Raw genomic sequence first — 1,153,433 nt, forward strand, 5'->3', positions numbered from 1 at the left:
CAGCATCTCTACTGGTAAATTAAATGTGTCTGGAAACATTTGGTGGCATTGAGGCCAACTGGCTCAGAGTGGCATATGTATATGCTAGTGAGATCTCTTGGCCTCCATATCAGAGTAGCTGCAATACAAACTGCCTATGTCCAAATGCAGAAACCACAACCATGAGGTTTTTGGGATAGAGTTCACTGGCACAGGCTGAAAGAATGCCAAGAGCTATTCAAACCAGTTTTACAGAAAAGCTGATCTCATTCTAATGCATAGGAATGTTCCCAACTGTTTAGTTTACCAGTCTGTACATTGTCATTATCTCTGAAATGTGGAGAAAGTGTGAAGATACAGTGAAGTGGCTCTGTGCTGTCATACCTGTAGCAGCTCATAGAAGGTGGGAATAAATTTCATAACCTCACTAATCCTAATCATAACCTCACTAATCCACTAATACTACTTAATTTAAATCCTAAAAATTTCCATGCAGGATCTGATCCAAAGCCCAACATAGTGAATAGAAAGATGAAGATGTATATATACATGTATGTATATACATATTTACAAACATATGAATATATGTAAACTATATGCATTTTTAATAAACAGGAATGACATCATCCATAGTTCTTATCTCCCTAAATCTGAGATCAAATCTGAGTAGAACCAGGAGAACTGTACAATATGTTTCTACACAGCAAGAGGCAGAGCTGAAAGGTTTCAGCTTCTGCTGGTTTTTTTTTTTGTTTTTTTTTTTCTGTTTTTGGTAATGGCATTGATTTTCAACTTATTAACCCCAGCTGCCTTGTCTTCCTTTAATCTTGATACAACAAAAGCTGTTTGGGAGCTCAGAACCAGGCATGGACACACCATTTTTTAATGACTTTGTGTGGGAAAACTGTCTGCCCATAACTGTCAGTGCTGCAAACACGCCTTTAAAATCCTGTAAGCCAGAGAGCCTCAGGCAGGTTTTTGCAGCTGTGCTATCTCTTCTCATTGTTTCTGTGACACTGAGACTGCCTGACCCACTGCATTTTGCTGCCAGGGTTGATTCTGCAATATATATATGCTAGGCAAAGCAGGTGGTTGCCTAGAGCAAGAAGATATTAAAAGCAGCAGTGATTGTTTCATTGTGTAAATGGTTTCAAGAGACTGTTTCAGGTTTCTTATGATTTCAACAGTACCAGAACAAGGCACTGGCCCTTTGGGTTCAGAAGGCAAGATAGAAGTTTGACTCAGAAGGTTTGAGGCTAGAACAAGGCACTTATTTCCAATTGTCTGCTGAGACCTTTCTCACCTCCAAGGACTTTTACAGACTGGCACTTTATGTGCCTCACAAATTCCCACTCATGCAACTTTAAAGTAAATAGCATTCAAAAGTGGAAAGTTTTCCAGAGAACAGTGCTTCAAAATCCTGCAACTGTGGAAAATATTAAATTTACTAGATTTTCCTACTTAATTATTCTGTTCCCTGACCTGTCCAAGATACTTCCATTACTGTCGTTGTTGTTGTGTTTTGTTTTGTTTTTGTTTTTGTTTTCTTCTTGTCCAAGTTCGTCCCCATGGTTCTGAAGTTTTCAAGTAAGTATTTAGCTGGCTTATTATTTATCTGTTTTACAACAATATGCTCTTTCTGACAGGTCCAGCTCTCCCATGTACCTACTAAGAGTGAGAGATATGGTTCCCATATATAGTATCTACAGAAAATCTCACTGGAGTTTATCACTTACAGTCCAGTCTGAAGGCAGTTTTCTTTTCCTATCATCTTTAGCTTTTGGCCATTAAGCTCAGATCCTATTTCTGCCAATATAATATATATATATATATATATTTTTTTTTTGCTATAGCTCTTTGGGAGGATTTAACTCATCTTCCAAAGTCAGTTCTATGTTTCTTCCCTATGGTACTTCTGAAGCTGGATGTTATAACTTGGATATACTAAATCATATTGTGTTTTCTTGTGATGCTGTGAGTGAAAAGAGATGTTTCCAATGCTTTCAGACTTTTTTGTCTCCTTCTTCCCATAGTAACTGGTGGATGAAGTGAATGTTATTTTGCTGTCTGTAATTCCAGTATAAGTTATTTTAAAAGTTCACAGTTCTACCTAGCAGATGCTTTGAAGAATTTCAAAGCACATTGTTAATCTGGGAAGATCCCATTGACTTTCCCATTGACATTGATTGGTTCAGAGGTGGAGTAAGAGGCACTTTGCATTATAGTTGACTTAGATCTAGGTTAAAGACAGTAAACAAAGTTATATAACCCTTCAGTATTAACAAAATGTATGCAGTGTAGTTTAAAACAACAAAAAAAATATATCGTTCATAATATTTGTTAAATGTTAGATGATTTGTTAAATGCTTAATAATCAGTTTTAAGAACCTGAAACTTCACGTTCAGAATTAGATGTGATTGTAACTGAAATGAGTGTAAACAAGGTATGCTCTTTCATATTTTCTTTAACATCTCTCATAGTATTGCATTACCAGGTTACAGATGTTTAGAACATCTAATCACTGAGGCTTCCTTTAGTTCTTTAATTTAAAAAGAAAACAAAAAAAAAGGCCCTTAAGCAAACAGAGAAAAGTAATTAAAGGTTGGTAATTAATTTTTTAATGGTTTTCTAAGTGTGTAAGTGGCCTTATTAAGGAGCAACCAGTAGAGCTGTGAACTGATCCATCCATCCATCCTAGTGCTGAGATGCTAAGCCTTCAGAGGACAATTTCCATTTCAACATTGTTGAACAGATTTGAATTCTCATTGTTTTGGCAGAAAGAACCAGGTAACTGAGTTTATGCCAAGTTCCCCTATAACACCTCACCAAGTGTGAAAAGCTCACTTTTTCTCTCCTCTGCTGCTATCAGTTTCTGGCAGCATATGGGGGTGCCTTGTCTAAGCACAGATTTGTATCTATTTCACCCCAAGTTTGACAAAACAGCATTAAAAAAAATCTATGCCGTATAAAGGTAAGTTACATAAAAGCTGCTGCATTCCTTTTGATAATATTTTAACTATTAATAGAAAGTCCTTTTTTTTTGTTTTGTTTACATTAAATGGAGTTGAGGCTGAATCTCCAGTTAGTCATGTCAGGGCACTGCAGAATCCAAGCTGTTCATTCATTAAAGAGTTCATTCAGGATTGGTTATCTCCTACTGAGTTCTTTTATCAAAGGGTTATAAGGAGTTGACAGTTATTCAGGCCTCTGTAATATCAAACTCAAAAGCTTTGTTTTGTGTTGTTTGTTTTTTTTTTCCCCCTCCAGATGTGGTCTTGAACTGCACTTATATATGTTTAAAACAGCCTTGTAAGAAAGGGTTACCATTGACAATTCTGAGTCAAATCTGAACCTTAACACCAGAAGTTCAAGTGGTTAATGCTGGGTTTGTTTGACTATGTTAGGATTTTGTTTGCAACTTTAACACACGGGGTATTTCACTTACAGGCGAAAGGGAAGATCGGATTTCAGTTCATAGCAAAAAGTGTTTTGAATCAACTATTTAAATGTTTTAGGAAAAGCGCTAAGTGCTTAACTGAGAATAACTAGTTGGGACTAGTTGAGATAGCTGAACTAATCAAGAATGCTTTTGGCAGACATGCAAATGTGCAGATGGCTCCTGAGACAGGAAATAAAGAATTGTTCTGTTTCATTTATTTGTTAGTGTTTTGGCACTGGTCAGTTGGGTTTCACTGGAAAATGAAAGATTATTTTTTCATTTGCCCATGTTGCTTGTGGGGGAAAAATATAGAATTAATTTGTAAGCCAGCTGCATTGCTGAATCTTGTAATACCACCTCTGAGACATTACTGTGATATATACAATAGTTTAGATAGAATCCCAAGTTCCTGTCAATATTTTATTATCAGTTATAGTTAATGAAGCTGTTTAGGTACATCTGTTTCCTGTATACACATGTGAGTGAAACGTTTTGGGGAAAAAGAAACCTGCTTATATTGCTAGTTTCTAAACATCAAAAACAAAAGAGAGACACAATTAATTTGTAATTTCATTATCTCTAACAGACTTTAAAAAGCAGGACACCAAACCTAGTGATAAAGACTCTAATGGAGACTTTTGATTTCCCATCGTCAGATCTTTGTGGTTTTCAGAAAGATGTTTTGATTTAAAGCAGACATTCTTCCTGTTTTTTCTTCTTCAGTCTTGAAAGTCCAGATACAGATAATTACAAGAACTCCAAGGAAGTCTATCCTCTGGAGAAATGCTGAAGAAAATATTTTGAATTGCACTTAAAACCTGAAGTTAATGTGATACACTTAAATTCATATAAGTATGGATTCAATATGGGATATTTAATTATTGCCCTTTAGCTCCACTAGTAATGATATGAGCGGAGATCTCGGTAGGAAGATAAATACTCTATGAGATATAAGAAGGTCAAGAATTGTTATTTTTCCACTGATAAAACCTTTCTTGGCAGAAATCTTCCAGATTTTATTTAAAAGAGGAAAAAAAAAAAAAACTTTTAAAACTTACGTTTATGAGTACTTAGGCATTTTTTTTAACCATTAAATCCTTTTGACATATAGCAGTCATTATATATTTGCATCTGTCTATCTTGAAAGATTTTTTTTTTCTAATAGAAGATACTTAGAAGTTTCACATTTATCATATTTTTCAATAATCACTTGAGAACTTCTTAAGAGTAAACAATGATCTTAAACTGCCTTGCCAAAAATGTAAATGATCTAGAATGCCTAATGCACCCAAGATTTTTGCATATTTTCAGCTCTGCATTTGGGACCTCTAGGCAATGCTGTTTCAGATTAGGACAAACCATGAATTTCTCAACCATTTCACTTAAGAGAGGGCTTTATCCTTCTGATATTCATGGCAGAAAACCTGGAAATTTGTCCTACCCTACTCTGTCCAAATGCAGCAACCCTATCTTCATTAGCGTCTGACAGATTTAAAAGTAGTAGATGGTATCCTATGCAGAAAATAAAATACTCTAGGTAAAATAAACACACAAAAACTTTGTGTTTAATACCCCTGCCTGTCCAGCTCTTGCCTGAGTCTTACACAAGAAGCAACCTCCCTGGTAACATGGCAGACTTAGAAAAGGGAAATTATGGCATTTTGAAAGGTAAGAATGACATAATTTCCATTCTGTAAGAACCAGTAGAAATATTAATGCTATATTCTTGGAAATACTCTTTCTTCTATATAGACCATTTTATATGGTAAAACAACCTAAGAGCAGGTAAGGCATAGAAGATTCAGCTTACCAGAACTCCCAGTCTCTCTCAAAGAGATCTTAAATGGTTCCTATAAGCTGAAGTATAATATCTGAAAAGTCTACTTCCTGGAAGAAGAGGATATTAAACTATGGTAAAAGCCTTAACATAGTTAAGTAACTGTGTAACATTACAAAATACTCCCAACAAGCCTTCTGGCTCATTTGTTACTGAACTTCTAGAAACATGAATTTCTATTACCAGACCGTATTCTGGAAGACATTTGCATCTCACATGAATGAAAAAAACAGGTACTTCTCAATCAGGTAACACTCTGACATATCAGTAGATCAGGTTTTGCCTTCTTTTAAAAGCCAAATAATCATTGAAGAAACACAATCATAGCATTCATGAAGAGGAAAAGAGAAAGCAAATGGATATAAAATTGACATATTATTCTTTGTTCCAGTCTTTGGAGACTGCCATGCTCCACATTTGTTTCTTCTCCATGGTTTTATCATGATGGTTCTTCTCTGCTATGGCTTATAGGGCTCTAGGTTCTTTTAAATTCTTCCATTTTGTGTTTCTATTCCTACTTACTTGTTTTACATGATTTTTTTCAAAAGAAAAACAGGGGAAAAAAGTACCAAAAAAAAAAAAAAAAAAGTGTGTGTGTTTGTATCTGTACATGTATGTATATTTAAATATACTATCATTCTGGGAAAAAAAAAAAAAGGTCACATTATAAATAGCATTCTTTGACTTACACAGATACAGATAAGCAGTATGTCATCCTAGAACATCCTTACTTTCTGGTTCTGATTACACCTTCTTAACCTAGTCTATACCTATGCACTAGAGTGCAATAATTCATGAAATATTATGGGCCATGGATATTTCAAGCTGGCCTCTCAAGTGACAGCATAACTCTTTCATAATCTCCAGGTCCAGTCTTCAACAGAGAATGTAAATCCTTGTCTACTTTCCGTCCCTGATGAATTTAAAGAGTGCAGCAGTATTTTCTCTACCCATTCATTGCACAACAAGGTTCCCTACATTTCTTTAAATCTGTCCTCCCTGCATGGACTGCCTCTGAGATGTCTAATATATGGGCTGGTGTGTGTGTGTGTTAAGAAAGAGCATCTATTGAAAAGCATCAGATGACAGTTTTCCATTTCTGTTTACTTTAACTTATTTTTTCAAGGATGTCTTGTAGGGATTGTGCTTCAGGTATCGCTTCAGGTATCATTTGAATTTTAACGTTATGAGCTGTTTAGCACTGTAACTGTTTTGTGCCCCACTTGAAGTGGCCTGGCAGGACCATTCAAAGGTAATTGAATTCCATGGTGCACTTTAAAATTACATTCGTAAACACTGTACAACATATAGTGCTTTAAGATTTACCTGTCAATTCATCTTTCCTTTCTTTCAGAAAGAAATTGGATTTATCTCATGGTGTGGCCATAACAAAATGCTTTTTTTTTTTTTTTTTTTTTCTTTTATTTCCCATGAGTTTGCTAGAAGCTGTATTGGCAGGAAATTATGACACCTACTTAGACTGATTTCAGAAGGTAAAAAAGTATATATGGGCCTGATTCTGTATTCCTCAGCAAGTACTGGGTGTTTGAGGTCTTCACTGAATATAGGGCTGGAACCTCACTGTTCCTGGGCTTTCTGCAATTTACAGCTTGTTTTTCTTAGCAGAGTTTAAATTATGTTAGTCTCCTGGCTCTTATTAAGATCTGCTGGTTCAAGTTCACTCTTGTGGTAACTTTTTCAACTACAGTGAATTTATCCTATTGGTTAACACAATTACAAGAAGAAATACTATTTATGTCTTTGGTGCTTCTATGCTTTCTCATTTTTCTTTCACCAATACTGTCCGCAGAAAATGACTGTTCTTAAAAAGGTTGGTGACCATGACTACTGTTTTTTTGTTTTTGTTTTTCTTAATTATTATTATTATTATTCAATTGTCTCAAGATAATATATGACCTTTAACCTTTACTGAGGAATTTCCCCATATGTCTGCTTAAAGAATTTTCTTAGATGATTCCCTGTGGATTTCATTCCATGTTTTGTGGAAGTGAATTATGATTGGATTAGAAAGGCGTAAATCTTCCTGAGTTTTCAGGAGATGATTTCCTGGATTTCCAAAGTTAGCAATATGTCATTCTATCTTCACCCATGCCATGGGCCTTCTATCCCTGTTCCAGGTGGAATTGCTTTCAATCTGCCTGATTGAAATTAATTTGCTCTACATTGGAGTTCTTAAATTTTAGCAATCAAAAGCAACTGAGACCATGCAAACATAAGCAAATGGCTTTTGAAGACAACAGCTAAAGTGATTCAGAAAGCCTACTGCTGAGGAAACAATCAAGCTAATCTTCTGTCTGTAGAAGACAGCTCTCCAGCAGGTGAGATCTATTTGGTACAAGAGAAACATTCAAAGAGCTAAAACTATATAAACAATTGACAACAAAATGACATACTATATTTTTTTCTTACTCTATGAAAGGCTTACAAGGTATTGCATATTGCTAGTTTTTAACAGCTGGCTATAAAGACAAATATGTATTCTTCAGAATTCACAATTCACTTAAGACTATTACCACATTTATGTTTCTGTTGAGAAACATTTTAATGTGAAAAGCACAGTGGAATGTTAGTCTAAACAAAATTAAAAATTTCAATTAATATTCTCATAAGTTTTTCAGCATTACATCTACACAGATTCCAATTTTTTGTGTCTCTGTCAATATGATGAAAAGCAAGATTGATTGTGTATGGGTGGTCATGTCTGTATGTAAGAATCTGATATGCCAGGTACTTAAAGGGGAAGGAAACAAGCAATAGAGATGTTGGATTTGTACTATATGTGCTTCCTACTTAGAGGAAGTAGAATATTGGAACTGCTTCCTAAGTACACCATATAACCATATATTTTTGCATGAGGGTCTCTCAAGGAGCACCAAGCATCCAGTAGTACTCTATTACAAGTGCTACTTTTTCACTAAGAAGGGAATTGGGTTCCTGATCACTTTTGGTTATTGAATGCTGGCACTTGGCACAAGTCTAACTGACAATTCAGAGTATTTGTAGCAGACGCTACTTATATCAACCACTGTAATTTTTAATATTATCTTATGTGTCAGTTTGTGTCCCTTCCTGTGCCATCTCAATAAGTGATAAAGAGCACTTCCTTCCCAGGGAAACTCTCAGATGGGGCTCCACAGGCTGCCTTCTGTTTTCTCATCTTCATACATGAGCCTGCTAGGGAGGACTGTCAGCAGGGGAAAATTTGTTGACTTGGTTATAGTGGTATAATCAGATCAGTTGTAATTACACCACTTTGGCCAGTATAACTCCTCCTTTGGATATATTTAGTATGAAATATAGACATCTTTTTCTCCATATACAGCTTTCAAAGTGACATAAGCTAAACCAGAGATAAGCACTCATATTACTTATTTGAGTACCCAAGTAGAGAGTTATATTTATAACCCAATTATAACAGTTATAATTAAGCCACTAAAATGATACTGATAAATTTCCCAATGTAGACAAGCCCTGAATTAGGAGGTATGACCTGAAAGGTATTCAGCTGGCTAATGCCACCCAGCTTTAAAACAACACTGTGTCCAATTCAGCCAGTAGCATTTTGTGCCTAGTTCAGTGTGCGGTAAGCCGGAGGTCAGAGGGAGACCTATACCAGCTGCAACCTGTTCCTAATATAACTGAAAATATAGCTGTAGCATGGGGGAAGAAACAGGTCACGTGGCCAGTCTGGTGTTTCCCACCTTTTTTAAAGATGCTTGGTCAGGATTCCTCTTAGGGTCAGATTTTTGTCTGCCAAAGAGATTAACTGTTTCCTTCTAATCTGGATCAGTAGCCTTTGCCACTTCCAGCCAAGGCTGCTGCAAGTGCACCTTCTTTGATTAGACCATAACTCCAGCACAGCAGACTGGTAAAAAAAGGCTGTCATCTACTTAACAGATGATGTTGTAAGAGTACAAGGTCCTGCTGCTTTGTCATTTACAGGTATTAGCTCCCAGACTGAATTTAAGACACTAGTTTTTATTTAGAGAGCTCCAAGCAGCGTTGGACTCTCCTAGATGAGCGAATGACTTTTCAGTATGATACTTTTAAAGTTACAATGAGGAAAGGTATTCCATTTCACTTTGAAGAAAGGAGGCAGGTGTCTAAGTTCTTTGTTAACGTCATCCCTTACTAAGGAAGGTTTAGGGTGCTGCTCTTCAAAGCATGTTGCAAAATACATCCTTTTCTATGAATTTTGGAGCATGTGTGTTCTGATGGAAATTGGAGCTCTCTAATGAGTAGGAGAGGGGGGATTTTTGCATGGGGTTAATCCTGGTGGTTGTTAAGGAATGTTGGGGATATTCAGATCTTGTTTGGGTAGTTTGAAAGGTATAGAAAGGTACTGGGTATGTGTTCATTCTTCATTGTGGCAATTTCTATAAATATTTAAATGTATATTGTCAGCTGTACTGATACTCTTTGACTTCAGAGTTGATTGTATTTTAGTAGTAGGTAGAATATTCTAATGAACTGTATATAGAGATTATATACACCTAGAAAGCTAACTGTTATGGGAAACACCCTTTAATTTTTGAAAAGTATTTCATAGTTACAAATCAATCTGAGTTCAGAAATAAGCACAGTAATAAGCATGGAAAAATAGCTGGAGGACATGTGTATTTTGGAACTCTAACCCCAGTTTTCTAATACTAGATTTTGGCCAGTTATGGAATATCAATAGAGCTTTGCAGTTTTCAGGGAAAAAAAAAAAAAAAGGTGAATACATTTTCTAAATCATTGAACACATTCAGAAGAGAAAGGCATCTAATCACATTTCAGCTAGTGCTGCAGACAGTAAGTAATGAATTGGAGAAATCAGATAAAAATGCTAGCAACATTCATGGGTAACATCTAGAGCTGATAAATCAGGCCCATATCTTCTGCTGCTTCAAACACAGGAGAAGTGCACAGTTGACAAATTACAGAGACTGATGCTAATGCTTTAATTAACTCCCTCTCACTTCTCTCATAACACTTGAAATGAGAAATGCCTGGTAGTTGACGATCAGTGCCTGAGTGCCATTTCTACAATGAGAAATTTTCCACTGCTGTCAGCCCCGCATGTGATGCACAACCAGACTCGGTAGTGTTCTGAGGGGTAATGCATTTTATTTCATTCTGCAGTTGCAATTTGAGTTACTTTCTCACACTTTCATCTTTCCTCACTTATTTGTGGGGACTAATTCTAACTTTGCACAGGCAAATCTCCAGCTGAAGGTAAGAGAAATCTGGCTGATGCAAGACAATCATGGAGTTAGTCTTATAGCTTTGTAAAGTGCTTCAGGATCCTTTGGGATAAGGTACGCTATATCATTTTCACTTATTATGTTTTAAACAATAATCTAAAATTGCCTACTTAGGCTTTAGGCACACAGCATCAGGACTTCTTGAACCCAATTTGAAGGCACATGTAAAATCAGCAGCTTTGAGGAAGTTCTCCTGAGCTGCTACAGCTTGAAGAGCTTCTTTAGGAAGTGTGTACTACCAGGCTGTTTTTTGTTGTTGTTTATTTATTTATTTATTTCAAACTCTGCAACTCTAGTAATATGGTTTGAAATGAAAATAAAATACAGAAGCTTAGTTAACTTATGTCACTTCCTGAGCTGTGTTTAACACACAGACTGAGTCCTGAACTGATTTGGTCATTTTGATGATTGGCCAATTATGTATAATGAACTGTACGCTTTGGCTTTTTATTTCCTGTTTGGCTCTGAAGAACAATTACAATACCTCAATGAGAAAATGTTGTAGACTTTTTAAATGTCACAGCATATTAAATATGCTTGGATTTTGGCAGTTGTCCCTATCCATTACTCTTAAAAAAAATATTTGTGCATATTACAGATAAAAGACAGTAGAGCTTGAGGAAAGACTGCTCGCCATAGAAGTAACACTGATGACAGTTGTACAACACTACAGATAGCTGTTAATTTGTATTAAGCTGTGGTCAGCATTTTTGAACAGAAAGTTTTACTATAGTTTTGTTGTAACCTTTTTCCCTCCATGGAAAATATTATTTCCTTAGGGGATAAAAAGCAATTTTTCCTTAATATTCCCTCCCAGTTGTTACTTTAAAAGGATGTTATGAAACAAAATGAACAGTTTCTCTTCCACTAAAAGTGGCATTTTGAATTTTATGTCAAAATGTTTATGAGAATGGAAATTTTATCCTTTTGTTTACTACCTATTCTTTTTTTTTTTTTTCCCTCTGAACTGAACATTGTAAAACACCATAAAATTTTAAGTGTTTATAAATAGCACCACGTTTGAATAAGGAAATATAAATCATATCTTATCTGATTACCGACTTCGGGAAAAGCAGATGAAGAATGAGATACTTTCTGCAAAAAACATGTTGTTTCTATTCAAGACGTTTTCACCTTCATATTGCAGTATAACAGTCAGTGGCCTTGATCCAACATGCACTAAACAAGAGGGTTTGTTCATGCACATCTCCATCAGCGTTGATAGAACAGCTTTTTTGCTAAAAAGTTAAGCATGTGCATGTCTGCTGGAGTAGGGCCTAACTTAGCAAGAGACTTTCCCCCCTTGGAGCACAGTGCTTCACAAACCCAGTTTGATGATTATATACACAATGTGTTCCAGAGCCATGCTCAGTGTCTGATGCATCATTTGACTTCGATATGTGCTCGTTTTGGATTCTTTGCAAAATGTGGATTTGAATACAAATGAGTCTGGACACAAGCGAACAGAGGGACCTCCTTCTGTCTTAAACTATTAAATGCCTAAACATCTACAAATAAACAAGCAAACAAATAACCTGACTCTAACTGTCCTGAGCTGTAACAGACATGTGGTTTTATTTTTTTCTCATGTATGTAATTGAACACAACAAATAAGCCCACAATAAATTACAATGGAGCTTCAGCATTAACATCTGTTTGCTCCATGTTGAATGGAGGCAAAAAAAGTCCACTTTTAAATCAGTTTCTCTTCCACCGTCTGTTCCCTATAGGGGAAGCAAGTGAGTATGAACCATGCCTTGCCCATCATCATGTTGATTCAGGTAGGAAACAAAATGCTGGTGCTGGGAGCGTGCTTTCAGCTAATCTGCTCAAACAGACACCCCCATGGCCCCTACATCTGATCTTGAATCACAGATCAAAGGAAAATGCAGGCTGGTAATCTCAAAGCACACAGCTTCCAGACCATGGAAGCAAAGAACTGCACCTGTGCTGCCACCATTAAGGGACTCTGCGACAAATCCTGTTGTGACACCACAGCAGGATAGGTAAAAGCCACACACTGTGTTTGACTTGTAGCTGCCAATGTGGACCTTACAAAGCCTGTTCACTTTTCCTTTTCATCTTTATGCTAGTCTGGAGGTCTCCATTATAGCGTCATGTAGTAGGGTAATCTTATGAGAGCAGTGGCTTGAATGCTTTTTGCTAGGAGACAAGAATTTTTGAGGAAATGCACATTTAAGTCATACAAGTGACAGGCATTGAAAGCAGAAGATTTTCCATTCAGCAAAGTGAGGGAGAAGCTCCTTTCCATTCCAAGGCCTGATGCACTATTTAAACCTTGTGTTTGGATCAAAACCCCGGCAAACTATAGGTAAGTGGCAAAACACTCAATAATCAGGATTAGGTAATAAAAATGAAATAGTTTATGGGATCTTTGCAGGTCCTGGGCATGGAGACAAATTTCTCTCATAATTTCCATTGAATTAAGGTATCTGGGGAAAGAGGCAGAGTGCCTGAGTGATGATAAAAGTGCAGAGAAAGATGTAAATGGTGGCCTGAGAGGAATCAAGTGCATCTGCATTGTCACATGGCACTTGCAGCAGGCACAGTGGTAAAACCCATCCTCAGAAACTGGAGATTTTGGCCACAAAAACTCAGCACGCTGTAGGAAGAAGGTACAGGCTTACCTTGCTATGACCTCCATCAGGTTGCAAGAAGAGGTAGCCTGAAGCAGAGCTGAGGAGGAAGAGAAAGCAGAGTTAGCTGCACTGGGGCTTTCCCACCCTCTTACGCCTAGCCAGTATGGCATGACTGCTTAGGTTGGCAATGTTGGGAGGGTGGGGAGGAACCCTGCAGAGAGGAAAAGGTTAGGCATCTACCCTCTGCCACAGAGAGGGCAGAAGATGCTGGGGGAAGGCTGAAGCAAGGACAAGCACACCTTTTGGTTCTTTGGTCAAAGCCCTTTCAGCTTTGCATGAGGCACAAGGAGGAATGGTGGTTGAGCCATGCTCAGCCCTGCAGTTCAGCAAATGAAGTCATTGTCTGCTGCTTTGGGGAAACTCTTTCATGTTTGAGAGGCTTTGTTTGTGTCATGACAGGTATTTTCTGTAACACCAAAGATGGAGAAGAACTATTAGAGATGAAGCAGGTTGCAAAAAGGAAACCTAATGCTGGAACTTGTGGTGGTGGACTCCATCTCAGAGATGCTTCATCAGAAGCACTTAAGGAAAGAGTTTGGTGGGGTTCAGTCCTTTCAGAAAAGAAATGCTTAAAGATAGTTCTTGGAGTAATTGCTATGCTGTAGTGACTGATTAATGATGGAAACAGATAGGCTTTTGTTCTAGGTGGTTTGTGACAGATAATACTGAAATGATTAATGAGTTACTGGAGAACAAATATAGACCTAACTATTAATCTGTATGGCATTCATGAACTGCATGAGCATAGGTATTCAGCTGGAGAAAAACTCAGAAGTCAGAGCTTTGAAAAGCTTAAACACATAAAAATGTTGCACTGTTTTGTGCCTCCAGGAAGCATAGTAATGTAAAACATCCACCACATGTTTAAGTTGTGTAGGATTATTTATATATATATGTGTGTGTGTGTATTTATAGGGATAAAGAAAGAGAAATAAAATGATGTGATATTAGTATTTTAAAGCTGTTTGCAGATATTCTGTCACAGCTTTAAATGTCTAGAATGAGAGAAATGAACAGCCAATATTATCCCAATTTTTACTTTAAAGTAAATCAGGTTCTCAGATATCATGGTGGTCAAAAAAAATGAAATAATCTACAAGAATTAAGGGAGGAACTGGATCATGAAAGCCAAAACATTGAGGTCTTAAAATAAACTTAAGATAATTAAGAAGATAATGCTCAAGATGTACAAAGGAAGGCTGATTAGCATAGATGAGAACATCAGTGAACAAGCAGAGGAATAAATCTAACATAGCTGCTCAGATCAGATCAGAACACATTTAAAAGATGAAAGACAACATAAGGAGCAATTTCTCATTTAGACTGGAGAGGAAGGCCTCCAGCTGATGTGTTCCTTCTATAAATGGCTTTTGGCCAAGACACAAAGCTTTGTCCACAAGAAATGTGGTAGTTGTTTTACTTTTATCCTGAAAATCTGTGGAAAGACCATGACAGGAATTCCATTATGAAAAAAAGACCCAAAATGATGAATAAAACAATCAGCAATTACGCTTAAAATCAGAAAAGCTAGTAGACTGGGGAGAGAACAAAGTTCTGACTGGTAGCTTGTGTACATGTGAAGTAACTATTCCCCTTACCTCACAGTGGTTTTGGAGGGAAAAGCCCCATTGATATTTAATTATTTATCGTATTGGACGGCCTTCACCTGATTTAAACTGTGAAAACATTATTAAAGTGCAGATTGCCAGCTGTTGATTAATTATTGTGATAAGGGTTTAAGAGTGAGAGTAAGTCCCTGGATGATGAGCCATTCTGTGGAAAACTGAAATATATCATCTCTGCCCTGAAAGACAAAAACCAGAAGGGTAGAGGGCGTGCACACACTGCAAGCAAATATATGTGATGCAGATAAAGTTAGCTACAAAAACTGGTAACTGGTTTGTTTGCTTGTTTTTAAATCAGGAATAGATGTTTAAAGGCAGGGAATAGAAAGAAGAAAGACCTGAACTTGTCATCTGTAGCTTACCCAGGTTAAGTAATTAGACATCTTTTTATCCCAAGAGAAATTAATAAGACTATATATATATATATATATATATAAAATCTAATTTGGCTAATGTTCTATTATCATTGGTGAGAATAATTCTGAGCTGACATTACTATACAGTGGCCTTACCAGCCCAACATGTCTCAAAGCACAAAGGGTTGGATATTTTCTGTCAGGCACAGGCAGTCATGGCTGTTGCTATTTTTGTGCGGACTCCCCTCTAATCACTCAACACATTTTAAAACAAGATATAATGATAGACTATGTTGCCAAGACAGAAAAATCAACAAAGTATCCAAGGGAATACGGAAAAAAAAAAAAAAAAAAAAAAAAAAGTTCAAAATATAGTATGGAAAAAGAAATATAACAGACAAAAATTTTTCGATAAAGTTGTTTCTATAAACTTGGCAATGTCTCTGCTATAAGTAAATATGACTGCCTGTCTTGCCTTCCGTTCAATATGTCCAAAATCAGGAGGGGAAATACAAGGAAGTCTGCTCTCTTGGTATTGCCATCTGAGTTTTCAGGCCTAATCTGTTCTGAAATGAAAATTAGCTCAAATAGTTGGATTCCACCAGGAAATTCAAAATGGAGAATTTCCTTTATAAATGTAGATAAGAAGGAGACAACTCTTTGGATGTCCTAGACAGTGATTTCCATTAGAAAACAAAATATTTTCCCACCAGTTAAACAATGCTATCTCTGAATTTCAGATATTATCCTACACATGACTTAGGATAGAAGTCCCAAACTCCAGTTCCTACTTATGAAGTTTTTGTGGGTTTGTATTGGCATTTTTAATGGTAACAATTGAATCAGCTTACATGGAACCCTACGACTGAGTTTCATCAGCTTTAGCACTTCTAAATCAATCACGAGAAGCTGTAAAAACACTTTGATTTAAATGAGTAAGGAAACACCACAGTTTAGCACTCCCATCCTCAGCAGTAGAAGTCCCAATCCAAAACAAACTGACATAACTAGAACAACTTGTATTTCTGATATCAACGGATTTTGGTTGCAACCACAAATCATGGTGAATTAGGAATAATCTAGCTAAGCTTCTCTTGTAAATGCTCCCTTTACATCTCCATTTTGTTTGGGGGTTGGTTTTTTTTTAATTGTTTTTGGTAAATGGTATTATTTACGAAACCTAAAACACTTTCTGGCAAATATAGGACAAATAAATTCCTATTTAATTAGGGCATTGTAATGGGAAAAACTAGCAGGTCTCCTTCTGAATCAATTACTCCATTTATCCAGCAATGAAGAAGGATAAACTTTGTCAGCTGAAATATGTGACTTTCTGGAAATAGATCATTGGTAATTAGTAAAACTAAAACTATATTGTTTATTTTTGAAAAACATGCACTACATTTACATCTGCAAGCCCTGTTCTCAGCAGGAGAGAGTCTGTAACATGACACAGTTAGTGCACTGAGTTTGACATCCCAACACATAGATAAAGTGAGGAGTTTAACTCTGGGAAAGGTCTAGCCCAATCCCTTGGGCAGATCACCCATCATCAGCTGGAGCACTTCACCGCGGCTTCTGAAATGCATCTTCCAGTTCAGCTTCATCCCAATCATGGGTTGATGCACAGCTTCACGGAGTGAATCACAGCCCAGTAAGGGGAAAAGAGCTGCTTTAACTGGTATGTACCTGATCCCCTCAAAATACTAATGTAGGAGCACACAAAACAGCTATTTTTTCCTGATTATTTTCCTGACATTCCATAATAGTTTCTGAACTGAAAAATATATTTGTATCCACAAATAAATTTTATGCAAAATGAAACAAAAAAGTGTGGCCAACAAAACTTACTAGAAGATTCATACTAAGTCAACAAGAAAGTTCAATTTTACACGAGCTATTAAAACTTACATATCCTACGGTTTTGCATGATAGAATCAGATGTGTTTTGCTTCAAACACGTCTGATTTACTGATGTCAACTAGTACAAGTCATTTACTTGATTGTATCTCAGACTGGATTTTTCATACAATGTTGATGTCAGATGCTATTCTAGGTACTCAAAAAATCTCCATGTCAGCAAAATACATTAACATATTCATCTTGAAATTGGTCAAATTGACTTTTTAGAATTGCATAAATGTATCAGGTGAATTATGCTTTTTTCACTGCTTTGCTGATGCAGGAGTAAAGTTTTGGTGGATTTCCTGGGTTGTGTAATTAACACCCTTGCCTGCTGCACAAATGGCAATGGCCACATGCTCATCTCTGAGTATTCATTACAAACCAAACAAACAAACAAAAAACACTTTTCTGGTATATCATTGAAGCAGATAAGCTTTTGGTCTTTTTGTTTTGTTTCTAGGCAGATGAGACTAATGGCATTCAAATCCATAAACTAATATAAAGAAATAATTGTAGTGATTATCACATAATCAATCTTGAAAACAAGCTTTTGGATAGGAGGCTGAGATGACAATTTCAATAATTTACATTTTCCTGTTATTTTCAGTTGGAGAGGACTTTAGAGCTTTGAGACAACTACTTAAAGGATCAGGGGCACGGGTTGTGTTTGCCTCTGTCCTTCTGATAGGGGGGATCAATGCTGACAAGCGGTCTCACCACATTAACATGTGGCTTTGGGACAGGTGCAACTGACAGAACTTCGGGTTTTTTGATCATGGGAAGGTCTACGTGACATCAGGCCTGCTGTCACCAGATGGGATGCGCTTCTCTCAGAGAGAGGTAAGGATTTTGGCTCAGGAGTTGGCAGGGCTGATAGATATGGCTTTAAACTAGAGTTGAAGGAGGTAGAGGATAAAACCAGGCACGCTGGTGATGAGCTAAGGGATGGTGTGCTAGAATCAGAGGGACTGTGTGCCGGTGAGGTCCTTCGGTCAGCTCCACAAGGTGCTGTGTGTAGGGAAGTGCATTTGAAGTGCTTCTACACAAACACATGCAGTATGAGGAATAAAATGGATGAGCTAGAAGTCTTGGCACAGCTACATCATCAGCATAAGCGAAACCTAGTGGGATGAGTCCTGTGGCTGGTGTGCTGCAATAGATGGTTACAGGCTCTTCAGGAGGGACAGGCAGGGTAGGCGAGGTGGCGGGATGGCAATGTATGTGAAGCATGGGCTGGACTGAGTGGAGCTTCAAGTTGGGGATGGCAAAGTTGAGTGCCTCTGGGTAAGGATTAAGGGACGAACAAATAAAGGGGATGTTGTAGTGGGAATCTATTACAGACCACCCAGCCAGGACGACTTATTCTTTGCAGAACTAAGAGATGTCTCGAGGTCAACTCCCCTTGTCCTTATGGGGGATTTCAACTTGCCAAACGTCAACTGGGATCACCACATGGCTGACACGAGCAAGTCCGGGAGGTTCATAAAGCACCTAGATGATAACTTCTTGGCACAGGTGCTAAGGGAGCCAACTAGGAAAGGTGCCCTCCTTGATCTGTTGCTGGAGAACAGAGAGGGTCTTGTGGGAGACGTGGCAGTTGGCGGCTGTCTTGATCATAGTGACCATGAAGTGGTTGAGTTTAGAATTTATGGTGACAGAAGGAAAACTACCACCAAAACTTCAGCCCTGGATATGGGGAGAGCTCAGGTTGCTCAGGGAACTAGTCAGCAAGGTTCCCTGGGAAGCTGCTTTTGAAGGCATTGGCATCCATCAGTGCTGGTCAGTCTTTAAGCACTGCCTCCTAAAAGCACAAGCTTTTTGACGATTCCAAAATATTGGAAGTCAGGCAGGTGGGGCAGAAGGCCAGCCTGGCTGACCAGGGATCTTCTACTGGAGCTTAGGTGAAAAACAAAAGTATACGGCTGCTGGAAGGAGGGTCAGGTGACGAGGAAGGAATACAGGGATGCTGTTTGTGTTTGTAGGGAGAAAACTTGTGGGGCCAAAGCCCAGCTAAAATTCAAGCTGTCCATGTCTGTGAGAGACAATAAAAACGTGTTTTTTTTTTAAGATATGTGAACAGAAAAAGGAGAACCAAAGAAAACATAGGTCCACTACTTGATGGGGAAGGTCTCCTCACAGACAATGACATAGGCAAAGTGGAGACAATAATGCCTTCTTTGCCTCTGTCTTCAACACTGATGATGGGCTTCAGGACCCTGGGTGCCCTGAGCTGTAGGACCATGACGGTGGGAACGACAAACTCCGAACCAAACCTGAACGTGTGCGGGATTTGCTGCTCCATCTGGATCCATACAAGTCCATAGGTCCGGATAGGATCCATCCCAGGGTGCTTAAAGAGCTGGCTGATGTCATCACGGGACCTCTCTCAATTATTTTTCAATGATCTTGGGAATCTGGAGAGGTCCTAGTAGACTGGAAGATGGCGAATGTGCCAGTTTTCAAGAAGGGTAAGAAAGAAGACCCTAGCAATTACAGGCCTGTCAGTCTCACGTCAGTGCCTGGTAAAATTATGGAGAAGATGATCCTTGAAGTTACTGAAGCGCACCTGGGGGACAAGGGGACAATGCAGTCATTGGTCCCAGCCAACATGGGTTCATGAGGGGTATGTCCTGCCTAACAAATTTGATTTCCTTTTATGATAAGATCACCCATCTAGTCGATCAAGGGAAACCAGCTCATGTGATCTTTCTGGACTTCAGCAAGGCTTTTGACACGGTTTCCCATAGGATCCTACTGGACAAAATGTCCAGCATACAACTTAACAAAAACATCATACGATGGGTGAGCAATTGGCTGATAGGCAGGGCTCAAAGGGTTGTGGTTGATGGGGCCACATCTGGTTGGTGGAATGTCACTAGTGGGGTCCCTCAAGGCTCCATTTTAGGGCCAGTCCTCTTCAATGTTTTTATAAATGATTTGGATGTAGGACTAGAAGGAGTTCTGAGCAAATTTGCTGACGACACCAAACTTGAAGGAGTTGTGGACTCAGCTGAGGGTGGAAAGGCCTTGCAGAGAGATCTGGACAGATTGGAGAGCTGGGCGATCACCAACCACATGAAGTTTAACAAAAGCAAGTACTGGGTCCTGCACCTGGGACGGGGCAACTCTGGCTTTACGTACAGACTGGGTGATGAGATGCTGGAGAGCAGCCCCGCAGAGAGGGATATGTGGGTTGTGGTTGACAGCAAGTTGAATATGAGCCAGCAGTGTGCCCTGGCAGCCAGGAAGGCCAACCGTGTCCTGGGGTGCATCAAGCACGGCATCGCTAGTCCGTCGAGGGAGGTGATTGTCCCACTGTGCTCTGCGCTGGTCTGGCCTCACCTCGAGTACTGTGTGCAGTTCTGGGACATTAAACTGTTGGAGAGTGTCCAGAGGAGGGTGACGAAGATGGCGAAGGGCCTGGAGGGGAAGATGTATGAGGAGCAGCTGAGACCACTGGACCTGTTCAGCCTGGAGAAGAGGAGGCTGAGGGGGGACCTCATTGCTGTCTACAACTTCCTTGCGAGGGGGAGTGGAGAGGTAGGTGACCTATTCTCTGTAAACACCAGTGATAAGACCCACAGGAAGGGTGTTAAGCTGAGGCAGGGGAAGTTTAGGCTGGACATCAGGAAGAGGTTCTTCACCGAGAGGGTGGTTGCACACTGGAACAGGCTCCCCAGGGACATAGTCACTGCACCGAGCCTGTCTGAATTTAAGAAGCGATTGGACTGTGCACTTAGTCACATGGTCTAAACTTTTGGGCAGTGTGGTTCCAGAAGTTGGACTTGATGATCCTTATGGGTCCCTTCTAACTCAGGATATTCTATGATTCTATGATTTTGCTACTATAAAAATGGGTCTTAATTTTAGTATTTTTTTAAATTATTATTTTTAGTTATACTTATCTTAAATTGCCCTTAGGAATAAATTTATATTCTACACCAAAGTTAAAAGAAAATTTGATATATATAATTTTTGGTTTTAAACTAAATAATTTCAGCTATTTTTTTTAATTGATAATATTTGCATTGCAGACAGAACTGTCTCATTTATTGTATTTTAAATATACATGTTTTCCCTTTTACAGCATGTAATTTATGTCTGAATACTTAAGAAAATCAAACCCCACTGTGAAAAACATGCCATAATACTTTATATAGACTATAATACAAATATGCAAACAATGCAGTAGAAACAGAGCTCCATAGGAAAGATCATTACAGATCCTCAGTATGAAATAAGATATTTCAGTAAAAACAGAAAATAACCAAATAACTGAAAGGTTGTGTTTTGTTTGTTTGTTTGTTTGTGTTGTTTCTGCCTTTTTTTTTCCTTCCTTTTTTTTTTTTTTTTTTTTTTTTTTTTTTTTTTTTTTCCCTCTCAGCTTTCCCTCTTCACTTCCTTCTGGTTTATATCCTGAATCTATTTCCTGAAAAATGGCATTGCCTGAGAAATACAGCTGCCTATCAGAATAAGACACACTTATCATCACTTTTCTTTTGTTTTCCAGAATGAAAGCAATTTTGCAACTGTGTGTATAAAGTGTGTACTTGGAGGAAAGTACATACTGGTCCTTTTTTTAGGACTGCACCTTTGCTTTTGCTTGCAGAGGCAGTAGGATGGGTAACCCCTGAAATCTCTGTGTTGGTCCTCCACTTGCCCAGATCATGAAATCTTAACATGTTCCATAGATCCCTGCCTGACCCATGTGCCCAGGCTTTGTCCCAAGTAAACCAGACTGTTCCCACATCTGGAGTGGGGGCACAGCCAGGAACACACTCAAGGTCAGGACTCTCTCAGTCCACTCTGCCAGAAACCAGAGAGTATTTTGACCCAAATGCTGCTCAGGCCAACAGATAGACCCCAGACTTCAGTGCAATTTAGGTCTGAATCCAAAGTATGGAGCTCAGATTTGGTTACTGAAGTTATTATACTTTGAATACTTATGCTAAGTATTCAAAGTATGGCAAGCATTGATATTTGACCTTTAATCAGTTTGGGCTGTAAATGCATTTATTGTGTGATCATGGAAGAGAAACATAAGCTGATCAGGTCACATAATGTCTTAATTTACATGTATTTTGCAGGGTTGCAGAAACAAATCCTATTTCACTAGCTTGAGTGCTTTTTAATTCTTCGAATTATATCCTAAAAATCTTTTAAAAATGTTACTAGAAAAGGCATAGCAAGTCCCAGGTACGTACCCGTGAACCTGGTCATATCCACTATCACCACGGCAATATTATTACAAAATATCTCTAGACTTTAGTAATGCTGTTCAGAATAAACATGAGTATATTCTTTACATTGTTAACTGTGTCATATCTGCTCTTCCCCCCAGGTCTTCCACTAAATAGCTACAGAAGAGAAGAATAATCTCCTGTACCAACTTTCCTTTGGGGATTTTTTATCTGTATTTTAGTTTGGCACACAGTACTGGTCTACTGGGCACCTTGATCTCGACTCATGGGTGTAAAATAAATTGGGTACACACAGAAAGTATTTCATAGGGTGGAAGATGAGTGCCTTATTTGTCATAAAGCCTGGGTAAGGACCCACCCACCGCTGGGACACAAAGTGCAACTATGAGGCTTCTGCAGACCTCACAGGTACTGGGGACAAAAATCAGAAATACTTAAAGTCAGATGTCCCTCCTTAAAAGTGAGATTTAAAGGAGTATTCACTCTGCTTGCTTATTTCAGACTCAGTCTTGACTAGATCTTGTGATTCATTTCAATATCTAAATTGATTTTTAAAATACCATGTTAAAAATATTTTAATTCTGCCAAATGTAGGGGGAAATACTTGCTAGATTAGTGCCTTTAACCGCTTCATATGCTTGCTGCAACTTGAAACAAGAAAATTAAATGGCTAAAATTCCAGTACGCAGTATACACCTATATCTTGTTATGCAAAGTCACCCTCAGGTAATACGTATGCCCATATAAAATAATAAAAGTTAAGGCAAAAAGGAAAGGAGTATATAAAATAGCAACAGCATGTGATATCAATTATGTTACAGCCAAAAATAATACTTCTTGGCATGTTATGGTTAAACTATGTTCTGTTAATTTTACTTGGATATATGCAGTTTTCAATGTACACTTAGAAATATTTCTATTTGAGAACTATTAGGAAAATATTTTGAAATTACAATGTTTGAGCATGTGGAATGAGTTACCTCCCACAATTATGTGAACTACTGTATTGCAGAGCTACATTAGCTTCCCTGTAACTAATGAACCATGTCATTAATTACAGACATCCAAAAGGGAGAAAAAAAAAAAAAGATTCCAAGGCAAGCCAAGTATTTACTATAAATAAAAGGGTCAAGAACTACAAAGTAGCCATTTCATTCTAAACCAATTGTGTTTAATTTTTACCTTCTTTCTCCTCAAATTTAATTTGGAGCATATTAACTTGATTTTATATGTCAAATCTGACAGCTGTAGGTGTACCCCCAATGAGACTTCCATATGGAACTAGGACCATGGGAAGATTTTCAGTAAAAGTGTTAACTATTTTAAGGATGTGTTTATTGAGCTCATGTGACTTCTTCTCAGGATAGAGAAGTCCTACGAGGAGCGGTTGAGGGAGCTGGGTTTGTTCAGCCTGGAGAAAAGGAGGCTCTTTATAAGTACCTTAAAGGGGGCTGTAGAGAGGTGAGGGTTGGTCTGTTCTCCCACATGCCTGGTGACAGGACGAGGGGGAATGGGCTAAAGTTGCGCTAGGGGTGTTTTAGGTTGGATATTAGGAAGAACTTCTTTACTGAGAGGGTTGTTAGGCATTGGAACAGGCTGCCCATGGAAGTGGTGGAGTCACCATCCCTGGAGGTCTTTAAAAGATGTTTAGATGTTGAACTTAGTGATATGGTTTAGAGGAGGACTTGTTAGTGTTATGTCAGAGGTTGGACTCGATGATCTTGAGACCTCTTCCAACCTAGACAATTCTGTGATAGGTTTCCCTTGGATATAGCTAAGAAACACATTTTTGCAGGTTCCCCTTTGATTGTCTCATGGGCAAAACTGCTTTCAAATTTTCACTCCTGCATCAGACCAGTGTCCTGTGGTTGGAGGGCAGAGGCCAGGTTCTGCACCAGGGGCAGCTGTCAGAGTTCATGCACCAGAGCAGTGGCAGGGGTGTGGCAGGAATAAAGGAGTGGCCTTTATTCCTATTTCTCCTCACCTGCTGAAGCAAATGGGGCACAGTGGGTGCCACCAACTTTCTGACATCTGTGTGTGTTCCTTGGCTTTTGGTAGGAGCTGGGTCCCACAAGGCTTTTTCAGCTTGAACCACTGTTGTAATGTTAAGGTATGGCAAGACGCAGTGCAAATCCTAGAAATTCACGTAGAGCTAAAAGTCATCTGCTGCTAATGGGTTTGATTTATGGTGTTGGGACAGAGAATGCCCAGAAAGCTCTCTTTGGTGCATTCAAGATGTCTCGGTGCTGGTTGCTGCAACTGTTTAAAACCATCAGACACATGCTGCCTGCAGGAAACATAGCACAAATGTTTGCTTCCTTCCTTATTTCAGGCAGTCGCTCTGCTCCTCTCCTATGTCCTGGCTGAGAGGCATAGTGGGACAAATGATTGTCATTTGCTTATATACCTTTCTGTGGAGGAGAGTTTGCCTGTCAGACAGCTAAGGGCAACTCTCACTGATCACTCCATCCTGTGAGGAGAGCAAGAGCTGTCTGTGGTGAAGGCACCCCATGTTTGTGCTGTGAGAACCCCACCTCATTCCCAAGGCCAAGCTCTCTTCATTGCCATCATATAAATACTTTGCTTGCATATTTGCTATTTTGTCTCAGGTTAATTTTGCTTGGTTTGGGAGATTTTTTTTATTTTTATCAGGTGATATGGAGTCCTGAAAAATGTAATAGTGTTTGTTCTGTGAATTCATTATAATGGCTTGCCTAAGTCATATTGTGTTACATCATTGCAAGTTGCATTATTGAATATTTTGTATTCAGAAAACTTGTCTCTCTACTTTCTTCTTTTTCCTCTTTGAACCACATCATTTCTTTTCCAAAACTCAGATGTGAGGGTAGACAGATACACTGACAATATAGATAGCAAGAAAGAAATTTCCTCAATGAAACAACTGCATAAAAGGTCCCTAACCATCCACCCCTGTGTTTGTAACCTAAGCGTTGGGCATAATGAAGATAACAGCAGAACATAAGTAGTTTATATAAATGTATTGCCAAGGACAAAGGCAGACAAAATTTTAACATATTACTGTTATCAGGAAGCCAGGAAGTGCCATGGTTCAACAATGTTCCATATTCTTTTCAGTTAGTTTCAATTATGTTCACTGTGATTTGAAAAAAAGTGAAAATAACAAGAGGAATGGAGTGGAAGCAAACAGCTCAAGTAGGCTTTACTGGAATGTGGGAAAGTTGCTAAAAGTCATATTAAAATCAACAGAAGAATCCAATGCATGTCTTGATGAAGGAGGCTGTGTTTAAGTAAAGGGTCAGCCATTAAAAAAATATATATATATATTTGGGCAATAAGAAAAATTACAAATCCTTTCATCAGGAGGTTGGGACTGATTGCATGAGGGTGTACAGGCTTAAAAGTGGCAACTTGTACAGCTGAACATTTCTTTCACAATGAAATCCTGGCTACATTCATATCAATGGCAAAATTCCCATCCACTTCAATGGAGCCAGGATTTCATGTATATCTGTGTTTTTTTTTTTTTTTTTTTGTTTTGTTTTGTTTTGTTTTGTTTTGTTTTGTTTTTGTTTGTTTTTTCCATTCTTGCTTGATATTTCTATCACAACTATCTGGCAGGGTATTGTGTGTACAGGTCACAGTTGCAGCTTTTTATTCATATGCATCAGGGTTACTGTCTGTTTTCTGGAAGAAAAAAAAAATGAAAAAGTGTTATGCATTTTTCTAGTTCTATATCATTCACTTCGTTGCTTAAAGTAAAGGGAAAATAGTTGTCTGCTGCATCTGGTAGGAGGAGGACAAAAATGCAAGTAAAAGGGCAAAATGCTGGCTGTGTGCAATTCTTAACTCCGAGGCTTTTAAAGAGCTCTTATTCTCAGCTCTACATGTATTAAGTTTCGGATATGGGTGTCACAGGATTTAAGTAGGGGCAGAATTACTTCAGTGCTGTCTCCTCTTAAAAATGCTTCCTGAATATGGAAAAGCATTGCATGGGCAGGAAGGAAGGTGACTTTCATCAAACAAATCTGTCATGCTGAGGCTATTTAACTCATCAAACAAACCCTGGCATTTCTGCCTCTGAATATAAGCATTAACCTAGAAAAATGAGAGAGATTAATGAAAATTCAAATTGAGAGAATGAAAATAAGAGATAAACTACTACTTTGCAGATGAATGGATTTTTAAAAAAATCTTAAATACACAGAGCTTGTCAAAATGCACCAAGTGCCCTGGTAAGTGAGAAATTACACAGAGAAGATAATAAATGTGAATAGGGAGCTTTGTGTTCCTGCAGTGCACTGTTTGTACACTACAGAGCTTTAGAAGAATTGTAATTCTACACTCACTGTTGCTTATCTTGAGGAAAGCGCATGCAGTCTGCAAGTAGCTATTGCTATTTTGTTTTTTAGAACCCATCTGTGAGCACATGGACATAACAAACCACAATGTTTCACATCCATAATGGGGAGGGCTTTGAAAATTAAGGGAACTTTCAGACAAGTGAAAATCCTGTAGGTAAATAAAACTAGAAAAGAGGCAATACATAAAATGACTTTAGTTTATGGATGGTATCTTGCTAAGTAGAAACAATGCCCATGATAGATAGAATATACATGGTAGTACTTGTATATATATATATGACCAAGGAATATGCCAATAGTGACTGAATCCCACATAAGCAAATGATAGTCACATAGTATTGATCTCCAGAAAGATTTCAGCTCCAGACGAGATACAGAGTGAATCGAAGAAAAGAGCAGTAAATAAGAATACATTCACAGTTCTTCTAACTCATTTTCTAGGCTCTTTTCACTCCTTGTTGCTATTATCCTGGCCAAATGAAGTTAATCAGAAACATTACTGTGTCATTAACTTACTGGACAGCTGAGCTGATCAAATGTATTTGACATTTAAATTAAATACGCCTATAAGTTTTCAGTTTGGTCATAGATAAATCTTGTACAGTTCATGGTACAGAATATACACAGTCCTTCCCTTCTGGTGTAGTGTGTGAGCATAGTATTTGGTATGCAAGTACTGTTGGAAATGTTAGTGAATACATCATTACTGTTCAGTACTGCAGTGGTCATTTCTGAAAGCTGTATCAGCAAATTTTTCTGCTAGCAGTCTCTTTCTGCAGAATATTAATAGAGATTTAGCACACTTGGGAAGTGCAAACAGCAGGGTTGATGAGCCTGGGATCAGTGCCAGGTTAATGGAGCTACACAGCTTTTGTACCAGCCAGCTACAAGCTTAGAAAGCAGCTATGGGCGAATACATACCTCCATGTAAAATGTACTTGAACAGGGCCAAGACACCCAGGCAAACATCATAATTACTGATAGAGAAAGAAGCCAAACATATCAATGCTCTTCTCAGCTGGCCATTGGAAGAGAGAAATATTTTCTGACTGGAAAAATTCATCCTGTATTTCCCTTTTCCAATTCTTCCAGGTTTCTTTCTCCTGATTTCATTGTCTTTCTTGAAGAGATATTGATTGGTGTCTTTCTCATTGCTAATAAGAACATTAGGACTGGCACATGCACTAATTCATTGGTTTTGCTGTTTTATATATACTAGTAATGATGAGAACCCATGGCACATGCCAAAACAAAACAAAACAAAAACCAACCAACCAAACAAACAAACAAAAAGGAAAGAAAGAAAGATTTAAGTAATGAGAAGTGGTTGAGGAAAATCGGGTTCTTCTCACTAGAGGGGAGTGATCTAACTGATACTTTTCCTCATGTACAGACTGATAAAATTGACCTAGACAAACTTTTCCTATTGGCAAAAACACAAAACCAGGATGACATAATGCACAATCTAGAAAATTAGGAGCAGATAGGAACTTAACATGAGACTTCTGTATTTCATCCAAAGGGAAATACACATATTGAACAGATTATCAGACAGGTCCACTAAGAGTGGCAAAATCAACTCATTCAAGAGATAGTTATAGAAAGTGTAAACAGAAATGATTGAAGGGCATAGGAAAAAGCAGTATCTTCAAATGGACAAAAAGGCAAAAGATTTCTTTCAGTTTCCATGTACCTTGAATTTCTTCATTTAGTTAAATGTACAGAAGTAGGAAGTTATATACTGAGATATTCCAAGTATAGCATCCTAACACTGAAATGCGCTGTCTTGCTCCTATTATATGTTGACCTTAAATGTATATTGAATGAGAATCATATGGTCCATTTGTGGGAAAAATGCAACTTTAAATTTGAACAAAACAGTAGTTCTAACCACTTTCAGATGACAGCGTTTCTTCTTTCCCTGTCTTTCTTCAAACTCAAAACTATTGAGGTGTAACAAGTACCTTTAAAAGTACTGTAAACCTGGCTCATGAAAACTGGTAATAAAATCCTTAACATTTTAATATCACAAGATTATAGTTTTGAACTTTTAATCAGCAAGATTGCCTCTTGAAGTATCTCACAGCATCATCTGGGCAGTTTTGCTTACCCATGCTGAGAAGCCATCATCCTAAATGTTTGACATGATAGTGTTTAGCCTCTGAACTGAATAACACAAGTTAAATGATGGCAGCAATCTAATCTAAGACTCATTATATTGGTTGGTGAGGAGTAAGTTTCATTTGATTTTCCACAGAATATAAGGAAACTTGAAGGATACAAATGGATACCTATGATTTCTGTTGCTGAGTTGAGATCTTGTACTACTTTGTGAAGGTACTTATCTGCATTTCTGTCTACTATCAGGAGTCCCTGAAAAGGAGAACTGTTAAGTTTGTCTTTTGAACAAGGACCACTGGATATTCATTAGTTAGGGTAAGACTAGGGGTAGGGAGAAGGCCAGCCAGCTCCTGAGACACAGGCCAGCAGATAGACAAGTCCCTTTTTGGAAAGGAACAGCAGAATACCTGTGTGAAGCATACCTGCCAGAGGTAAGAAAGGAAGGGGCACAACTGTTGCCTGTTCAGACCCAAAGAAGTAGTTTAGAGACTGCCCAACAGGGCAGTCTTACCAGGGTTATTCCTATTCTAACATCTCTGAGTTTACTGGACATGAGGGACTAAATCTACAAGGAGAAGTGTACGCTTACCTGCCTCACTGGCTGAATTAGGGCCGAAGTATATGAAGCAGTAGGATATGCAGGGAAGCAGTAGGATATGCAGGAAAGGCTATTTCTTGCCTTTTTTCTAATAGCTACTTGTAGATTATGTTCGTTAATCCCTGAAATTAACTGCAGAGAAGAAAAAGAGGTCATACCTATGAGAAGAAAATATTTATCCTTCATATTCTAAGCATTAAAGCTTTCTGAAAAGGAATTCTGTTTTTCTGCTGTTCTAGCAGATCATTTGAAACTGAGGAGCTGTATTAAGCTGTAATTAAGCTGTAATTCATGTGTATTTGTGGGACAAAGAACAAGAGGAGGAGCTGAGAGCATGGAAAAGCATTATGGAGGCCTTCTTGCCTGAAACATTTAAAAATGAAATATCTGAAGCTTTTAGAAATGTAGTGTAGAAAGTGTAGAAGATCAACACTCAACTAAAAGATAAAGCTGATTGCCTAGGAGTCATTTTTGAGTTGTGAAGTTTTGTCATTCTCTGTTCCTTCATAGAGGAATTGGCTGATTTGTTCCCAAGCAAATCACCGTGTCCTTGTTCCTACAGCAAGCTCCAAGCAAGAAATGAGAGGAAAATGAGGTCAACCAAAGCTCTTACAGGTCATGACTCACTGAAGGAACCAGTTCAGTTGGTTCCTGGGGTAAGTGATCAGTGGAGAGCAGGACTCTTAAGTCGGGCTTTGAGTATGCAGCTTTGCCAAAACTGATAAAAATTGACACCCCCCCCCCCCCTTTTTTTTTTTTTAACGTTCTTATTATAGAAGGGGAAGCTGAAATAGACAGGGTATCTACTTAATATGCTGCAGTGGAGTCAGTCTATTGAGACAGGCCTGTGCAGCCTGCAGGACCTATTGGGCTAGGCCGCAGCAGGTCAGAAGCTAGTGGGCTTTGGAGGTGAAGTCTCATTAGGAGGCAATGAAGATAAACTTATGTAAATTTCAAAAATAATCATTTAGAAGTTCTGGTGTCTTTTATAACTACATATTCAGACTATGGACATTTTTCATTATAGTTATATATCTAAGAGTGACAAGTAAAGCTTGTTATTTAGCCTCATCTACTGTGTCTTGCCATGTCTCATCAATGCATCCCTTCCAACAATGAGGGAACTTTGTTTTCACCTTAAGCACGTGTTTTCTTCTTTCAGCACCTAAGCTCACCTTTTGACTTCAGTTTGAAATTCTGGCCCTGTTGAAATTGGTGGAAGTTTTGGCACAGATTTCAATAGAGCAAGCATTTTGTTCCAGGTGCTTTGCTCAATACAACATATAAAATTACAAACCATAGGCCTTTCCTCTTTCTCAACGTCTCAGTCATCCTCGGTATCACTAAGTGATAAACACAAAAATCTTGAGGAAAAAAAATGGCATCTTAAAAAGGACCCTACATGAATGATTAAAACACATTTTAATATATATAATAGGTACACTTATGCACACACATACGTAACATGTCAATGGGATCAAAGCTTTTCTCCAGCACTTTAATAGGTGGCATGCACCCTAACTTATCTGCTAGAATCAAAACATTCATGCACGTGCAGGTGCTGGTAGTTGCTTTTTCATACTGTTGGCACAAGGCCACATTGTAGAGCTGTGCACTTTTTTTTTTTCTTTTTTTTCTTTTTAATTACAAGCCCATGTTTTCTCAGGTGTTCATTTATCTCTGTGAAGAAGTTTCTCATGCCTGTAACCTCAGGTTTAGTATTCTAATAGGAAGAGGTGCTCTTGCTGCATATAAACAGGTCGTAGTCTGTGTTAGATGCAAGAATATGACCGTAGAAATATTTTTATGTTATTTGAAAAGATTATTTGCCAATATAGGGATTATTCACATGGAATAGCAACAGTTAGCATTTGGAACAGACTAACAGAAGATTCGGTAGGTTTTCTACCATTGTGAGTTTTACTGTCAAAGTTGGATAGCTTTCTAAAATAAGTTTATGTTCAACCTCCATGAGTCGGGTCTAGAAGCATGAACCAGTGTGTGAAATGTATACTTACAAAATTATAATGAAAATTAGTGTAATGGCACTTTTGGGTTTTAAATATCCATGAGCCCGTGATTGTTTTGGCAACAGGAATTTACCATGAACAAAGTAAATGAAGATGGAAGGCAACTAAAGCTTATCTTCTTCAAAAATAACAACAAAATGCTTTGAATAGCTAATGTGTTTCTTTAGGTGTATATTACATTCCATGGAATTAATATCACAGAATCACAGAATGATTGAGGTTGGAAGGAACCTCCAGAGACCATCTACTCCAACCCCCCCCCCACTCAAGCAAGGTTACCTGGAGCATGGTACACAGGATCACATCCAGGTGAGCCTTAAAATATAACGCAATCCTTATAATATAAGCCCTTTGCTCAGGTGGGACAGCCTGCTAATTCAATATTAAGTTTTAAAATTACAGAGTGGATTGATTGGAGAATTTCCCAGGATTTAAAAGAGTTCTGAGTTTATACTAAATATCTTTCAGGCAACTTAGGAAGTAACTGTTCTTGCCCCATTACAACAATTGTGATTTTTCTGAAGGCAATATGGTCAGTTCCTATTTTCCTTAATACTCTGCATTTTGACATCAATGCAACTACCAGTCAAATTTCTGTTTTTTCCATTTTGTTTTTCTGCAGTTGTCTACTTCAAGGGTTGATTCCTTCTCCTTTGCAGTCTGCAGAGTTTTATTGTTGCCTCTCAGAGACTACGGACAGGGCTCTGTCTTTTAAGTTGTGCACTTATTTGATCCAAAGAGCTGGCTCTTGTTATCTAGACTGAAAGTCACTTTCTCATCCATTAGTCGGTGCATGTTAAAGATCAAAAGTTTGCGGGATTTGTTGACGATTCTAATCTCACAACATTTTTCTTTATTTACTGTTCTAAGAGATTCTGTATTTAGAAATCCGAAAAAAATGTTTTCAATGTCAACATCTAATTATGTCCCATAAATAAAAAAATCTGGAGCCACTTAAAATAGTTACAGAGACTTCCCCATGGAATGTCAGATGGAATAGTCTGTAGTTTCCTGGTATTAATCTGTGCTTTTATTTTACATTGTGGTATTAAATTGTCACTTGTTTTTTCTAGTCTTTTGGGACCACTGTTCAAATATATAAGATTATAAAATAAAATATATCTTTAAATAATGCTAAAACTTTTCTAATTTTGGCTCACTTTTATGGCTACTCTGAATGATGTGCTGTTTTCAGATCTTATCAGGATCAAAACCTTTAGCTCCTACTTATTTCGGAATTTCCTGAGTAAGCCCGAAAATAAAATAAAAAATAATAATAATAAAAAAGAAAAAGTTAAAATTATATTCTTCCAGTTACTGAAGGAAGACCTATGACAGAAGCTGGCTTTTGGGAAGTCAGCATGTAGGTACCCAAGAATAACCCAGTGTTTTGCAGACAAGTTAATGTCTCACTTGTCCAATGCACGATGGAGCAGTAGGAGCCATCAGAAATATTATGAGAATCAGCTCACATGGGCAGTGCAGGAGCTGCCTCGGTCAGTGCTTGTTCTGCACCTACAAATGTCCTCAAATGACATATGTAGCTCTGTTTCTGCCTTTGCTGAATCCTGGCATCATACTATTAATCACAGAAACACTGCTACATCATCTGACAGCAAGTGGTACCACAAGCACAGATAGATACTAAAGATATTGTTTTCCAAAGCCATGCTGCAACAGACATTGTATTGCCAGCGGATGACACGTTACGTTACTGTACAGAGCCATACAGAACTGCAGCCCACTGCACGCAGTGGCATTGCAGCCTCCTGCTGAGGGTACACCTCCAGATACTGCGTGAGTTGGTTTGATGGATACCCACAGCAGCTCTGCAAATGAAATCTAAATCAAAATAGGTGATTGCTCTCAACTGGCTGTTTAAAATCTTCCCTTGTAAATAGCAGTGCTTTCCTAAAAACCACTGTCATACTCTCAGAGCAGCAGTGACATTGTCATGACACCCAGCCAGGCAGATTTAAGACCACCTGGGTCACATTGCTGTGTTCGTTGCTCATCATAAAAGGTAGAAGCCATCACATTTCCCAGAGGAGTGGTCCTCCAGTAATTTCTTTTTCCTTCTGTTTTCAAGTTATTGTTTGTATTATCATTAACACCTCCACTCCTGTTTCAAAGGACTTAGTAGATGTAGATTAGTAGATTCTTAGAAGATTCTACAATTTCTGCTACAGATTACTTTGGTCAAAGTACATTTTCTCTCAGTAAGCTCTTTTGATAAAGCTGGGTGAATAATATCTGAGAGAGGGGTTGAATAACACTGTTGGTTTATTTTGGTATTTGCAACCATTTCATTTGCTTTCTTGAAACTTTCATAAATGAAATTTTAAATTGGTATTATTTATAGGCATAGAGATAGGAAGAATAAAGGCTCTAGCTCTACAGGTGTACAGTTCTGGGCACCACAGTACAAAAAGGACATTAAACTACTGGATAGTGTCTAGAGAAGGGCTACAAAAATGGTGAAGGGCCTAGAGGGGAAGATGTATGAGCTGAGGTCATACATCTGAGGCTAAGGTCACTTAGCCTGTTCAGCCTGGAAGAGAGGAGGCTGACGGGAGGCCTCATCACAGCCTACAGCTTCCTCTTGAGGGGGAGTGGAAGGGCAGGCACCGAGCTGTTATCTTTAGTGACCAGTGATGGGACTCAAGGGAATAGTGTCAAGCTGCGAGAGGGGAGGTTCAGGCTGGATATCAGGAAGAGGTTCTTTGCTGTTATGCACTGGAACAGGCTCCCCAGGGATGTTGTCACTGCACCAAGCCTGTTGGAGTTTAAGACGTGTTTGGACTGTGCTCTTAGTCATAGGGTCTGAATTTTGGGTAGACTTGTGTGGTGCTAGGAGTTGTATTCAATGATCCTTATGGGTCCCTTCCAACTTGGGATATTCTATGATTCTATGATACATATGTACATGCACAATATTTAAACTGCAATTATGTGTTCATGTTGGAGAGCATATCCAAATTAGGTACTCTATACTCTGGGAATGGAGTGATAGCATAGGGCTCAGGTGGACTGTAATTATCACACAAAATTAGTCTGAAATATTGACTACTGCCAATGGCTTTTCAGCAATCCTTAAGGTTGAGGTAGTTTCATGGAGTCAACAAAAAAGAATTTTGAATTAATCCATTTGTAAAAAATGCTAAAGGTGGCTTGGAAATGGTTCACTATCAAAAAAAAAAAAAGAGGCTGTGACTGTCACAGGAAATAGCAGACATGAATAACTAGCCAAGATCTAGTTTCAATGTCTCACAAATTCTGATACACAAAAACTTAATTTGTACAGAAGAATTTGCATATAACCCCCTTTGAATTTTACCTTAATATTTTTTTTAAGGAATGACCATAACTTTGTTTTTTTTTTTCAGGTTGTACCTTTCTAACACACTGATTTTCTCACTGATGTGTGCCCCTCCCCAGTAAAAACCACAAAGCAAGCAGAGTAGATTTCAAAATGCATGCCCTCCTAAGCTCTTTCCTAGGAATTTTGCTGAGCTTAAATGTTTTCACTATGTGTGAGAAAGTAAATACACATGTAACAGAGTTCTTCCTTCTCTGGGTAAGAATGTTATATAATGTAAGAAATATTCTTGGCATGATAATTAAAAAGAAATAACACATTTGAATAGTACTAGCCCACAAAATGTAGGGCTTACAGCTGGCAAGCCATATAATTTTATTCAAAGATAATTTTTTTCCACTATGCTAGGAGTTATATGGGTGATATGCCAGGAGCCTTTGGCTTTTGTTAGTTTTTGTAGTAACAGTAATACAACTGAAACCATAAAATTTTATTTTACATATTAATTTTACAGAAGTCATTTTCTTCTCATTTCAACTGTACAGTATTGAGTTAAGTCCATACATACGGAATCCAGAACTGTTTCATTTTCATAATTTTTCTACAGGATTTCTTCTAACAGCCACAGAATATTAGAGGTTATATATTTATAGGTTCTGTCTTTCTCATTTTGTGCTGTAATAAAGCTCACGTGATCCAGGCTCTTGGACTCCTCCCAGCATGTCTGCAATCAGTGTGACCTTCCCAGAGATGTGGCTCTGAGCACTGAACCATCTACTACTTTTAGGGGTAATTTGCACTTTAATTAAAGGTCCATAGGAAGGTGTACTTGTAGCATCCTGCAGGTCAAGTATGGGGTCCTGGGGACAATGTGAAGCTCTGAAAACAAATGCGACTTTTTTTCACTCTTGTTTTTTTTTTTTTTTTTCTTCTGAAGGAGTTGATTTGTACAGTGATCTCAACTCTGGGATATGGGTAAACAGTATTATTTTGCCTTAAACAGCTATATTCCTTGAGTGAATGGTCAGTACTGAGGACCTTTTGCATGGGAACCTGTTGAGAAGATGGAGCAGTACCACTGCCAGGAAGAGCCAAGGATGTGCTGTCCTCTTTCTTCTTTTTTCCTTCAGTGTGTTCTCATGTCCCCCCCAGTGCTGGTGTAAATACAATACCCCCATCCCTCCCCAGGAAAACACGTCTGTGGCATCTGTAGCTGTATGCTTGCTTACTGCCAAGTGAGAAAAAATGAGTGGTTCTTGGGCCTGCTGTCCTCTTCTCTAACCAGGTCCCAACTAGGCCCAGCAGCACAACTGCAGGCCAAGGGCCAGGAGCTGTGCTGCCAGTGGGTACGCTGCAGAGTGGTTGCTGCATCACCTTGTGGTGGGGAAATCTCCGTGTTTACCTTCAGTAGGATGATTTGATCCACAGCCCGGGTGCTGTGGCTGGGTGGCTGGCAAGGGCATTCCTTGCATGCTTCTGAGGAAATGTTTGAAGGGAGGGAGAGAGGAAGAGTGAGTGGCAACACCTGCCAGCAGCAGGAGGGGCTTGAAGCTCCTACCTGTTAGAAAGGCAAGGGCTTTTCCTACATTATATTGTCATTATCTATTCCTCCAACATGCTTTATTGTGATTAAAGAGGAAGGCCTCTCTAAAAGAGGAATGCCAACATTATACCTTCCTCATGAGGTAAAAATCAGAAAAAATATCTTCCCTGCTCCATTTTAAAACAATGTAAAGCACTGCTAAAGGTGCCAGAAATACGGGGAAAGAGGAGGGAGAAAGCATAGGCTGCACTGTGCCATCTTTCTCCTCCTCCACCCTTCAGTGGCTGCATAAAATAAAAGCCCTTCCCTGTGAGCAAGGTGAGCCAGGCCCACACCAGCCAGTTCAGGGGCTGGGGCCTTTCAGGCTGAGGAAATCTGGGGATGGACAGTCTGTGAGAGCACCAAGGGAGTCTCTCAAGCTGTACTCACATGAAGGACTATTGCATTCCTGGGTGTGTTTGCTTGGGCAAGACTGGTAGAGGTACTGATTGCCATTTCAAGGTTGCAGTGTATTCAAGAGGGTTTGCCTTTGGCATTGTGATGGCCAGAGTCTTTTGGAGCCTGATCGTGCACTAAAGAACATGTCGTGAAACCACAAAACATAGTTTCGCTGTGTGGCGATAATCTGCAGGGAGCCTGGATAGCTGTAATGCTACATTGCTGCTTCCTCCGTGTCTGCCTTTGCATTAACTCTTCAATTTGCTTGCTTTGGCTTCCCTGACTGTTAAATGCACACATGCAGGGTCACTTCGACATACAAGAAAATCAGCTGCTGCAGTCGGCTGCTCCTCAGCCTCCAAGCACTAGAGCTGGAGGTAAGTGCCTCCCTCCCCTGTGCCAGTGACCAGAATGGGGGATCAGGGTAATGCACAAGGGATTTTCACCCAAATAAAATTCACTATTAAATTTACAAAGACTACCTTTAGCTGTTATCAAAGGACAAATGGTTTTGAAAGGAGCTCTGTCTACCACTCCTGCCTTTGCTTTGCCAACCCCACTAAGCATGGGGAAGCAGTCTTTTTAGCCCCTTTTTACAGTTTTCTGCTTTCTGATCTCCTCTTGTAACAACGCAGAAGTTTTGACATTTTTGGTAGGGATATTCCATTCCCATTTTCTCTAGTGCTTCTCTACTTTGATCATTTAGATTTAAAGATACTGGTCAAAAGCTGGTAGCTGTGTCGTGGTTCCGCTCGAGTGGGCAGCCAAGCTCCACCACAGCCGCCCTCTCACTCCCCCTCCTCAAAGAGGAACGGGGAGAAAATACGATGAAAACCCACTAAAAGCTGGAATATCCCAGACCTCCCTTTGGGCAGGGATTGCCGTCATCTCTCCCCACAAATCAGGCCAGTGTTCGCAAGACTGCAGAAGCACCGCTTCCTCCCCCATGCACAATGCAGTCACAAAGTGTGGTCTCTCAGGCCTGAGCGATGCAAAATGTTTTTACAGACCTGGGAACTGTTGGAATTTATGGGTAGGTGAGGAAACTTTGAATGTTTTTTGCTAGATCTAATTTTTTGTTGGCATTTACTGCTGCTTTTATTTAAGCAAATGTGTTTTAAATATATGATATTTCTTGCTGGTTGCAACTGGTAAAAACAAACAAAATAACACTTGGTAAAATAGACTGTTATTTTAAATATATTTTTTATGAATGGCTATTATCAAAAGCAAATAAACTGAAAAAAAAAAAAAAGCCATGTCTTTCTATACTGAAACAAACTTCGGATTTATCCTGTTTGTGACTTTAAAATTAAACTGTAGAAACAGGCAAACAAGAATGAAATATGAATAGCAAAAAGAAAAGAGGCAAAATGTCTGATAGAGAGTACAACAGATGCCATCCTATGTAACTTGCTGCATCAATTTGACTCATAAAATGGTAACTGGCCTTACAGCTTGGTAAACTGCAGAAATAGATGCAGATTGGGGGGGGGGGGAGGTGGGAATCAGAGTGGCTATGTCTCTACATATAACAGAAAACATTTGGCTTGGCTGGAGTGTCAGTTTAATGTTTAAGCAGTTCTTACTTTTTTCAAGGTGGTTTATGCATCATTAATAAGGACTGAACTATAGTTAGCTCAGTCACACAGAAGCTGCTCCCATGATCTGAGTATCTTGCACTATGCTAACTGTAGAAATCAGAATAAATATATGATGTTTATAATTCATACTAAAAGTGAATAATGCTGGATTGTCAAATCTCAATTAACCGTGGTTGCTTATTTGGTCTAAGGATTATCTTTGCCATGGACCCTGAGCGCTTTAACCTGGCAGATTGCTTAAAGGAGATAAAGCATTGTGCAATGGGGCTCTTCTGTCCCCGGGAACAGCTCGGGTCTGGGAACAGCTGGGGGGCAGAGCTCCAGCATGCCGCAGGGGTGTTCAGCCCATGGACCATGCTCCTTCAGCAGGGGGCATTTTCTCTGCGCTGGCACCCCACTCCTGACCCCAGCACCTCTGAGCCTCCCGGCCCGCAGGAGGCTGGCTGGGTCAGACCTGTGGCTGCTCTGGCATCTCCTGCCGGGGCCCTTTGCCTGTAGAGGCTCCCAGCCCAGCCTTGGTGGGGACCAACTCCCAGCTTGCTCTTGCTGAGCAGCTCGTGAGTCCCTGCATTGCCTTCATTTTCCAGCAGAGCTTTGAGTTTAATGAGTTGGTTTTTTAAGTATTGGTATATCCAGGGCATGTCCTGGCTCCTTGCAGGCACTCTTTCTTTGCAATTTTGGGTTGGATTCTTTGCATTTTTACTCCTGAGAAGTTTCTTTCTTAAGGACAAAATAATGATTTGTAATTATTGTTCTATTACTAGAGAAAGAAATAATGTAGCTCATCAGTAGGTGATTACCAGCCAGGTGGTTATCATCGTTGTCTTGAGTGTTCTTTTGGTAAGGATGATAATTCCCTGGCAGAGCTAGATGAGCCCCTTCAGGTGACGTGTAGATAACGGTATAGCCCACTGGGAGGCATTGTGATGTTTTTATTCCCATAGCAGTGACCTCAGTTGTACTAGGAAGGATTGCATTTAAATATAAAATAAATGTTCAAATATGTATTAGAAGTTCATATCATAGTATATGTGAGACAAAAGATTTTATCTTGTAAATAAAAACTTGAATTAGAAGTTAAAAATGGCTACTATAAAATAACATCCAACTGTAATTGTTTTTCTCCAGATAATGTGGATGCCTTAAGACTGATTAAAAACACAAGCAAACAAAAAAAACTTTAAAAGCCTTTTTGAGAATTATGTGGCTGGATTTAATACTAAATTATGTTCCTGCAAAAGGGAGGGATTAAGCAGGCTCAGTTCTGATGACTCTATTTCTATCTCTAATGATATCTTCCAGAGTATCTTGCTGAAGATGCTATAAATGTGAGTACAGAAAAACTGAGCTTTTCAATCAATTTATTTATTTATTATTTGTTTGTTTATTTTTACAAAGGCAGATCTTTTCCTTAAGCATAAATAATCTTTTTTTTTTTTTTTTTTTTTGAGATAAAGGCTATATTGATACCAGACCAACCAGACCAATGGCTAGAATTTCCTGTTGAAAAGGAATCCTTGTAAATACTGTTTCTCTTAAGACAAACATTCATGACTTCCAATGAAAATTTCTCTGATTATTCCATTTAAAGAACAAATCATAGTAATTAGCATCTTTCAAAACTTCACACAAAGTTAATATTGCATAATGTTTAAAATAAAAAGTTATAAGACTACTTTGTATTTAAATATTTTGGAGTTTTTATGCTTAAGGAGGTGTAAGTCCCTTCAAGATTTTTGAAATTATTCATGCACCTAAATCTCATTTAATTAAATGGAACTTAAATATAAATAAATATAAATATAAACACAGTGCGTTCTATTAATTATTGTTACTTTAAATCTGAGTTTCTTAAGCTTTTTTTAAATTTCTTCAACTTTTTCTTTAACAGGAAAAAGGAAAAAATATATGCAAGTGATCATATTCCTCAAAGAGCATGTGCGTGAAAACATATTCACTAGTTAAAGTTCTGTTACAAGAAAGTCAGAAGTCTTGCATGTTATCAGCATGAATAATGTACAAGAATGTCTTAATAAGAATAGTACTTTCAGGAGATTATTTTCAACCAGCTTTGATCTCTGAACTACACATAAAGATATACATATTAATTTTGTTTAATCTGAATCGTTCTGATTTGTTTGTTTGAGGATGCTAGGCTTAATACAAAGTGCTTTAAGATATTCTTTGCCTTTTTTTTATGACAAGTAACATAAAAAATAAAAGATTTCCCTATATAACAGTAGCCGCTGGTGTCCTGTGTCAAGGTATTAACCTTTTTAACCCTGTCAGTTGACCGGGGCCAGGAAATATAGACTAGTCTTTTACTGCTCTTCTGTGTGTCACAACTTTATTACACATCACATTTTTACTCTTAGAAGTGTCTATAGTACTAAAAAAAATAGTCTTGTAAAGAGAATGCAGCGTTACATGGCTAAAAAGGTATGTAGGACCGAATACCATATATTTTATCAAAGCAATGTCCTTCATCCAAAATGCATTATTGTTGCTCTGTAAAATCTTAACATCAAAGAAAGACTCAGGGCTCTGTTTCATGTTTTGTAAAGGTGATCTCTGAGTGTTTCTAGTGGAATTATTCAATAGTTTGCTCTATATCATTTTGCTAATGACAGGGAAGCTGTCTCATGCCTTTAGTGGTATCTGTACAAAGTTGGCTCGTCTTTCAAGTTAAAATAAAGCCTTATATAGTTGATTAGCAATAAATATTTCAACTGCTATTAACGAAATACTAGTTCCTACAGGCGATAGTATTGTCCATTACTTATACATACAAACCTGTTCTCAGAGAGTTTGTGCACATCCTCCACTTAGAAGAATAATGAAAATTATATGGGCGCTTAAAATCTCTTCACAGTAAGATGGCATCATATTACTAGGAGAATCAAAGACGCCCTTTAATTTATAGAAGAGCATTGCTTTACCACTTAATTATAAATCTACAGAGACTTGCACATAATTTTCAGTAATCCAGATAGCAGCCCCTAGTAGAAGAATGTGACCTTCCAGTAAATATCATTTTGATAAATATATGGCAGCTTTGGGCATTACAAGGGAAGCTGCATCTGATTCTCTTCTCATTCCTGGGGTCATATGCAATAGCCTGGCTTCTTGCTGCTCACCATTATGTCCTTCTCTTCCAGATGGTCACCCATAATTTACCATTCATGTTTGTACAAAAGGTTCACCTCCAAGGACTATTTCTTGTGGCAACCAGGGCAGCAAGTGTGCAAAGTGGCTGGGAGCGTCTTCAAACCATAGGGTACCCAGCTGCCAGGGGCAGGAGTGTTACAGGAATGTGCATCCTTTCTCCTGTTTCTGCCCCAACTTCAGAGTGGAGGCAGGTGGCCCCAGCTGTCACCTTTGGCAGAGGGAGCTGCCTTGCTGCCTGCGCCCCCTGCCTCCACTTCTCTGGTGTCCCCTTTGCTTGCTCACAACTCCGCCACTAGTCTGCTCTCCTGGAGCAGAGACGCGCATGTTTGAACCATTTCAGATGCAGAGTTTATGCCCTTTGGTGGCTGAACTTGCCCAGCCCTCAGGGCAGCAGATGGGCTCCAAGGTCACAGCCCAACCACTGTTACCTTTTTGCTGCTTTCTGTGCATGTGTGTGGTGTGCGTGTGCTTCCTTAGGTTCCTGCCTCAGCAGCCTCCTTTGATTGAACTCCTGGCCTTCAAGGAGGGTAATATCACACAGATAACCTGAGCAAACTCTGACATTTATTTCCCATAACTCTGTCATTCTCCATGCAGGGTATTGCTTTGGGCAAACTTAAATATGATCTGGGGAATGTTCCAATGAGTCTTCATCGCAACTAGATGGAATTTGGTCCACAGCATCACCTTATTTCTCCTTAGCAGTTTTGGTCCTTTAGAAAGAGCACCAAAGGCTGTGACAACACTCCCTGTGAGGAGTTTTTTGCCTTTTTTCAACTTTTTCCCAAACCCTCCATGTGCCTCTGGCTGCCTTTGGTAGACGGCTTTTTGGGAGACGGATGTTTTGGGGATGAATTCAGTCAGGAGAGCAGTAAAAAATAAGCTGAGGGGAAGTTTTCCCATTTGGTGAGATGATGCAACACTGCAATAATTTGGAAATAGATGGACTGAACAGCCTTTAATTTGACTGATATATAAGTGAAATAGACAAAATAAAGAAGAATATACTTTAAAGAATAATCCTACCTCAGACTTTTCATCTGAAACTAGTTTGAGCTGGTCAATAGTCACATTTTCCATATCTTAAGCTAATCAGTATTTGCAGTTTCCAGTCTCTCTCTCTTCTCTCTCTCTCTCTCTTTTTTTTTATTTTAATACTCTGTATTGAAAATTTTCAATTTTTAACAAATGTTAACTCATTCTGATCTGCAATAAAAATGATTTTTTTTTGAAAATTTTCACAAAATCAAAATTCTGTGGAAAAAATGTTTTCCCATCATTTTTATTGCAGAATTATAAAATGTGTTCTCAACTCTTAGACATATGTATAATTCTGCAACATATTCATTGTTATAATCCAGTTTTGTTCCTCAGGAGTTTGTGATATGTCAATAATAGTAGTCATCTGGTAATTAATATGTGATATGTTCGTTTTTGATTAAAGAGAAGTGTTCATCTAATTAAAAAGACCTTCTCCTCTTTTCATCATCTTAACCACCACTGACAGCACTTCACAGCACCATAAGAAACTTTATAGTGATTGGGATGTCTGTATGGTCCAGAGTGATGCTGAGAAGTTAATTAGATGTCCTAAACTCAACAGAGCTGTGCTGGTAAAGGTAGAGAGTACTAAATGTGGCACCAGATAATGGATTTGCTCCACTTTACCATCTTTTTGGACCCTTTAAAAGGCTCCCGAAGAGACTACTGGAATTTAGCTTCATATTTCTCTTTTCATTCTTGACATTTATGCAACATATTTCAACTGAGGAGCTAAGGAGGAGCAAGCTGTAGCAATTATTTGGGGTCATGTTAGCATCAGTAGTGTTGCACTCTATGTACTTCTGCTGACTTGCCAAAAACTAAAAACTGAGAAATTATCATTACACATATCTCTGCCAGAAAATTCGAGATTATAATTATTATTTTTTAATCACAGAATCACAGAATTTCTAGGTTGGAAGAGACCTCAAGATCATTGAGTCCAACCTCTGACCTAATGCTAGCAGTCCCCACTAAACCATATCCCTAAGCTCTACATCTAAACGTCTTTTAAAGACTTCCAGGGATGGTGACTCCACCACTTCCCTGGGCAGCCTGTTCCAATGCCTCACAACCCTTTCAGTGAAGAAGTTCTTCCTAACATCTAACCTAAAACACCCCTGGCTCAACTTAAGCCCATTCCCCCTTGTCCTGTCACCAGGCACATGGGAGAACAGACCAACCCCCACCTCGCTACAGCCTCCCTTGAGGTACCTATAGAGAGCGATAAGGTCGCCCCTTGAGCCTCCTCTTCTCCAGGCTGAACAAGCCCAGCTCCCTCAGCCGCTCCTCATAGGACTTGTTCTCCAGGCCCCTCACCAGCTTCGTCGCCCTTCTCTGCACCCGCTCAAGCACCTCCATGTCCTTCTTGTAGCGAGGGGCCCAAAACTGAACACAGTACTCGAGGTGCGGCCTCACCAGAGCCAAGTACAGGGGGACGATCACCTCCCTAGCCCTGCTGGTCACACTGTTCCTGATACAAGCCAGGATGCCGTTGGCCTTCTTGGCCACCTGAGCACACTGCTGGCTCATATTCAGCCGACTATCCACCATCACTCCCAGGTCCTTCTCTGCCAGGCAGCTTTCCAACCACTCATTCCCCAGCCTGTAGCTCTGCTTGGGGTTATTGCGCCCCAGGTGCAGGACCCGGCACTTGGCCTTGTTGAACTTCATGCAGTTGACCTCAGCCCATCGGTGCAGCCTATCCAGATCCTCCTGCAGAGCCTTCCTACCCTCGAGCAGATCGACACACGCACCTAACTTGGTGTCACCTGCAAAATTACTGAGGGTGCACTCAATGCCCTCGTCCAGATCATCGACGAAGATATTAAAGAGGACCGGCCCCAGCACCGAGCCCTGGGGGACGCCACTAGTGACTGGCCTCCAACTGGACTTGGCTCCATTTACCACGACTCTTTGGGCCCGGCTATCCAGCCAGTTTCTAACCCAACAAAGCGTACGCCAGTCCAAGCCAAGAGCAGCCAGTTTCTTGAGGAGAATGCTGTGGGAGACGGTGTCAAAAGCCTTGCTGAAGTCAAGGTAGACCACATCCACAGCCTTTCCCTCGTCCACCCAGCGCGTCACTTTGTCATAGAAGGAGATCAAGTTCGTCAAGCAGGACCTGCCTTTCATAAACCCATGCTGACTGGGCCTGATCGCCTGCTTGCCCTGCAAGTAATATTTGGAAGTTACAAATATCCCAGTAAAAATGTGTTCCTTTCAAAATATATTTCTCAATAAATTTTCATAGAAACATGCAAGTTTTCCAAACAATTTTATGAAGGACTATTTGACTAAAATCTCCTGAGCATCTCCATACAGTCCATGTTTAGTCCAGATCACAGAATAGTTTGGGTTGGAAAGCACCTTAAATATTATAGAATTCCAACCCCCTACCATGGGCAGGGACAAGAAAGGCCTTACCTGGTCTATCTCCAAATGGAAATATATATAGCTATTGAAATATATATCTACATATATTTATATAGATAAATGTGGAGATATATGTACAGAGATAGACCAGGTACATCTCAGATAGAGATGTACTTTAACTAAAATTTCTGACCTAAGGAATGTTCCTTATTCATTAATTTGATGGGAAGAACAATTTTTAAGCCTTCTTTTTTTTTTTTTTTCTGTATGACAGAGCTCATTTATATAGGGAATATGTTTTACATCTTCACTTTGTTTTAAATTCTTTTTTTTTTTTTTTTTTTTTTTTAAGCATTATACTTGCTATATAATATATACTGCCCTGTTTTAGTATGATTATCAGTTTTACCCATAACAAAAATGGCATTTCCTGTTCTGCATTTGTAGCTGAAATATTTTTTTTTCAAGTTCCAAATTTTACTGTCATTTTTAAACCAAATGAGTATTGCGGGAAGGGTAATTAAAACTGCAAGACATCTGGTTCCAGCAGCCTGTTGAGATACATTTCATGCAAAGCATGCCCCTGCTTTGCCTGGCCCTGCCTTTCTCTCCCTCCCTTTCCCTATTTGTCTTATGTCTTTTTCCAGCACAACAAATACAATTACTTTATAGCAAATATCACACATGATTTCTCTCTTTCTCTCTTTCTCTCTCTCCTTCTCTCTTTCTTTCTCTCTTTTGTGAAGTTTTGGCATATTTTTATAATTCTCATTGCTGAAACAAGTGAGAGTTTGGAATTTGTTTTTAGATTCTAGTCTATATACAATTAAATGCAATCAACTTCCATTAATAAGGTTTTGGTCACTTAGTTCAAAATGCTGAAACAACACAGCCTGTTTTAGGTTTTTGTTGTGTTTTTTTTTTTTTTTTTTTTTTTTTTTGTTTTTTTTCAAGACACTAATATGGTGTTCATTATCAAAGGACAAAGGGCACTCTGAATTGTAATAAGGACTTTCTGGTTTTAAATTCCATTACTTGCATTAAAACCACTTACTGCCACTAAGAAAAATGAGTATAACTTCATGCATTTTGTGGCAAATAGGCAGTCTTTTGATATCTTATAGCAGAATGTTTCAGTTAATAGGCCCCTACTTGAAAGTACCCTTTCACACCAATGGTTGCAAGTGCATTCTGCATTTTTATGTAAGCCTGACATCCATGAAAAGACAACCAAGATCTGTTTCTTATTGTGCATTAAAGAGGATTCTTTGGAAATTGCTGAATAACTTAGCATATGTTCTGTATCGTTTTTACTGATGACAAGAGAGATGTCATCTCTGGTGCATCTGTATAAAGTATCCTCTTGGATGACTTCTGTACATTACAATCTGATTTACTTCTTCAAATAGGAAACTGTGTTTCAAAAGCCCTGTTAATTGGCAAACACCAAAATATTTCACTTATTTGCAAGTAGCAAAAATAGAGCATGCTGACTCTTGGGAATCAGTGTAACAAGCATTCCATTAAGAGAGGGGAAAGAAAAAAAAAAAAAAAAAAAAAGTATCCTTGCAGTTAATTCAAGAGCAGGGCTATTTTTTTCAACACAAATATGTCATATCATTTTAGCCATTCAGGTCTTTGCCTTTGTGTGTTTAATGAGCACAGCTGTACTAAGTTGGTTTATCTTCCAGGCAAGGTCAGGACAGCTGGTCAGCTCTGGAGACAGACTTTTATTATATTTTGGTGTTTAGATTCATTTTATTCTGTTTATCACTTTTGTACTTGGAACAAGAAAGAGGTCCTTTCCAAATAAAACCCTTTTGAAACAAGATGTAGGCTACCTCTCCTGATGGCCGGGGCCACCACCTCAGCAGGCTTCATCTGGAGGAGTTATCAAGTGTGATGGAGCCATCCTTCCCTTGGCTGCGCTGCATCGGTCCAGGTGGGTGCTGGGGCAGCTTGGAGACACATGAGGTGTCTGTCCAGTGGACATGGCTATGTGAATAGCACTTGCAGGACCAAGGCTGGAGGTTTTAGCCACTGATCTCCATTGCAGAGAAAACAGTAAGTCTACCATGCAAACATGGCCCAATGGTGCTTGAGGCAGAATTAATGAATGCTCCAGCTGCCTGCTGGTGCGGTTAGTGTGGCAGCTTAATTTTTATTTTATTTTTTTTTTTAAAGGGGGTGGGAGGGGAGTTACTCCACAAAATGAAGCTGAATGTTTTTTGAACAATACAAATTTCCTGTAGACATTTCACTTCTTTGAAAACAAAAGAGCAGAGGAATAGGGTAGAAAGGAAGGAAGGGACAATGGTAGGGAGAGCAAACCGGGTGCCAGCAGGGGTGAGTACAGCTGTGTCTTGTCCCACACTTCTTGTGAGACCAATTCAGCAAGAAACCTGGGTTTTAAAAGGACACAGAAGGGACAATTGGGTAGTGGATAGTGGTAAGAAGCAACCTGCCATGGCTGAGAAAATGTTCTGTACCAAAAATGAAGTAATTTTCACCACATTTTACTCAATACTGTTAGCCAAGGATGCTGAGGTAACATATTTGTGTTGTTTTAAAGCCTTTAAATATTTGGGCTGCCCATTTACATTGGATCTCAGTGGAGTCCCTTTCCTTCTAAATCCACAAGGCTCAGTTTTATGGTATCCCTGTTGCATGTGAGGGTGTGCGGGGAGGTGGGGGTTGCTGGAGGCTGCTTTAACACGAGTCATAAATGAGCCTCTTTTTACTGTGGCTTGGGCTCGTGCCACAAAAATTCATCTTTGGGAAAGCTGCTCAGGATTCGTCACATTACTGTGACTGCAGCTTGGTAATTATTATTCCTAGATTGGGTGTTTTTTTTAAACCCTGAGGGTTTTGATTTAGCATGTTGTGTCAGGTCATTAATAGATACCTAGATTGTTATAAATACAGTGAGTCAGCAGTGGTCTTCAAATCTGGATCAAAACCTACCTGTAATTTGTCCTCCTGATACCCACAGATTTTGTGATCTCATCACTACTGCCTGCTATAGATGGCCAAGAAATTGGTAACCTGTAATTGTAAAATTCTCTTGAAAGGAGCAAAGGTTCAGTGGGATGTGAAGAACCTTATCCTCATTGCTGTCTTCACAGCTTATTCCACCCAATACAAAATGTAAAAGCTAGGAAAATATCACCATTTAAAACTATAAGGACCGTCTCATTTACTTCTTACTATATATATATATATATATATAAATAATGTATTTTTTTTTTTCAATAATGGCAGTTCAAGCATCAACCTGACTTACATTGTCATCATGAACATGTCATCAGAAACATTTCTTTAAGTGACTGCCAATCACTAATTGCATCTCCTGTACGTCTCCATAGACATTACACATAGATATATTGGTATATAATATTGTGTTTTTTGTTTGTATAAACATACTGCTAATACTGTATTTCTCCAATTGAGATATCCATAAATCTAGATCTCCAGAGATAGTTTTTAATGACTTAAACATTACACCAAACAAGAGATTCCAAGGGGACATGATCAGGATGTAATAATGGGCCAATGTCAAAAAGGATTTATGATTATTACTCATATGACTCAACCATATGCTCCAACTACTGCTGTAATCTTGCTAGTCTTGGTCTGACATCTGTAGTGATAATGAGTAAAATTGAATTACGCCACAGAAAAAAAATCAAGACACTTAAAAAATAACTAGTGGGCTGCCAGAAGAAATATTGACCTCCTCTGTGGGGTCAAGAGATGGTTTTAAAATATGCTGGATGCTCCTGACAAAGTTGAAGCACTCGGAGGATCTGGCAACCAGCTGTTCTATCTTTGTTAGAGAAGAACTTAAGTATAATTGAATTCCTAAACCATATGTATTTATCACTGCAGTTAAATAGCATGCATGATCCTATCAAGTTGACTTTAAAAAAAAAGGAAGTTACCTATTTTGTTTTATATAGTAGGACATCTGGTGTCTGTTCTAAACAATGCAAGGTTGGGGAAAGTTCTTGAATAACATGTATTTTCAGGATTACCTGAGCAGTCATACTACCTGTCTGTCTTTTTAGGTTAAGCATTAATTTTCCAAGTGACTGTGGTGTAAAGACAGATATTTCTGTTCTGTTTCCCCCTAATGGTCTTGGGTCTGTCTTGGTCTCTTACGGAGCAAGCCTCAACTCTCTCTGCAGCTGGAGCTGGCACTGGCTGGGAAACAGCAGCTTATCTATGCCATTTCCAGGTTTCTCTGTTCAGTGGGAGGTTAGTAAACATGCAAATACCTCCTGTACCAGTGTGCAGATATGAGAACTTCTTTTTGCTTCTGGATGAACATATAGTGTTGTGCAGAGTAAATTTGTGAGCATAGACTTCATTAGTTTCTGTCAAAACCCATCAATCTTCCATTACTGACCACAGCACTCAGGTGGAGGTGAAAACTCAATTGTTTCTCACTGAGAAAACTCAGGTGAAATGGCCTGATGTCAGCCCTTCTAATCCTGCAGTGGTGGTTAGCAAAAGGGCAGCAAGCAGAAGTCAAAGGAGCTCATGCATAAAGTGGGCTAAGTCACAAACCACCAAAGTTGCTGTAAAATTGTGGCCAAACATAGCAGTAAAGGACAAATATTTAGGCAATGTCAGTCAGTCAACTAATGTATGTATCAGCATATTAGCAAGGAAATCCCCAGAACCTCTGTGGGAGGTTTTCCTTTTGATCTGCCACTGCCTGCCAGGCTGCTGGCATCACTGCTGCAGACACCAGGCAGGCGTGAGCAGCTCCTCTGGGATTTGAACAAGTTGCTCCTTAAGGCAAACATCCACTTCATTAATTCAAAGGCATGCTGAGCAACTGGCAGCAGGTGAGAAGCAAAAGACAGGGAACCAGACTAGATGAGCATGTCGAACATTTGTTGGTAGTGAGGCAATCTTCTCTGCCTGCTAGATTCTGGTGCCTCTCCTCATCCTCCTGAGTTCCTCAGCCAAAAGACAAGTTCAACATCTGCAAAGCCTGCAGGAACACAAGAACTGGTAGATTTGAGATGTTGTCTTAAGCACCTGATATCCTCCATCTATCTTCCTTATTTTTAATTATTTCTAAGCTATAGGGTGACCTAATCAAACAAGCTCCTGTCTGATGTCAAGGCTCTTGTTTTGCTTTAATCTCTTCACATTTCTATATACTTTCTTTTTCCTCTGGAACTATCAAAGTATTTTCTTTAACAAGCACATCAACAAAAAACGTCTGCATTCTTGAATTCTAAGTCACACATAAACCTTAAAGATGCTATTTGCTCAGTGTTGACAGAATCAGTCATCTGCCCTAATTTACCTTCATCTTATGTTTTTATTGGAGCTGTGAGAGCATGCATAAACTCACCAGGGGGGACGCGTGTTACAGGGCTCTTTTCTTAAACTCTCTAAGCTCTAATAAGAACATACTGGCTAAAACACTGTCCTATATTGGGAAACTAATACCTCTCTGTCCTGTGTTCCTTCAGTGCTAGCACAAACCTCTCAGAGAATATTCGCTCCCTTAAAGACATCACAGCAGGAGTGAAGGAACAGGCTTTGAGGACTGGTCTCAAAGAATCGTCTCTTGTCTATTGACATTCTTCTGCTCAGTCCTACCTAAAAGCTTAGCAATGCTTTATCTGTAATTCAGGTGTCTAGTCTGGTATCCCAAGACTAACTCAGTTATTTTTCAGGTATACATGGGGAATGGTTGGTGCCTCTAACTTGCATTAATGAGCCTTTAAAAGTAAGTAAAATGCTAGCCTATTGTCTATAAGCTCACATTTTCTAAACAATATTTCCATATCCACTGAGTAATTTTTAATGGTCAACCAGTTGACCAACATTAGATATGGATGTATACAACCACATGCATAAAAACCAAAGACAGACAATATGAGCACAACAGTAGAAGGGTTATTGTTGTAGGTGATTGGGGTGCTTCACATTTAATTTATAGAAATCACTTAGATTAGAGAAAGGTGTTACTTGATCTTCCATTTTTTTTCCGCAAATGCTGCCAAATAGTTTTCTAAATCAGTCCCAAATGTGGCCAGGTCTATGTATTGGGCTGGTGTGAGTACAGTAGTGGTTTTGTTCCTTCTTGCTACTATTTATTCTCTTCCCTGTGCTTGCTACCAGACTTTGGGGTGAGAACATGGAGCCCCAGAATATCACATGCATTAGACAAAACAAAACTCCAATGTGCACTAGTTGTAATAACCTGCAATGTCTCCCCTGTCATCCTAAATTACTGGAAAATGTTGGGCTTCAGCCCTGCACACCTACATGCCTGGTGCAGGGTCAGGCACAGCTCCTCCTTGCTGAAGTATGCTTGCATTGCTTTCTGCTTGCCTCCGAGTTCATGGGCATTGTGCTTAGGCTGGTCACCTCGGGGGTGTGGGGAAGGGGGTCTTCCTGCATTATGTGGCTTCTCAGAATTGTTTTGGGGTCTGCTGGCTCTCCCCGGTAGAACTGGGGAGATTTATCGCAGCCAGGAAGCAAGTTAGGTTCATGAGACTCCCCAGCACCTGGCTGGTGCCTTCAGGAATTGCATAAATCAGCCTCCCCATTTGGATTCAGGGGGGGAATCTTTCCTTCCATGTCAAGGTTGGCAAGTCTGCACATTGGGGAGCTCTGCTTTCTCTTAAAAATTATAAGAATAATCTTCTATGACAGCATAGGTAACCATTTCTAAAGCAATCCTGGACGTTTGTTAGTAAACTCTTCTATCAGGGGACATAGGTCTTTGGTCAGTAATGTCAGTAACTGCTTGCTTTGTTAATGAAGTTCATTATAATTGGGCTTTTACCGTACTACTTGGGCTTTCTTAGAGGAAGTTGAGAAACCACTGCAGCCACAGTAGGTGGGCTGTGTAGAGAAACACTCGCTGGGCTCTTTTGTGCTAGATATTTTTTTCTGCAGTCTCAGGTGACTGGACTTTAAGACCTAACGTGCTGCTTCAGCCTGATGTTCTTATAGTCCTAAAATAAGCCAGGTCCACTGAAACAGTTTGTCATAGTGCTTTGAAAATTCATCTCAATCAGGTAAAAGCAGGTTAGAAAGCTGTTAAAATGTGCAGAAAGAGCTAACAGCCAAGTGACCATGAGTACTTGAAGGCAGTAGACTCTTTCTTTGTCTCAGGTGGGTCCAGAAGATGACATTTTCCAGAGCTGCATGGTGAGAGAATCCACACCTACCACTTTAAAGCACAAAGTCAGGCCTCTGTGCTTTAAAGAGTGTTGAGACACATCTATAATGTCTTGATGTTCTCATTGGCACAGGTAGAAGACAAAGATTTAAAACTGATTTTTCAGGTAAATCAATGGGAATATGGAAAAAAGTGGTAAAATAGATGTTTTCCCATAAATCAGTGAACTGTAATACAGCCTAGGTATTTTTCTCTCTTACCCCTGCAAATACTGCATCCATCAGAGGACTGAGCCCCCATATAGCTCATATATGCATAGTAGCATATGCTTCTTGCATGTGATATTTTTAATCACTGATACTTTGTGCTCTATTTCACTTATTGTTGACTTGCATCTAGTTTGGTTGATTGTTTTTTAGGAAGGTTTTAGGAAGGTTAATGATGGAAAGGAGTTTGATTATTTTCAGTTTGCTCATGCCTTTCACATACTTTTTCTTCTCTTTACCTGTAAAAGAAAACAGCAAGCATGGCAGAATCCCATATGTATGACCTGGTGCTGTGCCAGCAAAACCCCACCCATCCAGCAAATCAGATTTTTTTACAGTACTTTCCTGAAATATGAGTTTATGAATTTTGAGAAAACGTTGTTGGAAGAGCTCTAAGGGTTTGAAAGGGCTTGCTTTGTTTTTATTTGGTTTGCACAATGCAATTCTTGCTTGCAGCAATATTATTTAGTGATGATCATGGCAGGAGTAATTCCTAGAGTCAGACAGACTCTTGCTATTGAAGTTCTGTTTAATCTTGCACTTACTTTTAAACCTTTTTTAAAAGAGCATCAGAGGGGCACTAAGTGCTCAGAACAGCTGGAAAGGCAAAGCTCGGGGCATCACATGCATTTCTATTCCACTTACAGGTGTGTGCTGACTAGCATGACTAAGGGTAAGGATATAAGTGGAAAAGAACATGTGCCATTCTCTTCCCATGTGTACTCATTGTAAGGTACAGATAAGCCTAAGAGGATGGCCGATTTTTTACAGTAATTTTTGCTTAGTTCACTTCTCAAAGTTTGTGTAGAGATCATGCATCTAAATGAGCAATAAGGATGAAGACAGTTGGAGAATCAGACAAGAAAGTCATATCATGTCCAGTAGGACCATGTGACTACAAAGAAGCAAAGTGGCTGTAGAAGTGGAAAATAGGGATACAGTAATTTGCACTATGGATAGATTAGTGAAGATAGACACATGGAGGGATTAGGGTTAAGAAATAGCCAACACTTCTCTGTACATGATGAAAACATAGCATTTGAATGTTGTGTGGTGGAGAATGAAAGATCAAATTACCAAAAGGACTGAATTTCAAAATGTGTTGAAGCCAATGGCTATTGGTACCATTGCTTCCTTTTGACGATATGTACATTCCATGTTGAAGAAGGTGGATCATGGGTTATTTTTCAATTATACCAGAGTGTTTTGTTAGTCAGATGGTTCTAGCAAGTATATAGGAAAACACATAGCTTAACAGCTACAATGGGTTGTATAAAAGAGATCCTCTTTTATAGTTTGTCATGCAGAAAGACTATCTAGTAAGTAATCGAGTCATGGCTGTCTGAATGGAAAAGAACAACTCAGCAACAGGCCCAGGGTTCTTCATCCTCAGCCTTACTGTCATCTTCTGCAGTACCAGCCTTCCCTGAGACTTTTATGTTGGAAATAGGCCTTATCCACTGTCCAGGTAAGTACTTGATACAAACACCAACAAGTTAATGGTGAAAACCTGCTCTTTCCTCACACCCTATAGTAACACATTAGAAGAGCTGTGCAGGCAAGGTACACTGATAAGCGCTTTGCCATACAGGGTAAAATACAATAATGAGAAAAGAGAGTGGCAATATCCAAGCTACCTTCACCATCAACACAAACATGGGTCACATGCGGAACAGTGGGCCAGACTGTCCTCAAGAGACAAGGGGCTGGACCCTTGTCTCAGATTGGAGCAGAAAGAGACGTCTGCCCCCGACACCCACAGTGCCACCTACCCCCACAGTGTCCCTGGGAAATAGATTTGAGGCTTTCAGGGAGGTTGCGAAAGAGGCTGAGGGTCTGGACAGTAGTCCGAACCTGGGAGGCAACCCTGAGAAGAGAGTCAAGACTGGGGGAAGTGCAGAACATAAGGATCAGGGCCGGATGGAGTACCGCATTGTAGCCAGTGCCACAAAAAAAAGAGTGGAGAGTCCTGGTGACTGGGGACTCCTTGCTGAGGGGCATTGAGGCTCTCATTTGTCACCCAGATAACTTATCCAGAGAGGTGTGCTGTCTTCCTAGGGCACATGTCAGAGACGTTAGGAAGGCTCTGCTGCGACTCATTAAACCGGAGGACTACTATCCTCTTGTAGTCATTCAGGTTGGATCCCGGGAGGCCACTATTAGAAAAATTAAGAATATTAAAAAGGACTTTGCATCCCTGTGGAGGATGTTGAGGGGACTGGGGGTGCAGGCAGTGTTCTCCTCTGTCCTCCCACTGGGTGACTGGGATGCAGATAGAAGGAGCAGAACAGGACAGGTAAATGATTGGCTGAGGGGGTGGTGTCTGGACCAGGGATTTGAGTATTTTGATCTTGGGCCATCCTTTGAGAAGCCGGGTATGTGGGCTACGGACAGACACCAACTGAGCAAGTGGGGCGCAAGTGTGTTGGGGAGCAATCTCTCTGAGCTGATTACCAGGGCTTTAAACTAGGTTTGATGGGGAAAGGGAGGGGAGCTAAAAGTGACAGAGAAGGGCTGGGGGAAGTCGTCACTGCTGTCACTGTTGAAGACAGGGAAAAACTTCTGAGCTCTCCCATAGGATTGTCTGAGGGCTCCTCAGAGAAGGTAGCATTTCTGATCCCCCATCCAGTATCTTCTTCTTGCATCCCCCCAGGAGTAACTGCACCTGCTACTTCCCTAAAGTGCCTGTACACCAATGCACGGAGTATGGGAAATAAACAGGATGAGCTCTAGATCTGTGTTCGGTCACAGGGCCATGATTTCATTGCAGTCACAGAGACGTGGTGGGACAGCTCGCATGACTGGAACGCAGTCATGGAGGGCTATGTCCTCTTTAGGAAAGACAGGGTGGGGAAGTGAGGGGGTGGGGTTGCCCTTTATGTGAGGGAGCAATTAGAGTGTACCCAGCTCCACCTGGGAGAGGGTGATGGACAAGTGGAGAGCTTGTGGGTAACAATTAAGGGGTGGGCTGGTATGGGAGACACGGTGGTGGGGGTCTACTACAGGTCTCCAGATCAGGAGGAGGAAGTTGATGAGGCCTTCTACGAGCAGCTGCTAGTAGCCTCACGATCACGAGTGCTGGTCCTCATGGGGGACTTCAATTACCCAGACATCTGCTGGGTAAGCAACTCGGCCAGGCACAAGCAGTCCAAACGGTTCCTACAATGTGTTGAGGACAATTTTCTGACGCAGTTGGTGGAAAAGCCGACGAGGCATGGGGTGCTCCTGGACCTCGTTCTTACCAACAGGGATGGCCTTGTTAGGGATGTGAAGGTTGGGGGCAGCTTGTGATGCAGCAACCATGAGATGGTGGAGTTCCAGATGGAACTAGGCAAAGGAAGTAAGGCTAAAAGCAGGATTGCTACCCTGGACTTCCGAAGAGCCAACTTCGACCTCTTCATGGAACATGCTTGGGAGTATCTCATGGGACAGGTCCCTAGAAGGCAAGGGTGCATGTGAGAGCTGGGCTACATTTAAGCAGCACTTCTTCCATGCTCAGGGTTGGTACATCCCAAGGAATAGGAAATCGGGGACGGGGGCAGGAAACCCGCATGGATGAGCAAGGAGCTCATCAATAAGATCAAAAGGAAGAGGATGGTCTATGAAATGTGGAAAAAGAGCCTGTCCTCTTGGGAGGGGTATAGATGTGTTGCCAGGGCCTGCAGGGACATGACGAGGAAGGCTAAAGCCCACCTAGAGATGAGGCTTGCGAAAGAGATAAAGGATAATAAGAAGGGTTTTTTCAAGTATGTAAACAGCAAGAGGAAGACTAGGGATAATGTGGGTCCCTTGCTGAATGAGGGGGGTGTCCTGGTCACAGGAGATGCTGAGAAGGCAGAGATACTGAATGCTTTCTTTGCTTCAGTCTTTGCTTCAAGGACACTCCCCCGGGACTCCTCACCCCTGACAATAGGACAAAGGGTCTGGGAAATGGAGGGCTCCCCCATGGTGGATGTGGGATTGGTTTGGGAGCGTCTGAGTGGGCTCAATGCACACAAATCCATGGGTCCCAATGGGATGCATCTGTGTGTGCTAAGAGAGCTGGCAGATGTGATCACCAAACCGCTCTCTATCATCTTTGAAAGGTCCTGGAGAACGGGTGAGGTGCCTCAAGACTGGAGGATAGCCAATGTCACTCTGGTCTTCAAGAAGGGCAGGAAGGAGGATGCAGGAAACTACAGGCCAGTCAGTCTCACCTCTGTCCCTAGAAAGGTATTGGAGCAGCTTGTTCTGGATGCCATCTCCAAGCAATTGGAAGAGAAGAAGGTTATGAGGAGTAGTCAGCATGGATTCACCAAGGGGAAGTCCATCCTTGTTGCCTTCTATGATGGCATCACCAGCTGGGTAGATGGAGGGAGAGAGGTGGATGTCATCTACCTTGACTTTAGCTAGTCTTTCAATACTGTCTCCCATGACATCCTACTAGCAAAGCTGAGAAAGTGTGGGATAGAGGAGTGGACGGCAAGGTGGGTTGAGAACTGGCTGACTGGCTGAGCTCAGAGGGTAGTTATCGGAGTAGCAGAGTCTGGATGGAGACCTGTGACCAGCGGTGTTCCCCAGGGGTCGGTGCTGGGTCCGGTCTTGTTCAACATCTTCATTGATGACCTTGATGAGGGAATAGTGTCTGCCCTCAGCAAGTACGCTGATGACACAAAGCTGGGAGGAGTGGATGACGCACCAGAAGGCTGTGCTGCCATTCAGTGAGACCTGGACCGGCTGGAGAGATGGGCAGGAAGAAACCAAATGAGATTTAATAAGAGCAAGTGTAGAGTCCTGCACCTGGGAAGGAACAACCCAAAGTATCAGTACAGGCTGGGGGACAACCTGCTGGAGAGGAGCTCTGAGGAGAAGGACCTGGGGGTCCTGGTGGATGACAGGTTGACCATGAGCCAGCACTGTGCCTTTGTGGCCAAGAGGGCTAACGGGATCCTGGCATGCATTAAAAGGAGCTTGGCCAGCAGGTCAAGGGAGGTGATCCTCCACCTCTAATCTGCCCTTGTCAGGCCTCACCTGGAGTCCTGTGACTGTGTCCAGTTCTGGGCTCCCCAGTACAGGAAAGACAGGGATCTCCTGGAAAGAGTCCAGTGGAGGGCCATAAAGATGATACGGGGCCTGGAGCATCTTCCCTATGAAGAAAGGCTGAGAGACCTGGGTCTGTTCAGCCTGGAGAAGGGAAGACTGAGAGGGGATCTCCTCAGTGTATATAAATATCTGAGGGGTGGGGGACAGAAGGATGTAGCCAACCTCTTCTCAGTGGTTTGTGGGACAAGGGGCAAGGGCTGCAAGTTAGAGCACAGGAAGTTCCACACTGACATGTGAAAGAACTTCTTCACGGTGAGGGTGACAGAGCATTGGAACAGGCTGCCTAGGGAGGTTGTGGAGTCTCCTTCTCTGGAGATATTCAAGGCCTGGGCAGCCTGCTCTGAGGAACCTGCTTTGACAGGGGGTTTGGACCTGATGATCTTTCGAGGTCCCTTCCAACCCCTACAGTTCTGTGATTCTGTGATAACTGTAGGAAATGTACCCAAGTGTATCGGATCCTCAGCAAATGTAAGCCAGCATAGCTTTCTTTACTCAGAAACCTTATTCAGATTTACAGGGATCTGGCTCTCCCCCCTAAAAATAAATGAGTAAATAAATAAATCGACCAACAACACAACACCAAAACATTAGGCCACATTATAGGTTTATCTTAAGATATTAACCAGCTCTAAGGTGCTTTGCTGGGCATGAAAGTGTGTAGGAATGCTCGAGTGTTCTCAAAGACAATGGCAAAAAGAAATCGCATGACTTAAAAGTGTATTTGCACACTGTTAACAAAAGTCTTTTGGTAGACTGCAACCTGTATTGCTGCTAATGTACCAAAGCTGTCTATCTAGGAGCACAGTGTCCAAAATTAAACCAGGGAAATTTCCTTCTAATAGTCACAGTGTGAGAATAATCGCTGCCACCTTTGTATCATAGGGATTTCATATCTTTCAACAGACTTTTCTATCATCCTTGCAGTAGTGGTTTGTGAAATGAATGAAGTCCCATAAGTGAAAACATAAGTAGAGTAAGTGACCTTCATACATAGAGGTATGAAATAACAAATCAAGCATCACAACAAGCCAGCAGCTCAGTGTGCAAAGATGGAGGCAGACAAAATAAATTAAACTGATTTTGATATCTGCTGTATTCCCCAGTATCTCAGAGGCTCTGAAAAGTTGTGCAGGTATTTTTTGTTCTATTTTTCAGTTGCTTGTACTCAGATTTTTAAAAACCCAGAATCTGCTTAATGGATATTTTCTCAGCCATTTAATGATAAATTGAGGGAAGAACTACTATAAATTCAGTAACTAATTGGGCTGGTAATTTAATCATAAATTAGATGTCAATTTAAGTTTTTTATTATTATTTTCAATAATAATATTTACTTTGTTTTGTGCTCTTTAATTTGGATTAAAACCACTGCTTTAAACCACCATCTTAAAACTCAGAAGAAAAAAAAAAACTTATAAAAGGAAGTAGCTGAATGCTAGTTTCAGGATGTTTTTATTAGAATACTTTTAGAAAAAATGGTTCGTGAAATATTGTTCTTGTATCTCAGTTTTCCTTACTACTGAGGAAAATCAGAAGCAGAAAAGGAGGTGGTTTCTGGTCACACCACAAGTCTAGAGAATTAGGGCTCGGTCTCTGCTTACTGTTTAAACTACTAAAATGTGTAGGCTCATCGCTCAGTTCAGCGGTGTTGCTTTGAGTAGCTGGAAGCCATGCCAACCCATTCACCCAGCCTGCTTCTAACCGATGTACAAGCCCATAACCTGCCTTTCCCTACCTGTCACCTCATTCCCAACAGGAAGGAGATGCCGCATCCTTGTGTAAGCAGAATACAGCCAATGTAGAATGTTGTGCCAGAAGAGATTTCTTTATTACAGAGATTCATATGTTTTATAATGGTAACCGAAATGATTTTCCATGCAAATTGTAGCTGTGACACATGGAGCTCAAGAGATTTACACCAGGAAAGAATTTGAACAATACATGTAGAATAGAAAATCAGAAAAAAAAAAAAAAAAAAGTGTTTTTCATTTTTTGGATTCTTTTAGATTGAATGTTACTAGTTTATATGCTGAATTCCCTGAGTTTCTGGGAGTTTGCATGCCTCTTCTGGGGGAAGGGGTCCCAGCAGAGGCATAAACTCAGATGCACTATTTGGTACCTGGTCCTATGTTTTCATCTATCTGATTTCATGTATGACATTTAGCTAACTTAATACTCAGCTACGTGACCAGCTGTCTGTGCATGCAGCACTTTTTCTTTCCACGTTTATCTGTGCTTTTTATACACTTTCATTGTGTGGAGGACTTAAAATAAAGTTATAAAAAGCACTACTGTTGCATAAATATGACAAAGCTCTGAAACAGAGGAAAAACTAGGTTGTTGCCCTAACCATTCAACCAGCTGAAATGTTTTCTCCCTTTAATCAAATGTCGCTGTGTCATTAGCACACTTAAGCAAACAGCTTAATAGGTGGCTTAGTCCTAAGGTGTACAGCCCAGTATCAGAAGAATCCTGCTTTGTAGTCTCTGTCACGAGAAGCAAAGGGTAGGTCATGCTCTAGAAGCTGTTTACAGAAACTGATTGGGGCGTGACGTGAAGCAAAGGTTGGTTTTCAGCTCTGTGAGCCTCTCGGCTTAGTCGCCTGTTGTTTCTGTGTTGCCCAGGGCTCTGCTCTGCTGGAGACAACATGAGTGTCCTCTGGTGGCTGACAGCCCGCTGCAAGTCCCTTGGGCACTGTGAGCTGCTGAACCAAAATATCCCTTAGTTTTATTTTTTGTAAATCAGATAGTCTTTCTTGCCATGCATGGCTTCAGTATCTCATTTTCTTTGCAAGTATCCTTCTTAAATGCCCTGCCATGACTGAAAACACTGCAAGGTGCTGTGAAGCCTTGCCTCCCTCCCAGCTCCATGCCATGGCCCTACTGTTGTAGTGCTCCTACCGCTGTCTGGGCCAGGGGGACAGGAAGAGTTAAATGACTTTTGCCATGAGATTTTCGTAACGATAGGCTGTGTCTATGAAGGCTTATAACTCAGCTTGCATGCACCCACATCACACAGTACTGTGGGAGCTGCTTTTGCCACAAGAGCTAAGATTATGTAGCAGTTTCTGTCCCAGCCTCGTGATTCCACACATGCACATTTCCAAAATACTCTGTTCTCGGGGATGAATGTTTTTTTTATGGACTTGTTCTGTGCCAGAATATTCTGCAAAATCTGTTGAGCTTTTTGGGGGTTACGAGAGGATAGCAATAATTCCCGTCTTATCAGTCAAAACATTCCAACCACCATTTATTTCAGCAAGAAACAAATAAAACTACTGCGTGTCCCACAGTGTGTCTCTTCACACACCTTCTCTTCTATAGTCATTCTCCTCTTTCCAGACAGCATTGCTTTCACTTTCCCCACTGAAATAATGAAAACTATCTCTGCTCTCTTTTCCTTCCAACAGATCTGCTCTTCCTTTTCCTAGAAAATCCTTGCTTCTTGTTTTCCCCTCAATCTTTATACCGGCTGCTCCCCTGCTTGGACAGTAGCTGTTACTTCTCCTGGGGAGAAGATCCCATAGTTGCACCATCCATTGCTAAGACCACAAATGAGTGGAATTTGGCCCCATAATGACCACTTGGACAGGACCTTAGGCTCAGGGTTCACAGGAGTGCCCTGCGAGTATTTCAATACAAAAAAAAAAAAACAGTGTTTTATTTTATCCTATACCATCTTAAAGCAAAGGGCTGGATTACCTAGGGACAATATTTGAGCCGCAGTGGTCCCATGGTTTCCACAACAAGTTGGCTGGAATACCCCTGAGGACTGCACCTGTACTGGTTTTTATTTTCCATCATGAGCATGATATTGCCATTCAATTAAGTCAAACTCACCTTCTTCACTCTGCCTGTCACTTGAAGGAACAGAGCTTACCCATCCAGAGCTCAAAGCAGAATCTGGCCTGTTACTTTTTGGTATCTTTCTCTGTTTGTAAGTTCTGTCCTCTGTACTTGAGCCTGAATGAAGTGGCGGCATCTGACATTTTAAGCCAAGCTCTTTGTAGCATCTCAGAATTAAACACTGTTTCTTGCTTGGTTTATCTTTACTATCAACTGTGGTGGATCTACGAGCTCCAAGTCCTTTCAGAAAACATGACTGACAGCAATCATTATATAAAAAAAACTGAAGAAACCATGCTTTGATGGATTTTCTGTTAGGATTCATAATAGCATGGATTTATAAGAGAGAAAGTAGGTGCTTTGGAAAACAAGATCGTAAAATGCTAATTTCAGTGACACAGTGGTGGACTGAGTAAATATAGAAAGGATTTATTTTGAAGTTCTTTAGTGTTGTTGGCACTGGTAGCAAATTGCTGGGCAACATTATGTCGCCAAAATCCAGGAAATAGCACAAACACTGAACCACTGTATTTTCAGTGACAATAATGAGAGAAGCTTTGGTATTGGTTGGCATCCCCACAAAAGGCACATGTTGGCATGTTCAGGAATGTAAATGATAGATTTGCTGCTTGAAGTTCATAATTATTTTATCAAACCCAGACTGCAGAACCTGGAGGGACATTGTGTATCCTTAAAGGCAGAGAAAAAGGGAGAGAGCAAGCAAGAAAAAGAAGTCATACTTTGCAAATGACGGAAGGTATCAGTCCCCTGGGTGTGCCTACCACATATTTGTGATTGCTGCAGAATTTGTGGGTGATCTTTTCTGCTTTTCTACCACATCATCATATCTTTAAGTAGCCCTGCAGAAAACAAGTTGCCAACAATCTCTTTTATGTGCTGATGGAAGTCAGATCAATTATTTCCATTTCCTTTCACGGAAGAAAGTAAATCTACAGATCAGGACAGGAAACCACTCATTTGGTAAACTATTTCTACACTACTGTACATACACACACACACATACACACACACACACACACACACACACACACACAACCTCCCCCTTCTTTCCTGCAAACAGACACACACATAACTAAAAACCCTCTCTTTTCTAGACACACAGAGAAGCACATTATTTTCAGCTCACATTTCACGTTTAGATTACTATTACAGAATTACAAGAAGAATTATTTTGTTTCCATTTTTTGGAAGAAAAAGAAAAAAGAAAAGATAATGAACATTCCATTTTCAGAAATAAATCTCCCAGCACTGTATGTTCTGGCTTGTAACAGGCTGAGCAACAGAGGTCTGCTACTTTCCCAGCCTGGGCTTTGCTGCCGACTCAACTTTCAATTTAGTCCAAGCGTGATGGAAAAAGAAAAAAAAAAAAAAAAAAAGTATTTCAAAAGCAGTAATTGTGTGTTTCTGGGGAGAGAGAACAAATTACTAAATCAAATTAGCATTACATTTCATTCCTAGACCCTAGGAGATTCAAGGATTTACATAAGATACTTTCTGAAATTATGTTGTTAGTGTAAACATTAAGATTCTGTACAAAATCCCCAAGAAGTGATGTGTCCTTAACTGATGTCATCATAAAATACATTAAAAAATTACAAAGTAAGAAATGCTTTAACAGCACTCTATCTACACAACCATAGTATTTTTTAAAATAAAAATGTAGGCTTTTAATATTTTCTGTAGGATTTGATACCATTATTCCATTCACTGTGTGTGCTAGGAATACTTGCACTGTTTTTTTTCTGCAGTATCGCTTATCTTTCTTTTCTCTCCTCATGGACAAAAATGTTTGACTCGTGGCTGTAGAAGATTATGTCCAGGCCCCACACAAGACTGTGGAAGTTACCACAGATTTCTAGGCAGGCGTCATTTGATTCGAAAAGCTAAAAAAAAAAGAAAAAGCTCAGCGTTACTCCATTTCCCACCCATTTTTTTTCCTCTAGTGACCTCCTCCTTCTTTGCATCACCAAATTCTTTGTGATTCTAACTCACTTTATTATTTTTTTGCAAAACTGAAGTAGAGCAAAGTTTCCATGTAGGGCACTGCAGCTCATTGCATGAGTGCTTCTGCCCTGCCTGTGCTCCTGCTCCATCCCTGTACCACAAGGCTTCTTCCAGATCAAGTTTTAAAATTCATTCTAGTAAAAACAGTGGTGCAATGATTAAAATAAAAATAATAATTAAAAAGGCTTCCATGTCTAGGGCATGTGCAACCAATAATTAGTCATTTGAAAATTAATCAAGGGTATAATGTATAGAGTTTTATTGTAAATGTTACGAGTTTCAGGTCCTCCAATGAACTGCAAATGGTGACAGGAGACATGAAGTTAAATTGTATTTATGTCTCAAGATCTATAAAGTAGAGTTAGTATTACTGTATTTGTCAAGACATCTGAGGAGCTAAACCACAAGAGCAAAAAGAAAAATGGAACTTATGTTTATTTATTTATTTATTTAATTTAAAGATGACTTCGACAGCTCTAGAAAACAAGGACAACAGTAAAACATATATATGTCAAAAAAGCTTCATAACTGTAAAAAATATTTTGTGTTGTTTTTTAAAGTAGGACTAAACATTTCTATTTACCCTAGGACTCTATGTGTTTTCTGTGTTTCAGACAATAAATGCTCCCCACATATTTATGTAATTATATATAATGTATTCAGGAAAACTAATTACTGAAGCAATTTATGTTTGGAAAGTTATCTCTAAAGCCAGAATGGTAGAAACATTTTTATAATGAGAATTCACATCCCACACATAATTTCTTTTATTTAATCTACCTATTTATAGAAACCTATTATATATATATGTAAGGTGGAATAAATTCAACAGCTGAAAAGTGTAAGAAAAATATACAAGTTGTGTCATAAATGGCTAAAATACTGGTATTTTTATACTCCTTTATTAAAATTAATTATGAAGCTAAACATTGAGTTCATATCAGATACATATGCTATCACTCTCAATGCATCCTTCCTCTACTTCACAAAGAGACATTTATATTACTGTAATATTGGGAAAAAATGAGCAATGACCCCTTCTTCTTATCTTTTTTTTTTTTTTTTTTTTTTTTTTTGATAAGGAATGTGGACTTTACATTTAAATTTCCTGTTTTCTGTTTATTTGCTGGCACCAAAACCACCTATGTGATTTACATTTTTTTTATTTTTTTTTTTTATTTTTTTTTTGTGCTCAGTGCTTGTCTAAAACAGAATAAGTAACTCTCTTTTTGGCCCTCAGTTGCAAACCTCTAAAACTGATAACAGCTTTTATATAAATTCTGTGATTAAAAAAGATGTGAACACGCTTTACAGTTCTGAGAACTTTTTACATATATATAAATTATTAAAAACAAGCAGGATCACTCAGGAAAGTCTTCACTCACTGATCTGCAAGGATCAGCCAGAGAGGGGAAGAAATATGTAGAATATCTAATTATATTCAAATTATATTCATATGAAAAACATAACCCACACAGAATTTTTTTCTCTGTATCACAAAAAGCTTCATTTCCTGCTAAAGTTTCTGGGTGTGCTGCTTAGCTGCTGGTCTTTCTCAAAGGCTGCAATTTTGAATGAGGCAGATCCATTATCCAAATACATATGCTCTCTGCAGCTGCAAATCCAGCAAAATCAAGGGGAGACATCCCAAGGGGAAATCACACATGAAGATCAGGCAAACCAGCTGCACACAGGCACAGCTTCAATGAGACCAAATGAGCCACATCACTTCGCACCAGGAGAAAAGCTGTACTGATGTTGTTTTTAACTGATATTTTAAAATTGGCGCAATCTCTCTCTACAGATGAGTCTCAGTATTTGAAACAGGTAAAACATGTACGTGTCAATAGGTCCATCACTAGCAATATGTTATATTGTGTCACAAGGTGTGTTGAAGAAAATCCCACTAATATAACTAGGAGTCATGAACTAATACAAAGAGAGAGAATTTGTTTTATTTATGAGAATTTACCTATGCTCCAAAAATGTGTTGCCATCTCAAAGCTTTCTTTTTTTCTTTCTTGTCAGAGACGCTTTCTATTTTCTTTCAACTTTTCCTCATACTGCATGCAAACACTTTAAGTCCTTGTGCACAGTCATAATTTCAAGTGCAATTTGGATTTTTAATACATTTTTGCTTATTTTCAGGAACTATGGAGAGAAAGACAGTATGAGCAATGGGTGCTGCTGTAGATGATCTGTACCTGAGCTGTCCAACCAAAACCACACATACCTTCATCACTTTTGTTACAAAATGCAATCAATGCAGCAGGTATGGGTTTATCCATACATACATATCGATACTCTCCAGTTTATATGACATATTTGTGGTATAATTTTTTTTTTTCTGATATCATAATTGTGACTCTGTGAGCTTCCCAATCCTGCAGTTGGAAAGTCCGTACAATTTCTTCCTGATTTCCTGAAGAGAGCTTGTGTACACCAGCAGTCTGTGTTTGAGGAATTAAGAAAATGTAATTACATGCTTAGATATCTTATGCTTCTAAATTGCTTGCTGATAAGTAGCTGCCAAATTTTAGCCCTGTATTCTTGGTTGTCTCCAGCACTGGGAGCTTTGTGGGTGTCAGAGGGACTTTTGGCACATTCCCAGAAAGGTGCCAGCTGTGCTTGAGCCAGATGTGCTTCTCACGTCTGCCTCTGTATCAAACTGCATGTGTCTTTGGAAACTGAATTTGTTGACAGTGAATATGTGCCTTAATTTGTACTTCAGCAGCTTCAGTTAAATTATAGCTCCTCTTTTACTAGCTGTATTTATTCTGCAATATAGGATGAAATTAGTTCTTCAAAAGTTGCTTCTTGGTTAGAGTTCATGTGCAATCATTACCAAAGTTTTTGTGTTAAAAGATCTTTCTTGACTGGCACATACAGAACACAAAATATTTAAGCTTGGTGCATTTATGTCAGACATTCACATAGTAATTCCTTCATATCTCTGTATATTTGTGTACAATGTAAATAGCACATATTTTCCAAACAGCACTTATGCTTCAAGCCTAAATCTCCATTTATCCAACAAATAAATTACTCCAACCCTTTAACCCAGAAAGCTAAACACTTGGTTGAAGTGGTGAACCCCTAAGTTAATGATATGGTCTATGCTGACATCACTGGATATGACAGTAATTCCACAGCATAAAACACAGCCAATATAATATCAACATGCCAAGACTTAAGATAAAGTTTAAACTGAACCCCTTTCTGTAAAAACAAAACAAAACAAAACAAAACAAAAAAAACAAACACTGTTTTCACGGTTCAAGTAGTTTGCAAAATTTGCTTATATAAACAGAAATGTCTTTTTTTTTTTTTTTTTTTTTTTTTTTTTTTTAGGAGAAAATGTACAAGACCTACACTGAAAACTTACACTGGTTATTTATTTTTTTAATGACATATGTTTCAATAAGAAATCTATTTAATCATTTTAATTACTCTTATTTGACTTTTACACTGTATTACTGATTATACCTTTTTAACACTGTTACAGAATACAATGACAAATGGCATTCAAAATAGACTGTTTCAGTGGCTTTAAGTGACAATATTTTGTAGCTTTTGGTTTAATGTTAATATTAACATTTCAGTTAATTTTTCTGCCTCGCAATACTTCATTTTTGATTCCAGAATAACTATTGAGTGGGAAATTCTGATTTCTGATCAGGAGGAAATTCTTTGTAAATCTGAGGAATTTGGAATTTATATATTTTTATATCCTTTCTCTGTGCCTCAGTTTCCCCTTTTGTAAAAAGGAAAAAGATGGTCCTTCCATTGTGAAATACTTTGAGATTGACTTACAAAAATTATTTATGTAAAAATATTTTGTTTTGCTTATCATGTTCTTATTCTATTTCAGCAAGCCCTCTGTGGACCAGATTCTCAGTAGCATGATGCTACCCAAAAGCTGACTCACCCACTGTACCTCTAACCTTCCTCCTGCCTAAAAAGTCTTTCAATCATGCCACCTCATCACAGCAGCTCCTACCCACTGTCTGCTGTGATTTTTCCCATTCCCTTCCCTAAGGCAGGATGCGAGTAGCAGCCCAGTGAAGACCCTGAGATTTCTGGTGCTGCCTTACCTGAGCCATGGGGCTGCTGCACTGGGTGACTGCAGCAGTCTGGTGTAGACAGTTTCAGCTCATCCCCAGCTTTGGCCTCTCTGCCTCAAGCTGGTGTTCACTGCAGCCATGGCAAGTGAGTAGCAAAAGTTGTCTACAAGCTTGCAGGTCTGATTCCCTCTTTTGAAGAAAGACCAGAAAAAAAGGAAGTCTTGAATATCACGATTGCTTGTTTTTTAATGTTTCAGTCACTAACTTGACATGTTATGTTCTAAAACTAGATCATGACCCTGCAGTGGCCACATCATTATTACCACACCCAAGATAATGGAGACATCACCCAGATCTCATCTGGGTCCTGTCCTGTCATCCAGGCAACAGCTGTCCTGAATTAAACTCATAAACAGTCACTCTGGTAAGGCAGAATATTGTTCAGATCAGAAAATGTGTAAGGAAAATATTGCTGTATAAATACATTTTTTGAAAAGTTAATATTTCTGTATGAAATTAGTTTAATGCAGTTTAATAACACCAAACAAATATGTTGGAATATATTTGCATATAGTTATTAGCATTCAGTTAGGTTCATGTAACTCTAGGAGATACTCTTCAAAATGAGCCTGGCAATACAGAGCATTTGCTTTCTATACTCTTCTACATTCTGCCATCACACATCTATGCTGCAATTTGCCATGTAAAATATTTGCATTATTGCCTTAACTACTATGTGCTTTAATTTAGAGTGGGATGTGACAGGGACTTCGAGGGAGGAGGAGAGAGAAGGGTTTCCAGCTGCACATGTATCATGCTTGCACCCACCTGACAGCTTCTCCAGACAGGGTTGTATGTCCCCTCATCAGTTGGAGCAAGAGGCAGGGCATGCAGCTGGCTTTGTTGTTTCCCAAATGCTATTGCAGAGTGAACCATGGGGCACATCAGGATCATGGGGTGTGTTTTGAAACAAAATGGCTCTTGGCTGTGCAAAATAGAAGTAGCTATTAGTAACAAAATTGTGGGTATCATGCAGCACACATAAACTCATTTACTTAAGCAAAAGCAAAACCATGCAGATGCACCTGAGGTTACCTTTTGAACTCTGAAATACACAGCAGAAACTAGCAGCGCAGTATGCTGATCTAATTGTGCATACACAATGGAAAATGCTTTGCTTAAATAAGCTCTGTAGATAAATTGGGTGTTATCAAATGAATAAGTTTATACAATCAAAAAGCACAGGAGATCTTGTCTATCCTTTTACTCCAGAAGATAGTTTTGAACAGCAATAAGCAAACCCAACTATACATTGCCAAGAGTATCTCACAGGTAACATCCAGAAACCTGGGAAAACAGGATGTGTGAGAGGCATTTAAGAATACTATAAGGTTGCTGTTAAAGATAAAAAAAATAGCAAAATTGCTGTTCAAGTCATATTTAAATTCTACTCCCCATTCTACTCCCCGCTGCTTTCCATTATGTTTGAAAACCCAGTAACAGTTCAGCAGCCTGTCAACAAAACAAAACAAAACAAAACAAAACAAAACAAACAAACAAAAAAAACTTTCTGTAAGTGGGAGGGCTGACAAAATTACAGCAGCTGGGTATCTATTCCTCTGAACTTCACTGTGCAGAGCTACAGTGGATCTTTCTGCAGAAAGCTAATCAAGGTGGAAAATAAAACTTGGTTTCATTAACAGTCTCTGTCACTGAAGAGTCAAATAATTTTTCACTCTTCAGTTGCATTCAACTACAGAGATATTACTAGTAGTAGTTTTTTTCTGTGACAGAGAGCTTTAACAGTGTTTTTTCTTTTTTAGCACTTTGCTTATTGTGCATTCCTGTTGCAGCCATTGCTGGTTGCAGATTAACACCTGTTACTGTTTTTACAGAAAATGATGAATGGTGCCATTACTGGCACAGCTTTGTGTGAGCAAAATTAAACTTGTGCATTTTAACTTTTGTAGTTACAGTAATTACCACAATTACTTTCAAATTATAGTTTGCATGGACCCTGCACCAAAGCTGAAAAACTGTGAACAACCATCTACCCACATTCTTGAAGAGGGATGTAAGCAAAATGCAAACTGTGGGCTTGCTCCATGCCTCCCTTGAGTCAAGAAAAAGCTATAAGGCACCCGACTAGTTTTGCCCTCAGCTAGCCATGTTCATAATACTCCTCTCTAAGACATGTATAAGGAACTCATATTTCAGTTTATAGCTATATTTGATTCAAATATGAAATGTGTAATTCCAAAGCTTGAGTCAAATCACAAGTGCTTATCTGGATTTTTGAAACCTGACCTATGTGACTGAACTAATGGGCATAGTTGTACTTTGGAGTTAACTACAAACATCAGTTGTACCAGCCATTATAGTTCATCTACCAGTCATTATAGTTCATCTCACCTGGTGTTGACTGTTGAATGTCTGAGCAATCTAGGCTGCTCATCATGGTTTCCTTGGCAGTTCCTGGGGATCACTCCACCAAAGACAAATGAGTGGTATTAACGAGAACAGTTGCCCTCCAGAAGTGTCTATTTCTGTCTTTTGACTATAGAGGGAGCCAAGACAACTGACTTGGACTAGAAGCTCAGCTTTTACTTAGACATCTAGCTGAGCAGAAGGAAAACTGCCAACACCAGGTAGTCAGATACTGCCCTTCATCCGGTTAAGCAGCTGTCATACAGTTGCATTTTCTTCTAGGTAAAAGAAGATGTTAAAACAGGGCTGTTTCTGAATGCAAATCTTCTGTGTTTGTTTTTTTTTTTTTTTTTTTTTTTTTTTAAATTTTTTTTTGTTTGTTTGTGTGTGAGTGTGTGTTTTTTGATCAGGCCAAGTTTCCTACAGTGAGATGTACAAAAATCATAGCCCATACTTTCTGAAAGGTGATAATTGAAAATGTAGTTATTAAGAGATCTAATAATCTTTTAGATTGTTAAACTTATGGCTAATGAAAACATTAATGACCTATTTATCTGTTTTTTTGTTTCCTGGAGCTAACCATGAAACTAGTCATCCTTTCCTTTTTTTTTGTGGTGAGAACAGAAAAAGTATCTTTGTGATTTAATCTGATATACAATTTTCTCTAAAATACTTTGCATAAAAATTGGTCTTACAGAGAAATGTATTTTCAAAACAAAACAAAATAAAAACACTATTCATATATCATGTTTCTTGGAATTAATCATCTCCATTCATACAAACCAACCATCATATCTTTCTGTTGACAGCACTGTGTTTTCTTTTCTTTTTCTTTTTTTTCCTAGTACATTTGTAGCATGTGGATCAAAGGTTTGTGGATTCTTGTCTTTTCTTGAACCCAGAAGCAAAGTAGCAACACAGTCAAGTTTTGAAAGTTTGCAAATCATTAAGAAACAAAGCAGACAAAACATATAGTGTTCCCAAGAGACATGAGACATGAAAGCATCTGTGTTGTGATCTACATACACAAATCTGTTGGGACTAGACTTAGTTGTTCAGTAGGACTTGGAATGCACTATGATTCAGATCTTCTGATGTAACTTTAAGGAATCAGTCTATATATTTTGTCTCAAATCCTTCAAATTCTGTGTTTGTAATGGAGTCCACTACTCTGGACTGAATTTCGGATTTTAGGAAACTCTGATCTCCATACAGATTTCAAGTACATGTCTCATAATACATGTTGTCCTTGAAAGCAAACTCTGTAGATGTTTCCTAGTCTTTGGTTTCTTTACAAACCTGATAAGAAAATCTATCGCTATTGAAGTTAGTGAGGCTTTGTCACTACCTTCAGGATTTCATCCCTGTTTCTTGCTGTTGTTTTCTTGCTGTGGTTCCCTGGTGACAGTTTATCAGAGGACTCCTTTTCTGCTTGGTTCACCTGACCATGTTTAGCCAGACTCCACACAGTCAGCAAGGTCAGTATCAGGCAGGAAAATGGCAAGTGCTAGCACTTACAGGTATTACTGTCATTCACCCGACTTTTCATAAATGGTTTTACTCAGTGCTACTGCTTTATTAGGGCTATATGTGGTTCCAAGTCAAATGCCTTATATAAGTTATACATCTGTGTTGTTACCTTCATCAGTTTGTTTGACAATACTTATTTTTCCATAAAGTCTTCTTGTCTGGCACCAATTATACCGTCATCCTTTAATTTTCTACTAATTGAATCCCTTATCAGCTTTTCCATTACTTTGCTAAGGACTGTTGCCAGACTCACTAACCTGTAATTACTGTGATCATTCTGCTTCCTCTTTTGGCTTTTGGCAATGTTGCGTATTTCTATTGTTCTCTGGTAACCTTTGGATTTAGTGCATGAGCTGTCTGATTTAAAACATAATCATCTCTAATAAAACAATTTTAACAGTGACTTTCCTGAAATATGCAATGCAATATCCTACAAATGTACCTTTTTTTTCTTCAAATACTAAATAATATTGTGCCTGCATGCATGTATATACCATATATATTATTTATGTTTTATCTATAATATTAATAAGAATGTTGATTTAAGCAATCCAGTAATATGTTCATACCATTTTAAGTAATTGTAGGTAAGCAGATATAGTCCCCAAACATGTTCTTATTTTTCTTAGCAATTAATATTTCCTTAGCTTTCTTTATGATATTTCTGTGTTTTTGTTTGTTTTTTTTTTTTTCTTTTTTTCTTTTTCTAATTTAAACAGATCACTGTCTAATTTGATATATTTTCATATATACAAGCAAGAGGAGGTTAGAGAAGGTTTTCTGTTATGCAGCTAAGTTGTGTTATGTTTTCGTGTTTTCTGTCAAAAAAAAAAAAGAAGAGAGAGAGAGAGACGGAGAGAGACATAATAACAAACACTGTTCAGATGTAATCAAATGATATGAAAAGATGCCCTGATTGAGTTTAGTCCTTTCAGTGCTGAATGGTGTTATTTTACAACCCAGCACATTCATTCTATTATGTCCCAGTAAATAACAAGATACCTTCAGCTCAGGCTCCTCTTTGTTTCCTTTTCCATTGTCCTTTTTTGTTGTTGTTGTTGTTGTTGTTTTTTCCCTTTGTTTAAACATGAGTTATTTAGAAATTCTACTCATTCTCTTAAACTCATTCACTCTTCCTTCAAATGGTGAGTATACTTATGTTACTTATGTTACAGTCTATACGAGCAGAGCAGTTTGAAGTTTACCAGTGACATTTTGACAGCTGAAGCCTGCATTTTCAATTTACTGGGTTCTGTATCTCTCCTGTTTACTGTTGCTTCAAAAGAGAATGATATTTTATAAACACCTAGTAATTTTGTTAAAATAAGGAGCTGGACTTTTAACAAGAGAGCACTTTTTTAAGGTTTGGCATTCAGATATAAAACAGATGTTTATTGTACTTTTTAAATGTCCAGGAGATCTTGTCAAAAGTGTCTGGCATGTACAGTTATTTTTATGTTATATGGAAGTGTATATTATTCTTTGTTTTAATGTATTAACTCACGTATATTATTTCATAAATGAATTTTGTTTTCTTATTATGGAATAATACTTTTGGTAACTGCCTACAGCTCTGCATATAAATGTGCTCTACAAAGGTGTTTGGGTTAAAGATGTCTGGCTGCAGCTTTATTAAACAAACTGTTAATTAATCTCAAGTATTTTCTAGCATGCAAAAGACCTTCCCTTTGTAGACATTATGGGTTTATCTATGGAATCTCTTCTCCAGTCATTTGGGCTTTCTTACCTCTGGTATGCCAAACCCATTTCAGTTGTTTCCCCATACAGAACACAGGGTGTAATAATGCAACTGCAGCCAAGAACTGAAATCTTGATATGCAGCTTTGCATTGCCAAATCACATTAGCAGTCTGGATGGGACTATGGTCCTTCCACTGTGGAATACAGTTCTCACTTTTAAAATTGCATCAAAGAAAAACAAAATAGGATCAGCTTGTTAATGGTGTTTTTTCTTGAGACATCAGTCCTTTCCAGGTATTATTCTTAAAAGAGAACCTTCTTTGTTTAGAAAGTAATGCTCCAGGAATAGTGGCCATTCTGACTAAACTGTTCACACTAGATTCTGCAGAGTCCACCAGTTCCTGAGCTCTTGGCTAAGTTCTTACCCCTGAATAAGGAATGACAAAAACAGGAAGGCTTAGTTCTTAAAACCTCTCAGACAACGGAGTTTAGCTAACTATGTTGTATGCCAGTCTCAATCTTAGATTCTGCCATTGTTTGTGTTAATTTAAATCTAGGGCAAAACTGTTGCCTTCAATAATTACAATGAAAGAAAAATCTGAATTTTGACCTATTTTTCTTTATGACACTATTTCCATTCTCTTTTATCTTATTTCTTTTGTCTTAGTCTAGGCCCTCTCCTTTTCCATCAGCCAGCTAGTCACCTCTGCAGTTTCTTTCCTTTATTTTTCAGTTTTTGTTTTCCTCTGATCTCTTCCTCATTCTTCTACTGAAAATACATAGTTTTAGCAAATAATGGTAAAAAAGTAAAAAAGTATTTTATATTTTAGAAGTATATTTTATATACTTCCCTCTGTGTAGTCTGATTTAAAAAACAAAACAAACAAACAAACAAAAAAAAGCAGCTAATTATGAAGTGGTTAATAGAGCAAAAGTGACAATTATAAATAAACCTAAATTTAGAATTACAACTTTAAAGTCAAAGCCTGCTGAAGACCATGAGAGTATGTATTTTCACCAACTTCAAAAGGATCTGAAGCACACCCAATCTTACCTTGCTATTTAGCACAACTTTAGGTTAGGACTGTATTAACAACCTAGGGAAACTGCCTTGAAGTTTAAACTGGCCTTTATTTTCAAAGGAAATGCTTGACAAATTTTGCCAGACTCTTGGGCTTTTAATTAAAACACTGGAAATTTTCAAAGTGACAACTACTTTAAGTCTTCTTTTACTTCTTTTTCTTTTGGGTGGATCAAGTAAAGTAACCAAAAAAAGAACATCTTTGCTTGGTGTTTTTTTCTTTCATTCAGATGCCCATCCAGACTCCATTTACTGAGAGGAAAAAAATTTTACTTTGACCTTCTTGATACCTTATGCAGAAACAAAATTATTGGGGATTTATCCATGTTTGTGTGTTATTCCACTGAGAATGTCTGCTGTCTTTAACCAAACCAACCAACCAACCAAAAAAAAAACATTACCAGTCATATTTCTTCCTGTGATGACCTTGTGTATAGAAAATATATGTACAGAAATATGTTCAGAACAGTACCTTTAACTGAATGCAAGATCAGTCTGTAATTACAGTATTTAAAACTTATTTATTGAAAAATTGTTCATTCTAATCCTCTATAGAGATTTCAGGGCTAAATACGTTCCATTTGTTGTGCCATGTGTATGATGGTTTCCTGCTTGCACAAAACATCTATTTTATTTTTTTAATTTATTTTACTTTGGGCTTTGTTCTCCAGAGCAGTAGCCATTTTTTCAATGTTTCAAAGGGAGTGGGCATTGTGAAAAAACATAGTCTTGAAAGCAATGTCATATGGTGCTACTGCCAAAGCACAACATGTGTCTGAGGATCCAGAAGTTACCAAATGACACAAATCACACTGGCCATGCTTTCTCTAGCATAAACAGATCTCCTGTCTGAAGTTATGTCTATATGCATTATGTATGTGTACATGCTATTCTTTAAAAAAGCTGTGGTATGGTGGGCCTCCTAGGGAGCCATGGGGAGTTTTGGCCTCCAGCTCCTTCCTCCTTTAGCAGTCAGCGTGGGATGGTGGCACATATCTTTGAAGTTTGTTGTAAGATGTGTATATGAATCTTGTATATAGAAATGCATGTAAATATTGTAAGATTTCTATGCAATAAAAAGTACTGGTATATATACATATATTTATGCATATTTTAACATTTTTTTTCTATCATAGGTCTGATTTTTCAATCATTTTCACTGTTCAGATTTCCTTTATCCCATGTACATATTCACTATTTTCCTGAACCAGGAAGCCAAAAGCAAAATTGAGAATAAATTGTTTTCTCATCTGAGTTTACAGCATCTGGTAATATGTAGGTTTCTTCTCCAGATAAACTGTACAAAAAATTAGCACTATGCCAAAATCCCTAGAGCGCCTGTTAAATACTTAACAAAAGACTTGTTTTCACAAAGGAATATCACCCCTAATTGTCAAATCCATTCCAAACAAAACTAGGAGAAGATGAGTGGGTAATATTTTCAATCAGCAGTCAGGCCTTTAAAAACTTAATTGTGGGCAGTTAGAGCTAATGCTGCATTTTTGTCCTATCAGTCACCATTTCATAGATTTCATTATTTTCCCAGGTTTCTTTCTTTCAATACTTTAAAGGTAATTTTTGACATGTGGGGAAGATGTATGTGACAGGACAGTGTTTGGAAAGAGAACTGCTGAGCTGATTTCCTCGCAGTGAGGGTGGTATGTAGAAGTGCAGGCCACCCTGTCAGCTCGGGTTGGGAGGCAGGAGCTGGGATGCTGCAGCCTACCTGCGGGGAAGGCCTAGGCCTGGAACCCCAGGTTACATGGGGGCTTATGGAGTAACATCTGTTGAGAAAGAACTGAGTTTCTCCTCCATTTCTCACTGTCCTACAAGGATAACATCTAGTGGACTCTGTCTTGGCTCTTTTTTTTACTTTGTTTTGTAATCCCTTTGAGGGCTGTTCTCCACCCTCTTTTCTTTCTCCAGTACTGTGTTTGTTAGAGGTGGTGTTGTCTTCCTCCAAGGTCTTTACACTTTTAGCTAGAATTAATGACATTTGAGTCAGACAGCAAAAAGAAAACTGGATCTTTCCAGTTTGGAGACTAACTTTGTTGGCTTTGTAGAAGGACCAGCCCTGGAAATGGTTGAAATAAAGGGAAGTTGAACACTCATCTCTGCCCATATATATTAAAGGCTTTATTTTCAAAGAGGTCTCTGTTTTAGGAAAAAAGAAAAGCCACAGGATACACTTATGAGGAAAATAATTTCTACAGCCATGCCAGATACTCAGCTCTTTCCTCTGGCCCGGCACTGAGAAGCAATCCTTGAGCTGCCTGCAGAGGACATCTGGTGATCCTGTGGTATAGGGGAGTCATCATGTTGCTTAGCCACTTTAGAACATCTGCTCTTTTTAGATTTTGGAGAGTGATGGGACACAGCCAGAATTTGCAGTATTTTAAAATAGATCTGTCAGCAGAATAGTCCCTGAGGAGTTTTATCCCTGCTGGTGTAATTTCAGGTTCATTCTCTCTTTGCTGTTTCCACATCAACCAGAAAAGACCCGGTACATCTCCAGAACAGAAATCAGAGAGGTATTTTAAAGCAGTTTTTGCCACATCTGTGGACTCTTCCCAAAAAGTAGGTTTCCAAACAGGAGAGATCTGTTCTGAACACTGAATATAAGTTTTTACTGGAAATATCTTAGCCACTAATAAAGACAAGAAGTGCATAGCTTTGTAGAGTCAGCATGAATCAGGAGTTAGGGATCATATTAAGTTGTTGAGAGTACAAGGCAATCAGTACAGCTCTGAACTTCCCTGAACATGTCCTTGATGTGACACCCTAAGTGCCTGCTGCAGTGGTGATGTTTCTGTATGACAAGAATGCTGAGGCTCCAACAGTCAGCACTACCTACCATTTCATCCTCCCCTTGTACCACCTCCCACTCCGCTATACTTGGATTCAAAACATGAAGAAAAAATGGTAGAGTAAATCATTCAGACATCTATCCTGATGGTAAGAGCAACTCCAAGAGGTAGATCTGCTTAAAACATATGGGTCGATCATGGATTAGTAACCTTCTCCCACACTCTGCTGCCTATTTTTTTGGTAAAAAGACAGCCCAACCTGCATCAAGTAAATAAGATTAAAAAATAATAATAATAAGATAAACTAATATGATACGAGCTCAAAGAGGATGGTATATAAATTTCCATCTTCTCCCAATCTACTCTCTGTAGCTGAATGCATCATTACGTAGCTTGTGTCAGATTTCCAACACTTTATTCCATTTTATAAAACAAGTTTCCGAAATGCTTAAAATGTTGTATGTTTATCTGTATTGATCCACTGAAAAGTCTGACATTTTTGATTTCTAGATTTCTAGATAAACACACACAGAATATACACTGTAATTTCTGTATGGACAAGATGGACTGGGACCTGTGGAATTAATTTTATCATCCTTCTTAGCAGAAAGCTGAGCTGGTATGTACTAAATTATTTTTATTCTTCTTTAAATACACACTTCTTTCATATTTTTAGGTAGAAAGCTACAGGAAAACTAAACTCATATTTATAGTCTAGAATGCCAACAGCAAAGACCTAGGAAAATCTTTAGGAAGATTGTGTTTAATGTATAAACTATCATGAATGGTACAGAAATTTTTAATCGTGTCCTGAACAGATACAAAATATGTGTTTGGTGTTTTATTTGTTTGTTTGTTTGTTTTTAAGTCATTATGCAAATGAGTGACTTATTCCAGTTAGGTATCAAGATGTTGGCTGTCGTATGTTTGGGTTAGTGAAAGACATTAAAACTGTGAGGAGTATCAGTGTTTATGTAAACATGAATTCTTCTTCAAGCATCTTGAGCAGTGAGAGCTAAACTGACTTGTGAAATAAGCAGGTATAAACTCTATTGCCTTCAAAAAAGATTTGCATGGTTTATGCTGCCACTAATTTCAGTGCAGTCAGTTAATTGAATAGATCTTATCTTCTGAAATCATCTTTGAGATTTAAGCCTCTTCTGCAGTTTTTTTAGACATGTTTCTAGTTTTCATGTTTCTAGTCAACTTACTGTGTATGTATAAATCCAGAAATAAATATTGTTCACAGTTCACTGCTTAGTGCAAAATTACTTTTTTTCTCTTGAAAACAGAGGCAGCATTTTATGACTTCCGTGGTCACCGATAGGTATGAGGGTGAATAGGTAGATTTCAGTTTCAGATTCTGCACAAAAGAGAAGTAGTAACCTCTAAGATACCCAAACACCCTCAGGGAAAATGGCAATGCCAATGCCAGGAAATTTTTCTTTAGGGTGCCCTTAACTTTATTAAAAATCTCTTTGTGTCTTCATGAAGGGAGCTAAGATGCTGATTGTTATTCTTTGTCTGCTCCTCAGTTGTTCATTCCCATTTATCTTCCACATAGCATTAGCCAGTACATGAAGCAAAGCACCCTTCTAGTACTCTCCATATGCTTGACACATCATGAAAAGCCACCCATGCTTCTGAGAGATGCTCCTGACTTCTGTAACAGTTCAGGGCAGGGAATGGAACAAAAGGGTTTGAATCAGGCAAATTAAGAATGATCTCTAAGATAAACATGTATTATTCAGTAACCTTATTTAAATTCCAGGAAGTCTGAAGTCCATGCCTCTTGCTTTGTATTGCCCAAAGCCTGCTCTTTGTCTCCTGTCAAATTTTCAGTGTATGACTGGAGGTGACTGACTTTTCTATTCATTACCAGGCATAACTATTTTCTCACTCTTCAGCAATGCCTTCAGAAGTTTGTCTCAGTTAAGCTTTGTGACTTCTGGCATGAATTCTACCAGATCTGAGGCGAAGGAGGAGGATGTTGCACATTTTCTCTAAGACAACTCAGGTCACTCTTCTATTCGTGCCCCACTCTACTGTCCCTGTCTAAAGTGACTGGAAAACTTTACCTCTTGCACCTGACTTTCCATAGCCTCAGTGATACCTTAATAGACTAATTACTTCTGACCTTTTTTATTTTAATCTTTTCACATGTACTGTCTTCCAGTTTAACAAAGGAAAAAGAATGGGAATAAAAACAAACTGCCTTCAATCTTTCTGCTGGGATTGAAGATGGGTGAACTTTGAATTTCATATAGCAGTGGCATGGGAAGGGTGCAGGAAGCATGCAGATTTCATAACATTCTGCAGTTATTTTCTTTAGTGAAGCTCACCTTCTACAAGGCTCAGTGAGTGGAGTAGGGGAACAGTTGTTTACCCTTTGTTCTTTACATTCATAATAGAAAAAGATGCAATTTTGAGCTCTGTCAAACATAGGCAATCCATCTCATGCAAGGTCTTGAAATATGGCATTGTTCCAATTTGGAACAAAGCTCCAAAATTTGCAAATGTTCACTGAAGGAAATTGTTAGAGGAAAAAGAAAAAAATTGTTAGAGGAAAAAGAAACCCAGGATAACCCTGGGTTATCCAAATCATTTTAATTTGTCAAAAGTGAAGTGTTGTATTTTGGCTTTGATTACTTTGTCTTTTTGATATGAGGTATCTAACCTGATACAAAATTAAATACCTCCTTCAAAAGCTATTTTTTAAAAGCCAACCTTTAAGTCCAACAATACCGAAAAGGACCATCTGCTAGGTATACCACTTTGGAAGTAGGTACCACATTTTTCACAGATGCATACAAAAATTGTTGAAAAGTGCATTTCATCCATTTATTCATTTGTAATTGCTTGTTTAGATTTGTTTGCAACCATTTATTCAACCATGTTGAGTAAGTCACTCATCATAGTAATGCCAAGATGCAAGGGAGTCCACCTAGCATACACAGAACTTTCTCCTCTAAGTTCATCACACTAGGGGCCCAGCGGCCCCTGTGGGAGCCCATGGAGATGTGTGAGATATCATGGTATAGGCTGAGCATCTGCCTCTGGCTGAGTGCAGTCACCTGTTGCACAGGTCACAACCCTTTTTAGCTGGAAGATGAGCTGTCCTGGCAGACAACATTAACAAATGTCCCTTTTAATTTAAGTAAAGATGGACTGCATTTTGAGTTTCCATAACCTTGAAAGACACTTCTGTGAATTACCCTTGATCTGGAACTAACAGGACCAACATCAGTAGGTGTGCCCAGATCATACAGATGGATTTAATGTATCCTACAATAGCCATTGGACATAATGAAATATTTAATGGCTGCATTATCTCTTTTATTATTATTATTATTTCCTATACCTGGCCATATATGAAAGCAACCAGGGAGTGTAACTGGGAATAGATGTTTTGAAATGATTGAAGCCAACATTGAGAAAAGGACTGTCCTGCCATGTCTCCTTTCATCAGCTGCCAAGGTGTTGATCCTGTGGGGCTAGTTTGTTTTTGTTTGTTTAGTAATCAAGAGGTGGCCGTTTTAGTCATTCTTTAATCATCAGGGCATAACATGTTCACATGTGGCCATGATGCATAACTCCATCACAATTCTTTCCTACTGACTATAAAAGGCCTGACTGCAGCAGAACCTAGGAGGGCACGTTCACTCCTTGTTTCATGCTGCACTCGCAACTTGATCACTGCAGTTTTGTCACCGGTATAGAATTATGCATGTGCTCAAAACACCAAAATTTCTCAGAATAATTTGTTGGTAGAGAGTAGACCTCTAAAACATACAACATTAGTTTAGAGAGGTGATCAATTTCTGTCATTCATTTATGTCCTTATTGAGTATTGATGCAGTGAAACCTGGTCACAAAGAGCTATCATTAACTAGTGCACATTTATTTGCTTAAGCAGTCTAATAATCAATCATCAGATTTCTCCACTTGTTTCATGGCATTGTATTTCATCACTTGGTAGGGTATGAAATTTCATTCTTTACATAAGTTTGTTAATGGAATATTTATTTGAAGAGATTTTAATATAAATAAAGATTGTCTACATATATTTTTTTAAAAAGATTTATTTTTATTCCAACTGTTTGCTTTCCTATGAAAACTCCAGAAGTGTAAATGGCATGAAAATGGAATTATCCATCAAAAAGAAAGGGTGATCTCTCCAAGTCAGGTATGTGAGTTTGGGTGGGGTACAGCAAATGGCTTGATGTGTTTGGGGGATTTCACTCCCTGTTCTTCTCCCACTACTGTAGATCATTTATCCTTTCAGAAAGCAAAGGAAGGCTGGTATAACTTAGGAATGGTTATGTAAAAGCTTATATTCACTGCATAAAAGTCTTTCAAATTAATACAAGCATTAAATTGCCAGAGTTTTTTTCCATATACTGCAAATATTAAACATGACATGCCTGCTAGGGTTGGTATAAAGTTTTGTCAACATTTTTGGCATACAAGTTCTCAGCCTGGGGTCAATATTTTCTTGACCAAATTTTGTTGTTTCAGTTCCCTTTTTACACTCAAACATTATAGCTCAAATATTAAAAAAAAAAAAAAAAAAAAAAAAAAAAAAAGAGAGAAAGAAAGAAAGAAAGAAAAAGAAAAAAAAAAGAAAGGAAGAAAGGAAGAAAAAAAGGAAGAAAAAAGGAAGTAAGAAAGAGAGAAAGAGAGAGAGGAAGAAAGAGAGAAAGAAAAAGAAAGAGAGAGAGAAAGAAAGAGAAAGAAAGAGAGAGAGAAAGAGAGAAAGAAAAAGAAAGAAGGAAGGAAGGAAGGAAGGAAGGAAGGAAGGAAGGAAGGAAGGAAGGAAGGAAGGAAGGAAGGAAGAAAAAGAAAGAAAGAAAGAAAGAAAGAAAGAAAGAAAGAAAGAAAGAAAGAAAGAAAGAAAGAAAGAAAGAAAGAAAGAAAGAAAGAAAGAAAAAGAAAGAAAGAGAAAGAAAGAAAATAAAAAGAAATTTGGCAGGCTATTAGTCCATAATGTGGTCTAATGCCTTTGGGTATTTTTTTTTTAAATGTAAATCATTGAGATATTTAAGGTTTGAGGTTTAAGAACTGTGCACACACTTTAACAACTTCTTTTAAAAATATTTAGTATGCATATTTACTACATATGTATCTCATAAGGTCTAGAGATTAAACTGGAGATTACTTGCTAATATATGCAAACTGCTGTCCATGAATAAACATCCTCATGAACTGCTATTGAAAGTTTCTTATTTAAAAAATGTTGTTTAAAACTACAATAAAAGTGAAGGGACGTAAGATGGGGGAAGGAAAAAACAATGTTTAAGCAACTGTAATGGTTTAACTTGGCCACAGAAAATAAAGATGTTCTTTTTTTTTTTTTTTTTTCTCCTGGGATCTCATCCAAAGCCCACTGAGGTCAAAAGAAGGCTTTCCACCTATTCCCATGTGCACTGAATCCAGTTTCTGCTCTGTTGCTCCATTTCTGGGGTATGCTGATGTGCTACAGCAGTAGCCCACATAACACAGTAGCCTACCCATATGCCATATGCATTACATAGGTTTTGAGGTAAGTTACTGGTGGCAAAGGAACTCTCCTCTCAAGCTTCATTCCTGTCTCTGTAAATTTGAATCAGATTTCCACTTTTGCCTTGACATATCAGTGCTTACAAGTTATTAATTCACATAGTCCTCACTTAGTAAAATATGGGAGGAATATTGTTGAATCCTGCAAGGCTACAAATGTTCTACCAGGTACACGCACATAACAGTGCTACATACTACACAGCATCCATTGGCCTGAGAGTTGTCCTAGGTATAACTTCATTACGAAGTTGATCGTAACATCAGCCTGGGAACACATTTTGTATTTTTTTTAGTTAGGAATGACAGGATTTGTGCAGTCAATGAACTCTGGCACAATAGTATACAATGCTCTTAAGAATGCAATTCCTACAGTTTGTAGACAATCTGTTCCTTATGGTGATTTCTGGGAGCTTGTAAACTCTCACTAAGATGCTGGCAACATCCACCAAACATCTCAGACACATTGTCTTTCTGAACCTGAACTTTTTAAATAGTGGTTAAACATGTTGTCTGCTTTAGTTTCCTGTCTATCTTCATCATAAGCCAGCACCTGTTTCCAATAAATTATACACAGAACTGTATCAGCAACACCTTGGCAGCAGCTGCCACCCTGAAAAGCAGAATGCCCTTGAGGACAATACACCTGTGAACACATACAGTGTTTATTTAGCTGAAAGCCAAAACTTTAAGTTACATAAAGCAATTATCTAAAGCCTAATGTATGCCCAGTATTAACACAAAATAACCTTGTTCTTAAAAACCAATAAAAATCTATTTAAAGGATTTTTTTTCCAAATCCCAGGGAAACATGTACTAGCACTGTGGATCTGCTATTAGCCTAGGACTTAAAAATCTGATGTGGGAAGACGTGTGGGGGAGGCTGTGTGCGCAGAGTAACAAAGTAATAGGGCACAGATTTGGAATTCATTATACACTGAGATGAGAGAAAGAGCCAAGCAGTTTTCAGAGAGGCTGTCAAACTAATTTTTTTTTCACTTTAGTTCTGCATTATAAAGTAGCATTTTGTTGCTGAAGCATAGAACTATCGTGTTTAAGATGGTGTTTGATCTTTCCATCACTATGAGACGGTAGGAAAAAATGGTCCTGGGAAAAAGGTTTTATTATTACTAAAGCAAACCTTTCATATCCAGTTCACTACCAGCACTGCCCTTTTATGTAACAGTGAGCCTATCTTAGCAATGCTAAGTTACTTGTTTGCAGCAGATCACAGGATAACCAAATGAAAAAAAAAAAAATCCGTATTAAAATAGAACAGAAATCTGAGGTAAGTTCTCAAGTTTTGGTAAAGCAAGAAGTAGCACAAGGAACACTGTAGTTCCAGTAATTTGCAAAATACATTTTCAGTTCAATATGTATATATGTATGATTGTTTGGCACATGAACCTTATAAATAACTTAAAGGGAAAGATATTTTCTACTTAGTGTTTCCAAAATTAACACTAAATATGGAATATACATATATGTGTGTATGTGTATGTATATATTCCTGTATAAACATTCATGAAATGCTTACATTTTTTAACTCATAATTCACAATACTTTAATTCCCTATCTGATGCTTCCTGATGCTATTTAAAGTGATCATCTTAAGTGCTCTTAAGTGAAAATGTGCTTTAATACTTCTGTTTGGCCAGACCTGAAAGCTGTGGAAGGACTTGCTAATGACTATTACAGCTTTCTTAGGTGTTGCTTTTTTAAACACTTAAAATGTTGAATGCAAATACATGTGGAGTGAAGATGCCAGAATGTAGATATTCTCCCATTGATAATTTTGTACAATTAGATCCAATGGGTTATATTAGGTTTTGTGAAGTGCAAAATAAAATTCTAAGAGAATAACATTAACATAACTTCTTGATACATGCTTTGTCTTTCAAATGTGATTCCAAATGTAGTTAATTAAAGTAACTTATATTGTTTCATATTTTATTATTGGATAATTTAAACTTTAACAGCTTAACTTTTTTTTTTTTTTTTTTTTTTTTTTTTTTTTACCTAGCTGAATATATCTAACTGCTCTATTTTAATCTCTGAATGAGACTGGTACGTTTCAGAGACCCAAGCTAAAACATATGGAGTAAGTAAGTCAATGATTCCATTTCTAAACCTCCAAATGACTGTTCTGATTACTCATGCAAACCTATATTTTTACCAGGTTTCCTTAAGAGTTTAATACAAGTAAAATTAATAAGAGTATGTTTTCTTCTCATCACGCACATGCCAATATGATAGAATGATTGTCACCATATACAGATACAAACCTGCTTCTTTGGTTTCAGTTTTCTTGGCTGTGTTTGATTGTAATTGAATATAAATGCTAGAAGCACCCAGCTAAGATTCCAACTAAAAGGAAATTCAGTGACAGCCATGGAAGAAAAAACAAACAAACAAACAACAACAACAACAACAAAACTATTTTCCCCTGGAGTGTTTAGCTTTTATTAAATGTCAACAAATCTAAAAAAATGCTTTGCTCATCTATGGTGTGTATGGGAAATAAGTCACAAGCACAAGTTACTGAAGATAATGTTTGCTTTGTTTTATATAAACAGGATTCAGAGAACTGAAATCTCTCACAAGCATTTAAAACCTACCCCTTGTTTTCCTTTAACATTTGTCAGATCTCCCACTGGTGATCAAAGAATGCCAAGCTGCGGTATAGCATGGGGTCTGAAAGCAGACCTACTTTTGTGATTGTTTGCTACCCTCTGTGATAAGTTTATCCATCAGTTTCTTTCCTGTTGACTTTCATGTGTGCTATTAACCCAGGAGGTTATATTTTCTCAAACAGAAAATGGAATTACAAGTGGAAGATGCTGCTGCCTTGAAAGTCTGCTGCTGTGCTGCCCATTGGAGACTTGCCTTGGGCACAAGGACCACAGCCACAAAAATAGCTTGATGCTGGGAGCCCCACTTTGCTGTGGCATAAGCTGGGTTCCTGCTGACTCCACATCTGTCTTTGAGTGGGTTTTGCTGAGGCTGAGATGTTAAAGTGGAAGTAAATGCTGTACATAAGGGAAACATGTCAAAGGAGAGCGCACATCAACCATGCTTCATCTCACACAGTATTTCATAGGGTTAAGGGGGGTGATGAAATTGTAGGGCTATGTGAGTCAGTTTAGTCTCACCCAAGGGATCCCAGGTTTGGTTCAGTTTGGTGAAGAGGACTGCTAAGGCTTTATACACCCGGGTTGGCTTAGGAAGTGACTGACAGAACAAACTATTGCTAGGATATGGCATTGCAGCCTATACGTCCAGGATGGAGGTGCTAAAATAACCAAAGGAGGAAGGTAGAACTGTGGACCACTGCTCCACTGTCAACAACAACCTTGCTGCAGTGTGGTCTCTTCTATACATTAGCAGTCATCACTGGTTTCTCATGGAATAATGTTTTGGCCAGGTAGATATAAGGTTTGGCTTTGGTCTCCAGTCAGATGGTACCCAAAAATAAGTATCATATGACACCCGTCCCTTATTAAAAAGCCAAACAGAAGAAAGCACAGTTGCAAAGTAGTTTGGGCACCATAAACAAACCACCACCAGAAAAGCCAGGTATGTATCAGATCGTTTTTTTAGAGAACATTTTTTCTAAGGCATAATGAGGTGGGAAGAGAGCCATTGGTAGAAGATTTTCCCTTACTGCAATGCCTCTTTTATTATTTTCATTAAATTTCTTTCACTCCTGCTAATACACAGAACAATAAAATAAAGCAACCTGAAAGTTCACAGTATGCAAGATTCATCTTGCAACCACAGAATTTGTGTAACCCATTTTAAACTGATGTTTGCTTGTTTAAGAATGCACACCTGCACATTACCACTTGTGGTAAATAAGTTTATTAGCCAAGGAATGTCTGAATATTTTCTGGAAATCCCATGTAAATGCAGTTATGTTTTCTGTTAAGATCCCCCTTTGGTAAGGAAAAAAAAAAATATATATATATATATATATTGCAGGAAAGATGCAGGTAAAGAGATTCATTGAGATTAAAAATGTCATAGTCCTGATGATTCAGTGCGTCTTTCCATGTAGAATTTAAGCATTTTGTTTCATATTATATTTATGTCAGGTCAAGTGCTCCAGCCAGAGACTGAGACTTTATTAGTGCCTCATTTGTATTTGTTTTTACTTTGAATTAAAACCTAAAGGTGGTGACAGAATAAATTCTTATGCTTAGCATCCGATTAATAATTGAGAGGCACTCAACTTTACTAATCATCCATTTGAAGATAATTTCCTTATATGAACAGATTGTTCCACTTAGGACTTTTTTTTTTATTATTTTTTTTAAGAGCAGAAGGGAAAGAAAGTGAGAGGAGTCCAAGTAGCAAAGGGAGAAGGAGCAAAGTGGGAAGCTTTGATCATTTCACCAAGAGGCTGAGGCAGTTCAAAATGAAAGAATCTCTCACCACCTTTAAAAAAAAAAAAAATGAAAAGAAAAAAAAAAAAAGAAATGAAAAAAAAAAAAAAGAGGTGGTGGGGGGAAACAGAGAAAGCAGTGTGACAGCTGACAGAACATGAAGCAGGAGCCAAAGCCTCACAGTAAGGGCTGTTCTCAGGCTCCAAAGGAGACGCTCTTTGCAAGGCAGCAAGGAAACAAAAGAGAAGTAGCACCTTTGGTTCCTTAATAGACTCCCTAAAACCAACAAAATGCCAAGAGAAGTGAAGAAATCACAGAAAGAAAAATGCATTCAGGTGACTTTTCATTTTGCCTTGTTCATTACATCTCCTGTGCTATCTAGGTTATAAAATAATTGTGCCACAATGACACTGAACAGCCTGGAGCTACGGAGAAGCCTGTGTCAAAGCTGCTGGGCAATCTGCAAGAGGAGCACCAGCCCCAATGACTTCAGCAGCAGGTCTGAGAATTTCCATTACCACAATGGCCATGGCCTGTGTGCATGCTGGGGTTTGGAGAAGCTGGAGCCCACTTTGGGTCAGGTGAACTTGAGACAAAAGGAGTCTATCAGCAGGTGGTTCACAATTCATGTGGGGCCTACTAAAGCTGCGTCTGTTTTAAAATAAGCAGAAAGATAATGAATATAGTATATGGTTGTAATTTTGTCATAGCCAATTTGATTGGAACTTTTATGCAGACCAATGAAATGAGTAGGACTTTCTGCTGACCGATGTGCTATTACACTTGAGGCAGGATAGTCCTCAAATCTCCTATCCTTATACAGCCTAATATACAGCCAAGCACATTCATATGCAGGCATTGTTCCTGACAGTATGTATTTAAACACAAGCAATCTGTGATTTGCCAAAGAAAATTAAAATAAGAGACATGAGTCCTTCTTAATTTGAAGAAAGTTTTGTTTGTTTGTTTTTGCAAAATAATAATTCCTATAATGTTGTACTTAGTATGCTTTTATTTTAGTTTTAATAGGCATAACGTGATGGAAACCTCTACTATCATAATTTATTCTTAAAGAACTGCAGTTTATAAGTAATTATAAACAGTATATGAATTCAATGCCTGAATTACTGCCATCTTTTCTTTTTTTTCTCACTAGCAACGTCAGTCACTATTAGATATTTGAATGACAGAAACAGAACCACACCTACCCAGTGTAATTTATTTTGATTTTCAACAAGATGTCCTCTGTGATTCTGGAAAAAAAAAATCCTTGAAAAATCCACATCAATCCTTCATCTCTCCTCTCCTCTGAGAAATGTGTATTTATATTATCCTTGAGCCAAGAATGGATCATCATTCACATATGCAAATGAAACATTAAATTGCTTCTAGAGTTTGCCCATTCTTACTCTATTCTATTACTTCACTTGTGCAGCATTATACATTAAACCAGTTACTGTGCTGAATATAATAGGATTACCTGGAACTTTAGATAGCAGGTAGTGCTATTAGACTGGGTGAGCATTGCTGTTGGTGGTTTTTGTTTCTTTGTTTTTTTGTAATCTGCTAATTATTTTTTTTTTAAAGAAATTGTACAAGTGGAGTTTTGGGCAAGCTATAGCAAGATACTGGTCTTCTGAATCCTTCTGGAAATACTACTTACAAATATAACAGTCCTTTTCTTCGTCTCATTCACTGTCGACAGTCAAAGAGAATGGTATTTCACGTTAATTTAGTTGTACATGTTTGTTATTTCAACTAAAATTCTCAAAGCATCAAAAGGCTTGTTTATATGAGGTATTTGAAGAAAGCAGACACACGCACACCAGATCAAAGGTACAGAATACAGTCTGATTAAACTAATTTTTTAAAAAATGCATCTAAATAAATTCTCTTTGATTCAGAGAACATGAAAACCAAACTACCTTTGAACAAAAAGTTCCAATGAAATCCAATATTTTTTATAATTTAAGAAATTCATTTTTTTTAATGTTTGTTTTCAATGTTTTTAATGTTTCTTTGCTTTTGCTTTTTTATACATCAGTTAGACTGAGACAGAGCTTTGTATTAAATATATATAAGGTCAAAGCCTAAAGTAGAGCCATTAGTAATGTCTGTAGAACATTTGAGTTTTCTTTGAATTTCATGCCACATGAACATGTTCATGCCACATGAACATGTTCTAACATTTCATGTTAGATCAAACATGTTTGGAAAAGTCTTAGCAAGCAGCAACATTTTCAGTTGTTTACTAAAAATAAACAGAGACCAAACTTTTGAAAAGTACACTTTAAGTATATTTATATAAATTCCTGTTAATAAATTTGATCAGTTCTTTTCAGTATTTATCCTGTTTAGTTATCACATAACTGGTCTCACTCAATGCCACCCTGGCAGTTTCACAAGGAGTAACACTTCCCTGATATCCAGGCCACGTGAAACACTATGGAAAAGTTTAGGGGCATGTATACAGACTGTGACTCATGGAATAGGTTAGATACAACTTGTGGCTGCATCCTGGTTTAGGTAGAATTATAGTATTTACTCATTGTGTAATACAACTGAAAATTTTTGTTAGCTCCATCCCTACCTCTTCATTAGTTTGGATGATTTGGTAACCAACCAACATGCTGCTATAGTTTCTTAGCCTATTTTAATTGAGAAAAATAAAGAAACATATCTCTGAAGATCTGAAGGTTTAGGATTTTTCTCATTTACATTGGCAATTTCTAAAGCTAATGGCATACATCTGAAAGTAACCAGTCCTAGCAAGCTTTCTTGATGAGCTCTGCCAACAGCAGCATACTCTTGGTCACAGTTTCAATAGCCTGCAGGTGGGAGAATCTCCAATAATATCTAGTTTCTAATCAGGATTTAGAATCAATCTGGAAAGTAAGTGCTGCCCTCTTAGTTTATCGTTTTTCCCTTTTCCTACAAGCAATTGTCTGCAAACTGTTTTTCTCTTCATCAGCATAGGTTTTCTGACTACCTGGTTTTGTTTGATTTCTTTCTCTCTCTCTATCTCTCTCTCTCTCTTTTTTTTTTTTTTTTTTTTTTTTTTTTTTATTACCATTCAGTTGTCATCTTTCTCAATTCCACAACTTCTAGACCTTCATCTTCAAACCATCCTTCAGAAGCTCCTGAATTCTCTTATGCCAAACAGATGAGCCTTCCTTATGGAATTTGTACATTCCTGAATCTAACTCTTGCCAATGAAAGCCCCTTCTGTAGAAATTCTGCTTCTCTACAATGAGAAGTTTGGTGCCTCTTGGAAGTACTACAAAGTCACTAGCTCCATATATTTTCTGTCTTTCTATGGATGCACAAATCGTGTTTTGAAAGCTATTTGGCAAGAGCCAAGACTACAAAAAACTTTCCCAGTAGCAAGTAAACTTTACCAGTGATGATCAGGTGCCGGGTCCTGCACCTGGGGCGCAATAACCCCAAGCAGAGCTACAGGCTGGGAGAGGAATGGTTGGAAAGCTGCCAGGCAGAGAAGGACCTGGGAGTGATGGTGGACAGTCGGCTGAATATGAGCCAGCAGTGTGCTCAGGTGGCCAAGAAGGCCAACGGCATCCTGGCTTGTATTAGGAACAGCGTGACCAGCAGGGCTAGGGAGGTGATCGTCCCCCTGTACTCAGCTCTGGTGAGGCCGCACCTCGAGTACTGTGTTCAGTTTTGGGCCCCTCGCTACAAGAAGGACATCGAGGTGCTTGAGCGGGTGCAGAGAAGGGCGACGAAGCTGGTGAGGGGCCTGGAGAACAAGTCCTACGAGGAGCGGCTGAGGGAGCTGGGCTTGTTCAGCCTGGAGAAGAGGAGGCTCAGGGGCGACCTTATCGCTCTCTATGGGTACCTCAAGGGAGGCTGTAGCGAGGTGGGGGTTGGCCTGTTCTCCCACGTGCCTGGTGACAGGACGAGGGGGAATGGGCTTAAGTTGAGCCAGGGGAGTTTTAGGCTAGATGTTAGGAAGAACTTCTTCACTGAAAGGGTTGTGAGGCACTGGAACAGGCTGCCCAGGGAAGTGGTGGAGTCACCATCCTTGGAAGTCTTCAAAAGACGTTTAGATGTAGAGCTTAGGGATATGGTTTAGTGGAGGGCTGTTAGCGTTAGGTTGGAGGTTGGACTCGATGACCTTGAGGTCTCTTCCAACCTAGAAAAATTCTGTGATTCTGTGATCATAAAGACATCGTAACTATAACCTGCATGAAGGCTATAAGCCTTCAGCAATGGCAAACACACAAAAAAAATGCAGTAATAGTATTGGTGTAAATGGGTATTGGTGGCTGCTAATGTATTGCCTGGCATAAAGACAGAAATAAGAAAATGCCTGTTTAAAAGTGTATTTTACCTATTTGATAGATACATAATGACAGCCATCTTGACCAGCAGTTGCCTGGTTCTTGCCCATTTGCAGGATATTGATGCAAATATAGGCTCTGGTACTGTGATTATAATAAACAAAGTAATAAAGTCTCATCAAGCTATTGAGTGCTAAGGGACTGAAGAAGCTATCAGACATTCTCATGTGTTGTCTGTGCCGTAATTGTTTCCAGTGGTCAGCAAAAACAAAAACAAAACAAAACAAAAACAAAAACAAACAAACAAACAAACAACAACAACAACAACAAAACAGAACCATAAGGTTTTAAAGATTAGGCTTCATGTCTCCTGCATAGTCTAATACATGATATAGCCCTTTCCTGGAACTCTGTATGCACTGAAAGAGAATGATGAAGCAGAAGAATGGGCACTATGCCATTGCATCAGATGAAAGGGACGTTGGTGGATATTTGCCATGGGAATACTTGACTGTTAAGCACTTGATCTACTGTCTGTTAGCTCATGGGAATGGAACTAGTAAACTTGGGAAACCTCAAATAAATTCCCATTGTATATGTAATATAATCCAAAGCAGAATCTTCTTGGGAACAATTGCTGGAAGCCATGCTTGTTCCGTGGAAGAAGAGAAAATTTTCTACAATCCATTTCAGGACAGATATTTATGCTGAAAACTTTTACGCAGTAGTTATGAGATGGGAGGTCTGTCATTAGTGAAATTTCCATTTTGGCATCAGCCTACTATGATACTACAAAGATTAGTTTTTTGAAAAGGCTGCTTCTGCCACCCTTGCAATGACTTGAGGAACCTTTAGAATTACGTAGGTAATAAATAGCTGTTTCAGAAGAATGAGCTCATCTTTGTACTCTACTCACCATTAACATGGTTTCTGTTATGAACCAGGTGAGCTAAACATTTACCTTAATATTTTCTCTAATTTATGAAACGAATATGTAATAAAGGCAAAAAGTCATTTTTGCATACAAACAATTTCACTGACATATAAAACAATCCAATGGCTTTGTCACTGTGTGTTTGGAGATGAAACTAATTTTAAATTCTTCCTTAGCCCTGTGGTGTAACTGAAGTAACCTGAAGCCTGAAGTAACTAGGAAAATAAAACTAACATTCACATTTTTAAGGAAAAGGTACAGCATTGAAGAGGCTTTCAGGGTAGGGCATAACTGCATTATCTGAGCGTTCCCTAGGCTCCCAACCTTAGATACTATCACGCTGGGGAAACTTGGTGTGCTAGCTCTAAGGAACAGCATGGAGCATAGAGTGGAGTGGAGACACCATGGCTAGGCTCTGTAACAGGTGGGGCCTCGATCGTTCTTGTGCACAAAGCTGCACTTTTTGCCACCCCGAGCCAAAGACCTGTCATGTTTTGACAAATGCTGTACCTTAGTGTACTTTTTGCTCATTATAATATCATTATAATACCAAAACACACCTCCATCCCCAAAGCTACCTGCCACCAAGGTGCGACCACCCCTCACTGAGCATGCACCCTGAATTTCTCGGAGCCTATTACTTTAAACGGAGACGGGAAAACTTTACACCAATCATAACTAAGATATGCTTGACTAGAGCCACTCAAGCTCCACCTAAAAGATAGAAAATAATATAAATTGGCCTAAGAGAGAGGCGATGTTAGGGAAGATACCACTGTCAGGGGAGATACCATCCTGAGGAAATACAACATCCTTAGGACCCCCTGACTCCTGGGATCAGTCAATGGGCTGAGCCTCTCTTCCCCCCCCATTGGGATGCCTTTGGGTGAGATCTGAATACTTGCTTATAAATCTCTATAGAGTCTTCGATCCTTTTAACGCGTTTATTTCTAGGCTGCGCACCTGTAACACCTGTAACACCTATAACATCTGTAACACCTGTAACACCTATAACACCTGTGTATTCCATGCATACTAGCTTGCTTTTGCAGACAGCCACTATCGCTGGCAATCCAAAAGAACCTGATTATCTGTTGCTGTAATAAACCATACTTGATTGCATTGTGATAGCTCTCATTAAGTGCAACTAGGGTGAGGGTGGTTATCCGTGATAGTTCAGTGTTCTGAATCCAACCAGACCCCCAGATGGTTAATGCGTTTTTGGTGAATGTCTGAACGGACCCCCAGACCGTTAATGCGTTGATGGTGAATGTCTGACTGGACCCCCAGACGGTTAATGTGTTTTTGGTGAATGTCGGACTGGTTCAGTACCCTGAATCCGACCGGGCCCGTAACGGTTAATCAGCTACACCCCTTAATGCGACAAGCCAAAAACTGCTAAGATTTTAAATCAATCATTTGCAGATACCTCATACTGAATAAGTCATGCGTTCTATCTGGCTTCCCTACAGGGGTTTTAGTCGTTATTTAATAGAAACCATTGAGCCATTGGAATCAGAATACACAACTAACATATTAACAAGCCCAGAAGAGAAGAACTGAAATCAATAAATCATCTAAAGATTTTCTCTTTTAACTACCACACCCCAAACAATGAACCAGCACAGACTAATAAATGACATATCAAATATACCTACTTTATAAGGTACATATACATACTAAAACACTATGGCATTAGAGCCGGGGACATGAAATACAATGAAATCTTTTGATATCTTCTGATAGAAAGCAAATTTACTAGTGTCAATTTAATGACAGTTAATACGTTCTTTTTTCTGCCTTGCCAATTGTCTTCTTCTCCAACCCATGAAAGCGTGTTTCTTTATCCATTGTCTCAATCATAATGTCTTTATTCAAATTTTGTCTCAAAACATTTTTCTTGCCTTCTTCTCTTACTTTCATGAGACATAGCCAGAGAATAATGCATCTCAGGTGCCACAGAATGCATTCCACCAGAAGAATGCTCCCAAATTTGACCCAGGGAACAAGATATACCCCACAGTATATAAAAACCTTAATATTAAGTTGCCAGAAGGGTATCTGGTAAGCTTTAAATTAAACATCTTTTGAGTCAAGTCTAGCTACTCTGTTACTCCATAACCTTCCCATGGCCCATTACATATATGGTACTTGATAAAAAAAAATAATAATAATAAAATCAGCATCTGTTGGAAAGACAAGTCTTTTCACAATAACACCAAGGTGCAGGTGAAACTTGGTTTTCCTTTTTAAACCCTGCCTAGTTTTTACTCCCATCTTTGTCTATGTTCTTCTCCTCCTCCCCCTCTGTTTCTGTCTATATTTCTGAATGGAATTAAATTAAATTAAATTAATTACAAAAGAAAGGGGGAAAAGACATACACAGGCATGTCTTCTCAGGTGTTTTTTTTAAACTCTCATGGCTCTAGTAAAAATACTATGTAACTAGGCATTGCAAACCAGGATTAGTTTTGCTGTAAAAACATCACATGCATGTTCTTAGACATGAGTCCTCTGTGCAAGATCTTTTCACACGTGCAAAAACAGCTGACATTTCATCACTTTCATGCAGGGATAAATAAAAGAATCGTGGAAGAGAAATCCACTGCTGCTCTTGTCTATTTGTCTAGTTACAGATGCTGCTTCTTTAGCATCAGGACTGTGCATGTTGATATTAATTATGAAAGTCAGTTTCATATATACTGTCTACTGCAAGTGCCTGATACTGCAGTTTAAATTATTTCAGTGTGCCCTGAAGTTGTCACAAACTCCTTACAATATAAGGAAAAAAAAAAATAAAAATAAAAAAGGAAAAAAAAAAAAAAACACTAAAAAACTAATTCCCTGGACCAATGTCCTGCTGAACCTAATAGAAGTATGATCCTGTTTCAGTCAGAGGTTGAAGGCACCTCTGGAGGTCACCTAGTCCAACTCCACGCTCTGCCCATACAGGTCCTCCTAGAGCCAGTTGCTGAGGACTATGTCCAGGTGGCTTTTTAATATCTCCAAGGATGGAGGCTCTAGATAGAGGTTCTGGGCAACCAGTTTCTTTGCTCTATGACCCTCACAGTAAAGTGTTTCCTTATATTCAGCTGGAACCTCCTGTGTTTCAGTTTATGTCTACTATCTCTCGTCCTGTCACTGGGCAACACTGAAAAGAGCCATACTTTTTCAGACATTTATATATGTTGTTAAGATCTCCCCTGAGCCTTTTCCTCTCTGAGCTAAACAGTTCCCAGCTCTCTCAGTCTTTCCTCATTTGAGTTGCTCCAGTCCCTTAATTACCTTTGTGGCCCTTCATTGGACTCCCTCCAGTATGTTCATCATTATTTGTAAATAAGCGAGGGTTTAAAGCAAAGTAGAACCTATGTTAAACATGCTTTAATTAGGCAGCAACATGGTTGGTGAAACAGAAAATATGAAAACACTAGAAAAAAATCTGAGCAAATAGATAAAAAAGAGCTAGGAAAAGGGACTGAGCAAGAGCTGTTTACAGGTAACGTGTATGTGTGGTAGCATATATCTGTGTGTCTGTCTGTGTGCATGCCTAAAGATACTGGCCTGCTACTGCTAAGGCACTGTAACCTGATGCAAACTGTTTCATATATTAAAAAGCTACATTAGTAAAAAGATCTTTTCAGAAATAGACAGACATGGTATCTATGCCAAAAAAATGACATTATGAAGGGATTAACTGTTTAAGTGGTCAAATTAAACCAGACAGAAATAGTTAGCTTCCCCTGGCCTGTAGCTCCTCTGCATGAGGTAGCATGCCTCGAGCTGCCACTACCTCATTGCTACTAAGGTGAGGAGACAGTAACATTAGGAATTGGGACTTTTCCCAGTCTCTCACTGTCTGGCCTTATGCCTTGCAATTTTATCTGTGCTAGGGCAGGATCTCCCAATTTTCCTGTGCCTAAACCTGTGCCACAGCAGAGAACTTTCTTGGTGTAGCTATTTCTAGTGAACTCTCCTAGCACTTGGTGTAGACATGTCTATTCTGGCAAAACTGCACTTTTTCTGTGTCATATGCATGAAATAAGCTACCCTGGTGAATGCACAGTGCTATCATAACTAAGTCCACAGCAGGGACTTCAGCTGACACAAGAAGGGATACCCTTTGATGTTATGCTTAGTAGTGGTAGCATGACCTAAGGCCAGGACTGAGACCTATAACCTGAATATTGCTCTTCTTATTAGCAGTCTTATCTAGTTTAGGGCACTGGCTTGATACTTGCTTCAAGGGATTAGGAACAGCAACATGCATACGGGAGAAAAACCCAGTGCATGCAGAGGTGCTCCGCCTAGACCAAGGGCTATTCTGACACAACTACAGTGTTTCTGGCACTCAGCTTTGCTCCTTCAGAGCAAGCTCAGCTATCTTTGGACTAAGACCAATAGGTTTCTTAAATAAAAGAGTACTAGCTGGTGTTAGAGAGTGTCAGTTTTCTTGTCAGTTGTCTAGGAAGGAAGAAAGGAAAGAAGGAAGGATCACCTCATGTCACCAAAACATTTCTGATGCACTGGGTATGATCCTGGTGTCCCGTATTACAAAAACAGTAGAACCAGAAAAGATACAGAGGAGAGTACAATATACAAGTTAGCCCTGCAGAGCAGCAGACACAGGAGGCTGCACAATCCCTTCACTATGAGAGATATCAGAGACAGAATTCAGCTCTTGATGGACCTCTGGTCAGCCTCCACCTGTTGGGGTTTTTAACATGTTATTGCTTCATGGAGTTAAACCACCATGGCCTTGGAAGAAAACCTACTGAACAGGCCAAGTAGGGAGAAGAAAAGCAAGAAGAAGCATCAACAATCTCTGAAAGAGCCAGTCAACACAGCTGGAAAAAATGCTCTGGATAAATAGCTGCAGCAAGCAGGAGTGGTGAGGTGCAGTTAGATTAAACTACAGCAGTGCTGAGCAGCTGTCAAAAACATGCTTACACAAACGGTATCTTCAGCACTACTTGCAAAGCTACTAGTGTCAGTGAAGCTGACTTTATCTAAAATAATTATGCGTTTTTCTACTTTAAATTGTCTTCTGGATTTACAAAAATAGCAGCAGCTCCAATCTTCTCACGTATCTGTTTGGAAGTCAGCTAGACATGCAGAAAGATTCACACCAGCAGCCCCTGGAGCAGCATGCCCAGGCCAGTGAGCTTCGTGAATGCAGCAGCTGCAGGGCATAAAGTGATCCAGGGGCTGCCCAAGGTGTCAGATGACCAAAGTCCTACTATTGCAAATTGCTGAAAAAATGCTGAGAGCAGTACATTGTATTAGTTGTGCTACATTTCTCATTTATGGTGTCATGTCTGACTGTCACTGAAGCTTTGATCAGAAAGGGACCTGGCAAGGAACCGTTCTAACTACTCTGCATCTTTCTTTCCACGAGCAACCTCAGCATGCTGAATATCTCCCTGTGCAGGTTGCCTGTTTGCCACATGTTATCCTTATATATACAGACATATGTACATGCCGATTAATAAGTTAATTTAGCACAAGAATTTGATGGTGAGACAGAAGACCCCAAGAGAAAAGTTCTTTCCTGTTGAGATAAAGCAGCAACTCTGTTAGCTTAAGCCAGCACAGATTTTTTTTAAAGTTACCCAGAATTGCTTAGATTGAAATTTTTCTGAACATCTATGCATTTGAAAAAGACTAAACTATTTGAAAGGAGCTATTAGCATGCATGCTTTAACTTCACTTCTTTTTCATGTTTGGCTCTTAGAGAAAAAATACCAGATTTTGATATGAACATCTGTTTCATGTTTTTCTAAATGTGAGCTTAGTATGAAAATTAACCCCTGAATTTTTGGTTTGAGTAGCCTTCTAGCTGCTCAGTATTCAGGAGCCTTGTCTTCCTAGTATTACTACGGACCCAGTTCAGTCTATGGCTGATTTGTACTCTGGAAATAACTGGTCAACACTGGATGTGTTCAAATACTAAATGAAGACAGTATTCACATAGTCACCATTAGCAGTTGTCATTTCTTTTTGCTGAGGCACGCCAGCAGCTGTAAGTCAGCTTTCAGTCTCATGCAACCTCACTCAAGTTATATCCCAAGAAAATGTAGGGAGATAACACTCATATTTTCTCCTCTTAGAAATGTGTTTTAGTTACTAAAAGGCCAGCAGATGTTTAGCAATGCAGAAAGTGCACTATAGAGTGCAGGTCTGAGCTTAATTTAGAGGGGAGATTCTTCTCCCTCAATAGAGGACAAAGGCTTTAAACACTAACATATTTTTACCTATCAAAACAGAAGTGATTTGGTTCCCTGTCAGTTTAGCTGAATGTAGTGACAACTGGCAAACCTCCCCAAATGCAGGAGTTCTTTTCAGCATGAGTGAGCACCCAAAACATCAGAGGATTTTTCTGAGTTACCCAAACTCCCAAGCCAAGAGGTATCCCAAGCTCAGGGAAAACACAAACCATCTTGCTTTTTGACAGTTTGGCAAGACCTGTCACAGTTAAAGAGGGACTATCTGAGGAAGGAGAATGGATCTAAATAAAAACAAGCCTTTTATGCATTCTGAAGTTTTCACAATGCTTGCCCTTGACCTGGGGGAGTTTCACTTCAACTACAAGTCATGTCTTGCCAGTTTAGTTACCTGTGAGCATAACGAGGTTCTGCATCAGCTTATGGAAATGGTGGGTATTCTGGTTTATATATATGTGAAGAAACAACTCTTTCTTTCACCAAAGTGAGAAAAATTTGCACATTTGCACTGAGAATTTAAAAACTCCAGCAGTAAAATCTTTCAGAGCTAACAAGATGCTGTCAATTTCCCCTTCAAATGTATAGATGATGTGCAGAGTTGTGTTGTTTTTAGTTTGTTTGTTTTTAATAGCTGCTTGTGTTTGTATTTACATGCTAGCATTGTATTTATGAGGCCGTCAGTGACATCAAGTGGCCGTCAGTGACATCAAGTGGCCAACTAGATTAAACCTAGACTTTTTTTATAGACATCGGCCATCTGCCTACTGCTTTCCTTAGTTAAAAAAAAATAAATAAAAAATCAATAAAAATGATAAGTACGCAGTTGGCTTGGTCAGCTTAATCCTCTCCCAATTCTGACAAGAATCTCCCTGGAGAAAAGACTGAGGGATTGAGACCTCGTGTTATTCTTTCCCTTTGAACTGGCAATACCCAGATGTTTTATGGAAGGCACAAGAATGTGGTTTGGACTCTGCCTTCTGTGCCAGTATCACTGAGGTGAGTCAAAACTGATGCTGTAATCTCAGTTTTTGAATTGGTGCAAAACCATAATTAGATTTATTTTTTTTTAATTCTGATGCAAGCAGACATGACTCTCCATATGTGTGCGCCCTGTTTTCCCTCTTTCATTGTTGAGAACTTATTTTTACTAATTTATTTTAAATGTGCTTCTCTAAAAGGAGTTAGTAGGAAAAGCAAGGGAGATAAATACAAATATTTATGCCACCCAAATCATACATGTAGATAAAAATGAAAAGTGAAGCAATCTGGAATAGGTAAAACTCAGTACTACAAAAATTTTAGTTAGACTGTAGCTTACAGAGGTGTGAAAACAAAATGAGGTGTGAAAACAAAGTTAGGTGTGGTAACAAATTACCAAAGTTGAATTTTAAGGTTGCATGCAATGAGTTACCATGTTCTTAACTCTGTTAAAATCCTTCATTGGGTACAAGGAAGCATTCTGGAGAAGGTGGTTGACAATGGCCAACCCCCAGTTGCTGCATTGCAAGTGTTGGCTGCATGGCAGCCCAGGGGAGCCGTATCAGGCCATCTCAGCACAGCCCTTGTTGCAGGAGGTGAAAGTGTGCTATCTGTCCCTGCTATCTGTCCCTGTGTGCTATCCTGCTATCTGTCCCTGTGGCAGAGTGCTGGGCTCAGCCAACTCTTGTGCACAGGTACATAAGCTATATGTGGTGAAGGTGATGGGGTGATATATTTGCCCTCATATAGTTAGGCCATACAAAGTAAAAATATGTATATTTTTGCTTGTAAAAGAAATCTTTAAATAGAAAGGATATGAAAATAATAGACATTAGGGACCAAAACATTTTGTGCATAATTCCCAGGGCATAGCAACTTCAGTCTTTGATTTAGTGCTACAAAGCGCAGGCGATAGCACTGATAGTTGCTATCATTATAATCTAACAGCAGTAGTATTCCCTGCACTACTACCACTTCTGTTTTGTGGTGCCTCTCATCTTTTACTAGAGAGTAAATTTTCCTGTGACCTGTGCCAATGAAGCATTATGTCCGCACTTTGCAAGACATTGAAGAGCTAAATGCAGTGCATTGGAAAAGGTGACTCATGCCATCTATTACCATTGTCATGATTAATGACAAAAAATTATTATTTTTCCCCCATTATCCTTTCTCCATAGCTGGCACAAACTAAAGAAACACTGCTGCTTATGAAAAATAGTTGTGGTCATCAGAAACAAGAAGAAAAAATAATAAATTCCAGAACTCCGGTTTAGAATAAAGTGTTTTACCAGCAGGACACATAGTATAAGTATGGAGTAGCAGTGAACAAGGACTAAATGTCTGTTGTTTGTTAACCCACCAGATAATGAATTATCAGTACTTCATGGATTATAGCATGTAAAATGGAATCTATGCTCGTGTATACTACTGATGAGGGACAAAGCATCAATGAAACTGAGACTTATTCCATATACACTAATACAGCCAGAACTGCCCCTTCAATTACAGTATTTTATATTCCTTTATATACATAAATAGTATACATTTACCTGGTCAAAAGAGGCCAAAACCAAATTCTGGTCTTCATAAGCTTACATATTTGAAGGACTATAAATAGACTTTAAACTAAAAGGTAATGGATGTCTACTAAGCTTTCTTGTTCTTGACAAGTACTTACAGAGCAGGCAGCTGCAGAAAATAAGCCATCTCTTCATTGCAGGCAGAAATTTTTCATTATCTCTTGGTACAAGCACAGGTCCACTTTTGCCCCAACAAATTTTTCAGTAGCCAGCAGCCACTTAAACACCAGCCTTGTGCACTTGGCCACAAGAGAGCAATGGACATACAAGTACTTATAGAGAATTACACACATGCTCATATATATAACTGTGTATGTGCATTTCCCTTCAAGCACTTTTCCAGAAACAGCACTTTAGGGATTCTGAGGAAGGTGTCATTACAAATATCAGCGCTCAGATTCAGACCATGAATTTTCTACATGGTTTACATTTTCTTCAGTGTAAGACCAGCTGTTCCCTCTGCTTTCATAGCAAAGAGAAAAGGCAAATCTTGCAGAACTTCTGCAAATGAAATAAATGAAAAAAGTCGTTGTGGATCATTTCTGTAGTAATTCTGCCTGAAAGCCAATAATGCATGTAGAAACTAGCAATTATATGTGCAAAGCATTGTTACTGGCAAGCAGCACTGCAATGAAAGGCCATGCAGTTGGTATTGTGGTTACTGACATTTTGCTCTGTTCTGCTCCATGATTTCCTTTCTGTGTACCATGTAAAGATATTTTGATGATGTTTCACCACTTTAATATAAAAATATCATTTTCTATGAGGCAGAAAATTAAAATCCAATGTAGACACCCAAAGGCACTTATTTATGCAGTTATTTATATGGTCGTGTAGGAGACCAGGCATAGATAAGCCAATAGTGCCATTTGGGCAGGATGGTTGAGCTCAAGATCTTCAGCTCATCAGCTGCACATTCAGCTCATTGACTGGAGCTCTTGCCATGTTTGCTTTGCACTCTGCTGTTAACAAAGTATTTAAAAATCCCACTCATGCCTTTGAAAATATCCCACTGTGTGCAGGTGGTGTGTGGGGATGCTTATGAAGCTGGTCAGCAAGATCTGCCCCTCGTGCTTGGTCTGCCAGCATCCTACTCGAAAGCATCCTGAAGGTCTGAATCCAGGCAGGGCAAGGTTAGAACCATGGACATTGCTGGCTTAAGTGAGAGACCTCCAGCTTCAGGCCATTGCAAGAGACTATGGGTGTCATTGCTGGGATATGTGGTTTACAGCAATGAGAAGCACTTGCGCAGCTGGATCAGAAACCATGCACAAACCACCCGCTGACGTTGGCCCGACATTTGGCAGAAATGTCTAAAAAAAGAAGAAATACTGAAAAAACCACATCTGTTTCTGTGTCTGTGTCTAGGGGAAGTTCAATCTCAGTCGAGAGAATGGCAACATCCAAGCAGTCACTGTGAAGGAAGCTTCTAAGTAGAAACTTATGGAAAGAAGACATTTGTATTCTCCTCTATGCTTCCAGATGCAAAAGATGGGCAATAGCTTCTCACAGGGGTGGAGGAAGATACAGCTGTCAGTGTGCACTTCTGCCTTTTCAGGCTTCTTCACTCATTTTGGAGCATTTGCTAACTTTTGCAGGAAAATGGAGCATATTAGCACTGTGGAAATATATTACTTTTAAAAGCTCTCCATTGTGCTTCTAATGATGGGGTTCAAGGCTGCTGAGATCTTTCTTGATGTTGTGGGACCTATTTCATTAGCATTTCTTGGCTCCACAGACAGCTGATCACAGCACTGGCAGCATTATGTTTAAGGTTTGTCTCAGCTTTGGTCTAGGTTAAAGCAATTATGGAATTAATTATTGGCTGCACAGCTGTTCTTCCCCGCTCCCTGTCAAAAGTCAGCTTAGCATACATTCTTCCCTGTGCAAAAGGCTAGTGACACAAAACAAATCTAGTGTGCTTAGTGCAGTATAGAAATAGCAATTCCCATCATATAGCCAAACCAGTGGATTACAAACAAATGCTTGCCAGGAGCACTGCCATGCATCTGGCATGCCTGTCTGCACAGCCTTTGGACAGGTGTTGTGAACACGCCTCTGGGATCTGTAACACTCCCTTTGAAAAGAATATATAAAAGCCAGAGATATGATTTGACCTTTAAAAGCATTTTCTCCCTGCTTGGACTTCCAAATCCTCCACCAATTATGCTGACCCCATTTCGTGAGATGTAGTGGAATTGTTTTTCAAGTGCATTTTTTTTGGTACTGATTGTCCCTTACATGGTTCTGTGCATTTCAGCATGCCCACATATGTTTGGTGCATTTACTTTAGTGACATGAGCACCTTTTTTCTGTAAGAGCTACAGGTAAAATCACCAATATTCAGCTCATCCAGACTAATCTGGACACACCAATGTCATCTACCTGGACTTCTGTAAGGCCTTTGACACAGTCCCATGTGACATCCTTATCTCAACATTGGTGAGATATGGATTTGAAGTGTGGCCTATTTGGTGGATAAGGAATTGGCTGGATAGCTGCAGCCAGAGAGCTGTGGTCAACAGCTCTAGGTCCAGGTGGAGGCTGGTGACTAGTGGTTTCCATCTTGGGCCTGGTGCTGATCTTTATCAATGACATAGACAGTGGGATTGAGTGTACCCTCAGCAAATTTGCAGACTATACCATGCCAAGTGGTACAGATGATATAACAAAAGGAAGGGAGGAGCTATCATATGCTTCAGGTTATATGGAAACTGCAGAGAGGAGAGAGGGGCCAACATGCTTTTTTTTTTTTAATGCTAAGAATGCTCAAAAGTGCTGAATGACTTTGGTGCTCTAAAAGAAATTCAGGATCTGGGAGGAGGGACAACAGGCAGCTGCAAAGAATAAACAAATGGGGCTGAATTTAAAGCTGCAGCTTAACCAAATGTCATCAACAAGTGCTGCACTTTAGCCCTTTAGCCTGGTGGCTCACCAAAGACACCCTCTCATGCAATGGTCCCAGCCATATCTCAACAGTAAAGCATATATCCTCCCAGTGTGCTGTGTGCTATTATCACCACTTGTAACTGCAGATTACGAGGTGTGATGGGGAGGAGGGGGCAGACTTTCACAGCTACAGCTAATTCTCCATTGCTGTGTTTGCAATTTGCAATTCATTGGATTACATAACTCACCTGACTGGTGACCAGAAACAATAACATGTTGCTTCAGAAACTAACCTCCCTGAGACTTCAAATAGTTGAATAGTGAACCCTTGCAATGAATACTATTCAAAAAGCAAAAAAATATATTGAAGAAACTGGCAAGTGATTTTGAACAAATAGACTAACTTAAACAAAACAAAACAAAACAAAACAACAAAAAAAAGTGTGAACAATGAAAAACAATTTGTTAATTGTAGTTTAATGTAAGAGCCCTAACCACTGCAGAAACGAACCCATTCACACCCTGACTATCCCACTCATGATAGCTTAACTCAACAGCTAGCAGAATTGTTGGTTGGTTGGTTGGTTTTTCTTTTGAAGATTATTTTCATCTAGAAGATATATTAGGTACATCTATATTAGGTATGGGTATTTCTGAAACAAGAGGATATAGGGATCTTTTGGACCAAGATATTTGTTTTCTAACGAAGTGTGTTGTAGTGTTATCCTCGTTCTCCTTTGTAAGCAAATCTGAATCAGCCTTGTAATATCTGTGAAATTGTGCTTCCATGTCTAGCTCTCACATCATCTCTAGCTTTCAGTGACTTTCAATAAATTGTCCAATGGCTCTCTGCCAATCTGAAAATCTCTATAAATGTAAAGCAACTCTCTGGGGGTCATTTTAGAAGCACAAATGCTTTTGGTTCATTAATAGACATGGCAGAATTAAAATAATAATAATAATAATAAAAGATATTTATTTATACAACATGAATAGGCAAAACACTGCATATCATGCTGTTGGTATTTTAATTCCCAAACTGCAGCTTATCAGAGCTTTTTCACCTCCTACAGTGAAGCCTGACCATTGCAGAAGTAGCAAGAAATAAATTATATTTTTCTAAAATGGCATGAAAATTATCAATACCTGAAAGATCAAATTTCACCCCTCTGGTACATATAAATCTGAAAAAAACTGGGTGGTTTCAGCTGAGTCATTTCCAGTTTGTGTCAATGTATCCAACAGTGAAATTTTGCTTCTTGGTGATATTCATCGACTCCATTTTCTCTCTGTGCTGGTCATTTTGGTCAGGCTGACACGGCTTTCTCATTCGCTCAGGATCTGAGTTAGTTCTGAGCAATGGAGAGAGCAGCCATTAGAAACCTCTAGAAATACCCATGTCCATACCTTGGCCAAACACCCAACTGAAGATCTGCTTCAGGCTGCACCTAGCACTGGCTCCACGAGAAATGGTTTCAACCAATCAACCATGAACACTGTTGGAGGGTATCTAAATGTACTTGGAATATTTCTCAGTCACAGAGAGGAGATCTGGAAACACAAATGCAGATATTCCGTCCTACTCTAATCGACAGTAAGTGATGCCTTAAGACTAGGTTGTAAACTCTAACATATAAGTCCTCATGTGGGCCTTGAAATTATGTTATCTGTCTGCACAACAAGAAACTGAGATGCCTTTCCAGGAATGCATTTTCTGTATCATCTTTTCTGATAATACCAATTAAGGATATGTTAGGAAATCATGATTGCTAAAGGTAGATTCATTAAAATTTGTTAACTGCCACAAAGGAGAAGACTTAATTATGTTTCTACTTCCCCACTGAACTCTGTTATTACGAGGAAAAGACATACGAAGCACAACTGATGACTAACCCTTGGACCCTGTTAAGAGTTTCTAACTCCCTTACATTGGCATTTACTCAATGAAATAAAGATGTAAGTATCTCCAGGGGATATAGAAAACAGTGGGTTATTAAATAAATTTAAAACAAAATAAATTAATTGGTCTGGTGAATATGAGAAGTGCCTAGACCATGTACTGTCCAGCTCAGAAGTGGGGGAACTTTGTTCAGCTGAATTTACTCTCCAATATGTCACTACTTAGGAACTAACATGGGACTAACTAGAGAAGAAAGCAGTGGGAACAGTTTAAAGATGGTGCCCAAAGGCACGTAGTAATTCTGCCACAGCAGCAGAAATTAAGCTTTTCCATGTATATTGAAAACCAAACCCTACCCAAACTCCACAAAGGAGAATGACTATCAAGGTGATGATCACTGAGGAGAATCACCTCAGTGGTGATTTTTTTTATTTTGCACTCCAAAATGACTGCAAAGGCACTAATTATAATAAAATAAATGTCAGTTGTGCAGTTGTGCTTGCCACACCATACGGGCTTGCACATGCATCTTAAAAGTCACATAATTATAACCTTCCAAGATTACTAGATTAGATTAGCAACAATACAGCTGCAAAACAAAGTAGACAAGAATTTAATTACCATGCTAATTTTTTCTCGGTATGAGGAATAATGACTATACTCCTATAATTACTTTCTTTACACATTAAACCTTGCTAATACTGCCATTTAAGTTAATAAAGTACCTACTTACTTAAAAAGATTAAAACTGTATTGCAGTTGTGAAGTATCATGCTGAAGCAGTGAGTGAGTATTTTGCAGTTCTGAGATCCTAAAAATGCAAAATCTTTCAACTTTTTCAGGGGAAATATAACCTGGAACTGCTAAGCACTAGGGAAAATACAAATGTGTTTTTCCAAAACATGTCCTCTCTTGAGGACAAATCTAATAATTGATTTGTTTTGGTTGATGAAATAATTTCATGAAAAATCTTGGGATTTTTCTCCTTCCTAAAATTAGCGTTTGAAAGAAGTCTTTCTAATGAAAGGAAAGAAGGCCCAACTGGGACATTCTCCCAGAAAATGCTCAAATTGGGCCCAAACTCCTGAAGTTTGACAGCTGTGCACAATCAAAAAAATGAAAAGCAGAACTAGCCACCGACACCTGTGTGATTTCTGTCAGACTCACTTTTACACTGAAACCCTACAGCTATCACTTCCACCTTCAGTATCATGTCATCAAAGTTAAAAAGTACAAGAGTGTCTGTGCCAGATCTGCAGCCGGGTAGATGTAGGACACCTGCTATTATTATACAGCAATATAAAATTCATGCTATAATACTTCCTGGACCTCTGGTAGCAGCTTGTGGGTATATCCAGCAAGGTGACAGCTCCTTGTCAGAACAGTAGGGGTTTTGAGTTGCTCCTGTCCAGGGAAGTTCATTGCACCAGTGCCAGAGGACTGGAGGCTGGTGCAGAAGGTCTTGAAATCCTCTGACAGTGGTGGTGGAGCCAAATTTGTCTTCTTCTTTTTGGAGATCAATTTTCATGCCTCTTGTCCAGTTTATCATGATCTTAGATAGCAACAACTACCAGTTCTTCCATCTGGGAATATCCACTGTAGCTGATATTGGTTTACTTAGCAGAAAAGAAATGCGTAATATGAGCCTTCAGGAAACAAACTCTGCCCTCAGATGTTCATGGACAAGTTCTGTTGACCTTGGGGCATAATTTCACCTTATAATTTTTTTTTATCTGCAGTGTAATGTTTCTCTATAAACGGTTCAGGATTGCTAGAGCAAATGTAAAGTACTATTTCTGAACAGTAAAGCTGTTTTCCCCCAAAAAGTAGAATATGCTTCCATTTTTGGCAAGAAACTTACTCTCTACCCTGGGATAGCTTGAGTTAGTAAAAGGAACAAAACCAAGTATGAACTGAATAGGAAAGAAATAAATCTCTCCTCCTGCTTGTGAACAGAAGACCTGTTCATTTGCGCATGCTGTGTAAAACTCGCCATAGAGTCCTTTGTGTCATCAGCATGAAAAGAGTCCTTTACCCAGGCGGGAGATTAGGGTGGCCAGCAGGAATCCCTGCACCCAAAATTCAGATCAGAATGGGCAAGTTCATGGGAAGTTGGGATTTTAAAGGGATTGTTCTGACAGTGCCAAAAAAGCGACGGGAAAAACAGCCAACCCCACCAGCCCATCCAAATTTCTGTTTTCTCTCTCTGCAAAGGTATGCTGAGGGGCCAGAGCACACGGAGCTGGATGTGCCCACCTCAGAGAGTGCTGTGCAGGAGCAACTCATAAATAAGGGATTGGGCACAGTAGACACCCCAACCACTGCCACTCTCCCTTTGTACTGATAAACTCTTAGGGATCAGTACTGATTTTAAAAGCCAGCAAGGAGGCAGGAACAGCAGCTGAGAAATACGGACTCCTGCAGCACAATCAATGCATCAATCTTCCTTACACCAGCATTTTATCTTGGCTCCCGGAGCCATGGGCAGCTCCAGAAGGGATAAGGGTGCACGGGAGCAGCACTGACTGCAGCGGGGCTGGGGCATGGTGGGATGGGGGTAGCTGCCACTCCCCTCCTGTGCCGGCCATTGTGCGGCCCCTGTGCCACCAGGGGACCGCTCAATTCATCTCATGAGAAAAGAGATTGCAGCCCTATAAAAAGTGGGGATTCAAAGCCTTTCTGCAGGATTAGTCCATTAGAAGCAAAAAGGAGAAAAGGGTGTTTTGTTGCTCGGTAAAATATAAGTGATTATGGGATTTAAAGGGGGGGGGTGGGTAGGGGGCGGGGGGAAATCGTCTGTGTGTAGTGGGGAACAATGGGCACTCTGACAGTCTGCCTAAGTCTTCGTCCTGCCCATATGTCCATCCTCTCTGAGAGACCTCCTCCTGCCTCTCCTAAGGGAAATGGTGTGTGTGCGAGATGTAGATTTGGTTTGGAGAGGATCTTTTTAGGGAGGGGAAAGGTGTTGCTAAGATTTCATCAAAAAAAAATGGGGAAAAAAATGTCCCTGAATGATTTTTTTTTTTTTTTGTATCCTTTTAATTTCCTCCCATATCTGAATATCTCCCTGTCAGTTATTTCTCCCATTAATAGTCTAAGTGCCCCCAACAGCTAATCTCCCCTTTGGGAGAAAAGCACAAGACTGTGGATTGCAATACACAACACTCTCCACATCACCTTAGAAACAAAGGACATTTTTGTATTTATTTATTTTTAATAACGTATACATACACATCTGCTAAATTACAGAGGAATTTTTAAAAATTGTCAATGTCTTGGGATGTGTTTCCAGTTTGATGACAAATTTAAATCATTTCCAAAGAGCTAGATTTTTTCCAAGGGTTTGAGACTAGTATGCACTTACTACAAGAACCCATTCCCTATCTGATATCTAAAAGCTGGTGGAGAGCAGAGTGTGAGCACCTCTGTTTTAATGCAGCGTACAACCCTAAGTGCAGCTAGTGGTTCCTGATGGCCCCATAGTAACTAAGGGTAAAAGGCTTTTCAAATTTCAGATCACGCAGTCCTTATGTCAAACTATTCAGTGCAGACCTTACGGCCCAACTTTCAAATAGATTCTGATCTTTGTTTAGAAACCATCTGACTAAAGAAAATCAGCGAACTGTTTCATCTCTTTTCTTCTTTTTTTTTTTTTTTCTTTTTTTTTTTATTTCACTCCATCCCAAAAATATGTTTTGAGATCAGCATTCCACTTTTCAGACCTTTTGTCAAATGTGATAAAGGACTTTTAAATATCCAGTGCATGTTCGTTACACATAATGAAGTCTGTGCAATCCCGTGCTTGTAGCACTAAAATCCCATGTTCCTTCCCCTTACAGATGGTGTGGTAATTATAATTAACTCTCTGAAAATAGCTCAGGGTGTGGAAAAGATACATATTTGCACACAGACTAGCCCACCCTTTTACAGATTTTCAAATGTAACTGGTTTTTGATTGTATGGTCACATTAAAATTCCCCTTTTGCAACACTTTATGCAAAAAACAAACACCTGGATTCAGAGTTTCCTAAAGGAGTCATCTGAAAATAGGTACTTTCTGCCAAAATGTCATGAAGATTTATGTGCTTACATTCATGGATTAAATTGAGGACAGGTGGGAGAACATTCAAGTATGAGAAGGAATGATAGCAAATTTATGTGTAAAAACAGGGGGCAGGGGAGGGTAGTTAATACACGATTTCTAGTGGTTTAGATAAAACGTGCATAGATTTTGTGAAAGGGAAGGTACAGTGCCTGAGAAGCAATCCTGCAGCAGTGAAATAGCTATCTGTCTGTAAGACTGCCTTGTGTCTAAATGTGGCGCTGAATAGCATTGGGGTGCCACACAGTGCATCAGAGCAGATGTTTATGGGGGGGACCGCAGTGCACCAGCATGGCATAAGCAGGCACAGCAACACTGATTCTTGTTTTCTTCCCTGGCCAGGAGAATTGTCCCTGTCCCAAGCACACCCCTTGTCATCACAAACCAGGGGACAGCGATAGCTGGACAACAGCATTGGTCACTAAACCCCTGTGTAGCACCTTATGTCAGGGAGAGAGGGGACTCAAGCCAAACAAGAGGAATTTAAAGAAATGAGGACACAAAGATGTATGCAAAAACTTAGTTTTATATCTGCTTTGTGTTTCAAACACTTGTTTTTTTTTTTTAACACCTACTTAATCTAAAAATGTGACCATCTAAAGACTGGCCTGCTATACATGGATGCTGGAGTCTGACCAATGCCCTCTTACCTGGAATTGTGGGGTGGGATTTTCCATTAAAAGTCCTGCTATGTTCTGACCCTTCAAAGGACTAAATGTTACACTGAAGCAAACTGTAATAATGCTCAACTGTCAGCCAAGACAGCTGTAGCTTTAGCCACTGTAATATACCATCCAATATACTATCAGCATCCATAGCTGATACATCATAGATCAAACTGTTCAGTGGGCACTCAATTCCATTTGGCTTAAAATTAATATTATTACAGTCCATGTACCAAAAGCTGGCTGTGTATACACTCTGGTTCCTTTAAAACAGAGGTACAATGAGGGTCAACACATTCCCAGCTTTTACATCACACACACACAAAAAAATTGCACCGAGGCAAATTGGAACTGAAGCACATTGACAACCTCCCCACCACATGCTCCGAGTAGGAAATGACTGTAGAGATAGGCAGGCTAGTGTTTCGCAGGAGTTCTGTGTTTTAAGTAAATAAATACTTAGTTAGGAACAGTCATGAAGGTTAAAGGATGTCTTTAAAGAGAAAACAATGATTCATGGTCTCTTTGTTAAGTTTATTTAGTAGAGGGATGAGAGAAAGTCTTTGATTGGGTTGTAAGGTGCTAACAGTCTCACCAGATAAATGTTAGCTTCACAAGTCTCAATGCCAGAAGAAACTGTATATGGCTAAGAGCTGACACAAAAATCTTTCCAAGAAAAACACGTTATTCTGCACACAAAAATGGGATATTATATCTCAGTATAATATTAACATATTATTCTTTTTCTAGCCTTCGGGACAGCACAGTATTATGGGTCTATATTAACCCTCCCATGCATAAAATTATTTTTAAGTTTATTAAGTGGAAACTATCAACCTGTGCTTCATAATTTAAAATTTATTTTTATTCGCTGTTGCTTATAATTGCTCTTTAGAAATGTGAACCTGAAATTGGCTTTCTCTCTAAAAGTATCTTCCTATATCAAACATGTAAAGATTTATAAACATAGGCCACTTTCATGAATTCTGAGCCACTGGAATTGCTGTTTTGTCCATACCTGAATTAAATTATTTTCACAGGCACAATGACTTCAGGCATAAGCCTTAAAGTAATATTTTTGCAAGCAACAAGTTTAACATCAATTACCATTAACAGCAATGCATCCAGTGAGCATTTTGTAGTTAATATAACGTTAATATAACACACATAAGTAATGTTCCAACACAACATTTTTGACCAGTTGGTTGCCCTTTCCCTGCAGAGTTGATTGCTGTCCATGCTCAGGCTCAGGAATACCTTAGTCCACAACCTCCTCAGACAGCAGGGCAATGCCGGGCTTTCTGGACCTGTATGTTGTTGCTGAAGGTTGAAAGGAGGGTTGTTTTTAAAACCACGTCTGGGCAATTCCAGTACAAGCAAAACATCTAGGAGGTAATCCCTTAGATAACACAGGGTTTCCTGCCTAAGTATCACCGATTTAACACAGCCTGAGATGTTATAGCTCTGTTGTTTGCAAGCTCTTTGAAAAGTGGCAGATTCAAAGCATTCTGTCTCCCCAACAGGATGTTATATTTCTTAATCTATTTACATGTTGGGATCATTTTCACCTGCACAATCAAACTGAAACCAGTGGAAATAGGCAAATGAAAGCAAATGTAAAGTGAGGTCATTGTTCCCTTTTTCTCAAAGATAAGAGGCTTTCACACAGCAATGCCCTCTGGGAAACAATCCATATTAGACCAAATTAATCCCAGTGGTAATGTTGATTTTTAGCAACTGTGCTACACCATGTGCTACATTTAATCCCACTGTTCTTTTTTGTTTGCACTAATAAGCCACATTATGTCACTCAGTCTACATGCAGAAGTATCATTGCTGTTATTTAATTACTTTGTTTTTGTAAGAAAAACTACCAGATTCAGTTGCATATAACTAGTAAATGTGGCCAAATCAAAGTTGTGCACTCCAACCCAAATATTTTTTACTTTGTTTCTGCACATATAATTGCATGTAATTTATAGTTGTGTACAGAATTTTTATGATAAAACCTCATTAATCATAAATTCATCAATGCAGCAAAAATACATCCAAGCAAACGTAGTATAACATTACAAACATAAGACATGTTGCAGGATGGAAAGAGGCCAGGATCCCCATCTTCATCTATCCCCTAATGTTACATAAATGACTAAGTCATCATATCAGTGGTTTTCACATGGAAATATAAACACCACTGAAATTCCATACGCTATAAATGGCTATGACTCTGGAGTGTTCAGAATTACCAAGAGCACCATAAGAGTAGTGTACATAGCAGCCATGCAAGAAGAATAGCCAGTGGTGCTGGCAGTGTGATACAGTAGATACGGGGCACACATAGCTGCCCAGACTTCCAGCACATTACCACCTCCCCTTGAACACAGGTTGCTTCAGATCTCTTGGTTCCATCCAGCTCCTAAAGTGGACTTTCTTATGCTTTTGTCAGGCTGGATACTTAGCTCTGAAGGCCCAGTGTGTGTGTGTACTGTTCCTGGGAGAATAGGGTCTTAAACTTCATTGGGCACCTCAAGTCCGCATCTAGCACTAATTAAAATGAACCTTTCTTGCAGAGTGCTTTGGACCCTGCTTCATGCTCTTCTGCAGTGGTGAAGAACTGAAATCAGCAGAGCTGTTCCTACTCTATAGAAGCATCCAGGTGAGAAGAAACATTGTTCTTTCTGTGCTTCTGCACTTATACCAAAGCCCGGCTATATTCCAATCTGATCACAGTCTTTGAATCAGCTCAAGGTCTTTATAACTTCTGCGTCTCAAGAAGACAATTCACAGACAATAGGTGGTTGTGAACTGCAGTTCAGGCGAGACATGCCTCCACTTTCAAGGCAGAAATCCATTGTGTGTCAATGACACTGTTGGCTCAAATATCTTATTTACATTCTGTTTTTTAATGTCTTGCAGTTAGGAATCAGACAAGCTGTTTTGTAGGTGGTTTAAATTATATCCTGTGTGTGAGCTGCACGCTGAGGAGAGTTTGCTGATCTAACAGATGATAAAAGACCGAGCAATCACCCACTGTCCAATATCCAAATCTTTACCCTGGCAAACCTTATGCTGATTTTTCACAGGAGTTTTGCCTGAGTAACAGCTGTAGGATTTGGCCCATTTTGACCATACCAATGATTAACAGTCCAGCATCAGGACCTTGCCCCATGGGTCCACTTCAGGTATTTAAAATTGATCCTTGTTACAGCAATAGCCAAAAATCTGAGCATGGTCTAGTCTTTTTAACTTCAAGTCTCTCTGTGATTTCGATATTCTCATTTACCATTTAACAGAGAGCTAATAGGTGGTTTTGGATATATTTGGTTACCTAAAAATGCAGACAGATGTCTTGTGGGATTTTCAGGAGTGCCTGTCTTACTAAAATCAATGAGAATTAAGTCCTAAATGTCTTTAGTGATTCATACCAAAGAGACAGATGAAAACAATCACATTAGACAGCTATGACAAGCAGGAGATTTACTCTGCCACACATATGCCAAATTATTACTCTGGTCCTTGCACTTGGCTTCTCCTAAGATTGTCATCCTCCTTTCACTTCATTTCATGTTTAAAATAGGAAGCTCAAAGATCAGATCTGGTCTTTCAATCTGCATGTACCTTGGTCTTAATCCTGACCAAGATGGAATTACGGACCTGAAACGGTTTAATTCAATTAAGTGGTAAAATCTGGAAATTGTTGTGGCTACCACTTTCCATTTTTGTTTTTAATTTCATATTTGGAATAGAAATGCTCAGAAAAGGGCTTTCTCATTTTTTAAAGGGGGTGGGGGGAAGAGGAGGTAAAAGTTAAACAACAATGCTAAGACAAGCTCCTAAATGGTATCAACAAGCTGTGGGGCAGCCCTGGGGCCTGAACTCATCACCATGAGGGTAGCAGCATGGGAAGTGTTTTGGGGCACACTTCCCCGTGAGTCTGTACTCTCAAAACATATTTTGGTTAGCAGGAACAATGGGAATATTTACAGCCTGATCCAAAGTAAAATGAGACATCATGTGCAGAAAAGATTAAAATGATAAATTTGAGGCAATTGCAGGAGATACAGATGTTCTTTATGTTACTTTTTCATAATTCCAAAATAACCCCTCAAAGAAGGCAAATTTCAGTTTCCTTCAGCACCTGATAATAGGTTTGAGATGCACATTGTAACCCTTATTCCTCTTTCCTGTATCTTGTTGGACTTTGGCTTTTGGTGGAGAGATTTCCATAGCTAATTTCTGAAAGTCCCCATAGTATCTCATCAGATTTAGGCACAATTTAAATAAGTTCTGCAGAGAAGGTCCTAGTTTGTTTCACCTCTTGGTCCCATCACCTTCCTATAGAACCAGTAAATAGCAGAGGATAGAATGCCTGGGATTCCTCTTCATTCTCAATACAACACCACTGCGCCTGTGAATAGCCACAGAAGGGTGCGAGGAAAGGTTCCAGCAAGCCAGCACTCACTGTCAAGGGAGAAGAGGGAGCTGGTAGGTCCCAGGCACGAAGCCCACCTGAACAGGGCACAGGAAAGGGCAGCAGGCAGCAAACCCTGGGCAGGTTTCACCCTGGGAGCATTGCTGCAGTTCATGGACTGGCAGTGGAAGTGCAGCTCCTGCACGGCTATTCTTATTAGTAAATATTAATCAAGTATAATACTATATTAATACTATATATTAACCAAGTATAATAATAACAAGTATAACAAGTATTATGTTTGGTTAATATTTTCATCCTTATAGGCAAAAAGTGACTTTTGTTGTTGTTTTGTTTTGTATGAAGAACACACGAAAGCTCACTGGTGGTGTATTGATCTGAATGATATTTTCAATTTGGATGGATTAAACACCATTATTTTCCTGCCCAAGACCTTGGACAGGTTAACCAGGCACATCTCAGCAAGACCCACACCATGCCAGTCCCAGTCAGCCACATGGGACCTAGAGCATAGAGAGAGGCAGCTCTAACTGTAGAAGGAAGAGTTTCTTCTTCTAGAAGTATTATCTTCACCTTCACGCCTCACATCCTCATGTCCTCAGCAGCAAAAGATATAATTCTTCATGGCCATGCTCTTCCCACATCCTCCTGCCCTTCAGTACCACCTCCTCCCTGTGCCCCAGGCTGAACGGGTGAACTGGCAGACAGGCTTCCTAGTGGGTGTTTTTTCTCCCGTGCCCTCCCACTCATGTTCATTTGTCTTGGTGTTTCTCACAGATAGTTACAATAAGACAACAAATGTTTTTTCCACTTTAAAAAAAAAAATCACTCTCCATTTTTGCTTTTTAAGTGAAATTTATATATCTTGAGAAGTGTATTCAGCACATTATGTTCAACTTCAGTAAAATCATTTTAGTTTCTCTCACCTGTTTTTTTTTTTTTTAATGAATCACCTGATTTTTTTTAATGAAATCTCTCGGGGATGGAAATGTTCCCTCTGCAACCCAGGAAAGAATAAGAATCTTTTCCACAATGTCTTAGGTGGAAAAGTCTATTTAATATTAGTGAATGAACATAGCAATATTTTCAACAATATCCTCGATCATCGCTTTCTGATTGGCTAATATATTGTTTTGCATATTTGTTTCACAGTTATAGCTTTTTTTGTTTTTTTTTTTGTTTTTTTTTTTTGTCCATCATCTAGCTTACTAGATCTTGATGGAACAGTTTCAGGAAGCCTATAGCTATGCTCCCTCCTGCTTGCACTGACTGCTTTGAGCAACAGGATATCTATTCCACACTAATATAAGAAAAATAAGAACAAATTTTCACTGCAAGACTTTCCCTTTTTAATTCATTCAAATGCTCTGGGAGGAAGGATGAAAATGGCTTTTGAACTATAAAAGAATGTGATAGTTGGTTCTTCTCTCGTGTTTGTCATGACCCTTTCGCAGCAAGCTAGAAACATCAATGTCATAATGTGTTGGCAATGCACTCATCTTTACTAGTATCATATGAATGTCTGCTCATGTTAACTTACAAACTGTGGTTTGAACAGCTACAAAAGCATATTAGGTAACAGTAAAAAATTGCTAATGCAGTTAGACTTTCATGTTCCCCATACTAATAAAGGAATAATATGTTTTATCCTGTAGAGACTGTACCCATGTCAGTGCACACTAGACAAAAGAAGTTATGGTCTCAGGTGCTTTCACCACATCTGCGTATTTTATGTTTTAGATATTCCTTCAGCTCCATTAAAATCCTTTGCAATACACGTAGTTCATGGCCACAGTGTTTGTTGCAGTGCAGATGTAAAATATATCTTACATAGCTCATTACTTTGCCTAATAGCATCACATTTTTTCATTTGTATTCAATTAGGCCCATTTTATTGAAATGGAGAACCTGGAGAAACCTCCAGGTTCAGCTACTGTAAGGAAATACTATTGCATATTCCTATTAATTATTGTTCACTTTAAGGATAAAGTGAGTAGGAATTTGTTTCTAAAGCATTTTCATCAACATACTGTCAGCTAACTGATGACACCTTTTAATTGCATGGGCTTTTTTTCTGGAGATTTATTCTTAAATCTCTTGATAATCCCAGCAAAATCTTGATGTCAAATAATGGACCACTCCCCTTACAGTGCAAATACATCAAGTAAAGAGAAGGATATAAATGGTTCCTTTCCTTCCCCCTCCCCCTCGGTTTAAGCATAAAATTGTAAATGGGCAGAGAATTTAGGAAACACCAGACTACAAACACAGAAACTCCAGGAGAAAGAGCCTGGGTTAAACGTCTTCCTCTGAAAGGAAAAAAAAAAAAAAAATCAACTGTAAATCCATGGCATGCAATTTCATCTTTTAGGAATTTTATTCAGACTCACAAATGAATACATATTATTCAGCTTTTGTCCACAAGTGAAAAACGAAGGCCACCTATGTCTGCAAGAGTTCAAAACAGGAAAGAGAGAGAAGCAAAGACTAATCTGAATTTGCTTGAATTTTGAGTTCAATTTAGATGTTAGGTGGCTTAGCTATTTGAAGCATAATTGCAGTTGTGAATATTTCAGGGTTGCTCAGTGAAATTTAATAAATAAATAAGTACTTGGGTGTGAACACGTGGTTGATCTGGGCATTCGGCAAAGCGCCGTCTCCTAAAGACCTGCGGAGGCTTTGTGCACATTTTTTTCTGATTGAATGCTCTTCTCCCAGTCAGTCAGAAAGCGGTATGAGTTGCCAGAAATCATTCATCAGCCCCTTGCAGAAAAGGCTGTCAACTAAGGCTACAGGCCTAGCGCCAGGCTGTCAAGCTGTGGGCTTGCAGCCAGTCTGTCATGGTTTGAGGCTGGTAGCCAAGCAGTAACTTTGATGTTTAAGGGGTTAGCCAACTGGTATGCGAGGGTGGCCTATCAGCTCAGAAATAATATACCGCACTCAAAGGTCATGAGTTCTGAAACTAATCTGGCTGTTATAATATTTCTAATAAAAACTGAGGTAGACATTTTATATTGTAAAAAGTGTTCAAATTATTTCAGTATTTGTTTTGATTAAAATTTCCATTACACGTGCTTTTCATTATGCAACTCAATTAGTATATAAAAGATTTTCTGTTTAAAATGTTCAAATGAGCATAATTGTTCAATTTGGACAGATTACAATGCTTTTATTTAATTAACACTGCAATAAATACTTCATTTTGTAATGAACCCCATACTTTTGAGCCATTAACCATTCAATAAATTTACAGTATGGAAGGTTCTTTATGGGGAAGAAGATAAATAAAGCTATTTAAATGAATGTGCAACAGCTATGATGCTAAGCAGGAAATTATAGCCTTTTGCTTCCCATCCACTAAAGTTGTACCTCAATTGCAAACATATGGGAATGTAATAAACACTATACATTTCAATTACTATTTTGAACATGAGTTACACAACACTTTTGCAAATTTGCTACATAGAAATGCAGTCTGCATTCATGGCATCTTACCAGAAAAGGAAGATGAAATAAATGTTCATCTGCCTTTTGCCTTCCCCTTCTCCCACAGCATCTTTGGTTATGCAAACCTGTCATGCAATTTCCAGACTTAGATCCAGATCGCATGAAGGGATGATTCCTTTTCCCTTCTTCATGAAGGGAAAAGGAATCAAAAAATTCCTGGGTACTCAGTAGGTTATAATTTACCACAGTAATATTGTAAAGGAAAAGCCCCTGGTAGCAGTGCAGCATGATGCACTCCTACACACACTTAACAAATGGAATAATGGAGAGTACAGACACTAATAAAATAAAAGGAATATAGTGCTAACTATTTATAGCATTCCAGTTGCATCATGTATTAAGATCATTTTGTTCAGAAGATGACAACATGTATGTCTAAATCTATAAACCAAAAGAGTCTCTTTCTGACAGAAGAAGCAGTGTTCAGAGCCAGGAAGAAGGCAAAGCCTGAAATTCCCACAAGTGATATGAGCCTGCAGTGCCTGATGTGACTGCAAGGTGCCAAATCAAAACAAAATAAAACAAAACAAGTACTGGGAGCTCCCACCACTTGCAGGAGCTGTTTAGCATTGCTTCATCCCAGACTGCTCAGGAACAGCCATGGGACCAAAGTGCCCATCCCAAGCACTACTGTCAGGTTGACAGTCCACTTGCACCCATATGTGTCGTGGTAAAGGTGATCTTCCGTCAACATTCTATTTCTTTTCATGGTTATATGCAAGGCCATAAAATAGGTGGGCAAAGCTATTTCAAATTTACACGGAGGCTCAGCCAAAAATGCTCATAAAACACTCATTTGCCAAAAAATGGCAACACAACCAGTAACGAAATCTCCTTTGTGAACTTAACTGGGCAAAAGGCTTCTTTGTAAAACTATGACATCATCAATTCAAAAAAATTTATTGTGTTGTTGGCCAAATTAATATCCTTAGTCAATATTAAACATCCTTTGTCTAATCCAGATGTTACAACCTAGAACCTTTCAGTCAAAACAAAATACTTTGGGAATGTATTAGACTTTTTTTTTCTTCACACTTCTAAAAACAGCCTTCTTCTTCTGTCCTGAAATGCTTTCAGAAGTTGCACTGTATTTACAATATCAATTATTTGCAATAATTATGAAATTAAAATAAGCTATACAACCATGCATTTAGGCATTCCTTGTGAACTGCAACCATTGGACGAACAAGTTGAAAAACATTACTGTATGCTGTATTTCTCAACTGCTATTTGAAGATTTTTTCCTAATCTGAAAATGACATATAAACAGCACAGACGTAAAAGAAAATAAGATGTAGATTTAGAGAACACTTTAAACTGTAAGTGAAAAGGAAGAAAATACTACTGAAGCTTGACTTAATAGCAAGCTTTTTTCTAAGAGCATTTAAAATTCTTAAGTATACCTTAAAACAAGTAAACATTGGATTTTTCTCAGAAAGTCTAGCCACCTGTTTTTGTATAATTTCTGGAAAGGAAAAAAGAGATAGACTCCTGTTGTGCAAAAATAAATTGTGCAGTTTGTGGTGACTTTATTAAGGATGAGTAAATTTTAAAGTGAGCAGTGAGACATAAATGTTTAGCACAAGAGACTCTTTCTTACGGAAGATTTGAATAAGGACATGCCTGTTTTAAACTGTAGAAAATTAACAAGAAAAATTAACAATTTAAACAAGTAGAAAATTAGCAAAATATTTTGAAATATTAGCTGCATAGTCTGGTCAATTAAAGTGTTAAAATCAGATTAAAAACACAACAAGCCTTGTCCCGTCTTATATAAGCTTCTTAGTTCCTGTCCCTGGCACATCAGTAAATATTAATTCATTTACTTTTATAATTTATTAATATAATTTACAAAATTAAATATTAATATAAATTATTTTATAAATTTATTAATTTAATTTATTTACTTAGAGCATCTTAAGTAATAAAATTGTTGAATGATCAGAGTGTGTTTTGTTTTGCAGCTTATTCAGTATATATTCAGTATATTCAGTATAGTTTGGTTTATAAACCAAATACACTACTTCACTATTTCATGAAATGTTGTAGGATCATGGTACATCTCTGAAGTGTCAGTGAAAAACATGGTCATGAATGGTAATTTTTTGAGCAAGCTGTCATAACTGCAGTAGAAAGGGCTTTATTTTATTTTGTTTTGTTTTGTTTTCCATTGTAGCAGTCTGAAACTTTGCCATTAAGATGCTTCTAAGTTACATGGTAGTCTTGTACTTTATTATGTAGATCAGAAGTTGAAATATCACACATCTCATATGCAACACACTTGGCAACCGGCACAATCTCTTCTAAGATCTTTATCTCTAGACCAGTGTTTTTTTGAAGCCATAAACACCTGGAAATTGTGCACTATTCTTGTTGAAATCAAACATTTGAGTCCTTATTTGATCTCCCAGGGAACATTCCCATTGCTTTTTTCCTCTGTGTAGGTGTCACAGGATTTGATAGCTTCTTTTTTTAGGTGACTGGGAACCCAATAGACAAGGATAAATTAGTTTTTTTGTTTTGTTTTGCTCTGTTTTTGTTTGTTTGTTTGTGTGTTTGTTTTTTGTTTTTGTTTTTGTTTTTTTTTTTTAACTAAATAATAAAATGTTTAAGAGACAGGAGGAGGTTTTATATTGAGATAACCCTGTTATAAGAGGAAAGCTGGTTTCATTTTACATTTGCCCTTCCCAGGACCAAAGTGCCTGGAGCCATCCAGGATTCACCTGTCCTAGAAAGCTGTGGAGCTGTATGAAATCCAAACTATTAAATATGCTTCCTGTTGTAGATGAAACTTTTGCATAGCATCATGTTTTGTCTTTGACTGGCTAAGGAAAAGAAATGTATAAAAGAAGAAGGTGTACAATGATTTCAAGACACCATTACATGTTCTGACAGTATCAGGGTTTGGGACTTCCTAAGGTGTTTCTAAGGAAATAACAGTCAATACGGTCACAAAATTGAGATGTGAATAGTGTTGTGTTATTTAAAAAACAAAACAAAACAAAGCAAAACAAAACAACGAAAGAAAAAAAAAAAAAACAACTATGCTTCATTTGAACACAGCAAGATTTGACCTTGGCCTGATCTTTAAAGACGGAAATTTCCATAGCCAGCAGTGTAAACAGATCTGCACTGAAAGCTCCTGTTTGTGGCCGCAGCTCAGCTTTAAAGGGAAGAGATTTAAACATCACTATATCATTGTGATTTTCCATTTTATCTGTTACTATCACCAAATGATCTTCCCTTCATAAGGAATTGCATTTAGGATTTTTTTTTTTTACTTTGTCAAAAAAAAAAAAAAAAAAGTGTGATATTTTACATCCCTGATTTATCTCTATAGCTATGGGATAAAGTTCCCCACCGCTGGGTGAGCTGACTGGCCTCAAGGGTAAAATCCTCTTCCCATCAAAATTCCCTAATAACATTTTACTTGATCCTTTTCTCTCAGAGAGATTCCTTCTATATCTCAGGAAGCAACTGAAAAACACAGTTTGAGTACAATATCATGAAAAAAGAAGTATGAACTGGATATTAAAAAAACAAATCTTCCATTTTTATGTTAAACACTTCAATATAATATTGAAAAAATTAAGTTGTGTCGTTCCTCAACCCTCCTTCCCCCTCAAAAAAAATGTTTCCTTCCCTTACTGCTTTCATTTTTATTCTCATTTTCCATTAATGTTTCCCTCACAAAAAGAACAATTCTGACTAAGCCTATTTTACTGAATGTTCAAAAGTAAAATTTCCTTGGCATTTTTGTGTCTTCAGGATGTGGGCCCTTGCACAGAGCAGGATTCACTGGAGGCACTGACCCATTGAGCATTGCATAAACAGAAAAGACCAAACAGGCTACTTCTCATACCTGTTTATCTTTGTGCCCTAAATGCCAGAAGCTGTTTCATATGTCTTAATCGTAAGGCTGTAAATAGGGTACACCACATTCCAAAATGGAAGCTCTGAAAAAATACATATATATATTTTTTTTAAACAGGTTACTCCACACCATTAAACTGTCTGAAGGGCTGTATTTCTTAATTTTTTCTTTTTGCACTATCCCTGACAAAATATTTAAGTCTTCAAACTCATTCAGAGGATATATATAGTCATGATGAGGGATAACAAGTTTCATGTGGGCATATGAATATACAGAAGAAAAAAATAAAAGAAAAAAAAATAGCAAGTGAGATTGACTATATGCTGGTGAAACATCATATATGTATTTACTTTCATGAGTTCAGGTTGCCTAGCTAATTTATGAGCAGCTGACTGAAATAAAGCCATAAGAGAGTTCAACTAAGTGGTCATCCCAGGTAAGTTTTAAAAAAACACACTACTACCCTCACATTTAACCGCTGGTGATGTTGTCTGTCATGTTGGACCATGTATATTACCTGTGCAACAAGGAACAAGGGGAACTTTATGCTCTTCAAGGGGTCTAAAATGTACATTTAGAGGTATTAGTAAGCAGTTGTGCTGCAGGAATCTTCGTTGCTGGCTGTCTTGTTCTGGTCTGGGAATTGTCAATCTCTCTACAGCATGTGAGAATAACATGTTGGGATGCCACAAGTATGTGGGTAACGTTTATGTAACCTTCAGCTTTTGTGGGAAAATAAAAGCCTTTGTTACTTGGATATGACTCTGTACCAGATGGTATGAATAAATGTTTGCAATGCCAGTGTTGTTCAGCTTGGCTGATCGATTCTGTCATACTCCCAAGGAGGCAGAGAGGGCTTAAATAACTGATTCAGGATGTAGAAAATATTTTCCTTTTCCTGTTGCAGTGGTATTATGTATAAGTGATGCCAGTCTGATTGCCAGCTTCTTACTTCATGGGATGCCTGAATTATGTAAATATTGACCAGTTTTTTAGGAAAATTCTCACAGTTCATTGCCAGATCTTTCACATATTTTTAATTCCCGAAGATGCTTTAGGCACAATCATCACTATCTTTTTCTTTTAAGTATTATTTTTTTTCTTGGACTAACCAGAGCTGATGCAAAACCTGTGACCAGTTCTTGATCAAATTCTCTTTCAACTCCAGCCTGGTCAGCAAATATACTCTTATGGCAGAATAATTTGGCAAACCTTTCTTTGGCCAGTACTAGCCTGATGACAGCAATCATCTTATTTCTTATTCGTGGAATATAGTGCCTAGCACACTGGCCTTAAGCTGACTCAGGGCTTTTAGGTGCTCACTATGAATAAAAACAACAAAGTGATTCATTTACAGAGTTGGCATAACATCTTCTCTCTTTCTTTAAATGTTCTCATTTTCTTTTTGGAATCCAAGGTGGTAGATGTGTCTCACAAACACAAGCTTCAGAGCTTTCTTTTGAAGCGTTCGACACCCTCTACCCTGCATCTCCAAAAGACTTCAGTCATTAATGCTGGATTACGTACCAAGCTCTAGGTGGACCCTGCTAAATATTCACTACAGAACCCAAGTTGCTTTTCATAAACAAAATTAACTGGGAAAAAAAAATCACTAATATTTCATAATTACCAAAATCATGTGCTACTTCAACTTCTGTGCTACATGCAAAAATAAGCTGAAACAGCTCATTGTGGTATCAGGTGGGAAAAGGAACTTCCTCCATGTTTCTGATGTGAAACCTTTTCTTAATTTTTTTTATTTTCTTTGCAATGTCATGTAAACAGCTTTATGTTGGTTTTGTTCTTCAAATTTCTGGCGTATTTTAACCTATCTTCTCCATTTATGCTGCATTGTGTCATTTAGAAAGCTGTGAAACCTCCAAGGGTTCTTGCAGCCCTTTTTATCCTTACTGCAGTTCTCTGCTCATGCAGAGAATGCCTCAATGTTTTTATCAGACCATAGCGAAGTCTCAAGATAATCTTTCTCCATGTCTCAAAGCAGGGGAGATAGATACATAAATATTTAAATATTGATGTCCACAAACCTATTATTGCAAGGAAAAAAACACCTCTGGGACAAATTCACATGTGAATAATTTCATTGCAACCAATAGAGCAAAGCTGTGTTTACAATATTGTAGAGAGAATTTCCCTTATCACTTTCCTACCTGATTTATAACAGATGAGTTATAGTTGGGATAGATATGTTATGAACACAGAACTGTCATCACACCACTCTGGACCACATTTTAACCCATACATGTGGCATACACCTGTGCTTTTTCTGACAATGCACTTGATTTGTGGTGTGGGAAACTCACAGGTTCAAAGCTAATCTAGTGTCTTTGTTTTCTCTTATGAGATCTTTTTAAGCTTTCCTCTGCAATTCTTACAGAGCTTCTGGGGTAGCTGTATTTTTAGTTCCACCTCCTTTAAGAATATGGAATTTATTTTCACTAATACAGAGTTAAGTACTAAGAAAAGAAGGACCCGTTGCAGAGCACAAAGGATTATGATGTGTCACAGCAATGTTGTTGTTCAAATACTCTGCTCTATATATTTTCTCTCAAATCCAATAATGTTCAGAAAGAAATCAATTTCATTAAATTAAAAAAAAAAAAAAAAAGCCAGATAGTCAAACCCCACACCTGGAAGTGCAGCTTCTTCACTATTTCACTTCTATAAACGTAATCACTGTCTCATTTGTATTTGCCCTACAGCCAACCCTGGCATATCCATGTGATGAGCACTGTGGAGACATACAACTACATTTACTTATTCCAAAGAACAATCTCCTACCTCTTCTCACAGGCCAGGTTGCTTATGGACCTAAACAGGGCCATCCACCTCTCTTCTCTTGTGCTTCCCTCATCCTCCATCCACCCTCTGGTCCTTGCCCTAGGTCCATGCCAGGCCCAGGTAGTGGGGCTACCTTATTTTTCAGAGCAAACTGGAAAAGGTTTGCTTTGAATGATTTAATAATTTAGATTTATTTTAAAAGAATGTGGAAGGAAAATGCACAAGACAAGACTTTTCAATATTAAAAAAAAATATAACACACCTTAGGTTATGAAATAGAAGAAACAGCTGAGACCCTGAACTAATTCTACATTTTGGGCCATCTCCTACAGGACAAGGCTATCTCATACATGAGATCCCATGAATGTGTATTTTGATGGGTACTCAATAAGAAACAAACCTTATATTTCTTGTTAATATAACTGACATAGCCAAAATAAATTACCCACAACTGCTAACTAGTTAAGTGCTTTACAGTAGGTGGGAAAACTGTTTGTGAAAACAAAAGCTCCATTAAGAATCTTGTTCTAATAATCTGATCTGATTTCTTGCAAAAAGATATTTACATTCATAGGCTACACTTAGTATAGTTGGGTATTACACCAGTTGCATTGTATTTTACAACATTAAGCCATGGCGACTAGCAAACAAGTTTGTCATGCCTCCAATATACAGGGGTTGAAGAGTGAAAAGTCCTGCAATAATTTTGTACCTAATTATATATGTTTTTGACAATATATATATATATATATATTAATGGCTACTCATATATTAAGCCAAGCTAGAGTGCTGTGTTCAAGGCAGCTGTTGCATCCTAAACCCAGTGATAACAGAAGTTGGCTATCCGGACTTTTACAGGCAGAATGGCCACATCCTATATATGCAGTATACTAGCCTCTTTGTAATTTAATACTGGCATCTTTGACAAGGTAGCTGCATTCTGTCTCACAGCATGTTGTATATTTTAAATGCTGTTGTACAACTGCTGGCCAGACCACACAGTATAAAGTAATGGCTGAACAAAAAAGAGATTCAGTACTAACAGGCAAACCACAAAAGTTTTGGCTGAGCATTCAAAACTGCTAATGCTTATCAGGACCTCCTGAGAGCCCCCTTCTTTCCTGCAGCCCAGAAACCTCCACCGCCAAGTGTCCTGATCCTCATTAGCTTCACATCACTGTCATTTGCTAGTTTCTCTGCAGCAGCAGCCTCCGCAAGCTGCTTGGCACTTCCCAAACACAGTAAGTAACATGTTTTGCTATTGCTTTCTTCCCCCCCCCGCTTTTTTTTTTTTTTGGGAAGGGGGGAAAGGACGTTGGAGGATTGGAGGAGGGCAGAAGGTGTGAGCAGTGTTGGAAAACGTATTGAATTAGCTCAATTTCTGTGAAGCAATGTGGTGCCCTTTGCTGAGAGCTGGAGTGTGGCCTACCCAGCCCTTCAGGGGTCCTTTTGTTCTTTGTCACACCATCAGGCCTCCAGCCCTGCCAGCGTAGGCCAAAGCACAGAAGCAGCCCCGTTAAGTTCAAAGAGATGTATTTTGGAAGTTCTGCTTGAGAGCTTACATCTTAGAGGGGACATGGACTTGATGCCAGTGTGCATCAAAGCATAGTGCAGGATGATTTGAATATAGTTGTTTCCATAAATGCCTACACCAAGTGTTTACCTCACAGCAGCCCCTCAAGCTTTTTTTTCCCTTCCCTGCTCCTCTCAGGTTGCATATTTCAGAGCTGGCCCACAGCTGCCATTCATAGCACAGCTGTCAAAAATGCTGCTAAAGACTCCACGCATATTTCTTGACAGAAATACCATCACCAATCTTTTTCTCTGTCAATAAGCATCACTGGAAGATCACTTGTGTTGTTTTTTTGTTTTGTTTTGTTTTTGTTTTTGTTTTTCATTTTGTGAGAAATGGCCTGGGACCATCAGGAGGCACCATAGAATCATGCATTTATCTGAAAAGCACAATTACCCTTCCAAAGCACAGAAATTCAAGGAAATCAATACAGATTCTATCACAGGAGAAACATTTTCTTCACTAATTCTCTTCTTCTTTCCTTTCTCTTCCTCCATATCCAGCTGTTCTTATTCCCCTATTGTTATTCACCCATTTAGCTTGCTGTGACAGCCTGGCCTGCTTCCTGCCCCTGCTTCCTGCGGAGACATTACAAGTTATGAGTTACATCTGCAATCCCAAGACCAGTTTCTGAATGGCCAGTCAGGTATGATGGCATATGCATGCCCAGCAGAAAGATTAGCAAGAATAATTTCTGTACAGATCATTAAGAATCACCGCTTCACAGAAAAAACCCTAATCTGTTTTAGCAAATCTGTGACCTGCCAGTGCCCTGGGGAATATCTGTTAGGTGTCACAAACACTCAGATAAAAGAGCTTGATAACATGATTTCACTCTCTCAGAGCATAACAACATGATGTTATCCCTTGGCTCTTATCTACAGTGCTAAAAAGGGGGAATGTGTATTGGGTTGGGTTTTGTTGTTATTTGCTTGTATTTAACAATAGCAAACATGGCTTCTGGCTTCCTTGGGGGTAGTATATTAAATGTGATTATTTTTTTCCCCTAAATAGATTCAGCTATGAATTTATTTTCTCCCCACCCTGCTTGAACCATAATTTGATGCTAATATTAGTTACACCTTGGGGTTGCTACAAATCAGATATGCTGACCTGGGGATTTTCTTCTTGTTTTGTGCCAAGAGTTAGAAAAAATCATTAGCGTATGATGTAGCACAAAGAAAATCCTGATTCCCAGGCTTTTCATAACATGCAATGTCTTACAGACATAATCTTGAAGGAGATGACAAAATAGTACAGGCCCAGTAGTTGCGGTGCTACTCCTTACCAAAGGGCAGCAGTGAAGATCACAGAAGAAAGAACCAGTTGTCAGAGGTATCATTTGAAAATTCTCATGACCCACCCAGACACGTCTCCATGGAAAATACAGTGACACAAGTACCTGCAAAATGGCTCTGATTAAGAAAAAAGCGCTTGTTGGCCGTTGAAAAAATAAATAATCCTCTAGTTTAGAAAAGAATTTGAGTCCAAATAATAATTATCTAAGGAAAAATAGCCTACAATCAAGTACACACTCCACTACCATTTCATTTCTCACTTTTATAAGTAAACATTTTTTTTTCTATCCTCTGTTGGGGAAGAAGAACATAATGTACAAATTAGTCTTTAAAAAATGTATTTTAAAATTACCCAAATCATCTCACCTGCTGCATTATTAACAAATTGAACTCATAGGTATTTCTTACCAGGTGAGTTAAGAAAGAAGAAAAAAAATACCCTACCTGAAAATGTGCTATTAGAGGTTGGATATTACTTCTGTAAGACTATGATCCTGCACTAACTGCTATCAGTGGACATGATAGTTTGGCCTGGGATTACACTCTGACTAGCTTATTTTTTAATTACATATTGCTGTATATATACTTCATATCAGCTCCATTGCTTACTGGACATACTTCCCTCACTTGCACCCCTCTGCTGTACAACTGTGGTGGAGAGTAACATGGTCTTTAGTCAGCGTTTCACCAAAATTCTGTTCTACTGGAGTTAAAATTGTGTTCAAAGTGGCCAGTGAAGTTTCACGAGCAAGAAATCAGACACTGTGCTTTCTAACTCATCTCTCAGAACCATCAAAAACTTCCCTCAATGCTTTTAGATTAGCAGAGTAAAAGGGCTAAGGAATGCCTGGATTTGGAGGCTAAGCTACTTCACCAAGAAGTCCTCTCCAAGCACTTTGGCTTAATAGCTGGACAACGTAAAAGTGGTTTATACATACAGTGGATTATATACATTCTTTGTCTGGCTAAATCCTTTGCTTTTAAGTTTGTTAATCCTGGTATCTTGGGGTTCTGACGCACAAGTCAGATAATTATCTTAGGACATCTGTAGTGATTCCTGCTCCTTGGTGCCAGGACCACCCGCCTCCTGGAGATCTCCCTGCAGCCCCACCTTGTTCCCATGGCAATGTGATTCATTGCCTCACAGGCCAGCTGTCAGTGTCTTGCATCTTTGAGTAAGGAGGACTTTTAAGCAAGGAACGTCAAAAAGCCATGACACCTCCAGCACAGTGCTCATCTGCAATGTGGTCAATATAGACTTGTATTCTCTGACACTTTAAAAAGAAGATAAATTCAGAAAATGGTAGAAGGACCTCTCCTTACGCCCTTCCCAGAGGCTTCATCAACACCTTTTTTGCCCTGCTCTATGTGAGGCTATCTATCTTCTGACCTGATGATGGTGCCACGCCCCCACATGTCCTTTGAGGTCATTTTGAACAGCTGTTTGCCTAGTGTGGGTCTGGCCACATTCAGAAGAAAATGTTTAAGTGCTCAGAGATATTTACAGCTAGAAACATACTCAATGTAGGAGCTCAACCAAACTGAAGTAGAAGCCATGGGGGAAATTTTCAGGATCTGCATTCTAATTTTACATGCCCAAGTCCCTGTAGGGAGCTTTACACACCAATTAGTTACCATTCTAGTTGTAATGAGGAAGGAAACAACAACTATGAAAAAACAAAGTTTGCTGAAACATGTACGTCTGGCACAGAGTTTGAAAGACTGTGGTAAGCAACATAAGCAACAGGAGTAGAATTTCCTTTTTTACAGATGTAGACTTTGGGTTCATATGAAATGTAATTCTATTTTCATTAAGATGGAAGCAAATGTAACTTTGTGTTTTGTAGCTGATAGTGGACAATCCACTGGTTGTGAAGAGATGGGCAAATAACAAATTGGTATGAAACTGTCTCTGGCACCACTCCGACCAGGCTGTATCAAGCTATTCATTCCAAAAAAAAAAAAAATGGGGGGAGCAGTGACCTCTCTGAAAACCTTCTCTAAAAGCTGCCAGTGTTGATTTTGATCCCATGGGATAATAGAAAAAAATATGTAATTTATACAAGCCTTCCTGTTATTTTTGATTGGTACCAGAGTGAGTAATAATACAAAGACTTCCATGATCCTGTCTGGAACAAACCATCCCTATCACTGATTCTTTACCTAAGAAAATCAATTAGTACTTCACATAGTATCTAGAGCTTTTTTAATCTTCAGTTTTTGACTGCAAACTTTCTTTCAGCTTTTCACATCATGGCTTTCTGTCACCTGTCAAAGCAATATTGTTTATATTGTTTAACAGATTGTGTGTTTGTTTTTCTTTTGTTGTTGTTGTTGTTGTTTTTGTTTTTTTTTTTAATCCTCCAAGCATTCTTCACAATATTTTACCATCTGGCCATTGTGGCCTGTTTTTCTGTACGTCTTCTGTTTCTGATTTAACAATTTCAGTTTGTGGTTTAGAAGCTCTTGTCTGTGACCTCTGTATCTTGAATATTCTCTGTGACTCACCTTCATCATTGCTGTCTTCTAATGTCTCTCCCTTATTCTGATCTCCACTCGTTATACCTGACTAAAGAGATTTGTTTATTTTGGCCTTAGTCTTTGGCCTAGTTCTTCTGATCTTGTCTTTATTTAATCCTTAAGCCTCTTAACACCTCAGTTAAGATACATTTTTCTTCTTGCGCTCACTCCTCTTCCTAAATGAATTCTCAACTACCATAGCACTTGCTTAATACTTAGATCTTACCCTTTCTTCAACACTAAGCCTTCAAAATCTGTTACTGGTGTCAGTAATGTAGTGTTCAAGCTGCAGGGGAAAGACAGAGCTCAGCTAAACCAGGAATCCTGTAATATTTTCATTGCTCACAAGCTAGAAACATAAGCTTCATCTGTGAGATGGAAATTTCACCAACATAAATTTTGCAGCAGACAAAAGGATATACAAGGCTACCTTTGGTTTAACCTCCTTTGCATCAATAACACTACATCCAGGTTTCCCTCTATTGCTTTTGAAGAGGCAACACTGTAGTAGGCACAACTAACTTCTCCTATTGCAGAACTCTGCAGACTGCTGGCCACCTTGGGTAGACTTTCCTGTTCCAAAAGGGATGAGTGATCCCTAATCTATTTTTTCATTATTCCTGGTGCAGGATTAAATTCATACAGGTTGTACATACATCTGCTGGAGTGCAAGAAACAGTGACTGAACTAACTTATGCATTGACTCACTGATTTATCCAACTTCTTCCACAAGACTAGTGCTCAAGACTTACCAAGGCAACCGGCTCCAGGGCAGACACGTTCTGCAGCAGAGCAGGGGATCAGGACAGGCAGGGCTTTTTTTCCAGCATCAAGGCCACCTGAGGCAGCCAAGGGAGCCACCAGGGCCCAACAGCCCTCGCGAGGGAGGCATAGGCGAAGCCAGCAGTGTCAGTGGCAGTCATTTAAATCGGGCACCACTGCCATGCCCTACCTATCTGGGGCACTGTTGAGGACTGCATTTGCTATGAAGTTAAAATACACAGACCCAGACCTTAGCTACAACTGGGCAAAGGGACAATGTAAAGAAGTGTGTGGATAATTTTATTCTTCAGTCATCTGTGGTTTGGTAATGGTGATGTAAAATCAATGATAAATCACATCTGCAAAATTATCAACTAGGCTCTCTCTTGACTGCTGTGATTTTGGAGTCAGGCAACATAAATCCCTTCATTACTTCGGCACAGACATAATATCTTTAGATAGAAAAGGACAAAACTTCTCCTGAAAAGCTCCCATTTCATACTTCACTTGGCACTTGAATTCTTTGTGAAAATGTGTTACTGAAACAGGTGTGTACAGCTTAATACTGCTTGGCTTTATCATACAGTATGAAATACACATAAGAAGCATAGGTCCTGCTAGTCTCTTCTAGCATTATTGTTTTATAGCAACCTGCTGGCAAATTTCAGAACTTCTACTTTGACTTAGGCTTTCCCCCAAGTAAGAACAATGATGCACTGATGCTTGTCTTTGGACTTCGGGGAATTTCCTGGAAATAAATATAGGAACACTTAACTACTCTGGCTTTGAGAAAGAAGATCCTCAACTTCTGTGTAGCTTTTCTAGAAGAGCTGCTGAAAAGGGGTATGGTTTCTTCTTTGCAACAACTGCTTCATAACTTTACAAATATTATCTCTGTTCTCATCTCCTTATTAGGTAATTTTTATATTTTTTTCAGACACGATAAACTTACCCTGTTTCTGAGAGCAACAAAAACAAAAACAAGGCACATAGCTTTTAGTTCAAATGAGACATATTTCAGAACATAAAAGCAAATATTTTCTTCAAAAAGATAATTTGTTATTTAAACAAATATAATTACAGGCAATCTGGTGAAATAACACTCATAGACCCAATTAATGTATAAGAGACTAAGAGGTTAAAAAAAAAAAAAAAAAAAAAAAAACTAGACACTACCTACAACTTTTCTCGAGTGTTTCTGTGCAATTTATTTGTTCTAATTTATCTATTACTCAAATTTTAGCAGTGAACAAACTAATGATCCTTTAAATTTTCAGCTAGAAGCTTGAAGAAATCTTTCTATACAAAATACAGACCAAGTTTGGATTGTAGTGAGTTCTCTTCCTTGGAATAATACAGTAAAAATAATAATAAAAAAAAAATGCAGAATGCCACTAGGAACATCATTGGGCATGTTAATTTGTGTATACTTCATTATAGCCAGCTAAAAGGAAAAGCTTTACTAAAGTGAAAGACGGAGAAATAGCCCTTATCTGTATTTGTAATAGACAAATAAATGTACCAGTTTGTAGTAACAGATTCCTCCTTCCAGAGAGCATTGAGCTTTTGTGAACTGTTCAAGCACTCATTAGCTGTTGACATTCTTTGGAAATGAATAATTTATTTGAATTTGTGAGAGTAGCACATGATCTAATAGAATAAACAAGTCATTGTCATCTGCAGGTAGTATGCCAGATATATGACTTAAGCCTTGGTGGAAGGAAAAGTACTGTTTGCATAGAATACTCATTTAGAGCTAATGTTCGGAAAGCTCTGTTGACAGCTCTTGTCCTCTGCAGGGAGATATGAATTGTCACCTGCTGTCTGCTCCCACCTGCTGTTGAGGTCTCTCATAAACTTAAAGACAACCCTTGGCTAGTCTAAAATAAAAAAATAAAAATAAGAAATAAGCATTCTCTATATAACTATTCTACACCAGTCATTTGAAGCATAACTCAGCTTTTTTTTTTTTTTTTTTTTTAATCTTTTGTGAAAATAAATACAAGGGGAGTGATTTGCAATCGCTGCCTTCTGCTCTATCCAGACTGAGGACAAGGCTTGTACACAACATCCTATCCCCAGAAAGCCCTCCTGTCACAGCAGACAAAGGGCTCCAACTGGCACGTTCAGCACTTGGTATCCCACTCAACAGGCAGCCACTCCTAAATTTTCAATCCTTATCTCCAGAGACAACTGACTAGTCCTATGGAACTGAGTACAACTTGGCATAGATATATTTAATACCATCACAGAAAACTGCATCAACTCCCTCAAGCACATTATGTTTACTCAAATACTTCATATTTACCACACTGAAGGTTTTTGTTTTGCCCAAAGGACATTCACAGAGAACCACCAGAAGGAATATTTTTTTTTAAGTTCATGGATTTGTAATAAAATTGCAGCTTTCACTGACTGTTATGCCATGGGAACTGATAAAATACACATCAATTAAATGGAGTTGCTATCTGTCAAGCCAAAACAAAAACAGCAACAAAAAACATCGAACCAACCCTACCCCCCACCACAAAAACAAAACAAAACAAAAAAAAGCGCAAAAAAAGCATTAGCTTTTAAATGTTCAAAGCACCAGCTTATGGAACAGGAACTAATTAGGCATGCACTAATGAGGCATGATCTTATAAAACAAGAATTAATGAAACTTCAAAAAGCCACCTTCACCTTTTGAAGTACAAAACTGGTGAAAATAGCTCCAGATAATTTCCTAATTGCTCAGAGTCAAGTCCCAGTTTAGGCTCCAGGACTGGCCAAAAAAATCAGTCACCACCACCCCTCCCATAGCCAGTCAAGGCAGTCAATGACCACTCTGCACTAACTGACTAACTTCTGATAGTGGCATTTAGGGACTTGCTCCCCAACATTTACATTTACATAATACGGACAACCTCCAACAGGAAGTGAGCAACACCATCACCTTGCCAAGAGGAAACAGCTCAGGGCTAAATTGCATAAAGCTGTTCAGTCCTGTACAGGCTGCAGGAGACTGTTTAGAAGTTAACAGAAGACAAATTCCTGGTCTTGGCCGCTGGTTCTTTACAGCTTCACTATCTGGAACTTTATAAGTGAGTGTTTAGGAGTCTCTCTAGCTAATGCACCAAGGGAGTGACAAAACCAGGGGCTAGGATATCTAACTCTTGCTGCTTCCCTCCCCACCTAATGAAGAGTTAGTTAATACAAAGCAGGACAGCTACAAAATGAAAATCAGGGACACATCCAGAAATAAAGCTAAGGATGCTTGCCAGATATACAGAAAACTGCCTAGTAGGTCCTGGTTCTCAATCAAGGCCAAGCAAGGACAGCTTTGGTATCTAGCACCTGGACCATCAGGTTACAGAGATCATCACTTACATTCTACATCAGCAAAATATCTTACTAGGCTAGAGAAACTGAGAGAAACTGAAAAAACAGCCATCTGGGAATTTTTCAGAGCTTACCATTGCAAGATGGTAAATACCATTGCAAGATGATCAAAAAAACTGGGGGGGGGTGAGACTACCTGGGGCAGAGATTTTGTGATACCTTTCCAATAAGTTCAGCTCAAGACCTATCTCATTTGAACTTTCAAAGCTTCAGTAACAACTAATAAACCATTATTTGCAGCCACCTAGACCCTTGTAATATGCAATTAATCCAAAAGGTGGTGTTGTGGATCCTTTACATTGATTACAAATTGTGCTTCACAAGAATTAGTCACTAACTAGCCTGTAGGACAATGGGAGGAACACACAAAAAAAAAAAAAAAAAAAAAAAAAAAAAAAAAAAAAAAAGTCTTATGCAAAAGTAAGCAAAATACAACTGGAAAATGACACATTTTGACATTCTAGTTTATCTTCCAAATACTTCCAAGTCACTAACATGAAAAATAATTCAATACCATTCAATACATTTCCTTAACCCAGAGTTCAGATTATTGACTTTAATTGGAAAGACACTAAATTCTCATGTCAGGCATAAACTTTATAGGAACCATGGATTCTCACCAAATTCACAAATATCTCTACAAATACGAGCACTTTGCACACTACCAGTATTTAACATGTGCATTGAGCAAGAACCTCAAAGTTTAACATATTAAATGCACTTTATTGTCCCTACTCACTGTAGGAGCACAAAAAATGACATTCCTAACCCCTGATCTGAAGCTTATTATTTAAATACGTGTCAGGTGACCATGTGTAAAGCACAAAAGGCATTGTGATTTCACTATGGCTTCACTTCACACAGCAACAGAAAATGGTTCTGTGCAACAACAAAGTTCACATGTCCCTAAGAAAATCTGTATACTGGATTTTATAGAGAGAAATCATTTTCATGATTCTGTAGTTTCACCCACCCCAAACATAGATTCAGAATATTCCACTGTTGACCTACTCTGCTGTATTTTGCCACCAACTTTACTTTTTTTCCTGAGGGTACTGCCGCCTCCCCACCTTTTGGTCTATGCCCATTGTATATTGTAAAGATTTTGACCACACTTGAAACACCTGGAATATTAGCCTCTCCCAGATCAGTCTGTTCAACAGCTCTGGTTTTGACCTGATTTGTTAGTGGTTGTCCCTTTCATTTTTACTACATTTTCAGTGAAGAAAACGAAAACTGGCATACAAATTATCACTGTCACACATATACTGAAAGCCAGACAAGGATATGGGATGTAGATTTAAAGACCCTTTCTTTGGTTTAAAAATTGGAGGTTAATTTTCATTACAACTTTTATGAAAAGTTTGCTCAGCTTTTTCATAGATACACTTTTACCTTTTTTTTTTTTTTTTTTTTTCCAATGGAAAAATATTTTCCAAAGACATTTGGATATGTTTTAAACAGTCACAAAATATGTGGGATCATACCCTCAGATGGTGTAAACTGAAGACAATCTGTTTCTTTCAGAGCTAGTTTTGTGCAACATTTATTTTATTTTATTTTATTTTATTTTATTTTATTTTATTTTATTTTATTTTATTTTATTTTATTTTTTTTTTTTTCCCCTAGTTGTGGCTCAAAAACTATCTGGAAAACAACCATGCTGGAAATGTTTACATGCCTGTCTGGTCTTCTATCCTTTTTTGTTTATATCTCAAGTATTTTGGACCAGATATGTTATTAATTCAGTGGAAATTTTACCCTGGTTACTCACAAGTTGCTATAGAGCAATTTGATTCAATTTAAGGGCATGGAAAGATTGTGTTTACTGATGCACAAAGAAACAGCAGTCATAAACTCTGAACTTTGACACTGCAGATGCACAGGAATGCTGCATAGCACCCTGTCAGCATTGCACCGTACTTTCATACCTCCCCTTTCACAGTTTAGCAGTGAGATTCAAGATTCCTACAATTCCCAAAGTACCCAAGTCTTCTAGACTGAGGCCAAAATCAAGTTACCACAGTAAATGTCAATGGATTAATGAAGCTTTTCAAACTGTATTTATAGACCAGAAGAAGGCTTTGCTCTGTTTTTCCCTCTTTGAAGCTTCGAAACATATACTTTTTTAAACAAGATCATTATCTTCTAATTAGAGAAGAAAAGAAAAAAAAAAAAAATGAAAGAAAAAAAAAAAAAAAAAACAAAAGGCTAAAAGGCTTTCTGGTCCTAAAACCTATGGTGTGCAAAATAAACACAAAAGCTTTTTTTCTTTCATGTTTTCCAGACCAGACATCTTTACACTCCTGGGAAGCTCCTACCTCCTGTTCCTATCAAAGGAAGACAGTGAGGAGGGGGATAGGGGAAGCTGTGTCTCAAAATTGGTTTATTGGGGGATCAATTGTAGACTCCATGATTCTGTTTCTCCTTTACACAGACACCAGGACTCATGGTTTCCTCCCTCCCACAGAAACCAACCTCCCTTGTCCTCCCCACCACTTCTGTGGCTATCAGGAGCTCTCAGCTACAGAGAAGCTGTAACAGGAGCAGAGATCTAATCTCTGATACAGCCCAGCAAGGTAGGAAAATAACTGTCCTAAACAGCTAATTCAAGCAGAAGACATTCTCCCAGCTCACGCTGAAAACAACTGTGCCACCACCTACTCTTTAAAGGCTGGCAAAAGTCACTTCCTTTGCCATTTTAATGAACAATGTTAATATCTCAATATTGAAATCGGAAATTATCTTGAGATATATACTTTAAAATTATATGACACAGAAGTTGAGAGAATATTCCACAGACAACATATTCCACATGGTAGGGTGAACATGTGAATCCCCACTCCCACAATGTTACTGAATAATGTTTCATGCACTGTAATTGCTTATAAGCAATAAGAATACAGTGAAAGTACGTTGAGTATTTTTGGCTGTACATTAATGAGAAATAGCAGGTGGAAATAGGGAGAGAAGTACCAGTTCACCATAAACCACCAGAGGTCCACAGACCACAGAGACCTTCTGTCAGGAGGGATTAATTCCATAAAGCTGAACTAACTCCTGGTATTCAGTATAGCCAGACTGACACACTCAGAAATTATGCATCAGACCAACAAAGGATTGGATTTAAGAAAAGTATGACTGTTTTGTTTGCTTTCTGGATGTTCAGCCTGTAGAGATGACATTTCCAAGCTTCTATGCATAATCACAAGGTCTAGAAACCCACTACTTAAAAAATGGAAATGGAGATTTGTACATGCTTCTAGGACTAAGGTGTGAAGAAACCCCCTAAACCTTGTAAGAGATGTGATAAAGTCGTCATAGTTGGCAGTGCTGTGGGTATCATATAGATTGGCCTTGTCTGGGGGTAAAAATATCCAGCTGCTGACCTTACAAAATATTCCTGTTGTCTACTAGCAATATCACTCAGTCACAAACAGTTGCTACACCACCTCTCCACAACATTTCTGAATGCAGAAATGTTCAAAATTTGTTCCACAGTAAATTGAGCTCAACCCTGAACAGGCTGATTAGCCAACAAGCTAACGTCAATAGCTTTGCACAGTTTGGTTGGCCCCAGGAGTGTCAAATATACCATAGCAAATAGAAATCTGAGAAATTCTAATTCTATAAGGAAAGGAAAGGAAAGGAAAGGAAAGGAAAGGAAAGGAAAGGAAAGGAAAGGAAAGGAAAGGAAAGGAAAGGAAAGGAAAGGAAAGGAAAGGAAAGGAAAGGAAAGGAAAGGAAAGGAAAGGAAAGGAAAGGAAAGGAAAGGAAAGGAAAGGAAAGGAAAGGAAAGGAAAGGAAAGGAAAGGAAAGGAAAGGAAAGGAAAGGAAAGGAAAGGACAAGAGGAGAGGAGGGAAGGGAAGGGAAGGGAAGGGAAGGGAAGGGAAGGGAAGGGAAGGGAAGGGAAGGGAAGGGAAGGGAAGGGAAGGGAAGGGAAGGGAAGGGAAGGGAAGGGAAGGGAAGGGAAGGGAAGGGAAGGGAAGGGAAGGGAAGGGAAGGGAAGGGAAGGGAAGGGAAGGGAAGGGAAGGGAAGGGAAGGGAAGGGAAGGGAAGGGACGGGACGGGAAGAGAAGAGAAGAGAAGAGAAGAGAAGAGAAGAGAAGAGAAGAGAAGAGAAGAGAAGAGAAGAGAAGAGAAGAGAAGAGAAGAGAAGAGAAGAGAAGAGAAGAGAAGAGAAGAGAAGAGAAGAGAAGAGAAGAGAAGAGAAGAGAAGAGAAGAGAAGAGAAGAGAAGAGAAGTTAATTTTCTCAACATCTAATTGAATTCTGTAATAGTTTCACTGAGAAGTTGTGTGCTGGTTTGAACTCAACATTTAATGAAGACTTATTTTTTAAAAAAATTTATTTATTTATTTGCATAAAAAAAATTACTTCCCCACATTCCCCAAAGTATCAAAAGAAATTCAATGTTAGATTTATAATTAATGTGGTTTGGATTTAGAAAAAAAAATACAGCAAAGAACATTTCTATAAATCATGTCCATGATTGAAAAAATATGGTCACAACTGAAGACAAAACTGCTTCATTTTGCATCTGTTTCACATATATAAATGTGTCAGGTTTACATAAAACACACTGATAAAGATGAGGAATAAGGGAAGAAAATGATAAAAATAGCCTAGGTTGTATTGGTAACACATCTTTTATTATAACTATCCCTTATACTTTTGTGATCAAATTCATTACTTTTCTCGACTGCTTTAGTCACTTCAGCTATTAAAAAGTTAAAAGAAAGATAACTTTTATGGAATTAAGCTCTTAATTCAACCCTCAAAAAAAAAAAGCTGTCATGCATAATGTGTGCCATTACCTTATTTTCTTCTGACCACTTCAGAGATAACAGCCCTAAATTAGTTCATCAGAAGTGATTTCTTTCTGCTAATACCAAACATGGTCTAAAGGATAGCTTTGATTTTATGGCCAGGCACCCGCCTACAGTAAACCACCCCAATTCTGTCAGTGTCCACAGAGCAATGCCAGGCTGCACCAGAGAACATTTACCTAGTGCTCCCCTAATCCAGCAGAAGTAAAGTAAAGCAGTTTGCCAACACAACCACTTATCACACATCATGTCCTACTTGTAGTATTACTCCACAGCGTAACATATGTCTTCCAAATAAATAACTCAGCTGCCTAGCTGGCCAAAAATCTGCTATTAATAAAAAAGGAATACTAATATGTTTCTGCTAATATTTTTAATTAAAATATACGTCTTTAATATATTTGACTTCTTTTTACCACAGAATTTTGGCATGAAATATCTGAGAGAACAAGAGTATAGAACTAAAATTAATTAAGTATTTAACCTACCACCATCTTGATGGGAAAGCATATGTAGTAAATTATTCAAACAGAGGTGAGTAACGTGCTATGTATTTTTTTTCTCCTAAAAAGAGTGTAGCTGGGGTGTCTAATGCAAACTGTGTCTTCTCCTTCACACGTAAAACAACTTTAAAGTTGTTTTGATGCTCCTTCCATTTATAGTGGCATCTCCTTCAGTTTATTCAGAACGTAAGCACGTAACTGCTCTGTGTGCTTAAAGTAAAATATGCACTTTTAATCATCTATAGCTTAACAGCAATACATTATATAGGGGGAAAAAAGTAAGACGTTTCTGCCAATAAATTCCCATCTCTCAGGTAAAGGATACTTCTTTTTGTAACATTTCACAGAATCACAGAATTGTAGGGGTTGGAAGGGACCTCGAAAGATCATCAGGTCCAACCCCCCTGCCAAAGCAGGTTCCCTAGAGCAGGTTGCCCAGGTAGGTGTCCAGATGGACCTTGAATATCTCCAGAGAAGGAGACTCCACAACCTCTCTGGGCAACCTGTTCCAGTGCTCTGTCACCCTTACCATGAAGGTCTTTTGCATATTGGTGCGGAACTTCTTGAGATCCATTTTTTGGCCATTGCCCCTTGTCCTGTCCCAACAAAGCACTGAAAAGAGGTTGTCCAAATCCCTCTGTCTCCCACACTTAAGGTATTTGTAAACATCAATAAGACCCCCTCTCAGTCTTCTTTTCTCAAGGCCGAACAGACCGAGGTCTCTCAGCCTTTCCTCATAGGGAAGATGCTCCACGCCGTATCATCTTTGTGGCCCTCCACTGGACTCTTTAGAGGTGAAAAGAGTTTTCCACTGACTTACAAATTATCAGGAAAAAAAAAAAAATCTTTAAGATTCTTTATGAAATTATAGTTAGAAAATTAAACAATTACTCAGTTTTCATGTGTTTCAATTAGGCAAATTCATATATAATTTGCAAGCCAAGGATCTAACTGACCTGCCACTGTGTACATAATAGGATTTATCTACTCATAACTTTGGCCAGCCACTGCCCTCTGTCTGTGTTATAGATACAGTGCCACAGCCTTTCCTTCCAGATGCTCACCCACCACTGCCTACATACACAGGTCGGCCATGGGGCCTTTGCTTCCATTCAGGAGGCAGCAGGACACCCACAAACAAAGTTGGCTATGGGGAAGAAAGGCCCAGTGGTGGCCCAGTGGCTAGGGCACAGGATTCAGCCCTTAACTCTCAACTCCCCCACCCAGCCTCAAGCATCTGCTGATGCTGCCATGTGGCAGGCCTCACTGTTCCTTCATGCTTTCTCTGTTTTATTTGGAATTTACTTACTTGCTATGAGAAAGGAAACCTCTGAACTAAGGCAAATCGCATTTTCAGGGGCACACAATGAGAGAAGCATGCAATTTGTACCAACAAAATGGAAACTCAAGTTTGCTTCCCTGTGGCTGCACCAATCCTCCACAATCAGGCCTCAACATGGCTGGCCAGCTGGCGCTGGGCCTGCACTACAGCCTTCATGCTTAGCTCCCTGATCTCACTGCCTTTCTGCTACCACCAAGCACAAACTTGTGGTAACACCATGGCCACTTGTGAAATGCTCCCCAAACATCCTGATTTCCATCTCAAAGGGCTTTCAAAGCCCCATTCCTGCCCCACCACAGACCCAGTGTGGATAGACCATGACTGGCATCCACCAGAGGCTGTGCTGTCCACAAAATGCTCAAGAGCCTGCATCAGGGGACATCTGTGCCACTTTCCACTCTCCAGGGCCAGGAAACAGCAAACCAAGAGCTAAAATTCTGCTGCCCTTGCCAGCATAGGCCACCTCCTGCACAGTTCCATGTGGCCCCACTGGCACAGCCCAGGCCCCATCTCACAAACTGGAAAGCCACACAAAAGAAGGAAGGGAAGGAAGAAGAAGGAGGGACATAGAAAAAAGGCAAAGGTCAGAATAAATATAAATAAAAGAGTGAAGCAACAGAAACTTGAGAGTGAATCAGACAAATCTGACATCAAGACACGCACTGGAACAAAAGAGCTTGCATGCACATGGGCTGGTGCATATTTCAAGAGAATCCTGGCTCCATCCCCCAACCCTAGGCAGCCCTGCCTTCTGTGTATACAGACTTGTTGTGACTTCAGCTTGCACAGACAGCACAGAGCAAGGAAGCAAGCAAGGAAGGGCATGAGGATCCCTTGCTGCTAGATAAATATGCATAAACACAACAAACAAATGGTCCAATTATGATATGTTTCCCATAAGGTGAATAACTTGTATGAGAAAGCCTTGAGACTACCTTATGAAAATACTTCTGATTTGGCTTTTATATTCCAAACTCTTGCATTAGCCAGCCTCCTAAACAGCAGGTACGCCAAATTTCTTTTTACTGAACTAAAAAAAAAAAAAAAAAAAAAAAAAGATTGTGTGCTGCTATCTCCAGCTCCTAACAATATATTATGCAAAACCTGAAAATTAACTGTGAAAAGTATTCTTTATTGAGGAGGCACCTGGACAGAAACTTTGATTTCTGACTGTTTCTGCAAAGAATAAACTACTGCAGGAACATTACCAGATGGATATCTTCTGGCTCTATGAATTTGGTCTGTGCTGATTTAACTCCATAAACAGAATGTAAGAACAGCCATACTGGTCCAGACTGGGGTGCATCTAACCTGTAACCAGACTGCAGAAGTCTCTTGGCTGGCACATAGGGAATAATATGACCACCAAGGCAAGGGTATTGAATGCTCCCTGGGACCATTCCTCTGATCTCTAACTCTGCTGATTTCCCAGCCGCAGTGTGATTTGCTCAGTAATGCTCAAGAGTTTCTCTCATGAGCCATTCTCCAGTCTGGACTGGAGCCTGTGTGAATGCCCAATACCCTAAACATCTGTCTTCCAGAGGTTCTTTGGCCCATCACATATTGAAACTGGACTTTTGGACCCAGCCCCTACAGCCATCACCTTGAAACCCTCATTCTCCTGTTAGAGACAGGCAAGAATCAATTCCAGCCTACCTACTCACAATGTGCTATACTTAAAAGAGAAGTAAGCAATAAGGCACAGTGCTTTTAAGAGGTGAGGACAGTTGAAGAGAAAGGCAATTAGGAGGCAATAGCACTATTTGGGAGCTATTGAAACACTTTGATTTCTCCACATTAAACCAGCAAAACTCAGATGTCTCCAAGTTCACTGGGATGTGTGTTCAAATTGACCTTTTATTGCATATGGTCAAGTGCTGTGAAAAATGCCACCACTTAGCATCTGTCTGTTATCTCAACCACAGTCAGGGAAATTCTCCCCTTCAAAGAGAACCATAAAAACAGATAACAGAGACAGGGACTTCTGTGCCATCAGCATTTCAAACTCCACATCCCCTCAGGAACAGAGGGCTTTTTTTTGTAAGGGGAAAAAAGGGTTGTTTGCCAGGGCAACATGATCAGTGGTTGTAGTTTCTCACCCACCAATGTTATGCAACACAGTAGAAGAAATGCCTCTGGGCTCTCCACCTGGAAAATGCAGCACCAAACCAGTGTGGGTACAATTCTTGGAGTACTAATATGACAGGTGGCATTGGTAAATCACCAAACACATGAGCTTATGGTTTTTCACATACATTTGCAGCGCAAAGACCATTTTGTACCCAACTCTCACATGATCTCATTTCTGTGTCCTTTATATCGAGGAGCACTGTAAGAACAGTGAAAGATCCATAGTCAAAACTTCTGCTGTATACTGAATGCCAAAGTAGATGCTGCTGTATGTGGGTGGGAGGGGGAAGGAGTCTGCCAGTATAGCACATTTCATTCAGGGAACTGGTATAAACTACATACAGACAAAACACTAGCTTGCCAGTATAAGCTGTGGCTACAGTAGGAAAGTTTGCCAGAATAGCAATCTGCCAAATCTTTTCTATCGTAGAGAATCCATGCTATGCCACAGATAAATGTTGCTTCAGACATTAACTCTCACTAGTCTCACTGCACTGCACGTAGATGCACTGCACTGGTAGATGCTACCTCTCCCAGAGGAAGGTGCAAAGTGAAGACTTTGTAGTCCAGGTTATACACTTAAATGCTCATGGTTACATAAAGTTTATACCCTTGAATGCCATGAGACAGATGCATGAGCACACATCCACCACCACATACAGAAAGAGAAGACCTGACTTTACTGCACTGAAGAAGGAAGAGAACTTCTGTGTCATTTACTTAGTTGGAATAGTCACTGATATCCTGTATTCATCAAGTATCAGTATCAACTGCGTTCATCAAGTTATCTTCTATCATAAAACATTAAGGAAAAAGATTTTACTCACAAGTGAAAGGATGAGACAACAGCTTGACAATTAGTTGGAATAAGAACATGTTATAATAGGAAAAAAATCACCTGCTGTGGCAATACCATTTTATGGTGTTTCTCACATGCTTGTGCAGGACCTGTTTGTGCTCCACCTGCAGCCATCTTTCCTGCACTTCTCTCTAGTGTCAAAGCAATGATGGCCACAGTCCTTCAAAGACTTACACATTTTACAGCCTAAAAGTAGACACAGAAAAGCCAGAATGTCTGACATGGTAGATATCACAGCCACAGAAGCAGGATTATCAGTCTAGCATGGCAAACAAAAGTTTTTTTTTGTTTGTTTTGTTTGTTTGTTTGTTTGTTTTTTAAAGATGGCTCTCCAAGTTAATATCAAGAACTTGCTAGGAGAATATATGTAGTAACATGATCATATCTGAAAACACAACAAAAATATTTTAAAAGATCTTGATGTTTCCACAACATTCATCATAGCCCGAGAAAATCATTTTTATTGTTCAAGGTAATTGGTTTACCTCAGCATCTAAAAGCAGATAGAAGGGATAAAGATACCAGTCAGTCATTTAGCAAAGTAGAGTGTTGAACAAATGGCTTTTTCTGTGCAGTTGTCTGTTTTTTTTAAATGGAATTTCCCTTGCATTCACAAAATGCAAGACATGCAAATGAATGACATGCAACAAACATTTTAAACATTAAAGTTTACAGTATAGGAAATGATACCATTGAAATAACCAGAAATACCCTCACTTTACAAAATTTTGGAGGTGATGCCCCCAAGGTAATCCAACAGTAGTTTATGCTTTTTGCCATGGTGCAAAAAAAGTGTTTCTCATACACTTTTAAATTCCAATCCCCCTTCCTATTTTTTTAAGATTTTTTTTTTTAATTCCTATTTGCAGGTAGGTGCTCTGTTTACTATTTAGTTTAGTTTCTTCCCATATAATCCCATCTTTTATTAAACTAATTTCTGAGAAAAATGAGGTCTCTGGCTTTTCCTGCATTCTCAGGCTGGCTGGAAATTTGTCCTCACTGTTAAAGGTGAGATGACAGTTTATTAAGCATTAAGCTACAGGCTAATGAGTTCTTGCCAAAGCCTGTCAGAATTAATTCATTTCCCAATAAAGTGAAATGAAGGGCTGAGTGGATCGATAACATTGCCTTCAATCAGTGCTCCTCCTCAATGAATGCAAGAAAGCACTTCACTAATATTCTGCTGTATTTGCAGTGACTGAAGTCTCAAGTTACCCAGCCTCTCTTCTGGCTGCTTTCACAAAAGAGGTTTGCCAGGAAGGGTGAGGAAATTCAGGCAAAGTAAATAATAATGTTATGTTATTAACTAATTTCTTATTCTCGTCCAACTTTTTTCCCCATATTGCCCACATCTGCCAGCACTCAGATTTCACATCTCCTTCAGATTTCTGGAAGAAATATTTCAGTTTCTCGTAATAAACAGACTTTGGCTATCTTAGCACCACTGCATGGGATATGACTTCAGAGATAGCCCCACAGATTTCTGGGAGGGAACCAGAGAAAGAACACTATGGAGAAGGGGTTCAGTTCAGTGGAAACACATGCTCCTGGACTACACACCCCTTCCTGTGAGCCAAGGTGTTAGTGCATTGCCACCAGGTTGTCTAGACTAGTTAATTTGAAACACTGTTTATTATTATTATTTTTTCACATCTCTTTCTGTTATTTCTGAGCTATGGAGTCAGTTCCTTGTGACTCGTCCTTCTGCATGCTCCTGCTCCATCTCCTCACAATTAAGGAAAATAAATAAATTCCCTCTATGCCCCAGCCACCTTTCCTGGGGATAGGTTGACCTAACTCACACATAAGCTCTGGAAATGCAAAAGGCTCTGGGTCCCCTTTAACATAGCCACTGACTGATTTAAGAGGTGATTCTTATTTATTATACATTATGGTAATTCATTTTTCATTGTTTGGAAGATTCAAGGGGCTTTGTGTTACCTTTAAAGAAAGTGCTGACAAGCTACCACAAGTGTAAGGAGAGAGGCCACACAAGAGGAGGAAAGGAAAACCAGTGCTAATGGCTGCTCGAATGTAGCTGATGTTCTTCATTCAGCCTGTATTTACTTAGGAATTCAAGGAATATTACAGTTGTGGCAACTGGCTGGGGGCTACTTTGTTTTATAACTTGGTTCCCTTATTCGCATCAAGTGGTCAAAGCCAATCAATGTCCTGGTTTGGGATGCAGGACACCAAGGTGCAGAGTCACTGAGGAAGGTAATGAACACTCTCCTTTACTCCAGCACTCAGCACATAGCAATCACTGGCCACTGCATGAATGTTGCACTGCATTATGATGTGCTAGGCACTGCCTTTTTTTTTGCTCAGGCTCCTAGACCACTGCATTTGGCTCTGCACAGAAACAAGTTAGCTTTCTCTTTGGACTCGGACATACAAAGCCAAGGCAGTTTTCCTTTCCTGTGTTCACTTACTTGGTATTTCTTGTGCCTGGTTACTTTTAGACAGCCCAAATTGATTGTATTTCTAGGATCAAGAATGTAAAATGTTGATAAAAATCCCATCTCGGAGTATCTTCGCAAGCAAACTCCCTGAGAGATAACAGTTGGTCTGTTAACAGCTGAGCCAGTAAAGCCTGCTTGCCTAAGAATTTGTTCCTGATACTGAGCTGCTGCATGGATGCACTGTTATCTGTAGTAAGGGATCAACATTCACTACGACCTGCCCTTTAGTAGAGACACAAGTTTGATCCCTTTTCTCTGCTGGGTTATTTTTATAAATCAAATGAAAATAGCATCTATTTTAGAATTTGCCCCTTCTGCGAAGTTTAGTTTAAATGTCTTTGGAACAGAGAGGAGGAAAACTGACAGTCAAATATGACCAGAAAAAAATAAATCCCCTTTTAGAAAAAAACAAGTTCTGTGTAGAGCAAAGGTTGGGAACTCTACTCAATTGTATTTCATGTAAGACAACTGGAATCTTTTCTGGGGACTATGTAAGTATTTAGCATATTAATAACCCATTCAAGGCATTTATAGAATTCACTAGGAAAAAAGTATTTTTGAAAGTCTTATTAATAGCAAAATTACACCTGATACACTGCAAAGTGGATATAAATAGGAGTTATATTCTTGAATTTCTTTTATAGTATTTCTATATATCATCAGTATTTGCTAATTCTAGCTAATTCTGAGACATTTTTCTTTCATTTAATTATAAATTTGGTAGACATAACATTATAGAAAAAAGTCTTCAAATCCCAGGCCCCATGTTTTCCTATGCTCAATCTTAATATACACACACATGCATATTGTACACAACTTCAAGCTGAGCTATAACAAACTGATCATAGAAAGTAATACAAAAGGAGAAAAACAGCACATGTTGAAAAGGATAAATACATCATAACTTTAAAGACACCATCTTAATAGTTAGTGGGAGATGGATGGAGGGAAGAAAAGGGAAGATGCAGAGGACCGAGACACAGTTTTAGAATTTTTACAAACACCATTGTATGGATCAGTCTGAAATAAATAGGCTGAATCTAACATATTCAATCAGCAAGAAAGATTTCCATGTTCAGAGCACTCTCTTGATGTCTGTGTTTACAGCCAAAGCTATTTTATTTTATTTTTTTAATCCTGTGGGTTTTGCAATTTCAAATCAGAAATCTGCAACTTAGTTTTAAGCCTGTCAGATGTAAATTATTGGACTAAGTAACAGAGCTCCCTCTAATGGTGCTTCTATAGTTATACCAAGTTATAATACATTATTACAAGTTGTTCTTTGTACTTCTTGTTAATAAAGTTGCATCAAGCTCAGGACTGCCTTTGTTGTGCATATTTGTGTTTATTCGTTCCCATCCAGTACAACATCTTCTCTGTCTGAGAAAATAGCAGTTTATTGCAGTAGAATCTGAATATCAAAGGGAGCTTGTGCAGAAGAGGATCATTACTACATATTAAGCGACCAAAAAAAGGAGCAGAAGCACTAGCATCTAGGTATAGTTTCATAAAGCTTTTTTTTTTTTTTTTTTTTTTTTTTTTTCCCTGTTTGTAAGTATTGGTTACTTTCTCAAAACAAAACAACCATGCATTAACAAATAGAGTAATACTTCCCCTGCATTCTTCATTCTTGGAATTTCTTTATTGCTTGCTTTCTTACCCTGGCATCCCATCATGGGAGAGGTTACTGCTACCATTGGGATACAGCCAGGCATAAAACTGTTGAGGTGGCTTGCAGACAACATAGACTCAAAGAGAAAAAAGTGAGGAAAGAAGTGTAAGCACTTGACAAACCTTAAGTAAGATAATGTGAAAACTTGCTGATACAGAACATTTGTTTGTTCACTTGCTTTTCATCTAGAACCTGGTCAAAGCCAGACTTATTTCATATCATTCTCCCTGCTCCACCCTGTTTGTTCCAAGTTCAAGTGAAACAAGATGCAAAGGCAAACCACTCCTAATTTTGATCCAGAAAAACAAAAACTACAATCAAGGTTCTGTTTGTTTGCTTGACCCCCAAACCACTCTGATTTTGCCCCGCGGTACTTTGAATATTTCCAGTTTGACCACAAGTAGAAGTACACTGCATTGCCTCATCTTTCCCTTCATTTGTGCACATCACAGAGCTAAGTAAATCAGCAAAATTACCACTGCTCAGTGAAGGAATAAGCGTAGCATGGGAGAGATATTGCCAATATGAAATAAGAGGTATTGACATGGCTATGCAAAGAAGTCAGTACCTCTTTAATGTATAAGCATGAAACACATGCACACATTTTAAACAAAAGAATTGGACAGCAGCTTTAGTATGTAGTGTTGAAAGAAGAATAGAGGAAGGACAATCTTTCCAGAAAATATAAACAAATAAATAAATAAATAAAGAGACTGAACGGAACAGAAGCTACTGGAAAGAAACCCAGTTTCGCAAAACCATAACTGTGCACAGCTATGTTTACATGTATTTTGTACTTTATAAAAAATAAAACACATCCTTGGCTAAGTATCTTGGTCTGTCTCCCAAGGGAGAGAAATAATTTCTTGTGGTCAGGCATAAAGGAAAGCAGCGATTCATTATTATTACTTCTCTAGAGCTGTATTTTACATACAAAAGGCAAGAATATGGAGAGGGCACTTATTTTAACATTCCCAGGCACTTAATTGCTAGCACAGCTTTAAATAACTGGTTGTCCTTCTTCATAGCACCTGCCTGTGAAAGGGCTGGTCAGTATTCAGGTTGGGTTTTTTTGTTTGTTTGTTTTGTTTTTAAGTTGATAGTGTTGAAAATCCATCTCCTCCAAGAACCATCACACAAGCTCAAAAAGTTGGAAATGAACAGTTAACAGAGGTACCACTCAGCAGCTGGAGCACTGCAGGGGGACAGGTTGCAAGTCTCTTTTAGGTCACAGTAGTGGGTGGCGGTGGCAGTAGCTTATTTGATCCTGAGCTACCATCTTATTTTAGTTGACAAAATGCCTCGTCGTGGTTTTAAAATTACAGAACGAACTTAATTGAACTGTAAAACATTAAACAACACTAGGAAAGATGATATCCTTGTGGGAAAAAAGAATAAATCAAGTGCCTTAGTGACTTGGAAAAAATAAATATAAACTGGCTGTAAAAATAAATCAACACTTTCCAGTCCTACCCACTGTCTTTTAGTAGAAACAGCAAGGTGAGCTTGCCTTTTAAGAGAAAATTTTCTTCAAGAAAAAGGAAAGAAAAACCTGACAAATAGATACAAGTCCTGGAAAATGAAACATCACCTCCTTTCTCTCTTTTTAATCTTAAATTATATTTTTATGTCACTCTGCCATGCTAAGAGCTACACAATCCAAAGAGTTTACTGTGTTTCTTCAGCTTCAGAAAACACAAACTGTGGAATATTGCAACATTACCATTCTAATAAATCAAAAGTTTGGAATGTATGCGTAAGTGGAAAGGCAGAAAGAGGCTTTTCTGACATGTACCATCGCATGACTGAAGAACTTTATAGAAAGTACAAGTGAAGAAAAAAAAATAAAAATAAACAAACAAACAAACAAACAAACAAAAAAAAGAGAGCAAAGGAACAAAACGAGAAACCAGAAGGAGAAAAAATGGTGGCAGGGAAACAAATTCAAAACCATATCCAACATTAATTTTTCAAAAAATAAAAACTGTCATGAATGATAAAGATGTCTTGTATGGAAATTGAAAGAAAAAAGAATCAGATGAAACCTTCTACAAATAAAAAATGTGTTTCTACCAGCTGTCACAAAAATATTGCACAATGACTGGCACAGAAAACCAATCCTCAGCTGCCTTTTTTTTTTTTTTTTTTTTTTTTTGAATGCATAATCAATCTATCAGAAAAGCTGGAAAAAGAATTTACCACATTAGATTTAACTTTCAAACAAGCAAAAGCCCGAGTCTTCTCTCACTCTGTGAATTACAAAACTACTGAAGATGATGCAATTGATTCCATGAGGTGATTAACTGGGTGCCCGACTTCAAGTTGCAGTGGGTCATTGGAATTCTCTGAGTTGGGGCTGCAGTAAAAATCAGGGACAACCTTATTATCTTCTGTATAAGAAACTGTCAGTAAGCAATGAAAGTCCTTGGTCTTTAGAGAACTCTTGGATCTGAGTAAATCACCAAGACTGACCAGGAATGTGAGGACAAAGACTGTCAAAGAGATACCCGGACTATGTAACACCTTACAAACAAGGAGAGCAATTTTAAAACCTGTATGGTATTTGACTGGCAGCCAATGCATTTTCAAAATAAATCAAATGTGCTCCTGTCGTCTCCTTTTCATAAGAAACCTGGCAGCCACATTCTGTGCTAGCTGGAGTTTATGTAAAGTCCCTGGTTCCCTTAACATAGAGAAAACCCAGCCTACACTACAAGTATTTTCACTGTTCCTCTGAACCAGAAGTGCATCCTCAAACAGCACTCTGCTTTCCTGTGATTTTTCATCATACTGCATTCATGAGGAGACTTTAAAAGGTTAGATTGCACCAATGAGGAAAAAAAGAAAATTAATTTATTTGCAGACTGTGATCTCAGGAGTCATTCTGCATGTATATTTGCATGCTAACAGAGATTTATGATTTTCAGAAACAAAATCAACGGACCTCATTAAAATTCTGAGTGATTTTTTAGATTAATTTGACATCACTACTTTTTTTTTTTAATGTGGTAGTATCTTTTTCCATGCCCAATGTATTAATATTCACTATACCAGAAAAAAATATTTTGGTTTCAGTTTACTTCTGAGTGATAACTGAGTATTTTGCAAAGATTAAGCAGAGCAGATACTGGCATCAAGAGGAGATAGAAGGGTGGAAGGTAGTGCTAATCATTGAAAGAGAGGGAAATGATAAATATGTATGGGTCTTGTGCTATAAATCTACCTTTAGAAAAGAGTGAAACAGGAAGAAATAGAAGATGAAGAGCCTCACCACAATGATACAAGAGAACCTGTAGCAACCAAATCTGTAACTGGGCAAAAACAGTTACACTGCTTTATACCAGCTAACAGAAACAACTTATGTCAGATTATACTTTTTCTTTCTTTACATCCATTTATATATATAAATAAAAGGCTGAATTCTTAATAATGGACTCTTGAAAGTAATTCAGAGACTCCATTAGAAGCAGCCTGAATGATACAGCAGAATTTTAGGACAGAGAAAAAACGCAATGGATGTAACATGTTGTCTGATATTTTCAGATAGGTGCTGAATATAACATCAGATATCTCACATGAAAGAGTAGTTTAGATGAGTAAGGATATGAAAAATGAAAACTGACCACAGGGATGGAAGAATAAATGTAGTTACAAACAAATCTCTGGGTTTCAAGGGGGCACACCACAAGTGACTGCTGGATGAACACTAGAACCAATTTTAATATTTTTATTAATAATCTCTAAGAGGGATCACACAGCACCTTAATTAAATATGCACAGCACATTAATTAGTAAGTACTACAAACATCAGGAATGACCCAGAGACATTTAAAACCCCAGAGAGGAAAAAACAAATGAAGTACTACCCAGACAAAAACATGCTAACATCCTGAGGAAAAGGGCATTTAAGTTCTGCCCTGAACTTGGAGTTCTAGTAGCCTTTCCAATAAATGCCAAAATAAAATTAACTCTGCAACACTTGCTTTATATAATGCTACACAGGGCAAACCCATCTAAAATATTTTGTGTGCCTCATTTTAAAGGGGAAAAGGTATTCAAACTTCACTGAGGCAGTGCTAACTCTTCACAATAATGCTTCAAGGGAAGAATGCCACATTTGGCTAGGATTTATCTAGATAACCAGATGAATTATTATGCTTTTTCCTCTCTAATCCCTATAGTTTATATTTTCCCCCCTCTTTTAACCAGCAGAATCCTCCCTTCTGGTTCCAAAAATGAATTCTAATTAAAAAAGAGAGTGAAATGCAGTCTGATTACTATGTTTTACAAGTTATTTGTCTAAATTATGTGGCCTATGTATGAATAATTGCTTTTTATCATTCAGCTTGCTCTCTATAAAGATAGCTGAAAACTAATTAGAAATTGTTCTGTTGTTAGCCAATGCTGTCTTTGATCACTCCTTGCTTTTAAAATTTGTGCCTGTGCCCGTACTGCATTCCCAAGATGCTTTCATTTAGATAGAATTAGATCATGTCACAGGAGAGGAGTGCTGGGAGGGTGAGTAAAATCAGTGCAAAAAAAAAAAAAAAAGGGTTCTTAAAAAGAAAGGCACAACCCTTCAGTTATTTAGGAGGCTTTTAGGACATAAGGGGAACTGGTATAATCCTTCCAACATGCTTATGATCAAACCCACAATGTGGCAGCCAAATATCCAGCACTCATTTCTTCAATAGATCCTTGTTAATTCACTTAACTCAAATGTTGAAGTTATGTTTGGGAAGCCCCACTCAAAATTTACATGGCCAACTGACTCAGAAACATTTCCCTGCTTCCATTAACTCTTTTTATATCTTCCTTTCAAAGCTTCATCACTCACGGAAAATGAGCCATTAGTGGCAGGCTCTGATTTTGACAGAAACACCATGGGAAAGGTGATTCACACACAGAGAACTGTTAATGTTGCACTCTCCAAAGGCTCCTGTGGATACTCCTGTATTCAATATCGAAGTAAGCAAAGAAGCTATCAGTACAGTCTCCACACCATTGGCCATTTGATACCTGATTATGCAGCAAGCTTGCAAGCACGTTTGCTGAATAGACTTTAAAATACCTTATATGGCTCGGTGCTCTCATAACCCCCCATTATATGGGACCTGGAACATCTCTTTTGGAATTCATCTCTGCTTCTCTCAATGTAAGTCTAATTGTCTTCAACCTGGGTAGAACATATTGATCCCATTTGATTCTACAGTACATCTACTTCAAAGAGGCTTCACCATTATAGCTTTTATTAGGAAAAAGCTTCACTACAAAGGGCAGCCCTTCTGCCTGCCCAGCATTTACCAATACTTATCTTCAGAGAAAATGAGCTCATTAGCAATGTGCTATGCAGAACTCTCAAAGCAGGGAAACTGCATAACAAATGACAACTCCCCCTACCTTAGAAAGCAAAATGTCCTATAGCAGCAATGGACAAATTTGACATTACAGGAATGTTCCTGCCTACACCCCATTGGTAAAGGAGGTCTGCACTGCATTTGAAGTTTATTCTAGAGAGTAAATAGCAAGTGCTTCTTTTGCATTCATCTAGCAGAATTAGCAACGTGGCTAGAAATTGCTCTGCTGGGAAAACCTTTACATTTTATGTTCCACATCTTCTTGAGAATTGTTAGCACCTCTGTTCAAATCTTATCAGCCAGCTTTGCTAGCTATCTGTTTCATCACTCCAGTTAACAAAGAGAGAAAAGAGCATTTATCTTTGTCTTCTTCAGGGGCTGAACAAGGTGAGAGGAGTGGCAGATAACACTAGATGTGTTACAGGAATTTTTAGGCCCTGCAGTTGTGCACACTATGCCCTGCAGCTCAGGTTTTGAGTTCCTGGTGCTCCCCAGTCTCTGAGGTCTTCTACAACACCAAGCCAGGAGGATGGTAAGCAAAGATGTATATTTCACATAGTGTGAGCAGCCCCTCTGATTTTTTTGACAGAAACATGCTTACCTCCTTAAGAAGTCAAGACCCAAGCTTTTATTATTAGTGTCTGTACTGGACTGGATCAGTGATTCACCTGGCTCTGACATCCTGCCTCTGACAGCAGCCCTTAGCAGACAAGGAGAGATGGACAATAAGAATGGAGATACATTTATAGATGCACGCAGTGGAACTCACTCCAGCATCTGCCCTCCTGGCTTCCAGTCATCAGGAGGCATAGGGACATCCAAGGCTGCACCTGGAGCATAGGTTTTAACAGTCCCTGAAAGACTCAGCCCCTATTAAAGTGTCTAATTGTTTGTTTTGTTTTGTTTTGTTTGTTTGTTTTTGTTTTTGTTTTTACCTAGCATGCTTTCAAAAACATAGACCCATGCTTCACTTCTTCCCCTCAATCAGGGGAAGGAGGCAGTCAGACGTGCAGCTGCTGTTCGCTGGCCACTTTGCTGTGTCTCCCATGGAAAGGCCTCATGATTGCTGAGGTGACACTTGAGAAAGGGGTACACAGGACTTCTGTTTTCATCCCATTTAAAAACAAACTTCCAACCCACCCAAGCAGTCCAGCCGCCTGCACGGGGAATTGTGTCCACTCTTGCAAGCCCTGTGTGGGAGCTTAGAATGTTGGATGTGAAACAAGCAGTGCTGCAGAGCAGGCTCTGGGACATGAAAGACAAGACTCCTCACAGACTGTCTCTGCTATTGAAAATAAAGCGGAGTCTTTTTCTAAGAGATTAGAAGGTGCTGAAAACAAGTTTGCTGGTCTGCAAATTAGCTGTGCTGGATATGTTGGCATGTTTAATATGCTGCTCAAGGAAAATAAAGTGCTACAATACAAGATAGACAAAGTAGATAATGAGGCCAGAAACGGAAATTCTAAGAATAGTTCTACACATCTAAGAAAACCAAAGCAGGGAAGGGGGTGTTTGCTCTGCACAGAGGATCTGTACTACCAGGGGAGGAGCAGGTGCTGATGGCTTTGACCTCTGCCAGAGGAGCACCACCAAAAGCAATGTGTTCTGCTGGGGTCTGGCTCCCAGCACAGGGGCCCTTCCATGCCAATGGGCAGCTCCCAGAGACTGGGCTCTCAAAGCTGGCTCAAGCTGGCAAATTATCTCCCCCAGACACTCACCACTTCTGCTCCCATGGTGAAGCACAGCTTTTTGACCTTGGCTTCCCTAAGGGTTGTACATAAACGGCTGCCGTGGTGCAGCTGCTCACCCTAGAGACAGGAAGGGAAATGCCCCAGGGGCTGCTGTGCTTCATGCCTGAGGGGGAAGCACCCACAAAGTGACCAGGGATCCCCAAAGCCTCCCTTACTTGCCCTGGTGCTTTATCCAGCTGCCTGTCCTTCCTGCTAAACACAGCACCCACTTGTGTGTTTCACATACAACTGTCCTGTTCCACTCGCATCAACTGTTCACACTAGCTCAGCTGGACCAGTCCTCTTCTCAGAATGTTTCTCTTTCAGACAAACATTGTATCAATCAGATGATAATAACCTAAAGTAGGCAGAAATTCTAAAAAATCTGTTTTCTTTTATATTCAGTACAATAGCATGTTCCCCTTACGTCAGCCTGCCTGTTTTTCCCCCAAGTGCAATACCTATTGAGCGCAGTAATTTCAAGTCTGAGGGAATTATTCTAACTCAGGGGGAGCTCTGTCTATTTGCATGTGGGAGTAAGTATGCACAAATTTCTACCTTGTTTTTTTTTTTGTTTGTTTGTTTTTTTTTCCCTTCTAGTTTGTTGCTTCTTCCTTTCTCTACCCCCAACAGTATGATTAAGATCTAGTTCAGAAAGAATCTTGAGCATCTCCTGCTCCAGAACACCAGTGAAGCAGCTGTTTAATAGGTCCACATGGCTTCTGAATAGAGGCCAGCTGAAATGCATGTTAAGTCTTTCCAAATCAGGGTGTTAAACTTACCACACACCACTGTGCAAAGCCTTAGCTCATCAGCTTGTTGGAATAGGGACCGCTCACCTTTCCGCAATACTAAGAGCATTGTGCTGCTAATCCTGCCTCGTTCTAATGTTGCATAAACAAAGACCATTTGGTTTCTGCTGAACAAGAACAGTTTGGATGCGTACAGCAGCTGCTCCACACTTACAGCTCAAGTTCATCTTGTTCAGGTACAAGTCACACTCAAGGTTTGTTCCCATTCCCATGCACATGCTCATCCCTTCTGCTGCTGAACGCTGCTGCAGCAACAAACAGCTCTTGCACAAAAGCAAAGCTAAAGGTCACACTGCTTCTTCATTGCTAGGGCACAGCTACTCCACTTTGTCTGCTAAGAGAGAAGTCCCAGTCTTTGCTAAATCTGGATTACTTAGAGCTCAGTACAGAGGCATCAAGCAGGGGCATCAACTTGCACACCTGGCCCTACAGGCTGAGCCCTGGGCACAGCAGCTCACATGCACCAGTGCCAGGCTTGGGGACTTTGGTGATGTTCTGTAAAGTTTAGGAATTGCTTGGGGGGGGGAGGGGTTGGGGGGGAGGGGGGGGAGAGGAGGGAAGGGATAACCAAAACTCAGAAACATCGACTTTGATGTTGCATGCTTTCCCCCTGTCATTCAAACACATGTTTTTTTTGTTTAAGGACGATTAATATATTTTTAATTATCCCCCTCCCCCCCCCGAGCTGAAGGGAAGCCTGCACTATATATTAAAAGAGGCTAGAAAAAAACACCCCAAAATCTAAGATGGCATAAGTGTGTAGCCTGTATGTGATGTTTATTATGATTTTTTCCTTGTCTTCTCATTTTTCATGGTTTCTTTTTGCATTTGTCACTGTCCTGTTTGAGGCATCTTGTCTTTACTTCCACATTAGCCCAAGTCCCAAGGAGAATTCAACCCAAAAGGCCCTTGGAGGAAGTTTTAACAAGCACAGAACTAAGCCAGGCTCCATGCAGAACTCTGTAATACACACAGTCAGTTTTCTTGCCACTGCAGCTCAACCTGCCAAAAATCTGGGTTTGATAGTGCAGGTTGGAGGGTGTTTGTCAGGTGCCCAGCTTAGGGTACTGCCTGCCTGTGGGAGATCCTGGGCTGCTGCTCTGGCAGTAGAAAAGGGAGATTAATCCTGAGCCCAGGCAGATCCAGCATGTCTTACTGGAGGCAGGGAGTCATTATCTCATGAAGAGATAATAGCAGGGGTAACCGCAGGTGATGGCTGCGTGTGGCATGAGGGGGACGGGGAGGGAACAGCAGGAGGGAAATGTTTTTCTGCAAACATTCAGATGTAAGCAGTTCCTTGAATCTGATCCACAGGACTCATTAAACACTGGAATGGGGCAGGTCCGGCTTGACAGGGACAGCTAAATTGTGCCTGGGCTTACAGGTCAAGGGCCTGAAAGTCCAAGAGAAGGAGTACTCCATGTGCGTATGGCACAAGTTGTAACATCTAGCCAAAAGTATCCCAGGATGTACTCAGATTCACTCATTTCTATTTCTGTCATTTTCACCTTGCAGATAAGGTATGAAAACCTCATTATATTCCAATTCCTAAGTTTTATGGCTGTGACGATATATTCAGAAAGACTGCTTCTGCTACTATTAGTACCTGCTGGCACTCAGTGAGGTTCATTTAGGAACAATCTATTACCGAAAAGGAAAGGTCCAAGTTTCAAGGACAGATTATTTCAACCACAGTGTGCCATTCTGCACAGAGAGGAAAGCAGCACCTTTACTCTCCCAGCACCTTTCAGAGCCACTCAGGGGGGAAGCAGCAGCCCACGGGCAGGTATATTGAATTTCCAGATGGGAAAGTAATGGCAGAAAAGTCAGGCCACAACAAGATCACATTCTGAACAAGTCCAGAAGAAAACAATATTTCACTCTAGTATGAAGAGCTGTTAAAAAAGAATATAGATCCTACACTGTCCCTTTACAGTTATCCAGAGGGATCATAAGAACATTTAAGAAAGCACGTGCTGTGTAATATTATTTGCATATATAGTATTATTCCTATTTGCATTTATAAAACAGAGATACAGAAATAACTAATACATTCTTGAAGAAAAAAAATACAAACATAGGCAAAATAGAAAGCAGAAGATTATTCTAAATTCCAGGTAATGATCCATATACCCCTTTTTCCTTTCTTTGATTTTAAAACTCTAGAAATTCAAATGTATGCTTCAGTAACAATTTAACAATATTACAGTTTACATCACTATCCAAGTACCTTTGATGGTTCTCTTTAAAATATTTCTCATTGAGTTTACTTTTTAAAATGCATTCAAGTATAAATATTTCAGAAGAAAAGGGAAAAATGCTAATGGAGTAAGAGGAGGAAAAAAATCAAGTAATGTTGACTGACACATAAAAAGTAGGCTTTGTTAATGTTACATTCATTACCTTAGAAAATGTTTTAGAGGAAGTGTAGTAAACCCACCACAGATGTGATAAAGTTTAAAACCTCTTTTAAAGCAAATCTGTCCATTTAAAATAACCCAAAAGGCATGTGCAACATTTCTCAACAATTCTCCAAATAAATAGCTAATGAAACAGACTTAGTATTAAACCAAAGCTTTTTGTAAATTCTACGCAAATACAGTCCTGTTAATCAAGATGAAAATCACAAAATCCTCATTTCCCCTTCATCTCCAAGAGATATTAAAAAGCACTTAGAAGCTAATTTGAAACGTCAGCCCCTTTGCTGTAGCACTGTGCTACCTACCACAACACCATATGGAGCCACACAGGAGAATATAAGCACGGCATTGCCATTAGAGCACTAAGGGATTTATTCAAATATATATATATATATATATATATATATATATATATATATATATATATATTAAAGTACATGCATCTAAGGAAGAAAATGTTACTACTTTAACCACTGTTTCATGTTTTCTTTCTTTTTTTCTTTTTTTTTTTTTTTTTTTTAAAGCATCTTTAGACGAACCAGGATTAAATATTTGCATTAGGCGTACCTATAAATGCCATCAAACAGCTGGGTCCTATCAACCCAAACATCACAAATGGCTTGCAAGATTCTGATTACTACATGCATATTAAATCAGCATTAACATTTTTTCCTAAAGAATATATGCCAGAGCAGGAGAGTTAAATGAGAGTTTAAAAATAAAGAATTAAGGCAGCCACTTCATCATGATAGCATGTTGTATTTCATTCTTCTCCAAAGTGTGTCCGAGTCCTGCAATTTTCATTTAGGACTTCTACCATTCTCCATATATTTAATCAATATTTTAAAGCAGCTGAGTTAAAAGAAGTATATATATATAAATATTGTTAACAGTAGACACCCAGAAGAAAAATAACCACTTCTGCTACATAAGAAAATGTTTTGCTATTGCTTTTTAAGAAAAAGGTATAACCTGACCAGTACATACTACTCTCACATGTGAGGTCTGTAAGAGAATGTAAGAAGGCTGAAATGGTATAGCTGAAGGGAAAAACAGCCCTGGGACCCAAACCTGAAAACATTTTTTCCCATGATTAACTAGTCTGCCATGAGGAATCTCATTTGAATCATTAGGAGTACTCAAAGTTAAATACATATGTAAGTATTTACAGGTTTGGACTTTGAAGCAGCAAAGAAACTCTGTCCCTAATTTTCTTTGTTCTCAGCTGTGCTAATTCCCATCTCTACAGGAAGGATTTCTTCAGGGAAAAGAACAGTCATTGGCTAGCAGCCTCTCCTGGGCACCCAGAATTTCAATTCAGATTTTTAATTAGAAGAAAAAGTTACCTCTCTCCCAACAAAATCAGTATAACAAGAACATGTGTACAGATTGCTGCCCATAAAACAACTATATATAACATTAAATATTTACATATCTTCTTGTGTTAGCTTGGCAAGAATTAAATTTGCTACTCATGAGTACTGCTGACATTCCAAGTTCATGCCAAGAAATGTATTTACTGCCACATACTGCCATCTTTTATATAACATAACATGTGTGTGTTTATATACATATATGCACACAGCCAGAAAGTGCTGTGCACCATAATAATAATAAATCAAGTGAAAATACTATTTAACCTCACACACCAAATTCACTAATAAACATAAGCAAGGTACAGATAAAAACTATGCCCAATATTCGTCATGATGTAATCACTATTCTCAAACTGAGAAAATTAACATACTAGACAAACTAACGTGAAGTAGACTAACTTGACCAAATCACTCAGTCCCTCCTGCAGGATCTGGCCGAGGCTCAGCATTCCTCAGGACTAGGTCTCCCTGGCCCCAAGAGCTGGGGGCTCTTGCCCTGCTGTCGCTGCTGCTGCTGCGCGCTGCTCCCTGTTCTGCCTTGGAGTTTGACCTAATTTTAACTCAGTTTGGGAAATCACAATCACTCTTTGCATCTGCCTTTGCAGACACAAGGCAGCTTCATCTTCAGGAAGAAAATGAAGGCTAATCAGAAAATTCTTATGATATTACAGAATGACACAGATAAAAGAAATATGGGGAGCAACCAGCAACTCCTATAGTAGGAACTCAATATTCAGCAGTCTGACACAGGATTTATAAGAAGCATCCATCTACATAATAAGGGAAGCACTTTGTGGATTTCATTTTATTTATCTGTCTTAACATCCGAGTAGTTTATCAGCTCCTCAGAGATATTAGGATCATATTTACTGATGTTTCTCTTCCATCAAGTTGCACAGGAGCTGGTTTAAGCAGCCGCTGGAGAAGCTTTACCCAACAATTCAGGGTCCTTGGGCTCTACAGAGACACCAAAGCATTGCTCAAGCCATGCTGACCTTTGCAGCAGGATAAATAGCAAAGGGGAAGGGATGCGTCCCTCCCCGATGGCCCAAGCATCCCTTGAGCACAGCCAGGGCTGGCTGCTGATGTGGGCAGAGGAGCAGGAACCCCAAACCCATCCAGCCTTCTGACCTGTGCTGTCTCCCAGGAGCACACACTAGCACTGCAGGAAGGGATGCAAAAGAGCTGCAGCAAGCAGCTACAGAGAAATCTTCTTGTGAGAACAAATGCTTCCAAACACTTAGTCTACCATCTGAGTATCAGCACTTGCATCCGTTTGAAAATTTTAAGTGGATTTGGCTATATTTTCATATATGATAAAATTTAACTGTGATAGCTGTCTTTAAGATGTGCTTTTTGTATGAATAAGTTTGAGACAAGGTGTGGTCATTTGGGGGGATTTAATTAATAACTCCTGGGAAATTCTCACTTGAAAACTTAGAAAATTGCTGAGTGTGCAGGTGACTGTCACCAACAGAACAGCAAGAGAATCACCAAAACCATCTGTGAAGTTTGAAAAAAAAAAGTCTTCCCCCACCGAGTTTCAAGCTGATGAATGACATGTGAGTGTGCCCTTCAACAAACAACCAAAGGTCTCCTGATTAAATAATGAGCTATTGCCTGCATCAGAAAAAAAGCGTGTAAACAAATACAGAAGAACAGAGAGCTAAACTGAGGAGATAAAGCAGTTTCAGTAAAGACCAAGAGTTTCTCCAGAGCATGAGCAAGCTGAGCCCATGTCACCAGCTTGGTTGGCACTGACTGAGGCCATTACTTATTAAAATTGGTTGAATTTAGCTCCTTCCATCTCCTGGAGTGCTTTTTTTCTTCCTCCAAGTAGCAGTGGAAAGTAGAGGGGTGGAACTTGTTGATACGGTGTTGGCATTAATTTTTGGTCTCTTTCTTCAAACAAAAGATGTACACCCAGTTATCAAAATAAAGTGAACATTGTTTAATGCTACTTGTCTGACTTTCCCTCGCCCTTTACCTTGCCTAGGTGTATAGATCTGAGCCAACAGGATGTAAAATGTTACCCAACCAGAACTACCTACAATGCAAATATTTGATCCCCATGTTGCCTCTTCTTGTTTCTGAAGTCCTTTTTATAAATGTTCCTTTTACCTTAGTCCTCCTTTAAGTCATTTTCAAAAGAATGACAAACTCCTATCAAACACATGGTGTCAGAAAGCAAAACTCCAGGACAGTTCTCCTTCCTCTCTTTCAAAGAACAGCAGGAAACTGTGGGTCCTAGAGAGGGTGACTGATGTGCAGATACGCTGTGCACAACTGGGAACCCCTTCTCTGTTGAGCAAGAATAACTGAAGCTGCTGCAATGGTATCAACAGCATTGTATGCAACATTACTGTAAAACACATAGCTATAATATTGACATGTGATTAGGAGTTTCCATGCTGTTATTTTCATATTGTCCAACCAGAAATACATCAATATATATTATCTAAAAGCTTAGAATCCTTATGAATATCTCTAGTTGGGAAAACAAACACTTCCCCCAACCCAACCCCCTTGACCCTTCTATTTCCTATTCCTGCAATGCAATAAAAATGCTTGCAAAAGTTTTGGACAGTTTCCTATCTTTTCTCCTTCTTGAGGAGAAAAGTAAATGCTCCTCAGATTCCTTGTAACAGGGAGAGGTTTAAAATAATTTCTAAAACATTTTATAGCATCTTAAAATATTCTCTTTTATCTTTTATATTTTTCTTACAGTGTCTGTAGATTATGGGCTGAGTTTAAAAAACCCTTGGGTGCTAGTTTTGGAGTTGAGAGTATGCATATGGTGCACACATTTCCAACTAAGTGATGACTTCCATGAGACGTAGTACTATATGTGGGTGGGATGCTGGCAAGTTACAGATTTTAATGTACAATTCAAATAAGGGCATGAAAATCCAAGTTTTGCAATAAAAGAAACATGTTGAAATTCAATGGGAGAAATTTGAAGTTATTTATTCTCTGCCTTCAAAAGAGCTGAGATTTTTGGTTGTGTCCTGAGGCTGTACAAAATGGCTACATGGAAAATCTGTCTCCAAGAAAATCTGCTTGGGACGGCAGGCATTAGGCTGTTTTTGTGATGTCATCTAGAGTATTGTTTCACAGAAAATATGGAATTGATTGCATTTTGCTAACTGAAGTGGAAACAAAAAGATTTCTCATGCTCAGTTGTAATCACTTCAAAATTAGGTTTAATGCATCTTTCTGCCCTCAACAGAGACCTCATTAGCCGTGAGCAACTTCAGCAACCCCTATGGATGCGTACTGATACCACAATGCCCTGTAAGAAGCAGGCTCTTGATGTCAATAGCTGTGGCTGCCTTAGGATGTGTACAGCATGGTCCTTTATGCTGGAGTAGTGACACTATAAAAATTCTTTGCCCAAGGCACTCACATAATTAGGGATGGCTCTGATCATTAGTACCAGAGAAGCAGTTATATTGTTTTGCAATTTATACAGTACCAGCAAAATTCTCAGCTCTGTTCAGTACATAGTTTTCATTTGTTTCCTTCCCCAAGGAAAGTATAGATTGACAACACCACAAAATGTACTGAAACATTGTGTTCCCAGTATGTTATAACATGCTCTGCTCTTTGTTGTGTAGACACTATTACTAAATTATGTTATAATACATTATAGCCCTACATCAATAAAATATTTTTAGGTCTTTAAATATGCTGACAGCATAGTACATGACAGATAACCATCAGATTCTTAAAAGTCTAGCATCACATTTGTACGGATTCAAGTAATTTACCAAAAAAAAAAAAAAAGTCTTAAAGGAAAGATTTGTTACAAAGAAAGTACCTAGAGAAAGAAAAATTGTGTGCCTGTTTACTACAAAAATGGGAAGATATTCTAGCAAATGGAAGGTGTGGGTGCTGACAGCACAAGGCACAGGAACGATAGTTGGGAGAAGGATGAAAAGTTTGAGGGATGTGGTATCAGGAAAGAACAAGAGGTTATGTAAAACTAATGAGACACGCAGAGCCCTAAAACCACACACTATACCCAGGGATCAAATCCTACAATCATCCCCATGTCATTTAAGAAAATCATTTTTTCTCATCAGATCTAAGACATACAATACCGTAGGAAATTTAAAAATAAAATAAAATAAAATAAAATAAAATAAAATAAAATACAATACAATAAAATAAAATACAATAAAATAAAATAAAATACAATAAAATAAAATAAAATACAATAAAATAAAATAAAATAAAATAAAATAAAATAAAATAAAATAAAATAAAATAAAATAAAATAAAAAAAAAATAAAGCTTGGCACATCATCGAAGTCTGTTATGAAGATAAAGAAAAGCACCTCCACCCTAAACTGAGGCTTCCACAGACTTATACATGGCAGGGGAAAAAGTATGCTCCCTTCACAGACTATTCCTACCAGTGGAAGGAAAAAGTAGATGGGAGATACACAGAGCTGCCAGCTCTTCCCATTCTATCTAAACAAAGGTGAAGTTCATCCAGGACACTACTTTTACAAATGCCCTTGAAACCTGTGAAACCAAGTCCCTCCCTTCAAAAAGCTGGCACCTTTGGAACCTTAAGCCCAATCCACTGCTGGCTCACAAGGGCTCTACCTGCCTGTAACCTACCTGGGCTTCAGTGCCTCTCCAAACAACCGTGAGCCCACGCTCATGTACTGCCAGCTCCCCAGACCAATGGGGAACGACTGCAGACTTGAAAGACACGCTGCTTAAAAGGCTCTCTCATGTTTCAGCTGACCATGTGTTTTCTCTTAGTACCCTGCGAGTTCAAATACCTTCGTATAACAGAAGTCAGATTGAAAAGGCATTGTGCATAAAATAATTCTTATCCGCATGGGTACAAGCCTTTGTGCTTTTTAAAAGCATATACGAGCGAGCAGTGCACTATTAATGCTACTTGGTGCAGAGATCGCATCTTGTTCAAATTCAGTGATAAAAAAACAGTTTGTAAAGGTTTTCTTTTAAACCTGATCTGTAGCAGCACAGAAATATTTAACAACATCCACATCATTCTTGGGTAACTATCTTTTGAGAAAGACCAGATTCCTCTCCTTGCATGTAACACTGCTAACTCAAGCTCATGTGCCAACTGCAGGGTCAAGCTCATGGTAATTACAGAGTTTGCAACAGCATCATGCTAAAGTCTATCCCAGATCATACAGCTGTTGTTTTTTTATTATTATTTATTTTTTAAAATAACGGTAGTTCTTCATATTGACAGATACGAGTGTGCCTGTGGGAAGAAATCCAAAATGTACCAACAAGCTGTTCAGTGAGCACTCCCCAGTTCAGACAAAGCATTATCTCCAATTTTTTTTACTTAAAACTATAGATTTTAGAACAAATTCAAGTCACTTAGAATGCCACTGAAGTAAAACTTGAATGCAGGATGAGTATTCACTATCACAAAATAAGGTGGAATCAACTATGCTCAGAAACTGGGACATCTTGAGGACACCAGCTTAAGAAAGAACTTAAATTGTGAGGCCCATATTTTTCTATAGCTTGGTTTCAATTCATTGTCTATGAGCAAACATTTCAGCAGCATTCTTCAAAACCTTTGCATTTATACTGCAAACTTTGGCACTTGTCCATAGACATCATTTAGGACAATATGATGGACTCTGCACATTTGATCTCACCATCTACTTTACAAGCTAAGCCAGTGCTCACTAGTTGGCATGGGAGTTAGGAAGCAGCTGAGAGGTGTCTTGATTGATGGTGTTAGGTACTAACACATGGAAAAAATAATCTCTTGGTGGTGACTTTCCAGCCTTGCAGATATATAGACTAAATTTGGACAAATTTAAACCTGAAATCAGATGCAAATTTCTAGCTGGCCCCAGCACAGCCTACCTTGCTTTCAGGGCTCAGGAGAGCCTTTTGGTGCCATGCTACGCAGCTCTGTCCTCACCCAGCTCCCAGACACAGACAAGTACACCATGCTGCAGCAGCTGGCATCAACCAACGCTCCTGCGGAGGGTGGCACTGGAACTCCTTATCTTCTACCTTAATCAGCCAGTGTGGAGCACCTCACGCAACAACTGTATTATTATGGGTACTGAACTCATTCTCTGGGTTGTTCTGGGCAGGCTCTGGGACCCAATGCTCTCTTATGGACTTCAGGTAACCAGGAATGATTTTAAAACATGGGTTAACATACTGAATCCTGTTGTCATGAAAATGTTTATTGCTACAGAAAAAAAAAACTAGGGTTGGGAGAATATTTAGGGTAACCATTTCTATGTCAGAAACTACTTCACAAAAGCCATTTTCATTTGGTAAAGATGAACATACCATTTTAAATAAAATATTCCTAAGACTAGGAATATTGCTTGTATTTGAGCCAGAAACAGTCAGCTGTAAGTTGCTTACTAACATATACCTTTACTACTACGTTGACTCAGCCATCCATATGCCTTTTTTCCTTGTTCCCCGCTTTACACCACCTGTCACAGAAAGCTGAGACTGGCAGCCTGTAAGAAGCACAGTGGCTGGAAGAGCCAGAGGTATAGTCCTGAATTCATATACTACATTCCTTCAGCCCACCAATCTGCCGTCTACTTGGGGAAATACAGGCCGTGTCCCTGGGAGGGACTTCAAAATGACTGGGGACAAGGACTAGACAGTGCCAGAGCAGTCGTGATGGAGACCGTCTTTCCTTAAGAAAATCTACAAGCCTCATGCATTGGTTTGCGTTTGCAGTCTTTCTGGAGCATGTGTTCTGACTTGCTATGGGTTATGAACATGCATCATGGAAATGAACTAAGCACCTAAACCCAGCACCACTCAGTTAATTAATTCTTTGCTGTTAGCAGTGCTATAACTGCATGAATTTCATGAGAATTATCAAGATTTGCTTGCATTAATGAGCTTTTACATCTCCCAGGTGATAGCAGAGGCTATGCCACAGGGACCTGTGCTCTGCTGCAGCTTCTGCCACCAATCCCCAAGGGGCTACAGGAACCCCAGCACCAGAGCACAGGGTTCTGACCTCCCACCTCCAGCACCTAGCCCCCCACTGCTGCGACTGGCTGCATGTTGTGGAGAGGGATTACTTGTGTCTCAGAGCAGGGAGAGGGAAGGCGACCCTCTGGCCTACTGATTAAACGGACTAGAACTGAACTTGCAACAAAAATAAACACAGCAAGTAACACTTCAGCAACAGCAAAATCAGCAACACTTGTGTGACTTATGGAAGACAAAAATCAAATTAATTCAAGATGATCTTCACAATTACGTTAGCAAGTTCAATAGAGCATCAAAGATGACAGCTGTAACTTTCTGTGGCAAGGAGCCCACAGAAGGCAGTGACAGAGCTCCTCCATGCTTCAGCAGTGACAGAGCTGAGCCCCTCTTCCCTCCCATTCCTCAGGCATTACTTACCTGAGTACCATGAAGATCTTCATCAACCAGTATTGAGACAAAAAAAGTTAGGGTGGCAATGACAGAACTGCAATGTGTTTGACACCATTAGGTGAGACTTCTCCCATTTTCAGTCTATGATTTGTACCCCTCCAGATGCCCATTTCGCTCCCGTGCAAACTTCTACATCCACACAGGAGATGTACCACCTTCTTCATCCCCACTCAAACACTGACAACAGTGGTGCCCAAATCCTTAGCGGTGGGCCCAGGGTGCAGACAGCAAAACTCAGGACATAATCCTGTGAGAAGAGATGGTTTTTGCTGGCTGTCTTCATGGCTGTACATTGTTAAAAGAAATGATCTTGCTTGCTTTTATAAATTTCAACTGCAACAACATTTTGCATTAAATCATTTACCTCCAAACACCAGATTTGCCTCAATTACTGAGTTAAGTTTATCAATTTTCATGAGCAAGGAGGAGAGTAGGGCCCACAGCAATTTATAGATGAACACCAGAACAAATACATGGCTTATACCCTTGAAAGGTCAGTATTACCTTTGCTATGAACTACATAAGATTTAACCAAGTGGTACAGGCCATGTTTTGGGACAGACTTCTGTCGATCTAAGATGAGTTCTGCATATTCTGTTAGTTTGCTCATTTGCAAACATCTGTAGCTTAACACACTGATCTTCCACTAAAAACAAAACAAAACAGAACAACAACAACAAAAAAAAAAAAACACACACACACAAAAATGGAGTTAGTTGCATTTGTTTTCCATATATGGGAATAACTATCTCTAAACAAAGTTAATTCTTGAGTCCAAGTGGGATTGAAGATGCTTTTCAGATAAGAAGTGGTAAAATAAAATCACAACAGATCACAGAAAATGATATTGTTATTCCCTTCCTGCAGCATTCATCTAATTTTATGTTTCACATTGGGGCAGTTTGGCCTTTTCAGAAGACCAGAAAGATGGCAGACAAACAGAATTTGAGCAGCGGTTAGACTGCACTCACGTAACCCAGCAATCATAATTCTGGGGAGAAAATGATTTCCTGTCAGAAATATGGACTGACACAGCCAAGAAAGTATCTCCAAAGCTACAAACCTATCACCATTAGACTTGTGATGAGAAGAAAAAACAGAATTATACCACTTAGTAAAAGAACAGAAAAACCATGGATGAAATGTCATGCAGAGAGGAAGAAAAGATGACATAGCCATGAAGTCAGCTTGAGTTCTGAATAATTTGTTTTTAAATTGCAATTCTAAAAATAAATAAATAAATAAATAAAAATCAGAGGGGTAAGATGAATAGGTAAAAACACAGTTGCATTTACAGCCTACCCACTGTGACATTTTCTTTCCAGATAACTGGCAAGATTCTGCACTAGCTATGAAGCCATGTCTTAACAGTCTTGGGGATTTACCCATCTCTCCATCTTTTGTACCAGAACTATCAAGTGGGATGAACAACATGCAAATAATGTGAAAACAAGTTCTTGGCTAACTATTTGAACCACCCCAGCTGCAATTTGGTGTTCAAAGCTGGCACCAGGATTACAGCCTTTTCTTAACCAATAAAGGAATGTTTGAGAGGTGCCTTTCCTTGAGCTTTTTCAAAAGTATTCACCTAACAAAATTATTTCCCCAGTAGGGAGGAGAGATGAGATGTTCTGCTCTTTCAGCACCAAAAGTAGGAAAAGGGATGAAACACTGCATGGTGTGATTTCCTGATCATACTACTTGTAACCTGTAGCCTTCTGGCCCATTTCATCTGCTTTTCTGCAGTTTCAATTGCTGAGCTCAAAGCAGATACATGCTAGAAATAGATGGCTGGTTCATAGCAACATTATCTCATGCAGCATCAGAAATTTTCACATGTGAAAAGCTTGTCCAGGTTGTTTTTGTTGTTGTTGTTGTTTGTTTTTAAAAAACACCAGTGACTATAGCAGATAAAGCATTACCACTAGTGAGTGCATCAGCAGACATATTATTTCAACCTCCCAGCAAAAAACAGACTGGAAATTCAAATATCAACTGCCACATGTCACTTGTGTTATGCCATGAAACAAAAACCCAAAACAAATTGATTTTTTTTTCCATAGAGCCCCAGAACATAAAACTTATCAATGAGAAACACAGTAGGAGCTGAATCTAACTGTAAATTCTGACATATCTCCACTAATAATGATTAATGACTAAGAAACAGAAAGGAGAGACTGCATACACAAATGCCAACCTGAGCTGACACTAAGACACAGAGCTATTTTAAATATTTTTCCTTCTAATTACATATTTCTTACTACTGTAAAATACCCAATATACAGAAACAGATTGGCTCTATTGCTTGTCTCAAAATCAGAAGGTAGTCAAATAAGCTCCGAAAGTCTAATTCAAACACCACTAGTAAAACAGCACTGCTGTTCCTTCCACCAAAAATCCAAATAAAGCTCATTTACTTCTCTTCTGAGTGTGTGACAGGGCTCTTACCACCAAAAAGTAATTTTACAGTAATATATGAACACAGATACCAAAGGCCCAAATCCACCATCCGTGCTACAACCTCCAGTTTTTTGCTTGCATTTCAGTGGGAGCAGAAATGCAGTCTTCCTGTAGGGAAGACTGTGGCCCCAGAAGCTCAGCTTTTTCACCATTATGGAGGTGATCTCCAAAAGAGTGAGTAACTCCAGAGCATGCTAATAAAAAGTACTTAGGATCTGCCACTCTGTTCACTACTTTCCTAGGATCAAAATTACTTTTTCTGGGCACAACACCTCTTTTAAGGGAAAACTTCACAACTAATGTGTGGGCCTTCACTTTCTACATGGCCTGAGTTTCACCATTTACATGACAGGTGGAAATGAGGTTTGTATTACAGAGGGCATGTCTGTAGACAGCTAAGTTTGCAGCAGTAAAGTCTGTCAGAGTTCTGGGGGTCCACACAGCAGCAGGTGTGGTTTCACCACCATAACAGCAGCAGCAGGTAAATGCTTGTGGTATAAAAAGTAGCAGTGCCGTCAGTGTGATGCCCCTCTCCACACAGCATTACCTCCACCCTCCCACAGGACAACATCTGTGTTGAGGTTTGGGGGCCTAGGCCATGCCAGGGGTCCCAGCCACAAGGGGGTTCAGCAAGGCCACATCTGGCACAAAGCAGGTGACAAGTGACAGAGAACAAACCCCATCCCTTAACACCACTGACCCCTCATCCAACATTTTAGTAGCGTGTTGATATTTGGGGGTATCAAGGTGCCCTCCTTGCTGCCAATTGTCATGGAAGACTGCAACAGCATCCTCCGTCACTGGTTCGATGCCATCTGGAAGCAGGGTGTTAGCGGTATTTGTGCTATGCTCCCAGCAGGAAGCTATTTGCTGGTAGAAACCATAACTGCACTGCTGGAGATGAAAACACACAAAAAAAGTGTCCATGACTGGCAACTTTTATTTTGCAACACATGTCAAACTCTTGTGTGTGATGTGGCACAACTGACTATCACATGATGTAAGTGCAACAGCAGATATTTTAACATACAATACAATTGTTTGGGAGAAGTTAACGCAACTCCCTGCTGTGAGACACAAAGTGATGGCCAAGTCCTGACAAGTACTCTAAGTCCGCTCAAACCAGTGCTGCAAGCTGAAAGGCTTTCTCGTGGGGCAGGACGTACTGGGCAGAAAATTCCAGAAGCAAATGGCAAGTGGAAATCCTTCAAGCACACAGAAATATTGACCAGACAGGAAGCAGAATTACTAGCTTGGGTTGGGCCTCCTCAGAGCAATGAAGCAATTCCCTTAGAAATGCCTGAACATATAGTGTTCAGAGCCTGCACTTACAGCAGATTAGCCATGCTGTCATCTTATGTGAATACCAGTCTTTGCTTGGGAAAATGAAATAAGACCACACCAAAATTACTCCAGCAAAGCATTCTCAATGGGTACTCATAACCTCAGGGATGCCGTTTTAACAGCAGAAGGAACCAGCAAAATACAGGCTGGTTTACCAGTGGTGTTTTACTGAAGAACAAAACACAGTTTACAGAAGTAAGACACAGCAAGGAAACATGTTGTTCAGCCCCATGAATGATGGTGCAGCTCTTCAAGACAAGCAAGTCCTTCTTCATCCCTTCTAACACAGACCTTAGGAAAAAAGCACATCTGACATGAGTGAGTCATCTTCTCATTCAGACATGAATTCAGTTTATCCTTGTTGGAAGGATGACCTAACCCCTACCTTCTCCAGACTTTCTCGGCAGGGATCCAGGCACAGGGGTAGAGAGGGGCTCAGCAACAGAAGTGAAAAGAGGAAGGCAAAACATATACAAATGCATGGAAAAGTGATAATTCTGGAGCTTTCCTCCAGGAAACCATGTGCCATTGCATGGCAACAAAAGTAACCCACGGGTTCCCTCTCTGCTCTGGCTCTCTGTGAGGAGCCACTTTAAAGCTTTTAGAACATTTGCAGAGTTTGAGAGAAATGGTTTTTGTTTAACTTTAGCTACTTCAGAAATGCCTGGGGCCTGAAGAAACATATTTTTGGATTGCTCTTAAAGAACAGTCTGAACTTTGAAGCTCAGGGAATTTTTTTCAGATCAAATGTTAAATTAATAAACACCAAAATGACAAATCAGTCTGAGTACTGGGGAAAAAATTAATCACTAAAAAAATCTTCTTGGATTAATTAATTGTGGCACATTGTTACTTATTCTAATATTTTGATGGTCTTGGAATGTCAGTTCCTGTGAACTACATTGCATAGCGTGCTTTTGCCCTAACTCATTTGGTACAAGTGCTTATTTTTCCCCCTACAAAATAAAAAAGGCCCATCAACACGATTGAAGAAGCTTCAGTTTGGGTAACAATGAGATCATAACTAGTTTACGTATGGATACTTTAAGTTTAAGAAATGTGCATATAAATTCAAAGCATCTGGAATCTAAATCACTTCTTTGTACACAGCTGCTTTATAGCAGAAGTTTCATCCACTGTGTTGAATTGACTCTTCACTTTCTTGTTAATTGAGGTGCTTGACTGGAGTGCCCCACGTGACTCATTTATTCCTCACTGCATTGCAAGAGATGGCTGGATAAGGAAATCTTGACTTCATGGGAAGTCCTGGGTCAGTCAGCTGCCCAGCGAGCTACACACAGACTATTAACTACAGATGCATGGCTGCAGAATTATCTACAAAAACATATAAACAGGAACTGTATCGTGCCAGTATTGCCACATACACATTTTTGTACACTCGTCTTTATTTTCCTCACCCCATTTTCGGAAGCAAAGACATGATTCATTCTTAATGGGTGCCCTATTAAGCACTTAAACAGCAATAACATAAAAACAACCTTCCCCCATAAGTAATGGTAAACAATGAAAAAAAAAAACAACTCACCACTGTAGTTCCATAACATCCTAGGGAAGTACAAAGGGGGGACCTAAACAGCACACTCTTCTGTAGATTTTGGGGATACATTTTTCAGGAATCTGATAACTGTGAACTTTGGAAGCCCGGAAGTATACCTACCAAGGACCTTTGGAACAAGTTTGAAAGACAGACACATGCAGAGAGTGCAGAGGGAGAGAGGGACAGAAAGGGGGGGGGGAGGAGGGAAAGAAAGAGGGGAAGGGAAGAGATGGGAACACAGATTCCAGTGTTCCAGTCTATTGTTACTAAAGGAAGCCAAACTAATAGTACTGGGACACCCCTACTGTGGGATGGAGCTGAGATAGGAGAGTTCCTGCTGATTTTATCCCTTTGGAATCCTGCACCAGCATTACCACCCCAAAAACCTCAGTCCCATAAGAAGGACAGATCCTGAGCTGGCACTGATGGACAGTGTGCTTTGATTAACACCACAAGCTCCTGACCCAGAACATCAGCACCCTGAGGAGGATTCCAGCAAACATCTGTTACCATTAAAGATCTCTGGTTGAGATCTACACCAAGAAAGGCCAGGACTGAGGGATTGCATAGTTCCTCTGAGGCTTAAAGAGCACACAGAATTGAGTGTTAGCAGAGCAACATTTAAGAAACTCAGCTTTAGAATCAGAAATGAGGAATGTGAAGCTATTGATTTAGTGGTTTCTCTAATGCTTCTCTATTTAACATTTGCAAATTTAATATTTAAATATGGAAGCCTTACAAAAATTATATCTTGAGAAACAGCTTCTGTACTTCTCATAATAAACAGTATTTCCAAAAATACATAGTACATGTAACAGAGGTTTACAGCTGGGATCCTACATTACTTCTTAGAGCCACTTATCTAAGATGGAGTATCTGTAAAAAGCCTCTCTGTTTGCAATTTACAAAGGTGTCCTGGAACATTTTATAATCATGTAGCAGATCAGCATAGCCTTAGGATCTCAACCTATAATAAAAGTACAGTAGGATCATGACAGAGGGAAAGAGCTGGCTACCATTTGACACTGATTTTTTATTCCTTCCAGAAGATCATCTAAGAATGGAGGATGATATCTTCAGTTCTTCATGAGAGAAAGGTGAAGAAAACACGTCTTTTCCTAACCTTACTCACCTAGGATTTTAAAAGATAAAGTCAAGCTAGCACCTCACATAAATTTTTAAGCTTTGCCACCCTTAGTATAACTAAGTAGTTAATCTGAACTTGGCAACAGATCTTGTACAGTAAGGTCCACAAGCCAGAGATCTTTCAAGATCTCTACTTTCAAAAGTCAAGCGTTAAAGTAGTAAAGCCATAGTAACTTAAAGTATTCAAAATATACACCACCAAGGTGGACAATCAGATATGAGAGATGACAGTCTACACAAGGCATAAATGTTTCCACATATTCTCTAACCACAGACAGCATCAGAAACTAAGTTACAAATTAAAGCAGATTCTGTGATAAAAATGCCCTCCAGAAAAGGCATATACCACCCCCTCAAAAAGAACGTGATGTGTTATCCACTGAATCTTCCACAATGACTAATCTGTCATTTCAGCCAGCCAAATCCTGAAGACGTTTGAATCTTAACAAGGTAACAACAAAATCCACTAGAATGTAAGAACAAGGCACATATTCAGTTCCTATTACATCTGGCCTCTTTAAGTTACTCTGCTTTTAATCCGCTGTAATAGAGACCTTACATTTGAGTTAAGATCTTGGAACTTGACATGTTCATATAGAAATATATATTGCATGCAAATGGCATTACAAAGGCAACACCAGTAGATCAGGCCTTGTGCTTAGTATGAATGAATTATGCCCTCCATTATAGCAGACCTCCTGTCATCCTTTTCCAAAGCATGTGTCATGCAGGATCTAGATGCACTTCCTTGTTACAGGAGACAAAATCAGGGTGAAAAAAAGACTTTACCTCACATTGCCTAGGCTGCGTACAGCATTTCTCACTGCCTTTTACACCGAAGTGTTGTAGCACCCCCCATAAGCTTTGTCAGTCATTCAGATTCCCACATATACCAGAATAGATAGACAAAAACATAAGTAATTACGTATAATGCAACACAAATCATGACACACAATACTTCTGAAAAGATTAAAAAACCAAAAAAGTATCATGTATTTATGTATTTTCAGGTACAAGCACATCACCATGCATACAGAGGATTGCTGGTATTTGTAACTATCCAGTATTCCTCATAATGCCTATAACTACCCGGGAATTGTTCTCACACTACTATTATTAGCATTTGTCTCATTGTACATATATAAATCAAATGGCACTGTGGCCTAAAAACAGACATATTGTCTTTGACAGAAGTAACCATTTGCCTGCTTAAGAGCTGTAGCAACACTAACTTTTAAAGTATTGATTTGACACATCTTGCATTATTCATTTACTTTATAGTGTTTTTGGAGATGTTTCTTTGGCTATGGTTTTACTTTCAGTTCATTAAATCTTCAGACTTGATTCACATACAGGCTGTTTACCCACAAATGTACTACATGAGATAAGCATATCACAAGGGAATACTTCTGTCTAGAAATAGGCAAACCTGCAGTTTTCTATGACTATCACGTAACTCCAACAATGTCTGCTAACAATGCATTTGTCCACCATAACTTGGTCTTTTCTTCTGATGTTCACTAGTTCACATCTTGCTGAGTAACAACTCTCTTTATGCCGTGAAGCCTATCACCAAAGAAAAACACAAAAACATAGCTGAAGAGTATTTTACAGCATTAGTGCTCTGAATTGCCCTGCTCCAAGCAATGGTCAGTTCCAGTTTGCTTAGAGATTACTCTTTACTACTCTAAGGTTGCTGATTTACAAAGAAAAGAGGTACTTGAGAAGTCCTTTAAAAAAAAAAAAAAAAAAAAAGAAACGCCTACTAAGCATCAGATCTTCTGAAATCAATAGCCAAGGAAAACAAATCCCAGGCCTTACTTAAGAAAAGTTGTGTAAAGATTGCAGTTCTTTTATGAAGAACAACAGGAAAACCTCCCAGGAGCTGGGCTTGTTTCCCTTATAGAAGAGGCAGCAGGCAGCAGCCAATCCTTTAACACCTGGCAAGGTGCAGCTGCTGCACTGCTATTGGCCAGGGGATCAGAGGGCACTGGGACTGGTGCTGCATTCTGCAAGGTGCCCTCTCAATGCCAGCTGGCACTGGGACCCAGGGGTCACCGGAGGAACTGCACAGAGGTCATCATCTTGTGTTCCTTCACACAGGCTATGCTGCCCGGAGAAGGACTTTCAAAAAGTAATTATTAAAAAAAAAAAAATGAAAAAAGAAAGAAATTGTGGAATGGGCTGCTTTATAAAAACAAAACCAAAAAAGAACTGTGAGACACACTATAAACTCTACGCTTTGGTTTGCATTTTTTGAATTCCTTGCAACGGATCTGGAATAAATCAGCAATGGGTCAAACCAGTTCAGAAAGTGTTTGAATAGCTGCCTATGGAGTGTTCAGGGGTCCTCCGTCAGCTGAGTATTTTGACTGCTGCTGTTCAATTACCATTTGAGAAAGCAGGAGTGCTGGGAAAGACAACACAATGTAAACCAACATTGGCTATAAAAGCATACAGTGTACCAATATTCACACTGCACATCCTGTGTTTTAGAGCCATTACCAAAAGCAACTTTGCATCACACCACTCAGCAATGTTCCTAGTTAGCGATGTTCAATATAGTCACAGATACAAGGTCCTTAAAAAAACATGAGAGCCCAAACTACCTGATTGTATATCTATAATAGAAACACTAATTGACAACAAATTATTATTTTACGCTTATAAATTGTATAATGACAAACATACCACAAGCATTCTCGGCTTTCCGTCTGCACTGGAAATCAACCGGGAACTTAGGCAGTATGGCATAGAAACATCACTACGAATATACTGTATTACTGCTTTTGCAGCTGCAGTCCTAGAATATGTTTCACAATAATTCGGTTACCCATGTTTAAATAACCAGCCAGCAGAAGAAAGGCTGATATATTTCATATGCATTCTGCTTGAGCAGGGGGGCCTTCACGTCTGGTCGAAAAATGTCAGGCTCATATGACACCACCAAAGTCAGGAGAGATGCCTAACCATAACTAAAAGCAGAATTTGGCCAACACAATTGGAAAGTACCAGCAGAGTATATACAAATGCACACACGCAACTTCATATAATAGCAGCAAATAAGAGACTGATTTTTATAATCACACCTTTTAAAAAAACAAAGTTCCACGTACAAACCCTTCACTGCACTGCTCCATGGTTAGTTTCTCCCACTGCAACATCAACAGATACACATGAGCCTTTAGTAGGAGAGAATGTTTTAATGTTTTTCCTCCCCTCCCCTCCTCTGGATCTTAAACACAGTTTGAATAATGAAAGAGCAGATCTGGACTGCCTTCCAAACTTTTATTTTTCCCCTTTCTTCTTACAGTTTCCTCTAGAAAATAGTTCAGAAGGAGGAAAAAAAAAAAAAAAAAAAAAAAAAGTGCCCTTCCTGATTCAGCAAAAGCACTCTTTTACAAAGAACATCTTAGGGGGTTAGAAATTATTTCTCAAGAATCCTTACCCAAAAGGAAAGCAGTCTTTCTGCCAGCTTCAGTACCAATTTCTACAAGTTCTGTATCGTCTTTGTCAGGTCATGAAACATGTCCTTAAGAAAAGGAAGGGGTTTGGTGCTCTTTTCTGCGTGTGGTGCCTGACTTGAGGCTGCCGTTCACTTCTTCATGTTCACTCCCTGTCCCTGGTTTTCTTCCTGCTAACAGCTGTGGCTTCAACATTTTGCAAAGACAGGGTGAGTATTGGTATTGGCAAATCCATAACTGGACACAAAGGTTTGAGAAGATCACTAAAAATACAAGATTCAAAACCAGGGGTAACAGCATGTGTAACAAAATTAAACAGATTAACTTTGCTGCAAATTAAAAACAATTTTCTTGTATCTGAGCCCATAGTGACTATTTTGCATACAGATATTTACTGCTGCCAATAAAGAAATTTTTGGTAACTTTTCTGTTATTGGGAAGAGCTTGAATACATGTACAATCCAGTCCAAAAAAAATGCTGACTTTCCTAAATAGGGGCTGTGTTTTTGCAATAAGGAATACTGGTCAATATACAAGTGATGGAAAACTGAACCAGATGTCAGTAATAGGACCACAGAATGTTGCATTTGCCCAGAATAGCTATTTTAAACACACGATGTTGGTCTACTGGTTTGTGGGATAATACATTCTTGGCAGCCAGAAGGAGCTTCGATATGTTAGAAGGTTAGAGGAAAAAAAAAAAAAAAAAAAAAAAAAAAAAAAAAAAAAAGGAAAAGAGGAAAAGGAAAAAGAGATAGAGAAAATGAAGAAAAGCAGCAGAAAAGTGGTAGAAAAGGCCACTAATTCAAGATGCTCTCTACAGCAGAAAGAATAAATAAATACAGATTTATTTAGGAAATCACTTCATAGAAAAAGTCAATCTCAGAACAGAAGGCTTGGTTTTTAATATTAATTTTAGTTTTGTTTTACTTCCTTGCTACCAATACTTTGAATTTTTTAGAGACTTGCCCACATACTCCATTTCTGAGCAAGAAGTCTGAGGACAAACAAGTGAGCTTCCCCTCTGTCAGCCTCTGTGCATCAGGCTGGGGGAACCTCACCCCCAGGAACCACACACACAGCCCAAACCAGACAAAACCCAGTCCTGAAATATTCGTCTTGGAAACCACAGGAGGATCCTGCTGCCACCACCGGGATTACGTGAAGAAGGTGTCTGCAGCATCAGGTCATGATGCCCCAGAGTTGCTACAGCAAGCCCTGGAAGCCATTTACACACAAGCAGCATTAACCCCAGTCCCCACCAACTGCCAACAAATCCCTTAACCCATTCCTAAAATGCTTTCTAGTTCACATTCACATGGATTTGGGCTGGGATTTTTTTTCTTGTTGTTGTTGTGTTTTTTTTTTTCTTCCCCTCTACTTAAAAAGTATTTACATCTGTATTCCTTCTTAATACAGAAATAAATTTTTGAGATGTACTTTGTATGTTTGGCAATCACTTCCCTGTTTTACCATGTAGTAAATTTAAAAATCAACTCTCTTCATTGTTTTAACAAATCCTTCTCTGAAAGATAATTAAAACCACTTCCCAATATACAACCAATGTTTTATTTTATAGTCTATCTTCCATTATGGCATAATCCTTTCTTTAAAAAAAAATACCAGTGAAATATACAAATCACGCAAGACAGAAATATGTACATTAAATGTACAGAACAGAGGAAAGGACATAGAAGATTTACATATCTGAATGACAAGTAAAATATTTTACATTAAATAGTGTTTTAATAGCTAGGATCATGAGATTCAGTTCTGCTCAGATAAAAGTCACTAAAAAGGAACAAGAGAGAGGTAATTCAGTAAATGAAAAAAATGATCATGGTTTTCATATAATAAAAACCAAAAGTGACATATTCAATGAATTAGTGCTTTATTTATCTTACTTTAAAGATATTCTTTGCAAACATCTGAAGATGAGGGGTAAATATGTCCTTGTACAATAAATTAAGAGCAATAAAGCGCCATTTAAGAAACTGATAAATGATCAAGATGAACTTAATGATAGAGCTTATAGGCTTGTGAAGAGTTAAGGCTTTAGTACAACTAGGCTAAAGTGAAAGATTTTCCTTACTTGGTATTTGCAATACCAATTTCTTGAACTTGTTGGATGGAACTGAGCTGGAAGGAGGCCTCTGAACCAATAAGGAAATCATGTGTAAATACATATTGTTCAACAAATAATTCCCATTTCAAAAACTAAAAACCAAGGACAAAATGCAGCACATTTTGGAGTTTTGTCTCCTTTCAGTAACTAATGATGCCCCTACAGTGTAAGTGGAATAGAAGTATCTCCAGACCAATATTAATGCAAGTGCGAGGTGCTGCCTCTAACAACAGCCCAAGAAAGTCCTGTAGCTGGGAAAAGGCTTACTTCTGTGATTCTTCATGATAATCCTTAAATTTTTCAAATTATAAAGGTTCTTAAAAATAATAATAATTAAAAAAAAAAAAAAAAAGATTCATTGACAAGCCTGAAGAGATCTGGAAAAGAAAATGGGGGATGAACTGCCCCTGTAATTTAGAAGTTTTATTATTTCTTAAATCATTAAAATATATATGTACAAAAAGCTTTGAAATATCAGACACCAGCAGACCAGTTTTCCCATATATATGTAACTGCTCGTGTATAGTCTGAACAGTTGTAGTATATATCTGCAATATATTATCTAAAGCATGTGTATTAAAGACATAGGATGATAAATTTGGTATTGTTGCAACATTTCATTGAACTATAATAGCCGGTTAATGTTATTACAGTATGAAACTATTGTCTCTTTAAGTGAAAGCGTTCCCAAAATCTGCAAAAAAATAGTAAAAATCAATCATTCCAAGAGTGGATATCTAATGATTTATTTTCTCTCATAAAATTAGAGAAGTTATTTGTCAAGCTGTGTTTCGAAAGATAGATGGCTATTACACCATTTTTTAGGCATTTTCAAATTTGGGGAATTCTGTTTTCAAAGGGCTTTCCAGGCTAGGAGACTGCAACTTTGCAAGCTTGCATCTTCCACTGCCTGCAAGCACACAGCCACCCTCCCACCAGGCTGCGGTGCCCCACACAACCGGCACCTTGTTGGCTCTCGATACACTGCTCTGTGAGATGAGATACTCGAATGCCAGAATTAGCTAATAAGGTCAAGTTCTCCCTTGTGGAGTATTTATGCTATTCATCAAGGCAGACTTTTTGTGTCTTTTTGGATTTTTGGTCTCAGTAGGTTCTGGAGCCAAATTCAGTGAGTCAAGAATAGCGCAGTTGAAGCCTTTATGATCCTTTGCTCTTTACCCTCCAATGACATCACATACTTAAGTGGGCACATTCAGATATGCAACTGACTGCACTTCATGATAAATATACCACTCCTTATTTACAGAGCCCTGATTGTACTGAACAGCTCTATATACCCTATTTTTGATAACTACTAGTGTCTGAATGGACAGGTCTGTATGTTCCTCACATCCATTAGGATTGTTCTAACATCCCAAGCACATTACATGGTTGCTCTGCCTACTGCACATGTATTATATCCCATGGGACTAAATTGGGATATGTTGGATTTTCCCCTCAAACTACTCTATAATTTTAAAGAAAAGTCAACTTTTTTGCTTCACTTTGTAAAATAAATATCCTCAGGTTCTCCCCCATTATTGCCTTATTGCCAAAAACATAAGCCACACACAGTTCTGGGATGGACACAGAGAGGGTTCCAGGCACTCTTTGCAACCTTTGCATTTCTTTTTTTTTTTTTTTTTTTTTTTTTTTTTAATTTTTCCTTCCCCCTGCCCTTTTTTTTTTTTCTTTTCTTTTTTTTCTTTTCCTTAAAAGAAGACAACAACTCGTGGGACTCTATAAATAAAGTGGAGATAGTCCTCTGGAAGGTGAGAGGGGCCTGCACCCCTTGTGGGCAGGTGGCCACAGTTCCTCCTACCTCATCCGTCTCCTATTTGCACACAAACTGGTCCACAATCTCTGTGCATAACTTGCATTTAACGTAGCAGCACCAGTGGAACTTGCAATGGCAGCGCTCTCGCTGTACCGTCTTGAACTGGTCGTACCCCCGGCCGCAGCACATGAGTTCACAGCCATCCATGCCCTCCGAGGTCTTATTGCAAAGGCGGCCCTGGGTACCCAGGGACCCGGTGCTCTCGTTGCGCACACAGTAGTCAGGGCTGGGATCGATATAGACAAGGTCATGAATAGTGGGTGCGTTGAAGCGGCTGTTCACCTGCACTAGCTTGCCCCGGCTGTTGAGTTTCATGGCAGCAGCACTATCGTATTTCTCCTTCAGGGCATCGCCTACCTTGCGGAAATCGGCAAGCTGCAGCCAACAGGTCTTCAGGCTACAGGAGCCTGAGACACCATGGCATTTACAGGCCACGTCAGCCAGGTTGTACACAGTCTGGAAAAGGCAGGGCGAGAAAGGAGAAAAGATGGTGAAAGATTAGCATAACTGTGACAGCATTTATACCCCTCATTTCTCTGTCCCCTTCCCCCTTCTCCTAGCATCCTCCTCCCTCCTGCAATACAGCAGGAGGGCAGAGCGCAAGCTCACCCCACGCACCCTTGTTAACCCAGACGAGGGGGCAAGGGAGAGGGGAGAGATTTTGCCAGCCTCTCCCCACCGCACAAACAGCCATAGCAGCACACACACAGACCAGACAGAAGCATCAGTCATGCTGCATTCAAATTTTAGGAATTTGCTCTGATGCCAGCAAAGATTTTGCTGTTTCATTGAGAAATGTAAAACATCCCTTTATTTTCCTATCTGAATTACTCTCTCTATTGATCTCAGCTTGAGGCTTCAATTAGGGAAAGAATTAAGGTTCCTCTTGTTCCTGGCTCAGCTGCAGCTGATTGTCTACTCTTGGCTCAGTATTCTCCTCCTACCCCAAATACTGCTCTGCAACAGAGACTTCATCCAAGAAGAAAACCCCAAACACCTATGGGTGGAAGACAGAGCAACACAGCAATATCCTCTTTACTAAGCTTTGGCAGGGAAATATCACTCATTTGCCCTGTACAAATAGAAATGAGAATCAGTATTGACAGTGCCCCAAAAATCCTTGGATCTGACACATTAGATGATACTGTAGACAACTTCCACCCAGCAGTTACAGAAAGTCTCAGCACTGCCAAATGGCACTGCAAAGATGAGGCTGAGGAAGGAAAAAGCTGCTAGTCTCCATAAGCAACCGTGAAAGTGTCGTTTTTCTTCTCACTAATGGTAAATTGGCCTGTCCACTGCTTTCAGACATCCTCCTTTCACATTTAAATACTATTAATCTTCAATTATCTTTCATCCTTCTTCACCTTAAAACACAAGTGTAAAGTGTCCAGCCGACTATTTCTGGCATGTCAAGCTCTAGCAAAATAATGATTTTGGCTCTTCATATTCAGACTACTAAAAAAAATAAAAGTTTACACCCCTTCATTTAAGGCATTCTTCAGATTAAAGAAACCATAAAGACATGTTTAACTATAGAAGATGATGTTTTCTAATAATATGGAGGAGCTTTTTGCATCCTCTTAAAGCAGGAAAAAAAAGAAAAAAAAAAAAAAGTGGGAACAATCCTACAGCACTATTCCAGACAGTGAAGCTCAGTGTATCTCTCTTCCCTCTAGCACACACGGTGCCAGCTGGAAACACAAACTAATAAAATTGTACAGAAAATGTGCAGTGTGCTAGGCACTTCTACTGAACTAGCATGGAGGAAAACACAACCCACTCCAGTCCCGGTCCTTCCATGGGAAAGGCAACCAAGAGCAACACAAATCCATACACTCTTCACCCACCTATACCTGTGTTTTCTATTTTGTTGTCTTGCCTATCAAAACAGAGACAAGCTTGGTGGCAGATGACCTCCCAGGCTTTCCCCAAAGGGAGGGATGTGTGGGGGCAGAGGGACTTACTCTCCTCCCAGCCTCGTTGTTGTGCAGGTTCATCATGATCCGGGCACTCTCGTAGGATCCTCTCTGGTAAACTCTCTCCCGCTCCCGGGCATCAACGAACTCCTTGGCGAAGCGGTATCCATACTCGATGTTGTCCCCACAGCCACCCCACAGCCAGTCCCGAGGCAGGTCCTTGGGCCGCGCAGCCCGGCTGCAGCCACAGGAGGAGAGCTCACCCTCCCTGCAGGCGCGGCTCATGGCATTGACCACCCCAGCCGCGCTCACCGCGTAGGTGAACGCTGTCTCCCGGCTGCCTGCACAGAAAGATGAACAGTATTACGGGAGGACCTTCATTCACCACCCCAGCCCACCCAGGGGACCGAGCCCTCCAAGAGCCTCCAAAACTCATTCTCCTACTGAAGGGCAGAGTAACCCTGAACAGTGCTCCTCCAAAAATCTCTACTCCAAAAACAACCCCACCAAATGAACCCCACCCTCAATCCCACAGGAGCACATGAGGTATTTATGAAGAGCAGTTGCATCTCATTGGTACTGGGAAAGGCATGGAGCTGGGAGGAGGGATGTGGCAGGGCAGTGGCCCCAAACAGGCCACCAGCCGGGCCATAGCAGCCCTGCCTGCTGGGGCGGGGAGGAGGGAAGCAGGCTCACTGCCCTTCAGAAAAGAGAGATGGTAAACACAACTTTTAAAAGGTCTGGTTCTTAAATTACTACTTCTCAAAGATGATTTATGCACCTCTCCCCCTTGCTCCAATTTATGTAAAGTTATAGCATTTTACAAAGCCACCTGATATCAAAAGAAATGCACAGCAGAATTACATGTTACTTCTCACTCCGCAGACAAGCCACTTCTCTAGGAGGCTAACGAACCTAACAAACAACATAAGCTGCTCAGTGCCCAGCACTCCAGCTCCTGTCGATGTGGCAGGTAGGTGAATCTATGGACAATTGTTTCTACCAATTACAGAGAAGAAAAAACCCATGGCACAAGCAGGCCTTGAAAGTTTTATTCTGTATCTGGTGCCCTTAAATGCCTTTAAAACCCCAAGTTTCAAATCTGAGGAAGAAAAAGTTACAATCACAACAATGCTAGACTTGGTTAAGTAGCACCCTCTCGATGGTATCTAAAAACACCCTTACATAGAGCCTGAATTTCCCTCTTTTCCAAGAATGCCACAAGTTTTGAATGAAAGTAGAAGGGCTTTCAGAAACAAACCAAAATAACAAATAAACAACAACAAAAAACAACACCCTGCAAAACTTGTACCAGAGACCCCACTTGCAGTTTGATTTTCATCTTAAGATACAGCATCCCACTGGATCTTTTCCAATAAAGATTCCCAGAATGACTAAGAATAGACTAACTATAATCTTGTTATTTTCAATTTATATGAGTTAAATTCTATTCCTAATCCTTACTCTCATCAATAGATCGAGCTAATTTCCAATCTTGATTTTACAAGTTTCTCAGGGAACAGCATGGGCCTTCGTAAAATTAGGGCTCTAAGAGGCCGCATTTTGGACATATCCTGTGTATTTAGGCAACGATATTTTGAGGCAGAAGCTGTTTGTGCAAGGCCTACCATAACAGGCCAAATCTAATAGGAGGTTTTGAGCACTTTTGGAACATAAATAATTCACAGTCCGGTCCATATTTAACATCAGGATGACACTACACTCGGAGCAGCTTTGTTAATATAACAGCTGTCATCCACTGGATTAATTCTAGTAATAGATGCTGGTTTTAAATGGGAAAAATCAGAAGTCTCATGTTGGGAAAGATCACATTTAAGGAAGATGAGAAGCACTTTGCCCCCTGCTTACAATGCTCCATTCTCCCTGACACCTGCTTGAGGAAGTACGTACAAGAGTTACGGATATAAAGGGTTACACAAGCAGCCTTTTCGGTTAAAAAGACTTGGCTTTATGCGTTGACTTATGCCTTGTATTTAAAGCAAACTATAGCGGAGGGAACCTCATACAGATTTGAATGTTCCCGTTTGTTCTGTAACACACATTTCTGGATTAATTCCTTAAGCAAAATTTCCACTAGATTTAGAGGAAAGAAACGTGGTCTGCTTCGGACCACAGGACTCGCCTCTGCCATTCCATTTTATTCTTTTTCATGTTTAGTTAGCTTGTGCTTTCACATGGTTAACTATGCTGTTTATTGCAGGATTTAAACCCATAAAGCTAACTTTTTTTTTTTTTTTAGTATTATTAATATGAATTATTATCTCAGAGTGTATTTTAAAGAACTTCTTCTTAGTGGGACAGAGAAGAAAATGCTGGGGTACAGAAAAGAGAGTTGCCCCGCGAGGTCCTTCCGTGAGCATTTAAGCAAATTATAAAATAACATTAAGTGCTGAAGCAGACATCAAGCCCCCACAGGCTGCAAGTCATCACTGCCTGAAGTCATCGACCCCAGCAATGAATGAAGGGTGATGGTTCCACATGGACAAGTCACTCAAAAATAAATAAATAATTAAAAATGTAAAGTCTTTAGGCACAACTGTGCTTTCCTTCACTGTCTGATCTGTCTTTTCCCACAGCCCAGCATTTCCCTCCATTGTAGCCATGGCAAGGAAACACACGTTCCAAACACGTTTGAGTCCCTTCTCTCCCATATACAAAACATAGAAATGGAGCTGTTCGACATCCATAGGAAGTAGGAAGCCACCCACAGAGCAAGGAGCTGAGCCTTACACTTGATATGAATAGTTCTGCAATAACATAACTTTTTTTTTTTTTTTTTTTTATACCTGAACATAAGATACAAAATGTTCTTTGTTCTGTATTTTAAGAGCATTCAGCATCAGGCAGCAGGCATGAATAGCCTGGACCCCAACTCCAGCAAGCTGCTGGGGGAGGATCCAGTTATTTTACTTCACATTAGCACTTTGCTGTTTGAAAGCCCAAGCGCTGCCAGCTCCGGGCCTGCCACAGAGCCAGGAGATGGCGCAAGGCAGGGAAGGCAGTGAGGACCACAGCCTGACCTGGGAACCATCAGCAAAGAACAAAAGCCCTGAAACTCTGCAGTTCAATAAGCCACAGAGCAAGATTCCAAACCCAGTGCTGGGTTTATTTGTACAGCTTTAGCTAACTTTGCCAGATAAATCCTGGAAGAAAGACTGTCCATTTATGTGCTGCAGTAATTACTGTGCTGTCAGTCAGTGCTTTGCTTAGGCACTCTTCTGTGCACTACCAGCAAAAGGCGTTAGCTTGGATGACAAAATCCTCCCAAACTACGCACATTCAGTCCTCGGCTACAATCTTCTCACATTGGTGAGAGTAAGGAAATGCTGACAGCCTTCAACAAGTCAGCATAAGGCAGGCTGAAGTTAAATTGGATCAGGCTCTAAAAGTACTCATTTTTCCTTCCATTCAGAGGACAAGCAGCTGGTCATTACTGAAAGGTCAGCATGGAATAATACAACTGGTACCGACAACACCTTTCTCGTTCTCAATGAATCCACTCTTTAGGAACTTTAACTCTTTAATACGGCTATTAACCTTGCTTCCATCTGCAATTAGAATAAGTGGCTTAATTACATGATAAATTGCTGTGTAGACATCAGCTAACGCAGTCATATTCAGGAGAAGGGTGCGGCAAAGTTATTTAACTTGAAAGAAACCAACTTTAAATAGATCAGTCATACTTGGGGAGGGCAGAAACTTCTATTCTGGAGACAGACACCACAACTCACGGGCCTGATCCTGTACATTTCTTCATACCAGTAGTACCCTCGAGCTAATTTTCACTTGCTTGAATAATAAATAAGGGATGAAAGGTGAAGGCACAAATTTCAAACAGATTATTTTGCTGGCATTTGTTAGATTATTAGAATAGAAAGGTCTACAGAAAGAGTTTTCTTTTATGTTTCATATGCTAGTAGACATAGGGCAAAAAGTAAACTCTACAGAGGGATGTTAATACTGTGCTTGGAAAAAGCCTAAGGAAGATTGTTTGTCTGAAACCAGCTGTTTCAATTAGATACTTTTATGCAATAGATTTTATTTGGAGATTGTCAGACAAATAAAAACAAACTCCTTTTTACAAACACTGAGAACAAATATGAATTGATGGTATTCCTTCAAGTTTTACTGGAGTTCATGCATTTACTGATAAACCTAGCTTGGATTTGATTTTAAAACCCTCCTTTGTAAAGCAGGCCAAAAAAAAAAAAAAGCTGAAATAAAAACTTTTCTTTACATCTCCAGGTAAAAAGCAATGCTGAGTTTGTCAGTCACTGATCACTAACAAAGAAGTTCAAAATTGTCACACAGAGAAACAAAGCTTTTCCAGTTGCTTCCACAGTATCAGCAATCCAACCTGGGAAAGTCAGAGGAAGGTTTCACCATGGACCCAGTTCAGTAGCACTAGTTAAAATTTTGCCAAGGACTTTAAAATACAAGGTCCTTAAATGATAGGAAAAGCAGGCAGCACGTGAACACTGGAGAAGCACATTTCAAAGACAACCTGATAGGGAAAGGATTGGGTGCCCACCAAATTGCGATAAGATGTTAAACAGGAATTTGTCTCTCCTACCAGCTACATGATTACATCAAATGCAAGTTGCAAGGACAATCACATGTTTTGCCCTGATAGAACTGATTTCATAGAGATTACCCTGTCATGCTATTTTTAACACAAACCTAGCTTCCTCAGAAATAGAAAAAGTTACCATACCTGGAAATAAGCAAGAAGGAATTGCCTATAAACACTAACAGACAGAGCAGCAATTTTCAGTTAACTTCCAGACCAAGAGCAATTTATTATGCAGCCGCTAACTTTGGAACTAGACAGGGACATCTTTAATTTTACAAGACGCTGCTGTTTTTAATTCTCTTAGATTGCCTTTATTTTGTCTCAGGTTTTCTAAAAGGAGATGCCAGGGACACATTTTCCTTTCTAGTGTATTCCCATATGCAGATGTATATTCCTACTTTGTTTTCCAATAGACATGGCTGGACAGTGGTGGGAAATCACCTCCAGCTAAAAATAATTCAACTCCTTTGCCAACTTTTAAAAACACTTGATTGTATACAGTATGCAGTAAGAACCTGGCAAGAGCTTCAAGTGCAGAACATTATGTGCCATACATATCCTTAGACAAGAGTTTAATCATAAAGATGTTGCTTCCTACCTATCTGCATGACTCTGCCAAAAACAGAGTTGTTGTCCACAGTGCTGCAATTCCATCTTCTATGTCTGAACTGATACTGGCATTCCTTAATACCGGTCTTCGCACCCTCTCCAATGAACTGCATGTGGTCCTGATACAACTGGCAGAGTTTCTTCTGTCCTTGGGAAAGCCCTGCTAGCTGGCTACACAGTGGCTGGGCTCCTATTATGTATACCTCTGACATCTGAACAGGGTTCATGGGGTTCATAGGGTTCATCCCTAAAGACCTGCATAAAGAAAGATTTCTATTAATAAAGAGAAGACCGAAAAAAAAAAAAAGTCTATAAATCCCAAACAGAACTGTATTGTATATAAGCATTAAACCTCCTGTTTTTGCTATCAAGATGGAGAAAAAAATAACAAACAAAACAAAAAAAATATGAAACTTATTTTAAAGATAGCACAGAAGTTATTATATCCCATCCATATGGTTATCACCATACATTAGGGACTGAAGTACAACACAAATTTGGAAGACTTGTACTAGGCAATCTTTCTCTAGCTCAAATGGACGTAGTAAAAATAACAGAAGCCACAAACAACAGCAAGGCCAGAAAATACATAGAGCAAAAACAAAAAAAGCCCCCCATACCCACTCTATATTAACACACATTTTAGATTTAGATCTGGATTTTCAATCTGTTCTATCGTAAACAAACAGGGAAACCTTTAACATGCTAGAAGTTGGAAACTTGCTATAGACTGCTTCCAGCTTCTTCCAAATGACACAGAAAAACAGAGGCAAGTATAAACATCATAAACAAAATCAACTTTGTTTTCTTAATTCTTAAAGTACTTTTCACGCAATATTTCAGTTAGAAAGCGGCCATTAATCTCAACAGGATCAATTGAAACAGCAGAGAAACACTTATTTCAAGAACTCCCCACATCGTACACTGTAGAGAAACAGATAATTTGGCAAAACAGAAACAAAAATGTACTTTTTTGGTAACAAAATATATGTATAAGCATTTAAGCGTTAAGCTTATTGGAAAACTTCAAACCTAAATTTTAATCTAATAGAGGTTTTCAGTGGTAATTCCATATTTTCTTTTATATATTAAAAAAAAAAAAAAAACAAAAACAAAAAACAAAACTAATCTACAGGAGTTGAAATGACTCCTTTAAAAGAATGCAATTCTAGAAATTTAAAGATGGTCAAACCCAAAGAGAATCTACTTAAAACCATTCTAAAAACTGAGTTTTACAACACGAGATCCTACACAATTCTGCTTGCTCCAGGAACACATTCATTTTACTACACAACATATTACAGCTAAAACATGACTCCCCTGCTGACTCCTTCATGTGCTGCTCCCCCAGAAACAAAGCACATATGAAGTAAATAGACATTTAATCAAGCAAAACTTGACTCCCCCTTTTAAAATCAAGTCAATACAAGATGCTTACCACCAAGAGCTGGCTTCTATTACAACCTGGGTAAAAGAGGAGAAAACGGCCAGAGCCACTATGAGGTACTGAGAAGCCATTGTACTGCCAACTGTCCCCAAAGCACCTCCTTGAATTAATACTGCAGTGGATTTCTAGAGGGGGGAGAAAAAGGATCAGATTGTTTATTGCTTCTCAGACCATTTTCAAGCATTCAAGTTTAAACAACGGAAGTATCCGGGCCCCTTTTAACTTGACGCTGACTCGCCCGCCCTTCTCCCCGCCGCGGTTTCGGTGCCAGACGCGGGCAGGTCGCGGCTGCCGCTCCAGCGGGCAGAACCCACCCCCGGCCCCCCACCCCCGGGCAGAACCCACCCACGCCCCCCCAAGCCCGGACACCGCCTTCCCGGGGCGGCCGCACGGCGACCCGCACGGCGACCAGCGCCGCCTGGCCCTTGCCCCACCGCCCCCCGCACCCTGTCCGGGACGAGACGGGGCCACGGGAGGTTCCGGGGATCCCGTCCCTGCTCCCCCCACTGTCCGAGTACCGGGCATTACGCTCCGGAGTCAGCATCCGAGCGGGACGGGGGAAGCCGGTCCCCGCAGCCCCCGCTCGGCGCTGGAGCCGCGGTGACAGCCCCGACGGCAGCACCCGGACCGGTCGGGGTCGGCGCTGGCCGGGGGGGGGAGGAGGGGAGCGCAAGAGCCCCAAGCGGTGGCCCCACGGCGAGCAGGAGGCCGGCTAGGGAGCCAAACGCTTCCCCCGACAGGTCCTGCGATCTCCGCCTGCGTCCTCACACGGGACTCTTTAACTCACTAACCAGTGCCATTCAGGTTTTTTTTTTATTTCCCCTCCCCTTGGAAGTGAGGAGAAAAAAAAAAAAAAAAAAAAAAAAAAAGACATTTCGACACTTGGGGGCTCCCTATTCATTCTCAAAAAGCCCTTAATGCCGAACCCAAGGTGTTCTTAATTCTAATTTCTTTCTGTTTGCGAAGGGTCTGGAGGAGAAGACTGGGGCTGCCACGGAACCTGCCCGAACATGCGTGGGGAAGGGCAGCTGGCAGCACGCGTAGCCCTAGGCGAAGCCTCGTCGGCCCTGGCCACCCCCTGAGGGGGCTGCACAGTCCGGGACGGGAGAGGAGGAGGCGGGCCAGCTCCTCGGTCCCCGCGGCAGGGCCCAGGGTCCGGCAGCAGGAGCCCGACGGTGCCGGGAGAAGTGCGAGAGCCGGGGCTGGGCAAGGTGTGGCTGGAGCTCGCTGCGGCACCAAGGTGTGGTGGTGCTTTGGGGGTTTTCTCGGTTTGCTTTGCTGTTTTTGAACCAGGAGCTTTGCAGCTAACACCACAGAAGTACCATGGTTCGGAGACCCCCAGCTCGGTGCCTGCGGGGAGCAGCGGGGCCGGGACGTTGGGGTCAAAGCCTCGCTGCCTCGGCCCTCCCCTTCTAAGGGAGGCGGGTGTCCCCTTGGACCCTGCCGCAGCCCCGAGCCCCCAGCCCCGGCCCGGCAGCCCCAGGGGAGCCCTGGCACCCCGCTCCCAACAGGGGGCGGCCTCGACCGCCGGAGCCCCGGGAGGCGTCGGGGCCGGGAGGCTGCTGCCCCTCCGACGGCACCTCCCGGCCCGCAGAGGGGCCGCTGTCGCCCTCCTCGTCCTCCCGAGGCGGCGAGGCCAGGCGGGGGAAGGCACCTGCGCCCGGGGGCCCGGCCCCTCCGGCTGACAAGCTGCCGTCAAAAACAAAAAAGGAAAAAACAAACAAACAAACAAACAAACAAACTTGGGGAGGGGAATTCGCCGGCAGTACTGGCTATCAGGAGCGTGAGGCACCGTTTATAACTTTGTAGGGCCGCCGAGATTGGTTTTGGGTATTTAATGCACCCCATGCGGAGCCCTTGCTCTTTGCTGAGATGAAAAGGGAGGCTTTTACACATCCTGCAGCCGCGGGCTCGCCTGTGATCCTGTTTTACACGGGGTGTCTGGAAAGCCTGCGAAGGCATCTGGTTTTCTGGGAGCACTACCTGCGGGAAGGCGGCATCCAGAGCCCCGGCTCCGGGGGGCTGTAAACCGCGGGCCGCCTCCGCGGGGAAGCCCCCGGCTCCCAGCCCGGCTCCCGGCCGTGGCTCCCCGGGGCCGACCGCGCACCTCCGGCCCGGGTGGGAGCCTCGTTTCCCGGCCCCGCTGAACTCTCCGTGACCCTCCGAGCGCAACCGATTTAGCATCCAACCGACAATTAAAAACAAACAAACAACAAAAAGCCAACAGGCTTTCCAACATGGAGTCCTCGCAGCGCCGAGGGGACCCGAGGAGCCTCGCTCCTCCGCTCTGACCCAGGCGGGACCCTCTGCAGATGCAGAGTGATAATCTCCAGAAATTTAGAATAAAATTAAAAGGGGGGAAAGGAAGGGGGGTGACTCCGGGTCCTCCGCTGGCCCCCAGCCAGCTCTCCTTAAAGGTACAGGCCACCATTAGCGCCGACGTTGAGCTCCTCCATAGCGATCCTCCTCGGGAAAGTTTGGGAAGTTTGGAAAGATGTCTTTAACTCGCCTTGGGAGCCGCTGCCAGAGAGATGCACCGGGACGCGGCGGGCAGAGCCAGCCCAGCAAGTGTCCTTGCGGCGGGCAGCTTCTCTTCGGGGGGAAAATTGAAAACAGAAGGAAAAATAAAAAAAAAATAAAAAAAAAAGCGGAGGGGGGGGGGAATCAAGGAGCTTTTTTCCAGGCGGGGTGCAACGGGTGAGCGCGCAAAGGTGGGAGCTCCCGGCGGCGGCTCGGGGGGCGCGAGGGAGGGGGGGCGCCCCGCGGCCGGAGCCCTGCACCCCGCGGAGGTGCCGCCCGCCCTGCGCGCCCCCCGTGGGTGCGGGGGCTCTCGGCCCCGCACGGACTCACCTCCATCGCCGCAGGATCACCGAGAGAGAGCAGCCAAGTAATCCAAGCAGAGCACGGGGGGAAAGGGCGAGGCAAAAGTAAAATCCTGGCTCGCAGGAGCCGGGCGGTATCCTCCCTCCCAGGCAGCGGACGGCGGCGGCGGCTGCCGGGGCAGCGCGGGGACCGCGGAGCTGGCGGGGGGCAGCGGAGCGGCCGGGCTGTCCGGCGCAGGCTGAGCGTGTCCGACTGCGGAGCGGGGCACCAGTGCAGCCTTCTTTCCAAGGTCCATCAGCAATCGCAGTAATTAGAGCTTTCCACCACCAGAAGAAGGAGGAAAAAAAAATAAAAGCCAAAAAAAAAAAAGCCAACCCAACACACGCACACAGCGCCCGTGGGCGTGATTGCGCGGAAGCAAATAAAAAATCTTCACAAGCAGCAGCGAAAGCGCCGCGGGCGACAATCCGTCCCACCAGCCCAGGTGGTGCCGCCGCGGGGCTCCCCGAGCTCCCACCCGGCCCCCGGCGGCGCGCACCCTGCGTGGCCCCGCGCGGACCGGGCGAGGGGGGACGAGCGGAGCCGAGCGGGCGCAGGGCTCCCCCCCCCCGGCTGCCCCCCCTTCGCTTTGCTTAAGAGTTGGGAGCTGCGGAGCTGGGCGTCCGCGGCTGCAGAGCCATCCTCGGGCTGGCTCCCTCCATTTTACGCACAGAAGGAAAAGGAAAAAAAAAAAAAGTAAAAAAAAAAAAAAAAAAGAGCTCAACTTAAAAAAAGTTTCTGCACAACCAAGGAAGGGGGAGGGGGACCCTTGTGCACGCGTGTGTCTGTCTTAGGGGGCAACTGATCCTGCAAGGCGAGTAGGGGCCGGGGGAGGGGGGAAGTCCGGGACTTCAGGAGCTGCGGCTCCCCCAATCCATCGCGGGCAGAAGCCCCCAGCACCGGGCAGAGAGAGACGCGGGGCAGCGAGGGTGGCCCGTCCTCCTCGGCTCTGCTCCCCGCCCGCTGCAGCCGGGCCGACTCCCCCGGGCCTCTCCTCTCCTCCACCCCGCTGCTTAAAACTGTTAAAAAAAAAAAAAAAAAAGTTGGAGAGCCAACGGCAGCCGAAAAACTTCCAGCGGAGCGCATGCGCTCGGAGGCGACCTATTGCAGCCAGGGCTGGATTTTAAAGCTGTATGGCAGCGAGTGGGATCCCACTGCAGGCCCGGGGCGAGCGGGGGGCGACGGGCTGCTGCGACCGCTTCGAGGCTCGGGGGGGGGGTGCTCCCGGCCCCGCCAGGTCCTGCTGGTCCCCGTCCGGCCTCCCCGCGGCAGCGGTACTCCCTGCGGCCGCCCCGCCGCTTATCCGGGGGGGGGGGAGACACGCACGCACACACCCACACACCCACCCACCCCAGGACGGAGATGTGCCTGATGGCCACCGCGGAGGCTCCCCCCGCCGCGCAATGTGCAGCGCACATGGTCGAGCCGGAGGGGGCTGCACCGGCATTCCTGGCGAGCGGCTCGCTTGACAAGCCTTGTTTATAGCCTGCTCCGAGACACGAGAGGCGGGTGCCGTTCCCCAAACGCTGGGGGACGGAGCGGGCTCGACAGCTTGGGTTCCTCCTTCTTCAGCGTTTTTGTTTGTTTGTTTGTTTGTTTCCGCCGTAAATTTGGCAGGTTGTTGACAAAGCTGTTTGGGTTAAATCACGTAAGCCCCAATGCGCGCTCCGGCCGAGGAAGGGCTTCGCGGCCCCTTTGTATTTCAGAGTGCTTTCACCGCTCTGCAGTCCCCAGCCAGGGGTTTTTTATGGCACCTCTCCCATCACCCCGCACCCCGTATCCAGCTCTGAGCTGGTCCCTCGTCGGGGGACTGCGGGGGAAGGGGAGGAGGGGGGCGCGTTATCAAAGCGGCGCTGGGAAACCCAAACGGGCTGCGAAAGCAGCTCCGTTATCAATAAACGCGTTCCCTTCTTCAAAGCTATCCCGGCGCAAAATAAAATCCCTTCTGGAGCCCAGCGGGGAAGGCACATCCCAGCCGGTCCCCCCCGACGCTGCGCTGCCCTCCAGGTAAGCTGCCGCTCCGGGCGCCGCTGTGCGCCCTCCCCGCGGCTACCAGCCGGGGACACCCCTCCTCGCCGAGCCCCCGATCCCTACTGGCCACCCCCCTCATCCCCGCCGCCTTGCCTGGGGCGCCGAGCCCCGACGGCGCCCCCCGGAAGCGCCTTGCCGGAGGGGATCCCCGGAAGGGTGTCGGGGGGCTCCCCCGGGATGGGATCGAGTGCCCCCGGGGGTTGCTCGGGCCGCGGGCGCGCAGGCACGGAGCGGGACGGGGGGCGAGGTGCCCCCCCGGCACCTGCCCGCCGCCACCGGGCCCGCGGCCGCCGTCGGAGCGCTGCCGGCGGCTGTCTTCGCTCCCTGCTCCCGGAACTGCCTCCCCTTTAGGCGGCTTCGCGGCCCGGGCTGAGGTCCGCTGCGGCCGCCGAGGAATTTATAAAAGGTGTAGCACCAGCTCCCCGGGCCGGGAGGTGTGTGCTGGGGTGTTGGGGGGGTGGGTGTTTTAGGAAAGAAAATGGGTTGCGCGCTCCTTTTAGGAAGACCAACCTTAGTTTTGTGCCTAGTAAATAATATTTTATTGCCTCTGGTTTACTGTGGCATTTCAATTATCCCCTTCAGGAGTCTGCAAACTGCGCGGGTTAAAGGTCATTTCTCAAATCACTAGAATTAGTAAAGAATAGTAGAAAACTGTAAAAAGGGGAGGAGCCGCGCCGTAAAACAAGCAAGATCGCCTGAAATAAACTAATAAAGAGCCCCGAGCTGTTTGCCTCTCGCATCTGCCCTCCTGAGCACTGTTTCCCACCATGCCTCGGCACAGTGCCGTCGGGCAGGGCTGCAAAAAAAATTTAAAAAAGTAAAAAAGACAAAGCCCGCACCGGCTCTGCACCCTAGCAGGATTCCCCAAGTCGTTGCTCTCAAAAAGAAAAGCAAAGAGGGAATTTATAAATCACGGGTGATTTTTTAAGCCATGGAGCATGGAAGTGGAAATAAAGGGCAGAAATCCAAACATCCTGCAAGGCTTTAAGAATTTTAATTTCTCCTTGCTATTTAAAACAGCTGGGTGAAGCTAGAGGGGGCAGAGGGAGAAGTATTGACAACGTTACAGGCATTCGTGCTGCCATAGCCTTTGTTTTGCAGGTTTGCTGGTGCTGGAGCTTTTAGGTTAACTGGACAGTGTTCTGGTGTGCTTTACTGCTAACATCCAAGAGTTTTCACGAAGAAAGAAGAAAAAAAAAATAATGTAGTAGGAAGTGCAGTGATACCACTGAAGGTCCAAATAGCAGAACCCCGAAAGAATAACATTGCAGGCTTTTAGGGATGAAGGTCTGCTCTGGCGCTGGTAGCTCAGCAATTCTCTATAAGACAGAAGATTATTTCTGGCATTTCAGATATGTTTCTGCCATTCTTTTCTGCAGAGTAATGCATTTTAACAAAGGACTAGTCACATTGGAATATTGTATGCATGTGTTCATTTTAATGTTCAGTGCTGCTGTGTGATTTATATCTTTACATCTGACTGGATACTTGCCATTGGCCAAGGTGTAAAGGCACATTTTTCCATCACAAAGAACCCATTTGGGTAGCAGAGCTTTCTAGGGAAGAAGGTAAATTGCTGTATGTCTTTTTTGTTCATCATAGCATTTGAATCCATAATAATAGGAATTATTATATGTGTCACACTGAAACCTTGTGAAGGCATAACCCATCTGCGGCTGCTTCAGTATTACTATGTATAGTCCATCCCTGTATATGTTTTTGGGGGTGAGAGCCATGCATAGCACCGTAATGACCATTTGGCAAAGCAAACGTGTCATGTTGCTTTGAACACGTAACCTGCACCCTGTCCACCAGCACACCTGCCCAACGGATGTCTTTTGTATTTTAAGCTTCAAGAGACTTATATGTAATTGTCTTGAAACCATATGCATTTTCCTAAGGCTACATGTATTTTCTTTCCTAAAACATGCTATTGCTTTTCTCTACAGACCACCCTGTCATCCAAAAGAGGGCTAAACTACAAAAGAAATGCCAAAGATGATTTTATGCCAAATCTTGCAATAATTATTATGTTCCTATATCCTCAGCCACTAGAATCAAGAAATAGCATGAGAAACTCCCTCTCTTTTTAAATAACTGTTTTATATTTCTAGCTCACATGACTGCTGAATAAACTTTGACAAGTTAAAAGACTAGAAGACAAAAGAAACAGTTTGTATGTCTTCCCCCCATCCCCTGCCACTGCCCCAAATTCACAATGTTGAAAGAAGCCAGGACATCTGGGAACAGCAGTAACCACTAAAGAGGAAGAAACACAGAGTCTAGTCCAGCATTTGTCTTTACCAGATGGAGACCTATGTTACATACAGTGAGATGCAAGTAAGAGGCAGCAGGCAACAAAGGAAAATGTAACAAAGTCACACAGATTCTCAAAGTCACACAGTATTTACACTGATCTACAAACCTGTGAAGTCTGTGGAAAGGCATACACCATTTTATATGTGCATTAATGATAACTATACCAATTTGCCATTACTACTAATGAACTACATAACAAATATACCCTCAAGACACTCAGCATTTGTTTGCATTATCACCTGGAGAAAAACAGTTGCAGGTTCTTTTTTTTTTTTTTTTTTTTTTTTTTCCAAATCATTTGTGCAAAATGGATGAGTTCTTTTCATTCCCTCCTCTCCTGAGGTCTGCTGAACCTTGCTGCCAGTGCTGAAATTGCTGCACAGGTACAATGTGTGGGTGAGTTTAGTCATGGAGGAAAATAAAGGTACAAGAGAATCTTCATGAAGATGAGAACTGACTCCAAAAGCTGTTGAAGCGGGATGTAAGGTGGATGCTGCATCTAGTGGGGCACAGGGAGCTACTGAGGTGAGGTCAGGCCATGTGGCAGATGACCAAAACCATCCTAACAATCTACACATCATCGCCCCTCAGTGTCAACTGTTGGTGTTCATAAGGAACCAGTGCCATGGGCAGCTGCATAACCCAGCCCTGGCGTGGGCACACCAAACTAACGGTGCAGGTGCTGACACCAATGCAGGTGTCCAAAGGAGGTGCTCAAGGTGGCCATGACACCTCTACAGCTGACAGGAAATGGGAAAGCTGCCTAGGCCTTGGTTTTCTGTATTAATATAGACCACAAAACAGAAGCTTCTGGCATTTTTCTCTAGAATTTGTTGTTGAAGGTAATCATCAAAGAGCTAACTTGTGCCCCAGGAGCATTTGTGGCCTTCTCCATCCTGCCTCTCTTCTGGCAGACATCCTTCTTGCACCTGGTGCCTTGGCTCACAAGCCGTGGCTCTTTATCTCAGTGACACCCCTCCCATCCACATCTCGGCCATGCCCCTCCTGCCACCATATGTCATTGGAATGTTTCAAGTAGCGAGTCTGGTTTACTTAAAGAATAGTGCTTTTAAAGGAATAATACTTTGCTTTGTTTCCATTAAGACCTTAAAAAAAAACGTTTATGGGAGGAAAAATAAACAATCCCACCACCACTCCTTAACAACAGAGTACTTTCCCTCTCCTAAAGCTACCAGTGCCTTCTTTCAATGAGGCCGAAAGCACCTCCCAGTAACTCTGGAGGGCTCTTACAGGTTTCTTCTGAGTGGCATGAACCTTCGTTTCCCCAGTACACACACAAAGGCACACACAGGGTTCATTTTCCAGAGATGACCAGGCAAGGAGCTTTGTTGTGCTGACCACGGACCAGCACAGTCTTCTGGCTGTTCCTCAGAGAGCTGCAGATTAGCTGACGAATCCAAGCAAGGCGATAGCCACAGAGAGTCCACACAGGAGACAACAGGGAAAGGACAGGACAAGGCCCTTTTCCACAATATACCCGCATCACCCGCCTGTCACAGAGTTGCTCTTGCACTCAGGTCTTTGCCTTGGGGCTTCAGGTTCCCAGCTGCAGCAGCAGTGAGGTGGCTGAAGCACTGGCTGTAAGGCTGAGGGAGAACCCTGGGGTGTCCCTGCGCTGCACCAGCCAGCCGCATGCTCCAGTTACATGGCTAACGCACCCTGGAGGGCCTGAGCTGAGGTCTGGGGCCACATCCACCATGCCTCTTGGGCCATGCAGGATTGTACTCCTACCTTAGTGAAGTTTTGAATTTCGTGTTCAGTCTAGCGGGTTTTCCTGGTGCTGCTGTGAGTTCTGGACAATGCTTATGACCCACAGGTAGCAAGGGCTCTCAGGAGATTTTTACTGGTGGCAAATTAGCAAACCATGAGCAAGCAGGAAGAGAGGAAAGGACACCACAGAGAATCCATGAGCATGGACCAGTGTGACAGCCACTCCTGACACAGTCACAGCCTGGGGCTGCAGCCGCTCCTGAACTACTTACCTCAGGAAGGATTAGCAGAGCAGGCCCAAGTTTATAATTGCAGCAATATTAGATCTCCAAAGTCTATGGCTCAAAGAGGAATGTAGGTGGATGCTGTGTGATGCTCTGACCTGAAATATCTCTAAGCACTTTTTAAAATATGTGCACACATACGTACCGTCAGCAAGGTGTGTTTAAGAGGTTAGTGCTTATGTGACACTTATCTTAAAGACTGCTTTAGATAATTCATAATTTCCTTAGAACTAAAGATATGTCATAACAGCTAAGCCAATGTCTATTTGTCTGTGACTGCTGAAAGGCAATACAATTCTGAGCACAGCTATCAATCTATGCACCCCAAGCAACATATCCGATAAATGTAACCATATCTTTCAAGCTCCATAACAGTCTGTGAACTGACCATGTTTCTTACCAGTTTATTTGTAATATAGCATTGTAATATAGCAGCTCATTTTATGAAGACATTTAAAGTCTAGATCATGACTTGTTGCCTTGGTGGTACTATTGCCTCTATATTTTCATGGAATGATTAATGTCCCATTTCATCCCTACAGTATTTTCCTTGATCTAAATGAAAATTGTGAAAAATTTTGAAAACAACACTGATGGTGTGAATGTTTGACCACAGTGGATAACACAAGGCTAAACTGATAGTACAGCTATGGGACCAGGCTGAGCAGTGTGTCAGTCATCTATTCGCAGAACAGATATAGTGGCTGTGTGTGTACACTTTGCACTTAAAGGCAAGTGCTTCCCCTGCTAAAATCACTAACCCAGGCTTAAGAAGTTGGAAATTCATTTTCCATGGGCTGCCTCTCATTCTCTTCTGCTGTTTAAGAGCCTGAAGACTGTCACTTTTTTCAGGACCAAAAAAAAAAAAAAAGTGCTTAAGGTATAGTCATGAAAGAAGCAATGACCATTGCGCTTGAAAGCGTGTTGTGGTTGCGGGCTGGACCTGCCAATGAAGTAGATGAGGGCTGCTGGAGTTTGGTATAAAAGTCCATACAGTGTGTATGTGTGCCTCTTTTTCTTCTTTCAAAGGCAGAGAAAGGCAACCCAAGCAGCTTATTGTACTACTGCAGCTCATAATCTCACGGCAATGTTCTTCTATTCTTTATAATGTTACAGAACACTGGAAGCCTTTTTGTCAAGTAGCAGTATTTTTGCTTCTGGGAGATCATGACATGTACTCATTTGTGCCCAGTGTGTTTCTTTGAAGAGCTGTAGTAATTGCCCAGCCCTACCTCATTGGCATCTGTCCTGGTCACAGCATTTCTTCCATCCAAGCAGTCAGTAGTAACCTATAGTTCAAAGCATAGTGGTGACTCCATGATATCACTTTTAACAAAGCAGCCAAGCAAAGGAACAGCAACAGAAGGAGCCACTTAATTGCTCAGTAATAGTCATCACACTTTAGTTTATCTAATTGTCTTTATTATGGGTTGCCAATTTAGCAACTTTATTTAAGCAGCTGATTTGCTAATATTTTCATAAATCACTTTCTTTCTAGAATATGAGTCACAGAGTAGTTTAACCAGAGCAGAGGTAGAGGTACCGACCTACAGCTTGCAGTGAACTCCACTGGAAAACAGAATCTCATTCATTTCTGCAAGGCTTTATGCAGAATATTTGTTGTGTTTTCTTGATCAGCTACATGTATTTATATGGAAAGATAGAAATGAAATGCCAGAGGCTAACACTCTACCTGTTTTTCAAGCAAAAGTGCATTTCTGTGCATTTCCATCAACTCTGACTATTTATTTATTTATTTATGTGACAGCACTAGTGTGAGAGCTGAATTATCGTGAGTTGGATATTATGAGGACATCAAAAGGATATTTTCTATTTATTTCCATAGAAGCTGGTAGCATTTCTTCCCTATTCTGAAACACCAACTTGTGTTCCCTAGAAAAATATTCCCAAGTTTTTCAGCATTTTGTTGTACCTCCCTTCTTTACCAAAAAAATGATTTAGTCCCAACATGATTCTCTAGGTATGAAAAAAGGTGTATAGAAACACATTTTAAAAAACACTTCAATGTGTGGCAGAGCAGGGCTTTGTGTCACTAAGTAGAAAGGGTTATCTCTTCAAAATATTGGACTTCATGCTTGCCATTTGTACTGGAATGGATATTGACAGTCCTGTCCCCGAGACCAGAATAGTTTTGGGGAGAGCATTCCTTGTCTGAAATACAGCTTGAGCAGCATTTTATTATACTGTGACCCTGTAAGTGTACAATCAGTAGGGCCTCCTGTGTTTTTTTTCAGCTGATTATGGAACACAGAGCAGAATATAGCCAGTGACCTCTGTAAATGATCACATATTTGACTTTTGGATAAGAAGTCATCTAGTCATAAATGATTTATCTAAAAGATTCTACCTGATCTGACACTAAGCTTCTCTCAGCTGCATTAGCAAAGCATGTAACAATTTATAAATTTCACATACTGTACTACTTTAGAAAATATATTTACATTTTATATTCTTTACATATATCTGGAATGGATTTTGAAAGCTAATTCAAAGTGAAATCAGATTTTTAAAATATTTGTTAAAAAGACCTTCCTAAAAATGTGGTATTCATTTTAAGTTGATATCCTGTATTTAATAAGAATTGTTAATGTTGTCTATATAGCATAATTACAAAATTGTATTTAGATGCAGCACTAGAAGGAAGCATCCTTTTCATCTTAATTCCTGTGGTGCAAGTAGGATGTGCATAACATCAAAACTATCATCTCTTCAACTGCCATTTTGTTTATAGCATCGTTTAAGGAAGCAGCTTTCACATGTTAGATATGCAAATAGGAAGAAATTTAGCAAAATAAAAACATCTGACATTTTTAATTTGTCCCATTCCCCTGGAGCTTGACCTTCATGAAAGTACTAGGCTAGCACCCATCAAGGCACTGTTCATTTCATATGAATTACTCAATTCAAGTATCTGACTTGTTTTATTTCCAGACTGCAGTTCACTATCTCTGTTGCTGAGTAATCAAAATTCATCTCAGAATTAGCTATGGTGTCAAGGTCCAACAGATCAGTTTCAGAAAATGCCTCTTCATCCCAATTTCTCACTAATCACCCTCAGTTTTACAATCATGCAAGGTCAAACATGTCACAATTTGTATTTGGAATTTTAAAAGTGAGAGTGAAAAATAATCATTGAGTCAAACTGATTAGAAAAGCGAACTCTAAGGAATTGGCACTTCTAAACAACCTATTTTCAAATTTCCTGGTTTGCCCGATTCACTGGAGCACTACTGATGGCAACTTAATTTGTATTAGGAAAACTTCATGAGGTTTTCTATATATTCAGCCCCTATCCTGCAAGATGCTGATTATATTCAAAACCCGCAGAAAATAAAAGGAGGAGTGCATCTTCACACAACACTGTACAGCGTAAGACCCATGAATAATTCATGTCTGAAAACTGTCTCATTTCAAACAGTCTTACCTTAGGTGCCTCCTGCCATGTCATGCAAAGTCCTCTGCACACCCCAGAGAAGATGGCAAAGCAGCTGAAGAATCACAGGATTCCTTCAAAAAGATGTTTTCAAAGACTGCATATGGCACTTTGCATGAGGTATTTTAACGCTAAAAATGTGCAAAGCACTACGGAAAAGTAGAAAAATCAGTCCTGTGTGCCCCTGTGACTGAAAGAGAACAGACAGAGTAGCAGCGAAGCATAAACATTTTAACCAAATCATTCCTTGTGAGGATGTATGTAGAGAACAGATGTAGACAAAGATTGTTATGAAAAGGTATCAGTAAGATTGTGAGCATTCACATTACTGTAAAAAGGATTTATGATTTATTTCAGGACCTATGTCCTATAAAAATTTGTCCACATGAATAATTGCATTTTTCTTCTATAAGCTATCTGGCTAGCTATAGCCAAATGCCAGGCACTGATATCCCTTATTCACTTGAGGGGGACAATACTTTGTGAGTAATTCCTCCTGACTTCAGCAGCATCATTCAGGGAAACAAGCTGTTGCTGCTCTCTGATTTTATATTCTTAACCTGTTTCAAAAACGCTAGTCACATTAGTAAACAGATCTCTGTATTATAGTGCAGTAATTACATTGAGTGCAATATGCTTCACATAAGAAATAGTGTGAGATATTTCAATTAAATTAGATGTAAATTGCAATAACTGCTGGTAATCTGGAAGAAAAAAATAAGAATATCTGCACAATACTCAGGTCTGAAGAAGAGGCTTCCACCAAAATATTCATGTTTTTGTAAAGAACAAGAACAAATTCCTTATCACTTGAGATGGACGGGTCCTTTCCTGCAGTTTTCAGACCTTGATGCTTTATTAACCAAACTCCTTGTTTCAGACTTGAGCTCATGTTCACTGAGGAAGTACAAGTGGTAATTATGCAAGTCTTTCCTTACCTGTCATAGGCAACATTCACAAGGGAGATTTACAACCTTCAACTTTCAGATACGGAGATTGGTTGTTTAATTTCAGTGAGAATAACTCTGACAAGGTGATTGTCATTGGAATTAGAACAAATCCTCTAGAAACTGGCTACCTGGACAGCCCTGGGAGTTTGGCTTTTTTTTTTTTTTTTTTTTTTTTTTTTTTTTTTTTTCCTTCTTTTTCCTTTAGCAACCCCCAGCTAAAAGATTGGTCAGAAGTTACTTTGTTTTAGAAAACGGACTCAGATATAATTCATTTTACTCCCTGAAACAATAGCAAATTTATCTATAGCAATAGCAAACTAACCTATAGACTGAATGGTAGGTACTCCATTGTAACATGCCACGAGATAAGTGAATGAAAAGTAGAGCCACTATAAATGAGAGCCTATGTTAAGGGTAGGTAAGAGTGCTGACCTAGAAACACAGTCAGGACAACTATAAACAAAACAGATTGTAAATGACTTCATCAGTGAAACCTAAGATATACTTTCTTATCACAAGGCATTCAAAAAGTCAGACAGTTGGTTCATCTGAATTACATTTAGCTCTAATTTTGACAGATAGAGGAAATGGTTTGGCCACACATTCCTGTAAACATACGCATATGCTCCAGAAAGAAGAAAGTGGGGTACAATCAGAAACCCACTGTAAGTCAATAGTCTTTCAGTTCACTTCAGTAACCTTTGGGTTAGTCCCTTAATGCACACTCTTATCATGACTGACAACAATCCTGCCTTCACACGTTTGATTGACCTCAGAGTAGAGGAGGTTCAGAGGGCAGGAGAGCTATGCATGAGGAATATGGCTGGTCTGTAATGACTGCTTCTGTGACCCTTAGTGGACTGCAATAAGGATATTTTTATTAAAACAAAACAAAACAACTGTTAAGAGCTTCAGGGCAGATTTGTGTTCTCTTTTGGCCTGTGTTAACCTCTAACCAAAATCTGCCCATTAAAAAAAAAAATGTACTTCAGCTGTTTTTCTTTATTTTTAGAAGTTTAAAATGAAATATAAAGCCCATAATAAAATGCATATGAGGACACATATCAATAGGCTTGAGAACTATGTTAAGAACTACTCAGCCATATAGGTCTTCATTAGCAAGGGTTTTCTCCTTGTGAAATTCAGAAAATATTCTCTAGTATGCATGTTGTTGTTCATAATATCATTACAATATTACTTATTTCTATGGTAACCAAGACAGCAAATATGGCAATATTAGACAACAAGGATTAAAAAAAAAAAAAAAGAAAAAAAAAGCCATATTGCAAAAGAAGTCAACTAAGAGCCAAACCAGAGGTGTTTAGATGATGGTGTAATTTGCTATAATAACTTTTGCTGCATATTTGGCAAGCCCTGGATAACTCATTTATGAGGAATGCATTTGTCCAAAATACATTCAAATAAAAAGTAGTTACCATGCTACATTATCATGCCTTCTGCACAGATATTTCCTTTCTATAGATTTTCCCACGACAAGAACGCTTCTCACTGAACTCAGGTTAACTGTAGATTGCTGGTTATTTCTCATGTGCAGCCTTTTCAAAGTTCCAAAGGTGATGCGGAGCCACACATCATCAGTCCTTTGCTATCTGGAGCTATATAACTTCCTCATGTAGCCTCCCACTCACCTCTCCACTGTCTGCTCCATCTGGAGGGAGCTGGCTGCTCTCCTCTGGCCCCAGCTCCCCGAGCGCAAGGCAGCCGGCAGCTGCCAGAACATCTGCTGTCTCCTGGCCTCACTCGGGTGACTACCCAAAGCATGGCCTTCTAAAGTTGGACACCTGCCTCCACTTGAAACTGGATGAGTTCAAAGTTCTTGGATTTATCCTGAGACTTATAGTGACATGGGAATATATGGTATTGCTATCTGTAATGCACAATCAAGTGCACATTTCAAAGGGATACATGTGTTGTCATTAGGATGCACTGGTGTTTTGCCTGCTCTTCCGCTGCGTCAGTGGTCATCTGTTTTTAGAATAGTCTCATTCTGAAGGCAGGGTCATTTTGAAGAGCAAGAAGTGGAAGAAATATAAAACCAAACAAAGTAAGTCCTTAATTCTTTAACTGTGTCCATCAAAGGTGAGATTCTTGGCCAGGCTACTGCTACATCAGTGCCTCTAGGCTGTACAAAATCTGCAGAGTGTATCACAGGCTACTTACTCCTTGTGAAGGCAGAGGTTGGCTCCTGTATGAAAAGATGCTTTTTCAAAAGAGGCATCTTGTTTGAAAAGGTAAGGAGATGAAATAATGTTATTCTACATGTAATCTTCCAGGAGGAAAATGTGTGCAGCAGCCCCCACATCAGCTGTCCTTTACATATATGGGTCAAATCCTGCCCTGGCAATGTGCAGGGCTCGCCACCAGCATCATACTGGGAAATCTATTGGTTACTTAGAGCTGACTTAGCTTTATTTAGAATGATTTAATTCTCTAGTTATTAAAAGTTTCATGTTTTAGAGACGCAATATCTGTTCCTTCTGACAAGTTTCAGCACAGGTCAGGATGCAGTGTGCATAATTAGTGCCATTATTTAGTTGGATCAAATCCTGGACCTGAAGCACTGTGTGAATGCAGGATGCAGAAGGTGTTCTACAATTGGCTTTACCTGGATGATGCTGACACAGAGCTGCCTGGGGATCTCGGAGTGTGTCTGAACAGACATCTTGGCTTGAAATGCAAACCCACACACAGCTTCATACCCTGAACATCCCCCCATTGCTTATGTGTTTCCTTGCTCGAACCTCAAGTTTCTTTGGCTTAAGTCTGGACTGAACAAACAGGAGGAAACCTCTCTTAGGAGGAAACCTCAAGATCACAAGAGGTTGACTGAGGCTCGCTCCAATAGGGCTGGAGGAGCTCTTGGCTGCACGAACTTAGACTTCAACCTGAGGTGTGCCACCGAGGGCTACAGTTCCTGCAGCCAGAGCTGCCCTCCAGGAAGTTTCCCTCCCCTCATGGCCACCACAAACATGCTGGCCCTGCCCTCCTCCTGGGGCCCTTGGAGCCCCTTTCTGCAGAGGAAGGAAGACACTCCTTGCTGACAACAATTTTACAGAAAAAGGGTATCAAGAGCCTTCCACAGTTTCCCCAGATCTACTGCCTTCCTCCTGAACAGCCTCTACACAATGCACAGGCACATACTGTGTCCTTCACGGCACAGGGAGGAAGAGCTGCCATTACCACAGGCAGTGATGAAGTGTGGTGGAGAACAAAACCGTGTGTTTCCAGTGGAGTGGGACAAAAAGTCCCAGTATGGGCACTGTCTGAAAACAGAACAAGAAAATCCTGAAAAATAGCTGCAGGTCTAGAAAGAAGATAGAAGTTATTTCTATAGTATTAACTATAAAATAAGTATGCATAAGTAAAATACATGAAAAAAATATATTTAGCTGTAGTTAAAAGTATAATATCCTATATTATTACATAGTACTCTCTTACCAAGAAAATTAATTTATAGGCAAAGAATCAGAGCTTAAAACTAAGAGACTGTGTTTTTAAATAACCTAAGTAAAATGCACACTTACTTACCTTTTATTCTCCTGCTGTGTGTGCCCTGAGCTGGCCCAAGGAGTTCTATGAGGTAAGAAATTCCTGCTCAACAAAAGTTCCTTTTCTAAAAAAAGTGAACATAATGGAAACGGGGAACCACTTACCAGGCAGCTGAAAAAGGAGCTGACTGTGCAGAGAATTTCACACCTTATGGCTTTTGGTCAGTAAAGTACATAAACAAAATGCAATTTTCTATGCAATTACAGAGGGTCACACAAGAATATTATGCTTTAGAAACCCACTCAAAAAAGCACCTATTGCTCATTAAGAGCCCAATCCAGAAAATGGTTACTCACTTTAGTAAAGTCGCTCGTAAGCATTTCTGGGAGCAGGGCCTAGGAGACATTTTCCTTTTTATGCTTTCTTAAACAGTTTATGTGATAGTAACAACAGGAAGATAAATTACTTTGAATGGTAGCAATTAGAGAAATAAGGAGTGTGATAGATTTACCATGTGGAAAACATCTTCTTACAGTCATTAAACTTAGTTTTAATGACACAACACTGATTTCAGAAAGAAACAAGTTTATTTGATGAATATAAACAAGCTGATCAACACTAAATACTTCCCGTACACATGATAACAATGTTATGAACTCTAAATACCTTGGTACTTTACACTTCTATTAGACATTAAATTACAATGACTGTCTAATACATGCCCACTGGTAATTTCTAGGAATTCCTTAGTTTCATATCAATGTCCTTAACCACATATCAATATCACAATCCAGAACATGCCACTCACTTGAAAAAAGTATTACAAGAAGCACTATCAAATGAGGATCTAAGGTAAATAGGGAATACTGACCCATTGCTGCAGAACATCACATTCAAACATCACCCTACACACACACACACAAAAAAAAAAAAAAAAAAAAAAAAAAAAAAAAAAACCACAATGCAGATATAGATTGTGTCAACACATCTGAGGTCTTTTCATAAACACTGTTTAAAAAGTAAATTGAAACTCACTTTCAAATGAAAGTCAATGTACAGGTACGTGCATACTGGATACACAAAGTTCATTAAATACAAAATTCATACTGTACATTTAAATGAAAGAAAGAATGCGCAGTACAAGACTGATCTCACATTAAAATAATCATAACCATTAACCAAAAGTTGGCTTGTTTCTTTACACTTAGAGGGGGCAAAAAACTACCAAACGTTGCTCAAATAAAATAATTTCCCAACATCACAGTGTTTATTGTAAACCCCGAGATCATATTTTAGTACATGAAAATATTTTCATTTAGTACATAAAAAGATAATCACATGAAATGAAAAAAAAAAAAAAAAAAGTAGAGGGAGAGAGAAGTAAAGAAAATAAAAGACAGAAGCAACATTACAGAGTTTTCCTATCTAGGGACTAAATTGTAGGCCCTGATAAAAGTTTAGATCAATACTCCAACATGATTGGAGCAAAAATGCCCCTAAAATAATATCTATGACAAAATTGGCACATAAATATCTAACTATACAGCTTTGTATCTGTGACCCTATTTCCCCCTAGTTTATTTCCTACTTCAAGTATTCAGTTGCAGAATTAAGGTTAAGACCTGATTGTAAGAGACACAGACGATTGTCCCCTACTGTGACAACGGATTTGTCACGAGAAAGTTTTGTTGTCTGAGTTTCCAAGTGCAACATTTGTCATATGTGCTAAATATACTCCCAAAAGCTTTGCTGTTTCAAAAACAAAGATCTAAAATGCCATTGATAGTTAAAGGACAAACTTTTTAAACATGAATGAAATTTGGATTATCTATGCTATACTAATTCTATCCATTTTCTATCTATGGAAAATGGTAGCATCCAGCAGGACTACTGCTCAAATAAATTGCTCTTTGATTGCACCAAGAATAGGGTACAAATAAATAAAATATCATCTCTAGACAATCAATTTAAAGGGCTATATGTATGGCTCATGTAGGATGTTTAGGGTTAATTGCACCACAGGTTCAAAAAATATTTCTTTCTAAATTCAGTGCAAGACTTCAGGAGTATCCATTTAGATTTTTCTTTTTTTTACAGCAGCAAAGAAAAAAGTAATAAGGATTAAGGCCACCCATGCTTAAATTTATTGTTTGTCCTTTAAAAATGAAGATATTCTGTTCCCACTCCCATCAGCGTGGAGGCATTTCTTCCATGGACAAAAAGATGCCTCAGTAAAACAACCAAGCATTTGCACATTTGCCAGATGGAGTCATAAGGATCCTCTCCTCGAGAAGTGGTAGAAATTTAACTAGCAGTTAATAATTTCTCACTGAATGTAATGACTTCATATTTTTATTTTTTCATGTGCATGTGCTTGAGGATTATTATACTAGATATATTTTGTTGATACAAACAGCCTCTAAGTGCTATTTGATCATTGGTATTTTCTTCTGTAACATCTAAGAGTCATTGGGATCCATGTTGGAGTCTGTTTTTCAATGCAGAAAACGATAACAAACAGTTCCTCATTTACAGGAGACCTAGTGCATATACTGTATTCACAGCAATTTTTATTTTTATTTTTATTTTTATTTTTATTTTTATTTTTATTTTTATTTTTATTTTTATTTTTATTTTTATTTGAGTCCCAGCTTTTATTGTTGAAGATCTATATGCATTTGGATGGTAAAAGGTTGACACATCCTTGTGTATATGTCCGTACATACACATACATATGTATTTATATGTGTCTCAAGCTTTTACTATCCAGGAATAGATACATCTTGTTTATAATCATATATTTATGATCAAATTAGATGTCCTATGCATTGTCAGAGACACACACCATATTTCCATAAAGCTAATCTTTGCCATCAGTTATTAGTACCAAAAATTGATTTCATTTCCAACCTGGCCCAGAGCTTAATACCAGTTATACTATCAATGTGTTTTTTTAATATTGGTGGTGGTTTGTGGTTTGGGTTTTATTTTTTGACTATAATTATTTTATCAGTAGATATGAGAAAACAGAGGAGGGTAAAGGCTTGGGTTTTATTTTTTGAGAAAGCCCACATCTAACTGGGGGTAAGATTAATGCTAACACCCTTATATCACATTTTACTAATACCTCTTTGATAATCTAGTGCAATAGAAGTTTTAGAAAAATCAGCAAATGCAGATACCATACCTAAACGAATCTGAATTACTTATTAAAATCAATGTCAATTTACCAATAATGAGTTAAATAACCTGTTTAACTGAACTTCATTAAACAATAGTATTCTGAACAGAAGGTTTGTTTGTGAAAACAATAACTTGCAAGACCCATTGAAGATATAAATAAAGCTCTTGTAATTTCTGCTTGAGTCTCCTTCATTTTTTTCCAAAGTATCTAATTTCCTAGTAGACTGCAAGAAATAATGGAGAAGATGCCAATTAATGCATCATTTCATTAGATATCAACCTTAGCATTCATTTTATGCATCTGTGATCTTCTCCAGGATATCATGGTCATGTTTGGAGATCCAATGCAATAGATTATCATTGTTACGTTCCAGTGATACGTTTTTTCTTCCTGTTTCACTAGTTCCTCTGACAACTGTAACAAGAGAACAAAATATTCTAGTTAATAAAATGTTTCAGGCATATGCAACATCTTAGTTCTCATCTAATCAAGCTTCTCATAGACATCAGCAGATATATTGCTTTTCTAGGGATTAAGGATTAGGCAAAGATTTAAATTCAATTTGAACGCATTTGATATGCTGGCAATTTGATAAGCTGGCAATACACTGGCAGTACACTGAAAGGGTGGCAATTAGTTTTACAGATGATTTGTGTCACAAGATTTCCCCTAAATGGGAATGATTTTAAATTCCAAAGATGTTAAATTGTGTTGTGTTTGTGATTTTGCAAATGGGGAGTTTTCTGTTCTCTACAGGCACAGTAGCTTTGAATTGGAAGTGCTATTAAAACAAAATAAATAAATGCTTTATTTGGAAACCAAAGGAATTGTCCTTTTATTTCTGTTCTGTTCCATGGCAGGTGGAATGTGCAGTGCCCCTAGTGACTCTCCAAAAATGGAGGTACTGGAAGCAACATTTCATTGTTGTATTTTAAGTATTTCAAACTAAAGTCCACTTTAATTTTCAAGACAATGGAGGAAGGTTTTATGGATACAAGTACCTCAGATTTATAAAAATTGAAATATTCCACAGTGAGCATTTCAGCCATGCAGTCACTTGTGAATGGTTGTTGCTCTCCATGGCTTAGCTGGTACTTCTGAAATCTAGGGGACTGCTAAAGCTAACTTGTCAGTCAGTGGAAAGTGTCTTCCTGCTGTCCATGGGCTTTGGAAGAGGCTTTGTCTGATTGCAAGCAACTTCATTGGGAGGCCTGAATGATTTGTATTGTTCCAATAGTTCTGTTGCAAACAGCACAGTACTCTTGAACAGAGTGCAGTGAATTAGTCTTATTCATGTTATCTGTATATCAGATGAGTGGGAGGAATGAAATGATTCCTTTGCAGGGCAGTTGTTCATTTATCTACTTACTTTGTTCCTGGAGAAGTGAAAATGTGTTATGTATGGGATCCTTCATTACTGAGCTTGCATTTATTTAACTAGAGAGTTTTCCAAAATATCCATCTTTAATAAAAAAGTAACTGCTGCAGAAGTTTTACATTTTTGGATACAGCTGAAAAAATGTTGTTGTGTACAATTATTTGACTAAAATGCCTCTTTAAATTCTAGAAGCTAACATTTATCAGAGTAATTATGCTATGAGTAAAGTGCAATACTTTGCGTAGAACACAAACTTACAAATGATTTTAAATCCCTATTTTCAAGTTCATGTCTGTGTGGTAACTACATATAATGGTTTATATAATACAAACTTAGGTGAATAATTTTACTTCTCCAATGGGAGGTTGGTACAATTTTTCTGGTTAAAACACTTTGGGACTAATCCAAAGCCCACTGAAATGTGGAAAGGTTTCCATTGATTTTAACAGGCTTTGGATTTGGCCCTTGAATGAAGAAAAAATGACTTCTGCAGAGCTGGAAAGCCAGGGAGTTCCTAAAGTAGATCATGTTACTAGTTCTGGCACATAAAATCTTTGCGAACTTTTTATGAAAACTGTAAGTTAGAGCATGCGTTACGTTTCGTGAACTGTGCATAGCTACCATTCTTTTGTGTGCCGAGTATTTCCTAATCATCATTCAAAGAGATATATAGGCATAGGAAGCACCCATATAAATTAAGGAGGAGAGTACATTCCAGAAACCTTAGCATAAAAATGTCCATATTTTTTTAACAATTTCACTAAAATATGATCACAGCAAATCTTCAATACACTTGATATTTTACAAGCTGAAGTTCCTTTGCAATTAACACTCATTTATGCACTCAAAAAGAAGAACTCAGAATAAAGAATCTGATCTGAGCAGGAGCAGACAATCACAAAACACAACCTCTCTTCAGCTTGCTCCCCAAATTTTCATTGGGGTTTTAGTACATAATGAAATTCCCAAATAAACTCCACCCACTTAATCAACCCACCCATTCATCAGGAAACCGTACATGTATTGGGACTGTAACAAAAACTGGCTCACCACAGGTAGGAAATGCAAAGTATTTCTCAAGTAAGTCAAATAAATATATAAAAGGATATTGCTGTCAAATACCAACTGAGGTTGAGTAAATTAAATTTATATTTGTTTCTTAAATGCTGTACTTGGTATAGGTCACTGAACCTCTGAAACAGAAATAAAAATTGGTAACATATATTGGGCCTGAGATCCAGCACTGCTGCAACTGAAATTAATGTCTTACGAGTTTGGTACCTCTGATGTTAGATACCAGTCAATGAAAATATCAGAAGGATGTGAAGATATAAAAGTGTAGTATCCCAAAAATATTTGTTCGTGTTGTTTTTCCTTTGGATAAAGACACCTGCCAGATTACTACTTTTTACCTCCAATCCTTTCCTCTCAGCAGTGATTTGCAGGAATGAGCTGGGAGAGGGTGGGTAAACACAAAGGGGTTAAAGGGGAAACTGTTTAATAACAGTAGTAAAATGCAGGCTATTTTTGACATCTGGGTTAATGTCCATTATGCTCCATATGCTTTCCAAATGTTTGCAACAAGCACCCAGATACAAAAACAGATACCCATTCACATAGGCTTAAATTGCCCTCTCCTAACCTGTTACACATGGTACCTACATAAAAGGCCAACGACTGATATGGTAATTAGCAAGTCAGAAAGAGAGGGAATGGCCAGTTTATTGTAGGGAATTTGTATCTGACCAAATGTTAGTAGAGAAGGATATCATTAATGGAATCCTGTTAGGGCTATTTCTACTCCTTAAGGTATAACAAGAGATGCACTGTAATGTGACATCTTTTAAAAAGCTGTCAGGATTAATTCCTTAGTTTCCTTCTCTGCACTAATTCATCATTACTGCCATCAGACTACTAAAAAATGATGTGAAATAATTTCATTTTCTAGAAACAAGTAACTAGAATAAAAAATAGTAATGCACAAACAAGGATATAACACAAAGTTTTTCTCAAGTGACCTCCTGGAACTCAGCTGTGCCTCTTGCAACAACAAAATCTAAATGACATTAATTAAAAAAGAAAAAATAAATTATATTAATTAAAAAGAAAAAAAAGAAAAAAGAACAAAGAAAAAAAAAAGAGAGCATTCTCAATTTTTAGTTTTGCTCATCCAAACCCATGAAAAGAATGACACAATTAACTAAGACAAAGCCCTGGCACAGCACTATGCTGAATTCTGACCCTGCCACTAGCTTTTTTTGTGAGTAAGGGAAAAGCCACATCATTTTTCTGTGCTTAGCTTGCTCTTTGCTATAGCAGGGATAACATCAGGGTCCTCTCAGGAATTTGCAAGTCTTAATGTTTGTAATGTGCCTTAATAGTCTTGGATGAGTGCTAAGTATTATTATTTTTCAGTTTCTGCATTTGATTAAATCTGAAATAACATAGTAAAAAATAAATTAATATATTAAGTTACAAGTAAAAAACAAGCATGTGGCTTGTTCAGCTACTTGTAACACTTTTAATACAAACACATATTGCAGAGTAGGTGATTCCCAAGGTATGTAATGACATGTACCATGTGGGCATAACTTAACAACTGCAGGATCCCCCCAGATGTTTGATTCAGCCAAAAAATCTGCTCATGGCTTCTGTGTGAGCCCAGAGCTTGGACCAGTGGGAGCACTGCAGGCTGCTTTTCCCCTGCCTCTGAAGTGCAGATGCAAATGTGATCACAGTCCAGGTATTTGCCACTCAGCACAAGAAACAATATTGGGTAGCACAGATTTGCTGGAGTGCTCTCCCCTGTTACACTTCCCTTAGCATAAGATACAACAATGGCATATGAACTTCTCTGTCCCAACAAAAAATACAGGTTTTGCTACTTCCACCTGGCCCAATTCTTGTGGAAAGAACAAAAAACAACCTCTCACTTTCTAATGAATACAGTATCCTGCTAAAGTCTGCCATATCAATGTGGAAATCTTCAGCAGGGAAGGCCAACAAGAGAAATAATTAAGACATAAAGTTGTATTCAACCCGCGTGGAAAACTTTCAATGCCAAGATGCCAAAGACACCTAAGACACTTGTTGAGCTAAGTGAAAAGGTAAAATCTAGTTTAGATTTATAGCATTCCTTCAGTGTCCCTCTAGGAGTTTGGCTTTTTGCCAGTGTTCCTTGTTAAAAATTTGTTAAATGTGTTTGGCATTAATGCAAACACAAAGTGCTCATTTGTTACAAATTCTATTGGAATGCATTCATTTAAGGCAATGAAGTAGTTACCAGAAAAGAAAAAATGTTCATTAAGTACATTTTAAAAATACAATGATGTATGCGGTGCATAACTATGGCGCCCCAGTGCCTATATAAATATCTGACAGAATAACCACAAGTTGTGTTTGGTTTGAAATTGGAATCTTTTAAACATAACCAATAGAACAAAACCTGGTTTTGTTTGTTGTCAAAACTGATGTTAGTCTTTCTTGTTTAGAACTAGTTAAAATAACCAAAGTTTAGGCATACAATTTCTTACATCTCAAATCAATAAAGCACACAGGTTAAAGTAATGCTAAAGGAAGTTTCCTGATTCAAATAGTAAGTGCAGCACTGCACATTATCTGGAGAACACTGAACACAGAAAGTAAACACCCTGCTTGGAGGAGAACAAATTTTAGTCATTCTTAAAAACTCCACTTGAGGAAATGTTACCTGGGAGATCTGCAGCTGTCTGGCACCAATCAGTTATACCTGGGCAAAAGGTGTTCTGCACTGCTCCAAGCCAATGGGGCACATCACACAATAAACAGCTCAAATCTAGTTTATAAAACCCTAACAAAAAAGCCTATCTTCTGTAGCGATATGAAAAATCTCCAATTATAATCATTCTTGATTCTGAATAAGCAATCCAGAGGAGTATTTTTTAGAGGCTTGAAAATATCATTTAAGTTAAATTGTAAAAGTAGAACCTTTTCTCATCTTACTTCATCAGTGATTTATAGTTACTTATAATAAAGCTTAAAAATGGTAAATATGAGAATAAAATATATTTAATAATAATTAAAAAAAATCCAGAAACTGCGTGACTTAATTAAATATTGAAAGGGTCACATGAAACATCAGTACAAACAGTTATTTTTAAAGACAAAATGAACTCCATTCCAATTCTGGCTAAGAAATTATTTATCCCATTTGTTGCTATTTATGTTTTAAATTCATTATACAGTAAACTTCAGAAGGATATACAGCTGGTGGTAGAATCACTGCATGAATGTGATGAACTTTCCATATTGCTGTAATGCCAGAACTGTTAATCTGAGTTAGGGATAAAAGCAGATACCATTGGGATGAATAAAATCAAATGGATCCAAGTCCTTTAGAGAGTTAGTGTCCTTGAAAACTACGGTAAGTTTATATAATAAAATTAGATTAAGTTTGTGAACTTTAAGACTACTTGGATGAGGATGCTATCTCTACTGGGAGTGTTTATAAATCAAAATAAGACAAGTGGAAAATGAATTGAAATACAGATATTTTTTTTTTAATAATAAACTTTTCCTTTTAATACAGTACATCTAGTCCAAATCACAGCTTTTCAGAAATATGAAAAATCTTAGCACGTATTCTTCAATCTTCCACTTTAATGCAGAATTAAAAAAAAAAAATAATAAAAAAAAATAACATGAAATGTGAAGGATGGCATCATCCCAGTACTCTTTGATGGTCTGAGCTGGAGTGTATTGAAGATGATGGAAAAATTTATATTGACTCCAGTGGACCCAAGAGCTGCTCACAGAGGCAGCAGCATAGGGCATGGAGCTCTTTGTCAGGACTTTTATGACTTCCTTAAGATGCAGCACATGAGAGCATTAAGACTTTTTTTCTTTTAATTTAAGTCAAACAGAAGTGACAAATAAAGAAGAGTTCTCGGGCAAAGCAGTTCAAACAACAAGAGTTCCCAATGTGATCCTAAAAACTGTCAATAGCAGAGATTACTTAATGAAATCTGAAGGAGCCTTTTTCATCCTTGCTGATGTGGAATGCCATTTATTCTCATGCTAGGGACTAATTAGGGGCCTTTTTTGAAGATCAAGGTTTTGCGATCTCTGCTTCTTAATAACATGGTTTGCCTGTCTGCCACCTGGGACAAGGCAAGGCACTCTCTAACTCCCAAACAGCAGGCACTGCCTCAGGCCATTGCAAGTGCAGGCAGGAAACTGATTCTGTGCTTTCAGTCATTTAACCCGTTCACTGCCAGCCCTACACAAGCCCACTCGAAGTCCTTAATAGGCAGTGACCAATCCCACAGGAAAGCACGAGCTTAATATAATCAAAGACTCGTGCAGCTGGAACTCTGATATTAACAGCAAAATTAATCTACCAGTACAGTGATAAAGATGACATCACAAATCATCCTTTACTGATAGACTGGATTGAATGCATGTGGTAGCACTTGCTGCAAATCCACATACCACTCGCTGTGCTTCAAGCAGAGAGACAGTTCATATTTCTGGTGACTGGGAAAAGAAGTGGTTAAATAAAAGCTGTGTCAAGCCCCCAATCTAATAAGTCATCTTATTAGGAAGTTGTGATGCCCTGTTTGCCCTAGCCTGTGGCTTGTCTGCTCCACTGAAAGGTCTCCTGCTGGGACCTTTGTGGCATTATATGAGGTAGAGAAGGCTGCTACAATATATGAGCCTTGGTTTTGAGCAGCCAAAACAGCAGGAGAACTAAGCTGCAAAGAATTAAACATGTAACAACTTTGTAAAAGCACAGACAGTGATTGAGGTTGGCCCTTTTGCTGTTGACACATTCTGGCCCCTGCAGGTTGTGGTCACTAAACCCATTAGATTTGCAGTGTGGCAACATGTAGTTTAGCAAGTTCAATGTGTTTCTGTTTTATTTCTAAATACTGGACGCAAGCTGGCAGTGATAGGAGAGGGGAATATGGCACCAGAAATATGTCATAAACACAGTCGTCATTGTCAGAGATGTAAAATTACTTTTCAAACTATTTTTGGCAGATGGAGGTTGGGTGTATTTTTACATTTTGTTAACTGAAATTTAATTGCAGATTGCTGCATGTTTTGTTTAATATGAGAAAAAAAAAAAAAAGAAAAAAAGAAAGAAAAAAAAAAGAAATCTTGAGATGCTATTTTATCTTTAAAGAGGAAATTTTCACCAGATAGATAAATCTCTGTTGCTAGAAATTCATTGCAAAATGAAAACAACAGCAAAAATGAACCCACAAAATATTCAGCTGGGATAAGTTTCACTTACAAGCAACCACTTAATTAAACCATCACTTCCCAATTCTGATTTTTTTTTCCTTTCTTTAAGATAAAACATTAATTTAAATCAGAGTTTAAAAAACAACAACAACAAACACATCAGACTGTGAAATGAACACTAGAGATGAATGAAATTAATGAGCAGGGATACAATGGATTCAACAAGGGTAGATTTAAGACATAAAACCTACTATGAGTTACAAATGAGAAGAATGCCCCTTTCTATCTGTCTAAGGACTACATGCCTTTAGGGACTGGTGTAAGTTTGCATTACACTTTGATTAAGATGCTCATGATCCCCAAGACCTGCAGGTTCTGCTTGCCTTTCAAAACTGCACTGCAGCCTCTTGTTTAGTAAATTCCCACAGACTGATTACTTCCCAGAGTTACCAGTCTGTAGATATGGAGCAAGAGATCAGTTAGTTGAATATTTGTGCTTCTGAAAGATGTCTCTGCCCTCATTCCCAAACGAGCTAAAGCTTTGGTGCATGTAACAGGTTAAACATGCAGTGAATGACAAAGAGAGGTCATGAGGCTGAAGGAGGGAAGGGGTTGGCTACTTCTTTCCATTCAGATACATTTCCGTGGTGAAGACTCCCCTGTCTCTTCCTAGGTGAGGCAAGAGGATTCTTGCTCAGTTGTGGTCAGCCCTGCAGGGTGCCCAGCTCACTGCTGCTGGCAGTGCAGCCAAGGGCTCAGCAAGTTCAGACTTGCTGATTCACAGAAATAACTGGCCACTTCTTTTGGAGGGACAAAAGTGATGTTAAAGGCAAAGCACATTCTTATTTTGACCACCAGGGATGAAGGAATGTTCCTTTTCTGTTCTCTGAAGTTTGCCTGAGCTAAGCAAGGTCATAGCTGTGGCTTTTATCTGGATGAGGGGAATTTCTAGAATATGTAGGATTTAATTTCTTAAAAGGCTGTCATCTTTTTAGGTTTGCTGATAGTTTGGGACTAGAAGGACATTCTTAAAATCTCACACATATTTGCCTGGTGGTAGGAAGCATAACTTGGTTTTCACCTCATGCATTCTACAGGAGTCAGTCAATATTTAACAGTTGAAACTGGCTGACTGTTGCTCTTGGATAACCCTAGTTACTGTGGCTGTCACCATGCTCTGTTATTAGAAGCATATTGGTTACAAGATGTTGTACCAGGGTAAACAGTAATAAATTTGGTGGTTGTGGTGAGGAAGTTTAATCCAAAAACATTCCAGCCAACAAGCAGGAGTACAAGGGCTGTACTCCTTTCCTGGAGTACCCAAGGGCTGGACGGAGTCCTGAGGAAGAGAGGTGGTAAAGGTTGAGTGCAGGTCTGAGGTACTTCGTGTGTGGGCTTTTTTCTTCCCTTAGGAAAAGACCGGATTCTTGGCTAGAGAGGACAAGTCTTGTTGGAAGCACTGGGCATAGCATGATGTCCTCAGGGCAAATGACTCCAGAAAACTGGCAGAAGTTTGCTTGGGATTATCTTTCTCTTAAGCAAATAATAATAAGAAAATTAATAAAGATGCATCTAATGGTTCGCATCTGCTTTTCCAATCACACTAGATTGCTTATCTTCTAAAGCTGAGAATAAACTAATGAGCTTCAAAACTAATTTGCTATGTGGATCGGAATATTTGTACCAACAGTTATATGTCCCTCTTGGTACTTCATAATTTAGGTAAACTATGAACATGCTTTTTCATTAGTTTGCTCTGCTAGTTAATAGCTCTGTCCTCTTTAAATACCTCTGTCCTCAGTTAAATACCAATTTATCTGTGGAGCACATTGTGAGGTATACCTGTTGTTTTACTAATAAAAATAGAGAAATCAATATGCCAAAGGATAGCTCTGACTATTGTTATATATCAAAAGTCTTTTTTTGCAGTTGATGAGATATATTTTCATCTTCTCCAAAGAATCCTATTTTATATGGTTTATGATAGGAACATACTTATAAATTTGAAGTGTGATACTTACAGTTGCATCTTTTAATGTCAAGAAGAGATCCAGCCAAGGAGTGCACTGGTTGGTTTGGTCTATTTGAAGCGAGACCAATGCTGGATCCACTTAAAACTCCTAGAACTGCTAAAGCATTACAATGACTGTGTGTGGCAGCGTGAACATGACCATACATGCTCGACAGCTACTTATTTTTTAAATACCCATCCAGACAACATGCAGCATTTTGAAATCTAGCTTGTGTGGTCTAATTATGCAATCATTTTTATACTTTAGGCCCCAATATTATGAGCGTCTCCACAGTTATGGGTCTGCCCACGCATTTCTCAATGCATGATAGGGCAGACTTAGGGACCAGTTCTGGTAAGCATATAAACATACATTTCAATTGTTACTTAAGTGAGACTTAAATGTGCACATAACACTAAGAACATGCGTCTGTCTTGAATGGGACCTTTCAGGGTATTCTTTTACTAAGGGTATGCATACAATATGCCATTCAGATTGAAGACCCACAGTCATCTGCATACCAATAATAAACACTATTGCATAAAGGGAAATTATAAAATAGCAATAAGGAAAATCTTGCTTCCTCAAATCTCTGAACACCATCTTTTTAACCATTTATGAACTTAACAGAAAGTATGTAAAAGTTAGCAAGATCAGAGGCTTAGTCTGCAAGATTTCCAAATGAGATAATCATGCAAGTGTCAAATGACAGGTAAACACATACGAACAAAAATATGAACTTCATTACAAAATCTTGTAAAATGACAAGAACAATAATTCCTACTTGATACATTTTTTTGTAAATTTGATGTATTGTAATTAAACTAACAACATTATTTTAGCAATACAAGACCAGTAAATTGATGAGCACAAATAATCTATCATTGATCACAATTTACACCAATTCATGCTTTTTTTCTAGAGAACATTTTCTCCATGCCCATTTTTTTCCCTTCTCAATCTCTCCTTCCAACTGTGCACAGACCTTCTCTATTTATTTATTTATTTTGCCATCTCCATTTCTGTGTTTGCTTAAGCTTTATGTCTCTGTTGCCAATCTGACCAACTCATGCTAAGATGTGGTATTAGACCATAGCTAGTGATTGTGTGTTATCATCACCATCTACTTTACCTGCATATTGCAGTTCTGCCTGTTGGAACAAGATAAAACATAAGAAGAGTAATTCAAAAGCATTTTTGAGGTCAAAAATTTGCTAATTAGAAACAGCAAAACAAAACCAGCAGATACTCTTGTAGAGCATGCACAAATGTGTCAAACCCACTGAGAAAAAAGTAAAGACTAGAATGGAACTTAGCCCATAAAAATGGCTTGGAAAAAAAGAATACTGATGGCAGTCCAAACTTTGTTCATTATTCCATTAATTTTAGAGAGAGCGGCAACAGAACTAGTACTTTAGAACAAATTTTTTTTTTCATTGAAACAAATATATTACAAAAAAAGACAACATATTTTCAGGACTAGTTTCAAGAAACTTTATTCCTACGGACCCTTCAATTCAAGAATGAAAAACCAAATTTAGAACACATCCTAATTTCTCATTAAGTATTCTAAATAAAAATAAAATTATAGAGCCTATTTCATTCTAATCTGGATATATATTTTTTTCACACTTGCGTGCCTTTCCTCATTTTCTACTTGAATTTAAAGACATAACACAGATCACCATTGCTACGGCCACTGGTACAGGCCATCACCTCCACCTTCATATTTATACACTTTGGATAAGAAGCACAGTGGCCTGTATAAAGAACATTAGAGCTGTACACAAAGATGTCAGAAAACCTGCAAAAAGCATAACTAGATCATGATTTGTCTTCATACTTCAATTTAGCTTAGTGTATTGCAAGGGCTAGAATATAAAATATGAGGATTAGGCCAAAGAAAGGTAGTTCTGTTGTTGGTGGGTTTTTTGTTTGTTTGTTTTTTTTTGTTTGTTTGTTTTTGGTCAAAGCTACTTGGGCTTTCGAACAAGCCACTTCTTGTAATATATACCTTAATTGTAGTTTATCAATCGCTTTATTGACAAAAACAATTGATTGAACCAAGAACAGCTTCTGTAGCAGAACTCAACAATTAAAAGTCATCTGAAAACAAAACTACACAAAAAAATCAGTAATATTCTCATGCCACTGAATCACAGACATGGGATATAAAAAGGGAGAGAGGAGGAGGAGGGTCACCAGTGCCTTTTGAAGGAGTTTTTTCTAACAATATTTTGGGGTTTTTACTTCCACTTATTAAATGAAACTTTATTTTTAATTCCCAAGTTACGTGTCTTCCAACACTAGTCACTGACATAATAATGAGCACAAATTGCTTTGCAGGCTTACAGAAAATGCAGCTTGTTCCAACAGTATTTTCTAATTCATCTCTCTTCAAAAGTTCAGAGTATGGATCGGGAGCAGCACACACCTGCTCCTGTCCATACACAGAAGAAGAAATGGCCTTTCCTCCCCCCTCTAGGGAGAACCTCCTCCAGGCTCCTGCAGTTCATGGGTCTCTGGGAGTTCAGGGCTCTCCACTAAATTTGGAATACTGCATGTAACAGCCATCAATAGATCAATGTCATCCACAAACTAGTTAGCACTCTTCTAATTTCATTTATACTTGTAGTCTCTGCAATTCGCATGGGAAGCCTGGGCAACAGTTACATGGTATTGGAGTAAGCATTGCCAGCTCATTTCAGTAAGTGCCTGTATTGTAAGAAAATTTACCAATTATTTCATATTCATACCTTCTAGGCTATTCAAGATTTTAGAGACCTCTCATTATTTTGTCTTTTTTTTTTTTTTTTTTTTTTTTTCCTAGCTGATATTATAACAGTCTCTCTTCATAGAATGGCTTGGGTTGGAAGGGACCTCAAAGATCACATAGTTTTAATCCCCCTCTTTCATGTAGAAATAATTTCACATCTGTCATTCTCATCATCCTTTTTTCTACCTTTTCCTTCGTATTCTTTATGACTGGCTTACCAGAACATATAGAATAACAAAGATGTGGGTAAACCTTGAACTGGTACAGGGGTTAAAAATGGCTTTGTGATTAGATTACTATTTCTTTTCTATATATTTATAATATTGTTTACCATTTTGACTACTGCTGCAAATAAAGCAAAGTTTTGGAGAGCTATGTACAACAATTCCAACATCTCCTTCCTGAACAGTAATGGCTAATTTACATCCTGACATTAGGTATGTAGTGTTACAGTTGTTTTTTTCCCATATGCTTCATTTTACATTTATCTAAAGGAAATTTCAGCTGCTGTTTTACTGCCTAGTCCCTCTATACTGTCACTAAGTCATTACAACCTAGATTTTGATTTTTCAGAATTCATTCAATCCTGCAGAGGGATAGAAAAAGATTTCAAAACCATTTTGTGGGAAATTCTCATGAAATATATTTTGTTTCTTAAAAGAATGAGCTGAAACCTGCAGGGCATCTGGGGTTGAGGGGAGGCAACAGACATATTTCTATTCTGTGCGTAATTCAGCAGAGTGCTGATTCACGCTTATGGAACCCCTTTTTTCTGCTGTTATTGTTACCTGACAAAATGTCATCATTTTTCAGTATTATGCCATTATCAGCCTGTACTGGGATCCTGTAAAACAGCTGAGAGAAAAAAAGGTCTCTTTTTGCATATTTATGCCATCCTGCTCGGAGCACTTTCGATGGCCCCAGTAAATCTCTTTGCCAAATTTCAATCGACTCTCGTGGTGTTCCAGCTGTTAGATAAACTTCCAAGGATATTTTTGTGACAGGTACAAACCTAGACAGGAAATCTCAAGAAGAAATCCTAAATTAATTATATGTCAACATTCAAGCCACAAGAAGGAGCAATTGTCATAAATTTTTGAAAGTTAGAATCCAATTTTAGTTGTAAGTGCAATAAAGTTCACTGACTCCGTTGTGAATCAAAGCCAATAAAATAATATGTCACATTCTTTAACAGTTCACTTTGGTTAAACTCAGAAGGGAAGAAGCTAAGATTAGTGAACTGTATATTTAAATCACGTAAAAAGACTACAGACACAAACCAATACCACGCCGTGGATTTACAAATTACATTTCAGTGTTGCTTAATCTTATCTCACTTTTTTTGAAAACATATACAAACTATAAACTAAATTTGTGCTTAATGAAAACATCTCCACGACCTGAAAATTTGACCATGATACCAACAAAATTTTTCTGCAGCACCACACACCACGTATCTCAGCTGTCTTTCTCTATATACACACACACTGGGCACTGTGCGTTTGGTTTGCTTTATGAATGCTATTAATGTCAAGTAAGCAAGGGGTTAAGAGGGCAAACAGAGGGTGAGAGTGTTGAAACAGTACTTGCCACAGAGGGCTGCCCATGCTTCTCTGGTTTTAGCATTGCTGCAATTTTCTTGACAGCTTTTCTCAGATTTTCTGATTCTCTCTGTGACATGTCCTCGCAGAAACTGAGCACGGCAACCTGAACATGTAGGTAGATCTGAGTGCTCTGCAGTGGCCAAAGGCTGTGCAGGTAGCACAGCCCCCCTGCCCCACCTCCCCCAGTTTGCCAAACGTATTTCTGAGGCAATGCTGAGCATGATCAAGCTGGCTGTGCTCCTGATCATCCTGCCAGGCCTGTCAGTTGTGCTCAGCTGGGAGCAGGGCTCTGATCCACTCCTGGCTGAAAAAGAGAAACCATACACATCATGTCAGGTACCCTGCAGCAACCCCATGCTCTGGCCTGGTAGGGGGCCCTTTCCAAACCCGCCTGCCTAAATACAAAAGGGAGAATATTGAGATACCTGTTGTCTCAGCACAGAGGGTAATGTGTCATGGGGGTAGGGAAGAGAGGAGGGAGAGGACATACGTGAAGCTCTGTGAGCTGCATTTCTCAACACAGCTTTGTGGCATATACAGGAGATATTTGTGGTCCTCACTCCAGCACCAGGTCTGTGACAAGCCCTGCCAGACAGCAGAGCAGCACAGTACCGCTCCAAATCCTGCAGTGTGGACAGAGACCTTGGGACATTGCCTGCCAGGTAGGGTGCCACGGTGAGGAACTGACCACTGACCACAGCCCTCACTCCTGCACTTTGCAGAGCTCTGCACCATCAGCTAGAGACTACATAGCCCAGCCACCATGCCCAGGCAAGGAGATGCAGTCACCTTGCCCCCGCAGAGGTCATGCACAGGGGAGCAGGCTAGCTAAAGTGTGTCACGGCAGGAAGAGGCACAGCTCGAGAGGGAGGGAAACGTAGCTCAGACTATTGACAGGAGAGGCTAGAAAACAGTCATCTTGCACAATGGGCATGAGTCCACAGTGGAATATTCCATTTATAAACAATATCCTTTTATAAAATGCAGGTAACATTCCCCTTCCTTTACTGAGTGCTTTTTCCTCACAGATGAAAGACATTAAAAGGAGCCATCCAAAGCCCACGGAAGACAGAGTCTTTCAAATTACTTAGTGGAGCAGTGTCAAAATAGTCCCAGGAAGAGAACACTCAGAGACCCATCTGTAGGCAAAACCTGGCCCTCAGCAAAAATATAAATATGCCCGAAATCTAGTGAGGCACCAGCAAGGAACATGCTGCACTTAGCTGATCACCTTGGTTCTATGTCTCTGAAATACCGTGGATAAATAACTATTTATGTCACCCTGGGAGAACAGGAATGTATGATATGGTTGTGTAACCACCTGGACTTTTACACATAAAAAGTGTTTTCACTACTTATGGAAAGCCAGACATGTAAATTACGCTACATTTAGCAGGAAAAAATACATGCCAAAGACCATGCCTAGGAGCAGAACTCAGGAAGAAAGGGGGTATGGTCATGCCCGTTTTGCAGTGTTTTCTTTTACAAGCCTGTTTTACTGCTGAGGTGGTGGAGACTAGTGTTATTGCTTCCTCAGAAAGCCATTTTCACAGATTTGACTATTGGTCATGAAAAACTTACAAGGTCAGACAATCATGCAATATTTTAACAAATTCAGGGTTTAAATGTGTTCCCAAGATTTTGATTATGTCACTTTCAAAGACAGGAAATAATCCCCTTTACAAATGTGTATCGTCTGGGAAACCAGAATGGTACAGAAGCAAATCTGGAGATCTGAGTTTGATTCCCTTGAGAGTTTACACAAATTGGTTCTCAAAGGATTTATCTACTGTTAGCATTTCCATGTGGACAGATAAAGCTGGCATTAACAGCAAAACTACATCTGTGTATTTACTATGGGGAAAAATAATAATAAAATTAAAAAAAAAAAAAGAAAAAAAAAAGAAAAAAAGGCTTAGTTTGTTTTCTTGGTGCTGAAGACTTCATTTTGCAAGAACAAGGAGACACACAGCCACAGCATCCTTCACCATTAGAGGTCCCCTCGAGGCCGACTGTTAGCAATCTGTGTATTTATCAAAATGTGGACACTGGAGTGGCTTGAAGTAGTTTCACTTCCTCTTAAATGATAATAAATTGGCAGCGTGAGTGTTGACTGCCTGAAATGCAACTTCATTACTTCAGAGGTTAATGGAGCAACCTCTCTCTGTTGATCTTCCTGTCACCATTGGCTACAAAAGACTCTCTGACACAGTGCAGTTTTCAGGAGAGGCACAAGTATAACAGAGATTAACCACATCAAAAAGAATACTGTCCCGCTCCATTATATTCTGCAAAGCTGGTGTACAGCAAATCACAAGGGCCAGCAGTGTGATTTGGCTTGCCTGAAAACAAAATTTGCGTTAAAAGAGGTGATGATGTTACATTACTGAGACAAATACCTTTCTATCTTAAAAAGAAAATAAGCAAAAGAGAAAAGGAGATTTAAAAAAGAAAGAGAGAAAGGATATAAAAAGAGAAATTAGAAGGAAAAAAAAAAAAGTTGAGACTAAACAAAATGTGAATACTTTAATTATGATGTAAAGTATTAGGAGCTACTGACCTTGAGCTGTTTTACACTAGTTCTATAGAATCCCTCTTGTATTTCTTAAAGAAAGCTCCACAGAGATTTAGCCAAACTACTATTCTTTTGAAGGTTGAATTCATGCTTTTGCAGGAGATGAAGACTGACAGAGAAAGAGTAGGAGGTGGCCACTGAGATTCAAAGAGGATTACATTTAATGCTGGTTAAGTGAATAACCCACTGAATGAAATATATTCATTCAGGAAAATAGGTCTCTTCTTGTTACATGTTACTGCTCTGAAATGCCTGGAAGGTGTGATAATTTTCAATAATTCATAACTCCTGTTGATCACTACCAACATGTGGAATGAACATATGTCCCTCACTACTCTGAACAGAAAACACTGTGCAAGGAAGTAGAATATTGTGCCCATCCTATACACAAATAATTGGAAGTCACTTCCAAGAAGGGAGATTAATCCTGTCCTAAAGATAGTATTCCCATTGTCAAAAATGCTAATGTAAATTCACAAAACTACAAATTAGTTATCTTTTTGTGAATATGTGGGTGAAATAAAATTTCTTCTTAGAATTATTTCATTTTGTTCAATATTTCTTTTCTCTTCAATAGATTAACAGGCTAGTAATGCATAACTAAAAGTACTTCAGATGCACAATTACAGCACTGTAAATGCATGCACATACCAAATAATTACATATGTAGTTGTGCAAACTATTCAGGTGTGTTTCAGGTCACTTTTATCCACCCTCCACTTCCCATCTCTCCTAGTATTTTGGGGTGGTGTTCAGCAAGTCTGACAACATGTCTACAGCAAACATATCAAATTCCTTTGTTGAACTCTTATCTTTTGGAAGTTTCAATTAGAAGTGAATACTTTCGAGCACGAAACACATAAACCTGAATGAAAACATCCTCTTCCTACACAGAGTAGAAGGTACCTGGACTTATTAGAAGGCAATATGGAAAACAAAAAAGGTTTTGCTGCTATCTCATAAGAGAAGAAAGCTCCTGGAAATCATGGGGGTAAAGAAGATTGGGTTTTCTTGCTGGGAAATTAAACTGGGTGTGAGAGTCTAGGATGAAACTACTCTCTGAATGCCAGAGCAATGGTCACCTTCTCAGCCAGTTATTTATGTGGTGTGAACTACAGGACAGGCATTTAGTGTTCAGCTCTGATTCTGTCCCTTTGAAACCTCGGGCAAGTTGCTTTGTCTCTCTGCATTTAGATTTCTTCAACTGTAAAAAACAAAAGAGAAGATGCGAAACCCAGAGAAGTCCCTTACAACCTATGGATTAAAGTGGAGTATAAATGTTGAGTATTTTTCTGTACTACTATGCCAGTAGTAATTCAATTTCTTTAGGCTAAAAAACATATGCAGTGTTATCTGAATTCAGGTTGATACAGGAACTGCAGAGTGAATAGCAGTCCTGAGTGAAAATTTTGAAAAAAAAAAAAAAAAAAAAAAAAAAAAAAAAAAAGTTTTACTTTCACAAAGTATTCAGTCTTTCTCCAATTTAAGATCAAAACATTGGGCCACCAATTTGAAGTTTGCAATAGCTGCTACACAGCTGTAGAAATATAATCTTTTAATTAATGATTTAAGAAAAGAATTGAAGAAAAAATATGTAGTTCAATAGTAGCTTAACATTACGAATATCAGAGATTTGAGAACATCTCTTCCATAAACATAAAAAATTCAAAATAGATGATTAAGATGACTGCCACAGGTTCTAAAAGTCACCATTTATAATACCTCAAAAAGTCATTGCCCCACTGGAAAAAATAAGAGAAAATATAAATTGCATAAAATTATGAAGTGAATATGAGGTGTAAAAGAACTCTTAAACTCCACCTCCACACTGAGTATCAGAATGTAAGCAACATGTTCTTCAAAGCTACATTGCTACAGACAGTAACAACCATATTTCTCTGTAGACTCTCCTTCTTTGAAGAAAAACTGATTTTAAAATATAGTTAAATATATTTTAGATAACAACTACTGTTCACTGCATTTTAATGCTATGTATAGTTTTAAAAAAATCTATGATAGATAAAATGATGCCAAATATTTTTCAAATTTCACTATAAGGAAATATTCTGGATCTTTAAAAGACTTTGTATCCCAAACTTTTTTTTTTTATTATTATTAAAAAAATCCTCAATTCTATCCTAATCAGAATTTTTAACAGCTAAGAGCAGAAATCTTTGAGGCAAACCCATACTAATACATTTTTTAATTATATGCAGACTTTAGAAGGATTTCCTTTGCATAAAGCACATTTTTTTTGATCTTTATCTCCATTTGCATGATAGTATTCAACGGTGTGAAGTGTTACTGTCATTAGTAAGTAAAAGAGCTATCACGTATAATAAACTCAAAGATCATCCATCAGAAATGAAAGAAAACAAAGATCACACAAGCATAATATAACCCTTTTTCTGATGGATGAAATCTTTCATATGAGATATAGTTCTGGCAAAACAGAATTTTTCTATTCACCTTTTCCCTATTGAAAAGTAATGCTCTCTTTATCTAACCTTTTCTAAACCACCATTGAAAATTGTATTTTCTGATTCAAACAAAACATTGTTTTTCTTTCTGCCTTGTATGGCTAATAAGAAAGTCTTGAGGTAAATCTCCCTACAGCTGCTTTCAGTTCATTTTAAGTCAATGAAACCTATATAATCCTGTAATACAGTCAATTGTTTCTTTTCTACTAGGCCTAAAGGGCTGCAAGCTTAGAAAGGGAAGAATTACAGTTTTGCTTTTAAGCACCTATTAATATTTTGCCCCTCCAGCAGTTCTTTTTTCCCCCTTTGAAGCCTTTTTCCCACTAAATTAATGTTTAACAATTAAATCAAGCTGAAGGAGATCTTAAAAGATCTAGACAATTACTGATTGGGTAGAAGAACAGGCCTTTAATTTAAATGGGAAACATCTCTGAAATGATGGTATGAGACCCCACAACTAATTACATAATTTTCTGCATCTGAGAAAACATAAGCTGAGAGAATGCAAATAGAGCTACACATGTAATACTGGGAAGAAAAGCTGGAACTTTAACATCTGCCTATTATCTTTGAAAATAGAGCAAATTGTAGAGAAACAAGCTTTGTGCTACTAGATATACAAAGCAACAGTGCAACTTTACAAACAAGAAGAAAATCCAAGGGATGGCGTCTCCTTTTCAGGCAAAACATTATCAATACCCTGAGAATGGCAATACTAACTCTTCATGTAAACATCATAAACAGGCCTAAGAGCCCTTACAAAACTGTGTATTCTTTGTAAACATATTACATTTTTGTATTCTTGTAAGACAGAAGTGTTCTTAGTTTCCTGCTTTCTCCCTTAGTAATGTGTATATTAGCCTAAAAATACATCCACAGCTGAGTACTAAGATACAATAATGGAATTTTTCTGTTAGGCCTGAGTAAATAGAGATTGCCTGGAATGAAAATCCTTAACTTGAACCCAAAAGGTGGTTAGAGGTCACCTCTGTTAACACATCCTCTGAGCAACAGGTTAGAGCATTGCCTGCCCCTTGCTCCAGACAGTCCTTTAGGAACTGAGACCCACACTGCTCCATAAAGTTGTGTCTCTCCAGATCTCACAAATACCTCAACACATGCTTAAGTCCCCAGATGCTGTTCTTTTTCCCTCCTCACCCAAGAAAACCTCATCTGCTCCAAGCAGCATGACTAGCCTTGGTTCTAAAAAGAGTCAGACTGAACTAAAGCCAGAGAGAGATTGGAGCAAATGTGCATTACCAAGACCTAATTAACAGAGTCAATGACTTTATCCTGCTTCCAGTGTAGTTGCAGAAGCAGCTGAGGGCACAGGCTAAAATGTCCAAGAAAATTATGGATTGTACCAACTGAAACCAAATAGGCCCCTAGTGTGAAGCCTCAAAAAATGGACCCACACCTTTTGAGTTTGTCCATCATACAAGTATTAGGGATAGATTCTGAATGAATAAGACACCTAATTTCCCGATAAGCCCTCTAAAGTATTTTGAAAGGAACCTATTTCCCACTGATTCCAAATATGTAAGGAAACAGCAGTTTTCAGGAGATATTTTATGTTGCTTCCAGTTCAAACATTGAAAGTTGAAATCTCAGGGAACTTTTGTGTGCTGTTTCAATGGTCACCAAACTGTAACTCTTTCTCAAACGTTTCAGGAATTACACATTGTTCTCCTGTGAGATTTCTGGTACTTCCTAATACAAGGCAAGCCACAGACTAATGAATTTTAAATATATATATATATATATATATAAAATCCCAACAGATTTTCACAATTCAAATATTTGTCTAATATTTCAGATGGAGTTTTCTTTACTTCAACAGTTTTACTTATCCCCAGATAATGGGGATAAGTAAATGTTCTGGAGAACAAGTCCTACGAGGAGCGGCTGAGGGAGCTGGGCTTGTTCAGCCTGGAGAAGAGGAGGCTCGGGGGCAACGTTATCGCTCTCTATAGGTACCTCAAGGGAGGCTGTAGCGAGGTGGGGGTTGGTCTGTTCTCCCATGTGCCTGGTGACAGGATGAGGGGGAATGGGCTTAAGTTGCGCCAGGGGAGTTTTAGGTTAGATGTTAGGAAGAACTTCTTTACTGAAAGGGTTGTGAGGCATTGGAACAGGCTGCCCAGGGAAGTGGTGGAGTCACCATCCCTGGAAGTCTTCAAAAGACGTTTAGATGTAGAGCTTAGGGATATGGTTTAGTGGGGACTGCTAGCGTTAGGTCAGAGGTTGGACTCGATGATCTTGAGGTCTCTTCCAACCTAGAAATTCTGTGATTCTGTGATTCTGTGATAGAATCAAAGCATGATGTGAGGAAAAAGTGAGCTATCGAATCATTTTGAAACACCAAGCATTTCAGCTCACCGTGATCTGTTACATAACTGCAATGCGAAGTAAAAATTATTATGTTTTTGGCTAGAAATCTGAGTTCCATTTTCACAAAAAAAGTTGAGATGACAAACAGACTGCTATGAAGGACAACATTCAGCCAAACAAATACACTCTAGCACTTCCAGGAATTAAGGCTGTCATTCCCATAATAACAAAAAGCATGACTGACAAAAGGAGGTCATGCTTTCTCCTGTTTTTGATATATATATATATATATATATATAAATATAAATATATATAAATATATATAAATATATATATATAAAATCTGGTGTATCTTTAAATGTTTCATTTTACCCTATACATTAACAGCATATTTCCCAATACAGACTGCAACTGATTCATGAACGTGTGTGTAGCTGAGGCACATGCACTAAAAAGTCATTAATGCCTTCTTTTTGCCCCCAGTAAGAACAAATACATAACAACCTCACATTTGCGTAATCTGCACAACAAGTAAAAAAATCAACAACACTAGGAATGACTTGTATCTCATGCAACTCCCCCTCCCCTCCCCGAGACATTCTATAGGAGCACTTCATTTCTGCTCCTAATTAATTAAATTCCTAGAGGAAATACACAGGCTGAGGACCAACGTAACCACCAGCTCCTTGCCAATGGCTGAGCACAGGCTCTGCGCACGTTTTATTTCTACTTTGTCCTCTCTGAGTATCTTCTGCATGTGGGTGGGTGGGACAGATGACAACCTCTAGGGCAGCGTCTGAGCAGCAAAAAAAAAGCCCCAGTGCAGCTCAGGGACTCCTACAACAGCTGGCATCAGTCTGCTCCAGGATGTGTTGGCGGTAGCTCTTAAATGACAAATCTGAGGTGTGGCTGTAAGTGCACAAGTCTTGCTGAGCAACCAGCACTGACTCTGACAGTCTTACCTGCTGCCACTCTTTTTTCTCCTCTGAGTCATCTTGAGTGCCATCAGAAGCAGCTGTCCTACACGTCCAGTAAAAAGCTGGAGCTCAGCCCATCCCAGAGACCTCCAGCTCCTTCTGAGGTGTTGGTGGCCCTGTGCAACCAGACCGCTTGAGAGCTGCTCCCTCACCCGAGCACAACATGCACCAGGGCACACAGCACAGCTGCCTGCAGAGCTGCAGGAAGCAGCAGCCGTGGCCAGCTGGTGACTCATGGCACACCATGGACACATGGGACAGATGTTGCTAGGAAGAAAGATGCCTGCTTGCAGAGCCTAGGACAGTCCATGATGAACCAAAAAAAAGTCTGATCCCACTGAGCACAAAAGCCTGATCCCACTGAGCAGCTATGCATTAGCTATCAGCTCCTGTTACAGCAACTAGGTATGCAAACTGTCCCCACTCTTTCTCCACTCTTTCTCACACTTTTCACACACAAAGTAAATGTGATGAGGACACTGTCTTCTGACACCTTTTGTTTGAGAAATACTACAGAACAAGCAGAGATGTTGCTAACACTTCAAAAATGTGCTGAGCTGGGCGGCAAGTTTACTAAAGATTGCCTGTGAAGGGAGAACCACCCTCCTGGGGCAATCTGGAAAGCTCAGTATTAAACCCTTTTTAAAAGCTGTGAAAATAGGGTGTGTCAAGAAGACAGATGAGACAAAAAGTAGGAGAGAGATGAACAAAGGCACAGGCTTCAGGCCAAAGAATGAACTTTCCTTACTGTGTAATGGCAAAGGTGGAGGGGAGTTGACTGGCAGCAAACAACAGGCTGCAAGTTTCTGAAGAGGGACAGTGCCCCTCTCTGAAGGCTGTGCTTCTAACCCAGGAAGAATATGGTGCAAGAAGGACACAAAGACATTTCTTTCCTTTGGATTCAGTATGTTTCTTGCAATGTCAAAGTTCAGAGTGAGAACTTCTATCTCAGGCTGAAGAAGTACAGTGCAAAACTTTGGTCTTCAGGAGGGCATGGGGATATTCCCAGTGACTGGCATAAACTAAGCAACAGAGAGCAAGTCTGAGAAATTATGAGAGCTTGTCTTGAGAAAGCACATAGGAGCAGAGAGCCAAAGGCAGCCCTGGGTTCTGCTCAAAGTCAGGAAGATTGAGAGAGCACAGCTCCACTGTGATGGGACCTAAAGCCAGAGCTTGGTGAGCATCCAGCCAGGGGAGCCTGTCCAGAGCTGTGACACCTAGTAACAAATAAATAGCAAACAAAGATATACCGGTGACAACGATCAGCTTTAGAAGTTAACAGAAGAAGCCTGGAAAGTGTAAAACCTATTTGTGTTGATAGGCAAAAGCGGTGAAACTAATGCTAGAGTAATGCTGTGACATGTAGAGTTTTGCACAGAGGAATTTGAAGACCAGAAAACAAGGAAGATGAATTGTTATTTAAATTTCCAGATTTGGATCCTTCCCATAAGCCTGATAATGAAAATTAATAATACAGATTCATGACATTTGTAATAAAAAGAAAGAGGCCAATATTATATTCTCAACAAAAATTAGCTAACGGGTGTGGGGAGGTTTAAACTATCACCATTCAGAGCCGTGATGATGAGTGAAAAGTGACACAGGAAATTCAGGGACTGTTTTTAATCACCCTTGCATGGCTGTTAAAGGCACAATAAAATGGCAACAGGACATTATAAATAGAGCATGTAAAAGAGCCTTCTGTGACAGGGAGAACTGTTACAGACTCCCTTATTAGACAGGTTGGCTTAAGCATTCACTCCATCACCTTCCTCAGTTGGTCAAACGCTTTGTCCCATTTGAAAGATAACTGAGTTTGTTCAGCTTGGTTTTGCCTACCCTTGGTTTAATATAAAAAAGGGCAAGTTATTAGTTTAAAAAGCAAACCAAAGAACAACACAAATGTGTTAAAAAATTTTCTGTTTCCCAGAAAGGATGCGAGCTTGTTTTAAAATCTTCACACATATTAAAATACAATATAAACAATCTGAAATACTTCAGGAAAAAAAAAAAAAAGAAAAAAAGAAAAAAACTGTAGAAAATAAACCTTTCTTCCCACAAAGATGCTGGGAGAAGATGGAGCTTTCTGGTGATTTCAGAACAGAAAATCAGAACTGAATCTTGCTCATCTGTCTGCAAATCAGTTCACAAACAGCATTGCACAGCATTGTCTTTTGGCCTAATTTTGAAATATCTTGGTATCAGTAATTCCCACCAAAGTCAAGAACATACAACTGGTGAAAGAAATCTGAATATTTATGTCATTTATCAGGAATAAATGATAATCAGTCCACTTAGTCCTGAAATGTAGCATGCAGGCATATTAAATTCTAGACGCTACTCACAATTTGTGGTTTCAACAAAGACCAAGATCATAAAAAAAAAAAAAATCAGGACAAATATTTCCAGTTTTTGAATAATTCAGTTTGTATCCTTATTTCACTGCTAGTTATGAAACATGATATTGACCATAAAATCAACGGTCATTCAGAGTGAGCAATGAAAGTTTAAAAATTTGCTTCCAGCATTTCTTTCTTTTTGCTTCTACATCACAGATGTTCACACATTTATTTCAGGTGTATTGAAGGTAGGTAGAGGAAAAGAAAATGGAGTCTCCTTCTAATGACTTGTTAGCAACCCTTTGTAATCATACTACATACAATGTGAAATTCATAAAAAGGAATATGGGTGCTCATGTCACTGAAATTTCTTATTCATCCTCCCTTTCCCCAAATGCGTTGTGTGTTCAGCTAATTTCATTTCTAATCCTCAGAAACATTTAAATTAAAGAAAATAATGTCCTTAAAGAGAAAGATGATTTCCCTTAAGGTGAGGCAAAACTGAAGTATTCTACAGAAATAGCATCTGTAGCACACAAAGACAAAGTGCTGGGCATTCTTACTTATATTCTTCTCCCAAAACAGAGCAGAATATCAATAATTAAGAACAAGCAATGTTTTGAGGGAGTCATCACAGAATCACAGAATTTCTAGGTTGGAAGAGACCTCAAGATCATCGAGTCCAACCTCTGACCTAACACTAACAGTCTTCCACTAAACCATATCGCTAAGTTCAACATCTAAACGTCTTTTAAAGACCTCCAGGGATGGTGACTCCACCACTTCCCTGGGCAGCCCATTCCAATGCCTAACAACCCTTTTGGTAAAGAAGTTCTTCCTAACATCTAACCTAAAACTCCCCTGGCGCAACTTAAGCCCATTCCCCCTTGTCCTGTCACCAGGCACATGGGAGAATAGACCAACCCCCACCTCGCTACAGCCTCCCTTGAGGTACCTATAGAGAGCGATAAGGTCGCCCCTGAGCCTCCTCTTCTCCAGGCTGAACAAGCCCAGCTCCCTCAATTGCTCCTCGTAGGACTTGTTCTCCAGACCCCTCACCAGCTTCGTCGCCCTTCTCTGGACTCACTTGAGCACCTCGATGTCCTTCTTGTAGCGAGGGGCCCAAAACTGAACACAGTACTCGAGACGCGGCCTCACCAGAGCCAAGTACAGGGGGACAATCACTTCCCTAGACATGCTGGTCACACTGCTTCTTATACAAGCCAGGATGCCGTTGGCCTTCTTGGCCACCTGAGCACACTGCTGGCTCATATTCAGCCAACTATCCACCAATACTCCCAGGTCCTTCTCCACCAGGAAGCTTTCCTCTCCCAGTCTGTAGCTCTGCTTGGGGTTATTGCGCCCCAGGTGCAGGACCCGGCACTTGGCCTTGTTGAGCTTCATGCAGTTGACCTCAGCCCATCAGTCCAGCCTATCCAGATCCTCCTGCAGAGCCTTTCTACCCTTGAGCAGATTGACACACGCACATCCAACAGAATAAGAAAAATAAGTTGAATAACAAACAGCACACTAGAATGTTGAGAGGGAAATCAAACAGTAAATAAATAAATATTAAGTTTAAGCATACACTTAATATATATTGGCATTCTTCACTCATACTTGACTCCATTATGACACAGATTACCTTTCCTTTACCCTTCCCACTCTGGAAATGTAATTAATGGTATGGATGAGAGATGCCCACCAGGCACAATGAGACATGCAAAGGATGTACAGGAGAAATACTCCACTCTTTGTAGTAAATCATCCCAGTTTCTGTAAACAAACGAGAGGACAAATAAGAAGTTCACATACAAGCCAATCACACTGCACTTCTGCAAACAGACGTGCCGCACCAGGAGGCAATCGTCTGTGGAGGAGACCAAACCTTCAATATATGTAATTTCCTAAGATGAAAAAGAAACAAGTAGCAATGAGTCTTACTATTATTTTTTTTTTTTCAAGCTCAGCAGTTTTGTTCTATTGCAAACTACTTCATTCTCATTGTTTAGGGTAGCTGCAGACATGCTTTAAAATGATGCTACTACTTCCATACCTTTTCCATTTTACTGTATTCAACTGTTGTTAAAGGTATTCTTAAAGGAAAAGAATTTGAAAGTCTTTACCCTCGCAAAGTACCTCCTTATATAAAAGCTGTCTCTGAAATAATTAAGATTGCTCAATGCAAACCTAGCAAAGGATTGCATAACTCCAAGAAATAACACCTCCCCCCAGACATAAGGACATGGCAAATGACAGGATGTTAAAAGCAAAAGGAGGGAGACACCTGCAAATTAATTCTATCATCTGCTCACCCACTCATGTCACATGGGACTGAAGAATGAGGGACCTCATCTCAGTGGGGTGGTAAAGGGATCAGAGAGAAGAACAAAGAAGCAGCTGATCAAAAACAGTTGCAATTGAGAATTGGAAGGGAAAAACAGAAGGAAAAATTAAAAGCTGAATTTAAATAAAGACATGGAGAAATGCCAAGATAGAAGAGATAAAACACCCTGGGCAATTGAAGAGAGGAGACTGCATTAGAAGAAAAACAGAGTTTAACGCAGTGTGTTAAACAAAGGCAGACTGTGTGATTTGTACATGAGGGTCCCACTGTGTCGAGGTACGTTCAAAGAGGGCTGATGGATGTCACTGCCATTTCTGAACCTGCACAGAAACCTCCCCAGTTCTGGAAGAGGAAGAAGGCAGGTACAGGCATGAGTGATAGCCACCATCCTTGCTGAACTCCACTGGAAGTCTGCCAAAAAGTGAACGCAGTTGAGGATTAATTAAACCATGAGCAAATTACCATTGCTGAGCAAATCCAAATCCTTCCCTCTTCTCTGTGCTTGAGAAACTGAAAGGGGGAAGACTGAAGGACAGAAACCCTGATCACCCTGAAGACAGCTTTGTGGCTCCAGATGATCCCCTGTGAGCTCTGCAGAGCTCACTACTCATTTCACAATGGAAAACCACTCCTGCTGCATTACAAGCAAAATCACAAATAAATAAATAAAATAAATAAATAAATAAGAGAAGTAACCTACAAGGAAAATTTCCATATTTCTTGTGGGCTTTTAAGTGTTAAGTGCTGCTTTTAAGTGTTAAGAGCTGCTGTAGGAGTCAGCAGCTCTTAACACTGAGACAGAAATATTTGGTTCTAAAGTCTGCAAAGTTCACCTGATAATGTGCCTTTAACGGAAAAGGGCTGTGTCTGTGGGAATATACCCTTTAAAAAGTATTTGCATTCTTGTAAATGCACATTTGCCTTACCTCCTCGGGAGAAGGTACACATATCAGGGTAAAATGATAGCTTGGTTGTTCAAGCATCTACATGGTTTTAATAAGTAGCTACTTAAATGGTGCAAAATATTGTGTAAGACCCAAGGGCTACAGTAATTTACGGACCTTCCAATTACAGAAAGTATTCATGTCCTTTTTGCATTGCACTTGGACTCTTTCTTATATTGCTAACTCCATATCCTTTCCCACTGCTTCCTGACAGAGGTTGGGTGATCATGGGAATTGACAGAAAGATCCATTACCCTCCCACATCAAACAAAAGGGTCTATTTAGACTATTTAAAACCCAGGCAAATAAAATGTAGAGAAATATCGAAAATCTTTTGTGGAAAAGTTCTTTACATAATTTTTATTTTTCTAGAACAGTGGAAAATGGAACCTGAGATAAAATGGGGCCTACAGCTAGAGGTATACCCCTAGTTAAAAGTCAAAATCCTGGCCTTTCAAGTATTTGTCAATAACTACTACAAATGTTTATGAGAGGGAAAATAGAATTTCTCATCTAATTCAAGCCACGCCAAAAACATATTTGTGTTGTCTGCCATGATACAGAAACTGTATCAACCACAGCCTGATCACATTAAAATTTTAATTACAAAATCCTATGAAATTATGAACAAAGATTTTGGATTTTTCTTCACAAAGTCCAACTTAAGACACACATTACCGTGTCTCTTGCTGTTTATGGGAGGGGATTCATTAAAATACTTCCAAAATGTAAGTTCTATATCTTTCATATAATATTTGCAAGATCTGCTCTAAGTGTGTGTTTATCAGTGCTGGCAATATTACAACAGAATTGGAAAAGAAAAAAGCCAGAAGTAATCTCTGTCCAATTAATAAAAATCTTTTCAACTATCAGGACAAGCTAAAAATACATTGCTTGGATGAGGAAGGATAGCTTTGAGGTAAAAATAGCAGAAGCAACGAATATTTAAGACAAAACAAAAAATCCCAAATCCAAAATTTTTAAGAAACTGTGCAGAGCTCTAATATTTATAACCTCCTTTCCCAAGCAGAGCTTCAAAACACAGAGGACATGAAACTGATAACAAAGGAAAGGCGCCAAGCATGTACAAAATAGAAAGAATTTCTTCATGCCTTCTGTGAACATGGAAGTCCTCCCTCTGAAGCAATTTATCTTGGTTGATGAGGGATAAGTGGGTGTGCCCAAGACAAAACTTGTCAGACAAAGACATGTTTGTTTACTTATTATTTATCTTAAAGTCAGCAGTACAATACATTGCCATGCTTATGTGAGCCTTTTCAGATTTTCACTGTTCAGTGGGACTGAGAGGGAGAGGAATATTTATTCCAAAGGGAGGACAGATCTGTAACTATTGATATCATAAATTTGTATTATAAGTAGTATTTGAAATGGCCATACAAGCATACTGGAAAACATTCTAGGCAGATAAGACAAATAAATACTGAGGAAAAAAAAAAAAACAAAAAAAAACAGAAAAGAGGTGAAGGAGGCATTCTACCTCTTACACCAGAATAATGGCACTCTCACTGCCAGAACTGTTAGACTACATAGCCTCACTCCCTGCTTTGCAGTTCTGCCCCAAATGCCCAAATGTAGGTTCTTAATTTAACATAAATTAGTCACTTAGAACACAGTCCAGTTAAAAATTCAGGCCTAACTTGAAGACAAACTTTCTTATTTTATATTTTTAATTCTGGTCTTGCATACACTGACAATCTGTTGTTGTGACAATCTGAAAGCTAGTTATTATCCAAAATTAAGAGATTCAGGAGCATGACAGCAGCAAACACTGCTTAGGGAGAAGTTATTACTGGTAGGAAAATGTAATGGATAAACTAACATATTTTTATTTTCTATTGTCCACAGCTCCAAATGGACAACAATTGACCTTGAAAGCTGCATTCCTAGCAAGATTAAACAGAGTACAGTGAACTTTGTTTAGAACAAGGTTAAAGATTTCTGGAAGACAGAGATTTGATGCTTTGCTTCAAAGATAAGTATGGAAATTTATTTTGGCAAAACAAAACAATATCAAGTGAAAGAAAGAATATCAGAAAAAAAATGGTCTTGGATCTCTGCTAATCAACACTGCTTTTTTTGAAAATGACAGTCCAGGAATTCCATCATCAGGAATTCTTTGTAGATTAATTACATGTTAAAATGTAATTACATGCTAAATGTTCAACTCAATTTATTCATGCCACACATTCGAATTATTCATGCGTTATATCTGATATTATTTATATTTTTAACTGTAGCTTGTTTTAAAATGCAATGGGCATGGAATTAATGCAGTGGATATACAGTCTTCATTCCATTTTACATATTCACAATTTCAATGTAAAACTTTTTCACCTGGGGAAGTTTTGAAATTCTGAAGTGTTGCTACATCATGCTGGGTTAGGTTCTGCATTGAATATTCATTTGATTGATTGACAAGAAAAAAATATTGCTGTGTTAATCCTTTTTCTTGATTAAACTTGATTAATTTTAGTTACATTTATAATCTTATTAATCTCTTGGAATTACCAGTTCTAGGCTACGTAAGCTAAAATGTTTTATCTGATGTAATCACTTGATGAAAACAAAGGGCTGAATGATTACTATGGAAAATGAGTGTTCAGTACCTCAGGGGATGAGAGGCTATCAAGGGGATAGCAAGATGCTGCTTTTTATCCAAATCTTAATAGTTACATAATATTTACTGTTACCCACCCATATACTAAAAAACACGTAATACAGATGGTATTCCTAATGAATATGACTCACTGTTAGAACAGCCCACAGTGATTTTATTTACAAAAATAAACTGAAGAAAGAAGATACCAATTTCACTTACATATCTCTTAATCAAGATCTAGAGTTTGCTTTAGGCCATGTGAGTTTTAGAAGACTTGTACATTATTAGTGTATGCCACATTAGCATATAGCATATTAGTGTATGCCACATCCTACCAAACTCAGAATTTTAGTCATGTTATTTTTGACAGAATGTTGGTTTTGTGTGTTTGTGTGTTTTATTGTTGTTGGTGGTGGTTGTTTTAAAGAAAATCTCAAAGAGGGAAAACCTGGAACTCTGTGGTAATATATGGCACTTGATAGCTTGCCAATGCCCCATGTGTTACTCCAGGTGCTATTGTGTTAGAGGGATTGGGCAGATGTGATGCCAGCACAAATTTGCTATGTCCTGATGCCTGAGTGAGAATCTATAGAGAGGAGTGAAATAATGCCTTTTCACAGCAAGATGTAGCAAGAAGCTTCTGCACAAAAATGATGCTATAAGGAATGTATCATTTTCTCTTCAATCTCACGAGTTTCAGAAGAAACAACAGCACCAAATATTCCAGTCTTTTTCTTACAATCCCTTTGATTGTGCATCCAATCAGCTAATTTTACAAAAGATTCAAATTAACTAAGATCATTATAAGAAGCTTTTCTATTTTCAGTGGTAGATCAATAGCAGAACATTCAAAGTGAAATGCATACTCTCATGAAATGACATATGACATTTATGTTTTAAGCAGAGAGTGACTAAATGTCACAAACTAAATGTAATTAAGCAGCCAACCCCAGCAGCAGCCAGGTCAAAGTGAAATCTTGAACAGTCTGCACAGCAACAAGTTGTAATTCTCTATAGGTTTCAGTCCTGAAGTAGAGAAATCCTGGAAAATGACAATGTTTCACAAGATTCAAATAAAATGCAAAGCATTCATAAATATGGGTTTAGGCTCCTTAAAATATAATGCTGTAAATCTTATTACAGACTTCAGATGTAATTTTTCTGCTGTTTGTCTCATAACACTGTACCTCTTAACTTTATATGGTTACAAAGGGTATTAATTTTGCTTTAGTCCTTTGTTTTCTATCACTATTAAAGACCAGACTTGTTTGTTCATTTTCTTTCAAGTACTTCTGCTTCTTATACTGTAAGATCATACAGATGTAATATAGAAAATCAATGTAAAAACCTAGATGGTTCAGGTAAAGTCCAAAAATGTGGACAATTTTAAAACAATCTGAAGCTTCTGAGATCATCCGTTCCTCTGATATTCCCTCTTGCATTTTGCTCCCTCTGTAATTTCTTTTTATTTCAATCTAAGAGAAATCTTTCCCTTCTCTTAACTTCATATGCTTTCCTCTCTGATTCCATTTTTCCCTTTCCCGCATATCACAGCTTTCCAGTCTATCGTCTTCAAAGGTCATCTTCTTGACAAGGAACTACATCTCTAGAGATGACCACCAGATCCTCCTATCAGCTGAAGGGGCAGAGCCCTCTGTTTATAAACAGTTTTACTGGTATGAAGAACGTGTGGGTGTATGCAGATTTCCCACATAACAAACCTAGAAGATCAGGTAATAGAAATACTTTCTCTTGAACACAGCATCACTTAATAGGGCTCAGAGTATAGGTTTATACATTTTATATGTATATATAAAGATTTTGGAAAGTCACTTGACACTTAATTATACATATATATATATAACACATAAATAGTAATTCAAATGATGCTGTGTTGCTAGAACCTAACCTGTGCTGTGATCCCAAATCTAACAGCATTATGAAAAAAATACCAGGTTATCTAATACATTAATAACAAAAACAAGAGTAAACAGTCTCATAATTAATCCTCATAAATGAGTAAATTAAAAATGTGAAATTCAACCAAAATACGAATTTTGGTACTCTATTCTCATGCAGAAACTAAGAAGAGATCCATAACAGAAGCAGGAGATATATAATTTGCCTTCACAATATTCCTTTACATTAGCTAATTATAATTCTATTTAAAAGAAGGAATATTGCTTAAATAAGATTTTTCATGAAAACAGTTCCTTTCATTGTATTTTTCAGACAATACAGGGCCCTCTGACCTGTAATTTCCTGGACTACAGTTTATGTACATATTAATGAAGACATAATAACTCTGACTTCTAATGGGAAAAAATTTTCCTCAACTTAATAAAACAAAAGTTGGTAACTTTTCCCATATAGCTTCAATACTAGAAAGTTTCCTTTATATGTATATATATATATATTTATATATATATATATATATTATGTCTCATACAGTTGTGTAATGCAGGATGAAATAAGTTCAAGGATTAATATAGCTCTTTAAGTAGACCTTCATATATTCTTTCTGGTTTCATCTTTCCTTCCCCTCTGAATATATACTATTCTAAGGAGCATACAACTATGCTTATATATGCACTTGGTACTAATAAGTTTAAAGTAGGAAATGATGGTGATGTGATAGCAAATGAATGTTGGCAAGATGTCAAATGTCCGGTGTAAAATTTTATGAGCATGCACATTCCAATGCAATGTGGACACAAGCCATCCACTGTAGTTCGTTTTGGCAGAAATATTGCGAAAATATAATTTTGGCATATATTACAGTTCACTTACGGATGCTTAAAAACACATTTATCAACCTCCCAAGAAAGGTCAAAGAAACACATGGGTACACCATATACAACAGGAACTGATGTATCAGAAAAGACTAGTTGAAAACTGACAAAGATAGATGTATCAAAGCTATTACATAAGTTTCTTAGTGCTGACTGGGCCAAATGAGAATACAAATCTGACAGTAGAGAAAATGTAAGTGAGCATGGCTATGCTGATTTCAGTGGGACTATAGCTATTTAATCCACGTGGCTATCAGGCAAATAACTTGTAAAAGGATTAAAGTCTTCTCTACAAACATTAAATGTAAGAGATTTGATGCTTTTTGATGGTACTTAAGTCAGCCATGGTTATAATCATATTTTTTCATGGAATAACCCAGTGGTTTAATCTGGCCAATAAAAAGATTGAGATTGCAGTTGGTTGTATGTGTTGGATTATGGGCAGAAAGTGGAAATTTGTTCCTGTAGTGGAAGAGCTATTTCTTAACAAAGATGAGACAGAGAAATTGTGAAGAGACTGACAGAATGAAATATACATAGTGGCTGTACAGCAGCATTGCACATGGGCACAAGCAGCAGTAACAACAACACAAACTTTGGGGCAGGACAGAGCAGCTGTGATTTTCAGAATCCACCAAACAGAAAACTACATTTATGTGATGTCTGAATGAGAGTAATTGATGCCAGAGGGGTTTCTCAGTGTGTACAGCAGCACCCAGCTCTCAGCTCAACAAGTGTCAAGAGGTGCTGTGCTGATACAGCATTTTCTGCCAGCAGGTTGGTGTGTGGTCAGGCACTTCTGAACCTCTGTCAACCAAATCTCTTTGCACCAGTGACTTGATTACAGAATGACACTCAAATATGCCTTTAAAATATCTTTATAAATCCACTAGAGCCTACTATATATAATATAGGCAAAACACAGTAAATACATAATAGCAGAAGAAAAGCAAGTGTACCACAGTGTTGAAAATTTTGTTAAAATCACTTGAGCTGATATGTTTTGAAAATAAGACATCTTTACATTACCCGATTTCAGTGTTCATTGGAAATTAGAATTGGGATGTAAATATTCAGTATTATAATAATTCTTATTTAAACAATCAATTCAAGTTCAGTAATGAAAGCATGACTTTGCTAAACTGAGAATAATCCTGTCATATGCAGTATTTCTTCATCTCTTCAAAAGCACATTCATTAATTAGTTTGCAAAAGATGCCTAGCACCTGGATTAATTGCCCTCTTGTGAGGGCAAAAATCATATCACACATGCAGAGAGCATATGATATCTGCCACTAGTGAATCCTTAATACTAGGCAAAATCAAACACCCAACATCCTCCACTCCTCCACTGATCTTTGTGTGGCCAGCATTATCTCTCCAAGAGTAGGAATGATCAGCTCACAAAAAATGGTAAAAGCAAAGACCCTTAACACTTCTTTGGACTGGAGAAGCCACAAGAAGTTAATGAAACATCCTACTGGATCATAAACCCAAAATATCTCTATCATAAACATTTGCTTGTCCATAAGATTATCCTCAGGCAGAAGTTAATAAAGAAGACCTCTAAGTGTGGAGAGGAAATACTAAAGTAACACTGATTGTCAAAGGTGCCCTGGGAATGCTGCCCAAGACACTCAAGAACCACCTCAATGACTTTTTCATTAGTCTCCAGAGTTTCCAAAAGTCTAGACTTACTATCTTGAAAATGTCAGTATCAGACAAATTTACGGTGAGAAGCAAAGTTCATGAGATAACTAGGGTGGGGAAAAGGGGATGTTGGGGGAGAGGGAGAGAGAGATAGTAAGTCTAGACTTTATTTAAATATATCTTCCATTTTGTGACATCATCTTGACTTCTAAGCATCTGGTTGATCTTGAGCTCATGAAGAAATAAATTCAGTTCATAGACAATGACATCAGTTCATTTGGTTATGATACAGATTAATAAAAATCAACATTGATTTTATCCAATTAGACTAGCTAAAGACCAAGGATTCATCATGATGCACATACAGCTAAGTCCTACCTCAAAAAAACCTTATCAATTCAAAGTTGCAAACAAAGAATTTAAGATGGGGACATTCAGAATTGAATATGATGATAAACTAATATAGCTTTCTCCTGTTGTTCCTTCAGTGAAAGTTTTACACTTGGAACTAAAAATAAGGTAGGTGACAGTCCTGCACAAAGCCTCCTTCCATTCTTACCATTCTTCAGTCCCTAATTCATGGTTGTATTAAACTTTAACTATATTGTACATGCTGGTTCTTATGCAGCCTGAAAGCCATCTCCTGATGAACAGGGTGACCAAAATGAGCTTTAAAACCTGTCTGATTAAACAAAGGACAAAGGTAGACATGACATTAAAAGACCAAAAAGTCCTCTTCGATTATAATTAACTAATCAGCATCTGGAAAAGGCATTGGGAAGCATAATGTGATAAAGCTCAAAAGTTAATATGTTTGCAGAAGAATAATCCTTATGCTTTAGACGGGAAATACTCAGCTCAGAATAAAGTTTAATGAGGGCAAAATAAAGCCTAGGCATGTGGAAATGCTCCTCTTTGAGGATATTCTTTATACCAATTACTCTTCAAAGGTATTGCATTAATGTTTTTGGCAAGAGATTACAATTAAATCAGATGAATTGTTTCCAATGTTTTTGCATCTAATGTGTTCAAAAATGTTCTTTTGCTCATATTATTAATCTGTCATGCTTGTATTTTATTTTGGCAATTTATATAGATACTGATTTCAATTATATTAAGAATTTAAAAATGTCTCAGCCTATCGGTCCACTTTGTGACAGGTCAATTAATTGTTTTGTTCTTGTTTTGTGGTTGTTTTGTTTGTTTGTTCAAGACTATTGCATGGTGAGAAAAAAAAAATGTCAATAAGTTCCTAGTTCTTTCTTATTTCTTACAGAGAGACGTATTTTCTTATTTTTGTTATTGCACATTTTCCCCTTAAGGATTAACCAGTATCTTGAATTATACGTATACATTCTCTTTTAATTTCATTCCAAAAACTCCTTTGCTTTGTTGTGCTTCTGGTATTAGCACAGTAAAAAACAAATACAATGCAGTAATTCCCTAGTAAACTTAAATGATAGGACAAAAAGGAGACCATTTTCTGAGTAGCAACAGCACAATGTAGAGGCATATATGAGCTGGGATATTTGTCAGTGGGATTATACATTTAATTTACCACATATGCCCTTGAAAATTTCACCTTTTTTTTTTTTCTGCACAAATGTAAATAATAGCAATAAACCATTTTATTTTCTCTAGATAAAGTCATCCATTTTCTCAGAACATCTACTTAATCTGGTGATAAAGATTACCTTGAAAAGATCTGATCTGGAAGATGAAATGCACATCAAAGTAATGATATGTCTCAGTGTTCTTAAGTATCAAGAGCAATGATCGGTATCTCCTATCGCATGCATTCATATAAATGGCAGGCTTTGGATTCCTCTGTCTTACACCTTTTCATATACTACTCATACCATTTTTTGAGGCTTTGCAAGACTCAGGAATTCAGCCTGTTTTCTGACTGGTATTCATGGACTCCTGATTTTGTCCCCAAAATGTTTCCATACTCAGTAGAGCTAGCTAAAAGGTCTTGCAAACCACTTTTGGGTCATAGAAAGCAATCTGAGGATGGAAGTGGTAGTTGTGGGCAGTTAGGAAGTTAGGAACTGGATACTTATTCAAAGCCTTTTTTTTTTTTTTTTTTTTTTTTTTTAATATTTTCCAGAAGAGGTGGAAAAAAATCTTTTTGTTTTTAAGGATGCCAAGCAAGGGACAGCATAGGCATGGAGAAAGCAGCCTCTGACCAGAGGTGCTGATGTAGTGATCCCTGCATCTCAGCTACCTTATGGTTTAGCTCAGGAAGATGTTTGTCCCTTCCAGATTATCAAGACTTTGAATGAAATAACAGCCTTAAAGAAGCAGGTTGATTTGGTTATTTTTTAGGAAAAAAAAAAAAAAAAAGTTTATAGTAAGAATAAGTTACCACTTTAAACGTCATTTTAAAAACACTAAGGTGAACAGATAGGACCTTCTTATTAATCCAAGATTTCTTTTTTTTTTTTTTTCTAGACATGAACATTAACTAACCAATATATTTAGAAAATAGCAATATGAAAGGCATTTTACTGGCAGATCAGAATTACTGCACCAGCACCTTGCTGGATTCAGCCTAATGGTCTTCCCTGGCTAGATCCAAGCTTCTCTGAACCACAGTTCTCTCATTTTTGTGTTTCCTCAATTCACTATTTTAACCTTTTTCTAAGTTCATACTTTCATTGCTTTGGCCTCTTAGTAACAGTATTACACGTTATTTTTTTATGTATTATAATTGCTTTATATTTTTGGAGATTTGCTAAAACAAAGAGGGACAAGATCACCATGATAACAGAAAACACCTTCCCTTTGCTTCCTAGACTATTATGAAGGATTTAGATATAGGTTTATGTATATAATTAGCATTTTATTCCTGGATATAATTTCTGTTATGCTGTTCTCCCTGCAATAATACAAAAATAAAATAGATGTCCCATAACAACCACCAATAGAAAGGAAAAATTTTGGTTCTCTTTTGTATAACAATATATTAAATTAGGACAACAAGATGGATTTGAGTGCAAACAATGTAGCTGTTCTACTCAAACACCACCATAAATCTGACATAGCTTAAGTGCTTTGTTCAGAATTAGTATAAGGAGCCATTAAGTGCTTTGTTCAGAATTAGTATAAGGAGCCATTACCGTAATTTGCCTACCCTCTTTTTCCATCACACTGTTCCAGCACTGAAGACCCATCACTCATTCCCATGCTTTGAAGTGCATCCTCAGCCATTTAGCTTTTTCACTTACACGATTTGTATGGATGCTATTTTTTTTAAGCCACTTGAATGATCACATGTGCTAGTCCAAAAAATACGAGTGGAGGCAGCATTTTTGCAGCAAGGTGTCTTAGCTTGCTGCTTGCAGTTATGGAGCATTCCAGGCAGCATGTGGAGCATTCAGCAACTAGCATGCAGCCTTTTATGGTGAGATACAGGCCTACTAATAATGTAAGCAGTAAAAAATGACAACGCAGAATGCCTTTTATAATGCGGTTAATTCACTGCAGCCTACAAAGCACATGGACATGAAAAAAAAAAAAAAAAGAAAAAAAAAGAAAAATTATATGTTGCATATACTACTAACAGTTTTTGTATTAAATACAATAACATCATTGGAAAATAGATATTCTAGTTTTAAATAAGTCTAGACATTTCAACACAAAGGTCTTCCAGTAGTATTGCCACTAATTGAGAAGAAAAGTTTGTTGGGGTGAAAGCTTATCCTTAATTTTTGTGAAATGATCTTAAGTCATATCATTAATGCTTGTTCCTGCTCTTCATCTTTCTTTCAATATAGTCTTTTGGACATTACTATAGTTCTTTGGTTCTACCTAAAGCAGAGTCAAACAACATTCCTGTTTAATCACTGCAGCCCCCATGTCCCTAATATCAATTCCTGGGATCTGGAGTAACCAGAAGCTGGATCTCTGCGACTCACATTTTGCTCATAGGTTAAGGCTTTTGGGATGCAAAATATTTCAAATACTAATCCTAAATTTGATTTTCAGGATACCCAAAAACGTTGTGTTCAAAGCCTATTATCCTATTATAGAAAAGGGAGGGAAGCATATAAAAATATTTTTTTTTATTATTTTTATTTTTTTTTCTGAAAGCAGCCTCTCTTATGCAAGTATAATTTCAAAATAGCAGTTGAATTGCAAGTAAAATTTCTGTTCCTTGCACTTCTAAGTGGAATTGACTGAGGATACCAAAAAAAAAAAAAAAAAAAAAAAAAAGTACCTGCTTACTCTCTAGGTGAAAAGACTATTTAAAGTGTATGCTTACAATTATGGTAATGCTTAGAAAGTTCAGTTATGAAAACGTGTGATTTTTTGCATTCACATCATATTGCTTCTTCTCTTTTCACAAAATCTCATAAGTATAGTGAAGACAGATCAAGTTGCACAGAGAAAATTATCCTAAGGAAAAAAAAAAGCATAATTCCCTTCCACCCCTACTCTTCCTGCTTTTCTCATACATTCACAAGAGAAAGACTGGGGAAACATCAGCTGTACAAAGAAAGAAATTAGTTCCAAACATGAGCCTTCATACTATGAGTAGCTATGAGTAGACTACGTTTTAGAAATGGAGCTTTGTATTTGCCTTTGCTTTTGTCAGTAAAAATATAGCCCTATCCAAATTCACAGAAATTGTAAAACACACTGTAATTAATCTTTAACTTTTATTCATCTTCTGAATTTTGATTTCATATGCAGAAGAATAAAGATTACCTGTCAAAATAAAATGCTACAAGAATGAAATATACAGCATGTACTGTGGGAAAGTACTTGGTTTACTTGTGGATGCAGCAGCTGGTGTGCGCTACTGAAAAGTGATTAATTTAATCACCCGGAAAAATAAAAGAGTTTATGGCATATTTCAAGCAAAGACATCTTGAGTTTTTCACATGTTTAGCATTCAGTATTTAATTTAATATTCATAAGCCTCCACTGAAAATTAGCATTTCCTGTATTAGAAAAGGTTAAAATTTAACTTTCCTTCCCATTCAATGTAATATACTATTACACAGCAAGGAAATCAAGACAACTTCTAAAATCCAGCTTCAAGTATCCACACATTCCACGTTAAGCTGCAATGCTTAATTTAATATCTGTACAGCTCTGGTAAACATTTTAAACAATAGACTATGTAGCCTAAGGACAAAGCCACAGTATTGAGAAGGTGGTATAATAGGTTTGAAGGATGACTGTACACTTGAGATGAGGCAGAAAAACCAAAGGCAAGGAAATATTTACTACAATTGCCAGAAAATAATGTAGTAACTATGTGAGCACACCCTCTGGCACTCTCTTCTGTCAGGACAGGAGAGAAGTCTACAGTACTGTCATAGTCCACAGGCTACAAATGTTCCCAATGTAGCTTTGTATTCAAAGCTTTTTGACAAAAAAGGTCAACAGCTGTGGTTCACTGAAAGTCTGTGGGCAATAATTCTATGTTTTAATGACATAAATGACAATAGTTTTTCAACAAGAGAAAGAACAGAGAGAGAAGAGAGACAGCAAAAAAACGGAAAATAAAATCAGTCTTACTTCATTTCCTTTCTACATTACTAGTTGGAATAAAATGTAAAATATCATTCCAAATTCCCTCAAGTGCTTCAAATCATTTCTCAAAATGAAAGGCGTTAATTACCTGCAGCAGTTATGTTCATATAATGTAGCTGAAGATTTCACTTAGCCTGTCTTAATGTCTTCATAGCTGTTATTGGTTTTCTATTTGGGGAGTGAAGGAAGGGCATGAATATTATTAAGAGAATCAATCCCAAATTTGCAAACAAAATCTCATCAAGAACTGAAGGAAATAATATCATTAATATTATACTTCTAGATACATTTAAAAATGCTGTTGCTAAATACTGGCACTAATACTAAAAAATAAATAAAAATCTGCAAATATAGCAGACATGACAATGCAAACAGCATCCAGCACAACCAGGAACAACGTACAAAGCAGTGTCTGGGGAAAACAAATGTTTCCTAGATGATATTAACATTACCATTTAGGATGAGCCAAAACATATCCTTCTTCAGGTTCAACTAACCAGCTTGGGAAAATGTAACATCAAAATATTTACTAGATCCAGATGTTAAGAACCTTAAAAAAAAATAAAAAAATCTAATCTTTCCTTCTACACTTATTCTACTGTTCTTCCACCATTCCCTTCATGATGTGCTTGTGATTTTTCGCAGGACCTCAAAAGCTTCAGCTCAGCTAGGGAACCAATGGAATAACTTTCAGCTCTCTTGTTCTCCGTAATCTCTTTTATCCCCCAGAACACGCCTTCCACCACTTACCATGCATGTTACTTGAGTGATCGTTTTCTCTTTCAGTGACTACCAGCAGACAGAGTACCTAAGTTTTGTCTACTATGATCCCTAAGACCTAAATTTTGTGGTCCTAGTGCAGATTTTCCTCTTCCTGTTCTCAGATTTGTAATGAAATCAACAATAATGAAGGGTCTGCTCACAGAATCAGTTCCACACATACTTGTCTTTCGGAGGTGAATAATCCTGCTGATTTCAAAAGAATGACAAATGTGCATGAAGTTCAACATAAGTGTAACTGATTGCAGGCTCGTGGCCTGGATGCTGATCTATGGATTTGGCTCCAGCAGCACAACCTTATGCAGCTTGTGCTGATAAGTCTTATTTTAATATTAGTAAAGGGGATATGGCACAGAATGTGTCTGTTAAAAGGTTTAAAATACATGTGTATTTTATTTAAGTAACATTGAATTTCTGGGCAACCTCCCTAAATTCCTTCAGTTTGCTGAACAATTAGAATCAGCTTTGGCATTCTTGTGTAATGACGCAGCGGAGAATTAAATGACAGACCATATGTATATGAAATGTATGTAAATTAATACAAACATGCAGTAAAACTAGGCATATTATAAAAGGAAAAAATGCAGAAGTATATACTCTATAGTGCACACACGGTTCAACATTGTGATAGAAAACCTGCTGTGCTTGTCAATGAATTCATCCTATTTCTATATAGAATAAACAAATGCTTAAAACTTTTCAAAAACATTTCTTAAAAGAAAGTGCACATCTGTTCACCAAATCTGACCTGAATTTGCACACAGCGTTGCACCTTTCAAAACATTCTTTTGGAAACAAATTTGGATTTTTCAACAAAAATGTTCCTAATTATCCTTGTATAAAGATAATTTTTATATACTGTAAGACGCTAAAGCTGAAACAAGTAACATATACTGAATCCTGAAAAAAAGGAAGCAGAGCTCTCTCTTAGCTGAGTGCCCAGCCACTTCTCTACAAGAGTTTGAAAGCCACACACACACACAGATGCCAGATGCAGTCAGGGGCAGTACTTAGGTACAAGATCTTAGGTGCGGTGTTACCCACATACAACTCTTCACTTACGGTATGCCACAAATATTTTAACACCCATAGCAAAATGTCATGCTGCTTACAAAGCAATCTCTTAGAAGTACAGGCAAACCAGATGATTTGCTTTCCGTCATTTCACTGATGTTATTTTCTTGACACTCACGTGGGCCACTTGACCTGAGGGTGGTGTGATCGCAGTAAGGAGAGCATGTCACGCAGACCTGCCTCCTGCCAAGGGGTTACCAGTAGGGAAACACATCTTGCATTTTCATCCTTCTGCTCCACGTGCTAAGGCCAGCTATTGCAACCGCCTTGTTTTTCATGAACACAACACACAATTTGAAAAAAAGCCTACACTTGCAGCGATGCTGATAGTTCTCAGAAAGACAGGCAGACCTGTCTTGTGTAGCTGAACTGCACTGAGCAGCTGTTACCATAGAGCAGCAGCCACTGCTGGGTGACACCTCAGAGCAGGACTGCCTGGGCTCCAGCCACTCCGGACCAGCATAAGCAGTGCTGCATTCCTGCTCCCCTGGAAGCTGCCATTTGGAAGTCACATCAATGTTCCTGAAACTGGCACAATGCCATCTTTTGTACGGGTGAATGTCTTGAGACATAAGAATGAAACAACTGTACTTGCAATCCCATATCATAGTCACATATTATCTTTTTAAAATAAATTAATGAAAGCTCTGCTTTCACAAAAAGTGAATTTTGAAGTAAATCAGGCGTTTTACGCAGAGCTGGAAAAAATGTGAAAGTTAACCTACACTCGGAGAGAAACCACTAATCTGGAAGAAGAAAAGAGCTCAGCAGACTTTGGAAACATTTTCCAAAATACTTTGGGCCAAAATTTCCACAGGCTTTCTGAACCACGATTATAACATTCATGCATGCATGATGAGTTATTACAGATTTCCATCACATGACTAGCCTAAGTCATTAACTTCCTTAATTTGTTACATATCATAACAAGGAGAAAGTGAAAATCATTTGTAATGACCACCAATGAAGAAGATTTGTCAAATACGCATCAGAATAGGAAACATGAACAATACATGGACTGAGAACCTCTCTCTCAAAATGCAGTGCTAAAATAAAAAACAAACAAACAAAAACTCTTCAAAAGCAACACTGATTTATCGTTAAAGAAAATGGAAATGTTAAAATGGAAGTCCATCCATCTGATTTATACATCAATTAGGAAGTGAAAAGATCAGTACAATCCATGATCCAAGCACCCGTGAAATGAACTTTTGTTCACATTTCTTTAGAAACTATACAGTTGTTATTACATCAACATTAATTTAAAATTATCTTTGCAACAGTAGAAACTCCTATCAAAAATAGCCAGATACGAGCATTGGTTGAACCCTTTAGCAAAAGCAGCCATCCTATTTGGAGAGAATTCACTATCACTGTGGCCAATCCTAACCAAGGAATATTTCCATTAGGTTTTGTTTAGCAGTAACTAAGCTAATCTCAAATTCATTTGTATTTGTTCTTTGCATATCTTAAATTTCCCCATGTACTGGCCCAAGCTCTCATTTGTTACTGCAGTTTGCTACTGGTCTCAAAATCAGAACAGATTTCTTGAATTAGTGAAGCTCTCAGGAAACTGGACAGCTTCCAGGACACAAGATGTGAACTGGACCCTCTGATCTGTAGGCAGAAGTTCAATACTTTTAAAAGAAAGTGCTTTTGGTAGGAATTCAGTAGGAACTGAAACCTGCACATACTGCACACAACTCTCTCCACACCCCCAACGACCCCAAAAAATTCCAAACCTAAAATCAGACAAAGTAACAGATATTAACAAGAGGAAGGGAAAACAATATGAAAGCAATGGCTTCTGTACTTCTGTCTATTTGTTCTCAATTGCAGAGAGACTGGAAAATCTAGCTGGCATCTGAAGATGATCTGGAATATAAAGAATATTTAATACTCAACCTGATTCTTTCTTCAGAGATTTTTATATCCATTCAAATGAAAGGTGAACTGTAGGACTAAAAGAAAGATACCACACTCCTACACAAGCCATAATACTAAGAATTTCATGTTTTTGCCAATAATGATTTAGTAGGTCATATATATAGCAGTCTTTTTTTTTTTTTTTTTTTTTTTTTTTCTGAAAGAAATTTCTGTTTGTGTGCATGGATTGGCAATGATGAAATTAACAGTAGTTGTAGTTCTTATGGTAAAAATATTTAGTTTATCAAAATGTTAGAGAAAATTAGCAATTTTTCTGCTATTTCTTGGAAAATATTTTTCCAAGAAAACTCTAAACAAAAATATAGTTCTTTTCTATGCTTATAAAAAATTCACATGGCTTTTAAGCATAGAGTTTCATTCTTCAACAAGATGCTATAAATATACAAATGATCACTAAAGAAAAAAATCCACTAATAGCAGATCTTTTCATGACAGATAAATGTCACTGCAGATTTATCAGTTTAATTATGGCATCCAAGAATGTCTATGCAGCTGTTTTTGTTATTAACTATGTATCCTGTGGTAGTGCTAACTTAAAAGCTTTCAAAAGAATGCCATTTAGCTAACTGCTGTTTACTAACTGTTCAGCAGCTTGGATTTACATAGCATAGCAGACCTATTACTGTATTTGACAGAATGCTTATTGGAAGTCGTACATGACTGAGCTTTGATATGTATGCTACACACTTTTATCCAGAAAGAAAGAATGCAACCCATGCACCAGTTAATTTCCTGTATTCTATTATTTATTCTCTTAACAGTTAGTTTCATATTTTTTTAGGTAATACAAATCATTACTAACTGATTAATGATGAGCTAAAAAATATTTTGCCAGCTTCAAGAAAATTAAGACTTGCCATTAGGTATTTCCAGATCTTCTGTTTCCAAAGTGAGGGTATAAAACAGAAATACAGAACATAAATTGAAAACAGGTAACAAATACTTTTGTTGTGAACAACACAAAAGCAGGGAAGGACGGATTTGTGATTGAAATTGTTTCAGTGCTTCAGTAATTCATTCCTCATTTAGAAAAGATTCTAAGCTGTCTTTAGATGATTCAAATATTATTTTTTAAAGATATTTCTAAGTCATGTTGTAAATTGATTTAATTATTAACTAAGTAATTTGGCAGCCTCAGCCAACTTCAATTCATAATAATTTTTCTGTTGAAAGGAAGAAGAATGAGTGTATTCTGAATTACTCCCAAATCTTAAAATACTCATGGGCTAAATAGAAAATTGACAATAGACACAAATAAATGAATTTCAAGCATGGGCATTCTGTATCAAATAAATTTATAATATGTCAAATTATATGTCAATTACATGTCAAATATTTTATTGCTGAGAGTCTAACTGATGAAACATATACTGTAGAAAGCCATTTAAAATTCCATTCTTTTGTTTGTTTGTAATGAGATGATATTCAGTTCCAGGATCTAGTAGATGCAAGATTTCAGTGGGTAGAAAAATTCCTATATGGGTGTCTACGTAGAAATGTTCTTTACAGGAATAGCAATAATAAGGGGAAATGTTGAAGTTCTGACTTGCATAAATAAGAAAAAGCAAAAACAGAGAAAGTGAATGCTATAGATAGATACAGAAGAAAAATACAATCAACCCTCACTAGGAGAAAAAGAAATACTAATTGTACTAAGAAATCTGAATATCCCATAAAAATCAATACAGGGAGAGGACAGTTTTGGACTAGGCTTCTGGAAACCTAGTCCAAAAATCAATAAACCAACAGCTGTTACCCTAGTAATGGCCATTACAGTTATTTCCTGTCCAGAGCTGTACAGTAGGGAAACAAATTACTAGATCAGGGTGAAAAATGCTGCTAAATTACTAATTCTAGTGGAGTTTTTTTTTGTGTGTGTTGTGTGTGTTTGTTTGTTTGTTTCCTATTTATTATTTGCATTAAAATACTGCAAGGGGCTGTAAACAGGACTAGAACATAGAAACAAGTTTAGACAGCTCTTTGCATAGTGCTCACACTTGCTTAGTATATATAAAATAAATAACATACATATATGTATAAACATAGAAATGCAAACATAGAAATACTAATCATCCTTGTCTAGTACACATACAAACATACGGACCTTACTTAAAAAACATTCTTCTACATTATCAGGATAATAAATAAATAAATAAATAAATATTTATGTAGAATAAAAAGATATGATATTCTGGTCCATAAATAAGCTGAGTAAAAACTTTCCTTTTATATAAAAATATATATAAAAAAAACCTGTCCTGGTTTCAGTTAAAACAGAGTTAATTTTCTTCCTAGTAGCTGGTAGAATTCTATGTTTTGGCTTAGGATGAGAAGAGTGCTGGTAACACACCAATGTTTTAATTGTTGCAGAGCAGTGCTTATACTAAGCCAAGGACATCTCAGCTTCTTGCTCTGTCCCGCCAGCAGGCAGGCTGGGGGTGCAGCAAGAGCTGGGAGGGGACAGACACAGGGGACAGCTGACCCAAACTAGCCAAAGGGGTATTCCATACCATCTGACGTCATGCTAAACAATATATAGTAGTGGCTAGCTGGGAGAGGGGGGCCGGACTGCTTGGGGTTAGGCTGGGCATCGGTCAGCGGGTGGTGAGCAATTGCATTATGCATCACTTGTTTGTACACATTATTATTAGTAGTACTACTATCATCATTGTATTATTATTATTATTATTATTATTATTATTATTATTATTATTATTATTATTATTATTATTATTATTATTTTCCTATCTTATTAAACTGTCTTTATCTCAACTCACGGGCTTCATTTTCCATTTCTCTCCCCCGTCCCAGAGAGGGAGGGGGGAGGGTGAGCGAACGGCTGTGTGGTGTTTAGCTGCCGGCCGGGTTAAACCACAACAAACCCTCAACTTAGCTTATAAATATTTGAGATCTGCTATTTTTGTAAGCAAAAATCATGGTATAATCAGAAAGAGATGTCATGCACATTTTACTATAGTTAATTATTATCCTCCATATAATTTTCATACATAAGGTGTATATTTGCATATATACAAAAAATCAATCCCTATTCATTTATTAACATTCTAATCAGCATTTTGAAAATGGGATAAAACGATAAAACATGGGACCTTTTTTTTTTTTTTTTTTCCTCCTACTCTCATCTCCATGGCTCTGCAGCAAGTAACTTATCAAGGTTTTGGTGTAAATGGGTATCCTCTCTGTGGGATTTTTGATTATACTTCCTGTTAAAAGACATGAAGACATGAAGATGTGGTTTCACAACAGATTAGTTCAGGTAACTAGGCAAGTGAAAATATCCTACGGTTTCTGCCGAGAATTACAGATTATTATGTTACATTGTGTCAAATCCAGCACAGATATTCTTAGTCTAGAGACACGCCCTGTAGATCACTTTGCAGTTTGCAGATCTTCAATCTGAACCTGAGGGAAGGCAGAAAGATAAATCTAATACATCCTAGTTCTATGTCAAGAGTTCTGTTAATTAGGTCACATCTATCACTATCTCTTTAATTGGCATTTTTCTAGCATCAGTAAGGGACACCTAATGTTTAGGTGCCTGATGCTGCATCAAAAGGCCAGCTGAAACACAGAACAGCTCTGTTCTAATAGGACACAGTATGTGTTATCAGTAGAATTAGTTCTTGTTTTTAAAAAAAAGACACGAAGCCCTGAAGAACCTACAGTGTTGGAAGTGAAAAAAACTTCAGGGGAAGAAGAGAAGCAGAAAAATGCTATAGACTTTCTAAAAAACACAAATGCTCCCTACCTAAGAGGGCATTGCACCATCAGAATAAGGAGAATGAAAGAGTACACATTTCCAAGTACCACTTGAAAAAGTCAGATGAATGATTCTGAAACATGACGATGAAAGCAAAGAAATTGTGCAGAAGATTTTTTTTCCATTTATCTGTAATCTTCACACCTATGTTATGAGTACGGGGCAAATATTTAAGAAACTCCTCTGTGCAAAGTATGAGGCTATGATTATAATACTCATATTACCACATGGCAGTCCCAGCTAAGCTGCCACATGAGAGGAGACTTGGAGACAGAATGCATAAATACAGGAGGAGATACCAAGGAGATTCAAAACTATGCATAATGTAGTGCATGACATAAGAGAAATGTATTTGAGAGGTCAGTTTTAGAGATAGGGCCTGGAAGCTTTTTATATCGATGGGGTTGGAAGCACATATGCTGCAGTGCAGTACTTCGCTGGCAGCTGATGAGAATGACTTGGGTAAGATGCCAACTCTTGGTCTTCCATATGTTCCCAGACAAAATATTCCCAGATATGAAAAAATACCTGCAGCCATTCTTTTCCTATTTTGACATGCATACTGTAGGACTTTCAGAGATGCCATATACCCAAGGCTTCCATGGGATTTCTGTAGGGCTGCGGTTTCTTGGTTGTAAAAGGACAAGGGAAATAAATGTAAAACACCTTGAGATTTGTTTCCTGCTTTATATATCTGTTTTTTTTTTTTTCAAAGTTGTTCTTAGTCCTGTAGTATTTGCCTCCTGCTTCTTTTTCACCCTGAAGAATCATATCTACTGGAAGAACTTGGCAATATTCTCAATCATTATTTCAAAAAGCCCCACAGAGTTTAAAACAATATGCTTGAACTAGGTACTAATGCATTTATTTATGCATTCCTTCCTTCCTTTCAAGCAAAATCTGATTTGGCCCTACATCTGTGTACCCTTTAAAGATAAACAGGGCATTATTTAAGGAAAAAAAAAAAATAAATAAAATAAATAAAGCTATTTAGGTATAAGCCAACTGCAGCTTGGTGAATATGACAGCCATTCTTATTTACACCCAAATAAATCCAGACTGTATTTACCCAGTACAGCTTTAAAGGTTTTCTGACATTCTGAGTTAAATAGATTCTGCTAATTGTTTAGCAGAGAGGAGAAACATTTAGGTTTTTTAATTCTACTTTATGCTAAACAGCATTAACTTACTGTCTGTGATTGGTGTATCTGTAATTCAAGATTAAATATTCTTAGATATTTCTATTGAGAGAATGTTTTAAATAACTTTACCTACCACTACATTTTTATTCATCAGCAAAATGCTAGCTATTAGAAGCTCATGATGCAGCCAGTAGAACTGCTTGCCTGGAAATCTAGGTATCTGGTTAACAGAGAAATAGAGAACAAGTGCAGGAATGAGAAGATTTAAGTTGCTTATCTAGAATTGGATATATTTCAACTAAAGGGATGTTTAATAGTATCTCAGGCTTTGACTTATTTTACACTGAGTGGATTCTGTCTGCATCAAAGACGTCTGCTAAAGAGTAAGAAAAGAAAAAGATTCATTTCTAAAACAAAACAAAAATTTTGGGCTGAAAAAATAGCTTTCCACTATTAAGAGCAGGTGACAGTAAGATATCTCTCAAGGGCAAAAAATTTAGGCTTACATAGAACTAAACAACTCTGTTAGGATGAAAGTTGGGCATTCCTCAGTGCTGAGATACAATGAAAACATCATTGCTTTTACTCAGTTTTGAAATTAACTAACAATATTACAAGAACCATTTAACATTTATCACCATTTCTGCAAGTTACTTTTAGACAAGGGAAATAGGTATATAAAGCAAAAATTACTGCATATAGTAAAAGAAAGTGCAAAAATTTCTTCAGACAAATGTACATTTAAGAATGATGCCTCTTTGCAATAAACTGTCAGCAATAATGGGTTCCCATAAATGGGAAATGGTATTTAAAAAAAGAGGAACAGATTATTACCAACTCTGGTGACAGAAACTACATACTTTCCCTGACTCTGCTGAGCTCAGAGTCCATCATATTGAGCACTTGCATGGACCAAATGACAGGAAATTGGAAGGTCAGAACAGAACTATGAAAACTGCTGTAACACAACTGTTATAAAATTACTGTGCCTCTTGGAAAAGTGAAAAAAAAAAAGTGGGAAAAATAAAATAAAAATAAAATAAAATAAAATAAAATAAAATAAAATAAAATAAAATGGCTGGTGATAGACTACATAACCTAGGAAAGCCAGGGGTTAAGTTTTAAAGAGAAGAGTCTGAAGAACCTGCATGTTACTAATGAGGAAAAAAAAGAAGGGAAAAGAGAGAGGCTTAAAAAATAATCAAATGAAGCTGGTATCTGAAAACCTGGAAGGAATATTGCAGCTGGAAAAGAGTGTAGAGGGAAAGGAGAACAGAACAGAAAGACCACAGAAGAGAATGAAGAGGCAGTAGAAGCCACAAGAAAGGAGAGACTGATATGCAGGATGAAAAACATTAAAAGAGCAAATATGGCAAAATAGAGAGAAGACATTTCCTTGAATTAGCTAGCCAAAGCTGAATACTAGGCAGAGCCATACAAGTGCTGAGATATTACAGAATCACAGAATCACAGAATTTTCTAGGTTGGAAGAGACCTCAAGGTCATCGAGTCCAACCTCCAACCTAACGCTAACAGCCCTCCACTAAACCATATCCCTAAGCTCTACATCTAAACATCTTTTGAAGACTTCCAAGGATGGTGACTCCACCACTTCCCTGGGCAGCCTGTTCCAGTGCCTCACAACCCTTTCAGTGAAGAAGTTCTTCCTAACATCTAGCCTAAAACTCCCCTGGCTCAACTTAAACCCATTATTACTAACTGCAATACTGCAACACTTAGAAAAATTCTGTTAACCTGAGGTGTATTATCTTTGACAGTAGTGGTTGGCAGAAAATGAACTCTAAGTGCTCAAGAAAACAGCTGGGAGACAAATTTAGGGAGATACCACAGTTCAGGATTTCTAAGATGACAAGAACATAGAAATGATGAAAAGGTCAATACAGTTATTGTTTGTCCTTTAAGGACTGGAACAGGAAGCTTCTGTACTTCCAAAGTATGTAAGAACATGTCTTACAAATCCTACAGGTACTAAACGGCATTAAATTTAGTTAAAACATATAAAAACAGGTTTAGAAACACATGCTAGCTCTCAATTATTTTCTTAACAGCCTATACAAAGCATTTCTAAAAGAGAAATTCCATGTGCCTGTTTTACAAAACAGCATTTCTAGAAGAGAAGCTTGCTCTCATTGAAATATGTTTAAATACTTGTGTTCAGATAATGAATTCATCTGCCTGTTCTAAACATTCATTATTTTATATTCTGCATCTGTATGAAAAACAAATTTGCACAGGTTTATCACTATACTATTTCATTAGCACACAAAGCTGAAACTGTTGGAAACATGCCTTATGCGATAAAAACCTATTTATGATCCATGACTGGACACAACATGCCTTAGAAACTGTTAATATCCTAATCAAATACTTTTGCAGATTTGTTGGCCAAGAACTAATAAAGTACTTACCTGTAATAGTTAGGTAAAAGAATGGTACTATCAGGTAAAATATATTTTTATATATACTTTGGATATTTTATTCACTCAGTAGCCAGCTTCCACAGGTTTCACAAAAAGAAATAAGTCACATAACTTAGATATTTGTCTGCAAATAACACTGGTGAAGTAACTCTGCAACATCTGGTTTCCTTTTCTGTTTGCTATCTGAGCGAGTTTTTGTTGTTGTTGTTGTTGTTTGTTTGTTTTTTTGTTTTCCTGAATATAATTAATCCTTTTAAAATGGGAATAAAGCAAGTTATTGTCTTCTGGGAACTAATGAAATATATTACAGACAAAGGGACTGTACCTCATTCTGCACAGCAAAGTTAAGATGCCCACAAAGAGAAAAAGATCCTATGTTTATACCAAATGGTACTTGCAGCTCAAGGGTCTAGATTCACTGAAGAAATTTAGTAGAAGGAAGTAGTCAAAGTAACTGCATAGCTGACGTAGAAAATTTCAGAAGGAAAGTTAGAAGAGATGGGATATGAAAGCACAGGGAGACATGACAGGACACTTTCCTTTTGTCTTGATTTTCCATACTGAAGGCTCTGCGTCAACAGAGACTGAATTTGTGGGCTGCTAGAGATAAAGTGAAGGTAAAAATAAAAATAAAACAGTGTGACTGCTGCTTCATAGAAAGCCATTGCTTTCTATGAACAAAATGGAAACAGCACAAAAGTCAATAATAACCATTGAAGCTTGTTGATAGTACTGTTCTACCCTGCTGTTCTGACAAGGACAGATTAAACTGTTTTATGTTCTCTCACATCTTTTTGTATTTGATCTATAAAACCAAAAGTAAAATGAGAAACATTACTAAACTTAGATAAAGCAGTCTTTACCACCAATCCAGTTTAGGCACTTGATCTACACATAAAAAAATCAATTAAAATAAAAAGTGGATTTTTGTCTCCCCTTTAAAACTACTTATTTCACCTCATCAAATTCAACAAAGGAGATTCATATTGGTCAGTTAATTATGTCTCTTGTAATGTGTAATAAAATATTCTTTATCTACTTTCCCTTCTATTTTGAGGTTTAGTATGATCTTCCTTTGTAAATAGTGAAGTGTTATAGTTGTATCTGTCCTTCTCTTTTATAATTAAGGCTTATTTTATATTTCAACAATGTATTAGCTGCAAATGGATACAGACTTGACAGGAGTTGGTCTAACCCACTGGCTACCTACACAAGCTATAGTTTGAACCACAGACTCCAAAACATAACAAAGAGCTTGTCTTTTTTCAAGAAAGCCTCAGCAGAACTGTGCCTTGAGATGCAACGTTAAGTATCCCTCAGCACCTCAGACTGTACAATACATACGGAACAAGGATGAGTAATATATATATGACAGTCACACATTCATAACATTATAAAGCACAAATGACCAGTATTAAATGTATTCAGTTTAATACAATTTTTTGTTTACACCACTTTTGATTGACCCTTTTTGAAAAGAATTGGATCTAGATCTGCTGCATATTTACACATACTGTGCACTTAATATGCATGGATCAAATTAAAACCATGAATTTGCATTATAGTTGACTGGCAATAAAGATAAAATTAATGAAATACTCTTCATTATTATAAATTATTAATTATAAAATTAATGAAGTGCCATGTTATGCTGCTTCCAAAAATCGGTTTGCTAAAAAGAAATCTTCCTGAAGAAAATTCAGTTGCATACTTTGGATTATGCCTCATTTTTCTGCATCAATTTGTTACAGAACTATTTTTCAGATTATCCCTGCTTTTGTTTCGTTTGGTGTTTGTTTTTAAGCACAGTCATAAATGTATTTCCAATTCATGCTACTTCCAGTTAGGTATAAAATGACTGTACTTCCAAGAAAGAAAATTACCAGGGAATCTGTTCTGCATTTGTAGGCAAGAGTGAGGCAATTTGAATGGGGAAGAAGAACTAAATTAGCCCCAGATATGGAGGCTGAATACTAGTCATGTGTTTCTGAAGTGAGTATCTGCAAACCCTTTCCTTACAGTCTGAACTTTACACATATAAATACACCAATATAGGTATAATCCAGTAAAAAGTTTGCTGCCCTACAGCAAGCACAAGGATATGCAATTTTTTTGGCAAAACGCTTTTTTTTTTCTCTCTTACAAAGGGACCACTGGTCAATGAATAAAATATTTTTACCTTCCCCCACAACCACCAGTTCAGAATGAAAGCCTATTCCATGTTTAAGATTCTATATTTACTTAGTTTAAATATTTATGGATGAGATGTATATACAATATTGAATAAAACAGAAACCAGATTCATTCCTTAATGAGCGAGAAAGAATAGACTTCATATGGGGCAAAAAGTAGTGCTAGAAATTGTCACTACTTCTTTAAAGTCAGCAACCACAAGAAAAGTTAAGTCTTCTTAACTACTGTAGAGAATAACTAAACCAAAAGAAAGTGTTATTAGTTTTTCTTCTATATTATCAGATTTTTATGATAAATGTTTTTATGTTTAAAAATGTGTTTAAATTTATTCAGCTGTTCTCATAGTTTCACATTTCACTGGGCTGCTACACCACATTATGTTCCCATATGACTGGATTAAATCTATCTAACAGACAAGTCATTAGTCTAGCATCTGAATACTTGTTCAGATCTTCATCAGGTATTGACAAGCTGCAAAAGTCATACTGACGTTCTGTTTTTTAAACAGGATATTGATGGTACTTGTCAGATCAACACTTTAAAGACTTCCTCCAAAGATACTGATAAACTGAAAATGGTGTTAAAACCAGTTGTTGGGAGACTGGACAGCCCAAGGGAGTGGTAATGGGAAACAGAGACTTTAGGTCATCAATTTAAATTCAGCTCAGGATGATTGTGACCAACATTCTCATGTGATGAATGTTAGCCTGTGTAAAGAAATAGACACAATAAATATTGGTGGACACATTACCAAGGTAACCAGTCCCTTTCAGTAATCTCAGAAGAATACCTACACACTGACAGGGCACAAAGCAATCCCGAATCCTGTAGTTTCATGGAATTCATCATCGACTGCATATTGCAAAACAACATGCCAACTACAATCAATTTACTTATGACAGGTTTTGGGTTAGAAGCATCTTCAGCAGTGATAACTACAGAGTTCACTTTCTTATAATAAAGTATAAGGTACAAAAATAGAGAGATACAAAACCATACAGAAAAACGCCATTAAGTTCATTGTTGCACTACTGCTAGGCAGGTTTGGTTGAACTGTTAAAATGTGGAAAAACAGAGAAAAACCTGAGACAGCCAACAGGAATAACCAGAGGCATGGAAAAACAGATCTATATGGAGTCTTAGATTGAGATTTAGTTTAGAGTCCAGATTAATAAATGTTGCCTGGTATGAATATATAAAATAATGATTATTACAGGCATTTCTTCAGAGCCTGAGGCTTATGATTAAAGCTGTTCACAAATGTTCTTTGCTAGCCTAGAAGAGATTTCAGAAAGGTCTTGTTAGTATTAGGGCAAATCCTTTCACAATTGCTACAAAAGCAGAGACACCCAACCTATTACAGACAATAGTCGAGTGGTAATGACAGTTGCCTTGGATGCATTAGATATTCAGCTGGGTTTAAGTCTCTATTCAGCTGGACTCAGAAAAGGAAATTGAGCCAAAGTCACGTGTCTTAAAGGATAACGCCCTAACTACTAGGCTGTGAGTATTGTAATGCAGATTTCTCTCAAGGTTTCTTGTTGAGCCATTTCATTTTAAATAAATTAGTTATTGGCTATTTGGAATTAAAGCTTCTTAAAGGAAGTTTCTTTAAACTACCCTTAATATGACAGAGATTTTCAGGACTGATCAAGCAACAATTTCTATCAAAAACTCTGTTAAACAGAAAAATTTCCAATCAGCTTCACTACTGGCAAGAGCAAATGCAAATACGTATCAGACATTTGTGAACACTCCCTTTTTTCTTTGTCACAAGACTAAAGACAGGACAGTGAGACCAGGCCATGAAACCTCTTTCTGTTCAACACATCAAGTGATTTAAGGCTGGAGAATCATTGCTACTCACCAATGAATCTCATATAAAATGAAAGGAACAAAATATGCAAATAAATTAAAAGCCTTTTCATTTAAAATTGATCAAGTGAAAACATTAACACATTCATATTAATTTTCTTGTGCTAAGCAATGATGCAGTAGATAATTTTCATGCCTCAGAAGATAAGGCCTTTAATTTGAACTCTAACTAAAATGAGTCATCTTTACTGTGATTTCCTTTTACACATCCTATCTGTAATCTTGAAAATATGCCATTCCCAAACTGCTAATCTTCATGTGACTTCAACTGCAAGTCTCTCTTTCATTTCTAGAGTTTAATTTACATTCAACTATTACCTTTTAGCTCTATCAAAATGCTTGTTTATCAAAACTTAATTATCATACTCCTTTATGCAGGGCTTCCCAAAATGCACCAATTCAAATCAGCTGGTATGTGATACAGTTTATCCTTACATATAGAAACTTTATTCATCTGCAAAGACCTCTACTCATCCCCAAACTTTACCACACTATCAATTCATAGACTAAAAATACAAAAATCCGTTCTGTTTCTAACAGTTTTCTCTGCGCTTCTACTTAATTTTCCTGTTTTCATTCAGTCCTCTCTACCCTTGTTCTGTCATTACATGGGCCGTTAGTGTTTTTTTTTTGTTTTGTTTTGTTTTGTTTTGTTTTGTTTTTTTTAAGCGATTCATCCCACATTCATAACAGTGATATCTGTTAATTTCCACCTTTTACATACTGGCATCTCCTCTAGAGAGATCAGTCAACACTGTACTAAAGAAGTAGACTACATCAGTAGGTCCCCATGCGCTATAAAATCATTAATATGATGTTAGTTTACAATCATTTTAATTTCCATTTACGGTGAAAGGGGGGATAGTTTGAAATTATGTTATGCTGTAAATGCTCTTCTAAACATAGATTATGAGACAATGAGTGTCCTGTCTTAGTGAACACCTTCTTCGGGATACAGATTATACCCTTTTTACTTGTGCTGAGTGCTGTCCTACTCTAACAAAGGCTCCACTGCAATGAAAACAGACACTAGTGGATGCAGAAGATGAGTAGTCTTTAAAAACAACAGCCTTCCATGAATACAAGTTTCCATTCTCACCACCAATGTACCATATTACAAAGCAGCAATAGTTCACAATGTAAAGTACTTGGATACCAAACTAGGTGATGCATCTACTGCCAGAAAAGTAATGGGCAATGAATCACATTATTCCTCCAATGTTTTAAAAGGTAGAAACAATAATAAAAGAACTGCCAAGCAAATCCATGGTTCTAATTTTATACTGTCTGTAGCTCTTTAGACTAAAAATAATTCACAGATGTCATTTTTGCAATTAGCATTCCTGTTAAAAAGAAAGCCAGACTCATCCTAGTTGATTTTAGGCATTGACTTACCAGAATAATTCCACAGAGGAAGATAAATGTACTTGCATTAATAAGGATCTGCACTGCAAGCCATTTTCAAAATATACATCTTGAAAAAGGTAAAATTATAACCTAGGAATTAAGTCAGAAATTTTGACAAACATTTGTTTTATAAATGCAATGATATTAATTTAGTTGAATACTCCTGAGTTCAGATTAATATATGCTGCTCTGAAGAACTCCATCAAAAATATTACCACATTTTAAGTAATTTTTTTAGAGCTTCAAAACAGACTCTTCCTACTGTTCATATATGTCCAAGCCTTTTTTAATCATAAATTCTTCCTATCATTTAATTATAAAAGCTTCTGTAAAGTTAATTTATGTTTGAAAAATAGATTCATAAAATTCCTCAGTTCTAGATTCAAAGGAGCTGTTAAATTAAAATAACAACAATCCTAAGGATAAGGGAATTCAAAATGGAACAACAGCAGAATTCAGGCACCTCCAGCCATAATGGTAAATTGTGAAGGCCCCTTTCTTAGCCTGGAGACATCTGCTCTCCAAAAACACTACAGTTTTCTATGGTTAGACCAGAAAGAGGATCTGCGTCTGTGCATGGCCAGAGTTTACCTACCTGAACAGAAGCAAACACCTCACTGCACATCTTACGCCTAACCCTGACTGGGATCTAGAAACAAAACTCATCCCCCTATGTGGGTTGAGGAGTTGGATCCAACAGGTATTCTCAGAGCCAGCCTAATGGTCACCAGCCAGGCAGGTTTCCTCCAGAATTCTTCAGGTACTACTTCTTTCTAAAGTGGTATATGAGCAGCAGCCATTGCTAGCCTAGCAGCATGACTACTCAACCCAAAAGGAAAATCCCCAGGTTAATTCCTTCTTCAGTCCAAGACTGAAAGCAATGTCTTTTAGCAGAATGTTCTAATCATTAGGCTACAGGCCACGTTAAATGCTGGGATGAGGGTAAGGATATATTAAAGCTCTCCTGTAGAAGTTGTATTATTGTACAGAAAAAAAAAATTCAAGATTCATTGGACCAGAGAAAGAACACAAGAGGGAGCAAGAGTCTGTAGCCTAGTGATTTGGGCACTCAGCTGGAAAAAAAAGAGTCCTGGGTTCCTGGCCTTTGCTCCATAGAAGGCTCATGCAATTTATCTAATAGCCTTTCCATAATACAAATCCTGCCTTGAATCCAGCTAAGTTTTCCTTCTTGATCCAAGCTTATAAAAAAAAATTTGGGTAACAGTAACATTTATCAGTTTGAATTTCTTTTTGAATGAAAGACGTCGACATGTCTTTTGTATGCTTTTAATGCTAAATTGAAAATGAAGATCAATAAAACTGAAACGTGCCAAAAACCTAAAGCTTACTTCATATTAATTTTATGGCATACTTATATATATATAATATCATAACTTAATTGAAAGCAGGTTGAAAATAATATAAAAATTCAAGTCCATTTATTTACCTGTGTCAGTAATGCTGCTTTGAATCACTAGGTTGGAACTTTTTTATCTCGTCTTTCTCAGGATGTGGTAGCATTTGATCTTTAAGAAGTTATAGCAATAGTAGTAGAACTCTAATATCTTAATTCTTCTCAGTTTCAGTTTCTGATTCTCTCTTAATAGTATTTTCATTTTCTGGTTCTCATTTCCCAGCACAACAGTGCAATGTCATGCAGGAGACTGCTTAAATCTAAGCTAGTTTACCCTGAAATTCCCACTCCAACAATTTCATGGACATATTTCTGTTTTTGCTAAACATTCTTTTTATAATAGCTTCATTTTGGGCCTAAGCCTACATAGCAGCATCTCTTTAAATAATATTCCACACCTTGAAACATATTACAAAAACTGTTATATCAAGGCAAGTTATGCAACAACTCTCTATGGTTTTAGCATTTTTACTCTATCATGCCATATGTGAGACTGCAGCCTCCACAACAAAACCCTTACACACTGAAGTCATTATCTCAGTGAAGGCTGCAACTGGCATTTAAAACTTATTGATGGCCTGGGTATTGGTGGCTCAGTAGGCAGCACTCTTGCCGGAGGCCCAGGAGGTCAGCGGTTCACATCTTGCTCAAAGAACAAGTTGGACATAGTCCAGGATTGTGTGTGGGCTGTGCTATACTCCTAAAGGGGCAGTCCTTAGGACAGTAAGTGAAACCCTGTCTGTTTTGTGGATATCAAAGTCCTCTTGGAAATGGAAGAGGAAGAAAGAGCAAGTTTAACTTGTCTGAAGCTAGTTAATGGAAATAAGCACACTCGCTGAGGACCTGAATATAAGTGTTCGTGCTAAATACAGAACGCTACAACTACAGTACACTGAACAGTTTTGAACAAGACATTTTAGTTTTTGTGGTAAGCATATGTTCAAGAGACAGGTACAGACTGCCACACATGCTCAGTATTAGCTAACTTGCTAAGAGTAGAATGACAATAGATTCAGTTTCACACCACAGAACTAAGAAAAATGCATGTATAATTTTTGTAAGTGAGGAGTTTAAAAAAAAAAAAAAAGTTTTAATGCTGTTAACACTTCAGAGTATAACTACTGCAAAAAAAAATTTCAGCCACAGTCAGCATTAACAACATATATAGAGAATATAAATGGAGATTCAACCTGCTCTGGTGTTAAACTTTGATACTTGAATGTCCCAGATGTCTCTCTCCTCCTCTTCTTTATAGACAGGTAAAGATGGATCTCTTGAAGGAACTGGGAATCACACTCTAGGCAAAGGTTGGACAGGTGATCAATGTACAGCATGAGATTTTGCCGTGGCTATGTGCCTCCAACAGTGACTGGATCATCTGGTTTAGAAAAACAATTCAAATTGTAATATTTTCTAAAGAACTTAATTAGGGAAAAATAGTTAAAGGGAAAACAAATTATTTTCATAACACAAAATGTATCATAACTTCATCCTACAATGATGTAGCTCATTAACAAAAAATAATATATTTTTATTTAACATTTAGTTCATTAACTTTTTAATTCCTTAGAAGTTAACCTTAAGAAAATTACAACCCATTTCCACCAGCAGAATGTGTTCAACAGTTTCCCATGAGATATTAAGTTATTCTTGTAAGTTTTTTTTTGTTTGTTTGTTTGTTTGTCTTTGTGTGTGTGTCTAACACAACCACACGAAGTGCAAAGGCCAAGCCTGGCCCACTACTTAAACAGGCTTTGGAGCAAATCTTAGTTTATTAGTCAAGTGGGATTCTAATCTGTAGTGCACTTCAGGTTGGTATTCACAGATGTTAATGTTTGTTAACAAAGATTCATCTTCTAACACTCCCTGCACTGTCATTAGATTGAAAGAGAATTTTCTAAATGACCATTCATAGAACCTGGAGTGAAAATTTTCGTCTAGCAATTATGAACACTGTCTTGTACATAGCTTTTTTTTTTTTTTTTTCCTCTCACTGTCACAGAAAAGCTAATAATGCCATCATTCCCAAAAATATCCGGTAGTAAAATGGACACTTAAGTTTAACTTTGGTGAAATCAACCTGTATTTAAGCAAGCGTCCACACATATTAAAACAGATCAAAAGCATCATGACATCTTCAGGCTTTCATATAATTAATGTGCCAGTATTAAGCTTCTTAAACAAAACAGGTTAACTGATAGTATTATTTCTAGTTTAGAAACAGAGGAACACATAGCACAAAACCAGTGCAAATTTGCAAATAATTATGAGTTCATTTTGTTGCTGAAATTTGAAAATAAGATATTTCAAGGAATGAAGGATGTCCTATTAATCTGTGACAACAAATTTGTTTGGTTTTTTTCTCTCCTCAGTAAGAAATAAATTAGCTTTTTTTTCTTTTTTTTTTTCCTCAATAAAAATATCCTTGTGAATACATAAGCACTCCTGGTAATCATGTAATTACCTTACCCAATCAGATTAAATTGCTGTCAGTTGAGTTCCCACTGTTGATTAACTTTCATGTACTTTAAACTTAAATGAAGTCTTTGGTAGTCACTTAGTCATTTACAAAGGTGTCTCTATGATTCAAAAAAGTATAACAGCAATATATTATTTGCTATAATCATCATATATCCAAGGTCAAGGATATATGCCACACAGTGGACCACTTTTCTAAAATCCTGAAGAAATGCAGAATTAAACCGTGTTGCTTGTTTTGGTGTTTCTTGTCATGACTTCTAAACGTAATACTAACCTTTGAACCCCACACATTAAACGCCATAATTATGTAATTAAAACTAATTATGCATTTAACATACATATTTTTGTCCTACAACAGGCAGGTCAATTACCTCACTCATTGACCTTGGAAGCTTTCACAATTTAAACAAAACAATGAGGCTTTCAATTAATTTTAAAGTACAAACAGAAAAGAAGCAGCAGAACCACAAAAGTCTGAAGACTTGAAGCTAATATTGACTAGATGGATCACTTACAAATCTCTTCATTTTGTATTACATAAAATAACCCCTCCCCCCTCCCCCCCCCCGCTAAAAACTCTTATCCTTCTTATATCTTTTGATCATTACAAACGTTAACATTTTTTTAAACAAATCATACACACATTACACGCCAAAAAAAAAAAAAAAAAAAAAAAAAAAAAAAGCGAGCTAAGTGTCCATGGATTACTTTTTTCTTTGTCCCACTCATTTTCTTCAATATGGTTTCCTTTGCTTCCTCCTACATTTCTTTACTTCTCTCCCATTTCACCTTCACTTTTAGAACTCTTTTTCTTTCCCCCTTTTTCTTTATCATCTTCTCTGGCCCACTGCTAGCTGTAAAATTTGTTTGTAGTTTAGAAAACTGCTGCAGCCCTTATATTTTCCAATTTCTGCTTGCTTTCCTAAACCCATTCAAGAGATGGTGTTTCTCAACAGCTCCTGATGATGAAAATCCAGCACACAGAGAATTCTGAACTGCAGAAAGCCACGGCTAAAACAAACATGGTACATGCTCTAAAAACTGTTCCAAATTTTCCGGTGCTGGAAATTTGGTACAAGTGAAAAACACTATATGAAATTATAGAAATGTATTTTACCTGGATAATGCCTTCATTCTCTTCATACACTCAGGTAAGCTATATATACTGCACCACTTTTATTTTTTAATTTTACAAGAGACTAATGCAATATTATGTTTTGGACAAGGAACTTTTTTCTTTTCATAGGGTAAATAATTCAACCATTTTTTTTCAACCACTTTTTTCAGTAAATCAAATCCCATTCACTAAAGAACAATTCTTAAAGCAATTATATGCCTATGTGTTCTACCTTAAAAAGGATCACATTCTGCTACTCTGTTTATTCAATTGCTATCTTAGACACAAATAATTCCACTGAAGTTAATAGGCTTTGCTGTGAAGTAAAGTGACAGAAACTGTATGTATAGGTATACTATTCAAGTATTTTTTATTTTTTTTTCTCTATATCTCTCTTTATGTGGATATCAAAAAATAGTTACTGGCAAAATATCAGTCTACATAAATCTTAGCTGACTTCTTGAAAGTAATGGAAAGGTATCTACAGTGCACTTTGTGTTCTGGTGTCATTTCTAACACCATTTTGGGAGTCCTTTAGGTTCTCTGCTTTAATTAGGCCTGACTTACACAGGCAGCTCAAAAAGACATCAGTAAACCTTTGACAAGGAAACAAGGAATGCTGAACTCTGAATGAGGAACAGCAAAGGAACAATTTAAGATGGTAGCAGGCCTTATTGTAACATTAAACCTCAAATTGGATCTGATTTATAAAAAGTAAACCAATATATTGAAACATTGCCCCAAATTCTAGACAAATTTGAAAGAAAACAATACAGTGCATGTGTAGAAATTTTATCTTAGGGAGCAGAGAAGAGTATTCCTTATACTCTCATTTAACAAAAAGATTCCTTATGTTTTGAATAGAATATTAAAATTCTAATTCAGCTCACAGAGCATCTCAAACAGAGCAACAAAAGAATGTGTGAAAGAGTCCAAATATGGTGCTATTGAAACAGAGTGGATGAGAGGAACTGGGATGGAATCCTACAAGTGGCTAAACAGCAGCAGGAGATCACCTTCACAAACAGCAGGATGCTATTCTTTCCAGCCATGAGTGACATAATACAAGAGATTGAGATTGTATTGAGCTGATAAATGTACACATTAAATAAAGGCCTTGCTATAGAACTTTCAAACTCAGCAATCATTTAGGTAAATCCTGTAGCCCCAATTTACCATGAAGAGCATTTTGTCTCATATGAACATGCCATGTTAATCATGTAAAACAGAATCCTTTATAACATAAAGGCAATAATTTTTAAGAGTCTAAATGTAGAAAACACAAGAGTATTTGCTTAAGGATTCAGAAAATGAATAAAGCCAAAAACTTTTGGACTTTTGCATCTTTTACACATCTTTACACTTTTTTTTTTTAATCACATTTTTTAAAATAACTTTTACACGTCTTTACACATCTTCAATTCTGTCCTGAACAATTCTGCGCATATTAGGCTAAATATACATAAAATTATTAGCCCGAATATCTGAGATATCTATATCAGTACTGTTACTGAACTGTGCTATCTAACAGTACTGTTACTGTTCAGTAATTGCTACTGCTTGATCTGTTAATGATATGTCATAACCCTACTAGGTGTAACCCCAGTAGTGTAACCCTACTGGTTATTCATAAGTTCTGTAATATAGCAGTACTATTAGAGAACCTTTAAGGTTGTGAAGGGCCCAGTTGCATTTGTAAAGAGACACTGAGATATCAAGATAAGGTGCACTTAATGAAAATAAAGGATTAATAGGTCATTTTAGTTTCTAAATTTAATGGAATTTTATGAAATCAGATTTCATCTAAGCATCTATTTTCCACTTACATTACTTCCCAGATCTCTCCACCCCCCACCCTTTTTTTCTAACCTCGCCAACTGCTAATTCTATTTGATACTCAGATTAATTGCGGTATGTATGATGATAAGTAGCTGTTTTGAATTTACTTCTTCATAAGGGATGGCTTTATTTTTTCTGGAAACTCACAGATATTTGGTTAAATCTCATTAGTTATCCAGTTGACTCTTTTCATTCAGAAATTAGTTTGAGAGTTTGTGGCACCTTTAAGAACATAAGCTATTATGATTAAGGAGGCAGGCCAACAAGAAGCGCAAAAGCATAGACTTGCCATTCCATGACCTGAGCAACCAAATAAGAACATCGTGACACCTGCAGGAGACACATGAAGATTATTTCCCGAGCCCTTCCTCGGCACATGACCAGAAGTTCACCTATGCAATCACAAAACAGGCATTTCCCATCACATGACTGAGTGAAGGAACATGACGGATGATGTCTGTATTTCGATACTTCAATGGACATGTGAATAGATTTATGATCATTTATTCTGGAAAGAGACCAGATTACAAACCAGGTAAAGTTCTTGCTAGCTTCAATCTATGGATCATGTCACAAGTTGGCCATCTGTGCTGTTAATATGTATGATTTCTGGAGATCTTCCATAAAACTGTATAATGAGGAATTTGAAATGATGTAGAGATAGCCACAGCATTCAGAAATTGTAGCCCTAGTCCCCCGTTCAACTGAAAAACAACAGAACAATGCTGTTTTTCTATTACCTGCAGTATTGTATAGTTACTGAAATATGTAATTGCCTTGTTTTCATCACCGCAGGGAGTGTGACTTATTTACATGTACGGCTGTATTGCACATTTATAGCATGTTTGGTACAGAGCAGAGCAGCTCTGTAAAAGATGATTAAGACATTATGCTGAACTAAAAATTGGATGCTTTGTGAATATCTGTGTTTTGGCCTTTCCCCAAGAGTTTTCCCCCCACAAACTGAGAGATGACAGCTGGAGCAGACTAACTTTCTGTACACAAGAGAATTATTTTCTTTCCTTTTGAAGGTATTACTTGCATATTATTACATTTACATAAAGTATCCTTATTCTTTCCCATATATAGTAAATTCCACTTCAATATGTGACTGTTGTATAGCCATTTCCTCTCCCTCAATTACAAAATAGAATTATCCTCACTGTCATTCAAGCCATTCCCCCACCCCCATCCCAATTACAAAGAATTAATGCAAATCTATTTTTGTCTGGTCTGTTTTATGCTGACAGCAATTAATTCTAAAGCCTACAATATAAAGACATACAAGTATCACATACGTTTTTGATCTACAAACAAGTTATCCAATTATTTTAGGTAAACTTTATGATCACAACCATCTTTACCAACTCTGATATGATGGCTTAGTTTCTTCTTAATGTCTTAAGACTCATATATATTGCTATGGGAAATACACTCTTGCGTGTTCCTCATGTTTTACTTCCTGATCTTGAAATAATGTAATCAATGTGCACATTTTGTTTACACTTATTAGTAAAAAGACACTAAAAGCATGCTGGGAAATAATATTCCATGCCTTGGGACTCAAACAAGTTCTCTTTATAAATAGAGCTTGTGTAAATCACAGACAAAGTTCACAAATTTCATGGATTAGTCATGGTGAAAATATCAGATTTCATGGTTTATAACAGATTAAGAGGAAAATCATATTAGAATCTTGATTATCCAAATTCTGCATGTTTTTGAAGAATAAAACAAAAAGGTGATAGTTCCTGACTCCATTCACTTTTTTACACTTGTACTGTGTCACATGTACAGTGTAGGTCTTTCTCATCAGCCTAGCTACATTGGGCAAGACACACTAGAACCAAAACATAAGGAGTTACAGGGGTTGTACTACATTTGAGTTACTTCAATGCATTTTTCTATCAAGTTATCCTAATGTGAAAATGTTTTGTTACTTTGAAAGACTTTAACTAGAGGAAGAAGCAGATTTTCAACGAAAGTTGCTATTTTCAGAATTATTTATATTTGGTACATGTTATTAAAAATTTACAAAGAATCTACTAAAGAAGTTCCACTTTAACAGAATATTTTGGTATTCTAGTAAAAATATAAAATTAATACCAGTGAAAAACAACATTTGGAGTAAAGAGAAACTATTGTTTTTCATGTAAAGCCTCATGGCTTTTAGTAATTTGTGATGATGTAATTTAAAGTGAGGTCTTATTTAAAAGAGAGGTTACATATAAGCATGTGATTTAAAGAGACTTGTTGACGATATAACTACTTGGCTTGATGCCTACATCTCTTCTAGTTAGTTGCATAGACCACTTGTCATCTTTGCATATGAAGACAGCCAATTTGTCAAACATTTGCTTTAATTCTTTTTCTTTGTCTTCTTTACAATATCCTTCATATACATCCTGGTCATCAATATCATATATCTGACTGAAAGATGGAAATTCATTTGTGTCTCTGTCTTATTTCCTTTGCATGCAATCCTCCTGGGTCTTATAGGATGTACTTAATAAGAATCACATTATTCTGCTAAAGGAAGTCCTTGAGCAGGCTTTGAGAAGCAGTATGGCAAATTAGTTTCAGAACATGGAAGGTCAGGTTGGAAATAAAAGCTGCAGTTATATGCAGTATTTTCTGCACTCTAGAAAGTAACAAAAAGAGGTCTAATTTTTAAGATAGGATTTGTTTGATGTTTTTCCCTTAGAAAGCTGGAATAATTTATCCACAAACAATAGTGTCCTGGACATCAGCTGAAACAAATTAAAATTAGCTTTTAGTTAAATTCACATTTTGAATATATGAGCAATTGCACTTCTGTTCCAAGTGTATTTAAAAGCTTTTGTTTCCACAAACTCAGATCATTATTTGTAACAAATTCTATACCATTTACATTTAAAAATCTGAGTTTGCAACATAAATAGCCCTTTAGATGGTTGAAAATGCCAGGTTTATAGCTGTCCTTGCAACCTTAATTCTGCCCCCTGGTGTCTATAAATTTATGGTTATTTCTAACTAATTACACATTATATTTCACTCTAGGATCTCAGTGTCATTCTGTTCATAGGCTAAAGGTTTCTTACAGAGTGAAGCTGCCTTTCAATAATGCCAGTGTTTTTAAAATGCTGCCTTTCTAACCATCTACCTGAAACTACATACTAATTGCTTCTTGGGTTTCTCTGTACTGCTCATCACCACATCTAGATATCTCTAGAACACTAACAAACTGCTTTCTGCATCTCTGTGATATAAAAGAACATTATTATCTGTGTAGGAAAAGATGGTGCACAGACACTGGGCACAGTTTCAAAAGCCTTTGCTTGTCTCAGATGTCTTGGTCATTTGCTCTAAAGCATTTGGCATACTCATGTAAAGTTCTTTGTTTTTTTATAGTCCTTTCCATTTTTAAAATAGTTAGACTATATAGACTTCAACAAGTTATCGTTGACACATCTCTATAAAATAAGATCATACGTTCAATTTTCTTCATTTTTTAGATGTTAAAAAGTGACTTTTGCCTAGCACAGAGTACTAGTACTACTACCACCTAAAACTCAACCACTCAGTGCTTCAGCACTGTTTTTGTCCCTGATGACTTACTACAATAGCAGCAGTATTTTCATTGTTTTAAGATACTGTGAACGTTCTATAGAGTTGAGACAGGTCACAACTGAAATGGAAGAAAAAAAAAAAAAAAAACACCACAAAAAGCACCAGAGGTATGCACAATATCTGTGTCTTGGTCTATACAATTTCTTAGCACATAAGAAAACCACAGCAAGTTAATGGATAGGACTAAGTTGACCAATAATATTAGCACTTGTCTCTCCACAGTCAATTGTCAAATTTACTATGCAACTCATTAATATATTTAATATAAAAGAAAGTAAGCTCTGAACAGCCATGAGGTGCTACAGAAAAGGTAGTGATTGGCTGTGTAATTGAAGAACACTGTAAAATGTGCCCAAAAGTGCAACAAGATGAAAATGATACCAGCTACTTTAAATCTGCAACTTCTCAACTTCCAGAGTTTTGATTCACATTGTAATGCCCATTTAATGAAGCCATTCTGTTGACTTTCAACATAAATTTGGTGGACTACCACACAAAAGTTACAGACAAGTTTAATGACGACTCATTAGGATCAGAAGTCTGAGCTCTTACCAGTCACAGGTGAAGTACTATTTTGAATACCATTTAAAATAAAACTGTGGTTACTGATGATCACTTCCAATTATAGCGTAGTACATTGAATGAAAAAGCTGCTAGATTTTATACCTGAGCTAATGGAACCCTTTTATTTTGTTTATTAAGTCACATTGGAGCATAAGTTCACCAATTCTTTTCTGAACAAAATCTGAGTGCCCTCTCTGAAGTGGCTAAAGAATTTACAAATAATGAAAACAGGGCTTTTGATTTTTTTAAACCTATGAGCTTTTCTCCCTTTTTTGAAATGGACCTGATCCAAAACTCAGCTGTAATTATAAGGAGCTTTTTTATTGATTTCACAGGTGACACAACTTGGAGGAGTTTAAGCAATGCATATGGGCAGGTTAAAAATATCAGTTCTACTATTTGTTTATACCATCTGGTTTTTAATCACACAGACCTCAATAGATTTCTCATTTTCTGTTCTAGCATCAGTAAATTAAAATCAGCTACAAAACTTAATTAAATATGTTTCTTTGTAGAAGCAATGTATGCATCATTAAAGCCAAATAATACCCATACTCGTCTATCAATATTTTTTTTTCCTTTGGTAAGAGCAGATTAAAACTGAAATACCATTAAAACTCCAATATATTTTCCAGTAGTGAACTTATGTGTCTTGTGTCTTACTTCTTTCTTCTTGGTGATGATAAATGATTAAATTAGAATCAGTCAACAATTATTAGAATCTCAACAATTTGGGCTGTAAGTACTGCAAAATAGCTGTTTGATTTACTATTGAAACTGAAATGAGAAAAAAAAAAATCCACAAAATTACCTTTACTATTCTTTAGGAAAAATGGAATTCAAAGTTTCGACTAATTTAGGTCAAAACTTTGACATAATAATCTCTCTCCCACTTTCTCATGTACTGAAAGAAATAAGCAATCCACATTTGTAAAGTGTTTTAATGACCTCAGATGAAAATGACAGAAATGCAAAACAAGTATAATTGTGGTTATTATGATGAAAATGTCTAGTTCTACTCACTACGTTCATTGCCTTAAGTAACACAGTGGGTAGCCTGTTATTACTAACAGAATAAACTTTTTCATCAAACACTCTTTATAAAAATATTTCTCTGGAAATGTAACACAGCATGTAGCAAGACTACTACGGTTTTCCATCAACTATGAGTGCATGCAGCATAGGTACTGTATTTAGATAATTTTACTTGAGCTTTTTGGCAATAGTTCCTCTTAAGGAAACCTACATTAACCTAAAATTTAGAGTCTGTTATCCCCAGGCCAGCTTCATTGGAATTTTTAATATGGCACTGTCTATTCAACAGTTATGTGTAAATTGCCAATAAACTGGCCAGAAAAGAGCTGAAAGGCTAATTGCCTTTTAACTCCACTGTGATGATAAAGTCATGTAGAAAGAAAGGAAAAACTCCCACTGCTTTAACAAGTTTATCTGACTGCCACTTTAACATTCTCTGTCTGCATGCACTTTAGTGCATTCACCAATAAAAGGATAAAAGCATTCAAAATCCTATACACTCAGTAACTAAGAAAGTCCAGATTCAAAACGTCTGCTTTGCTGGAATCAACCTATTAGATCAGCTAACTTTTTGCGCAGTACTTGATTTCAACTATACAGTATATAGCATGAAAAATTTGCCCTTTGATGCAGATTATAAATCCTTAGGAACCTGGAGTGAATAAAAGAAAAAAAAAAAAAAAAGAAAGAAAAAAAGAAAAAAAAGATGCCATTTTATAATTATAATAAGAAGAAGAAGCAGAAAATACTTCTCATAGATGAAGGATAAAACAGTGCTATTTAATTCAGTGGTCAAATTCCCATTAACTTCGACAGGGCTTGCCTCTCAAAATAAAATGCAATACTGAAAAATACAGCATCATTTAATTGTTAAATGCTGGATGACCATACAATTTCAATTTTCAATTACACTCAATTCTTTCAGCCACATTTTATATTCTTTTCTTCTACATTTCCCTCTTCAAAAATCCAGTTTTATAAATACATTTTTAATCTTATTGTGAAGATAGTTTATATCACATATAAACTTAATTGTTTTACTAGAAGATCTAGAGATTTTCTCTGTTTACTGCACTTTTAACATAGTGTTACTGAATATTAATGTATAGTCAAAGTGCATCAAAATGCATCAAAGAATAACAGTTACAGAAGTCAATACTTCTAGACATGAGGCATATTTTCCTTGGCCAGGTGAGTGATAAGCATTCTTGTTCTACTTGATTCCACCAAAGGAAATGGTTATTAAAAAGACATTCAATGGAATAACTGAAAGGAAAAAACTACTGGTCTCTTCATTTTTTTTGGTAATCCCGTATTTTCACTTTGACTAGAGAAAGAACACATTCAGCTCTGATACTGAATTGACCTGTTACACTTTACAAAATAAAAGAAGCAGTATAGGCATTGTGATTGCCAGCTTCAAACCACTGAGTGTTGTTTTTCTATTTAAAATCTCCTTGTTTTTCTTACTGTAACCTGGAAAGAGTACAAAATCTGAAATCCAAAGGAATTTCTGTAGAAAAGAATGCTGTTCACACCAAAAGTTCCTCAAGTACTCACCAAAGCAAATGTTATATCTTATTACAGTAAAATTTAAAAGCAGATCAAACTAAAAATGAAGTGTCCTTCAAAACAGACTTATGTGCATCAGAGCCTATGCATTAATGTATTTATTTCCATACAGTTATGTGTTTCTCTTCTCCATCACTTCATAATTTGTTCCAGATTTTATTATTTCTTTCATATTTGAAGACACATTGTTCCACATTCGGGTGATGAAAGACTGAACTGGATGGAAATACACTGAAACATTTGAAAGAGAATGAAAACAAAAATCAAGTTAAATTTTCAATTTATTAGGTAGTAACAAAACTCAGGAAAACGTGCTCCATGAGACCCAAAATATTCACTTTCACAGTACAAATAAACATCTTTGCCATCCTTCCAAATGTATAATGCCAATACTAGAGGGAAGTAATGAATTTATCCATAACAATGCATCAACTTACATGTAAGGTTGTCACTACAGCAGTTTAGGGTTATCCTTAAAGCTTTGTTACCAGGTTTGAAGGCAGAGTAAACTAAAAGATCAAGCTAATCTAGGATAAACTTCTTTTCCACAGTTCAAAAGTATTGGCCTTTCCGCAGGTTCAATAACAGGTTTCTTTGAAGATGTGCCCCAAAGTTCATTAAAAAAATTTCACTGACTTGAACTGATTTCAACATTAAAAAGGTAATGCAAGAATTTCATTGCCAGAAAGAATCTGACAGATTGACTTTGAAGCTTTTTTAGGTGGTATTAGATTATTCTTCATACTTCCACTAAAAGTGTAATTTATTTAAACATACCTTTATGTTTAAATACTTTAAATACCTAAACATACCTTTACGTTCTTCTTTCTAGAATATCCAAACTCAGCATTAATTATTTTATTGCATTCATTGAATGTCCTTAAGAATATTTCTAGGTTGTAGTAGACATAGTGAACTGTCAGTTATCACTTATGAAGCATCATACCTGTGTGTAGAACTTTGAAAAGAAATATAATGGCAAGAGTAACTGCAGGTTTAGGAATTTAAAATTTGGAAAGATTTACATCATCATTCAGATTAAGAGTATAACCTCATCTTAATAGTAGGTGCTCCATAGCCTGTGTCAACAGTAATTTGAAGAGAAAAACAATTCAAGATTTTCTCTGTTGGTACGACAATCTTGGGAATGGGACTTTCATTAATAAACTTCCTAAAAGGGAGGTTCTACATAGAGAACAGAACTATACGTACTTCCAAGATTTGTTACAAAGTAGGTTGCAATGTATTATAAATACATACTTTTTATTATGTAACGCTGTGCTAATGACATGAAAAAAATAAAAAACAGAAGAAGTTGACAGAAAATTTCCAAAATCAATCAAATGTAAATACATCAGCATCAGTTTTCAGAACCACCTTTCCCGAAACACAAGCTATATTTCCCAGTTACTATAGACTTCTGACTTCACTTGAGTACCAAGCTCACAAAATGAAATGCTTGAATTTCATTCAATTTCAACTTTACTCTAAATACTACTTTACTAACTAAACACTGTCAAATAAAAAACCCACCACGGGAGTCTGACAGCTATTATTTTGTACACACTGCTTATGAACAGAATTTGCCTTCTTGGAAAATAAATGCTATATATTTATGTCTAAATTCCTGAATTAGGTCAATTAAATAGTTGTACTGGCTCAAAAAAACCCTGTATATGTCAAATATTCTAACAGTACTCTATTCCAACATTAAATTATTCTTTATAACTTATATTCTCATAGAGGTACATGGAACTTTATGAGGTCCTACACAGAAATCCTAAACAGAAAACTATCACATGGAGGTGTAATTAATCACATCATCCACATTTTTGATATATTCGTTGTTACTTTTTTCTCTTAAAAGCATGCAGTTTTCTCTATAAGCTTATTTTATTTACTTCACCTTTCTTGAGTTAAAGCTTTTATCTTTTAGATGACAAAAAAAAAAAAAAAAAGTAATCACAGAACTACCTGCCAATGTTGACATATTTAGGCCCTGTAGCAGCTGTTGGGCTATGTAACCCACTCAAGGAAATTCTGTTTTATCAGAATAGTGGAACTTGTTACAAAATAGTTGTTAAAAAATGACAAGATGATTGATATGTATGCAGGTATATATACTGAAGATAAAATAATGAAATCACATTACAGGTTTTGTCACTTTGCAAATCTGCTGGGAGCAAGAAACAACCAAACACTTCACTGATTAAAAAGATATAGAGAAGCTGATCCTTCTTTCTGTCACCTAGTTTAATGCTAACTGCTTAATATGATTAAAGAATACACATGCATCAACAATTATTATTTTTTTAAATTTACACAATGGCTTTCCAGAAATTTGTCTATTTGTATACAATCTCCTTAATACATGAATAGCAAACACACACAATGTATAGCAATATTACCGGCTTACAAGTTTGAACAAGCAAAACATAAAAGTTTCCACACTTTCAGAATTCTGGACTCTCCTCAGTTACTACCTCTACAGATTTTCCTCAGCCAGCTCCAATTTCCCCCCCCCCCAGCTTCTATATTCAATCATTCCCATACCTTTACTCCAACCTGCACTGTGCCCTCCAAACCCTTCACAAGTTAGCAGTCCTAGTCTTCCTCCTTGTCTTCTGAACCACCAACCATTATTGCTCACCTGTCTGCACAGCTACCTCAGCTCTACCTTACTCCTGCAGCTGCTTTACCCTCCTTTTTTTTCTTCTTTTTTTTTCCCCCTATTGAGATATATTCTTAAACACTTTTCCTCCAGTCTCAAGGATCTTCATGAGTCTCTGGATTCCATTACTGCCCTCAAAAAAACTTCCTCGGAAAATCCCCTCTGTGATAGCAGATGACACAGAAGAAATGGGAGAGACAACCTCTCAGCTGTAGCTCTGGACCTAGCACAAGAGAAGCAGTCCCAAACTGAAAATTTAAGTCCTTAAACTTGGACCTGATCATGCAGAGGAAATCCTAGCTGCTAAAACCCTATAGTCTAACACAAAGTGGGATTCTTCTAAAAGCCAATAAATTAAACAAATTTGAACAAACATTTATTTGGACAACAAAAAGTACATCCACAAAAAGTGCTATCCAACTGCTAAAATGCAGAACACCTCTTCAAGCAAAGGAAACAGTAAACCTTTCCAAAGACATTTCCACTCCATACCGTTTATTTTTTTAACCTCTATCCTCTGTCTTGAAAATAGCTGAGCCTTTTCTGCTAGCACATGGAAGCATTTGTGCAATCTGTCTTGAGACAGATACCTTGCTTGGCAAGTGTCCCAAATCCCATAAAATTATCAACTAAATGAAAGGTCAGACAATCTTTAAAACGAGAAAGGATACCATGCAGGAATGTAAATAGGGAATATATGATGCAGAGAGATAAATCTATATTACCATTTAATTGTAATAACCTATTTATTTTGTTTCACTTTGTTATCAGAGCCAGAAAGAGAATTCTGAAGTGCTGTAATTATAAAATAAAAAGATTCAGACGTTCTTTGTTGATAAGTATCCAAGACAGCTGAAAAAAAAAAAGTATTAAAAAAGAAAAGCAAACATCAGAAGTTAATTTATTACTAAATAAGTTATTTTTATCAAAAATAGTATGGTTATAATTTTTAACATTGATATAATGATATTAATCAATATGTCAGTATTGTCAGTCAGTATTGACATATTGATCTATTACTATTGCTATATATTTGATATGTTGATATAAATGTTCATATATTGATATAATTCAGGGGGGATTCTTCTAAGGACCACCAAAAATCTCTAGCATGATGGGAATAAAATATTATTGTATAAATATTATATTTAATAGAAGGAAAAAAAGTTTAAAACATTTTAAAGCTATATAACTGCCAGAGAGAATGCTGCTATTTAGATCTGATTAAATATATTTAAAGTTATTTTAAGAATTACATAAAACTGATATATATATTTTACTTTTAAATGTTTGTAAATTATTACTGTATCTGTGCATTCATTCAGTCTATCTGTTCTGTAGCCTTTATTCATAACTTATAAAATATCTTTCCTTAGCCTACCAACTGCCTCAGTTCTCAAATCACAATGCAAATCGTAATACGTTATACAAATAAGCCTATGCAGAAACTAGTAAACAGGATATGTAAATAATTCAAAATGAAGCTAGGATTGTAATTTGTCACAAAACAGGTCAATATAAATAAATACAATTTGTGAACAGTTTGTAGCATCTCTATAGTTCAGTTTCTCGAAATAGAAATAAAATATTTCCTACTTACAAGCTATTTTGTGAACTTTCAATTTATTGGAAGAGTGTAGGTTATTAACATTAATTAACACCAGATACTAACTATGATTAAAGTTGCAATTAAAGGCCTATCAGAGGAACATAGAACATAAACTAAAAAGAATGGGCTTCTTGAACACTCGTGCTTCAACAGTGAAGGTAAAGCTTGCTTTTATAATTTGAAGCTATGGTAATGGTTGAATTTCAACTGACATTGATGGATTGGAGATCACACTTTCAAACCTAGCTGGATGAATTCTAGTTTTCATAGGTGTGATATCACTATCAGTATTGCTACCACAAGCAAATAATTGACAAGTGACATCACACTCAAACTGTAAGATTTTGAGTCTATGGGCTGCCATGCATTTAATACCATAGTGTACCATGAGAGCTCTTAAAGCGTATCCCTTTAGTATTTTTCTTCTATTAACTGTACTAGCAGTAATTCCTATTCCGCATATGGGAAATGCCTGCTTGTACCAGTAATACCATGTCTAACTGTAAAATAAATAAATAAACAAAAGGAAACAATCCTACCTACACTCCATAAATATATAAAGCTCTTAGGCATATAAAAGTGAGACCCTGAGATTCCTAGTTTATACCAGATATATCTCTGCTAGAGTATTTTGTTTACTTCTGCATGCATTCCACCAATAATTTGATTCAGGTTAATCCTGTCTAAAATTAAAATAAAGGTCACCTGCTATTAGTTAGTTTATTGAATGCAAATGCTTACTATAGCAGGAGAAAAAACAAGTAGAATAAGTGACAGCAGTCAGAGCCATTTGAAATATAAAAGTCTTTGTCAGTTTTGGACAAAAGTAAAATATAAGCATTTTAAAATCATATCTATTTGCTTACAAAATCGCTGTCTGCGATGTATGTTGAACTTAGAAAGTTCATTGCCTGAATTTTTTAGGGCAAGAACCATTCACAAGAATGCAAACACATTCATCTTCCCTAAGATCTTGCAAATGACCATTCTGTTGTTAAGATACTGTACTTACCTTCTATGGGAATGCTATGAAAATGCTACCTTATTAAATTAATGCCTCACATAAAATTATTGGTTCACAAAGATGATGGTGAATGGAGGACCACCTTACATTTTCCCTTTAGTCCATTACTTTTTACATCAGAATTCCATTTTTTATATAGGCATAAGATATTTGTGCCTTTTTTTTCAATGCATAAAGTGAAATGACAATTGTTTTTTGTTTGTTTGTTTGTTTGTTTTCGTTTTTTCCTCTTTCAAAGGTAATTATTCATTTTAATCTATTCTTTTACATTTTAATGTCAGAATAGAGTCTGACCCCAGCAAAATCCAGGATACCCTGTCCTACTAAAATTCTGTATTATTTAAATACTTCAAAGGTGCATCGTTACTTCTACAAAAGTTACCTGTAAATAATAATAACTTCAAGAATTCCATAACTGTAGATATTATGTTTAGAATTGTAAAGAACTTTTTCTTTTCCTCTTCAGTGAACATGAGAACTGTATGCATCTGAAAACATTTTATTTATTAATATTTAGTCAATCCGTTTTTTGTATACAAAGACACAGAAATGTACTGTTCAGTGGAGACATCTAAAAATGAAAGGCAGCAAAGTATAAACCAGCGTCAAATTCTTTCTCAGCATTAATTCTACCCTTTTTTCCTCTACCATGCATTCTTGCCCCTTCTAAAAAGTCCTTGAAGTTTAGCAGCTTGAAATCATATGCCTGTCTGTTAAGCTGCTAGGTATGTGGAAACAAAATTTTTAGGAGACCCATAAAATCAAACAAGATCAGACTAAATAATCTGCTGCTGATCTGAACTGATACATTACTGCTAGTCACTAAGCCAGTCACTTTAGGTCCTGAAAAAACTGAAGGGGCAGTGAACCATAATACGCAACTCCATTGAAAGCTAGTTAAGCACATTATCAGACAGAAAAAGCATTTTAGACCCCCTTGGCTGTCAAGCTGGAAAAGTGATAATTGCCTCTTTAGCACTAGTAAAGACCAAATGAAGTTACAGTGTGAAAGCTCTTTCATTAGGCTAAGTAATCACCTAGTGGCTACAAACGTATTCAACTATTTTTTAACTCTGAGATAGAAATTATGCCACAAAATTGGTAAAGAGGCCTACCAGAATAGAAGGCTGCAATTCATTTTCCCCACAGCAACGCCAGTGCATATACCTCCTCTTATATGCCAGGTATCTGAGATCAGATCAAAACATGGGTGTTGGGCTTCTCCTTCCTTTCCTTTTGTGAAGATGGCATCTGAGAAATGGCTTTATTTATCTCCCATTATAGAGCTGCAACTGAGCAACTGTTCTTTTTTTGACTCCTTTGCTTTTTCTCCTATATCACACACATGGTCTGTTTTCTTAGGTTTATATCTTCAAGAAGGGACAGAAGAAGTGTTTCCAAATCTTTACAGATCGCATGCTTATTCTGAATAAAATCATTTAAAAAAAAAAAAAAAAAGTACGAAAAGGGGTATCAAAAATAAATACTGAGTAAGTATTTGTGCATGAGCTTCCAGAGGAAAGCCTCGATTTTGGAGGACACCAATGTACAAGTGGTGAGCAAGTTAAATCTTCCTTACTTTATGTGAAATTCTTAACACATTTCCAGATCCTTTGCTTTGTATAACTTCCATCATGAATAAAGCCAGGAGAAAACAACTGAAAAAGCCAAAGCCCCTCTATGATACTGTTCATAATGAATTCTCAAATGATACCTTCAACAGATCCAGAATTTTTGGTTTATCTGGAACACACACAGCATCTTAAGCTAAAGATTCAGAATAACAGAGAATCCACCACAATTTCTTGATGTTTGTCTTCCTTTTTACAAATTTCTCACCTGTCTTGTGATTTATTTATTTTCTGCAAAATATATGCTATAATTAGTTTGATCATTAGTTTTCAGTCATCCTAAATGGATGCCATGACTCATTCCAAGATCCAGATATTTGTTTTCCGTGTCTACTTTCTCCTGAACTTTACCTCCCAGCATGCTGTAACTATTTTGCTCTGAATGTCCTTGCCTAATTTTTCAGCTCATCACATACCATCAAATATGTTGGTATGTGACATCATATGACATACCAAAAAATTAAAGATGGAAGCAAAAACATGTTTTAAAAACTGTATTCATATGCAGGTATGGGACAAAAAATATTAGTATCTTGAAGTGATAAAAACTGACAAAGCAAATGATAAAAAATAGCATCTTCTATATTACATAGCTCAGAACAACCAAAGTGTTTCTGTACTCTGCTTTTTGACCTATACGCTTACTTGAGAAGAGACAAAAATAAGAGACATAAGGCAACAAAAAAGAGACAGACGAAATACAAAAATAATGATCTGTTTTGTGTCTTTGTTTTAAATCATGAGCGGACAAAACTAGACAAAAGGGATTCAAGAATTATTTCAAATAAAAGAAAACCCTGACTTACTCCCTAATTTCCAGCTGCTGTGTTGCAGATGACCAGGATAAACACAAGAAGAAATAATTTAAGAGAGAAAGAAGGGTGGGGGGACAAAAGGGGAGAAAGAGGAAAGAGCATGGATGTTTGAATGATTTGATGAAATACTAGAAAACATTAAACTTTTAAAAAAATTGCCTGCTGAAAATGGATCATCTATTAATAAATTAATACTCAATTACAGCAATACTTATAGTGTACTGAAGACTGTATCTTACTACACAGTAAAATAGAAGTCATTGGCATTATAACAGTACAAGATTAAGGCTGTGGGTTAAAGGTATAGCTACAACAATTTTGAATCACACTCCTAATTATGAATCTTGCAAGCTGGCATCTCCTAGTATTGAAATATTCACCTTTGATATTAATATCCTAGCTTCTTTATAGATTCCATTTAATTACCAACATTTGAAAAATATTTTGGCTTTATATGAAACAAATCTTGTTTATTGTTATTCCAACTGATATATCAACTCTGTCCTCAAAGGCTCCAAACACCTTTGTCTATGAACAAAATAATCATCTTTCAAGTCTGTGATTCTTTGAATGTTTATCGTCTACATCAAGGAAAATAAATAAATAACCCAACTTTGAACTTCTATGCTTAAGACCTTTAAGAAGCAAACAAAAACATTTAACTGAGGTATGGAATGATAAGAAGCCGAAGTTTGTTATAGAGAACGATGCTGCATGCTCAAAACAATGAAATTGAGAGCTACTGGCCTATACACAATAATATTTATGCTTTTTAATTCTCCCTAAGCACATAAAACATCTTATAAATCCATATGATGCACATTAGATGGATGTCTTTATATCTTTTTCACATTTTGTGTTTGATCATCTTCTTGGAATAATTTTATTTATTTATTTATTTATTTATTTATTTAAGAAGGTGAAAGGCAAAGCAACAATGATCACAAAGCAAATGATCAGGTAAGATCTGTGGAATACTCACACACTGACCTTCTCAATCACTTGTACTCTGCCATGCCTGATTAGCTCCCTAAACTGTCAGAGCCATTATCATCAGTTATGAGACATTCACAGTAACAAATAAAAACATAGAAAAACTCTTTTCCACTCTTAAATTCCTGAAGCTTTTCCCACATCAAATACTTCATGAGATGGTACTAGAGGAGAGGCAAAGTTTTCCAGGACTCAATAACAAGACCAGTAATGTAAACTTGCATGCTTACATTGCTCTGCTATGATTACAGTTTGCAGTTGACCAAACATTTAGTGTACTGACAACATACAAACAACAGATCTTAATGTGAACAAGAAAAACAAAGAAACTATCTTTCAGAGACAGAAAAATCTTAACAGCAAAGCTACCTATCAATCCTAGCAACACTTTCAGAAATCATGCCATTTCTTCACCTACAGACAGGAAGTAAAGTATATCAGATAGTAATGGCTTCTGGAAGAGGTGTTCAGGTTAAGACTTTATTTCTCCCGAGCAGTCAGAATTAACGGTAACCAGAAGAGAAAGTGGAAAAACACTCAGTTCAGAGCAAGAAGATGCAATGGCTGTCGAGAGTGATCATCCAGCTTTCCTAGCTCTCCAAAGCATGTCACAATCATATCAAATAGTAAGGCAAGGCCTCCCTGGTCCCCCAAACAGACCCATGCAAGAATCCCAAGAATGCTATTCACTGAATAAAAACCTTTTTTTAAAACATAATTTTAATCTGTTATGATCAAATAAATATTAATAATAAATATTAAAACCAACAGTAACAAAACCAAAAACACAACAAATAAAAGTAAAAAGGCAAATACAGTCCTTATTTGAATTAGTATTTATAAGCTTAGCTCATCATTTGCACCTCTTTTGTCAGACAGCAGTTTTAATAGCTTTTGAAGACCATTATTAGTGATTTAACAGGTAACACGGTGGTGAATTTATAGATTTGGATATTGAGTTTCTCCACACCTGAAGGGAACGTGAGAGAAAGTGTGAAGTTATTGCAGGAACAAATGCAATAAAGGTTGGACTTCCTGATGCAGCCAAGGAGGGAATGACACCATGTCCTGGAATATTGCGCCTAAATGGCAGAGAGCCAATCTCTTATTAAAGATGTCAAATCCAAAATTAGACAGCCCTAAAATATTCCAATTTACCACATACATTTCTGAGCACCTAAAAGACAAAGTTTACTGACCAGCTTTCATCCTAAAATCTGGAACTGTATTTTTTCTCCTGCATTAACAGCAGATACTCCACAGAAAGCAAGCTGGTACATAATAAGATAAAAAATAAGGAATGTTCCTTGATAACAAAATTACAGCAGCACTTTGATGCACAATGAATTCCCAAAGATCTAAGGACTAATATTTAGGAATCTCATTAGGTTAAAAGCATTCATAAAAAATATTCATAATACATTTGATACTAACTTTGTCAGATACTCACAGCCAAAACTGGCATGCATATAGCCTTCATGTGCATAACACAACTGAATCACATATCCTCAGGCACTACAGCATTAAGTTTCCTAAAGTCCAGCTTCCTATGAAAATCTACTACACAAGTTAATAGAAGGGATTTAGGCAATGTATTACCAAAACTGATAGTTCAGAAGACTTATTAGACAATAGACCTGTGAGAGCATCAGAACAATCTCCAAAATACAAGCACGTGCATGTGAACATGTACACACTAGAAAAGAAGAAAGGATGTTTCAGTGGGTGGTGCTTTGAGTAGAGGGATTCCCCACACATGACAAAGGACAAAGGAGTAGCAAAAACATCACAGAACTGACATGGAGGAGAAAGTAGAGCACAGCTAGATAAACTCCACTATTGTGACCTGGATAGCTATGTGGCTGAATGCTACCAAAAACCAGGTAGAACATCAAGAAAATACCAAATTTTTCCTTTATTTCTTCTTTGCTCAGGAAAACAAATAAACTAAAACAAACAGACAAAACCCACAACTAGTTGTGTATATTATAACACAGTTATTTAGGTCTGTATCAAAGACACGTCACTGTAAATTTTCTCTTTTCCTGGCAGAAGAGGCATAAGGTCCCAAACATTGATAAAGTGTGAGTTTAAAAGTGGTAGGACCATTGTGTTGAACAGCTTCAATATTCACAGCATCCCACCTTGATGGAGGTAGAAAAGCCATTGAAATTGGAAAAGATTAGATCACTCATTAAATGTTCTAGTAATAGACATACCTTTGAACAAAAAGGACAGCTATATGTACTTCTATGAAACTGCGTGCACAACTGGGAACATTTGCTTCATATAAAAACATATTTTATTTGTATTTCATTTAAGAGATGTTTTATTGCAACTTTATTCCTACTTCAGTAGGTGCATTTATTCAATTCTTGCCTTGATTAAAAAAACAATAAGGTGACAGACTTAAAATTGCTCAGCATTCATTTAAAAATATGCAGTAGTTTTTAGTAATATTTTTAAATGCATGACTTCTTCCTTACACAAATGCAAGTACAAGCTTTCCCCAGACACATGACAGTAACTAGATCTGCCAAGTCTCATGCGCTAAACATGAAATTCATTCTTTTGGCCTCATCTCATGCTCTCCTGCTGCAAGACCTCAGACATTTACAGCATGGTGCTGCTTCCTCTCTCCAGTTCTATAAACTCATGTGCCACATGCAACTGACTGGTTAATCGACTGTATGTACCCAGTGTGACTTAGCTGGCAGTGGGGGAGTGACTTGCAAAGGCAAGTCACTGCATCTGAAAAAGTGTGCCACAAGGTCTGCATGCATTAGGATGTCTCCATCATGTGAGCGAACACACATCTCCATCACTTACACAGCTCATGTGTTGGGATTCCAATAAACTGAAAAGGCTGGAGTGCATAGGAGGGATTGACATGTGGAAAATCAGATATGGAGGGGAAACACTTCTTTTATGATGCACAAAAAAACACTGGTGTGGTCAACAGATGGAATGTAGCCAGATCCTCATTACAGCAATGCTATTGACATTGCCACAATTAAGGTAAGAGTCACTGTTTCCACTGTAAACTCCTGTTTGCAAGACCTTATAAATTGGCCGTAAAACTTCACTTCAGGCAGAACCTTAACACACAAGGTCTCAGCATTAAAGTATGTTTCACATATATTAAAAAATAATAATAATAATAATGGTGCACCTTTCAGATTGCATAGTAGCTCAAAACAGGTTTCCTATTCTTGTTCTGGTATTCTCCGCACTCATTGCACTCAGAAAAACCTTTGTGTCTATTGAGTAAGTAGAATGATGGAATTTTCCATCCTAATTACAAGTTTCCACAGTTGGTACCAGTTTCATTTCTTATTTTATTATCACATTAATAAGCTAAGTTTTTGGAAAACCGGTTATCATCTTTTGAAACAGCATTGTTAATTCAAAACACCTCCTATGTATTCATTAAACAATCAAAATACAGCTTCATATTATAAAGCACCCTGGTTGTAAAGGATGTATTACAGTTTTTAGTCTTTTCTGCACACAAACATACACACACACACACAGAAACTGCAATGTAAATCAAATTCAGCCAGCTAATGCAGTGCATATCCTGTGTCTCTGAAGTAAAAGGGATTTTTTTTCCTTGCATTTCAACAGGAGCAGACCCAAGCTTTCAAAATACATGGGTACATAGCACTATAATTACTTCTTATTTATAGGGTGCTGACAGTAGGCTCAGTGCTGTACAAACAAAAGAAGACATGGTCCCTGCCCCTTGGGACTTACAATCTGAAAGCACAACAATTGAGACACATAAAACACCAAGTGGTGATCCAGTACACAGTGGAACACTGACATGTTTGTTTTCCCATAAATAAATCACTGCTTGGGAGTAGAGCTTAAAAGGGGTAGATAGTCTTCAATTTATGTTTTAAGAGAGGATTTGAAAGAATATATATTTGTATCACTCAGTTTTCCCAATGCTTGACCAAAAGGGACTATTGGAAAAAACAATCTATAAAATGTAAGGTCTTCATAGCCAATTATTACTTGTTATAGAAAAACAGTTTACATTCCCTTTAGAAGGAACTGAAATGACACCATGTCTGTATTTCTCAACTACTACAAGGCACACATCTTTCTACTTCTCCATTCAACATCACTGTGTGTATATACATACCCATAACAGCATAACTAACCATGGTTAGTACTCTGGTGAAATTACCTACAGCATGACAGGTTACTGCACTTTCCAGTACAGCATGTGCAACACAGCGTGCATGCACAACTAGGATGGAGATATAAAAGTTTTCATTTTTAAGAGCAAATACAAGTGTAGCTGGGTTTTCTATGCTCAGGAAAGGCACTGGTCTAAGTGCTCTGATGCCCTATAATACTCTAAAATGGAGTCCACTTTAGCAGACCTCCAGGGAAAAGAGAATATTTTATTTTGTTCCCTTCCTGACCTTTAGCTGGATGCTTTCCCAAAAGACATTGTGTCAAACTTACCCTCTTTTGCAGAGCAAGTACCAGTAGTTTTACACTGAATTTAATCAGATCAGCTACAATGCAAACATTAGAACCAACTACTCCTTTCTCCTAATTTCATCTCCTCTGAGTAGAGACAGCTACACAATGTGCTCTGTATATCTTACAACTGCCAAACAAAGTTAGGAAAAATGCTGAAAACAGGAAGAGAATTTGGCACACACAACACTTAATCCCAACAGAAGTGCAAATGTTAATGCTTTTGAAGCACTCCCAACTTGTGTATATAACAAAATCTAGGCAAAACTTTGTACAGGCTTGATCCTGCAGCTAGTAAGCTCTACAGTACAAGTAGCTGAGACAAAGGCTTTGCATTCTTCACATAAACTTATGACCTACGCTTCAGGGTTGAATACAGTATTTAAATTAATCTAGCCTTGATTTTTTATCATGCTGGGCCAATGACTTTTTTTTTTATATTCTTTAAATAAACATTTACAGTGTTAACCTAATAGACATTACACATCTTCACAAAATTATAGAGTGGTTCGCAGTTTTGTTTCTTTGGTTGTTTTCTATAGTGACAAGGATCACAATTAGAAGGTCTAAAATTTGACCTATCCTGGCAGAGACTCTCCTTTCCATTTATTTTATTTTCTAACCTCCTCACTGCTTTAATTAAATTAATTAAAGGCAAGCAATATTAATAACAAAATAATTAATATATAGACCATATGAAATGATGTACAGGAACTAACAATAATATAATAACATGAAGTAATGCATAAGTTTTTCATTTACTGCCATTTCCAAGTAATTTGTACCTTTCCAATAAATTATTTAATTAAGAGAAATTTCAGATTCCAAAAGCAGCAATTCCTGGTCCTGGAGGGACCAGGAAGAGTACTGTCACAGGTATGAAAGAGAAACACACCTGTCAGCACAGAGACCCACAATCTACCTGAACATATCCTGGTAGAAAGAAGCTCTGGCAAGGGAGGCAGTAACATTGACACCAAGGGTTGCCTTCCAGAATGAAGACATTTTACTTTGGTCCTAAGTTAGGAGAACCCAGCTATGTCAGCATCAGCACATTACAGATGCATGAGTTATTATGGTTCCCTGAGCCTAAATGAAGAGAGCTCTACAGAAACATGACAGTCTGGTACTCAGAGATTTGTTTGATGTTTTGGCAGTTACTGACTAAAACTGGATGGAAAGGTTTTTTACCAGTAGCTTTTACCATGTTGTAATGTTGTTACCATGCTGATTTTAGAAGGCACACTGGAAAATATAGGGGAAAAACAGGACGAAGAATCGACTTTTTTTTTTTTTTTTTTTTTTTTTTTAATACCAATCACCACAGTGAAGTAGAATTTGTGATGCCAACACCTTGAAACTAAATATGTAGAAGAAAATGTAAGTGAACACTGTCATTTCATCCACAATTTAACACACGTTCCTGAGAGTTCAACCTCTTCTATCCCTCTATATTAGGATTAGATTCACTTAGGCTACTTAAGACATCCTTGCACTGTTACTACATTCAGAGGCAATGAAGAGCGTTATTAACACACTGAGTGGAGGTGAATGTAGATGTGTCTGGAAGTATAAACTAGCATAATGGACATCATCAAGGTAACAAGGAGGTTTAAGTCAACCCAGACAGGACTTAACTACAACCTCTCAAGACTTAACTACAACCCATCCACAAATAGGTGTTTATAAAGTAGGTACAGATTGAATCATAGAATCATTGACTTAATCTTGAAATATCACAGCATCCTTAAACCACTTAAAGGGGCCAGCAAAATAGCAAAGAAAGAAATAAAACATATGTGGTGTGATAGTAGATATAGGAAATTGTTTGTGCTGTAAGTATATTTGATATGGTTGTGTGCACACTTAAGTTCATAGCCAGTTCCAACGCATGCTTTTCTTGCTGACAACTGACACCTCTATGTAGAATCTGCCTTCTCATGCTTCCAGCACCAGTATATTACAGATGCTCAATACTTTCTGGTGGTGTTTCCTACAGTGATTTCTTTTTTTACATTTTTTTTTTTCTCTGTTGCATTCCACATTTTTTTAACTTCCAGTTAAAAAAATATTGTCCTTCTTACATACAATATGCGTATATACATATATATGTATATATATATATATTTTTTTTTTTTTTTTAAATTTAAGCATTGAATAAAGATTCATTAATAAGCAAACAGTGCCTCAACCAAACCACTTAAGAAAATTGATTTGCTCTTTCTCTTGTAAGGACACATGGAATAATCTGATGCAAAATGCATGTCTACAGACTTGTTAACAAGTACCATGAGTTGAGTGTGGTGCTCACTCTTTAACATATCTCAACAAAGTAACTTAATCATAATTTTCAAGACTATTTTTAAAGTTTTGAAATCTGTTTTAAGTTCTTCATATTAGAAGGAAAGAATCATATAAAAAAAAAACAACTATGCAAAATGAATTTTATTCTAAAACACTTTTTTTTCATTATACATGAGACATATAAAATTTAGTTGAAAAATTAAATGCTTCCCAATTTGCCTTATCTCAGGAGTCCTCCTTTTCTGTTCCATTTTAGGGGATTGTATAACAAGCCAGAGTTTGTTGTGACTTCTATTGTTTTTATTAAGCACTGGAGAAACCAAGTTTTAAAGTGTAGGTCACCTTTTGATATGTAAACTACAGCAGGCTAAAGGCTGCCACTTTTAAATATCTTTTTTGTTTAAATTTTCAATCCTTTTTTTTCTACAGCTGGTATTGCCTATTATAAAAAACTAATTATTTTCCCATCAACATTGACTTCATTCATTGTCTTGCTCTGTTTTTACTGAAAAGCCCATATATATTTACGATTGTTGAGGTCTGAAAGATGCAGATCAACTAATTCACTTATGTATTTAAAACAATGCATATCTAAATCTAAATGTTTATTTAAATATTAAAATATTTAATGTATTTCTAGGCAAACACATTTGTTGCAAGTGAGTAATTTGCAACTGAAAAAAATATTTTATTAATGCCGAATGGAAAGCAAGCAACTTAGCTACCTGCAACAGGATAAAAAATTTTACACGACTCCCCTTTTTGCTCCTCCATGGGGTTGGCTCAGTCACAGGGAAAGGAGGAATCTTGTCTTTTCTTTGATAAAAGGCTATTGCTGATGCCCTTCTGATACCCAGGAAATATCATGTCTAATGAATAGGCACTTTGTTACAGAAGTTCAACGTCTGGTTAGAAATTACTTTTCAAGTGCTACATATAAGACACGACATCTGAAATCCATCCAAAAAGAGAATAGTCTGTATGATTTATGGCCTGCAATGATGGGAAAACTCCATTTTCATTACACTGAATCAGTAAAGATATTACAGGGCAAGTTTCTATTTGACCTTTAAAGAACTGGTTATGTAGGTAAAATAACCTCACATTAGTGGACTGCTTAAAGGTGGGAAAAAATCACACAGTGGTCAAACACATGAACAGATTAGTATTCCAAACTCTGGATTATTTTTTGTTTTGTTTTTACAAGATCTTTCCAAAACAGCAGAAACGTGCGGCAACCACAAATATAGCAAATGATGCCAATGGATATCATTTTACAATGTCTTCAGTTTATCTGCTCTCCTGTAAATGGAATCATAGCATCACAGAACATCCCAAGTCAGAAGGGACCCATAAAGATCTTCAAGTCCAACTCCTGGCACCACACAGGTCTACCCAAGAGTAGAAGGTTATCCCATATCACATTCTTGAGTGACAGAAATCACAGTGATGCCATTAACAAAGAAATACAGTACCTTTTTTTAGAAGGAAATTGATCAAATCTGTTATGTGATGCCAGATGTAGATATTGTTGAACAGGAATGTTTGCCCAAATACTTGAATTGAATGAGACAACCTGCCTTACTACGCCCCCTCTCACCTCACAAACTCAGCCATACAGTTCTTCTCATTGGACTTTTCTGGCATTACTATTCATTTGGCTTAGTGGTGAGCTAGATAAGCTCACTGATTCAACCTTTTTTTTTTTTTTGGGGGGGGGGGGGGGGGGGGTGGGGGGGGGGAGATGGGTAAGAGCTAGTGTCCAACCAGATCTGTAAGCTGAACATGAGTACTAATAACGTCCAAGAGATCACACAGCCAGAAGTCAAGGAAAGGTTGGGACCATCCTTTACTTGCAGCACCATAACACATAGATCAGACTTGGGGCGATGATTTAAAGAAAAATCACCTTGGATATTTTGTACTTTCCACATACACTGTTCTATCTCTGCTTTTTCATGCATCATCACTGTCTTATGAGTTATATTTTAAGTTACTCATATCATATGGCTATAAAATAATAAAATAAGATTAATTAGAATGACTTACTCCACTATTAAACATCTTCACAATAAAACAATTTTGCAAGTATATTTAATTTCCATTTAATGAAGCTAGGAAATGGATAAGCCAAAGGAATTTAAAGCCATTCTCCTTTAGGAAACCAATTCAAACTCGTCCAAGTTAATCATTATTGGAAAACTACTATAATAAAATAGTGTTATAGCTGGCTAACATTAAATTAGTTGCTCTCATATGAGTTCTTAACAGACAGTTAAAAGTACTGTATAGTTGACCAGTACAATGTTACTGGTAATGTAAACGGAAAAATCAAGGCAGAGAAGACAGGATTTCCAAATACAGAGAAGAGGTCCTTTAATAAGGTTCCCCAACTTCTCTAATAAATTCACATATTAAAGTGTATTGGCACTGGTGGAGTCACCGAGAAGGTATGATTCTTTCTCAGTAGTTTGATCTCTTATGGAAGAAGGACATACAATTGATCTCCAGATATGCAGGTAAGTTTGAATCTTAAATTCTCTGTTCCTGAATGACTGATGATGAATTAAAGGCTCCTTGATAGAAGTCCCCTGAAGTAAGTCCCTTTTATAGAAGCCCTCCTGCTGAGAAGGATCATTTACATAGAACTTATGATGCCAGTAACTAGTTTATTAAAAATCTCCACAACACCTCTGCTTCATCCTTTCTTGCATGATAATCTATCTTGCAAATAGTGAAATACATACTTTATTCATATTTCTGTACCACCTGTTTGTATAATGTTTCCATGTATATCACTGAGTATATATTCTGAGGTCTTGGTGAAAAAAAAAATATATATATATATATATATATGTCTCATTCCAAAAAAGGGCCTGAGTAGTTTGATTTAATTTTGACATTCTTGCTTTGAGCAGGAATTTCATCTTAAGTAAAAATTTAGTCAAGATAAAATATAATGGAAAATGTAACTAAAATATGAATTTCTAAGCTTTATTTAAAATTTATACTTAAGCCTGACTTCTGTCACAAGGGGACCAAGCATCATAATTATACAGAGTCAAGATTGGCTCAGAAAGTATTTATTTCCTTTTGTACATCAAAAATCATGCTTTTGCAAACGATCTGAACTGCCACTTGATTGTGAAGTGCCCCAGACACAAAAATGGTTTATATACAACTGCCTATACTCAAGGAACATAAACCAGCAGTAATATTTTTGGTGTTACATTTTATGTACACATGCACTCTTAGAGCTGCTTGCTACACATGTGTATATGTTAGCTTTTTCCATTAAGCTGAGTGACTCATTTTCTGTAGTACCACCTGAACCATACCTATTAAAAATCATCACTTCCATGTTACATTATTCCAGCTAAAATTCCCATACAAGATGTAATCTCTACAAGCCACTTGAAATCATCTCTAACATAAGTAAAAGTCTGCACTTTTCCACAGGAATGAATTAATATAAGAATGTCTCGGATGTCTAATCTGTTCACATGAGAACCTGTCAATGGAGTACTCACTCACACTGTATGATCAAACCATCTTCATAATCTGTCATTAGAAGGAAGAGTGATTTATTCAATTTCAGATTATTTTAAGCTTACAGTATTTTTTCTTTCACATTTTCATATGTTTACATGGGAACTCCAACAACAAAATGCATTAAAAATATTTAAATTGTGTTAATTCTTCTTTTAAATATTCAAAGACAGATCTGGAAATACATGTGATCTTCGTGAGTTCTTGGACTATATGCCCAATTAATTATTGAGAGTAATATAGAAAATGTTCTATTTCCAAGAACTTTAAATCAGAAATTTAGCATTTTTTGAAATTAAAAGTTATATTAAAATTAAATTAAGTTGAAATTAATATATATATGTATATATAAATTAAAGCATACTGACTCCAGACAAAAGTACAATGGTGAGTTTTAAGAGAAACTCATATATCAATTGAATAAATTATTTAAAGTACACACTAGTTGTGTTCAACATGAAACAGAGCTAATCAAATGACGAATCACATCTTTAATCACTAAAAGCTAATGTTTCCAAGAAAAAAAACAAAAACAAAAACAAAAACAAAAAAAAAACGTCTACAGCACAAAGTAGCCAACAATATTATTTTATGATGTCTTATGCAATAGATTTTTTAAATTTTACTTCAGAAAATCTTTTCCACTGACTTCCCCCTGACCCCCATTACTATTCTTTAAAGATAAAACATTCATACTTCAAAAACTACCTCCCAGGAAGCAGAGACCTCTGTCTTATCTCCCTATACGAACCAGTAGAGATTACTATTTTAGAATGAAAGAGAGACAAGCCAGTGGCTTAAAAAAGAAATTAAAAAAATAATAATAATAACAATAAATAAAAAAGCCTTCTAGACTAGGAAATAAATACAAGCTAATTCCAAAAGCTTTGTCAACCACTTGATAAATCATCTTCAGAAACAATATTAGGGCATGCGATGGTAGTTTATCTTTGTAATATCTGTCATCCAGAGGAGTATCTATCTACCCTTTAAATGATGTAGATTTGAATAAAGACACTTCAAGGCACACCTCAATTTGAGTAAAATCAGACAAAGTCAAATAAAACTAGGAATGTTACTGAATAGTTTAGGAAAAAATTAAAGCATACTGACTCAGACTAACACAATGGAGAGTTTTAGGACAGGCAGAATATCAAGAAAATGATGACCTAAGTTAGATATGAAAGTAAAGAACCCTACCTTCCAGAAAAATGTCATGATAATTTGAAAAGAAGCTGAAAATGGTGATATCACTAATATGGCAGCAAAAAGACTACCTTTTTTGTTCTTGCTTTAGTCAGAAGTAGTGCTGTACTAATAATTTTACACTGAGTAAAGCAATATGTTAGAATAAAAAAGTGCTGGCTTAAGTTCCTCAGAAGTAAGAAGAGGATAGAAGTAACCAGGATATGTCTCTCTCAGTTCAAGTTTTTTTTGCACTGTTTAGAGAAGTATGCAACCTTGGTGTTGTTTAACCATCACTTACCCTATAGAAGCAGCAACGTTTGACTGGCTAGGAAATATTAAACCTTTCTCCTTATCTATGACTATTCTAGCCAGTGCAATGCAGGCTTTGTGTCCTCTAGAACGGACAGATGTAACCTGGAAGTAATGTAGAAATGTTACACTTACTGTCTGTCATGGAGCGGACTGCCCTGGGCCCTTAAACACTGGCACAAAGGTATATCTAGGTACTGTAATATGGTATCTTTCAGCAGTATTAAATTATACCTGAATGGTTGACTATCAACACTAGAAGCAACAGCACCTGTTGAATGCCTCAGGAAAACCTGTACCTCTAGAGTGTTACACCATTTCATCTCCATAAAGTATGAAAACCTGCATTAAACTCTGAATAGTTCTGTCACTCCTTTTCTGAGAGAGAGAGAGGGAGGCCTGACAAGATAATTGTCTAAAATGGTCTAAATCTGTGTATAACTTTGTTGTTGTTGTTGTTTTATATTAAACAAAGATTAGAACAGCAAAATAAGTAACTTAGGAGAAAACCTATGAATAGTCAAGACTTATCATTATTACTGAGTCCCAACTTGTGAGAATTAACAACAAAAATTACACAAAATCCTGTCCTAGTAAGAAGCTGGAAATTAATAACATGCTGAAAGAAAGAGCTGTTAATCTTCACAACACTAGGGTGAATCTGTGGTCATTAGTTTAGGTAGTACAAAAAGCATAGAGTAATCATATTTCCTTGCTCTAAGGATCTTACTGAAATGTCAGCTTCTATTTCAGTAGGACTGATCCTATCAGAACAGTGCACACCAATCCATGGCAGAGGTTACTTGGGAAATTGGGGTCCAGGCAGTACTTAAAGTCATGTTACCTGTGCCATACAAAGAGGGACCAGTGCACAGTCTGCACTGTCTGTGCAGCTATATCTGTTCTTAACATACATCAGGATGCTATTTCTAACCTTTAAAATCAACAGTATATCACTTTCCTCAAGGGATGCCTGTATTAACTTACCAATGATACATAAGGTTTCTTGTGTTCTGACTCACATCTGCCTCTAAGTCTTTTATCAGTCACTCCTCCATACTGTGCACTTTGATAAATCATCAAAAATCCCCGATTTGTGTTCCAAATGAAGTACCATGCTGTTCAAAAATTATGCTCAAAGATGATCCTACCAACTTGAACATATGCCATTTCAATTCTGTCAACATTTATTTTCATAGTTTAAGTCACGAATATTTTTAACCATGAAAAAAGCAACTAGGAGAAAAGCAAATGAATGTGATATCAATGCCACTGAGAATACACACACACACACACACACATATATACATATATTATTTACAGCATGGAAAATAAAAAACAGAGAACAGTTGAAGGGTCAGTCTTACAATTCACAATAAGGCAAAATGATTAGCAGATTTAAATCAAAATATGCAGTTGATGGGCTGGATCCAAAAATCAGGTGAAAATTTTGCAAACTGTTTTCAGAAATTCAGATGGATTGAACTGAAGTCCTACCAGAAAATGCTACTCAGCTACAAATACGCCCAGAAACAGTACGTGAAAGTAGACCCTTTCAAGACTTCTGTCACACTTATGAAAAACACAGGGGCACAGTGCTAAACTGGGTAGTACTGTCAAACCTCAATACACAACATCCAAACTGGGGTCTAACATTGGCTGAAATTTGGAAATATAAAACAAAAACAAAAACAGTTAATTCTTCAAACAGGCTCTGAATGTTAACATTCAATAATTATGTGAATTATTTTCTAGATTAAAATATGACAAAAGTGTTTTGTTTTGTTTTCTAACTACTGGAATACAAATTAAATGTAATTAAACATCACTACACTTTTTTCTATCATATTTTTCTATCATATAATGGATTTATGGTACTCAACATAGCAATCCCCATTCAATGTCTTTATTCTTATTTCATTAAATTACAATTTCAAATAAAAACTATTTATTGTTTAGAAGAATGCCATGAAGATTCAAGCTGCAATAGCTGCTTTTTGTTAAAGAAAACAAAAAGGAGTTCTTGCCCCATCTCAGACCACACACCCCCAGTAAATAAATTTAAAAAATTATATTTTTATACTCATGGCAAGTTGCTAAAGCATAAGTTGACCCTCTTGAGAGACTGACAGAACTGTTTTAGTCACTGTCACTGTTTGAAAACCTGAATGAAAAGCAGGGAGGCTAAAAATGTCTTGGTTTACATTTACTAATATGAGAAGTAATTACTAGTATTTACTAGTAAGAAAAGAGAAAGAGTGATAATGAATACAAGGAATGTAGCTGTGCCAAAATACTTCAGTGTCTGTTTAAAAACAATGAAGGGAAAAAAAATAAATCTGAAAATTCCCTTTGCAAACAAAGCTGTTCAAATTTCTTTTCATCCAGCTAATTGGTTGGAACTTACAGTGAACCCTCTTTCAGAAACAAATTCAAGTTTAACTAAATTTTTGAGGATTTTAAATAAAGCAAAATTCCTTTTTACCCTCTAAATTTACTGTAAACTCTTCTTTCCTAGAATGATCTTACAGTGTTTCACCAAACCCTTCTCAAGATTTTCCAACTAAAGGGGCTCAAGTTCACCCCTTCCTCCTCCCTTTTCATTCTTCCTAAAGCCTCTTTATGCTATAAAGTTCTCTAAAGATAGCAGGGTCTCTGAATCTCAGAACAGAACGGACCAAAGAAGCTAGACTAGTTTACTTCAGATTTGTAATTTGGTCCTCTGCAGCTTGTCACATAGCAGTTTGCAAGTAGCTAAAATAGACATGTTCCAGTTAAGTGTCATACTGGAGTACTCAAAGTGCCCTAACTCATCAAAACAAAAAGCTCATAGCTTAAAAAAGTAGCTTAGTAGAAACAAACATCAACACAGAGGACAGGCTCCTAGTATTATTATCACTACTAGTTAGTACTAGCAACTTTATTGCTACTATTCTCATGAATCGTCATATCTACCTTGTGCAAAGCACCAAGACCAGGAAAGGTCTGTCCAAATGGATATTAGCAGAGACCGGAACAATTGGGTAAAGAAATTTTCTACTTATGAGTATATTCTGCAATGCAAACTTTTCATAATAGTTCTGCATGCAGTCTTTTTGCCTACTGCATTGTTAATCGGTACTTTCAGATAAGTAGATGGTATACTTAAATTCTCTCCATTAGTGTTTTTTTCAAAAAAATAATACTGGTGGTAAAGCACAATCCTCTTATTTCTGAATGAGCTTTAATTAAATTAACTCCTATTTGTATTTTTGAAAGCTATGCTAAATATATTACTTATGACACATTTGGATCAAAGCCAATGAAGAACTCTTTATTCAAACTCCCACCATTTAAATGATTCCATAAAATGAGCACACTTTAAATTACTTTCCATTCAGTTTTGTGAGCACTAAGTAACACAGTGCATAAAGTTTATAGAAATACCATTCTATAAGAGAAAAGTTTGAGTTTTGAGATTAATTTATCCCAGACTACAGAATATACATGAGTTAATGGTTCTGAGATCTAATAATGTTCTTGGGGTAATGGTCAAAACTATGTATATGTACACCAACAGGCAACAGTTATTTTCTGACAACATAGACGTCAGGTAGTTCATGAAGATGCATAATCCAGCTCCCTACAAAAGACAGAAAGTGTTTGAGTATACTGTAAATGTAAAATACCAAATATATTTAGCATCTTACATGCAATAATGAAACAGATTGAGGAGATTAGCTAGAGCCAATTGAAAAACAGTTTGAATCTCTGAGCTTCAACTGCAACTCAACACTAGGTTTCATTATTTTGAAAATGTTTTGATGTTCATTGAACTAGAACTGAAACACAATCTCAATCATAGTCAAATCCAGTCTAGAGATTAGCTGAGAAATTTACTGGTTCAATTCCCTAGCAATAAAATTTAGCAATGACACATATTTTTAAGTTACTTAAAAGCTGAGAGATTAGAGTTGTCAATCTCTATTGTTTGGTAATATATCTTACCAGACCCATTTATTCCTGATGTAATTTAAGTGGCATCCTATGGATTTAAGCAGACATAAGAGCTGGAGCTGTCTTTTTAGAAGAATGCCATTCTTCATTGTACATAATCAAAAATCAAATGAGATCAGAAGAAACCAGATCTGAGCATTTCTTTAGCCCTATTTATACTTTGAAAATCTTCAGTACCTGACAAAGCACTTGGGATCATTTCACAAACAATTATTTGCCCATCGTAGCTCACACCATTTTAAAAATAAAGCTTAATGTACATTTTCATGTTGCTTATCTTCATTAGTAATTTGTATCCGTAAGGATTACTTTTCACTGTGCAGAATACAGAAGCAGAGTTACTATAAGTGATTGTTAATTATAAGTACCACAAAGTACAAAATAGTCTGTGAAAGAAGGCCTACTTGGCATCAACTGTGAAAATTGAACCAAGGTATTTGAGGACTAATTTGCTGCTGAATGTGGTCTTATAAGAGCAGCTTTGGAAATAATGCTGAAAGAAACTACTGCTGTCCAGCCACAACTCACTTCAAAAAAAATAATATAAATAAATAAACATATATATATATATATAAAATAATGATAAGTCATCAAAAAGGCAAACCATAATCATAAGGAATGACAAGAAAAAATCATTCAGAACTACAATGAAGTACCTTTAATGATGTCTGAAAAGCTCCTTTCATGAGCTTTTTAATTTAAAAAGTTATGAGTGCATTTTGACTCAAGAAGCAGAGATACACACGAACACACACAAAGTGAAACATTTCTTTAGGTAGATTTACACATATCTTTTAAGATTATAACTCGAATTACAAAGCTCAATTTCACTGTTCCTTCTACTAGCCATATTACAAAGATGAGCAAACTGGGAGATAAAGCTGCTTTAGAAGTGATGTTTATCTGACTTTAACACATCTTTCTGCATGTTTCAATCAAAGAACAGCTGCTGTCATACTACTGAGAAAATACTGATAGCAGGATGCTTAGCCAGCTCTAAAAACTGCTAGCACAGGAGCCTTGTTGTGGAAATAACTCACCTGCAGTTAAAGTTCACATACAGGAAAGCTTGCAACTGAAGTGAAAGGATGGATTTAGCAATAACATTATTTCAAAGTCTTCTTCTCCTTTACTAGAAGTAACAGCTGTGAGGCAAAACAAGGCCTCAACTAGAGGACTGCACATTTATATATCACCTCCATGAGAGGAACTCCCTGGACTTCCTACCTTAAGCAAGGACTTTCTGTAGCTTTATATTTAGTACTGATGAGAAGTGAGTACAAGTTTGGTAAACATGAAACTTCAACTACTTCTATTCAGTTTTCATATCAATAAGATTTGTGTACTCTTTAAAACATTATAATAAGTTTTAATACATGCAATACAAAAGTCTTCAAACATAATATAAATATTACAACTAAGAAATGAACTAGTTCAAGGAGGATGAGTATCATTCTGCTCTAAAAGGAAGGTAGGGAAAAAGAAAAGTGAAAATTCTTCTAGGATTTCACATCAATGCTATTGCTTGCAGGAAATACCTGCTTATACACAAAATCTCTAAAGATTTAAACAACAAACCACAAGGACCAACGTACTCACCTTCAACCTAAAATAACTTTTACTGTATATTGACCTTACTCACACAGTTGTTTCTTTGCCGTGATAAATAAAACAAAATATTAAGCATACTTCATGCATAACTTTTGTTAACATAAGAAATTCCCATGAAGAAATGTGTGTAAGGAATACCTCAGACCTGGATGTACTCACTTTGCCAGTTGCTAACCACTTTGGTAAGTAAAACTTCCTGCCAATATGAACAACTAGATCCTTTGGGAAGGAAAACTGGCATGCTCCACCTCATCAAGCTGGCCCTCATACCACACAGCTAGTTAAAGAGACATTAACTAACACATACTCCAGCACACGTGTTCTACTCATACTGTCGATGGCAAGCAAACCAAGGCACTATTCCTGAGTATGTTCTTTATAACATATTCCTTTTTTCACAGACTCATAGAGATTTTTGAACGCTACTGCTCTATCTGATCGCACACAATAATAAACACTAGTTGACTGCACCTACAACAAAGACACAAACCATATAGCTAAATATGCAAATTACTTGGGTTGGGTAAATGCCAAATGGATTTACATTCATGTGGGTTCAGTTCAGGTATGAGTGATTGGAATGACTGACTCTGAAAGCTTCCAGTCACTCTCTGAGTAAACAGGGATGAATAAAAAAACTCTGGCACAACTACTCAATCTCCTGACCCTGGCAAGAAAGTCAAACCAATTGACCAAAGGAATTTAGATTCAAACTTCCTCGAACATGCCAGAACGATGAAATACTACATTAAAAAAAAATCTTATTTGCTAAACAATGATCTATGTCATTTATTCTTTCAACCTCAAACATTGATACATTTATGTTTCAGTGCATGGTATGACATATTTGCATTTTTAGGCTTGCAGTGTTCTTGAAAACATAAAAATAAACCAACAAAATGTATAGTAAGCCAATTCATGAGTTTTCTTTGAAGTTGTTGTAAATATGAATGGCAAATTAACATTTTATTATAGAAAAGGGAAATTATACTAGGAGCCATTTCATATTCTTTATAATGTTTTAAATAAGCAGACTGATTAGTTGACTAATTTCTCATGATGACACTGTAAGCATCCTGATTTTTTATTTTTGTAATTATATTTTTTTTTTAGCTCAATCTTTGTACAGTAATCTATTGAGTGCTAGATAACCTAGCCAGATTCCTACCTGGAAACTCAATAAACAGCACTGTCCTAACCACAAAACCAAAATAGCTGAGTTTATACTTTTAAGGCTTCTGTGCAACAGGCCTTCTTTTTACTAAGTGGCAAATGTTTGGGAAAACACTACAGGCCTGGATCTGGAATTTGGTAGGACTGGTTTCTGTCCTGACATAAAGGAAGCTTAAATCTGGTGAATCAATTCCTCTTACATTTTTTTCAGCTTTGGGAGTTCTTTGATGGTATACTGGCATTTTGGTCATATTGTTTACCATGATACATCTTGTACACCACAGTAATGCAAATATACAGTTTTAAGAAAAACAAAAGAAAAGGGAAATTTACTAGTTTTAAATGACAGAAATGCAGCCATCAAAAGGTTCATTATTTCATGGCATCTCTAAAGATGTGATTCATTGATTTGTTGTCAATGACATTTTGTAAAAAGAACAAAAAGGTAATAAATGTAAGTGCAGTGAGTCAGTAATTTAGAGAAAACAACATTTTAAAATACATGCGCAAACCTTTGCTGATGCTTGACTGACATTTGATTCACTTTTGTAGTCTGCATGTACATACCGAGTTTTGTCTTCCAAAAAGAGTGCATAAAAGGATTTGGCAATTTAAAATCTTGGTGCGCTATATCATACTGCATTCCAGATTTATGTCAATATTTTTTATGACATGCTGATTTTGTTTTAAAATGGAATTCTTTTTCCTAAATCTGCAAAACTGTTGATTATTGACTAAAGCACATAGATGTTCACATAATAAAGTTATTTAAACTATGTGCACGCCCTATAGATTAATAAATGCCAAATTCTCCCATTGTTTCCAAATTTTTGTCCTGTTTTGGGTATCATACATGCTGTACTATACAATATGACATTGCCTCTGCCAGAAATTGCTGAAGTGAGAACAAGAGTTTAAGACTCATTTCAGCAGTTGCCTTGGAAATTGGCAATAGGGGGTCCAGAATTCTTACTCTGCTACACAACATAAGACTGTAATCATTCCTGATTTCATAGGAGTAAATTTATATCGTACACTCTATATTAAAAGATTCTCTTAAAAATTTCTGCATATTCTACAGCAAAGTAGACAAACAGGAATTACGATGCATCTGTTTGGAGGGAAAACAATAAAATGGATTTTTACAAATAATGTATTTTTACAAATACATTTGGAGCGGAATTAAGATTCTTCCAATTACCAGTCCTTAACCATCTTTTAGTCTGGACAGACTAGTAAAGGATAGTGGCTGTTAAAATTCTGCTCTATTCTTTGCCAACTGGAAAACAGAAGACAGTATTATTAAGCTTGAAAACTTTTTTTTTTTTTTTTTTTAAATCTAACAATTTATTACTTAATAAAAGTAAAAGTGTGCTACTTTTACTTGCCTGCAGAAATAAACCACAGAACATGGCTCCGCTATTGGGGAAATTGAAACTAATTAATATTAGAAAGGTCACATTCTTGTGTTCTCTATAATGATCAGGAAAGCAAGTAAGGAGAAGCAAAAAGATCACCTATTTTAGACATATTTACTCAAGCTAAAAACTAGATACCAGATGGGATTTTTAAAAACTAGATACCAGATGGGATTTTAACTTGGAAAAAATTACTTGGACATAGGGCAGGATATTATGATCTATCAGCAAAGACACAGTAAAGGAATTGTGTTTGCAGGTGATTTTATCCGAAGATTAAGGAACAAACTACAGTCCATCCTGCTGCTAAAACTTGGGAGGTTGCTCCTTCAGCTCCTTCCTGATCTCACCTGCCTGTAAACACATTCACATGGTCAATGAGTCTCTCTCTCTCTCTCTCTCTTTCTCTCTCAATCTCATAAAAAATTACAAGTTTGAAGAACTCTTTTTGTCAACTTTCAGGCTCAAAAAGCCAATTCCAAATTTCACAACCAATCACAACCAATCTCTTCCTTCTAACTGACATATCACCAACACAAAACTTTTTCCTTCCTTATTACTAACACTGGACATGACATTAAGTTTTAATGTCTTTAATGACTTAATTACATTAAATTTTAGGAGAGGTAACATCACCAGCTACCAGAATCTACTGCTCACTTTGTCACTCACCATATGTTGGCCCATGTTATTAAATTAGCCACCCACACATACAAGGGGACAAAACATACACTTAATATCATACTGTAATATTATATATGTAATATTATGTACTTGTACACATCCCAAATAAAAAAAGCACCAATTGCAACAATATACTTGGAAATGAAACCAGCCTTTTGTATGATCCCACTTCCTGTAAGTGGTTTAAAACTAATTTTTTCCATTTTACTCCAGTATTTCAAAGCACCATCTGGGAAAAATATGCTTTTAATATCACCCAGTGATTTATTTATTGCTTGCAACAATATTTTGCAACAAAAATACGCATGCAACAACTTCATTCAAAACTGTTGCAAAGACTTTCAGAAAAGTACTTGCAAAAGACAATTTGTTTTCTAAGAAAGACAGCAACCATTTTGAGACAACTTGCATTTTGAACGACATGCCTAAGTTTCAACAGCAGTTTCCAGGAAACATTTACATTTGAAAAATCCCTACTTTGACCTCTTTTTCCCCAGTTTGCTTGCTGGTAGATAGGATAGTACATGACAAATGAACCTAATTTAGTCGGCAGAATGCCAGATTGCCTGTTAAAAAAGAGCACCTGATTGTACATTAGGTGAGAGGTCAGTGACATAGAACACCAGCAGGTGTAATAACAACTGCAGGCTTTTTGTAAAGGAAATGCAAACAAGAATTTACCCTGAGGACATTGCGGATAGTGCCTGTCTGCTGAGGTACTAAGTGACTGGCAGTAGGATCTCACATCAAGATACTTGATGGGCTTTGTTAACCTATATCATGACAGAACTTTGAGCAGTATGTTACGGAAGATGGAGTCTTTAGCTAATATCATCATAAATAAATACATAAATAATCAGTGAAGAAGAAAGTGGCTTTTCTACTATTAAAAAAGCCTCAAAATTCAGACAATAAATTGTACTGCACCTCAGCACCTGTTTCCTCCTCGCTAGAAAGCCTTTATTCATCTGTCATCATTAAAAAACACTAGTGTTGGAACTACCTGATCATTAATCATTGAAACATTTGCCAAGAGAATATTAGGTTCTTGCAAGCTCTGCACACTCTACCCACTCCTTGTAGGAAAAAATAATGTAGAAAATGAGTAAGTAAAAATCATTTTAAAACAGTGTTATTTCATCTCACTAAGTTACATTAAATTGCCAAACATCTCACCTGCAGATTTGGAGGTTTTATATTCCAACTACTGGTTTCTGTTCTAAGAAAAAGTAACTGGCTGATAAACAAGATCTTTCCTAAACTGAACCTTGCTAAAATTGCATTCTAACACCAGTAACAAAGCACATGATTTATAGCAACCACAGTGCAGTATCATAAAAGACAACTCCAAGGACAATATCCACTACAGTTTTTAAAGATATCAAGTTTTTATTTTCTCGATGCCAAATGAACATTTGATTTCTGCAATGTTTACTGACATCTCTTTTGGTTATTATTATTTTTTTTATATATATATATTTCATGTTGCTTTAGAATCAATGTATTTTTGTATGTTTTGAAACTTCAACCATGATATTAAAAACGATGTGCAACATGGGCAACAAATACTTTAATTATTTTTATGAAGCTCCTAGGAAACTGCATGTGTCATATGTATACATACACAAAATAATCCTCACAAAACAAAATTGCTTACTTACAGATCTCTATTTTCTGAAACAGACTGTTCTGAATGATAATATGTGGCTGATCCTGATTGATGGGACAGAAATAGCTCAATTATCTTTCACACAGAAATGCTTTTGTTAAAAATAATTTTGAGTAAATGTTTTCTTAAGATTATGTATTGGAAGTCCTAAGTGAGGCTACTCATTAAAAAGAGACCCACTGATAAGATCGTACTAATAGCTTAATAATAAGAGATGCTTTAGATTTAGGTCATGAAAATGAGAACCATATAGCTGCCATCCTCTCCACTTTTAAAGTTCTTGTGTGAAATTTTGTCCTTAAAGGAGTCAATGGGCAGATCACGTAACTTCATAAATCTGAACCCAGTATTTGAAATAATTCTAACTGTAGTTAATTAAATAAAGTTTGCTTTGAGCATGTTGAGCAGATACTTAGTTTTGTCCAATCTGCCTGTTTAGGAGAGAATATACTTATGTGTTAATCACCTGCTGGGTGGTGGTGGGGAATCTATCCTTTGATCAAAGGGAGACATACTGGTTTTACTTTACATCCTGTCTCTCTACCTCTCAACTGGCCCATAGCTGGAGGGATTCATTTCAGGATTTTTCTTTATTCCCAGTATTCTGTTACTTGCTGCATACCACCACCCAAGGCACTACGGCTAAAACCAAGCACTCTTTGTGGTACACCCATATGACAAATATGACAAAATGAAAACTATTTAAGCTAAACCTGTAAGACCAAGTTTGCTGTAATCCTGCAACACATGCAGCTTTTGAACACTTCAAGATCAGATCAAAGTTTGACAGACAGAGTCAAGGAGAGAATCGGTACATCTAAACCTATCAATCCTCAAGAGAAAACAGTACACTGGTAAAAGTAAAGCTGACTATTCATTTTGTCTTGGTGCTAACAGCAGTTAACTATGCCTAGAGAGCTCATGTTTTTTTCCCTGCATTTTTTTCCTCGAAGGCAGGGTTCTCACTCAGCTTGCCATAAAATAAATTCTGCTTTCAAGAAGGAAAGAAAGGAGATTTTTTTTTTTTTTTCCTAAGTCTTATACTGAAGGACCATTTCTAGGTAAATCTTTTCCAAGCTTTCCTCTATATCTGTATATAGAGGATGACTGTATCTGCAGAAGATTCACATACTATTTTATTAATTTACATTTGCTTCTATAAAACCTGAAGACAAGGTGCTCTGAGACACTGTAAGGGACATAGTAGTCTTTACATCTTCTAATTAAAAAATTAGAGAACTTAAGAAACAGTTAAAAGGCATGTAAAAAAAAAGAAAAAAAAACTCTTACAATCAGTTGCTGGCTTGTTTTTGGTTGACAGGTTCAATTCTAAAACTATTCCTACTAGCAGGGTTTTTTTGAGCTTTTATCATTTTTTTTTAAATGAATGTCAACTCAAGTTCCAAGTATTTTCCCGTCTATTAATTATGCACAAGAAATACATTACAAGTCTCAAAATAAATTGATTTGTAACATTCAAACTGTAAAACAGCCCTATTGCACAGCAGTTGATGATAAGATGATTTCTTATTAAAGTTTCTGCCACTGACTTTAGAAATTAAGCAAATTTACAACTCAGGAAAAGATCTAGAAGATTAATAAAAACCATCATGTAAAAGATGGAAAAACAAAACAAACAAACAAACAAAAAAAAACACTGAATGTACTTCAATAAAGGAATCTGGAAGAAAACAGCAAAGAGATTTGAAGCAGTTTTTTATGTTTTTAAAAGGCTGACCTACCACAGGTAAATATTTCACAAAGGAGTACTGCAGGATCTATGCAAATTTCTCAACAATTTTGTAATCCTCAGAAAGGGTAAGAGTAAGGGTAAGTTAAATAGTGTGGTTTTTCATTAAATCTAACCATGGATTTAAATAATAAAATTTAAGTCAGCATAGAGTTGGCAGAAAAGAAAATTTAGAGTCAGGAAAAAATTCTTTTAGTAGCATGATATTGAAGGGAATTGCAACACTGGAAAAGGAGCTATTGTAAAAAAAAAAAAAAAAAAAAAAAAAAAAGCTTTACAAAAGAAGTAAAGCTTTTCACCTTTACATTTAGTTTGCTCCACAATCAATCCAGTTAGGAGAGAATAATCACTTACACACACATACAAAAGCAATCTCAGAACACTTTCCACCTAAAAGGCTTGAATACAATTCAGTCAGAACACTGTTATTACTTACACAGGTATAAATTCCTATGGGGTACAGAACCAACGTAGAGTCAGACGTAAAGCTTTTGCCATAATTAAAATCATTCTAGGTTATATAATTCCTAAATCATTAAAAATTTGCCTCAGTGTTTACATTTGACCCTATCCACATTCTTAGAACTAAAATGAACACTCATGAAAAACTCATGCAGGATCCAGGTCAACAGATGTAAAACACAACACAAAGAATGTGTGCTTCTTTGATGGCTCCAACAAATAAAGATTTAGGCATCAATTGCATTAGGGAACAGTAGTAATTCTTAAATACTTATAGATAGAATTTAAGTTTTCTTATAAAAAGATTTCTGTGTTTGAAATTTATCACCTAACACATTTCAAGGTCCTAGAATGATGTGTGGCAAAATCAATCATGTTTTTAATTTATCAGTCCATCCTTACCTTATTGCAGAATCTATCCAAACTTTTTTTTTTTTTTTTTTTTTTTTGAAGAAGAAGAACTGGAGAACTCATAGAACTGGTTTTCCAGAACTTACAGTTCTTATATAAAATGGAAAGTATTATATATTACTGACCTTCATGCTTGCATCTGGCAAAAATACCTGCTATACTAACAAAGAGGTTCTGATTAGTTAAGTGAGAAGACTGCACTGGCTTCGTTTAAATTGCTTTAATAACCTGATTATATAAATTGGTGCAGGAGCCTTTAAGATAAAGTAATTTCAGTAAGGGTGTTTTTATTTTACCTTATGGACACCATTTTCTTCTAGATTGGGCTTTTCTGCTTGAAGATGCTACTGCCACTAGCTGTTCTTCACTAACCATCAACTGGATGTTACCACACACTTTCCAACTGAAAGAACCATGTCAAAGTACCCTCTAGTCCACACCATGTAATGATAAACAGGCTTGCTCACACCCATTCATCACTACTTAAGTTAAACTGGCTCAGTTTGCTTGAAGTTGATATGGGACTGATGGGAGTGATTTCTTCTGTTGATGGATCTGGGAGGGTAACAATCTATATCAGAAAAAAATGTAACAAACACACAAAGGTGGATGGTAATAACATCATCAGCTGGCATAGCTGTTTGTGGAGTGCTCTGCCCAAATTCTGCCCATGGCCTAAGGTTGTGGACAGATACCCTCAGCTATATCTGGGTGTGCCAATGAAAGAGATTCCAGATGCCTAGCACTTTCCCTTCCAAGTTTGCTACTCCTTCAAATCTTTCAGTAAAGCTGTTCAAGTGAATAGCTTACTCATTTTAGTCAAAAAGATCTGAGTTTAAACAACAACAAATGCATATGGATACATAATCAGTGTGGGACAATGTAGCAGAATTGGGATTATTAACAGGCAAGCATTCCTTAATTATTTCTAATCCATTACATAAACATTTGCTGCTATCACTCAAGTACACAAATAGCTCAGTGTTATCTAAGTGATGTTCTCAAGACACTTGATACTGAACTTACTTAAATTACATGAATAAATACTTTCCCTAGACTTCTGTATTACACTATTAAAGAACAATTTAGTGGCTCCAGCCACTGATTCATTGTTTAAATTCAAGCCTCTGAACAATCCAATATGGCTCAATACTTTTTCTTTGACAGAAAAATGGAATGGCTATGGAGGCAGCATGCACTTCCTGAAACAGCCAAATGTTTGGGGTGTTTTTTATTGTCAGTTTCATTGCTTCTATACCTGACTTGGCTCAATTCACCACACCCAGATGAAGTTGTAGGGATGTTTCTTTTACTGCATGTGTGTGATCTGAAAATCTGCATTAGAAACCACAGTCTACAACCAATCTGCATTAGAAAACACAGCCAGAATAACGTGAAGTATAAGGGACAGGGTAGTGTCTCAAAACTGGCTCCAGACCCTGTGGCTATGATAGCAGTCATCACCTATCAAAGCTTTAACTTGAGAAAATCAACAGATGTGTACAATGACAACTGGTATTTCATTGATGTTAAGTAGGTCAGTACTATAAGTATTGTAACTACTAAATAGCTATATGATTTTTTATTAAAAATAAATACTAAATTGTTATACATTATTTTTGTACTGTATTGACACATTTCCTCTTGTATTTTTCATAAACTTTCCAGTGTAACTTATATAAATATGATGATTATTCAAATTTTACAGTTTCTTGCTTTTGCTGTTGTTTGTTCATTTGCTGTTGTTTGTTCGTTTGTTTTTTTTTCATGTGTTCATTTACTTTAGTATTCAATTATAAAAGTTTACTTTTAAAAGCTTAAGTCATATGATTTTTCATGAGGTCTTTAATTGACATTTCTGCTTCCAGACAGAAACATCTTCCAACAGGAATGCTGTGCAGACAGTCCCACATTCACTTATTCTAATATTTACAAAAATCTGCTCAAAGCTCACAAGCTTTAAGACAAGTAACAGCAATTTCACATGTTCACACAAGTATTTGTAGAAGTGCAATCCATAATTTCTCTGCATAGTACATTTTCACTACTTTTTTACATTTCAGCTTATCTTTAGATACCAAACCATGTCTAGATTATTTGATTATATTTCAGCATGAAGTCATTGATTATCAACTGTTTACAACAACTATAATTTCTGAAACAAAGTTTAGCCGTAAAAATACATTCTGCCTTCTCTCACTTTCTGCAGTGTTAAAAATTGCTCAAAAATGTTATTTGTTTTCATTATAGAAGAGCAAAAAAGAGCAAGACTGCTGATTGCAGGTCCTGTAGTTGTTGTCTTTAGGACCACTACATCAAAAGCGTTGACATTCGGTTCATCAGCTACATTTTCAGACTGTTTGCACACTTTCTGCACCTGCAGTGAAGAAGCTGAGGCCAAAGTTCAGACAGAATAGCCTGACTCACACAGCTAACACACAAATGACAGACAAAAAAATATTGAATTTATATAATAAAGTTCTATAGCTAGGTATGGGGATGATTTGGTGTCTCATAAATACCAAGGATAAGATAAATACCTGTCAGAGCAAAGTAAAAGACAGTTAGTTTGTGCAAATACCTTTGAGAATGCATATATATATATATATATATATATGCGCACAGATGTTTTTCTACTAAAACCATGAACAAATCACAAGAAACTGCTCTAACAATCTGAATGAAAATTTAATAGTACTGAAATAAATAACAAGACTAATTGAATTCAGTGGGCCCAGTGTCTCAGGTGCTGGCCTTAATTTTGTAATGTATTTGGCCAAAGCAGAGTTGTAACAAAGTTTTTGTTGTTGTTTTTCAAAAGAACAGTATTGATCATCTTCACTGATCTTCCATTCAGTAGGAAGCACAGAAGTTTTACACTGGTCAAGCACGTCATATATTTATTTCCACTATATAATTAATAAAGACTAACAAAACAGGTACAGCTAAATAAATTATGTACTTCTACTGTAAACCCTCTGTCTTCAACTGTGGGTAGTTAGTACCTGAAGGTACTAGCAGTAGTATTAAGAAAAAAATAAAATGTAACTTTTTAATGAATATACAATTTCTGAATTAAAGTGACAACTTTAAACATCTTACATTATGAATAAAATTATTTTAACAAGAAAGAAGAAGAGTAGTCACAGATCTGTCCATCGTTTGCAAAACAAACATTCCTAGGAGGTTCCTCCTTTTGTTTAGTAAAAACCAAGCTGCAGTAACACAAGAATTATGTTCATAAAAAATCACAAATCCAAAATGCCCTTGGGCTCCAGTCAGTGTAGCAACACCCATTTAGGTAATTAAGCATACAGCTAGTATTTTCGATGAGAGAATTGAAATGAACACTGTAAACAGTCATGCTCCCTATTTTTCCATTGCTTTGCATGCTACTGAGACTCATTCCAAAGCTATTTTCCAAAACAGGCTTAACAGAATATCCAAACATTAAAAAGAAAAAAATAATCTTTACTGAACAAGATGTAAATATAAAGCAGAACAATAGCTGAAAGTTAATGTCTTTAAACATATCCTTCTATAGCAACATCAAATCAAATGATCAAATGCTGTTATGCTTCATACTGCTATTAGCAAGGACATTGTAAGAGAAAGCTGTTTCATCACATCTCAAGAAAGACAAAGTGAGGCACCACATTTGTTTTAAAACAGCTTTCTCCTTATTTTCCCTGTAAACACATACAAAAAACATTCAATAGCTAGAAATGAACAGTAAACATTTGCCTGAGAAATAATTGAGAAGCTTTACTTGTCCACCCATTCTGTACAGAGTTTCTACTTTAAAGGTTTTTACTTTTTTACTGAATGCGACTGCTGCCAAAGAGTGACTCCGTCATGACTACTTGGCAAAGTTTTAAAATTACAGACTACTTTTTTCAGCTCATAAATCCAAATTAAAAAAAAAAAAAAAAAAAGCTTTATGATTCTAGTTTCAAAAACATTAGCCTTCACTTGCCGTCAGACGCAATCTTTAGACCCTTTTTGCTTCAGGTGTGAAGGTATCCCTATTTTAAGGATATAACAAACAATCAACTTGTCTGAACACTCCTAAACATCTTTTAAAGCATAACTCACTTCATATCTGACAATAAAGTCTACAGTACTGAACAAACAAAGTACTGTAAAAACAGTTTTCACGTGGACTTGTATTACAGACACACATGGACAATTTGTGGCAAAGTCCTAATTGTTTTTGCCATGTCTGTAGGAAGAAGAATGAAAAAAACAAGCACTTTCCTTCTACCTGCTCACCTCAGCTGTGCCATCAATCTCATTTTCTGAAAGTCACATGGATTCAGTTGCCCATGACACACTACTATATAAGCTTATTTTTTTTTTTTTAAGTTATCATTGCCTACTGATTTTCTTTTGTTTCCTTCGTAAAGGTGAGAGAAGGGATCCTGTTTCTAACAAGCCCCAACCTGTGCATCTACGTGTGGTACCAGATCTCTGGCTGATGAGATTTCCCCAAACACCTAGTCTGCCCCTTAATGAGCAACATTACAACCTTACAACAACCTCTTTACAACCTTACAACACATCCTGTCATTCTACAGTTCCACCATCATTTCATGCCATTTTTCTGTAGTATCTGAGCACTGAAGTGGTAAAGTTTAAAACAGTTTTTGTGATTTTTAGCTTTTAATTTTTCTTAAATATAATTAGAGGACCAGCCTTTATTATCATCACCCAGGTGGAGTACTACTTGATGGCCTTGGAAAAAACTTTTGACTGCATGAGACTATCTGCATAGTACATAGTACCTAAAAGAACATTAATAAGACTATAAAGCCAGGACAGAATTAGATTTGAAACCAAACAAGTTCAGAAGCTAAACATTTTGGTATTTTAAGTGTTCTTTGGATTCAAATTCTGAGAGCAGAAGATGCCCTTTGGCTGCAGTACAATACACAAATTGAGAGTGGTCTACTTCTCAAATTTGTTATATTCAAAACTCACAACAAACTCAAAAGAGATCATTTATTTTGTTCCCAAATTAAAAAAAATAATAATAATAATAATTCTCAAACTAAAATTCTATCCCAAATCTGGTATAGGTTCAGTACTTCAATATCAGTGACAGACAAAATGTGAAATTCGAAAGCCATCTCTTACACTGCTCATTTCTTACAAACTGCAGGTCCAAAGCAGTGACACCATTGAAGCGTATGTCTCACAACTGGTTGCCTCGTGTTTAAAAGGCACAAGTTCTGACTGAAGCTCTTCCCCTGACCGGGTTTTATACTACAACCCAGCACTTGGATTCTACAGTCTCTGTGTGTTTAAAATTCAGCTTTTCTCATATTTGGACACATCAATGTTTCATCTGGCTAGCACCTGCTTTTCCTTAAAGTTTCTAGGACCTTAATTATGCTTTAGGCTTTTAACCATTAAAAAAAAATCAATTGAAATGAAACAAAATTTCTTATGTTAAAAGTAATCAATAGTGGCTTGCAGTCTACACAGGCTTAAGGGTACAGGGAAAACTGCCTATATTTTTTTTTCTCCACACCTATCAGGCTGCTTTGAATTCAGTACTGTTCATGCTAATATTGTGCACAGAGAAAAGAACTGAACTTTGCCAATACCAGACACAAACAGCACTTCAAATTGAGTGGCTTATCACTGAGAAAAAGGCTCATCTAAGCTTATCCTTGGCCAATTACATGGAGTTAATGGAATCAATGTTTCACGCAACTATATATTTCTTGTTTTCAGAAACAACATGATAAACAATTAGACTCTTAAGAAGAATTAGATTGACATTTCAGAGAACCACTTAGGCTAGTTGCCAACCCACAGTATATCTGGTAAATGGAAAATGCCTTCTTTAATCACAAAGGATTTTCACAGAGAGTCTTTGTAGTTAAATTTTTCTGAAATTTTTCAATAGGTGAAGGTGCGAAGAAAATTAACAGTTACTTCTACCACACCCTACCTGAAGACACTTCCAGAAATGTTTGATGTTATTTCTGTATCAAAACATGTAAATTAAGTAACATGAAGGGAAAATTTGCATTTTACAACTTTACATTTTACATTTTTAAAATGATGTATCTATTCCATTCATAACTACAGAAGTAAATTTTTAAATAAAAATAAATTCATCCATGAACAAACAACCAAAATCTGAAAATATTAAGAAGCAGAATCTCATGCCTGCTTTAAAAAGATACTTTGATTGTATAATGACAAATTATAAAATAGGGTAGTGTTCAAAAAATATGAATAGCAAATATTTACAGTTCTCTGACAGCAAGACACTGAAAAAGCTAAATGTAAACAACCTACTGAATTAAAAACAACAACAACACACCCGTCATGAATTTACAAGGCAAGAAAAGTCAATCAGTACACTGAGCCAACACAATGTTATTTCCCTCACTGAGCAAAGATGCTCAGAGAAGAAAACATAGTGTGTTGGCCAAAGGAAGATCATCTGCAGCAGGAGTATAACTGGCCTTCAAGAGCTAGGAGTGTTTTCAGAAAACCCTCTGAAAGGAGAATGAATTTGCTGAGTCTGATCTGAAATGGTTAAAGTTCATTTCCTGAGAATCCCATAAAAATTCCTGATAATTCAATAGCAAATCATTCTCTTGCTTGCCCACCTTAAATAACAAAACTTTATTTCACAATGTTGCATTGAAAATAAATTTGTTAAATCTTAAAAGTTTTTAGAGGTTACTGTGAGAATAGATGAAGAATAATATCCAAAGTCTGCAGAGGCTCTATGCATTCCTTTAACAAGCAGCGCAAAGCTTGCCTAAAGTCCCTAACAAGGAAGGATACCATTTTTTAATTTCCCCCCCACACACACACAAAAAAATGAAAGTAGACTAGACTAGACTACAGAACAGTTCAGTTGAAAGGGACCCTCAAAGATCACCAGATCCAACTGCTGGGCCACTTCAGAACTAACTAAAAATAAATGCACAACTTCTCATCTTCAGCAAAAGAGACAGAGGAATTCACAGCTGAGCTGCAGAATACTCACTGTATGTAAATCTCCCTCTATTGCTATTATAACACTTTAAACCTTGTGAATATATTTTCACAATATAAAATGCATAGAATTAATTACCTGGCACCACTTAGAGGCAGAGAACGGAGAGGGTACTGGCTTTGTTCCAGGGCTCTTTTGGCCTGAGAAGTGAGCTGAGTACTCACTTAAGTATCAAAATATAACCGTGTCTGATACAGCCATCAGCATAGTTAATTTGAATATAATTAAAAAGAGTCATACTAGGTAAAGATGTGATTTAGAATCATCTCCAAAACACATTAAGTTCATGTCTGTGCTTCTCTCTCTCTCTTTTGTTTTAGTATATCACATCACAAAAATTTCTATATGTTTCCACTGTCATGCTCTAGTGTGCTTTTTTTCCAGCTAGTAAAATATTCTTGAATGATCAAAATTTTGTTATCGGATATACAAGTATGAATTCAGAGTGAGTGATTAATTAATTATTATGGTGATTTTTGAGATTTTCATCAAATTACTATTAAATGAGTAACGCCTGTACTCATTACTACTACAAGAATTCCAGGATAATACTATCTTTTTAAATTTTTACAATGCAAGGTCATGATCATAGTTAACTGAAACATTCATTTTGATGTCAACTTTCATATATTGTAGCTTCTAATAAGAAAAATATTCTGACTTTTCACTCGGTAGATAAAGAATCTCAGAGAGAAACCACTTCAAAACCATAATGTTTATTTTACACTACTGTAGCTAAAATTATTTTTTTTTTGCCTCTTGATAGTTTTAAAAATCATTTTACACTTTGTACACTTTTTTTTAAACAAAATAAATGTGGTTTTGAGACTCCAATAGAACATGAATATACTTTTGTTCATAAACAAACATCTTGACACACTCTGTGTCATAATGGAACTGCTGCATTCATAGTATATATAATTTGAAATGTGTGACTAAAATTATAGTAAAAAAGGGAACTATAAAGAAGGTGAATGAGTTATTTCTAGAAATCCACATTCTTTTGATTCAAATATTTCAAAAATTAAATCATTGTTAAAATTGTGTTTTCCTCTCCCACATAAATAAAATATATCGCTCGTGTTCCAAAACTAAATGTCGGGAACCATTCCTTTCAGTCTATAATTATAGCATTGTAAAATGTATCCTAAAAAGAATATCACATAGCAAGTTGTGACAACAGACTTTGTAGAAAGCAAACAAATGATAAAAAATGTGTATTTTACAAAGACCGTAGAATCTGCAAGATTCAACTTTATCAGTCTTTTGATTGTCAATGTCAGTTGCAAGTGGAAAAATAAAATAATCTAATTATCCAGAGCTACAATTCCTTTACCATATCAAAGCTCTAGTCTATGTGGCAGAAAGTATTATAGAGTTATTGTACAATCGAGTCATTTTTAACTCCTGCTGTGCTCAAGCATCAAAAAGCGGGAATAAAGAACTGGAAAGCAGTTTGTGTCATAACTTGGACTCCTAAAGAATACTCCTGAGAACTAAATCCAGTTTTCCTCTGGCTGAATACAAGAGCCAAGAAACTCAGTTCTACCTGAGCAGCCCCCACTGCTGAGCTAGATGCAAACTACTATGCTCACAGAGCCAAATCAAGCTGTTCGCTATAAAGCTTGTGCAAAATAGAAACGTTTATCCATTCATTTCAGCTTTGCTGAATTCAAAGATGTACTTTGAATGCAAAGATGCACTCAACAGATTTTAACAGAGAACATGAGGAAATTCAGTATATCTGTTTTCAGAAAGGCTTATAAATTATTTATTTCCAAATGGGGAAGGAGGTCTATGCCGTGAATTTTCACCTTGTGATAGCCATTAACACACTGAGTGATGGCTGTTCCACCTCCAAGGACAGGTCTACCCATGAGCGCAGTCCAGAGGACCGGCTGCTTTCTACAAGCTACTGATTACACGACCTCTGCAGTGCTCCCTCACTTAAAAAGAAACAGCAAAAAAAGGTATTTGTCGAGTGTCTGGTATATAATGATACCAGATAAATTATGCTGGCATTTGAACAAAAGAGTCAGAAAGGAATGTCTGTTTTTAAATTAGAAATATATTTAGGCTTGGAAAATACACAAAAATTTGCTCTCCACATCCAAACAGAAGAATGATGCTGACAAACAACTGAAAATTACATTGCTTTTAAATAACACCATAAACTGCCATTAAAATATCATGCAGCTGCAGTTAACAGAACTTGCTAATTACTTAAAACACAACACTAAGAAAACCCACAAACCTTTTTTACATTTTTATGTGAAAAATAATTCCAGATTCTTTTTAAGGCTGCTTATTTTCAGAAAAGAAGAAAGTAACTAAAAAAAGTTAGAATGAGTCACATCCGTCTGTACTATTTCCACATGCAACACGTGTGTCCAGACTCAGAGGTTATCTATACATACAGCCTATATGAGTATGACATTTAAAGCCAAATCAGAAAGTGTGTGTGTGTGTGTGTGTGTATATATGTATATATATATAAAGGTTTATAACAATACTCCGATAAACCAAGCTTGCTTTCTTTTAAACGTTAATGGTATCGCAATTGTCATTATTTTATTTCCCAGTTGTGGGATCTTAAACTTCCCCATGACAGAAATCTTCAACAGCTTAATTTTTTTAAACAAAATGCAAATTATTTGTCATGGATATCAATAATTTTGCATCATCTTGCAACTATGCTAAACAGCAGGTATATGAAAGGTTTTTTTAAAAATAAAAATGTTACAAATAAGAACAAAAAATGATTTTGGAGATTTTATTCTAGTCTAGAATGACTTGCCTGAAACATGGCTTATAACATCACTGGAAACAAAACACATCACACAGTCTTCAGCTTGGGGTGTCAGAGGCCAAAGTGATATAAAGAGTAAAGTTAATAACTTTAATAAATTTAACAGCTTTAATAACACATCAGCGCTATTAATATTCACTTATGTGAGTAGATTTTTCTCCTCTGAACAATCCCACTATAGCAAATAGAATTGTGCCAGTAAAAGATAGTGGCGTGAGCAACATTGTCTGAGTGAAGCACCAGTGATGTGTTTACACTGTCATTAACAATGTTAAGAGACCAGAGTAATCATGAGCTGCCTGAGATTACCTAGAGCATCAAAGGCAAGCACCAAAAAAAGTGGATAAACACTGATCAGTAACTGACACAAATGGACAACAGAGTATTTACTCATAATTGAAAGAGACTTAAACAAAATAAGCTGAACTTTTGTATCACAGCCAAATTAATCCATGGATGCTAGTCATCCACAGAAAGGTTATACTTTCCTTATTAAGCATTATCTCTTATCTTAAAATTTAAAAAAAAATATTTTAGCTTAATATTTTTTCCATGCATACTATAAACTACATTCCAGTAAAACTGTATCCATAATCTGTGTCAAATCTTCTTAAGTATCAACCTTTCATATTAATTCTGCAAAGATATTACAGTTTTCTTTCTACAGGATTTTTGAGATGATAGAGAAGTTTAATGCTAGTTTAAAGCAAATCTTATCTCCTGATCACAAGGAATTGTTACGAACAGAAACAAATACACTTTTTTTAAACTTTCAGACCTACCTACATCTTTATCCACAGTAGGGTATGATAAAAATCAAGCTTTAGACCATTGAACAGTCACACATAGTTTCTCATTGTTAATTGCATAGGTAAAAAACACTTTCACATGGTTCACAAACACACCTTTTAAGAAACATACAGCTCCATGCAGTTTAAAATAAAACAATACAAATTAGACTGCAATTCAAAAGATAGAAAAGAGAGTTTCTCACCCCTCAAAATAAAACTGGAACTTTGGTTTATAGGAACGGCTATGCCCATATACCCTCCTCATCATCCTGTGTGCCAGACATTAGGAGATGCACAGAGAAGATGTTAGCATTGGAATGAAAAAAGAAAAGGTTAGTTACTTTGGTGAATATAAAATACACCTTTCTTGCCTGTTAAAAACATGATTTTTTTTAATATAAGCCAGCAAAAGCAAATGAACAAGTTTGTGTTACCTACACAAAAATCTGCATCTATAGCAACCAAAAACCAACAATGCTGTAAATATTTTTCCCACCCAGTTAAAACAGTATGTAGGAAGTAGATTATAAGATTAAATATTAAAATATTAGTTTTTAATTGCATGAAATTCAAACCAACACTGGCAGCAGAAACAGATTAAAATTTATAAGTAAACAAAGAAGTAATTACTATAATCAAATTGTCTTACATTTTGTTAGGTTAAATGACAAAGATACTGCTGAAGAATCAGAAAAATCTGTTGTTAGTGAAGTAAACTTTTCTAATAAGCTATCAATTAAATCTATCTTTTAAGTGAATGTTAAACACTACACATTGTCAGATTCTGTCCTTTATTCCATTTTTGAATCATTAAGATCACTTATTTATTTGCAATTTTTATGTTAAATAACATTAATGGCAATACAAAAATCTTAACAATTTTATGGAATTGTTTTTTAAAAGGGATTATATTACTGTAGATATGCTCAAGGGGAGAAGAGCATTTTTTAAATTCATTATAAACTTGAAGTTAAAGAGAACAAAATGTAAAACTTGAACTAAATCAAGAGAATGAAATGTCCTTCACTGGGTATGTTTACTGAAGATTACACTTTTTATAATGATGCTTTATCTATGTACACACAGATGTCAATGCATATAACTATATAATTCTAGCGTGCCAAATTCTGATGCAATATCAAGCTTCTAGAACAGAGGTGCACAGCATGTGCACTCAGCAGCTCATAATCAAGTAAAACTTATCATTTTAGATATCCTCAGAAATCACTCATTAATATTTTAGAAACATAAAAAATGACATTCTGTAGTTTCAAAACTCTGAGAGCTAGCTGGTGTAACATACTGCTGGCACTTAATTAAATCTAAAAAGCAAATAAAATGAGTAGTAATTAATTATGATTGAAACAGACAGGAATTTTAGCTTGAAAATATACACTGCCAGTATCACTACTGTTCCTAGTCCATTCTTGGAATAAAAAAGAGCTCCCAGATGTCAACTGTTATTAAAAACCAGATGTTAAGATAGATGTCTTGCATATTGCTGAATTAAGTAAAGAAATCTGACAGTCCACTATAAACTTAGATATCATTTAACATGGAAGAAATGTGGGTTAATTTTTTACAGTTAACTTTGAACACATCTTAGTTATATGGTCTGCACACTACAACGCAAAGTAAAGCAAAGCAAAGTAAGCCCTGAATATTCTTACTTATTTTTGGAAAAAAAGGGACAGATTATGTTAAACTTCCAATGAGCTGGATTCTCCTCACTGAAAATATGAGTCCTTCCTCATGAATTCTGCAGGACTAACTGTTATTCAGACCTACTAATGTTAATTGAATTAACTTTGAAGTTCACAGGGGTTTTTCCAGAGTAAAGGTTGAAGAAAGACTGAAGGATTTCTTTTCCACTGAGCAGTTTGATCCTATTTCACTAACAAAATGCATTAGGTTAATCTTTGGTGATACCTTTAAAAATACCAGGAATCAACAAAAATGGGCAACTCAGTTAGAAGGGCTCATTTGGAAACATACCATGTTCATCTCTTTTGCTGTTTACTATATTACAATTCTTAAAATAGCCAAGTATTCATTTTCACTTCAGTTATCTGTGTGATCTCTCTTTTTGTCAGGGTTCTAGAAGAGTTGACAGATCAAGCCTTGTCAAATACTTTTAGAGTATTACATGAAATTACAGACTATATAGTTTGACATTGATCCTCACATACAATAAGGAATAAATTAAAAGCTAGAATGCAGTTAATGTTCATCAACATTATTTTATTGAGTACTGGTCCTGTCAAAATAACTTTCTACCTTCTTTAATTATGCAAAGAGTTTTTTTGATATTATTTTTTTTTTTAAATAATATGTTGAGATTTCTGTAAAGCATTTTATTATTTTCCCCAATATATTTTGTCAGTAAAATTAGCTCTGTGTAGAATGAGTGTTACTGGAGAAGGACAGGGACCCGCAGATACCTATTCTCATCCCAAATTTATTTATTTCAGAACCCCTGATCTGATACAGAAAAGCAGAAAGTTTTGTTTGTTTGTTTGTTTGTTTTTCTGCTAGAGAAAAGAAGAGACCTATAGTACATAAACTGGAAATGTGGTAAATATTTTTCAATAGCACATCAATTCTGGATCATGAAGCTTTTATATCAAGACTGAGATAATTCATAAAAGATATGATTAGCAGTATTCAAAATAATTCCCCACAAATTACAGATTTAATGATGAAATTATTGAATGGTCTGGACCAGATTATGATCATGACTCACTTCATCTTTAACATATAAAATTAACAAAAATCCTGTTCCATCCTTTTTTTCACACATCTGTTTTAGTGATAATTTCTGCACCCTGATCTTATTCTGTACACAAAGAGCTTATTACAAATTTTACAATTTTAATGATTCGTAAATTCATTTAAAAAAAAAAACACTGTGATCTGTTTTGACAGACAACCAAACAGAAAAAAAACACTCACTTGATTTAAAATTCTTAATACTAAAAGCAACCCAAGACCAATCTCAACATAGTGTCAGGTTTTAAAAACTTTTATCTACGTAACATTCTCTCTTGATTTATACCTACCCCTGAAAACTTGCTCTTACCTCATCTGCAATTTCACATCCTAATTATTTATAGATGACAAATAGCATTTTAAGACTTCCACTAACCTATGTAGATGTCACCAACCTACCAACCCCATCAATAAAGTCTACCCTTTCATAACCTAACGCGTCATATTGTCTAGTTAATTATGTCACATATTGGTGCCATGTAATGCACTGACCTAAAAATACGTGATGCTTCATTATAGTTGAGGTAAAAAAAAAAAAAAAACTCCTACAGCTCCTACTCCTGTCAGCCTTCATTTTCATTAAAAAAAAAAAAAAAAAAAAAAAAAAAAAGGATAAAGCAGAGCACCATAATTTCATGCTGTCACTTTTTTAATATAACAGAATGCACAAATATAAGATCTTCATGGAATATTAAACAAACTCTTTGATCGCTTACTATTGCCATTATGCAGAGGGGTTGTGCTCAAGCCTGCACCACTTCCTTCCAGTGCATCGGATGGAAGTTATAAGACTCAACTATCCTTGTCATTCTTCTGCCCGTTACAGTTTCAGGAGTGAATGTTTAATGGCATAAATCATTTTAGTGCTACAGACTTTACAGATTTTGCTGTACGGACAAACACAAGTACCTAAAGGCTCTGGATAAAAGTCACATAAGAAGTAAGATTGTAGACTGTTTTAATAAACAATCTATTATATCAAGAAGCTACGGTTTGGTACCTCAGCAGAAACAGATGATGTAGAAGAATAAAAAATTATTCACTGATGTTCTGAAACAAATTATATTCATTACCTATTTTTGCAGTCTTGACGCACTGTGAAGCAAAATAAAAGCTGCAGTTATGCCTTATCATTTATTAACATTGGATCAGAGGTTTCCAGCAGAATGCTTAGTCTTTCATATCAGTGTGTATCCTATAGAATCATTAATCTATGGCTATTTCAAACAATAAACTATGAACTATGATCAAGCATTTTTTGATTAATGTTTGTGTACATTAACTGCTTTTTAAACTTGGATCTTTCATTGGTTTATAGGGTCAAGAATAGCAGCTCAATGTCAGAAACTGCAAAGCAAAATCTGAATTAAAGACATTCAAAAAGGGAAGAAAAGTCAAGAAACACCATTTGAATTGATAATTATTGTAAAATTATTATGAATTCAAAATATTTATGATATTGATTGCCTTGTATTTTTAGAACTGACATGCAAGCCTTTAATTTAGACTTAATTTAGACTCTCAAATACTATGAAAACCACTCCAAATGAACTATTTATAGATTATTTTGAACTATTTATGAACTATTTATAGATTATTAATTGTGATTGATTGTGATGATTTTGTGCATTCCTTTTGCTAGTCTTTTCTGTGTGCTACTTACCGTATTTGCTCAGCATCTTAAAAAGAAATATCTCCTGTCACTACATAGGATTTACTGTTCTTATCCAATTGCTACAAAAACATAAAATCAAAAATTCAACTGCCTTCAAAATCACAAGATGAGGAACTTAGAAAACAGTGTTTTGAAAACACTATACAAAGGTGTTGAGAGCTTGTATACAGATGTCTTTTCTTTTAATACAGAAGTGTAGCTCAACACAAGTTTTGCAGGTATCTTTCTCAGCCTTCAGTTCTTTATGGTTCCTCAGTTTCAGTAGTAAATTTGCCACACTGGCCTTTAGATAAAATGGGATACATTATACATCAGGTTAAAAACAAAGGATTACTGTAATTATCATCTACATGGTAATTAGATCATGTAGCTAATTAGATCGTGTAGATAACAAATTGTAATATATCAGATACCAGAAATTATATTCCTATTCATAACTACTCTGCACATAGCATACCCTTTATTACCAGTGAATGCAAAATAGTTGCAAGAAGTTATATTTAGTGTTGTGTTGCAATAAAAACAGATCTACAGAGAAATACAACTGGTACTGAAAGTGGTATCTCTACAATATATGTATCTTGGGGGGGTATTCTGGATTAATTTTGCTCCAAGACTGAATTCCCATTAGCATTGAACTGTGGTGGGCGACCTCCTGAAATGCATCTTTCAGATAAACTTCTTCAAAAAGGAATTCATTGTGTCCACTCCAAAACTGCTTCTGGTTAAAAACCACAGTGCAGTAAGTAGGAATAATCAAGAGTTTTCTTCAAAATATGTAATCTTGATCATAACTAGAACTCTAATGTATACGTACTCCAAGACTGCAAAATTCTGTATTACTATGAGGCCCACTGGTATAAAATTTGGTTATCTGATGTGAAGAAGACAGTGAATTTTACTCAAGAAGCAGACGGAAAATACGTCAATGAAATTGAAGTACTGCACATCCCCTCACATTTATGGCATGCAAATATATTTATAAAATCAGTTATTTAAATAAATTTAAAAAAAATCAAAAATCCTAATTTCCTTTTATACAAAAACTTTTGCAACACAGGCAACATTTAAAACTTTATGAGTTAAGCTTTGCTGGCTCTCTTCCCACAAACAGAAGACCCTTCCTGACAAGGCTCATCATTTTTCCCTTTCATATGCCAGCATGCTAAGAATTAATGTCTTAACTTGAGTTGAATAAATCCAGTGATAACCTGCTCATCTCTTGAACTAACTTTCTGATGATAGATTTATCCTACTCTTCTTATTATTTGTGGCTATTAATGGGTCATTAAGCATGTAACTGCTGGCTCTGGACTGTGAAACTGTCCTACTTACAGCAAACAATTACATTTCCAGATATTAATTTCCATTTGTTTTCCAGAATTTGATTTCCAGAAATTTGATTTCCAGAAATCTACCTGCTAAGTAATAATATTTCTTTCAATTCAAGAACTTACCCTAAAATCAGAATCTTTTAGAGCTTAGAAAGACTTTCATCTGCTACTCAATTTCTTGGAAACATACAGGAGCAATCACAGCTGAGGACTAATCTCATAAACTGTCCATATATGGAACAACTGACTACAGAAGAGTTTTATGCATGAATGATTTGAAGCAGTGAGCCTGTAAGTGGAAAGGAGAAAGTCTAACAGTGGATTCATTCAAATGAATGGGCAGAATTTTCGAAGCTCTGTATTTTATGTTTCATTCATATATTCAAACAGTTGAATAAATATTAAAAATTGCTTCAGTAATACGGATTTATGTCACAGGCCTGTTTTCAAACCTAACCATAACAGAAGTGGTCACAACTGCATCATCCTGGTCACTGGTGCATCATCTAGTTATGAAAATGACCATAAAGTCTATCTCACCATTTGTTCCAATTGTATATAGTTAAGTTACAGTCAAACATAAATACTGGTGATGAAGGTAGGCAGAAGGTGGTTTCTTTACAACACCCAGACTAGCATTAACATGAATAAGATGTTTCACCAGATACTGATACATTTTAAAGCTTTAGCACTAGATGAAGCAGAAACTCAATGCTTCTTACAAGAAGTGGTCCATGAAATCAGATTTGCAATGCAAAAATTTATGGTCCCGTTTGTAGTGAAAGCCTGTGACATGTTATCTCACTTAAGTAACCAGTGCTAGATATGCAACTCTTGTTACCAAGTTACTGTCTCCCAGAAATGGATTTCTGGCTCTCTCATTTGGTGTAAAAAACCTATTTTAGATTATGATGGTGGCAGCTAATTTTTCTAGTAAAAAATATAAGATAAATGTAAACCTCTGTATAAGTGTTGTATATTCTAACATGCACATTCAGGGGAAGTGAGGGGGAGAAGTGTCTATAGCTAAACATGATCTCAAAAAATTCTTCCATATGTGGAAAAGACTGCAAAGTTAACATATAAATATATATGTATATATATATAAATATACATACTGAGCAGTATGTATACATTATATCACATTAAACTTCAAAACATAAAACAAATTAATTTCTGTAAGCAAAGGAGAGGTATAACTTTTCAATGTACAAAATCCACCTCCTGGAGGTATCATAGACAGCAAAACCTGCATTCTACTTGTTACTTTTAATACTAGTTTAGCTGGCCTCTTAGTCAAATTATGAATTTAATATAATTAAAAGGTATTAGAAAATTCATCTGGATACAATATAATTACAATTAAGAGGTAGAAAAAAAAAAAAAAGTATTCATAAATATTACACATTTCTATTGGTTTTTATATAAATAACATAAGAAACTTTGAACATGAAGTTTGTAACTGTAAATGGTAATATACCAAACCTAAGGACTAGAGAAGCCCTGAAAGACAAATTCCAACTTGGAGCAGACTCTCAAATTTCAAGGCTCTTTCTTTTTCTCCATCACAGGTATGATGCAATCTACAAAGAAATTTATGTCTGAAACCACTCTCATTATCCTTAAAATCTGGGCTGCAAGTTTCTATGGAAAAACACTGATTTTCTTTTTAGGTTAAAGTAGATAGAAATACTTTGCTAGATATCAGAGGCAAAAATCTTGTATCTATTAGAATGACCATATGATAAGACTTATTGGTTCTGGGAAATTCTAAACAAAAACAACATCCTAATTAGAAGAAAAGCATTTTCCATTTAGGAACGTGTTTATAATAAACAATATAGCTATGATAACTGCATACAATTTAATAGGAGAACTGACTTTTAAAGTGTGACCAGGATATAAATAGGATTTTATTGCATTCACTTCAACATGTCTCAACACTCTGTGATGTGAATCACAAGTTTTTTGTTCCAGAGGGAGAATATGCATAGCAAAGATGAAAAATTAGAGGAAATACTTAAAAATGTGAGAGTATTTATGTGACTAATTTGCACAGTACTTCTTAGATCTGTAAGTAGCAATTAATTCAGCACAATGCTAGTTATTTACAGTGGATATGCCTGGGATTGTTTATACTGAATGTACCAAGAAGCAAACCTTGCCCTGCCCAGATTCCTAAATTAAATAAATCCATGTGACTCCAATGAGCTTAGTGCAGGCTCAGCACTGTACTAATACAATTGTGTGCTTCCTCGAAGCTTGAGACACCAGCAGAACAAGCTCATGTACGTTCAGTGAACAGACAAGAGCAAGCCCACACCTGCCCAAATACAAGGTATAAACATACAGAATAAAGAAACACAGAATATTAAACAAAATCTGGGTCAGGGAAGGAGCCAATAATTCTGATTTACTGCATTAAACAGCTATATCATATCACTTCTTTTATACACTATAACACTGGTACTTTAGGGTTTTCCCCTTAGTTTTGTTTCTTTTCCAAACAACTGAAAGACAAAGTTTTAATGTTGCAGAAATGTCCCTAGGATGACATTTCAGTTTTCCATACACACTGATCTTCTGCTGAGATTGGACTTTCTATTCATGGTCTAAGGAAATGTGAAGAATTTCACAGTTTTCAAATAATCATGGTCATTTGAATAAGCAAAAATAACCTAAATAACCTTTCTTTGTTGTTCTGTTTGCTCACCTTCTAAAGTTGTGGGCTTTGTGTTTTGTTCTGTTTTTGTTTTAAAGACAAATCCTTTTCAATATTCCTGGGGCCTATTCAGGAGTCTTAAGGTTGGCAACATTCCAGTATTGCCACAGAATATAAGGCATTGTGTTAATAGCCAGGTCTGCCAAAATAAACAAAGTAGCATGTACTCTTTTTCTTTAAAATTATATATGGATCAATACAGTGATTTGCCAATCAGGATCCAGACACTAAAATAACAATCATTGTTCAACTGTCCTATGGCTCTGATTTCAAAGTCATCCACCTCAAACAGAAACTCATCTGAATTGTAGTGTTTTTTACATTTTTTCTTTCAGCAACTTCAAGAATATTTAGCAGTTCCAGCTGATGAGCTGTTTCCAAGATCAGTCACCACTTTACAAATCAATAAACACTGTCTAACAGCACAAGGTCTTCTAAAACTTGCAAAAAGAAGTGGTATACTACTATTTTATAACAGTTATACTGTTAAGTTTCATGCATCACTGCATTCAATTTCTTTTTTCAAATTAACAAGAAAAGATTTTAAAAACTATGTGGATTTAATACTAAGGCAGATATCAGATAGACAGTTCTTTAAAAACAAGTTGACTTCCTTACTGGAGAATGTTATTAACAGAAACTTCATGGATACACACTGTTGCATCACTGTCTTAGTGAGGAGGACTTTTCCTTTTGATAAAAGGATAGTTCAGAAACCTTGAACAATATTTTTTGGCCTCTTTGCTGAGATTTCAGAAAAAACAGAATAATAGAAATTATGATTGTGAGTTTGTAATTATCTACTTCTAACCACCACTGCCTTGTATAAGTGCCGTCAAAAATGGATTAAAAAGATGTAAAAGGACAGGCTACATGCATACACCACCACATGACATTCCATCCTCAATTACAGCTTTTAAGAACAGGGCCAACTTTCTGGAAAACAGAGAGATCTTACAGTTTTATAGCACAGCTTATGATATTGATACTTTCTCAAAATCTAAATCCTTTTTATGACAATATCATATGTCATCATAAAATAAATTTGTAGCCTTGGTGATCATGAAGTGAAGCATACAACTTTGACTCAACAACAGCTTTGGAATTCATGAAATGAGAAACACCTTGCATTTTATGTCTCTCAAAATCTCCAGTTCTTTAAGCAGTAAGAAGATTTGATAGTTCATATAGTCATCAGGATTGGCAATGAAGTCCTAAAGTATGAAAATTCTTTGGATGTCTTACCTTCAGTCTTCCACTGTGTGGACACAGAATCAAATTCTTCATATGTCCTCTCAAATATATAACTTCATAGTAAGAATACTGTCAAACTAACTGAAGTATAGCCTAGAAACATAAATGTCCCAGCTTACCTACATAACTTCTTCTAATTCCCTTTTTTATAGAGAGATCCTGTTTTTAATTTAAATAATTAAGTACATTTTGTACCACGTAGTCCACAAACAGCAACTTGAACTCAGGACCTTTTAACCACACAGAAGAGATGTCATGAATCTTAACAATAAAGACCTGGGTGATAGCAAAAGAATGCTGTTTTTTTATGTGGAGACCATTCTAGAGCTGGAGATCTGTCATACGTGACAATAATTTAAAGAATGTTTCAGAGATACCAAGAAATGTAAAATGCCAAGGGAAATTAATAGTAAGTGAATATGAGTGACTGTGGTTTATCAGCCTCCAAGTCAGAATACTATACAAATTTGGAAGGGCAGAAAGTAGTCTGAGATTACAAAACCAAAAGGGAATGAGATGTCTCAATTTGACCAGGCTTGTGGTTTCTGAGACAGCATTCTCTATTTGTTACAATTCTGAAAGTAAAAGACAAGACAAAAGGAGTGCAGTACAGAAAGGCACCTTTAGTAGTAAATAATATTGTGCCTATTTCTATCAACTTTATTCAGTAACATCACTTCGCTTCAAGAGCATGTTTACTTGTGTGATACAGACAGGCACTTCCTCCACAATATTTTCAATACAAGGAGGAAAACTGAAGGATGACATTGGCAAAAGGGGCCCAGGGAAAAAGTTATTGAGGAAAAAGGGTAAGCTTTTAGAAGTGAGAAGTAAAGAGAGCTGGGAAGTTAAACAGTAAGCTTTGTGATGTCATCTAGGCTATTGGGCAGGATGGTTTCTAAATCTAGAAGTTCAAATTTATCTAGATATGCTTTTTGTCTGTTCCAGATGCAAAAATACAGATTACATTACTGTAATGCACTCTACAACATGCTACATATTGCAACCCCTTGAAAACTGAAGCTAGCACAGAATGTTTATTAAATTAAGCTCATATTCTTGCTAAGAACACTACACCCACACTCCAGGATATCCGCTGACTGCCAAAATATTTTCAGGTGAAATTTAAGAAAGTTTGCCAACTCTCAAACCCAAACTGAAGAGAATAAATTTAAATTTGTAGTGCGAAACTGCAAAATTTTATTTTTTTTACTGTTTCTTACATTTTTAGTTGTGTTTTTTTTTTTTTTTTTTTTTTAATCCTTTTTTAAAGACTGGTAAAATGGTTAAAATTGCAGTGTTACTGATACAGCAGCACTCACTTCATGGAAATTTGTTTATATCAAGTAAAAATCAGATGTACCAACATAACAAGGGAACACATTGTGAGTCCCTGTAACGTGACTATATGTATGGGCAGAGGAGAGTTAGAATCATCCTACTGCTTATAAAGTTTTCATATCTTCCCCAGACTTAAGGTCCAGAGGCAAAATAGATTTCCAACTTATATCTCTCTCTAAACAGCATTGTGAAAAAAGAGGGGATAGAGGCAAGAAGTGGTTGAAAACCTGGTTTTGTTCCCTAGCAGCAGACAGAAGACATAAAAATCGCATAAAAAGAGAAAAAGCTTGTTACATCTATTATATCTGAAAACAGTGCACAACCAATTCCTTCAAGAGAATTTGGAGACCCTATTTCTAATTCTAGAACTATGATGCTGCATGATGCCCACAGATGAATATGAAATTGAATAACAATTATAATGAAAACACGATCATAAAAACAAAATATCAATAGCTGAACCAAATAGCACACACAAAAAGTATTCCTTTTTCCAGTAGGTTATAGATATATTATTTATAGATATTTATTTTTATATTTTATTTTTATATATTTATTTTTTATTTATAAATAATTTTCTTCCAAGAGACTGCTGATGCACCACCCTCTTTAAAGGGGGTACAGAGTCACAGCGCTTTACATCAGTAAGTGCAAAACATCTTCTTCTTCCTTAAAAGTATGTATTAAAATACACACGCACATACTTTTACCACCATATCTCATAGCATACAAGTATTTCTTTACATCAATGTAGAACGCTAAGTTAGAAAATCCAATATTATTCACAGAAATGGGAAATATTTCAACATTAACCTTGCATGTTCAACTGCCTCTTCCTTCTCTGGGATTTCTGAGAAAACTTTCAAAAACCTTCCCTAACATGCACAAAATTAAATAGCATTTATGTTACAACACCACATCATTTTTTCCTTACAAAATAAAAAATGTCCTGTGATCATTTGCAAGTTTATTATTTTCCCAATTTGCTCTGTGGTTTCACACCATCAGCAGTGGGTTGAACCACAGTCACCAAAAACCACATATCTAGAATCTGCGTTTAATACACTATTGAATGGAAAATACAGGTTTGTGTGGCACATGGCAATCAAATTGCTGTTAAAAAAAAAAAAAAGTGCTGTATGGAATGCTAAATAATACAACACAGTAAATAATAATAATAACAACAATAATTATTATTATCGTTATATTTATTGTTATTAAATTATTGTTATATATTGTTATTTAATTATATAATAATAATTATTATTATAATAATTATTATAATTATAATTATAGACTAACTTCATTATAATTATTATTATAGAAAAACATAAGCTAAAGCAATTACTTGAGATCACTCATTTTTATACTTTGCTGTTCTCAGAAAGACTATGCAGCCAGGATTTTGCTATGAAACTTGTATTTGTTTGCCTTACAATTAAATATTTGCTAGGTTAATCCACTGTTCACAGTCTGGAAAATTAATAATGGCAGTACTTCAGGAGAACATCTCATCCAAGCTCATTGCACCAATACAAGAATAAGTAAAGCTGTTATCATGTGCAACAGATATTTGTCTAACCCGTTCCTCAAAATTTTCAAGAAAGTAGTTTCTATTACATCCACATTAAAGAACGTTCATGTTTCTTTCAATTTACAGATTTGTTACACACATAGTTAAAAAGATGTGTTGTTTTGTTTTGTTTGTTTTTTGTTTTGTTTGTTTTTTAAATGGCTAACCTAGTTATTCTTGGTAAGAATTAAATTTACCACTCCTAGTCTTTCTACAGTGGGCACTGGAACACAATCGATCATCGTCTTCTTTACAACAACATTTTACTTATTAGAAGACTTACAACTCGCCCTTAATACTTTCTAGACTAAACAAACCCAGTTCTTTAAGCTTTCCTCATAGGTCATGTTTTCTAAAACTCCTATCATTCTTATTGCTCTCCTTTTGTCCCTTTCCAATTTGTCTATCTTAAAGCACGGTGTTCACAACTGTATACAGATTTTCAGATGAGGTCTCACCAGTGCTCAAAAGAACAGAATAATTACTTCCTGCTTCTTTTCCAGCATTACATCCCATTACAGAATTAGATCTAACTTCATTGCAATGGTATTCCATTGTTGGCATATACTGCTTTCAATCCAGATTATATTTCTTTTGCCACTCTATTGACTCAGTACATGTGAAGTTTCTCTTCTAAATGGACTTCTTTTTACTGAACTTCAGCTTACTCATTTCAGACTTTCTCTCCAGTTTATTAAGACTTGAGCTTTTTATTGAGACTGGAGCAGTTTATTGAGCAAGTTATCTGCTCTTACTATACCTGCAGTTTATTGCAGCTTCGTTCATTACCAACAATAAATGTGTTAATCACTGAAATAATTTCTAAAAAAATACTCCACAAAAGTGGATAAAGGACAGACTTCTTAGCATCCTGCTGCAAATATCCCTGCTGTCTGACAATGAGTAACTGACATTTTTTACATAGCATGCTATTTATATCAGTTGTGCAACCATTCCATGCTGATTTCATGCATAATTCAATTAAAATTATTTATTGTTATAGCTTTTATTATTGTAATGCATTTTACTCGCCTAGTTATTACAAATATATGATAGTACAGTGTCAAAGCCTTATAAATTTAAAGTATTTCACAGCTACTATTTTCTTCTTTAACCACAAAGCCAGTTAACCATATGAAAGGAAATTAGATTTGCCTGGCATACTTCTTCCTTGACAAATACAGACTAAAGTTATAATGGCCATGCTATACAAGGGCCACCTAGACCTGCATCCTGTTTTAGACTGTGGTCCAAAACTGTCACCTAGAAAAGAGTGCAAGAACAAAATGAATGCGTAGAGATACATCATTTCATACCTTCAAGAATGCAACTTAAGACTAGCTTATCTGTTTTATTATAGTAATCAACTATCAGGTTGATTTATGTGATTAGGAAATGATCAGGTAACTTTTAGGAAAAATAACAGCAAAGCAAGCATAACATGATTTGATAAACATTAGGATAGATATATATATAGAGAGAGAGGTAGATAACATCATGCAGTCTGATACAGACACCAAGTTATTGAAAATTAACAGTAAAGAGACTACTGGGTTTCTATTGACTCACTGATAAATAATTTATTCCATAATTTTTTCAGTATCCAAAATAAAGTGATTAATCAATCTCCATATGTTTTACTTGTAAAGTACTGTTTGCCTTTATCCTCCTAGGGTCCCTTTTGTACAACATAAGAGTTGTTGAATACAATCATAGATAGTTCAGAGACTACTTCAGCTAATATTTTATATTCTCTACAACAAAATATATTGGTTTAACCCAATGGGAATGCGACTATTTTATTTACAGATTGTTTAATCCCTCATTTTTCCCTGAAAAGTGTGCCTTGTTGTATAACTGCACTAAATAGCAAAGTTACTATTAATTTTATTAAAGATTTTTAGTTTTGTTGTTGTTGTTGTTTTTATAAAACTAAGACTTAAATTTAAAAGGTCCAGAACACACAAGCATAAACAACTTGTGTCCTTTTTTTTCAAGAAAGGTTGCCCTTTTTGCTATATTTATAGTTTTTTTTTCTTGCTGCTTTTCATTCTTTTGCTAGTTATTATTATTAGTTATTTGCATATTAGTATTTTTGATTGCATCCCTATCTGCCTTTTATACCTTTTTTATACTTGTCTACTTTATTTTTAATCATGCACCCATTTCCATCATTCATAATTTTTATTTTTTTTATCCATTCTTGAAGAAGTTTTGATACAGATTTTTCTTTTTTTTTTTTTTTTTTTTTTTAATGTTTCTTATCTGTTCTTTTCTCTGAATAACCTGCTATTGTGCATTAAAAAGAGTCTCTTTCACTAAATGTTAGCTTGTAACACAGAGGTAGGTCTTTCTTTCTTTTTTTTTTTTTTTTTCCCCCCCATACATCTTGCCTTCATTCTGTTCTGTTCATTCTGTTTCTTGCAAAAACGCAAAACATTTTTTTATTTCATGGTCATTTTTAGAATATTTTGCCTTATCTTATATATAGTCAGCCAACTTATGTCTGTTAATCAGAATGAGAACTACAACTAGATAGTACTTGTTGTCCTTAATATTCTTTGAAAGTTTTCTTTCTGAAAGTTCTTAACATGTTCCAAGAACACGTTAAGTTGTCTAGGTTTTGTGTTATTTCAGTTTTTATGTTTTTGTTTGTTTGTTTGTTTTTCAGTTGGTATTCAATAAATTGATCTTTCTTGTACATACCAGTTCCTGCTGCTAGCAGAGCTCTAGTGGTCATCCTAAAAAAGCTTAATTTGTCTATTTGTCTCCTATTCCAGACCAAGTAGTATATCACACTTCTCAGTTGTAACTTCACCACCGTTTGTTTTTTTCCTTTTATTTCAGCCCGCGCATTATGAACTTATGAATTAATTTAACAGCACAAAAGGATTTTTTATAGAAAAAAAAATATATTTTTTTATTTTTCCCCAGGGTTCCCTATCTGGAAAAGAGTTATTTGCTTCTAAAGATTGTTTTTTCCAACTCCAGCTATATCCATATATGAATACCTTTCTTCCTTGTCCTATTCTGACTGAGTTCCTCCCCAGACTTGTACAGTTTTCAACTCTCACCCATTGCTAAAGAGAGTAAAGTCAAGAAAAGAAGTCTATCTTAAAGTTTGAATGTCATCTTCAGGAGTGCATCCATCCATAACTGACAAGCTCACTGTACAAAGGAATTTAAAATTTGAAATGGAATAGTGTCACCTATTAGCAGCTGGAAACATCTGACATACTGGCAGCATGGCTTACATGTGTATTTTAATTTCAAAATAGATGTTTGTTTCTTTAAATTTCATCTCCTAGGGCTAGTTTATTTCATTTGTATTCCCTGTAGTGTGGCTTTTTTTTACATACATACACACATTCATGTACACACACATTATTCTATACTATAACAAATTGTTGAGCATCTGGTGCAGATACTTAATAAAGGACCATAAAAACATGGCTGCTGGCAGAAGGTGATTTGAAGGAACAGATTAAGTTGCCACTAGAATATGAAATACTATTTTGGTGTGGATATACACAAATATAATGTGTAATACATGATGAATAAATAATTCAATTGTTTTCAATACTATAATGTTATGATAACTTAATGTAACTATTAACTATACTATTATAATAATAAATATAGCAATACATAATTGTTAATAACAGCAATAATACCATTATTATCAATATTATAAGTATAAAATTAAAATAGACACATTGTTTTTGGTGGATCTGGTCTTCCAAAATTAAGAGGTCTAGCATTTTCTGTTCAGAAACATCTGTTTCAAACCCATCTAAAAATAAAATAGAGGTTGCACACTGGACATGTAGCAAAATTCTTCCTACCAAAGGAACAGCAACATTATGTGAAAAACCATGCTGCATTATTAAAAAGGACAGTTGCAATGCTAATAAACCACAGAACATCATGACCTCTTAATTCCAAAAATGTAATGTATAACTGTTATTACTTTAAAACTGTGACGATCAACTTGTTTTAATAGTTCTGCATTTTACTTTTCACTTAACTTTCACTAACGTTCTAAACTACAACCACTAAAAACAAATGAGTTTTGTAAAAAAAAATAAATAAAAAATATGTTTTAGATGTTTAAAATTTGCATTTATTTGTATACAAATATTGAAATTTACAAAATCAAAACAGTGTTGGGCTTAGGGATTGTTTTTCTACTGGGGAAAAAGGTTCCTAGTTCCCATTGTTCCATTCCCAATTGAACAATGCCACCATTCTCAATCAACAGACATTAGAAGAGCATTTTATTAGACAGCCCTGTAACACAGGACCCTAAAAAGGATAATATTATAAAAAGAAGAATATTGAATCATTATGCATTTTTAAACTAAAACATCTTGAAATTTTGTTTATCATGCCTAGTTAAAAATGTATCACTTGATTTTAAACTATACCTGATATTTGATAGCTTCAACAGAAAAATACATTCACAGTTTAGAACTAGGGGGTTACAAATTGGCAGAGGGAAAACCTGCATAATTTTAAGATACTAATGATTTATACATTTACTTTAAATAAATAAATAAATAAATAATCCCCAAAGTGAATACTTCTGAAATCACTCTAGTTATGAGAATTTCCATTGCTTTTCTACTCTAAAAGTTGAATTATGAAATGCTGAAAATAGCTGTGAAACTTTAAAAAAAGATAGAGAAGAGAAATATAAGGCACCAGACAAAAAGTCAAAATGTTTAGATTCTTTCAGGCATGGAAATAAATACCAGAGCTATTAATTTCTGTTCAAAGAACATATTGCTCATTATTTCTTTGGAATATTTGCTTCACATTGAAATACCAAAATAGTAAAAGTGTAAAACTGAAGTTGAGAAAAGGCAACTGACCTGATCTGGAGAAGGTCTGTGGTTGGAGTGTTGTGGCCTCCCAGGCGATCGGTGATGGTGGTGGTGGTGATGGTGGTGGTAGTGGTGATGGTCGTCATCATAGTTATCTGCCATCAGTTTCATTCTGTTTTGTGTCTATTTAGGATGTAAAGTGAGACAATTTATTACATGCTGGAATATATTAATTCAATACTTGTTTTGGCAAGATCTTAGCTCTTCCTTCACTCTTTTTTTTGGTAGCTGCAAGGACCTAACAATAGAAGTCAGGCCTGCTGGCTCATGAAGAAAAGGAAACAGGAATAGAAAAAGACAACAAAGCATGTGAACACATCTGTCTCAGTTTTCACGTATATAGAATTGCACAAAGAAGTTGGGAAAGGATATGATCAAGGATGTTGTGTTTGAAGGGCGTCAACAAAGACATTCAACTTCTCTAAATTTAATATTTTAGAACATTTGTCTTTTTTTTTCTTCAACCTATTACTATGTCTCACTAATTAACTTGCAAAAATTCACCAATAGAAATATTATGTGTTCTTGAAATATTTACAGTTATCTACTGCAAGTCAACAACAATAATGAGTAGTTATGCTAAAAGCTAAATATTAGCTATATTTTTAGTTGTATGCCAGGATCACCCTGTTAAACAGTAAATTAAAATAATCTTGAGTCTAATTCATGCAGACACAGATGCTTAGACAAATAAGTGATTATGGGACCAAATTAAAGTAAGTCTTAGATATAAATCTTTAAAACAAGATTAAGTAGATGGCTGAAAGGAAGATCGCAGTCTAAAGACACTTAATGTCACCTTCAAAAAACTAATCTTAATCCTGACACAATTTTTCTGTAGGGGAAAGGTTGCACTTGAAGAAGCATTATCTACTTTGTGTCAATTCTCTATGAGGACACCACTTGACTAGGTCATGCACAAACGTCTACTTTGCACATAGACACTTTGGAGGACATTAAAGATAAGAGTCTGAAGTCAATTGCAAGAAGTCACAGTTCTACCCACACTCCAAGGTGACAGGATGCATATTAACTCCAATGAGGATGCTGTCAAAACACATTACCCCAGGATTTTCTCCAAACTAATCAGTTCCAAAGGTCCAAATTAAACAGATGAATTTAAACACGAGTCATTTATTTGGTTATATTCCTATGCTAGCAGGTCTTACTGTATTCCACCTGAAAATGTCCATGGGATAGTATGTGGTAAATTTACTTCCTAAATGGATTATCCTATGAGAAAAATTGCATACCATATCTCCGTTTAGAAAATTTCACTGATTTAATAAATTAATAAATAGAAAATGTAAAAACTAAAATATTGCCATTAAATTCCCTCATTTTAATGAATTTGCTGAAGTAGAAAAGATTTCTGAAAGAAAAAAAAAAAAAAGAGAGAGAGAGAGAAAACTAAATATTATTACAAAATATTTCAAAATAACAGAATCTAATGTGAGGAAAACTATGAGCCCAGGGTTAAAAAAAAATCCTAAGCTTATTAATTATTGCTAATTATTAATTAATTAGCAATTAATTTTATTTTGAACTACCATAATGCTTCTCAAGCACCTCACATTGCCACTATTAGGGAGACAAACTACTTTATAGGAAGGCACTTGCACTCAGTTCAAGTTAAGATTAGAAAAAAAAAATCATAAGGCATTCATAATAACAAGATAGAGGAACAGTCGCAGATGGTATGTGTGCATGCTTTAGCCACTGTTAGACTCTTTATGGGCATCCCTATAGCAATAGAAGAGCATCTTCTCAGTGGGTTACAGAATACATGTAGCTCAAGTAGTAGATTCTTTCAAACAGGAATTGCGCTGGCACTATATGGTGTTTTTTCATGTCTTTTAACACTATTTTCTGCACAGTTGTGATCATTCCATTTTCTCCATCATGGATAAGAGAGGAGCATAGACCTGTATTAATTTCAGTTATGAATTTCTACTGATTTTACAAAAAATTAAAAAATAAATCAATGTGATTCATAGTTAGCCTGTTTGTCTTCACGTTCAAAGAGGATTGCTTTTTGAACAAGAGTGGAAAAGATGGAGAACTAATAGACAAATAATAACCCACTTACTGTAAACACTGTAATACCCTGCCTCTTTGGGGAAGCTCCTAAGATTTTATTAGTTTATTTTCTTATCAATGAACAGCCTTAAATTTCCTACCTTTCAACTGTATTCCATAAAAGAATGCAAAAGTTAAACAAGATGATATATGCAATCCTAAAAGTGTCCCCTGTAATGAGGTGTTGGAGATTAGACGTGTCATGGGATAAGAACTGTAAACGAATGATGTCATCTTTCTAATTTTGTGCTGAAATATAAATAAACCACTTCTAATGTTTCCTCCTTTTGGATGCCAGATTGCAGTAAAATCTGCACAAAGAAACTGTTAATGCTGCAGTAGGGTTCTTTTAGTTGTCCTGTTCTGGAAGCAAAACGTATAAGAAATAGGAAATTAGGATTTCCTTTCAATTGATACGATCATCAAACCATCCAAACATTTACATAATATTTTATTGTTATTGTTCATTCCTTAAAATTATACTAAATATTTTTAATAGCTTTTTCTTTTTATTAGTTAGTGCTTCACAATGACAACTAATAGGATTTTGAGTTTCTGCTTCTCTTCAATTTAGCTGCTGTCAAAGAGAGATGCTCACTTCAACAGTGAACTCCGTTTTCCAGATATGCTTAGCTTTCACTTTAGCAGTACAAAACATGGTATGATTTAAAATTTTAAAAGCAGGACTTTTAAGGATAAGCAGGAGGATTTCTGAAGGAGGAACAAAACTAAAGCCATCCAGAAAATTAAACAGAGGAAAAATATAATCCTTTTCAGCTCCTTCTAAACAAAATGCTGAAATGTTACTTCCATACACTTCCCTTGCTAACTCTTTTAATTCTTAGTAGGCATTGAAATGCCATGTATATTATTGTTTGAGGGAGAAACTAATTAACCACACTGGAACTCATTCAAGACCCAAAGGCTTTACACACCCCACACACACATACAAGCACACACACCAACACGTAGAAAAGGATTTTATTGGCCATGTTTTAGGACATTGGCTTATCAGACAAACAGGAACTGCCTCTGCTCAGGGTTTCATGTCAACACATTTGAATATCATTCCAGTTCTGACTTGGGGGAAAAGTACCACCTACTGACTTGGCAATGCCAGAATTTCCTGCACCATCTTCAGCATGCCTGAAAATTTCCTGTTTGAAAATACATGAGACTTTTTCTTATATTATTTTCAAAAGCACTGCAGATTCCTAAATATGGCCTTTTATGATGATCTGGAAACTCAGCCCTGGAACGTGCAATTCATAAAAATTTGAATAATGCTGGCACATACATTAATATGTATCTAATCTGCATCATCTACTACTTTGCAAGAATAACCACAAATCAAAAATAGTTCCTTTATATAGTTCAAAATTTTACTCACATTTTCCTCTAAAAATCTAATCCCTACAAGTAGTTATTACAGAGCTTGAAAATGATTTTTTTTTGTGGAGGAATGGTTAAGTGAAGTAGGTCATGTGAATGTTGAGCAACTAGGAGGTCGCGAGCTAACAAAGTATCGAACGCAGCTCATATGAGTCTGAGAAAGTGCGTAAATGAGTCTGAGAAAGTACGTAAAATCTGGGAGGTTTCAGGGAGGTTTCAGGTACAAGGACATGATATCTGTTGGTATGCTGGGAAAGTACTAACTGTGTTATTTTGGTGGGAAACTAGCTGATAGAATAGAGAAATGCACTAACCAATCATGAGCTTAGCTTTTGCAATATGTATGAGCTAATTATATTGAATTAGATAAAAGACGACTGAGCTATCCAATAAATTGAAGTTCACTGATCACTCATATTGAGCGTCTGTGTCTTCCTTCCGTCGACAACAAATGTCCTCGCAACATTTTTTTTCTTTTTTTTTTTTTTTTTTAAATTGAAGTTTGAAATCAAATTAGAGGGCTGATTGCAACCCCTTCCTGGTGGTCTGGATAGCCCCTTGCTCAGAATTTAATACTTTTTAGGTGAAAACCACCCTCAATTCAAAGGCGGTGTTAAAAGTAGGCACCTTCCTGATGTACATGTTAAGGTACATTTTTTAAGGTACATATCTTTTTGCCACATTTGTTTCATGAGCTTGCTCAAAATCAATTTTTGTTTTCATTTTTTTAGGTAACAGTGTTCACTACGGAATGAATAACATCAGTGACTTAGGGAGGAATTAGCTTTTAAGTTCTCTGCTGCTTCCACTACTACATAGCAGACCTTCTCAAATAATTAAACATTTCTGCCTTTGCAGTGGTCAAAAATACATCTGCTTCCCAATCAGGTCATTATAAAACCCATCATCAGAGTATACTCAGATACTAACATGGATATTTTCAAATGGATAATTACTGGATCTCTTCTGTTTATTTAAGAACCTCCTAATTCACAGTCTAGTGTAACTTCGTCAAGTCCCTAACAGACTCTTCAGTGCAACATTTAAAAGCATCAAGCACAAGCAGCTGGAAGAGCAGCTGCATTAGCCTGTGTAAAGTATGATTCCTGTGTGCCTCCACCCCAAAATCTCCAGCCAGCTCCTGATTAAGAAATGTTGTCAGTCCCGTATATAATAGGAAAGACCTAGAAGAAAAAAGAAAAACAGAAAGAAAAAAAAAAAAAAAAAGGAAGAAAAAGGAAGAAAAACAAAAAAAAGCTGCCATGGCACATTCTTTTTCCCAATGATGAGACCAAGTCTGTCCTGTGTACACTTAACAGGAGGTCATCCAAAACAAAGTTATGTTATTCTTGAGGAAAATATATATACTCTATTCAAGTTGAACAAATTAAATATTCTTTTACTTTCTTCCTGTTGTGTTTGCACTGGTATATTACAGCTGAAACAGAAGTTACAGGTTTGATGAAGATGTATCTGGAGAGCTACCCTAGCCTGCATGAGACTTATGAATCAGGCCTTTAAGCCTAAAATATTGTGAAATCTCCATATGCACCACTACTTAAAATTATGGAATATTCTGTGAATAAATCATTCTTACAATTTCAATTGCAAATCCACTGACTCACATCAGACTAAAGGTAACACTACTATACAGCTTCCTGAAACCTCTCTATCAATTTCTGTGTCAAACAGAATTTTGGAGAATATGTATTTGCAAAATTTTGGTGACCTATACATAGCACCATTGTTTGTTTCCATTTATGATAATCATTGATCTTTTTTTCTATAGTATTCTTCTTTTTCTAATATTGTCCTGTGCATATCGGATCTAACCAAGTCAGCATAAGATCACATCTGCCGATTTCCTACAGTGGAGGTCATTCTTTACCAGTAATATTTCTAGAGACAAACATGAACCAAGATGCTACTATCTTTCAGACATTATGAAATCCTAAGTAAGTGTTGACTCAGAACATCATTACACACCACATCTTCTTTCATACTCATTGTCATCTTTTCTCCAAAATATAGCAGATTGATTTGTTTTGCAATCTACTTTGAAGATATGGACTACTTTAAACAAAGGGAGAGAATAAATTTCAAGTTCAGCAGCAAAGACAGAAGTGACATGTTGGAAGTCACGGACTTTTATTTTGAAAAATTACATTTCCTCCTCAGTGACTTCAGCAATCATGTTCTGTGACCACAATACAGAGATATGTACTCAGTTAGTCCTATTGTCCAGTGTATTATTGCTTTAGTTTTAGATATATGTTTTTATGTGTGCCGATGTATATAAATACACACACACATTTATATATGAATTTATGTACATATCATCAATTCCTTTATCCAGGAAAGACAGCAAAGCCTTTAGACCACAAATGCTTAGGCAATTTCTTGTTTTTAACTTATTCTGGCAAAATGAAACCAGTTTCACTAGTGGCTGAAGGAATGATGAACTGCAGCATAGGCCTGAAATTAGAAGTGGGTGTGTCACTCAGAGCAGTCCAAAAAGGTATAAGTGATCCATTTGACTTGCAAAGGAGATGGGCTGTCAGTGGTCTCAAGTATTTTCTCAAGGCTGTGGTTTCCAAACCTCTCTTCTATTTCATTCCTTTTTAATTCTGCCAGTGGAAGTGCATTGTATTCTAACTCAGACATTGGCAGAAGAATCCTAAATTCTATCCTTAGCATGAATCTGAAATAATTTAGTTTCAATTTAGCATACCAGTTTGAATTTGCAAATTCTAACAGTTTGGGATACATTTCCTTTATGGAACATATTTGATACAAAAATAACTAAAAGACAAGGAACATGAAGCTCTGTTACTTTTGCCTGTCATTTTTCAGCGTGTTTCAACTTGGTTTTGGGCTCTTACCTCAAGTTAGGTAAGCTACAAATTTTAATTTCCTGTTTTGATCATTCATCATATGCTGAGAAGCGGTATCTCTGACAGCAAAATTATCATACCCAGTTGTTTATGTTTTGTTTGTTTGTTTTTGAAAATGTCTGGTGAACACCAGGCCCACACCTGAGACAGAACAAGTTTTAATTTGGCTTTATATTAGGAAAGAAGAAAAAAAAAAAAATAAACTTGTAAAACGCAACAATTCATTAACTGCATCTCTTACAGACTCTGTATAGCCTTATTAGTTTTATCCTGAAAGACTTCCACATTTTTTTTTGCTTTAAATTTATTGACTGCATTCAGTAAATGCTACATCCATTTTGAAATAAAGGAAAGATAGAGGAATTAAAAGTGGTTTAAAGCTAGGAGAACAGGTATATTAACACTTAGGGCTTGAAACACTTGTCTTTGATCATTCAGTATCACTATTTGCTAAGCTGTCAAGGTTATGAATGGTATGTGTAACTGAATTTTTAACCCACTTAACAAGGAATTTATGATCAAGCTCTGTATGAATACTGACAGATATTTCTTGTCCTTCTAAAATTCTGTAGAGTTTAAGTAAGGATCTACAGAAGTGGAATGAAAGTCTTTGATTGACTAGTAACAGACTCTCAATAGCTTAACAACAATCTGTAACTGTAAAACTATAATATTAAAACTGTCTTTAAAAAAATATTTTAGCAAGGTGGCAATAGGCAACTATGCTTTGATCTGTCATCTGGATCAAGTTAACAATGAAACTCATGAATGAGGTTAAAACGAGGAAAAATAGTAAGATTTTTTCCTCTGGGATATAGGTGTAATGCCATTCAACAGCTATTACTTTCCTTTGGATTTTCTTTTCAATCTCTCTTCACTAAAAGGAATTTGAAACATTTCTAGAATATTCCCTTTTAATAGGGTAGGATTTTTCCCTATACAATATGGGAAGAAGGTACACATAAGGCCTGCAAGCTATACTGGACAGGTCCTGGAGTGCAATAAAAGCATGAAAATTAAAATCTAGAGACTCACCTTCTAGCTTAGAATCTGCAATGGCCTCTTGTTTATCATCTTCAACATCACAGAACCTCTATGTCTTGCAATCTCACTATTGAAAATAATACTCCCACAAAATACTTTGACATCTTCTTGTGGCAGATGTTTAGTTCTATTTTTCCTGATTTTTTTTTTTTTTACAAATAAATGATTTAATTTGAGCTTTTTTTTTTCATTTTAGAAAAATCATTAGCATGTATTATTATATTATGTATTATATATTAGCATTCATTAGCATTTCAGAAAATACTAATATAATCTTAAAAACAAACAAACAAAAAACACCTTGAAATCCAGAAGGTAAGAGTCTAAAAAGCTGTGTACGTAAGACTATATAATTCATCGAGTTTATCCAGAAGTTACATAAACCTACTGGAATTCATTTGGATTGCATGAAAGCATGTGCAACTGTAATTGTTTTTTTCAGTTTGAATCCAGTGCTTCGGGCATGAATTCTGTTAGCTGAGGGTTAACAAAACATTTGCTAAATAATCCAGTTCTGTATTTATTCTCTATAATAAATAAAATTAGTATTCATGTCAGAACAGTATTTTTGCACATTCTTTGAAATCTGTTATTTGAAGACAAGTGACGAATTTCTAATTATTCCTACTGCTGCACAGCACAGAGATTGTTAACAGCCGCAGAATACAATTTGTAGCTGTTTTGTTATTTGATATCTTACCTATACTTAAATATTGGACAACAAATGCTGTACTTGGCCTCAAATACCTTTAAAGTTCACCATATCACATTTGTCACTCAGTTTGTTAAAGCACTCTCAGTTTGCATGAAATGAAGACTTTACAAAAGCAGTATATATCTTTCATTAAATAATAAAAAATATTCTAAAAGTGGATTTATATGCTTATGTAACAGAGGAAGACAGTCTTGAAAAGTAGCTACGAAGGGCTTCTCAGAAGTGATTGCTGTGTTTCGAAGTAACCACCATGATGACTTATAATAACCATGAAGTCATAGGTTGCATCAAAGAACAATGAAACCATCACAGACCACATTGAAAATTAAAAGTATATGCCATGTAAGCCTGTATTTCTAAAGCCTAAGTCTAACAACTTATTATTATACTCTTCAGCAACTTTCCATTTGTATCATCTGTGTTGTCTCATCACTTTACGTATTTTTCCAAGATCAAAAAAAAAATTCAAATTCCAACTTTGGAGCCTTTAAAAAACATGCTCAACATCACTGTCATTTCAGTCCACCCTCTCTGAGCATTTTGGACATGGTAGGGATACATGCATTCTGCCTAAGTGATTTGATACTAAACCAAACAGTAAGCCTAATTTGATAACTAGAAAGAAGATTTAAGAGAGATTCCATCGCAAAGTTTCAGTCCAAACTTCTTTTGCTTAACCTCCTTGATATGTGCAAGCTGAGTCACTAGTTACATAGCTGATGCAAATAAATAAATAAATAAATAAATAAATATGAAATAAAGTAAAATAAGTAAAATAAACCCAATATCATTATTTTAAAAGAGCCAAACCTTGATTCTGTGCTCAATTCATTTTAATGGTAGCACATTTATTGAATTAACACAATTCAATGAGATAAACCATTAAAATATATCATCCAACTTTTTCTTTCTTTTGACAGAAGGACTTCTGACCTTTTTCCACAAGTTAAAAGATCTGTCAGTTGGCCATTGCTCTGAAGGACTTCTTGCCAATTCTATAGCTATATAAAAAAACTTGGACTTCAATTTGTGTTAAGTATTCAACCTCTGGAATACTTCATGCTAATTATTCAGGCTACCTCTAACAGCATAACACTAGCACCATACTGTTAATCTCATGCAAAATAAGTTACGCTGTCTTAATAATTACAAATATATGATAATGTTCAAGGTTGGTTTTGTTTTGTTGTTGGTGGTTTTTTTTTTGCTTATACAGTGAGTTTTTATATACTAAATTATGAATATGTTTGCAAGCACACAACAGTAACTAAAAGATAATGAGAACGTAACAGTATGGTAACTAAGAACTCCAGATGTTAAAAAAAACTATCATAATCATAACCATATGATTATTAGAATGCATCACTATGGATTAGAGCTATGTTTTACTGAGTGTTTTAATTATGCATTTTCTTTTTATAACATCCCTGTAATATAATCTATCCTCATATTCCTACTCTTAGCTCTATTTGGACAAGGGTTTTGCTGCTTTGTTTCCCCCCTCAGTTTTAGAATACAATTATTTTTTTTCCCTATTAAAATTCCAAATGGGCTAATAAGCATGTGTGGTATTTTTTTTTCCATGATATAGTGTGTGGAAAGGGAGGGACAGAATGCATGCTGGTTAAAAGTATGCATGATAGTGTGCTGTAGAAAAGTTTGGCTACTAAACTCTTCTTTTCCTTTTTTTTTTTTTTTTGACCTCATTAATGCTACAACCATTGCATATGAAGTAAAGAACAATGATGCCCTTACACTAGAAAAGATCTTTTTTTCCCTTCATTTTCCCATCTATATCTAGTCATATAGTAAATTTAATTCATGTGATGAAAAATCTTACCATTCTTATCATTTGTGACATGCATGCAAACAAAACATCTGTTCTCACTCCCTGTCTGCCTTTAGACCCTGTTTGTCTCCAGTTTCACAGTATAAAAAGTAGTTTCAGAAGAAGTACTAAAAAGTTTCCAAGTTTTCAAGAAATCCAACCTTCCTCCTAGGTGAAATGCAATGCTGGTCAAATTAGATTCTCTGACTCCTGCGAGGTAATATTATCAGAGATAAAAATGTTGTTAAATATTTCATTTGTAATGAAGCAAAAAATACATGAAGACTAGAAACTGTCAAAAACAATTGTTTTTTTTCCAAAAAGTGACACCAAATAAGTTTTTCAGATTAACTACTTTAATTATTTTTCTGAAGGTATCTTAAGGTATGTCATAAAACAGAAGTAAACCAATGTGATACAGAAAGAACAGTGGAGAAAGTGTTAGGCTAAATGAAGCCTGAGTAGCATAGAAGAAATAAATGGTCATGAAAGAGACAAAAAGCAAAGAATACCTTATATTTATCTGCCTGGGAGCAAATATGATAAAAACAACCTATGTATTTAAAGTTGAGAGAAATAATAAGTGAAAAGCAGTTTCCAATATAGATCTTGGCAAAGACATTGATCTGATAATTTGTTGTTGAATGTGAACATGAAAGTTCTACATATATTTCATTCTTTTCAATTAGAGTACTATTTAACTGATATTAACAACAATTAGACTTACTGCTTTGCAAGATTACAGGATTTATCTTATCCTGAAAGATAAGAAGTCAGAGCAAATAATAAGTCCCCCTCTTCATGAGCTGAAGGATAATAGTCTTCTCACAAACAGCGGCAGGGATATTAGATGCTTGGCACACTGAGAACAGGCATAAGCAGATGCTTATATGAAGTACTAAGACCAAATTTCTGCTTTCACTTGTAATTGAAGTTATGTTGATGTCAACATGGTTCTCCTGATTTCTCTGTAGTGGTCCCTGCATTTAGAGTTTGTGTTTTTCAAGCCTTTTTAAGTTTTATGAATTAAAAGTATGGCTTGAAGCACAGGAAATATCTTGTGCAATACAGCATACTAAGTAACGTGTAGGCTAGAGTCACGCTAAAAGTATTTGTCAGAGACCTGCTACTAAACCTGGTAATTACATAAAAGTATGTAAAAATGCAGACACAAAGAAGTGGGTTAAAAAGCATAATTAAGGCTCTGAAATAGCAGCTGCCTGAGGACATCCCAGGCCAGGTCCCAGTAAATACAGAACAACATAAGAAGGTAGAGCTCTCTGGCTGGAGGGATTTTTTTGTTTGGTTGGTTTTGGTGTTGTTGTTTTAGAACAGGAAATAACCCATTGAAAACATTCTTGCCCAGAGAGGTTTTGGAGTCTCCTTTGGAGACATTCAGAATCACCTGGACACGATCCTGTACAACATACTTGGCAGGAGGGTTGGACTACATGATCTCCAGAGATCCTTTCCAACCTCAACCATTCTGGATTCTGTGATACTTCCATATAATGATTATTTAACACCAGACGTCAATCAGAAATTTCAGTAACAAAGCAGGATCTTTGAAACTGCAATTGTATGGTTAGTAGCACTAATTGTCTTCAAGGTCTGCATAGTTCCTTTCAGTTGTAATTTTTGCAATTTCATTACCAAGTCCAGCTTTCTCATTTGTACTTTTGTATCATATACAAAAACTAGATGAAATTGCTACATTTCTTCCATTGTATGCAATAAAAAGATAAATAAAAAATTCAACACATTGATATAATTGTACAAAATATCTGATTTTCCTAGTATGAAAATTCAATGTAAAAAATATTTGAATATTTGCTCTTACCTGTCAAAATGAAACAAACAGCTTAGATAGCATAAAACTCCTGCAACTAAAGATATCAGACTACTCTGCTGTTCACTGTGAGGTGCAGACAAAGCTTGACAAAGACCAATATTATGACAGGAAACAGAAGAGGGAAACAAAGGCTCAGTGGTCAAATATGTCTGTAGTACCCACACGAATGGCTTCAAACACAAATTCTATGTTTCTGTGAAGTAACATTTAGTCTCAACAGTACAACAAATCTGCCTCTAAAGAGCTGTGTATTTAATAACAATTATAGAATGGCCTGGGTTGAAAGGGGCCTTAAAGATCATCTAACTCCAACCCTCTGCCATAGGCAGGGTGCCACCCACTAGATCAGGTAGCCAAGAGCCTCATCGAACCTGGTCTGGAACATCTCCAGGGATGGGGCATCCACAAGTTTTTTTTTGGCAACCTATTCCAGTGCCTCGCCACCCTTACAGTAAAGAATTTCATCCTAATATCTGATCTAAATCTATCCTCTGATAGTTTAAGACCATTCCCCCTTGTCTTATCATTATCTACCTGAGTAAAGAGTCCTTCTCCATTCTTTTTATAAGACTCCTTTAAGCACTGAAAGGCCACAAAGAGGTCTCCCCAGAGCCTTCTCTTCTCCAGGCTGAACAGCCCCAGTTCTCTCAGCCTTTCTTCACAGGAGACGTGCTCCAGCTCTCTGATCATCTTTGTGGCCCACCTCTGGGCTTGCTTGACAACAGATCTGTATCTTTTCTTGTGCCCCCAGACCTGGATGCAGTATTCCAGGTGGGGTCTCACAAGGGCAGAATATAGGGGGACAATCACCTCCCTTGACCTGCTGGTTACACCTCTTCTGAGCCAGGATGCAGTTGGGGTGTTCTGGGCTGCAAGTGTGTACTGCTGACTGCTGTCGAGCCTTTCATCCAACAGAACCCCCCAAAATAATAATAATAGTACCAGCAGCAAAAAAAAAAAAAAAAAAAAAAAATAGTAGTGGTAATAAAAGTAGTATTCTGTACTCCTAAAGCATTTCCTGTGACATTTAGAAAATAAAATAAAATAAAAAAAAAAAAAAAAAAAACACACACAAAACAATACAGTCTGACATCAGAAACAATAGTGATTGGAACTGACTCAAAACCTGAACAGTACCACAGATCATGAGGTCTACAGATGGTGATGTCTACAGACACTGTAAGAAAGCATTGCAAAACTTGTTTACTTGTTTGTTCCCAAACTTGTTAAATATTAGAAGGCTTAAACATTTTGAACAGCCAGAATAATCACAACTGCAACATCTAATCCTATTCTTGTTTCTTATAATGTACTATAAAAACAATTTTAATACTATAAAATATACAATACAACACATCACTCTAAATTGCTCTAACAGAGCAATGTAGCTTGGAGAATTTGGTTATTCTTGAGTGCGTGCTTGATGTCACCACGACAATATCACATTAGCACTGTTTCTAATGTACTTAACCAGAACAGTATATGTAATGCAACATGCTGCTTTCAATTCCATTTTTCTCATTTGCTGTTGAAAGCTTTCTTTGAAGTATTTGCATGTGAATTAGTAAGAAATATTTTGATGTATTGCATGCATGAGGAAATATTGGTAGTGGTTAATTCATTGAGAAACTGTGGTTACATGGATTTTTAAAATTCCTTGTTTGTTTCTCACCCTTTTTGTTTCATTAGCAATATGTTCATGTGATGAAATATAGAGTAGTGAACTAATAGACTAGAGAACACTGCCAAACACCAGCTTTGCCTCTGGCCAGAATATTCCGTACACCTGCAGTCTTGAAAATGCTGGAATGGATTCTAATTTCATCTTTTGAGAAGAAAAATAAAATGCTCTCAAGGAGTTAGAAGACCTTGCATTTTGGCAAACTCCACTTAAATTTTTGGCTCTATACCCAAAAGTGAAAAGAGGCAACTGGGAAATGTCCTTGCAGTATCCAAGTTCAGAATGAATCAGTAACATAGCAGCATATTATGCTCCTACCAAAATCTCTTGAGATGTTCTAAAAATTGACTTTAAGCTAATTATTTCATGAAGGATTGCATCACTACCCAAATTTATCTAAAAATAGCTGTCTCAAAATTCTCCAGAGGAATCTTGGACAGGGTGATTATAAATACTGTGTAATCACTCAGCCAAGCCCTTGTGGTTATCTTGTTTAATACTGTATTTCTGAAAGATCTTTTAAGCCTACTAAAAATTTCTATGGCTCTCTAAATACAGTATTTGGTGTATGAATCAATTCCAGTGTTTCCGTTTTCCTGTGAGTGTATTACTTTGCTTCACCTTTTACGTGAATGTTTTGCATCACAGAAGTCAGTAGTTTTAAAACTAGAAGTTTTACAGGTGGATACACTGTGCTACAGTAAGTTTTTTAGGTTATCAAATTATATTGTGAAGAAACTTGTAAAAGTAAGCCAGTATTTGAGATAAAACCAATGAATTTATTCCACCTTAGAAGTAACGAGTCTTTCTTAAACTCACACAGTCATAATCCATGACAAGAATGCTCAATTTATCCACATAAATAATATTTTGGTCTTTCTATACATCTGTAGTCTTATATTTAAAGTAAATCCATCTGTGATGTTCTCATTCCCGTATAAAGGCAGTATGTCTAATTTTTTAAGATACTTCTTTTCATTTTTAATTGTTAAAAATTATTACCTATCACACCAAAATCATTGTCTTGTAGTTTACAATCTACTTGAACACCCCAAAGGCCAGAAAAATTAGAATAGAAAAAATAATATTCTAACAAAGTGCCATTTCTAGTTGAAGAAAGGCATTCAACTGCATATCTGGTACTAAGAGCATTATTTAAGTCACAAACTATTTAAAAAGAGGAAAAAAATGAAATTTGCAATTGATATATATTTTTAAAAACTTCCTTTTTTTGAACACATTCTATTTCTGGTTTTATTCTATTTTAGTTTGGATTCATATTAGGATGTCCACCGTCAGTCTTCAGGCACTGTCAAGTGATCAAAATCAGTACATTTATCAATAAGAAAAATAAATAAATAAATAATGTTAAACACAGAGAAAAATACATTTATAGAATCAAACTATTAAAGAATTAGAAATGATATTCTATTTTGTCAGATATTGTCTTTTTTTTTTCCTCCAGGAAATAATTTCACACAGAAGTTTTCATACACATTGCCTGTGGCATAATTTTAATACTTTCCTGAAGCCACCCTGTAGAAACAAGAAGCTTCCAGGTGAAACACAAAATACACCAGGAGGGTGATGTTAATACAGCAGAGTGATTAGAGAAGTTTATCACAGTGCAAGGCTGTGTTAAATACAAATAAATTTGCATTTAGGCAATTCAGTCTCAGAGAAAGCTTGTGACGTATTACAGGGCAGCAACAGAATCTGTTTTTCTGGCTTTAATCCAGTAACGATAAAATTCTGTGAGGAACCTTAAGACACAGTGGGTTACTCCACTGTGTTTAATAGAATTGAATCTCCAAGACATCTACCGCATACTGTGCCCTCTTTAAATATGCAAGTTGTGATGCCTGCAATGTCCTAAAGTGGTGGGATTCACCACAGCTCCTGTAGAGCTTTCCGAGTAACAGTAGACAAATTTGCTAACATTTTGATGTTTGCTCCTTCTAGGTGAGCACCTATAAATGATACACAGTATAATAATTCCAACTTCCTCATCAGTGTTAAGTGAAAGAGCGGTGCTTGGCTTTCTCCTGCAAACAGAAGCATTGAGAATTATTCACATTTTTTGTCTGAAAAAAAAAAAAAAATCTGACTCCAGGAAACTTATTTTCATCAACATAATATTCCCAAGGAAGATAGTCCTCTTTTCACTCCTCAAAGAGGGCATTCCTGTGCACTTCACGTACACAATAAGAAAGCTTGGATTCTGATAAAATTCTCAAACACACCTCTCCTTCCCTCTCTCATGAAACAGTCTTTGGAGCTCTTTCAGAAAAAGGTCTTCTGTACTTCTGCATATCAACAGCAGAGGAGTTTCCAGGCTATGGTAATACTACCATAGAGCTTCTAAAGACACACTGAGGTCATCCCTTCAACAAACACCTAAGACTCGGAGCATTTCTAGATATTATCCCTTGTGATGATTCATACTACTGCATCATTTGAAATGTCTAGACTTAAGGATTTGGAGTTTATCAAGTATGTGACAAAATCTGTGATGCCACTGAAAGAGACAGCAGCAGAAACAGAGACTCAAAAGAGTTTCTAAGACAAAAGAAAACTCCCCAAATTGCAAAGAAAATAATAAAATTAACCAAACTGTCAGATACATGATGATACAGCAGGAGAGTTGATGTTTCCACTTATTTAGCCCAAAGTAATTCACCAGTCTATAAAGATCATGAAGTAAAACTTGACTGAAATAATATTTTCTATTGCAAATGGTAAAGCTGATCCTCACTGAAACTTAATTTCAAATTATCGTTTCTTTGCTAAAATTGCAACTCCCTGAAAAACAAGATATTCTTGGGAGAGATGCAGGACATAAAGATGACAGAAGATGTAATTAGAATGTCAATTGCAGCATGACCAAATTCATTTTGTAGTATAGAAAGGAAAATGTTACAAGGTTTTCTAAAGAAACTCTAGCACATTTGTTCAATAGATTTATTGACATCCACAACCATGTATGTATATTTCCACTCAGGGTGACATTATGTTACAAGCAAATTTGTAACTTAAGTTAGCACTCTAAAATAATTTAAAGTGATTTCCCAATATAGCACTCTAAAATAATTTAAAGTGATTTCCCAATAGCTCGTCTACATGATTTAAGACAATCTGTATTAGCTGCTGCTTGCCACTGTAACAACTGCTGTTCTGTTTTAACTCTAATACAGCAGTGAAGTGGAAGTCTGGTTCTGAAGAGAACAAATCTCAGCAAAATTTTGAGAACATTAGAAAGAAGTTGCAGAGGATTGTAAAATTAAGACAGCAAAGCAGACAGAGAGAAACATCTTTCTCCTGAAACACAGTAGAAAATATTATTACATTTAATGAAATATCTTAAAATTGGCGTACCTGGAAGAGTAGCACTTTTGGAGCAATATGTAACAGATATATCAGTATTTTTTTTTTATGTTCAGGAAATTCATAATTTGATGTGCAAATCAAAAATGGGATTTTCTGTAGTAAATATCAATATCAATAGTAAATGTATGAATTGCAGATACTAAAGAAATTTGAAGGGGGAAGGAAGTAGTCCGTCTGCCACTCTTATCAGCTGATGCCTTTGTGGAAGAGGAAAATCCTACTCTTACTGCAGCTTTGCTAACAAGACTTTTTTAGCCACAATGCTTCATATGCAGCCTAGGTTTACCTTCACTAATTGAAAGACAGGGAACTTCTGTGAGGAGCAACATGAAAAGGAGAAACTTAAAGAGAAATTCCTTGGATACTTTGAGGTCTGCATTTCTTATCCTTTGCCCTGCTGCCTTGATAAGTTCTCAGCCTCCTGTATGTATGAATAGATAGATTCCTGCTTGACTGGATAGGTAGATTCATCACAAATGCATTTGGTATTATGGACATACACGAAGGGAATATAGATTTTTTTTTCACTACCCACCATTTTACTTGGCCTCTCTAAGCAAAAGTTCCCCCTACAGTTTAGAACAGGTGTAGATTTGAGGGCCTTATGTTTAGGATTATCTAGTGAGGCATCTCCTAATAATTATAAATATCTCCCATGACCACAACAGGCTGGAAAAAGGTAGGGTTTTCTGTGTTGTTTTTTTTTTTCTATTTTTCTTTCAGTAGTACAACAGCTTTGGAAATAGGTGAGAGAACAAATATGGCCATAAAAAAATAAAATAAAATTTAATCTGGCAGTTGATCATTCACTAGAGTTCTAGTTCTTCAACAAAAGAGAATCAGAAATAGACTAGGAATTGCCATTTCTCAAATAAACTTTTCACTGAGAAATAGGGTGGATATATCACACAGGATGAAATCTGCCACTTTTCCCCACAGCACAGTCACAGCAAGGAAAAAGACATTTTCTTGGATACACATGTGAAATCTGTGGGGCTTGACAGTGGTTCTCCCCAAAGGGATTAAAGAAGTATGAATGATCTCTACAACCTCTATTATCAGATAATTCGTAAGTGTAATAAAGTGGTGACCTAGATAAACCACATTCCTATTCCTGATGTCTCTCTTCTCTCTCTCTCTTTTTTTTTTTTTTTTTTTTTTAAATGTGTGGTGTCTTAGATAAAAGAGATTATTTTGGCATCAATTTAATCTACTTAAATAGCTTTACTGAAGATCTTTATCATTATAAATAATGGAGGTATTTGAAGTATTTGGTTACAATTCGAAATGAAGTTACCCAACACAATGCCTCTCTAGCAAACCTCTTCTGCAATTCCTATAGTTTGGTCAAAGAAAGTCATGAATTTTATGAACACTTCTCAGCAATACCATAAGGATTTTTAAAAAAAGTAAAATAGCAACACACAGTCTTCCCACACATCTCATGAACATTTAAAAAAATATCTGACAGGTATCATGGAAAATGGCAAAGTAGAATATTTGCTTACTCATCAGTAATGAAGTTATTTGGAATCTAACATCTTCTGCTAAACTGATGAAATATCTCCTGGACAGCTGACTGATCTGGGACATAAGTGCATCATGGCTGAAACATAGGTACTTGGCTGAAATGTCTGTAATGAAGTCAGTATCATAAGGGGATGATAAATTCATGTTCAAGGGCTGTTTCCTATTTTTATAGACCTGTGGGAAAAAACTACGATGATTATAGGTATGATGTCAGAGATATCGGGAAGTTAGCGTAGCAGGAAAGGTTTTCCCTGACTTTCTGTTACTGAGTCCATGAAGTTCTGCAGGATGTAATGTATGATTCAGAAAGGATCATAACATTGACTATGCAGTCAACTATACATTATTATGGCTATACATTAATGTGGCATGCTCATTTGTGAAATGGCATGCTGCCTGACAGCAGTGTGGTTAACTTGAGAGGCTAAGGAAAACAATGATTTTGCTGATGGTATTCTCTCCTCCTCCTCCAGCAATACATTCTCTAATGTCACACAAAGGAAAACAACCAATACAAAACCTTTAGAAAAGTTCTTAAAACATATTTCTCACCCTTTTCACATATTCTGAAAGAGAAAATGCATCTAACAACATTCACAACACACAAAACCAGTCTTTAGTACCTAGGTCATCTCATCTGAACATCCTTTGTCCTGCTGCTTGTCCTACTGTACCTACAGTACCTCTACTTACAATGAGTATTTGTTTTTAAAAAACAGGGTAAGTAGCCACTGCACATGGTGCAGTTTTAAACATCTTAATTAGACAGATAAGAGATGTATGTCCTGTGTTTTACATGTGTACTGTGTCTAGTACGGTTATTTTCTTCATTAATAAAACAGAACACAAATTAAATTTGCTCATGTCTAGTGTGTAACTACACGATTTTTTATTAAAAACTCAAATGACTTACAGCATTAAAGATGGGGGGATTTTTACTTCTAGAATTTATTTTAAGGATAATCATGATTTCCAGATAACCTCTCAGAAAGCCAGAAGCCTTCTGAAAACACAATTATTTTACAAGAGATAAGCAAATAACAGCAGAAAAAAGGTTAGGAAAAGTCAACAGGGGACAGATCTTGCTTTACTGTGAAGAGCATCTGCTCTCCTCTGTCACACATAATGATGACAGTTGGAAGCTATATGAGAAGGGAAAACAGGAAGTGTACTGGGCTGCATATAACATGAGCCAAACATGCAGCTAAATACTTAGCAACCAAAGAGAAGCAATACTGAAACATGTACATTGAACACCTCCTACTTTTCACAGCTGCTGTCACATATCAGACCTGGCTTGAAGACTTTCAATACAAGATTGGAATAATCTTGAACATATGAAAATAGAACAAATAGAATAGAACAAACAGAATAGAACAGAACAAATGAAAATAATGCCACTTTTCAGTTGCTATAAAAGCATGCAAATGTCTACCCACCTGCTGTTTTAACTGATGTACTAATCTGTCCTTCTCTCTTTTAAGAGCCATTACTTCCTCTTGAGTCTTCTTTTTCTTTGAAGCGGACAGTTCAAGCAAGGCAATATTTGCATCTTTTTCACTAATTGCAGCAAGCAGGGCTTCCTGTCTGATAAAATAAAATATTCTTAATATTATATAGCATATATAATATTAATATATGCTATTTTTATATTCTTAATAAAACAGAACAAAAATACTAAGTGAGATGTTTCTTTTAACCAATGGAAAAACAATCAAGTAATTTCAAACACTCTTTAGATAGCAAATATTTCTTAAAGCATTTATCTTAGTGTTTATCATTACTATAACATGATAATTAATAATACTTCCGTTAATTAACTTGTTCTTATTTTTTTTTTAATTTATGTTCCTGAATTATAGAATATCTTACATAAATCTTATGAATTATTCCAATCATAAAGACTGAATCATAAAAAGGAAAGTGATATAAATAAAGCTTATTTTTATTTTGTCTTGTATATTCAGTACCCTAGAGGCCTCAGTACAGAAATCTCTGGATATCTTCCTCACATTTACATAAACGTTTTCCTATGAATTTATGGTTATTCATTGTGTCACCATGAAACTATAATTCTCAAAGTAAATATAACATCTAGAAAAACAGTACCTTGATCTAACAGTTCACAAAGAATCTTTTCCTTTGGAATTTTGACCTCAATCACCACAGAGCAAACAGAAACTTACAGCACTCAGAAACATATAGAATTACACAGAAGCCAGCAGGGTCACATCGTAAATAGTTTGTGAGGACATATGACAGAAGTAATTTTTACAACATGCTGTTAGGAAGCACAGATCCTGGAGTATCTTACTATTTCTTATACTCTAAAATGCTCATGTTGGTAATGACATGATCTGTCCCTTATTTTCTCAAATAAACGAAATATACTCACTTTCTGCAATGTATTCAATGACAGATTATGACTTATCAGACAAGAAGATAATAGGTTTTACTACATAATATGTTATGACCTATGCCTTTTTCCAGAACTACATAAGATCAATCATTAAAAAATAAACATGGATAAATGAGACATGAATTAACCTTAGGCTCCAACTGCTAATAAATGTATACATTTATTATACATAACTTCATATAGCCAAGGTGAGCTAAAACTTTGGAATTCTTGCAGTCCTTCTGCTTGCCAGCAACAATGTCAAGAAAGCTATTTCACTTTTATATCAAAGTTCCTAATGTATTAATGTAAATATTTAAAGGACAATATTTCTGATGGAGTCAAAGGAAAACAACCCATCTATTTTACTCTCAAAGTTATGAGATATGGATCAGTTTTAGATAAACTGTTGCATTTTATTCATAAACTTAAATACTCTCATTTATTATTCTGTCTTCTTCATTCTAATCACAGTTAAATGATGTTTAAAAGAGGATGCCTTGAGCCTCCAACGGTTCTGATTTAAATAATACCTATTTATTAGTCTAATTAACAGGTATTAAAGAAAAAAAAAAGATGGAGTCATAAGTCTATAATGCTAATCTGAAATGAAACATTTTAGGAAACATATTGTTTCCTAAACAATATGTTTTTATATTGTTGATAAACAATATTTTAGGAAACATATTGTTTCCTAAAAGCCTCAAAATAACAAATAAAACATGCTGCATGGTTATTGGTACCATGCTGTAATATTATTCATGTTTTGTGCTCAAATAAGATGTCAATTCCATAATATTTTCATTAAAATCTTAATTTTTAATGCACTGAAATAAAAGAAAGCTGATTCACTACTGTTCTCAACTATTCCTCTCCTCTTACATGAAGCAGAGAATTTTTGTAATGTATAAAATCTAAAAATGCCCTCTTCTTAGCATCTGGCTCAAACAGAAAGAAAAATGTAACACAAATTAACTTTTTTCTCTGCAGTATTTTATATAAAAATGTTTATACTTTTCTGTTTTAGAAATGTGCCCAGCCTCAGAAGATGTCTTTTTTTTGGGGAAGTGGTGGTGGTGGTAGTAGTTACAACATAAGCTCTCTGACAAAAGGGGGTTGGCAATAGGTTTTCTATGACTTTAAAGCCAAAGAGATAGCACATATTTAGTACATATTAAAATCACAAATAAAGATCATTCAGATGTTTTGACAGTGCTCTAACAGGTTGCATCAACAAACAGTTTATTTATTTATGTATTTTAGTCTTGCATCAAACAACAATTTTATTGCTGTTTGGAACATCTTTTTTTTTTTTTTTTTTTTTTTCGAAAAAAGTTTTTCACATCATTTTTCTGTTTTTCTGGATGTGTAGAACTAAGATTTGTCCTGTCTGAAATTGACACTAGCAGGACTAAGTCCTAATCTTTAATTCTTGGTAATTATTGCTGTAAAGTAGGTACCTCTGATAAAGTAAACTGCAAAATATAAATTGGTTTATTTCATAATTATCAGTCTCAAGATATACCTATTTTATATCTGAAGATAAATATTGATATAACCATTACAAACCCAACACACGTAGGATGAAAGTAAGTAAAAGAAAAGTTACATTACAGAAAATCCAAGGTTTTTAAGTTATTCACAGATCAATCCTAAATTATGTAGGCATGCCTGCTTATCTAATTTCCTGGTAAATACTTGCCATCTACAAGGTTTCTAATGATATTTATTTGATTGTTTAACACCAATTTTAGTCCTGCTGTAAAACGTCACAAACAGAATAAAATTTCTAAGTCAGCTTGAAAACTAAATGAAGGTGTACTGAATTTTTACTTCTCCAAAGTTTAGAGTATTTCAAAAACTGTTTTTGAAAACAAAAGCCTGACTAGTGAGAAAGAAGAGTCAGAATTACTGATGCATTCAATATCATTTCAATATCATATCTGATAATGTGATGCACTCAGGTCCATCTTTTTTGTATCGCTGACCAAAATAGCCATATGTTCTTGTAATCAAAACAGTGCAAGTGTGCAACTCTATGCAACTCTTCTGTCAATGCTAGCCCTGCTTTAAAGGAACAGATGAGTTAAAACCTTCCATGGAAGAGAAGAGTAAGACAGTCTACTCTGAAGAATTTGCACTCTGGATTCTGCAGCTCCCAAAGACATAAGCTTTTGGAGACCCTGGTGTGCTTCTTCTCAACCGATGGCATTGAGGTGTTATGAAAGCCAAGCAGAGGTAATGACAATATTTTTCTAAGACGGTATTTTTTTGAAACATAACAAAATCTTTCTCCTCAATTGCCTTGTGGTTGATGGGATAATTCCCAAAGAGCATGCAACTACTTTTCCCTTTGCAAAATATTGCAGTTTACTTCTATGTAACCAAACACTTAAGTCTACAAAACAACAGTTCATACCAAATGCAGGAAATAATGATTCATAACCATGTGAAGTAGCTGCCCTGATAAATAAATAAATAACTCTGTAAATGCTCCACTGAGGTGGTCTAAGATTTGAACCCAACCCCCAGCATATACAGACATTTGAATAAGCCCTCCATAACTTTGTAGTATTATTATCATTATATTTTAATTCTTATCTTTATGGTAAATGCATGTGGAGCTCAGAGCCCATAAAACCACAAACATTTGGAGAAGATTGCACAAGAACACAAGAATGGAGATTTGTACTTGAGTTGTTCCACTGTAATGTGGAATGATGAATACATGTACACAGACAGGCAGGTGAATCCAAACTCATACTGCCCATACGCTTGAAGCCTCCTAAATGTGAGTCAGCTTCAGTTCAGAAGCTGTAAAGGCTCATTTGTTTAAGAGACAAAGCGTTTAACTTGGGCATAATGCCACGCAACACGCTGATGGCTTCCAGACTGGGACTGGCTCACATACAGCCCGCTCAGAGTGTGGGCAAAGCAAACTTGCACCTTTCTGCACAGACATACTCCTGGAGCACGTTGGCACTTTATCTGTGTCTATTATCATGGATAATTTTAACAGTAATAATCTCAAATATATAATCCAGTGGCATTTAACCAGGCATCCGGGTTAACAAGAGTGGGACTGACTGTATATTTTACCAATAGATGCTTGTTGGTTGCTTAAATCTTTAGTAATTAAATTCTTCAATATGGAGGAAAGACAGAGATGCAGCAGTTTGTATTATTAATATACAGAGTACAAAATAGAGGCACAGGTTGTGACTGGGCATATAAACCAACTGAAGTAGCATTTAATTCTGTATCGCCTAGCTTACTACCAGAGCTCCTGGTAGTTCTACTCTCCTAAAGTTCTACATTATCATTTCTCTTTTACTATTGTCACACACAGGTTTACCCATGGCTGTGAAAGCTACTGTGTTGACTGTCATCATCCTTGAGATTTACTATAGAGGAATAAAATCTGATGAACAGAAGAAATTTACCTTAGCTACCCAGTGATTTTACTAAAAAGATCAATATTACTATTTTTGCAGGAAACATTTGAAAGAGGATTATCTGACCTCTAGGAACAAGGCTAAGATGCCAGCAAAAAAGCTGGTAATAATGACTTCCTCAGTAATAAGCATGAAGCAAACTTCATTCAAGTAAACAGGTGACAAGGTCTTCATCTAAATCTCTCAGGTGAGTAACACACTTCCACTTTACCGCTAGAAACTGAAAATCATCGTGCATTTCTGTGCCAAAATTTTTTAAAATCAGGAGCTGAACTGGCACCAAAAACAACATACAGTCTCATATGCTCTCCAGCTAGCATGCTTAAGAGTGTAAGCATAATTTATAATTCCTAATTATCTACTGTGTCAGGGAAAAAAATGACTATCCAAATACAGTTCTATAGAGGTGTTATCACTATTCGCAGCCAAAATGTCTCCTTATTGTTTAATAAATTATGATAATAAAATACATTCTAAAATAATTTATTAAAGCACTGAATTAAATGACATTTTTAAACAGTAATATTTATAAAGAGTAATACTTTTTGCTATTAGCAGTTTTTCATCTCTCTTCTGGCAAATTAATTTGTTATACAAATACCAGGATAGTACTTTTAACACCAAAAAAAAAAAAAAAAATCATTCTAGCTGAATATGGTAAAACTAGGTAAACTCTCAGATTAATAAAATACATGTTAAAACAAACAGCATTTGCTCTGCATTGATAATTAATCTGTACATTTTCCTTTGACTTACATTCTCAGGATTTCCCATCTAAATATGCTGCACTATAATTTGGGTGTTCACTACAAGAAGGAAAGGGAGAACTCTTCCCTGAAAAAGCAAAACTCTAAAAATGAAAATGATCTCTAAGCAAAGTCTTACTGCATTCTTCTCTACAGCAAACTCTAGCTAGTCTCCTCAATAAAAAGTGAATATAAAAGTCTCTTGATGGTAATAGTTGCTGCTGTGAGATCAGGGTTTAAGGTACTAAAGATTCCAGTGACAAGTTCCAAGGAACTTGCATAAATATCTTAATATAATTCATGTAATTTCATACTAAAACACAGAAGTAAAGTGGAAGGGTATAGTCCCATTCTAAAAGTCAAGAATTCATTTGTTCAAGCAAGCAGGATTCCATGTAAAACAATTTGCAATTCCACTGTGTGATTTTTTTTATTAACTACATGGGTGATGGACTAGAAAATACGCTTGCTTACTACATTTCAGTACTACATTGAGACTGGGAGGATCTTCAAGTGCCATGAAGACAGGAATAAAAAGGTCTTGACAAATGGAAGAAGCAGTCTGGAAAACTAAGGAGGAACTCCTTATTAATGATCTGTTGTGAAAGAGGCAAACATCATACTGGGAAGTATGATGAACGGAAAGAGATTGCAAGACAGAAGTGATAATTTGGCCTGTGTGACTTCAGGAGAATCTCAGCTGAAATACCAAATCCAGTCTGGATATGATTTCTCCAAGAAAAATGCATTGACTGTTCAGGGGACAGCAACAAAAGTGGTCAAAGAAACAGCTGACAAGGAAACATTGAATTAACTACAGTAAATGGTCTATGAGAGGCAATACGATAATGAGAACATTACATGCTCTACTAGAGGGAAAAAGAACATGTTTTCCATGTCCACTGCACACAGAACAAAAGGTAAAGTGCCAACATTTAATAGTAATGGCAAGTTAAGTATTAGTAGAAATTAAGTACTGGAAGAAATTGCTGAAGAAAGATGGTTTCTACCAGTGTAAGTCTTTCTGATCAAGTTGGTTAAAAGTCTGTTAGAAATGAGTCAGATATAGTTGATCTTGCCCCAAAACATGATCTTTCCAGCAATCTATTTATTCAATGATTCAGTGGTTTAAACTGATTTATTCTGTGTCTCATTTTAAGATGGCAGTTCCTTGGAGTTAACACCCATGCTTTACCTACTTATACCACATATCTGCTAGCCTTCCTATGACTGGAAAGAAAAACCTTTTACATTTACATTTCTACATCTGTACTAAGAAAGAACAATACAAAACTTCAGAATGATCAAGTTTCTGTGAAAATTACCAATTACAGAAAAAAAAGAAAAAAGACTGTATTGCATAGGTAATCAATAATAATGAAATACAGAATACCTTTCCTTGGAGGATCTACCGATTATTAATTTGATAAAAGACCTACCTTTTAGACAAATAAAAATACAAAATGTATAAGTATTTTAGCAGTCACTGCAAGTAGCGTGAAAACCTAATCTGAATTACCATACCTAGAACTGGAGAAAGCAGATGATAACACAGCAACTTAACTATAAATGTATCCAAACACAGGAAAAGTGCAACCTTATAGATCTCTAGCAATACAGAATATGCATTTGTGAAAGCATCTGTCTTGGAGTGAAAAAAATTACTTAATATGAAAAGGAAGCTTTAGCATACTATAAGAGAAGATAAGATAATGCGAGAAGAAATAAATCCACGAAAGACTCTGTTGAATGCCAAACTGAAAAAGTATATTGTATACAGTATTTTATCAAACTGCAGCCTAAACAAATGTCAAATGGAATAATTTCTTTAACAAATATGGGCAACAACTGAGAAAAAAGGGTTGTTCACTAGCATATATTTAGTCAAGATTAACTATGGATAAAAGAATGTACTAAGAACAGATTTAATAACCCTAAACTGTCATTCAGCTTGTAGGAGGTATTCAAGATACAGCTAATAAAACACAAAAAATGGTTCTAACCACCCACAAAAAAAAATTCTCAGTAGTATAAAACACTGAAGGATGACCGCTAAGATAAATGCTTTCTTTTGAGAGCTGCCTTGCAGTTAACCTTCTTAAAGAGTCTCCCAGAAACCTCTAATCATAATACATTGCATTGCCACTTATCACAGTCAATTTAGAAGTGAACTCTGTAAACACTCCTGGCTTTACTCCCCACCTCTGTTAGTCTAAGAATAATTTTCTGAGCTTTAATAAAAGAACTCGTGACAACTTTTGGGGAGGTGGGGTGAGTTCTCAGGAACAGTCCAATTGTAATCTAACAATTCCTAGATTAAGATTTATAGGAACAAAGTCTTCCAACAAAAACTTCACTGCCTTCACTACTTAAACTGTTCTCCACAAAATACAGAAATGCAATTTTAAAAGTCACCATTAAAGTTAAATCAAGTCAGAAACGTTTGAACTAATGATACACAGTAGAGTACTCAGCCAGCTTCTTACATGCTAATCATACTGAAAGAGAAAAACAAACAAACAAACAAACAAAAACAACACAGCTCAATCAACTTTTTCCCTTTAATTATTGTTTTCTTTCCCTCATGACCCCCAGTATTCAACCTTAGGTTCAGTAGGAGGTGACTAGAGATAGACAGTGATGAGAGATCCTGTTTGAAACAGCTTCTCTCTGTTACTCCTAAAGCAAATAGTTGTTTTGTTAAAACATGTCGTTAATCCCTTATGGATGTGCATGCATCTTAGAAAATAAATTTCGGAACATTTTTAGTATTTTAAAGCTTTTTCTTTAGAAACAAAATGTACTGATCACGAGTATGAAATTTAAAACCTGCATATTCAATACTGCAGTTTTAAGTCTAAGCTACTTGTGTGACACATTTAACTTCAGTCACTACTGATCTTAGGCAATTATCCTGGAATTGTATTTCTGAAACGGACAAAATTTATCTCTCCAATTTCATGACTGTATATGCTTTGCAAAAGACACAATTTATAGGTTAATTCCTTTGAATGAACAATTATTTTGCACTCTTTTCAAAGAGCAATCCCTTCTGAAATAGTTTCAGAAGGAAAAAGCAGCATGAAACAGCACTTCAGTTTGGTTTAGTGCCTTTATGTAAAGCAGAGAGAACCAGATGCTCCACAGCCCAAACACAGCAAGAAGTAGAGAGGACTGCTCCATTAATTATGGGACAGAAACATCAGAGCCCTGGTCTTACCCATACACCAAGCACTTTTCCCTCTATTGAGGGAACCTCAATATATCAAACCTTGAATTTTCCAGCTGATGAAGCCACCTTCTGGAGGCAGGTGTGAGAGACAGTCTTCAGATAATATGAAGCCTCTATATTACACCTGTGTTAGACCTGCAATATAGTCTCTATATTACACCTGTGTTAGATGTATATCTTCATTAGGCTAGAATCAAGGAGAACCAGGAAGAAGCAGTTCTCCTTAATGTGAAATCTTAGAGCAAATGGAAAGAAGGAAAAAGAAGGAAAAGGACCTGATCCTGAATAATCACAAAGGTGTTTCCTGAAAAGACAACTTTCATATCCATTCCCTGCCTTCAAACCACCTCCAGCCCCTCCACCCCTTCTCCCCCCCTCCTCCCCTTTTTAAAGTTTCCCTTCTCAAAGCCTCAGTTTGGTCTTTCTTCCATGTTTCAATATTCCCATAACCAGACCTACATCCTCCAGTAACAGTAAGTGCATTGTCTCAGATTGGCAATTTTTAAATATTCTTCTTTCTTCTCTTATCAGCAATTGCAAACGTGCATATAGTTGGTGGGTTTTTGTTTGTTAATCAAACAAAAATAATTCAATATAAAGGTGTATGTTCAGAGAGGTTTTAAAGACAAAGAAGGAAATTCACACTCATCCTTTGTCCAGTAAGATGTAGGCACTCAATTGCCCTTTGAATTCTCTGAAGTTTTTGAAGTCCCATAACATTGCACTTCTGATATCCTGATGATTTATGTTTTAGAAATGACAGGTAAGTAAAACAGATCCATTCAGAAAAGAAACACATCGGTGAAACCAATTACATCATAGTTTCACTGATGTAATTACATCAATAAATGTGATTCAGTAACCAGTCTATTATTATTTCATTCAAAGTGACAGCATTGCCCATGTGTGAGGAGATATAACAAGATTCAGACTGCATGTGAAATGTAAAGAGAAAAAAAAAAAAAAAGAATTCACAGTGCTGCAAAATACATCTGAAGAATGATGATGACTATTTCTGGTGATTATTTCTGATGATGATAATTATTTCTGGGTTTTTAATAGAATTGACTCCCTATTGTTCATTTGGCTTTATATGATTCTCTATAGGAATGAAAACAACATTTGGTTAAAATGGCCATAATGCAGTATAGTGCAGAGGTGGGTACTGATGGGAACAAGAACAATGGCAGCTGGATGTATGGGGTTGGGTTACACCAGACCACTGGATCCACCTAAGTTAAACAGGAAAACAAAACTATAGGTAATCTGTCGTTGTCAGCCACCTTATCCTTCAACACTAGTTTTTGTGTTTATAGAAGACAAAGATAAAAGTACTTTGCAGGAAGAATGGTTTGATCTCTAGAGTACAAATCTCAGTAACATCTTACAACTACCAAAGAAATGTTTAAGCTTGGAAAACATTATTAAAAGCTGCAACTGTTTTCATGAAATTGCAGGGAATTCAAAATATTTGAGTCACAAAGGAATATAAAATTGAGATGGAGAGACAAAATTAAAAATTAACTTATATTAATTGTATTCTGTTAATTCTAAATTGACAAAATATTCTGAATAGTCATTCATCACAAATTAAATGACAGTTACGCTAATGAATGAGCAGGGCTTTGTTTCAAATTACAGTAAGTACTGATCAACAAAATGATCCTTTGTCAAACAGATAATGCAAGTTAAAAGACACCATAATCTTCTATTTCATTACGTAACATTAGAAACTTAAGGAAAAAATTGGTCTGCTTTTTAAAAAATTGACTTAATTTCCTCCCTCTGTTTTCCATGTTACAAGCAGCTGCCCTTTGAATAAAATAGAAAAATATAACAAAACTCATAAAATCAAATGTAGAGCACATTAAAATTTACATTAAACCACATGAGGAATAATTAGTTCTATTTTGAAACAATATTTAGAAATCAATATTAATAGGCATAATGCCTATTAATAGGCATAATTTATGCCTTGAGCTTTATTGTATATTAGAAAGCAATTTCAAGAATGAAATACATAGGATTAACAAAATGCACTCTCATGCCAGTGCATAATTCATATTTGATATATGATATATTGTCATATAATCTGCAAGCTAGCTACAAATATCACAGAATCACAGAATCATCTAGGTTGGAAGAGACCTCCAAGATCACCTAGTCCAGCCTCTCACCTTACACTAACAAGTCCTCCACTAAACCATATCACTAAGCTCTACAACTAAATGTCTTTTATATCTCAATTCTATGTTAAGCCTTTAACTAAGAAACTCCTGAGAATTTTGAAATCCACCTTTCCCCACCAGGCTGTCAGATTTAATATTTTAGTTATTTTAATCTAGCCTGTGAAGTCAGAATTATCATTACCATTACTAAGGTGAGACACGCATTACTTATTGCTGTTACATAGCTTACTTTGATAGATAAAAGAAATTCTACAGATTATTACAACTCAACATTTTTATTTTTTGATTTGATAAGGCAATGTTAAGGCACAAAATAATCTTAAACATAACTGTTGTGTACATATCATTTCTGAGGATTTAATTATATTGGAAACCATTGGATATGTATTTATGGTCACACTACACAAAATCAAGTATTAATATCACTAATTATTGGTGTAAACACAAACATTTTGGTAGTTTAAAAGTCTCTAAAAACCTTTTTTTAAGAGAACATTTATTCAAACACTGCCTCTAGGATTCTACTTCAGTGAAAAAAAAAAAAAAACAAAAACCACTTGATTTTTAACAAAATACTGCAACCCCAAACCATAGCATATAACAACAGTATAACAGTTACATCAGTAACTATAAAATAGAAAAGTACCAGTAAAGACAATGAAATCGTAGAATATACATAGGCCAAACATACTGTAGAAGGAAGAATAGAGGGAATTAGATGACAGCTCACAAACATTTCTTTAATTAGTATCTTAAAAGATTGGGAATGAAAGAGATAGGATACCACAAGATGTTATTTAATTATATGACTTCCCTGCTAATGGAGCTATTCACAAGCACCGCCAGGAGCATGAATACCATCATATGATTCAACTTTACATAAAGAAGTTTGTTCATTGATCTTCTTTGGTGGGTTAACTATTCAAAATTTGTTTCAGACTAAGGGCACATCTGTACAGCCGTATTGCTCTAAGATGATTCATACTGACTTCCAGTGAAGACAGTTCATACTGACTTTCTCAAAGCAGACAGAAGAGGCATGAGGTCCATCACTGAACAGTATCAAAGAGAAAGTCTATTGCCAAACAGCAATAAATCAATGCAATAGAAATAACTGTAGTTAAATATTTTAGGATAGTTCCGTAACAAATTTTAGCTTGCTTAGGGGCTTGATAAACAGTCAACTTCTTACATATCATATTAGACTAACATGACTAATGGATAATGTTCTGTATTGATCTGAATAATATTTCTGACAGTTTTTGGAAGACTTCTAAACTGAAGGACTTTTACTGAGGGCAAAAAAGCATCTGCTTTTGAGCTAAGATTGAGTTAGTTCAAGTTTTACTTCCTAAGTGTATGACTAAGTGATTTCATCCATATGAATATGTTCAATTACCAAGAGTAAGTTTCATGATACTTTTTAACGTTATTACAATCAGTGATAGAATTGAAATACTCTACATGGCATTAACTATTAATTGGGCAGGTCAACCAAACTGCTTCTCTTTCCTTGCCAACATTGGTATTTAACTATCAGCACTTTCCTTACTTAGATCTCTCCCTTATCAGCTAGGTGTATGTCAGAAAGTATCTGTCCTATTTGGGTATTCTCAGGGATGTGTTAAAAATAACTGAGGTGAATCTTCCTGGAGAGAGGGGATACTAGACCTTTCCTGAAGAAGCTACTAAGCCAGCAAATTGAGGCATAGAAAGTTGCAGCAGAATGCTGGGAGTCAGGATCTCATACGGACACCCAGATTACAAGCACATGTGGCAGGGGACAGGTTAACAGGAGACAAAAAAAATACTTTTGAGGTACTGGTGGGAACTGGATAGAGCTTGCTGACATTCAGTCACTGAGTTATCTGTAAAAGGGGCACATTTGCAGGGAGAGAATTATATAGGTCTGATTTCTGATATTATAGAGGGTTGTATATAAATAAATTTCTGATGAGACATTCCTAGTTGTTTTTCATTAATATTTAAAAAAAAAAAAAAAAAAAAAAAAGCAAGGTTCTTTTTTTTCTCCCTCTTCAGTGCCTTTTGCTCATTTTGAGGAGCTGTAAAGGGCCAAATAGAAACATTGATCTAAGTCAAAATTATGACCAAGCTGTGGCTTTGTCACAAGACATTAGACTGTCAGACACTTATGCCTGTAGTCATTCAGTCATGTCTCCATCAACCATCTCCATCTGAGATCCATCCAGATGGCACACAGCTGAGTTTACTCATGAGTTGGACAAATATATGTTGTCATATGCAATCTTCACAGTGATAGTGTAGTAACAGGATTGTGTATAGTGGTCTTGTATATATTTTCACATCTTTTCTCCCTAGTGAAGAATGCACTGTTTTTCTCCTTACTCTTTCTGCTTTTATAGTCCTGAAAACTACAAGAGTTAGAAATTTTTGCCTCCCACCTCAAAGTAGCTGCAAGATTTGCCAAGCCTGAGTGTCCCACTACTCTCTGAATCTCATTAACTGGCAGGATATAGATGACTTTTCTGTTAGGGAAAAAAATAAAATAAAAAAAAAATACAGCAAGTCTAGAGTCTAATTTAGGCTTTAAATAATAATAATGAAAAAAAGTAATTGGAAAAGCTATCAACAAACCAGTAATACTTTCAGATGAACAACTTCAAAATACTATCTAGTTGTTATTTTTCAACCTTTCAATGCCTCAGTCTTAGAAAAATGTGCAGATCTCTTGCAGAATGCTAGGTAAAGAAGTGTTTATAGTTTTATTAAAATTTAAGAAGTCTCTAAGAAGTCAACAAAAACTACAGAAGGATTAGAATTTGCTAGCCGAGAAATTTAAACCTGTACTAGACATTACAAGAACAACACAAAATCAGATGATAAATTATTAAATGAAAGAAAATCAAAATGGATTAGTATTAGAAACTCTTAGACCAGGATGGATGACACTTTTTGACGGTATTATATTATAGTACTCTTGAATCTTAACACAGGTATAAATGCAGTTGTTTAAAAGAATGGTATAATGGAAACGTAAAAGCACAACAGAGGAACATCATGCAGAATGCAATTAATTTCAATTTTCAGTTTTCTTTTTCAGAGCTGGCATTCAGCAGCTATGACAAAATTTATTCCCACAAATTTAAATTCAAGCAATAAATAAATAAATAAGGTAATGCAGATTTGCTGGTTATATTTCGACACTGAAAACTGGAAAATATTCAGACAGTAAATTCATACAATCATATTTCCCTAGGGATGGTCCCAGAAGAGGTATGTTTACCAGAACTTTTAAATTAATAAAGGCTGCTGAATTTCTTTCGTGTTCCATATCCTACAGCATAGACTGCAACTATAAAAAATAAATAAATAAATCAATGGTACTTTTTGACAAATAATAACCAGCTAATTTGAACAGAAAAGTTGCTTAGAACCAGAGGACACTTTCTATAGTTGATTGTATTTATTTATTTATTAACTATGTACAAAACTGTAGACTTACCATAACCTTCGACGAGCTCATTAATCCAAGACAACAGATATATAAGATGTCTCTAAATAGAATTTGGGTATTACCTGAATCAACAGCACATCTGGAAAGAATCGTGACAGAAAGATCCTAAGTAGTTGCTATGGAAAATTCTCTCTCAAATTGCTATCCGGGTGGCCTTGTGACTCATAGAAATAATACAATCCATTTTAGGATGAACCACCACTAAAAGGAGGAGTGTTAGTAGAAGCAAAGGCTGTTGTTATGAGAAATGAAATGAAAGCTGTTAATTTCTACAATGTGCTGAGATTCTGTACAGGTGGTGAGAAATAATAGCATCTTAGCAGCTTAGAGAAGCCAGAACTAACCAAATCAAAGTTTAGACAATTATACACAGAAGTAGCTGTAGGATTTTTTTTTCCTGTTGTGCCAAAGAGTACTAGTTAATCAGTATAGATTAACTATGTAGGCAGCTATGATGTCGAAACCACTGACCAAGACAAAAGAAAATGCACAATCTAATGAACAAAAAAGATTTGAAGTTTTCCAGGAATTATTTCAAAGCATATAAGATCCACATTAGCTGATTAGAACACTATTCCCACAAATAAGGAAATAATGCAAAACCTTGAAAATGTTTGCTGAAAGAGAATGTAACATTATCTTTTCTAGAATAGAAGATTAAACACAACCAAAATTTCAGGTCAGTATCAGGTGCTAAAATAGTTTATTCCTTTCTGATTCCATTCTTCCAAAGAGAGAAAGATATATAGGCTATTATTAATTACCAAAAAAAAAAAAAAAAAAAAAAAATTCAATAATAGTAACCCATGTTTAGGTTTAAAAACAACAGATTTGTTTTTAAAAAGTAGAAAACGCTATGTAAAAATAAGTACAGTACTGTAACAATGAAAAACTACATTCAAGTAGTAAAAACCTGGAAAAAACATAATTGTTTTGGCTGGTCTGTTCATGTTTAAAACTGAATACTGCTAACGATTCCATAGTTAAGATTGACTTAAGGTTATCCTTAAGGCAGAGAATCATATTATTTAAGTACAAAAGAACAAAGTATATTTCTCCCCAAATTACTTCCATGCTTCTGAACATTAGTGGAAGTTACTTTGTAATGAACAATTACTAACAGCTACAATTGTTTGGGAGGAACAGAGTGCATATGATGTTTATAAAGGCCAACATATTCAGTTCACATTTACAGGAAGCAGACTAGCTTGAAGCAAGAGAGCTGAAAAACAAGGAATTTAACATATCAGTGCTGACTATGTAAGTGAAAAGTAAAGTATAGTGTATGGAAACTTAAATTCACATATGTTGACAAAATCTCCAAAATAAATAATTTATGTTTTCTAAGTCACTGTCTCAGCCACTTATATTTTAACAGGAAAATCATGTGTTCTACCCTGCAATTAATACACTGTATAAGACGGATGTACTTCATAATAAAAGGAGAAACTGCTAATTGATATATACTCTTTTTTTCAACAGATAGAATAACTATTATTGGTTATAACTACATCCTGTGATGTTAGCCTGTGATTTTTTGTTAGACCTGTAATACTAAATGAACAGTAATGTTTGAAGCCTTTCCATCCTATCACCTGCAGCACTAGTTATCAACCTTTCTGAAGCTAAAAATCTCTTAAGAAGTAATGCCTCACTGAGTGATTCACATCAATATTTCTCGCGTTCACAACCCTAGGCTGTTGCTGCCTGTCTTTCCTAGTGACTAGTGCTGCCACTTCTATGCAACCCCAGCACCTACAGCTCTTCAGCATCCTGCAGTTGTGCCAGCATTGCCACTAAGCCAGGTAGCTGTCTAACCTGGATAACTCTGGCCCATGCTCTCCAGCATCTCCCGTTCCAGACAGCTGATACACAGATGGACAGACTAGACAAACATAAAACCTACCTGGCAGAGTGTAGCTGTGCAGTTTACTCTGAGTAATGACTTGTCACTAAGTGTATGTCACTATCTGGTAACTAAGCATCAGGTAGTCAAAGTACAATTGACTGAATAAATCAAAGCAACATCAGTATCAGCTGAGAACAGTTACCAGAGTCCCATACTGTACCTAAAAGTGAACAATTCTCTGAGCTGAGATGGATAAAGCCCCAACTGTGCCCCAGCCTCCTTTCAGGAAACAGCTTAAATTCCTCACAGAACCAAGGCATATGCTTGTATTCATTATTGTGCTTATGTTGAGAGACGCCTTAGTTTTTCAAGTGACAGAACAGTCTCACCAATTATGCCTTTTTCGAATTCAGCAAAGAAAGGTTTACTAAAAAGGACTGCTGCACTGTACTGGTGATATGTTAAAGGTGTTGATAATATTTTCTGTTTAAAAAGCCATGGCCTCCATTTTCTAAAGACGGATCTAACAGTAATCATCTTAAAATAATTTATTCCAGCAGTGAAACCTCAGCTGCTACCAGAGGGAAAGAAGCAAATGTATGTCAGCTACCTAAAGAAAAATAGCATTAACCAATATTTACTACCTCATAGGTCAATTTTTAGTGATCTTGATGGTGAACTACTCAAACTGTTATTAAACACAGAAATACAAAAACACCAAATTACAAATTATTTCATAATGTCCATGTGATAATGCGAGCCTACGTGTTCTGAGAAGAGATGTAACTTCTTTAACTTATTGAATAAAGAGGAACGAAGTCATCAAAAAACTTCCAAAATACCCCACAGTTCCCTTTGCACAGAAACTAAAATGATGAGAGTTCTACAAAGGTCTGTGGAACTCTTTGAAATAAAGTAAATATTGCTTATCCCCATCAGCTAAGACCACTTTTAGGAAACCTTAACAACAAAAATATTTTAAGTAATTCTCATCAGTCATAGGTTGTGCCATAATCCAACACAAGGTCACAACTTCCAGGTATTGCATAACTGTATGATAACGAAGATAAACATAATTGTAGCTCTCAGAATTCAGACAAAGTCAACATCCTCTAATTAAGCAGAATGCCCACAATAATGCATGAAATAAAAGAGCTTTCTGGCAGGATTTAGGGAAATTTAGGGCTCATGCATGAAAAATGGAAGTCCCCTGCTTGGTGTACCACTGGCCCATAGACCTGAGATAAAATTCTTCTGCATCTTCTCTAGACCTGACCATTGTAATAATGAGCTAAATCTAGTACACCAGAGCTTGTGGTAAGGATTAAGTTTCATACTGCTCCTGCCAGGAATCACAGAAAAATTAACAGAATGCATCTTTGGAGTATAATAAAAGAGAGAGATTGAGAATTCCAGGCCTGATCTTTTCCCATTCAATATAGACAGGCAACGGTATAGCTAACCAAACCACAGCAACCCTCTAGTGTAAACAAAATCCAGCTGCTAGATACGGTCCAGGTCTAATTCCAAAAAGGGACCCCAAGGAGTCCTCGTAAGGTCACCATGTGGTATTAATTGGACTAATGTGCCTCTCCAAACGCCTTTTTTTGTCAAAGACTCTTGGTTCCCAGTGCTGCATCTAGACTACACAGCTGGTGCACATTATTCTTCAACTCATCCAGATTGGTGGCCTGGTTTTTACTAGGTCATAGGATCAGAGGGCACAGCAGCTCTCTTCTATCTTATATTCTAGAGTTTTTCTCCTATGAAAGTTAAGTTTAAAGGCAAGTTGATGGGATTACACACAAATCTCATCCTGCTGGAGTTACAAGCTATTCTTGGTTCTCATACCTTCAGCAATGTTCATTGACAAGTCTCCCTTTGAGAAGTGCTCTGAAGAAATGAAATGTTTTGAGATGCCAAAGGGAAAGACCTTATGTGTTCAGTTCACTCTGGTTCTGGCTTTGTCCATTCCTTACAGACTTACTATAGAAAGTATACCTCATATGAAACAGAACAGACAGGCTGTGTCCCCAACAACAGACTCATCTACAAAGAAGGCCACACTCTAGACAAGGTCATTTCAAGTGAAAAATTTATAGTGCTTACTCTAATAAAGACATCTGACTGCATAAAATTAAGGGATTGTGGAGATTTTAGAAATGGAATGGGATGGATATCAGGGTTGGTGCTTAGGTGTGAATCAGTGAAGTCCTGAGAACGTCAAGGAGCTGTTTCACTGTAGCGTCATTAAGTGCATCTTCTTCTAGAGCCTCTCACAACCATTTTCTTAAGCACAGTTGGATGATATAGGACTAATTATATATCGGTATAACTAGAATTTCTGTATTACATTCATCAAGAAAAAATGAGCTCCATGGTTAAAGGAAGAAATCACCATTACAGCTAATAAATACAACCGTTTATACAATAATTTTACTACATATATAACAAATTGATATTTTTCAGCCCAACTCACAGTACTTTTACCTTGCAAATATTAATATTCCCATTGTACTTTCACTAGGAAATGTTTAGACACTGTATCTCAATTGATTAAAAAAAAAACCAACACGTGTTAAGAGATTACAGTGACTCAGACATGGGTTCCTTTCTCTGACAGAGTAGATTTGGCCAAATGTGTTTGGTGTTAATCAGTTTTATTGCATCTTACATCTTAAAATATTTAAAACCTTTGAAAAACAAAGTCAAAACATTTATTAGCATGAACCTGATAAAAATTATACTTAAAATGTTAATTACTTCCCAAACCAAGGACTCACATAAGCTCCAAATTTACACTTCTCCACTAACTAGAAATGATGAGACTCACAGCTGCAGTAGTGAAGATATTATTGCTTCTGTAAACTCTAAGCTCAAGTATAAAGTAGATACGTAATCTTCAACTCCCAAAACACTCCAATTTGGCCACTAAAGATGCTGTTTTACATTTCCAAACATTTACCCCTGTCACTACTTTTTATACTTCAGTTCTCAGGTTGTAAGTATTTGTTACTTGCAAAGCAACTCCTTTTGAACACAGAATCACGGGAGGCATTTGTTACTAACTGCTAATGCAGCCTGCCAAACAAAAACTCCCTGCTGGTGACATGACCACCTAGTGACCTCTAAAAATGTTTTAACAATGTGAAAAATATCTCCCTCTTGTAGGAAACAGCAATTTTTTAAATTAAATGTACATTGAATGTTCGCTTACATACAGATAAATGGTATTCAGAGTCACCTTCTCTGTTTCCAATTTCAATCTCTTGAAACCCAGCCCAAACCTAAATAAATAAACGTTGATACTAAGAGGAAACTAAGAGCTCAAGAGCCTTGTGATTTCACAAACAGCTTTTTTCCATTTTCTAACATCTAAACTTTGAGCCAGACATAGAACAGGTAATGAAAAGAAACAAGTTTGGCAGCCCCTATGTGGGTCTAAGTTGAAAATATGTCAGGCAAAAATAAGTGGCTATAATATGGCAGATTTAAAGTCTTTAAAAGTTTGCAGCTTGCTAGACTGATTTTTTTAGCATGTAAAATTTGTAATTGAAACACTATAACTGTGTTGAAAAGTGACTGTTACGTAATGCCACCATCATCAAACTTTTAAACATCATTTTACCATTATCTATCCCTTATGTGTAATCGTATCACAAAGAGAAAAATAGATTAGAATATATAATGAATAACTTACGCTTAAATATGCTATTTTACTTTAATAGGGTTTGAGAAACGTTTTTTTCAAGTTACTAGGACATTGATAGCTTTCAAGTAAATAGTTTCTAAATCATTATAAATCATCTGTTTACTTGTACTTATCTGAAAGACACTGGATTCAGAAAGAGTATTAAACTTTTTAATAAAATAGAACAGCTTCTGGAATATTTCAAGTTAATTTGTAATTGCTTCAGATCAATTCATAACAAACAAGTTTGGCAATCTTGCTCCATCAACTTTTCCTATTTTTAATAAGAGTAATAAAGTAGTTAGGGTAACAAGTCTCGAATAAAATAGTTAAGGTAAAAACATCCTACCCAGAAATATTTGGTCTTCTGCTACAGTCCTAAAGCAGATTAAAATAGGCTTAGCAGGCTAATGCTACAAGACTGACAGAAGTCATGGATCCTTCCATGTCATTTACATGACTGAACATAACTTTAAGAATGCCATATAAATTAAAGGACTTCAGGTTTATTAAAAGAAAACATTATGTTCTTTTCCTATATTTAGGCTTTAAATGAAAAGTCATAAAAGCTGAGAGTTTAGAGCTGAATAGTTGAAAAACTGACACTGCATGAAATCCAAAGGAACTGCCCAGGGGTTCTGAATATATTGAGTAAACTCCATGTTACATCAACATGATACATTAATGCACTATGTCATGTATTTTTTTTAAATATAGCTTTCAAAAACATTCTACTGTGCAATCTAGAAGTCCCCTCCATCCTTAAGCAGGGATAATTCTATTTCTGGAGTCAAGAGAACACTTTTCCAAGTACTACAATGGGCACAAAACTTTTTTATCCAGATAATATTCTATTTCAGCACATAGAAATCAGCAATGTATGCAGATTTTATATACTTGTGGTGTGTGTAGCTACAAAAAAAAAAAAAAAAAAAAAAAAAAAAAAAAAAGTAAACATTTACATCTTTAGTTTACTAAAACATTTTACGTCTTGACTCTTCCCCTGTTCCAAAGCAAAAAGTGTTGTTTACACCCACCTCCTGTAATTGCAGCAACTTCCAAAAAGTAAAAGCACATAATGAAAGTTCCAACTAACAGAACAAAATACTCTTCAAAAAAATAAGACCCACAGCACTGAATTATTTCTCATCTTTCAACCTGAACAAATATTACTGTTATCTGGGTAGACTTACAATGGATCTCAGATCTGTCTAGAAGCAACATGGAGAAAGGTGTTTTTCATTCAGAGGCACTCTTTCAGACAATATACAATATAGACATCTGATATGGATAGTAAGATAAATATACCTCATCTCCTTTACATCTGATGCAAGGTAGACTTGTAAAAACACAATCACATTAACTGATTTAAAAATATACATATATATAAATCTCTGTATTGCAATACTTTTATCCCAAAGTAGAACCTACTGACTTATGTGAAGCAATACCCTAGTATGAGAACATATTCTCAGAGCCAGTTTTTCACCTGTAATTTAAGAGTGCTTTTATATGTGAGGTACCAAGGTTTACATAAGATTCCTTAAATAAGATCTCCAGCTGGTACACATTTTGTACAATTCCACTAAAATCAAAGGGACTGTCCTAGTTCAAACTTAGTGGTCTGCTACATAAACCTTACACTGAGCCAAAGTACCTTACATTAAAAGTTGTTATGATACTATGATTGTTGTGCTTGTACTTACTGATGCAAAACAAAGTTTAAAATGAAGTAGCAAGCTTTAATGTTTTTGTATACTTAATATGTTTTCTCACATATTTTTCTCTACACAGTTTCGTTATAGCTTTGGTAACAAACTGGGGCAAGTCATCTCTGAAACTCCATCTCCAATTAATGGTATTTCTGACTTTGTCTAATACATTATTAGGTTTTATTCATCCTGCCACAGCTACTGCACAGGAAGAACTACTCACAGTTTTCTTTCTTCTTCTTTCCTCACAACAGTGGGAGACATGCCAGCTGGGACATTTTAAGTCTCTTTCATTAAAAAAAGGTTAAGGTCAAAATAAGAATGATAAACATGGTAGTTCATCTTCTCAAAACTCAAGATGAAAGACTAAACAGAAAAGAATATTTTAACCTCACTAACTGTAATTTTTTTTCTTATAGCATAATTAGAAGCAAAAATGACTTGGAAAAAACATTTTTGCTATAAATTCTTTTGTCTTTAAATGCATTCAGTAGTTAACAACTATGTAAGTCTATGGTTTATTATATGTTTTCAATTATCTAAATGACTGACACTTTCAAGTTTTATGGAGGATTATGAAGAGTAACACACTCAAAGAGAAAAGAAATACATTTTCCTATTGTAAGAGAAAAGAAAAAAAAAAAGTTGAAAAGAGAACTCACTTTGTGTTTTGGTTAAATGAGGGGTCCTTTGTCTAAAAATTTCTAAAAGCTATGTCTAAGAGTTTCTTGCCTGTAGGAATACATTAGAATACGGTAAATCCCTACATTTTGGTTTCTCATACTACAATACTTTGCTACAAGAACATACATTGAAATATGTTTCACTCACTTTCTTACAGAAAATAAAAAAAAGAAAACTGCCCAAAGGTTATCAGACAAATGGGGACAATAGATTAACTTCCAAAGAACTACATTCTGTTTCTTGTAAAAGAAAAGTAAATTTATAGCACATCAAGCTTTTATTCCCAAGTGAATATAATAACTGGAATGCAAAAGTCTAAAAGTAGTAACAAGTAGAGCTGGTCAAAGCATTTGTAATGAAACTTGAAGCTAGGCAAAGAGATTTGAGAGGTTAAAGGGAGATAGGGTGGGAAGATAGCAAATCAGACCTGTGCTCCCTCAAAAGCATAAGAAAAATCTTCAGTACAGTGAAAGCAGTATAGGTTGCATAAATCTGAAGTGACAGAGCCTTTTGGACTATGGTGTTATTTAAAGTGGGAGGATAGATGGGGGGTTGGTGGGGACCTATGGAGCACTACATGGGAGCTGCTTTCTACCCAGTCTTATGGACTAAAGTGAGAGGTGAAATATTAAATGGACCATATTAAATTAAATTTACCTCAAGGGCTATAAATTACCCATGCAGAGATAATGAGAACAAAAGGCTCAGCTAGCTATTTCAAAAAATATGCTACAAAAAGTCCCCTCCAGTTAAGCCAAGAAAAATTTTTAGTATTCCTTTAAGTCATTAAAAAATAAATAAAAAATCTAAGTTTTACTATGTCTAGTAATTATTCTTAATGGATAACATACGTCACATAGCATCACAGCGTAAAATGGCCACAAACAGCTGAGATACAATTTATCAATTTATTAAAGGAAGAGGGGAAGGTTTCTAGTTAGTACAGTTACAAAGAAAAGGCATCTCAAAATGGAGCCATGTGTGAACAACCAATAGCATAACTCCATTTGCATACCATATATGCAATGATTGGCATGATTGGCACTGTAGAGGGTGTAAACTTAGGTAAGAGTTTAGTCTAAAGCATCCTTTTGAGTTAATTAATGCAATGTGCTCAACATGAAGCAACTCTAGGGCTGATTCAAGGGGAAATGTGAGCTAATGCAAAGGGCAGCAATCCATTTAGTAAGTCATATATTTTAGACAGAGAACTTAACACCAATACTGCATGACCTGCACTGGCTGCCTGCCAACTACAGGGTGAAACTGGAAGTGTTACTTTTGATCTACAGTCTTAAATGGCTTGGCATCTGCCTACTTGAAAGATTCCCTCTTATCCTTTCTTTGTGCTGGGCAGCATAGAGACACAGCACAAGAGTCTTCCCTATGGAAGTATGAGTGTATGGAGAAGGGAGGGAGGAAAGAGGAACATGGGTAAGGAAAGGAGAAAAAGTTCTAACTGTCCTCTTATTTGTCGGGAAAAAAAAAAAAAAAAGGAAAAAAAAACCACATTATTCTTGATGTGAAACAGTCCGTGAGGTTATGCTCTAAGAACTGTCTTTTTACTTGAGTGCCTGAAGAGGGTATGCTTTCCTATTTGTGACTGTTTGATGAACACACTAACTGTACAGGAAAAATTTCAGTCTTTGACTTCATGAATGGTGAAGTGATTCTGAGGGTTTTTCTACCCCCTGGCTTCACTTCTGGAGTTTCCTTAAAGAATGGTTAAAAAAAAAAAAAAGCATTTGGAGTGGTACATGATTCTTTTTTAAGGCATCACTACACAGCTAAGTAATGAAAATAAAATACTAATAAGGCTTTATGTTTTCACATGATATCCTAAATCTATAGAGAAAGGCAAATGGATGTTATTAAAACTCCACATTTTTATCAGTGCTTCTAAGAGACTAAAGTATCAAAGTACACCTTATTCTCAGTTGATAAAAGTCTCTGCTTTCAATGAATTTACACTTACTCTGAATTTACCGCTGTTTTAAGTTGAAGCATTGCACTTACTGTAAAGACAGACATTAATATATAAAATAAATTATATAGCAACAATTTCCAGAGAAATACCTTCTCCACAACAGCAATAAAAAGGATTTAAAGATTTTGTAACTGAATGTTTGGAATGGTAAATGAATAGAACGTTGACTTTATGACTTTATAAAAGACACTTTCACCACATATCACATAATGCTTTTGTACACTTGGCAACCAGCTCTTTAGCACATAAGTAGTTAGAAGGTACTGAATGAGGATAAGGAAAAGTAGCCATAAAACTGAGTTGTTATTCAATATATTATTACACTATTTTTACATATACCCTGAAGGAAATGAGAGCAGAAACATGCTATACTGTTAATACATGGTTCAGCTATGAGACTACTGTATTCAAACAATAGATAGTCTGGGAGATATCCTGTCAGATATCCATATTAAATACTCATCTGTGATTTAATCTAGTTAGCCACAGGGTGTCAACCATGGCCCACACAGAGATAGGCTCATTGAATTTGTATTTGAAAGTTTAAAAAATAAATCTTAAATAAAACACTCTAGAAATAACAGTTCGAATAATTTGGCATGTACAATAAACATATAGAATGATTTATAATGGCAGGAGACTGAAGCACAGAGTAGAAGTTGTGGAGATACCTAATCTTGTTACTTAAGGGAGTAGTAAAATTGAATCCAATTCTTCTGCTTACAGTCAATGGTACTGGGTGCATGACTCAGACAAATAGTGTATAGAAAACAGGGAGAAAGTAAGATTAGGATAAATTAAAAAAAAAAAAAAAAAAAAAATCGGGCATTTTCTTCATCTAGATATACTACTGTTCTTCAAATTCTTTCCATAAAGACAACATGAATACAACTTAATTTTTCAAAGCACATGTTACTGTATAGTACAATTGTTGCATAACATATTCAGCTGATTAATCAGTAATGAAAAATCATCCAAAATAGAAGTTCCATCTTACTGATCTCATTCACATAAGATGGCAGTGCAAAATAGCTACATTTAGTTGAATGAGCTAAACATAGCTGTTGCACTCCAAAGCCACTAAATCTTCAGGTTTACTTTATACGCACAACCTTTTTCCGAATCTATGGAGTCTGTGATACACGTTAAGCATGTGTAATGTGGCAATAAAGTACATATTGCAAAACCTATTTTAATAATAGTAAACAGGCTGAAATTAAGAAAAACAACAACAAAAGACATCACTATTACAAAAGCTAGATCAACATCAGTTCCACTTCAAGTGAATATTTTTAAATTGGTAATTCCAGTAGAAATTAGGCATCACAGAACTGCTGTTATTTCTGTTTTGTGACCTTATTGGTTCAGAAACTGTTTGGTATCAGACAAGTGTACTACTGCAGTTATGGTAGTAATTGACATTTTTTTTAAGTAACTGGGAACCAAAAGAAAAAGAAATGATTTTACGTACAAGTGATCAGAGAACAAGGAAGCTAAACAGTCCTGAAAATTTTCTCGAAATTATCACCCAGCTCTTTCTCAGCTTATCTCAAAGTTGGTTTTTGTTTGTTTTTTACAAAAAAAAAAAAAAAAAAAAAAATTAGAAATAAAGGATGAAACTGAGTTTACTAAAATCTTTTAAATAAAAATGACAAAAATGCAAGTCAAGAACAACAATGGCCAACATTTATGTTTCCCAGACTACAGCTTTACTCATTAGCCCCAATGTCCTAACACCAAATGTAAGAAATTTTGTAATCTACTGCAAGCCTTCCAATATGTGCAGATCCTACCAAAGTTCACTGTAAAGGATAGATTACTAAAGGGAAGAACCGCTGTTAAAGAGATGGATTCTAGTTCCAAAAATCTTGCTTATACAAATAGGTCCATTTTTAGTGCCACCTTCTGAAAGCTCTTATTTTTATTTACTTCTGATGTATTCATTAAAAGCTAGTTTAAAAAAAAAAAAAAAAAAAAAAAAAGTGAATGGTGATGAACAACTACTTCAATATTGGAAGATTAATCTCTAACATCTATATAAAAAGCATGCTAAAGATACCAGATATGAAAAAAAATGTTTGCACACATAATAACTTGCATACTATTTCCTGGAGTCATGGAATATTTGAATGAATATATCCATCTGAAAGCTAAAAATTATAACAATGACTTCATAGTGCTTTATCAGTAAAATAAGAGCACTGTAATAACAGCCATGCTATTCTGTGCACTAATTAAACATTTTAGGGAAATAGAATATTATTGTAGGGAAATAGAATTATAGGACAATAGAATAGGGAAAATAATTTACATTATTATGAGGAAATAATTTACTTTATTAGGAGGAAATCTGAAGTGTTTCACAGCTTTAAGTATTTCAAAGTTTTCTGCATCTTTAGATGTTGGCAGATCATTAAAAAGGACAGATTTCTGTTGGACTCCATTTGGTGCTGTAAACAATATTCACACCAGAAAAAAATATAATAAGAATAATAAAAAAGAAATCTAAAAAAATATATCAAGAAAAAAATAAATGACAAAAGAAATGACAGAAAAGAGCAGAAGAACAGCTAGAACAGCTAGATCACTTGTAATCCTTCATACTTCCAGTGGCAAATCTCACATCAGCAGGCACACATGGCACTTTTCTCTTTCCCATGTTGGATATTAATTCAGAATGACATAACCATGTATCCATCAGAACTGTCTGTCAGTGCTGTCTACAGCAGATAGGCCCGCAATCAGTTTAAAAACTCTGGGGAGACACCAACTGAATTATTGTTCCAAAATAAAGTCATGGTAATAATGAGGTGGTTTCAAAGAAGTGGTAAAAACACAAATTTGACATTGGTGATGCTTGGCTGTACTCTAAAAACCAATGTACCTAAAGCAAACCAATTTTATATTAAAAATAAATAGTAGCTTTTGATTTTGGTGCCAAAATTTGAGTTCAGGGAGTCTTGGATTTATTGCTACCTTAGATCAATTATACTGCACTACTTTTCACCTGGATTTCACTTCAAGTCTTTCTTAAAAGCACAACATAAATCTATAATGCAAGCAAATTTAGAACCTTCTTTAGGTTACAGTAATTCATTTCACCTTGATATAGTTTTCATGTCTAGCAAGCCTTTACACTGACCATTAATTCTGAACTGGAATAACACAGTTGCTTATTTGAAAGTGTCATCTTGCTATTCTCCTCAAGCAACTGTAGTTTATGCAAAACTTTCCAGTGAGAATGATTATCCAGTCTATATGTCAGAGATCATTACTTCTCCACTAAAAGAATTTATAGAGAAGCAGTGAATCAATTTTAAGATCTTCTGCTAACAGAGAGTGTTCTGCTTGACCTTGCTCTTTGCTCTATCATGTTTACATTTTCTACTACACTATGTCTCTAATCCCCAAAGTGTCCCTAAGGGAACTTTACTGTTTCTTAAGTCATGCTGGACTGCTGAACTTTGCAAAACAGGGCCAGAGAATAAGAAATGTATGTGAACTAACCAAAAATTTTCAACCATGATTATCTCCCAACTAATTATTAACTGTTTTTCTGTTTGTTTCTTCAAAAGATTTAAAATTATGATACTTGTTTATTTTGTATTCTCCTCTAATCAAAATCTTAATTTTCCAAAAATGTTATCTAATTACTATTTATTTATTAATTATTCACGATTTTGTTTACTAGTAGAGAATTATGGCATCAAATTAATTTAATTTGTAGAAGTAACCTTCTACATGTTACTTCTAGAAGTAACACTTCTAGAAGTGTTCAGCTGCAGCTCCCAGCTTTTAGAACACAGTTGTGATTATCTGGGCTGCTAAGTACTAAGAATTCCACTAAACTCCTAAAATAAAGTTTAGGAGACAGAATACTTTCCACTAATATTTAGCTACCTTGTATACGTATGTTAAAATGTTCCCATGTGAAGGAATGCTTAATGCAGTTTCGTTACTAATCTCTTAGTGTACTAGAAGAAAATCTTGTTGATGCCACTGAAGATTAAATATATATGTGTGTGGTAATCATAAATATACTTCCACAGAGGATGGAAGTATACCACTTAACTGTGATATTGTTGCACAAGTTAACACTACTTAGAGAATCTGAAATTGTATAAGTCCTTCTATATTCTTACATTCTTGCCCACATATGCAAAAGAAATCTAGGGTATCAGAAACAATTATTGTCAATAGGTAATGCATTAAGCACACTTGAAGTTAGATGATGAAAACAGGAAGATAATTCACTACCTCTTACAGCGCAGACATGGAATACTAGAGCTGAGGTAATGAATCTTTGTCAACTGGAAGCAGGGCACAGCTTTCAGAGAAAGCTGAACAAGTGAAAGAGAGTTGGCATACACAGTGAAAGAGAGTTGGCATGTGTCTGTGGACAAAATGACTGAAAATTGTCATACTTCTTTCATCTCCTTACCTGCTCTCAGCCTTCTTACACCTTTCTCCAGTTTTACATTCTCATATCCAGTACTAATGATTCTAGTAGCAACATGTCAAACAGTATAATCTAGTTGTCAGAACACCAAGCATAAGAGCATATGACCTCTGTCCTAGATGATACAAATGACTTTGGAAAACTTACAGAACAGCATCTCAGCTGTTCACAAACTATAGAAACCAGGATGCTTTCAAAAGCAACGTTGTCTTCAGCTCTACTGCCAAACATTCCTGAGAGTTTGGGTGATGAAGAGACTTCTGCTTCAGAGAAAAGAACAAAAGGTTACCTACATTCATGTATCTCTCTTTCGTACCTAGTGATACATCTCACATAGGAACTTGCTTCTGACAGGTGAGGATAAGAATTATGAAAGCTAGTGGTGATAGTATTTCTAGATTATCAGATGAAAGTTTCCCATCACCAACCCAGTTATTTTAGAAAATTATACTGAGCTGTTGCCTGATTGTGTAGATATGTACACAATTATTTAAATCTGGCTTGTCTCTTTCTGTGTCACTTCTAATCTACAAAATAGGAATCACATTAGGTGTGTTGCAAGAGTAACTACATCAATGTTGTCATGATACTTGGATGTAATATCAATTGGGAGATATATGTGCATAAATTAGAGACATTATGCAATTTAAAATTACCTCTTTTTTTTTCTTTTTTTTCTTTTTTTTTTTTTTTTCCCTGAAGAAATATACCTTCATTCCTTCTAAGTCTGAAATATCCTGAGTAAAAATTTCTACAAGTAGACTGAGTAAACTTAAGACTTTGGTCAGCAATTTTTTCATGTTTGTGTGTTGTACTATTATTCCTAGACCTGAAGGTTTCACCTGACAGGCAACATCTTCCCCTTAGAAGTCAGCATTTGCTCCTAGTACAATGAGACCAGAAATACTAGATCTTAACACAACATGTTATGCAACTACAGAAATTTAATTTTGCTTAAAGAAGTTAGGAAACCTTCTGGCTTTCACAAACTCCTGTGTTGTAGGACTGATTACAATTTAAGGCCTTCCAATTTCAAGGGATGCAAAAGCATCCAACATGAAAGCTCTTCCTTGTTTAGAGTTCTAGCTTAACCATTTTATTTTTTATAACATCTGGCATACACAGAATGAGCAATGGTATGTTACAGTAACTTTTGTCAAAAGGCACGTAAAATCAGCATATATATATGTATATACACAGATACAGAACATTCAGCTATATTCTGATATGAGAGAAGGTGATGGGTTTGGGCAGCTATAGTTGGAGACTGGATGTTGTTTTAAAAGATAGATTAATCCCCAGTGCCATTCTACTGATCTACCACGAAAAAAAAAAAAAAAAAAAAAAAAGGCAGGGATTAATCAGGCCCAGGACACTAACTGTAAGAGTAAAATTATTTTGTAGCTGCTTTTCTATGTGGATTTATTGTCCCTTACTGTGCATATGTATATCATCAACAAATAATGTCTGTGTTCACCTAGCAAAAGAACTTTCTTCTTAAAAAAGCTATATATTTTAAGTCTACACTCTGCACTTGCAACATTTATATCATCTTTGACAGAGAATTCAAAGCTTCCTCTATTAGTCTCATGAAATATCACTGAACTTTGGCCTTCTAAGAATCATATTAAGAATCATTTGCTGTATTACACAGGGAAACACATAATTATGTTTACATTTCTTATTTGTGAGCATCCATAAGCTCTGAGTCTGCAAGTGCATATGTCTGCATATGTACTTGACAAAAGTCAATGGAAGCATTTGAATTCTAAAAATTAAGCAATCCTTAAACATCAGCAGGAGTGGACGACATTTTGGTTCCACTGAATATAGAACAAATATTTCTTGAATGAAGTGTAAAATCAAGCCCTAAGAAAATTTGCAATAACAAAAACAAACTGGGGGGGGGGGGGGGGAAGTTGCTATAACAACAACAAAAAACAGAATCTATAACAACAACAAATACAGATAGCATATTTAAATGATTGCATATCTTGCACTTTTGAGCTTCGAAATCTAATGAAACCATTATCACAATGACAGAGTAATTCAAAGACCAGCTAAACTAACAAGAATGTTGCCATATTTGTCCAAGTAAGTTTATTATATTTACTTTTCCTCTCATGTTTTGTAGTTACACACAGAAAAAAAAATGAATTTCATCTTTCCTATTTCAATTAAAATAAGGATTTGGGATTCAGGAACCCAGTCATGAAGAACAGTATGTATCTAGCAAATTGCTTCCTAAAGGGTACTGAATTAGTGGTACAGATTAGGTACAGATAGCTGAACTCCTAGAGATGGTTATGTTTTGAAACAAGTAAAGCATTGTGTTAATGTATGCCAACAGAAGATGAAGAGCCATGGACTTAATCTATTTTTCTGAAACTATGACAGGGTAATTAATTCATACTGCACCAACTATTGACATCTTAAGACTTCATAAATGGCTGCATTATTCTACTGAGAACAAATTTTGCATTAATGGCATATCCAGATCGTTACTTTTCTTCTTAAGGCAATGGAAGGAACTTACTTTACCTCTCTTACTGCTATCAATGACCACCCAGTATGAACGCTAGATGCACAGAAACATTTCATCATTCAGTGTTTTCTGTCTTAAAAAATCCTCACTAGTTGCCTGAAAAATTCACCTGTGAAACTACAATTCAGAAATGAAAATATTATGTAGATATGAACTATCAATTAACTGAAATCCCAAGTTCATCAACTTTTTAGTCATTGGTAATAATGTCAATACTTCCTAGGGTTCCAGCTGGAGAACAGATATGAAGATATTCTTGATATTCCCAGACATCATTGTGCAAGCTCTCATACAGTACAGAATACTGGCTTGTGAGAAGCAATGTTGCTTTCGAAGTGATGCATCCATGTTTCTTAAAGAGAAGGGGAAGAAACCCCTTCACATGTTACTCAGACCAGTCTGAGAAGATTCTAGCTGAATCAAAAAATCCATTAACCACATGTTCTCCAGAAATTCTAACAATAAAATGAAGACACTTCTGTTTTCCAGAGAGCTGCATTAAAAAGTTGCATTTTCTTTGTTTCTTCTTGCCTGCTCACAAAACACATTTTTATTTATTTATTTATTTATTTTTAATACATTATCATCCCTATATTAGGATTAAAAACACTTAAAAGGGGAATACAGAAACTAACAAGGCTGGAATACTAATGAAAGCCATTCAAAAGTAAAAGTAATTTCACATTATTCTTTTTGTCTTTTTGGTGTACTGGATCCAAAACAGAAGTCACTGCAACCATCCCTTGAGCACTTGTTCTCCAGATACACTTTTTTCTTAGCTTTTCCAAAATTCCAATGTCATACAATATAGATAAACATACCAATATAAAGGTGAAATTGACTTTGTAAACCAAGACCAATGTGTAAAGCAGTTGAAAAATTAGACAATGGTAAGAATGGCAGTGAAGTCTATCTTGTTTCACATTATGTCTGCTGGCTCAAAGGGCTTGTATACAGCCATGACCTAACACAAATTAAGTAAAAGTCCTCCAAAGTAGGAGGACTGTGGCCACATCAGCACAACACTGCATCCCAGCTAACAAGACATGACGAGATTAATTGTTTCAGATAGTGATGTATTGCTACAGTTGAACTGTTCCTGGAATTCAAAGATCAAAGATTCCTCTACAGGAACAGGAAGATCATCGTCAGTTAATAACAGTATTTCTGGCATGGCACGTAACAGCATATCATGAACACACACAAAAAACATCACCGTCCTGCTAACCTTTATAATAATCTTCCATTAAAATTGAGATACCATTTGTAAAAATAACTCCTTTCCATCTTCAACGGAGAAAAAATTCTGCACCGGTATCTATACAACATTTCACAGGAAAAGAGTGGTCTGAAATATTCATTAGAATACCATTCGTCTTAAAAGGAGGAGAAAAATAAAAACAAAACAACAACACAACCCCAACTACAGAGAAAACCATTTAAAACCCCAAAGGAGAATTCTTATTCTGTATAGAATGGAATTTATTCTACAAAATAAAGTATTTTATGATACCCTGTAGCATTCACCTGACTTTCTATCAATTGCCCCAGAATGCATTGGAGTGTTTCCAAGTTGTCTTTTGACAGTCACTTAGAAGGAACTACATGCACAAAACACATCTCCAGTCAGATCTGCCACAGTTCTATATTTACAAGGAGATCCCTACTTTCAAGGCTGCTCATCTGTGGTATGGACAGGGAAGTAGCCAGATTTTCCAAGAAACTGTGCAGCCAAAATGTACCTACAATGACTCCTTAAAATAAGCTTCCCCACACAGTGGTTCACTAGTGCTTTTGCTAGCACTTCTGGAGCAGCACACCGTATCAGAAAGGTGGGACCGTGACAAGACAACACAAGAATACAAATTATCTCTACGAACTCTTTTGAATTGAAAGTTGCCTTTGGATGGTTCCTTGGTTTGGGTTTGTTTTGTGGTTTTTATTGTTACTGTGTTTCTTCATTTGTTTATTCCTGCCATCTTTGACAAGATTACAGGAATTGTTATCACCTCACTTAAAACTTTAATAAATATAAAGGATTACAATTTCCTCCGCTAAAAGTTCAGGCTTTTTAAATTTTTATTTTAATCATCTAATATACATCTCCAAGAAAGCAACAATTAGTTTCAGAAGAGCACTGAAACAGAAGGGACCTAAAACAACATGTTTGCCCTTGATTTTCTTTATAAATCTAAAACTTAAAACTAAATGCGGAAAAGCTAAATGATGCACAAAATGTAAAAGTCAAAAAGAATTTATAGACAAAGTACATCAGTTTAGCTTTAACCTTTCTGTTTAAAGTAAAGATCAAACTGCTGAAAACCTTTTGCTTTGTGAATCATTGAGATTGAAGGTTTTAGAAATATATAAGTGCGATTTAAACTCATAACTGGACTTGAGAGCCCTTCATATGCTGCACAGGTTGGTTCGCTAAATCTCATTTTTAATATCTGAAAAACGAACAGAGGTATGGATGCCAACTGGCAGTATGTTTTCGATAATGTTTTTTGCACTGAACATGAGAGCTGCATGACAGCAATACTGTGATAATTTTTATTTATGTTTTTGATTTGCCAAGTAACATATAATAAAAGTAATGTGGTAACTTCTTCAATTTATAAGTTTGTACTTACCATTTATTAAGTTTTCTAAACCAGTTAAAGAGTGACAAGACACTAGAAAAAAACAGGGATGTGGTTTGGCTTTTTTTTTTTTTAATGTCATGTTACAACCACTATTAGTACTCATAGTGCTGCACTTTCTCTCTAGACCCTCACCCACGATTGTGTATCTTATATATCCATGCACATGGAAGACATAAAAATATATGTCAAACAAAATAAAGCAAGTTATTAAGTCAAAATAGACCCTAAATCTTAGTGGAAGTCAACAGATAAACATACTATAGGTCTAGTATACCCTACGTACACAATGCATAATTCAGAGCTGAACTAAGTTTATAACTTATTGCAATATTTCTTACTCTGAGAGAGGTCTGGTATATTAAGGCTTTGTTCAGTTACTAATTCAGCAAAACACACGAGAAACTTCTTTTTCTTTCTTATACATTTTTTTAAGCCAGTACATTGACATCTCTCTCATGATAGGCATGCTTGGGAACAAAAAATCTGGTCTGAATCAGACTACAATTAAACATAAGAAAATATTGGTAAATTATTTTTTACTCAGTGCTCTCACTGCCACATTCATACATATACTGCTTTATGTAAACTGATTGTTAGGGAAGACTTTCCTTACCATTGGCTCACTCAGGCATCCATCCTTATGGCCACTGCAATATAAATTCTGCTTCCCAATAGCACAGAATGAATGTAAAATAATTTGTAAAATAGTTGAAAAGAATTTAAATTAAAAACACAGTAGATTTATAGGAATGTTTATCATTATCAACATTAAAAAATTAATAATCTTCATGACAATTCACAATATATTGAAATACAGAGATTATCACTAATAATATCTATCTTCTGATTCATAATGGTCAAATCTGCACACCAAACCTAACCATCCTGTGCTCTCATATCTGTCACTTTGCAATGCTGAGAAGGAAGAGTAACTCAATTTGAATGCAGAGCATAAGGCATTCCTTTTACTGCCAGCTGAAAGAAATATGCTTATAAAAGCAGACACATTCATCTCCAGAGCATACAATACAGATCCTTCATGCAGAACATAAGGAGACTACCAAGATGTTAGGAGCCCATGCAGGAACAGTAGTATGCAGAAATCAAAGAAGATATAAGGCAGCAGGCATGGAAGCATAAGACCACAATTGCTACACTACACCCATCTCCTGAATGAGCTAGGATCAAGCACTCCTGAACAGCTCGACAGCTTTCTTTTGTCCAGCCAATACCCATGGTTCAGTTAGTTCAGGAACCTGCACCACAGAAGTTTTCTCTACAAGTTAGGAACTGGTTATGACAAACCATCATGTGGCAGTCCTCATGGAAAGGCTGTATATCAATTTAAAAAGAAATTTAATTTTTACTTTTTTTAAAAAATCATAAGATAGATTCACATGAGGAGCAATAACCTTACTTAAGGGTCTTTATTGATGGCAGTAAGAGACCAGCAGTACATTAAGAGATTGTAGTGAAACAGCTGCAATACATATTCACTCAACTGCTAACATGCCACAGCATCAGTCCGGAGTATTTATTATAACCCAGAAAGAAAACTGAATGATGGACAAAATGATGGTTTGTTATTTACAAATAAAGAATCACTGCTGTGAACAACAATAGTTTGAAGATATTTTTCATAAAAATAAGCAAGTATGTGGGAACAACGCTACTGCCAGTACCCACCAATTCTTTTCCAGCATCTCAGTACTAACTTTTTTTCCTTCACTATCTCCTCACTGTTTCAGCTACGTAAGTTATTCTGTTTTTCACACAACTCACCAAGCATTTCCCCATCCTAACTTTTCACTTTCTTAATTTTCTAAGATTCTTAATTCCTTAACTTTTTCTCAACATTAACTCTACTTCACAAATAAATTCTAAATTTCTTTATTTACAATATCTACAAAATTTCTCTTTAGTAGATATTATTATACACACCATTATTGCTTCCTCGATTAATTATCACGTCACAGTACTGCACCAGTTTGTTCCAGACACTTAATTTGAACAGCAGCAGTATTCTAACTTGAGTCATTATATGCCTTGCATATTTCCCTATTTCTTCCAGTCTGCTTTCCAGAGCACTGCCCATTAGCACAGCAGTTGATTAGGATGATGTACACATGTTGCAAATCACCTTTTATAACCTAAATTATAGGATTTATGATTAAAAAAAAAAAATCCTTGAACATCATTTGCAGTTTTTAACATCTGAAATTTGGGAAATAGGGGACAATTTCTGATCAAACATCTTTTAGGTCATAATTTATTCCTGCAATACCAAAATTATTATCCTATTTTATACTGCAGTTAAAAGAATTTACATTGAAAGAATAGAAGTACTAGTCTTCCTTTCTTTAGAGTCAAATTTCTTAATAAAAATTCCATGTTAAAAGAAAAAAGAAAGAAATGTACCACTTGCAGGGCAAACCCAGGATATGACAAATTATGGGACAATACTTAATTTCATGCCAATGTCCAAATAGCATATTTTCAATGACAGGCTTGTCATCATTATTAAGAACTTCCCCTGTCTCCAAGTGATGAAGAAACACATTACAGACAAACACATTAATCTTTCCACACAGTACAATGTAAATCCTTAATTACAACCTCATGGTTTCCCCCACAAACACACAACATACCACAGACCTAAACCATACTTATGTCAACCCTGAATATCTGTTGATGTTCTTAAGATTGCAGCTGAGGCTTTGTGTTGAACTATGAGGGTGATCATTACACTGAATGCAGTAAGTTTTGTTTTGTTTTGTTTTGTTTTGTTTTGTTTTTTTAATAAAGTTTAGAAAAAGAACCCAGGAACTCAAATCTGTTCTTACCGATTTGGGGCTGTAGGTTTGCACACACATACAGACTCCTCATGCAGGGATTTTTCCAGTAATGGGACTAAACCCTTTTCTTTCTTTCCTTTTTTTTTTTTTTTTTAATTAAAGACAGAACTCAATACAGAGGTGCAGTGCAGTACAGCTATAAAAAATAAAAAACACTACAAACTGATAATAAAAACACATTCAAATGCCATGATCACGTGTATTGTAAGTAGAACTCAATATTCCTCTATTTTCCCATTACCTTACTGCATTAGGAGCTTAGACAAAAAATGACATTTGATCCAGATTAAAAATAAATAAATAAATAAATATATATATATATATATATATATTTCTGAGAGATTAAAAAAAATAAAGTAACTGAAGGATTAGGGTTAAGTGTTTTAATTTCTTTTCTTTCAAACTACTGGCACAAGGATTGAAACCACTCACAGGCCTCCATAAACATTGAGTGATATTTCTTTTTCTTCCCAGAAGAACATTACTGTAGTGGTTTTAGAAGAAGATGCTGACTGTCAGCCAACAGGTTACATCACTTTCCTTACAGGTGAAGGATGTGGATTCAACCACAACCGATCAGTTGAAATGAAGTCTGTACCCCTTGTGTTCTGGTAGTGTGAGAACCTATGAGTTACTGTTCTTTCCGTTACAATGAGTGAATTGAGTGGGGGAAAAAAAAATGACTGGAAACAAAAAAAAAGAAAAAAAAAAAACTTGCTTGTTTTGAGATGAAAGAAACCTCCTTCTCTCATCACTAGACAAACTGAAAAATAATTATACAGCTATTGATGTGGAAGCTTATTTGATTAGGAAAATGTGGTCACATACCAGTAAAAGCATCAAAAACATTAAAATCGTTTTGATTCCTGCCTGTAACTGAATTTGCTTGCACTTTACAACTCATTTTCCCTTGCAGCAAGCCTGTATTGGCCTTCTGCTGCTGAAAAATTGCAGGTCATCACTCCATTTGACCTCCATCCTGTATTATTACAATGCTACGATTAAGGATTACTGTTGAGATCACTAAGACATGTCAGTCAATGTACTTCAATATTGGAAGCAAAGATTCCCATGGCTTTGTTCACAAAATTGTATCTTAATAAATGGGACAATAGGCGAGGATCGGATAACAAAATTCATCTGCGCAATGTTCAATAGATGTAATAAGATATGCCTTTCATATACAAAATTATAACAGAGAGAACTCAGGAGCATTATTTATTTCTACTTGAGTGGAATACATGCAGCTTGGCTTTTTCTGCCAATCTTCTATGGTCGTAATATAACCAGAAGGTACACTGCAAACACAAAAGCTTCTCAGTCAGAATGACAGAACAGAAAAGAAATGTTGATTTCTTAAATACCAAACACAGATAAACACAGTCTCTTCTATTACTTTTCAGATTTCAAAGAAAAGTTGTAGATTGCACTACAGCAAACCCAACTGCCTGTTTTATGTAAGCATGCATATGAAAGGCAAAATGTGCTTCCTTATTTACTTTTCTGAAATATTCTAGAATATTCTAAAGGGACATTGAAAAAAACATGCTGTCTGCACTGGTATGCTGAAATTTCATGGTTCATCAAGAAAATTTCCAGAGAACAAACTTTCAGAACTACAATAATACATACATAAATGTATAAATAAATACATTTTCAACAAAGCAATTCAAAAAAAAAAATGGGAAAGTAAAGACCTGCTTCTGTCTTGCTCAGAACTTTTAACTGTGCCTTTCAGCAAAAGCATCATGCTCAGCATCCTACAGGATAATCTGAAGATCAGCCTCTATGTGATGAAACTATGCTATCAGGTTCTGGTGATTTTTACAGGGCTTTAGTAAAGACAAAGATCAAAAGAAATGTTTGTCTCTGGTCCTCTGTAGATTTACATCAGTTCAACTGCCAATATTTCTTAATTCACAATGAAACTGTGCAGGGCACCATTCATAAATATTTATCCAAAAAGTTAGACAACTGAATTTTAGTAGTGTGACAAGCTATAAACTAACTGAAAGACTATTTGTTCTTCCAGGGAACAGATGTCAATGTACACAACTTCCTTCTCACATAGGTGATCTACAGCATATCGGTTGCATTTTCTCTTGGTAGCTTATTACTAAATTGAATAGCGATTATTTAGATTACTAAAAGTGTTGGAATTCAGATTGTGCGGTAGACCCATAATCCTGTATTGTTACAGGATAGACCTCAATCTCTTCTTGAATGTGAAAATTAGATGTGGTGAGTAATTTACGGAATGTAAGATTGCTTTATAGAGCTATTTATCCATTATAAGAAGTTATTTTCAGTGATTATATTAAGTGAAACAAAATTCCAAAAGAAATGTGAATGATTCATATGCTACAATAGTTTATTTACTTAAATATTATGTAAGCATCGTGCATTCAATAAAACCTGTATGTTATTACCATTCATTTCCTTTGTTACATGGAATATCTATGCTTTGGCTCTCAGTTTACATGTATACTAAATTCAAATGTGAGTAATTCCACCTTAAGAAAAATGTCTCTAATAGACTTCATAGATGTGATGTGTAAATGGTATTAAAAAGGTCAAAGAGACCAAAGTCTGGCTTTCATGAGGTCTCACAGCTACAAGGCGTTTGTCTTTGTTGTTGGTGCCAGTTAAGGCATGTCTGGTTTATTTGATCCCCAGATTAATACAAAGAAGATATCTGAACTGTGAAAAAAAATACACAACAGGAAGCTTAAATGCAGCCATATGGACCATCTGATTCTTTCAACCTCTTAACAGATGAGGGTTGAAATAACTTCCTTTGCTTATTAGCTAATTAAATCGTCGTAACAGTGTATAAAATGGCTATAATAAAACTGAGTTTAACCATAACCTCCAGCCATGTTCCATTAAGTCTCACATTCTAGGTCATCTAAATATACAGTATGCAACATGTTGCTAAATGAAGTATAAATATATATTTTCTCAACTTAAAACCATCTCATTTTAAAACTAATACAGCTCACAAAAAGACAATACAAAAAGTACTTTAAAGCATATGCTCATATACACTTAAGATTTTTTTTACCAAGATGAAATAATTAGCTAATTCATGCAAATAGTCATTTATGTCCTAGCTGTTACTAAACACCCTATTAAACATTCTAGAAATGATTATATGATAATATCTAACTAAAAGAGGTTTAGAGGTTTGTTTATTTGTTGTTTTTGTTTTTTTTTTTTTTTGAACACAAGGAATACTTTGGAATCAGTCATAAAAGAGTTGAAATCTTTTTTAAAAATATTGTGCTTTAATGTTGTGCATTATATGCCTCGTATATATATATATTCTCTTCCTCTCCACAATTTCTGCTTTGTATGTTGTTTAATAATTTATTTTATTAAAGTCTAATGCCTTTTTATGATGCATAGCTAAATGAATGCATAAAAATGGGTATCAGTGATTCCAATGGATACATATCACTAGGACAGCAGTCCCTTTTTCAGTTCCTTCTATGCCAAGATCAGATGAATTGTAATTAATTCAGCTGAAAGGACTCTACAAAATACATTCTCTGAACTAGAGCAAAGCCCACAACTCTTTCCAGAATGACTGAAAGGTCCTTTATATCCTGTTATCTCCAAATGATAACTGTACCTTTCAATGTATATTTATTTCTCCTAGATAGGACTAGCTAAAGTACATTTCCACAACATATGACTTCCATTAGAAGATGTGATGAATGACCCTCTCTCAACAGACCAAGGAAGAGCTCATCCGTGTATACCGAAGTAACATGACTACAATGAATATATTCCTTACATGTCACCATATATTATCTATCTGACAGGCACTGTAATTTTGCTAGGAGATACCATACTCCCTGAATAAAAGTAAAAACAACCCCCATTCTGCACATTCACAGATGGTATTTCTTTTAATTGACACTTTGAAACCACTCTTCCTTAGAATTTGAAATAATTATAATTCACATGATAATGCTGCCAAAAACTGTTAGTGATATCCTGTTTTCTTTAATTAAAGACAAAACTGCCAGTGACTTCAAAGTCTGACTTCCACACTGTCACTTTAAAAGCAACATGAGAAGAATGCAGTATTTAGTTGCCTATGAAGCAGTAATAAACTGGAAGCAGAAATTATCCTTCCAATTGAATATACTGAGTACATAATTTAACCTCAGCTACAAAAGGGGATATTCACTGAGGTGTGAAAAACCAGTGCCAGCTACCCTGGCTAACTTCAGTTTGCACTAACTTGCCTTGACAAAGTTGCCAGTAAAAAACTATAGGGAAGTGTTCTCATATTTATTGCATGTTAGTAAGTTAGGATATTCTGGTATGCAGGTTTGAGTGACAGATGAGGCAGAGTTGATGTATTGTTAAAGATTTTGTACCAAAGAAGGGTTTAATGCCTCGTCCAGCTGTATGGAAGACACAGTATACATAATGCCCCTGGAGTAAAACGGAAGCAAGATTCATGATCCAGAGAGAGAGTTTTTATTGCCTTTTAAACCCTATGCAGATTGCTTTCATCAGTACACTCCCCAACGTCCTGAGATACAATGCTTCTACAGAGTCCCACCAGGGACAGCTTTCACGTAAGCTGTTTTTTTGAAGGTGCCTTATGCTGGCACCTTCAGTGTTGCTAACTTAGGGAAGTGAGATGGTGTCTTCTTCTTTACTCTCTCCTGGAGAGTTATAGCAACTACACCATCATTTATTTTTCAATTTATGAATTCACATTCCCAAATTTCTCAAATACCACAGACATTGAACCCACATTCTTTTAAGATATAATGTGCTGGAAAGACATTATTTCATTAATTTCGGTTAAATAAGTTTCTCATATTTAGATGTTTAGGATAAAGAATGCATAATCTAATATTGTCAGAAAAATACATTAAGATATACTCTAGAAAATGCTTATTGCTACAGATTTCTATGGCAAAAGGACAACATATACGAGAGGACAATATAAATTACAAAAATATAAGGAATAGATTACCAGCTTAATGTCTTTTTTATTGAATTGCACGAGTTTACTACAGAGAAAGAAAAATCCTCCTTCAACAGGACAGAAGTTGGACATGCTCTTCTCAGATTAAGTTCATAGCTGCGAAAGGTACTGCAAGTCTGAGAATCATGAACTTTAGCATCTTAATAAAGTACTTAAATACAGGATCAAAATTAAATTTTTAGGAGGAGTAATTTCCTATTTACAAATAATACATTTCAATAAGCTGAATATACTTACTGCACTAGTTATTTGCTATATCTAAAATACAGCTTTAGGTTTTCAAGCCCCACTGAAAACATTTGGAGGCTTTCCCAGTACACTTCCCAGTACACAAGTTTCTTTAGCATTTCAAAATTCACAAGAGTAAACATTAATGATTTCAAGAGAAAACACATTCAACCCCTAACTTTTAATAATTTTTCTGTTTTTCAGGTGGTCCAAAACATTTTGTAAGTTAGCAATATGAAAACAGAAATCATATGTTTCAATTTTTGGTTCACGAACCCCTTCAACGCTACTGTTCTATTTGGATTTTTTGAATGAATAGGTTTTTAGATGATGTGGTATTACCTTCTCCAAAAGTCATAGTTTCTAATTCATTCTCATTTTACCTTTACTTTCACATTTCACAAAGAGATAGCTCATCTTCAACTAAATAATAGTCATGAAACTTCTGATACCTGTTTAGTTTGCTAAGGCCACGGAAATAAAAACAGTTACTTCTGTGTCTGTTTCTTGTATTTACACATATATATTTTAGAAATATATAATCACATAAAGACTGCAAAAACAGATAATAATTTAGACTGGTCACATATAGGAGAGCACTTAAAATTTTTACGTTTTTTTGAAAGTTGAGAAGTGAGATAAGCAATGATTACAAATTTTTCTCAGAAATTGCCAGAAATAAAAACAGAACTCTCCCTACACTGTAGCCATGGTACTATCCTGTTTCTCTTCATCTCCATATCACACAATATGATATACTTGAAAAAAATATTAATAGAGCAGCATGAAGACTAGTGGCTGGTGGAGCAGTAATATGCCAGTTTCAATCAAATAAGTCATGGGAAAACATCAATTACAGCACAAGCTCCTACATTACTTTTGAAAAACTACCCACGTGGGTAAATGAGTTCATATCCACACACACTAGCAAAAATCAGAGAAAGAAAATATTAAGGGTCCACACTGTAGGAAAAGATCCTGATTTAAAGCAGTAGTCAAAACAATTTAGTTTGCCAAAGATATCGGTTTGAGAATCACAGAATGCTGGAATGCATAACATTCATAACTGTTCATAGAAGTTTACCTGCCAGGGATATCTTCTGCTGAGAGTATTTCAAATATTATACTAGAGCAGACCATAAGGATGTTCATAATGTTGTGGTGTTGGTTTTGTTCTAGAAGATTACACAAGCCACTCTAGAACTGCTAGAATGTGTAGTGATGATTAAAGCAAACAAATTATTTTCCCAGCTTAAACCTGTCTTTTATTTCCAATCACTATATGGGTGACTTTTTGCGTACTGCTGTTCATCCAAGCTGAAAGACAGCTGGTATTCTAAACTAGCAGATTGCTAATGTCTATCTATGTATTTAGTCTGTCCTATTATCTATATATTTTCTATTAAGAATATCCAGCTTTTCTTAGATAAAGAAACAACAGTTACCATGAGTTGTATATAACCACATGTAATCAAAGGAACTTAGTTTCCATAGTGAAGAGCAATGAAGAAACTTCTTTAACAAGAATTTACTTTCTGTTGCATCAGTTGTCTCTTGAAACACAAGGTCAAAAACAAGTTATTTGGCTTGTGCACAATATAGCAAGTGACACTATAACAGAATTTAAAAATAATAAATAAATAAATAAATAAATAAAATGCTACAAATCAGAAGTAAACATGTAATGTGACCAGTAAAAAATAGTTAAACTTCTTTATGATGAGGAGTTTCTACTCCCCGTAGGTTTGTAATCCCTTCATAGATTAGGAAATTCCACAAGATTAAGCTACTATAGTAGCCCTCCAACTACCACTTTTCTGAACTTTAACAGCCTCCAAGGAATTACTACTTTCTATTACTACCTATTTGAGATTGGACTTCATCCTCTACACGCTCTTCATTCTGGTTTATAAACTCTGCAAGATTCAGTACAGTAACTCTCTAACTCCTGATTTCTCTGACTTTAACATTTATAACTACCTTATGCATATTGCAAATAGAGCTTTCAGTACACAGACTTTAACGCTCATTTTGGCTCACAGCAATGCATAATAACTTAAAAATGAACAACCAATTCCTCCCCTTTGACCTACATATTATAGATGAATCCCTATTCCCTGCCAACTTCACCACTGTCCTTACATAGAATCATAAAATCATTTAGGTTGGAAAAGACCTTCAAGATCATCAAGACCTTCAAAACCATCAAGATCATCAACCTAACCTAACAAGTCCCATCACTAAATCATGCACCTTAGTGCCATGTCCACACATCTCTTAAATACCTCCAAGGGTAGGGACTCCATCACTTCCATAGGCAGCCTATTCCAATGCTTAACCTGAAAATCCTGCAAAATGGAGCTGCCTAACTCTAAATTTTAACTGCATACCTCCCCTCATGGGATCATGTGAGGAAATCTCCCTATTGCCCCAGATTTCACAGTAAAACCACATATGTAATTGAAAATCTGTTTGTATCAAAATGGTTTGGTTTAGAAAAAATCTTTAAGCATTATTAAAGAATTTAACATAACTTTGATCATTCTGACAGAACCAGGGTAGGAAGCAAATACAAACACCAACAGATTAAAGGGGAGCGATCACCGCTGGTAAAGCAGAAACATGCAGTGTTGAACTAGAGGAGGTAACTTCATAACCAGACTCAGCTGCAGCCTGAACAGGGAGTTCAAATGGAGGGACAAAGACATGCATGGAAGCTAAATGACTCATGGAAATCATACCAACATTTCCTCTCTATCCACTAAGATCACAGAATAGAAGTTTAATGCAAGACATTGACTAGTGAGTTTTCAGACTAACTAAAAAATACAGCCCAATTCAAAACAAAACAACCCACCACCACAGTTAGAATAAGCCATTTATATATATGTGTGTGTATATATATATATATATATCTGTGTGTGTGTGTGTATATATATACATAGTCAGTGTAAAGACGTAAAACTATTAGTGAGTGTCCAAAGGAGGGCGTCTGGAGGGGAAGACATATGAGAAGCGGCTGAGATCCCTTGCTCAGCTCAAAGCAGAGCAGGCTGAGGGAAGGCCTCATGGTGGCCTGCAGCTTCCTCACAAGGGTAGCAGAGGGGCAGGTGCTGAACTCTGCTCTCTGGGGACAGCAACAGGGCCTGAGGGAATGGCATGAATGTGACAGGAGGGTCAGGCTGGGTGTTAGAAAAAGGTTCTGCACTCAGAGGGTGGTCAGGCACTGGGGCAGGCTCCCCAGGGCAGTGGTCATGGCCCCAAGACTGACAGAGTTCAAGAAGTGTTTGGACAATGCTCTCAGAGAGAGGATCTAATTTTTAGGTGGCCCAGTGTGGAGCCAGGAGTTGGACTCAATGATCCTTGTGGGTTCCTTCCAACTCAGGATATTCTGTGATTCTACCCCTCCATTATATCAGTTTTATCATCATAATATTTCAGTTCTATTACTGTGTTATTACAAGGCTGTGCTTTTAACAAGTTGGAATTCATTCTGGGACAAATGCATAAAGAAATAGTAATAAAAAAGCTATGTTGTAGCCAGGGGGAGATTCCCAGTGCTGAAATAAGTCTTCAGGAAATCAATAAGAACATTTTAAGCTGCAGTGACTTACTGCGACAGCATGTGAGCATGAGGATAAAACAAACTTTATATTACTTGAATGAATTCTTGCTTCAATCTTATTGGAGATATATAGGAGGAAAAAAAAAAAAAAGAAAAAAAAAAAAGAAAAAAGAAGAAAAAAAAAAAAAAAGAATATTGGAAGTTTCAATCATCCAGACAAGCAATTCACTTATTAGGTTACTCTTTACTGAGGTATCACGCCCCCAGGGCAAACCAAAACCACTCTCTAGTAACAAGTACCTTTTACTGCCAATCACCCAACACAGAGTTTAAACAACTCTGCAGTAGATTATAATGTAAACATCATCAGCAGCATCAAGTTTATCATATAGCACAAGTTACAGAATCCTCCTAAAAATAATTAGTGAAACCACATTTCTGATACAAAACCATAAACCGTTTATTGTGATACAAGAAAGTAGCATAAATTTCTTTGAGTTGAAAAATCTTTTAGCCCTGTTTTAACAAAATTAGAATCATAGAATCATAGAATATCCTGAGTTGGAAGGGACCCTTAAGGATCATCAAGTCCAACTCTTGACACCGCACAGGTCTACCCAAAAGTTCAGACCATGTGACTAAGTGCACAGTCCAATCTCTTCTTAAATTCAGACAGGCTCAGTGCAGTGACCACTTCCCTGAGGAGCCTGTTCCAGTGTGCAACCACCCTCTCTGTGAAGAACCCCTTCCTGATGTCAAGCCTAAATTTCCCCTGCCTCAGCTTAACCAGGTTCCCGCGGGTCCTGTCACTGGTGTTAATGGAGAAAAGGTCTCCTGCCTCTCAACACCCCCTTACAAGGAAGTTGTAGACTGTGATGAGGTCTCCCCTCAGCCTCCTCTTCTCCAGGCTGAACAGGCCCAGTGACCTCAGCCGTTCTTTGTACGTCTTCCCCTCCAGGCCTTTCACCATCTTTGTAGCCCTCCTCGGCACACTCTCCAACAGTTTCATGTCCTTTTTATACTGTGGTGCCCAGAACTGCACACAGTACTCGAGGTGAGGCCGCACCAGCGCAGAGTAGAGTGGGACAATCATCTCCCTTGACCTACTAGCGATGCCGTGCTTGATGCACCCCAGGACACGGTTGGCCCTCCTGGCTGCCAGGGCACACTGCTGGCTCATATTCAACTTGCTGTCTACCACGACCCCCAGATCCCTCTCTTCTAGGCTGCTCTCCAGCGTCTCATCGCCCAGTCTGTACGTGCAGCCAGGGTTTCCCCGTCCCAGGTGCAGGACCCGGCACTTGCTTTTGTTAAACTTCATGCGGTTGGTGATCGCCCAGCTCTCCAACCTATCCAGATCCCTCTGCAAGGCCTTTCCACCCTCATTCGAGTCCACAACTCCTCCAAGTTTGGTGTCATCAGCAAACTTGCTCAAAATACCTTCTATTCCTACATCCAGATCGTTTATAAAAATATTGAAAAGTACCGGCCCTAAAATGGAGCCTTGAGGGACCCCACTGGTGACCGCCCGCCAGCCTGATGCAGCCCCATTTATCATAACCCTTTGGGCCCTGCCCGTTAGCCAATTGCTCACCCATCGTATGATGTTTTTATTTAGCTGTATGGTGGACATTTTGTCCAGTAGGATCCTATGGGAAACCGTGTCAAAAGCCTTGCTGAAGTCCAAAAAAATCACATCAGCTGGTTTCCCTTGGTCCACCATACGGGTGATCTTATCATAAAAGGAAATCAGGTTAGTTAGGCAGGACCTACCCTTCACAAACCCATGCTGGCTGGGACCAATGACTGCTTTGTCCCCCAGGTGCGCCTCAATAAGTTCGAGAACCATCTTCTCCATGATTTTACCAGGCACTGACATGAGACTGACAGGCCTGTAATTGCTAGGGTCTTCTTTCTGACCCTTCTTGAAAATCGGCACAACATTTGCCAGCTTCCAGTCTACCGGGACCTCTCCAAATTCCCAGGATCGTTGAAAAATAATTGAGAGAGGTTCCGCGATGATGTCCGCCAGCTCTTTCAGCACCCGGGGATGAATCCCATCCGGACCCATGGACTTGTAGGGATCCAGGTGGAGTAGCAAATCCCGCACACGTTCAGGGTCGGTTGGGAGTTTGTCATCCCCACCATCCCAGTCCTGCAGCTCAGGGCACCCTGGGTCCCGAAGCCCATCATCGGCATTGAAGACAGAGGCAAAGAAGGCGTTAAGCGTCTCTGCTTTGCCTATGTCATTGTCTGTGAGGAGACCTTCCCTATCAAGGAGCGGCCCTATGTATTCTTTAGTTCTCCTTTTTCCATTCACATATCTAAAAAAACCCTTTTTATTTTCTCTCACAGACACAGCCAGCTTCAACTCTAGGTGTGCTTTGGCCACACGATTTTTCTCCCTACAAACACGAACAGCATCCCTGTATTCTTTCCATGACACCTGGCCCTCCTTCCAGTAGCGAAACACTCTGTTTCCGCCTAATCTCCATTAGAATGTTCCTGGTCAGCCATGCCGGCCTCCTGCCCCGCCTGCCTGACTTGCGATATTTAGGAATTGCCTGATCTTGTGCTTCTAGGAGGCATCGCTTAAAGAATGACCAGCACTGGTGGACATCGAGGCCTTCAAGAGCAGTTTCCCAGGGGACCTTGCTGACTAGTTCCCTGAGCAGCCTGAAGTCCGCTTTCCCCATATCTAGGGATGAAGTTTTGGTGGCACTTTTCCTTCTGTCACCGTAAATTTTGAACTCAACCACTTCATGGTCGCTATGACCAAGGCGGCCACCAATCACCACATCTCCCACCAGACCCTCTCTGTTTTCTAGCAACAGGTCTAGGAGGGCACCTTTCCTAGTTGGCTCCGTTAGCACCTGCACCAAGAAGTTATCATCTAGGTGCTTCATGAACCTCCTGGACTTGCTCGTGTCAGCCGTGTGGCACTCCCAGTTAACGTCTGGCAAGTTGAAGTCCCCCATAAGGACAAGGGGAGTTAATCTCGAGGCCTCTCTTAGTTCTGTAAAGAATAATTTATCGGCGCTATCGTCCTGGCCAGGCAGTCTGTAATAGACTCCCACAACGACATCCCCTTTATTCGTTCGTCCCTTGATCCTTACCCAGAGGCTCTCAACTTTGCCATTGCCGACCTGAAGTTCAACACAGTCCAGCCCCTGCTTCACATACATCGCCACCCCACCACCTCGCCTACCCTGCCTGTCCCTCCTGAAGAGCCTGTAACCATCTATCGCAACACCCCAGTCACAGGACTCATCCCACCAGGTTTCACTTATGCCGATGATGTCGTAGTTGTGGGACTGGGCCAGGACTTCTAGCTCATCCATTTTATTCCTCATACTGCGTGCGTTCGTGTAGAAGCACTTCAGGTGCGTCTCCTTACACTCAGCACCTTGTGGATCTGACCGAAGGACCTCACTGGCACACAGCCCCTCTGATTCTAGCGTACCATCCCTTAGGTCTTCACCGGCGTGCCTGGTTTTAGCCCCTTCCCCCTTCGACTCTAGTTTAAAGCCCTATCTATCAATCCTGCCAACTCCTGACCAAAGATCCTTACCCCTCTCCGAGAGAGGCGCATCCCATCCGGTGCCATCAGGCCCGGTGTAGCATAGACCTTCCCGTGATCAAAGAACCCAAAGTTCTGCCGGTCACACCAGTCTCGAAGCCACGAGTTTATGTGAACAGCACGCCTTTCAGCTTCGATACCCCCTATCGGAAGGACAGAGGCAAACACAACCTGTGCCCCTGATCCTCTAAGTAGTCGCCCCAAATCCCTAAAGTCTCTTTTGATCGCCTTCGGACTTCTCGTTGCTACTTCATCGCTACCAGCCTGAAAGACCAGTAGCGAGTAGTAGTCAGTGGGCCGTACCAGGCGCTTGACTTCCTTGGCAAAGTCTCTCACCTGAGCCCCAGGGACACCATAGCTCTAAATGCACTAAATTGACACCATAGCTCTAAATGCACTATGATCTGTGCAGTGCTGGACCCCAAGGGTGCAAATATGCTGAACAACTGCATTTCCATCACATCAGCTGATTATAATATATTGCACATCCTCCCATTTTAAGCTACCTGTGGGGTAACAGAATTGTAGAAATGCAGAGAACAGAAATATCATAGGAATAGTATGGTGAGATAATATCTGATTCAGAATACCTTGCCAAAATAAATATGCTTCTTAGGGAGAAAAAAAGAAAAAAAAAAAAAAAAAAAAAAGGTGAGAAAATTCTTGATCTGCTAAGTACTCTAAAACTTCATCTACTGTCTCCTGAAACAGAAACCCAAGTCTGATAAAGAATTGCAACAGGCCATACTGTTATTAGGTAAAATGGCTTCAAATCTCTGCTCATAAACACAAGTTTTGACATCATATATAACTCCATTTACTGGCAGGACTTACTAAGCATGATACTTCTAAAAGTCAGCAATTTACACCACTAAGGTACTCTGCTATATCTATAAATCTCTCTCCCTTTAGCAACTTAGCACTGCATTTCTGTAATACATAACTTACCTTTTTAAAGGTAAAATTTAAGGGAGATTCTACTCCTTTAGTATGTATAGATTGAGTGGACATATGTGCAGACTTTCCACATGGTGTTTATAGCACTGTCTATGGCATTTTTGTGATACATGTTAAACATGCTGCTAACCATTTCCCAAGCTGAACACTTAGACACTTACACCAAACTATGTCCACAGTCACTACAGCATATACCTTTTCAAGTTCAAGCTAGCCTTTCCTTTCACTCTCCTGTCTGCTTCCACCTTGTATCTTTGTGGCCCCAGCTGATAACAAGTTTCTTCCAGTCATGAGTCAGAAACTAAACAAACATGTTGACACAATCTAGACCAGAATTGACTGAGTATAAGACATAGTACCAAGATGACAATCATAAAAAAATAGGATTAGAATCTTTATAAATCTCTACCAATCTAGGTGCTTCCTTTTTTGAGGTCCCAGCTGTTCCTAGAACTGTGTGTATTTTTCTTCAAGAAATTTCAGACTAAACTTATTAATAAACCGTGAATTTGAAATCTTCAGAAATTTGTAGAAAACGGGGAATAGAACTCAAACATCTTAAATTTTATCCCAGCATCATAAATACCGTGCCAAGTTTTTGCTGTTCTTTTCCAGTCATTTACCTTGGCCTAAACTTATACGATTAGATATATACTCCAACTATAGATATTATTGAAGTTAGAAGATCATATCCAAACATTACAAATTTTTGGCCGTGGCTAGTGAATGTAACACATAACTTCCCAAACTAAGCATTTTGTTTTTTAATTTTTATTACACTCATGTTACCATTTACAGCTATTTCTGAATACAATGTAATTTCTTTCCAGTATTACTGTGAAATACAGATATAGAATAAATTTGATACAACAAAACCTATATTCAATGTTTCCTTTATAATGAAAATACATGCTTCATAGTTACGGTGTATGGTAAAATTCATACACCGTGAAACCAAATAAGTGTAGATCTTCATGTTTGAAAGTTACAGCAGAGAGGGCGCAAGCATATACACAAGGACCTGTTATTGGCATTATATTTCAGCGCACTATATTTTTCTCACTTTATATTTGTTTTCCATGTTGACTTTTTTTTTTTTTTTTTTTATTTGTTTGGTATATTGAACCCTGGCTTAGAATAAATGGATTCAAATAAACACAATGCAGTGCCAGAATTGCCACAGGCACATACTTTTCTTTCAGTGGTCCTGGGAAGTGGTTTGTTAAGCTATTGTTCTCAATTAAAAACTCATGTGTTTGTTCAGTGCAATATGGGTCGCTGCTTTGAGTGAAAGATTTCCTTGACATGGCAAAACCTCTAATTGTAACAAGTCTATGCCAAGTATGTTTAACCAGATGCAGCCCCGGGTTTGATTAGCAGCCACTGGATTCCATGTACAATCAGATAATGATGGTTTTGCTTCTCTCTGCTGAGCAAACATCTCAGCTTTTAATCACGTATGTATGTGTATCTATATATGTAAGTATGTATATGTGTGTATATATCTAAAAACCTCTATATGTATAATTAAGAGCAGCACAACTAGTTTAAAACTATAGTTCATCTCAACTTATTTGACCTTTGACTGTTTAATCTTAGGAGGACCTGTGCAATACTAACTAAAAATAAATGGAGTAAAATATTTATTTTGGCAGATACCATATAGATAGAGTAAAGAGACATATGGTGCACGGAAACTTTTTACTGCACATGTAGAGTGCAGAAAAGGCTCTGGAATACATTTTTGTTTTCCCACTTGTGGTATAGCATCTATTGGATAATGATGATATTAGAACTGCAAAGACACGTGCCATTTTGGAACAACATTCCAATACTCCTTAACTATGCCTGAGGGAAGGTGGTGAAGGTTGGTGTTTATTTTATATAAGCATGAATATGAGTTAAGTTTGCTAATACGACTGCAAGAATGTTTTGGCCTTTTCCTATTTGAATTTATTTTTGTTTCATTTGCATATATTCAATAAGGACTATTAGTGGAAGTTAATAAAACAAAATTCTATCAATTTATTTAAGCCTGAACTTCCTAATTCCAGAAATGAATTTTAATTACCCAAAACAATCTCTCACATAAAGTAGGAAATAAATGTCCTCCTTCTACATAGTCTATGGACAAACCTCTTTAATTTTATCCTGTTCTGCTCTGGGTTCTTTTGTCCAAAGCACAGAACTGAACTCAAAAGAAAAAGGTGAAAAGGATGAAAAGTAATGTGCAGTCAAGTTCAGCTGAGGATAAATGTAAATAAATTTTAAACAATCAAAATGAAGGCTATGCTCAAGGGTACTGGGGAGAAATTCTCCTGTGCCTTCAGTGTTTATCTTCTATAAAAAACACCAACACATATTCTGCAGTATTTTCAATGGCATATTTCCCTCTACAATCACACATGAAAGCACATTTATTTACTTCTATACAAGCAAACAAAGCATGTGTGCAAATTAGTTTCGCGAAGTACATAGAAATGAAATCATTATAGAAACTGATTATAACACTACATGAACAGTTGATAATGATTTTTTTTTTATACTTGCTGAAACTAATAGAAATTTAATCATAATTTCAAAGATTCTGTATGTAAATGCACTGGCTTCTGTCATTGCTTTTCATAAACAGCTGAGAGAGATGCAGGGAAGTTACTTGCATGTACTTCATTTTAGAATCTTTAGACCAAAGCTGGTTCTAATACACGGTATATTTTTTTTTCTATTATTATAATACTAATGCTTGAGAATGTAAAGAAAAAAACAAAACTTAAGGTACTGTAAAGCTTACAGTATTGGACTACTAAAAATATTTGCCTTTAATAACAAACAGAAAATAGCACAGAAAACATTGCTAATGTTCATCACTTAAGCTTTTCCTATTCTATTTTCATGGTGCCGCACTCTAGACTGAAGTTACACACAATGTTAAATACATTTTAAGAGTAACAGCATCTCATCATATGCCTCTCAACGATTTTTTATCATGTAGATAAGCAGCTACTGCATGGTTGAAAAGCACCCAAAAATCAATGCACTGTTTTTTTTTTTTTTTTTTTTTTTATCTTCTTCACCTAAACTTCTTTCCTTTGTAAAGTAGAAGATTTGAGGGTAGGGAGAAGGAATTGTACTGCTTTGTAACTATATTATACTACTGACACTGTGTTACACCACTTCTGTTGTCATGTTACATCACAGCCCCATGGATATCTATTAATTCTTCCTTCCCAGCTCTGTTTGCTTGATTTGCATAGCTGTGTTGAATAATATTTCCACTGTGTGCTCTTTATTTCCTAACATGCAGTAAACAAACTGTTGTGAATTAGGTCGTACTTTGTTTAATTTAGTAGCACATCATTTAAAATATGTACACTATTACCAAGTAAATGCTGACTATATATAGCTTGCAGATTTCACCTGATTCTAAAAGAAACTCTCACGTTTTATGAAGAAAGAATATTAGTGTCCATAGGTAACTCGGGAGAACAGCAACCCTCTGCCTGCCCACCCAGCCCTGCCCCCCTAGTGAGGCATGACACCAGGCCACAACTGCAAGATAAATTAATGTACTCTCTTCTCCTTGCCACTGAAACCTTATTGCTTCTAGTAGGTTAGTTATTTTATCTACAGCAAGTGTTTCTAAAATGTTTTCATCAACACAGACATATTTTATAGCTGTGATAAAGCTGGGAAAAAGCATTGCAGAATTACACCTGCAAAATAAAAAATAAAAAATGAAGCTTTTGCATTTTCAGGAGATTAATTAAAGCAGCACGGTGGGAAACAGAGCAGTTGAACACAGGATCTAGGATGGAGAACAGGAGAGCATATATATTCTGACTTCCTAATCCCCAGCTGTGTGCACCTCTCAGTACAACTGTAAGACAATATGCAAAAATGATGAATTCCCACAGAAGAAAATGGGTAGGTTTCTAACACTGCACAGCCTCAACGGCTCTACCAGTTGTGGAAAGCTGGTGAAGAGCACTAATTAATACTGTGGAGCCACTCATCCTCTGGCATCACTGCCTATATCCCTCAAGAACAGTTTTCTTAATGCAGTTCTGGATGCCAGGGGAACCATCAGCAAATGCTTCTGCCTGGGAAAGGAAACAGCCTTACACTGTACCCAGAGGATAAAGAAACTTTGGCTTTGTTAAATCGTGTATGTGTCTGTATAAGAGAATTCCAGTCAACAGACCTCCACTGAGAAAGTCCTGCCACCAGATGTTTAAATCAAGGGATTGTGCTAATGCACCAGCTGATCTCAATTGCTGGGGTGGTAGTGGAGGCACTTTTGGCTCTCTTTGAATTGAGCTGTTGTCTCTCTAGGTGGGGCTGTCATTTTAATAACAGATCATTGTATTTCCCAGTAGGAGGCCCACTGTCATGGTCCAAAGTAGGATGGGGAGAATTAAGCTCCTGTTATATTTTGTTGTTATGTCATATCTTACAAATAGCATTGTTTTACTCTGCAGTCCATGGAGAGATTTCGTGCCTAGGACTTATTTGGAAGAAATAGAATTTTCAGATTTGCTTACAAAGAAGACTTAGCTTATAAGCCTATGCACACAAAATATACAGAATTTAGGAACACTGCCAGAGATCTGACATACAACCAAAAAAAATCATAGTGTGTGTGGTCTACTGAATTGAATAAGCTCTGGTAGCCAGGAACAATTCAGTTCCTTCCCACTCAGCTATACTATGTGGCTAAATACAACATTTCATTTACAAAGCAGTTCTAACCCAAGCATCACATACGTTATGTATTACCTCACAGAGTTAAAAGTCTAATTTATCTAAATGACTGCCAATGAGATGATCAGAGATGTATATTTGCACTCCCAAACCCTAGATGCATACGGGACTCTTTCTGGGGAAATGTACAAACTGTGTACTCCGCATCTCAGTAGTCTACCTGGTAGAGCTACAGGCTCCTCCGTATGTGAGCTCTGTCAGTGGTTACTGCCTATATAAGAATACATATACATTTCCATTGATCCTAGCATACTCCCCATTGGAGTGCTTAGCCCTGCTTTTGGCACACCAGGTGCTCTCCTTTGGTGCGAGGACTGAATACAACTTAAACTTCAAAGCAATATTTATTTAAGGAATCTGTAAGTCTACAGCCTGAAGTAGAGAAAAATGAAGGTACCATCTAATTCTCACACTGAAAAAAGAACTTCAGTAAAAAGTTTCACATACAGAAAAGTAGCTTTATATCTTATTTATCTGTTAAAGAGAAAAAACACAGAAGCAGTACCTCTCTACCACACCAGAATGCTTGAAGAATACATCATTATTATTCATCTAAGAATTATCATAATACTACTTTGTAAATAGGTAGGTGATTTTGCCTCAGATACAATGTGGTTCAGTCCCCACAGATAACTATTTTTAAATATAACCTTAGTTTCAATTCATGACATTTTTCAGGCATTTATAATGTTAACAAGTATTTTCAAATCAGATATTTTGCCTCTGTTAACACCTCTTTATGACTCAGATACATTATTGAACCTGTCAGGTAACTCATTTATCATATATCATAAATAATGCCTCTACATTTGGAATACACTACATGTAAATTACAGGAAAAAAAAAATCATGACAGAAACTAGGAACTGAATAAAATTATACTATAAGGCAATCAAAAACACAAAAAGCATAACTATTCTCACAGGCAAACTGTTTTCAAACAGCAACTAAGGAAGAAAAAATAAATGCATTAAGCTATTAAACATTAATGACCTGTGCATTGTCTTTATATAATAACAAAACCAGGTTCATTCCATATTTGTCAAATATTCTTCATATATATGTTTTTTAGCATGCAAGTCAAATGTCAATGGAATAAAATGAATGTATTATTTACATCTCTCAGCAAACACTATTCACAGATTAAAATAAAGTATAACTTGTCCAATAGGACTTAATCCATTAAAGACATAGGAAACTAGCTTAATTTGTCAGAATGGCAGCCTTTAGCTCTTGAAGGTTATGCAAATACGGCAGATGAATGAGAAAGTGCAGGCCATCCCCACTGTGACACTGCTGTGTCAAGCATAAATAAACTCTTTATGAAACTGGCAGCTAACTAATTTGTTGTGAGAAGGCAGGTAAGGAAACAAATACTTTTATCCCTTAAATAGGAATAACTTAAGTAATTTTATGCATGATGTTAATGTTTGTGAAATTATACAAGTACTTTTTGCCCTACATTTCTAATACATTTCTTAGTCTCTGAGGCTCCCTAAAGGGAGGAAAGGCTCAGAATCCCTTGACACACTATCTGTGTGAAATAGGTATGTCAACTGGTAATTACAGACCTATAGGAAGCACTTAAATATAGGCTGAGTATAAATTTAGATAGATTAATAATAATAATAATTTAGATTGATAAATAATACTACTAATGAATAATATTTTTGACACGGAAAACCTTTGATTTTAAAAGTATGTGATTTTCCTGACTCCATCAGGTTAATAACTGTTTTTTAAAGCAGTAATTCCTGAGCCTGTGAGGCAGTAGAAAGGGGGTTAAAGGATGTTTCATGTCATGAATATAAACTCTACGTGTGTGCATGTCTGTATCTACACAGAGAGATAAACAAATTGACAAAGACCTTGCAAAACTTGATGAACAAAGTTCTGAGGTGAATCATACAGGTTTACAAGTCAGTATCTCACTGTAATAACTTCAAAAGTTCATTGTTGCTCTCTATTGCTATTGTTATCTGGATCTTTCATGCATAGAGGCCCTTTCTTTACACAAGTGTGTATAAATATTTAGCCAAAGAACTTGTGAAAGGGCAGAGTATATCACCTTGGAAAAGAAACACCAATGTCTTCATAAGAGCTGCTGATAAGCACAGTGTAGGTCATTTAAAAGACGTACGGGAATATGTTACCTATTTGACTACTACTCATGAGGAAGGAGGAGAGAAAGAAACACCCACATCAATTCAAATAATAGTGTAACAGTCTGATGACCCAGAAATAATGGAGATTACATTGTACAGGAGTAAAATCATAATTATGCAGCATTAGGGAAACAGTCAAACATAGATTTCTGAACTCTAAACAAATGTGCAACCTGTTTTTAAAATTCTGTCTTTCATCATGATGCATGGAATAGTTTTTATTCCAATTGAAAAGAAAAAAAAAAGTCACTTAACTCACCATACATTTCCAAAAGCTGGCTACTAATGGCTTTGAGGTAATTGCTATATATTAGGCAGCATACACAGACAGAAGGTCAATGAGAAGATAAATTGTGAGAGAGTGCTTGAAGCAAGCTCCTAGCCTTCACTGGGCAATTTCAGAAGGACGACAGATGGAAGGAAGTTGTTTACATCCTCTGTTCTTGCAGTGCTAGATTGCTGAACTCTAGAGGACTGAACCCCCACACTGACAAACATTATCAGTTCAAGTTATCCTTACACTTGAACAACCCCTAGTGTAGCTCTTGACTAGTGACCTCTTCTCTCCTTTCCTGCTGTCCGTCTCACTTTTTTTTCTTTTTTTTTTTTGAATTTTCCTCAACTACATGAAACAGAATCTTCCTAAGGCTGAACTTTTTTTTTTTTTTTTTTTCCCCCCTGCTAATTCTACATTGTCTTGCTATTCTCTGCTCTGAAAAATGGCATTTTCTTCACCCCAAACTTTTAACTTTGTTTATCCTTCAACATTACTCATACAATATACAGCACATTAACTTTTCCTGTACTGTCAGGATTGCCCATCTTTGGATCATTTTACCCCAGATTGCACAAAACATGAGAAATTCCTACTAAATCCCTAATAACTAAGAAGGAACAGAATATCACATACAATCTACTATCACTGCTGCTCCTGATGGGCTACAGCGTGAATAAATCATAAGCCATGCAAGGTGGTTCTTCTCTACCACAGAAAAACACTTATCAAACAATGTATATAACAATATACATTAAAATATTTAAATACTGTGTTTGCCAAAGTAGTCCAAAGACGACTCTTCCTTTTAGGTATTCATTCTACTATTCTTCCCCCTACTTCCCTTCAACTCCACCCCCCCACCTCCAGAGAACTCAGTCCACACATTCCTGTTAACAACTTCTTAAAAGGTAGAAAAAGATGTGCAGCCATGGGAAATGCTTCTCTGAAGTTTCACTAATGAGGAAGCAGATCTTAAGGCTCTTGCTGCTATTGGGCTCATTTGTATTTTTTATGAGCTGATGTACTAGTCGGTAGAGAAGAGACAGACTCTCTACTGGCAGATTAACCAGCCCTTTAAGGGTGCCTGCTATTAATTTTGGTTATTCATCTGTACATCTGTCTCTGCCCAACTGTGACATGACTATTGCTCCTTGCAGCTCATTTAATTTAACCAGAAGCTTTTTTTCCACTGAAATCTGTCATTTTGTTTGGTTCTCTTACAAGAGCTTGAAGGTCAGATCTTTCATTTCTGCTGGTGGGGACAAAAAGATTTCTGATACTAAAAAAATTAACTTCATAGTTACTGACCACATGTTTACTTACCACATGTTAGTTAGACACGATGGTTACTAACCACAGTCAGTACCCCCTACTATTTTCCTTAAGACCACATGCTTTGGTAATCCCAGAGTTTCCTAGCTGCAACTCTAATGGAGCCAGTCATATTGGGAAAAAAAAAAATAATCTCTGAATGGAATACATTTTAAATCCTCTGTAGTCTTAAAATTTCATAGGCGATTTCTCTGATCTTCCAGTGGAAGAAAGGCTAACATACAAACAACAGATACTGTGTTCTTAACTAGATAACAATGCCCTTTGCTTTGCCAAAGCTTGCCCCTCTTCCATACCTTCATTGCAAAAGAATAAGGCAAATGATCTATTTCTTTAATACGACAGTAAGTTCCTAAATCACTCATTTAGGAAATCAGAGGAATTTTCTCAAGCTGTCCACAGATCTGGCAAATAGGAGTCCAGAATATGCTGATGTTTACCTCAGTGCTTGAGCTGCTGTAAACTCTTGCCTATACAAACAAAAGACTGCTAATACACTGTGTATCATCCATGCTTGCCCTTTATGAGACCCCGATGTGACCACTTTGTGGTTCACCTGGTTTACTAGCAAGTATTGTAGAGCTGGGATTAGATCACAACAATTAAATTCTGTTTGCATTTGCTTTTAGAGGAATTTCAGTTTAAAACTACTTATGTGGACAAACATTTCCCACCTAAGAACATGCTGTGTATCATTCACTGATGCTCAAACTAGAATTGCAAAAGTCCAAAAGAATCACTGGGTACATAAATCATTTTTTTCTTAGGCAAGATGTCTACTCTAAACATGAATCTTTTCTCTGGTGTTACATCACTGTTCATCTACCCTGTCAATGTTCTTATTGGTCTGAGGGTTAACCATCTGAAGGAATATTACTGAAGACCTTCTTCCTCTTGTAGCTTTGCCAGATTTGCAACAATACAGGATTCTCCAAATCAGGCTATTTTCCTTATACCCTCTTTAAAGAAAAGTCCTGCTTCCTTTTTGATGCCATAATAACCTAAGAACATATCCAGTGCAACATTTTCTCCATGGATTACCATTTATCTATTTTTCAATAATATTTTCAACTCTGTAAAATTACTACGAAATACAAAATTATAAAGACCAGTCTCAATTACCTGTTTTACCACCTGAATTACAACTGGACATATGTGAAATTACAAAAATAAATACACAACAGTCTTGAAGTTCTAATTCTTTGACATATCAGTACATATTTATGCTAAAATTACAAAGCCTATTTTTTCTGAAAACAGAACAATTTTATGCATGATATGAGATGTGATTTGCTCTTGGAAGAAGAGAATGAAAAGAAAAATGTTAGATTTCTTTGCTGTAGGGAATGAAAAGGACTGAAAAGGAAGAGAAATTACTACAGTAACTCAGAAGGTAGCTACAAATTTAAAAAAAAAAATAGTAACAGGGTAACTTGGGAAAAAATGAACAGAAGTAGGAACATAAATTCAAAGTGACTTCTGCATCACCAGGTCTATGGTACATAAAGGGATTTTACATCTGAATGTCTCTGGAAACCACAAAGGGTAAATTAAACCACAAATTAATTCCTAAGTCATAAATTTGACCATTGAATGTATACCTTTTTGTATGACAAAAATCAGTGATTTCTTGTGGAAGAAATTAGTTCTTCATAATGTCCCACTTGCTACTTGACAAAAAGGCCCAGAAAACAAACATGGATCCTTCCCTTTGAAGGGCATATTAATCTTCTGCCTTACAGAGACTTACAGAGACTGCAGAGAATGCATTAAAAGGAGAATATTCACATATTTGAAGATGCTGAACCAAGCTTTCTGCTGTGTGGCTCCAGAGAGCCACAAATTGCATAAATGGGCTATGCAGTGTCTATGTACTTCAAACAAGACTACTGTTCAAAGGATATTTGTTATACTGATTTTTTCATTCCTATGTTAAGCAGACTTTTTTTTTAACCTCTTCAAACTCTGGAGGTCTTCCCTGAACCAAAACACGTGACTAAATGTATCCCTTTACAATGGCAGAATTAACATCTGAAATTATTCCAAGAAAGCCTCAACTAGCATACTATCACAGGGACCCTCCTACCTTCAAACAAGGCAAAGAACATTCTGGAGGCTCATAGGAATTGTTCTGGCTATCCTGTGTTTTATTGATCACAGTTGCTACAAAATCTGTTTGAAAATGCTAACAAGATGCCTAAACTATGCCAACCCAAGAGGTGTTTGTCTCAATTCTGCAGTAAAGTAACTTTAAAACAGGGGAGGGTATCCTTAACTTCAGAGATTACTCTGTATTAAAGGGCCAACAAAGTGTCTTAATTACTTAATCTGATTTTATAACTAAGGGTGCCCCAGCATTAGAAATCTCCTCTTACTAGAATGTTGTTTAATTTATATTTATGAGAAATGAGTCACAAACATTAAAAAAAAAAAAAAAAGAAAAAAAAAAAGAAAAAAAAGATAATTTAAAAGAAAAACATCAGTTTCAGGCAATGAAATATGGCAATCATTAATTATATGTATTTAAGGTTTGGGGAAAAAAATAACAAATAAAAAAAAAAGTACTATAGACCCCTGTTCATAACCCCTGTGGTAAGTATGCATGGTCTTCACAAAATTTGTTACAGTCTCATTAGTGACTTTTACAAATGAATGCAGTGGCTTTACGCCTGTCTTAGGTTACTGCTTTGACTTGGGCTGATAACAATCCCTAAACTATATATTCAGAAATCTAAAATTACAAAAGCAATGAGATTCATTTTCTGACCAAACAAAACCACTTTTGAAATATATTATGGACATATATCAACAGCCTACATTTTCGATTCTATGAAGAATTTTTAAATCTTAGAGTATATTTTTCATTAAAACAGCTTTAGTTCACAAACCAGAAATGACCATATGAAGGAAGTTAGTGCAAAGGTAAAAGATAACACATATTTCTATTGAGGAAAAAGTCAGAAATATTGGTGTAACTGAATATTTACAGGTGTAACTGAAAATTAAAACCTATATTGAAGGAATTTAACTTCATAGAATTAACATAGTCCAAACAGCAACAAGATTTTAGACTTCACTACTTGCTGTACAAAATTAAATAAAAACAATAATTTTTGCATTTATAATGTTATTTAAAGATAAGGTGTTTTCTAAAGATTTATAGGCTTTAAGCCTTAAAAATAAATAAATAAACTTCAAAAACTCAGATAAAAATACTTCTGCTGTCAAGAACAAGGAATTTTTTTTCCTTCTTCATATGCTGGTTATGAGTCCACAAGCATTTTGTCAATAATTATCCTAACAGTAAAATCATTTAAAAAAATTTAGTGAATACCACCTGCAATGAAGTATAGAATGAGTGCCGTAAATCTGCTAAATAAGAAAAAGGAAATTAGGGGTGGGATGGCTGCTGGGAGAAGTACCATTTAAATTAGCATTTTATTAATTAATTTTATTTTAAAACAAATCTGAAGCACAGTGCATTATCTGTGTTCTAATATTTTCCATACAAAAATTAAGTCACTGTAACATTGGTTTTTGACAGGTAAGCCTATAACAATCTAAAAGGTAGCAAAGGAAAGACTGTAGTCTGCAATAAAACATGAGCTTGTGAAATGATTACCTCCTTTAACTGGGGTTATTATACCTTTCTTTAGAGTTATAAATCATACTTTAAACTAATAGAATTTTAGATTTGCTCAACACATTTGAACAACTTGTTCTCAGATTGTTTTATATTGGTACCTACCTTTCTGCTTTGGTTTTCCACAGCACCACTGAACCATTTGAGAGGTAAATGATCAACATTTATTCTAATCAGCAAAACTCTACCCTCTACTCCACGTTCATTTTACGTTGGGTTGCTTAGATGCCCACATCAAAGGTCATAATAGACAGTTAGCATGCACACTTTCCCAAAACATGTGAAAATGTTGAATGTTCTCCATCAGACTCCTGAGCAACTCAGAAGAAGCTCAAAGTATTCTGAAATTTCTATTCGCAGACCTGCCTTCCCAAAAGGAATGAGCACTGTGAAAAACAGCTATAGTTCTAGCTAAGTTTAAAAATAGTGAGGGGAAAAAAAAAAAAAAAAGAAAAAAAGAAAAAAAAAAGCACGGTTCCCCAGGGATCTACTTCTCTAGCAGTGGGAATCAGCCTGCATTACTTTACAGCAGTATGTTCTGCATGTTTAGGTCTTTAGTATATAAAGTCACTTCATCAACCCAATTATTTATTATTTTTTTTTCCATTTTTTTCCCCCAAAGTAACTCTAAACTACTTTAAAACACCTTCATTACAGAAACGATTCAACCAGCACCGCTGCAACCATGGAAATGTAAAAGCTGTTAAAAATGTATTAAATGCTGTCCATGCCACAAGGGTACTAGTGTAAAATGACCTTAAGTTTAAAGACTCCCTATGAAGGCTGAACAGTAATCTGCTCTGCTTCTCCTAATGAATAACAAATGGGCCTTCACAATTCATTTAGTTCAATACAAGCTGCCATTACAACCCTTTTTTTTTTTAAAAAAAAAACTTTGTGGTAATGTATCATCTTGCCTGACTCTATATCATCTTTTTGAAGGTCACCAAAGGTATGCAACTCCACTCTTAATAATGAAAAAAAGGAGGAAAGAAAAAGAGGTGTGACAAATTTTGAGAAAGCACCGGCCAGGCCATTCCAACATACTGTATCACACAGTGAGGTTTGTTCTTTCTACACAAAAATGCTTCCTGTTTTGTAAGGACAGCTAGAAAATCACCGACGGCTTCAAAAAATTTTTTTCCATTAATAACTAAAATACAATATATAGGAATTTTAAGAATTCCTTGTGTTTCTGTTTTCTTATCGTTGATTTTTTTATATTCCCTAATATATAATCTGAACTTGAGCATTCAAAAAGGAATTAAAAGACCACAAATATTTATTTCACAGGTATTTAGAAACATGTATTATGTTGCTATGGACAATTAGCCTTTTATCCAATTTTACTTGGTAGTTTAACTCACCCACTCTAAGGTTTTAATTATCTCCTCAGTCTGCATGCTTAGGCCTCAATCCATGCGGTTGGAAATCTGCCTCAGTGATGTTATAACCTTGTTAATGTAACAAAAGAGGAGTTTACTTAAAACTGTACTGACTGTGGACTTAAGCCAAATTTACTTGAAAGAGGAAAGAGACTGTCAAAAATCCTACAATAAACACAGAAATGCAGTTCTTTCATAACCTTCACCTTAATTCATAGAGACAAGCAATTTACATGTAAGTGGATTCATATGGCCTGTGAGGGGCCTTCTCTCTGGAGCTGGACTATTCTTTGTACCCTACCCCCAGCTTTAACATAAAAACCTCCAATAGCTCACTTTACAGAAATGGAAGAGTATCTACAATCTTTTTTTAATCACAATAAAACATAATTAAGATAAATATTTGTAAAGCTAGTCAGTATCAATAAAGGCAGCATAATTTCACAAAGCGGATTTCAAGTAAGTTCAGCTAGTCCTTTCTCAAATACATATTTTAAATTCAATAAAGCTTTTATTTGAAGAGTGTAAAGTTGCACTTCTAATGAGGTAATAGTTACATTAGCCTTAAGTGGAAGTTGCCTGTCATATACTGATATCACCCATTCATTTAGTTGCTAAATTACAATAGGGATTTCCTAAATTCATCTGTTAATTAGATTCATTTTTAGTCTAGATACTAACAAAAACCTACATTAGACTAAACAAAACATCACTACATTGAAGTGTTGAAGGGAGATCTCTCTAAGAGAAAAAAAATATATATATAAAGTATATTTCTTAATACAACTGTGGAAATACTGTGGGAAGTTTTCATCCTGATTGAATCCTTTGACTTTCTTTTTTTTCTTTTAGAGAGGGAGATCTGATGGGAGGAGCACTGGTGGTAGCAGGATGGTGCTCATGTATATGTAGCCACAAAAGCACTATATATTGGTTTTGTTTCACCAGCTTTGTTTCAGTTCTTGACATTTGAATTGATAAGCAGGGGGAGTAAGCACCCAAAACAAAACTGGAAAGCTTCTTTCATATACACTAGATCTGCAAGTATTTTTAAATGGGTAGAAGGTATTTTCTTTAAACTCATGAATGTCAGAATATATTCCACTCTGTTAAGAGGGTATTAGGTTGCCAGATGTCAGATGATGATCTACCAGACTTCTTGGGTTTCTATTCTTTAAGAATCACATAATAATCTCTTCTTTGATGCTACTGAATCTCACAATAGTCCCAGCACCAGCTCCTGCTCTACCCCCAGACTTGAACCACTTACTTTTTATTTACAGACCACACAGAAAACTAAAAAGAGATCAGTTTCTCAAGATAGTCATGAGAGACCTGGATGAGGTTGTACAGTTAACAAAAATACCCAGAAGTTATCAAACACTGTAGTTCCCCTGAGTAGCGATGAGATGGTTTGGAACTTTTAAAGCACCGTTTTTTTAAAGTTCAGATCCTTCTTCCTATTACCTGTATAACTCCTTTCCTAATTAGTGTTTGAGACCCAGTTCACCAGAAGATGCAGACAGCTGAACACAGCTACCCTGAAGTCCCCTCCCTACTGCTGCTAACCGATGCAATAAGGTCTCAGGCTCACACCTGGCTGCATTTTCTCCAAAACTCTTCCAGTCAGTAAGGTTGAAAAGCAGTTGAAAGTATCTATGCTAGCTTTGATTCTGTGTTCCACACAGAGGTGATGAATTATTTCAGCTGTCCTATGAACTCTACCTTTGACATTTTCTCCTCAGTTTACTCATTTTCTCCTCTGTTTGCTAACTTGAAAGATGGCTCAGAGAAGTTAAAAGTACAGAAGAACACAGTAGTAAATGCAATGACTGTCTCCGATCAATCTACATCTTCCCTCCCACCTAGAAGATGAGAACCATGCAACTTAGTCTTTAAAAGAATACAAGGTGAGTTTTCTGGGATGTAAAAAAGAAGAACCATTGGTAACTAAAATGATAGTAGCAATACAATGATCCTCAGATGACTGCATAGCCTAATTTTAGTCAGAGTCAAATGCAAAAAAATATAAACTACACGTTTGAGGTAGCAGTGGTTAGAAACTGGGAAGCGTGTAACCACAAAAAGGGTATTTTTACATTTCTAACATAAGCTAGTGAATCACAGTTTCCCAGTACTTTATAGATATTTACAAAACTAAAGCTGGATTTTTATTTATTTATTTATTTATTTATTTATTTATTTTTGAGAGAAATTCAGAATCATATTATATACTCTTTCACTTCCATTCCCCAATATACCTTTACATACTAAAATACAACATCATAAGTGTAGTACTTCTATTAGAATTATGCAAGTTCCTCCACAAATGCAACAGTACTACTTAGCAACAATTGTAAATCTTACCACTAACATTATTTGCATAGATTTGTGCTGTCACCAAGCTTTTGTTTCACCTTGAAAAGTTTATCTAGTCCATTGAAGCTACTTTACACTAAGGAAGCAAGCCAAGGTGTCCTTTTAAGGTGATGTTTATCCTGAACACATCAGTTTGACTATAAGACATAGCACAGACTTATATATGTACCATCTTATATGTATACCTACTTAAATAGGACTTCTCTTTACTAACATCCACTGGCACACTGCACAACAGTGTGGACATAGCCAAGTTTGTTCATAATCAGACAAAATTGAGACAAGTTCATCCTAATTTCCATTGACATTAAGTCATTATCTGGCAGCCTCTGTAAACAGCAACCCAGCACTGAAAGGAAAGGTGTCATTCATTAGAAATTCAGTATTTTCACACATATGTGTGTGCTATGCTGTATGCCATATTTCACCAATTATATTTGAAAAAGAGCCCTCCTTTTACTATGATATTTCTACACTCATACTGTTCAGATAGAGTTGGCAGTAAATAAAATGATACATGTTCTTTTTGCTATCTTGTTTGTTACTGTAATGCTTAATGGCCTGGCACTCTATATAAGACCTGGCACTCTACTAATAAGGAGTACTGAACAGTCTCGTCAGGCTTACGTTCAATATTGGAAAGTTATACATGCTTCAGTGGGAGGGCATAAACACCACCAGAACAATAATGTGACATTCTCACTTTGATTTCAAATCTGGTGTGAGTGTGTTTCACTCCCCAAAAGAAATGCTTAGATTGATTTCAAGATGAAGACTTCCATGACAATAGAGAAGGTTTCACTATACCAGTTAGATAAAGGAGTAAATCTGACTTATGCCTCAACATGAAGAAAGACTGCCACGTAAGCCCACTCCTTACTAAACATGATACACTTATGAATGCCTCAGACACTAGAAGGAAAACTTCAAGCACATCTTGCACCTTATTAGCCACCAGAGAACCTAAATCTGAAAAAACAAAGCAATAGGAAATATAATTTATTTTTCCACAATACACAGAGAAGTACTTGTTTTGCTGAGAGCATGGAGAGGTTGAAGGAATGAGGAAGCACAAGGAGACAGCAGTGAATTTACTTCATAGAGCATAAGGAGTAATGGGAAGGCAGGGAAGGTTAACCATTTTTTTTCCCTTCTGCCATTAAGAAAGCTGTTTTGCTTGATTGCTTTTGATTCTGTTCTCTACTGACTTTATAAAACCTTTTTTCTTTTACCAGAAAACACTGCCATAAACATTTCTAAGCACATAGTATATTTTTATACAGTATTAAACAATAGTCCAGTAATTTAGTTTAAATGACACAAACCTTTAAATTTCTTTGGTTCTCCATTTTCATAAATGGAGAGTTTATATTAACTAAGTATTGCCCCATCAGGGAGACCTTCAGCTTATAATTCCCACCACTTTACTGAATGTCATGAGATAGGTCTCAAGCATGCAAGATTTGCTACTGGAAAAAGGAAAAAAGAGACCCATCATATTTTGAGGTCTAAAATGCAGAAACATCTGCTAGAATCATATTCAGTTGGCTGAGGTTAGGAATATGGGAGCCTGCAGTTGATCAACACTGCCCTAGGTGTCATGGAGGCCAGTGGGAATAACACTAAGAGGGTTTCAGTAGACAAGGGTGTAATTCAGTTAGCATAAAAAAAATCCATGGAACATAAGCCTAATTTTTTTTTTTTTTTTCTCCTTTCAGCCTCCTACTCCTTGCTTTTGAGCCACCTGTTCCCTGTTCTTTTGAGTATATTGTCAGAGGCAGAGGCCTTCACTTTCCCATGCTGGCTGAACTTCAAAACAAATACCATCCTATTTCATCATTTTTATCATTAGTAACTTTTAATGTACTAAAAGCACATTTAGATAGCTTTAAAACAAACCATATAGACATTTGCCAATATCAGTAATTATAGATTAGTGGTTTTTTGTTTGTTTGTTTTGTTTTGTTTTCTACAACACTGTTTTGGTAAAATGATTTTCTTGCTTTATATTGCCTTACATTAAAAAAAAAAAAAACAAAAACAAAAACAAAAAAACTTGTGCAATTGAAACCTGAAAAAAGCGTAATTCTTAGTAAATAGCACACACAATTTTTGTCCATGTAAATAGTTAACATACATAAACTCACCAGTAAATTAACTTCTGATAAAAATTGTAAGTTTACTCATTGGCCTGAATTTTCCAAGTCCAGACCAAAATTTTCATTCTTTAGTTTTGTACAGCTCTCTCCTTTTACCGTTATCCATATTGCACTTCATACTAAATCCTATTCCCTTCTTACTCTTATATACTATCCTTCTCACCATTGTCTGAACACTACCTCACATGAATTTAGAATACTGTGAATGAAGATATAACCACGGGTTATACTGCTTTATTTTAAGCCCTAGCACATTTATAAAGTCAAAACCAGAGTGGTTTAGTTTAAAGAGGCAGATTAAAAAAAAAAAAAAAAAAAAAAAACACAATTTAAAAAGACAAGCAAAATCAATAATTTTGTAGTTGTTTCTTCAAACGTCTATTTGCATGACAAAAGAAAAAACAAAAAGACTCTACTCCTGAAAGTCCTGCTAGCAGCTTGTGATGCCTGCAAACCTGAATGGCTGTGAATCCTGTCTGACTTCTAAGAGGTCCAGACCCCAGAGAGTGTAAGTATCATACCACACTCTTACAACCTGCACTTTAAAACAATCATTTTGTCAATTGTATCATCTTGTAAATACACTTATTCCCTATAGGTCAACAGAAGCTAAAGGTTATTCAAACTGTGGTCTTTATTATTTCCAGAGAGCAGTAGTTGATTTAATATAATGGGTTCTCAAAAAATGATTTAAAAACACCTGACCATTAACTATGCATACATGCATGGTCATTGTGTTACAGTACAAAGGATCAATGTGGAAGAAAAGAGCTTATACTACAGAGAGAAAATAAATATTAGGAACATAGTTCAAGAACAATAGCCGAAGAGTAAAAGGAAGTATACCTCTTGTCCATGAATTTGTCTAAGCCCTTTTTGAACCACCTGATGCCATCTGCCTTCTGGGGAAGCAAGTTCCTGAAGGTCTCCAACCAATGACCCTGTAAAGCAGGACTTCTCTCTCTTTTGAATCAATCACTGATTAACTTCAACAAGTGCCTGGTATTCCTCATTCTGGGGGATCTGTCAAACAACAGTTCCACATTCAGCCTCTGCCTGCCTTTGTGATTCCGTAAACTTCAAACATATCCTACCCCTGCACTCCCCAGAGTGAAGAGTCTTTAAGTCCCTGCTCATAAAGCAGCTGCAGGATCCCCTTGATCTCTTTACCACTCAAGTTCTGGGAAAGCTGTAGAAGAAGAAAAGCCCTAGAAAGTATTTTCGAACTTCCAACTGAAAATGTTTGCTGGAACACCACTGCCCAGCTCCATACTGCTATTCTTCTACTGAGGCAAGGTACCAGAGGGAGTAGAGAATTAATGGCAACAAAGTCAGAAATAAAAGTCTGCTACTAGAATACAGGGGTACAACTACCATCAAAGTCCCTTGCTGCTTAGCAGATGCTTCTAAACCTTAGATCATAGGAATCTAGATGATCATTTTTACAGCTACAGAGACTGAAGCTTAAATTCCTATCGTTTCTTGAGAATGTCACTCATTGAAATGTGTAATTAATCCAAAATAATTGTGAGGAAAACAGGTCAAGACTCAGACATTTTTTAGATCAGAAAATTAAGCACGTTTTCATAACCATCTATGTGTTATCCTGAATATGTTTGAACCACTCTTTCTGGTTCATATTCAGGCAATGCTTTCATGACATAAAAAGCACTACTGCTATTCCACAACAGAAAGGAGGACATCACTTTCCTGGGTGGGAAATGCATTTAAAGCGTTACTGTGCTCTCCTACTGTCTGAAGAGGACAGGAAACATGGGAGAGGCTCCAGCTTGGATACACACACAAAAAAAAGCAGGCAAAATGCAGCCCTTCATAGCCATGTAGGCAAGAAAGCCTAAATTGATCTTACTACCTTCAACAGCAGGTGTAAATCTACCTTGAAAATAAAATATGACCTTAAGAAAAAAATGAAGAAATGACACTTGCTTCCCATGCTGATAAAGTTTCAAGTATCACATACCAGATAAAATAAAATCAAAATATTTTATAGTTTAGTCTGAACCTATGACTCTCAAGTGAACAGAAATTTGGTGACACTTGTGTATTTAAAAATAGAAATATTTTGCCAAGTAAACAGTTCAATCATTCTGTTCTCACAGAGAGAAACATTTTATTGTTTTGTACCCCTTCATTGTTTACAAAAGAAAAACATCTCTTAATTTTAGTCAAGAAAGCTTCTGTTCCAGAGAACAAAGCCTTCATTTGGGTTTCTCTAATCTTTATGGTGTTTGCAAGTTGGTGTCAAAAATGTTAGTCAAGGCATGCTGTGTTACAGGTCTATGGGGCAAAAGCAGTCACAAGAGACTTTCCACCCAAGTTAGGAGACCATATTACCATTCTAACTACTTCCTATGGAAGTCACAGTTGTATCAACATCCTGCTGTTTTGTTTGTATTTAACTTGGGATATGACTCTGTACACTCTCAGCATGAATCCTACAATTAAATGAAAGCAGTCCACAGGTTACTAAAAAACAGTCTAGTGTTCTACATTCAAAATGGAACATTTTTTTGAGACAATCAACTTGCTACCAAATCACTGAACACATTTATGGTATACTATTCTAAAGTTGAAACAAGCCAAAATAATAATTCTAACAACAACAACAAAAAAGTAACCTAGTTTCTGAAAAATATTTTTTCTCCACAGCTATTTATACACTAGTCTGTTATCTAACTTATTAAGTAAAAATATGGTTTTTTAAATAATTCATGTGAGAGAAATTATCATAACTTTCTCCAAATATAGACTGTAATAGTCTAAGAAATCTGACTCCGGTATATTTGCTCAAAATTCAATTCAAAGAGTATTTTTTAGTGTCATGTATCCACTATTATTAATTTAGCCTAGAACTATCTGCAAGGTAGGTGGTGACTTATTTTAGGATAGTTCTTCAATACAACAGCATTAAAAAAAAAAAAAAAAAGCATAAGCAAAGCAATTTTGCCGACTTTTTTTTTTTTTTTCAGTAAAAACACCTCCGTTTCTAGTGTAGGCAAGAGAAGGTTATCTACCTCCTTGCTTTTCTTACCTAAAAGAAAAAAAGAAAACAAAAAAAGACTGCACAACTAGTAACACAGAAAGCAGACAGCGTCTGTAGAGAAGCTATCCTTTTAAGTGCTTCTAAAGAGGGAGTTCCAAGCAATTTCAAAGCATAGTTCCAAACTTATATCACCTTGACAATTTCTCCCCCCTTGCTACATGATTTTCTTCATCTTTGCTGCTATGGAAGATCCCAAAAAAAAAAAAAAAGATAACTTAATGACTCTATGCAAGAAGAGACCCTACATTTTCACCAGGGATTTTCCATTTGAGTCTCAGGCTTCTGGCCTATGTACGCACTGAACAGGTGAATTGCCTACACAATGACTCCAAATGTTCCACATGTGCTGGATTTACCACTCACACAGTGACTTCAGAAGAGGTTTTGGCCATAGCTGTACCCACAGTGATGAGGAAGAAATCACTGTCCTATGGGTTACTGAACCTCTTAGACTGAAGTAGGACATAATTAGGCAAAAACTCACTGAGTTCCTTTCCCTTCCCAAGTACCAGTCTGAGATGGTAATGGATGGAAACAGTAATAGGAGAAGGTAAGGCAGGGGCATGAGCTGATTCATCCAGGTGCTGGAAGCATGTCTATGTTCCATGAACATGCCAGAGCTGCAGCTCCTGCTGTGCTTCTACACAGATGTGAAATTGCCACCTTCTACTTTGAGTAAAATTTATAGATGGAAAAGTGGGAGGATGTCTAGGGAGAACCAGATGAACGGTAAACTTCACTGTACTTCTGCTACTAATATTCCATAAAATATTTTTACTTTCTTACGAACTATGACTACCTAGTTTTGCATATTACAGTCTTCCCCTTAGGCTGTGATCTCTGACTTCCAGAATTCATTCAATGTCCCTCTTCATCCCTGTGATGTCTGCAAAAAGCTTACTTGAAGCCATTTTTATGCATCCATGGTACAATTTCCTGCACTAAAAGGGAGGAAGGGACCAGTCAGACAAAGTCACAGACAATCTTGCTTTGATTCACTTCCCTGCAACAAGTTTCCTACTTGCTCTGTGCAGCTGCTCCTAACCAGTTCCTTAAACCAAAGTGACTCAGAGTATGGTCTTGCATCCAAGATTGGCACCTAGTGGCAAATGCCAATGCTCAGTCCTTTTTTGGCAGATCAGCCGAACAACCAGCCCAGGAGGTAAAAGTGTAGTCTGGGTTCAGCACTTCTGCAAAGAGTGGCAGCTGGTAGGACTGAATGCATGGTGGAAAAAACATGTTATCCTCTTCTTCCTACAAATATTTCATCCTTGACTATACACAGGTGTTGTTAAACAAATAAAGTAAACATAAGAAAAAACAGAGATAAGCAATATTCATTTATTATTTTCAGTTGAAAAAAAAAAAAAGAAGATGAACATTCTTAAACAAAGGAAGGAATGTTTAATTTTATACTGACACCGTAAGAAAATTTACTGCAAAATCTAATTTAAGAATTAAAGTTTGTTTTTTTTGTTTATTTTTTGTTTGTTTGTTTGTTTGTTTTTGACAGCACAGCAACATTTGATTTTTGTTATTGAATTAAAGGACTAGTAGCTGGTTATTTTATTAGGAGATCTTTAATGCTGCATTTGAAGTAACCTGATTTATTCCACAATAGGGAATACATGTATATATGTATTTTTCTTCTGAAAATTCGTAGTGAATTTCAGGGCAAAGTTGCTTCCAACAAAACTGGTTTAGCAATACTCACAGGTGGCAGCATGAACTTCATCAAAGGCAAGGAGATTGCTCCACCTTTCAGACTCTTGGCAAGAATTTCATTCAGGTTGCTCTGAAAGCTTCAGTGTAGTAAGTTGATTGCTAAAGGAAATGCTCAGTAATTACAGTCAGAGCTCATAAATTAAGAATTTACTGGTCTTCAAGACAAAACATGAAGTTCATTTTTTTTGCAAATATTTGGAGATTAAGCTTTGGAGATTACTGCTAAGTGTACCTTTTTTGTCACATGTAACTAAGTTACTGAAGGATCATTGAATGAATGCAAAACCACAAAGATATCTTCTTTTTCTAAATCTTCAATTTAAACATATTGCTAATTGAAGTGTAGAAAGTGAATTTAAGGGATTTTTAACCAAGAAAACCCCAAGTTTTTGTAACAAAGTTGGTGATTTTTATTTTAATATGTGTTAATATCCGTGTTTGCAGACAGAAGATGAAATGTATATAATGTAGAAGCAGTATTAAACTTCCTTCTATGACCATTGGCTCTCCAGGTCAAACTTTATTATCTTTCAAAGGGAAAACAATTTTCACTATTTATAAAAAGATTACCTATTCCATATAGTGAGATCCACATTCCGTAAGTAAGTATTTTTATATAAAAATACTCATCCATCTATACAGCTATCTAATTTTGTTACGGGTGGGTTTCAGAGTTTTGGAAGGATCCATCATACAGGAAAGGACCCTCTATATGAAAGCATTTTGTATGCTCTGTGGTCATGAAAGCATGTTCAACAAATATGGCACTTTTGAAACATCTGATAAAAGAAAAAACCCACCTCATAACACATTACAAGTTTTTACCTTCCAGCTCTTTGTATTATGAAATGAATAGGCTTTCCTAGAAAACTTCTCAGTAGGCTCTGTTCCTTCTTGCAGACACTCAGAAAACAAAAACATCTTGGAAAGAGTAGTTTGCATATATATATTTCTAACAACCAATTTTTAATTTCAGGCCAACTAAAACATTTCTACTGATGATAAACCTTTTTTTTTAAAAGCATCAAAATGGCTTTTGACATACTACACAACAGATTTTTTTTTAAAGAAACAATCAGTTATTAAGATATAAGCTCATTGATTTTATTTTGCTTGGAGGTAGAACAAGCATAAATTATTAAGACAATTAGGTAACATGATGGATTTGAACACATGGTGCATTTTGCTGTTAACATGAACGCATAACTTCCATTAATGTCATTATGAGTTATGCATATACTGTGCAAAAAATAAAAATAAAATATGACCATAAGAAAAATGTTTCCTCCAGGACTAAAATAGTAATATTTTTATAGACATTGGGGGTGGGCTTGGGGGGGGGGGGGGGGGTGAATCTTATATTTAGAAAGTACAATACAAATGCAAATCTTTCTCCAAACTTTAACACTTAGAAATTCTTTAGAGTAAATCTCATGTTTTCACGTATTTGCATCAAGACAGGAGGAACTTCATGTTTATCTCCTTCCATCCAACTACCTTTCCTTCAGTGTACTTATGTAGTTCCCCATTCAAAAAGACAAACCAGATAATGAATAACATTAAGCTGCTATCCACTTTTATTCTAAACTTCCTTAAATTACTGAATTTATATAGGGACATGTAATGACAACTGAAGAAATTACATAAAACTGACAACCAATTGCAGCCAGTAAATTAAAATGGATCTTGGCAATGTCAGCCAGATGGGCCTAGAACGCAGAGTTATGTTTGGAACTTGAACATAATATAAGCATAGGAAATCATCGTGAATGTTCTTAAACACACACTGCATGCCTATTTAACTGGAAGCTAGCAGCCAAGAACTGTAATCACCGAGTATTAAATACTAAAATGATAAATAAAAGTTATGGTCAATGCTGCCAATTAATAAATTATCCTAAAATAAAGTAAAAGGAAGTAAAAATGATTATGTGAATTTGTCATTATTCTCATTATTTGTGCTCTCTGTTCAGTAATATTTTGCCATGTGATTTAATATGTATTGTTTTGTTCTCAAGAAACAGTCCAATGCATTACACAGAAAATAAATGACTACTTGAAAAATGGTTGTTCTGAACATCTAGGTTATTGTAAATTGTGAATCAGTATTTACATATTAAGAAAAAGCATATAATATTCAATACATCACATAATACTGCAATGCGTATGTGTTTCCAGTTTTCTGTATAGATATACACCTCATTAAAGTCAAAAGCAGAAGTTTTTTCTAATTTTACTGGGAACACTCATGGTTACATCACAGTGTTTCTTCACCTATGTTACACAGCAGCCATTATTAAAATCTACTTTTATAAAACTGTAGAAGCATATGTGGTCATTTGCCATTTTGTATTTTTTATAGCACTATTTCTATGATTATGTACCTCCCTTTAAAATGTAAGGATAATTATAACAACTTAGCTAAAGCTAAATACTTCTTAAATGGTTTTGTTTTTCTTTTTCTCTCGCAATAAAATAGTTTGGAAATTATAACTGAGGATTTTATTTCTTGAACATTAATTATACACTTACCAACCTAGACTAGTCATAATAGCATCAGCCCTTTCTGGCAAATGCCATTTTTAAACACATTTTAGAGCCTTAATATGCTGTAATTACAGATACTTTCCTTTATCACGTGTAGAAAGTTAGATTTAATTACAGGTCTATCTTCCTTTGCCAGTTCTGTACACATATACGGAAATAATGTGAACACAGATCTGTATTTGTATCTGTTGTTGTTTTTAACCCATTAAATTCAATAAACTTTGCACCACTCACAAAGTTTATAAACATCTCTCTTTGCATTTGACACTAACAGGAACTCCAACACACAATTGTCACTGAAATACAGGGACTTAAATCCTCTGTTTTTCATGGAAGTTACACTGCACTGGTATTTTACTTGCATGTAACAAAGGACAGCTTTCAAAAAAAAAATCTCATATCAATTGTTAAGTAATGAAATTACTTCTAAAATTAACACTCTTGCTTTATACCTTTCAAAAGGAATTTAGGTCCTACAACTATTGGAAAACCTTATATATAGACAAAAAATAGCTGGAAAAAAAAAATCCTGAGAAAAAAAAAAAAATCTAGAAATAGAGAAACTGAATGCACTTACTTCATTTCTAGAATTTCTTCAAGCTGTTTTCTCCGCTCTATTCTTAGGTTAGCCAGATGTGCTTCCTTCTCAGCCAAAGACTGCTGTGTTGAGGCAAGACGAGCTTTGGTAGAATCTAATTCTTGTCTAGTCTTTTCCAATGCATTCATCAGTTCTTCTACCTAAAAGAAGGAGAACTTTTTAAGCTCTATAGTAAGCTTAATGAGTAAATCTTAAATCTATGTAAATACAGAAGAAAAAAAAATCCACACACAACAGGAATTATTTTAAGTAAAAGGCTGTTCAAATCCATTCCTATTTTAAAAACTAACAAAATTAAATACAAGTAATAATAATAATAACATCGTAATAAGTAACATTTATACAAACCAGAACAAATACAAATTGCCAGAAATTTATTTAACCTGGAACACTGCCACGCAGAGACACAATTTACAAATATTTTCTGCACCATTTATATTTTTATAATTCAGGGTGTTGGTAACCCATCACAATAGTAATTTCAGAAATTTTACATGCAGATAATAGATATGTACTTTAATATAAAAACTTAGCATGGTCATCCACATATTTTTCATCAGAAAATGCACATCCTTCTGCACTGGAACAGATTGCCTATGGAAGCTGTAGACTCTCCAAATCTTGACTGAATGAAACCTAGAGAATCTGATCATACTTTGAAGTTATCCCTGCTTCGAGAAGACATTTAGATTGCATCACCTCCAGTGGTCCCTTCTAACCCAAATTATTCCCTGGTTCTGAACTTTAAATGTCTGTCATTGCTCTAATAGCAACCAAGTTACTTTCCTCATGACAACTATGAGAATCTCTGAAATATGGAATATGGGAAAGTCATGTGATCCCACTGTTTCTTTAGCATTGGTAAACATAACTGAATTTATGGTAAATTACTTGCAGGAATTCAGAAAAACTTCCTGTTTTCAGAAAACAATATTTAGAAGTAAAAAAGTGTTTGCTATGCTGTATTAAATTATTTGAAGAACAAGCTGTAGAGCAGAGACAACTACATATGTCACCTGTCTAGAAGCAGAAAAATCACAGAACCAATGGGAGAGAAATAGTTTCTGGTAAACAGGACACTTTAGTATGCTTTCCCACTACTCGTAACAAATGTTCAAATGATAGTTCTTCTTGAAGAGCTGCAAATAAACAACAGACTTCATTTACTTGTATAAGGTACAGTGATTTAAGTAATGAATACTGTATTTCCTGTGTTTTCTTTTTTTTACCTCCTTTGCCCAAATATTAACATTTTATAAATTAGCCAACACTTCAGGAAGAACATCTAAATAAAAAGAAATAGGAGAGAGGAAGAAAACTGGAACATACCCAGTTGTTCATGTTATACAAGTCATTGTAAAATGTTCATTTCTGCTGGTGTATTGAAAAGTCTAACAAAACTCAGCTGTGATCATATAATCTCTGTGTCTACAGGGAAAGTAAGATGTTTTCCCCCAAGCCGATGCTTAATTGTTGTTTGTTGTTGTTATCTAAGATCTACGAACATGCAATCAGTGTCTATAAACCACTTATTTTTGTTTCAAGCTGAACACTCGTGGCTTTGTTTGCCTCCCATATAACAAGTTCAACAACACAAAATTAATAGTATCACTTCCACGAAATGAGAGATTATAATGAGCAGAACACGCACCCTGTTTGAATATGATTTACAAATTGCTTATCCCTTCTACACAAGCTGCATCTGCATCTTTACAAACACTGTAAAAAGATCAATGGAATACTAGGACACATCTGATAACCTTCAGTGCCTAACAATTTGTATTTCATAAAAGCAGAATCAGGATTGTCAATAGTATTGAAACTTCTGATGTTAAACCTTCCGCTCAGACAGTGAACAAAGAAATATGAAGGAGTGCTATCCCATGCAGTACAGCCTGTGCAGGTGCAAAATTCCAGTAAAACAGACCCTAAAGAAAGATAAAGGTTTTAGATATCTTTGGAAAATGACAAAATATCTACTGAACTTTCACAGTATAAGAGAAAACATACTTTAGGGAAATTAAAAAAAGAAAAATGAAAAAAAAAAAAAAAGCTCAGTTCACACTTGGAAAAAGGAGAAAAACATGGGAAAATAATAATAATAATAATAATAGCAATAATGAAGGCAGGTTCCTGTTCAGGTTGGTAGGCGAGCGCTGTCCCTGCCCACCTCACCTTCCCATCTACCCTTATGTAACAGGTACTAGGCTCTACAACACCATAGTCAGAACAATGAAGTAGATGAAAGCCCGTCCCAGTTGGGGAGGGTACCTAAGGCAAGGCAACCTACACTCTGCATTGCTACATTGTCTGTCAGGAAAGACAGAAGGGTTACTGTCATGGGGTACTCCCTTTTGAAAGGGACAGAGGGATATGCCAACTGGACCCAACTGACAGGGAAGACTGTTGTCTCCCTGGGGCTCAGGTGAGAGACTTAGCTGAGAAAGTCAAGCGCCTGGTATGGCCCACCGGCTACTACCCACAACTGGTCTTTCAGGCTGGTAATGATGAGGTAGCAACAAGAAGTCCAAGAGCAATCAAAAGGGACTTCAGGGTTTTGGGACGACTACTTAAAGGATCAGGGGCATGGGTTGTGTTTGCCTCTGTCCTTCCGATAGGGGAGACTGATGCTGACAAGCGGGCTCACCACATTAACACGTGGCTTCGGGACTGGTGCAACCAACAGAACTTCGGGTTTTTCAATCGCGGGAAGGTCTACATGACATCAGGCCTGCTGTCACCAGATGGGATGTGCCTCTCTCAGAGAGGGGTAAGGATTTTGGCTCAGAAGTTGGCAGGGCTGATAGATAGAGGTTTAAACTAGAGTTGAAGGGGGAAGAGGATAAAACCAGGCACGTTGGTGATGAGCTAAGGGATGGTGCGCTAGAATCAGAGGGACTGTGCGCCGGTGAGGTCCTTCGGTCAGATCCACAAGGTGCTGTGTGTAGGGAAGTGCATTTGAAGTGCTTCTACACAAACACACACAGTATGAGGAATAAAATGGATGAGCTAGAAGTCTTGGCCCAGTCTCACAGCTACATCATCAGCATAAGTGAAACCTGGTGGGATGAGTCCTGTGGCTGGTGTGCTGCAATAGATGGTTACAGGCTCTTCAGGAGGGACAGGCAGGGTAGGCGAGGTGGCGGGATGGCAATGTATGTGAAGCATGGGCTGGACTGTGTGGAACTTCAAGTTGGGGATGGCGAAGTTGAGTGCCTCTGGGTAAGGATTAAGGGATGAACAAATAAAGGGGATGTCGTTGTGGGAATCTATTACAGACCACCCGGTCAGGACAACAATGCCGATGAATTATTCTTTGCAGAACTAGGAGATGCCTCGAGGTCAACTTCCCTTGTCCTTATGGGATATTTCAACTTGCCAGACGTCATCTGGGATCACCACACTGCTGACACGAGCAAGTCCGGGAGGTTCATAAAGCACCTAGATGATAACTTCTTGGCACAGGTGCTAAGGGAGCCAACTAGGTAAGGTACCCTCCTTGATCCGTTGCTGGAAAACAGAAACGGTCTTGTGGGAGACGTGGCAATTGGCGGCCATCTCGGTCGTAGTGACCATGAAGTGGTTGAGTTTAGAATTTATGGTGACAGAAGGAAAACTGCCACCAAAACTTCAGCCCTGGATATGGGGAAAGCAGACTTCAGGCTGCTCAGAGAACTAGTCAACGAGGTCCCCTGGGAAGCTGCTTTGAAGGCACTGGCGTCCATCAGTGCGGGTCAATCTTTAAGCACTGCCTCCCAAAAGCACAAGATCAGGCAATTCCAAAATATCAGAAGGCAGGCAGGTGGGGCAGAAGGCTGGCCTGACTGACTAGGGATCTTCTATTGGAGCTTAGATGGAAAAAGAAAGTATGGCTGCTGGAAGAAGGGTCAGGTGACGAGGAAGGAATACAGGGATACTGTTTGTGTTTATAGGGAGAAAATTTGTGGGGTCAAAGCCCAACTAGAGTTGAAGCTAGCCATGTCTGTGGGAGACAACAAAACAGGTTTTTTTAGATATGTTAACAGAAAAAAGGAGAACCAAAAAAAAAACATAGGTCCGATACTTGACGGGGAAGGTCTCCTCACAGACAATGACATCGGAAAAGCATTTAATGCCTTCTTCACCTCTGTCTTCAATGCTGATGATGGGCTTCAGGACCCAGGGTGCCCTGAGCTGGAGGACCATAATGGTGGGAAAGACAAACTCCCAATCAACTGTGAACGTGTGAGGGAATTGCTGCTCCACATGGATCCATACAAGTCCATGGGTCCAGATGGGGTTCACCCCAGGGTGCTTAAAGAGCTGGCTGATGTCATCACGGGACCTCTCTCAATTATTTTTCAATGATCTTGGGAATCTGGAGAGGTCTCAGTAGACTGGAAGATGGCGAATGTGCCAGTTTTCAAGAAGGGTAAGAAAGAAGACCCTAGCAATTACAGGCCTGTCAGTCTCACGTCAGTGCCTGGTAAAATTATGGAGAAGATGATCCTTGAAGTTACTGAAGCGCACCTGGGGGACAAAGCAGTCATTGGTCCCAGCCAACATGGGTTCATGAGGGGTAGGTCCTGCCTAACAAATTTGATTTCCTTTTATGATAAGATCACCCATCTAGTTGACCAAGGGAAACCAGCTGATGTGATCTTTTTGGACTTCAGCAAGGCTTTTGACACAGTTTCCCATAGGATCCTACCGGACAAAATGTCCAGCATACAACTTAACAAAAACATCATACGATGGGTGAGCAATTGGCTGACGGGCAGGGCTCAAAGGCCTGTGGTTAATGGGGCCACATCTGGCTGGCAGACGGTCACTAGTGGGGTCCCTCAAGGCTCCATTTTAGGGCCAGTCCTCTTCAATGTCTTTATAAATGATTTGGATGTAGGACTAGAAAGTGTTCTGAGCAAATTTGCCAACGACACCAAACTTGGAGGAGTTGTGGACTCAGATGAGGGTGGAAAGGCCTTGCAGAGAGATCTGGACAGATTGGAGAGCTGGGCGATCACCAACCGCATGAAATTTAACAAAGGCAAGTGCCAGGTCCTGCACGTGGAACAGGGCAACTCTGGCTATACGTACAGACTGGGTGATGAGATGCTGGAGAGCAGCCCCGCAGAGAGGGATCTGGGGGTTGTGGTTGACAGCAAGTTGAATATGAGCCTGCAGTGTGCCCTGGCAGCTAGGAGGGCCAACCGTATCCTGGGGTGCATCAAGCACGGCATTGCTACTCAGTCGAGGAAGGTGATTGCTCTGCGGTGGTGCGGCCTCACTTCGAGTACTGTGTGCAGTTCTGGGCACCACAGTACAAGAAGGATGTTAAACTGTTGGAGAGTGTCCAGAGGAGGGCAACAAAGACCGTGAAGGGCCTAGAGAGGAAGACTTATGAGAAGCAGCTGCGGGCACTGGGCCTGTTCAGCCTGGAGGAGGCTGAGGGGGGACCTCATCACAGTTGACAACTTCCTTGCGAAGGGGAGCAGAGAGGCAGATGACCTGTTCTCTGTAAACACCAGTGATAGGACCCACAGGAAGGGTGTTAAGCAGAGGCAGGGGAAGTTTAGGCTAGACATCAGGAAGGGGTTCTTCACCGAGAGGGTGGTTGCACACTGGAACAGGCTCCCCAGTGAAGTAGTCACTGCAACAAGCCTGTCTGAATTTAAGAAGTGATTGGACTGTGCACTTAGTCACATGGTCTAAACTTTTGGGCAGACCTGCGTGGTGCCAGGATTTGGACTTGATGATCCTTATGGGTCCCTTCCAACTCAGGATATTCTATGATTCTATGAATAATAAAAAACAGCAGATAGAAATTTCTTAAAAATATATTCAGTTTATAGTATATAATAACTGATACTTCATTTCCTATTTTAGTACAGGAACACAAATCAGTACTGTCTCCAAGAAGGATAAGTCTCAACTACTAATAGTGTTATCCGTGTGGTTTTTAAAACACGCAGTTTCTGCTGAACTTATCATTGCTTATCTGCTGCTCCAGGCTGATAGTTAATTTTGGGTAGCATACAGTAACGGAGGTGAGTAACAGTAGTGAGGATTCAAAACTGCAAAGTCATTGATTCATATAGCTTCAAGACAGTGCCTTTAAACACCAAGTCAGTCTACACTTGGAGATGCAAGTGTAAAATGGCAAAACAGTACCAGTTCCATATCTCTAGTACAACTGCCCTCCTTTTCTTACAGATTCAGCTGAGTTTATTCTTCAACCTGTTGACTGACTGAATGTTCACCTAATTTCTGATATATCACACCAGCTGTATTTTAAAATATTTAAGGAAATTAAAGACTTCAGAAAAACAAAGCTGTGGATTTGTTTATGTATACTAATAACATACTCATACATTACCAGAGAAAAGAGATCAAAGTTTGAAAGAAAAAAAATAAATTAAAATAGAAATATGAAAACGTTTTCAAACCACAAATCATTAACACATGAAGACTTGAAAGTTATACTTCCATTTACACTTTCAACACAGTATTTGCCAGCTAGTTCTTCCTCCAGTTTTTGAATATGAACCAATTTCTGAGACGTGTTTTCTTAGCTTGCTGTCTCACCAAAATCTAGATTAGAATTGAAATGGCAGATATTTGTAGAAGAAAATGATTTTTCAATTTTTTCTTTAAACAGGTATTTTATTATGAAAACAAAATATGTGTCGATGTAGTACACACAATCATCTTCATATAATTATACAGCTATAGCACATACCACAATGGATAATTAAACACCGATGGTAGTTTTATCTAGATATAAAAGTCTAGTTGGAAAAAAAAAAAAGGCAGTGTAAAACAAACCAAATTCTTAATGTAAGCACATATTTTCTTCTTTGATAATATTAAGGGTGAACATTGATTTACAAAATCACAGAATCACAGAATTTCTAGGTTGGAAGAGACCTCAAGATCATCAAGTCCAACCTCTGACCTAACACTAACAGTCCTCCACTAAACCATATCCCTAAGCTCTACATCTAAACGTCTTTTAAAGACCTCCAGGGATGGTGACTCCACCACTTCCCTGGGCAGCCCATTCCAATGCCTAAACTGAACTTCTTTCGGTAAAGAAGTTCTTCCTAAGATCCAACCTAAAACTCCCCTGGCGCAACTTTAGCCCATTCCCCCTCGTCCTGTCACCAGGCACGTGGGGGAACAGACCAACCCCCACCTCGCTACAGCCTCCTTTAAGGTACCTGTAGAGAGCAATAAGGTTGCCCCTGAGCCTCCTTTTCTCCAGGCTGAACAAGCCCAGTTCCCTCAGCCACTCCTTGTAGGACTTGTTCTCCAGACCCCTCACCAGCTTTGTTGCCCTTCTCTGGACTCGCTCAAGCACCTCCATGTCCTTCTTGTAGTGAGGGGCCCAAAACTGAACACAGTACTCAAGGTGTGGCCTCACCAGAGCCAAGTACAGGGGGACAATCGCTTCCCTAGCCCTGCTGGCCACACTGTTTCTTATACAAGCCAGGATGCTGTTGGCCTTCTTGGCCACCTGAGCACACTGCTGGCTCATATTCAGCCAACTATCCACCAATACTCCTAGGCCCTTCTCCGCCAGACAGCTTTCCAAGCATTCCTCTCCCAGTCTGTAGCTCTGCTTGGGGTTATTGCGCCCCAGGTGCAGGACCCAGCACTTGGCCTTGTTGAACTTCATGCAGTTGACATCAGCCCATCGGTGCAGCCTGTCCAGATCCTCCTGCAGAGCCTTCCTACCCTCGAGCAGATTGACACACGCACCTAACTTGGTGTCATCTGCGAACTTACTGAGGGTGCACTCAATGCCCTCGTCCAGATCATCGATGAAGATATTAAAGAGGACCAGCCCCAGCACCGAGCCCTGGGGAACACCACTAGTGACCGGTCTCCAACTGGACTTGACTCCATTCACCACGACTCTTTGGGCGCGGCTATCCAGCCAGTTTTTAACCCAACGAAGTGTACACCAGTCCAAGCCAAGAGCAGCCAGTTTCTTGAGGAGAATGCTGTGGGAAATGGTGTCAAAAGCCTTGCTGAAGTCAAGGTAGACCATATCCACAGCCTTTCCCACATCCACCCAGCACGTCACTTTGTCATAGAAGGAGATCAGGTTCATCAAGCAGGATCTGCCTTCCATAAACCCATAAAGAGATTTACTATCTCTTCATATGACTTGGAGGAACAGAGACGAATCCAGTACTACAAGGGTAAAATTTTAGCGTTCTGACCTATGGCAAAGTGCTTCTTTCTAGTGAATTTAGTTGCACTGCATCTACAAAATTATGTGCACCCATGAATCCTTTCCTCTCCAAAATGCCTCCAGAATTGTTTTTTCTGCTTGTTTTGGTTTCTCCACTGTCCAGATATTGAACCGAGTCCCCTGTTGACGTATCAGTTTCACATATTAACATACTTTTCTCAACGTTGTCTGAGAGATCAAGATAAACTGTATCGGTTACTATATTTGTTACCTGTATTACCTCATCCAGGCATTTTCCTTCAAAATTAAGGCATCTATTCTACCTAAATTAACACACAGGCCTCCTTACGACGTTTATTTCTACGAAAGTACAGAAAAGCGTCTCAGCTTAATTGCTGTGGATTAGCACCATGTTCCAGATGCACACAGCATCTCCAAGACCTTCAGGTGTTGCTGTCCCCAGGCGGCCCTGCTGGTGGTGCCCTTCTGCAGCATCTGTCTCTGCCTTGCAGCAAGACCTTTCGGGCAGCTGTCAGGAACACCTCCGACCTCCTGTCGGGCTGCTCCTCACCCAGCCGGCCTGAGAGCCTGCTCATTTTTCCCCACCGTATCTGATAGTTTAACTGCTTCTGGGCACAAACCTTGTCATTTTAGATATCAGCTTAAGAACAAATAAGAATTCATGTTTTAAAAGAGTTTACTGTGAGAGCCTTGATGAATACAAAGTTCTTCGCTATTGAATGCTCTATGCCCTGAATAAAATTGTAGGGATTTTTTATTATTTTTTAATTATTATTATTATTTTTTGTGCAAGACAATGGCTTCTTTTTATCCTTTGCACTTTCAAATAAAAGCCATTTTACTTTCAGAAAGCTTGACATCAGCACCTCAAGGGTTTTAATAAAATCAGTACCATAATTTGTTTACATTTCAGAATGGCAGAAAACCAGCAAACCAAACTATTACAATTCTTTCTTAATTTTGAGTCTATTTTAAATGAACGCTTTCTACTTCTTCTGCAGTTTCACATCTTCAAGTCCCATCAGTACACACTAAGATCACTTTCACACCAAGATAGTAAAAGAAAAAGAAATTAACGTGGCTAAAGTATACATCTGCATTACCAGATTCTGTAAATTAAAGAAGGTTAGAGTTCAAATGAATGACAGTTTATTAAAAATGCCTTGGAGCATTCTTAATTCCAGATTGGATTCAGCTCAGCACAACTCATGTTAACATAATACTGTTCCAGTTTGTGGGAATAAGGAGGGGGAGGGACAACTGCATGTTTTCTCAGTTCAAGTATAGTGTATTTCTGCAGAATGACAAAAAGTTGTCAGCTTGGCAGCAATCAAGGTTAGCATTGTTAGCATTAGGACCTTCAAAAGGTGGGCACTTCATTTTAACAATTATATTAGTTACAAATACAGGAGTTTGGGATTTCCCTTACTGATTTGTTCACGTATCAATAGCTATACAAATCTGGATGCCTACTTTAATTTAAAACCTAACCTCATGTTAGCACACATTGATTATTTATTAATTTTACAGAGTAAAATTCACATTCGTATCTCCTACTATTTAGTTCTAGCTTCATCACTTTTCTTTAATGCAACAATATTAACTATTATGGATAATTAAGAAAAAAAAAAAGTAACGAATTCATCCAGTATGAATTTATGTGAGTTCCATTTTTATAATAAGAATTCAGTGAAAAAAAAAAAAAAAAAGGAAAAAAAAAAAAAAAAAGATGTTTTCAAAGGTCCTTCCTTTTTCCATTTGCTAAGGAAATGCCTTATGATTTTTTTTTCCTCTAAGTTACCCACTGCATAAACTTCAGTTAGATTAGAGTTTAGATTAGATTCCTTAAAGTTTCTTTCATACGAAATTATTCTGTCACTGAACTTAAAGGAAATAGGTAACATGGTAATATAGTCACAGTGATGTGGGAAAACAGATAAAAACCTGGATTTGTACACATAAGTAGCTACGTACCAGCTCTTGTGACTCAGGCAGTGGACTTCAGCTTTTTGCACGAATGGCTTGCCTGTGCTTCACATAGTGAAGGATGTGTGCTAGCCATCCTGCTCAGAACCTCTCTATTTCATGGCCAACTCAATTGCAGACACATAGATTCAATACAAGTCATGTGGACTTGCTGCTCTTGTCCTGCTATGTGGTTTGAAAATACCTTGTTTCTTTGTGTTCCTAATCAGAATTTCTCCAGTGTACAACAGTCTAACTAGTTTCATTACAAAGGTGCTTTTTCACAACAGACATAATTAAGTGTCATGCAGTTTTGCAAGACGTGGAAATAAGTTCTCTATCATGTTCCCTTCTGCTTTCTTCTCTTCCCATTTGTTATCCATAGTGAAATTCCTTACCTCAGACTTTTTCTATCACGGTTTTTAAACCCAGAAAACAGGTCTAACAAAAACAATATAGTTAGGGAGACTGATGTTCCTGAACTTTTTCTTTCAAATCAAGAAATAAGTCACATATTGGAGTCTCACAATTTTGGATATTGACAGAAAAGAAGAAAGAAATCATACTCATGAAAAAAAACATTTTGATGAAGGATTTGACAGGAAAGTAAGTACAAGTTTTATGAAATTTAGGATAATAGTTCATTTTCATTCCCTGTTTTTTGTTTTGTTTTTATCATAAGTAGAGTCCTATGCAGTGGGAGTATGACAAATTACCGGATGTGCTGAAAAAGCAAACCTCTTTATATGCTTTGCCATCTCCATAGGAACAGAATAGCAAAATTATCAAGTGGGATGCCATGCTGCCATATTTGAAATCAGAATCTTACTGAGATTACTACATAAAGTAGCATTTAAAATACTTTAATCCTTTTGCTAAATCCAATGTTAACAATATATGAGGCTTACTTTTCTGAGATAAGGAAGAGACAGTATAGAAAAATTTCTCACCTAGACTTGGTAGGGACCACAGTCAGGGGAAGAAGGTACCTTAGTTCCCTTAGTTTTTCTTTACTGGCAGTCCCATGGTGGCTATCAGTCATGTTCACTGATATCAGTGCAGAACTATGATAGAGATATATTTCCACCCCTGCATAAAATATTCTAGAATTAAGTGGATTCCCCTAGATTAAAAGAAATACATATCCTAAGTAAAAAAAAAAAAAAATTAATAGTGTTGCAGTCTTTACTATGTTAATGTGAGATTCTGCAAGACAGTTCTGGGATATGTATTGAAATGATTAACTTTCTCGATACTGCCAGTAAGAATGTCCATCATTTCTTATTCTAAACATCATTAGTTTTTTATTCTAAACCTCAGTTGTTCACAAGGACCATGTAGGATAACAATATATTTCTTGGATTCATTATCTGATCTTCTGATTAAGATAATGATTTCACCATTATGATTTCAACATAATGATTTTCACCATTTCAATTAGGAAAAAAAAAAAAAAAAAACATAAAATATTTTGAAAATATTTGTAATTATCAGATAAATATAATATCAATTATAAGAGATGAATATTAAAAAAAAAAAAAAAAAAACATAACCAAAAGCAAAGAGAATTGTATATACATATAATTGCATATATATTATTTAAATTAATGTTATTTATACCATCATTTTCATTTGATTTAATCTTTGTGCTCTAGTGTTATGTTTCTTCAAGTGCAACCACAGCAGCAAAATGTGAATGTGACCTCCTGCAGAACTGAAAAGAATGGGCAAAGTTGCAGGATACCCCTTGCAGATGAGGCTGGAACAATGTATCCCAAATGAGAGGTTCTCCATTAGTAGCAAAATACAATTATATGCTGGAGTAGTTACTATAACATTCAGATTTTGCTACACTATATAATCAGAAGTAAACCCCACACCATGTCAATAAAGATACAGTATCCAAAGTGCTGCATGAATCAGTCAAAAAATGTTCTTTGTACAACATAAACTTCACACTGACAAGGCCTAACTCACCATCAGCCTCATTCAACTTTAGAAGTCATCCAGACATGCACTGTAATGGAAACAAGACCAGGCACCTGAGCAATTGTGCAACTCCATTTCTTACAAAAACAGGAGCATCTTTTTGATTTGAAAAACAGTATCATACAATATCCCAAATTGGAAGGGACCCATAAGGATAACTGAGTCCGACTCCAATACCACACAGGTCTACCCAAAAATTCAGAACACATGATTAACAGCACAGGCCAAATGCTTCTTAAACTCCAACAGGCTTGGTACTCTGACTATGCCCCCCAGGAGCCTGTTCCAGTGCATGACAACCCTCTCAGTTGTCGTGGTTTAACCCGGCCGGCAGCTAAACACCACGCAGCCGTTCACTCACCCTCCCCCTCCCTCTCTGGGACAGGGGAGAGAAATGGAAAGTGAAGCCTGTGAGTTGAGATAAATACAGTTTAATAAGACAGGAAAATAATAATCATAATCATAATACAATTATGATAATAGTACTACTACTAATAATATGTACAAACAAGTGATGCACAATGCAATTGCTCACCACCCGCTGACTGATGCCCAGCCTAACCCCGAGCAGTCCGGCCCCCTCCCCCGGCTAGCCACCCCTATATATTGTTTAGCACGACGTCAGATGGTATGGAATACTCCTTTGGCTAGTTTGGGTCACCTGTCCTGGGTCTGTCCCCTCCCAGCTCTTATTGCACCCCCAGCCTGCCTGTTGGCAGGACAGAGCGAAAGGCTGAGATGTCCTTGGCTTGGTATAAGCACTGCTCTGCAACAATTAAAACATCGGGGTGTTATCAGCACTCTTCTCATCCCAAGCCAAAACACAGCATTCCACCAGCTATTAGGAAGAAAATCAACTCTATTCTAACTGAAACCAGGACATCAGTGAAGAGCCTCTTCCTGATATCCAGCCTGAACCTCTCCTGTTGCAGCTTGACACCATTCCCTCAGGTCTTATCGCTGGTCACTAAAGAGAACAGATTAGTGTCTGCCCCTCTGCTCCCCCTTGTGAGGAAGCTGTAGCCTGTGATGAGGGCACCCCTCAGCCTCTTCTCCAGGCTGAACAGGCCCAGTGACCTCAGCTGCTCCTCATACATCCTCCCCTCTAGGCCCTTGACCATTTTTTGTGCCCTTCTCTGGACACTCTCTAATAGTTTCACATCCTTTTTGTACTGTGGTGCCCAGAACTGCACACAGTACTCAAGGTGAGGCCACACCACTGCAGAGTAGAGTGGGACAATCGCTTCCCTTGACCAACTAGCAATGCTCTGCTTGATACACCCCAGGATATGGTTGGCCCTCCTGGCTGCCAGCAGGGCACACTGCTGTCTCATATTCATATTTCATGGGCATATCTAACTAGTTTCTTCTCTCTCACCAAGCTTCATTTGAACAATTCTGTTTTAAATGGCTGGTGGCTTCAGTTCTGCTCAAACTTACACTTGTTTGATACCATGTGACCCTAATTACAAAAGTCACATTAATGGTGCTTTATAGTTGTGCAAACGAACAGATTCAAATGTTATGTATTGAAAAATTACAGAGGTCAACATAGTGTCTCCAGAAGTATTAAATATATATATAGGTAATTGAATTAGCTATTGAACGTGTTCAATACGGACACTCAGTTATCCAACAGGATATTGTATGTGGAAGACAACTCTTATAGACTAAAAACAATTACGCTGTGTGATTTCAGTGTTGAGTCTTTTTAGATAAAACATGCAAGTAGAGCAGAGCAACTCTTTAGCTGGTGTTAAAGTACAGCGCTGTCAGACTGGCCTCTCTGGTTAATGTCAATAGCACTGCGTATAAAAGGTGACTAAAGTGTGTACAAATGTTGATCTTTGGAGAAGGCATGCCTAGAATCATACACACATCTAGTATTTCATCCACCAGGTCAACTTCAGGGAGAGAGGGCAAATTGGGAGTCTTCTTGCCAGAAGTTGATTCTTAGCACACTTGTTAGATTACACTGCAGAAAGCTACTTCCCTCATGCTTTTAATCCATAATCCTAATATATTATTAGAGTTAGAAATGCTTCTCCCTTAGAGCATTTCCAAAGGCAGCAGGGATTCACATGGCATGTGTAAAGTCTTACTGCAAACAGTTTATGCACATAAGAGAGTTTCTCCACACACTACAGCGTGGTTACATTTTGTAAGAAAGCATGCAAGAGTTAAAGTGAAAATGTTATAGTATGAAAATGCTTGGATAATTTCACATGAGAAATCTCAGAAAATAAGGTTTCCTATCCACTTTTAGTACAAGATAAGTAACATTAATATGCAGCAAGAGAAATAAAAAGATTGTGCACTTGGTAACAGGGTATAGCTTCTGTACCAAGGAAATTTGATACCATCTTTAGTACAGAGACATTTAACATAGAGTTCATGTGAGCACTAAATGCCCGAGCAAGCTGTATCTGCACTCTTCTTTTAATGCAGATAATCTTTTCCTGTTTACTTAATTCTATGGCATTTTTACTATAAACTTATTTATGCAATATTTTATAGGCTTGGCACACCTACAAAGGTCACAGTGACTTGGATATGCTACATGCTTTAAACCTAAAATGAAGTGATTGCTATTGTATATAATGCAATATTCCCTACATAAATAACTTTAAGCAAAGTCACGGGATAGTTATACAATAATGAGACAAGTTCTCTCTCTGGCACACCCATTTGCAAATCACTCTTCTCAAGAAAAAAATAATACTTGGTATAGTAATCAGTCGTTTAGTTACATCCTCATTCAAATTTATCTACAGCCATGAGAGAAGTACAGAAGAACTCAGGGAATAGGACTCATGGAATAGGATTATAAATGATTCACTAATTTAATTATTTTAGTCACAATATGCACATTATCAACACAAATTTACCAGTATGGGCTCTGTCTCTATATGTCAAATACATTTCACCTAAGACCTAAATATGTATCTGTTGTATCTCATTTCACGTACTTTTCTCTGTTGGCAAGAAAAAAGGTTCCACAGAAAGTAATCTTTCTAGAAAAAAAAAAAAAGAAAAGAAAAGAAAAAAAAAAAGTAGAAAAAACAAACAAACAAAACAAAACAAACAAACATCATAAAATAAAAACTGCTCTGGAGGGTCAGCTCAGGAAGAGACTAGTCAATAGGGTCAAAACTGAAGTGCTTATGATTCTGTCCGGGATAGGATAGACCATAGGACAATGTGAGGAAGCCTTCAGTGGACAACAAAACGTCTGGGAGAACAAAATTTTCTGGAGAACAAGTCCTACGAGGAGCAGCTGAGGGAGCTGGGCTTGTTCAGCCTGGAGAAAAGGAGGCTCAGGGGCGACCTTATCGCTCTCTACAGGTTCCTTAAAGGAGGCTGTAGTGAGGTGGGGGTTGGTCTGTTCCCCCACGTGCCTGGTGACAGGACGAGGGGGAATGGGCTAAAGTTGCGCCAGGGGAGTTTTAGGTTGGATCTTAGGAAGAACTTCTTTACTGAAAGGGTTGTTAGACATTGGAACAGGCTGCCCAGGGAAGTGGTGGAGTCACCATCCCTGGAGGTCTTTAAAAGACGTTTAGATGTAGAGCTTAGGGATATGGTTTAGTGGGGACTGTTAGTGTTAGGTCAGAGGTTGGACTCGATGATCTTGAGGTCTCTTCCAACCTAGAAATTCTGTGATTCTATGATTACACAGAAGGGAGAAGAAAATCAGGTCGGGGAGAGAACACTGGCAAGGGCAGGAAGGTAGCCCAAGGAATACTGCCCTTTAGAAACTGCAAACTTCTCCTCAATCATTATCTGAAGAAAGGAAGGAAAAGCAAAGGGACTTCATAACAGTGGTTTTACTCCATGCTAGCTCCTGAAAAGAGTTCATCTCCATCTGTTGATTAAAGACAGCAGTAGCTAACAATAAATAAAATTATTGGAAACAACAAAGATGCTGAATCACAGAACTTGCTCCTTTCTGACTTACTGGAAAGCTTTCACAGACTATCACTGAACCAAAACAAGGTTTCATGAACATACCCAGATGACGAAAAAGCTGGCACACGTTATTGCATCACCTACAAAGAAAGCAAGGATTTAAATCCTGCCATATCAGTTTGTGAGACATTGGCCCAGGTATAAAGATGCAAATGCTGTAAGTCAACGTTCTAGCACTAAGCCTTTCCATTTTTGGAAAGTTTGAGTTTTCCCTCATGCCATTAATGATACACCAACAAAATACACATTTGGCAATGCATTTCTGCTGACCACTACGTTCTGTTTTGCTAGACTGAATAAAAGGGGAGGACGGGAAGACTATCATACCTACTCATCTTGCCAATTTAATAATTCACCAGGTACTAGGAAATAATAGTAAAAAGTCCATTCTAGACCCTTCTGGCTTTTGAGGGAGTAAATATCACTGCACTGCCTCTAGCAAATTCACAGAATTTGCTGAACCAACTCTTCCAATTCATTTTCCCAACATGCAATTCATCTTCCCAACATGCTGGTTAGGTCATACTAGAATTTTTCTCCTTATTACTCTTGGAGTTCCAAATTCTGCTCAGTAGTCACTCAACTAAATGGTACTTATGGTCTTTCCCATTTTATCTTCTCAGCCCAAAGATGTGGCAGCTGAAATACATGTAGTCTAACAAATCTTCCCTGCAGAAGGTGATTCATTTCCCAACTATTATCTCCTAGCCTCTTTGTAGGCAAACAATTGGACTAAGGCAGCTTTTCTCATGTAATGATTACAAGCAGTTTTTGGCGTCTATTAGAATAGATACTGAAGAAATATTGAAGAATAACAGTTGTCTATATACATGTAGAACTTTCATGCTTCTTAAATTGCATTATATTAACAGGAACCCTTGTGAAAGGCAGTCTCATTAGGTACAAGAATTTTATTTACAGGTATGAAGAAAGTTTCAGTATGGATAAAGTAATAGTCAGTTTCAAATATGAAAACTAAGAGAAGCTGCACTCTTGACCTGACCTGGGCAATGATAATAATAGTCCTGTGAAATTTCATAAAGATTTTACTACCGTTAACTACTTTTGTATGGACATTAGATAAAACAGCAATGGACGTTTATATAAAATCCTAAGTTTTATACAGTTATAAATACTTTTTTTTTTTTTTAGGCAAAATATGTTAGGCAGATTTTGATGAGAACAATAAGGTTTTTTTATCAGATGAAAAAAGAAAAGTAGTGACAAGGTCTGTGATTAACATGAGCTGACTTTTGTTCCTCAACTGAATGTTTGTTTTCCTTCTTATTTTCTCAAGCCCCTTACACCACATGAGGCAAAAAGCAGGAGACTATAAACAGTAAACATACAGATAAGCAAGCTGATATTATTCATTCTGTTTCCAGGCAAAATATATCGTCATTAAAAAGACAAGCTAATTCACAGGATTTACAAAACTTACAGTAGGGAAGCTTAAACTGACCTTGATGTATGTAAACTAGATCAGTGGGAACTGCATTTTGGATCTGCTTAACCATTCATATAAACTACGACCCCTTGCCACAGTTCATATTCTGTATAGTAATCCTCATCAATGTGAGGTTGTTCCATTAGGACACATCTTTTATTAAGACTTTCGTCCCAAGGCAGATTTGGTTTCAGAGGACAGAGATGACTGTCCATATTACATTGTACATTTGATATTGTATCAAATACATCATCGTATTTTTCAAGATCTAGAGCCTTTATCCAAGGAACACAATTCTATGAGCCATGATACATTAAAACTATATTAGAGTGCATTTATGAACATGCATATTTACACAGAACGTTATAAACCAATGTGTTTATTTTTTGCAACTTTGTCCGACAAACAAACTTCACCACAGTAATTGCTGCTGTACACTAGTTAAGTTCTTTAAAGAATAAAATTTGTATTTTACCTGTGCAGGTAAAATTTGCAAATCTAAAAAAAAATGTCAGAAGTATCATGTAATAACTGAGCCATTATGCACTCACTATGAATTAAGTAAGCATTTTTTTTTTTAAAGCAGAAGAGCATTTCAACGTATTCCAAGGCTCTTGATACTGAAACATGATTCTTTAATGATTAAATTATACGTACTGTTCCAGATGGACTATTCAGTCCATTAGCTCCAGTACATCTTACAGGAAATGAAACTTCTCAAGCATCTGATCTGTATCTGATCTGAGCAAAAACCTTAATGACATATTGACATGTTTTAAGAGATCTCACCTCCAAAATATTAAGGCAAGTAAAACTTACTGTTTCTTCCACAGCAAGTAGAAACACCAAGAATATAACTGTTGTGCTTACAACATGCAAAGCCATAGTTAGAAAACTGCCTAGGACTGTTAGAATTATGACTCCTGTGTTAAGTATACAGGACTTTAAAAAGTAAGCTATATAGTTATTTAGTTATTTTATTCTTCATATGTAAATATTACTTGAAATGTTTGGGAAAGAGGATAGTCTAAATAAAATATACTTCTAGTGGAAATAACATTTGCTTCATTTAGTCCTCAAGCACTGCTGATGGCAGAATGAGATTGGAATGTGCAGATAATTATCTTTGAGGTTAGTCAACAGCTAGAAGTCCCTCATAATATCACCTTGAAGATCAAGCCAAGACATTGCAGTCTGAATCAAGATTTATTTATTAAAGGATTTAGCACTTTTAGATCCAACATTGTCTGGAAGACCAATTTCCATTCCCAAATATCTAATTTCTCCAGTTTCTTTCTGCATACATAAGACCGTCACAATCATTTCAGTGCACATATGCACATAAAGGACTTCTAAACTCCTTCCCCTCACTAAGACAAATTCCACAGGAAACACCTCTACAAAACAAAATCTCCACTGAGACTGTAGGAGATTTCCACAGTTCTCATCTATTTCACCAACACAACTTAGATAACTGCAGGCATTTATAATTGAAAGTTGGATTTTTCTTGATTGCTATGAGGAATACTGAGACAACTAGTGTTTCAAGATTAGTAGAAAAAAATTAAATTAAATCATTAGTACATTAAATATTTTTATCTGTCATTTTTCTTGAGCTAACAAAGACAAAAGACAGAACAATTAGACCACAAATGTAAGCACTGGTATATCAGATGTGCTTCAAATATTTCCTTATGTAGGGAGAGAGCTAGACAGGTAAAACAAGGTTTGTGTTTTTTTTCCCTTGCAAAAGCTCTGTTCAAAACAAGTAAAGAAAATTGTTATTTAAAACTATATCTCAACAATTCTCTGTTGTAAATTGTCTTTTTTCAGTCTGGGGTCTTTTTTGTGCTGGTGCCACTTATCCAAAATCTACTGTACATGACATAAGATCAAAATAATGGCTTATAATACAACATCTGTTCCATAAATTCATGTGATAGTGTAATATTAAAGAGGCTTTCTATAAATGAACAGAAAAGAAATATAGCCTTTCTACATATAATGGATTTGGTCAACAAAAAAACTAAACATTCACAGCATGATCCTGGTTATCCAAACTTCTCTGCTGTATCTAATGAACTGTTAACGTGTCTTCCTGTGACAGTGACTCCTAGCGATACAAACTTTGAGTCATCCAGACAAATTTAGTGTCATACAGGTTGAATAACTGGTATCCTACTGTAGACATTATGAATATAGTGCCTCTTATAGTACTTCATGTAATGTTATACAACATTCCACCTCGAGAAGAGGGAAAATTAGCCATTACAAGAGTAACCCTCATTATTATAAATCTAAGGTATATGGTAATATGGTAATAAAAATAATAAAAACTATTAATCTACTTTTCTCTTGTACTACTACATAAGCAAAAATACGTCATATTCAAAAACCCTGAATTACTGGTAAAGAACATTAAAATATAAAAGAAATTATATATAAAAGAAAAAAAGAATATCTGCTTTTCCAAGATAGTATCGGTAGTATCTGTCTCTCCTTTACTTAAGTAGAGTTAGCAGTTAAACTGCCAAAAAGAGGCCCAGAGGATTTCCCAAAATGAGTAACATAAGTTTCCTAGACTTTGGAAAGAAGATTCAAGCTCCTTATCCTAAAGGACAGCAACCTCCCTCCCTGCCACTGCTCCCCCCTTTCTCCAAATAGTTTTTCAAAGAACAGAAAAAAAATAAAAAAAATGTCCATTATATCCTCCGTCAAGAGGATATATTCTGCTCCCACTTACTGCCATTGGCAGGGTAGAAACAGTATCGTTAGTACTGAGAGCAATCCACTATTATTTTAACTCAGAGTTGCATTTATAAACTAAAACCATGCTAATATTCCCAGTAAAGGCTTATAAGTTAGAAGCCTACATGGTCCCAAATTCACTGTAATATCTCAAATAAGAGTCTTGAAAAAACAAAGAACTGAACCAAAGGTAAGAGCATTGCTGTCTTTAACAGCAAAGTCAACTCAGAAATAAACACAACTGTTCATGAGAAAGATATTAGAAGCAGTAAATTTTCTGGTGATGAGTGGTTTTAGGTGTATAATTTATGTGTGCAAACACTCACTGGTGGTATGACCAGAAACACAGATACCATGGAATGCAAAAGAAGAAAAAGTAGGATAAAGTAGATGTGGATATATGCTCTACTAGACTGATAAATATAACTAGCAAACTTATTTGAAAGACCAGATTGTGACATATTTTCACAAAAGCAAAAACAAAAACAAACATTGTTGATTCAAGAATGAAAGTTGGCAGGAAGCTGCCATTAGGTTCTCTATAGTTTACACTATATTTTTTTTCTTCCAGACACTGCCAGTGGGAGGTTTTATAGGATAATGATATACTGATAAACTTATGACAAGCATGTCCAAACAAAGTAAAACATATTTTTCACAAAACAGTAAACTCTGATAGCTTAAATCGATGGAGCCAGAGGTAGTCTGAAGAATAATTATGGCAGAATTGTTAACTTGTAAAACCCGTTTAAGGTATGTAAGTATTCTTGACTTTTTTTCCCTTTTTCCAGAAAATATTGTTATAGCAGGGAGTTACTTAAAAAAAAAAAAAAAAAATTGAAATAGGAAAGGAGTTAGTCATACAAAAATGCTGAATAGTAATATGTTTAACAGCTTGATGACAGCAAAAAATAGACAAATATCACAACTGGCATCAATTAAAAAAAGTTTCTGGCATATTAAACAGAATTTTAAATGACCAAGTAGGCATATAACTTGATCAGTCTTTTATTCTTAAAAGTTGTATTTTCTAAGTTGTACTTAGAGTTTGTCAGCAAAATAGTACGCAAGGGTTTGAGTATATTTAAAGGAGTTGTGTAATGTAAATGGAGACTATGACAGTCATGAGTTCTGTCGCTTCAGCAACTTCTATCATACAACAGTACAATTAATTCCTGAAGTACCAAAACCCTCTAAAATATGTAAAGCCCTTTTCACATCTTAGAGCAAGTTCAGCTAATTAAGCATTTATAGAATAATAATGTAAAAAAATATAAAATAAAATAACAAAGAACCAAAACTATATATTTTTTAAATAATAAGGGCATTTAAGATTAAAATATTGTCAACAGAAGTTTTTTGTTTCTTTATTTGTTTTTAATTCTTTTCTTCATATTAAAATACGGTCTTGACCCCAAAAAATTTCTCAATTTGAACCTGCTAGAGCTGCAGAGGTCATTTAGGTAAAAAGGTAAAATTTACCTAATCTTACCTCCTGACACTTTCAGACAGGGAAGATGAAGTATGAAACCTTTCTCTGGCTATACATATCTGTACCATAGTCTGAGTTATTAACTACCATCTGAGCACTGGCGTATGATAGAAAGGTAAGTGCTTCAGTGTGGCCAGCAGGTCTAGGGAAGCGATTGTCCCCCTGTACTTGGCTCTGGTGAGGCCACACCTCAAGTACTGTGTTCAGTTTTGGGCCCCTCACTACAAGAAGGACATCGAGGTGCTTGAGCGAGTCCAAAGAAGGGCAACAAAGCTGGTGAGGGGTCTGGAGAACAAGTCCTATGAGGAGTGGCTGAGGGAACTGGGCTTGTTCAGCCTGGAGAAAAGGAGGCTCAGGGGCAACCTTATCGCTCTCTACAGGTTCCTTAAAGGAGGCTGTAGCAAGGTGGGGGTTGGTCTGTTCTCCCATGTGCCTGGTGACAGGACAAGGGGGAATGGGCTAAAGTTGCACCAGGGGAGTTTTAGGTTGAATCTTAGGAAGAACTTCTTTACTGAAAGAAGTTCGGTTTAGGCATTGGAATGGGCTGCCCAGGGAAGTGGTGGAGTCACCATCCCTGGAGGTCTTTAAAAGACGTTTAGATGTAGAGCTTAGGGATATGGTTTAGTGGAGGACTGGTTAGTGTTAGGTCAGAGGTTGGACTCAATGATCTTGAGGTCTCTTCCAATCTAGAAATTCTGTGATTCTGTGTGCTGAGTATGTGCAGTATGATTTTTCTCCTAATATGTGGAGTTCTTTAATCTCCCCTAAAGGGAGTTTGAGTAATCTAAAAGGGAGATCAAATAAAAATAAGTATCTTTAATCTCCCTTAGAGGGAGATTAAATAGGACATAGGGACCAACACATAGCTTTCCCAGTAGAAATGCAATTGAATTGTCAGAAGGTTGTCTTGAGAGGGCAAAATTAATCTCCTAGCACCTTTACATTGCACATCTAGTCACAAGTAGGTATTTATTTTCTTCCATGATCCCAACTAAGGACAAAATGAACAGGTTCAGCCTTACCCAGTGTCGTGGTTTAACCCGGCCGGCAGCTAAACACCACGCAGCCGTTCACTCACCCTCCCCCCTCCCTCTCTGGGACGGGGGAGAGAAATGGAAAGTGAAGCCCGTGAGTTGAGATAAAGACAGTTTAATAAGACATGAAAATAATAATAACAAAATAATAATAACAATAATAATAATAATAATAATACTACAATGGTGATAATAGGAAAGTAATAATAATATGTACAAACAAGTGATGCACAATGCAATTGCTCACCACCCGCTGACCGATGCCCAGCCTAACCCCGAGCAGTCTGGCCCCCTCCCCCCGGCTAGCCACCCCTATATATTGTTTAGCATGACGTCAGATGGTCTGGAATACCCCTTTGGCTAGTTTGGGTCACCTGTCCTGGGTCTGTCCCCTCCCAGCTCTTACTGCACCCCCAGCCTGCCTGTTGGCAGGACAGAGCGAAAGGCTGAGATGTCCTTGGCTTGGTATAAGCACTGCTCTGCAACAATTAAAACATCGGGGTGTTATCAGCACTCTTCTCATCCTAAGCCAAAACACAGCATTCCACCAGCTACTAGGAAGAAAATTAATTCTGTTCTAACTGAAACCAGGACACCCAGACACAACAGGTCTGCTGTCTTCCACCTGGTTCATAATTGCTTTCAGAAATAAGGCTAACGAGAAGCTAGAATATGGGACAGACTACTAATCTAAATGTGATAGATGTAAAATAGTACCAGGATCAGAGATTATTTGAGCAAATTAACTATACTTTTCAGCTACTCTTTTCATACAAAGTCCTGACTATACTGATGGCCTGGCACTTGCATTCCAAGTGTATCATTCAAAGTTTAGTCCATAAATTCTCTGGTCATTTTTCTGTTGTTGCTGAAGTACTTCTTTAAATACATGTTGACTAATTCACGGTTTCATACATCAAGTAGACTATTTTTTATATACAGACTTAAATCTGGCTTTAAAAACTGTACGATTAATTGTAAAAACAGTTTAAAGTTATGATTGGCTGATAAAGTGAAACTCTACTCCATTTCACTTGGATTAGTGTGCAGCTGCAAGATATAAATTCTGTGTGAGAAACAGTACATTTTTTACTGCTCTTTGAATTATCATGTTTTTGCAAAGTGAAAGACAACTGGTTTCATATGCAGGTAAAAAATATTGGCATAAAGAATGTTATTTGATTTTAACTGAGTCATGTTGCCAGAATGCATGAAACAGCTGCAAGAGCTGAGTATCTGCCTGAGGCTACAACTATATTTCCCTCATCCTTTACCACCTGTCTGTGCTAAAGTTACTGGATGCTGGTAGATACCAAACCCCACTGGGATCTTTTAACTATCACAACTTTGAAATGCTTTCTCTACTATTAAGACTATTGAATCTTAATATTCATGCATTTTGTATCAGATGAGATAGCATCATCCCTTTCATTGCAACTCTTTTTTGAAGGAATATCTTTATTAAATAAATAATAGGCTCACATACAAGCAAAATGACTAAAACTATACAGAAATAGTGAGGCTAAACTCTTAGTTAACTTAGTTAATTAGGTTTACTCTCTGTGACACACCTGTAAATTTACTGAATGATTATGCCAAGATGTCCGAAAGACTGATGCTCTTCTGCATCACTTTACATTTGAGTAGCAGTGACCACATAGCTAGGACAAGTAGCACTAAGGGAAAAAAGGCTTATCTAGGTAGTAAATTTGGTCTTAAGAATAAAAACAGCTGATGAAATTTCAGCACCATTGAAAACAGAGGTGCTTTTGAGAAATCTTGGAGAATAGCTGTGACACCAAAAAACTATGTAATGACAAATGTAATTTTGATCTTAACAGAAAAAAAGACTGGAGAATTAGAGGTAAATCAGCTTTGATTCTGAGACCTACTGGAACAAGTAATCTGCTTCAGACTATTTGTAAACATCTAGAAGAATCAATGACTTCCGAAGTTACATCAAACTATTTTTTTTTCCCTATGACAGAGTAATTGGCTTTGTTGAAGGACAAGAGTAGCAGCCATATTTGGTAACAAATCTCAAGATATTCATATAAGCAAGCTAAAGAAAAATATGATTCAAATGAAATAACAAAACACAGATGACAGACTAGTTGGGAAACTAAACTGTGCCACCAACAGTTCCCTCTAACACTAGAAGGATGTTTTAACAACAGGATTTTCCAGGGCCATGTGATATTCAATTATTTTATTAATAACCCCAAATATTAAAACTATAAATTTGTAGATGGCATTAGTATGTAAAGCAGAAATGTAATTTTAAGACATCTTGCCAAACTTGAGAACAGGACTGGAAAATTGATTGAATCGATTCTGTGAAGTACTTGATTCTGTGAAGTACTTGGATATCTAAGTTGTATTTAAGACAGCAGCGTAAAAGGAATTAGGCTCATCATGTATTAAGGAAGCGTGTTTTGCTAGGTTCTCATTGAGGTGTTGCAATCATTAGTTTCATTTTACTTAAGATTACTGCATCTAGTGTATTGTTCAAGCTACCAAAATAAAGATTTTATCTAATTTTATTGTAACAGTTTTTGTTGTAACAGTGCAACTGATATTTGCCAGTGAAAAACAAAGCAAGAAAATACCTTTTTTTTTTTTTTTTTTTTTTTTGTGGCAAGCTGTGCAGGAGTGCTGATACCTGGTGCGGTGGTGCGGCGTTCTGCTTGCACCTTCATTCAGGTTCCAAAATCACGCCACCATATCACCCACTAAGACTAAACAAACCTGAATTGACAGAACGTGTTGGTACCAATCAGGATTTTATGTCACATTGCATTTTTCATCCTGCTCTACCCACCTTAAAGTTGGACTTATCAGTGAACTACGCTTATATTGCATTCTCTCCATGTTTAACGTGTCTAAGTGCTACAAATTAACAGCTAACATTTATGACTACTGGTTTTAAATAATCCCTTATAAAAAAGCAACCTAAATTGTTTCGTGTGCTTATTAATTTAGGTTGGTGGAAGACTGGTATCATCAGACTAAAGAAGCAAAAATAGTCCTGTAGAACAGGTTCTGAGTTCTCTCCTTCTCCCTCAGCAGAAAAAAAATATAATACATAAATAGGGAAAAAAGGATGATCATACAGAATTCATCAACTCCACAACTCTAGGAAGAGAAACAAGTGGTTAAGAAGTTGTCTTTTTCTACTTAAGAAGAGGATCATGATGTTAAGGCGACAAGTCAACAGTGTCATGTTGTTGTAAAAGATACACTATAGAAAGATGTATGTATAGGCGTAATCCTATTTTCTTTGGTGCTGGCAAGATCTCAGCAGGAAAACTGGATCCAATTGTATCCACACAGACATGAACAAACTGGAAAGGCTACAAAGAAAAGCAACAAGGATAATAAGAAAAACAGAAAACATAACCTCTGTGGTACCATTGAAAGAGTTAGGGTCTATCAACGTCAAGAACAGAAAACTGAGGAACATGATATTCCTTTTCAGATACAGGCTATCACAAAGCAGAAGGAAAAAAAAAATAAAATTCATTGTGTCCAATGTGTATAATACAAGAAATACTGAAATTACAGAAAGTGTGAATGAAAAGACCTTTTAATAACTATAGACAACTGAGTCATGAACAAAGGTCAAAGAACAGGCTAGAAAAACTTCTCTCAGAATAACAGTGATATAACAGATTCTCACTTAGTACTATGGATGCACTAGAAGATACCTTCACATTCCTTCCAGCCCAATTTCTCTGTGGTATTTTTGTAATACATACAAAACTTGTTTATCTTATTTTCTAGCATAAAACACATGGAAGAACTGTTAGACAAAACATTCCAGACTTGCCAGAAATTATTTGAAAAGAGCCTACTCTCCTGTGTAAGAAAGACAAGCTTCTTAAAAACTATCTGCAGATAGAAAGGGCAGACTCAGCAGGACTTTTCATCTTCTAAAATATACTATTGAAAAAGTAGTGGGAGAACATAAATACTGTAGAGAAGATGAACTGGGAACTACTGTTCAATATCTCTCACAGCTGAAAACCTATGGGCGTGGTTAAGCAACAAGCTTAAAAAAATACAGAAAAACTTTTAAAACGACATGTTAAGTTGCACAGTTGTGGGATAATTCTCAGCTCCAAAATAAGTGCCAAAATGTTTTAAACAATAGCAAAAAAGAAGTCCCTAAAACCATCAACTGTTAAAACCTGACACAGAATATTAAGGGGAAAAAAAAAAAAAAAAAAAAAAAAAAAAAAAAAAAAAAAAAAAAAAAAAAAAAAAAAAAAAAAAAAGCTTTACGTATTCTTATTTTGTCATGCCATTATTTATTTATTTCATTATTCATTTATTTTTTCCACCTCATCTTTTTCTGTTGACTAGGACAATAAAAATTGAGTAGCTGGCTGTCTTTAAATAATCTATTCTTTGAGTTCTTTGTCACAAATATTAACACATTTCAGGTACATGGAAGAAGGTAAGGACTGATGTCAAAGCTGAACAATTCCTTCTTTGAATATGCTATTACCAACAATTCATTCTCAATTCATCAGGAAGGCATGGTTTTTATAATAATACTCACAGAGGGTAGCTGCAATGTGGAATTCTAAAACTAATTCCAAAGCCACAGAGATCAACCACAAAAACTGCAAACCCATTAATTAAAGCTATTGCTGTGTGCGACTCACAGCCGAATATTCATTCTGGGCAAATATCTAAAAACTGCAGAGGTACGTCATAGGTTCCACTAATTCAGCCTCAGAACATTTGTAATGTAATGTATAACTTTGCCTTACATAGAACCAAATAAAAGAAAATCTCAGGGTGAAAAGCATTTACAGAAATACAGAAACATTCATGTTCAGAAGTAAATTCTCAGTTCTTTTGCATAGAGTGAAGAAATCATTCTTGGCCAGACAACTAACTAGTTCTTAATCAGCTGAAGATTCCAAAACAGAAAAAGAAGTGTAAATTGAATTCCTCTATGATTCTGTTTAAAATCAAGAAAGTTTATCAAAGAGTTAATGGTAGTAACTAGAAAAAAAAAGTACTAAAAGCACTTGGCTGTTTCATGAAAATAAAATAAATATTTAGGAAAGAACAAAATATATTATAAATTAAAAAGAACTTGCAAGTATTATGAAGAGCAAAATGGTTATTACTGAACACCAAAAGGCACAACAGGAGCCGGAAGTTTATTATATCCCCACTAAACTGAAGAAGAATGACGTTTCCTACCCTTCAGAAAGACTTCACTTCTCAGTGGCCAATTTTGTCTATAAATCAAGTTGTTTATAGGAATGTTTATTAGTTGCTTAAATACAGCTGTGTGTAGATAGATAAGAACTGACAGGTATTTTTGGTCCTCTGGTATACAGTAATGTATATAGAAGTGCTTACTGTAAATCACAATGTGCTGCACAACGCATACACATTTTTCCTTGACAACACTGTAATTTAAAATGTATATATACCATAGCATTACATTCACAGTGACTTACTGAAGTGTAATTATCATAGAAAAGATCATATGAAAATCTCAAGAAACCATTAGTCTCTGAAGTCACTGCACCTCTGTTGAGATGGCTGATGAAACATAGTCACTTGTGCTGCCATTTTGTTTTTTTTGTTTCTTCCCGTGCAAAGACACTAGCCGGCTGGAAAATGGGCCTCAACACCTAGAGGTTATTCTGGGCTTTTATGAGGAAAAACTGACATATCACCATGGTGTTTTCATGCTCAGGATATGCTGTTGTAGCATGATGCGGAAAAAAAGAAGAAAAAAAAGAAAGGAAGAAAATAATACAAATTATTATCCAGGTACAAAAGTTTAAGGCCTTCCTTTGAAATTAAAAAACAAAAACAAACAAAAAAAAACCTCTCTATACAAAATGGTCTTTCACAGACTTACTAAGATCCAAGCATTATATTATTTTTTATTATTATTATTTTTAACAGTTCCATATATTATAAAGCATACTTTTATGTATTTCTATAGTATTTTAGAAAGTATAGAACTAGCTAGTGTTAAGCAAAACAATGTGAATCAGGGTCTCAGGCATGTTTTACTGCTATGCTATTACCTAAATAATTGAGCAACTGACCCTGTAACTCTGCATAGCACATGCTCCTTAAAATATTACTCACGTATTGAATGACTCTCAAAGTTCTGAGACATGGTAGTACCACGTGCATCCACTTTACTTTTACAGCCAAAGAGCATTGGTCACTATGTACTCCAGCCATTTTTTGTTTTTTTATATATTTTCAGTTTTTGCCCCAAAATTTTACTGCCTTCAACCAGAAATGTTATGGTTCATCAGAAAGAAGCTTTTCACCTTTTCAGTCAATTGCTCCCCTAAATTTCACTAAAACATTGATTCCACCCTTCTAAAAGCCTGTGACAAAATTCTCAACAGCTCCATTAGTGCAGATTCCAACTAACAGTTATATTAAGCTTATCAGTCCTTCCTCAAGTTACATGAAATATTCAAGATCATAGATTTCTGTTTATTTCTGCTCAGCATACCTCAAGCACCAAAGAAAGCAGTGAGATGTCCTTCCATTTTAATTGCTTTGGATCAAACTTATTTCAATTAAGTCTAAATTGATGATTGCTAAGGGTAACAGATGCTTAGTTCTTTAGCTGTGAGTTTCCTTGATTCATTTTGTTTCTTTTTTTAACCTGTCTTTGAACAGATACTTGTTAAGATTTATACCTGCTTATCTTTTTTTATTCTAAGCCATATTTTGGCTGTATATGAAATGTGTTGCCAGACTGTGACTCTTCAGCCACATGCCTAGCGGATAAGTTAAATAAAGTTCCCATGATAGGGTTTCATTACACAACTGATAACAGTGCTTTACAGTAGGGATACAGCTGGGTAATCTGAATCCACAGCTAAGGACAGAAAAGAACCAGCTAAAATCATGAGATTGATTTATATGTCAGCTCTATGGCTAGCTCAGACTCACCCACAGACCCCCTAGAGACAGAGTTATTTCGTACTTGGTAAACAGTCCCAAGAGCCTTTCCTTCTACCTCCCTACATTTGATTTTCCAAGGTATAAGCCTTGTGGCTCCCATCCATAAAATTTTTGGACAATAGACTGTAACATTAAAGGAATCTGACCAGCTCTGGTATGTGTTCTCACCCACCCTACAGCCAAACATGTATCCTTCTCACATTTCTAACCTAGTATTGTAGCTTTAACTACTAAGTACAATGAGCAAAAGGAATATATAACAGCTTCCATCCAACTTCCTTCATTCGTATCTCAAATGATAAGTTCATATGAATTATGGAAATCCTGATTCTTGATGTCATTCCTGATTCCTCTATTAGCTGCTAACTTTCTCAGACAAGTACACTGGACAGAATTAAGCCCACGATCAAAAAGGTACAGATTTCTATTGGTGCTTTAAGTCATGCTTTCAGGAAGAAGATGTTATTTTCATCATTTGCAGTATTTCTGTAAGCTAAAAAATAATTAGATTTAAACAGTTGTATGTTGATAGCCTAACTTTTCATATACAATCCATGCATTTCTAGCATTCGATAGCTCTTCAGAAATTTTATCCCAGTTTCCTCAAGACTACAATGCTAAGTGCTTGACCCTACTTTACTATACAGTTTTCAGTGAAAAACCTCACTAGCTCCCTTTTTACTTAACAAAACTGTTAGAAGTGCTACTTTAAGAGTACAGAAGCCTTTCATACATTTGTGAATCTACATACAGACTTCATATGTAGAACCTTCTCTTGGTTGCTTGTCCTTGGAGAAGAGGATGTTGAGAAGCACATAAAACAATGGTTCAATCTTAGTTTTTTGAAGAAAATCATGTAGCATTTTCATGAAAAGAAGTAACAACACATTCCACGTGTAACAAGCTTTATCCCATTACCCAGCTGAATCCCTACTGCTCCACAGAGATCACTTGCTGAAAAACTTATCCAGTCTTCACTTACAAAATTGAACAGAGATAGAGCAAAGGAAACATACCTTCAGCTTTTTTTTTAATGTAAGTTACAGTGGAAACTTAAGGGGAGGTGGGGCAGGAGCACCTTGCACACAGTCCAAGTATATATCAACGATTGACTACATACATGAAATCCAAGTAAAAACAGTCTACGCTAACCTACAAAGAAAGTTCATCCACAGAAGAGATACATGTAGCATGAAATAGTCTCTGTCCCTAATCTGTTTCAGCTATTGATTTACCATGGGAAGGGGACAAATAAGAGCTAAAGCACTGCATTCCAATGCACTTGGGATATAGAGTTCTTTCTTTCAAAACAAGTAGAAAAGGAGAAATGAAGTTGCTTATGCAGTATTCATAAAGTAACAAAATCTGTTTCCTCCTCATCCCCTCAATTCCCAACTTCAAGCTTTTCATGAAGCTTTATTTTCTAGTTCCTCCCCTAGTCACCATAAGTTCCTATCTCCATAGTCTACTGTGAGCACTGCTTTTCCATTTTCTTTTTGATGAACTAAAGGCAAATGATTGCTCCATAATAGATCTCAAAGATGAATTACGAACCTAATACAAATTCCTACTTCTGCAATGGCACAACAAATTTAAATTTTAGGGTAAGAATATAAGAACTTTGTCATTATGTGATAGCAAGTGTCATTATGAGATAAGTAAGTCTAGAAAACTAAACAGTTTTCAAATAAACACTTGACAGATTATCTAAGAATATGTTAGTCCAGTCTACAAATCCAATGTTAAATTAAAACTATCATGACACTGCATATATAAATGTGATATTGTCAGGACTTCAATTATTCTGTCCAGATAACATCTTTCTGATACACACTATAAAACTCTGGAACACTAGGTTTTCAAACTGAACCTAAAACTCAGCTCTTTTGAGCTGTAATATTTGGCTAAGGTTAGATGTGAAGTTTTCAAAACTCTGTAATTTAAAAACTATCCCTCTCTATCTCACTTTTTTTTTTTTTTTTTTAATGACAGCATGAGTGTAACCAGGAAAATTTTTAGGCCAAAGAGAAGCTTAAAGCATAATCATTTTTGTAACCCTATAAACAAGGCCACAAACATGGCCCTGTAATAATGTGAATAGTATGTTTTTGATTTGACCATACAATGTAAGAAAAAAATAATGGAAAAGGAACTCAATAGTCTTAACTTCCCAAATCCCATATGGTATGTTTATCATTTACCATATGTACAGTATCTGACATGCATACAAAGACTATGGATTTGAGACACTTTCTCGGACCAGCAGCTTGAACATATCGTATCCCTCAGTTTCATGAGATCCAAATGAGATGCAGAAAACGCACCGTTTACTGTACAGCCACAGCTGTCTCCGTGGAAAACAGTATTTACATTACCAGAATCTAAGAGATACTTGTTAATAAGTGGTAGAAAGAAGCTGAACTATATCTTTTTCTTAAACTGTTTAGTGCTTCAGATGCCTTATGTCATTTTGCCAAATTTCTAACTAACATCACTTCCAATGAAGACACAAAATAAAATATTTCAGAAATGGGCACAAAGATACCTCATCATTTCAGGTGGTATCCATAACCTTTTTGTTGTAATCCAAAAATGAGAGATGATCTTTGAGCTCTCATTTCTCATCTATTTACACACGTACAGTACAGCGACTTTTACTGAGTATATAGACTCCCATCCATTAACAGTCAGAAATAGAAAAGCATTTCTGGCAAAAACTGCAAAGAAACAAAGAAAAGGGAAAACCATCATGATAATTAGAGTTGTGTGAAACTTGGCCGTTATGGTATGCATGGTTCATCCAAACCTTTTCTTTGGCTTTGGTTCATATCCCAAATGTTGCTTTGACTTCTGGGCTTAAAGGAAGCCAAAAACTCCTAGTGAAACCTTGCCAAATCCAACATATTTTTGCAGGTTTATGGTCAAAACCATGCAAACCCACAGAGTTACTCCTACCATCATAAATCAGCCTGAGTTTGCCAAAATGTTCTTTACTGTTCAGCATAAGCTTTTTCACTATACTCATCCACGTATTAAGCTTTTTGCCATCAGTCCTGCATTTAGTAATACGATTACATAGCTTCATGCCTTACTGGCTTTCTTATTCTGTGACGTGTTCTCTCATCCCCGCTTTTGTGTTTTTGTTTGTTTTGTTGTTTGTTTGTTTTTGACTTTACCGTTTTTCTTTTTTTCTACTATACAGTTTCTTACACATTTGCAGGGATGCACAATCAAAGAAACGCTCCTTGATCTCAGAGAGGATGATGCTGAATTTCACCCTCATTCTCACTTTTCATTTCCCAGTCTCAGACCCATCTAAATAAAATTTTGCTGAAGTTTTACTCTTATCCCAGGTTTGACTTTCAAAATAATATTTTTTTTGCCACTGAGTGGCATCTTCAACCAGAAAGTTTTATCAAAGCCCTGGGCCTAAAACACTAAGATGATTGAAGACAGAACTACAACCCTGGCCTAAGTGCAAAATAAGAAACCAATAGAGAGAACAGACAGCAAATGTTTAAAAGGTCTTAAAGTTTAAAAATTACCAATGCTGTGGTATTCTGAAACAGTTATAATCACCTACTAACTGACAGCTTCAGACTCAAGTTTATCACACTCACTTGGTTGACCTGATCACTAACGAGCAGAAGAATAAATGATACTAAATATTTTGTGTCCAGATGGAATTCAAAAATGGAGCCATGAGAGCTTAGAAATAGTAAAAAATGTAAGAGCACTCCTAAATTACAGCTTGCATAGAGCAACTGTCAGCATACATGGAAGGGCACTACCATAGCTGAAAACTCTATGACATTATTTCTGCCCTGCTCAGATTCAGCTTCAGTCAAGACCATTTTTCTCGAAGCCATTGCTTACATGTTTGTTTTGTGTTTGTTTGTTTGTTTGTTTCCTTCAAGTGTTTGTTTCCTTCAAGGCACATGAACAGAAATGCATTTTATGCATATTTACAAGGGAAAAATTTGGATTACCTAGTCTAGTATTCGAACAGTGGCCAATAGCAGATGGTTAGAGAAAATAGGCAAGTATCCAGTGATACTCCTTTTAAACATGCTCCCAACTCCACCAATTTGTAGATTAGTGGTTTCATTGGCCTTAAGTGGGTATTTGTATTTTGTAATTCCATGAGTTTTCTGGCAACCTTCTTACCATTTAAAAACTTGGCATCCACTTTATTATGTAGCATCTTCACAGACCACACAGCAGTAAGTGAAGATATACTCAGTTTTGGCCTGAGCTCTCCTTCTGCTGCTTTCAGCTGATGCCCTACTTCTCACTTTGAAAAAGACAGTGATCACTCTTACTCGCTTTCTTTTCACCTTCTTCATGAACTCATGATTCTACAGATCTCTTATTCTCCCATCTTTTTACACTGAAAAGAGTCCTAGTCTATTTTAATATTTCTCATATAAAAGGTATTCCAGTATTGATTGTGCCCTTTCTGTACCTTTCTTGTTCTCTTGCATCATTTTTTCAGTTTGGCGAACAACACAACACACAATATTCAAGATGTAAGAGATGGTGAATTTATACAGTGTCATTATGAAGATCTGTCACATTTCTATTACTTACTTAGTATTTCCCAAGATTCCATTTCCTTTTTTATTTTTGTTATCATTCCAACATTTTCGCAAAATCATGCATTACTGCAACAAGCTCTTTAACTACAACTCAGTTCAAAGCCCATAGCTGAGTAAATAATTCTATGATTTCCCACCCCTCATGTTTAAAACTTCTTATCACAATAATTTCAAGTTGTTTTTATCACACAGAAACAACTCAGTATCAAAATCTCAGTGTCAAATTATCCTTTTTTACAGCCAGGCCTCATTTTTGCTGCCTTGAATAACTTAGTGTCATCAAAGTGTGTCATGAAACTATTCTGTCTCTTCCAGGCATTTTATAAACACAACGGACAGTCACCACACAGATGTCTTATGGGACTTTTGAAAGATGTCATGACTTGCGAACTCATGAAGAACAACGAATTTGTAAAAGCCACTTAGCCTCCTCACCATGATACTACATTTATCTATGTGCCCACTAACTCTATTTTTTCAAAACAATTTATCTTGATTTGTCCAATACAGGTGTCATAGGTATTGGTAGTTTTCCAAAGCTTATCAGGAACACGTTTTGAAAACAGAGGTCATATTAGACAGTTTCCAGTCCTCTGGTAAAAAGGAAAAATTAAGGAAGTTATATACCAGTGTTTTGAATTCACGTATTTCACCTCAAATTTCTTAAGAACTTAAGAACAAAAACTATTTGGTCCTGACAGCAACTTGGTCTGACCACAGGCTCACCCTGCTTGAACAAGAGGTTGAATTTGATGACCTACTGAGGTCCTTTTCAACCTGAATTATTCTCTGATCCAGTGATTCTATGATGACACAATTATCAAAATTAACAATAAAAAAAGCCCATAAAATTTTAATTTTAAAATTTTTAATGCCCATAAAAAAGGGTTCCAGAAGAAGAAACTCCCCAAGGTCCTTTACTGTAAATACACGAGAAATAAATTGCTTTCAGTTTTTGACCTCATGACTTTATTTTCTGAAAGTACACTTTATATGTCTTGATTATCTTTGGCTATATAGTTTTTCTGGTAGGCTTTTGGCTTCTGACACATTGGAAAATTACTAGTATGAACGCGTTTCATGACTTACTTCTTATTGTGCTTCATGCATTTCATGGTCTGTCTATTTGTTTCACTTCCAGGTTTTATGATTCTATTTTCCTTAACTGGACAAATTTCAGTTTCTTTAAGGATGAGTTTGGGGTTTTGTTTTATTTTAGGAGGAGGTTGATTTTTTGTTTCTTTTGACAGTTTCCTTTATCCTACTGTTTAATTACACTGCTGTCCATTTGGTCTTTCTAAAGCAATTTTTGATAGTTGGTATTGTGGTGGTTTTACCATGCTAGGCAGCTAAATACCACAACTGCTCTCTCACTCCCCCTCCTTAGATGAGGAGGGGAAGAAGTAAAGTAAAGAACAACTCACGGGTTGAGATAAGGATAATTTAATTAAAGGGAAATAATAATAATAATTAATGAAAGATTATTATTAACTAAACAATGTAACAAAAGGGGGAAAAAAAAGGAAAGGGGGAAAGGGAAAAAAAGGGAGGAGAATGAACAAACAAAACAAATAAAGGCTATGTGGAAATGCAGAGGAAAGAAATTACTCTACTTCCCACAAATGAGTGATGCTTGACCACATCCTTGAAGCAGGGCCCCAACGCACGTAGCTGGTGTTTGGGAGGAGGACCGATGTTTTCATAACGAGAGCCCACCCCTCCCCTCTTCTTCCTGTTTCACCTTTTATTGCTGAGTGTGACATCATATGGTATGGAATATCCCTTTGGTTGGTTTAGGTCAGCTGCCCTGGTGATGATTCTCTTCTCACTTTTTTGTCCACTCCCTAGGAGGGTTAGAGAGACTCCTGATGCTGTGCCAGCACTGCTCAGCAGCAGACACAACACTGGTGTGATACCATTGCTGTTCTAGCTACAAGTGCAGAGCACACCACTGTATGGGCTGCTGCAGGGAAAGTTAACATCCCAGCCAGACCCAGTACAGGTATCCATTTCCTCTGTCTCTGCAATATGATAATTTTCTTATAGTAGCCTCCATAATGGCTCTAAAGCTTTTACTCCTTTGACTGTTCCTTTTCATTTCTTTTTAACCAACTTCCTTCATGCAGTTGTTGTTGTTTGTTTTTTTTATTTAAATATAGATTCAATATGTTTCTTTGTTCTGGTAGCTGCAGAATGTGTAGCGAATCTAGATAAAATGCCAGCTGCTACACTGTCATTCTTAGTTCCCAATTTTTACATCAGGTTTCAGGTTCGCTTTATTTATTTGGCACAGGCTAATATTCAGCTTTTTTGTTTAAAAATATGAAACCAGCACAGAGTGGGTAGTATTAACACTGAATATCAGCAGTAGTTACCACAGCTGTACCACATTTGACAACATAATTTGTATTTTGCTTCCTTTCCAGCTTTACATTGTAAATCATGAAACTTCATTCACACCTACAAGAAAGAGAACTTCAAAGGTTCTCTGAATGGGATATATGTCAAGGATGTTTCAGTGGTTTATGAAGAATGAGAACGTATTGACTGTTAATACCTATGGATGCACCAAGACAAAATTCCTTAGGTAGTCAATACTAGGAAATCAACACACAAATAGGAAGACATGATGCTCCCAACATACATATTTAGATCATTTTAAAGATATGAACAATAAATAAAAGTTTTAGTGCCAATGTTAATTAAGTTGATGAAAAATTATGTGGCTGAGGAAGCGTAGAGAAATAAATACAACTTCCGTATTATTTTTGTTAAGAGCTAAATACTGCCATGTCTCTCTCAATGACACAGAAGCATGAAAAAGCTCTCGACAAATACAGCAAATCAGAATAAAAATAAAATATTGCATTAAATTTTAGATTTATATGCTTTCAATATTGCAATAAATTTTCAGATTGCAGAAAAAATTAATAGCAATATATATATACTGAATGTCACTGAGGCTAAAAGCCTCAGAAACTTCATGTTGTCTTGAGCAAATTCCATTTGTCGATATTTCTACTGTCAATTTTCCCAAAAGGTACACTTTCCAGGATGGACAAAAAAAAAAAAAAAAAAAAAAAAAAAAAAAAAAAAAAAAAAGAGAGAGAGAAAGAGAGAGAGAGAACATTTTCTCATAATTGGTAACTTCTACATGAATGAAAGTAGTCTGAATAGTTTATACAAGATAACATGACATTCACGATTCATAGTAGTATGTACAAGCTCATAGATTCAAATTATAGACCTAGTTTCCTAGTTTGATACAGAATTTGTTCAGTTATGACATTAAAGAGAGTGAAAAAGTTCTTTTTTATTCCTCAACATATATTCAATGCTAAACATCTACAATTTTCATGAAAATATTGAGTTATATCACATCATCCTAATATTCTGAAAAACACTTAAAATAACATCTTCTGTTACTAACTCACTGAATTTATTATCAGTTATGCTTTCCTTTAAAGCACAAGTGCTATAGTTACATTCTGCTTGTTTTACTGACTTTCAATCACTATATTAAATATCTGGCCAGCTGTTTTTTACTCAATAAATAGTCTTAAGAACAATAAATTTGAAAACAACAACCACAGCAACAACAAGAAACAAACAAACAAAAAAGAACAATCACATAGCCTATCAAAGACACCAGACCACCAGACTTCCCAGAACCTTGCTAGAAGAGTTCATGCTTGCTTTATCCATATCTGGGTTAGGAAAAAAAAAAAAAAAAAAAAAAAAAAAAAAAAGCTCATTGCACATGTAGCATAAGTTTTGAAGGAAAATTTAATACATGTGCATCAAACCATGTAATTACAGCATTACAACTGGATTAGTAAATATATCACTACAGAAAGGAGCACTTCTTTAAAAATTGACACCTTCACCTTTCTAGAGAGACTTAGGTAACCAGCTGAGAAGCATTTTTATATACTAGAATTTAATTATATATATGTATCAATTTAAACTAAACCATATATCCATTTAAACTACTTATTAATTACTCAGAAATTTCAAGTAGAAATATTAATCTGATAGCTCTTCATTGTAAAAGATAGGAACAATAAATATAGCATATTGCAATACAATTATTTAAAATGCTTTAATTAAATGATTCAACTATTTTAAAAATAAAGTGTTGTTTTTATATAAAACTCATGTTTCCTTTTGTGATCTTGAAGCTTATGCTTTGTATTTGAGTCACGCTTTCAGCTGAGATGTACCTCAACTTGGGGTGTGGTACAGTCTACAGTGGAGTGGAGGCAGAGAAAAGAGGCTCCAGGGAGTCTTAGTTTTTCAGCACTTCTTAGCGAATGAAGGATTCCTATTTTTGTTCTCCCTTTCAAAGTTTTCTGTGTGAAATAACTTGGTCAAACCAACAGTAATGTCAAGGAAACAATTTGCATAATGCACCGTATCTATGTCACAACTATGCTGTAGGCTTACCTATCTCCATCTGTTACCTGGATGGAGGTTGGCCCTCAGCTGTGGGTATCTCATAGCCTGGGTGGAGCTTGTGAGTACACAGCAGCCCATCACCCCCAGTTCTGCCTCTGGCCCTGTCTCCTCCTCTTGACTGGGCTCCCTGATGGCCTCTTTATCTGGCTCATCACTAGCCATGCCCAAGACTTTGGAGGGAGCCTGTTGCCAGCACCCTACTCTGCCTGCTATGTTGACATCCTGTGGGACTTTGCCTGCCCATAAGGGTGCACAGGGGTCCCTGTGGTTCTGGTCCCTGAGGGAACAGGCTGCCCGTTCTGCAGCTGGGTGGTGAGCCCCTGCCTGCTGCAGCTCTATGTCATGTAGCCCACCCACATTCCTCCTCCTGAGGGCCTGGGCTCTGACCTCCCCATGGCCAACTCCTGCCTAGCCCCAGGCTGCTCCTCAGGGAGCCCCCTCAGTGGACAGGTGTTTTTTGTTGTTGTTTTGTTTGTTTGTTTGTTTGTTGTTGTTTTGGTTTGGTTTGTTTTTTTTGGGGGGTGAGAGGGGCAGGGGAGGAACGATCTCAAACACCTCACTTGCCTCAAACAGCAACCCCCTCCCTGCCCCACCCCTTGCCAGGATGCTCCATGTCCACATGCCACTTCTCCTTGTCCCTGTAACAGCCCACTGATATCCCACGTGAATAAGTCACTTCAGGGCCATTTCCCTCCAAACCAGGACCTCCATGTGGTAGGAGAATACAGATGGCCCAGGAGGGTTCCTGGAGGCATCAACAGGCCTTAACAGCTCTGACTGGCATTACCTGGAGTCTTCTGCCACCACAGGTCCCAGAGCTCCACCTCAACTCAGTCCCAGGCTCACAGCACCAGCAATGACCAAAGAGTGCCTGTGCCCACTTCTACCCCAGCCCAGCCACCTGAAGTCCCTCTAACTTCAGCTGCAGCTTATCTCGTTACCACCATCAGCAGTATTAGTACCCAACTGTTTGTGTACAGTGCCCGCTTCCACTATTATGATCACAGGAGTACTATTTCACAATAATTCAGCATTAGGAAGTTGCATTAATATTCTTCAAATGTCTCCAGAGGTATTTTATAATGTCTGGGCTTTTCAAAATACCACAGCTAAGTGAATGGGGAAAACAACATTAGCAGGGTAATGCAGAAGAACAATTATATGATACTTTCTTTATTACTTCTGAAAATTTTTCAGGATTTAAGCTAGCTTCACCTGTCTACTAGGTAGTTCAGTAAGTGCTTTAATTTATTAGTACTTTATACACATTTGAATTAGGTAGGAAGAGAATGTACCTTGCAGTTGACAACTGGAATACAGCATCTTGAAACAATACTCAAGTATTGAGTTTAGTTAATAATTCACATTTTTTCCACAATTAATTTAGGATACCTTTACCCAAACAACTGAATCTGAGCAATATTTTTCAAAAGTGAGAAAACTGCTGGCATGGAAATTTCTAATCTTTTGCTGGTTCACCAAAATAACAGGTCACCTGAGTATTCTGTAACACATTATCTCTGAATTCTTAATGGACATTTTTTGTTAATACAACACAATCCACAGTACTACATTCTTCATGGGCCTTAGGGAATATACAAGACTGACAGATGGCACAAGGATTTTATTTTTATCTATTTACTGCTCCCTCAGTTGTTTAAGACAGGAGAATGTCAGTCTCTTTCCTCTGGTGAGGGCCTCATCTGCTTTCACAATACAGTGAGTTGTTGATCCATATTCATATTGTAGATATGATTGAACAGACTTCATAACTAGATGAAATAAGGTTGGCATTGCTTTTGTGATTTGTACTCTTTTTTTTTTTCTTTTTTTTTTTACACCATATAGACTAGACTGCTCATGTTTCTACACATCAACTCGAATCTGTAGTCTACAAATATTCACAGTAAAGCTTTCTAGGTAGGAAAATATTAGGTGAGATTTCATACACTAATTCTCTAGTATTGTTGTGGTATGCTTATTTCACATTTAGAGAAAAGGAAAAAAAAAAAAAAAACTGAAAGTTTAAGATACTAGTTCATAACATTAATTATTTTAGCTTTTGCCTGTTTCATAAGAAAAAGGTGAAAAAAGCCATTATGCACAAAAGATCAGTCCCAGTGCTGAAAACATGAGAAGCGGATAGCAGGCATTTAACAGTCTTTTCTAATACGTTTATGAAGAAACATAATGATACTTGTTAGCACTTGGCAACCAAGTGATCTCACAAAAGAACACCCAAACAGAAAAGCCAGTCTTGACAAACCCTGCAGTTGACTGTGAAAGGACTTTCTCACAAATTACAGTTCCCATCAACAGATCAGATGTAAATGATGAATGACAATGGATTGTTTCCATTTGTACTTGAGATCTGCTTTCTCAATGACCTTCTAAGTTTATTTTTTTGTCTGTGCAGGGTTGGGTTTTTTAATTATTTTTCTCTTCATGTAAGAAATCTTTGACAAGGCAGTGGCAAAATTCCCATTAACTTTGCTAGAGCCAGGAATTTACCACATACGCAGGAAAACTCAAAATTCTTTATTCAAAATGAAGGTACTGCAGCACTCATGTGGCACACTGTTCACATTGTTATAATATCCCTTTGAAGTTTAAAAAAAAAAGTTGAGGGGGAGGAGGGAAGGAAGAGATCACATACACCTGGATTTTATCTTTGCCATAGTTTCTAGATAGATAAATTATGGAAGTTCTCAATATGACAAAGCTATGTGACAGCTAACAAGTAGGTGTAAAATGCTCCTTTCAATATGTCAATATACAGCTGAGAAAAGAAATATGACTGATACCAAATAATATTGCTTAAGAAAAGCTCCACGCCACTAAAGAACAAATGCATTTGGAGAAGTATTTCTAATCAATATTACTAAAATATCCACAGAAATATGAAGAACTACTCAAAATGTTTTTTTTTTAGAAGGCTAATCTCTTTGATAAAGAATCCAGCTGGATTGCTTATCTCCACATGACAAATTCTCCATACCCTTTGTAACACAGATTTCTGTTTTCTGTGCATAATTCTGTTTTTTCAGATTCAAAGTTAACATTTTTGTAGTTCCTCTACACCACATCAGTGTTATCCATTTAGTTCATTTTTCCCTATCAACAATTATGACATGTTACAGAAAAAATAAAAATGAAAATAAAAAAATAAATAAAAACCTCTCTTTGTATAACTTAGTGAAAACATTGGGACTCCTAAAGTACCCATAACCTGTAAGGCTTATCCCAAGGTATTTCTAGGGAAGGAGTCTTTTACAGATACAGAAAGCTGAACAGACTCCATCCCCTGCTATACCACCGCAAAAGAGAGAGAGAAAGAAATAGAAATCAATAACATACAATTAGAAGGACAGGATCAAAGAAATGCTTGCTAAGGCAGTAGGGACCCTAACTGTAACTTGAAAGAACAGAGAAACACCAGCCTTCTATAAAATGTAATGTACTATACTCCAGTCTTGTTTGTTGTTCAATTATCTGATTATCTTGATAATCCCTGTCAAAATATATATACACCCAAAGCCATAGTAAAAGAAAACTGAACTGCAAATGGCAGTACTCTTGTTTTTCTTCATATCTAGCCATTATAGACTATCCACAGGGAAGTAAGAGACTAGTAAAATTGCCTTGCTTCAAATTAGTTAACATGGTATGCAGTCTTCCTTATCTTTTACATGCTAAAGACTGATTCTATGATCAGATATACTATGATGCTCTTACTGTACCAAGAATTCTATTACATTCATCTGCACTAGGTACCTCAATCATTAGGAAACATGGTATCCTGAGTAACACCACTTCAAAATCTTATAGATTAACAGTTCAGTCCAATAGATGGAGTACTGGATTGAGTAAGACTAAGTCTCTGTTCCTTAATGGTGCCATTGGCAATCAGGAACACCTTCCATAATTCTTTTTTATTTCTTATGCCTTGTTTTCTTTAAATAAATATAATCAAGTATTTCTACTTTGTAAAATACTTTGAAACCTATTAATACAACATATTATAGAAAAGGTGTCATTTCTTAACTAAGAACTGAAGTTTGTTTTTTTTTGTTTGTTTGGTTGGTTTTGTTCTGTTGTTTGGTTTTGTTTTTAATTTAAGACACATTTGGATACTATCTGGCAGTCTGCGTACTGTTTTAACTTGCATGTATTACAAAGGAAAGCAAAGAACCCGAAATAATAACAATTTACTCTCATACTTCCATGATTAAGAAGTAAATATCTGAATACAGCTTTGCTCTAAGTGACTAGAAATTTCAGAAATCTGATCACTTTATGTTTTGTTTTGTTTTGTTTTAACTTAAAGGTGAAGTACTTTCTCCTTCAACTCCAAGATTATGAGATTTGAAAATCAATTCCTTTTTCCCCATACGTATCTATTTCACCAGGATTAATTTTGCCAGCTAAATTCTGCTCAACTAAAACTAAACAACTCAAAAAAAAGGGATTGGGAAAGTATAACAGTGAGATTTGGTCCCCAAAATCTTCTATTGAAATCTATCCCATGAAAGCTCCTCGAAATAAACATGATTTTACAATAAGCAAATTAAAGAAATCTTTCTAAGGCACCAAAGTTCTAGACAAAATTAGGTAAAGAAGCACCTTCAACTCCCTTCACTTTCCAGTATGTAACACTAGGTAGTCTGTAAGTAATACTGTAGAAGACTATTATAGAACACTTTTCATGAGAAATTAGTGATATATATCTGGCATATTAGCAACCAGAATAATTCTACTTAGGCTCACCTCAAATAGAACTTCGTCACTGACCAGATGTATTAGTAATAGACTTGCATGCTATTCAAAATGATCTATAGAGTGACAAACAGCAGCAATAGCTAGCACAGGTTACTAACAAGTAGATGGAAGAACAAATTACGAAATTAGCTGAGAGCTCAGTTTGATGCAGACCACAAGGAAGGTTTTGAAAACCTTTTTACTTTTTTCATGCAGGCTATCAAATTTTTGATTAAAAAGTGTTCTAAGCATATTAATGAGCTACAAATATAACAAACTATCTAGAGATATTATTCTTTCATTTGGGAAAAATGAAAGTTTTAGGTAACATTTTAAGCAATGCCTAAATTGGAAAATCTATGCTCATACATATTTTCATTGTGCTACTTTTATATTACAGGGTTAAACTCTCCTATATTCATCTTATATTGAAGAGAGCTATACAAATAGGGTCAGTCATTTTATTGCAATTTCACTTTGCAGAATTTCAATCTAAATCATTGTTTTTGTCATTGATTATAATTTATGTAATATAGGGTGTTTAGATACATAAGTTAGTAAAATATTAGACAAGGTATAAGTTAATGTTGAAGTTAAAAATGAACTATACATGAATTGCTATATTGGACAGTCATGTGCTGAAATACTAACATCTATTATAATGAGGTTATTGATGTAGAGTTGACGTATGACTTGATTTGCAGATGCCCTACTAACTAACCTTTTGCAACTATATCTCAGTGTAAACCTGTGGTAATTATTGCTGGGAAGGGAGAGGTGATTTAACTGAAATGTTTCTTTTGATGCATGTTGAATGTGATTGCCCCCTGGGGCCTACAGGAGTCCCACATGTGAGTTATTACACAAATTGGGGGGGGGGAATCACATTAAATTTTTCCTGTTTCCTATTGTTGCACGTTTGTTTTTTCAAATAGGATCTTTTTCTTCCAGTGTCTCTTCACATATGCCCTCTCCAAATAACAAATGATTTATTAAAGCACATAGTAGCAATAAGTGTTGCTTAATCTAAACATGAAAAGCTTGTCAATAATTGCAGTTCACAAGTTTCTAAATATACTAGAACATACAAATATAAGTTTGTTTGCAAATCAAGATGTCCAGGTTTTATTCTTGGGTACTGAATTCATTGAATTAATGTCATTTAGACAACACTGAAAAATGTGTTTCTTACTAAACTGTAAAAACTAAGATCAGAAAGTTAATGTTATTTGCACAGGTACTTATAATACAATACTCTAGGCTTCTAGAAAAAAGGAAGGACTTGACAAGTACATACAACAGTTCTGATAATGTTTTACCTACCAAACATTTTTTATATTATGGGTGGTTAAAAAAATGTAGCACAGAACACAGTCACTTCTGCCAGACTACCAATTATGACAAAGAAAAAAAGATTTGAGAGACTGTGAGTCTTGTAAAAAAATGATCTTCGTATGATATTTTCACGGATTGTCTGTAGGGACATTTTATAACAAGAGCAGTTTTGGATTCTGGGGATTACACTGCACAACGAAAACAAATGTCAGAGTAAATCCCCAAAGAAAAAACACTTCTGCTATTGATCCTCAGACCTACCAATCAACCTTCTTGCCCTCTGTAGACTCTCAAATACTTTTCTTCATCTGAAACCTTTTAGAAATTTTTTTCAACATAATCTTAAACTACTGGCTGAAGTTCAACATACATTTCAGCAACACATATGGAATTTATCCACAACTTATGGAACTTCCACAGGCCAAGGAAAGAGAATTCCTGAATGTCCATCCACATTTAAAATCTGAACTTATATTTATATTGTTAGAAATCTAAATATAAATACACTAGCTGTGTCTTCAATAGTCTTATGTCTGTCTTGATTAGTCTGATTTCTGCTTCTAATCAAGTAATTGTTTGTTTCTCTGTTTTTGTTTTGTTTGTTTTTAATATATTGCACTATATCATCACAGGCTTATTTGTTCTTACTATTACCCCCTACCTCAAAGATTTTTTACAGATTGGTTATCAATGCATTACAGAAAAAAAAAAAAAAAAAAAAAAAAACAGTTTTGTTACATCCTACTTTTTCAGAACGACTATTAAAAATTTATGTTGTGCTACATGAAAATGACTGCTTTAAAAGGCATTGCAATTCCTGACTTTTCCCAGATATTCACCAGGAAGAAAAAATAAATTCCCTGATCTGTGTGAAATTTATGTTATACATTTTTCTGAAGGCTGAACGTTTTTGAGGTTTTACTTATTAGCTATACTCTCTGTCTTGGCAAAATCCAGCTATAACTAGAGAAGCAGAGAAACACCAAAGGAAGTACCCATTAATATATCACTAATACACATAATTGTCATCTACTGTACTAGATTCTCTCGTTTGCTAGTACATAACTCTTGCTTCATAAGGATAAAGCTATTTGATATGTATATAATGCTGATTTTCTTACAAATTGGTCAAGCTTCAATTTAACCACTCAAAAAGAAGAAACTTTCCAGTCCTCAAGGAACATAAAATTTGAAAACAGAGACAAGCGAGAACATATTTTGGTTTTCAAGCAATAAATAGAAAAGAGTTCTGTTGATGTGCTACAGAAAATTAACATAAAACATTGACCTCTGTATTTCATAATATGTTAGTTCATTAATGTAACAGACTACATATGGAGATTTAGCCAAAAATACCAAGGATTGCGCACTTAGAACTGACTCACTTGTTCAAAAAGTATTTGCAACAGCTTGAACAAATGTATCCAGTCCAAAAAAATATATATATATATCTGATGGCAGGCATTTTAGCAAGAGGCAACACCTTTACAACATTCACAAGCCATATCAAATTATTTCCCTTGCTTGTAGACTTGCTTGTAGACTTAAGTCTACAAGCCTGTATCTCACCTGTATGTTCTAAAGGATACATTGTTCAGAACACAGAGAAAAAAAAATCAAGAGCAATCACCTATTTCCCATTACGCCTGGCTCACAGCTGAATGAGAAGTAGGGAACAACTGTACTCAGAGCTAGTACACCCACATGCACGCTACAGAGAACAGAAAAGAATGGCGTAAGAGGCAAAATCCCAGTCTTATCTCTATCTTTCCCCACCATAATGAGCAGCCTTCTTGAGACAGAAACATACAGGACCCTCTAAACACAGCATTTCTAAAACCATACAGAGAGGGATAAGCCCAACTTCAGATACATGCTTAAACTAGAATTCACTTCTAATTCAATAGCTCATGATTTTAACCTCTTAAAAGGTTGGGCCTTTTCATTACGTATGTATTTCAGCACTAATAGATACAAAGCTGTGTATTTATGCAATGAATTCTCTCCTGCCTTATGTCAGCTATATACACTAATACCTGTCTGCATAACAGTCACAACTGTTTCCTCTGTCTCTAAACTGATTACACTGTTCTGTTCATTTTTATTTGCAAGGATTCATCTCATTTCCTAGCTTCCTCTTTTTATTAATATTAGAGTTCAGAAGTCTTTGAGACAATGCAGTAGTAAATACACTGCAATAAGAGAAAAATCATAACAAATGAATGTCAGGTGTATCACTTGTTTAGGCCATGCTTTTATTTTAAGAGACACAGACATAGCTTATGGCAGTGTGCAAGGTCTTATGTATATTTTGCATTTGTAGAACTATTATGGAGATGAAAATTGTATGCTGAAGAATGGAGTGAAAAATAGACAAATCCAAGCTTAAGGATTCACGCTGAATACATGTGAAATCTCTTGGGAGTTATTTTTTTTATAAAATACCATAGATATTGACATGGCAATAATCAGACAGCAATAATACCACCTACCCTGTCTTCCTGTCTTTTTTTAGTAAGACTTTCTCTTAATTGTGCTTTATATATCATCTAAGAATAAATTTCTACCCTAAGAGATACAATTGCCTCAGGATGCCTTTTGCCTCAGGATGTCCAGCAGCAAACCAAGGCACAAGTGCTGGACTCAGTTTATAAGAGCTAGATGTTTGCACCTGGAAAATGTAATGTGTACACACCCTGTTTCACAGTACTTCAGGATCAGAGCATTGGTAAAGCTGCCTGTATATATTTGAAATCAATGAGAACTACACATTCTTACTCAAAAATATATATTTTTTTAGTGAAAAAGCTCTTTCCAGAATGTAGAATGCTGTCCAGAGAAAATCCAAGTTATCTGAAAGAAGATTTTGACAAATGATTTTGCTGGGTCCTGCACCTGGGACGGGGCAACCCTGGCTATACGTACAAACTGGGTAATGAGATGCTGGAGAGCAGCCCCGCAGAGAGGGATCTGGGGGTTGTGGTTGACAGCAAGTTGAATATGAGCCTGCAGTGTGCCCTGGCAGCTAGGAGGGCCAACCGTATCCTGGGGTGTATCAAGCAGAGCATCGCTAGTTGGTCGAGGGAGGTGATTGCCCCGCTCTACTCTGCGCTGGTGCAGCCTCACCTCGAGTACTGTGTGCAGTTCTGGGCACCACAGTACAAGAAGGATGTTAAACTGTTGGAGAGTGTCCAGAGGAGGGCAACAAAGACCGTGAAGGGCCTAGAGAGGAAGACTTATGAGGAGCAGCTGAGGTCGCTGGCCCTGTTCAGCCTGGAGGAGGCTGAGGGGGGACCTCATCACAGTTGACAACTTCCTCATGAGGGGGAGTGGAGAGACAGGTGACCTATACTCTGTAAACACCAGTGATAGGACCCACAGGAAGGGTGTTAAGCAGAGGCAGGGGAAGTTTAGGCTGGACATCAGGAAGGGGTTCTTCACCGAGAGGGTGGTTGCACACTGGAACAGGCTCCCCAGTGAAGTAGTCACTGCAACAAGCCTGTCTGAATTTAAGAAGCGATTGGACTGTGCACTTAGTCACATGGTCTAAACTTTTGGGCAGACCTGTGTGGTGCCAGGAGTTGGACTTGATGATCCTTATGGGTCCCTTCCAACTTGGGATATTCTATGATTCTAAATAATCCAAGTGTTTAAAACATTAGGAGAATCAAAGATTTCTAACAGATAAACCAGAGAAAAGGTAAGAACAATAGAAGCTCTGTAGAACAGTGCAGAGTATTAAACTTTTTAGCTTTCTTTTCGAACTTATTCCTGCACCTCCCTTGTGACATGTACACATGGGAGAGTTTGCATAAAGTTTCCATACAGGAGTGTTTCTATACCTGATATAGATATAATACCATGCCATTCAATTCACTTATTAAATCAATAAATTTATGAAAAGTATAATCAGACAGAAGTATCTATTTAGTTTGCCTTGAGGTTTTTGTTGTTTTATTTGCTATTACAGTAAGTTTGAAAATCATAATCAAACCCAAACATTCTCAAGTTATCAATGTTATCCAAGTTTTTTCCTTCTCAATTCTATAGATTTAACAATGTTACTGGAATGAACTTTTTCCGTGCAAGAACCAGGAAAATATATCTCAGGAAGCAACTATGTTTCACATGTTATAACATTTCAGGGTCCTGAGAGGAGATTTGTTTAAGGAATTGTATACAGCATTATTACATTACCCCTAAGTTTCTTAACTCTGCATTTCTCTTAAAAAAAAAAAAAAAATCATTTTAAGACTCACAAAAAAAAAAAAAAAAAAAAAGAAAAAAGAAAAAATTAAGGCATGTTAGATACACTGTTCTCAAAAAGCTTCATGATAAAGTGTTCAAGAATCAGCTCTCTTGCAGTGGTGCTTTACGTAATATATGACCATCACATCTGGCAAGATATGCACAGGTCTGCCCTTGATTTGTGGAAGGAAAAAGCAGAAAACCTCACAACTATTCTCCATTCCCAAGAATTAATCTCAAGTCTGGCTTCCTGATGTTTTCAATTTTCAAGTGATCCAAATAACCCCCTCAAAACCACACCTGAAACATCACTCACAATTATAGCTGATAGCTGAGAGAGAGCAAAGTGTTTTCCCTCCCCAGACATGCAAGGACACTCTCTGTCACAGCAGAAGATCTGGAGTGCTCTGACATGTGGCCATCAGAGACAACCTTGTCCTACAAGGGTTGATGCTAGGATATGAACAAGCTTTGAAAAGCTTTTATCTGAAAACAGAGCGTAAAGTGTTATAAATATGCATGATGCTACAAGCCTTAAGAACTACTATATACTAAATGAAGCTTCAAAAGAGACTTCCTAACTTCCTCAAACCTACCAGAAAGCAAGCAGACAGCTGAATGGGTAAAGCTTCAGCCCCTGCGTAAGCTGTGCAAAATGGATGGCACTTCAACTGAAATATTCAGTTTGGCCCAAATGTCTCCCTGAATGGCACACAAACAATTATCATAGATTTCCTATTACATCTCTTCCAGTGCTTCTGCAAAAGGGATTGAGACTTGGCTGAGTAAATGTAATTTGTCTAGTTTAATTGTTCTTCAGCACTCAGCTGAGCTTATCACAGTTAACCAGCAGGGAATACAATTATTCCATCAGGCCAGAGAATTTTAGTATACACATTAGCAGCTCAATACATCATTCACAGATGTAACAAGTACACTACAGACGTGAGGACTGTGTGTTATACATATAAAAACTGGTAGAAGATGTTTTGGTTTTTGTTTTCTTCTAATGAAGCAGTAATGAGGAAACGTGGTCAGAACCTAAGGGTTCACTAAGCAATAATTCAGTATTAGAATACCAATACCAATTAATTAGAATGCCAATTAATTTTATTTTTGACTAGTAGATGGATAGTGCTCCTAGAAACCAGTTTGGTTTTCGAAGTATAAATCTCATTTCATGCGTCTCCCCACAAATCTTGCCTCATTTAAATTCTTAGGTCATGTTACAACTTATTTTAATTAATAACTCTACATATTATTTATAAACTGAAGTTTAATATCAATTGTGATCAAGTATTCTGCTCTGTCAAGTTATTTATTTAGTCAACTCTTATATCTTGAATTTAATTCTGTATATGTTCACATCAGTAGAATAATTTCAGTTTATAGTCTGCCAACTGAGGAAAGTACTGTATCCTTGATAAGAAAACGCATTTACCTATCATGTACTGCATTATCACATACTGCATCATATGCATCCTTTTGAACACACGCCTAAAAACTTCTAACCTAGAACACTCACAAATCTTCACACTGAGCCTTGCAGAAAGCAGATGTGTTCCAGCCCTGCAACCAGGTGTTTGCACCTAAATGTTACAGGAGTATATGTTTATCTTATGCCAAATGCACTAAATAGCTTTATTGTGACCAAGTATAAAAGCCTCAAATGAAAATCAACCTGAAATGACAAGCTATACAGGCCAATTAAAATCAAAAATGCATCCACCAGTGCTTTTGGTCAAATTTTTTAAAAGGAGAAACTTGTACTTTAAGATATATTATATATGCAGTTATAAGTATAATATATATATAAATATATATATATTTATATATACACTTATACATACATACATATATATATATAATGCAGTTCTAGGTATTTTATGGCTTAATTTGTAAAGGCAAACAAGCCATTCTCATTCAGGTGAATTTGCCTACACCATGAGCCATGCAGTGACAGCCAGCCTAATTCACTAAAGAAGCAAGGTGACAGAGAACGTACAAACATGTTCCCCTGCCACGAACACAATGGTCACCATTAAGGAAGGCAGGGGAAGTAATAAGCCAAGGAAATACGGGAATGTTTTAGACACGGGAAATATAATAACCAGTTGAGAGCAACAGTTTTACTTATGCCAGGAAAGGCAGGACTGGCTGTTCCAGCATGTCAGCAGTGCAAACAACCAACGCTCACTTCCCTGTGTTCCTTCTCAGAGCTACTGGAGGGAAGGGAATGAAAAGCACCTACTAATAGGCAGAAACAGTTGGGATCATCTCCTTTTCACTTTTTCAGAAGCTTAGCAAGTGTAGGATGAGCCACAACACATAAATACTTACATTACTGAAAGCAATTTCTTAAAGTATACAACATGAAACTATTAACATTTTAAGGCATAGTAACTGAGAAATGAGAATAATTAGTTAACTGGTTTTCATGAACTGTTCTTAGTAGGCAAATGCTTTATAGCTAGTGAATGGCACAGAGGACCTATATGACAGACAAGCTTTTTCTTTATAAATTTAGGCTGTTCAGCTATGCTGCTTCCATTTGGTAGACCTGTTCCCATTACATGACTTGAAAGTTCCAACTTTAGCAGTTAATCTAAGACTCTAGGAATGACTTCTATCCTCTAGTGATCACACTGCTCTGACAGATTTCCAAAATATGAAAAAACAATAAAGCTATAAGATATCCTTTTTACTGTTTCTCATTAACTACAAGTAGCTGCTCAACACTGAAATTTGTTTGTTTTTTTTTTTTGATATATCACATTATCAAACCAAATACTTCACGAGGTGTTATTACTACTATAATGTGCAGTAGAATGTACGGTTATACAATCAGTATGTAAGCCTAAGGTTATAAACTACACAAAACATTACACAGATGCATAAATAACATATATTTGCTGAACTTGATTCTGACACAGCTTCAACAAAAAACAAGCCTGAAGACAGGCATAGTGTTAATTTCTCCATTTTGTATACAGGAATGCATGAGAAATACAATACTGTATGAAGCAAGCGAGGGTCAAACTCCATCTATCAGAAATTTTCCAGAAAACTATTATATTAACCAGATCAAACCAAAAATGACATATTGCACTGTAAATTAGGCTTACCTATAAACTCAGGGTACAGAGACATCAGTGTTGCTGACAGAACTCAGTACTTCTCTTCATAGTTTTTCACAGTCAGCTCTCAGAGAACAGTTTTTAAGTCAAGCATCAAACTTGTGTTGTGGTCTTTAATACAAATTCCCTAGAATTCCCTGGTAAGCAACGTATCATTTAACCAGATCAGCTAGTTATTGTTCAAATCTCAACACTTGAATTCTAATAATTTACTGTAGAAATTCTCCTAGAACAAGGTTCAAAGTCTACCTTGGAAAAAGAAGAGATATAGGAAAACTTTTTTATTTATATATATAACATTTAGAAAAAAAAGTTCCTGTTCTAGTAATGAGAAGAGATCTGTCAGATGAGACACTGATAGCTCTCTCCAGTGCTTCTCTATGTTTCACACAGACTCAGTGATCCTTATGGGTTCCTTCCAACTCAGGATACTCCATGATTCTATCATTCATTTAAGTACGTAAAATAAAACTAATCTTTAGTGAAGATTCTAAATTCATCATTATCCTGTCTGACGATTTATACTCACCCTTTTACCCAACTACATATGCATATATAGAGAGCTAATAAGAGCAAATCACACTTGTTAAATGATCAGAGTATGCAACTAGATGATGATATCTCTGCTGATAGAGAAATGCAGACGCTGGAATTTAACATGAACAGCTACCTCTAGAAACACAGAACAGGAAGGAGCTTGTGTGTCTCAAACATTATTGCCTTCCAACTCCACACTGCAAAACATGGCAGAATTTCTGTTATACAGTTTAATGCTCTTGAAAATAATAAGCTGTATTTTACAGACCTAATCGCCTGGGTATGTAAATGTTCAACCCATTAAAAAAAAAGTGTAGTGTTTGATACAGAAACTAGCTGAACACTCATAACCACACTATATAAGCTCATCATGCTGTATGGATATAAAATTGAATAGCACAGAAACAAAATACAGAAAGAATCCTTTTATTTTCTGACTGTCCTCAAAACAAGCTAGAATTACTTACTTTCTTGCTTATAAACTAAGGAAAAAAAAAAAAAAGACCTTATGAAAAGAAGGTTTCAAATTCTATTTCTGTTTTTTTCCTCACCCTAAAAAATAAATATTTCATAGGTGCAACTGAAGTCATTAGAGCATTGTCTGATAGTAGAGGAGAAACCCATCTCTTTGCAGAAAGATAATTGTTATACATCCATGAAGAAACAGAAGCATGCTTCCTTTGATGATTCTAAAACACAATTAAAAAATAGTAATTATTAAAAGACTAAAAACTCACCTGTAAATGTTGAGAGTTGTCTGTCATATTGTCCTCTCGTCTACGAACTTCTTCCAGCAGCTGTGCATTCTTTTTTTTCTCCATTTGTTGATTGTGCTTCAGATTAGCAGCCTTCTTGTTTTGGTCCTTCATATGTCTAAGAATTATATGCACATACACAATAGCATTAATGACTGCAATGACATCTTTTTCTCTATAAATCTGCCTATGACTATGACATAGGACATTGATTCACCAACTTATACAACTATTCCTAGTATCAGATTTAAACAATTAAACTTTACCTTTTTTCCAACTAGCATAATAAAACAGCTTTTATGCCATCAGATTACACAAGGGTAAAGCAATTATTCTGTCCTACAAGATTTTTCCTTTTCAGTTTTTAATTATCTGCTCACAAATACTTATAAATGTCCTGATCACTATGCAGAAAAACTGCTGTAACAGGAGATTGATTATCCAACAATTCTTTCTTTTTGCTTTTCAACTTTTTTTTAATAATGTGACTTTTGATAATGTGACAAAAGATCAACAAGTAAATTTGTAAGTAAATTTAACGAAAATGAAACAATCTTTCCCACCATTATATATTTTCTGTTCCTAAGACTGTCCTTGAGTAAATAATATTTATTTAAAATTTAATTATATTTTACCGTGGAACTTACTAAGTTAATAGAAGCTTTTCTGATATGTAGCAAACATCTTTTTAAGAAAGGAGGAAAGCTAATTTTCCCTGGCAGGAACTGGAAAAAAAAAAAAAATCCTTGCAGTAATGCTTTTTACCTGCTTGGATTCCTAGATATTATTTTCTTGACTTCCTTTGACTTTGAGGAATTTGCTCCCTTTTATCTATATAAAAATAAAGTCATGTGCAAATTCCTAATGAGATCTACTCACTAATCCTATTTTGGCAAATGAAGAGGATATTATTCAATGCCCAGAAGGATAAGGGAAAACATCTCTGTTGCCTCCACATTAGAGCTTTCAGGGAAAGACAAAGTTATAGAATACTTTCAATGATTTCACTATATTAAAGAAACTAGGTAATTTTATACTGACTTCTACCACTGGTTCTTTCTAAATTACTTATTTATACTGAAAAAAAAATACAATCTCTAATTAGTAAATATTGCAAGGGTATAACAATTCTTTGAAGACATTTCATTTAAAAATTTGTAGGTAAAGCACGTAACAGAAAAGACAATTTATTTCTATTACTAAAAAAAAAAAAGAAAAAAAAGTAACTTCAAGTTGCTTAAGAAAATAAGTGGGTACAAGTAATTCAAATTAATATATATATATTTTTTTGCTGTTTTAAATGGTTTAATAGATTTCAATCAAGACTGACATGGAAACCATATCATAATGCAGTATGGGATACAAAGACCAAAATCAGCTTCATGTAGTGTTTGTTAAATTATGTAACCTTTAAGTGAACTCCATACAGGTTGCAATGTGAACAAAGAATCTGAAAGTCCAATTTTTTCTCCTAAGAAAATTCCAGAAAAACTGGAATGTGGCCTTAACACGGCCACATACTGGAGCACAGAATACTATCAGTTCTCCCCATTTACTATAAATACACTATAGTTTATTTATTATATAAATATTATTTTATTATATATTATAGTAAACTATACTATAGTTTACTACAGTTTCCCCAAAACTACAGTTTTTATTACTTTTTTACTTGTGGCATCTTAAACTACACGATGTAACAAAAGTCATAGAAACATTTATACGTGCCTAAAGACATTATATAAAATTTGATTGTCTATCAGAAAACTTCATATAGAGAATGTAGTGGTATAGAAATGTAGCTTTTCACTGAGACCTCCAGAATGGAAGGCAATGGTTTAACAGACCATGAATTAATAACACACCATTAAAGACAACAAAATTACAAAATAAGGAACAGAATATAAGAAGGCATTCAGAATATAAAGCTATAAATACACTCTTCAATTTCCCAACTCTTTCCTTCTTTGAAAGTTTCAGCCCTAACCAAGGGGAAAAAATCACTTTGTTATTTTTTGAGTATGATGCAGATATTAAACTACAAAATTATTTTTATTTAATCTTAAATTCCTCCAAAAATGGACTACAAATTTAGTTCACCTTCCTGTAACTATTTATCTGTTGGAAAATGTAAAATATGCACAGAAAACAGATCAACACAGACTGGACAACACTGATTAACGAAAAAAAATTAAATTAAAAGAATCTCCAGCAAGCTTACAGATCATTTTTAAAAGAGACAAGTATGAATTCCTCTATTTGAAACACAGATTTATACTATAGCTGTGTTACAGTGTTTGCATCAGTCTCTTAAGACACAAGAAGAAAATTAGCATGATTGTTTTTCTATGCTGCAAACTATACAGAATCACAGAATCACAGAATTTCTAGGTTGGAAGAGACCTCAAGATCATCAAGTCCAACCTCTGACCTAACACTAACAGTCCCCACTAAACCATATCCCTAAGCTCTACATCTAAACGTCTTTTAAAGACCTCCAGGGATGGTGACTCCACCACTTCCCTGGGCAGCCTGTTCCAAGGCTGGCCGTGCTCAAGCACCTCGATGTCCTTCTTGTAGCGAGGGGCCCAAAACTGAACACAGTACTCGAGGTGCGGCCTCACCAGAGCCAAGTACAGGGGGACAATCACCTCCCTAGACCTGCTGGTCACACTGTTTCTTATACAAGTCAGGATGCTGTTGGCCTTCTTGGCCACCTGAGCACACTGCTGGCTCATATTCAGCCAACTATCAACCATCACTCCCAGGTCCTTCTCTGCCTGGCAGCTCTCCAACCACTCATCTCCCAGCCTGTAGCTCTGCTTGGGGTTATTGCATCCCAGGTGGAGGACCCGGCACTTGGCCTTGTTGAACCTCATACAGTTGACCTCAGCCCACCAGTCCAGCCTATCCAGATCCTCCTGCAGAGCCTTCTTACCCTCAAGCAGATTGACACACACACCTAACTTGGTGTCATCTGCAGACTTACTGAGGGTGCACTCAATGCCCTCATCCAGATCATTGATGAAGATATTAAAGAGACTCTCCCATTTAGACATATCTTTAGCAAAATGACAAGACTCCTAAGGAAAAAATACCTTTTCTCAGCTAGAAGAGACCACCAGTACAGCTTACAATAGTCTCTTTCTAGACCTCTGTCCTCATGTTTAAATCCCCAAATCAAGTTCACTTGAGAACAAAATATATATTACATGATGGTCAGAAGATATTTAAGTAAAACCTATCCCAGTAGGCCCACAAGGATAATATAAATCACCAGTACATTTTCACAGCATTTTAAGAAAGGTTAATTTCCTGAAAAACACAACACTCCCAACACAGCAAACCAAGCAAGCAAAATGATAGTGCTAAAAACAGCAGGGATATTTCTGTTTGAGTTACACTGACAGATTAAAAAAAAAAAAAAAAAAAAAAAAAAAAAAAAAAAAACTACTACCAGAAATTGCATGGTTCAGTTGCAACTTGTTTTTATGATTTCAGAAATATAATGGGTTTAGATATCAAATTATGTGTTATTCACTACAATTCCTTAAGAATTTTAGCATGACACCCTTCTGCTTTGTAACTATTCAAATAAGCATTTTGGATGCACTGTGCAAGTCCAAGTAAAAATGGGCCCATGTAGCATAATTGCAGGAACAGACCTAATCTGCATAAAGTGAATATAAGAAAAAATGTCTTTTTCAGAACTTTATATATACATGTGGCATTTGGTGGAAATTTTTGCTGTGTAATATGACTTTATGCTGTTAGAATATAGACTGATTTCAAAAGTAATGCTGAATAAATTATAATTTATATTTAATCTCTGTAAGAAGTTGAATTTTATGTCTATGCTAACTGTTTCTTTCATCACCCTTCCCTCTCAAAACTTCCCATTTTGGCATCTGTTTAATGCCATACCAAAACACAGAACATGGTAAAGCTGCAAAGAAAAACATCTGGTGCCTGTGATATGCAAAATCCTGCGGAGAAGGAAATAAAAGAAAGCTGTGTCATAATCTCTTTCTTCCACAACTGACTAGATGCCCATGGAAACTAAAGAAAATGCTACAGTTAAAAAGCCTAGCTGAGCAATTCTCTCTTAGGCCTGCATTAAATGTACAGGAGGAGTTCAACACAGGGAATAAATACAAATCATTCCCTCTGGATTTTAACTACATGTATACTTTGCCTTTAGATGCCACAAGGGCCAGTGGGATTGGCCTGTGGATGTGGTAGGCCAAGGAGTGTAGAGCATGGGGCACAGGAAATTCCCCTTCCATCTTTCTTACCTAATTAGGATTTTTATTTTTTTTAAATATGAATTCATGTTTGGGTCTTTCTCAAACATAGAAACTGCTTTAGTAGGTACTCATTCAACTCTTACATCCTGCTTTCTTTGTTGTTTGACAGCACTTCATTGTTGTCTGCTGTGGTTTAGCCGGGCCGGCAGCTAAACACCACGCAGCCGTTTGCTCACCCTCCCCCCTCCCTCTCTGGGATGGGGGAGAGGATGGGAAAGTGAAGCCCGTGAGTTGAGATAAAGACAGTTTATTAAGACAGGAAATATATAACAATAATGATGATAATAGTACTACTAATAATAATGTGTATGAAACAGGTGACACACAATGCAATTGCTCACCACCCACTGACCGATGCCTAGCCTAACCCCGGCAGTCCGCCCCCCCCCACCCCAGCTAGCCACCCCTATATATTGTTTAGCATGATGTCAGATGGTATGGAATACCCCTTTGGCCAGTTTGGGTCAGCTGTCCTGGGTCTGTCCCCTCCCAGCTCTTGCTGCACCCCCAGCCTGCCCACTGGCAGGATGGAGTGAGAAGCTGAAAAGTCCTTGGTTTGGTGTAAGCACTGCTCTGCAACAATTAAAACATCAGCATGTTATCAGCACTCTTCTCATCCTAATCCAAAACATAGCACCCTACCAGCTACTGGGAAGAAAATTAACTCTGTCCTAACTGAAACCAGGACATTGTCACACAACAATTATTTCCAGGATGGTCCTTCTTGGTGAATGAGCTAAACTCAATGGCAAGAAAACGTACTCAGGTTGTACAATCATAGAATGGTCTGAGTTACAAGGAACCTTAAAGCTCATCTAGTTCCAATACCCCCGCCATGGGCAGGGACACCTTCCACAAGAGCAGGTTGCTCAAAGCTCCATCCAGACTGGCCTTGAATGCTTCCCAGGGATGCGGCATCCCAACCCAGATGATCTCCTTTATGAGATCATAGACAAATGACTTTAGGGTAGCCATGAGTTTAAACACAGTTTCTTTTTTAATATAATATTTGGGAACTAGTCATTATAGAAACATAAATAAAATTACTAAGACACCCTTCCCATTCTAACTCTATCAAAATACATTTTTATTGGCTTTTAATAGAATCTAGCTACATTGACATGCATCAGTGCAAGCAAAAATACATACAAATAAATGGCCACTGAATCTAGTTTGCTGGAACTGGAAGTTATGCTACTGCCTCTTTCATGTTAGAAATGATCAAAGTACTCCTTCAGATTCCAGGTCCTACATGATACACAATATCTGTCAGCCTTGACAACAAAATCTAGTAGAAAAGGGGCAATTTCACTCTATCTGCTTCTACCTTAATTAGAATAAACTAAAATATATACATCTCTGGCCATTGTAAAAAATTTCAGGAAATAGTTTAAGTTTACTAGATTGCAGTATTTTTAACATTGAATATATATACATTTTTTTGTTCCCCCCTCCCCCCCCTTTTTTTTTTTCCTTCAGGAGAGTTCTGAAGAATCAAAACAGCATAGCACTTAGTTCTTGCTAGTGTGAATATCACTAATTGTAATGACTGCATTTAAACAAGTTTTTTCTGTCTCTTGTATAATAAGATACAAAATGATCTCACAGGTCAGTCTACAGTGCACTTAATTACTTTAGTACAGGTTTTAAAAACAAATACTGACATTTAGTTTCTACATGTATTCAAGTATCTTTAGATTTCATTGTACAGTAGTGCATAACTGTTGTCTACTCTCCAACGCTTTCATCATGATTATAGAAAGTCATGCTATTTCATTAAATTCCCATTTTAAATTAGCCACCTGAGTACCTTGGCCAAAAAGTATGCAATGTCAGCCAAAATCAAGTGTTAAATGCTTAGTGTAGCTTTCACTGTATTTCATAAAGATTTTTTTTTTTCCAAAGCATCCAAAAATTGCAGACACGTGAAATACCCCTAAGAGCAAAACCTATAGCATTTTCTAAAGGAACATGTCTCTGTAATAACTGTCATAATATTAAACAGCATTACAATGGGACCAGCTGTCTGAAAGACAACCAAAAATTTCTCCAGTATGCCAGAAACCTGTACACTTCACCATTCATTTTACAAGAAAGCATGCAGTCTTCTATTGTTGGGATAATACACATAGAAAATGAGGTAAATAGTGTTTTCTTCTTTATGATTTTTATGGAATAAAAATGAAAAAAAAAAAAATACAGACTATAACAAACTCAAAGAAATAACGAAAAAGTTTCAGGAAAAAAAAAATATTAAATATAGCAATTTAGTCAAAAGACGATTTCCACAAAACATGAAAGCCTCAAAAATCTGTGTTAAAATTTAAGACGCTACATAAATTACAGCCAAATATTTCAACTGTTATTCTAGGTACGCATAGAAAGAATCTTACAGCCAATGCTTGAAAACATTTTTATTTTTAAAAGATCATATTTCTCCTTTATAAATATTCTGCACCTTCACATAGGATTCATGTATGTTAACTATAAATTGCATCTTAACACTTTAGGCAGTCTGGATCTCAGCAGCTATGCAGAAGACCTGATACTGTAAATCCTATCCATTTGAATGTCTGTTCTGAACTACGTTACTTCAGTAAGGCTCAACAAATATTTCCAACAGTTTTGTTCTCACTGCCTTAAAAATTGAGAGTACATACAGATTCCCATTTGATTTATTGAGTAAAGACCAAAACGGCAGCATGGGAGTTTGTTTTAAGACTTCTTTACAATTCAGATCCAGCTCAACTGAAATACATCAGACAGAACTTCCACTAAGATATGAGCAGTGTTAAGTATTGTTTCTGATATTCTCATAGAATGCAAACGCATTTGCTACTACCAATCTATAAGCCTGAAAAAACAAGGCTGGGTTAGACTCTAGCAAACCATAAAGATAACAAGAGACATCAAGGGAGGTACTGACAGACACATTCCTGGCACAAATGTGCAAGGACACTGCTTATTCACTTACACCCCATAGATAGATTTCTCTGGGGAAAATAGGTTCCACCATAATTAGAAAACCTATATGCATGACAGGCTTAAGTTTTGATATGACAAAGAAAACAAAACATGCCTCAAATAACCAGCATTTTTCTTAAAGAAAAACTTGATTGGTAAATTTATTAAGTTAGAATCTAGTCATCTTAAGATCAGATGACTTAAGATCATATTAGATAACTGCTAATAAAAAATAATAATACTTTCCTGCGCTGACATTTACAGTTATAAAAAGTTTCAGGTTGTTCTTTTAAATCCAGATTCAACAAGCTAAAGGATTATTAGTATCCAAAACATCATTTTTTTTTTTTTTTCCCTTAGGCTTAACCTTCCTTTTCTATTTTTTTGTTAAAAATTGTCACGACAATCGAAAATTAAAGAATACTTTGAAGGCAAAACCAAAAGCAATCATTCCAGCCATGCAGAAGTTAATTATTTTAACTCAACCAAAACATCCAAGAGAACTGAGCTTCAAAATAACTTTTATTCTTTCTCCTTTGATGGTTTAAAAAAAAATGGTACTGGGCCCGACATTCTTTTCTTATGATGTAGATGATGCTCAGAAGCTAGATTGCTTATACATTCCAGGCCAAATCATTCATCTACTTTTATGCCCTGATATAAAATGGCAGACAGTGATGATCATAGCCAAAGGCAGAATATATGGTAAAATTTATTAACATATAAAATAATGAAATTTCATAATAATTTTTGCCTTTTTCTTTGTGTAGAGGAACCTACTCTGACTGCAAAACTGCAAAGCCAGCTCACGATTTACACAATGATTACACTCCACCCACAAAACAAGCAACATATGTAGAATGGAGCCTAAGAAAGCCACAAAACTATAAGCAATCAATTTACCACTTCTAATACATTACCCCCTCCAGAGTAATTATTTCATTTGGGGTTTGTGTCTTTGGTTATTCCAACAGTATGATGACAAAACTGCTACAAAAATCTATTATTTTGTTTAAAATGGTGCCAGAATTTGTAATACTTTCAGCATCTTCATTCCATAACACTGTGCAATGCACCTGAGTTCTGAGAATGTAAGTAGGCACACAATTGCCTGCCTCAGGGAGTACATGGCTCATACTGATTCATCTGTAACTACAGTATAACATTAGTGTAAATCAGCTCCATTTTCTATATCAAAGCTAGTATAACAGCACACCAGTGCTGGACTGCCTACTGCCAAGAAGGATGACAGAAGACCTTGAGACCTTCCCTTACATGGTAAGCTTATGACAGTAAAATTTTGGTGGCTGGAGAAAAAAACAAAATCTGGAGAAAGAGGATACTCTCTGGTTAATTTTGGCCAAACTGACTTTTTTTTTTTTTTTCCAGTAACAAAGACCATTTTTCTGTACACCTTTATCACAAGTTAATTTTGTCTTCTCTTACTGAAGAATGTTTAGTCTTCTTTCTATCATTCACCTAAAATGGAGACTATGGCAAACTCCATGTCACAGTTCCTACTTGATCTATGCACTACAAGAGCTGAGAAGCAACCTCCCTGTCTTCTCTGCATTCATGTAAAGGACTGGAATCAAAATGACTGGTACAAGCATTGAACAAAAAAAATCATCTAAAACACTACTTTTAAAATCTCCAAATAATTTGATTCCCATATTCCTTAATTCTCCAGCTGAATGTAAGAATGCTGCAACACCCAGAATATATCATCAAGGTAATAAATAAATAAATAAATAAATAAATAAATAATAATAATAATAATCTTTTCCTTTCCTTTAGATCTCATGGTTTCAAATGTTTGAGGCCTTGTTTAAGATTTCCTAATTCTCAGATTATTATGACAGTGCTTCAGTATGACAACTATTTTGCTTCTAAAAGCACCACATGGCTGCCTTGACAGAACCAACAACTTTGCCTGCTAGAAATAAAGCAAGTGCCACAGAAGTCACTGAAACATTTGTCACCTCAAAGACAAAAATGTGAGAGGAAGGGTTTACCTAACACACAATCTGGGAACTTTTCCAAAATCTCTGTTTAAGAAGTGTTTAGTCTGACACAGTTCCCTCCAAAGCCCTGGACAGATGCTAGAAATACTCACATGAGGATAATGCATGAATGAAAAAGACCTACTAAAATCCTGTTTCCAAACTATGGTTCATATCACTTTGTTTCAACACATATATGCACTGGAACCACTGAAACTTCAATACAGTGTATTGTACTACTGTCTCAGCACATTCTTATTGGATGACACTTTATATGAACACATGTGAAATCCATACCGGAAGACTCATTTGTCACACATCTCTTGTGAAAACAAGGATTGTTCTGCAGTTGCTTATGTTATTTTAAAATAAAATAAAATAAAATAAAATAAAATAAAATAAAATAAAATAAAATAAAATAAAATAAAATAAAATAAAATAAAATAAAATAAAATAAACAAATAAAATAATACTGATGACAAGACACTAATAAGGATAGTTGATCTGATTTAAATGGCAATTGCTTGCTCAGCTATTTTACTAATAAGTGATAACTGTAACCTGTAACCAAATATAGTTGCTGCCTGATATTTGACCAAGGAGTTGTAGTGCTCCTACTGTTTCATCAGGTTCTTTCCTGCTGTTCAACAGGGAAGCTTTTTTTTTTTATTAAATAAGTAAATAAAGTCCACAACATGTCCAGCATGAAAGCAATCAGGATTGAGCCTCCTCTGCTGCACTCCACATCTTACTGCAATTTCCTTCTGAATCAAATCTTTCTACTGAAACTCCTGGCTTAACCTGTCAGGTCTCAGGATCAATCCAACCTATATCATTCAAACTTTCTGTACTTTTGCAGTAACCTCTTCAGAAGTCTAAATAAGTCAGGCATACACTGTACAATTTCTTGTTTTGACATACTAGCTTTCCCACATTGTAATTCAGATCAGAGCATTTCAATCTAGTCACAACCACGTTGTCTATTCACATTGCTTCTGCATTATGTAAGTAAACAATGTGAGTAGAAAAGGAAGCTCCATCAGCAGCCCAATTACTAAATTTAGCTCCCCTGTCTCTTTTCAATCACAGCTTTTCAAGTGTAAGCTCTACTATCTCACAATGATTCTTCACATACATCACATCTCTCCACAACACACAGGGAATCCTGACAGCATTGTACCCAGGCAGTCTCTGAGCTCCCCAAGAAAGTGGTCTATGGCTGCTTTATTCAAAAGTTAAAGAAATATGTTCTGTGGATCTTCACCCTGGCAAAAAAAAAACTTAGTGTAAGCAGAAGGTCTAGAGAATCATAAGAAAGACTGCTCTGTCTTGAAATCCATAATCACAAAACAGAAAGAGTAACAGTTCCTTATGTTCTTTATTCCCCAACACAGAATTTTTTTGTCAGGTCCAACCCAATCCAAAGTGGCTATTTTTCCTTCAGAGATGTAAATTCCTCCTTATGCTGCATATCTACATATTTCCAAAGAGTATTTACACCAAATTGAACTGAAAAAAGCACATTACTGAAAAAAATTACAAAATATCCTTCCTTGTTTACATAATTCATTATAATTTATCTCAGAAATGATGTTAACCTCTGCAGTCCTTTAAGGATACTGGGATGGCATTAGTAAAGAATCAAGCAAATTAAGAAGGGAGAGGGATAAAAATGAACACTGCATTATCCTGTCACCAGGCCAATGTATCTTTTTATTCTTTTTCTCTAGTAATTCCTCTTATTTCATATTATATGGTTATTTTATATTGTTCTTTTAAAGGGAAGAGGTCCAAATAAATAAACTTTCTAGTTTATGTCTTAAATAAAATTAAATGCAAATACATACAAATTCAAAAGAACATGTAATCAGATAAACATCTATCACATCTTCATGTCTTTCAAAAGGTTTAAATGTTAAAATGCCCACAATGTTAAAATGTTGGTTCTATATACACAGCAAACGTTTCTCACTAAGAACAACCAATCTCTCAGAAGAGTAATGTATATTCCAGATTCTCTCAGTTTTCATTAGTACACTATCTCAATTTCTCCAGGGAAATTATCTTTGAACAACATATCACTCTGCCCTTGGAACCATCAAAATGACATTTGACAAAACTGTGGAAGGCTTGTAAGTTAAATTTAAAACTCTGTTAAACCTTGCTTTGCACATTACATGGAGCTTTAGCCTTCCACAGAAACAGTTAGGAAGGCCAACAACAGAAGCTGGTGGGAAAATTTCCAGAACTACACCATCTCCTGTTTATCTACAGGTAGAAAAGTTTGGGAAGCATATAATCTATCATAAACTAAACCAAAAAAAATGTTACTGACTAGTGTGCTCTTCTTATTATATAAGTAGATTGATATAAATCATATATATATATTATTTTTATGTCAATGTATTTTTCTTGTTTGCCAATGGTATCAATAGCTCATTGTGTTATAAAAGCACTATAGCATTTTTCTAATCATTCTAATCATGAATAAAATGACAGCTAAGAACATATTGATTAGAAGAAATTAAAGAAATTAAAGAAACAGTTCTGTTTCTTAAATTAAGTTTTGATCTTAATGATGTTTCAAGCTGCAAAAACTTAACACTTCACTGAAATACTACAATAAACTCTAATCATACACTACAAGTTATCTAGGACTCCAGGGATGAAAGTTGGCAGGGTTATGAGGACAGTTTGCTTCAGCTGGTGTTTTAGGTCAATAAAACATAACAGAAATTGCACCTCCAACTGCTGAACAAATGTTTCTGCATACCAATCATTGAATTCCAGTGAAATCAACCATAATGACAACTGCATAGCATAATATAGAATCATAGAATCATAGAATATCCTGAGTTGGAAGGGACCCTTAAGGATCATCAAGTCCAACTCTTGACACCGCACAGGTCTACCCAAAAGTTCAGACCATATCTTTCTTTAAGCTCTCTCTGGCTAGGGAGATTTTCAATAAACGTTGAATATGATAGAAATTGTAGATATGAAACTCTGATAGAAATGTCAGAGCAATCACATTCAGACAGTAACTCCACCATAGCTAGATCCAGAGTAAATGCATTTAATTACTTTCCGGCAGAAATAAAGATGCTTGAAATAAATGGTTTCAATATTTTTTATAATTCAGGTGTAATAACATTGTATTCAAGCACATTAAAACATGCTTGTAGTAGACAAACAATAAAAAGAAAGTGTTCATGTGATTCATTATTGCAATTGATAAGACTCAAATTTCAGAAACAAAAATTTCTGTTGCTGGAAATTAAGTTTTGATTGCGTTGTATATTAAAGCACATCAGGAAAAAAAAGCCTTGTCTCATCAATGTTTTAGTGGTGAGACATTTTTTGCCGTATGGTCTGAAGGCATTCACATCAGAAACTCCTCTGACATGCTTGAATTGTAAAACATGAACTGTACTTGGTTTTGAGATCAAGATACGAAATCTCTCCCAAACCAGTGAGCTCTGCTCACTGCTATTCTCAGTTTTACATGAACTGAGAATAATGCCACTCAAAAAGTAGGCATTCCAATAAAAAGTCTGAAAACTTCAGGGCTGAGCACATTATAAAGGTATATTGGAGATTTGCCATGATTCCAGCCATATGCGCTGCATGGCAACATGATACATGGAATCATTTCTGCAAATGCAAAACCTTGGATACCTGAAATCTGCCTAGACAGCCGTTGCAGCATACACCCTCCTTTACATTCTAATCCAACTGGTCTGTGAAAAAGTAAACAAATTCTACCTTGATAATGATTGAAAACCAGGCCTGTTTCTGCCTAAAGCAAAGCAACTTCAGCACAGGAAATGAAATTTAGTTGCACCTTAGCCATGTCACATTTTGATATTAATAAAATCTTAGACCATTAACATGTATTGTGGTAAATAATTTCTCAATTTATACTAAGTAAAACAAGAAAGAAAACATAAATTTTCTTTTCACTCTTTAGATCTCAGCTAAGAGAACAAAAAAAAATAACTTCAGCCTCTCTGATTTACTGTTTGATGAAATCTCATTATCTCAAATGTTTGAGGCCTGGTTTAATATTTCTTAATACTCAGATTATTATTACAGTGCTTCAGTGTGACAACTATTTTGCTTCCAAAAGCACCACAAGAGTGTATGGTTGCCTTGACAGAACAAGCAACTGTGCTTGGTAGAAACGAAGCACATGCCACAAAGGTCCCTGAAACATTTCTCATCTCTCTATTTGAAAACCAAATACACCTGCATTTTAATAGTGAGAGAGAGAGAAAGGTCGGTTCTAATAGACTAGATCTCAGGTCTCCTGATAGCTCTTGCAACACTGTTCAATTTAGTAAGCAACATTTTAGGGGTTCACTATACCGCAGCAAAACTCTGTATAACTTGGGGAAAAACAAAACAAAACAAAACAAACAGACAAATGAACAACAACAACAACAGCAAAAAAAGTAAAGCTGAAGATTTCATTCACAAGATTGAAGCCAACAGAAAGACTCCCCAGGAGCAGAGGACCTGTTTGGGCTATGAGAACCAAATAATTTAAACATTACTCAAAAACAGTGCAGAAGCACACTTGCAAAATTAATCTAAAACCTCAGAGAAACAAAAATGTGTATCTGATTAGATTATGCTACATACAAATCCAGCATACAAAGTATATACTCACATACACCTCCCTTCAAGTTTAATCTGGTTCATAATCTGGCCAACACAAATTGCTAAAAGATTCTGAACTAGTAGCTGAAGCACTCCAACCTGTCCTATTATGTTTGCAATAATAGTAAAACTGGTAACAGTAAAGTATAAGTCTCTAATTGTAAGCATATATCTCTCTGTATATTCTTGTTATTGCTCACTTCATTATTCCCTGAGTTGGGCTGTCTACCAAAAATTTATTCCCGGGTGTTGAACTCCTAAAACAGAAAGAAAGAAACAAAAGAAACGAAAGAAGGAAAGAAACAAAAGAAGGAAAGAAAGGAAAGAAAGGAAAGAAAGGAAAAACTAATGACAAAAACAACATGTAAGTTTAATATGTTGCTAACAAGTATTTTTTTCTTACAAACTTTTGACAAAAGCATTCATTCACCATGAAGTTTCTGATCTAGAAATGGTATGACCAAAAGCTTCACAACAGAATCAAGCATGAAGGGAAAAAAGGGGGGGGGGAACGTCAAACAGAAGTTACTGATATGGAATTAAAATGACCAAATAAATTAAGCATCAATGAAAACCTTGGTCATGGGAGGACCAATTAAATAGGAAAATACTGACCTGGAAGTCAAGCTGGTTGGAGTAGGGATGAAAGCAGCAGTTTGGAGAAAAACAGACAGGGAGAGAGACAGCAAAAGAGAATTAAGGGAGGAACACATTAGTTCTTTAACAATATAACAAGTAGATGTTATCAGTAAATTTTATTCAGAAACTAAAAACAGAAAACAAAACAAAAAAAAAAAAGAGAGAGAGAAAGAAAAGGAAAAGGACTGCAAAAAGAAAAATAAAATTTCTGCACCAAGCATATCCTTGCTGTACACTGAACACAATGGATATTTTAAAATCAACGGCACCTTGTCATTATGGACTGTTTAACGCCATTCGTATTTATAGCCATTTTAATGTATACACATACATTATACACATGGAACAAACAGATTAGCTGTTTACTGGTAGTGTTTGCTGCCACATAAACCATGTCATATCAAACTCCATACCATGAAGTCTTTTTGAGGCCACCAGGGGTTTGAACACTTACATTCACCAAGTTTCTCTTGAAAGACAAAACAGTGAAACAATTTGGCAGCTTGTTAAAGACGTTATTTAGAAGTTCGCCCCTCTCCACCATCCCCAGGAAAGAGTCTTTTAAAGCTGACAGATTTTTTTTTTTTTTCTGGTCTGAAGAATAAGACTAATTCTTCATATTCTACATTACTGCAAATATCCTGGTGCTTGATTACGTATTTTTCAAAAATATCCACCATTATTTCAATTAAGTATGAAAAAAAAAAAAAACCTTGCCTTATACCAAGCTAGACTAACCCTTGGAGATGTCACTGGTGCACAATTTTTCACTATACATGAAAAGTACTTTTTTCTTTAAGCATGAAAATACTTTCTTTGAACCCTTTTTTTACATGCTGATGTTTTCAAGTTTCTGCTATGAATTTTCAGTGCCGAGTGAACTTACTATTTTCATCAGAATTCAAACGCAAAGGAATTCAGAATAAATTAATTGTAGTGTGAATATCCCAAAGCCTTAAATGCACATCTACAGTGCTATTACCCAAAACTTATGAACACACATGCTAAATAACTATACAGACATACTGAAAAATGTGATCTTGACCATGGAATCTATTCAATAAAAACCTGAAAGGCCCTAAACAAAGATGTTCTGCTTCAAAGAATCAGGATGTTCCCATTTACAGTGCAAAATGCACAATCTATGGCAATGCCTACGAGCAAGAACTAGACCAAGGGCTTTTTCATCACCTGTTTGAAAGAGAACTACTGCAAAAAACGTAATTCAGGCCATGTACTAATGGGGTCATTTTTTCTCACCTCTCTCTCTGCTTACTATTCAGCCATCTAGTCTGTGCTAGATGACGCATCCCTGACACTGTCTACAAAATTACACTGCATTTTAAAACCAAACTGCTTTGTCTCATAGATAAAACCGTATTTCTAAATTAACTTACTTAAATTAATATACACATTAGTATAGGCTTTGCTAAGAAGCTACACTCAATCAAGCAAATGACTGACCAGCTAATGCGATGCTGGAGAAAAACACATCAAGCTTTTGCATTCTACTCTATATATTTTCTCATCCTCCATCATCAAGCTCCAGCATTTCACTCTTAAACCAGCAATAGTCTGATTATCTGTTACCAGACAGGTTCATTCAGAGCCAATTCTCTCTGAGGAAGCAGGTAACACGTTAGTCCTTCCCTAACTCTTACTTTCAGCCTTTGCCCAAGCTCTTTCTCCATCCCTGAGGGTAACTAAAATTAAAAGGCCACTGCATCCTGAGCTGAGTCTTGCAGTTAGATAGGCAGTCTGGCCTGTCTATCAAGGGTGCTCAAAGCAATTGACAACAAGGGATACTTAAATATGACTCTGCATGAGAAAGTAATTACTAATCTAGTTCTTTTCCTCTAAAGAGACTACTTTCCTGCATGGAACTTATCGTTCCACGTAATGCTCTTTAAAACAGAGTCCAGAGAACAGCCTAGAATGTTGTTTAACAGCATCAGAATCCAAGAGCAAAGGCAGCCTCTCCAGTCTTTTTCCACATAAAATGTCCTGTTTTCTCCCAGTCCTTCAGATTTAATCCAAAGGCACAATGAAGGCAATGGGGTATCTGCATTTCTTGCATTCTGAGAGCACTTCGTTATTGTCCTCAACCCCTAGGAAATCACTTTTAATATAAGGAATGTGTTTGCATAGATATCTCTACAATGCTAAGTAAGGTAAAGTTAACACAAATACCATGCACTTGGGTTGCTAACAGCGTACTGTACTTGTAAGAGCAAAAGACTATGAGAAATAACCTGGTTCTGAGGCCTGAACTCGTCCATGCAGGTGCAGTCAGCCATGTCATAATTAGATTCATGAATCTGTCAAGCCACACCTTAGAAGTAGTTAGGTTTCTCATTCCCTTTTTTTTCATTTAGCAAGCTGTTTCAGAGCCTTCCTTCCTGTGAAAATTAGAAAGCTTTCTATCTTTTCTTTCCCTTTTCAGACTAAATTTATTAACGGATGGCTCATATCCATTGAATTAGGTGCTAACACTCTTCTTTTACTTAAATCACCCTTCTTCCACTGCAGGGCTTACTCATTCTCATATTCACAGGGAACACACATCTCTGCTGAGCCTGTTTTGCTAGGGAAATTAACCAGTACTTAAGTTTAGACTCCTCTGACACCAGTACTCCATTTGCCTAATTATCATACCAGCCCTCTCTGCACCTGTTTCTGGTTTCTACTCAACTTCCTTGAATATGACTGTTGAGAAGTATACAGCAGTGTTCCATGTGGGGTCTTGCAACTGCTTGATGACATTACTACTTTCCTATCATTACAGTAACATTTATTCTGACATATCAGGATTCACTCCTTGTTATTTAGATGGCCCATAACAACACTGCCATAAGCAAATCTATCTACTCTCTCTTTTCCTCAATTGTAACAAGGATTATCCTTAGTGTACAGCTGGCAATTTTACTGGTCCTAACTTCATAGTCATGCATTTTAAACTATTATATATCATTTACATTAATTATTTAAAATCCCCAGCATACTTCACAAATAACAATACTTTTCATTCTAATACTGCTAATAAAAGCATTAAACAACATACTCAATCCATCCTGACAGTTTTCTCAGCTGCAATATCTCCATTTGGCTAGGCCCTTCACGTTAAAATTTAAGTTGATTGCTATCTTGCCCAGTTGTACTTACATTATCAAAAAAAAAAAAAAAAAAAAAAAAAAGAGGAGATACCACATTTCTTAACCAGTAAAACCAAAGAAAGTTTACTAGAAATGCAGCATGCCATGATATATTGCATTTTATTTTAACTTGGTCTCATTATAAACAGATAAATCATGAAAGATATAATAGAAATTATCAAACAGCATTAGTAGAAAAGGACAAAGTGGTTCTCCTATGTAGTAGTAACAAGGAGTTATAAAATACAAAATACTTTTGTACATATGTAATAACAAGAAACAGACCTACATGTTTGCATATATGAGGAACAATATGAATCATGAATCTTAAGTGATGAAACTCAGTAGTGTGATCGTTTCTGAGGCAAGAAAATCATATTAAAATCAAAAAGAATGATCATTCAGATAAAATCTTCTTCGGTGTTATTAATGTTCATCTGCCAAATAGTATGCAACTCTAAATTTAATTCCTCATATCTAGAAACAGATATTTCTGCCTTTGAGTATTTCAAACTCAATTATATATTCAGCTTTTCTGTGTAAAAGTAATTCATGATCTTGTTTTCATTTTTAATTGATTTTGAAGATGATAACATTATTGCAAATATGTATTTTCTTTTCAGATTAACTGATTTTATACAAGGTCACCACATGATGCTGATCAATTTATACATGAATATATGAAATATCATGAAGATATCATAGTTTGCAGTACTCTTAAATATAGCTCTTTTAGGAATTTGTTTATAAATGTTGAGAATTTATGTTTATAAATGTTGAGAATTTATGTTGTTGCAATTATCTTGAAATGTAAAAATGATGGCAGAGCAGTGAACATAGATCCCATCAAGCTATTAACCAACAAATATGTTACAAAAGAACATTCATTTTCCTACAAAACACCAGACAAGCCTTGCATCTGTTACAAGATATGTTGAAGATATGCTGTTTCTGAGCAGAAAAAAAATAGAATGGGAGAAAGAAAGGAGAGAAAATAGCAATACAAAGCACATTATATGAATTCAAAAAGAGCAGGACAAGAAGGAAAGAACATTTTCAAATTTGCTTCTGTTAAAGTTGCAGTCATTTTCACAATGCCTTAACCCCATAAAGTGGATAAACTGAGCTTTGACTCCACCTCTTCCCTTCAATAATGAGCCAATCAAGTAGTCATTAAAATCAGAAAAAGCAGTAGCACATCATAAAATGTTACAGTAATTTACACTCCACCTAACCCCCTAGAAAGGGGAATTTCAACATCAAAGTTCCCTGCCTAGGGACACCAACAGGTGGCACAGTTATATAAAGATTTAGATTTTTGGCCAATATTTTTCGAAAATGAGGAAGAGGGAGGGAAAACAAATTTTAGAGAAACCCAAGGTGAGCCTGATTAATAGGAAGAGTTAGATACTCACTGTCTAAAAATATTTCCCTATTACAATATTATGTTGCTGACAGTTTGCTAGGCTTGCTGTACCAAACAACCACTTTGTGTCTGTCTCTTGGACATCTTGGAGGTCTCTTCCAACCTAGATGATTCTGTGATTCTGTGATGTGATGAGAAAAGTAATCACTAAGTTTGTCCTCATGTAAACAGATTACATGTCAAGTACAAATCTTTATTTATCACTTTAAATTTGAGGTCTCTATTCTCATGGCACATTGATTGATAACTACATACCATTCCTTATTATTATTAAATCAAACCTGTGCCAAATGTCTTCAGAAAAAGGTAGGTTTTGGCAACAGAACTGTGGAGGTTGATAAGTCATCATCAATAGGAGACATTCTACAAAGCTTCCTTTCCAAGGTGATTGTTTTGCTCCCCCTAAGGTAACCAATATTTCTGACAGATCTTCCTGTTTCATGGTAATTCTCCCTAACAGGACATAGCAGTGCTATGTCTTGATGGGAACTATAACAATAAACAGAAGATCTCTTAAATCTCAATTTTGGCACAATGAAACATCTTTTCTTCCAACTTGATCACTAGAAAACAGTATGTAAAACATTTGAAAAAGTAAAATTCATTTACATAAGAGTGCTTAGGAGTACAGAAAGAGAACAAAATTCAGAAACACAGAAATTTCTCATCAAACAAATGGCAACTTTATCTCAGATTATTTAATTACAAAAAAGGACATGAGACAAATTGACCCCCAAACCATTCTATCTCCATTAAGGAAAGACCATACAACCTTCCCACAATTAAGAAAAAAAAAAAAAAAAAAGTCAACATCAGAAAACACTCATCTGAAGAAGGCAACCATTTCTCAGAAAACCACTAAGAAATACTGACAGCACAAGACCAGAAATACTTACCAATGCTTTTCAGGACCTCTTAGAACTAGTGATCCTGTTTGCATTGAAGAAACATATATGGGGACAGCTTTGATTTACCTGTTACTAGAAAGACAAGGCTGTTGCCTTAACAGGAGGGCTGTCACTGTAAATTGTATATGGCTTTTCCTATGTATGTTCCTTTTATGGAGACAGGAGATGTGATTCTTAAGTATCAATCTTTTTCACTTCTGATACAATTTTGCAAAACATCACAAATGTCCTGTTAAAAACATATACATGTATTCTACCCTTAACTTCTCTTCTCTTTAGTGAAGATCAAGTAAATAAAAATGCCACTTAATAGAAAACAAATAATACAAAAATTACCTTTCTAACTCAGCAATTTTCTTATCTTTGTCATTCTTCTCATTCTCTACTTCCTTGAGTATTTCTAGAAGTCTGTCAACCTCGGCCTGCGCTTTGCCACATTCTTCTCTATAGTATGATGCCTCTTTGTCAAGCTGTTTCATTCTGTCTGCAAATTCCGGGTTCATCCGTGCCTCCTCTTCAGCCTCATGAGCCTTAAGAATCAATAATAATAATAATAATAATAATAATAATAATAACGACAGTAATTTATATAGCTTTAAGAGCTTTGCTTCTTCAATCTTGGAGTTAAAATTTTCATTAAAAAGGATTATAGGTATTTCTGTCAGATAATATTTTTCTACAGAAGTTTTATAAAAGGAATTCAAGTACCCTCACAGTCTAAAATTACTTTCAAATGCTATTTTACCAAAGCTTCATCCTGAAGTGGGAGGGCATTTATTAAACAAAAAGAGTGGTGTTTGGTTGGTTGTTTTTTTTTGTTTTGTTTTGTTTCTTATTAACATGACCACGGTTTAAGGCTGTTGTTTTGTTGTTTTAATTTTAAAAAAATCACCTTGTAACTCATTTAATTCACTTCATGCTTCTTAAGTCTTTCAAATGTATAGACACACTCTCTCCATACACGTATGCTTTTTTCATGAGCATACACATATAGACACAGATATATATATTGTAATCTGTATCACCAGATGTTTCAAATACAGCTTGATACTAAGAATATGAAAGTAAGAAATTGTTTATATGCACTGCTGTTTTCAAAAGAAAAACCAATGAACTAAAAAGTTTCTTTCAGCAGACATTTTACCAAATAATCCTTTTTATTTTTATCTTTTTTAATTTTATTTATTTATTTATTCCATTCTCATGAATACTTAGCCTGAAACGTCAGAAAACAAGCTCATTAGTGACAATGGCACAAACCTGGCAAACACATGCATGGATGGGTGGCACTTTCACAGACAAGAACAAACGCAATGAACACAACAACAGTGCCGAGCCCAATCTTACTCCCATCAAATCTAATGGCAAAAACCCAATTAACATCAATGGGAACATGATCAGGCATCAAGTGCTTCAAACTGTTAGCTGGTATAATCACACACAGATGGAAACAACAATGCACTGCAATGCTTCGCCTACCCCTTGCTTCCCATTATTCCTAATTGGCATCTTGAAAGAGCAGGCAAGGAAAAAACAAGTAGTTTAATGCAGTGCACATTAAACATAGAAAATTCAGATAACATGTTCTTAGTATAAAAAAAAAATTTACAGAAATTCAGGATATTTAGAACTGAAAGTCCTCCAACTATCCTATTATGCAGAAGAAACTTGGGATTATCTTCTTAATTTCAGGGAATAGACGATGCAAGCAAGCAATGGAAGAAATGCTGATCAAAATGAAACATGCATGTTTTGGAAAGAATTAATATAAAATACAGCTATTAGAAGGTTCATATTCTTTGCAATGGTAAAATTTTCTGTATAAATAAAGAACAAGTCTGGGTTTAGTATAAATACAACAATAAAAAATGAGATTACTGGAAAGAAAATTAGGAATTTTGTTCGTAACATATCATTTAAGCATGAGGATAGTAAGAAAAAGATAGAAGATTTCATGTTTTATTTATCCCATTGTGAGATTTTTAATCAGAAGGAATATTTAGTTACCAATACAGGAGAAGCCATAACAGGAATTGCCGTAACAGGAGAAGCCTACAAAACTTACGAGCCTTGCTTTTCAAATATTCCAATGTTGCTCTTCAAATGTTCTATTTGGGATGCTCAAGCCCTTATACAGGAGTTTCCTAACAGTGCTCATTTCAAGGTAATACCCACAGAGATGTTAGCAAGAGATTCATTTTCATCCTCCTACATCTCCCTGCTTTAATATTAAAGTTTGATTTATTTTATGCTGAGTTTTAGCTGTGTCAAGAAATTTACTTTCAGCTAGCTATGTAATTTTTTAATTAAAAGCAATATGCAGACTGCCAATTATTTGAGACACTGGGTACCACTTCCAATCTGCACACTACTTCCATTTTCCACCAGTTCTATTAAGAAATTAGACAATATTTTACCTCTCCAAAATGAGAACTAAGTGTTCTTTCACAACGAATAAACAAGTGAAGGAGAAAAATAATTCCAAATGTTGGTAAATGTAAATTCACTCAAAAAAAGTAGAAAAAAAAAACCACTCCTCTCTTTAAAATACTAGCAAACCTATGCAAAAAGCATTTTGTTCCGTATTGCTCTTCAGATTCCTCCTCATCTCTTAAGGGTATGAACAGAATTTCAGTTCCACTCTAAAGCTGTCACCATTTCATATTCTTCCCTGTCACTTTCCCTTTCTGTTCCTTTCAATGCATAAGATGCTTATTTGCCAACTTTGGTTCCATAATTTCATAAACAGGCAGAACACCCACCTTTCTGCATCTAGCCTGCCTTTGCAGCTCCAAAATGCACTGAACAAATCATCTACTGAACAGCTCATAACTAAAATGTAACCTGAAACAATAGATATAAATTATATTCTCCAGTTTAGCCCTATAATCCTTGCATAACAACATGCTAAGGAAATTGATGTTAAATTGCAAAAGTATTTTCAGTTCTGATTTCTCTGGTGTTTATAACATTCCATATTTGTGGGATGTGTTTTTGGAAACTTCCCTACCACAAACTTGGCCATTTCCCTATAGTTCTCAAAATGAAATAGAACCTATAAAATATGATTTACTCCAAATGATTTAGTATCCAACCTCAACAGGGGTTTGACATGCAGCACAATTATCCATAATGTCATATATAAATCAGCATAAGCATTCGTTACAGAGGGAAGAATAAGATTATTCAGAAAGAGAGAGAGAAATCATTTTAGCATTAAAAATGACCAAGTTGGTTGCACTTCCTATAGAGTATTTTTGGACTATTTACACAAACAAGAGTTTGTTTGCATAAAGGAGGCAGGAATCAGACTTCTACGGAGGTATTGCCTTAAAGGAGGAGGAAAACAAAGTTAGTAAAAATATGGATAGCAAGAACATGAAACATTTTTTTTAAAGGAGCTTTCCCTTGAAGGAAACCCTCATGTTGCTGACAAAGCTGCTGGTACTATAATTGACCAGACAACAAAATAAAATCCATTTGACAGTGCCAAGGTAAAGATATATTTTATTTGCAAGATGTGTTTGGATTTGTATGAGTCACTTTTTTTTTTTTTTTTTTTTTTTTTTAATAATTCTTATATGAAGATCACGGATGATTTGTTTCCAGATGGAACTGGACTTGTGAGGTCAAACAGGAGGCCCAACATAGCCTACTGGTGCAGCTCAACTGACATTGTCCCTACTTCCAACCAGGCAGGCTAAATGTGGGAGAAAGGCTTGGATCACTCCTAATCAGAAGCTGTATGGTTAATCGCATGCATCAGAAAGTCCTCATCACTTGCAGTTCTCCTCTCTTACACCTATCCTATTTCTATTTCCATCCTCCTTTTTCTTCCCACGTTCTCTGTTTTCCTAGGGAGAATACATTTTCTATTTTTATGAGGAAGAGTACCTTGTATCATGAGTACCTTTCTGCAGCCAGGTAGTTGATCTATTAATCTGTATTTTTAATGCTTACATGTGTGTGCAGATTAGACATAGGAAACACAATCCAAAATTTCAATTTTCACACTGGTCTTATGGTCTTTCGTCTGTTATCTTGTGACTACATTGCATATTACATATTATTTTCCAATTGTTTTATATTTTTTATATTTATATTTTCCAATTCAATAAAAATAGCATATTTCTAGGAATTTCACTAATTCTTACAGTACGTATATATCTGTTCCGATATTTTCCTAAGTACTACAAATATTGTAGAATTAAAGTAATAATTGGAGAGCTGCCAGGCAGAGAAGGACCTGGGAGTGATGGTGGATAGTCGGCTGAATATGAGCCAGCAGTGTGCTCAGGTGGCCAAGAAGGCCAACGGCATCCTGGCTTGTATCAGGAACAGTGTGACCAGCAGGGCTAGGAAGGTGATTGTCCCCCTGTACTCGGCTCTGGTGAGGCCGCACCTCGAGTACTGTGTTCAGTTTTGGGCCCCTCACTACAAGAAGGACATGGAGGTGCTTGAGCGAGTCCAGAGAAGGGCGACGAAGCTGGTGAGGGGCCTGGAGAACAAGTCCTACGAGGAGCGGCTGAGGGAGCTGGGCTTGTTCAGCCTGGAGAAGAGGAGGCTCAGGGGCAACCTTATCGCTCTCTATAGGTACCTTAAAGGAGGCTGTAGCGAGGTGGGGGTTGGTCTGTTCTCCCACGTGCCTGGTGACAGGACGAGGGGGAATGGGCTTAAGTTGAGCCAGGGGAGTTTTAGGTTAGATGTTAGGAAGAACTTCTTCACTGAAAGGGTTGTGAGGCATTGGAACAGGCTGCCCAGGGAAGTGGTGGAGTCACCATCCCTGGAGGTCTTTAAAAGACGTTTAGATGTAGAGCTTAGGGATATGGTTTAGTGGGGACTGCTAGCGTTAGGTCAGAGGTTGGACTCGATGATCTTGAGGTCTCTTCCAACCTAGAAATTCTGTGTGATTCTGTGTAATATGTCCTCATGTAAACAGCAAATTTCCTACACGAAAACAATAATAGTATGGCACAAACGTATAACATGAATTACTTAGTGAGTTAAAATTCTATGGTACAATCATGCATGCATTATTCTACATAACAGAAATGGATGGATAGATACAGTATTTCATTTTAAAAGCTTCAGACACATACACAGAAATCATTTGAGTGTTAAATAAATTTAAATGAAATGACTGAATTTACATGCAAGAAATTACTTTGTAAGATCCTTCAAATCTTATTATTTTCAGTAATAGACTAATAAAAAAGCCACTATTTTTGTAGTCTGCTTAAAAATCAAGTTATTTATTTACTTATTTAACATCAGGGGCTGCTGTAAGCAATTTAAAGTAAATTCTACAAGTGTCTTAAATTTGAATCTGACATTGCTCTCATGAAGCTTATGGAAAATAAGTCTTTACTATTGAGGAAAAGATATGTGTCATTACATTTTCATTACAGGACAAAAACAATCATGTAACTTGTAGTCAACTTTGCACAAGAAATCATTGGGTATTTAAAATGTTCAACTTTCAAAGCAAACATGAATAAAAATGCACCCAATTTTGTTCACATCTTATTTACACAGGCAAATACATTGTGAAATCTTTGCACCTCTTACACATATTCTCCACTTCAGTACCCTAATGGTATAAGTGGTATAACGCATATAAGAACAAAACATTTCCGTCCATTGCTGAATTTTAAAAACATTGGATTCAGCATTGAAAGAAAGTCTTAGAGCCAATACTTTTCTGACATGGTAGAAAACACTAATTCCACAAAAACAAAAAAAAATATATATGTTATTACTGTATAGGCTAAAGAGGTACACTCAGAGATTGACTGTTATTTCTGACACATTTAAACAAAGGAGCATTAAAAGTTCAGTAGACTGCAATCCATTTTTATGGCTCTTAAACAAAAATAATAATAAAAATAAAATTAAAAAAAGCATTCTGTTAAATTATGAAGCATAATGTACAAACAAGTTGTTTCAGGATCTGCTATTAATGCCATATCAAAAAAAAAAAAAAAAAAAGGTGAAAACTTGGACTTGTGGAATTCAAAAAAAACGTTGTCATCAATTTCAGGGAAGTCACAACCTCAATTTCAAGGTGGTTTGGGGAAAGGAGATCGTTCTCAAAAAAAAAAAATCTTTCAATAAAAAAAAATATTTTTTAATAAAAGTTTATTGAAGAAAACCAGTTTTGAGGAGGATACACTACAATTACTGTCTGGTTCCAAAGGAAAAGGATCTTGCATCCATTATTTCAGAACAGACATGTTTGTATTTCAGAAAGTTAAGCATGAAAAGCAGGGGAAGAAAAAAAAAAAAGTAAACTGTCTGACTTTGGAATATCACAGACAAATAGACTAGGAATGAACAAACAAATTCCATATAGCAAAGTAACTAATACTGAAATAATGACTGGAAAGCATTTATGAAAATCAAGAGAAAACTAACACAAAATAGACTCCAGTCTGAAGAGACGTGCACAGTAGGAGTGCAAATGATATGAATAGGAATGTAACTACCACAAAGGTGATATGTGATACAGAATAAAAAAGTTTTTATAGTCCAAAGGGGAAAGGCCTGACTAGCAGCATGCTAGATAGTAGAAGCAATAATATCAGACCTTATGCTACTTAAAAATGATTCATGACTGGATTCAAAATACAGTTAACCAATAATTTCAAAAGTAAATATGGCATATTTCTTGCGACTCTCTTTTCCTATGCACAAATCATGACATATCTACTACATGACTAGACTTAGCTATAGGAGACTCCAAAGCTGGAATCCTTGTCCACCACTATTAATGGCGAAATTCTGATTTACTTTGGTGAAGGCAATACTTACCCTAATGCACATTATCATATTACTTAATAAAACCTATATATTCCTACATATATATATAGGCATATATTCCTATATATAGGAATATATACTCCTCCTATATATACTGTGCCAATTACATGATAATTCCAGGTATGATTACCGTGTAAACTTTAGTTTGTAAATTGCCATTACAATCCAGTTGCATCATTATTTCTGTCCTGCGATGCTCACAGCACATGTTAAATACAGCTCAGCAAAAAAAAAAGTGTTCTCTACAAAGAAAATGTTTATTACTGCTCTTAAAAAAGAAAAAGGTACACACTTAAGTCAAAAGGGTCGATACTGTGCGATTAAAGCAGACATTAGCAAGAATAATAATACTAAACAAGTCAAAGTAATAATACTTGACTTTTTCAAAACTGCTGCTTGTATTCATCATTATATATTTCAGTATTTTCTTGGATTAAAAACTATCTTTTGATATTCTTAATGTATATAAGTTGAATGTGAACTGAATGTCACTTTTACATGAGTAAAGTTGATAAGAATTATTTTAGCGTTATGGCTTTTTGAAAATATTACCAGTCACATCCTAGATACTATTGTTCACCTAATCAATTCAGTCACTTATTATAAAATGAGTAAATTAAAAGTTATTTGTTTGAAGGATCAAATAAAGTACTCCACAAGAAGGAATCAAAAAGCTAAGCAAAAAAAAAAAAAAAAAAAAAAAAGGCATGCTTCTCTAATGGAGAAGTTGAGGACCTAAAGGCTAGGATACTTGTGTTTTTAAAAGAAATATAATATGTAGTTTAATACATTTCATATTCTTAAAATGGCCTTGAAGTCCACAAAGTTTATTTATCTGGATATAATGGATACAGCATAGTGAGCATCAGAAGTATTCTGCAAAGCTCCACAGAGGAAGAGCACAACAAGAGATAATGGATCCTCATGCTTTTGTATGTTACAGAAGGCATTTTTAAAAAGAACTTACTGGATTGTACATCTGATTGAACAACTGTTCAGCTTGCTACATTGCAAAGTTGGAAGGGAGTGAAGCAGAGACAGGAAAAGAAGGAAAGATCCATGAAAACAGCATTAGCTCAACAAAACCAGTGCATTTGCACAGAAGAACTTGTCATTAAAAAAAAATAAAATAGAAATTTAAGAGTCTAAACATTCCTTGGTGAAAGTGAGAGGCACAAGGGAAACATAAATGTTGACTTTGGCTCCTAAAAAAGAATAGCTGGAGTAAGATATTTAACGTTTGTGTTACTTTCCCTTTCTCAAGTTAAATTACCCATGAAATAAAGAAAGGGGTCCACTTTTGATGATACATTAAGCGCTGCTCTTAAGCAATGAATCATGAGAAGTGCTTTTGGCTGAGGCTGCAATTTATCACCAAATTTTCAAAGATGGTAATAATAAAAGATTAATTAAATTCTATCATTAAATTTATTACTTTTCTTTTGTTTAACACAAGACTGAATTTTCTATGCACAATGACTTTTGCACAGTACAGCTTGGCAAAAAGTCCTTTAGTGACTGCAAATATGTCAGTAAGCAAGTAAATTTAAAATAATGACAAACAAAAGGAGGAAATTCTGAAGTGGATAATCATATTTTATATACACACACACAAAATACTTAGCTACTTATTAAGGTAATCCCTACTGTTCTTTCACTAATAACAATACAAGATAAGTCAACAAGAAGTCTATGAACTTATGGCACAAAGTATCAAACATTCTCCTAGTTTTTATTTTTTCATTTGTAACTTCATGAATTTCAATGCTTCATCTTTATCACAAAAAGTTTAATAAGCATGTCTATGGTTTTAAATATTATTTTGCGTACCAAAATATAGTATAATAATATGAATAATTACTCTTTATGAACATCTTACTTGTTACTTTAAATTTGTCCACTCTTTAAAATTAATAGTGATTTTAAAATCAGCATGTTTCCTTTTAATGAAATGCAAACAATTCAGCTGAGTAATACTGAAAAATATTTCTATCTAATCAGATTTGATCAAAAGCCTCTTAATTGTCAAAAAATGAATATTATTCTCTCCAACAACAACAAAAAAAGGAAAGTGTGTAAACTAGGAAATATAAACTTAAAAAAAAAAATAGTTGTTTATACTTGCCCCTTGCACACATTTTCTTTCAGTCACGGCATTTATTACCGTTAGTACTCATGGAAGACAGCAAATCCTAGCAACTGTGCACAGATTATATTCGTATTTATTAGCATAACTTGGTACAACATAAATCAAAATTTAGCTATGATCATTTTAAAATACCATAATGAAAAAGTGTCTTCTCTATGTTATTTTATAGAGAGGAGTCATATATAAGCTGCACTCAAATTTCTCAAAACAAGAGACAGCCTTTGGAGTCAATTTGAAAAAGATACGTTGTTCAATTCCTCCAAGCTTCTGTAGTGGGTAATGTTCATACATGTGAACATATGCATAAGCACTCATAAGCACACTTACGAGCCATGCATGTTAATTTACTCTGAATTACGTTGATGCTGCCTCCTACTCTAACGCAGACATATACAAGAATAACCCAGTTTTCTATTTCAGTTAGTTTACTAAGGAGTGAAAACACGGTGAAGGTAGATTTCTGGGGACCCATTACTTTTAACGCAGGATATTTACAGGTCTGAACATAAAGTATTTTATTAGAGAAAATGTGACTTGAAAATTACTGTTTGGAGTCTACTATCATTAACAGTCACTGTTTCTGTTCAAAAACCAGAAACTTCTTCTGCCCACAAAGAAGGTTGTAACTACATTTTATTGTGGAAATACCTGGTCTCCTAAAAATGTTGGGTGAGTTTCCATGGGGGCTTTATGCTGTATTTATGATATAATAAAACTATTATGTTTTCAACTTTCATTTAATAATTCTTTGTATTTATACACAAGGAACATACTCCTTTTCTATATGAAAGACATCCCAGACACTCTTTGACTTTTATAAGTGCTTATTTTTCTATGACCATAAGATGTGTTTATATGTGCAGCCGTGGAAGATTGACTTAGGATTTCAAGTCCTTATGATTATTTTGATTTTTAAGTGATCTGTGCTTTATGCTTTTTGTTTGTTTGTTTCACTAATTTGTGGTTTTTTTTTCATTGCAGACAAATAAGATATTTCAGATTGTAAAGAAGTACATTTTGTAGCAAAGTGCAATGTAAGCGGAAATATTTTCAAACTAAAGAAAAAAAAAAAGGACTTCCAGTGAAACAGCTTATTTGGATATTTTAATTCACTTACAAGCTACGCAACTTATAAAGGAGCTGTATTTTAATTAAAAGCTTTTGTATATGTTAATTTGAAAACATTCCTTTCTTTCATCTCCACAACTAAACATATAATACTGGCAGCTAACTGCACATATTCTTTCTGAATTAAAAAATAATAGAATTCTAAGATTTTCATTCTAGTATCCTCCTTTACACTTCGCAGTAACTTCTTCACACGTTAAGGGTATTGAAACTCTGCTTAAACATGGAGCAGGATACTACTCAACCTGTGTAAAAAAAAAAGTCAGAATATTATCCTAACAGTGGTAACATTCATAGAACATATGAACACTTTTCTAGAAAATGAAACATGTTTGCCCTACACTTACTCACGAATTACAGAAGGCAAACAGTCTGAACCCATCAAATGTGTAATGACATTGGCATTTGAACAATGAGAGCAGACATAACCAGGTGACACAGAAACAAGTCAAAGAAATAATGTATGGTAGAAAAGGCATCCACAAACTTGCAAATCATTTAAGCAAAAAATATATTAATGCATCAATTTAAATAAAACCATGTTATAAAAAATAGAATTTGCATATTTTCCTTTAAATGTTTTCTTCCACTACTTGGTAAATTATTGAATTGCTAGCTGAGGTAAGCTTTCTGTTTGTTTGTTTAATTATCACAAACATACATTCATCAACAAAGAAAAAAAAAAAAAAAAAAAAAAAAGCAGAAATAAAACCCAACTAGAAATTCCATTTTAGAAGCAGACTTCTTTTTCATTAGAAGGTTCTGCTTTCACTTTTTTCCTCATACTATGAGCATTTCCATCTACTTCTAATAAAGGTATAAATTCATTCACATAAAAATTGATGGTTTGATAATTTCTCCCTGCCTTTCTACTTTCCCTCTAGTGTCCTGTTCCCAGTTCATTTATTTGAATCAGCTTCTCAGAATTCCCTCATATAGGTAATCAAGATAATTTTGGAGGCTTCTAATGGCTTTGGTACAAGCCTCTTAAGAAAATTTTAGAAGTATTTGATGCAAGCATCAGCAAACACCATTGGTAGATTTTAGATTTACTCTAGAAGAGTAAACAAGTTCATCTTTTCAACATGAGAGCTTTGGGTGTGGTCCTTTTTTATTTTTTCTCCCTGATTATTGCTGGGTTTTGTTTGTTTTTTAAGATGGAACTTACCTTTTTCAACTGTGCTTCCAACTTACTACACTCTTCTTTCTTTTGTTCTATGGCTATTTCTAAAGACTTAAGTTTGGAGTCTCTTTTCAGCCCTGCTGATGCCAATGAAGATGCATGTTCTTTGAGATCGATTAAACTAGACTGAAAAATGACCAAGAGCAAAAGGTTAATTCCTAGTCACCACGACACTAACTTATTGCCAATTTAGTAATCACTTGGATCCTGTTCCCCCTCCCCTTCCCCAAAAAGAGCTGACACAAAGATAAGCATGTTTAGCCAAAGACAGCATTTTGAGAATACAACCAAAAGGAATCACAGGAGCTTGCATGCAGTGAAACACTGAAACATTCATAATACAGACAAGTTGACATTATTTTCTGGAGGTACAATTACTTTGAAGTCTGTTAATCTGACTGACAAGTGAAAACAGGAGCAACAATTAAATATTTGAGCCTTGTGGAGGCTTATGTAGAGGAAAAAGTAGCAAAGACGATACACAACTATGCAAAAAGTAAGGCAATATTTTATGTACAAAAGTGAGGACTGTGAAGAATGCCTAAGAAAACAGAAGTTCAATAAAAGCTGACCACTGAAGTGGCAGAGCTTCACTACTTTAAATGGTTCAAGAGTAATCCTAATGCACTTTCTTTCATCATCATGACATAGAACATAGATTTTACTGTGAAGACTGACCTCTTTTTCTGTCAGCTCAGCTTGTAAAGCATTAACTTTCTCCTTCAGGTCTTTGTTTTCTTTTTTATAAGATTCGATTTCTTCAAGTCTTTCTCTGTCATCTCGCTCCCTTTGCTCCTTCAAGCGCTCTATTATTCTTTCCTAACAAGGGAAAGGATTGCAAAATGCAAAAGTTGGGAATCATTCTAAGAAAAGCAAGAATAAAATTTCTTTACATTAAGTAGCACTTAGAAAATCAACCTTCAGAAGCAGAGGATGACTGATAAGTTAATGATATTAAAGTCAGTGGAAGAGTTCCCCTGCTTTCTGTAGCATCAGATCAAGGTTTTAAATACTTGATGAGTGTACCATAGTACAGAAGCTTCATTTAATATCTATATTGCTATGAATATGATTAGTCTTGTGATAAATATGGAAAGTTATTCATCCTAGTAATGCATTTGCTGATGCAGAAAGACACAGAAAAGATACTCTGATACGACTTATATTATCCAAAGGAAGATTCTTCTCCATCTAATTAATAGTGACCCTACACATATTTAAACTCAACCATGTTTTTCGATATTTTGATGACTTCTTTTGACTATTATAAGGATTGCTAGAAATCATCAGTCAGGGACTGGGTGTTTAATTCAAAAGGTAAATGCAAAAATCACATACAGTAGTATGGTTTTGTTAAGCCTTGACTACATTCTTCAAAATCACATTCTACCAATAACTCAAAGAATGCAAATACTAGACAGAATAATATTTAGGGTAAAATAAAATAACCACTGGAAGTAAATTTGAATTGGTAATAGGTCAATTTAAGCAGAGTTATCAGTGGAACTACTAGAGTAATCTTGGAAGTGGTTATCAGGGAATCAAGAAAAGCAACATAATTTAGGAAAGTTAAATGAACATGGGACAAAACCACATCCTGACTGAAGTTCTACATTACCAGTGGCAAGGCTCAGGTAGAGCCATTAGCATTCTCATGGATCCTATTCAAATCATTTTGTACTTATGCTGGAAACCTCCAAGGAGGAGCATAAGAATAGGATCAATGTTTAAAATAATATTTCACATAACCATAAAGTCTGATGGAAGCTTAATATTATTAGAAAAAAGAGAAAAATATCTTATGCTAATTCCCTCTGTCCATCACTCCTTATACTGTGTATATATATATATACATACACACACATATATACATACTGCACATATATACACTTCATTTTACTGCCAGTACAGTACACATATGCACACAAGGTTTTTCTTTACCCGTATCAATGTACTCTCAGCTGTGGTTATTATACCTCAGCAATCATTACAATGCAAGCAATATTTCAGCAGCTGCACATCTCATTTTGATTTCCAATTCGCTTAGTCAATTTAATGAAAGAAAACAAAATTATTTATGAAAGTTAGCTTAAGTAGTAACAGCACTTTTAAAAAGCATCTATTGTGTGGACTATCCTGGTTATTCATTCATTTTGTCCATATGTTAGGTACAACGTTCCTCTGAACTCTAGAGGGTCTTCTGAAGATTGCTTCTGAAATTTCCAAAGCTCAACACACATCTTGCAAAAAGCCAACTGTCAATATTTATATGTTTCTTTTAAATTAAAAAAAAAAAAAAAAAAAAAAAAAAGCCTAAACTCAAGGCTGTGTTTTTCATGCCAGCAGCCACCAACTTCAGAGGTATTCAGAGTTGCATTGGACAAGATCTCGAACAAACTGCTATATTTGACCCTGCTCTTTGAGCAGGTTTGGACTAGATAATGTGCAGAGGTCTTTTCCAGTCACCATGGTTTTGTGGAAAAGGCAGAAATATTTTCAAGATTCTGCACCTCAAGCATAGTTCGTTTCCCTTCTGCTCATTCTCCCTCTCCCTATTTTCACAATTCAACCCAATGCAACACTGACCACATCAGCAATCCTGCTGACAGCAGTCCAGTGCCTCTGCTTGTTGTCTGCTCCTCCTTTTGTATTGAATAGGTCTTAGTTACTAGAAAACACTGCATTTTCAGAAGACTGGGAAGTTTTCTGTAAATGTTCCCTTATATTTTCCACTTCTGTAGACCTACCTTTCACCAAGCATCCATTTACTCATTTTCCTATCATTTAAACATCGTATTTGTGGTATGGATTGGTATGTGGTATCATATTTGTTAAGTTTAAAACTAATAATCAGTTTCTGTGGATTTATGAATTGAACAAGTATTTTATTACTTTAAATTACTGAATTAAAATTTGGTTACACAGAAAACAATTTGACTTTACGGGGACAATATTTAAATGCCAATTCAGGAAATAAAAACATTCTACTTCTCATAGAGATCTAAACTTATTTGGAATGTCTCCAGTGTTTGCTGTTGTTTATTAGAAAGGTAACTGCAGACCCCTCTGTATTTTCAATTAAGCATACTAGACTTTTAAGTTCAATTTTAATTTTTATAGCTCTTTACTTTTATTTTAAAATAAAAGTATTAAATAAATAAAAGTATAAAATTTAATTAAAATTAAATTAATAAATTAAAAATAATTAAATTAATAAAAGTATAAAATAAAAAAATAAACTTTCTTTTGTGTTATGTCTATATAGTAAACAATTTATTATGCAACATAGATTATGTAATGTGAGCTGTTAAAATATCAAAAGCAGATGTGGAGTATTAATGGAGTACACAGATGCTTGCTAAATCAGTAATCTATTACTGTATGTGAAGCTAGACTTAAATGCAAAATGTGTTATATTTCAAATATTTTCCTTATAGAGCCAATTCAAACATTTATGTTCCTATGATAAATGATTTTTTTTTCTTCTGGTTATATAATATTGGCTTCCAGCTGTAACACTTTGTTTTAACCAATACTTGGAATAAAAAAACAACATTACACAACATTTTATAATGTTAAATATTATTAGGAGTTCTTAAACAATCAGATGAAGGTCTTTACTAAACAATTATGTTTGAGTTTGCAAATATATGTATTTGGAATCTCTTAGATATTGACATACAATCACCACTATATTGACTTATCTTGTATTAAGAATATGGCATAGTTATTATTTGCTACTGAATTCCTGAGGAAAACACCTTTCAAAAAGCTGGAAGTTCACACAGCTACTTTCATTCTGTGTCTAGTATTCCAGTGGCAACAGGGACTCCTTTCGTGAGCTTTAGCTATTGAATACGCCTATTACAGTATTAGTGTGACTGTAAGAATCTTCACATAAAACAGTAAAGACTACCACATATACTCATAGCCCTATTCATTTCATTCAGAAATATAAATTGATGGCATACTACATTCCACTTCATTCACATGGTACAAAAACTAAAAAAAAAAAAAAAAAAAAAAAAAAAAGATTTGAATGATATAGCCAAAACCATCTGGCTCTGTGTAATTAAACATTTCAAAGGCAGTATCAACTTGCTTGCACAGAGATACCTAAAACTATGAAGGTGAATGATGCCAGACTTCATACAGACCTCTGACTCATACATACCTGGCAGGACTTCACGTAGAAATATGTTCACGTAGAATGAAGGCAGTTGCACAGCAACATTGTTGAGTATTACACAAATGACAAACCAGCAAATGTAATTTTACTTTTAGCTGGCCTTTGCACTATATGATATGAAATATATGTATATATATATACGTATGGGATATTTAATAAGTCAGAGATATTCCTAAGAAGAAATGATATAACTCCTTAATACCTTAAATATTAATGTTAAAATTACAATCTCCACTAAGTGGAATAGCTGTTCAGAATATATGTAGTTATTTTTATACTTAGTTCAACACTGGTTCCGTCCTAAAGATTTACTTAGCTAAGTGATATTTTCTGCTATAACAAATTAAACATACTATCATTTAATTTTATTAATAAAACAGTATAAATTTTTCCCTCAGTCAATCACAAAAGAAGACTAATTTGCCTGTCAGCTGCATAGGGCTAAATGTCAAAAACATGTTAAAAGGCCCTAATATACCATGTTTTACTTGATTAACAGCTAGCTTACAGAAATCCCAACAATGTGTTCTTGTTTCAGTCTTATTTGCATTGGCGAGCTTTCCTATGCACTAATCTAGGACCTCACAGGCCTAATCTATTTGCACTTTATCACAGAAGCGGGAACTGAATTGCCACAGCTTATAGCTCTATTATCAGGCATACTCAATTGCTTATCTGCTGTATGCTGCTACAGTAGGGCCAACTTTATAAATATCAGCTTCATGAAAGCAACCTCTTGAGCTGCTTTGGACCAGTGCAAGAGCTGAGATATTCTTTGAAAAGTTTCTTGTTAAAACATCAAGGGAGCTGATAGCAGTTTTGCATATTCTGATGTTAAAACTTTTTTTAATAGGAGTAAACTTATTTTTGGTTTATTGCAATGTAACCTCCATCATTGTTAAGAATTTTCAGCACCTAGTAGAGTGCCTGTGCTTACAGGTAAGGAATTGAATGAGCACATTTTTCAGTTTGGTTCTAAAATGTGCTCAACAGTGACTGAAGTTCTGTTGGTTCATTTCTGATTCCTGACAAGGAAACAAATGATATCAGCAATATTGCCTGGAAAATAAAAAGATTAAAATGGGTCCATTACTGTAAATTTTGATGGTTTTCGTATGTCGATAGTTATTACTCATTTAGTGTTATTAAGCCACCTAATCACTAAATCTGAAAGAAAAAGAAAATCCAAGAAAATCCAAGAAAAAACTTGGAATAATCTACTTCTCATGAAGAATTAGGAGCCCTATTTTCTAATTCAGAGCCTAAATCTCAGTCTGAGTATTTTCAAAAGCAACACAAGAAAAATATAAATTCTCAAACATTTCAGTTTGCGAACTTTTAAAAAGAGCTTTGTAACAATCTCATTATATGATTCTGTTGTAATATTTATCTCTTCCCATAGTAACTAAGAAAAGCAACTAAATTTAATTTTCATGAATTGTGGTTAATTGAACTGGTATAAATAATTTTCATCACTATTTTAAAAGAGCTTCCCATGATGCTTTTGGCTTTGTATTTTTCAAATAAAATTCTAACAACTTGTGAATTGATAAAGAATTAAGGTAAAGCCAAAAACCGTGCTTAACATCAGAGATGATGTAGCTGAGTGGGAGAAGCATAAGCTCATATGGTATTTAAACTATAAATAATAAGGGGTATATAAATTTGTCAACCATTGCATTGCCATGGAAATCGGGTATTCTTGAATGAAAGCAGCATCTCGTTTGACAGCATTACAAATTTAAATTGATAAAAGTATTTACATTTGTCAAATTAATTTATTACTAAGAAATTACCACTAAATGTTTTTGTCCCATTTTGGCAGAAACCTATTCCACATTTCTACCAGTAGTGCCAGTGGAAAAAGTTAATAACCTGATGAAGTCTGACAGTCTGAAGAACTGTACTGCAGACAAATAGGGATAAGAAAAATCTGTCAATGATAGCAGCTAGGATAAATTGGAAAACTGGACACAATTAGAAATGAGACACCTGTGTAAAGAGAAACTGCCAAGGTATATAGCTGCCAGAAGACACAAGAAAGCTAAGCATAATGGTTCATTTGGAACTTCTTGAAGACATGTATTGGCTTCTTTCAATGTGTAAGTACCTAACAAAAAGATGTCTCAGAGAGTACGTTTAAGACTGAAAAATCTACCCTTGAAAGTGTGGCCTTCATTAAACTTACAAGCTTACAATAACACTTCATAAGTGATTGAAACAGTCATCAGACAGCACAGCACAATTCAGCTTCGTGCCATTACTCAAAAGCATTGTCTTGAAACAGATACCATTGTCCTCATCAGCTGCACAAAGACAGAAGTTTCTGTGGCACAGGGAAACAATCCATAGTATTCATTGAACATGCACCATGGAGCAGCCTGCAAATACTGCAGGAAAGATGACATTCTCAGCTGATATTATTTAAGCAAGTGACTACTCTGTACAGAATTCAGCCTTAGGGACTCCATGCGAGTTCTAATCAATTCCACTTGGAAAAACCACTAATCACGCTGATTCTTTAAAAGTGTCAGGTCATATGTATCCATGTAATTCCAAATGAGGGAGACTTGAGTTGCAAAAACAAAACAAACAAAAAAATCATTTCAGAGAAGGATTTGGATCTAGAATCCAAAGTTCATCTAGCTTTTGTAAAACATTAAAACTAGCATCATTTAACAGATTTAGAATATTTACTACAGCAATCTGAAATAAAGCTTGTCACAGAATTTCCATAACATCAGGATCTCAAGTGTCACATTTTGAGTTTTAACATATGGAAAGAAACTCAATAGCACAATTTTTTAACAAGCTCTGGGACAAGTCCTCATTGCTATATTGAGGAATAATGCATCTTGGGTTTAGTGAAATTTTAGCTTGTATGTCTGAGATTAATAGAATATTTTAGTTTTAAACTTTCATATTTATTTCAACAGATTTTAGAATGGTACTAATATAAAAAGGCATGAGAACAGTTCATTGCCACAACTCACTAGTTTGCATTTTCAGTTTTAACGCAGTATTTCTTAACTTTTTCTATTTCTGGTAGTGAGAAGTAGACTATACATGATCTATTCAACTGCATTGTCTCCTGCAGCTGAGTCAGAATATGGGGTACAAGACAACTTTGGCTTTTGATTATGTACTCCATGCTTAATTGCACAGGAGAACTGTCAAGTTTCACTCTACTTTCTGTACTAACACCAATAGCACAGTGGTTAAAGGACTGTTTTAAACTCTTCACTGCCTCCCTGGGGGTACTGGGAAAGTGACAACTTCAGCTAATTCAAAGATTATAGTTTACTTGTAGAAAAACAGATTAATAAGTAACTTATTTTTTAATGATATGCTGTGAGATTGGTGAACAGTGTCCAAATTAGCAGTGAGAGACATTAACGATATGCACATACTTACTTTCCTGCATAAACTCTGTAAGTTTACTGAAAAAGTTATCCATATAAAGTAACGGAAATAATGCCAAGCATGTTCCCCCACCCCCCCCCACCTCACCCCATTGACCAAATATTAGGTGATTAAATGTACAAAGAAATCAAAAATTTAACATTAGCAATTTAGGTAATAGTGCCAACACCACAGTAACATTTTAAATGCACATAGAGCCATAAATGCCTTCATCAGATTAGGCACTGCAGAACATCACTTAACATTTTAATTAGTTGTGTTCATCTGTGTATACTGAAGTGATTTATATTGAAATCTGTTAGGCACAAAAAGTGAGTATTTATACTAATTATTTTTTTTTTGGCACAAATTCATTCAGATTATGCTCCTATTCAAAGTTAACTGGTAGAAAAATCCGGAAATTGCTAAAATTAGTGGGAATGTTGCCACTACATTAAATAGGCCAGATTTATCTCTCCAACTTAGGAATTTTCAAATTAAAAGTATGTTGTTTTTTAAGGTGGAAAAGAAATACAATTCTCCAGTTTGTCTGTTTGGTTTCTCCTATAATTTAAGTGTAGTAAGCCGATAGAGCTGAGAACAAGCCGAAGTAACAGTTGGTATTGTCGATGATGGCTCTTCAGTTTGGCTCTGTTTAACAGGCAAAAGAACAAGATAATCAAGATCACAAAGCCATTAAAATACCCCAAACTCTCCCTTCTTTCAGTCAGGTGTCCATGTCTTTCTATTCATGCGGGGAACAACCACTACCAACCTTCTACTAAGGCAAAAATCTTCCCATGTTCTGAGCTGATCACTTCATCCTCATTTAAAAGGACATCCATCGGTACCTCAGAATCCTGTTTCAGTTCATCAGCCAGGAAACACTCTTTGCCCATTGTGCCAGAACAGAGCCACCTGCTTTCCTGGCAAGGCTCATAGGTTTTGTTGCAGATGCCGGACCAACTTAAAAAGACATTTTCTGGACATGCTTCACCCACAGGAGCAGCACATAATGCTGTTGCACAAGAAAATATTACCTTTTCTGATAGTGCTTCTTCTAAGGTTGCTAGTGCTGTGTCTGTGTTACTAGAATCCGTCTGCAATGACTTCACTCTGTCTTTTAGATTAGTTAGTTGTTTGTCTTTGTCCCTAAGTTGCTCCTGTAGATTTTCAATCTGAAAATAAAACCAGATCATAATATTCATCAACCTTGTCTTAGCATTTAAACAACGACTTGGGTGATAGGATCAACTGAATGTATACACATTGTACATAAAATACACATGCCACAATATACTACTAGGTTTCTACACAATGTAATGTGAACAGTTTTTAACTTCTGTCTTCTCTTGTTTTCCTTTGCCACAAAATCATAGAATCATATGAGCTGGAAGAAACCTTAAAGACCACCTAGTTCCAACCGCCCCGTGCCCTGGGCAGGGACACCTAGGCTGCCCAGGACCTCATCTAATCTGGCCTCGAACACCTCCAGGGATGGGGCATCCACAGCTTCTCTGGGCAGCCTGTGCAGCTTCTCTGGGCAGCCTCACCACCCACTGCATGAGAATTTCCTTCTGACATCTAATCTACATCTTCCCTTTTAGTTCAAAACCATTCTCCCTTGCCCTATCATTATCTGCCCTTATTTTCTTTAATGGTATTTTCTATTAAATGAAATAAAATCTCAGTGCAGTCAGCTATTATACTATTTAAATATTTTCTGATATTAATCATTTTAGTTAAAAGTACTGCATTATCTCAGTAATTCAAAGTATGCATGGAATGGCCCCTTTAGATAATTCTAGTTACAATAAAGACAAAGAAAGAGAGAGGCAAAGCAAGTTCAGTGAGCCACAAAGTGAGAAAGAGGAAAGATGATAACCTACTTCTCTAACAACCTCTTCCTCCATGATGCCCTGCTGTAAAAGAAACTCATCTGGACAGAGATCTGATAGTACCAGTTGATAGTTACCGAGAGTTACATAAAAACAAACAAACAAAAAACTCCTGCCCTTTCACTCTTACTTGAGGTACAGAGCAGTTTAGATGGGAAAGTGTTATTAGAAGCTGGGGAGTAGTGTAGATGCTGAACATCTTCACACTCATCAGATACCAAGACTGAACCTCTGGGCACAAGAAGGTCCAACTAAGGAAGGCACCAAAAATGGTACCCAATGTATTTTAGACATTTTAATAAAATCCTTATTTTTCCATAATACATTCTAGATAAGCCAAGCAATCATTGCAGGCTTCCTGTCCCTGATAGTACCTATGCACTTATAACTTGTGCATAAAGTTGACCACATATTGACTGTTTCACAGAAGCAGAGAATATCGGAGTTAGAAGGGACGCACAAGGATCGAGTCCAGCACCTGGGTCCCAAAATCTGTTAAAGGGTTTAAATACAGAGACTTTAAATTCTAGGGAACAGCATAACTGAAAATAAATGACTGTCTTCATTCTTATAAGCAGTGTATAATATTCTTACAGTAATACTAATCACCCAGTCTTAAAGAATAAGAAAAAAAAACTGTTCAGCAAATTCAAATTTCCTATGTCCTAAAGATGCCAAAGATTAGATAAAAACCATAATTTCTTAATGTACAGTTATTACGGAGGAGGAAAAAAAAAAAAAAAAAAGATAAAACTGAAAAAAAGCCAGATATACTCAATTTATTCTTACAGAAAAAACAGACATTACATAAAATACTATGAAGCCACATTAAGTTTGCTGTTCCTTTCATCAAAAAATGTAATGTTTCTCATAGCCAGCATCATTTACATATAAAGCAATTCAGACTTTAACTTAGGCAGGATCCTTCATAATTATTTTTAAACCAGATTTAAATACTCTGTTACAAACCTAAAGATGAATTCTATGCATGAGCGGCTCCATAGAATTCAACAATTACAATCATAAAAAACAATTTGGTTCCCAATGTGCAAAAAAATAATAATAATAAAAATAAATAATCTATCACTGTAATCAGAACCATTTTAATTTGGGTTTTACTTTGGTAAAATTCTCCACCTCTTTTCCAGTGTTATACATGTGCAGGAAAAAAAAGGCTGAACTTAAGTTTTATCATATAGACCAATAATTAACAAATTATAAAATCCAGAGTACAGCTTTGTGCATTTTATAAAGTTCAAAAAAATGTAAATTTAAAGAGAAATCAAGGGAAAATAAAATAAAATATATAAATATAAGTATATACATATATATAATAAAATATAAAATATATATTAAAATAAAATTTGAGAGTCTATTTGAAGGAGCACTTTTCAATTGGAAAGTCTTTATGTCAGTGTGATAAATTTAAATATTTTGTTTTTATTATTAATATTTACATACATGGCTTGGTACATCAAATTACTACTATGGACAAAAAAATCCACTTGTTCTGTAAGCTATAAAACACTAAGGTATATATAAAAAGGTTTTGGTGAAGACCTGGCACAGAATAGTTCTTGTAAATGATCTCTAGTAATATTTTTCTTCCTGTGTATGTTTTATACAGATACAGAAATAAGATACATGTGTTAATGAGTTAAGAACTTTTTATTTTATGGCATGTGTATTAGTCACATCTAAAATTACATTAGCTGGCATTCAGCAGACTGCACACTGTTTCTTTCTTTACTTTCTTACAAGTATTGACGATTCTAACAACTGCCTCATGACACCCAGTGGAATATCTAAGCAATTGCACTCTTCAACTTAACCAAAATAAAATCTCGAGCGAAGAGGAAATAACACAGGAGAGTGAATATTGATTACGTGTTCTTTGAAACAAAGTTAAGATCTGGTCCTTTATTATCATCAGCTTGACCTACCAATTCTAGGCACCCTAAATTAAAGTACTTATTTCCTATGCACAGTGCTTATCTGAATTCCACAGCATTTACATGATTTCCTTCCTCTTAAAACTAATTTAAAATATGATCCAACTCTTAACCAAGAAAACATGTTCTAAAATTATTCAGCATCTACAAAATTCTTTCCTCAGAGGTAAAGAGAATAGGCAGCAAATTAAAAACATCCCCATTGAATCACAACTGCTTTAAAAGAAGTCATTTGATGCATAGTCTAGAGATAAAAACAAGAGGAAAGGATCTGATTATTCTTCTTTTTGTGCTATATAAATCCAAAGAAAATGCATTGATGGGAACAGGACCACATTGTGAAAAGAGAATCAGTACCACAGAGTTTTTGTTTGTTGGGATGGGCACAGGATTAGTAAAGATCTGCTAACGCAGGCCAAATTTTATGATAGTTAATCACAAAGTTCTCAAAAAGATTAGAAAAGCCAGAGATTGAGCAGTCTCTGATGCTAAAATCTTGGAACACAAAATATGATTGAGTTCTCTCCCTCTCCCCCTACCCCCACCCTACCACCTTTTTTTTTTTCTTAAACCCAGAAGGAACAAAATAAACCCTCTGGTAAACAATATCATCTAATATACATTGGGCACAGGCATAAGAATATGATTTTATTGCTGATTTATAGTTTTTGAGCATTCATGTTATGACAAGGACTGTTATGTCTTCCTTAATCCTCAACCATTTATATTCTTACCTGATATGAAATGAGTTCCTATGTAGTTCCTATGTAGTTTTGTCAACATGTAATTTTTACCTTTGTAAACTGCTGTGTCACTGTACCATGAGCTACGTGAAAAGGCATTGCACTCCACTCTTTCTGTACTTCACGAAGTGCATATATTCCCAGATAGACATTATTTCTATTTGGAAAAACAACATCCTTACAGATAAATGTCTTTCCTATGGGACACTCTGTCAATAAACAAGTACTAATCTTGCCACTTTTGGGTGACAGTCTCAGGAATGCTTCTTAAATGCTCAAGGGATTAAATTAAATCTCATGCGCAGACAGGCTTCAGAACTCTACAGTAAACCAAGTACTTGAAAGAAAATTACTTTCATTATCCAGATTAAGGTACTGCACACTGGAATATGCAAGAAAATTAAATAATCTAAGAAAGTGTCCAAAGATATAACAACTTGCCTTTAGGGATATGCATTACAATGTAGGACTTTAAAACATAACAAAATATATCAGAGACTTCCTGGGCCCAGCTAGTGAAATTGTAAAGCTATATACTTACACTTACCTTCACATATTTTTTTCTCTCTTGAAAATGTCTGAATTTTCAATAACTTAGACAACAAATACTTTGCAACACTGACATTTTAACTCTGGCATTTTTAATTCTAAAACTCATTTTGCTAAATTCTAAATTTCTCTGGACAGAACTCTGTGAAGTTTGTTTCATATTACAAGAAACATCACATCTATTCCAGTGAAGTAGATCAATAAAATCAGTTCCATTTAAAATTGAAACATGGGGAATGAAACTAAACTTTTGCATATATCATTTCCATTACTTACAAAAAAAAACCAAAACATATTATTTTACGAAAATAAATTCTATTGAGTAATTTCCAAATCATTAACAATGTATGATAAACAGTCAATGGAATTACAAGAAAAACAATGTTTTAATAAACAAAAGCATTCATCCAACACGAGCAGTATTATTTTAGTATATATAGTATTACAGTAGTATTACAGTATTATTTAGTATAATAGTATGTATTTTCAGATGGTAGCTGCTCCCTCCTGGACATACATAACAGAAGACAAAACAAACCCATAGCTATTAATCTAAACTAAAAATGATTAGAAATATGCAAATACTCTAAATGTCTACTTACATGTTTTGTTTTTTTTATTGGTATGACTCATGGCAAATGTTCTGTTTCATAATGCAAATACTTCTTGTCAGATACATTTCAGTATATTCCAGAATGTAAAACTGGCTTTGGTAGAGACTCAGTACAAGAAATGCATCTAAAGACATCCTAATACCTCCACTTATTTTTGTGTGCATTTCTCCGTGCATTTCCAATGAAACACACATCTTTAGCCTGAATGACCAGTTAGAATGAAAAAAAAAAAAAATCCCTACCATACCAATAAAAACACTACTACTGAAAGCACAAAAGACGTGAATAGTTCTTGGAAAGCACTATATATTTGCTGTCTGAAATTTTTACCCAATGATGTGTAGTTATTAAATACCATGTTAGTCAGAGTATTTCAAAAACTACATTAACAAGTTCAAAAGCAACTATTTGAATTTTCACCCTGGGCAGGGGTGTGTGTGGGATCTTTGGTTCCATAGTTTTCCACTGACATTCATGATATGACCCAAACATATTTATTCATTTTCAGTACAATTTCAATTAATAAAATGAGCTTATTAAGGAGACATCTTTGCTTCAGCAGTTTGACAATGCAGAACTGTCAAAAAGAGATGGCCCAAAAGTGCTTCCGTATTGCTACCTTCCACTTGGGTTTTTCCTTTTAAATAGGTAAACAGACAGTAGACAGATAATCACAGAATCACAGAATTTCTAGGTTGGAAGAGACCTCAAGATCATTGAGTCCAACCTCTGACCTAACACTAACAGTCCCCACTAAACCATATCCCTAAGCTCTACATCTAAACATCTTTTAAAGACTTCCAGGGATGGTGACTCCACCACTTCCCTGGGCAGCCTGTTCCAATGTCTAACAACCCTTTTGGTAAAGAAGTTCTTCCTAACATCCAGCCTAAAACTCCCCTGGCGCAACTTAAACCCATTCCCCCTCATCCTGTCACCACTCACGTGGGAGAACAGACCAACCCCCACCTCGCTACAGCCTCCTTTAAGGTATCTGTAGAGAGCAATAAGGTCACCCCTGAGCCTCCTCTTCTCCAGGCTGAACAAGCCCAGCTCCCTCAGCCGCTCCTCGTAGGACTTGTTCTCCAGGCCCCTCACCAGCTTCGTCGCCCTTCTCTGGACCCGCTCAAGCACCTCCATGTCCTTCTTGTAGTGAGGGGCCCAAAACTGAACACAGTACTCGAGGTGTGGCCTCACCAGAGCCGAGTACAGGGGGACGATCACCTTCCTAGCCCTGCTGGTCACACTGTTAGATTAATAGATAAGCAAATCATTGTTCCTTGCCAAAGATACTTAATGTAACCAGCTCTATCTAAGGTATGCAGGTTTGTATGAAAAAAGACGTGGCTAATTTATCATAATCTACAATTTAGTTATGCAGAAAACTACTTGTAAAATTTAGATTTCCTGTGATTTAAGATTAAGATGGAGAATTTTCATCTCCACAGGACAGTGATACAGATTTATTCTGAAATATACAATCTGAAATATAAAACATTTTCAATCTTCTTACATACTGTGAAATTAATACTGTTATATCCATTTGAGTCATAGTTTTCATCTTTGTCACTTTGCATTTGATGGATATAATCAGATTAAAAAATTTAGAAATATTCATTCTTAGAGGACTTGATTTTATATAGAAAATAGGTCAAGTATGGTCATATAAAGGATATTTTAATATATTTTAATGTTACCTCTTTTTCATAATCCTGAATTATTAGTTGAAAAGTACTTCACACTTAAAAGTTTTTGAAAGTCAGATGGAAATAATAGCCCGATTAGTATATCAGGTGTGCTTGTTTAGCAAATCATGTTAAGGCTTTAGAGTTGTTAAGAATGGCTAATTGTCATTCTGTTCATTGTTTTAGTAAGGATAAAAAGACAATAATAGACACAAAAACATAAAATATGCTCCCTCAAAATATTTAAGTTGGGAATAAGATGAATTATAGGGTGATATAAGTAATATTTTTAATGAGGAGGTATTCTTTGTACTTACACATTTGCAGGTAAGATCCATACTTTTGGCTACATTTGGGCACTTTATTTGTCAGAGTGCTGGCAGGCTGCGTATTTGTGAGGCAGAAATGCTCCTTTACTGTACTGACTGGGTAGACCAATAGTTTTAAGGACTGACAGCTTCATCCAGCCATCAGATCATTTTCTCACTTCTTTTTGGTAAGATGTACTCTCCTCTTTTAATGTTTAATAAGTATTTGGAGAATTTTATTTCAAAATTCAAAATACGTGTAGGTTCCGAACATTAAAATGAATGTTATATTGAGAAGTTATAATATAATATAAAAATCCTTAAAACATTTTTAAAAAAAGTTTTGCTGCTTGCAACTTTACTAAAGTACAAATTTTGCACTAATCTTTGTTTTTACCAAGGTAATTAGAAAAAGGCTTGCTAAGCTTATCATTACATGCTAAAATACTCTTAGATTTCATCAGCAGCTTCAATAACTATCAAAATTCTTGATTATTTCTCAATAGAATAAAGCTTCCTTTTACTGTCTTCCAAATTTATATTCTCCAAATTGGAGTAACAGTCCCATCGTGATAACTTCAGATTACAAAATGTCACACGGATCAATAGTATCTTTTAGCTTTATATTTCTTCTTTATTTTGTCCCACAAGATATTTCCTTAAACATCAGAGATCTTAGCCCAAAGACCAGTTCAGTCCAACATTCTCAATATGATAGCGAATAACTAAATCAGACACAGCAATGGTATTTCTTGTAAAGCTGTCCATAAATTTTATGTTACCTTTTAGCATACATTACCTCATCTGATACAGAAATGTAGAAAGAAGAGGGAAAGGAAAAAAAAAAAAAAAAAAAAAAAAGAACCCAGTCAAGTTTCCAGATAATCACTTCAGGTGGTAAGTTTGGAGGAAAGTAGCACATTTGTAGCCTTGCTTAGACTGGCACCCAAGGAGAAAGTCTCCAAATCAATGGGTTTGTATGGTTTTCATGACTGATTGATCAGTTTGAATCCACTTCCTTGGATTCAGTTTCCTTCCAATTTCCTTCCTTGGATTCAGATTCCTTCCAATTCAGTTTGAATCCACTTCCACTTCCTTAACACTACCTTCAGGACTACAGCTCAAAGTAGCAAAGCACAGCTGCACAGTGACCATCCCAAAGAAGCTAATGAATCACATGCTGCTTCAGCCATCAGCTCTCACAGTAACCTGATGACAAGAGCAATAGAGAAGTGGCATGATCTGGTAATTACCCTGGTGCTACCTTCCCCACTCGCACAATTCAGGCAGGAACGTAAATAAATAATACTTCAGAATTTTGCTCTGCTTCACAAGCTTAAACTGAAAAGATGCAAAACCATTATAAGAAACCAGAAAACAATAATAACAGAATATTTCTTCCTGAAGTACACTTTTTTCCCTCCAAAGTGCTGATATTTCTACACAACATATTTTCTGCATCTTCAAGCTCATCGTTTTTTCCATTGATTAGATTAACATTGTGGTTTGAAAATTAATTATGGTTATTCATTACATGTATTTTTACAACATCAAATACTTGTTTAAACCACATTTATGTTAGTAAGAACCACATAGTGCCCATTTTATCTAATGTCACCTTCCCTTTTGCTTCGTCTGAAGCTGCCAATTTTCATGCCACCTTGACTTTAACAAAGCATAAAGTGCTTTGGGCCAGGAACAGTATTTAAGCAAAATAAGGCTTCAAATTTTAATTTGTGTCTTCCTAGAAACATTGCAATATAAAATCATTCCGAAAATAAAGCTAAATCATTTGTGACATGACATTTTTCTTTGTGAAATCAATTCACCTTTGTTTTTCTCTAAATGTTGTTAGATCTTATTGTACCATTTATTGTATTAATGCATATAGTACCTTTTTAAAACATTTTTGTATGAAAAGCTCCAATAAAATAATGCAAGCCAATAACTTAGATTTCTCTAGCTAGACACACCTTTCTCTATACTTCCAAAATACTAAACTTATACAAAATTGACAATGCCAACCAAGAACTCATGGAGAAACTACACCCCATGGGTTTATGCTGTCTCTTGCAATAAACACTGACGTGTTAAGTCAGCCAAGTTTACCATGTCATAGAGAAGAATATCAAGTCTTGGGATGACATACTATCGATTTTGTTAGGCAAGGCTCCATGTAAAGGCAGTTGTGAAAGACTGCATGTGAATTTGATGTCTGCCTTGCTCAGTGGTTAGAATAAATTCTTTACAAATAAGTATTGTGAATAAGCTGAAACTCTGAGCTAAAGTGAAGAATGCTCACTTGGCGCTCATGACCGCTTCCAGCACTATCCAAGATTTTATGAAAGTATTCATTCATATTTTTTTCTCCAATTTCTTGTTAACCTGCAAAAACTGACACTAACATACTAAATAAAGGATTCAGATGCAAACTGCAAATTAACCTACATAAAAAGTTAATAGAAACACAAATTGATATAATCAAGGCACATATTACTTATTTGCACTGGGCATGAAATAATACCGAAAAGAAGGCAAATCAGTTTTTGTTTGTTCACAAGCAACAACAATGAAGCTGTGTACAATTACAGTAGCATCAACAGGACATCAGATAAGATTATCATCTGCATGCACTGATGAAGAAATATGCAATGCAGTGTGCATGGCTAATTCCTTATGATGTTGAATATGAAACAAAAATTGAAAGCAATGATTTAAATACCTTCTTTTACAAATACAAGTGCTATACAGCATATATACAAGGTCAGTATTAGACCCATGTTCCTCTGTATTTAAAACTAACATTTCAGCAATCCCAGATCAGATCTTTCCGGAGCTTGTTCCTTTATCTATTTGCTTTTGTTTAATTTGTTCTCATAATAATACATTTCTTTTTTTCTTCTGGCAATTAGAGTTTTTTTCTTTTTGCAGCAGAGGGTGGAAAAAAATGGTGACTAATATCTGTTTCAGGTCTGTGGATCAGTAATCTACAATTTTTGTCTATAAATGTAGATTATCCAGAACTTTATCATGGACAGCTTAATTACATGTATGCCTATTACATGGCTTCTTATCGTGACAGACAATACAGAGTATATTGAACAAATAATAATGAACATATATCAAGCTGTTAGTTCCTAACAAGCAGAACAAACCAAATTAAAATACCTTTTGGAAAGGGGATTTCTTAGTAAAATTATTTTTAGTAAAATTATATGTTTAGGAGGGTACTCAAAAATTATTCACACATTAGCCAGAATTTTCCAAGTAGGTAAAAACAGAATTTCTTTCTTGTTATTATATTATTAGTACTCCATAGGTCCTTAGAGACCTTTAATCCCATAGTTTAACTTCCAGAGAATTCTTCCAGGACTTCTCATGTGAGTGACCCAGGTCTGTTCCTTCCCATTTTGGTAGCAATTGGAATTGACTATTCATTTTTTCTATTCACCCCAGACAGCACCCTTTACCCTCTTCCCCTATGACACTCTCAAATGGCTAAAATTTTCATATACAATTTTTTCTACTCTTAAATATAAGTAATTGTCTTTTAAGAGGATTTAAAAAAAAAAAAAAAGCATCAATGAAGTCTGGACAATGATTTCTAACAGCTTTTACCATCCACCAATGAAAAAAAAATAAAAATAACTGATGTGGTGAAACAGAAGAACTCATTCATTTACAAGTGTTTTGTGAGGTTTGCTTACACCAAATCTGTGTGCTAAGGAGCAACTGATCAAGAAACACAGGGATATTTTGTGGTCTAGAAGACATTCTTGCTACTAAGCAGTTTAGTCCGATACATTGACTTCATCAGTCCATCCATCTAATAGTCCACTCGTAACAATCACCAATCACAGTATGGTTGTAAAGTGCAAAGAAAAGGAATATGATTAATGAAGACGTGAAAGTTAGATTGCTAGCAAGCTTCTGAACTGATGTAACACAGTAATTACACTTTCCTGAAATAGCCTGAAGAAAGCAAGCAGTCCAATAGTAGAATCAAGAAATGTATTTGCCTAATGGGTATATATTTCCCATGTCATAATATGCTCTTTATGATTAAGTTCCTCAATCTGTTGACCAGATGTAATATCAACCAAATACTAGTAAAATAATTAAAATAGTACAGAGGCATATAACATCATTACAATATACAGTTAAAAAAAAAAAATCCACAGGACTGGAAGTTTACCTAATTAAAAAAGAAAAATATATATGTCCTTTAATTTGGGAGAGAAAAGAAGGAATAAAGAAGGAAAAGAATCTATGAACTGTTGATCACTAGGAGAAAATGTATATCATTTACTCGGTTTATGCGGCCGTGCTGTCTGGACAGTATCTCTAACAAAGGATTATTACATGTGAACACAAAAAAAAAGTTTTTATTCTGTAATCAGAAACATCAGCCTATCTCATGTAGATATGAATATAGAAACCGACAGCATCCTACTGCTGGAACAGAAGAACATCCTACACCAAGGAACCGAAGCAAAATTGGTAGAACATACTCAGTGCAACTGTAATTGGGGGGTCAAAGAATGAAAATATTTTCCTCCAATACAAATGTTTTTAGTATTATTATTGCACAATCACTGCAGGAAATACTTCATCCTCTTTACTTACTGTGTGATTCTAGATCTCTCCCATAATACAGGATTCAAATGTACTGGTACAGGAAGGATTCAGAGAAAACAAGCCTTAGGAACAAAGTAGCTGATTTTTCATGTAGAGAAAAGAAATCCCCCCTAGGGGTGCTTATGGAAGAGATCTGCCCTCAAGTCAGCTGATACTTTTACGGGGCTATAAAAGCTGGTCAGTGGGCAAACTGCGCCAAGAGAGGAGAAGGCTGTCACACAAAAAGGAGTTCCTGGACTCAAAGCTTGGCTTCTGTTGCCAGACTCCAGCTGAGAAAGAGCTGGAACTTAATGCTAAAATTAACCTTCACCAGGAAGCTGGCCAAAGGAAGCCTGGACTGATAATATCCACTTGTGTATCTGGAAATACTCAGTCTCTGTCTCCTCTTCAGGGACCAATAAATTCTCAGAACAAAACAGCTTGACTCTTGGACTCTTCCAAGCAGGACTCAGAGTCTTGTCAGACAACCATTGAAAAGTTTTTGTTCTCATTATATGTATTTATTGTGATATAATTCAAAATGTAATAGGTATTTTCCGGATAGTAAAGATAATAATACAAAATGGACTAACACATAATTTCAGTTACGATACACAAAGAGGTGGACACTCATTCTTAACAATATAATGCTTCTTATAACAACCATTCGTGGCCAGATTTTCGGGTTGGGTTGGGTATGAATTCCTATATCTCACATTTTACATGCTACAGGGTAATGGCCAACTGTAGATTTTTTATTTATTAATTTTAAGCATAGTCTATTATTTATCTTTTGAAGTCTACCCAATTGCGCATTCAGACCGCCTGAAAATATTACAGGTATTATTTCTCCAACCTAGAAAAATAAGACCTTTCTGATCAATCATATATTCCAGGTATTTGAAGATGTATATTTTGTCAGGTTTTTGTCAATTTTGTCAGTTTTGCATTATTTGGTGTAGCTGCATATAAAATAGGACATGTTCGTTTATGTAAGGATTTTTCAAGAAGATTTTGCATGGAAAACTTACATCATGCAAAATGCAAACTATAGAAGCTGGCTTGAATATGCTTTACCATAAAATTGAATGTAGAAAGAAAGCTGCTTTGGCGCACTCTTAGTTTTAGTACAAATTCTTTAAGATGATATAAATCAAAAGCTATATCACTGTTAGTCTTGCCATTCCTATAATATCTGTATCAATTGGGAAGACTTGGGGGGGCCTCTGCCCAGATTAAAAAATTACAGTTCTCATACAGTTAATGGAAGAGAGAGGCAGCAGGTAAGTTGTATAGACAACTTCCCTGTTGGGCAACAGGGAATACTGAAAAGGGAAGCTACAAAGGAAAAAGTAACAATAGCTACTCCAAGAGGAAGCTGCAGAAAGAGAACAAGAGCCAGTCAGATGATAGTATGGATATATTTCAGAGTGAATACATCACAGATGCATATGCTGTGTGCATAATTTTGAAACACACAAATATATGAATTGAAATATATATAAAATAAAACAATAACATGAGCTTTAAAATAGAAGACCAATCTGTTCTGAAAACAGATTTAGGTTTTGCTTTCCCAAGTATAACAACAATGAAACTAAGAGGCTTTCTACCTAATTTTAAATAAAAGTATTTCACTTTACAACTTGTTATTAAATTCTACACAGTTATTGAAGAACAGCGTAGTATTGATACATTAACACAAAGCATTTATCAATGGAAAAAAGGGACTAAAACAGAAAAAAAGAGTCTTCATCAGCAAATGACTAAATAGTTCAGAAAAACCAACAGAAGGAATGATTTACAATAACCATCCTGAGTTACGATTTTACATACTTATGAAAGGAAAACACAGACATCCATATAAAGCTTTTTTTTTCCCCCCCCACTAAAGAGACATTATCTAGAGTTCTCCTAAATAACAGCTAGAAACCTGGCAAACTGTACTGCATTTCAAAGTGAAAAGGTTGAGTAAGTTGTAAGGTAGGGAGGCAAGAAGCCTTTTTTAGAGTACCATGCATAAGCTTTAATCCCTGGAGAAAATGCATTTCTTTCCTTCACTGTAAGAATCTCTGTTGGATCCTGTTTGTGGCCAGTGAAATGGACTATGATACCCTAAGATCCTTTCCTGAACTATGGCCTATATTACCTAACATCAAAAAACCTATGGTAACTGGATTTCCCTTGCCATTTGAAGACTATCTACTCACTTAACAGATCTCTTTGGCAATCTGATTTCATGCTACTTACAAGTTTTACACTGTTCAAATATAATTGCTCCTCTTTTATAATATTGATAACCTCAGAATATTAGAATAAAAAACTAAGCATGATTAATTTTAGCCAGATACCTTTCATTGTCAAGTATCTTTTTTTTTTTTTGTCATATCCCTTCACATTTACATCATTATTCTTAAAATGAGATGTCAGAAATCTAACAGTTTTTCAAATATGATAACCAAACAGCAATCTAAAGAGAGTTTATTATCCTATGTTCTGATACCCAGTTTTTCTACAGACTGCATTGGCAATTTTTTCTACCACATCCCACTGCAAATACTCTTCTAACATGGTATTTACCATTCATTCAGCCTCCTGGAATTAACACACTTCAAATTTTGTTTTCTGGATAGTCACCATTTCCTTTCACCATTTGCAGTTATACATTTTTTTTCTAATATTGAAGAATATTTTCTAAATTAAAATACTGAGGAGGAATATCTCTGAGATGAAAATCTGTCTTCTCACTCCTAGCAAATCCTCCTAATCTTCACTGCAGTTGCCCATTTATAATTTTTCATACTTCTTCAATCAACTCCTTCAATCAACTTCTTCAAGCAGTATTTGGAAACTATCTGATTACCTGCAGGACTTTTCACTTTTAATCTTTTTCTCTTATGTTCATTCTTTTCATTTTTACTGCAGAAATATAGTTTGTAATAAAATACATGTACCTCTAATCTTGACAGTCACTGTTCTGCTATCATTCCTGCTAGGTGAACAATCCAACTAAAGAATTGTCACCAAATTTAAACTATACCATGATCAAGAAATCTTCCAATTTTTCAGTTCTATTTTTCATATACTCTTTATTTATGTACATACGTAAAACAATACTTTTAGAATTTCTGTATTGGCTTTGCTAACATCTCTATATTTTTCTATTCATGTTTAGGGTTACCATTTAAATCATGAGGCTGAGTGAAAGAAAATACTTTTATTTTCTTTCCTGCTAAGTTTAAAAAAAATGTATTTAACATGTCTTGTAAGGTTTGAACTCAATACAACTCTCATCTAAGTAATTCTTATAGTTCTGATTCCAACAGAAAGCTATGAAAGATACAAAAGTTTAAGCAAAGCACAATAAATGCACATATAAACATCACACTGTTCTACAGGCCAGTGTAATTCAGACCACATACAACTGGAAGTATAGCAAATGTCTAACATTTACTGCAGCATACCAATTTTGTTAAAGGTCTCTGGCCATAAATTACATTTTAATAGTGATTATATATCTCCTTATGGTAATTGTATAATAACATTTTGTTTTTACATAAAACTAAATTATGACATTAAACATATTTGGTATAATAACTAGGTATACACACAAATAATTTGCTGAGAGAAGATATGTATATGTTCCAGAACATACAGAAATCTCAGTATTCTTCCTTTAATCCAAAGAGTTTCAGATAAATGCACTGTTCATAATTCTAAATTTAGAAGTGATTGGAAAGAACTTATGAATCACAGGCATTTCACACCTGAAGGAAAAGAAAAGGTACAACAAGTACAGTGCTTTAAAACCTCTGTCATTTTAATTACATACCTCTCCCTATATCCTTAGAAGTTATTTCAGGGTTTTCTAACATTCTATTTCCCAGTTTTCCTGTAAAAATATCCTAAATAAAGGATCTAGCACATCACAACCATACAGCACAGCAACAATGACAGAGGAAAAATCTTAAAACTTCAGACTTCCTTACTCTCAGCCTAAGGAGTAAGAGGGCAGACAAATTGAAGGGGGAAAAGGCAAGAACTAAAAATGGTAAATATTAATTAAAAAAAAAAAAAAAAAAGCAAAAAAAACCTTTACATTGAAAGTGAAAAGAAATGAAGGTCTGCCCCCTAGCTGCTATAAACAATAGCTATATGTCTTAAATACAGCTGTATTGATTTGCACTAGAACATTCCTGCCCTCAGAAATTGCATTCAAAAGCTTGCAACAGAGAATCCAGTTTCACATGGAACTATTTTATGTGAGTTTGTTTAAGTGCCAGAGGTTTAAAAACAAACAAACAAAAATAATAATAATTAAAAAAAAAAAAAAAAAAAAAAAAAACACTTAAGCAGTGAGGCAGGAGTTAATCAGAAATAATAAAACCCTTTCCATTGGAAAGTTACCTTATAGCTCAACTGGTTATGGAAGGCATCCATGTTCATATATAAGGGACAATGTAATGACTTTATGTGAAAGAAAAGTTTAGCAGAAGGGTAACATTGCTCCCTTCCCCCTTCTTTTAAAGACGTCTTTTCTTAATCATTTTAAATTAGCATATGGTACATAGGTTTATATCAAGAGTTGAAATGCTCAAAATGTTGTTCATCAGGGAACTAAGATTCTTGTTACTATGAGATGTAATTTAATATTTGCACTTATAGCAGCACAAAAGACAATGCACATATTGAGTTTCACTATTAGTTACTGCAGGCCAGACAGACTTTCTATGTATAAACTATCAAAGCACCACTAAACTTAAACTGAAATGTTAAACGCAGCAACTTAGATGCCTTTAATCAACATCTGCTGAACAGTTTAGATTTTCTATAGCAGCAATGGTAACACAGCTATGCTTTAATATAATTAAATATCTGAATAGGAAGTAGAAATAATCTGAAGTAGTTCTGTGTTTAAGATGGCTTCTTTTGGTATGAAAGTTACCATTACCCCCTCCCCCCACCCTTTTTAAACATCTTTCATTGAATTTCCTTTTCCATATATCTAATAATAATAATAATAATAATAAAAATAATAATAATAAGGTTGGTTTGTATGTTTAACACAGCCTGATTCAGATATTATCAACAGTTTGTTGTGTTTTTTTTTCTTTGTAAGCAGTGAAATGATTATATAATAAACCTATGTCACAAAAATGATTTTTCCCAACTCAGTTTTTCATTAGGAAATTCTGTGATTCTGTGATTCTGTGTGAATGCTTGGGATTTATTAATTTCTGTACCCCTCATTATTTATTCAACTTCCTTCTTCTTTTTTCTTTTTTTTAATTATTTTATTGTAAAACTCTTGATGAAAAGATCCATGGAGGACTCTCATTGCCCCTTTGGCAATTATAGGAGAATTAATTTTAATATCCTTAATTTGTAGGTCATCTGCTATTGCAAGGTCTGTGACATTGACCTCATACTACACTAAAACTGATAGAGTATTTTGTAATATTTTAGTTCTGTAGGATATTTCTTCATTTAATATGCCATAAGTTTAAAACTTTATCTTAAAGAATTACATAGGAAGGTGGGAAGTTTCAGCAACTGCCAGATGCGGTTGCCTCTCCCACAGCGCTAAGCCCTTGTAGTTCCATGTTTACTACTGTTACTACTTGAAGCATGCACTCTCCTCAGTGTGCGGGTTTGCAAGACACTAAATAAAACCTTCAGAAAAATGGTGTGTTAGGATTTTTCACTTAAGAACAGTTTGAAGTACTGTAGATTACGGTTATATCAAAATGTATTACATTGACTATCTTTGTAGTTTTGCAAGCACTAGAGTTATCACAGGAGTTCATTTTTGCCAGGCTTTCTCCTCAAGAACATGCATTTAACTTTCACTATAAAAATCTTTCAGAACACTTGAGCAATCCATATTGCTCACTACCAGTCTGACAACACTTCAATTTTCAGTGTCTACCATTCAGAAAATGACACATACTAGTAATGGTCCAGACTTTATGAACGGCTGAATGATGGCCAGCTTAATGTCAAAAAACTCTGACACAAGGAAGAGTGTATTCCAGAACTAAGCATATAGGAAGTTTATTTTCTACTTCTCTATTCAGATAATTTTAATGTTAACATTAATACAAAAAGTTAATCACGTAGTCCATGGACAGTACTGCAATCCATGTTTCAAGACATAGGCTGAATTGTATTTTACCTAAAACAACCATTTACAAAATTACTATCAAAAAGTGCTAACAGTGAAATTCGCTGCACACATGAAATATCATGAAAGAAATCACGTTTTGTAAATTTAACACTATTTACCAGAGTAGCTCCCAGGGCTTATTCACTTGGATGATCTCTCTTGCAACTAAATTAGCAAACTCCTGTTTTGTATTACCTTCCTATGTAGCCTAGATTTTTATACTTTGAAGTTCTTCACATTTGTATGACTGTTCACTGTCACGTCCACCTCATGACATGCAAAAAGTTCCAAGCTCTCAAAAGTCATGGATTTTATTTTTTTTTAATAAACATTTGAATCAAGCTATTTATAGCTCCCTTGACAGCCATAACAAAAATCCAGACTTAACCATAGATTAATATTTTGGGATCGGTCACAGCAGGTATTTCACTTGAATTTGAAATCAACTTTTGCATACTCTCAGTCCCATCTATCAGCAAACAGCTGCTTTAAGACAAATAGTTTAAAAAATTGTATGGTCCTTCAACAGCTTCTCACCCTCACTCAAGTTCAGCAACAAGCACTACAGAACACCACGTAGAAGTTCCTTTGGTATACAATCACTTTAGCATGGGATTAAACAGAGCAATAGGGACTCTCAGCCTGTCTGGGATCATGAAGGAAGATTTCTGCTGTCAAATCAAGGCATCTCTTGTGCAGTAAATATAATGGGGTCTGATATTTTTTTTTCCCCCAGATACATAAAGTTTACACTGGCATAATTACCTTTAGTAGATTTATTGCAGATTTATATCTAAGTAAATGGCAAATAGAACAATATTTCTTCCACATATAAAAGACTAAACAATTTTATGCCATTTTTCTTTTTACTTTCCAAGAACTGCTTTACTCCATTCTCTTTATTTCACTTTGATCTTAGCACTGTGCCTGGTTGAGCATTAAAAATTAAAGTCAGGTGTCCTAGAAGGAAGTAAGTTAGATTCGGATTCCATTCTGAAGTTGAATTTATTCTACTCATATTCAAACATACCATTGCTGATTCTACCACCAAGAAATACATACTACTTGGCAACAAAAAAAAATTATCAAAGCAATCTGACCAAATTGGCACTACTAGCCCTGGCTACATCTGGTAACAATAATATGAAGGCAGAAGTATGAAGATAACAATTCTCATTTATCGTTACCATTAAACTTATCTGCATGTGTACTCTTAAGTCTTTGAACTTCATGCTTTCATAAAGCCAATAAGAGCTCCACTCAAAGGTGAGGGGTGATGTTTTTCCAAAAGTAATAAAGTATCAAATTCAGTAAGGTATTAGAGTCTCTAGTCTCAGCTTTTTCAGCCAGAGGAACAGCTATTGAATACCACCAGGAAAGCATGACTGCCGACATCAAGGAGCTCTAACAATGCAGAAATTAAGGTGTTTGGTTGTATTCCAACAAAAGAATAGGAATTTTATATACTACAAAATTGGAAAAAACAACCACTTTTTTATATTAGGAAATGACTCTTTTTATTTCCAGATATAACAAATATAGATATATATATATATGTATATAAGGTTAAGCTACAGATAACTATAATTGCGAGGAGGTGAGCAAGAGGAGCAGAATTTACTTTCTTTTTTTCAAATGGTCAGGATGGTTTATCACATTAATAAGTTATTAAACAAGGATACTGTTAAGACTATTTCATGCATCAGACTGACAAAAACATAAATCATACATAAATCATACTCTAAATCATACATAAAATGCATCACTTTCAGATCACTCAAGATTTAAAAATGTGTTCTTGTAGCTTTTAATGTAAATAACTAACAAGCTGATGAACTTATTTTCCTACAAAGTATTGCATAAAAATGACTTGCAATTTTCTAGAAATTGTTAGCTTAAAATATGCTAGAGATGAATAAGTAACATTATTAAAAATGTGGTCACAACATGCTTGCAATAGTGTACTATAACCATGATACAGGGTTGTACTGACCATTTATTTAGATTCAAAACTTGTATGTTGCACATAGGCAATGCTAGTAAAAGTTGAACTGTCCAGTATTTAGTTTTTATATGACAAATCCCAGTATCAATGGCATATTAGTACTAATGTAAATACTAATGTAATTTTTTTTCTCGGTTTTGTAAACATCATCCCCTTTTTACCTGAGAAGGAAGAAATCACAGCTTTGAAATAATTCTAACAATAACAAACTAGTAGTTTCACCAGTTGCTCCCTCTATGGATGTAGCAGCAAGAAGTTATGTACATTTCCAAATATAACATCCTGATAGGATGCAGTTCCCAGCTGCACAAATGATTATGTTGAAGGTAAAAATTTACGCATCCCAAAAGAAAATGATATGAGTGAAACATCCCTACCAACATTGGTATAATCACAGTTATGCTGTGTAACAAACTGTGATGTATGGAGTAAAAAAACAGTTGCTTTCAAGTATTACTTGGCAACATATTCCCAGCTTGTCACTTTATATATTCTGAAGCTAGAGCTATGGATTTAACATGCATGTATTTATTCTACCACAGAATAGGTCTAAAATGGTAATCTAATCCAGCAGGTCTAAAATTTGGACTGTGGTAGTACTTCCTATATCCAGTTACAACACGCACAGAGAAATGGCAGCTGCAGCCTGTTCCTACAGCGTCTTCTGTGTCAGAGAAGGTGAGAAGCCATCCAGTCTCCTTCCTCCCTACTACAAATCACTCACCTGCAGCTTGGAGTTTGAAAGAGCATACAGATATGGCATCCAAGCCTTTGGGGTTTGTGCAAAACTTTGCTTCAAAAAGTAGCCCTATGGAACATCTCATTTTATGTCACTTAAAGGGGACTTATACAAAAGATGGAGAGCGACTCTTTGCTCAACCAGATAATGACAGAACAAGGGGGAATGGTCTTAAACTAAAAGAGGATAGATTTAGATTAGAGCTTAGGAGGAAATTCTTCACTCAGGGGGGTGAGGCACTGGAACGGGTTGCCCAGAGAGGTTGTGAATGCCCCATCCCTGGAGGTGTTCAAGGCCAGGTTGTATGAGGCCCTGGGCAACCTGATCTAGTGGGTGATGTCCCTGCCTATGGCAGGGGGGGTGGAACTAGATGATCTTTAAGGTCCCTTCCAACCCAGGCCATTCTGTGATTCTATGAAAATTGTCAAAGATTCTCAAGGTAAACAGCTTGCAGGTATAAAACCCAGCTGAATCTATCACATCGAGATAGCTAGGAAACAGGCTGCCATGCAACGACGCAGCTCCAGAAGCCATGAATCGTGTGAATACACACTCAGGGTGGAAAGACAACTGGTCTACATTATCCCAAGGGTGTTTGCTGGCTTATTGCACAGTTCACTCTCTTACCACAACAAAATAGCAAGGGAACCAGGTTACAAGGAAAGGAAGGAACTGACCCAAATTTTCTACGCACTAAAACTACTCTGTTTTCTTTCTGAAGAACTGAATAGAGTGCTGCAGACCAGGAGGCCCAGAGAGGAGCATGCTTCCTAACCATGGAGTTAACACTCCTCAGTCAGCTGATAAGAATCTAGAAAAAGTCCTGACTGCACTGGGAATACACCTCACAACAGAAAAGACACTGGTTGTTGGTACGTCTATCTTTGCATGTTCAAAAAAACAAGGGTTTTTAAAAAGGAAGAGGAGAATGTACTTAAGAAGGGTTTTTTTTTGTTTGTTTTTTGTTTTGTTTTCTTCCAGGCCCCTACAGAACATAACTACTTTTAAAAATCGAGACACACTCAAGACCAAAGGAAGATATAAAACTAATCAATGGTTAAGTCTTACACATAACGCTTATTTTACTTCCTGCATTTTAAGAAACAAGTATTTCCATTTAGCTCCTACAGCAATTCATGAGACAGTGTATATCCCTAGAATCTCAGCACCTTTTTTTTTTCTTTTTTTTTTTTTTTTTTAAAAAACTCACACAGAGATACAGAATACAGTAAAAACAATGAAGACATCATCCATTAGGAGCAAGTGTCAATTGCTTTGCTAAGGGAATTTAAATAATAAATAAATTAAACAGTCTCAAAAGACTTCACCTTGTTCAGGAACTGAATTTATTTTTAGTGTTTTGTATAACATTCATTTTAAATCACCATATAGTATTAGAATCAATAACTGCTAAGGATCAGGACAATCAGGTGGAGCCTTAAATATTTTCTTATTAATTAGACACAGGTCCTTACCATATTAAATTCACCACAGGATTTGCCCCATACCAATTTGCACCCCCCAAAAAAAAATAAAAATAAAATAAAATAAAATAAAAATAAACCAGCATTTAAAACACCTCATTTAATTTTTTCTTAAAGATGTAATATTTACCACTGATTTTTCAATTTCTATTTTGTTAAAACTGTCATCCAATAAATGCCTAAAGATACTTAGATACTTCAGGTGAAAATTGCAAGATAAAGTTTCTCCAGGAAACAAACAAACAAACAACAAAAAAAAAAAGCTCTTTTTAAGAAATTATTAGAAATTGTATAATTTAAGAAATTATATAATTCATCTCAGTCTTAATAGTGACCTTATTAGCTTTTAGGATCTTTGTCTTTTCTGTTGTAAATTTAATCTAACAAACAGTTGTGAAAACTGGTTATTTCATGATTTGAAGGGGAAGCTGGGAACTGGTGGCCTTTTGGAGAGGCATAGATTAAAAATCTGAGGCCAACAACAAAACCCTGACTTCACTGAAAGTAGGATTCACCCTCAGCAGACAGCATGGCACCCAAACATGTTAGAAAACAGTGGGATCTCTGTCTAATGTAAATTTTTCTCAGTTTTTTTTTTTTTCTTTTTTAATTCCAATCAGTAGACTTCTATTATATTTCTTGGCAAGCTATTTCACAGACAAAAATATTTCTTCTCTTAATGAAGTCTGATTCTTTCTTATTCATTTTAACATATATAAATTGGCAACCTTTTCCTAAATAATTCCTTTGAGTTCTTCTGCAACTTCCAAATATGACAACTTCTGCTTTCTTCATGTCCAGTCACACTAGATGGAAATTAGCTCTTTCACACTTCAAAAGAAATTTCCTACAACTCAACTGAAAAGCAAATATTACTCTTCAGTCAGTTTAAAATTCCCAGCATGCAAGCTACTGGCTTTCTCAGCATGAACAAACTTACAATCTTATTTAAAGATAACTTTGTTAATTAGTATTGACATTTCAGAGCCCAATGGCAGCTTCCTTCCTCACCAATAGCACTGGTGTCACACTAGCTGTATGAAACCCTTATGTAAGTATCTCATTAATCTCAGCTCTACTTTGCAAATGCCATACTGCTTTTGAGAGCATTTCCATATGTTACATATAATCCGAGTCTTGAACCATTCAATGCCATTCATACGAACATGTGAAGAACGCTCTCAAAGTCACACAGCATAGCTTGATCAGAACAGAAGGAATACCTTCTGTTATTTATTCTTAAGGGTTCATCTTCAAAATTCTAAATGCATGTGATCTTCACATGAACATTTACTTCTTGCCAAAATGTGACTTCTTGATCTTTCATTTACATACTGTATTTCATCATATTTTAGATCTCTTACACAAGATGCCTTTTTGTTTATATAACTACACTTAGAAATCCAATGCACTAATTAGCAATATATGTAGCTATGGTGTTATAGCACTGTGCTAAAAATTGCACAAATGTAAGTATACAAAAAAGCATCACTTCAAAGCGCTTAAGACTTTTATGTATTCTTGATTTGCCTAAAGGAATCATTTACCTTGGTAGAAATGAAATCGTTCGAGTGAGCTGGGATGCTGCTGAACTCCTGTGAGATGGCTATGTTGTTTTCATAACAAGAATGGTTCTACATTAATTTAGAGCTGAGATTACCATTGTTTTACATACTGGACTTGAATAAGATTCCTTCTCCCTGCTTGATAATAACCAGACAAGTATAAGAAAATTTGATCCAATCAGACATCTATCATTGAAAGGAATGTGGCAGGATATAAATGCTGCAGCAAGTGTTCTGTAATCTGTTGGTGACATTTTGTTGAATACAGAACAGAAAAAAAAAAATGAAAGGGAGTTTTAATGTTCATTCATTGAAAAAGATGGTTAAAATTTGAAGATGGAAATCAAGGATGTGTAAGAACATTCTATGATTTAAAGATTGTTAAGAAAAGGAGGAGGAATTTATTTTATTTTTATTAACATTTTAAGAAGTGATACATTTAACTAAGAGTTCATTCAAAATTTCTCAGGAGCCTTCTGAGAAATACAGACTAGCTAGCTTAATTTCACTTTTTAGAAAAATACTAGAAATAACGTAAAATTACTTTTATGAAGGAAAAGATACAGCACCACAGAAGAAAACAAATAAACACTAGAAGGATGAACATTGCTATGCACACATTTATCAAGATGTAATATATTCGATTAATTATCAAATTACTCAAATTTCTATCACTAACATAGTATCAGACCTTGCAGACATACAAGATGATGTGTATGTGATGCCTGGCTTTTATGGGACCTTTGATAGGCTTGCATAAGATATTCTCGCAAATCAACTGAGAAAATGTAGTCAAGATGAAACAATGGTAAAATAAAACTAATTAACAAGTGGAAAACCTAATGAAAACTATTGTCAGAGATAAGCTTTCAGTGAGACCCTGTCTGCCTTGGGTAAATGAAAAGTGCATTGAGTCCAGTTATTGATTTAGTATTTTATTTTAGTATATCCATTACTGATTTAGTATTCATTTCATTAGAAGGGTGGATGATGAAACAGTGTTTATTAAATATGCAGATTAGAAAGCTAAGAAACACTGTAAAATAGATAATATGCATCTAGCAGGAATTAAATTTGTATACTGGATCCTATTGGATGAAGGAGTAGAACATTAAACTTAATATCACTTCTAACATTATTTCTGTGAATCCCACAAGCCAGATTCTGGCAAACATAAATATCTTAACACTCAAACCCAATCCTTCAACTCGAGAACTCATGTTAAAATTGTTTTAAGAAAGGTCACTTTGTCAGTGGTAAATTCAGAAACAGCATGAGTTTTGCTCATCCAGGAAAATTCTTGCAGTTTTGCTTTTGTAGAGAAAAGGATTTTCTCTCTTTGTGGCCTATTTTTTTTTTCAATTAATAATTAGTACTTTTTTAGTGGAAGTGTAACAAAACAGAAAAAAAAGTTCAGTTTTCCACAGATGGCATACAAAGGTAGCCAAACAGTTACATTTAACTTTGGGGATTTTAAAATACAGTTAGGATTTTCAAACATGCAAACAAACCAGCTCCTTTGTTACCTCTTCAGAAATGTGTATTATTGTTACATGAGCTGTATTAGCTTGACCAACTGCAGTTTGGCTCTGTTTATTGGAAAACTGCATACACCTTGCTTCTTCTAATATTTTCTGACAAGTAAATGAAGGCCGTCCTGAAGAATAGATGCTTCCCCTTTGTTTTGGGAATAATTTCTGTAAACTGTAAAACGTTTTTGTAGTTTCTGCTACTGCTATTGAAATCTAGCGACTCTTCTGAATTCTTCCAGACATCTGGTACCAAATATTTTCAGCCATTTCATGAATTTTACAGCTGTCATTAATAAAGAGGAGACATGCTTAGACATGGTTAGTATGAGCAGATCTCTATGAGGAGATACAGTCAGTATTTCTTCACTTCCTTCAGGGTCCATGATTTACAATATACACAATGATTCTGATATTCAAAATCCATTTACAGAACTGGCATTAGATAAAACAGCTTGTAGATTTCATAATCTCATGGAACTTCATTTGAGAAAATCAATGATTTTCCCTACAAAGGTGATTACTTTCAAAGAGCTCAGTATTCAGAAGGGTACAATCCAGTTATTCTCCTTTCGAAGAGAAGATTTTAAAAAGCAAGTCATCGGGGGAAAACTAAAAATGCCAGGCTTCTAGCTTTACTAGTGAATAGTAAATTAATTTCAAAAGATTCAACCACAGACTGGAAAACCTTATAATGATCATGGATTTCAAGGTCCACTAACTTATCTAAACTCATTATAGTCCTCATTTTAGGCCAGATGAATATTCAGGTTCAGCTTCACTAAGCAAACTTTTATTAGGTCACATTTTTGCAGTGACCTTAAAAGTGTAATGTGTTAAAAAGAAATGACAGTTTAAAGAAAATGAAAATGATCTCCGTCTCTGATCTTAATGATGTTCTCAGTTACTCAGTATACAGGTGACGAGCATCCAAAGAGATGCACTGGTTTGATTCGAGTTTTTTTTTTAATATTATTTATTCACCCAGCTTCAGTGTGTACCACCTCCAAAGTTTAAGGGGATCAAAGCTGCACTCTGTACAGTGATTCTGTAACATTCTGTTACAGAATCACTGCATATCCATTTTTATGAGAATGCATTGGGATCAATAACAACACCCTGGATGAACATTAACTGATTAAACTACGAAAAAGTCAAATGTTGTTTCTGTCAGCAAGGTACTTTCTACATGCTAAGAGCAAATGAAGGAAATTGCTCTCTCTCCTGGACCATTCTGGTTTTAAAAGTTTCAATGTAAGTGGTGTTCTCAGCCAGAATTCCTGTGTCAAGTGATAATACTGATGCAAATTTCTAAATACAAGATTAAAAATAATTTGTTTCTATTAGTACACTCCCAAGCTGACAATATGTAAATTTACTATTTTTGGAAGACAGTTAACAGTAAGACATAAATTAAAATGTGTTGTACAATTTATTGTATCACAAACTGGACAATATCACAGTGTGCGCAGTCCAGCCATTCCAAGTACAAATTCCAATTATTACATTAGAGCTAAGACTTCATGACATTTCCTACAAATGCTAATTAGTTGGTAGATTAGGGCCCTCAGTCATGTAGCACTTCATCAATCACAAAGCTTAAACTATTAAGATGGAAACTGTAACATTTTACACAAAAAGTTGTGTTGCAATTCAAATTAGAATATTATATTGGACCCCTTTACATGGTGCGCTTTTGTAATAACCCCCACAAAAGAATTTCCACAAGGTGTTGTCCTAATGTGATCCAGCTCTACATCCTCCATTCTGTTCTTGTCTCAACAGCTACTGTTTTCAACACAAATAAACGTCTGTGTGCACACACGTATTTAAATATCTCCAAATTCCTAGAGGACAAAACACACCAGTTATAGTCACTGTATGAAAGAGAAAATTTGGGAGCAAAAATGGGTATGAAAGAATTGGCATCCAGTTCAGCACTTTTGCCCCTCAATCTACACCTCAGCCGTATTCATAGAACTTGTACGTTCTGGTAAGAAATACATAAAGAATTCTGAGGTCTGCCCCTCTGCATGCTAAACTGACAGATATGAGGTGTAAGACTAGCTTTGCCAGGTTAAACAAGGCTATTAAAACAGCATACCCAACTTTACTGGCACTAAAATGAAACAGTGGTGCCAAAGATTCTAAAAGAAAGAAATATTAAGTAATATTGCACCTCTGACATTGACATAAGTTTATTATTACTCTATGCCAATCTACCTTGATCCAAATCCTCTAAATGCTTGCTGTTCCAGGGTTGGGCCTCCTTTAAGCCTACAAATTATACTAAACACAGTGGTGTTTGTTTTTTTTTTTTTTTTAATTTGGTTAAAAAATACACCAAAATCACTGCATGGAAGGACAATGCATAATTAGCTCGCCCATTACTCTTTCCTGCAACAAGTTGCCTTATGTATGCTCCCATGCTATCCTATAGGACTCATAAGGGCTGGTTTCTTGCCAATGCTTTTGTTTCCTTCACATCTTAGGGAGCCTTCCTCAGAAGGTATCCTATCCTGTAAGTAAAACAGCTATCCAAAAAGAAGAAGAAACAATACCATCTTTCAGGTAAGCTTTCCTAGTTTTGATTTGGTCTCTTTTGTATTTTTCACCATGTCAGATAACAGTAATGTATACAAGAGAAAAAATATAGAATGAAACAATGCATCTTTTTAAGTTACATATTTCTTTCTACTCAGTTTCAGGTTATTACTGACATAAATAATTTATATACAAATATATATATATATACACAAATATATATATACAAATTCTTCCTTCCTCAATTACTTCAATACAACCATTAAAATAAATATTATTTTAGGCTGAGTGAAACACTTCAGGCTGAGTGAAGAGAGATGTAGCCATCTATCCTGCATCAACAAATGAAGGCAGCAAAATAACTGGTTATTCACATGTTCTTAAAACAAAAGTAAAAATACACAGATAAAATTTGGCCCTGCATAGAAAAAAACAAATGGAGACATATTATAATATTAAAGAATGAAGAATCTAATGCCCAGGAGGAACCTAAAAACTAGAAGCAATTCTTTTCACTTTCAAAAGGGCTTTCGTAAGACTAATGTATCGACTGGTGCAATGACCTATTGGAAGGTATATAAAGAAATTACAATCCACTAGAGGGCCCAACTGTTTCAGCTCCTAGTATAGGACGGTCCACATCGCTTTCCACCAACTGCAATTTGCATATGAGGACAGATTAATTACTAAATGTTCCACACACAAATGTCTGGCTGCCATCATTTCATGTGAAAACAGTAATGGAAGACGTGGCCAAAAGGTCAGAAGATGAGCAAAAATTGGAGAAATGGAAGAGACACAAGCAATCCAGCAAGACACAAAGGATTCTTATTGAGATTCATGTAAAAGATAAAGTGACTGCAATCCATAGATAGTATATATTTTTCCAACAAAATATACTCATATATGGTTGTCATTAGAAAGGTAAGCTGTCAAGACTGGGAAGAGAAGAGGACCTCAGAGGACATCAGAGAACCTTATTCTTAAAACGCAGCATCCACTACTAGACTACTTGAGTATCTGTGCAAAATGACCGCTCAAAAATATTACAAAAGAATACTATAGCACCAGGACTTACTACTGTACACACTCCAACATATTTTTGAAATAACACAACTAAATGAACAATCTATGGCCAAAAAGGAGCTGTGCTCCTTTAGCCTTTGATAGAACATAAAGACTATGAAATATGAATGCCCTGCGTTGCATTAGTTCACATAGTGAGCGTGAACACATCTAGCATTCTTTAATATCAAGGCACTAATGCCTTGACACACTAGAGAGAACACTAGAAACTAGAACACTTGAAAACACTAGAGAGAGAGAAACTACAGAATATTTCCCTTCTATATGCAAGCATTATAGTGCTGGGATGAAGTTGTACCTACTGCCAAGAATGGTGGAATGCTCAAGAAGGATAACCACGAGAAATCGTGCTCTTGTTAAGCATTGCCAAAATGGGATTGAATAGCTAAGCAAATAGATTTTTACTTTTTTTCAGCTTTATTTCAAAGCCTGATTTGCACTGGTGACATACAGAATTTACTATTTTGTGTTTGTACACTAGACACATGAAAAATAAACAATGAAAACATGCTTTAAATTAAAAAAAATATAGAGTATGGAACTGTAAACAAGAGTGACTAGAGCAGGGCAATGTTTATATCAATTTTTTCTCTACTTAAATCACTTGCAAGTGAATTTATCCCCTAACATATTGGAAATAACGCACAAGCAAAATAATGGCCCAAAGCTGAAAATGTGACCTAAAAATATTTTTTCCAATACGGTATTATTTTCATATTGAAATTAAATGGTGTAATAATGACCTGATAATATTATTTTGGGGTATGCTAACACCTATATATTGTGATAATGTTATTCAAAGTATTGCAGAGAAACAAATTTACATGTAAGTACAACATGATAAATAATGTCAAAGTATGCAAATTAACTTTTTTTTTGTAATCAATGATTCATTCTTCTACAAGCATATGCACTATTTAGCCAATAGCAAATAAAATAAAATTGAACTTCCACAGCTCCCTGATGAAGCATATTTACCAGGATAAAAACCTCTGAAATATTCAGATGCCAATCCCAATCTTAAAGAATAATTTACTGCTGTCATTTTGCACTTAGTTATTAGCAGGATTTATCACGTGGTAGACCAGAGCTCACTAGGTCATAATGTGTTTAATCCAGCGTTTAGTGAGCAGAGATAGCATAATTTGAGAGTGATTATTTTCATTACGAAGTCAGATGCAAAAGCAACAAGACCATTTGCAAGCCATAATAAAATAGCCATGATGTGTTAAAAACAGAAAAAAGCACCGTGTTGCATATTACTAGCCATGGCAGACAATGACTACAGCTCTGTGATAGATTATTATTCATCACACAATTTTTATCACTGAATCCAAATCCCTCCTCCTGATCTAAATACAAGACCAATTGTAAATTCTTGGTTTGATTAAAAAACACAAACCATTAGAAAAGATGCATTATTTTCTGCAAAATTCTGAAGTGATGTCCAAAATTAAACAGCATTCAGCACAACAAAAAAAAGGCTTAATATTTGCTATTTTTCATATCATCAGCATTGCTAAAAATGCAAATATTCAGAAGGAGATTCCAGAACAAGATTAAATTGGATGGGTACCTAAGACCTTCTCTGTTTCTGAAAAATAAGGACTTGGCTTTATTAAACTCATGTATTTAGCCAAACAGACAAAAGTATGGATAAAGAATGTGAACCTTATGTGAGTCATGGAGGAAAACCACCGTAACATTGTAGAATAGTATATCATCATCATTGCTAATAAAGAAAAGTTTGGATTACTGGAGAGAGCCTCCATTCTCAATGTCTATAGCTTATCATGCATAGGAAAAGCAGAAAATTTACTTAAATTTAGTTTCCTTTTCCACTTCCTTCCCTCCCTCTCCACCAAAATGTCTTTAAAGAAAAATGCAGTATACTAATCTTTTAGTAGTCCCACACATTTTATTTGAATTATCTGGAAAGAATAGTATTCGGTGTTAGTAAGGATAACAGAATCCCTCACAGTGAGGAGTAGGTTTTGTCAGAATTGTTAGGACTTCCATTTAACTCCAAGAATTCTGTGAAAACTGCAGAATGTAATATTTTTGTAATACAATTAAAATATAACACTGTAGAAACAATCCCATGGAAGATAACACATTTATATTACAGAACTACTTAACTGTTACAGACGTACTCCACACTTTTTTTTAATATTTTAAAGGTAATGTGCTCTAAGAAGTGCATTTCCTTTATATGTGTCTCAGAAATTTTACAACATATCCTTTCATCAATGATCCTACCTTTTTTTGAAGGACATTAATTTTCCTTTCTTTTACTTCCAACATGTCTTTCATATCTCGAATCTCTCCAGCTAGGGTTCCCTTCTCTTCTGTGAGGTCTTGAAGTTGTTTTGTTTTCTTATTGAGAAACGTTTCTTTTTCTTCCAATCGTAACCGCAAGGCATCAACCTACAGTAAGTAAATGAAACGCATTTAGGTGTTAGTAAGGATGAACAACATATTTTATTTATTTTACTTACTTTTTGTGTCACCTAGGAAACTTTTTTTTTTTTTTTAAGGTAGATTTTCCACCTGTATCTCGGACCAAAGGGACACTTCTAGTTGTTAAAATGTAATTAAAAATAAAGCAGTTTTAGCACCAAAGCATAAACAGAATAAAGTAGAAGAGTCAAAGTTTTAAGCATGACACTAAGAGAGTCCGATCTTGACATATGTATATATGACACACACACACATACACACAAAAATGACCTATTAAATATATAATTCATTGAAAATAGTGCTCTGTATCTTGTTTTCAGTTTAACTGTTAAAGCCATGAGGTGGCTCAATACTACAGTCAGTACACAGATTTGGACATATATCAGAAACAGAACTATTTAACAAAGATACAGCAAATGGTAAATGATAAGGCTTTCCACTTTTCTCCAGAGTATCTCTCATAAGTCTCTTAATAAATGGATCTTATTGTACTTTTCTATAGTAAGCACAATTTTCTATTGCATATAACAATGAATATTTCAAAGATTTTCATACACAGAAGTGTCTTAACAGAGAACCTCACCTAACTCTTCTGCATTACATGACTGCTTTCTATCTGCCTTTAGAAACTCTACAAAGTTCCAAAAGAAAAAGAAAACTCACAAGTTGAACAAGCATTCTAATGGCCCAGATAGTATATGTAATATCCCTTGTTTTCTCATTTCCTGCTATATAAATGCTCAGGGACACAACTTTATCATTCTCTTAATGCAATTTCAACAGTTCTCAAATTGAGGTCAGGCAAATAGTTGCTGGTGTCTGAAAAAAAATCCATAGATCACTTGATGCTGACTACTATTTCCATATAGTTGTTTCTGTAAGCAGCTCTACGGCTAACAGCAATTAAAAAGCCTTGACACTCATAAAAGCCGTTAGAAATAAGGAATAAAAATAGTTGACTCTCCTCCACAACAAACAAGAGGAGACGGAGAGTAGCATAATTATCAAAGAAAAAAAGCAAGGAATGTAGGTAAATCTAAATAACAGGACACCTGTTCAAGGAACTGGAAAAGGACAGGGCCAAAGCAGTAGGGATAAGGATCCAGGAGCACAAGAATTGAAATGACAAATAGGTGCCAAAACAAAGACAGGAAAGTTTAATTTTCTCAAGTAAATTTAACAACCCTACTTCACAGATGCAAATCCCTTGTGCCTTTTTAGTACTGTCTTTCTACGTAACCAGTGCCTAGAGTAGTTATCATAGAGTAAGTTATAATCCCAAATGGAAAAATGTGCTATTTTGCACACTGTGAAGAGGAGAGGAAGTGGTCACTGTCAAGATGCTCACTGATACAATCTTTGAGAACATCTAACACATTAGTCCAAATATTAGCTGTCAAGTTTCAAGAAAGTTTCAGTCAGAGATTTTGTCACAGTTTCCTTAAATTAAAATATCATAACGGAATTCCATGCTAGTAAAGCACATACTTGAATGCTTAAAAAGATGTGACAGTGCAGTGAAAGCAAAACCACAAGGTGAAACTGCAGCAGAAAAGCAGAGCTAGAAAATGAGATTTTGTAAGTTTAAATGGTGCAGCTTTTTATATAGTAGAGAAGAATAAAATGAATAGGGATTAACACTGTCTTAATTCAAGAATCTAAAGATCCAGACTTGAGCTGACAGTAGAACATAGAGGATCCAAAATATGACGCATGTAATCTATACTGACCTTGGTAATTAGTAAAATGAGAAGCTCTACATTTCACTGAAATGGAAAGAACACCTAATATTATTACTCAAAGAATTCTTTAGAAAGTATGTGCAAAGGCAAGCTAAATTACACTGACAAATAACGTAGAATTGTAAACAAAAGAGAACCAAAATTAAACTGAATTGGAATATCTCTCAAGTCATCGTGTTCCCCCTCCCCTGCCACTAGCATATTTTAGGCTAAACAAAGATATTGAAGCATATTTTAAGCTAAATTCACTAATGCCAAGAATTACCTACCACCTAAATTCTACTATTAATACTTTTGATATAAAAGGCATTTTTGTAATGAAAAAGTAGACATCTCTATTCATTACACCTAAAGAGTATGTTTAGGTTTAACAATTGGTACCATAAGAGTTGCACCTTACATGCATTGGTCCCTTCAATGAGCACTTCAACTAGATCATACCTGCTTGCACATACTTTTTCAGACAACACACTGTAGAACACTGGATGGGGAAACTTTGGAGGAGAAAAAGAAATCATTATGTAAGAAGTTTTGAAAGACCAAGAGAGGTTTTATTGTTGTTGTTGTTATGTGATCCTCATTATTGAAAACTGTTTTGTAAATAAAATAATTAATTCAAGAAAATACGGTATACCCAGTAAGGTTAGGATAATTTAGCAAATAATTGCATATGCAATCTGACAGATTTAAACAGAACAACAAAACAAATCCATTCGTAGCATTAAGCACTCTGGATTCCATTTTGCATTCCTTGTGCAGCCTCTAACTCCCAAATTCAAGGCTAGGTTACAGAGACTTTATTCTTAGTGAAGTATTTCAGTTTTCCAGAAGACTGGTTAACACATTGAAACTTCCAGTCCAGGAGAGGATACTAAAAATACTGCTAGAGACCTACTTCCGTATTTGCACTTTGGCTCCACCCAGAGCAAGAAAGCCACTATGCAGCTCAGAAAGCACTGGAGGGCAGCATGGGAATGGAGAACATTAGCAAGGTTTACAAGCCTTTACCACAGCACCATCATTTTATGAAAAGTAGAGAAGTAAGATAAAAACAGTGCAATCATTTCTCATCACAAAAGACAGTTCTTGAATAGTGGCCATTTGGCTAATACTGTTTTCATCTACAGCACTGATACCAGGAGGTGTTCACATTAAGTGGATTCATACAGGCTTGTTCTGGCTGCTAGGTACACTATTGAGAAGACAAGTCTGGACTGAAAATATATGATGTGGCAGTCTAAAATAATTCACCATCTAGCCAGAGCTGCAGGAAGTCAGGCAAGTGAGAAATCTTAGATTCACTAATCCAAATTTCAAACATACAGATGTCAGAAAATAAAGAATTAGGCTTTAAAATTTACATTACCTAAAAATTCACAAAGTTTATTCATAGTAAAAAGCTAGATGGAAGTAGCCAAAAGGATATAGATGTTAGTTTTTCATCTTTAGGTTGTACAGTTAGAACTGTTCAAGTCACATACAGTAAGCACTATTTTTTCTAGTTAATCAAGATACCTCAGGGGAGCCAGGAGAGGTTCAGTTTGGAAATTAGGAGAAATTTCTTCTCAGAAGGAGTAGTCAGGCGTTGGAATGGGTTGCCCACAGAGGTAGTGGCATCACCATCCCTGGGGGTGTTTAAGGAAAGTTTGGAACTGGTGCTAAGGGACATGGTTTAGTGGTTGACATTGGTAGTAGGATGATTTAACAAGATGATCTTGGGGGGCCTTTTCCAACCTTCTATGATTCTATGAACAGAATATGTTTACGTACAAAATAATCAACAGATATCTGATTTATTTTTATTTATATTCTGAGTTTTGTAATGCTAAATTTATTCTGAGCAGAAGTCTTTGCAATGCCACTTTAAAACGTGGTTTGGGACTAATTTAGATGACCTGTTGGATCTCGAAATGCATGTTCTTCCTGCTCTTAAAATGGCTCATTGCTTTTCTATATATATATATATATATATTTTCTATATATATATTCTCTACTGTATTTAGTTTATTTTTATAATAGGGTCTTGCAGTTAGTAAGCAGCATGCAGTATTAGATTCAAACATAATTCTTTGACTATGAAAAATGGTTACAGCAGCTAACAGTGAAAGACCTCATCTGAAACTCATCACTTTTTTTTTTTTTTTAATTTAATCACTTATTTGCTGCATGTCTTTAAGCAATCTTTTAAGTCAAATCACAAAAAACTCACTTGCACCTTTAAGTTGCAGATCAGAAGCTCAGCATAGCATTGAAGCAGGAGCTCCAAAATAGGAGGAAAAACTGCAGGTTTCATTTGCCAACTGCCACTAAGCATCTGTTTTATATTTTAAATTAAAGGTTGTTGAAGGTGATCAGAACCACTGGTAAACAAAGCACTGACACTGTTTCCCTGGGGACTGGGATAACACAGTAGGTTAAACCCATGCAAGATACAGTTCTGTTCTGTGTGGCTGAATGGCACTTCCCAAGCCAAAAGCCTTTTCCTCTGTGTGCATCCATTCCCCACCCTGAGGGCTTAGCAGACACTTCTTGGTGCTCTTCACACATTTATTCACAACACATCCTGTCACAACTGCTCACAAAATTAAACTCAGAAATCGGGATTTTAGCCATCAAAACATGGGAGCCCCATAAGGAGGGGTGAGAGGATAAAAAAACAGATTGTTCTGTTTTTTGGGAAGCCCATGTCAAAAACCTGATTATGGGAAAGGGGAGCAGAGCCCCATCCACTCCAATTCACAGAATCACAGAATTTCTAGGCTGGAAGAGACCTCAAGGTCATCGAGTCCAACCTCTGACCTAACACTAACAGTCCCCACTAAACCATATCCCTAAGCTCTACATCTAAACGTCTTTTAAAGACTTCCAGGGATGGTGACTCCACCACTTCCCTGGGCAGCCTGTTCCAATGTCTAACAACCCTTTCGGTAAAGAAGTTCTTCCTAACATCTAACCTAAAACTCCCCTGGCGCAACTTTAGCCCATTCCCCCTCGTCCTGTCACCAGGCACGTGGGAGAATAGACCAACCCCCACCTCGCTACAGCCTCCTTTAAGGTATCTGTAGAGAGCAATAAGGTCACCCCTGAGCCTCCTTTTCTCCAGGCTGAACAAGCCCAGCTCCCTCAGCCGCTCCTCGTAGGACTTGTTCTCCAGGCCCCTCACCAGCTTCGTCACCCTTCTCTGGACCTGCTCAAGCACCTCCATGTCCTTCTTGTAGTGAGGGGCCCAAAACTGAACACAATACTCGAGGTGCGGCCTCACCAGAGCCGAGTACAGGGGGGCGATCACCTCCCTAGCCCTGCTGGTCACACTGTTCCTGATAGAAGCCAGGATGCTGTTGGCCTTTTTGGCCACCTGAGCACACTGCTGGCTCATATTCAGCCGACTATCAACCATCACTCCCAGGTCCTTCTCTGCCTGGCAGCTCTCCAACCACTCATCTCCCAGCCTGTAGCTCTTCTTGGGGTTATTGCGCCCCAGGTGCAGGACCCAGCACTTGGCCTTGTTGAACTTCATGCAGTTGACCTCAGCCCATCAGTGAAGCCTATCCAGATCCTCCTGCAGAGCCTTCCTACCCTCAAGCAGATCAACACACGTGCATAGCTTGGTGTCATCTGCGAACTTACTGAGGGTGCACTCAATGCCCTCGTCCAGATCATCGATGAAGATATTAAAGAGGACCGGCCCAAGCACCAAGCCCTGGGGAACACCACTAGTGACTGGCCTCCAACTGGACTTGACTCCATTCACCACGACTCTTTGGGCCCAGCTATCCAGCCAGTTTCTAACCCAACGAAGCGTGCGCCAGTCCAAGCCAAGAGCAGCCAGTTTCTTGAGGAGAATGCTGTGGGAAACGGTGTCAAAAGCCTTGCTGAAGTTAAGGTAGACCATATCCACAGCCTTTCCCTCATCCACCCAGCGCGTCACTTTGTCACAGAAGGAGATCAGGTTCATCAAGCAGGACCTGCCTTTCATAAACCCATGCTGACTGGGCCTGATCACATGCTTGCCCTGCAAGTGCTGCGTGATGACTCTCAAGAGGATCTGCTCCATGAGCTTCCCTGGTACTGAGGTCAAACTGACAGGCCTATAGTTTCCCAGGTCTGCCCTCCGGCCCTTCTTGTAGATGGGCGTCACGTCTGCTAGCCGCCAGTCAACTGGGAAATTCCTTGGGCCTGATTCTGCCTTACACAGCTGTAATTAAACAGCACATGACTGGACCTTCCTGCATTTCCTTTCACCACTAGCCAGCTCGTAACATGACAGAAGTTATTTCTATTCCCTAAACAGAAGTGAATTTAACCCTGAGGGAGGAGAGACGGTTCTTGGTGGTTTTCCTTATTACCAAACAGAAATGTATACTGGACTCCACGATCTCCATCTTTTCTTTACCTGGTTAGCTTTCTTGCCAGCCATACAAAAGCCTTTACGTTAGCACATGGGTTGTGCCACAGAGGATCAGACACCTAGTGCTTCAGTGTTGTCTGGACCAAAGCTAAATGCAGAAATGGACTTTTTTCACATTTACACCATAAATAGATTACTGCACACACATTTATGTAAGTAGTTTACACCTCTGATCAGTTCTTTCAGGTCAATGATATTTATTTATTTTTTAATTCTGAATGAATTAAAATGAATAAATACTCGTGTCATTAAGGTGAATTGAACTCTTCCATAAGGAGTTGCTCACACTTAAGATTTGCATACATGCAGATGTAAGAGGTAAAATCCTGCCTGGAACCACAATTTTCACAAGAGATTGTTGTTACTATAAAGCAATGACAGTTTTCATTTAATAATTCATTAATTAAATTAATTTGAAGCCTTAATAGCTTCAAATAAAACTTAAAACTGCATTCACACCTTTGGTTGCACCAAGGAAAATGTTCTAAAAGAGCTGAAACAAAGACTCTCAATCCCAGAAACCCTGCTTCAAACAGGAACAGTGCAAGTGCTGGGAAGGAAAGAGTATGAGAGAGCAACCACAGCCTGAGGTGGCAGATCCTCCACTCCAGTCCTAGCATTTCCTGCTCCCACTCCTCTCTCTGTCAGCTTAGAGCTTCTGACTGCTGCAGAAACACTGTTCACCATGATGTCATCTCCAAGCCACAGAAAAATGCAATGTCACACTTGGAAGATTGTCTTATTTCCCAGCCCTTTCAAATGAACCACAGATCAGAAAATGCTCAGTCTTCTGTTCCAGTTGGAGTTTGACTTCCAAAGAATTAGGAGAAAATTCCTTCCTAAAGGAATTTCCCCCTCCTGGTGAAACAGAAATGTTTCTCAGATATGATGAGAGGCTACTGACCTGGGTTGCTGACACAGCATTTTACGTTTCAATCTGGATCACAGAGATTCAGACAAATCTTTTGTAAATCATACATTTTCCTACCTTTTTTGCTGTTGTTTTTAAGACTGTATCCTATTTGATGCTCCCTCTTTTCCCCTCTTTCAAAAAATATTTGTTGAATATTTTTTGTTGAGAGTTGAAAAAAAAAAAAAAATCAACTCTCTCCCAGCCAAAAACTACCAAAAGCCAAGTCCATGTGAGAGCTCAAATTAAAACCTCTTATGGCTGGGCTTCCTAATCATAGAGGTCTTTTCCAACCCAAATGATTCCATGATTGTAACATCAGAAAAGGAGAATATTCTGCTCACAGCATGGTTTTCTGTGTCATTCTTTTCTTCTTGCAAGTACAGGGTACAGCACTATCTCCAGTCTGTCTTCCCAGAAGCTACTTGTTGTGGAGCTAAAATTAGATTCTGTCCTGACACCAGTGTTGGGAAGAAAAAAAAAAAAAAATCTACCAAGTACAACTATACTTTCCTACTCACCATCAACCAGTGGTCAGATGTCTTGAAACTGATACAGCAGAACACCAACCCAAAAAGGCCACACCTAGACAATGAAGCCCAGGTATTTTGATAGAATAGGTTTATCTTCTCCCAAACTAGCGCACACAGTGAGGAGCCATTCTGAAATCAGTGCTCTACTCACGTTTTCAGAAAACCAGAAATTTGACCCAGTGCCAGCCTGGGAGAGTGAGTAGGCAACTCATACTGTGTGTGGTCTTAGGTGTACAGATTTATTTTCTATTCACAGGAATGCAATGTGGGGGTTTACAAGAACATTAGTTATGTCAGTCATTTTCTGCTTCCCTACATTCTCCTTTCTGTCTCCAGTAATCATGAACCCAGACTTTCACATTTCTCATAATGTGAAATAAAACTACCTCAGCTCGAACTGCATGCAACCTTTAGCTACATAGTATCTCTTTGGTGCTAAGCATGTGACATCATTTCATAAGCCAAATACAAACCTCCAGATGGTGTAAAATCAAAAATCTGTTAAGTCAGCTCTCCTCATCTTGTGGAAGACAAGAAGCAAAATATACTACTTTGTTTACAGCTAGGATGGATTTGCCAATATTAGAAATTATCTTTTCCCTGAAAATGGTACAGTGAAATCACATCTCCCAAAAATAATGAGGCAATGAATATTCTAAACAGAGTGTGCCAGTACACTGTGAGGAATGTCTGCCACTTTGTTACTCCTCCTTATACATCTATGGCATTTTAAACAATCTGAAAGGAAATTAAATATAGGTCATTTTATAACATCATATATATATATATATAATTATATTTGAAAGGATGAGGATTTTTGGTACACAAAAACGCTCTGGCTTTTCACTCAACGCTATGTAATTTTAAGAGTCCTTGACTTATTTTTCCCAAGCTCTGGCAGCACATTTACTAGTAAAACTTGGCAATCTGAAAATACCATCATTTTCCAGGAAAATAAAGCCAAACCAGACCTGATAGCTAGCACATAAACCATTTCAAAGACCTCTGTCCAAGTAAATTGCTTGTCAATTTAGTCTAAGTTGTTTTTCCTCAGCAACTACCTATTTCAGCAACTCTGTTGCTTGCTCTGGAAATATACAACACTTTACAAAACTCCAAAATTGGGTTATCCTAAGGAGAAGTTCATATAAGTGGCAAAAATTGCTAAATTCAAAGTCAAACTTTATAAATCTTCACGTCATCACCTGCCACTCATGACCAGCTCCAGTAGTGACGTTTATTTCTTGAAGTCCCTTACTGTTAACTGTTTAACTTATATGCCATAGTATATATATATATCATTTATTAAAGTGGTTTTGGTGTTATGGAGCTCCACGTGAAAGTAAAATGGGAAGAAGCACTACTGTGTTTGACTGTTAAGAATTACTTATTGTACCAGCATAAATTAATACATTTAAAGCAAAGTATTTTTTAATTTTTTTTTTTTTTTTAAGTAATTCTGACATTACTAGTCAAGCATTAAATATACGGTAGTACCATCCCTTGGGTAACAGAAGGCAAAGTAGCACCCATTGTCTTTCTCCCTCCTAATCCCACTTCTGTTCCAGCACACATTGCAGTCAGTATGTGCCACTGCATCCAGGAACCAGTTTTCTGACCTTTTGTACTATTCTTCTCTCCCTTCCTGATGACCACTACAGGCTCCACAAGGTTGCTGACACTTTCCTGTACTACTACTTGTTACCTTAGTGTATTATGCAGCCTTTTTCTTTTTTTTCCCTTCCTCCATCCTTTGGAACCATTTGTTAATCAAAGAACCAAACAAAGATCTTCGTGCCTGTATTTATTCATCCATATTTACATATGACATTAAGAACTGGCAAAAGGACAGGGATGTAAAGCAGCTGAGTACCTTCCCGCTGATCCAAATAGAGAGTGAGCAACATAAGAGGGTGTGAGCAACACAAGAAAATGATGCCTGTTCACATCAGAACAAAATCATGCTATCTCATACCACTATCCCTATAGAACCACCATCACAAGCTCTTTCAATCCCTAGATGAAAAGTAGAACCACATGATGGCACAATGCATCCAATGCACTTACTCTACTTACACCTCAAAAGATGGCATCTATATGTTCCACAAAGATCCCAGCCTCTCTCCCCAACAGCTTAGCCCACCAGCGTGTACTAATCAACCCTGATTTTTCTTTCATTCTTTCTTTTTCCACAAGTCCAGATTATACACTCTTTTAAAAGAGAAAAGCAGTATTACTGATTCGACAAACCACACTAGAAAATGTCTTAGCTGAAACAGATTGCAGCTGAGAAACAAAATGGTTCCCACGGGCAGTTCAAAATTCATCCTTTTGAACCATCATAGCCACAAAGATTTCTGATTGATTTCTGGTATCAACACAGCCAACTGCCTACCAGTTGTTTTATTCAAGAAAATCTTTGCCTACTCCTACCACTAAAATTAGGTAGTTTAAAGTGGCTGGTCAAAAGTTCAGAATTTAATATTCAGTTCAGCTCCAGCAAATTTTGGAAAACACATGGGAATTGTAACTCATGTGCTAATACTTAAAGTTTTTGTTAATAAAACTTCCAACACTAACCTTACCTCACTGATTTTTATGCTTACTATAAAATGATAGCTGTCATATTTTTGAATTAGTGCAAAAGGAAATCAGTCATTCCAGAGTAAATGTTATTTAGCAACATAATGATAGTTATAAATTCAAAATACTTAAAACCAATTTACAAAACTATCAATCCTAGTAGCTTTTAACTTTTGAAATTTCTGTCCCCAGTAACATTCACATTTTATTATACTTTAGCAGATTAATAGAATCACAGAATCACAGAATTTTCTAGGTTGGAAGAGACCTCAAGATCATCGAGTCCAACCTCTGACCTAACGCTAACAGTCCCCACTAAACCATTTCCCTAAGCTCTACATCTAAACGTCTTTTGAAGACTTCCAGGGATGGTGACTCCACCACTTCCCTGGGCAGCCTGTTCCAATGCCTCACAACCCTTTCAGTGAAGAAGTTCTTCCTAACATCTAACCTAAAACTCCCCTGGCGCAACTTAAGTCCATTCCCCCTCGTCCTGTCACCAGGCACGTGGGAGAACAGGCCAACCCCCACCTCGCTACAGCCTCCTTTAAGGTATCTGTAGAGAGACATAAGGTCGCCCCTGAGCCTCCTCTTCTCCAGGCTGAACAAGCCCAGCTCCCTCAGCCGCTCCTCGTAGGACTTGTTCTCCAGGCCCCTCACCAGCTTCGTCGCCCTTCTCTGTACCCGCTCAAGCACCTCCATGTCCTTCTTGTAGCGAGGGGCCCAAAACTGAACACAGTACTCGAGGTGCGGCCTCACCAGAGCTGAGTACAGGGGGGTGATCACCTCCCTAGCCCTGCTGGTCACACTGTTCCTGATACAAGCCAGGATGCCGTTGGCCTTCTTGGCCACCTGAGCGCACTGCTGGCTCATATTCAGCCAACTATCCACCATCACTCCCAGGTCCTTCTCTGCCTGGCAGCTCTCCAACCACTCATCTCCCAGCCTGTAGCTCTTCTTGGGGTTATTGCGCCCCAGGTGCAGGACCAGGCACTTGGCCTTGTTGAACTTCATGCAGTTGACCTCAGCCCATCGGTGCAGCCTATCCAGATCCTCCTGCAGAGCTTTCCTACCCTCAAGCAGATCGACACACACACCTAACTTGGTGTCATCTGCGAACTTACTGAGGGTGCACTCGATGCCCTCGTCCAGATCATCGATGAAGATATTAAAGAGGACCGGCCCCAGCACCAAGCCCTGGGGGACGCCACTAGTGACTGGCCTCCAACTGGACTTGGCTCCATTCACCACGACTCTTTGGGCCCGGCTATCCAGTCAGTTTCTAACCCAACGAAGCGTGCGCCAGTCCAAGCCAAGAGCAGCCAGTTTCTTGAGGAGAATGCTGTGGGAGACCGTGTCAAAAGCCTTGCTGAAGTCAAGGTAGACCACATCCACAGAAAGTGAATTAAAAGGCCACTTTTTTTAAGTCATGCCAATGCACTTAACTGCTTCATGAAAAAAAAAAGTGTTTAACTCCAAGATAATATAAAAACCATCAGTAAATAGTCATTAGCTCCATACACAATGAAAACAGAATTTTTATACAAACTGTTTTTCTCAGTTTAATTTTTTCTTAATACAGGAGCCAATTATTACAAATAGTTGACATAACAATGGGAGCAATTTTTGTAAAGCACATTTAAGTTTGTAATCTGCTCAGCACATTCAAACAAAGGAGCTGTCTGTAGGTAAACCTCTCCAACCAAACTAGAGAGTCTCTTACATTGGCAGGGATGAGCTGTACCCTTGACCCCACTCCCTCTCCCATCTCGTAGATTCACCCTGTTCTGGGACTGGAACACCTGTTGATGTCACCCACTTGTTTATCACATACTCCTTCATCAGCAGGTCCACCTGGAATCAGCTTGACTACAGGCTTATCTTCCAGAATTTACGGCCAGCTCATAAACACAGCGATATAAAACAGATTGGACAGTATTTTTCATTTATTCATAAATAAAGGGAACAGAGAAGAAGGGTAAAATAATAAGCTAAACATGCATTGTTTACTTTAAATTTAACAGTGTTTTCTTCAAGAAGTATGCCGTGTTGGGTATTTTATCTCTCCTGCCCACATTCTTTCAGAGACCAATGTATTGCCTTTTCTCTGGAAACTGCTCCATTTCTCTCAAGAGTGAGTAAGTTTCTAACCACTTTGAACCTCTTTGATTAAAAAAAATCACTTCTAAATCTTCCCAAATATAAAACCTGAGAAGTTCTTTCTCTCCCAATAAACCAGGCTGCACAATCTCCTTTGGCAGCAATAAACTTCATTTGGTTTGATAACCAAATGTTAAATGTCAAATGTCTTGAGTACCAGCAAGTGAAGTGTTACAGCTCTGCTTAGCTCACTTGTTTTCAACCCAAACCTTTAGTTCTCTGTGCCCTTCTAGAACCCAGAATTTTCTCCATAGCACTGGCTTTCAGGGCAAATAAGCCAGGACAACAGCCTTACTTCAACCCACCACCACCACCTCCAAAAAACAAAACAAAACAAAACTACTGCTGCTCGTTTCAGTCTTCTTCAGTGGCTTCTAGAGTCTTCCAGAGTTCTCTGAAATAGTGGTTCCTGTTTGTGAGTGCTGCTATTTCAAAGAGAAATAACACTTAGGACTTTCTGATTTGGGGGAGGATATTTTGTTGGTTTTTAATAAATGACCTCAGGTGTTTCAAATGAAGAGGCACCATCTCAGCATTACACAGCTAATTTGTATTTAAGCTTTCTAGGTAATTCTGCTGATGTACCCACATCTAGTGATGCACACAGCAGGGAGCAGCATGCTCATGCCACCTGCAACTCTGCCAGACCAGTTGGAAGTTCTACACTTTCCTTACAAGGGGGATCTGCAGCAATGCACAGAGAACTGTCCCCTAGGAGATAAGAGTGAATCTCTCATATCTAGGGCTCTTACAACATGAGTCAGATGCAAGAGAAAGTGTCTGATAAAGATCTAATAAAAATTTATTGTATACATGATCTGTGCATGCACAGCAACCCAGATGACATGCTGGATTTGCTGCATAAACTCGTGTAGTGTATCTTACACAAGTTGATGCACAACAAAGCTCACACCCATTGTCTAGTTCATACACAGTAGATTTGATACATCTGAGATGTACCAGACTTCTCTTAATTTGGATACTGGGATGTGTGAGATTTAGCTAAGAGATTATCAAGGTCCCCTGAGCTATTGAGATTATTTAAATCTGGACAACTGATCCACAAGTATATGATAGAACATCAGTGTTAGCATCAATCTATCCTTAAAACTTCAATTTCTGAGGAGCAGAGCAGAGTTTTTGTTTTGTTTTCACCAGCAGAAGAACAGTTGTGAGAAATACAAGATAATTGCTTCACATAAGAACATTGTTTTACTACATTAGATGGAGAAAAAGATTATGTAGAATGTTTGGCATTCCAGTAGTAATGTTCTGAAGAGAAAAGTTGTCACATAAATTAGTAGATCCATTTTATCTATTTCTGCAACTTGTCCATAAAAGAAGTACTTTTCAAGGTTCAAAAAAAAAAAAAAAAAAAAAAAAAAAAAAAAAAAAAAACCTTACAGAAGATTCAATTTGCCAATATCTGGCATATTCTTGATATTTACATATTTCTCCTAGAGCTGGTAGTATTCAGACCCTTCTACAACAAGGTTTAAAGAAAAATAATGAAAATAGTACTACAAACCCTACCTGGCTCAATTCTTACCTAAATATTAAATATAAAAAGATACATATGCTAGTATGCAAGTTACAAATTCCTTGTTCTACTAGGCCAAGGATACAAATTTTCTGGAATTCAGAAGTCAGGTCTTCCAAAACAAAAAATGAGAGAAAATTAAGAGACTAGATAATTAAATTACTTCTTCCTAGAAATAAAACTGGAAGTTACGCAGATACAGATTACCTCAGGATAAATCTTTAATTCCTTACTCAGAACTGAACCATACATTCAAAAATGTTTGATAGAAGTAATTATTAACGAGTGATATCAAAAGCGATTAAAAAATGATTGGAAGTTCCCTAAATGGAGCCTAAAAAGACTACTTTGGCATGCAGTAAGGTACATTCTTGGTAAAAGAATCTACTCGACATTAATAAGATTTAAAAAATGACAGAGGTCTCCTAGCAAGAACATTCCAAGCTATTCAGGGCATAATAATAGCAAAGTTTGCATACCATTCTCAGAGACAATATCTTCTTTAAATGGGAAGCCTGGTTTGAGCAAAGGCAACATGCATTCTGTCTACAGCAAATTCTTATGCTTCCTGCAAGTGGTAGGTTGATTTAAGTGACAACTCAATAAATACAGGTCTCAAATCAATCAAAGATAAAAATTGGTATTGATCCTGCTATAAGGATAATAGGATCCTGTAAGGACCTTTTTTATTATTATTTTTAAAGAGGTTTATTTTTGACCTAACTAGATGAAAATAACCATTTTTGCTAGAATTTAATAGCATCAGCTACTGATACTATCACTGATTAATTCTAAGTGATTAAACCCCAAAAGAACCATGAAAAGTTTCCAGTGATATAAATGACCTAAACAAACATTCCAAACTCAATTACCAATGATGTTAGCATCTTGAAGATTAACACATTACTTAAGAGAAATGGAAAAGTGCTTAATACGTTCAGCTCACAAAGTCTGCTTTGACTGAAGGAGGAGCAAAAATTGAGATTCTTTTTTGGGAGTAGGTAAAGCTTGAACTTTAGAAGAAAATTTAAGTCCAAGATTGTAAAGCAAAAAATAAAAATAAAAATCAGACTCAAAGGACAGCAATTTAAAAAAATCTGATACTAGGTGAAAGAGGAAAAAAAGCTAATTATATATATTTTAGCTAGGACTGGTGAATTGTTTAGGCCTCTTTAATGAATTAATTAAAAACTGTTTGTCAGCATCACCTCAGTGTGATATCTGCACAAGTTATTGCATCTCACGTGAATGGTAGCGTCAGCTACTCTACCTTAAAGATAACATAGAAGAACAGAAGCTCACTTAATAGCTCTCTTGTGAAAAACAGCTCTATGTCAAGAATAAAGAATACCAAAGAACTGACATTCTTGTATGACCTGATACAAGAGGAAAATGCTATGACTATAATAACAACCTATTATTCAAAATGAAGGATTCTGACCAAAACACAACTCAAAGCAATATGTGGCTGACCTGTGGATGACAATTACTTGATTTTTAGCCAAAATTCAACTTGAAAAAACAGAAAAGTCATCAGTGACTTCAGATGGTTTTATCAACAAATGTCTGACAGAGGAGCTAGTCTAGTCTTTTAAGAGATCAGGCACAAGCAGTTCTCTCAAGTTCTCCTATCAGTGCCTTACCCAGAAAAAAAGTTAAATTACCTACTAATAGCAGCAGCATCATGTTTGTTATCTAATCTGTGGGACTTTCCGAAGTACTAGAAATGGTATTATCTTTTCATCTTTATTAGTACAGATGAAGCCCTTACTAGTACCCTGGACAAATAACTTCACTAGGCTAGTTTGCAAGTGTCTTGAAAAGAAGATTAAAAACATACTGTGAGTCATGGGATAACTATTTATTTTTCTTAAAATCTCAATTCTGATATACTAAGTGGTGAAACTCTTTAAAAAAAAAAAAAAAAATCTGGTCTTTACAATCATAGAGAACAAGAAACCAGATCTACAAATCCCTACAGAAGACAAATTATATAAAAATATTTCAGATTACATTTAAAATGTTCTGATTTTTGGACACAACAAAAGATGCAAGATTTAAAATGTGAGGGCTGAGTAGCTTTCAGATTTATGGAAACTAATAGTTAATCAGTGTTATTCCGAGCCCCTGAAAAAATTGTTCTGTGAAATGATGTGTCACATTGAATAATAATTTCCAGAATTAAATTAAAGATATCTTACAGGTAGAAGGTGGTCCATCAGCTGAAAATCATAAGGTGTGGAAATACTGCTAAGCTATTTTATTAATAACAACAAAAAAAAAAAAAAAAAAAAAAAAAGCAGGTTGGAGTCTAACTGAAACAAAAAGTGCAGCCATTTTTCCTGTCATACAAATTGCAAATATATTTACTTCAGGTGCTGGAAACAGACTCCCAAACTACTTTCCAGAGACTGTGCTAGATTGAAAGGTGAAATCTGGACATAGAGAGACTACTTAGACCAAGAAAGGCTGTCTAAAACTCTGTATCTCAAGAAAGGACTATAGTCTATTGTTACCGAATTAATTAGTTTAAGTAGCTATTGTCACAAACTGATAACTCCTTTTATATGTCATCTTTGCAGTAACATTCTTGAGGCATTTTAGGTGGAACTGGAGAAGGTCTTCAAAACATCAGTTATCACATGAAGTGGATCTTCAACTCAGAATCTAAGTGTTGGAAATTTTTCAGATAATTAATGACATTCAACAGTACTAGGAAATGTGTAAGATTGAAATTAGGGACATAAAAGCAATAATTTTCTCCGTTGTAAAGTACAGTGCTTATAATGCAGGTTACATGGTAAATTAAAAACTAAAACTTATGCAGAGATGAAGTCAGACATGAATAAGTTTCAGTTGCAGGTTTTCTAGCATACTAGCAGAGGCTAGTTTGCTAAGTATTTAAACTGAATCCAGTCAGCTAGATTATTGCTCTTTACAGATACCTTAAAGGAGGCTGTAGTGAGATGGGGGTTGGCCTGTTCTCCCACGTGCCTGGTGACAGGATGAGGGGGAATGGGCTAAAGTTGTGCCAGGGGAGTTTTAGGTTAGAAGTTAGGAAGAACTTCTTTACCAAAAGGGTTGTTAGACATTGGAACAGGCTGCCCAGGGAAGTGGTGGAGTCACCATCCCTGGAAGTCTTTAAAAGACGTTTAGATGTAGAGCTTAGGGATATGGTTTAGTGGGGACTGTTAGCTGTGAGGTTGGACTCGATGATCTTGAGGTCTCTTCCAACATAGAAATTCTGTGATTTCAAGATCTGATCTTGCATTTACTTCTCAGCTGGTAGTTACGGGTTTACTAGTTTACCACAATCATATTCCAGCTGGGAGACACTATCTCAGGACAGAATAGCAACTGAAGGAGAAAGATAAAGGGAAACTGGTATGTGCTGCTTTCTTAACAGCATTGACACTAAACAACATGAAGTTAGATATGAACACAAGCTATCATAAAAGTGCTTTTACACAGTCAAATGTTTAAGAGGTATTTTCAGAAAAAGAACCAGAATGAAATAACTCTCAAATTAATGTCAGAGAAAGCCCTACAACATACAAGAGCCAACAGCGACAGCCAAGACACAGTGACTAAATAAACAGAGAAAGATAATCCTCATACACCAGTTTTCAATGAGAATAAAAGCCAACTCTGATTCTTCAAAGTACAAGAAACTCAAGAACTCTCGGAACTGTTAACCATAAATTCCAGTTTGCCAACATATTCCTTCCTTCTCCAAAATGTCCAAGACAATACTGGGTACCATGTGAATTTTCTAACATTTCAAAAAGAGAAACCTCATGAACTATACATCCATGCTTGATCCTGTGCTGCATTAGAACCTGTATGGAAAAATCATTAAACCACAATAACCTACACTGGAACAGCTTGAAAGAAATTTTTCCTTCTCCCTTTCTCAGTCCCTTGAAGGAACCCAGGGTCTTACAAAGATCATAATCAGAAACAAAAATGTGGCTAATATATATCTAATATGACACATCAACAAATTCTAGACTTGTAAAACATGACCCTCTAAATCCTACAGAGGTATCCTAGATTTTGATAAACTTGATTCAATCAATGTACTATTCACTCTAAGGAAAAATACCTGGGTGAAACAAAGCATACAATTATGTAAGGGTTTCCATTTTCCATTTCTATTTTCCATTACTTTCTGTAGAAGTAATTAGTGTCCTCGTTATATACAAATTTTCTAACTTGAAGTCAGAAAATAAATCTAGCTTTGATAACACCTCAACTAAGCAAGATGGTTTTCCTTTCCATAATATAAAGATAAGCACTATATATACCTCACAAAGGTACAGTGAGGTTTCAACATTTTGTTAAAATCTCTGAAAAGTGCCTTACAGAAGGCCTGAGGAGGAGGTACACAAAAATGTGTATTATGCCAAAAAGGAAAAAAAAAAAAAAAAAAAAAAAAAAGATTAAGTAGATGCGGCAGTGGAATATTGAATCAGACAGCGCAGGAACACTTTTTCCGCCATTTCTGGAAGTACCACAGTTCTTCAGAAGGAGAACCTCTTCCAAAAATTCCCAAGATCCAGAATCCCATAATGGCAGTTCTCCCACTAAAGCTTGTAGAGTATTTTCAAGGCTTCTGATAGAGACTATTACACTTTACTACAATAGGTTAGAAGGAAAAATGAAACAAGATGCGCAGCATCTTATAAGCAGATATACTTCAGAACAATTTCTGCTAGCCTTATTGTAAGCAGTACATAAAAATCTGATTATTATCCCTAGAAAGTTAAATCCCTACTCTGGTAGACTGTGAAAAGTTTTCCATATTTTAAAGCTTGAAGAAAAAGCTTAGCCAAGAAATTTTAAGAAGATGTTTCAAATAATTATTTTATCATGGTCTTTCAAAATCAAGCCTTCTCTTCACTTGGTTTACTATAAAAGGTGAACTTGGTAAAAGTTTGTACAGAAATTATGACCATTCTTGGTCATGTAAACTCAGATAGATTGCATTTTTCATGGAGGGAAGAAGAAAGAATCATTCTACAGATTTTTCCATACAAAACCCTGGAAAATTGTTGGAACTCTGGACTATGACATGTAAGTAATAAATAAACAAGCAAACAAAATAAATGATGAAGTAACATACATAAGCTGCAGGATGCTAAACTCAGACTGACACACCTACATTGTCTCATTCATCCCTCAGCTTAACAAATATAGCATAACTGTCCCTTAACAAATATAGCATAACTGAAAGAAAGAGGGATGTCACCAGTTAACAGCACTGATAAACAAAACAGGATGGCTTAAAAGACCCCTGAAAAATCAAACCACTATTAAATGATTCAATCGAGCCAAACCTTTTTAATATTTAGTTTTTCCATTTTCTTGATCAATCCTACAACCTTCCTAACTCTTCCACCTCACCTACTCTGAACTGATATTTCTTTGATCTGTGTGATCAGAGCCATTAACTGCATTCCATGTGAGATTTCATGAAGTGGATTAAGACATTCCCCATCTCTACCAGAAGTCTCTCTTCTGATACATTCCAGGATTAGATTTTCCGCAGCCACATTTTTTGTGTGACTAACATCCTCCTGATTTGCTGTTACTACCTTCACCTCAACATTTACATTGTAGAAGTTTTAGTTTATAATTCTTAGGGGCATAACCCTGAATTCTGTACTACATCTCATCTCTTTTTGTATCACTCCAGAATTCAAGATCATCCAAATCTCCTCAGATCACTAGTGGCTCCAGCCTGTTTATCTCTGATAACTCAACTCATGAGTATGCTTCCAAACCTTGGCAAGCTATGTAATAAAAATATTAAGTGAGCTACACTGCAATATCAGGTCTTGAGAGGCTTCCACTGTAATTTCTACCAAACTGGGCTTTTCCTTCCATACTATCTAAACTGTTAGTCTATTATTATTTGCCAATATTTCATCCGGTTCTTGGATGAACCTCAATTTTCACTCACTCAGTAACTTCCATAATGATATGGCATCAAAAGCCTTACTAACATACAGCCTTGCAGCTAGATAAAGCATAGCATATTTTCTTTGTCTACAGGATGAGCACTCCTATCAAAGAAAGATACTGTTTTAGTCTAATTTGACAGATTTCATAACCAAAAAGGGTGCACAATAGCCCTCTGGAAAAAAAAAATAAATAAATGAAAAGGTTTTTATGAGAGAGAGAATTATTATTATTTTTATTCCAAATTCAAACAAAGATATTCAGAATATGTTTTTACTTTAGTTACAAATAGATTTTTACTATTTTATTTTTTTAAGCTTGCTATCCAATCTGGGAATATATGTGGTATAATTCTATTTTAAATCTTATGCTAGTACTGAAGCTGCAAACTTTGAGTTACTGTTTTGTTCCACAGTGAGTATCACTAGAATTCCTGCTTTTTGAATAGAATATGTTCAAAAGACTTTTATTAAAAATTTTTGTACTTGTAAGTATGTCTTTGAAATACTTCTAGAATTAAGTCTTCTAGGATTTTAACCCTTTGTACTGAGGTCATCCTTAAATATGAAGATATAAGTGACTACAAAAAAGATTTTGCTAATATGCCATAGAAAGTTATATACCTCACTGCAAGATGTATTTTTAAAAATTTAATGCTTATTATTTTAGTCTATAGATTTATTAGTTATATATGTGTATATATATATATATAGTATTTATATGTATATATACACACATCTGTATGTGTAAACAAATATTACTGCTGAAAAAAATCAGAGCATACATAATTAAACACAGAAGTACAAGCTTTGCGAAAACAGATTTACGTCAGGGAAATGAAACCTGAGTATGAAAATTCATTTCCCAATCTCTGACAGTTGACATTAACATGGAGCCTTATAAATCTGCCTTTTAAGAAATTTCTGAAAATAAATATATAAATAAAACAAGTATCATTCCTCATCTGTTTTTCTTTTCCTGGAAAGCATTTTGAAAGTAATCTTTTTTTTTTTTCCAGACAGATTATTCTGCACATGGGTGAAATTCTGCTCCTTTTCCCAATCTCCTTAAAAGACTGAGAAACTAAAGACACGTTTCAAGAAACAGGAAAATGCCAGCACACAGAAGGAATCTTAATGTAAAGTCAGACATAGATTAAATACACAGGATCCTGTACTACACTAATGTAATTATATTTACCAGTACATACATAGGCATATCACAATACTATCACGAACAGAAGCAAAAAATAATCAAACAAAAGAATCACCACCTTTCCAACCCTCAAAGTAAAAGAGGATATGTTAAAGAACTGCTAATATTTCTCTCTGTGGCTATCATAAACCTAGTGGCTTTCCCTAAATAGCCTCATGTAGTGACACAGATTTCACACATTTCAAGTAAATGGCAAAATGCATAAGCACTTTGGTTTAAAATGTTTCAGAGGAATTAATTTCCAATAACTCCTTTAGTAAGGAAGTAAAGAGCTAGTAGTTATAAAATAAAACCAACCTTTTACAATTTTCTTAAATGTCAATCTACCTTAAGGCTACGTTACAAAAGCACATCCAGGGATGCACAGGTGTACCAGCCTCTTCAATTTTCACCTTTTTATAATAAACTTTTTTTTTTTTTAGGCTTATCATTGCTGAAAATTAAATATAGCATGGGAAATTCAGCCTTTGTTCTTCCTTCCTGCATGTGTTATTAACTCAGTTACAATTCTGCAGCCTGCAAGTTGGCTTTCACAGATGCAATTAAGTGCCCTTGTAACTGAAACTTCCTAAACCCTTCTATTATTGATGCAAGAAGAAATATAACCCTCTCCCCTCATTCATCACTGAATTGCAAGATCTAACTAGAGTAAAGAAAATTAAAATTTTATTTGCTGGATGTTGTATATAGATGTGATTTTTCAATATTAGAAAAAAAATAAACCTGAGGAGAACAAGTAGTTTTTTTCATAGTAATAAAGTAGTTCCCATACTTTGTGTTTGTTGGTTTTTTTTTTAGCATATATGTAAGTTTTATATATAGATAGACACACAAATAAATATACTAGTTATTTCCATTTGCAGACATTTGCCCTGAAACTTTACCATTTGTTACACCTTCAGATGTCTATATTTCCATTTTGAACATCTTAATTACAAGAGTCTGTTCCAATATAAATGGGCATCATTATCCTAGGAACACATAAGTAAAAATTAACCTAAAAAGTAAAAGGTTTTGATCTTAATGTATGCATCCCTGATCAAAACACTTAAAAGTGCCCAAATGGATGGAGTTCTGGTAATCTCATTCTTTAATATAATCTATTACTTGGCATAAATAAAAAGGCTCTTCTTCAGCACAATTGCTGGTTACAATTAGTGACAGTAAAGGATGTATGTGTTATATACATATTTTTCCTGTGAAAAAGATAACATTAAGCAGACAGAGAATACAAAGAAGCACTTAAATAGACTCAAGGTCACATGTTATATAAATCATTAAGCCACTACAAATTAAAAGGCTTTGAAACAAAGACAGGATTCTGAGTTCGCAAGCAGTAGTCCTACAAAACAGAAATTCAGGTGGTAAATGGACATCATGTCTCAAAGCTCAATATACAGAACACAGCCCTTAAATAAACCTCTCCATGGTCAAGATTTCAAAACTGGGCTGCAATCCACAACACTAGCCTAAAATTTTCCCTATTTATTAAAAAAAAAAAAAAAAATTACATAACTTCATGATTTCTCTTTCAACCATGTCACTGCTCAGCAACACAACCGTACATCCCATGAAAAATTCTAGTCTCTTTCAGCTTTTAATAGCAGATACCTGATTATACCACTATAACAAATATCTTTGAACTGTTTAACTTACTAACAAAGTTAAAAGCAAAAATACCCAAATCCTAAATATGTAATTCATAAAGAAGCATATTTTCCTTAATTAATTTTCTCAAAGTTTACAATATCTGTACTAATTCTCTGTAACTAGATATGTTCTGGATCCATTCTCAGAGAATCTGTGTAGAATAAACATTTGAAACATCTTAAAGACTAAGTAAAACCATCTTTCTACTACGCTGCAAGGCAAATGATTTTTGAATGTTTTGCATTTTTATGCTAAGTAGCGCAGCTGCAATTCATAAAAAGCAATCAAGCTAATTTAAGTCAATCATGTCCAGGAGGTTCTCATCACTTGTATAAAAATGCTCTCACTCATTTTAAGGCTCTACCACAGCAAGAAGCTTTTTTTTTTTTTTTCTCCTCTAAATATTTGTAGGTTAAGTTCAGTCTGTATCTTACAGAACAAAGAAAATGAAATGTAAATCTTATGGAGTTTTACATTATCAAACTTATATGTCTCATCTGAGCAAAAACTTTGGTTGATAGTACCAATTTAACACAAATAGGATTTATTCCAATATAGTAACACTACTTTTAGTGTACATTGAGGCATCAGGTCAAAGGTAAAGTAAACTTCTTGCACTCAAAAGGCACAACTGTTACCCTCTAACGCATAATCTGGATTATATTACTGGGATCATAACATATGTTTTGAATTTATTATTTTGATTTATCAATATGGCATCACAGCTGCCATCATGAGTTCCCTCTCAGCTGCTACGTTTGACATTTTAAATGATGATGGTTTTTATTTTAAAATTTTGCATTAACCGTTGCCACTACATTTTAGACCCTTAAAACTATTATATCCATACAAGAACCCTTTTCCCTTAGATTGGAGAAATCCAACATAATGGATCTGAATTCAGTTGTGATTCTTTGCCATGTGGCCAACTCCCATGGACACGTGACTGTAGACACTTCTCAGCCAACTCAAAAATAATGAAAGAAATAGAGCCTCTGAACTTCAAAGTATGCTCTGCCTTTATTTCTGTTCCTTATGAGATAGTTATGGGGCTCAGTACAGTGACTGGAGATGGAAGCAGGGAACGATATAACCAAGCCCTTCATGAAGAGATGAAGCCAGGCAGCACCAGGTTGACTTAAATTACTGTCATGGCTTCTTTTCAAGTTCAGTTGCTTGTCAAAACCATTTGTGCAGTGTTCCTACAGAAGCAAATAGGGAAAATGCAAAAAATATTGAAAAAATCCATCTACCAATAGTCCTGTAACTGACTAGGGTAAGGTTTGAAAAACAGTCTGGTCTTCAAATCTTAAAAACTGTATCTGTCTCAGTGGAGGAAGATAAGATTTAAATCCCTGAAACCATTTTCCTGTCATTTTTGGTCTACTGTCAAGACAAAGCTTTTTGTCCAATAGGAAGGATTTCCTTATTATTACAGATTACTATGTGGTTTTCAAGTACACTGAACTATTAAATAACTCATCAAATAATAATATAAGTTTTTCATCAAATGGCTTATCTTGGAATTGTAAAAGGATAATAATAATCCCTTGGAATTATGAGCAAATAATAATAATCAGAATTAATAACACATTGTAACTCAGAACTCATGTTCTAGAAATGCTTCTCTTGCAACAGTAACTACCCGAAGCCTAAACGAGCGCGAGCTACGAGATGTGCGAAAAGATTTTGGTCGCTGTATAGGTGAGCAGCTTGTCACCTGGCTGCTCCGGTGCTGGGACTCTGGAGCCAATTATGTGGAATTAGACGGCAGGGAAGCCAAGCGGCTGGGATCCCTTGCTCGAGACGCCGGCATTGACAAAGCAATTGTAGATGGAGCACGACCCACCAGCCTCTGGAGGCGTCTCCTCTCAGCTGTGAGGGAAAGGTATCCCTTCAAGGAAGATATTTTATGTCTACCAGGCAAGTGGACCACTATGGAGAAGGGAATCCAGTACCTGAGGGAATTAGCCGTACGGGAAGTGATTTATGAGGATCCAGACCTCAAACAAACATCCACAGATCCAGATGAAGTCAAGTGTACACGACCCATGTGGCGGAAGTTTGTACGGAGTGCACCATCATCATATGCCAGCTCATTGGCAATAATGGCCTGGAAAGAGGATGAGGAACCCACAGTGGGTGAAGCGGCTAAACAACTCCGGCAGTACGAAGAAAGTCTCTCCTCTTCCTTACAGGCCTGCGTCTCAGCTGTGGAGAAACTTTCTGAAAAGGTTCACCAACTTGAAGAGAATCTATTGTCCTCCCCACCTGAACCAACCAGTGCCCACCGACCAAAGGAGAACACTTGGGAGAAACTTTCTGAAAAGGTTCACCAACTTGAAGAGAGATTATTCTCCTTCGCACCTGTACAAAGCAGTGTCTCAGCTGTCAGGGGTAGGCGTTCACCCACACAAGGAAGACGATATGGTGGGTACTCACCCCGTGCCACCCTGTGGTTTTACTTACGAGACCATGGAGAGGACATGAGAAAGTGGGATGGAAAATCTACCGCGTATTGTGGGGAAGCATCGGAGATGGAAGGCTGCTGTATGGAGTCCTACGCGACGAGTTGCAGAAGCTGCTGAGGGAGAAGGTGAATCGAGTCAGTTTGCAGAAGTGAAAGCCATTCAGCTGGCTTTAGACATTGCTGAACGAGAAAAATGGCCAGTTCTCTATCTCTACACCGATTCATGGATGGTAGCAAATGCCCTGTGGGGATGGTTACAGCAATGGAAGCAAAACAACTGGCAGCGTAGGGGCAAACCTATCTGGGCTGCTGCATTGTGGCAAGATATTGCTGCTCGGGTAGAGAACCTGGCTGTGAAAGTACGCCACGTAGATGCTCATGTGCCCAAGAATCGGGCTACTGAAGAACATCAAAACAACCAGCAGGTGGATCAGGCTGCTAAGATTGAAGTAGCTCAGGTGGACCTGGATTGGCAGCATAAAGGTGAATTATTTATAGCCCGATGGGCCCATGACACCTCAGGCCATCAAGGTAGAGATGCAACATACAGATGGGCTCGTGATCGAGGGGTGGACTTGACCATGGACGCTATAGCACAGGTTATTCATGACTGTGAAACATGTGCTGCAATCAAGCAAGCCAAACGGTCAAAGCCTCTTTGGTATGGAGGACGATGGCTGAAATATAAATATGGAGAGGCCTGGCAGATTGATTACATCACACTCCCTCAAACTCGCAATGGCAAGCGCCACGTACTTACAATGGTGGAAGCAACCACCGGATGGCTGGAAACATATCCTGTGCCTCATGCTACCGCCCGGAACACCATCCTGGGCCTTGAAAAGCAAGTCCTATGGCGACATGGCACCCCAGAAAGAATAGAATCAGACAATGGGACTCACTTCCGAAACAACCTTATAGACACTTGGGCCAAAGAACATGGTATTGAATGGGTGTATCACATCCCCTATCATGCACCAGCCTCCGGGAAAGTTGAACGATACAATGGCCTGTTAAAGACTACCTTGAAAGCAATGGGCGCTGGGACGTTCAAAAACTGGGATATGCATTTGGCAAAGGCCACCTGGTTAGTCAATACTAGGGGATCTACCAACCGAGCTGGACCTGCCCAATCAAACCTGTTACGTACTGTAGATGGGGATAAAGTTCCTGTAGTGCATGTAAAAAATATGCTGGGTAAAACAGTCTGGGCTACTCCTGCCTCAGGAAAAGGCAAACCTATTCGTGGAATTGTTTTCGCTCAGGGACCTGGATATACTTGGTGGGTGATGCAAAAGAACGGAGAGGTCCGGTGTGTACCTCAAGGAGATTTAATACTGGGTGAGAATAGCCCATGAACTGAATTGCACCATGTTAAATAGTATATTATACTGTATGTTATCACTACCATGATTACTATAGGTGACTAATTAGAATGTATGGAAAAGAGTGTAACCTGAGCATGACATAAATGGTATGGAATAAGGGGTGGATAGATGTCCTGGTTTCAGTTAGCACAGAATTAATTTTCTTCCTAGTAGCTGGTGGAATGCTGTGTTTTGGCTTAGAATGAGAAGAGTGCTGATAACACCCCGATGCTTTAATTGTTGCAGAGCAGTGCTTATACTAAGCCAAGGACATCTCAGCCTTTGCTCTGTCCTGCCAACGGGCAGGCTGGGGGGTGCAGTAAGAGCTGGGAGGGGACAGACCCAGGACAGGTGACCCAAACTAGCCAAAGGGGTATTCCATACCATCTGACGTCATGCTAAACAATATATAGGGGTGGCTAGCCGGGGGGAGGGGGCCGGACTGCTCGGGGTTAGGCTGGGCATCGGTCAGCGGGTGGTGAGCAATTGCATTGTGCATCACTTGTTTGTACATACTATTATTACTTTCGTATTATCACCATTGTATCATCATTATTATTATTGTTATTATTATTTTGTTTTTTTTTTTTTTTCCTGTCTTATTAAACTGTCTTTATCTCAACTCACGGGCTTCACTTTCCATTTCTCTCCCCCGTCCCAGAGAGGGAGGGGGGAGGGTGAGCGAACGGCTGCGTGGTGTTTAGCTGCCGGTCGGGTTAAACCACGACAGTCTTTTTTTTGTGTTTTGAACACAATCTCTCACAATGGCAAAACCAGTGCAATACAAAAACCATCTATATAACAGGAGGAGAACCTATGTTGGGGTTGTGGAGCCTGCCTCTGGGACTTGTGATATCACATCTGGAGCTCTGCATCCAGTTTGGACTGCCCATTATAAAACAAGACATTGAAATACCAGCATGAGCTGAGGCCTCACCTGGATGGCTCATGGGACTGGGGCACAAAAAGTACCAGGTCAAGCCCCAGGTCTTTGCACCCTGAAGAAAAGGACAAAGGAAAATCTCACTGCTGTCTTCAATTACTTAGAGGAAAGGGTAAGAACATAGAACCAGGCTCTTCTCAAGGATGCACTGGGAAGGAATGAGACAACCGGAACATGGAAATTCCACTGTGACAGGGAAAAAACTATTTTAACCACAAGCTTGATGCCTAGAGAGGGCATGGAATCTCCATCCGTGATATTCAAAACTTAAAAGGAGCAAACCAGGCTTGGTCTGAACAAAAGCCTAGGCTAAACAACCCTCAGCGCTCCCTCCCAAGGTACATGATTCTATGAATCACCTGAAATTAAGCCTCAGGGTTTCAGGCTCACATATGTCCTACACTAAAACCACAGGCATGCTCACACTACACTCAGCACCACACCACACAAGAAGTTCCCACTGGGAGCAGAAGCAGCTGCCAACAGACCCTTCCTGAGGTCCTCCCCAAAGTCACAGAGGCAGACACGCAGCAACTAGGCTGCACAGACTGTATGTGGGAAAAGTGCCTAAAATCCCAGCTGTCCTGTGATTTTGTTCATGAGGTAAGTGGTGAGAATTTATTGTATAACTGTTCTTTAACTATCCTTTCCATGATGAATTTGAACACAGAAGGCCTTTCAAGGTCCCTGCTTGCCTAAGAAGCATTAGAACTTTACAAATCTGAAAAATTTAAATAGAGAGCTTGCCAGTAGCTAAAAAAGAAAAATACTTTAACAAAAATGATTAAGAATTATGCAACCCAACATGAACAATGGAGAATGTCAGGTTTCAAATAAAAGTTATCAGCAACACATCAAATAGACAACTTTTCTTGGAGACAATCAGTCCAGAATGTTGCAAAAGCCTAAACAAAATAAAAGACAGACTTCAGTTATAGACACATCTAAAATACAACCCCTCCCCACCCTCCCTCCAGAATTAGCATGTGATATGTTCAGTAATTTTTCATATTGGTATATGATAGTATATTGATATATACTATCACTGTATTTCCAGCTGATGTCCCTAGAAATTCTAGAAAACAGTTAAAAAAAAGAGGACACCTGTTAATGAGCCCACATATTGAGAGTGTACTTAAAACACGTTTAAAGCATCAGACATTTTAAGTGGCCATGCAATCTGAAAGTTTCAGACTTCTACAAAACCAGACCTGTACACAGGGAAAACTAGGATAATCTTGTCCTTTCTCATGCTATCATGCTAAATTGTATTCAGTCATTACTATTCATGTGCTTTGTTAGCCGACTATAAGCATTTTTCTCTCGTTAATTAACATATTCATTACAGTAATAACAGATTGATAAAATTCTAAAACAGATCAACCTTTTTCCAACTGAAGATTTAGTTCTGTTGAATATTTTGCCCAAGCCTTCCTTTCAACATTATAGTTTATCTAACTCACGTTTTTAAACATAGTTTACAGAATCACAGAATAGTGACCTCTGTCACTGTCAAAGACCCCTGGAGATCAACTAGTCCAATGCTCCTAGCCAAACCACTGCCACCTAGAGCAGGTTGCTCCCAGCTAGTTGCTCTGAATAAGTCCAAGAATGGAGACTCCACAGCCCTTCTGGGCAACCCTCAGCATAAAAAAGAAATTGTTGGTGTTTTTTTGTTTTGTTTTGTTTTGTTTTTTGTTTGTTTGTTTGTTTTATAATGTTTAAATAGAATTTCCTGTATTTAAATTTGCATTCATTTGTTCTCTCCTTTTAGTGGGTAACACTGAGTCTGGGTCCATCTTCCTGACACCATCCCATCAAGAATTTATCATATCCCGCCTTCTCTTCTTGACGTTATCCAGCTCCATCAGCCTCTCCTTACATGACAGATGCTTCAAACTCTTAATCGTCTTCATGGCCCTGCGTTGGACTTGCTCCAGTATGTCCGTATCATTCTCATATTCAGGAGGCCAGAAACGGACAGAATTCTCCAGATGTTGTCTCACTGGTGCTGAGTAGAGAGGAAGGATCAACTCCCATGGCCTGCTAGCTATGTTTTGTCTAACGCAACCCAGAGTGCTGTTGGCTTTCTTTACTACAAGCACCCATTGCTGGCTCATGTTAACTTTGAGTCCATTGAACCCCCAAGGTCCTTTTCTTTGCCAAGTTGCTTTCCAGACTGTTCTCCCTGACTGTGTGCTAATGCATGGGGTTACTTCTTCCCAGGTACAAGAATTTCTACTTCCTTGTGCTGAACTTCATGAGATTCCCATTAGCTCAGCTCAGGGGTCCCTCTGAATGGCAGCACACCCACATGGGTCTAGCAGCTGCTTCCCTTCATTTTGTATCATCTTCAGGCTTGTTGAGTTTGCATTCTGCCCCATCACCAAGGTTGTTAATGAGGGTGTTAAATAGTACTGGACCCATTCCTACCCATCAGGGGCCCAGATTTTCCCTACTCTTTTGTTGTTTGCTGATGCACCTAGAAAAACATTTTATCTTGCCCTTCAATGTCCCTTGCTATAATTAAAGTCCAGATGTGCTCTGGCTTTTTTTACCCCTATACCAGCTCAAACAACGTCTCTATATACTTCACAGGTCAATTGTCCCTGCTCCCATCTTCTGTATCATTCCTTCTTATTTAGCTTGATAATTAGAAGAGCAGAAGAGCTGATTTCAATTATGCAAAAATAATCATTTATTTAAAAAAAAAAAAAAAAAAAAGCCATATTGTACCAAAGCATTCTTATAACAGTTCCTGAAAGCATTCATTGTCCAGGAAGAAAATGCATAAGTTATGCTTATCCTCTCTCTAGGTATGCAACAGACCTCTTCAAAATTTATGACAGAAGATGACAGCATAGTCAGCTAGCTCACTGCCAAGCCACTAGTATACAGAATCATGCTGGAAGAGAAAAAGATGACAGAGGCATTGGCAATGAAGACAGGCCTAAACTTTTGTGTGGGTCATAGATCAACATAGCTGCAGGACTGGGCAACAACCATGAGTTACCAATGTATATGAGTCTAGGTCAAGTCTGGCAAAGATTTCCCGATTTAAACTTAGTTTATTTGGTCCAATGGCACTGCTCCTAGAAACAGAAGAGGGCAGGTTGACCACACGTGTCTGTCTGTATTTGTGACCTGACACTTGGCAGGATAAACTTCATTATGTTTATGGTTATGCTTAGGAAAACTACTCTCAATTATTTCCAGTCTGTTGCAAACATAAACCTACAAGCTATATTAAATATGTACTATTGTATTTACCACAACTTTATGAAATCATGCATAAAATCCTAAAATGGGATAAAAGAAAGGCAACTTCTCAACATTTTTTGTTTTCAATTTCTGGCAACATTTCAAAATAAACAAGGAAGCAAACCAATCCTTATATTGAAAGGTCAGCCAGGACCTTATTTTCAGGATAAATAAAGCCAGCTTAAAAAAATATTCAGATGCACATTCAGAGTGTCATATTCAGAGAAACACAATTTTATCTTGTATCGGCTATGGCTGCAGAAAAACGAAATAGCTCCTCAATAGAATATCTTGGTAAGTATCCATACATGTTAATGAAGAAAACTGATTTTTTTCCAGCCAGAGTAAAATTTACAGTTGCCTCAAAAAATGAAATAAATTGTAATGAAAAAGATAATTTTATTCCAATTCAAATAATACAGACCTGATTAGGCATTGAAGAGAATTTTGGATACAATCTTATTTTCTTACCCTCTAATCTCAAGAACTTTACTGCTTCTGTTATAAAGGGGAAAAGTTTAGTTTTAATCATTTGAAGATAGAAGAGAATGCTGAAGTATAGCAATATGCAAAATAAATGTTCTGTTTGAAATTCAGTGTAATGCATGGTCCAGTAAAAGACTGTGCACTATGTTATGTCCTGAAATGTGTAAAGGAAACATAAAGCATAGTCTGGAGATCAAATATATCCAAGGACTTTTTCCTCCACAGTTTCATTCCTTGTCCTGTAAGGACATTTTGTCATTATTTTCACATGATTTTGCTGTGTATCTAAATTTAAAGATGAAGACGAACCTCCACACAAATCTTTATACTAGTAATCTATCTCCCATGCAAGCCCTGTGGGAACCACAGAATCACTTGTGTTAGACTGAATATAGCAAGCAGGCATCAGGAACACTTTGTGGAAATACAAAGAAAAACAATCTTAGTAATTTCTATTAGTACTGGTAGCAATTTCTACCAGTACTAATACTGGTAAAGAAATTTTCTCCTTACTTCTTTATTATTTATCCTAAGTTTAAAGACAATATTAGTGCCCTCAGCAATGAATATTTCTAGTGCAGTGTTCCTCCAAATTTACTATTGAAAAATACTAACAATGTCTTATAGAAGAAGTAACCTTCTCCTGTCTTATTGCAAATGTTTTAAATTCAACCACAGACAACAGACATGCTTGGGAAATAGAAAAATACTATTTATGCAATGGATTATGAATACATAGAAATGGAGAGAGATATAATATACTACTTTTCATTTCTACTAGGTATTATTGGAAAACAGCTATAATATTTATGAATAGCAGTATAATCAATTCCAGAATCCAGTGTTGCTCTGATGGTATTCAGAACAATGAGTAAATGACACAGTATAAAAGTAATTAAACTAATAAAAAGTATTTTAAGTATTTTCTTGGCACTTTGACAGTTCAAACAGTTTAAAAGGGAAAATAAGAATGCAGCAAACATGATCCAGAACTGTTTTTATTTACAAGCTCCTCAGTCCTTCCCACCCAATACCAATCTTGTGCCTGAATTCACAATGTAGGGCAGCTGGAAGAAAGTAATATTTAAAGATAAGGAACAGCTGTTATGCTTGTCTGACCTGAGGAAGAATTTGAAGGACAAAAGCAGAAGGACATGAGAAAGAAAATAATCCTCATAAATCCAGTATTTGCAGAATAGTTTGAACCTATTTCTAGCCAGTTCTGGTAATAGTATCTGACATGCACCTTGCTTGCATCAAACATACTTCCAACTACAAGAAGTAGAAGGGAAGCTAGTAAAGGCAACAATCATTCACAGTCCATATATGAATAGCTATAAAAACGGCCTGTTTTAAAGGAAAATCATTACTGACCTTCAGAAACAATATCAAGAACACATATTACAAGATGTCAGAATTAAGGTTTGCCTCTGCAAATCTAGTTTCACCCCTTATGTTAAGCTAGACAGCCACAGAATTCCTGCAGAAACAGAAACCAAAACATTCTCATCCATTTTATTCAATCTTCTGATCTCCTTTCCAATCCAACTTTACACTAGTACCAACATTTTCAAACTTCTCAAATACTTGCCTTCTAACTCCCTGATTTTATCACGTTGCAGGTTATTGCTACAATACTTAAGTACATTTTTAAACATAGCACAACTCACAGCCTTAAAGGACATTTAAGCAGCTCTCTCCACCAGCCCTGATGTTCTTGTCCCAGAGCTCTTCAGCAGTAATATCTTCTGTCATCCATGCTCTTTTTTTCATTCATGTACATTTGATTCTGTAGAACTTTGATTCTTGACTTTCTTCAAGTTTTAGAGTATTTATACCGGGGAAAGTCTACCATTTACCTTCTTATTCCTTCATCAAATGCATCAGAAATATTTATTTGCATTTTTAAAAAACTATTTTTCCCACTTCCCTAAATCATTTTCTTCTAGCATAGTATTGTTTGCACCTTCTGTAAAAACTCAGAAAACTATCACTGAAAATATTCGCAGTTACTATTAAGAATATTTCAAAACAGAGAGACAGGTCTGAGGCAAAGAATATACAGTGTAAATTCATCAGGATGCATGTAGACTCCTTAAAAAAATAACAGCTGTTGGAATACATACAGGTGGCAAAAGTATGGTTATATAAAAACAAGAAACCTACAATATATGGTATTTGTAATAGCATCAGCAAATCTTGACATGCTCATGACTTTATATCCCAACATTTCCTTCTGAAAAATATGGAAAGGAACATTGAGGAAAAGATATAAATTATGCAAGTAAATTGATCTATGTGAAAAATTGTACACATTCAACACAAGTGCAGAGGGAGCAATTCAAAGACTTTCTTCTTTATATTTCACAGAACAGATAATTAAAAGCAATTGTGCAGATTCAAGTTACTTAGTGGCACAAAATGGTGTATCTTTAAAAAAAAAGTATTACTACATTAGTAATTATTGCATAGAAATAATGCAACTCTTGCTATAGCAGTGAAAAGGTAGATGATTCTGCAGGGGAACTGCAAATGCAAAGGATTTGTGGGAAGAGCAAAAATTTAAATTACAATGCCACAACATTAAAATTATCACTGGAAAAGAATCAAAGAATCAAACAAATTGGAAGTGACATCTCCCACTGATGCAACAATGCATCAAGTGCAACGGTCAGCTGACTCAAGAGTTCACAAATATTGTTACCAATTGACCATTGACCAAAGAGCTAAAACGAACATTTTTCAAAGGAAAGAGATGATTTCACAACTTTGTTACAATTGCTTTTTATGTAGTCAAGTCCAACAAATGCTAATTAGCATTCTGCTTTTAAGAACATCTTGCATTTTAATTAAATTCCCAGCCTTCTTATTAACTACAGCTCTATTAAGAAATTGCTCTAAGGATGCTCTAATATTCTTATTTAACTAGGTGCTATCATGCATAGTAGTTGTTTAGTCCAGCTTCTTTTCAGGTGCGAGACTGCTATTTTCATGGCTCACCATGCAAAACAGCAACTTCTCCATGCAACAACTGGAAACTACAATGATTACTTCCACACGTCTGTGCCAGCCAGTCCACAAGGATTTTTAGTTATTGAAGCCTTAAGGCTACACAACCTAACTACCGTGACTACAGGAGATCTGTAAAGTACCAAATCTACTTCAGAAAGAAATTTTTTGCCACACATGTATTATCCTCGACTTGTATAATTGAAACAATGCATTTATGTCTTGATTTCTGTCTTCCAGTTTATAAAATGGAAAAAAAAAAAAAAGGTTTCACTTTAATGGAGACTAAAAATGGAAGCAAAAAAAAAAATTGAATTCCATTAAGTTTACCACACCAGCTAGTTGAAAATACACCAAATAGGAATTGAATCAAATTATTCAGGAGAAAGTACAACTGCTGTTTTTTTTTGTTGTTGTTTGTTTTTCAGAAAATATTTTGCAAATACCTTTTACATATAACAATGACAAATCTTTAAAAAGTTCTCATTCTTAGTCTGCATTACTTGATGATTTTAAGAGTGGAAAGTACTAGCGAAATGTGAAGTATTATGTAATCATTTTACGCCATCACTTGGGACATTAAGTGTGTAATTTCTGTTTGCCTTAGTTGATCTTATTTAGCAGTTTTCCTAAATACTAGCTGTGACACCATTGATCTTTCACAGACTTAGATTCTTACTTTCATTTTCCACAATGATACCAAGACTCAGGGATTTCTTTCCTTTTAAACGTTAAAAATAAAAAAATAAAAAAGTCACTAGTAAGAAGGTATTATTTAAAATTGTGTCAAGAAAAGAATCCAGTCATTTGAGGTCAACTGTCAGTAAGAGCATCTCTATTCAAATGAGCCCTACCTTCTTTTATGAATCACTGCTTGTGCTGCAAGCATGATTTTTCTTCTGCAGGGACAGAGGACAGACAGAGAATGCATCTTTGCACCCAGCACAGGCTTGAGTTATGGGGTTAAAAGCAATACAGGTTGTGAGCTCAGAACTCTGTTACCTATGTTAGGAAGAGCAAATCTCTTCAGTGAAGAAGAATGTTCCCAAACTGAATCACTGATACAACAGAGGCAGTTTGCAGTCTCTGGCATTTAGCCCCAGCACACAGTACGCCACACTACATCACCACTTTGTATTCTTAACTTTACTTCTACACTTTACTTCTACATGCTTTTGCATCTCCTGCACCTCTGAAGTGGAACCTTCTGATTTTACTCCTAATCACATTGCTAGGACAATTACTTTGTTTCAAAGTTCTATTCAAACCTCTATTTAAATATAGCAGATTGCAAACCTAAGCTCTCTTTTAGTTCAACTCTTTCAATTTATTGCCTTGCCACTATGCTCTTCTCTCACATTCTAAGCTGTCACAGGAGCCCACAGAATGTGAAAACTGCATAAAAAGTGAAAATACTGGCAAATGCCACTTGAGATAAAATGTAATCTGAAATACACAACACTCCGTCAAGAAAGCTGTGAACAGCTGCAATGACAGAGAGAGTAAATGGTACATAAGCCTCCAGAACAGTGCTTTTTACAGCAGTTGATCTTTCCTTTGCATGAAAGACAAATTTACCAGAACAATACAGTGGCAGTACAACAAAGAGACCATGCTGAATTATCTGGCACAGCCTGATTTGAGACAAGAAAAATCACAAAACAATAGAAAAATACAATTTCAAAGTAAAACTGTTGGAAAAATACAAGCACAAGAGTGAAATAACCTTAGCTATACCATTATTATTGCAAAATTAAAAACGGATTTACATTTCAAGTGATATCAAATATCAGCATTGTAACAAAGTAAAACAAAGGGATTGCAGCTTTGCTCCAAGTATTTTGTGCTGTCCGCATTTATTTGCTCTTTTTGCAAAGAACTGCCAAGAAGTCAATCATTTCACAGCCTTTCTCTATAAAGATTTGTTTAAAAGAAAAATAAAACAGATTGCAGTAAATATCTACCATAATCACCTTTCCTCTTATTTTTTATTGTTTTCTGTATAAATACTGTATGCTCAGACTTAACCTATCTTTGTCCATTGGTAAGACTATGCTTAGTTTACAAGATTTCTTTGTAGACATTTACAGGTGTCAGTTCATTAACCTTCACACAGCACACCTACCAGCTTATGCACAGGTTATCTAAAGTAATGATACACTAAAGTGCTACGTTTGTGTCACAATTGGATATGAAATTAATGTTTTTCTCCACTGAGCTACAATGCTGAATGTATTTGCATCAACTTACATCTTTCTTTTTTTCCTGATAAGAGCAGCAGTTAAGTACCAATTGCTGATAAAAGGCAAATATAGTATAAAACTGTACTATCTTCTTCTTCTTGAAGTATACAAATAATAGCCTCATGTCTCTAAAGCAAAAAGGATTTTTGCTGTTGAATCTCTTTCCCACTTCAGTAGCAGCAAAAGGCTTCATTTTAAAAGTTAACATATATAGCTTTTCCACAATGGTGAAGAAAATCTCCGCAAGTCTAATATTCTTCCTTTTCTCAATTCTCTGTTGAATACAGTGACATTTTCAGTGTTCTGTAGCTGAAGTAGCCCAACCTTGGCTCATTTTTATCCGACCTCAGGGTTTTCACATCATTAATAAAGACAGAATCAAAACAAAGGCTATATACATTAGGGTAGAAAAAGTTTGCATAGTTTGGAACTATTACCATATATACACATAAAATGGAACAAAATGAAACACACGTAGCAGAGGTGAACCTTCTAAGGACTGACTCCAAACTTTTCTCCTAATGGCAATAAACCACTTTCAGACCTCCCAACTCTGGCCACCATGATAGTTATTGCTTTACAGGATTATATCTTTTTTTTTTTTTTTCAGCTGTCAATAAAAACTTCAAATGATAGCTTTTTAACTCAAATAAAACTATAAAAAAAACACTGACATCACTAAGATAATAGAAACACCGAACAAAAAGCACATCTTATTTCGATCTACATTCAGCTTATTTACTGTTGGTTTTAAATTTTCTCTCAACATGTGACAAAACACCATTGTATCTGAAATGCCATTGCCCAAATATCATTATCTATACTCAAAAATATCAAGATGTCCCCTTATTTCTGATGGTGTATTATAGTAAATATATGTAGATCAACGTAGTAAATAGCTATACTAGTCATGCTAGTAGTTGACATTCTGCAGAGCCTAAGGATCATTATATCTCTGCTTGCACTTCATCTCTCACTGTTGAAACAAACTCATTATAAGCTCAAGTTTAAACTATACTTGAAGTAATTTTCTGAGTCAATTTAGCTGCCATCATGAAAATTCCAGACTTGAAACAATAAAACAAATGTATTTTACTGAATAACAAACACTGATAAAATTCAACAACAACAAAAATAGAACTAATGAACTTCCAGGGACACTCGAACTGCACGTAATAATAATATATACCAACAGATTTCTAAGTGATATGCCTATGCTGCCTTTCACAGGCACCTAGACAGGCTGGAGAAAAGGGCTGATAAGAACCTCACGCAGTTCAGCAAACAAAAATGCCAAGTCCTGCACCTTGGGAGGAAAAAAAACATGCACCAGGATGTGCTGGTTCTACTTCCACCGAAAGTAGCCTTGCAGAAAAGGGGCTCGGGGTCCTGCTGGACTGACACTTGACCAGGAGCCAGTAATGGTTCGCCTCCTAGTGAAGCCACCCCTGGAGTATTGTGTGGAGTATTGTGGCCAGTTCTGGGCTTCTCAGTACCAGAACAAAACAAAACAAAACACAGATAGGGACATATTGGATACAGTTCAGCAAGGGGCCACAAAAGGATTAAGGGATTAATTAAGGGATTCAAGCGACTCATATGAGAGTTCTGGGGCTGTTTTGCCTACAGAAGAGAAAGCTCAGGGGAGATCTTATCAATGTGTACAAATACCTGAAGGGAGAATATAAAGAGGATGAAGCCATGCTCTTTTCTGCAGTATCCAGTGCCAAGACAAAAAGCTGTAAGCACACTGAACCACAAGGGGTTCTTCTGAATACAAGGAAATACTTTTTTTTAGAGTGGCTGAGTACTGAAACAGGTTGCCCAGAGAGGTTGTAGAGTCTCCATCCTTGGAGATACTCAAAAGCCACCTGGACACAGTCCTGGGGACCACAGGTAGCCCTGCCTGAGCAGGAGGATTGGGCAAATATGACCTCCAGTCACATGTTATTGCATCATATGCAGTTACTGTATCCAAAATCTGAAGGTAGCCTTACAGTACCATTATTAAGCTAAATAATAAATGCTTATTATAAAGTAAATAGGAACCCATTGAAGATTTATTTTAATACAGGATTTACTGATTTAATTACTACAAGGTGATTACAAAGTAATCCTGATTAGGCAGGGAGCCAACACTTCATCTACCAATACTTTAGCTCAGGATTAGAACTGACCCTCGATGGTTACTTTTACCTCTGAAAAGAAACCCTTCAAGGCAGATCATGACCTTGGTTTAGGACAGCATAAAATTCTACAGTGATAATTAACAAAATTCTGCAAATAGAAGACTTAGGCATGCAGAAAGAAAGGAGTGTGGCTTAATACAGGCCAAAACATTATTAACTTTACTCATCTGGGATCTACAAACAATAGCTTGCACAGTACAGAATTCCTGCCATAATGGTTTCCACCTGCTGGAGGGCTGCCACTCACCTCCACACCTCCCTGCACTGCTGTCTCATCTGCTGCTGGAACACATTGTCCTCCCTTTAGATAAGTAAGACCTGATGACTAGAGACACAAGATTCAGTTGCTCTAAGCAGACACAATCTTTTCCTAATTCTACATTGCAGAGAGCTAAACCTGCTATGCCCAGAGTCAGTGCTGGGTTACCACCATAAAACATTCTAGGTACTAGTTTACTCAACTTCAAACCTAGGTCTCAGAGAGTGCTCAGATTGTAAAATAGTATTTTTATTCTTCATCTACTTACACACAGCCAAATGTAGCATTTTCCACAAAGATTCACAAGAAAGATAAACATTCCCTCTACTCCACCAGAATTCTCCAAACTAAAGATTACATGGAAATGTAGAAGCTCCTTTTGAAAGATAGGATATTTATAGGTACTGAAGAAAACCCACTCTTGAGTTATATGAAGCTGATAGTTGTGAAATGGTTACCAAAAAGACTGACCATAAAACTAACAGCAGGTATAAAAAGGAGTTTGGAAAAGTTTTACTAGATCTACACCATTCTGAAATATCCTGTCTTGCTACATCACATTTAATTTGCACAGGATGCTCTCGGAGTTGTAATTCTAGATCATTTCTGTTTCTCATGGTAAAATTATTAATTTTCATATGTTTCACAATACAACTCAGTAACAGGAAAATGCAGTCTGAAGGCATGAATTTGCTAACTGTAATGAACAAAGGAAAAAAATATATATAATTTTTATTGCAAGATGTTGGCCCACTGACCAGTCAAAAGATATGAAAGGCAACAGAAAGATAAGCAGGCAACAGAAATAAGGGAAGAAAGTAGGAATTTCAGCACCAAACAAGAAAAAGTGCAAGCAGCTCAAAGAGCCTGTTTTCAACCATCTCTTAGCTAATACTGTGCCTCAAATTTTGGGCATCCAGTGAATGGGCTATGGCCCTATGAAATAATTTTTAGTGAGGTGCCTTCTTAAGTTTATATTAAGGGTGTGGTCTTTCTCTTTTCATCTATATGGTGATAAGCAGGGACTTTGGCTACAGGAGCAGATGCAGCCATCTACAAATTCAGGCTGTTGTCCACCTTTTGTGCTGCTCAGGGCTCCAGCACATGTCTATACGATGCCCATAGTTTAACAGAATCTCTCTCCAATAAACCACATAACCAGTCTGGAAGTTGTAAAGCAATAGTTTGTGGGGAAAAGACATTCTGGCAATCACTTTTAACCAGAACTCCCTAAGGACACAGAGGGATGGTAAAGAATGTGCCAAAACCCTGAGCACCTTCAAAATATGCAATTAATACATCGTTAGAATATACACATCAGCCTTAAAAAAATCTTTATTTTCTAATCTATGGAATTACTTGAACACAGATTTCTCTTTTTTTTTTCATGATTTTCAGAGAAAGAAAATAACATTCTTACACAGTTATATAGCAACTTATAACAAATCCTCTGTTTGGTTATCTGAGCCTATTTCTTACAGCTGGCCGAAGGCTACTGTAAGACTGTTCCAAGAAATAAGACAAGCAGTTTTAAGGAGCTGTTCATTCATTCATACTACTACTTCAAATTCAGAGTAGGTAGATACTAACAATTGGCCCTTTCTCCAGTTCATAGATTTTAAAGAATAAGTAAGTAAATAAATAAATAAAGACACCTTCTATGTAATCTATACCAGAACCTTTCATCCTTATGCAATTTCTATTGCATAAATCATTAAGCAATAAAAATACACTGAATAACTTGTATTTATTTAAAGGAAGTCTACTAGGAAGGTAAGCAGTTGTGATTTGAAGACTTATGAAGTTACTGAATCATCCACTTCCCTTACTACTGTTTCCACAATTAACCACCTCCTTCTCTACCCTCAAACCCTATAAAAATCTTTATTGTAACATATTGCTGGAGACTATTGACTTAATCAGAGAGGTTAAACTAAAGCTGAGAATTCCCAGTCTAATGGTTTCACCACATTCTTCCCCTGTGCAGCCATCTTAAGTGGGAATGTTTTGTGTCTCTCTGCCTAGTCTTGCATAAATTCTGCCTTGCCATTTTTCAGCTGCCTCTTGTAATATCCCACAGACACGTGTTCAAATCCGTTTATATTTTTCATATATTCACCGCAGCCCTTTCTGCCATTTTTACTGCAAGCATTTCATATGGGATAGGGTTTTCACTTTTTCTTTTGTTTTCGCCGAAGGTGCAAGTAAAAATTACTGTATTTCTCCAGGCTCTTCCTACAGTCCAAGGAGAGAGACTGACACTTTTAGGGAGATTTATTCACAAGTGTTTGAATAACTAGTTCAAATTAGATTGCTAACTAGGTTAAATAAGTAGTTCATATTAAATGGCTAGTTAGATTAATTAAATTAAGGATTATACTACTGTGCACTCTTTATTCAAAGTCCATTCTTACAACGCTAATTCAATCTGTTCAATAGAGGTGAAAATCAGGCTATCCACAAATCTTCTGCAAGTCCCAGCATTACTTAATTCCAGAAACCCCTCTTCATTTTTAGCCTCCTGTTTAAACTTATAGCTGAAAAGCTTTGCAGCCTGAGACATACCTACACCAACTCTGAAGCCTTAAAGTAATAAACAAAGGTGCTATTCTTTCTTGGGAATTCATGCCTTGAGAAACCCATGGATATGAGTGTGCCTTATTTCTACCAGTATAATTTAAAATAAAGAACTTTTTCAAGAGATTTGAGACTCAATATATATCCATCAAAGTACATAAAAGTAATAAAACATTCAGTGCAACCAACTTAAATGGATTAAAAAAATGAGATGCAATTACTATTGCCCAAAGTATAAACATCATTGAAGTGTGTCAAATCAGGTAAACTGCTGACATAACTTAAAGTTTAATACAGGTCATTTAAAGTCTCTGCCTCATAGGTAAAGGCTGCACATGAGAGCACACACTGTAATGCTATCTTTCCAAAAATAAAGAGAAGTTTTGAGGCAAGTGAAGTTATTTCCCATTTTAAATCTGCAATTAGATTTAAATCATTTGGTAAATCATTTCAAATAAGGCCTACATCTGTACACATATAAAACAAGTTCCAATTCAAGTCATATGTTGCTCGTAATGCATCTTGAAATGCATCATATCCCAAAATGAAGTCTGCTATTAACCCATTATTGAAAGGTGTTCATTTTCATGTCATCTCCCAAGGGAAAAAAAAAAAAAAAAGTTACATTAATGTGTTTGACACCTCTGCCAAAATCCCCTTTTACATGAACACAATTTCAGCAAATTTTAACTAAAATTACTTCCCATAAGAGGTGGACATCATCCCTACTTTTCCCAATTTCCTTTTAAAAATCTTAAAAAGAGAAAAGAACCTCAAAAAACTGTTGGATGATAAAATCATTAGTAAAACCTACTCACAAAGCAGAAGACAGAAAACACCTAGACCTCTACGGGGTATGTAAAATAGTTTGCAGTGTTTCAGTTTCATCAATCTATGAGGTACTGTAATTACTAAATTCTAACAAGAAAATATATGAAATACAAAAAAATTCTGATGATTCAGTCACAGAAGTTCAGGCTCAATTGATTTAAAGAGACAGTCTTAACTATCTAGAACCAAGATATACTGTGAGGACATTTATGAGATTTTTGGCTTGCATTGGAGATAAGATAAGCCTATCTTATCTCCAATGACCACACAGTTTATAGTGTTATTTCATTCAGAAGTAAAACAAGGCTTGTCATCAGAATTATTTGGATTATACAGAAATAAAGGTTAATTAAAGAAAATAATCATAACCAGGACCTTATACCTTACACTGATTGGAAACTACTATCTTTCACATCCTATATCTTGACAGATTTTTTTTCCTTAAAACCTGGAACAATCTCATACTATTTGTATAAAACATCATAATCATTTATAACATAAGTAACATATTAGACAAAACTAATGGAGTTCATTCTCTGCCATTGTATAGTATTTCTCGTATGAAGCTATTTTTCTAATCACTCTAGCGTTACTTTTTTGTTTAGTTTCCCCCAAAAGATTAACAACAAGCAAGCCCAATACAAATAATTATCTCCTGCACACCAACTGGCAGTTACAGATCATTTAAGTTCAATTGCTTTATGTAATATGTTGAAGCTAAACTGCCTTCTTATGCAGGAAACAGGAACAAGAGCATGGATACATGTCAGAAGCCAACTGGTTCTCCACTAGAACTACGCAATCCCAGCAACCCATCATTGAGCGCATTGTAAATTGAGCTCTTTTTACTACTGTCCATCTGCCAGCACTGAGATTGTACTGTCTTGAATAATACTTGTCTAATAAAGACTTAGGAAATCAAACTAGTGGAGAGCCACTGGCATTCATCACTATTGTCAGCAGCATGACAGGTACTACAAACCCTGCAAAACAGATTTGCACAGCTAAAGATTTAAAATATGCAGTCTCCAGTACTCAAAAGCTAGACTGAAATCTGCCAGTGTTGCTAGCATTTTTACCGTTGTTCTCATTACGCTTACTTTAATGTTTTATATACATATATGCACATATATAGATGTTTGCTGGCCGGCCTTTTAAACAGAATCCCACGATTTCACCTGTATCTTCCAAATGTACAGACAGACAGTAAGACACAGCACACATGGATAATGAGAAACTCAGAAATATTTATTTCCTGCTTCCATGAGAATGATGAGCTTAAGCGAACTCCTTTTTTCTCCTAACACTTTGTTAGCCAGAAATCTGAGGCATCCTGTGAGACTCCCATTTACCAGAAATAATATAATTCTCTGAATAGAAAATATTTGCACATTATTTCACAGATATTTGTGTTTTCTTGAAAAGGATACACACACTAAAAATAAAGTGAAAAAGCTATAACAAAAAGCAATCTAAATAGTATTGTGTGCTCCAAGTCTATTAAGGTTTTATTTGGTTGGTTGGTGGTTTTTTTCCCTTAAAAATAAAATAAATAAATAAATAAATAAATAGACAACCATTTTAACCCTGGATTTATGGATTTACACATTCCATTAAGTGTAACAACCATCTCAATCTCATATTCCATTACACATACTTTTATGATCTGATTTTGTGGATAGATAGCAAACTAATGCACTGGCCTGGTTTAAAGACCAAATTCACAGTTTTTAAATAAATTAGAAATTAAATTGCATTAGAAAGGATTCACCACAGATTAGTATCAGGTACCCTTGAACAGACCCTTCAAAATACATCAGTAGCTTCACTCTTCACAGTAGAAATACACTGTAGAAAAATATCACACAGAGCAAGCAAAACTCAGTAAACGTAAAAAACAAACAAACAAACAAAAAGGAATGAAATCACAACAATCAAGTCATTAGGGCTCAGCCCACCTTCCTCCACCCTAAAGTTGAAGACAAAGAGAATTAGACAAAACTACGCTCTTAAAATGCACTCAAAGGTACTTGTTCAATTGTAGAATGAGATCTGGTGCGTTACCAAAATATATATATCAAATAGACTGACATTTAAAGGCTTTAAAATTATTTCACTATTCTTAAACAAATTATCCTCTACATAGGCTTGCAACAAACACATCATCCGTTTGAAACACATAATTAACTAAACATTTATATTGCATTTTATGATTAGAAGATACCATACCTCTGTCTGAAGTATGGCAGCTCTCTGTTCTTTGGCAGTAAGTGACTCTTTAAGCACTTCAATGTGTTGCTTGCAGTCTGAATTCTGATTGCTAAGGGTTTCAAGCTTAGTTTGTAAGGCAAGAAGTTCTGATTCTTTTTTTGAGAGTTCTTGTTTCAGTTGGTCAATCTGTAATGGGGCAAATAAAAGGTTAGATCATTAATTGCATTTTCAATTCATAGTTGCACCTGAAACCCGAACGGTGAGAAAGACCAGAATATAATACAACTCAGACACCTCCTGTAAATTCTAGAAGAGAATTAAGATGTGAACTTTTAACAGTCAAAACTTCCAGTGAGTTTCATGTATTTTCAAGGAACCTGTTTTTGATTGTCCTGCTCTTGTCAAAGTTAAAAAAGGAAACTCTTAAAGCTTAAACATGATGATTTGGCCTATAAATTCACCACAGACCTCACTTAACTTCAAAGGACTTTATCGTCTGTGAGGCAAGTCTGGCAGGACAGAAAATATGCATAGGAAAAAAAGTTTTCATAGAAGTATAAAGTCAATCCAATAGCCTATTCCTTCCAACTGTGATTCTTGTGACATAAGTTATCATTGGTCCAAGTGAATCAAGGATTTTAGGAGCCCTATGAGGCAAAGCAGGCATCTTAGTAAGGAGCGGAAAGCAGGGAAATAGAACGTTAGCCTTACTTTTCTTGCAAATTTGTTGCTCTCCCACTATCCCCACCTCCTTTTTTTACTCTCTGGCATGGAATCCTCAGGCACTAGGAAAGTCAAGCCAAAGAGATTATCTTAAGAAAGGTCTGGGGAAAATGTGGAAAAAGAGTTCCACAGAGTGAAAGCTCTATGGTATTTTTAAAAGCATATCCCTAGGGGAAATAGCAGAAACCCATTCACTAAGGAGGAGCTTCTGAATTCTGCAGGAGGTTCATCAGTAAATGACATGGAATTGTGATTATTCTTCCCTTTCTACAATGCTGAGTGGAAAGGGTGGCCACAGAATGTGAAAGTGTGGTGGATTTAGAAAATGAAATCCAAGCAAAGCACTGGACAATATACAGAGCAATGCTAAAGGATGGTGAATTAGGTGACATGTAACTGTTCTTTTTAAAGTTCTGTGAAATAACACTGGTCACCAGAAGAGTTCAGATGTGTCATCTCATGAAGATTATTTGAAATAAAACTCCTCAGTGCATCTGCATAATTCAGAGAAACCACGTTTACTTGGAAAGTTTTCTTGTTGACTGTAAGGCCTAAACAGCTTTCTTGAAAATTCAAGTTTCAGTTCTGCAATTACCAATGAAATCATAGACCAGCATTCTCTTCCTTCATTTCCATCCCAACAGACATTGAGATGCGTAAGTCTAGAAGGGCTAGATAGAACATTAATCAAAAGTCTGCAAGAAAAAATGAATGAATATATATATTCATACGTAATTATGTATATCCACAGGTTGAGCCTACTCAACCACATCCTAAATATCCACATGCTAAAATATTTCACAGATTCCATACTGTATAGCAGAGTCACCAGAAATATATTTCTGGTGAGCAAACTATTTCTAGTTTGTTCAAAATTGCATTTTTCTACATTGTTTCCTTAAAAATTCACTAAATTATTTCTTTCAATGATGTGCAAAACAATACATGTATTTCTTATTTCCCTCTGTAAGTCTCAGTATGTCTGCCTACCTGGCTAACATATTTGGCCAGCCACCCCTGAGCTACCATATAAAATCAAGAATCTATACTAGCACTATAAGCAATCACCTTCACAATCTGAAAATATCAAAATAAGAAAAGGAGCATACAAAAAAAAAAAAAAAAAAAAAAAGTAAAGAAAATGTAAAAAGTGCCGTTAAGAAACTGCTAGAGAAGAATTTCTCTTGAAAGCAAACCACCTTCTTCCATTCCTTGCCAGAACATGTAAGCAGGTATGGAAACTGAGACAGAAACGTATATGAAATGAACAACGGAAAAATTTGTCTACAATATATAAAGACAAAAATTAGATCTGCAAACAATCTGAATTACATCACATGCTTTATATGAGACCCATGTGAACATCGCAGACACTTCTAAAAACTCACTTTTTTCCATGACACAACCCACACCCTGAGAAAGAAACAACATCCCACCCCTTCCTCCACCTACCCCACGCCCCCTCTCCCCCAAAAAAGAAGGTTGATTTTCACTGCAGGTATTTTCTTTGTGTTTCAGAAATAGAATCTGTTCCTTCGTTCTGACTACAGCACATACAAATTGCCAGAAGTTTAAAAATGTGTTATAGCTCTCAAAAAATAAAATCTGTTCAATAATTATGCTTTTGGCTGGTGTTTTATTAAAATAAAGTATAGGGATGAAAATGTAATGAAACTTCAATTTAAAAAAAATAAAGTATCAAAAATAACAAAGGCATAACAACAAACCATGTTACTTTTAAAAATGAAATTTTTACTCCTGGGTATATTTGCTTTCTAAAAGTTCTGCATAAGCTATTAGTGTGTAAAAAAATGCAACAGGGCCTGAAATAATGTTGTCTCAAGCAGATGTGCATACATTTTCACTTTGCTATATTTTAAGTGGTGCAGAAGACCAAGAGTCACGACCTTGTGACCTCAGTACAAAAAAAAAAAAAAAGAAAAAAAAAAAGGCAAGAACATTTTTGTACTTTATTAAGACTACAATGAAGATAACATAAAACTCTAAGTGCTATGGCATTCATCGAACTCTCTCCCCTGATTATGACCTTCCCATTTCATGCATGTAATTTGCCTGTCACCGCTTTTTCAACATTGCCCAAAATGATCTTGTTTCATCTCCTTAGCTGAAACCCCAGTTCCTTTGTCTTCTCAATGATTATCACTTCCTTCAATTTCAGTTTCTCGTATACTAGCATTTCAAGAAAACAATTATGATTTTCCTTACATTATTATTTTTACATACAAAAATCTTACCTGACATTACAGGGAGAAAGAAAACACATAATAAATAAATAAATAAATAGATAGATAGATAGATAGATAGATAAATAAATAAATAAAATCTGAACTTTTTCCCTGAATACTGCGTAAGTTAAAATTAATGGGCTAAAAATTTAAGTCAATAATTCCATTAAATGAAACTATGCTGATTTATCTATCATAATAACTTAGTCTTATAGGACAAGTGATAACTGGTTTTTCAATTGAAGAAATTAAGTGAAGGAAGAACAGCAATGCAAGTGAGTTTGCTGCACAGAGTAGACTAAAAGTCTATCTGTAGGTTCTACAGTCTATATTGTGCTTTTTTCTTTTTTTTTTTTTTTTTTTTTTTTTTTTTGAAAGGTTTTATAACATATCCAGACCTATCCACAAGAAATGCTGCTGTTTTTTTCTTGTATATTCTTTTACAGGATCACCTAGAATTTGCATGCTTCCTTCAAATAGTGTAAAGATCTGTTACTCATGGATGTTAATTACAGAGAGCATTGTTATAGTTCACTTCAACTTAATCAATTCTTAAAATTCAACTTAACTCTAATTTGCTGAAGTGATACTGAACGATCACTAGGTTTTCACACTCATTCTTGTAGATAACATGAGGGCTCTAATACTCAAAAGAACTACTTGAATTCTAGAGTGAAAACTCTCACCTGTAAAATGCAGCAGTATTCTTTCAAGTATCTGGCTGCTAACCAAAGAACAAAACCCAAACAGGGGAAGGAAGCATTGCAAAGCAGAAGTTAATTTTTTTTAAATGCATATCAATCCACATGCTTTCTTCAAGTTCTGATTAAGGATATTTGAAGTTTCATATCTCTTAGTCATGAAAAATTCAAGACTTGTTTTGACAACTTCCATATCACGTGAGCGATAACAATTTTTGTACTTTCAAATAGAGACCAAGAAGAGATACCATGAAGTTTTCTCATTTCTATAATTCTCCATTTCACAGCAAGTCAAAATTAAAGGCTATATGATTGTTAGCAGTGAATATTATTAAAAATTAAAAAAGGAACTCTTTCCAACATTCTCTGCATGCATGTGCAATAAATAATATTCTAAGTTGGCCTCCATTTAATGCCTTCCCTTTTACTTAAATCAAGAACAGATATATTTCAAGAATAAACATGAAGTATTAAGAGCTTTATAGCACCTAAGCTTGTTAACTGTGAGAAGAGTATTATTCTATTCTTTGCCATCAATCAGGACTTAAGTATCAGAATTTATCAACAATCTCTGGTTCCACAGATCAAGTACAGTTAAGGCCAGTTTGCTGACAGCTACATAAATATTTTTCCACATTGAAAGGTTCTGAGATAAAAATAATATCTTCTGCTACAAATCTTAATTTTAAGCAGAAAGAAAGGACTGGTGAAAGAAAACAGACAACATTTCATCAGAATGTGATATTTATCAAAGACCAGAAGTATTGTGAAAAAACAATGGCATGTTTACTAGTCTTCTAATTCATCTGCTTTCTGTATCACAGAAATACAATGAACCTCTTCCTCTCAAACACCTTAGAATATAGTTAACAAAATATTAGGCTTTATGCAATATTTTTAAGCAATAGATTTGGCTTTAGGGTATTAGTTTTGTTGTAAATTACTATAACTGGATTGCTTAAAATTTAACCATGTTTAAATGGGCAAAACAATTTTCTTGACAATAATACCTCTTAAGAGCAAGTATCTTGTCAAGAAGATAAGAAGGGTCTACTACACACACAATAAAAACCTATGAAAATAAGAGAAGTCAAATTCTCTGGAAGGTGCTGTCTGTTTCATTCTCTGACCATAGACAAGCTGCATACTTTCCCAGAATGTTAGTCTGCCCAACTCCAAAAGGTTGACAATGCTATTTATCTACCTGTTATTGCAAACTTTGTACTTTAACTGCAATATTGCTGAGTATCATTAATGTCAAGAGAAAGTGGTAGAAGCCACTTATCTCCTCCTCTTTTGCTTACGTGGCCACTAGAGAGGTAACAGCAGATCCTTCTCCAATTTTTCAGAGCTGCAAGTATACATTTCAGAAAAAAATGGATCAATCCATTTCAAGTCCCTAGAAAAAAAAACAAAAAAGTCCCATACAAAACTAAAAAAAAAAAAAAAAAAAAAAGAGCCTAAATATTATACAAAACTAAAAAAAAAAAAAAATAATAACTAGGATGAAAAGACTTAAGTGTGAGATTCATTAATAATCTTGACTACTAAAGGTTTTTGCCCAGATTTTATTCTTCCATTATGGTCACATTTTAATATTACTGCAAAAAATGAGATAGCTGTTTTTTCCACTTCATGCTGTTGCTGCATTTTTCTCCCCATGTTAGTTTATCTTACAAGTTAAAAAAAAATTATTTCCAAAACCTGAATTTTAAATGAGAATGGTAGCATCAACTTCAGTCTCTGTATTTTTTTATTTCATTTTATATTTTAAACAAGTACCTAAAGTTATTATTTTATAATTTCATGAACAAAATGTTCAAGGTGAGTAGCTGGGAATAAACCACTACAAAAATGTAATATATAATGTAAATATATATTTAATAGACTTTTAAGGTAATTTCAAAAAAAAAAACATTAGAAAAGTAGTATTAGAACTCAAGAAAAGACTATTTGGAGAGAAGTCATCTTTACCTAGAGAGCCATCAGGCAGGTTGAAATTAAAGGAGGTAAAAAAGTCCATCCAGAACAACAATTTAGGCATCAAGATTTACTTGTGATGAAATTTAAAATAATGAACAAGAAATTCTGCTTAGCAAGCCTGATACCAAGAAAATGTGTACTACACATTTATTATCTGCTTGCAGTCTACTTGGTTATCTATGTACAATGATTTGAAATGAAGAGGACACTGTCATTACAAAGTAATTAAATTGCAAGTCATTAAAATGCTAAAAACTTAAAATTTGGCATCAGCAGTCCTTACTGTAAAACTACTATGAAAACAAGAAAAGAAAAAGGCACAACTAAAACTGTGCCAAAATGTTGCAAATCAAAATGATGAGATAATTCATTCAACATTAGAACACCGAACAGAAGAAAGAGAAAAGGGAACATTATATGAAGACTAAGGATTGCAGTTGTCTCCACAGAAGTATTGGAATATGCACTTTCTTACCTCTCTGAAGTCAAAATATAAATGAATTCTTATTTAATCAAAATGCTTCACTTCTCTATAGCTAGTGAGTACCACATAGCAGAGGTTTACCGATGAAAGATATGCAGAGAGCTACTTCTGTTGAAAAAGGTCTAGTTAAAACTTGTGTTCACATTATTTAAACACCGTTAAGATATTAATAGACCTTACCTTATTTTTCATGAACTTTGAGTGACTCTTGTAAACTTCTATTTGTTTTATTTCTTCTTCTCGGTCTTCTGTATTCAGAACTCCATTTGTCTTTAACATCTGTATTTCATCTTCAAGATCTCTTATATTGCGCTCAAGTGAAGCTATTTTTGTATCCTGAATTATATAAAAAAGAGTATTGAAAAAGTATATGAAACTTGTATATTAAGGCATAAAAATGTTTCTGTACCTGCAGAAACATCAAATAATAAGACAGCAAAAATAGGTAGTAAAAATACAGATGGCATATACACCATCATAAACCAAGAGTAATTCTATTGATATCGATTTAAAGAAACAGATTTTAGATCTCTTTAACCAGCACCAAAAAAAAAAAAAAAAAAAATGCAATGCTATGTTCTATAGCATTATATAGAGAGAACATTTTCTGGTCAAAATCCTCTCTATGTTCCTACATGGTTAGGAATGAAGGGAGAAGGAGAGATGCTCTATTTGATAACATACTTTGATTGCTCTCCTAACCACTTAGGTCTGGCTATTATTCCAAGCTCTTAATAACAAAGGATAAGTTCAGCCTAGAGAGACCAGTCCATCATCCCTTGAAGAAGACAAGCCACTTCATTATGTGACTGCCTAAGGCAGTTTCCAATTTTGATTGGAGTTTATGCTTCTGTCTGCTGTCAGGGGAAAGAAAGGTTGTTTCCTCACATGCTTTTTCTCCAGCCACATCATTAAGAGGAGATTTAGCACTTTTTATTATGAGTTCCAAAAAAATAAACAAACCCACAAATACACAACCACTCAAAACTTTTGTATCACAGACAATAGCTGCAATTTGTGCCAGCACAGCACTGACAATATCCAGTGGGTTTTTTTCCCCTTGTTGCCAGCCATTTTGAAATTGAATATACCTCTTCAGTGAGATTTAGAAAGATTTTTTTAAAAAACATGATTACACCAAGCAGAAGCAGAAGAGGACTGTGTCAGGGTTTACTTGCAAGAACTTAACCCATACAAATCCAGAAGACTTGAGAGATAGCATCCAGTGATTTTAAGACAACTGGCTGATGTCCTCACAAGGATGCTGTCTACCGTCTTTGAAAAATCATGAAAACTGGGGGAAATTCCTGACAACAAGAGGAAGAAAAATGTTGCACAGGCTCATATCCTGAGAAGCATTCTTGGACAAGATTCATCATAAAGGAGAAGGTAATTGGGACAGTCAGTATGGATTTACCAAACGTAAATCATGCCTGACCAACCAAATTGCTGTTTTAGACAAAATTTTTAAGTTTGTGGATGTGGATGAAGAATTAATAGTGAATGCCATTTACATCAGCTTTAGCAAGGCATTGAACAGTTTCACAGAACATTCTTATATTCAGGTCAAGATGTTATGGTCTGGACAGGTGATCAAATAGCAAGATGAAAAAAAAAGGTTGTATGATCAGGCTTAGAGGGTATTGTTCAATAGGTTCTATTCTACCTGGAAGCCAGTAACAAGAACACCATGGGGTCAAATTGGGACCTGTCCCATTAAGTATCTTTAACAGTGACCTGAAAGAGGTGACAAAGCACTTGCTCACAAGCCCTGTGGATGACACCAAGCTGGGAGACCGGTGAATATGCTCAATGGCAGGGCTGCCACCCAAAGGGACCTATAGAACCTATAAAGGTTGGATGGGTGGACAACCAGGAACCTTAGAAAATCAAAGAAAAACAAATGCAAAGTCCTGTGCCTGGCAAGGAAGAACCCCTTGCAGCTGTACTCGCCAGGGACTGACTGCCCTGGGAGCAGTTCTGCTGGAAAGGATTGGAGGATGCTGGTGGACACAGCAAGCCTAAGGAGCCAGCAATGTATGCTGGCAGCAAAGGCAGAAAGCAGCATCCTGGGCTGCATTAATATGAGCACAGACACTAAGTAGATCAAGGAAAGACACATTTATTGGACTGTGCTTACAGTACTGCATCCAGTTTTATGCCATGCAGTACAAGACATTGATAAACTTGAGTAAGCTCAGCAGGGGGCCAAGGGGGTTGGAGTACTTGCCCTCAAAGAAGAGGCTGAGGAAACTGGGATTGTTCAGCCTGGAGAAGAGAAGGCTTCGAGGCAGGCGTAAAAACAGCCATCCAGTACAAGTATTACATTTTGAGAATAAGCATTTGAACAGTTTGCCCAGTGAAGCGTAGTCCATCCCTGGAGGTTTTCAAGATATGACATGATAAAACCCTGAGCATCTCTCTTCACCTGGTCATGAGACAATTCTCAAATAGATATGAATTTCAAGGTGACAGAAAGAATTTTTAACCAAATTAAAAAAAAAAATGTTTAAAAAAATCTAATTCCATTTATGCATATATTAAAAAAAAAAAAAAAAAAAAGTAAATCCTACATCACAGAAAATATCAGAAAATCACTATACTATGGCTATAGCAAGCAGGAAAACACAAACCTCATTTAAAATGGATGAAAATTAGCATCAGGGTGAAAGCATGTTTCTTCACTGAAAGACCAAACATTCATTAAACAGTTTTGTTCCATCAAACAATCAGAGCCACAGTAACAAGTTTCTACTGATAGAGGTATGGGTGTAACAGTCCAATCATACACAGAGAATGGCTCTAAAATAAGCAACAGGGTAAGCACTTACTTACAACCATATAAAGTGGTCAAGAAATTTTTTCACACATCAGAATCCTGATAAATATGCTTAGCCAGCTCCTTCCCAGATAATTCAGAAGTCCAGAGCACAAAATAACACTTTAAAAAAAAATCAGTCATAAGATGATGTGAGTGGGGAATAATACTTGTCAGATTTTGCATACTGCTAACATTGAAGAAACAGGAAAATATACATCTAGCTTGCTGCTGAATTCAGTCACTTGCAGCACACTTTGATATACTACTTTTCACTAGCAGATATGTTTCTGAGTTGTAAAACTATGCATATACACCATGCATCCTGTATGAAAAGCTTAAGTGTGCTTTTAATCCAGACAAGAGCTCAGTTTATCTGAAAAGATTTAAAACTTTTTGAGACAAAGGAATTTCAAATAGAAGTTGAGGAGAGCTATCTTCCATGACAGCAAAAATACTTCAGGTTTATAGAGATAAAAATAATGCACTTTGAAGGGGATGATCAAACCCCTTCATCTGTTTTTACAAGATTCCAAATCAACTGCATCCCTTTTTGGAAAAGGACCTACAGTCAAAAAAATAAAAAAATGTCAGAACACAAAGGAAGCAAAAATAATTGTTGGAATATAAAACCTACTGCTCCTTATCTTTTACCTCACTAGCTGTTTGTTTTCTGGAAAATAACTGATACTGAAAATGTTGATGATGATCTTAATCAGCAGTTCATATTTTTATTTTTTGAAGGACATGTTCAAAGAGAAAGTATTCTTACCAAAAATTATTTAAAAACACCAAGGAGCTGACCAGGGATGCAAGGAATAAATACAAATAAATGAATAAAACACACAAAGTTCTGGAAGATTTCCAATCATTTTTAAAGTAATATGCATGTATCTAATGTAATAATGGTGTTGTTTGTTTGCTTGAATGATAAATTTTCAAGTTCTTATTTTAACATACAGGCAAAATGCAACTTTAATTAGTAGCTTTAGCATTAATAACATTTCCAATAGGATTAGAGTACAAACGTTTCCTAAAATGTTTATTAATATTTGTCCAAGCAATCAGTGTTACTTATGCCATAGAGCAAAGGCCATATGAGTAATCACACACACACACACACACACACACACATAAAAAAAAAAGTAATCTCTCTATTGAAAGCAAACAGCTTTCACATGAGAGAAAACAGACTTTTCTTTTTTCACAGGATAACTGTTCTATTCACAGAACATTTTATAAAAATTATAAAAAAGTAAAGTAAAAGTTTAGGCTGGAAAGAAAATAAAATGCAAGAACACTTATTACACTTTATCATTTGGATAAACTGCATGAAAAGAAAATTACTGAAAAAGAAAAAATTAAAAGCTATCAGGCTGAGGTAGAACAATAAATACAGTGATTGTTGAAGCTCTCACAGACACTGCAATCAAACCAGGTTCTGCCATCAGACATCTTTTTAGAAGCTTTCTATTTCTGCTACTGAAGATAAAAGCAATATTGAAGTTTCATTGCCCTTTAGAATGATTTTGCCCTAAGTAAATTAATACTTACTTACATGACTTGTTATGACATATCATCTGGGAGTAGTCTTCATCAAATCTCTCCAGGTAAGTCTTTAAGAGTCTATTTTCTATTGTTTGATTTTTTTTCTTATATACCATATTTACATTTTACACATTTGCAAATATAATATGGCAGAAATAATTCAAAACACATTAGCCTGTTTCACTCTTTTGAAGGTTTATTCATCAGAGAATAACATTTAAGCTTTATGAAAAATATAAAACAAAGTAAATAAAATGCTTCCAAAATTTATCACAAGTTTGAGTTCTCAAAGGACACGTTTATTTTCAATCAGATCTCTGTGTACTGTGATTAGAGCTGTGTACACTAGTTTTCCTATCTCCAGAAAAAAAAAAAAACTGGCACTGTCAGTTCAGTATTAACTTCTTATTGGAACATAATCTAGAAATTGAGAGAAAAAAAATGAAAACTAAAATCTGTTTTAGAATCAAAACCATCAGTGATAAGTCCGGAGAGGAGCCAGACTTCACCTTCACTGGCTGTTCAAGGTGTCAAAGGTACCGCTTCCTACGTATGAACAATACAGGACTGATAATTCTGCAAATACACCAGACAGGCAGCTGGATTGCCCAGCAAACCTGTAAGTTTCCTGTCTGGACAGCTACTAGAAAGCAAGGAAGGTGGTAGCTCAAACTTAATACAGACAGCCTGGAGCTCCCATTGGGTACTGTGACGGGTGGATTTGGGTTGGCTTACAGGATAGGTAGAATGTCTCATAACTTTGCTTTCACTGAAAGTTTTGACAGAGTAGGCACATTCCCATAAACTCTTCTGATTCTGCTGAATCAGCATTTTCCCACAGAAAATTTCAGTTGGAAGCTTTTCAACCAGCTCTTGTTGTGGCACGGGGTCTGGCAATCCTTCAGAAACTGAAATAGGAACAGATGCTTTATTTCCTTCAAACCTCTAAGACTTATCTTCATTAGCAGCATTCACTAAGTGGGTCTGTGTAGAATCACTAAGAAGATTCCTTTGCAGCCCTATGAAGGAAGAAGCTTAGTATTAAGTAGTACTAATAAACATCTTCTGCATTCTACAACAATGCAGCTTTTCTGCAGTTTTCGTGTCAGGCCTTTCGTGTATATCTCTGGTAAAAGACACAAGGTTATATAGCAGGATTTACTATATAGATCAGGGTACTCACTCTATCTGTCCCCTCCTTCCTGCAATAACCAATACTTCTACATCTTCTGTGTTATTAGAACAATGTTGCAGACATTCTGTGAGAGGGCAGGGCTGTTGACTCCTTGGCCTAGCACAAATTCACCTCTTTGGAACATGAAACTCAACAAGTAATTGTCCTGATGCTAATGAAGAAAATAACATTTCACAATACAAAGGAGAGCAACCCAACAAATGAGTTTCTACGGTAAAGTTTCAAGAATCTGGAAATAAGATCTTATATTTCCAGCCCCTACCAAAAAAATAAATAAATAGTAAGGCAAAAAATATATACTGTATCAGTCTTTCATCCTCTGAAACGATGAGTAAGAAAAAAAAAATTGCTACTCTTATATAATTTCAAATACATTTGGTACATTTAATAAACTATGCCTATGAAAAATTTTGCTTGTAGAGCATTCCACAAGCAATCAGCAACAAATATTTGAAATTTCACATTTAATAAAACTTGTATGTCAGTGTGCAAATACACAAATACTATACACAACTAGTCTTACCATAAATTTTTCCAATTTAATGCAGTGAATATTGAGGTTTATTTCTGAAGACAAGGGGAAGTGAAATCTCATGCAATCTTAAAAATAGGAGTATATTGCACTGCAAACACACACACACTTTTGCAGAACCAAACCCATACCTGAAATATCAAAGCTGGATCAATACATAAAGATGGCTCTTTCTGCAAGTAAGGTAAACCACAGATATTTTCATTTACAGCTTACCAGCTTAAGACTTCTTAATTCATGTTGTTAAACGATATAAATTTCAGGATAGTCAATGCTGTACAGTTAGGATGAGCTTTATGTTATCAGTAGGCAACTCATTCTGATTTTTGCTCTCAATATCACTGGTTTAAGTCTGGAACTGTGAACAAGATGAGTAAATTTTGACCTAGTGGTAAACAATTTGGATGTAAGTTGTAAGCGAAGATATCAGTGACCTGGCATCTGCCTGCAAACAAAACTCAAGGAAGTATGCATGGGTGCAATGTCAATTTGTCAATTAAAGGAATGCATTTCAATACATTGGCTTTATTTTGTGCTTTAGCAGACAAAGATTTAGGCATGAGAAAAAAAAAAAAAAGTTACTTGTTCCGGTGAAAAAAAAAATATATATATTCTGGCTTTCTATTCAACACAAATCATAAAATTACATGAAAGCTGTTAGATATTTATTTACACCTTATATTAGTGTGCATTTGCTACCTCTAGCTTCCACATGCTGTATTTTGTATTTTTGTATTTATTTTCAGGACTTGAGAGGCCTCTTTTATATGAAGATACCTCATGTAGGTTATCTACAGACTATAATCTCTTTTCTATCTACGGAGCTCTAACTTTATCTCTTTGATATACACAAAAAAACTAAACTCCTAAAGTTATTCATTATAATGCATGCTTGATAAACTTTTTTAAACATTCTAATGACTTTTGTCTGAACACTACCCAGTTTATCAACATGGTTTTTTTTAATCCATTGACATTAAAAGAAAACACGGCCTTCCAGTAACTGTTGTACATGTGCCAAACGTAAGTTCTCCTTTACACTCCTAATTAAGGTCTTAAAGATAGAGGTAGGGTGGCATTTCATCTTGTCATTTTATAGAAATTTTGTATAAAATACAACAACTATCACTGAGTATCTAACAGGGACTCATCTTACTTCAAAATTCTGTTAAACACTTCAATCAACAAATATTATTCTCTGAGCTTTATAAACAACTAAACCAGGTCTTGCTTACATGCCTAATTATCAGTAAAATTTCCTGTAACATAATTCCAGTGTCATTCTGTAAACATGGAAGATTCAGGACAGAGCGCCTGCTAGAGACTCTCCATGAGAGAACAGAGCTTTAGGCAACTGTTGAATAATTTCTTCTTTAAAGGAAGTTTATGCTGTGAACTTGACAAATAAAGGAACTGGCTAACCCAACAACAATCTCCATAAATATGAGTTATTTATATGAAAAGTATTCTGAAAAATTCTTACAAGGGGAAATACAACCGTCAGCTACTGAGATGCTGCAAAAGAGGAAGGGACAGTGTTTTCCAACCCATCAAACCCACAGCACTAGAGTCAGGAAACATTCTGCCCCTACCTTTAATTTGCCTATTCTTTTACCCTTGCTCTCTGCCTTAGTTACAGATCACTGGAATTACTCATTGTGGAAAGTACAAGAAGAATCCACTGACTCTATATGTCTTTATAACACTGCAATGAGAGGAAAACCATTCAGAATGTCTTTTTGAACTCATTCCTATTCAAGAAATGCTATGCATCAATTAAAGCACCCAGGCTTCCATTTCATATTCAATGTGTAGCTGACTCAATTCATTCAAACAGAATGGCTGTGGGACCTTCCTTTCCAGCATACTTGAAGGGTTAAAAGTTTTTATTTTTAGCCAAATCTCTAATGTCTCTTCAGAATCTTCCTACCCAAGAGAGATGGAAGCCAAGAGAAACAGGCATGTGTCCTTGGACAAGAGGTACGACAGATGGGGAAAGGGATAGGAAGTATTCAGCAGTGGCAAAGCCAGAAGAAGACCATGGGAAAGAATAGAAGTAGTTTGTGAGTAGGGAAAACTGCCTCCTGGTAGAGCCTGGGGAGCCAGGGATGGGACTGTGACAAAAACTAGTGTGAAGGGGAAGTGAAATGCACTGAGTGTGATAAAGAGAAATGTCTACCTGCTTGGAGCCTTGGCAAGGTGGGGGGAGGGTATGGGATCAGCTTGCCATATTAGAGGGCAATCCTCCCCCTCCTTCTATCCTCAACATTGCAGGGAAATTATTGCTTCAATGCTCGATCATTTAAAACAAATGTTTCACTTTTTTTTTTTTTTTTTCAAAACAAATGTGTCCTGGATTAAGAGAATTTAAATTTGCAAATTTTCCAAAGCTGGGATTTCTAATGAAAACTGCTGATTAATCATGTAGATTTCAACATCTTCTTTTCAATATTAGACCTACTTTAGAAAGGGCAACCTCAAAGCAGTGCTCAGAGCAAAAGACAGACCTGTGTGCCTTGGAGCTGAGGGGCAGCTCCACCTCTGAATGCTCCAGCAACATGATTACAGCCTCTCCCATGACAAATGAAAGCCCTGGTTATTACAAAGATCAGATTTTTTATAAACAGAAGATGACACTATTCCCAGCTCTCCTGGGACACAAAGACTGTCTTCCTGAACAGACACTGTAAGAGTAGCTCTAACTATACATTTACATTTTTGTATTTTCTGTATGTGTCCCCACCCCATCCCATACTCCCTCGTTCTTTTCAAAGAATTCTAGTACACAAAGAGGAATTGGGAATTATTTTGTAAACATAACTTTTTTTTTCTTGTTACATTTTGTTGATAACCCACATGGAAGACCATAAACTATTCTAAGCACACTATTTCAGTATCACAAAAATATTAAATTTGTTATACTGAATATTAATAGGAAGGAAAAAAAAAAAAAAAAAACAGGTTTCTCAGCTAGTGTCCTACTTTGCCAAAATACACGTTTAAATTTCATACAGACTTCTGAACTGGAATAAATAGTGAAATTCCAAGGAAAATGCACATAAGATTATGGAATATTGAAATTGAAGTATCTTCTCTGCTGTTCATATAATCCAAACTAATTATTATCCATTAATAGGCAGATACTGCATTTAGGAATTTACTGCTGCTGTTGTCACTGTGTGTTAACTGCAACCTTCAGACATACTGAACTCATTTGCTCATAACAGAAGTCACTGGCAAAATGAGACCTTTAATTTGCACTTCTTTCAAGACTGAAATGAAAGACCACCATTAATGTATTTGAGGCAGCATCACAGATTATCCTGAGCATGGTATTTTTCTTAAAGACAGATTCCAGATTCATAGCATTATGTGAAAATATCTTTTTAAATTAGCTTTTTTTTTTTCTTTCATTATTGTGGGAAGAAAAGCCACAACATTTCAGTAATATTATATATCAAGAAGAATAAACTGTGTTTAGGACTAAGATAGGTGTTTCATCACATTTTGTCATACCACTACTGATACAAAAAATATGTTCCTTAAGTTGGATGTAAAACAGTGACCAAATAACCACCAACGGAAGTATTGTTAGCCCTCCTGAAACTTTTGTTTGTTTGGTCTCAGGTTTGGGGGTTTAGTTTTCCTGAGGCATAGGGGGAGTTGGTTTGTGGTATTTGAGTCTTTTAAAAAGTAACATTTAATTCTCATTACTCAGCAATGCTGTGCTTGTTTTTTAATCAAGTCTTACCAAGAAAACAAAATAAGGATGGTGGAGATTTTTAACACTCATTTTAAACAACATAGTGTTTCACTAAGCTCTAGAGAACTCACACATTTGTAGAGTGAAGACAAGGTTGTCTGCTTACAAAAGTAAAATAAAGCTGCAAGTGACTTTTACTGACAAATAGAAAATAGGCTATACAAAATCCAGTTAATAGCTGATAAAAGCCCTTCCCCACCAACAAATGCTTCTACTCTAGTTTGACAGTAGTTACCATGATCAGTCTTGGCAAACCACAAATAGTTTTCAAAAAGAGAAGTAGTACTTCTTTAATGCAGGAACATGAGTAATATTCAGCTCAGTGCTGAACAATCAGTAAATTATCAGTACAGATAAGAATAGCTGCTATTTGTGATGTCAACTTATAGTGTTCTGTGAGTACTCTGTTATGGCTTAGATCTGCCTTCATTTACACAGATTTCTTACTATAATTCTACAGATTTTCATGATGATGCTTCTTGTTATATCAATTTCATATTCCAAAACCATGCACACATTATTTTTACTTACAAATAAAGCTCTTATGCTTTTCTGTATAATTTCTGCATTATTTCATTATTAAAACACTTGAGAGCCAGTCCTTTATACTACAGAATAAATGGGCCAGACTTGGAAATAAGGAAAAACAATAGGAGAAATTGCTATGTAAATGTTTTCTGAATAGCACTACTCCAAATTTGTCTGAAATACACAACTGACATGTATATGTCTAAGATACGAAATCTAGTATGCCAGTTTGTTCATTTACAAGAGTTTTGATTAATTTGTAATGAACTCGACTTTTTATAGAAACAAGTGAAGAGAAAGACAAATATTTATCAAGTGTCTTTAAAAGAAACACATTTCTGCCTTCAGAAAGGCAGCTTTATAAGTTTACCAAGTATATGTTTTATATGTATGAAATTACAGGCCTTCAGATTTCATCTCTTTTCATCCCTAGCTCTGGACAGTAATGGATGCAGAATAATTTTGGTTTAAAGGTTGGAGAAAGAAATACTTATTATTCTTAGCTTCACAGCAAAGTAAATTGAAAAGTAAAAGCAAACATTTAATAGTAAAAGTTATAAACTGAGTAGCTGTGGGTTAACCCTGGCTGGCAGCTGAGCAGCACACAGTGGCATGCTCACTCTCCCTCAGTGGGGTGGGGAAGAAAATCAGAAGGGCAAAAGTGAGAAAACTTGTTCTTTGAGATAAGGCTAGTTTAATAGACAAAGAAAAACTATGTGTGCTAGCAAAACATACAGAATTCATTCGTTAATTCCCATCAACAGGCAGACGTTTAGCCATTTCCAGGAAAACAGGGTTTCATCACACATCTGCTCTGTGGGAAGATAAATGCCGTAACTCTGAATGCTCCCCCCACTTCAGTTTCACTGAATAGCATGCCATTATATGGTATGGAATATCCCTCTGCTCAACTGAGGCCAGCTGTCCCAGCTGCATTCCCACCTTGACTCTTGTCCACCTGCAGCCTGTTCGCTGGGAGGGTGGAGTGAGAAACAGAGAAAGCCTTGATGCTGTATAAGCATAGCTCAGCAACAACTAAAATAGCTGAGCTATCAATTGGTGTTTTGGTCACTAATCCCAACCAGCACCTTACAGACTGCTATGAAGAAAATTACCTCCATCCCAGCCATTCAAGCTAAAAAAATGAATGTATAGGAAAACATGCAAAGACCATACCTTCATTTCAATAACTGTTTGAAGAGCCTTTGTCTTTGCTGGCTCAGGCTGAAGTTGGGTTCTTCTATGTAACTCCTGTGGAGGGACACGATAGAAATAAGCCTGATGACTCATCTTTCCATTATTTTAATCACTCATGAACGTATTGCAGCAAAACAGAAGTCTGATTATTAGAGCATGCAACTCCAAATGCTACAGGTGCTTCCCTCTCTATAATCCCTCTAACACCACTGTAGTCCCTTTCTTATATTACAGTCAAGTCTGCTGGCACATGCACTATTACTGAAACCTCTATCAATAATTAATGTCAACTGTGACAAAGCCAGCAAGTAATTTCTTAGTCCAAATGCAACACTGCTGTTTCTGCCTAGATATCAAAATTTAGTCCATTCAGTTGTGCTACTAGTTCAAATACTGTTAAGAGTCATGTACATGTAAAATCTTCTACTGTTGTTTCATTTTAGTTTTTCCACTGATACCTGAAATAAGCGATTTAAAAACATTATATTTAAATTTGATGTTTTAAGGATAGTAATTACATAGTGGGCTGATGCAACATCCTCTACATTAGCAATAACATTTCAGTTTTCACATTTTCGTATTTTTTACTCATTGTACTGAACACAAAGCAGAAAAAGATTTTAATCATTAGATAAGACATACAATTAACAGAATTAGTGCCTACTGGTCATTGTAAAAAGAGAGAACAAAGATGGCATCACTCAGGCTCTTACAAAACACAGTTGTATCTTGGTCTAAGGTATCACAAAAAAAATGCACATTTACATAGAGCAATGTAGAGCTGTAATGAAACATTACTTCAGAATTTGATGATGCTTATACCCCTCCTACAAACGGTCCAACCAATTTGTAAGAAACCAAAATAGGACAGACTTGGCCATACACAGTTCCCCTCAAAAGGGCAGGACTGCCAAGGCAGATATCTTTCTCACCCTGGTTTTCCTGCACATCAGTGCTCTACATTCACACTTGAGCTAACTTTATAACAATGACCAATACATTTTTGCCTGGTAGGCTGAGAAGCTGGATGCGTTCACTGAAAGACAGGTTAACTGACTCCAGAACCTGAGCTATTGTGTATTCCAAATCGTGCTTCTCCCAGATCGTCTTGAAATTCAGGAAAAAGAGTAATCAAAAAACATAACACCGTGATCCTTATCATCTTCACCATTACATAGTGCAAATATTCACTATTTGTACAGTACCTACCAATGACACCTTAGCCAATAACCAAACCTCCTAAGAATCCCAGCAATGTAAGTAATTACGAAGAAGAGAAATAATGAGTTGTATGCTGTCTTGCCTATTCTATTTTGCTCATTCTGTGTACCTTCCATAGAAGAGATGTACAAAAACATAATGGTTAAATGGATAAATATAAACTGCTAAATTAGATTCTGACATTAAATACATTAAATATTAAAAATATTGCATTAAATAATAAATATATAGGTATATTTAAACCATCTCTAACATATGAGAACATTGAATTTCTAATTTTGCACTGGGCATTTAAGAAAACATCTGAATGCTCCTTTCTCCTTGTTTTTGTATTTCTATTTTTCTGATTCTCTGTGTTATAAAAAGAAAAATCTTTGCAAATCACCTATCCAGAGGGAATCTTTCAATCACCACCAGCTGGTTGTCTCAGATGAAACAAGTACATTCACCACACAAATGTTTTAGAAAAATAAGAGTATGTCATAGATTTGTCATAACAAAAGTCATGGAAAAATAGCTGGCCAGACCATTATCTGATCAGCAAAAATTACAGCTAATTTTAAGACCAGACTTTGCTCCCCAAAGCCACATAAACTGAGCTGGAATATAAACAGGATTCCATACATTACCCAGGGAGACAAACCAGAGTTTCCACCCACTTAGCCAAAGATGAATAGACTGCCAATGATGAGTATTCCTAGATGTCTATCATAGCATGAAGACTTGCCTCATAATACTTTCCCTGTTTGCTTTATGAATCAATCTGAAGCTGGCTGATTTAAAAGCTTTTCTTCCCTATCCCTGATGGTAAAATGAAGCAGACTAAGATTCTGGAGAAGATCAGAATATTACTCCCACTTTATTATTTTGTGTGGGTTTTCTTCCAATCACATTCAAATGTTTGGAGACTCCCGAAGGGCTCAGTTCTTGAATTTATGTTGGTCTATGTACGTGTTTTTTCTTTTGGGGTACTGATTCAGGGATATACTTTTGGGGTACTGCTTCAAGGATATTACCACTTTATGAGAATGATAACTTATACCGATTGTTTTACTGTCTGAGGTCATCTGAAGGGTTTCAGATTTGCCTGAACAGCTAAGCAAGAGATATTCTGAACATTTCATGAAGTCATTAATAGCCTAAGGAAACCAGATTTTTATCCATTACATCATTTCTGAATGGCGCTTCTTTGTCTTTTTAATTTGAAGGCATTGGTGTCCATCAGTGCTGGTCAGTCTTTAAGCACTGCCTCCAAAAAGCACAGGATCAGGCAATTCCAAAATATCGTAAGTCAGGCAGGTGGGGCAGAAGGCCAGCCTGGCTGACCAGGGAACTTCTACTGGAGCTTAGGCAAAAAAAGAAAGTGTACGGCTGCTGGAAGGAGGGTCAGGCAATGAGGAAGGAATACAGGGATGCTGTTCGTATTTGCAGGGAGAAAATTCGTGGGGCCAAAGCCCAACTAGAGTTGAAGCTGGCCATGTCTGTGAGAGACAATAAAAAAAAGGTTTTTATAGATATGTGAACAGAAAAAGGAGAACCAGAGAAAACATAGGTCCACTACTTGAAGAGGAAGGTCTCCTCACAGACAATGACATAGGCAAAGCAGAGACATTTAATGCCTTCTTCGCCTCTGTCTTCAACACTGATGATGGGCTTTGGGATCCAGGGTGCCCTGAGCTGGAAGGCCATGATGGTGGGAATGATAAACTCCTAAATGACCCTGAACGTGTGCGGGATTTGCTGCTCTACATGGATCCATACAAGTCCATGGGTCCAGATGGGGTTCACCCCAGGGTGCTTAAAGAGCTGGCTGATGTCATTGCAGGACCTCTCTCAATTATTTTTCAATGATCTTGGGAATCTGGAGAGGTTCCAGTAGACTGGAAGCTGGCAAATGTTGTCCCAATTTTCAAGAAGGGCAAGAAGGAAGACCCTAGCAATTACAGGGCTGTCAGTCTCATGTCAGTGCCTGGTAAAATTATGGAGAAGATGATCCTTGAAGTTACTGAAGCGCACCTGGGGGACAATGCAGTCATTGGTCCCAGCCAACATGGGTTCATGAGGGGTAGGTCCTGCCTAAAAAATTTGATTTCCTTTTATGATAAGATCACCCATCTAGTTGACCAAGGGAAACCAGCTGATGTGATCTTTTTGGACTTCAGCAAGGCTTTTGACACAGTTTCCCATAGGATCCTACTGGACAAAATGTCCAGCATACAACTTAACAAAAACATCATACGATGGGTAAGCAATTGGCTGACGGGCAGGGCTCAAAGGCCTGTGGTAAATGGGGCCACATCTGGCTGGCAGACGGTCACTAGTGGGGTCCCTCAAGGCTCCATTTTAGGGCCAGTCCTCTTCAATGTTTTTATAAATGATTTGGATGTAGGACTAGAAAGTGTTCTGAGCAAATTTGCCAATGACACCAAACTTGGAGGAGTTGTGGACTCAGATGAGGGTGGAAAGGCCTTGCAGAGAGATCTGGACAGATTGGAGAGCTGGGCGATCACCAACCGCATGAAGTTTAACAAAGGCAAGTGCCAGGTCCTGCACGTGGAACAGGGCAACTCTGGCTATACGTACAGACTGGGTGATGAGATGCTGGAGAGCAGCCCCGCAGAGAGGGATCTGGGGGTTGTGGTTGACAGCAAGTTGAATATGAGCCAGCAGTGTGCCCTGGCAGCTAGGAGGGCCAACCATATCCTGGGGTGCATCAAGCACGGCATCGCTAGTTGGTCGAGGGAGGTGATTGTCCCGCTCTGCTCTGCACTGGTGCAGCCTCACCTCAAGTACTGTGTGCAGCTCTGGGCACCTCAGTACAAGAAGGACGTTAAACTGTTGGAGAGTGTCCAGAGGAGGGCGACGAAGATGGTGAAGGGCCTAGAGGGGAAGACATATGAGAAGCAGCTGAGGGCACTGGGCCTGTTCAGCCTGGAGAAGAGGAGGCTGAGGGGGGACCTCATCACAGTCAACTACAACTTCCTTGCGAAGGGAGTGGAGAGGCAGGTGACCTATACTCTGTAAACACCAGTGATAGGATGAGCAGGAACACTGTTAAGCTGAGGCAGGGGAAGTTTAGGCTGGACATCAGGAAGAGGTTCTTCACCGAGAGGGTGGTTGCACACTGGAACAGGCTCCCCAGGGACGTAGTCACTGCACCAAGCCTGTCTGAATTTAAGAAGTGATTGGACTGTGCACTTAGTCACATGGTCTAAACTTTTGGGCAGACCTGTGTGGTGCCAGGAGTTCAACTTGATGATCGTTATGGGTCCCTTCCAACTCAGGATATTCTATGATTCTATGATAATTTCTTTTAAGAAAAAGTCCAGGGAGCCTAAAGAAACTTTGGGTAAGGGAGAGGTAGGGAAGGGTTGGCTGTTTTTTTGTTTTGTTTTTCAACAAACAAAAAAGCACAGCGTCAGGGATAGTTTAACTTGCACTCCATCAAATGGAACTCTTGACACTTACATCCATGTTAAAGTACTTATGCCATCATCTCTGTAACCATCAAGGTCTATAACACTAATTTCTCAGATATGTGCTCATTTAGGAAATTACACTTTCGTTACATCCCCTGACATCTGTTTCACTGCAATTGCTATTACATCTGAATAACTACTTCTTACATACAAATTAATTATAATCCTGCATAATCAGATACCCACACCACATAATTAGCCCTAGAATTTCATAGTGATGCTTAGCTGTCAAGGTGGTTAACACACCCCCACAAAACTGACATGTAATCAGATCTTTTTCTTCAAAATTCTCTAGTATTCTTTTAGACCACAATGAGCTTTAAATGAAAACTGGCTGTTGCTTTCTCCTTCCATGTTTCTGAGACATTAGAGTAGCATTCACTTTTTATTTTTCTGGCCTCATGAGTAACTTCAGCACACCATTTTAATACTAATTTAAGCATCAGAAAATACCGAGAGGAGGCATTTTATATACTTCCTTAAAAATGGTGAAAAAAATCCTGTTCCTTTGTTCAGAAATGGATAAGATGACCTTTCAAGATTTTCTCATTACTGACTGATATTCAACGCCTGCACTACCTAGCATCAGCTATATGAACCTAATACTAATTTAGGTTGAAACAAAACTGCCCTTTCATCCCAGCTTTATTGTAACTCTTCATCACTTGGCTGGAGGAAAGCCAGAGTGCTACAAACTGATCTTTCTTTTATTCTGTTTCTGATGTATTAAAGTCCCTAAGATCATTGATAACTGTCTTGTTCTGATTAGATGAGATTTACTGAAGTCTTTCAGTTCAAAGATTACATAAACACTGTTAATGCAGTTCAAGATTTTACCTTCTATTTACATAAAACCTCCTCAAATAGCATTACACAAAGTGATAAAATGAAAAGGACTGTTGCAGATAACAGGCAGTTTAGGGATGGCATCCAACTCAAGAAATTCTCAGTGAGTGCTTCCATTTCAAGTGGTAATTTTTAAATAATTAAAGAATAGGATGAAAATGGAATCACAAAAGATTTTTTAAAAAGAAAAAAGTCAAAATTTAAGACATACAAAAAATAAAGATATAATACAAAGACATCATAGTTAAATAACCTTTGGGAGAAGTGAATGATTAAAGATGGCAGCAACTTTTCCTAAGGCAACATAAGTACAGGTGTAGAAAACCATTCTATTAGTAAATCTTACTTCTTGTATTCCTAATTAGGATGTACAAGTCAGTAATTTACAGCAGGTGATGGTATAAGAGCTGCTAAGTCTCTCAAGTACCTCAACAAAACAGACTGTTTCCATGCTCCTGGCAAAGGAAGCCTTGGTATTATTTCTACATGACTAGCTTCTCTGGACTTGAAAATTTAAATCAGGAATATATTAATAATTCTAATCAATTATTTCATTTAAGTAAAATCACACCACTCACCAAAAGTATCTAAACAGTACTATCTTTAGCCAAAAATACCATTAGAAAGACCAATCAAATAATACTTAATGAAAATACTACAAAAATGTAACATATAGGAATTAATTTATTTGTAATGCATAAGCTCATCTTCTCTTTCCTGTTTTCTACCCCTTCCCATCTACCCCTAGCCAAAATGGCATCACAGTAATTTAGATTAAAGCATATTTAAGAAATCCTGATCAAGCTATCTGTCTGGAAACTGACAACAATAAAAAAAAATTCCACATCTGGCTGCAGTGTGCAGTAAAATAAAACATGCTCAGAAATTATTCCAAAGCACACATTGCCATTGGTCTTGTTTTACAGAGCCAGTACTATAGGTACATGAGCTCTGTGAGAACCAGTTGGGATTTGACCCAATTTCTCAAACTATGTTTATAGTTTGAAGAAATGAAAATGTGAAGACAAGCTATGAAATGAAAAATTATGGGAAACAACAAATTGATAGCTATATGAGTTCTGTACTAGAGAAAGTTTTTTCATATAATAGGTGTATTAGAATTTAAATTCTCAGTTAAGCCGACTACTCAAGATGCAGGCCTAATTTTCTCTCCATTGAGCGTTTTCCGATAAACGGACAAATAAGAGTTGAGATGAATACCAATGAATTTAGCGGTAAGTTTCATGAATTAAATACTAACAAGCTCTGAAAAACACATCAATACTCCAACACCACAGATGAGTCTAGCAATAACCTCACTGGCCTCAGTATTACTCTTGGACAACTGTTCTTAAACCACTCCTTGCCTACATTAGAAATCTTGGCTGTGTGAAGACATAGGGGAGAGAGGAACAAAGTTTTTACACCAGGATAAAACCACCATAATGAATCACTATCTATTAAAAAAAAATAAAAATCGTACTTCAATATATTCTTGAACTCATGCATAAAATAAGAACTTACGATATGTTTTACCAAAGTGCCCCTGAAGACTCTAAGGGAAAATAATCTGAGCATTAAGAAACTCAGCTTTTGACTTGTATGTCAAAAGCACCTTAAGCAACCACATATGTTGTCATACTTGAAGAGTGTCCTCTGGCAATAGACCACATAGAAAAAGTTTCAAGCAAAAAGGTGATTTGTGTATGGAGCTTGAAATGCATGTGGGACAATTCAGTTTCTAATTGAAAGCACGTCGAATGTTCCCTGAAAGGAGCTACTGAAAATGTAGTTTCACCATATTTCTTGAGCATTTATTTTCTTTGTAGAAGGAAAAAAAATATCTAGAGGACTATGTCTTTTTGTGCCCAAAATTGACGCTCTTTTTTCCTCTTACTAAAATTATTTCCCAAAATAAGAAATGTTATTGCCTCACAAATATCTTCCAAGAAAGAAGCCTGTTGATGACTTTGTTCTCTCTTTTCCTTATCTTAATTTTGTTTAAAAATCCAGAACAAAACCCGTGAATGCACGTAAGTAAAGGAAGCCTATATATTTGTTGTCAAAGGAAGTGGATGACAACCAAAAAATAAAACTTCCAGTCAACACTTCTATTTATGCAACATACACAGTGAATACATTCTGGCTAAAAGATTATTTCTACTTTTCACAGTGTGTACAAAGTCTAAAACTGCATGAAAAACTATGCCATTAAAAAAACAATCAAACAAACAAAAAAAAACACATTAAAATAGACATTTATCAATAACTTATTGTACTAATAGAATTCACCTGATTTACAGTAAATAAGCAAGTGAAATGGATTTATAACAGAAACAGTTGTATAAACCAAGATTTTCTTTTTTTTTTTTTTTCCCTGTAATAACAGAATTTCACCTTAGGGATACTGAGAGTAGACTTCCCTAGCCCCCACCATCAGCAGGATGCAGCCAAATCTTAAAGGGTGACATTGCAGCAAAGATTACCAAATACAGTTCTAACATCTAGAACACAGAACAGAGTTGCAAAACGTGGCTTGCCAGCCCTGCTCTTCATAAATACAAAAAATATTTTGAAGTGGGTACACTATTGTGTGATAGGATGTTACGAGCAGTCTCAACATATAGTGCTTATGGTATTTCTATGGGATATTTCTTCTTCTTTTCTATTTCATATAAGCAGAGGAAAACAGTTTTCCTATTGAGCTTCTCATTACAATAACTAACATCCTGCTAATTTCTCTAAACAAGCTGAAATGTAAGTCACAACTGTCCTAGTCTAGAAAAGCAAGAAGATAATGTCAATACCCATATTAATGCATCCTCCGTCTTCTGCCCTATGCATACACCTAATGATTTCTGAATTTCTGTTCTGCATCTGTGCTCCTCTTCAGCCCCAAATGCAGGTTTAAAAAAAAAAAAACAAAAAACAAAAAACAAAAAACAAAAACTATTACTTCTTAAAGAGAAGCAAAATAATACTGCCAAAAATAAAGCCAAACCCTACTACTCCAAGTCAAAGTACTACATATTTCATACACTTGACAGTCCTCCTAAGTTTACTGAAAAATATGAGTAGCATATTGACTTCTTGCTAGCTGTTCAAATATGCAGTTCCCTTTTTTTTTTTTTTTTTTCCTGGTACCTATCACTTTTGTAAACTCTGTATTGATAAAACAGTCTTTTTGGAATATCACTGCAAATAACCTGTAATAACCAAGGAGAAGTGTTGGCATACACATCCTCACATTGCAGTAATACTTTGAATGGACTAGCATGAGACTTTCCTTAATTTTGAAAAGCATAGTTTCATAACTGCATATACCAATATCCATAATTATTATTAATGGATATACTGCTGTTACCATTATTCCAGGCTTCCTTCTATAGTGTATCCCATACTGTCAATTTTCCCTTCATATTGGCTCAGTGGAATTGCTAGTTATAATAATTTATGGTTTTCATTTTCAGTTCCTTAATTCTGCAGGAAGTGCTTTTCTAAATATGGGTGTGTTTTACATACTTACATATAAAATTACTGCTGGTTTAAGCTATTTAGTATTTAAACATCAGGCCTTAATCAGCAAAGCTAACAAACATCAGAGTTAATAAGACTTCAAATGTGTAAGCTCTTTGGCTCTTTGGTATAGCATTTTAATGCAAACAGTTTTGTGGTAATATTTTGAACCTTCTTCAGAAATGGAATTGTTCAACTTGAATCACAAACACAGGTAAGATATCTCACCATTTTAGTTTTTGATATGAAAGTGTAATTCAGTATTACTCTCAAAATATCCTCCCCTCTAAGGATACTCCCTTATTTCTAAACTTCTGGACTTACTCTGTTCTTCAAATACTTATGTCAGTTATTTAAAAACAAAACAAACAAAAAACACACCATAGGTACTAGGATGAATTTGTGACTCCTGAGTTTCCATCTAAGTGCCTTCAAAGCCAGTCCTAACATTATTTGAAACTGTGTTGTTTACAAGCAAGAAGTTCCTGATAGCTGGAATTTACTTTATATTACAAGTGGAATAGTTAATCATAAGGTGAACATAAATATTCAAAACTATATCTATACATTATGGTAACTTTGCATAATCAAGCACTCTAGAGTCAAATGCTTACTGTTCTGTACTTTTATTTTTATGTACATCTATAATTGTCTTTTATTTAGATTTTAACATCTCCAAGATGGGAAGACGGGAGCCTGTTGTTGTATTATATAATCATTAGAACAAAACAGATATGTATTTAAAAAAACAATTATAAAGACAACAGTTACCACATTGTCAAATAATGGAATGTAAAAGCTTTCAGAAATTACCAAAATTATTTCCCTTACATATTCAGGCAAATTTCATCTGTGCATTCTCAAGCAGTTATTACATGTGCAAATAAAAGCATTGGATTGCTGGATCAAATAAACACACGCACACAAAAAAGGATTGTCTAAGCATTAAATTCTGTATCTGTTGAAGTCTTTTTTACAATATAACATATAAACATGAACATTATTTGATTAGCTTTCTCCACTACATACAATTTGAATGCACAACATTTATATACTTTAAGATAAATATTACATACTTTAAGATAAATGACTGTGCATACTTCTATGAGTGACATAGGGCCACTGATTAACAAAAAAGAAAAAAAGGGCCACTGATTAACAAAAATTGTTTACAGCTGACAGGCTGTAAATATATTTCAGAGAGGAACATGAGCGCATTAACTGAATTCTGGATAAGAGATGAATATTTATTTCATACAAGTTTGTTTTTGCTGTTTTTTAAGAAAAATCTTATATGCAACACAAACATTTCTACTTTCTTAAACTGTCATAAAAAAATCCTTATAAGTATAAAGCAATCTTTTTTTTTTTTTTAATTTCAAAGCATTAAATGAAATGTTTGCGAAAAAAAATTGAAATTGCATTGATTTTCCATTGCCTTTGATCTTTTTTGAAAAGAAATTACGAGAATTGAGAGGCTGGGAGGTGAGTGGTTGGAAAGCTGCCAGGCGGGGAAGGACCTGGGAGTATTGGTGGATAGTAGGCTGAATATGAGCCAGCAGTGTGCTCAGGTGGCCAAGAAGGCCAACAACATCCTGGCTTGTATCAGAAGCAGCATGGCCAGCAGGGCTAGGGAAGTGATTGTCTCCCTGTACTCAGCTCTGGTGAGGCCACACCTCAAGTACTGTGTTCAGTTTTGGGCCCCTCGCTACAAGAAGGACATGGAAGTGCTCGAGCAAGTCCAGAGAAGGGCGACGAAGCTGGTGAGGGGTCTGGAGAACAAGTCCTACGAGGAGCGGCTGAGGGAGCTGAGTTTGTTCAGCCTGGAGAAAAGGAGGCTCAGGGGTGACCTTATCGTTCTCTATAAGTACATTAAAGGAGGCTGTAATGAGGTGGGGGTTGGTCTATTCTTGCATGTGCCTGGTGACAGGATGAGGGGGAATGGGATAAAGTTGTGCCAGGGGTGTTTTAGGTTTTAGGAAGAACTTCTTTACTGAGAGGGTTGTTAGGCATTGGAATGGGCTGCCCAGGGATGTGGTTAAGTCACCATCTCTGGAGGTCTTTAAAAGATGTTGAACTTAGCGATATGGTTTAGTGGAGGACTGGTTAGTGTTAGGTCAGAGGTTGGACTCGATGATCTTGAGGTCTCTTCCAACCTAGACAATTCTGTGATTCTGTGAATACAACTCAAATTTAAAGAATCGTACTTTTTAACTGAACACTAAACTCTATATTCATGTTTGCCAAAAAAAAAAAAAAAAAAAAAACATAAGCATATTTTGCATTTACCTTTTAAAAATCCCTTTTTTGGATCTGTAAGAAACCAAATCTAACCCAAGTCAATGCAGACCTACCTGTCAGTCACAAATTATTTAGGTGCACCAACTAAGTCAGCATCTCTCAACAGGAAAGAGGCAACATTTGCAAATACAGAACATGTATTTCACTTGAATTTATGTTCTATGGAAGAATCACAATGAATCATTACAGAAATACATTTCAGTCAGAATAATATAAAATAGAGCTGATTTTGTATGAGAATACAGGAGTGACAGAAACACCACTAGTGTTACCTACAAAAACAATTTATCACATAACACGTCACTTAGGACTTGCATGCTAACCATACTGCACACACTACCATACCTACAGAAAAGAAGCATTCCAGTCACATAGTCAACAACCTGTTGAAATTGTTATCATCCAGTTGAACACTTATCATTTTATGAAGTATGTCAAGAGTCTGTTAAACTGAAGTTTATACACCAGCTCACCCTAGTAAAATTAAAAAAAAAATAAAAAATAAAAAACATCCACCTAGCACCTGCTCCAATTCTTTCTCCATTGCCTGGAAAACAAACCATTACATGGTAATTTGAATTCATCTGTTCAAGTTTTCTTTCATTCTTACCTTTTTAATCTGAAGGAAAAAAGAAAAAAAATAACTGAAACATAAGGAAGAAAAAACATGTTTGCTCACTGCCTAAAATATGCTACAGAACCTTACCTGCATTAAAGTCGTGACCAGTATAAAAGTATTTGATACTGTCTCCTTAAAACAATGCACTTCTCCTCCACATTTTTTTAATGAAATAAAAAGAAAGTTTCTTTATTTTATTCCTTTTCTCATGCAATTAAATTATATATTAAAAAAAGCACTCTGTAACAAACAAGCTGTAGCAATTACAAACCAGTTATTTAAAATTTTCCATTTTTAACTTATTTTTAGGCATGAAGATTACCTCAGAGTAAGTATGCATTTTGGTAATCTTTGGTGCCAGATTTGAGGAAGGGCTGAAAACAGGTTTAGGTTTCAACAAATAAAAATGTTTTAATATACTGAGAACATAGTATGCACTACGTATTATCTGATATCCATATATATATATTTAGAAATAAAATAACGTAGGAAACCAGGACAATTTATTTAACCCACCGCATCTTCCCTTTTTCCCACTGGATGAACAGCTATGCCAACCTGCACAATGCTACCATTTTCCTGAGGACCTTGCAGCCCACCACTAATGATATAACCAAATGTAAGCCTATTTCATGACTAAAAATAAAGACATGTCCGATTATCATTAATAATCTCATTAATAAGCAGAGATTTATTGTACAGCAAAGAATTCATAACATACGGGAAGAATCATCTGTTCAAATTGTCTTGAACAATAAACTGTTTCTCCAATACATTTGTCTTACGCTCTGCAGTACAGCCTCTACCTTGAACTTCCCTTCAGAACACATTTTTCCCCCAACCCACAAATGAGCCAAGTACATAAGATACATTGATACAAGATACAAAGTCTGACTTTAAAAGAGCCAGCTGAGAATACCTAACCACAACAACACCCCCACCACACACACACAGAAAAAAAAAATTAGAGAAATCCTGATCTCTATTTAAGTCACCTCTCTATTTAATGGTCACCTAATAAATAATTTAACATTTGAGATACTATTTTGTTGATGAAATTAGCATAATAAAATGTAATAATATGTAGATAAGTATATACCACATGAATTCTTTTTATAATATTCTATGGATTAAAGCTCAGATCAGAATGCCAAGCAAACCTCAGCCTGTGTGCTGAAACACAGGCTGTAATATGTCTGTATGATAATGGCGGGGAAGAGGTCTTTTTCTGCCTTTTATTTACAAATTAGTTTCAAAATATAATACATCTCACTGACATATTACAAATGCATGTGTAAAGGTCTTTGAAACAGCCAAGTGAAAGATACTAAGTAATTAAAAACTAAATTGAAAACTAAAACATAAGGAGTAATATTTCATCCAACATTGGCTTTATATCACTTTTTTTAATCACTTATTTACATCACATTGCCAAGTCTCCACTACATAGTCCACTATATTCCAGAAGTTAAAATAGTTTTATTGCACCAATTAATCTTAAGCCCTGTTATTAGCACATAATCATTGACCTTATTAACTCATTGATTATCATGTTATCAGAAAGCTTCTAAGCTCCAAAGCTGTGAGCATCATCCCATGCTTGCATATATTTATGATTTATCCATCTTTCAGTTGTCAGTTTTTCATATAATACTCTTCTGTTAGGAGGTAAGCTTCTGTTAATCCTTGACACTCCCTGTAGAGATTCCATAGCTCACAATGACTTTTTTTCCATACTACTTTCACACTGTACAATCCATGCTTATTATGGAGTCTAACAGTAATCTGATTTAGTCAGTTCTCTCATGTTCATTTTACACAACCCTTCTTTGTCTTACAATTGATTGAGACGTTGCATTTCTCATTTATTTCATATCTATTCCTTAACTTTTTATGGACTTAGACAAGTTCAGTCCCAACAATCCTTTCAAAGATGGTAGTTTACTTTACATGCTTTCCCAATCCTGCCTTTGAGGAATTTGATCTATGCCTCCTATTAATCACTAGAGAGCCTGAACTTACTTTCTTTCACTGGTTTAAGTGCATACTACTGACTGAACACACAAAATCCTCAAACTAGGTATAAATATCATGTTACATATTTTTACCTGATACTACTGTGCTTGTAGGAGCTCTCAGTTAATACAGGCTGTACGATACTGTCACTAAATAACAACAAAAAAAATCTAGTAACTTACCTAGCAACTATATTAATTGTTCGATTTTCCTGAATTTAAATACAGCTATAGACAACTATTACCTGAGCTCTGGTGACATCAGATAACAAAGCTTGTATATAAAGATTATTCAAAGCAAAGAGCTATAAATAGATTTAGTAGAGCTTAGGGATATGGTGTAGAGCTTAGGGATATGGTTTAGTGGAGGGCTGTTAGCGTTAGGTTGGAGGTTGGACTCAATGACCTTGAGGTCTCTTCCAACCTAGAAAATTCTGTGATTCTGTGATTCTGTGATTTGGGTTAAAAACTATGAGATGTAAGCTAACAGTGCAAAGAAAAGAGAAACTGTGTGGAGTAAGAATTGAAACCTGGACAGTATAAAAAGTTACCTGGTGGAAACTTGCCAACAGCATAACTCTGTTGACATATTACAGAAACAATTTATTTCATTGTTTACTCATTCCATTCCTTCGTGGTCAAATACTATCTAGTTATTTACAGCCCTCTATGGGCTTGTCTAGTAGAATCTAGCAGGTTTTCTAGGCCCCTATGTCTTACCACATAACCCCCATTTCCAAAATCACTTCTTTACATATCCTGCCAATTGATAGACTTATCCCACAAATGTCTAAAATTCTTGGCATCAAATCCTGCCTAACAGAAATCTCTTTAGCAACAGGTCCATAGTCCACATCCCAGCATGCTAAAAGCTGCCTTCACATACATTATTAATTTTCTATTCAGATATCCTTGTGTGCCATTATTCAGAAGACTGAATTTCAAGGCTGAACTTCTCGAACCAGTGGTTTGACTCTTTCCTTATTTACATCAGGGTAAGCCAAGTGTAATGCTAATCAATGACATCATTCTAATGCAAAGTCACTGCAAATGAAATCATATGCAAGCCTGTTAAGCATACCAGAATAGAAAAAGCTACCACAAGGTATCTCAGATAAACTTCACATTACTTAGAGGCAACAAAAAGAAAAAAGATATAATATCTTAATATAGCTTAATAGCATACACGCCATCAATAAAATACCTTTAAAAATTAGGCTTCATATGTGCACTTGTCTCTTTAATTGTCCAAGTCCTCCATACCACATCTCTGGAAGCAAGGTTTTAGAAAAGAATCATTTTATGAAAAACAACACCTTAATTTCTTTGCATTTCTAATAAAAACATTTTAAAATAATGGCAGGTTTATAAACATTTATTGTAAGCTCTTCATCTTATTGCACTTTTGGATGACCATAATTTGTTTAAAGCAGTTTACAACATGAAATAGTATTTCTAAAATAAAACTGAGTGCTCTGTAATCCTTTTTGAGCAAGCTTCTTCTGATCCTCATATCTTCTACATTTTTCTAGATGGAAACCAGAAGTACACTGGATGATCTCATCATAGGGGTGATCTAAAAAAGAATGGTATAATGGTTCTTTAATTCTCTTTTTTTAAAAACAAATAAATTTAGGTAAGATGATTCTGTACTTTGTTTCATTAATATTTACCATGCAGCATTCTAAGACAGCTAATTATCATATCAAATGGGAAGAAATATGAGTCAAAGAGCTGCATCATTACCTTCTTCAATTTAGTCTTTCAAGCTGGATCATCTATTTCTTTTTCTGACCCTTCTCTTACAAAGACATTTCCTGCCAGATCATAGTATCTGTAATACAGAAAAAGGAAAAAAAGAATCCTGGATTCATTTGTAGCTTGTATGATTATTCAACCACTTAAAAAAAATAAAACAGTAGAGACATTATAATCATAATGATGATAAAATAAATTTAACTGAAGAATTAGAAAAGTAAAATGATTCCAAAATACATGCACAAGATGTTAATTTTGTGATGAAAAACAGAAATATGAGAGTAACTGACAAATAATTCTTTAGCCATGGCAAACTTACCACAGAAAAGCATGTAGGACTTCTGTGACTGCAGTCATGAGGAGTACCTTGTATTCACTGGAAGAAATGGGCCACCCTGAAGGACCCCTTTAGTTCTTCTGCCACACCCTGATGTTCTCTGCATCTGCAGATGTTGTATGCATGCAGAACAATCCCTATATACAGAGTAAGTACCAGCTTATGTGCTTGCTTTATTAATCAATAACTTTCACAAAAGGAGAAGTGACAAGTTAAATACATTTTTTGCTAAGAAACTAAAGCAGAAAAAAGTTCAAAGTTACTCTTAACATGTTGGTTCACCTTCCTACCTTTAGGAATGAGTCCCAAAACTCAAAATCTGTATGTCTTAGTTTTTCAGCATTTCAATATATTGTTGCTATGATCCTTCTTTTGTAATAGAACAGCTCTCAAAATCAGTCTTGGAAATTCTTTGTTACCATCACTTACAGTTAATAATTAGTTTGCTTTGATCTATTTAGAATAAACAATATTTCATGAGTTTTACGAGTTAGAATAAGATTACCTAGGACATTTTCCATTTTTGTTTGCTTTTTTGTTGGTGGTGGTTTGTTTCTTTGATTTTTTTTTGTTGTTGTTGTTTTATAAAAAGTAATTACAACATATCTGGCATATTTGTATATTAAGTTATTCAGAAACACTCTTCAGCCTTACTCTTAGTGTAGCACTTTTCCTGCTATCTAGCTACCTATTTTTTCCAATAATTGCACACAATGTTCTAAGCTCACTGTTTACGCAAGCATCAGCATTGGTGGTTCAAAATTCCAAATTTAGATGTTTATAATCATATTTGGTTGCTAATCCTTATTTACCTTTACTCATCTAAAAGTTTCTCTACAGATATTAGCTGAGGGGAAAACAGGCTTTGTACTTGTAATAATAGATTATGTCTTTAAGAACCGTAAACATGGATCAAGGTGTTGACTACAGACGAAAACTTTTGAGTTTGAGTAGTAAAAGACACTGATAAATAATAAGTCCCCAATAAAAGGACTGAAAGTAGAGCAACAGAGGTGGAGCAACTCATACATAGCAGCAAGAAATGCAAAGAGAAAGGAAATTGTTTTCCAGGTAGCACAGTGAATACAAACAACTCTCAGGCTTCTCTTACTATTCAAAGCCCTTTGAACCTTCAAAACCATGAAATGTTTCTTGCAATAATGGAAGGTGTTGATCCTTGTAGGTGCTACAAACCTTTATTAGTTCCCTTCTACATGCATTCAGAAACGCCTCTGTACTGCCAGCACTGAAATATGAAGTATCCTGCTCAAAATTAACACTTTTCTGAACTAAAGGGCATTCTCCATCTTCCTCTTGGACTTCAGTTTACTAAAGACGTTCAGAGCATATTCTACCCACTCCTTTCATACTTCAGCAACTAAAAGATACACACAATAATAAAAAAAAAAAAAAAAAAAAAAACAAACAAACAAAAAAAAAAACGAATACATCATCTAAGATCAAAAATCATGTTTCCCTTTTCCTGAGAGTACCCTACAGTGATGGATAGCACACTCCATCTCTTCTGTTGAAAGCTAATCTTTGAGCTCTTGTATCATCATCACTGCTGTTAACTCTCTTCACCTATCCTTTAGAAAAAAACATGCAAACACTGTTCATTTTTCAGAAGCTTGCATGTACCTGATTTCCAGAGAAGCACCACAGTTACAAAGTGGACAATGACTCAGGTTTGGATGAACTGCAGTAGTTTTAAATATAAAAAGCGTCTTCCTACATAAACTCTTTCTAGTTTCCTCAGGGACTACGTTTATTACACCATTATGTGCAATGCACCAGTAGTGCACACAAAACCAGATTATTGCTAATCTAATCTTGAAATATTTCTTTGGTAAGTATGACATTCCCACAAATGCAGAACTTCCATCAAGCTGTTAGAAAGCTAGCAAGTTTTCACTCCAGTAACTCTGAAAAACACTGAGCTGCAGAGCAGCAAGCAGTTGCCGTTTAAGTAGAGCCTTGCGGAGTAAAAATCAATTTTCTTACTTTTTAGAGTTCTGCATTGTACAGGTTTGCACCTCTGTTCCAACCTAACTCTGTTCTCATTGACAGAACTGCAAAGATAATGTTGAAGGCAACGACATGATCAAAAGATGAATAGGAATGAAGCATCTCTTATTCCTGCCATCTACTGACAAATTAATTTCTCACAAACTGCAAGAATGACATAAGATGTAGGGAAAAGGTACCTGTAACTTTATTTAACCATGTGCAGCTGTTTACCTGCTTGACATTAGCCAGCTGAACTCACAAAGTTAAATGAGAGGCAGCTTTATAGGAGAAACGGCCAAGAAATAAAGTGACCCTGTTGTGCTCACGATGGGCAAAGAGAATTGAGATCATCCCACATACATGTACTTCACAGTACATGCAGATGCAATACCAGAAAATGGAGGATTGTGAGTTAAAACTGCAGGCATTTTGTCAAGTGGAAGAAAGATCCTCAAAAGTACCAGGAAGAACTATTTTTATTAACTCCATTGCCTTCTAAAGATTACATTTTATTATATATTAAAATTATAATATTACATATTATATTACATATAATTATAAATTATATAATGTTGCCATAATTATATAAAATAAATAATTTGAATTACATAAAATAAAGATACATAAATTATATGGAAATATGAAATAAAGACATGAGACTAGTTGTAAGAGTAGTGTATAAGAAGGGACCGGTAATGGTGTTCACATTTACTGAGTAAATAGATTATGTATTTATTTTCTGCAGGCTTAAATCTGTCTGTCTTTTTTTCCTTCCTTATCTTTTTAATGCTAGGACATATCCTTCTGTACAAAATATCTGATAACAGAGAGAGGTTTGCAGAGTCTAAGAATGTTTATAAAGAAAGGCAAATTTACAAAATAACATGTGTTGGACATATTTAGTTAATCTATATTGCTCTTCCAGGTAGCAAGTTTGCCTCTCTAAATATTTCTAAGCATAAACAATGTACTTTCATGTGAAAAGTCCAGGCCCTGTACATATTTTGTGCTGGCTTTATTTCCCAAAATTAATTTCTCAAATTTTATTCAGTGTCCTGCAAGATTAACCCTAAAGAAATTAAAGATCATATCCTATTCAGTTCCAAATGTCCTGAAATACCAGCAGAGCATGTTCAAAGCAACCAAGCAAAATCTGGAACAAGTACATCTCTCTTCTACCACTACACTGGTAATATTACATGAAAACAAAGACTCTTGAACACTTTAAGTTATGAAATTATATTTTTTCAAGATGAAGTAAAATTGTAGTAAGAACAGCATCACTCAAAGGGATTTCCTTCATTGGAAAGCACTGCTGCTTTTAATGCAAGTAATTTCCCACAGAAAGCACTTAACAGAAAGCAGCCTGTGTAACGCTCAGATTACAAGTGAATGTATTTTATACTTCAGCTTTTGCATTACTGTAATGCTACATTATCTCATCTAATTAGATTTTTCCAAAACCTCTGGAAAATGAACTTGCCACATGCTCTGGATGTTTGTTTATTGACTGAACATGGTGTGCATGAACTAAACAACCTATTATAGTAATAGGAATTAGGAAAGAGCAATACTACAGCCTAATGGTCTACAGATAGAGTTCTATAAACCCATCACATTATCTTTAGCATGATACATCTTAAATACATTATGAATCATAACTTTATAATCTTGATCTTTATATTTTTATTTCATTTTTGAGAGAGAAAACAGCTATTATGTTAATGAACAGACCCTTAAAATTTGTTACATTTGTAATGTAATCAGTGTAAATTGTTATTAAATTTTGAATTTTATTATGTAAAAGTTATATATGTATTATCCACTCCTCATGTGGCTATTTCAGAATAATCCTTCCCAGATTCCTAACAAAAGATGTTTTGACTCCACAGACCTGACTTCACAGCTTTCTCATTTGTGAACTCTTCAGCATGTGGATCAACAGGCAAAATGAGCAATGCCCCAGTGACTGGATGACTGATTTTTTTTTTTTTTAATTATTTTCAATAGATAATCTGAGGATTCCCATAACCTTATCTGCAATTCTAAACACATAGTATTTACAGAATTCTTAAACTCAAAAGGCAGATAAGCCAGAAAAATCAGAAGCGCACAGGCAGACATTTGCAAGAGCTCTGCCTGAAACAACTGTCCCAGCAATGAGGAAAAAAGCTGTGACAGAGCCAGCTCTCAAGTCACATGTAGCCCCTTTGATCTACCATACCTCTATTTCTTTCTTGTCCTGCTTCATTCAGTACACTTTCTTCCAGTTTCTGCAGCAAATGACAGAGACATTCTGCCAAAAAAAACACTGGTTGATTACCTGACCCAAGTATGGAACAGCTGAACTGGTTTTTTGTTTGTTTGTTTTGCTTTGTTTTATTAAAGAGGTGCATCTTGTGGAAACATAATATCTATTCTGTAAAAATTAAGACATTAGAGGTTCTACTGAAAATCAAAGATTTTACTTCTAAATTTCGGAGTGGTTAGCTCTACCCTTCTTATGCTACTTTAGTAGCATACTTCTTTAAAAGCTACCTACTTTGAGTGGGAAGGGAGTAGAGAGAGGAAAAGAAATAACAAACATTTAATAAAAGATCTTTGTCTATTAAGTTGTCTAGAAGGAAACAAAATTTATTTAAACCTAACAAACATTTTCTGAAAATTTCTCTGATTAAGTTACAAATACGACCAGAAGATAATTATTATATATACAAATTTAAAAAATACCTTAGTACAAGTTTCACATACAGTAAATACCTTGCCAAATTAAAAAAATGTTTGATAAAAAGCACAAAAGCAACTTCTATCTTCCCCTCTCTTATACTTTTTCCACCTCTCCTTGAGAAGAAAAAAAAAAGAAAAAGAAAAAGAAAAAAAAAAAGCTTCCACTAGCTGTCAAAGAGAATCTTGTTTGTCCCCATCTTTAGCTCTTATGTACTGCACCTATGTTCAGGAATTTAGCACAGAGAATCAGAGTGGATGCAAACCAGCACAAATCCCCCCTCAAAACATCCTCAGTACCAACTGCCTAGCTCTCCACATCTATTCCTGTTATGCCTCACTATTTGCTAAGTAGTATGCTACAGTAGAAGACTTCTCTGTTGCCTTCAGATATGTTTTGCCTTTTCTGCTTTTGTTTTTGTTTTTCTTTTTCTTTTTTTCTCATAATTAAGCAGTAGTACATGAAACAGATGGTCCACCAACAAATAAATCATAGTCTGTAGTGTCACCAAAAAAAAAAGAAAGAAAAAAAGTAGAGTTTTAGAGTTTTAAATCATTATTTACTTCAGTGTTATTTTATAAAAACACTTAGAACATCCTGGACAGACTTTCCAGCATTGAGTATTCACAGAACTACTTGCTCAAAACATTTTTAAAGTCTGTTAGAATTAGTTTCTCAGTGCAGTAAATCAGACAAGATTAACAGAGTAAAATACAGGCATGCTAATTTTCTGCTTGCTTATGTTAGTATAGTGGCATCTAAAACAGCCTTGGAAGGATGTTTTCAAGACAAGACGTATTGCTTCCAGTTATCACCTATAGTGATGGCAATTATAAAAAATTAATGACACCTCATTGTTTTCATTCCATCATCCAAGGTCAGTCAATAACTCAGTTTCTTTGCAAAGGACTCCTAGCCAGTCCCCAGAGTTCTGTTCTTTAAAGGTTTTTGTTTTGTTTTTGTTTATTTAAATCTTGCTGTTTTCCAGGCTAGGTGAGAGACTGCCTCTGAGTGTTAAAAAAATCTAAAGTCTTCTGTCATTCAGGAACTTGCTAGCAAAGAGAAATACAAAATATCTTAATATTTCACACTATTAAAATTAATTTGCAGTTTTATCACAATGAAATAATCCCATTACAGATTACATTGCTCAGGTGCCAGAGCACATAAACCATTATTTTAATATCATTGATTTAATACAGGTTAAAACATTTGTGGGTTTTTGTTGTTGTTTGTTTTATTTTAAACTTTTAAGGTAGTTCCATTTGCTAGCAAGGTTTTAGTAGATTTCTGTGGTACAATTGCATGAAGTAACTAGGAAATAAAACTAACATTCACATTTTAAAGAAAATGTACAGCACTGAAGAGGCTTTCAGGGTAGGGCATAGGTGCATTACCTGAGCATTCCCTAGGCTTCCAACTTTAGATGCTATTGTGCTGGGGGAACCTGGTGTGCTAGCTCAAAGGAGCAGTAGGGAGTGTAGAGTGGAGTGTAGACACCACTGCTAGGCTCTGTGACCAGGTGCAGACTCAATTGTTCTTGTGCACACCGAGACCAATAAGCTGCACTTTTTGCTACCCTGAGCCAAGGACCTGTCATGTTTTGACAAATGCTGTACCCTAGTGTACTTTTGCTCATTATAATATCATTATAATACCAGAACACACCTCCATCCCAAAAGCTACCGGCCTCCAAGGTGCGAACACCCCTCACTCAGCATGCACTCTGAATTTTTCAGAGCCTTTATACCTTTAAATGGAGACAGGAGAACTTCTCACCAACCATAACTATGATATGCTTGACTAGAGTCACTCAAGCTCCACCTAAAAGATAGAAAATAATACAAATTGTCCTAAGAGAGAGGGGATATCAGTGAAGATATCATCGTAAGATACCACCGTCAGGGGAGATACCATCCTGAGGGAATATACCACCTCAAGGACCTCCTGACCCCTGGGATCAGTTGACGGGCTGAGCCTCTCTTCCCCCCTCATTGGGATGCCTTTGAGTGACATTTGAACACTTGGTTATACTCTGTGTCTCCACAGAAACTTAGAAACCTCTATAGAGTCTTTGTGCCTTTTACAACATAAATTTCCAGGCTGCACACCTGTGTCACCTGTGTATTTCATGCATGCTAGCTTGCTTTTGAAGACAGTCACTATCGCCAGCAATCCAAAGAACCTGTGTACCTGTTGCTGTAATAAATAGCACTTGATTGCATTGTTCTTAGCCATGATAGTTCTCATTAAACATGACTAGAGTAAGGGTGGTTACACGTTATTGGTGAATCTGTGACCGTGGTAGTTCAGTGCTCTGAATCCAACCAGACCTCTAATGGTTAATGGTTACTGGTAAATCTGTGATTGTGATAGTTCAGTACTCTGAATCCGACCGGGCCCACAACGGTTAATCAGCTACACCCCTTAATGCAACAATTTCTCACTCAAGAAAGCATTAGAAAAAAAAAAAAAAAATCTTAAGTATATCTCCATGGCTGCAAGGCATTCTATAAAAGAATATGCACTTTCAACAAGCTATATACACGTATTGTTTATACTCTACAAGTGTCAGTTTCTAAATTTATTTTTATTTTGTGCCAAGAATCAAGATGTAGAGTGCTTCAAATCAATAAAGGTGGAGGAATGAATAAGACACCCAAAGCTCTGAAGGCAAACAAAAAGCAAAATTAGTACAAAATATGGACGGTCTATCCTTAAGTTTATTTCTAAATATAAAATAGGCTCTCTATAGAGGAAAAATTTCAACACCAAAAAACAAACAAAAACAAACAAACAAACAAACAAAAACCTTCTTTCATACAAAATTCATACAAATTTTACTGTTAACAAAGAAAAATTACTTTTGCACTTGCAGACAAACGCAATTTTCTCCGAACATTTAAAGGTGGAGATAATCACAGTTTAACAGAAAAACACTGCAGAAAAAATGCAATGCTTGTCTAAAATATCTGAGAAAGAATATTCTGTTTGTTTTTTTTACATATTTCACATAGTTAAAATCTATCATAAAAAGAGAACACTAATGAAAATCATCACCCAACGTTTTACAGATCCATTCATACCACAAATACCATGTTATTAAAAAGTGCTATATTATATTGTTTAAGTTTCTAAGAACATTTGTTAATAGCAACTCAGTTGCAAAGCTTCTGTGAGGGACTGCATTCTTAACACTTAGTATAAATTCTGGATAATAAGGTAGTCCTTATTTCTGAAAAAAAAAAAAAATCCTCAGACATAAAAAGAACATCAATATTTTAGGCATTATGGCATTTACTTCCATAGTAGATGTCCCATGTAAAATAAACTGATTATTTTTTCATTTTTTAACAGGATAACTGGCACATATTTTCTTTCTGTGTATGACTGCACTAAAATTCTACCAATGTTTTTTTTCCTTGTACTCTAAATATACTTAAACTGCAAAGAATCTCAGGCCAATTACACCAATTGCAAATCAAATCACTAGCTGTCATAAAATTAAAGTTGTTGCACATACTAATAATAATTGCAAATCACATGAAATCCACTTACATACTGCTACTGATCCACAGAGGAGAAATTGGAGGGAAAGCTAATTACATGTACATTGTGTTATTTAAAGAACTCCCCACACACAACTAAACTTCTCATAAAAGACCAAAAGCTAACATGGGTATGTATATACACGTTCTTATCGGCAGTTCCAAAACTAAATGCAAACTAACATAAAAAGAAAATACCCAGACCCGTCTGTCTATGCTCCATATATCAGGCAAGTTAAAAATGTATAGTTAATGCATATGATGTACTGCAGCAAGTGTATAACCAGACATCCTATTGCACTTCAGAACAACATTAGAGTTTCCATCAAGATACTTCCACTAAGGATGATGTCTACAAAATAAGCCAAAAACTTTAAGGGCTGCACAAACAGCAGTCTTACTTATTAGAAGAGGTTTAACAGAACATTATAAGAGACTTGTGAAATAACCTCTCTATTTAAAATTATTAGTGTTTTTTTCTCATTTATATTACAATATTTGTCTGAATCTTTACCCTACTAGTTATTGCTAAGTTTTAGCTTAAGGATAACAGAAACCTTTACAACTGTTAATTGTCCAGAAAAACAAACATTACACAAAGTACCATGCTCAGCAAACACACAGAGATAATATGTAAGAAATTTTGCATTCTATTGGATAGTGATTAATTAAAAATACAGTGGAGACAAACATAAATGTACAGAAATACTAAGTGACTGCAGGAAAAGAAGGTTCATATTTTCATTAGATGATCACTGATACAGAAACAAATCAATTTTCTTTGCTGGGGAGTAGGAATTGTCAACCTCCAAAATATCTGAGAGTATTTCTGAAACTTAAGACAGAACTTTCCAGGTCTAGAGGAAAGTAAGAAAAGAACAAGGAATTATTAGTGCCCTGTTACCAGGAAACTCACTCGGAAAAGACAGACACAAGTCTGTTTTGTACATTACACTGATTTTGTTGGTACTGTTCTTATTTGTGTAAATATTTGGCTATCATTCCCCTTGCAGACTGGAGGCTGGGAAATAGCCCGAGCATGAGCTGTGTAGCTGGACAGGTGTGACAAGGTTAGGCACATGAGCCAGGCACACAAGGTTAGCCACATGCTTTACGTATCTGCAACAGAGCTGTAGCAGCTGCGAGTGATTCTGCACGTGCATCTTAGCTACATATGTTCACAACATAAAAGATGCAAGAACAGGGCATGACCTATTGCTACATTTTCTCTGCTCAGAGTACAGATGACAGTGGAAGTGATAAAAGGGAGAGCACAAGAACTAGAATTCACATAAGCTCAAAGCATCCAAAAGAAAGGCAGAGAAAGCTGGTAAGGTTTCCTTTTACTGTTTGCTTGATTGTTTTCCTGCAAGTCCCAAGCAGCATGTGGGAAGCAATTTTGGAAATAAAAGTTCTTAATGTGCTCAAAATCAGATAACTGATAGCAAAGCCTTATACATTTAGAGAGAATCAAATGCTTTGTGCTCCACAGTATTAACAGTTTAGGGAAGGAGGGCTTCAACCTTCAAATAACAAGGCTCTCCCAATATCTAAGTGTCTAAGATATCTTCCGATATCATTTCTTCATGATATGGATGTGTCAGGAGGAGTACAGGTTAGGATACAACATGATTAAATGTGGAATTCTGAAACAACCTTGGGCAAAATTTTCAATTATGGCTTCATTAAGATCATCTCACAACTAAAGACAACAGAGTACCAGAGTGGCACAAAAGGAGTCTGACATAAAAGGTCTTCACCCTGCTGCTGACTGATACTGTTATTGTTGAAGGAATTCCACTTCCAAAGCGAAAGGGGAAAGGGATGGGAGACCAAGGACCCCAACATGTTAGAGACATAGTATTAAATTCAAATCCACAGAAGGGGTGTGTGGAGTGGTGGGAATTGTTCTTGTGGGAAAGGGAAAAAAAAAAAAAAGTCTTTCATAAATCTAACTGGGACTTGCTGCTGCCTCTTGGTGCAGCAGTCTGCTGAAGGACCAGAAACACTAATGAATGCCAAGTTTACAATACATTTTTTTACCTGGAGGGAATACAGTCAAGTACATTTATCTGTCACAATAGCAAATGTAATTGTTCAAATCACACACAAAACCTTTTCCACTCTGACATAAGCATTCTTTGTAGATTCCTTCATGCTCATGCAATTGACTGAAGGTGACTTTTCCATAGTAAATATCTATTCAATAAGCATACTACTACCAAACATCATGAGTAGACTAAAGTATCAAATGGATCTCTCCATTTGATCTCTCCATCTTGTCTCTCAAAGACAAGAAATCTGATTTAAAAGATTACTGAACATGGCCTCCACAGCCAGCTGGAACAGCTATGGGAATCCAAAGGACATGTCAATGTTGGAGATGCTAGCTGAACTGCTGCTTTGGCCACAAGACTTTCACAAGAGGAACACATGTTAACCTGACCACTGACTCTAGAAAACATCCTTTAGAGATCTCTGACCAGTCAGAGACTGGAGAACTCTTTGATATTCCTGTTTGCAGTGAATCCACAGAAGGACAACCCCCACAACTGGCAAACCAAATATATCAAGTTAGTCCTTCCATTTAGCATCCCTGGAGAATTTCTGCTAAGGCTGTCAGCATGTCTTAAATAACTGGTAAGCATTTCCCTAATATAATCACATGATAATGTACATACCAGTCCCAAACCCTGCTTGCTACCATTCATAATTACTCAGCCTGCACTTTCCCTTATATATGCAGTTTAAGGCTGTCATCCTGCCCAGTGATTCTAGTGGGAGGAGACTCTAGGAAACACTCAAATACATTTTGCATTAGTTAAAGCTCCACAATGTTAAACTGAAGCAAAGTTTCCTGTGAAGCTCAACCACCATAAATTCAGACATTTGGAATACCCAGTTTAATAATAAAATATTTATAATTTGTTTCCAGAGGAGAGAGAGGATAAAAAAGCTTTATGAAAGTATCTAATGCTGTATTTTTTCCATCAGAAAAAAAAAAATACCCAGGTGTTCTGGAGATTGAATCCATTATTTTTAGACTTTGCTGGAATGCAAACCATTCTGAAGAAATAGCTAATAAGTTAAAGACCAAGTTCACATGTGACACCAGGTTTCCATCTACATGTGACAGAGGCAAGAAATCCCTCACGCTGAAGGGCCCCATGGAAACAAATGAGCAAAGTAGCCCCAGTCTGGAATCCCTCCAGAAGCTCCATCTGACCATCCTGAAGTCCTCTATTGTTTTCATAAACTCTATCATCTGAGTTGGTGTTAAAACTTTGAGATAAGAAAGACACACAAGAGGGAGTATGTTTATCTGTTCCCAATCTCTTGGTAAGATTTCCTTTTTTTCTGGCCAATCAGTCTGTGCCTCAGTGATGCAGATGGGACATAAGCACTGCCAAGACCACTGTAAATGCTCACAGTACTGTTGAGAAGCTGAAGGGTAACATTATATTGATAATAGTTTCTGAGATTTGTTATCAGCAGAAAACCTTCTGTCTGCCAGATGTACTCTGATGTGAAAATATGCCCTTTTCAAGTTGAGAGCTGAAAATGATTTTGTCCAAGCAAGTGAGGAATAATTGAGAATAAACTGATTGTTCTGACTCAAACATGTGCAGGTGTTCAGTCAATCAATACACTGAAGCAGACCAATTTTTTTGTTGGGAAAAACAATGCAACTGCAATAAAAATCCCTTTTCCTGCACTATGATGGTACACATTTAAACAGAATACAGATTCTACTTCCTTTCTGAAAAAGCTCTCCCAAGAGGGCTCTATAACACGAAGAACTGGTTTGTGGTGTGTCTGGACAACTGCACAACAACATCAGGAAACATCTTCAAACACAAGTTTCTTCACCATTTTGTTACTCTTCAGGCTACAAAAACCTCAGACATCTATGCAAGGGCAAAAGGCGAAGAATGAGAACAACCATCTTAGGAAATTGTCAGTGTGGTAAGTCCCAAGGATACTGAAATTCTTCACCAAATGTCTAATAAATGTCTAATTAATGTCTAATAAATGACAGCAAAAGGAACAACTGAGGCGGCAGCATATTGGGTGTTCTCTTCTATCCAGCACTTCCACAATCACTTGTAAAAATGTAAGCAGGGAAAAGTTGAAATATGAGTATTTAGGAAATAAATTGATCAGGAGCAACATGTAGCCTAGGAGCCTCATGATGCAAAACAGTGATGTCTTTTCTCACTGAAAATACTGTTGTTTTGAATGGCAGGCTCTGCACCATCATTTCAAAATGAGGAATGCTGAAGCCATGAGGGCTTCACAAAGGTGCCACAAAGGTGCCTTAAGCTGTGATAAACACTTGTTTAATTCAGCACTGTTTGAACTTGATCTTGCTAAAACATTGCTAACATTTGGAACAATCATAGTTTGCCCGTACACTTGACCGGCTTATACAGATTAAAAATTATTTTAGAATAAAATGTGATTAAAAGATAATTTCCAGACCTTTAATACTCAACTTTTCTTTCCAAATGAAACCCTCAGTCATCTTTGCAATACTGCTTGAAACTACTGCTTCATTACCTTGTTCACCACTGATTTGTCTGAGGCAGGACGCAAACAGCTGTTCTTACTGCTCCAGAAGATTACACATTTTCCAGATTTTCTTTGAAAAGGCAGTATCTCTTATGTCCATAGCACCAGGGCTCATATCAGCAAACAATATATCTGCAGAACTGTAGGAGAACTACCCCCCTGTATTTGGCTCTGGTGAGGCCGCACCTCGAGTACTGTGTTCAGTTTTGGGCCCCTCGCTACAAGAAGGACATGGAGGTGCTCGAGCAAGTCCAGAGAAGGGCGACGAAGCTGGTGAGGGGTCTGGAGAACAAGTCCTATGAGGAGCGGCTGAGGGAGCTGGGCTTGTTCAGCCTGGAGAAGAGGAGGCTCAGGGGTGACCTTATCGTTCTCTATAAGTACATTAAAGGAGGCTGTAATAAGGTGGGGGTTGGTCTATTCTTGCATGTGCCTGGTGACAGGATGAGGGGGAATGGGCTAAAGTTGTGCCAGGGGTGCTTTAGGTTTTAGGAAGAACTTCTTTACTGAGAGGGTTGTTAGGCATTGGAATGGGCTGCCCAGGGAAGTGGTGGAGTCACCATCCCTGGAGGTCTTTAAAAGATGTTGAACTTAGCGATATGGTTTAGTGGAGGACTGGTTAGTATTAGGTCAGAGGTTGGACTTAATGATCTTGAGGTCTCTTCCAACCTAGACAATTCTGTGATTCTGAAAATACGATTTTACAAAGTATATGAAGCTTTGCCAGAGTACATTATTTCTCTACATAATTTTGACAAGTGCCCTTCTTGCTCACCCTCTCCCACTGTACATAAGGAAGGCCTTTAAATGGCCTCGAAGTATTACCTGGAAAGTGCAAGTGAAAATAAAAATAAATAAATAAAATTGCACGTGATGCTATTACATCTTACAAGCTATGAAATATCTAGGTCTACATGTAAGAAAGCTTTCTTCATGTTTCTATAACAGAAAAACTGGGAAGACTTTACCTATAGCAACAGTACCATAAAAGTGCTACTATGTATACTGCTACATAAGAAATGTGGGTATATAGGCACACAATTTGTCAACATAATTATCCAATAAGCACATTTTTTGTTTGTTTTGATTCTTAGTTGTTCTTATTTACTTTCCTGGTTGAAAATCATGCCGCAGCTTGTTTAGTTTGGTGACATTTAGATAGCCTTCTCATTTAATGCCAGGTACTTTCATTTATATAATGAAGTAATTACAGGAAGCATTCCACATATTCATGAAGGCTACATCTATAGATGGGGTTTCTTGCCAGAAGACTCCAACTACATCACAAACCATTCTCTATGTATGTGTTGCCGTGGCCTCTTCTGAAGGGTTGTATGTTACCAAGCCATTACACAGGCAGAAAAGCTTCTGAGAAAGCTAGTTATTACAAGCCTATCTTGAAATGCAGCAGGGTGCAACAGTGTGACTTGAGATATTCTCTGCTGTCCACCTTCCAGGTTCCAATCACATGGGATCAGTGACAAGGCGTTTCAGCAGTCGGTATGCATGACAATGGTGAAACTCCAATTGATTCAAAAGAGGAAGATGACATTAGTTTGCTCTCCTACATTTGTAAATTAATGTAACTTGCACCTTGGTTAAAACTTGGAGCCAAATTCCACTATTCAGACATAATTGCTGACTTGCTGTATAGAGAGCTTCACTTCACTTTTTACTCTACTTGCATAGAATCTTAGATGCAGCTATTCTAAATTGCATTCACTTTACAGACTGAATACAATTCTTGTGAGCATCTTTCCATTAAATTGAAATGAAGGTATTGCTCTTCTTAATTCATTCTATCACTGTAAAATGAGCTACAATAAATAGGGCACGATATCTGTGAAAGGGATGCAAGCCAGTATAAAATCCAATCTGCATTCAAGAGTGCCATCTAGTGACTATAATAAGTCTACGTACTTGCTGTGAATGATGTGAACAGATCAAGTTAGGTACTTTTTTTTTAAAGGAGTTTTAGAGAGATTTTAGAAGAGATTCAACATTTGAAACTGTAGAATAACAAAGTTTATCATCCATAACAGGCACTTCTGGCTGTAGATATCTCATTTGAAGGCAGATTACTATACCTCCCACTCTTCTCTGCGCTGGTGCGGCCTCACCTCGAGTACTGTGTGCAGCTCTGGCACCACAATACAAGGACATTAAACTGTTGCAGAGTGTCCAGAGGAGGGCGACGAAGATGGTGAAGGGCCTAGAGGGGAAGACATATGAGAAGCGGCTGAGGGCACTGGGCCTGTTCAGCCTGGAGGAGGCTGAGGGGAGACCTCATCACAGTCAACTACAACTTCCTTGCGAAGGGAGTGGAGAGGCAGGTGACCTATTCTCCGTAAATACCAGTGATAGGACCCACAGGAAGGGTGTTAAGCTGAGGCAGGGGAAGTTTAGGCTGGACATCAGGAAGGGGTTCTTCACCGAGAGGGTGGTTGCACACTGGAACAGGCTCCCCAGTGAAGTAGTCACTGCACCAAGCCTGTCTGAATTTAAGAAGCGATTGGACTGTGCACTTAGTCACATCGTCTAAACTTTTGGGCAGACCTGCGTGGTGCCAGGAGTTGGAGTTGATGATCCTTATGGGTCCCTTCCAACTCAGGATATTCTATGATTCTATGATATTCTGAAGCAACTCATAATTTGTAATTCGTAATTTGGATGTCAGTGACTTCCAGTGCTGAATGTATTTTCCCGTACTGCAAAGCCTGTGTCATCATACACCTCACAGCGCATATGCATGAAAATTCATGTCCAGAAGTCCAACTGTTCCAGAGGAAGCAAAGTAAGGTGTATGCAACTGGACAAGTGATGTCTGGGAAGGCTGCTGAGTATTAAGGAAACACACTGCATTTATCTTTACATAAAAAAGTACAGAGCTAACTTTTCCTGGTTATTGTCACTAATCTCCATGCATGGAGAATGGTTTGTGATAAGGAGAAGAGTTGAGATGGTTCACTAATACAGCTCCCTATGCTGTGCAATTTATATGATGCTCACAGACACTACTCATAAGCATGCATATCATTGCACTCAGGTTTCAATGCGATCAGGGATATTTTTTTCATTGTAACTCTGAACACCAACATTAATACTTTTCAGCGGATTTCATGTCTTTTTCTTTTTCTTTTTTTTTTAAAAAGAAGAAACTATACAATTCCGGTGGATAGTTGAAACAAGCATCTGAAAAAGGTATGATATCAGAGTCAGAAGCTAATGAAGAAAACAGAACCTACAGTACTCTATACTTCACAAGTTATATGACTGCAGATCATAAACCATCTGCTAACTTAAAAGGAAAGAAACTGTGGAAACTCAAGCAAATAAAAAAAATCTTTACTCTTGGACTATTGCATAAGTGTTTTTTGGGTTTTGTAGGTTTTGTTTTGTTGTTTGTTTTTCGTTGTTGTTGTTGTTTTGTTTTGTTTTTTTTTTTGTTTTGTTTTGTTTTGTTTTTTGTTTTTTTTTTTTTTTTAAATCTGCACCCCTTGAGAAGAGGATATATGAAAAAAAATACACCAGGTTTACCCAGACCTCCCATTTTCATAGCACAGTTTTTCTAGGAAAACATAAAATGTGTTATGTAACCTTTATTTTAATGTAAACAATGCTACAAAAGAATAACGTGATCATAGGATTTATCATAATTTCTAGTAGATTTTAATATGTACTGCTTGTATAACATGTCATTGGCTACTTATTCATTCAATGCACTGACTAAAGTGACTAAAACCTCTTCTGTATTAGTCAGATATCAGTCAGTTATACACATTTAGAAAACTGATGCATGCTTTAGAAAAAAAAAAGAAAAAAGTTTTTCACTTCAGCTCTTCAGTAAGTGGCATCTGCTGCCAATGTCTGGTGAAGAAGGACCAAGAACCATGCTTTAAAGACCACATCTGAACCATAATTGGACTTACCTTGCACCTAGCTACCACAGCAAATGCACTGCTTCATTACCAAACAATTGTTTCTGGTCAAAAATAATCCTGAAGAATCAATACTAATTCTTATGGGTTTTATACAGTTGTAATTAAACAATTTATCTGGGAGAAATCTGAACTCAATTTAACTTCAGTCTTAAAATATCATCTGTATATTACCAATAGTCACAAAAGGATATGAGGCAAATAAAAGCAAAAGTTAATAACAATTATTAGAAAAAAAAAGCAGGTACTTAGTATGTGATAGGCTATTTCTTGTTCAGCAACCAAAGACCACTGCATCCGTTTTATTAAACCTTGTAAAAATTCAGCTGAGTTATGAAAGAGCAAGTAGAAATGTAACTAACTCACCATGTGCAGGAACTTTCTGAAAAGATAGCATGAAATGAGAAATTACGCAAGCTCTCACTCTCTTAATGCATGATCTTTAGAAGATTTTTAAATGTGAATTTTTGTGTTAAATAATGAGCCAAAAAAATAAAGACATTGTTTAGTTTAAAATCATTGTTATAAATCTAAAAACAAAGATTCGCTTGTTTTTGTAAATAAATTTATATTCAGGGAAATATAAGGCATCAAGAGCCATGGCTGATTAAAGCATTGTGACCAAAGAAATATGCTTTTTGTTACTTATCTATTAACAGATGGAAATAATGCTTTCTGCAAATGCAGATTTTTAAGGAGAAAAGTGTGTGAAGTACATTCCCTTTAGTAACATATCCTTTCACTTTAGCAAGGACTAATCCCAACTGAAACACTTTCACAAGAAATACTTGCTTGAAGTGAATTAGGAATCAGCTTGCCAGCACAGCAGAGCAATGGCAGCATAAGAATTTTCCTAGTAGAGGATGACTAGCCAGTACTCAGTGACATACAACTAAGAACCTGTTTGCAATTACCAAGTATAGTAGCAACAAACTGAGTAAGCATTTTTCTCTATGTCAATTACTAGATTTTCTTCTTCTGAATTATAGCAGTGGAATTTGGACTGTGTGCAAAATCTTCTAATATCAAAAGTGTCTAGGTCAGAATACAAGCCATATATTTAAAGAAAATAAATTCAAGTGAATGTGTAAAAAGCAGAGCAATTAAAAATACAACAGATATGTCCCTTACCTCTCCTGCGTCTGTAGAATATGAAACACTATAGGTTTGTCTTTCTACACCTCCCAAAAAATTGGGAACATATTACTATCTATATTGTATTGAATATACATTCCTCTTACAGTAATTAGGGAAGTGTGTCTGATTTACACTTCACTAGATCACGCCTCTTTTTTATTTATCACTTCATTGCCTTCAATAAGAACCATGAAGTGTTTTTAAAAGACCAGCAGGAATATCGCTTGACTCTTACACGGAATTGGAAGGAACAGGCAAGGGCCTAAACCCTACAGATATGCTTAATAGTAAATAGTCCCCTGAGTTCAGATAAACTGCCTATATTAATAAGGCCCTTAATCTTGAAACAATAGCCACTAAAACACAGAACCAGCAACTATTCTAAATATATTCATAATACAATGGCTCTAAAAAAAAAAAAGTCTGGTTTTATTGGTATTTTAGACTTTATGTTTCAGGGAGGAGAAGAACAATCTGAAAAGAAACTGATTTACGTGTGATGACTTATGTGCTGCTAAGTGGAGATAAGCCAAATGGGTGAAGGAGTCAGCCCCATCTATGGAAAAGCTACAGTGAACTACTTCCTTCTTGGTTACACCTTGCTTGGTGTAACCAAGCACTTGTCAGAAGTCCAGATTCATTCTTTCTTTCAAATCTAATCCCATTCACTGTAACTATGATTCTATGAACTCACTCAGCTAATGCCATTAACCTCATTCAGATGACTCATGGAAGAAAAACACAGACAGGATTTGGTTCTGAGTTATTTTCAAACATACCCGCGTTTTGGCGTATATGCCCTTCAGAAGACATGGGTTACTTTTTCAACGTTTTAACAAAATCTTAAAATCTTAAATGCTGAGATAGGATATCTATTTATACTCATTGTCAAATTTTATATCTGATAATAAATATACCAAAACCTCTATAATCATGTCAGACTATCAGGCTCAAACTGTCAACATAAAAAATATCAACCTTTCATCACAATCATCTCACAAGGCAACAAATACATCTCTAAAATTAGGAGATGACTAGATAAGTTAGTGACCAGAAATTCTAGTTCCAGTAGATCAAAGACAATGTGTTCTTTCTGAAGAAAGGTGTCAGATTGGTTCAACAACATTACATCTGTTTACTAAATAAGAAATCTTGTTTCATTAAATGGTTTGGTCTAACACTCCATGTTGCCTTTATCAGTCTTAAGTTCATGTGAAGCTCCAGGGAGAGTTTATATTAGGCATATTCTAGTGTCTACTATACACTCCCACTATTATTACTCACCTAAGCCATGCAAATACAAAGACAAAACTTATTTGCTACACAGTTTAAGATGTGTACAAGGAAAAATTTTAGCAAATGAAAAACAGTATTTCCTTTTAGGAGGCAGGTTTCAGGATTCTTTTTGTTGTTTTGGTATAAAGATGACATAGCATTTTCTTCTCTTGTTTTCACATCCACATACACACACGTGCACACACACTCATTGTCAAAACGTTAGCCTGTTGCTGTTTCTCAGAAGTCAAACTTATGCAATTTCAATGCCTGGGTTTTTGGTCTGGATAAAAGGCTGCATGACTCCTACAACAAACCTTGCTAATGGATTTCTCTCACCATCAGCTTTTTCAACTTAGTTAAAATCTGTGATGTGCTGAAAACAGCAGTTTTATTTCAGGATTTAGAAGACTAGCTATTAGAACAACAAAATGGGGTTTGGAGTTATATAGGTTTAAAAAAAGTAGAACTTTGTTGGGGGGAGAGTTATACAAAGCAACCTTCTAGAGTTCTAGAGCTTTTTTCTTGGGAGACGGTGCTGCAGGCAATAAGAGATGTCAGTTTACAGCAACTTCAACAATAACTGCAATTATTCAGATTCTCAGTCTCTTCTAGTATTCTTATGAAAATGCTTATACAGTTGGAAAGCACTACTATCATAAAAAGATTCAATAGAGGCCTTTGTATGAAAAGGACAGTACAGAATAATTTTCCAGAACATTTTCCTTCTGGGGTGTTACAGGACAATGCATCTGGAAAAAAAGTTTGTTCAGGTTTGAGGTCCACATCCAAATCCTTATTGCCTTCTGGGTGAAGGTCTGTAATTTTAAGACCACAGTAAGTGCACTCAACATGACTGTTAATTTAATGTTTGCTTAACAGTACACTCTTAAATTCTTTGTAAGGTTTTTAAGTAGGAAGACAGCATCTGCCATACGAGGTCAGATCATTAACTAATGATACTTCGTATCCTGCCTTTAAATTTGTCCAACTAGTGCCCCAAAGGAAGTTAAAAGCACAAAACAATTGTATCTCACTATGAAATGCAGGTAGGGGGCAGCAAGAGTGGGGCACATTCTTGTACGTGTCCAGTATAACTAGAAGAATACAGGGATGAAGCTTCATTAAGTTCATTGGTTTGAGAAGGATGAACTGTATTTCACCACGAATACAAAACAACTTGACTGAAGTCTTAATTCTCTGACCTGATCCTAAAATATCATTTTTATATATAAAGAACAGCCTAGACCAACACATAAATACTATATAATCAAGCCTACACTTCTTTCAGTCAGTTATCAACATGATCTTACAAGACAGTTAAAAACAGAAGGAAAATAAAAAGCAATGGCCTTTAAGAGCATTAGATCTTCCTCCTCAAGAGACAGGTTGTGATGTAACAGAAAGTTACCCAATGTTGAGGTACAGTCTTGCCCACACTTGAAATTGAATTGATCCACATGAGTTTTTAAAATACACAAAACACTAATTGCCTTGCACGAGGTAGATAGGACTGGTTATCTGACTAGCTCTCCAGATCTGGCTGGCTTGAACCAGGGTCTGTGCTATCAGGGAAGATTGCTTGGGCTAGAAATCTCAAATCTAAAGGCAACTCTTCCATCCCAAGCACTCAGCTGACCTTAAATGAAGAACTGAAAACCCTCTTATGCAAGGCCTACTCAGCACACAAATGTCCATCCTACCCTTTTTCTAAGCTTCTTCACTTCCTACTGTCTCCTTCTCAAGGTGATTTGACCAAAGCTGTTTACAGCAGTTTCCAGCACCTCATGTTTTAAACATAAACTGCTTAACACAGTGTGCTAAAATACATTTTCCTATTTTCATTCAAATCTTTCAACAGACACTCCAATTTCACTTCCAGTACTGTTCCATTCACAAAGCAGACTGAAATGAATAGCCACTCCGCAGAACACACGGTGGCCAAGGAATGGAAGAGGAGCTCATGCAGATTGATTCCTCAGCTTCAGCATTCATTTCCTGGGGGGCCAGTTTGCTGGCTTAACTTCTGTTTCACTTCCCTAATCGGTAGGAGAGAGGTAGAAGAGAACAGACTAGGAAAGAAATTAAGAGAATTTATAAAAAATAGACGTGCCAAAATTATGTGCAACACAGACCACTGGACATATAAATATATTTGTTATATTTCAAGAGATGAAGTTCTGGAAGATACATTCACACTTCTGTGATTTCCTTAGTTTTGTGTTGACTGATTCAAATGAGATGCATAAGGTAACTGTTGTTTATAATGAGCAATGTATACACTAACACTACATCTTAAATAGTTTGGTGCTTTGTTTGGGTTTTGTACTTTTTAAATCCTCAGAGATGGTTCTTCCTTCTACCCCCTCCCCCACTTTTATTTTCATTATATTTTACATTAATAACATAGCACTCATCTTTTTTTTTTTTTAAAGTCTCTAAGAAGGTAGAAATACAACTTCTCCCTGAATAGATCAAGCGATCAAAGAGTGTCTATCAGATGGCACTGTTAAGGTGTCAGACTGTGCAGAGCAACTACAGAGATGCGTAAATCACTCTTAATCTAGTTCTCTTTTCAGTCAGAGTCACAAATTTCTACACTGACAAGTTTTGTTTTCTTATCTTAGAACATTCATTAAAATAAGAAAAGTTTTAGCTATGTATTATCGGATGGAAACTATTACTAAATGAAAATAATTTAAAATAAATGTTAAAGATAGCACATAATATGACCAAATGCACTTTTAAGAATAATAAACAGTGCTACAAGTATAAATTCTATGGGATCTGTAGCTTTTACATCTTCATTCCAATAAGGTTCCTCAATGTATTCTATAACTTAACCACTCCCTCTGGGTACATCTTCTTGCACTTTGGAGAGCCTAAAACAGAGAAGTATACAAAGGAATTCAAGGGAATTGAATTCAAAGGAATTCAATTCACTCCTCCCCTCAAATTCAGCTCTGATTCTTTCTAAGAAAACACATCAACAGATCAGAAGTGTGAGTCATGTAAGTAACCTATTGCCAAGCAGTAGTATGTTTACAGAACAAAGACTTAGGAAGAACACAAAGAAAAGATTAAAGGAAACAAAAAAAAAAAAAAAAAAAAAAAAGTAATCATTTTTCTGTTTAATTTTTAGCTAGGCTCTAAGATGTTTGTGTGCAGCCCTAAAGTCCGAACACATGAACTCGGTCAACAGCTGTGCAATGATAACATTTCTACTGCTGGGGACAACACTAGCTTTGATGCAACTCAAGACAGTCCTCAGTTTAGCTTCTAAAGGATGCCCCTTGCAGGAATGATGTCAGGATCAACATTTGCCCCCTCCACATACTGAAAGGTATAAAAAGATCACGAACAAACTCTTGTTTTATCTCATTCCAAAACTATTTTTTTAGCTGCTTTTCAAACATCAATGTCAGTTTCACACGGACATTTTTCTCATATTCAGGATTCCAAACTAGTGGTGGTGATGTCATGGGGAGCAAGCCTGTCCTTAGAGAAACTGAATCCTAAGTGAAAAGCTTTCTGATCCTCCACATGAACTTATAAACACTATTGCAACCAAGCACCCTGGCAAGAATATCATGGGGCAAACAAAACCTGAATGGGCTAAATTAGAAGTAGTAACTATTCTCTAGAGCATAATCAGGTTGTGTCTACAACCTGTCTACAACCTGAGGGGGTTCTTCACAGAGAGGGTGGTTGCACACTGGAACAGGCTCCCCAGGGAAGTGGTCACTGCACCGAGCCTGTCTGAATTTAAGAAGAGATTGGACTGTGAACTTAGGCACATGGTCTGAACTTTTGGGTAGACCTGTGCGGTGTCGAGAGTTGGACTTGATGATCCTTAAGGGTCCCTTCCAACTCAGGATATTCTATGATTCTATGATTCTACTTTTTCATGTCTGGAGTGACTGTCAATATTGCAAAGTCCTTCTTCTGTATGCTTAAGAGGTAACCTTAAAAACATGTATTACTATTGATACTTTGATAGAAAGTAATTCGCTTTATAGCTACTGATTAGATTAATATTTTGAGCTGAGCCAGGAGAAATAAAAGGAAAGAGGTACTAACGAACCAAATAAAGACATTCAGTCCAGAATGGTTGTTAATCTACGTAACTAACTTCAGGGAAGAAATGTTTGGTGTTGATAAAGTATTTCCTTAGTAAATTACTACTGGCTCCAGTGTAAGACATTTACAGTAAACACCAAAAGTCTGCAAGGCATCTGTTCTATTCACAGTGAAAGAAAGAACTTCGCTCCATTAATAACTTTAAAAACATGCAATAACTAATTCATGATGGCAGTTCAAATCCTATCAGTGACCTTAATTATTTGACCAAGCTGAGTTCAAGATAGAGAAATTTAAAAAACATTTGAAAGTTTAAAAGTGCACTTTAAATTATAATAAAGCTGTGTTCTTCTTTCTACTAAATGTAGAGAAGGAAAAAAAACACTGTAGCACTAAGCTGCGTACAACAACCTTATTTTAAGAATACATGCAAGGTAAGAGTTAAAATGTGCATATAAAATCCTGTATGATCTCAGATTCCATTTGAGTGAAACTGTATGTTACATAGAGAGGGCATGTGTAATAATATGTGTATGTATACATAATAAAATACTTGCTGGAATTTTAACATTTCACTTTACTGGAGATTTAGTGGGACTTTGCCTAAGGCAAGTTTTTAATAGCAATAATAAAAAAATACTTAATGGTACTTAGGGTAAATAATGTGCGGCCACTATGTTTAAAAAAAAAGTAATACCAAACATCTGTACTAGATTTCCACATGCTAAAATCACCATATTACCTACAGTTCTCCCAAAATTATAGGAAAAAAATGTTTATTTTAAATTCTAGAAAAGACATGCAATAACCTATTTAAGAACTAGAAGGCAGGCATCGTGTGTTTTATGACATGAATGTATATTTAGTGATCTTCATGGTACTTAATTCTGAACGTAAGGATGCAATGGTATGACATCATGGCCTGAAGACAGACTTCCAAATTTTAACCTACTAACACAGGGACTGCCAGACCCAAGAACATTCTTTTGCACATGGGTATTTCCAAGAACCAGTTTGTTACAGGACACATGATTTCCTTATGAAAGCAGACACCATATATTGTTTTCTTCCAGAAAATAACAATAAAAATCAGCTACCTTAAAAAAAAAAAAAAAAAAAAAAAAAAAAAAGGTAAACGTTTAGTTTCTAAGGAGTTCACATGCCCCACATGTCATGCTTCCAAGCTTCCTACAGCAAACTTCAGATCTGCTGGGAAAAATAAACCAATCAATCAGCAGCCACAAATATGTGCTGGAGAGAGAGAGGATTTCACCCAAAGCTTTGGATTCTTACAGCAGCAAGGAAGTTCTTTGCTAAAATCCTCAGGTCAACAGATAGTTCCTGCCAATCTGACACAGATTCTGTTCAGCAAACCTAGTAAATTTTTAAGCTTTGACCAAGGCATATCAGCATGTCATAAGCAGAAACTGCAGCGAACACCTCTGTAAACTTGCAGTGCTCCCCAGGAACCTCTTTATTCTCATATAAATTCAGAGATTTTTTTTCCTATGCCCAGAGAGTAACCCAGAGGGAACTCTGAAATATTTTATCTACTTTTCAAGCTCTACTTAATTCTACATGTATTTCTTTTACTACTCTTGGAAGGTTATTCAAGAACTTGACTGCTACGCTAATTAAAAACCTTCTTCAAATTTCCACTGTCAATGAATTCAACACCCAATACATAACCAAGTTAGTATTAAGTGATACTGATAAGTGATACTGATAATATACATGAGGTACAATCACAGAAAGAAAAAGAAAAAAAAAAAAAAAAAACAAAAAAAAAAAAACAAGATTTAACAGATAGCAAGTCATCCATGCCTGAAACCTACTGTAAGTAGTCTGTTTTAACTAGTATTTTGGAAACAGCAGAGCAAATTCCAACAACTTCTCTGCTAGTTAAAGAACTTCTCCCACATACCATATATCCACATACCATAGATTCAGTATCATTAATTCCTTGTGCAAGTCCTTTCAGGGCCCTGAAGTATGAAAAGACCTCATTAACTGGTGACCTTGCTTATCAGTGAAAGTTCTGTGTGAGGAAAGGTTCACAAGGATCCACACGTTCACCAGAAAACTTTATTGGAATATATGATTGTGCCTTGCAAATTTTCCAATATTTCCAAGTTTTAGATGGGCTCCAGATACCATTGAGTCCTCATTTTCCAGGTCAAACAAAATAAAAATGGGAAAAAAAAAAAAAACTTTCAATGCATTTGAAGAATTCCTTTTCACTACCATAGTAGCTGTAATTTAAAAATTTAAATATAAAACAATTCACCCATAGCAAAGAAAATATTTTGTCAACATTCTGTAGATGTAAATAGCTCTTCTTAATCTTTAGCATTATACAAGAGTCAATAAGAGTTTTCTATGTTCTTGTACTAATTTTATTCATGTTTTGATATATCAGGAAATTAGTGGTTTTTTTACCAGACTAGAAGTTCACATCAGACCACACTGTTCTGAACTTCTAAGGAAACAGAGCTGTAGGTCCTGATTCCCCTTTACTGTGGGTAGCTTGTACTCGGTCTCTCTGAAACTATTGCCCTTCTCAGCAGGAAGCATCAGGATCTCTCTCCGAAAGACTCACGGCCTCGTTTCCCTGACACTGGTCATGTAAGCTGTTGGGATGCAGAGGGACACACAGGCTTGACAGTGGGTAAGATTTCCTTCAGTTGTCCTAATTCAATTATCACAAATCCAGTCCCAAAATTCATCAGCAAGTGATGTGGGCAGCTGGTGTAGGAGGGCTTGGGCGCAAATCTATCAAAGCGCAGCACAACCATCACCCCAGTGCTTCAATATGGCAACGTTATGCAACATATATCCCCCAAAATTGTATACCACACATGAAAATGCATTAGAAATAAACAAAGGCTTCTGGCTATGGAAGGCAAAACATTTTAAAACACTGATTTCAAATACAACGGGTATAAAACAAAAAAGTAGCGTGCACCTTTGACTATTTAATTTATAACAGTAAGAGGTGTTCATTCTCTCTTCAGTAGTTCTAATCATCTTGGTTTGTCAAATTTTGATTTGTCAAAATGCAATAATCCAGAATGTATGCAAAGATCAACAAAGACAATAAGCCTCAAGTGACACTTTTCTTCCACAATCTCTTAGTCCTGCTTTGTGTTTATTTTTGATTTAAAACAAATGTATCCTTCTTTTTTTCTAAAGAAACACTGAAAGCAGAAGATACTCAGACACTTGAAAATATATTTCTAAAACTGCAGCAAGCACTTTGGCAGTATCTTTTAAATTAACAAATAATGAGTTTTCCTTACCTCTCTAAGATGTATGTTTTCCTTCTCCTTTTGGTCTAATATCACTTCTAAATGATTAACCTGAGATTCAGCTTCTGCAATCCTTCGAGTTCTCTCATTGTCATCTTCCATTCCTTTAGATGGCAAACCTTTACTTTGCAACATTTCCAGAAGCTTTTTTATTGATTCATCTCTAGCATTTAGTGTTTGCTTTTGTGTTTCAATCCTAAGCTCCATTTCTTCTAGAGTTTTTCTTAATAGGAAAAGCTCTTTAGCTTGTCTGTCATGTTCTGCTTGAAGCCTTCGAAAATTCTCCTCTGTGAGCTCAATGGTAAAATGCTCAGCCCCTCGGTTTCCACTTTCTTGCTGCAGAAGATGATTAAGGTCTCTCTGGGTTCTAAGCTCATCTTGAAGTGCCTGGATTGTCATTTGCAGATGCTGCAATAAATGAAAAAAAAAAAAAAAATCAATTTATGATCCAAATGCAGGATTAGTCTTTGATTAAACTTTTGTTGTATGCTGTTACAAAAATTCTTCAGAATTGATGAAACTATAATAAATGACCTTATAAAATAGCAAATCCATGTGACGATGTTTATACTTATATTTTTTCAAGTGCTTCTAGAAAAGTAAATGAAAACACACACACAGTGTCAGCTACATATAAAATGAAGAGCAAAGAAGGCAAACCAACAAACCCAAACACTAGGCAGTGACACATCCATTAGTACAGTCAAGATGTACCTATAAAGCTGGAAGACTCAGTATTCCATGTTTTCTAAATTACTTCATAGACTAAAGGTGATTCTACCCTGCAGGGTGCTCAGCAGTTGAGTTATGAAGTCAATCAAAGCACTCACTGTAATTGAAGGGAGCTTGGCAGGAAGCTAGAGGAGGGAGGGCATTTGGCTGGTTGGTTGTTTTTTTGTTTTTTTTCTTTTTGGCAACTAAAGCTATGAACATGTTTAGTAAACAGGATTACTGCATCTCTAACAAGCAAACAAAAATACACAATAAATATTGAATTTTGAAAAAAATTGACTGCGAATAATAGACAAACCTTTGTTCTCCTGGCATCCAAAAACTGAACAGCATGGCAAACGAAAAAATGAAGCAAAATCAACATAAAGGCCAGATGCAAGCAAAGGAGATTCAACAGAAAGAACTGAATTCAACAAAAAATACCTCCAACAGAAAAGATAATTTTATTAAGTTATACAAAACAGCACCAACAACCTCACAATATACAATACCTAAGCTAAAGACAGACTTCATTTAAATAGATGTGACAAAGTGTCAAAAATAATTAATCCCATAATGAATAATAATATTCCTATTTCAACTTACTATTCTTTTCCACTAAGCTTTTCAAAACACAGTAACTTGTCCTAAAATATTTGTATTATATCTGAGTAAAACTGATAAATCTTGCACTCCTTAATCAATGCAATCAAAATTGAAAATGATTTTTCCCGTATTAAGATTGGGGTATAGATAATTATCCTAAATTATTAGAATATCATGTTGCATGTCTGAAAATGTTTTTCTTATTTTTTCCTCTATTCATTCCTCTACCCAGCATACTGAATATACAGAAATACAAGTTCCCCAATAGCTAAGTGTGCTGTGCCAGAAGACCCTTACATGTAGGAATTCTGTCAGTATGATTTAGATGACTTAATGCATGGCACCAGACTTTTTGACATTAATGAATATTCTTCAGCTCCACACTCCAATAAAACAATTAATAATTCATTAACACATTAACTCAGTATGGGAGGCTTCTTTAGTTCATTTGAGGCTACCTTCACATTTAGCACAATTTTATCTAGAGGTGTCAGTATGTAACAAAAACCTGAATTTAAGCTGAAAGAAAAATGTAAAACTTAAAATAATGTTTTGAAATCACAGTTTTTATCAGTTATTTCAAATGGAGAAGCATTACCTGTAGTGGAATTCTCTACGTTGAATCTGTTCTATTATTAAATGACAGTATTTTTATAAGTGTTGAGAGGTTAAATCTCTTAATATTTGCATCTCATTAGGCACACGCTCAGGAGCATTCAAATGTAGGCTACACACTTACTGCCTTGCTTTTACTGAACGGCAATGATACTTAATTCTTTCAATTTCTTCAAGTCTCAGCATCTTTTTAATTATTTACATAAAATCTCCCAATAAGCTTTCTTTCAAAACTCCTCTTGATGTAGCAATTTTTAAACCTACTAATGTAAAACTTATGACCCCGTTATGACAATTTTAGCACAGAAATTCAGTGTATAAATGCAAATGAATCCAAAAAGTACGGAAATAATGTTCAATGACTACTATGAATGAGCGAATTAACAAAGCCAACAACAAGGCAATGGCAGAGAGACAGATGTTGCAAAGTAAACAAAACCAAAACCATTTCTTTTCAAATGCTTTTCCCCATATAAAGTCATATTTTTTGTAGATGGTCTCCACCAGTCAACACAGTGGTTATGCAATGACTCCAAAATAAAGGAAATTTCACTTCAGAGAATACAGACATTCTGATCCAATTCCTTTGTAGCTTTGTAAAACTGGCAGTTGGAGAGAAACAAAAATTTTAGATTAATAATTCTAGAAAAAAAAAAAAAAAACATATACTCATTTAGACTACTCATAAATTGGCTTCAAGCTTGACAAACAGCCCCTTTGACATGCTCCAAATGAGAGAAAAATAAATATTTTTGTTGGCTTCTTCAAATTGAATATTTCAGCTTTTAAACTTTTTTGTATTTTTTAAGTAATTTAAAAATAAACTGAGCTAGATTATTTTTTTTAAGTTAAATGTTTCCTTTTGATCAAACAAAATACAATTCAACATTTTAAAATAAACATCTCTTTTACTTAATTTTCAGTTGGGTCACTGTATCAGCTAGACTTTCAGCCCAGAGGCATTTATCTGTCTGAAGATTGAAGCTCATATCTTTCCATTTTTTCAAAAAGAAAAACTGCCTGAAGTAATACATATATAACCAGAGGACCAATCCCAGACTTCGCATAAGCATCATGAAATAAATCCTCTGCACTCCAAAATTATTTTGCTACTAAGCAACAGAAATGTTCAGTAACTACTATTATAGTCTAGAAATATTCACAATAAAAGATATTTTTTCCTCCAATCTGAATGATTTAAAATAGGTCTTTCAAATAAATTAGACAATACTTATTACTTGATGCTAAACACTATTTATAAATGTTTTTCTGCAGTCAAGCTGTATCTATGCAGTATCTAGAATAATTTAGCTAAGCAAAGGGAAACTCGTTTGTAAAATATTTTAAATGCTTTAAAACAGAAACAAAAGCAAACTTAACATACACATTGCTAACAGACAGCCCTTCTGAATGCAAACTCTAAAAGGCCGAAGCGTTAGATCAACCCACAAATGATGAGAATGCCCAACTCAAACAGCAATTCTGGCAAGACAAGCCAGTCACAGCCTCCCTCTGTCCCACAGCCACCTATGTACGGGGCTCTCACATTCTGCCCACAAACACGCTTGCTGCTGAGCACAACACTAATTATGGATGCAAATACATGAAACTAACAGCCTCAACTGTGGCAGGCTGCTGCTGCTACCTTGACATAATCCATTTTTGTACCCCTTCAAGACTTAGAACTCTTTGAACACGATGGACCAGATTTAGACTTCTGCTGGCACAGCCTCCCATAGCAGCAGCTAGCTCAGAAAAGGCAAGAACACATGTTGTGAGGGTGGCAAGAAGCAGCATATTAATTGTAGCAGGGGAGGAATGTGGGAGTGCTGTGAATCTCTGTCACGCTGCTGTCATTACGCAGACAGAACTTAGTGGGATTTAAAAAGACACACTAAATCTTTCTTTTTCATAATTTCTATTAAAAACAGACCAGCTGACCAGAATTTACAGAATGCTTTCCGTGCCAATTTCCAGGGATTATATAAACAGTTCTCTCAGAACTTTGGCAGCCTCTCCCTATGGCCTGGCTCCAAGAGACAATCCATGGCACTGCCCAGGAACTTCCCACAACTTTGTGAAATAGGCACAGAGCAGGTTTTCAAATTGACCCCCCCAGAAATTGAAACAGAACTACAAAGGGAAGAGGAATTAATGGCCCCACCTGGCTTCTGGCTCATGCTTTACCCATGGAAGTTCCTCTGGTCTCTGCCACCTGCCTATTCACTAACAAATTGCCTGCAGAGAACTGCCCTGCCACAGCCCACCTTGGGCCGTGCACAGCAGCATTTCCAGAGCACCCCAAAGCCTTAGGTATGTGGTGAACATCGAAGGAGAAGGATATCATAAGGATATTGAGGTAAAATTATTAATCCACCTATGGAAGTGCATGGTTTCTCCTATTTGCAACACCACGTGTCACCCAAAGCAAAGTACATGTTGAAGAGTGCACTCTATTGTCATTTAACAAAAAAAGCCTGCTCCTAACTTGGAAGGGAGCAACAAACCCTGTATAAGGTCAAGTAAAAAAGGAATCCTAGCTGGAGCTGTCCTAAGCGGGAAAGCCAGCCTGAAAGATTTGGGGCAGCAAGGAAGCAGGCACAGGTTTTCATCAAAGAATTGATTTCACAGAATCACAGAATTGTCTAAGTTGCAAGAGACCTCAAGATCATCGAGTCCAACCTCTGACCTAACACTAACCAGTCCTCCACTAAACCATATGGCTAAGTTCAACATATGAACGTCTTTTAAAGACTTCCAGTGATGGTGACTCAACAACTTCCCTGGGCAGCCTGGAAATGCCAATACCTAACAACCCTCTCAGTAAAGTTCTTCCTAACATCCAACCTAGAACACCCCTGACACAACTTTAGCCCATTCCCCCTCATCCTGTCACCAGGCACATGCAAGAATAGACCAACCCCCACCTTATTACAGCCTCCTTTAATGTACTTACAGAAAGCTCGCTCCTGAGCCTCCTCTTCTCCAGGCTGAACAAACTCAGCTCCCTCAGCCGCTCCTCATAAGACTTGTTCTCCAGGCCCCTCACCAGCTTCGTCGCCCTTCTCTGGACTCGCTCGAGCACCTCCATGTCCTTCTTGCAGCGAGGGGCCCAAAACAGAACACAGTACTCGAGGTGCGGCCTCACCAGAGCCGAGTACAGGGGGACAATCACTTCCCTAGACCTGCTGGCCTTGCTGCTTCTTATACAAGCCAGGATGCTGTTGGCCTTCTTGGCCACCTGAGCACACTGCTGGCTCATATTCAGCCAACTATCAACCAATACTCACAGGTCCTTCTCTGCCTGGCAGCTTTCCAATCACTCATCTCCCAGCCTGTAGCTCTGCTTGGAGTTATTGCGCCCCAGGTGCAGGACCAGGCACTTGGCCTTGTTGAACCTCATACAGTTGACCTCAGCCCATCAGTGCAGCCTATCCAGATCCTCCTGCAGAGCCTTCTTACCCTCAAGCAGATCGACACACACACCTAACTTGGTGTCATCTGCAGACTTACTGAGGGTGCACTCGATCCCCTCATCCAGATCATCGACGAAGATATTAAAGAGAACTGGCCCCAGTACCAAACCCTGGGGAGCGCCACTAATGACCAGACTCCAGCTGGATTTGACTCCATTTACCACGACTCTTTGGGCCTGGCTATCCAGACAGTTTCTAACCCAACAAAGCGTACGCCAGTCCAAGCCAAGAGCAGCCAGTTTCTTGAGGAGAATGCTGTGGGAAACGGTGTCAAAAGCCTTGCTGAAGTTAAGGTAGACCATATCCACAGCCTTTCCCTCATCCACCCAGCGCATCACTTTGTCATAGAAGGAGATCAGGTTTGTCAAGCAGGACCTGCCTTTCATAAACCCATGCTGACTGGGCCTGATCGCCTGCTTGCCCTGCAAATGCTGCGTGATGACTCTCAAGAGGATCTGCTCCATGAGCTTCCCTGGTACTGAGGTCAAACTGACAGGCCTATAGTTCTCCGTGTCTGCCCTCCAGCCCTTCTTGTAGATGGGCGTCACGTCTGCTAGCCGCCAGTCAACTGCAACCTCCCCCGATAGCCAGGACTGCTGATAAATGATAGACAGTGGCTTGGCCAGCTCCTCCACCAGTTCTCTTAATACCCTCTGGTGGATCCCATCTGGCCCCATCGACTTGCGTATATCCAAGTGCTGTAGCAGGTCACCAACCATTTCTTCATGGATAGTGAGGGCCACGTTCTGCTCCCCATCCCCTTCCACCAGCTCAGGGTACTGGGTATCCAGAGAGCAACCGGTCTTGCCGCTAAAGACCGAGGCAAAGAAGGCATTAAGCACCTCCGCCTTTTCCTCATCTCTTGTAACTAAATTTCGCCCCCGCATCCAGTAAAGGATAGAGACTCTCCTTAGTCCTCCATTTTGCATTAATGTATTTGTAAAAACATTTTTTGTTGTCTTTAATGGCAGTCACCAGATTGAGCTCCAGATGAGCTTTGGCCTTTCTAATTTTGTCCCTGCACTGCCTCGCAACATCCTTATAGTCCTCCCGAGTGGCCCGCCCTCTTTTCCAAAGATTATAAACCCTCTTTTTCCTGCTAAACTCAAGCCACAATTCTCTGTTCAGCCAGGCTGGTCTTCTTCCGCACCAGGTCGTCTTTGGGCACGTGGGGACAGACCGCTCCTGCGTCATTAAGATTTCCTTCTTGAAGAGTGCCCAGCCTTTCTGGACCCCTCTGCCCTTCAGAACTGCCTCCCAGAGGACACTGCCAACCAGTGTCCTGAACAGTTCAAAGTTGGCCCTCCAGAAGTCCAATACAGCGGTTTTACTCGTCCCCTTCCTGGCTTCTCCAAGAATGGAGAACTCTACCATTTCATGGTTACTCTGCCCAAGACAGTTTCCAACCACCACATCTCCCACCAGTCCTTCTCTGTTTGTGAACAGCAGGTCTAGCGGAGCACCTCCCCTGGTAGGCTCACTAACCAGCTGCGTCAGGAAGTTATCTTCCATGCTCTGCAGAAACCTCCTAGACTGCTTTCTCTGGGCTGTGTTGTGCTTCCAGGATATATCTGGGAAGTTGTAGTCCCCCACGAGAACAAGCACTGACAATTTCGCACCTTTTGTCAGCTGCCTGTAGAACTCTTCATCAGTCTCCTCATCCTGGTTCAGCGGTGTATAACAGATCCCCACCAGGATGCTTGCCTTTTTGGCCTTCCCACTGATCCTAACCCATAGGGACTCAACCTTATCATTCCCAGCCTCAAGTTCCACGACATCAAAACTCTTTCTGATATAGCGAGCCTCACCACCACCCCTTCCATGCTGCCTGTCCCTTCTGAAGAGCCTCTAGCCAGACATTGCAGCACTCCAGTCATGAGAGTGGTCCCACCACGTTTCTGTGATGGCAACCAAGTCATAGCCTGCCTGCTGCATGATGGCTTCCAGCTCCTCCTGTTTGTTACCCATGCTGCGTGCATTAGTGTAGATGCACTTCAGTTGGGCCATTGCCTTCTCTCCCAGCCCAGCCTTGTCATTGTTACCCCTGGCACAGCTCTAACAAGCCTTGTTTCAGCCCTGTCCCCCTTCTCACCTAGTTTAAAGCCCTCTCAACGAGCCCTGCCAGCTCCTGGCCCAGGATCCGTTTTCCCCTAAAAGATAGGGACCCGTCTGTGGCCATCAGGCTAGGTGCCGAGTAAAGCGCCCCATGGTCAAAAAAAGAACAAAATTTCTGTGTTGGCACCAGCCTCTGAGCCACGGGTTTATCAGGTGGGCTTTCCGTGTCCTCTCTGTACCCCTCCCTGCCACCGTAGGGATGGACAAAAACACCACCTGCACTCCTGCTCCATCCACTAACTGTCCCAGTTCCCTGAAGTCCCATTTGATGGTCTTCAGGCTTCTCTCTTCAACGTCATCACTGCCAGCCAGGACTATTAAAAGAGGGTAATAGTCACAGGGGCGAACCAGGTTGGGAAGCCTTCTGGCAATGTCCCTGACCCTGGCCCCAGCGAGGCAGCAGACTTCCCTACAGGTAGGGTCAGGCCAACAAATAGGTCCCTCTGTTCCCCTGAGAAGGGAGTCACCCACAACAATCACCCTTCTTTCTGTCCTGGTGGAGGCAGTCCTGAGGCATGGAGTCGACTTCCTCACCCTATGCATCATCCTGGGCAGACTTACTACCTCTTCCGCAGCTACCGGCCTCTCAATCTCCAGGGCCTCAAACCTGTTGCGTAAGGGCACCTGGGAAGGTGGAGCGGTGGGGGAGGGCATCACCTGCGATGTCAAGCAGGGACCTGTTTCCATTCCTCCTCTACTCCTAGGTCCCCTGCCTCTGCCTGACAGCAACAGGGCAGGGGGTCCACCCCCATTTGGGGAGTCTCACCCCGGTGCCTGTCCTTCGGGCCACGCAGGGAGTGGCTCCATAAATCTATCTCGCACTCACACTCTGTGATATCCCTCAACCTCTCGACCTCCTCCTTGAGTTCTGCCACGAGGCAGACCAGATCATCCACCTGCTCACACCTCACACACACAGTCTCTCTGCCCCCCGCAGGTGGTAGCAACAGGCTCAGGCACTCCCTTGCACCTGGAGACCTGAACTGCCCCAGTTTTGAGCGGGCAGTCGGTCTGGGTGTGTACAGACTTCCTGGAGAGCACACTGTTCCTGGTGTACACCATTGCAGCTGAGCTAGCAGCAGACCGCCGTTAGAGGTGTTCATATGGGCGGGGGGGAGCGCTTTGCCCTTCCTACTCGCCCTGCCTGAGCGAACTGCCGCGCCACTCCCTTCTGACGCGCCACGCCCTGTTTTCCCGTCCTGGTCACCGCGCTCATGGTCGCTCGCGCTCCCTAGGGGCAGCTTATGAACGGCCGGGGAGGGGGCGCTGCTGGCTCCGCCTACGCCTCCTTCTGGCTTCGTTTACCTCCCTCGCGAGGGCTGCCGGGTCCTGGCGGCTCCCTCGAGTGGGCTCGGTGCCGGAAAAATTAGCCCTGCCTGTCCGATCCCCGCTCCGCTGCAGAACGCATCTGCCCCGGAGCCAATCGCCTCGGCAAGTGTACCATTAGCAATTTGCTAGTAGATTCCTGTAACATAGAGATAATCTAACAAGTTTATTCCTCAGACAGGAATCACTGATGTTTGGAAACGTCTGAGGGTGTTCTTTGCCAGCTTCTCCAAACGACTCTGGCACTAGGGCTAAAGGGGGCAATGTCAACAACATCCAGTGCAGGTGGAACAGCTATTTCTGTAGCCATCCAGAATGAGTTGCTATTTTGGTGCTCCATTTAAAAAGAACTGTAGGTACCTTACTGGACTTGGGTGCCTTTACCTTAATTGCCCCTCTTCTCTCACCACCCCTCATTATTTTCCCAAAGGGAAGAAGATGGAAAAGCAGAGGCCACATTCTTGGCATGACAACATAATGGGACTGTTTAAAAGTTGCAATAGTACCAATAATGATCATCCAAATACAAGACTTTGTATTTAGCTCTGATACTAATAACATACATGCTTTTTAAAAAGCTCTTTTTAGTAACTATATAAATTAACACAGGGATTTTTGAGAACATGTATCTTTGCAGATTATTCTCAAGGCTTTGCTTGGCTTCTTACATTTCTAAAAGCCCTTTCTCTTGGCATTCTGATTCTTATGATTACAGGCTACAGGATTTGGCCATTGACGTGAATTTTATCAATAGGAGAAAACATACACATTAATTCAAAATTTCTTGGATAAAAGGATTGAGCAAAAGTTGTACTGAACTTTTGCTTTTAAAATATTTACTACTTTACGCAAAGTACAACATAAGTGAATTTCCATTGATAAGTGTAAAACGTGCTATATCTGCACAAATATAAGACCATTGGACATTAGTTTAAGGTGGTTGGAAACCTGATAGCAGTATTTGATAAATATTAGAAATCCTACACTAAATAAATTATTCAACAAATGGTATTCAGCTAGCTTTCTTCGGGGGGAGGAGGAGAGGGAAGTAAGTTGGATTTTAGAGGCAAGGGGAACTTGAAAGTTGTGAAATAAAATCACCACAGACAGCATTGGCTATGATGGAGAAATGTAGTGGAAGAAAGGAGAAAAAGATTGTAGGGCGAGAAATTTTGGACATGTGGTTAGTTTTTCTCCAAATTAACAAGTGATTTTTTGATACTTTACAGATGGATTGTAGTACAGTTGATATCTATAAAGACAAAATACTTTTCATTTGCAGAATTAACATTTTGCACAATGGCAAAGTATAACCGTAATCACAGGCCTACTTAAGTCAAACAGCAAAGGAAATAAAAAAAACACAGCCAATAGCAAGCAATAGGAAAGGAGAAAGAAACCCTTACAGATTGTGCCTTAAGTGCAAACCTATTCTGAAATTTGCAATACTAACACATTTTAGCCTACACTTACCCCTTAGTTACACATGGAGATGGTTTTTGTATAATAATCTCAAGTTCTTTGGTAATTCTTTAATTCCTGTCTAATTTGTCACAGAAGTATTTGCAGGAGATGACCAGAGAAGCTGACTGAATAGTCATGAAGCCTGATAGTTCAGGACAGATTAAATATAACATCTGTATTAAGAAATGCAGATGTCTAACACACAACAAGGATCCTTATTTAGCCCACAAGGTACAGTATTAAGGGCAAGCTTTATCAGATTTCACAAGAAACCAAATTTAAAAGCATGAAGAAAGAAAAATTAAGGAAAGCTAATAAACAAAAATTTGCCCTTTTGAAATACATGGTACCAGCAAACTGTGTTGTGCAGAAGTTGTCTCATGTTTGTAGCACCTCCAGTAATTTTAATGCTAAAAGTGCCTTTTCGTATGTGATCTGAATCTTCAGACATGGCATCTTTCTTCTCCTTTTGTCTGTTTTTGTCAGTGGTGTGTCATTCAAGCAAAATTCTTGTTAATTGATCCTTCAGAGATATTTAACATTCCAGCATCCAAATATTCGATGGATGTGCATAGGAGAATCAATTTCTTAATTTATATTGATGAGGAAAGTATCTCCAATTCTCTTCTTGTTTTTCTCTCACATGAGAAAATGAGGATTTGCATGGTTGCCTTCAACAATGTTTAGGTATATTTCCAAGCCTAATACTCATACTTGTTTCAGTAACATGACTAAAGTAAAAATACAAATTGGTTTAGATGCAGCTTATAAAAAGCTTTAAGTAGTTTGTCACATTTCAATGATGGAGCCTCACGCTGAAGACTGAAAGTGGAGCAGTGTGTTACAGAAGAAATAATGAAAGATAATTTAGAAAATAAAAGAGCAGACTAACAGTATAATTTGCTGTTATGCCTGCTTGAGAAGAAATTACGTTTAGCGATAGTCACAGTGGTGCCAGAAATTAAAACCAAAAACATGCATTTAGAATATTCACTTGAAAGGCAGGAGTGAAATTAGAATTGGACTTTTACAGGGAGTTGAGTCTATTCTTTTTTCCTGTGGTCCTGTACAAATGAAATACACCTATCTGAAAGTCTGGGTAATTGTACTCGCCTTCTTTCTGATACAGCCATTAAATTATATTTACTAATACAGGTTTAATAGGAACAGATTGTACAAACTTCACTTAATGGGGCATAGTAAGTCAAGAATTCATTGTCTTTTGACTCGCAGCTTTAAAAAAAAAAAAAAAAAAAAAAGATAAGCCAAAAATCACTCGGCAAGTAACTGACTTCCTCCATCTAGTTTTCCAGTGGAATACATTGTCCAGCTCGCTGACTCACTCAAAAAAGAGCACAGAAAACATCTTGGATGCTAAAAAGGACCACTAGTTCCTTATTTCTCAAGAGCAGCTACATTAAAGGACCTTTCTTTCAGGCACTGAGTCAAGAAATCACTTACAAAAGAAAAGTTTTGATAATAAACAAGCTCACATTGCAAAAACTAAAAAATCTGTGTTACTTAATCTTCAGTTCCTGCTTTTATCTGCCTGACCTTTTGCTATTAAGTTTAGGGGCTTCTGGCAGAATGCTCCCTGTTAGCTATGAAAAAAATAAAAAGAATCTTTTTCCTAGTTAAAATCAAGTGAACTGGGCTCCCTCTCCTTATTTTGCAATCTGTCTCCATAGCAGTAAATATTTCACTTCTAAAACAAAGAGAAAAACCCACGCCCTGAGGGCAGGAATTTCTGTGGCTGCAGCACAGGTTCTACTAAAGTTATCAAAGAGAAAAAGGCATAGAAAAAAATATTTACATGTCTAACTATTGGGTGTATCCAACAATATGATCATAAGAGACTGAAATAGAGATGGTTGCCATTGTTGGTATGTAGTAATGGACAAAACATTGAGTGATGTGATGTGAGTTACATTACATCTGAAGAATAAGTTCTGTAATATACAGCATGTTTTTTTTTTTCAGGTTATTAATGCAATACATACTGTAATTCAATATTCTGTGTAAATAACTGACCAAAAAAACACAGGGAAATGCAACAGCCTGCTATAGCTTGTCAATTCCTCAAAAACAGATGCCAGTAAATTACACCAGGTTGAAAGACAGAACTAAAACCATAGAATGCAAGAGTGTAAAGACTAGTCAAAGTCTCAGCACTCAGATGCAAACACATTTTTAATATGTGCGTGAAATTTATCCTTAAAGTTTCTAGGTAGGAAACTTTCATCGACATAAAAGACAACCAAACACATCATAACAGAAAGCTGTAGGAAACTGGGCACCTTAACATCATGTACAACCTTCCTATCTTCTCTACCTATTGATTTGGAAACTTTCTAATTCCTTATTGTTAATGTACACATTAGAAAAATCATATGAATATAAGTTATTCATATGACAATTTCAATTTCAAGCTCAGCCAGAAATAAAAATAATTTTAAAAAAGGCAATAAATCAGGTTCCAATTTCAACCCCTCACCGCTATTTTCTCTATCAGGAATAATACTGAGAGTTGATTAACCATAATACTTAATCAAATCCCATTGAAACAATTTGAAAAGGAGATTTAGAACTGTGTGTTCTGCTACAGTTAAGGGGAAAAAATAATAATAAAAAAAATAATCAATATACAGATTTTGAGTAGTTCCAATCAAAACAGTTTTCAGTCGAACCAACAGAGAAAAATGATGCATCACAAAGCAAGACAACCATCTGGAAAGACATTTTGTCCTGAGTTACTGAAGAAGTGCAGATCAGCAGGAATTTGAAATCACTAAGGAGACAACATTTTTGGTTCAATAGAATCACAGAATCACAGAATTTCTAGGTTGGAAGAGACCTCGAGATCATCGAGTCCAACCTCTGACCTAACACTAACAGTCCCCACTAAACCATATCCCTAAGCTCTACATCTAAACATCTTTTGAAGACTTCCAGGGATGGTGACTCCACCACTTCCCTGGGCAGCCTGTTCCAATGCCTCACAACCCTTTCAGTAAAGAAGTTCTTCCTAAGATCCAACCTAAAACTCCCCTGACGCACCTTTAGCCCATTCCCCCTCGTCCTGTCACCAGGCACGTGGGAGAAGAGACCAACCCCCACATCGCTACAGCCTCCTTTGAGGTACCTATAGAGAGCGATAAGGTCGCCCCTGAGCCTCCTTTTCTCCAGGCTGAACAAGCCCAGCTCCCTCAGCTGCTCCTCATAGGACTTGTTCTCCAGGCCCCTCACCAGCTTCGTCGCCCTTCTCTGGACCTGCTCAAGCACCTCCATGTCCTTCTTGCAGCGAGGGGCCCAAAACTGAACACAGTACTCGAGGTGCGGCCTCACCAGAGCCGAGAACAGGGGGACAATCACCTCCCTAGCCCTGCTGGCCACACTGTTTCTTATGCAAGCCAGGATGCTGTTGGCCTTCTTGGCCACCTGAGCACACTGCTGGCTCATATTCAGCCAACTATCAACCATCACTCCCAGGTCCTTCTCTGCCTGGCAGCTTTCCAACCACTCATCTCCCAGCCTGTAGCTCTGCTTGGGGTTATTGCGCCCCAGGTGCAGGACCAGGCACTTGGCCTTGTTGAACCTCATACAGTTGACCTCAGCCCATCAGTGCAGCCTATCCAGATCCTCCTGCAGAGCCTTCTTACCCTCAAGCAGATCGACACACACACCTAACTTGGTGTCATCTGCAGACTTACTGAGGGTGCACTCGATCCCCTCATCCAGATCATCGACGAAGATATTAAAGAGGACCGGCCCAAGCACCGAGCCCTGGGGGACGCCACTAGTGACTGGCCTCCAACTGGACTTGGCTCCATTTACCACGACTCTTTGGGCCTGGCTATCCAGACAGTTTCTAACCCAACAAAGCGTACACCAGTCCAAGCCAAGAGCAGCCAGTTTCTTGAGGAGAATGCTGTGGGAGACGGTGTCAAAAGCCTTGCTGAAGTCAAGGTAGACCACATCCACAGCCTTTCCCTCATCCACCCAGAGCGTCACTTTGCCATAGAAGGAGATCAGGTTCATCAAGCAGGACCTGCCTTTCATAAACCCATGCTGACTGGGCCTGATCGCCTACTTGCCCTGCAAGTGCTGCGTGATGACTCTCAGGAGGATCTGCTCCATGAGCTTCCCTGGTACTGAGGTCAAACTGACAGGCCTGTAGTTTCCCGGGTCAGTCCTCCGGCCCTTCTTGTAGATGGGCGTCACGTTTGCTAGCCGCCAGTCAACTGGGACCTCCCCCGATAGCCAGGACTGATGTTAAATGATGGAAAGCGGCTTGGCCAGCTCCTCTGCCAGTTCTCTCAGTACCCTCTGGTGGATCCCATCCGGCCCCATCGACTTGTGCACATCCAAGTGCCGTAGCAGGTCACCAACCAGTTCTTCGTGGATAGTGAGGTCTACGCCTCACAACAGGTCTACGCCGTTCACAAAAGTAGGCTTTCAGAAGTTGGAAGACTGATTTTGCAATTAGCTTTGTTAAATCTATAGCCTTGTCAGATTTATTAGCAAGGTCCTCTCATTTATGGCCTAAATGAATCCAGTACATTCCTAAGTAGAGATCTGCACTTGCGACATTTGGCCACAAGATGGCACAAAGAGCACATTTACGGATTATGGCAGAGCGCTACTGACAAGCACAAAAACACGAAGGAAAATGATCGTGACTGTTCATAACAGAAATAACACCTCCAATAACTTGCCGTTAGATAAGAATACAAAGATGTAAGTATGGCAAAATAAAATTAACAGCTTAACCAAGTCTTTTCTTGAAGGAGAAAGCAATTTTCTCCCCATAATTCAAGAGTAGATGATTGCGGGAGGCTCTGTATGCATGCATGCAAGGGGATTCTTGCAGTGCTGTTCAACCTTACATCAGAGCATCACTATTCTGGAACTTTGCTTTAGGTTTAAAGCATTTAATGCATAGGCTGAGGCACCTTCATTAATAAAATATAACTACTTTCCCCCTCAAAACCATGATTCATAAGGCTACAGTGAAAGAATGTGGGTTGATTTTTTCATCCCCATGGAAATTTTTTTAAGACCCACCAATTGCTGACCGACAGTTAGCACTTACCAACTAATCAAGCTAACCCTGGCTCTTTGTTCCACATTCTGATCCAGAACCACAGTATTTGTTAGCTAGCAATTTTTTCACTCCCCTGGTTATTCTACTGCTGGGTAATCAATGAATGCTGAGTGTGAGCAGACTAATAGCACTGCAAACACCAACAGTCAGATGCGTGGTTTGTCTTTGTATGGGACAGCATTCAGTCTGAAGTAAGAATGGCAAATAAAACACAGCCACATACATCAAAAAACAATTACATCCATCTTTTCCTAAGCATCATTCAATACAAAGTACTGCACAAATGACTACCTAATTAAACGCCAATTAAATATGCAGGAATTTAAGTTCTAAGCACTACTGACTTACAGTATTTAAACATGGCTATAATTGTTGCATATCTCTGCAGGAAAAAAAAAATACCAAATTAATGCTGTGATTTTTGAACCTAGTCCACGAGAAGAAAATTTACTGGTAAGACTACAGATCTCATATTAAACCACTACAGGGGGCCATCTGAAGGTAGTAATACCCAGTTTTAAACTACCAAAAGATTATTTACAGCTATGATTTTTTTTAATAAACTTTTCTCTCATTGTATGTTGGTGGATTCTTTTTACCTCAAGTCTTAATTACTACAACGCTGGAATATTATTATATTCTTATGTCTTCTATCTGGTAGTGGTTCAAACATGTGAAGTCACTGGAAGCCTCCAGGGAGCCACTCAGTGCCAACTGCAATTAAATAAACAGGCACTAAGGGACATTTGGAATGCCAACTGCATTCCATAGAGCTGAATTTTCAATTGATAGCACTAACTTTTCTGCCAACAGTCTCTTGTATTGTAGTTCTTCCTTGTTTCTCAAACTGCTCTCGTATCCAAGTACGCATGCTGTGAGACTATTCTATTTACATAACTACAACAAAAGAAAGGAATTATTAAAGTTCTGCAATGACTTTTCAGCTGGACAGAAAGCAAAATAAAATGTGATTAAGACAAGAAAATGTAAGTGATTTCAGAATCAGGGCTGTGCCTCATTTTCACAAAAAGCAACACAAGCTCTACTTGTAGCTCAGAGCACTGCTATTGGTCCCACACCACAGATAAGAACATTGTGAAATCTGTGGGATGGGTAAGGCATTTAGAGCCACCTTAAAGTGCCAAACGCTTATTCGGCAAAAGATTTATTTACAATAACTGTCAGATTTTTTCTCCTCAATCACATTTACACATCCATTGACTATGTACTACAAAAACCCAATGCAGTTTAAGTACAGATTTGTGATCAGAATGAGTATCCCTATGAACATATCCTCCCCTAATCCCCAGTTTTTCTACTGTAGGTTTAGAGAGGATTTGTTTTATACTGTACAATAGGAGGTGACTATATAGAATCAATACACATCATCCAGAACTCTCTACGCAGCCTGCTCAGTTTCTATCAATAATTTAATAAAAATATGGGCTCTTTCAACTATTTTCTTTTTAAGAAATGATATAATCTTGTATCTTTCTACTTTTTTAATTCATGCTCAGATCCATGTTTATCTGGGTTGTTTTATCTTACTCATGGGCAGCACAGAGGAGATGGAGCATATTAACCACTTGAAATTCCTTTACAGCTCTCTATTCTGCCTATTTATATCCAATTCCTCCCCTTTCTTCCCTTGTCCATGTTTTCTCTATACATTTGCCACAAAATGTCACTCATACCTGTTTTATTTTCCTCAATACAGATTTTCCAGTTGCAGCTTTCCTTTGGCTCTAGCATTTTCCAAGTAGTGTTATAACCAGAGTAGGACACATGGTAGCAAAACCTTGGGCAAGATTATCTGTTTCTGGGGGCAGAGGGGCTACTTCCAAGTTCACACTGACAAGATGACTATTGTAAAAATAAATAAAAAATCCAAAACCAACATAAGCAGAACAATTTTCCATTATCATGGAATTTATATATATATATATATACATATATATACATATTGGAGGCAATTTAAATGTACAATAAATGTCATCTCTGACAGGCAGAATATACCACATAATGCATCCCAGTGTATGTAGAAAGTCTTGCACAGTCTGAAGGATGAAAACACGTATTATTTAATAATGAAAGAAATATCACTAAATTCACTTTGGAAAAGCCCAAAGTGATGGGATGCATCGTCATTGCTTTGCAGTGCACTACCATAGACATGTAACAATATCGCAGCACGGAGACTTAAAACCACGCCTGTTTCAGAGCATAACCTTTAGAGGGAGAAACTCCACTGAGACCATTAGGCTGAAAGCAAAGACAGAGGCTTCTCTACTGCACGACACATGCTTTTAACTTAATTTCTGAGATAAAACAAAATAACTGTTTAAAAGTGAACTAAACTTTATGACCGAATGCACTTAACCTACCAAATTTCGTTAGAAGAATATTTGATTTCAACAGAGTTTCACGATCCTTCACTGAATTTGCTTTGTGGTGTTGCAAAGATATTCAAGTTTTAATGTTTCTACTGCAGGTGTTCGAGGTGTGCACTGAATCCTTATTTAGTGAGACAGGTGTGCCCTTGCAAAACAGTACTTGAGGAAAAGAGAAAATGTTTTTCCTCTTTTGAAGGATTACAGTGAATGCTTTGTGAGTTCCATTTTACAACACTGATAACTTCTAATCCCGACTTTTATAAAAGACTGAAAATCAACTAGCAAACTCATAATTCACCAACTCATAATGCAGTTATTTAACATCTCTCAAAAACCAGACTACCTAGGTTTAATTAAAAGTGTTTCCAGCACCACTTTCAATCGCATTTTTATATTGTTTAGCAATAGTAAATTATTCCTAGATCAGACATCACTCAGACTCCAAGTTAGAATTTTAGGGGAGCTCTATGAAAAAGAAACACACTTTTTTTCAGCACAAATGATTTGCATAATAAACTGACAAAATAAAGGCACTATTGAAAATATAAATGAAAATAATCAAAGGTAAGTTTCTATATAAGGGTTAAGGGATACACAGTCCTATATAATGGCTGAGACAAAGCTTAATACTGCTCCTGCATAGGTATCTGCTGATCCTTAAGTGCAAGGGAGCTGGAAGTCAACTGAAATTACAAGCACTCTTCTTCCCCTTAACAGCCCTATAGCCTATACAGTGATAAAAAGAAGAGCACTGACAATGAAAGATGAGCACATTAGCCCTTTTCCCCACAATGCAAACTAGTCTTTATAATATGATGTCTTCTTTTAGCTCAGCTGCCAGCATTCCTTAGCATTCTCAATTCAAATCCATAAAAGCTGATTCCAAGCCCTCCATTTGAAATTCCTTCTATAATAACTGAGAGAATCACCACTCTACAAAGTGAATCTCACAGTATGTTCCCAGTGGCAGAAGTAACATGCTTCACTGTTCTGGAACAGAATCATATGCACTGATTGAAATATTAGAAATATTAACTGTTCTTTGCAATCAACTGCCAGAAGCAATAACAACCCTGCAGCAGGTTACTGGACTCACAGACACCTATCTCAATGTCCTTAATATCTGGACTGAGTTGGATTCTAGAAAATGATGAACTGTAGTTCTCAAATGTAGCACCACCTAACCACACTAAGAATCGGATGCAGTCTGGTTCTGATATACTCTGACACTGTGCAGATGGGATCACTAACAGCAGCAAAGGGTTAATCACAGGGTAACTACTATCCATTACACCACATGCAACAGCTCCTATCATTTCCTTCTCTATCTGTAAAGAAGTAAATGCATTTATGCCACCTTCCAGCAGTTGTACAGCTATGGGGATGCTCCTTGAAGTACAAAACTGTGACAGAAATCTCTAGATTAAAGCATTATGCTACTGAGATGACCAAAAAGCCTATCCAAAGGAAGTTTTAGATGACATAATCTACCATGAGTGAGAACTTGCATCAGTCACTACAAATTAAAAATAAGTCTGCATCTTAAATTATTTAACATGGTGCCAGGGAACTTTCTGAAGGAAACTGCAGATTTTCTTCAACTGAAAAATAATTTTAAAAAAAGTGTTCCTTTAATTCTGTTAGTATTGTCTAATTCTCTTTACAGTCAGAATTTTATTAGCCCAAGAAGGCAAGCTTGTACATATTCCTAATTTTAAAACCGAAACAACAGAAGAGTTAGACAACTAAACAATCAAATTAGCTGGCACGTTTTATTAGAGATGCACAGAAAAAACAATGTTAAAAAAGTGACATTGTTCTTTTGTGCTTTGGAGTAGACTGATCTATATTTGCCACCTGTGGATCAAGCTGCTGCTGGAACCATCAAAAAGACTGATGATCACAGGCTGATTTACTTATTTCCAATTGGATCTACAGAGAAAAGATAAAGTTGCTGGAAACAAGAGTAAGCTGTATTATGCACATTTGTTAGGTGTTTCTACATAAGAAAAAATGAATTAGGACCTGTTCTTCAGGGATGATGCTACTTAGTGGTATGGAACTGTCAGCTAATAAGGGTGAGGTGCAAAAATCAGAACAGCCAGTATGTTGAAAGAAAAGGGCTCGGCATGAAAAAACATGATTAAAAAATTGAGGAAAGAGAACAGAAGTTATAGAAGTCAAAATAAAAAGGAATGTAAAAGGCATTACACTGCCTTTTATCTCTAACAGGAACACTTGCCAGAATGTTGGCAGTGAAAACTGCATTGAAGGCTTTATTATTTTTTTTTGCTCCATCTGATCAATTCCTGTAGCTGCTAGAGATGTTAAATGATCACAGAAGGGAACAGAGGAAGTCAATGAAACACTGTCTTTTTGTCAAGCCTTAAATCATTACCTCTGACAAAACTGGATGTAATTCTACAATTCTCTCACTTCTCTTCCTGCTTCAGTCCCTCTGCATTATCATTATTTACCCTACTCCAATAAAAATAAAAAATATTTTTAAAAAGATTACAATTTTAAAACACTAGTTTTATTTACATGGCGCTGGCCTCATTCACATCTCCATTGGTGAACCAAAGAACTGCAGCTCAAAGGCTTATTTCACACAGTTTTTATAACGCTACTCATATTTCAAAATTCAGTGGAATAACAAACCACTTGCTACCACCTCCAACAAAAATTGCACCTTCTTAGTACTCAGGCCCTATTAAAGGTGCCCCATGAATTTTCTTCTTCTCTCCAAACTGTCTTCTTACAGAAATAATTTGAGCGGCTTCCATGATTCATCTGTCACACAGACTCTCTAATGCTCCCAACCGCATTGGTAACTCAAGTTCAGTTTTGGAAATAGATTTGTCTGCTCCGAGAAAGCAAAGTCTCAGCCACTTACACTCAAACTCTAGGAAAAAAGTCTCGATAAAAAAAAAGTGTACCTCCAAACAGAGCTCTCATTTCTCCTGCCAGAACTCTTAGTAACACATTATACATTTTAGCTTTTCTTTTTCCTTTGATAAACACTCTAGAAGAGCCTATAGCAATCCTAAGTATTACCAATACCCAATATGAATCATATCTAGGTATGATGATGTGAATGACCACTCAATTTTCCTATTTGTTCTAAAAACTGTTCATTAAAATGAATACTCACTGAAAAAGCAAATTCAAGGCAATGCACTTTTTAAGCACTTTTTAAAAGAATTATTATTGATTACATATAAAAGTAAACGGTGACCATTCCAAAAAACACACCTTCTCTCTGTTAAGTATGCACATGTATATATGAAAATTGTTAGTCTTCAAAAAACACGAACATGCATTTATGTTAGCTGCACTCCTTTCCACCTCCCAGGCTACCGAAGTCCTAGAAACTGCCTATATGCTACAGTGCAATCTATTCAGATTTCTTGTATTTTCATGGGGAAGAACTGCAAGTCATTTCCAAGACAAAATAAAAGGATAGCCACATAACCCACTGGTTAAAAAAAATCCCTTGGAAAGAGTAACATGAGGTGCTGTCACCGCTGTAGGGCTCTGCTGGTTCTCTTCAATAGCAAAGAGAAAGAAAAACAATCCTCTTAAAGAAAACAAATATGTTTGCAGCTTTCACACCCACATCAAGTCCATGCTTTGTCTATGAGCTTACAGCTCTCTTTAGACCTTTTTCCCCTATAAATAAAAACTGCCAAATACAATAATAAAATGATCAATGAAGATTTTTCCAAGCAATTATTCCTCTGATTAATCCGCATTCTATTTTTCACAAGAAACAAGGGAGGAGGTGGGGAAGACATAGCAGAAAACCTTACATTTGTGCCGTCCTAAATACTAATTAGTTGATAGTTTTCTTGCTTTAAGACATTCGCCTCCACACCTCTTCCCCTTCAGTGCCACAGGCGGTTTAATTGAGCTAGACCACAGAAGATTAATTCCAGGAATGCTGAAATGTAAAATATCCTGACCTCCTTGGAGAGTGACAGCATGTGTTTACCTGCCAAGTGAAAAGCCTTCAGCCAGCTGCTTGATTTATTCTTAATTATCACTAAATAGAATAAAGGAGAAAATTGCTCCAGACATTTCAGGAAACAAAGAAAAAATGATTCATTTGATATTTGGTAATCAAATGGATATTACATTAATATTTTTTCTGTAGAATCTTTTATCACCTGTTTTCCTTTTAATATAAAAAAATCAATAGTCTGTAAAGAAAAAGCAACAATCATTATAACCTCAGGAAAACAAGCTGACAATTTTTCACTTGCGCAGTCTGACATAATAATACCCAAGACATCTCTTGAATTTGGTGTGTGGTGCTCTGCACTCATAGCTGCTGCAGGGAAAGGTGACTCCATCCCAGACAGACCCAACATACGGTGTTAAAACTTGGATCTCTGTTCAGCTAAATTCATTAAGTCTAACCTAGAATTTAAGAATAAACCACCATAATCAAACAGCTCTACTCCTAATTCTTTTGTGGCTTCATTTATGTGTTCTTCTACATCAAATCCATTTTTAAACGGTTGCTCAGAATGCAATGATGGTGGAAGCGGCCCCAGTGACCAAAGTTTGATAGCTACATACCTACCTACCAAAGAAAGTGTGTATAGTTTTCATTGGGTTAGAATTTGATTTTATGAGATTAAATATCAGAAGGCTATGTTATTACTGATGCACAGATATATTTCTCCTGGACCCCAAACCTAATTCACTGCCAGCATCTGACAAAACTATTCAAAAAATAAATCAGTGCACTGTTGTTAGCTATAAATATTACCCAAATACAACATACTTTAAACAGGCAGCGTTCACATCTTTTTCAGTAGAAGTAGTGTGAATATTTGCAATAGCTTAAGGCAATTAGACTGTTCAGAACACTGATGTTTTTGCTGGCATAAGACATTTGGGTTTTTGCTCCTGATTTGGAAGCAGAATTCTATATTTACATGACATAAAAAAAGAAACAAAGTGTGCTTATTTATAAAGTTGCAGAAAGAGAAGGCATTTTTAGTCTTTGTTTTTAAATTTAACAGTTCCTCTGAACAGGATATTGTTTCTTGATTCGAAGTTATAAAATAAATGTGAGCCACTTCTGGTGCTTTATATCTGTTACCTTGGATTTTGTCACCTTGGAAAGTGTTTTGTCAGATAACTTGTACCCACTTAAACAAAGATTTCTCCATAAAGGTCAGTCATCCTGACCAGATGGTATACCTCAACATTTTTATTTTCCCTAATAAAAACCTAACTTCATTGAATCTGATGTATTTTCCCCTGAAATATTCTGTAACTGATCTACTTGCCAATGTTGCTATTAAACGTATTTGATAAATGCAACTCTTGCTTAGAGATCAAAATACATATGTATTATGTTTGAACAGGTTTGACAAAATGAGTTAATACAATCTGCTTATAAACAAGAGTATCTTCTGTAAGTTTGCTGACAGTAAATTTAGCTTCATTGTGAGCATGATTCCAGATAGAGATGTCCTCCTGGCACTTTTCCCTCTTAATTTGGGGACAGAAATCCCTGGTTGAGAGAACCAGAATGAAAGAACGTCTGGAACACAGACATACCCAGAAGATGTCACCATTCATTGATGACCTTATGTTATTTACGATTATGATCACTCTGTTCTTTGAGATCACCTAGAGGTTGGGAACATAGTCCACACAGGTGATTCATCTTTTCAACTTACACACAGAGAGGGATAACTGCAGTTTAAATATAGCTCAAATACAATTTAAACATCATCTTTTTACATGCTTTTATAGAAAAAGTTCTGACTGTATCATCTGGTGATAAAACTACTTATATATCCAATGAAAGAAAAGGACCTTTGAAACCCCATTTGAATGAGGGCAAAAAACAGTGGGGCTCAGCAGTCAGCCACTACAAGATGTTTCTGTACTGGATTCAAAAACTGACCTGCACTGGATGCCCAGGAAAGGGAAAACCTTTAAGAGGCATAAGCTGAGCAGGGAACAGTTTCCAGTCATCTTCAGCTCAAGGAGTTCTAGATCTGTGTCAGGGGTCTAGGTGCTTAACAGTCCTTGAAAGATTTTTTATAAATCTAATGACTTTTTGCATTTGTGGCAAAGTCCTGCAGCAGTGAACTACCAGCTTCATTGCAAGCCTTTTGTTTAAAAACATTTTTACTAATGCAGAACATGCTTCCTTCATTTGATATTTCTTGATTACCATTTTAGGACAAGTACCAGTTATTCCTAACATTTATTTATTTTTTTTTTTAATACTGCTTAGACTTTCAGACTTCTACTATATACCTCTTCTGTGATCTCTTTTCTACCTTTAGTAGACCTATTTAGTTTTATTCTTATAGAAGCTTTTTGATATTTTTGTATAGTTTTCCTTCCTTTCTCAGTTATACCTTCTCTAATTCTACCGTATCCTTTTTGAGATGAAGGACATCTGAACTTGCATAGAATTCAGGATGTAAGCTAAACTACCAAGCAGTCTTACTATAATGTTCCATAGCGTGCTTGTCATTCCTTTCCCAATTATCTCTATCAATTATCTCTATTCTTCAGTCAAATTTCTTTGACTGTACTGAGCACAAGAATTTTTATTTTTATTTTTTTTTAGAAATTCTGTGATAACCCCGAGACCTCTTTTTAATGTGCAAATAATCCAGAGACCATCATTATCTATGTACATTTAGGATTAGTTCTCTCTCCCTCAGGTGCATCACTCCAGCATTGAACTTGATTTGTAGTTTTATCACACTTTCATTCAATATCCTCTGCAACTCTTCTGTCTATACTCACTGTCATTACCCTCATTAAGAACACCAGTAGAAGCTGACACCATCCTACATACCCCCCTTTTTCAGGTAATTAATGAATATGTTTAACAGAGGAGATACCTTTACCTTACTCTAAGCGAGCTCCCTAATTCCTTGCAGCCAGTTATTCCATGACAGTTAATCTACAAGTGATTAATGTATGTGATGGAAACTCTTGTTTCATGTCAGATTAGTTGAGAGCCTCTGATTAGTGACATTGAAAAAACTTTAAAAAATCCAAGCCAACTATATCAACTACTGGTGTGCATTAAACACATCATAGTTTGTAGGTCAAAGAAGGTGATTCTCCCACTAGATTTAGCATTGCTGCAACATGACCTTGAATACTGTGTGCAGTTCCGGGCTCCACAACATAAAAAGGGTGTTAAGGTGCTTAAAAGTGTCCAGAGAAGGGCGAGAAAGCTGGTAAAAGGGCTGGAAGTCCACTTGGGTTGTGTAGTCTGGAGAAAACAAAGCTCTGAGGCGGCCTCTTTGCTCCCCATCCTCAGGAAGCTGCAGAGAGCAGAGGGAGAGGTGCTGGTCTCTGCTCCCTGGGAACCAATGGCAGTTCTCAGTGGAACAGAACAAAGCTGCATCAGGGAAGGTTTGGACTGGACATTAGAAAAATTTCTCCACCAGGAGGGTAGTCAGACTGGAATAGGCTTCCTACATGGGTGGCTGATGGCCCAGGCCAGTCAGTGTTCAAGAGGTGTTTGGATAACATCCTCATTAATATGCTTTAACTTTTGGGTAACCCTGAAGAGGTCAGGTAGTTGAAAGGAACCTAAGGAGGTCATCAAGTCCAACTGAACTATCCTATTCTATGCCATCATTATGCAGGTAATTAGTGACTCCTTAGTATACCCAAACACAAGAGTGATTCAATAATATGAGACAAGCATGAGCTAATTTGTTTCTAACAGGTTTGGGCTCTAATGACTCCCCTGTAGCATAGGAGAGTATAGTCACTTCTACACACAACTTGATGGAACAATAGTTGTTAGCTTATTGAGTTACTCAAAGTTTCACATATTTAGTAGAATTTTTGCCATGGAACATTTTTCATATTGTAACATGAAAAATAAATGTTTCTAAATCTCTCTCAACCATCGGTTTCAAAATTTAGTATAACAATGACCCTTGAAGATGATGCCAAGAATTTACAATGTGTTGGCTCACCACAACAGGTAATTCTTCTCCATGTCTCCAGCATGAGAAATGAGACAGTTTCTTTTAACCACGTTAAAATAATTTGCAGTGCTCAGGCTGCTACAGAAACAATGAATAACCTGTTGGTAAAGACAACATTTTACAATACGTAGATATTCTTGTCAACCCTTCTGCCACCTGCATTTTACTGAGTACAATAGCAGTTCGTTTTCATATGTGACACCTAAGAACTAGACCTCGCTTAAACTCCTTTGCCCAACTACTTCCACAAGCAAACCTCAATTTTAATGGGGATGTCTCAGCAATGTCACAATACAGGTGGTTCTCTTCTTGCAGCGCACGCTGCAAGCCTGTTGCTTAAAATGTGGCATACTACAATTGTTTACGTGTCATAATGTACCCATCTTCTAGATTCAATCAAGTATAAATAGCTCAGAGAAGCTTGTGCCTTGTGCCAAAGAGAGGCACCCCAAGAGGGTGCCAACTTGATTACTGCCCACAGGCTTGAACCAGAAACCTAAAAGACAACTTCCTGTGTAACAGCAATACAAAAAAGATTCTAACAGGAAGATTACTGGTGGGATTAACAGCAAATCTGAAACAAAAAATATTCAAGTAGAATGCCTTTTAAACATATTTCCTCAAGCCTGTTTCTAACTACATAAGTATTTTCTTACATAGCCAACACCCAAAGTCAACACTGGTCAACAACTCTCCAGTAAATTATCATGGCCTGACAGGCTTTCAACAGTACCCAGCTCTTTCCTATCCCAACCTCATACGAACACTTCTTCTGCAGTTGAAATGTAAATGTAGATGAGTACCTTATCTCCACATAGCAGAGAGAACTAATTATCTGCAGTATCTGTCATAGTCTATACAAGAACCTGAAAAAATATATATATACATATGGATGTATACAGTGCTAACAATGTTTCTTAGATGCACTTGGATTTTAGTTATGCAATTGGATTAAAGTTGCATTTTACCTTTACTACAGCTATGTACTTTTCCATAAAGAGTATAAACATTACATACAATTGCTAAGTATAATGTGTTATTTGATAACTCCCTAGAGGAAACTTCTAACAGTTTTACATAAGTCAACTGAAGCCTTCAAGCAAGTTTCTGGCATCTAAAAAATATCCTCTGTACAATTATAATTGAATTTGTTCTCCAGAAACATCTGACTAAAGGATCTTAACAAGTAACTCCAATTAAAGCTGAGCATCATGATGTCCAGTTTACAAACTTGGAATCATGTAGCCTTGTAGATACGAGATGTACATCATACCACTCCTTCCATGACACCTGTAGAGTTTTCATGGCATTATCTTCACATAAATTTTAAGAGGATAACTAGTAAAATTATAAGTCATTACGTCTCACAATACAGACTTCAAAAAACCACGTGGACCCAACAAAATGTGAGGTTTAGAGAAGAAATCAACACATCTTATACAAAAGTGGACCAGAAGCAATATAGGAAAAGGAATCATGCTAAAGACGAAACAAACACACACAAAGCATTATAGAAAACAAAGTTTTGGTTTCATTTATTTTTATGGTGCCAATCAGCACAGCAGATACACAATATATGTATATATACACACACAACTACACAACGAAAGTCTTTTCAGCACATCGAAGTTCAACTCTCCTAGGATAACAAATGAGCAGCCTCTTGCAGCTCCTAAGGGAGTTCCTATAATGGCCTCATTTTTACCTGTCAAAACGTGTATCTAAGGCTGACATTTTATTTCTGTTGAATACAGAGGTTTTGACTACATTTTTAGTAATGCTCTTAACAAAAAAAAAATGGACTCCTTTTTGCTGACTTTCTGTGACAATCACAGAATCACAGAATTTCTAGGTTGGAAGAGACCTCAAGATCATCGAGTCCAACCTCTGACCTAACGCTAGCAGTCCCCACTAAACCATATCCCTAAGCTCTACATCTAAACGTCTTTTGAAGACTTCCAGGGATGGTGACTCCACCACTTCCCTGGGCAGCCTGTTCCAATGCCTCACAACCCTTTCAGTAAAGAAGTTCTTCCTAACTTCTAACCTAAAACTCCCCTGGCTCAACTTAAGCCCATTCCCCCTCGTCCTGTCACCAGGCACGTGGGAGAAGAGACCAACCCCCACCTCGCTACAGCCTCCCTTGAGGTACCTATAGAGAGCGATAAGGTCGCCCCTGAGCCTCCTCTTCTCTAGGCTGAACAAGCCCAGCTCCCTCAGCCGCTCCTCGTAGGACTTGTTCTCCAGACCCCTCACCAGCTTTGTCGCCCTTCTCTGGACCCGCTCAAGTACCTCGATGTCCTTCTTGTAGTGAGGGGCCCAAAACTGAACACAGTACTTGAGGTGCGGCCTCACCAGAGCCGAGAACAGGGGGACAATCACCTCCCTAGCCCTGCTGGTCACACTGTTCCTGATAGAAGCCAGGATGCCGTTGGCCTTCTTGGCCACCTGAGCACACTGCTGGCTCATATTCAGACGACTATCAACCATCACTCCCAGGTCCTTCTCTGCCTGGCAGCTCTCCAACCATTCCTCTCCCAGCCTGTAGCTCTGCTTGGGGTTATTGCGCCCCAGGTGCAGGACCAGGCACTTGGCCTTGTTGAACTTCATGCAGTTGACCTCAGCCCATCGGTGAAGCCTATCCAGATCCTCCTGCAGAGCTTTCCTACCCTCAAGCAGATCGACACACACACCTAACTTGGTGTCATCTGCGAACGTACTGAGGGTGCACTCGATGCCCTCGTCCAGATCATGAATGAAGATATTAAAGAGGACCGGCCCAAGCACCGAGCCCTGGGGGACGCCACTAGTGACTGGCCTCCAACTGGACTTGACTCCATTTACCACGACTCTTTGGGCCTGGCTATCCAGACAGTTTCTAACCCAACGAAGCGTGCGCCAGTCCAAGCCAAGAGCAGCCAGTTTCTTGAGGAGAATGCTGTGGGAGACGGTGTCAAAAGCCTTGCTGAACTCAAGGTAAACCACATCCACAGCCTTTCCCTCGTCCACCCAGAGCGTCACTTTGTCATAGAAGGAGATCAGGTTCGTCAAGCAGGACCTGCCTTTCATAAACCCATGCTGACTGGGCCTGATCGCCTGCTTGCCCTGCAAATGCTGCGTGATGACTCTCAGGAGGATCTGCTCCATGAGCTTCCCTGGTACTGAGGTCAAACTGACAGGCCTGTAGTTTCCCGGATCTGCCCTCCGGCCCTTCTTGTAGATGGGCGTCACGTCTGCTAGCCTCCAGTCAACTGGGACCTCCCCCGATAGCCAGGACTGCTGATAAATGATGGACAGTGGCTTGGCCAGCTCCTCTGCCAGTTCTCTCAGTACCCTTGGGTGGATCCCATCCGGCCCCATCGACTTGTGCACATCCAAGTGCCGTAGCAGGTCACCAACCAGTTCTTCACGGATAGTGAGGGCCACATCCTGCTCCCCATCCCCTTCCACCAGCTCAGGGTACTGGGTATCCAGAGAACAACCGGTATTGCCGCTAAAGACTGAGGCAAAGAAGGCATTAAGCACCTCCGCCTTTTCCTCATCTTTTGTAACTAGGTTTTCCCCCGCATCCAGTAAAGGATAGAGATTCTCCTTAGTCCTCCATTTTGCATTAATGTATTTGTAAAAACATTTTTTGTTATCTTTAACGGCAGTAGCCAGATTGAGCTCCAGATGAGCTTTGCCCTTTCTAATTTTGTCCCTGCACTGCCTCGCAACATCCTTATAGTCCTCCTGAGTGGCCTGCCCACTTTTCCAAAGATTATAAACCCTCTTTTTTCTCCTAAGATCAAGCCACAATTCTCTGTTCAGCCAGGCTGGTCTTCTTCCCCGCCAGCTTGTCTTTGGGCACGTGGGGACAGACCGTTCCTGCGCCATTAAGATTTCCCTCTTGAAGAGCGCCCAGCCTTCCTGGACCTCTCTGCCCTTCAGAACCGCCTCCCAAGGGACTCCACCAACTAGTGTCCTGAGCAGCTCAAAGTCAGCCCTCCGAAGTCCAATACAGCGGTTTTACTGGTCCCCTTCCTGGCCTCGCCAAGAATAGTGAACTCCACCATTTCGTGGTCACTCTGCCCAAGACAGCTCCCGACAATCACATCCTCCACCAGTCCTTCTCTGTTTGTGAAGAGAAGGTCCAGCGGGGCACCACCCCTGGTAGGCTCACTAACCAGCTGCATCAGGAAGCTATCTTCCACGCTCTCCAGAAACCTCCTAGACTGCTTTCTCAGGGCTGTGTTGTGCTTCCAGGATATGTCAGGGAAGTTGAAGTCCCCCACGAGTACAAGAGCTGACGATTTTGCTACTTCTGTCAGCTGCCTGTAGAATTCCTCATCCGTCTCCTCATCCTGGTTCGGCGGTCTATAGCAGACCCCGACCAGGACACTAGCCTTGTTGTCCCTGCCGATCCTAACCCAAAGGGACTCGACCTTGTCATTCCCAGCCTCGAGTTCTACAACCTCGAAAGACTCTCTAATATAGAGAGCCTCACCACCACCCCTTCTGTGCTGCCTGTCCCTTCTAAAGAGCTTATAGCCAGGCATTGCAGTACTCCAGTCATGAGACTGGTCCCACCACGTCTCCGTGATGGCAACCAAGTCGTAGCCTGCCTGCTGCACAATGGCTTCCAGCTCCTCCTGTTTGTTACCCATGCTGCGTGCATTGGTGTAGATGCACTTCAGCTGGGCCATTGCCTTATCCTCCGGCCTTGCCATTGTTCCCCCTGGCACAGCCCCAACAATCCTAGCTTCAGTCCCATCCCCCTTCCTACCTAGTTTAAAGCCCTCTCAATGAGCCCTGCCAGCCCCTGGCCCAGGATCCTTTTTCCCCTAAAAGATAGGGACCCGTCTGTGGCCATCAGACCAGGTGCTGAGTAAAGTGCCCCATGATCAAAAAACCCAAGATTTCTGCATTGGCACCAGCCCCGGAGCCACGTGTTTAACAGGTGGGCTTTCTGTGTCCTCTCTGAACCCCTCCCTGCCACCGTAGGGATGGACGAAAACACCACCTGCACTCCCGCTCCATCCACTAACCGACCCAGCCCCCTAAAGTCTCTTTTGATAGCCTTCAGGCTTCTCTCTTCAATGTTGTCACTGCCCGCCTGGACTATCAAAAGAGGGTAATAGTCAGAGGGGCGTACCAGGTTGGGAAGCTTCCTGGCAACGTCCCTGACCCTGGCCCCAGGGAGGCAGCAGACTTCCCTACGGGTAGGGTCAGGCCGACAAATAGGGCCCTCTGTTCCCCTAAGAATAGAGTCTCCAACAACAATAACCCTCCTGTCTTTCTTGATGGAGGCAGTCCTGAGGCGTGGAGTCGACCTCCTCGCCCTAGGCATCCTCCTGGGAACACTTGCTACCTCTTTCTCAGCTACTGATCTGTTGAGCTCCAGGGCCTCAAACCTGTTGTGTAAGGGCACCTGGGAATGCGGGGCCGGAAGGGGAGGGCGTCGCCTGCGATGTCGAGCAGGGACCTGTTTCCATTCCTCCTGAACTCCCAGATCCCCTCCCTCTGCCCGACGGCTACAGGGCAGGGTGTCCACCCCCATTTGAGGAGTCTCACCTCGGTACCTCCCCTTGAGGCCCTGCAGGGAGTTACTCCAGAAGTCTTATCTCTCGCTCACACTCCCTGATGGCCCTCAACCTCTCCACCTCCTCCTTGAGCTCCGCCACCATGCGGACCAGGTCATCCACCTGCTCGCACCTCACGCACGCAGTTTCTCTGCCTCCCGCCGATGGCAGCAACAGGCTCAGACACTCCTTGCATCCGGTGACCTGAACTGCGGCATTTTTTAACGGGTAGTCGGTCTGGGTGTGTACCGACTTCCTGGAGAGCACACCGTGCCTGGTGGAATCTATGACCTGAAGGTATTGCAGAGTCAACTGAGCTTCGCTCAAGCTTCCTATGTTCAAAAAAAATCAACTGTTCAAATCAAAATCAAAATGTTCAAAAAGTTGAATTTTACTCATTTGTTCAACTCAAAGTTGAAACTCATTTCTTTTAACTGGTAAATAAAAATGGTATACAGAAATAAGTAGTAGTGACAATAACACAAAGAATGTGTCATGGATTGAATGAATTGCCAAAAATTACTCTTTTTTTTTTTTTTTTGGTAATAAGATCATAAAAACTAAGATTCCATACAACCAGAAGAAAGGTTGAGAAGAACCATTAATTGAGTTTCCTGAAGTAGTTTCAGTTACTTCCACAGAACTAAAGTAACTATGGAAATGGCATCAAAATTACATTAATAGGAATAACAATTCCTTAGTGGTTCATTCTGTTTAAATGCATGGTCCTGTCAATCTGAATTCATCCACAAAAATCAAGCATCCAAAAAGTAATAGTTGCAAAGTTCATATGATCTCAGGCAAGCAGTGAAAGCTTGATTACATTTGCTAAAATAAACTCACATCATCAAGTCTAGCCACTAAATTTAACATATCCATATAGGAAATACTTAGTCTTATAGTGGTATCAATCCTATTACCTTATATTTACATGTACTTTGAAAATTATTTCAGATAATTATTTTTTTTTATTTTATTTCAGAGTGAATTTCTCTTGGCTATCAAGCTAAACACTAAATGAACTTGAAGATCATTGCACATTGGGACATTTAGCTGCAATTCCGGTATGAGCATTAAATAAGTGAAGCTCTTCTAACAGTATTGCAATTAAAATTACAGAAATAATCTCTAGTGTGTATGATATTGTGAAGCATGCATTGAACAAGAGATTTTATTCAAACATAAAGGGTGTCATGTGGGTGTTTAACAAATTACTGTAAGTGACAGAGCATAAAATTAAGATGACAGAACAAAAGTGATATTATGGTGACACTACCTAACATCTTTTTCATCTGCTATTTCAATACATATGTAATTTCACACAGAATATTATTCACACAGAATATTAAACTCTATAGAAATTATTCAAAACTGTGGAACTTTCCAGGAGCAATAATGTCATAGAGAAAGCAATGGAGTTTTCCTGCTCTTTCAGACAAAAAACATCCTTAAGTCCATAGAAGGTTGCTATTTTCATTTTCAGATGACCTCAAAGAGCCAAGCCTCCATTTTAATGCAACATTTCTATAGCAACTAGCAAGTTAGCTAAAAAGGAGCTATACTACACACCACTTTCAAAGAGCCAGCCTAAAAAAAAGTGATGTGGACAGTAATCAAACCTAGCTGCCGAAGACTGTCTAGCCCAGGTACCCCAACAGCATAACAGAATAACTTCAGTCTCAATCTAGAATAAGATTACAATGCTATGAATATATAGCACTTAATCCTATTGCCAATATCCCAGTATTTTTACATTCTGGAATCTTAAACCCACCGAAACATAAAGTTTTCAAGAGAGTCAAGAGATGGGGAGGGTGACCAGCCCTCACCTCACTGCCGCTGTCTTAAAAATAATCATCATTATTCCTTGTCTGCAGAAACCCAGATGCTGGGAGCCCCTTTTCCCCCCTGCCCTCTACCACTACCACCACCACTGTCATGTCATGTCCCGTCCCGTCCCCACCCCCCACAAAAAAAAAAAAAAAAAAGAGAAAACAAAAGATTATATATTATATAGTTCTGTTTCCCACTTACAGGAAGCCCCACATTAGAGTTTTAGCTTAAAATTTTAAGTTTTGACTCACAGCAAAACATAAAATACTGGTTTATTTATAAGCAGTCTATATTGTTGTCTGAACCTGACTTTTTTTTTTTTTTTTAAAAAAAAAGAACTTGTATCAGTGCTTGAAAAAAAATCTAAACTATTCTGATAAATTTCAGGTCATAGAAGTAGAGTTGTACTGTACAGATGGAACAATCATACTTAATGCAATATTTAGAGTATTAGCTACAGTTGAAAATCAAGACAGATAAGAATGAGTTTCCTATTTTTCAATTTGCTCATCAACGCTTTTTAAAATAATACCTAATGTTAAACAGAAGTTATGTCTGCCTATATTTTAAGAATTTGGGGTTGTTTGCCTTGTTAATTCCAAATTTGTTCCAGTAGATAACTGAATAATCAAACAAGATACGTTTACAACATCCCAAAGCTAACTGAAAATGTGACATTTATAGGTTAAAAAATTACAATACTGGACCCTAAGTCTTCTCCCAGTCATTAAGGTGCAGATTTGGATTAACTTCACAAAAGCCTACAGAATGATGATACCAAAAATAAATAAATAAATAAACAAACACAAGGGGGAAATCAGGCCCTTGCACAGAATTCATTATTTCCTTTCCAAGCATAAGATTTACAATTCCCAAAGCTCCACACAAAGTAAAACTGTGTAGATTAATAAATATATAGCTGAGCTTCACATAAACACTTGTGAACCAATTAAACCGTCATATTATTTGGACTGAGAAAAACTTGTACAACCACTCTCAAACCAAAGTGAAACTGCAGGTGCCAATGTTCAACAAAACATAACCTTTCCCTTCAAAGGAAAAAATAAGCCATTATTCTTCACTAGTGTGGTTTGCGTAAAATGCTAGAATAGTTTTCAAAAATAAGGTAGTAGATAAGATACTTAAAAGATAAATGCATGCTAATTCACATAATTTTGACAAATAAAACTATTGAAAGGTTAACATACATATCCATTAACTACCCTACGATAAAACAAAAATAATTGGAGAGTATGCCAGAAATAACAGGGAAGTTCAGCAAATTTCCAGTACGCAGTAGCCTAATAGGCCTCCTATAGTCTATTATTTCGCCAGCCACATTTGTGTAATCTGGAATACATGTACATTTGACTACAAACTCTGCACATAAAAGCACGGTCCTTCATACTTGAAGAATACTTATAAGAATATTTATTACAGCTCTTTGGGGGGGGATGGGGGAGGGGGAGAGAGTGAAGGGGGGCAGCAGGGGAGGCCCTTCCCAACCACCAAAAAGTACACAGAAAAGTGTGCAAGAAGTTACCAAGAGTCAGTACAATGCAGTAGACACTACAGTAAGGCACAAAGAGAGTCTTCTGAATTAATCTGAAATATAAAATTGCAGCTTTTCGCAACCCTTACAAAAAGAAGTAAAATGTATTTTAATGAATAATACATTTTTGAGTGCCCCATGTTTTAATTTTAGAAAACAAACACAGTAACATACGGTACATCTGTTTCGTATTTTCCCTTTCTACTGCCATACTACTACTCACTACATTAACACAGTTCTGTTGGTTCGTAATAATTATTTTAAGCTGCATATGAGACAGTCTACCTCCACCTTGTTCAAGAACACGACACTTATTCTTCCACATACAGATATATTAACTGAGCAAAACTTAAGGTAGAAAGATACACCAGGAGTCCTCTTATCAAATATTTTACAATTCTTCACTTCCAGAAGCTTGCTTTTACATATGTTTCTACTTTGTAATTCACAGGAAAACTGATGGCAGTATTTCTGAAACCAACAGACCCAACAGTTATATCTCCTTTAAGCAAACTAATGCTCTGTTCAGATTTGCACAAAGACATGCTCCACCTCTGTAGGCAACCTCAGGCTCTAAAAACACACTGAAAGTTCTGCGAGGCAACAAGCATTACAAGTGAGCTGGAAGAAAGCACTGGAGAATGAAAGAATGGTAATTAACTGAAGCCAGAGAAATGTCAATACTCGACAAAAAGTACACGAGGTGGGAATAAGGAGTAGATAGGATCCTAACTATAATCCTGGTTAGGATCCTAGCTAGTGATCCTAACTATGGGGTGTACAAGCAACACTGAAATGAGTTACAGAAAAGCCTATAACAAGAGGTCCTCAAGAAATAACAAGCCTAGAGGGAAATAACATTGAAGGTGTGGAAAAGTCTGACCTAGAAAATGGCACAACAATGCAACTGAGGAAGAAAGATGGGACCTGAAGGTGTAGCAAGTACATGAATAAATGATCAAAATAAACAGATAATGCAGTTATCAAAGTGCGCACAAATGTAAAAGAGAATCCCAAATTCTACACCTGCAAACACATAGCATTAAGAACAGCTTGGGCAAAAGAAAGCAGAAAGAGGAACCAACCAGTAATAGCCTTTTGTAAGTCTGATTTTGGAAAATGATGTTGTCTTCACATCAAAAATGCAGCAATAAATGTAACCAAAACCCCTCAATGTGCCAAAAGCATTTTTTTTTCCCTAATCTGTCCAAGAAAATCTGAATACTTCACAGGCAGCAGCTGTCTTCTGCTATGGGTTTTATATCACATTACACAATGGGGCACTGATTGGCAAATCTGACCGTTACTTTGCTAAATAAATATTAAATAAAAATAATACTGTACTTTTGTTGAAATGTCAATTTTAATTGCAAGACTTCAACCCTTTTCATTTCTTTGTGAAATAGACGGAAGTTTTGCTGGAAAAAGAAGGACTGAAAGTAGTTAGCTTTGGCACTTTGAAAACTGGCACCAGAAGCTGAAATTTTTTTTTTATTTTCAATTTTATCACAAAGACAAATCTATGAATTCAACCATAATCTGTGAAGCAGAAGATAGAGAAGTGCTTAACTCTCTGGCTACTTCACCATTACAGAGTCTGAATAGCTTCCTCTAGGTCTATATATTACTAAACATATTTTGCAGCATGCTGCAGACAATAAATTAATAAACAACTCAATCTAACTTCTGAGGGAGTCTTACTATTCTTCTCTTTCCTCTCTGCACAATCACCAAAATAAGTGCATTGAAATAAAAAGGAAACGTACAAAGAAATATATATAAATATATATATATATTCTTATCAGGAAAGGATTTTTGGGTACTTATTCAGAGAAGACAGTATTCACAGAAAACGGTTTTTCAGATTGATTCATTAATTCAATTGATAAAGCACTGCTGTGATGTGACATATCATACCTCATATTTTGATAGAACTAAAGCATATTGTTTTAAGAAGACTATTTTATGAATTGAACTGTTGACAATGAAAACGCTTTCCAGATATGCCATCGGCACTCCACTAAACTGAAATTTTAAAGCAATTTCCCATATATTAAAACAAAAATATCACTATACTTGCTTGCTGTATGGAAAGTTCTTTATATATAAAGAAACCATATGTATTTTTTATGTTTAAATAGAAAATATAGAGTTCTATAAAAGTGTTTCCATAGGTTGATTCAAAATATTGCTACGAAGGATGTCAGGAGAAGAAGCTTTTAAAAAGATATCCATAAACAAAAGCTCCAATAAATATTCAGGTCTCATACAGTTAACTTTCCAGAAAGGCTTCATTTCTATTGGTAACAGAAGAGTTAGGTCAGACTTTCTTATTTTAAGAGCAAATGGACAGGGCATGCCTGATACATAACATATAATCAATCAGCAGTCTTCTTCCGCTAAGTTACTACACTGGTACACTTTCATGACTGTGAAAGGTTAAATGCCACAGAGTATGCACTGCAGCTATTAATTACTTTTTCAATATTAGTTTTATTTTTGGATGGAATTAAGCAAGACCTAAGTAGAATTTCACAGCACAAATTCACTAATTCAAGTCAGACTGATCTGCTCCCAGTTTCTTTCAGCATTTTCCACAATTCCCCTTCAAAGCAGTAAGTACAAGCTTGCACAAACTAATTTTAAAATGAACATCCTTCTCTATCTCAAAAAAACATATATCAAACAATGTCATTGTACAATTAGAATTCATTCCAGTTCAAGAACGAGAAGCCAGGGTTTTCATCTTCCATACTCCCCTCCATTCCCATCATACTTCATATCCTGACTGGGTTCATACTGCAGACGTACTCAGCAGTTCCCTCACTGCCTGCTCTTAGATTAGTTTTTACCTTCACCAAGGTAGAAGCAGCAGTTAAAAGATGCTTAGAAATTACAAAAAAAAAAAAAAAAAAAAAAAAAAAAAAAAATCAACTCACTCCTATTTTCTTAACAATAATAGCTTCATAAATATTTTTAAACCATACCCCTCATCTCTGAAGGAACACTCACGCAATAACAACAGACGTGGCTTTACATCACCTAACTTCAGTGCATACTAAGAATGATATAAGTGGTTTCAGGGTACAGTAAAATCAGTTATGGGTGCACATCTAGCATAGCACAGTATTTCTAGTGAAACAATTTCATTGATTACTTAAATTTTAAAGATAAATATTTCCTTCATCTTGTTGTACATTCTTTTAAAATAAGGTAACTGCTCAAACTAATCACTTAATATTTTTGGATCACAAATGGATTATATACTGCCAATTATGTTCAGAAATAGCCTCCTTTTTGCCATCTTTCCATAATAGCCAGAAAAAATGGCTAAATGGCAAAATGAAGCAGACAAAACCCAGATTTTTTTCCTCTCACCAAAATCACCTTCACAAACAGCATAAACCCTCAGCTGACATTCTGCTCCTAGCAGGCCAGCCTGGACACATGCCAGCAATACAGCAGCGCCCCCAGCTGGAAGCTCTGCCCTCTCACCCACCCTGAACAGCGCCTTCGCCAACACGGCGGCTCTGTGAGCAGCTACAGGGACAGAAGCAGCCAAGTGCACACTTGCTCCAGCAGCATGGTGAAGCTGGCAGCTGGAAGGTGACAAAAGTTTGGGTGATAAAATTCCGTAGTGGCAGACATGACCTCACCCAATAGAAACCAGCTGGGACCACGGGATTTGACCCATTGAATATGCACCTCTATCTCCACCCAATGAAATGGCCGAAAGAAATATATTGCTTTGGGTTTGTTACAAGTCAGTCATGTAGTTAAAATTAAATAAAACAAACTGCACAATATGCTGTAAAGGAAAAAGTTTAATTAGTATGTAAGACATAAAGCTAAATCTGCGGAAATACTCCCTGTTTCGTGTTGGGGAAATTACTCCAGGGGTTAATTTGTGTACATATTCACATCCATTCTTCCAATACAGTCATTAAATTTTATTTTATGAATCACTCTTCTCATCTGGGCTAACACAATTAAATACTCAAGACAAAACAGTAGGTACGCTAGTGCTTACTGTATGTGTTAATATTCCCCTCAGAAAGAGTGATACTTCAGCCACTAAGAATCAGCATTCGCCTGCTCAAGAGAGAGAGTACCCAAGACGTACACCACGTGGCACCTTGTGGTTTTATCTGCGTGACCATGGGGAAGATATGAGGAAATGGGATGGTGTACCTACTTCAACCCTAGCTGCTCGGGTACGTGAACTGAAAGGAAATACAGCAGCAAGAAGAGGGGCTCCTAAGAGAAATGCTGCTCCGGTTTCTATTGGGCAGTACCCCAGAGGCAGTAGAAGAGCTGATGTTATTCTTGACCCTGATGAAGGGACCTCTACCTCTCATTTGCAAGAATTAAGTGGCAGACGCTCCAGCCAGGACTAGAGGGGCCCTGCCTCTGGCCAGGTAGAGGAGAGGGATAACCAGATTTATTGGACTGTGTGGATCCGATGGCCTGGCACATCAGAACCACAAGAATACAAAGCTTTATTGGACACTGGCGCACAATGTACCTTAATGCCATCAGGCTACCAAGGGACAGAACTCACCTGTATCTCTGGAGTGACAGGGGGATCCCAACAACTATCTGTACTGGAAGCTGAAGTGAGTCTAACTGGGAATGAGTGGCAAAAGCACCCCATTGTGACTGGCCCAGAGGCTCCGTGCATCCTTGGCATAGACTATCTCAAGAGAGGGTACTTCAAGGATCCAAAAGGATACCAGTGGGCTTTTGGCATAGCTGCTTTGAGCACAGAGAAGATTAGGCAGCTGTCTACCCTGCCTGGCCTTTCAGAAGACCCTTCTGTTGTAGGATTGCTGAAGGTTGAAGAACAACAGGTACCAATTGCTACCACAACGGTGCACCGATGGCAATATCACACCAACCGAGACTCCCTGATTCCCATCCATGAGTTGGTTCACCGACTGGAGAGTCAGGGAGTAATCAGCAAGACTCGCTCACCCTTTAATAGTCCTATATGGCCAGTACGAAAGTCTAATGGCGAGTGGAGGCTAACAGTGGACTATCGAGGCCTGAATGAAGTCACGCCACCACTGAGTGCTGCAGTGCCGGACATGCTAGAACTTCAGTACGAACTAGAGTCAAAGGCAGCCAAGTGGTATGCCACAATTGATATTGCTAATGCATTTTTCTCCATCCCTTTAGCAGCAGCATGCAGGCCGCAGTTTGCTTTCACTTGGAGGGGCATCCAATACACCTGGAATCGGCTGCCCCAGGGGTGGAAACACAGCCCTACCATTTGCCATGGACTGATCCAGTCTGCACTGGAGCAAGGGGGAGCTCCTGAGCACCTTCAGTACATTGACGACATCCTCGTGTGGGGCAACACAACGGAAGAAGTTTTTGAGAAAGGGAAGAAAATAATCCAAATTCTCCTGAAAGCTGGTTTTGCCATTAAAAAGGGCAAGGTCAAGGGGCCTACACAGGAAATCCAGTTCTTGGGGGTAAAATGGCAGGATGGACGTCGCCATATTCCAATGGATGTGATCAATAAAATAACAGCAATGTCTCCGCCAACTAGCAAAAAGGAAACGCAAGCTTTCCTAGGCCTCGTGGGATTCTGGAGAATGCATGTGCCAGGCTATAGTCAGCTTGTGAGTCCTCTATATCGAGTGACTCGAAAGAGAAACTATTTTGAGTGGGGCCCTGAGCAACAACAGGCATTTGAACAAATCAAACAAGAAATAGCTCGTGCAGTAGCCCTTGGGCCTGTCCGTACTGGACCAGCTGTGCAAAATATACTGTACACTGCAGCTGGGGAGCATGGGCTCACCTGGAGCCTTTGGCAGAAAACCCCAGAAGAAACTCGAGGTCGACCTCTGGGCTTCTGGAGTCGGGGCTATCGAGGATCAGAAGCCAATTACATCCCAACTGAAAAAGAAATACTCACAGCATATGAGGGTGTTCAAGCTGCTTCAGAAGTTGTGGGTACAGAGGCACAGCTCCTCTTGGCACCGCGGCTACCTGTGTTACATTGGATGTTCAAAGAGAAAATTCCCACTACACACCATGCAACTGATGCTACATGGAGTAAGTGGATAGCGTTAATTACACAGCGGGCTCGAATGGGAAAACCCAATCGCCCAGGAATCCTGGAAGAGATTATGGACTGGCCGGAAGGCAGAGATTTCGGAGTGCCAACAGAAGAGGTAACCCATGCTGAAGAGGCACCAGCATACAATGAGTTGCCAGAAGACAGAAAGCAGTATGCGTTGTTTACTGACGGATCCTGCCGTGTGATAGGGAGCCATCGGAAATGGAAAGCTGCTGTGTGGAATCCCATACGACGAGTTGTGGAAGCCATGGAAGGGGAAGGTGAGTCGAGTCAGTATGCAGAAGTAAAAGCCATACAACTAGCCCTAGATATCGCCAAAAGAGAAAATTGGCCAGTATTGTATCTTTATACTGACTCATGGATGGTGGCAAATGCTCTGTGGGGGTGGCTGCAGCAATGGAAAGAGAGCAACTGGCAGCGCAGAGGTAAACCTATCTGGGCTGCTACCCTGTGGCAAGATATTGCTGCCCGGGTAGAAAACCTGGATGTTAAAGTACGTCATGTAGATGCCCACATGCCCAAGAGTCGCACTACTGAAGAACATCAGAACAACAAAGAAGTGGATCGAGCTTCGAAAATTGAAGTGGCTCAGGTGGACCTAGACTGGGAACGTAAGGGTGAGCTGTTTGTAGCTCGATGGGCCCATGAAACATCAGGACATCTAGGGAGGGATGCCACTTACAGATGGGCTCATGATCGAGGGGTGGACTTGACCATTGAGGCCATCACACAGGTTACCCATGAGTGTGAGACCTGTGCTGCAATCAAGAAAGCCATGAAGGTAAAATCTCCCTGGAACAGGGGGAGATGGCTAGGGTTTCAATATGGTGAGGCCTGGCAAATTGACTATATCGGACCACTCCCAAAAACTCGCCAAGGCAAACGGTACATACTCACCATGGTAGAAGCAACTACTGGGTGGCTGGAAACATACCCTGTAAACCATGCCACGGCCCGAAACACTATCTTGGGCCTGGAAAGACAAGTATTGTGGCGTCATGGTACACCAGAGAGAATTGAGTCTGACAATGGGAGTCATTTCCGAAACAATCTTGTTACCTCCTGGGCAAAGAGGCATGGTATTGAGTGGGTGTACCACATCCCTTATCACCCACAAGCCTCTGGGAAGGTTGAGAGGTACAATGGACTGTTAAAGACTATGTTACGAGCATTAGGTGCTGGGATGTGGAAACAATGGGACACAAATCTACCAGAGGCCACTTGGCTAGTTAACAATAGGGGGTCTGACAGCCGTGCTGGTCCTGCCGAAACAAAACCCCTACACACTGTGAAAGGAGCTAAAGTTCCCGTAGTGCATATAGGAAGGTGGATGGGGAAGGCAGTGTGGGTTGCTCCTGCCTTGGGAAAAGGCAAACCCACTCGTGGGATTGTCTTCGCCCAAGGACCAGGGTATACCTGGTGGGTCATGCAAAAGAATGGGGATCTGAGTGTGACACAAATGTTATGGAATAAGGGGTGGAGGTTGTACTGGGTCTGGCTGGAATGTTAACTTTCCCGGCAGCAGCCCATACAGTGCCGTACTCTGTACTTATAGCTGGAACAGCAGTGTTATCACACCAGTGTTGTGTCTACTGCTGAGCAGCAGTGGCACAGCATTGGGCCTTTCTCTAACTCTCCTAGGGGGTGGGCAAAAAGTGAGGAGAGAAACATCACTAGGGCAGCTGACCTAAACCAATCAAAGGGATATTCCATACCATGTGGTGTCACACTCAGCAATAAAAGGTGGAAACAGGAAGAAGAGGGGAGGGGTGGGCTCTCGTTGAGAAGACGTCGGTCCTCCTCTCGAACACCGGCTGCGTGCGTTGAGGCCTTGCTTCAAGGACGTGGTCAATCATCACTCATTTGTGGGAAGTAGAGAGTAATTTCTTTCCTCTGCACTTCCATATAGCTTTCATTTATTTTGTTTGTTTTCCTCCCTTTTTCCCCTTTTCCCTTTTACTTCCCCTTAGTTAAATTGTTTAGTTCATGGTAGTCTTTATTTAATTATTATAATTATTTCCCTTTAATTAAATTATCCTTATCTCAACCCATGAGTTGTTCTTTGCTTTACTTCTCCCCCTCCTCATCTAAAGGAGGGGGAGTGAGAGAGCGGTTGTGGGGTTTAGCTGCCCAGCATGGTAAAACCACCACAGTTTGTTACAAGTCAGTCATGTAGTTAAAATTAAATAAAACAAACTGCACAATATGCTGTAAAGGAAAAAGTTTAATTAGTATGTAAGACATAAAGCTAAATCTGCGGAAATACTCCCTGTTTCGTGTTGGGGAAATTACTCCAGGGGTTAATTTGTGTACATATTCACATCCATTCTTCCAATACAGTCATTAAATTTTATTTTATGAATCACTCTTCTCATCTGGGCTAACACAATTAAATACTCAAGACAAAACAGTAGGTATGCTAGTGCTTACTATATGTAGTTTCCTTGTGTCTCCAGTACACCTGAGGCTGGTATTAATCCAGATAACTTGGCATGTCTCTGAAATTACCAGATAGGCATTTAGGATCACATTTGTTTTTGTCTGGGTGTGCCCTCACCAGCTTTCCCTGCACTAGTACTGAAGCCAGGACACGGAGCTTTGCTTACTTGCAACCAGCATTTTATCTAAATGAGCCTCAGTGAACTCCATCTAATCCACAACATTTAAAAAGTCATTAACAACATGATTTGGGTTAATCTCTTCAGGAATCGTACTACTTAACAGATTTGCCAAAACATAAATTCAGTAAAATCTGATAGTATAAGAAAGAAATGCCTTACACATACAACACTTAAAATATCTAAAAGCTAAGGAAAACCTCTGAGCTTGTACCAAATCCTGAAAAGGTAATTCTGGCTGAATCTCTATGCCAGCTACATTTTTCCTCTTTTTAAATGCCTTATTATCCCTCTGCCCACTGACAAAGCATTAGCATTAGCTTTTTAAAATATGGGGGCTTCTTGTTGTTTTATTTTTTTACAATTCCAACCTCTCTCAGTCAGTAGGCTAAGAAATTCCTGTTTCAAATGCTGGGGAATAAAGTTCACTTTCCCTATGAGTTTTTGATCTTTGTCTCCTAAATAACAGTTTAATTAGGCTTCAGAAATAGTCTTATGTTTCTCAGTTATGTTATTGATGAATGTACCATAGGAAAATGTGGACAATTTTTTTCCTCAGGTTTTAAATTTGTTACATTAGCGTACTCTCACTGTGTACAAAACTCTGTATAATCGTACACACGGGTAGAAAGTTGCACTAACGAGGAACTAATTCCAAATCCTTAGTTTAAATTAAAATTAACCTCTTTTAAATTAACCATGTGGAAAATACCAAAGCGTTTAATTTTAAGACAACAGATTTTGCTTTAGTAAATTAACTCTGGGTTTTCTTAGAAAAATCATCCAATATTCAAAAAGTATAAAAAGATAAAGTAAAATCCTCTAAATTACTGTTTGTTGAAAAAAAAATAAAAAATAAAAGTTTAGCTAGAGTTTCTTTTTAAAAAAACTAATACCTTAATAATTATTTCAGATAGATAAAAATAGAAATCTGATTTATCATTACAAAAAGTGCTTAACTTTTATTTTAACTTAGGAAAAAAAAAAAAAAAAAAAGGAGATTTAACACATTCCAGAAATTTTCAGTTACTTCTGAATGTAAACCTTCAAAGAAAAAGCAGGACGACTTTGGACTACATTATATCCTAGCCTCAGGACATGCATTCTAGGATGAAAGATATCAGATTATAGGCTGTTTAGAGACCTACAAAACTAATACAGATACTGCTGTTCCCAACAAGTTTAATTGCAGAGAAACTGTTCATTTTGCAGGCTCCTTTAGAAGATGTCTTGGCATGACTACATACTCTGTGTCTTTGCTGTCCCAGACTGGCCACAGGTCTCTCCTAAGGAAGATGATTTAGGTCTGCACATTTCATACTGTGGATACTGCTTTGTACACTTGCTCATCTCCAGAGACCAAAGATCTGTATTTTCTTTTTTTAAAAAAATAAATAAATTAAAAAATAAAAATTAAAAAAAAGAGCACACCTTAGGACTTTCCTCACTTTTAGCAGTTGTTTGACACAGCAGCCACCTAAGTATAAATTATTGCTTAAAATTTTAACACAGAAATTGAAAGTCTCAAATTTCAACAAAACGAGATCTTACAACTCAAAACAGTTTGTCTTTGTTAAAAACAAACAAACAAACAAACAACAACAAAACAAAGCAAACAAACAAACAAAAAAAAACAAACAAACAAACAAACAAAAAAAAAAAAAAAAAACAAAAAAAAAAACAGCAAAACAGCCTCCCAGTAAACAAAGCAGTCAGTCTTTAAACTACTTTTGTGAGACAAGATATTTTTAGTCTCACAAAGGAGGAGACCGGAATTGCCAAAGGCTGCAAACCATCTAATGGAAGCAAAGAGCAGAGATGCCTAAGATTCAAAGCAGCTAGTGTAAAAGAGGATTTCAGCTAAGAGATATCTGAAAAGTGCCTCCATATTCCTGTGATATATTTTCTAACACTTATCAAAATATCTTATTATTTTGATCCATTTCATCGCAAATCATGAGACATCACTCATACTTTATTAACGTAGCTGCGTTTCAGCTTACAGAATGCAGCAGCTCACCATAAGGGACAGATAAGCTGCAAGGGATCACAGAATCACAGAATTTCTAGGTTGGAAGAGACCTCAAGATCATCGAGTCCAACCTCTGACCTAACACTAACCAGTCCTCTACTAAACCATATCCCTAAGCTCTGCATCTAAGCATCTTTTAAAGACTTCCAGGGATGGTGACTCCACCACTTCCCTGGGCAGCCCATTCCAATGCCTAACAACCCTTTTGGTAAAGAAGTTCTTCCTAACATCCAACCTAAAACTCCCCTGGCGCAACTTTAGCCCATTCCCCCTCGTCCTGTCACCAGGCACGTGAGAGAATAGACCAACCCCCACCTCATTACAGCCTCCTTTAATGTACTTACAGAGATCGATATGGTCACCCCTGAGCCTCCTCTTCTCCAGGCTGAACAAACTCAGCTCCCTCAGCCGCTCCTCATAAGACTTGTTCTCCAGGCCCCTCACCAGCTTCGTCGCCCTTCTCTGGACTCACTTGAGCACCTCCATGTCCTTCTTGTAGCGAGGGGCCCAAAACTGAACACAGTACTCGAGGTGTGGCCTCACCAGAGCCAAGTACAGGGGGACAATCACCTCCCTAGCCCTGCTGGCCACACTGTTTCTTATGCAAGCCAGGATGCTGTTGGCCTTCTTGGCCACCTGAGCACACTGCTGGCTCAATATTCAGCCAACTATCAACCAATACTCCCAGGTCCTTCTCATCTTAGCTTGACTTCCAGGACTTAACTGGAAGTTACAGTCTCACCTCTAAACTATAGAATCAACTCCCTTCTGCAAATACCACCTTGACTTGAGCAGTGGGTTTGCCTTAACAGAGCTTTTTTTGTAATTTCTGATCTTAATTGTCAGTAAACACTGGAATTGGACTCATTGGATGAGCTAATAACTATATAGGAATGCAATGCCTAGTGAGAGCCACCTCCAATGCTCAATATCAACAAATGAAAGTTAACAATCACAACTTCTAACCTTGTATAACTGGCAGGAACTTCTTGTTGCCTCAGATACATCTCATCTCAAAACAAGCGCAAAGTACACCACAGAAGGCCTGGAAGTACAATACTAAATACTGAGGTTTCAGTCTTTTCAAAATTTGAAATTCCCACCAGAGCTAGAACAACAAAAAAAAGGCACCACAACCCACCAGCTGCACACACACAAAATGATTCCTCAAACTGCCACATAAAACTTGCAAAAGCAAGCCAAGTCTTCTAGACTACAGGTGATACAATACCAATTAAAATAAGTGAGGAACTATAAGTCAGTCCCTCGATACACAAAAATAAGTTCTGAAGATGTTCTTATAGTTTCAATAAGCTACACATCTTACTGCGTTTTATACAGAAATGTTGAAATTTAACGTTGTCTTAACACATACTTCAAAATCTAGTATTAAAATAATTGAATTAGAAAAATTAAGAATAAAAAGAAAAAAAAAAGAAAAAAAAGGAAGAAAAAAATCAGAATAGAGAGGTTTAAAGAACAGAAACACCTTAAACAGAAAAAGGACATCTTCCCATATTTTTTCAGCAACTTGTGTATTCCCAGATATATCATGTTTCAAAATTTCCACTCAGCATACAAAAGTAATGTTCATTAATCATTCAGCAGTTCAAAATTTCTTATGACAGTAACATCTGTAATACCATTAAATTGGGGAAAGAATATACAAACAAGTTTAGAATGAAGTTTAACAGAGACAACTGCGTGAGCTATTAGACAACACGTAGCTCCCAAGAGGCTAACTAAACACATCTTTCAACTTAAACACAAGTAGACTGTGATGCTTAGGCTCTACTGAAAACCTCCATATGCTTTGTAATAAAGCCATGAGGGTGAAGCAGAGAATATTCCTTTGGAAACAATACCACTAAAGCAATCCTTCCATATCAAATGATCCCATCAGAAATCATTAATAAGGTGCAGATAATTGGGCATGAGGATCTGGTACACTTCTAAGATGTCATCAACCAACCCAATAAATAAATCGACCATTTTGTTCAAGTAAGGATTTTGGAGTAAGAGCATTATTGTGTCACAATTAAGTCACTTTAACAAGGGCAAATTACTTTCTTTACATCTACCAATAAGAATAGTCCTACAAATTATTTGAAAAAACTCTTATAGGTGTGAGATATAGCATTTAAGCAATAGCTGCATATGATAACTTCAGTAAAAAACAAGTCACACACATCCTTTGATTCCCTCTTGCATTTGTAACCCACACCACTTGAAATTACTTGGAGAAACATGGCCCATATAAAACAACAAACTATTAAAAATGCAGCTTAAAAGGGTGTCAGAGACTTCCCCAATTATTTATAGGTGGTCAGCTTCTTGATTTAAACTGCTTTTTTGTATTTGTTTTTTTTGTATAACTGCTATATTTTGTATTTTAAAAAGCATGAGCACTGTTTCACACCAAAACCACAACAGCATCTTGTTTGAGAGATATAACAAGATGTATGCACATTTTCCATAAACTGAAGTGCTTCCCTTCAACCCAATCTTCTGCTGCAGCTTTCCTTCAAAGTGCTTTTTTCTCCTAATAGCCATTTACGTTCATCTTTCTTATACTACTAATTCTTCAACAGAAGATCATTTTTCCTGACCTAAGAGAAGACAATGATATCTCCCAGAGAGTCATAATGTAATAGTGGTGTCTTGTGAGAGTGTAAGCTATAAAGTGTATTTAAAACCTGTATTAAGAAAGAGCATCTACCATGGTTCAGCAGAAACATATATTCAAAACAGCATATAATTATTGTCATAACACTTTGTTTCAGCAATTATATCTTTAGACTAAGCTGCTCAAAAGCAGAAATCTGCAACAGTAGGAAATAAAATACCAAGAAAAAAAAAATGAGCAGAAACTTCTAGTCTACTGAGCAGTATAATATCACCTTATCCTGAGTTCTGTCACAAAGAAAAAGAGGACAAAAAGTACTGTCTAACATTTAAGCAGTGTATGCATCAGTAACCATAGTTCCAGTTCTGATATGTAGTTTCCCCAGGTTTTGTTTTGTTTTGTTTTGTTTTCCCAAAAATTCTTCCAGGTCAGTTCTTCCAGGTCAGGTTTTCCTTGCAGAATTCCCTCCCCACCCCCTGCACCACAGAAAGATCTTTGCTTGGTTTCCTCCCTATATTATTGATGATTTAACTACAGCTTTTTCACAGTCTCGCTGCAAACAACCTTACTCCACAAAATTTGGCAGCCATGAACTCAGCATAGCCATTTACAACCCTCAGGTATGGGTTTGGTCAGGTATAGGACAGAGCCACTTAAGCCCCAAGAGTAAACTGGAATGACTCGTGCCTAGTACAGTTCATGTGATTTGACAAACAAAACCTCTGGTAGGAAGGTAAAAGCAACTCACATTTTTGTATTTTATTTTTTTCTGAATTAAAAACTGGTTATTAATTCTGTTGCAAAAGTAAAAGTGAGTTTGAGAGTATGTTAAGGACTATAGAATTATTTATTTCTTAAATACTTTTACCACAATAGAGGGCACCTTATTTCCTCCTACTGAAAGAAACTCCAGTTAAACAGAAAGAAACATTGCTCATAACAGCCACGGTATTCAAAGCATCAAAGCTGAAAAGGAAACTATTTATTTATTTATTTATTTTGTAATTAAATGCTTGAGTTTGTAAAACTGACAAAAAAAAAAGTGGCCATGCTTGAGCATGCAGAATTACTACCTCAAGGTAACACAGACCTTCAAGATTTAAACTTAAAAGTCAAAGAAAATGCACAGTCACAGCTGAACAGCACAACAGAAAAGGACAGGATAATACTGAGAGTGTAAGATGTGTAAATGGTATAAATAAGGAGTTTATACAGACTGATTCACTCTTCTTGATCACACGCAATCTTCCCAGTGGCATTCTGCTAGCTGAGCTGAGAAACAGCAGCAAACCCTGCTTTGTGCTTTCCAGAATTTTCTACCATCTGGTAAAAATGAATCAATGAATAAATAAGATAAAGAAGATACATACTTAATTACAAAATATATTTACTAGACTTTTGCATATAAAAAAGTTTGTTCCTACACATTTTAGAATTCCTCATCTGTTAAGACAATTCTTTATTAAAATGAAATGATTGCTTAGTTCTAGGAAAAAAATGTATGGGAAACCTTCAAAGCTGAAAGAATTAAATCTGTTGAAAACACTATTAAGCCAGGATTAAAGAAAAAAAAAAAAACACCACAGATTTTACCACTGCAGTGGAGAAAGAATGATCTTCCTCAAGTCACTAAAAAAAATCTTCAGGTTATATGAAGATAGAATAAAAACATTTATAGAGATGTGGAAATTAAGTGCCCATGGCAAACAAAAAGCAACACGAGCTAAAAAGTGCCATTGACCTGCCAAAGAAAACTTAATTCAGTTACACGGTTTGTACACCACAGCCAGGCAACAATGTCAGTACATACTTACAACTGATTTCAGTATTTTCTCATAAGGCAAATATGCAAGAAAAAAATAAATTCAAGTATTATTCTCTGTACACACTGAGGTATGTCTGGGAAAAAAAAAAAAAAAAAGATTGCTGTTTAATATTCCTTTTTCCTTTCAAAAAACTACTTAAGTGCAAAAGGCACTCGGTAGCATGGAGATTTAAATGCAGAATTGGAGCTGCTGCCAGAATTTGAGACCCCACCATTATCTCCAACTCTTGGCCACTCAACACTCTACCTCATTTACACCAGCAACACTTAATTCAGCTGGATCACTTAATTGACTGGTCAATTAAGTGATCCAGCTGAAAATTATACCAACACATTAATGTAGCACATTAGGCTGACATACAAACGCCAACCAAATACTGGGAAAAGCAGCAGGAGAACCAAGTGCAAGACTGCTGGTTTGTTCAAAGATTAAGTAGCTTTGTAAATGTCTGTGAGCCTCTCACTAAAATCCAAAGACCTGCAGAAAAATATTGACAGCAAAGATCAGATATTAAACCACACATGCATCAAAGCAAGTAAGCTTTTGGGTTTGATTATTAAAACAAAAGGCAAATACAGAAAGGAGAATTTGAGATAAAATGAAGCGTTCTTTAAACAAAACTCCATATGCTGAATTATGCATTCCTAACAGATGACCAAAAGCTAAAGGAATGCAATGAAATGCCTAGTGACAAGACAAGAGGGAATATCCTCAAGTTGAGCCAGGAAGGTTTAGGTTGGAAATGAGGAGACATTTTTTCTCAGAAAGAGTAGCCAGGTGTTGGAACAGGTTGCCAAGGGAGGTGGTCACCGCCCCTGGGGGTGTTCAAGTAAAGACTGGACGTGGTGCTTAGGGATGTTGTTTAGTGGGTGACATTGGTAGGAGGGTGATGGTTGGACTACACTATCTCAGAGGTCTTTTTCAACCGTAATGATTCTATGATTCCATTAAATCCATAAAGCATGATTGGACTTTCTACAGACAGGCACTATGTACAGTGATAAGTTTCATAAGATCACAAACTTTAAATTTTCGGTCCCAGTTGGACTGAGAAAGTGTACCTGAAATAATGCCAGCTGGGCATGGATACCATTCTCCAACACTGGCGGATACATACAAAAACGTATAGAATGAGTGTGTGTATGTGGCAGCAGGGGGAGGAAGAGGAGAGGGAAGGAAACACAGCCACACCAAATGATAATACAAGTCAGGACCAACTTGGTGCAAGGCAAAGATGATTTATCTAACTACTACTTGTATTTTTTTTTTAATTGAGATATGGTATAATATCTGAAATATTAAAAACACCCTACCACATATCACAATTTGCCATAGAATTCAAAAGTTAATAAATATGGGATTCAATTGTATACACATGCAAATTTTATTCCCAGATTTATCACAGAAGCATAGTTCAAGGAATAATGAGTAGATTCTACCTCAGACATTTAGAAACAAATTTAATTGAACACATCTGGGAAACAAACAGTTTTTGGAACTGTAATTTTTCAAATACAGTTTTTAGCTGGATCAACTCTTACTGAGATGGGGAAGATGCTATAACTTATCCAAATTAATATTTAGCTTCATATATGGTAAAATATCCTAATTATCGGGCATGTGGATGGGAACCTAACAACATCCTAATTACAGGGATGTAGATGAGAACCTTAGGAGAAGCAGATGTAAAAAAGAAGATATCGCTCAAGGCCAATAGATGAGAGAAGGACGAACAACTCATTAGGGAAGGATGAACAACTTGTTGGCAGGAAACAACGCAAAGATAAACAAAAAACTTCTAAATACTGTCCAACAGCAGGTCAAAGTCCAGAAAGGTAAAAAGTTTAACCTCCTCTTCCTCGTTGCCTTCGTCCTGAAAGACCCCTGCCCATGACCACCAGGCTACACTGCGCAGGCGCAATCTGAAGGAGCTAACAGCGGGGAGTATGGAAATGAGTACTTGGAAGAGGTCTGCCTTTTCGGGGAAATTAATGAATATGTATTAGAGCTCATGTAATATATAACTGTATTCATGTATAAAGTTGTGAGGGATGACCGGGCAGGCGCGCACCTTTTTGAGGGAAGCTATTCCCAGTGCACCTGGTGCCCTGCAATAAAGTATACCTACTTAACAACCCTATGGTTGTGGAGTCTTTTCTGCACGTCATTACCACTTCGTTGCTAAGCCACTCTGAAATTAAGAGGACTTACTAGTTGAAACAAGTACGGAAAAATATGTTCTTAAAGATAATTTTATTTTACTATAAACTTGCATAACCTTCCTTCTGATACTCTATTGCATGCTTAGCCATAGATAGCAGCAGTTCTCTTCACAGTGAAGCACTGCATTACACATGGCCTGAGTTCTGAAAAGGATAACAGCCTATTTAACCTAGAATTTTTAGTACTGATGGCTTCCATTACTGTTTTATGGTTATACTTATACACTCAAGAAAAACTCTTCTCTAAAATATTATATAGAAATATTTTTTTCTTGGACTTGACCAAACTGGCACTACTGGCTCATTTTGCAGTTCTGAAGTCAATCATAAATGCAGTGTAGTCAGGTGGAAAAGCCTATCGTGAGTATTCTCGTCTAATTGTTCAAATTCTCATTCTGACAGCTTTGCCTCTTCAGGGAATGAACTGCCTGAACAGGATAAAGAATGCTTTCTTAAGCAATTTACGTGCTTTTTTGCCCTGTAGTTCCCTCCTCCCCTCCTTAACTCCACTATGGAATCTGAAGACAGAAGTCTAATAAACTAAACGTACTACATTATTCACACGGTTTAACAGTTACGCAGCTGTCCACACTTCAGGTATATGAAATGTATATCCATATTTCAAGTAAACTCAGAATATACAAAACTATATTATTAAATACAAACATATTAAATAACATTAATTATTGTTCTCATACAGTGAAGAAATACAGCATTCTCTATGAGCAGAAAACATTCTGAATAGCAGCATATGTATAATTCTGTAAACACAGTTATAGATACTCTTACTTAATAAACCAGTAGGCTTTTGTCACACACCTATGGACTCCAAAATATGTTCAAGTTTGTATTAAAACTTTTGATTCATGTTTTGGTATAGCGCTATTTCATCTCCACCTGCAACTATGGAAGGTGGAGATTAAATCTCCAACTCTAGTGGAAAGTATCCCTGCCCATAGTGGGGGGTTGGAATTAGGTGGTCTTTAAGGTCCCTTTCAACCCAGTCCATTCTGTGATTCCATGAACTGTATTGAGTAGAAATACAATAGCATGATTTTAGGGCATTTTTTTCAGTAAATTATTTGTTTTGCTTTAATGGTAATTATTAGCTATCTGAAGTTAACACCACACAGAGGAAAGACAGTCTCAAAAATAACCTCACTAGCAAGACTATTATTTCAGTCTTTTTACCTACAAATTGAAAAAGATTTGCAGCATCAGTTAAGATGATTTAAAACATTAAATACATAGAAAATATTTATACTTGGTAATTAATTTTCAAAGCACAACCCATTGCCTCTTTCAATGCTATTTTTCTTTGATAAAGACATTTTGTAATGAGAATTGTATTCTCTACAATTAGTATTTCAGTCATTTAAATGGAAGATTTGGGTCTGTGCAAAAAGCAGACATTATTTCATGGTTTACTGTAGCTCCTCTGAAGCTACATCTTAATGTGTGCTGATTTCTCTCTAGTTTCTGCTGACCTGTGCTTTTCTTGGACAAAAAAGTGATGTACTGGAGAACTCTCACACATTCAATTATAGATGGAAATGCAACAGAGGTTACCTTACAAGACCTCAGTGCTCTTTGAGTCTCAGATGCTGAAACCTTTACATTGATTTGTCTCAGGATTTTCCTTTTGGCAAAAACATCATTTATTCCTTTCCCTTTAGGGTTCAAAGAGACCTTCACATGAAATCGACAGCCTTCTTTTCATGTGTTTTGTTAGCTTTGTATATTATCTTCAAATGCCAAGAGTAAGAACAATAACTACATTGTGACAGATGCCTAGGGAAATTCAAACTGTAAGTACAATTTCTCCCCCCTACAGGCCAAATATTCCCAAATTACTGAATTCAAAAGAGTTACTTGCTCCCACTAGATGCAAAAGTTATCTCCCACAAAATATACATAGAGCTCCTGAACGTTGATTTCCTTGCTAACTCAACTGAGACGTATTCCAGCAATAAATTCAAGTAACAGTTTCTATTCTTGAAACTGACAGCTTTTATGACTGACTCTTTGGCACCAGGGAAATACATAGTATTATAGTCAGGTACTGCGTTAGACACCTTAAACAGCAAATAACAGGTAAAATTCAGCATTTGAACCTGTATAGTGTTAATACAACTCCATAACATGCAGATATTTGTATTTTTTTAATCGGCAACCAACAGATTAAGTCACTGCAACGCTTTTATTCCCCATAGTGCCCTCCCACCAACACAAACAGTGCCACCAGTCTGAAGTGCATCTTCTGAACTCAGAAGCATAACGAAACAGAAAGGTTAGGAAGCGGCATGCAGGTTTATCTTTAAATCATATGCATGTACAAAAATAATGCTCTGCAGCACAACCAAAAGGCTCATGTTTTTCCAAGATAACCTAGAGGATGGAGTTCCCTATTGCAGACTATTTGAACGTGTGTCCTGGTTTCAGTTAGAACAGAATTTTCTTCCTAGTAGCTGGTGGAATGCTGTGTTTTGGCTTGGGATGAGAAGAGTGCTGATAACACCCTGGTGTTTTAATTGTTGCAGAGCAGTGCTTATACCAAGCCAAGGACATCTCAGCCTTTTGCTCTGTCCTGCCAACAGGCAGGCTGGGGGTGCAGTAAGAGCTGGGAGGGGACAGACCCAGGACAGGTGACCCAAACTAGCCAAAGGAGTATTCCATACCATCTGACGTCATGCTAAACAATATATAGGGGTGGCTAGCCGGGGGGAGGGGGCCGGACTGCTCGGGATTAGGCTGGGCATCGGTCAGCGGGTGGTGAGCAATTGCATTGTGCATCACTTGTTTGTACATATTATTAGTAGTAGTACTATTATCACCATTGTATTATTATTATTATTGTTGTTGTTATTATTATTTTCCTGTCTTATTAAACTGTCTTTATCTCAACTCACGGGCTTCACTTTCATTTCTCTCCCCCGTCTCAGAGAGGGAGGGGGAGGGGGAGCAAACGGCTGCGTGGTGTTTAGCTGCCGGCCGGGTTAAACCACGACAACGTGGCATCGCCAACTGCCTAGCAGCTGTTGGGTACAACTCCCAGAAAATTGAAAATGAAATCTGAAAATTCAAAGTGAGGAACAGTATCTGAAATAGTAAAGACTAAAAATGCATAAAGAAAAAAGAGTGACTCACTTTTTCACTACTTCCCCCTCCCCTTTCTCTCTCCCACTTCAAATGACAGAAAATTCTGAGGAGAGTCATCCAGAGCATTTTTTTTATTTAAAGTTCTAAAGTCTGGAAAGAAACCAGTTTACAGAAGCTAAAAGAAATAAAATTTAAAAAGCACAAAACCACAGGCTCCATCAGAATCAACAGAAAATAAGTTTATCAAGGATAACGTTTGATGTATCATATATGATCTCTGTAAACCATTGTATCATTCATGAGATTAAATGTTTAGTTAGCTATTTCAGGAGACTTTATCTTTTATAAACCTTACTTTAAAAATGAATTCCTGTGTTATCAAGTAGTTTACTAGTTATGTGATGTATCCAATACTTCTCACTCTTAACAAAACTCGAACTGGTTTATCGACATAATAGTTACCTCTCTCCCCATCTCTTTTAAGGGATTCTGACAGCTTAAAGTACTCTACTTGAATACTTGCTCAGGACTCATCCTAATTTAAGGCAGGAAGAGGCAAAAAGCGGTAGCTGCCATGCTTGATGTATGCTTTATTAGTATCTACTGGAGGAATACCTTCAAGCAGTGTTACAAGCCTAGTGGAGGGATAACTGCAGTTTATCCCAACCTACTTCCTGCTAGATCTATATTTCTTAAAGTGGTCATCCTCTGAGACCCCATCAGAATCCTGGCTTCTGTACAAAGAGTTTTACCCACACAGCAACACACCAGATGACCACTGCAGAGCAGCAGTGTCAGACTCTGGAATATGTCAGGATGGGGGACACAGAATGCAGTATCCACCTGAAGCTCCAAGGGAAATTTAGCAGGATGCAATTACTAAATTCAGCAGCAGATGATCATCACTATTACAGGACACACATACACACACACAAAAAACACACACACAATACACAGGAGCAGCAACAGCTGGTAGTATCTCAGGGATGTGGCACCAAATATAACAACATATAAGAAATGAACACTGGATGTGAATGTGTTCAAAACTGATGAGAGAACAATTCTGAGTCACACAGCATTATACAGTTCCAAACATCTTTAACTGAAATGCTGTTTCAGCTCCACAGTCAATTTCTCTCTCCTTAAAACATAACTAGCCTTGTTTATACTTTTTCATAAGGAACACTCACCAACACTCATCATTTGACACTTATTCTAAAACTTCAAGATGCAATTGGAAAAAACTTTTTCCATGCTAGCACCTTGGCACAGGCATAATTGTGAATGAGTTACATTTTGCATTAAAAAAAAAAAAAGGCAACAAAAAAGGTGACCTAACTGACTAAAGCAGGTAGAAATAAAATTCATACTCTTATACAATGGGGGGAACAGAACAAGACAACACTTGCTTTCCTCAGATCTCTTTATATCTCAAAAACACACAGAAAGCATGTAACTTATTACTGTCCCCTTCAAACAACCATTACAGTGTGGTAATTTTCATAAAACTGGAAATACTGGTTTCTACTATATAACATATACACTTGCTTTATTTTCTAAGCCAGAATAATACCAAAAGGCTTCAGTCAAGACCAAAGCAAGCACTTACACACCCAGAAACAAATTCCCCTTATTATTTTTCTAGCTCAGAACTTCCTAAGCTTTTTCAGGTATTTAAAAAAACCAGACATTTTAATATGGTTAAAAAAAAAAAAAACACATTCCCAATTCATTCTTAGCCTCTTGGGTTGCTGCTTCCTCAAAAGTTCCTTAGACATCTACAGTAGTATGATCACCCCTTTACCCTTTCCCATCTGCCACCACCAAGCTAACAGCTCTTTCCTCACTGTCAGCGGCAGTAGCACAAAAGCCAAGACACACACTTCTGGTGCAGCTGACTCACTCCGCAATGCTCTGCCTGTGTATTCTCATTCCTCATCAGAGCAGCCCTCCTATGTTAGCTCCCCTCCAATTGACAGAAACATGTTTTGATTTTCAAATTCATAAAAAGAAATACTGATGTACTTCTGTTTCACTCTGCTTTCATCTTCAGATAATAAACTTTTGCTCTATAACTGTTTAATCCATTACACAAACTTTGTCTTGTTTAAAAAAAAAAAAAAAGAAATATTTTGCACTTACCTAAATTGCCACCAATGTAAGTCAATTTAAATGAAGGAAACAGTGAAGGTAACATCAAAAATAAAGTAAAAACAAAGTGTTTTTTTTTTTAAATCAACAAACATACATGCATTCTTTAACAAAGAGCATTGAAAAAAAACTGAAGAAAGCAGGAAACAACAGTATAGCCAAAAACAGAAAATAAGGTGAATGAACATGCTGAAAGTACTGGCTTTAAAGACACCTTGAAGTGTACTTCCACTGGTCATAAATACCATAACACAGATTTGAGCTGAAAATGTTTAAAGTGGTAACTTTGTCTTCAAGAAAGACATATTTAGTAAGAAGGATCAGGTAATGTTTTCTTTCTGATTTGTATTAAAATAGTTTAACATAAGACTCCTCAGGAAGCAGAGTAAAATATGAACTGAGAATTTCCATTTCTGAGATTACTATCTTTCTTTCTGTATATAGCCCCATACTTCATGAATAATCACAAAAAGATTCGAATTTTGTGGTCCTGCACACATTTATACAGAGACAATGAAACAACCTGAAAGGAATTTTTATCCCATAAGAACTCGTTTAACTACCTTGGCTATCCAGGAACAATGGGGAACAATCTAGGAACAACCCCACCTTTGAAACCAGTAATAAAGTGTACACTTAGATGCATATTAAAGAAAATACCTGGGAACTCAAAATTATGATTCAATTGCCAGCATATTCTTGAGCATTTCACTGGGATCCGGACTCAAGGATTCCAATGGGAATAAACAAAATTTCCTCAAAAAAAGCTGAAGAACACAGTCTCAGAAGTTTAGTGTGGGAGGAGATAACAGATCTTCAGCTTCCTTTGACTTGAATTTAGAGGATGCCAGCAAGGTCTGAGCAATGGATTCGCCGGTTTGAAACTAGGTAGGGTTGAGCCCAGCCATGGAAACAATTAAGAAGTTAAGAAGGGGTGAGTGGTTGGTTTTTGTTTCATTGTTTTATATATATACACACACATATATATACACACATATATATATACACACATATATATATACACATATATATATATACACACATATATACACACAATTTTAAACAAATACAGACTAAATCATAATACAGATAACACATTAAAATCTATACATATATGTGTTTAAATCTACTGACTAGTTCCCAGATAAGTTAGCAAATTAATAACAAATTAAACTGTATTCCTTGCTTCCTGCCTTGTCTTTTACAAGGCAGCTAAATAAGTAAAAGAACACAGTTTGTATAAAAAGTATCGCATCAGAAAACAAAGTAAGTGAATGGTATATAATTTTAATTAGACTGTATGCACCAGACTGATCAATGTTTAACTAGGAATACAGTTTACTAATACAACTAATACATAGAAGGGAAACATTTCAGAATATTTCTTATTGTATTTTCTTTTGAGAGCAGCTCTGAGGAGAGGGACTTGGAGGTGGTGGACAAGCAGCTCAACCAGAGCTGGCGACGTGCACCTGCAGGCCATAAAGCCAGATGTATCCTGGGCTGCATCAAAAGTGTAGCTAGCAGACTGAAGGAGGGGATTCTCCCCCTCCACTCTACCCTCATGAGACATCATCTGGAGCCCTGCGTTCAGCTCTGGGGTCCCCAGTGTAAGATGGACATGAACCTGTTAGCGTAAGTCCAGAGGAGGAACACGAGGATGATCAGAGGGCTTGAGCTCCTCTCCTATGAGGACAGGGTGAGGGAGTTCAGATTGTTCAGCCTGGAGAAGAGAAGGGTCCAGGTAGAACTCATTTCAGCCTTCCAGTATCTAAAGGGGGACTTATAGGAAAGCAGGAGACAGATTCTTTGTAAAGGCATGTACTAATAAGGACGAGTAATGCTTTAAACTAAGAGGGTGGATTTAGATTAGATAGTAGGAGGAAATTCTTTCTCTCCAGTGGTGAGGCACTGGCACAGGCTGCCCAGAGAAGCTATGGCTGCCCCATCCCTGGAGGTCTTCAAGACCAGGCTGGATGAGGCCCTGGGCAGCCTGATCTAGTGGGTGGCATCCCTGCCTATAGCAGGGATTGGAAATAGAGAGCTTTTAAGGTCCCTTCCAACCCAAGCCGTTCTATGACTCTGTGATGATTCCACGGCCTAGTGGAAGATGTCCCTGCCCATAGCAGGGGTTTGGAACGAGGTGGTCTTTAAGGTCCCTTCTAACCCAAACCATTATATGATTCTAATTCTTCTAGTTTTCTACTTAAATACTTGCTACAAATCAAAGTTAAAATGAAATGTGTTAATAATGTAAACATGTGAATGACATTGAGTGGTTAAACTTGCAGTTCTGATTTTATGAACATGCATACTCTTATCTGCTGGTTAAATTATTATATTTTATTAGCTCTATTCTCTTAAGTGCAGCATCTGAGAGTTATTCATGCTGATACAGATGCCCGAAATTATTGCAAGGAACGATTTTGTATTCAAACCTACGAGCCTCTCAGGGGACCCGTTCACTATCCTTTTTATCCTTGTTCTTTGTATTAATCCAAAGAACTCCTGCAGTATCAGGGCAGGAATTAAACTTCAAAGGCAGATCAAAATTTATAATATGTTTTCAAAGAACATATTAAGCAAATTAAAATTACGTGGTTTTCGAGAAGAAAAAAAAATTGAGGGACAGGTAGCAATTATAGCAACTAACACTGCAGAAGGTTTGTGTCCTCCCAGTTCTATCTACCTCCTAGCAGTCTGCTTTCCAGAGAAACCTTCAACATTAACTCTTCTGTATAATATATTCAAGTAAGATTTCTAAGAATAATAAACTACCTGAAACAAGTGCAATGTCCAATTGAGACACTTCAAATGGTTGATTCCAAGATGAAGAATCACTTTTAATTGTTTAAAACTTTTCGAGTACTTCCTGCTCTTCTGTATCTAATTGAACCATATAGGGAATAACACCAACTGTGCTCATAGAGAATACTAATTGTGCTCAGAGAGAATGTAATGAAAGATAGAGAAGAACAGCAAGACAATACAGTTAACTTGTCTTTGGGTTGTAATATCAAAGGCCAGGTGCACAAAGCACGTATCTTCAAATGTAAAATTATCTTCAAAAGAAAATCAGAAATGTCCTAGTTAACGTCCATAAATCTTTGCATAGATTTTTTGGCAGCTCTTACCACTTTTTAAAGAAGGCTCTGGTTCTAAGTAAACTTCTATTGGAAAAAAAAAAATGTTTTCAGTTATAAACCTATTTTCCAGGATGTTTTTAGCCCTTCCTTGTTTGACGTTATCTGGTAGAGTAACATATTCATTATTCACGTCACTGATTAAAACCTAAAACATGACAGATCCCTGCCAGATCCTACTAGACATTGTCTTTCAAATTTTACCATAAATCATTGATAATTACACTGACTCGGTCTTCCAATGAGATAGGCATCCTTACAATAACAATTTCATCTCACTGATGAACAGAGATGGTGTAAAAAGCTTCCATAACAATGTTACTAGTGCTTTTTTTTTATGCGTAAAGCCTGTTCTCCTGTCATACAAGAAAACTAGACTTGTTTGATGTGATTTTTGACAAATCCATATCAAATGTTGCTCATTTTCTGATATTTTTCCCCAGTGTTCCTTTTATTTCACAGGACTGAAAGATTCTATTTAATGAGATGCATGTGAAATTATACACAAATGAAATAAAATTACCTTCATGTTCAACAAGATGGAATCTGAACTGAGTATAGCCACTGATGAGATCTTGCAGCTATAAGTCCATTAAAATATTAATTTAATTGAAATCCATTAGCTGAGTACTTACTAGCAATGTTGGGAAATCTTGGAAGAGACATACAGAATAACAGTACAAACACCAACATCAGCGCATAAACTATTTTTCTCCTGTATTGTGAAAAACATAAGCACTTTTGGTCTCCACACCTCAAAAAAATGTATAGTAAGTCTGAAAAAAATCCAGAGAAAAATCAAAGAAATTACTTATGAAATGAATAACATTCTCTTCCATGAAAATGAATTGAGGGAGCAGTGTGATGATAGGCTGCTATAAAACCACAGGTGGCAAGGAGACGAGCACTGGAGAGAGATCAGCTACTCAATGTTTCTTCTGGGGCTAGAAAAATGCAGTCAGTAAAGTAGCCAAAATCTAGTGCCATATCCAATGCAAGACAGTGGTTTTTCATGTGAGGCTATACGATGTGCTCTCATAAGAGGCTGTGGACACTCGAATTTTATGTAGGTCCAAAAGCAAACTGGCCTAATTCAAAAAGTCCCCTGAGAGTTAGGCACACAAACTGTACCTGGATCAAAGAGTCCTTGGTGGAGTTCTCATCATACACTTGCTCTAGCCTATGAACTTTTAGACGTTGCTAGTACTGTCACAGTGGGCTAGAAAGACTTTTGGGCTGACCTTAGAAGTTTTATGTTATTTCCTTACATAATAAGGATTCACATTCACAGTACTGAATTCCTGATCAAGAACCAGTCAGTATGACTGGTGTCAGTCAAGACCAAGCTCATTAGTTCCATGGGCATGTCATGTATCTAAATATCTAAGAATCAGAAAGCTTAGTGAAAAGTAATGATGATCAGAAACTCAGAAGTAAATTAAAAGTTAATTCAGTTATTGCTGTCTGCCAGCCAGTGAAGAAGTTTAGATTGGGAATCTGGAAGTGAGAGAAACACAGGATTGTGTTTTTGTCTGGGGGAAGTTAACAGATGGTCTGAAAAGGAGCAGTTTTAAATAAGACCAGCAGCCAAGAAGTGCGTGGAGAAAGCAATGTGATAATTTTTTGATATACTCAGTGCCGCTGTTTTATATAACTTTGTGAAATAAAATAGTCTCATGAAGTGTGACATTATAGCTTTAGTCTTTTTATAGCTTTAAGAAGAGATTGTTGTGTTGCAAATAGAAGTATTTGAAGTACATATTTACAAGATGTTTTTTTCTAAGACAGGTCTCTGAAGCATTGCTGGTAACACCACTAGAATGTCATTCTGTAACATGCAGAATTATTAAATTCCAAAATGGAATCTTCTATATCACCTCATCTTTTAACTTAAAAAAGCTAGACAGCTAAATCCCTATACAGTTCATGCAAAATATGCTTCTGGATGTTTGTTTATACTTTTGTATAAATGCTTCTGCACCTCTTCAGAAAAGGTTGCTGAGTATATTTAGACTGTTGCTAAAAAAATACACTACAGGAAGTCTCAAAAATAATAAAATAAGCTGGTGATAAACAATCATTCTCTTCAGCTATAACGTGAAAGAGTGCTGCATGGAGAAAATTATAGCCTGCATTCAGGTTCTTATTAGTGTCCTTTTCTACTATTTAACAGCCCAATGCAGATAGAACATAAAATTCCTACTATTGTCAAATATGTTCCAGTGTAGGATGCAATATTATAAGCAAAATATCTAGTACTTAGCCATGAAATCAACTGGAAGAAACTTACAGAATTACTTACCTGATTTTCTTCATGGGAAACTCTCATTTGCTCTTTAAGAACTGACATTCTGGCTGCTTCTTCCTTTCTCAATACTCTTTCTTTCTTTAATTCAGGACTCCAGAAAGTTTTGATGCTATTCATGGAGGATCCCAGCTTGCTGTCTTTGATGTCTAGTTCTTTTCTGAGAAGATCATTCTCCCTCTGTAGATCCTTAAGCTGAGCCTGCAGGTCTAACATGGTACTGTCTCTAACCTGCCTCAGCATAGAAGGAACCTGATGGTGATGATGGTGTGAAGATGTGGTCAGTCCTCCATGCTGATCAGTGTAAGAAAGGACATCTGTGTGGGACAGTCCCGCTGAAGCAATATTAGGACTGCTCCCCATAGCTGTGACTCGACCACCATACACAGCTCGATTTGTAGCCCTTCCAAGAGTCATCGTGCCCTTTGGGAAAGTAGTAGAAGCTACACCTTCATGGTCACTCAGATACATTGGTCCAGATGTTGCATAGGCTGCATTAAGGGACTGGATGTTCTCCATTGATAACGTCTTACCCGTTCCTCCTCCTCCTCCACTACTTGTTCGCCTGTGGCCTAGGCGAGGAGATCTTGGCAAACGGGGAGACCTGGAGGGACTTCCTTCTAAGTTGCTGATTGTTCTTGCACTTCCATACATCTTTATTCTACTTTGAGGTACTATTTAGTAAGAATTAGTAACACTAGAGGTGAATATTAAACTTATAATTCCAGCTAGAAATATTGGCAGTTTCACTGCATTCTTCCAGTAGGCAAAGAAACTATTCCTCCAAAATCAGATACCTAGAAGGAAAAAAAGATATTACAAAATAAGTAAGCTCCCCCCATTTGGCAAATAAGTTTACAATGAGGAAAGTAATGAGCACATATCATTTCTCCTGGAGTAATTACTTTTAAAATTTATAATACATTCTGTATTTAGGATGACTGGATAAAATCCATTTTAAAACTAGTTCCATTCAGAAAAAAAAAAAAAAATGCTGATTTCTTTCTTGTTAAAATACCTTGACATTTTGACTTAAAGTTTATCAAGCTTTATGTTGCAATAAACACCATGGACCCCAAAATGCATGTGAATTGGTAAATTAATGGACTTAAGTGACTGACCATAGGAATTACATGAAGGAGAGAAACAATAGCTGTTGCTGGCATTAAGAACCACCCAAAACACAGTATAACATTTTCAAAAGACAGTATAAAAATAGGAATTCAGTGACTCTGCATTTTCTCTAGTTTTCTCTTCATATAATGTTACAAGGAAATGGGCAGGGGTTTTATTTTGTGTTTGGATTAAAAAACAGACTTTGTATAAGAAAAAGGAGGAAGAAAGCAACATTCTAATAGCTCAGCTTTACCCAGTAGAACCATTTTAGGAATAAAAATTTTAAAAATATAAGCTGATTTGAGTGACTATTTCCTCCTAAACAATACAATGCAATATTACAACACATTATTTGTTAAATTAAGTACTGATTTGCTAACATTTGTTGTTAATCAGCTTCTCAAGTAAAGGTTACATGACAATAATCTTGGTTTTTATTAATAAAAGGAGTTCCATCCCCCTCTCCCCCCATGCATATTACTGGGATAGAACTATCTTCACAACTTATTTAACCAAACAGACCAATGTGGATCAGATGTTCTTACTGTTATCAAATACTATACTACTATTACATATTTACCAAGGTTTGAATAAGTTTATTAGCTTTATACAGCATAAGTATCAATATACAAATAAGACTTCAGGATATGGTAAGTCTACTGATTTAAAAAAAAAAAAAAAACTAATCTGTCTCAAAAAATCAATGGTATAAATTAAATTGGTGCTCATTAATCAGATCTAGTACCATTTAATTCAAATATAATTGGAGGAAGAGCAAAAGATGGATTCAATTAAATCCACTAATCTTTAACCATTCCCATAACATCCTCATTATCTATAGATTATTTCCTAAATATCTGAAAAAAATTCTGCATCATGAAGTGTTGAGACAGGAAGAAGGAAGCTTTAATGTTTTTTGTTTGTTTGTTTGTTTGTTTAAGTAATCTCTAGTGTACTAAATACTCACCAATTTCAGCATGAAACATTCTTGTTTGCTGACACTGTTAGTATCTGTAAACACACTGAGTTCTCCACTGACCCCCCCCACCCGTTATTACACACATATAGCACATGGCTTACACAAATTCTAAGAATTGCTTTGTATGCACTACATTTTCATCACATGTTCTAGCCAGCACAGTCTAACACATTTGTTTCATTTTACCTATAATTATGCATCTGAACCAGCTGTTTCACCTTGTTCACACAAATGTTTCACCTTGTTCAATTTGTTTCAACCACTATAATACATCAGTGGTCATTCCTGTGAATTTTCACGTCTTTCCCAAGAGGTGCATCAAGAGCCATGAAATTCATCAGTGGAAGGCACTGCACTACACTGAAATGTTGTCAACAACACCACTGTGGGTGCTAGGAAAAATATGGGAGTGGTATTCATTCAATATTAATAATTTGGAAACTCTGAACTCTTTGTACTGCACCCAGGCTGCTCCATTAAAATTTATTCCAATGCAAACATTACTAACTTTCACTGGCCACTAAGGATAGCTCACAGACAAAGTTGAAAGTCCCGGTTTAGGAATAATCTGTTTTTTATCTATTTCATTTGCAATTCATTGCCTATTACAATCTGATTGTACGGACCATCTGCCTCGGAAACAACTTTGAAAAAGGAAAGCATATAAAAGTGGGCCTTTGCCTGGAAGTACATACACCTGAAGTTAAGGCTAAACCTTGAGCATTCCTTTGTGGCTGTGAAGAGTCTCAGAGAAGCCATCTACCATTGCTTTGCAGAAGACAGAAGAATGGCACCTACACCATCCTGTACTCCTTATTGCTTATACAGTGAGCCTGGCTTTAGGAAGATCTATGGTGTCTCTCTACATCAGGAACTGGAGACAAGAATAGGCAATATCAGCCTCAGGGCCTCAACAATTGCTGCAGAGATCATTATCCACTCACGGAAGAAAAGAGGGTGTAAGGGAAAACATCCACTTTACCCTCCTCTTCCTTCAGGACTGTCTGGAAAAGAACCAGTCTGTTTGAGCCCAAGATGGACAGGAAAGACACAAATGATTCTATCTTGAAAACTGTATTGCTTTTATATCATCATTTTAACTTATGGGCAAAATAAATAAACAAATAAATTCTGTAAAGCAATCCGTTTTTCCCCCCAGTATTTTAAGGATGTTAAACTAAAGCAAAACCCTTCCATCCCATAATACAAGGGGTGGAAAAAAAAAAAAAAAAAAAAAAAAAAGACATGTAATCAAGTAGAAAGACGAATTTCAGCCTGACAATGGGAAGGACAGAGAGCTGTATAGACCTATGTATACACTGTACCCACAACTACAGAGACAATCCTTCCTCTTGGGAGGAGCCCACAAGGTACAGGTCTCACAGTACATATACCAGAGCACAAAGGAGCTCCTATGTCATGAAGACTGCATCTCCCTCAAAATTTCTCTGGAAAGGAAAAGTCACTCAAATTCATTCAGTCTGCTCTGGGATAGACAACAGATCTACTGAATGTGTTTTCCCATGAATGAAAATGTTCTTTTGGGTTTTAAAATATAATAGTACTAGAAAAAAGCAGACACCCAATTGCCTGTCTCAACATTTTCTTACTTTAGAAATTGCTTTTTAATGTATACCCGTATGACTTAAGATAACCCTTATTATTGTGACTTTAATATTTCAGAACACAACTGTGAATATAACTACAAAAAAGCATTCAGAAAATTGAGCATATGTTCTCATGGAAAAAATCTCTCCCACTACCCCACCCCTTATGCTCTCATCAGCCTTGAAAATCCCAGCAAATAAAAAAGTCTATTTCAGGCTAGAATACTTTTTGGTGGCTGTTCTAAATTCAGCTTATTTTCCACATTTCACATTTCTCTCTCATCTCATCACCTGCAATCTACAGACAAAAACATTATCCACATCGCTTATGACATTGTGTTTTACTTGCTTTTTAACTTTTGTATTTAGACTTAAAACACAGAATTCCAATAGAATACTTAAATAAGTTGTCTCACTTCATTTGCTTCTCCAATGCATTACTTTTAAATTTTGTATAATTACAATTTCTTCAAAATACTGTCTTCACAGAACCCAGTAATTTTTCACTGATTTTTTCCACCAGCCCTTCCCCAGACAGGAAGTAATTTCATCAAGAAGCTGCTTAAACAAAGCAGTGCCACCAAGTTCAAAGTGACAATTTTCTGCATTGCATCTGTCAATCCCTGATACCATAATAAATCAAAAGAAATGCACAGAGGCATTGTAATTGAGCCTCAGAATGGATTGGGAGCTATTTTACTTATTTCCTAAACTCTGTGAATCATGATAGTTCAGTTAAAAAATGGAAACCAGATCTTGCAGGACAAAAGCTCACAGTATCTGAACAGATTTTTTTCATGAAATTAAATTTCTTCTTCATTCAGTGCAGAAAAGTCACAATATGTTGTTACATTACATGTCTCTCCTGTGAAATATTAGGCCTACATACTGCAGCATTCTCAGATTAGATATTCTAGGCTAAGGCTTTTGAGCTTTTCTGCACATAGCCACAGCACACACAGTTCTCACCAGTTTCTCATTAAAGGTTTCACAAACAGGCAAGTGCCAGACAGCACGCTGTCTAGCTATTCCACAGCAGATTTAACAGTTCTATTGAAAAACAGTATCAGAGCACATTACGCTGGAAAACACCAATAAGCATGGAAAGTTTTCAATCAATAGATACAGAACTGGAGATAAAACATGGCAAACCTCTCCTCGTGAGATATTCCCATGATAGGAAACATAACATGAGCAAATATTTACACTGCACTCAAGAAATACACTGACTGCTAAATGTAAATAATCTCAACTGTACCGAAATCATTCTTTGTAATATTAACTAGTGTTTTAACCAAGTGTTTTTAATGAAGGATAAAGAGGGGTGTTGTTGTGTTTTGTTTTGTTTGTTTGTTTCCTGTTATCAGGTTTTGTTTTGGTTGTTGGCTTTTTATGTGTATGTTTTCTTGCTTAGATGGAGGCACGCTATTCATCTCATAAGGTCAGTGTTCCTGTTTCCTTATCATGAGCCACTAACCAGTATTTGAACACGGAGACACCTTCTGACTTTGCATTAATGTTATCTCCCATGAGGACTGTATACACCATCCTCAAAGGCAGGCAAAGCAGGGGCAGAACAGATCACCAAAAGGCAGATCACATAGACTAAAATATCCTGACAATTATGCTTAGAAAGCTCAGACCCAATTTAGAGTTTCTGTCTCCCCTCTGGCCAGTGGCACCTGGTCAGCAGTAAGTTTGGATATTAACCAAATACTTAATAGCTCTGTAGGACCACTCCCCAATATGTTCAGCGAAGAGCTCAAACATTTGTAATATTGATGAAAACTTTAAGAGAGCCCTTCTCTTACAGCTATCCTCCCCAGATAATATATAGAGACAGCAGAAATTATCATATATTTAATAAACTCAGTGGCTTCCAAACTGTCTAAAACTGTTCAGTACGATAAAGCTCCTAAAATATAAAGTGAAAGCAACAAAATAGAAAAACTAAGAGATGATGCAGAAGATATATTCATAGAATCATAGAATATCCTGAGTTGGAAGGGACCCTTAAGGATCATCAGGTCCAACTCTTGCCACTGCACAGGTCTACCCAAAAGTTCAGACCATGTGACTAAGTGCACAGTCCAATCTCTTCTTAAATTCAGACAGGCTCGGTGCAGTGACCACTTCCCTGGGGAGCCTGTTCCAGTGTGCAACCACCCTCTCTGTGAAGAACCCCCTCCTGATGTCAAGCCTAAATTTCCCCTGCCTCAGCTTAACCCTGTTCCCGCGGGTCCTGTCACTGGTGTTAATGGAGAAAAGGTCTCCTGCCTCTCGACACCCCCTTACAAGGAAGTTGTAGACTGTGTAGTGGAGACTATTATCCACTATAACTCATCTTCCTTACCTTACACTTTGATACACCACCTAAGGAAGAAGATTCTCAGAAAAAAATCTGCTCCATAAATCAGAAGTCCTGGCAAAGAGTATATGTGTGTATGCATATATATATATTTACAAGAAATCATTATGTACATACCCTTAACAGAAAAACAGCATTGTACACAAAAGCCAGGATACGCAGGTATATTTGAAATAGTGATTGAGAGCCAGAGATATCTCTGGCACATCTTTTTCATTTACATTGGTATTTAATTGTTTTTAAAAAATAATACTTTCTTTACTTTTTTTTTTTTTTGTCATCTGTGCTGCTTAAAAAAAAACAAACATCAACATGATGCAAACTATGTATGGAGAACCAAAAGCTCCTATACAGTACGCTTCCTTTATTCAATCTAAGCGGCACAGCATGTTTTCTTTTAATAAAGTAACAAAAAATAATGAACAAAATGTTGGTTCATATGGGAATTACTACAAGCCCTACATTGTTTTTATTAAAAAGGGCAACTTTTTTTTCTTTTTTGCTATTTTACCATTACAAGGCAAATCAAATGGCTTGTTTTTTCCCCATTTTTTAACCATGAGAAAAAATCACAACCAATTCTTCCTATTAGTCTTCAATTCTGAGAACTTTGAAAAACAAAAGATACATGACGTTAAAGGCAATATCATCTTCATCTAGTTTCCTTTGAGTGCCTCAAGTCCGTATTTCTAAAGTAAATGCAGATTTTACTATAGTCTCCTACAGATGTTTTATATTTAATTGTCAATAAGCATTAATTTCACTACTTTTGTAGGTAATTACACAACTAGTACCTATGTAGTTGTGTACAAAGTTAGTTACAAAGTCTGTTTTGATCTTGCAAATTGGTGATGTCCCTCAACTCCCACTGATGCTAAATGAAAGACTCAGCATTTCACAGCAATAGCTTATCACACCTGCCTGGCTTTTGTTTCTATTTCACACTAAAAAAATAGTACACGAAGAAAGAAATGGCTGCCGAATACACAAATACATGGAAAAACTGTCATACAATCTAACGTTGTCAGGTGCAGCAACAGCAATTAACACTCATGCAATCAGAAAATGGAAACTGCAGCAATGGAAGTATTTGCTCAAAATTCAGCATTAAAAAACTCGAGGAGCAAGCAGTTCTGACTGAATTAGCAGGTTTGTCAATTATATTACTCTTGAGTATACTTAAGTGAAGAGTCAACAATACCTTTTCAATTCCCTTTCAAAGGAGTTTCACAGTTTTAAAGTAAGGCTAGTGTTCGTTAGAGGTACAACACTTTGCAATGCACCAGCTTCTCTCTATTACAACATTCGAGACATTGCAACTGTTTTCAATCAAATTGAAAGCTAAATATTAATTAGAAATTGGCTTTAGATATAAGTAATATTCAAACTTCAACTCACACCTGCATTATTTTGTAACTTTTAATTAAGCTGCCTCCTTGCTGGAACACTAATTCCTAACATGTTTTCTCTAACACTTCCACTCAGATAAATCTTTCCTGCGCTCCTGCATGTGCCAAAAATGCCTCCCTAGAGTTTCTGAAACGTTTAAGGGAAGATAGTATTTTAAGACTTCCTTTAATTGTGTCAAATACTAAGGACCTGAAGATAGATCACAGCATTAAAAAAAAAAAAAAAAAAAAAAAAAAAAAAAAAGGCTTCTTCAGGCATGCAATGTCAGAATGATCAGAGATTATTTTCATTGGTTTGCCAGAGAACACACTGTATCTTTATAAAAGCTATAGGGCTATACATATCCTCCAGTTCTTGGCAATGGAAGCCCATAGAGTCTGCACAGCAAGTTATCTCCCAGCTAAGATTATACACCACTGTCCAAGTTTATTCCAATTTAATGGTGAACCAAAAGAAGCAAGATTTTTTGGCCTCATCCTTTAACATATTAAGTACTGAAATTAACAAAGCGTTGTTAAAAGAAAAGTTTTGAATATAAAAGGCAAAAATGCTTTAGTTTATCAAAGTATGCGGGTGCGAGACCCTCCGATTTACAGCGCAGGGAAGCAAGTGATCAACTCAATATGAGTGGTAATACAAGCTTCAACTTTATTGCGCAGATATCCGTATATTTATACACACAGCTATAATTATGCCTACTGGTCACTATCCTATTCGCTAAGCCTAAAAGTGTTGCAAAAAATACTGTTTCTCCTACTTGCAGTTACAGCGCATAAGCTACTCCCTTGTCTTCCCAGGCCTCAGATCCATCTGTTTATCTCTCTCTCAAGGACAGACTGCTCCTTGCATATTTTCACAAGAATGCTTCTCATCCGGCCTACTCCATGGCTATAAACTCTGCATTTTCTTTGCCTTGCTTGTACAATTCCTCTAGAGACCCGTGCCCTTGCTCTTTGAGCCATTCTTCAACAATTCCCCCTTTTTCTTTTCGTACAAGCAAGGTCCCATTCGTCATCTTTGTTACCCCTCTCACAATACAATGATAAGCTATCTTGACAACAATGATTATCAGCAGTACAATAAGCAGCAATCTCGAACCCTCCTTAATAAGGGATACAAGCCAAGGGGAAAGGTCACCAAACAGGGATTTCAACCAGGTATCAAACAGGTTAACATTCACTTGTATTCTATTCACATGTTCTTTTAGCCAATCCAGCCTTTTATGGATCGACTCACTATGATCTGACAAATTAAAACAGCACATTCCTTCAAAGTCCTTGCAACCAAGTCCTTGGGCCAGCAGCAAAAAATCAATGGCTGCCCAATTCTGCAACACTGAGTGTCATAGACTGTCCATATCATCCATCATTTGAGAGAGGATGTCAGTAGTTGCATTGAACTGTTTCACTGTCCAGCATGCCAACTTTTCTATTGTGTCAGCGCCTGCATGGCTGCCACCCCTCGTGTGAAGAAGGAGGCAAATATTTGCACGGTTGCTGACCATAATTCAACATCATCTTTACAGTCAGGTGTTAAACCGTGTCTCTTTTCACTCTACTGGACATCGTCTTGGAGATATTCAGCCAGTCCTGGTGGTGAGGTGCAAATAATCCCTATTGACCAAGGTAGCTAGCAGGGACCTCTGTACGCATCCGCCAGTATCCCCTGCCATGCTCAGTCTCCACAAATTGTCATCCATTCCGTGAAGGCCCACACAATGGCTGATAGTTCCAGTGTTTGCAGAGTATCTCCCAATGTGGCTGGTTGTAGTTGTTGTGATCTGGCAGCATCTGACTGTAGATGGGCTGCATCGCAGGCAGGGCAGGTGTTGGGATCGTGGGCAGCACCATCTCATGGTGGGCCGGTAGAGCGGGGTTGGAGTACTGCACGGGCTGCCCTCATGCTCTCTAGGCATATCTCTGGCCCTAACTGTACCTGCATATCCACCAATGCAAATCTCCCAATCCCCATTAATTGCTCAGTAGTTACATATTCTAAAGGATCTCCCAGTGGTTGGGGTGTGTGAGTACTGATATCATATATGCGTTGCCAATGAGTCTGCCATAGCAACTGACCAGATTGTGTCATAATCATTCTTACAATAGTTTTGATGTCCTCAGGACATAAAATACTGCTGCCCCAAATATAATTAAGCAACTGCTTGGTCGGCTCACTATGCAACCTACTCTCATTTACTGTGGCTCTCAGCTGGGATAGTAGTTTCCAATCACGTGGGGTGTGAGCTCCCTGCAGACCCGCAGACCCTTGTCCATAGGTTACTAGGAAAGCCTGATCAGCGAGCGGGCTCAGCAATTCAAAGTCCCGAGCATCTGCCACCTCTCTGGCTATCACCTGCCAATTAACCCTTTCTATCCCCTGTGGGGAGGGCTTTGGCAGTGGCTTAGTGGGAGCCTTAAGGTTCTCCCTGGGTGTATCCTCTTTTGGTTTTAAAATGAGTCGCCCCACCACCTCCTCCTTGCTGTCGGAGACCCCATTTTCTGCTCTTGAGACTTGTATCTCAGTTTTGACAGTGGTTGGAGGGGGTGGCACCGTAGGCCATGTCTCCTGATCTGCGTCTGGGCTTTTACTAGGAGAGGGGGGTAGTGACGCCCCAGGGGGCCCCGGCGACGGGTGCCGTGGCTTAACAGTTATTGGTCTCCCAGACGGTGGTATAGGTGAGTAATCGCCCCCCACTGAGAACAGCCCCTCTGATTCTCAGGGCTGACCTAATTACTGGGTAGCTACAGCTGCAACTTGCTGTTCTAACTTTTATCTTTTTAAACTATTAATAGTTTCCCACCACGGTTTCATTAATTTTTTTTTAACTATTTTATCATCATCTATAGCTAAATCCCACAAGCAGTCCCCGTAAGTTCTCCATTCTTCCACATCAAAGTATGACTCAGGGTTACAAAAAAAGCCACCTTTGCTACCCCAAAGGCTATAAGCCCTGGAATATGCTTAACTCCTTCTACCCCTCGCTCTTCTAAAAAGCGTTGCAATAAGTTGAGGGCTACCTCCTTATACATACTGCCGGCCTTTTTGCCGTGTCTATCCACGCCGCGTCTGTCCGTGATTTGTGCAGCTCCGTGTTTAATCACGCTGGTAGCCCTCCGGACCATGCAGACCCCTTTTGGTCGGTCGGCAGTCTTCTGCCCTCCGATTTGTTGCTAATCGGTGCTTGTCCTCACCGCGCTTCTCGGTTCCATGTTGTCCCTGTTCGGGCGCCACTGCAGGTGCGAGACCCTCCGATTTACGGCGCAGGGAAGCAAGTGATCAACTCAATATGAGTGGTAATACAAGCTTCAACTTTATTGCGCAGATATCCGTATATTTATACACACAGCTATAATTATGCCTACTGGTCACTATCCTATTCGCTAAGCCTAAAAGTGTTGCAAAAAATACTGTTTCTCCTACTTGCAGTTACAGCGCATAAGCTACTCCCTTGTCTTCCCAGGCCTCAGATCCATCTGTTTATCTCTCTCAAGGACAGACTGCTCCTTGTATATTTTTACAAGAATGCTTCTCATCCAGCCTACTCCATGGCTATAAACTCTGCATTTTCTTTGCCTTGCTTGTACAATTCCTCTAGAAACCTGTGCCTTTGCTCTTTGAGCCATTCTTCAACAAAAGTACAGTCCCGACTTCAGTGTCAAGGATTTGTTGTCCGCTCTCTCTTCAGCTTCTACTGTCAAGCTCCTATTTTTGTTGGAAAAAAAATATATATATATATATATAAAAAGAAAAACATACTTTCCAGACCACTGGAAGCATCTTTACTGTTTGAGTCTTCTCAGCTTTTCTGCACCATAATGGCATTCTTGGGATATACAGGTATTTCAAAAGGTTAGGCAAGCATTTGTCTTTCAGAGAAAGTTCTTAACATTTTAGTGTGCAGGTGTCTTCTGTGCTAGATTCTGTATCCTACCTTATATTCACTGTGCCTTCCAAAGGCTCCTGCAAGTGCTTGTCACTTCCCTCACGTCTAGTACACACTACCTCACCTCTACTCGTACTTCCTTCTCCCTAACAAATCTCATTTATCAATGCAAGACTGCATTTACAAACTCAGGTCTTTTATGCGGGATTATTCTAAGGCACCTGGTTATCCAGACAAACGGTATTTTTAGTTTAGTGTCTACTAATAAACATAAAAGTTAGGTGTCTTTAAAAAAAAAAAAAAAAAAAACAACAACATAAAAGCAGACATCATTTTTGAGTATCCTAAAAATCAGGCCTACTGTCCAGCACAATTTTGCTTTACTTTTGCCAAAGTCTACCCAGTTTGAGTGACTATTTAACAGTATACATAAATATTATCTTTGTTTTAGATTTAATTATCTATTTCAATTGAGAAGTTAGATCTTAAAAATAAGAACAATCTGAGACAGCATGAAAGTTTTATAACAAAAACTAGAAGACCATTTTTTTCTATTATTTCTAAATAAAGAATGGCAAGAAATCCACCTTTTCCCTTCCTTTTAACCAATACATTAGCAGTTACACTTATTAAGGACAAAAGACTAATTTTTAAAGCTTCTTTAGCAGAGCACCTGTAACTTCAGGAAGGACATGAGAAATGTAGATAAAGCTGTGTTTTTTTAAAGCAATACATTTTTCATTATTAATATAGGTAAAGAATCAATTTGAGAGTTATTTCAGCTCAAATTTGCATTTTTATAATTGTATTTTAAAAACTAAATAAAATAGTAGGGTAAGGGAAAAAAAGTTTTAAGTCAGAAATAATTTATTTATGGCTTGAACAGCCAAGCTTTTTCTCAGCTGAAGTCTCACTTGCCTTGGAGCATCCAAAGTGCAGCAAGTAGTTCAATTCACATTGCAACTTCATATTGCTAACTTATTATCTAGTCCACATTACTGCTTTGTTTGTGAGCAAGGAAATTTGAAATGTTTGGGATATTTTTTGCTTTGTCAAGGGTTCAATCAAATGTGATGGAGGTAAGGGTATAATTTAAAAGTCAACTCTTCAAATTGTAGGCATGCTAATGACACCAAGTTATGATTCTGTCAGAACTCTTTAATTTTTTTTGTATAGTCTTGTGCATTCATTTTTCTCATTCACATACTCTGGACTACTGGAGCCCACCAGGAGCATAAACAACACCTACTTACGAAGACAAGCATTATTGCAGATGTGTGCAACATGAGCTTATGCAAGCTTATGTCATCATGCAAGAAGCAAAGATGGGCTAAGGATCATTACAAAGGTTTTGAAAGGACGAACCAGTGTGGAGAGCTGCTGTGATGCTCTAGACCTTGCTCCAGTAGCTTGTAGAATTAAGGTGATGAAAAGTCTGTGTTTGGTCTTCAAAAGTGGTACAAATAACAGTTTCATTAAAGTTACACTTTAAAAAAAAAAAGACTTAACATTTTTAATAAATGTGTTTATATTAAAGATATTGCTTCAAGCCAAAAGCTTTTGTAAACGCTACGACATAAAGCTTCGCCTCTTATCTATCTTTCCCTTTGCTATACATGAGAGCAGACGAGGTTATAAGCAATTAACAACAAAAGACACAGAATGAACCGCTAGAACAATGTCATGATATTAAATATTGCCTTACAAATTCCTTACAAAAGCAACAGGAAGAGTCACTTGGGATGGATCAGGAATATTAATAATGCCAAAATACACATTTAAGAAAAAGCAAAGTAACTAAGGCCACAATGGTAGAATACTCCAAAAACTTGTTAAGCATGGTCATGCAACAGCCAACATCTATATGTCACTCATACAAATACTCTTTGAAACATAAGGTGATATATATGTTAACATATGATGCATATATTAAACACATTAAAGGCAGCAATTGATTTATTTTAGGAATAAAACCTAAAGAGGTAAAAATAATTTACAAGAAAATTGACTGAATTTATAATTAGACTTGCAGGGTTGTCTACTTTCATATTAGATATGTTTATTCATATTCTGTCATTTACGGTAATGTAATAATTTTCATTTTAAGATGTATTTCAAACTCACATCTTAGAAACAGGTACTTCTACACAATGGATTCTTTTCCACTGAATTCATTAAGGCTACCCACCTGAATGTTATTAAACACAGGCTCACATGTTTACAGAATAAAGCTACAATTTTCTTTTTTTGCTACAAAATTTCCTTTTTAAGAAGAAAAACAAATGAATAGCCATAGGATCAGCTAACAAGGCTACCTGCATAACTTCCAACATTTTCAATAAAACTGAATTAGATACAACTCAATACTTACATATTGGGAGATAGAATCACAGACTTGTCTAGGTTGGAAGAGACCTCCAAGATCACCGAGTCCAACCTCTGACCTAACACTAACCAGTCCTCTACTAAACCATATCGCTAAGTTTAACATCTAAATGTCTTTTAAAGACTTCCAGGGATGATGACTCAACCACTTCCCTGGGCAGCCCATTCCAATGCCTCACAACCCTCTCAGTAAAGAAGTTCTTCCTAATATCCAACCTAAAACTCCCCTGATGCAACTTTACCCAATCCCCCTCATCCTGTCACCAGGCACATGCAAGAATAGACCAACCCCCACCTCGCTACAGCCTCCTTTAATGTACTTACATGTATAAAGAGCAATAAGGTCGCCCCTGAGCCTCCTCTTCTCCAGGCTGAACAAGCCCAGCTCCCTCAGCCGCTCCTCGTAGGACTTGCTCTCCAGACCCCTCACCAGCTTAGCTTTGTTGCCTGTCTCTGGACTCACTTGAGCACCTCCATGTCCTTTTTGTAGTGAGGGGCCCAAAACTGAACACAGTACTCGAGGTGCGGCCTCACCAGAGCCGAGTACAAGGGGACAATCACTTCCCTAGACCTGCTGGCCACACTGCTTCTTATACAAGCCAGGATGCCGTTGGCCTTCTTGGCCACCTGAGCACACTGCTGGCTCAATATTCAGCTGACTATCCACCAGTACTCCCAGGTCCTTCTCTGCCAGGCAGCTTTCCAACCATTCCTCTTCCAGTCTGTAGCTCTGCTTGGGGTTATTGCGCCCCAGGTGCAGGACCAGGCACTTGGCCTTGTTGAACTTCATGCAGTTGACATCAGCCCATCGGTGAAGCCTATCCAGATCCTCTTGCAGAGCCTTCTTACCCTCAAGCAGATCGACACACGCACCTAACTTGGTGTCATCTGCAGACTTACTGAGGGTGCACTCGATCCCCGCATCCAGATCATCGATGAAGATACTAAAGAGGACTGGCCCCAGTACTGAGCCCTGGGGAACACCACTAGTGACTGGCCTCCAACTGGATTTGACTCCATTCACCACGACTCTTTGGGCCTGGCTATCCAGACAGTTTTTAACTCAACAAAGCGTAGGCCAGTCCAAGCCAAGAGCAGCCAGTTTCTTGAGGAGAATGCTGTGGGAAACGGTGTCAAAAGCCTTGCTGAAGTTAAGGTAGACTATATCCACAGCCTTTCCCACATCCACCAAGCGCGTCACTTTGTCATAGAAGGAGATCAGGTTCATCAAGCAGGACCTGCCTTTCATAAACCCATGCTGACTGGGCCTGATCGCCTGCTTGCCCTGCAAGTGCCGCGTGATGACTCTCAAGAGGATCTGCTCCATGAGCTTCCCTGGTACTGAGGTCAAACTGACAGGCCTATAGTTCTCCAGGTCTGCCCTCTGGCCCTTCTTGTAGATGGGCGTCACGTCTGCTAGCCGCCAGTCAACTGGGACCACCCCTGATAGCAACGGACTGTTGATAAATGATGGAAAGTGCCTGGCCAGCTCCTCTGCCAGTTCTCTCAATACCCTCTGGTGGATCCCATCTGGCCCCATCGACTTCAGTACATCTAAGTGCCGTAGCAGGTCACCAACCATTTCTTCATGGATAGTGAGGGCCACATCCTGCTCCCCATCCCCTTCCACCAGCTCAGGGTGATGGGTGTCCAGAGAACAACTGGTCTTGCCGCTAAAGACCGAGGCAAAGAAGGCATTAAGCACCTCAGCCTTTTCCTCATCTCTTGTAACTAAATTTCGCCCCCGCATCCAGTAAAGGATGGAGATTCTCCTTAGTCCTCCAGTTTGTGTTGATATATTTGTAAAAACATTTTTTGCTGTCTTTAATGGCAGTAGCCAGATTGAGCTCCAGATGAGCTTTGGCCTTTCTAATTTTGTCCCTGCACTGCCTCGCAACATCCTTATAGTCCTCCCGAGTGGCCCGCCCTCTTTTCCAAAGATTATAAACCCTCTTTTTCCTGCTAAACTCAAGCCACAATTCTCTGTTCAGCCAGGCTGGTCTTCTTCCGCACCAGGTCGTCTTTGGGCACGTGGGGACAGACCGCTCCTGCGTCATTAAGATTTCCTTCTTGAAGAGTGCCCAGCCTTTCTGGACTCCTCTGCCCTTCAGAACTGCCTCCCAGGGGACTCTGCCAACCAGTGTCCTGAACAGTTCAAAGTCAGCCCTCAGGAAGTCTAATACAGCGGTTTTACTCGTCCCCTTCCTGGCTTTTCCAAGAATGGAGAACTCTACCATTTCATGGTCACTCTGCCCATGACAGTTTCCACCCACCACATCTCCCACCAGTCCTTCTCTGTTTGTGAACAGCAGGTCTAGCAGGGCGCCACCCCTGGTAGGCTCACTAACCAGCTGCGTCAGGAAGTTATCTTCCACGCTCTGCAGAAACCTCCTAGACTGCTTTCTCTGGGCTGTGTTGTGCTTCCAGGATATGTCTGGGAAGTTGAAGCCCCCCACGAAAGAGAACCATGAATACCCAGACCTTCTTAAAAAAAAGGCAACCTCAGGGTTTCCTTCCCACAGGGAAGCGGCACCGTGATACATAAGCTTTAGCACACAATGCTAATCATGCACTCAGCATTTTACATTTCTTGGATTCAAAAGTAGTAACATATATACACAATTCAATTATAAATTAAAAAGCATACATTCGCACATTCAGCTTGCTTTGAAGTTAACAGAATTCAAAAACATGCTGAACTTGTCGTCTCTGTTCTCCTCACTAGGATATGAGGGTTCATACATTTGAGAATCATGCCCAAAAAAAAGTACTGGTTGTGCCTCAGCCACATCAGATCCAAGTCCTCCAAGGAGTATAGGCTCTGCAAGTGATAGAGGTGATTTAGTAGGTTACCCCTCATTCAGCATAAAATCAGCACCCTGGAACTGTTAGAAGGCATTCCACTTCTGCAGTTTTCTTTATTTTTTCCCAGAAAAGGCCAAAAGGAGTTCACCAACCACTTCCGGTTATCAACAACTTCAGAGCATGACCCTATCTTCCACCTTTGCACTGGTACTGAACCCATCTCAGTTGAGCATAACCATGCCAGTTGACAAGTGCAAGTCAGAAGTCATTCCAAGCTTTTGATGTGAACATTTCACATTCATAACAGATGCTATTGTAACTGTTTTTCTTAAGAAGATTTTAAATGAGATTTCTAAGATGTCTAAGAAGATTTTAAATGAGGCCTGCAAAAAAGATAGATAAATGAAAGCCAAGGTACACCATGACTGCAAATACTTAGCCACTAAAAATCAGCATGCTTTACAAAGCAGAGCCTTCCTTCCAGAGAAGCACTTTTTTTGCAAGAAGTAGTTTCTTGCACTACTACTTGGCACTGGTCAACAAGAGGACACGGTAAAGCAAATTGTTCTTATTTGCCCACTAATCTGAGTTGTTTAAAGAATAGAAGAACTCTATTTCAACAGCAACATATTTTAAGGAAAAGAATGCATTAAAAAAAAAAAAAAAAAAAACACGTTTAAGGAAAAGTTCACATTGTCACAGAAATAATACAAACTATAACATTTTATAAACAAATGAAGGATTAAGCCATTGCACAAACAAATGTAATGAAATATTCTTCCTAGCAGCTTACCTGTAAATTAATTTTACTGATCATGAGAAGTGCTTAGTTAACAATACTGAAAACTGAAGCAGCAGCAGCACAACCTCCAACAGGACTCAACCCCATTTGACAAGCAGGAATCTGTTTCTGGAAATTAGAGTACTGTAGTCTCCAAGTTCATTTAATTTGCTATTTTTGTGATGAAACAAGCCAAACAGATGCCAAAGAGTGTAGCTGTGAGTCCAGACACAATAAACCTCCATTATAAATTCACAGAATCATCTAGGTTGGAAGAGACCTCCAAGATCACCAAGCCCAACCTCTGACCTAACACTAACCAGTCCTCTACTGAACCATATCGCTAAGCTCTACAACTAAATGTCTTTTAAAGACGTCCAGGGATGGTGACTCAACCACTTCCCTGGGCAGCCCATTCCAATGCCTCACAACCCTCTCAGTAAAGAAGTTCTTCCTAATATCCAACCTAAAACTCCCCTGATGCAACTTTAGCCCATTCCCCCTCGTCCTGTCACCAGGCACATGGGAGAACAGACCAACCCCCACCTCGCTACAGCCTCCTTTAATGTACTTACATGTAGAAAAAGCGATAAGGTCGCCCCTGAGCCTCCTCTTCTCCAGGCTGAACAAACCCAGCTCCCTCAGCCACTCCTTGTAAGACTTGTTCTCCAGACCCCTCACAAGCTTTGTTGCCCATCTCTGGACTCACTTGAGCACCTCCATGTCCTTTTTGTAGTGAGGGGCCCAAAACTGAACACAGTAGTCGAGGTGCAGCCTCACCAGAGCCAGCTGGGCACTCCTCGAGAAGGAAGTATTAAAGGCTCAGGAGCACTCTGTCCCCACATGCCCAAAGACCAGCCTGACTGAACAGAGAATTGTGGCTAGAGCTTAAGAAGAAAAAAAAAGAGGGTTTATTATCTTTGGAAAAGAGGGCAGGCCACTCAGAAGCATTATATGTTGTAAGAATGTGTAGTGACAAAATTAGAAAGGCCAAAGCTCATCTGGAACTCAATCTGGCTACTGCTGTTAAAGATAACAGAAAGTGTTTTTATAACATGAGGAGGAGGACTAAGGAGAATCTCCATCCTTGGAATGAAATCACCGGAGTGTTCTCTCACCCTCTCAAAGATGGTAGAATTATATGGCCAATAAGGCAGCATTCACTCCAAGAGGCCTGAACTATTTACTTGGTAGGAGATTGTCCCATATTTTACCAATCATCTGTGTAATGTGTGATCTGTTGAACTAAATTTAGAAACAGCAGAAACTGTTGTTATACTTCTTTCACATTAGAAATAAATTGCACATTACACCCAGCTAGGCAGTCACTAGTCCAAGTTTGTATACATTGCTTTCTCCAGTGACTTCCTCCCTCAAGCCCATGGCTATCCCAGTAACTACAGCGTATCATTTTCATGTGTACCTGCATCCTTTATCTTTCTCTGAAGTTTCCACTCCCAGCATTTCTCAAACAATTTGCGATTTTTTAAGTGATTTAATTCTAAATGTTTCTCATACTTTTCCCTACCAAAGTCATTTATATCCCATTTATGTAGAATTTAGCTGCTAAATGCTACTTCTGCACTGTGACTTCATAAAGATAGGATAATGCATGCTAACATATGACATGCAGGGAGAAGCTCAAAAAAATGTTTATTTAAAGTGGGATTTTACTTGAAATCCTTTGCTCTTTAAAGAAGCCACACGTTAACTTGTCTGAAGCTTTATTTCCACTGAAGGCCAGTCTGTAAAAATGAGTTTCTAAGCTAATTTCATGATAATCTAGAAAGCTGATGTCCCTTTTTAAAAACCTAATCCTAAAACTTCTCAGAAAAACCTAAGCCTTGCTGAACATCCAAATTATCAAAATTTCCCTCATATCCAAACCCAACTTGACATTCTGAGGAATACCTCAAATTCTTAGATGCATTGCAGCTGCAATTCTCAAAAAATAAATCCTGACACCACAGATCTCTCATTATGCCTATTGTAAATTAAAGAGATCATAGTGGTATTCAGCTTTCTGAACATGTAAACTGTCCATCTCAAAGCCTACACTTCTACTACCATGAAGGAATTCCAGGTTCCTGTGGACAAAAATGGTACGGCAGTAATGGAACATTATCCAGAGAAGTGCTAGGACACCTTTGCTATGGTTCTCTTCTTGGCCAGAGCTCAGCACCCAACAGACTGGAAGGAGAGGAGGATGGTCTTCCTGATGGTTACAGCTACTCCTAAAAAAAAGGTGGCTATTTAAGACACTCCAAATCAGAACATTCTAAAACTGCTATCACTAAACAAATCACAACAATTCCCTGAGATTACCAGCTACAAAAGCAACATCAAAACTTAAATACTATGCTACCAGCATTAATTCATTTAAGACATTTACATTTTCCTTTACAAATGAGCACTGGATATCTATGCTCATAAGCTTTCTTGGCCTGCACAAATAATCCACAACCATACACCAAGCAATTAAGATAATCGACTTACCCACTTTTTTTTTTTGGCAGAGTGGAAGATATATCACATCTTGCACATGAGAATTGATGAACCATCCTAAATGTCTATTTCAAAATGATTTTTTTTTTTAAATATAAAAATCGTTACACACACACACAAAAAAAAAAAAAAAAACACACACCAATTAAAAATCAAATGTTCTGGAAAAAGATTTAATTGATGCTTCTGCTGGTCCGCATTTGCATTTTTTCTCAGTTTCACACAGAAGAAAAAGCACAATTCAGTTCATTTAGAGAATTCCTTATGTTTACAGCTTGTTTTTCCATTTTTGAGCTTTCCCTTGATCAACTATGATCCTTAAGTAGAAGATATAACCTCCTTTTGTTTTAAAGTAATTCTTGCCCTTTTTCCTGGACTTCATAGGAAATAAGCTAGTATAGCTGTTGCAAAATAAGTCGCAAATAAGCGGTCACATTACAAAACGTATTTCAGTACAATAGTAGTATTTCCAATGTGAATCTGAATAAGCATCTCCGTATTATACCCCTGGCATCTTTCAAATTAAATTTAACTGAAAATATAACAAATGCATGATACTGGATAAAAATATAGTAAATACCATAAGAGATACAGGTAGGAGAGCATATGTTGTCTTTGGAAGTCATACACTGGCTGGTTGCCTCACCCTATTTGAGGGTGAAACCACCCACTCCTTAGTGTTAGTCATCCCTCAAAGGTCTGCAAGGACCATCTTCCTAAAGCAAGAAAATCACTCTGAGCAATCTCTTACAAAAGCACACATGCCAAATTGCTCATTCTCTAAAAATCACGTATATTCTACATTCTAAAATGGCTGAATGTGTTCACTTGAACTCATTTTGCTACTAAGATTATTGGCTGTTCCCTTCCCTTACCACCTTTCTATAGCCCTCAGAGCATGCAGAAGATGGGGGGACTATGGGCATGAGTAAATATACCTCATGCTATTTTTCATCAGAATTTGACCCAGCATTTGTCTGTTAGTGGAGCTGAAAGAGCCCATAGAACAGAGTAGTGGTGAGATGGGTCTCCTCCAAATGAAGCTGAGACAGTATGTTAACTTAACAGTGAGTTCAAACACTACCCAACAGAAGGTAAAAGAAGACCTGTGCTCAGGAAGACCAAAGGGAGGGGCAATTTCTAAGGCAAGAAACTCAGTTTTCCTCAGTAGGAATGGAAAAGACAAAAAGATGCCTCAGCATGCCAACTTTGTCCTTCATTCTTGGAAGAAAGGGAAAACATTACAGTAGCTGAATCATCTACCTATTGCGACAAAAAAAAATGCATCTTATTTCAAGACAGAAGACACTTCCCTTTCATAAACCTATCTTTATACTATACAGAAAAAAAGAAAAACAAAGACAGTTAGAAAACCAAAGCACTTGATTTCAATGCTAGAGTAAGGAAAGAAAATAAAAGAATCGTTGTCCACAGTCAGGAAGGCAGCCTACCAACCCAGTTACCCCACCACCTGAGCACGGTTAAAACAGGACTTACTCAAAGGTAATTGCAGCCAAGTCTCCTCCACACCTGTCACACTTTCCCCAACACACACACAACCTTTCTGTCCTCAGCACTACCCTTCGAAGTTATTTATTCCAACTGTTTTTGCAGTACTTTTACCACTCATTCCCCCAGGAAAACAAAAAGCATAAGGGAGAGGACAACAGCAGCACAGCCTGCACCCTCGCTTTCCCTCACTAGCAGAACTTTACCTCATTCCTCTTGCAGTTGAAGTTTCACCTCATGATGTTTATCTGAAGACTTAGTGCTAAATGAGTTTAGTACAAAAAAATAAACATCAGTTCTTAACTGGAGTATATTCCCCACTCTGAGGGCTCTTGCTGGAGATGCAGCACACAGCTTCTCCCACTAATCCTTCTGAAGAAGGAAACGATGTTCCCTTTGCTCACAGGACGAAAAGTCACTCCTGTGTTTTCCTCAGTTTCCCCTAGAAGAGGAATAGCTACCTCACCTTGACACTGCTGAATAATGTTTTATATAGGGCTTCCAAACTAAAATAATGGTAATAGAAAGATTTCTCTAAAGTACTTAGATTTGGAAAGACTACACACACCTTAGTACAGTCACTTCACAGGAAGCCAAGGTTTACAAGTTCCTCACACTAAGAAAAACAAACCTTTTCACCACATACACATATTCCTTAAGAAAACCATAGGCACTTACCATTACACGTTCCCCACATGCAAAAACAGATCCTAAAAAAGCCTCTTTTTCTCCTTCAGACACAGAGAACTAAGAAATCAGGACAAGCACCCTCAAGTGGATGAGACCGTGAGGGGATGGGAACTACAAAAGCCTTCGCCCTTCCCCAGAGCAGGCGAAGAAAAGCCCAGCTCGCTAGGGCAGCTGCCAGGCCCCGCGAAACGACCGCAGCGGTGGGGCGCTGAGTGGATCTGGCGCGCGGCGACCCCCCGGCCTCCGCCCTCTGGAAGGGGCGCTGCCTGCAGCCCCGTTCGGGGTGCTGGGGAGAGCCGAGCCCGCCCTTCTCCTCCTTCTCTGTCTCCTTCTCACAGGCGGCTGACAAGGCAGTGAGGGTCGTTCCGCACCGAGGTAGACGTAGCCTCACCCCCGGCAGCGAGATCGCCACAGGGGCGCGTTGGAGGCGGGCGGGCGGGGCGCTGCGCTGTCACAGCTGGGAAGGTGGCCGGGCTCCTTCCCTCCCTGCCTGCCTGCCTGACAGGAGGGGACCCCAGCGGCGTCCCCCTGCCCCTCGGGCTGCGGGAGGGCTCCCCGTCGGCAGGGGATGGAGGCAGCGCCCAGCCCCTGAGGCAGAAACAGCGCGGGCATGGCCGCTGCCCTCAGGGCAGGGCGGCAGGAGGTCGGCAGGGCCGGGCAGAGGCGGATATTTGCCGTCCTCGATGTCGCCACAGGGAAGGCAAGTGGCAGCGCAGAAGCCACGGAACGAACGGGGGGAACCTTCCCCGCCCTTGGAAAGAGGGAGCAGGAGAAGGGCCGGAAGGGGCCGGGGTGTGAGGCGGCCTCCCTGCGTATACACACGGGGGATATGAGAGGCAGAAAAAACCCACCCAAATCCTAAACAAACAGTTAAGTGACACCCCTGATTTAAAAAGCCAACCAGCAAACTAACCCTGACAAGTGAGCTTTTCCCTCCTCTTCGCTGCACTTATTGGCCGGGCTTATTTGCAGCGAGCTTGTGTCTGCCAACGCAAGTGGCCGGCTGCAGTGTCCATCAAGGAGGAAATGATCAGCTCGCCGCTAAGGGAGTACATTCCCATCCATCATCACGGGGCTTAGCAGGTAGCTGCCTAGAAATCAATCACACGCTAATAAAAATATATATTATTTCTCCTCCGTATTACTAAATAGCGCTCTCAGCAAGATATAGATGCGTCCTTGATGAATGTATACATGGATTTTATCGTTTGCATCGCTCTTGTCCTACCTAAAATAATCTTAAAAAATAAAAATCACACAGCATCCTAAATGAGCAAACCCAGTAAGTATTCATTAATTATATAACTACAAAATACTATCCTGCTAATTTCTGGTTTCCCTTCGCAAGACTCTGAAAGGGAACAGAAATATCTTTTTTTCCTAACACAATTTTTAAAACACCAAGCATCATCCAGTTTCTAGATATAAAGCGAAGAATTTCTGAAGCTCATCAATTATATTCTAGAAGAGTTTAACAACGATAATAATATTTTTAAAGATTGGGCACAGAAAAGGAGACTCCTATGGCTGCTTTAAGGAGAAATTGCAAGAAAGGTTTCTGGCTGACAATTCTGTAGGGAGAGGCACTCTTACCAGGAGATGTGGACTTGGTCCCATTTATTACAGTGTATTTCTAAGGCAATATAAAAAACCTCTTCTGCAATTTCATTTTCAGTTTCAACCATCAGACAGTTGTAGAAAGCAATATATAGCAAATTCCTTAATCGCAACAGATTCACAGCAGCGCATGATAACCGCCTAAGCCTCTCACCTTTCAAATCATTGCATCTGTCTTTCGTCCTCACATGGATTTTACAACATCACGTTGAGCTGACATCTCGTTTGCTGGGAGGAAGGAGGCAGCAGTAGAGCCGGAGAAGCCGAACACCTACAAGGCAAGGAAGAGAGGAAACCTGCTGTAGTCGGAGAAGGCTTGTGCGCTCCTCTCCCTCGTCTTTCTGTCCCCCGGCGAGTCTCCCTGTCAGCTGCGAGCCTGGCTGCCTGGTTTGCCAGTCCCTGACTCAACATTCCCAGCATTCCCGAGGAGCTGGGGCTTCAGCAGCGCCGAGCAGCCTGCCGCTGGGGGCAGCAGCAAGCTCTGCCAGCAGCTGGGACTCTGCCAGTTGCAGATCACGTACTGCAAGCCCGTGGCTTTCTCCGAGGATTTGTCCCTGCCTGTTCACTGCACACCCTTGGGTCCGCACCCTATAGATGTCTGAAAGTGTGTTACTCATTGTGAAACAGCCTAAAAATACACCGGTGTCTGCGTAAAGCTGCAGAGGAAAAAATGCTTTCTTGTTCACCGAAGGCTGGAAATACTCAAAGCCAGGTACTTCAGAACATGGTATGTAAAATCTGTTATATCCAGACAGATATGAAAAACCAGAATCCGTATTTTGGCTTACATCTGAAAGTAATTAAGAAGACATCCATAATAATTTCTGATAAAAAAATCCATTAAAAAAATGCACAGATTAGCTGCTATATGAAGCTTGAAAGTTTTTTTTTCATCAGAAAACTGCAAACTACATTAAAATTACTCCTGACATTTTTAGTTTTGTATTAAGAGGAGTGAGGAAAACCTTTGTAAAATCATCACTGTCTTCTTGCTGTAATAAATTCTCTCTTTTCTCTCTTCTATTTTTCCTTCTTCTCCATTTTGTATTTTCTATGGGTTTAATTGCTCTTGATACTGTTATAATTGATCAGCCTCAGTCCTTAGTTCCAATATAGCTTCGTATCTTATTCTACACAGAATTTCACAATTATATTTTATCTGTCTTTTCTTAATGTCACAGCTGCGACACTTTTTAACGAGCACTACAAATCCAAGATACTGTAATCTGTGTCTTACTCTCTTGTCTACATATGGACCTATAGGCACATTAATGAGAACATTAGTGAGAAGAACAGCTTATGTGGAATTTCAATTAAAAACTATGACAAATGCAGTTGATTTCAACTGATTGTATCTAAAACTAAGAATCACTTCATCGCTGTATTTGCATTATTCAAAACTAGCTTAAATACTTTGCCATCGTGAATATTTATTCAAAGATGCAACTGTTCAAAACAATGCTAGAATCCAAATCACAGTAAAATATAGTAGCTTGTTAATCTTATTACAATATGAAGCGCGTATTTTTTGTGAGCTCAAAGTACTGGGACAAACTAAAATACAAACTTCAGTTGCTTTTCAAAGACACCTATTTACTTGAAGAAATTTCTGTTAAAATAGCTACGAAAAAAATGGACAGAAATGATGGACAGATAGAAACAGTTTTGGAGACACTTGACAAGAAGGGACATGGTTCTGTATACAAACAATTTCACTTGGTCTAAAAAGCAAACAGGAAGTATTCTTTTGTGCTCTTGAAGAGTTAGCAAGCCTGCAGCTGTAAGAAAATGGATAGACGCTATAAAATATGGGCCACCGCACTGAACAAGTATCTGTTTTCAAAATCCATTGCTTAATTTGGATTTGGTGTGTGATAAGAATATCTTACAGAGCTGTCTCTGTATTGCTAATACAAATTCTATTGCAGTCCTGTAATGATGACAGGACTTTTGTTAGAAGTAGTGTCAGCTGCTGATAGTTTTTTAAACAATGTATCACTGCATCACTGTGTATATGAAAAGACAAGAAAATCAGGTTCTGCTTTATGTTTTTGTGACTCATCACTAGCAAAGACTATGGGCCTTGTGATAGCCTGCAAGAGCCAAGATAATTCTAACAAAAGACCAGTAGCCTAAGATTCCCCTTTCCAAGGACTAATCATTGTGGGAAGATACCACAGAGCTACCATAAGGTCACAACAACATTGCAATGAATTAGGCTTGCTATCATTCAATAAAGTTAATAGTGGAATTAATAATAGACCATCTTGGAGTAGTAGACCATCTGTAGGGAGACTGGTGGTATTACTAATGCCAAAGAACAGAATATACCCAGTACAGACAAGGCCACTTGGTGAAGAGCTTAAGAAGAAAAAAAATATATATATATATATATGTATTTTGCCAAATTGTATTGGAAGAGAGTTGATGGAGAAATGTGCAGTTCAAGTAAAAGAGGGGAGAACAGAATTTTACAGCTGTTCTATTTGTTATATTAGTAGTCTGAACATCCACGCAAACAACTTCACGGTCATTTAATCTGAACCATGATGAGTGAACCTTACACTCCAGACAATACTGTAATCCCGACCCAAATTACAGGGTGATAACAATAGTATACGCTTAAAACAGACTCTTTGCAGCTGATGAAAGTTCTCATTTCAATTTAATCATGGGAACATCTGTGTTGTTTTGGTGTCAACACAGGCAGGTGGGTGCCATTGAGCATTAAGAAAGACGAAAGCTAAATCCTGTGAATTAAAAAGCACTTTATTACTACTACTACTACTATTTATTATTATTATAGCAGGTTCTCATACACTGCCTAATAGAAATACTTTTTAGCCACCTGTTCCAGAGAAGCACTCTTGTAAAGTTTAATATCTAAACTTTATATATTTATATATAAATGTCATGTGATGCTATACCTAAGGTTTATACTTTTCAACAGTTTCTACCTTCAGATACATTTTTGGCTAGCCTATTTTTGTTTGTTTTCTGAAAAGTTTTCTGCCTTAAAAACAGCATATTGTGCTATTTACATCAGGATCTATGGAAAGCCCACTGAAATTACTGACAATTTTTATTATTTTTTATTTAAAGAAGAGTAAGTTAGGCCTTAAATAAAACACACATGAAATACGGATTTTGAAGTTTGCTATTTTCCTTGGCCTATGCTGAGCCTATACTGATTTGGGAAACAGGAAAGCATAAAATATACTCTAATTTTTCTGTTAAGTTACTCCAAATATAACTCATTCAAAATAACATTAGAAAACATATAAATGTTACAGATTGACTTCCATTCCAGGGCCTCTCTTCATCCTTCTGACCTATCTTCTCTTCTTACCTGCGCTTATAATGCTTCAGCAGCAGCTACATCTCCCTTTCATAGTTTGGTGAAAATGTATGCTGTTTAGTGCTTCATTTTATAAAAACACAAATGCAAACAGAAATAGAGCTCAGTAACTACTGCTGCGTAGTTGTCAGCACATAACAACAGGCATGTGCTTTAAAAATTGAGGAAAATGCATTTCAGCTTTATTCCATTGTACCTGGCCCTGATGTATTCATCTGTGCTTCCCTAGTGGCAGAGTTGCTTTCAGCTTTCATTTAATATTACAAAAGTCAAGTTAAGAGCGTAATATAACATTCTACTTCTTTAACTGAAAATTAAAAGTTAGAAAAAAAACGGAGAAATAATTCTGGCCTTATATTAATGTATGAAAAACTGAATTACATTCTCATAAAAAAAAAAATACAGCAGGAGTAGAACCAACACAAAGACATTAAAATGATTAGAAGCATGCAAGCTTTTGAAGCAGAAATACTAGATGTCAAAGGGTCAACCCATGTGTTTTGATGGTAATAAATAGAAATACATAAGATAGTACTACATTAGACTAGAAGCAGAAACAGTAATTCTGCTTACCCTATATCACATTACAGAGCAAATAAATGAGAAAATAATCTATTGATAAGATTTAACTGTTTATTGCATTCATGAGAAACTATTCAAGTTATAAATGCATAGTACTATTATCACTGTATTATTGCATCATATTACCAAAATATACTTTTCAAATAATATTCAATGAAAAGGATCTAACAGATATACTTATTTTAGTGAAAAGAAAATAAGTCATGAAGGATATTGGTCCTCTTTATTCATACTAATAGCTGATTCCTCACTTCTTCATTTTTACCTTTGTAGAATTACCCTCGTAATGCAACCATTTCCCAGCTGGTAAGATCATGAGAGAAGAAAATTAATAGAACTGTGCGAGAAACCTACTTCCCCTTGGAGTATACAGATAGGTCTAGAAGAAAAGAAACATAAAATCTACACTTCTATTTACACCGAAGGTTACAGAACAGATGTTGCATTTATCCTGATGTGGTGATCAGATTTGGGGTAAGCACCTGACCAGCCATTGTGTCCCTCCCTACCACCTGCACACACACACAAAAAAAGCTTTTCTCTTGATTTCAGGGTGAGGTCATCATAGCCTAGTCCATGGAGGTGTAGCACTTGTTAGCCAAGTGTGTAGGACTGCTCTGATCTTTATCAGTTCGGATATCCGCCTACAGATATCTGCCAAATTGACTCATGGTTTCCAACAATTGTTATTTTCTTTCTTTACTTTCCTCATGACAGATCACCAATCAAAGTCTGCTGTCTTGGTTTTTTAAATCATTAGTATAATTTATTTCTCTCTAACAGTGACATATGCTTTAGAGAGAATGGAAGAATTACTTGGATATACATGAAGGCAAGCATAACAAGCTACTGTGGAATTCATCGTAATGTATTATTATGAAAACCAAATGAGGAAAGTATATTCTTGCAATTGCATAATATAAGCAATTTATTATGTACTGCACTGCTAATCTATTCAGGATAGAAATATATCCACTCCAGCATATGCTGTTAATTTCATTGTTGCAAAAGAGCAAAAATAGTAGAATTCTCTTATTGTAAAAATACCCTGTTCACACAAATCCTTCAGCTGCTGCATCTCAAAATAGGGATATTAATAGGCTTTTATATCAACTGTACTGTATGTTTCAGAGACCTAAAAATGTTTCTTAAAAAAATTCAAACTCAGGTGGTATCTTTACTAGTATCTAGTAAATCTAGTTTCAAACACCTGAATTAGATTTAATATTTTAAGATGAAAAATTTTTATCAATGGCCCTTTATTTACCTGTGTGGATCTGTTTTCTGGAAACACAGTATTACAATGTTATTGTACATGTGGTGTACTCAGGGACTATACTAGAGCTGTTGCTAAATGAGAACTGATTAATAAACTCAAAGATCCTTTTTTTTTTTTTTTTTTATCAGTTTAGATTATTTAGATCTGAAGTCCAACTGATTTTTCAGCAAGGCTTAAGGTTTTAATCTGCTTTATTCCTGAAAAGTAAGCCTAGATATTTTACTTACAAGTGTCAGCACACTTCATCTGAAGTCAATTGAAGATCTCCTTCCCTACATATGATCTTGACCACTACAGTGAAGTTGGGAGGTACAAACAAAATCAGAAATGTAGGACTGTTTACCCCCAGCACACCATCTTTTCTCAGCAGATATACCAGGATTGTTGTTCAATAAGAGAACCTTTTAATGACAAGATCATCCTCTCCAGTTTTAAAGAGCTGAGTACTGAAGCCTGAGTACTCAGAAGAAAAAAAAAGAAAAAGAAAAAAAAAAAAAAAAAACTTGAATCTAGCTGAAGTATCATTTTCTTTTCCTGCTTTCGTGTTTCATGTTAGGGAATATGTTATGCCATCCCAATATTTTAAAATTTATTTTTATCTTTATTTTTTAATTCACAGTGTTATCCTCTGTAAGATACCATCTAGAGAACACAAGATTGTTAGATTTCTATCAGTCCTCCATTTCAGTAACTGGACAGTTGTGATAAACTCTAGTTTTCATTGAAGAAGTCTAAACTTCACTGTCCAATTCTCTAACTATTTTAGTGATAATTTACAAAAGGATCCCGTAACCTTTTGTGTTTCACTTTTGCCATCGAGATTCTTATCAGTGCTGTAACATAGAAAAGCTAATGGTCCACGCCATTCTGACAACTTCATTTACATTCTGGTCTTTCAAAAATTAAAGTAAGTTAAATATAGGATCAAACGTATCATTTGTGTTACAGATAGATATTTACTTATAGCATTTCTATGACAATCATCTATTACCCTGACTTTCTGAAGTATCATGACTTCTCCCACATTTGGTTAAAATATGGCCACTATCTGAGGATCTAACTTCAGGTGATTATGTACACTTATCCTACAAATTCTAGAACTAAAAAGACAATGGTCTTTTTCTCATTTATTATTTCTCATTTAAATTTACAACCAGCCCTGTAAGCTACATGTGTGCTAGAACATTTAATTAAATTTATCTAGAGACATTCTCTGGCAGAGTAAATGTCTTAGAATGGTTTGGATTCATGTTGATAGACTCTCTTAGCTCCCAAAAATAGGGCACTCCCATGTAGATTGCCTACTGGGAACACACTCTAACTTGTGCCAACTTCCAAAATATGCCTGAGAACTGAGAGAAAGGGCATGTCCAAAACATGATAGGTGCTGTTTTTACAGTTTAACAGTAAACTGTTAAACAGACAAGGAAAACCCAGTGCCAAGAAATACTTCCTGAGCCAGTTTAATTTATTAGTGTAACTGTAAGTGAAATCTAGTTTATTCTAAAAGCATTCTTTTCCTCTTTCTTCAGAAGCATCTAATGAATAAATCCTCCTCAGAACCTGAAGCATGCTTTAAAAAAACACTAATATTGATGATTTCAGATGAAGCATTTCCTTGGTTTAGAGGAAACATTTAGATCCAGGGATTTACTCAGTTTTCTGTGGTTCTGCATTCCTTCCCTAAGAGTTTCTGGTTTCTTAATTGCTCCAATCTCACTTTTACATCCCACTCCACTTATTTAGTTTGTTGGTCTTTCTGACTGAGAGCAATTTTGTGACTTCTGCAATGGAAATATGACCATATTTTGTAATAGAAGAATCGTTATATATAACAATAATGAAGGTCTACATTAAATTGAATTTATTATTACTTTCTTATTTCTTTACTAAGCTATGCATTGAAGTGATAAAACATTATATGCTTTCTTTATGTATTATTACAGAGTATTATAGAGATGTTTTTAATAATCTCTACATGTGACTATACCTAACCTCCATTGCCCACTTTGTGGACATTTGCATTGTTTAATTGACTTTGCTAGGGAGAATCAATTTGAAAGCTCAAGAAGAAAAACAAAAAAAGACAGGAAAAAAATCAAACTTCAAAGCTTAGTGGAAATCACTAATTTTAATTCTTCTAACCAATTCTCATTATGTATGAAATACACCACAGTAACTTTAATTTCCATATTATTTTTCTTCTTTATATTTAGACAATCTTAGGAAGAAAACTTATACAAAGCTGGTGAAAAATGGCAGAAACCTTAAAACATAGGGAGCAAAAAATGAAGCCTATAAACACCTCTTATGCTGTAATTCTCCCAACTTTGAGAAGAAAGAAACATATATGTTCCTGTCAATCTGATAGCATTGAATAGCACAGTATTCTTAAAGATGTTTAAAAAAAGGGGGGGGGGGGCAGGAGAAAATCGTAATCAATGCTGAAACCACAAAGCAATGTCGAGTAGATTCAGAACTAGAAAAAACAGGTTGATAGAAACAAATAGAAGTACAGGTACAAACTCTCTAGTAAAAATACTAGCTAGAGGAAGAAATATCTATGCAAAATTTCTGTAAATTTATTAGCCACAGAGAGAGGTAAACAGAAAACCTCAAAAACAAAGCTTAATTCCATTGTATTAAAACAATTCCTTGTTCCTTCAGGATATAAAACTATAAACTATAAATCACAAAGTTTTTCATGTTGGGTCAAGGGAGTAGTTTGCCATGCAGTACTGAATTTATTCAGGAATCTTCAGGGCAGTTGGAAAGCAAATATGTATAGCAAAAAGCAGACAGGCAAACCATATGTTACAGCAGCAGCTATAACAAAGGAAAGGATACATGCATTGATCACTTAATCACTAAAATATCACTCAATTAAAAAGGTTTTTATAAGCCATGCAAAATTAGGCTACAAAATTCTTGATCCCTGCATAGACTATGCTACTAGTCTTATATGACCATCTTTAAAATAAATGGAGGAAACAGAGAAATACTGGAATAAAATAGGAGGCAGTAGGAAAAACAGCACTCTTTTTAATAGAGTGCTCCTTATTTTAATGTACCTTGGATTTTCCAAAATATGTTTTTCTTCCCCTTGTTTCCTTTTTTTTTTTTTTTTTTTAACACCTTGATCAGGCAGCTGTGGAGAGTAGTATGCCTGAAAATGAGCAGAAATATTTTAGAGCTACAGCAATTGGCCTAAGAAAAGGGATTGCCTCTCTGCACAAACCTTATCTCATCATAAATATTTGCCTGTTTTCTTTCATGTTGCTAATGGGATTCATGTTTTTGGTATTTAAATTGAGTTGCAGTTTTAGGAACATAAATAGCACTACAGCCTGTATTTGACAGGCGGAAGGGTTGATTTCAAAATAAAGGAATCTGAGCAAACCTACTTTGATGTATGTAAAGAGGATGTTGACAAATATTTAATTTATAACAGTTTATGATATTTGCAACAGAAATACTTGGTATCTAAAAGTAAAAACAGTGTCACTATGTTTTTGCAAGCAAAGAACATAAAACAAAGTGCTTCATTCTAGAGACTTCTTTAGTGATTTTTTCCTAAATTTATATAATTTATCATGACTACTTTTCCAAAAAGAGTCAAACACAGACAGAAAATGCTTTTGAAGTTAGTAAGCCAAACAGAAAATGATCTATCATAGCTGTACTAAATTCAGTGGAATTTATTGATGAATGAACCTCTGGTCCACTAGACCAGAGGCTCACTAAGGCTTGTTTGAGGAAATTTTGATATGTGATATTAACACAACATAACAGAATACTTATTATGGCCGTCCTGCCATTGGTCATTTTATAGCTAACAGATATTTAGGGGGTCACGTTGTCTTTTTTTTCCTTTTTTTTTTTTTTTTTTTTTCTGGAAAAGCATTAAAAATGGCTTTGACTAAAATTTCTTGGAAGCCAAAGTTGTGTCGTTTCTCTTCTCCTTTAAAATGAGCATGCATAAAGATATAGCACAGTCATATAAAAATACAAAAAAGGTGGTAGTTTTAGAACTGTGTAGCTTGCTTGAGTTTATCAGTGTTTTTAAAATGTCTCTAGTTCTGTCAGACTATGAAAAACGGTCAGAAAAGCTGGTAAAATGTTTCAATCTTTCAATGATACTGAAAGATAACAGTGTGTTTAATCAGCTCACTTTTTATTCATCTGAATTGAAATGGTGTTTTCCAGGCCCACTGTAAAAAAGAAAATTCTTACCTGTATCATGTGATACTGTATCATGTCTCCCATGTTAGGAGCTTAACTGTTTCTTCAGGCAGCACTTATGGATTCAGAGGCTAAGATGATTCCTTCATAGCTCTTTTTTGTGTAGCAAAAAAGTGGTCATTTGTATGCATGGTAAAGAGCCTTGTTTGTATTAATACTTGTTAGCAAGAGCTACTTTGGTTTTTTTTGATTTTGTTTCTTTCCATTTCTCTTCTCTGTACTCAGAGTGACATTTCAAGAGAGATTCTTTCAAAGGAGAGTAAATCTGCTTTAAATACCATGTACTACATTTATAGTTCTTCTTCCATTTAGATGCTCAAATAAGAACAAGGTTTTTGAGGTTATCAAGATACTGACTATTCTGAATTTCTGGCTCTAGTTGTAGAAAACCTGATCCTTTTGATAGGATTCTGTAAGCTGCGTTCAGGTAACACACTGTGCACTTAGTGAAATGTAATACCAGAATTTGGCTATATAGACAAAGAAAATTAAACCTTCTATGATCCTTGGGGTTTCATAAAGATTTTCAATTTTTATACACATTTTTTTCAGTACCACTGGAACAATGAAATACTGTAATTGAATCCTATGATTTAATTAATCCAAATGCTTTGCATAAACACTTGGCTAAAGTAGGTGATGATGTATTTCAGACATAAGGCTTTTCAACTCCATTTCCAAATTCTCTTTCAGAAGGTCATACATGTGGCCTTTAGTGTTACTGTTACCTAAATTACACTCAAATTAGAACACTTCAAATTCAGTGTTACACTAGATCTGAATGTAGGCAAAACTAGTTTTATATGAAAAGCTACAGCATTTATAAACTTTATCATAATCCCTGGATAAGAATTCATGCTAACTAGTATAGTCCAGATAGTAGTAAGCTACAGGAGGATGCAACATATTGAAAGAAAAGGTTTGTTTCTTCTTCCCAACTTTGTTTTCCACAGAAAACAAAGCAATTATTGAAAAGATGTCAAACTGTTGAGTTAAATGGCTCTTCACTTCTGCAGTTTTGTTAAAGAGCAGTGATCCACAGTGTAGTATAAGGAATAGAAGAGGAGAAGGAGGATCAGGCTTAAAAAGGATTTAGTTTGGCATGGCAGCAGGTACTCTGGAATGTAAGGTGAGTTCAGGTTGTTTACACATAAAAACACTAGATCTTCAAGACTTCTAATTTTGACTGTTTAGCACACTCATTATTGAACTTTATTTCCATAAGCCTACTAATACAAAAGGTAAGCAAAAATGTTCATTGGCAGATATTCTTGTTTTATTCTATCTTCTAAGGCTCCTACTTGTATTCAGTTTTTTACGAGTTCTGTGTAAAGCAGGACTTCAGGGTATCCAAAGGCTATGAATCTCTTTCAGGTCCTTCTCAAACACTGCTCCCATCTTGTTATACAGATAAACCACTCTGGTTGCACTAGAGTACAGATTTTCCATTTGTTGTCAAGCTACGTTCTTTACTCTAGAGTAGACTTTTTTTTTTCTCTCGAGAAGCTGCAGGTTGTTGATTTTTTTATAGTCTTTTTCCTCCTCCCAATTCATTTGATAAATACAATGCAGCAGCAACAGCAGCCATAGAACAGAATGATGCTATTTGTCAGTTACCTCCTGGTGCAATGAAGCCAGCAGGAATATAAAAGAATGCCTTTAAAAGAAGAGTAATTAAATATTGAGAAGCGATTCTCTTAAGATAATACTTGCAATCAGCACCCAGCATGCGCACCAACCACATTCTGGAAGACAAAATTGGCTGCTTCAAAGAGTTCAGCACAAAGCAGACGGTTGGGGTACTGCAGTTCTCCTACACTAAGTTATTAAAAGACAAATCACTTATGCTACAGAAGCTTAAACTGTTCCAAAATCAAATAGTTTTTTTATAGAACAGAAAATAGTGAAGACCTGCATGTTGCTATTTGAAATTTAAGCTCTGGTCACCAAATCCACCCATATTATTTGGCTTGCATCTTAGAGATGCTTTTCTGGAGATCAGCTTGAAAATTAGGACACTTGCAGAGACATAGAAATAACTAAGATGCATGCATGTAAGTAGAACAAAATAAAGTAAGGAAGAAATGAGAGATAATAGATGATCTTTAAGATCCCTTCCAACTCAAACAATTCTATGTTTCATATGATTCTATGAGAGAGGTAAGGAAAAGACCAGGATAAAGTACTGCAATAATTTGAATTTTTATTTGTAGAAGGAAAAAACATATATTGCAATGGAATTATGGTATTGGTTATGAAGTAGATGCTGGAAGAAAAAGTGAAAGCTGCTGAGTTACTGAAGAAGTACTACTCCTCGTTAGTCCAATTCCAGCAATGGTCAATACTTTAAGTACAAAGACGATGCCTATGCCTGTCACCTCTAGCATTCAGCTTTTAATGGAATTTAGGGTACGGTATTATCCCTGGGATTGCTGTTTACTTCTTACAGTAGAACTCAACTCAGAGCAGTATCCCCATGGCTGCACATTCCCTGTACTCAAAAACAAGACCATTTCTATCTATTCTCACACTATCAGTGCTATTTGTTGTTACAGAAACAAACTTATGATTCAGTTGCTTTAAAATTCTAAATTTCTCTACTTTCCTTTCCTTTTTTTTTTTTCTCCCATAGGACACATCCTTTTTGTGCTCTAAATTTGAAGATAAGCTATCCTAACATTCTAAACTGTCCAAAACCTTATTTCCATTTTATACTATTGTACATTTTTATTATAAAAATATAAATTAAGTGCATCTCAGCCATTAAATTATTGAAAGGTATTACTTTTGTATAAATAAATGTTCAGAATAATGAATAAATGTTCAGAATGCAGATTGTTAGGGAGGAAATAAATGTGCTTCACATACAGCCCATTAGGAGTTAAATTCCATGCCATTCAGATTGGATGAATAGCATGGCTGGAGATTGTTTATTTTGCCATGATAAAATTAATACAAATTTTGAAATAAATAAATGAAAACTATGCTCTGAAATTAGTGCAACATTTCTATGAATTGAGAAGTACATTGACACATAATTTACTAAGCAAACAATGCATTTTTTTTTTAAGTGGATCTCATCTTTTTTTAATAAGTGGAGCTCTTTTTAAAAAGTGGTAAGTTTCAACAGGAATAATCTCATTCATTTCTAAATAAATAGATATGTATTTACCTTTTTCCTAAGTTATACTCTCATTTCCCCCCCCCCTTTAGTTTTTTTTTCTTAATGTTCAGACACTATTCCTGTTACCAGATGATAGGAAAAGTAGCAGGAAAGTAACAGGAAAGTAGCAGGAAAATCAGCAGGAAAGTAGCTATTCCTTTTGAGGAGCTGCTTTTTCATATAATGTGCAGTGATGCTGCAGATCAAATTTTGAAGCTGTCTTGTCTTGCTCTCCCAGTAGTATAATTAGCTGGTATTTGTTCTGCCTGGTCTGTATTTTAAATCCTGCTTTATGGGACGTTGGCAGAGTTCGTCTTATCACACTTTCAAAAAATAATAATTCTGTCATAATGTCAGAAATGAGGGCATAATCTGATATGTATTACTTTAGGAGCGATGCCAGCTTTAGCATTCCTTGTTATCAATCTACTCAGTGTCTTACCAATTCACATATGGTGCTCTACCACAATTGTCTCCATTATGACAGCAGAGCTACTTGTATGGTTATATGGTGAAAATCAAGAAAATGATCCAATGAAAATTAACACCTCTTTCCCCTCCATTTTTCTCTTCATGAAAAATTTTGTCAGATCATTCTCAGTCCAGCTCAACATGTGACTTCATAAAACACTTTTACCACCATACAGAATCGAATAGCAGTGAAGAAAGGGGTAAGACTTACATTGAATCTTTTATCATAGCCAAGGAACTTCTTTTCCTTCAGCACGGTGAAAAATGTGGGCTTAGTTGTTTGAGAAAGCTTCTTATGTCCTTTAGTATCTGAGTGCACTCATTTTAGTTGAAATACTAGAAACCACAACTTTTTTTTAAGTGCTATTTCAGAGTGCAGATTCACGTAATAATCTTGTTACCCTCTGCTGCTCTACCAATATAAGCACAGTCTTTCAACAAACACAAAAAAAATACTTCTGAGCTGTTTTTAAATTTCCTAATTTATTTTCACTACTAACCTGTTCGTAAGTCATAATTTGTGTAAGACTATATCGAAATTACTGTTCATATTAAATGCAACTTTCTCTGGGAAAAAGGAACAATTCAAATCTTGAACATATTATCATATGGTTAATTGGATAAATTAACAATATACTGTGGAATAACATTTTTAAATCTAAAAAACAATTATGTGATTTTAGTAAAAAATCCTTCAATATGTCAGGAAAAAAATCTCAGTGAAGTAAAACCATTGCTCTTACCTGACCTCTGTTATAATATTCAAAATGGTACTGAATAAAAAAAGTTGAACTAGGTGTTTTTAAATCATTTCCATTTTTTTCTTCCTTCTGTACATATTATTTGTAACAAATTAAAGACTCAGCAAAAACTACAGATCTTGTACATAAAGGAGCAATTGGGTATTTAGTTTCATCATCTGAGAGGAAAAAAAAAAATCTATTTATTGATTAGCCTGAGTAGAAAGTAGAAAGCAACTGTATTTTTTCCTTACCTGTAACGTGATCAGCATGTGTCAGAATTTAGGAACTCCAATAACAGAAATGTCCTGTAGCAGAGCTCCTACCTGTAGCTGAACTCCTGTTGGCAAGGGATTACATCTGTAGGTCTCACAGCTTCTGTCACATTCAGCCTATTGGTTGGTTGCATTGTAAACACAAACACTGCCACAAATCCAGAACATTTTCAGTCTAAACAGGGATAAATATGACAGATGCATGTAGAACACAGATAGAAGGAGGGAGTAGAAAGATTTCATTGTCACAATCCATATCATACTGTACTGGGTCTGGCGGTAAAACCACCACACATACTTGTTATGAATTAAAAATAGATGAATTCTGTAGCACCAAACACAATGTTTCTAGAGCTTAGAACTCTCATAAACAAGTTGCTGAATTATTGCTTGGCAACTTCTGCCCTTGAGGCAGCAAACCTTCCAGTTGCCCCTATTCTTCTCCTTTTGGTTTTATTTATCACCCAGGACAATCAGTTCTGAGAGTCATGGACAACATCTTCTTTTCACCAGACCACGATATGTATGCATTTTATAATCATTACAACCTTTCAAGTGGCCTTGAAAATTTACTTTAATTCCACTGTGACATTATTAGCTTTACTCAAATTTCACAAGTATACAAAGATCATTTAATAAGATCTTAATTGCTCTAAGTTATTAATTTCTTTAGCATGAAAGAAGAAAACAACAGTGAGGAATAAAGTAAAAAATTCACTATATTAGGAAAGAAGAAACGCAAATGAAAAAGTATATACAGATAATAGGTGTTAACTCTGTCCATATAGTAGCTGTCAAGGGTAATGCATGCACAGTAGAGCCCGGGTAAGGAATCCCTTTCCAAGTTGCCAATTAGGTAAGTCATTTATGAAATATTATATATTATACACACAAACACCCATGTAGCCATATATCACTGTTTTCAGTATTTTGCTTCCTCTGATACTGAATAAATATGTTTATTAACCTTGATAGAATGAAAGAAGCAAAACAACAACAAACTCTTACAATTTTCCAGAAGTCATGTTGCATAAAGCCATGTAGCCATAGAGATGAGATAAAAATGCATTTTTCTGTGTTACTGGAAAAAGAGCTATGTACATGCTGTGAAAGTGAGAAGCTTGTTAGAACAAAATCTAACGTATTTGTAGAAAAATTTAATCAAGTGGTTTAATAATACTGCCCTATCCTGCAAAACCAAGTAGAGAGAGAAAAGGTTACACCCCTATTATTCTGGAAGAGCAATTAATGTGTTTCAGCTCCTGGCCATATGGCTGTTTTGCAGACTATCTTTGAACATTCTCTGTAGGCATCTTTGGCAGTAGAGTAGCAGCACAATCTACCTCTATATTTTAAATCTCTAAATCAAGTCAAAAGGCACATACACTAACTGAGAAGAATCACACAAGCGTTCAGCAAACATATTTTTAATTGCTATTAGAAACCAACACAGTCATTACTATGTTGGTGTTGCAGCCTTTTCCTTTGCAGCTTCACTAATACTCCTTAGAAACTTCCATTGCTCTGGCAATTCTGTTAAAAACAAGTTATTTTCTATCTAGTGTGAAGAAGACTGACAGAACTTGGCTCATTCTTACTACTGTGATCTAATAATGTATGCTCCTTAATTATCACAATTGTTATTATTTGTATTGTAAAAGAATACTTATTCAAATATTGTAGAGCTCCCTTTCAAAAACTGATAATTTTTGGTAATGTGTAAAACTTTACACAAGTATGGAGCAATTTCTTGTAGATACTGGCAGAATAAACACTGGCAGATTTCATTTGTTCCAGAGTATAATACAATAACACTATCAGATGTATATTTGCATTGCAGTACTATAGAAAAATCATTGCAAAAGGAAGACTAGACTGGCTTGAGCCACAGCAAGCAACATGACAATTTGTTGTCATGTTTGTCATCACAAGTTCAGTCTCATCTTGTAGTAGTCAGATAAGTGTACTGTCCTCTGAAGCACAGAACAACATTTCTGAAGGCTCTGACACAACATTTTTCTCTCCTTTTATTAATAAAGGTCCTTTGGCTGTTCAAAAAGGGAATATCCTGAATTGCCAGTGTCCCAGTGTGCTTCTATTCAAGCTTATCTAATTCAACAGAACAAAGCTTTCAGAACCAACTGGAAAGAAATACCACATATACTTACATATGTTTTTGCATATGTACACTTAGAAGTACAATCCCATATATATATATAAAATATGTGTGTATATGTATACACACACCCATATATATATAAAGCTTTCATGGTAGAAACAGAACAGTTGGCAAAGCTTACTCATGAAGTGGGATTGAATCATAAATCATTCAAGAGATTCAGGCTGGTTTCCTAATTTTCTGCAAAACAATTATTGCTAAATATAATAGATACTCCCTTCAAAGATGGTAAGAATTACTTCCAAATGAATTTGCATCTTCAAAAATTCTAAAGCACATATGAAAATGGTAGTATGCAGCAAGTAGCATTTGTTAAAATCCTTTAAAATTATTTTGAAATATAATGAAGTTCAACCCAAACAAGCAACTTATGATTAAAGAGCTTTGCTCTGAAAACTCGACAAAAAGAGAGACTCAGAACAAAGATGGGAGAATGCATTGCATCAGCATAGCCCATCGTTCTCTTGTTTTTTAAAGCTTTGGCCATAATGCTGAAATTTATGTTTCAGCTATACCCCAGGTCTGGAAAGGTTAAAATCAAGACAAAGATAAAAGCAAAACATTTTCAATTCAAAAAGCCTCTTTATTGTTAAATTTCTAGGGAGAAAAAATGGTTTAACTGAAAGTTTTAAAGCCAAATCATTTTCTACAGTTATTTATTTTAGTCAAAACTGCATCTGTTATTACTGCTTTGTTTAACTTTTCTACACACCACTTAGTCAGTCAAAGATTTACAAGGTACTACACACAATATGAAAGAAATTCTAGGAATTTCTGGAAGATTAAACTGCTAAGGTGGGGTTTAGAAATTCAGTGAAATCTATGAAGGTTGACAAACCTATTGTCAACCTTAATTACAACTGTGGGCTTCTGAATGTGAAAAGTCAAAATTATAATAAAACTTTTTATTTGGGAGCATTTATGATATTGTATGAATTGAGGGAGTGAGATTCACCATCATATATTACCTGTAATATTAACAATATCTTTGGTAAATGCATATAAAATATTAGTTATCCAATAGACATTCTTCATACAGTTACAGGGATGACAAAAAATATCAAGAAAAAAGATTTTTTTTTTTTTTTTAAGCAATGGCTATAAAGAAATGAATTTAACAACCAAATGAAAATCCATGGGGCCAAACAGAAAATGGTACTAACCATTTAAGTTTTTACTTCATGATCTCCTTACTCTAGGTAGTACAGAAAGTGAAGTTTGCAGCAATTTATAACCTTCCCCCAAACTTAAACCTGAATCCAAACACTGTTACAGCTCAAGGGTGAAGGAAAAGAGAACGTGCTGAAGTTTTGGGAAGAAAGCAGATACTGATGAAGGGGAGGACAAGGGGCTATGGAAATGCCTAGGGAAGTGGCATTGTGTACAGAAAAGGACAGATGAGGCAACTCATTAGAAAATCCTACTCTTTTATCCATCAGCACAAATACATTTACATTCAGTCTGCTGATCTTCTATTCAGATTTTTCCTAATCAGATTAGCAGAAATACAAAAGCATCTTGAAAATGGATACAGAGATGTTGCTTATTCCGCTTGTTCATATCTGCCTCTGGCCAGGAAATGTGCTTCTCTTCCCTTTTCACACAGAAATGATATGATCTAGGTTGTTCATCTTACTAAACTTCTAAGATCTAATTATTTTTTCTAAGCCATGCTACATTAAATTTTAATACTTGCATTTACTATGTTCTCGCTGACTATTTTAACATACATGTATGTAACATTTCTACAGTTCACCCTGTCCAATCAGAAACAATTGAAAAAACTGTACAAAACATTAGCAGCTTTGAAAAAAAAAAAATCATGCTCTCATAGTCATGTCACAAAGGAAGGCAAGGTCTCCTTTACTAACACTTAATAATAAATTGAAATATAGGATATCCACCTACATAAATGAGTATATTTATCTGAAAGCAAGGTAAATGATAGTCATCTCCTCTCCTGTTTATGCTTCCGCTATTTCCTTTTACAGTAAAAATCAACTCATAGCTGATTTCTAACTAATTCCTGCTATTTGGGATTTGTTGTATTTATTATTGTGTCTACTATTTTTCGGATACTACAGAGCTCTGTTTATTTCCTGTAAAGAAAGAAGCGCCTTACACCTTCCTTCCTTTTCCTTTCCTTCCCAAGTGAGGAAGCTTTGCAACTCAGTTTTAAGTTTATTCTAAAATCCCTGACGATCTGATCTAAAATATTGGACAGAAGCCCCAGGAGCTCAGAATGTACCTTTCACTTTTCAGATATGATCCATTACATGAACATATGCTTTTTTTTCCCTCAGGGATTCTTCCAAGAAGATTCTTCCAAGAAGTCCCTGAATAGTACCTAGAAATCAGAATGGTTAAGATTCTGACTAAGTTCAATCTTGTCCTGATAAGACAAAAAATATAACACAGAGCGATTGAAATATAATCACTAGCATTCATTTGCTAAAGCTATCATTTTCTTTTGTGTTTATGCAGCTGGTTTAAGTCTGATTGCTTCAGTGCTTTCTCCTAGTATATCTCCTGCATGATGATTTGTTCAAGCTCTGATAAACATTTATAATCAATATAGGTGGTTTTATCTTTTTTTTTTTTTTAAACAATTTACAGGCATTTTTGTCTTAAGAGAAATTGCACTTTAAAAGTGTATGAATGTAGAAGAAAAATAAAGGAGGGGAGAAAGGTATCTGAACAGCACCTAATCAAATGCTTGCATTGAAAAACTCAGACAGTGGCTTGATCCATTTTTGGTATAGCGAGTGCAGCATTTTACTTTCTCCCCTTTTTCTCCACTGTTTCTTTTGGCCACTTCACTGTGAGTTCAAGATGACATTTTGAACTTTTGTAACACAATATAGCTTTACTTTATTAGTATTTGATTTACTACAGCTTTGCCTTAGTTTATGAAAATCATTCATTTTTAATAGCAAATACAAATAAACATCATTACCATTTCAATATTTTTTTTTTTTTGGTGCTTTTTCTTGTTAAGATCTTGGCTGTTTTAATTTAGCTTTCATTTCTGTCTGTTCAAATACCTGTTGATCAATTTCTTGTGAGAACATTTTCTGCTGTCGTCACATCAGATATTAATTTTATATCTGCTATGAGATGAATTTTATTACATTAAGTTCTTCTGCTATGTAGTAGAACCTACTCAGTTTACCTGGGTGAGTTACTATGCATGAAGTTGATGAATATCAAGATTATATTTGTCCAAGAGAAGGCTCCTTCACAAAGAGTAATAAAATAATTGACAGCCTACTGGATTTTTATGAAAGGCAACAAAGGGAGAGTTAAAAAAAAAAAAAAAAAAAAAAAAAAAAACAGGCTCATTAACTGCAAATATGTTAGATCTGGAGCAAAAAGTCTTAGCTGTCAATGGACAATCCCGTGATGCTCACCATATCTTAATGAAACACAACATGGGCTGATACAATACAAAAAAATCTACCTAACCTCCCTGCTGTAAGTGAATTTCTGCCTAGGCATGTAAGACTATTTTGATTTTTCTGCAGCTTGCAAATTGTACTGAGCAGTTGTCAGATTTGTGCATAATGCATTTCAGTCAAGACTTGAGAAATAAGAGGCTTATTTGTAAGCATTTTGCAGGAAATGATTTCCCTGCAAGCATGAATTGTTAACTGGTAATCTTTGCTTTTACAGTGTTTTACTATAAACTATATCAAAACATGCTTTTAGGAAAAAAAAATGTTACATCTTTCAAAAGGAACACTGGTCCATCCTCACTTAATATGCTGATCATTAGTAATTTCATTTATAAGAAAAAATCCAAACTTGATGCTAAATATTAGTGTTATGACTCATGGACAGCTGACTCCACAATCAGTATGATTGTAAAGTATCAGTGCCCAGTGTATATTCAGCACTGGGCAGCATGGGGGGTAATCCCACCAAAGTTGTGTGCACCTAACGCAGCAACTTGCTTTGGCTATACGTAGTAAAGAGTTACATATTCATGAAGTTTCCCAATACACCTATACATATGCATAGCCTGTCCCCGCTTAGTATTAAAATTAGCTACAAGAAGTCATTTCCATAAATTCCTCATTTCTGCTTGCGTGGTGTTTTGTGGTGGTGGGCTCTGAGGGTCATGGGGATGAAGTAAGATGTCTTCAGGGTTGAACTTTTCACCTCATCTCTTTGCGCGAGCTCTCTGAGGCCTTGGTCACAATCTGGGCCATAAAGTTGTTTTGATCTGGTTTGTGGGGTCCAAGGGGCTCCTGTTATCTGGAGGTCTAAGCGCAGGACAGGCACAGTACATCGAAAATGTAGCACCTATTCGTTCTTAATCAATCGCTCTCCAATTTCTAATTCCATGTTTCAGATATAACTGAATGTTATATAATTAACATTCTAATGTCGTTACTAGAAAATACTGTGGTTTTGATGCAAGCTTTATTCTTCCCTAGCAGCTGATAGGGAATATATATCTGAGAAATACGACTCTCAACTTTTTTATATTTTGACAATCACTGTGTATTACATAGGGAATGCTGAGGTTTTGTTTCTTTGCTAGTAAGAATGTAGAAACTAAACTTGGTAAAATCAGCAGCCACTCAAGTACTTAACTGTGATCGTAATCCATTCTTTGTTTGATAATCTTTTGCCTTATCACACAGTATTTTCCATTTCTACACTTTGTACTAGTTCTGTGATAAGTGTTAACACTACACATAGGCCCCCTTTAGTCACATAAACATCGAAACAAGGTTTCAAAAATTTCTTAGTGGGTAGTAACTGATTACATCAAAAATCTACTATAATTTATGGACATCACATTAGCTCCTGTTTAGAATACTATTTTAAAATCAGAACATGGAGTCCTGCTACCAATTGCAGCACCAGGAAGTAACTGATTTTCTTGAAAGATTTTGTTTGATTGCAGCAGCCAGTTTATTTGGCACACAGTTCTTACATTCACTTCACTAATTGTCAAGTATGCTAACTAAAGACTAACATCTCGCGCTGGCATTTGATTGCAGGACGTTGATAGTTACTCTTTATCTTTTTTTTTTTTTTTTTTTTTTTTTCAAGAAGCAATTAAGGAAACAAGTCTAAAAATTTGCATTTATGTTCCCAACAGTGTACTGAGAGCAAGGCCAAAACCATATTTTCTATTTAACTTCTGACGACTAAATATGAATTTGAACCTGTCCAGTAGCATGTAAAACATCTTCATACCTTGAGGGCTGCTGTTCTTCAGCAGCGATCTTAGATTCAATGTTAATCCGCAGAGCACTTGATGAGGATTTGTTGTTCACATGTGCACACAGCTTTTCTGTAGTTCAAGCTGCTAAATTTCATTAAGAATAATTAAATACATCTTAAAGACTTTCCTAATTTACTTTATTGAATCAGCAATGGCTGGATATCCCAGAGAAAATACATACAAGTATTAGGAAGAAGGAGGGTGATCTCTTTTGGTCACTGTAGGTTAAAAGAATACACTTTCTATGAATATTACAGCTCCTGTTCTGAAAAGGTTTGAGAATCCCTTCCCCTAGAGTTAGAAGAAACACAGATTAATGGATTCAAGCCATACGTATACTTAAATACTTGTACTTAAATTCAACTATTTTAAAAGTATTCTCCCATGCAGCAACAATGCCAAATACAAATCTGGCTACGTTCTATATGCAAGCTCCAAGGAAATGTATTCTTGGGGAACCCTCTCAGCAGTATTTGTATTGTAATTGCATTCACTAGCCATAATCCCAGGCCAAAACCTTTTATTTCTAGCTTCCAAAAGGTACCAGTAACAATGCTGAATTTAATCATTGTGCCAGTCCATTTATCCACCTAGAAAACAAGAATACGATTCTGAGTGAGGTTTACATGCGTATGTGATTGAAAAAAAATCAATGGGACTTGTTCTCTTAAGTCCTTTAAGACCAGATAATAATGGTATTTATGTGCCTAGAGATCAAGACAGACACCTGATGGGACTCTGACAACACCTACCTCCTACTGAAATCTCATCCTCTTACCTTGCTTAGATGGGATATTAGAAAGTTTAATTAATGAGTGATTGAAGTGGTTTGTGTAGTGTTCCATGAGTCTTTAGAGAGATGCATGTAGCCCAAAAGCATTTTCATCCAGACCTCCTGAATGGTAAATCAAGGACTTGGGAATGCTGATGATTAATTTATCAGGCAATGAAACAGAGTCAGATAACTCTTTTTCCACATGCATTCCAACAGTACTTGCATTATAGAAACTTGTATTATCTCCTCTATTCTCCTTCCTACAAACATACACACTTTAAATAATGTTTGGGGACAAGCAATAATAGGAAACATACTCTAAATTTCTTTAGATATTTCACATCAACTCCTGTCATGCCCATTATGCTGGATTCTAATATTCACCTGAAATTTTGCAGATAAGAAACAGTAAATAAAATTACAGAAGTTAGTCATACTCTGTTTTACTCCCTCCCCCCCCCAATTTGAGTCTTACAGAACAGTATCTGTGTTCAAGTTCTCTGTAATGAGGAAAAAAATTGGAACCCCATTTTTGTCTCATGGTGCACATTCATTTCACAATTAAATGTGTATCCAAGGGCAGAATGTAAATATGTCTCTTGAGAGTATGATTTGGGTGAGTCAAGAGGCCATTTGGTAAATTCCTTTCCCTAAAACAGGATCAAATACATGTATATGGTATTTTTAAGCAAGTAAATGGATGAGCAAATTTCTTCACTTAGACTAACCAACCCTTACTTTTTTCAGCCTCAAGCCTCTGCTGCCCTTAGACATAAAATTTTGTGCAAATACATATATAAATATAATATTTGGACAAGAAAATGGTTTAAAAATTTGAAGTTTAGTAACTTTTAGCCAGATATAGCATAGCAGATATAGCATAGCAAAAGTTTTGATATCTCCATGTATAAGAAATGGTAGCAATAATCTCGAATACAAGTAATGCAGATGTTCCCATGCATGGAGGTAAGAGTTCTGAAAATGAGGAATAATTTGGCATACTGTCAGTGTAATTGGGAAGGAAGGATGAATTAAGACAAGGCTAGAGGTGACTTTATTTCAACTCCCCTGTTGCTTACTTTTTTGTTTAAATAAATACATGTGGTTTTACCAAACCACAGTTTTGCTGAAGTTCAGCATTTGATTAACTCTTGATTCTGCATGTTTACTGAAAAACTGACATGACCTAAACAAAAAGGTGATGTTTATAGTTTTCTGCAGCAATCAAAATTGAATAGTAAGATAGTAGTACTATAACAATACTATTGTACTATATTCTTCCTTTAATCTACTATACTGTATGAATTCTTTGTAATAGTTCATGTATATTCATTTACAAACAGTACTAAATACAAAACTTAGAAAGTTTATTCTGTTACTTTGAAAGCACTCCCTTCCCCCATAATGCTATGGCCAATAGTGTGGGTTTAAGAGCTGGTTATGAAATAGAGTACTAGATACGTAATTTAGAAACAAATTTTAGGTACAGCTTCAAATAGCAGCATAGATCAACTAAGTTTATAGCTTTGGACTGCAAGCTTTTTGAAATAATCTATTTTCACACTTGTCTACCAAAATACTGTTTTATTTATAAAATGTTTAAAAAACCTTAAAGGACTGTGAAGCTCATTGTTATTTCAGGAAAATAAAATAAAATAATATAAAAAAAGTTTTGAGTCCTTGCAAGGTGATTTTCTGTATGACAAAGATAAACTTTTGCTGAGATGCTTGAAACTGTAACGCCACCTGCTGTCTCAAACAGAAATCAGGAAGCAATTCTGTTTGGCTGTGGTGGTTTTACCGTGCTAGACAGCTAAATATCACAACCACTCTCTCACTCCCCCTCCATAGATGAGGAGGGGAAGAAGTAAAGGAAAGAACAACTCACGGGTTGAGATGAGGATATTTTAATTAAAAGGAAAAATAATAATTATTAAGGAAATATTATTGTTAACTAAACAATTTAACTAAAGGGGAAAAAAAGGGGGAAGGGGAAAAGCGAGGGAGAAAGGGAAAAGATGGGAAAAAATAAAAAATAAAAATAAAGGCTTTGTAGAAGTGCAGAGGAAAGAAATTACTCTCTACTTCCCACAAATGAGCGATGATTGACCACGTCCTTGAAGCAGGGCCTCAATGCATGTAGCCGGTGTACGAGCGGAGGACCGACGTTTTCACAACAAGAGCCCACCCCTCCCCTCTTCTTCCTGTTTCCACCTTTTATTGCTGAGTGTGACATCATATGGTATGGAATATCCCTTTAGTTGGTTTAGGTCAGCTGCCCTGGTGATGATTCTTTTCTCACTTTTTGCCGACCTCCTATGAGGGTGTACTGGGTCTGGCTGGAATGTTAACTTTCCCGGCAGCAGCCCATACAGTGCCGTACTCTGTACTTGTAGCTGGAACAGCAGTGGTATCACACCAGTGTTGTGTCTGCTGCTGAGCAGTGCTGGCACAGCATCAGGCCTCTCTAACCCTCCTAGGGGATGGGAAAAAAAGTGAGGAGAGAAACATCACTAGGGCAGCTGACCTAAACCAATCAAAGGGATATTCCATACCATATGATGTCACACTCAGCAATAAAAGGTGGAAACAGGAAGAAAAGGGGAGGGGTGGGCTCTCGTTGGGAAAATGTCGGTCCTATTCTCAAACACTGGCTGCGTGCGTTGAGGCCTTGCTTCAAGGACGTGGTCAATCATCACTCATTTGTGGGAAGTAGAGAGTAATTTCTTTCCTCTGCACTTCCATATAGCCTTCATTTATTTTGTTTGTTTGTTTTCTTCCCTTCTTTTTATTTTTTTTTCCCTTTTCCCCTCCCTTTTCCCCTTTCCCTTTTTATTTCCCCTTAGTTAAATTGTTTAGTTCATGGTAGTCTTTATTTAATTGTTATTATTATTTCCCCTTAATTAAATTATCCTTATCTCAACCCGTGAGTTGTGCTTTGCTTTACTTCTTCCCCTCCTCATCTAAAGGAGGGGGAGTGAGAGAGCGGTTGTGGGGTTTAGCTGCCCAGCACGGTAAAACCACCACAGAGGGTTGGAGAGAGTCCTGATGCTGTGCCAGCACTGCTCAGCAGCAGACACAACACTGGTGTGATACCACTGCTGTTCTAGCTACAAGTACAGAGTACGGCACTGTATGGGCTGCTGCAGGGAAAGTTAACATCCCAGCCAGACCCAGTACATTAGCTGTATTATATAAAATGCTACATGTAGAATAGAAATCCATTAATGTAGAAAATTGGGTGTAAAGCATGTAAGTAGATGAAAGAAAAATAAAAATAAATCATGAAGAATTACTTAGAACACAGTCTCCCTTTCACTTGGCTTTCAATGGTTGAGGAAAAAAGTGAGATGAGAAACAAGGTAACTACCAGCAAAGATTGCACAGCTATCAGCCCTGTTCATCAGAAAACAATATTCTCTTACATTTCTCACCACATGGTGATACACAGCTGGGATGAAATCAGGGAGATACAAGTCATGAAAGTGAAAAAACACTTATTACAGATGCAATGTTTTAAGCATGATTGTGAATCTCAAAGCTGACTAGGAAGAAGACAATACTTTGGTCTTCTTTTTCTCCATTAGCAAAGAGGTGGTTGTCTACAGAAAGCTAGGATTTCATCTCTACAGTGATGCTATATTTCAGTTAATTAGGTTTTGGGAGGAGTAGGATGGTGCAAGAAGAGGAGTAAGATTAAGTTTTATTTAACACCTTATATTGAGGGTTTTGAGAAAGCTAAACAGAACATAAGGTATATAAGCACTGTTAATTAGAAGGGACTGTGAATACCAAAAGAGATCCCCGAAACAGAAAAATTAAAAGATGTACACTGAAATGTTAGACATGAAAACTAACTCAATCATCTGGAGGAAAACAAAAACAAAAACAAACAAAAAAAAACCACACTTGTAGTTCTTTAAATGAGAGAATGAAAATATTAAGAGAATTAAAAGAGTACAGCTTAAAGCAGTACTTATGGGTCATTGTGGAGGAATGGTTAAGTGAACTAGGACATGTGGATGTTGGGCAGTTAGGAGGCAATAGGCTAGTGAAGTACCGTACTCAACTCGCATGAGTCTGGCACGTATGCAGCTGGCTGAGAGCCAATCAGGCTCAAGGACACGATGCCCTTGGGCGATTGGGAAAGTCCCTAAGGCGGGACAGTGGCTAAAAGAAGAAGGAACTAACTGAAAAGAGCGGGAAATGTTAGCCAATCCTGAGCTTAGTTTTTCCAATATGTATGAGTTGATTATGTTCGAATTAGATAAAAGGCGACTGAGCTATCCATTAAAGTTGAAGTTCACTGTTCACTCATATTGAGCGTCTGTGTCTTCCTTCCGTCGACAACAGGTCATGATTAGAAATAAAGGAAAATAAAAGGCGCTATGTGGAGCACTACTAAAATTGCTATTCTTTAAACAGCACACAGACACAGTGCCTGGTTGAAATATTTTCAATTCAAATTAACGGGCAATGTCCTTCTTGATGTACAAATCCTATTGCAAGGCTGTGGGGGAGCATTGTTCAGTGGGCTTTAATCAGAAGCATGAATTCTTTGGTTTGGTTTTCATAGAATCAGAATTTGGTTTTCATAGGTTAGAGAAGACCTTTGTGAAATATGTTCATCTGATTCGTGAGCATAAAAACCAGCTGCCTGATGTAATAGGTATGCATCTTGGTGGAGCAGAGACTCCTGGTGCACCCAGCGCTATTTGCTTGCCTCTATTCGTTTAATAAATTGTAAACTTTAATTGCAATCCTATTTGGGACTCAGTCATTTATTACACCTTCAAGATCATCTGGTCCAACCATCACCTGTTTTGTCTCATTTCTATCCAGTTTTCTATCCTGGACTTTATGTTTTCCACGAGTTAGTGGGGGCTCAATTCAAAGTAGATATCCAATCCTCTAAGTATTGGCCACACGTTCAGGTCACCAGGGGGCGTAACAGCAAAGACCTGCGATGGCAGTAGCAGAGGGGAGGCGATGGTGTAGAAGGATCGATCCATGGACAAACCCGTAGCTCCCTCACTGTCTGGCAAACCACAGTTTCTGACTGTGGTCCCACAGGGCTCTTTAAGGGCTCAGAGATTGCTCACCAGGTGCCGAGCAATCCCACCGCAACTCTGTCGTTTTTAGTTGCAGAGTCCCACACCTTGACCTCAGTTTGGTCCCATATTTCAGGATCATAAACTGTCAGATTGTTAATAAGGAGAATAAGCTGTAAGGTTACCAGGACAGTCTTTGTTTCTAAGGACATACATGTATGATTCCCCATAATGCACAGCTGCTTACCAGTGTGAGAAACACTCTGTAGCCAATAACTTAGGCTCAGGCAAGGATCTCAGTGAAGTAGTAATTTATTTGTGATTGTGATGGTAGGCGCCCCACAAGCAGGAGAGTGCACCTACTAGTTCCAAAACACAGTTTAGATACCTTTTGATGACAGGACCCTCCCCTATTTCCCCACTGAGTGGGTAATCCAGGTTCACAATCTATCTGATGCTTCACAAACAATGTATGGCCTTCAGTTGCCAGCCTGTTAAATTTCAAATTTCTTTTGATGTTTTTACTGCTTGAAGTGGTAATGTTTCTTCACTTATCTGACTTGACTTAACACCGTGATTTTCACCTAATTGTCCTAAGGAGTCTGGTTGTCTCCATTTTACAAGGTTGCCTGTTAAGCTTATCACTGCAAGCATATCTCAATACCACATTGTTGCTCTAAACAATGTAACTGCAAAAACAACATTTCTATTCCCACAATTCCCCCCTTTTCCTCTTTATAAACTGTTGATTTTTGCAAATCTTTTCTCTAAGGTCTAATTTGGTAGATATCTTCTTCTTCTTCGCTTTCTTTGCTTTCCATCTCCTCATCATCACCTTATCTGAGTAAAGGTGGTGGCTCCATGGTCATTTGTTTCAATAGTGCAGTTTCAGTTAACCACTGTACTAGTCCTCTTACACAGAGGATAATGCAGCAACCAATGGCTGTCAAAACTCCTACAACTACGATCAAAGATGTAAATATGCCTAATTTTTCTGCCAATTCACTGGCAAGGGTGGTAAACCCTTGCGTTAGAGCTCTAGTTACTGAGCCATCTGGGGCAGTATTGATGGGTACAAAAGTGCAAAAATGGTTGATCAGTATCACACACACACCTCCTTCCTCCACGAGCATCATATCTAATGCTATTCTGTTTTCCCAAGCCATTTTGCTTGTGGCATCTAGTTGTTCAGTGATTCCTCTTATGGCATCCCTTGTATAATTTATGAATCTCTGCTGATTATAATAAATGTAATGAATCCAATCCACATTCTTATTGATTGTGTTATAAATGAAGTCTCAACTCAATCTGAATTTTGTAATATTTATAAAACAAATATTTATAAAAGGTATAAAAGGCAAGTAAACAGCGCTGAGTGTGCGGGGAGTCTACGCTCCACCAACACGCACACACGAACATCAAACATTCTAAACATATAGAACATGGCTTTTACATACTAAACCCAAATATGCCTATACGTACGTACAATCAGGAAAGAACAAACAATCCTTTAAGTTCCATGACTTACTAAACTCGAGTATGCCTATACATATGTAAAATCAGAAAAGGTAACAAACAATCCTTTAAGTTCCATGACTTATCAGTCTCCATTTTCCATTCCTTTTGAACAATATGTCTCGCTTCAAGTTGTCAAGCAACTCGGTCTTCAGGCCTTATGTATCCCATTCTTCCCAGATTGAAGAAAAGCATATCCATCTCCTTTTCAAGGCCAATGAGGCCTGGGTCAAAAGGCACGTCCAGGTCATCAGAGCGTGTAACAGCAAAAGTCTTCGATGGCAGTAGCAGCAGAGGGGCCGACGGCGTAGCAGCCGGATCAGTAAAAGAGCCCGCAGCGCCCTCACTATCTGGCAATCCACACGTTTCTGACTGTGGCCCCACATGGCTCTTTAAGGCCTCAGAGACTGTTCACCAGGTGCCGAGCAATCCCACTGCAACCTTGTCATTTTTAGTTGCAGAGTCCCACACCTGATGTGGTGTCCCTATCTTCTCGGGACTTCACAGGAGGCGCGTTACTGAGAAAAATGTCAGCCTCTCTTATCTTTGCCATTCCTGTAGGCCCTAAATCAAAGTCCCAGAGACTTGCTCGCTAACGTTACCAATCAATAAATGCCCTGTGAAGAGCTAGGAAGTAATATTTGGAAAAAAGTTCTCAGGCAGCCGCCCGTCCCTGCAAAGGGCAGACTCAGCTTCCGCAAGGCGTCTCTGCAGCGCCCCAGGGTGCACCCCCCTGCAGCCCCGTAGGGCCACAAGCCGAGAACATCCCCCCCAGCAGGACTCCATTCCCCACAAGCCCCCGCTCCGCCATCCCCTGCAGTGTGCGAGGAGCCCATTGGCTCCGCTGAAAAACCTATCGCCTACCACCTCCTTGCGCGGGGCTGGCAACGGCCGTACACAGAGCGCGGGCGCCCGAGGCGGCCCCAGGCACCCCTCAGCACCCACGGCCCGGCCGCGCCATGAACCTGGGGTAAGGAGCGGGAGCGGGGCCCTCCTCACGGCCGCCTGTGGGCACCGCCTCCGCCCCGGTCGCTGCTGGCGGTCCCCGCGAAGCCCCGAGCCGAGCCGAGCCGAGCCCCGTCCCGTCCCTCAGGGCCCTGGAAGAGGCCCCGGGCCTGGCCCTGTCCCTCAGGGCCCTCAGCCGGCCGGAAGACCCGCGGGCCTGCCGCAGCCCGCTGGCAGCCTCGGGCCCCTTCGCCGTGTTAATTGGAACGGTGCTCAGTAGAAAGCTACGAGCGCCTGGGGTTTTCAATGAAAGGCAGCTTCAACATAAACTTTATTTTGAGTACCCTGAGAATGAATCGGACAGATTTTCTTAATTACGTGGAAGAAGAAAAGGCGTTGGGCACTTTGTGCTCATAGCGAGGCCTTCCTATGGTTTGTTTTTTTTTATGTTTGTTGCGCGTGGGTTTTTTTGTTCGCTTTTTGTTTGTTTTTATAAATCCTTATGGTAACATTTGTTCTACTTAAAACAAATTGTACTGTTATAAATTTCGAGTCAATTTAGCTTTATAAGATTTATTTATGGGGTTAATAAAAGGTAAGTAAGCAGCACTGGGTGCGCAGGGAGCCTGGGCTCCTCCAACACGCACACACATTACATCAGGCAGCTGTTTTTTATGCTTCTAGGTCAATACATATTCATTATTCATTACTACTTCTAGAAAAGGCAAGGTTATTATAATTAGTTCCCGGAATCCGAACCCTCCCACTGGTGCATGCGTTATCAGTCTCCAGTGGTCCCTTGGGGAGTCTCTCATGCTGAAGGCTCGTAGTCTTCCTCCCAGGCTTTGTCCTTGTCCTTCTCCTTTGTCCATCTTGGCCAGATATCAGGGACTTGCGTAGCGTCCCATGTAGTAGTCACAATAGTTAGCAGTTATTCTGAAACCCCTTTGTTATCGTATCCCCAGATATCAGAGACTCAAGGTTTACCCTTCAAGCCCTCTATTGACATGAATTGCTAGAACATTCCTTACAGTACTATTTTGCATGGAAGCATAGTTCAAGACTTTAGAATGCAACACTTCACAATGAACAGTGCAGGAATTCACAGAGATTGTTTAGTATTTTTTCTAGAATACAGTGACACCTTCACTCTAAAGACATACCTTGTAATGGGCTAATCCAAACTTTCCAGTATCATTAATAAAAATGTATCCTTTTTGTGACCTGTTTTCTTTGGATTGAGGAACTGCTCACAAATACACAAAGTTGGAGACTGAAAGTCCACCTTGACCTACAGTAAATATAATGTTATAATGGACTACAGTTGTTTTTGTTATTGATGTAAAGATCTTAACCATTACCATATTACTTAATAGTTCAGACTTCTCTCTCTCTCTCTCTTTCTTTCTTTCTCTCTCTTTCTCCTTTTGCAGAGATGGACTGAAGCTTGAAACTGAAGTGTTGGATGGAAAGCCTAGGCTAATTTTGGCTTCTTATGGTATTTTTTCAGTCATTTATCTGAAGTAATTTTTAAAGCTTCTTAGACTTCTAAGCAATATGAACCACAGCTTTATTGAAATATTCAGATTAGGAAGAATATTTGTACAATATTTGTGCTATTACGTGGCCCTCTTAACCAACTTGCCACTGGTCTAGGTTGATACTGAACATCTGAGTAGTCTGTCCACAGGTGAACAGCTGCCAAATTGTCTTGACAGTTTAGAGCTTGTCTGCCTTCATAAAATGTTAAGTACTATTGTATATAGACTGTCATAACTATAGAACACCTGCAACTTAGTAGCACTTATTAACAAGGAAAAAGCAGCTTAGTAACTCCCTGCTTAATTTAAAATTCTATTATACCATGCTTTTGAATTTAAAGTAGTTTTAGTATCTGGCAACTGAGATTTATCATTTTCAATGAGTTGTTTATTTAGGCCAGATCTCATTGCTACCACACTAGAAAAAACTCTCATATGTTAATAATTAAACTTTATTAAAATCAAGGTTTTTGTTTTATCAAACATAAACATTTATCAAATCTATACAAGCATAAAACCATTTTCTCTAACTGATGGCATTCAGGGTACAGGAATTCTCCATTTAATGCCCTCCAAATTCTATTCCACTTTTTGCTGTCAAATGAGACATTATGAGAGTCAACAAGCAATACATCTACTGGAGACAAAACCTTGCAACACCTCTGAAACAGCAGCGCTACAGCTTTCACTTACCTCAAACGTAGCTCACATCATACATGGAAAATTCACTGACCCTATTCAGAGGGTCACTCTTTATTATGGGTAACACTCTTAATTATAATTAAAGGGTAACACTCTTTATTATGGAAAATATGAGATGGTTCACAATTTAATGCATGGCTCTCCAGGAGAGATTTAGCATACTCCCAAGTTTTAAAATGTTCATCTAAATGGAAGACTATTAATAGGGTGTTTTGCAGAAAGTCTGAACGGTTAGTATTCTCCAATGCAAAAAAAATTCAGGAGCTACCAGTGCAAAATGTATGACAACCACTGTCAGAGCAATGATTGCATAGTGCAGCTGAAGCAGCGTTATCTTCAGAGATTTGTTCCACCAAAGTACCATTCCACTTGTTTTCTCCTCCTTTTCCCTTACCCATGTGTGCAAGATTTCTCATGTTGAGTATCACATTCTCTCTATTAACCAGTATTATAATATTCTTTATTATTAAGTATTATATTAAACATAATATTTTTGTAACCACCAGCTCTGTGCAAAACTTGGCTTAAAATACTGAAGAGTATGTATACTTCAGGGCAGCAATATGGGGGAACAGTAAAGGGTGGTGCGATTATGAAAGTGTTGTTTCTTTAGGCTGTAAGTGATGGAGACATAACATCATGTAGTATATGGGGTTGGATGCATGGACTGTCCTGGAAAAATGTGACACAGAAAGCAAACCAAAAAAGCACAATAAACAAACAGTTAAAAATAAGCCATAAACCTCTGGGATCTCTGGGAAAAAGAACAAGTAGCAGGGGAAGATCAGACTGGTACAGTAGTTCTATAGATGACTGAAGATAGATACTGAAATATATCCAGATGGGTTTTTTGTTTTGTTTTCCAACATACTTTTGAAGTGTATATTCTGATTTTTTTATTTTTTTTTAAAGTAAAATAATAGAGGCAGATGTTACAGGGAAAGTACTTGCCCCACCTTACAAAATAGCAGATGACTATAATAGTTTGTGAATTTCTTAAGATCTGTTTTTCAGGAGGAAGTTGCTGTTAAACACTGCTCTCACATATTTGTGTTTGTTTCCCAAAAGATAAATCAAGGCTTTCAGTGAAGGTAAGTGAAGAAATTACTTCTCAATTACTTCATACATTATACTCTTCAATTTGTTAACAGACATTTGAAAACACAGTTGAAGTGTCTCAGTATTTGTAATCAGTTATGTTTATGAAAATGGATTTCTCAGGTTCACATCATACAATATCCTGAGTTGAAATGGACCCACAGGGATCATCGAGTCCAACTCCTGGCTCCACACTGAGCCACCTAAAAATTAGACCCTATGGCTGGCAGTGTTGTCCAGACAGTTCTTGAACTCCAGCAGCTCAGTGCTGTGACCACTGCCTTGGAGAGCCTGTTCAGTGCCTGACCACCCTTTCAGTGTAGAACCTTTTCCTATATCCAATCTGAATTTAAAAAGAGTTCAACAACAACAACATCATCAACACAAGGTTGAATTTTAAGTTATATGACTACTTTTACCTTTGCAAAATGCTTTAGTTTGCCAATCAGGAAGTCACCCAAATTGGAACTTTCAGAAACCCTAAAGGGATTCTGGTAAATATGATCTGAAATGTGTTTTAGTCCCAGTGTAGTTGTATAGGTTGTCCCTGTCTTAGTAAAACTGGAATGCAGTGAGCAGGGGAACCAGAGCAAGCCTGTACTTGTGAGATAAATACGAGTGTATATCAGGAAGCCTGGAAAGGGTAATGTTATTACAGAACGGAAGAGTCAAGACTGAAATAGTTGTGGCTGTTTCATGAAGACATATACCTGTTCAAAGCCATACTTCAGAAATACCAAAGAAGAATGAAGGAATATTCATGGATTCTTTTAAATGTTATGGTGTGTCAAGTAATTTTTCATGTCATCTTTATATATTCAAATTTAGGTGCTGTATCCTCATTTAAGGTATTCCTAGCACTCAGAGATATTTCACTAGTTTAAACATAGTTTCTACTGATGGAACAGAAAGGAAAAATGACTCTTTTACCTGTTGCTTAAATGTTTTTGTTTGGTACTTCTGAGAATTTATTTCCTTAGCTTATTTAATACCTGGTGAAGTCTTACTTCTTTTTTTTTTTTTTTTTAAAAGATGGGCAATAAAGCCAGAGTCCCTAAACAGGTACTGAGAATAAGGCATACTGGACATATTCTGAGGTCAATGCAGAATGCCTGTATCAAGCAGGAAAACTTAGCAAAACCAAGGAGTGAATCATGCTTATCAATGACAAAAGGTGAAAAAATGCAAGTAACTAAACCTTCTTCAAATGAAGCCACAGATAGAGATCGCTCTTTGATTTTTCAAAGAGATAACACAAACAGGAAGCCTGATTCAGAGAATCTTGATGTTACAAAAAGTAAACAGAGACATCAAAATCCACATATACGTGTATCAGCTGAAGACCTAGGAAATTTGGTGTGTTTAACACAAGAACAGCTTCAACAGATTTTGATGACTGTAAAAGAAGGAACTAGAAGCATCTTTGAGACTCATAATGAAAAGCAAGAGGAAACGGGTAAGGTGCATCCTGCTGTAAAAGTACAGTTTCCATACAGATAGATGAAGTTTGTTTCATGGAAATGGAACTAAACATGAAAGTTTAATTTTGAATTCATAATTTAAGTTTATTTGCATGCTGCAGAGATGTTACTCCAATGGTCTCTGACAACATACTGTTTGCTACTATAGATATGAAATTATGAAATTGCCTATTACTGTTTAGGAATCAAACATGTTAATGCTAACAGTAAAAATTAGGAATTGCTTGATAGTACTCTAATATTTTGCAGAGTAAGAAAGCAAGCAACTGCCAACGTTTTGTGCTGAAATTAAGTATTTTACATTGAGGAAAAAGATACATAGTGGAATGGCACTGTACCATTACCATTATAAGTTTGAAAATAAAAATAACAACACACAGAGTTAGGACTTTCTGGTTGTATGAAGATTTTAGGTATTGCTATGCATCTCAAGAGCAGCAGAGACATTTTCCTCTGGCCCCAAGATATACATGCATCTTTTTGCCTAGCTGTAATACTACTGTTGAGTATTACTTGTTTTGCAGTCCTTATAGTGCCACGTGTGAGAACTATTGTGTATGTTCTTGTATTACATCTTTACTCCTGTTTGTAGACCTATGAAAGAAGTCAGCTCTTTGTCACCACAAACAAGACACACTGAAATTAAGTAATTACAAAACAGAAATTACTTTTACTGAGTACAAAAGTCTGAGCTGTTTGTCAAGTAGAAGCATTTATTATAAGTCTAGCATTCTAAAAATACCCTGTGAAGTTTTAACTTACATGCCTTAAACATGCAAGCAGAGCTAAAAACCGTTCTATTAAAGAATGTCGAGTTTGCAAGTTTCTTGTTTTTAAAGTAGTAAATATTGAGAAGTATTTAGTGGGCACACATGCTTTATTTACTTACATGTGGATATATATGTATATATTTACATTAAGATGTGTTTGTATTCTATTACAGCCGCTAATGAGTCATCAGAGGAAAACACAAGCTTTTTGGAGAAATGCTACAATGAAGTTTCATCTGTTCCAGATGAAGCTAATTCTAACTCAAGCAGGAAACAAGAGTCATATCTGCAACAAGGACAGAAAGTTATGTATGTAAATCTGTGTTATTGTCTACAAAAAAGTGTCCCCATTAATGATTAATATTGTTAATCTTCTTATTAAAGTAAGAATTAATATTCTTAATCACAGTAAGAATATATCTAAAGGTAACTTTTAAATTAGTATTCAAAATTTAACAGATAAGCTTTTTTGTTATTGTTTTTTTTCTATCCTCCTCTAGAAAGGAGTCATGGAAACCAGCTGACATGTTTACTACCTTGGGTGAAAGAGAAGGGGAGAAAGCCTTGTTAGAATTTAAAAAGACACAATGGAAGAAAGAATTAGGTAATTACAATACAGACTATTTATATTTGATCAATTTAATATGCTCAGGATGCCAAGAAACCTTGCATTCCTTATGCTTTTATAGATCTACTTGTATCAATGCAATTGCTACAAATTTGGAAGTTACGTACTTTCATTTGTCTCTACGAAAGATTGACATTTATGAGTTTCAAAAAAATCTGTAAAGAAAAATCTGTAACATATTGTGTGCTTCTGAACAAAATATTCTTGTAAACAAGTACATTTGTTTATACTTCATATTGTAGGAGTTACTGGCTACTGATTTGGTCACATTCTTTCACTCTGATAGCCATTATCATTAACAAATGAGTTTGCTTATTTTAAGGGAAAAGTGTTGCCTTATCTACCATTGTGACTGAATGTTGGTTGCAATCTGACCTTGAAATAGTTTGCAGCCTTGCCTTATACCTAGCCAAAGGGAATCTGCAGCAAATTGAGAGTGTTTAACACAATAAAAAAAGCTTAATTTGCCACAGGCTTTACATGATTGATATACAGGAATGTTTTGTTTTCAACTTGGATGTAGACTATTCAGTTTGATTCTGCACTGTTAGTAGTTTGCATTTAGTATTACTAACCCAGTGCAGCTATAGAGTGATCTTAGATTATTAGTATTAATAAAAAATGAGAATTGAATTTTTAATTATTATTATTTCTCTTAGTTTTCCCTCTCCTTCTCAGTTATTCTTAATCCTTCAGTGTTTGTAGTCTTCTCAGAGATTCCTGTTACCTCCACATCTCTGGGCAGAGACTCAGCAGCCATCCTCTTTAAGAGCAAAATCACATTTAAACTGATAGCTCACACAGGAGTGACTTCATCTAGTAGCCCTTTTTACAAACCAAACTGTAGAGCCGGTGTGCCTTTTTAATTATTTATTTTAATAAATGCATCTACCTGCCTGTACTAGGAATTCTCACCAGTTTTGTGCACTTCCCTCCCCACCCTTCCTCCTGAAGATGAACAGGTAGCACTAAAGAAGAAGTTGAAAGAAACTTTAGAAGAAGAGGTGGGATGTTTCTGGGCAAAATCTGGCAATCAAAAAACACATACTGAGAAAATGGAAACAGCTAACCCAGATAAGGTAAAGCTATCAGTAGAAACACTGAAGAACACAGTTTCCACTGCACTGTTCTGAAACTGTTCAATTTTTAATTCATACAAGATTTTCTTTTTTGTATGGATCCAGCAGTAACTGGTAGCAAAATCAAATATCAATGATTAGTTTAAGCTCTCTGAAGTGCTGTCAACTCCCTATATCAAACTTACCTGTTGCTCCAGTTTGTTTTACAAATTAATATATTTATGTCATGAACAACCTGTTTCTGTCTTTCCACGTTGATTACTAACTAAAAGGTATGAATCTTTTTGAGGAATAATCTCAACGGTTATATAATTATTTGCATTGTTCATTAGCTCTGCTTACAGAATAATAAGCATAGTCTTTTGACTTTTATTCTAACTTCTTTCAGAAAGTCAACTGTCACTTTGAGAATGCTGTGTCAGATAAACGCATTCTCAGGGGAGACTGCCTCTACAGTGAAATTGATTGCTTTCAAACAGGATAGCTTTGTATCTGCTGTCAGTTATTACAGTAAAAGCAAATGTCTTTTTTTGTGGCATACTCAGCATTCCTAGAAAGTGTTATCACCTTGCCCCCATAAGAGCTTGTACATAACATGTACAAACACACTGTACTCAATACATATTAATGGTTGCTACAAGTAATAGATTGGCATTTATCTTATTTCAGGAAGCTGTGCCACAGGAACAACCTTCAAGGCATGAGCAACAGAAGAAGTGGATTGATGAGCTGGACAAACAGAAGGAAGAAGCTAAGCTACGAAAAACAGAAGAAAAACTGAATTTATCAAAGGTATCTGTGGTTTAGAGGTACTTTTTGGAATAAGAGCAACTTTTATTTCAACTTTTGGAATAAGAAATAAGAGATAAAATCTTAGATCTAATGAACTAGCGACAAAGATGTAATTGAATGCAGCACATCCAGTTTTTCAATCATAAACTCAAGAGAGCTGCCTACTTAGCCAATAGCTGTTCCAGTATTTGGTGGCAGAAAACAGTGTGTCTAGTTTGATGAGAACAGTGGTATTACCTCCAACTCCTCCCCCCTCCTGACACATCGTAGTTTGAAAGCACCAGGGGCTGGAAGGTTTTGTAGAGACAATAGCCAGACGCTATGCAAAAAGAAAATTCCTGTAGACTACCAAAGAAGATGAGAAAAAAAAGAAGGAAAGTTAAAGACAATCACAGTGTGTCACAGTGGTGTTCACATCTTGTTTCTGGAAATACTACTTTAAGACATACATATGCACACATGTACATGTTAATGAAGCTTTTTAAACATTTCTACTCCAAAAAGGATAGAAGAAAGTAGCCCTACCTTTTTTATCCTTCAGTTTTTTCAGGCTGTTGAACACAGGTCTCTTACAAAGGATCTCAGAGGAAAACTGTGGCCAATATAATTGCTTTGCAGGTCAGATATGTGGAGACTTAATACTCTTGACTGGTTTGGGCAAGATGTCTCACACCCCTTCAGGTTCTTTATATGGAAGAAGACTTATTTCCTTTACTGTTACTATTTCTATCTTACTATTGATTTTAAGTTAAGTGAAACATTCTCTGTTCTTATACAGACCAATATTGACATGATCTTCTAAAGTCTCTTGTCTTTTGAAATGAAGAAACACTGTACTATAGCTAGAATCCAGATTTCCAAATTGCTGTGTGTAGCTTTAACCCAGGATCAAACAATCCTCTTGCTATGTATCAGGTATATTCACTATTCTCAGTATTATTAGTGAACAAGAATCCCAATTACCAAAACTTGCCTGATACGAGCATTCATAACCTACAAACTTCTGTATTAAAAGGCTGCAGCTTTTACTTTCAACTAAAGCATTTAATACAGCAATTACACAATCCCTGCACAGAAACTCATCATTTCAATTCCATAGTTCATAATGCTAGAAGAGAGCTTTCCTAACCACCTCCAAAAAAACCCACCTTCTTGCTAAGGTTGGTCACGTACTTACAGGTGACACCACTTTGCAAACTGAGCTTTATGTTATGAAAGCAACACAGCTGTGAAAGGTCCCAGCATTAGCTGCCTCATTTTTTTAATTTGATAGCTGTGCCCTGGGGAGATGGATGTAGTTACCCACCTTACAGTAATCTCACTTCCAGCCCCTTTTGAAAGAAAGCTACATGTACTTAATCTTGTTACTTCAGCATCTTATTTTCAGGTCTTGTGTCACACTCTCAGCCTTTCTACATATTTCACTGCAGATTTACATAAGAATAAAATAGATTTTTTTAACTGCTCTTGTGTGGTTCCACATTAATGTGTTCAAAGGAAAGGCAAAACTTAGGAAACAGGAGAAAGAATTATTTGGATTCTTATTATTTGGACTAAGTGTTTCTTGTGTCTTTTTAAATAGGTATAAAACTTTGCTTAAAGAAGGTGGCTTTTTGTTCAAGGAAGTGACTCTCAGAAAGCTTTAAGTGGATTACATTAGTTGGTTTTCTGCAGAATGCAAAATTTGAGGGAGCTGTTCCCCAGGCCTTCCAGAGAAACAAATCTTCTTTTATTGAAAAGAAAAAAACAATTTCAGTACCTACAGCAAAAACAAAGGTCCCTTAGGTAAAAATCTTTGATTAATGAAATATTAAAATATTCAGTTCCCATCATGATGCCAAAAAAATAAGCTCAGGTGGTACAGAATGTAGACTTAAAAAGCCAATATGCTACCTCTAAAGAAGTTTCAGGTACTTTGCTAGGATTCTTGTGTTTAATTGAAAATGACGGATGGTGTGGGTGGAAAATAAGGCTTATTTTACAATGGGCCTGTCAAGCTGAAAACAGGAAGTAATAGAGTAACATCTCTGCCCAGTGCACAGTAATTCTGCTATTATCCACCATTAAAGCAGAGGCGGTAAATGTGGGCTGGTGTAAAGCATGCCACTTGTTCATGTTATAAGGGAGAGAATATATACACAAAAGGAGAAGAGTGCAGTACTATTTGAAAAAATATGGGATGGAATAGTGATATAAATTGAAAAAGCCATAACAAAAAGCCTGATTTCATGTTAGCTTTTTTTTTTTTTTTTTTTTTAATGTTGTTTTGTTTGTTTGTTTTGAACTTTCTGGTTTGTTCATTTGTTTGTCTTTGCTGTCAATATAATAGAAATATGTTGGTGCTGACCAAGTGTATTGATCAGCAGTGTAATTTCTGATCTGACTTGTATGCATCAGAAATAGTTCTGTTTGCCATCTAGGAAATTAACTGCTCTGTGTATTGTACCTCCAAAACAAAGATTTTCAGATGTTCCTGTTGTACAAAATACGTATTGTCTAACTCTTTTGTTAACCATGCTTTATAGAAACAATGTAATTGAGCACATTTCCATTTTTTGTTGCTTCGTATTTATTTAGGCTGAAGAGCATGGCAGATGGGCAATGCATTTTGATTCTTTAAAGAACCACCTTAATGCTAATGCACAACACCCTTTAAATGGAATGTACAAAAAGCAGCCTGAAAGTCTTTGCCTGTCACCTGACCCTAAGGAGCTGACTGCTTTTGTTCACCCTTTTTCACCTGCAGCTTTAGGCAACCTCATGCCCTCAAAGGTGGAAAATGCAGAAAAAGTTGCTAAAAGCAGTGCTTTGGATCACAGTCAGAAAGTCAGGTGAGTGATCTTTGAAAGGGTAACCATCTTCCCAGCTAATTCATTTCTGTCACCTCCTCAGAAATTAAAAAAAGTGCTTGAATAAGATCCTTTAAAGCTGATCATTAGATCTATCTCATCTAGCTTTTGCTTTTTTTTCAGAATTACATGTTGTTTCACCTTTGCGAGACACAAGTGCCGCTGTTGTTCATTAATAAAATTTACTGCAAGGTTACTTTCTTCCTTACTCATTACAATTGAACTGTATTAATTAATGCAATGTGATAACCTCGATATGAAAATATTACTTGAAATCTGAGACTTCTAATTAAGAAAGGCTTTAGACTTTCCTTTTTATGATTAAAAACATATACACATTTTCTTGTTTGTAGTTTCCTTCGTTCAATGACAGCTCTCCTGGATCCTGCACAGATTGAAGAGCGAGGCAGACGGCGACAGAAACAGTTAGAACATCAGGTAGATTTCTGTTTTAAAGTTTAATGACATTGTAATGAGTGGATGAAATGTAGTTTTGTCATATGAATAAAGCATGACATTTAATAATAGTGAGGCAGTTGACTCTCATTCTTCAGATCATGTTTACAATTGTTTAACATTATTCCTCTCAGAGTCTACAGTTTTTTAATATTTGTACGGAGTTGATTGCATTTCTGTGACAGAATTCTCACCTCAGAAAGACACAACACAGACTTTAGAGCTCTAATAGGTTTTGTGCACATTTTTTTTGGTCTCCACTGTCATCAGGAGGACTGATACTTGCATATACCCCTTCCATGAATTTTGAAATTTTATCTACTTTACTGCTGCCATTCCCATTACTTTTTGCACTCTTAACTGAACATATATCTTCATGAAGATGTCTATAGCACAATGTAAATAAATCTTAGTGTAAATGTAATGATTCTATCTGCTCAAACTGTAATTCTTGCTAGATCAAAGTATATTAGATAAAAATCAGACCACTATTTCTTCACAGGCAATGTACAAAACAATTTTTGAAGATAGAAAAAGAGATTTGTTGATCTTTGCGCATTTTGTCTTCAAACTGCTTTGCTGGGCTGGTAGTTCAAAAAAAATGGGAAGGCAACTACATATCTTTTGAGAAATTAGAACAAAAAAAGTGTTTGAAATACTTTTTCGTTAAGAATGAACTGTTAGACAGCTATTTTCTCTAGTAATGTCACACAAACTAATAAATTGTCTTGAATAAATTGTCTCTCTTTTAATGCTTCCAAATCCAAATATTATACACATACATGGAAGTATATGAGTAAATAGATTGTAGTATCTTCAATTTTATACCTTTTAATTCTACTTTTTTATGATATTACCAGAAAGCAATAATGGCTCAGGTAGAAGAAAAGCGGAAGAAGAAACAACTGGAGGAAGAGAAGAGAAAATGGGAAGAACACGAGGAAGAACAGCGCCTAGCACGAGAAAAAGAACTGATACAGAAACAGTTTGAAGAAGATATGCTTAAACAAAAACAAAAAGAGGTGGTTTTCTGTATTTTGCTTAATGCAGATAAATGGACATTTTTTTACTGATTTATCTGTATGTACTAAACTTAGAAGCTATGAATAGAGGGAAGACTATGTTTTGATTATTCTAGTATATTACTTTGATATACTATTTTTAAGTAGAGTAAAAGATGACAGGATATATTTTGAAACTGTGCAAGGGATTTTGCCACATCTCCACTAACATGACCATAACTGCTCTAAAGCATGAACAAAAGTCCTTCAGAGTTTCAAAATGATAAACAGACTTTTGCCTACCAAATTCAGTCTGTAATAATACTATTTTTTGAGGAAAACAGTTCCTCACCTTCAAAATGGTACTGCCTCCTCATTTTGAAAATGAAAACTACCTGAAATTTCTACATTTGAAACCAAAATCTGTTTCCTCAAGTTTTTTTTTTTTTGGACAAGGGCCTTTTCAGAAAGATGAATGAATAATAACTGGCAAAAATGCACTTGTAGTTTTAAATAATGTAGAAAAATACACTTTAAACATAAATTTTAAATTAAAAAAATACCTCAAAGTCTGCGATCCAGTTATTGTTGTTGATAAGTTGGTGCTTTTAAGATGGTTCAGTATCATGAGCTTTATCTAACTGGATGTGCTTTTACTCTGGATTAAAGAGTTTCCAGAATATAATTTGGAAAAATTGTTTAAAAAGTTGTTGATGTTCTAGAACTTTCACCTCTGTAACTACTGCTGAACTTTCAAGCTTGTTTCATTTAAAAATTAAACTGAAAGTAACATTTTGACCTTCGGTGTACACAAATTTCACATTTTTATATATTCTTAACCTCTTACAGAAGAATCTGTAGAAGGTTAAAGCCATACTCTTTTCTTTTGGCACAGTAGCAGCTATAAGTGTTAGCAGAATTCTGCGATGTCATAAAACAGACTGTTTTCAAAAGCATAGCCTCCTCAAGAACCTGCAGAAATACGGATGCTTGATTTCTCTGCATTTTCTGGAGGGAAAAGTGTAGAATCTGCGCGTAGATGCTAGAAGAAACTGCTAAAAATTAGGAAAAGTCATATTTCTATGTAATAGAAATATTGGCTCCTTCCAAACATGTCATGCTATCAGTTTTGCTTTCACTGGCAAATGCAATGGAATGGGGGTATGAGATGGTAGTATCAGTTTGGATAGGAGTTGTTCCTTGGCCCAGTCATCTTGAACCCACCGGGTCTAAAAATATAAGCCTCAGATTTAGGGATGTTCTGCCTTTGTTAGGGAGCTTTCTACTGCCTCCTTTCTGTGGAAATAGGAGGAAGGATTCTTATTTTTATTTGGGCTTTTATTTCATTAAACCACATTGATGATGGATAGCTGAAATCAGATAACATTTATGAAAGGATTAATTTATCAGAAAGAAGTTAAATATCCAAATAAGCAAGAGGATCCAAATAGTAAGAGGATCTAGATGCTGGCTTTTTAATGCTTGGATTGAATGCCTTTCATCAGCACAGCAGAATGCAGAGCTTCTGAATTTACCATTAAAAACTTAAATGTTAGGTATTGCGTCTACTGAACTAGTTCTTGTTGTTTTTTGTTTTTCTTTTGGTTTTGTTTTAAATGCTTTACTCAAAAAACGAATGTATGTTGACATGATTTCTGTAAACGTTGGGGTTTATATGGAGGTTAAATAATCCTATTTTATTCTCAAATGATCACATATTTACTTTTTTTTTTTCTAAAGGAACTTGTGACTCTTAAAACAAATGAGATCTATCACACAATGCAGAAAGCTCAAGAATTAGCACAGAGATTAAAACAAGAACAGCGTATTCAAGATTTGGCTCAGAAGGGACATGACATTTCAAAACTTAAGAAGAATCTTGGTGGCAAGTACCAATCTTTTCATATTCAGTTTGCTTGTTCCTGTGGTGTTTGCACACGAGGTGCCAGTGTTCTTTCTTTGCCAGTCTGCATTTGTAATAAGGCTCCTTTGCCTCAGGAATCAAATTTCATTTCAGTTTATTTAAAGAGCCTTCAGAACAACTGTCGTTGTTAACTAATACTACTGTATTTTAGTATATTACTATTATTATATAACTTCAAATGCTACATTGCATAAAGGAAGAAATATAAGGCTGTCACCAGGAAGGCATATGGAATATTCAGACCTATAAATGGTCAACTTGATTTTCAGTGAAACAGGCAGAGTATTCAGATTCGAATCATAGTTCTCAACCTTTTGGTTTGCGTTCTAAGCAACAATAGTTTGATAACCTGATAGCATAGTTTAAATGGAATATATGTTGCTACATTTAAAAAAAAAGCTACATTAAAAAAAAGCCTTGATTCTTTTCAGGTGACACTGAATTTGAAAATTGTAATACTGACATTTCATATCAACGTCATAACTTTTCTGATGACATTAGCAGTAATATTGATCAGCAGACTTCTCGGAAAGACACCGCTGTACAGACAGGTACACAGCCCTTCCACTTAATTACCCTGGTGTACCGAAATACAGGCAGTGGAACAGCATATTGGTGTAACTGAGCAACGGGGCCAAATCACTGTCATTCAGAATGGAATAAAGCTAGCAAGAAATACTTGGACAGACACAGGCATATTAGAGTATTACCATATATCACTGTATTCTTCTAAATAAACGATATGCCTATATAGTTGTTACCTGCCAATTACAAAGTCAAATCAGCCAGTCTGAAGTATGGTGTTGGCTTAGTCATGGTCACAAGCCCTGCAGGACTAAATTTATTAAGGCATTTAGTTATATATTTTAGTAATCTTCAGTGTGAATATTCACAGGCTTATATAACATGCTTTGGTATCAAGCTGGGATGGGTCCTTAATGAATCCTTGAAGATGCTGACAGAAATACTGTCATAATCTTGGAATTAGAAAACTAGACTAATTGGAAAATGAAAGGTTATATTCAACCATTTAGAAAAGCTTTTTATAGTTCTTCCTAAATATCCAGACAAAATTGTGGGTCTATGTAGATGGAATACCTGCTGGTCTTTACCTTGATTATGTATCACACTATTAAAAACAAACAAACAAAAGAAAAAATAAGTATGATTCTAAGTCTATTATTCTATGAACTTAGTATACATTCATTCATGTTGTAGGTGAGGCCTCAATGAGTAGATTGAATGGAAATATATAGTTGCTTTTTACCTTGTATTTAGAAAATTACTAGCTTCTTAACACTTGAGAAGAGAAAGCTTTAATTTATTTGTATTTGCATAAGCAAAAATTAATGATTTTGGTTTTGATAATGCTGGTAGAAATTTTACTCAGAGCATTTACAAAGTAATTAATATTTTTGTATATGCCAATTAGTAAAGAAAGAGGCTGGATTTTTAGTAATTTAAAAATTGAACAAAATATTTCCATTGGAAGACAAAGATTAGGAAAGTAAGTTTCTGACAGTAGCACTATGATTATGACCAAACCATCAGCATTCTAAAGTACTAAACAGGAGCTGTATTTTGCTCTTAACCAGTGGGTACCAGGGATAAAACTGAATTTGGCATTTTAAGATAATATAGTTTAATTTTACTTACAGTTTAACTTTGCAGTGACTTGATTTTGTTCTCTAATCTTTTTTTTTTTCTCCTCACTCAATTTGCTTATATTGATCTTATATTTTTCCACATCAAAAAGGATAAAAATCACCATAAAACTGTAGCAACTGGTTTTTGAATAAAATCAGCAATGGTAGATTGATGTGCAGACAACATTCAAACAAGTTATTTGAATAACTTACACTTGAAGTTAAAATACATTTTATTTTTAGATGACTGTAATACTTCAGCATGTATTGATTCAGCTGAGGGAAGAACTATGTGTTGTGGATCACCTGATATTTCCACAGAATATAAGGAAACCTTCAACAGCAACAAATATCAGAAAGAAATGCAGTATACAGATAAAAATAAAATTTCAGGACAAGAGAATGGTGGCATCTACGATCAATATGCAAGAAAAAAAAGACAAGTTAAATCTTCAGAAAAACATATTAAAAGACCTGACTGGAACATAAACAAGCCTGGGAAAAGATATATTCCAGCATCAGAAAGATACCCTAAACAGCTACAAAAACAAAGGGAAGCAAACAAAGTGAGACGGCAAATGGAGCTGCTTCAGCTGGTAGAAAGAAATACCCCTAGGAATCTTTGCCCAAAAAACAGATCTCCTTCACCTCACGAAGAAATGAACATGAAGAATAAGAGACATAGGATCAGAAAGGTAACTACATTTTCTCTGGCACAAATGATGAGTATTTTTAAGACTTACTTCACTCAGTTCTGCCTGGATGTAACTTAAGCTCTGAGAATTTTCACCTACCCTTTGCATAAAGAACAGTACTACAGCAGTGTTTTGTTTACTTCGTGTTTGTGTTATGATCAGAACATCTTGATTTTTGTCATTTATTGTTGTTTCATTCTGCCAAAGCATGTATTTGATATAGTTTATTATTGTTTCATTATGTAAAAAGGGAGCTGGATTGAAAGTAGTGTGTGGGATGAAATGGTATCACTGACTTGAGCATTTCTGTCCATCATATAGTGGTGCTGGTTAATAGATCAGGAGTACCTGTCCAGTTCTTATTTCTGCAAAGAATCCGTGCTACTGAGGATGTACTCGAATGTCATAAAAATGTATACTTCTTAACGGAGTTGGGTTTTTTTCTTCCCCATTTGCAGTAAGCATGTGTAGCATGTGGCTGGGAAAAAACAATTCGCATATAAAAAACAATTCTCATATAAAGAAATACGATTAAATATATTCCTGCCTGCTCTCTCTCTCTCTGTATGTATGTATACATACATAAACACCTACATTTCTCTCACCTGCCAGTAGAAAAAATGCTGGTGTTGAAAAGGTGTCCACCTTAATATTGTTTAGTCATTTGCTTATTATGGCTACATACACATATTTTAGAAGCTGTGGGTAAAAAAAAAAAAAAAGGTTTGTGAAATTACATAGCTAGATAGCTGTTCACATAGGTGCCTTTGAAGATTTATTCATCTGTTAAACCAAGTTTGTTGTTTTTTAATCAGATTAATAGTAAATCATATGATTAACGGTAAATAAGTTTTGCATGTATGTTATTGAAAGCTAAATTTTCAAAAATTCCTTTCCTGAAAAAAGGGGTAATGAATTTTAAGCAGATTTTTAAGACAGTTAAGCTGTGTGTGATACCATAAGAAGCATTTTAATTTAATTAGAAAACTTCTACTGACTGTATATAACAATAGGACCTTTCCTTTATTAATCATTGCTTTGGGCTAAACTTTTCAGGAATTTCAGAACAAACTTGTTTTGAGAAATAACAGTGTTTAGTATAAAAATATGGAGGGCTTTTATTTTACTTTTGACTTTCTTGGTTTTCTCCTAGGAAGAACAATTACATAAGAATAATTTGAACGAAGAAAGGTATGTCAATACTCTGCCTTAATGCAAAGTATAAATATATAGATAGTAAAATATGCATGCTTTTCTTTCCGGATTTTTAACTGTTTTAAATAATTCACATGCATCTAGTTTTCTACTATTAAAAGTACAGAAGAGAAGACAAAACAAGCTAGTCATAAACAATAAATAGCTAGTATAAAGGCAGAGTAACAGAGCAGAAGTGCAGTCTTCTGAGCATTTTTGTCTACTTTTAAAGAAACTTAATCGTATTACTTTTGTATTTTTTATATGTTAACTGAAATTGTTTCATACAGGTCTGACTCATCACCTGTTCCAGCAGTTAAGAACAGGTTACACCAAGTACAACAAAAACAGACACATACTTCTAATTTCCTGATGCACAACAACAATAGTAGAAGAGAGAAAAATATCAAGACAGATGCACAGCAGAGGAGCTCCCCTCCCCTAGTTACAGAAGCTGGAAGACCTCTGTCTTCACAGTTCATTCCGTATGTTCGAACAAATGAAGTGTATTATCTTGATCCAGAAGCACCAGTGACTAGACCTTCAACACATGACCCACAGTATCAACAGTTGAATGGTACTGAAATGTATTATGATCTGATTCATGTAGAAGAGATGTTGGAGTGACTTAGTTCAAAGTGCTACATTTTGTTCACCTTGATATCTGTTTTTTACTGAATTCTGCTGTAACCCATGTTTGTCAGAGCACTGTACAGAATGCCTATACAACCAAATTTATACTTTGTATTAAAAAAAAAAGCAAAAAAAAAAAATAATTCTTTTATCTGTCCTTTTCTGTTTGTTTGTTTATCTTTACTGAACGACATTTGCACTTCTCTGGCATTATTACATACAGATTTTGGTCTTAGGAACCTAAGTTGTATTTGACTTAAAGTGATCACAATCTAATAGCAACCAAAACCTGATTTTCACAAGCTGTGAAAATCTAGTACAAAATTAGAACAAAATGTATAGGAGTATTGTTAACTGATTTGATATGTATTTATTTTTAGATTCTTACCAAACACCACGACAGATATTTAGCTCTGATCACACTAGAGATCCTCTTCTAAATCCTGATGTAGTTAAAATCAGAGAGAGACAACAAGCAATTCTCAAGGGACTGTCAGAATTACGCCAGGTAAGCAAAAAGTCATCGATAAACGTGTGTCTACATACCGAAGTCAAAATGAACATTGCAAACTATTACATAGTCATAAGTCATAGTCATTTTTAATTCATTTTTTTTCTATCCTATAAGTTTTGGGCCTCGACCTCTACCTTTCCTCATTAATTTTGCTTTAGTTAATGCATTACTTCCATCCTTGGACTCTTAAGGACTACGAACTACGTAGTCCTTAGATTTACTATGTTAAGGTGGAATACCTGAGAAAACTTGAAAATAAGAGGAATGACTTTATTACTGTCCAGGTATTGATATAGGATTACCTATAGTAAGAATGTTTCATTATCAAAGGGAAAAAAGGACAGTATTTTAACAGAACACTCAAACCTTTGTTATACGACTGGTAAGCTACTCATGCCAGAGTTATGTAGATGGCACAGAAAGTTAGAGGGGTGGTAATCGAAGTATCAGGCCTGGAATATTCCAATCTGTAAATATTATGTGTGAAAATCCTTATAAAATCTTTCCGAGATAGCTGTGTTTTTGCTAATGTTTAAAATTCAGGATTTGTCAAATCAGTCAGGTGTTGTGAGTAAAAAGAAAATGTAATTTGGTGTAATAACACAGGCAACCAGAGGCAAAAGCCTGTCTATGTTTATATACATTGTTCAATTTGTAGTAAGTTACTGGTAACTATTAGGTCTTCAGGATTGCCCAAGGGATTTTGAACAAGGCAAGACGGTCTTTAAGGATGCACACATTGCAGTAGATTTAAGAAGCACAAAGGTTATAGTTGGTAACTGTGAAGTTACGTATTTTTCTGTTTGGAGTCAGAATACCAAAAAAAGATACTGTCAAGCTTCAAGTTATTAAAACATGAGTGAATTTGATACTCTACCTGCTAGCAGTGAACCGTGGTCCAGAGTAGCTTCAAACCGCAGGCCTGGACAATCACAAGAACAGTTTTCTTTCATGCTTCTAAATGGTCTGATAGAGGACTGCAAGACAAAAAAGAAAATTTTTCTTTAGGTTTGCAGTTCTTCCTTGAGGACTATTAAAGATATGTGTGTATTGGTATCATCCTTTTTTTGAATGACTCCATAGTGATATTAGTGACTTTATTATTAGATTGTTAGATCTAATTAGATTGTTTTGTGATTAGATTGTTTATTATTAGAATATTAGATTGTGGCTTTTATTAGATTTTTTTTATTAGATTAGTGACATTTATTATTAGATACAGTTTTTTAGAAAAATTATATATAGCTGAAAAGTAAATAAATGTATAAGAAGACAAATAATAAAGCATATACATAGGAGCACTATTCATTTTTCTTTAGATTAAAGGAGAAAATTTTGTAAATGATCCAAATTAAAGAAGGAAACTGACAGACTTAAGTACAATGGAGTACCATTAGTTAGCTCCTGGTCTGCTTTAGAGAAACACATGTGCATACCTAGTGCTTCAGTAGCAAGTAAATCCCTTGCACAAATGAGGTGTCAGCCATGGCATACTTAACCTGTAATTTTAGAAAAGATGTGACACAAGAACACTGAAAGGTCAGTTTCTCATGACTTCCAGGTAGATTTCTCTAGATAGATGACTTTCTTCATAACTAGAACATTAGGTCTTTCCTAATGCCCATTAATATTTTTGTTAAATATCCACAACTTCCAAGTGTTTTGTATTCAGGCTTCATTTGCCAGTGGTAGTTCAGTTAAGAATGAAGCTGACGTCTTCAAAGCATAATTTGAGTTTTGTGCTTGCTGAGGTGAACAAAATCCATGAATATTTAATGAGGCTTAAAGTTCATCATTGTTGGCAAATGTAGGAGACACAAGCTTGGGAACATTTTTGCTGCACAGTGAGTATTCAGGCCCTAACAATATCTAAAAAGTAACATTAAGGGTAGTCTTTCAGTGAAGGTTGGTTCTTGAAGAGTTAAAAAGTTTTTTAAGTTCTTTTTAAAATACCCTAGCAGCTACAGAATGCATTTAGGACATTACCTGTTGAACTGAGGTGCTCTATCTGTTTTGGGTTGGTTATTTCATTGAGAAAGACTGAATAGTGCAATATTTTGTATGAAATATAAGCAAGCCAAAGAGCAGAGTTTAGTTTTTCTATTTCAGGAGATAATCTAGTCTTGTTTTTTTAAATGATAATATACGCAATTTTATGTATATATATCTATCCAATTAATAGTTTCAGGATACACATATCTAGCTATATTTGGCCAGTCTTTAGCCTTTAAAACCCATATAGAGTATATAGAAAAATATGATCAGGATGTTTTAGTAACAGTGTAGCTGAACTCATTGGACCCTGGATACACCAGTGAAAACTAAAGGGCCACGAGGGCCCTCTTCTGCCCAGGGGAGGGTGAGTCTGTAATGGTATTTGTTACAACTCAGCAAGTCTCCCTTTGTCTTAGTTGCTCAGTGAAGTCTTCTTCTGTATTTCAGGTGATGGCAGTAATAAGAATTATCAGCAGACTTTAGTTTTCTTGCTTAAATCAAAGTTGTCAGTGGAATAAGCCTGAGTTTCTTCATCCGGCAAAGTGGACTAAGTATTTGTGAAAAAAGAAGTCAACACTGTGTTCTCTTTTTTAAAAGACACAACAGCTACAAAACAGTCAGTACATACCAGAGCATCTTATTTTCCTAGGGCAATAAAAACACAATAAAAACACTTGCTAGCAGGTTGTAGCCTATAATGGCTAACTGAGCGTGCTGACTACCAGCAGGCTGTCTAAGGACAGGCAAAGCAAGAAAGCGAGAACTTGTTACTTGTCCCTATGCGTGTATTTCCCCTTACTGTCCTCTAAAGCCCTTTTACAGTACTTCTGAATAGCCCTTTTTTTTTCTTTCTTTTTTTTTGGAGTGTTCAATGTTTTTTTTTTTTTTTTTCACTTCAGCTCAGGGCCATTTTAAGGCAAAAAAAAAATATTGCTTTTGTTTTGTAACTTGCTACTAATTGCAATAACACTCTATAATAAGCGTCATTGTTGCAAAGGGACTAAATAAGTCCACTGACTCATTAACATAAATAGTAGTTACTGCTGTTGATTAGTTATAAAAAAAAAGTAATTTATCAAGTAAGTGAAAGTAGGCAGCTGCTGCTTTTGAAATAATGCAAAGTGAAGTCTAACAGGCTTCTATGCTAACTTAAGCCTGTTCTGTGTGATCTGTCTCCCCTTCTGTGCCACTAGGATGACCAGTTGTTGAGGTGCTGAGCTGTAACATCAGCCTAGAACCCTTATCGTTGATAAAGGTCTTGCAATCTAACATTGTTACCATTGTAGCTTTTCTCTTAATACTGTCTTGGTACCATACTTCAGACAGATCTAAAACAGATAGCAAGGGGTCACATGCAGCTCCTCATATGATCCCGTTAATCACAGTAAAAAGACTATTTCAAATTTATGAATGTACCTGACACAGCTGATATGTATTACTTATACACATGGCCAAAGATACAATCGTAAGGATTTTTTGTTACAGGTTTTCTCAATTTTCTAGTACCAGAGCAGGAACCTTTTACGTTTGAGCATAAATGTGCACATCCTCATACTTCTGTCACTGTTCTGGGTCAAAAGGTAACACTCTCCTTTGTCTTAGAGAATAATCAATGCTAATACTACAAGCTGGTACTTATCAAGTTCTGGGGTTTGGCTTCATAAAAGACCATGCTAGAATACTACAAGTGTAATGATGGCACACAAGACAGTAAGTTAATACAATGAAAATGCCATGTCTCTGCTGCATAAGGCATCCCTGGAAACAGGCTGGGCTACCACTTCACTCACACTTCAGCAAGTCTTTTGCACGAATCAGGAAAGCCTGAGTTCCCTCCCTTATGAATGCGTTATGTTGTACTGCGTTAAGTTGTGTGTTTAAACAGCATTGCACCTCACTAGCACACTTATTAGTTCAGGCTGCATAAGGCAGGCAGAGCATTCATGTTTATATTACATTTATTTTAGGGCCTCCTACAGAAGCAAAAAGAGTTGGAGTCTGGACTAATTCCCACCATAACTCAGGAAGAGAATTTTATTTCACCCTTTTGAAAGGTACATGTAACTGTACGAGTTCTTAAAAATGTAAAGGCAGAGCACGTTGCTAATGTAATTAATTGTGAACCATTTTATTATGCAAATTTTGATAATATTACAGGGTTACATTGCTTTTGAGATTGAAGATACATTAAACTAATGATGTTGTGTAGAATGGTCCTCATACTACATGAAGACACGTCCATTTAGTAGAAACCACCAAGCCACTGTACAAAAATGGATGTGTATGGTACTGTTTATGCATTTTTTGATAAAAAGATTAAAGAATCATTCCGAATGGCTTCAGGAGTTGGTAGGTATTTTTAACTACATAAAACTGCTCGTACTTACTCAGACAGGTTTTAGGCTTAGACAAATTAATTGTCTATTAACTTAATCTCAGATTTTAACACCACAGCGCTGCTGATTGCAACATGCACACATACCCCCCTGACCCCCGTTAAAACAGGATAGCAGCACTTAATGTTGTAATGGCTGGGTCCAAAATAACAGAATGCATTTTAAAGAAGTCAACTTATAAGTAGTCTGAACAGGTCAGCATTCAATGCTTCCAGCCAGAATAGGAACAAATGCATTTAAAATAAATATTTTAGCCTTCAAGAGAAAGGGTAATTTGGGGTAAAACTGTTTTTCTTCCAGATCTCTGCAGAAGATGCCTAACCTGAATTAATTTTAGTTGATATACAATAAAACCACTGAACCTCCAACCGAAGATTCCTTCTAGGAGCAACTGTTTTTTAGAAATAACCTGACTATGAAGGTACCTTACAGCAGTAGCTGAGGGAATAAATGTGCACTCCCTTTTTCCTCTCCCTTTGCATGCCAAGTCATGTAATAGGTGAGAATCTATAGTTGACATTATACTTGGTAAAACAGTTTTTCCACAAAATTCATTATCAGTTTATTGGTGCAAGGGCGGTTTTTTTTTTTGATAGATTACTTGCCTGGTAAGATAACTGCTAAACTACTTTGGTCATGGTTTGTTCCTAATTTAATAAGTGAATCAAACAATTAATAGAAGAGAAGCTATTCAACATCAGGGAAAAGTTTACTTTTTTGTTTTGAAAAAAAGACTTTGGACAACTTGAAAACAAAAACTGTAAACGTAAGAGTTGGGGTATTAGTGTATGTAAAGACATCAGTGAAACTAAACAGGTAATTCTGACACACCACAGCTACTTTTCTATCAGCTACTGTTCTCCAGAAGCCTTTGATTCAGAAAATGCTGCATGACATGAGTGAATTACAGAATTGCTATAGAAAATGCAAGGTTAACTTAGCACATGGGAAACTAAAAAGGACAGCATTAAGAAACAGACAGATCTCTGTGTTTATGACAATACTAGTTTTAAAAAGGAGAAGAGCAGAGTGATCGCTATGCTGAAGTAGGAGAGGAGTGAGAGGAGTGAGGATTTTCTAGTGCAAAGCTGAACTACCACTGTCATTAAGACTAGCTTTGTCCTTCTCATTATTCTAAAACTACAACGGGAAATAAAAGTTGTAAGATCATTCTGATGTTGTTCTAATAAGCATGCAGCTTCAAAATTAGACAAAGATAATTGCTAGTTATGAAATAAAATTTGGGTACTTTTTTGTGTACTTTGAAAACAGTATAAAAACCACAGACAATGCAATGTGTTAGCAAGTCCCTTGTGCATTAAGAGTTTATTTTATTTTGTAATGGAGCTGCACCATTAATCTAATTGAGGTATTTTGCCAAAATCCAGTCATTAAAATAACTACACTGCCTTATAGCTATGTAAAAACATTTGTACAAAATTGTGTCAAATAAATACACAAGTTTTGATATTTATGTAAAGAAAAGTGATTTGGATACTCTTACAGTTAAAAAAAACTTGCCGTTTCACATATTTTAGGCAAACATTCAGTTTTACATTAAAACAGACTTCAAACTGAAGCCTATGTACAGGTCAAATACAAATGTAGAAACTTAAAAGTGCCAACAAACAAGATAATTCAAGTACAATAAATGTTAAAAAATATATATATTTATTTCAATTTTCAGATGCTTCCAACAGGTACAGGCCATCATGGTTTAAATAAGACAAGAAAACATTTGAGATAAAGGACAAGAAACATTTTGTTCCAGAATAAAATAGAAATTGTTAATTCACCATTCTAGAAACAGAAAAGTCCACATCAACTTAAGAAAAAGACTTACAAGTTTATTTCTGTTTTGAGTATGGCCTGGAAGAATCACAATTTATATCCCAACCACCAGGCGATGATGACTTTTCTGTATCCATGCTTTGACTGTAAGCAGATAGAAAATAATTGCCCCCTTCTTGGTTTTGATTTGCAGAAATCGGGTATGTTGTTCCCAGAAAAGTCTGATGAGTGAGTAAATTAAATTGACTGAATTGATGGGACATGTTTAATTGTCTGCTGTAAACTTGGAAGTTACTAAAAGGAGCTTGTTCAACTGAGTTCTGTTTTTCTCCTTCAGCAGAACATGTTGTAGAAACTGGAGTAATTGGCTGTATTTCTTTCAAGTCAATTTTAGAAGTCTTTTCCATCAAACCAATTTGTGCTTCAGGAGGTAACTCTGGAGCTGATACACAACTTTCTTTTGTATCTACTCCGTGTGAGCCCTTGGCCTCTGTCTGCAAAGCTTCCAAGCGACATGTATCATACTTAGAGTCATCATTGCAGATTTCTATTTGTGATGCTTCATCCCCTGAATCCAGAGACATGTCCTCCTCATCCTTTTCATCGTTTTCTACAAGAACTACATTAAAAAAAAAAAAAAAGTCCTATTCTATTGAAATACAAACTTTTGTTAGAAAAGCTATACACTACTCACAGAGTGTTATGCTTCAGGTCTGTAAGTCCATTATCACTTAAGTCTTGGTCTTCTGCCACTCTTGTTCACTTACTCAACATACACACTTAACCCTCTGTGTGAATGTCCAGTTACTCCGATGCTAAAAGCTTCTGCGCATTGTGTTCATGTTTAGTGTTGGGAAATCCCAACTCCCAGCTCCAAAGGGGTTAATGTCAAAACAGCATCTAAAGTTATACAGTAGGTCAGTATTTGATCAGACAATTAAGGGAGTACAATTACTGACATCTTAATCCTTTGTTTACAATTTCTAAAAGCTATTGTTACATTTATACTTTTCCTGGAAACAGATGGTTATACCTTTTTAGCATACATCTGCTTTCTTGGATACCATGTCAGCCTATAATTCTGTATTTAACATCTTCTTGCTGCTCCATCCCAGCTGCTTTTTCCCCATCACTTAAAATAAAGTAGCTTGAGAGTTGGGTTTTCCTTGCCATCTGCAGCATTCATTTACATAAAGAGTAAAGACACACTATTTCAAGAACCTCCACCCCACACGTCTAATTAGCTGAAAAAACTATAAATGTGTAATATATTACCTGATTGTCTTTTCTGAACATCAGAGGGAGGCAGACTGTTGTCTTCAGTAACAGAGTTGTGATACCCAACAAGACTTTTAAAATTTTGCATAAAGTCATCAACAGTAGCAACCACTATTCCATTTTCAGCATAATTTGAAAGCATTTTGAGATTCTTTTCTAAATACATAAAAGGAGATTTTGTATTAAGATACAGCACCTGTTATCAAAAGAGAAAGAGAGGTAATCTTATATTTTGGTTTTACCTGTTAAGAAGACAACATGCCTCTGTTGTATGTTTTGAGCCTGAAGCCTGATAAGACAGTCTAATTCCGGTGCATTTCGAGTTTGAGAATCACAATGGTGGTAGGACAGAATTTCAACCAAGTGCTTCTTTTGGTAGGTATTCAGCAGGGTCAGCAGACTCAAAGCATTAGTATTCAGTCTGTGATGGTGAAAAAAAACAAAAACAAAAACACCATTATAAAGACATTTAAAGTCAGTCTAAATATTAAGTCAAAAAATGAACATAATGCTAAGTTGTACTTGTTTTTTTTAGAACATAATTTAAAGCTGAAGCATGTTAACAACTGATATATAAATGATGACTGCTTACCTCCCCAGCTCTTTAAGCTTTTTTTGTATTTTGCAGTGGACTTTCCACTGCCATTTCCCATCTGGTGTATTGAGGTCCTCCAAAAATTTTAAGAACTGTTTTAGTTTATCTGTTTTGAAGATATTGAACAGAAGTTAAATTTTGTGGTATGTGAACTGAAAACACTGCTTCAATATATACATAGAAGTGTGTTGTTTTTTTCTCCAGTCTTCATCAAAGTACTTAAGCAACTTTACCCTAGGTAGTACTTTAGGTTTAGTTCCTAGGAGACTGGACAACAACGATACTCCAAAACCAAGGGGATTTTGTGTTGTTTTATTTTTTAAAGTAAAGGTAAACAATGGAATAGATAAAAACAGACAGATACCTAACAGTGGTATTCAGTCAGCATGATCTGCCTTGCTAAAATATCTCTGAGAACACATACTTAGATAACTATTCAATTTTCAAAAGAGCAAAATTGAAAGAATGTAGTTTTTCAAGTATTTTTTACTACATTTTTTGTGGATTGAGACATAAGGAATAAAAGTTTCTGTACACATAACTACACAATATAAGACAAATTTAAAGACAAGATATCCATGTTTATGTTCTCCAGACAGGCCAGTGAGGTAAGAGACTGAATTAGCTTAAGTTCTACAAAAAAAAAAAAAAAAAAAAAAAAAAAAAAAAAAAAATCTCCTCACAATATCATCTCTGTAAATTAGAAGACTTGATTCCTAACTGCTCTTGAGTATGGCACTTATCTTTTACCCTAAAACATTAGGCTTTTTTGACTGTTTTAAAGCTTCAGAAAGCATCACACTTACCTATTGTGATACTCTCTGAATTAAGGACAGATTCATCTGACACAACAAAACCACCAGACACAAAGAGTTCATTGTAAGTGTGATTTTTCACATCATCCAAACTATCGACACCCGCAAAGCTGACACAAGAAAGCCTCTTCAAAGTTACTAAGCCAGGTATCTGTTTAAAAATCAGAGATGTATATGAGGGAAAATAAAACATAAAAGATCACAGTTAAAAAAAGAGCTACAGAACTTCTCTGATCTACCTATTAATACCGAAAATCTAACTTGAAAACACAACGTAAAACAACTACTTTTTTCCTCTTTCTTTGGGAGGTGCTCTTTCAAAACCATTATAGGAGTGAGCCAGTGGAAGCTGAGTACTTAGAATGATTTTATTTTCTGTCCACTACAAGCTCATAAGCCACAGCTGTCAGGAACACCTAAGGTAACCTGGCAGCTGCCTTTGCTTGCTGTTAGAGCATCACAGAACTAAAAGCAGAACTACTCAGGCCTCATCAGAGCTTTACAACTACTAAGTATACATTAGCAAGTACATGTAGGTAGAAGTTATTAGAGGTGTATGATGCAACAACCCTAAGTATTACCACAGCCATTTTTATTTCTTCAGGAGGCACCTAAATGATGACCCAGGTCATCATTTAAAGTAACCTTAATTGAAATGAGCTCTTCTCATTATGCTTTAACAGTAGCTTTCTGTAGTATGCATTTACTTATGTGAAGTACCTTATGGATGAGGTTGGCGATGTCTTCATTTTGAATAATTATCAACAGTTTATCTAAATCAGCTCTTCTTTTAAGGAACTGTTCTGGATGGCACTCTGTATTACCTAACTTTGTAAGATATTCCTAACACCACAGAAAGAAAAGATGGTAAAGAAAGCAAAAAGGTAGTTAGGCCAAAACAATCCCCAGAACATGACCACATTTAAATAAGTCTTCTATTGAAATGAACGTCAGAGGGTGGAACTGCCTTTTTCTTTTTTTTTTTTTGGTCTTTCCAATACATTAGCCAGAAGGATGTAGTAACACGGAAGGAAATAGGCTATTTTAGCAAGTCAGTCATTCTTACAGAATAGCACATAAATGGATAAGCGGCCGTCTCGTCTATTAACTGCATGGTTTTTCAAGAAAACAGAAGCTTTATTATTTCATTTTCAAATTTTATCTTACACACTTAAATACAGAAGGACAGCAGTCTCTAAAGTTACCTGTATTATTAAACAGAGGAAAACAGAATAGAACAACCTCAAACAACAAAAAACACACCACCACAAACTTTTCATATGTACTTGCTAAAATGCTATCACACGTTTGCCGTTGTTATCTGTTTTTCCCCAAAAACCTTCCATAAGCCTAACCCCTCTGGCAGTACCTTCAGAAGGACCCCAAAGTACAGCCAGTTTTACTTTCCAACTAAGAGACTTATGTAAAAGCTAAATGTAAGACAACCTCAAACAAGAAATGTGGCAGGACAGCCTGTTTTCATCATTCACTGTCACAATTCAAACTTTTTTGAAGGAAGTTTTAGCCTACTTTATGTTTGCAAGCCCCGTTTTTATACATTCTGGTTTGAAAGGCACACCAATCTATTTTACCATGAAAGAGAGACTGAAATGAAACATACTTACCTTGATTTCTTTGCAGAGAATACTTTCTTCCTCTTCATGAACATAAAATTTCACAGTGTTTTTCTGTACATCTTTAATAATTTTGACCAAACTGTTAAATACTTCAGGTTTTAACTGGCTTATAAAATCAGAAAGAGCTGGTTGGCTTGAAATATTTAAGCTCTCTGGGGATTTCTGTGTCTTTTCTGGCTGCTCCATCAGATCGCCACTGGAAGATGTCTGATCATATGTCAGTATATCTTCTGTTTTAGCATTCACACGATCCATTTCCTCCTTCGCTAAGGGCAAGCTTGCTGAATGCTGCTCCTTAGTTTCAAGATCTTCCATTACATTATTACACAATGGCTCTGATAGCAATGCTGGCTCACAGTCCCTGCAAGCAGGTAACACCTCGGGTGAAGGATTCAGTGCAGCGTTACGAACTATTTCTGCTGATTCAGGACTAGAATAAATTGGTGGAGTATGCCTAGTGCTTGAAGAGGACAAAATAACACTATTCAGTTTTTCACTCAGTGTCTCTATATATTCTTGCACAGAAATCTCTGATGCCTGTAAACAAATGTATTCAGAAAGTCTCATTATCCTCTCTCGGGCTGAGAAGACTGGTGTGGACATACCACTAACATAAGCGATGTTCTTTTGCTGCAAAATGTCCTGAATCTTTTTTGCAAAAAGATTATATTCTTCTATTAGTGTAGTCTCTATTATTGCACTTATGGAATGCTTAGTTGTAAAAGGTTGATCTGCTAGCCCACACTGATCTTCAAGTTTCTCCGCTTGTCTTGTATAAAGTCCATCTTCTGCTGTCCCCTTTTGTGTGTCTGAAAATGGAGAGTATGGAAACTGATAATCAGAACTTCTCTGCCTATTTATTACCCGAGGGTCATTAGGGAAGGCATCCTTTGGTGGTAAAAACACCAGTGGTTCTTCTGGTGATTTCAGACCTATATAGGAAGAGTTCATCATCATCATCTTATGTTTTAAAGTGATACAGAACTAATACAACAAAATGCAGTTTCAAGAAAGTATTACTGTTGTGCCTCCCCCCAAGCACCTTAAATCCAGAATGCAGTGTGTCTCTGATGTGCAGAAGCACAGAAAATGTCATTGTTCCTAAGACTGTACAATATCAAAGTTCGCTTGGAAAGCCAGAACCCAAGTAATTTTCCCAGTGATAACAGCTAATTAAACACAACAGTAGCTGCCTTAATTACAAAACACATCCAAATTAGAAAATTGAGCAGGGTAACAAATTATTCAGACGTTTTATTTTGCTACTGGGTTATAATCTGTAGACTTTCAAAATGCATATTTTAGCCACATACTACCTTGTGGAGTTAAACTGCAAATTGCAAGCTGTACATTTGATCTTCCAATTGATTTTTTTTTTCTTAAAAGGGTAGAACATATGTTTTATGATAATTACTGATCCACAGAATCAGTTATCCTGTAAGGAGTGCTGAAAGCCTCCCAAACCCAAACCTCAGAAATCATTTCTGCAACTGTCAATTTATTGACCATCCACATTCAAAACTGGTTTTGTCACAGATATTTCAGATATTTAAATACATACAAGTGTTTCAGTATGTATCTGTTCCATAAGCATTTCAACACTTCAAAGAAAGTATTTTGTTTTGTTTTGTTGTTGTTTTTTTTTAAATGTGTTATTGTTACAGCTAATAGACTTGTAAGCAGAAAACCAGAAGATTTCTGCAACAGAAGCAGTAACCAAAATAGCACAAATAAACTTTAAACAACTGTGTTCTTTTGAAATGCAGTTGTTTTTGTGATCAGTTTAAGTTATGTGCTGTCCCTTATTTGGTAACATCCATTTCTAAAAGGCCTAAAAGGAAAAAATCTGCCACTAAAAGGATTCCTTTTTCATGTTGTAATCACCTCGTAGGTACTTTACACCACTTAGACTGGTTCAGAGAAACCAGTAATGTGGTTCCATTTTATTTTCTTAATAAAACTAGATGTTTGTTCTTCATCCTTGAAAGCACATCCATCTAGTCAAACCTAATTTCTTGCTTTCTTTAAAAGCAGTACAAGCAGATATAAATCAGGTGATTCTGATTTGTTCAATTTTATTTGAACCTGTTTTTCTGTTATACCCTGTGCCTTCAGCATTGATCTATGCCTTCTGCATACTTAAGCACATTAATTTTGTTTTAGAATAACTCAATAACCAAATCATGATGTTAACAGAATAAACTCATTTCAAGCTTGTTTGAGATGTGAGGTACTTGAGACTATGTATCTCATTTTTCTTGAGCTGCTTAAGCTACATTATTGTAATCAAGAAATATTGTACTACAAGGAACTCTTCGCAGGAAAATTAAAAATATACTATAGCTTGAAATTTAGGGCTATTTTTAGGTGATTTCTTGCATTTTAATACAGCCTGTTACATACCAATTTTAGCAATGAAAGAAGTAATACCCAATCCATTCATGCTGATATAAGAGAAAGTTTCTGTAACAATTAGATTAGGAAAAAGACTTCGTAATACATAATAAGAACATATACTAGACACTAGACTGATTAAGTTATTCTTTAAAGGTTATTATTTAAAGTTTTCCAGAAAGAAACAAACAGTGCTTTAAAAAGGAAGTGTGGAGGGGAAAGAGAGGACAAGCAATTAAGGCCTGTAGTAAAGAAGTGTAAAGGAGTTTAAACAGAAATATGTATTGCTGAATACAGATACCAATCCAAAATATTTTCTAGCATGTAAAAAAAGTTTAAAAAAAAAAAAATATTAACCTAGGGTTTCCCTTACTGAAATAGAACTCCCTGAAGGTGGCGTCCTTCATAGATCTACCTACACCTTTGGGTCACGAGTCTTCACAAAAAATAATAATAATAAAAAAGGATCAGCAAGTAGTAAAGCATGAATACAGAATTCAACAGCTATTCAAGAATTATTTCTGATTTCAAATATATTCTTCCTTAGTAATACCTCGTAACTGCTTAGGTCAAAGAAACTTAGGTCAAAAAAAAAAACAAAAAAAACACACAATGACTGCCAGAAAACAATCTTAGAAAGAAAAGCTGTTTAAGATCTGCCCAAGTTGTTATTATTGCAGATTAAGAATCAAATTCCTCACTGCTTAAGAGAGGTCTTTCTACAGTGACTCCAGCAAAAGGGTTCTTGGGTTTATTTTGAAATCATAAATTCAAACACCACCAACAAAGAAAGCATGGAACCTTCTGCTTCTTTGTATTTAAGATGAATGTCGTCAAAAGCCATCACTTTTAAGAATGTTTATTGATGCATTAATCTTCTCTTACAAGAGAAGGAACAAGCAAGAACAAATACCATTTTTAGCTGAATGTCTAAAGCTAATGAACAGTCCCAAATTCAAATCAAAATCAAGTTGGGATGGATTTTGCAAGTTTGCTTACAATTATCAGAAATTTAGATTATGTAATCTAAGAAGAAGACAGACTGATGTTCTTTGAATTCCTTTCTACATCTATGTTGCTGCAGAAACAACCAAACAAAAAAAAGAGATGTGGACAAGCCACTGAATTTAGAAAGCCATCAGTTTCAGAAAGGATCAAAGCTTCCTTTAAGTTATGCTACTGAATTGATCTTAATTCCCTAGAATGAAAATTCAAAACCCTCCAGAAGATGCTAAATAGAAAGATATGTCCAATGAGGAGTGCCTGTAGCCCAAAACATTTGAGGCTGTTTTGACTCTCCTACAGCCTTCCTGATGTACTTCAATAGAATGAGTCCACTTGTTGAACAATGTGTTATTGATCTTGTTTTCTGATGAAAACTCAATACCAGGTAAGAATAAAAGGTGCTCAGGCCATAATGACATAAGGAACCCTTCCAACACATTCTTTCCTAATGATCCTCTTGAACACTTCCCGTCCCTCCTGAAGGAGAGCAGCAGTTAGAATTTACAGGGTTTTCTTTCTACATATATTGCACCTTTTACAAGCTCACATTACAGAGCTAGTCAACACTTATTGCAGCAAGAGCTGATTTGAAGAAACAAGAAATCCAGTGATGCTCAAGACAACCTCTTTCATCTCTGGAGAACAGCACTTTTCCCTCTCAGAAGACCTCAAAGAAAATTTCTTCTAGCAAAATTTGTAGTCTCACAGGTGACTGCACAACATGTCAGCTGAAAAACCCTTGTATGAACTCTCTTATACTGCATCCACTTGCTAGTTATTTCAGCAACCATAACCACATCTGCCTATACACACAGTGACAGATGTTACTTGACAAAATACCAGAATAGATTTTTGATGTTTGGCTCTTAAAGAAAACACAGAAAACGTAATTTAAAATCACCCTATCGATTCTTTGAAAGGCTTATCAATAATGCAGAAGCTAACTCCTTTCTCCCTTCTTGGCCAAGCAAACAGAAGAGCTGCAGTACTACACAACTGGATGAATATTAGAAGTGTCAAAGAGAGATTCCCACATTGTTAGAGAATGATCAGAAATCAGTACGTATTTACTCAGAGAATGCAGTTAACACAGTCCACGTGGGTTTACGCATAAGAGGCCTCAATTCCTAGCCTTGAATTTAAACCTCCTCATGGCTACTCCTCAGTTCGGCTTCCACATCCTTCAAATCCACGCTTTTAAGTGCTCCCAAGACTTGACACTGTTGACTCATCAAGAAGTAGAACAAAGTAAGCTTATAGAATAAGTTTCTAAGTTTTAAATGTTTAGATATAAAAGCCTTCAAAGCACTATTAGTAGAAGAGCTTGATGCAATACAAAGTAGACAGCTTTCTATGAGGTTAACACATTTCTCATGACTTTTCTGAATTAGAAGCTGCAATTGTCCACCAGTCCAGGAAAGTGGATTTAAATGCTGAATTTATAACAGCTATATACTTCACCAGATAAATACTCAAGCACTTGCATTTCTAACCTATATCACTCTGTACCCGAAGCAGTACTTCTCCATGAAAACACGGGTATGTTTTCATCCAACAGATGCGTGTATTGTTCAAAAATGAGAAATAATTGCATGGATATACACATGCTTGTGTACCAACGTGTGACCCAACAATGGAATCTGTAAAAGATACAAACCTTTGGAATATGCTTTCATTTACTATATGTAGCAAAATAAGTTAAACCCATCTTACCTGTAATTGGAATCAGTCTCCAGTGCATTCCAACTTCTCCTATGTTATTTGAGTTGGAATGTTGCCTGCGATAAACGTGTTCTATAGGTGTACTAGGACAGGGACTGTAGTCTTCAAAGCTACTTACACTTCCAGTGCTTGCTTCCTGAAAAAAAATGATTAAAATTCTCAATTTGCAACTGTTTCCTTAAACTACATACTGAACAGCTTACAGTAAGAATGTCCCCAAGTTCACCAGCAGATAGGAAATTTTCCAATTGGTCAAGTCAAAGTTAGAAAAGTTTACATCAGGTACTTCTGCATTTCATTCACGTGATTACTTCTGCGACAGGCATCTTTGCTGATGGTCTGTCACTAAATAAGGCAGTCCTAAGCACATACCTTAGAGCACAGAACATGGGGGGAGAAGGGCAAGGAGACTAGGAGATGGAAGTGGAGGAGCAAAAAAAAAAGTCTGCTCCTTAGCCATTTTTAGGCTGTAGTCTTGATAAGTCAACGAAAACCATGACATGTTAGCACTGCTGAGGAACCACCTGCAACTGTAAAGTAAACTTGAGTAAACTAAATTCACCTGGCATTCAAAATGGTTAAAAGCAAGAGAGCACAAATACAGTTGTTGCAGTTCAACTTTGAGTTTCTTGGCTATGACAAGAAAGCAGTAAACTGAAAAAAGATTGAGGCCAATCTATTTATTTTTGGTTCACTTTTGAGGGGAGAAGGGCAAAAGGATTCAAAGGATAAGCTTTGAAAGAGCTTAGATATGGGAGGAGCCTGGTATGAAAAAGCTTTTTTGTGCCTGAGATTGGACTTCATAATCATGACAAGCTGTCATATCCAAACCACCTATCAAGTCTGTAAGGTTAAGAAAAACACAGAAAAATAGTAAAAGCAGAGGATAGCAAAGAAAACTGAACCATCCTGGGGTGTCCCCCAACCAGACACTAACATAGTCACTAACAGCCTGCCCTGCTACCATTGCTGCAGGAAGTCCATATGCAACAGCAACTACTCCTGCATCATTACTTGTCTTCAGAAAGAGTAACAGCTAGGCAGTTAACTGTGAAGAACTCTCAAATGTCTCCTTACTTGGTTACAGGTTCAGAAAATATCAATACCCCAGCCAGATCAAGACTCACCCCTCAGAGAAGGAGGAAGGTGGAAGGCAGCATGCAAGCTCTGTTACAGTTTACACTACACTTGTTCCATGCAACTTCAGCTTGCTAAAAACCATCACCATAATCAAGGTGAGAGACAGAACAGAATAATCTGTTTTCTACAAGATACAGAAAACAATTGCAAGGCTTCTGTTTCAGAAAACATGAAAAAACATTTCGGTATACAGTAGTCAGCAAAAGAATGACGGAAGTTTTGCTGCCTATTTGTGGAGCATCAGCATATTACACTTACTGGAAAGCTAAAGTGAGGAAGACTGACTGACTGCCCATGGTTGCTTTCCACCTTCCAGATATTCTTAATTACAATTTTATTACAGAAAGAATAGACAAAGAATGAGAAACAAGCATCTTAAAGTTAGAATTTTCTATATACTCTCCTGCAAAACAGAAAGTCTTCTTCACAGAAAAGTTAGTACTTACCTATTTAAAAATTACAAGGTCTTTTTATTAATTCTCATAATGTTTACAAAAATAGTACTTCTGTTACTAGCATCAGCCTATCAGCCAGTTTCACTTACTTTTAAACGCAGTGTGTGTTCAAGGCCTACTTCATTAGCTGAAAGCCGTAGGTCAACATCAGTAGGGTAGGGTAAGCAAGCTGCATCAGTTTCTAGCATCACAGGGCTCTGTGGGTCCTTGAAGTTAACATTTTCAGCCTGAACAGCATTAGGAAGCTCATGATCATCTCTGTCCTGTGCTGGAATGGATTCATATTCATATTTTTGTCTCATATCTTCTTCAATTTCATCAGTGTTTAATCCTAAAGCTTGATTTACAGACCGTGCCAACGACGAATCCAAGTGTCCTGAACTAGCTAGTGTTTCTAACAGCAGTTTAATGAGGCCATGTGTGTCAGTAACAGCAGGGTCGGAAACATCTTGCTGCCTCAAGTCAGTATCATGTCCACCAAGACCAGTAATAATTGAGAAAACTGAGTGTGGAGAGTCCGAGGTTCTGCCCCCTTCAGATAGGGGGAGAAGGGGAAAAGTAATCCATTACTAAGTTTTAAAACAAAAGCAAAAACAGACACATGCACACACCAAACACCTTCCACATACCCACAGTGTCACTCTTTAGCATCAATTCATACATTACACATACATTTACTTTCTTAGTAAAAAATTTTAAATAGGAGGATGTTGATTAAAGTTTCTAAAGCTAACAGAACAGTTTCTGAAGCTATATAAAAACATTGAAATTCAAACTCCTGATAGATGTTGCTGTCTGGGAACCCCTGACAGTGTTAAGTCAAAATTTAGTTTCAAACAAATACTGTTTTGATTACAGCCAGGTGGAAACACAGTCACATATTTTATATTAATAACCAACGTAAAAAGACTCTCAAGTTCCATAAACTTCCAAGCTGGAATCCCATGATTGATCATGGAGCCTACCCTCTGTCTCCTCCATCCACACATGCCAGCTGCACCTCTCCAAAAGGAAACTGGTTTCTAACTCAGGCTTTTCATCTTCTGAACTGATTTGATGCATTGGAATTACTGAAGCTTGATATACATCCCCCCCCACTCTTCTTTGTGCTACCCTTCTCCCTGTTCTCCCCAGTTTTCCCCATCTAAATGAGACCTATATCATTACCCTGTCAGCGAAACAGAAATCAAAGTTTCTTTGGCAGATATTAAGATAAGATCCAAGGTAATTACCTAAGGCTTGGATATAGATAGTTTAATTTACAAAATAAATTCAGTCTTAAAACCATAAAGCTGTTTCCTTTGTCACATTAAACGTATTACTGGCTGCTCTGACTTTACTTTGCTCATACTTAGATATCTAATTCTCTTCTTCGATATACATTTACTAATTATTAATATAGGGTATTGCAGCTGTAAGGAATTAGAGCAAAGCCTGAAGTCAAAGACATTACTGTATCACAATTTGCTTAGTACCCTATACTAGAAAGTCTTTGGACAGTTCTACAGCTAAGCAAACTCTCTGGAAGTCAGCCTTCCCTATTAACTTGTATTCTAGAAAGAGACAACCTACATAAACTACATCTCTATTAACAGATCTCAGGCCAATCTTTAAATGAGCCACCAAGCATTAAAATACACACACACACAAAAAAAAAATTCAATCTATTAAGGTTAAAATTAAAAGTATGCTGTGAATTACAATACTTAAAGAGGAACTCTAAATAAAGAGATTCTTACCTTCGTACTGACAACTATTGTCTGAGGCTTCACTCATTTTTAAGTGTTTCCGCAGATTTTCAGACTGTTTCTCCAGCTTCCTTTTCAGTCCACTCTTATTTCTAAGGTCTTCAGAATCAGAATCTCCACCTACATTTTTTTTCCTACACTGGATTAAGTTAATAAGTTCCTTCAGTCTATCAGGATCATAATCTCCGTGATGAGGGAATTTTCGCTTGGCAGCAGTTGCTTCATATTTTGCACGGATTCTTTTCCCACTTTTTGCATTGGCAAAATCAGTGTCTTCTGTAGCTTCATAATCTGAGATGGGACTGAACTGTTGAAGTTTCCGATTTCCCTCCATCAATTCCTTAGCTCTAGAAACAGGTAGTTGATATGCCTCACAACCAAAAATATAGTTTTGCAAGGAGCTGTCAATATGAGATTTATTTTTTGGAGCAGAATAAAGAAATTTTTTGTCATCCAACCGTGATTCATACCGATATAATACAAATTCTCTATATTTTCCAGAGCCACTATAGCATCTTTTCAAATACTCATTTATATACTTTTCCACAACAGTATTGAAATCTGCAGTAGCGTCTTTACGAGATTGGATTAAAGCAAAATGTAGAGACTGAATAAACTTTGTGAATTCTGGAATGATCTCCTGATTTTCGTGCAACACCACAGTAGTTGAATTTTTCTGTGTTCCAAATGGAACACTTTTTTGTGCTGCCATAGGAGAAAAGGGAATTCACAATTAAAATCACATCATAAAGCTATAAATTAATGATGACTAGCTAGCAATATTCTGTATTATACATATTTGGTGAAACACAGTTTGGAATGACTGAAGAAATAACCCAAATGCCAGGGATTTCTTTCTTTGTGTAAGTGTGAAGTAACAGCTTTAAAGCGTACTTAAACATCAACCTATTCATGGTCATGATGAACTGTTCACTTTCATGATTTTGTGGTAACCTATATCCTATGTACACATAATTTCCAATTCAAATCACCTTACTGGCCCTCCTAAAATGTCACTTCAAAGACTTTAGATTTACTGAAAAACAGCTCTCTGCAAGAAATGGCATTACTCCTTCCCATGGAATCCTGCCCCATTCATTGTACTGATTCTAAGCTCACTGGGATCCTTGTGACATGGAACTCTAAAAAAGACGTTCTTAGTAAGTTCTGGGCTTAGTAGTCCAGCACAAAGCTATACAGCTTTTTTGGTCCTTTGCAAACCAATACAACTCAACAAGATGCAATAGGAACATTTGACAAGAGCACGATTTCCCGGTCTTGGGATGCTATTAGAACCTCTTACTGCATCCTTGAAATAGCATTTAAAGGAAGATCCAAGTTATATCCTTTTTATTGATTTATTTCTGTCCCCTGCCCTCCTCCTCCATCAAACTTTCTTTCATTCAACCCTTTTAAACAATTACTGAGGCCTTAAAACAGTGGTTAACTTTGTGTTTGACAGAAACTACAGCTCACAAGTCTTTGAAATGTCACGGCAGCAAAAAGCTGTAATATTTTTAAGGAACTGGCATACATACACTTGAAATGTCTTACTGTGTCTTATCTCTTCTTACCCAAACTACAAGTGCTTGGATTTTATCAACCATCACTCAAGTTAGAAAAATTAAAATAAGAAACATAGAGGTAAGCATCTAGGAAGCAGCTAAGACTTCAAACAGGAACTTCCTGAAGAGAGCTACACTTTGACAACATCACTTCTAACTAACTCACAGCAGGCCAAAATAGAACTGCATTCTACTGATTGCAAATTTCAGCTGTCAAAGATTAACTTTTAAGTCTCATCCCAACACTAAAGCCAAGTCCTTTCATTCGTCTTTATTATATGGTCAGGTTTTTGTGCATATCCCAAATCAAAACAACAAACTTTCAGATGTTTTGTCCTTCACATTGTGTTAGTTAAAGAAATACCCCCCTCCCCCCCACTATAAAAGTGCAGTAACATTCCTAGCACACAGATCTCTGGGAACACTCTCAGTTCTACTACTATGCACAACCAAGAAATCTGAAGTCGTTTTAGTTTTAAACTAGGAACAAGTGAGCCTAAAATACTTAGTGCCATGAAGAAATGCCTTAGTTCCATGAAGAAATGAACACTTTTTGAACACCATCACCATTGCTATAACAAACTATTATTCCTGGTTTACAGTGTTAAGTTGTAACACTGTTCTACTGTTGATTTCAGTAGACTATAATCATCATTTAACTGACCACATAACACACACAGAAGTGAACAAACTTACTTGAGCTAATTATACCTCTAGGTTCAGGAAACAGAAATAACGCATTTAACATGCGGGACCGTCCAGTTTGGTGATCTACAAAAAGAAAAATGGTTGGAAAGGAGAAGACCCCTATGCTTCAAAAGACAACTATAAACCAAACAACAACAATACCACCATCACCACAACCACAGTACCAAACATAGAGTATGCATACCATAAGGGGATGTCATTTGCCAAGGAGAAAGAAGAAAAAGAAATCCTCTGTCCAGAAGTGGTTTAACGAGAACCTGTTTTGAAGGAAGAGGAAAAAAAAAAGAAATAAAAGAAAAAAAAGCACACTGCTTCTAAGCTTCTAACAGACATTTTGACATTATGAATACTCTTACTTCCTGTAAGCTAAATTCCAGTCAAGGTAGGAAAGTGAGGGAAGTGCTATGATAAGCTATTTTGGAATATGCTAGCTTTGTAATTCCAGTGAGACCATGCATCTTTTCGCATGTCTCAATTTCTAGTTACTAAAGTTATTTTGAAAAGTGAATAGTCAAATCTGTAACACTCACAAGTTTCTCTTTCTCTAGCTTTTGAAGTAATCCCTCCAAGTGATTACCAGAACGGGACTTCTCCACAACTTCATAAAGACTACAGTACATTCCATTCTTCAACACTGACGTGGTACAAGGGGAGAAAGAAGTTTAGAAGAAAAAAAATAAAACTGTAACTCAGTAAACTTCTAAACGTTCTTAAATAAATAAAAATTTAAAATAAATTAAAAAAAAACTAGCACAATTTACCTTCTTTTGCTCCTAGGTAAGTTTCTTTATACAACAATGCAGGTGAAATTTTCTTCTTCAGTTGGTCAATGCTTACAACTTTTTCAACATCAAGCTTCTCAGGACTAGAGACAAAGGGTGCAGGAGGGAGAGGTAAATAAAAATAAATAAATAAAAGGCCTCTCTTCTTTGACCTTCATAGTCTGATCCTCATTGACCAAAAAAGAATTATCAAATACATTCTCATAAAACATCAGTTCTTTAAGCTATCCTGTGAGACAATGATATTTATTGTTCCAAAGGAGTGTGTGTCACTTAAGAAAAACAAAGAATAAAAAACAAAACAGGAAAAAAAACACCAACAACACCGAAGACTGACAAGTTGTGAGCATGAACTAAAGGCAACTCTGGACACTCATGATTTAAGTCTAGTTTGGTATTTAAAGCATCTGGTCAATGTACATTTTAGACTTTTACCTGAATATGTCTTAAATTCACTAGTCTAATAGAGTTGACATAGCAGTATTTTCAACTTATTCTTTAAACAGTAATACTCACAGCTTGCATGGAAGGAAAGGACGTGCTCCTGACTTCAAGGAAACATGGCACAGGAGTTTGCCTTTATTCCAGAGCTGTCCCCTCCATAATGTGTAGTTAGATTTATCTAAATTAAGATGGAGACAGAAATAGAGTGAAACCACTTGTTAGGAGGGACTGAAACGAAATAGTATTAAAGAGATTGCTGAACCTCCAAAAGCTATTTTGAGGAAATTTCCTACTAATAACACACCAGACAATAATACCTTTACACCTATTATTTAAGGTAACAAAGAATATTTGCAATCCTATCTTGTTTTGACCTGCTCTGAGCAGAGTAAAGTAGTTGGTATATTACCTGTACACGTATATATAAGCATGTCCTTGTTGCCAACGACATCCTCATAACTTAACTGCTGCTATGTTTATACATAAGAATATTTTGCTTGAATGATGTTCAAAAGAAAAGTGGGAGGGGATCATGTTATTTGAAGTGGCATTGAACAGCAGATTCGTGAGCAGAAGGTATGTTCCTACTATGCTATACACAGAAACAGAGGGAAAAGACAACTCGATTTTATTCAGTTCTGGTTTGTTCTAGTAAGGGAAGAACATACACTTGAAGGTGTCTGTTACACCATCCAATATCACAAGAGATCGCTGCAATCAGTATGGTACAGAATAAAAGTTAGGTAGACAGTCAACATAACCAAGCAATCATTCTAATTAAACACAAATCAAACTACATGGGCAAAAATGTCCAATACTTTCCGAGCCTACAATCATAGAAGTACTAAATTTCAATTCATTCTTACCTGTACTTCTCTCTGTGTTGAAGCTGTTTGATCTAACAAAAAGAAAGGAGATGATTACTGGCTTGAGACAGAAGCTTGTGGCTACTGAAACCTTATATTAAGGAGACTTTATCAATCTAGTAATAGCAACGCTGATTACACTCTCTAGCCTCAAGCTACCATTACAGCAACTTGTCTGATTTTGACATCCAGTAACTGTTGTTAGCACTAGTACAGTCCCCACATTTGGATGCCTTCCTATCAGCACAGGTATCATATCGTATCTGTCATCAACATAGACAGTCGCTCTACAAGCCATAAGAAAACACTAGCAAATAGTCTGGTGACTAAGTATACAGAACATTTTTTGGAATACCAAACAAGGTACTGCTGTGAACATTTGTATGACTCTATTCTACAAAGCTTTATTTGGATTCCCCCTAGGGTAGAAGGTGAGGTAAATGAGAAGAGCAATAGAACTGCTTCCTACAGGGCAGCCTGCTGCATAAGACCAATTCTGTCACCTCTTGCTTTACATTAGAAACATTTATTATACTACATCCCTGTAACACATCCATCCATTTCAGCACTGTTCATCTAAATTGATGCAAAACTATTACTAAGAGCTATGAATTCACGTTGAATGCAGTCTTTCCAAAATTCACTTTCTAGCTTACCTTGATGGGGGCAGGAATTTTGGTGTTTGCACCATTTCATCTTTGTAAGTAAATGAAACAACAGCATAGGGACAAACATGCCTTGGTCTTCGTCTTATCTCATCAAAGCCATATTCATAGAAATAGTACTAGGAAAATAACATAGCTTTGAATTAAAAACTCATAAACTATATTTTGCAAATACAATAGCCCCTGACCTTTGTCCCCAGAAAGGTGCACTGTTTCACAGCAATAGCTTAAAAAATATACCTCATGATTAACTACTTATGCAAACTAATGGAAAAAGAGTTTAATAGTCTGAAATCTTTTATTATGCCAAATATTATCTGGTACATCTATCAAGTTATAAATTACTATAATAAATCATATTTATGGTGCTCTTACCACCAACAACCTAATTCTTAAAGAGCTGCTACCCAAAATACAGTTTTAAATGCCATTCTCATATGTATGTTATAATACGACCAATTACCATATTTTTTTCCACATTCTACTTCCTGGTTTACCTAACACTGACAGGACAGGCACTACTTTAGGGTGTACATGTACGTAAGGCTAACAGGAGAGGCTGACACGTTGTTCTGTAATTTCTAATAAGGGCTTCTGTGAGCTACTGCTTAACGTACACCAGACAGCTTCAGCATTAGAGGACAAGTTCAGTATTAAGTTACATCTTCAGGCAATTTGCCTCCACAATTATCAATTGGTTGATTGGTGGTTGTTGTTTTTTTTTGTTTGTTTTTGTTTTGTTTTTTGCTTAATAAGGTTTTTATTTAAGTTAACACACACTCAACCTTCTACTACCTGAGTAAGTTCATATGCTCGATAAGCCAGCAAGGAGGTTACTTTATTTGCATTCTTTGAAACGTGACATTCATGCTTGGGTGTTGGATCTAATGCACTCTTCACTGTCGATTCCACTGCTTTCATGCCTATGTGGTCATATATGCTTTTCATTTTTCCCTGTAATAAAGCGGAAGAATTGTAAACAAGCTTTTCCCTGAAAACTGGCAAACTGCATCAAGTACATGAGGAAGTAAGTAATAAAAGAGAAGTTTTGGAAAGATGTTTATGAAAATATGAAAAAAAAGAATGTATTCCTGTAGAAAACATATTTCTTAACTTTTATAAAAATTTCTTATTCTGTATTTAATCTCAATGTCAACATTGGATTTTAAAACCAGTTGGTTTCTAGATTCTCTGTAAGAAGACAATTGTATGAATGGAGGTTCAAGAAGTAAGGTTAGAACTACTTGTATCACTAAGCAATATAAGCCTTCAAGAGAAAGCAAGAAGAATTTACCTTTATTATTTTAAAAACAATCACATCTCCAGTTGCTCCAGCTTCTAGAGGATTAGGTTGCAACAAATCAGCATACCTGGAGATATACACACCTGAGAATAATATTAAAAACAGAAAAAAACACTACGTTATGATGAATGTTAAAATGTTAGTAGAAGAAGCATTACATAGGACTCAGTGTCTTCCAATCAATAAAGATTTACCAATTTTTTTCTAACTGCATCAGCAAAAAGTATAATGGCATGTTCACAACTTCCACATTCTAGACAGTAGAATAAATGTCTATTCTCACCAAGCACAGCATTAAACATCACAGTAGAACATGGACATTAACTCAGTTTGAAAGGAGTACAAACTGAAAAACATTACTAAAAAATACATTACTAAAAGCGTTGTGACCAAGAGCACAAGCTCTGCCCAAATGCTATACAGATATTGCTTTCAGTTTTTGCTTTTTTTCCGAAACTCCTGGAGTCCTTCTGTATTGTGTCCTATTACAAAACACGGGTATAAGCAATGGAAGATATGACTGTCAAGTAAGTCAGGAAAGCACTAGCATCATCAGCAATTTTTCATCCTACACTGTTCACAAGAGTACACTGGTTTTGAATTGTGAAGTGACACTCAAATGCAGAAGGCAAAGTAATTTCTTGCTTTTGAAGATTTCAAACATAATTTCATAGATTTTAAGGCCTCAGACAAATACTTACTTGTTGGAACTGACTACGTCTGATTAAATAACTGCAACTGAAATCAAATACATATTGTATTGGTAGGACTTGAAACAAAATGAGAATTAGGTCTCAAATTCCTCTGAAAAAGGAGTTTTAAATAATCTAGTCAAAAACAGAGTTACAAAATAAAGCCTTGATGTCAGTTTACTTTGCTAAAAATACCTATATGTGATGTTCCTGCAGGTAAGTGCTAGGAAAGGCACTGAAAGTTTACACAATTGCATCACATTCTCTGCCAAGTCACACTGACTAATATCAGCACATATAATCAAAAGATAGTTACCCATGGAAGGGCTGCCAAGAATTGTTATTTTGGAGTGGCCCACCTGCAGCCCCTTTTCACATATGCTTTGGATCTGTGGAAAACAGGCATTTTTTTTAAACAAGCCTATCAGGAAAGCCGGAATGTGAACACAGCAATAAACATAATTCTGTTTGGGCTAAAAAAAACAACAACAATAAATAAAACAACCCCCAAACAAATGCAACAGTTTCTCTGTATCCTAAATTTTACACACACTTCATGAACATTACTTGCTTTTAATACATTTTAGTAACATAATACAGAAGTAGACCTGCCATATGATTGAATACTTAAGAAATCCTGGCTCTCTAATTGTAGATAAAGCAAAGAACTTCCTTTTCTATCACTTTCATTTAAAAAATATCATTGGAAACCCAAAAGATAAGATGCATTTTCTATTATTACTGAAGATTATATAGGACAAATGCACATTTGGAGCACACAAATACACTAAGAATGCATCCACATATCTATATGCGTGACACATATCTTAGAGTCTTATCTACACACTAAGTCGTATTTCTTACCTACTAAACAGAAAATAAGTCTGACATGAATACACAGAAAAACAGCATGAGCATTTTTGTTCAGCCAGCTTTTAAAAGAACAGGAAGAGAACTATGCTTGTTTTCATCATACAAGTAACTTTTATGCAATTCTCTTTAAGGTACCTCTTCTTTACTCAAAAAAAGAACTGTAATGAAAACATGCAAGCTTCATTAAATTAAAAAAAAAAAAAAAAAAAAAAAAAAGAGATAGAACAAAAAGCCACCACAAAGAAAACAACCACACAACAGAAACCCACACACAGTCCAGAGAAATCTACCTTTCTATCTGTAAGTCAGAGTCTAAAATGGAAAATATACTTTTACAGAGACATGTAAATGGTACATCCTAAATCATAACGAATAAAGGATTTTAACTATGACATAGTATCACCGCTTTCCAATCCTTCTAAGCCTTCCATGGCTGAATTTTGCAGAAATTATTTAAAGACGTCAGTAAAAAATGTGAAGTGTGTCAATAACAGCATTCAGTTTAAGAAAACGCTTGTGAATTAAAACAGAAAAAACATTTTATACGCAGTTCTGTTTTCTTACCTGAGGTCGATCAACCATTAGAAACGCATAGGTTTCAGAAAGCTCTTTATCTAGGCGACCATCAAACTTCAACTCTCTGCGTTTTTCTGTGAACTGTACAATAAGTTCTTAACATGTATAGACAGATTATTGCAGTCACATTCAAGTGTCAATGCTTTAAGACCCCTTCTAAGTTAGCAGTTCCAACTGCAGAAAAACAATCAAAAGCTAATTTGAATGAGATTGCATTATGCTACAATTCAATTTAAAAAAAAAAAACACAAACATATACACATAGAAAATATCACTGGCCTAAAAGAAAACATTCTTTAAACCAGTAATGTGCGCCAGTAAGTGCAGTAATGTTTTAGTGTTATTAGTAGCATGCCTGTCAAGAAGAAGCATCCAGCTCAATGCTTTCCATATCACGTCTGAAACTCCATAAAATTGTCCTTACATTCACTTCTCTCTTACACAATGCATGTATGTTAGCAGTTGCACCTCAATGCGGAGGTGGCTGCAGTTGCTGTATATACCCAAGCTGCAACCATAAACCACAAATCATATAGTAGCAGAAAAAAATATGCTTCAGAGTTTACCAGTTACATATACTGTCACTCTGTACTTGAAGTTTTTTGGTACCGGGACTTGAAACCTATTTCACAGTTGTGAAAGAAAGCTAAGACTGGATTTAAGACAGGAGATAAGGTACAGCAGAAGTGCTACAAGTTTAATTCTTGGACAACAATTACAGAGATTATGTAAACTTGGTATAAGAAAGGTATTAAATTTCACAGGAAGCATGAGGCCATTCAAAGTAGACCCTATAACCTCTTTACAGGTTATTAAAAATATATAAAGAGCATAAAATACATCAAGAACATTTTTGAAAACAAAAAATACACAAAGCAAAAGGGTACCCAATACAATTTTTCTTTTAGTCTTCGAGTGTCTCAGGTAATATTTTATACCTGTGTAGTAGCAAACTTGCCTGAAAAATAGTTGCTTACATTCTCAGGAATGTGGTTTTGCAATTAATCATCAAGCACACAGGTAGAAAATAATCCCTGGGTCATTGTCTCTTAACTCCAAAAAAAACCACTAAAGTTAATTTGATTTGATCTGTACCTTATCCATAAAGAGAAGCCACAAACATACTCACTTCCTTTTCCAACAGTTCACTGTGCACTAAGCTGGCTCTCTTGTAATTAAAATTCGACACTGAACTGGGTTCCAAGTAAGATGAATGCAGAATCTTCACAACATCCTCAAACTCTCGAGAGCCCACAGCTACTGGCTGAAAGAGTGCTGTAAAAGAGAAGAAATAAAATAAGCACCAACATTGGTCTGAAAACAAAACAAAACAAAACAAAACCTAAGTTTTCCAGCTCATTGACAGTTTATACGTAAAGACGTGTTCATGATCCATTTTAGATGTCATTTATTCTAAATTATTTTTCTAAGGGGGAATTTAGGCAAGACAGGTTCCTATAATTACAGCATCTTTCAAAAAAAAAAAAAAAAAAAGACACTTTATGCTTTTTTAATATTCCTTTTGAACAGCTAGTTCTCAGAAGCTTATAAGGGAAGCACCTCAGTATGTCTCAATTTATAATTTGAAAACATCTAAGTACTGTAAAACACTGTCATTAAATTTATAACATTTTAATTAAATTAATTAGCTCTTTTAATTAAAAACCAGGAACAAATTGTTCTAATAAAAACATTAAAAACAATTTCATGGCTCAGCATCTCTTTAGAACTATTAAGGTTTTTTTCTGTGTTGCATATGGTAATTATGCTAAATATGAATAAATTTAATATTATATTGTATAAATTAAAAAGTCCAATAAGTTCTTATTGCTGAAAAACCACACTGCGCGTGTTCATGCTCTATGATCTTATCCCTTACATGAATTCAAAATGAAAGCTCTTCAACTGCCTTCTGGGGAATCTCGCCTAAGTTCACACAGAAAAGTTTTCATGCCCCCAAGCTTCTGAGTACCACAAGTGACAAATTGATCAGAAGAGGAACCAGAGTGTGTGCCAGCAAAGAATGTGAGTGCCAATTGTGAGACTACATCTAGGAAAGTAATAGTCCTGAGGGAACTGAACCAGTTCAGAACAGCAACTGGTTTCTCTGTGCAATACCATTCACAAGGCTCAGGAAGTGCAACATCCTGCAGTACTACAAATATCAGGAAGCATTCCCACCACATCTGAGACGGCTTCTGCTCTTTTTGTAGGGGTAGGAGCACTTATCTTCCTCCAAAACAACCCTCAAACCACCACCAGCTGAAATGTCTAGGAGTTACAATAGTTGGGAATGAACTACAGTAGCACTTGGCTCATACACAGGATGCTCTACCATTATTCTAGCAGCAAATAGAGTTGAATTGCTTCTGTATAGCTTATCTCCAATTTCATTAATTGAAATGAGAGCACATTTAGATAGTAATCTATGCCTTATTTTAACAGGAAATATTTACTGCATTAACCTGAGCATGAAGCAAATGTTCTAAACAGAAACTGAAGTTACTTGAGTTATCTAGCAAAAGCTATATTTATGCCCACTTTATGATGTAGCATCCCATCCACTAACTAAAATACAGCAATTATTCCAACAGGAGCAACACTGCACAAGTGTTGCTTTAAAAGAATTCTGAAAATGATTAGGAAATGGTTCTTATAACACCTCTTTTTGCGATAACATGTCCATTCTCAAAAAGGCTAACAGCAATTTGGGAGTACAGATAATCAGAAGCGGAAGAAATTCTAAACTTAGTGTAATATTGTAAGATTGAATGCAGTTGTATTGAAGAAAGAAACTATTAGCTAGATACATAACTATTAAAAAAACTATTAATGAAATACGCTGAAGAGCACTGCCTGACCCAACTCATGCCCTCAGGCCCCTCTCAGCTCTGAGTTATCAAACCACAGTACGGTAGGGCACAGGCTTCACATACTGCCAAGTCCTCTTCTTAAAATACCAGTTAAGACAGACTGCCAATGGCAGCTGCTTGCCCACATTTCCTGTTTCCTGGACAATTACCGTGCATGTCCTCCCCACACACAGCCCTATTCCCTAGAAATGCATGCTCTGTCAAACCCAGCCCATCTCTTACCACTGAGCCCAGGCAATAGCAGACTCCCCAGGACCTGCTGGTGACCCGTGACTGTGATGCCATGCCTACTGCCCAGCCTCAAAACTAGGCAGAGGCACATGAGGACATCGGTGGAGATCCTGCCATTCATTCCAATACTGCTGCTGTTCCCATGTATTTAGATATTCCCTGCTTTGTGTAAAGCTCTAAAGAACGAGTCAAGACAGACTCACTGGAGAACAGCCAGTGCCCTGCTCTTCAGATAGGAAGGCCTTATGTAGACTGCTGCAGCAGCAGTGCTCAAAACATTTAGGGGAGGGCTTTGCATTATCCCTTTTATTATGGGGTACAGTACTTTGGAGCTTTTTTTTTTTTTTTTTTAATATAGCAATTCTTCAGTGTCTTAGCAGAGGACTGAAAGTAGGTTTTATTGCTGTTGTTACTTATTCAGTAATATTCGTATGCTCCTGTGCTTCTCCAAATGTACACCTTAAACAAGCGTTATCTATCATAAAGTCACTAGTGGTACGAATGAAACTGGAAGTGCTTTTGTTACCTTTGCAGAAAAGACAGATGAAAACAGAAATATTTTGAAATACATGGGCAAAGGTCACTCCTGAGATTTTAAGTTTTTAATGTATTTATGTACAGAACATTAAAGCAAGACTGATTCCTAACTGCTCTAATCAGTCCAAGAATGAGAACTTAGATCCACCTTTTAGCAGGAAAATGCTTAATAAACCCAAAACTTGCATAGTAAAGGGATTTGTTCCTCTGATGCTCACTGCCCACAGTAACACAAAGTGAACAAGAACAGTAATCATCACACAGGTAACCTTGCATCACTTCATGCATTAATTATTTTGATCGACTGGCTTTATGATCAGATGTCATCCACCGACCAAGAGAAAAGGAACATGAATGAAATCAGTTGAATGTGAATTCCTTACAGGACTAACTTGCTACTTTTTATGTTTCAGAGTATAAACACCAGATTTTATTACCAAAACCTACTGTCTGCTTGCTATCTTTTCATACACAGTAGAAGCAGGCAATCTACACTAAGCTTGAGAACTTTGCACCAACCATGCATTTCTTCTTCAAGAGCAGCAATTTTGTTTCTATCGTCTTCTGAAGTACCAAATGATGGACAGAGCATGGAAAATCTACTATACTGACCACTGGACAGTATTTTAATGACAAAACGAAAAAAAAAGAAGGTGACTTAGGTTTGAATTTCAGTTAAACTACTATATACAGCAGTCAAACAAAAGTTACAGTGAATGGTATGAAGTTGCTTTTCCTCATCCAAGTACAAGTCTTTGAGTGCACTAATCATATGCTTCACGGATGACTCAACTCTACTTTGTCCATCCTTCCAGAACTGGTGGCACTGCAGGACTTGGACTTGGTAAGACACTAACCAAGTGAAGACAATGCACTCTGTGCCCTCTTTAAAAAATTATGTACATGCCAAAACACAAGGACAGAAAAACCTGAAACATGACCTACTGAGGTAAGAAGCAAGGCAGTGCTTCTTGATCTGTTGTCTGTGCATTGATGCTAAAGGGCAGCTAGCTATTACCTAAAGGGTTATGGTCACTATGCAAGGGTCTATACTACACAGAAGAGTTCAGAAACGAGAAATAAAAACCAAGTCCTAAATCAGTCCATCTACAGCAGTCACCACATCCTGTGCTTATAGCCAAAGGATAAGATTGTCATGCTTATCTCCAGTCCCACATCACTTGAAAGGAATGTATGTGTTATTTATTTTTCACTGTACAAACCTACCATGGATTTGCTGCACCTTTATTGACCCATGTAAATCAGGCAGTAATTTATGTTAGGATATTGCATGCTAGTCCTTACAACACATTCAGTTACTGGGGGTTTTGCCAATTTGCTCTGCGGAAGTAAGAACAGTACTGCTACTTATTTTCTACCTAGTGTACTGGCAAATAGGTATGTACTTTTTAAGTAGAAAATATGATTAACTAATACAGTCCCTACTCTTGAGACCAACACGAGGGTGTGTGTTTGGATGCATGGAGCTCCCTAGCTGCTGTAAGTTTCACATTCCCAATTGTTTGCTGATTTGACTTGAGTAAACAGAATTTGGAGCTATCAGGTTTTAAGTCAGAATACAAAGAAAAGGATGAGATTCTCTTTAAGGCATACTGAACTACCCTTTAATTGAAGAAATGCAAATTAGTTATTTTATTATCAGATAACTTGGCAGCATCTTAACCTCTTTACAAACTACTCCTGCTTTAAAAAAATAAAAAGCATTTTTAATGTCTTTTTTTTTTTTTTTTTTTTTTTTAAGACTAAGATCAAAAATCAGTGCTGTGAATGAAGCATAAGGATGGAGTTACATGATCTTTCTCAGCCCAAAATTTCTTTTGCTCTCAAAAGTAGTTACCACAAGGATGGCTTAAAAAAATCCTTAAGTAGAAACATAAGGTAGCAAATAGCAGATACACAATCCAACTAAAGACACAGAAGATTAGAAGACAAAAGACAAAGAAAATGAAACATCAAATGCTTTTAAGTTACCAAGTCTTCCAAGCAAGTACTTGTTAAGACTTTCAAAGATACAAGATCTTTCTCACCCCACTATGACTGAGAAACTGCATTCGTTTGCTAATTTTGTCAGCCATGGAAGGTGGAAGTAAGAGCCCAACGTTTACCAGCAAGCAATCCCTTCAGGCAATGGCAGCTCCTCAAGCATATCTTTTGTCTTTTGGAACTGCCTTCCGGTAAAAGCACCACTATGCTGAAGTTAGTTCAGTAAGCAAAAGCACACTTCTAATAATTTATCTTGAGAGTAATTTCTTCCTTGTCTTGTTCAAAAACGATCTTTGAAGTCTCAGGCAGATTTGGACATCTGAAATCTGACAATAAAATCAGAAGAAGCCATGGCAATAGGCTACAGTTCTAACATGAAAAAGAGCCAAGCAACTCAGGAGAGTGTTAACAACCTCTTACCAAACTGTATATACCAAGAAGAACAGAAAACAACTTCAAGACACCTTGCTTTTAAGTACTCAAAAAAAATGCATGCACACATGCAGAAAAACAAAACAAAAAAACCTCCACCACCTCAAAGCCAACCTTCCGTAAGGTCTGGCTTCCAGAATTCTTCTACTAGAAAAAAAGAAGTCAGAAGATTCTGTGACAGCTAACCAAAGCTAGTTCTAAAAAGTACGCAACCTCCAGATGCATTCCTCCACAATGGCAAGGTTCTTTCCATCAACTTTTGGTCCCTCATTAGTCTCCAAATAGGTTCATAGATAAATCCTAGAAGAGCTGAATAAGGAACTGCATTCGAAGCTTTCTATAGCTTTTCCTTTACATTTTTCACAGATTTAATTTTATGAACATCATTGCTTCACAATCAAAAGTTGTTCCAAAAGTACGTTTTGGGGAAAATAAATAAATAAATAAATAAAGTAAAAAAGAAGGAAGTTACTTTATCCTGAATAGAATTTATGGTTTGTACATGACAGGTTAGTCTTCATAACCAAGACAGCAGGTACCTAACAGTATGGTAGGTCCAGGAATAAACACTGAAATTTGGAAAGCAAAACAAGGGCAATTCCAAAAACAAGGCCAGAAGAAGCTTCCATGTGTTGCTTCATGCTGGAAGGAATCTAGCCAAAGCAGCTCTCTTGAGAGGCACAGATGTTACATCTCTACTTCTTATATAACAAGATATACTTGAATACTGGAACCATGTACCTTTTAAGTGTATGCCAATATAAGATCAGATGATCCATGCACTGTTGATCTTCTCATGTAGTTCCAGAGCTGATTTAATTGTATTGTTTCTCAAATGCCAGTATCAACAACACTTCAGTTCTCTTCAAAGATCATGTTGGCAATTTTTATGCTTGCTGACTTCTGATCATCTGCTCTCTCACACCACTTTGTATTATGGTATGACATAATACGAAAATTTGATCTTGCAAAACCAATCAAGCAACCATAAACAATTATAAGCCCACAAGCACTGTAGACAGAATGTAAAGTCTGTTTTGAGTATTTCGGAAACCGTAAGTCACCAATATGACTTAAGAATAAACATCCAAGAATCTTCAGTATGCTGGAAAGAAAGAGGACTCCAGTCCACTAAAAAGTAAACCCCTAAAAACGGGTCAAACAACCTTGGTATCTGCAAGTGTATTTAGAATTATAATAAGAATGGTTTCCTCTTCTACCTTAACAAGGAGTCTGATGCTTGAATTACATACTTCAGAGATACTTCCGCAGAGACAAATGATGAACTATGTGATGTAACAAGGTATTTCCTGGATTTTCATTCACATTGGAACCAAGTGCTAAACAAGAACTTCACATGTCTGTGGTTAAGTAATACACACTACTGAGTTATATTTAAAAGTATTCAAATGTAATCACACTTGAGATAACAAAGTGTAAGAGGCACCATGTTTTTTTCCAGACATTTCCCCATCAGATGAATATTAAGAAGTTGTTTTTTTTTTTCCTCCTACAAATCAACCCAATTCTTTTTGTAACGAACCTCTGCCAGCCTGGTATACCCCCTCAAGAGATGGGGATGGTAAAGAAGGAAAGAAAAGGAGAAAGGGGAAGTTATTGCCAAAAATGGAAGGGGGGACAGGAAAAGAATGGATAATGGAACAAACCTACCTTCATCTCTTCCTTACAGAAGAAAGTATTTCAAGAAGATAGATGTTAGACTCTTCTTTGAAAAACTAGAAGCCTATGCAAACAGGTATTTTTTAACACATACTACGTTACTGACCCCAAGCTGCAACGGGTCAAGAACTGAGATAGGTTTCTGGAAAACATGTCTTCAGTGCCACTGAACAAAACCAAAGATAAGCAGAGGCCAATGGAATCTCATGAAAAGCACGAAACACCACGGGCTTTTAGATGAAGAATTACTCAAAAAGCAAAAAACAAACTGAGGACGCTGGGAAGAGGAACTTCCAGCAGGAGGCACATTAACATGTGATGCTTGTTTCCTGCTTGCAAATAGGGGAACTCTCACTAGACAAGAACCATCTTCTGCACCTCATCACTTAAATGAAACTGCTCAGTGTTTGCCAGTCTACCCTAAAGAGGGTTACACCCCTCTCCTGCTGTGAGGATGGCAGGGGGAAGAGAAAGCGAACCATCTTCTCTGCATGTCCGTGTCCCAGAGAACCATCTTCTCTGCGTGCATCTCCAGAAGCAGAGCCAGGCTCAACACTCAAAGCCCACCCTGATCGCATCCAGCTTTCCTGCCTTTTTTAAGGCATTGGTCCGAAATTCAAGCTGAGTTGGTTTGATTCGTTCCTCCTTGTGACAAAATAAAAATGGAAAAGAAAGGAGGGAGGGGTACGAAGAAAGAAGAATGTAGAAGCCTCCCTGATACCAGAAAACATATCCCTAGCTGCCTCGTCAGTCCGAGCCATGCCACAGCCTCCTACACACCCGCAGGATTTTACATGCAGCTGTGTAAGGCGCATAAAGATCCTGCATAATGAATACGATGAAGATAGGAGCGAGGGAGAGAAGGGAGGGAAAGGGAAGGCACAACCTTTCTTTTCTCTGCTCTTCCTGGGGATCTGAAAGTTCCTCCTAACAGGCACGTCTTCTGGGGGCTTAGGGAGAGGGGGCGACCCCCCCAACGCATCGCTGGGCGGCGGCTGCTGCTGCTGCTCTGGTGCTGCCGAGACGCTGCTCCTGCGCTGGCTGCCGCTAGTGATGCTGAGGTTTGGGGGGCCCTTGTCCTCTGCAGCGACAGCAGCCACCAGCAGCGCCTCCCCAGCGCCACTGCCCTCAGAGCGTCCGCCATTTTGTGTGGCGTCCTCGGCGGCTCCTGCTCTGTTACTCTCCGCCCCGAGGAGGCCCGCGCCGCTCTTCTCCGGCCGCCGCTGCTGCTCCAGCTCCATCTCGCCACCGCCGGAGATCACGGCATCCGCCATTCGCTCCTATCGCCGACAAGCCAGGGCGACAACCCGCGCCGTTTCTTCCTCCCCCGCCAGCCTACCCCTGCCCAGCGCCATGCGCCGCCCGCCACCAGCACTCCCTCCCCGCCCGCTCGCTTTATGGCAGCCCCACCGCCCCCCTCCCTAACATGGCGGCCGCGACGGCACGGGGCGGACGGGGCTGGAGCCCGGCCCGGCTCCGCCAATCCGCTGCCGGCGAACGTTATAAAGAGAGGGCAGGCGCCTGCCCGCCTGTGGCTGGTGCGCCACAGCCGCCTCCTCAAGAGGACGAAGGGTTCCCAGCGGGGCCGCTGCTGCCTCGGGGGCTCCGGCCGCGGACCCATGAGTACAGCGGGGGCGGCCCCCCGGGCCCGAGCCCCCGGAGGTGCCTGTGAGGGGGTCCCGGCCCGCTCCACCCGTGCCGGCGAGGGGAGCAGCGCCCGTTACCGCAGGCTGCGGGCGGGTGAATGTGAGGGTATGGGGCCGGCCGCAGCGCCCCTGGGGCTGAGGGGAGGGAGCCCCGGGAGACTGAAGCGGGGACAGAGCCCGTCCCGAGGACACAAGGCCGGGGACAGAGCCCTTGGAGACATGGCCAGGTGGTCAAACCCACCCGTGATCCGTGGGAGGCAATGGGCTAGGCCAGTTGGTACTGGAAGCATACCAGTATGTTACTGGGAGTGGTGTTGGCCTGATGCTGGACCCCACACTAGTAACTTCTCACCATCCACCTCCTGCAGGAGGGTGTTTCCACAGGTACCCATCTGGCTTCACAGGGATGAACACTTGTGTCACATCCCAGACAGCAGCTAAGCACCTGGCGAAAGAACCTAAACTCCAAGAACTAAAAGCAGCAGGGCATTTAAGAGGGCCTGCACTGACTCACCCCCTCAAAACTATTTTTAATAGACAAAATGGCTTCCAGGTCCTTCTTGCAATACACCTCTTCCTGTCTTAATTACAAAAAGGAACTACAAACACTTTTTTATACCTTTGGGCTAATAGGATTTCTACTTAAAGTAATACCAATTAAAACAGCAATGATAGCTTTATACGACAAGGACAAACAGTTTCAGTGATAAAATTATTATTGAATCAGTTAAAAGTGCAAATAATATAATCTATTAATGCTTTTGGGGGGCAGAGTTAACTGCAAAGGAAATGCGCTATTGTGTAGAGTTTTGTGCGTTCAACCATGACACTTCACTGGCCTTAATCCTCTTTTGTGTTTAATTAAATACATGTACACAGCCTTCTAAGATCATGACAGAAGAGATTCTACAGTAATGATGCTTAAGTGAGAATACCTATTTGTGTTCCGTGGCTTGTAAAATTGCAAACAAGCTTTAACAAGAAAAGAACTACAGATTAATCAAAGGCAACATAATCAATTATTCATATACCAAAGAGTTCTATTTGTTTCAAATGCAGTGAAACCAGGTTTTGGTGCTACTTGGTACTATCAAAGCTAGGTCAGAAACTTTTTGAATTTCCTGCTAGACAGGAAACTAAAGAGGTAGTGTGCTGGGCTGGTTATACACAACATTTTTTTTCATTCAGTGACAACTGAACAATAAAGTGAAACTGTTACAAGGAAAGTTTTGTTTACCTACAAAGAAAACAATACCATAGCTACAGACCTGAGTGTGCTGTAGCAAAACATGGAAAGGTGCCAACTTAAATAAACTCAAGACTTTAAATATAATGCTAGTAACTGGTATTTCAAAGCAATAAATAACACCATCACATATACAGTTAGCTTTTCCACTGCTAGAGATGAGCTTTGTTGGATTCCTTTGCAGTATTGTAAGACTTTGCTAGCTCGTGTCATTTGTCCACCTGTTTGAAGGCCAGTACTGAATCATAAAGCTAATGTTTACTCACCACTGTCACTCTTGCTGCATTGCTTGTAACTTCACATAAAAGAAAGATATGAATACGTGAAACCCGAAACAGCTTAACAATTTGATATAATTATTGAAGGGAATCAGAATTAAACGTGGTAAGGTAAGAGCATAAAATTCTAAAATAGACATCTAAATAAAACATTAGTATCTTTACTCCATTTGAAATACACAATTTATTTGGGGGTCTTAGTTATGAAAATATCTTAGACAATCCTGTTCTATTCAGAACAGCTGAATCCTGTTATATCACAAACTAGCTGATACATGATGTTATACCTACTATGAAGGTTTGGAGCTTTAATAAATATAGGGCAATCTGTTTTAGGAGTTAATTATATCTGGGTACAATGGTATTACCCAGGTCATTCATGATAATGGAAGAACTTGAAGGATGGACTCTCTAAAGCAGGCATAAAAAATTCAAATTTTTTCACAGTAATAGTGATGTTAAATGTGGGTTTTGAACCAAGTTGCAGGAGTTCTGTTAATCTCATACAATAAAATTGTCTGTGTAATTCCCACCAGATGAGTTTTTGCTTGTTTCACTCATATACCATCTTTCAATGGTGATATACCTTAATTTGTGTATGAAGAGTGAGACTTGCAATTTGGAAGACATGACCTGAAACCCTGAGTTTATATTCAGTAAACGTTTCTGCTAAAATCATGCCAGAGCATTGAAATGATTAATTGTCTGATTTTAAAAACCCATAGTGCCTAGCACTTCCAAGCTCAGCATGTCAGTTACCTTCTTGCTATATGACTGGAGAGAGCTCAATGTTACACCTTTCTCTAATCATCGTAGCATCTACTGTGCACACTCAGTCCAGTGCTTCCCTAAATTGGTGAAGTAATTCATGGATTTAAAACCACAAAACTTTAATTTCAAGTATAGAAATTGCAAACAATCTAGTCTAAGGAAAACATACAGAGTTTTTTGAATATTCTGTGCACTTTCTTAGCTTTGAGTTTAGATTTATTGCCGTTAGTTACCTAACATGTGAGAATGAACTCTTTGCTGTGTAAATTATCAGTAAGCACAAGTTCAGTAGCTGCATAACTCAGAATAAAGCTACACAGATATTTTATATCTGAAATATAATAATAGAATTTTAGTTCTTTTACTAAGGACAGCAAAGACCTTTCTTTGGCAGCTCTGAGGAATGCACTGAATTGAAAAGCATCTACTGAAAATAAACCGTTCTTGCAGTGCATAAGATGCCATACCTAATGTTTAGTTTTACAAATAATTAGCAAAAATATTAGAAGTCCACGATTTATTTTCTTTGTTTAAAGTATACTGGTTCTGTAGTTGTGTATATTCATTCTTCATACCAATTATCTTAAATCCTGCTAACTGTGGCTGTATATATTCAAAAGAAGCTGTCAAACTCAAATGCAAAGTTTTTCTCTATTTTGACCTAGCTCTTTTATCTCTATTTAGATTACCTGTAAATTAGAAAATAAAAGTAACTTCACAACTCACAAATGATCTAGTGCTAATAGTATCCTTCAGGGTGTTACAAGAAGATAAACTAATAATTATTAGTTTCTTCTTAGAAGTCTTTGGGGAGCCAGCCAAGTTTAAACAGGGTAATTAGAGTCTATAGCTATAATTTACAGAAATTACACCAACACCAAACATTAATCTAATTGCAGAAACATGCTGTTCAATTATCCAGAGGTAATGCACACTGCATGTGTGGGTTTAAACCCATAGATAAATTAAGAAGGTCCCCCTGGGAATTTGATGTCCTGTCTCTGTAAGGATTTAATGTAGGTGATGAGCATATTATAAATCAATTGTAGTATCAGAGTAATTTTCCTGTATTTTACCTAGTTCAACTAAAAATTCCATATACAGGAAAGAAAAAGAAAAGAATAAATAAATAAATAAAATACAAATCTAGTGTTATCTAGTGTTAGTGAGACTATCAAAGGAGATTTAGGAAAAGCTGTCCACCAATAGAAGTTATATACAACAAGAAATTCTTTGGGGACACTGCAGGATTTTTTAAAATGACGTTTTAAAGTTAGGTAAGATGTTTTTTTCAGGGATGGATTCACATTTATTTAATAGTCCTTCCTACTATACTGTTTATTCTATTTACAAATGAAATCCTGAAACACACATCTGTGCTTTGGGGAAGGTAAAAGAATTTTCAAAAGAAAAGAAGGTATTCCAGTAGCCATTAAGTTAATATGTATAGAAGTAGTATTTTTTTTTTCTTTTGGAAACCATAATTTTAGCAGGTATATACATATATGAAATTTATTTCCATGCTTTTTTGAATTACCATAGCTCAACTAATATACAGTTTACATCAGACAAAGACCTACCCAAAGACAGTGAAAAAAAAACATATGGACAGTAAGATTTCAAAGACTTTTGAACAAACATTGAGTCTAAATCACATATTTTACTGTATTCCAGTAATTCAGGAATGTATCTACTTTGTATGGATCAACTATAGAGCTAATTCTTGTCAAAGTTATTGAATTGAGCTACTACAAAAAAGCAACAGTGTAGGAAACTACTGCCAACTAAAATTACCTTGCAACTGAAAGCATGCTTACTATTGCTTTCTCTCATAAGAGATACCAGAAAATGAACTAAAGCATATGTTTTCAATGTTCAATACATGTTCAATAAGTAGAAAATACGAACATTCTAAGGGTGTATCATAGCAAAGCCAAACGTACTGTCCTGGTTTCAGTTAGAACAGAATTAATTTTCTTCCTAGTAGCTGGTGGAATGCTGTGTTTTGGCTTAGGATGAGAAGAGTGCTGATAACACCCCGATGTTTTAATTGTTGCAGAGCAGTGCTTATACCAAGCCAAGGACATCTCAGCCTTTCGCTCTGTCCTGCCAACAGGCAGGCTGGGGGTGCAGTAAGAGCTGGGAGGGGACAGACCCAGGACAGGTGACCCAAACTAGCCAAAGGGGTATTCCATACCATCTGACGTCATGCTAAACAATATATAGGGGTGGCTAGCCGGGGGGAGGGGGCCGGACTGCTCGGGGTTAGGCTGGGCATCGGTCAGCGGGTGGTGAGCAATTGCATTGTGCATCACTTGTTTGTACATATTATTATTACTTTCCTATTATCACCATTGTATCATTATTATTATTATTATTATTATTATTATTATTATTTTGTTATTATTATTTTCCTGTCTTATTAAACTGTCTTTATCTCAACTCACGGGCTTCATTTTCCATTTCTCTCCCCCGTCCCAGAGAGGGAGGGGGGAGGGTGAGCAAACGGCTGCGTGGTGTTTAGCTGCCGGCCGGGTTAAACCATGACACGTACGAAGAAATTTTCCTCATTTACCGATCAACAACATGCAAAGTTCCCATATTTACCACTTGCTTTAAAAAAGATACTTCTTACTTCTTTACAGATGTACAAATTATTTTATGTATTAACATAACCCTGGGAATTTAACTGAGACATTGTCACAAAACTGTAAGTACTGCTTAACAAATGATGTAACAATTCTAGATCACTGTACTACTATGAATCTTAAACTCTGATATAAAATAGGCAGTAAGCATCCCAATTCACAAAGTTGCGGTGATAAATTACCATAGGAAGAGATCAGTTGAACATTGACATTACAACTCAAAAACAATCAAAAACTCAAAAACAACTCAAAATCATACAGAAAACACCCCACTGAAGTTATAAAATCTGTCACCTTAAGAGTCTTTCTATTTTCTTGTTTCTGTGGTTTCTGGTATTTGACAAGTGTTCAGCCATGACTCTCTGGCTCATACCAAGTGGTTTCCCACCCGAGTACAAAGCAGCTGCAGATCCCTTTGATTCTGAAATCAGATCGTATGTTGTACATTAGTAACACAGACTAAAATCAGATTAATAGCCATAAAATACAGGATTTTTATAATGGATGTTCATGGTGCTTGCTCCAGAAATGACCTCTGTATTCTTTTATGAAAGCATATTCAGAAATGCAAAATATTGCCTAATTTAACTTAAAAATTTTAAATAAATATAAATTATTTTACTTTTCAGAAATGACTCTCATGATGCAAAACACATCTAACTTCTTTAAAAGGTTATGTACTAATTCTGAGCAACAGTATTCTTGCTGACTAATTTTAGTTGCCAGGAGATCAAAGGTAGGAGAATGGCATTGTTACATTTCATTCACAGACCATGCAGAGAGAAGCACTTTCATAAAATTTAGAGATAAAACCTAATCTATACATTTGGAAAGAGCCATAGTGTCATTTTCCAGTTGTGGGAAAAATACATGCATATGGTAGTAAAGGAGGAGACAAACTGGGGGAGTAGTCTGTGCTTGTCTCCTTAAAGTCAGGGATTGGTACAGGAAACCCAGCTAGTGCTTTTTTCTAACAAGTTTGTGATCCTGAGGTGATAGTCTGAAAATCTACTGGCTTTCCTTTCATGCATTTAATGTGTTTTAAATTTTAATTATTTTAATGTTATAAATAATCAAATCAGCTCTAAAAAATTTATTTCCAGTAGGTGGCAGCATCAACCTGTACAACTGATTACAATATTTTAAAATGAGTATTCATTAGTAACATTAAATATGGAAGAACTGGAACCCCATATTTAAATGGAGTAAGTTTTCATATACACAGAACTCTCTTCCTGTCTCTGTTACAGATCCTGGGAATCAAGACTGCCTACTAAGTGCTAGACAGCATCACAGTAAAATACCAAATTTCAAATAAGGTCAATCTATTAAATTAACATCAAAGAGCTCTGATACTGATCTTTCAAACACTAAAAATTTCTGTGAAGCCTCAAGAGATCTGGTTCCAACTATTTCAGAGCATTCCTTTAGGCAGCATCCCTGGTTCAGGTGGGTCATACTGAATAGGAGTTGCCTCTGAGAAACACTTTCTCTACCTTGGAGCTCAGCTTTGGGCCCATCTTTTACCCAGACTTTGGCAATTGGTTCCCTGGTACTGAGTTTCAAAGACTTTAAACTAACTGCTCCTGTTGTCTTGCTGCAGAACTTTGTGTTCCAGGACACAGGTCATCTTCATGCTTGCATTGCTCTTTTCAGTGCTGCAGACCACATCTAGGGAATCAAACACCAGAGTTACATTTTGTTTGCAGTCTCAGAAGGTCCTTACATTTCAAAGAACTCCAAAGATACTCTCTTTGCTCACCTTTCTTTTTCAGTTAGGGCAATCTATGCTTTTCCCTTGCTCTTGAGAGCAAGATACCTCATCCCTCATTATTCTCCCAGACTGTAAGATGCAGAGTACTAATACCCCAGATGCAGAGGAGCTGCAACTCATCCAGCATCCACATTCATCTCCTTATTTTGCCATCCCCTCATGGTGATCTTAGAAGCCCTAGACCCCTCTGGTTCTCCATTGACTCTTGCCTTTTTTACACACTCCACTTGTTCTTTTTCATCACCTTCTCACCTTGGCAATATTCTTCCATCTGAGAAGCAAGGGACCTTAAGAGATCTCATGTTAAAATTGACACAGCTTTGAACTACCTTGTTAGCAGAAACATTGCAGGTGCAGCAGTGGGTGTCCTAAGAAATCATCAGCAGTTCTCTTGATAAGAATCAAGCAGAGGCCTGTGATTACTGAATGGCTGCAGCACACATGCTGGCTTACCACTGCAACTTCTCAGACTTCACGGTGCTGATAAGAAGTGTTACTAATGATAGTGAGTAGGTAAAGGCATCTTGATGCCTTTACTAATATACGCGCACACTTTATATTGAGCATTTTGTATTTTACACATCCTTTTTAGTATTTTTATTGTCTGTCCATCCCATGCCACAGTTCTGTCATTCCTTCAAAAGGAGTGGCCTTTTAGAAGTACTAGAACCAATAAATAAATAAATAAATAAATAAATAAACCAACTAAATCTAGAATGATACTGGTACTCTTAAACTGAAAAGCTTATTCCTCACAGTGATTTGGAAAAACTTTCATTAAACTTTATTAGATCAAATCTGTATCTATAATGCAAAACTGGACCATCAGCAATACAGTGTGTTGAACATGATGCTCAGTGGGTTGCTAAACGATAGTCAGTACACAAACGCAAGTTAATATTTTGAGATTCACTGGCAAGTTCATCCCAATGTTTTGAAAGAATATGCAATTTAGTAAACACATGATCCAAAAGGAATCAAGAGACAAAAACTTATGGTGGGCTATTAACTTCTTGCTCCACCTACTCTAATTTGATTAAATAATACATAACTTTGGGGGATGTGCTGGATTATTGAGTGCAGTGACTTATTTAGTTATTACAATTTTGTGTCTAGCAAATAAAATCCAAATATATAACAGTTCCACCAGAAACAAATGCAAGTCTTGGTCACGTATGTTAATATTCACTGTGCTTACTGTTGAAATCTTTTTGTTGTCTCCTTGCAAAAACAACCAAACTAAATAAAAATCAAACTGTTTTAAAGTAATTTATTTGAAATGCTTCCAGAAAAGCTTAAGGCTATTATTTTAACAACTACACACACACACAAAAGTCAATACACACGTTCATTCTTTCTTTCTGTATTTAAACTTTCCATACTTTTTCTCTCTTTTTAAACATTTTGCTGAACATGTTTTATGAAAATGGTTTATCATCTTTCCTACTCCTTTTCTTCTATAAATCTTTAATTTCTCTTCCCTTCACTGACATACTCATTCAGCTCTAAAAATGAAGCAGTTGAAATAAATTACAGAGAGTGAAACAGAAAAAAATGACTTAAAAAAAAACAACAACTATAAATACAGAAATATTTTCTACAGGGTAAAAGTGACTTTTTTTAAAAATAAAAATACCTTGTTTTATATTGCTTATAATCTTGCCACACTGACTTCTGTACTGTACATCAGTATATATATGTAAGATACTTGATATTTACTATTTTCTGTAAACTTACAGAATAAACATTTTTGGCAGTAACTTAGTTTTTCTACTTTTGTTGGTATGAATATTTTGCACAGGTACTTTGTGTAATAGCAAAGATCATTTAAATTTATGAATATATCAGTTTCATAGCTTGACATATTATCATTTATCATGGGCATTATTTCTTATACAAAGAAATAAAATATTACACATGGATTTTGGAAGAGTTAGAGATGTTCAACTGAGTGTTTTAGACTGCACTTTTAAGTGACTCATCTGCTTCTCATCATAATGAGTAGACTAAATCAGCCACCAGAAAAAACAGTGACATTTCCAATTACAACATGAGACTAAATGTAACAAAAATAAAATTTGACAAAAATATAGGGGATAGAATATATCCTAAAGGAACAGTAATTCCCTTTTTGTTTAAACTTTCTCTACATAATCCCATAGGGTATATAATATTGTTACTTACTTTAAAACAAAACAAAACAAAACAAAAACAAACAAAAAAAAAACATGTAAACAGACATTTACAGAAAGTTAAATGTTTTTAACTTTAGTTTAAGTGGTGTTTAAAACCAACAGTGGAGGCCAGTGGAGTGCAAAATGCTGAAGAGAGCCTATGCACAAGCAGAAGCTTTTTTCCACTCTTATCCTATTTGGGATAATAGATGCATATATATATATATATATATATATATATATATATATATATATATATATATATATATATATGTATGTGGCACTGGAAGCAAACCAGCTTATTTACAAATACCCAGTATTCTCAGCATTTCATTTAATTCAGTGCTGGCTGTGGAGGTTGTGTTGTGGTAGGATTTTTTATTTGTTTGCTTTTCAGTTTACTTTTTTTTTTTTTTTAAGCATGATGCGCTTTGATAAGTAAACCATAGCACTACGCTGACCACTTTGACTTACCAGATTTTTATGTTCAGTTGATGAATCTTAGTAGAGTGCTTCACTTAAAAAAATTAGTCCCTAAAGAGTCACGTCTCACTCTTTTTAGTTCTTATTGATTTAAAACCACAAGATCTCAGAATGGCTATTGCAAGACCGTTTTCTTTTTTGTCCCAGAAGCTATATTTTTCCTTCTTCTATGCCTTTGTGAAAACTTATGATCTCAATACCATCCTAAAACTCCATATTAAGTACATATCTTCAGCTGCCCCCTTAAAGGGCGAATAGAATACTTAAAATTATGAAAGATTCTTTACGTAATGTACATACAAACTGTAGTTGAGAGATTCTGTTTACAGCAGGACATTCAGAATAACTGATCAAGTACCTCTTTCATTCATTGTATTTATGGAATATAACCACAGGGTGTGAGTTGCAGAAGATTCCTGCTTACATAAGTCAGCAGTTACAGTACTACATTTAGTCAAGTACTATACAAGAAGGGCTGCATTGACATTGTCACAAAAAACATTTGAAAAGTGCTTCTCCAAATGGTTCCATGTATGGAATGCAAATACTGTACAGGTAAGACACAGGTTTTGTTCTGTGAACTGTAAGTTTTTGTCAAACATTGTTTTCTATTTGTTTTTCATTTTCACAAGAGTTTGTCTGTTCCATACGGTCACAGTCGATGCTGATCTCACTGGTGTCCATACTACAGTCTGACTCACTGTCTGATTGGTCCATTTGCTCAAGCGTGGTTTCTCCCTGGGATACTCTGCTTCCATTTGGTGACAAAATAAAATGTGCTTCTGAGTTCATCTCTCCAGCTTTTCCTGCACACATGACTTTTTCTTTGGCCTGCCGGATACAATTAAGCCACTGCTGTTTGTTGAAGGAGTCATTGGCTTGCAGTGAATGAGACTGGCTTTGAGATCCATGTTTGAAGCTGACTCTAAAGAAATTTCTGACTGAAAGAAACAATATATAGCAAAATGCTGAATGCTTTGGTTGAATGGATGTTGTAATAGAATATAGTGTATTTAAATAACAAGTCAGCAAAATGTTTGACTTTCAAAAGTTTGTATTTCTTGCAAATACAGTGTCAGACCAGAGAGAAGAGTCTGGGTATCTCCTTGTTCTGTGGAGCAAGAACACAGAACAACACAAGCACTTCTAATAATTTCTTATTGCTGGATTAAACAATTTTGGTTCTGCCATGCATTAATCTACCTGTAAACCTTTAAGTGAACCAGCAAGATGAAGTTCCTCCCACACTTCAAAGTCTCTCCTCCTACTTCTCTGCAAAGCAGATACCTACTTCACTGAATACTGTGCCATGTCAGCTGGAGACTACCTCATCTCTTCCAATTCACTTCACAAATAAAGTGAATACACACACAAAAAAAAATAATAATCTGAAGTTTTCACAAGATTGGTGAAATTCAAAGGACTCTTGCAATGAAACAAGTATCTCCAGAATATGCTTACTTACAACTTTTACCTCTTGACATTGAGAATACCTGCAGTCTTTACAATGAGCACTACATTAACTATCTGCCAGTTGAAAGACTTCGTTATGGAGTAGCACTAAGTGTCTCCATAATAAAAGAGAAGTCAAAAAGACTAAAGCTTATCTTAACATTTCAAAACAGACTTGCTTATAACTGCATGGTTTTGCCACTACATTCTACATACTTCTTCCCTTCCCAATTCAGTACAGAAGCAGGTGTGGGGCAGAAATCCCATTATCAATATAGTGGACTTTGAGAAACAATCTAAAAGAAGTAAGTTACAATATCATAAACCAGTTTAAAATAAGAATTAAGATTTTGGATGTAGATGATGTGGATTTTAGAGTAAACATGGCAATAAACATGTCTCATTAGCCCGTATCTTAAAGTTATAACGATCCCATGTGAGCAAATAAAGATGTTTTCATACTTCTCTCATTGTTGCTAAATGCACCACGTATGGATCCACCCAGTCGCACTTCTCCATCTTGCAATTCTTCTAGCAAAAGATCCCTTATTGGAATTGGCTGTCGATACAGTTGGTAGCAGAGCTGTTCATTATGGGTGATAGCTCGAGTAATCACCAAGACTTCTTGGAAGAGGAAGACGTGCAGTTTCTGTTAAAATATATATATATATAAATAATAAAGCATTATTATTATTTTTAGAACATCATTAAACCAGGTTTATTTAATCTCTAGTATGTTATAACATTGTGTATAACTTTTTGCCATTATGCAACATGAAGGTATCTTGAAAAACTATTTATAACAAAATAGTTTTCCTTACCACTCCCTTGTTGTTCTTCAGTTCACCATGACAACATAGAACACGTGAATTATCAATCAGTGAATCCCTTTGGCCTTCTTCAAGATAAATAAGTCTTTCTTTGTAGTATTGGCATTCAGATTCACCAGTCTTTATGTTAATGTCAGCCACTATACCCTGAATTATGTTTATCTACAGAAAAACAATGAAGACGTGAACTTAAATTGTACAGTCTGACATTCAGAGCTTTTTCTGCTTAACTTGAATTGTAGCTGCAACAAAATAATTTTTAGTAAGTTTTTCCTGAATTTTATGCACACCAGTCTGTAAGAGAATTAATATTAGCAACAGAATTAAGCAGACTACAATGTGTAAATAGTAATTTCTGTTTCTTAACATGTGATTTATGAAATACATCATTTCAAAGACAAATAGCGTTCTACTGAAACAGAGTACCACAAAGCTATATAACACGATTGAGATAACACAAGAAATATCCTTATTATATTTTATTAAACAATTACCCATTACAAATACCACAAGATCTTAAAATATTTCAAATGCTTTCTTACCAGACATAATGTAGAAAAACAAACCTTAGAAATAAGCAGAAAAACTCTGAGCTATTTACAAGTGGTTTTTTGTTTTTGTTTGTTTGTTTGTTTGTTTTGTTTTCGGGGGCTGCTTAAAAGAATACTCAAGGGGGGAATAATACACTTCATAAATTACATGGAAACATGAGTATCCAAGCTTTGAATTTACACTGCAGGCTTTGAATTTACACTGCAATTTGGGGAAGTAATAGCAAACCAACAGTGGTTAGGTACATGCGTTTCAAAATACACATTTTCAAAAAAAAAAAAAAAAAAAGATGATATTCATTTATTCATTAATTTAGAAGTGCATTTCAAACAAATCAGCTAAACTCATTTACTCCCAAATGGATGTTTGCATGTGTGTACTTGTTTATATATTACAAGATTATATCTATTTATGGGAAAGGATAGAAAACTCAGAAACCATTCAAAGTATCTGAATCAGGTCCATTTCCTTTAATAAGAAGTTTTAAAGGTTTGGATTTAGTACTCTGGTTCTACTTCAGTCAATACAACCCTATTCAGAATTTTAAAAATAAAAATGATAACTAATAGATGATAACTAATCTTGATTCAAAGGTTATGTAAGCACTTGAGCCAGGGTGTTAACTCATCTAAATCATCTTAAACCTAGAAGAAATCTCTACATTACCCAACTTAGACTAGAATGGAAAGCAACATTGAAAGAAATAAATATAAAATGGACAAGAATCATATGAGCTGTGGACACAACATGCCACTCCATACCACCACTACCCTCTTGTTTTTTTTTGTATTACTTGTCTACTGAAACAGGATTTAAATGGGGAGGGGAACTAGAGGTTTCCTATACTACTTGCAGCTGTTCTTGTCTTAACATTTCCATAGTTTTTAGAGTATTAATGTGAATAAAATGCTATACATCTAAAAAATCATAATTAAAAAAATCCAACAACTCACAGCTTCTTCAAGGTGCTGTTGATCTGGATGATCATTTGGTGTGTGTCTCAAAATCTCTCTGAGCAGTAATGGGTATTTAACCAAACGGCTTCTTGGGATGTCAAGGAAATGCCAAAGGTCCAGCTTGCGACTAAAAGGAGACTCTAAGCAGCGCTGCAGGAAATCTTGCACTCTGTGATCTTGTTTCTTGTGATCCAGTAAGGCTTTGGCTGCTACTTGATTGCTACAGTAGCTATCATAGGAGTTTAGGCATGGGAGCTGAGGGAAGGAATAAATTATTCAGCAACTGAAAAGATACCATTTGCTATATAGAAATTTCCAAGGGATTCAGAATGTCAAAACTGATACTGAGAGTCTCAGTATCTGGAGGTTTATCCACAGTTTATTGATGATAATGCTTCCAACATATATAGGGTTTCCAGTGATCCTCCGATGGCCTTGTTCATCTTCTAAATTATTCAGAAGGTCTAGCTAATCACTCAGTTCCTAGAGATCCTCTACATTATTCCGAAACATTAAGTATATCTGTGACTGAATGATTGAGAACTACTTATTACAGGCAGTAGTAGAACACAGAAGTCTGATTTTAACTAATAATTGTAACAAAAGCTTAGAAATGAGCACCCCCAAACCTGGTCTGTTTTAGATAAACAATAAAGTGATCTGATACAGATCTTGCTGTTTGACTGGAACATATTATGAAAGCATCTCTATGCAATTGGATTTACTCGCTAAGAGTATGTTTCTTCCGTCTCCCTGCAAGACATTTTGTGATTAAAATACAATTAACATGGGCTTGTAAACATAGCAGTGATCTGTACAACCCCTAAGAAAAAAAGGAATTGTATAGGGCAAAGAGCAATATAGCGTTTATTCCTACTAACTTACACAAGATTTATTTGTTAAAGGAATAGCTAATTGAGTATCTGGTATCTGATTGAGATGACCTTGTAATCTTTGTTCTGTCGTACTTCTCTATAGTGCCCTCAAAAAACTTGACCACACTAAGATGACAGAACTGTGCCTTAAATGTGAGAAAAGAAAAAAAAAAAAAAAAAAACTAGCTTAATGTTGGTTAAAACAATATAGCCATTTACATATACATATTTTATATTGTATAATGGTATACTGTATAATACATAATGTATTTACATGCAATTACATGTAAAATCTTCTACAAAGGAATACAATCTCAGATATTTGGACTGAGAGAAGTTCACTGGTGTTCAAACATAACAAAAATAAAATTAAATTATGCAAAGAAAACGAGAGATCATATTTGATACTTAAAATTTTACCATTAACTATTGTAGTGATCATGTTGCTCATGTTTACAAAACACCATTATTTCACACAGAGCTTTTAAACATCTATTATTAACTAATCCCACAAAAATTTTCAGCCTCTTTTCCTGCTAAATTTGAGTAATAATATCTTAAACAAGAGCTCTTTATTCATATTATGAGCAATTGTATCAGCAAAACTAACAAAACCTGTTTTTCCATGTCTCTGTTATGTAGTGAAGGACAAACCTACCAACTTTTTCTTCTGTCTGCCTTATTTTAACAAACTTCTAGGAAATTAATATTTTTGACAGCACTAATGACTATCTATCACCTTGACTGGAACAGAAAGATATTAAAAAATGACTGTATGGAGCCTTTACACGATGTGACTGTTCAAACTTCATTTCCCTTGAAAATGAGGGTACAAATCAGGGCAGATTCTTAAGTGATCTACATCAGATAAATAGAGTCTGACTCTTGATGTTTATTTGAAGAATGTTAAGTAGTGCTCATATCCTGAATAGCAAGAGCTTTTAAAATCACATCCTAGCCTAAATCTTTCAAAGAAAATCCCCCAAAAGAGAAAATGTTTAATTATCTCTCTAAACAGTTGCCTTTACCTTTCAAAAATACTTTGAGAACATATTTTTGAAATGTTATTTTAGATATGGAAATTGTAAATACTACTGTAAATTTTAAATAATTTAGTTAATAGTTAATACTATGTTGCAGGTCCAAACTAAGTCCCAAGATAGATTTTAAATCTGTCTTACCCAATCCACAAGGATATGGCCAACGTGTTCTGTTGATCCATCAGATTTCCTGACTTCTTGAAGCCGCCTAAGAAGATCTGTTCATGATTAAAAATAGAAGAGAAACATCACTTCATGAACCAGATAACTATAAAGCTACTTGTAATAACACAGAAAAGATTGAGTTTTACCTTCATGTAAAGGAATTAGAGAGTCCAGTGTTCCAAAAATTTGGTTCAGCTCTTGCTCTGTCATTATGGAAAGTTTAAGCATTGGGTCATGATAAGCCTGAAGATAAAAAAGGAGAGCTCTGTAATTAATATATGACTGGCAGCTATACAGTTAGTGATAGCATTTACAGCTCCCCATAAGTAAAAATAGACCTACTGCTGAGCATATTTTAAAGTTTCAGAAGCATATCTTAAGCTAGCCATGTAACATTTTTTTTAATAATTAAAGCACCGCATTTAAGTTTTTCAGAAAGAACGGGGAAACAGAAGTATGTTTTTTTCCCCCTTACCATTTCAGCATTGTAAAAAGCAGGGATTATTTTAAGAGACAAACAACTGAATGCTGCTGTTTTGCCTCATACCCCTAAGCTTGCTTCCTCAATCCTCACCCCCCACACCCTTTTCTTTTAAAGCAAACCTTTTTCGCTAACTTCAGATCTTCTATCAAGTCTTCCTCTCCCTGTGCGAGTTCAAAGATAGCCTATAAAAAGACACAAATATAAACTATCTTTATTTAATCTTTACTCAACTGTAAAATTTGACATTATATTCTGAACAGCTGTCTTGATACCACATAGCAGAATCTCTGCTAAATCTAGTTGCAGAAAGAAAATAAGCCTTAATTCCATAGCTATGTAATCACATGCAGAATCTTTAAAAATAGCTGTATCAGATTGCTCATAAAAAGCTTATCTGAAATAGCCACAGAAGTAATTTTTTTTTTCAAATAGATGCGCGTCTAGATGGGGGAAGGCTATCTTCAGCATATTATGACTCAATTATATCTTTAGTTTAAAAAATACCATTTATGCAACTGGTGGCATAGGACTTTGTTGTGTTTCGTATAATACATCAGTAATAAAAGTTCTGGGTAGGTCGAAAGATAGATCTTTAAAACATTTCTTTGGTTGTGAGCACTTTTATTTTGATAGCGGTTCATTATTTTGTTATGAATGCTGAGCTATACTTAACTGTCTGCTGTTACATACTTCTCTCAAAGCAGAGTTAAGACTTCATAGCTGGCAGATTAAAAATAACCACACTAACTCACTAGTTTACCAGAATAGCACTGTATTTACTTATTACATGATTTCATTCTAAACTGGGGTACATGAAAAGTTAACAGCATTTTGGTCAGTTAAAATTAATATTACAGTCAAGGCTTTAAACCCTCATAAATCATGGAAGAACATCTTCAGTTACTGCAGATTCTCGTAGCTTGATAATATGTATGCATGGAAGGCTTGCCATAGTGTGAGGTAATTGACAGCACATGCCTGGAAGTGGGTCAGATACTGTGCTGAAGCATACAGAACACAACGCAGAACCCTTGCACAGAAACTCCCTTGAATACAGCTCATTTATCTGGGTTCTATGGAAGGTCCCGGCTTCTGCCCCAAGACAGTAATGAATGTTAGGCTATGCAAACAGTTTCTACAGTTTATTTTTAAATAAGCTGCCTTTGAAGTAGTTAATTTTCAAAGTTATTTCTGATGAATATTTACACAGCGTTAAAATCTGCAAAAGAAATGCCTGATGTTGCCATTATTTGGTTTATGACTTTCAGTCCCTGAAATATTTGGGGAGAGGATGTTACAAACTTTTCTGATACAACTATAAATTTCTATAAAACTTAATAATAAACCATTGATACATAAGCTTCCACTAGTTTAAAAGCAGTAGTCCTCCATTATTGATAACATATCTAACATAGCAACAAGACCCTTAAGTATTTCTGTGCAAATGGATTTACAATGTACCAATAAGCTCATGATTCAGAATTTCCACTTCTTGGCTACCTCACTTGCCTGTAGGGTTTCTGTCAAGACAAAACAGTTCAACCTAGTCATTACAATGTACTTTTCCTTCTGCTGATTTCAGTGGGAGCTTTGTCATGGCTATAACACAAACTATTTAGATTTTGTCTTGTGCAATACATTTAGACTAACACTCATTTTTTTTTTGCTTGCAGGATACATTGTTGATTAGTATTTTATCTTTATAGCACTGAAGATTACCTCAAAAACAGTATTTTACTACAGGGAAAGTTATTATGCTATTCTGAGCATAGGTATCACATGATAAATACCTGTACTTGAAATAGCATGCTCACTAATCATTATCAGAACAACAAAATATCAACCATCCCTGCAGAAACTGTCATAAAGAGCATGTACACGTACGCAGCCAGAGTATCATGTATCAGTAACTTTATATTTATTATGGAAATATGATGGGCTGGTTTTAAGAAAGAATATATCAGTCTAATTAAGGCTGAATTATAATTCATAGGGATGGAATTCTGTTTCTAGTGGAGATGGTGGTCTTCTCTTTAGTTTCAAGAAAGCTTCAAGTGCTATCTTTATATTGACCAGTATTTCTCACTCCATGCTTTAACATAGACTTTTGACCATAAGACCTATGTTAAGAAATATATATATACCTCTTGACGCTTGATTTCTTTAGATGTAAGCATGTGATTGACACAAACATCAAAGGTCTCACTCCACAGTTTGCTGTCTCTCCGCTTTGTGTTAGCAGGCGGCATACTTCGAGACCATGGCCGTGGACTGAACAGATCTGGGCGACTGTCACTACGGAAACTTATAGAACGCTGGAAATACAAAGAAGAATATTTTCTGTTGTTACATCAGATTCACACCGTGGTTTTTTTTTGTTGTTGTTTTGTTTTTTGTTTTGTTTTTCCCAGGAGGAATTATATACAAAGTTCAACCATTTCTAAATAATTCTTACTGTGACTTAACAGCAATGTTTAGTACTGGGAATGTAAGAGATAATTTTAAGACATCTTTCCATAATGCCAATATTTCCATTCCTGCATTGAACTCTGTCTGTATCCTGTTCTCAACATGGTTAAAACTCCACAATATTCATATACCATGCAACAAGAATGAACAATAGGGATAATGGCAGACTGGTACAACAAATCAACATGACTGATCAAAGTTTCAATTCAGTAAATAGTCAGACATGAATCATTCATGCATAACACAGATCCATCTCATTAGATCCCTAATTCTTAGAAAATTTAGAATGCAATTTTTAGAGACAAAAATTAGCGTGAATATTTTTTCACTCGTTTTGAAAGAAAGAAAACTTTTACACAGAAGCTCCCAAAAGCTACAACAGCATAAATTGCTGGATAAACCAAACCCATCATCTTGTGTTTCAACTGGAAGTCCAACCTGTTTTTATCACACTATTGTTGGGTTTGTTTGTTTTTTGGGGAATGGGTTTGCTCAAAGATGGCTGGACTGAGATGCAATAGGTCTTACCTCAAGGATATCAGATTAAAAGATATCTTATATCAAACACTAATTAACGGTTTAAAAAATAAATGATTTCTCAGTTGGGCAGAAAGAAGGTTCATAAAGTGAGGCTGTCGCTAGTACATACCTTAGTATCTTGCTACTTGATGGTAATATTTTATTTTTTGTAGGCTGTCAGAATCATGAAAGATTCCATTGGTATCACCATTCTAGATATGTATATAAGCAGGATACAAATTTTAGTGCTTTGATGTTCTACCTGATCAAACTGATTTTCATACATGAAGAAAACCTTTAAAACGGTAACTTCCTGCCTCCTCAGATGAATCATTTAGAGCAAGAAACTAATTCACATGGAGAGGTGTGAAATGGGATCTGACTGAAAAGAGAAGAACAATCACATTATCTTTAAAGAAGTATGCTAATATTCATATTTTAATGTTTGTGATGAATGGCAAACCAGATTCCTTTCATATCACTTCTTCCTCTTTATTTCTTTGTAATTGACACATTTTATTTAAATTCTATCAGTGCAGAGAGCAAACTATGAAATACTAGTACTGAAACTATGATAGCATATTTATTAATATTTTTGGAGCCTCTAACTGAGATGACGTGTACCAGCATCTCTATCTTTTATGTGGTTTGGTCGTAATCTTCATTAAAAACAAAGTCTAATTTTAAGTGAGACATCTGAGTGTTTAATTTACCTGCAGACTCTTAGAAAGAGCTCAGGCTATGGATGAATACTTTATGCTCTCACTGTGTTATTTTTAAAAGACTCCTTTCTTGTTTTGTTAAAATTAGAGACTTTTATTATGAGGTCTTAGCTCTGAAATATCTGGAGTATTCCAAATTGTTGAAATACTCTACATTTTTGTTGTTATTTATAACCTGCCTTACGTAACACAATCATCTTTCAATTGCCATGGGCAAGAATATTTAAAGCAAAATAAATTCTCTCCATTTCCAAGTTGAAAGCAGTATATACAAAGCACAATATTTGAAATTCTCCTCTGAAGATAACAGCCCATGAAATGCTAGCAATGCCTATAAATACAGTGTTTTTGAATTATCTGAAGATGTGATATATATAAAAAAAAAAAAAAAAAAAAAAAAAAAGCACCACAGAAGTGATTTTGAGCTTGGAATTGACAAAACTGCCAAAAAAAAGAAGCATGCGCACACACACTCGCACATATATATACCAACCTTCCAGAACTTTGCAAATCAGGTGCTAGTCTCCCTTCAAAATTTAAGAAGATAAAGAAACGTACATGAAAATTGCATGCTTAATTTATACTTGTTATAATGAAGAATCATGGAACCCATTATTTTCACATGCAAAAGGAAAGATTAGGGAGAAAGAGCCAGGTGTCCATCCACAAATCACCAATTGTGAGAATGCAGCCAAGCAGAACTGTTGTCATTCCATGACCAAGGTGGAGTGTCCTTCTCCATGCATTCCCATATATACCCTCCAGTATATAACTGCTTTTTCATGCTAGTGATTTTTAAAGGCATGCTTCATGTTGAATGAAGAAAATAATTATAATGAGAAGCACCAGACAGACTGATCTTTAAAATAAATGCCTTGACCTTGAAACCTTTTAACAAAATGTCATACATCATATTACAAAATGGCATGCACCCTGTAATAGCAAACAAACTCCATAAAGTGTGTTGAGAAAAGTAAGCTCTCACATCCACTGAAAGTACTATTTCTCTACACTGCATGGGAATGCTCGATACCATTCTGTACAGCACTACATTGTGTTCCTTTGGAGAGAAGGTGACAAAAAGGGCTGAGACTTGGCAGAAAACTAAACTCCCCAAAGTCCTGCTTGCTTACCTATCATCTCTGTTATCTGGGCACAGTAAATATCCTATATTTGATTGATTTCTCTCATATTTCAATTATCACACAAAATGTACCTTGCTTTATATTAGTAAGATACATTGGATTAAGAATAATTACTAGTGGAAAAGTACAGAAATGTTTGGACATGTTTTTAACAAGGAGAAATTTCACATCAAGAGGCTGTGGTCTCTTTGTCTTGTTGCCTGATATACTGACTTAACTTGGTACACTGAAATCTAGTTAGGAAGGGAATCACACACTTCAACAAGCTTATTTTAACATCTTCCACTGCTTTTCATAGATGTTCTAGAAATTGACTCATAAAGCTATGAAGAAAAAATAATGCATCACCAGGGAAATACTATTTAACAGTAAAATTAATGCTTTGTCACTCAAAACTCAAACAGATCTGAATCTCCAATGCTGTAACTGACAATAGAAAGAAGATGTAAAGCTGTTGTATAAGCCTCATTTAAAAAATCCACTAAATAAATTCTTTCAATAAAACACTGATATGTTAAGACAAATGTACAACATCATTGTAACCATCTCAATACTAATACTTTACACATTTTTTTTCCAAGTAAACAGATGCATATCAATTTAGTGGTCTTTAGACGTAAATTTAGACCTAAATTTATGTTCATCTAGCAATTTTTAAAAACAAATTTAAATGTACTGTGATGGTAATCTTTTGTTTGCAGTTGCCCTGAGGGATTAAAAAAAAGTTCCATGAATCCTATGAAGGAATTGTAGAAATGTCAAACAAACAAACAGACAAAAACCAACATGCCCAGCATAGTGGTTAAAAATGACGTTCATTAGAGTCTAGGATCATTAAAATTTTCATATAATTCCAAAAATTAGAGAAGATAGGGAAGAATCAGGCCACAACTCCTGATTTTATTTACTGTATTTATCTGACTGCAATAACTTCCACTGGCTATTACCAGATGATTACTATGAAGGGTCTAGGTGTTACTGATGTTCAACTCCTACAGTTAACAAATCTTAATTTCAGCTGCGCTAAAGCAAACAGCTTTATGTACTTGAAGAGGTGGACTACAGATCAAAGTCACAGCATTCAGAACTGATGTCAAATGTATTTTCTTAATAATTTTTAGAAATTTGTGGTGTGTCTAACAAGAAAAAAATAATTTGGACTCCCTATTTAAATTCAAGACACTCTGATGAAAATTGAAGTTGCAGAGGAAGCTAGCCAGACAATTTTTCTCATCAGCTGGAATTCGTTTTCTGATCCAATTTTCAGCTTTTAAGCCTAACAGCACAGCTGTGAGTAAGACCAAACAGAAACAAGCAGATCATCATGTGGTTTGTTACTTGACATTCTTGTGTTGACAATAATGTGCAAAATGTTAATATAGCTGAAAACATAAGGCACACAAAAATCAAATACCTCTATAATTAATATGCAACACAGCAAAAGTTGCTAAGAATATCTTAAAAGACACTACACATATCTCAGGTACAGAGGTGTTTTCTCTTCAACCTGCACACAGAAAATCCAGTTCAGTAAGGAAAATTATGCACATTACTTTCATTCAGGAAGAATTATGTAAGAAAGTTTGTTTGAAATTTCATGAAGGAAATTCAGAATTTTCTAATTCTTTTCACTGATGCTATTGGTGTGGTCTTTTTGTATGGATGTTTTATTGGCTTTGTATTTGTTTGTTTGTTTGTTTTCTCCCCAGGGAAACAATTAGTTTGTTTTGGATTTTGTGGTGGTGATAGTAGTTTTCCTCATTTTACAGACACAGAACAGCAATGTAAGAAGTATGATTGGTTTGTTTGTTTTTGTTTGTTTTTTTTTTTTTTTTGTCTGAAAAAAATAACAATAAAGATACATGAAAATTCATCCAATGAGAAAAATTAATACTTTTTCCTTTACAAGTATTATAAAATTAAAAACAAAATAAAATCCTGTTCTGTACTATTCCACAAGACACAGTGACAGCTCCATCAATGCACAGCAAAGTTAAAAATAAAAGCAAAACATTAACATAGGGGCTCTACATGCTCCCCAGTATGTTTCCAGCTAATTTCCACTGAGGCACCTGAGTACAGAAGATCAGCCATTTTTTTCCTGTTCTACTGCTGTTGACAAAAATCAGACAAAAAGTCAATTTACAGCCAGCCATGAAGACAGTTTTGAGAGACTTCACCAGCATTCATCACCTGGAAATAGACTCAGACCAAAGATTTGGAGAACATAATACAGGTCGATTTCGCACTGCAGCTCCTTCAAACATAGTTACTTATGGAGGAGAAGGTATCAATATCACTGCTTAATCTGGTTAGAGGCAGACAGTTAATTAAAATATATTCTAATAACCACCAGGAACAGACGAAGGCAGAAATGTTCACAACAGTAGGACTTCTAACAAACTCACAATTTTCACTACTTTTGTAAAAATTTGCCCCAAACCACATTTATGTAGCTCTCACTAGGATCTAGGAAGGCTACTAGTACGTGCATAAAAGAACAGGTTGTTTTAATAGCCTAAATCAGCCATTATTAAATACAATATTGTATTGGGAAGCCCCATCTCACAGCCATTCACTACAGAATGACAGCACAGTCCCTTAAACGAGGACAACAGCTGCGGAACGCTGCAAAACGGGAAGTGCCGTGCTCAGAAGCAGTTTAGACAAAAATTAATTCACTTTCCACACGCCTCACAACTGGAACTAATGTAGTCCTTTCAGGGTCAGGCCAATTTTTTCCTACAGACAGACTGCAGAGGAGATTTATACACCCCAGGGAATACAGGCATCTCTGCTCTAGTCACGCTACAATATACCTTCTGGATCCAGCCCAGACTGAAGGGAGTTCAGCCATTTTGCCTCTCCTCCAACCCCATAAATGCAATTATGGTATGCAGATGTCTGTGCTTTCAGAATAGCAGGAATAGGAAACAGGAAAACCAATGTTAAAGAAGTGCTGTAGTATCTGTTTTTGAGATACTACTGCTACAGAAACATTGTTTGGTTTCTTTCCCCATGTCTTTTTATTTAACAGATAATTTCAATAATGCTCTAAGCTACTTTTTATTAGATAACAGTTTTAATACATTCAAGATATTTTTATATTTCCCCTCTTCAAAGAAATTAGCATTTTAAAGTAAATTTCTTTAGACTGCACGAATGCTTTCTTACATAAACTATTTTAAGAGAAAACAGTGCTATTTTTTTTTCCCAAAGTTTTCTAGGCCAGACCCATAGCAGTATTTCAGTTCCCAACTGTTTCTCACTCATCATAATCATTAGGAGTTGAGAACCCAGATGTTTGAAGTCTCCAGGTCTGAATGCACAAATAATTCATAAATTCAAGTAACATTTGTCTCTATGTTAAATATCATGCACTTAATCTGTTGTATGGAAACTGCAACTACAAAATTATTTAGTTTCTAAATTGCATTTAAATATGCTTGCCCTTGAACAATTTTTATCAGCAGCTTTGGAAAATGACTTTTTTTTTCCCCAATTGTTCGCTACCTCTTTGTCTAGGGAAGTTCAAAGTTCACTACACAGAAGGAAATTTAGCAGTCCTGTATGACTAGCTGTACCAAAAATAACATTTTCAAGGAAACCCATCAAAATTAACAGGAAGTGTCATGGAAAACTCTGTTCTTCATTGAATTTAGAAAGCAACTGTAATACTTTAATATAGAAGCTTCTATATGCTACAAGGGTAATAGTTTTCCTAGTAATTAAAAAACCATCCATTATCTGGACAGATATGTTGTTTTTGAAGTAAGAGTTTTGAGTTTTTAAATTGAGTAACTTTGTGTGAGCACCACTTTGAGTGGCACTTTGTTACATGGTCTAAACTTTTGGGTAGACCTTTGTGGTGCCAGGAGTTGGACTTGATGATCCTTATGGGTCCCTTCCAACTCAGGATATTCTATGATTCTATAGTCATAAACTGCTTAAACCTGTTTGTCACATTCCATTGGTGTGTGCACTCATATGCACACAAGTAAATGGACTTCCCATTCCTGTACTAACCCTAGAAGAAATTGTGTGCGTCTGTATGTGTGTTTTCCCTTTTTAGAAACGCAGTTTAATGCAGCAGTGCAGCTACTGTTATTACCTGAAGTGTTTGGCTGAACCGCTTCAATGGAGTGGCCCTTACAGGAGGGATGAGACTTGCTAGTGATGTAACTCTGGAAAGAGGCTTGACCCGCTTGTTACTAGGCTCCTGTAAAGGCAGAAAAATGGGGGAAATGTGAGCATAATCAGTTAAATACTGCTGTGAGTTTCACTGGTTCTTCTAAGGAAGCAATTATAAAATAGAAGTTTGTAAGCCTGGTATATAATTAGAGTAGTATATAAACAACAGCAGTTTTAAAAGCTGACAACGACAGATTACTCTTGGCTGGTAAATACAGATCCTGGAAACAGTTGAAATATATCATCATGGCTGGTGGCAGGGGAGGGAGAAGGATGAAGAGACAAAAATATGTTATTACATTAACTCATTCTTAAAAAAAGACAGACATCTTCAGCAGTGCTCTGCAGCTAATGCATCTTATGACAGTGTTGTCATTGAAAGGAATACTTTCAGATAAAACCAATTAAGTTTGTTTCTTTGCCTTCTGGCACTGTCAGCATGTGACTTTATTCAGTGAAAAGTATTTCACTCTAGAAAATATAATTCAGACCAATTTCTAACTTAAATGTCCAGTGAGCGCACATTCATATAGAAATACCTCCACATACAGACAAATAATGTTTACATTATTTTTTCTATTTTATGCAAAAAAGTAAGAAAAATCTATCTACCGTAAAGCATTCAACTAAATATTTTTCTTTTCATATATAACAGCTCTTATGCCCTGTTTAAGTAACGTATAACCACATCAATGTAATATGACAACTATCCTGCAGATTTTAAAAAAAGTAAACAAATGATAATGAAAGAAAAAATTGTTATAAAAGCATAAAAATAAAACTGTTACCCTTGGCTTTCTAACCTCTGACATTTAATGGATCTTGAACAGCACATGCAAAAGGCAACTTTTGACAGAAAAGTAGGCAAACCTTCCAAGTGACATTAAAAAATCCATCTAACATCATATTTCAAGGATATCCTAAAGCAGGTCATCTTTCTTTTTCAGCCATGGTTATTGAGTTTGTGTAGGTTTCCTATGTCTCCAATTTCCTATACGTATCTTTTGGAAAATGAAGCACACCTATTAGCCTTTTGTTCTAAGAGCCAAATCCTTCTGGAAATAATGCAGATTTATCATCTTTCCCATTGAGGAAAAAAAAAAAAAAGGCAGCAATGATCATCATCTGCATTACTGGCAAGAAAAAGTCTCTTCCATTAGCACAGCAACAGAGGAAAGGTGAGAAGCAGCTACATATTTAATTTACTTCTCAGCAGGCAAACCCAGAAATCTGTAAATGCTGAAATAAAGGACAAAATGTTAAACCCTCTAGCAAAAATAATGTATTCCTCCACTAATGAAACCCAGTATTAAAGCATTTTAGCAGCCTAAATTGATCTACTCTTTTATCTTCACCGCTGCACTGCTATTCCTATTCCTTCCTTTTTTTTTTTTTTTTTTTTTTTTTTTTTTTACATCACTGCAGCACCACTGGCATGCTGATTTACACACCTCCCTGCTTCGGAAAAAAAAAAAAAAAAAGTATTTGAGATTCCACTGTAATTCTCCTCTAATTGGTGGCTCAGCCATCAGCTGTTGTTTCCTGTGATTACTCAGAATGCCAATCCTGAAGCACAAATAGTATCCCATGGCAGAGCCTGCCTGATATCACTAGTGCTGCACTGCAGTGAAAGGACACTGCCCTGCTTTCAGCTGGGACAGAGTTAATTTTTTTTCTAGTGGCTGGCATGGTGCTGTGTTTTGGATTTCAGATGAGAGTAATTTTGATAACAAACTGTTTCAGTTCTTGCTCAGCAGTGCTTACTCTGAGTCAAGGACTTGCCTAGGCATTACTTAGGCATAAATATCACATCCCTAAAGCAAAATCTCGAAATCAAGCATATATGGACATTAAAGAAGATGGAGGGAGGTTAGGATTAAGAGAAAAGATTTCTCCTCCTTTTCTGCTATATGCCTTCTACATGTATAATTCTATAGCTTTGCTGCTAAGTGTATCTTCTTTGGTCCAAAGACAAAACTGATGGGGAAAAAAAAGTTTGATCTACACTACATCACAGATAGCCATATCCTGGTTGGAAGTTAAATGCTATCCATAGTCTAACAGACCTTTTACACTTACATTGTGATTGCACGGTCTTTCAGTCTTAAATTTAACCAAACTAAGCCGAGAAACCCTTGAATAATTTTCTTTGGAATCTACTGCCAGCAAATGAGCTGACAAAATAAGTAAACCTGTTCTTCACTGCATTTCTGCAGCAGGAATGATGCAAAAACTTTGAATGAATCTTCCTATGTAGTGTTTAAGTACGAGAAGACAAGCCAGTCTACTCATATGTGAATATTTCCACATCTGTTTGCACAACAGCAGCTAAAGTTTATTAATCACTACACTTCACCTGCCTGCTATGAGCTCAGGCTGGGACCTAATTTGGTCTGCCATGTGGGGCACGTAAACCTCAGGCAGCTGCGAAAACTGATGCAAAGCATCAAATAACATTAGTCTGAGTAAAAAGGAGCGACAATCACCTTCTTTCTCCTGGAGAGCAAGAGGAAGCGGGGAAAAAAAATCTCTGATTTCTCCTTCTTCATGTTGGACAGTCCAAAGACTGTCTGAGAGCTGCGCTGTCTCCTAGCCAGCAATGCCTACAGTCCCAGGGGAACATGATACAGCCCCTCCTTTAAAACTCCCCCATCCATTTCAAGGTGAAAGTTACTTGAGCAGTATAATTTTCTTTACTAATGTTTGTGCTGCTAAACCTTACTGGGTACAGAAGTTAATGTTAAAGAGAAGAAACTCCACATAGAGTTTCAGCCACTGTTGAAAAACAGTAAGCTCTTCTACAGCCTCTTGCTGTAAGCCGCCAGAGGTCAGCACCTCTCCCAGCAACCAAAAGGAAAGTCAGCTAAAAGGTTGTGTGAAGGTCTTTCTGCATCCCCTTTTGTCTTCCTCGTATTGGGTATCATGTGCTGATCTCACACAGGAAAATTTGATCAGAATTCAAAAGAGCTAAAATATGTAGTACCAATTACGAATTGGATGTTTCAATTATGAGAGATCAGCATTACTACAGGATTCTAACATGATTATTTAAAATAATGACTCAATAATTTCAGAAGTCTAAGACTTCACACTTTGCCAATCAGGTCTGAAAGTATATCTTATTAAGCAGAAGTTCTTCATTATGCAGAAAGCTTTCTACTAATGTCTGACACTCACCCCACATTAGAAATGGTCTGGTTGGCTACGACACCCGGCTGGAAGTAAAAACTCACCAGACCTTCCAGGTGTCCCTTCCCACAGAAATATCTAACCACAACAGCAATCAACACTGAGTCACCACTTCCACTGTGGAATAATAAAGCTTGTATAGGAAAGGTTTTGATTGTGCAATGAAAAAATAACACTACTGGAGCAATTCTAAAATCGTAGGATAGTAACACTGAAATTCTTAGACACCCTTGCCAGGGTCACACTTTTTCTGCTGCATGGTCTACGTTCATTTCATCTCTACCCCTCCCTCCTTTTAAGCTATCTGCGTGGCCTCTCCAAACCAGTGACACAGAGATGATGAACTACTGACGCCAATAATCTAGGCAGGGAAAAATTCCGCAGCCTAGTGTATGAAAAAGTGAGTTTTGAACACATGGTTGTTTTTCTAATCAAGGTTCTTCAAAACCAACAGATCAAATAGGAAACAGCGTGTGTGAACTGTTCTGCTTTACCCAGAGATACTGAGGAGAGTCTGCACTTGCACATCAGTCCAATAAGACTCAGGGGTTGCATTCTAGATACTGCTTCCCAAACCTCTTCAGTGGTTCCTACTTTTTTCTTTCTTCTTTTTTTAATAATAATAATAAAAAAAAAATAATTAACTGCTTGTGGTTAGGAATTCTTTGTACATGTGTTTGTTATTTTACTACTATATTGTCTATGAATACCTCTGTTTTTCCAGTTAACTGAGGAGGGGTCCTACAATCATAAAATTTTTGGGGATACGAATCTAAGCACACGGGAACTCAGAATCGTGTGACTCCTGTGTCTAACCAGCATGGAGAGGCTGCAGAAAAGACATACTATCCAGGAAGACAGGAAGAATGAACATTAGGTTCCAGGTCAGTATCTCTGAGTGTGCTCAAAAGACTCAGAGCTACCCAGTCATCACTTGTCCTTCCCCCCTACTCGCCCTCCCGGTCCAGGGAATTTAGAAGCAGATGGGATTCAGCAGCTGGATCTGCTTGCAACAACTATTACCTATCCAGACTGGGAACTGGGCCAAGTCAGGACACAAAATTCAGCAGTTAGAATTCTTTGTTTGACCTTTTGAAGTCATTATTGATATTAAAAAAAAAAAAAAAAATCACTTCAGAGTTCTGAACTAAAACTAAATGCTAGACTGCATTGTCAGAGTTAAAGGCTTGCTCAAATAATATGGGAAGCTGGAAAACAAAAGATCCAGACTACAGTTTGGCAAGGTTTCCAAAATGTGGAGCTGGTATACGTGAATGAGTAATGTTAATTTGACAGTACTTTAAATTTGATATAAGGCTAAATAAAACTGAGGGAAACATGAGTGCAGAAACTTCAAAGACTGCACAGTCCAAGCAAAGTCAAATTAATGCCTGACTAAGCTAGAACAAAGAGCAGCTGGCTTTTGGAGGGAGCTGTATATTTGAACTCAAAATGACTTTGGTAACATGTGAATATTGGAATTCAGAAAGCAAAGAATTACAACTGGAAATACCACATATATGCATCCTCAAAACAAACTCTTGAAACTGAACAAACAGAAAAAGAAGCAGATCTGTGTACAAGATCTGGATGATTCTGGAAACCATGAAGTGGACATTTCAAACAACTACCCTGTACTTCTGAAAGAGTACATTTTTAACCTATACTTTTCTTTGGAATTCAAAGGAAGAAAGATTAGAGTAGTCACAACAGCATAATCAATTACCAAATATTTAAGGCAGGAAAATATCAGATAAGAAGTTTCAAAGATGCCATGCCTCAGCATTCTCCTAATGTGGCATGAAGAACACTACTGTAGATTGCTTCTTCATTGTCATTTATTCTGTAGGTCACTCTGTTGAACCCCTGTGTACACTTGTATTTGTGGTATTTTCTACGTATTAAGCTCTAACCTAATAGTTTAGACTGCTGAATAAGAAAGAGAAGCTGTATCTTTTAAGGTACAGCTCTCCAAAGCTTAGCATTCTGCTGCTGGACAACTGGGAGATGTGTACAGCAAGGAGTTGCTGCTACAGTGCTACCGGGAAGCCGTACTTTTCTGAGTAACTTCTGCCAACTCCCTTCTCAGTACAATTTAAGTCTTCTTTCCACATGTAGCTGAATGAAGTGCTTCTTTTTAACATTGTAACGTAGTAATTTCAAAACAACATCATCTAAGCAAAGAGAGAACTTTTGTATCATTACTTCTGGCTCTAACACACACCTTATCACTGCAAAGTCCCAGGCTTTACATACAGCACCTGTTCCAGGGCGAGGTTAAACATTCAATATCCACAGCAGCACGTTAAAGCACAAGATCTTTTGAACAATTAGGTACTTACATCAGTTGCAATGTACTGACAGCTATTTATAGTTGTTCATATTTATAAAGTTGATGTTACTGTTCCTTAATCAGTGAAACCAGCACCTAACAACTGGCTGTATTGTATCCAATAACCCACTGCACAGATAGGAAAAGCTTTTAGAGGGGGAATTCAGGGGAAGAAACTAGCATTTCTCATGCTCTTTATCCACAAAGTAAGCGACTCTTTCAGCAGCACATGTAAAGATGGAATTTTCCCAAAGTTCACAGTAAGTGCCTTCCTGTCAGAGTGAGTTAAATCTATTTAATAATATCAATTAGTTTTCTATACATTGTCATTCAACAAGGCCACCCACAGCCTAATTATTACACTTTGATGGTTAAATGACTCTAGCACAAGATTGATTTTCATTTTCTAACAAATAGAATGAAAGGTAACAAAAAGTAGCCCAGATTCCCTTTACATTGTCTGCAGGACAGCTGAACCAATGACCTGGATAACACAGTGCACAGCAGTAGTCTACATGCCATATAACAGGTCTTCACTTGCTGCAGTACCTCATTCCAAAGTCCTTCACTTGGTGCTCCCAAGCAGCTAGCCCAATTTCCTCCCAGCGAACGGTAAAAGCAAATGTATGTTCACTGCTGGTATGATTGTTTTTCCACCTGACTCTCCCATTGCTGATTAGTGACTTCAACAACAGTCTGCAGTCAGAGAGCTGCTGCTGAACTGGACAAACAAGGGAAAGTATTTCCCTCAGGGGTCATTATACTCCATCCTCAGCCCATGGGCAGCAGTGCTGCCATCACTTTGTGTTGATTTTTCTGATTGTAATTAGAAACAAATACACTCAACAAAGGGGATCTACAGAGATTTGTAAGTCAACCCAGAAAACAAAGGCTAAGTGAAACCTTGCACAGGAAGTCAGCGTTTCAGAACATAAGGACTTGCTCCTTTTACCTTCTTCAAAGGCAAACTAGCCTTCCCTTCACCCCCCCAAAAAAAACATCTGATATTGGCAATGCTAATTCAAAACAGCTTGTAATTGCCTATGTTACTGGAGTTCAAGGACTGCCAGAACCAACAAATTCTCAGGTAACTCCTTATAGCAAGAGTCCTTGACTTGGGTTTGCTACCCTTCTTGACATTATCCCAAAGATATGCTGGGGATATTTTTGCCTTTTAATACACTTTCTATTTGTGAACCTAGACAGACAGGTATCCAAGGCATTAATTCTGTGTTTAGGAGCACTCATTACTGCAAACATTTTATTAGAAATTAGTCTCAAAGGAGTTAACTGTGTCATAATTGGAAAACTCTGTAAAGTGAAACAGCCCAGTAACTGCTGTTTCAGACATAACTCACAGGCAGTGCCAGCAACCTGAAACAGAAGCACTCTGTTTCAGACTTCATATTACTGGCTAAACTCCTATACCTTAAAGATTATTAGTTTTTAGCCAACTTTATAAGGGTAAGTCAACATTTGTCATGGCAGGAAGCCCAACATTTTTATTTTTATTTTTATTAGTCTGCTATTAGTTAAATTGGCCTAAGATTAAACAGTTCTAATAAATGCTCCCAAAACTTGGAGTTTAATTTAAAAAACACACCCCCTTGCACACACTTTGAAGCTCTGTTCCACAGGATGTTATCAATATTTAAACTTCAGCAGGATTAAAAAAAAAAAAAAATGCAAGCAAAAAGGTTAAAAAAACAAAAAGCAACCCACATTACAACAGCCTCTTACTACAGCAAACAGCCTAAAAAATAAAGCATGCCATGCAATTTGAGCTTTTTGTCCCTTCATAGAGAGGTAGATCTAAAACTAGAACAACATCCTCAGTGGTTACCAAAGCTAACAGAGACCATCTTTTTTAATACATGAAACCACAGAAAATTTGCCTTTCTTTCATATTTCATAGTATGTTAGAAATACTTCATTCAGGAAATCCTCAAACATCCAGGCTTCTAGAGCTGTGAATGTATGTTCACATACAGCTCTCCAAAAATTAGTGTGGTCAAGAATAATGAAGCAAGCAACTCTCCAGTAGCTCTAAGCACAGCTACCTTTGTGCAACGCTGAGCTATAATCACCCACACAAATCCATCCTAAAACCTGGGAAAGGCATCACACTAATACAACACTGGCATCTCAAAAAGGCTATTAAGCAAGTTAAGTAAATGATACATATTTGCAACTTGATCAGCCAATAAATCATGTGGTAAAACTTCTAATGTTTCTTCCAAATCCACAAGGCTCCACACCACCTGCACTCTCTCATAGGAGCAGGAAAAGGTTTGTTATTCTTCCTTGGCTGGTCTACACAAAAGCAGCCAGCAAATAAAGCAAAATCCAGAGATGTTTTGTTTTAATCAGTGTTATAAAGAAGAGGTCCTGAAATGATACTTGGGGTAGAAGGAAAAGCTATGCAGAGAAGTGGTAAAGCACTCTCAGTTAAAAAAAGCGAGTTGAAGTGTGCATCGGGGTATGGCACCATGTGCTTCACCATAGATCGTCACCGTCCTGTGAACAGGCTGCCCCCAGCTGGTACCACCTCACCACCTCTGCCATATGACAGATAGAAGCACTGCAGCACCAGCAGCACAGGGAAGAGTTGTGTCCAGCTCTCTTGACTGATAATTCATTTGCCTGCAATACCCAGAAATCTATGTCTACCAGCAGTTAGGAAATGAAGGCAAATTGACAGAAAAACCTTACACTGATGCGAATTAACACAAGTAACAGAATTGCCGAAAAACCCAGACAACTAGCGTAGAGTTGACTAAATTCTGAATTTCCTCTCATTTAAAGCTGCTTGTGCAGACTACCCTGGACCTTTTCCCTCTGGAAGAAACTGGATCTGAAGCACGGCTGCCAATTAACAAGCAGACATGTCATGGTAGGTTCATGCATGGCAGCACAGCAGCAAGGTGCTTGTTGCAAAATGCCACTCAGCAGAGCAGGTTTACCCTTCCTGCACTCCCCTGGCTGAGTTAAACACGGTCCTGAGCCCAAGACAACCTAGAGCTTCTCCTGGACAGCAATATATTGAGGGTACTAGGAAACACCAAAAGACAGCCTTAGGAATTAGGGCCATTTGTAGCCTACCATTTCTGCAGTGTAGGAGATGTAAGCAAACACCAGATGAACCAGAACATCCTGGAGGTGCACAGGAATCCTATGCCACTGCGGTAGTTTTTACAGCCTAAACCTAGGCATTATGTTAGATCCTGCACAGAGAAGCAGGAAAACATCCTTGCTCTGAGGAATTGATGTCTTTGTTCCCGGGACTTAAGCCACTTTGTTTGTTTAGTTTCTTGGGTTTGTTTTGTTTGTGCGTTTTTTGAGGAGGAAGAGGGCATGGAGTGGAAAATTTAAAAAGCGTGAGGAATAAAACACTCTTGGAATGGCTAAAAATAGTGCAAAATATTCAGTTGTTAAACATCTGAGAAACACCTGCCTCATTTTACTCCTGAATCTCCATCTGCTCCTTTCTATTGACGCAAATTTGTACAATACTTACACCTTGAGCTTGAAGAAGGAAGAATATTTTCTAGCAAGGATATTTAGCAGCATTTGGATAGCTAAGCACAGCTGTCTTCTCCCCTTGTTTGTGGTTATGAAAAACATTTGTGTTTAAATGAGAAAATGAATCCCAACCATGGAAGTCCATTTGCTGCACACAGACAAGCCTCAAGGGATATGAGATTTATTACGAGTTAAGGAGGGCATTTTTGAGGGAGCTCCTTGTCAAAATACTGAAAGTACATCTTGAGCAGCTCTTGAACTTCCTCGGCTTCCCTCGAACTGCACTTTTTCTGTCCTTAACCACAAGCCCCATTGACTTTGATGTTGCTCAAGATGCTCAAAAACTTTCATGGCCTTATTGGGGACATTAAATTTCATCTTAACCAGACTGATCTTTCCATTCATAAACTACACAATTCCAAGCAAACATAGTGTTTCACAACAACTTTTTCAACTTTTTTTTTTTTTTTTTTCCAGAACTTAAAGAAGTATGTTAACTACATAAACTTTCTTACATATAGAAAAAGGTGAGCTTAAGAATTTTGAGCAGGAAAAGTTCAGTATCTCAAAGACTTCTCCCAACTTCTACAGCTGGATTTCTTGTGATCAAGAAAGGTTAAATGGAAACAGTAAAAAAACAGTAAAATTGAATACTACTATAGATTTAAAATATGTAAATACATAAAAGAGGATTAATTCATGAGATACACTAACTTATACAGGAATCTCAGGACCAGGCATTTTGCTTTGTTCATTTTGTCTACCTTTGTTAAGTAAAAGGTTTTGTTGTTTACCGAGGCAAATACCATATAACTTTTAAGATCAAAAAGGATATAAAAAATGAAACGCAACATGCCAAACACTGATGGTCAAAACAGACTTCTCTTCAAGTTAACATTTTGGTCCTTTTTATTTTGCTTTGTTTTTCCTATTATTTTTTAACCAAAGTCAGATAAATTGATTTGTATCTGCACTTGCCTATTAAAACAAAAACTATAATTTAATTACAGGAAGTTACCCTTGGTAAAAAATGCTTCTGATCTTATGATGCTCTTGATCAAAATTACCTGTAATAATTAATTCTTTTCACAGAATCACAGAATCACAGAATTTTCTAGGTTGGAAGAGACCTCAAGGTCATCGAGTCCAACCTCCAACCTAACGCTAACAGCCCTCCACTAAACCATATCCCTAAGCTCTACATCTAAGCGTCTTTTGAAGACTTCCAGGGATGGTGACTCCACCACTTCCCTGGGCAGCCTGTTCCAATGCCTCACAACCCTTTCTGTAAAGAAGTTCTTCCTAACATCTAGCCTAAAACTCCCCTGGCTCAACTTAAGCCCATTCATTTGGTCAACATCAGCATATCAAGTCTGTTTCTGTGCAGTTAAATCCTTAGGTCACAGAGTCAGCTGTTAAAAACTATAGCTAATGATTTTTAACTATTGCTAATGATTTTTATATGGACAATAAAACTATTGTTAAAGTAGTAATCATTGCATTTGACAGTGTAGAGCACGGGATTATGTTTCTACTGATTTGCATTTTCATTGAAGAACCAAAAGTCAGCCTTCCAGAAGATCTTATATCCTTGATCATGGACTAAGTGGGAATTTAAGCACTTAATGCTATATTTTCCTGTCTGTGAGTCTTTTAGCCTTAGCGGGTCATCTCTGCTCCCACTTCTTTAGGCAGATGCAAACAGAAATGGAATAATCAGCTATAGTCACTCAAACCTATTTCATGGAACAGGATAAAATAAGCTTCCCAGAGTATCAAGGGAAGATTGCAGAGCAGGCTCTACTCATGCTTCCTATGTTCACATCATATCACAGACCTCTTTGGGTTGTGTCTGCATAAAGAAGCTTTGTCATATTAACAGGTGCAAGAGAAGTAGCTACTAGAACCTTCAGTCATTATAACTACGTATTTTTACAGTTGTTATAACTATACATTTTTACCAGAGACTTGGTACTAATTTCATCTTGTTGAACTACAGTTGGTATATTTAATAATCCAAATAATTAGTACTCTATTATCCAGTACCAGAAGAAAATACTTGCAAAATTCAGCATGATAAAGAGTCTCTTACAGCAGCAATTAAAAAAATAGAGAAAAAAAAAAAGGTAAAAAAATGAGAGAGAGGGAGAGAGAGGGAAAGACCTGTCTTGGGCTTTCTATTAACAATGAGCAAGAGCAGCTTACCTGTAGCCCTTCTGTTCTTCATCCCACTAACCTGGAAGTGATAGCTGTTTGTGTGCCACATTGTGCAAAAGTCTCATTTAACATTTCAATTTCAGAGGAGACGTGGAAGCTAAGTGTGTCATGCATTGTTATAGGTACTGCTAAATACCTCCTGCTATTAAATATACTTCAGTTTTTGTCAGACTTGTCAGACTAAAAATAGCTCCATTTATTCTAGTCACACACTTTTTTCAGTTTCCTTTAGAGGGGCTGATAAGCTCTCTATAGCAAGTGAAGCACTTAGTACATTACAAGAAAGGATGTGGGTGTTTGGGTGTTTGTTTGTTTAATACCTTGAAGCAAGCAGTTTTGCTGATTATCTCTATTTCCATCTTACAAAAAAAAGCCAGAAAGAGCCCAACACCTCTGTACCATTTACACTTAGAATTGTACTACAATATTTTATGTGGGGCATGCAATGATGTAGGCAAAGGCCTTGCACTGTTTCCTGTATTAACTCATTCTTCAGACACTGCAGTGTTTTGCTGCCTTTATATTGTATTTAGAAAGAAGTGTGACAGCCGTACTTTGACCACAGGTACCTTTTCTCAGGTTCCAGGTTTGAACATACATTTTGGACATTTTATTAGTCATTGTTTTGTGACTGTACTACTTCTACTGGATTTATGCTACACAAGTTCAAGTATGGTTTACAGAACGAACCGTAGGCAGGAAACCTCTGTTCTCTTTTGTGACACTGACTTGTTCCTCAGAAACAGCAGTGGTTTACTACTGCTGCTCTGCACTTTAAGTCAGAGAATGAGGAAAAAACAGTATATTGTCAGTAAGCTTCAGCTGGCTACCCAAAGACTACCACCTGAAACACTGGAAAATTTCAACAGTACTGATAAGGATACACATTTTTTGCTAGTCTCAGTTGAAATCAGTGGGGTTAATTTAAGTATATACTCAAGATTTTTTCTGAATTTCAGAGGAAATATTTAATAATCACAAATTTTGACTTTAAACCAAAAAACAACAGCCACATAGCAGAAAATCTGTTCTGTTCCACATATGACAAAATCTATGCACATTAGGTAAGTAAATCAGTCAACTTCCCATGTCAATAATTAAAATAGTTTTCAAAAGTTTCACCAAGCCAGAAGTTCATAACCCACGCACAGCACACTAGCTTTCTGGTGTAGTAACGAAATCGTGGTAGAAGGTGCTCAATAGCTTTGTTTTAATTACTAAAGGTCAGAGAAACAGCTTAACATTTGATTTGGAGAAGAAATGGGGATTTTTCCCAATATTGATAGATTTTGAGGAATCAGGCTGCATATGTCTATCCTTACAATGCCTTTCCCAAAGTGCCTTTATTTCTACTTTCTTTGCCAAAATTTTTGAGTGCCAGATGGAGACAAACAAAAGAATGCTTAAAAGTTTATTTTTCAGAAGAAATAGTGGTCCGTCCTACTCTCAGAAATAAGCCTGAAAGTACAAGGTGAATTTTCTTAATTATATAAGATACAAAATGAAAGATTATAAATCCAAGTCAGTGTTTGCACTCTGTAATTCTGATTGATCTCATCTGTTACCAGAGATTTCCTCATGCTCTACAATTTCACTGAGACTTTTTCTTTGAAATTTGAATAATTAAACTGCCCTTCCTAAGTGTAGCAGAATAATGCTTGAACTCTTCAGATTTGGCAATTCTATTAATTTAAAAATAATAATAATAATTCAAATCTTCATGCACTAAAAGACTAAATGCATATTTCTCAGATATTATTACCAGTAAAACCAGTACCCTTAAATGAACTATTCAGTGATTAACAACACAAGCTTTATGGATAAGTGCACACATATTCAGGGTGTTAACTTTGAAAAACACAGTTGACAAAATTTCAGGTTTGTTAACTGCAGTAATTAAAACCCTTTATGTACAATTACACCAAAAAGCAAAAGGGCAGAATCTTCTTAGAGTTCTTAGCTTAAACAGGGACACTTGGCTCATGTTACCTTCAACCACTGGAAGTAATTAAACTTTCATACAGTTGGATTAAAAGCATACAATTTAGCAATTTGTCTTCAAGTTACTCAGTAAAGAAGACTAATAAAGAATCTATATACTTGAAGTGATAAAAACTTTCAGAAGGAAGCTTAATCTTTCCTCCAGCACAGCTAGACAGCCTCCTTGAGGTCACTTCGCTTTCCACAGAACTAGAGCAGACTAAACACTAACCTAAAGTATCAAATATTCAAGTCTTTCACAAACCCCACTCCTTGAAAGTTTCCACCATTTATGCGAGTTTTGTGAATGAATAAGTTGAGTTTCGGTTAAAAATCTTATTCCTTAATGTCACATTAAAAGATTTCATCCATTTTAAGATAGACAATAGTCAACCTGCTGACCTGGCAGCTTTCAGTTAACTGTGCTAATCACATTAATTTCTTGTTTTAGCACTGATGAGGACAAGACAGTGACATGGAGCTTCAAGGCACTGTCTTCCAGATTGCCTCCACTGTCAGCAAAGCATGCAACTGGCTCCTGCATCAGATTGACGATTAGTAAGTAACACTTCGCACTAGAATAAAGTAAATATAACTGACTTTAAACTACATATCTAAAATAGACATTTCATTAACCACTTTGAAGATTAATTCTTTAAAATGTCAGATGACAAGATTCCTCTTTCCTTTATTTCAAAAAGTTCATCAGCAAGGAAAGCACTACAGGATGCTCAAACAGACCAGGGATCTATGCCCAGAAGCCCCTTTTCCCAGTGCATCGCTTCTCCCCCGAGCACCACAGAGCTACAAAGGAACAAAGTTGTGACCCGTCACCCCTAACTGAGGTACCTCCGTCTCTTTAGCCGGGAAGCTCGCTGCCTGCACGTCCAAGGCACAATTCGTCCTCTTGACCGCAAGGTAAAAAGGGTAATCCTTGGCCACCATCGCGGCGGTGGGAGCGGCAGTTTCGGGTGTCACAGTTGCTCCGCTCCGAAAGCGAGCCGTCAGGGCGGTTTTGAGCCGAGCCTCCCGGCGCCCGGCAGCAGCAGTAGCGTCCCGCCGGGGGCTCCAAGCGCAGGGCCTGCGGCCGCCCCGCGCTCCGAGGGGCCGCTGGAGAGTGCGGGGCTCCGGGCAGGGGGAGGCTGGAGGAGGTAGGAGGCAGCGGGAAGACGCTGGAGGCGGCCTCACACCGCGGCGCCGCAGCAGGCCCGCCCCGCGAGGCGGTGTCGACTCCGCCTCCTCAGCGGAAAGGCGAGGAGTGGGGGCTGGCTGCGGGGGGCATTCGTCTGCCCGCCTCGGCCTACTGTGAAAGTTTGGTTCGCACACAGCCCTTCTCAACGTGTACCACAAGGAGAGAATTTCAGCCCGCCTTTATGCTTGCTTCTCAGAGGGTCAATGCAGTTCAATTATTGCCTTTTGGTTGGGCTGTTGGGCCACCTATGCTCCTGGCAAACGCAGGGTTTCATGGCCATCCATCACCAGCAGTCCAGGCCCAAACACCATTCCCATTTCTGTGGATGTCAGTGGCATCTGCGTCCTGCATACAAGTGCTCCAGCCCACCAGAGACGGAGTGCTGCATCATGCTATGCCACAACATTCAGCATTGCTCAATCTCTGGGTATTTTGTTCACCTATATTGTTACTTCTTCCTGTCTGGCAAGCAGGAGTTTGTTTCTTGTGTTTTTTAAAGTTACACTGCTGTTGCTATTGTTTAGTCAAAGAGCTCCCCTACCCGCACCCCTCATTGTAACAAGCTCAGAGAGAGTGGAAAAACACGACGGGTATAGTACAGGATGCACTGCTGGGCCAGGTCAGCAAGGCAGAGGGGCTGGTGTCTACCTTCAGACAAAGATAGTGAAGCTTTCCTGAAAAGAGAGAGGGAGTAGCAGGGGCCTTGTCTGGGTCCTTGACTGATCATACAAAAAGAGAAAATGGGAGACAAGGAAAAGGATACAGAGTGGGAAGCTGGATGGAGGCAGCAGGGAAGGATACTTTCAGGCAAAGGGAAGCAGCACAACCAAGAATAACTTAACAGAGTCTGACAGAACTAATTCTATTTTTAAAAGCAGATTGGATGGATGTTGATTCACAAGCATTTGTTTTGCTAAAGGTTACTAATCAGATAGTGATGCCTTTAGAATAAGCATATTCAAACTCAGTCCTCATTTGGGTACTTCCTTTGACTTCACCAACATCCCAAACATACAATGTCTCACACACTTGTTCTCCCAGGCCTGTTCAACAGCAGCCACAGTAGCTGAGATGGTCTCCTGCTGCCTCTCTATTTTGTAGTCATCTGCTCATAGAAACAAACAAAACCCCAAACCAATCCACAACACACACCAGTCTCCCTAGCCCCCAGTTCCTGGAGAAAAAGCTAGAAGAAAAGTACCAGTACTTTGGGATGTTTTGCTTTCTTTTGTAGAAGAAAAAGTAAAATTTGAACCTTTGGAGTGATATGGGCTGTGCTGCTCTCCCCATCTCCAAAGGGCCACAGGAGGACTGGCCAAGGTTCAATAGAAGCACAAGTGTTGACATGAGCCATTGAACAGCTTTCACATGGAGAACAGCAAGCAGACAGGACATTTCAGACAGGAAGAGAAATCAGGACAGTTGTTATAGAGATGTACAAAACCATGAGAGACAGAAAAATAGAGAATGGTTTTCCACCACATTCAACTACGGAAAAGGGGACCATCACATTAAACTGCATGGTGGCAGATTTATAGAGAAAAGTGGAGCTAATTCTTCACATTACATACAATTTTCAAGTTATACACAATGGAAATATTTGCTACAAGACACTGCTGCTAAGAAAGTTTCTCAGACACAAGTTTCTGGCTACTGAAACAGTATTTTGGGAAACACGATGACAGGCTCTTTCCATTTCATACTCTTCCACAGCAGTCCACTGTTGACCTCCACTAGAGATTGGATACTAGGCTAGACCAATCATTGCTGTGGGCCCCTCGCTTTCCATTTTTCATAAGATATGAAAATATTTTTTTTTATTTTTTCCAGAGGATTATTTGTCTTAGTTGAATGTTTCTGAAGCTACACACAGCTATTTCATTCATACGAATGTATGTTCATTTTTGCAAGTGTTTGGCAGGATGTTTACAGGACATACCTCTTTTGTACACAATCTGCTACTGGTGGACAGTTTCTCCTTACATTTCAAGCACATCAAAACACCAATACATATGCACAGGTTACAATAGCCAGAACTTCCTGAGAACACCGCAGCTGCTGTCTAATCATTGAAGCCCAAGAAGCCTTGATTTCAAATACTATCTGTGTATGGTTTTTTGTTTGTTTGTTTGTTTGTTTTATGTATGCATATGCTAAAACCATTTTAAAAATCAGCTTCACTTAGATGAGGAAAAGCGCCTTCAGGGCATGCCCTCGAACCATTTTAGTCCTGTAACATGCCTCACAGCATAAAGAGTACTTCACACAGGACAGGAGTGTACTGGTTTGGAGACTCAATGAACCTGAGTTTATAAATATATAAAAGAAAGTGCAGAGAGAAAAATCCTGCCTTTTTTCCAATTAATCAGGCCAGTGCACTTCAGCTTAACTAAGCATTCTTGAGAAACAAGAGAAAAGACTATATTCCTCTATTAAGAGGAATACGATTTTTTAACTGCTAGAAATAGGCAGTACTGATGAATTTCAGAGTAACTTACACCTAAAAGACTATAGCTTCTATAAACATCTAAAATAGGATTCATTAGAGACTTTGCATGTTTGTCTACTCTACTAGAAGAGCATAACTACTTTTTTAGAACTGAAGTTTGGATTCATTGATGCACCTAACTTTCTAAGTATCATATTATCTGATGGAATTACACAACAGTGCAATTTCAAAAAAATCTCTCACAGAATATCCAGAACAGGCTTGTGAGATTTTGTTTGTTTGTTTTCTGATATATATATAATTTTTACTTAGGAACCACGCTGTTTGGTAATTCTGGTAATCCCTGCTCAAGTAAGGTACCCACCACTGTTGACCTGGTTCAGGACTAAAGTTCACTGATGAAGTTGTTCCGTGATTGTCTAGTTCACACCAATGCTTTTAACCAGTTTCCCCATACATTCAAAAACAAATATTGAAGTAACTATTGCAAAAGCATCTGTCTGTATGACAAAGTCCTTTGGACCATTTAAGTTTTAGAACACAAATTATCCAAAATACAATAGCAAAAGAGGAAAAAAAAAAAAAAAACAAAAAACGGTTCCTTCTAGATAACGGTTAAAAAGCCATTATGCTAAGCAGCAGCAAAAGTAACTAAAATATTTAATCTAATCTAAATATTTAGATAAGGAAAATCCAAATGGAGCAAAGCATCTTTAACCATGGAAGTCATGGGCTTTAAGGAGTTCAATGGAACAGAAAATCATTAATTAAAGTTGAACACAGCCTAAGGAATAAAACACACAAATAGATTGTTTAAAGTTCAAGGTTGGTGTTTTTGTTGTCTTGTTTAAGTTTTGTTTCAACATGATCTTTGCCAAAATTTTTCCAACTGTCTTTGGGCAGAAATGCAGAATCTGTAATTAAACAGAAATATTTTGAGATGTCTACACCCAGATCTCAATTACTGTCTTCCTCCTGATATGCTAATGTGACTGCTTTCCCTATTAAAAGACAAAATCTGTTTTGATGAGCTGTTAAAAAAAGATTAGATAAATGCAATCAATTTTTGATGAAATATTCATATTCCAATAGACTCAATGTCTGTCTCTGCTTTTCTTCCCCCACCCAACTTAACACACCCCTTTGCTTTTTTTTTTTTTGTCTGCATTTGACTGTCAAGCCTAAAAAATAGCCTAGCCTTAGTTGCAATAATTCATTCTATTTCTTCTTTTAATTATAACTATTAATGCTAAAAGAGAAACACTACTAACTGTGTTTCTCCCATGATTCATATTTGTGGGAGCTTTTTTCACCCATTTTGGATGATTTTGAAATATATATTATGCACCTAGACATATATTTCACCAAGAACACAGCTCTGTGATATGTTCCCAGAAGGTCTAAGTAGCAAGAAAAAAATTTAATCAAAGGCATAATGCTTTGAAAAATAAAACTATTATCACCATCATCTTCAGATACACTATATTATCAACTCTTGGTGTTGTTTGTGTTTTGGTTTGGTTTTTAAATAAAGAACAATAAACAGTTCTTGACACAATTTTGGCTAAGTGTGCATACTACTTGGCTTGTATTGTTTCTGAAAGTTTTACCCATTGTAAAAGCCTGAATTAAGTGAAATATTGTAAGCACATTTCAAGAAAAGAAATCTCAGTAGCTTGCACTCCATGGAATATTCTTTGAGTACGGGTATCTGTCATATGTGCACCCACCATTAGTATGTGTTTTCACCAAAAAAATAAAAATAAACAAACAACATAAAGCCACTGCTTACAAGAGGTACAATTTCACTAACAGTATTCAGATAAAAGTTACTATTTCATAAAATTACCAGTGAAAGTAAGCCAAGCTAATGCTGTACACACACCGTTCTGCACTTATTGAACGTTTCTGAAGCCTCTCTTCAATGTACTCTAATATAACTTCAGAGTGATCATTAGGAATCTTTCCTTTCAGAAAGAAAACAACAAACAACCACATCCTGGAAAAAAAGGGCAATTTTTTCAAGTAGCCATTTTCACTAAACATCATGGGTTCAACTCTGCTTAGGAGCTCAAACAACTGTGATACAGTAGTTAGAAAGCATATAAACTGCAAGATAAAGGGTACTTATCCGGCAGTTGCACAGCTATTCATGACACTGCAATTTCCTCATTGCAAATACAGACTGTACACACAGTAGTGAGAGCAACAATTTTCTAGGTGATAAATACTTGAAAGAGACCACTTGATTAAACACATCAGAGACCACTTGATTAAACACATTATATAAAAATATAATTACAGGATAAATGATTACCATTAAAAATGTCCTCTCAAAAAACACAGCTGTAATTTTTCCAGGTAGAGACTTTATCATGCAAAGATCAATGTAGAACAAAGAACATATCTCAGGGGAACATCTGACATTACAAAATTGAAGCCCAAACTTCTATTCCATCTAGACTCTCCATTTGAAGACTATCTTTCATATGGCCCTTATTTGTGCAGCTTATGGAGTAACAAGAGGAGGAAGAAGTTAAACACGTATGTTTCCTCACTGTTATTGTGGCCTCTGCTTTGGGATTTGCAGCCAAGAGGTCCTGAACTATTCCCCGAGTTTTGTCAAATGAAATGAAAAATAGGAGTCTTCATTGTCCTCCACGGTGGATGATTGCTACTTTGAAAAAGTACCACCTTTATGTCTAAGTACATTCATGTGGAACTGATGAATAGAGAGACGTGATTACCATACAGAACATCATAGATGCATTGTTACATAAACACACGTTTGGTCAGCCATCCACAGGCTTTCAAAGTAAAACATGCATAAATTGTTGGAGCTTTTTCTTATTAATACAGAACAATTTGGCAGTGGGAGACAAGCATGAAGATTTGCCAATTTTGGGAGGTTTGGATTTTATTTATTTATTTATGGGGGGGTGGTTTTTGTTTGGTTTGTTCTTTCTCCCCCCCCACCCCCACTAACTTCATGTAATTTGCTTACTACAGAAAGTATTGTGCAGTTAAAGGATGCCTTCTAACAATTGCATTTGCACTGAAACAAAACTTCATGGAAACAGAATTTTTCCCTAGGAAGATGGTAAGTCATTTTTAAAGCTGCCTCGGTTTCATATCCCAGACTGTTAGGGTGCCTCCTGCTGACGATGGCCCACCGAGACAATGAGGAAGGACTCACTCATGCCTCTCCACCCCGCTACCACACACAAAGCACAAACTAATTCCTAACTGCGTGGGCCCTCTGGAGGGAACACAGAGGGTGTGGTGAGGCTGGATAAAATGACCCTTCATGAGTTACACTTGTAAGGAGGTACTTGGTTGAGCTTGTCTTCCTACACGGCCTACACAGAGATGGGAAGGATCGCACTGGCTGTCAGTGGGGATTTTTAAAGAATCTAAAGAATCTTTAAATTTTTAAAGACAGTAAAGAAGTCAAGTTCTGTATTAGTGGCCCTGAGTGGAAGAGCGTCCTTTCCTAAAATTTTACAACAGAAGAGGCATTATACAAGGAAGAAATTGCTGGGAATTACTTGTATGGTGTTTAAATAGGATTAAATGTAATTTAAATATTTTGTTTAAATTACAGGCACTGGGGGAGCTGAAATCTCTCTCCAGAGCACCCTCCTGGCTGGAGAATTAAGTAACAAATTTCTTCAAAGGACAGCATTGTCCCTAATACAAAGTATTTATCAAGACATTACAATAGTGGTCTTTTTTGTTTGATTGATTAAATTTTATTACAACAACATTTATATCATATAAATAACTCAATATTTAACTTCAGGGAAGAAAGCATTTTCTAATATTTCTCTGTATGTGTGTTTGTGTACTTTAGATATGGACAAGAAGAAAATGAAGAAAGGATTAACTATTAAGAATAACAGCAATTTTCCCCGCTCTAATTGATTTCACATGTAATACTGGCTAAAAGCCACTTATTATGTCCCTCCAACTGCAAGATGTAAAGCAAAGTCTGGGGTTAATACAGTATATTAGACCACATTATGTAACAATTGGAAAAAAAAATCAGAAGAGCTTTCATGTATTCGTGACCTACAGGTTAGAAATAAAAGCAGCAAAACATAAGACCGTTTTAAGTCCTCCTCTCCTATCCATTTACTTGTCTAGAAACACAAACGTTAAATCCAATTATACCATTCATTTGCCCAGTTTGACACACGCTTTGCCACACTGACATGTTAGTATGATTCTCTGCATTCCTTAGAAGTTACCTGAGTTAGCCATTTTCACAAAGATTTTGATTTCTATGACTTTTGGAATACATTTTTGCTTTGGGAAGGGCAGTACTCAAGATGCAAACTCTGAAAGTGCTGACAATGGACATGATTTTACAGCATGAATGAGATTAATTAACAATTAGTGACTTGCAGCAACAAGAAACACTGACTTTCGTTTGCCAGGTTTCTTTGCTGTGGATTTACCAAGCTTGGGTTCCTGCACCATGACAAAAGCACCAGAACACTTTTAAAGGCAAATGGAAGGAAAGTGCACAGATGCCAATGGGGACAGGGCAGGGAAAGAGCTACTTTTTTTCCTCCTAATAGCAGTGAACTATTAGCTCAGCTTACGTTGTTTCATGAAGTCATACCCAACGAATACTGTCCGTGTTTCTGGTTTTGGACCAACATTTTGGAGTAGAAGCTTTTTTCTTTTTTAATATTTTTTAAACAGACCCACCTACTAATTTCGATAACAACTGTGCATGGTTACTCATCTTCTACTCAGTTATTTTTGCCAATTTGTGTATCATAAAATTAAGAGAACATCTGTGTTTCTTAAATACAACTTTCAAAGACCAGCCGTAAGGCTGACTTCATATTCTGAGCATGATGTACCCTTTTCTAGATCATAGCCAAGGAGATGCTAGCAATATTTTTAGACTGAAAGTTAAGCAACTTATAATTCTTTGATACAGATTATAAGACATCCAAGGGAAAGAATTATGTTGGTCAAGCAAAACAGGGGGGAGACTATCAAGTGCTTTACAAACAGCCTGATAACTACAATAGAGCAATCTTGAACCTGCCATCTGCTAAAGCATAATACTCCATGACAATTCAGTAGATAAAACCTCCACACTTGATCCTGAAGAGTTTCACAGTTCACACAATGCCTTACCATTCCAATTATCACAGTGATGACCCAAAATGTGTGTTCTAATACTGGTGTCCATTGATCATTTCTAGAATGTTCCATTTTCATCTGCTATGACCCATATACAAAAATATACAAAAAATATACAAAAATAAATATTAAAAAATATATACAAAAATATACAAAAAATAAAACAATAAAAGATGAACACACACACACACACAAATCATCTCTCACCCTCATTCTCTCTATATGAGGGGGGGAGCAAAACTATGGGATAACTTCAAAAAGAAGCGTCCTTGCAAAACTGATAATGCATCAGCAAAGGATGGAAGCAGCCTACTGCCAGCACTGCTGCAAAGCTGCGTGGCCTTAGCCATGATGTGTTGTTAGCAACAATGTGACTCGTGTTTAAAAGATGCTTGAAAGAGGGCATAACATCTCAGACACCAACAACTCACGCCAGGACAGAACTTCTTTGTTCATAGCCCCTAACCAAGAATCAGGGAGTGAAGAAGCCACTTTCAGGCACGTTTTACTTCAAGTTACAACAAGGCTTTTCTTAAGGTGGCAAAGTGCTATCTTCCCAAGGGAAAATATGATGAAGTCATCCACACTGATCAAAAGTTACTATAAATACTCTCAGCTGAAACACAGAAATAAGACAAATAGTTACACTGAATACTTCATCCTTAGCTCATGAATGCTATTTATAATTTCTGAAGGCTATCTCCCCTCTGGTCAACTTGTTATTCCCAAAGCACCATCTGGCAAAAGATCAAGTGCATTCTACTTTTAAGTGACCTCCATTACCCAACCTGCAGCCATGAGCCGCCGTGAGGTGTGCCACTTGCCAACAACTATGAGTTTCAGACAGGCCCCTGACTACCGTAGTTAACTCAGCCCCTGATATAGCAGTGAGAGTCAATAATTAAAAATGGAAAGCAACATTGAAAGTAATTCCAACCACCACTGATAAAGTGATAGCAAGCTAAGGATGAGAGTTGGCATCCTAGCCAAGAGAGGAGCAAGAGTGACCCACTTCAGTAACAGAACAATTTGTGGGATTGGGATAAATCATTTACCTGACCTTTCAAAGTCTTTTTAGTTTCTGCTTGATGCAAAATAGAAGTCGCTGGAGCAATACAAAGAGAAACATAGGATAATCAAAGTGACCACCTAGGAAAATTACTTTTGCAGTAACATTTGCCTGTATATGTGGATGCAAAACTGTTGTTTGTTAATGCCGGTGTAGTGGGTTTACGTGGCAAGGTTTCGGTAGCAGGGGGCTATAGGGGTGGTTTCTGTGAGAAAGATCTAGAAGCTGCCCCATGTTTGGGAAGGGCCCCATTGTTTTCCAGATCTGAGCCAATAAGTGATGTTGTTTGCGCCTCTGTGAGAGCATATTTAAGACAGGGAAAAAAACGCTGTGCCAGACAGCAGCCGGGAGTGAGAGAACAGCCTTGCAGGTGCCAAGGTCAGTGTAGAGGGAGGGGGAGAGGTGCTCCAGGCGCCGGAGCAGAAGTCCCCTGCGGCCTGTGGTGAGGACCATGGTGGAGCAGGATGTCCCCCTGCAGCCCATGGAGTACCACGGTGGAGCAGGGTTCCATGCTGCAGCCCGTGGAGGAGACCACGGTGGAGCAGGTGGCCCTGCACCGACGGAGGCTGCCGCCTGTGGAAGACCCCTGCCGGAGCAGGTTCCGGGCCGGACCTGTAGCCCGTGGAGAGGAGCCCACGCAGGAGCAGGTGACCTGGCAGGAGCTGCTGCCCGTAGGGGAGCCAGGTTGGAGCAGTTTTCTCCTGAGGGATGGACCCCGTGGTATGGACCCATATCTGGAGCAGTTCTGGAAGAGCTGCTGCCTGTGGGAAGCCCACGCCGGATCAGTTCATCAAGGACTGCATCCCGTGGGTGGGACCCCACAGCACAGGGGACGAGAGTGACCGAGAAGGAGAGGCAGAGAAGAAGTGCTGTAGACTGACCATAACCCCCATTCCCCCGTTCCCCTGCGCCGCTCGGGGGGAGGAGGTGGAAGAGAGTGGATGGGGGGGAAGGTGCTTTTGGTTTGCTTTTTCCTTTGTTTTCTCACTTCTCTCGCTTGTTAGTAATAGGCAATAAATCTTACTATCTCCTTATGCCGAGTCTGTTTTGCCCGTTACAATAATTATTGCGTGATTTTCTCGTCCTTATCTCAACCCTTGAGCCCTTTTCACATATTTTCTCCCCATTCCTCTTTGAGGAGGGGAAGTGAGAGAGCGGCTGTGGTGGAGCTCGGCTGCCCACTCGAGCGGAACCACGACAGCCGGGAAAAATATTGTTGCAATAATCATAATGCAACATAGGAGAATCCTGAAGGAGAATTTTAGCTTTGTAAAAAACAAAGGCCAGAAAATAATGGTAATGTGTAGAAATAAAGTGTAAGATTAGACATAGGGTAGATAAAAAGACCCACTTCCTTTGAGTTAAGTATGATGCCATTTCCATTAAAGAACACAGCAAAATAATTTTAGAAGAGATGGTATTGTGGTATTAGATTAATTATTGTATCTGAATTTTACGTGTAGTAATACATAACAAGTAATAGATGGGTAGAAAATTTTGTTTTGAAGGCTATGCCTTAAGAATATCACACTAGCAAACAATACAGAGCACTGAGCACAGCAGAGTTCCCAGAATCTTTTTATCTTTTTTTTTTTTTTTTTTTTTTTTTTTTTAAGTAGAGCTGCATGTGATCTTGAAATAAGATATTGTAGGAGGAAGTTACTATGCCATCGTGTATGAGTTCCAGACTACTACAGAATAGAACAAGACCATGCAGCATCTCTCAGTGACATAATTTGCTGTAGTTGTAATGGCTTGCAAGCACTTAACTCTTTTTTGGGTCTTGTTACCTTAAAAGACAATAAAAATATATATGTATATATTTATGTCCAGACAATAGAAAAAAAAACATTTTGATTTTGTTATATATTTTAAGACCTAAAGTGAGAGACAGGAGAGGGGCAAACCATGAAAAAGAAATCCTGCCCACACTGAAATCCAAGGAAATATATTCCCAGAGCTCCAAGCTGGAGATAGTTCACCCATATCAGAAAAACACTACATTGATACAATTTAAGGTAATTTGAGTAGAAGCAACTTAAAGTGAGTTAGAGATATTGATACCAGAATATCAATAGCTCTAAATTAGAATATCAGAATATCAATAGAAGCCATCTTATTGACTTAAAACAAGCTAAATTACTGTTAGGAGTAATAATAATAATAATAATAATAATAAACATTGCACAAGAAGGGGGGTAAAAATACAACTTGTAATCATCCAGAAATGGTAATGTAAAATGAAGCAAAAATATCGTGTTGCATATAAAAGCTGAAAGAATTATAGGGAAGTAAAAGGTACTGGAGGGGTAAAACCAAACAAAAATGTATTTTTTTTTTCCAGGCTGAGGGATACCAGGCTTTTTTTTTTTTTTTTTTTTTTTTTTTACAATGATAATTTTTGATTAGAAACATGATTTAATTCCATTGCCCTCATATTTTCCTTATCCCAGATATAATAGTTAAATAATGAAATGTGAAAATGAAGTGCCAAACAATTAGGAGATAAAGCAAGAGCAGAGTGCTGCCATGCCAACTTACTGCATTGAAGTAGGAGAAGAACTACTAATCCTGCTGTCCTACTTCAAGCACAGTGTCTGGTACAGGTGTTCTCAGGGTGCTCTATGAACCCTCCTTGAATTCTCCGCTCCATTCTTCCTTCGAACAAGGATAGTTCAGAGCACAGACTGGGTACTCAAGGTGACCTAAGGCACTTACAAAGAAAATCCTCAATGAAAACACCTAAATGCTTAAGTCATATGAAATGTCCAGCCATTGCATTGATGAATCAACATTGAAAAGATGAAAGAACAGCTTCATAAAAGTATAGACCAACAATAAAGATCGGAATGCACTTCATATCTGGAACAGAAGAGCAGGTATTTTATTACATACGGTTCTCTGGAATTTGATGGAGTTGTTTTTGCACAAACATTTAGACTACCTGCTTCTGTTTGTAATTGCTTCCTCCAAATCTGGTCTTTGTATTAAATAAAGGATACCTATCCTCCCCAAATGATTGGAGCATCACCACAGTAAGAATCTATCCATTTTGTCGGGTCAGGAAGTTACATTTCTTTTAGTACATGCTATCTAACAGCAGATGTGCGTTAAATTGTGTTGCTGCAGGATATATTGACTACATCACAGGAAGAAGCCAAACAGCTGAAATAAGAAGTTACAAAGACCTTTTCAAACATGAGAAGTCTCCCTGATCACTATGAAACTAAATCACATGTCTGATATTACTTGCACATACGGAAAAGATTTACTGCCTGGTTACATACAGTAACCAGGTTACATACAGTAACCAGGCAGTAAATGTGCTTCTAGTCTCATGCCCTATAACAGTACACTTGTTTCACAACTGCTACTTACTCTACTGGTTTCCTTTGCTGTATATTTAGAAATCTGCAATATATATATTGAAGGCAATTATGATTCCAGTATTTCCCTAAGATTCAACAGGTTTTACAGTAGTTTCAAGTAGTCTTAATGACTAGATGGTGGGCTGTTGTTTTTTTGTATGTTTGTTTGGGGTTTTGTTTGTTTTATTTTGTTTGGTTTGGTTTCTGATCATTGCCTCTCTCTTCTAATCATGCTCTCTCTCAGCAGCTTCAACATTTGAGCTTCAATGCTCTCAATTAGTCTCTCATCTGACACTTCAGTCAGAACTGCCGTATCCCAGAACCTTCAGGAAGGTGCAATGCAATCAATACATCACACTTAGGTCAATTTTTACATTTATACCCAGACTATTAGAAAGAAGTTTTGAGTGTGATATTGCCAATTTTCCAGAAATAATGGTAATAAAGGGAAACACAATGAATAAACTACTACAGAGGGAAATAAATATTCCTAGCAAAAAGGGAAAGCAGAAAGTCTTAAGCACTAATGAACCTTTCCTGATTCCATTTCTGGTATTTAGAGATCAATACTGGCCAAAGTAATTCAACAGTTCATTTGGTATTGAGGGGAAAAAAAAAAGAAAATGACAACAACAACAAAAACACCTACAGCATCGAACAGTGACTCTAGTTTAAAAAAAAAAAAAAAAAAAAAAAGGAGAAAAAAAGCAAATGCAAAAGAAGCTCCTCAGAAATGATATAGTTAGAGTTGAGATTCTACTACAAGCATTTTGTTAAATGTTTGTGTCCATATGTGAAGCATTTCTGAATATTTATGACTACAGTTTTTTCTACTATATTCAGTTCTTATAGGATGAGGATTATGCCTTGTTTGTGAAACTAGGTGGAAATTCTTAATGGTGCGTTTCAGGAAGCATGCGTCTGTTTTTTCATCCTGTTCCTTCCTAAACTTGCTAAAGTTGGCCCCAAAAATATATCAGAAAATAACTAGAGGGTGAGAGGGGTGAGTGGAAAAACTTTAAAGACACCTTGTCTTAATTAAATCTAAAAGCGTTACTTCTTCCTGTTCAACTTAGTAACGTATGGCTTTGGCATATCACACCTGACTGGGGTCAGGGGATGCAACAGCACAGAATAGGTTCATATTTCAGCTGCCACCTGTAATTGGCAGCCTGGAATTAATTAATGAAGTGGAACCAACACAAACTTCAGTGCAGCATGAAATTAAACACGCCAAGCAGTATAGAAAAAAAAAAAAAAACAACCTGCTGCTTTTTCGATACTCCTTTACTGCTATAAAAAGTAGAAAGGTAAAACAGTTAAGCCAAGTGCAAACCTAACAAATGTAAGCAATGCCTGTGGTAGTTATTTGTATTATTTGGGTCTCTCACTCAGCTGCTAAGCTATTACTTGAACAAACAGGTACAGAAAGAATAGTTACCCAACCTCATAAAGACATTTATCAGTCTTTGACATTTTTAGTCATTTTGGTCTTACAATTATTTTAAATAACTTATCTAAAGCCAGACCACGGGGCTGCTACAAGAAGTCTCAGCTGGAAGCTGTCTGATCACAGCATCAGCATCTCAGCCCTGATTCAGCCGGACAGCCAGGGCAGGAATCCAGCCAGCCCTGTACACACACCAACCCCTGACAGGAATGCCATTGCTGTAATCTTTCTGCCTGATCAGCAATTAGCATTCAGCACGAGCCACCTTTCTGTAGGTGAGGCAAGATATTTGACTTCTGTATTTTAAAGAACAATCTTGGAGTACAGACCAAAAAAAAAAAAAGTTATTTTTGCAGCATTTTCTTCCACTTATTTTTGCTTTAAATAACAGCAGATCTTATAAGAATATTTCTAGTATCCTGGAAAGAGTCTCAACGCAAGGTGTCCCTTTTTATTTCCTTCCTTTTTTTCCTCATCTTAATTCAATAGATATCAGAGAACTTCTGCTGTACCTTTTAGATTGTTTCTCTTGAATTAAGCTTCTTTTCTTGACAAAGCTTCTTTTCTCTTCCACGTTCTCTACAAACTTCTTATATTACTCCTATAAAGCAGTAAAGCATGTCTCCTAGTTCGGGCAAGGATAATTTCAAACCAAATAAAAAAAAGATGAGTTCAGGATGGAAGTCATATCTGGAATAAATATTAGAATTTTCACATTCCTCGTTTTGAGTTTTCTGTTCCAGATGCTTGAATGTTTTTTTTGTTCCTAAAAAATCAAACAGTGGAAGATTTACCTTATCAGCAGCTTAATGAGATGTCCATCACAAACAGCATCCAAATGGCTCCTGTTCTCCCAGCATGGCCTGCATCTTTATGCCTCTCTATCTGGGAGCTCTTAAGTATACACTTCTGAATATCTACTGCAAAGCAGTGGAGAATTCCTTCACAAATGAGACACATTTGAAAAAGATTAGTGCAAATTACTTTTGTAAATTTATAGCTACATCACAGAAACAGCTATCAGAACCTGTGTGCCAGTGACTGCTGCTTATAGCGGAACTTGTGCTGATTTAGAGTTTCACAGAGTTGTCATTGATTCAGTTTTGCCATGTTATAGAATCATAAAATCATTTACGTTGGAAAAGACCTTTAAGATCAGCCTAATAGAGCCAAGTCCATGCCCACATATTTCTTGAATACCTCCAGGGATGAGGACTCCACCAGCTCCCTGGGCAGCCCATTCCGATACATAACAATTCTACCCATAAAAAAATTCTACCCGCTATCCAATCTAAGCCTCTCCTCGTACAACTTGAGGCTATTGCCTCATGTCCTCTCATGTCCTGTCACTTGTCATCTGAGAAAAGAGAACAACACCCTCCATGCCACAACCTCCTTCCTCACAATTGCAGAGAGCCTCCCCTCAGCCTGCTTTTTTCCAGACTGATCAAATCCTATTCCCTCAGCTGCTCCTCATCTGTCCTGTTTTCTAGTCCATTCACCAACTTTCTTGCTCTTCTCTGAACACATTCCAGAATCCCCATGCCCTGCTTGTAGCGAGAAGCCCAAAACCAAACACAGAAATTGAGGTGTGGCCTCACCAGTGCCAACAACAGGGGGATGAGCACTCCCCCAGCCCAGCTGGACCCACCAATTCTGATACAGACCAGGGTGCTATTGGCCTTCTTGGCCAGCTGGACACACTGCTGGCTCAAGTTCAGCCAGCTGTCAACCAGCACCCCCAGGTCCTTTTCTGCTGGGCAACTTTCTAGACACTCTTCCCCAAGCCTGTAATCCTGGAAGCGGTTGCAGTGACCCAAGTGCAGCACCCAGCATTCAGCCCTGTCGAATGTCATGCTACTGGATACGGCCCATCAGACCAGCCTGTCCAGACCTCTCTGCAGAGCCCTCCTGCCCTCAGCAGATAACAGAACTACCCAGCCTGGTGTCAGCTGCAAACTTACTGAGGTTTACTTACTTAATCAATCCCCTCATCAAGGGGGAACAAGTCATTCAAGTATTTTCATGTGATGCCACTCCAAAATCATTGGTGCAAGCTTTGCTGGCTCAACCTCCTTTCTCTATTAGGCAGTGACAGTAAACTGAGAACAATAAATGGTTCCTTTGTTACCTTGACAGTCCCCAAGGAAAAGACCTAGTTGTTCCACACAGAAAATGCCACATGGAAGAGCTATAACATTTTGGCTTTTCTAAGTAATCTTTCTTCTGTTAAAGGATTGTGTTGCTATTAATGATGATTCCTTCCCACTTCCATTTCCTGTTTGTTCACCCAATGCAAAATTTTAACTCACTTCTTTCGAGTTACTTTTAAGAACTGGGAAGTTATGCAAGTGTGAGGAATGTTTTAACAATTTGTGTCCATAAAGAACAATTCTGTTTGAATCCTGTCTGCCTCTGGGCCCTGCACTGGCACTTCAATTCTTGAACCACAGCTGCAGCGTGTCCCAGTCTCCCCCTCATTCTAGTCAATTTATCACTCCTTAAATTTATGAACCTGTTTGCTTTTGTTATTCCGGACTTCTATTTCTAACACTGCTATAGATGTGTCTGTGAATGGCTGGGGAAGAATGTTTTAATTACTCGTGAAGCTGTTTGTGTTTGATGTCTGGGAGTTTCAGAACAACTGATAACAACTAGTGACTGTTATGGGATACTATGCGGATCTTTGGTATCTGGTTAGGGGGGCCGAGAGATAAAGAGGAAGGAGAAAGAAGCTTGAAGGACGGCTGGGAGACAAGACTTGAAGAGAATGTTCTATAAACTTGGTATGGTGCCAAGTAAGTACAAAGGGGGAGAGGAAGACTACGAGCCTTCAGCATGAAAGACCCCTAGAGACCCCCAGAAGAGACCCCCAGAGGAGACTGCGCATGCTCCAGTAGGAGGGACTGGACCCCGGAAGCTAATTATAATGATCTATTTTTTTTTAGAAGTAGTAATGAATATGTATTAGTCTAGGAGCATAAAAATCAGCTGCTTGATGTAACTGGTGTGTGTCCTGGTGGAGCGGAGACTCCTGGTGCACCCAGCGCTGTTTGCTTACCTCTATTCCTTTATATTCTTTTAATAAATCCTATTTTTTTTATTTAATCCTAATTTGAATCCTGAGCCATTTATAACACAAGCAATAATAAAACATGGCTTTGCTTCATTACCTGTGTGACTACCCGCAGATACCAGATGAACTGCTGCTGTACAAAGGTACAGGATCTACCAAATCTTCCTTTCTCACTTACACACAGCTTCACATTTTGGCATAACCTCAAGAACCAGATTAAAAGAAAAATCCAAACACTGCTGAATGTATCAATTCTTTGCTTCTTACACTAAGGTCACTAAGAGGAAACTGGAAGATGAGGTTTACCAGTAAATCCATCCTGCATTTGTATATTTAAATCTTTGTGGTCTGCTTAATGTTGAGAACTGTTTTTTGTGTGTTTTTTGTTTGTTTTTTTAAGATGCCTTCATCCACATCTCTCATCTGTAGCTTTTTAGCCTACTTAAGAGTGAACACCACAGAGAGGAAGTTATTTTAATGAATACAAGAAATGATAAATGTGAGTAAATACATCTAGCAAGAGATGTATCATTGCTTAACTAATGGTAGAAAAATTATTAAAATGTTGACACTAGTTATGTTTTCTACTAATGTAAATAAAGACCATTAAAGACAGATAATGACAGTAAGAACCAGAGTACAGCTATGCTATTTGCTACTAAAGGGATTACTTTGGAAACTATAATAAAGAAATAAATAACATTTTTCCCAAGAAGTATCACCATAAATTCCTGAGAATTTAGACAAGATCTGCCACTTATGCATCTAATGCCATTTTTGACCCAAGATGCAGGTAGCATCCTACTTTATTGGTCTTATTTTTCCATTAAAAAAAGTAATCATATAATTTAAATGCTCTACCTGAAAGAACCTGCATTAATAAGCAGTTAAAGTCTTGAATATCATTTAAATAATCTTTTTATACCTACAATAAGAAATATATATTGATTTTATGTGAAATTACTTCATATTTGACAGTTTTACGACATATACAGTATCTACATATATACTAGGCTACCTGCAAACTCAAATAGAAAGGCAAAATTGAACAAATAGATTATAAAATCCAACTGCTAACATTTTTGCCTCTACACTTAATAGCAAGAAAGGCAGAAGAAAGGCATTTTTACCAAGCCTAATTGTTTCATGACAATAACCAATAATAGGAAAGCTAGATCCATCACTGCAAATTAATCCGTGCTGAACAAAGCTGGAGAAATTGCATAGGAATTAATCAGGTTAATAAGCTGAGATAATGTTACAAAACTCCTCTGCAAAAACTATCAACAGCTTACAAAAAGTAGGACACTTTATAAGACAGACAAAGATCTTGACATATAAAATGCTCCTGATTTCGTGAACACTGACAATGTGAATGCCATAGCTTGACGCCACTTTTTCAGAAATAACTGGAGCAAAGAAAATCTGTGAGATACTCCCTTTTACATGAGATTTAAGAGTGCTAATCATTTTATAACTGCTGGATAACAAAGATTGCATGAACATATAAGGCTTGTCTTATTTTTAATCAAGAAAAAAAATAGAAAATTCCATTATTTTCAATACTATGAAAATGTCCAAACCCATGTCTCTGAAAAATGCTCATGTACCGAGCATTTTCTTAGGATTATGCTATAGTGGGGTTCTGATCACCACAATTATTTTTGTCCCTTCCCATTTCCTTCCCAGTTGTGCTTATTTTACCCATTTGCAATGACTACAGGGTAACATAAGAGAAGGCAGGGACCAGCACTCAGGGATTCACCAAGAGGGTTTCTGGTGTGAGCAGTGGCAGCTGAGGAGCCAGCCCAAGCTCGGTTTGTGGCTCATGCCAACCTTGCAGAAGCTTCTCAGGACAGCTCAAGGCTGCAGGGCTGCCACCATCTCCAGGAGCTGCAGCTGAAGTTGCCCTAACTCACAAGTGAGAAAGCTCAGAATCCCCAAGCTAACTTTTACCAGGAATTAAGGCACTAAATTCCTTGAGAAATCTCTAATTTCTTAGCATCGCTAAGTTAAAATAAACCCATCAGCATTCTATAATCAGTGAAAAGAAGCCACAGAATGGGTAAGTGAAAAACCATGTTCTTACAAGAAATGCCTTGCAACTCCAGATAGATACAAACCCATCCTCCAAGTCAGTTTGTTGGCCAATTTCACACAGATGTAGTCAGCACGTTCACGTGGACAGAAAAAATGAGCATAACATTATGCTATTTCTGGTAAGAGGTTCTACCCTAATAGAAAAAATGTCTTCAAGCATGAAAATACACAAGCTACCTGAATTCAGAGCAAATTTCACACAGCACACAGGAAGCCCTTGTGTTATTCTAAGACATGACACACAACAAAAAGTCACAGGGGGAACATAATCAACATGTATCAAATGCAAGTAAGAAACAACAGAATGAGAACAATGACTCACTGAAATAACACAATGCATACAATAAATACCAACCTGCATACAACAATGCTCAGAAAGCTGTCAGATTTATGCCCCAGAATTAACACAATTGTTTTAATTACAAATCAACCACGCTAACTTTCATATAAGATATGAAACTTCATCCAGCTACTCTGCATTACTTACAAATGCTTTCAGAATTTAACTAACCCATTAATAACTCACTATTAGTTATAACCAATACTAGTCACATACTGTCACAGAATGCTTCAGCTTTCAGAAAAAAATCCAGTCACACTTTGCCCCCTGCTAAGCCGCACCCTGCTTACAACAGCCTATTCCAAACACATTACTGACCACCTTTCACAACAATAACCAACACTTCAGACCAAAAAATCTGATATATATCTATATATCTATGTACACACACTGTCAGATATACACTGACAGATTTGACACAGAGATCTGTAAGTAATAACTAAGAGGGTATGGTTATTAAATTCAGTCAGGGCCCCCGTACGTTGAATTAAATTAAAGGTTTCTGGCAGAAATTCTATTAAATTCATGTGAAGAAGAAGAAATTTACAGCTAACGGGCCTGTATTTGTTTAGTTAATTACTGCACTTCTGGAGGACTGCAATTCATTTCATTTACCTTCAAAGCTCTTCACTAATGTTTACAGAACAGTCACAACTATGCACCGTCACTCTTAACCAAGGTTATATATTTAAGCTCCAATTATCAGACCTTTCCATTTGCACATATCATAATTCAAAGCTACCAAAGATAAGTAAATGAGATCTGCTGAAATTGAACGTACTCAAAAAAGACCACAAAGAACTTGCAGTTTTCCCATTTCCTTGAAGAACTAGCTTATCACACAGCAAAAGCAAAATTGTGCAGTTAAATAGAATTTTAAAGAGATCAATTGTAATTCTGTTATATATACTCTTTGTATTTATCTACATAGCTTACATACGTAGCTTACAGTTGTAGCTTACATATCTACATAGCTTACAGTTACAGCAATACCAAAAATTCTGGTTTTATTTAATACACATTCTTGAAGCTTTAATAATCAATTACATACCCAAACAACAGCAGTAAGCCATTATAACTTGCCTCAACTTTTCAGTAATATGCAGCTGATACAGAATAAGCTAAATATTAAAAACAACAACCTATGTTTTATTCTGCTTATTAATCAGGAAGGTAATTAAGCCACTTATGCTGTAATATAGTTCAAGCCCTATATGTATTAAAATGAAGTTTGTTCTAAATACATGACAATGACTTTTTTTTTTAAATAAACATGGTAAGGTAATGTGGAAAGGAAAATTATAACAGTTTTATGAGGAAATACAGAAAAATCCAACATACTTAAGAAAAAAAATAGTGGAATATTGCCTTCTGAACATTGGCTATCATATGTTATTTTCAGTTATTGTAACATTTCAATGTTACTGAATTACATTTTTAGAAAACCAAATCAGAAGTCAATTACTTGACAGAAGTCAAGTTAAAATTAAGTAGAACCACTAAGCATATATTTATATATATTGTACTTTAAATATATTAAGTTACCAACAGTCACATTTGGAAATTAAATGCTTCAGCACCTTTGCAAATTATATACAAATACATGCATCCATCAGTACCTTAGCATCTTTTTTAAAAAATGGCACAGAGTTCTACAGAGTGCAAAGGAATACCTTTGACAGCTAACCTGCTTGCAGCCCAGGCAAATTGATCTTTAAAGAGACTGCAATTCAGTTCACAGTTCTATCAAGTGGTCACTACAGAAGCCAGGTTACTGAGACAAATCAGGTAAATCTCTCCTCCATTAAGAGATTAAGCTATAAGAGGCACACAAAACTCACAGGGCAATCTCTAACATCAGTGGAAAGCAAATGTATGTAATTTAAATAACATTTTTAATGTACAAAAATGGCAGGTGTCTTAGCATTTCTTAAGACAAAGTCAAATAATCCTTGCAGTATTGGTTTGCTTGTGAGCAGCAGTCAAAAATACCACCTAGACCCTTATACAACCATTGCCTTCACAATTAACAGAGTAACAAAGTATAGACTTTCTAAGCCAACTAATGACAAGATAGGAGATAGAGTGTAGAGAAAGTAAATGAAACAATCTTCCAGCGTAGCAGGAGATCTGGATTTGACCTTGCAAATCAAATTTAGAACCGAATGAAGACCTCTTGTATGAACCTTGCAGGTTCACGTTAACATTACTGTATTTTCTACTGATTATTTTCATAGCTATCTAAATGAACAAGTTCAAGTAACTATAAAGATCTTAGAAGTTACCACTGGAGATGTTCTGTCCCTGTACAAGCAGGATGATTTTATGGCAGACTGGTGCTCAGAATAAGCTTGAAAATTCAGTCTAATCTTAAAGTCTTTGTTTGTTTCTTTTCCCATTTTAAGGCAGACTTGTAGGGTAACATATACATATACATGTATATTTTATGTATTATACTTATTTTATGTATTTTATACTTGTATTTTATACTTGTATATACATGTATATATGTATACATGTATTGTAACATATACATGTTATGTATAGATAAGCTCACTGCAGATTAGGTCTAAAACTGACTAAATTATCTTACCTTCCTGTATGTCAGTGGCTGTAGCTTAACAATCAAGAGTATTGCTGTGTGTATGTACATGTATATGTAAGTATGTATGCAGGTATGTATACACACTGTGTGTGTTTTCATTCTCCTTTTTTCATTTTCATTCATCAGTGGAGCTGACACACTAATATTTTACTGAGAAACACATTCTCACAGTTCTAAACAGTAACATTATTTTTTGTTAAATACTCTTGGAGCATTTCCAAACACTTGTTGGGCTTCTACTCACTGGGAGCTTTCCCCATCCTCCTTGCTGCTTTCCATCCTGTAGCTAAGGAAACAGGGTTGAGTTGCATAACAAAGTGAGTCAGCAGCTGCAGGCAGATATCCTTCCACTGTCCAGATTACATAGCTACAGTAACACACACAAGTTAGTGGGAATTTTACCAATACTCTGCAATTAGGACTTTTTCCTGAGGTCTGAGATCCTCAAGTATGTTTGACATTAGTGTTGACAAAGGGCTAAAAAGGTCATTGATAAAAAACACAAATCTTGGAATAAAAATTTCAGTGAGTGCTTTGTATTTCAAGCTTTTTTAACCAGGATCTTTGTTTACATTTATCAATCTTGAAGTAATGCTGGCAATACAGATTGTATCATGTAAGCACATAAAGGCTGTTATTAGCAACCATTTACATACTAGTTCTGCAGTGATGGACTTGGAATCATAACAGATAAGCTGAACAAGCATTAAAAACAGTATTTTGTGGGGGAAGCGAGACTATCATACCTGACATGTACAGGACTATAGCGTAAGTGACATAAAATGATCACAACGCTAGTTAAGAACATAACTGTAACAGACTGTGCAGATCTGAGTAATGAAGTTGAAAAAGACACTGAATGCAGAAAAGATCAGTGACAGGTTACAAGGAAGGAAGTGATGCTACTGAGCCTACAGATGAGGAACTGGGGTGGAGAGCTGGAATTTTCAGTCTTAAAAAACAGAGAAATCCTTACTTTGTAACAACACTAGATGAAAAGAGCAAAGGAGCTTAAGTTAGAAAAAGAAACATTTGGATTAGTTAGGAGGAGAGTCATATTAAAGATAGTGAAGCTCTACGTTAGACTACCTTCAGAAGCTGTAGAAGTTTCTAACAAACCAAGAGGAATACCTGCCATGAAGAGCTTCACTGTCATTTAATTCATCAATTGAGAAGGAAGGATGGGGAAAATGGCCTCAAGAGGTCTACCCTAGCCCTAGGATTTTATAGGGGCAGAGTTGTAGATTTATGTATAAATGTAATTTCATGTTGTAGTTGGTAACTTAAAATCACAGCCAAAATGTAGTCGGCATTACAGAAAATTGCGGACTAAGATATACAGCCACACTGATTTAACGAAATCCTCACGTGACCTCTATTCAAGACTTCAATAAGCACCGGGCTATATCACAATTTCAAATGCTTCCAGCAGCTGTTTGAGGAAGAATGAGCCATCCTTTCCCTCTTCAATGTGGTAAGTACAGGTAGGCTGTTACAGTCAAAAGTATAACACAACTTGGAAATGTTCAGCGCTGGTTAAAGGGCATATACAACACACCATTTATACAGAACCTTTTTTTTCTTACAAATTCTGTCTACATGGTCCATATTATATATGTAGAATAAAACGCAGTTACCACTGATGATGTATAAAATTTAATTTAAAAAAAGATTATATTATATTTATCCCTATGGAACCAACATCAATTTTTATTTTCACTGCCAGGTAAACAAGCCACAAAACTACAACAACTCTGTTTTCTTGATTCAATTTCATTATGAAAATGTAACTACATCTCTGCAAATCTGCATCAAGTCAATCAATACACATGCAATTCATTTCATAACAGATACCCAACTTCATAGCTGTCAATAACATCTGGCTAATTTCTGTTCACAAATGCTCCTGATTTTGCCATGTTGAAAACAAGCAAACATCAAGTCTGGTTCTATAATCTGAAAGTAATTTAAATTAAATTCAAACTTCAATTGCCAGTTTTCATTACAGAGGAATATCATAGAGGAAAACAGCATCATTCAAGAAAATAGCAATCAGTTTATCAAATTACTACACTGCAATGTAATATGAATGATACTGGCAAATTGTACAACCCTACTAACCACCTTCTGCCTATATAGTCACTGTACTGAAGATGACCTAGGATACAAAGATATTAAAGGAAATTAATCATAAACTCACTGTCTGTGTATCATATACAGAGTAGCTGCTGTAGCTCGAGAAGTGCTGGGCTGCAGTTTAGGTAGATGTGGCCTAAAGGGCTCATAAGAACTTGCCACAAGCTGCATGAGCTGAGCACAAACTGCGAGGCTCAGTTAGGGCCCTCAGTTAATAACCAGGCAGCCAGCCTGAACTGAACCGCATCTACGCTACTGTTAAAATCCACACTGATTATTTTCAATCTGATTGAATCAGAGATATAAATAGGGTGGTGTTTGTAGATTTCTAAAAATAATCATTTTTTGTACTTCTTGAAGTTCCTTTTAGTCTCCCGCATTTTTCAGTCAGGAAATTTTCTGTGGTTTGGAGCAAAGATTCAAACTGAACGCATCTTTTGGATGAAGTATTTCTGGTTTGGGGAAAAACCTTAGTTAATTTTTCTCTCCTTTCTCTTTACAGTCAAAAGAAGGAGAAAATGCATGACCATGGCTGATCTCACCAAAAAACAGTAAATCTAAGAACTGGTATAAGCTCTCTCCAGTTTCATACCACAAATCCTCCACAGCTCCCAAGACTTGATCACAATTTAAGATTTGATCAGCAATTAAAATAGATGGCAAAAGTGATGACTTTTTTCTGAAGAGCATCCTTGGATTACTTTGAGAGATTTCACAGTGCCTGTCTTTTGCTCCACGGTTATGCGTCTTTTCAGCTTATGAACTCTGGTACTCTGCACGTCTCATCAGAAATATATATATATATATATATATATATATATATATATATGTATATATATATTAAAAGAAGAATTGTTTTCTAGAAACCAACAATTTCCACACAAAATCTTCCTTTATTTTTCCCTTAAAGAATACACTGAATGTCCAATTTGAATGACAAGAACTGCGCAACAATAAAGAATCTCAAAGCAGAGGAAAAGGCATGCACAATAAATTGAACTTATCTTTTCTTTTTTTTTTTTTTCCCTTCACTCAGGCATTTCTATTTTTTATTTTTTATTTTTGGTTTGTTTGTTTATTGCATCTTTATGTACCTATCAATCATCCTTCACTCTGGAATTTGTGCTGATATTTTTCATCTACTGTTGCACGTCTCAGCAGTACAACAACTTGTTTAGTCTAACTTTGTCAAGACCATAAATAGCAAGTGGACATGTTCCATTTATTCCACTTCAGACATACATCTATTAATGCAGCTTCTGACTTCCAAAGATTTCACAGGAAGAGAAGAGAAAGAACTAAAAAGGAGAATACTAGGAAAGGATACCAGAAGTCCTTTAACTGTACCATGAGGTCAGAAGCACAAATTTTTGCATTCTTGCTGGAACAACAACAATAACAAAAAGAATCTCTCAGCAACCTCCTTGAAGTCTATACCTGTACTTTCCCTCTGCAGTATCTTCCCTTTGCCAAAAAATCATGTTTCACAAAGTATCAGTGCAAGATTCAGCTGACCTCTCATCATGTTTTCTCTTTAAAAGAGGATCCACATCTCAAAAGTATAGAAGGAGATCAAAATAACTCACAGATGGATCTGCCAAAATTTGGGCAGAATGGATCCTACCACTGAAGTCCAAACCATTTTTAACTGAAGTAGGGCAGAGTTGTAATGAATTTGCCAAATATATTAATTAGCCAAAGCTAATGTCTTTTTTTTTTTTTTTTTGTGGTGGAAAAAATAAACACATATGAGAGAACAATTTCCCCAGGGTCAGCAGGGACAATTACTCCAGTGGGGCCTCTGCACTGTAAGTAAGGCTGTTTGTATTCAGTGTACATAAATTTAAATAGAAATAAGCAAATAGATTTTAGTCACAGTAAGATATTATGATTTGAGTTAAACCTTAAAGAAAGGTAGTACTTCATTTTAGATAACTATAGATCAGCTTTGATTTTTAGAATCTAGGTGATTTTGTATAATTTTTTACACAGTTTTTATAATTTATAATTTTTTACACAGTTCCCATTTGCACAGGTGTGCCTAAAGACAGTTTGCTCTATGTTCATGCAGTATGTGGCACATTGCATAGACAGATTTGCATTGAAGATGTCTAACTTCATCACACATTGGTTATCTTCACCAGAATTATCTGCAAGGTTTACTGGAACAATTACCCAAACTCTGAGAAGTTGTTCACATAAATGAAGAGTAACCGTATTGCAACACTACGCAGGAAGTCTGAGATCATTCCAGAATGGGGGGCATGGGGGAGAAGAATGCAGCATAACTGGCATTTTATACATTTTTCCAACGGAGCGCTCGTAGGCCATGGTTAATGATAAATAGCAAGAGGATAAGGAAACATGGCCTTAAGGTAAATAACATTACAAGCACTCCAAATAATAACACCAGCAGACAGAGTCTAGCCCATACCAATCATATGATGGATTAATAATGGATTAAGACCAGTCACTTTATAATAAAGTCTGAACACAGATGGAATACTGACCATCTATGCAATAGAGCAATATTAGAAGTCATGCATAATTCAAGCACATTGTATACATCTTACTGGGCAAGCTGAATGCCTTTTCTACTGTGAACATAAAACACAGCAGAGTTTAATAGAAATAAAAAGACCCTGATACAATATATATTTTAATTATCTCAACTTTGATAAGCTGATGCAAATGTAATCCCCTTTAAGCTTTTCAAAGCTACCTTACCATACCTTAATTATAAACTCAATAGTATTTGATTGCTAAGTTTAATTAGGTCAAAGAATGTTTTAGTTATATTGACTCTCAAATACATAACAAATGTTCACTCAGCACTAAAAGCAATTAAAATTAATCAACTCTGATCTAATGTATGTAAATCGTGCTTAAATCAAGATATGTTTTTGTTCATAGTTTATATTGGAGCATACTTTATTAACTTGCAAATTGACAGATGATCATTAAGATTTCTACAGTTCCAAATACACTAAGTTAACATTTGAAAGAATTTTATTTTCAGTAATAAATGTTATATATAACCCAAATAAATAACTCTTCTGAGGCTTTATATGAAAATGTTTTACTTACCTAGTTCATCATGCATCTGTTGTGCGTTCCTTCTTGATATGACAAGAAAACAGAAGCAACTTCCTTGAGCTTACAACAAATGCTGCTTACTACTAATAGCAGAATACTGCACAGCATTGTCCTTTTTCTTCTCCTGAATGGCATTTTGCTTAAGTAGGTGCAATTTTATTTGGAAAAGTGCAAGTGCTGCATTAGGTTTTTTTTACCAGGTTATTGCTCTAGATACCTCCTGAGTTACTTGTGGTTTTACGGAGTTGAGACTCATGGTATCATCTATTATCATTACAAAATTTTTTCTTCTTCTTCAGTTATCCACTTTGCAACAGCAATTAAAAATATATTGTTTTTAGCCATCTTGCTGACTGTTCTACATAAAAACCTTCAGACAACAAGGTTCATCGCTGCTTCACTTAGTATAACGTACTAACTACATGCAGCAGTCCAAAATTTGTTTTCCCAAAGAGCACTCAGCTACAGGAAGTAAGTAGTCATGCTGTTTCCATGTAAGACGCAGAAGAACTGGCTGCCTGATCCTGACTGAGGAACATAAGGATTTGCATTCCTCCAGCAACAGACCTGGCTCAAAGAGGATTGCACAGACTGAAGACCTATGTTTCAAAGGCTGGATCTTAGAAAAGAATAAAAATGACAGCAGCAACAAGGATTGAAAGCACAGACAGAAAAATCTGGAAATTGAATCTCTAAATTTAAGTAAGGAGAGACATCCTACCAGCACAAGTAGAAATACAGAGAATTGAGGAGCTGTAGTTGGCTGTTTTAAAGATGAGAAAATACTGGCTGTGTATGACCTTGAAAACTGTTTCCCTTTATCCGACACTCCAAGCTATCATAGATTATCTATAAAATTTAAAATTTGTATAAGAGATATTAACTATATATCTGTAAATCAATACACATATGCAAATCACTCTAGAACATATCACTACTTTAAGAGCACAGCATGCAACACTATAGGTTGAGTCAACTGTGTAAGCTGAATACAAAGTAAGCCTGTCTGTGGAGGTCAGCATGAACAAAACCACACTGGATAACATTTTCCTTTAAAAACAGACTTCAGACTGTGTTACATTCATACATTCATGCATTTGACAGCCCTCACAGTCTGCTGGTCACATCTGTCACAAGTTATCACTAACTGTTTGACATTGAGGGGATTTACAAATCCAAGTCTTTAAGCTGGCAATAAAATGAGCCAAGACCAACCAGCCAGTTTAATAAGCCAGTTGATAAACTCCCAAGTCATCAATACGAGTCCAGATCACTAAACAAATACAAAGATTATTTAATGTGCTTAAGTTACCAGTCCCAGTCCTGAGTCAGCAAAGCTCCAACCAGTATTTCCTGTGAAAGTAAATTCTGTCATGACCGATTTCTCTTGAAAAGACAGGTGTGTCTGGCCATGGTCAGTCATAAAAACATTTTATATCTATATTTTAAAAAGATTGCAGCCAGATGATGAGGTAAATTGGCAGGAGACCTAGCCATCTCAACATGTATGTTGCTTTGTGGAGCAACTCTAGTCTTTAAACAGTTAACACCCTCTCTTTTTCCTATCCCCCACCTCTCCTGGACAAAGGTGTTGAACAAATGCATTTACACAAATTAGAAACTTCAGAGAGAGTCAAGAATTGCCACATCTTTCCATTGTCAAGCACCAAAGGCAAGCAGTGAAGAAAACCCTCATGAACAAGAACAAAGCATGAGGAACGTCCTGGAGGCAAGGCACTGAGGCAGGGCAGCAGTAAGTGTGCCACATGACTGGCAGCACTTCACTGACTCAGCAGCTCGCTGAGGTGAGCTGCGAGAAGCAAATGGGAGTCGTTCGCCTAATTATGTAAGCTAGGAAGCATGTTGTACAGGAAAGTCTAATATGCTTATTTGAAAAAAATACACATATATATTGATTTTATCACAGAGCCTGAGAGATTTATTACCTGAAAATTTTAATAATTTAAAATTACCACAATTAGAATCTAAATTCTTAATAAGGAGCACATGCATTCAATTTTGGTGCCCTTAGCCACTGCCTGGGAAAACAAATGCTTTCACTGAGGATATATATATATAAGCTACTTAGCCCATATTTTCAAAGACATAAGAGAGTTGCCAGACCAAGAGTACCCTTAAGTCACAGCTTTACATGGAAAACAACACATACTGCAGTGTACTGCATAACCACCACACATACACGGTTTGATTTAACATCCACTAAACTCAGCAGAAATATTTTAGTCCCTAAAGCTTATTTTTAAAGTAAGCAGGTATTTGTCACTTGAGTAACTTGTTTTGCTGTTGTTTGTAAAAGTAAATCAATACTTAGAAGGTGGAAACAGTATACACATTAAAGTATGTTTTCAGAAAGTATGTTAAAACTGGACAATTTATAGATTGGGGTTTTGGATGTTTTCATCACATCTGAAGTGTGATAGAAAATCATAGGTGTATTTTCAGCACATCACTTTAAAATGATGCGTGTAGATCTCATAATTGCATTAATATCACATTAAACATCTTCACAACACCAGTGACATAACTGAAATAAACCATCTCATATAGCCAAGCAATATGATAAAAGGTCTGTTTTTAAGTCCCATATTCACAATGCCTTTTTGTCCTGCTAATTATTTACTAACAAGAGATTCACTGTTTTACTGTCATTCTAACTTCCATTTTTCTCTTTATAAATACTAGTACAGAAAAATGCAAAGCAGCAATATAAATAAAATTTAAATTTTTAATAATTGGCAAAACAAATTATTAATGCTACACATGCAAACAATCCAGCTAAAAGGACAAATGGGTTTATTTCATAGCACATATAATAACCAGATTTTATTTTATAAGGAGGGGAAGAAAAGGCAAAAAAGGGGAAAATAAAGAAGTTACTCACACTTGTATCCAGGCTGCAAATACTGATTGTATCTTCATCCTGAGTACTCTGTTTTCGTTTCTTCTACAAAAGAAAATGAAAAGAAAAGCTTTAAGAATACCACCAACTACCATCAGTCTGATCCCAAAACAGGTATACATAATGAAGTCATACACATAGGTATACATAGTTAATATCTTTCTCTCATCATCATTAGTCATTATAATAATAATGCACGTGAATACAAGCTCTATTTTTGTGTTCAAAACCCACCTATCTGCATGTAAGTTAGTTAAAATGTTGGTTCTTTTCTTGCTCACAGTGAGTGAGGTTTATTAACATGCCTTTATTTTTTAACTAAAAACATGAGGAATTCTTGCATATTGTAAGTTGCACAGGGAAGTGGTTGAGTCACCATCCCTGGAGGTAGGGACATGGCTTAGTGGTAGACCCGACAGTACTAGGTTAATAGTAGGACTTGTTGACCTTAGAGGTCCTTTCCAATCTAAATGATTCTATGATTCTCAAATATACTGCAGGTGAAATATACTGCAGGAATTTAGTTCAGTTTTCGTTTTGGAAAAATGAAGAGCCCTCCCTGATGTCATTTCACAGGTTCATCACAAGATTAATCTTTGTGCCTTTCAAATAAGAAGCATGAAATTTCGTTTAACAGAGCTCTGCATTTTCTACCAGACCAGAAATATTTAAGAAACAAGAGAAATCACAGAATATATGATCCCTATTTATCCAGCTGTTTGTCTTCCACTGTCAAGTAGAGAGAAGCATTCACAAATAACAGCTGGGATTTAGTTTCCAGCTGTTGTTTCATCTTTAGTCAAAAGATGAGCATTAAAAGCAAAACAAAACAAAAAATATAAAAATAAAAAACAAACACACATGCTGTCCAGATCTATCTTTTTATATTTTCTGAATCTCACAGAAGTACTAAATACATCTTAAAACAGTCAAGAAAGGGCTTATATATAGAGAGAATTTTATATATATATATATATATATATATATAAAAAAAAAATGTGTGTGTGTGAAATACAGAAGCCCTGCATGAACACACACTATACCCGTGTCATTTTAGGCTATAGTAACTTCAGTAATATTACACTAAATAATTGCTCCTGAGAGAAAGTTATAATTAGTAATGGGAGAAAAAAAAAAAAAAAAAGCTGTAGTCCATACCCCCACCTCCTCCTCCTTATTACTCATGCCACAGGCTCTTCTGAAGCATGAAAGTTTTACTCTAGCCAGTAAAATGACCACTGCATCTACTAAGTCAAGCATAAGGCTTCTGATAACCATTTCTTTGATGAACAAAGGTAAAGAATATTTATTATAAAATCCAGAAATTTTTATTTCATGCTGTTTAAAATGAAGCAAGAGGTGCTGAAACTTTTTATATTTACCCAATAATTTTGAGTAGATCTTTGACTTGCACAATGTTTTATTACAATTTTGCAATTTCTTTCATGAAATTTGACTTGTCTCACTTTTTTCCTGACAATGATAATTTTAAAGTCAACAACCAGTGGTATTTTAACACCATTATTATTACTTTATTTAGAAACAGAAACTGATTTATGAGTTCTCCAATCACATTACACAACTGGAAGTGTTCTATAAAAAGTAATTATTTGTCCTAAGACTGGGAACAGTCAAATCCCTCTTACTGTTACAGTATAGATTTTGGATGGGTGTGCGTAGATGGACATTATGCAACTGCATCCACAGCCTGGGTTTGTATTTTTGTAAATTACAGAAGTATAAAAATGCTGTAAACCTAAGCTTCACTCTGCAAAAATATTAGAAGAGTTAATTCCAAAGGAGTCAACATAATAATAATAAAACAAAAGAAGGCAGATCCACCATTCAAAAATAAGAGAATATCTTTTTTTTTAATCAAAAAGCTATCAACTTTTTTTTTTTTTTTTTTTGGTCATTTGGTAGAGAAATTGTCAAATATCAACCACTGCAGGCAAGATGGATGTTTTCATTTTCTAAGTATTTCAAGGGCTATTATCATCATATAAGTGAGAGAAAAAAAGAAAAAAAAAAAAAAATAGCAAAATTTATTCCAATAACTGAGCTCCCAGATAAATTTCTTTGCCCATAATAAGCGGATTAGAAGCAAAGACTGCAGTTGATATTGTGCAGGGAGCATAAGGTGCTTATTACTTTAATCCCTGCTCATTGTGAGCATTTTTTACCCAAAGGAGTTCCAACTCCAGGCTCATTTGCCATAGCTCCACACAGCTGACTTCTGCATTTCTCATGCTCCATAAAGTTGCCCCTAAATGTTACTCTCCATCTTATGTTTTAAGTCACCTGGCACATCATTTTATCTCAACCATTTGGTGTACGTTCCTTTCACAAAAGATTCTACAAGTACAGCATCAAAGCTTTAGGCTGGGCCCACAAGGGTTATGTGAATAAACATTGTACATATTGCATGCATTTGAAGCTGAACAAGCTTACCTGCAAAGCCAAGGATCTTTGACACTGAAGTGGATTTATAGCCCAAATACCAAAATAAGCTAAGTGGTACATTAATGAAAAAGTTGAACTTTCTGACAAAATTTAAGTAAGCCAGGCTCTCTATGGGCTCCAATACTTATTGTACACATTGATGTGTTTATTTGTCATTTAGGCTAACAAATCATAATCACATAATATGACATTATGGCAGATTTGTCATACCAGCTTATATCAAGCAATACTACTTCAGGCCAAAAACCACAATGTGTGAAACTTTCCTCAACATGTCACCTGTACTGGTCCAGGCACAGCACAACAGAGAAGGACTGATTTCTTAGCTCAGTTTCCTTACCTTGCATATAGCATACTAGTATTTACTAGTTCTTGTTAATATTGCTTACAATTATCTATGGCCATGTCAATCGCCAGTTTTAACACAAATTAATAGCTTTTTAGGACTTTCTGGCCTGAAGAAGCATGTGCAGTTGGGAGGAGGAAAAGTCCATGCTGAGTGTGCTGTATTATGAGGACAGAAACTAATGGTGTCATTAGCTTACTCATATAGAGATCTTATAGAAAATTTGAAGATTTAACCACATATTTGTTATGAGATAGAAAAGATGAGGCCCTTATAGAAATCTGAATATGCCTGAATTACAAGTTATGTTCATTACATGCACAATACACAACCACATTATAACATACTGTGTATGTATGCTGTTTTTACAGAATCATGCCCAATTAGTGATTGTATCAGTATTTGTTTTAATTAAAATCCAGTAAGAAGTCCCAAAACATTATGAATGTTATGAAAAGGGATAAAGTAAGACACACAAACATTAGTGCACCCTATCTTTGTACTTGGGAAGCAAACTAAAGCTACTGATGTGAATATTCCTCAAATTCTAAACTGAACGTTCCAACCAGAACCCCTACGTATTCTAAAATCAGAGTAATGTTATTAAAAATAATCCATTTTAAAGGTGTTATGTAATCCTTAAACTAGAAAGGATCATACATGATTTCTGCTGTATACAAACTATGTGAGTAATGCCATGCTGCAGCACTGTACTAAATACATTAAATGTAAAATAGTTTGGTTACTCCATATTACTCTATGAGAAATAGACAAGTATCATCTGCTATCTCACTGCAGAGTAATTATTTATTAGAATTTTTATTTACTTGACACAAACTGAATTGAAAATTGTTACGATGTTGTTTGCCTTGCTGGGAAAGAAGGACCATTTTCAGTGCTTCAGTAACTTTCCTTTTCTGCATTATATTTGTAGACCTTAAGAACAGGTGACAAAATATACCCATAACACATCTATTCTGAACACAAACAGGTCTGTTTTTTTCTGACTGACCACACATTTACACATTACACACATTTGAAATATGCACCTTCAGACAGAAGGATATTTTCCATCACACTTGAAAGCACAATTGTCTTTTGAAATACACAAAAATCAGAATTACTGGACCGCAATGACTGGGCATACACCAAGTTTGAATCTTTATCTGTGTTTGGTACTGGTGGCTAAAAGGCTGTGGATACAGCCACAGCTACAGAGACAGAACACTTCCTGGTCTTAACATCTCAGGAAAGAGTTGTTCTCTATAATTATAAAGCAATGATTTAATTAAAGGAATTAGAGTAATAAGACATTGTTATAGGAAGGCTAAATTAACATCCTCTCTCCATCACAGGGTTGTAGTTATTCATACTGGAGATTTATATTTTACCACCTGAGAGATGAAATGCAAAAATGCACAAAAGTAATTTGATTTTAAAAGCCCATCCTGTTACATCGAAGGAAACACTTGTCAGAAGAATTGCTGACTTTTCCTAAATCATGTCTATTCTAATTTCGCAGAAGTGTCTTCACACAGATGTGCTTCAAAATAAAAAATAATAATAATAAAAAATAAAAAAGACAATGTACTCAAATAGCCAGGTCTTTAAACATTCAAAGTCACAGGCCTGTGCATTTCAAAATAAAGCACACAACTTACTTTTTAAGACTTTTTTTTTCCATGCAGAAATCCATTTAAATGAAGGAAGATTCTTTCATTTCACCAATACAGACTTTCCCTTCCCTCTCAAAACAAGAAGTCCAAAATAAAGACAAAATAACCAATTAATCATTCTGTATTTAAAAATATTTCTATAGAAGTATATCTGAAAAACTTGGTCTTTCCAGAATACACGTGTGGGCACATTTCAACACTGTCACTAGGAAAAAAGCAATATTGTAAAAAACAAAACAAACAAAAACAAATAAACAAACAACAACAAAACACAACCAAAACCAACCAACCAAACAAAAAAAAACACGCCTCACAGTTCTAACATATGATTTAAATAAATATAAGTAGGTAGGGCTGTGTACATATCCACTTTTTTTTTTGTACGCACATGAATATTTTATAGTTCATACATGTATATACATGCCTTTCTTTTCTGGAAAAGGAAGGTAAACATGTCACATGTTCTACTCTGGATCCTTTGAGCATCCCGTTAACATTTTTCTTGGTGGCACTTGTGAGATAAAACTATGCAAGAAAACTATGCAAGTAAAGATTATTGAGTCTAAGTTACATAAACAGTTTTCCTACCAACAATAATTCAAAGTTTCTTCAAAAGGATTTCTATTTGACAAATCTCAAGTATTTCTAGATAACAAACTGGTCTGGGAGGAAAGTAGACAAAATCTGAGCTCTCTGGACTAATTTGTTTCTAGAAGTTTCACAGATGACAGAGCCATAAAAATAATAATAACAAACATTGCAGATTAGAAAATAAACAATTCTGTTCTTGTAATGCAAGAGTAGATTCTGACTAAGGGCTTCAATGTTTTTCTCCCCAGCAGTTATCACTTGGATCCAAGGCATATGTTGTTAACTAACATAAATTGGGTATAATATTACTAGGCAAAAGATTAATAACCTTCTGTCTTAGGGTTAGTTGAATAATCACTAATTTAACATTTCCTGCTGCAGACGGTGGGATATCACAACGCAGACCTCAGAAATGAGCTAGAAGAGGCAGCAGTGTTGTTGCATTACCCAGCTTAAAGCCAGAATGCTCACAACACTGAAACAAGAATAAACCCTACCCATGATTACTTGTTTTCCATGTTATCACATTCCTGCTGCACTGACATTCAAGTTTAAGAAGAAATAAATGATGCTAAAAAGAAAAAAAGAAAAAAGAAAAAAGAAAAGAAAAGAAAAGAAAAGAAAAGAAAAGAAAAGAAAAGAAAAGAAAAGAAAAGAAAAGAAAAGAAAAGAAAAGAAAAGAAAAGAAAAGAAAAGAAAAGAAAAGAAAAGAAAAGAAAAGAAAAGAAAAGAAAAGAAAAGAAAAGAAAAGAAAAGAAAAGAAAAGAAAAGAAAAGAAAAGAAGGAAAAAAAAAAAAAAAAAAAAAAAAGAGACACACCACTTCGACGTAAAGTTCTTAAAAGAAGCCTGGATAGTGGGAGGCCATGTCATATTAATCATGAGCATCTCTGCTTGCAACAAACAGCCAGGCACCTCTGAATTTCCTGCTAAGCTTGGTTCAGAGATAACTGATTAAGAATTCACACCTTAAGCTTAGAGAGAAAGTTTAAGCTTAGAGAGAAATGCATCTCCTTTTTACTTCACTCTAACCTGCAACTCCCTTTTTATATCAGTACCAGTGCCCCACCCTGGTGAGCTCTGACTTTCCTGCCTGTGACACTGACAGTTCTGACAGCTTGAAGGCATGGGAAGACCACGGGATCTCAGAGCATGTCTTCCCAGAGCATAGTGCCTTTTCATCTGAATGATGCATCATAACACGCATTTGGGGACCACAACTTCAGAATACTGAATTCTAATACAAGGTTTTAAAAAGAAAAGAACTACTTTTTATTGAAACCCTGTGTTTCAATACCAGTTCTTTATGATACCTTGGCAAAAGAATTTGCTTAAACTCTAAAGAGAACCAAAAATCCAGTAAAGGTTAATTATCAAACTTGTTTCTGTGTATATGTCCACTGCCCTCTACTGTTCTGAGCATCAGAGACATTACTGGTCTCTTTTTCTCAAAACTGCCACACAAACCTAAGCAAAAGCTTTATTCCTATTGAGGGACAGATTGCCCAGTTAGCCCCGAGCCTGCTACACAGGTTTGCAGGTTCTGTGTCCCACCCTGCACGTGCTCAGCTGGTGGGCTGTTTATATGTCAGTATGAGCAACAGAAGTGCTTGCTGTCAATGTCCCAGGCAAAATAAAACCAAAACCCACCAGCCTAGGTCTGCTGCAGCACAGCAGCAAACTTCTACATGGCACTAAGGCTGCCACAGAGCTGCAGGTAGCCAAGCACTTCTGAGTAGCCTTTCACATTGCTGCCAGACAAAATGGCAGCTCCTTCCACCTTTCTGTAAGCACAGAATTAAGTTTTACTTCTACAGTGCTATCATGATGGACTTGAGATTTTTCTGGTCACTGTAATATGAAATGAACACAGAAGCGAACAATGAAATGAAAATTATGTGCAATGCGTTCAACAGTAACAACAGGAAATGGGTGTGCATGTACGGGATACTGTAAGGACAAGAATCAGCAGAGCTTTGTTTGAGGACTAGTATTTATTCTGTCTTTATTTAAACTTCCTTCCCCTTTTCAGAAGGCAGGGGAGACTATCAGGCACTGGAATCTAGCAGAGTGCTGCATATGCTGAACCTTTTTCAGTTTGCTACAAAAGCAGAGCCGAATTCAAATAAATAAGTTCGATACACTTTTACTTCCTTCTTCTTAAAAGTTCCTTGCTACGTGATTGAGCAGCAGTTATTAGTATAGGATCCTTTCTCAGTCAGGACTTCAAGACAAAGACTTCAGGAGTGCTACATTAATTATACTTTTAGTTAACACTTACAATCAATGTCTAGGGATTCTAAATTGGTCTAGCATATAAACAAGAACTAAGATGCAGTTTAGAAGAGTCCATGCACTATTCAGTTGTAAAAGCAAGAATAAATTAAATTGAGGCTATTTTAATGCTCAAACTCTACCTTTAAAGGTATTGCACTCTCAAAGGCATGTGCATTTAAGGAAGGCATTGTGCTCTTCCTCTATCTGGACAGCAACAAACTGCACTTGCTTCAGCTGCCTGCTTAATCACAGCTGTCACCACTTCTGCTTCCCAACCTGCTATATCAGTGGATGGCTTTTGTTCTTGGAATGAAAACCACAGTGAAACTTGCTCACTTGAAAGGCAGATTCATCCAAATTACAATTTTTTTTATTATTTTTTTTAAGAACACAAATCTCTTTGCAAAAGAGCTTGACTTGCTGATGCTGTGCACAGCACCAGAACCACATACAGCAGAATAAAATAACTTCCATAAACTAGATCTCTACATGGCTTTCAGTTGGCTTCATTAGCAAAAACTGAAGTCATCCCTTATAGTTCTAGTACTCTGCTGTTAGTCTGCTTTCCTTCAGTCTCTTCATTCAGCATCATTACACTGCTCTACCTTTAAAACCACAGACAGGTTCCTGTAGATGGCTTTTGATATAGCACCTGAAGTGCTGCTCTTTGGCTTCACAAAGAATAGATAAAATGGCCGCATCCAAAATGGATTTTTCAGCATAGATTAAAATTAATTTTGCTTTCACTAAAATTACATGTTGCTGTGTCTATTTTAGGATTAAATATACGTGGGGAAAATAAACACATTTGAGCTCTATTTCTCAGGAAACAAAGTTTATATAATACTGGTGGGTATCCCTATGACTCTTGATTCTGGAATTATTCTTGAATTTTTTTTAGCCCAGTTTCAACCAAAAATTTTAATGTGAGCTCAGCAATATTAATATACACTAGAGAATCTACATGATTTTATGTCACTGGCAGGTGTGCATCGCATCTCCCTGGTGTTCCATGAAAACCGTAAAACTGTAGTATTTAGTAGATTTCTTCTGCTATAAATTTTCAAGTAAACCATGTGTAAAATACACACCCACAGCAAATATAAATATTAAGTATGTCCAAAAACACTACAACAATTATACAGTACAGCAGTTAGTCATCAGCAGTCTCATTCTTAAGCTAATTAATAAAAACAGAGAATTCAAATGGATAGCATTTATTAAAGCAAATTTCACAAGTTAAATAGTTATTCGTTTCTCTGACCACCTTGATAAACTTCCAGGCCTGTTGCAATTTTGATTTAGCTTCTTTAAACATGTTTTAAGTTAGAACTGCATAAAGCATTCCACGTAATATCTTAAAAATATTCTGTGCCATAAATTTGTCATAGACTCTCCCTCTCACTACTGTTAAAGGTGGCATTAAACAAAATACATCCAATTAAGAATTCAGTCTTAAACTTCTATGTACTTAAGCCATATTCTCCACAGCTAATCCAAGAGTATACAGGCCTTGAACACAGCCCTGACTTACTTGCCTCACACTGCAGTTCCTCACCTTTGTTACATTTCTAAGAATTTCAAAGTACGGTTTTATTCAACACATACACAAATATTTTGAAATAACTTTACTTCTTGAATAAAAGGAAGCTCTCTAATTTTCCAGCCACTGACAGGATGCTATGATCTGGTATTAGAGCTGCAAATTTAGAGATCAGATTTGTCCACGTGTGACACTGATGTGCTACTCTCATTCACAATGAATAGCCCCAAAACAAAATCCCACAAGTCATTAAGAATAGTCCAGAATTAAATGCTAGCTGTTGCAACATGTAAAACATGCCTACATGAACAAAATTTCTAAATTATACTGAAGAGTTTAAAATGATGGATTATACTATTGTGTAGTCAATCCGAACTTTGCAGTTGGGAAGCGTTCTCCCCAAAAATATTTAACCTAAGTCTCCCTTGTCACAAAATAGACTGATTTTGTAAGCCTTCTTATTCCTGTGCTAGCTTGGCAAATAGAGAGAACAAATGCCACCTTTACAATTACTCCCACACACTCAAGAAGTGCGTGCACACTTTTACCACAAATTGAGTCTTATTTTTCTACATGTGACAAGTACTAAATCTTTTACACTTTCTTCATAGGTGACATTTCCTACATTTAGTATCAATCTTGCTACTTTTGAAGGTGCAATACCTAAAACTGCGGCCAGTTTTCCAGGTGCTACTTCATACACACATCGTACAGCAGCAGCAGAGTAATTATGCTCTGTAAATATGCTGTATATGGTATCTGTTTTAGCTTTCACTTATATGCACAAAGTCTATGCACTGTCAAGATGTTCTAATATAAACAGCAGTGTCAGACTGAATTAGCATTTTTATACTAGGAGACAGAGACAGAATGTTTACACATGTATGGTAAAACAACCGAACAAGAAAGAAAACAAAACCAAGAACTATCATCCTGCAACAATAAACTACCAATACACAGAAAAAAAAAAAAAGGAAAAAAAAAAGAAAAAAAAAATCATCCATCCCAATATCAAATATCAGAATACATTATCTACATATTTAAGAAGTTTATTTCCTTACAGAAGGAAACACCCCTGCTAAGCACCATTTTGGTTTCATTAAGACAGAATTTCACACCATGTTTGGAAGGATGATCTGTGCAATTTCAACTTACTACAATGCCACACAAGCAAACAATAAAAAGTAACATAACCCTAAATGCATACTCACCTGATGATGCACAAAAAAACAGCACCACACCATGAGGCACTTTGTATTGTACTCAGATTTGAGGTTTCTTAATCTTCAGCGTGACAGTGAAAACTGCTACAAAGAAGTCACTATGTTTCTCCTTCAGTTTTTAGCAGGAACTCCTCCCCATGCAGCCACACAGTTTGCTCTCGTTTCCTGTCATGCAGTGTGCTAGAAGTGTCAGAAGCCGAGTGATACACATTGTCCTCTCTATCTCAGCTTTGGATTTTCTCACAGGGTGCTTTAAATAATACTTCAGGCATACAGAAGTGTTTCAAAAATTGCCAACAAGTGTAAAGAGAATGGCAGTAGTATGGTGAAGGTAAAGACATCTTTAAAGTGTTTTTCAAGTAATAGGTAGGTATTTGGGGAGCTTTGAGAGTCAGTAACTGAAACACTGCCTGCCACCTATGTGTGCACTTCTCAGTCTCAAATTAGCAACGGGCTTTAACCTTGAATGTGGACAGCTATCTCCAAATGCAGATGCCTCCGTCAGAAGACAAAACACCTGGTATTTACTGGGTGAAACTTTTAAACATTCAGTTCACGGAAAAATTCAGTATTACAGAAATTAAGGGATCTGCTAAGCAGTTCTTAAAGAAAGAGACATGAGGGCAAGCACAGCATGTTTTAGAAACGACTCAGAATCACAGCACAGATATGCTTGGCAGAAGGCCCACATTTTGCATTTGAGGACATGTCAAGGAAGTGCAAAGCTTGATTTTATCTGTGGGAGTTCTGTATAACAGATGAAGGAAACTCAATTTTTGCTGATTCTTCACCACTCTTGGTAAGCGTGCCTGTAGCAACTGCCTTCCATGGAACAAACCCAGTGATTCTTCATTTCACTTGAGTTGGGAAAGCTACATACCTTAAGCAGAAAGCTATATACCTTAAGCATCAAAAAAAGCATTCACCTTGAATTTACTGCTGCCTTAAAAATATTGGATATGACTGGTGCTACCCCACCAGCATAAGAATCGCCAGGCCATCTGTAATTTCAAAACTGAGAAGCTCATCCTGAAAGAACTCCATGGCCACATACATGTTTGGCCATTAATATGATTAAGAACTTGCAGTCAGGAAAGTTACAGGATTAGGTTCCAATTTCATAATCCAAACCAGAAAATAGAATGCTTCCTTAAGAGGTCTTATATTTACATGACAAAATACATTACGACTGGGAAGAGAACAAGTGAGTCAGACTGACCTGCCGATAACAAGAGTCTTCTCTCAAACTGCCAGCTAGGTCACTAGCACATATTTGTTTTCTGTGATTATACACCCAGTTAATTACCTCACTTGGCCATCAAATTAACTTGTATTACTTCAGGATAAGAAAAGCTAACTTCCACAAGGTGTTCATCTGCAAGGTATCAAATTATGCAATTTTCCATATATTACCTGAAAATTTATAATTGTATATGCTTCATGCAATTTCAACGTCCATTTGAGCAGCCCTCTTCAAAATCTAAACATGCATAGACATAAACTCCCCTTATCCAAAGTAAACTAGAAAACAACGCAGAATAGTTACAAATAATAATGGAATCTGTAAGTATCACAAGTGATTGAAACACAGTGCTTTATATAAAAAATGATGGAGCATATCCATCTTTCCATCATCTTTCCTGCATCACAAACAGCATTAATTCTTTTGGGTCAGAAAAACTTGTCCTCAAAGTAGTATCACAGAATCTTTTAGTTTGGAACAGACCTCAAAGATCACCTAGTCCAACCTATGACCTAACACTAAACCAGTCCTCCACTAAACCATATCACTAAGATATGGTTTAAGTAAAAGGAACTAACTAAAAGGGACTTTGGGGAGAAATATGAATTAGTCAAATCATTCATTTTAAGATACTAAAAATCAAGCTGTCAGCATAATAAATGCAAGACAAAGATATTCTAGACTCTAGATACTTAAATCTCTCTGTTGATCTGTTGAATTTTTGTGACTTGACAAATACTAGATTGTTCTGCAGAATCCTGAATGCTTCTAGTAGACAAGAATGTCAAGAAACATCTGAATTTAGGTAGCAAGCAAACAATAATTCTAAATTAAGAAAGCACATACCTAATGACTTGGTGCAGTCTTTTGTTGGTATGAAACTCAGCACAAAAAGTTTCTGCTGAGCTTGGAGGCGAAAAATAAAAGGTGAAACTGATAGCAGTTAGCAACTAATTCCTTTAAAAACAAGAGCCTTCACACTTCCCAGCAGACAGAAAATATTTAAAAAAAAAAATCCTCAGGAAGCAGATATTTTCTGCCAAAACTTTCAAAAATTACTTAAACATTTCTTTTTTGGAGAATGGTAAATGTTGTTGGTCTTTCTTCCCTGCCTAACAAAGTGCTAGAACCATATCTAGCCATCTTCTCTTCAGTGCCTTTCAGCGGAGAACAGTTTATTTTCAAAGGAAATCCACATAAATTCTATATTTAAACAATATACAGGCAAGGATTTTTTCTCAAGATTCCTTTTCCTTTTTCTTTCTTAACTTGTCTTTAGACTGTCACAAGATGTAAGTTCTTTCTTAAACAATCTTTCACCCCATCACAAGAAATTTTAATGTTTTGCCATCAGGAATTGGTAATTCCTTGCCCAGGCTTGAGTACTTGCTCTTAAAAATATATATAAATAAATAACTGTAGAAAGCTCTGTGCCAGATCCAGAAATTAGGATTAAATATTAGATGTTGAAGTTCAGAACTTCATTCCCAAAAATTTAGCCTCAGCTGTTGCAGAAATCTAAACTCCATGGGAAGCTCGTATTTTTCTGTTACGCTTGCCCAAATTTCTAATTCTGCTTATAATCACAGCGATCTCAGCTCTGACCACACTGAACTTTCACTATTTCATACATATTTCCAAATATGATTCAGAAACTAGGGCAATTCTGACAAGTCTTTTTAGAAAAGGTATAACATACTTTCTGGATCAGGTGCCAGATATTAGAGCCTATGTGATATTGGAGCCCACTCCTATTAAACAGCATACACCAGGACTCTGAAGAAGCCTGACAGGCTTGACACCTCAATCTCTATGGAGGCAGCCCTAAATAAAAAACACCTTTTTTTTAAAAAACAAAAAACAAAAACACACTGCTTTCATCAGTAGACATACATAAGGATGCAAGGTTTATATCCTAACTTATTTTACCAAGAAAGATTTGTGTTGTCCTATATCAATTTCCAAGACAGTCTGCAGGACGCATTTTCCAGAGAAGTTCTGGACCCTGGTCCTTACACTGAGGGACAATCTGGAACCAGTCTACTGATTCTATTTAAAAAAAGAATTATTAGAATGGAGATGGAAAAAAAAAAGACGACACCATTTGGTAACATTTTAACAAGAAATATGTTCTTGTTTTTATGTATAAAAGATGATTCAAAAGGAAAATGTGAAACTTTACGGATGCCTGGAGAGTTAAGAAAATGTGGATTGTTCTTATACAAGTTCAGGCCAACCACAGCTTAAGGATTGTTAACTAATTGTTACCTGTAGCAGTAAACTCATAAGAGAAGCCTGTTCTCAGAGGAAGAAAGTAACACTATTTGGTTTTCACTGCAAGGTGGCTGCACAAAAACAAAAAAGGCCCAGAACCAAGATCTGAAAGGCACAGAACTACAAAAGAAAAGATACTGAAAATATCTAGATTTCTTACAAACAGATCATTTAATTCTCATAAAATTGTGACCACGAGTGCCACGATTAAGGAAGAGGTAAGATTTTCCTGTTAAAGCGATGGGAAGCATTCAAATTAATCTTTTCTCCTTTCTCTGTTTATGACTATTTATGACTATTAAAGCTTGTCCTCAAGATGGAAAGAATAATTACTAACAAAGTAATTAGGAAAACTAATTAAAATAGGGATGCAATTTTATCATTATTATTTTTTTTAATGTTATGATTTTCATGGGTCTTAAACTGCAACAAGGATGAGGTTAGGCTGGCAGGCATTTTTCAGTCAGGTTTCCTGGTAACACTGAGATTTCCATATTCCATTTCCTGGACATCACAACCTACAAACACTTCAACCTGTTTTTCTTCTTTACATTGACACTCGCACTACTTCTTAGGTCACCAATAGCCTTCTGTCTCAGAAGCCAACAGCATTTTAGAAGCACAATGTCAAGCGTGAGTTTTCAGCCCAGCATCAGGCATGAGACTGGCCAACCAGACGTCCCATCAACCTTGTAAACAGCATTGAAAACAGACTGCCACTCTTACCTGCCTCAATCGACCCTGACTGATAGCATGGCAAACACTGCTCTCTAACCTCCATGTAAATAAAACAAAATATACGTTTTCTTGCAGTTGTACTTTAGTCAGCCTCCAAGGTGTCTGCACTTTGTTGACAGCAACATCAACAGCAACCACTTGAAAGAAGCGCAGCTTGGATTTACATACATTGCAAACACCCACACAAGTAACAAGGAAGGAAATCTAAGACACTATCTCTAGAGATTCCACACAGGAACTGCCTCAGAAGATTGAAATGAAGAAATCATAATTAACAAGCTCAAAATACATAAATACACAAAAACTTTTCATTTGGTATCTGTGTAGCTGTAGCACTGCTGCTGATTCTGATGGAGCAACAAAACAGCACCACTAACACAGAATCAAAAAGCCAGAAACATGGGTTAAAATTTGAGTATTACTGTAACTTTGGCTTACATGGAGACAATGATCCCTGAATATTAATGATTTAAACTCAAAAGATATCTGACAACACTTCAAAGAAATTTTCCTGCTTTAATATTCTCACTTATAAAATACCCATACTACAGGTGTGGCCTAAATTTCAAATCTGGCCAATGTCTATAACAAGCAGCTGCTCAGTCTTTATTCAGGTTATCTATTTCCAAGCATCTTCTGTTGCCCAGACCTTAACAAAATGATAATAAAATGCAAGCAAAACTAATATATAGCAGTTTCACTGTTGCTATCTTGTCTATAGCTCGTGATAATATAAAGGGGGGAAAAACAAAAACAAAACAAAAACTTCAATAATTTTTCACAGCAGTATCCTGCTGCTACAACTAGGATTTTGAAAGGTATGACTAAAGGGAACGTGCACTGCTGAAGTACTATGTGGTATGAAGACAAGTAATGTTCCCTTTTTGCCTTCCAGAAGCCTAAGCAAGTTAGCATATGTGGGATCACATGCAGCCAGCATCCAAAATCCCTGCAGTTCCGTCCCTCTCTTATAGAGACCATCAACAAAAGCCACTCAAAGTCCTGTTTCCAAATGAAAGCAGGAGGAACTCAAATTCCTTCCCCCCTCAGCTCCTGTGTTCTTTATATTCCCTTCCAGTCCTCCCTTTGACTTTCCTTCTCACCTGCTCCTTAGAAGACTTGGTTTAGCTTTCTGCCACAGGTACAACTTGACAACCTCAACCAGAACCTGTGGAACTGTCAGTGAGAGCCAGATGGTTGAGTAGAACTTCTACTGCAGCACAGCGGATTTCACAGCTGTTTTGGCAAATGGTTGCTCTTACAACCTTTTCCAAATGCATAAAATATTTATTTACTTTTAAATTAAAACTTACTTCACAGTTTCAAATAGTACTAACCTAACCACTGACAATTTTGAAATTTGTACAGCAAACTTGGACTGATTGGTGACAATTTTTACAGTTACTAGCACGGGGAAATTAGATAAAAGACCTTCACAATGGTTTGCTTAAAAAAAAAAAAAAAAAAAAAAAAAAGGAAGTTTTGATGTTAATGATAACTCTGTAACAGGTTGCAATAACACCACATTTTACTGAAAGCACCATGAAAAACAAAAAAGCACTTAGAGTCCATGAGTACCACCATTCTTGTCCAGTATTTGTTTTACACTAAGATTTATGTTCTGAAATAGGGTAACATCAATAAAATGTTGATAAATATTCCAAAATTATTACTGTAATGTTGTTTTCTCAGACCAAATGGCATCAAGTTCAGCTGAACAATGGCACCATGCTGTTAACCATCACAAGTTTCTGAAACAAAGTGATAGGAAATACTAATTTCACATCATGTTTCCTCCATGAGCAGCCACTGTTTGGGGGTCAGGAAGAAACAAATACAAAGAAATGGGCAGAGGTTAGTGTGAGTTAAATTGAACATAGGTCAAGTTCATCTGCTGTTGAACAAAGAAAAGAACAGTAAATGAAAGCAGGAGTACAAGGTAACACCCAATCTATGATTAAAGGCAGGAAATCTGCTCTATAACAGAACACCGAACTTGGCCTAAGAGAATGACAATTGGACCTATCTGCATTATCACATGTTGCTTCTAGCTCAGAATTGTTTGTATGCATAAAATAGCTGGTGTGACAGGTTTATAGTACACAGAATATTTCTACTATAAATAACAAACCACACCCAGAACAAAAATAAAACATGTTACAAAGCACTGACAAAGATTCATAAAATAAAGCCCTACAGGGTCAACAGAATGTCTACATACATGTATGACATGTTCCAATAAAATACCTATTCTATGAAGAGATAACATCAAATCATAACAAATCCTTAGAAATGGGACATACCACACTATTTTTGCTATTAGAAAATACTAATAGAACATCTGAGATGTAATAAATGGAATGCCTACCTTTTACATTACTAATAACAATGGAAAAGTCTTGCTGATGTAAAAGCCTATGAGAGTCTCTTCATTTCAAGAATGCATTTAGTAAAGTGCTCTACAAGAATGCCTCCAAAATTATTGCCCAAAGAAACATATCACCTAAAGTATATTTTGTATTACTAGCATGAAATTAACCTGAAAGTCGTGTTATAAACTAAATTAGGTACTAATCTCAAGGATGACTTTAGTTGTAAAGACTGCCAAAACTTTAATAAAATGGCTACTGATTTGAATTAATGAAAATACTGCAACATCTTAAGCATTACAGAATACTCTGGATAGCATGAGCAATAACAGCTCATAAAATGTGCACAGGTATCTCTACCCAAGTCCCAAACTAGTAGAAACCTAGCAAAGGCCAGGCTGCATCATTCATCTCATCTAACCATATAGTAACGCTGTTTATTTCTTCCTTAAATAAAACCACTATGCAAAGAGCATAGTTACAATATGTTTTCTCTTCCTCCTAAGATGCATTGTATGTAAGTAAAAGGTCCATACCTGAGAGTACTGTATGTCAGTGGTGGGAAGTAGGGGTTAACTACTCCTTTCCAAAGAACCCATAGATGTCTCTCCAGCACATCCAAGATCTTTGCAGCACTGCTGTATGAGAAGAACCTTGCAATGTACACTACCCCCTGATACTTCAAAAGGATAGAGCCATTTATCATGGGCCTAAGAACACACATATTTACAAATCCTGTTTCATGATTTGAACATTCTGACATGACACAACTATGCCCCTTATACATTGTGGATAAAGCTTGATTATCGTGGTAATTAAACAATCAGTTTGGAATAACGCATTCTTAAATTCATTTAAAGTTTTAAGTTCAGTGTATACATTAAAAACAGAATAATTCCAATGTGTGTTTTGGAACTGCAGCTGAAGTCAACTGTTATCCAGTTACGCAAATGCCACACAATGAATTTCTGATAGCATCTCTATTTTTCTGCCAACATAAACCTTGCTATTCCAAGAAAAAATAGTCTTGTGATTAATCAACAATAGTTCCAATAGATTGTTCAAAAACAAAACCAATAATAAGCTAAAATATTTCTAACTCCGCCCATAGATTAAGCAGGGAGACATCAAAAACAGCTCTGACAAACAAAAATCAGCATCCAGGCTGCCTGCTTGCATCAATTTATGAGCTCTAGTCTTCTGAGCTGCAAACAGTATATCACTGAAATAACTATTTTTTAATAATCAAAAAATAATGACTTTTAATAATTATTTTTAAATGCTCCTATTGCACTCTACATTGCTGCTATCAACAGTCTGAAGTTTCCCCAATCCTGCCATGCTACAAAGAACAAACTTCAAGACTACAGAAAAACTCAGCTTCTACTAAACCTGTAGACAAGTACTATATCTACAGCATCCATCCTTGAGTACATTAACACATAAAGACTTACAGATTTGCTTCTAACCACTGCTAATACCAGACATCAGACACATTCTGGCCCAAGAAAGGTCAATGCTGGATAGAGGCAAAACATCACCCCCATGAAAACAAGACAAAAAGAAAGCCTGCACCAAGACTGAAAGAGGAGGAAGTGCTGGGGCAATTCAAATGTGAAGTGCAAGCACTTCACAGGAGCTTGCAACCCACTGGAAGAAGAAAGAGGAATAGGTGTAAAAAGAGCAAGTGGAAGAGAAGTACACATCATTTCTAGAAAGGAGAAAAATATGGAATTTGTACTTTTTCTTTTCAAAGACAGATGAGATGGATCAGAGAGCAAGAATCTACTTATCTCCTAAACAAACTGGAAGAGGTTAGGAAGAAATCAAAGGACTGCCCACATAGGGAAATGTATGAGCGTACAGCAAGAAAACAGGCACGGGAGAGCTGGGATGCCAACAGCACTCCCTCAGGTGGAGGAGTCCTCCTATTACATCTGAAGGAACTGTTTCTCATAACGGGCATGGTTATTACAAATTATACTGTCCGTGCAAAATAATTTTTCTTCTCCATGGAGGAAACTACTGAAGTTGTGTCTAAAAAACACAAGTACATTAAAAAGAAAAAGAATGTCATATACAGGAAAAAGCATAATGTGGCTAACTTGTGTTTAAAAAATCGTATTGGTCGTACAATGTTCATACTTACCTACAAGAGAATCATATTTCAACACTTTTAAACTACAGATATGAGCTCATAATTTTACTTCAACAAGTACAAATAAAGACCTGCCTGATACCACTTCTTAGAAGTTGCTGTTATGGGTCATATAATTGCTTAAGCAAATGAGTATCAGTGGGTACAGGCATGAAATAGAACCAGTCAGAACCCAGAGCTAATAGAGGTGCTCTCTGCAGTAGTACTTAATTATGTTATTAATTATCAAGTTAAAGCTAGCAAAAAACTTTCCCTCTTAGCAACCTTTATCTTGTTTTGATTCACGCGCCCTAACGGGAATAACTGAAGTCTGCCAGCCTGCAGAAAAGAAACACACTGCTTTGTAAATACTGTCTGAAGAGTGTGGAACTCTTGCCATTTGGCGCAAAAGACACTTTTTTTTTTTTTTTAAATACTTGAAGTAAAATTTGCAGGGAAACCACTTACACATCTAAAACTAACCTTCAGCAAGTTTAGCACATTTTTATGTCAGGCTTCTCATAAATTAGATCAGCCTTCCTCACTGGTGACCACATCTACAGCTTGGTTAGTTAAAAGCTTTTGCAAAACTAAAAAGGAAACAAAAAGGAGGAAATAGGAAGAAACACATTTGCAATAAATTATCTCGAATCTTTAGGCAACTGCACTCCAAACGTCTCAAAATATTTCAAATAGAAAATGTTGGTTTAGATTTCGCTATTGATTTATTTTTAGCACTAAAGTTACTGTAGGGGAAAAGAAAAGAAGAGAAACAATCATAATGGTTCAGATGTTTGTTTAAAATATGCAGGAAGTGATGCTAGCTCTTTGTGGAACAGTATAAAGAAATATCAACGAAATTTCAGCACAGAAAAAAACAGCATCCTCTTCAGTTATGCCTGCAATTCCAGAACTCTTAATTAACCAGGTAACTGTTTTTCTTTAGATGGTCTGTCAGTTTCTTCATTGCCACCTGAAGCATCATCATATCTGTGGGACCGCTACGTACCATTGCTCTTGTAAATATATAAATACGCCATTATAGAAGAAAATATAATTTAAAGGCCTTTAGTAGCCTGAGCATGCCATTCATATTATTAGGGCACGTTAGAAAATTATCTGCTGGTGAAAACAAAGTGATGATTTTGAGAAAACAGGAGGGGAGACAAGCTGAAATCTGAAATTTCTCATGAGAGATTCTTATGCTGCTTCAGTTCAGAACTTTCTTGTAAAGAAGTCTAACTATACTTACTATGGATAAAACAGCACACAGGCATGTAATTCAAGCAAGCAACCACAGAAGCTTTAATCCTGGCATCTTCTACCTGTAGGTGCATCACTGTATAAATTTAATCCTGATTTGACAGGATTTTTTTTTCCCCATAATAAATAGAATTGTTTCCCACACCATGTGGCAACTTAACAAATTATTGCCATATATACATTAGGAAAAGCATATTAAACTGCTGTATCGTATGGAAAAGCAACAAACAGTGGTGCTTGGGAAAGCCTTCTACCTGCATAAAGGTTTTGGTGGAAGGGTGGCATGGAGATGAGAAGGTGAGTTAATCACAACTATGAGAGAGAAAAATAGGTTAATACCAATATCTGTGCTAAGATCTATGCTGTTCTTTTCTTTATTTCAATATTGACCTGCTCCTGAGTTGCCCCTTCTCATCAGATATTCACAACTTTTCTCCATTACCAAGGCCTTGCCACAATTTTTTCACCCTACATATAGCATCTTTATTTTCTCAGAATCAACATTTGCAAAATGTGGAACCGATGAGCACGTAGTTTTATAGATTTCTACCTCCCTTCCACACTTCTGCTTCTTTGCTTTCACACCCTCTAGCTTTCCTCCATTTCCCTACTGTGTCCCTCTCCACTCTCTCACATGATCACTACATCATACAGTGCTTTCTTCATCCTGATTATCCCTCTTCCTAAGCTGCACCTTCCTCCTCTTTCCCCCTTATAAAGGCAATATAGGTAATAGAGGGAAATATATATCTGGGATAAATACATGGCTATAGGAAGACACTACCCAAAGTTCTGGAAGTAATTGCTACTATTATCTAAAACCGACAGCTTTGATAGAAAAACACATAAATTATATCATCTTGACATGGAAATCCCCGTAGAGGAAATTAAATATGATCTCTAACCACAACACTCAAAATGAACACCTCAGAATGGAAAAAAGCTTCTTCTGATAAAATGAAGTTAAGAAACGAGAGGGAGCTAGAAGTATAGAGGAGTTTCCCCTCATGAAGTGTTTAGCATCTGGGCCTTCCCTATCTCTCTTTGAGGTTTCTTTCCGAGTGCAAAGTGAGGACAGATGTACAACATCGTAACTTTATACTTAACAACTTTCTCCTGTTTTATTGTTTGTGACTTTAAATGATCCTGTATTATAGTCTGTAGTACAGAAATAACAGAGAAGTTTTAACAAGGCATAGATCACCTCGAGCATTTTGGTTATTCCACTGTCAACATTAACTTAGTTCTTTTACCCAATAAAATTTTATGCCTGTTTGAGAAAAGACATCAAAGTTAATATTTTATCATTAACTATCTGTATCAAAGCCTTTGTGACCTGAAGTCTGCTCATTGGACTTCTGTAACATGTTTTTTCCATCCACCAAAAGAAAGTTGATGCTGACAAATTGCAAATGTCAGGAGGGACTTAGCTTTCTTGTCCAGTGCTCAGTTGGCTTGACTTCAGCATCTGAACAGATCCAGTGAACAACTGGCACAGGTTCTTCCCCAACATAGTAGTTCATGCCAAACAATTCACTTCAACTGCCAATCACCATGCATTTCAGGAAATATTACAACTATAGAACCAGGCCTCTTTGCTAGTGTCCCATAAGTTTCCTTTGAAATAAGGGAGCAGATAATTCCCACATATCTTCATTTCTGTATATGAAGGAAGCAGTCTGAAAATCCTTTTATCTATTTTAGTATCCTTTTTCTCTTATTCAGGCTATAAATAGAACACACTGCTATCTCCTTTTAGGTTCTTGATTTCTCCTCTTAATTCTGAAGGTGTTTTTTTGTGTGTGTGTGTGCGTTAAAAACAAACAAACAAACAAAACTTGCCAGTTCTTTATTCTTAGTGGATTAGCCCAGTCCACCTCCGCCACACAGCTTGGATCACTGACATCATATCGCCACACTTACCAGCTCCAGGCCTTTATAGTCCCAGCGAGCCACTGCATCACTGTTTCACCAGCTTTAGCTCAAACCTACAATATTCTTTCTATATGAGCTTCCTCATATAATTTTCCAGCACAGTTGAAGATTTGACAAAATACTAATGTCAATTTTATTTTTAAACTGATTCCAAAATATAGAATTAAGCTACGTCTCAGAAGTTGTTGGTTTTTGTTTGTTCGCTTCATCAAGAAATTCTCTCAGTAACACTGAGGATTTCATCCCTATAGCTCTGTGGTGCAATGAAAGAAATAGATGGGGAAAATAAGAAGTTCACAATAAGCAATAGTGGAGGCTCTATTCAAAATATGAAATAGAGTACAAAAGTCAGTATCAGATATCACGAAAAATATTTTTAGTTTTAATGTTTACGGTACTATGACCACCACCAATCATTCAACTTACTGACGTCATTTACCCTTTCAACAAAGCATTTAAGTAACATCTTTTCTACTTAAACCCTTTGTTGAAGAAGCTCTGAGACAACACATTTATACATTCCTTAATACAAACTCGCTCTCCATCTGTACTTCTGCAAAATTCAGATTTTCAATAACTCTATCTATTGTAGTAAAAAAATAAAAATAAAAATAAACAAGTGTACATCACCTCAGTCTTGCTAATTTACTTTTAGATCTGAAAACACACCAATTTTACTCCGTTTTTTAAAATCACACTGTATGTTAAACTGATTATGCTAAATTGTCTCCCTAGCCAATAGTAAGTCAGCCAATCACCTGAACAAAAGTTGTGTGTTCTTGTTTGTTTGTTTTTATACACACAAGGCCTTTTAGCAAATTACGAAATTAAAGTTTCCATTCTGTATTTGTTTTACTGTGATTTTAGCACTCACAGATCATGTTTTAACTACAAAGTCATGCAGCAAAAGGATAAAGCAGGAGGGAATATTAAAACAACACCAAACTTACCCCTCTGAAATTCCAGCTCTTAGTTGAAGGAAACAAGGAAATATTGTTCTGTTGCTGTTGTTTTGGCCTACAAGATGAAACAAGGAAAATTATTTACCATTACAAAATCATTTATCATTACATTTTCAGCCATCATTATTTTCTACATCAACGATAGAGTGACAACAGAAGAGAGAAAAGAAAAACACAGATTTCAAGTACTAAGACACCTTAGATTTCCTTGGCTGTAATTCTGACAGGTTTCACTCTTCAGTTTAGAAAAACATTTCAATTTAGATTGAGCAATAAGGGACATTGCAGCCTCACAAGTCTTCAGAGGTGGACTGGCTTGATGTTTCGCAGTAACTTCATTACTCCTACTGATTTTCAGCCAGTAGAGATGACCCTGACCTGAACAGCATGGGTTTGCGAAAGCTGTAGCTGTGCCATGCACTGTGCAGTGTGCCAGCTGGGCTGGGCAAGATCACCAAGGAGCTCTCAGCCCTAATGGTGACGCAAGGTATGCAAGGCACCAATGTAAAGCAAGCTAGCCATACCTTTATGCTAACATCCAGAGAAGCTGACTACAGTTTATACTCGTTCCAAAACCTTCCTACCCTGTAATTACCACTGCACAATTATTTCTGAAAGGTAACTATAACATTATCCACTTCACTCTTAACAAGTGCTTTCCATTCATTAAGATCTTGAAGTAAGATCTTAAATTGTTTTGCAAAGGTATGCAAACATTGCTGAGATTTGACACATGAAGTCAGATCAAAGCTTGACTGACCTGCTGAAGTTGACCAAACCAACAAATAATTTGTTGGCGGGACCTACTATTGTGCACACTGCAACTCAAGCCATGCAATTACAGAGATTACAGGTTAAAAAACAGTGAATTAAACAGCTGCCTGTCAAACCTCCTCTCCATCCAACCATAACAGAACAGATGTTTTTGCAGTTAAAGCACTAATCTAGCATGGAAGATCTGGGAGTAGATCCTTCTGTGTAGAATTCCTGAGGGACTTCAGCACACTGTGTCCCAGTTTCTCTTCTGTAGTCAGGAGTAAGCAATAATTATCTTAGTCTTCTGTCTATTTTGGTGTAAAATATGTTGCACATGGACATTTTCATATTATGTACATTAAAAGATGTCATAGAGCTAAGATCACAATAGCCATTTTTACAGGTTAACGTAACAAAAGTCATAAAATATCATGACAACTGAGTTGTTACAACTCAAACCTTGGTGTTAATATTTTCAGTTTTTCATTCTAGTAGACAGCCAACCATAAAGGATATCAATATTTCAAGCACAGTGATGAAGTCATTAAAAACCACAAAGAGCATACAGTACAGATTTTATAGATTATCCATTAAGAAGTTCTCATACAGCAGTTTTCCAAGTTCAGATATTAAGAAATTGAATGTCTAACACAAGATCCTCAGTGGAACTGTAACTGCATTATGAAAAAAAAAAAAACAAAAAAAAAAAAAAAAAAAACAACCACGTGATCAACAATTGACACAGATTTCAATTATCCTAACAGTGTTTTACATCCTTTTTGTTCACTGCATGCACAAATGATCTCCAAAAAGAACCAGAGTCCTCCAAAAAGAACTAGAGTCAGGATCTCCAAGATGCATCGTGTGCTTTCTATAGAGTTGTGCTCCTTAGTAATTTTTCAAGAAATGTCACACTTAAAATATCAAAGAAAATGCAGAAATATAAGTTTAACGCTATTCATGCGTATATTTTCCCAGTTTATTAAGACCACCAGCACAAGCTGTATTTTAATTAAGCTGAATATAGGGGAAACAAAGATATTTCAACTTGAATAAGTATGAGAGGATTGACAATAGTTTACAAAACAGGGAAAAAACAAGGTAAATGAAAGTTTCCTAACAAATTACTTCTCTCCACAATAACAAATTACTTCTCATCTTTTAACGAGAGCCAGGGACTATGCTAAGAAATAAACTGGCTGTATTACTGTGTACTCTAAACTGAAGGCCATCCCTTAAAAGAAGTCTGATGACTAACAATTTATCATCCATCTGTATGTAACCTTCCCATTCAATGAAAGCATCCCAGACCTCACGGCAACAGTCACTAAGTCTTCACAGAGAAGATGCTTAATATTACATCTATAATTTGCCTGTTTTCATAATGGTTGTCCTCCTTGCTTGTCTTATCAGTTAGGGATCTTACTTTATTTTGGTGAGAACAAACCTCTTTATTATTCATAATGATATGCTAATTCCTTTCTTATTAATAGTATCACTATTAAAGAGCCCTAAATGCAGGAAAACCAAGACAGTTTTAACAAAAGGAGTGCTTAATTAACGAGCTAGTAAAACTTAAAGTCACTGTATGCCTTTCCAATACTTACTGGGCTGAGACCTATAGGATGTAACCAAATTCTTTTTATATATATATATATATATATATATATATATATATATATATAACCTATTACTTCCCTATTATATCCAAAATGCATTCAGAAAAGAGATGCCCATAAATCATACAAAGAAACCACTTTCAATGAAACAGAAAGCAACAAAATCAGTCTGGGGAGAACCTTTAATCAAGCTTCATATCATTACTAAGACTGACAGAAGAGAGCCTTCCAAAATGCAAGATGAAACAATTGCTCAACAAATAGAAACAATTGCTCTCTTGGGCCCCTACAATGGACCAGGAAAACTTCATCAGAGGCATTCAAATTCTACAATGTATTCAAATTGTAAGATGTGGGAACAACAGTAAATACATCAACTCCAATTTCCCATCACAAACAACCATTTTGTATAGCCCACCTCAATCTTATCAAGACCTTAAAACTACAAAAGCACTGTCCTCTTATCTTACAGAAAGACTGTTCTAGAAATCTTACTATTCCCATACCTAGAAACCATGTAGGCTAAATATATTCATCTGCCATGGCAAGCACTACAAATCAGCATTTTTCAGCTGAATGTGCCCTTAACCCAGAGCAACGTAAAATGCAAACAGATTCTCAACTATGCCTCAACAAAACATAGTTCTAGCAAAAACACGACCTCATTTGCAGTTCTCAGTTTGGTCCTTCACTATCTTCAAGCTATTTTATTCTGTGTCTTCCCAACAGTCTATCAATATTGGTGAGAATCATACTGGAAAATAATTACAGTACTGTAGATTTGGGCAAAGACATTTAAAATTACTGTCTTACTTTTTTTCTACAGGGCACTGCTACAAAGAGTATTCTGTTTACTGGATAAATCTTCCCTGAATTGCAAAGGAATAAAAGCTAATTAATAAACAGTCTGACTGCATTATAAAAATGTTATCGAAATACTATTTGATATTTTAAATACAAAAACAAAAAGCTAACAGAATAGCCATTAAAGCTTATGCTTTGATAATAGGGATACTGCATCAATAGGTGAATTAAAGTCCCTTCCTTTGGAAATAAAATAGTTTATTGACCAGACCAATAATTAAAATCATCACTGGCATAAGTAGGTATCAGAGACAACAAATTAAAAATATTCACGCAAGGATGGAAAGTGGAGACAAATTAATGGGCACAAGCAGTGATGAACACATCTGATCCTGAGAGACTCAGACTCTCTAGTAAGGCTTTTTCAGATGTCAAGAACAAGACAGGGATGGTTCTTGTAACTACATGAAATGTGACTGACACTCTTGAAATATATATAATATATGATTAGAGACTAGATAATGGCTGGGACAAAAGGAATTACATGCCAGGTGACAGAAAGAGAAAAATTGCTTCCTGGAATTACTTATAACAGTAATCTCAAGGCTGCCATTTATAATACCCGGTCTTTCTTACAGATGGATACGCCTTTTCATTTAAGTAAAAGTTACCAAAACCTTTTCTCCCTAGTACTGGAGTTTTAAGAATGAAAGACTAGAAGGTCAGTGTGGAACATTGAATTGAAAATAAAGATGCATGTTATTTGGCTTAAAGTATGTTCAGTATATTTATATTGTGGGGGGCGGGGAGCAGCAATTCGTAGTAAACCAGCATCATCATAACTGCTTGTCTGGAAACAAAACATTGATCTTTCTTAAAAAGATTTTGCAAAAAATGTCCACTATGTTTTACATTTACTGAGCTCAGTAACTATATACCTAGTGCGTTCCAATACTGCCCTGGAACTTAGAGCAAAGCTTGAATTCTTTGCTTCTTGCCTATCACCAGTAGCAGTAACATTTCCAGGGCAGATTAGCAAAACTAGAGTTTCAACAACAATTGATCATGACCCACAACTATTCTTGCTGCGTAAAACCCTGGACAGAACCCAGACATGTCCCCCAAAAATTTGTTGACAAAGGTTAAAAAACAAAACAAAACAAAACACCTGTAAGTCATAAAATAAGACCTTTGTCCTTAAAACATGTGGGATTTTCTGTTTAGGTTCACACGCACACACACACACACACACACTACAAATAGAAATAATAAAAATATCTGCTGGACAAAGATACCCTTACTGAAATTTTTAGATAGACACCAAATCAACATGCCTCCCAGAATAAATCAGTGCATTTTTTGTGCAACCTGTGCTACACTGCAGGTCACTGACGATAAACAGAATATAAAGGAATCTAAAGACCAAAACATCCACCGACTGTTGTACAGTTTTTATTACACTTCCAAGAGGAAAAGACTTACATATCTTGATGCACAATGAGATAGATGAAGGATTTACATTACTTTATGTTAAGCTCATGTAACTTGCATCTTCAGCTGATCCTGCAGTCTTTCTGTACACACAGCACTATCATTTTTTTTAGATATGAATATCCAAGCTATGTGCTTAAAACACTCAACTGCTGCATCTATTTGAAGAAAAAAAAAAAAGTGCATTTCAGAAATCTACATGAATACTCAAAAAAAAAAAAAAATGGAAAGCTTAAACCACTTAGAGACAAAGTAAAAATTCTTTTCAAACTGCAAAAATTGTTGTTTCTACATTTGTGAATATTTTACAAAGATATAGTTAAATAACAAATAGTACTTACTGCTCAGAACTATTCTTTGTAATATCAGCTCAACCTCACAAAAGTGTACAATAATACACTGTTAATAAAAACATACTTATTTTAACATACTAGGGTATATTTCTGCTAATGAATTGCAAAATATTCCAAAGCAGTTTACCTGGCAAAGCCAAAGATTTACAAGAGCTCTTTTAGCTTTGAATGATGGTTTTGAACAACACCAATTCTCTTGGATGTTTTAAGTTACAGATAACAATAAATTTGGGTACCATCAGCATTGATTTGAAAAGCAGAGAAAAAATGTGGTTTAATAAAAACACTGACTCCTTCACCTGAAATATCAAACGTCATTCCTTTTCTATACAAAGCCTGCACACTTTAGCACCAAAAGGAGAATGTGTAAAACTTCCTCTATTTTCCAAGGGGAAGAAGTTGACTTTGAGTAGAATTCGACTGAGAAATTTTAAGTTCTTATGAAGATTTTACTTGCTACACTTCTGAAAGACAAAGTATCTCAAAATGACCGTGTTTGTGCTTAATTTACCGAAGTTTAATTCTGCAGAGGTGAGCTCTTTAAGAGCTACTCTATGTAGAATCCATAACCAGACAATTGGAAAAAAATATCCACTTAGGTAAACAGGACTAGACAGTTAATACCTACAGAGAAACATAAAATATCCACCAAGGAAAAAAGCAGATGAAGGATTTTTAGTTGGTGTGCTAACTTCCTGAATACTGACAATCTTCTACTGTCCCATCATCATGAATTGAGTGTCATAAACAGTATAAAAGAAAAACAGCCCTTGTGAATCTGGGTGTATGCAGACAAAAGCCTGCACTACTGAAGCAGGTACAAATACCAGTGAATTGTTCTGAAGAAAGCATGGGAAAAGAGTAGGTGTGGGACATGCTTGTTTATACAATGAACCAATTCCCAGCACTGCAAAATATCCCATCACTACTAAAACCCAAAGGAGCTACATAACATATCTTTCAATTTCTGCATTTGATTTATTTTCTTTAAATATTAATACTAATTTTATTAACTAGAAAAAAAAAAAAAAAGCATCTGAAGAGGCTCTGAAGTAAAGTTCTACATTTTGATTAAAAAACAAAACAAAACAAACAAAAACAGATTCCTAGTGATGTACTATCTCAGCTTCTAGGAAAACACTGGCTTGGAGCTAAGCTGTAAACATAAATTATTTCTTCACTTTTAACTACTGCACGTTAACGTAATAAATTGCATTTGAGATATCCCACTATAAATGCATCCCCTTGACATATATGAACCATATTCACAGTTGAAATAGCCCTTGCTACCAGCCAACAGAAGGACACAGTGTTACAGTGGTGTTTTTTTTTTTGTTCGGTTGGTTGTGTTTTTTTTTTTTTTTTTTTGTTTTTTTTTTGGTTTGTTTGTTTTTTGTTTGTTTGTTTGTTTTTTGTTTTTTTTTTTTTTTTGTTCTTTTTTTTTGTTTTGTTTTGTTTTTTTTTTGCTGTTTGACAAGGTATAGCTGAATTAATGCCAGGGACAATGAGAAGGGCACCCTGTATTATAAGAAAATATCACCATTTCATTAATATTGTAAAACATAAGAAAGATTATTCACTGGCTGGCTTTGAATGTGGATGCTCAAATTATTCCTACAGTATTTCGATCATACCAGGAAGAAGACAACCAATAACATGTTAGTTAATTCTCAGTCATTACATCACCTCACCGTAACACAGATATACACTGAGTTCTTTACAAAGAGAACAACTCATTAGAAAGGAATGTTTGTTCATCTCCACCCAGCTGTACAGATAAGATCCTCTGGTCCATGTGAAGAAAAAGCTCCAGTGGTAGTGTCTGAACAGTCCCCATCGTGAGAATGCCAGAAGAATCAAGCCTCCAGGCAAAAACTCACAACAATGTTCGTGTTCAAGGAAACAGAAAAAGCTTATTCCATTTTGTTTTCGAAACAGAAAGAAGTTGTCATCGAGAACCTAATGTTGGGAAATCCACTTAATTTAGCAAGACTGGACACTCGTGGATAAGCTAGAAGCAAAAATAGTCAGTGAGAGAAAGCAGACAGGGGATTGTGAGCTTTGTGATATCCAACCAAACAGCATTTTCCCCATCAAGCTATATAGAAGCTACTAACATCCTCAAAATAATCATTCAAGTGTCATCACATAATGTTCTTGATAACAAAAATGAGTGGAAAGCCTTTTTTGTTTGGATTCATATCGTCTAGCTCTCTTTCTGAAGGTAAACATGAATTCCTGTGAAGCTGTGGTTCACTAACAGACAGCTTGAAGGATCAGAAGGACTGAATAGAGAGGGCAGTGCTATTTAAAACAACATTTGGACACAAGTCAATCCAATACGAGATTTTAAAACTCCCATACTACTTTTTCCTTATGCCCCCATTTGCACTTTTATCTTTTTCTGCATTGTAGTTTGTATTTCAAGTAAAAATGACCCCAAAGATTTGATTTCTATCAAAAATGTCAGATAAGGTTGTTATGTTGTTATGCCTATAGACAACTTAGAGCTTCCTTTGTACTGAACAGTGAAAAGCACTCCTGCATACCTTTTAAAGATTGCTGCATGATATTCTTCACACCTGCTTCTCAAGGATGTGGCATTAAGCCAATCAGTCAAGGAAGGAAGACTCTTTTTATTAAATGCAATCCATTATCAAGGGTTCATAGAATATCCTGAGTTGGAAAGGACCCATAAGGATCATCAAGTCCAACCCCTGGCACCACATAGGTCTGCCCAAAAGTTTAGACCATGTGACTAAGTGCACGGTCCAATCACTTCTTAAATTCAGACACGCTTCGTGCAGTGACTACTTCACTAGGGAGTCTGTTCCAGTGTGCAACCACCCTCTTGGTGAAGAACCTCTTCCTGATGTCCAGCCTAAACTTTCCCTGCCTCAGCTTAACACTGTTCCCATGGGTCCTATCGCTGGTGATTAAGGTGAATAGGTCAGCGCCTGCCCCTCCACTCCGTCTCGTGAGGAAGTTGTAGACCGTGATGAGGTCCCCCCTCAGACTCCTATTCTCCAGGCTGAACAGGCCCAGTGACCTCAGCCGCTCCTCATACGTCTTCCCCTCTAGGCCCTTCACCAACTTCGTTGCCCTCCTCTGGACACTCTCCAACAGTTTAATGTCCTTGTACTGTGGTGCCCAGAGCTGCACACAGTACTCCAGGTGAGGCTGCACCAGTGCAGAGCAGAGCGGGACAATCACCTCCCTCGACCAACTAGCGATGCTGTGCTTGATGCACCCTAGGATACGGTTGGCCCTCCTGGCTGCCAGGGCACACTGCTGGCTCATATTCAACTTGCTGTCAACCACAACCCCCAGATCCCTCTCCAGCGTCTCATCGCCCAGTCTGTACATATAACCAGGGTTGCCCCGTCCCAGGTGCAGGACCTGGCACTTGCCTTTGTTAAACTTCATGCAGTTGGTGATCGCCCAGCTCTCCAATCTGTCCAGATCTCTCTGCAAGGCCTTTCCACCCTCATCTGAGTCCACAACTCCTCCAACTGTGGTGTCATTAGCAAATTTGCTCAGAACTCCTTCTAGTCCTACATCCAAATCATTTATAAAGACATTGAAGAGGACTGGCCCTAAGATGGAGCCTTGAGGGACCCCACTAGTGACCATCCGCCAGCCACATGTGGCCCCATTAACCACAACCCTCTGAGCCCTGCCCATCAGCCAATTGCTCACCCATCGTATGATGTTTTTGTTAAGTTGTATGCTGGACATTTTGTCCAGTAGGATCCTATGGGAAACTGTGTCAAAAGCCTTGCTGAAGTCCAAAAAGATCATATCAGCTGGTTTCCCCTGGTCAACTAGACAGGTGATCTTATCATAAAAGGAAACCAAATTTGTTAGGCAGGAACTACCCCTCATGAACCCATGTTGGCTGGGACCAATGACTGCATTGTCCCCAGGTGCGCTTCAGTAACTTCAAGGATCATCTTCTCCATAATTTTACCAGGCACTGACGTGAGACTGACAGCCCTGTAATTGCTAGGGTCTTCTTTCTTGCCCTTCTTGAAAACTGGGACAACATTTGCCAGCTTCCCGTCTACTGGGACCTCTCCAGATTCCCAAGATCATTGAAAAATAATTGAGAGAGGTCCTGCAATGATGTCAGCCAGCTCTTTAAGCACCCTGGGGTGAACCCCATCTGGACCCATGGACTTGTATGGATCCATGTGGAGCAGCAAATCCCGCACACGTTCAGGGCCGGTTGGGAGTTTATCATTCCCACCATCATGGTCCTCCAGCTCAGGGCACCCTGGGTCCTGAAGCCCATCATCAGCATTGAAGACAGAGGTGAAGAAGGCATTAAATGTCTCTGCTTTGCCTATGTCATTGTCTGTGAGGAGACCTTCCCCGTCACATAGCAGACCTGTTTTCTTTGGTTCTCCTTTTTCTGTTCACATATCTATAAAAACCTTTTTTTTTTTTTTTTTTTTTTTTTTTTTTTTTTTTTTTTTATTGTCTCTCACAGGCATGGCCAGCTTCAACTCTAGTTGGGCTTTGGCCCCTATAAATATGAACAGCATCCCTGTATTACTTCCTCGTCTCCTGACCCTCCTTCCAGCAGCCGTACTCTTTCTTTTTCTATCTAAGCTCCAGTAGAAGATTCCTGGTCAGCCAGGCTGGACTTCTGCCCCACCTGCCTGACTTTTGACTGATATTTTGGAATTGCCTGATCTTGTGCTTTTAGGAGGCAGTGCTTAAAGATTGACCAGCACTGATGGATGCCAATGCCTTCAAAAGTAGCTTCCCAGGGGACCTCGTTGACTAGCTCCGTGAGCAGCCTGAAGTCTGCTTTCCCCATATCCAGGGCTGAAGTTTTGGTGGCAGTTTTCCTTCTGTCACCATAAATTCTCAACTCAACCACTTCATGGTGACTATGACAGAGATGGCTGCCAATTGCCACGTCTCCCACAAGACCGTCTCTGTTTTCCAGCAACAGATCAAGGAAGGCACCTTTCCTAGTTGGTTCCCTTAGCACCTGTGCCAAGAAGTTATCACCTAGGTGCTTTATGAACCTCCTTGGTTGTAACTTTCAGAATGCTGCTTCATTGAGGATTATTCTTGCATGAAGAAGTGTTATATAAGGGGTGACTAGATCTGCTCCTATACTTTTTATAAAGGCAAAGACAGACCAGGCCATCTTATCTTAAGATTTGAACAAGCCTGTCACCACTAGAGCTAATAAACTAACTTTTCCAAGGGCATGCAACCATGGTCGTGACATAACTTCACTGTGTAGTAACCAATTACCTGAAAAGTGAAATTATAAAGTACTCTTTCATGTTTATGCCAGTTCAGTCCTCTGCAGTGACTAAAGGATTGCAGATTGTCAGGCCAAATCCCATTTAGCTACTTTGTCATATAGAGTTCAATAGGGTATATGTACAAATCTCACTAAATTTTAAACCTGCAGCACTCTGGGGCTCTGCTCAGGACACAAGCATCTATTTTCCAACAACATAACCGAAACATAGGCAACAGAACTTCTCCCACACTTAAAGCTGACAATAAAAAAAGAACAGAGTATTAAGAAGTGGAAGAAAACAAAAGGGGGGGGGGGAATTATTTAACTTACTGATAAGGAGACCTTTCATGGGAATAGGTTTTAATATTTATACCAACTCTGAGGAAAAAGCTTCACACACATACACGCGCACACACACCAACTGTTGTTTTTGGTGCTGTTTTAAAGATTAGCACCCACTGAAATATGCTATTTTTCTCTTTGGTTAATAAGGAACCTGGAAGAGGATACTTTCAGTTCACTAAGAGCACAACAAACCACGTACAACAAATGAAGCTATGCTCAACAAAGTCTTTAGCATACTTGCAGCTGAAATATGAGCAAGCCTTTTCAGTAATTTGGTACCCAACACAACCAGTTTTCTTTAGTAAACCACTGTTACATCTATATATAGATAGATAGATAATTTATTTTTAACTGAATTATATCATGTGCTCCAAAATGAACTACAGGGGGGCCTCGAATGGAAGTGGAAAGCAATATGTAATGATCAAAATCAAACCATGCAACTTTTATATTTACCATGACATTTTCACTTGTAAGATTTTCACTGGCATTATCAGCAGAATGCACGGTGCAGGAACCCCAATAAAAGAAACAACAACTTCACCTCCATTTCATTTTCATGTCTGCTTCCACAGTAATTCCAATTAAGTTGCCTAAATACCTGTAATAGCAACTATCAGCACCCTGGGCTTGCAAAACATTTTTCTCCTCATATTTCACTAAATGATCTAAATAATTCTTCTTCTGCTTCAACTTTTTTTTTTTTTTTTTTTTTTTTTTACATCTTTCCATCATTTGTTATAACTCAGCAAGACTTTTTCTTGTATCCATACACTAACAGTCCATGATCATATCCATATGGATAATCTGTATCCATACACTAACACTCCGTGTTTTGTGTTACTCCATGAGCATAAAAAAATACCATATGAAGCCCTAAAATACCCTAAAATGCATATGAAGCCCTAAAAAGCCCTAAAATGCTTTAAATAAGTTAAAAAGCTTATTCATATCATAAACACTGGATTGGTTCCCATTTTTGTTCAGAATGGAAGCGAAACAAGTACAAACAAGGCAACTATATGCACAAAGGCCAGTTTACATGTACAGGGTGAGCCTTAACTGTTTGCTAATAACAAACAGTTTCAATAAATATTGCATCCTCTGACATCAAGATATTCCATTTAGTTAGTGCAAACACTGAAAAATTTATTTCTGCAAAAAAACAAGTAATGGTTTTAAGGCAACTTATAAATAGACACTGAAGTCAACAAATACTGTCCCCTGCTATGACCCTTTTGACCTTGATCTTCATTGCACAGCGAAGTCGGAAAACTACCAAGAGTTTGATCTTCATGAATTATGTAAATCCATTTACATAACAAGTAACACTGTTAATAGCTGGGAAGTTATAATTTCTGACTGGAAGATTTTGTACTTTGTATTTGGTATTGGAAGTTTCTTTACAACTTGAGGCATTTGAAGCCAGTGCCAGATTCTACACCTGATGTTTCTAACACTCTTCATTCTTCTCAGGAATGATACTCAGGCAATATGCTCAAATGACATGGACACTATGAAAACATAAATATCATCTCAACTTTTATCTATTAGAATGACTTCTTATTGATTAAGAAAAAAGAAAAAAAAAAGTCTCACTATTTCCACAAGGAATATTTGACTTGAGAAGCAAAAGCAAAATGCTTTGAGTTGTTCATTATTACTCACAGCTGGGTTCCTGTGGGAACATTTTTTGCACCAGTGTTGCCATAGCAATTACTATCGAAACCCCTGAATGCAGTGAAGTAAAACCTGTTGAAACTATCATGCCATGAAAGCTCCATTCAAAATATTAATTCAGGACAGAAAATATTCAGTAACCTCTACCAGCAAAACAAAGTTGTTTTCTAGCCTCTAGCACATAAAAACACCAACAGCATGACAGCAATTTCAGCCCAATGTCACTTTATAAGATCATACAGAAAGTTTTCATAATTTTTTTCAAGGAAAGTCTGTCTGTCAGTGTCTGGAAGCAAGAAGGCCTATAACCTTCTTATTTTATCCTATTTAAGGTAATCGATAACAAATCTCATAAATAATGAAAGGATTTAATTGCTTTGCATCTGCCTGAAGTACAATGTCAGGGCAGCAAGACCAAGAATTCACTATTTTTCTTTGCCTAATAATGTGCATTCTCAGCATCTGTTCCAAATGTACGACTGTACTTTGCTACCGACAGAAGACCGAGTCAAACAAAGCTTCAGGCCTATGGCTGCAGGTTACCTGCTTTAAGATGTCCCCCAAAATAAATGCAATGAAAGCACTTAAGGATCAAAAAGTAGTGATGTATGAAAGCTGAAAGCAGAAAAATCTTGTAAGAAACATTACTTGTAAACATTTTAAAGCAAAAATTACTGCCAGTAAGAGAACAGTACTTCTTCTACATTATTTTAAGAACATTTATGCTGTAGGAAAAAAATAAACAGCCCAAATAATTAATGATTTTAATATATCATTATCAACATCACTAAAAATCACACTGCTGATTCTGAACTACCTGTTCTTCCAAAAAATCGTGAACAAACAAACAAAACCACAAAACATTTGTGCTATGTGTTTGTGCGATACACACCAAAACATTCTTACCCAAGCACATTAAAAAAATAAATAAATAAATAAATAAAAAGCTACCACAACTGACATTACCAACTGCAAAGATTCTTAGAAGGCCCAATGAAATAAACAAGTTTATACATGAGATTTTTAAGTTTTTCCACAATAATTTAGGAAACCTTAAGGAATGATAATTTTTGCTCTGGTAACTTATAACAGAAAAATCTTTATTGTAAGTATACCAGAGATTATTATTTGCTTGGAAAGAAAACATTTTTCAGCTATTTGCCCTTGCGTGTATTAGCATATTCTCATCCATATACACTAGTACAGGATCCATTTTTTGCCATGAAAATACTTAATGATTTGTAACAACTTTATAATATAGTTGAAGATTCACTCTGACATGCAGAAACCACTCACTTTAGACTTGGTAACTGCTGAACATTAGCAACTACACATCATCTCATTCCATATTTTTATCAGGACTTTTTGTTTCAACATGTTCACCATCATTAGGTTTTCTCTGAAGAAATGTATGCTATGCTCTTATGTTAGGGCACATTTATCTGTTGTCTCTTACTGATAGCTAATGTATTCTGGTTTCAAAGAGATATATTAACAGAGTTCAGGAAGTAGACATTGCAGTATTTATAAAAACTGGAAAATTACAAAAGCCAAGGGAACAGTCTCACAGTCTTAACATAGAAAGCACCAGAGCATTAGGACAATATTGCGACTTCCTACAGAAGCTGAAGCAAGACTCATAAGCCACAAGAAAGAAATCAAACATGTTAATTTGATCGATGACTATGGACAATCATTATTTACAGTTTCCTTTATGGTTATAGATACCAGAACTACTGTTGGTAGTCACGAGAATGTGTGGAATAGAAGGTAAACAATCCTACTTTTCTTGAATATATTGATCATTCTGAGTTATTTTATTGTAAAATATGGTCTTGGTGCCAAACTGCTGTATTTTTTCTGATCACTTGTGCTTTATCTTTTGATTAATAAAACAGCATTTTGCTTTCTGTACAGCAACTGTCCAAATGAACAGAAAAAGATACAAAAAAGTTCACTTCATCCAGTACTCTTCCTGCCTCCAAATAGTGGTCTTCTGCATTAAACAATTTAATAGTGCTGCAAAATTCCCCAACAATGTTATTTGTCTGATGACTCTATAAGCACATTTTCCAATTTTGACAATTTCAAACTGAGAAAGAACAGGCATACAGGCATTTGATGAGCTGATCTCTTGGCAAAAGGGGCATAGCAATGAAAACTATATGGAGCTCAGCATAACAAGTCTGATGCTCTAGTTTGTGCTCTTTGCTAAGGATAAAGATTAAGGCTAAGAAGCTGTTTTCTTATTCTTAAGGGGGTAAGGTGATACTGAAAGCGAAGCAGTAGCCTCATCCTATGCATGGCATGCAATTCCATGGCCTGAATCAGAACATAAAGAATACATATAGCTCTGAGCATGCATGACAGCAGAGGCATCTTGTTGCACACAGGCACCACCTCATAGCCACATACACATGCTCAAGAGACTCTACAAGGGGCAGAGCAGATGAAGATTGGCTTCCTGTGAAAGCAGGCCCTGTGGTTTGTCCCACACCCTGCACTCTCTTATGTCCCTCATTGCCTCAGTGAGGCTCTTGCCATGAAGAGGCTGTGGTTACTTCAGAGCAACACATGCACTGTTAGCCTCCTGCCAAAAGAATATGAACTAGCTATGCTCTGGCAGCCTTCCTCACCAGAGCTGTGCTAATTCATGCATCTCACCTCCACCCATACACCATTATGCTAAAACTTGAGTTTATCCTTATTGTCTCTGATGTTCTTTTCTTTTCTTCTTCTTTTTTTTTTTTTTTTTTTTTAATTTCTTTTTAAAAATGAAACTGGACAATAGGTAGAAAAGTTACTAGCAAGAGACAGATAGCAAAGTCACATACCATTTCCTGAGGAAACCATGTTCTTTAAAGCACACACATGCACCTTTCTGCACATCTGACTTTTCTAAGTACTTTGAAAAGCAAAGTAACTGGTTTCATGTCTTCCAACTCCTAATCTCACTCACTAATGTCCTACTGAGAAGGGCTAATTAGAAAAAAAAAAAAAAAAAAAAAAAAAAAAAGTATAATGATTTTTCCCAAAGTCCATAAAGTCCCATGACTGATCTCAAGAAAGAAATTTTTAAATTACTATCAAGTGAAAAATATTAAACATTAAACCTAAAACACAGAAGAAACATATTAACACTGTCTGATGCAGGTAGAAGACACTTGATACAAAATAAAGTAGTTCAGTTGGAAGGGACCCACAAAGATCAGGTCCAACTGCCCAACCACCCACCTTACTAACCAAAATTTAAAAAATGTTATTAAGGGCTTTATTCAAAAGCCTCATAAAGATTAGCAGAGAATCAGTAAGCTTTAAGATTCTAGTTTTAAATTTGACTGTGGTTTGAAAACAAAATTCAGAAACTATACAGTATTTTCAAACTGTCTTTAGAAGGAATCCTGATCAAAAGTTGCATCTTTGCTCTGCTAGAAAGTATAGAGTTGCAATACACTTATAATGAATAACATCTACTGTTATCAAATGGCACAACAAACAACAAATTGTACTGTAGTGCATTCGAGTTTTAACTAATTGCTAAAATAATATTAAGGCATTAAATTATTACAGAAAATATTTATTGTAAGCATGCTCTGATATCATGAGTGTTGGTCTTTGCACCCAAGTTTACAAGGTCTAACTGACAATATATAGTTAAAAATGAGTGTTATAATAATCTCAGAGAGCATGAGTCACTATGTAAAGAATCTGAAATTCTAGATATTGGCTTTCAAATAAATAGAGGTACATTAAAAAACTTGCTGGGACAAAAAGTATTATTTGTGTCACTAAAACACCTCAAGTAGAAATGGTCAGCAAAGTAATACTCAAGAGCTTTGATGGAACTTGACAACACAAATCCAATTTCTTTACACATGGACACAAGGTTTTTAAAGTCCAAAACAAGCATCTGTCAGTTCTAGAGTCCTTTGTCAATCTTCCTACCCATCCTCTGTGACAATTAGCTCTTTCTTTAGGTAGACTCCATTGCTGAAAGGCTTGAAACAGGACCATGGTAGCAAAAGAAGTGACCATGTCCTATGTCCTGCCATTACTGTTTATAAGAAAAAATGAACAGCATTAACATTCAAGTACAGTGGCCTTCAGGGAGGCAGGGACAGCTGCTCTAGTGGCATGAAGCTGCCACATTAACAGAGGAATCTAAGATATAGATATTTTGTTTATGGCAACAAACCTACTGTATACAGTTCTGTAAAGTGCAGCATAGAGAGTTGACAGTTATCTTGTTGAAAATAGGCTACTTAGGAGCTGTAAAACGGAAATGAGATGTGGTAGTGATACTCTACTCTGCATCCTCAGGTTGACAGGAGAGAACTCTGCAAACCACAAACACAGACGAAAAGGATACTGCTGGTCAAAAAAGTCCAGCCTCACATGCATAGCATACATACATAACCTTCAAGGAAGAAAAGAAGAATATCTTGACACAGATACTGAAAAAAACCTACCATAAAACCAAGTACTGTAAGACTATTAAGTCATTCAAACCAAAGGACAAACATTAGTAAATCAAAGAAGTTTGGCTAAGCCTGAACTAAAATTAAAACATTATAAAATTCTTAAATTCACTCATGGTTACCACAGAAAAATAAAAGAATAAATATCTATTCATATACCACTGGTAAATGCATCCCCTTGCTGAGCAAAATATAAGAGCTGTAATGTGACATTAAAATGTAAAATGACAGCTTTCTGTCACTATGCTCTATGATCTTTTCACTGATTATTCTGTGCAACTCCCCTTCCATTTATATACAAAATCCTTACAGCAAGATACAGAAAAATTCAAATTTCCTGGAAAGTCTCCTACTTCAGTAAACTGAAAGCAAAAAGATCCTGAATGGACAGGTATTAAGCAGCCTATCTATCATAACAGAGAATATATATATATATATATATATTTTTTTTTTCATATATATATATATATATATATATATATGAAAATATATAATCTCAATAAATGAGAACCTTGCCTCTAAATTTCTCTCCCCCTGGGCTTAACCATACTGATTAAAGTTGGTGGGTTTTGTTGTTGTTTTGCATATAATCAAAGTGTAAATGATGAATACACATATATATAAAAGATCTTCCAAATATAATGAAATAAAAATCAGCACGAGAAAAAGTTAATGATTTATTTCAAACCTGTCTTAAAATGAATTGCTGGAAAATCAATTAAGTTTTCTATTACAGAGTACCCAACCAGAAAAACATTGGCTTGTGCCAGATGAATTGCAGATTAAAAAAGAAACATGAAAGTGGGAAAATAATTTTTAAATCATCAAATATAAAGTCCGCACAAAATAAATAAATAAATATTATTTAAACTCTGGATTTACCATATGATGTCCAAAAAGTTTTAGATTGCTTTATCTCCCACAAGAATTGTTCGGGAAGATGTTGCAAATCAGGCGTCACAGTCAATTGGCAACATCATTGTAGAAATTTCACCAGATTATATTCTGACAGTTTGAAAGAAAAGAGTTGGAGGGTTTTATTATCATTCTGTTATTTCAGGAATAATAATAATTATTATAAGCAGTTTAGCAAATAGAACTCAATGTTTAAGGATAAACTAGTTTAGCCTTTAAACTTCTGTTATTTTTTCTTCCACTTGTATGGAAATTGGTAGAGCTTTCCCACCATTTTACTTTTCACTACAGAATGCCCCACACCAACACAGCACAGGGGAGAAAGAGGAATGGATTCCCTAATTCAGTGACCAGTCTGGGAAAATGAGGAAATCTGTGGGCAGAAAAAAAAAACATTAACAAATTTGATGTGACAGACAGTTCTGTAATCCAGGGTGCAGTAAATGCATGTCATAATCTCCCATCTGCACTTTGATACAAATTATTGATTTGTAGTTGGTTTACTGTGCTTTCAATTATTGTTTTTAGTTACACAAATAACAGATGTGACCGTGAGGGAAATATGCCTAAATGGGCCCAATTCTGACTCACCAAATCTTTTGTGTTCTGCTGTGGTAATAAATAAAACAATGCAAGGTTTCAGATGTGAATGTGTCTAATGAAACAGCAGCAATTAAATTGTTATTACAGTATATTTAAAAGATTCCCATTTTTAAAAAATTGTAGTGTGATTTATTTTAAATGATCTGATCACATACAGCTTATATTTTGGTGCATGAAATATAAAAACATTATATAGCTTTCAAAAATAAAACCATCTTAATCTTAGTGTTTGGGGGTGGGAGAGAAGACAGCAAGAAAAAAATTGATGGCACCTGCTTTATGATGTAATTTTCCAGGCTAAACAAGCGCCTTATTGAAACAAAACTTCCTCTACACTCATAAGTATAGCAGTAATTGAATCCCCTGTTTTAAATATAGTTTTACTAACCATTTTTTTTTAAATGAAGACATAACTAAGTGGACAGCTAGTAAAATAGTTAGCTTCCGACCAACACCACAGTGAGTATAACACAGTAGACTGATACAGCAGGAAACAGAGTACCTACATACCTGCCTACAGATCACGTTAACTTCTCTGAATTTTAATTTATGCTTCTTACAATGCTATTTATGTTCAAATTCAGGGGTGGAAAAAGCATGTGTTCTTAGGAAAGTCAGACGCATTCTATTTCCCAATGAATCTATCAGATTATTTTTTTAAGAAGTCTCCACATTAAAAGGTAAACTTGAAGTCAGTTATTTAAGTACTTAGTGTCAGAAATATCAAATAAATTCTGTCTAGAAAACAGGTGGATTTCACTGCTTCCTATGCATCTCTAAATTCTTACATACAGGCTTTCATACTGCAGAGTGCTGATGATATCCATACATATCCATATATGTATCTGCACATTTACATCTAACAAATATTAGTGGATACTCTAAAATATTTATAAGTAGTTTTCAATACTTACTATTAGTCCAGGTTTTCTTTTCCACATTAGAAGAAACAAATCTACAGATTTATTTGGGAATTTCCTTGTATAGTTTTTAGGCAATGTAATGACACTACATGTCAGAAAAGCTATCTTTTGAATATAAGAGGTTTGCAGATGACCAAAGATATCCAGCTTGAAAGCAGTGTATTCAAATTATTCTCTCTTAAAACTCTTACCTCTAGAAATGTTTAGGACCCACAGGAAAAGCGTAGCAAATTTAACCAATGCATATTCTCCAGCCTTTCTCTCACCCCACAAAAAGGAAAGACTAAGTTACAATCAGCTTTTTGTTTCTGATCGTTTGTTTCCAAATACTACGATATTCAAATGTTCCCATAGAAACATCATCTGTGTTTTCCTTGCAAACTTTATCACCAGCTTCCTCTGCAGAAAGAGAATTAAAGTACATAATCACTTTTGGGAAAATATAGTGATTTTTCTCTGGTGAGATAGAAATTACATTTGTCCACTACAATAGTTTCAGAGGCAGCTTTAAATATCAGGATAGTTAATTATTAAAGATTCTGAGCCATAGTTTCTGAATACTTTGGAATGGTTTCTTTCTTACTGGGATTAACTTCGTATTACAGGTATCTGTAACAAAAATACTAATCCTGGTATGAATGGAAATGTGAGCACAGTGGGGCAGAACAGGTTAATGTAAAAGACAGAGAAAAAGCACCAGAAGATAATGCAGGACTTGAACAACAATTAAAACAGTGGACTATATCGATAAACACTACTATTTGCAAGGTGATCAAATGGATGAACGTACTGTTGCTGTCAGACCTAAAATACTTTCACTCTCATAAAGGTTACAGTACAAATGACTCATTACTGAAGACCTTGTGATTGACCAACAGAAGTGTAAGCAAGAAGGCTGCAGTGTAACACCCCTGCCATCTCAGTGCTTGCCACTATGTGGGCATGAAACCATGAGGGAATTGCAATTATGAGGGAACAAGTATAAGTGGATAAAATCAACTTGCTTAAAGATATATATATATATATATATATATATATCTTTATATAAGATATATAAGATATATAAGATATATAAGATATATAAGATATATAAGATATCTTTAAGCAAGTTGATTTTATTATTTTTTGATATTATTATATATTTTTTTTTAACACATATCTCATTCCCCTTTGATAAGATTTCACACTTTTGTATTACCGCAGTACAGGAAATGCTATGCGTTTCTTTTTACTTAAACTGAAGTTTGCAATGATATGCCTAACTGCTGATGTCAGATTTAGTGAAAACTGGAAGTAGTAACTCAGTGTTTTGCTTGAGCCACTATCTCTAATAACCATGGCCTTTCATTTATAATGTGATTCACAAAAGAAGCTTTGATGAACAAAATACTCTCCTTATCAATTATCAATATTATTCAAATATCTCCTTGAAACAAAATGAAAATGTTGCACTATTAAATGCAAAATGAAATTATCCAGTTAACACATAGAATCACTCTAGTCTCACATAGTCCAGAAAGCTACCTGTTTGTTCCAATACCTGATTCCATGTAGAAAACATTAGTTTACAAATAAAACGTGCTTCTCATTCACCCATTTCTGTTCTCCAGCAAGACCCACCAAATGTCACTTTGTTAACAAAATGAAGCTTTATTAACAAAATGAAGCATAGATGCAAATGATAATTAAACAACCCCTCTGCTGTCATCAGCTGGGTCAGGATTACAATGGCCTGCTATCAGATGGGAAATAAATGACAAGGAGGTGAAATTCTTGTATCAGAGTACAGAGATTCTGAGATCTAACAGTCTAGAAACTTTATGGAAGACAGCTTCAGGTATACGGATCAGATTATTAAGAAGCTTTTTGTCCTTCACCTGCAAGACCAACTCTTTAAAATCACAATTTTGTTAAAACAGAATCCAACAAAAACTGCTTAAGATTCGAGTATCACATCATCAGATATTTAATTTGGCCTTAGTTAAACATCTTTGGGAGATAAATGGAAATTAAGGGCATTAAGTCAACCTAAAAAAAAAAAATCACAGTTTTCATCACTGTTAATTTGCTATTTCCACAAGCTATTTTTAACATTATTGGAACGTTATGAAGGAGAGAGGAGGAAATCTTCTTTACTTTCCTTAACATGCTTCACATTTTGCAAAAAGTTTTATTACTTCTGGAATTGTTTGTTGTTGTTGTTGTTGTTTCTCCCCACATTGTATTAGAGAAAGAAAATAAAGTGCAGGAAAATGTCGTGTAAATGAGACAACCTTTGATAGCATGAAAAAAAAAAAAAAACTGATGACAAATTTCATCTGTTATAAACTACACAAACTGATTTATTCTACATTTGCAAGACTGCAAAATTTCTGATCTGCTATAATCACAACTTCAACTTGCAGATGACCAAAACATTGGTCAGAGATGCTGAGGCTTCCCTTCCACGGTGATATTTATTATAGACATTGGCGATCCAAGCCTAACCACCATGCCTGTGTTATGCCTCAACCTGTCAGCAAGCATTTCTCTCACCCACAGATGGTAGTGGGGAAATCTTAACATGTCAAAAAATGAGGAATTCTGGTTCTTTAAGTCATACAGATTTGCCTTCACAAGTTTCAGTGATTATCGTACCAATTGAAAGGGTGACAAACAAAAAAGTTAAAAGTGACACTCTTTTTTATTAAATAGTTTTTCTAGATTTTATCAATACACCCCTTCAGTAAGTCATGCAGAAACTTCTAGTAATAGATAGACTGATAGATTTTTTTACTCCTTTCCTAAATTCAAGTAACCAAACCTACAGTTTTTCAACACTCTTCAGCTTTTAAAACTAAATATATCTCACTCTCTTGATGCACTCTTTGTGAACATTCCATTTAGTCGTATGTCAGAATATAAAAGCAATGTCACTAGTCACTAATATGCATTTATAAACAAAATACCACTGAGGGCAACCTACAGACTTTACCCAATTAAAGGTGCTACGGTGCTACCTTTAATTGGGTAAAAATTTCTTGACTTGGAATTGGAACAAATTTGGGATTTCAGAAACATTTGTTCTAACTCCCTCAGCTAACAGCTATAATAAAAAATGGAGACATATCTATGAAAATGCAGGTAGAATATAATAAAATAATAACTGAGCACATAGCAAGTGTTTCACATGATATAATACAGACAGACATGACTTGAAATGTGACTTAGAGACAATATAACCACATGTACAAAATACAGATGACAGTTTTCTCCAAGAGTCTGGGGAGTGATCATCTATCACCAAGAAAAAAAGAAGAGAAGAAATAAAGCTCTTGGAAAACAAACAACAACACACCACTAATTGCCTACAAACAACAGCTTTAGCCATAACACAGTAGGACTGCATTTGAAACAATCTATAACTGCTTCACCTCACCTCTACTTTTCTCTCTTTATCCAGTCCCAGAATAAAGCTGCTGGGGGGGATGGGGAGGGGAGTGGAGAATCACAAACCACAGGGACACCAGTGAGTTCCCAACACAGAGCACTACTTGTTCCTCTGCCTGGTGTTGGAAACAGCCCCTCTCCTCAATTTCAGATCAAGCCTGCCATCTTGTGGGAGTCATATTCAGGTCAGCATGCACGCTGAACTCTTCCTTTCTTAAGGCAGCAGTCAAGATTTTTTGAACCCATCCAGGATGACGAAATAAAATCCAGAACATGTTTTTTTAAGACATGATGACTAAATACATGCTTAAACTTGTATTTGCCTCTGGTAAATATTTTTTTCTGTTACAAAGCCCATTTCATGTTTGCATGAAACTTAAGTCAGCAGTTGGCAACTACTCTTACTTTAACCATTTCAACACTTCTCATCTCTCACCATTTCTGGGTGTGCTACAGAAGATGATATGAGTCATCCTCTTCATGTTTTCTGTTGCTCTCCTGGATCTTCACCCACTTCATTTAAGGGACTAGCTCTCAGGCTGCAAGTCCCAGTGTGAGAGATTCCTTCATAACAATTTTCAATTGTTGTATTAATCCTTTTATGGGAAGAGAAGTACATTAAATAAACTAGAAAAATTAGTTTAGAATGCAGTAATTTAAAATATATATCTATTACTAAAATCACCCAAATCTATTTTAGAAACATATATCTGCTTTATTAAAATAGCCTGGTATAATTGTTAGGTTATGCTAACTATCCCAAATATTCTTAAACTTTCCAAGAAGAGTATTTCCTGTCTTCGCACTGAGATGTTACTAGAAATCAGCTAATTCAGGGCCTCTCAAAATAAAATTAATTTTGACTACCTAAAGCGCTAACCTGCAATTTATGGGACTTCCTTTTTGCAAACACTGTAACCTTGTATTCTCCAAACACGTATGTGCCTCTTGTAATCACAACCATCTGCAGCTCAACTGCACTTGACTAGAGCCATTTTAATTCAGTTCTTCAGGATGACTCACTTTTACCGAGGAACAAAGACATAGAAGGAACAGTGAAAGTTGTTAAACTAGTTTCTGTTCCTCACTAATTCCAGACACATAACTCTTACTCCATCAGTTAGCAGCTGGCAAAAGCTGCAATAGAATTATTATGATTTATGTAATGAAACCTTACTTCCCACACAAGCTACAAGACAGCTTGAGTACTTGTCTTTCTGTGAGCTACAGTATGCAATAATTTAGCTACACTATTCTGATCCTCTTTAGGGAAGAAGTGTGATGTGATTGAAACCACATGCATTAAGGTCAGTGCCTACCATGAGGTATTTACATGCTACCTCATCACGAAAATTCAGATTTTTGTCTGCTCACCAGTGTCTTCCTATCTTACTGTTACATTGCAAGTTATAAACACCTCAGTTCCAGCATCTTTTAAAATCTCAGTTGACCCTTCTTTCTATTTTACTTTAGAACAGCAGGTGAATTTTTAAGTATTATGCTTCAATTTCAGTTTCCACAATACCTCAGAATAACTTTTTTGCTATATCAAATAGCTTCCAAATTTTAAAGCTCAGATAAAACAAAATCATCAGACATTAACATGTTCCTGGAGTGATCTGATACCTAGCCACTGGGCAGAACAACACTGTAGAACCATTTTTCCTTATTAGATAAAATCACATTAAAAGCTATCTGTGTAATTGTAAACCTGGTGGGTCCTAAATAAATCAATGACTAAAACTAGGCTGAGCTCAGCAACAGCTGTTAAGAACCTAGTGTTACAGAAGTGAGAAAGAAAGTGCTTCACAACTGAGCTCAAGCACAGAATGACAAACCACTATGGATAGAGTGGACTACACTGCAATGAAATGCTATGTAAATATCTACCTTACTTTCCCCTCCTCTCACCCTGCACACTTTTCTATTTTAAATACTAACTTGTACTTGTCTTTTTACCACCCAGTATTTCCTTTATTATATTCCTTTATAGAAATGGCCACCCTCCTAAAGAAAATGCGCTGTTTGAATTAGGGTGATTAAATTCTCAGCCTTCAGCACTCTGTTCTTCTTCTCAGTGAAAAAGGCTTTTAAATTTTGTTCTTAAAAGCTTGTCTTAAAAATTCGCTCATGAGTTAATTCTACAGAGAATTAGTGCCAGTAAAGTCAACAGAACTGTACGCTGTTCACACTATTAAACAAACTGGGTGTTTTTGCTATATGAAGCTTAGCTTTTCCTTGACACATTGTATACAATACTTAAGAATTGACAACAGCGATTTAGTTCTAAGAAGAAAAATGTCTTTAAAGTAGGCCTACATCATTCTTAAGCCGGCTTTATAAATTCTTATGGATGGACTCATATTGCTCCACTGAAGTGAAACGCAGATAATGAGCCCAATCTGAATCACCACATGAGCCTACCTCCTTTTGACCACACAGCTAGAAACTGCATGTATGTTTTTGAAGCTGGAAACATTTTTCACTCTTTTAAAATAGTAATGTTCACCTATTAAGCTCTTACAAATCCTAGAAAACAAGCATGCCAGATACTTTATCCAGTTATGAAACAGCACAAAAAATAAAGATCAGAAGAATATCTTTATTTGCTGAGCTAATGTTTTTTTAATAATGAATAATTATCTACAGAATATAAGTATGAAATTTAGTCACTTTAATTGAGATTACTCTTTCTATACATATTTTGTAACTCTGTTGACCATCTATTTTAGGATAAAACCCATCAGCTTTGGCAAGGAAGTCCTAGTAAAATGAGCAAACCCCACAAGTCCCCAATTCCTTGATCAGTATGTGCCCTACCCCATACTTACTGCAGTTTCACCCTCTGAGTTGTGCCAAACAGCTAATTGTAGAGCTGTGGTACACGAATTTACTGAAATAAAAATTGACTTTCCCAAAACAAGATCTATGTTAACCAAAATTGTTTTCATTTAATTCACAGAGCAGCTCACTATGCTATTGGCACAACAGCAGTGATGGCTAACAACGTCAGGAAGAGGAACGAGCAAATGAGAGGCTTAAATCAGCTTCACCACAAAAGCCAGATATTGCAAAGCCTCATACCCTGATGTTTTCCTCCTTTAAAAGAGAAATAAATATTTCTGATGTTTCACTGAACTATTTCCTGTGGCTGTTTTACAGTTTTCTATTTGCTTTTCTAAGGTCCTGAATAAAATAAAAATAAATAAAAAATAAAAATAAAAATCACAACAGTAAAAGTAACAACTTTGCTTCTAATTATTTTCCACACATACCACATCCCTTGCCTAGGGAAAGGGACAGCCAAGCCCTTTTGTCAGCAAAGCCACATGTCAGAGGCAGTTTTTAAAGAGACTTGCTCTAAAAATGATGGTGATTGTCATAGAAATAGGAGTGTGCTACAAACTCAGTAAGCAATATGGAAGAGGGTTTAGAAAAGAAAAAACAAGGCATCCCAAATTCAATGATGGGAGAGATCCAGAACCCCAAATTTCAATTAGTTTTAAACAGCTGAAATAGTTCCTGACTTAATTTTGCTCAAAAAGCCAGCAAGATTTCTTCCAGCCTTGAGGAAGCACATCGTAAATCCACACAATAACAAAAACTAGAAGATTTCCAATTACCCTGCACATTTTTTTTTGAAAACAACATGTCATCCAGCTATTTTCATACTAAGCGCAGATTAAAGGGAGCAAGTGGGAACTGTGTCATTATCTTTAGTTCCTTTCTTGCAATTCTCAACATTAAGAAACTGAGAATCTGCCACATCAGTAGCATCTAAAATTTCAAGGCTCTCAGTCCTTCAGTTGCTCAAGTATTGCTCCATACTGGCTTAGATAATAAATGGTCATAACATCAACAGTATCAGCTGAATTTTTCAGTATTTCTGCTTATCAATAACAGCTGAATTTGGCTTATGCATGGACTTTGCTGTGGTGCCCTCTAGTTATCAGACATTTACAGCAGTCACGTTATTCCTACTAACAGCATGTTTTGCTGCTATAATCTTGGTTACATGTGCTGGGGGGGAAGAAAGCCATAGAACCAAATGAAGCATTGCCAGTTTGAGAATTCAAGGACCTTTATCTTGCAGAGGTACCAAACTAAGCAGATACAACACCAATGAAACAGAGCAGCAGATTTTGTAAATGCCTATGCAATATAGGAGGGGAGAAAGATCCTCACAAAAATAACCAGGATAATTTAAGGTGTCATTACCACTTACTCTCATGAAGTTTTCATCTGCCATAATATAACATCAGCCTTGATAGTTCAAACTACTGTTAAAAGCTGTTTTAGTTAACCTAGGTGACTTTGAAACAAAGCAGATAAAGAATATTTCCACCCCTTGTTCTCCCAACTCTTTTGTACTTGGCACTGATAATGGCAGAAAAGTACCCAACTTACACTGATAAAAGTGGAGCCTTGCAGTCCTTTTGCAATCAAAGTGCACTATTTCTGCTCAATAACAGCCTAATCCAAAATTATGAAGAAACAGAAAAATGACTTTCATCTTCCTTCAAACAAAAGCAAGCAACTGAACCATTGAGGATACCAATCCATACCAACTGATGGAAAAAAAAAAAAAAGTCCAGGCTGTTCTACAGACTACCCCCTCTACCCAGTATCAGCCATAACTAAACACTGTTCAGGAGTCAGCTGTAGGTAGCATTTTCACAAACCAGTTTTGTGGTTCAGCTTTATGCCAACAAACTGCATCTAGGCAGCTGTAAATGCAAGAGATTCTGCAACACATCTATTATAAGTTAAAGTTAAAAAGCAAGAACCTGCTAGGTAAGTTCTAAGTAAGTTTCTTTGCTTGTGTTTATCTAAAGCTGAAAAAAAAATGAGAGTTGAAAATTCTAACTTTTGTAATCCTACAATTGACACAGGAGAAAAGCATCAAGGATTACAATGAGGTGCTGAAGTGACAAAAAGTAACAAGTCAGCAGCCATGCTAAGGAAAACTGTATTGTCTGGAATACGGACAAGAATTCCCACTGCCAGTAGGAAAGACCAGAAGGCAGGACCCAGCCACCCAGAAGCTGGAAAAAAAAAGATGATAACCCTGTGGGATTGTTGGAAGAAAGAGGCTAGACTCAATTTAAATTCCTATTTAGAAGTGATCGTTTACTGGCTATTATAGAGAAAGGAGAAGTACAACTGGAAAGCATTTTGAGCCAAAACTTCAGTAGAAGCAAGAACATGGGAGTGACCAGAAAGTGGAAAGTGCTCCCATTTGCTTCACACCTCTAACAGCAGTAGGCTGGGCAAGGCCAGCACCTCTGAGGGTCAAAACTACTCTTCTTCATCAAGAAGAAACGCAGAACTTCCTTCCCATGCTCCCAAAGATGAGCTACTTGTCTCATAACAACAATTCAGCTAAACCCATAGAAACGCACTGAAAACCAATATAAGGATGCCTAGACAGTATTTTACTGAGGTAACTATTCAACTGCGTAACAGAAGTTACACAGCTTGACATACATACTGTGATATGTGGAGTAATAATTCATGTCAAGAAGATGGTTTATATTAATAAAGAAGGGGGGAGATGTGAGAGTGTGGCCATGGGGGTCAACAAGCCCCATGGTTGGTGATAACATCAGACTGTTAATGATGAGGCCATCAGGAATGTAAAGAGTTTAGAGGGAACAAAGAAGGGTGATTGAGAATCCATGCAGTCGCCCTGCAGTCTCTGGTTGCTTGTTCTCCAGCTCTTAAGGCATGGAAGTTTCTGGGTGTTCTGGGCTGTTGGCGGGCAAAGTTGTCTGACCAACGAAAAATTGTTTTTGAAAAGGACTGCTGTGGGGTGAAGGGTATAAGAGGGGAGCCTGTCCTTAAGATGAAAAAAAGGCAACACGATATAATGAAGTTATGTCATCAATAAAGTAGTAGGAAAAAGGAATTAATAGGGACCAGCAGAATGAAGACCAGGACGGGAACAGACACATTGATCACCTCACGAAGATAGGTTCGGCCAGACTCAGCAAACTGCTCAGAGAAGCTTGTACAGAAAGTCGCTGGAAATAGGCGCACTGGAGCTGGAGAGAAGCAGACCCACGCACACAACTGCCCCTCACTGGTAAGCAGTTGCGCATTATGGGGAATCATACATCCTTAGGAACAAAGACTGTCCTGGTAACCTTACAGCTTATTCTCCTTATTAACAATCAGACAGCTTATGATCCTGAAATATGGGACCAAACTGAGGTCAAGGTGTGGGACTCTGCAGCTAAAAACAACAAGGTTGCAGTGGGATTGCTCGGCACCTGGTGAGCAGTCTCTGAGGCCTTAAAGAGCCATGTGGGGCCACAGTCAGAAACGTGTGGTTTGCCAGATAGCGAGGGAGCTGTGGGCTCGTTTACTGATCCGACTGCTACGCCATGGGCCCCTCTGCTGCTACTGCCATCGAAGGCTTTTGCTGTTACTCCCTCTGATGACCTGGACGTGCCTTTTGACCCAGGCCTATTAGCCTTGTAAAGGAGATGGATATGCTTTTCTTTGATCTGGGAAGAACAGGATACATAAGGCCTGAAGACCGAGTTGCTTGACAACTTGAAGCGAGACATATTGTTCAAAAGGAATGGAAAATGGAGACTGTTGTTTGTAATCAAGAAAAGGAATGGAAAATGGAGACTGATAAGTCATGGAACTTAAAGGATTGTCTGTTACCTTTCCTGATTGTACGTATGTATAGGCATACTCGGGCTTAGTATGTGAAAGCAATGTTCTGTATATTTAGAATGTTTGATGTTCGTGTGTGCATGTTGGTGGAGCATAGACTCCCTGCACATCCAGCGCTGTTTACTTGCCTTTTATACCTTTTATAAATATTTGTTTTATAAATATTACAAAATTCAGATTGAGTTGAGACCTCATTTATAACACTGATCATTTCCTAGGCTAGAAAAATGAGTGTAATTTAGCTTTTTGTCCATGTAGGTCTCTCTCTCTCTCTTTTTTTTTTTTTCCCCTGCAGCATGAATTTATTTCTTTTTCTACATGGTATATAAGCAATGCAACAAAATCCTGGCTAAACCCTAGTGAACAACAGCAAGCAAGATCAGCAGAGTCTCAATAAAGGATCCCCACTAACACAGCTGAAATGCCTCAGTGCCTTCCCAACACCCAGTTCCCTTCATGTTCCCTTCAACACCAAACAAGGTGCTAAAAATCACATGGTCAGAGACAGTTTTCACAAAAAAATTGTCCCGAAGTATAAGAATTTGCCTCAGCTATGACTGAACTTCACTTCCACTGAACTGCATTTCTTTTTCCTGCAGTATAAAGTCTTTTTTTATAATAAGTAGAAACTACTGACTTTTTAATGTCTCCTACGGCACAAATCTCAGGAAACCACAAGCCTGACTTCTCAACTGTACAGCACTTTGAAGGCTACTAGTAATAGCACAGCACAAGCATAGCAGAAGCATTGAGAGATTAAGACATTTGCTGTAAGTGAAAGATTCCATGAGTACAACTGGTGTACTGTTGAAGTGAACAGAGTTTTTCCATTTCCCATCCCCCATGACACTACAGCCCCATGGTCATCTGCTAAAAACTCAAAAACAGAATAAAAACTTCCTTTCTCATTCTCATTCTATTTAAATAATGCAAATTAATATAAATATTTCCAACATAAACAACTCTTGTACTTCTTAAAAAAAATAAAATAAAAACTAAGTCTCTCAATATAGCTGTCTACTAACCTCACAGAAAATTAGAAGTAAAGCTTCCTTACCAAACTTTTTCTTCCTCCATTCCTCCCCTGGCACACTGGTTTATTATTGCAGGACTATTCATGGTAAGTGCTGAGCTTTCAGAATTCATCTTTTTTCTAAAAAGGAAAAACAACAACAAAAACATTAAGACCATAATATAAGTGAAAAACATGTGTTTACTAATTCACTAGGAAACCCACATTTTAAGGCAAGCACTTTTAAGACCAAATACAGTACATTTTACTCACTTAAGTAAATCTCCTAAATCAATGGGATTAATTGGATAAATACACTGTGAGAAGGATTTGGCAGTTTTGTGGACCTGCTAGCCTTGCCAAACTCAACACTGATTGTCTTTTGTTTACTCTTCTGAATAGGTGCCAGAAGAGTTGATGTCAGCAAGCCCCCATCCAGGGCTATGCATAGTGTCAGCTATGTTAATTCAGAGCAGCAGTCAGGGCTAGTGTTGCTGTGGAAGGATCCACAGAACACTAGAGAGAAAATTTGGATTTCTGATATTTAAAGATCTTTTCAGCATATTTTAATAACTTACAACCTATATTCTAGTAATTTAAGATCATACTTCACTGATTTGCAGAAAAACACAATTCACTCATGGCTGAAGTCATTCTCATAAACAGCACAGACAGTGCAGTCCTGGCAATAGCAATCCCCAGGCTATAGTGCTTCTAAAAGGTCTGTATGGCCAAACATGCTTCCAGCAAACGACTCTCATGTTAAGAACAAACCAGATCTCTAGATAAAGCAAGTTAATTTCACATTGAAACACTGCTAACATGAAACGTCTTACACTTTTTTTTTTTTTAATTTTACTTTTAAAACAAACAAAACAAACAACCAGATCAAAAGCAATCTTCCTGATCTTGAGATTCCTAATTTGACTTCACACCTGGTTTCTATTATGAGCAACCCAAAAACTCAATGCATTACCAGAAAACAGGCCCACCTCTATACTAATCTACTAGAACATAACCAGAAAAGAGGCTATGCTTGATAAGATAATAACCCCTCACTTTTCGCAGGAAGGTATAAAGAAACATTGAGGAGCTGTTTAAAGCTTTGCAGAACCAGGGTCATGGTCAGCCCTGAGAGCCGTGGGCAGTTGGAGCCGACCGCAAGGCCTGCAGCCCGTCACTGGTGGGCAGGTGAGGCCCAGCTTCACAAAACAACTCCTGTGAAGAGAATGCCAACCTTGGATCCAAAATCATGGCCAAACAGGGCTGTATAAGTAGCCCTAAGCAAGCATGTTCCTCAGAAAGAAGTCCCAAAAAGCAGCAAATTCAGCCCTGACAGGACTCTGTGTCCTCTTTTTACCTCCCTTTCGCAGGCAGCACTACCACTCTGGGGAAAAACAAATGGACTTAAAAGACAGCAGCTCCAGTTTGCATTTTTTACATCCCTTGTACTAAAAAGGGATATAAATTCTGCACAGGCAGTTTCTGGGCAAATTTGCTTCCTGAGATCTTGTTTCAAAGATTGGAAAACCATTCTGAAAGTGAAGACAATGAAAGCCTTGCCTCTGCGAGGGCAAGAACAGAGCCTGGTAGCCACTGACCTCATCTTGATTCAGAGCCTGACCTCAAATTCACTCCTTATTCTGCAGTTGGATCACTGAGATGAACTCAAAAAAAAAAAAAAGGAGTAATTCTAGAAGTGGCTCAGCAGCAGGTGTTGAATTTTAAATTATTACTTTCCTCTTCAGTGTGCAGTAATGCAGGAGGAGGGGAGATGTTTTTACAGATATTTTGAAGGAACAATGAAGGAGTCAAGGAGTCCAGACACCTTCTGCAAAGTCCCCTGTTTCAGGGAACAATTTCTCAACAAGGCAAATTACAGCCAATTTCTGCTCTACCTTGGGAAAGCCCAGATGTTTCAGTGATCACAGCAGTTGCACAAGCACCTCCTCTTACAGTCATTTAAACTACTAGGATTGAAGGTTCAAAGGAAAGTTAAAAGTAGCCTCTTAATTCACAAAGTTGCAACCCAAAAGAATGAAGTTACAAAACCACGAGTTTGCCATTCCAGAAGAAAAACAATAAGTAAATCTACTGTTTGCTTATGAACTAGTACTGTACTGTTAGAGTACAGATTGTTTAACCTATGAATAAAAAAGTATTCATCACTCTCCTCCCCACCTGAAGAAACATGAAGAAAACACTCCAGACAGAATTGCACTAAGAATCCTATGCTGAAACTAGAGCAACAGCAGAGGACAGAAAAAATGATACCAGTTACCATGTTACAAAGTTTTCCTCTGAACAATTGATAATAAGGGCTGATGCTTACCTAACAGAAAATAAATGACACATGGCATAAACCCAGTTTCTCTTATGTTCCACAAAGAAAATGACCTGAAGTAATATAGAGCTGAATACATCTTGTCAAACTGCTCGGCTCCCTCATGTTCCCAGTCTAGTCTCTGAAATTATCACTAACATCGTACTCCTTCACGCCCACAGCCTCGGGGTCTTACAAAAATCTGCATCTGGTGTTTTCTGTAACATACGAGGAGGGCAGCAAGAGGCCAGCATCTATTCATTTGAATAGCAAGGTATTATCCACCAACATCAGAGAGATACCTATATGCTGGATAAAACAGTGGGCTTTCTGACAAACTGGATACTGTGAGTCATACACAGCTCCTGCTCTTACAGCCTCCACTGCTCAGATTCCAGTAGTAGGATAGGTTGGCCAAGGCACCCAATGAAGTGCTACCCAAACATGCTCCTCACTTAAACACACGGAGGAGGTGGGCGTAGCAGCCAACCCATACAGCAACAGTCAAACATCCTTCCTCAGCTGGCACTAACATAAGTGGGGATGGGATCCTCCAGTATGCCTGGCCCTCTCCCAGCCCTGCGCTGCGGCAGCATGCTTCTGCAAGATGGGAGCAGGTATCACAAAGCATCCCTTCAACTTCCCACCCACCAACACCAAAGAACAAGCAATGCTCCTGCAACGCCCACCATGTAACCCCTGCCTGCTGTAGTACAAACTCCCAGCATCTTGAATGACTTCTGTCTGTTCAGCTTTCCAATCCTACCGTTCTGAGATGGAAGGGCTTCTCACAGCCTTGGGATCAAGCACTTGCTCACGCTGCTACCAGGGCATGACTCCCACTCCTGAGGCTGGCCAGCAGTGAGTCAGACAAGCTTCTGGAAAACCATCAGGGATACTCCAGTCAGCCTATTCCCAAAGACAGGTCTACGCAGGTCCTAGAGTGCTCTTTACTAGGAGAGACAGGTAATTAAACAGCTGATACACACATCACTGACAAGTTTTATGGCCTTGTCAAAATACCAGAAGATTCTTAGCTTCTAAACAACAAATGGAAAATTGGTATCTATCTACAATTTCCAAGGCCATGGATATCAAATATCATCACTTCTTCTCTTACTTAGAAATAATTTTTATGAGAAATTCTCAGCCTGCAGATTCTATCCCGACTCACTGTTGTGCCACAAACAGTTCATCGGCTCTTCCTTCAGAATAAATAACTATTTCTAAAATAAAAACTTTTGTATTTTAGGATGGAGAGAAGGATACATTTCTTCAAGCACTAAGAATATCTAAAGTGAACCAAGCAAAATTAAAGATAAAACTGGCAAAATACAACTTTGTTTGGAATATGCTGGTTTATTTTTCAGCCAGAGTATAAAAACTATGTCCAAAAATGAACATCCAGTAATAGCAACATCTTAAAAAATTAAACACAACTCAAGAAACAAAGGAACAAAGTTAAGGAAAAAAAAAAAAAAGACTATTCACAGGTGCTTCGTTCTATATCACCATCCAACTCTTGTTTGGACTTGAACTTCATGACATAGGCACTATACATGATGAAACTTGAAGGAGGAAAATAAATCTATAATCTTTTTTCTTAATAACTGGAAGGCAGATGCCAAGGCAAGTCAGTAAATATCAGCTTAAGAGACTGCTTAAAACATATTCTGTTCCTTACCCTCTGTTTGCATACTGAGCCTTGACTGTTCTAGATAAGATGCACACACTCGAATTAGGTGTTGCCCTAGAGATCATGCTCTGCTTTCACAGGAAGAAGTGGGCAAAAGGCAGTTCCAGGACAAAAACACAGGAAAACAATGTCAAAGACTTTATTTATAGCGGCTATGTTTAACACTACAGTCACTGTCTTTTTGAGGCAACATCCTTGAAGAAACATCCATGCTGCGTTTGAAGAGACATCAGAAATTTCACAGAATCACAGAATTATCTAGGTTGGAAGAGACCTCAAGATCATCAAGTCCAACCTCTGACCTACCACTAACCAGTCCTCATCTAAACCATATCGCTAAGTTCAACATCTAAACGTCTTTTAAAGACCTCCAGGGATGGTGACTCAACCGCTTCCCTGGGCAGCCCATTCCAATGCCTATCAACCCTCTCAGTAAAGAAGTTCTTCCTAATATCCAACCTAAAACACCCGTGGTGCAACTTTAGCCTCATCCTGTCACCAGGCACATGGGAGAATAGTCCAACCCCCACCTCGCTACAGCCTCCTTTAATGTACTTAGAGAGAGCGATAAGGTCGACCCTGAGCCTCCTTTTCTCCAGGCTGAACAAACCCAGCTCCCTCAGCCGCTCCTCATAGGACCCCTCACCAGCTTTGTTGCCCTTCTCTGGACTCGCTCGAGCACCTCCATGTCTTTCTTGTAGTGAGGGGCCCAAAACTGAACACAGTACTCAAGATGAGGCCTCACCAGGGCTGAGTACAGGGGGACAATCACTTCCCTAGACCTGCTGAACACACTGCTTCTTATACAAGCCAGGATGCTGTTGGCCTTCTTGGCCACCTGAGCACACTGCTGGCTCATATTCAGCTGACTATCCGCCAGTACTCCCAGGTCCTTCTCCGCCAGGCAGAACCACTTCCAACCACTCAGCTCCCAGCCTGTAGCTCTGCTTGGGGTTATTGCACCCCAGGTGCAGGGCCCGGCACTTGGCCTTGTTGAACTTCATGCAGTTGACCTCAGCCCATCAGTCCAGCCTATCCAGATTCTCCTGCGGAGCCTCCCTACCCTTGAGCAGATCGAAACATGCACCTACCTTGGTGTCATCTGCCAACTTACTGAGGGTTCACTCGATCCCCTCATCCAGGTCATCGATAAAGATCTTAAAGAGGACTGGCCCCAGTACTGAGCCCTGGTGAACACCACTAGTGACCGGCCTCCAGTTGGATTTTACTCCATTCACCACAACTCTTTGGGCCTGGCTATCCAGACAGTTTTTAACCCAACTAAGTATACATCAGTCCAAGCCATGAGCAGCCAGTTTCTTGAGGAGAATGCTGTGGGAAACGGTGTCAAAAGCCTTGCTGAAGTTAAGGTAGACCGCAGCCATGGCCTTTCCCTCATCCACCCAGAGCGTCACTTTGTCATAGAAGGAGATCAGGTTCGTCAAGCAGGACCTGCCTTTCATAAACCCATGCTGACTGGGCCTGATCGCCTGGTTGCCCTGCAAGTGCTGCATGATGACACTCAAGATAATCTGCTCCATGAGCTTTCCTGGCACTGAGGTCAAACTGACAGGCCTATAGTTCCCCGGGTCTACCCTCCAGCCCTTCTTGTAGATGGGCGTTATGTTTGCTAGCTGCCAGTCGACTGGGACCTCCCCTGATAGCCAGGACTTCCGATAAATGATGGAAAGTGCCTGGCCAGCTCCTCTGCCAGTTCTCTCAGTACCCTTGGGTGGATCCCATCTGGCCCCATCCAAGTGCTGTAGCAGGCCGCCAACCATTTCCCCATGGATAGTGAGGGCCACATCCTGCTCCCCATCCCCTTCCACCAGTTCAGGGTACTGGGTATCCAGAGAGCAACTGGTTTTGCTGCTGAAGACTGAGGCAAAGAAGGCATTTAAAATTTAGCATAGCTACTCTTCTGTGACTATGCCAGGCTACCAGAAGGAAGCATGCACTCACAAATTCTCTTAGGAGCTATGGCCACAGGGGAAAAAAAAAAAAAAAAAAAAAAAAAAAGGCGTTCGCCTTTCATTTAAAACACCAGCTTTGATGGACTGATGCATTTGCAGTCCATCTGCCTCATAGTAGATTCTTAGGACCCATAATTGCAGAAAAAAGCCTAGTAGCAGTGAGCCATTGGCTCAAGAACTGAAGAGTATTATATTTTTACATTTATATTTAGATTTTATTCTGGAAGTTTTGCATTTTCCTTATATGGCCAAAAAGGATCTAGTACAGCACAACACTTAATCCTTCAGACACCTACACAGATCACCATTTCAGGACCATTTGAGCAGAAAAGATGAAAAGATTCAAAAAAGGAGTTGAAGCCCCCTCACCCCATGGGCTCAAAGCCATCTTTAATTTCTATCTAGCAAAATGAGGAAAATATTAGCCAATCTTTCTAATCCCATCCCCCTACACAGAAACTTTTTTTTTTTTTTTTTTTTTTGCTTTTGTTACAAAGTATATCTGTGACCACCATCAAAAGTCTTTTTGCCTTTCCTTTCATTCCCTACTTGTATCTCTGGACAAGTAAGAAACTACAGAAGTGACAGTTAAAAAATTAAAGTATCATTCAACTGCTATTCACAACAGTTAAAGTAAAACTAACCAAAGTATTCTGATAAAATATATTCCCACAGCTCCTCACCTTCACTAAAATACTTCGCATTGTTGACATTGTATTTAGTAATACTTGGCTGAGAAAAACTCTGAAGAAAGTTTTACTGATACCTAAGACTTCTCAGTGCAGAAACAGTAATTATTCCTTTTAAATAAAAAGGTGGCAGTAAAAACACTACAGTAATGTGTGTGTACCACAAAGAAACATCAGGAGTGTTACACACAGTCACTCTCTCAAGCAGGAGTCTCTATACTCACAAAGCCTAAACAAGAGATTACTAATTAGCAAAAATGTATCATAACATCTTTAATTTTAAAGAGCTGATGTTCCAATTCCTTACAAGCTGTGCAGAAGTCTAATTTCCAGTAACAAGCACATTTACTCTTGCATTGTTTTCTGTGAAGTCATATTTCCAGGTACATATTATGACATCTTGATAGCACTCAGCTGCTATCCAGGAAGCTGCCTTAGGCAAATAGCTTGTTAAAAGGCAAAATTAAACTTTAAAATTAACTTCATTTTTTAATTGCTTAACAACAAGAACCAAAACAATCTTTTATCCAAATTGTTTTTCTGATGTTCTCAGATACTGCAATTGCCAAACATCTTTGTACCACTAATGCGTACTTCAGTAAAATCAGTGAGAACTCAAGAAGCACTTAAAGAGTATTTCTCCTGATTACAACTCCAAGTAGCAGGCAATGCTGAGAACCTTCACATTGCATAACCACTTCAGACCGAGCCTGGCATACCGTAAAGTTTCTTTAACACACACTATGGTTATTTCAAGTAAATTTTGACTTCAGTGAATGCATTATATGTCAGTACTTACCATCTTTAAGTCATTCAAAAATGCATGTGATGCACTGAAGAATGAGGTTTTGAAGGTCCTTTTTAAATACATATATTTGAAAAGGTTTTCATTACTCTCCTTGAGACATTTCATTAAATACTGTTCTCTTCAGAAGAACAGATAAGTTATTATCTAAGTACTTTATATAAGTGCTATAAGTACTTTATATAGTACTTTATATAAGACCCACAGCAAGTATCAAGCTTGGCTCCTTCGCCCTTATATACCCACCTGCTATAGGCACAGAGGTGGTCTAACCAGTCTTACACAAAAGGTAATGTTTACTTTGGAAATAGCATGAATATTATATTTATTCTCAGCACAAAGTAGATGAAAGGTAAAAGGCAACAGTCACGCAAATACAAATTCATATCAGGCTGAAGCCAGAGCACTGACATGGAATAGCGCTCTATGCTGGAGAAATATAACCTTCTGTGAGACACTGTTTTCTAGCCTTTTATTTTACCAATGTTTAGCTCTTTTCCCCAAAACAAGCCAAAAGTAAAGAAAAACAACCAATTATGTTACAAGTCATCTCCAATCACCTTCAAGGAAAGCACATAGAGAAATATACCATAATTCGGACTACTGGTTTAATTTGTTCTGCATATCAGCAGATTTTGTAACAGTGTCTTTCAGTGGGATAAAGAACAGAAGAGCAAGGACTCACCTGCACTGCCTGATCTGCAAAGCTATCAGGAGCTTTGAGTCTTTTAGTAGTTTCAATTGAGAAAATTTAGCAGCACAGGGGGAAAAAGGGAACATTTGGGGCTCTGTTGTCACTTCTAGGGATGGTAGCTGATTGCTGTATCAATAAAGAAAAGGAATTATTTAGTGTTTCAGTGCTTAGTGTCTTAGTAACACACAGCCAAACCTCTCTTATATGATTAGGAAAAAGCTAACATTAGGAAATGCTAGAAGATACTTGAGCAGAACTTTTTACATAGAGTGCTTAAAATGCAGAAGGTGCACACAAAGTTAGAACTACTGTTTAGAAGAATACCCCACAACACTAAGTGCTGTATGCTAGTCAACAAACATATCAAGGAATTATGTGCCAGTGATATGTGACAGTAATTACTTATGTCATTCTGAGATAAATCTGTTTTGCTCTGGACCAAAAGATCCAGATGTTCCTAATATTTCAAGTACCTGGCTTCAGCACCAGACAGTAAACAAAACAACATATCCATCCCATCAGCGTGCAAGAATAATTCTCCAGTGCTAACCATTTACCACTTTACACTTTTCCCCCCTTCCAAGTTTTTTTTTCTTTTCAATAAAGCAAACAAAACAATACAGTAATCATAATCCAGCTTCTATTGCAGATTTATCACTAGCCTTTAGCCGTTTTGCAAAGAAAAAAGGAGCAAAAAGTTACACTGATTTTGTTCATACACTCTAATTTCAAATACAAATCCAACTACTTTTACACTAAACATACTGCTTTGTGTTTTGCAGTTGACACTATGAAGCAAAACAATGTTGAAAAGTTATTTACAAAGATAAGGAGTATTTATGTTCCCAATTGAGTGACTCATACAGCTAGCAATTTCTTAGATTAATTTAACTCTATCCACCTCAAACTTCTGAATTTGATAGCAAGCACTGTGCAAAGCTAGACAAATTTCAGGGACAATTTCTTAAATTAAATATATATATATAAAATATACATATATATATATATCTGAAATTTGCATTTAAGTAAAGTATTTTTCATGCTAATTACAGGTGCAAAAAAAAAAAAAAAAGGAAAAATCTAGTAATCTAGTATAATCTAGCAGTAGTCTAGTATAAAAGTAATGCAACTTCTGCTACTTTTTCATATTCTTCTCTTCCTTTCAGTATATTTCAGTTTCCATCAATTAAATAAAAAAAAAAATAATCATTGAAAATAAATGAAAACTAAGAAAAACCCTACAACTGCTGATAAAAGCACAACCCATTTTCCCCTTTATCAAAACTATAATCACCAGGGAACTAGCACGTTCAAAAATCTATCTGCCTGGAACGGGCATCAGATTTTATCCTTGACATTAAAATTATCATCCATTCAGCCTATTATCTTAATAATCATGTTTATTTAATTCAAAATTACTACACAGTTTCATGTCTTTGAAGTTTGTCAAGTTGTTTCTGCATTTATTTTACCAGACTTAATAGACTTGAATGGCTGACAGAAGCTGTATTGTTCTAAAATTACCTTCTCTGTCTTTAGAAGCTTTTCATCTGCAATTGCTAAGCACACCTGGAATCCAAACCTACCTGGGAGAGCTTGCAAGATTCTCTCTCCAAAGAGCAATCAACTTGCTTGAAATAATTTGTTCTAGGATATTCATTATTTATCTGTGGAACATCAACAAAAAGCTAATTTTGACAGTAACTGTTTTGGTAGGCGAAGTATTTCAAGGCTCATACTCAGACAAGAACCTTGCCATCTACAAGGTGATAGCAGGTTTAGGATACAGCCATCAGAGGCTGCATCACACAAATGTGGCAGCTTTTGGTGCTGGACTGCAATTCATGTATGCCTCTTACCTCTCCCAGCTACAGAGTATCTGGATCCATCAGGCAAGGCCATGTACTAGAAAAAGCTGTCAGCCACCCCCCAAAACACGCACTGTCCAAATAGTTGTGCTTTGCCATCTTCTCCAAAACAAAGGTGATAGTCAAGACAGAATCTTCTGGGAGAACACTACCTGGACACACTGTAATATTTAAAATTAAATAAATAGGATTCCTGATACAGCGCACATAGTGCAATGGGCATACTCTTCTAGTTATAATCTTAAAAATTTATCTCAGAAAAGTGCAGAAGTGTTTAAAATAAATAGAAGTACAGCTTTCATTAGTTCAACAACTAAAATGTTTGAGAGATGATACCAGCACAGCAGCTGTTCTTGCTCTACAGAAACCACACAAGATAACACCTGCCAACTTTCTAAGTTTATGCAAACTTCAGTGGTATAAAAGCCGATAAACCTTTCTGAATACAAGTTGTACCACACACTGTGTACCACACCTACAGCGTGACAAGGAGAACTGCAACACTGTGAGGATAGTTAATCCTAGGTAGAAAGCAAAATCAGTAACAGTATAGGGCACCTTTCTATTCCCATGAAGTTAAGCAGTAGCCTGTATGGAACACAAAGCACCTTCAAGCAGCTCACAGACCTCTGATTGCATGCTTAGTCAGCTTTGGAATCCTTAGGCTACTCATCAAGCGTGCGATAAATAAATATGCATGTACCTGTGTTTAGATATTAACAACCTGATCCACTAGCATACTAACTGCTTGTTTTCATGGCTGGGTTCTATACAGGGTTGAGCACCTGATAACTGATCTCTGCTGACATTTCTATAATTGTCAGCAAATTGCTTCATGTTCAACCCTGGTTGATGGTAGATGGGAAAACATTTTTTTTTTTTTTGCTTGTTTTTACACCCTCTGTAGTAAATTTGGGGGTTGAAGCTGCCACAGCTCCATGCTATATAGCTATTTATTTCAGAACAGCAGCTATTATAATCCTTAAAAAAGCATGGTGTTTGTCTACCACAGGTTACTGCAGTATATTTATTGAGTTCTGTATTTTCCAGTTACTTACCTACTACAATAGTTCTACATGCTTTTAGAGATTTGTGCAAGACCACAGTCACTTGTTTATTTCAAATATCATACAACTTGGACAACACACCCTTACAAGCTGAGAGGCACAATTTAGTAAAGAATCAAAGGGACTTACAGGACACAGAAAATATTAGATATATGGAGATAACATTTTCCTAGTTAATAAGTATAAATGCAAACACCAAATTTTCAAGACGTTCTTTGTACAGCAAGCTCAAGTATTTTCATGTTTCCACCTTTTATTTCAATGTAGTACTGCTCTGCTCAGGCTTTTGCAAGTTATTAAGTACTTGAATACCTTCTAAAAGTACAAAACCTATCTACAAAACCTAGGTAACCTTGCAATGCTTAAAACACTGAAGACATACGAATAACATTCTAGCATACACAGAATTTAAGGGATTAGGTTAATTGTCTTTAACATCTAAAGGAACAGATTTAACAGATAAAATGTTAAATGAGAAAACACATCTCCCGTATCAATATTAAGAATTACAGACAAACTCCTGAACAGGAGCAGGTATCGCTCGCTTCAATTCCCAAACAGGAAAACGAAACAGATTTTTTATTTAAGGACACATGGTCTGACTGGGCACTTTCTGGAAACAACTCCACACAATACACCTCCAGATCATGCACACAGAAGACTCCCACAGCTTGGAATCTCTCCAGAACAACTGTCTGCACAAAAGCAGTCCTGGGAAGAAGAACTGCACTATTCAAAGCAGAGCAGAGGACCAAGAAATGTGCAGGGAATAATACTGAATGTTACAACATCTCCGTGGGTCACAAGGCCTTGTCACACTGCTAACTGATTGGCATGATTATGACAGGAAATTAAAAGGGATTGCTGTTCAAAACAGTATTTTGTTTAGTAAAATGGGTAATAAATATTTACTGAACAGCTAAGAAGTTGTATGTATAAACATTTTAGACAGAAAAGCTAAATCCACAACCTGATGAGCCAAAGATAATCCTGTGCACTCTCTCACTTCACGTATCCTGGGGCAGCTGCTTCACACACTCCCTCACCTCCAAAACCCTCTATTCTGCAGCAAATGCCTTAACTCTGTTTCCAAAAGCCATGGCTTCTCCTGCATTGAATTCAAGTTCTGTACAAATACAGAGCCCATCTCGCAACTTGTTGTAGTCAGACTTCTGTACACACTGCAGAAACGGGTATTTAACTGAATTAATCCAGTAACAAACGGTTGGGGATGGAGTTTTCTCTACCCTTTCACTAGAAAGAAGCAAGACACACGAGGTACTAAAGGACTAGATTTATATTTAAATCTGATAAGTGTATGTATGCAAACACTGACAAGATATGCATCAGCATTTACACACATGTGCAGGATCTAAGAGCTGTGAAGAAAAATAAAGGAATCAGTTAGCAAAGCTAGATTTCTCCTGAGAACGTAACATGTTCCTTGGGGAACCACACGCTCTGGTCAGCAGGACAGGCAAAACGTGAGCACTGTGACACGACAGGCAGGCAGGAACCACCTCAGGGCGCTATCACCAACACAGCCCTCCAAGCCCTCCTCTGTCCCCCCTCAGCTAGGTACCCGTGCCCTCTCAGGGGATGCTGCCCCCCCCCTCGCCACGTACTCCAAATCTGCCGTAGCCGCAGGCAAGGTGCCGTTTTTTCCCTCGTTCTGTCGCCTACGGACCCCGACAACCTCCTTCCGCTGAGCTGGGCTGAAGGCTGGGCTGGAAACCGACGAGGAGCGGAGCCCTCTGCTAGGGGCTGGGGCCGAGAGCTGAGGGAATGACTCGCTTGTAACAGCGGCTGCGCTTCTCAAAGGAGGCGAGAGACACCTGGGACTCTGCCCCTTCCTCCTGGGAGCTTTCCTTTTGGACTGACGCTCGTGTAACCGGCCCTAAACGAGTAACGAAAACCTTTGAAGAACTAAGTACAGCTAAAACGGGTGCTGAGCCCCCGGGAGGTAGCGGCCCGAGCGCCCGCCGCCTCCAACGGCCGCTGCCGCTCCTCGCCCCGCTGCCGCCCCCTCAGGGACCCTCACGGGCCTCCGGGCGGCCGCGGGTCCCTCAGGCCCCGCCCGCCCCAGCCCGCCGGTGAGGGACTCCTCCGTCTCCCCGGGGGACCGCTAAGAGCAGCAGCGAGGAGGGCATGAGGAGATGGAGGAGGCGGCGAAGCGTCCCAGTCCCCCCACGGGCACAACCCAACCTCTGTGACCAGCCCCAGAGCCCTGACAGGCAGCAGCCGCCTCCCCGCCCGGCCCCAACCAGAGCGCGGACACACGGGGACAGCACCCCACACCACTGCACCTCACCGGGCACCCTTGGGCTCCTTCTCGGCTCCCAGAGCTGCTTGACCCGGTGGCAGCCCCAGCTGCAAGGCGCCGGCGGCTGTCAGGGAGGAGACGCCAAAGCCCCCCGGAGCTCGGCTCGGCTCCCCGCCTTCCCCCCGGCCCAGCCGCTTCTCGTTTGTGCGCCCCTCCCTTCCGCTCCTCCTCGCGGTGGCCGCCTCAGCAGCCGTCTCGGCCCGGGGCTTCGCCCCCCTCAGCCCTCTGCCGCCTGCCGGGCCGGGTTCTGGGGCAGGCCCGAGCGAGCAAGGGGCGCTGCTGGGCCGGGTTTGGGAGTGCGGCATCCACCGCCCCCTCGGGGCTCCGAACGCTCCGGAGGCAGAGCGACCAAAAAAGGCGAGCTGGAGCAGCTCCGCGCCGAGAACCGCCGGCAAGGGACCGGGATTAGGTCCCGGCAGCCCGGGAGAGGAGGAGACACCTAATTTGCAGATGTAAATGGGGGGGGTCTGATTCGGAGGAAAGGAGTATCGAATAAAATACAAATCCCAAAATAGGGTAAGAATGCATATAAAGATAGAAACAACCAGGTAATGGCCTCTTTACATCAGGGACTACCTTTCTGCTCTGTGTTTGTACTCTGCCTGGTAAAGTTGCTTTGAATGACAAGACTCTATAGGCACTACTTCAGTATAACAGTAAATAATAAATAGTGGCAATTACATAACTTAGTTGTGCCAGGAGAGGTTTAGTTTGGAAATAAGACATTTCTTCTCAGAAAGAGCAGTCAGGCATTGGGGCAGATTCCCCAGGGAGGTGGTGGCATCACCTGGGGCTTTTCAAGGAAAGGCTGGACCTGGTGCTTAGGGACATGGTTTATTGGGGGACAGTGGTGGTAGGGGGACGGTTGGACCAGATCACCTTGGAGGTCTTTTCCAACCTTAATGATTCTGTAATTCTATGATTAAGACATACAAATTAAAATGAAATGTAGATGCTAGATCTTTATCAGCACCAGTATTGCCAATGTAAAGCAGCCAATGGAAAAAAACGATATATATATATATATATATATATATTTCAGGTGCCTCTGGGCTACAAAATGTGGTGAGCTGATATATATATATATATATATATATATATATATATATATATATATATATAAGCTCACCACATTTTGTAGCCCAGAGGCACCTGAAATATTTTAGAGTAATTAATTGGGTCGAACTATGGTTAAGTTTTCCATTTTGAACTTAACCTTCTGCAGTGAGAGTTAATCTTTCAGTTGTTTTGAATAGCTGAGACTAGAAACATAGTGTAAGGCTAGTTATGTGGAATAACTATACGTATAAGGAACTATGAAATACACTTTTGAAACTACAGACAATTCAAGTGGAAAACAGCCATGAAGGTAACTGAGTATTCTCTAACAAAATGTCACTGACAAATATTTTGATACTTCTTAACACAGGCTATTTTATTATTTTTGTTACTTGTTAGAGAAATTTAGTGCATCTTTTAAATAAATGACTGAACTTAATTTCTCCTTTACAAAGACAAATAAATAGACAAAAAACCCCACAGCCATTATGAGATAAACTACACATAGCTCATGTTGACTCAGCTTTGTAAGACCAGTGTCTGAGTGTCAGAGCTAATTCTATGCCTATTTTCTATGCTACCATCAGCCAGTTAAAAGAATTATTCTTTGCAATTCCTTATTTTTTTTTTCTCACTCGTAAAGCAGCAATTCACATAAACTAGTCAGGTATATGGGGACCTGGCACTTCTCTATGCCCATGGCATCATTAATTACCCAGGGAATTATGTTTTAATCAACTTATCAATTTATGTTATGGGCAACACCTGGCCTCCCAGCAGTATCAACACGATCAGGGGAATGGAGCAATCTCTAAGGCTGCTGAGGTCAGGTGGTCTGTGATGGGTTCCTGAAACACTGAGCCTTCATCATGGCAGATGCCAAGAAAACTAGAAAGCAAACATCCCATCCCTACTTTGGTAGTGCCTGTTACAAAAACCGCACTGTAATGGGCAGTGCATGCATGTCTACTTTTTATTCAGGACTTACCATGCCTGTAAAGGAAGGAGATAGTTTTACAGCTCTATTTGGTATTCATCCTCAGGAAATGGGAAGAGATGCTATGTTCAGAGACCTTTAGCTTCTAGTCTATCTTATCTGTCCTCAAAATTTCCACTTTGAGGACACAATGAGTGAAGGATTGGCTAATGTAAATTCTATAATTGTGTTACATAGTGGAACCTATTCAGTCAAATCAGCTGAAAAATGCTGTATAGAGATTTAGCACTTTTTAGTAGTTACTCATTTTTTTTTATTATTATTTTTTAAGATGATGAGTTCTATAATACAACTCACAGTTGTTGGTTTAATCTTTTTAAATCTTAATGAATGTGAATTTTTCTTTATTATGCAAAATCCAAACTGTGTTAAATGTCACTTATCACTGAAATGAATTATCACTTCAGTCCAAAACCTTATTCTAAAATACAGCAATATTTATCAGTTATACTTAAAAATAATCTCTGTTTTTAACAAGCCAATTTAAGGAATTTTCAGATAAGTGTATTTCTCAGGTATAAATGCAGACTAAGCAAAGACAGTTGAGTGTAGAAATGAGAATCCTGCTCTGCTTTCCTGATTCACTGTAACTATTATTCTCACTCCACCCTCAGTAGGTGTGCATTGTCCAACTATGATCCTGCAAAGACATGGTGGTTTCCTTCCTAACACCTAAATCACACCTTGGCACATTTGCCAAAGCTGCAACAGAGAGTAGATGGTTTCCTTTCTGCTGATGACTAACAACTTTTATGGGAATGTTCCTTGTATCAAGCATTACTAAAGACAAGGAGGGCTACCGCTAATTCTCACTTCTCATTATTTTGAAATTGGGATGATGTAACTGACAGCAATGAAATCACTCTTGATTTTCATCAAAATGATAGAGTTATTTCTGCAAACCAGGCTTGCATCAAGCAATATCCTTCTGGAAGAAGAGTACCAAGGATTGTTTTCAGTGGCTGAAACAGGCCCCTGCAGAATCCGTTTTAGGTCAAAAGGCTGTCCCTAAATCACCCCTCAGAAGCCTCTGTGTGTTATTGTAGAGGAAATAAAACCCACAGATGTGGGGCAGAGGTAGGCAATCTCTTCCTCCTCTTCCTCTTGCAGTTCCTGCTGTACCTCTCCTGTGCAGCCCTATGGTTCCCACCATGCTCCATCAGCAGATGACTTGCTGCACACCAGGCACAGAACTTGGCTAGGGCATCAAACAATGCCCTGTTGACTGCTTTAACACGTGGATTATTGCAAAATGGCAGAAGCTGCAATATTTCTAGTCAAATACAGTGACTTACTGCAGGCTGTTGAAAGAAGCAGCATTATGGCTCAATATTAAGATTTTGATCCCTTTATTCTGTCTTCAGCCGACACCAGCCTCACCTGTTCTGATGCAGATCTATTTTCTGTCTAGTTACTATCTATTTCTCACGTAAAATGAAGATAATACTTGCTTATGGCATTTGCATCCCTAGCTGTGCACATGTGAGGATAAAATAAACCTATCCTGTGACACACCAAAAAACTCCTCTGATGTGTCCCACTCATATTCTTAGTATCTGATTTCATAATCAGACACACTGAAACTGGATGAGTCATCCGAGAAATTTACCACTATTAAAAAGGGGTGCAATCACAGCATTCATAAAAGGTGTATCAAGAAAATTCTACTGAAAAAGATTTTTGTATCGTGAATATTGTTCAGCACTTTGCAGTGTACATTACTTTCAACACCCAGTAGCTAGCTGCAGTGAAAATGTGGTGGGCTGTCTGTAGCTGTCCAGATGTAAAATCTTGTTGGGGTCTTTTTCCTTGAAGCAGAATTTTCTTTTGTGTCAATGTAGCAAATTTTCAAGTCTTTTCACTAGATGTTTAATTTACCTTTTTGCTTTTCCAGGTATCCAGTCTTTTGACAAATGTAGCCCTCAGTAACTGGATTAGAAATAAATGTTCACTGCCGTGAAAGGAGTGACTTGTATTTTTATTTTTTAATCTGTATTTTTAAGGGACTGACAAAAGTAGTAAAGAACAACCCATCTGCAGTTGTTTGTTATAGCCCTTATTCCAGCAAAAGCCTCAAAGGTTGCTTTATCCCAAGATGGGAATAACACTATCACTCTCCAAGGCCCTCTGTATAATTGCATTCTATTAGTAAGAGAAGTTAAGTTCTCCAGGAAATTATATTATGATTATTAATAGTCAAATACTTTTGGTTGAATAGAATCTCATCATAAACGCGGGTCGCTATTATAGGAGTTAAGAGCAAGCTGCGTGAACAATTTGATGTTGGTTTACAGTCAAAGGGTTAATACACAACTTGCAGAGGGAGAGTGCACGTTATACTGCTTACAAGTAAGTGATACCACAGGTGCATTACTTCCCCTGTGGAGAAAAACCATGAATTTTACAATATTAGGCAATAAATCTACCTGACTTGTATAATCAACAAGACTGTCTCTCTTCAAACAGACCTTTTTAGTGCAGTGACTAAGTAGTTAGAATTCCAGGTAAGGCAGCAGCAGCAGCCCAATGGGACAACATTCAGTGTGCTCAATCTCGCTACTTCAATCCTCCATCTATTGTCAAGGCCTGTCAACCTACCAGCAGGGCCTGGAAAAAAGGGTAGTGGGATTTCTGTGAAAAATCAGTCTTGGATGTTACATGTCCATACCATTGAAACGAAGTCTTAATATTAACATCTGGAGAATGTTCTTCATCAATTTCTTCTTGCAGTTGTTTATAATTAGACATAAACTTATATATATTTTCATTTTCACATTAATGTTTTCAAACTCCCAGCTGTCCCAAAGTGTCTGCACTGGAATAAAATACCCAAATCTCACAGAACTGAGCTTTTAGCATTGAGAATTTAATTTTCTGGTCATTTAGCTACCATTTGATAGTAAGGAAAGAATATTTCCCCTTCCTTGCTTTTTGTGAACAGTAAGACAATTCCTGCTATTTCAATGGACTGCTATAAATATGGAATCACTGTCAACAGCGTAGCTGCCCATAAAAGTTAACATTATAGGTAGATCAGACTTTATTAAATCTGTTCTAACAGAATAAAGAGTGAAATTATATTCAGTTATAAATGATATAAACTGACCTTTTTTTTTTTTTTCTTTTTTTTTTTTAATGGATCTGGGAAACAGCAACAGATAATGCTAGCAAGTAAAATAATTTATAGCAGACTGAGGGAAAAATTCCTTGAGCTGATCAATAGCACAGCTTTTAACTTCTGACCTTTTAGAAATAATTCAGGTCTGACCATTCATAATTCGAATGCACACGTTGTGTGCAATGCACCATAACTCAAATAACAAAAGATTTAGTTTTTATTTCTGTGGGAGATTTCACTATCAAGTCACCACCATCTTTAAATGTTTTTAAATGTAAAATAAAAGAAAAAAGAGAAGTTACTTATATTTCTTGAGATGTATTAATCCATATGCACATCTCCATATCAATGAATGTCTTTCCACATCCTCAACGTGGAAGAATTTTGGCCAACAGCTCCCATACATCAGAAAGCATTCTGAGGGTTCTTATGTTTTAAGCTGAAGACATAAAAACTGAAGCAGTGCCTTCTTTCCATTTTGCTTCAAACACAAATTCCCATGTATACAGGACTCCAAGCATTTAGATCATAGTGAGATTAGGACTGTAGAATATGAATAATACACCTTGAATAATCCTTGTTCAGATACAGACAAGTAACTTTATAATTCAAAAAAGAATGTAACTATTATTATACTTATTGACACTTCAGAATGTCTTTGATTTATATACGAGCAGAATTAAGAATTTGGAGACCCAGAGAAGATGATGGAGACCCAGAGAAGATGAGAGCTAAAACATTTTTAAACACCATCCTGTAAATCCAAAAATAAAAACCAGTTCAACACAGCTAATGTATATGCAACCTGAACGGAAAGTAAGCAGTTCAATTCTTTAATATCAGTTTTACAGACTCATTACAGATTTTTCTAGTCTTTAAGTTTGATTGTGCTAGGCCAAGAGCCCATTATAAAAACCTTCATTTACCTGATCAACATATGGAATATGAGTGGTTTCAGGGCTTATCCCTGAAAATACAGTTTGCACAATTCATTGACTGGAACAGTTCTTTGAAATCCATTCAGATGGGAAGAGAAAAAGAAAAGTACATAAATCTTAGGTAATTATCTTCTTTGACAAAATTAACTCAATTCAGTTCATTATAGCTTTGTAGTTGATGTGGATAGGTTTCACTTGACATGCAGAACCATGTACTGCTAGAAGACCTTAAAGGACATAGTGAAAATAATTATATGAATTCATATTCAGGCAGTTTTATTAAAAAACAAACAAACAAACAAACAAACAAAAAACAACAGGCCCAGTCTATCCAATACAGAACTTTCAGACAATTACTGCTTCTTAACGTTGGTTAACTATATTAAACACTCTTACAGCTGTAAAGTCTTACAGTTCTTACAGACTATATTAAACACCTATCAAAATATCTGTTTCACTTCTAGACATGTAGTGTGAATAGTGGTTAGTCTGTTTATTTGCATGATGTGCATAATTGGATAAAACAACTGCTAAGTCAAGCTAAGTCTGTTACTAAGAAAATCCAAATGAAAGAAAATGAACAAAAAATATTTTATTCTGAGATTTACCTCCTAAATTATAGTATCATAAAATTTAATTTCTCCAAATATCAACTACATTCTATTTTCAACAGTTGTTGTGTTTATGTACAGGGAAAAATTATGACAATAACTATTTATCAAAGTATTGAACGTAGTTATATCTTGAACCTTTAGCTTGTCAATTTTTTTTCCACCCTCGCAAAAAAGACATTTTGAAACACCCAATGTTCACACATTCAGGTCTAGTGGTAATTAAGGGGATTCTTTCACCATTAATATTGTTTACTAATGCTTGAAAATTAGTAGTAAGCTAAGCTCTAATATGTGTATTAACATATTTGTTCAAAAAAATGTTTACAAGGATTTTTGCTGTTATTCACATTGGAGAGAAAATACAGAATTCTTGCAAATTCAGTACTATGTCCTTCTAGTATGTCAACATACATAATATTTTTCTGATTTTATAAAATACTGCGTCTTTGTAAAAAATTATTGCTAAATCTGATCAAGTATTGATTTTTTTTTTCAATTCTATGTATGTGTATATATATATTTTTTTAAGCAGGGGCTTGTTCTACCATCAATTTTCAGTTAAGTATATTCTTTCTTCCAAGGTCATATAATATACTGTTTCTACCTTAATCTAAAAAGGAATTCTTTTTTCCCCACCTACAACAATTTCATTGGCCTCTACATAGACCCTTCATAATTACAAAACAATTAAGATTTGCAGGATTGTACAGCAAATTTTGAAGAAACATAAGGAAAAACATTAGTAACAACTGATCCTTTTTGCAGTTGCTTTTGTCCATTTTCAAAAGTGAATTGAAAATAATTCAATTAACACTGAATTTAAAAGAACCACAGAATCTTCCCAATCTTTAGCCTAGCATAAAATAACAGTATGCTAAGCTAAGACTTTCCACAGGGGACAGCAGCATTACCATTACTATTCAATTGCTAAGAAATTGGCTCCTCCTTATGTATTGCAGCTCTGGCACTTCTGTGCACAGCACCTCTTCAGCACACGTTATCTGTAACTTTTCTGCATTTATTTCATCAATCCAAACACTTTATCTGGTAAAACCACAAAAATTGCACTGAATCAAGATCTTTCACAAATGGATTTAGTGAAAGAGTATTTACCTCTACATTATTCTGCCTAGGTTGACCTAGGTATTTTTTTTTTTTTTTTTAACTTCAAAGAATGGAAAAACATTAAATATTTTGCTTTCAGCACAGCATATGAAAACGTAACTGAAGGTGCAGATGACTGAATATGTACTTAAAGCCACCTAACTTACTTGGATGTGAGTTTGAAGTTTTCCAGTTAGTGCTCTTTCAAATTCAGAAAAAAAGGAACAGTAGGATTAATGGACAAGACCCTACAAATCTGACACACTGTGATGTTAAGTCATCATGGTATAATTCAATGTTAGGTTCAAATAATTGTTACATTTTATCCATTATAGTACCTTTCTTACTACATCTGTGATAGTAATTTCACAAGTCTTCTGGTTGGATCTTCAAACAATTAAATATAAACTGATGGCAAAACATACAATACTGGAGCTTCAAAGCTACTCAGCCAAAAATCACTTCTTCAGTAGTTCTATCTCATGCTACTACAAGAAGTAAAAGAACGTAAGAGTTCACGAGGTCTTATTCTCATATACCAAAGTGGAGAAAATACTTGAAGTGTTTTGAGTTCTCCCTTGATGTATTCCTAAAATAACCTCCTGTTAGTAGAACATGAAGACAAATGAAACAAGACAGACTCTTGACTTTCATGAGCAAAATTAGCACAGGCACACTGAAGAGGTGTCCTTTACTATTTGCTGTTACCATGCTGGTGCCTAGAAGCCTTGCAGTTAGTTACAAAGATGTGTTTTACTAGTGAGAAGATGAAAAGTTTCTCTTAGGAAATAGCAAGGATACTTTGGTAACGGTATACCTACACGGTCGCTGTAGAAGAAAGAACTTGCACGCTGTCTTTAGATAAACAGGACCAGTTCTATTTTTTGCCTTCTGTTAAAATATAGTATAATATTACTAGTATTATATTTTGTTATAATACTATCTTAATTACTAAATAACGATAAGTACTGTAAACTTCAAAATAAATCACAGGCTTCTGTTTAGTGGTTGGCTCAACACAAAGCCAATTATTCATGTCTGCTAACTGCTTGTCTTTAACTTTTTTACCCCTGGTGATTTTGTAGCAGCATGTCCTTGAAGGATAATATGACATTCCCCATATAGCATACTTATCACATGGTTGGACAGAGACAAAATGAGGTCTTAAATACAAAATATGATCTTTCTTCCTTCATCTCTTTAAAGTATTCTTTATATTAGCCCTTCCAGGAAGAAAACAGGAAAGTTTCCATGGTATCACTCAGCATATGCAGAATTTATATTTGTATCTGTTACAAAAACGATACTTCAGACTCAAAATGGTACTATTTGTGCATCACCATATCTAGATCATGGAGAAAACAGAGGAGAATCATATAGAACAGAGACATGTTCATCTGAAAATAAGTACTGAGACATGTTAACATCTGGGAAAGAGAGGAGACTATAAGGATAGGAATTCAAATATTTTTAAGAGAAAAGGATTTCTCCCGATGAAGAATTTCTTGATCTCACCTTTGTTTTTAATCTTCCTTCCAAAAAAATCCTGCTCTCATTCACTACAACACTCCTGCCATAAAATGTCAGCACTTAAAGATAGAGGGAGATGCTGGACCGCAAGATTTACTAAGACTTAATGTTCTAAACCGTTTTATGTCCAGCTGTAAGATTATGTTTAGTAAAAAAAAAAAAAAAAAAAAAAAAAGTCACTTGATAATGACATCTGTAAACAGTGTAATATCATTAAATGTAAATTAGTAATAGGAATAATTCTGAAGTGTTTTTTTTCCTGCTGCATTTTTCAAATCATGAAAAACTTAATATTAAGCCCAACAGATTCAAGTTTACTGGCCGTAAAAATCCCTTACAAATCGTTGGTCATCTTCAGGGAGCATTTGTTCCTTCAAGTAGATTTAGTGCTGAAACAGTGTGGCAGTTAAAGCAGAAACAGAGGCTGTTGATAAAGTGGCAATGCATAGCAATATTGTGATGTATTACAAAGGGGCAATTGCCTGCAGTGCATCAGTATGGATATGGCAATGAAGTTCTGCTTTACATATTCCAGGCACTAAGAACTTTGCAGAAGTAATTACAGGAGGTTCTTCTTCCCCTATGAAAGATTAAAATAAAAAATTAAAAATTAAAAAATTTAAAAAATAAATTAAAAAGAAAAAAAAAGAAAAAAAAAAGGAAAAAGAGTGAGGTTTATTACTTCAAACACTGACTTTGCATTCATTCAATATTTTAGAAACAATGCAAAGAACTTATGAACCCTGCTGGATCATAATGCCTCAATTACGAGGCTGAACTATTATGCTCAGTAACTCCTTATCTAAAAAGTTAATACAAACTTTCTCCCCAGGCAGGGCTTCCTGGAGAAGACCATATTAGTGAATGGATTTATTAAAGGTCTGGCTGCTGGGTCTTCCACAACATTATTTTGGTTTAAGTGTCAGTGGATCATACCTAATGCGATGATCTCTTTGAGAATTTCCTCTTTGCAGTTCTGTGCTTGTCTGAAGCCTATTGTCTGTACATAATTTCTAACACTTTCAGTGCAGTTCATGTGATCTATTGTTTTAATTCGAAAGAGTAAATAAAACTGTCTTTCAAAGAAGAAAAGGGGGTGGGGGGAAGTACCCTGAGATACATATACTTGCTGTTGAATGACAGAGCTGTTCACTTCATTTGTGACCAAGTTACAGATAAAAATCCATAGCCAGAACACAAATGGCACTGTGAATTCAAAGTAATAATTTGGACATGTCTGACTACTAGAACATGAATACAAGCTACACAGTAGTATTTACTTCTCTCATTACTAGGCATGTAAATATTACATCTATAAACATTTTGTATGTATTGGACAGTAACAAGATGTAATGGGTTGTAACCTACTTAGTGGGCAGATGATATTCAGTTCTAGACGTTATCTTCTTTGCACCCAATTAGGACCATGGTTTGGGCAAGGGGAATTTTGAGCATGAGTCACAGTAGTGTTTTTGGACAGGGATAAAGAATGAGAAAATGTCAAAAGTTATTTTGGTTTCTTTGCATGTTACAACATCAGCATTAAGATGCACCTTCACCAGGCAGTGCTATAATGCTTAGCCTCTATAGATGAAACATGTTAACAACTATGTATGTGACTTGAGATTCAATTACTGGAAAGACTGCTTCTTTCTTCCAGAGACCACTTGGCAGCTGAGATACTCAGCTGACAGCTCTGTGATTGAGCCATGAGGGGGAATACTGGTAACGCATTCTTACAGAGAGGCATAAATCTAAAACTAGCATCCTACTTTTGTCCAGCACATACTAGAACCTTTATAGATAATCTGTAAGCTTTTCCACAAATATGTGAAAAGGCTGAGTTAGAAGACAGCAGGAAATTAAAGCATATAATACAAATTTTGAAGCAATAACAGGCTATTTACGGGTTATACAACGAATTCAATAAATCTGTATTTTTTCCATGGAAAGTTTTCAGGTTCTAGTTATTTTGTTCTACAGACTATTAAGACTATACATACAAATGCAGTATCAATCAGTATCTATATGTTCCCTCATTAACATAATTCTGGCATCAAAGATAGCTTATGAATTATCTGAATAATCAAAAGAATGCATTTAGTTAAAAGAAAAGTCTATCAAGTTACCTCATTGCCAAGACTCATTCAAGAAAGCAAAACAGCATATCAGCATCAAAATGCCGTTCACCTGTTGTAGCTGCTCCAGGAAAATCTCAAACATTTTTATCCTAATACATACAATTGCTGAAACATTCCATACTGATGTAGCTGTGATGTCAATTCAATGTATTCAAACTAGTAAGGTCAGATCAGCTTTTATATGGTCCAAGGCAATATTTATGCCATCTAACTGTATGCATGTAAATCTCTGTATCTGTTTTGGAGAGTGTCTTCCAAGCATTTAAATTCCTCCACTGAAACCTTTTTGCTTGTCCATCTCAGCTCCATATCAGATGAGAAACCCAGTGTGATTCTGAAACTTGAGTTAACCACTCAGTATAGAGTGTATCCCTAAAGGTTCTAGCATGCGCTGGAGTAAAATAGTATGTCAGTTTTAGATTTATGGCCTTTCTGTAAGAATGTTTCACCATATTACTGTCCTGATTAAGCCACACAGCTGCCAGCTGTCAAGGAGTCTCTCTGGAAGGAAGATGCAATCTCTCCAGTTATTAGGTGAATCAATGAAAAGTGGCTTATTAATATAACTTTAATGAAATCTTACTAAGCTAAGGATCAGCTCCCCACAGCAAGTAGAATGATTCTTTTCCTTTAATGTTATTAAAAACCTATCTTTTTTGACCACCTGTACATAATGCTTACCTTCCTGGGCAGCTCTCTATCTAGCTCCTTACACAGTATCTTAAGTATTTTGAGATGTTCAGACATATTTTTCAAAACACTGCTGTATCTTACCTAATCCTGATGAAGAAGAAACACTTTCTGTAATAGAAGATGTTTCAGTTTGGTCTGTCAGTAGTCCTTCCATTAAGGGTAAAGATAGTTCAGATGAAGGAACAGATGAATCATAGATTCCAGAATCTCGAGGCATATTTTTCAGATTTGAAGTTTTAACAGCATGTAACAACGGCTGAAGAACAGAGCTGCCACCACCTTGAATGTCCTGAGTTTCTGTATCTTCTCCAAGGTTTAAGTGCTGAATTATACAATGAGAGTCTGAATTTCCAGCTGAAATAATATTTACATCTGTTTTCAGGTAAAAATCATCATCCATCACCTGTTTATTCACTAAGTCATTTAAAACCAAGCCTGAATCAATTTTTTCCATGACAGGTTCTGAGTAATATATAGGAGGTGGAAGGAAGGGAATAAATTGTTTCTCAAACCAATCCGGCTCCTGGTCAATGAACTGATGCATATTGCAAATGGCAACATAAAGGGACCTACCAGACTTGCTCCTGAAATAATTCCTTTTACTAACATTAACAGGAAACACCTCTGCATCCTGAACGCTAATGTCTCTGGAATGTAAATGTGAATAAAGCTGAGGGAGATTGTCCATGAGTTTATATTTTGTACTCAGATCCAGAATACCAGGGATGTCTCCTTCACAGGAGTAATCAAAATAGACTGCAATGAACTTGCAGAGGTCATTTGAATTCTGCTTTGCCTGACGAAGCTTCTCTGCAACAGTCAACACAGCAAACAGAAAGAGTTCTCCTTGTCCTGTGTCTTTGGTTACTCCTCTGTGTTTCCAGTTCTTTTTTTCAACAAAGTATTTCATTCCCTTGGAACACACGATGATGATAAACTGAGACTCATTTATTTTTTCTATAAGCCACTCTTTCTGACCTTCTTTACAAATTTTTAGATCTTCCCACAAATCTAGAGCCACCTGGAAGAGAAAAGAACATTCTGGTTGATTTTTATTATTAGGTTATTAGATACATTTACTAATAACATCTAAATGTTTTATAAATGCTCAGCAAATCAGCTTGTATTTATGCAACAATTGAAAATTAATCATGAGTTTAACTATGATTTGCCCTTGATGTATCAGGTATTAAAAGATATTTAAGTAATAATTAACACAGCATTGGTAGTGGACAAACTGGAATCAGCAGTATTAACCATGTCAGTAGTTATTCACCAAAATAAGCAAAGCCTTATGTTCCGCCTAAACTTTGCCTGTAGGCTGAATATTTCACTGGGCTAAGGAAGTCAGTGAACTGCTAAGGTAAAAAGGAAAACCTTCCAGATTGTTTCACAATGCTAGTTACTACATGAACCCATTTTGCTGGTTGTTACTTAAAGTCTGAAACATTTTAAGCCTGTGAATAAACTGTGAACATCCCCAGATATGTGGGGCATCCATTATTTTAATATGTTTGGCCACCAGAGGTCATACTTGCTGTATAGCTGAAAAAAAGTTCCAATTCATACATTCAGATTCAGTGGCAGGATTACAATTCAACAAAATAAACTAGTAATTATCTTGACTTTTCTTACAATTATAAAGTGAATAACTGGATGCATATTGATCATATTTTTTTAAAACATCTCAGATTCTGAGCCTAGTATTTCAAAGTGGGAATTTTGATGTCTGTCTTACAGCTTTAAATCAAAAATAAGAAAAAAAGATGCTCATTTTACAGCAACAATGGAACAGAAAGTAAAAAAAATCCACAAAAATCAATATAGAATATCAACAAATACATATATTTGCTGCATAAACAGGATTCTTAATGTATTCAAGTGTGCATGTTTGGTATTACCACTTCAGAGTTCTAATGTGAAAGATACTTTTAGAAACACTGAACTATATCTTTAATACTTGTGTGGGTGCCAATTATAAAGATGCATGACCTTCTACACAGAAAAAGCAGTTAACATAAAACTCACTAAGTATGGCTGAATAAAAGTCCTGGAATCAATGCAGTACACATTTTCCACAATTCTGTCTTCTATGCAGACTATAAGAAAAATTATATAGGCAATATGTAGAAAAATAATGAAAATTACATCTGTTGAAAGGAGGCATTGAAATAGCCCACTTCAAGTACATATCACTATGAGTTTTGTGGGTACTGTTTTAATTAAAGCAATTCTGTTTACAGAAGAAATATTGAGCTTACCTCGCAGCCACAAAAATCCTGAAGAAAATAAGCAAAGCACTGGATGACATTAATGTGTTTCTGGCAATCTTTACTGGAATAGCAGATGAACACTTTTGGCCGAGGACGAAGTCTTTCCACAGGGAGACCTGCAGCATATGCTGAAGACTCTGAACTCTCCTCATCTAGATGGGAATATATATTTTCTAAATTGGAAGAGAGGAAGAGCGTTCACACAATAAACGTGTGAGTTTATTTGCTTTAAACTTTATTAGGCTCTTTACTAAAGCATGTAGTAAAGACTTTTCAAATGATAATTCATTTCCAGCCTGAAAAATTGCATACCCTCTATTTACCAACTTTGGACCTGCTACATATGTGGAACATACTTGGGAAGTGAAATGTAAAATTATTACTGTACAACTCAGAAAACTCAAGACAGCTTTAGTTTATAAACAGAATGACGTTGTTTCAACACACTGTTCAAACACCATAGACCTTAAAGATACATGTATGCTATCATCAAGAGCTTTCTGCATAACAGTCTTATTTACTTTTTTAATAAAACAGAAATGTGACACAACAGGTAAGAACATTAAACTCCAAGAATACAGATCCTTTCAGAACATCATATAGTATCTCTCTGGTATGTATGTCATATATGGACATTAATCTGAATTAAGATGGTATTAACTTAAATCCAGATAGTTACTAGTGTGTTCTTTCTTGTATGGATGCTTTCACACCAGAACATGAGTGCTTCACACCAAGCTAATTCAATCTTGTTCTGCAGTTGGTTAAACTTTATTTTGGAATACTCATTTTTTACTCAAAATTAAACTTCGATCTATGGATTTAATTTACAACAATTTTATTTTTCATCAGGAATAACTAATCTGGAACACTTCTCTCTGTAGACAAATCCTCAGTGATTTGTCTTTTTGTTGGAACTGAGCTAGCTGCAAGCAAAGGAACAGCCACAGAAGACCAGAAGGTAAAAGGATTTAACCCAGACAGCATATAGCACTTGCAGTATACCTCATTTCCAACATTCAGATGGATAACACAGATATGTGAGGTTTGGAGAATGTAACCTCTTTTTCCATATTCATGAAACCGCATGATTCCCTAGATTCCACAGAAAATGCCAATTGTTTTTAACATCTCAATGTAACAATCACAGCTTGCCAGGTCCTGGACGCGGAAGAGATAGAAGTTGGTGAAAAGGGATGGAAACTACATTACAGAAGTTCCTGCAACATCTGCAGAAAGTCTGAAACTGCGAGTCTTCAGAAGAGTAAATTTAGGGAGAAGACTTAGGATGAAGCGTAAAGGCAACTTCCAGGAAACTGAGCAAATCTGCATTAATAGATACAAGTAGTATTTCAGAGGGTGCTGAGTTATATTTGTATCACATTTCCTTCTGGTTTAAAATAAATATTAACTAGACATTTCTGAATGAAATAAAGGAATGTTTAAAATAAGACAATTTACAGATATGTTCATATTCTACACTGACACGCAGTATTTTCATGAATAAAAAGAAACCTTACATCAAAAATATTTCCAGCTACTCTTCTATTCTGTCTACAGTGAACTCCTGATTAGTATTTTTTTTTAAAAAGTAAAAATTATTAACTTTTTAAAAGTTAACAGTACTTTTAATTACAAAAAAATCACCATCAAGCACTGGATTAAGAATTTGCTATAAGTTTCAACACACAAAAAGGCTGGGGGGCTGTGTGAAGGAAAGACAAAGAAGTTAAAAAGAAAGCAAGCTCTTCAGAAGAAGGTATTTCTGGAATAAACCTACTAGCTAGGACCTTTTTAGTTGCAAAAGTACATTTAAATGCAACTCTGTATTGAACAAACTCTTACCTTGCTGCTTCTTGCGGCACATCACCGTGAAAAGTGTTGCAAACGCTGAAATGACAACTAAAGGGACTGTAATGGCAATAGCTCTTATTGGTCCAGCCCACGGAGAATGTACTTTGAAAAATAAAGCAGAATTAGGCATGGGTTTATTATAACTATTTAATCAATCTTTACACTGAGAAAAAAATTGCTGCAGCACACACTATTATCAGATGATTCTCAAATATACAGAGAAATCAAACATCATGTTCTGCTCCGTTATAAATATTTTTATGCTAATTGCCCTCATCACCACAGCATTAGAGCAACAAGAAGTAACAAGTGCTGTATGCCAACTCAGACTGTGTGTTGTCACCTCCCACCCCACCCCCATGACGGGAACTTTACCTGAGTTTAGTTTTTAATACTATACACACCAGTCATTTGGCCTGTCAAATTTTCATTCCAGAGTGCTGAACTAGCCACTTCGGGAAAAACTGAATTCCTGCAGAGATTACCTTTAGCAATGTGCATTAGCAATCAGCCTGCTTTGTCTGTTGCCTTCATCTATGTTTTTGGTCTGCAGTTATATTCTGAAATCCCTGTTTAATTTCTCAATGACTGGTCTAATACATACAGATGCCAAGCATTCACCTGACTGGTTTTTCACACTGCTAAATTTCATTTCATGGCTGAAGTGCACAGTCAGGTAGTGTTCTTAGGCTGCTCTCATAGTTCATTACATTATTTCCACACTACTGCATGAATCATTTGTTTGCGATTAAGATACAGACTATGACTTTTCATATCCACATGCACAACAAATGTGACTTTCCCACAAAGATTTCCAACTATATGTTGATCTAAACTGTACTAAATATATAGAGATACACAGAGTGCATGTGTACTCTCTTTTCATTAGGTCAAAACAACACAGTATGTTTGCCTCAGTAGTATTGATTACAGCAAACAGACATGTCAAATCAACAATTATTTTCAAAATAATTAAAACTGAATAAAAGTTAATAATATATATAGTGTATACTGCTTTAAAAAAAACATACCTGGTTTTAGTGCATAGTGCATTGTTTTCCTTGTTGTGTTAGTGTCATCAACCAGCTTTGAAAAGTAAAAGTTGAATTTTATTTTGTGGAAAATTCATTTTATTTATTTTCTGCAATATATAAACATCATTTCCCAACCAGATATGAAACTTACTATTCAAAAGTTAAAATTACAGAACATTTTAAAGTAGTAACTAGTGAAATCACTTATCTTTGATCATACATAGTTACTGTTGTGATATTAACTTTTAGACTTCCCATACTGTCATCACCAAAAGAAATACACAGCTCTCAAGTATAGTGGAAATTGACCAAACTACAGAATTCTAATTAAGAATCAAAGTCCAAGAATTATGCAGGACCACAATTTTACTTGAAAGCACAGATGGAAGTACTACGTGTTTAGAGAAGTAAAGCTATAGAAAGGTCAAGAACAATCTGCCTTTACTTGCCCAAGGTACCTCAGTAGGGATGCCTGAAATTTAATTTTACCAAACAGTTTGACTTGAAATACTTTAGTTTCATTTTTCCCCCCATTAATATATTAATTCAGCTGTAGTACGAGTTTCTAAATATTACCTCAATTATATAGTCCCCTGGAGTTACGTTCTGAAGAATACAACTTGTAGTATCTGTGTTTTGCTCCTACATTAAAGAAAGAAAATACTTTGCTAGCCATTCACATACTTTTAAAACCTAATACAAAATACAGTCGCATTGATTTAGGAACGTATGGTGCTCTCCTGAAGTAGGACATCCTAAACCACAAAAACTGAATTTCTCTATTCAAATATGCAAAGACTACAATCCTCTATCTGCAAAAATCAAGTATGATTGATTATCCAAAAAAAAAAAAAAAAAACAAACCAAACCAAAACAAACAAACAAACAAAACACCTCAAAACCTTGGTCTAACACAAGCTATGTTATGCCCTGAAGCTCCCTAGCTTTCAGAGACTTAGGATCAAAGGTTGACCAACTTCGCTATTAAATGCTAACCAAAGTTCAGGGAAACAATATAGTAAATTGCAGCTCCCATGAGAGGACATAGTTTTTAGTTGTAAAGAGGACATAGTTTTTCGTTGTAAAAGAATCACAGCCTACTTCCACGCATACTGAAATGAGAGCTACCTTGTGATACCATCTCAAATAGATAATCTTTTAAGTCGTAAAATTTAGTGTAGAGAGAATATTACATGATAAGAATATTTTTTAAAAAAAACTAATAAACTACAGTTCCAAGTACTGATCAGTTATAGGGTCTTTAGAAAAGAGAACAGCCTCTTCCCCTTTGCTTATAGTATCCAGCACCAATGGAGCACTCAAGCCTGGTTTTGACTGATGAGTTCTATCACAATGCAATTATTATTTACAGAAATAGTACCAAATAATTTAAAATTTAAAAAACAACAGTATTCTGTATTATAGTAAGTTTTTAAAGTTTCTGTAAAACCTTAGAACATCTATGTTAATGAGGTCTGTGCTTTTAAGAGTTGAAAAATGCAGCGACGTACCTGTTTGCAGGTCTTCTGCTTAAATGGTCCTTCATGCTTAAGTTTGTAGTGAAGAAAGTAGTATCTAAACCCAAAGTTATGGGGAGCATGATCAAAAGACACTTGCATGTTAAAACCCTGCTGGGTAACACTCAGATTTCTTGGCTTCCAGTCTGTCAGAGGAGATATTCATGAATTGCCAACTAACTCTTGAATGACAGTGACTTTTTATAAGATAAAGAAAAAATTACATTTAACTTACAAGGTTTGCAGACAAGGTTTTCTGGCTGTAGCAACAACTCACATGCTACAAACACACACAAAAAAATATTAATGATACAGTATCCAAATGCTATTTAAAGAAAAAAAGAAAGGACAAAAGAAGGGAGTTACTTCAGCATTTTGAGGGCAGTATTCATTCATTTCCCAGTCTATAATATGCTTGGAGTAAATATACTTTGCAAACCCAGCTTCTATGTTATGATTGAAGTTCCTTCTCATCTTTATACGAGAAACATAGGTTCGGTAATTTGAAAATAGCAGTCCTTAGTGAGACAAAAGGGACAGCACCAGGCACATCTCAGGAGGAGAGGAAGAAGTAGAAACTGGCATTAATTACATTTACTTAATTTAAAATAGTATGCTGAGCACACAAATGCAACTTTGGTACACATCAAAAGACAGGTTTGAAAATATTTTAAGAAAGTTTTATACAGAAAAAAACACAAGATACATACAAACGTTACACTCAAAAGGGTGCTTAGAGTTAGACTGCCATCAGACTATTTAAGCACTGAGGAATTTATTTAAGTTCCTTCTCTTTAGCTCTAATGAGAATTGCCAATTCCTAAATAATTTTGAGAAGTTCTACTTGAGTTGTTACTGTCTAGTTTGATATGTACTCATCTACATTTATGCCTATATAGCCATTCTTGAAACTGATCTCAGAGCTTGTTCACAACGTCCAGTGAGGGGAAGGAAAGGAGTTAACACAAGTTTCTTCTTCTGGTTGTTGACTACCATGTATTATATGCCACAGATTTATGAAAGGCATGCAAGTTCTTGCCATATAACACCCAGTCCTTCCTTCAAAGACTACGTCAACACCTATCTTAACCCAGTCTCCCCTAACATCATCATCTGCTACATGAAAAGCTACTCTTTTACATCAGAAAAGCTTTTTCTGACAAGAAAAAAAAAAAAAAAAAAAAAGGAGGGGAGGGGAGTAAAGAAAGAGATGTTATGTAATGCTATATTGTACACAATACTTACTTCGAGTTCGGAAGAAAAATGGGTGATAATTACTTTCATTTTTAATGGAAGGAAAAGGAACAATCTTTACAAAGTAATCTGTTTCAAACTTCAGATTTAGGAAGGGATGAGATTCCATTCCCTACACAAAGACACAAGATTGAAACTATTATAATTGAAAGCATTTTCTCTCAAATAGGCCCACAGTTCTGCAAACATGAGCAGAAACTAATACATTAAGAACCCTGTATACATCCCTCTGCCACACACTATGATGAGGAAGCATAATACAGAATCAGTATATGGACTGTTTCAAACATGCACCTGCACTCCACAGTCACCCAAAAAGACTTTATGACAATTTCCAGCCTCAGGAAAAATTCTACAGAAGGGGACTACATCTGTCTCTAGATCGACAACTATTCATTAAAGAAAAATAATGTTAGGAAGCAATCTGCACCCTAGTAAACTAGTAAACAGCACATTAAACGTGTATCTATGTAAATATATACACATTTATACACAGCAAATAAATACTTTCAAGACTTCACACAATCAAGTAACAATGAAATATTTCTTGAAACAAAGCACTTACTGTTCGTTTAAAACTTGGGCTGAGCTGCTTTGGATCTTTTAAAACCATCTGCTGACATTGTCTTCCTTCAGATTTTAACTCCTCGAGGATGACTCGAAATCCTTTCAGGTATTCAATCCCTGCAAACAGCAGGGCATTTAAATAGACTAATATTTCAAAAGGTATTCTGTGATATTTTATATAGTATGAAGATAGTTCATTTGCCTTTAAAAATAAATCCTAACATTCATAAGAAATACGTTTGTGTTTTAATACTTGCCATTGTGTGTCAGTTCTTCCAACATTTTCTATCTTGCCTATTTAGAATTCAGCCTTTGGTGAAGGCTGTAATTACTGCATACTTGTGTAATGCCTAGAGCAGAGGGGCCCACATAGCAGACAGGGCTTCCAAATTACCACTACAATCTAAATAATCAGTACTTTCATCAGCAGTACTTTATAGTAGCATCACATTTCCATTATTTGCAATAAAATACATTTGCTAACAAATTATAATAATACTCCTTTAACCTAGAAGTTTATAAATGATAAGAAAGTTATAAAGTGATAGTAGTTGTTACAACTTCTTTATTTCTAGTATACTACAGCATAACAGGAATATTGACTTACATGGAATGGAATTTATTCCAGTGAGTGCATACATACAGTTATTTGTAAGTGATGCCAAAATTACACCTTTTTTTTCAAGCTACTCTAACATAATCAACCCTCAGCAGTGTCTTTGCATTTCTTCACAATGTTTTCATCACAGAGTTACTTCATTGCATGACTAGATAGAAGCATGGTGATGCGAGTGTCACAGGAGAACGTCGTTGTTATGCTGTGATAGTTCTGTGGCTCAGGTATCAAAGTCACTGCACAGTTCTTCAAGTCTAACTAGCATTACTCCATCTAATTACATTTGTTCAACAGCATTACAAATGGCAGAATACAGATTTATCAAAAGGCACAGACACAGCTTTTGTAGAACTACAGGTGACAAGAATCAAAACATAAATTTGACTACATACTATGTTTGAACACTAAAAAAAAAAGTATGATCTTCAAGCCCCCTCTGTTCCATTAGATTATTATTTTTTTATATATATATAATTATGTATACGAGAAAGACCATGCATTGCCCAATATGTTCTTAATATCCCATGGAACAAAAGCATTATTTGTGCTTACATGAAGACCATGAAAAAGAAAGTGTCCAGTCTCCATGTCACCCGAGACGTTTCAACAACAATTCTGTCTTCACACTTTCCAGAGGATTAACCTCTGATCCTTACAAGAAAGAACACCAAGCTTTGTTTGCCATAAAGGCTTGATTCATCCAGTCTGCAGCTGAAGATTACCAAATGGTTTCAACTGCACAGCTTCGCAGTGTAGTTTCCACATACTGTCTTAAACCCCAGTAATTAATCATTATTTTCTGTTATAAATTCAATATGTTATCAAATTCTGAAAGCATGAATTAATACCAGGAAGTCACAAAGAAAATCCAACAATTTTTTCTTAGCTAAAATGTTTGATTTATTAAATCTAGGTCTATTCTAAAAATGCATGTCAAGTTCAAGAATACACATATTCATTAGCAGCCATATCTCATCACTTAGGGTGCAATCTTACCACATAAATGCAAACTTCCAGCTCTTATTAAATCATAAGAAAAAAATAATTGAAAAGCTTTTTGAGGAATTACAAACCATGAAGTATCAATTTGATCTTATCTGCTGTATGAGCAAAAGAATAGGCAAACATTTTAATTCTGAAAAATGTACTGCGCTTAACTCTAATTGTAATGATGTACTTGATACTGAAAAGCACCTTTGCAGAAGAAATTCTTTAACGAAGTACTAAAACCATTCAAGAAGGAAACTCCAGGTTTTTCATTTGCTAAACAATGGTCACTGAAGAAAATGAGTTTATATTACGTTGTTCAGCACCTTAATTATGATGATGGTGAGATGCTGTACAAAGAGAGCACACACTACTGCAGTGGTCTCCAAACTTTTTTCGATCATACATACCTGCCAGTAAAAAAAAACTTTGAGCACGAACTACCAATATTAACACATACATATAATTTATGCGTGCATTTATAATGTACAAGAAAATATAAATTAAAAAGTATGATATCAAGACAAAAACTTTTTAAAAAATACTTATTTTATCAATGAAAAAACTCTTTTGTTCCCACTTAAAGATCTATCAGTTATAATAGTGTTTTCATTGGGACCTATATGATTGAACATGCTTCATTAATTTCAAAAATCTTGGTTTTAACATTTTGTGACACATCAACTCAAAAATCTGGTTCTACAATTCGGTTTATTTTGATACTTGGTTTTAATGGCTGTCACAGCTGGAAAAATAACCTCAAGAAGAGAGTCAAGATTCCAAATGGAGGAAGTGCATCATCAGCTGTGTTCACTCCATTTTCCTCTACTACTTACCAATGGCATTTGCTGTCCAAAGTATTGTCACTGCAACCTGTTCGTAACATGCATACTGACTGATTGTTACATTCTGCACATCTCCGATCACATGTTTTCCCACTGAATTCAGATAAGGAGTGCAGTCTAAAAACACAGAGGAAAAAATGCTTTAAGGAAAACATACTAGCTGATTATCTCGTGCCATACCAAAGAATTCTGAAAATTATTCAGTTTCGGCAAGACACATCTCTCCTTGTGAGTAAAGAATGAAATGAATTTCCTAACTTTTCTTGAAGACTAAGCAAAGTAAAAGTACATGTACACTATTTCATTAAAAAAAAAAACCAAAAAAAAAAAAACCAAAAAAAAAAAAAAAAAAAAAAAAAAACCACTGTATAGTAAGTTCAGGCAAACCTTTTGTCTTAGGACAATTAAAAACTTTCCAAATCATTGACCACAACCACTCACCAGTTGCAAAAGCCTAATCTGCAGGACTCCAAAGACTACCAGTTTATAATACCAGCATAGCCTGTATCACAGAAAGTAAATACGTATGTGATTTAAACAAGAAAAGTAATACCAAATTTTATTACTTTTAAAGCCTTACAATATTTAGGCTCGCATTCTGTGGCACAAAGAGTATTGGTGGCTAAGGAATTCAATAGTTCTGGAGCATAACATACATGAAGATGTACACATTAAAAAAAATCCCACTTTTGAATGAGTAAAACCAACAAGTTAATCAGGAGATTATATATTACTGGCCAGCAATAAATTCTAAAAACCAGACATAATCTATATGCTATGTATTTGTCTATACAGACTTTGTAAAACTAAAACATGGAAATTAAGTGCTATTATAAGGTGTGATCTTAAAGAAAGGAAGGAAAAAATGCTAATTAAAAGGCAGTTTTAGAAAATGGCTTTGTGCTATGAACAACAATGGTAAGAGGCCTTTTATGTAACTGCCCCACAATTAAAAATAGAACAGTTTGTACAGCATCGCTTTTTCAAAAAGCTAGGCAATTGGTAATTACTTTGCTGTTTGTAGAATTCTGTTGCTACGAGTGTAGGGAATGACAGCATGAACTTCCTCTGAGGAGAATAGAGTATCTCTTTCAATGGAAACTTTGAAGTAACAGGTTTTTGCTACGTCTGGAACTAATTAATAGAAAGCTCAAGATTTTGGATCCTGGTTGCTAAAATGTTATGGTCAAATGACAAATTGCCAAAATGCAATATAGCACAAATATCTGAGGTTTGACTGTGAATCATTGATTTACATTTTTTAGAGAACAACAGAATTAGGAAGAAAACAGCTAGGGAAAAGTGCACACTTTTCAGGAAATCACTTTTTACTCGACTACAAGTGAACTACTGAAACCTACAAACATTTGTTTTTCACCTGAATAAATAATCTACCAATCTAATTTAAGAACAAACCAGAAACTCATTAGAGTTACTGCATGGCAAAATAAAAGCATTTAAATCACAGACAGCAAGCCCAATTCTCTTGCGTGCTGGCTTATTCAGTATAAGATTGTAGTTTCACATTATATGAACTCTTTAGACTTGATAGATGGGAGCTCTTTCCCTATCACTGTGTAACACAACTCCTTTGGCCAGAAACAGTGCAGTGCCAGCAGAACTTTGAATTAACACTTATTATTGGTTAATCACAGCTCCTGGTGCCAGAATTAATGGAAAAAACACGTCAGATAGTGGGACTTAAACTGGCTCTATTGTGTTAACTAAACACAGGGATCTCTGCTCTCACTGATATTTTTTCCTGTTTTCCTCTATAAAAAAAGTTACGATTTGTAATCTAAAGTTCTCTCTAGTACAATCTGACATGCTTAAATTTTGCTCATTTTCTTTAAGCATTAACAGCAGTTTACATAATAAATGAATTCACAAGGAAAGACTCCAAACTCAGAAATAAGCATAAGAATAGAGGAGCATAAGGATGATTGGAATTAATTCTTTGAGTAGGCAAAAAAAAAAAAAAAAGTGACTTGTATTGGCATTAATACAAACATTGCTGCTGTAAATTAAGACCTTCTCTTGAACGCACATTGAATGTATACTGATGATGGCCACTAAATGCCCCCAAATAGGTAAATTTCCAATGCACTCAATATTCATTCTTCCATGAATAGAAAACACAGGTGACAAAAACTTTTTTTAAAAAAGAGGTCAATAAAATACATCCATTTAGCAGATCCTTGAAGAGTTTCAAGGTATTATTGCTGCAATCTGCTTATTACAATTATTATGATTACCACGTCGGTTTAGCTGCAACATAAACCATGTAAATCACACCTCTGCTACATTACTAAAACCACCTGACTTCACTGAAATACGGATAGTTTTCCACTAACCTGGGCTTTTTTTGAACTGCAGCCAATCTAAAGCTCCTTGTATTTCACCCAGCTGAAGAGACATTACTTATCTTCAAGGCTAAAATTCCATATAAATCCTTATAGGCATATATTTTAAAGATATTTATCCTGTATACAAATATAAATTACATAATTTTCTACATGAAACGTGGCTTTCTACTTGATTCTTTTCCAGAAAAATTGCACATCAAAATGCATAAAACTTGAAATAATGCTTTCCGATGAATTGGTATGTAGTAAACCTTTCAATGACTACATTCTTCCACAGAGTAAAAACATCCTTCACAATTCTCCTACCAATACTGAGTAAATGATCTGAAAGTGAAACTGCTGTAGATTATTAGACTGTATTATTCTAATCAGTGAAACGCAGGAAAGACAAGACCCAGCTGACCCAGCTGCAACAGATCTAGATTTCAAAGTTATTTCAAAACTGAGGAGCTTATAATATTCTTAGAGCCATTTTTAAGAAAGATGCTGGTATACATTGACAACAGTGTCAGAGTCCTTGATTTTTGTGATTATATTGGAGATTTTCAACTTACTGTCGTATTTAAAGGTGATATTGAGTAGCGCATTCATCTTGGTGGCTGGTGATAGGCCCTGTAGAGAAATATCAGGAAAAGAATTTAAATAAAATGACCTACTTTGAACAATTTTTTTTTTTTTTTTTGGTAAATAGTCTTTTGGAGGATGACAGAACTCATGAGGAGGTTTTCTTCCTTCTGTTTGGGTACACCATCAGTCAGGAAATCCGAATACAAGTAATGACAGAACAGATTGCACATACCTGCATGTGCTCACCTGCCACCAATTTGCCAAAAGTAATACACAAGATGTAAAAACAAAGAGAAAAGAAAGTAGTCTGTCCTGCCCAACAGATGTGAACCACATAAGTTTATTTTTTAAATAAAGGTATCTGATATTCTCAATTTCCATCATCTAGGTTAATGATGCCTGGACAAAACAAAACCACCTTTAATCAAGATTTAAGGATACATCAAATAGGGTTCTCTAGGGCATATATAGTGCAGAAGAGAAGAGAAATGACAGTCTGTTGCAAAGTTGATGCCAAATCTACAGTCATGAAAAAGAATATCAGAAGTTCAAGCAGAAAGAAGAAAAATGTACTGTTAAGCACTGTGCTATAGCACTTTGTTTTCTTAGTAAAGATCATTTCCAAGAAAAAAAATAAGGTAGGAGTAAAACAGTAAATAAAGTGATTAAAGAGTGTTCATCACTTCCCACACATTCCTCATCTTATTAACTTCCTCGGAACAGGTGTCTGAAGGACTCTATTACCTCATTGTTCACTGAGCAAACTAAGAAACCAAATTTTCAGCACACTCAGAATTCACACGTAATCAAGTCATCCTTTTTTTGTATTTTTTTTATTTTATTTTTTTTTTGCAAGTTTGATACTGACATGGAACTCAAAGATCAACATAAGCAGAGGTACAATAAGGCAGGACAAAAAAATGCCTACAGCTTGGTTCATCAGGGTGCCTGGACTGTAAATGGTCACTGCAGAGCATCAATGCCTTGTGTCCAGATACGTGCCCATGCTTGTCCTTCACTAACTTATTATATACAGATACATTTATAAGTAATTACTGTTGCTGTGCTGTATCATTCTTGTGGAATTAACATTTCAATGTACTTTGAGTCCGATGTGGTCTACGCACTGGGACACTCTTCTGGTTTATTTATGTCAGATGCCCCCATCTAGAGACTTCCATCATTTTAACATGTATTGTAAACATTTTAAAGAAATTTTTGCTGAGAAAAGCTTAATTACACAAACACACAGACATGAAATTTAAATTCCAATCTTTCCATTGATTATTGGCTGAAATCAACAAAGAGTTGAAGGGGAACAAATGATACTGTGAATTTCCAACTGGAATAATTCCAATAATTTTATTTTGTAATTTTCTCAGTAGGAGTGCATATTCCAGAAATCCATTTTGCCATATCAGACAACCTTTTCTATTATCAAATATTATCAAAACAGACAATGCCTCAACTGAGGACCAATTGGAGAACTATCCCATTGCTGTCCTGGGGGAATCTGAACGCATTTGTAGGCAAATGAGTCTGGTGTGTCTCTTACACCTACACAGAAGAACATTGGACTTAGAGGTAGTAATGACTTACCTTTCTGAAATCACTGAAATGGCTTTGGAAATACAAAACGTAGGGTTACTCTAACTGTTACTAGACACAAAGTTCAAAACTGTAACACTGAGTCTTATCATTCCCTGAAAGACAACTAATACTTTATTTACCATTAAAAAACAAACAAACAAACAAAAAACACTACCCTTTAAAAGGAATTATATCTGGTTTTATCACTACAATGTAAAGAGCAGAAGTTAATAGTATACAAGAGCTCCAACGGTAATCAGATGTTGCCAGGATCATGTGTAAACATGCACTGTCTCTCACTTGATAGGTTTAGAAAGAAGAACAAAAAAAATGAGTAAAGTAACTTTAGAAAAAGATGCAAAATATAGCACATAAGGTATAAAAGCAAAGCAGATCTTGACACTATTGGAATTTTGTAATCTCACTCTCTTCTTAGGTGGCTTTTAATTTGTTTAGCTTTCAATTAGTTTGGCATTGAGCAAGCTGCTATCTGAAAAGGTTTCCTGAAACAGGAAGGTGACAATTTTTTCCAGTCTTAATTTTTCTACTATTTCTGTTCTCTTCTGAAACATTTTCTGTTTCTTTTACACTACTTAAGAAAAATTGCATTTAACTTTAACTAGGGCAAAACAAAGACACATTATGTGTTTGATAAATACGCAAAAAAAAAGAGACAAAACAGAAACCTATTAACTTTTTATATTTATAAATGAGCATAGGCAGATAAGCCATTAAATGAATACCTGTCTTCCTTTTGTGTTACAGAGCTGAAGTTCTGAGGATGACAAGCAAATTCTATCAAACCCCACTGAAAATCAGCACAAGTATTTTAATTAATTTGTTTTTTCATTCCCCAAATTTAAAAACTGTCTAAAATGTCCAAAAAGGCTGTAGAAATTTGGAAGAGTTAGGTGTACTTTAAAATGTTGAAATAGATAATTGCCATATGAGCTCTAAGTCAATAACATGTATGCTAATCAGACAACTTACGTTAAACTTTGCTACTAACCCTCCAAATACTTCCTGCTGTGAGTGGAACATATTCTTCCAGGAAGCATTTCCTTCTATTTAAGCCATAAAGTAGTTGTGCTCTTTAAATGGCTTATAGCTAAGACAATTTGTTTAGAGCATCTTACTTTACAACTATAAATACTAATGTTATAGCCTTAGGGTATTACATTCTTAGTTAATTAACCACTACCATTTGTTGAATTTACATGCACCTTTTAATTTATTCTGAACATTGCTTGAAAGCAAGTCTCCATTGCCTGGGGCTTTGTCTATAAAATCCCTTTGGTCCACATACTTCTTTACATCGGGACTAAAAAATACATAGGAAAGAAAATAGCCAAAACATCTTTATGAAAAACTGTAGACCGCTGATCTTTAAACAGACAATCAAAGTTGAAATGCACAGATTAAATTACAGTTAATCTTGTTTGTTAAAAAGTGGAGGTGTGGGGTTGTTATCTGTAATAACATTAAGTCTCACAGTATGTGAGCTCAAAACACAACTCTGCAGAAAACGTGATAAGCTAAGATCCAAATCCCACATCTCTGTTGGGCAAGCAAGTCAGAATGGATTTCCACCACAGCGCACATACCTCAAGTCACAGAGATCAAGGCTGGATCTGTTCCTCAATCCACATCAACAACTTGGATAGTTAAGTTCCTAAGATATCTTAAAACAGCAGAGTTCTGAATACCACTAATACACCTCATCTCTGGAAGAACGAATGACTAACTCATTTGGATGATCAAGGCATGTGCAGGCATTTCATTTTAAGCATCTATCTTTCAACATGAAAAAATAGATCATTCATAAGAGACAAAGACTATTATTATTATTGAAAGGTAACCTCTACTTTATTTGTTTATTGTCTTCTAATATCTGCCCTACATATACAGTAACTACTTATTAATGAAATGAGCTTAGAACAACTGTTTCTCCCCATTACGAGGTCAGAGAGGAACAAAGTTAGGATTCTATTTCCAGGAAAAAAAAAAAAAAAAAATTAACCACAGAACTGATTTTGCCTCTGAGGAAAGTTAAATTTAACTAACGTCTGCCTTCAGAGGACATAAGTAAATTAAATACAATGGAAAGAATTTTCTTTTAAATCTGCTTTATTTTTCTTGTTGACCTTTTTCCTCTTCAATTTAAAACACATACAGTTTCATATTCTTTGTCAAGCTGAAAGTAATATCTTTTTTTATTTGACACTTCCTGCCAGCAATGAAATTGACGATTTCAGAGTTGTCCTATGAATAACCATTTTTTACAAACAATACTGAAGTTCACTTCAACATTTTTGAGCAAACATTCTTTCATTCGAGAAAGGCAATTTGTGAGTGTGAATAGGCACTGTCAGGCAGCCACTTTAAGATCAATACTAGGAAACAGAGATACGTGCTAGCACTAATTACAGAGATCTGGTAAAGGAGGTAAGAAATCACTACCCCTCAAGCATAACCTTGTGCACCAGACCAAAACAGTAATCATGATTCATCTTTCATATGTTGTTAATCAATACACACATGGTCCTAATTTCATGCTCCCCTAAGGCAAACTGAAGGGACAATTTTTCTTGAACTCTAATATCAAGATGAATAATCAATGTTTATCATACTCTGTGCTCAGTAAACTAGGGGGTTTACATTTGACATTTTATTTTGACATTTGACTATTTTCATTTTAAAGCTTTCTTGATGTTTTCAACCAAGTTTAAAATATTTCTACAGCCATCAATGAAAGGATTAATTATCTGTATTATTCATACGCCTGCATCCTGGACTGCTTCCAAAAGAATATAACAGAATACATAATCCACATTCATGTATGCTATATAATTTGTGTATACTCCACTGAATGCAGACTGAATTCTAAACACTGGATAGATGGCTTTGTACTGTTAGTACTATATTCTTGACGTAACTGCTTATTTCAACTCTAAATGTTTCTCATATTTGCCTTTAGATATATATCTTCCTGCATTACATACACAAATTATGGGAATAACATTTAAAAATAAAAATCTCAGTTACAGTGTAGAAGTTTTAATAAAAGTGAATTCATGGGTCAATAGGCTTCTCAATGCCTATTTTAGACTTGAAACTGTGACCTGGATTCCTCAAAATATTCTCTTTCAGCTTCTGCTAAGTCAGTCAGTTTCTTTTATGTTCTTTCCCATAAATCATTACATTGCTTCCATAAGAAATTACCAGATTTTAGTCTGTTCTGTTATTTATTTACAGTTTGACTGCTTCATCTTTAGAGCCACTGCAAGTAAGTTCAGCTGCAGAGGAGCTAAATGTGTCTTTGTGGCATTTGCATCCTGAATTTGGCATGAGATACAAAAAACAGATCGTTGTTTTTACTTCATTATAAACTATGTATTGAGGAAATGAAAGACTTATTCACAAATGTGAAGAAAATTCAAAAAAAATCAAACCCACCCACCCCAGCAGTGAGTGTAGTTCAGATACTCAAAATGCATAAATATTGTTTAATTTAATGGTGCTGCAGAACCGTATGGTATGTACTGTACACTTCCATCCCATGGATCATACTTTGAAAACAGTGATGTAAAGAATATATTAATGAGAGATAGGAAAGAAAATATTAACTATAATTTACTAAGTTGCGTACATTAGCTAAATTAGTAATGTTCAAGCTTTAGAAAAAAAATAGTCTCTGACTGCTCTATTCTGAGCAATGGCGTCATAAAAAAACAATTAGTGACCATCTTCTAGAGACTGTTGTAAAGAAAATAAATACTAGCAAGAGCAAAAATAAGTGCATGATAAATTCCTGGAGAAGCAGCAAATTCCAAAAAGAAACCAGTAAACGGAGATAAACTAGAAGCATGCACAGATGAGGAGCAGCAACTGTTGGAACAGACCAGAAATCCATCTATCTAGATTTATTACAAGAGGTGCAGAGGCACAGATGAATTTATGTGGAACCAAGCAGGAGCTGGACGTTTAAATAAACGTGTGAGTTATTTTAAAGGTGAAAGGAAATATGTCAGGATCAAAACAAAATTAAAGATACACTTTTAAGGCCACACAGAAAGATGCATACTTGATGATGCTAATTTTAAATATAAGCAGAATAGTTGAGAAAAAGAATATCCAAATGCTATATCCTTTTTGTGAAGCCACACTTACAGTGAAAATTCTAAAATGGGGTGGTTATGTTGCTATGGAAATTTTTTTTCCTTCAAAAGAACCTTCTAATCCTTCAAAGCAATCTCTGCCTTAAAAAAAAAAATAATCATGAAAACATGCTTTTGAGTGGGGAGTAATTGCAAAAACTAAGTGGTTTCTGTTAACTGATATTTACAAGCAACTTCTTTGAGGAGATTTCCCCATTACCTTATTTTGAGACATATTCATGCTCGGTGTGAGCATGTACAATTCCACTGAAGTCAGTGGCATAATTACCTCCCGCAGTCATGTCTAGATTTAGCCAGCAGTCCTTTCCATCAATGTTTTTGTTTCTTTTCCTGCAGTGCCTCAAACTGTTAGAACTTGTCCTCAAGCATCACAAGATGTAGATTCCCAGATACAGCAACCCTGAGAGCACCTGACTTCTGCATTTGGGGATTTGCAAATGTTACTCTGAGCTGACAGAAGCAGAGACTGCAAACCTTTAATTTTATCATCCCCAAGACTATTTCTGTCTCTAACCCTTTTACATCCCTTTACTTTCAATCCCTCCTCTTGTAAGAAAAACAAAAATTACAGAAAAAATGTTTTCCTCAGATCAACAAGAAAACCCTCTGGTGCTCAGGACATACTAAATACTTAGTTATAACCAATGCCAAAGGTCCAAGATAAGCATGCACAGGAACAACAGTTTACCAGAAAAACTAGTATAAAGCCTCATATCAGAACTCAGTACTAAACCTCAAAAATTGTCAATAACATTTGCAACCCTACCATCCCCATTCACTGCCCCACCCTCCCTGTATGTGGAGCCCCTGGCCAGCCCTTTCCCAGCACAGCCTCCACAAGAGCAGCCTGTTGTGTTCAAAGACCCTGCTTTTCCTTGCACATTACTTGCAAAAAATCAACAGTAAGTCTCCAGGTGTCAGCACATTAACACAATTGTCCCTTTCAGAGCATTAGTTTGTCTAGTAGGTCAATTAGGCCCAGGCTCTGAACTTGGAAAAGCCCCATTCCGGTGAAGCCCCTTCAGTGCAGCATGGCCCAGCAGGGAGCAGCAGGCCTGGTGCAGACAGAACTCGCCTCCCTTCCTTTTAAAACTGTTGGACATGTTCACTTTTGGCATATTCCTTCTCCATCTCCCAGAATACAGCTTTTTTTACCCCAGTTCAAGCCCTGTGACTTGAAGCAAGCATTATGAAGCATTCACTCTAGCCTTTTTTTTTTTTTTTTTAAAAAAAAAAGGTACTAATGAACGTGACAGCCTTTAAAACATTTTAAAAAACAGTAAAACAGTAAAGTCCTTTAAAACAGTAAAATAAATAAATAAATAAATAAATAAATAAATAAATAAATCAAAACAACAACAAAAAAATAAAAACCAAAGCATATAGATGGCCCAGTGACCATGGGCATCCAGGTCAGAATACCACTGAATACAACCAGAATAAAGCTTCACATAAGAATCTGGGAAATGCAACATGCTTTTATAAAAGGAACATATAATACTTATTTCCCTAAACCAAATTTAAGAAACAAACTCCATTTGGATAAGATTAAGAGAATTGTCCTGACCTTTCACAATCACTCAGTATGTCATTTTTCATGAAATCATGACATTATCTATGTTTTTACGGTTGACCTTCCACGTAAGTAAATACATTTTGTCTGAACATACTGTTCTGGCATTTCTACTAGGTACAGTTTTCGAGTTCCTCCTGCCATGAAAGGATATTGAATTATGCAGCTGCTGACTTAAATCCCGTCAGAGGATGAGGTAGACGCTAAAACACGCTTGTATACTTGTGTACTTGTGTGACAGCTAGTCTCATGAAGGTCATGTAAGATTTTCAAGTGGAATATGCTGACTGAAGATCACTGATTAAAGTGTATCCTACAAAAAAAAAAATAAAAATGAACAACATAATACAGTAAAAATGTATTATTGCCTCATTCCTGGCTATTTCGGTCTCTATTCTTAAAAAAGGCAATGTGGAAAGTTAGCTTAAACTTTATCAGTCAATCCAATATAGAGGTAGGAAACCATAATAAAGTAAGAAATAATATGAGAAGTATTTACAGCTTGACTCTTCAGTACACAAGATGGCTCCACGCAGCTGTTCACTGAACATATGCCAACTGGTTTGCTGTAAGGAACAGACAGTTCTTAAAGACACAACTTAATGACAATAGAAGCAAGGTTAATCCATACCATTTGCTGCCTACCATGAAAATCTTAAATCTCTTGGTCAAGCCCAGGAATTCAATGCAGCAAAGCGTTGTAGAAAAAGGGCACCAGCTCTTATTTCTCTCAGGCAATTTGCTAGATTGCTTAAGAAGTTTCCTATAGTCTGCCCTGTCACACTTGATTTTTTCCAACTTTCTTGTGTGAATAATGTTAAATTAAAAGCCTTCTAAAAAACTTAAAAAGCCCCTGAAAAATTATTAGAATATTTTCAAGCCATGCATGTTCCCCACGAACATGATAGAAATGGGCTGAGGATACTCAGATGCCAAAAATCTGTAGTTAAAGCTGTGCTCCCTTACCTGTGGGATGTGATCCCTGGCTGGAGGGACAGGAGAGGAGATAAGGCAAAGGGGAAAGGAAAGGGGAGAACAAGCAATGCCAAGCCAGGTGCACAACTTGTAGCTGGGCCTTGGAAGTAATGGGGAGGTACATAATGCAGAGGTACAGATGTTTTCAGAGGGATCCCAGACAATTCAGTCTGAGAAACATGGACTTGTGCTGTGAACAACAAATAGAATAACTCACTTCTGAAATAATGGAATTATTAATTAATTAATGAAGCCTGCTGTGCACACTTACTACTTACAACATAGCATCCTATAAAATGAACAAGCTAAAGGAACAAATCTGTAAGCACAGGATTTTAGCTTTTGCATAACTACTTTAAAAAAGCGTATCTAGGAAACAATAAAACACCTTTCATTGACTGTCCACTTATTTGAAAACTTGCAGAACCATAAGCCGAGAGGGGCAGTTTTGCTTTCCTAAAAACATTCAAAGAGTTAGAATACCATGAAAAAAACGTTTCAAGAGGTGATTAGGATATTTCTAAGCAAACAAGATACAAAAAATAAATATCTTCCTTTGAAGCAGAACATATGCAGTGGCACCCAGAGTATAACTATAGGAGTTTATTTCCAAAATCATGAATGATTCGTTATTGACGTTTTGCTGCCATATTCCTACCTTTTAAATTGGGAATTCCTAACACATTCCTCTTTGATCCCAGGTTTCATCCAGGTAAATGTACAGTCTGTAAACGTAACTAGGACTGAGCATCTCTTCATCACTTAGAACCTACACAGAAGCCAAGATAGTTCACAAAAGCACAAGTTTGGCAGGCTCTCTCTCAATTAGGAAGATACCACCATCTCTAGTTCCAGTTTTTCTGCCATCTTCAGCAGCTAGAGCACAAAACCTGGGATCATAGTGGCAAGACATGGATAACCAGAGGGAAAAACACTTCCAAAAAGAAAATGTCTAGTTTCACACCCAGTCAAATAAATTTACAGGTCTCTAAAAACAAATGGAATTTTTAAGGACTTCAAAGGCCTACATCTGGAGGATGGTGGGGGAAGGGATTTTTAAGACCATTCTCCACTCTTTTCTGTCTCCTTTTCCATCTCCATCTCTCTTTCATTCCGATGTTCAGTATCAAACAATTATATTTCCTTCACTACGATAGTTCCTCAATACTGGAAAATACAGGGACTATACCATCAGCATTTGATGTTAGCAGCACTGAAATCTGGCCATCATTTGCAGTCTGATGTTGCTTTTGTGTTAACATAAATGCTCTCCAAACAACAGCATAAAAGCTGTTTGGTTTTTGTTTGTTTTCCTGCAGATCTTTAACATAGTTATTTTAATTAATCTGATCAAACAGCCATTTGGAAAAATAAATGAAAGAATAATGCAGGACAGACATTGAGAAGTAGGAACTTGCTTGTTCTAGTGATTTTTACAACCACAATATCCTGTTTAAAAATAATTTTCTCTCTGCTGTTTTTCTGTTCAACTCAAACAGTAAAGAAACTGCCTGTAAAAAGTTATATGGTCACAGCAAAATTAACTTCTTATAATTTAACTGCATAAAGTAAATAGAGCGGAAAAAGGCAAAAAAAAAAAAAAAAAAAGGTAATTTGCCCTTTTTGAGTAACTTATAATGATAACAGCCAAATAGTTTTTATTTTTGCATAATACTGGACATGTAATTCCTCATCTTTAAATGGAAGTCCATGTTTCATCTTTTCCATTCTGTTTTCTCTCATCAGGGCTCTCTCACTACTTTTACATGCATTATCTAACACAATATGATCTGTTTCAATTGGCACACGAAATTTGTAAACTAAATTTGTTAGTATGCTAGTCCAAGGACTCTGCACAGATGAAGATGTAATGGACAACTACTATAATGGACAAAATTTTGCTAACAGTAGACAGTAAGTCTGCCATGCGATGGTTAAGTATTATATGTCTGTTGTCTTTAGAGCCAAGATGACAAATTTTCTAGGAACTCCATCTTGGCTAAGCTTAAAGGTAGAATGTTAATAGTGTACAGTCAGAAAGTACCTCTATCATACTTAAGTTCTACTCACTAGAAAAGTGACACAAAGGCATTTGCTGCGTATAGGTAGTGACTTTTTTTTCCAAATGCATTTAATTTTCAGATTTACTATTAGCTTATGAGTTATTAGCATTATAAACAGTCCAACATTCAATATGTATGGGCTTACCAGGTTTGTTCAGAAAACAGCTTTATAATCTTTATATACACACATACACGAATCAAACTCAAGTTTGATCATTGAAACTTGATGCCTATAAAAGCTTAAGATCCACAATACTGGAACAATTCTGCTCCTAGTATATTTCAAAAATGAGTACCAAGACAGAATAAATTATATGAGGGAGAACTCTTAGTTATTGAGTGGGTATTTTGATGGTGTTCCTGAATTTTAAATGTTGATAAAAAATGGAAAATACTACATCTCAAAACAAATGGTCCAATGAACAACAATTTGCATGCTGTATCCTGTACTTCTTTATTAAAAGAACTTAATACCTTAGACCCAATGAGGGAAATTCGGAATTTCCCTCATTAAACCATACTTTTCCATGTATTTTCTTGGATAATTACAGGCATTCTCTCTCTTATCTTGACATTGGAATAACCTATGGCATCTAGCAACACCACCACTACCACCGCCCCGGGAATTCTTGAAAGTTGCTTATGCCTGTCAAAGATTACGACTAAAGTATTTTAAAGTATTTTTTAAAAATAGAAACAACCCAGTAAAAATATTTAAGGTTTGAAAGGACAAATTGGTGCCAGCACATTATTTGGAGATATGTTACATAGCATGCAATCATTTGCTGCAAGTGTTTTAAAAATCTCCACTTTCTCATTTATTTTGCATTTATATTCACGATTATTTCTGGGTGTTGTTTTTTTTTTCTCCGTTTACTTCTCAATTTCATTACAGAATGCATGTATGTTCATACACATGCACAAAAAAACACACTTAAAACAATTCTGAGTGAAACTCACTGAGTGTGGATTAACTGCTTTGTCCATAGCTATTCTATCTAAAAAAAAAATTCTGTTATTTACTGCATTGCTGGAGATGTTCATTGCAAGCAAACTTCAAGCAAGCAGATAGAAAATACTTCATTTGTAGTACAAGGCGAGTTTATCTATTTGATTTGTAACTTTTTGAAAATGGTAACAACAGCTGCTCAGAAGGAAATCTTAAAAGCAGAGCATTACATAAAGGCTGGAATGCAAAAAATTTGACACAGCATGTCAGTTCTGTTTCATGTGTGTTCACACGATTTCCTCTCCCCCCGTCCCAATCCTTTTCCTGTATTCTTTGAGAAAAACTCGATGAAAAAAATGAGGAGCTTTGCAGTTCGATATTTGCATATTCTCAGAAACTTAACTTTAATTCTTACTTACACAAATGAAACATACAGGCATAACTATAGAAAGTACTACATATTCATGGGAGCTTGAGGTTGTAAAGAAACCTAGTGTGTGCTGTTTTTGTAGGACCAATGTATAAACAAACCAAAGTTCTGATTCTGGAGGATGTCAAACAAGGCAATTTAGCAGTAACTACACTCTGCTGATCAGAGAACCACAGAACTTGTAAAACTTTTAAAGTAGACAAGATTTGGGATTGTTCCATCTTAATCCCTCTTTGAAGTAACACAATTATTTTGAACATAAAAACCTTTTCTTGGGAATTTAGAAACACACAACTGTACTCATCCGTAAGATTTTCAAGTTCCGGGTTAGCAAGCACTATGGTTCAATTCCAGGAACAAACAGTTATTTGCTTGCCAAAATCCTCCATGTTCCAACTTTAAAGTTCCCCCAGTGTTCCAGCTTTAAATAGCATTCTCCCAATAGTACTTTCAATACTTCATGCACAAGTCAGTTTTGCAAAAGATGGAGTAAAAAAAAAATCATTTTAAATGATGCAAATATCCATTCTCAAAGTTACCATCCTTGCAAGCTACCTAACTTCACAAGACTCAGACAATGAAAAATTAGGAAGGAATCTACTCAGTAGCAATGCAAAGGTACCTTTGGCATTGAGCTCAGTAGAATGAGGGACGCTAAAAAATATATATATGTAACAAGGAGTGCTCCTTTTATTCTGTATACTACTCTGTTACACAATCCCCTCATCAAAAGTGAGGGGCAGATCACTGCAGTTTCAGATCAGGCTGGGTGTAATGGCTATATCAGAAACTTTGTGTTTTTTTCCTTTTTTAAATCTGAATGAAAAAAACAAACACACACCAAAAAGTGAATTATCATTATATCAGCAAAGATTACTAAAAAATACTTTTGCTTGGAAGTAAAAGTTCGTGTACATCAATGAGGCTAATAAAATGAATTACCTTTCCTTGTAAGTCCTCCCCTACCCTAGAAGTTAATCAAGTATTCCTCCCTTTCTTCCTTTCACAAAGTAAATGGACAGGCTGTATAAATCGGCTTCCTGCAGAGCGAGAAACAAGTCTCAACCATGTTGCCCTTCCTTCTAATGGTGTTGAAAGTATGAGCTTCAGTTCCTTCACCACTATAAATTGCTACTCCCACCAGCCTGGGCCAAGCATCCAAATGGAGATTCTCATTAATGAACTGTGTGCTTTTAGCAAATAAATTCCTTCTTAGACCCTCAGTCTAGTCCTGGTCCACAGAGAAGATGGCAACAACTCCCAGCTTAAGCAGTAACGCAATCAGCAGTGAGGATTAGAAGGTAGATTTCCTTGCTATGTAGAGATGATCCACATGGTTGAACTCCAAAGACACAGGCAGGCACATTTGGTGGCTTCAGATTGAAAGCTGCAGCTGCCAGACAAATTACACACTCCTGGTGAGTCTATATGGAGTACAACAATCATATCTGCAGCCAAAAAACTCCTTTTGGAACGTGTCAGAAATAGACAGAAAGCTGCACAAATGCTTATGGTCCACCTGAAGGATACTTGGAAAGAAACCATACTCACCAATACTGGCCCCTCTCTGCAAACAAAGTTCAGCTTTCCCTTTTGCAGCCTCGTAAGTAGGAAAAGCTCTGCCAAATGACGATCAACACCAGGAATTAGAACAAAACAACAACAACAAAAAACACACAAAATGCAGCTTTCTAAGGAGGCAAATACTCAAGATGAACTGCCAGTCTTGGACAGTGTACCTCCAAATTCACCTGATCATGAAGGCTGCCTTTCCTCTCCTAGGATCTTGCTTCTCACCCTCTGCCGATCCAGATATTTTATCCCTAATCTTGCTACACAACCATCCCTTTACTTGGAACAGCTTTTGCTATCAAGATTGTTGAGACATTTCACTATGAAACAAAGAAGATAATACCTTCAAACATTCCTAGATGTTCATTTCTCTTCAGTATTTGGAGCTGAAAAGCATTAAGTATTGCTAAATTCTACTGATGGAAAAAAATCAAGGAAATGCATATGTTTTAAGTATATCTGTAATGGCAAACTCTTTAGGCTTTGTGTGCTATTGAGTCCTGTAAGGTTTTTAACTACTAAAAAAGGAACCTAAATACAACTATTTAAATAGAGATTTAACGTTTGAAACAGTATTGAAACTCCAGTCTGACTACAGCCAGTTTCCACTAATAAAAGTTACACCCTATGGCTATCATATTTTCTAACACCCTTGAACAAGTAACAGTTTGAGATGCACTTTCCCTATGTACTTTATGGTAAGTGCTTTTGAAAGTAAGCAAAGGTTACACATACAGTACATGACTGGTTCATAACTGTTATTTTCATACTAATTAATACACTACATGACATGAAATGTTATCTGCTAAAACTCACTATCTCACACAAACTGTATAATAGGACTTTAAATTGTTTCATTGGTGTCAGTTGCTTGACTACCCTTTCAGGTCTTGCAATATTTTCATTCTAAACCTTATTCATGAATGATTGCTCCTACCCAGTTCCTAGAAACTTAGGGCACTTTTTGTTCTTGTATTATTGGTTAAAACTGGATCAGTCATTTTAAAAAAAAATATGGAAAATAAAATCACATCTTGATAGTATTCTGTTTTGTTTGGTCAAAACAGCTCTTTTAAATGATAAATTTACATAACTCATTAATAAATAATATGACATCACACCTTGGGAGAAATTATGGCAACCCTACCATCAAATGCTTGATGTATTGGCACATGGGTCCACTCTCTCATCCACTGACAAGATGCAGGAGTTGCATAAAGTGCATTTAGCCTGAGGAAAAACACTTCTGGATTCCATATAAGCAGCATCAATAAAACCCAAGCTCATTCCACACAAAGCCTTCACAAGTGAAAGGAATTTGAAGAGAAGATATCCTGAATTGTAACTTCACCTACTTCACTATAACAGCCAGAAATAAAAAATAAATAAAAAATTTTAGAATACTATAGTAAACAGAGAAGCTGCTCAAGCGAAAAAAAATCTTCAGACAAGAAAGCAGTCACTCGTATTTGCCTACATAGTATTTATATTATGGTAACACCTAAAAGGTCAAGCCAAGCTAGGTGCCACTGTGCATAAGATGTTGTAACTGATACCATATTTATAATGTCCAGCCACAGAACAGCACACTCCTGTGGTGTTGCACTAACACATGAGGAGGATGGTTATGGTTGTAAAGCCTTAAGACTGGGGAAGAAATAAAAGGCATTTTTAATCTCATTTTCCCTCTCACCTAATTCTCCATGAAATGCCTTATATGTGACACATTGACTGGGGTGGGGGGGACAACAAAAAATAAATAAATACAGTCAAGCACCTTTTGCACCATATTCTGAACAGAACAGTTCTGTGATTTCACTCTGCACAAAGGCTTGGGAAACATGGATTAATTTCCTGCTTTATCTATACCCTGTATTTACAACATGGAAGAAGCAATGTAATATCTTTTTTGCCTTAGCCTCTCATCTGTAAAATGGGATAACAATTTCCTTTCTTCTGGTTTCCTGGTTTCCTATAAAATAGTTTTAGATAGCAAAGTATTCTGAACAAGGACTTTCATATGTATCCATGTATATGCAACTATACTCTGTATTTATGCTCTGTATACAGGAGACTCAGACTTCAGTTGATGTCCTTTGGTGATTTTCATACTAATTAGTAAATTTTATGGCAAATCTATACTTCTTGAGAGAAACCTTTTCTCTCTTGTAAAGGGAACTGCTTTATTTTCATATACAGATTCTTTTGTTGTTGTTACACCCCAGATAATAAAACATTTCCAAACTGCCTGAGTTAAATAACAAGTCTTGGCCTTATTAAGGTTTGCTTTTTAGCTTTGCAGGAACACAAAACAAAAAAGTATGCCTTCGGTAACTTACTTGATACAAGTAAACTGCCAGCTGATGTACAGAAGCTCGGACTTAACTATGAAAGAAAACAGACGCATAGTTTCCCACAAGCAAATAATCCACAAGTTCTCATGAATTGTTTTGACTAGTAATAAGGTGCAAGGTTAAGTTATTATAATAGCATAATCAGGGTAACTGGTAATAAGTGCTAATGTAAGTTTGACAAGAACTATTTGAAACCTAAAGTATAATCCACTGAGGCTTAGAACAAAAAATCTTACAAATTAATATGTAAAACGTTTAACAAGGAACAAAGGTCACATTTACAGCAGTGATATGTTGAGCTTTTTGCAAGGTAATGCCCACAATCCAGCAGAAGCAAGGTGTCAAGTCAGGTAAAATTACCAACTCCTCTGATTTTAGTGACAGGGAATATTAACTCCTCTTTATTTTTAAGTAAACCACTGGCTTTGAGTAATAATTTTACCAAGACTGGAGAAAAAACAATTAAGAAAATACAGCATGTATCATCTGAACCCTATCTCATCTGTCTAATCAGAAGATTTTCATTACTGCAGCCCAGATCATCCAAGGCATTAAAGACAACTTAATTCACAGCTAGTATGTAAACTAATTAATAAAAAGCTTCAGAACCAATTTGTCTATCTACAAATACACCTGTGTCACACCAAGGTATATACACTCCAAAAAGGAAAGCAATCTATTTTTTTTTCCATTTCTTTTTGAACACCACCAGTAGTTCCTTTGTTCTTCCACCTTTAATTTAGTCAAAGCATAAAATATAATTAGTTGAAAAAGAAAGAATTCACAAATTATCTGTTGCATTTAACGCTCACATGGCCACTGCATGGTAGCATTTTCTCGTCATATGCTCTTCTCAAAAGAACAGCATATGTTCTTTAAGTTCTTAAGTTAATATGTTCTTAAGTTCTAAATATGTTCTTTAAGAGCATATCTTCTTTGAGTTTTCCTTAAAATAATGTCAGATGAGCTGATTTTCACCAAAAAAGTTAAACAGACACCCTTAAAAGACAAATGTCCTTCTATAGCTTTGCATCTCAAAAATCTTTACAAATAAATTACAGTCAGCCTAATAAAGTATCTGTAAAATACACAATTCTTCTGCCTCTATTTTTTCAGAGAATGAAATATACAATTAATCTGATCAATTAGTTCCAAGCTTTTATAACCACGGTATACTAATGCCCAACAGTATGAAAACAAAAATCTGTATCAGGACATTAGTATCTATCTGCTGAATCCCCGTTTTTATGTCTCCCAAATATGCCCATTTAAAATATGTAACTCTTTGAATATTTTTAATGCGTTAAGTAGTATTTTAAATACTTTAAAATGTAGAGATGTTCAGATACTTCAATCTGACTACATGAATTTTCCATTAAAAAAGTTACAGTCCCTGGATCTCACAGTTTATATTTAAAAAGGAGACAATCTGAAGAAATCCATTAAGCTGAAAGAATGCAATCAACGATTATGTTCTAATCTAAACATAGGAACTGACAGTCTTTAAAATAACACAACAAAAACTAAACAAACAAACAAACCACCAATTATAAGGATCAGAGACTCTGAAGCAGTTTGGCTACAGTACAGTTACTTGTCAAACTGCTATTTATTTGGCACGTGCAGATATTTACCTGAAAATACATAACTACTACTTCTTCTGCCTCCGAAAGATTACAGGCTTGATACTTAAATACCAAAAATAGGAGACATTAATAGTGTAAGTAGTATGTTCACACTAAACACTATTAACAGAAAGAATTACTTGAAAAAGATGATACTCTTCTTAACTATAATAACTTCTATTACATTGATATTCACAGTGGGTTTTTTTCTGAAATCAGAGACTTTTGCCCTAGACCATGAGATTGAAGTGATTTGAAATGGAAATATTTCCTGTCCACTCACTGCCAGTTTCTGTTCCCAGAGTGATATACCAGATGACATCCAGCACAATAAATTCTTTTATTAAGCATAAATTTGAGACTGTTTTAGGGATTTGAAGTATTTGGTTTCATGCTGAAAAAATGTAATGTTATCTGCAGACCATCACCATGTGCAACAAAAACAGAGCCACAGGTTATGTGACTTTGATCAAATTATGAAAAAAAGTCTCTTGATTTTAAAAATACTTGAAAAATCTTCACAAGTTGCCAGAACTGCAAAGCCTGATTCAAGAGCTTAAACGTTTAAATACACAGGTTAAAAAGTTTAATTGAACTTGTACTACTCTAAAACATCTACTTGGCTTCCTCTTATCAAAGTTACACTGAATATATAAATACCTAATCCTAAATTATTAATAAATGGAAAGATAAAACAATACAGAATACAAAACCAGTTCAGTTTCAACCTTCAACACTATTAAAATAAGATTAGATTATTGTAGTAAATAAAGAAGCGGGTCCAAAGAGCAGTAAGTTTCCCTTCAGATATAAATGATAACTTACAACAGGAAAACTACTTGGATGTGAATGTAAAATGTATAGAAGAAAACGATCATTTTCTCTGCTGCAACAAAACCTAAGCACTTTGGACAGGGAACGAATCACATCTTTAACTACTAATCAACTTTCCACATACAAGCTTGCAAATAAACTAATGGAATTTGCACATCATTAACTTCTGCAGTTTGAATGGAAAATACCAAACAATAATTAAAACATATATACCAAACGTAATGTGGCTACAGAAGACAATAGTCAACCATATTCATCAGTGTTGTTAGATGATACCAGGCTCTGTTCAAGCTTTTTTTTTTTTTTTTTTGGCTTCAATTCCTGCACTTACTGCCAGAACGTAATAAAAAAGAAAGTTCTGTCCTTGCAGCTCATTCTTTAGAGAGCTGAATATCCCATTTCCAAACCTCTGCATGACATTTCACGGCTAGCGGTCCTTACTGAAAAAGAACCCCAAAAGTGAATGGCACGATTAGTGAATTACTTTTACAAATGCAACTATATGGAGAAACCTAAGCTATCCCAACCTGCATTATTCTTAACTTATGAATAAAAGATAAATGTTTTGTTTCCATTGAAGTTCTGAAGAAGCATGGAGTAACAACTTTTCACCTGTTACGGGTCAGGCTAGGTTAGGTGTTTGCTTTAGTGTTTTTTTTTGGTTCTTATTTTAACTTTTTTTGTGGTTAACCTATTACTCCCGCCAGGAAAAAAAAATATGGTAAAGATAATGACTAAACTCCACCAATATAATTTGCTGAAAACAATGTAAACAATAAAGCAAAGCTGTAACTATTTTGGAACAGATGTTACTGGTATTCTTTGAAAAGTATCTTAGCAAAATGCTTCTGTTGTTAACAGACTAAGCAAGGCATTAGATAATGCTTTATAATTAAAGCAGCAGGCTATGCATTTGGCCCATCTTTTGGGGTTGTTCATACGTGATCTGGGGAGTGGCATCTGGAGGCATAATAAAATTTTGATGCTGTTAAAAAAATCAAAGCACATTTGAATGGGGAACGACCCTCAACTGTATTCTGTAACTCCACAAATCTGCTCACAGATTCTGTACCAATAGCAGCTGCTGCCTTCAGAAGGGTCTTTCCGTAATTTTAGTATTAATCTGCCCAATTCATAACCCATAGTGTATAGAGTGTATAGGGAAGTCAGGTTACAAATGAATATGCTACTTTTCATTTCCTCTCAGGAAGGGTTGTATGGGGCACTCGAGGAACTGCTGTATTTCACCACAGAGCTGGCTGCACTTCAGAGCCTGAAGTGACTTCTGAAACACTAACATCTTGCTTGTGAGAAATTCACCATTTAAAAAAAAAAAAAAAAATCACATTAAAAATATTTTCAAAATCTTCTTTAATTTAGACTTCATATATTGAGCATATATGAAATTTCTAACCTCAAACTCTTTCAATGGGCTACTTTTTTTAAAACGTATCTAAATTCGCAGACCTGTGGGGTGGGAATTTTAGAAGTATCCAAACAGTTGTGAGGAGCACCGACCTCAACACCAGATTAGTTCAGGGAGGTCCTGGCTCCTCTGCACAATCCCTGCTGCTGTTCAGCACCTCTGAGCATACACTCTGCACAGCTGCCTGGGGATCTCACTTCACCCAGGGGACTGAAGTGACCCAAATAGTGACAAGAAAATAAAAGGACAAAGAAGCAGGGATACTTTCAAACCAAATGGTCTGAACCACGTGATTTACAATGCAGCTCACAAACAGGTGCCTGAGCCCGGGTGGGGAGGGAAGGGCAAATGCCAAAGCAGGAGGAAGCAGATGGGAGCGAAAATTTCTGACCAGCTTCACTGTGAGTCAATATAATGTGTAACTACACCCCAAGCCACAGAAGATAACAGATCCTATTGAAAGTTAATAGGAGTTAGGGCACTCCATTCTTTTTCAAAATCCCACTCCAAGCTTCTAAGGACCTGTACATGCTTACAGGGTCAACCTGAAATCACCCATTCGTACCCCATATCTTTAAGACTTGGAGGAGAAGTCCAGCTCAAGATTGAAAACTTTACTAAAAAGCTCTGTGATTCAGCCAGGCCTCCTGTCCCCACCATATTTAAGGCTTATCCAGACAGAGCAGTCTTTATGCTCAGGGCAAACGGCACAATTTGCTGGATCCAACTTCCATCCTTGTTTTGTTTCCACTGCTTCTAATTAGAAACAAGCCCAGACACAGTTAACTTCAGTCCCTGTAGAAATCTGAGGAACATGAAGCAGTGCACGCAGGCCTTAACAAGGGCTTTCAGACAAGACACAGGACAACACCTGAGCAGCAGGGGCAAGAGCTGGCCTTTGTTGTCTGGGTAGCTGCATCCAAAGTTCCTCTGGCTTTTAAAATAAAATCTCCCCCTCCGGGCCTGTTGGATAAACTAAGATGTAAATTTCCAGTGCAGTAACCACTCTATGAGAGCACAGGGTGTATGGTATAGGGTGTTCCAGGACACAGCTGCACAACACAGGGATGGAAGTCAGCATCAAGAAACCCCAAGCAGCAGAAATCACCCTGTCAGCAGCACGATGCCACCAGTGCTGCCCTCCTGCCTCTGCTACCCAGCTCAGGTGCCTTGGTGTGGTGCTGCTGCTGCAGCACACCCCATGCCAAGGAGATGCGCCTGAAAACTCTCCACATGGGAAGACCCGGTGGAAATGAACAGCACCCTAACTCATGTCCTGCTCTAGGAAGAGCCCCGTGTACGCAGAAGCATCCCAAGAAGAGGCTTGTTTTGGGAGTTCACTGAGCATCCAGCCTCTGCACTAAAGCCACCTACAGCTGTTTATGGAGCATGAAGCCACTCAAGGTACAACAGACAAACACGCACCAAAATGAAGTCAAAGATTTTAACAAAAGCAAAACAAACAGAACAGAAATAAACATGCACAAAGCCACCGGACTTCCATCTTTAAAAGAAAAGCTGAACAGAGTGCTGTTTCCACAGGTCAATGAAAAATAAGTTCAGACCTGCATATAGTTTGTTTAAATTGTTGTAGAAAATAAAAATATAATAGGATATAATAGACATGTGACTATTAAAACTCTCTAAAGCTGTATTTTTTATGCTTTCTGAATGCAGGCCAATCACACCTGGAATACACATGTTTAACTGAGCAGCTTATAGCTTCTAGTTTTAACCATTTAGAAGATCTACTGTTTGGACCTAAATGTTCTCTGATTATGCATTCCTACTAGCTCAACTAAATTTGTGCATAGATCTAATCTGCCAAACTAAAAAGTCATTTTTAATCTGTAAAATTAAAATTAGAGAAAAAGGACTTGTACAAGTCAGATTACTCCTTGGAACTTTAAGCGCAAACTGATGAAACCAAACTTCACTATGGATATCATCTACAAAAAAAAAAAAAAAAAAAAAGACTCCTAATTTAATGTATCCCAAAGTTTTACCCCCCGGGGTCTTTTAATCTTAGAGTTCTACAACTTTAAAGAAAAATATTAGAAATATACATAAGTATTATCTACATTATAAGTATAAAACTCAAAAGAAGTTTATTTTATAAAGGCAGGGTGCATTTTTAAGTGAAAACAAGTTTGCAGTTCCCATGTCTTGGTTAAGTCTAAAATCCTCCATTCAAAAATACAAAGCAAAATTAATTAGAAAACAGTTTGAGTGAAAATTATTTTTGCAAAGAGTTCTTAGAAAGGATCACCTTGAACTTGTTTGATGCTGGGGAGATGCCATAACTTTTCTTAACACAAAAGCAGTCATCAGCAGAGCACAACCAGATGTTAAGTTTTCTTTTCTTAATTTCTGTAAACCTCTGTGACCTCCCTCAAATTAAAAAAGGGAATAGCATTTTTAAAGCCACAGGAGCTATCATTAGTGAAGCATTCTAAGGATTTTCATTAATTCATAGCCAGCCAACCAGGAATTTTCCCACAGCCGTATACAAAAAAAAGTCAGAGAAGTCATTGATTGCATGGTTGGATTTGAATGTAGTCAGAAGTAAGATCAGAAATATCTAGTTCCTCCCACTGATATAAGAGTGAAGAAGACAGGGAAGGTCAGAAATTAAAATCCAAGTTTGCCCACCAACCATGAGGAAAATCTGGCATTGCCATATTAGAGCAAGTGTAAAAATAACTATCACACAATTTTGTGGGGAAAAAGAATCATACATAGACAGAAATTAATTACTTATAAACCTTAAAAGAGAACATGCAGTCCCAAGTAGAACTGCATGCTTATCTCCTCTACATAGCAGACTCAAGACTTAGTTTGATGTTGTCCAGTTCTTAATGTAATTGTCACAGTTCATAGCAATTTATGACCTCATGCACAGATTGAGTTGGAGCCCTTTGAACTCTGCATGCTCCTCATTTGTCCCTTACAGTTTCTGTCAATCACAGACAGAAGCTTGTTCTTTCATTGTTAGGCCATAAACAAAGGTTACAGAAAACTGAACACATTTCAACAGTACTTCTCTGGAGATGTTACAATGGCCTCTACAACACTTCGTGCCCTGTACAAGACCTGTTAAGGAAAAGGCAGGGGCCAGGTGTGGACTCAAAGACCGCTGGCTTGCAAAGGTCATGCTGCCAGCCAGAAGGTACATCTGTCACCACAGAGGCCATCGTTTCCCAGCCACCTCTATACTGTCCAAGCACCAAGTGGTTCAGCTTGGATTCAGAACAGACAAAACTCTAGTTCTGTTGGAGTAACCGGAGCACGCATTTCTGAGTTTAAGCTTTCAGGTCTGCAGAAGGAGATAACGATACTTGATCTAGCACAAATTCTCCTCACACAAAGCTACCCCTCACATTTTTCTGAACATGTTAAAAGAAGCAGAATGAGCGATATGAACTAAAACTAGATTTAATGTCTTGCTGAATAACAGCCCAAGATCAGAGCCACAAGAACAAGAAAAATAAAGGATGCTCATGTACCTACAGCTTTACATTTCAGAAACAACAACAAAGGATCATAACACGTATTTAACAGATCACTATGACATATATTCCATATAGTCAGTATCTACTTACACACTACTGACGTGTTTTGACACTTTATTGAAAGTTTTGCTCACTTGTCTTGCAGACAGTATCAAAGAGTGCTTACCTGCTGCATGAAAAACACATTTTTCATCCTGTGTGCCCTAGAAATTCGTGGCCCTCTCCCAAGATGTCCTGGTAGCTACACACAGTCAAAGTTTCCTGCCAGTGAAACAAACAAGCAAAAAGCATCTAGAAGAAAAGAATCCCTGCCCTGTCCTGCATCGTGCACAACTGCAGGTTGATGCTTAAACTTGTTGTAGTCCTTAGTTCACCTCCACACAAGCCTTTCAGAAGATTTTTCTAGCCACAATTCCAGTCTTAATTATTCACAGCATGCTGTGAAAAGGATTTCATACTTAATGTTTTTTAACCTGGTTATTAAAGGAGCACATCTAGTGTCACTGCTGGTAACTCAGGTTGAAGAAGGAACAGAGAAGTTTATGTGCTGGATGTCTCTGGCAGGAGCAGACAACTACTTTTCTGAGACAATACAGGGAATCCATCCACCTTGATGTTCACCTTCAAAAAGGGCAGGGAGGAGGGGGTTGTTTTGTTTTATTTTTTCCTGGTTTTAGAGAAATCTCTGAAGTGTATTCTTAGAGTATGTACTTGATCTGATCTATCCATGTTTTAGAACTTATTCCAGAATTACCAGATGTGTCTCATCTTGTTCTGTTTCTACCCTGACAGTCTCTTCTGGTGCTCTTTCCAGCTCTGCTATCTCCAACTCTGCTGTTTGGAAGTCCGAAGACTGCACTTGGGCAGGGCTGAAGACTTAGTCGAGCTCTGCACAAGCATGTGACAGTTACTGCGGGACTGCCAGCTGCTGTCACTCGCCTTGTCATAAACATCTCACATTTAATGATCCTCCTTCTAGATGGAGGAGTTTATGATTCACTTCCAGAAATTGCACCTGTTTTGTATAAACCAGTACAAGAATTTGATAAAGGGTAGCAACTATGGAATATCCTCACCAATCCACCGAGATCACCAATACTTCAATACTTTTCCTTTTTTTTTTTTTTTTTTTTTTTAATAAATAGATCCAATGTCTTAGTTCTCGAATGTACAATTTACTAAGCAATATAAGTTCAAGCATGTAAAAACACACACTTATAACTTGGCTGGCAGACTTTGGTTAATCAAATCCATAATATATTGTTTTTGTTAAACAGATATTGCAGTAAAACTACAGAAATGAGTCTATCCGTTACTGGTGTTAAGACAGTACTCTCCTAATTGAAGCATATATTTGATTGATGTCTCTTGGGGAAAAACTTGTAGAAGCTTTGGGTGTCAACATGTGTTGACTGCTCCTGAGGAGAGCTGGAAAAGACAAATAGCTAGACAAGACAAAAGTTGTACAATGCCTCATGTGTAAGCGAATAAAATCTTTTTTTCTTTTCAAGTTTGCACTTAAGTTCTGATCTTTAAAAAGGGTCTCAAATTATCCTAACCTAAAATAAAGCACATAATATGTACTGAACTAGCCATAGCTCCTTCTTTTCAGTTATACTGTAGCTTGCACTTCTTCCATAAAATATTTCATGATTAATACAGGAAGAAGGATATAGCCTCCATGAATTTGATATGATTTTATGTGCAAAGCATTTATGGATAATGTTCACTTTCATACATAAAAACAACACGTGGTATAGAAACAGCAGCATAAACTTAAAGTTTCAGAAAAAAGTACACTCGTTATGTCCATAGCAATATAACAAATCAATACGTTTTAAAAAATAAGGATATATAATTATTATAAATTAAAAATGGTATTCCAGCTTAATAGTTCTCTAGTAATGCTTTACATTCCTGTTATCTTGCTGGCTTACAAACAACATACTAAATTTATGGGTAAAATTCAGCCTTAGAGTAGAATTAAGCAGGCAAACTCACATCAAAACTCTGTTTCATCATCTTTAGACAGATCTGTTGGAAAAGACAGCTGGTTCTTATTAAACAGCCTTTAAATGTTGCAGTTTTAATTAAGTAACATCCATCTTACATTAACGTTAACAAATAATTAACCAAAGAAAAGCTAGTACTGTCTAATCACAACTGCTTAACATCTTTTCAGCAGTGGGCTAAGAAGTATTAATCTATTAATGAACTTGTTCCTAAATAACTGCCTCGAGATTTTAAATTAACAAGTCTGCTATGGTAGTTACTGTGCTTCTACTTACTCAAAAGCAGATTAGGGGGTGAGGGAGTAAGGCAAGGAGAGGAGTTTGACATCTAAACTAAAAGACGTGGTCTCAAGAGGAAATGAGTCACATCTGTAACAGTCCTAAGAGACTTCAACTACAGAAATCTTGTTGGGTCAACAGCTTATTAATTAGCATCATATTCTCCTTTCCCAACACCAACATACAAGGAAACGTGTTTTTGTTGTTAATGCTGAGGGTTAATGTCAATGACATAAGCATGCTTAAGTTTCCATAATTTTGTTTAACTTAAATAGGCAAGACTGTTATTAACACTTTCTGACACTAGAGTAAAAATGGCGAACTGTAAAAATCTGCTAACATTACCTGATTAACGACATTCAAATTAAAAAAAAAAGTTTGAAGCCAAGTTTTAAGCTAAACAAAAGTAATACAGATGTTTACCTGCATGACCAACCATACTTGCAAAGCTCTGCACTCAACATGTTGAGTTATATCTAATGAGAGAAATGTACTAAGCTTGAAGTGATACATCTAATGAATTCTAAAATGTCATTGCATTGTTCTATATGCCAGTGGAGAGGGAAAAAAAGATCTGAAAAATTATTTTAGAACACTTCTAGAAGGTAGAAGAGGGTGGATGGGGGGGGGGGGGGGGGAAGGTGCTTTTGGTTTCTTTCATTTGTTTCTCGCTTCTCTAGCTTGTTAGTAATAGGCAATAAATCTTACTATCTCCCTATGCTGAGTCAGGAGCCTGCGTCTCTCCGTGTTGCCCAGGCTAACGCTGCAGTGGCTATTCACAGGTGCAATCCCACTACTGACCAGTGCAGGAGTTTTGACCAGCTCCATTTCCAACCTGGGCCAGTTCACCCCTCCTTAGGCAACCTGATGAGCGCTGGAGAGCAGTCTTTGGTGAACTGATCTGGCATGGGCTTCCCACAGGCAGCAGCTCCTCAAGAACTGCTCCAGATATGAGTCTGGGGTCCATCCCTCAGGAGCAAACTGCTCCAACCTGGGACCCCCACGGGTAGCAGCTCCTGCCAGGTCACCTGCTCCTGTGTGGGCTCCTCTCCATGGGCTACAGGTCCGGCCCAGAATCTGCTCTGGCTGAGGTCTTCCACAGGCCGCAGCCTTGTTCTGTGGAGGTCTACCTGCTCCACCATGGTACTCCACGGGCTTCAGGGGACAGCCTGTTTCACCATGGTCCTCACCACAGGCCACAGGGGACTTCTGCTAAAGCCTGGAGCACCTCTCCCCCTCCTTCTTCACTGACCTTGGTGCCTGCAAGGCTGTTCCCCTGCTACCAAAACCAAAACTTTGCCATGTAAACCCACTACAAGAATACAGAATGGCATCTGGTCTGCAGCGCTTTCCACCAACTCAGGAATTGTCTGTAAATTAAAGAACCCCCTGATAGCAACCATTAACACCTTCTCCACTACACTCCATCTCAAGTCTGTCTTCTGTCCAAAACCATTTGAAATTTTTAAATACACTGAAAGAGAAAAGTCTTATTTCTTATTATTTTCCAGCAGTTAAAGAATCAAAGAGAGGAAATTAAACTCTCAAGTTATTTCTTATTTTACAAGGCATTCTTCCTCTCAAATAAAGTTCCCAACGCATATATTTAGCTGGGAAAATTGTTTGGGTATGACTTAGGTCTGTGCTTAGAAAAACCCTAGCTGTAGAGAAGAACGATTGTGTGATGGGCATAAGCCTAAAGAAGCAGAGGGGCAGATAGAGCTCCTGGTGGTGGAATGATATGAAGCGGGCATCTTCAGAGTCCCTGCTATGAAACAGGAGGATATAGAAAGCTCCTTACATAAGAAACATAGATGATGACATGAGAAGCATTTGAGGAAAGAATGCAGGGGAACAAAGAGCCCCCAGTGTTTTTGATAAACTTTACTTAGCAGAGCAAAGAAAGTTACAGCTCTCTGCTAACCAGAGGTGGGTGGAAAAAGAGGTTTGCTAAAATGCTATGTTTATTTTCTCATCAAACAGTCTCATTAATTTTAAGCTTTATACCGAACATGGTTCAGTGCGAGGATCTTCAGAGAAATTAAACATATGAAAAAAGTTACTCATGTGTGTACTCCCATTAGAATCTACAAAACAACTTGAGAGTAAAGTTGCTCATGTGTTTAACACCGAATAAATGAATGTGAAATATATTCAAATCAACATCAGAGACCAATTCTGACTTCCTTCACATCTTGTTTATAGAATGTGAAATATATTCAAATCAACATCAGAGACCAATTCTGACTTCCTTCACATCTTGTTTATAGAATGAAAAAAAAAAAATCAGAGCATACTTCTCCAGAATAGCTCCCCATGTGGACACACTTTTTCTAGATTAAAAGAGGCCCTCCCCTGGTTTATTTTTTCCTGGATAAAGGTATGCATATGATGTGGTAAGACCATCCATATGGAAAGCTACTTTGCAATACAATTCTACTCTACGCAAATGTTCCACCTTAATCTGAAATAATGTTAAGTGTAGGAATACATTAAAATTACTGTTAAACATCAATGAAAGAAATCCTACACTTAGCAAAGTCAATCCACACTCTAAAATCCTGGATCCACTGAAATCCCTTCTAATCGTTAGTAGCATTCTTTAAGTTACTCATTCTAATATTAGCTGAATTACTGCTTGCAAAACCCATACCAAAGTATTGCTAGAGAAAGCAATAAATACAGGCACGTGTTTTGCAATGTAAGTTGTAAAAATATTAAATGCCTTTAATTTTGAGAACATTAACTATTAAGAATAATTTCAGGAGCTATGAATCAAAATATCAAATACTTCCTCCTCCTGAGATCTCATCAAGTCAAGCTTTTACTGCTACAGCATATTGAGGAAAATTAAAACTATATGTCGCAGAGTGAGAAGAAAATGAGAATTACTTGTGTAAATGCACCGTGATCGAACTAAACGCAGATTTTTGAAAAACAATACTCAAAAAATAAAACAGATTAAGCAGGGGTGAGAAGTACATCGCATAGTCACAGCTTTAGCACAGGAAACTCTCCAACACATATATTTAAGTGCAGATACAGTCAGCTATCCAATTTTATTTTTTGTTAAAGAATTACTAAAAATCAACCAATTTTCTTCTAGGTAATGTATGCCACTGAGAATTACCTCAATTCAATTGCTTCATTTAATACATGCCAGATGTTTTCATGGCATGTATTTCTCTATATAAAACGTTAAGATTTATTCATGTCCTTAACACACATTAATTAGACACTACTTACAAATAACCTGCAATAAGAATCTGTTTCAATAGGATACAATTACTTCAGGGCTTGTGTCCTTTCAATCAGTCAGTGTCCCTGCAGTGTTTAGTGTGGCAGAGGGGAAGTGGCCTGTGGTTAAACAGAGGAAATACCAAGGAATTTTAATAGAGCAAATAGTCTCTTTACTTCCTACAGGGTACTACTTCAAAGGCAGCCCTACTCCAGAGCAGACAATGTGTTAGAGGGGCCATCAGTCACTTGCTAGCATATCAATTCTACTCACAACTTACATGCAGATAAATACGAAGATAAATGCCACCTAACTGACACAATGGGTACTATCCTGCAGTCATTATTCTAATAAATGCTGCCCTGGTAGGCAATCCTAAGCAAAACTGGCATTACAAAAATCAAGGCTGTGAAACTCTAACCGATCAGACAAGATATCTATCTGATCAGTTGTCTGGGGAAGTCTGAGCTTCCTAGTTCAGATATATGTAACAGAAAAATGTTAAACAGAAAAGTGTTACATTTGTTGTAAGTGAGCAAAGCAAAGCTTTTTCACAGTAATTTGGAAAAAAAAAAAAAAAAAAAGTTTCTACTAATCTAAAAGATTTATATTGACAGGATTCTGGTGTGTTCAGACACACACAACGACAGTAATTACATAAGCAAAAATTAACCCAGCACGTTTCTACAAGTGTCAAAGTGAACTACAGGAGTGCTGTGACTTAACAGGTAGCAAGAGAACACATAACAAGTCAATGTGAAGCAGGACAGGAAGGTACAGAGCAAGAGCAGGCCCTGCGCCCCAGCAGCGCATCCTGCCTCCCCCTGGGGATCGCACAAGGGGCACACCGAGCCCAAATGTTGTATTTGGGATCTTCACTTAAAAAGAGCCAGTAGGGGAGTCCAGCCTTCAACAGGTCCATCCGGCACAAAGGTTTAAACCTGAAGCTTTATCAGAAGTCTGTTGTTCACCGCTTTTTACAAGTTCTTTCAACCCTCTCGCCTCCCTCCGCTGCCCCCTGCGGACTCCCGGACTGCGTCGCGGTCCGGATCGCGCAGGATGTGACCCGAAGCCAGGGAAACCACGGCTGACACCCCAAAAAAACGTCAAAGCCCCTAAGCCTCTGGCGCCCCCGCATCGTCACACTCCAACCGCGTTTGTACCCGCACAGCACCGAACAGCACACCTCGCTCAGACACAGCAAAGAGAAAGGAAACGCAGCCCAGAGCCTGACAGCAGGGCACTGCAGCGCCGGGAACAAAAGGCAAAGCCCACAACCCACCCTTCACCCCCTTCCCCTATCGCTCCCCACACGCCCGCTCCCGGCCCCACAGAGCCCGGGGACCTCCTGCTCTCCTCTCCCGTGCCCGCGGCCCCTCTCACCCGCCCTCCGCAAGCGTCTCCCGCCGAGCCCCTCCTGCCGCCGGGCCCCGGGGCAGCCCCCGCCAGGCCGGCGAGGAGCGCCGTGAGGAGGGCGCCGAACCGCGGCCCGAGGGCCATGCTACCTGCCGCCACCGCGCGGGCACCGCAGGGGGCGGCCGCGGGCGTGCGCGATGCGGGCCCGGCCCTGTACGGCTCTGCCCTGCTCGGCCCTACCGGAGGGCTCCTCCTCGCCGGGGACGGCCCGGCCCTGCCCGCGGCGAAGGGGGCTGCTCCCGCCCCGCCCCGTCGTGAGGGAGCTGGAGGCAGCTTGCAGCTGCTTTTGGGGTGTTTTTTGTTTGTTTGTTTGTTTTTCCTGAAAGAAAGAATCCCTGACGGAATGTTCTTCGTGAAGGCACAGCGGGATGGACTGGGGCCTTGGATACATTAGGGTCACAGACAGCAAAAACTGTTGGGGACCTGTAACAGGGAAGGAGCAACGCGTAACATGTAAAATATAAAGTAGACACACTAGGGGAATCAACGGCGATGACTTCAGTTGTGGAAAACACAATAAAAAGTGGATGTATTCCAGCTTTTCCAATTTGAATCCCCATTGTTAATTTTGTCATTGCACACTTTGACCCAAACACTTTCCTTTACAAGAGAATAAACCATATAAATTGCAGTCGCAGGCTGCTCTGACACATGTATGAATTACATCAATTCAATTCCTTGCCTAAACTACTCATGTCATGTAAGAGACGCAGAAGCCCAAGGCTCCAACAAAGCACTGACTCGCCCTGCATTCAGCTTGCAGGAACTGCAGGGGCTCACTAGGTACAACCACCTGCTCAGGTAAATCCCAGCTTCAGTTCTTGATCAGGTAGCACAGGGTCTTGTCATACATCATTACTTTACTCATCTCAACTCCAATTATTTTTGAAAACTTTACATTCTAGTACATCCTGTTGCTATGATTAATATTGGATAAAACCTCACCTTTGAAAACAAGCCTGTGGGCTCTGGATGGCCACAGCCCTTCGTTATGTCAACAGCAGAAAAGATTCCTGCCATTAAACATGCTTTAGCACAGATTAGAGATTAGGCTATAGTCCCTTGGAGGCTCTGGAAGGAAACAATGCTTACTTTTGATCTGAATTACTCAGTAATTATTTTATGTACTATACTTCTATCGAGGTAGTCCTGCTTGACCAAACAGGCCTGAAAATTCTATAAACTTTTTTTTTTTTTTTTTTTTTTTTTTCCCCAATCAAGTCAGTCCATATAACAACTGTAAATAACTTTAGTCCTTCTGTGCTTTAATGCATTACAAAGGACATACGTACAGCAACACAATAGCATGGCTAAAGAAAGGAAGATGAGCACAATTTATTTACAGGACCATAACATCTCTACTGCCCATAACCACCTATGACAAACAATGACTGTTGAACGCATACATCTCCCTGACCTGCAAACAAGTCTCCTTTTAAGCTATGGGGAAATTTGTCTGGCATTTTCTGTTAACAGAGTTCTAGACTGCTGGAGAAGCTGGAAACTGTAGAAGGAACATTAACGTTAGCTGTGCTATCAATGCAATAGCCCACAATGCAAACAAAGTGCAAACAAAGATACAGGATGAATAATGGCGTTTCCTAGGTAGCAGAATAACCCAAGAACTTGCAGCTGCCACTGATTACTCTGGCAGTAGACTGAGCAGAAAAAAAAAAAAAAAAATCAGTCATATTTACTAAGGGCTTGAATTTATTAGCACAAAACAAAAACATCTGACAAAATCAGCTTCAGTGCCCCCTTCCCAATATCTCATCTTAAACTAATAACAAAAAGATGCATCTGAAAAACATTTATCCCAATACCGCCACAATGGACAACTTACTAACATGAATGAAGTGACTGCACACAGAAGTATTTTATTGCTTTGTGCGCATTTAAAATAATTTCCACTGAAATCTTTTGTAGAAACAGATAGAGGAGATGTGGGAATCAAATGACAGCAGTTAAAAACTTTTACTTAGACTCTCTAAAATGCTGCAAGCTAATGTAAGGGCAAAAGTGGCTGTGGGGAATGCTTTTCTGTAGGCTCTTTTGTCCTTTTTACAACAGTCTCTTGTTCCGAAATAGTATAGAGTACATATGAATTGGAGAATATCTGTAAGTCACGGGTATCAATATCATGCATTCTACAGCTGGTTTTGGTTGCCACTCTACCTTCTTGCTTAAAGCTAAGAACTTTTTTTTTCTCCTTTCTCAGCAGCTGTTCCCAGACAGAAGGGACAGTGAGAATTCAGCAGTTCCTAGAAATACATGAAAATTCAAGTAAAAAGTTCTACTGTACAGTTATGAAATCCCTACCAAACATTTCTATCACTCAACAAAAAAGTCCTTCTTAGATTGGGAAGAGGTCTGGTCCATCCATATTTTGTATTTCTAGCACTGAAATCTCTCTCCCTGCGGAGACTGAACTTGACTGCAAAAGGAGTTAGGAAAATTGCTCAGTTTTAGGCCAGAAAGTTTTAGGCTATCATGCTTGTAGACACATCCACTGGTGTCAGACAGCCATGACTATTGCAATATCACATCTCTGTTAGATAAACGCAGCCTGCTGCTAGAAAACGAGGATGAACTAACATGAACTGAGCAGACAGTACGCTAAAAGATCAGCAGCATCTCGGAAACTTCTCAGAAGCCTGGAATCACAAAGTATCATTTCACTGTCCATAAAAGCACAAATAAGATCCTGAAACAGAAAACCTGTAACACAAGGATCTTTTGGAACTTCATTTGACAGCTACCAGAAAGCAGAAAAACAGACCTTTTGGGAATAACCACATACATAAAACTGTCCTACTAACATGGGGGTGGTTCACCTATAGAAAGAACGTCTGGCATGAAAATGAGGAAGAAAGATCTTCCAGTAACAAATCTTAAGAGCAAATGTCAAAAGAAAGCATGAAATTGATGCAGACACTCTCAGCAAGAGCATGAACATTCCCACCATTGTCAGGAATCCTGAAAACTGTACTCTGATAGCATCTTCAATATTGTAACATGACATAGTTTCAAAAGATCTGGCTAAACTCAAGTGAAAGATTATCAACTATAGGACAGTGACCATAGGCCATAAAATTGAAATTTAGTTTTCTTTTTCTTCTGAAATTTATTGTCTTTTTCAAGGCAACTTTTAAATCACTGGGCCTTGAAAGATGTGTCAATATTAATTCAAAAAATGAATTCTGAAAGGAAGATCTGTGTTACTGTTCCCATTTTATAGATGGGGAAACAAGCGTAGTTGTAAACATGCCCGCTTTAACATCTTGCACATATGCTCAAGGCTAAACCAATAATTAGATTTGGAGACGCTGATTCCCCCCCCCCCCTCCCTCCCCCTCCCCTCCCCCCATAGGAAAAGACCCCTAGGGTTAATGTTTTTTGTTTTTAATTTGCCTTTTTTCTATAGACACACTATAGACCTTACTTCCTAATGTCATCCAGGCATTATTAGTGGGTGCTTAAAATAGCAGGGGCCACAGAGGCCAGATCCAGCCTCCAGAACAATTCCATCCAACTGCCTGCTTATGTCTTGGGAATGGCAAGAAGAGCACAGCATGCCATCCTGGCAGCCAATGGCCTCTTGCTGTGTCTGAGCATTTATTGGCACTTCTAGATTAGCTGCTGCTGCGTCCATATGGGACTTGAAAGTGGAATTAGATGCATGAATTCTGCTATATTTGCTCTGACACTGGCAGCCACCACCTCTCTATCCAGATGTTTTGCAACAAGTCCTGAAAATTAGCATCCAGTCCTTAATGCTAAATAATCTAGACATTAGAGAATCCCTCATATGGTGCAGGCAGACACATTTCTCTCCTGCTCACTTTTTACATCACACACTCATTCTTGAGCTTTCTTCTTAAAAACCTCAAATCTACCTTCCGGTATTTGGAGGTGTTCGGAGGCTTGCAGAGTTCAGAGAGTAAGGAGTGAATGGTCTTGTGACCTTTCTGGGTAACAATGTCTTCTACAGGAAATTGCATTTAATGACCATGGAAGTTTTTCCAGTCCAACATTCCCAAAGGCTCAAGTTAACATCAGATGTAAGAATAGAAAGACTGAAAAGGAACTGACTGAAATAAAACAGTTACTATATAAAAATGCCTTCTGATCACTCTTGAAACAATTACTTATCACTGATTCATGAATGCAAATCTTCATAAAATATTACCATTTCCCAGACCTCACAGTTCCATGTAGAGTATATAGGCCAACTTGCTCTGCTGGAAGAAAGTGTCTGCAGGCTAATGTGAACTCTGTATTTCTGTTTACTTTTGCATCTGTTTATTCATATGAATATAATAAAGGACAGAACTAAGTTCTCTGTTTATCATGTTCAGCTTACTGACATGCCACCAAACTCACTCCTCCCTGTTCTAAAAGCAAGCTGAACTGACTCTATGGCCATCTGATCTTCGCTGAGAAAACAGGGAGCAGAGCAGGACTGCATCTTTCAGCAGCAGTCTTGTGTTACACTGGATTAGTTGTTACATGAAACTGCACTTTTAGAGAAAAGTAGATTTGTGATGCAAAGAAAATTAAAAATTGCATGGAAGAGTGATTTTTAAACAAAAAATTCTGTTGAACTTGAAACATTTCAATCCAACTGTATTCCTAAAGTCATGTAGGTTTTATTCTTTAGCAACATTTGAATCATTATTAATGCTTCATTTTAAAATGATATTTCGCTGCAATATAAGCATTTCATCTCAATCAACTATTAAAAAAGCAAATCAAGGCTCTCCCAGGGGCATTTGAATACACTCTGGAAATGTTAATTAAGTGTTATATATGGAGTGGTAATTCATGTCGAGAAAATGGTTGATATTAATAAAGAAGGGGGAGATTTGAGAGTGTGGCCATGGGGGTTGGAAAGCCCATGGTTGAGATAACATTAGACTCTTAATGATGAGACCATCAGGAATATAAAAGAGTTTAGAGGGAACAAAGAAGGGTGATTCAGGAGACTCCATGCAGTCTGGGATTGCTGTTCTCCAGCCATTAAGGCATGGAAGTTTCTGGGTGTTTGCTGTTGCTGTTATATTCAAAGTTGTTTGACCAATGAAAAGTTGTTTTGAAAAGAACTGCTGTGGAGAGAAGGGTATAAGAGGGGAGCCTGACCTCAAGATAAAAAAAGGCAATAAGATATAATGAAGTTATGTCATGTCAGCAATAAAGAAGCAGAAAGAAGGAATGAAAAGGAACAGGCTAGCAGAATGGAGACCAGGACGGGAACAGGCACATTGATTGCCTGATGAAGATCAGTTCAGCCAGACTCAGCAAACTGTTCAAAGAAGCTCGTAGAGAAAGTCGCTGGAAATAGGCACACTGGACCTGGAGAGAAGCTCAAGCTGAGAGAAGTGGACCCGCGCACACAACTGCCCCTCGCTAGTAAGCAGTTGCGCATTATGGGGAATCATACATCCTTCCTGTTATAAACGAAGTCTCAATTCAATCTGAATGTAGTAATATTTATAAAAGAAATAATTATAAAAGGTATAAAAGGCAATTAAACAGCGCTGGGTGTGCGAGGAGTCTATGCTCCACCAACAAGCACACACGAACATCAAACATTCTAAATATACAGAACATTGCTTTTGCATACTATACCTGAATATGCCTATACATACGTACAATCAGGAAAGGTAACAAACAATCTTTTAAGTTCCATGACTTAACAGTCTCCATTTTCCATTCCTTTTGAATAATATGTCTCGCTTCAAGTTGTCATGCAACTCAGTCTTCAGGCCTTACATATCCTGTTCCTCCTGGATAGAAGAAAAGCATATTCATCTCCTTTTCAAGGCCAATAAGGCCTGGGTCAAAAGTCACGTCCAGGTCAGCAGGGGGCATAACAGCAAAAGCCTTCAATGGCTGTAGCAGCAGAGGGGCCCATGGTGTAGCAGTCAGATCAGTAAACGAGCCCACAGCTCCCTCACTGAAAAACCACACGTGTCTGACTGTGGTCCCACATGGCACTTTAAGGCTTCAGTGACTGCTAGCCAGGTGCCGAGCAATCCCACTGCAACCTTGTCATTTTTAGTTGCAGAGTCCCACACCTTGACATCAATTTGGTCCCATGTTTCAGGATCATAAACTGTCTGATTGTTAATAAGGAGAATAAACTGTAAGGTTACCAGGACAGTCTTTGTTCCTAAGGATGTATGATTCCCCATAATGCGCAACTGCTTACCAGCAAGGGGCAGTTGTGTGCACAGGTCCGCTTCTCTCAGATTGAGCTTCTCTCCAGCCTATTCCAGCAACTATTTCCAGCAACTATTTCCAGCGCCTATTTCCAGCAACTTTCTGTACGAGCTTCTCTGAGCAGTTTGCTGAGTTTGGCCGAACCTATCTTCATGAGGCAATCAAAGTGCCTGTTCCTGTCCTGGTCTCCATTCTGCCAGCCTGTTCCTCTTCACTTCTTTTTCGTGCTTCTTTATTGATGACATAAATAAAAAAAAGGCAACGCGATGAAGTTATCTTGAAGTCAGGCTCCCCTCTTATACCCTTCTCTCCACAGCAGTTCTTCTTCTCAAAACAACTTTTCATTGGTCAAACAACTTTGAATATAACAGCAACAGTAAACACCCAGAAACTTCCATGCCTTAATGGCTGGAGAACAAGAAACCAGCTGGAGAACAAGCAACCCCAGACTGCATGGAGTCTCCTGAATCACCCTTCTTTGTTCCCTCTAAACTCTTTTACATTCGTGATGGCCTCATCGTTAAGAGTCTAATGTTATCTCAACCACGGGGCTTTCCAACCCCCATGGCCACATTCCCAAATCTCCCCCTTCTTTATTAATATCAACCATTTTCTCAACACGAATTACCACTCCATATATAACATTCTTTTATAAATATTACTAAATTCAGATAGAGTTGAGACTTCATTTATAAGAAAAGTAATATTTTTACAAGGGTTTCTCAGTTTTACTTTTAATTTCAACCTCTTCTTAGTACAGCACAATGCCTTCCATCCAGACATCTTGTCATTTTCTTTCTTCAGGGATATAGGGGGCTGCGCAGGGGGGAGCTGATTTAACAGCCTATTCTGAAATTCATCTATCTATAGCATCCTGTGGCAATGCCTGTGAAATTAATCCTAGCACACTAAGGGACCCCGACTGAGCATAACCTACCTTAAACCCTTTCCCATTTAACCCAGAGAGAGCAATTTGTTTGAGCACTTCAGGATGACATCATTCACTATTTGAGGCCAAAAGCTAAGTGTAATTAAAGCTAAAGAAAATGTTTTGAAGATTCTTATAATTAAAACAGAGATACTAGTAACAGATACCATTACAGACAATAGGAACATGTCCAGAAGAATTCTGAAGTCTATTGCATAACCATTATGGAAGATGATTGGAAAGCACTTTGGTAACAGCACCTCATTCTGCTTGCGCTAAGGGAAATATATAAACAAAAGAAAATATGAAGGCTGGAAGCATATGGAAACTGTAGTCTGTTTATATGACAGATACATAACAATATTCCAGAGAAAAAATTAGAATGCTTTATGGAAGGTTTACAAGAGAATCTATACAGTAATTTTACAAAACTGTACTTAAAAAGAGGAAGGGCCCTGTTAGGAGTAACAATTATTTGCTACTTTTCAAACTACTCAAGGTCCTTGATACTTACAGTCTGGCATGCTGTTGTAAAACAACAATTTGAAGCAGTCCGATATCAAGATTGAGTCAGTTGCTAAATTCTAGAAAGAGTAAGAAAAATATTCAGATAATAAGAGACTGGTCAAACACAATGAACAACATTTGTTAATGCTTGCCCAGAAAGTTAAAGCATGTTGATAGCAAGTTACAACAATTATTTGTTATTATTTGCTTATAGTTTGTTATTTTTTTATAGTTTGTATTTTTATAGTTTGTTATAGTATTTTTATAGTTTGTTATTTGTTATTATTTGCTTGTAGTTAGATGGTAATAATAAAAATACCTGACAACACCATTCCAACTAAACTGTAAGTTGTGATGGATCTTACTGTCCAGCACCATATCCTCACAGAAGAAACAGGGAAGATCAGCTCAACTCTCATTTAAGCAAGAATGACTACGAGATTTTCTATGTAACCTACCTGAGTCTCATTAAAATATCTAGCCAGGTAACTGCATTTTAAGAGTGATGTTTGTTATAAATGAAGTCTCAACTCAATCTGAATTTAATAATATTTATAAAGAACATTGATAAAAGGTATAAAAGCTATAAAAGATATAAAAGGCAAGTAAACAGCGTTGGGTGTGCGGGGAGTCTACACTCCACCAACACGCACACACGTGATTAAGGAGACATTGGGGAGGCAAAGACAATAGACATTGGGGAGGCAAGGACAATCCCCAGATAAGGAAGCGGCAGACAGACAGAGAAACAGATGTAAGGACTATAAATCTCGAAACAGAACACTGGAATTCATGATAAAGATACAACAAACAGAAGAATCAGCAAAAGCCAGCTCTTGCAATTAAGAAACGTGCCAACTCAGCAGAATCCTGACCAAAAGTGAAAAGTACACTGTGAGGAAAACTCGGGGTCTTCCTCCCAAAGACCCCTGCCCACGTCCCGAAGACCCCTGCCCGCAATTCTTGGGAGGCTCTACGCAGGCGCAAGGTGCCAAAAAGCTAATTAGCATGAGAAACGAGGGAAGGAGAGGATAGGTGATGAATATGTATAGGCACCTGTAGAATATTAATAGATTGATTGTATAAATTCAAGACTGCTTTCCGCTTTGGTTATGCACAATAGGTGGAGAGATCCCCCGTGCATCCAGCACTGCAATAAAGAATATACCACTTAAGGAAATTTCAGCTTCGATCTTTGAATCACATGAACATCAAACATTCTAAATATACAGAACATTGCTTTATATACTAAACCAAGTACACCTATGCATATGTACAATCAGAAAAGGTAACAAACAACCCTTTAAGTTCTATGACTTAACAGTCTCCATTTTCCATTCATTTTGAACAATATGTCTCGCTTTAAGTTGTCAAGCAACTTGGTCTTGAGGCCTTATATATCCCGTTCTTCCCAGATCGAACCTGGTTGCCTTTTTTTTTTTTTTATCTTGAGGGCAGGCTCCCCTCTTATACCCTTCTCTCCACAGCAGTTCTTCTTCTCAAAACAACTTTTCATTGGTCAAACAACTTTGAATATAACAGCAACAGTAAACACCCAGAAACTTCCATGCCTTAATGGCTGGAGAACAAGAAACCAGCTGGAGAACAAGCAACCCCAGACTGCATGGAGTCTCCTGAATCACCCTTCTTTGTTCCCTCTAAACTCTTTTACATTCGTGATGGCCTCATCATTAAGAGCCTAATGTTATCTCAACCACGGGGCTTTTCAACCCCCATGGCCACATTCCCAAATCTCCCCCTTCTTTATTAATATCAACCATTTTCTCAACACGAATTACCACTCCATATATAACACTGGGAAGCCCAAAATACCAAGACTGGTCTGCATTTTCTATGTCTCTTTTCCCTCATGTCATGCAAATATAGGGACTATTCCCCAGAAATAAATCTGGAACTGATGGCTTTTCAACATCCCTAGATTCCTCTCCCTCACAAATGCTGCTTGCCCATTAGGATCACAGGAGGTTCCTTTGTGATTCTATCAGAACCAACCCCTCCACCCTCAGGTGCCCAACAGCCCCAGCTCCCTCTCACAGAATGAACTCATTACATAGTAGTAAATCCTAGAAAATGAAGAGACAAAAAGCATCAACCTAGCAACTGATAGAGAAACTAAGTCAATCCAAGGAATCAAAGCAAACGTTATTTTACAACCAATGTCTGATTTTTTTTATTTCTATTTATTTATTTATTTTAATCAATAATTAACCCTGACAGTTAATCTCAACTATATGAAATTACCTTAATTTCATGTTAGGTAAACAAGTCTTTTGTAAAATCCAGCCATACAAATCTTTGGATGACTTTTTGAAGGCACATTTCTTTTCAATTACAACACAGCATTAATCTGATACACAACAATAAAAAATCCTGGTTGTTGTTGCTTTAAAAGTACTTTCAGTACAAAACTTTGGACAACAAAAAAAATGCAGATGTACCTATGTCCACTAGGAAAGTTATAATGAACAGTTTGCTGGTGTGCTAGCTTGCTATTTGTAAGCACAGACTTGATAAATAAAATAATTGCAAATACGAAGTTATAAATGACTATGAGTGGTGTTCTAAATGTTATAAATGAAGTCTCAATTCAATCTGAATTTAGTAATATTTATGAAAGAAATATTCCCAAAAAGTATAAAAGGCAAGTAAACAGCGCTGGATGTGCGGGAAGTCTACACTCCACCAACAAGCACACACGAACATCAAACATTCTAAATATACAGAACATTGCTTTTGCATACTAAACCCTAGTACGCATACACATACGTACAATCAGGAAAGGTAACAATCAATCTTTTAAGTTCCATGACTTAACAGTCTCCATTTTCCATTCCTTTTGAATAATATGTCTCGCTTCAAGTTGTCATGCAACTCAGTCTTCAGGCCTTACATATCCTGTTCCTCCTGGATAGAAGCATATTCATCTCCTTTTCAAGGCCAATAGGCCTGGGTCAAAAGTCACGTCCAGGTCAGCAGGGGGCATAACAGCAAAAGCCTTCAATGGCTGTAGCAGCAGAGGGGCCCATGGTGTAGCAGTCAGATCAGTAAACGAGCCCACAGCTCCCTCACTGAAAAACCACACGTGTCTGACTGTGGTCCCACATGGCACTTTAAGGCTTCAGTGACTGCTAGCCAGGTGCCGAGCAATCCCACTGCAACCTTGTCATTTTTAGTTGCAGTGGGATTGCTCGGCACCTGGCTAGCCGAGCAATTTTATATTCCTGATATAAATATATATATAGCCATTTTATATTCCTGATGGTCTCATCGTTAAGAGTCTAATGTTATCTCAACCATGGGCTTTCCAACCCCCATGGCCACACTCTCAAATCTCCCCCTTCTTTATTAATATCAACCATTTTCTCAACACGAATTACCACTCCATATATAACATAAATGTGGGCTTTCACAGCTAACTGGTAATTTAAGACTGTTTCAAACTAGCCGGCTTTTTGGCTGGAAGTTTTTCACTGTCCTTGTAAATCGATCAACTCATTACAGGGTCAAATTTTGCAGAAGGAGGGGGAGGAGGCACTCCAGGCATCAGAGCCGAAGTCCCTCTGCGGCCTCTGGAGAGGCCCCTGACGGAGCAGGCTGCCCTCTCTGGCCCCCCGGCCCTCCCTGATACGTGGGAAACTGACCAAACACCACAGCAAAACATCTAGACTGTTACTTAGATAATGCTCACATCCTCTTTCCCTGCTCATTCAACTTCAAACAACTGTGTCAAACATTACATAGCAAACCTTCAAGACTTTCAGTAACCCTTTTTAACACTTAATTTCACCAAAGGTTCAGTCATTGGCCAACTTAATTCTAGACCTTTCTCCCTTCAGGATGCTGAAATAACATATCAGTATACCATATTTAATCCCATTTTCCTTTTCTCATCTTTGTTCCACTCCGGACATTCCCACCTGAAGTGGCCAGCCTGGCCACACTTAAAACATCCCATCAAAGCCTGTCCCTGCTAGGATTCAGGCTGCAACACAGGCAGCCTTCCTTGCCTGCCATTCCTTCATTTCTCTTCCTCTCCTTTCCATCCTGGCCCTGACTCCCCCTGAAGATTTTCTTCCTCTTTCTCCAACCCTCTGCCTCACTACCTACTGCACTGTCAATATCGTGAGTTTCGCTCTCTGCTTTTCCTTCTCATCTCCCCTCCTGACGCACACCTTCAGGGCCTCCCGCAGGAGGGCCCCTCAGTGACTGTTCACTACATCCCCCCACCTTCTGGAGCATTTTCTGTGCATCTTGCCAGGCTTTAATCACAAAATGAACTTTCAAGAGCCCTTGGGATACCGGGTCCTCGGGACTCATCCCCAAGTACTTTCTCATTCTGACCCCAAGTCTCTCATAAGATTTCTGTGTAGCACACTATTATTATTCCATCCAGGATTGGCAAGTGGGTATTTCTGCCCTGCCGGTATGCCCTGATCCTGGAGGATGAGCTCTTTCCCATTTTTGTATAGCAGATCTCCTCCTGATCATTCCCATTTCTTTCCCTGTAAACAACATACATGTACTTATAGACATAATTCCCTTCCCCAAGAGTATAAATTAGGTCGTAGGAACTGGTCTAATAGTTCAGCTAGCCAGATGGGGTCCTCATTAAAGACTTCATCTCCTGTTAAAACTCCTAACCTCTCTGCTGGTAAGGGAAGGGGGGTGTAGTTCACCTAAGACGATACACAGTTAAGTGTTAGTAGTGTTAGTGACTCACAGAAAGCTGACTCCACAATCAGTAAGATTGTAAAGTAGGTATGTTTATTCAGTGCTGGGCGGCGTGGGGGTAGTCCCACCAAAGTCATGCGCGCCTAAAGCAGCAACTTGCTGTGGTTGTATGCAGTAAAGAGCTACATATGCATGAAGTTTCCCAATACGCCTATACATATGCATAACCTGTCCCTGCTTAGTATTAAAATTAGCTCCAATAAGTCATTTCCATAAACTCCTCAGCTCTGCGTTTGCTCAGTGTCTTGTGGTGGTGGGCATTGAGGGTCATGGGGATGAAGTAAGATGTTTTCATCAGGGTTGAACTTTTCACCTCATCTCTTTACGCATGCTCTCTGAGGCTTTGGTCACAATCTGGGCCATAAGGTTGGTTTGATCTGGTTCTTGGGTCTGAGGGCTCCTGTTTTCTTGAGGCCTGTATGTTTAACATTCTTTATCTTGTCCCTTTGTAAGCAGTCCTCCTTATCTCCAACCCCTTGTTTAAAGTCTGAACCATGAGGGGCTCCTGTTATCTGGAGGCCTAAGCGCAGCACAGGTGCAGTACATAGCACCTATTCATAAGCAATCGCTCTCTAATTTCTAATCCCAATGATTCAGCAGGGTACCACACACTAACGTTCCAGTTCTGGAAAATGGGGGTGTACTGCTGTACTAGGTCTGGCTGGGATGTTAACTTTCCCTGCAGCAGCCCATACAGTGCTGTGCTCTGCACTTGTAGCTAGAACAGCACTGGTATCACACCAGTGTTGTGTCTGCTGATGAGCAGTGCTGGCACAGCATCAGGACTCTCTCTAACCCTCCTAGGGGGAGGGCAAAAAAGTGAGAAGAGAATCATCACCAGGGCAGCTGACCTAAACCAACCAAAGGGATATTCCATACCATATGATGTCACACTCAGCAATAAAAGGTGAAACAGGAAGAAAAGGGGAGGGGTGGGCTCTCATTGTGAAAATGCTGGTCCTCCTCTTGTACACCAGCTACATGCGTTGAGGCCCTGCTTCAAGGACATGGTCAAGCATCGCTCATTTGAGGGAAGTAGAGAGTAATTTCTTTCCTCTGCACTTCCACATAGCCTTTATTTGTTTTGTTCGTTTTCCTCCCTTTTTTCCCTTTCCCCTCTCCTTTTTTTTTTCCCTTTAGTTAAATTGTTTAGATAATAATAATAATAATAATTAAGGAAAGATTATTATTTCCCCCTTAGTTAAATTATCCTTATCTCAACCCATGAATTGTTCTTCACTTTACTTCTTCCCCTCCTCATCTAAGGAGGGGGAGTGAGAGAGCGGTTGTGGTGTTTAGCTGCCTAGCATGGTAAAACCACCACAACTGCCAAGCACTTCACCGTGCAAGGGGTACCGCACACCTGAGTTTACCAGATTCACTGGTGTACTGCCAAGCAGCACTTCCCTGTGCAAGGGCTTACCGTACACCAAATTTCCCGAGACTCTTCCTTTCTCTCCCTTATCTCACATTTTGTCGGTCTCCGGCTACGCCCCTCACAGAGCTACAGAACCACAGATCAGGACTGCACACTCACTTTGTACAGAAGTACATCTCAATCACACATCACACAGAGTCTCACCCGACCCCCAAGGCAATGCTTAGTATTTCTTACCTTGGTCTGTGCACAGAGTTACCGGATCAGTTCTTAAACTGGAGTGCCTACCTTCTTCCTTTAGCCACTACTTCACGGATCCTGCCTCTTTAATCAGTCTTGGGCCCTCTGTCAGCTCTCCACAGATCCACCACCATCGATGCCCACGACCACTGAAATCAGCGGGGCATGCCTTCCTGCTGCTGCAGCAGTGGGGCTCCCTCGTAGGTGACCGGATCCCGGACAAGCCTCCAAATTGTGAGAAACACTCCATAGCCAATAACTTAGGCTCAGGCAAGGATCTCAGTGAAGTAGTAATTTATTCTCGATTGCAATCGCAGGCACCCCACAAGCAGGAGAGTGCGCCTACTAGTTCCAAAACACAGTTTATATACCTTTTGATGACAGGACCCTCTCCTGTTTCCCCACTGAGTGGGTAATCCAGGTTCACAATCTATCTGATGCTTCACAGACAATGCATGGCCTTCAGTTGCCAGCCTGTTAAATTTCAAATTTCTTTTGACTGTTTGAAGTGGTAATGTTTCTTCACTTACCTGACTTGACACCATGATTTTCACCTAATTGTTCTAAGGAGTCTGGTTGTCTGCATTGTACAAGGTCACCTGCTAAATTTTCTTATCACTGCAAGCATATCTCAGTACCAGATTCCTTACTTTAAAACAATGTAACTCTGCAAAAACAACATTTTTATTCCCACAGAATGAGCACTGGAGCCCACGCAAGGCAACACAGATGGGAGAAAAGGAGGCTGTGGCTTCACAAATATGCAGGTCAGAATAGGAACCAAGATGACTGATACTTTTCTGATCACAGTTCTGAAAGGTAGGTAAACAGAAACACTGCAAGACAAAGTATGCAGAACTGGGATGGGATGAGATTTCAGTATGCACAGTGATTTCTTCTGACAGTTCCACCCGTTATTCTTAGTTGCCTAGGCACAGCCAGACCAAGTAGCAGTATTACATGCACTACTAAGGCAGCCCAGAAAGCTTCATGTTATCAGGAGTTACAAGCTTAGAAAATCTTATGAAGTACAGACTAATATTTTAAGATGGAAAAGAAATTCAAATGTATTTGAGAAAGTCATTGCCACAATTTAAACCCAAACTTGTCAAAATAGGCATAAATGTGAAGTTAAAGGTTCTCTTTTAACTATTTACTTTGGGATGAATGATCTAAGCCAAGATTAATTACATAATGCAATCATGTTATTCAACTTTGTGCCCCTCACAGGACTATGCACAACTCTCAGTACCTCCCTTACACAAGCCATCCTTCTAGTAACATTTGCTAATTGAAAGCTTGAAAGCTGGACACCAGAGCTGGTGCTATTATTTTACTCCTTCTCTTAAATTGTTTGTCTGAATTCCGACACCTGAGACAAGTTCCATTATAAAAGACATTAGGTGTATTTAGGTATTTGCTAGATAATAGAGTAAGGTTCTTAGGCATCAATCTGGACAGATTATTCTAATCTGTTGTTGTTGGAAACCTTGTTTCCAGCAGTAAAGTTAACAATAGTTTCAAATTACCAGCACTAAAGTTAAGCTATGGGTAATATGTTTTGAGGTGTGAAGAAAAACAAAATAGGAACTCATGCATTCATGATATTGTCTTTACCTCAAATAAGATCTGTATCTGAATTGAGCTTTCCTTTCTCTAAAACTATTCCTAATGGATTTGGCTCCATTTAAATTGCTTTATTTGTGATTGTATCCTGCATTCAAAAATATTTAAGAGAACAACAGAAATTCACTTAATAATATTTATTGTAATTGTCACTTCCTAAATCTAACAAAGCATCAATAATTAATATTTCAATGTTGGGTAAAAAGCTTGGTGCTTCCACACTAAAATAAGCTTTCCAGAAGCAAAGTCAAGCAATTCAAGATTTTAGGACTTCTACAAAAATGAAGGCAATAAACCCATGAAGTTACAGACACAAAATGGCAAATACCTGTAATATAGCTCTAAAATAATGCAGCTTTTAAATAATATTTTTAAGGAAATATAGAATTGGATTTTATTGAAAGTCTTACATCTCAACCTATCATCTAAAATATTGACTAAGGACTGATGTTGGATCATCCTTTCCTTTAGCTTTTTCTATGAAACTACATAAGATTAAGTTTTTAACATCAGTCCTTTTCTTAAGCTTACCTCTTATTCTGTAGGACAGCATTTTCTACAGGGAACAACAATTTGCTTTTCATTCATGAAATGAGATGTATGATGTATCTGGTAAAATCCTAAACCAACTGTACTTTGCAATAACTTGCAAACATTCAGCAAAGCTACATTAAGGCATCCATTATTACAACTGAAATGTAAAATACAGATTTCTAAGAACGTAAGCTAAAAGAAAAGCAGAGCACACATCAGAAAGAATCAAGAATGGTCTGGAAGTAGTAAAGACAGGTCTAAAATTTTAACCCTACCTCTAGAGATTATAGTGCATTGAAAGTAACATGCCAGAAGAAAAAAAAAAAAAAAAAGTAATTCTGTTGTCATTTTATTCTTATTAAACATGAAAGTACTACTAGCCTAACTGCATTCAGACAACTACGACAGTAGAAGGATTTATACAATTTCTTCTGCACCTCCTCCCTCCCTTTTCTTCTCCCCCCCCCCCCCCCCCCCCCCCCCCCTATTTACATTTAACCTGTATTAACAATGACAAACTGACTTTCATTTCCTCATAAGTGACTCCAAAGAAACCAAGTGTCAGAGGCCTGGTGGTGAGCGCATGTAGATTGAAGACAGGCTCAAGTTCTTCCTCCAGTGAATATCAAAGTACTTCCTTGAAAAAACTGTTTCCTCATGAAATTTGGAAATCAACAGCAGAATGTATTATAGCTCAGTGGCTAGGCATTCCTTCAAGGCAGGAGAGTCAAACATCTAAACTTAGAATGAGATACAAAGAGGATTTCAAAGTCATAAGCATTCTTCACATAATTTCTGCTCCCTACTTTTCAGAGGTTTGCTCTTTTTGTTTTTCAATCTTGCATATTAAAAACCTTTTCTTTGCGGCAGATAAAATGATTCAGCTCATTTTTTTCACTATTGCAAATATAGTTTTGGTTCAAAATAAAACTTATTTTTCATGTCAGCCAAGTGGGAAAACCCAATTAATGAAATCTTATGCCTAAATTCTTTAAGATTCACCAGTTGTTGTGGGTTGAAATTTTAATTAAAGTCAGTGCTTCTACTGACCATCTGCCATCATTTTGTGTTAAGAAAATGAGTTTATGCACATACAGCTGGACCCATGTACAATGTGCCTCTAGTAAGTAATGTGGACCAGTTTCACTGAAGGACACCAGCACTTCAAGCATGTGGTGCTTTAAGCTCTGCTGTACAAGCAACAGCATAGACCTGTACTTACCTCTGGCCATGATGTAGAAAAACAGTTTATTTAAATAGTTTAAGGCCATCCTTATGCATACTGACTTCTGGCTGAAAATCAAGTATGAGGATAATTAATTTTCATAGAGTGTCTGATAAAAAAAATATTCAACAACCTAAAATTAATGGCAATGATCTGGATAGCTGATCTGGTCCCAACTGATTTGATCCTATGAAATGCTGCATTCTGTCACTACAAGATAATTATGGCAACTCTGGAACTGCAACACTCACACTGAAAACGAAGGAGATAGCTGAGTTGAAGCATTAAACAAGCAAATATAAATGAATTGAAATATATAAAAGAATATTAAAATTTTAAGCTTTTTTTCAGTGAAACAATGGTTCAAACTGAAAACAGTCAGCTGAATGCTAGTCCTTCCATCTTCATGGAGAACTTATTTTTATTTTAGAAAATATGTTCTTTTTATAGCTATTTAAATTCTATTGCAATGCACAATTTCACATATCAAGCACTTTTTTTTGCATATTGAGTATTTTACACTTCAAAATTATGTAGCTTTAGGTCTCTATCAGTTAAGCCTGCAGTAATTCACACAAGCTGAAAATCTTGTGCAACCCAGAGTTTGTGTTTTTTAACTGTAAAAAAATATATACACTTTTCTGAAAGTATTTATTAAAATATATAGAAAAGTTGACTTTCTCCACAAAAAGTAAGTTATAATAATACTTCGAGTATTTACAGTTTATTTGACTGAAAATCATTGTAACATTTCAAATCTAGTGATAAAAATCATATAATTAGTATATCATTACTTAGTACAAATTATGACAATAACTAGTAATTCTTCATGTTCTATTGTAGTAGTATAGTGGCAAACCATCCTTTCTACTCTAGCAGGCTGGAAGTGAAAGTATTTTTCACCATTAGAAACTGTGATTCTCGGTGTGATCTCTTCAGCTTTGCACGACGGTTCTGAAACCAGATCTAAAATTGAAACAAAAGTCATGGTTTTCAGAAATACAGCACTGTAATCAGAGCAAGCTTTGAAATTTAAAAATATTCACACAACTCTACAGTATTTTGTGAAATGACAGTAGTTTGGAAGCTTAATAAAAAGTTAAAATCTGAAGACAGTGACCAGCACTAATTAAGACTAAGAAAATAATGCCCTCAGTTTTGCTGGAAAATGAGAACCAGCTTCACTAATACAAAAATTAGTATCAACTTCAGTGACACTGAATGGAAGTTCCTAAGCAGCTGCAATTCACATACAAGTCTGAAGGTGTAACTTCTTCAACTGCTTAATTAATAGCAGCACCAAACTCCCCATCAAGCCCAATAAGAACTCAAATCAAAACCATAATAAATATCAAGGCGAGGCCTGAATTCTAATTTTTATGGTATGCTTATCACATTTGATTAGCTGGAAATGAATAATTAAAACCCTGAGTAGATTTTGCTTTTGGCCAGATACATGGCATAGGCTCAAATGCTGGTTTAACACAGTTGTACTCTCCTGACACTCAAAATGCTAATCTTCTAATTCATTCCAAGAAATTACTTCAATAGTTGTTTCAAATTTGTTTTTTAAGTATGTTGACATGCATAATTTTAAAACCAGGGAGCAAGTGATCAAGTTCCACAAACAACTAGAGATTAACAAAGCAGAAATCACAGAAATATTAGTGATAAATGTCTCATTGATGCTATGGAAAAAGGGTTGGGGTTGCAGAATGAATTCAATGGCTGTCATTTCTCAAATCACTCAATGCATACTGTTATGTATAAATGCACACTGTTTTAAATTGATATTAAAATTATTGTTACTACCATCATCTGTCTATTTATATCACCAGACAGTACACACATATCACAAAACAGTACACATGGATGGAAATATCCACCATATTATATATATCACCAGACAGTATACATGGATGGAAATTTTTTTCTGAAAGAAAACAATTTAATTTAATTTAAATAATTAATAATTAAATAATTATAAATAATTATATAAACATTATAATAAATAATTAAATAATTTAATAATTTAATTTAATTTAAATAATTAACTTTAAAGAAACAATTTAATTACCTGGATCCTGTCTTCATCTAAGTCTAATTTGCGAGCTAGTTCTTCTCTAATATCAATGCCGGGGTAGGAGTTCATTTTAAAAACATTTTCCAAGACTTCAATCTGAGGAGATTAAAATAAACTTTTTGAGTAATCATCGCTATTGTTACCGGAGTTAAAATAAATAAATAAATAGAAACAGCTTAACTTGTTTAATAGAAGACTTCCAAGCAGTGCTTGGACAATTCTGCTTTCATGAACAAACATCAACCAGATGAAGCTAGTAACATTATTGTGAATTTACACTAGTTCTTAATTACACTTCTATATGGAGAGATACACAATACCAAATTAGTCAGCTGTTTTAGGTTTCTACCAACAATTTACTAAACTGCATTGTTAGTCCTTTATTAAATAGTAAGAAAATCCCTACCTGGTTTCTACTGAAAGCGGTTCTTGGTCTTCTACCCCTGTACCAGCTCAATTCTCGTTTGAAAGATAGCCTTTCAGTGACTGAAAAATATTTTTCACATTTCAAAACTTTTTCCTCTTGCATTGGATCACTGTTAGCATGAAATAATGGATTTTCATAGGAAACAACAGGGATTTGCAGATGGGAATTACTGTCATCACCTAAAACTAGAAAAAGCAAGCAAACGAACTTCTATTTACTGGTTTTCAGTAGAAACATGACAATATATACTTTTTTAAAAGAGTAAAAGCTTGAGAAGTTAGAAAACAGACTGCTGGCTTACCCAAGTTGGTGCATGCATCCATCCATGGTCTGTGAGGTTTCACTGCAGGAATGCCATCTTTCTTCTGCTCCAATCCCAAAATACTTTCAATGGAAAAGGAACACTGCGTGGTTTTATTTTCTACAAAACTAGATGCTTTCTGAAGATTCTGAGACGCTGATGTATTAGCAGCACACAGCGATGTACTTGCCATGATTTCACCTTCAGCTAGCATAGCACGTATACTGTACTTGCATTTCTCCCAAAGTCCTCCTTATAGCTAACAAGGGGGTTGGATTTGCAACGTCATTAATTAAAATCTTTTATTAGAAAGTTTTAGCATGTCAATGAAAACTCTCCCACCAAGAAGCACGAGGAGTTAATTGTTTATTTGTTTGCAAGTAATTAGCAACTAATGGTGACACTAGGGGGGGCACCAAGAGGGACAAAAAGCGTTATCTCTCCTAACCAGAACATCAACTTAACTTCCTCAAAAGAAGCTATGCACAAATATAGTACTTCTCCTTTATTTGAAATCATTAATGTATAAAATCATTTTTTTTTTTAAACTTTATACTCTAATGGACTCCACTTACCTAAACATAGCAGCTCGATAGGAAACCAGTGAAGTAATAAGTAATCTCATTTAAGTGAATTTCCTTCCAAGGAAATTTAAAAATAATCTCTTAATGCTATTAGGATAATCCCAATGAAAATGCCTCTGTTTTTTCATATGCATATGTAATGGTTAACATGGTCAATAAAACAACAATAGCTTTTGGCATAAGGCACTGTGCAGTGGGTTGGCAATGTTGTCAAATCTCAGTGTAATTGCCTTCCAAGTGCCTGGATTAGTTAGAAGGAACAGTTGCACCAACTATTTTAAATAATTAATGCATTCATTTTTCTTATTAAAATAATTTTGTTGCAGCTTTTTTGAAAAATACTATATGTGAAATTTCCTGATCACTCTTTAAAACATGTGAACAAAGCTTGAAGTAATACAAACCGCACACTCAAATTTACTGGTCTCAAAATACCCTTCTAGTGCTAGGTATTCCTCCTTTCCTGTAAGTGGGTTTATAACCAATAGAAATTTATTTTACAGAGCATGCATTTAAAAAGGCCCAAACTCATGAGTAATAGAGAGAAAGGAAGTAAAGCTTTTGTTTTGAAGTTCAAAGTTTAAAAAGAGTATTATGATTTCACTTATTATAAAGTATCAGATATAACATCTTTATATTTAAACTCATCTGTAAGCCCCAAAGCAATTGCATATGGTCACAACCACCTTTTCATTCAGGGTACCCTCTTTACAAATGCTTCCTTTTCTTATTTTAGATAAAGCTATTTGATAAATGCAAGCATTATTTTAATTTCAGAACACAAATTTTACCAATCTTAAATAAAACTTTGCAAACATGACTTAGGACTGTGCACTTTCAGAGGAAAAATCTGTCCCTTTTTTCCTTGTTTCACCATTTTCTCATAAGAGTTTATTCTGTGTGATCAGTCACATTCTTATGACTAACAATTAACATTATGCAAATAAACAGCATCTCCACTTCGATTGTCTGTACATTTGTAAACCGTCCAAGCTCAACCTTTAGGAATGACAGAAGCTGGAAAACAGCCAGGGAAATAGCACGCTATGGAAATGACGGCGCAGTATTGAGGAAGATTCTAGTAAGAGCTATGCAATGATACAGAATTTTATATCAAAACAATGTTGAGCTGAATAATGTTGACTAAGTGCTGTGCAATGAAACTGTTGTCAAACCAAACTGAAAAAGTGGCAAATCAAGAAGTGATCTTACCAAGAAACCTTATCAACATATACACGTATTTTGAAGTGGCATCAGAATAAATGCAGTGACCACCTGCTAGCTAAGTTCTAACCAGCATTTAACAGCCTCAGCAAACACAAAGTATAGATGCAGAAGAAAAGGCACAAAAATCAGTATAAGAAACAGCTGTTCATTGGCCACTGACATACCTTGTGATGATATCAATGTAGAGGAAGAGTAACAAGTCCCATGGGACTGCATAGGGCACATCAGTAAGGCTCCCTTTACACATGATCAGCACTCCCATCAACTTATTGAGCAAAGAGCAAACTCTGATGGTTTGTCTGCTATGAAAGCTGGCTTAGAAGTCCAATTAAAGATCTATGACAGAATGTCAAAATTTAGAATTCCGAAAACATACTGACAGTTCTTTAAGTAGATGTCCTGTACTTGAACTCATATGCAGACTTGGGGCAAAAAGAATACGTAGTTTGTGTTAATCAGATGGGTAAGGCAGTGTTGTGTCTAAAGAAATGCTTACCTGATAAAATTTTCCCTCAGATTCTCCTTAACACTTGAACGTTCCTTTCTTAAGGAAACCCAGTGCCAATTTTCAGAAAGCTGCAGAGCAGATAAAATACCTTTTCCTAACTGGAAGAGTCAAGAGCGCCTTGGCACTTTCATGCGTTATGAACCTTTTCTGGTTTTCCGCAAAAGCCTCTAACATATTTGGTAGCCTCTGTAAAAGTCTCTTCTGACCAGAAAGTTCCATTATTTCACAGTGGAATATTTGGTGAACTAGAGGTCAGTGGGAAGTGACGGCCTTACAGCCCTTTATGTTTCAGTATAGTTTGTCCCAACAAGGCAACCTATGATCTTAGCTAAGCAACTAGTCTCCTTTTCTTGACTGCAGACACTTGAGTATTCAAACTGCACATCAGGCCCAGACGTTACTGAAGAGATAAAGCAAAGCCTCTTGCACACCAGTGATCGGTAGATGAATCTTCTGCCTCTACAGGTTCTACATTCTACATGGAATATCAGCTTTACAAGTAAAAAAGGGAAAAAAAAAAAAAAAAAACAAAAAAAAAACATTACATCTCCACCTCCTTCATTTGGAGCTGCTTACCAATTTATCCGTCCTGAAGAGGTTTCATGTACGATCACTAATAGACAGTCTCTAGAATTCAGAAACTAATGTGGACTTTAATAATACAAGAAACCTCCTAATGAATATAAACAGCTGGTTTCCAAATACAGACCACTATTTGTTTTTTAAGTGCAAAAAACCACCACCAACAAAACACAGCACAAGCACTGATACAAAAACATTTCAGAAAATATTTATTTCACCTGAACAAATAGGAATGAAATTAACCTGGGCCACACAATTAATACTCAGATTACCACATCCATCAAGTCCTAAACTGGTAACTACCTTCCTAAGTGATCTCTTCAGGAAACTACCAAGAACTATCAATAAAGACAGACATAGGTGTTGATAAGAGAAATATTTATGAGGCACGTATCTCCACAAAATTAACCATTAAGTTAATTGACTAGGTTAATTGACATTTTGGTTTCTCTGAGACTGTCAAGGATTAAGAAAACCTTTACAGCTAGTTTGCTTGCAGTTGAACGCTCTCATTTTTTAATGACGTTTATTTATTTAAGGACTTGTCAAGGAAAAGAGATCCTAGTAGCACTCAAAAAGAACGTTCATAAAATAAGCCAAAAAACATGTAATGCATTTGCTCAGAAGTCAGAAACTGATCAAATACTGCCATCTGGTGTTTGTGCTCGCCCAGCTGCTAGTTTCCTCTATAATGTTATGCAAATAGGAAACTTACTATTAAAATAATCATACTAATTTGCTCAATGTTGAATTGAATCAGACCTGGAGACTGCAGTGCAGTAACTGAAACATATCGACACTATTTTTAAACTGAGTGCATGGCTGCAACTGCATACAAGAACTGGAAGTATCAATTCAGATGTTCACAGCTTGCTCATACAATGCTTTCTAACTTCTGAGGTATTCACTAAAATTGAAACACCATGAATCTAAGAGACCTTTATAATATTAATGCCACTCCATATCACTGTTTATAAAGATTTCATTTGAAAAGAGAAATTATTCTATAGATAACAAGTCTGTATTACACCAAAATTACATATACAGAGATAAATCTACTGAAAGTCTGGCTGAAGGTCTAACATTCAATTGTTGCTACATTTCTTTGAAGAGAATCTTGTTCAGTTGTAGAAGAAAGCTATTTGTCATTAATATAAAAATAAAAAGCCAACAAACCATTCCATAAGAAATATGGGTAAAATGTTTTCCTAGGGGAAAGCTTGCAATGTTTTAGATTCAAGTAAAGGAGAATTTGATAGTAAAGAACCTGATCTGATTTCTAGGAATTCACACTGAAAGTATAAATAGAGCTTGAGCCTTCACTCAAACTTCATCTCATTATCCCAGCCTATTGGAAATGAGGAATACTTCTTTTGCAACCCATGTGAACTTACCTATGGAGTTTTAGCTAAATACCTTTGCAGGAGCAACGAGAGCAATGTGACAAACACATTGAAAATCCTGGGTAATGAATAACAGGATAAATCCTTAAACATGCAGAAACAATTCTCTTACAGCATAACATACCAGAAGGAGCAAACTCATATAGAATCATAGAATATCCTGAGTTGGAAGGGACCCATAAGGATCATCAAGTCCAACTCCTGGCACCACACAGGTCTGCCCAAAAGTTTAGACCATGTGACTAAGTGCACAGTCCAATTGCTTTTTAAATTCAGACAGGCTTGGTGCAGTGACTATGTCCCTGGGGAGCCTGTTCCAATGTGCAACCACTCTTTTGGTGAAGAATCTCTTCCTGATGTCCAGCCTAAACTTCCCTGCCTCTCCATTCCCCCTCACAAGGAAGTTGTAGACAGTGATGAGGTCCCCCCTCAGACTCCAGGCTGAACAGGCCCAGTGCCCTCAGCCGCTTCTCATATGTCTTCCCCTCTAGGCCCTTCACCAACTTCATTGCCCTCCTCTGGACACTTTCCAACAGTTTAATGTCCTTGTACTGTGGTGCCCAGAGCTGCACACAGTACTCCAGGTGAGGCTGCACCAGTGCAGAGCAGAGCGGGACAATCACCTCCCTCGACCGACTAGCGATGCTGTGCTTGATGCACCCTAGGATACGGTTGGCCCTCCTGGCTGCCAGGGCACACTGCTGGCTCATATTCAACTTGCTGTCAACCACAACCCCCAGATCCCTCTCCAGCGTCTCATCGCCCAGTCTGTACATATAGCCAGGGTTGCCCCGTCCCAGGTGCAGGACCTGGCACTTGCCTTTGTTAAACTTCATGCGGTTGGTGATCGCCCAGCTCTCCAATCTGTCCAGATCTCTCTGCAAGGCCTTTCCACCCTCATCTGAGTCCACAACTCCTCCAACTGTGGTGTCATTAGCAAATTTGCTCAGAACTCCTTCTAGTCCTACATCCAAATCATTTATAAAGACATTGAAGAGGACTGGCCCTAAGATGGAGCCTTGAGGGACCCCACTAGTGACCATCCGCCAGCCACATGTGGCCCCATTAACCACAACCCTCTGAGCCCTGCCCATCAGCCAATTGCTCACCCATCGTATGATGTTTTTGTTAAGTTGTATGCTGGACATTTTGTCCAGTAGGATCCTATGGGAAACTGTGTCAAAAGCCTTGCTGAAGTCCAAAAAGATCATATCAGCTGGTTTCCCCTGGTCAACTAGACAGGTGATCTTATCATAAAAGGAAACCAAATTTGTTAGGCAGGAACTACCCCTCATGAACCCATGTTGGCTGGGACCAATGACTGCATTGTCCCCCAGGTGCGCTTCAGTAACTTCAAGGATCATCTCCATAATTTTACCAGGCACTGACGTGAGACTGACAGCCCTGTAATTGCTAGGGTCTTCTTTCTTGCCCTTCTTGAAAATTGGGACAACATTTGCCAGCTTCCCGTCTACTGGGACCTCTCCAGATTCCCAAGATCATTGAAAAATAATTGAGAGAGGTCCTGCAATGATGTCAGCCAGCTCTTTAAGCACCCTGGGGTGAACCCCATCCGGACCCATGGACTTGTATGGATCCATGTGGAGCAGCAAATCCCGCACACGTTCAGGGTCGGTTGGGAGTTTATCATTCCCACCATCATGGTCCTCCAGCTCATGGCACCCTGGGTCCTGAAGCCCATCATCAGCATTGAAGACAGAGGTGAAGAAGGCATTAAATATCTCTGCTTTGCCTATGTCATTGTCTGTGAGGAGACCTTTCCCGTCACATAGCAGACCTATGTTTTCTTTGGTTCGCCTTTTTCTGTTCACATATCTAAAAAAAACTTTTTTATTGTCTCTCACAGACATGGCCAGCTTCAACTCTAGTTGGGCTTTGGCCCCACAAGTTTTCTCTCTATAAATATGAACAGCATCCCTGTATTACTTCCTCGTCTCCTGACCCTCCTTCCAGCAGCTGTACTCTTTCTTTTTCCGTCTAAGCTCCAGTAGAAGATTCCTGGTCAGCCAGGCTGGACTTCTGCCCCACCTACCTGACTTTTGACTGATATTTTGGAATCGCCTGATCTTGTGCTTTTAGGAGGCAGTGCTTAAAGATTGACCAGCACTGATGGACGCCAATGCCTTCAAAAGCAGCTTCCCAGGGGACCTCGTTGACTAGTTCTCTGAGCAGCCTGAAGTCTGCTTTCCCCATATCCAGGGCTGAAGTTTTGGTGGCAGTTTTCCTTCTGTCACCATAAATTCTCAACTCAACCACTTCATGGTGACTATGACAGAGACGACTGCCAATTGCCACGTCTCCCACAAGACCGTCTTTGTTTTCCAGCAACAGATCAAGGAAGGCACCTTTCCTAGTTAGTTCCCTTAGCACCTGTGCCAAGAAGTTATCATCTAGGTGCTTTATGAACCTCCCGGACTTGCTCGTGTCAGCCACGTGGTGATCCCAGTTGACGTCTGGCAAGTTGAAATCTCCCATGACAAGGGGAGTTGACCTCGAGGCATCTCTTAGTTCTGCAAAGTATAATTCATCAGTGTTGTCGTCCTGGCCAGGTGGTCTGTAATCGATTCCCACAACAACATCCCCTTTATTTGTTCGCCCCTTAATCCTTATCCAGAGGCACTCAACTTTGCCATCCCCAACTTAAAGTTCCATGCAGTCCAGCCCATGCTTCAGATACATTGCCACCCTGCCACCTCGCCTACCCTGCCTGTCCCTCCTGAAGAGCCTGTATCCATCTATTGCAGCACACCAGCCACAGGACTCATCCCACCAGGTTTAGCTTATGCCGATAATGTCGTAGCTGTGGGACTGGGCCAAGACTTCTAGCTCATCCATTTTATTCCTCATACTGCATGCTTTTGTATAGAAGCACTTCAAATGTGCTTCCCTACACATAGCACCTTCCATATCATCCCTTCCAGATTTTGTACCCCCTATTCTTTGCCCAGGGATAGCAAAGTTCACCTGTTGAGTGAAGACCTGAAGCCTCAGAGAACTCTGTTTATACCAGCTGAAACAACCACACCAGGAGTTCTTGGTGACATTGTCCTGAAGTTGCAAGGCTTAGTGTTGGCTCCTGTTGTTGTTGTCACTCACCCATTGCTACTCCACTGGCAGGTCACCTTTCACAATAGTCTATCAGCTTCTTGAAAAGGTGCGAGCAGCACATATAATCTTTCTTGACTACTTATCACACACAGAAAATTGCCTTTCATATCACCTTTCCCACAGCTCCTTTACCCAACTCCACCAGTATTTCAGCACCTTAGACATCTTGCTACATAGAGCTTCCTTACAAACATGTTTTGAACATAAATTTCAGAGAATATATTCAAAGCCAACTTCAAAATTCTGAAGGTTTTATTTATTTATAGGCAAGAATACCATAAAACCGTTAATTTTTTATTTTTTTTTTCTCCCCCAAAACACAACTAAAGGCAGTTAGCTATTATTTGCTAAAGTGAAAGCTAATTTGATCTAGAAATATTAAATGAACACTGATAAATTCAAGGTAAATCCAAGGGTAGCAAAAGTCTATAGAAATTGTGTTAAGCAGTGTTTAACATACAGAAAAATCCTAACTTATCCAGACAGCTACTTTCACTCTCCAGTAAATCTAAAACATTCTCTCTGTTCTGGTTTCATACCTGAAATCCTCTAAAGAGCTGTTGGCTGCTCTTCTCCCTGTTTACATTATGCGAAGTATTAGTCCCCACACTTTTAGGGCCTCATAGTAAGCATTTTGTACAAAAAATAAAAAATAATCACATAAAAAGTCTACAATGCTGAGAAAAGCAGAGTACCAAAATATGCGTAGTAGTGGGTTCAGAGGGTTTCTTCCATTCATTACTATCCAACCTCATCTGCTGTAGCCAAATTTGTATTCTAAATAAAACTTTCAAATTCCTTTCAACATTTGTAAAAATGTACACAAGGTATAAGACTAGTAAGACATTACTAATATACAGAATGTTTCAATGCAAGAGATCTATTAAAAAAAAAAACAAGCTAGTAGTTAAAAGAAGCCCTGATACACAATAGAATTATTTTTAAAAAGTTCCCTCTTGCTACCACAATGAATTGAATCATTAAACTGATTAAGATCAACAGAAACTAGCATTTTCATGCTAAAAACCAGCTGAGACACCAAAGCACATTTCTACATATTAAAGATGTTTGATACTGTTTTGTTTTTAGTTCTACAAAACATTTAGTTTTCTAAGAGGTGTTCTTCTCATTTCATAGAATCACAGAATTGTCTAGGTTGGAAGAGACCTCAAGATCATTGAGTCCAACCTCTGACCTACCACTAACCAGTACTCCACTAAACCATATCGCTAAGTTCAACATCTAAATGTCTTTTAAAGACCTCCAGGGATGGGGACTCAACCACTTCCCTGGGCAGCCCATTCCAATGCCTAACAACCCTCTCAGTAAAGAAGTTCTTCCTAATATCCAACCTAAAACACCCATGGCGCAACTTTAGCCCATTCGCCTCATGCTGTCACCAGGCACGTGGGAGAATAGTCCAACCCCCACCTCGCTACAGCCTCCTTTAATGTACTTAGAGAGAGCGATAAGGTCGACCCTGAGCCTCCTCTTCTCCAGGCTGAACAAACCCAGCTCCCTCAGCCGCTCCTCATAGGACTTGTTCTCACTAGCTTCGTTGCCCTTCTCTGGACTCACTCGAGCACCTCCGTGTCTTTCTTATAGCGAGGGGCCCAAAACTGAACACGGTACTCAAGATGAGGCCTCACCAGGGCTGAGTACAGGGGGACAATCACTTCCCTAGACCTGCTGAACACACTGCTTCTTATACAAGCCAGGATGCTGTTGGCCTTCTTGGCCACCTGAGCACACTGCTGGCTCATATTCAGCTGACTATCTGCCAGTACTCCCAGGTCCTTCTCCGCCAGGCAGAACCACTTCCAACCACTCAGCTCCCAGCCTGTAGCTCTGCTTGGGGTTATTGCACCCCAGGTGCAGGGCCCGGCACTTGGCCTTGTTGAACTTCATGCAGTTGACCTCAGCCCATCGGTGCAGCCTATCCAGATTCTCCTGTGGAGCCTCCCTACCCTTGAGCAGATCGAAACATGCACCTACCTTGGTGTCATCTGCAAATTTACTGAGGGTTCACTCGATCCCCTCATCCAGATCATCGATAAAGATCTTAAAGAGGACTGGCCCCAGTACTGAGCCCTGGTGAACACCACTAGTGACCGGCCTCCAGTTGGATTTTACTCCATTCACCACAACTCTTTGGGCCCGGCTATCCAGACAGCTTTTAACCCAATGAAGTGTAGGCCAGTCCAAGCCATGAGCAGCCAGTTTCTTGAGGAGAATGCTGTGGGATACGGTGTCAAAAGCCTTGCTGAAGTCAAGGTAGACCATATCCACAGCCTTTCCCTCATCCACCCAGCGCGTCACTTTGTCATAGAAGGAGATCAGGTTCATCAAGCAGGACCTGCCTTTCATAAACTCATGCTGACTGGGCCTGATTGCTTGCTTGCCTTGCAAGTGCTGTGTTATGACACTCAAGATAATCTGCTCCATGAGTTTCCCTGGCACTGAGGTCAAACTGACAGGCCTATAGTTCCCTGGGTCTGCCCTCCGGCCCTTCTTGTAGATGGGCATTACGTTTGCTAGCCGCCAGTCGACTGGGACCTCCCCTGATAGCCAGGACTTCCGATAAATGATGGAAAGTGCCTGGCCAGCTCCTCTGCCAGTTCTCTCAGTACCCTTGGGTGGATCCCATCTGGCCCCATCAAGTTGCGAACACCCGAATGCTGTAGCAGGTCGCCAACCATTTCCCCATGGATAGCGAGGGCCACATTCCGCTCCCCATCCCCTTCCATCAGTTTAGGGTACTGGTTATCCAGAAATCTACTGGTTTTGCTGCTATAGACTGAGGCGAAGAAGGCATTAAGCACCTCCGCCTTTTCCTCATCTTTTGTAACTAAGTTCCCCCCCGCATCCAGTAAAGGATGGAGATTCTCCTTAGTCCTCCGTTTTGCGTTGATGTATTTGTAAAAATATTTTTTTTTTGTCTTTAATGGCAGTAGCCAGATTGAGCTCCAGATGAGCTTTGGCCTTTCTAATTTTGTCCCTGCACTGCCTCACAACATTCTTATAGTCCTCCCGAGTGGCCTGCCCTCTTTTCCAAAGATTATAAACCCTCTTTTTTCTCCTCAACTCAAGCCACAATTCTCTGTTCAGCCAGGCCGGTGTTCTTCCACACCAGCTTGTCTTTGGGCACGTGGGGACAGACCGCTCCTGTGCCATTAAGATTTCCTTCTTGAAGAGCGCCCAGCCTTCCTGGACTCCTCTGCCCCTCAGAACTGCCTCCCAGGGGACTCTGCCAACCAGTGTCGTGAACAGTTCAAAGTTGGCCCTCCAGAAGTCCAATACAGCGGTTTTACTGGTCCCGTTCCTGGCTTCTGCCCAAGACAGCTCCCAACCACCACACCTCCCACCAGTCCTCCTCTGTTTGTGAACAGCAGGTCTAGCGGAGCACCTCCCCTGGTAGGCTCACTAACCAGCTGCGTCAGGAAGTTATCTTCCACACTCTGCAGAAACCTCCTAGACTGCTTTCTCTGGGCTGTGTTGTGCTTCCAGGATATATCTGGGAACTTGAAGTCCCCCATGAGAACAAGTGCTGATGATTTTGCAACTTTTGTCAGCTGCCTGTAGAACTCCTCATCAGTCTCCTCATCCTGGTTCGGCGGTGTATAACAGACCCCCACCAGGATGCTTGCCTTGTTCTTGTTAGCCTTCCCACTGATCCTAACCCATAGGGACTCAACCTTATCATTCCCAGCCTCAAGTTCCATGACATCAAAACTCTCTGATATAGAGAGCCACACCACCACCCCTTCTGTGCTACCTGTGCACTCAAAGGCCACAGCAGCCGCCGCTGCCCTGACAGGGACACAAGGTGCCAACCCCTCAACACACCCTTTTTCTCTGAGGGGACTACAGCGGTGAGAGTAAAGCCCAGTGGGCCTGGGGGATACATGGCTTATGGCACGGAACACTTAAAAAATAATTAAAAAAAGGAAATCTCTTGGATTTTTCTCAGCACCTTCACTCGACGACCGCGGGCAATAGCCGCCTCAGTGCGAGGCGGGAACAGCTCCAGTCCCCCCCGTCGGGGCACCTCCCATCAGGCAGCCATAGTGGCAGACAGACGGAGCCGCTGACCAATAGAGAAGGGGTGGGACTGGCAGCAGAGCCAATAGGTAGGTCGGACGGGTGGGCGGGACATCCGGCGCGGCGCGGGGCGGTGCGGTGACGGCGGGGGGAGGGGCGCAGTCCAGCGGGCCGCCTGAGGGCAGCGGGAGTAGCAGCGGCGCCGTTCAGTCCCCGTCAACCCCCGTCATGCCCGGCATCGACAAGCTGCCCATCGAGGAAGCGCTGGAGGACAGCCCCCAGGTAGGAGTGGCGGGACGCGGCCCGCTGAAGGCCCACCTGTGGGCTCCAGGCCTAGCGCCGCTGTCACCTGTCCCCCTCCACCTCAGCGCCCTCCTCAGGGCTCCCCTCAGAGCCCCCTGGCCCTGAGGGGGGGCTCTCCGAGGGAGGTCTGGAGGGGGGGTTGCCTTCGCAGACGCCGTCTTGGCTTCTCAAAAGGGTTTTTAGTATCTTAGTCTGGCACAAAAAATGCGAAAGTTTTAATAGATGCGCGTAACATTGGATTATTGGGTGAGGTTATTGTGGTGTTCGTTAACGATGTGATTGGGTGGGGAGCGCGTGGTGCTGGGGTGCCTGTGGTCTGTCTGTTACCTGCACCTCCGCGCCTGCTGCCTGCCCTTGGCAGCGGTGCCGTGCAGTATATCGCCAGCTCTTTCGTGCTCCCGTGAAGCAGGAAATGCTTTCTTCAGTTGCGCTGTTTTCCTTTACTGGTAGCAACAACAGCAGGTACTTGGTACCGTCACTTTTCTTAGGTGTGGATAAGTAAAGGTTACAATATATTTATATATATATTTTTTTCTGAATTAGATCTTTGTTTTACCGCATTGTTTATGTTGATGAGCAAGACTTACTGTACTGTAAAAGTATATGCATTGGTAGTTTTGGTCCCTCAACCACAGAAGGAGAAGCTTTCACTTGGTTAATATGGAACGTTAATCCCTAAAATGACAATTATTTTAGCAAATCTACATTAAGTGGAGGAACACCCTAGAAAAGGCGCCAGAAGAAGGCCATGGAGGAAGTATATCATCACTTTCCAAAGAACAGTGCCACATATAGCTCTAGTAGCAGATGTTGGATGAGATCTGTTCTGTAGTATGGTTGCTGGCCCAGAGACTAAACCTGATGTATGCTTGCAAACAGGAAAAAAATATGGAAGTACTATAATGATGGTAATTTAACGTAATTGTCCGTTGAAGGCCTGTTCTCAGTATATAGAAATCAGAACTATTCATATTTATAGGAAATGTCTAATATAAAATAAACTTGGGGTGCCTGACAAGTGAGATGTCGAGTTTTTTTCAAGTACCGAAGACTGAAATGTCATTTGGGAAGCTCAGGCTAAAGCTGCATGTTGGAACATAATCGTCAATTCTACAATCTTTCATTTGAAGCTGTTTGTAAGGAATACAGATTAGCAAAGCCTAATTAGACAATCTTTACTTACTAATATACTTAAGCTATTAGATTTGCCTGTATCTTCTCCTATTTGAGCTACAAATTTTTCTGTCTTCCAGCCAACCTGATATTTCAGGTGAATTCTGGTAATCACCCCTTAGAATAATGTAACTGTGGCTTATAGTTTTATATTACATCAGTTTGTTTCTTTTATCTTGTAATCAGTGCAATGAAAATGACAACAAACGTTGCTTGAAGAAAGACAAAACCATGCTCTCTTTAAGAGTTGCTATGGCTTTCTGATTTATGTGTTCATATTTTGTTGTAATATTAAATCAATCAATCTAGATAGTTTTTCAGTGCTGTTCTGTGGTCTGGGATTTTGCACCTTTAGACTGGTTTGAAATGCTAGCTTCAGTTATATAAGCTTCAAATCAAACTTATTCTGCATCTAAGGGCAAGAAAGGTTTTTCTAAAATGGCAAAAAATGTTGATTTCTTCTTGTTACAGGACAAAAAACTAGCCACACCAGTTCTAGTCATAAACCAAATAATATTTTACATTGTCTTCTGCCAAGCAATGCAGCACAATTTCAATATGAACTTCGTGCATATATTATACACATACTCAGTGTATGTATATATTTATTTAGAGAGAATTTCTGCTCTCTTACTCGCATTTCCAAACCATTGCACAATAAAAAGGCCAAGAGACTTCACAGTACAGGCTGTATCTCCTGTCACTTAGAATACAATATGTACATGTATGACTTCTGACTAGTGGTTTCTTAGTGCTGTTTATTACTGGTAGCTTCTAGTGTACCTGCTCATATATATGGGATGAAAGCATCTTAAAGAACATGCTGAATTCCTTTTTTTTTTTTTTTTTTTTTTACTAGAAACATGAGTAAACAATTCCTCCTTGTTTTTTTAAGGAGTATCTGTCAGTGTTTTCAGTTTCAGATTATTTTCTTTCCATCGGTGTGGTAACATTCTCAGTTTGAAGTCTACCTCAACAAGTGATACTTTTACAATGTTCTGCAGTGTTCTGTATTAAAGAATAAACATAATCCAGACACCTAACCTGATAACCCTTTCAAATTGCAAAGTCAGATTTGTTTATGTTCAGGTTTAAAGGTTATGAGTATATAATTCAGTGGTTATGGTACTATGTAATTTTTTCCTTTTGCATTCTTTTGTGTCTGTTCCCTTTAATGGAAGAGTCACACTTGTGTCATTAGAATGACACATGTTGCCACACCTGCAACATCTGAGTTCTCTGCCTCTTCCTCCTCCACCCACCCCTGACATTTCTTTTTCTAGTTGTTTTATAAACCAAAACCATCATTAAAGCCGTTTACTGTGTTGGTGATGCTGTTTGCTTTTTTTTCCCCTTAGGTATCCTGTAGGCATTATATGGTATGATCATATTTGTGAGACAACCACTCATCTGGACTTTCATGCTCAAATAACATACTTTATACATATTTAGTATGCATAGCTCGGTTATCATTAAAAGCAGAAATTAAGAAAAGTAGTTGAAAGAGACCTCCTTGCTTCAAGGGAAGATGGAGTGTATTCTAAGTCATTTCAAGACAAGTATTCAAGTTAGAAAGAACTTTTAATAATAAAAACACCCCATTTCATATGCAGTGTGATCCAGTGCTTTCCGCTAATCTCAGAGGTTTTCCTGATGTCCTGTGCCAGTCTTTCATTCTTTCCCCAGGTGCTCTCCATCCCTTCCTCTTTAAAGAAAGTTATTGAGTCTAAGGAAGACTAAGAAAGAGAATTTACAATTTCAAGTGTTTAAAAATTATAGTTTGTGAGGAAAAAAAAACAGTTATATACTCACATTTCTCTTCATTTTCTGTCAGGACGTTAATTTTAGTATGAACCTAAAAATGAAGCAGTCTTTTTGCTAAGATATTACTACAGTTAAAGGGTTTATTTTGTGTTTTCTGCAAGTGATATCCAAGCATCCCAACCTATATTTTAGTGTAGTATTATGTAATTTTTTCTTAGGAAAAGCAAATACAGCCTCTGCAGAGTTATAAGCGCATTCTCTGCTCTTCCCCTTTTGGCGTTTTGTCTTGGCAGAAGCAAGCTATTCGATACCTTCCTGGTGAGGAGTAATAGTACTTCTGAGTGCAAAAAGGATGCAAAAGCACTGAGTAAGCATCTCATTTAAAGTTAAGCATGAATTACACTTGAGCAGCCTGATTGCCTTTTCATCTAGTCAGTCATTTAATCACCTGGGAGAGCAGCGCATGCTTTGACCTAACGAAGGGTTTCATACGGTCTCTAGTAACTCCTGGCCAAAATGGGCAGGTACAGGCTGCAGCTGCCTGGAAAAACCTGCTGACCAGTTAGACTTAAAGGTTGGTGGTCAGTGTTTTGAAGTCTAATAGGTGGACAGTGATAAAGAGATGGTGCTGCCTGCACCATTGGGGAGTGATCAACAGGATGCGCAGTCATCAGCCTTGTGGGTGCCCCCAGCTAAGGCACAGGCTGACTGAGGAGCTGGGGGAACTGGACAAAATGGGCAGATATTTTCATTGTGGAGTGGTGAAGGGGAGGAAACATAAATCGCAAGAAGAAGATGTAGATCCTATGAGCTGTTTTCTTGTTTGGTTTGTTTGCTTTGGTTGTTTTCAGTTTCTCAGCCTTTTGGCCATGGAATTGACTGTTATAGCAGAGGTGAATTGTATGTCCAAGCACAGCCAGCAGCTGTCTTTGTGCCGGATGGATAGCACCAGAAAGCCATGGCTCTCCTCCTTGCAGAAGAAATGTGTGTACCTGGCATGCTGTTTAATTCCAGTCATCTTTACCATTTTGCTTAGGAGTGTACCATAGTGGGTCCAGTGGTTGCCCGCAGTTCCAACGTTTTTATGCTTATCCATTCCTGTTGGTCCTTTCTGAAAATGTACTTGTTTTAACCTGGAGAGAGGCTGATGGTACTGGTGAGATGGAGCTTGGATAACTTTTTAAGATACCTTTTTTTAAAAACTTGTAGCATTTTTGTAAACAATGTTTGGGGCTTTATAAACTTTTCAGTAATGAAACCTGAAACAAAGCTACTTAACTTTGGAATTCAGTTACATTTAAATACTTCTTTGCTAATTTGCCATGTTAATGTTTCTGCAGACCCGTTCTCTACTGGGTGTATTTGAAGAAGATGCTGCTGCAATTTCCAATTACATCAATCAGTTATTTCAAGCGATGCACAGAGTATATGATGCACAGGTAGTGTTACAGAAATTCCTGAATGCATATACAGTTTTTGAATGATATTTCATGTCTCTTGCTTTTTTAAAAATAAGTAATATATATATTTTTTAAAAACTATATGGAAATGAAATTAAATAATTGTTTTTCTGTATGCTAGGGGATAGTGAAAACTAAATTCTGACCATCACCTGGAATTTCTTTTGCAGTAGAACTTCTTATGACAAGTAAAAAGATTTTCACAGAATCACAGTATTGTAGGGGTTGGAAGGGACCTTGAAAGACCACCAGGTCCAACACCCCTGCCAAAACAGGTTCCTTAGAGCAGGCTGCCCATCCAGACAGGCCTTGAATATCTCCAGAGAAGGGGACTCCACAACCTCCCTGGGCAGCCTGTTCAGCTCTGTCACCCTCATTGTGAAGAAGTTCTTTCACATGTTGGTGCGGAATTCCTGTGTTCCATCTTGTGGCCATTTCCCCTTGTCCTGTCCCCACAAACCACTGAAAAGAGGTTGGCCAAATCCCTCTGTCTCCCACACCTCAGGTATTTATAAACATTAATAAGATCCCCTCTCAGTCTTCTTTTCTCCAGGCTGAACAGACCCAGGTCTCTCAGCCTTTCCTCATAGGGAAGATTCTCCAGGCCCCATCTCATCTTTGAGGCCCTCCGCTGGACTCTTTCCAGGAGATCCCTGTATTTTTTGTGCCGGGGAGCCCAGAACTGGACACAGTACTCCAGGTGAGGCCTGACCAGGGCAGAGTAGAGCGGGAGGATCACCTCCCTTGACCTTCTGGCCGCATTCTTTTTAATGCGTGCCAGGATCCCATTGGCCCTCTTGGCCACCAGGGCATACTGCTGGCTCATGGTCAACCTGTCGTCCACCTGGACCCCCAGGTCTTTCTCCTCAGAGCTCCTCTCCAGCAGGTTGTCCCCCAGCCTGTACTGATGCGAACCGTTGTTCCTTCCTAGGTGCAATACTCTATGCTTGCTCTTATTAAACCTCATTTGGTTTCTTCCTGCCCATCTCTCCAGCCTGTCCAGGTCTCGCTGAATGGCAGCACAGCCTTCTGGTGTGTCAGCCACTCTTCCCAGTTTTTTCCCATTTTCTCATCTTCTACTTTTTTTACTGTATTTCCCAGGCGTTTCTAAAATGCTCTCCATTGTGGTCTTACAGTGCATAATAGTGTGTACCAAGTGGGACATTCTTTTTTACCCACAACATATTCATATGTTTTCACTCATCATTACTAACTGTGCTTTTACACCAAAGGCAGAATTTATTTTGTGTGTTTTTCTGAATAATTACGCTTATGGTTGTATTTTTAATTTGTGTATACTTGGACTGTTTAATTTTTTTTGCTAATTTGTTGGTCTTGCTTTTCCTATTTTTATCTTCCTGTTGTTTTTACTTTAATGACTGGTGTGTTTATTGTAGGTTTCATGCTATGTAATTTTATTTTACTGCCTTTCTATTTGCTTTTAATTTCTGTACTTTCTCCTGTTCATCTGCATTGTGAAAGATGAAGCTCTTCCATACCATTAAGCTGCTAATTAGTTCCTCTGCATGTGTACAAGTCAAAGCCATTTGTAGCCAGGTAGTACTGAGGTTCATTCTAATATTTTCTTTCCTTCACAGATAACAGTTCTTTTAATTTACAGTAACAAGGCCAGCTAATTTGAATCAAAAGCAAATATGTACTGCATAGCACCAAAAATACAGATGTCACTGTGCGTAGTGCAAGCTGGAAACCTGGTATTTGTTAATACTGATTACTTGTAACTCTCTGTAATGTTAAAGAAATGGAAGGGCAGGATTCTTAGGTTTTCTGAAAATCTGCAATCAGGTTTCCTTCTTTGAAGTTCCATGTCTGTAGTAGTATCCTTTCCAAATATGTGATTTAAAAATATATATATTAATTTAAATCAATAAGTAACAAGCTTTTTTTTTTTTTTTTTTTTTTCTGAATTAGAATGAATTAAGTGCAGCAACTCATCTGACTTCAAAGCTTCTGAAGGAATATGAGAAACAGGTATAGTGTAAATCACCGTTCTCTTTGCAAGGTCAGGACTATGTTTTTGTAGTTTTTTGTTTTTGTTTTTTTTCTTATCTCCCAGAGCACAATACAGAATGTAATTAGGTTTGATCCAGATGAAATGAAATGTTACAGTTAGATGATTCTTTTGGGAAAGATCTGATCCACCATGTTCATACCAGTTCTTCTGATAAAAATACATCTGTCTTCCATTCTGTGTAAAAAATGGTGTGCATAAATGGTCTGTTGGAGAGAAACTAGTCTTATTGCTACTATTTTCTAGAATTAAGTAAGTTCCCCTTACCATGATGAATATTAGTAAGTTATAGAAGATTTTACTTTTGGATCAATGTTTTGGGGGTTGTAATGTTGTATTAGAATAGAATAGAATAGAATAGTTCAGTTGGAAGGGATCTATAAAGATCATTAAGTTCACTGCCTTATCATTTCAGGGCTGACCAAATGTTAAAGCGTGTTAATGAGGGCATTATCCAAATGCCTCTTGAACAGTGACAGGCTTGGGGCATCCACCTCTTTAGGAACCATGATCCAGTGTTTGACCACCCTCATGCTAAAATATTTTTCCTAATATCCAGTCTGAGTCTTCCCTGTAATGCAGCTTTGTGCCGTTACCCTGCAATCGGTTCCCAAGGAGCAGAAACTGGCACCTCCCTCTCTGCTTCCTCTCCTCAGGAAGCTGCAGAGAGCAAAGAGGCCACCTCAGAGCCTTCTTTTCTCCAGACAATGCAACCTAAGTGTCCTCAGACTCTCCTTGCAGGACAGGCTTTCCAGTCCTTTTACCAGCACCTTGGTGCTGATAAAAAATATTGATAACAATGTTCAACAGGACCAGCCCTAGAACTGAGCCTGGGGAATACTCCTAGTGACAATAAATCACCCCTGTGACATAACTCATAGACATCAGGTTAGCATTGTTCCCTGAATGTTAGAGATAATTTGGAAAACAGATTCAAAAAAAAAAGGACTATTTTTAATTAACTTCTGAAGTATTCTCGTATCACGAGACAGTTTAAAAAAAAAAAAAGCTTCACAAAATAGTCTCGCAATGTATTTCAACCGTATAATATTTTAAAATATAAATTTAAAATAAATTTTAATAAATATAAATATAATAAAATAAAATAAATTTAAAATAAAATATTTTAAAATTTTAAAATAATACCTAGTACAATAGAAATAATTGTTACGGTTATGTGAATGGCAGAAAACACTGCAACCAGCATGCCTTTTTTTTTTTTATAGCATTTTCCGCTAGGGGGAGATGATGAAGTTATGACTTCCACTTTACAGCAATTTTCAAAAGTGATTGATGAGGCAAGTACTTGTATTTATTTAATTTTAATTTACTATGCTAATGTTTGTTATGTATGTGCTTTGACTTGCTTAATCACTCTAGTCTTCTTTAAGATAGGAGGTACAGAAAAGCCCTTCACTTGACAATAAGATAATGCTTAATTTTTATATTGCAACGTAGTTTGCTGAATTAATTCTTTATGTTCAGGTTATGTAACTTTAAACATAAGGATACATTGTTGAGAATGAATGTAGCTTAACTTACTGTAGATGCAGCCAAAAAATATTACAAAATGACCATTAGAAACTGCATTCCATGAGGGTATTTGCATTCCCTCATTTCAGATGCCTAACTGACAGAGGAGCCACTTGCTGTCTGTATTAGGGACAGAGACTAAGTGACTGACTCTTCTGAAAGACAACTTAGCATCATTAAGATCTGAATTGGGATTTTTCTCATGATCCCTCTCCTCAGTTTAAACACTGCCCTTTGGAAGGAAGGAAACATCTGTTCTTCCTCTGTAACCTGAGAAAGACAGGCTGTGATGTAGTTGGAGAACTATAGGAATAAATTGACTAGTCTTCAGAAGGTATGAGGCTGTCTTCTGACATGATCCAGTAATTTGGAATATAGTCGGGGCAGGTAGGGACAAATACTAAATGTTGAATGCTGAAGGTCTTCTATAAAAAACTGGTGATGAGATCAGGAACCTAGAATACAATTGCTGGGAAAATGAATTTGCAAAATTACATTCAAGTTGTACTTGTCATCCCTAAATGAAACCTATCTTGTTTTCTTGTTTTTCTTTAGTCTTAGCACTATTTTCCTAAAATTTCCCTCTTTCTTTTGTCTTTTACAGCTAAGCTCTTGCCATGCAGTACTTTCAACTCAACTTGCAGATGCAATGATGTTTCCTATTACTCAGTTTAAAGAAAGAGATCTAAAAGGTATTGTTGTCAAACAAACAACACTTTTATCAATGGCAGCAATAATGAAATTACAGCATTCCATCTCTATAGCTCTTATGTCACTCAATAGAGCTGAAAAATAAGTTGCATATCCTCAGAAGAATGCATCTCCCTTTTTTTTTGTAAATTGTTTCTACTCATCACAGTATTACAGTAGTTAAACACTACTGCTGCTGTTACCACAAAAATACTAGTTGTTATAGAAGCATTTATCTATTCAAGATAAAAGTTTTGCAGTTGCTGTAAACATTAGGAAAGAATAATTTTCAGATATGTTCAGGAAATATTAATACCATGACATCAATATAATGTCTGGACTGAATTCCAAAAGCCAAAGTTGTGATACATATTTTATTATTAAGGTTTACTAAGGTAGTTCTTCAGCCCTGCTGGTAACAAAGATGTTGTCTTATGTGCAAGCATAAGATGCTTTCAACTGTTTATTTTTGTAACAGATGTATCTTAATCTGCTTGGTCTAAAATAATAGACCTGAGCATGATAGATTTTACTCAAGGTGCTAAATTGAATAGACTTGTGTGTCAAAGAGGTTTCAAATATAAGCTGAAGTTAAAAACAAAATAACTTAAAACCCTAATGATGAACTTCTCAAGGCTAATATTACTGCTCAGAGCTTGGGACGGTCTGTTAGTATTTTCTGAAGAAGCATCCCTAAGGCAATAATTCCAAATGAAATTTTCCCAGTGGCATTTTTTTTTAAATACCAGCAAACATAGTGTTTAATGATACAATACTTCTTTACATAATTAATAGACACTTTCTGTAAAGCTCTTCCATGTTTTTTTTTTTCCTTTGTCTTTGATTTACCATTAAGTTGAATATAGCTCTTTCCTTGCTTATGTTGTGATGTGACACAAAAGCATGATTATAATCAGAGCAAGTAGTGCTAAGTATTGTACTGATTTCTGTTTCCTGAATAAGCAAGACAAAAAGCATCTAGGGCATCGCTCATTTTAGGTAGGAGGAATCACATGTGTGGGAGGAATCACATTATGTTTGGGCCTTGTTTGGGCCTTTCCCTTTTCCTTCCCTTTCTTTTGTGTTTCCACTTATCCAGCGAAGACCAGAGCTCTGACCAGAACTGCAAGTGATGCATTTGGACTAATGATCTTTGTCAAAGTTTTTGGGAAAGAAGTTTCTCCTTACCTTGTTAGAAAATAGTGTCATTTTTGGCAAGTCAGATACCGGCATAAACAATACTCGGGCCCTAAGTAGGAACAGACTTATCTGGCTGCATAATGCCTGTGCTGATAGCTCAGTATGGTGCAAGCTATCAGCTACAACTACTCAGTAATGTAACATTGCCTGAAAAGTCTTTATGTATATAAATGTTATGTTTATAATAACTTAATTGAACTGTGATATTTTGTTTTGTAGAGATATTAACTCTAAAAGAAGTTTTCCAAATTGCAAGCAATGGTAAGTGTAAAATACTCAATGTTACATGTGTTAAAATATGAGTGTTATCGTAGATAACATACTCAGAAAATCAGTGAAGATATTTGTATAGGCATCCAGGTGTCCTTGGATCACTTGTAAATCTCTGCTCTATATACCAAAGTGTTAAGGCAAATAGACATTATTTCTTACAATACTTTTGATGTATATATTGTTATTAAATAGTTCAGGATTATGCAACAAAAAACAATTTAAAGAATAAGGTGTTAGCTCACTTTTTAAAACCAGGATTTAAAATAGAATAATTTTAAAACATCTTACCTCCCTAAAATGAGTTTAATAGTTTTCCATGTAGTAAATATGAAGAGGCAAGAGCAATTCTTAAAGGTTTTAATATGGCAGAACTCTGCATTTGGCTTGTATTACAATACAAAGTGATATAAAAGGTTTTATGCTCTATTTCATAAGTGATTAATTTACCAAAATGACTATAAATTCTCTCTTCATTGCTTAGACCATGATGCTGCCATTACCCGATACAGTCGGTTGTCAAAAAGAAGGGAAAATGAAAAGGTTCGTAAAACAAAATACAAAATAAAAATATAAGTATTTTTTAGAGATGAGAAATAATTTGTCTAATATATGTAGTTATGATGGAAGATAATGTACAGCAGATTGCACTTGAAGTTTGACAGTTGACATTCTATCACTCCATTTTGTTTAAGAACACAAGAACAGCTTTCCTGAATGGACGCCTGTCTTGTAACACTGAAAAAACTAGAGAATGAAAGTTGTGATACTATATTTGTTATTTTGTAAAGAAAGAACTACTCTTTCTGGGGAGAAAATAATAGTGTTATTTTTCATGCATCTGTAAATTAGAGAAAGGGAGTTGTAATGCAAAAGATGCAAATGCTGATGATAGAGGGTAGAATGGTACTGTGGTGGTTTTTGTGTGCTGGTTATAAAGCTGTTGACAAGGCATGTGATGAATGCTGAAGCTTAAACATTGTTTTTCCCCCCTCTCCTGTCTGTATCTCTTTAGATCAAGGCTGAAGTTACAGAAGATGTATATACTTCCAGGAAAAAACAGCATCAGACTATGATGCATTATTTCTGTGCATTAAATACTCTTCAGTACAAAAAGAAAATTGCTATGCTAGAACCCTTGCTAGGATACATGCAAGCTCAGGTAATTTCAGATTCTGTAAGCTGTAAACCTCAAAGGTGTAAAAGTACTTAATAGGGGTTGATCTACTGAAATTCACTGCAAGACTTCTTTTGCAATTCAGGGAAGCAAACCCCATCCTCATCCCTCTAGCTTGTCATGTCCGTTGCTGTGAATATCATTATTAGCCCTATTCTTTTTCTGCTCAATATATGAATTTTTTTGAATTGCATCATGACATGCTCTCACTCCTGTTGGAGAATCTTTTGGGAAAGTCTTGGTGCCAAATATAAAGACCTAGTTCTAATCCAAAACCTGCGTGGCTGAATTTAATGTACTGCCTAAATCTTAGTTGCTGGTACTATTTTTTTTTTCCTCTCAGGATCACTAACAGGAATAGCTGGTTAAAACTTTGATGCATGTAGGTCTCCGTGGAAGTGTACCTTCTTAGAAAGTAGCATGGAGCCAGTTAAGCTCTCTTTCCTGTGGCAGTTATTCTGAAATAAGACAATCACCAAAACCACATCACTACCATTTCTAATCAAGGGTGTGAAAACTGTAATGCTTATAGTCATTCTGTCTTGATTTTGTTTAATACAACTGAACTCATGAAGGGTTTATTTCAGGATGAGTGAAATAGAAAATCACCTATGGAGTAAGCTCTTTGGAGAGACTTCAGCTGTATTTTCAGAAGTATGTTGTCAGTATCTTTTGTAAAAGAGGAGGAAAAAAAGCAAACTTTCTAGCATCTGTCACTGCCAGATTGTAGGAATTAACTCTTATGAAGTGTCTAATAGCTTTCCAAGTCCAAGAAGAACTCTTGTCTCTCTGGCAAATGTTGGAGCTTGCACATAAGAACTAAGTTCTAATTGTTTTATGTAATAAAGTCGATAGTGCAACCTGTTGCTCGGGTGCTGGTTTTGTTTAATCAGAGAATGGGAGTGGTAGGGCCACCTCCAATGGTTCCCTGTTCCAAGATTTCTTATGGCTAAATCCAATTTAGATGTGGCAGTTCCAATATGGAATAAATTGTTGAAAGATGCATGATGTCAGTTCCCCTAGGAAGGGTCCACTGTTAGTGGGTGGCACCCTGGCAAGTTTCTACATTCACATATTTCTGTATTTCATACAGGTGGCTTTGTGTGCATCCTCTCAACAAAATTAGATTCCTGTGCAGTGCCAACATCAACCTTTACTTGCAGACAAAAATATCTATGCTGCTCCTTTTGTTGAGACTTAGGTGGGAATGTGGGACAAAACCTGATTTCTCTGAGAAGATTGAACCTTCTATGGTTTCATTTGTTAACTTTTTATTTAGTTTTATACATGACTAAATTCTCCTTTTTCCTCTTTTTTTTTAAGATAAGTTTTTTTAAAATGGGTTCAGAAAATCTTACTGAACAGTTGGAAGAATTTTTGACAAATATTGGCACAAGCGTACAAAAGTAAGTTGTTTTTGTTAAATTTTGAACTGCTATCAATACAATTATTGTTCTGTTTCCATTTATTAATATATTATCTTTGTTAGTAACATGCTACTTACTTTAGTGTTCGCAGGGAAATGGAGTGTGAAATAGAAAACATGCAACAAACTATAGAGGACTTGGAAGTAGCTAGTGATCCACTGTATTTGCCTGATCCTGATCCTACGAAATTTCCTGTTCATAGAAATCTAACACGGAAAGCTGGCTATCTCAATGCAAGAAAGTAAGACTAGTTTCTTAAAACTTAGAAAATACTTAATTTGGGGAAAGGAGACCTAGAAATGCATGATTATATTGTTTTGAAATTAGTTATGTTTATCTTTAGGTACTCAGTTCAGTAAGTCACATTGGAGCTATTCTTTCTTTAGAATCTTTACTTATTTAGTATTAATTTCTATGTTACGCTGACAGTGTCATTCAGGGGCAAAGCACATGATTTTAGTCTTCTTTTGTCTGAACTTTCACATCAAAAAAGAAAAGTTAAAATTCATGAGAATGTAATTTTTACTGGATTGTAATTGGAAGCCAGCAAGATTGCAGCTGTCAGTATTGTTGTATAAGTATCCAGTGAAGCTTTAGGATTCAAGTTACTAATAAAATACAAGCTTGAGATATACAGGGCAAAACACTCTGTTAGCCTAAATATGCTTTGAGCATTCTTCACAATTTCATGAGGTGAAATTTCATGTTGTCCACTGGAAGGAGCTGTTCAACAATTTTAGTCATTTAAATTAAGCAGCTGAATTTTGGGTTTGTTAAAAATAGGTTGTAACACTAAGATTGTTTCCATAATTTATGTAGTAAACTTCAAATAAGCAGATTTTTTCAAAAGTCAGGTTAATTTTGCAACTACAGATAGAGTAAAATACTCATTGAATGAGGCATGGATTTCTGCAGCAGAACAATTGCAGCAATTAATATTGAAGAAAGGAGTATCTGACCAAAAAGGAAGGCTAAACCACAAGCGTTACTGCATTTTGGTTTTGGGTTCCTTTGCTTGCTTCTGGGAAAAAAAAAAAAAAAAATCATGCTGTAAGCAAAATTTTGGGAATATTACTGAATGATACAAAACACTTGGAAAACTGAGATATTATACATTACATGTCTTTTCTAGTGCTTAACACAAAGTTCTCCAAGACTTAGTCTTTTTAACTATGTAAGGCAGCGTAGAGTTCTGTAGGTCTTAGAAATTATGTTGATAATTCATATTAGTGGAATATGAATATTTCATTAAGCAACACTGTAAAAACTGATAATGAAAATTAAAGAATTTATGACTTTTTATTCTGAGCTAAGTTTCATATAATCTAAGAAAGCAAATATTTATGTATACTTTGCTCAGCAGTGTATACAGAATAAAAAAAAGCAACTGATGGAAAGAGAATAATTTTGTTGTAAAGTTAACCTAAAACATGAGGAATATTTTCTCTTAAATGCCCAGATGGCTTGCTCATGACATTTTTATTTTATTTTCTAATTTCTACAGCTCAGCTGAACTCCTAACCTACTAAGTAATGATTTTTTTTTGTGTTTTAGTAAGACAGGGCTGGTATCTTCCATTTGGGAGAGACAGTTTTACTTCACTCAAGGTGGAAATTTGATGAGCCAAGCAAGAGGTGATGTAGCTGGAGGACTTGTCATGGATATAGACAATTGCTCAGTAATGGCTGTGGACTGTGAAGACAGACGTTACTGTTTTCAGATAACATCTTTTGATGGTAAAAAGTAAGTATTCTTACATTACTCTTATCTATCTGCTAAGTAATAGTGTACTCAAAATTGCTATAGCTGTGTGAATGTGGTAAAAAATACATAAAAAGATTTGACTACATTATGTGAGTGCTTATTACGTGGGCACAGAATTTTGTTCATTTTCACTTGAATTGAAAACATAAGACTTTTTACCCATTAAATGTACGTAGCATCTTCAGACTTTATTAATTTGTTGTGCAATGTATGAACATGAAAATGGGGTTCCCTGTCTAAATGGAATTAAGGCATTATAAGTAGACAGAACTTTATTTTTCATTCTCCTCTTTCAGGTCTTCAATCTTACAGGCAGAGAGTAAGAAAGATTATGAAGAGGTAAGCTTACTGGAGGTTCACATGGAGTCCAGTGATTTTCTGTAGCACAGAAGGGAATACATTAGTAAGAATAATTGGAGTGCACGTTCTGTATGGTTTAGGTAATAAATAGTGAACTTGCGATCCATAGTAATAATACATTTCAGGAAGTCTGACAAAATACTACTGTGTTTAAATACTGGAAGAAAAAAATAATCCTGTTCTGATTGTGGCCAATTTATTTTCAGTATTATGGAATAATAATAAAAACAAAAAAGTCCACAGCAAAACAGATATTAGTAATGGAAGCTTGGCAATTGGTGCTTCTTCCCTTTTGTGTTTTCCTATGCTTCTTTGATTGTACCTGCTTTTCAGGAATGGAAAATAAAGGAGATTTTAGGTTAGGACACAGGTAATGATACAGGCAGCTGAAAAGTGAGGAGAAAATGTTTTGTGGCCCCCGATGCATGATCAGGGAAATATACTTAATGAACTATAGTTGAATCAAGAAATGGGGCATGATTTGCTTTTGGGGTGCTTTCAAGACTGCTTGTGAATACAGAATAAGAAAATACAGAAAATACAGTACTTTCAGCCTCAATTCACATTCCTCTGAGATCGTTAATGGTACACTGATGTAAGCCTTTAATGCTATTTCTAAGATTTTTAACTGGGCTATGTCAGGTTGGCCCTGTTTCGTTTTTCTCTTGAAGTTTGTGGTGGTTTTACCATGCTAGGCAGCTAAACACCACAACCGCTCTCTCACTCCTCCTCCTTAGATGAGGAGGGGAAGAAGTAAAGTAAAGAACAACTCACGGGTTGAGATAAGGATAATTTAATTAAAGGGGAAATAATAATCATAATTATTAAGGAAAGATTATTATTAACTAAACAATTTAACTAGAGGGGGGAAAAAAGGGAAAGGGGGAAAAGGGAAAAACAAACAGATAAAAAAAACAAAACAAAACACACACAAATAAAGGCTATGTGGAAGTGCAGAGGAAAGAAGTTACTCTCTACTTCCCTCAAATGAGCGATGCTTGACCACGTATTTGAAGCAGGGCCTCAACGCACGTAGCTGGTGTTCCGGAGGAGGACCGACATTTTCACAACGAGAGCCCACCCCTCCCCTCTTCTTCCTGTTTCCACCTTTTATTGCTGAGTGTGACATCATATGGTATGGAATATCCCTTTGGTTGGTTTAGGTCAGCTGCCCTGGTGATGTTTCTTTTCTCACTTTTTTTGCCCACTCCCTAGGAGGGTTAGAGAGAGTCCTGATGCTGTGCCAGCACTGCTCAGCAGCAGACACAACACTGGTGTGATACCAGTGCTGTTCTAGCTACAAATGCAGAGCACAGCACTGTATGGGCTGCTGCAGGGAAAGTTAACATCCCAGCCAGACCCAGTACAAAGTTGTATAGTCTAACTATGAAACATTTACCTTCAGAAGGCCCACTAGTAGAAGGGAGCTTGTAGTCAACCTCAGTAGCTCAGAATTGTGATTTCCTGAGCTGCAGCTGCTGTGCTTTTAGATAGCTCAGGCGACAAGCCTAAAAACAAGCCGCTCAGGTTCAGTGGAACAGTGTTGCTAGCATGCATATATATATAATCCAGTTGAAAATTTGGAGTTATAATCCAGAAATTGAAAAGCAAGAAGCCAGGAGCAAAGGGTGTTTTTCATAGTACAGTGAGAAAAGAGGTTTTAGCTTAGAGGTGCAAGAGATGGGCAAATCCCACAGAACGCAGATGGAATTTTTATAATGTTTGGAGGAAACAATGTAAAGTGCAGTCAGTAAATAATAGAGTTCAGAGAATACACAGATGCAGAATTACACAGAAAGTTAGGGATTAGAAGGGACCTTGAATCACACAGAATCACAGAATTTCTAGGTTGGAAGAGACCTCAAGATCATCGAGTCCAACCTCACAGCTAACAGTCCCCACTAAACCATATCCCTAAGCTCTACATCTAAACGTCTTTTAAAGACTTCCAGGGATGGTGACTCCACCACTTCCCTGGGCAGCCTGTTCCAATGTCTAACAACCCTTTCGGTAAAGAAGTTCTTCCTAACATCTAACCTAAAACTCCCCTGGCGCAACTTTAGCCCATTCAAAAAAACTACAAGGGAAGTAGAAAAGGTGCTGAAACTAGTCAACTCAGGTATTTAATCAAGTTCCTTGAAAAAGTTATGAAAAAATTAACGTTTTCTCTCTTTTTTTCTTTTCCCTCTCTTTTTCAGTGGATATGCACAATAAACAACATATCTAAACAGATATATCTAAGCGAAAACCCTGAGGTAACTTCACTAAAATTGATAATATCAGTAATGTCTTCAGATACAGATGTACAGAAAATTAAAAAGGGATCAACTGGACCTAATCGGGTAGCATGGGATTAAGCTGAGTACTTCCTATATGTTTAATCTGAAGTTTATCATTGTATGGGTTGATAGTGCTTCATGAATTAATGAAAACATACATTCTGTTGTTTCATTCATCTAAATGCTTATGTAGCAAGCATTAAAATGATGTGGCTTTTATGTTTGGTATAACATTTTGACAGCTGCAAGACCTTTTAGCTGTATTGTGTATATGATATTTTGTTGCCAATTAATGTTGCAAATATCTGGACAGATACAGATATTTTCCCTCTCTAAAATCCTCTTTACCCAGTGATTTCTTCAACTGGCTTTACCTATGAAGTGAAGCCATCAATATTAAATACTGATGATTCAGAATTGGAATCATCAATGGAAGATTAAAGTGGAATTCTTCAACTGTACAAGGTCCATGATTTGCTGAAATGACATTGTTATGTAGTGCTTACTTGATAGTCATTCATGTCTTCATTTTTCAGAAACCTATGAATGTTCCCTAATTTCAAGTGCAGACTTTTGAATCTCCATGTTTTGTTCATTAGTAGTTGAAGACAATGTGTCTTAAGTGAGATTTTTATTTTTCTGCATGGCTACGTTTGCTTATTTTGTCAGACTTGCCATTGCAATTTTACTGCTGGCATATGCTAACATATGCAGTATTATAGAGCAAGTGCAATAGCAGGAAATGTTACAAGTTAAAGAAAATACTGCAACTATGTTACTGAAAGGGGACAGTTTATAACTTCTGTCAATTCCATGTAAAACTAAAATCTGAAAATGTACTTTGAGGGCAATGTTTTCAGTTATTTTTTTCCATCTCTCTATTACAGGAAATTGCTGCACGTATAAATCAGTCAGCTTTAGAAGCTGTTACTCCATCCCCTTCCTTCCAGCAGAGGCATGAGAGCATACGTCCACTTGTGTAAGTTGCTGAACTATGGGTCATTTGAAGAACACTTACATAAAAAGAATCCTGTATAAAGCTCGGGGGGGGGGGGGAGAATACAAAAATGTCAGAACTAATGCTTTGATAGGCTAGAGGAACATGTCCTGAATTCATCTTTTTATCATTGTTTGGCATCCAATAATGTTACAAATGATCCAGACTTCCAGCTGACCATAGACAGTTCTGTTACTTATATCACATATGGCTTGTTTGTTCTATGTATTCATGAGATTTTTCTTAATGTGTACAACTCCTGGAAGCAGACCTCAGCTTGTAGTATATTTCGTATGTGATTATATATTGATATTAAGACCATCTGATAGCATTATTAATGCAAGTAGTAATTATACATTATTCAGATTTGTTTGGAAGGTAGACTCCGTTGTATTTACTTTATCCTAATCTTGTTCAGTTTCTTAGGTTTTGTTTTTGGAATATTGTATTCATCCTCCATATAGTTGAATTTATTATCAACCAACCTGAAATTAACACATCTTCGTGTTCATTTTTTGTATTGTTTCAGACAATCTCGTCCTACTGCAGCTCGTACTAGCAGCACAGGGTCGGTGGGATCTGAATCAGCAACTTTATCTGCACTTTCCTTGGATTCACTTGTTGCCCCTGACACTCCTATACAATTTGACATAATATCTCCAGTTAGTGAAGATCTGCCTGGTCAAGCAAAATCTTCAGGGCAGGCAGGCAGGTAGGAAATCTAGAAAGGAGGAAAAAATAAAGTCCCCAAATAAATATTAATTAAAAAATATAGATATTATATGTTTAGGCAGCAGCTCCAACACACACATTGCCTCTGTCCCTACTCTCTTTCTTGTCAAAAAATTTACAGTGACCAGCAAAGCAAGACAAATATTATTTGGTTAAATTCAGTTGTAAAATGTGGCTTATTTACATACATTAGATTCAGAATGTTATTTTCTCTTTTGCAGCAGTTATTCTTACTGTAACAGCTAATGATCTATTTATTGATTTATTTTAATCATTTCGTTTCACAAAGTATTTTCCTTTCCTATTGCTTGCTTACCCAGCAGCTTGGGTTATTTCCTCTTGGAAACTCAAGAGAAATTTGGTAGCCCTGCTTCCAGGTGATGATGGCATACGATGACACTCTTCTTAACCTGAAAGGTGAGTGAAAATGATCTAGGCTTCTAGAGTAATCTGACATATAGACAAGCTAAAATTGTCTAAGAGCTCATCCCAAAACATAAAAACCCTTTTTCCTGTTTTTATTATTATTTTTAAACCTTTCAATTCAAAAATAATAATAAAACACTGTAAATCTGCACTGCATTTCTGGAACTGTACGTACAGAATTCAGATATTGAGAAAACTTTTGCAGATTCAGCTGCTCTTGTAGAAAAAGCAAAATGGCTGAAAACTAATTGATGTGACTCTAGTCACAATAATGTGTGTTGTATTCTCCTGCCCTCTAGAAAAATAACTTTCAGTAGTACTACAGATGAGAGTTAAAATTATACACATTTTAATATTTTTTGACGTTGTTGTTGTTGTTTGGTATTACAGGCTAACTAAACCCCTAGGAGCATACTGATTAAAATCAATCTTGAACTATATTTCAGGAATTGGAAAGCTTAATACTTGAGCTAAATTCAAGTCATCAGTTATTCTAAAAAACCACCATATTTTTCATAGCAAAAATTATTCAGAGTTGTGCTCAGTATTTTCAATTAACCATACATGATCAGTAAAGAATAGTGTGTTGCCATCTGTACCAAACACTTCAACTTTAGAGCTATTAATTTTTTTAAATTTTTAAAAGATTTTCCTGACTTTCGGATACTGCTGACATGTATTTAATCTTTTTTTTTTTGTGAGATCCTGTGAGATTTTGCATTACTATTCCCATCTAGTCTTAAATGTCCAGAAGAATTTAAGTGATAAAAGATGCTAATAGAAATAATTTGTCTGTAGTATATTTACGCAGGCCAGCATTCAATGGGAGGATTCTTGATTGAGTCCATGTTATTTAAGCATTATAGTGATGCAGTCTTGACTTCAGAGTTCAATCTAGAACCATTTTATTAAACTGGACATCTCTTAAGATTTCCGACATGTAGCTGGATTCACTTATTTTTTCTCTTAGTTCTGAAATTTGCTTTTAGAATGTTAACTGTTGAGAGGTGATAGCTTCATTACCCCCCTATTAAAACCTAATTTGAGGTTTACAAAACCTTGACAAGAGTTTTTCAGCTGCCAGTTAGCCAAGGAGAAAGGGTTTAGAAGATTTAATTAATTTCCCATTCCCTGTATTCTATTCAGCATTGCTTTACTGTTATTGAAAATGTAGACTTGGAAGCCTAGAATATTTTCACTTGTTGTTGTTACTGGTAGTATTTCTGTCTTTGAGAGGCAGAAACAGCCACATTTCTCTTGACCCTCTAAGAGTAAAAGCCCAGTGATGTTTTCAGGAAGCTGCATTTGAAATAAAACCAGTGACTTTTTTCAGTAAATAATTCAACAACTTGAGATAGTGGTAAGAGATGCAGTGCTCCTACGGAATAATGAAAGTAGTAGCTTTTGGCTGTAATTCCTGAATTCTGTATTTCATTGCCTAAAACTGTACCTTTTCAAATAACAAAGCTTTGACTTGGGCTTAATTTGAGTATAAGAAATACCGTGTGAGTCAAACTCTCTGTGGTAGCAATAAGACAGAATGCTTGGTACTCTGCCCATGATTTGAGCCCTCAAATATAGCAATTTATGTCTTTCTTCCAATTAAATTGCTTGCTCTTATTATTTATAACACGTTATTCCTCCAGATCATAAATTGTGAAATCATTACACCTTGATCTTATTTGATGCAACGTGAGACTACAGCATTATTCATTAGTGGTTCTTGTAATCTGACTCCTGGTTTAATGTTTTCATATTTTAATAGACGTGCAAATCCTTTTGGTGAATCTGGAGGCTCAAAATCTGAAACAGAAGGTAAAAATAAAAAACAAACTTTAAATACAAAGTGAATAATAGAATTTACAAATTAATTTTTTATTTTCACCTGGACCTTCTTATTTAACACCATTTTTAGAGTGCTTAGTTATATTACATTAGCAATGTATTATTAGACGAGTTAAATCAGACTGCCTGAAAGTCCTGTTTTGTTTTTTTAATCATTGTATCGCATCTTTTGTATTCATGAAATGAAATGAAAAGATGTGTGACTTGCTGTTTAGTAATTGTACCTGTAATTTGTAGATACAAGCAAACTCTTCTCAAGTTATTGGAAGCCTGGAGTTTTCCTGACTGCAGGAATGGAAGACCCAAAGTGGAGATCACTTACTCAGTACTTTTGTTTCTCTTAGATTCAATTCTTCATCAGTTGTTTATTGTAAGATTTCTTGGCTCTATGGCTGTGAAGTCTGATGAAAGTCCAGACGTTGTTTATGAAACAATGCGTCAAATATTAGCAGCTCGGGCTATCCATAACATTTTCCGGATGACAGAATCACATTTATTAGTCACTTGTGACTGTTTAAAGTAAGTTTGCTTCTGACTTCTACTGATGCTTATTTATAGTGTAATCTTCATTCACTTTGTGAATGAAAGTAAAATCTACTTTCTGATTTGTTCTTAAAAACAATTTTTTAGGTTAATCGATCCACAGACACAAGTTACAAGACTACGAGTAAGTAACTTTACATTTTGAGATAAATATCTGACAAAATATTTCTATTACTTTTAAAATGATATCATGAAATGTTAGCAAAAATCACTGACACCATGAAATTTCTACAAAAATTTCCATGAAAATTGGGAGACAGATGCAAACATCTAAACATAAACAGAAAAACACTAGAAAATAAGGTTTAAGGGGAATGATCTTTTTTGAATGATCAAAAAAATGTTTTGAAACATTTTTTCCCATGATTTTATAGGGTAAAATCTTAGGAAAATAATAATATTTTATTTTAATAATGTGTCTGTTTAGAAATATTAATGTATGTGTTAGAGAAGTATTATTAAGGTTAGAGTTAAATAAGTTCAGAAGTCCAATAGGTTTGGGTTGGTGTTTGTTTTTTTGTGTTGTTTTTAATCCATAATTATGTTTAGTGTTGTATGTTTTTGATTTTTTTTTTTTTTTTTTTGCAATAAATATACATGAAAAAACAGGTGGAATTCTTCATAGCAGATGAAATGTGGCAAACTTCATTCTTCAGTATTAGCAATCTTTATTTTTTGTATTTTGAAGCTCTTGCTCCCCTCTCTGCCCTTTGTTTCTGCACAGTTTCAGGTCTGTCATTTAACTTCTTTGGGTCTTCTTTTAAAGATGCTCAACTTGTCAGGGACTCTAAATTGTCGTTTCCGTAAAAGGAAATCCTAAGCATATGAAACCCACAGCTTAAAATATTAGTTTTTTTTTCCCTTTTTTTTTCTTTACCTTTGTGACACCAAGTTCAAAACTGCCCCAAAGCTGGAAGCTATTAAAGGTGAGATAAACCAACAGGTCGAATGTCTAGTATTCTAAGTGTGTGCAGTTAAGGTTAGGAAGAACTCTCATCCTGTCAGTTTATAACACTTCTAATAGGGACCTTCAGAATTTAAAAACTGATCCTTTGTCAAGTTTTTAAAGCATATATTTGAAATGCCTAGTCTGAATTCTTTTAGGAATTAAGAATGCAAAGTATTTTTATTGTAATAAAATAGTAAGGCTATATGGATTTTTTTTGCTTGTTTTCTTGCTTACATAGTTCAGGTAAGCTGAACTATTTGCAGTTAAAGTTTTAGAGAAATGCACCAAATACTGAAAGCTTAGTCAAAAATGCAATATGTATGTGTATCTGTTTTTAAAAAATAAATAAAATGCTTATTTGCATTTAGAAAGATGACTGAATCTCATGGCAAATGAGACTCCTCTATCTTCTGAATCATTTAATCTTCCCCTTCCAAATTCCTTTTTTTTTTGTGTGTTTGGCAGTTGCATGTCCAGTCAGATTGTAACTTTTGCTGGTGTGGTTGCATATTTTTGATAACAAAGTAATGTGCAGTACAGTGAAACTTCGTATAGAAAATATCTGAAACTGGTTTTAATATCTCCATACTTGTTCCTTTCTGGCAGTTTCCTTTGCCCAACGTAGTCTTGTACACTACGCACCAGGAGAATAAGCGCCTCTTTGGATTTGTGCTGAAAACTTCAGGAGGGAGAGTTGACAACCGCCAAACTTCCATCTGCTATATATTTGAATCAAATAACGAAGGGGAAAAGGTATTGGTGATAGTTATATTTGTATCGGTTTGGAACCTGACATGGATTCAAATATGTTAGATCCAATCCATTCAAGCTGGCTAAGTATTTTGTTTATGTACTGAAACAGAGTTAACCTGATAGTACCGCAAAATGTTTTAATATTCTGTCATATCTGATATGACAATATGGTGTATTTTCGAAGGCATTTGTATTAGATCTTTACAGATTATTTCAAATCTGATCTGTATGTAGATTTGTGACTCCGTTGGACTGGCAAAACAGATAGCTCTTCATGCAGAACTGGTAAGCATCTTCTTTTAGGGGAAGGTACCCTCAAGAAGGGAATGGAGACTGTATATGTAGTATGTGTAACAGAATATATAAGTGCCGGGTCCTCCACCTGGGGTGCAATAACCCAAGCAGAGCTACAGGCTGGGAGATGAGTGGTTGGAGAGCTGCCAGGCAGAGAAGGACCTGGGAGTGATGGTTGATAGTCAGCTGAATATGAGCCAGCAGTGTGCTCAGGTGGCCAAGAAGGCCAACAGCATCCTGGCTTGCATAAGAAACAGTGTGACCAGCAGAGCTAGGGAGGTGATCGTCCCCCTGTGTTCAGCTCTGGTGAGGCCGCACCTCGAGTACTGTGTTCAGTTTTGGGCCCCTCACTGCAAGAAGGACATGGAGGTGCTTGAGCAGGTCCAGAGAAGGGCGACGAAGCTGGTGAGGGGCCTGGAGAACAAGTCCTACGAGGAGCGGCTGAGGGAGCTGGGCTTGTTCAGCCTGGAGAAAAGGAGGCTCAGGGGTGACCTTATTACTCTCTACAGATACCTTAAAGGAGGCTGTAGCGAGGTGGGGGTTGGTCTATTCTCCCACGTGCCTGGTGACAGGACGAGGGGGAATGAGCTTAAGTTGAGCCAGGGGAGTTTTAGGTTGGATGTTAGGAAGAACTTCTTTACCGAAAGGGTTGTTAGACATTGGAACAGGCTGCCTAGGGAAGTGGTGGAGTCACCATCCCTGGAAGTCTTTAAAAGACGTTTAGATATAGAGCTTAGGGATATGGTTTAGTGGGGACTGTTAGCATTAGGTCAGAGGTTGGACTCGATGATCTTGAGGTCTCTTCCAACCTAGAAATTCTGTGTGATTCTGTGTGATACTCTGCAAGATGCTTATAGATGCAGTGAATGCTGCTGTGGAGTACTCTAAGGGATTTGTTTTATAGAACTTAAACCCGAGATAAAAAGACTTTGAGCCATGTTTACATTAGAACAATATTCAAGATGATGTCTTAATACCTTTACCAAGCATACCTGTCCATTAAGAGAAGACTAATTAAGTGTTTAACAGTTTTGAACAAACTCATATAAATCAGTACTGTATCAAACATGTCAGACTGTTGTTCATTACTTTTGTTTACATTTTTACACTTCAGGATCGAAAAGCATCAGAAAAGGCAAAAGAAATAGAGAGAGTCAGAGAGAAACAACAAAAAGAATTAAGTAAACAAAAACAAATCGAAAAGGTATGTTATTTCTTAAAATTTCTTTTTGTTTTTTTTTTTTCCTACTTGCTATCTTTATTTTGTAGTTTTTTACTTCCAGCTACAGTCTCACAGTTTTTAGTACAAATTCCCAGAACATTGTGGAATAAAGTTAATTTTTGAAAGTATTTCCTGTGCAGATTTTGTCTAATTTCACGGTCATGTTTAAAAAGCTATTCTGAGGAGAACACAGAACACCTTTATAGGTGCACTCAGGAGCAGTGCTTGAAGGAACAACTATCACAGGCCCAAAATAAAAACACTGTTGTCACATGCATGAACTGCCCCATATGTGGCAAATAACCGTCTGCCATGTACAGAGATGGTTCATTTGCTATATAGTAAGGAAGGGTCTGCAGGCCGTAGGCCAAGCTCCTTGTTCTAACCTGCTTTTTCTTATGGGTTGCTGGTACAGATGTATTCTAATAATTCCAGCTACTGAAGCCAAAATAGTTTGGTTTCCTACTCGTTCTTTTAACCCCTTCTCTACAAAAAGTTGTCCATTGATAATGTTAAAAGACAATTTACAAATCAGAATGATGGTGTCCTGTTTCCACTTCAGACAACTTTAAAATGAGTATTGTTTTGCTGACTTTTTTTCCCCCCTTTGTTCCCCCCTCTTCTTAAATTAGGACTTAGAGGAGCAAAGCCGATTGATAGCTGCTTCCAGCAGATCAAACCCAAGTAGTGGAGAAGGACACTTTGTAGTCCTTAGCAGTAGCCAGTCAGAAGACAGTGATTTAGGAGAAGATGGAAAGAAGAAGAAAGCATCTGAAACCTAAGGTTGCCTACTTAATTAAAATTGGAATCATGGATATAAGTTCTACAAGAAGTGAAATGTAAGTGGAGGGTCTGTTGTATTGTATAAAGGTAAAAAACTACATGATGTGTAGACCCGTATATGCCTTGATTTTTCTTTCTCAATTAAGTGATTTCCACTTTCATGTCAGTATAATTTCTCTTTTGTATGCCAGATAAAGCATGGTGATGCTACCGTGTTTATTACAAAATTGTTTTCTCAAAAATTCTCTGCAGTATGGAAAAACTCTTACATTTTTTCCCTTTTACCTGCCTGTGTAATTGACTGCTTTTGAATCAAGACTTAAAACTCTGACTATTCTTAAACAGTATGGTGAAATGTATTCTTTACACAAGTATGCAGAACTCCTTGCTGGAAACAAAAGTGGATGCCTAAATAAGGCAGTGCTAAGCTTTACATAACTTGTTGCACAGAACTGTCCTTAGAAAGAAACATCCCTATTAACATCAGTGAGATGTGCAATAGTTCTAGACAGGAAGATCATATTTTTTTGTTTCATATTGCACATCTTGATTTTTTTTTTTTTTGTGAATGCTGGAAGGCTTCTTTGAACAGGAAAGAAAAAAATACTTTGTCAGACCTATATAAAAACTGAAAAGATGCAGTTGCACTACACTGCGTGAGGAATGTATAAAACATTCCTTATCAAACAGTAAGAATAATGTATATATTCTTGTAGCAGAAGTGCCATGTTCTTGTTTTTCCCCACTGCATGAGATAAGAATCTGTGAGCCTTTGAGTTCACTTTTTTATTAAAAAACAAACAAAAAAAAAACATGCTTAGAGTTGCAGGAACATCTTGAATTTTATCATTTGAAAAATCTTCTGAATCTATAAATGCCTTGCTACCAGTACACTACGTTTACTGAAAATGAGTTAAGGCTTTTAAAGACTTTTTATGGAGCTGTATTTTGCAAACAGAAGTAAAAGACTATGCTAGTCTACATCCTAGAATCAAATCCCATAACATGTTTTTCAAAGTAATGCCTGTTTATACCTTGTAAGCCTGAACTCCATGGTTCATACCCTGTGTAACATTTATTTTGTATAATACTAAATGTGCATTCATCTTTTGATCCAGAAGAGAAAACTTGTTTGAAGTAAAAAGAAATATTTATTTTTGCACTAATTACTGTAAGTACTAAACTCCAATGATACAGTTCTCTCTCTAATAGGGGCCTGAAAGTAATAGGAAATGTAGAAAGAAAATACTTATATTCCAAGTTGTATTATAAGTTATGACTGTTTTACAATTTATTGCAGAGTGTTTCTGGTGTTCAGAAATGGAAGCAATTTTCAGAATATTTCCCATCAGCTGGTGATGGCCCAGTCCTTTAGAGCTAGAGTTGGTTGGCACTGATTAAGTAAGGGAGGAAGCTCAGAACCTCTCTGCTAAGCATCTGTAGATGCACAGAGGGAATGCTATCCTTAACTCTCCTCACAGGAGTAGTGGCTAACAACGGTAATCTCCTCCTGTTCTTTCTGCTGGAGATGAAAAGTTCTATGCAGAAACTTAACTGCATCTGGATCCTGTAGCAGGAGAGAGAAGGGAGCAGTGCCTGCTGCAGGAATAAGTCTGCTTTGCTGGGGCTGCTACTGCAGCAGAAACTAGAGTAGCTTGCGTGATGCCACAGGCCCCATAGCACATAGAAGAGACTGAGCAGCTGTGGAAGTAGTCACAATATTCCTACCTTAAAAGAGGAGGTGGTGTGGGAGACTGAGCAATGAAGAGACTTAAGGCACTCTTCCTGAGGTAGTTAGCAGCTCCGGTTCCAGAATGTTTCATCCCCACTGTAGCCAGTTGCGGAAGTAACTGCTTTTGGTGTTGCCCAGTCACGCCCAATAGCATCAGCCTGTGGCCAGATTTGGCCAGCACACTGTCACGTGGACCATACAAAACTGAGGCTTTTTTGTTAAAAAATAAATAATAATAATAATAATAATAATAAAAAAAAAAACACAAAATTTAAATGGCATTTTTACTTTGTTTGTAGTCTTGTATTGTCATCTCATCTGTAAGATACTGTTTTTATTCATTCAAAAAAAAGTACAGAAAGGCAGCAGATGCATCTTTTCTTTTTTCTCCTTTTTGTGCCTAAATACAGGCTTACAGATAAACTGGCTGCCATGCAACTATTTCTGGAAATTGATCTAGTTTGTGTTTCTTTCTCTTATGGTCTTTTTTTTTTTTTTTTTTTTTTTCACTATTTCTGCTTTCTATCAATCAAATACATGTATCATGCCAGCACAGCTCAAGGTTATTGCGTCTTCCTTAAGTACATGCTGAAGATGAAGTATGAAACACCTCAGGAAGAGTGTGGTTAGTGGTATCCAGTTCCTAGAATCTAGTCACCAAACTGTCAGAGTAAGATTAGCTGCAATAGCCACCGCTCCACTGGGAAGACAGATAATAGATTAGCAAGCTCACCAGAAAGCACTGCTGACATAGAATTAATATATTTTTTCTTGACTCCTACCATTAATGTTTTAGACTTAAGTATGTAACTATGAGGAGGAAGATGGGACATGAAATAACTGTTAAGGAATTTGTCAGATTTAACTATTTATGATTGGAATTACTTCAGTTTTAGCTCAGGCTTTCCCATCTATTGCGACTAAATCTAGTTTTCTAAAACAGTTTAGGAGTGAATTGCGTTTCACTTGCAGTGGATGATTCTTCTCTCGTAACCACTGAAAATTAATGAGGGGAACAGTGCTTAACAAAAACGATGAGATATAACATGAATGAAATCAAGGTTTTTTGCTTGTTCAGAAGACTTTTGCTGGTATAAAATGAGTAAAAAGATAGAAATGCATCCAGGAGAGTGACACAAACTGCAGGAGCAAATGGCAAGTCAGGAAACATCAGGACATGAAAGTAGAACAGAACTAATTTATTGAAAAATATTTTTGTTAATTAAAAATATGAAATGCTTAATACTTACTTTGAGAGTACAATTTTAACATAAACACCTCAAGTTCTCCTGGAAGCTACTGGGGTAGAATTTCAAAACCTATTATTGTAATTAAATTACCTATTGGTTTCTGTTCCCATAATTTATTTCTCCTGATTAATATTTCCTGTTACTTTTTAATTAGGGACTGATCTTCCAGGCACTTTCAGCCGAAGCTGTAGTTTGCTTCATGTGAACCTTGTATTATTTCAGAAACTATTTTTTCAAGTACACAGTCTTAAAAGGATGTTGCATAGGTCAGCAGTGTTTTTTTAGGACTAAGTTACGTTGCTAATTCCAGCCTAACAGTTACTGACTTTTTTTCCATTGGGTAAGGGATATTAAGTTTATTACACTATGTAGACCATGCAGGTCTTGCTGTCAGTTGTTTCAAGCTACATAAGTTCTTTATGTATATAACGTCATGAATATCAAAACATAAAAGAAGCATGGGTAAACTATGGAAATGCATTTTATTGCATTACAGATAATACCTAGCACTCCTTTTATGGCCAGGAATATATTTCTTGAAGTCTAAACCAGAGGACAAGTTAACAGTCATATGCAACTTAGCCACACAGAACTGGTAACAAGTGTGTTGTATAAACTAACGTGGATTTGACAGTCTGTTATTTCCTTAATCTTTTTAGGTTTTAAACTATATCAAGACAACTTAAGATATTAACAGTCAAGTAATGTTTAAGAGTTCAGAAATATTTCCCTTCTACAATCCAGTCAAATTTCATCTTCATATGGATGTGAACCCACAGCTAAAAAACCTAACGCTGCAAAACCATTTATAAAGATGTAATTGGTGTACATTGATATACAGAAACAAAACTGACTGTGCATATCTTCAAGGTGAATTCTGATGAATTACAGTTGCACAGAATGTAGGAGAAGCCACTGGAGAAAGTTTTGTTATATAGTCTCTTATTATTTCAGAATTCACAGAGAATGAAAATCTTCCTCTGATTACTGAGTTTAATTGAGATAACATCTAGTCTAAGAACAAGAGCTGATATTTTATATTATTTCCTTTGCTCTATTTTAGAAAACTTCTTGCAAGTCTATCAGTCTCCGAGGCTTTTTTTTTTTTTTCACCCAGGCAGTAAGTTGTGTTTTTTTTTTTTCTGTCCTGCCACAGTGGTATCTAAGTTATTATGACATGAGTAAGTTGTTGTGTCATTATGAATGCACTTGTATCCCTAATGAAGTCCATGTTGCAAGCCAACAATTTTGTACAATATTTCAGGTCATTTTTATAATACAGTGGAGTGGTCAAATTCTTACAATGACATTCTGGATGGGTCCTGTTCTAGTGAAATGTGATTTTTGCAACGTTTGAGACTTACACGCTTTTTCCCTGAATAGCTGTATTAAAACCTCCACTAGTATACTTAATTCAGCTTTGATTGTTGTCTTAATCTTGGAAGCATGAATAGTAAATTATGTATTATGCCAGAGCTTCAGTCAGCATTTTGTAGGTTAAATAAAAGCTTAAGTATGTATAGTAACTTCCAGGGGGGAATTTGTACTGATGCGAAAGCTGCCTGCTTATTTCATAATACTGATTTTGAGGAAGCACCATTATTGGTGACAGGATGCATTCCCTCCCACTGAACGAAGTTTTAACGTGCAGTTGAATCCCTCTGTTATCTCAAACGATATCTCAATTCCCTTAAGTTTAATCATATTAGCCAGATATACTCAGAGGAAGTTGCTGTACTTGAGAATGCTGATAACTTCTGCAACAATCAAAGACTGAACATTAGAAGAAAATCCTTACTCTCTTAGCTGGCTGTTTTAGTGCACATGTTGCTCTAGTTACCTGACGATGTGTAGCACGTTATACAGAGCTGTCGTTATGGTAATGATCAGAATTCATGTGTACAGAAGCTATACCAAGAAGCTATACCAGCACAACTATTAACATGGGTACTTACATATTTTCACTGTCTTCATTAGTTTTCTTAATTACATGACAGACACAGTGTAAAAAGCAAGGGGTCATAACTACATTATGGTTAAATTTGTATTTTATAAGATTTCTAGATTTTTCTGGAGAAAAGCAGACTTTTGAATTATGTAACTTTAAGTGAATACAGATGCATGTACAATGAGAAAATCTATGCTTACCTGATAATGAAGGAATAAATAAATACTATTAATACCACATGTGTTGATCTTTTTTTTTTTTAATTACACAGACTAGTATCAGTACAGAATAAGCATGCTGTGGGTCTGTGTGTGTCATGTAAGACTTCCTTAAGACAACAGTGATGATTGGTCTCAGGCAAATGTTTCATAAGCTTAAGCTGCAACTGTTTCAAGAGTAGCTCCAAAAAAATGCAAGCATGTCTTGGGACAGCACTGTGAAAGGAAGCTAGTTCTAAAGAGAGCAATCCAATACATAGTGGATGAGACACGTCAATACCTGAGTCTGAGATGTAGAACTAACCTGTTTCAGAAGTACTGTTGCTTTGTTGAATCACTGGTGTTTCACACTAGCTGCAATAATAAGCAGGCAGCTGTAGCTGTTAATCCCAGCTTCAAGCTTAGGAAGTGGGATCATCTAACTGGGTGAAAAAAATCTACTTATGCTGCTTTCTAGAACTTTGCTGTAGATCTTCATAAATAAAACCTCTACTTCATGGCAAGGGAAGGGAAGGTACAAGATATAAAAAAAAAAAATCCTTCCTGGTTTTAGTTAACTTCATGGCCTTCAACCAAACCCTGAGTTTAACCTTGCAGTTGGAGGTAGCGTTACATGTTATGACAGCCTTTAACCTAGCAGTAACGCAAGGTTTACAGCTCTACCTGTGATTTTAACAGTTCTTTAAATTTTCACACTAAGCATTTAAAGCAATATGGCTTTCAGATATTCTATATTCCACCATATTCATATAGAATGGGATCACCAATACTTACAGTTTGAGGTTGTCCCCATTTTCTTCAGAGGTAAGAGGGGAATGCTGAAACTTCATATTCCTTAATATACATATGAGATAAAAATCCCCAAAGAAGAAAAGAGATGCATAAGGTAGTCTTACCCACTTCAACATTCCCTCCAAATTATAGAGCTAATAATTAAGTGCAGCTGAGGTTGGAGGTTCCTAGGAAGTTTTTCTGTCCATAAAGATCATATTCCTTATACATGTATAGTATATAGTCTTTCAGGCAGTTTGGCAGTGGAAGGAAGGTTATGAAGACAGGACAACGGAGACACAACCAACCCATGCATTCCCATATCTTCAGATGACAAAGGTGCTTTAGAGAGCAAGGATTTGCTAGAAATAAGAAGGTGAGATTGATAAGTTATTTATTCATTTCTGTGCAATTGTTTGCCTACACTTTTCAAAAACTTTGCTCCAGATTTTGCCACGTGTTCTTTCTGTGAATTGATGGATAAAATCAGTGTGACTGTCCCTGGGTGACTGGACCTGTCACAATCTAGCATTTTTACCTCAGCCCATGCCTCTCTCAGTTATATTTACAAGCATTGTCAGCTAAAGCAACAGACTGTACTTCTGTTATGTTAGCTAAATGAATGTTAATGCAGTGTAAGTAGTCTAAGTTGAGCAAATGTACTTTAACGTTAAATAGTTGGTCAATATTCTCTGCTAACCTGAAGAAGCTACTAAAAGTAGAATTTTGATTTACTGCTTTTTAATCTGTGTACAAATGAAAAGGACATGGAGTTAATCTAGACTGGAATTCCAATCACGCAGTTAAAGATGGTAATTTATTAGTTATTCCATCACCTTGAGATGGGGGAAGAGCTTTTCGCCCCTTAAAGAGGGGTGTTGTCTACCTTGTAATTGAATCACAGAACCACAGAATCATCTAGGTTGGAAGAGACCTCCAAGATCATCTAGTCCAACCTCTGACCTAACACTAACCAGTCATCCACTAAACCATATCACTAAGAAAGTGATATGAAGTTCCCCAGTACTCCACGTAAACTGTATGGTCTGTCAAGACTTCTGAAAGAGACTTAATTTAAATGCTACACAGGCTGAGTTTTGTTGCAGACATACCTTATTGTCAAAACATAACTTTTGGCCTAACAAGGGTCAAGAATAGATAAAAATAACACCACCAACAAAGGTCCCCATCCCAGAACAACTTGTGTGTCATTTCACATCTAAATATCAGATACATACTTAAAATTGAATTGATGTCTGCCCAGAGTTCCTGCTTTATAGCTTCCAGCAGATGTTAGTGTGATCGATATGATCTAACATTACTCTCACCACTTTCCCAGAAAGATGCTTCAGCCATGACAAGGTTATCACTTCGCAGAACTGATGGAAACAATGTTTAATATGAAAACATTTGATACTCCTGTAAATGACTTCCCCCTCTGCAGGACAAGAACAATTATTTAACTTCAGCAGAACTCTAGGAAGAGCAAGTGTTCAGTCTGTTAGAGGAGCTTTAGAGGTTGGCACAGCTTGTATTAAGCCTCACTAGTACAATTTGAAAATGTGAGAGTCTTATTCTGTAGTAGATCCAAAAATGAACTTATACAGCTGCATATTTGGTAACTAAGTGCTTAAACAATAGTGCTACCCTTCCCTAAGAGCAATTCCAAACCCTCAGCTGGGAATTTAAACTTATGGACAGTGCTGGTGCTGGAGGAGACCTATGTCTCAGCATGCTGAAGAGGGAACCTGCCAGCCTGGTATATGCTGCATGCCCTCATCTTGAGAGCAGAGGTGCAAGCACTGATCTCTTCTCACTGGAGACCAGCAATAGGACCTGAGGAAAGAGTCAGAGGTGTGACAGGGCTGGTTTTGGCTGGGTAGCAGGAAAAGGGTGGTCAGGCACTGGAACGGGCTCCCCAGGGCATGGCCCCGAGCCTGCTGGAGTTCAAGATGCGTTTGGACAGTGCTATCAGACACATGGTCTGATTTTTTGGGTAGTGCTTTTAGGGACCCAGGAGTTGGATTTGATGATCCTTGTGGGTGCCTTCCAACTCAGGATACTCTATGATTTTATGATCATCAAGTTAAAGAAAGGTTTATTATGTCCAAATGGACTTCACAAACTGCAATACAGTAAAACTCTGATGGCTGTCTCTAGGAACCTGTTTTGGTCAATCCAGGTTTGTTAATTTTTGCTCAGTGTTTATCATGCCAGATTAAGGGGATTCCTACAACAGGCTTCCACTATTAGTGACGTGATAACAGACAACCCAGTGAGCCAGCCTTCAACTCCCTGCTTTCACAGTGTGGACAAGACTGCCCTGTGTTGCAGGAAGAACGGCCAAAAACACAACAGACACTCATATGGTCAGATCATGCTCTCTCTTTATTACCTGAATAGCCTGACTTTTATAGCAAACTTAACAGGGGCAGATAGTGTCTCACAGAAGATTATTGGTCAAAAGCACTCAGACAAACAACTGCAAGAAAACAACCCCTTTGTGATTAGCAGTTATGTAGATCCCATCCTCGAAGCCAGCTGCTGGCAGCAATATTTTTCTAAATTCCACAATTGGGCGATGTGGGAACACTGTCATGGGAACTTCTCATAGTCGTCCTGGTAGCTTGGTTTGCTCAGCTGCAGCAAGTCATGGCCTCCTTGCTGTTTCAAAAATCTCTCAACAACCCCCTTTTTCTTTTTGAGCAAACCAAGCCCGATGTAACAGTTTTGCAAGTAACCTTTGAACCACATTTATTACAATACAACACACAATGATGATTAACACCACAACAAACAGAATCCTTAATCCCTCTTTGATTAATCCCAGTAACCATCTATGCATTGTTTCAAACAAATCAGTAAGCCATTGATTGAAAGGATTGATATCATATTGAATCTTTCTCATGTGCTCTTTCAGGAAAGTAATGGATTTGTGAATTGACTCATTATGATCAGAAAGGTTCAAACAGCACATTCCCTCAAAGTCCTCACACCCATGCCCTTGAGCCAAAAGCAAGAAGTCAATAGCAGCTCAATCCTGTAAGAGCGCATGTTGCAGACTATTTTGATCTGGTAACATCTCAAGTATCTCTGTTGTGGCATGGGCTTGCTTCTTGGCCCAGTATACCAATTTTTCTAAGTTGTTAAGTGCGGCCGCAGATGCCACTCATGGCACTAAAATCGCAAATGCTGCTCCAGCTGCAACACCAAGCAATTCAACATTATCATTGCAATCCGATGTGAGCAATGCCCGTTTATGTCTGGTGATCTCACGCAACTGCGACAAGCTAGGAGAAAATACAGTAAGTTTATCTAAGTAACATGGACCACTAATAGCATTTGCAAGAATGCCTTGCCAGGCCCTATGCCCACAAATCAGAAAAACATCAGGAAGTAAGGCCATAGCTGTACGATTGTTCCAAACGCTATACTTGTAACCCCTTGTCTCCATGCCATAAGCCCCTAAACCCTGCCTAGCAGTGTCACTGTAATCACAGGTGTTATTTGTATTTCTGTACCCATACGGCCCTTTCCAAGTTCCTGTAGCAGGATCTCGGTAATTCATTCTTATTTGTAGTAAAACATTTGGTGCTGCTATATTTATTGTTTGAAAATGAATACTCGCAGGAGGGTCTTCTCGGTCACTAGTCAAACATAAGTGATTCAAGACAAACAATGCCTTGGACAATTGCTCATCGATGTCCTTGATTTCTTTTAATTTCGCTAATTGTTCCTATAAAACCTGATGTGATCGTTCAACCATTGCTTGGCCCGTGGGAGAATATGGAATACCTGTGATATGCTTTACTCCCCACATTTTCATAAATTTTCTAACACTTTTGCTAACATACGCTGGACCATTGTCCATCTTGATCTGCTGTGGCACTCTCATAATGGCAACACACACCATCAGATGTCTACACACAAGGTGTGCTTTTTCTCCCCCCTGTGCCATTGCCCATATGAATCTTGAAAAAGTATCAATACTCACATGCACATATCTTTTAGTACCAAATTCTGGCACGTGTTACATCCATTTGCCATACCTCAAGTGCCTTAACACCCCGTGGATTAATACCCAAACCTAACCCTGGTCCATAATGACTACAGGAAGGGCACACTCTTACTATTCCTTTCACCTCTGTCCAAGTAAATCCAAGCATTCTCCAAAGACCCTTTGCATTCTGATGGAACATTTCATGCGACACTCGTGCATGTGCAAAATCACTCTCAGGCCTCTTTATGACTATACTCATGAATTTGTCTGCTTGTGAATTACCTTCTGCTAACCCAATTGAGAACTGATGACTACGTATATGGATACCACAGCAAGGTGCAGTTCTCCCCTGAATGGCATCTCGCAGCTGCAGAAATAATCTGTCCCTCTTAGTGTGCCATATCAAGGCACATCATATCTGTTCGTTTTACCACGCTGAAAACATACAGAGAGCCTGAGACGATATTAATCGGCTTATGCATCCAGCATTGACAAGCCCAAACAACTGCAGACAATGCCAATGTTTGTAATGAATCCCTTGTCTCCTCCAGAATTATGTATTTCTCCCAACTTCCGTTCTCGTACCACACACGCGCAGCTTTCCTACTTGCCGCACCTGCATCAGTGTATACAGTGCGACCCACCACTGGTCAGGACGAAAGCTGTGGTACTACCTGCCATTTATATGATCTTATAACTTGCCAGAGAGGCCCTTTTGGAGTTTGGGAATGTACCAATCCCGGGTAATCTAACACAGCTTCTTGTAGTGGTATGGATTGCTGTAAACACCATTCCAAATGATCCTGAGTCATTGGTAGACTAATATCTCCTGGTTCCTGCCCGCTGATCTCAGTACTTTGAGAGCAACCCTTACGTACTAACTCTGCAATAGCTTCTGCCTGTGTTTGAACACTCGTTTTTGGCTGAATTGATAGGAAAATCCATTCCAGAACTCAAAAAGGCTGCCCTATCATTCCACCCTTGCCATCACCTGTTTCATTTATGCTATTCCTATTACCCGTGCTGTTAGTGTCAGTGGCATCCTCCTGATACCGTTTCTGTCTTTGTCATCCCTTACTCTCCCCCTTTTCTTTTTGCCACTGACCAAGCACCACAAATGGATGAGACACATGATTGCTAATTAGGAAGGAGAGTGCAACTTCTGCTATATGTCTGCAAGCAGTGCCAGCTGCAACCTTAGAAGCTATTTGTGAAAGAGCCTGCCGTTGGTCATTTGTTAGTGCAATCTGCGGCCCTGCACTCATGCCCCGCAATAAAGGTAATAATATAGCTAAGTCATTATTAGTAATCCGTACAATGTGGCAACCCCACTGCATATTATCCAGGAACATTTGTACATCTGTCAAATTATGTAACACTGTAGTTATATCACCGTTCTGTGGATGAATAGTAGAATCTGATATTTTCCATCCCAAGTATAGACACGGCTGGTTCTGCTGAACCTTCTCTGGGGCTATCTTCAACCCTTTTGCTTCCAAACTATCCTGAATAAACTTTAAATCTGAATCCTGTAAGCATTCTGGCCTACCAAACCAAATGTTACCCATATAATGGTAAGTAGTTACGTCACACCATGCTGTCCGAATTGGCTGTAATGCCCAGGCCACATATAATTGACATAATGTATGGGAATTCCTCATCCCCTGCGGAAGCACTAGCCATTCATAGAGCTTTGCCAGGGCTTGTTTGTTAATGGGGGGTACTGTAAGAGCTAATCTCTGACAGTTCTGTGCCAACACATCTAGTTGCCTGGATTGATCAGCTCTCTGTACCAACATGTCCTCTACCAGTGCAGTACTCGGCAATGTAACTAAGATGTTTTGAGTTTTTGGGTCTGCATTATCAAATGCAAGCATTTTAAACACACTGCTTTTAGACTCCGCTGTTAGATCAGGATGATCAGGAATTGCTGCCCACAACTGATCGATAAATTTAGCATATGGTTCCCCAGGGGCCTGTTCTACAGATGCGAATGGAGGTGCTTTCTTTTCCCCTGGGAGACTAAGAAGAGCCCTCAGTGTGAACTGTGCAGCTGTTTGGTGAATAATCGCAGGGAACTGCAACTGAATCTGGGTATTGAGATAAGGACCCGTCCCCATTAACATCTCTGCAGTAATCCCATACAGAGGTTCCCCTGGTTTACACAGTTGACCCACTTCCCCCTGTGCTAACTGCAACCATTCCCTTTCAAATAATAACAATTGGGAAGGAGTTAACAATAAGTGCGCCAAGTTTCGACAGTCAAGTGGACACATTAGTTCTGCCTGGAAAATCCATTGAATTATCTGTCGAGCTGCCTGGGATTGTAAACTGTAGTCCATAACCATTTTTCGAGGTTGTTGTAAAGGCTTGCAATCATGAGGCTGCCACCACCCGGTGCATTGCACAGGGTCAATAATAATAGGGCAGGCCAAAGATGTAGCATGCCAATGCCCTTCTATGATGGCATCATGTATGACGTCGGAGCACCTGTCCCTCCTTGGTGCTGATGGTGGTGTAGTGATGGACAATGAGGGAGTCAGCTCTGGTGGAGCAGACAAGAAAGGAGGCTACTCCAAATCTGTAATTTTTAAGTTCTCCAATTTCACTAGCAGTTCTTGGAACAACTCTTCCAGTGAAGGTCTATTTTCGCAAGCTGCTGCTGCACCTCTCATTGGTGAAGCATCCCAAGTGGATTTATTGCTGCCTGGCAGTGGCACAGATGCTGGCAGCACAGCTTTATCAAGATTTTCTGGCGCAGGGGGTGGGGAGGGCAGCCCCCATTCCCCATCAGCACTCTGCTCCAATAGTCCCTTAGTTATTTCTGCTGCTGATTGCTTTATTGGAGAGGTCATACCCCGAACCAGGGTGGGTGCAGGAACTGACGAAAAAGATCGTGTCAGCTGCGTTCCTGAGGTCTCAGGTTTTGTACTCAGTGTTCTGTGAGTCCCAGACAGTACTGACAAAGCTCAAAGCTTGCACCACCGCCATAGCCAGCTGCCGTTCGATTTTCATACTGCACAGCACATTAATCACTGTGTGCCACGTCCCACTTAGGTCTTTATCTAGCTGTCCACTTGAAATGGCTTTATCCCATAAGCGATCTGTTACGTGCCGCCACTCAGCTGCGCTTAACATTAGAGGGATTCCCTTCAGAAACCCTCCTTCTGAGCCCAGTGCACCAAGGATTTGATCTTTTTAACATTGCAAGATACATCTGTCTTAGAAAGAATACTAGAGAGAAGCTGGAGAGCCGCTTCCTCCTCCGTGGTTACGTCAGACGAACTGCAGGGTTGTGATCTCCACTCCTCTGCTATGTGCCAACCCACCACACGGTGTCCGTTGTCTGCCGTTTCCACTTACGCCTCCGATCTGCCGTAGCAACTCGACTCCGGATGTCCCGCGTCTCACCGCGATACTTCACTCTTCCGCGTCCCACTGCGATTCTCTGTCTCCGCGTCTCACCGCAATTCTCCGTCTCCGCGTCTCACCGTGATATCTGTGTCTCCGTGTCTCACCACGATACCTCTGTCCGGGTCTGTGCTTGGAGTCTCTCAGCATCTCTCAGGTCTCTCAGCATCTCTCAGGTCTCTCAGTGTCTCTGGGTCTCAGCCTGTTCGGGTGCCATATGTTTCAAAAATCCCTCAACGGAGAGGAAATTCGGTACGTATAATTAGCACATCATTAGTTGTATTTTCACAGTTCTAAAATATTGTTCATGATAGTTTGCTTTCATAAACAAGGCCTCAGGCAACATCTGTCTAATTTTAAAACTTTGTCTGTTTTTACCTTTATGTGTAGACTGCTTTACAGTTCAAAACATTTCCTTTTCAGACAGCTCACATTCATCAGTATATCTTCACTTAGTTGTATGAAGGATACTGGCAGTAAAACACCAACATATGAAGCCACCTGATACACTTATCATTGTATCTTTGATAGCAGTAGAAGTCCATCCATCAGTCACATACTGCGAATGGGAAGCATTTCCTCGAGGGCAATCAAAGCAGCTGTGCACATCATAACCATAGTTTATCAGCATTCTCAACATGACTTCGTCTTTCAGAGCATACTGTAGAGCTGATGGAAAATGTGTTGTATTCTCTCTGCAGAAGTAATTGACATTAGCCCCACAGCGGAACGGTAGATTTATTAACTCATAGTTGCCCATTCTCAAGGCTATTTGCAGTCAATTGATGGGATCTTGGTTTGGCAAGGCTCCAGCATTCAGTAGCAGTTGTGTTGAACAGATATCCCCATTTGAAACAGCTAAGTATAATGCTGATTTCCAGCGGTCATCGTAGCCTTTGCGAATTCATTGATCCAACATAAAATTGGCATCAAACCCAGATTTGAGAAGAAACTCAAGGCACTGAGGATGTGCTCCTGCTGCTGCTGAATGAATCAGACTTATTCCACTTTCTTTAATGGCATCAAAATTCGGAACTGGAACTAAATTCTTCAAGGCACTGGAGAAAAAAATGATTTTTTCCTTTTGTTCTGAGAAAATTAAGTTGATTTTCTGAAGACTATGAAGACTATATTTCAAGTCAGAGCGAACTTTAAAGCTGAGCATGAAATTTTAAATATAGATTTTAATAGTAAAAAAGTCATGCATGAAATATTCATAGCCATACAAAGACTAAAATCACGGATAGAAAATTGTTTCTGGTAATTTTACTCAAAAATTTCTTATGCTGTTACAGTGACAAACACTATGAAACTAATAGAAAAATTGCCAGCATAAACCCTATCATTCTGGTTTTTAGAGATTCCATTTCCTTCTCATTTGCTCCAAGTAGTGAACACAATGCAAATAAGTTTGCTGCCATACCATGAATTGTTTCCTGTGCTGTATGCACTCCACATGGAAAAAATGTGTGCAGACCTTTTTGATGGTCAGCATGCAGTATTCCTGCACTGCTTCATTATTTCATGGATATTTTTTGCTTTACCAGACAGACTTATTCAAATGCACAGTTTAAAAATACCTGCTGTACTTTTTTTTTATTTTTTCTGAGGGAAAGAAAAAAACATGCCTGAAAGGCACAGCTCTTAGCTATGCCATAACATTTTTTTTTCCCCAAATTTATTGGACCATCAACCAACAGAAGATCTATGAAGGAAATACAATTGTTGAAGAAGAAGAAAAAAAAAGAAAAAGAAAAAGAAAAGCCCAGCAAGTCAGGACAGCCACTAGTTAGAAGAAATCCAGGAGGGCTGGCTGAGTAAGGCTTGGCCTCAAACATCCTTCAGGCAATGCTGAAGAGGCTTCCACATTTTCATCATTACCTATAATTTCCTTTCAAGAATGTGAGGACAATTATTTTGGTTCAGACCAAAAATTGTTTAGCCTGTTGACTCGTATCATCTGACAGAGACCCAAGCTACTATACTTTTTTAGAGATTGCATCACGTACAACACACCAGAATTTTTCCTCTCTAGAAAACAGTCTCAGATCACACGCCCAGGCCACCACAGAGTGTTATGTATTTTCTCTGATAGCATCTGAGATCCCTCTAATATCCAAGAAATACCTTGGAAATATCCGCTATCATAAAAAGATTGCTCGGAGAAATAGGAGTGTTAAAATCTCACTGAAGATGTAAATGAGGAAGAGGCCAATGAGGCTTTTCATACTCAGCAGTGCATCATCTTCCAGGGCTGATAGCCAGTGCAAAGCATGAGAAACATGACATCAAGTTAAGAAGGAGCCTTCCCACCTCATCTGTACTACTTCTGTGAGAGTTCTTATTCCTAAAGCACGCTGAGCAGCTGAGATGAAGAATGTGAATGTTTGCCCTTATCTGCATATCTCAGCCTACAGATTAATTTAATTGGGAAAAGCAAGAAGTTTCCAGATTTACTCATGTGAGAAGCTACCGCACAGTCCAAGGGAAATCAAGTAGCTTACTCAAAGAGTAAGGATTGCATAATGCTATATACTTCAAAAGTCAAATAATACAAATAGAGGCTTGTTACTAAGGAAGCCACTAGCTTACTTCATGCCTTCCAGAAGCTCCCCTGCCCAATGCAGAGGGAGCCACTCTGTTAGGAAGCACCTGCAGAAAAGGGCAGTGTCACTAATTTAGATAAGAGTCAGAATTCTACATGAAATCAGTGGGAATTCCACATGAAACCTAACATGTAGTGAGCAGGGGCAAAGCTCCAGAGGAAGGTAAAAGTACAAAGAGAAACAAAAGTATTAAGAGACAAAGCCAGTGCAAAGTATTTCATACACAGAAAAAAAACAAGCTGTAAAGAACTAGGATCTACTAAGGACCATAACCCTCTTTCAATTATGGTAGCAACTGGAGAAGGATGCATTTAGCCCTTAACGCTTCTTGACTAGCCTAATCATTGGAATCTGATTTATTTATTTAAATGAGAGTGGTTCTTCCGTGCAGTAACCAGTCTGGTCTCAGCTATCAATCCACTTCCTTGCCCGCTGAATAACAGATGCTATATCAACAGAGGCAGAACTGGACTAGACTCAAAGCTCTCTACTACAACATTCATGCTTGAAAAAAGGTACTGATGTTTAGTAATTTAAGAAAATAGTCATCTAATTTCATTTTAAAAAACCCAAAGTATCAGCATCTTAGTTGAATGCTGGACATGAATTCTTAAGCATCTCATATTTAGAGAAAACCTTTGTTTTCTATTTCTTATTTCCCCCCTTTTTTGTACGTACAATAAAAATGGAGCTTTCCTTGTAAAAGCAGGACCTTCTCTCCAGATGAGGACAAAATTGTAGGTAAAGAATTGAATATGAAAGAAAAAGTCACCTCCATTAGGAAGAGTTATTCCAGCTGGTTGATGAAAGGCATTCTGATATAGTTCTGTTTCTCATATAAGTTGACGATTTTTGCTAATAAAAAGGTAGCACCCAAGTAAGCAATCACCATTAATTTCAGCAAAAATTTTGCTTATCAGTGCTTTAGGTTAACAGTATACTTTCCTCTATTAGATCTAGTAAGTTCTTTTGCAGGCATCAAGAGGACCTAAAGCATATGATATACAATAAACCAGCAAAATAATTACTGAATACTTGTTTTCATACTTTCTCCAGAGACATTAAAATATGTCATTAAAAAAGGGCTTGGAAAAAAGAAATCCATATATAACAAATTAATATTCTGGTGATCAAACACATGGAATATATACAGCAAGAATATAAATACGGATTTTATGCATTGCTATAGCATATATATAGCATTGCTATATAGCATATATATAGCATTGCTATACCAATGCATATATGCAATTCAATGCAGAATATGCAATGAAATCTCTGTTTCCTGCAAATGTAACAAAGAAATAAATATGTTTCAGGAATGGATTTATAGCATCAAGTTCCACATCCAAGAGGTCTCCAGAGCAGTATTATATGCAGAGTACACTGTGATTGATAGCAGCTTCCAATGCAGGCCCCTTTATCCCCTAACATATTTCACTATCAAAGGCATAAACGATTCAGCCCCCTCCACCCAATTGCTTTTATTCCATTTCTGAAAACTCATTCCACAAGTTCCTAGTGCAAGAACTGGCTTATAAAGTGTGTGCCGACTCCATGCACAAGGGAATCCTACACAACATGTAAACCTAAATGCTGTCTTTTGAAAACTGAGCTGTGTGCAAGGAACCACAGAGCAGCCTCTGATCGCAAGTCCATTAAAAGCCATGGGAATTTTCAATCTCCTCCATCCCCAGATCATCCAATTTTCCTTGAAAGAAAGGCATTGAGAGCTTGCAACTTAACAGAAAGTTGCATTGCATTACGTTCACCTATTCCTAAGGAAGAAGGTCAGCACTCCTTTGACTCTGGCTGAACCTTACTGGAGTTTCTGAGAAAAAAAAAAAATAATCCTGTTCCCACAGAACCATTACAAATAATGGCAAGAAACAGACAACCAATGCTGTGCCACTGATTTTAAAGCAAAGCTCCCATTTTTAACCAACGGTGCACATTAAGTCATTGTTACCTAGATGGGTACTTTTATTATGGTTTTAGGACTGTATTTTTTCCCCTATGAATGATGGATTTTCATTTTAAGTCATTAAATAAATCCACATTATCATTAAAAGTGTATTACAGATGGAATTCAGCAAAGACTCCCATACACGGGCCAACTCCTGTCCACATGCCAGTCCTCAGCATCCCATTACTTGCAAGGCTAAGCATAAGCCGTCTCAGATGAACCACTGGAGCAGGCAAATCCACTGCACAGTGCCTTTCAGACACATTGTACCAATTTATTCACAAGTCCAAAGCAAAATCTGTTCTAATTGCATTGAATCTACCCTACTTCCTTTGAAGACACCAGTTTTATGTCAAACCTCATTTGCTTGTTGTTTGCATTGAAATAAAGTACTAACTAGTATATCTGTTAACTAAAGAGTGGCATTAATTCCAATCAGTTCCTTTATGAGAAAGTCTGTTTCCCTTCTGCCCACGTTTGCTGTCTGCACGCTAATTCACCCTTGCTTAAACATGCAATGCTGTCACCACACATCCAAAAAATCTGGCTTTTTAAAACCATATTATGACAGGTGTAATATGTGATTTATGCAGCTGGATTGCATCCTCCCCGAGATGGATGTGTGTACATATATGAAGTCAGTGTAAAATACGTACCTGCCTTTGTAACTACAGCGCACAAGGACTGCACACTATTTCCTGAAGTTTGAGCCATTTTGATACATTCTGCCTCCCCTGTCTTGTACAAAATGCTGTCATTTACTAAATTCACTAGAGAAACCCTATGGCCTACTGCCCTACATTACAGCATGCTAATTAATTAGATATTCTTCCACTACTGCATTCTAGATCAATGGGAAGAAAAAAAGGCTGTGTTCCATACTTCCCCTTTGTTTTTATACTTCCACACCATAGCCAATGGCTCTTGTATTGAAACCCTGTGCTGAATGTAATGAGATGCAAGACTCTTCCACATCCATGGTTACTGTTTACTAACAAAACATGATGTCAGGAATTTAATTAGGTTGTTTCTAGCACAGAGATTTTAAACCATGAAATCATGATGGTGTCTCATCTTTTATTTGCTTGGATTTTATAAAAAATCCACAAAAATAAATAAATAAATAAATAAATCAAACTAGACACCATTCCTTTGTCACAGAAAGCTGATCTTCTCAGGCTTTAAGAGTAATTAACACAAGCTGTTCTTTTTCCAAACCACACCACAGCGGCAACTGCCACTAGCACTGCTGTGCTTCAAGATTGTACCACTCTTTTTATTACAATCCTTACTTTCAAGGCTTTTAACTTAGCTGAAAAACAAGTCTCAGCCTCAAAATTGGCGTATGTGCTCAAGTAACACCTTTTTAACATCAAAGTTGTTATAAGATTGCCTAGAGTTGGGGCACATTAGGGTACCTGTTGTCCCTGTTCCTACAGAGCACAGAAGAACAGGTGCAGGGACCATGGAGATGTCTGATGACTCTTGGTACAGCCTGGCCTTTCCCATCTGACCACCACTTTACCTTTTTTAACAGACTAGCGACATCGACTGTAACCAACAAGCAGAAAGTTTCTCCCTTGAGAAAGTCCTAGATCAGAATACATCTTTCAAGACCACCTTTTTTTCCTCTCCATGATAGGAATTGGTTGACTTTTGCTACCCTGGAGGTGGGCAGGAAATGCTGCTCTTTACCATCAACATCACTCTCGTATCAAACTCCAGGCCACTCGCTACACCTACTGCTTGTGCTGGCTGCCAGCTGAGCAGCTGTCTATTCCTCACCCTGCACAAAAGCCACTCTGTGTGGTGGGGCCCTGGAGCCCCCAAGGAGAGTACCACCAGACAGGCGAGTGACACATGTGAGAGTTACTGTAACACCCAGGGGAGAGCACGCCAGGAAGACTGGTCTGGTTCATCTCTACAAAAGAAGGTATAACTGCTTTTGTCACTATTACCACTGAAGTTTCTTAATGTACAAAGCCAGAGGTGAAAAAGCGGTAGGATATCAGACAGACTAAAGAACTTCATTAAACCCACACTTCCCAAAGTCATGCTTTGACAGTTGCCTCTTTGTCATCAAGAGTAGAAATCTCATGAAAGTGTCTGAAGTTCTAAGTGACAGCAATGTGGTCACACTTAAGTATAAAAATAAAAGGTATAACTTCAAAGAAAAACAAGCTAGAAGTCAAACTTGAGAAAGTACATCACCACATGGAATTGCTAGATGCCCTAAAGAATTTTTCTGAACATATCCTATTGAATAGAAAGATGTTGAAAGGTGGATTGGTAAATCAGTGGAGTTTTAAGGCAGTGCTTTGGTTCTGTCATCTAGGATAAAATATTTACTGCTACTTCACATAGCAAAATTCTCATGACTACAAACACTGGAAAGGATTATAGTGAGTGTTTTCTAATATAATGATTAAACTTTTGCTGAAGAATTCTAACTTTGTTAGTTTGGTCAAAAAATTTGATAATCTTGGAAAAGTGCTTTGGTTGGGGGAGAAGAAACCAAAGCCATATTTTTTTCTGTTCAGATATGAAGGGAATGAGGACACGGACTCCAGATAGTCGAAAACTAGAGATCTTTTATTGTTCCAATCCAGATACTATACAGCTTCTGACCCAGCTACAGGTCACACCCAGCTACACATGGCTAGCAAGCATGGCTACAGACCTCTGATTGGTGCGTTCCTTTTGATCACATGTAGCCCTCTATAGGCCCGTTTGAGCCTAGCATCTTCTTCTTATTGGTTCCCACTCCCTCTTATTCTGCCTTAGGTTACCACTCTATGCCCTTGAGTAACCTTCTTCTTAACCCTTAGTGCACCGCTGTATCAACAGCTCCAGTTTATCACCGAATGGGTCACCCATACAGATATGCTGTTTTTCACTATTATTTCTTAAACACTTTAATTTTCAGCTGAAAACTTATCAGACAATCCTCTCAATTTTTTTTCAAAAAACGTTTGAACCTTGAAATTTATATGTGACTTGATCCAAAAACTAAAGGCTGGTAGAAATAACCCAAAACAAAGATGTGATCATCCCACAGCCCAGAAAGACTGTGAAACTGATGCCCCTGAATAACCTGAACTAGCATGTTAGGAAGGCTCTGTAGACCTCCCCAGATCCCTTTAAGTCTAACTTATTCTGTGAACCCAGCTCAGCTATTTGGAGAGGTCTGAAGATAGTTTCCCATCTCTGTATAGTACAGCCTTCAGCTCTATGACAGAGGCCAGACCCTGACAAACTCAATATCACTTCTCAGCAGGCTTGTGCCAGTTCTCCAGGGAGAAATAAGTAATTTGTTCTTTCCCGTAAAATACAGAAGTAATAATTGAAGACACTTAGACACTTTTGGACAGAAGGTGGATGATTTTACAATTTTATTTTTATTTTTTTGCGGTTCCACAAAACTCCATGGTGGATGCAGACCTTCTGCGTATCTATCCACACGTACTTAAAATGGGATTAAAATGCAGTTGCAACACTCATTTATAGAAATCTTCCTTCCACCAAATTCAGTTGCTTCCTCGGGACTGGCCTTTGCACATCTTCACTTACTAAATTTAGGCCTCAATTGAAAAGCAAAGTCCACTTACCACATGGAAGGAGACAATTTTCTAGGGGAGCACTAGCAGCAACACTACTGCACAAGGTGCACCTCCACTGCGACCATGTAACAGCTCTGCCCCGCACTCTGAATGGAGCAACAGCTTTGTCATGCAGATTGTTTCCCATTTTTGCAAGTTAAGATTCCCAGGATGCATGAAACACTGCTAAGAGGACTCCTGAATGTCTCCAATCAAAAATGTGGACCCTTGGGGAGCTTCTGACCACACAGCTTTCTACATTTCAGCAATGATGCTACCAAGGTAATCCAGGTGCAGCTAGAAGTAACTGTAGGTTTTGAAAGGCTCAGTGACAGTCATTTTTCCAGAAACATTTTAAATAAAAGGTACCTTGTAGTTCATAAGTCACTTTAAAGCAGCAGGCAGAGGTGACATTGAGGATGAATCTGAGAGTAAGTGTATTAAGTGAATGACAAAGGCTATTCTAACTGAGCATTTAAATGCTTTGATCTTATGATAAAAAAGCATCTGCATCCCCTTTAATTTTGTTCTGGGTTTATATAAGCAATTTCTTTCTCTTCTTTATCACTTAACAACATGAATTTCTCCTGCACAGAGCTATACCATTGTTCCCATCAGACTTCAGAACATGACTGTGCACTGTGTTATTACACAATAAAGCAGAAACAGCAAGTTTTGGCATTCTGCCATTGCAATTTCACTTATTTTTATCTTAAGTGCAAACTGTTCGTTGCTTGGCAAAGAATAAGATGTGTGTGTTACAGCGGGGAGGGCAAAAATATGAGCTGAAAGTCGAACAGTGTACATTGTGCTCACCAGACTGTATTTTATGGGCTCAAAGTTACCCAGTATCAGCTGATCTAAGACTCACCATGGGAAAAAAAAAATCACATGGGAAGCAAAGTAGAAATACTTTGTGAAATCTCCCCTCCTTGAAACACTCAGGTAGCGAAGAATAACAATATCTTTTGGTCTTTATTTACTGTTGGTTGGTTGGAAGGTGGTATTTTAAGCATTAGTTTTGTCAAAGGACACAGAAGGCAGAGCAAAGGAGTTGTCAAAAGGAGAGGCATAAACTCAGCACACTTGCTGCCTTCTACTCCACCCATTTCTCAACTGATTAGAATGAACATATGACAAGCTACAGGACCACTAGTCAAAAGAAGAGTACTAGGAAAGAGACATAGCTTAATTTTATGGTAACTGGAAGGATCTTAAAATGATTGCTTAGTTGATGTACTCAAAAAAAATGCAAAGCAGAATAGGTACATGAAGCCAAACGAAAGGAATGCAGCTTTTCCCATCAAGCAAGAATTAAGGACTCCATGCTCTTTCCTCATGTTGGGCAAAGAAAAATAAACAGTAAGTACAAAAATGTTGCAGATGCATAATAAAACAATCAAGTCTCATAAGTTTACATATTTCCTCCACTAGAGTGATGCAGCAAAGGCAGGCAAATGGTTTCAGAGAGAAGGCAGATCAGCTGCAATTAATTTCAGCAGCAAAGAATCAGTAGCCTAAGACCAAAATAAACACATTTGTCTAAGCGAGGAGTATCTGGGCGGGCACCATCAGAATAACCCAAATGTGATTCTGAAGAAATAAAATCCAGAAATTGATCCTAGGAAGTCTATAAATGATCATGACATGACTTTTTCAATTTGGCCTAAAAATCACCCTTATAATAATCTGGAAAAAGAAAAACAAACAAACAAAAAAACAGCCAAACAAAACAAACAAACAAACAAAAACAAAATGAAACAAGACAAAACAAAAACAAACAAACAAACAAAAACAGGAAAAAAAAACAAACAACTTTTTTTTCATTTGGTAGAAAATTCCCCAATTCATCTACAGATGTTATATCATCATTAGCAGTCACTGATGATTGCTTCAACTGAAGAATGAATATTACAGTACCATGTGCTCAGATACTAACTTTTCAAAACTAATGCCTAATCCTGGAATTACATCAGGTCTGCATTCAGTTTCTAGCTCAGCAACAGACTTGTGGGCTTACTGATAGGGGTAATGAAGGAACAGATGGGAGGATGGGCAAAAGACCCTTGGGCTATGATAACAAATTAAAGCATTAAAGCTTTCAAGCAGAATCTACATAGATCTCAATGGGAATTTTAGTTAAAGAAAACCCAAGTTCTTTCTACCTATGTCATCATAAGTCTTCAATAACTTCAGTCTTCTGGGACTGCTGTCTGTGCAGTGGGACTGACATAACAGTTCTCACAACACTGCTATCTGCTCTGCAGCAAGATCTCAATTCCTAGCCCTACTAAAACAATGCCTAACACAATGGGGACTCTGCACTCATCTGAGAGCATCAATACTCTCAAGCCATGTAGCAGTAGCATCCCACACAGGCAGCCGTTAAAGAGTCTTTCCCTGTACAGCTACAAAGACCATGCCCAAACCTCTCTCCCCATAAACAAAATGAAAAGAGGTGTTTAGTCACTTAAATGAGACTATTTGTCCTAATGATTCATTTAAACAAAATACTGTTTTATTATGGATAACTGTTTCCCATAATGAAGCATATTGGACACTGCACCCTAGGGAACTGTGTCCTGCTTTCCTGTTGTAAGGAACAAAACATTGTGTTGGCAGCCTGGGAACTTTCTTCTGACTGAACTGCTCCCACTTTGTCAGCCTTGACCTGTATGTGGAGAAAAGCACTAGGCAGAGCCCCTGCACATTCCACAGTAACGGGATCTGTAAGAACAGCCACTCAGATCTACACATATCTATGCGTATCTAACATCGAGTGTAAAGCACGTAAATCTTTGAGAAATAAAGACAAGAGGAAATTAATTCTGCTTTTGAATACTGCTACAGAACATCAGCTTGACCCAAAGATCTTTCTAGGTATCCATGGTCATTTATAGTATAGGAATGAAAAAGTGCAAGTGAAAATAAGAGTGAAGTCACTGAAAATAAGAGTGAAGTCACATAAGGGTGAAATCCCTTTCAAAGGTTGTCTTAACAGTTTTCCAAAACATTCCAAGCTATTTCTTTTCAAATTAATGCCTTGTATTAGGCTACAGTAAAACAGACGAAAAGGAGAGTGAGAATTCCTTCATAAAGAAAGGAGGCATTGGATTTCTATGAGGTTGTCCAAAAACAGGGGCAAACATGAATTTTCTCCACTTGGTCTCTATAATACTTGTATTTCTTGTCCACTTGAGCAAGAGAGTGATCTTTCTGCAGGTCCTAATTCCACTTGCAGATGTTTCCAAACAAGCTGTTATAATGCCCAGAGCACCAGCACTGGTGTTTTTGCCTGGGACAAGACACAAACAGAGCAAGAAAGACTACAGGGAGCTTGTCACCCTTGTATCCTATTAATGTTGGAGAGAAGGATTGATAGCCCTTTCTGGACTAGCAGTAATTACTCCTCAACAAAGAGGCATTTTGGAGAAATGTCACATGACATTGAGAAGTTGTGCTGTAAGCTGTGGCTCTGATGACTCAGCACTTAGCATCACTGGAATTTCATTTTAGTGGTTCCTTCACATGGCTTTTCCTTATTATGACATAAAAAGGATAAAGGCAGCAAATGATTATAGCACCTCTGTATTACCTACAGATGCATGCAGAATCTGAAATACCATTTCAGACCGTGATACCTTCCTGCACTCATTCTGCCAGCCTCTGAATGTTACTATGCCTGATGCATGTCTAAGAGCTCACTTGGTTATAGCACATCACTAGACATGGGGAAACAGGATGCCTCTGGAATTTAGCATCTAAGTCTCTTGTTCCTACTGCTGCACAAGAAAACACAAAACTACAAAGGTAAATTGAGCTTCCTGCAATTTGACAAACTGTATGAGGCTGTCACTGGAAGTACAAGAGAAGTTCCTGGCCCAAATGCTGCAGCCCACCCAAGAGACTGATAAAAGCCTGCATTGTAGCCTCCTCTAAGCAATTAGCATCACGCTGCTCTGAGCTGGTTTTGGAACTAGTTCAGGAACATGCACAAATGATGTAGCCACAACAGCAGGAGGGGTGTGCTTAATGATACTGAAGACTGTGCCCCTTAAAGAGCAGCAAGGGTATGGTCCAGCAACTAAGTTTCAGGCCTTTGGTTTATCCAAGTGTGCCAGGGTGAGCATAGGATTCAGACCCACTTTGTGCTGACTTCAGGAGCTTGGAGTAAAGGGACAGAACTTCAGAAGTTGCCCACTAACCAGTAGTGATCCACCCTCTGACTTTTCTAGAAGCAGATGGACTAATTTGGATATAACACCCTGGAACTTCATCCACCCTATAGCCATAGCAATAAGTTAATAAGGACTCAAATTATTTATTTTTGTTACCCGCTGAAGTTTAAATGTATTGCAATGGGACCTCCTCCTGGCAGTCCTAATGCTATCAATTTCTTTACCAAATGGCTGGAGAACCATTTTGTAAAGTTTTCTGCAAAGTCTCCCAATATTTCAGCGACAGGGGTACATGGCTTGAGTTGCCACTTAACAAATGCATTGCTGCTCATCTCAGTGAGATACCATTAATTACTTGCAGACAGCACCAACAGGTTTTAAACTACCTTTACTTTTTTTGGGGGAGGCTAAGGGGTGGGAAGGGGAGCACAGAGGACACACCAAATTAGTCTGATCCACACTGGACAGGAAACAGAGGTAGCAGATATTGGTATGCTATGGCCTCAGTTTCACCACTGTTCCAGTAAAGATAATGTAAGTAAAATTTAGCTGAAGAAAAAAAACAGATGAGAAAAGGATTAATCTGTAATAGCTACCAGCTATGCTCTAGCAGTTTTTCAGACATTAAAACCAAGGATTAGCATGTCAGCCTGAGGACAGTGGAGCTGTACTAAGTGCCAGCTGAAGGAAGTTCTCCTTCAAGCACCAGATTCTTCTCCACAACAGACACCACTCAGTTGAAAACCAGTACAGCTCTGACAGGTTGGGGCACTTCACTTTCACAGGTGATGGGCACCACCAATACAGACGGGATAAGACGACAGTAGAGCAGTTTAAATATATTAGGTATATTAGATAGGCCCTTAATACCTGGATAGCATACAGTTATGCAATACTTAATTGGCCTCAATTATGATTTTCATGACTGACAAGAACAACCCACAAGAAACATCCAATGTCTCCCTGTCAAGGGAGCCTGGACAGTCAGATACAAATACCACCTAATCCTTACATTTCCAAAGTTTCTAATGCTAGAAATAGTATTAAAGAGAGGCAAGGAACCAAGATGATGGCTCAGACTGCAAATGCAGCAATGAATAGCTAATACAGAAACCAGATACTGTGCTTTGTGAATGGAGGAATTGTGACTTAAAATCTTGGGACAACTAACAGGGAAAACCCTTGGAACTAACATGACCCCAATGATAGCTAGGAAAAGTGGCTGAAGAATGAGAGAAGAGGTTAAACCATCAGCAAAGTGGTCTCAAATCAGGGGAAGATGATATAGCAGGAAGGAAGATGCTGTTTCAGTTAGCAACCGACTATTATCCTGCTTGTCAACTGATCCTGGTTAATTTATGACTTCCAAGAAATAAGGCTCTAAACATGAAGCATGCTACCAAGCTGAGGGGTTCAAATAGGTCTTTTAAAAGTAGCCATGATCTATAAACCTACCCTTGTCTCTTAGAATCATAGAATATCCTGAGTTAGAAGGAGCCCAAAAGAACCTCCAAGTCCAACCCCTGGCTCTACACAGAACCAACCCAAAACCAAACCCTATGTCTGACAAAATCGTCCAAATGCTTCTTGACCTCTGGCAGGCTCGGTGCCATGCCAACTGCCCCAGGGGAACCTGTTCCAGTGACTGACCCCCCTTGTGAAGAACCTTTCCCTAAAACCCAGCCTGACCCCCCCCCGTCCCAGCTCCATGCCATTCCCTGGGGTCCTGTCGGTGTCCCCAGAGAGCGGAGCTCAGTGCCTCCTCCTCCGCTCTCCTCACGAGGGAGCTGCAGGCCACCATCAGGTCTCCCCTCAGCCTGCTCTGCTCTGGGCTGAACGAACCCAGACCTCACCCACTCCTCATACATCTCGCCCTCCAAACCCTTCACCATTTTCATAGCCCTCCTTTGGACACTAATAGTTTTATGCCCTTGTATTGTAGCACACAGAGCCACACACAGTGCTTGAGATGAGACTGCACCACAGCAGATGGGGAAAATCCCTTCCCTCAACCAGCTAGCTACACCATGCCTGATGCACCTGAGGAGACAGCTGGCCCTTTTGGCCAGGGCACACCGACACATTCATCTTGCCATCAACAAGAGAACCCAAGTTGTGACTGACATGCGAAGTAAGAGTCCTGGCCAGCACAGCAGTTGAATGTGAATAGAAAAACAAGGCACTTGAATTTAGTCTTTGTCCTGTACTCACAAATTCCCTTTCTTCTGACTAATCAGACACAATAAACACTCTTGGAACTAGGTGTCATGGCTGATGAATGTTAGGTTGATTATCAGGGACAAGTTGTGCCAAGGGATATAATGATGAGCTGATGGATTCTGAACAGGCTTTTCTTTATTCACATTAGGCTTTTGTGGCTCATGTCCTTTACCAGAAAAGGTGAACGGTTCTCCCCTGAGAAATCCTCAGCAAGAGAAAAACAAAAACAAAAACAAAACAAAACAAAACAATACAAAACAACAAAACAAAACAAAACAAAACAAACAAACAAAAAACACAACTTTTTCTGATGAGGAACCTAAGAAACCTATTCTTCCACTCCCCAGCTTTCTTGCTAACATGCAAACATCAAAAGTTACATGCAGGATGAGATCATGTCGGTGATCTCAATCTGAATGTTACCATATGGGTTAATAATTTTGCTGGCTTCCAGACTGGAAGTAGTTTAAATTTTCCATAAGTTCAGCGGCCCACTGTAAGAAAACAAAACACTCCCTAAATTTTAGACAATCTCTGGTGCAATTCCAGTGCAATCAAAGAAGCCACATGATGCAAAGAAAGTAGCAATTTCTTTGCATCTCAGACAAGACTAAGGTTACATGGGCCATATATACAAAAAGAGTTTCTTCCAAGTCGAAAATGAAACTAAACATTGACAAAAAGCAAAAACAGTTCAGGCTACATTCAAATACTACACTTATATTTGTTAACACCTACATTTCATATACATCAAGGACACAGTAATGAAATAAAATACTCAAAATCTCCTTCCTGCCCCAAGCCATGATCAAATTTAATCCTAAGGTAAGGTTTTCCATTTTTTAAAATATATTATATAACTGGATCTGAAATTTGCATATGTGCACATCAGCTGTAAATAGCTTACAGCAATGGATTCCATCTATGGGTAGTAACTGAGGTCTGGAATCTGGTTTTATAACCCTTTAGAACTAGAGGATTATGCTCATTATTATTAAAAAACAAAAACAAACAAACAAAAACAAAAGCAAAGCAAAACAAAACAAAAACAAACAACAACAAAAAAAACACTAAGGTCCCTTCTGTTGAAGGGTTTGGACTTTTTTGGAAACGTAACCTATTGAAATCTTTATGCAATATGAAATTGTTCTGGTACACTGTACTCGTGGAAGCAGATAAAGCTTTTAGTGAGATGGAGTTTTCATTGCTTTTGCATCTAGTGAAACATTGTTGAAATTAACAATTCTCTGCGTAAGAGTTCAGGAAAATGAAGGAAGAAGTAATGCATGTAATTCTTCCGGACTTTGTAGATGGAATAAGTACAATAAGAATCGAATGACATAATGAGGATTTAATATTTTTAACTACTTAAGTAGACTTTTGTAGTATAGTGCCTCTATATAAATAGTGGTGATAATTCTCCCTGTACAAGTTTGGCAGTGTTGTCAGTAGCTTGCTATATGTACTTAGTTGCATAGCAAAGCTTATTAATTGTCTAATATAAGGCATAGTTCTTGCCTGTAACTTTGCACAGGACTTATCACAGCAGAACCATCTCTTCTCAAAAGCAGATCAGTACATTTAAAATCTTAAAGCCATTGAAAATATACACCCAGCAGGTCTTTCCAATTACTCTGGAAGAACAAGCACAGGGAGTACCACCTGAATATGACAGGGCACTTCTTTATTGTGAGGGTGACAGAGCAGTGGAACAGGTTGCCCAGAGAGGTTGTAGAGTCTCCTTCTCTGGAGATACTCAAAACCCACTTGGATGCCATCCTGCACAATGTGCTTTAGGTGATCCTGCTTGGCAGGGGGGTTGGACTAGCTGATCTTCAGAAGTCCCTTCCAACCTCAACCATTCTGTGATTCTGTAACAGAAAGTAGCATGAAACATTGAAGCTGTAACTCACGTGTTTCTCCAGCAATTCATTTTCTGCTACTGCTTCTTAGAAAGCTACAGAGGAGGTAGAGCTGATGAGGGCAGGGAGGTATAAAGAGATCACTTCAGTTAAAGCTTCTTAAAACTTAACATGAAGCACCCTTGACATAGTCTCTGTCTCACAAACCAAAAATAAGTAAACAGTATACTTTCATTGAAAAGTATAAAAAACTATTGTTGAACAGAGGACCTGAGTAAGAGTGAATGAAACTTCTCTGAAGAAATATCTTATTCTTCCCATTGTTCCATCCACTCCCCTCCCAGATTTTGATAGTTTTTCCAGAATTAGGTATGTTATTTTCTGAAACACAGTAGAACTGTGTATTTATTGTTGCTAACTACATTTTATAGCATAAGCCGTAGTCAATTTCTGACTTGCCCTGTTCGGTGACATTTCACTATCAGCTTGTTCAAATGTCATTAAATACAGTATTTTTAGTAGTTAAGCATCAGATTTCCCATCTCTGCTCAGTGAATTATTTTTTACTGCTCTTTTAACATGTCAAAGCTGATCACTCTGAGCACTGCTAGAAATTTAGTGGGAACATGTAACCCAGGAGGGATTGGGAACAACAGAGGAGTGAAACTTGCAGAAACAGTAAACAAACTGTTGTATTAGCTTGCAATTTCATAGAACAGTCCAATTAGACAGGTTCTAACAGAGCAATGTTTAAGTACTTTGTTCAGAAACTGTGAGCTAGAGGTTTTATTGTCTCTACTGGGACTTAACTGGCTGCAATACTATAGTATCATTTGAGATGGAGGTAATGGGCATCAGTGAGAAACTGAAGTTGTGAAGTTACCATAGTAACTTCCGCAGTAGATATTCTTATGACTCTTTTTAAAACATAGTGGTACAACTATAAGCACAGTTAAAAGAACTGCATCTCTATCAGTGAACATGGTACAGAGCAGTGTGCTTATTCTATAGCATGTGAGAATTATTTCCTGGCTGGATGAAAACAATAGAAAATCATTACTTCTAGAGTGGAGTTCTTTACAGAGAGATGAAATGTGAAACTAGTGCACTTGGAAGCTGAGGGAAGAATATTACTGAAGAGGAAAAATAAGGCATGGAATGGTTGAAATTCGCAGGAGATTGATTGTATGAGAAGCTGGTGGTTGGGTCATAGATGGATCTAAATGTGAATCATTCTTATGATTAAGGACAAAAATATTTGTCATTGCAATGAAATTAATCTGATAGAAGGGTAGTTATTTTCTTAGAAGGGTAGTTAGTTTTTTACATCTATCAGAAATGATTGACTTCCTTGGCAATTAATAGTGAAAGCTTTTATTTTATGCAGACTTTTAATTTTGATTTTCGACAACTACATTGGGCAGAATACATGGAACACTATTGCATGGGAACAAAGAAATATGCATTGAAGGGAGAAATGTCTGGCCTCCCTGCAGCTTGGAAACACTTGAATAAGTAAGTGTGCATCTTATTTTTGTTTCTCTGTCTTTGTCAAGTTTTGCTTTTCCATTTTATAATTTACTGTTCTTTATAGCACTTGTTTAGTTCCACCAGAGTTCTTCTATTCCAGGCATGTTGTCTAAAGCATTTCCTAATGCTTTTGTCAGGTGCCATCTTTCTTCTTTCATTTGTAGATCTTGCTTTGTTCTCTGTATTAGTAATCCTAGTATGTCTGGGTTTATGCGTATAGCTCTGATCACTAGTGTATACTGGAATCCAGGTTTCTGATGTGTATACTTTCTGGAACATCAAAAAGGTACACAGTAATATAGGGTAATAATGGTTTGTTCAACTACGGTGGTTTAATACAACAATAATTGTTTCTTTTGGGAACATGACTGCTGGAAGCAGGCAAGTAAACAGGCATGGACTTTCCACCTCAGCACAGGAAACTTTGATGTTGGTGCTGTAAGATGAAGTCTTTTAGCCTCTTCTCTGTGGCTTAATTTCTCCAATTTGAATGTGTTGTAATTATTCAGAACTTTGATGGCATAGTTCCATTTGTTTTATTCTTGGGCGATTCATAGAGACAGTTGATAATCTTTTTGATTTTTCTCTTTAAAGAATGAAAAAAGAACAATTTATCTTGTTCTGCAATATTGCTTATCTGTTATGCTGACAACCTGAAGGAAAGTGGACTAGGTCATCTTCAAAAGAGATTGGCATGGCACAATCTCAGTGAGAATTCTGACCAAACTTGCCAGTGTTAACCTTACAACAGCATATTCAGAGACACAGCTGTAATACATGCTTGTAATATACACATGGTATAGCAACAAAGTAATCTGAATTTATGTGAGAAATTATGGGCTTCAGCTAGATGTGTTGTAGGCCTGAATTACACATTTACAGGCAATTTTTAATGGGAATGAAGGTTTCCCGGATTTCCAGAGATTAATTCTGAATCTCAGCTAGGACTTGACTGACAGAATTAACACTGATAGAAAAAAAGATTGAAAAAAAGTGAGGGATCTAAAGGACTAAGTGAATATGCTTGTATGTTTACTTTGACTACATTTTTCCTGAATTCTCTTATGATGTGTCTCTTTTCAAAAAAAAAGAAAAAATACGAATAAATTTAAAATCTCAAATATACTCTTTAAAGATGGTGATCTTTGATAATGGTGGGCATAGCTGAAGAGGTGTCCCCTTCTAGTTTTGGACTTAGATGCAGTTCAGAAATGCACTGAATACAATTGACATTCTTTGTACAAAGGATTCTGCCAAAATAACACCCAGTATGCCTGTACAGTGACATAAGGCCAGTGAGTATTTTCTTAAGAAGATCTGCCTTTCAAATACAAATTGTTATGGTCTACTGAACCAAAGATGTCATGTTCTTTTTAAGAAATCTGAGCAAATTCTGGTTTCAAGTCATCTTGGAGCTTCTATTTTTACATGAGAAAGTTGCTAAAAATCACAGATACCCTAAAACAGTACTTCCTTTTTCCTAATCCTTAAAGGATTAAGAAGGAAGTTCTCTGAGAAAGAACGAGTTTAAAATTGCCATGGAGACTATGAACTTTGCAGCTGGAAAAATCTTAAACTTTTTTGTCAGCAGTAATAGATGCTTCTACAAATACATCGTTTTAAATACATACCTATAAATGCTTGGAAGGGAGCTAGGGTGAAATTAGCCTGGTTTTGGGTGAATGTCTGTCTTAAGGTGAGTCAATGTGGCATTCAAAGGTTTTACCAAGCAAATTCTGAAGCAGTAATATAAGTAGTTAGCTACAAGGCTGGTTCTATTCCTGAATTTTCATGCTTCTCTTTGAGCAGCGAACAACTGAAAAGGCCTTCTCTGCTTGTTCTTCAATTTACTAGCTTACTTAATGCACTAACTTAATACAAATTTAATAAAGTATCTTGAGATGAATAGATGAACAAATTAAATTCTACATTAGAAGTTATTTTAATGTTCTTTTCCCTGTAGTTCTTGGTACCTTGGCTTTTATGTTTTGTTTTGTTTTGTTTTCTTTTGTTTTCTTTTGTTTTCTTTTGTTTTCTTTTTCCCCACTTAGGTTAAGGAATATATGCTATGGATTCAATACAATTCTTGTGATCCTGATCTGGCGTATCTTTATTGCAAGATCACAAAAGGCGAGAAATATCTGGTACTTTGTGATTAGTCTGTGTTACAAGCTCCTCTCGTACTTCAGAGCCTCCAGTACTATGAGATACTGAAGAAGAGACCTGAACATTAGGGCATGTATGCATATGGTGGTCTAACTACACAAAGCCTGTAATCATCTCACATTTTGTAAAAGCATAATTTCATCTTAAATTGGAGTGCAAAATATGTGGTATGGTATATGTACCGTTAGTTGTATATCTTCCAGAAGACATAGAAAATAAAAGGGTCGAGTGCCGGTCTGAATTGGCATTAGACGAGTATTTAAATAACTTTAATTCATTGGCCTGGGGAGAGAATGTTTTAGACCACTGACCAACATAACTGTGCAATTTGGAACGTTTTGATTGAAGTCTGCTTAACGTACTTATTTTTTTAATTTTTACACCACATAGAGGAAGGTAAATATTGTCAACATAATTGCTAGTTTATTGACCTATTTATTTGAAATCCTAAAACTACAAAGGATTTTGAGTTTCAGAAGTGTATAAAAGCTGGTGGATATCCTGGAAAAAACTAGTGGAGGACTTCTATAATTTCTTTACTTTTGCCACTTCTTCCCTTCTCAAAGTAGGGTCATAAAGGTGACTACTTTGATTTTAAAAGGAAAAAAACCCCTCCCTTCATTATGGAAAAGCCTTTTGTCCTATCTATTTTTCAGAATGCACTCAGTGATTCAGTTCTGTGATCAAAATCAGCCCAAAATTTCGCTTAAAATCTGTGTTTGGCAGCATGAGCAATTTGCTTTTCCAAAAGCAGAACTGATCCTATCATTGAAAAGATGCAAGGGAACATTACCATGAGGGGGAAAAATATTCATTGATCAACCATCCTCTTTTTTTTAGTGATTTTTGTTGGGAATACAGAGCCAGCACTTGATTGTTACATTTCCGACTTCAAAAGGTAAATGTATTTAAAAAGAATTTATTATGCCTAGTTGCTACTTATATTACTGGTAACTGTAGTTGGACAAACTGTAGGCCTTTATTGATAGATAGCCGTTCTTAAATTCTAAGTAATGCTGGCAAATACTTCATGAATTAATAGCTTTTTAAAAACTCTGAGCTATGAAATTTGATGCATGGATAGACCAATGCATAAGCACACTCTCATCCCTGCCCCAATAAAACCCTTTTGTTTCACTGGGCAAGCAGAGCAAGAGGCATCTTGCTTCAAAGTTTGAAATATGTTAACAGTTTTTCATCTATTAGATTTCTTCAGATTTAAACCTAATAATTTAAACTCTTTCTGTGTAATTTGTTTTGGTAGGTAAAACTCAGACAAATAACAAGTTGTAAGAAAAGCCTGAGTCCCTGTTTAAGGCAATACATAAAGATTCCTTGAAACTCTGGTTGCACAGAATTCTATTTGAGAGCACTGTTCCTCTTACTGATGCACCCTTGCCCAGTGTTTTTTCATTAAAATCAATTTATACTGTGTGTGAATGTTCTTGAATCTGCTTGGAAAGGCAAATAATAACTTAATTTCACAAGAGCTACATTTTACTAGCCCTTGGTAGTTTTTTGTCCTATTTGAATTAAGTATGTAAAGAACTTATTTTGCTATTCTTGTGGAAACTTACTTTAAAGAGAACACCTTTCATGCAGGTATATATCATTTTGAAAAGATAATGGCTTCCTTGTTGAAGCTAAGTATTATGTAGTTAGTAGTTCAGCTGTAATTCCTTTTTAAATTGACCTGTGTGTGTATATATATGTAAGGCTAGCAATGGAAAGCCTAAATGTTCTAGGACCACACCTTGTGTGAGTGACCTGACTGTGGCTGAAAATAAATTATGGCTTCTGTGACTGAAGATGTTATCCTTTAACAAGTACAATAGGTATGTTACATTTTAACTTACCTCCCCAAACATCTTACTAGATCTGAAAGTATGCTTAAGCATTCCTGCACTGCAGATGTTTTTTCAGAGGTGACTACAATCCAATGATGTCCCTCTACCTGTGTTGGCATGTGACTGAAGTTTGCAAAAATGCATGCATCATATTCTGAAAATTATGTCTGTGAAGCAGTTGACTTAGAATTTTTGTTCTTTATCACCATTACACGTGATACTTTTAATGTTGATTTGTTAATACTGGGAACTAATGAAGCCAATTAATTGATTATTTCTGATCCATACTGCTTAGGAATCTATTCTGTTGACTATGAAACTGAAGAAAAGAATTGCTTCAAATGTAAGGACACTTAACCTCTACTTCTTAAACACTTGGCAGTTTAGAAATCCACCTTGAGCTAGAAGTCCTGGCCCAGTCCCGCAACTACGACATCATCGGCATAAGCGAAACCTGGTGGGATGAGTCCTGTGACTGGGGTGTTGCGATAGATGGTTACAGGCTCTTCAGGAGGGACAGGCAGGGTAGGTGAGGTGGTGGGGTGGCGATGTATGTGAAGCAGGGGCTGGACTGTGTGGAACTTCAGGTCGGCGATGGCAAAGTTGAGAGCCTCTGGGTAAGGATCAAGGGACGAACGAATAAAGGGGATGTCGTTGTGGGAGTCTATTACAGACCGCCTGGCCAGGACGATAGCGCCGATAAATTATTCTTTACAGAACTAAGAGAGGCCTCGAGATTAACTCCCCTTGTCCTTATGGGGGACTTCAACTTGCCGGACGTTAACTGGGAGTGCCACACGGCTGACACGAGCAAGTCCAGGAGGTTCATGAAGCACCTAGATGATAACTTCTTGGTGCAGGTGCTAACGGAGCCAACTAGGAAAGGTGCCCTCCTAGACCTGTTGCTAGAAAACAGGGAGGGTCTGGTGGGAGATGTGGTGATTGGTGGCCGCCTCGGTCATAGCGACCATGAAGTGGTTGAGTTCAAAATTTATGGTGACAGAAGGAAAAGTGCCACCAAAACCTCATCCCTAGATATGGGGAAAGCGGACTTCAGGCTGCTCAGGGAACTAGTCAGCAAGGTCCCCTGGGAAACTGCTCTTGAAGGCCTCGATGTCCACCAGTGCTGGTCACTCTTTAAGCGATGCCTCCTAGAAGCACAAGATCAGGCAATTCCTAAATATCGCAAGTCAGGCAGGCGGGGCAGGAGGCTGGTGTGGCTGACCAGGAACGTTCTAATGGAGATTAGGCAGAAACAGAGAGTGTTTCGCTACTGGAAGGAGGGCCAGGTGTCATGGAAAGAATACAGGGATGCTGTTCGTGTTTGTAGGGAGAAAGTTCGTGTGGCCAAAGCACAGCTAGAGTTGAAGCTGGCTGTCTCTGTGAGAGAAAATAAAAAGGGTTTTTTTAGATATGTAAATGGAAAAAGGAGAACTAAAGAATACATAGGGCCGCTCCTTGATAGGGAAGGTCTCCTCACAGACGATGACATAGGCAAAGCAGAGACGCTTAACGCCTTCTTTGCCTCTGTCTTCAATGCTGATGATGGGCTTCGGGACCCAGGGTGCCCTGAGCTGGAGAACCGGGACGGTGGGGATGACAAACTCCCAACCAACCCTGAACATGTGCGGGATTTGCTACTCCACCGGGATCCCTACAAGTCCATGGGTCTGGATGGGATTCATCCCTGGGTGCTGAAAGAGCTGGCGGACGTCATCGCGGAACCTCTTTCAATTATTTTTCAACGATCCTGGGAATTTGGAGAGGTCCCGGTAGACTGGAAGCTGGCAAATGTTGTGCCGATTTTCAAGAAGGGTCAGAAAGAAGACCCTAGCAATTACAGGCCTGTCAGTCTCACGTCAGTGCCTGGTAAAATCATGGAGAAGTTGGTTCTTGAACTTATTGAGGCGCACCTGGGGGACAAAGCAGTCATTGGTCCCAGCCAGCATGGGTTTGTGAAGGGTAGGTCCTGCCTAACTAATCTGATTTCCTTTTATGATAAGATCACCCGTATGGTGGACCAAGGGAAACCAGCTGAACTACATGTAACCCTGTGCTGCTTTTTAGATATTTGTTGTCTTCTCTAATGCTATACTGGAGCTTCAGTGCATAGTTGATACATACTTTGGCTTTCTTTGCTTTGCAACCACTATGACTTACTAATACTAGTTATACAATTGGTGATAGTGATTATACAATAGATTTGTCTGGAATATTGAACAGTGACAGCTTTGAATGGCTTTTATTCTGTACGTGTGTGCTCTTAATTCAGCTATATTCATTAATTGCAGGTGTAGCAATTATTACCAGAAGCTTTTAATTTCATTCTAATTGATTTTTATTTTTTTCAGGATGGTAATTCTGTAGTTACAAACAAACAAACAAACAAAAAGATAACATCCTGGTGTAGAAGCAAGACCTATTGATTGTTTTTTCTATGGACACAAGGAAAATTAAAGCATGAACTTTTATCCTAAGTCATTATCAAATTTCCATAAGGTTCTTTGAGGAAGTGAAAAGTTAAAAACCACTGCTTGATTAACCTTTTATGGATGTAGGAAAAGGATTAAATATTCAACTGCTCTTGGCTCATAAAGTATGGCATACAAAGGACATATGGGACAGTTCTATCTGTACTGTAGAAACAGCAGTTTGGCCTCTTACCAGAAGGGTCAGAAAGTAGTTGTACTCCTGTTTTTTGTTGACAGAAGTCTGATTTACTAATTGCACTTCAGTGCAAATTATTTAATGCTTAGCCACTATTAACTTTAAGTAGCATGTTAGCCTTAATCCAGATTCAAGACAGTGTCATGTACCTGAAAATTTTTATACTTATGAAGTTCCATATTTCATCTGTTCCTTCATTTCTGATGAAATTATCTCAGAACTGGATGTCTAGAGACACAAATAGTTACTGTTTTAGACACATAACTAAGGTGGAATTCAAGAATCCGAAGTTAGGAGGCATGATTTCCTCTATTATAGCTATTTTCTTAGTAAGATTCAGAATCATAAGGCAAATGCTTAAAATAATCAGGGTCTTCTCAAAAGCAGTCATATTGCAGGGTGGAGAGAAATATATCCTTTGGAAGTGGAAGGAAATAGTATCAAGACTGTTCCCATCATTCAACTGTCAGTATTTGTTCTCATTTTAATAGGTATGTGGCGTGGCTGTATCGACACTGTTGTTATGTGGATTGTAATTTGCATTGTATATAAAGCTTCTTGTCCAAGAAGATAAATCAGGGAGCAGAAGTTAACTCTTAGTCTGAGTAAGTCTGTCATTAGGTAGGTTCTCACTTAATATACTCTCATAGGACAGTAGTCATTCCAAGTTAAGGGACAGCAGCTAAGGAGATGCCAGTTTACAATATTGCTTACAGTGCATGGAAACCTGCGGAGTCTGTGGAAGCTGAGATCTTTTTTGCAATTTATGGTATAGAAACTTTTTTGCAAGTTTATTTACATGACATAAAAGGCAGCAGTGTGTTCCTCAAACACACATTAACCACTCCTATGCAATATCTTTTCAAATGGGCTTAAAAATATATCATATACTTCAAGGAGCTAACAGATCTTGAACAAATTGCGTAGGCTAGAACAAGACATCTTGTTATCTATTGCAAGTCCTTAGCAGGAAGAATGGACACTTCCAGATCCATTTGCTGTACTGTACACTTCCTTGCTTCATGTTCCCTCAAGGACATCTTGTTCAACACAGTTTTTAAATTGTAAATTAATAAGTAAGTATAATTATTCAGCTGTTAGTCTAGCTTTTTCTTTGCCTGTATCTGTCAAATCCATCTTACCTTTTCAATTTCACACAGGCCCTCCCAATTTTCATCAGCAAGATGCTTTTTGTTGCATAAATCACACAGCACATACTTTCAGAGTTTTGTGCATAGTAACTAGGAAAAGGATTCAAGTCTAATATAGGCCAGAACAGCACAATCCTCCTGAATCTGATGAGCCTTCACAGAGTAAACTGTGAATCAACAACATATGCTATTCTGACTGTTAATGTGATGTTTTCCAAAACTGCAAGTGAAAGACCTCTCTTCTAATGCTGTGTTGGAGGACTCATAAAATAATTTCTCACTACATTGTTTGTTTGTTGTCAGAGCACTTGTCTGTAATTCTGTATCTGTTATTTAACAACAGATAGCTTAGGACTCACAATCATCACTCATCTCTATATCATACTGTACAAATGACAATCCTGTAGGTTGCTTCTGTGTTTGGATTTTTATTCTCCCATTTCTGAGGGGGTGCTTTTTTCGGCTTCTCGGGTTTCTTCCTCCACTCAAGTTCTACCTATGCTCTTGCCACCCACTCAGTTGACTGACCCTAGCCATAGTGCTAGGCTTATTGAGATTAAAAAATTGTATGCTTTTGATGGTAAACACTTCATTAATTCCAGGCACTGAACACATTGGGAAATTGGCCAGTTTGTTACTTTAGGAAAGAATATTAAATTCTGACTTCTGGAAACAAATGAAAGACTTCTAGTTCCTCTGTGATAACAAATATCAGTCTAAATTATACACTTGCATGGCCACTTAGCAGAGCAGATCCCTCTACTTTTCAATCCATGTGTGTGGTTTTAAGCTACAATTAATCTTTCTTTATCAGTCACACCTGTGTTTTTCCTGTTAAATATTTTATTTTGAAAGAAAAACATGCAATGTAACTTCCACTCTTTGACTTCAATTTAAAACCAAGCCTATTCATTTTTAACAGGAATGTGTTGCTCTTAAGCTAGTAAGTCAGTTTCTGGATGAATTAGTTACTTTATTGCTGTTTCATGTGCCATGTAGTTTCTGCATTTCAGAACCAATAGGTGCTTAGCATCTATATATACATATTCAAAGAGTATGAAATTACTTGAAATTAGAATAGTAGGCTGCTGAAAATATTTTATATTCTTTCCAACAGTATTCCGCAAAGGCTTTCTTTATAAAAATCTTTGGTTAGAGAGAGGCAAAGAACACTTGTCTTTTACAAATGCTAAGTGATAACACTTTTGGATCAGTCTCCACTATTAGAATGGAGAGAGAGTTAAACCACTAGTAGGAAATACTAACTAGCTATGTCTAAATTGAACTGTTTTTAGATCATTAAACCAACTTCATAGAAGAGAAATACTGGAAGAATTCAGAGCTGCAAAACATGGAAGCAGTTGGTGCTTTTCTCTTTAAACATGGTGCCACTACCTATCAAATAACTTTATTTTCAACTAGAACTTTACTGTTACTTTGTTAGTTTTTTTCCTTTCAAACCCAACACCAGAAAGTAAGTATTGGGGGGTGGTGTGGAAATCAGTCCTTGACATTTTTTGTTCTTCTAGAATTAAGTGTAATCTTGTCATTTTAATCATTCTGTTATAGACTCGGATTTTGTGCTTCTTGTTTGTCTTTTGTGGAAACGTCAGAAGTTATTACCCTGTGTGTCAGCAGTGATCACTTTAGCTGGCAATTAAGTTGAATGGGGAATCTGAAACAGATGCTCCCTTCACTCATGGTAGCTTCACAGGTACTTGGCATCCAGATTTAGTAATTAACCTTTTTATGTCTTACATCTCTTAGAGTAAACTGGATATGAAGCTGAATATGCAATGCCATGGTAAGATAGCTTGCCTGAAAAGGCCATCTCTTTCAGCCACCTGTGGTGGGGAGAGCAGAAAAAAACAAACACAAAACAAACAAACAAACAAAAACAACACCTAGAATAGCCATGCAAAGTGGAAAGCCAGTGTCAATACAGTGTCACAGTATACTTAAAGTAATACCCTTTCTAACTCCTGAGGTGGTGTTTCCACCCATGAATGTTTTTGCATTTGAATGTTTTGCTCCAAGACCTGTTAAAACACAAGTGAGGATGATGACTTGCATCTTGATTATAATATTTAAAGCATGAAATCTCTTTCAGGACATCTATCTGTTAGTTCTTCTTCCCACCAATGAAAGCATTGGATGGCTTCTATGTTATGACAGATTGCCTTAGAAACCCAGGTGGGAGAGTTTAGAACAGGTACTTAATATCTGTTTTTGTAAAAAGACACAGGCATTGCACGTAATTAACTGCCTGGGGCTCTGATATGGAACAAGAAGCCCACCTGGGACCCCAGTCCTGGTGAAAGAATGGGCTGCTACTGCTTCTAACTGAAAGTATCTGTTGTTAGTCTTTCTGCACATTTTGCTTCTCATTCCTTGATCTTCAAGGTTGTTCACAGCTGCATCTTCTCAATCACTTTTAGAAGCTTTTGCTTACTGTCTTCATCAGCAGTTTCATAAGGTTCCATGGGAAATTGGTTTAGAGATGGACGCAGGCTTTCAGGTAAGGCAGAAGCATAAACGAGTGTTGTTTATCTATGAGGAGAGAACAGAAAAAGACTGAGATGTTCTTCTGAATAGCCACTTGGCTGAACTGACCCATAGTGAACTCCTTGCTGATCTGCCTCTTTATCTTTTCCATGTAATAGACACGCACCTCCATGCTGGCTTGTAAAGAGTTGCTTCCAGAAAGACTGTTTGCTTCCTCCACTTCACTGCAAATAATTAAAGTATTTGTCCTCAAATGCAGGCCTTTTGGCAAGCGTAGCTGTTTTGATATGACAGCATTTTTTTTTCTGTTAGAATTTATATTGTGTTAGCTGGCATTCACATTTGTTTAATGGATTTTGGGTTTTGTAGAGCTTCTCAACTGTCCTAATAAATAGACTGCTAATGACTTCTCTTATGTAGTCCTTTATCAGTTCAGTGTTTCAACGTCCTTAGTTTGACTGGCTGTGGAGATGTAGTTCACCAGAAAAATACTGATGTGATTTCTTGTGCATAGTCAGCCTTCTGTAAGGTAAAACATATATATATAATTTTTTAATGTGAAATGTTGTATACTTAAAAATGACTTTTTGACCTTTCCAGATGCGTAATGTGCTATTTTTTAATTGTTAAGTTTTATGTGACTAACTTTATGTGCAGTACATACAGTTTCTGTTGTCCAGCCTTCTGGATTATTGCTCTTCTATTTACGCTCCTTGGAAATAGTAACCAGTAGTTTCTTGCATGATTCTTTACTGCCTGTAACAATGAAAATGCTAGACACTAGTTGAATTATTAACTCTTCATGGTCTTAAATCTCGAATCCTTCTGGCAAGGTGAGAAGACATTTACCCAGTGTGTAACAGACCTGAAGTCTCAGCTCTGCCTGTTTTAAAAGCAGGGACCTGGACTTCATCCCAGATACCAGTTCTTGCTGCTGGTTCTCCTTGCCTCATCTCTCCACAATTCTTTTTGCAAAGACCTCAGTTGTTGTGTTTACATATTCAGAATTCTGAAAATGCTTAATATCTTGTAAGACAGACTTCTAATTTCCTTTTTTTTTTTTTTCCTTTTTTTTTTTTTTTTTTTTTTTGTACTCATAGCTACATCTACTACTGCAGAGACAGGGAATCTGTCTCCTTGACTTCATTAGAAGGCTTTTGTACTTCTCCTCTTTAATCCTCCTGTGTGGTATGTACTGCAGCACAGCATGCACAGCCTATTTCACTAAAAGGGAGAACTAGTAGTTCCATTGCTGGTTGATAATACCTAAGCAGTGAGTGTCCTATGGCAGAAAGTACTGCAGGTGGTTGTAGTGGCAGAAGCAGCTTGCCCCTTCTTTGCCTCTTGGAGGCAGAGGGGTAGTTACAGAAGTGGGAAAGTAAGCATGCTAATCTAGTTAGGAAATTTTAAGCTAGCTAAAATTTAAACAATTCCAGGAGACTTGGACAATGCTGTATCAGTGTATAACCACATGCTAGGTTATCCATGTGTACTAGGATGAATCCTGCTAAGATTTGTCAAAGGGAGAAACAATTCAGAAATGATTGTCACTTGCAGTCAGCATGGGTAAGATACAAACTAGCAAAGCCATACAAAAATCATGTAGGGAGAGCTGTGTTGATTGTTTCGCTGTTATTTCTATTAATTTTCCTTTTGATTAGATAGCATTTTAGGCTTCTTGGTTTTCTTCAAGTTCTCTCTGCTGTCATGGAAACGGTTTAGAACTGACTCTTTGAAAGTCTGATAAGAGGATTATGAACAAGACTTTTGATCGGTCTGATGTGACTTTAGATATTTCACTGGATTTAAATGAGGTTTGTCTTACACAACCAATAGCAGTACAGGAGGAAAAACTTTTTTCTACGGATATTTTCATTGCAGCAACTATCAGACTGTCAGATGTAGCTCAACTACACCTGTGACAGAAATGGTGTTGCTCTGCCACCTTATGGCAGAGCTGAAGCCAGAAGACACCAATTCCTACTTTAATTTCAATGGAGATTACTGTATATGTATTAACGTGTGGAAGCTAGAACAATAAATAGGAGTGCAGATGCTTCTGAAAGGGGCTGTGCTTTAATTATAAATAAAAAAAATATATTTTCTCTTATCATTGTTCTTATTAGCTTTTCACATCTCTACTAAATTACGTGCTCTTTGGGCTTGGACTGACCTTCCTTGTACTTCCTGTATTCCTGTGTTACTGTGATAGTGTGAGATAAAAACAGAACTGTCTACTGGCTCTGTTAAAGATTTCTTCTCTGGCTTTTCTGCCTCTGTTTCCCTATTTAAATGTAGGGACTGTAACTTCTGCCATCTTTCACCAAGAAAAAAAAAAAAAGAAGAAAAACCCACAACACACCTACTGTACTCTCCCCCCAACAAAACAACAACAAAATAAATAAATAAAAAAACAACTACCATCCTGCTCTGATTTCAGTCTGAAAACTACCCCTAAAGTTTAAAAATCTGCCGTTCTGCACAAAAAGTTTTCTGGGCATGTTTCTTTTGCCTTTCTCTTCTTTTCATGCTGGACCTCTTAATCTAAACCAGTACCTGCAGGCTGTCACCCTGCTTTCTGCTTCTTCCTATGCTGACTGTATTGCATACTGGGTCCTGAAAATAAGCTATTAAGCCACAGAGACCCCGTATGGTCAAGACTGTGGTTATGTGCTACTTTTATGCAATAGCAGAAGCTGTCTCATCATCTGCTCATCAACTGCTCAGGAGCAAAAACAGGGATTACTTCAGGATGTCTTGCTCCTGGAATTTTGAGCTACTTTGACAAGTCTTTCATCTCTAATACCATATCATTTGGACTTGGTTTCGCCTCTGCACTGGTAAAGCAGTGATACCCTCAATGAAATCAGCTGCACAATGATACTGAGTTTTAGACTTAGTATATTGGACTTAACGGCATCATAGAGTGTGGTCCTTTTATGTCCTTGTGTTGATGTGATGTGAAGTACAGACATCACACTGGCAGGATATCCACGCTAATGTGCTAGACATTTATATTTAGTATGTTTCTGAAAAAATATGAAAGAACTTATCTAATTGCTGTTTGACTGAGATGGAACAATCATGTATTTTGAGCATATTTCTTAGCACTGTAGTGCTGTAACTCCTTTTCCCGAGTGTTAAAATCAGACACTAGAATGTGCATTCACTATGTTCTCTGAAAATCAAGTTATTTGTTGGCTTTATTTTGGATGATGTGTCTGTCATGCATCAATTTAATAAGAGATGTGCAATTTAATGAGAGATGTTCTCCTTCTAGGCCTCGCTCTGTTGTATGTGTGCAAAACTGCAGACTGAGACAGCTGGTGGGAATGGAGGGCCTGTTTCTTCAGTGTCAATCATTTATCTCTTGTAGTTGAGATGCCTGCTGAGTGGGGACATGCCCTATGCCCTTTGTGCTCATAATAACTGTGGTACAAGGCCTCATGAGCTCGGGTTCATTGCGTTTCAGGCTTTGTTCTTCTGGATGAGAAAGGGTGCTAAGTATAAATTCTATGTGCCTGCAGAGGAGGAAAACAAACAAGCAAAAAACAGTAAAAGCTAGTATGTTAGCTCAGCATATGGTAGTAAAGTTGCATGAAACTAATGCTTTAGTGTTCCTACATTTGTTTTATGTTTACTGAGGAGCTTCCACTGTTCTTGGACTATGTATTTCATTAGTAACAATACATTTCTGAGGGGATGCTATATGTCTGAGAGCTAAGCAACTAGGGTACTTCTGACCAGCACTGATTTCCTTAGTACATATGGCAGTCTTCCCTTAGCTAAAAAAGTGTAGTATTGATCTTTTCTTATGAAGCATTTTGAGATACTCTGGCCAAATACTTAAGCTAAGCCAAATTTTGTTCCCTTTCTCTTTCTTCATTTGTCCTTTACCAATTAATCAGTCATGCTCTAGGTCTAAGGCTGGACTTTATCCAAGGAAAGCTTTGGCCTCTTTCTTAACATGTCATGCTTTTTATAGTCTGCAGTGTTTTTGCATTTGTTGGCATCATTCATCTTGATTGGTTTTGATCTTGTTTACTCTGAATGATAAAATCATCATCAGTTAGAAGGCTTAGTTACAGAGGGAAGAAGTATTTCACGGCATTATCCATTACAGATACAAGTAACTGAGCATACATCTATAATACTCATATACTGCTGAGTTATGAGAGCAGAAATAACAGAGCTACTGTGAAAAGTGGGAAAATGCTAGCAGGTGTTGTTTCTTATGGTTTTCAGTCACTTTTGGCTAGTATAGCAACTATTCCGCTTTGCGTTGCATAATGAAAAAGAGCTTAATGCATTTTCTTTTGAAGTTTCACTTTTTCTTTGCACAGGAAACTCAAATAGATTTTAATGTGTATCCAGAAGTTTGAAACGAAGACTAAATGTTCCCGGGAAATAAAGTTTTGGGTCACTTCTGAGGGTTTTTATTCTACCAAGTAGTCTTTTGAACATTCTTTCTATTGTGTTTGTTTTGTGCCTTGACGGGTCAACTTAAGAATTTAGAAGGGTGTAGCAAGTTAAAGTAAAAACACTGTCAAAAGCCAACCTTACTTGTTTTACTGCTCCCTCTGAGTCCTTGCCTTAGTTAATTAGAAGCAATAAAACATAACTAAATGTCTCTCTGTGAAGCAAGAACACTGGCCCTTTCAGTCGTGCTCTAATGGGAGCACAGTGGTAATGGGGGAGGAAATGATGAACACAAAGTCTTAGAAAGTAGTCTGTATCTAAGGTAATTTGTTATATTGGGCTGACTAATGTTTGGGAGGATGAGGTGTGGGTGTAAGCTGTGCAGGGGTGGTAACAACTATCCTGTTGAAGCTATGGAGATATAGGGTGACCGTGCCCTTTAACTTTTTTTATGCTGCATTAGGATGCTTTGTCCTTTCAGGGATCTTCATGCTCTAAGAAAAAGAACTTTTTAGTTCCCAGAGTGTGGTAGTTGAGAGTTAAATATCACAGAATGTTCATCTCCGATGTATCTGCTAACCGGATAGGAGGTCGTGGCAAAGCTTAGAACAGAACTGAAAACTCTAAGTCTGATTTCAGGACAATATCATGTCTAAAGTCCAATCTGGCTTCAGTTTCGTGGTTGGTTTAGGTATTCTTAATTATGGAGGTTGCAATCAAAAGCAGAGGTTGCAATCAAAAAGAATGAACTGATCTGTTTAATGTATGCATTCATTCCTCCTCCTTTGTGTTGGCACAAGCATTCAATTTTTGAGTAACAGATTTAATCAAGAAGCCAATCCAGCTATAAAATCAAATCCAGCTACATTAAAAAAAAGAATATTCAGCTCTCCTCACATCCTGACCATAACTGGGGCTAGTGAAAGGCGAATAGTAGTAAGAGTGGCTTTTTTTTAAGATTGGCACAGCTGTCTTTTTGGTAGCAGCCTGAACTTGGGTTGGTTTAAAGCAACTGAACCTACAAGCACAAAGGGAACATACTTATCACTTGTGAAGAATTTGCCTTGTGTGTTTTTAACAGTTTGTTCTTCGTAGAGTAGCAATCCATCATCAGCGCTGTTTTTGTTAATAGATTCAGAATGGTCAGAATGGTCCTTGCTGAACACTTTTATCTCTGGTCATTTTTAATAAATATTTATTTGCTGAATTTTCAGTCAAAATCTGTCTTCCTAAAAATGTTCTAACTGAAAAAACATGGGTATAAATCTTTCTGGAAAATGAGTTGATAGCATTATGAGCATTATTTAGCAAAATTTTAGTTTGTTGATCTTTTCAGCAATGTTTGCCAAGCTTAGCTATAATCATAAACCATAAAATAGCTGAACTAGGAGCTGCAGGATTGATGTGGGAATATTGAGGTGAAACTCTGTGGTTTGTAGTATGCAGGAGGTCAAACAAATTTATTGAATTATCTCTGCTGGTCTAAAAGTACACAAATCCCAGCCGTGTAAATCCCGGCTGAAGGTATAAAAATATGGCAGAGTAGCATGGTTCTGCTCTGAGATGAAACATAATTTGCAGAGGCAGAGGAGAAAATATGTTTGTGAGTAGATGAATTATTGAATATTTTTGACTCTAGGAATGGATGATTTCAAGGAGGGAACTCCTCCAGCTTTTCAATACACTGCTCTCTGAAGTAAGATGAAGGTTTTGTCTGAAAAAAGTGAACAAAAAGTTAACCATTCATGTGTGCGGTTCGTTTTTATGCTCATTAAAAATGAAGTGACTGTTTTTTGTGCTGGTTACATGTGGTGTCTTTTATATGTATCTAAATTACTTTTACTTTGGGAAGATGTTAGGCAATAATGGAATAATGAAAGTTAAACTTGATTTTGTTGTTACATCAGACTGAAGCATGATTTGAATCAAGTAATTGGAATTACAGTAGGCTAAAATTGCTGAAAAATGAGTTTGGAAAGTTGAAATACATTTATTTCCTATTAAACCTTAATTAAAATATTTGGTTCTGTTTTCAGTTAAGAACTACTGGATTCATAAGTGTAATACACAAATGATAACATTTATGAAAGTTAATATTTAATATTTAAACCATATTTTCAAAATACAGAATTGTTCATTTTATCAAAAAAGTTTTCCAGTTTTCAGGCAGTGACCTTGCAAACAGTTCAGATGATCGGTGACCCTTAAAAGCACAAGCCAGTGTTTTCAAAACAAAACAACAAATCTCCTATTTATAGCAATTGCTGAGCAATTGCTGCTTATGTTACCATCCTCATCCTCCATCCTTCACTCCTTATCTCTTCTCTTAAACTTCATGTTGTCACTGTTATTTTCCACCTTTCTTCTTAGATGGATGGAACAACATGAAACAACTTTTCTAGTCAGGCTAGAATAATTTCTGAAATTTATGTATTTACATTTTTCAGTCTGGTCGTGTCAGTGGTCCACTGACCTTAACTGAACAGCAGCATTCATTCTCTCCTACCAGCCCCAACCACCCCCCAGACCAGAAGAACTGAGCAACCATGCTGGAAGGTTTTGATGATGAATGTTATCTATATTATTTTCCTTCTTCCAGTCTTAAACTTATTTGTACTTTTTTTGTTTAATAACCTGATAGGAAGAAGTAGCTATATACGTTTCTACAGCATTAAGCATCCTATGGAGGATAAAATGTTTGTAAATCAAACGTACAGCAAAAGAAGAGACAGAACAGACAATGTTATTGATTCGTGCTCTTATTCTGTGGCTAGGGACTGGATCTACCTGCTAAAATGGGGATCAAATATAGATTTTAAGCACAAAGTAATTTTGGAAAACAGGTGATTTAGTGGCTTTGACTGGTCTTACTTTGAAGATACAGGATGCTAATGGGGTATGTAGCTAGCTCTGCACTGGAATTTGGAGCACATGTGTGGATGGAGATGAAGTCTGAGATCTGACCTTTCCTGTTCTTTCAGGAATGATGCTGGTGGTGCTGCCTGCCAAAGCCACAAGTTTTAGGAGCATCAGCAGCTAGCCAGTGAGAAAAGTAGATAAAATCATTGGTGCCTCTGTCCGTGCACACAGTAACAGCTTCAGAAGGAGAAAGATAAATCAGTAGTGAATGAGGAAAACAAAGAATAGTTAGACGAGAAAGGCTGCACTCCTGTTTTGTCATCCCAGACGAAGGGCAGGTTGTACAGAACATGCCATTCTGTGCTTTGTCTTTCTGACCTTTTTGGCTGCTGCACAGTAAGTGTTGCTTCGCTGTCATGAATTTGAAATGAGCTGATTGTTTCTCTGTTTGCCAGTGGGCTCGATGTTTCTATTTCTCATCAGTAATGTGACAGGTAATGTTTGCACAGTGTCACTTAAAAATGCTGAGATTTTTTTTTTTTTTTTTTTTTTAATATCATCCTGTTGGATGGTGTCATTCCAAGAGATGGCATTGTGATGGTTAACCAGAGAGCTCAACAGTACACAGAGCTGATTTGGGGGATTGGGACTCTTGTTTTGTCACAAAGGAACTAATGATAGAAAGCAGCCTTCAAAGTTTTTGATTATAGCTCATCCTGTCTGTTTGGAATGATGTCGGTGATGCAGGTTTCAGAAGTTGCAGAATTAGGGATCACTGTGTAACCAGTAGAAAAACCTGCGATCTTAAGAAGCTCTGTATATTGATAACAGAAGAAACAACAGTTTCCATAACAGGGTTTGTATTCAATTGCTCGTTATGAAATTGCACAGTCAGGGTAAAATCTTCATTTGACTGACAGAGGAGAAGAACAACGAAAACCTAGAACTGAATAAATACATAAACGATTTTTGGGATGTTTATTGGTGCAGGATTTGGGGGTAGGAGGCATTGTGAAATCTTTGGTCAAATAATAGAACACAGTAGACTGGGGCTGGGTATAAGATAGTTTTCTTTGGGAGACAGAGCAGAGTCAAAAAATGTAAGTCTTCTCCGTTCGGATGATAACTACAAAAAGAGAAGCTGTTTCATTACTGTTGTAAATTATGTTAAAAGCAGATATATCTTGCTTTTTCCTGTTGGCATCTTGAAAAAATAGTTTTTTTAATAGGTTATGTCTATGAAACTGTTCAGAATTGAAATGCATATTAGCATGCATGTATTGTTCACCTTGTATCTCTCTGTCTTCAAAGTTTAATGCATCTCTCATGTAAAAATTATGTTTCTTGTGGGATAGTTTAAGGTGAAAATATTGAATCATTTTTTTCAAAGACAGGGAAAGCTGAGGATCTCAATCAGTTAAGCCGTGGGGGGGGGGGGGGGGGGGGAACAACAACTATCCTTTTCCCTGTCTTGTATAAATTTTTATTTATTCCCAGGTATGAATATCCTTTTCCCTTTCTGGCATAAGTGAAACTTATTGCTTCTGTCATCTAGAGTTAGTTCTGCTGATTCTCTCGATGTTTTTAATGTCTTTCTTGGTGCTTATATTTTTCATATGGATTTAAGATTGTTTGGATAATATTTTGATTGTAATTACCACTTCATTCAGTCATTTCTAAGGCAGTACCTTCTAAAAATGATGAGATAAAAGTTTTAAGTGGTGAATTCACAGGGTAATTTAACTTACGGTTTCTGTTTTGTGAAATTTCTTAATTTAGCTGCTGTGTTCTTTATTTAGGATTCAAATATCCTTCTAAGAGACTCACACTTAAATTGTTTTTAAAAATGGAGCTTAGCCATCGAAGTGACTGGTGCTCCTGACTGCAAAAAAGCTGAAATTATTTTTAAAAAGCTGAGCCCTGTCTTCCTTAATTGCTTTTAAAAATGGGTTGACAACACCAGTTCTTTGGAAGAATGATGCTTTGACGCAGGGAGCTATCTTTGTCACATACAACACAGCATACTGTCAACAAAGTGATAATCTCTTGGTATGTTTCTGAGGTCTTTGAAACTGGCTAAATATAAAATATACAGGAAGTATAAAGTATTGCCTGTTCAAGAGATGTAGAAATTGTCAGTGCAAATAGCAACTGATATTTTATTCAGGTGTGTTCTATGTGCAAATTAGCCTGGGTAAGTGTTGATAGAAGAGTGTGCAATGGTAACTTCTGGTTCTGTCATTTTGCTTTTAAAAAAAAAAAGTTCTGGGGGGATTTCAGCTACTATTTTACAGCAAATGCCAGTATTGAATTATAAAAGAATCATGCTCTGGTAAATTTGGAAAACATATTTGTACAGTTAAGTGCTCTATGTCTGGATTAATGAGTAACTTCTACTTCAATTAGTTGTTCTGCGGTGTAATAGTTGGGCTTCTTTTTCTCTATAAAAACTCTCCTTGTTTTCATTTCATCACTTAGCACCCCAAGATGCACGTTCTCCCTGGTAAGCTGCCAGTACTCCTGATGGGGATAGTTTGTATTACAGAATTTCATGCTGTACCATTCGTTCTTCAGAAAGGTAGGATCAAAATTTCACATCTAACTTTAAGAGTTTTCTAAATACTAAAGCTTTTGTTCATACCCAGTGAAAAGCAAAGAAGTTTTTATTCTTATGCAGCTTTTGTCAGATTCCTTAATGATTCAGTATGAATAAAATTAAATAAATGCGATTTATAACTAAGTAAATAAAATTAAGTACTCTCAAAGTAGCAGCGAGTTAATGAAGGTCCTGGTTTAGCATGTTACCCTTGAGCTGCAAACAAAATACAGTGAGTCTTCTCTTACATTCTTGTATCTTACAATCCAGAGCACACTTCTTTTTGGCACAATTAATGATTGTAATTGTTCCATTTCCTTCATTAAGATTTACTAATTTGTGTAATTGTACACAAATGTACATTAGTGTACAATTGTACATTTGTGTACAAAATGTACACATTGTACATTAGTGCCTCTGTGCCAGGCCATGCCTTCCAATTTCAATCTGCTAAAAAGTAGAAAAACATTAACCCCAAATAAATCATTCCTTCTTTTTCCCCTTCTATTTCTCAGATCCTAAGTGTGGGCAGAAAGTTCATGAGACAAATCCATGGAGTTACCTTAACCTTTTCACTCGGATTGTTGGGGGAAGCCAGGTGAAACAAGGCTCACATCCATGGCAGGTTTGCACAAGCATATGTTGTTTTATCTTCAGAACAAAGTCCTTTCTTTCTTCATATTCATAGAAATGACAAAAGAAGACTGGTATACTTTGTGCTTACTGACACTTAATGACATATTGTTGAGCTCCACCTTGCATTTATGAAAAGCGGTAAAGCAGGCTGAGAGGACATGAATCTGTCCTGCTCTCTAAGAAACCTTTGCATATTGTTTATCATTAATTCTGAAAGAGCATCTTTAGATTAGTCTATGTAAAGATGCATGGGTGAAACTGCTTAGAAATAGGATTACCCCAAAACCCATAAACATTGTCAGGCATCATGGATTTGCACTTTGGAAGATAGGGTACCTCATGATGCTTGTGGTGATTTAAGCTTACAAACTGAATAAAGGTTATGGAAATAGATGTCAAGGGCTCTGCGGTGCTCCCAGTGACCTACAAAGGAAAAATTCTTGACTAGCCAGTAGCTTTTACAGCATGCTGAATAAGTCAGTGAATTGGCATTTTTTATATGTAAGATGCTTTTATCGAGGTATCAAGTCATAGACAACGAAAACAGCAAGGTTTAACATCTCTTAGTCTCAAGGAAAGTAGGAATACTGTGAAAGCATCTTTGCTTGAAGTGCAGCATGTACCTTAGCTATCTGAATCTGCAAAGTCTTCTTTATGTGATACAGGTTTCCTTGAAACGAAGGCAGAAGCATTTCTGTGGAGGCACCATTGTTTCTGCTCAGTGGGTGGTCACAGCAGCTCACTGTATCTTAGAAAGGTATGGATGTGATATTTCAGGAGCATTTTGCAGGTGCAGAAAAACATTGTGTGTGCTGTGGCATCTTTCTTTGGAGATTATTTCCAGGTACTGCTCTTCCACCAATATTTTCTATCTTTTAACAAGAAGGGAGAGGGAAAAAAAAAAAAGACAAACAAAACCTTTGAACGTTTCAAAACTAAGAATAAAATAGCCATACAAAGTGAGATGAAGACTGACTTTCAAGTAGGTAAAGAGTAGGTAAAAATCTGTTATGGATATAACCTAATTATAATTATCAGGTGATTGCAATATTTTTTTTTTTCCAGAAGTAGTATCTAGCACCAGAGGTGAAATTAAATGGTGAATGGACACAGTACTTACTTATTGCATGCTGATGACATTAATGACATTCAGCCTTAGTTAAAAAACAAAAACAAAACACAAGGTTTCAGTCCTGATTCTGTTGTGGCTTCAAAGAGATTTTGAGATTCTACATTCTAATTCCCTGGCAGTTAATACTGAATCTTTGTACTAAAGGATCACTTAGAATTTTACATTTGATCTGAAATAGTATGTGACCACATCTTGGTTAAATTAGCTATAACTAACTAAAGAAGAACTGGCAGTACCTGAATCAGCACAAAGCCTTCTGACACAAAAGTAATACATCAAGTTGGTGAATAAATCTGAAGCAGAATAGCAAGTTCATCATGATTGGTTTTTTTTTGTTTGTTTTTGTTTCCTTGCTGTACATTTTGATTCAGTACTAGGAATCCCAAAGCAGGATTCACTACGTTTTAAGGCATAAACAGGGAATGCTAAAGAAGTGTTTTTTTTTGTTTTTTTTTTTTTCTTTTTTTTGTACTTCCCTATACTTAAATTTTCCATTCTCTGAAAATTCAGTGTGATCAAACATTTTTAAACACAAGAATAGGAGCTGGTTCTTTAGCGAACCACTTAAGCACAGTCAGGGGTGTAGCAAAATGTATTTCTCTCGGTCCTTTTATTTCTCAATTTCTACTGTTGGGCATGCATATTGACTGTAGATGTCAATGTAAATGCTTTAAAATCTGAAGATGAAAGGTATTAAGTATCAGTAGTAATAACTTCTCTGTTTGTAAACAACTACATTTTTACTTTCATTTTGAATATTCTGTAGTTGAATTTTTATTTTACTCTTTTGCAGGAACATACTCGAGTATTTGAATGTCACTGCAGGAGAGCATGATTTGAGGATCAGGGAGAATGGAGAGCAGACACTCCCTGTTAAATATGTCATTAAGCACCCAAACTTTGACCCCAGAAGGCCGATGAACTACGACATTGCCCTTCTGAAGCTAGATGGAGCCTTCAACTTCAGTAAGACCATAGTTAAATATGGAAAATGTGAAGATGAAAAAGCAAGAATAAATTGTCAAATACCTAATTAATATTTCAGACACCACAAAAATAATTAGAGAACTAGACAAAAAATAAAGTACTTTTTTGTTAATGCTTTTTCAAACATTTATCAAGAAACTTCATGTCCATGTGTGGCAGGTTCATCAGTTTTGCCAGCATGTCTTCCTGATCCAGGTGAGAAGTTTGAAGCAGGATATATCTGTACTACTTGTGGCTGGGGACGTTTAAATGAGAGTAAGTCACTGGAATTGTTCTTAAACATTCTAGTTTTATTGACACTGGCTGTGTCAGTCTTTACTTCCTTTGCTCATCCTTCTCTTGCCAATGGGAAAGGACTTGTATAGCAACTTTGTATCTGTGTAGCAGGTAGTTATTTTCAGATGAGCAAACATTCTCTTACCATATTGTTTGGTTTCAGATATTTACTTGAAAATTATGTCTGTCCCAACATGCAGTGTTAGCTTATTTCTGAAGCTAAGAGCTTCTTTGCATAGGCTATAGATAGCCCAGAAGAAATGATAATGTGGTCATAAGAACTGTAATCTCAAAATGGGATCTTTGCCAGCTTTTATGTCTACCTGTGAATTACCTCGATGGATCACTAGAGTACATGGACCCGTATTTCATGTTGGAGACACTTTGAAGTTTATTCAAGTAAAATTGCCTATGTATGCAAAACTGGATGTTTATCAAAATATGCTTGTAAACATAAAATGGCCCAGAGCAAGTTTCCAATTGTTTTTGTTTGTGTATTAGCAGTGACATTAAGTTCATCTCTCAACATTTCTTATGAACAGTTTTTTTGTGTTTCAGATGGAGTACTCCCTCAAGTTTTATATGAAGTCAATCTACCAATTCTGAATAGGAAGGAATGTTCAAGAGCATTGTCATCTTTAAAGAAGCCCATCCAAGGTGACACTATAATGTGTGCTGGATTTCCAGATGGAGGAAAAGATGCCTGTCAGGTCAGCTGAACAGAGGGCATTGTCTACTTACAAGTATTTCTCTGATGCTCAAGGCTCTGTGCACATAAATGAATAAATACACTGCACATAGTGATATTTGGAGTGTATTTCTTTTGATGTGGGAATTCTTGGAAAAGTTCTGTATGGAGGAATGCTATTAATTGCATGATTCTATTTTAATTATTGTGTGAATTGCATGATAAGTGTCTGACAGCAATTTCACAGTGTATCCCAGTGCAGTAATGCATAGAGCTTTCTAACTTTAGAAAACTTGATAAACATTGATTAGTGAATGCAGCTAACATAGTATGGAGGAAGTTAGAAAGTTTTGCCTTGGAAGAAAGTGAGATAAAATTGATTGTTGCTTATCATGTAAAAAAAAAAAAAAAAAAAAAAGTTCTTCACTCTCTTTTTCATGCTGGAGCACAGCAGATGTGCGCTTCAGAGTGAATTAATCTCTCCCCATCTTCAAAATCCTACCTACTATGTCTTTTTTTTTTTTTCTTTTTTTGCCTTTTTTTTTTTTTATGGAAACTACTATTTTGTTTTGTGGCAGGTTTATTAGTATGATTAAAAAAAGGCAACTCAAATTCTTAGAGGCTTGCTCAGTGGTTGGTGTGCATGCACTTTAAGCTATGGGTTCTGGGGGTTCTTACAGGGAGACTCAGGGGGCCCTCTTTTGTGCCAACGTAAGCACGGTGTGTGGATTCTCGCTGGTGTGGTCTCCTGGGGGATGGGATGTGCTCGTGGCTGGATAGATAATGAGAAGAAGAAATATTATGAAAGAGGATCACCAGGAATATTCACAGACCTCAGTGCAGTACTTTCGTGGATTCAAGAAAATATGAGTGCTGGTATTAAGTCTCCACAGTAATTTCTCTTTGTGAAAACTTTTCTGTCTCATAACAACATTTCATTTATCTTTTTCAAGATAGAGTACTAATATTATCCCATTATTCCTGTCAAAGTATTATAGCTTTTCACAATGCCTTTAAGTAGATGGTACTGATTGGTAATTGCCAAAACCAAACTGAGATTATTGTAAACAATTGTTTCTCTTCCACTTTGTCTTTTACCTGGATTATATATATATTTATTTATTTAGTATTACTTATTCATGTATTACCTTTAAGGAGGATCCTTTTATCCAGCTAGCCAGTTAGCCTGGTATTTTTGGTTTTAAGTGGAAATTTAACCAGTTGAAAGTCTCTGAAATTCCATATGCACCTCTTTGAAGTTGCTTATCATTTTTCTCAGCTAAAATGTGTTTATTGGGCATTTGACTGGATGGGAAAAAGTCATGGTCTCAGAAGCATTTCTGCTTACTCTGCCCAAAAGGCTACATGTCCTCTGTACAATGGAGCAGCATGAAAATTATCAACCACTTCCAAAGCCATGCAGATGGAGATATAAATAACATCATGTCTAGGTGTTAATGTCACTCAGAGCATTAAGAGTCTGAATTAATATTTTCTTCCAGTTTGAGCTATGTTCTTTTAAAGATAAAGGTGATTGTAATAAAATGTATGTGGAGAATTGGAAAACTGAGGAGGTGTGTTTGAGAGGTTTTGTTAGTCAATGCTTTAAAAAAAAATGATGAGGAAAAAAAATAAAAATTTCCTAGATTCACTTGCCACTCTTTTACACTGTTGCACTGGTGCAAAGAATCTGGAGTGTAACTGCTGTCAGGCTCAATGTCTCTGTGTCCCTGATGTGGTGGAAGCAGTTGGATTCTGCTTCCCTGAAATGTATCATATCTACTCAAAACAGAGAGAGAGTGCTGCTCAGATTGAGCAGTGGCCTATCAATATGTGGTTAATTCTAGCAGTGGTTGCTCTAGAATTGTTTATTCTGAAATTAGCATTGCATGAACTTGCAATTTTGTTTTAGTTCCAAGTCTAATTTACTGTAGGCAATATGTCCCCAGGAAGCATTCAAATTTGTGTCAGTGCTAGCTGTATAAACTTACTATTTCACACTGTTAAAAATAGAATGTATGTCGTGAATACAAAACTACACTAATATATTCTTCTTTTTTTCACCCCCTTCCTCCCTTATGAGACCTGAAAATGAAAAGCTCTACACGTGAGTACAGTATTTTTTCAGAATCTTTTATCTGTGTTAGAGCATAACCAACCTGCTCCCTGAATAGTCTGATATATAATCCGTGAAGGAAGAAACATATTTATAGCATGACTCATCAATGCACTTTAAAATGTATACTTTAAAAATACACTTTTTTCTTCTGACTCAATTAAAAAACAAACAAACAAACAAACAAAAAACAACTTATGTAGGATACTACTTATGTGCTGGTGACTTCAGAAAGGAATTTCCCTTAAGACAGCTACGTATGAAAAGCAATACCTTTTTTTGAAATGTAAATAGGATTAATGGGAAAAATATAGAACAGAGCCTCAAGTAATTCAAGAAATCCAGTTAGTGAGGTTGATTCTGTATAATAATATAGATTCTAAGCAGGAAGTATGAGATAAATTGATAATATTTCTGAGCAGTTTATGATGAATCTACTTGTCTGATGTCCATTTCTGTGAATAAAATATAAAAAACAAAATCAAAAGCAAAAATAACTAAAAAAGGAAATATGATATAATTTGTTTTACAACTGAAGTTTTATTTTGATTTTGGTATGTTTATGGTTTTTTTTGGGCACGGTTCAACTACATACCATTTCACATAAGGATAATAGTAACTCCTGTGAACTAGATCATAGAATTTCAGTTTTTACTATCTAGAAATTTCTCAGATGACAAATGACACAGTCAGTTTGCATAGACTTGTTTATACCAATGAGCATTGGGTGTTTGTCTTTTTAAAATTTTTTACTGGTCTTCCTAGGACAATTTAGGTAAGATAATCGTTGAAGTACATAACTCTTTTTTTTTTTTTTTTTTTTTTTTTTTTCCATGAAGTGTTGATAAATGTCTTACTAGCTTACCTTGGCAAGGAGAAAGAAAGGCAAGAGGAGACAATTTTTGTAAGTAGTTATAGTTTGCAGCAGTAGCTATCTCGACAGAAAATCTTTTGCTTCTTCCAATACCATGTTGTACTGTTACAGAAGTTTCCTGCTGTAATATAGCTAGGAACATTATTATAAATGGACAGCAATGAATACTTATGTCTTGTGATATGCATTTTTTGTCCCTGAAAAATACTTCAACCAAAATCTTAATTTAGCAAATAGTTTATTCAAGGTAAAAAGCAAGCACTGCCATTTCTACAGTAAAATATGATAGGGCACTGGCAGTGCTTGGTTTTTGCCTTCAAATTCTGTGCTTTAAAAATGGCTTGCTGTAATTTTAAATAAAAGAAGGAAGACAGGAAAGACCCAGCATCATTCTGCCATCAGTTACAAGTTACAACATCAGTTACAGTTACAACATCAGTTACAAGTTACTGCTGAGCAGTCTTGAGTCTCACAATAGTCTCAGATAATTGCAAATGTATTCTTCCTATTTTGTTTTTACTCTGCAATGCAGCATTTTGTGGTGTTCAAGATGGCAAACTCCCAGACAGTGAAGGAGAATTACATTTTCCTGGAAGTCTCAAACAGTTCTATCAAAACCACCAGTGAGTAGACAAATGGAAACCTTGCCCAGAAACTCTTCCTGGTACATGTGTGGTTGTTTTTCATTGTAGTTTTGACAACAGGAACAAATCTATCATTCCAGATTGTGTGTATGGACTCTACTTGTACCGGAAGGAAATTATATATTGCTTCATTTTTCCCACTTTGATATAGAACCAGAAACATTTTGTGACTTTGATTCTTTATCAGTATATTCAAAAGACAACAGACTTCTTGGTGAGTTACTGTCCTCTTGTTCTTTGAAATAATCTGTTAGCATAACCTTTTGTTCTAAAGGTAACCAAACCTAGAGAGGACATTGCAGTTGATGATGTTTTACTCATGTTTTCATAATGAACACATTGTGACATGTGATCTGAACTAAATGATGAGAGGTTATGAGGGGAAAAGAATGGAAGAATACCTGTTAGGGAGCTGTGTCAGCATGTGAATTGATGGTGTCAAGGATTTTCAATTTTTAATATTTTAATTCTACTTTTAATATTTTTATTTTCTTTTATTTGGACTAATGGATTAGTAGTGAATAGAGGGGATTGGGTAGGCAATTTCCTTTTCATCTTTGTTTTTTTATAGCCAGGTACAAAAAATAGTACCTCAAAGTTTTCTCAAGTGACTAAATATTTTGAACTATGATTACTATCTGATATCTTGTTACAGGAAAATTCTGTGGAGGAGATCTTCCATTACCTATTTTGATTGGCTCCAATAGTATAAGGCTGAAATTTGTTTCTGACAGCAAGGATTATGGAACTGGTTTTTCCATGATGTATAAAGCTCTTACACCACATATACTTCCTAGTAAGTCTAAGTCTAGTAATATACCTGTCTGTGCTCTTGGGCGGTTGCCTGAAAAAATAAACTGGAGGAGAACACAGAAGAAGTTAGCTTGCTGCTCTTTTTCTGTTTTCTTTCTCAATTGTGTGAAAGCACCATGAGAGGTTTTCTGGATTTTATTTTTATTTTTTTTCCAAATGATTTAAGAGGTGCCTCCTTTTTTTTTTTTTTTTTTTTTTTTCTCTGGATTTCTAGATTCTGGCTGTGAGTCCATAGCCATCCTTTTTGAAGAAGGAGTGTTACAAAGCATGCACTATCCAGAACAGTACAGTAATCTGGCAGACTGTCAATGGATTATTTGTGCACCAGAGGACCATGTAATCAAGGTATAATATGAGTGCTTCTTGTGTCTACAGAATGGAAGCGGGTAACATTTAGTAGACACAAAAGCGTGCTGCTAAGGACAAACAAGATCTAGCAACATAACCTTGAATAATGCTGCTGGATACAGTTAAGAGAAATTGCTTTCCATCCCAAAAGCCAGATAGGTTTTGATTTCTCCTTTAGGTTAATAGTAAAATAGGATTTTCTGGTTTATCATGTGTCATCTTATTTTGACACATTTTTCTATGAAATTTAATATGACGTGTCACTTGTTAGAGGTCTGAATGACCCTAAAATAATCTTTGAGACTATTAAAGATGTTTTTGTAGATAATTGAATTTTAATTTGTGAATTTAACAATATTTTTTTTCTTTAATGTAAAGCTTACATACAAATCTTTTGAAGTAGAAGAGAGTGAAGATTGCTCTTACGATGCTGTGACTGTATATGAAGATGTGGGAAAAGAGGAGGAAATTGGTTTGACTTTTGATTTTCAACATATTTTGGGGATGAACTATCAGTCCTATGATTTTCAGTAGCTCTGTTTTACAGTGTAAAACCAAGTTCAACATTAGAATCTTGGGTGATGTTGAAGGTACCAGTTTGAGTACCATGAAAATACATGTATTGGTTCTTCTGTTCCACTTGTTGAGGCAAAAAGACATCTAATAACTATTTGGTGTATTTAAGTTCTATATGGAATGAAATCTGAATTCATGTAAATGAAGAGAAGAATTTAGGACAATAATTTGTTTTTATAGTAATTATGTTGGTCAGATCAGGAACAGAAAGCAACCCATGGGTTTCAGAGTCCAGTTTTTCTTCACTCCAGATGTGCATTCATGTTATTCTTACCACCCTGATAGAGATTCCCCTGGCTTATATCAAAAGAAAGGAAGACCTGTGCCAATCGAATCTTTTCAACACTAATTAATGCTGTTGCTTAGATTAGCACTGGCAGATGTTAGTGCTGAAACAGCAGTAAGGAAACCAATTTTCCAGTGTGTTCTATATGTAATGGCAACCTAAGAGCGTGAGTGCTGCAATAGTATCTTGCACAATGATACATGATTCTCCTTGCTCTTACGAGATAATTACTAAACAGACTGACAAGAATAATAGAATTGTCCTTCAGCCTCAGTCTGGTTATCTATTTCTCTCTTGTGTATAGTTCTTTTTTTATTATTATTTTTTAACCTTCCTATGTGGCAGCTGGAATGCACAGACTGTTGAAAGAGATAAGGATGAAAAACTACCTTCTAATCTGCTGTGAACATCTGCTTTCTGATCTTTAGCTAAGTCTTGTGGATTTGACCTACCAGCACCTGTTTTAAGCTCCTCTGCTCTGATGCTTGTTGTCTTTCACTCTGATGAAACAAAGACCTTTGAAGGATTCAAAGCTACAATCTCTTTTGTTCATGTAACAGGTAATAGAAGTAACTTGGGAGACTGCCTCACTGGGGCAGCACAAAGGGCTCTGCACTGAATCTGGATATTCAGAATGATTTTGTTCTAGGAGATTTTCACATAATACATAGTTTCAGTGAAAAATAGTATGAACCTATTGAGACATTGAACAAATGACTTATTGAGCAGGTAAAGAGAAACAATGGATCTCCCCCAAACCTCAGGGTTTTGTTTTGTGTAAAAGTATTTTGATACATTTTAAATGGTACTTTAGTACCATGTGAATATGTAATAACACAGGCCCCTGCTGTAGAAATCTATTCCTTCTACAAAAATGATAATAGGGAAATAAAAATAATTTTGAAATAAAAGTATCATTCAAGACAACCCACTAACACATTTGTTATTTTCATTTGCTAGATTTAGATACTCTGAATTCAACTAGTGAAGAAGTTTTTGAAGATATGGATACGACTGTAGAAGAAATACAGGTTACAACAGGTATGTCAACCTGAGGTATATTTTCTTCATGGGAATGTGGAGTACCTCTAGGACTGAAATGGTGTTTTCTCCAAATATTTAATGGCTGCATTCTGAGTTGTCCTAAGATTTTTTCCTTAGGATGTGTTGTGGAAATAAAAGATGAATAGTAACATTTCTATGTTTTAGCTTTTGAATAATAGAAGACATTTTTTGCTTGTTTCCTTCATCTTCTTAAGTCACTTAGAGCAATACACTGTCAGTTTTACAGCCTGTCAGTCAGTTTTACAGCCTGTCAGTCAGTTTTACACCCTGCATCTTGGAAAATAATTGCAAAGAGTATAGGGTCTTTTCTGTTTCAGATGATACTTGTGGAGTGCCTTCAAATCAGCCCAGGTTCATCTTCAGTAGGATAATTGGAGGTGAAGAAGCAGTACCATACTCATGGCCTTGGCAGGTCAGCATACAAATTTCGAATGAGCATATCTGTGGAGGAGCTGTCCTTGCCAAAGAATGGGTTGTCACAGCTGCTCATTGCTTTAATTCTAAGTAAGTACACTGGGATGAACCCTCTGCTGTGAATATCTGCGATTGCACAGTGCATCTCTGCAGTGTGGTGGTCCTGCCTAGGGAGGCTGGCATGGTTTCGGTTACTACCTACTTGCAACTCAGTCAGGACTCTTTCTCTACACACACGTATTAGCCTTACAGTGGCTACTTAGGAAGCAGCCTCATTCTGTAGGATTGGTTTCCTTTCAGATCAGTCTACAGAAGAGATGACAAGACACTGTCATCTTGTCATCCATTGCTTATTCTCAGGCAGTTTCTCTCTGGGTCATTTGCAGAGCATGATTTCCTCTAGGTAGAATCAACCTATCAAAAAGTCTTAAAATTACTAAATTTATATAGACTTTAAGAGGACATAAAGGAAGGTTTTGTGCACAGAAGCCAAGAGGGCAGTCTGTGAGACTTTCAGACTCTTTTTATAAACACTTTATAAAATGTACTTTAATTATTCATCTCATAGACTGAACTACCAATTTCAAATGAATCACACTTAGATTTTAAATTAATCTTCACATACTTCACATAAATTAAACTTCACATACATCTTGAGTCATTAAAAATGACACATCTTGAGTCATTAAAATCTTTTATAAAAATCCTCCCTGATAATGAGATATTCTGGACCAATTTCTAAATAAAGTAGTAATTACTTGAAAATGAGAGGAAGCATTCAAAAGCTAAGAATGACAAAGATGTTTAGATATGTACATGTATATTTTCTATTGAACTCTGAAATGGAAATGCTGTTTTGAATTTTTGACTTTGTCTTTTAAGTTTCTAAATATTAGTTTGCAAAATTTTATGTCTGGAGCATTGTTGTACTGTGTTGAAAGTACTGCTCTAAGAGCCACAATAAGGAGGATTTTTCTGTCACACATTGCCAATGCATCAGAATTTGTGTACATGGCTTAATGTGATTTTATCAGGGAGTTATGACATGTTTTCAAGGAGCTG

At 37.1% G+C, this 1,153,433-nt stretch overlaps 9 protein-coding genes, 2 long non-coding RNA genes and 1 pseudogene across 79 annotated transcripts in view; 4 read left to right on the top strand and 8 right to left on the bottom strand.

Moving 5' to 3' along the window:
- Nucleotides 1-179,263: 179,263 nt before the first annotated feature.
- Nucleotides 179,264-193,757, bottom strand: WNT5A (Wnt family member 5A). 3 transcript variants are annotated; one of them, XM_084530650.1, is made up of 5 exons: nucleotides 192,771-193,757; nucleotides 189,912-190,045; nucleotides 188,463-188,728; nucleotides 183,319-183,611; nucleotides 179,264-181,807 (listed from the first exon to the last, which is right to left on the bottom strand). In XM_084530650.1, the coding sequence occupies exons 1-5, from the start codon at nucleotides 192,774-192,776 to the stop codon at nucleotides 181,349-181,351; spliced, it is 1,158 nt and encodes a 385-aa protein (XP_084386776.1). In that variant the 5' UTR covers nucleotides 192,777-193,757; the 3' UTR covers nucleotides 179,264-181,348. The 3 variants fall into 3 exon arrangements, with proteins under 3 accessions (XP_084386776.1, XP_084386775.1, XP_084386777.1); XM_084530649.1 differs by lacking the exon at nucleotides 192,771-193,757 and adding an exon at nucleotides 191,904-192,452; XM_084530651.1 differs by lacking the exon at nucleotides 192,771-193,757 and adding an exon at nucleotides 190,439-190,705.
- Nucleotides 193,758-207,629: 13,872 nt separating this feature from the next.
- Nucleotides 207,630-755,157, bottom strand: ERC2 (ELKS/RAB6-interacting/CAST family member 2). Of its 18 annotated transcripts, XR_014696360.1 has the most exons (22): nucleotides 754,914-755,156; nucleotides 731,102-731,901; nucleotides 669,272-669,295; nucleotides 668,233-668,649; nucleotides 625,539-625,613; nucleotides 614,159-614,314; nucleotides 607,860-608,027; nucleotides 563,090-563,257; nucleotides 532,387-532,524; nucleotides 524,434-524,574; nucleotides 523,741-523,881; nucleotides 520,263-520,298; nucleotides 513,956-513,985; nucleotides 512,813-513,006; nucleotides 506,967-506,978; nucleotides 492,398-492,533; nucleotides 438,759-438,919; nucleotides 362,897-363,044; nucleotides 343,044-343,178; nucleotides 270,087-270,274; nucleotides 250,931-251,010; nucleotides 207,630-210,659 (listed from the first exon to the last, which is right to left on the bottom strand). XR_014696360.1 is itself a non-coding variant. In XM_084530654.1 (21 exons), the coding sequence occupies exons 2-20, from the start codon at nucleotides 731,756-731,758 to the stop codon at nucleotides 325,744-325,746; spliced, it is 2,964 nt and encodes a 987-aa protein (XP_084386780.1). In that variant the 5' UTR covers nucleotides 731,759-731,901; nucleotides 754,914-755,156; the 3' UTR covers nucleotides 207,630-210,659; nucleotides 325,705-325,743. The 18 variants fall into 18 exon arrangements, 3 of the variants coding, with proteins under 3 accessions (XP_084386780.1, XP_084386779.1, XP_084386778.1); XR_014696359.1 differs by lacking the exon at nucleotides 250,931-251,010; XM_084530654.1 differs by lacking the exons at nucleotides 250,931-251,010; nucleotides 270,087-270,274 and adding an exon at nucleotides 325,705-325,770.
- Nucleotides 755,158-755,218: 61 nt separating this feature from the next.
- Nucleotides 755,219-760,512, top strand: LOC311441965. Its single transcript, XR_014696366.1, has 3 exons — nucleotides 755,219-755,486; nucleotides 758,973-759,173; nucleotides 759,252-760,512. It is a non-coding gene; the product is annotated as an uncharacterized lncRNA (long non-coding RNA).
- Nucleotides 760,513-784,479: 23,967 nt separating this feature from the next.
- CCDC66 (coiled-coil domain containing 66) lies at nucleotides 784,480-825,484 on the top strand. 12 transcript variants are annotated; one of them, XR_014696319.1, is made up of 20 exons: nucleotides 784,480-784,598; nucleotides 786,007-786,071; nucleotides 787,885-787,907; nucleotides 788,947-789,370; nucleotides 790,339-790,474; nucleotides 790,666-790,769; nucleotides 791,748-791,872; nucleotides 792,542-792,664; nucleotides 795,242-795,495; nucleotides 795,867-795,951; nucleotides 796,830-796,991; nucleotides 798,711-798,855; nucleotides 799,326-799,445; nucleotides 800,784-801,235; nucleotides 802,389-802,426; nucleotides 802,720-803,006; nucleotides 803,443-803,570; nucleotides 807,539-807,625; nucleotides 808,268-808,466; nucleotides 825,369-825,462. XR_014696319.1 is itself a non-coding variant. In XM_084530502.1 (19 exons), the coding sequence occupies exons 1-18, from the start codon at nucleotides 784,588-784,590 to the stop codon at nucleotides 807,620-807,622; spliced, it is 2,766 nt and encodes a 921-aa protein (XP_084386628.1). In that variant the 5' UTR covers nucleotides 784,480-784,587; the 3' UTR covers nucleotides 807,623-807,625; nucleotides 825,369-825,484. The 12 variants fall into 12 exon arrangements, 10 of the variants coding, with proteins under 10 accessions (XP_084386628.1, XP_084386624.1, XP_084386626.1 ...); XR_014696320.1 differs by having other exon boundaries at nucleotides 808,268-808,388; nucleotides 825,369-825,387; XM_084530502.1 differs by lacking the exon at nucleotides 808,268-808,466 and having other exon boundaries at nucleotides 825,369-825,484.
- Nucleotides 809,620-840,148, bottom strand: TASOR (transcription activation suppressor). 5 transcript variants are annotated; one of them, XM_084530495.1, is made up of 23 exons: nucleotides 839,665-840,148; nucleotides 832,151-832,296; nucleotides 831,010-831,102; nucleotides 829,889-829,961; nucleotides 828,872-828,963; nucleotides 828,373-828,531; nucleotides 827,569-827,696; nucleotides 826,913-826,944; nucleotides 826,119-826,224; nucleotides 825,582-825,685; nucleotides 825,351-825,454; nucleotides 825,005-825,077; nucleotides 824,809-824,883; nucleotides 822,539-823,252; nucleotides 820,889-821,067; nucleotides 819,196-819,340; nucleotides 814,072-815,015; nucleotides 813,167-813,289; nucleotides 812,438-812,597; nucleotides 811,629-811,737; nucleotides 811,279-811,457; nucleotides 811,034-811,192; nucleotides 809,620-810,377 (listed from the first exon to the last, which is right to left on the bottom strand). In XM_084530495.1, the coding sequence occupies exons 1-23, from the start codon at nucleotides 840,050-840,052 to the stop codon at nucleotides 809,815-809,817; spliced, it is 4,848 nt and encodes a 1,615-aa protein (XP_084386621.1). In that variant the 5' UTR covers nucleotides 840,053-840,148; the 3' UTR covers nucleotides 809,620-809,814. The 5 variants fall into 5 exon arrangements, with proteins under 5 accessions (XP_084386621.1, XP_084386620.1, XP_084386619.1 ...); XM_084530494.1 differs by having other exon boundaries at nucleotides 814,072-814,892; nucleotides 820,889-821,331; XM_084530493.1 differs by having other exon boundaries at nucleotides 820,889-821,331.
- Nucleotides 840,149-848,396: 8,248 nt separating this feature from the next.
- ARHGEF3 (Rho guanine nucleotide exchange factor 3) lies at nucleotides 848,397-976,449 on the bottom strand. Of its 12 annotated transcripts, none has more exons than XM_084530430.1 (15): nucleotides 976,231-976,399; nucleotides 975,545-975,816; nucleotides 970,976-971,110; nucleotides 962,850-962,945; nucleotides 932,429-932,495; nucleotides 909,385-909,447; nucleotides 865,119-865,226; nucleotides 858,297-858,467; nucleotides 856,272-856,334; nucleotides 855,815-855,911; nucleotides 855,645-855,721; nucleotides 853,586-853,843; nucleotides 852,072-852,242; nucleotides 851,713-851,899; nucleotides 848,397-850,739 (listed from the first exon to the last, which is right to left on the bottom strand). In XM_084530430.1, exons 3-15 carry the CDS (start codon nucleotides 971,068-971,070, stop codon nucleotides 850,393-850,395), a joined length of 1,800 nt encoding a protein of 599 aa, XP_084386556.1. In that variant the 5' UTR covers nucleotides 971,071-971,110; nucleotides 975,545-975,816; nucleotides 976,231-976,399; the 3' UTR covers nucleotides 848,397-850,392. The 12 variants fall into 12 exon arrangements, with proteins under 12 accessions (XP_084386556.1, XP_084386545.1, XP_084386549.1 ...); XM_084530419.1 differs by having other exon boundaries at nucleotides 976,226-976,364; XM_084530423.1 differs by lacking the exon at nucleotides 975,545-975,816 and adding an exon at nucleotides 965,894-966,080 and having other exon boundaries at nucleotides 976,231-976,356.
- LOC311441844 lies at nucleotides 892,949-895,029 on the bottom strand. Its single transcript, XR_014696253.1, has 3 exons — nucleotides 894,731-895,029; nucleotides 893,924-894,070; nucleotides 892,949-893,819 (listed from the first exon to the last, which is right to left on the bottom strand). It is a non-coding gene; the product is annotated as an uncharacterized lncRNA (long non-coding RNA).
- Nucleotides 976,450-982,613: 6,164 nt separating the features above from the next.
- IL17RD (interleukin 17 receptor D) lies at nucleotides 982,614-1,032,431 on the bottom strand. 2 transcript variants are annotated; one of them, XM_084530432.1, is made up of 13 exons: nucleotides 1,032,310-1,032,431; nucleotides 1,002,304-1,002,361; nucleotides 999,375-999,500; nucleotides 996,934-997,052; nucleotides 996,360-996,480; nucleotides 995,350-995,394; nucleotides 995,109-995,260; nucleotides 994,174-994,239; nucleotides 993,595-993,649; nucleotides 992,555-992,665; nucleotides 990,698-990,882; nucleotides 988,518-989,457; nucleotides 982,614-986,182 (listed from the first exon to the last, which is right to left on the bottom strand). In XM_084530432.1, exons 1-13 carry the CDS (start codon nucleotides 1,032,424-1,032,426, stop codon nucleotides 986,067-986,069), a joined length of 2,211 nt encoding a protein of 736 aa, XP_084386558.1. In that variant the 5' UTR covers nucleotides 1,032,427-1,032,431; the 3' UTR covers nucleotides 982,614-986,066. The 2 variants fall into 2 exon arrangements, with proteins under 2 accessions (XP_084386558.1, XP_084386557.1); XM_084530431.1 differs by having other exon boundaries at nucleotides 995,350-995,439.
- Nucleotides 1,032,432-1,049,018: 16,587 nt separating this feature from the next.
- HESX1 (HESX homeobox 1) lies at nucleotides 1,049,019-1,064,067 on the bottom strand. Of its 11 annotated transcripts, none has more exons than XM_084530988.1 (8): nucleotides 1,055,461-1,055,625; nucleotides 1,054,541-1,054,712; nucleotides 1,052,566-1,052,824; nucleotides 1,052,244-1,052,449; nucleotides 1,051,832-1,051,933; nucleotides 1,050,658-1,050,720; nucleotides 1,049,752-1,049,822; nucleotides 1,049,019-1,049,264 (listed from the first exon to the last, which is right to left on the bottom strand). In XM_084530988.1, the coding sequence occupies exons 3-7, from the start codon at nucleotides 1,052,777-1,052,779 to the stop codon at nucleotides 1,049,778-1,049,780; spliced, it is 630 nt and encodes a 209-aa protein (XP_084387114.1). In that variant the 5' UTR covers nucleotides 1,052,780-1,052,824; nucleotides 1,054,541-1,054,712; nucleotides 1,055,461-1,055,625; the 3' UTR covers nucleotides 1,049,019-1,049,264; nucleotides 1,049,752-1,049,777. The 11 variants fall into 11 exon arrangements, with proteins under 11 accessions (XP_084387114.1, XP_084387112.1, XP_084387110.1 ...); XM_084530986.1 differs by lacking the exon at nucleotides 1,054,541-1,054,712 and adding an exon at nucleotides 1,054,873-1,054,952; XM_084530984.1 differs by lacking the exon at nucleotides 1,054,541-1,054,712 and adding an exon at nucleotides 1,054,873-1,055,359.
- Nucleotides 1,064,068-1,064,189: 122 nt separating this feature from the next.
- Nucleotides 1,064,190-1,095,182, top strand: APPL1 (adaptor protein, phosphotyrosine interacting with PH domain and leucine zipper 1). Of its 5 annotated transcripts, none has more exons than XR_014696254.1 (23): nucleotides 1,064,190-1,064,321; nucleotides 1,068,620-1,068,718; nucleotides 1,070,672-1,070,731; nucleotides 1,071,998-1,072,069; nucleotides 1,072,909-1,072,996; nucleotides 1,074,414-1,074,455; nucleotides 1,074,949-1,075,007; nucleotides 1,075,480-1,075,626; nucleotides 1,076,965-1,077,047; nucleotides 1,077,151-1,077,309; nucleotides 1,078,623-1,078,811; nucleotides 1,079,129-1,079,171; nucleotides 1,081,391-1,081,447; nucleotides 1,082,359-1,082,450; nucleotides 1,082,998-1,083,180; nucleotides 1,085,392-1,085,441; nucleotides 1,085,816-1,085,990; nucleotides 1,086,102-1,086,138; nucleotides 1,087,570-1,087,716; nucleotides 1,087,951-1,088,001; nucleotides 1,089,125-1,089,214; nucleotides 1,089,865-1,090,071; nucleotides 1,092,299-1,095,182. XR_014696254.1 is itself a non-coding variant. In XM_084530441.1 (22 exons), the coding sequence occupies exons 1-22, from the start codon at nucleotides 1,064,268-1,064,270 to the stop codon at nucleotides 1,090,012-1,090,014; spliced, it is 2,127 nt and encodes a 708-aa protein (XP_084386567.1). In that variant the 5' UTR covers nucleotides 1,064,190-1,064,267; the 3' UTR covers nucleotides 1,090,015-1,090,890. The 5 variants fall into 5 exon arrangements, 3 of the variants coding, with proteins under 3 accessions (XP_084386567.1, XP_084386568.1, XP_084386569.1); XR_014696255.1 differs by having other exon boundaries at nucleotides 1,092,304-1,095,182; XM_084530441.1 differs by lacking the exon at nucleotides 1,092,299-1,095,182 and having other exon boundaries at nucleotides 1,089,865-1,090,890.
- An 866-nt stretch (nucleotides 1,095,183-1,096,048) lies between these two features.
- On the bottom strand, nucleotides 1,096,049-1,108,922 carry LOC311441848 (dynein axonemal heavy chain 12-like; annotated as a pseudogene). The gene is made up of 3 exons (XR_014698935.1): nucleotides 1,103,860-1,108,922; nucleotides 1,097,173-1,097,313; nucleotides 1,096,049-1,096,296 (listed from the first exon to the last, which is right to left on the bottom strand). The product of XR_014698935.1 is annotated as a dynein axonemal heavy chain 12-like (transcript).
- The window catches only part of OVCH2 (ovochymase 2), a 53,078-nt gene continuing 3,014 nt past the window's right edge, over nucleotides 1,103,370-1,153,433 (top strand). The window contains exons 1-18 of one of the 8 annotated variants that reach the window (XM_084530434.1): nucleotides 1,103,370-1,103,597; nucleotides 1,121,164-1,121,291; nucleotides 1,141,399-1,141,498; nucleotides 1,142,032-1,142,141; nucleotides 1,142,818-1,142,909; nucleotides 1,144,078-1,144,250; nucleotides 1,144,431-1,144,526; nucleotides 1,145,106-1,145,257; nucleotides 1,145,916-1,146,111; nucleotides 1,147,319-1,147,342; nucleotides 1,148,758-1,148,848; nucleotides 1,148,950-1,149,083; nucleotides 1,149,525-1,149,665; nucleotides 1,149,897-1,150,027; nucleotides 1,150,409-1,150,502; nucleotides 1,151,321-1,151,452; nucleotides 1,151,853-1,151,933; nucleotides 1,152,275-1,152,461. In XM_084530434.1, the coding sequence (XP_084386560.1) occupies nucleotides 1,141,408-1,141,498; nucleotides 1,142,032-1,142,141; nucleotides 1,142,818-1,142,909; nucleotides 1,144,078-1,144,250; nucleotides 1,144,431-1,144,526; nucleotides 1,145,106-1,145,257; nucleotides 1,145,916-1,146,111; nucleotides 1,147,319-1,147,342; nucleotides 1,148,758-1,148,848; nucleotides 1,148,950-1,149,083; nucleotides 1,149,525-1,149,665; nucleotides 1,149,897-1,150,027; nucleotides 1,150,409-1,150,502; nucleotides 1,151,321-1,151,452; nucleotides 1,151,853-1,151,933; nucleotides 1,152,275-1,152,461 (1,925 nt within the window). In that variant the 5' untranslated portion in view covers nucleotides 1,103,370-1,103,597; nucleotides 1,121,164-1,121,291; nucleotides 1,141,399-1,141,407. Of the gene's footprint in view, nucleotides 1,103,598-1,121,163; nucleotides 1,121,292-1,130,007; nucleotides 1,130,081-1,131,393; nucleotides 1,131,656-1,139,125; nucleotides 1,139,317-1,140,007; nucleotides 1,140,021-1,140,854; nucleotides 1,140,970-1,141,398; nucleotides 1,141,499-1,142,031; nucleotides 1,142,142-1,142,817; nucleotides 1,142,910-1,144,077; nucleotides 1,144,251-1,144,430; nucleotides 1,144,527-1,145,105; nucleotides 1,145,258-1,145,915; nucleotides 1,146,112-1,147,318; nucleotides 1,147,343-1,148,757; nucleotides 1,148,849-1,148,949; nucleotides 1,149,084-1,149,524; nucleotides 1,149,666-1,149,896; nucleotides 1,150,028-1,150,408; nucleotides 1,150,503-1,151,320; nucleotides 1,151,453-1,151,852; nucleotides 1,151,934-1,152,274; nucleotides 1,152,462-1,153,433 lie in introns of those variants that run through there. The other 7 variants (XM_084530433.1, XM_084530439.1, XM_084530437.1 and 4 more) reach the window with 7 other exon arrangements.

The sequence above is a fragment of the Aythya ferina genome, assembly GCF_964211825.1.
Source record: "Aythya ferina genome assembly, chromosome: 10".
In the NCBI taxonomy this organism is placed as follows: Eukaryota; Metazoa; Chordata; class Aves; order Anseriformes; family Anatidae; genus Aythya; species Aythya ferina.

Excerpts from the sequence above, each read along its gene's own strand:
- CCDC66 (XM_084530502.1), top strand. Across the intron at positions 796,992-798,710 it reads TTAAACAAAAACAAAAAGAG|GAACTTGTGACTCTTAAAAC; the intron begins GTGGTTTTCTGT and ends TTTTTTCTAAAG. Across the intron at positions 802,427-802,719 it reads AATAATTTGAACGAAGAAAG|GTCTGACTCATCACCTGTTC; the intron begins GTATGTCAATAC and ends TGTTTCATACAG.
- APPL1 (XM_084530441.1), top strand. The coding sequence starts at position 1,064,268 with ATGCCCGGCATCGACAAGCTGCCCATCGAGGAAGCGCTGGAGGACAGC. Across the intron at positions 1,072,070-1,072,908 it reads TTTCAAAAGTGATTGATGAG|CTAAGCTCTTGCCATGCAGT; the intron begins GCAAGTACTTGT and ends TGTCTTTTACAG. Across the intron at positions 1,085,991-1,086,101 it reads GTCACTTGTGACTGTTTAAA|GTTAATCGATCCACAGACAC; the intron begins GTAAGTTTGCTT and ends ACAATTTTTTAG.
- IL17RD (XM_084530431.1), bottom strand. The coding sequence starts at position 1,032,426 with ATGGCCCTCGGGCCGCGGTTCGGCGCCCTCCTCACGGCGCTCCTCGCC. Across the intron at positions 1,002,362-1,032,309 it reads GAGACGCTTGCGGAGGGCGG|GGCCTATCACCAGCCACCAA; the intron begins GTGAGAGGGGCC and ends ATTTCTCTACAG. Across the intron at positions 995,261-995,349 it reads AAACCTTGTCTGCAAACCTT|ACTGGAAGCCAAGAAATCTG; the intron begins GTAAGTTAAATG and ends CTCCTCTGACAG.
- ARHGEF3 (XM_084530430.1), bottom strand. The coding sequence starts at position 971,070 with ATGTTCCCTTTTTCCCCCTGTGCTGCTAAATTTTCTCAATTGAAACTA. Across the intron at positions 858,468-865,118 it reads GGTTCAGCCAAACACTTCAG|CGTTCTATAAGTTTCCGTAG; the intron begins GTAATAACAGTA and ends TTGTATTTCCAG. Across the intron at positions 853,844-855,644 it reads GCCATATCCTTGTGGATTGG|CTCCCATGCCTAAACTCCTA; the intron begins GTAAGACAGATT and ends TCCTTCCCTCAG.
- ERC2 (XM_084530654.1), bottom strand. The coding sequence starts at position 731,758 with ATGTATGGAAGTGCAAGAACAATCAGCAACTTAGAAGGAAGTCCCTCC. Across the intron at positions 520,299-523,740 it reads TGGAAGCACAGTTGAAAAAG|CAAGCTGAACAGTTGTTCAA; the intron begins GTAAGTTCCATC and ends TTTGCAATGTAG. Across the intron at positions 513,007-513,955 it reads GGAATAATGGGAAGCAAGGG|GCTCATGAGGCTGAAGAGGA; the intron begins GTAGGCGAAGCA and ends TTGATTCTTAAG.
- TASOR (XM_084530493.1), bottom strand. The coding sequence starts at position 840,052 with ATGGCGGATGCCGTGATCTCCGGCGGTGGCGAGATGGAGCTGGAGCAG. Across the intron at positions 828,532-828,871 it reads TTGTTTTTAAAATAATAAAG|GGAAAAATGAAAAGCATATA; the intron begins GTAAATTCTTCT and ends GCTTTATTACAG. Across the intron at positions 826,225-826,912 it reads CAACACAGAGAGAAGTACAG|ATAAATCTAACTACACATTA; the intron begins GTAAGAATGAAT and ends ATCTTAATTTAG.
- HESX1 (XM_084530987.1), bottom strand. The coding sequence starts at position 1,052,779 with ATGCTAGCTGAAGGTGAAATCATGGCAAGTACATCGCTGTGTGCTGCT. Across the intron at positions 1,052,450-1,052,565 it reads GGATGCATGCACCAACTTGG|TTTTAGGTGATGACAGTAAT; the intron begins GTAAGCCAGCAG and ends TGCTTTTTCTAG. Across the intron at positions 1,050,721-1,051,831 it reads TAGATGAAGACAGGATCCAG|ATCTGGTTTCAGAACCGTCG; the intron begins GTAATTAAATTG and ends TTTCAATTTTAG.
- WNT5A (XM_084530649.1), bottom strand. The coding sequence starts at position 192,104 with ATGCTAAATCGGTTGCGCTCGGAGGGTCACGGAGAGTTCAGCGGGGCC. Across the intron at positions 190,046-191,903 it reads TGGATGCCGCCTTCCCGCAG|AAATCCACTGCAGTATTAAT; the intron begins GTAGTGCTCCCA and ends TCCCCCCTCTAG. Across the intron at positions 183,612-188,462 it reads TGGCAGAGTCATGCAGATAG|GCAGCCGGGAGACAGCGTTC; the intron begins GTAGGAAGCAAC and ends CTTTCTGTGCAG.